Source organism: Rhinatrema bivittatum, chromosome 7 (genome assembly GCF_901001135.1).
Source record: "Rhinatrema bivittatum chromosome 7, aRhiBiv1.1, whole genome shotgun sequence".
Taxonomy (NCBI): domain Eukaryota; kingdom Metazoa; phylum Chordata; class Amphibia; order Gymnophiona; family Rhinatrematidae; genus Rhinatrema; species Rhinatrema bivittatum.
The window spans coordinates 50,602,019-51,623,578 of NC_042621.1; the positions used below are offsets into that span (position 1 = coordinate 50,602,019).

General features: G+C 44.5%; 2 protein-coding genes and 1 long non-coding RNA gene across 10 annotated transcripts; 2 read left to right on the forward strand and 1 right to left on the reverse strand.

Moving 5' to 3' along the window:
* The first annotated feature begins 14,446 nt into the window (after positions 1-14,446).
* Positions 14,447-80,745, forward strand: LOC115095107. Of its 2 annotated transcripts, XR_003857692.1 has the most exons (5): positions 14,447-14,843; positions 15,069-15,739; positions 43,780-43,944; positions 80,104-80,337; positions 80,466-80,745. It is a non-coding gene; the product is annotated as an uncharacterized LOC115095107 (long non-coding RNA). The 2 variants fall into 2 exon arrangements; XR_003857693.1 differs by lacking the exon at positions 43,780-43,944.
* A 14,467-nt stretch (positions 80,746-95,212) lies between these two features.
* Positions 95,213-226,393, forward strand: KCTD15 (potassium channel tetramerization domain containing 15). Of its 5 annotated transcripts, XM_029608356.1 has the most exons (8): positions 95,213-95,350; positions 95,493-95,547; positions 96,914-97,610; positions 102,573-102,666; positions 103,435-103,610; positions 160,116-160,260; positions 192,279-192,584; positions 223,617-226,393. In XM_029608356.1, the coding sequence occupies exons 4-8, from the start codon at positions 102,661-102,663 to the stop codon at positions 223,773-223,775; spliced, it is 792 nt and encodes a 263-aa protein (XP_029464216.1). In that variant the 5' UTR covers positions 95,213-95,350; positions 95,493-95,547; positions 96,914-97,610; positions 102,573-102,660; the 3' UTR covers positions 223,776-226,393. The 5 variants fall into 5 exon arrangements, with proteins under 5 accessions (XP_029464216.1, XP_029464214.1, XP_029464215.1 ...); XM_029608354.1 differs by lacking the exon at positions 102,573-102,666; XM_029608357.1 differs by lacking the exons at positions 95,213-95,350; positions 95,493-95,547; positions 96,914-97,610 and adding an exon at positions 98,985-99,330.
* A 23,432-nt stretch (positions 226,394-249,825) lies between these two features.
* On the reverse strand, positions 249,826-903,870 carry LOC115095109 (transcription initiation factor TFIID subunit 4-like). Of its 3 annotated transcripts, none has more exons than XM_029608361.1 (15): positions 902,480-903,870; positions 854,625-854,779; positions 788,627-788,764; positions 764,897-765,130; positions 748,239-748,361; positions 747,662-747,751; positions 734,316-734,564; positions 733,278-733,377; positions 729,917-730,031; positions 611,308-611,477; positions 568,359-568,489; positions 566,656-566,781; positions 541,177-541,233; positions 406,245-406,367; positions 249,826-251,267 (listed from the first exon to the last, which is right to left on the reverse strand). In XM_029608361.1, exons 1-15 carry the CDS (start codon positions 903,768-903,770, stop codon positions 251,100-251,102), a joined length of 3,270 nt encoding a protein of 1,089 aa, XP_029464221.1. In that variant the 5' UTR covers positions 903,771-903,870; the 3' UTR covers positions 249,826-251,099. The 3 variants fall into 3 exon arrangements, with proteins under 3 accessions (XP_029464221.1, XP_029464220.1, XP_029464222.1); XM_029608360.1 differs by having other exon boundaries at positions 733,278-733,380; XM_029608362.1 differs by lacking the exons at positions 249,826-251,267; positions 406,245-406,367 and adding an exon at positions 487,751-489,458 and having other exon boundaries at positions 733,278-733,380.
* Between the last annotated feature and the right edge of the window lie 117,690 nt (positions 903,871-1,021,560).

Consider the following 1,021,560-nt stretch of genomic DNA (forward strand, 5'->3'; position numbering starts at 1 on the left):
TTCACGTCCGATGCTGACGTCAACGCGGCAGCTGTCAGCCACCCTGGTCTTCTATCACGTCCGGGGTGTTTCTCATGTATCTAAATTGTTATTCTCAAAAGCACGGTCTGTGATTTTTCAAAACTGCATCGTCCCTTCGGGGTGTCATCACCTTCAATGATTCCTCACAGTGACTCCGATCAGTCATATGAACTTGATCTAATCTGATAAACACTGCGTAGAGTTAGGTCTCCTTTCCCGTCGTTACTATGTAAATAAACTCCTCCTCTTGGCCGCGTCATCGTTGCCATGTAAATAAACTCCTCCTCTTGGACGCGTCATCGAATAGACGCGCCCTTATCGGGATGTTGTATACAAATAGACTCAGCCTCTCTATCTTAGTATGTGTTTATGAAAAATAGTCTTGTCCCAGATCGTCTTTGCTGTGTGAAACAGCCGCTCCACATCTTATAGGTCTCGTTTGTAGTCCATTGGCAATTATTACCCCTTTGGTATTCATCACAGAGGGGGGGGTTCATATATCCAAAGCTGAAAGCGTTTCTCCACCACAGTTGGTATACTCAACTCACACATCCTCGTTCTTAAATAAGCGAATACCAATTCACTTTCTCATTTAATCCTGTAGGATCTACTGTGTTTAGACAATAAATCCAATATTGTTCACGCATATTTAACCGGGATTGGATGTCCCCACCACGTGGATCAGGGCGTACCTGTTCTAGAATTAGCCATCTTAGATCTGTAAACTCATGTTGATGCCTGATGCAGTGTGGTACCATCGGTGCAGTAAGTTTCTCTATACTTGTGGTACCATTTGATTGTTGATATGTTTGTTGAATCTCTGCCATGATGGTCATCAGGGTGATAGCCCGTTGCCACAGCAAGAAGATCTTGGCCTGAGCCATGTCTAGCAGCGCTCCTATGAAGACCAATTTAGGAGACGGGCTGAGATGGGACCTCGGGTAGTTGATGACGAACCCTAGTGACGCCATCACCGGATAATCGAGCAATGGACCATTCGGCTTCTGCCTGAGAGGTGCTCTTGATCAGCCAATCATCCAGATAGGAGAAAACATGCCCAGTCTGCAAAAGTGCACTGCCACCATGGCCAGGCTATATAATTCTGCACTTACCTCCGCAGCACAGGAGCCGCCGACTGCCGCGGCAGGGAGCTGCGGACTTCGGGACTTCAATGCGGCCGGAGCCACCGCCGTCGCCATCTTCAGCCTCGCAGCCCGGAGGCTGCAGTCCCTGGGCTTTCCTGGTGGCTGGAGCCACCCTCGGTGCTTCCTGCAGCAGCAGGAGCCACTGCTGACGTCGGGGCCTGCTCCTCGGCCCTGCTCGGCTTCTCTGCTACTCACAGCGGCAGCATGGCCGCTCTCCACGGTGCTGAACTTCCTGTTTCCGGCTTCCTAGGGCGCGGGCCGCACCTCCTTCATTGATTTAAAGGGCCAGCCTCCTGGTCCCACCTGGACTCCTCCCAGGGCGTCTCCTGATCTTCAGCCCTGTACAAGGGCCCAGCTTCCAGTCCTTAGTTGTCTTCTCAAGGAGTTAGTTCCTTTACAGGACTTCTCGCCTTTGCTCCTGCTGGTATTCCTGTTCTTTGTGGGATCCCTCATCATTCTTCATGTTCCCGGTCTCTTCTGGATTATTCCTTGTCTACCTGATGTCTCGTGGTCTTCCTGATGTTCCTTCCTGATGCCTCATCTCCGCATCTGCTTCCTGGACTTGGTTCCTCATTGCTACCTTCTCTGGCGTGTCATGTCGTGTCTCTTCACCTCGTGGCATGGGCCTGCCTTCTCGTTCACAGCACTAGTCTCCGGAGGGTCATCGTCACTTGAAGCCAAGTCTCATCTTGGTCCCATGTTTTATGCCTAAAGCCAAGTCTCGTCTTGGCCCCCTACCCTATGCTCGAAGCCAAGTCTCGTCTTGGTCCCTTACCCTGGAAATCATCTCGGCCCTCGGATGTTCTGGTGGCTGCTCCGTCCATGCCTAAGACTTTGATTGAACCTATGCCATTCCAGCATGGTCCATGACCAGCCATGGGCGGCTGTGTAGGGCGTGCCTTGGTACAGGCTTATACTGAATCTTCGCCATGTTCCAGCTTCAATTACCACGTATTTGTCTGGAGTCCACTTCGCTCTCAAGCGTGGTCCGTGACCAGCCCATTGGGTCCGCCCGTCTAGGTGGGCTGTGTAGGGCGCGCTGCATTGCAGCCTCAACCCAGTACTTGACTTTGTTCCTGAACCTTCATCCTGAGTCTTTGTGCTCAAGTTTGTCGCCTGAGTCTTCACATCCCAAGCTTCTCGCCTGAGTCTTCATGCCCCAAGTCTCCTGTCTTAGTCTTCATGTTCCAGAGCCTTCGTCTGACCTCATCTCCTGTCCGGCCTGCTGCCATTGCCGTTCCCAGTGGCAGGTCCAAAAGGGCTTGGAGTAGTCGGAGGACCACTCAGAGACGGTTGGTCCTCGAGGCCAAGCCCAGGCCCCTGCCAACCTGCATACCTCAGTGAGCAACCAAGGATGGTTGATCTCACTGAGGTATGCAGGTCGGCAGGGGCCTGGGCTTGGCCTCGACCCAGACATGGATCTGTCTCACCAGCCTCGGTGTTTCCCCGGAGCTCCTCTCTGGGTTCACTAAAGTCCAAGGGCACACATCTCCTATTCTCACGCAGCAGCTGCTCATGGCATCTCTTGCTACATCTAGCCAAAGCCTGCGTGCACATAACAGATTGCGAAGGCCTCTCAAGGCCTCCCTTCTCTAACACAGGCATTTTGTAAAGACCTGTAGGGCAGATGCTAGCCCAACGGCAGGACATGGTACTGGAAGTGCTGTTTTCCCACCACGAATCAGAGATATTTCCAGTGGCTGAGGAAGTTCTCACTGAGAGCATATGCATCCTTAGATCAAGAGAGCATAGCCAATCCCCTTTTAGCAGGAAAGGGATCAAGATGCCCAGGGAAACCATCTTGAACCTTTTTCTTTTTAGAAACTTGTTCAAGGTCCTTAGGTCGAGGATGGAAAGGAGTCCCCATGTTTTCTTTAGAATCAGGAAGTACCGGAATTAAAATACCCACCCTCTCTGCATGGAGGAACAGGCTTGACTGCTCTGGCCATTAAGAGGGAGGAGATCTCCATCAGGAGTATTTCCTGATGTGCTACCAGTCCCCACAATGGACTCAGAGAGCAATTTGGTAGGCTACTCAATAGGTTCAATTTGTACCCTCTGCAAATAATGGCGAGGACCCACTGGTCTGAGGTTATACTGGGTCACCGGTTCACATAGAAACACAGCCTGCCTCTGACCGGAAAGTCCTTTGCCATAGGGACAGTGGTCTTGGCTATGCTCCCTTCGTTCCAGTCAAAACCCCATCAAGGAGTTGACTAAGGTGCCGGCCGAGTCTTTGGGGCCTTTTGTTGCCTTGGATGGCTATGAAGGGCCTGCTGCTGTTGATGAGACAGAGATGGCAGAGGATAGTGTCTCTTCAGATGGAAGAAAGACTTCCTGGGGCCTGATCTCCTGGATGAGGAGGATGAGTCCTAGTACCAGCGGAGAGCTGTTGGAGTGTCACATGGTGGTCATGTTTTGGGCCACTGCACCCTTCACTTTACTTCTGAAGAGATTCTTTCCTGTACACAGCATATCAGCAAGTCAGAAACCGTTGATGCCGCCTCAATAACACTATAGGTTGAGCAGACCCCGTCTTTTCATAGACCCTTGTGCACCGGTGACCAAAGGGTGACCTGCTGCTATTGAGGCAGCTGCTCAGACACCTCTTGCACCTGCTTCAGGATGTCCCACATATAGTGGCTCATGAAGAGTTGGTAGGCCGCTGTGCGGGCAATGAGCATAGCTCCTTGAAACACTTTCCTCCCAAGAGCATCCATGGCCCTCTGATCCTTCTCTGGGGGGCCCAAGGAATGGGTCCGACCAAGGACAGCAGATTTGTCCATGAACAATTGGTGTGGCACCTCCACTTGTTGAATCCGGGAGTCTTCTGGATGAGATATATCGCCTTCATATTCACAGGAGCCAGAGAGGGGTATTTCCCCACATCCGCATAAGCAACTCCAGAAGGATTTTGTGCACTGGGACTGCCACGATCATCTTAGGAGGCCCCACAAACTGGAGAATAACCAGTAATTTGTGCCTGGTATCCTCCTCCTTTTTCAAAATATAGGGTGGCTTCCACCATCAATCTGACAAAGCCTGCAGAGAGGTCTTCTGGTGGAGACTTCCTTCTGCTGTTGGGGGGAGATGGGTTGGAGGGAAGACCATCCGATGCATCAGGATCTGAAACATCTAAGGAGCCATCCCACCAGGGGTCATAGGGACCCTCATCTTCATTGTCATAGGGGATGGGTCCCGAGGCACTCAGGCCCTGGCCAGTGATATGGGAACAGACTTGGTCCCTGAAGTTGCCCTTGTGCCGGGGGGTAGTTTTCTCCTCTGAGGAACCAGGACGATCACCAGACCAGTCAGTAGCAGCCTCAATGCCCCAAAAGGCATTGATACCACCCAGGGTACCAACACCAGTGAAGGTGTCAGTAGCACTCCAATGAGCATGTGCAGGGATTCAAGAAGCGGTTCAAGAAGGGATGGTGCCAGGCCCAGTGCCATTGGTGCCCTGGTGCCTTCTCCAGTGCTGCACTCACCTCTCTAGCTACTCCTCACAGATCGCCGATGTCAAGACTGATTGGGATGAAGGAGGCATGGTCAGATCCTCTTCAGGACTGAGAGGAGGATTAGTGGTAGACACTGGGATAAGTGGAGGATGCGGCAAACCCCTGGGAACTGTGGAGGACTGGCATTTTACCACAGGGTCGCTTCAGGAGCATCACAGCAGAGGCTGGTACATCCTCGTGCTTGGCACCATGCATCAATGGGGACTGATGTCGATGCTTCTTTGGCTTCCCTCAATGCTCAGATCGGTCCATCCCCAGTGCCTAATGTATTTGACTTGGAAAGGGTGGGCGATGGCCTATCTCTGGTGTCCCTGGAAGCACTCGACATAGACAGAGCTGATGGCCTCACCGATGTCAATAGCTCAATGGGGCTCCAAGGTCTCGATGTTGATGGATCAGTTTTCCCAGGCCCAGAGAACTGGTCCATATTGTCTAACTGGGCCCAGCATTCTTTTGGGGTCATCTTTGTGCACATGCCACAACCTTGGACATCATGCAATGCCCCCAGAAAAAAGATACATCTATCATGGGGATCCATGATAGACATAGTTCTCACACACCAAGGGCATCACTTGAACCCCATTGATGACATGTCATCGTGAAAGAAAAAGGGACCCAATGTCAAAATTAATGGTGGCAGCTGTCAGTGGCTGATGGGCACCAAGTGCACCGCTGCCCAAAAGATCAACAATGAAAGGAAACTTACCGAAATGTCAAAACTCCTGAGACGATAGAGGGCAGAACCTACGTCACCCGTGCAATCCCAAAGTATAAAAATTACAAAACTTAGAAGAAAATACTCCCATAAAGGAGAAAGGTTTGAGAGACTAACTTCACCGTGAGACACCGGGATCCATGGAAAAGAAGAGACTGAGGGACCCCACATGGCATGTAGAATATTGCATGCCAGAGCAAGCTCAGAGAGGTTCATTCAAAGTTCTAGAAACTTTGACATAAGTTTTCTATGCCAGGCCCCATCGTATGATGCCACCCATGTGAAGACTGCCATCCTGCGTGTCCTTTGAGAAAGTGCAGTGATCATGGACAGGGAACTGTGTCTCCTTTCTATATGTTTTGACTAGATGGTAAGCTCCAAAGAGCATGGATTGTCCTTATGTGTCTCTATATAGTGTCTGTTTTGTCCAACTCAGAGGGGCAGAGCTATTTTACTGAAATTTTCGGGGAAAGAGAGAGAGGGTAGGTTCACTCTTCGTGAAGGACTGGAACATTGTACTCTTATCAGATAGTCAGACGCAGCAAAACTGGAGAGAGGGTGCAGGCATGGATGAGAAAGAGAGGGACTGTCAGTCACCCCAGCGCGAAGCCCCAGACTACTCTGCAGACTGCAGCCTCAGCATCATTCGCTACTGCCCTTCCTGTCAGATGGGGAAGTGAGCCACGTGGGAACTGGAATTAAGCTGCATACCAAAAACTGAATGAATGATACAAACAAAAATCAAATGTAAAAAAAAACCCTTCTGCAAATCAGTCTTTTTAATGTAGACAATCTATGAAAATATTAGTGTACAAATGACATTGAATATCATGCCACACCTCTTCACTGCTAAGAAAACAGAAAGAGGGAGCAGGCCTTTAGTATATTTGTCGTAAAATTATGCTCACAACTGTGTGTATATACACACACACACAAATACTTATGCTATTGTTCATTTATGCTATTTTGACATCCTTAACCAGAGTGCCACAGCCCTAAAGAGCTTACAGCATTGATACTACTGATCTAACTCAAGCAGTGCAGGCTGTACTGATGCCGGGTTAGATTACTGTAATGCTACCTTAGTGGGAGTTCCCTCAGAAAACTAAAAACAAAAAAAGAAAAAAAACTGAAATGGCTGCAGAACACGGTGGCACGGATGATAACGAGTTTAGGAGCCAGGGACCGTGTTAGGTCAATTTTGAAACATTTTCACGGATTGCTTGTTGTGGCAAGGACCTTATTTCAAATTTGGGTCCTTATTTTTAAAGTTTTGTCAGGACAAGGGCCTGACTATTTGCAAAACAAATTAGTCCAGTAAGTTCTCTTACGTGGTTTAAGATCATCTCAGAAGGAATTATTGGTTATTCCAGGACTTTCTGCAAGACATTTAGTCAGTTTCAGAGTGGGCCTTTTCAGTAGCGGCTCCAAAGTTATGGAAATGCCTTTTCAGATGAAGCCCATTTACAAGAGGACTATGTGGTCTTTAGGAAGATTCTTAAGACATGGCTATTTAGAAAATGTTATCCCATTAAGCACCTGATTGTTATAATGTATGTCAGCAGAATGTATTTTATTGTTAAGATGTTGGAGATTTTTACATTTTATGTATCTGGAAATTAATGATTTTTATTGTATTTTACAAGTTTTTATTGATATTTACATTATGTGTTAAATGTTTCTAAATCATCTCAGGGTATTTGTTGTTTTTTTTAGTACAGACAATATATAAATTGAAATAAATAAATAAATATTTCAGGCAGCGAGACATGAATTAAGTTGCCCAGGGTCACAGCAAGTGTCAGTGAGAGAAGCAAAGCTTCTCCTGAGGTGTTCTAGATCCTAGTCCATTACTTTAACCATATGGCCATTTGCAAGAGAGAGAGAAAAAATATCTGTAGATATATATGCACACACACACAGAATAATGCATGCAGCATATCATGATGATACCTAATGTTCTAATGGAAATGATGCAAATGTTATGCATATTGTTTGATTTAAGAAATTGTAATGTATATATGTATATTTTACAAAATGTAATTTTATGTAATGATTTGTAAAACGTTTTGAGTGAGTTTATCTCTGGAAAGCGATTCATAAATGTTATTTAAATAAATAAATAAATAAATAAATAAATGTATATATATGTGTGTGTGTATAGCTAGAGATACACAGGGGCCTATTTACTGGCTGCGCTAATGTTTTAATGCATGTTAAATGCCAAATTCAGTGCTTAATGTCTGGCATGAAAAAAGATTTGCTGGAATGTAAGGGAAATGAGCTACGTCCATGCAAATACGTGCATGAGAGCTTATTAACATAGTAAATGACCAAAAGGAGCATCTAGTCTGCCCAGCAGCGATTTTATGCATATTTACCCACAAGAGATCACTTTCTCACATGCAGCCCAACCCCCAATCCTGTCGTGTCCGCTGTAGGTTTGCTGCTGCTGCTCCTTACAGGCTTCCCCATGCTAAGAAGGTTTAATGTGGATCACAATGAGCCTTTGAAAATGAACCACGCCCCGCAGAGAGCACCTGCGGGCTAAAGCATGTCTGGCTGCTCCTGGGAGGCCGCGATCCTTAAAGGGGCAGCTACCCTCGCGGTTTGATCCCAGTGTAACCCGGCTTGATGTCAAACCAGTGTAAGCCCTTATGTGCATCTGAGCAGTGCTGTGTACACCGAGTAATGCTATAGAACCGATAAGTAACAGACAGTGGTAGCACAGAATGTGTGGGGATCAACACCTCCCACTCCAATAAACTGAATTTGATGGTTTCAGTTCCCAGCAGTGAGCAAAGCCTCCGTTGCTCAGTTTGAAACTACAGCGGGCAAGGAATGAACTAATAAAACTGGACTGCTGGAGGAGCAGCAGTGGTGCTGGAGGGCAGGAGGGTAAGGATGCAGGGACACAGTTGCGTGGGAACTTGAGACTCTTTGCTATCAGATTCTAACCCAAGCTATTAGTGTTTTACTGCCAGAAAGAATATTACTATTTCCCACCAAACTGAAAAGAAATACAAATTTTCTTTTCCATTATGTACCATTTTTCTACATATCTGAAGTTTTACTAAACTTTTATATATCTTTGTTCCTGCATATTCATTTTATACTTTTTTTTTTAAGGAGAGAGGTCAAGGCTGTAAAGCCGAACTGCAGAGGGTGGCTGCTGAATGCAGATGAAGCCTTGCTAACTTCCGCTATATCTAACACTAGTTCTCAGCCCAGTCATGAATATGCATGAAGATAGATTTGCATGCAACCCCAACTGGCAGGATGTGTCATGAGGGCTGGGTTCAGAACCACTGATCTAATGTGAAATGTGCAAACTGGGTCAGAAGAGCAAACCGGTAAAATAATGCAAACATGAAGCAACATTTTTAAAACATTTCCAGAGACCCGTAAGATGGCATCAAAACAATTTCTACTTTTTCAGTTTCCTGACAGGTTGATCACTGAGAGCAAACAGGATTATTTTCTAAAGACTTATCCCTTACGATAAGCCCTTTGCGCGTGCAATAGCATGCAAAATAGATTCCGGGCGGCGTCTTCGCTGACGGCGATAAGATTAATAACGTCATCGTCACCGAATAGCACCACCTTCGGTGCGAAAGCCGGCAGCGAAGACACCGCGGTGGTGTCCAGTCCGCCCCCCACTTCACCCCCCGTTTTCGCTGGATTCATCATTCAGCGATGAATGATGAATCCAGGCCAAAGTTTGTTAAATAGTGAGCAACTCTTGTGCGAACCATACTTTGGAATGCTTGAAATCTTCCTGTGATATAAGTGGAGCAATGGAGTTAATTAAATATATATAACTTAAATCAAATATATATATACACACACACACACACACATACTTATGCTATTGATATATATCTATATCTATATCTATCTTAAATCTCCAGGGTTCCACAAACGCAGCCCTCAAGGGCCGCAGCCCAGTCGGGTTTTCAGGATTTTTGCAATGAATATGCATGAGACCTATTTGCATACAGCGGAGTCAGCGCATGCAATTAGATTTCAAGCCTAGTCATAGGGCCAATCCTGAAAGCCTGACTGGGTTGCAGACTTCAAGGACTGAGTCTGGGTACCCTTGCTAGTCAGTGAAAGCAATTTTTCAGTAGTGGAACAGTATTTCTGTCTCAATCACAGATGAATTGGATTGGAATAATGAAATGCTGCCCTCTGCTGGTAGTATGATATGCAGCACACAGAGTTGTAGAAGATTCTTCCGGATGCTTACAGTATTTTCTTTTTAGCCATATTTCAGTCTGCAGGAACCCAATAAGTCAAGCTGCTTGTTCATTGGTCTCTCGTGGAGGATTAAGGACTGAGCAGACAAAGATAAAAAAAACGACCTGCAGAAAATATGTTAGATATATTTTTAAACTTACAGAAGGATATATGTTTACTTAAGTACAGTTTTGTTGTAGCAAAAAATATATACTTTTTTTTTTTTTTAAATCCAACTAGGAATAATTTAAATGTATAGATGCATTTTGATAACAAGTTATAACCAACAAGCTCCAGTAATGGGTATTTTCCCTTTTTGAAATGTATTTTGTATGAATGTGAGACTCATAGTATAATTTGTAGATTTATTTGGGAACATTTCTAATTTCAAATGCTTTCCTAACATATAAATGGAACAATACTATCATGACCCCTATTGGTTCCAATTTGCTTCTTCTGTTTCTCAGAAATGGTGTAGCACTTACCATAGTTCAGTTAGGTACAATTATAGGAGAAATCACACAAGGTGGGTGGCACCTTATAGATTACTGAGGCATGAGCTTTTGAGGACAGAGTCCACTTCGTCACGGCTATCCCTCTGAAGATTTTCAATTACAGCAAAATGAATGAAAAATTAAAAACTGCCTTTGCTATCTTGTACGTGCTTAGGTGTTGCCACCTCACCCAAGTCAACCCAGAGAGGCTGATCCAGTCCCGTCCCCCGTCCGCCGGTGCATGCACAGAGATCGGAACTACATCTCCATGCATGCAATGGGGCAAAAAAAAAACCAAAAACCTGGACTGAATCAGCCTCTCTGGGTTGACCTGGATGAGGTGGAAGCCCGATATGTGCTCATTCTGTGGCTGTTGTAGTCCATCCATAAGTTGGTAAACAAATAACAGGCATACAAATATCTCCCTCAAAGTCAAATTGTTGTTTTGTTTTTCGGCCTGGGTAGTTTTGTATGCAACCACCCTTTGATTTCGTGGACCCCTCCCTCCCCCCCCCTTTTCTGCTCTCGCCCAACGTGGGCCCAAAACAGAAAACCTGACCAAGGAATAAACCCGTGGAAATGCAGAGCACTACAACAGAGCTAGCAGACCAGCCCACATAGGTTTTACATTTGCACTCCTACTCCATAAAATGCAGTTAAAATAAGTGTTGCATGTTTTAAAGAGTGAGATACTATAGGTTTCAGCTTGTATAGTTATGCAATCCCTGTGCTTCGATTCAGCACTGCAGCACTTTCTCATCTACATTCCTGAGTGGGACCTTCGGCAGGAGAATTTTTCATTTGAATCTTCCCTTACATGAGTACTGATGAATAAACATATCTGCAATTTTATTGTGGGTGGAAAAGAAATCAGAAGCTGGAAAAATAACCTTTTGGGCCTGATTTACCTGGCAGTAATTTTTCACAATGTTGGCATGGGAGATAGCCAGTGGACCCTTTATTTATGTAACCCCTGCCCATCACCTCTCACTGGGAGATCATGGGCTAGCATGGGACTCACAGCTCCCAGGAGTTCTTCATGCACAGGAAGAAAGAGAGAGTCAATTTTTCAAGGCCCTTGTTAATTTTCTCACCTGGATGTAAAGGATAGGGGGTGTGTGAGTTCTTAGTGCTGCGGAGTAGTTGATGCAGCCTTGAGTGCAAACCCCCGCGACCTGCTGCAACAGCTGGTGAACAGAAATCGATAACGGGCCGGACTGGAGCTTCACCTATTCCAGCCACCTGCCCCTTGGGTTGAGCCCTTGGGTTCTGGTTGCCGGCAGGACTTAGGCGGGGCTCCAGGACAGAGTGCAAGGCACGCCAGAGTCAGAGTAGGCCATAGGCTTAACAGAATCAGAGAAGGTTGGGGCAGGCAGCAGGCAATCGTGGTCATATCTAAGCAAGAGATCAAGATCTAGGTGGCAGGTTATCATGGTCAGGACCAAGTAAGAGGTCAAGATCTGGAGTGCCAAGCTGAGGGTGGATGTGGATACACAGAAGACACTGGACAAAACAAACACGGAAGACGAGGCTGGACTGGAAGGCGAGTCAAGACAAAGCTAGGAATGCTGTAGCAACATACTCTGCTAGGCAGGAGACCCGTTGCTGATGCAAGGTAGGGACGTCAGGAAGCCCTAATAGAGGGTCAAGGTATGTGATGTCAGTGGGCACCATGGCCATTTCCTGATGCGGGCCCTTTAAATAGAGTGACATCGGGCGTCTATGGAGGGAGCCAGGATGTGAGCGGCATGGCATCGAAGGCTGTGCTTGGTGGCGTTCATGCCGTGCTGGTGATGTCGGCGTGAGTCCTGCAGCTTTGCGGGGCCTTCCCACGAGCCACGAATCCTAACACTGGAGCCCTTCTGAAAACTGTCCAGTCAGGAATTTGAAAAACAAAACACTCTACACTATAGCTGTTCCAAATAAAAATCCTTTACTGGTCACTGATTTGCAGGAAAATAAAATCCAGAGCACATTATAGCTTAGCGCACTGTTCAGTACAGAGAAATAAAGTCCACAAAAAAAATAAACCCATTTTCTCACATCAGCAAATGCTGCACACCCTGCTGTATAGGTTTCCTGGGTCAGGAACCCTCCTCTCTGGGTTCTCCCTGGGTACCTGTCTCCTCTGGATCCAGCTCTCCCCTGAGACTCCACAGCCATCTGGAACACCTTCTGAGTAAATCAGGACCCCGGAGCCGAGGCTTCCTTTTAGGCAGCAGCTCAAACACAGACTTCCAAATCTGGCAGACTTCCCTGGACTCCAACTTGAAGCGCCTCTCTGTTCCCAACGCTGAAGCACTCTCTCTGGACGGATGAGGAGTAGGGACTTTCCTCTCAAACTCAAGGATTTACTCAGCTGAAGAGTAAACTGAACTGGATCTTCAGGAAACCTAAGAATCCTCCTTCGAATCCTCAGCAGAGCTTCTCCTGATCTTGGGCCCCAGCCACCCTCTTGGGACGGGGTACCCCTATAGCACCTATCTGCAGGAAGGGGAACGCTTCCCCTTGGAAGGAGAGACCCCCCAACACCGCTCTGAGAGAGGTTCTCCTGAAAAACCCTGTGCTCACGTGGGCAGAGGAGCTCTGTTAAACTGCCGACATCTCCCACTAAGGAGTGCCAACCATCTACCATTCCTCCTCCAGCTTCATTCCCTGCATGCAGGGTCAGTTAAGACCACTGATGCACTCTAGTAAGAGGTATATTTGGGACCCCCTTTGCATCTATTTATGTAAAAAAAAAAAATGTCTAAACCACATTCTTGGTTCTTATGGGCCACCATAAGGGCAGTTTTAGGATGGCCAATTTCTGCAGGTAAATTGCTTTTCACCCATATAAATAGCTTTGAAAATTGTCTTATTAGGTGGTTGACCAAAAGGCTGCAAGGGAGTGACTTAGTGTTTAGAGCAATAGGCTAAGAATTAGGAGAACCAAGGTTCAAATCCCACTTCTTGTCACGTTATCTCTTGTTGCATCAGGTACACAATTAGATTGCAGAAACTTCCTTTACTTGTGTTAGGAAGTGCTAGGAGCGCGGTTCCACTTTCCAGGGGTTTGTGTGTTCTTGGACCACAACTCGACCCCAGAGGAACTCCGAAGAGGTGCCGTGGCAGGCGAGGCATGCCTGAGCGTGGGCTGGACAGGAGCGAGGCTGGACCAGAGATAAGGATGGCTGAAGATACTGACCCTCCTCTGGACCTGCACGCTTTGGGAAGACCATCAACGCAATGGTGGTCTTATGAACAGTCCTCCGACTGTTCCAAGCCCTTTCGGACCTGCCGCTGGGTAACGGCAAGAAGCGGCAGGCCGGATGGAGACCAGGGCAATGAAGACCGGAACATGGAGATATGGATGAAGACTCAGGAACAAGGTACTTGGGCGCACAGACAAAGACTCAGGAACAAGGTTCATGGTATACAGAAGACTAAAGCAGGGTTCAAGGTATTCAGAAGACTCAAGCAAAGTACTGGGTTGAAACTGCGATGCAGCGTGCCCTACACAGCCCACCCACGGGACTGGTCGCGGATCACGCTGGACTCGAAGTAGCCTCTAGACGGGATGTGGAGTAATGAATGGAGCATGTCTCAGAAGCTGTAGAGACCTGTACTGGGGCGCGCCCTACAGAGCCACCAGTGGCTGGTCGTGGACCACGCTGGGACGGCACAGGTACTAGCAGAATCTTTGGCATGGACAGAGCAAGCATAAGGGACTCCGTAGACCAGGGACAAGGATACAAGCGGAAGTCTCCTGAAGGCCTGTGCTGCAGAAGTGAGGAAGACATTGCACCACGAGGCACCCTACACAGCCCGCCCGTGGGACTGATCACAGACCACGACGTGGCACACCAAGAAGGGTGACAACGAGGAACCTGGGATTCAGGACATCTGGACTGGAACACGGACTTCAGGAACAGAAGAAGTACATCACAGACATCAGGAATAGGAGACAAACATCTGGACTGGATCACGGAAATCAGGAACTGGAAGACAGACAACAAGACTGACCATGGGTATCAGGAACAGTAGGTGGACATCTGGACTGGAACATGGACAACTGGACAAGACAAGGAGCTCCAACAAAGAACAGGAAACACAGGACCTTGAAGAAGAGCTGGAATAGGAATGACTCCTGGAGCGAAGGACAGGAAGATCCCAGGAGCATCTAACTCCTTGCAAAGGCAAAGCTGGAATGAACGCTGGACCCTTTTGTAGGGCTGAAGAGAACAACTCCCAGGGAGGGGCCAGCAGGGGGGCCACACCTGGCTGGCCCTTGAAGAGCAGGAGAGAGAGGCACGTGCCCGCGCCTTAGCAAGCTGGAGGAGAAGAGAGCAGGGACGTTGGTGGCGTCCCTGCCACATGGAAAGCCCACTGAAGCAAGCAGGAGCGGCTCCAGCTGCAAAGAAAGAAGAGAGGACGTCAGGCTGGTGGCGTCCCCAGCCACAGAGGGCCTAGAGAAGCAAGGCAGGCTGTAGGAAGAGCAGGAAGCTGCAGGCACCGGCAGGGACGGCCTCCCTGCAGGGCAAGGACCCGGGCAGCAGCAGCAGGGTCCGAGGACCCCAGGGATGGTCCTAGCCGCGTCGGGAGGAACAGGAGCGGCAGCGGCTGTCCCGGCCGCGAGGGAGAGCCCCCCGGCGACCCGACCCCGCCGCGCAGGGCCGGAGGCACGCCCGCCGCGAAGGAACAGCGCCAGCAGCCCGACTGGCCGTGGGAGGTAAGGGAACTTGGACTTAGTAATAATGCTGAAAGCCACCTTAGTATATTATTTGGAAAGGCAGACTAAAAAGCGAGATTACTTTAATTTTTTTGTTTCTGCTGGACAATATATTTATTTAGAAGAGGGATTTTGAAGGATTTCCAAATGCAAATTGTTTTAGTACTACTTTGCTTTCATAGAGGGAGGTGCAAAAATCAAAAACCATGACTGTTTCTTTTTCAGTCAGATATGGAAGAGCATAGCGGTTGGAGCAGCAGCAGCAGCCCGTGCGAACGGGGGCAGCCAGGGTTCAAATCCTGCTACCTCACCTTGTGACCTTGGGGAAAATCACTTCCCCCTTCCATTGCCTCAGGTAGAAACGTTGGGCCCTATTTACTGAACACTTTTCCCATAGAGCCAATCTTTAGTAAATCAGGCCCTTATACTGTAAGGCCGCTGTACCTGCTTGTAAAAGCGGGTAATCAAATCTAAAAATCCGGATATGGAACTGGGTGTAACTACTGTGCTAAACTAGGTTTAGAGTGAAGCGTTTAGAGAAAATACCCCCTGTTGTAGCAAGAGCACTGCTGGGCATGCCATCATTAGCGATGTGTAAACAGTGGGCCGTCGCTAACCTCTGAGTCACAGGATTGCCCCGTCTGGTTCCAAGCAGGATCTCCTATCAGAGGGTCGTTGAAAGAAAACGGCGCCAGTGCAACACATTTGAATGAAAAAAAACACACCACATTTACAGAAGTTGCTGCCGATTTTTTTGTGAAGGAAGACCTCGATACTCTGGGCGACCCCTGAGGAAGGAAGATCCATTCCGAAACATTGCAGTCAGGGAGAAAGTATCTATGATTGTTGATACACACTCAGAAACTTCTCCCGGAGTCATTTGCACAAATACTCGGGTAAGTGCTGTGTGTTTTCATATAAGATTTGAAGTTAGCAGCGGACTTTGAGTTTTAATTGCAAAAGAAAATATGCTTAAAAAAAATACATACATGCCCGACCACAAGGCAATACAATTTATATTACATGACTGATGATTATAATTTGAGCATATACGAGGGGACTTTAAAACACAGTCAATATGTGCTAGTCCTGTGCTATATGAAGGTCATTATATTTTAAGTTGACATTATATATCAGCGGCTGAAAAAAAGTCTACGCTAGGATGTTTTGAAGGCATTTAATGTAATTTAATTTTTACTTTTCTTTTTAGCCATTCTTTGATTATGGTGTTTCTGGTTTTTTATGATTCATTTTATATTAATTTTTAGAGTTAACTTTTTGTGTAATAATTTTAAAGTTTTTATTATTTATGTTTATGAATTGGAATGTTTTAAGTTTTATTTTCTGTTTTATGTTTCAACTGTATTTTAACCATGTAAACCATTATGATTGACTGTTAGAATAACGGTATATAAAAGTTTCTAAAACAAAAATAAATAAATCGTTTGATAAATAAATTCCTGTGAGATCACAATGTACTGTAAATATACAGTGACAGAGCAGATGTTGGCACATAAGATACGGTTGCCAGTTGGCCAACATTTGGCTGACCTGGACAGTTTTCATTAGACGAGGCATGACCTTTAAGCCAGCAGTACATTGCCAGTAATTTAAAGCATGTAATAGACTCTGGAGTCAATATTCAAAAGATATATGTAGCTATATGAAGGTGCGCATATACCATTTTTGAAAATTCTTGCGCGTGGACTTGAAATTACCAGTTCGCCAGCACCTCCGCCGTTTTACCCATCCTAACTCCAGTTCACCTAGACCCTGCAGCACTTCCACCCTGAACCCCCCCACCAGTTCACCCAGGCCTCCCATCCAAAAACTGCAGGCAAACAAGTCCAATTTCACTTATGCTACTCAATTAGCAGGTGCAAAATTGTACCAGTAAGTTGGGTAATTTACAAGTATCTAATCTCTTATAAAATAGCAACTTCTGTGCAGTTTATATAACCCCGTCCCTGAACACCCCTAGACCGCTCCTTTTTTTGCACCAGTAAAATGGGCACATAAAACCCCAAAATACGTGCACACGTTTGATGTTTATAAAATAGCACGTGCACCAATACAGCCTATTTGTGCGCGTGTATGCTGTTTTTCCTTGGAAAATGTACTCATAAAAGCAATGGAATATACCCCTCTCCATACCATGAACCCCCTCCCCTTCCCTTTGAGTTACTTTTCCAATGGAAAAAAATATCTACTTTCTTGTATAGCCTGCCAGATATTTGAAAACTTCTGTTATATCCCCTTTATCCTTTCTTTATTTTTAGAGGGCAATTTTTAAAGCTGTGCATGCTGGTGCAAAGTTTGCACACTTTCAGCCTCATTTTCAAAGAGAGAAAGTGTGCAGGTACTTTTCCTTGGGAAACTGCTGCGGGTACAAAGTACCCATGGACGCTTGCCCCTGCTTTTTGTGCCCCATAAAATTTTGCATGGAAATAGCACACAGAGGGGCCTATTTACCAGAGGGGTTTTTCCATTGTGTGTCCATGGAAAATATGCTTCGTATATACGGCCCACAGATTTGAAAATTCGAGAGCGATTGAATGCTTTCTGTCATGATTTCAAGCAGGCGAATGGGTTGGAATAAGAGACGTGTGCACATTTCTTTCTGAAAGAGTAGCAGGACCGCTGAAGAAATGCAGTGCTGTGTTACTGTTCTCACTGGTTAAAACATGTCAAGCAGGTTAATTGCTGTGCCCTTGTTTCCGCTTACTGCGTTTTGTATCATGTGTACAGTGAGGGGTGAATTTTCCAAAGGCCGCACACAGAAAAATTAGCATACACGTGCGTAAATGGCTTGTATGGGCACACATGCATGTAAATAAAGGTTTGCGTGCAATTATACACATCTAGGGGCGTTTCAGAGCAGGATCAACATTTATTTATTTAAAGTATTTTATATACCGTTTTCACAATACAATGTAGACCAAAAAACGGTTTACAATAATTATAAAATAAAATGATAAAATAAAATATAATAAAATAAACCATAATATATCAAAGTCCTTTGCCCTATACTATCAAACAAGAAAAATAAAAGAAAATAATAAAACATAGTTAGAGAAAAATACAATCAGATCATGATCAATAGAAATAAAAATATTACAACTTAATAACAACCTCAAAAAATAAATGTAAACTTATAAGTAAATTATTATTTTAAAAACAAGAACAGATAGAGGTAAAAGTATATAGGCCCTATCCTAAAATATATGAGCAAAATAACTGCATTATGCTTACCCTGACTTACTAATTGCTAGTTGTTGCTATCTTAAAAGAGACTTGCGGGAGGGTAACGTGATGTGGTAGCGGGGAGGACGTGGAACTTCCTGGCTCCTGCCTGACCTCGCTCATCGCGGTGTAAATCGCGCGTTTTTGTTGACCCCGCTTGCTTTCTCACGGCTTAGAGGGAAGCCTATGTCCGTGGCCAGGACTCGGAACCGTTTGGCGACGCCGACGACCCTAAAACCGGCAAGAAAAGAGCGCGAGAAGCTAAGGGACAAAGACGACAAGATGGCGGCCGCGGCGGATCGGGACTCCCCCTCCCCCCCCGCGGCTCCGCTGACACTTGCAGATATCAAGGAGGCGATGCGAGAAGCCCTGGAAGAGAAGTGGTTGGTGCTTATGGCACAGCTGGGTGAGGTCCGTGACTCGCTGGCCGCGCTGCCACCGCGGCTAGAAATCGCTGAGCAAAGAATCTCAGAGTTGGAAGACGCTGGGGGTGAGCTGGAGCGCAAGAAGGCGGCGCACGTTAGCGAGGTGAAAGCCCTGCAACTTAAGGTCGATGACCTAGAAAACCGCGCGCGACGGGATAACTTGCGCTTCCTGGGATTCCCAGAGGAGATCGAGGAGAGGGCGCTGTGTGGCCTTTTGGAGACCTGGCTCCCTGACGCTTTATCTCTGCCCCACTTGCAAGGTAAACTAGTCGTGGAGCGGGCGCACCAGCTGGGCGCGAAACGCACGCCACTCACTCGCCCACGGCTTGTGATCGCTAAAATACTGAATTCAGCGCACAAGAGTGAGATATGGCGCGCGTCTAGGGCAAAGCGTGACCTCAGCTACAAGACCCATGCTATTCGCATTTTCCAGGACTTTTCTGCCTCTGTCTCTGAGGCGCGGAGGGGGCTTCTCTTCCATCTGCTCAACCCTCCATAACAAGGGGGTGAAATTTGCCTTGCTCTTCCCGGCGCGGCTTCGGATCTGGCACGCGGATCGAGCACACTTTTTTGATTCAGTAGACCTAGCGCAGGCCTTTGTCCGCACCCTGCCGCCATGACTGTGCTGGTTTTCTTCTCCTGGAGTTTGTCATGTGTTCTGAGCTCTCTTAAGGGGCCTCTAATTGCAATCCCCATTTTGGTGGGGACAATTCACGCTGGAGTTCCTGTTTGTTTTCTACAGTTTTCACCGGTTCTAACAGGGGACAGTTTGTTGGTTACTGGGGACCTGGACACCGGTTTCCTTGGATTCCTCAGCCATAGCCCCCCGGAACCCCTATTGAGGTCCTGCGCAGACTCTGGTTCAGTTCCTGAAGCTCTATTGCATTTTGTTTGGTTTTTTTTTTCTTCTTCCCCAGCGTTCTTCCTGGCGCACGAGCCTGACAGCTTTCGGTTGGAGGTGCTTTTTCCTTCCGGCACCCTTTGTTTTTGGATGGTTTTGTGGTTTCCCTTTTTCTCCACTACTCTGGCCTTACCTTAACGCTGACTCAGGGCTTTCCCGGTGCTTCGCCTGGCGGCCATGCTGGGTGGATACTGTGGCTGGCCCTTCGGGAGGCAACGGTGGCCCCTATAGGTCATGAAGTTGGTATATCTTGGACTAGCTAGGTCCCCATTGACTATGGACGAAGTAGTTTTGTGTGTTGAGTGTGGGTGGGGGATCTGGAGACTGATGGGGGGTGGCTGGGCTATATGCGGGCGGGGGGTACTGTCGTAGTCATGATTGCTTGTTTTAGCGCGCTTAATGAATGTTTTCATAGAGGTTAGTCGGGGACACTTACAGTCCTGACCCTTATCCTTCAGTGGGAAGGACAGGGTGGTATAGGTGGAAGGGGGGGTATGGAGGGCAGTCTGACTTGGGGAGGGGGGAGACGGGAGGGGGGAGGATGGGGGGGTTGGCGGGGGGTGGTGGGGTGGGTATGGGGCTGGGGAGGGGAGACGGGGCTTTGCGGTATGGGTTGAGTTGCTTCATCTTGATCTCTTTTTCTTCTGTTTGTCAAGGAGAGGGGGCACGTTTGACCAGGGGGGGGCTTTGGCTGGGAGAGCGCCCTCTTGGAGAATGTGGGGTTGCCCAGTGACATGTTTTTCTTAATTGTTTGTTCTGAGTAATCCCACCAGAATTATTTCATGGAATGTATGCGGGATTCACACGCCCATTAAACGCTCTAAGATACTTTCCCTTTTGAAACGCCACTCGGCCCAAATTGCTTACTTACAAGAGACTCACCTTACAAAGGAAGAACATGTTAAATTAAAGCGAGATTGGGTGGGGGAGGTGCGGTCTGCCCCGGGCACTACCAAATCTACAGGGGTTGCAATACTGTTCCATAAGAATTTACCCATCACGGTCGTGCGGGAGGTCGCTGACCCTCAGGGTCGTTTCCTCATCTTGGAAGCTGAGCTTTATCAGCGCACGGTAATCCTTTGTAATGTGTATGCCCCCAATGTTTATAGTCCCGGTTTTTTCCGGCAATTGTACTCTCTCCTGCTCCCTTATATTAATGATTTCTTATTATTGGGGGGGGACTTTAATACGATTCGCGATGTGGACCTGGATTCCTCTCGGGTGGGTGGGGGAGGAAGGAGGGAGGGACATGGACCTCGGATGTTAGAGGACTCTTTACACTTGATAGACGCCTGGCGCACGCTCCACCCCCTAGAGAAGGATTTTACGCACCTTTCTCGCGCCCATGCTACCCTTTCTAGGTTGGACTACTTTTTGGTTAGTCAGAGTGGGCTTTCCCTAATTCAGGCGGCCGATATTGGGAACATTGTGATCTCCGATCATGCCCCGGTATGGCTTGACATTTGGTTTGCGCCCCCGCAGCAGATTACTCGGCAATGGCGCTATCCGTATTTTTTGGCTCATGATGAGAAGTTTCGTGCTTACTTGAAGGAGAGGTGGGAGGCATATGCGTCTTTAAACCGGGAACATGTTTCCCAGCCCGTGTTGTATTGGGACGCGGCGAAAGCGGTCCTCCGTGGTGACATTATTTCCTATGTTTCTCATCGTCGCAAGATGCTTGATAAACGTATACTGCTTCTCAATGCTCAGTTGAGCAAGGCGAGGCGGCGCTTGATGGGCCCGGTGACCGATGCAGCTAGGACATTGTATCGGTCTGTCCAACTGGAGCTTAATTCTTTGTTGCACCAGAGGGGGAAAAAGAGTCTTCTTTATTATAAATTTCGTCTATACCAATATAGCAATAAGGTGGGGCGGACGATGGCGAACCTGCTTCGGTCCACCCGTGCCAGTAGGGTGATCCCGGCATTGCGGCTCCCCACTGGGCAGGTGATTCGTGACACTCCCTCGGTTTTACGGGGCTTCCGGGAGTATTATGCGGCCCTGTATGCGTCCTCCGCGGGGTCAGGAGACCTTGGTGAGCAATTCCGTTCCCGGATTGATCTCCCCACCCTGACGAGAGCTCAGCTTGACCAGCTGAATAGACCCTTGTCGGAATCGGAGGTGAGTCGCGTCATTCGTCAACTTAAACCCTTCAAAGCCCCAGGCCCGGATGGGTATACGTCGGAGTTTTATCAGTTATTGGAGGACCGGGTGGTGCCTTCTTTGACCGCGGCATTCGCGGCCTTGATTGAGGACGGTTCCTTCCCGGCACGGGACAATGTAGCCTTGATCACTCTTATTCCCAAGGGGGGCAGAGATTTACTGGAGCCGGGCTCCTACCGCCCGATATCGTTACTTGATGTGGACCATAAGATTTTGGCGAAGGTGATGGCGGAGCGTCTGGCGCCTGTCCTGCCTATGTTGGTGGGGGAACATCAGGCTGGATTTGTGAGGGGGCGCTACGCCTTGACTAATGTCCGCCGTATCTTAACGGCGATGTCGATCTGTCGGGCGCTGGATCAATCCTACCTGGTAATCAGTTTCGACGCGGAGAAGGCGTTCGATCGCGTAGAGTGGGGATATATGTTCTCCGTGTTGGAAGATATGGGATTTACGGGTCTATTTTTGCAGGCGGTGCGGTTACTATATTCTGATCCTCGGGCGGTGATCTTGGCCAATGGGGTGCGGTCGGAGCCCTTCGAGATAGCTCGCGGTACTCGGCAGGGGTGCCCCTTGTCCCCGTTGCTTTTCATTTTACAGTTAGAGCCGTTGTTGTTGGCCCTGGAGAGCCGCCGTGAGATTCGTGGGGTTCAGATGGGGGCGTGCATCTTTAAGGTAGTGGCCTTTGCGGACGACCTCTTGGTGCTAGTGACTAACCCGCAGGCTTCCTTGCCCCCTTTGATGCGCTTGGTGTGGGAGTTTGGGGTGTTCTCGGGGTTGAAGCTGAATGAGGCTAAGTCCTCTGCCTTGCTCTATCCGCCAGCCCTGCGAGCGACCTGGCCGGATACCTTCGCGTTGCATTGGGTGGACGACTCCTTACCATACTTGGGGATTCGCCTCCCGGTGGACCCGGCCCTTGTATATCGGGCGAATATCCCAGCCCGGATTAAGTCTACCCAGGACAGTTTGGCTCGGTGGGCACACTTGCCCCTTTCTTTGAGTGGGCGGGTCAATTTATTCAAAATGGTCATTTTGCCTCAGTGGCTTTATTTATTTCAGACTTTGCCGATTCTGTTACGCACGGCTGACGTTCGGCGGATGGAGAGCAGCTTACGGCGGTTTCTTTGGCGAGGCGGGAAACCGCGGGTTCCGTTGAGCTGGTTGCGGTCGCGGTGGGGGCGAGGTGGCTTAGGAGTCCCGGATTTGCTGGACTACAATTTGGCCAGCCTTTTACGGACTATTCGGGACTGGCTGCTGGGCACTTCGGTGTTTTCCCCGCTGTCGGTAGACCGGTCCTTGATGTTTCCCTATGACCCTGCGTGTGTGCTTCAGGTCCCCTCGGGTAAGCTGCCTCCTGTGTTGCGTACTGCCAGCTTGGTACGCCCCCTTCGACAGGGTTGGAGGCGATTGCTCCAGTTGTTGCGCCAGCCAGCCCAGTGTGCCTGCCTTCTGCCTGTGCATGGGAATGTGGAATTTACCCCGGGGTACCAGTCGGCCAGTTTTTTGGTCTGGGAATCCAAGGGGATAACTCGTCTGGGTCACTTGCTTAGTACGGAGGGAGTGCTCTTGTCCCTGGCGGAGCTGGGAAATCTTTATGGGTTAAGTGCCAAGCAGGTGTTTTCCTACATTCAGGTTCGACATTATCTTCGGGCGATCCCGGAGGCCTACAAGGCACCCTCTGTGGTGCATGCTTTGGATGGGGTGTTTCACTTTGGGAAATCACGGGTCCCATCTTTATCCATGTATTATAAGGAGATTCGTAAATTACGGGAGGAGGATCATCTCGATGTTTTGGTATCCCGGTGGAACCAGGCTGGGGTCTTTATTGTGACTAAATTTATATTACGCGCTGGCTTTCGCCGCGCAGCCAGGATCTCGAAAACTCTTATTACAGGGAGATGCAATTTAAGTTTCTCAGCCGGGCTTATTTGGCGCCCAATGTGGTCTGTCACTTTCGCGCCAACGTCACCAGGGGCTGCCAGAGATGTGGTGCAGCCTTGAGTACTTTGTCACACGCTTTTTGGTCCTGTCCTCCAGTACAGCGGTTTTGGCGGAGGGTGGGGGAGTACCTGGCTGACCTGATAGATGTGGCCTTCCCAGTGACGCCACACTGGATGCTTTTTGGCTGTGTATCCCCGGTTCGCGTTCGAGATCCTGGCTCGCGAATGTTATTGTTAAAGGCTTGTCTTGTAGGTAAGAAGATACTTCTTTCTGGTTGGCGTTCCACCGACAGCCCGTCTTTTTGGGCCTGGAGGAATGGCTTACATTTTATGATGACCATGGAACATCTGGAGGCCCGGACTTCTCCGGCACATCGGCGACGATTTCTTGTCAATTGGCAGACTTACATTCAGTCACTCCTGCATCGTGCGAGAAGTTATGTACTTAATGATTAAGGACAAATTATTGTGTGCTCCCATTCCTTTTGTCTTTATTGAGAAGTAACTCATATTTGTGTTGTACTGGCATTCTAGGGGCGGGGGGTGGGGGGGTGCAAGGTTTGTTAGGTGTGTATGGTTCTTGATGTCCAGAGGGGTGCAGGACCCACTCCCCTCTGGTGGTTGTATTGTTCTCTTTTTTTGAAAAATTCAATAAAAACCGTTTACACATAAAAAGAGACTTGCGCGTGTAGACTTGGCGACTTAACTTGTGTCATTTTCCACCTGCTAATTATCTTGTGTAAGTGATATCAAACGAGTTTATACTGGGTGGGAGATCTGGGTAAACTGGAGGGAGTTCAGGCTGGGTCTTGATGACCTGGAGATGGGACCGGGCAAACTGATGGAGGAATCAGAAAACTGTGTGTTACGTTTTTGATTGCACTCAAAACACGCCCCCTGGACACGCCTCACCTAAATACAGCTGAAAATACATGCATTGTGAGACTGCGCACAAACTTGAGGTACAGTCAGGGCAGACCGTTTTTCGTGGGTAAGCGTGCCTGAAACGTACCCTCTTAAAGAGCTGATCTGTGTAGTAGGGCTGGTATTGCAGGCCTTACACGTTTTTGGGGTTTTTTTGGGTTTTTTTAGCCTCTGTTCAACATATCCTTTTTTCTAAAATGGAAATGAACCTAATTAATTAATGATGAACGTTTTACAAAGACCAAACGTACATGCTGCACCCTATACAGAAACTCTAAGCAGGGATTTCATATCTGTTAATTGTGAATCAGTTGTGACCCGACAGTAATAGAATAAGAGTCATGTGAAAAGGTGAAAAGAGCAAGAAACAGCTTTTTCCTTTTTTTTTTTCCCCTGTAATAACTGCATAATAAAACTAATTGCTTCTCGCCCCAGATATTTTGTCACTGCAGGCTAGCAGGGATTGTGAATAAGATTGTGAATAAGGATTCATTAAGCATAAGGTTAAGCAGGATCACAAGAATCCAAAGAGGTTCATCGTGTGAAACCTTTCAGTTCTGTATTGGCCCTGCGCAGTACATAATTAAGAGCCTGCTTCTTACCAATTCAAAGAGAAGTCACTGCTGCTCGGAGGTGAAGGAACTGTTCAGCTGTGCCTCTTCCATGTTGATAGGGCACAAAAAAAAAACAAAAAACAAAACTACAGCCCGGCCGCTTGTTCTCTTGCATTTTATTGGACATGATGCATCAGTTGTGAGTGAGTAATTGATTACAGCTCTTCACCGATTGCAGAGTGTTTTGGAAGAAAGTGTGCTACAAGATTTTATTTTTTCGACTCGGTTTTTCTTCAGCTCCTTTTCAGTTTTCTTGTCTGTTGGAATCAGTTCTGGGATCTGGTGCCTTGAGCCAAGAGCTTGCTTAACCACGTCCCATGATTTTCAATGGGTTTCTTAACTTGATCTTGTGGGAGGAAGGGGTTTACTCTGATCCTGTGCTTTATTGAGGGATTGTTAATTATTGTAATCAGGGATTAAGCTGCTAAAATAGAAATGCGTTTCTATTTGGGCTTTGACATGGAAGAGAGTGGCTGTGTACTGCCGCTTTAAGGGAAACAAATGGGCTGATACAGTAAGGTGCGGTAGAAAGAGGTGCGTTAGTGCCGGGTAAAGATGTGAATCGTTTTCCATATCGTCTTAACGATAGAAATCGTGTGGCAGGGCAAGAAAATCGTGTTAGGCACGATTTTTTAGTTAAAAAATCGTTAAAAATCGTTTTTTCCGATTATTGCGCACTAACTGGGAGTTAGTGCGCACTAACTGAAAATGATACAATTTGACACTTTTCAGGTCAGTTAAGGTCAGTTAAGGAATGAATATGTATTCCTATTGGCTGCCCTCTTATTTATTCATGTTACCAAGCTTCCCACTGACAGTATATGGGGGATGGGAAATGGAAACAGTTGGTAGCTTGACAAAACAAGTAATGTGATCAGTCAATGTGACTAGAACTTGTGCCCTAACCCTGATACCAGGGGTATTGTGATCTTCCTGCACACAGTGCCCTATCCCTATTAATACCAGGAGTGTTGTGATCTTCCTGCACACAGTGCCCTAACCCTGGCACCAGGGGTGTTGTGATCTTCCTGCACACAGTGCCCTATCCCTATTAATACCAGGAGTGTTGTGATCTTCCTGCACACAGTGCCCTAACCCTGGCACCAGGGGTGTTGTGATCTTCCTGCACACAGTGCCCTATCCCTATTAATACCAGGAGTGTTGTGATCTTCCTGCACACAGTGCCCTAACCCTGACACCAGGGGTGTTGTGATCTTCCTGCACACAGTGCCCTATCCCTGGCACCAGGGGTGTTGTGATCTTCATGTACACAGTGCCCTATCCCTATTAATACCAGGAGTGTTGTGATCTTCCTGCACACAGTGCCCTATCCCTAATACCAGGGGTGTTGTGATCTTCCTGCACACAGTGCCCTATTCCTGATACCGGGGGTGTTGGGATCTTCTTGCACACATCCCGGTAGCAGGGATAGGGCACTGCGTGCAGGAAGATCACAACACTCCTGGTATCAGGAATAGGGCACTGTGTGCAGGAAGATCACAACACGCCTGGTATTAGGGATAGGGCACTGCGTGCAGGAAGATCACAACACGCCTGGTATCAGGGATAGGGCACTGTGTGCAGGAAGATCACAATACCCCGGAGGAGTGAGGGTCAGGCAGCTCCCCCCTGTCTGTGAAGCCAGCCTCTCACTAGTAATGCAGGGAGGGAGCTGTCTCAGACTTCACCATCCTCCCCCCCCCCCTCCCCCACACACCATTCACTAGCTGGGACATGGGGGAAGTCAGGAGTGAGGGTCAGGCAGCTCCCCCCTGTCTGTGAAGCCAGCCTCTCACTAGTAATGCAGGGAGGGAGCTGTCTCAGACTACACCATCCTCCCCCCCCTCACCCACACACCATTCACTAGCTGGGACATGGGGGAAGTCAGGAGTGAGGGTCAGGCAGCTCCCCCCTGTCTGTGAAGCCAGCCTCTCACTAGTAATGCAGGGAGGGAGCTGTCTCAGCCTTCACCATCCTCCCCCCCCCCCTCACCCACACACCATTCACTAGCTGGGACATGGGGGAAGTCAGGAGTGAGGGTCAGGCAGCTCCCCCCTGTCTGTGAAGCCAGCCTCTCACTAGTAATGCAGGGAGGGAGCTGTCTCAGACTTCACCATCCTCCCCCCCCCCCCCTCACCCACACACCATTCACTAGCTGGGACATGGGGGAAGTCAGGAGTGAGGGTCAGGCAGCTCCCCTCTGTCTGTGAAGCCAGCCTCTCACTAGTAATGCAGGGAGGGAGCTGTCTCAGACTTCACCATCCTCCCCCCTCCCCCTCACCCACACACCATTCACTAGCTGGGACATGGGGGAAGTCAGGAGTGAGGGTCAGGCAGCTCCCCCCTGTCTGTGAAGCCAGCCTCTCACTAGTAATGCAGGGAGGGAGCTGTCTCAGACTTCACCATCCTCCCCCCCCCCCCCCTCACCCACACACCATTCACTAGCTGGGACATGGGGGAAGTCAGGAGTGAGGGTCAGGCAGCTCCCCCCTGTCTGTGAAGCCAGCCTCTCACTAGTAATGCAGGGAGGGAGCTGTCTCAGACTTCACCATCCTCCCCCCCCCCTCACCCACACACCATTCACTAGCTGGGACATGGGGGAAGTCAGGAGTGAGGGTCAGGCAGCTCCCCCCTGTCTGTGAAGCCAGCCTCTCACTAGTAATGCAGGGAGGGAGCTGTCTCAGACTTCACCATCCTCCCCCCCCCCTCACCCACACACCATTCACTAGCTGGGACATGGGGGAAGTCAGGAGTGAGGGTCAGGCAGCTCCCCCCTGTCTGTGAAGCCAGCCTCTCACTAGTAATGCAGGGAGGGAGCTGTCTCAGACTTCACCATCCTCCCCCCCCCCCCCTCACCCACACACCATTCACTAGCTGGGACATGGGGGAAGTCAGGAGTGAGGGTCAGGCAGCTCCCCCCTGTCTGTGAAGCCAGCCTCTCACTAGTAATGCAGGGAGGGAGCTGTCTCAGACTTCACCATCCTCCCCCCCCCCCCCTCACCCACACACCATTCACTAGCTGGGACATGGGGGAAGTCAGGAGTGAGGGTCAGGCAGCTCCCCCCCCTGTCTGTGAAGCCAGCCTCTCACTAGTAATGCAGGGAGGGAGCTGTCTCAGACTGGTATCAGGGATAGGGCACTGAGTGCAGGAAGATCACAACACCCCTGGTATCAGGAATAGGGCACAGGTTCTAGTCATATTGACTGATCACATTACTTTTTTTGTCAACTACCAACAGTTTTCATTTCCCATCCCCCCAACCATCACCTCAGTTGGAACCTTGGTAACATCAATAGATAAGAGGGCAGCCAGCCAATAGGAATACATATTCATTCCTAACTGACCTTTACTGACCTGGATAGTGTCAATAATTTGTATCATTTTCTGTTAGTGTTCCTGAGTTTCCATTTCCATTTCCCATCCCCCCAACCATCACCTCAGTGGGAACCTGGTTAACATCAATAGATAAGAGGGCAGCCAGCCAATAGGAACACATATTCATTCCTAACTGACCTTTACTGACCTGGAAAGTGTCAATTTGTATCATTTTCAGTTAGTGCGCACTAACTCCCGTTAGTGCGCACTAACACGATTTAACGATTTTTAACGATAAATCGTTAGAATTTCTATTGTATCGTGTTCTATAACGATTTAAGACGATATTAAAATTATCGGACGATAATTTTAATCGTTAAAAAACGATTCACATCCCTAGTGCCAGGCGCACCCGTGTTTGCCGCACGCACAGTCCAGATCACATACCGCTCGATACAGTATTTAAATGGCATGCAAATGCAAGCCGCGTCCATGAAGCGCAATCCGTTTTACTGTATAGGCGCTATACAGCGCCTATACAGTATCCTGGGTGCGCTGGAACCTGTCATTTCAAATGTCATTTCAAATGACGTTTGAAATGACAGGTACCAGGAAGTGGATGGTTTTCCTACAAACCCCGCTGCCTTGAGCGCCCAGCGCCAGCAAGCCCCAGGAGCTGGCGATCGGAGGCAGGGAGCGCAAAAAAGCACCCTTCTTCGGACGGGCAAGAGAGATGAAATTTCACAGTCCCAAACCAAACCAACCCAATCCAAGCCCCAGTAGAGAGAGACAAAATTTCACAGTCCCAAACCAAACCAAACCAATCCAAGCCCCAGTAGAGAGACGAAATTTCACAGTCCCAAACCAAACCAACCCAATCCAATCCAAGCCCCAGCAGAGAGAGATGAAATTTCACAGTCCCAAACCAAACCAACCCAATCCAAGCCCCAGCAGAGAGAGACAAAATTTCACAGTCCCAACCCAATCCAATCCAAGCCCCAGCAGAGAGAGACGAAATTTCACAGTCCCAGGCAAACTTTCCCCCAGCCCCCGCTCACCTGCCCTGGCCGCGGCCACGCAAGCCCCCCCCCAGCAGCAGCAGTAGAAGGGCGGCGAGAGAGAGCGGCTTCAGCGGATCGGGCGCTCCCCATGCGAGGCGGCTTCTAGCAGCCCCACCGGTGAAGGTGAATACGTGCACGCCTGTACGTCCAATATGGGTGCTCAAGGCAGCAGGCACATGAACGCACGCCGTGACCTGAGCGCCCGGCTGGACGTCGGAGGTCATGGCGTGCGCATATTCACCTTTGCCGGCGGGTCTGCTGGAAGCCGCCTCGCATGGGGAGCGCCAGATCCGCTGAAGCCGCTCTCTCTCGCCGCCCTTCTACTGCTGCTGCTGGGGGCTTGCGTGGCCGCGGCCAGGGCAGGTGAGTGGGGGCTGGGGGAAAGTTTGCCCGGAACTGTGAAATTTCGTCTCTCTGCTGGAGCTTGGATTGGGTTGGTTTGGTTTGGTCTGGGACTGTGAAATTTCGTTTCTCTCTGCTGGGGCTTGCCTGACGCTTGGATTGGGTTGGTTTGGTTTGGGACTGTGAAATTTCGTGTGAAATTTCGTATGAAATTTCGTAATTTACCGCCTACCCTGACCCTGGCGTTAGTGTGAAACCACACTAACGCCAGGGTCAGGGTAGGCAGTAAATTAGCAGGTAAAAGACGCGGCAAGATAGCAGGTTAAAAAGGAGCTAGTCGGGGTGCACGTTACTGTATGGGAGGGAATAGCTAATTGGATCGTTTACATACATATACATGCCGCGGGCGGAAAGGGATACGCGTCAAGTAAAAGAAGCAGTAAGGATCGGTAAAAACAGATAGTGAATCGCGGGTTAGACTTACGCGGCCAAATTGTAAGTATACAGCGGGTTAGAAACGGGGTAACTGCGGCCGCGCTTTACTGTATCGGCCTGGATGAAAGTTGCCCACCAGTGCAGTTTTTCATGAGGTTGCAGGGGCTGCAATAGCCACACAGTAAAACAGGTCCCTGTGGGAACTGAGAAAAGTTTTACTTTGCGGCAACCACAGGGCTTTGAGTCAGCAGCAGCATGGAGTTTTCCCGTGGGAGCGTACTCGGGTTCCTGCTGCTAGACCATGTCTAAAAATAAAAAGTGAGGTAATCAACCCAAAGAGAAAAAAATGGAGCATTTTAGTGTGTGTTCAGACAGAGAAAGAGGAGACATGAGATAGCAGCAACAGCAGCTCATGTGAGAGAGGGAAGAGAAACTTGAGTCCAGCAGAGAGAAGGAATCTGGTAAATACATGTTGAAAATGTTTGTGTGTAGGGGAGATAACCAAATGAGTATGAGAGAAAGGTGTACCTGCACTGAAACGTGTGCCCTGAATTGGATCTATAAAACATAAGGAGATCTCTAAGCATAAACATGGTAAACAGGCTGTGAAAAGGGGCAGGGTAAAAGTTAAGACTGCCAAGTCTATGAAAATGTCTGAGGTTGGTTCTTAGAAAGATAAATTAGAGAGAAAAAAGAGTTTTAACACTGCAGTAGAAAAACCCTGGGAAGAGTATTTCAGACAGTCGTATTCCTGAGACAGAGGAGCCTATGGGATAGCTAGAAGGAATAAAACCCTAGACCCCAAAATTGTTGTGAAAAGCATTGACCCTGTAAAAGAGAGAGTGAAACTGTACCATGTTTGGGAAAATAAAGCCTTTTGGGGTAGATTTTATAACATGCGCGCGTGGCCTACATTTGCTTGCGCGATCCAATAAAGCCGTGAGGAAACAACAAAGAGGTGGATGCCACAAAGAAGTCTTTTTCAATCTAATGGGCTGATTAATGGAACAATACATTTTATACATCTCCACTAATAAAGATTGAAAGACTTCTTTGTGGCATCCACCTCTTTGTTGTTTCTACATGTGCGTGCGCTACCCAGCGCATGCACATGTACGCCCGATTTTATAACATGCGCGCGCAGGCGCACGCATGTTATAAAATCCGGGGTCGGCGCACGCAAGGGGGTGCACAATTGTGCATCTTACGTGCGCCGAGCCACGCTGCCTTCCTCCGTTCCCTTTCCCCTAGCCTGACCTTCCCACCCCTTCCCCTAACCTTCCCCCCCCCCCCAGCCCTAATCTAACCCCCCAAACATTTTATCCTACCTTTTGCGCCTGCCTCTGGGCAGGCGCAAGTTCTGCATGCCGGCAGGCTGCCGGCACGCGATTCCTTGACACGGCGGCAATGGCCGCTGTGTTGCAGGCGTCTGGCCCTGCTCCACCCTCAGACTGCCCATCCCTTTTGTAAAGTCCCGGGGCTTTACGCGCGCCGCCGGGCCTTTTAAAAATAGGCCCGGCGCACATAACCTTTTGAAAATCCGGCCCTTTGTGTGTAGGGCCAGTGGCTGGTATTAGGTGACCTAGGCGGCCATGGACAGAAAGGTGCCATATTTAAAAGTGGAGCGACAGTTACTGTAAGCAACGAGAGAGAGAACTACAAGAAGGAGAATAGGACTATATACGTCCCTGTAAGAGGGCACATTCAAGTCAGGGTGGATTTTGGGGTGGGGGGCAGTGTTACATTGGTCTGCCTAGGGTGCTACGGACCTGTTTGTAGACTCCTAAGAGCAATAGTACTGAGGCTTTTTAAGTACCTGAAATAAAGGTTTTGGCTGCTGTGTGGAGAACCCAGATTTACCAGATTACCCCTTGCTGAGGCACATAAAATGATATGAGGATCTGATGCCTGTTTGTAAGCCAAGCACCAGTTTTTATGTGGGTTCAAAATCAAAACTGTTTAAGTAGATGTTGTAGTGGACCTGTCTCAAAGGCTAGGTCTGAAGGTACCATGATGGACAGGAGGAAAAGATCCACAAAAAAAACTGTTCCCCCTTTGTGACCCCTCTGACTGATACCCAACTTCTCCTATGTTCCACCAGATGCCTCTGATGAACCCATACCTTGGGATTAAGGAGGGATTCATGCAACAAGTATCTTTACAATAAAAATGTTTATCAAAATCTGGGAATATCAGCAGTCAGAGTCAAAATCTAAAATCTTACTGATTTCTCAGGATACACAGATGTCTTACATCACTAGTATCAGCATCAACAACAAAACACTCGTCCTCTTTCAGGACAACATTTATTTTCTCTTCTTCCCATTTAACATCCCCCCTCCAAAAGTAATATTCAGTACTCACAAATCCTCTTATCCTGGACACAGGAGAGAATCGCATTCATGTGAAGATCCATAATTCCTCCTCGATGGCTCTGTAGCGCTGTCCAGGAGTATCTTCTGGAGCCATGGCCTTAGCTGGACACTGGAGGCAGCTGCAAGGAGGGGAGAGAAACCCCCCTGCCCTGACTTCCTTCTAGTTCCTTCTATGCATGCTCCCCCTAGTGGCTCCCTCTCACATCACCATTTGGAGGCATACAAATCTCCATGAATAACCTCTGCAATAAAGAAACATCACTCAACCCTAGACGTTAACGCCAAGCGTATGCCCCCTAAGAATTTCTCCAAGAGCCTTTCTAGTGACCAGGCCCTACATGTAATGGGTCCTGTAAAATCTAAAAAGACTTATTCTGTTTGAATAAGTACTGCACATGTGGTAAGAAATTTCAAAAGCGCAGAGAAACTCTGCGTACCAGTGTCACGGTTACTGGGAGCTATGCAGGACTGCAAGGCAAGACATGAGCCAATCTTCCACCTGACCATCGCCCTCCCCAGCAGGTTGAGCCTTTGGGTTCTGGGGGCCAGTAGGTCTTTGCTGCGGCAGGACACCATGGTGAGTCCTGGCAAGGTGAAACAAGGCTGGATAGGCCGGAGCAAGGTGGAGCAGGCTGGATCAAGGCTGGACAAGGCAAGGCTTGGACAGGCTGGATGAGGCAAGGCTTGAACTGGATCCTGGGGCTGATTACAGACAGAGACAAGGCAAGGTACTGAGCACGGACTGGGAGAGACACAGGCAAGGTGGGATATTGATTTTTTTTAATTTTTTTTTTTTTCAGAAATCACAAGAGAATGTTACTATTCTGCTCACTAATTTATCACTACATACACATTATCATATTAATTAAATATCTTTATTTCAAAAATTCTATATTCACAATATTTTCACTGTATTCAAACAAACCATTCACGCCTCATTCACACAACAACCTCCCACTAAAAATGTACTAGTACATTTAAAAACACCACACTTATTTCATACCCACACATGTGCAAATCCCATAAGTCCAAACATGAATGCTGACTTCTTATTAACGTTTTTCTTTTTTTTCTTTTTATCTTTGATGGTTCAAAACTCAATAACCCATAATCTAAATTCCAATGATGAATGTCAAAAACATCTGCTTAATTCACAAAATGTTATTATTTCAACAGCCCAGTTTATAAAACGTAGTGATTTCAACAGCCCATGTTTCAATAGGCCCGCTCAATTCCCCATGGTGGAAAGTAAAACATGATTATTTCAAAAGCCCGACGCCATGGCATTTCAGCGGCGTCCCGCCTGCATCAGGAGCACTTCACAAGAATATCAACATATTCAACTCCACCACGATAATTTTTCAGTCTCTATGTTAAGCTCTTTGTGTCAAGAGTCACTTTTGTACGGGCTACCATTTGATGTCACAAACCCGAGCCTTGCATCCCATGTTTACAAACTGCTGCCATTTTCATTCTCAGTCCGTGCTGTTTGTTAAATATTCAACTTCCACTGCCGCACCGCTGTACGTACAACTTTGTATCCACTGCCTTAGTTACAGTTGCACTCAAAACCACTGCAAATGATTAACAAACTGTGCACATTCTTGCAATTTTTAAAAACCCCATCCGGATCATCTGTGGAATATATAATATGTATAACACATTCTTACTCCTAATTCTATTATATCTCCAACCCATTATATACATTCAAACAACACACTCATAACTAAAACATCCATTCACCTTAATGAATGTATCACTTTATTAGTCTCCCCCAACCCATATTCTACTATCTCTTCCTCTTATTCAAACTCCATAACAAACCCATCCATACACCTGCTAAAATTAAATACCAAACATGCAAACTACAACCCCACCACAGCCCCAAAATAAACTAGAGCTATACACTCACCCGCTCTTGTCCAACCGTGCCTTTAGGTGGGATTGGACAAGAATAGGAACTAGATACAGGCTAGGGATACTAGGGATGTGACGATAAAACAGGAAGTGAATACCAGAAACAGGACTGGGCAGGGCACAGCAAGATCAAACAGACAAGATTGAACAAGACAGACTAGGACAGGCCTGGACAAAGACTAGGCAAGACAACATAGAATAAAGCCCAAAGGCAGCAAGGCTGGAGGCCTGTAGGCTATAGGCCTGAAGGCCCTTAGGGATAGAGAGGTCTGGATAGGCCACAAGAGCACAGCAGGCCCGGAGGCCACAAGGTAAAATAAGGCCTAGATAGGCCGCAAGGCAAGAAGCAAGGACAAAAAGTCCCGGAGGCTATAATGCACGGTACAAGACGAGAGTGGCCAGGTCAGAGAGTCAAGGGTGACTCCATGAAGAGGCAAGGTGGTTCTGGCATGGCAGGATTACATAGGGCTGAGACCTGGGCATGGTGAGAGCAGCGAGGAGGAGCTTAGAAAGGCTGGTAGTCAGGCTCGCTGAAGGCCTCTGCAGGCAAAGAATCATCAAAGCAGGCAGGACCAGGGCATGGAGAGGCTGCAAGGCAGGTGAAACCATGACAACCAGTAAGTGAGAGAGTGCAGCACTTGATAGTGAGACTAACTTCAGTGAGAAATCAGCACTGGGGACACATGTAAATTTCCTTGTATCTTCAGACAGAAGGATTCTCAGTCACATATTAGATATCCTGTCCAGTGACCAACACACGCATCAGACTGTGGAAGATTAAAATGGAGGAAGGGGCAGAGTTTCTCTTTTTGAGGGTTGTTGGTTTTTTGTTTGTTTTTTTTTTAAGTATAGGGAGCACAGGTGTGACCTGGAGAAACCTGAGCAACATAAACAAGAGGATCTGAGAAAGTTTGCACTGTGAGACTAACACATCTCATCATGACTAACGTGCAGAGGAGCGGGCGAGCACCTGCTGAAGGGCCTCAGTGGGGGAACGATCATGAGCTCACGTGCCACAGCTGCATTAGCAGAGCACACAGGGTTACAGAATTATGATGATCAGAATAAACGGAGAAGCAGAGCTGTCTTAATTGTAATTAAATAAGTTTAGGAAACACATTGAGCCCTGCTTGTCTTTTCTGGTGAGGGGAATCAGAGGACTGGGAGCACAAAGTGAAAGCTTTCAGGAAAGAATTGTGCACCACAACCAGTTTATACAAAAACAGTTATCAGTAGGCATGTGAATCGAGTGCCCAATCTTTCCCATGTTCGGGTTCGTCTGGCCGTGGGAAAATCTCGTTTTCCCGTGGATCCCCGGTTTGTTTGTTTTTTGTGAAAAAACTCAAGTTAGCGCGCACTAACTCATGTTAGTGCGTACTAACAAAAATAGCAAAAAGTAACAAAAAATAACAAAAATAAACGTGCACGCTAACTCATGTACTCACGAGTACACGAGTACTAACTCATGTTAGCGCGCGCACTAACCCGAAAAACGATTTTTACGAAAATTCGGGGGGAAAAGTGATCGTTTCTTTTTTTTATCCGATATATTAACGAATTTAGAAATATCGTACGATATTTCAATTCGTTAGAAAAACGATTCACATCCCTAGTTATCAGTACTGATCTGATGTTGATTCCTGCTTTTGGCAAGCCTGTGTAAGAGAGGACAGGAATTTAAATTCAGAAACTGTAATAGGGTACCATAACAAATGTAACTGGTTTGTGTGTAAGAAAAGAAATGCAAGGAGTTAACACAGACTTAAAGAAGGAAAGTAATAGAAAGGGAAGCTTTTGTTAAAGAAGATGAATCTATGTAAAGAGAGAGAAACGTGTTGGCATTACTTTCTGTGTTCATGCTGGATTATATGCCATGAACCTGTCTGGATTTACCTGTGTTCCCTGAATGAGATTACATTTCCTGCATTGAACATCATTTACCATCCAGCAGGGGCATTAAACAAAAATGAATTGTTTATTTAAATTGTCTCTTTTTCTCAGACAATTGTCTGGTTCCATCACTTTTCGACCTATCTGGAGCAGCATAACGCTTCTTTATTTTCTCAGGTCTCAGCCTCTCCTCCCAACCTCCGGGAGAAGCATAGACCATGCGCGTTTACCCATCTTTTAATAGACAGGGTAGAGAGGTGGCCTAGTGGTAGAGGGCCCCCGTCCTCATATCTGTCCCTGGGAAAGGCAGCAGGGTACAGAGAACATTCCAGAAAACCCCACAGGCTCCCCATGATCGAAGCAAACAGCAGGAGGGACCCATAGTGGTGTCTGTGTGTATGCACTTGGCCTATTTAAACACTATACATTGTTATATTTAACAGTGTGTCTGTGTGATGGTACATATGCTTTTATTTGCTTATGTAATGATTTGAACATGTTTTGTGTATTTTGTTTATATACTGTAGGCTGCTTTGGTCATTATTTCGGGAAAGCGGGATATAAATTACGTACATAAAAAAAAACTACCTCGGGATTCCCCCCCCCCTCACTTAGTTTAGTCTGGCCATTGCAACGACAGTGCTCAACCAGGGGGGGGGCCGGGGGCCCCACACAGGGACTCCTGGAAACCTGCACTCATGTACCTTAAATCCGGCCACTAGGTGTCACCATTGCATAACGACACCCTCCTCCCCAGGGGCTGTGAGGGCTGCTCTGCAGCATCCTCAGCTCCTGGCCAACCCAGGGAAAAGAGGATCTAACTCCGGTCCCTGAGCCTCGGGGTCAGACCCAGGGGCAGATTCCCGATGACGACCTGCCCGGTGATTCGCTGCCCACGCTGACCCAGGAGATACCACGTGGTCTGCCAAGCGTGGCTCCGTCACGGCCGCGCTCGGCAGACCACGTGACTAGAGCGCCCGGCTCACCGGGAGATGCCCGATCCCCCGATAGGCCAATTCGCCCCTGGTCAGACTATTGTTTTTTTGTTAATTAGGCACAAGAGCTCAGACCTAGGGAATGAAGCATTTGACACTCTAGACCACCAGATCCTCTTATCAGGCCTACAATCCCTAGGTATTTCTGCGACTGTCTTAAACTGGTTTCAATCTTTCTTATCTAACCGTTCTCAACAAATCTTTGTTCAAAACCAGCCATCTGATCAGTACACAATCTCCACTGGTGTACCCCAAGGGTCTTCATTATCCCCAGTTCTTTTCAACATCTACCTATTGCCACTGTGTCATATTCTTGCTGCACTAAATATTCAATTCAGAATTTATGCAGACGAAATCCAATTCCTAGTTCCCTACAATACTTCCTGGTCAGTCACACTATCGACAATAACATTATATCTAACTACAATTAACACCTGGCTTTCACACAATTGCTTAAAATTAAACCCTGCTAAAACAGAACTACTTTATTTAATGTCCGTTTCCAGTTCTGCAATAGGCCCTCCTTCTCATCTCCTTTTCAATGGTATTTCTATCCCCATTTGTAATTATGCTACGAGCCTAGACATAATGATACATTCAGATTTATCAATGGTGCAACACATTTCTGCCATTACAAAAAAATCTTTTTATAAACTCCATCTTCTAAAAAGGCTATGTCCCTCCTGTTCCTACAAGACTTTCGTACGGTCCTGCAATCTTTAATATTCTGGGGTCTAGATTATCGCAACGCGCTATATATGAGCCTACCTGACTCCACAATTCACCCGTTACAACTAGTACAAAATACAGCCGCCCGTATTCTCTCTGGTACCTCTCGTAGAAATCATATCACCCTGGTTCTTTACTCTCTTCATTGGCTTCCCATAAAATTTAGAATCCAATACAAAGTCCTGACGATTATTCATGCTCTTGTCCATAATGTCTCATCAACCTGGTTATGCACATCATTACGCATTTACAAACCTGTTAGACAGCTGAGATCACTATCAAAATGTTTTCTAGACATACCTACAATTAGATCAGCAAGACTAGATATAACCCGAAAGAGAGCCTTCTCTGTGGCAGGCCGCTCTTTAAGGAATTCTTTACCAGATTTTCTCAGACTCATACCAACCCCACAACAATTTCAGAAATCCTTAAAACCTACTTATTTCATAAAGCATTCAACATTCCTCCTTCAGACTGATCATAAAGTCCCCTCACCTGGTCCTTCCCTGTCCCATGCCTATCTCAAATGCCATTTTATGTACCTTTACTCCCCTACTCTCCCTAATAACCACTTAAGATCAATGCGAGTTGTGGCACTTTTGTAAAGCACTTATAAAGAGTTTTTGTTGCATATTAGACTAGCTGAATTTTTGCCTATTTTATTGTTTTTTTTAACTAGATTATATGTTTTAAACTGTAAACCGTTTTGATTAAATTTTATTTGTAAAAGCGGTATACAAACACTTTTAAATAAATAAATAAAAATAATTCAGAAAGTGGCGCTTGCATTGTCCATGACTGGTGCTGTACTGGATACCATACTGGTAGAGCAGCAGTCACTGTTCCCTCTATGCCAGGGCTTCCAGAACACATTCTGGGGACCCCCCACAACCAGTTGGGTTTTCAGGATATCCACAGTAAATATGCATGAGATAAATTCACATGCACTGTTTTAGGTCAGCATATAATTATCCCAGCACGTCATGACCTTATCTGTCTGCGTCACCTATTTAAGGGCCGGATTCATTAAGGTTTTTCTCCCATTTTGTATCTATGGGAAAAATCCCTTAGTGAATCAGGTACTGTGTGTGCTGGCGTGGAGGGAACATTCCATTATGGAACCTCCCCCAAAGGGGTGATTTTAGGAATGGAATATACCAAGTTGCTCTTAATTCCGAACAGGTGCCTGCGCAAAGAACACTGATATTAGGTGGGGAATTTACTAGAGGCCCTGCATATGTTATAAAAACATTGATTTTTTTAAATTAAATATTCAACAATAAAGGTGGAGGCAGTCATTTTAGCCTTCCTGCATTTCCTGGCAGATCTTTTTTTCTCATGATGATTTTGCAACTCCTTTATCCTTTTTTTACATAATTGTTCATTTTGTTGACTGGGCACTCCCTCCTGCTTTTTATATTATATTTTCTTTAGCTATTTCAGTTTTCACTGACATGTACACTATGGGGGTCAATTTTCAAAGTCAATTAGTCACCTAATTTTGAGAGGTGGCTACAATTGGCCCCTTTGTAAACTGAGGAGCCAGGCTGAGTGCCAAAATTGAGGCCCCCTAATTTCACAAACCGTGAGCAGGGCCAGAGGCAGAGTTAGGTTGGGAGAAAGCAAGATTGAAAATTAGCAAAATGTGTCTAAGCCAGGTGCATAACATAAGCCTCCAAATTTAGAGATGTCTGTATCGAGGCAGTCAAGTCTGGCTACCTAGATTTAGAGGAATTTTCAGCCGAAAACTTGGGCACTTAAATTCAGCTGAAAATTCTCCTAAATTTAGGTGGCCAAAATTTGGCCACCAGTGAAGCACTGAGCGTTTTTTGTTTGTTTTTTTAAACATTGACCCTCCCCCTAGATCTCTTTCCACATACCCTCCTTGCATGTAAACTTGGACAGGCTCCTGGAGATTAGTCAGTATTATCAAAGATCTGCTACTTTTAGCCCTAATTATTTATTTACACGTGTAAGGGAGGACAGTGGAACCATGGCCATATCTGTAATAGAACCATATCGCAGCATCCTGATTTACTGTATCTTCTTCGTATATTATACCATTGCAACATGGCAGGGCATATGAGATTATATAACCCTATCTTTCCATACTACATGTCTGGCACACATAAAGTATGTCACCCGAGTGACTTAAAACAAGACATGAGTAATTTTATGGTAAGAAAATTAATTTCTGATCAGGCTTAACTATTTTAATTTTTGTGCATTGCTGTAGATGCAAAATAGCAATCCTCCTGGCCTCCAAACGATACCAGCCTACTTCAAGCTAGCACCCAGCACTTTTGCTTTAGGAGAGTGGATTCCATTTGCAGTTATGTCCACTAGATGACAGCAAAGACATCTTTTAAGTTGAGTTTTCCATGTTTCTCCCTCTTTCTTTCTTAAGTTGAGTTTTGTCTAGAGCTGTATGAAGGGAGCAGAAGGAATTTCTATGTTTAATAATATAAACATTGCTATTGGTGCCAGATTTAGGCACAAGCTACTTGAGCAAACTATACAAACAATATTATAGGGCCACAGATTAAGAGGAGCCTCTGAATACAAAAAAAAATTACTAAATTTCAAGTTTTACATTGGTAGTTGCGTGGCTTCTTAAACTTGACATAGCTTAGGGCCTCAGCATGTCTCAATCCAGCCCTGATTGCTATTTAATAATTATGTAATAACCTTGTCCTTTTCCCCTTTATTTCTCTCTATTAGTAGTTTCCGCCATTACCCCTCATCCCAAGGACAGCATGCCCAATGTGGGTCAGCAATCTCTGGCTGGCCTAAGAAGCAATATCCATCAGTGCTTCTCATCGGCAGGGTGGGCTCACCACAGCAGTGGCAGCTGACTTCCCTCCCCCCCAGGCGTGAAGGCACCATGGCATGCCCATAACTGACTGGACTAGCCAGAAGGGGATCGGAATCCAGGTCCCTTCACTTCAGCACGCACCACTATGGGATCAACTCATCTTCTTTAAGAAAATAAATAATCTGTCTAGGTCATTAGTCTGCTCTTTGAGTCCTGCTTCTTTCCATTTAGCGTTTTACCGTGTACTTCTATATAGAGCAGTAGCATCCAGTTCCCAGATGGTGCTCCAGAAAATGGATGTGGGCTGCTAGGCAAGCTCCCCACCAGCAGAGGTCCTCATGGATCCACCTGCTCTCCTGTTAGCCACCTACTTGATGCTCCTATGACACAGCAGGGCCAGCCCTATTTAACCCTTCCTCTCCCAGAACTCAGTGTCTCTTCATTGAATCACCTTTGCTCTTTACATTTGGCCCACTTTGCCTTGATTTCCTCTTGCGTGGCCCCAGTGGCCTTCTGCCTTGTCCTGTGGCCTTTGTGGACTTTCTGCCTTGCCTGTGATCTCTTTGCCTTCCTGACTTGTTCTGTGGCCTCTTCAGCCTTCCTGCCTTGTCCTGCGGCTTCCTTGGTTTTCTTGCTCAACCCTGTGGCCTTCGAGCCTACTAGCCATGCTCTGTCATTCTTTGCAGCCTACTTAAGCCTCCTTGTCTGTTTTTCCCATGTCTTGTTTTATATGTACTTTGCTTTGTGTTAGTCCTGTTAGCCTATGTTGTACTTCTCTTGGCCCTATCTAGTCCTAGTCTTGTTATTTATTTATTTTTTAGATATTCCACTTTTCACACTTTTTCAGCACTTCAAAGTGGATTACAATCAGGTATTGTGGGTATCAAATAGCATTAGATAAGGCGTTTTTGCATGTGAAAACCCCTTAACGCATGTGATAGCAGCATAACGTATGGTGCGATGAGAGAGAGCCTAGCCATAATGCCCTCACACTTGATAGGTATTTAAATCTCTATGGGAGGCCCACCTAGTAACTCGAGGTGAGGTTTAGGTATTAGTGTAGGGGTTAGGGGTCACTTTGACATTCAAAGTGAGACGTACGAACAGAACAGTGCTCTTACTCTCACTCTCTCTCTCACCCTGATAGTAAACATGGTGCCCCCAGTGGTTGTATGTAGGAAATAGCACAATTGTGGCACTTATCTCAAAGTGCGAAAAAGTTATCGCAATTTGCGGTAACTTAGCGCTTTGCATAGATATTAGCGTAAATTGCGATAAACTGCCTATTATCATAAAACACGCCCCTTTTTCTATCACACGCAATATTTAGTGCATTTTGATAAAATCCAGGCCTAAGTTTGTACCTGAGGCAATGGAGTACAATTGTTCTGTACTGTCCAGTCTTTGTCCTGTTCTGGCTGGTCCTCCCTATGGGCCTTCGATTCCAGCCTTGCCTCCTGTTTCAGTCCCTGTTTACAGTCCCAAACCTTGTCTCCTGTGCCAGTCCCCAGCTCCCACCTGGTTCCCTTGTGCTATCTCACCTTGTCTTCTTCCCTGGTAGCATTTCTAGGATTGATCTCATTGCTGACTTGGGACTGTCTCTGGCCTTAACGTCATCTGTTTGCTGCCTGCCCTGACCTCCTGCTTGGATCCTGACTTTCTCTGCTGCCTGCCCAGACTCCAGCCTGCTATATGCTACTTTCAGAAAGCCCTGCTGGCCACCATCCCAAGGGGGAGGTGGCTGGTCAGGTGAAAGACCCTGTCTGACTTTGCTCCTGCTGGTGAAATCCCCATCCAGCTGATTCCCAACTCCATACCGAAAACCAAAGACAGAGGCGAGTGTTACCCGAACTAAAGGTCATGACACGAAGAAAATTGAAGGGTGCATACTGGAGAAGGTCCCTGTAGTTGGGCCCGGGTAATTACAGGAGAGGAAAACTGGAACCCCTTGTCGTTTCCTCCTGCCCCATGGGACATTGCAGGCACAGTACGGCAGGCACTGGAGAAGGTTCTGAGACAAGTGGGGAATAACTGAGAAGCTCCTAGAGATGGAAACGCTGCAGGCTACTAGTTCACCAAATTTCACCAGGCGGGGAGGAATCCCCTGCTGTAACTAAGATCAAATGAAGAAACCCAGAGCCACAGGAGGAACTTAGACCCAAAAAGCTATTTACATATGTGCAAGCCATTACTGTACTTCTCTATTCACAAATTATCGATGCAACCTGACACCACAAACCCTTCTCCTCCTTCCTCCAACCCTTTCCAGTTGTGTTCTCCTCCCTATAGTTATATTTCCTTACGATGTGAGTGTGAGTGTGTGTGGGGGGGGGGGGGTTCAGTGTATTTTTGTGTAACTTCAGAAAGCAAGATCAGCATTTAGGTCAAAATTCTGGGGCAGGTGAAGGCGATGTACCCAATACAAATAAAGCTCTTCAATAGAAGATCAGTTAATGATGCTGTGGCCAAGTCAGAGAGGGCATCTCCCTTTTGATATGACTCTCGTACATGCACCTGTTCCCCCTTCATCCACAGGATCCACCGGCAGGGACAGTTTCTGTCCTTAATCTGTACAGACCTCTTTATTCTTGGTCTAAACTAGAATAATTCAAGCAATTCTGAGCAAATGGAAGTATATGTGACTCGCACAATCAAATAATAAACTTCCATCAAATAACTTTTTTTTTTTAAAATCGATTTTTTAAACACATTCATCGCTGAAAACAGGTCTGAATGGAAGGAAAAGACCTCAGAATCCAGCGTATATGATTTTAAAACATGCTTCAGATATTGTAGTCCCTGGTCTAAAAAAAAACCCTTCTAATACCATCCAATTTTATTAATCTCTTCACAGGAAATCTGAGAGTCAAAGGCATTTCTAACAGAGAGCTGGGAACTCTGGTTTTCAAGGCATTCGCTGAACTTTATTTCACCACAAATACACTGTCCTGAAGCAGTTTTTTTCTTTGCGAAATGCTTGCCATCATTGACAGTGTGGCGGTTCAGCTCTCATCACAAGGTAAGTTTTTTTTAAGAAAAATATAAAACTAGCTAAACTTTTCTGTGAAGAGATTAATAAAATTGGATGGTATTAAAATTTGGAACTCCCTCCCAAAAGATCTGAGAACCCAACCTAACCTCAAAACTTTCAAAAACGACCTAAAAACATGGCTATTCCACAAAGTCTACATTGACAGTCAAACTTCTCATCCTAACACCCAAAGGAACTTCCAACCAAATCCACAAAATAACTTGACTCCAACCAGCTCCAAATAAACCTTCCTCACTCATAAATGATTCTCTTCTGGACTATAATTGATTATTCTTTTGTTTAATATGCATCCTGTTATTCCTTTTTTTCACAAATGTTAAAAGAATTACTATCTGAATCTTGTAAACCGTTATGATGGCTTCACCGAATGACGGTATATAAAACTCAACAAATAAATTTTAAAAAAAAGTTATTTGATGGAAGTTCATTATTTGATTGTCTAAACTAGAATAAAACAATACAACTATGAAGAGGAGTAGCAAATTAACTGTTTTGGAAAGCTTAAATTAAAATGTATCTTCAGAAGAGTGCTATAATAGGGTCTGGGCTAGAATGTTTAATATCCATTGGCCACTCAGGATATATTGGGCACGTCTGAGGTATTTATAAATTCTCTGAAGAACACATAAGATGCTGAGCAAATCTTTTGGAGTGGTGGCAGCAAAAGTTACTTGAGACACCTCAGAATATTTAAGTGTGCTCAAGGGAAAGAATACGGGAACCTGCCAGCAACGGAGACAGAGAAAGAACACCACAAACGAAAGAACAAAACAAAACAGAAACAGGTATTTCTTGCTCCTGTCTGGAACCAGAGCTGGATTGGCAGTTGTGCAACGCAGTATGCAGGACAGCGTGGCCACATTAGTCTCGTGGGAACACACACCTACTGTACATCAGCCTAATGCAAAGCGTCGGGAACGGACTATAAAAGATTTAAAAAAAAAAAAAAAAATATGCCACAACAATAAATATCTTTCAGTTTAGGAGCACTCACTCAACAGGCACACACAATACACATATATATATGTTGACCAATGAAATCTAGAACCCGAGATGAGATGAATATCAATGAAAAAAAAAAGAAAATGAGAGAGGCACAGTGCAGTAATGTGCTAAAGGAAACTGCTAGCCATTTACCCATGCCCCAGGAACGGCAGCTTTCATGAATGACAGCCGCACCACAGGCACCAGGCTTCCTCAGCGCCGGACAGGGCTTCTCTTTTCTCCCTCTTCTGTTAACACTTTGTCTGCTATTTTTGTCTTCAGTATAGGCAAAGTGTTTAAAGAGGCCTCCCTTGTCAACATTGTATTTTCTCTTATTGCTTGGCTAATTCTCTGTCCCTTATCAATCAGATTTGCCAACTCCATAGTGATCTGTGCTCCAAACATGGGCCTTCCCAGAGCTTCAAGGGACTTTCGAGAGTCCGTGCTTCAAGCATTACTGGCATTAACAACTTATAAATTACGGTTCTGCTCATAGCTTTACATGGCCCTGGCAGAATTTGTAAGGTGTGCAGCATTTTAAGAAATGATCAGACAAACGAGTGAGCAGACAAAACGTGTCTGCCATTTTTAATGTGCTTCAGATTAAACTATTATGCATCACAGAATAGCACAATCATTAAACAAACCATAACAATAAAGGAAATAACATAATGGTCCTCTTCAAATGTTTGCATACCCTTAGTTCTCAATGTCATGTAGGCCACTTTTGCATTAAGGGCGCTTACAGACTTTTGTGATAGTTGTGAATGAGGCCCTTTATTTTCTCATGTGGGAAAGCTGCCCATTCCTCTTGGCAGAAAGCCTCCAGATCCTGTAAATTCTTTGGTTGTCTAGCACAGTGGTTCTCAACCTTTTTTCTGTCGGGACACACCTGACAGATGGTTCTCACATGCGTGACACACTGAACACATGACCATCATAGGGCTAAATGTAAAAGTACAGTTTGCATCCACAGGAACCCCCCTGACCCACAATTATGGATGTAAAGCAGAATTACGACATTCCCCGTACAACTCACCCTACAAAAAATATATTCTGGTTCTAGTGTCATCTAAGTAACAGCAACACAAACTCCAACTACCAGGCTCAATAGCCCTACTTATGAGAAGACAGCAGTTTATCACTAATGCATGTCCTCTTGAGAAAACACAACAAATAAGACCGACACAGTAAAATACCTCACCTCGGTCACATACACAGAACCAGCCTAACATACTCCCAGGATCTGCAGTAATGCACATAAACTAATCCGCACACAGTTACACTTGTATTATGGAATGCACTCAAACAGTAACAACCCTACCTATGAAAAGGAAACACTACAAATATTAAATCAGGCCCTAAACACCAATACACCTCCTATTAGGAAAACAGAACTAGCCAAGCAGAAATAACTGTATAACTATACTAATAAGCAGAATAAATGTTTCACAACAACTATGAACAGAATAATATCCAACAATTAAAAACTCATAAAAATTATTTAAAATTCTCCAAACCCCAATAAAATATTTCAAAACAGCAGACACATCACATAATATTCAGTAATTAAGATGGCAGTCAATCAAGAAAAATAAACTTTAAAAGCCACCTTTACTAACCCCCTCCAGCATCTCTCCTACTCCTCTTCCATGCAGGCCAGTAGCACACACCAGAAGCAGTAGTGGCTGAAGCTCTGTACTCATGGTCCTCTTCCTTAGTGCCCACGACCAGTCTCTGTGTCTCTCTCTCTCACACACACACACACACACACACACACACACACACACACACACACACATACCAGTTACACCCCCATGACCAGTTTCTGTCTTTCACACACCAATCATCTCCCGACCAGTCTTTCTCTTACATACACACTAGTCACCTTCCCGATCAGTCTCTCTCTCTCATACACACACACACACAGGCTTCTCACTCCCATGCTGTGCCTCACACACACACAGGTTTCTTACTCCTATGCTAGCTCTCACCTCATGCACAGGCTTCTCATTCTCATAATCACTTTCTCTCACACACACACACACACACACACACACATACCAGTCACACTCGCATACCAGTTTCTGTCTCTCACACACCAATCATCTCCTGACCAGTCTTTGTCTTACACACACACACACACACCAGTCACCTTCCCGAACAGTCTCTCATGCACACACACACACATAGGATTCCCACTCCTATCTTACATATACAGGCTTCTCACTCCCATGCTGTGTCTCACACACACACCCATGTTTCTCACTCCTATGCTAGCTCTCTCCACATGCACAGGCTTCTCATTTCTATAATCAATTTCTTTCTCTCACACACACATAACAGTCATACTCACATAACAGTTTCTGTCTCTCACACACCAATCATCTCCTGACCAGTCTTTGTCTTACACACACACACACACACCAGTCACCTTCCCGAACAGTCTCTCATGCACACACACACACATAGGATTCCCACTCCTATCTTACATATACAGGCTTCTCACTCCCATGCTGTGTCTCACACACACACACCCATGTTTCTCACTCCTATGCTAGCTCTCTCCACATGCACAGGCTTCTCATTTCTATAATCAATTTCTTTCTCTCACACACACATAACAGTCATACTCACATAACAGTTTCTGTCTCTCACACACCAATCATCTCCTGACCAGTCTTTCTCTTACACAGACACACACACCAGTCACCTTCCCGAACAGTCTCTCTCTCTCATGCACACATACACACACAGGCTTCTCACACACACCCATGTTTCTCACTCCTTTGCTAGCTCTTTCCACATGCAGAGGCTTCTCATTCCTACAATCACTTTCTCTCTCTCTCTCACACACACACACTCCATTCATCTCCCTGACCAGTCACTTCCATTGTCTCTCCTATATACACACATCACTTCTCTGACCATTTTCTCTCAATCACACACATGCTCTCTCTCACACACTTTACATAGATGATCTCAAATGCTCTCACTTATACACAGGCTCTCAGTCACAGTTACACATGCACACTCTCAATCACACAGACAGGCTGGCTAGCTGTCTCTCTCTCACTCACTTCCTGCCCCTCCCCCCCAGCACAAATGGTAGCTGCAGCAGCCTCTTCCTCTAGTCCCCGCAGGCCAAGAAAGAAGAATCCCATTGGCCATGGGAGGCTAATTCTGCTCTCTCCTGTGCCGATTCCCCTGGCTGCTTCTGATTTTGCTTTGGGCTCACGCTACTGCTCGGGGCTGCCGCTGCCACTTTTTCATGCAGCATGGCTCTTTCTTCTTCCCGCGCACCCCACTGCACATTACTTCCTGACCCGGGCCAGGGTGGGGGCAGATGCGGGAAGAAGAAAAGGCCCAGTCGCAGTTGCCAGCCTCCACTAACGCTGCTGCCGTTCCCATCCGGGCTTGAACGTGCTGATAGCCTGGGTGGCAACGGCAGCAGTGGAAGATAGCCTGCCTCTCGCTCGGTGAAGGAAGAGGGGAGAAGAGCAGCGGGAGACCGGTAGCACGCAACACACCTGCCGCTGCTTGGTTACACACCAGTTGAGAAGTGCTGGTCTAGCATGAACTGCATGTTTGACTTTTCTCCAAAGTGGCTCAATGATGTTGAGTTCAGGAGACTGTGATGGCCACTCAAGAATCTTCACTTTCTTCTGCTGCAGCCATTCAAGGGATGGCTTTTATGTTTTGAATCATTGTCATGTGGGAAAGTCTAAGTACGCCCCATGTGCAGCTTCCTGGCTGATGAATGCAAATTCTCCTTCAATATTTTCAAATAAGATGCTTTATTTCATCCCGCCATCAATTTTCACTAACTTTCCTGTTCCACTGTAGCTCACGCACCTCAAAAACAGCAGAGATCCACCTCCATGCTTCACGGTAGGGATGGTGTGCTTCTCTTCATAGGCCTTGATGCCTCTTATCCAAATATAGGGCCGGATTTTCAAAGCTCTACGCGCGTAAATCCAGTGGATTTACACGCGTAGAGGGGGTTACGTGCGCCGGGCCTATTTTTTAAAAGGCCTGGCGACGCGCGTAAAGCCCCGGGACGTGTGTCAATCCCGGGGCCGGGGGGTGGGGGGGACCAGAGGCCTCCAACATAGCGGCCATTGCTGCTGTGTCGGGGGATCGAGTGCCGGCAGGCTGTCGCGTGCGCAACTGCTGTCCTATGGATTTTGATTATGAGTTGTGTTGGCTTTTTTTTTTTTAATGATCTAGGGTGGATTATTAATTTGATTAAGATGTTTATATTGTATTGATGAATGGAGTTGCATGCCTTAATTACCTGTTATTCCGGCATGTTACTGGCAAGGCCTTCTATAAATGAATTAATCAAATCAAATCAGAGCCTATGGTAATCATTTTCCATAAGCACCGCTACCTTATCTCAGTACAGAACTAATACAAAATGAGACTTGGCTGAGAATGTTATAAAACAGGGCTTAATTTATTGCTCTCAAAAAGAATAGTTGTCACATATTTTAAAAGTGCCTTCAAACGTTCATAACTGGTCATAAAACAGCCAGGAAGAGATCTGCATGCTGTAATCATGAAAATTACCTAGAAGGAGTTTCTGTAATCAGCTTCCCTCCCTCAAGAGTTTGAGCATATGGCCGTTCTTTACTGGTAGGTTGATTGGGAAACGGTAAGAAATGGTTTATTATTCTTAATGTGTTGAGGTCCTTGCTGAGAGCCTACCAGCATTCCCTGCCTGGTATGCCAGCCTGGCACTGCAGCAGCCACAAGGCTAAATGACACAGAGTAAAAAAAAACCACAGGACCTGCCACAAAATCCCAAGATGTGATGTGATGTCTGTCACAGCTCTGCTGTGGCCAATGTGATGCTGCAGGTTTAGAAACTGGATCCGTTCTTTATTTAAGCTGATCCAGTCCTGGTTTTAAACCCCCCCCCCCCCCCCAGCACACGATACTTTCAGGCCAATGCGGAAAGGTACATTCTGGCCAACAAGACAGCTTTGCCTGCATTTGAACGTCTGCTAAGTATTTTTAATACTTTTTAATATTTTTTAATTTTAATTTGTTAATTGTCTTCTTCTGTCCTTTGTTTCCGGCTACCTTAGCTCCCAAGTTTATTCCACTTTGTTTATTGTAACTTTGCTTCTTGTTTAAATGGTTTGTTAAAGTTATAACCCCTTGCTCTTTGTAAACCGATGTGATATGATAAATCATCATGAATGTCGGTATAGAAAAGAGTTAAATAAAATAAATTTTGTGAGCGATAACTTTACTGCCAGTGCTGCAAGTAGTTTGACCCTCACAACATGAGTGTTCTAGAATGGGAGCACTACTTAAGGCCCTCACATGGAAATCCCATGCAAATGAGGACATTAAGCATTACTCCTCAAGGCAGTAAGGATTTTCTTAGCAGTCAGGATTTTCTTAGCACTGGAAACGTAACTCCAGGGGGCAGAGATGGAGTTTAAGTTTCCAGGACTGCTGCTCTATCACTTAAAACCAGGAAAGAAAAAAAAAAATGAAAAAAATAGAAAATATTTTGCAGATAAGTACTGACTTATTTGAGTTAAGTGGCAGCGGCTGCCGCCCCCTTAACCAGACGCTGATCTACTTCACCCTCCTTTCTTCAGCGAGGCCTCTCCCCTCCCCTGCACACATTTTACAGGCAACCCGCTTTTTAAAAACTCTCAGTGCATTGGCATATCGTTAGCTTGCTGCATTGGGAGTTAAAAAAAAAACAAAAATCTGAACACAGTGTTTTAACACCTAGATTGCTGCATCGGCCTGTTTATGCATAGATGTAGTCATGCCTTTCTTAGGGAAAAGAGAGCTACAAGTCCAAACATGAAGTGAAGTAAAACCATAACTGGATCAATCTGTCCTGGAAAAAATAAATAAATAAAATGGAGCCAGTTGGCAACCCTAGTTTATACCTGATATAAAAAATGCATTTTTTAAATTTCTCTGTTCTGCATTTGCTTTTTTTTTAAATAATCTGATAGAGTAACCATAATGGAGCTTTATTACATAAACTATCTGTGAGCTTTCTGGGATCTGGTTGGAGGATCGTCACCAGGGTTGCCAACCGGCTCCAGATTTTCAGGACAGGTTGATCCGGTCCTGGTTTTACTCCCCTGCACGCAGAGAATGCAATAGCTAAATCAGAATAAGTCCCAGCATGCAATGGGGTAAAACCAGGACCGGATCAACCTGTCCTGAAAATCTGAAGCCGATTGGCAACCCTAATCGACACCCAGCATGGGGGAACCTCTGTTTTTCTGTGCGTAAAGCTGGCCGGAGCACTAAGTACAATGCAGATTCAATCTGTTCAGAGTGTGTGAACTGTCAAATGCAGTGGACAGATAGACATAATATGTAAGTATGCACTACTCTCATTCTTATGCTATTGCTTTGCAGACAAATGATACATCATTGTAGCTTTTTTTCCCCAGCTGGGTTGAAAATCCTTTGGGAGTAAATTAAGGGGTGGTTAGGCTATTTTTGTCATTCCTGGTCAGGGAAGTTGTCTTGCCGTTGTCTGTCCTGGCCTCTGAAGATTAAATTGACTTGTTATTAATTTTTGTGTTTTGTATATAAATTGTGTCATAATAATAATAAGAGTAGGGAGTGAAATGTAGTCGGGTGATGAGGCTTCTTGTTCTGATATTACTGTTTTGTAATTATGAATTGAATTATCAATTATTTTGAAGTGAGTTTTATAAATTGAATTTATTAGTATTTATTGAACTATATTTTAATATGCTATACTTAATTTGTATTTCCATATTCTACTTAATATGTTGTAAGCCGCTTTGAGCAGTCCTATGAGATTTAAAAAAAAAAAAAAGTGGAGTACAAGTGTCAGATTAGATAAGAACAGCAGCAGTGGAGAACACATAAAGATTATAAATCCTTGCTGCTGCATTTCAAGGATTAGTTTTCATATACAAAAGTATGCTTCCTTTAACCCTTTACATATCCTAATGTGCTTCAGCACATTACTGGGGATTACAGACAGCCAAGATTAAACTGAAGAGAGGGACACTTAAACAAGGGAATTAACTCCTTGTATGATGTGAATATTTAGAAGCAAACTTGAGTTGCAGTCTTCCTGTATTTTCTTTTTTTTTTTTGCTTTAGTTTCCCCCCAAAATCATAAGCCTGCCCCCAATATGGCTGGACTAACAGCTGCCTTTGTGATGTCCCTGTGAAAGAATCTCTCTGGAAAACTAGGTCAATCCAGAACAGCGCTAGAACTTTTAATGGAGTGGTTAGAGCAGCACTGGGTTCCAATCCTGCCGTCGCTCCTTGCGACCCTGGGAGAGAGTCACTTCACCCTCCTTTCTTCAGGTACAAACTTAAGGCCTCATACAGTAAGGCTTCCACCCCACCCTCCATTCTGTGTCTTTGGGGAAAAATAAACACCTTAGGGGCTTCATTAACTAAGCATTTTTCCCATAGACACAGAATCGGAGAAAAGCTTTAGTAAATCAGGCCCTTAGACCAGTAGTTCTCAACTTTTCTTCGGTTGGGACACACCTGACAGATGGTTCTCACATGCGTGACTCACTGAACACATGATCGTCATGGAGCTAAATGTAAACATATGCTCTGCATTTACAGGCCCCCCCTCCTGACCTCCCCAACAATGGGTACAGAGCAGAACATACAAAAAAGATATTTCTGGTGTCATCTCAGTAATAGCAACATAAGCTCTCAGTCCTACCAGGCAAAATAGCCTTCCTTATGAAAAGACAGTTATTTATCACAGTGCATGTCCTATTGAGAAAACACAACAAATAAGATTGGTACAAATGCCTACATGCTAGTAAATACCTCACCTCGGTCACACACATAGAATCAACCTTCACCAAGTACAGAAAGACCACAAATTACAAATATGGAGACAGAAACTGGAATGGAAACCAAAAAAGCCACTCTGCATGCAGTGCAAAACTGGAGACATGGAAACAGAAATATAGCACCTAACATAGTCCCAGGAGCCTCAATAATGCACACAAATTAATGCACAAAGTTACACCTGCATTATGGAATGCACTCAAACAGTAACAACCCTACCTATGAAAAGGTAACGCTTCAAATATTTAACACCAATACACCTCTTATTCGGAAAACAGAACAATCCAAGCTGCTATAGATCCCTACACAGCTTGCAGAATACCCTTAGCTGGGTCACACATGCAGAACACAGACAGACCCTCACCAAATACAGAATAAAGTGACCATCAAGTTAATGTTTTTGTTTTTCCATTGTTGCACTGCATACACTCAGTCTGGCTGTTTCCAGTTCAGTTTTTTGTCTACACATTTCTAGTTATATATTCCTGAAGAAATATAAAATAATAATTGTTAAACTAGAATAATAAATATAATAAATGTTTCAAAACAACTGAGAAATAGAATAACATCCAATCATTAAATCTTACAAAATTATTAAAAATTCTCAAAACACCAATAAAATATTTCAAACAGCAGACACATCACATAATACCAATAATAAAAATGGCAGTCAATCAAGAAAGATAACCTTAAAAAGTTACTTTTGAACTTGTTTCAAAAATCTTTATTGAAGCAATGGAATATATGTTCAATGTACATCTCTATTTTTGGTGCCGGTATTACTGTTGTATATTGCTTGGTTTGTATTGTGGTACCGTTTTGACTCTTCTGCTTTAATAAAAATGTTTACAAACAAAAAAAAAAAGTTACTTTTACTTACCCTCTCCAGCAGCTCTCCTTCTCCTTTCCCTTTTAGGCCAATAGCACACACCAGAAGCAATAATGACTGCTGAAGCTCTGTCCTCATGCTCCTCTTCTTTAGCACCCATGACTAATCTGTCTTACACACACACACACACACACACACACACACACACACACACACACACAGTTTCTGTCTCTCACACACCAGTCATCTCCCCAACCAGTCTCTCTCTCTCACACACACACACCACACACACACACACACAGTTTCTGTCTCTCACACACCAGTCATCTCCCCAACCAGTCTCTCTCTCTCACACACACACACCAGTCACCTCCCTGACCAATCTCATAAAAACATAAGAAATTGCCATGCTGGGTCAGACCAAGGGTCCATCAAGCCCAGCATCCTGTTTCCAAAAGAGGCCAAACTAGGCCACAAGAACCTGGCAATTACCCAAACACTAAGACGATCCCATGCTACTGATATCAGTAATAGCAGAGGCCATTCCCTAGGTCAACTTGATTAATAGCAGTTAATGGACTTCAAGAAATTATCCAAACCTTTTTTAAACCCAGCTACACTAACTGCACTAACCACATCCTCTGGCAACAAATTCCAGAGCTTAAATTGTGTGTTGAGTGAAAAAGAATTTTCTCTGATTAGTCTTAAATGTGCTACTTGCTAACTTCATTGAGTACTCCCTAGTCCTTACATTATCCAAAAGTGTAAATAACCGATTCATATCTACTCTTTCAAGACCTCTCATGATTTTAAAGACCTCTATCATATCCCCCCTCAGCTGTCTAATCAGTCCTAATGTCTTCAGCCTTTCCTTGTAGGAGAGCTATTCCATCCCTTTATCATTTTGGCTGCCCTTCTCTGTACCTTCTCCATTACATCTATATCTTTTCTGAGATGCAGCGATACAGAGGCATTATGACATTTTCCGTTTTATTAACCATTCCTTTCCTAATAATTACTAACATTGTTTGCTTTTTTGACTGCTGCAGCACACTGAACCAACGATTTTAAAGTATTATCCACTATGACTCCTAGATCTTTTTCCTGGGTGGTAGCTCCTAATATGGAACCTAACATCGCGTAACTACAGCAAGGGTTATTTTTCCTTATATGCAACACCTTGCACTTATCCACATTAAATTTTATCTGCCATTTGGATGTCCAGTCTTTCAGTCTCACAAGGTCCTCTTGTAATGTATCACAATCTGCTTGTGATTTAACTACTCTGAATAATTTTGTATCATCTGGAAATTTGATAACCTCACTGATCGTATTCCTTTCCAGATCCCTTATAAATACATTGAAAAGCACCGGTCCACACAGTTGTCAATCACACACATTCTCTCACACACACACATTCTGGCTCACTCATCTCCTCCCCCAACCCCGAGCACCCGAGGCATCCTGGATCTGCCCTGGGTGACTGAGAAGGGCAACCGGTGTACTACTATTAAAACAGTCGTGACAGGCTGGGAACTGCAGCAGGAGCGACTCCACCCGGCCCCGTAACAGTGAGAAGGCAGCACACGGCTGTTTTCCTGTGCTGCGAGCATTGCAGTGTGGAACAGTCGGCTGAGAATGCGGCCGCGGGGCTCACGGCTGTCTGGGAAATCCGGTAATTAGCTGGGCGGGGGGAGCCTTGGGACAGGGATCTCTGCGGCAGCACGGTCCTCTCTTCTTTCCACGCGCCCCGCTGAACATCGCTTCCTCTTCCGGGCCGCAGGGGTGGGAAGAAGAAAAGGCCATGTTGCTGTTGCCGGCTTCCACAAGCACCATTGCTGTTCCCCTCCAGGCTTAAATGTGTTGATAGCCCGGGCAGGAATGGCAGCAGTGTTTGTCGAAGAATTGTGTGCATCTCGCTGGGGTGGAGGAGAGGGAGTGAAGAGCAGCGGGAGACCAGGAAGTGCGTGACACACCTGCTGGTGCTTGGTGACACACTGCGTTGTCGCGACACACTGGTTGAGCACCACGGCCTTAGACTGTTAGCCTTCTGGGGACAGGGAAATATCTACAGTGCCTGAATGTAATCTGCTTTGAAGTGTCATGAAAGGTGGAATATAAAGTTATTTTAATTTTACTTTTTTTTATTTATGCAGTTTTTCTATACCGTTGCACGGAAAAAGAATTTCCATCTCCACGGTTTACAATATGACAAATTAAAAATATATAAAGCATGAATAAAAATTTACAATTAAATCATCAATATAAATTATAAACAAAAATTAAATAAGAGCAAATCTCGTAAAAAAAACCCCAAAAAAACAAATATAAGTGCAAAGATTAAGCATGTGGGTCTCAGCTGTTGGCTTGGGTTTCATTCTCGTATGCCTTTTGGAACAGCTAAGTTTTTAGATCTTTTTTAAATCTCTTCATATTGTGTTGGAGCCTTAGTTCAGGTGGTAATTTATTCCAGTGTTTAGGCCCGGCAATTGAAATTGAACGGTCCCTTACTTCACACAAATGAGCGGATCTTAAAGTGGGTATTATATCATTATAACATAGTAAATGTCGGCAGACAAAGACTAAAGGTCCATCCAGACTGCCCAGCAAGTTGCTTTTGGTAGTAACTGCAGGTTACCCCCATGCGGCAGTGTTACATCTAGGGACAGTAAACTTTCAAAGCAGCGCGGGGGCACACATGTGCACACATTCATCAGCCTGCGCCCAGGGACACAGCTGTTTTGTAACATAGACGCATATATGCACGGCGCACGCATGTTACATAATAGTCTGGCCGCACGCACTCTTAATTTTAAATGGACATGTAACCGTCTCTTTTTAGTCAGTAAGGAGGTCCAGACAACTGATCCGTAAAGATAGACTTTTATTGCCAGCAAGATGCAGCTAAGACAACGGCTTAGTACAACTGCATGCCACGCCCCCTTAGGAGCAAACCTTTATGCACTTTACAATTCTTATCTTTCACACATGCGTTCTGGTTTTGCTGAATAAACATTTTACAAACTGCTGAACAAGCAATAACTAGCGTGGTTTCTAGTAGGTGTAGCTTATGATCAGACTACTGTTTCGTCATTTAATTGACAGGTTAGCCATTTGCGACGACGTTCGTATTAATACAATACAGCTTATGAATCCAAAATGGAGTCACGTTCACTAAATGTTAGTGCGTAAGTACGTCATTACGTATTAGGTTCCGTTTGCATTGCAAATGTTAGTAAATCAAGATGGCTGTGCGTTTCACGGCAGGCATGAAGAGACGAGAGGCGTCTCAGCTGTGCAGTCTTCAGGGGTCATGGAATCGAACTCCTTCATTCCCCCCTTTGATACTTCAACGGCGATGGAAAGTGGAAGTATCACTAGTAGGTGGTAAGTAAGGAAAAAGAGAAGTAAGAATTAATACAGATAAATTTCAAGTGTGGACCCTAAGATGTTGCTAGGTCGTTGTTTTCTTCACAGGTTTGAGACGGATGGACCCTATTGGCGTCACCCCCCTTTGTAGCCCGGCTTACCCCCAGCAACAAAAGTGGTCCAAGGTCGTTTTCCACTTAAGTAGAATTAGAGTTTGGTATCAAAGTAATCGTTATCAGAATTATCAGATTCAAAAGAGATCTCAGAGTCAGATGCATCAGAATCGGGGAATGACGAAATCGACACATACTTATTGATCATCATAACATGAGCTGCGGCTCTGCGGTCAGCAATGGTTTCAATCATAGATCGTAGATTTCTGAAAATAAGAGGTAAACAGAGAGGAAATAAAATGCAAGTTAGAATAAAAAACAGCAGAGGAAAGAGAATGTCCTTCAATCCGGGAATTGAAGTAAGCCAATTTGGTAGTGAGGAAGTCCAATCAAGGACACCGGTCCACGTTTGTACAGGAACATGGGCTAATCGGATCATTCGATCAGTAATCTCTTCGATAACTTTGCTCTTATCGTCGATCTGTAAACAACAATTGGAGAGATTAAATTTACCACAGACACCGCCTTCTTGAGCTAGGAGGTAGTCCAAGGCTAAACGATTTTGATAGACAGCTGTAATAATTCTGGTGTTTTGCTTGGCAAGGATATTGAGAGCCATGGCAGAATCGTTAGTTAGAAGTTCCAATACTGCTTGTAGTCGAATGATACGATTTAACATGTAGATAGGAGTTCTATATCCATAGGAGCCATCCTCAGCCCATGTGGCAGGGCCATAGTATTGTACAATGCGTTCAGGAGGCCACTCCTGATCCTTCCAATCTCCAATAGAAACTTTAGGAGTTCTGCGTCGTTTGTTTGGCTTCATGGGGCTGTAGACAGGTGCACCCAATGTTTCTCCCGCTGTGATTGGTAAGAGAAAGAAACTTGGTCGTATGGTGGCTAGGAAGCAGGTGCCATACCAGTTGGGTGGTAACAATTCATAAGCCCGTCGACCACAAACGAAGTAGTAGCCATCTGGCGCAGTAAAAGGTGTGGTTGGTACCCCAGCAGCGGTCCACGTTTTGTTGAGTGTGGAGTCAGTCCAGAGGGTAGTGGGCATAGTCAAATTTTCAGTCTGCCACCAGTATTGTTTGGTTAGGTTGGCAGTAAGCACCCCAGTACATGGTGAATTACCAACAGATGTAGTATATACTCGGGAATGTTGTCGAGATATACAATGTCTGCCAATGACATCCGTCTGGAGAGCCCACTCGTAGGGGTGTGTCTTTCGCTTGTAAGTTATAGACGCGTTCAATTGATTGAGGTCGGCTTGGAAGACCTCTTTGGCTTCCCATGGCCATTGTTCTCCAGTGTGCGTACCTCCGCAGACAAAACAATTTTTAACCTCGAGAGAGAGAGCTATATTCTCAGCCAAATTGACAAACATATTCTTTGCTTGATTGGAAAATGCATGTTTTTTCAGTTCCTCTGACACCTGGGATATTTCATCGAAGAAAGACTGATAGCCCACTACAGTAGTCTGATGAATGATTGGTCGAGGCTTGTCTCGACGCTGGGTAATGGTGATATAAGTCATGGGGTCTTTTCCTGTACCATCGATTCTAAACCCCCAAGTATCTTGCCAGGGAAATCCTTCACCCCGTATAGGCCATTGTATGGACATAATGTTACCGGATATTGTAGTTAATCTGCCAATGCCATGACAGCCATGGTACCCTCCTCCTGTATAGTCACATACCAGAGCCCATCCCGATAAAACTAAGTCTCCCTGACATGGTAGCCAGCTGGATGGGTTGGCTGCCCGATTGTAAGGACAAAGGTATTTGTGGTTGTGAGCATAGGTCTTCTTCCAGGACTGAGATCCACAATGGAGGGCGTTGGGGTGTTTCCCTATGGCTACACAGGCATCGAAGATTATGGTAGCAGTAGGTTCTTCTCCGATAAGGACTTTTGTCGAGTTGATGTAGTATAGGATGCCTTTTCCTTCCGGGACGGTAGTTGAGGTGTAGCTCTTTGGTAATCCAGCAGTTAGGGTAATGTTATAGTACTTGGGAGTGGTTGGTGTATGACAAATGACTTTGTCATCTTGTAGGCATCGGTGAAAAGACTGGTATCCTTGAGTGGTGTTCAATGCGCACGCAGGCTGAATTGCACACGAACTGGGTGGCTGAGATTGGTGTATAATGGTAGAGACAACCTGGAATCCATCAGGAGTAGTGGTGCGGATTAACTTGACGCACTCAGTGCAGTTTTTGCTTAGAGGTAGAACAAGAGATGTAGTTGTAGAACATGAGAGTAGTAGAATAACGTGTAGCAGTCTGTTTCTCATGGCTGGAAGGTTAGAGTAAACACTTTGGTCTTGAGTTGTAAGTAGTTCAGTAGATTAATTCTGAAAGGAAGAAAAAATGTATATGTTAGTACTCTTTAGCAAAGTACTATTGTCATTTAATCTGGACTAGTTTGTTGCCAGTTTTGAGTAAACTTTAATTTGTTGTCTCCAATCCTGGAGACTTGCCAACTGGAGGCAGCAGGTTTCAGGCGAGTCCAGTGAATCCAGGAAGGACATCCAGAGACCTTTACAGCAGTAGGAGTGGTGAGTAATACTGTGTACGGACCCTTCCATCGTGGTTTAAGGAAATCGGATTCATCCCAGTCCTTCATCCATACGGAATTGCCAACTTGGAATGGATGAATCGGGGTTAGCAAGACTAAGGGTTCAACGTCACATGTATAGTCCTGAATCGCAATGACGGTGTTATATAGTCCTTTGAGCTGATTACTGAGGGATAATTCTCCTTGTATCTGCAGTGAGTCAGGAAAAGAAGGGAGAGGCGGAGGTCTTGCGTACATCATTTCATACGGTGTTAGACCAGATCGCTTTGGACTACATCTGATATGTAGCAAAGCTAAGGGTAGGATGTCTGGCCATTTGGTCTTTGTTTCTTGGCATAGCTTAGCTATCTGATTTTTTAGAGTTCTGTTAGCTCGTTCAACAGATCCACTGCTCTGCGGTCGCCATGCGCAGTGCAAATGCCATGTGATTCCTAGAATTTTACTTAGTTGTTGGATAACGTCGCTGGTGAATGATGGTCCATTGTCTGAATTGATTTGTCTTGGTAATCCGTAGCGTGGTAAGATTTGGTGAAGGAGCAGGGACGCAACTTCTTTGGAGGTTTCAGTTCGTGTTGGTGTGGCTTCGATCCATCCTGTATAGGTGCAGACAGCCACCAACATAGCTTTGTAGCCTTTGGACGGAGTCATATGAGTGAAATCGATTTGGCAAACTTGAAATGGCGTAGTTCCTCTTAGAATATGGCCGGGTGATGGACCAGGTCCACTTCTAGGATTGTTTTTTGCACATGTGACACATTGACTGATTGCATGCTTGGTTAATTGGACAACTTTATTGATGTAGTACGTTTTTCCCAGTAACTTTATTAGTGCATCTCGACCGAGATGGGTTTTGTTATGAGCTTCCTTGACAATAGTCCAAGCTAATGTTTCTGGTATCCATATTCTGTTGTCTTGCAGAATCCACCAGCCATTGTGATGGTGGAATTGTTCAGCCTGTGCCCAGTCATTCTCCTCCGTCGAATAGGTAGGAGTTTCTGTTGGGAATTGCAGAAGTGGACAGGTTGTAGTTGGGATTGGCACTAAATGGGCACGGGCTGCTTGTTTTGCTGCTTTATCTGCCCATTGGTTTCCTTTTGCAATGGGATCTGATTTTCCGGTGTGAGCTTTACAGTGCATGACAGCTACCTTTTGCGGTGCCCATACAGCATTTAGTAATTGATGTATTTCAAACGCATTCGCCAGTTGTTTTCCTTCAGCTGTTAGAAACCCGTGCTCCTTGTATAGGGCTCCATGTACCTGGATTGTAAGAAAGGCGTATTTGGAATCGGTATAAATATTCACAGTTTGTCCTTCTGCCAATTGTAAAGCTCGAGCGAGAGCAATTAATTCAGCTTTTTGAGCTGATGTCCCAGGAGGTAGGGGCTCAGCTTCAATAATGTCGTCTTCAGAAACCACTGCATATCCAGCAACTCGAATTCCATCAATAACTTGGCTACTTCCATCAGTAAACAGTGTCCATGCTCCCTGCCATGGTTGATCTCTCAAGTCTGGTCTGCTGGAATGTATTGTAGTCATGACCTCTTCACAGTTATGTGCAACGGAGTCAGGTGCCGGCATAAGAGTAGCCGGGTTCAAGTTTTTGCTGTCTTGTATTTGGATCTCAGGAGTTTCACATAGCAGAGCTTGATACTTTACAAGACGTGAATTAGTCATCCATTTTGGTCCGTGAGTTTCTAGCAGTCCTTGAATGGTGTGGGGAGTTGTGACATTCAAGATTTGTCCAAAAGTTAGTTTGACTGCTTCTGGAATTAGTAAGCATGCAGCCGCAATGCTTCGAAGACAACCTGGCCATCCTTTTGCAACATTGTCCATTCCTTTTGACAGATATGCAACAGGTCGTTCCCATGAGCCTAGAGTTTGAGTCAGTACCCCAATGGCCATGCCTTTTTTTTCATCAATGAATAGATGGAATGGTTTCATTACATCTGGCAATCCTAGAGCGGGTGGTTCAATCAAGGCATCTTTCAGTTGCTGTAGGCTTGTCAGTTCATGGGTTTCCCACTGAAAAGGCTGAGATTCTGCCTCCTTTCCCCGCAGCTTGTCGTACAGGGACTGGGCGATAACAGCGTAGTTAGCAATCCACAGTCTACAGTATCCTGCAGCTCCAAGGAACGCTCGGAGCTCTTTCTTGCAAGTGGGTACAGGTTGACCTCGTATTGAACTGGTACGGGATATTCCAAGGCAGCGGGTACCTTCCCGGATTTGGAATCCCAGGTATTCTACTTCCAATTCACAAATTTGCACTTTCTTTTTACTTGCACGGTATCCTTTTGAGTACAACGTCTTTAGTAAGTGGAGAGTGGCTACTGCACATTCGTGATACGTTTCACGAAACAACAGAAGGTCATCCACATACTGTATTACTGGTCCATACGTGACTTGGTACATCTTCAAGTCTTTTGCCAGTTGCTCCCCGAACATCGTGGGTGAGTGCTTAAATCCTTGCGGTAAGCGAGTCCATGTGTACTGCTGCTTGATTCCAGTTTGTGCATTTTCCCATGTGAAGGCAAAGATCTTCTGGCATTCTTCTGCTACTGGAACGGAGAAGAAAGCATCTTTGAGGTCAATGACACTGTACCACTTGGATGTAGGGGAAACTTGAGCCAAGATTGAGTATGGATTGGGTACGAGGGCTACTAGATCTGCTACTTGATTGTTCACTTTCCGTAAATCTTGTACAGGTCGGTAGTCAGAAGAACCGGGTTTCTTTACGGGTAACAAGGGAGTGTTCCACGCAGATCGGATTCGCCGGAGAATGCCCAAATCATACAGTCTCTGCAGGTGTATCTCAATTCCTTGTCTGGCCATATATGGAATGGGGTATTGAGGTTGATTGATCACCTGTGCATTCTGTTTCATCTCGATCCATATGGGGGTAGCGTCGATAGCTATTCCTCCCGGGTTCTGTTCGGACCATACTTGGGGTACACTATCCATCAGTTGTCTTCGTTGTTCGTTAAGAGGGGTGTCCCCTTCGTATCGATGCAGAGTGTTTTGTTCAAGAACGGGGAGATGTAGTCTCCATTCCTCTTGAAGTGGGCATATAAGAGAAACTGGACTATCGGCAAAGGATGCCTTGATTTCACCGGTAGGTTCGAACTGCAAGGTAGCTCTTAATTTACATAGGAGGTCTCTTCCTATGAGTGGTACTGGGCACCCTGGCACGTAGAGGAATTGATGGGACACTAATCGTCCTCCTATTGTAACCTGTCGTTTCTGGAGGAAGGGAGCAGTTAATGGTTTTCCGGAAGCCCCGACTATAGAGATGTTTCTTGAAGTAGGCGTGGTGATGGCTGTGGTCATCACAGATCGTTGAGCCCCCGTATCCAGTAGTCCTTTGAACGTTTCAGCCCCCACTTTTATCTCCACTAGGGGGTCTATGGGAAGGGTTCCCCTTTCTAGTCATGCTTCACTATCTTCGCCGGAAGTTTCTCCTACAGTCATTTGCCATTCTGTTTCTTTAGATTTGGGCGGAGTATATTCTTCCTGCCTTGCTTGCAGGGACTCCGGACACTCAGACTTCCAATGCCCTTCTTGCTTACAATATGTGCATTGATTGGTTTTCAATGGCATTCTTCCACCTCTAACTCCTCCTTCTCTACTCGCTCGTCCTCTTGGCAGCCCTCTTGGCAATCCTCTAAAGGGTGGTCTGCCTCTTCCTCGGAATCCGGGATACCCGTGATACTGCCTGGACGGGTTCCTGAAATTAGTTTCTTCCAACGCTGCGGCTAACAAACTAACACGTTCTCTTAACTTTCTAGTTTCTTTCTTTTCCTTGTTGTCTCCATCCGGTTCTCGATTCACATATACTTTATCAGCCATTACCTTTAATTGGCTGATATTCATGCCCTCGAACCCTTCCTGCTTTTGTAACTTTCGGCGAATGTCTGGGCAGGACTGCCCAACGAAGCTCATTACTATGATAGGTTGATATTTGGGATCCTCTGGATCAAACGGGCTGTATTGACGGTACGCGTCCATCAAGCGCTCCAAAAAGTTTCCGGGGGACTCGTCTTTCTTCTGCACCACGTCTTGGATTTTTCCCATGTTTACAACCTTCTGCTTCCCTTTCTTTAAAGCTTCAAGAAATGCGGTCTGATAGGCGGTAATGCGCTCCCGCCCTGCCGCGGTCTGGAAATCCCAGTTGGGATCCGCAGTCGGGGCTAAGGCTCTCACTACGTCTTCGGGACGTCCGTCTGATCCGGCTCCTAATCGAGCTGCCTCTTCCATGTTTAATTGTATTTGTCGGCGCTCTTCAGTGGTGAAAAGAATGGAGGCTAAATGCCGAATGTCAGCCCAGTTAGGATTATGGGCTGCAAAAATGCCCCGTAAAAAGTCTATCATCTGTTCTGGTTTTTCAGCGTATGACGGCCCCAGCTGTTTCCAATTGAAAAGATCGCTGGATGTGAAAGGTATGTAGGTAAATAATCTTATTGTTTGTGTAGTGCGATGCTCGTTTTCTTCAGTTGGAACCACAGGAACGACAGTTGATGTTTCCCTGATTGGTAATTGCAAACTTGCTGCGGCTTGGGTCTTACTGCGAGTTCCGTCTGATACGGATGACTCGCCGCCGCTTTCTTCCTTTGCGGTTGGCGCTTCGGGTCGTTCTTCGTGAGCTGGTGCCATCCCTGGATCAGCTTGCGCATTGGAGGGAACTGGGGGGCTTGGTGGCATAGGATATGCCAGGGGATAACTAGGGGCATATGGTGGCGGCAAGATATTTTCAGCGTCGGGCAGTACTGCGGGCGGCAGGGGTTTAATTTTTTTTTTCTGGAGTCCGTGGATTCCCTTGTACTACAAATATGGCCGCGGCAGATGACGCATGCTCTGTAGGTTCCAATATGGCCGCCTTTCCCTTTCTCTTCCGGGTTGGGGATTTCCGGTCTCCCATCTTACATACTTGAGTCACCATTACGAGGGCGGCTCCCTCCACTAGCTTCTTTGCCCATGATGGAGGATTTTCAATAACTGCGATCCACGCGGTTATGTATGGTATATCCTCAGGGCAACCCGGATTCCCTTCTTGTATAACTATTTTCTGGACCCGTGTGGCCGTTTGGAAATTAAAAGTTCCTTTTGGAGGCCAATTTACACACAAACTGGGCCATCTATGGGTACATCGTTGAATCATTCCGGGTTTTGTACATTTATGTCTATCGAACACTTCACTATAGTGTTCCGTCATGACTTTTAACGGAGTCGACCCGCTCCCTCCCATTAGGATAGAATTCACAGACAAGGGAGGGAAAGGAAAACTGATAGGTAAGGGGTCCTTATCCGTCAGACACAAAAGGGTCACACTTGCCCCGACTAGAACGCGGTCGCCCGGTCTAGAACTGCGAGGCCATTCACTCTCTTTCACACAACAAGAAACCTATTCCCACTATCGTATACGTTTACTTATTATTCCATGTTATCATTATTCCATGTTATCCGCGTGGTCTTCGGAACGTAATTCCTACTAACACACTGCGTGGGGTGTGATCAAGGCCCCCTCGGTCCGCCAGGGATAGACCGGGCTATTTTCCTTATCTATTCTTCACTTGTTCCCTTGTTTCCATGATACTTGCCTGCAGGGGTCTTCCGATCGTCACGAAAGCCTTCTTCCCGGATCATCAACCCAGAGATCTCGGCAGGATTTCTGTGGAACGATCCCCTCAGAAACCTGATCGCTGAACTCAGCGGTGGCCACTCACCAGGTGTATCAGGGGGACTGCTCCGCCACCAAACTACCGGACCTTCTGGAGAGCTAAAATAGCGTCTCCGGCACCTCCTGGCTGGCTCGCCAAATGTAACCGTCTCTTTTTAGTCAGTAAGGAGGTCCAGACAACTGATCCGTAAAGATAGACTTTTATTGCCAGCAAGATGCAGCTAAGACAACGGCTTAGTACAACTGCATGCCACGCCCCCTTAGGAGCAAACCTTTATGCACTTTACAATTCTTATCTTTCACACATGCGTTCTGGTTTTGCTGAATAAACATTTTACAAACTGCTGAACAAGCAATAACTAGCGTGGTTTCTAGTAGGTGTAGCTTATGATCAGACTACTGTTTCGTCATTTAATTGACAGGTTAGCCATTTGCGACGACGTTCGTATTAATACAATACAGCTTATGAATCCAAAATGGAGTCACGTTCACTAAATGTTAGTGCGTAAGTACGTCATTACGTATTAGGTTCCGTTTGCATTGCAAATGTTAGTAAATCAAGATGGCTGTGCGTTTCACGGCAGGCATGAAGAGACGAGAGGCGTCTCAGCTGTGCAGTCTTCAGGGGTCATGGAATCGAACTCCTTCAGACACATGCCTGTGCGTGCAAAAGCCACGTCTGCAAAGGTGTGGAAATGTTTTAAAAGGGACACACTCTGCCATTACCTGTTTACCAGTTCATCCCCAATTCTCCCAGTTAACAGATAGGTCCTCCAACCCTCCCCTCTCGGTTTGATAACCTATACACCCCCCCCCCCCAGTTACCTCAGACCCTTTACACCCCTCAGATATATTTATTTTATTTTTTTTGTTATCCATAGCAGAAAGTCATTCAGCAGGGAACCTCAGCACGGGTCGGATCACATAAGTATTTATGCGCTAATTTCTGGTTCAAGTATCAAAACGCCCATGTGCCGCCCATGCCCTGCTTTGAGAAGGTCCGAGATGTGCGTGCAACGGCATTTACACGCGGATCTGGGTGGCTTTTAAAATCTGCTCGGTGCGCATGAGCCCAACATATCCGTGCATCCCCTAATTTCGGAGTGCATCAGGCTTTTGAAATTCATCTTAAAATTAACATAGGTTACCCCATTTTTTTTTCTTTTCCATCCTCTAGCCCAGGGCTTCCCAAGCCTGCCCTGGGGACCCCATAGTCAGTCGGGTTTTCAGGATATCCACAATGAATATGCATGAGATAAATTTGCATATACTGGGTCTCCATGATATGCAAATGCATCTCGTGCATATTCCTTGTGGAAATCCTGAAAACCCAACTGGCTATGTGGTCCCCTGGACAGGTTGGCGAAGCCCTGCTCTAACCTATAGGGAGCTGCAGTGTTTATCCCATGCCCTTTTGAATTCCATCAGCATTCTCATCTTCACTGCTTCTTCTGAGAAGTTTACTTGATGGATGTATATGTATATATATATATATATATATATATATATATATATATGGTATAGCAAGAAATAGCATGCATATGAAGGGGAGTCGATAAATAAGGTGAATTTAAGCTATTTTGATGCTCTGCTTAAATTTATCTTATTTATTGACTGTCCCTCATAGGCTTCTGTAAATATATATTTATACCTCATACGTGGGCTGAGTAACTAGATCCGTGACGCTGGAGGTCAGTGTTCTCTCTCTGGTAACTTTCCATTTTAAAAGAAAAATATCTGTTCATCTTTGCTCTATGAAACATCATCAAAACTTAGAATGATGCAGATATGAATATTACCTGCTGTAGGAGCTAAGAATTCAATTTTTTAACATGTTTCTGAATTTAGTGAATTATAAGTGCTAAAGGTGCCAGACCTGACAGCACTGGAAGCTAAGGTTTTCCCATTTACACATTGAATGGGTACAATACAGGTAGTGGCAGTGCAACCTCCTCAGCCCTGCCATGCTGGGACCACCCATAAGGACGAGCGGGTGATTTATTTATATATATGAGCATGTGAGATTACACTTTTTCCAAGCTAGTTGCAAGGTGGATTACAATCAAATTTACAGAAATTAAATTCCAGTTATACTGTTTGCAATTGACAGGAGCGAACATGAAGCTGGGGAATATAAATGGAGAGGATTAGTGTACAAAGCTGACACATTAGTCATCTGGGGGGTAGCAGAAGATAAGGAAATAATCCCAGGTGCACTAGAAGGGTTAAAGAGCTAGGATAGGATTGGTATAAAAATGCGGATGAATTGTGATATGCGAGATACCAGTGCAGAGGAAGGCACCTAGTATTGGGGGGGAGGGGGGCGGGGTAAGAGAGCGATCAAGCTCAAATAATCCAGTGATAGAAGGGAAGTCTCTGTCACAGTCTTTGACATGGGATCTAAGGGAAGTTCCTGTAGGGAACACATAGCTCAAGGGGTAGAGGTAGTGGTACCTTGTTCCATAAATGAGGCATAGCAGATGAATTTGCGGAAGCCAGAGTAGGAGGAGAGGATTGAAGGGGCCATTTGGGAGCATCAACGTTCTCTTGCTGGAGGGTAGGAGGACAGGAGCTGGGAGAGATACTCGGGGGGGGGGGGCCCAGGTTGTTCATCCATTTGAAGAAGAAGCAAAGAGTTTTTAAAATTGTATCCTGTCTTCAATCAGGAGCCAGTGCAATTGCTTATTTGGTCAGTTGCTTTGGCCCCTACCAAAACTCTGGCAGCCGTACTTTGTAGGAGTTGCAGGTGTTTGAAGTGATATTGTAAAATTCTGTTGAGTAGGGAATTAAAGTGATCTACGTGTCTGTGAATAATGCATGTATCATGGTGGTAAGGTTGTATTTATCAAAAGAGGTGCACAGTTGGCAAAGATGCATAAAGGAAGTCCTTAGTACCTATGACAAGTGGGTTTCCAGTGTAAGGCTGTGGTCGAATTGCCCTTCAATCGTATTTTATTTATTTAAAAAATCTTATAGCCCACAACCTCTGATGCGATCATTTGGTGCGGGTAGCAATATGCATACATAGTTCTGACAAACAAAAATGTATAAACCACCATAAAACACCAGCCTGATATTTAAACTAAACAATCGTTTAAAAGCATACTTGAAGAGCAGTCAGAGCTTGCCTTTGCAACAGGTTTCCTCGCTCCTAGTTGCCTCCTGGCCTTCTTTCATCAAGCTTCCTGATTCCTGCTATGTTCAGTCTGCCTACTTGGACCCGGATCTTCGCTATACCTGACTACTCTTCAGCTTCTCTCCAGCCCCAGACCTCCGCTACGTCTGACCATGCTTGCCTTCTCCATGCCCTGACCACTGCTTTGCCTGACCACATCTGCCTTCTCCATACCATGACTATTGCCTGGATTGACTATACCTGCCTTCTCCGTGCCCTGACCCTTGCTTTGCACGACTACGCTACAGACTCTTCTACGTCTAGAGTTCTACATTGCTTGCCACAACTTCCATTCACCACCGGCACTGAACCTAGCCTGTCAGTGACGCCTCTCCTCGCTTATCTTCTGGACGTGGACTTTCAAGGCTTAGGCCTTCCTTTGCTTGGGTGCCTCCAGTTCCCTATTGTTCCTTTGGCACCTGAGCCTCAGCACTGAATCCAGTCCAGGGTAGGACTACGCCATCTACCGGCTGCTGTCTCTGGGCTGAATCACTTCCCATCTCTAAATAACCTCGAGGCCCACCTAAGTCCTGCTGGCCCTGGCACCCAAAGGCTCAACCCGTGGGGAACGAGGGCTGGTATAGGTGAAGCTCCAGTGGCCTCTGTCTATCAGCCCACTCCGCCTGCTGACGGTGGGGACCTGTAGGTCCCTACCTATGGGTTGCGCTAACCCCACCTCGGCCCAAGGGTCCACCTCCGATGAAACAGTGGAGGTAGGCACAGAGGGTTCCCCGCAAGGAGCCTTTGCACGTCTGCATATCATGGTCGTCTTGGCCAATCCAGGGCCACTAGTAGAACTGTGATGTTCTATTTTGCAGATGACCTTGCCCAGTAGTGGCCATGGGGGGAAGACGTACAGTAAGTCTTCCTCTGGCCAAGTCTGGCCGAGAGCGTTGATCCCTTGGGAGTGTGGCTCTCGTCTGTGGCTGAAGAACCTGGGAACTTGGGCACTGAAACGGGTGGCCAGTAAATCCATGGCTGGGAGGCCCCAGCGATTTACTATCATGTGGAAGGCTGTGGTCAACAGCGTCCATTCTCCTGGGTCCAGGCTCTCTCTGTTGAGGAAGTCTGCTTAGACGTTGTCATTTCCTGCGTTGTGGGAAGCCGAGATCCCTTGTAGGTTTATCTCCGCCCATGCCATGAGAGGATCTATCTCCAGAGACACCTGCTGGCTCCTGGTTCCTCCCTGGTGGTTGATGTAAGCAACCATTGTTGCGTTGTCCGACATTACTTGAATCGCTTTGCCTCACAGTCTGTGGCTGAATCGCAGGCACGCTAGTCTGACTGTTCGAGCTTCCAGGCGGTTTATGTTCCATTTCGCCTCTTCCTTGTTCCATTGTCCCTGGGCCATCAGTTCCTGACAGTGGGCTCCCCACCCTCGCAGGCTCGCATCTGTGGTGTGCAAGGTCCAGTTTGGTGGGGATAGGTTTATTCCTCTGCTTAGGTGGTCTTCCTGTAGCCTCCACTGGAGCTGAGAACGTACCTCTGCTGGTAGTTGGAGGCGAATTGAGTAGTCCTGGGACAGTGGGTTCCACTGTGACAGCAAGGAGTGCTGGAGCGGTCGCATATGGGCCCTTGCCCAGTGGACGACCTCCAGGGTTGATGCCAGGAGGCCGAGGACTTGAAGATAGTCCCATACCTTGGGGCGTGTATTGGTCATCAGTGTCGTAATTGTTCCATCAGTTTCCTTCTCCTCGGAGGAGGGAGGAAGACTTTGTTCTGTTTGGTGTTGAAACGGGCCCCCTGGTACTCTAGAGATTGAGAGGGCTGTAGACTGCTCTTCCTTGTGTTCATGACCCAACCGAGTTCCTACAGTAGGCTGGTCACCTGTCTGTTCTCTCCCGAAGACTTTGCCCTGATCAGCCAGTCATCCAGGTAAGGGTGTACCAAGATCCCTTCCTTCCTCAGTATTGCCGCCACAACCACCAAGAGTTTGGTGAAAGTTCTGGGGGCAGTTGCTAGGCTGAAGGGTAGCGCTCGGAACTAGTAATGGTGACCCAGTATCGCAAAGCGCAGGAAGCGCTGGTGATCCTGATGGACTGGGATGTGAAGGTAGGCTTCGGAGAAGTCCAGGGAGGTTAAGAACTCTCCCAGTTGTACTGACATTATTACGGAATGAAGAGTTTCCATGCTGAAGTGTAGTACCCGTAGATGACGGTTGACATTTGTTACACCCGTCGGTCACAGACGGCTATGACCACTGATGCTCACCTCTTTCTTTGCTGCCTTAACACCATTGGGGGAAGTGGCGGCCTCCGCCAGCTACCGCCAACCTCCCTGGCGTTCCTGGGACAGCGTGGGTGCTGCCGATCGCCATCTTGCTCATGGGATCACTTAGGTGCGTGTGCACAGTCTAGTCTTAAGCATGTCATGGTGGGAACCTCGGGGGCATCCCCTCCGGATGACGTCTACACTCTCCTGTACTTTAGCTGGCTGGCCCTGCCTATGGACGAGTTAGCAAGGAATTCCCTCATTGCTGAATCTGCTTCACTCTTTCGGACTTCCTGTTCCTGCACTTTGGCTACCCGCTCCTCAGGGGCCCTTCCTGGTCTCTGGCTATCCACTCCTCGGAGGGCCTTCTGCCTTGGATTGCTGTCTGTTCCCGTTACCCGGGACTCTCCTGGAACTACCACTCTGTGAGTACCTTGTCTCCATGGACCACCACTACACCTGTCTTTGTGGGATCCTTTCCAGTGTACCCCATGCCTCGGGCCACTACCGTTTCATCTCTAAGTGAGGACTCACTTCGGTGTACCCTGCGCTGCAAGCTATGACGGCATCATCACTACAGGACCCTCACTGGTATACCCCGTACCTCGGGCCACTACCATACCATCTCTGAGTGAGGAATCCCTCTGTGTACCCTATGCTGCAGGCCACTATTTCATCATCACTACAGAGAGACATCTTTGGTATACCCCGCTCTGCGGACCATTACCGGATCTCCACGTCTGAGGTATACCCTCTGCGCAGACTTCTCTGCGGGCTGTGCCTTTCTACCTCTTTAATAAAGACCCTATTCCACAGCTGTGTCTGATGTTCGCTGAGACCGCGCCTCCTGATGGTAAGGCTCACAGGGTTCCTCCCTGTGCGTGGTACCATCTCTCACCTCGGCCCAGGGCTCACATACCTACAAGTCATAACAGATTTCTAACGCCATGGACCCAGCACATGTCTCAGTGATTTAGGCCATCCCTGGCCTGGCCCAGAGTATTTCAGAGCAGCAAAACGTATTAGAGACTTTGGTTAACGCCATCAATCAATTAAGCACTCGGCTAGATTCTGCCTCAACGTCTGTCAAGCCAAGTTCTGCTTCACATGCATTGCCATTCCAGCCTCCCGTGCCCTTGCCGGCACCCCCTCGCTTTGCAGGTAACCTCTTTTTATGTAGGGGCTTTTTGAACCAGTGCAGCATGCACTTTTCTTTGCAACCTGCATATTTTCCTGACGTAGTGTCCAAAATTACATACATCTTATCCCTGCTGGATGGGAAAGCCCTGGCCTGGGTGTCACCCCTTTGGGAGCGAATGGATCCAATTCTCAATGACTTGCCAGGTTTCTTTGCCCTATTCCGCTCCGTATTTGATGACCCCGGTCGCAAGACCGTCGCTGGAACCGCACTCCTGCATCTGCAACAAGGTGCCAGATCGTTGACTGAATATGTCATTAAGTTTAGGACTCTTTCCTCAGAATTACACTGGGATCTGGGCTGACTACGAGCCATAATCCTGGAAGGTCTTTCACACATCAAAGACAAATTAACAGCACGTGAACTCCCTGAAGCCTTGGACTCCCTTATCAACCTGGCCGGTTGCATTGATCGTCGTCTACATGAGTGATCGCACAAGGCTAGAGGACCCAAGAGGATGTCATCAGGGGTTCCACGTGTTTGTCCAACATCTACCACTCAGACTGCTCCTGCACCCAACACAGAGGAGGAGGAACTCATGCAAATGGGTCGCAGTCATCTATTTGCTAAGGAGAGGCGTCATCGGCAAAGATCAGGTCTTTGCATGTATTGTGGCCAGCCAGGCCATGCGGTACCCTCCTGCCCACTCTGTCTGGGAAACCCCCAGGCCTAGGATCCGCTGGAGGACTCCTCCTAGGTCTGACCGCGCCATCTCCTCCAATAACACTTCCTGTCTCCATTAACTCAGATGCCCTAGAATTTCACACCTTAGCTCTGGTGGACTCCGGAGCCGGGGGGAACTTTATACTCAGACAACTCGTGGAGCACCTAAGAATCCCCACCATCCGGGCACCTACGCCATTGCTACTGTCTTCAATTCATGGAGAGCCGCTACCAGGCGAAGTTACCTACACCACGCCAATTCAACTCCGCACTGGGTCACTGCACATGGAGACCATTTCCTTTTTGGTCTTAGACAAAGCTATACATCCTGTGGTGCTTGGACTGCCATGGTTACAAATACACACACCACAATTTGACTGGAGCACCTTACAACTGTCCCAATGGGGCAAGTCCTGCCATGGAAAGTGCTTAGAGGTCGTGACTGCTATGCCTTGCCTGACCATAACCACATCCCTTCCGGGTCTTCCTCTGCAGTACTCCTCTTTTAGAGACATGTTCTCCAAGAAAGCTGCGGACACTCTACCGCCTCACTGCTCATTTCATTGCACCATAAATATTTTACCCAACACTGAACCTCCCAGAGGAAGGGTGTACCCACTTTCTCTGACGGAAACCAAGGCCATGTCCGAATTTATACAAGAGAATTTCGCGAAAGGCTTCATCTGGCCTTCTAAATCTCCCACTGGAGCTGGGTTCTTTTTTGTGGGAAAGAAGGACAGTTACCTTCGCCCTTGCATAGATTACCGCAGCTTAAATGAGATCACCTTGAAGTACCGCTACCCTTTGCCATTAATCTCTGAACTTTTTAACAGGCTCCAAGGGGCCAAAATATTCACTAAATTGGATCTCAGAGGAGCATATAACTTGGTCAGGAAACGCTGGGTCGACAAATGGAAAACTGCATTTAACACCCGCAACGGCCATTTTGAATATTTACTAATGCCTTTTGGCCTCTGCAACGCCCTGGCAGTATTTCAAAATATGATGAACGAAATCTTCAGGAGCATGCTTTACAGCTGTGTAGTGGTATACCTGGATGACATTCTGGTTTTCTCGCAAGACCTTCATAGCCATCATTTGGACATCGCCAATGTCTTACAACCAGTTATATGCCAAACTGGAAAAATGCTCCTTTCACCAGGAGTCTGTTCCCTTTTTAGGCTACATAGTCTCTAGCCAGGGGTTCCAGATGGATCCACAAAAGACCAAGAGTATTCGGGACTGGCCGCAACCAACTGGTTTTAAGGCAGTGTGAAGATTCTTGGGTTTCACTAACTACTACAGGTCGTTCATCCACCATTATTCAACACTGACTGCTCCACTTACAGCCATGAATCGAAAGGGAGCCAATCCCTCTCAGTGGTCTCTGGAAGCTGTGTCTGCTTTCCATGAACTCAAGGAGGTGTTCCTGCATGAACCGTGCTTGCCCCACCCGGATCCCCGACGACCCTTCATCGTCGAAGTGGATGCTTCTGACGTATGTGTTGGTGCAGTCCTCAGCCAACACTCAGCCAACCACACCTTGCACCCATACTCGTTTTTCTCCAGACGGTTCTCCCCTGCAGAGCGTAATAACAGAATTGGGGACAAGAAATTGCTGGCAATAAAATTAGCCTTCGAGGAATGGCGCCCATGGCGCGAGGGAGCACAACACCAAATCACGGTTTACACCGACCACAAGAACCTTGAGTACTTACATCATGCTCAACACCTGACTCACAGGCAGGCCCGCTGGTCTTTATTTTTTACCAGATTCAATTTCTTCTTGCGATACAGGCCAGCTGATAAAAACACCCGAGCCGATGCACTCTCCTGCTCATTTACCATGGAAGATGTTCCAGATACTCCGCGGCACATCATCAACTGTACAAGGGTGCTCCTTTCTGCTACACACACGGTTCCAGCCAGGAAGACAGTGGTTCCCTGACCACTCAGAAAGAAGATCCTCAGATGGGCACATGACTCTCTGCTCACAGACCATCCCGGACAAGCTAGAACACTTTCTACTCAGCAAAGGTTCTACTTGTGGCCAACCATGAGAAAAGACGTCCATGCATACGTAGAATCGTGCCCTACTTGTTCCCCTCAAAAGCCACCAGTGGGTCACCCTTGGGGGCTTCTTCAACCACTTCCTGCACCTAGCGAGCCGTGGACACATATAGCCACGGATTTCATTGTTGATTTACCTCTAGGTCACCGTGGACCGCTTTTCAAAGATGGCGCATTTCGTGGCATTACCGGGTCTACCTTCGGCCCCAGAATTAGGGAAACTATTCATCCGCCATTTTTTTCACCTCCATGGCCTCCCAAGACACATACTCTCTGATCGAGGGGTACAATTTACAGCAAATTTCTGGAGGTCATTATGTAGGAAATTCGACACATCCCTGGACCTCACCTCAGTCTACCATCTGCAGGCCAATGGACAGACAGAGAGGACGAACCGCACTTTAAAACAGTTTCTCCGGGCATGCGTAAACTCTAGGCAGAGTGAATGGTCTGATTTGCTCCCCTGGGCTGAGTTTGCTTTAAACTCCCAGAAGTTTGCTTCTACTGGATCTTCGCTCTTCCAAATTGTCTACGGACTCCAACCTCTGCCTCCGCTTCCAGTGCCTCCGTCTGTGTCATCTCCCGCAGCACAGGCCTCGGCACAAGAACTAACCAACTCTGGGAGCACACCAAACAACTTCTCCAACAAGCTGGTCAAAAGGTTAAGAAGTTCTACGATGCCCATCACCGGGCAACTCCACAGTTGCACCTCGGAGACAAAGTGTGGCTAAGTACCCGCTTCATCTGCCTAAAACTTCCTTCAGCTCGCTTTGTGCCCAGATACATCGGGCCTTTTTCAGTACTTCGCCGCCTGGGTCCAGTTACTTACAGCCTTCAATTACCCACTTCACTTAAGATCCACAACGCCTTCCATATCTCTCTCTTAAAGCCGCTCATTCTGTCTGAGTTCTCAAGAAAACCACCTGAACCCCAACCTCTAACAGCTGAAGAGGATATCAGGTTGAAGACATCTTGGACATAAGGAAGCACGGAAGGCGTTGGGAATATCTCATCTCATGGGAGGGATCTGGTCCCGAGAATAGTTGGGAGCCCACAGCCAACATCCTCGACAAGGAACTGATCAAACAGTTCCACGCTTCTCATCCTTGGAAACCAAAACCCCCGAGGAGGGGCCCTAAGAAAGGGAGTACTGTTACGCCCGTCTGTCACAGACTGCTGCGACCAATGATGCTCACCTCTTTCTTTGCTGCCTTGACACCATTGGGGAAAGTGCTGGCCTCTGCCAGCTACTGCTGACCTCCCTGGCATTCCCGGGACAGCGTGGGCGCTGCCGACCACCATCTTGCTTATGGGATCACTTAGGCGCTCGCACAGGCCAGTCTTAAGCACGTCATGGTGGGAACCTCGAAGGCGTCCCCTCCGGATAGCGTCTACACTCTCCTGTACTTTAGCTGGCTGGCCCTGCCTATGGACGAGTTAGCAAGGAATTCCCTCATTGCTGAATCCGCTCCACTCTTTCAGACTTCCTGTTCCAGTTCCTGCACTTCAGCGTGAGACGCTCTGAGTACCCGTTCCTCGGGGGCCCTTCCTTGAATCTGGCTATCCACTCCTCTGAGGACCTTCTGCCATGTTCTGCTGTCTGTTCCTGTTCCCCGGGACCTCTCGTCGATCTACCACTCTGTGAGTACCTTGACTCCATAGACCACCACTACACCTGCCTTTGTGGAATCCTTTCCAGTGTACCCCGTGCCTCGGGCCACTACTCTGTCATCTCTAAGTGAGGACTCACTTCGGTGTACCCTGTACTGCAGGCCATGACCGCATCATCGCTACAGGACCCTCACTGGTGTACCCCGTACCTCAGGCCACTACCATACCATCTCTGAGTGAGGAATCCCTCGGTGTACCCTGCGCTGCAGACCACTACTTCATCATCACTACGGAGAGACTTCTTCGGTGTACCCCGCCCTGTGGACCATTACCAGATCTCCACGTCTGAGGTATTCCCTCTGGGTATACCCTCTGCTCAGACCTTATTACTTTCTCCTAAACCCCCCGCTCCGTGGGCGGTGCCTTTCTACCTCTTTAATAAAGACTCTATTCTACAGCTGTGTCTGACATCCGCTGAGACCGCGCCTCCCGACGGTGAGGCCCACAGGGCTCCTCCCTGTGGGGAGTGCCATCTCTCACCTCGACCCAGGGCCCACACACTTACAAGTCATAACAATGTTCTTGAGTTCCAAGATGGGCTGGAAAGATTCCTTCTTGGGAACAATAAAATAGATGGAATAGTGCCCCATATTTTGTTGGGGCGTGGGAACCGGAGTTATTGCCTTCAGACTGAGTAGCCTTGTTAGAGTGGTTTCTACTGCCAGTTTCTTGGTGTGGGAGTGGCAGGGTGACATTATAAATTTGTCTCGAGTGATGTTGCGGAGCTCCAGAGATTAACCTTCTCGAAATATGTTTAGTACCCGTTTGGCTGACGTTATCTCGACCCATCTTTGGTAGAAGAGGGCAAGTCGACCCCCTATCTCCTCTTCCTATGGATGGGTCAGCCCATTCTCATTGTGGAGCACGGCTGGAGCCTGCCCCTGGGCCTGCTCCCCTCTTGGTCTGTCGGTTCCGAAAGTGCTGGGACCTTCCGGAGGGACGAGGTGCCTGAAACTGTGAGTTCCTGTAGGGTCTAAAGCGCTGCAAGCCTCTGCCCTTGGTTCTTCTGGGGGAGGGACGCTGAGATCTTTTATTCCTAATTTTCGGTAGCCAAGGCACTGGGGATTCGCCCCATTTGCTGGCTAGTTTCTCCAATTCCGAACAAGAGAGATCCTTTAAAGGGCATTCTTGTGAGATTAGCTTTAGATGTCGCGCCGCAGACCAATTCCATAGCCATAGTTGTCTTCTGGCTGCCACTACTGAGGCTACACCCCTGGCTGAAGTGCGCACCAGGTCTAAGCTTGCATCTCTCAGGAAGGCTGCTGCAGGTTCCTTCGTCTCACCTGTATACGTTCTGGAGTTATTTGCCCCTCTAGAGAGGAGCAAGCAGGAATGTGCACCAGCACACAGCAGGAAGCAATCTGCAGTGTCATCACTGTTGTGTCGAAAGTCTGCTTAAGGATGGATTCCAAACGTCTGTCCTGAGTATCCTTCAATGCAGCCCCTCCCTCAACGGGAATTGTTCGCTTTGAGATGGCACAGACCATAGCATCCACTTTTGGAAAATGCAGGCGTTCCTTGGTCGCTAGCTCTAGAGGGTATAGACCTTCCAAGGCTCGATCCCCTTTGAAGCTGGCCTCAGGGGCATCCCACTCCAGTAATCAGTTCCTGGATGGTTTCCATCATTGGGAAGTAGCATGAGGCCTTACAAAGGGACACCAAAATGGAGTTCTTCTTTGGTTCTACCATAGGTTCCGTGCCTGGAATTCCCAGCGTCTTTAGAGTCTGGAAAACAAGGGCTGGCAATTCATCCTTGTGGAAGAAGCGAAGCATGGTTCTGTATGGTTCCATTCCTGGAGGGATTTCTCCTTCTTCCAGGGAGTCACCCTCATCATCTGAGGTGTCTGGGTCCCTGTCAGGAAAGTTCTTGGTTAGGCGAGGCATGTCTTGAGGCATCCGAGCAGGGCCGGGAGGATCTTGTGCTTCCGGCAGGGTTTGAACCCTGGGCGCAGCCGGGGCTGATTCCACCTGAACGAAGGCTTGCAGGCACTGGAAGAATTCCAACCAGGAGAAGGTCTCTGGGTCCACGTTAATCCCAGGGGGAGACAGAGTAGGGGCCCCAGAGGTGCCCTCCTGTGGGGAAGCCATCTCGGAGATGCATAGATCCGGGGAGCTATTGTCGGTAGTTCCAGAACCATCTCCCGACAGTAAGGGACCAGGTTTTGGTTCCCCTTGGGCTTCATCATAATGTTGACACAGGCAGGACTCCAATTCAGGCTGTGCAGTTCTTATGTGGCAGGCTGTGCAAAGAGAGTGCCTTCTGGCCTTCTTGGGCGCCGGTGCCATTGCTTCCAGCTTCAATGCACGTGTGAAGCTGTAAACGCGGCTGTGCATGTAGTTGTGTGCGCAGGGCATGTTCGGTTATGTGTGCGGTGTGCGCTTGGATGTGCACGCAGCCCAGTTGAGCGCACGGTTATGCGCGCAGCTGTGTGCACGTCTGTATTGGACACGCACAAGTTAGGCGCATCGGCTGACCAGCCTGCCCCACACGTACCGCCAGTTGAGAAGGAAAGATCGCCGATGACCCCCCCTCCCCCCGTGCGTAAGATGACCGCCCCCCCCCCCCCCCCCGAGGGTCTCCACGTGTGTGGACCCTTGCACCGGATAGGGGCCTAGCCCAACCAAAGCTGCTCAACCCAATCGGTGCTCCCTTTTACGGAAGAATTTGGTACGGCAATCTGAGTTCTGGAGACCGGAGACATGAATTTTTAAAAACTTTTTCTTATCTGGTCTCAGCGCTTACCGATCTTGTGCTGGACGGTCTCCAGCTGCGAGGGGAAAAGGAATTACCTTCACTGCCACGCTCGGTTCTGCACCCACTGCCTTTCAGCCACCCTGGTGGCTAAGTCCATGCCGGGAACCAGCTACCGGACCAAGGCACACTTCTGAGGGATATCGGAGATCACCTCAGGAATTCTTGACTGGGGGAGGGACCCTTAGGTATCACCGCAGGAGAGCGGGGCTCGATCTTCTTTAAGGTAAATTTTGTTTCTTCTTTGCTGTAATTCTTAACACTATTCTAGTGTGTGGGATAGTGTCCGCATCTGCTAGGAGACGGAGAGATACTGAAGAGCTGAGATTACTGCAGGGGTATATCTAGAGGGTCGTCAGCTTTGAAATCTGACTCCCATCTGCTACAGAAGAGCACTATACCCATTGGTCCTGAGTCCATCTGGCTACACGCTAAGAAATAGGTTTGGAAGGGGGCACTGGAATTCTTTAAGATTAGTGAATTGTTGGCCAGAAATATGTATAATCAATAGTCTACTGGAGAATACAAATGGAATATTTGGTACATAGCTTTTGATGATTGAGTCCCACATGAGTTTCCAGTGTGATTTATTATAACAATATTTTATTTATGAATGTTTGACAAATAATCCAGTATTGCAATGTCAAATTTGACTGACCCTGGTACATTTTTAGTATGAAGAGTTACATTAATTATATAGATCTGTTGTGGTTTTTCCATTTGTTTGCTTGATCCGTGTCAAATGTGTTGTATTCATCCTGCATCCAATTGAGAAATCATTTTCAATACAAATGTAGGAATTTTCTTAGGTGATAAGTTTGATATTGACCTTGACAAAAGAAGTTGGTAAGTTGAAATTCATAGCATTGGGCTGTTGTATTTCTAAATATGTAAGCTACACTAATTGCACTTTGTGAGTGATTGTGAATATAGATGGCTGAGTTGAACTGATTGGATTTTAATAATCATTTTATTGATTTTTTTTCTTTCTTGTACAGCAAGCAGCCTTAAGCAATACAACTTGTCATATCAAGATCTGCCTCCACTCTACCAGCTCCCCTCAACCCTGTCCATCAAAGCCAATTAGCCATCTCAAAGTGAGACAGTACCACCTCCTATATCCTGTGAAAATACTAGAAGTGCCTTCCCTTTACATGTACACTTCCCTCCCATGAAACACCTCTCACTTCAGCGAACCATTATGCAAAATATGTCCTGAGTCATACTTCCAGGTAACTGAACTGATTACACTATTATTAATCATGTGATTATCCACAGTGTTATTTTCTAAGGTTATGATTATCAGAGGGGGAGAACACAAGACCGTTTCTGAAAGATTTCTATATTTTTTTCACTGTAGGTCTATTCTCGCATCATTATGTGAAGACTGAAATCATGGACTCTGTGTACTGCTTTATTATTGGAGTTCTACTGGAGTCCATGTCTACATCTGGACAATGCCCAATTATTTGTAGTTTCAAGTTTCTAATGATGATCAGTACAATAGCATCTCCTCAATGTACATAAAGTAACATAGTATTGAGTAAGAACATAAGAACATGCCATACTGGGTCAGGTCCATCAAGCACAGCATCCTGTTTCCAACAGTGGCCAATCCAGGCCATAAGAACCTGGCAAGTACCCAAAAACTAAGTCTATTTCATGTTACTGTTGCTTGTAATAGCAGTGGCTATTTTCTAAGTCAACTTAATTAATAGCCGATAATGGACTTCTCCTCCAAGAACTTATCCAATCCTTTTTTAAACACAGTTATACTAACTGAACTAACCACATCCTCTGGCAACAAATTCCAGAGTTTAATTGTGCGTTGAGTGAAGAACTTTCTCTGATTAGTTTTAAATGTGCCCCATGCTAACTTCATGGAGTGCCCCCCCAGTCTTTCTATTATCTGAAAGAATAAATGATTCACATTAACTTGTTCTAGACCTCTCATGATTTTAAACACCTCTATCATATCCCCCCTCAACCGTCTCTTCTCCAAGCTGAAAAGTCCTAACCTCTTTAGTCTTTCCTCATAGGGGAGTTGTTCCATTCCCCTTATCATTTTGGTCGCCCTTCTCTGTATCTTGTCCATCGCAATTATATCTTTTTTGAGATGCGGCGACCAGAATTGTACACAGAATTCAAGATGCGGTCTCACCATGGAGCGATACAGAGGCATTATGACATTTTCCATTTTATTCACCATTCCCTTCCTAATAATTCCCAACATTCTGAATGTGCCTGAAAAGCGGAATATAAATTTAAAAAATAAATACATTAATGGCAGAAAAAGACCAAATGGTTCGTCCAGGCTGCCGAGCAAGATTTTAATTACCTCAGTATCAAATCAGTGCTGGTATGCAATCCCACAAACACACAGAGAGCAAGACTCAGCCCATCTATTGTTATTTTTTATTTTTAAAAAGCGCAACAGATTGTCTAAAGGAAAAAAAACCAACCCCAAAGTCACTAAGTTGACTGCGTGGCATGGCACAGCAACCCCATCAACTGCTGAAATGCTATTAAATTTCATTAGTGTCACATGAGCAGCAAAGATTCACTTTGTTCCTTGACAGTGATCCATTTTTAACCACATGTTGCGCAGAATGGGGCTGCTACTTGATAAAATACCATCCTGAAGATTCCCATCTGTCGTGACGAACTGCGTAAGGCAAGCTGGTGCATCCAAGCTGACCTCCCAGACTTGCTGTGAACGACAATCAGTCCCGATGAGTGCCTGCTGGCCTCTGCCATGGCTCCCTCTCCACATCATGGATTTAGGCATAGGCAACTGCCTAGGTGCCAAATACCCGGCCAAGGAGAAGCGCAACTATGCCAAGGAGGAGTCTGCTCTCGCCATCCTGAGGGGCACTGCTATGGCACTCCAGGACTTCCTTTCTCCAGGGTCTCCCTCCCCTCATTCTCCAACCCTATTAAGCCTGGCCCTGGGAAGGGCGGCAAGTGAAGAGCCTTCTTCTAGCCAGGTGGCCTCTGTTTTCACTGGGAGGGGCGGAAGAGGGGAGAGTTCGTGAAACATGCTCTTACAATTCTGTAGGGGTTTTATTTTTCTAACTTACCTTTCTAGAAATCTTCGCCACCCACAAGGCTAACTTAGCACTGGGGAAACAGAATGCACGTTGCTGGACCAAGGTCTAAAAGTTGTTCCTATATTGTGCGCAGGATTAGAGATAATTGCCACTCCTAGGGGGACCCAAGTTCAAAAGTCAAAAGCGGCTAAAAGCTTGCCTCTGGAAGCACGGCCATTTCACAGTTCCGTGGCAGGCCGTCGCGTCAGGGATATTGGTGTAACCCAGCAAAATGTTCAAAACAGTTCTCATGGGGTTTGTTTTCCCCACCACCCGCCCATTCTTTTTTTTTAATTTGTATTTATTCAGCATTCACAATGTTGTACAAAATGGTTTGAAACTGTATAATAACACGTTGTACTCAACTTCCAACTAACAATGTTTCAGTAACCATAAAGATAATACAAATGCATCATTTGTTATGAAAGTATACCATACAATAAACTGTACATTGTCTATTAATCGTCATCAAGTTGTGTTTATTTTACCCATGGGAAGATATCCTATGTACTCCCCCCCCCCCTTTCCCTTGCTTCATATCATAACCTTGAGACAGTCTACAGGGATCACTTACTCCAAGCCCAATAGGAAGCCCATAGTGCCTGAAACTTGTGCACTCTGTCATTCCTAATGGCTGTAAGATATCCCATCTGGTACACTTTATCAACCTGAAATCTAATAGCCTGCAAGGTAGGTGTTTCAGCCTTTTTCCACCAATGTGCTATTTCACATCTCGTTGCAATCACCCTCTGAAGTGTGAAAAGTTTCTGTTCCTCTGTGCCAAACCCTTCTGCCAAGCTTAAGAGACAAAGTTTAGGATCCCATGGAACATTTTCACCCAGTGCCTCCCTCAGGAACTCCAATACTACTTCCCATGTTCTCGCCACTTTTAGGGCAGGCCCACCACATGTGAAAGAACAGGCCCCTCTCCCCACATTGCCGCCAGCATTGCTCACTAATCTGGCTGTTCATTTTGTGAAGCCTCACTGGTGTCAGATACCACCTATACGGAATCTTATATCCGTTCTCTTTGATGTTTGCTAACCCCGAACTCCTGCCCGTCACCATGTGGCATGTATCCCATTCATCCTCAGAGATATTCGCTCCTATATCCTCCTCCCACCGTAGCTAGTAAGACATTTTTACTTTAGCTTCCCCATGGAGTAACATATATAGGCAGGAAATCGGGCACTTAAATAGGGCAACATTTTCACAAAATGTTTCAAAGCAATGTTCTCCCTTTAGAGAGCTCCTCAGAGACCTTCTTCGAACTAAAGTAGTGAGCTAGTTGCATATAGGTATACATATCTGTCGGAGGTAATTCATACCGTTCCTGTAGGACCTGGAACTTGATTTCCACCCGCCCATTCTGATCACACATAAAGGTTTCCTGATATTTATAGTCTAAAGGGGGAATTTTTAAAAGGATTTAGACATGTAAATGTAGCAATTACCAAAAGCCCACTTACACGAGTAAAGCAAAGTTGCTTACCTGTTCTCTGAGGACAGCAGGATGTTATTCCTCACACAAGGGTGACATCATCAGATGGAGCTCTGATGCGGAAAACTTATGTAACACCCAACCCTGCTAGACAATAGCATTACTATAGGGTTGCCTTTTTATAATTTTAGAAAAGTCCTCCCACTTAACTAAGTAAATCCTTTGGGCTGATCAGCTGTCCCATGCAGTCCCAACAGGTATTTGTAGGGTTTCACAGTAACAGCTTGGAAGTGCTGTGCTTTCCCCATTGCTTCCTACAAAGGTACAGCCACTTATATGGCGTGGAGCATATTTTAATCAGGCAGCACAGTCTTTAAAGCGTGGTCAAGCGTTTTTGGCTTCTTGCCCTTATTTCGTGGTGCAAGCATACTCAGCACATTCTCTCTGCCCAGTTTCAGAGGCTGAGGACAGCAGAAGAGTGACTCTGCAGAACTGAGAAAATAATGATGGCCTTGGTTACTGTAGTGAAGCTGATAATGTGGTTCAGAGCAGGGCCATTCCAAAAACCCACACAAAGGGGGTACGTGACTCTTTGGGGATGAGCGGAACCTCTGAGCCTCAAACGTAGGATGGGATCATTTTGCTGAATAACCTTCTGCTATACATTCTTCTACATCACAAATTTGGGTGAACTGAGTCCTTGCTTCAAATTGTTTACCTTCCCTCCGCACCCCCCAGTTTCTCTCTTCAGAGCCGCTCTTGCCCATTATATATTGGCCTCCAAAGAGTTTTTAAAAGTTTAATACTTATCTCTTTACCAAATCACAAAGCAAAATAAATTCCTCAGTGAGGTCAATGACATTCAAAAAGAATCTGTGTCTGGTGTACTTCAAGGCTTAAACAGACTGTTTGACAAATAAGTATTATGAGAACTAGACGAATTTCGTTCAGCTGGTCAGTAATGGGCACATGCACGGTTTTCATGAGCTTTCTGTTTCTTCTTTGTTATATAGTCACACTTCTCTGTTTACAGTATTGTCACTTTGATTTCTAACATCCTCAACTATTTGGTTCACTGTTACTAGTTCCTGCCATCTTCTGCTTTCCTACCTTTATTGTCGGTATGTTTCTTCAGGTGCCATTCTGGCTACTTAGGTAAGGCTTAAGAAATAATTTAAGTACTAGTTGACTTCTATTCCTTTGCATTTGTTTCAGCTGCACATTGTGAGGAATATAACCCAGCAGACAGGCATAAAGTGTGACTGTTTTGTAAGGTATCATTCGCCGAGCACATTCTAGAAAGGGCCCGGCCACACGTGTAACCCCCCAATACGCGCAGAAGTGCCAGGCCATCAAAAAGGGGCAGGGTCAGCTGGGACAGTGGCCATTAGGCCCTGTCCCGGGAAAGCATGTGCTGGAAGTTACTTCTGTTCCAAAGGAGCAGCAAGTATAAAAACAAAACATTTGGGGATAGCTAGGGTTAGTTTAGGGACTGAGGAGGAGAGGGGAAAAGGGAAGAAGGGTAGGTAGGGGTATAGGAAAGTTCCCTCCCAGTCCGCTCCTTAACTGGAGCACACTGGGAGGGAACTGGGGAAGGCCCGGTGCCCATGGGAATCGTATTTTATAACATGCATCCGCTGACGCGCGCGTGTTATAAAATATTTGCATCCGTGTGCACGCGCCAGGAACCACGCGCACATGGAAGCACGCGCTCTTCTTTTAAAATCGACCCCTTTGTGTTGTTTTCCTCCTTTGTATTCCACCTTCTTGGGTAGCTAAGCACTGGGGTGTGAATTTGTTTGAAACAAAATAGGAAAAGGGTTTCATAACGTTTTCAAAACAAAAGAAAAACCAACAAAGTTTAATTGGCTTACCTCCATTTTATTAAAAAAAAAAAAAAATGCATACGTTGATTTATGTTGAGTCCTTGTATGCACATTTTAATTGTAATATATTTGTTTTTAGTTGCCCCTGAGGCAGCTCTAGGTTATACAGCGAAACTCGGCCAGAGTCGGGCTAATTCAATAAAGGGCATTGTTTATACACCGATCTCCATTTCTTCTCTGCTATACAGGATAAAAATGTTACACACAGAAGACTTTAAAAATACAGAAAATGCTTTTAAATTTGAGAATTGTATTTTTCCCTAAAGTCTCCACTCCTGTCTCTACCAGAACTATGTAAGAAATATTTGAGAAAGACATTGAATATTCCTGAGGAAGGTATTCCACCAAGTGGAAAAAAAAATTTATATTTTTTTTTTGCCCGTTTCAAAGAAAAAAGAAAGACGAAGGAGAAGATGAAGGTTTGCCAAGGGAAGGAAGGGGGATGCCAAGGAAGAAGCCTTGAATCTCTCAGCTGATAGTTTTACCCGGAGGGGTATTGGAAAAGATTCTATTCTTTTTAGCCCATTTTAGTGTGGACGACCACCACTGACTGGGGTGGTAACTGGACTATGCCATACACCCGAGTCTAGTGCACTTTATTTCAGGTCCAATTTTATGGCTACTGGGGGAAAGAAGGTCACATTCTCCCGCCTTTTGTTTTGTAAATCCCACAGCATTGGTGAATCAGGATCACGGCAGGTTCAGAAGGCTTTTCCAGAATCAAAAGTAGGCTGAAGACCTTGGAGGGGGATCTTTGTCCTTATGAACATTGACTCCTATCGCCTTGTCCAGCTCATCCAGGAATTTAGAGTATGAAAGGTCTTCTAGTGGAGGAGAATGTTTTGGCAGATCAGGGAGGGGGTCTGAAGGAATCGCCATAGACCTTTCCTCAGAACTGAAAGGCGAAGGGCCACTAACTCACGAATCCAATCATGATGAAGGCAATCAGGGTGGGAGTCCTTGTACATCTCGATACGATGTCTTATGCTCCCCCTCTTCAGACTGGCTCAATTCCTTCGCAGAGAGGGATGAATGAGGTCTAGATCCCACTACTGGGGCCTCTAATGTGAATTCCTTAATTGAAAATTCAAGAGGGATTCCTCCCTTGAGGGAACAAATCCAACATTCTGGACAGGAGAGGTTGAAGGATAGCCTCTGGCACTTGCTACCAGCAAGGCAAAGAAAATCCTCAGCTACCTAACCTATGGGCGGTTGTGTCCTTTTGACACAAAGTTGGGGAAGAGATAATCTTCCTCTAATAACAGTATAGGGTCATCCTCTTGTGAAGCTTCTGCTAGACTCCAAGAGGAGACCCCCGCTTCCTGGGTTAACTGCACTGACAGTCACATAGAAACCAGAGGCACAATGGAGCATATCAAATCCAAATGAAGTCCATGATTAAGGAGGTGGGATGGAGATAAGGAGGTTAACATGGAGGGAAGGTAAATGAGTCAACTCCTGGGCCCCTCAAAGATTATTCTTGCCTTGATTGCACTGGTGGGCCTGGGACCAGTGTGCTCATTGCACTGGGATGCAGAGTATTGCTGGTGCCAAAGCTGGATGTCTCAAGAAAGCAGATGGCTGAGTGGACAGAATTGAGGCCCAATTTCATGGCAAGGATGAAGGAGCCGAGGGTCGGTGTGTCTATGAGGCCAAGGCCCAATGTGATGCAAGCTTTGGTGCAGACAAGCTTCAGCGGTACCGACTCCATCACTGGCTCTGAAAGATGGTGCTCCTCGGGCATTTGTAACAAATGTTGTGGTCAAGGGTAATGGACATCGGGCAACCCCATAAATGGTCCTGGCAACCACTGGAGGTGGCCTTCTTGAAACAGTTATCCTTTTATTTTCTTTTTTTAGTAGCACTGAAAAGTGCTGTTAAGGGTCTGCTAAGGCAGTGAAGTAACTGGAAATGAGTTTGAAAAGAAAGTAAGTTAAGTACAACGTTCCAAAAAACAAAGAGAAAGAGAGGGTGTGCAGAAGCTCGGACAAAAAAACAACAGACTGAGGAGTTCATGAGGCAGCGGGTGCATAGGAACTCCCACACGTGCTCAGAAGAGCAAAAGCTCTAGTGAGCTCAGAGAACTAGGTCTGTTTGGCACCCTCAGATAACTTCACCCACATGGCAGCCCTGCTTGTTGACAGAGAAACTATATGATAGCTTGTCCTTTTTTTCAGTTCCACAATTTTCCTTTATTCTTTGCTGGTCTCTTTCAAATCCAAAAATAAAAGGTGATAAAATGTTACCATATAACCTTTACTATTATATACACAAAAAAATTAATATGTAAAAAATGTTTTATTACTGGATACAATGCATGTAAAAAAGCCAGGAACAATTTACAAATTTCAATTATCCAAATAACAATAAAATCATCACATACATACACACAATCATCCACACCACTAAGAACCTAAAATTGGCAAAAAATCCCAACTCTCTCCCAACATGTTTCGCTACACAGAACTTCTTCAGGGGAATCCATTCAATTGCAATCCACAAATGAATCGAAGTTCCTTGCTTTCAAAAGACGATGCTCTTTTATATTTCTTTTCTCTCAAACGCTTATCCACTTCTTCAGACAGCACTCATATACATGTATCCTTAGAATCTGTATACAAAATTTTTAGTCAATGTTTTCAAAAATCAAATACAAAAAAAATCACAAACACATGCCTCAGATCCCAAGGGAAGTGAATGACTCATATCTAAAGGAAGTCAATCATACATATTGTAAAAAAAAACTAATCAAATCTAAGGAACTACAATTTCCACATACAGTCATGGGAATGGAAAAGGTGAAACTTACCAGAAGCCAAAAAGCTCAAAAAAACTCAAACCCTTCAATGAGGGATTGATTGGACACGCCATATTTTCTGAAGCGGATGACTAACCCACTGCAATCAGATTATAAAGCATAAGAGGGCCAATCACAATTCTTATTTCAAAAGCAAGAGACCCAATCAATTTTGTCATTCAGCCCAGGGTCTCTTTCAAACAGCAAAACCACATTTTATGATGTCCGCTACATGCACAACTTTGCTTAAACATTCAGAAAAACGTTTGGCAGGGTGGAGATTTTCTCCCTTTTTTTTTTTTTGCATAGTTATAAGGAAAAACAACTAATTTAACAGTGCGTATTTTATTCATATATATTCAGCAACACTGCACTCTTCTGAGCTAGATATTAAGATGTTTAATTTAAACATACAAGTAGAATGAAGTTATTGATGAAGTGAGTTTTTCACCACAGCGCTATTTTAATCAGTTAAGAAGGTTGTGTACAGACATCAAGGAATACAAAAACCAGGCACGAAGGATGCGTACACGCTCCTTACAGAGGGCATAACCCGTATCAGCTACAATACAAGCATATCGCCATGTGCTTTACGATAATGGAGATCTCTCATTATTAAAAGCTAATGGTGAACTATCAGATTATCAAACTTGCATTTTAAGGCATACAACATTGTCTTCACAAATTTGTTGAACTACACACAAACATTGGGTACATCTAAGATAGTTTCAAACTGTATAGTCTCCAATCAGATTTGCCTTTACGCAGGGCAAAAAACATTAAAAATGTAATTATCAGTTCATGCTTGCCCTCTGAAACAGAAGAGAAAGAAGCAACTCGAACCATGTCACCGTCGTGAGGATTGCATAGTATGTGATGTGAAAATAAATGAAGATTTTATATCTTTTGTCAGGCGTCAGGCAAAAGCTTTATTTGTAGCAAGGGTACAGCGGCTGTGCCATGTACATATGTGGTATACATAATCCAACGTCCGTGTGGACTACAATATGTAGGTCAAACAACAAGAACCCCGATATCCAGATTTTTGGAACACAAAAGCTGTTTAAAGACTAATAAGTCACAGGCACCTCTGGTTCCACATTTCACCCAACATCAACATGTATTTGCTAATTTTAAGTGGACAATTTTAGAACAGGTTAAAAAAAAAAAAGACTGGAGAGTAAGCAATTGAGCCCCCTTTTTTTTTTTTTGAGACTGAGAACAGTGGCTATATTGTTTACAATCAGTTCTCCCAAAAGGATTAAATGTGGAGATAGGATGGGAGTGTGTTTTGTTAAAAGACATGTTTCTTCAAAAGGAAAGTTTTTTCAAAAATAGCTAGTTGAGATTATATGATGATTGCATTGTATTGTAGCTCTTTCAAGTTATAGCTGATTTGTTATCTTTCTCCGGCATGCTGCTATCTATTGGGAACAATCCTTTAATAACAGCGGACTACCAACACCCTTTCATGCAAGATGGTCACCTTTATAACTTTTTAATGGACTTCAGGTCGGATCTTTGGCCTTTATTTGAAAAAAATGGTGGGTAATTCTTTGGGAAATACTGAAGCAAAAGGTGTTTTGTTTTTTTTTTTATTGTAACACATGTTTTTTGATACACCGAAAGAAACAGTTTATCATCATCATGGCAATGGACAATAGCCCTTTAAGTTACAGCCGATTGTCATTTACCTCCATAACACCAATAGATATTCAGGAACAGCCCTTTGATAATAGCTGTCATTCCCTTACGCAAGATGGTGACGTTGACATATGTAACTCTCAAAGGGCAGCATGTCAGAGCTTTGGCCTTCAGCTGAGAAAACAGTGGGTACTCTTTTGTGAAATGCTGAAAGTTTTTTTGCAGCAAAGCAACACAGATTTTTTTATCAAATGGAAAGAAACTGTTTGTTAATCTTATCCCTTATGCTCCTTTACAGATATATAAATTTATAGGGTAAACCGAGACTCAAGTATGGAGCGTGCAGTGCAAGCCGCTGCAACAGGAACTCAAAACATAGTACTAGGTCAGCTGTTTGTTTAAAGGGAAGTAACTCCTTTCTGCTATACTTCTGCTAGATGTACGGAAATATTTGCATTAAAAAAAAAAAAACATATCTAAAAAAATTGTTGGAATTAATCTGTTGCGGTTATGAACCAATGACTAAAACATGACCCGGTAAATTGGAAGGAAAATCAGTAAATATTCTCCAACCCGGGTGTAATGAAGGTCCAAGTTGATACTGCATCGCTCTATATAGTGAACTGAACGCTGAATGCTGTTTGTGATGGTATAAAATAGAGTGCATTCATCCTGGACTCTCTACCTATTGTGACAATTGTTAATGAGTTTCGGGCCAATACTTCTTTCACAGCACCTTGCAATGCACTGGCCCAGTTTTCTCTACATTCTATAGTAATGGATAAAGAAAGCCAGTAGATTTTATTAAAATCTACTTTATTAAACCACCGAGTTGAGACCTGCAGGACTAAAAATGTAAGCGAGGACTGCACTCTGTTACCAAGACAATGACCCCCCTTGCCCCCAGCCCTGCTTCCCCGCTCCACATGCCTCTTCCCCCCTAGGGTTTAAAAAACTATAGTATTGTTAAAAGCAAGGCAGGGCACCTTATCCTCTCTTGCCTTCTAGGCCTGATGATTGGCTATCACAGCTGGGAGGAAGGGACCTTAATATTTTTTCCCCCTAGGCAAATCTGGGTTTAATAAAACAGATAAGTGTGTACAAAGAGTGAAAATTCTCAGATAATAGAGGGAAACTTGCCTTGGGGAAGAGGTGGCCAGGAGTTGGGAGGCATGGAAAGGGGACAGGATCTTTTCTTTATTTTAGGTTTAATAAGTTTACGTGTCATTGAGCTACCTCTTAAGAGGTGTTGCCTCATTTATTGATACTGGCATAAGGATTTATATTATACATGTGTTTTGGTTTGTGCATACCTTATCTTCACTTAGGTGCTCATAGGAAGTAATTCAGATTGTATTCAGCCCAGATACATACCACTATCAGCTATGGATTCCCTACAGTAGGAATCAATGAGACATGAAATGGTGCTGCAACTGATCAACCTCACAAATGATCACATTAGAAGGAACCTGCAATTACCTATATAAATAGAGGCATTTAAAAAAAACCAAAAACAAACAAACAGATCGGTGTTGCTTATAAACAAAACCCTCATAATCGTAAAGTATCCCCTCTAAGACACAGGAACATCATGCTACATGCGCAGACACAGCAAACAATTACAAAACAATTGTAACACTCTCACTCCATTTGCACCATTTTTTGTAAGAAATGTAAAGGCGGTATATAGAGCAGGAAACTGAAGTACCATGATGACAGCAGAACGGAATTTCATACAGCTCATGGACGGCATCCGTGCTCCTGTGCGCCTCCCAGCAGGGATCTCTTCGCTTCTTACACGACAGCTCCCGAGTGCCACTGCCTTTGCTCTCACTTCAGCTTCAGTGCCTTGGTTTACTTGATCTCTGACTAGCTCCTGCTAGTCAGAGATCAGAGATCAAGTAGGAAATTCAGTCCCTCGTTTTCCTAAGATCCTATAATGTTAAGTTTCTTGCCCTTTCCCCAGTTCCTGTGTCCTAGTTCCTTAGTTGCTCTGCAGATAATGCCCCGGTTCTCCCCGTGTCTCAGTTCCTTGGCCCTGTTCCCTTGCTGTCGCGGCTCCTGCGACCCCTGGTTGCTTGCAGCCTCTTTGTCCAAACATCGCTGACTTCTATGTTATGGTACTAGGGGGTTCTCTCACCAACTTCTTGTTCTTGCATCTCCATTTCTAAATTTCTCTTCCAGCTCCTGGATCCCAACACTGTTCTATATTTCCCCCCTGCCCCTCAAAGTGGCAGGCAACATTGTCTGAATACAGGGAACAACAGTAACTGAATTTTTGCTGGCAGCCCAACACACAATGGCACTAGCTCTGATATTAGCAGTAGACCTGTTTTCCTTTCCTAAGACTTTGACTTAGGTGCTCTGCACAATTTATTTATATTTAATCTGCTTTTCAAGCAAAGCAGATTACATTCAGGTACTATAGGTATTTCCTTGGCCCCAGTGGGCTTACAATCAAAGAAGGTCGTTTTTCAATTCAAGTTAGGACCCTAACGCGTGCGATAGCGCCCTAACACCCACGATAAAGTCATAAGGCATGTGATAAATAACACATAAGCAAATTCTAAAAATGTAGTCAAAAGGGGGGAGTTTGGGCAGAGTTTATGAAAATGAGGGGTCTTTAACATTGAGTGCGCTAGTGTAACACAGGTTATTGCACATTTTAACGCTGGAAATAACTACACTTTTTCCCTGGTGTTATGTTGTGCGATATGCCCGAAGTAAATATCGCAAATCCTGTTTGGGAGAGGGAGTGGAGTGGAGAGAAAGCCTCTTGGGGGGGGGGGGGGGGGGGGGGGCGGCACACATTTTAGTCAACGTTTTATACCACTGTAGGAGGGTCAACTAGTAACTTGAGCTGAGGCTATGGTGGTGGTCTAGGGTTTGGGGGCAGTTTTACATGCACCGTCAGAGTTGATGTGGTTTGGAGTGAGGAAAGGTACACAAAAGATGAGAGTTGTGCAATGTACTCTTGCACTGTGTACGGTGCTGTTCGTACCTCTGACTGTGCATGTAAAACTGCCCCCCAAACCCTAGACCACCACCATAACCTCAGCTCAAGTTACTAGGTGCCCCTCCTACAGTGGTATAAATAGTTTACTTATATGAGAACTTTATAAAGAGTCTCTCTCTCTCTCCATCCCTCCCCAGAAGCAGCCCAAAGAAAATTACCCTAACCGTGCCCCTTTTTCCATCACGGGTGCTATTCATGCGAAATTTATAGCAAAATGATAAATCTAGGTCTAAGTCCCTTATGAAGGCTTTTCTCCCATTCTGTCTATGGCAAAAAAAAAAAAAAGCTTAGTAAATAAGCGCCTAAGTTTATCTGAGGCAATGGAGGGTGAAGGACCATGGCCAAGGTCACAAGGAGTGGCAACAGGATTTGAACCCTGGTTTCCCTCAATTCAACAATTAAGCTAAAGTTCTAAAACAAAGCATATATGCTAAAGCCACAAATCAAAACAGAAGTCACTGATTTTGTCCCATTGGACTAAGAGATATACAATTAAAAACTAAAACTAACCAAGGAGTGACAAGATGGAAAAAATAAAACTCAAACATAATTGTTTGTGACTTGCAGCAAAGGAATAGCCTTGTGGTTAGTGCAGTGGGCTACGAACCAGGAGACCATAGTTTGAGTCCTGCTGTCGCTCCTTGTGACCTTGGGCAAGTCACTTTACCCTCCATTGCCTCAGGTACAAGCGTAGGGCCACATTTTCTAAAGTATCGCAGGCCTGCGATACTTTAGATGAGGGGCGGGGGGCCCAAAACGGGGGACAGGCCTGCGCTAGCCGGCAGCGATCGCTCCATTGCGGTGCAATCGCTGCCGGTTTCGCACCCAATAGCGCCATCATAGGAGGTGTAGCTATTGGGAGCGAAATAGGCAGCGAAAAGGAGGAGTCGGCCCCGGTGATGCCCCGACTCCTCCTCTTCCAGGGCCAACTCCGCCCCCATTTTGGTATCGCGTGCAAAACGTCCCATACCGCGTGCGATACGTTTGGAAAACAAGGCCCTTAGATTGTAAGCCCTCTGGGGATAGGGAAACACCTACAGTACCTGACTGTAAACTGATGTGATATCTCAGATCGAATGTTGGTATATAAAAAATAAATAAATAAAATAAAAAGGCTAGATTCATGAAGCTTGCTTTGCAATATATGATACAAATTGTAATGAATATTATTTTCTTTTCCATGTGTTCATCTTTAGAACAAGCTGCTTTAGGAGCCAGTCAAGCAAGTATGGAGTTAGCCTGTGAATAACACTTTCACCATCTTCATTAAAAAAACAAAAAAAAAAACCCACAACCCACTGTATACCATAATTTACATAGAGTTTTCTCTATAAGTCTTAGATTTGTACATGGAAAGGGAGCATTCTATTAGGGAATTTTGTTTCCAGTTCTGTATCTTCCCCGCATTTAATATGTCTTTTGCTTATCATTCACACATAAAAACCATAGCTAGAACATTAAAAATGACAGTGCTGAACTTCAAAATAGGTTTTATTTTTAGGGTCCCAAGTATCATAGTGAGATTTCTCTTTTAAACAATGACACTTAGTATTGCTGTAGTTCTCTGAATACTTTTGATGTGTCATATTAAAACCAATCTCTTGGCCTTCAGGCAAAGAGAACCAATTAGTCTTGGAGTTGTGAATAAATAAAAATCCATTTATATACCAGTCCTTGACATGTACCTTGCAAATTTTAAAACCTTTATATAGCAGAAAATGTTAAATCGAGCACCACTACTCATCCTGCTGCAATGCTGCTAAAAAGGTTTAGTTTCTTTCCCATTAATTTGCATGTATGCACTCATACATTATTTAAATACAGAACAAAAACAAAAGAGCATTTCAGAATACACCTGTAAGAATAAAAGATTGGTCAGACAATGTGCAGCTCTCCGCCTGCAACACTTACAACTGCACTGGAACAAACAAGCCCATAATGTCTTTGGCAACAATAAAACAACCCCTTCCTCGATCCTGTTTACTGCTATTATCATAATGCTTCTGCTCTGCTCACAAATAAAAATAATAAGGTGTGAGCTAATGTTGGAGGGAGGGGGCGGAGTTTAACTCAACTTTTTTAATGCAGTTCATGGCCACGTGTTTAATGTATTACGCGTCGTCCCCATATGAGGCGACCCAGCACTCAAGTTGTACCTGCAGAGCAGAAGGGGCTGGACAGGAAATGACGCCAGGGAGGGGCGTGCACAACTCTTTCCCGCCGGGGTGCGGTTTCTTGGTCCGAGGCCCTGATCAAGTCCAGGGCTTCCTCTCAAACCTCGACTGAAAGTTTTGCTTTCTTCTCCCTTCCACAACAATTAATGAAAGGCACCGCCGTCTGTGAACTCCCCCCCACCTCCTCGGTTAAATAAGGTCAAAAGTGAAACGGAGCAAAACACTAGGGCTCTTAAAACCGATCAAGAGGAAAAAAAAATAAAACCCTAAAACATTTTAGACTGTGCAAGAGATGCAAATTCCTCAGCTGACCTAGTTCTCATTCCTCTTTTCGTTGCAGAAGCCGTGCTATCCATAAATTAAGGAAATTAACTGATGGAGCCTGCGGCATCTTTGTAAGCTATTTAAATCTTTAAATTTACAACATCTTCTGCGTGCATCAAGTAATTGAACTAACTGCAGGGATGTCACTTTAATGAGAAAAATGTACCCCTTTTCCTTTAGTTTCCAGTAAAAAAAAACAACAAAACAAAACTTTTAGAGAGATTTGTTTATTGCTATAAAAAACATTTCCACACCCCAGGGGCTTCTCTCCTTTTTGTGGCCGACTGGCGCTGTAAATCCGCAGAGATACTTCATGCGCCGCCTGCAAGTCACCAAAGTAATGCGCATGAAAGCCCAAACGACGAACTCCATCAGAGAAATCGCAACAAGTTTTCTTTCCACCCCTTCCTGAACCATTAAGTGCCTTGACCTTCAGCGAACGAAAAAAAATGGCAAGGCTTAGCTGCACTCCCAGTGGTTTCCCGGCAGTAGGCGCTAAAGATCTAAAAGTCAAGCGCCACTAAGTCTGACTTTTCTATTTTTTGCTAGGATGATAATTAACAGCATCACTATGGAAGCCCCCCCCCCCCCCCCCCGCCTTCTAAATAAAAAAAAACAAACAAACAACAACCCTTTGCCAAAAAGCACTGTGCACCGTCAAAAGAGGGGCCAAAAGCGCTGCCCGAGCCATGCAGCGAGATCTGGCATCACCAACATTTTTTTTAGAAAATACTATCCAGATCTTAAAAAAAAAAAAATCACTGTCCAATAAAACGTTGTTTAAAGTTTATTTTTTTAGGGGTTTGCTTGTGTTCTAGTACAACTTTTCTTTTCCCAATCCTCGCCTTCTCCGTAAAAAAAAAAAAAAAAAAAAGGAAGGGGAAAAAAAATCCCCTGAAGTGCTTGTCTGCAATGGGAAATCTCCATGGCAGACATCTCCATCTAGCCGTGTGCTATAATTGAAATGGCGCGTTTTGCCGCGGGCGAGCTGCGAGGGCGCTTTTTTTTTTTGCAATAGCAGAATGCATGGCGATAGACGTCATTTGCTTTTAATGGCCTACAGGAAATTTGGCCTTGCAAGCGCCAGACGTTAGCAAAAGTGGGGGTATACAGAGATAAGAGAAAGCAACTATCCCGGATTACATTATATATATATACATACACACACACACACACACATTTCCCACATCCGCAGTTTGTTTTTTTTGGTAAAACTTCCTCCAGTTTATCAACAAGTTAACAGTGCTCTGCCATCATTGTAATATATAAGTCAGAGCCATGTGAGAAACGTGCCCTGTGTTACTTATTCGAGAACTGAAAATTTATGCCTAGTTGAAAATGCCTAGGGAAATATTACATCAGACGAAATGACAATGATTAAAATCTGCTTGCTTTTTTTTTTCCCTTCCTTCCCCTCTCTTTTTGCTTCTTCTTTAGTAAAGTCTATTGAACGACGTGACAGCGGCCTGATATTCGACAATATTAAACCGTTATCCCCCCCAGCAAACGAAACGAGCTTTTAAACCGTTATAAACAGTTTTTGGAGAAAGGGGAGTGAAAAAATAATAAATCAGTAAAGAGGAGGGGGAGAGAGAAAGTAGAACGCTCGTCTTTTCTCTTGGCTAAAAATAAAAAATTACAAAGAAAAGAAAGAACGAGAAAGGGGGAAAAAAAGAGAGAGGGGTGGGGACGGGTTAGCAAAATTTTCATCGCAAAATTAGCTAGGGCGCGAGCAGGGCTGAGCTAATTGTAGCATAATCCTTGCCCTAGAGGCGTTTGGAAAGCCTTAAGCAAGAATTCTCGCTCGCCCTCTCTCTCTCTCTCTCGCGCTCCCTCTCCTTTCCCTCTTTATTTAGAGACGGCTTATTGCCTTTCTTCTCTTCTCACAACCGCCTCGGCAGTTTCATTTTTACCTACAAAGAAGAAGAAAAGCGTTTAGAAAAAAATAAAATACAAAACCCCCAAAGGCAAAATAAAAAAAAAGAAAACCCACCAGCACCATCTCCCTCTCTTCCCCCCCCTCCCTCAAGCAGCTCGCAGCGGGCGGCGTGGAGCAGGGGCAGAGCGAGAAGCAGCGGCGGCAGAGGAGGAGGAGAAAGAAGGCGCAGGGGGCGAGAATCTCCCTATGTACAAGGTAAGGAGGGAGGGAAGGAGGCGGCCGGGGCTCTCCGCTTCCTGCACCCGGGACAGCGCCCAGCTCTCTCCTCTCTCTCTTTTTTTTTTCTTTTTAGGGGAGGAGGGGGGCACTGTCTCTACTCCCGAGTCTGATCTGCGTTTGGCAGAAATGGGGCTGCTTTTTTTTTTTTTTTTTTTTTTTAAAGCTACAGTATCCATTCTCTCCTCCACCATCCTCACCCCTTCTGTTATGATTATGTCGCCGGAGTTTGTACCCACCTGTCCGCGAAAGCCGAACCTTTCTTGCTGCTTGGTTTTTATTTCGTCGCTGGTCGTCGTCCTTCTGCTTTTCCCCGCCGCCCGGATGTGGCCCTGCGGTGACCTGGCTCCAGGGGGGAGAGGGAGCCAGTGGCCAGGGAGTCCCATTTTGCTTTGGTGGTCTCGGGTGCCAGACGGCGCCGTGCACGGAGTAGGCTCTTAAGTTGAATTTGACTTAGTGAAGGTGGCCCAGACTTTGGATGGCTCATTATTATTTTTTTTTCTTTTGAGATGGTAGAGGGAGGGGAGAGAGCTTGCTGGTGGCTAGTTGGAGGGTATTTAACGCTGGGAGAGAAAAGCCGGCCGTGACAGCGCACCGGGCCGCATGTTGGAGATGTGCGTGGGGATGGTGGTTTTTTTTTTTGTTTTGTTTATTTTACTTCATTTTTTTTTGTCTATGGCGGGGGGGCGGGAGAACTAGTCCAGGCCCCTTGGGAGGCGGGAGTTGGGAGACTTCAAGCCTCTCTCCGGGCGCGGGTGACTGCGGTTTGCAATGCACGGCGGCGGACTCCACCTTCCCTCCCGTCCCCCATGACCCCCTCCTCGCCACGGCTGGCCACAGGGATACCCGGGCTGGCTCCCGAGTCGCGGGCATCCCTCTCCCGTACTGGGAAGAACAAGTCAGGGGGACGCCATGTTGTGCGAGTAGGTTCCCCCCCCGGAAAGCAAAACCGAAGTTTTAGTGCGGGGGAGGAGGAGGCCCTGGTGGGCCACGGTTTCTGAAAGTTTCGGTAGCCACGAGAGGGGGAAGGAAGGCGGGGGTGGCGGCGGGTCCCAGCGTTTGCAATGACATCTCTAAGGATCGGGAGTTCGCTGCTTTATTAATAAAAAAAAAAAAAAAGTTTCCGGCTTCGTCCCATCTGCGATAAACGTCCGGTGTCGTCCTGGAAGAAAGTTGCCGCACGCGTCCGGCTGTGCTTTCTGCAGGGCGTGCAAGTGTGGCTGGGGAGCCGGGTTCTGGGGGGGGTTTGTTTATTTTTTTTTAACTCCTCCGAGCTGCTTTCGATTCCCCCCCCCCCGCCCCCCCCGATCCGCTCGTACCCTGAAAACGTGCAGTCTGAGCGCTTAGACTAACCGAGACCAAGGTGACCGGCAAACCCCCTTGATCTGACATCGCCGCCGATTGCACCGCCCTGATGTTTACAAGTTGAAGTTCTTGCCTGATTCAAGGTCCCTGGCCCTGAAGTGTTTTGGCTGGGGTGGGACGGACTCTGAAAAAAAGTGTTTGCGATCTCCCTGATCTTAGAAACTAGAAATCAGCCTCACAAAACCTCTTCACGGCGATCTCAAGGAGGGAAGGAGCAGAGGTTGCCGCCGGTCTGAATGGACTCTTGCCTTGGGCATGGCTAGCTGGCATCCCAGGCAGGCAGATGAAGCTTTCACAGGAGGACGCTTAAAATAGGCATGGAGGAAGCAAACTTGTACGTTGGGAATAGCAGTATTAGTTTCAATTGTTTGTTTTTATCTTAACAACAATAAAACTTTATAAACAAAAGCGTCTTTATCTCCCAATTAAGCCGCTTCCCATCTGTAGTCTTTGAGTTTCCTGATTTAACTTTGGCTCTCCCTTAAAAGTACCCTCTTTGTTTCTTTTTTTCCTCCCTATTATCCCTCCCAGACCGCCTCATATTTCTGTACTGCAACCTTTCACCTCTGCAAGTCCCCTATCTGTCTGTCTCTGCTCTGTGCTTTATTTTTACTGTATTTTCCCCATCAACAGCAGGATCGGTTACTATGGCCTCCAGCTATGCGCAGAGGTGGGAAAGCTTCATCCGCCCCAAAGTTCTTACACTTTTGAAGTCCTTTTTTTTCTTCTTCTTTTTAGCAGAATCAGAAATGTATCAGCTCGAGTGTGTGCATTAAATGAACAGTATTCATGTAAAGCTTCAGAGCAAGAAAGGCAACACCCTGGAAAATTCTGCTGTCTTTCAGCATTCTCTGCCCTAGGCATCTAGCCCCGGGCATGGAGCTGAATGGAGCTCTTACAACTGCCTTCTGTTTACCTTTTATGGTTAAAATAACAGCTTAGCAAAAGAGGCAACTTCATGGAGAAACCATTCAGTGAAATGATCTCAAGCTGTAGCAGCCTTGCTAGTTTAATCACCCCTAGAGAGATGAACAACTGTGAGCACAATAGGACACAAAATCATTTTGTGTGTAAATGAGCATGGCATTCTGATTATTTCACTTTACATGGGCAAATAGTTTTACAGGCTGTACTTAGCTTCCAAAGGCATAAAGAGAGACGCTAGCTTCCAAAGATCTTGATGTACATTTTTTTTTTGGGTAGGGTGGTTGGGGGCGATGGAAGAAAAACCCCTAAATATTCAGATCATTTAGGGATCAGGCTGTATTGATTTTTGCCTGTAGTGGGTTCTTGTGCTACTGAGCAGTGAAGGGTTATTGCTTGTGTTACTGGTGGGGCTTCTTGATTCTTTGTGTGCAATTAGACAGGGATTATTTTACATAGAACAGACTAATCAAATGAAGCTTAATTGTCGTTTTTTTTTTTCTTTACAGAATGCATGCAGCAAATTAACTTTGCATGCCAGCAGACATTTTGTGTTTGTGCTGGAGGAAAAAAAAAAAAAGAGTTGAGGCTTTATTTAAGCAGCGGCCTACCTTTGTTAATATCCTGACTTCTTCTGTACCTTAGTGTGAAATCCCTGGAAAGTTCAGCTCAGAGTAGTTTGAACATCTGAACGCTGTACTTTTTTTTTTTTTTTAAACTTCTGCATTGCCTTATTTGCAAATTAACATCCTTACCTTATTACACTCACACATATCATAAAATAGGGAAAAACATTTACAATATTAATCTTTTCCATGAGTGATTAAGATGTACACATACTCCTTTGCTAAATTCCCAAACGGTGCCATGAATCCCCCTTACCAGGCATTTACGCAAGTTTATGAAACTTTTTTTTGGGGGGGGGGGGGGGGGCAGAAAGGAGGTATTTTCTAAATATTTTACCTCCAGCACTCGGCAATGCTAGCAGCAGAAGACTGGTTTCAAAGACCTTGCCATTAGATTTGTAATGTGGGTTTAAACCCGTGGGTAGCCTTGGGTTTGTGCTAACTGGGCGAATGGCCCCCCCCTCCCTCCCCGGGGGGGGGGGGGGAGGAGGGTCTCGCGTTTGGGAAGGAAAGGGCCCACAACACTAAAGGTTTGTATTGCCAATAAATTCTATTAAGATACTTTCACTGCAGTTTCATGGACCAGAGCAACCTGGAATTGAAAATGGCCGATTTGCATATAGGTCATCAAAACAGAGCTTCTAAGGTGGGGGCCTCAACAACTCTTAAGGCTGCCATTACTCGTTAAATCGGCTGTAAAAGGTGTCCTGAAATATTTATTTATGTATGTATGTATTTATTTATTTATTTAGAGTCTTTCTATACCGGCATTTGCCATGGGAATCGCATCATGCCGGTTTACAATTTAACAAGGTGTGACAAAGGGAAATATAATAAGAACATAAACAGGTGCTGAACGAAAAAGTAGCAGTTACAATAAAACAGGGAAAATAACACAACTTGGATGATTTGTTTGATTATTTGTATGATTAGATGTACATTATTTGTATGATTAGATGTACATCCCTGATGTGGGGGGGTGCAGGTCTATTCACACACACACACGGGCGAAGGCAACACTTGACATAGGTCAGTGGTGTTGTGCAGTGTAAATACAAAACAAGGGGGGGTGAGTGGCAATAATGGTTAGGACAGCACTGCCCTTAAAATATCTGTTCTGTTCAGTTGACTTTTAAAAGCAGCAGTATTCTTTCATAGAGCTTGATTTGTCAGGAAGGTAGCAGCATCTTTGCTTCTGGTAAGGACAGCATTGCTTTCAGTAAAGCAAGTACTAATCAAGCTTAACTGGAGAGAGAGAGAGAGAGAGAGAACAAGCATCATAATCCAGCCAGGCGCAAATTTTGGTCCCTGGTAAATCTGGATACTAGTCCACGAGGGGGGCAAAGGCCTTGGGGGCTCCTGCGGGAACGATAGACTTCTGTCTCATAGAACATATGGTCTAAATGATTCTCGAGAGCTCGGGCTGCCTATCCAGATTCAGTTTATATTTGATCAGTTTCTACTTCATGCATATTGGGGAGAGGAGGAGGGAATGTTTGTAAGAGTTTAGCCACAAGATCAGCAACTGGTTTGGCAAGTCTTCAGTCTGCAAAAAAAAGTGTACACGAAAGCGAGAGAGCTCTGAATCTCCAGGAAACCTGGCCAGCACCGGCGGGAAGTTAATTTTTTTTTTTTTCCTTTTGTGGTACAGTATGATGTCAGGAAGCAAGCGGAGGAATGGTGGCATGACCGATGCACAGAATACCAGGAACAATTAGATTAGTTTGAGAACTGTTTTGTAATTGTAATGTTTTGCATATGCTGCCCCCTGGAAAAGAGGGGGGGTGGAGGGGACAGACATGAAGGGGACAAAAAAAGTCAACAATTTACAAAGGCGAGGAGGGATTGTAGTGGCTTTCTTTTATTTCCTATAGTTGCCATGTCTTGTAGGCAAGTGCCTGTTGTGATCTTATTGAAAGCATTGGCTGCCATTCCTTTCTCTCAAAAGCTGAACATTTGTATTTTTTTATTTATTTATTTTTTTGCTCCGGATTTTTTTTTTTGTGTTTCTTCTTTCTTCTGTAAGTCACCCGTGTCTAACCAAAGGTCATTGTGAAAGCTGCCAGGCCTTCTTGTGTCAGAAGGAGCAGAACTTTTGAATTGAGAAGTGAAGTATGCAGGTATAAATCCTATGAATTCATTTATTTTCCATAAATAAAATGCTGGTTCTTTAAAATCGTGAAAGTACGTGCTGCTCAGGATTCAGCGTGCCGGATCTTATTAGCCATGGCAAGTATGTGGCTCTTTTAATGGCCCTAAGTGCTCGTTCCGGCACTGGGAGCCTTCACACAAGGAAGGCTCCAAAGTCTCCCTTTATCTAACATTTAAAGCATTAAGATTTAACCAGCCAGAAACAATTTTGTTTGCAGTTATTTAAAAAAAAAAAAAAACAACCCTAAAAAATGCTCTTAATTTGATGAGAAATTTACTACATGTATAAGCTAAACGCCTCAGGAACTGAGGAAGTCACTAATTTAGAGGTGTCTCGTTATTGAGACAAACTTGCAAAAACCCCTGAATCCCAATTCACAAATTAGTTATTCGTTTGTCAGGGGATATTTCACATCTAACACATAAGCCCGCGACCTTTAATTAGAATTTTGCAGTTTGTTTTATGCCCCTTGAGGCTGACACCTTGGAAAAAAAAATTTTTTTTTCTTGATTTTCTTATTGCTAATAAGCATCTTTCTCTTACCCTCTGGTAGTTTAAAGAAAATGATGCAAATACACTTAATTACAGCAGTGGCAATAATTTGTTAGCCGAATATGTGATCAGGCAGATGCAAGGAAAGATCTGATTAGATCTGTGATCAGGCTGGAAGTGAAGGTAATTCACCACTGCATGTGAGAGGAACTGTTCTGTTTTTTTTTTCCTCTTCCATCTGCAGGAGGGGAGAAGCATGTCCCGTCTCTCTCTGACCCGATCCCCTGTTTCTCCCCTGGCGGCTCAAGGAATTCCTCTCCCAGCTCAGCTCACCAAATCCAATGCGCCAGTGCATATCGATGTAGGAGGACACATGTACACCAGCAGCCTGGCGACTCTCACAAAGTACCCCGATTCCAGGTAAGACCTCCCTGTTATCATACTAGGCAGGTACTTACTCTGTTCTCTGCCATTTGTAGTTGCCTTCAAAGATTCTGGAGAAAGGCTTTAAAAAAAAAAACAAACCCAAAACCCCAGCTTGGTAGCTTTATGTCTAAATTCCATTAAAAAAAAAATGGAAAAACAGTACTATTGGGTGTTTCTTTTTTATTTTGCTCGTTTTAATTTGTACAGTTTTTGAAACACCTGTTGAGAAAATCTTAAATGTGTTCTCTTTGGGGAAGCAGTATTGCCTGCTTCCAGTGGAGATGATTTATGGAGAAAGCTCTCTGAGGAACTTGCAGTTGCTTAGTGGGGCAGGTAAAAGTCATTTGGGGAAAAAGCTGTAGCAGCATTTTAACCACCTAGGATCCTCAGTTCAAGTGTATAGAATAGGACTGAGCCAAAGGAATGGCCACACGCTCTTACAGGCAACAGAACTGGTATATTTTATTTGCATCTACATATTAGTTCAAAGTGGTGCATAAATATTGCATGTAATAATTTATCATACATGCTAATTAATGCAGTTAGTGAGGATTACTTAACCCTAGTCAATATTTTACAAGTACGTTCAGCAGGGAATTCTAGTCTGATTGCTTAGTAAGCACAGATTTGCAGTGAAACACATGTTTACCAAAGCAAGAGTCTGTGGGAGGGAGAGCAAACTCGCAGAACTGTAGGGATGGTGGAAAGACAAATTGACACACAGTCCATAAATACAGGAATATCTTTTTAGCGCTGTCCTGGGCAGAGGCTGGCTTTATTCTGCGTCCTCAAAGTTGAGGACTTGACAGGAGCCAGACCAGGCAGCTTCTGGGTATTCTAGCAGTGGTGTGTCGACCTGACAGAAAGTTTACGTGCTGGGCTGTGTGGCTTCTGCAGTTCGCTTGTGCTTCCTTTTGGGCTTTACCATTCCTTAAATCCGGTCGTTTCCACAGAGATTGCAGATCCCAGAAAATGTTCCTTATGTTTCAGGAACTTCATGCACGATCCTAAAGCATTCTCTGCTTAGGTTCTCAATTTTCCCTTGAATTCATCCTGCATTTTATATTTAAAATATGCAAAAGAATAATTAATTGTGATGACAGTCCTAGCAGCAGTGCCAAACTCCTAGTTCCTTTTAATGAGAGCAGCAAAAAACTGGTGTGATAGCATGTCTGATGTTTAAACCTAGGGTTGTGATTTTGAATTAAAGGAAAGAGCATTGAAATGTGTTCTTTGGGGGGAAATAACCCCTGAAATGCCAGTTTATAAGATCAGGAGATGGGCAAATTAATAGCCAAAGCAACTGGAACGAGTTTTGCACGGAGAGTAACATGGTGGAAAATCTGGGGTTCAGTTGGTACCAAAACTGGACCAGTCTGAACCATATTTTGGATAAATCCCGTACCTTTCACTGAACTGCCACCGTATCGTATTGCGGATACACCGCTGCAGCATCAGACAGACGGGGAGACGTTCGTGCACAGTAGGTGTTTTGCGCTGATATCTTCTTCTTTCAAAAAAAAAAAAAAAAAAAGGCGCAAAAAGCTTGCAAGTCACTAAGCATGCACAGTTCTGAAGTTATGTGTCTTTGGCCCAAACATCGATTTTTCTGAAAAAATAAATAAATAAAATTGCTCAGCTAAACTGTGCCAATGAGAACTTCAGCAGAAAGCGTTGTGTGACTTTTGACCCAGTTCTTAAAACGTAGCATTTCTGGGTAAAAGAGTCCAACCTTGCTTTCTGTTGAAGTTCTCCTGGGCAAAATTTTTTTTTTTTTTTTACCTGAAGAATTTAATTTTTGTTTTTCTAAAAGTTGCAGAAAATTGAAATCATTGGGCAAAAGATTTATTTTAGGATGCTGCAAGGCAAAACAAGTGGTTGGCTGTGTTTGTTGTTTCTCTTTCTTTCTCTTTGCTGTACTTTTTCCTTAGTTGTTGCTGGCAGGGGATAGGGAGGTTCTTCACATTTTATTATTCGTGTTCCAAGGCTTTTATCTTACATTTCATTGCAAGGTAAAAGCAAGGACAGGTTTTCCCCCTCCCCTCCCCCCCCCCTAAAATTGACTTGGATGTTCTGCATATAGAGGACAAAATAACGTCGTACGGCGCCACTTACGTGGAATGGTCGGGACCAAGGCAATTCCAGATGTGGGAGTTTTTCTGCTGAAAGAATTTCGGATCGCAAGAGTTTTTTCCTGCTAGGAAGCCAATCGATTTTCAGATGGTTTGTTTTTTTTTAATAATGGAAGCCAATTGACTTCCAGATAATCACGGCCCAGGGACCATGATTTTTTTCCAGATAATGAGCGTTTCCGGTCAGTCTTCGGATGAACAGTGCTGTGCTGCAAGTGATAGCTGTGGGGCATTTCTTTCTGCCGTTAGTAACATCCGTGCTCTCATTGTCTGACGTACGGCCTACCACCTAGGTATTTCTCATCCGAAACAACTGCACAAGTTGCAACTATGCGCATGCCAAGCACTGTAGTTAAAACTATTTTGCTACCACTGTACCACAAGACATTTTTTTTGTGTTTGCATGACCCGAAGTAGAGGATTAGGCTTTTTGAAGATGTGTGTTATAAATGTATACTCTGATTCGAATACAGCAACAATTCCAGACAGCTGTGCATGCCAGGTTTTTTTTTTTTTTTTTGTAAGGTTTCACACCCATGTGCAGAATCTGAGCGATGCTCTCACTGAAACAAAGAGCGGGCAGGACTGAAGCAGGCACAGTCCCCTACTTTTTGGTTTCTGGATGTGCCTTTTGGCTCATTTAGGTTATTGTCTGGATCGTTTTGGGGGCTGTTGGGTTTTTTTTGGGTTTTTTTGTTTTTTTTTTTACTCCGGCTAACCATGTTTTTTGAAGTAATCGTCCCAAAATACTGCCTGCTCAGTTATTATTTTTGTAACATTATGACGAGCCCTCATGATGCAATACAAGCATTGGTTTAGGGATGGGTTATAGGTTCCTCAGTGAACTGGTGAAGCAAGGGAAAAATGTGACATGACTGGATGAAGGAGTTGACAAGCCAGTTCTCCCCAGCCTACGCTTAGAAGCTGAGATCATCATAGATATATACACACACACACATATATATATACTGCTTACTCAGGACATGGAAAAAAATCTCTAGCTTGTGATCACAGTATTTAAGAAACAAAACGGCTGTTAAAGTGTGATCCACCCACGAGTCACCAAATTAGTTTGGAAGAAAGGGCTTTCTGTCACGCTTTGTTCGCTGTCCTTTTTTTGATTGCTGGTGTGCACAGATAGGATTCTTAGCATATTGTATGACAAAATAGCTTGCCCCAGTGGTTAGAGTGATGAATCGGGTTCAGTTATTCCTCACTGTGTGTCCTTAACGGACAAATATCCCCTTCTGATCTTTTAGTGATGGGTATTGTGGCGATCTGTAAAGAGAGAGAGAGACTTTCACTTAGGGGAAGATTTTATAACGTGTGCGTGCGCATCCATATGCGTCCGGTTCCTGGCGCGCGTGCACGGACGCGCCGGTTTTATAACACTCACTTGCTGGCGCGTGCGTCTTATAAAATCGGGTGGCCGCGTGCACGTACGCTGGATTTTATAATCCGTGTTCGCAAGGGGGGGGGCGAACCTTTGCAATTTCCGCACGGCGATGCAATCCGGCCTTCCCTCCAATTCCCTCCCATTCCGCTCCAATTAAGGAGCGGACTGGGAGGGAACTTCCCTAACCTACCTTGCCTGATTTTTTTAATTTATTTTTTTAAATTTTATTACTTAACTGCTCCTCTGAAGCAGAAGTAATTTATGCGCCGCTGGTCAGTCGCCGGCGCGCACTTCCCCGGGACAGCGGCTAATGGCCCGGCACTTGTGCGCGTTCCAGGGTTCACGCGCGCGGCTGGGCCCCTTTGAATATTCGCGCGGTGTGCACAAGGCCCAGCCGCGTGCGTGAACCCCGGGATTTACGCGCACAGGCCTCTTAAAATCCACCCCTTAGCATCTTTGTGCTCCGATGTTAATTGCAAGCACTTTTTGTGGAAAGAACATTTTAACCTTTAACTTACCTGCACCAATATATACTAGAAGTATTGCTGTGTTCTGTGTATCTCTAGTATCTACATGTTTATGTATGTTAAGAGGAAGACTGAAGGTGATCAGGAGCAATGTACAGTGCTTAAGGGGAAGGGTTAAAACCCCGTCTCAGGCTGTACAGGTGAAATAACACATGGTTACTAGTTCTGCGAGGGGAGTTAGCTGTAAGGGTGATAACCATGTCAAAGTATGCAATCAGACTTGCAAATGAAACCAAATTCATCTTGGAGACCAAAATGCCATCCAAATAGGCAAATATTTTATTATAAGGACTACGAATTACAACACTAATCTGATTATAGGATATGAGTATACAAAAATTTAGATATTTTGCTTTCACTGGGGATTTTTAAAACTTGTAAATAGGTAACCAGGCTCTGTTGCTACTTATCCTCGCAAGCAATACAATAGGACTTACTTGCAGATGAGTGGAGAGGTCGGATGATCAGTCTGCACCCGTTCTTGCTTCAGGATACCGATGACGTTGACTCTAATGTTCCCTGGGCTTCTTTCATGTCTTATACTTAGGGCTTTTCATTTTAGTTTAGTTAAGTTTTTTTGTTTTGTTTTTTTTAACCCATAAACCACAATAAAAACCCTGATAAAAGATGTTTTGTTAGATAAACACTGGAAAACACTTCTCCCTAGTACTCTCTCAGCTCTTCTTTTCCTACCCTGGATCCTCTGATTTGATTTTGTGCCTTTTCTATGCTAACTGCTCCTCAGCTGCACAATTGTCCGTATTTGATTCAACTGGAAAAGATACCCAACCCGTACCTGCACTATGAAAATGCCAATGAACACTGATTTTGATACCCTCCAAAGAACCCCTAATTACCTAGAAAATAATCACCTAAATTTACAATTTCTAAACACCCAAAATCAGAAGCCCTACTTATATCTTTTCAGCAGCATTTCTGATGGTTACAGTTGGTGTCATCCCTGACAATCATAGGTCACGTAGCATGCACTCTGGACAAAATCAGCATAACTTTCCACCCAGGATGTGTGTGTTGCCTCCAAAAAGAGATACTTTCTATAGTTTTGGCAAACAGAATGTGTATGATGTCTGCCCACATCCAAGATCTATAAACTGTTCTCAGCAGTTTCAGCAAATAATGTTGATCTTGACTTTTTCACTAGCATTTGCAGTAATCCATCGTGATTAGCATGAGTATCTGTTTTTGATCTGTAGCATTGTCTGAAACCTTGCCCCTTGTATCACATGAAATATATAATTTCAACAGAACCAAAACGACCTCAGCAATTGATAGCTGCAGAGTTTGATGCACAAGTCTTGTGCTTTGGAGCTTCAGGCCAAGGCTGTGTCACTGCTGTGCCGGAAGCGCTTATGTCTAGCATTGTCTCGTGGTTTTTTTTTTTGTTTTTTTTTTGTTAGTGCACAAGCATGTAATTTAGTTCCATGCCTTCATTATCAGGGTGGTCCATGTAGTGTTTAGTAACTCCGCATTTAATAACAGCCAGTACAGTACTGAGTAATAAAAACAGTCTCACAAGCTGAAGCATGTATGCAGTTAATATAAAAGGGCTTGAGCATTCAAAATATGATTCCATTTGTTTCTCTGTACATTAGTACAATGTGCAGTATGCACAAAATTATTACCTTGATGGTCTATCTACTAAGCAACAGGTTTGGGTTGGCCCATTGGGAAAAGCAGTTTTTAACTGCTTAAAAAAAAAAAAAAAGTCTCCATCAAAGTGAGGAATATCTGATTGGGTAGATTCTGGGGCATGTGAACACTCCCATATTGATGGGTCTAATGTCGCATCTCTGTTAAATTGCTTTGGAATCCTTTTATTTTCAGGCATATACTGCCTTTCCATGCGCCTTGGCCAGCAAAAGTGGCTAAACCAGTAGTTCTCGGATTGGTCCTCCCAGGACCATCCAGCCAGTCCGGTTTTTCAGTTACTATCTACCATGAATATGCATGAGATGGAGGCAATGTGTGCAAACGCATCTCCTGCATATAACCACTGTGGGTATCCTGAAAATCAGACCAGCTGGATGGACATGGAGGACCATTTTGAGAACTACAGATCTAGAGGCTTCCTCTTACAAAAGCAGGTGGAAATGTCTGCTTCCTGACTCTTTCCCAACCTCACTATTCAGAAAGTAGTGCTTCTGTGTAATGATAGGATAGTGATCTTTAGCACTGAGAGGTAAAAAAGACTTCATATATAAATATCAATCTTTTTCTCTCCTTCCTAACAGCTCCCAAACGCCTGCTGGGCTCTCTTAGGGTACCGTGCTCTGTAATCAGGCACCCTGAAAGAAACAGAAGTATAATGGCAGAGAAAATTCACAGGACCCACCCGGTCTGCCCAGTTTCCTTACCTACTACTATAATCGCAGTTCTGGTTTACATTTTGTTCACATGTTAGGAACAATTATATTTGAGGTATCGAATGTTATTTTGGCTCAGCAGATTCTTTTCGTGCTTTTTGGGCTTTAATAAACTCAATTGGATCCAGCTCCTACTAGGTTTTTGGCACAATGAGTCTTCATTTGCAGGTAACCAAATACTCTGTGCATAGAGTATTTGATTAAAAGCTTAAACCATTACTAATACTACTTAGCATTTCTATAGTGCTATTGGACATATGCAATGCTGTATAGATACACTTAAGGATCAGTCCCTGTTTCCATGGACCTTATAGTCTAGTCAAGAGAAACATAGATGACAATTGAGTTTAAGGAGAATGTATTTATTATAGATAAGTGATAAAGATGAAAAAGTGAATTTTTGGACTGGATTTGAATATGGCCAGAGAAGGGAGCATGATGCAAAAACTCAGGAAGTCTGTTCAAGGCATACCACATAGCAAGATGGATAGTATGGAGTTGGTGGTTGGTGATAGAGGAGAAGGGCACAGATAAAGTTGATTTGCCTAATGAATGGAGTCTTGTGAGGAAGGGTATAGGGTGAGAAAAGATAAGTAATAAGGAACCACAGAATGAATATGCTTATAGGCAAGTAAGAGAAGTTCAAACTATATGGGGAGCCAATTTACTGACTTCAGGGGGTTAGATGGTCATAGCAATGTTGATACCTGCAAAAAAAACCAGGTTGCATTAGTCTAAGTAGGTGGTGGTAAGAATGAATGAGAATTTTGGTAAAATGCTAAGAAAGGAAGGGATGGATTTTGTCATTGTGCTAGTGGAATAAATAACATGCAGTGTTTTGGGTGAGTGGAGAGAAGGAGAGAGGGGCATTGAAGATGATCACAAGGTTATAAACTGAGCAGAGTGTGATCCATAGAGACAGAAAAGAGGGGAAGTGTGTTTTGGGGGAAAGATAAGTTCTTTCTTCATTTACATAAAACACAAGCAGCTCAAAACACGTTAAAGAGATTAGAACCTGAAAGAGCAAGCTACAATCAGTCTATGCCAAAGATGTTAAACTTTCCAAGGTTATGCAGACTGATTTTGAACATGGCAATAAGGCCAGTAGAATGCTGGTTTTGAAATAGAAGAAGATGATCTCCAAGGCTTATGCACTAAAAATGAGTTGTCAGAGGTAATCTCCTAGTTGATAACAATGACATTTGTGATTGCTTTTCCCAGTTTTATAGGGAATTGTAGGCACTCGAGGACTTGAGTTGCCAACCCCTACTTTTATATGCTCCTAAACCATTGCTGTCAGGGAAAATTGAGCCATATTATAGCATAGGAGAGAGACTTTGGAAGGGTTATCGATCAAGCATAATGGTCAAGCAGTATTGAAAGAAAAGCCAAAACTTAATCTTTTTTGATATCTCAGAAAGTGGCATGGACTTTTGTGTAGATGGAATGTTATCGCTGGTAAGCTATTTAAGGCAAATTCGAATGTGGAAGAAGCCTCTTGGCATGGTTGTGAAGAAATGGGGACAATTTTCCTTATCCGATGATTAGAATGTTCTATAGTTCATTCCTACTGGGAGATGGTCATTCAGTTGGTCTATAAAATGTCAGAAGTTACATTTAAACAAGTACCTACAGTTTTCATTTTAAGTTGTGTTATACCAGAGGTTTCATCAAAGATGAATAAGTTAATACTTCAGTATATTGTGGCAGCTTGGAAACTAGTATACGTTCGATCAGAAGACTCACTGATTAGGCGCATTTGTAATATTTATCGGGGAGCTAACAGCGATATGTAATAAGCTATGCCAATTTCAGTCCATTTGAAGAGTTGTAAGTGGTGGCCTGAATGGTAGTATTTTATGTCATAGAACACACAATACAGATTTGTAAAAGCAAAAACTCAGTTTACTAAATAAGGTAAAATATAGTATAAATCAGTAAATAATATTACACAGCATCACAGCAATACTGCATAAATCAGTAAAAAGCAAATAGTGTTTTATAATAATAATAGATAAAAATTTATACAAAGAAGAAAAGATACCTCCCTCACAGTCAGTCCCCTTGTGAGAGTCGATGTATCTGTGAAGAGATTGAGGGACACAAGCAGACCTGGAGACCCCCACCTCCAAGATGCGATGACTATAGGCGCTCGCTGTATCTGATGGTTGAAAGACACAATTATCCTTTCCTTATATTCTCATTTTCTGGCTCTAGTTTAGGTTTGCAAAGCCAGTTGGTCAAATTAAAACTCACTACGAGATTTGTGTCTCAGCTGTGGTTAGTTAGACATCCTCGTACACCATAGCTCCAGACAGTTCAAACACTGTACCTTATCGGACAGAAAAACAGATGTTCCTTGTTCTTCTCTCAGCCAGTTAATGAGCAAACTAGAGAAGAAAGGAAAAAAATATACAGCAGTATCATGTTTAAAACTTCTTACTCTAAGCTGAGCACTATATATTGATCCATATTCATTCATTGATTGATTGGTGATTTCTTTGTTCACGCATACAAAACTCTTCCAATTCAATTATCTAACTCCCTATATCTCTCAACAAAAGTGATGTGGGCTAAGCTCATAGTATGTTGCTTGGAAGTATGGAAAATGCTTTGAGCACCATTCCCATTGCTTACAACAATTATTGATGTGGGGGAGTATTGGGGGAAATTTTGGGTGGATTTGAATTAACAACAGAAAATTTGGACTGAGACACCATCATCTTATTACCAATGGTAATGTGGGTGTCGAATGTTAGTATTTCTCGTGATCTAATAAAAAGGGAAGCTCTGTCTTGGCCAAATGTTTTAAAATTCTGATATGGGACGTCCATGCTTGTGCAGTACCATAACACAATTAACTGCTTTTGCGCTTTTATGTGTTATGAGAATATCAATCAGAACATAAGAAATTGCCATACTGGGTCAGACCAAGGATCCATCAAGCCCAGCATCCTGTTTCCAACAGAGGCCATTCCAAGCTACAAGTACCTGACAAGTACCCAAACACTAAGTAGATCCCATGTTCTTGATGCCAGTAATAGCAGTAACTATTTCCTAAGTTAACTTGATTAATAGCAGGTAATGGACTTCTCCTCCAAGAACTTATCCAAACCTTATTTAAACGCAGCTACACTAACCGCACTAACCACATCCTCTGGCAACAAATTCCAGAGTTTAATTGTGCATTGAGGAAAAATAATTTTCTCCGGTTAGTTTTAAATGTGCTAATTGCTAACTTCACGGAGTGCCCCCTAGTCCTTCTATTATCCAAAGGAGTAAATAACCAATTCACATTTACCCGTTCTAAACCTCTCATGATTTTAAATACAATACTATAAGGCCAACAATAATCCTCTAGATGCTGTACAACAAACTCCAAACCAATAAATAAATTGTAAAAGTCTAAATGCCACGGAAATAGAGAGGTATATATTAATAAAAGTGAACCTGTTTGAATAGGTACTAGAAAGTAATGAGAGGTGTGTAATAACTTAACTAAAAATGCCACTCTGATCCAGGCAGCGAAGATGTTTTGAGATTAGATGGTCAAAATGGTGTTGTGACCAGTACCCAAATATCAGGCTTGTGTTCCTGTAGCCTAAGACACAACACGAGCTGCTCCCAGTGTAATTGCCAGCTGGCAGCGAGAGGGCCATGCACAGGAAATGCTTTTAGTTTTGAATAACTTTCTTTTGTTTTAACCATGTCTCTTGTTCTGTATGGAGCAGGGACTGACTTTTTTTGTATGTTTGTACAGCATTGAGTATGTCCTGTAGCAGTATAGAAATGTTAAGTAGTAGTGGGAAAAACATGCGGAACACCAAAGCCGACTTTGCGATGGTCATTTGTCATTCGAGTGTCTTACCACGGGACGTGTTAGATCAGTTGTAGTGGAGGGTGCTTTCAGTGTGATCGGGAAGGCTAATATGAGCCTAAATAAAATATAGTAGTACAAGCATGATGATCAAATTTTTTAAATTTTGCCCACAAAGCATATGGAAAGTGTGCCTGTCCCGTCTCCTAAGTATATATGTTTAGGTTGTTAACTTCTCATCACTTTACTAAAAGACACAAATAGAATTTAGTCTGTCTGGTGATGGAATTCATTTTTGCAAAGGGGTGATCAAAATTAGCAGTTGCATTGGCTAGTTTTGTCTTTATTTCAACAAGTGGGAAAAATGCATGGCAACAAACCTAAATTTGGTAGAATGCCAGAGTATTGGGATGGTGTTTTAAAGATTGCATTTTAAAGGAAAATGCATAGTTGTGAACGTGTGTTTGATTTTTGTGACAGGCTGGGTAGTGTTTGTGATAAAGGGGGCATCTTGCTGGACTGTGCAGCACAATTGCTAGAGGAGTGTTATTGAAATCAGGATAAGAATGGAAGTTGCTTTCCCTCCCCCCCCCTTTTGCGGATTAATGTATTTCTCGATATACAATTCAGATTGTAACTGATTAATAAAGAGAATTTAAAAAAAAGGGAGGGGGGATGGAGAAGTTGCTTTGTGGCACTTCTGGTGCCATCTCCTCCTCCTCCTCCTGCAGTGATTCTTTCTAGACAGTCTTTTGCTGGTCACGGATGAGAGAGGATCCCAGCGACTGCTGCAGAGTGCTGTATCTGTGCACCAAAGAGAGAAAAATAATTAAGTGCCATTGCGGGCGGCCTCGGGAGCTTGGCAGCAGTGCTGCCTTAAGCTGCAGTCGAGACCGCCGGTGCTCCTGGCAGTGGGGAAATAAAGGGGGAGTCTGGCTCGGGGGTTTCCCTGCCACTGCCGTTTTTTCAGTAGGTAGACCATGCAGTAGGGGAAGCCTCCCCAATGCTTCCTTAGAGCCAAGTTCTTTTGTAAAAATGCACTGCGAAGGCTTGCCCACTAGACCCAAGGTTCTGTCAATGGCAAAGTAGGCACGTGTGTACCGTTCTGGAGGCTGTGTCTCCAAAAGGATTATGGATAGAGGAGAGGCAGTCCAGAGCAGTGGTTCTTAACCCAGTCCTCGAGACACACCCCAGCCAGTAGTTTTCAGGATTCCCATAATGAACATGCATGAGATACGTTTGCAGTGCATCAGATAAATTTGTATGCAGTGGAAGCAGTATATACAGTGTGCCCCAGGTTAACCCCTGGTCCAGCAAAAGGCAGTGGAGAACAGATTTACAGAAGAGAGGAGGAGAATATAAAGACATTTCAATACCTCAAAAGCTGAAATAATTACCAAAGCAAGCAATTGCCAGAAAAAGAAAGTTCTAGATAGCAAGCAAACAGGGGAAGGTAGACACAGGAATCACATAAGGAAATATTTCTTTAGAGAGAGAGTGGTGGATGCGTAGTCTTCCACTGGAACTGATAGAAGCCAAAAGATTATAGGCTTGGTGCAGAGGATCCTTTGCTTGTGCAGGGAAAGCAAGAGTCAGCAGGGGTCTATTATATTGCAGCTGTAAGGAAATTAGGCAGACTGCATAAGCCTTGCAATCTTTATCTGCTATTGTTTTCTCTGTTTCTACAATACCTTAAGCCTCCACAAATTCACTTCTCTGAAAAATCTCATCGCAACCTGTGAAAAGTCAAAACGCCATCAGTCAAACCGTTCGTATTAAAAACGGTAGTCGTATAAACCTTCAGCAGGCTAGCATCTAGGCCTGTGTCTGGCCGTGAAACAAAAATAACCCTAACCTGGCTAATCAAGGCTTTTGAGGCTCAAACAGTGGCGTAGCCAGAATTGATTTTTGGGTGGCCACAAGGTTAACGTGGGTGGGCTGTAGGCATGCAGGTCTGAGATCTACTAGTTGTATTCTTATTGATAAATAATGCCATATACTGCACCCTACAATGGCTTTCTAAGTAATTTGCAACAGCCATTATGCATCATGCGTGAAACTTTAAAACATTTTACCTCAATTATTTCAAGCACTTACCAGCATTAAAAATTCCTTATTAATCAGAATTTATTTTATATTTATTGCAGTTTATAAATGCACAAGTATAGAAAACAATCAGATCCAATCATGTAATAAAACAAAAATTAATGTATTCTTTCATGAACCTTCTTTGCAGAAAACCAGAACTCTTCATAAATACAATAAAATATAATTAATCATCAGAACAGGTGCAGCGCAGAGCTAGGGCAATTCACATTACAACGTGAAAAAAAATTTCAAATTCTGGTGTCACCTCAGCAAAAAATATCCCTCCACTGCAATTTTGTGAAGTAACACAAACTCTTGCAAAGAAAGAGGCATCTAGAACCTTGCCATACAATCATAGCACTGACTCTCAGGATTCAAACAGCAACCTTATGAAAAAGCAGCAATGCAAATACTACACCAGGCCCCTACGGGAATAACAGAACAAGCTGGACAACTACTACAGAGAAACTACACGCTGGCAGAAATACTGCATTTCAGTCACACACATAGGCAAAACCAAGACAGATCTTTACCTAATATAGAAATAAGAGACCACAAATTAGAAACAGAAACATGCAGACAAAACCAAAATAGAAAGCCTGAGAAACTAAAGTCTCTGAACAGTGGAATACTGAAGAAAGAGCAAAATACAAAAATATAAGAAATGCACATTCCCAAAGATGGCATATCTAACATCTCAAAATAATAATTTTTTTTTACCTTTGTTGTCTGATATTTGTATTTTTCTAATCAGTTAGTCCGGGTCTCTCTTTCCTATTTTTTCCTTTGTCGCTCATTTCCTAATTCCTTTTCAGTGTCTTTCTTCTACTAACTACTGTCTTCTTCCCTTCCACACACACACGCTTTCTCTCACAGACTCCCTCACACACTCAAGTTCTCACTCTCATATGCTCTCCCCCCGACACACACAAGCTCACATTCTCTTCAGATGCACATACAAACCCTCACTTTCTCACCCCTCCCCAGGCTTACATTCTTATGCACACACAGACGCACATCCAGGCACCCATTCTCATCCACACATACACACATTCAAGCTCCCATTTTCACCCACACATACACACATTCAAGCTCCCATTCTCACCCACACATAACATTCAAGCCCGCGCACAGCTTCCGCTTTCTCCCCCTCCCAAGCAGGAAGATCAGTTGGCCTCTGCTGCTGCCACCGGCCTCCTGCTATCTTTGGGCTGTACGGCCCACTGATCTTCCTGCTGGGGGGGGAGGGGAGGAAGCGGAAGCTGTGTGCGGCACCTCTGCTCCCTCCCCCCTCCAAAATAGGAAGATCAGTGGACCATACGGCCGCAGGATCGCTTTCCCATGTGTGCCGTGCAAATGCACAGAATGGCGCGCCAGCCCTGGGTCCTCCTCTTCGCCACGCGGAATTGGGATCCCGCAGTGGCCTTGCAGGTCCGGTGCCCCACTTCAGGTTCCAGTTGGGTGGGCCTGGGTCCAAATTGGATGGGCAGCTGCCCACCCAGGCCCCACCACTGGGCTCAAATATGCTTCTCTTTGCATCACAGGGCACATTTATCACTAGAGATTTGGGGAGAGGCAGGGGCGTGCGGTAAAACCTCCCTTGTCCTGTGTAGACCTGATATGACTTAATCACAGTAGTCTTTGGATCTCAGAATGCTTCTGTCAGTCTCCAGGCTTTTAGCCTCAAACCGAGGATTGGGATAAAGACCAGCTCGTTCATTACACTGTGCTCCAGATGAGGTCTTGCCAGTAATTCTTACCTTCCCTTTTTTTGTTTCTGACCATTGCCTTGTCGTACTGTTTTGCATGCACTGAGATCATTTAGATGTGATCCCCTTGACCAAGATCTCTCTCCTGCCAGGTGCAAATCAATGTCTTCCATCCTGCCATCCCAATCATATACTGCTCCCTTAGATTCCTGTACCCTGCACATGCATAACTCTGCACTCTTTGCACTGGATCTTCTCTGCCTTCTTGCACTGAATGTATTTATGGAGCTTCCATTTGAACCCGTGGATTCAATTTCTTTATTTTCAAACCATTAAGGTAGTATTTTTGGTTGTAGTCGTCCATCTACTGAATTTGAAAAATCTGTCTTCAGTGGTATTTAGAACTGTTCCATGCTTTGTACTTTTCACGTTAATCAAAGAATTTGCCCATTTTGTGTCTAACGATCCAGAATCTGGTTTGAAGCTGCTGGTCTTAATTGCATATTAACAGATTGACGCTCAATGTAAAAAAAACCCCAAAAACTGAAATATTAATCTTGAATCGATTTCCGTCGCATGATAAGTCCTTAGTCATTTTTGCTTTTGAAGGTGTCAGTCTGAAAACAGTGACTCAGGTTAAAAGTCTAGGTGTGATTCTTGACCTTGAGCTTTCTCCGAGATCTCATATTAAGGCAGTGGCGAAAAGGAGCGCTTTGTAAACTCTGGATGTAACGTAACCTTAAGCCTTTGCTCAGACTGTAATGCAAGCTTTGGTCTTACTGGATTTGATTAACGTGTTTCGTTATACATGGATCCTCTCGTTCGTTGTATTGAGATCCTTGCAGATAGTTCAGAATGTGGCAGCTCACATTATTTCTGGGGTTAGTATGCGGCATTACACTGATGCTATATGCACGTCCCTGGCTTCCTATACAATGGGGGTTTAGGTACAAAATGGCCATATTGATTCATAAGCTCATGGGCAATATTTCCTCCCCATGAGTTTGTGCTACATTATATATATAGAGAGAGGGATTTTTTTTTTGCCTGGGAATTTCAATGTTATAAGAAATAGCCAGTAGAAAAACGACTTTGATAGAACACGTGAGAAAAATCAGTGCAAAAATCATTTGACCAAAATATCCCTGTTTCTATAAGGTGCACTTGATAAGGTGCGGGAAGATCCAGTAGAGCACAGTGGGCCAATCTCAATGCATGTGCTCTACTGGATGTTCCCGCACCTTATCAAGTGCACCTTATAGAAACAGGAATATTTTCAATTGTAGGCCCTGTATTGTAGAATTCACTGATCAGTTGTGGCTTACAACATGCACCTCTTAAAAAAAAAAAAAAAAAAAAATTTAAAAATAAATCTGTTTAGTCAGGCATTTGACATGTCAGCTCAGTAAGGCTATCTGCTTTAGTTCCTGGCTTCAGTTCACCCTATATATGTAGATTGGTTTAGGATTCTAAACAAGCAGGCTGAGTTAACCATGTCACATGGGTGATGTCACTCAACAGCACACTGAACAGATCTTTCTCTCTTAGCTCAGAGCTTTTGCAGTACTGCGCATGTGTGGCAGTTCCAATGCAGGCCCTTCCTCATGAGCCCCTCAGTCTTTTTTTCATCTGAGCTTCTACATGGTTGTAAACCCTTTCTCTTTCATTGCTAAGGTCCATATTCTGTCGCTATCCAGCTAGGCAAGTTAAACAGATAAATATATCCCGTTAACTTGGCTAGTATATTCAGCGGCTCGGCCAACAGCAGGTCTAACTTATCTGGCTAACTTAGCCAGATAAGACTGTTTGCACTTATCTGGTTAACAGGCTCATTCATCAAAATGCGTAATGGTGTCAACGCCATAATGCATGCGATAACACTAGTGCTCGGCGCGAATGCAAATTTTTGGAAGGGGTGGGATCAGGGAGGAGTTTGGGCGGAATTTATGAAAATGAAGGGCAATATCGTACCGTGCGATAGCATAACGCATGCTATCTCATGGTTTTAATGCTGGAAATAACTACACCTTTTTTCCTAGCGATAAGCTGTGCGATATGCCCGAAATGGCCATAATGCAATTCGCGATACATATTTAGATTTGCATTTTGGCCATTTCTGGGAATGGGAAGGGAGAGGGGGAGAAGGAGTGGAGAGAGACAGCCTGTGGGGAGGCCCTCACAGTGTGCAACTATTTATATCTCTATAGGAGGGGCATCTAATAGCTCGAGGTGAGGTGTTGGTGGTGGTTTAGGAGCCAGTTTCTTCTGTAGGGTGAGACATACGAACAGCACAGTACACCTCTGTGAAGATTTGACATCATTTGGAGTGAGGAAAATCTCACAAAGATGAAATTTTGTACTATGTTATCTCGCCCCAGCTTGATGGTACCCTGTTTTAGAGCCCATTAAGCTAGGGTGAGGGAACATAGTAGAAATGGCATGTTTGTGAGACTTTCTTCACTCCAAATGATGTCAGATCTTCACCGAGGTGAACTGTGCTGTTCGTACGTTTCACCCTACATGAAGAACTGGCCTGTAAACCCTAAACCACCACCATCTCACTACGAGCTATTAGATGGCCTTCCTGTTCAGATATAAAAACTTGACTAATATGACGGCCTTGTAGGTAGTCTCAGTCTCTCTCTCTCTTTCTCACGTTTACCGCGCCACACGATACTACGATCAAGTAGTATGTTATCGTGAGGTACAGTAATTCTAAAATTTCCCTAAACCCGCCCCCTTTTTCTTATCGTGGGCATTATCAATGCATTAATAACTCATTTTGAAGTATCCAGGAGTAAGTAAGTTGACAAGTAGCTCCAACACCCCCATCCCACCCTGACATAGCTGGCTAACTATTTTGCCGTATAAATAGTTATCCAGCTAAGTAATGGCCACGAACATGGCCGAATTTTAAGACTGTGCTATTTAACCAGATAAGTCCAAACTTATCTGGCTAAGTGGCACTGAATATCAACCTCATTAAGTTTTTGGTAGGATTAAATGGACAATTTTCTCAGTGGAAGGGAGTGGACAGTGGAGTGCCTCAGGGATCTGTATTGGGACCCTTACTTTTCAATATATTTATAAATGATCGGGAAAGAAATACAAGTGAGATAATCAAATTTGCAGATGACACAAAATTGTTCAGAGTAGTTAAATCACAAGCAGATTGTGATAAATTGCAGGAAGACCTTGTGAGACTGGAAAATTGGGCATCTAAATGGCAGATGAAATTTAATGTGGATAAGTGCAAGGTGATGCATATAGGGAAAAATAACCCATGCTATAATTACACAATGTTGGATTCCATATTAGGTGCTACAACCCAAGAAAGAGATCTAGGCGTCATAGTGGATAACACATTGAAATCATCGGTTCAGTGTGCTGCGGTAGTCAAAAAAGCAAACAATGTTGGGAATTATTAGAAAGGGAATGGTGAATAAAACGGAAAATATCATAATGCCTCTGTATCGCTCCATGGTGAGACCGCACCTTGAATACTGTGTACAATTCTGGTCGCCGCATCTCAAAAAAGATATAATTGCAATGGAGAAGGTACAGAGAAGGGCTACCAAAATAAGGGGAATGGAACAGCTCCCCTATGAGGAAAGACTAAAGCGGTTAGGACTTTTCAGCTTGGAGAAGAGACGGCTGAGGGGGGATATGATAGAGATGTTTAAAATCATGAGAGATCTAGAACGGGTAGATAGTAGAAAGACTAGGGGGCACTCCATGAAGTTAGCATGGGGCACATTTAAAACTAATTGGAGAAAGTTCTTTTTTACTCAATGCACAATTAAACTCTGGAATTAGTTGCCAGAGGATGTGGTTAGTGCAGTTAGTATAGCTGTGTTTAAAAAAGGATTGGATAAGTTCTTGGAGGAGAAGTCCATTACCTGCTATTAAGTTCACTTAGAGAATAGCCACTGCCATTAGCAATGGTAACATGGAATAGACTTAGTTTTTGGGTACTTGCCAGGTTCTTATGGCCTGGATTGGCCACTGTTGGAAACAGGATGCTGGGCTTGATGGACCCTTGGTCTGACCCAGTATGGCATTTTCTTATGTTCTTATGTTCTTGTTTTTTATTCTCAAACTTGTTTTGCTACATCTGCAGCCAATTAACAGCGCCACCAAAGTGGGGAAAAAAGTTTAGATCTTATATCTGGCTTGAAGAAGATCGCACCAGTAGTCTCAGACTTGCATGTGTGACAGGAAACTGATGGCCATGATATTTTGTTATCTGTCTGGGACCAGATCACGATGCCCTAGGTAATTGTTATGATTATGGCCTGATGTCTCAGAGGACCAGAGCCGGGAAGATGGAGAAATTTCACAGGTTGGTGAAAAGCCAGAGTCATTCCTCCTCTTAGAATGAGGTCTCTTCAAGCTCCCTCCATGCTGAATTGAGGAGAAGCTCCTTGAGCAAATGGATCTGCACCCTACTAGAGTCCAGCAAAGCACAGAAATGTCATGCACAGGGATCGGTAAGCCTTTTGCAGGCCCCACATCATACTTTGGAGCAGTGGGTGCAATCGGTGCCGCTGAAGCCAGGGGTTGGGCTCAGTCCCATTGATGCACTCAGCACCAATGACACATCTGGGCCCAGCACCATCAATGCATTTAGTGCCGTTGACACAATTGGTGTATTGGGCCTTGATTCGGCTAATGTAGTTGTTTGCCACATCAACACATTCACTTTCATATCCTTCTACACTTCGGACCCCAGCACAACTGGAGCATTGATCCCCGGCTCCGTTGTTGCATTTGAGACAGGATTTGGCAGCAAGAGACACCGTTTAGCTTCCATCATCTCGAGCTGTATCTCTGTCTAGGCTCTTGAACAAAGACTTTTCCTGGAGATGCCGCTTGTTTCCAGTTCAGTTGGTCCTGGAGGGGTACCCCATGGAGTCCAGTGGGAGATTGTCAAGAAGATGAACCTATACTAGTTTTGGAAGATGATTTTTTTTCTCCTCCAAATCCCAAAGGAGATAGCACTGGTAACTAGGGAAAAGGAAGGCACTCTTCAGCCTCTCCTGTCGAGTGTCAAATTTGTTTCCGCAAGGGGGAGTCCCTCTTGCCTCCACGCCATGGGACCTCCCATCAGAGGTTCTAGGGGTGGAATCTAGTTCTCAACTGTCTCTTGCTGTGGAGTCCAGCCAGTCTTAGGAGGGAGCTCGTGACACCACCATCTGGAGCATGTTATCTGTGAACGGAGATGATGTTCCCAATGTATCCCGGTATACAAAAACCCTTAAATAAATAAATATTTCCCTTCGAGACAGCTGAGGACCATGTCCCAATTGCCTACATCATCATTGAGGTACTGGATTAGTGTTCCCTTGCCTCATGGGTATGAAAAAGGGTCTACGGGTCTCCCTCTAACCCCCCTACCTGATCTACAAGAGTACAGTGTGCTACCAGAAGATCTAAATTCTTGGGCAAATTGGGGAAGGCATTGGGAGTCTACATATGCAAGAACAAGGATCCCAGTACTGACATTTTTGGATTTCTCTGAATCTTGGAATCTCTGTATGAGCCTCAGTGATCTCAGTGCACTCAATCCTGCTGGAATTACAAACAAGAGTGTGGAAGAATCTAGAATCCCGCCTTCCAGTAGCCAGGAAGCTGGACATTAGAGTTCAAGAAATCCCTGGGTTTGGGGCAGTGGAATCAGTGATGGAGGAATCGGTGCTAAAACAGGCAAAGACGAAGATTTTCTCCGACACCCTCACCAGGCAAGGGCTGTGGACTGTTGGACAACTTTGGGGGAAAAGGTTTTTTGAGTTCGATGCTCAGTGCCCACGTCGCAGCCCACCAGTTCTACATGGTACAGTACTTACAAGATTGTGTTGGGAAGCTGAAACTCCTGTTAGTTCAATCTAGAACAGACAGATTAACAGCAGGCCCTTCGGGACATAGAGGAATGTGTCATCTTCTGCTTCATATAGGAATCATTCAATACCCCACAGCAAATGCTCAGCAGCAGCCATTGGAGTATACCATATGGCTTGGGTGAGAGGACCTGCATGATAAGTTGGCCGATATGCCCTGTTCTGGAAGAACCTTTTCGGAGATGAGCTTAGTAAAAGTTGCCCAAATTGAGGAACATCATGCAGCCATCCAGTCTCTCTCAACAGATTCTGAACAAGTATCTTCTTCAAGGCATTCTTACTTTTGTTTTAAGTACTCCTTTTTCCAGAGAATCCCCTTCCGTCAATTTCAACAGTATCATGCAACACCTGCGCTTCCATGACAGCAGCTTCCAACTCATGCACATCAGCATGAGAGACGTTAGTCAAAGACACAACAAGCACAGCCCAAGCCACGACCTACTTTTTGACTGAATTTGACCTTCAAGCTTCAAATTCCGGTACGGGGGACGATTCACCTTTACTAAGGACCTCAAAATTGTGGAGTCTGGTTACTGTTTGCACTACTTCTGCCCTGCAGTGCTGAACTGTTGTTCAGTCTCACTTGACACAGCTCTGTCTTGAGGTAAACTCTCTTCTCAGCCAGTACGCAATAGGACCTGTCCCTCCCAATCACCATGGCAAGGAGTTCTACTCTTGTTTCCTTATCCCCAAGAAGTCGGGATGGGGATTGAGACCCATCCTGAATTTGTGAAGTCTGAACAAGAGCCTGTTATGGGAGAAGTTCAAAATGAACTCCCTCCACACCACCCTGCCCTTCATTCAAGCAGTAGACTGGATGTGCGCCTTAAGACTTGAAAGATGGTTATGCTTACGCACCCATGCATTGCTTCCACTGGCAATGCCTTTGTTTCATTGTGGATTTCTTTCATTATCAATACAAATTTCTCCCTTTGGGGCTTTTGGCAGCCCTGACGGTCTTTACCAAATGCCTAACAGTAGTAGCAGTGCACCTTCCTGGTCGGGGAATTTGTATATTTCCCTACCTGGATGATTAGCTAGTGACTGGGCCTTCCCAAGAAGGGGTTTTGGATTCCCTGTAGAAAATGATCTAGCTTTTCAGTCTCTGGGGTTCATTGTCAACTTTGTCAAACTGAATCTTGTTCAGTTTGGCAAAGAATCAAGTTCATAGGATTATGGGAAACTCTCTGGAAAAGAGTCTGTTCCTTCTGTCAGAGCAAGCCTCCTACATTTGAACCTTGATCCAAAGCCTTCTATGGAAGGATCGTGTCCCAGCCAGGGATATGCTGGTTATTATGGGTCACATAGTGGCCGCAGTACATGTAGTCCCCGTGACCCACTTCAACATGTGGCTTCTCCAGTGGGGCCTCCACAATCAGCGAGTTAAGTTGATTCAGCCTTTGTCATTCCCCAGGGAGGGAGATAGCAGTGGTGGCTAGACCCAGACATCTTGTAGATGGGAGTATCCCTTCAGCTTTTATCTCATCAGGTAATGCTACAATTAACTGAGGGGCTCATGAGGCAGTGCCCATATGAGAACTCCCATGCATGCTCAGAAGAGCAAAAGCTCTATGAGGTAAGAAATAAGGGTCACCCATGTATCTTGGCTAATTCATCCTGCTGTCTATGGAGAACCCTGTTTATAGTAAGCAAACTTGCTGTTCTGTCAGACTTGTTTTATTCTTACTGTGATGATGATGTTGGTTTGTTTTTGTACTTTATATATGGAACATTGTACCCACGTCAAACTTTGGATTTATGCAGGCTTTAAATTCTTTTAAATATGTACACTCCTTGAACGGAAGTGCCATGGTACCTGACTGTTGTAGAAGATGTAGATGTAGAAGATGTTGTAGAAGATGTAGATGTTGAAGATTTCTGTTCTCTTAATTTTGAATCTAGTTCAACATTAAAACACTTTCACTTCATAGCAGTAGACCTGGTTATGGTGACCACTGAACTTTGGCATTTCATTCCTTAACGTTACACATCAGGATGATTTGTTTGAATGACTGTATACCCATTTCGCATTAAAATAAAAGCTCTGCTAGGTCTGGAAACAAGAGCAAAGAGTTTTATTCTGAAAGAAATTGCTTTGGGAATGTCATCAATGCAAGTCTTTAAGAACTAATTTTGATAATTGCTGCTTATTAAAGTCTTTGCAAATAACCCAGTTTATTCTTAATTAGTAAATTAGCTAACATTTCTCTAGTGTCAAAATACAAGAATTTAAGTACCTGTTAGATGCTCTAGAAACTCAGGTGTCCACTTTACTGTTGATTTTGAGTAATTCTATGTTTTGAAAGTAATCAAATGCAAAATTTAGGAACTAAGCAGTCAAAAATAATTAATATTTTCTATATTTATCCTCATTTGACATCTTCCCTGAAGAAGTATTGACAAATCGAAAAAAAGCAGCTGTTAATTTGAGAGCTTTCTGATTGGTGGACCATAGCTGCTGCTTTCTAACTGGTTGATTTGTCATGCAAATTACAACTAGAAGCAGGGAACAAACTGGTCTTCAGAAATGCTTTTCGTAGTAAAAATTCACAATATTTTCAAGTATAGTACGGAGATCTACTCTGTACCATGATAGACCTGCTGGAAGCATTATGCCCTTCTACAAAAATTTTCAAATTTGATACAGAAGAAAAAAATTGAGCACACTAAAGGTAATACATTAAAGATTTTAGGAGGTAATTTTTAAAAGCTTAAAACTGTGTCTTACACACAGAAATGCACTTTTTAAAATTGCTACAACATATGTTACTTTTAGACATACAAATCCTTTTGAAAATTACCCCCAACGTGTATTGGCCTTCATTACTGACTGCTGGATATTTTGCAGGGTGAAGAAAAAAAAATCAATGATTTTTTTTTAAGTTAGACTACCTTAAATTTAAAAAAAAATATTTAGAAACAGTTTTTTAAATTTAAAATTATAGTAAAGATTTTTTTTAAAGACTCACTTTAGTATTATAGAGTTTGTTTTAAATATGTTAATACTGAAACATGTCATTTAAAAAAAATGTAAATATGCCAAATTCACGAGTAGCAATTAAATTCTTTTGCATTTAAAGGTTGAATCTTATTTGAAGAATAGTCATCTAACGTCTGATAAAATTTTATAAATAGGCCACGATAGTTCATGTAGGGGTCAATTTTCAAAGATCTGCTGAATGGATAAGATAACTGGCTAAAATTAGTTGGCTAGCTTTTAGGAAATTTCAGCAGAAACTAACCAGCTTGGTTTTTGGCTGAAAATTATCCTAAATCTAGTCGTTCACAATTTTGGCTGGCTAGATTTAGGTCTGCTGTTTGTGTAGCTGGCCTTGCTAAGTTCTGAGCAGGTGCCAGGTGCACACCCTTTTTATCCAGCTAGGTTTTCCTGCTTTGTGAATTTAGGGGGCTTAAATTTTGCCGGTCATTTGGGTGATATATTTAGGTTAGCCGGTTAAGCTGTTTGAAAATCCTATCCCATGCTATTGTGCATCTGATCTTACGGGAGAAACTGCTATTGAGTGCAGTAGACTGGAGGATTAAGTCATTCCAGGGATTTGGTATTGACTCTGCTCTCAAGCAAATGCCATCCTGTGTGATATTTCGTGGTCTGACTTTACCTTTCCCAGAGCTCAGGTCGATTCCTATTCAACTTGCAGGTGCTTATAAATCCACATTGAAGTTCATAAAAGAGCATTAATTTGCCCAGTCTATCTACTTGTGTGTATGTGTGTGTGTGTGTGTGTGTAAATAAACATTTAAGCTTATTTTGTGTGCATGTTTAATTAAATTCTATGTACCATCCTAAGGGAGCTGGATACAAATCAAAATAATTATCTAGTAAATAATATGCTCTAATTTATGGTGCAATTAATAAATCTGAATGTATTAAACTGTGTCATTGCCTAAATCAATGTATATAGTTGAAGGATACCGTCTAAGTAGAAAAAAGATGCAGTAAATCTAGAGTAACAACTCTGTTTAAATATAAATAACATGTTTTAATGTTTTTATTTCAACCAATGAGTAAACATCTTTCGAACCCAATATAAAGTAAAAATGTAAAAAATGATTAAGTGATCTAAATCAAGACTCTCTCTGTTTAGTAATTTGGTCTAAATTTAAATTAGTCTGCGGCCTTCGTTGCCAGATGTTGCGATCCTGCCCACGAGGAGCGCGGGCAGGCCCTTACCTCCATGCGGCCAGTCGGGCCGCTGACGCAGCTGCCTCCGCGGCAGCCCTGCTGCGGTGTCCGGGTTCCTCCCGGGCTGCCTTCTGCTCCGTACAGCGGGGCCGACCCGCCGCGAGCTCTCCCTCGCGGTCAGGGCCCCCGCTGCCACTTCTGGCTCTCCCCGACGTGTCTCAGCCTTCCCGGGGTCCTCGGCCGGCAGGGAGGGCTTCCCTGCCGGTGCCCGTGCTGCAGTACGGGTCCTCGCCCGGCAGGGAGGCCGTCCCTGCTGGTGCCTGCAGCTCTCTACTCTGCCTGCAGCCTTACCTCTGTCCCTGGGGCTGTCTCCACGGCATGGAGCCGTTCCTGCAGCCAGCACTTCTCTCTTCAGCCTTGCAGCGAGGAGCGATGCCGACAGCCTGTTACAGCTCCCTGCTCGCCCTGCAGTCAGCCCTTCTCCTGCTTCAGTCCTTGCGGCTGGGAGCTGCTCCAGCGACCTGCCTTCACCCAGCTCCAGCCCAGGGCTGCTCCGCTGCTTCCCTGGGCCCTCCACGTGGCTGAGGACGCCACCAGCTTCCAGCTCTTCTCTCCAGCTTCCTAGGACGCGGGCGCGCGCCTCTCTGCTTCTCTTCAAGGGCCAGTCAGGTGTGGCCCCCTGCTGACCCCTCCCTGGGTGTTGTCCACCTCAGCCCTACAAAAGGGCTCAACGTCCATTCCGTCTTTGCCTTCGCAAGGAGTTGGTCACTCCTGGGATCCTACCATCCTTGCTCCAGGAGTCATCCGTGTTCCAGCCTTCTGCAAGGTCCAGTGTTTCTTGTTCTCTGTCGGAGCTCCTCGTCCAGTCCTGATGTCTACCTGCTGTTCCGGTCCTGATGTCTGCCTGCTGTTCCGGTCCTGATGTCTGCCTGTTCATGTTCCTGTCCTAAGGTCTGTCTTCCAATCCACTATCCATGTTCCAGCCCAGATGATGCAAGCTTTGTACCTTGTTCCTGAATTTGCCTGAAAGCTAAGTACCTTGTTCTTGAATCTCCTGAAAGCTAGCACCTTGTTCCTGAGTTGGTTAATGTCCTGGTACCTCGCGGCAAGTCATGTCGTGGTCCGTGACCAGCCCCACGGGCGGGCTGAGTAGGGCGCTTTGTGATGCAAGCCATGTACCTCGTTTCTGAGTCTCCGAGAAGTCTTTACCTTGTTCCTGAATCTCTTGAAAGCTAGTACTTCGTTCCTGTGTCTTCAAAATATCCTGGTACCTCGCGGCAAGCCATTTCATGGTCCGTGACCAGCCCCACGGGCGGGCTGAGTAGGGTGCTTCGTGATGCAAGCCATGTACCTCGTTTCTGAGTCTCCAAGAAATCATTACCTTGTTCCTGAACCTTCTGAAAGCCTGGTATCTTGTGGCAAGCCATGTCGTGGTCCGTGACCAGCCCCACAGGCGGGCTGAGTAGGGCGCTTCATGTTGCCAGTCTCGTACCTCGCCCTTGAGTCTCCTGTATGCATTATCTCTCGTTCCTGAGCTCGTCTGTGCCTAAGTCCATGTCTACTTCCAGTACCTCGTTCCTGAGCCACGTCTCTACTTCCAGTACCTCGTTCCTGAGTCTACGTCTGTGCTTCCAGTATCTCGTTCCTGAGTCCTCATTTCTACTTCCAGTATCTCGTTCCTGAGTCCACGTTTGTACTTCCAGTACCTTGTTCCTGAGTCCACGTCTGTGCCTGAGTCTACCTCGTTTCTGAGTCTCGTCTGCATCCATGTTCCAGTCTTCGCTGCCCTGGCCTCCATTCGGCCTGCCGCTTCGTGCCGTGCCCTGCGGCAGGTCCGAAAGGGCTGGGAACGGTCTGAGGACTGTTCAGAAGACCAACATTGCATTGTTGGGTCTTCCGAAGCGTGCAGGTCCGGAGGAGGGTCAGTGTCTCTAGCCTTCAATCCAGCCTCGCTCCTGTCCAACCCATGCTCAGGCATGCCTCGCCTACCGCGGCACCTCCTTGGAGCTCCTCTGGGGTCGAGCCGCGGCTCAAGGACACACACCTCTCCCAGGAGTGGGATCGCTCTCCTAGCGCTCCTCAACACCAGATGCAAAAAAAAGACTGAAGTTTGGTAATTTAGGCTAATACATTTTAACATACATACTTTTTTGTGTGTGCTCGATTTATCTTCGTTATTTATGGAAGTTTCCTCCCGCTCCTCTTTGGATTTCCAGCTTAATCCGAACTGAGCTCTATCGGGCTAGAACCATAAGCCTTCATTTGCAGCTACCAGGGGATTTTCTCTCATTTTTAACTCTCCTTCCCCCACCCTTTCCATCTAACCCAATTATTATAGTGCAGGCTGTAGCCTAAGGGCTTCAGCCTGTGGCTCCCTGTGGAACGTGTTCCGCGTACACTTGAAGTCTTACCACTAGGTGTTTGTATTGTGTGATGGCTGGGTCTCCCCCTCCTCCCTGGGAGCTATGAAGAATGCTATGGCAGCAGCTTCAGCTCATCTGAGAAACCAGACCTAGGTCAGCCACATGGAAGCATGCAGTGCTGCTGAGCTGGCCTGGCTTGGTTACAAGTAGATATTTAATTAAGCTAGAACACCATATTTATTTTTTAAATGATGCTGCCCCCGACGGAGTCCATTCCCATTGCTGATTCCTCGGACGAGGGTGGGCCGTTGGGACGGATGGCTTCGCTTTCGGGGCCAACCCTGCGGCCAGCATTGCCGAGTCCCTACCAGGTCCCTTGAAGCCCCTGAGGCTCCCGATGTCCTCAGTGCCTCAGGCCAAGGGCGTAGTCTGGGCTCCCTGACTGGTGTCCCCAGGCGACCTGAGTGAGGAGGATGCCCCATATAATCCATGGGGGTATGATGCATCCGAGTCCTCCTCAGAAAACTCTAAGGACCTGTTCTCTGAGCCGTCTCCTCTAGAGGAGAGACGTCAGTCTCCTCCTGAGGATCTTATGTTGTGGGCTTTGTACGGGCCATGGCAGAGTCTGACCTGTTCCAGCTCCTAGCATAGGAGGACTCCAGGCACAAGATGTTGGAGATCCTCCAGTTTGTTGATGCGCCTAAGGAGGTAGTGGCTGTCCCAGTTCATGACCTTTTTAAGGACTTGTTTGTCTGGCTTTGGGAGCACCCCATCTCAGTATCCCCGGTGAACAGGAAGACTTGATGCGGTGTATCTGATTCAGCCCACCAAGGGGTTTGAGAGGTGTCAGCTCCTACCAGTCTGTGGTGGTGGAGGCTGCCCTAAAGAAATAAAGCGTACTCGAACACATGCCTTGGCTCCCCCAGGCCAAGAACAAAGGGCCCTGGACGCCATAGGAAGGAAGGCCTTCCAGGGCGTGGTCATTGTTAAAAAAACAAACAAACAAAAAACCATCCTAGTAGCACAGTCCAGATGTATTCCACAAATTAATAAAGGTGGAAAGAAGGCAAATTGATTACCGGCATGGTTAAAAGGGGAGGTGAAAGAAGCTATTTTAGCCAAAAGATCTTCATTCAAAAATTGGAAGAAGGATCCAACAGAAGAAAATAGGATAATGCATAAGTTAAATGTAATCCTTCATAATAAATCTATAACTTTTTACTCTGTTGAATTCCCATTCTCAAAAAAGAGTGCAATAATTCACAACTGTTAATTGATATGTATTCTCAAAAAAATGTTTGTGGAAAGAGAGGAACGTTTCATATACAATTATCATAAATCCCAGCCAGGGTAATATGATTGTGAATATAATCATGAACGGACCTCCTCCATCCAATGTGAACCATAAATATGTGAGAAACACTGAAGTTGAAAACTTTTTTTCAAGATAATTTTTTTGCGTGTTGTGTAAAATATTTCTCTTGTTAATAAAGGTGAAATGAATCACTCACTCAGTCAATTATTTCAAATAAACGTTCCCAGAAGCCTTGTAAATGATCCCAAAAAAAGGGTATAGATAGATGTATTGAAACGTTTGTAAAGCAACCTAGATAGGCATAATAGGCAGTCTCTAATGGCTTATGCATAAGCTCATACAACACCCCGACTTATCTGATGGTTTGAGAGGGTTCAAGGAAAAGTAAAAAGTCATGGGATAGGTGGCAATGTCCTTTCGTGGATTACAAACTGACTAAAAGACAGGAAAGAGAGTAGGATTAAATGGACAGTTTTCTCGGTGGAAGGGCGTGGACAGTGGAGTTCCTCAGGGATCTGTATTGGGACCCTTACTTTTCAATATATTTATAAATGATCTGGAAAGAAATACGACGAGTGAGGTAATCAAACTTGCAGATGATACAAAATTGTTCATAGTAGTTAAATCACAAGCAGATTGTGATAAATTGCAGGAAGACCTTGTGAGACTGGAAAATTGGACATCCAAATGGCAGATGAAATTTAATGTGGATAAGTGCAAGGTGATGCATATAGGGAAAAATAACCCATGCTATGTTAGGTTCCATATTAGGTGCTACAACCCGAGAAAGAGATCTAGTGGTCATAGTGAATAACACATTGAAATCGTCGGTACAGTGTGCTGCGGCAGTCAAAAGAGCAAACAGAATGTTAGGAATTATTAGAAAGGGAATGGTGAATAAAACAGAAAATGTCATAATGCCTCTGTATCGCTCCATGGTGAGACCGCACCTTGAATACTGTGTAGAATTCTGGTCGCCGCATCTCAAAAAAGATATAGTTGCGATGGAGAAGGTACAGAGAAGGGCGACCAAAATGATAAGGGGAATGGAACAGCTCCCCTATGAGGAAAGACTAAAGAGTTTAGAACTTTTCAGCTTGGAGAAGAGACGTCTCAGGGGGGATATGATAGAGGTGTTTAAAATCATTGGAGGTCTAGAACAGGTAGATGTGAATCGGTTATTTACTCTTTCAGATAATAGAAAGACTAGGGGACACTCCATGAAGTTAGCATGTGGCACATTTAAAACTAATCAGAGAAAGGTCTTTTTCACTCAACGCACAATTAAACTCTGGAATATGTTGCCAGAGGATGTGGTTAGTGCAGTTAGTATAGCTGTGTTTAAAAAAAGGATTGGATAAGTTCTTGGAGGAGAAGTCCATTACCTGCTATTAATTAAGTTGACTAAGAAAATAGCTACTGCTATTACTAGCAACAGTAACATGGAATAGACTTAGTTTTTGGGTACTTGCCAGGTTCTTATGGCCTGGATTGGCCACTGTTGGAAACAGGATGCTGGGCTTGATGGGCCCCTTGGTCTGACCCAGAATGGCATGTTTTTATGTTCTTATATTGCCTGTTGTCAGCTATATATGAGCCAATATTCCAGGAATCTCTGGAAACAGGTCCAGGAGCTAGTTAAGCGCCTGCCTCAGCAACTGCAGGAAGACTTTCCTGAAGGTGGTCCAGCAGGGTTTGCAGTGCGACAAATATGAGGTCTGGTCCGCCTATGATGTCTTTAAAGATGATGGCGAGGACAGCTCAACCGGCATTGGTACCTGCCATATGGCTTGGCTCTGCGCTGCCGACCTCTGTCCAGAGGATCAAGAACAGCTTGCAGATCTGCACTGCATCGGAGAGAATCTCTTCGGTGACAAAATTAAGGAGGCAGTAGCACAGTTGAAGGATCACCATGAGACACTCCAGCATCTCTTGGCCAGCACCTCACACCAATAGTCCTCGGGCAAGAAGTCCTCCCGGTATGGCCTAGGCGCCCTTTTTATCATCCGGCAGCCAGCGTGAGGTCTTAGCGGGCCAGCCCTAGTGCTCGCCCTCGGCAAACATGGGTTTCTAAGCCTCAGCCGGCACCCCAGCATAGCCCTGCCATGGGGTTTTGAATGGCTGCGAGGGAGAGTAAGCCAGTCACCAGTCCCCCTGATGGCGGGCCCTCCGCTTGGAGATCTACTATGGTTCTTTGTGGACTGTTGGCTGTCCATCACCTCGAATCAGTGGGTCCTATCCATCATTCGTTAGAGGTACAGGTTAAATTTCCAGGGTGTTCTGCCAGACTCTCCCCGTGACCTGCTTGGTGCCTCTTGGCAGATCAAGAAATACTTTTGAAGGAGCTCTTCGCCTTTGTAATGGCCAGGGTGGTCGAACCGTCCCCCTAAGGCAACAAGGGAGCGGCTTCTACTCCATATATTTCCTGGTTCCAAAGAAAACGGGAGCTTTGTCCTATTCTGGACTTGCGGGTCTTGTACAAATTCCTGAAATGGGAAATATTCAAAATGATCTTTCTTGGCACCCCAATACCTGTCCTGCAGAGAGGGGGCTGGCTTTGCTCTCTCAGTCTAAAAGATGCCTACTCCCACATCAAAATTTCTCATGCCCACAGGAAGTACCTGCTGTTTGTCGTGGGCAAAAACAATTTCCAGTATAGAGTGTTGCGTCTGCACACCACATTTTCACCAAGTGCCTAGTGGTGGTGGGTGCCTACTTGCAGAGGCTGCGGGTGCAGATTTCTCCTTACCTGGATGACTGGCTAACTACCCTTATGTTCTTATGTACCCGAAGTCTCAACTGATCCCATCACTGCAGTTGGACTTCATTGGGGATCAGGTTTGACACGGCTCGGGCATTTTTACCCCGAGACCGTGCACTTACCTTAGTGGCCTTGCCGGGAGCAATCTCTCGGAGTCGCCAAGTCTTAGAGCACCGTATGCTGTGGCTGTTGGGACACATGGCAGTGACTGTCCATGTCATTCCCTTCACTTGTCTGCACATACGCAGGGCTCAGTGGATCCTCTGATCCCAGTGGCGGCAGGCCACCCTGGACTTTCAAATGCGTATCCGGGTTACTCGACCGATCTGGGTCTCCCCTTTTTTTTTTTTTTTTTTAATAATTTAAAGTTTATTGATCATCAGCATAAACATACAATTGAAAGAGTTTACAGTAGTCATAACCATATTAACATACGAACATCAGTATGCAAAGGTGCACTGAATAGTAATAATAAACTTCAATCTCAAGTTCAGACTTGTGCGCTCTTGAGTGGTTGTTCATTGATTTTGACCACCTTCCCTATCCCCATTCTTGTCCCCTCTTCTTCTGTCACCATATCTGTACCGGCCAAACAATAGCCGTGAATTTCCCACTAGGAAATGTCTGTTTAAACAATCGTGTCTTTCTATTGCCACTCAAATTTATCCCATGTCCGTACATACTTAGGTGTTTGTTTCCTCTTAATTGCTGTCAGTTTGCTCAAGTAATGAACCCTGGTTAATCTCTGGATTACTCATGAAATTGGTGTTGCTTGTGCTTTCCTCCACGAGTAAACTATTTCACCTCTAGCTGCTAAAATACAGGCTGATACAGTACAGTGCGCTCTGGTGGAGCGCACTGTTAACCGGCATTTGGACGCGCGTTTTTGACGCGCTAGCTTTACCCCTTATTCAGAAAGGGGTAATAGTGCGTCGAAAACGCGCATCCAACCCCCCCCCCCCCCCCCCGAGACTAATAGCGTCCGCTGCTAAGCCCCAGCATGAACCATGTTTGATTAGGGTGCATTAACGCACTTAATACTCCCCTTAATCTATTAGCTAAAACTTTTGCTAATAACTTGAGGTCCAGATTAATAAGGGAGATTGGCCTGTATGAGCCACATAATGTCGCATCACGTCCCGGCTTTGGTAAAACTGTAATACCCGCACAGTTAGCGGCAGCGTCAATATTGCCTGAGGCTAATAAATCATTAAAGCCTGAGAGGCTTCACAACCAAAGATTGGAGTTTTTTTTTTATAAAAACCAGCAGAAAAGCCATCCAATCCGGGGGCCTTGCCCCCTTTCAGCTCCTTAATTACATGGAGAACTTCTATCTCTAATATCTCCCTATTTACAGGCCGATACAGTATAGTGCACTCCGACGGAGCGCACTGTTAGCTGGCATTTGGACGCACATTTTCCCTTACCCCTTATTCAGTAAGGGGCGGAAAACGCGCGTCCAACCCGCCAAACCTAATAGCGCCCTCAACATGCAAATGCATGTTGAAGGCCCTATTAAGTATTCGCGCACGATTCAGAAAGTAAAATGTGCAGCCAAGCCGCACATTTTACTTTCAGAAATTAGCGCCTACCCAAAGGTAGGCGCTAATTTCTTCCGGCACCGGGAAAGTGCACAGAAAAGCAGTAAAAACTGCTTTTCTGTGCACCCTCCGACTTAATATCATGGCGATATTAAGTCGGAAGTCCCGAAGAGTAAAAAAAAGTTTAAAAAAAAAAAAAAAATTTGAAGTCTGCTGTCGGGTCGAAAACCGGACGCTCAATTTTGCCGGCATCCGGGTTTCCGAGCCCGTGGCTGTCAGCGGGCTCGAGAACCGATGCCGGCAAAATTGAGCGTCGGCTGTCAAACCCACTGACAGCTGCTGCTCCTGTCAAAAAGGAGGCGCTAGGGACGCACTAGTGTCCCTAGCGCATCCTTTTGCCCGTTTCTATCGCCGGGCCTCATGTGAATACTGTATCGCGCGCACAGGTCAGTGGCCTGTGCGCGCGCCAGGAGAGCGGGCATTTGCCCGCTCTCCCGCCGCCTTTACTGAATCGGCCTGTTAGAGAATCTTTCTGCTGTTGTGGTACTTGGGGAATCTTTAAATCCTTCAGATATTGTTCTATATCAGTTTTGCCAATATCTTTTCTAGTAGCGTATAACTCCTTGTAGAATTGGGAGAACCTAGTCCTGATTTCCTCGCTATCTGATAAGATTTCCTCCAGTCTACCCTTAATTTTAAGTATCTGATTTTGAGTGCATCTTTTTTTTAATTTTCTAGCGAGAATTTTACTGGCCCTATTCCCTCCCTCGAAATATTCTTGTTTTACTCTATCCAATTGGAGCAAAATATTTTCCATGTCCAACTCTTTTAATTCACCCCTAAGTTTATCCAGTTGAATCCCCACCTGTGTATCCACTTGCCTTTTATGTCTTAAGCTCTAACCGTGCTATACTCGTCAGGATTTTTTACCTACTGTCTTCCTTAACCTTCTTTAAGTACGAGGCCCTTGCAATGAGTTTGCCTCTTGCAACTACTTTGAAACAGTTCCAAAATACACCTTTTGATACTTCTCCATTGTCGTTATCCTTCAAGTATTCTTCCATTTCCAGGACTAGATTTGAGCAATAGGTGTCATCATCCAGAACACTTTCATTCAATCACCGTTTTCTGCCCCGGGTAGCCCCCTAATCTAGCCAATGATAGCCATACTGCTGCATGGTCAGACCACCTAAACTAATGTATCTCCGAGTCGGACACTTTGTTAACCAAAGACTTATCAACTAAGAAAAAGTTGAGTCTAGAGTAAACATTGTGCGCTTTTGAGAAAAAGGTGTAATTTCTCTTGGTGGAATGGTATAAACGCCAGACATCAAGAAGTTCGCAATCAGTCATAAAAGCCTTCAAAGCCCTCCTCCTTATCTTAGTAGGCCCTCCCGCATTTCCACTGTTCTCACAGGACAAGCAGGATGGTTGTCCTCACAAATGGGTGACATCGAGGATGGAGCCCACCACGGAAAACTTCTGTCAAAGTTTAAACAGAACTTTGACTGGCCCCTACTGGGCATGCCCAGCAAGGCACTGACCCTGCAGCCAGCAGGGGTCTCCCTTCAGTCTTCTTTTTTCCGCGCAGCAGTTGCCACGCGGTGAAAGGAGCTCTCTAACCACGTTCCTGACAGGAATTTGGAAGTTAATTTCCTAAGAAAATTTGCCCCTCAGGGGTCTCCCTTCGACAAATTTTTGGTCATCTTACGGAACCCGGTAAGTTTTTTGCCTTTTTCCATCGACTACCGTCGATTTTGGCCCTTGAGGCCTGTTGGCACTTACCGATCCCCAGCCTAAATTTTGGCTTCAGGCCATGGCAACGGGGTTCCACCGTTGTCCGGATTGTACCCGGACTATGTCCATCACAGACCCCCACAGGGTTTGTGTAATGTGTTTGGGTAGTGAGCATGATGTCCTGACTTGCACCAAATGTGCCTTAATGACACCCAAGGGTCGCAAAGCCAGGATGGAGAAGATGGGGCTCCTCTTCCATGCACCTACCCCAACGCCATCGATAGCATCGACGTCATCGGAACCGGCACCGTCGAAGTTGTACCATCATCGTCAACCCTCCGGTGACCGTCCGCCATCGATCGCTTCTCGGCCGTCGACTCCCGTCCCTTCCTCGGATGGGCGAGAGGATCGGAAGGAAAAGCACCGCCATCGACGGCACAAGTCTCGGCCTGTCGAGGATCCACAGCCATCGACCTCTGCTCAAGCCGAGCCACCGACAAAGAAGCCGCGAACAGACCGGACACCCTCCACGTCTCGTTCGCCGGCATCGAGGAAACCCTCACCCTCCCGGGGTGCGGGGGCCATGATCCCACCGGTTACGGTGGTCCCTCCGGCCCTGCCTCAGCCTCCCTCTCCCGTCGAGCCGGGTATGGTTACCCCTGGTCTCCGGGCAGAACTGGACCGGCTGGTCCAGGAGGCCATCGAGAAAGCGATGAAGAAATTGCAACCTCCATCGGCACAGTCTCCGGCACCGGTTCCAGTGCCGCCCCCGACACCGACACCGGCACCGGCTTCGCCACCGAGGAGGGAACCGACCACCGAGCCGTTGATACAAGCGCTAGCACCGCTACTGAGCCGCATGGAGGCGCTCATGACGGCCCTTCCATCGGTGATTCCAGTACCATCGACAACACCACCGTCTCCGACTGGATTTTCATCGGAGGAGAAACACCGTTCCGGATTCCCCCTTCCGGGGTGGTTCCATCGGTGCCTTCTGGTATATCTCCACCGATATATCCTTCGGTTCCATCCATTCCACGCCAGGCACCGATTCCATCGGCAGCACCGAAGCCATCGATGCCATTTCTGGTTCCACCTACGGCACCGATTCCACCTCGGTTTCCATCGATGCCTTCAGAGCCTCAGCCAGGTCCATCAGGGCTACAAGCCCCACTTGATCCCTACGATACCTGGGGTGATGATGATGATACATCTTCTGACACAGATTTGCCTTCGCCACCATCTCCTACAGAGAGTAGAAAAAGATCTCCTCCTGAGGATCTATCTTTCATTAATTTTGTGAAAGAGATGTCAGAAGTTGTACCTTTTCAACTACAATCTGAAGCTGATTACAGACACCAGATGATGGAACTCCTTCAATTTCTGGATGCTCCAAAAATCATCGCTTCCATCCCTATACACCAGGTGTTTTTGGATCTGCTCAAGAAAAACTGGGAATCTCCTTCATCAGTGTCACCAGTTAACAAAAAAGCTGACTCCACCTACCTTGTCCAGTCAGCACCAGGTTTCCAAAAACCTCAACTGGATCATCGCTCTGTTGTGGTTGAGTCCGCGCAGAAGAAGGCCAAGCGTCTTAAGCCACACTCTTCTACCCCACCTACCAGGGACAACAAGTTCCTAGATAGTGTTGGACGGAAAGTCTATCATGGAGCTATGTTGATTTCACGCATAGCTTCATATCAACTTTACATGACTCAGTACAACAGAGCCATCCTTAAGCAGATGCAAGACTATGCTGACACGTTGCCAGACCAATACCAACCGCAGCTTCAAGCCCTTCTTCACAAGGGATTTGAGGCAGGGAAGCACGAGATTAGGACTGCCTACGACATATTCGATGCTTCCACAAAAGTTTCAGCCACAGCCATCTCAGCCAGACGTTGGGCTTGGTTAAAATCATCCAACCTTCGCCCAGAGGTTCAAGATCGTCTTGCTGATTTACCCTGCTTAGGCGATAATTTGTTTGGAGAGCAAATTCAGCAGATTGTGGCGGAGTTAAAAGACCACCATGAGACGTTGAAACAACTCTCATCTGTCCCACCTGAGCTGACCTCCAAGCAACCGCAAAAGAAAGACTCTAAGAAGTCATTCTTTCGACCACGCCGTTATTACCCTCCATCGGCCAGGCCTCGTCCAGCTCGATCCTCTACTAGGCCTCAGCCGCGTCAGCCTAGGAAGCAAAGGCCTACTGTAGCCCCTCCTCCTGGGCCTGCGGCTGGCCTTTGACTCCCCTGTAGGGAACACATGCCAAACCCCTCTTCCGGACATCCCTGTAGGAGGTCGACTGTACCATTTTCTACAACCTTGGTTGCAGATCACCTCAGATCAGTGGGTGCTAACAATTATCGCACAGGGTTACCACCTCAACTTCATAACTCTTCCGGCAGACTCCCCGCCTCTTCAAGCGTGGAGTCTATCCACCCATTTGGCTCAATTACAACAGGAAGTATCCCTTCTTCTGCAATCAAATGCTATAGAACCCGTTCCTCCCTCTCAACGAGGCAAGGGATTCTATTCCAGATACTTCCTAATACCAAAGAAATCAGGGGGACTACGTCCCATTTTGGACCTTTGAGTCCTCAACAAATACCTTCAAAAAGAGAAGTTCAAAATGGTAACCCTAGGCGCGCTGCTCCCTCTGCTACAAAGAGGGGATTGGCTGTGCTCTCTCGACCTCAAGGACGCTTATACCCACATTGCGATCACACAATCCCATCGCAAATATCTGCGGTTTCTAGTAGGCCACGACCATTATCAATACCGTGTCCTCCCTTTCGGTCTAGCTTCTGCCCCACGAGTCTTTACCAAATGTCTCGTAGTGGTAGCAGCATTCCTAAGGAAGGAAGGTGTCCACGTCTACCCATACCTGGACGATTGGCTAATCAGGGCCTCCACCCAACAGATAGCTCAATCCTCCCTAAAATTGACTATTCAAACACTCCTTTCCTTAGGGTTTCTCGTCAATTACGAGAAATCTTGCTTAGTCCCGTCTCAAACCTTATCCTTCATTGGGGCAGACTTGGACACCTTACAGGCAAAGGCTTACCTTCCTCTTCAGAGGGTCCACACCCTAATGTCCCTGGCTCGCCAGCTCCAGTCTCAGAACACTGCCACGGCTCGCCAGTTCCTCATTCTCCTAGGGCACATGGCATCCTCGGTTCAAGTCACTCCCATGACCCGACTAGCCATGAGAGTAACACAATGGACTCTACGACACCAATGGATTCAAGCTTTTCAGCCTCTGTCCTCCATAGTCACAGTCACACAAGCGCTGCGCCTATCCTTAACCTGGTGGACGACTCAGGTCAACCTCCTTCAGGGCTTACCCTTTCTTCCACCGGATCCGCAAGTAATCCTAACCACCGACGCTTCTCACATCGGTTGGGGAGCCCATGTGGACGACTTTCAAACCCAAGGGTTATGGTCCAAAGAGGAAGCCGAACACCAGATCAATTTCCTGGAACTTCGAGCAATCCGCTATGCGCTCCGCACTTTCAAAGATCATCTCTTTCATCAGATAATCTTAATCCAGACGGACAACCAAGTGGCCATGTGGTACATAAACAAGCAGGGAGGCACAGGCTCCTTCCTTCTGTGTCAGGAAGCTGCGCACATCTGGGCGGAAGCCCTCTCCCACTCCTTGTACCTCAGGGCCACTTACCTGCCGGGAGTAGACAATGTATTGGCAGACCAGCTGAGCCGTGTCTTCCAACCACACGAGTGGTCACTCGATCCTCTGGTAGCGACCTCTCTGTTTCACAAGTGGGGTTCTCCCCGCATAGACCTCTTTGCGTCCCCTCAGAACCACAAAGTGGACGATTACTGCTCTCTCATTCGGAGCCAGCACTCTCGGCCGAGGGATGCATTCTCCCTCAAGTGGACAACCGGTCTGCTCTATGCATTCCCTCCACTCCCTCTTGTGTCAAAGACTCTCGTGAAGCTACGCCAGGACGGAGGAACCATGATCCTGATAGCACCTTACTGGCCACGCCAAGTATGGTTTCCAATACTCCAGGATCTCTCCATCCGCAGGCACATTCCTCTGGGAAAGGACCCGCATCTGCTCACTCAAAACGACGGATGCCTCCTCCATCCCAACCTCCAAGCCTTGTCCCTGACGGCATGGATGTTGAAAGGTTAGTCCTTCAGCCTTTCAACCTTTCAGATTCCGTTTCTCGGGTCCTGATAGCTTCACGAAAGCCTTCCACAAGAAAGTCTTACTCATACAAATGGAAAAGGTACACATCATGGTGCACTTCTCAGTCCCTTGATCCCCTTTCCTGTCCAATCTCCAAATTCTTGGACTATTTATGGCATCTCTCTGAATCAGGTCTTAAAACCTCTTCTATCAGAATGCATGTCAGTGCGGTAGCCGCCTTCCATAAGGGTATTGGGGGTAATCCTATTTCAGTACAACCCCTAGTAACACGCTTTCTTAAGGGCTTGCTCCATCTAAAGCCGCCCTTGCGTCCTCCGGCCCCATCCTGGGACCTTAACCTGGTTCTTGGTCGTCTTATGAAACCTCCTTTCGAACCTCTGCACTCCTGTGACTTTAAATATCTCACTTGGAAAGTGTTATTCCTTTTGGCTATTACTTCAGCTCGCAGGGTTAGTGAATTACAGGCCCTAGTTACCTATCCGCCTTACACTAAGCTCCTGCAGGACCGGGCGGTACTCCGCACTCACCCTAAATTTTTACCTAAGGTAGTTTCTGAGTTTCATATCAATCAATCCATCATACTACCTATCTTTTTTCCCAGGCCCCACTCCAACTCTGGAGAGCAGACCCTGCATACCCTAGACTGTAAACGAGCTCTAGCTTTTTACCTAGACCGTACAGTTTCCCACAGGAAGAGCACTCAATTATTCGTCTCTTTCCATCCTAATAAGTTGGGACAACCTGTGGGTAAGCAGGCTCTTTCTTCCTGGTTGGCGGACTGCATTTCTTTTTGCTATGAGCAAGCTGGCATTCCTTTTCAAGACCGTGTTAAAGCACACTCTGTGAGGGCCATGGCGACGTCAGTGGCACACCTTCGATCGGTGCCGCTTCCTGACATCTGCAAAGCTGCAACCTGGAGTTCTCTCCATACCTTTGCAGCCCATTATTGTTTGGACAAGGCTGGAAGACAGGACTCCATCTTCGGCCAGTCTGTCTTGCGTAACCTTTTTCCAACCTGATGTACCAACACCCTTCCACCTACCCGGTTGGGTGTGGATGCCCTTTCCCAAATTTCTCCTCACTTATTGTGCCTGCTGCACACCGTTGGGTACATTTGGTGCAAGTCGGGACATCCTCAGCTCGGTACTCACCCATTTGTGAGGACAACCATCCTGCTTGTCCTGTGAGAAAGCAAATGTTGCTTACCTGATGTAACAGGTGTTCTCACAGGACAGCAGGATGTTAGTCCTCACGAAACCCGCCCGCCTCCCCGCGGTGTTGGGTTCGTTTTATTTTTACTTTCTAGGCACTGCCTGTAGCTTTGAAAATCAGACTGAAGGGAGACCCCTGCTGGCTGCAGGGTCAGTGCCTTGCTGGGCATGCCCAGTAGGGGCCAGTCAAAGTTCTGTTTAAACTTTGACAGAAGTTTTCCGTGGTGGGCTCCATCCTCGATGTCACCCATTTGTGAGGACTAACATCCTGCTGTCCTGTGAGAACACCTGTTACATCAGGTAAGCAACATTTGCTTTGTCCAGAAATGGGTAATTTGTAGTAATTAAATCCCCTGCTAGTATGAAGAAACCGTCCGCCCATTCTTTTAATATAGACAATAATTTCTCAAAAAGGGTCCCTTGATTTGAATTAGGTGCGTATATGTTTGCTAATATGTACACGTCTTTTCCCAGTTTAAATTTCACCAATAGGAATCTGCCTTCCTCGTCCCGGATCACAGAGCAGACCTCCACCACCATATTTTGTGCGAAAAGTATCCCCACCTTCGTATATTTAGATGATTTGGAGGCGGACGCGAAATATTGTATAAGGAATTGGTGTGATGTCATCAGTCTCTCATGTTGTTTTCTTAGGTGAGTCTCCTGACACAGGAGAATGTCCGCCTTTGCTCTAACCGCATCTTGTAGCAATTTCTTACACTTAATGTGTGTTTAAACCTTTAACATTCCATGACAAGATTTTTAAGGAACCCTTCTTATCATTGATAGCCTCTTTTCCCTCGCCATATTACCCTGGTAACATCCTGTGATTCCGATTTGCCACTTATCTGGATAGCTTTAGGAAGTTGTGGCCTGTTACTTATAGTATGTTGACAATAAGATGTATAGATAGAGCGACCAGCATTTCTTGCTTGGTTATTCCCCCCTCCCATTACCCTCCCTGCTCTCCCCTCCAACCCCTGTCTACAATATGCTCCACTTCTTAGAGGGTTTACCCTTGGCCCAGGAAGAGTCTCAGCCGCCTCGTTAGCATGATGATAACAAACTTTCCCTGTCTGCAGACAAAGTAATATGTCATAGAAACTGTACCGCAATGAACCATACTTTCACACCGAACTAGCGATATTCAGTCTTTAAGTCTTGAGTGTGCTGGCTTCAAGAGAGCCAGCTCATTTTCTTGAACCCTCAAGTACTCAGCTCAGCTTCCCAGTGCTGCTTCAGGTCTCACTGTCTCGTTGGATATTTCCTTCGTCTGATTGCCTGCTTAGTCTCTTTCCTCCGTGGGTAACTCTCTGCCAACGAGCGCTGGGATCCTTATGCGAGGAGACACTAGAGATGCTCGGTTTTGTAATAAGGCCCACCTGTAGGCCTGCCGCTCACATGATTGTCCTTGCTTCTTCAACGGTACGCATTCTTGAAGATATTCCATTGATTGTGAAATGCAATCCGAATGGGAACAGCCACTTATATTTATGATACCCGGATCTCAACGCCTGTACCACCTCATGGAAGTCTTTCCGTTTTTTTGATCGTTACCGGGGATAGATCCTGGAACAGTTCGATTCTGTGACCATGCCAGTGTATATCGCGTAGTTTCCGCGCCTGAGTCATGATTTATTCCTTCACTGCATACTCGTGAAAGCATACCACGATGTTGCGGGGTTGTCACCTCAGGATTCAATATCTGACTGCAGATATCCAGGACCACCTTTTGGCAATCTGTATACGCAGGCTCTTCTGGAACCCCTCTCACATGCAGGTTCCCCCTCCTTGAGCAGTTTTCCAAGTTCTCGACTCAGTCCCTCAGCTTGTTAGTCTCATCATTAAGATTTTGGAGGTCCTGCTGAAATCCCTCAGTCATTGTAGCCTGCTCCTCCTGATGGCTTTCAAGCGCTTCCACACGATTACCCAACTGTGTATTCAGCCCTCAATTCTAAAACTATATTTTTAAGTTTCTGCTTTAGTTGACCCATATCTGCATGCAAGTCCCCAAATCATTTTTGAAAGTTCTTCCTGGAGAGAGAGAGTTCCCTGCTCTGGGTTCATTTGAGCGTGACGCCGCATCTCCCGGTGCCTGGGAGTCTGAACCGGCGCCGTTTTCTTTCTCTGTCCCCTCCTCCATTTCCCCGGGACTTTTCGGCGCTGCAAAGTCGTAGGACAACTGTTTTAAGTGGGGTATTTTTTTCCTCATTGACATCTTCAGACTATAAGGTCTCGGCGGCAGCGATTGTGCTTCTTTTTTTTTTGCGGTTTGCGTTGCAGAGAGCTATTTTTAGGGCAATCGGGGCCGGAGCTCCTCTCTCAGGCTGCCATCAGCCTGCGTGATGTCACTTCCTCCTCCGCTCTGGGTCTCCTTGTTATGGTAGGAAATCCTATCCAACTTAGAGACAGGGATACTCTTCCAGACCTTCTCTGTTCAAGTTATGCTCACCACTGTCTCAGCTGGGGTACCCATGTAGAAGGTCTCCGCACCCAAGGTCAGTGGTCCGCTCAGGAAGCACAACATCAGATAAACTTCCTGGAGCTCCAGGTGATCAGATACATGCGCTGGACGTTTCGGGATCACCTAGCCAACAAGGTGGTCCTCATCCGGACCGACAACCAGGTGGCAATGTGGTACCTCAACAAGCAGGGAGGCACAAGATCATTCCTCCTATGCCAGGAGGTGGTCCAGATCTGGTCGTGGGCTCTGTCCCAAGGCGTCCTGCTCCATGTCATGTACCTTCCAGGGATGGAGAATGTAGTGGCAGACAGCCTGAGTCACTCGTTCCACCCCCACAAATGGTCCCTGAAGCAGGAGGTTGCAAATCAGATCTTCTGTCTTTGGGGAACCTCGGACATAGATCTGTTCTCATCCCTCTGTAACAAGAAGGTAGCTCTGTTTGCTCCCTGATCCAGGAGAATGGCAAGCCAGCATTAGATGCCTTTGCACACCATTGGGGTAGGGGCCTTCTGTATGTGTATCCGCCACTTCCATTAGTATCGAAGACCCTCCTGAAGCTCCAGCAGGACCAGGGGACCATGATCCTCATCGCTCCTTATTGGCCGCGGCAGATCACTCCTGCAAGAACTCGCCCTGAGGGAACTGAGCCTTCTGGGGGCCTTCCCAGACCATATTACACAGGATTGGGGCAGGCTGTGTCATCCCAACCCCCAAGCCTTAGCCCTCATGGTGTGGATGTTGAAAGGCTGATTTTACAGCTCTTGGACCTCTCGGATGCGGTGTCTCGAGTCATGTTGGAGTCCAGGAGGCCGTCTACTAGGAAGTCTTACAAGCCTAAAGTGCAAGAGGTTCTCCGCTTAGTGTGTGAGTCACAGTTTAGATCCGTTCTCTTGCTCTACACCTGTGTTGCTGAACTACCTGCTATACCTCTTGGAGTCTGGCCTAAAAACCATCTCAGTTGGGTACATCTTAGTGCTATTGAGGCTTAGCACCAGGAGGTGGATGGTGCGCCCATTTCGGTACACCCTATTGTGGGTCGCTTCATGTGGGGTCTGCTTCAACTGAGGCCCCCCTGAGGCCCCCTCCCCCCCAGTGTCCAGGGACCTCAACATAGTCCTGGCCTAGCTTATGAAGACTCTTTTTGAGCCTCTGCGCTCCTGTGATCTAAAGTTCTTGACCTGGAATTTCATCTTCCTAGTGTCAGTCACCTCGGCGCGCAGAGTCAGCAAACTTCAATCTTTGGTGTTGTACCCACCTTACACGAAGTTCTTTCACAACAGGGTGTTTCTGCATACACATCCTAAGTTCTTGCCGAAGGTGGTAACAGATTTCCATCTGAATAAATCCATTGTCTTACCCAACAATTTTCCAAAGCCTCATTCGCACCAGGGTGAAAGGGCTCTCCACATCCTGGATTGTAAGAGAGCCTTAGCCTTTTACCTGGAAAGGACGGCAGGCAGGCCATAGGCAATCTACGCAACTCTTTCTCAATTGGGAGTTGTAGTAGCCAAGCAGACATTGTCCAACTGGCTGGCAGACTGTATCGCTTTCTGCTATGTGCAGGCGGGACTTCAGCTGGGGGGGACCATGTCAAGGCTCACTCTGTTCGAGCCATGGCAGCTTTGGTGGCCCACTTGTGAGTGGTTCCCCAAAGACGAGATCTGCAAGGTGGTGACATGGAGTACCCTCCACACCTTTGCCTCGCACTTCTGTTTGGACAGAGACGGCTGACGCAATAACAGTTTCTGCCAGTCTGTCCTCCAGAATCTTTCAGATGTAAAACCCAACTCTTCCTGCATCAGGCCCATTGTTCAGGTTCAGGCCGTCTCCCTCTGTTACCAGTGGTTGTTGTGTCCATTGGCACCTGGTTAGGTGACTGTTGGTTCCCTTGTTTGGGGAACAGCCTGTAGCTAGGTATTCACCCAATTGTGAGGACTACCATCCTGCTTGTCCTAAGAGACAGCAGAGTTGCTTACCTGTAACAGGTGTTCTCCTAGGACAGCAGGATATTAGTCCTCAGTAAACCCGCCTACCACCCCATGGATTTGGGTTTTCTCCTAATTTATTTTATTTTATTTTTTTCGTAATTCTATATTACAAGGCTGAAGAGGGATCCCGTGTGGATAGTGGCAGGCTGGGCAAGCTCAGTGTGCCAGTCAAAGTTTCTAGAAAGTTTTCCGTGCCGGGCTCCATTTGATGATGTCACCCACATGTGAAGACTGACATCCTGCTGTCCTAAAGAGAACACCTGTTACAGGTAAGAAACTCTGCTTTATTGTATTCTGTCACTAAGCTGGACCTGTACTTCAGAGATCTATGCAAAAGCTGAGGCTGAATCATTAAGAATGTAGGAAATCTGATCTGACTTGGGCATGTCTTGCACAATTTTCTTTCCTTTCCATTGGGTTATTTCCTGCAAAAGGGATTGGTGACATTCTGCAACTGAATTTAATACAGTAGGGCTCTGTTCATCAATGACTTACAGTCATGACATTTATGTGGAGGGGATGTATATTTAACAAAGAGGCTGCTCATCAAGTCTTCTCCAAGCACGTTTCACAAAATTGATGTTCGTTGCCAAAGGGTAAGGGTTACTTGGCATGGCAGCCATAGTCGGTAGATGGATGCATCAGCGTGAATGAGCTAGTTTCCCATTAACACAAAATAAAACCTTTCTGAAACATTTGGGGCAGAAGTTAAGTTTGCCCTAGGGAGGTTCATCCAGTACATTTGCCATTTATGTGGTTAAAGAATCTGAGCTTATAATGACCTTGGCAGTAATAGTGTGGTAATATTTTTTCAGCCCTAAACGATTTTATTTTCAAACAATGTTACCAATGTTTTGGACACAACACTGACTTTGCTTCACCAACAGCCTTGCACATTCCTCCTCCTCCCTTTCTTGACAAAACTCATGGCCAGTGGAAGGGAATTCCCAATACGCATTTATATTTGATATCCACCCCTTCCCCCCCCCCCCCCCCCCCCCCCGCCACGATAAAAAGACAAGATTGTTCTCCATATGCACACTCATGGCTTTGTATGTCCAATCTTTCTTCAAAACCTCATCAGGGAGCACTTGCAGCTTTGCTGTGTCAGCTGTCATTACCATTTGACAACTGAATCCCAATTTATACTGTGGCATGACCAGATCAAGAGTTTCCAACTTGCCATATGCTTTGGAAATGTACCGTGGCTCCAGCAGGCAAGGATGTGGCTTTGTCTAAGACATCAAAAGTGGATGGCATGTAAAGCAGAGGATTCTTTGCAGAATGTAATAAAACTCCTCCTCGCTCTGGAGACTTATAAAGTGTCTGGACTCTTTTTTTTTTTATGAAGGGGGCAGGCTTAAATATAACAGATTGAAGCATACCGTGATGCCAGCAGGTGCCATGAATGTGCTGCCCCTATCCAGCACACTCCTGGTGCTGTATGAGAAATCCAAGCTGAAAAAAGAACTACTCGCAGAAGGTGGCTCTCATGTTTCACGTGTTACGTGCGATTGGAAACTGGGCGGCACGAAGCTTAGACTCGCAGCTGCTGAGTGGTCCTCCTTTGAAGCTTTTATGAAAAAAAGAAATCCTTAAAGAAAAAAAAAGCTTCAGAAGAGGTGATGAACTAGATATAAATGGTCAGCGCTTCACGCGTTCAGCTGATATTTTAAGCCTGGTTCTGGCCTCGCTTTTAAAAATGAATAATTTTGTAAAGAGATGGAAACTGTGCGGCATGAGAGCGCCGATTCTCATCATCCGACTCATAGCACTGGCGCATCCGAGAACACACAGGGCGAGCCAGGGCTTCACAGGCACCGTCCATGACTTAGCTACTTCAACAGGGTCTCGTGTCTGTGAGTCAGTTTATAAGTTTTTGTTGCTTTTTTTTATTTTTTTTCCTGTGATGCTGTGATTTTGAGGAGGCGCTGAGTTGGGAGTGGAGTGGGTTCTCTGAGCTGCTTCTCTCTCTTCCCACCCCCTGGATCCCACCACCATTGGTTCAACAATCAGAACTCTGCTTTTACCTTTCCATATCAATTCTTTGAAAGCTGATTAGAGACGGGCTTGGTTTCCTGCCTTCTCCCCCTTCAGCCACTGCCTCCTGGCAAATTAAACAGAGGCTTGGCTTGGCTGCTTTAAGAACATAAGAAATTGGCATACTGGTTCAGATCAAGGGTCCATCAAGCCCAGCATCCTGTTTCCATCAGAGGCCAATCCAGGTCATAAGAACCTGGCAAGTACCCAAAAACTAAGTCTATTCCATGCTACTGTTGCTAGTAATAGCAGTGGCTATTTTCTAAGGCAACTTAATTAATAGCAGGTAATGGACTTTTCCTCCAAGAACTTATCTAAACCTTTCTTAAATCTAACTTCACTAACCACATCCCCTGGCAACAAATTCCAGAGTTTGTATGTTGAGTGAAAAAAAACTTTCTCTGATAAGTTTTAAATGTGCTACTTGCTAATGTCATGGAGTGCCCCCTAGTCCTTCTATTATTTGAAAGAGTAAATAACTGATTCACTTTTACCCGTTCTAGACCTCTCATGATTTTAAACACCTCTATCATATCCCTCCCTCAGCCATCTCTTCTCCAAGCTGAACAGCCCTAACCTCTTCAGCCTTTCTTCATAGGGGAGCTGTTCCATCCCTTTTATCATTTTGGTAGCCTTTCTCTGTACCTTCTCCATCACAACTATATCTTTTTTGAGATTTGGCGACCAAAATTTTACACAGTATTCAAGGTGTTGTCTCACCATGGAGCAATATAGAGGCATTATGACATTTTCCGTTCTATTAACCATTCCCTTTCTAATAATTCCTAACATTCTGTTTGCTTTTTTGACTGCCGCAGCACACTGAGTCGACAATTTCAATGTATTATCCACTATGACCCTCGATCTCTTTCCTGGGTGGTAGCTCCTAATATGGAACATAACATTGTGTAACTATAGCATGGGTTGTTTTTCCCTATATGCATCACCTTGCACTTATCCACATTAAATTTCTGCCATTTGGATGCCCAATTTTCCAGTCTCAGAAGGTCTTCCTGCAATTTATCACAATCTGCTTGTGATTTAACTACTCTGAACAATTTTGTATCATCTGCAAATTTGATTACCTCACTCATTGTATTCCTTTCCAGATCATTTATAAATATATTGAAAAGTACAGATCCCTGAGGCACTCCACTGCCCACCCCTTCCACTGAGAAAATTGTCCATTTAATCCTACTCTGTTTCCTGTCTTTTAACCAGTTTGAAATCCACGAAAGGACATTGCCACGTATCCCATGACTTTTTACTTTTCCTAGAAGCCTCTCATGAGGAACTTTGTCAAATGCCTTCTGAAAATCCAAATACACTACATCTACCGGTTCACCTTTATCTATATGTTTATTAACCCCTTCAAAAAAAATGAAGCAGATTTGTGAGGCAAGACTTGCCTTGGGTAAAGCCATGCTGACTTTGTTCCATTAAACCATGTCTTTCTATATGTTCTGTAATTTTGATATTTAGAACACTTTCCACTATTTTTCCTGGCACTGAAATCAGGGTGTAAGTTTTATACTACGCTATCCTGCTAAGTGTGTTGTTAAATCCTCTGGAAATACCTTTGTGTTTTATAACCCTGATCAGCTTAGGCAGTTTTTGTGTTCTAAAGAGCAAAATCCCAACAGCAATTAACCGTGCAAAGAAGTATGATATGGAGATCAGGGTAGCTGGATGTAATTAGTATTACAATTTCCTCGATCTCCCCTTTATTTTCTTATGTTTTCCCCCCATATTGCCGCAAGAGTGATGTACACTCTTGTTTTTCAAAGCAAAGTTATCTTTGTTTGTAATTTATAAAATGGTGATAAATAAAAAATTAAAAAAAAAAAAAAGATATATCTCTGTGTCCATCTCTGCCTAGAGCTAGCCTATCGCTGCAAGTCAGTAAGGGGCGGAAAACGCCCGTCCAACCCGCGGCACCTAATAGCGCCCTCAACATGCAAATGCACGTTGATGGCCCTATTAGGTATTCCCCGCGATACAGAAAGTAAAATGTGCAGCCAAGCCGCACGTTTTACTTTAAGAAATTAGCGCCTACCCAAAGGTAGGTGCTAGTTTCTGCCGGCACCGGGAAAGTGCACAGAAAAGCATGGTGGTATTAAGTCAGAGGTCCCGAAGGGTGAAAAAAATTTTTTAAATGGGCCGGCGGCTGTCGGGCCGAAAACCGGACGCTCAATTTTGCCGGCGTCCGGTTTCTGAAACCGTGGCTGTCAGCGGGCTCGAGAACCAACGCCGGCAAAATTGAGCGTCGGCTGTCAAACTCGCTGACAGCCACCGCTCCAGGGCTAAAGGAGGTGCTAGGGATGCGCTAGTGTCCCTAGCGCCTCCTTTTGCCTGTTTCTACCGCACCACCTAATTTGCATACTGTATCGTGCGCATCGGCGAGTGGCCGGTGTGCACGCCGGGAGAGCGGGCGTTCATTCCGCAGACTTTACTGAATCGGCCTGACACTAACTTCTGTTTATTTGCTGCCTTACTGACTATTAAAGCACAAACACACTAAATAATATACCGCAATAGTTTACTTCTCCCCAATACTTAAAAAAAAAACCCCAAACATTTCCCAAGCAATAACTTACTGATTCCTTTCAACTGCCAGCAAGGTGATCCTCTCCTCTCAGTGCTCCCATTGTCCCTAGTTTATTCGTTTGCCCAAAGCCAAAGATCCACCCTTAAGGAGCCCAGAAGGCTGTCAGAAACATTAGCCTGGCTGTGATGGTTGTCGGTGCCTGAAGAGAATGGACCTCACTTGGATGTACTTTGGACTTCTTAGCCTCGTTGATTCTTTGTGTGCTATTGATTTTTGTTTTGACCGTGCATTTGGTCCCTGCTGTAATAATATTGTCTTGTTGTCCAATAGCCTTTTGTGGCTGCTTTATCTGAAATGTTTTTAAAATCTCCCTGATTCTCCTTCCCCTCCTTTGGCAGTATCCGAGGGAAGAGGAGCAGACCTGAGGTGAGGTGTAAAGCTTCTCACAAGGCTTTGCTAGATGAGTGCTTGGGCTTATTTTGTGTAGTTATGAACTCCCCTGAGGCAGGGGCTCCTGAACCAGTCATCTAGAGAGGGAATACAATTCATGGCTTTTAATTGTTACTTATCAGACTGATGTCGTGTTGAATGGTGATACACCTCAATGCACAAAAATTACCACTGGAAAGGTGTAATTTCAATGTGAAAAATAATCTCGAGCACCTTCAGAATCCAAGTTCCATCTATACATTTTGTAATTTTTTTTTTTTTTTTTTTGAAATTGCAACTAAGCTAGACAAAAAAATGAAAAAATTCATCCAATAAATATATATATTGAAAAGGTGGCAGGTTTCATATATTCAACATTACCACCCGGCAATGAATTTGACTTGTTCTAATCATCAATCACCAACCTCCATCCAAAAAATGCCATGATTAGCTTGTACAACATAAACAGCTTTAAATATGTTTTTGTATCTTTTTACAGCACTTAAAAAATGTGCACATAACTTGAAACAATAAATTTAGTTTATATGAATATTGTCCTTTAGTAAGTTTTTTAAAGATCAGAGAGAGGTGTAGAATTAAAAGTAAAATAGTTCAATACAATGGGCTAGATTTTAAAAGCCCTGCGCGCGTAAATCCTCCCAGATTTACGCGCGCAGGGCACTCGCGCGCCGGCGCGCACAAAGCCCCGGGACGCGCGTGTTCGGGGGTCAGGGGGCGGTCCGGGGCAGGTCTGGGGGCGTGGCGATGGTTCGAGGGCGGACTGGGAGGGCGGTCCCGAGTCCCCCGGCACTCCGGCCTGTGCCGGGGGATGTGAGGCGGCACGCGCAAGTTACGCCTGCTTCAAGCAGGCGTAACTTGCCCAACAAAGGTAGGGGGGGATTTAGGTAGGGCCGGGGGGTGGGTTAGGGAGGGGAAGGTGGAGGGACGCGGAAGGAAAGTTCCCTCCGAGGCCGTCCCGATTTCGTATCTTATAAAATCCGGCGTACTTTTTAAAGATCTACCTCATTGTGTTTCAACTAAAAAAAAAAGCTTACTGCCCTCCCGACAAGGCCACGTTTGACGAAAAGCTTTTCTTCAGGGGATGTCATTCCTCACTCAGACGACACATATCACAACTGAACTGTGCACTTCTCTCTTCCACGGATGCCATGTTGCCTTCAAATGTCCATTATATATATATATATATACCATTCAAGTGTCTACAACCCAGCCAATAACAGACGTGAGAAAGTGGAACAACCAGTCAAAATGGAGGAAAAACAACCCAAATGTTGCTGGAGAATACTCAAGTTTTCACTCATGATAAAGCTGTAAAATCGAGTTCTTCATTCATACCCGCTGGAGACTGCGCCTTTAAAGTAAAAATCCTAAACGCTTCCTGATTTAATTCTGCAAGCATGTCCCCGCCACGTATGGAAAGATGTTTGTGATCAATGATTGCAATCATAGTTTTATTCAGTTAAAATGGACAATCTAAGCACATCTGCACAATCGGTGCCAACATGTTCTTTGTCTTCAATCGAGATTTATGTTCATTCAGCCGCACTCGCTTGGGACGAGTGGTCCGCCCTACGTACACCTACGGGCACTGTAATACATACGTCACATATGAAGAAACTCAAATCAGTATAAAATCATTGGAATGCCCTCCCCACGGACATTCGCCTCGAAACGTGTACTCTAACATTCAAAAAGAAACTCAAGACCTGGCTCTTTACAAAAGCCTACACTTAAAGGTCTAGCTCAGAACCACATCCCAGAACTTGAATCATTCTCGCTTTTATAATCATATCAAACAACTCCTAATTTTTATCCTTGGTCTCACAATTCCAAATCATTAAATATTTGAGCATGCTACACCAATACCTCTTAATCCAGATGTAACCTCAGTTTTTGAAGTCTTCACTCCTATAGAAATAACCGCCAGTTCTTATTTACTTAACCCTATTCTGTAGACGTAAACTTTTCATGAAGACTGTAATCTGTAAACACCTGTATTTATTATAAGAATTTGTATTTACTATTTATATTTATTATTTAGCTATTAACATTGTTCTGTTACCACTTGGTACTATTTCTCTCCTTTACCTCAAACTCTAAGTTCCTACTAAGTTAGCCATGCTATTTATACCCAATTGTTGGATGTAATTGTATATTTGTTTAATTGTTCAATCTGTTTGATGTAATTTTCTGTTCCTTGTTCTGTGTAAACCGAAGTGGTATGCACAAGTGCATGAACTCCGGTATATAAAAGCCTTTAAATAAATAAATAAATAAATAAATAAATAAATAAAATAAATCTCCTTTTTATTCTGTATCCTGTAATGGGATCCAGCCATGCATTTCCCTCAATCATAGTTTTGCAATATTGACATAGTCTACATTTAAAGTGGCCCGGTTCTTGTGTATCAGACAGTCGCTCCTGTAAATGGGAATGTACTACTCAGTCCCCAATATTATTCCATATATATTTTAATTGTAACTACTGCTTAGGATTTTATTCTCGGATCAAGATGTTATTTTTTTTGTCTTTCTTTTAGTGCTGTCACAGCTATAACTCATAAATCATCATTAAAAGGAGAGACTCAGAACTTAAAACAGCTGCACAAAGACATTGAGCACATGGCCCGGGGGCCCATCTCTACCCCTGCCATGGCCCAGCGTGATGGGTAGAGTCCAGCAGCTGCACAACGATTAGGGAAGGGAACCCAGAAATTAGGTTTCTTCTGTCCCACTGCCCCCATCCCCATCCAAGAGCCGAGGGATAGTTCTAGCTTCCCATCCCGAAGCAGCATCGATACAATTTCTAGGGCTTTGCTGGAGAATCTGTCTCTTCTCCCACCCCAAGTCCCTCAGAAGCCCAGGACAAGCAGTGGCTTTTCGGCTGTAGCAGTCCAAGGCACAAGTTGATTTATTTTAGCTCCGCCTGCGCTGTGTAGGTTCAATAGCAGGGTTGCCACATCACATAGTTGCAGTTCTGATTTCCTGGAGGGAACTAAGATTGCATCTCCAGACACGAAATGGGACATATACCTGGACTGGGTCAACGTGCTTGCATTGATAAAAGGGCAAGATAGCAACCAATCAATACGGTGTTCATCAGCAGGATTGTTTCACCCACAGTCCTTTGTATCTCAGGACAGTGGCAAACGCAGGTACAGGAACTTAAAGGGATGACTAGCTCTGTAATGTATATTATCTTAATTCATTCTCGCATGGCCTTTGCTATTTGTGCATACACTCTCTAAATGTGCTAATCCAGCCTGCAGAGGATATTGAAAGAGTTCTCACTGGCTGAAAGTTTTTTTGGGGTTTTTTTTGTAAGCAGAATAGTCATCTCTGTTATGTGGAATTAGCCATACAAATTGCTGAATACCTGGAGATATATATGTCTCTCTGCCAAATAAATAAAAAAATCTTCAGGTCAGCTGAGAAATTATTTCTGGGTAATGGATGCAGATAACAGTGGTGATTTTTTTTTTTTTTTAAATTACGGTAATTAAAAGTCACCTGAAAGTTGAAATGAATGGCTAGTTTAGGAAAAAAGAACCCATGAAATATTACATGAAAATGTTAGACCTATCTGAGAATAAAATGGGATGTTGTCTTTTTAATGTGTTCAAAGTTAGTCGAGCAGAAAGCGTATTAAACAACACTTCCAGAGTCTGAGTTCCTTGCTGTAAATCCTACCATGAGGTCTTCCAAGTGACTTTTCAGGGTAATGCAGGCTGAAACAGGGGTAGTATATTGGTGGTTTGGTTTGCTGGGGGTTTTTTTTGGGGGGGGGGGGGCTGGCGGGGAGGGGCAGGCGAACATTCAGATATGTTGAATAAGGAGACAAAAGATGCAGGGAAAACCACAGGACTGATGTGTTTTTATAGCAAAGGGATGGTGAATAGCAGTCCTTGGGTCTGGTTTTCTGGAGAAACAGAGCTGGATTTTAAAAACGTTCGCGCGTAAAACCCCGGGCCTTATGCACGCCGGGCCAATTTTCAAAGGGCCCAGCCACGCGTGGAAACCCCCAGGATGCATGTAAGTCCCGGGGCTAGCCAAAGGGGCAGGATGGGGCAAGGGGTGGGGCTAGAGGCGCCCGGCACAGCGGCTATTTCCCAGGGTGCTGGTGTGCGCAACATGCTCCTGCTCGGAAGCAGGAGCAAAAGGTAAGATAAGAAATTTTGGGGGTATTTAGGCTAGGGGTTTGGGGAAATTCCCTCCCAATCCGCTCCTTAATTGGAGCGGACTGGGAAGGAACTGGGGAAGGCCCCGATGTGTCGCCGCGCGTAATCGCATTAGTCTACACCCCCCCCCTTGTGCGCGCCGACCCGAAATTTTTATAACATGCGCGCACCAGATTACATTAGGGGTTGCCACCTCGCCCCTGTCGGCCGAATAAGCTGCTCCAGTCCTGCTTTTGCCCTATGGAATGCATGGATTTGTGATTCTGGTCCCTGCTCCTTACCCTCCTCCCCCTGTTGATTTTCCTTAAGAATTTCAGAACTACAAATCCCTGCATGCAGTGGGGCAAAATCCTGAACTGAATCAGCCTGTTGAGTTGACCTGCGGCAAGATGACAGCCCTGTTTCCCAGGTGCCCTGAAAACTGGCTCTGCCTTTAGCTCTCGGGAGCCAGAGAGTTCACCACCTGTGGAGAGTGTGACGCAATCTTGGGACGGGAGTTGTCATGTCGCTTGACTTTCAGAGAAGACCTTCAACATCTCCCAGAAACCACTAGGATTCTCCTCCCATGAATACTGGAACTGTACTGCGCTTCTCCAATGAGAGAAGCCAGAAGAATGCTGGGCTGCATAGAGAGAGGAATATCGAGTAAGAAAAGAGAAGTGATTATCCCCTTGTACAGGTCCTTGGTGAGACCTCACCTGGAGTATTGTGTTCAGTTCTGGAGACCGTATCTCCGAAGAGACAGAGACAAGATGGAGGCGGTCCAGAGAAGGGTGACCAAAAAGGTGGAAGGTCTTCATCAAATGACTTATGAGGAGAGATTGAAGAATCTAAATATGTACACCCTGGAGGAAAGGAGGAGCAGAGGTGATATGATACAGACTTTCAGATACTTGAAAGGTTTTAATGATCCAAAGACAACGACAAACCTTTTCCGTAGGAAAAAAATCAGCAGAACCAGGGGTCACGATTTGAAGCTCCAGGGAGGAAGATTCAGAACCAATGTCAGGAAGTATTTCTTCACGGAGAGGGTGGTGGATGCCTGGAATGCCCTTCCGAAGGAAGTGGTGAAGACCAGAACTGTGAAGGACTTCAAAGGGGCGTGGGATAAACACTGTGGATCCATAAAATCAAGAGGCCGTCAATAAAGAGTGGGTGGCTTGCCAGAATGACGGCTACTGCCTGGAGACAATACCCTTATTCAATAAACATACACATGGTTACTGTGACTTCAACATCGCTCTAAGCTACAACAGCAAGAGGAAATGTGGAAAAAAGGATTCGCACTCACAAAGTGGGGAGTAGCTGGCTTGTTACGGCGGTTACTACCCCAAACCAAATAAGCCTGATACTTCACTTTCAATGCATATCCAGCATAGCTCTCTGCTTCAACGGCAGGGGAGAAGAAAAACTGATACTTCACGCATATCCAGCATAGCTCTCTGCTTCAACGGCAGGGGAGAAGAAAAACTGATACTTCACGCATATCCAGCATAGCTCCCTGCTTCAACCGCAGGGGAGAAGAAAAACTGATACTTCACGCATATCCAGCATAGCTCTCTGCTTCAACGGCAGGGGAGAAGAAAAACTGATACTTCACGCATATCCAGCATATCTCTACTTCAACGGCAGGGGAGAAGAAAAACTGATACTACAAGCATATCCAGCATAGCTCCCTGCTTCAACGGCAGGGGAGAAGAAAAACAACCAATAAGGGCTGAATAACACAGTTTGGGTAAAACAAATAAGCATGGGTGTAGCTTGCTTATTGCGGCGGTTACTTCCCCTACTACCCATAACTAATCAAGCTTGATATTTCACTTGGTTGCAGCTCCATCACTGCTCTCTACATTAATGGTGGGGGTGGAAGGGAAATAGAACCAAAGAGCTAAGAGAAACAGATAAGTATGAGAAAAAAATGTGAAGCTTGCTGGGCAGACTGGATGGGCCGTTTGGTCTTCTTCTGCCGTCATTTCTATGTTTCTATGAGACATTCTCCCAGGAAATTATTGGATCTATTTCCTTTTGTAGAGTGCCCGGTGGGCTGTTTATCACTTGATAACACCCCCATTAAGATAGGGGGAAAAAAATCCCTGCGCTATGTATAAATTTGGATTTGGCAGCCTAGGTGTAAATGGACAGAGGCATTTTCCTGAAGCTCACTAGAATATTTCAATTGAATGAAGTGGGGACTTATTGGGTATCATGGAAGTTGGTATTCTGTATTGCAGAACTGGAGGGAATCCGTGCTTTTTGAGGGATGGGGCATAGAATGGGTTTCAATAGGATTACCAAATGTTTTGTGTGTAATTTTGAAATCCAACACGAATGCTGGTATTAAGTAATACAGTCCCAATACTTCATTCAGGTATATAAATGTAAAGTCTCATTTATTCGAAAATTGGCAACTCCATTGTTATAAAGCGCAATCTTTCATGCACACGGGGTCCCCCGACACGGTCCCGTGTTTCGCCAGCGGCTGCGTCGGGAGGGATGCCCACAAACTCAAACAGGAAAATCTTAGACGGATTTCTTAAGTTCCAGGCTAAGATTTTCCTGTTTGAGTTTGTGGGCATCCCTCCCGACGCAGCCGCTGGCGAAACACGGGACCGTGTCGGGGGACCCCGTGTGCATGAAAGATTGCGCTTTATAACAATGGAGTTGCCAATTTTCGAATAAATGAGACTTTACATTTATATACCTGAATGAAGTATTGGGACTGTATTACTTAATACCAGCATTCGTGTTGGATTTCTACATTACTGGTTTGAATGCTGGCCATAGCTCGGTTTGCTTGTGGTTTGTGTGTAATTTTGAAATGTAAGCCTCTCTGAGGCCTTGTATGAATGGCAGTATATCAAATGTATTTAAATAACTTCTGGCGGGGCTGTATCGATGGATTTCAGCACACACACTCCAAGTATGTTATGGAGCGCAGGGCCTTACACTCAGCTCATAGGAAGTGATCACAATCCCACCTCGGACTGCGTGATTGCTTTTGATGGACTTTACCTTGTTTTTTTATTTTTTTAATCCTTTAAAATTGCACTGCTAGCTTTAAGTTTTTAGTGAGGCTTGCGCACCCGGTGATGTCACAAGCCGTTGTCAGATCACCGTCACCATTGGGTCAGCGCTTTGGAATTGGTTGTGCATCGACATCACTTGACAATGGTGGTCACGGCACGCCGTCTGCCAGACAAAAAGGCTTGGTTGTCCCTTGACCGTTGCCCGCATATGGGGTTGCCGCTGCCGTTCCTAGGTCGATACTGATCCAGTCCTGGATTTGTCCCTTCGCACTCATGGAGATGTAGCGCTGATGTCCCTAAAAACGAAACAAAAAAAAATGTGGGTCTATGCATGCACTGGGGACAAAACCGTGTGTGTGTGTTTGTGTACCCATACAAACTTACCTACATATGCACGTACACGGAATTTGGAAAATTCCTCCAGGAATACCTTTGCATTCCTATTTCAAATAAGTAGAAAGCTTACACAAGATACATATTAACTCTATGAACAATTTTCAGAAATGCCTTTTGCGTAGACTGTGTTTTAAGGCCTACCGGCTGTATTAAAATGTTTATTCTCTGTTTTTTTTTTGTCTTGCCTTTTTCCTTTTCTGCTTATAGAATAAGCCGTCTATTTAACGGCACTGAGCCTATTGTCCTAGACAGCTTAAAGCAACACTATTTCATTGATCGGGATGGAGAAATTTTCAGATATATTTTAAGCTTCCTAAGGACCTCTAAACTGCTGCTCCCAGATGACTTTAAGGTAAGAGAAGCAAAAAATCTGCAGTTGGTTTTGTTTTGTTTTTTTTTCTTTCTCCTCAATCCTGGCATTTGTTTTAGGAGGCTTGGTGTTTGTGAGCTTGACCTAAAAACACATTTTAAAGGACTGTTACTGCTTTTAAGATTCCTTTCTATTTATTTATTTAATTGTAATGCTTCTGTATCAGGCAGGGGATGCTGCGATTCACTAAGTGGACCACTGGTTGTCATGGATACCATAAAAAAAAAAAAGTTAAACGATGAAGCCCAAGGCTAAATCAGTTTTTTATAACTAATTTTATTTTCTCACACTTTTTGGCCTTATTTATCGTGCTGTTTTAATAATTTTGGAGGGGGTAGTCTAGCACTTTGTTTCTCAATTCTCAACGGAGGCGCAGAAGATTTTTGCAGATTTGGGCCACCAGCGTTGCAGAAATCTATTCCCCATTGCAACTTGAAGGCTCACCTCAACTAAACCCAAGCTTGAATGGAACATAATCCCCGTCCCTCTTGCTGGTTTCTGCTTTCTAGCAGACATAATGAAGAAAGATTATTTTTTTCTTTTTCAGGAAAACCCTAAACTTGCATTAAATTGTAAACACTTCTAAATTGCTTTTATTTCCTCCAAAGTGAATGGTGGAGGAGATGGAATTGCACGAGAGGATCTCTGGGGAACGGTCGCTTTTGCTGAACTGCCGAGTGTAAATAAAACGAATCATTGTTTGTGATTTTTTTTTTTTTTAAATGAGATTTTTGCAGAATGGGAACCAAGCTGATGTTCCACAGGAAAGCCATGTTAGTCTGACTGCAGGCCAAGCCCGTGTGCGTCCACTATATTGATGATACTGGGAACATATAGAGTAGTACTTGTCATCAGCCCTCCCAGCACCACTATCAGCACTTCTCTCTTGAAGCCTAATTAAAGATCCTTTGGGAGTTTTATTGTTTCTCAGAATAGAATAGAGCAGAACATTTCACATGTCCCTTAGATCTTAAGTTCAGACTCTGCTTTTTAGGTTGTGGGTTAGTGCTTGTGACAGATGCCAGATATATTATAGTGGACCTGGACTTGGTAGTGAGGATAATGCTCTGCCTTCCCATAACCCTTCATCCTGTTTAAAGTTGGTTTGGAAGGTACCACTAGTATCCATGAGGACTGAGTTAATGTAGAGTTTGGTCTCTGTACACGATAAACTTTTGACCCCCCCTCTGTGGACCTCATCCAGCTACAGGATGCAGTTAAGCAGTTCATTTCACATGGGCCAGTGAATAGCCAATATGGACCAAGACTGGATTCAGAGCAATAGCAAGAGCATAAAAGTGTCCATGTTTAACTGGGAATGAACTCGGCAATCCTAGTTTTCCTACAGAGACTGCAGACAGTACTTACAAAGCTGGATGTGAACTGTATGGAGAATTTACATGCTTATCTGCCCAGAATAATGAATGAGTGCAGGGTACACATTTTTAAAATAAATTACAAACTATCCTGTCTAAGGAGTGATGTCTTACAAGTGGTCATGCTGTATTGCTGGCATTTGGGATACTTCCTTGCACTGTGAACAGAGAGAGCTGGGCAGACTGGATGGGGCAGTTGATCTTTTTTTTTCTGCTCTTACATACTAGTATCATGTTAATTTTTGCATTTAAACTATTGCCTTTTTTTTTCTTAGAAAATAGGATTTGCCATACTGGGCCAGACCAAAGATCAATCAAGCCCAGTATCCTGTTTCTAATAGTGGCCAAGCCAGGTCACGAATGTCTGGCAAGACCCTAAATAGCAGATTGTTAGGATTCTGTTAGATCAGTTAGTAAGTGAACCCTGGGCCGAAGTGAGAGGTAGTACCGCCCATGGGGAGGAGCCCCATGAGCCTCACTGTCGGGAGGCTAGGTCTCAGCTGAGGTCAGACACAGAAGCAATATAGAATCTTTATTAAAGGGATAGAAGCACTACCTGCGGAGCGGGGGTTGCCAGAGAGGTGGTCACACAGACCCAGAGACACAGGGTTGGTGGAATGGGAAATACCCAGAGGGAGAACCTCCATAGCGTTGGTAGTGGTCCATGGAGCGGGTACACCGGAGAGGTCTCCGGAATTAGCAAGGATGAGTTTCTTTGCCAAGTCGACCTTTAGGCAGGGCCAGCAGGTTTAAATATCCAAAGGTAATGATGTCATCTGGAGGAGACGCCCCCGAGGTTCCCGCCATGACGTAGATAAGACCTGGCCTGTGCATGCGTGCGTCTAGAGGGACCCGATGGCAAGATGGCGGTCGACGGCATTCGTGTCGACCCGGGAGCGGTAGGCAGGTCGCCGGCAGCTAGCAGAGGCTGCCAATCCACCCCATGGAGTCAGGGAAGCAAAGAAGGAAGTGAGCAATAGTGGTCGCAGCCATCTGCGACCAACGGGCGTAACAGAGATAGGTTCTATGCTGCTTATCCCAGAGATAAGAAGTAGATTTCTCTAAATCCACCTTAATGGTTTATGGACTTTTCTTTCAGGAATTTGGCCATATCTTTTGTAAATGCAGCTACACTAACAGCTTTTAACACATCCTCTGGTAACAAATTCTGATTTGTGTTTACTCATTCCACCACTCATTATTTTAAAGACCTCTATCATATTGCCCCTCAGCCGTCTCTTCTCCAAGCTGAAGAGCTCTAACCTCTTTAGCCTTTCCTCATTAGGGGAATTGTTCCATCCTCTTCATCATTTTGGTCTCTCTTCTCTGTACCTTTTTCCGATTCCACTATATTGCTTTTGAGATTCTGTGACCAGAATTGCACACAATACTCAAAATGCGGTTTCACCATGGAGTGATTCAGAGGCATTATGATTTTCTCCATTCCTTTCCTAATAATTTCTAGTATTCTGTTTTCTTTCTTGGCTACAGTCACCACACACTAAGCAGATGATTGCAGCATATCCATGATAAAGCCTAGATCCTTTTCATGGGTAGTAACTCCCAAAGTGGAACCTTGCATTGGGTTGCTCTTTCCTACGTGCATAACTTTGCACTTGTTCACATTTAAATGTCATCTGCCATTTGGATGCTCAGTCTTGCAAGGTCTTCTTGTAATTTCTCACAATCCTCTTGTGATTTAACAACTTTGAATAATTTAGTGTCATCAGCAAATTTGATCACCTTACTCGTTGTTCCCATCTCTAGATCATTTATAAATAGGTTAAAAAACAGTGGTCCAGGAAAATCTAAGGTGGTGCCCTGGAGGTAGGATGCAGATTTTCAAGCTTCTGCCATTATTTTGTTTTCTTCTTTCTTGAGAATGGGGAAGAATAAAAAAGGGAGAATTCATTCCCCTTCGATTCAAGTACTTATCTCAGCTATGGTGCAGCAATCTATATTTGCGATTTATGTCCTTGGATGTTTCTGCATCCACATCTGGGCTTGAGCCTTTTATTGTTGGGGCAGAGAAGGAAGCCTTTTCTTAGTCTGCAGCCCACATTTGTAGTCCATTCCCCTGTGGCCTGTACTGCCATCTTCCCTGGGAACAGAGATCCTTGTAGCTGCAGTCGACCCAGAAGTAGTTGTGCTGCCAGGGGAAGATATTCCAGGTGAGCTGCAGGGGGTTTGAAGGCTGATGGTGGCTGCTTCATTTACCGGGGAAAGACAGAGCAAACAGCAGGGGATGTCTTCTGATGTCCAGCCAACCTTGGAAGCCTCCATTGAGGCTGGGTCATCTCTGGGGCCAACACTGCTCAGTTTCTCTCCCGTAAACTCTGGATTTGAGGTCAGCAGTGGGAGCTCTGGCGAGATCTCTCTTGAATTCATATGGAATGCTAGTAACAATATGAATTCTTCTCTATCGAAGACTGGAAGACAGTCTTTTTTGAGAGACAATAAAGATCAATTAGATAGGGTGGAACAATCAGTTAAACAACATGGGGAAGAGTTATCTGATCATGAAGAAAGATTAGTATTGGTCCAATCTAGGAATATGGCTTTACTAAAGGATATCAGACTACATCATAAAATTTTTACAGAAAATAAAATGAGATCTCTGAATCTTAGGGTTCTGAACTTTCCATGAACTTCCATGATTGGATCTGGAGATTTGTTTAAGAAGTACCTGAGAAATTCTGAAGGCTTCTTCAGACGCTATGCCACTGTTGAATAGGATTTATGATTTCCCTCAGAAAAAAAAACGTGTTACTAGACCCGGAGTTCAAGATCAGTTAAATATGGACACATTGGAGTTAACTGCTTTTTTGGAGAATTCTCAAGATGAAATATCTTCTAGAGTCACCTCATTAGAGTCTTTAAATCAGATAAAAAATTCTGTAATGCGTCTTTTCTTAGAAATAAGGAATTCTTGTTTATGGGACAAAAAATGTTTTTTCCCTGATGTATCTTATAAAACACTGATTTATACGTAAGCAAATCCTCCAAATGAGGGAGGAAGTACTCAATTTGAGTGGTAAGTTTTTTTTCTTCATTTTCAATGTGAATGCCTAATCAATAGCTAGATTTATCAAAAGCAATCATTTTTGCATGAGTAATGCCCGTGATAAGGAAAGAGGGCGTGGCTATGATAATTTTAGAGTTACCGCACCACATGCTATATTAGCGCTTATCACACCCAGTGATATTTGTTCTTCGCAGGTTGCAAAGTGCCTAGACAGTCATTTCTTACTTTTGGGCTGAGAGAGAGAGACTCTATAAGGCTCTCATAGTAGTCAACTCTTTATACCACTGTAGGAAGGCCAGCTAGTAACTCGAGGTGAGGTTTTGGTGGTTGTCTAGGATTTTGGGGCCAGTTTTGTATGCACAGTGAGATGTACGAACAGCACAGTACACATCAATGAAGATTTGACATGATTTGGAGTGAGGAAAATCACACAAAGATAATGCCCCTCATTTCCATTGATCCCACCCAAACCCCTCACCAATCCCACCCCTTTGAATAATTTATAGAAAAAATTTGCATTCGTGCCGCACATTGTGATAAATATCGCATGCATTATGGCATTATCACAGGCGTTAGGGCCATAACGCATTTTGAAGAATGACCCTGCAAATTTGAAACGTTCGATAAATATATATATATTATTTGACCCAGCACAACTTAGAAGTTTTCTTGATGCGAAAATTGCTGTATTTACTACTAATGCTACCAATTATGATTCATTAGTTCCGTTTTGACATTGATGAATTCCTCTAGTATTGCCTTTTTCTTTCATATTTGATTTCTTTTATATATGTTGTATTTCATGCATCCTATTATTTCTTATGATTCTCTCTTAATTTATAGTGGACTATTTAGAGGTTTATATGAGAACTGAAGATTTTATTTTATTTTTTTTCTCTTGTTCTCTGTAACCTAATTTCTGTATAAATGATATTTAGTTTGAAAAACTGAATAAATACAAACAACAAAGTTTAAAAAAAATGCAGTGGTCCCAGTACAGGTCCCTGGGGCACTCCACTAAGTACCTGAATGCAATCCACTTTGAAGTGTCAAAAAGCAGAATATAAATTTTAAAAAAACCTACTGTTCACCTTCCTCCATTGAGAAAAGTGATCATTTAACCCTACTCTGTGTTTTCTATCTTTTAACCAGTTCTCAGTTCACAACAGAACATTGCTCATGACTTTTTAATATCCTCCAGAGTCTCTTTTGAGGTATTTTGTCAAATGCTTTCTGAAAATCCAGGTACACTATATCAACTGGCTCACTTTTATTCACCTGTTTATTCATGCCTTCAAAAAATGTATCTCATTGGTGAGGTAAGATGACTAAATCCAATACACCACATAATTCTAAAAACCTCTGATTTACACATCCCTATTCCCATAGCAACCTAAATTAACTAAGAGCTCAGTAATAATAAGATGTGGACAGCAGTGCAGCTGCGAGATGGGGGCCTTCCAGTCTTTTGCACCAAGTGCCACTTGCATGATTATCTACCAGTTGGTGAGAGGTTGTATGTCTGCACCAGGTGCAAAGAGCTCTTGGCTCTCAGAGAAAGAGTATAATCTCTGGAGGTTAGGGTGGCAGACCTGGAGGAGCTGAGGCAGATGGAGAGGTATAGAGAGGAGACCTTCAGGGACATAATAGCCAAGTCCCAAATCCATTTTGGCAGTTCTTGTGCTGCTTTGGAGAAGCAAGATCACCTGGTTGGAGACCATCAACCTGGTATAGCAGGAAATGATCCTGTAGCAAAAACCTGCTCTCCAAGTGATGGATTAACTTCTTGCACAGAGGATGAGTCTCCAAGGGCTAGTGCCCAGGAAGGAAGGGTTAGGTCGTCTGTCATAGTTGGTGATTTCAGTTATTAGGAATATAGAGAGCTGGGTGGCTGGTAGACCCTAGGTTTGTTTGGTTACTTGCATGCCTAGTGTGATGTGGCAAATTTATGTGTCACCTAGATAGGATTTTAGACAATGCTGAGTTGGGTGTCATGGTATATGTGGGACTAACAAAGGAAGGTAGAGAGAGGTAGGTTCTGGAAGCCAAATTTAGGCTCTTTGGTAGAAAGTTGAAATCCAGAACTTCCAGGGTAGCATTATCTAAACTGCTCTCTATTCCACACACATGGCCCAGATTTGGGTAGAGCTCTGGAATCTCAATGCAAGCATTAAATGATGGTGCAAGGAAGAGGGCTTTAGTTTTGTTAAGAACTGGGCAACATTTTGGTGATGGGGTAGCTTATTCCAAAAGGATGGGCTCCACCTTAACAAGGGTGGAACCAGGCTGCTGGTACTAACCTTAACAAAGAGACAGAGCAGCTTTTAAACTAGAACATGGGGGAAAGCTGACAGTCAATCAGCAGCATAGGGTTTTTGGAGGGAAGTATCTTCAAAGGATACTAAAATAATAGAGGAGTAAGGGCATCATGATAGAGAGGTTCCAGTAAAAGCAAAAGTAGCTCATGTGCATAAGTATAGAGCCACCTGGGTTAAAAGATTCCAAATTACTCTGTCAACTGATAAGAAGATTGTTTTTGTTTTCTGTATTAACATACTTTAAAATGTCTGTATGCTAATGCCAGAAGTCTAAAAGGTAAGATAGGAGAGTTAGACTGTATCGCACTGAATGAAGATGTAGACTTAAATGGCATCTCAGAGACCTGTAGAAGGAGGATAACCAATGGAACAGTGCTATACCAGGGTACAAATTATATTGCAGTAATAGCATAGATCAACTTGGTGGGGTGGTGGTGATTTAATATTAGTGGTGGCACAGAGTCCAACAGTAGAATCTTCAGGCGGAAATTCCATGTGTGATAGAGAAGAGTATAGTGATGGGGATACACTACTGTCCTCCTGGCCAAAATGAACAGATGGGTGATGAAATGCTAACAGAGATGAAGGAAGCTAACAAATTTGGCAGCAAAGTAATAATGGGAGATTTCAATTACCCTGGTATTGACTAGGTAAATGTAACAGGACATGCTAGGGAGGTAAAGTTTCTAGATGAAATAAATGACTGCTTCATGGAACAGTTGGTTCAGGAACCAATGAGGGGGAGCCATTTTAGACCTAATTCTTAGTGGAACATCTGATTTGGTGCAAGAGGTAACAGTGATGGGGCCACTCAGCAACAATAAGAAGGGTAAGCAGTGGCGTGCTTCAAAGATCTGTATTGGGACTGGTGCTTTTTATTATATTTATAAATGATCCAGAAATGGGAGCAGCGAGAGAGATGATCATATTTCTAGATAACACAAAATTTATTCCGAATTGTTAAATCACTAGTGGATTGTAAGAAATTGCAGGAGGACCTTGCAAGACTGGAAGACTGGGCATTCAAATGGCAGATGAAATTTATTGTGGACAAGTGCAAGGTGTGATGCACATCGGGGAAAAGTAACCCACACTGTAATTATGCAATGTTATTTTCAATCAGGCCGATACAGTACGGTGTGCTCCGACGGAGCGCACTGTTAACCCTTGATTGGACGCGCGTTTTCCCTTACCCCTTATTCAGTAAGGGGTGGAAAACGCGCGTCCAACCCGCGGAACCTAGTAGCGCCCTCAACATGCAAATGCATGTTGATGGCCCTATTAGGTATTCACGCATGATTCAGTAAGTAAAATGTGCAGCCAAGCCGCACATTTTACGTTAAGAAATTAGCGCCTACCCAAAGGTAGGCGTTAATTTCTGCCGGCACCGGGAAAGTGCACAGAAAAGCAGTAAAGTCCGCTCTCCCGCGGACTTTACTGAATCGGCCCGAATATTAAGAGTTACATTCCAGTAAAAGGATCTGGGCATCATAGTGGACAATAGTTTGAAATCCTTGGCTCAGTGTGCGGTGGTGGTCAAAAAAGCAAACAGTGTTAGGAATTATTAGGAAAGAAATGGAGACTAAAACACAGAATATCATAATGCCTCTACATTGCTCCATGGTGCAGCCACATCTAGAGTACTGTGTGCTGCAGCAGTCAAAAAAGCAAACAGAATGTTAGGAATTATTAGGAAGGGAATGGTTAATAAAATGGAAAATGTCATAATGCCTGTATATCGCTCCATGGTGAGACCGCACCTTGAATACTGTGTACAATTCTGGTCGCCGAATCTAAAAAAAAAAAAAAGATATAGTTGCGATGGAGAAGGTACAGAGAAGGGCATCCAAAATGATAAAGGGGATGGAACAGCTCCCCTATGAGGAAAGACTAAAGAGGTTAGGGCTGTTCAGCTTGGAGAAGAGACGGCTGAGGCGGGATATGATAGAGGTCTTTAAGATCATGAGAGGTCTTGAACGAGTAGATGTGAATCAGTTATTTACACTTTCGAATAATAGGACTAGGGGGCATTCCATGAAGTTAGCAAGTAGCACATTTAAGACCTAATTGGAGAAAATTCTTTTTCACTCAACGCACAATAAAGCTCTGGAATTTGTTGCCAGAGGATGTGGTTAGTGTAACTGGGTTCCAAAAAGGTTTGGATAAGTTCTTGGAGGAGAAGTCCATTAACAGCTATTAATCAAGTTTACTTAGGGAATAGCCACTGCTATTAATTGCATCAGTGGCATGGGATCTTCTTAGTGTTTGGGTAATTGCTAGGTTCTTGTGGCCTGGTTTGGCCTCTGTTGGAAACAGGATGCTGGGCTTGATGGACCCTTGGTCTGACCCAGCATGGCAATTTCTTATGTTCCTATGGTCACTGCATCTCAAAAAAGATATAGTTGCATTTAAAAAGGCACAGAGAAGGGCGACGAGCATGGTAAAGATGATGGATTGGCTCCCCTATGAGGAAAGGCTAAAGAGGTTAGGGCTGTTCAGCTTGGAGAAAATATGGGTAAGGGGGGGGGGGGATATGATAGAAGTCTATAAAATCATGAGTGGAATAGAATGAGTAAATGTAAGTCATTGTATTATTTTATTTATTTTTTTTGAAACAGCAAAAAAAAAAAAAAAAAGACTCCTTGAAGTTAGCAAGTAGCACATTCACAACAAATCAGAGAAAATTATTTCACTCACAGCACAATTAAGGTCTGGAATTCATTGCTGGAGGATGTGGTAGTTAATATAGCTGGGTTTAAAAAAGGTTTAGACAAGTCCCTGGAGAAGTTGTCCATAAACTGTTCTTAACCAAGTAGAGTAAAAGCTTAATTTTAAAAAGCATTTACATGTGTAAATGCACTTTACCTGTGTAAGTGGGTTTTTGAAAATTGCTACAATATATGGCATTATTTTTATTTTATTTACAAGATTCTTCATACTGCAGTCTTACCACACTTATTTTCAAAGCGATTTGAATCGTCATAGGATTTACCTGCATAAATGTGCTTTACGCGCATAAATGGATTTTGAAAATTTCTTTGATAGTATGTTACATTTATGCTTATAAGGCCTTTGAAAATGTACCTATTAAGGAATAGTGACGACAATAGGAATCGGATGATAACAAGCCCTTTATTAAAACGCCCGACTCTGGCCGAGTTTCGCTCCCTTGCACAGAGCTGCCTCAGGGGCAATTCATTTTACCAGGACTTGATTTGATCAATGCAGAAAATATCGTATTGATTGTGCCTTCGGTGCAGATGTGTTCTCACTCAAATAGACTTTCTCTAATCAGCATAGTATTGCTACGTAATAGCTGCTTTGAAGTCAAAACGTTCTGTACATGACAAATTTAGATTGACGAGCCGTATCTTAGCTAGTCAAGATACGGCTCGTCAATCTAAATTTGTCATGTACAGAACGTTTTGACTTCAAAGCAGCTATTACGTAGCAATACTATGCTGATTAGAGAGTCTATTTGAGTGAGAACACATCTGCACCGAAGGCACAATCAATACGATATTTTCTGCATTGATCAAATCAAGTCCTGGTAAAATGAATTGCCCCTGAGGCAGCTCTGTGCAAGGGAGCGAAACTCTGCCAGAGTCGGGCGTTTTAATAAAGGGCTTGTTATCATCCGATTCCTATTGTCGTCACTGTTACACAGCTCACTGGATCGGCTACCACTTTGTTTTTTGGATCCGTCCCTATTAAGGAATAGCCACTATTTATTTCTGCGTGATAGCAGCATGCGATTTGTTTAGGATCTTGCCAGGTACTTGTAGCCTGGATTGGCCTCTGTTGGAAGCAGGATGCTGGGCTTGATGGACCCTTAGTCTGACCCAGTATGGCAACTTCTTATGTTCTTATCTATGTTCTCTGAGATTATTTAAAAAAAAACCAAAAACCCACACAGTGTAGGTAAACAAATTACTCAACAGCATTGGAGAAATACCTCTGCTTCCAAAAGTTGTACAGACATTCATGTCAGTCTCGCAGAAAGAGTAGATGATGGACACAGCTAAAGCCCTGTGAAATGAACACTGAGTAGCGCAGAGAGTGAGAAGTTAACCAAATAATTTTAATCGGGATATTGGGCAGTATTTAACCAGGTGAGTCTTCCGCTAAGTATATCTAGGTAAAGTTAGCCAGGTAACTTTTAGGACAGTGCTGGGTAAGTTTAGCCGGGTAGTACTCAAGCTTGGCACTACCTGACTAAATTTAAGCCCCGCTCTCTATCTTTTTACCCGGATAAAATTTCAGTGGGGTGTGAAATTTAAATCTCTGGGTTTGTCCAGATAACTTTGTTATCAGGGCAAACCCTTTTCAATATCAACTTCTCTGATGTTAGCTGCCTGACTAAGTATGGTGAAAAGTCTGTGGAGTAGTAGACTGGGTTGCATTTTTCTATTTGTCAAGTGCTGTTGAAGGTATAAAAGCCAGACATGTTTTTCAGGAAGAGATCCGTTTAATTCTGTGTTTTTGTTTTTTTTTGTCTGTTGAACAAATTCCTATAAAGTGTTTCTGAATATTTATTAGTTTTTCACTTTTACATTTAATGAAGGACATGAAAAGCCTCAAGGTTCAAGCAACTTCATTTCACTTGTGCGGCCTTAATACATAGTATCACACAGATATGCTGTCTGCCAGACACTGAGGTTTTTTTGCTTCTATATCATCTGAGATACCATGGACATCTCATGAACACCAAAGAAGGGATCCTAGGCTACCTTATTATGATTGATCAGATTTCTTTTTCTTTGAGAATAAACTAATAGCTTCAGCAGCAACTGAAACTTGTAAAGCTAGAAGGTTATTTACATTGGTGGGGTTCTTACAGGTGAACAGAATTCCAACCTCTCTTTCAGCACTTTTCAGTTCTAGGGACCCCCTACTTTTGTGATGACATTAAGAATACGGAAGTGGTTCGGAAAAGGGCTACTAAAATGATACAAGACCTACAATGTGATCCCATACAAAGGGAGGCTTAAAACGTTCAAAATGTACTCATGAGAGGAAAGAAGGGATGGAGGGGGATATGGTAGAAACATTCAAATATTTGACAGGCTTCAGTAAAGTATTGGAAGATGAAATTATCCATAGAAAAGGAAATTCAAGAGCACAAAGGCTCATGATATGAAGTTTCTGGCAGGGAGGTTCAGAGGAAACCATAGTGTTCAGAGAAAATCCCGGCTAGGCCTTTGTTGTTAGGACAGTTAGAGTAAGCTATACCCTGGGTGATGAAATGCCCCCGTTTCCCCCTTTGTGCATGTGCAGGACCAGGCTAGATGTCTGGTCCACCTTAAATCCCACAGAGGGAGAGAGCTGGGCCGGAAAAGTCATGAGGGTGGGACCAGCTGGGGGGGGGGGGGCCTGCTTCTGTCCTACTTCTGTCCTGCTTCTGTCCATCTCTGCTAAAGATTTGTGAATATGCTGAGCTGAAGAAAGGCAGTTTACTGTAATATTGTTTGCACTTATGCTAATAACACTTGAAATTGCATTTGAAAAGACTGGAGTCCGTGTGGTTTTTCTGCTCCAGCCTGGGTGACTTGCTCGGTCACCCTCACATATGGTGTCAGGTCGGGGATTTTGTTTCTAAGCTTGGCACAGAAATAAACCCTAAGGAAGGAAGGACTATGAATGGAAGTTTGTTGTGTGGCCTGCCAAGAGGTTAGAGGCAAAGCGTTGCTCAAAAAGTAAGCAGCCGAAGTTTGTGTGGCTCAGGGAGCACACAGAAATAAAGTAGAAAAGAGAAGAGGACAAGTGTGTGGAATTCCTGCCTAAGAAAAGGGGCTGGGACAGAAGAACACTGCTGTTAGGGTTGCAAAGCACTGAAAGTTAAAAGCTGGCTGGGTCAGGAAAGAACACAGAAGAAAAAAAATCTGAAGCTGCCTTTAATCAGAGAGTGATCTGTGGGGCCTGGAGGGAGGCAGGTTTAATTTTTTTTTCTTTGCAGACTAAGGAGACAAGCTCCATCTGAAGTTAGGACTGCTACTCTGTGAAGTTAATGCCGGAGAGACAAGGTTTTTTCACTTTTTTTTTTTTTAACCTTTAAAGAGGAAAAAAAGAGAGAGAAAAGCAGTTGTGCATGGTGGCTGGAGCAGGGCGTGGCCTAGGCAGAAAGTGAAACTGCTAGCAAGTGCAGAAATGGGGAGGTCCCTGTAAGAAACTGCAGTTGCCAAAGGCCTGGGCAACACTTCAGAGAAACTCCAGAGAGGGCTGAAAGCAGCAAAGGGGCTGAAGCCAACACAGATCCTGAGTGGCAAGAGCCAGCAGAGAACCCTGGAGAGGGCAACACACTGTCCAGAAGGGGTCGGTACCAAATGGCTTGTGAGAAGCAGCATCGAGTGGCCAGAAGAAGGCAGCATGGAGGAGCTTGAGAGAGGCTCTGCCATGGGGCCAGATGGAAGGTCCACAGAGACCATGGAGACCCCAGTGAGAGGGGCTACAGAGAAGCCAGATAGAGGCACTGCCGTGGAGAGTCCAGAAGGAGGAGCCACGGAGAGTTGTGAGAGAGGGAGTGTAGAAACCCCATTGAGAGGGGCTACAGTGAAGCCAGATAGAGGCACTGCCGTGGAGAGTCCAGAAGGAGGAGCCCACGGAGAGTTGTGAGAGAGGGAGTGTAGAAACCCCATTGAGAGGGGCTACAGAGAAGCCAGATAAAGGCACTGCCGTGGAGAGTCCAGAAGGAGGAGCCACGGAGAGTTGTGAGAGAGGGAGTGTAGAAACCCCATTGAGAGGGGCTACAGTGAAGCCAGATGGAGATGCTGCCGTGGAGAACTCGGACAGAAACATGACTGAGAGCCCAGAAGGAGGAGCCGTGGCGAGCCCGACAAAGGGAGCTATAGCAGAGCCAATGGAGAGCCCCAACCCCAGTGAAGGAACTGTAGCAGAGCCAATGCATGGCGTTGACGTGGAGTTGCCAGAGGTCATTGATTGCGATGGTGTAGAGGAGGCACAAGTCACTGGAGAGAAGAGTAGAGAGTATTTATTTATTTATTTATTTATTTATTTATTTATTTATTTACGATTCTTATATACCGCACAATGGGTAGGGGACTATCCGTCTAGGCGGTTTACATATTATTACATACACAAGCAATGTTACACATTAACAAACAGATCATAAAATCATATACAAACACATTAAAATTCATAAAATAATCAAATAAATTACCAAGGTCATGTAATGTAATAAGCTTAATATATATTGTATGCATGAGTGAAGAGATGAGTTTTAAACAGTTTCTTAAATTCTATACGGCTAGCTGTCAGACGGATATGTTCAGGCAATGAGTTCCACAGTAGTGGACCGGCAACAGAGAATGCTCGTTTACGGGTTAGTGCTAAACTTACGGATTTTACTGTAGGTACTTCAAGAATGCATTTATAAAGAGAACGGAGCTGTCTAGAAGGTCTGTAAATTCGTAGTAGTGAGCATAGCCAGATGGAATTAGTATTGTAGAGTAGATTGTGTATAGTAGACAGAATTTTGTAAGTGATACGGTATGAAATTGGTAGCCAGTGCAGATGTTGTAGAACTGGGGTAATGTGATCTGTCCGGGGTGTATTGTGAGTACTTACTACAGCCCCACAGCCAGTCCAAAGAGTCCCACTAGGGTGGAAATTTCACCCAAAGCCAGCAATGGACTCAAATAAAGGACTTGGGGGGGGGGCACTGGGCAAAGGGTTGTACTAATGGTATCTAGTGTTTGGGGGTGAGCTGGAACTGAGAACCCCGATCCCAAGCCTAGCTGGTGGAGGCTAGATGAAAGGGATTGGGGATGAGAGGCACTCCCTGGATGGGATTCAGGGGGAGTGAAAAACATTCTGACCAGCGTGTCCAAGCTGGGGGGGGAGGGGGGGATATGTGATAAAGTGACCCTGTTTTTCCACTTTTTTGCATGTACAGGACCAGGATAGATGCCTATTCTACCTTAAATCCCACAGAGTGAGAGAACTTTGTGGGCTGGGACCCTGCTGGGTAAGGAGAATCCTGAAGGTGGGACCAACTGGGGCAGAATAAGTGGGTGAGCCCAGCTAGGATCAGGAGACCCCTGCGACTCCATGAGTAGGAACTTCTGTCCCTCTCTGCTAAAGGTTTGTGAATGCACTGTCCTAAGGTAGAGCGGTCTACTGTAATATTGTTTGCTGTTATAGTATTAAAACTTGAAATTGCATTTGAAAAGGCTGGAGTCAGTATAGTTTTCTGTTCCAGCCTAGGTGATTTGATCAGCCACTCTCGTACCCTGCTTCTGGGGAAAGACTGGAAGGGTGGAAGGTGGAGGAGAGCTGGCAGGAGGCAGCTGGCTGTTGAGATATTTTTCTTTAAAAGAGGATGCAAGGAGAATAAAATACTGTGCTTGGAATGAAAGGAGTCTGTAGCCTGTCTGGTAGAAAGCAAGTTAAGAGGGAAGCATTATTGTTAGTTTGAGCAATTTCTATGCTCATCTACCCAAAGTGGTAGAAAACCAGAGGATTATAACTTGGCAGACTGGATGAGGCAATTGGTCTTTCTTTGCCATTAATTACTATGTTACTAAGAGATGGACAGTGACAGAAGGTGATAGATGAAAAATTCTGGTTCTTGGAAACTTCACATTTCTGTTCTGTTGGAGGCGCAAGCTTTCTTTCAAACCAAGTTAAAAGAAATAGAAGGGCAGGCGGTGATCAGCGCTTGAAGTCAGGGGTGATTGGTGACCCTTTGCCGCGATCTGTCTACTAAGGAGAACTGCAGCGGGCAACATCCACTTTTTGGTTGAATTGATGCCGGAACAGAAATCATTTTTTATTCGGAGTGAATTTTCTTTGGGAATGTTGTTGGTTCTGTAGGGGGAGGGCGGTGATGGGGGCTAATCTTTTCTGCATTTTTCCTTTTTCTGATTGGGAAATGGGGGCCCTAGCTTAAAATGTACAGATTCCCCCCTGTTGCTCATGGTTGAACTTACATTACTAACATGCCGATACAGTAAAAGTCGCGGGAGAGCGGGCGAGCACGATTCAGTAAAACAAAATATTCAATTTAGGGCCCACGGTAAAAAGAGGTGCTAGGGACACTAGCGCGTCCCTAGCACCTCTTTTTTGACAGGAGCGGCGGCTGTCAGCGAGTTTGATAGCCGACGCTCAATTTTTCCGGCGTCGGTTCTCAAACCCATTGACAGCCATGGGTTTGGAAACCGGATGCCGGCAAAATTGAGCGTCCAGTTTTCAACCCGTCTGCTGCAGGCTGATTTTAAATTTTTTTTTTATTTTTAGTTATTTTTTACTTTTGGGACCTCCGACTTAATGTCACCATGATATTAAGTCGGAGGCTGTACAGTTTTTACTGCTTTTCTGTGCACTTTCCCGGTGCTGGCAGAAATTAACGCTTACCTTTGGGTAGGCGCTAATTTCTAAAAGTAAAATGTGCGGCTTGGCTGCACATTTTACTTACTGAATCGCGTAGGAATAACTAATAGGGCCATCAACATACATTTGCATGTTGCGGGCGCTATTAGTTTCGGGGGGGGGGGGGGGGGAGGGGGTTGGCCGGGCATTTATCTAAAGGGTGTAGCATGTTCTGTGCTGGATTTTGTGGACACTTGGCGGTTGCTACATCCTTTAAATAAAGAATTTACACACATTTCTGTTATAATTAGTGAGGTTTGGATGGACCTTGGACACTGTGGCAGCTGACCACGCCCATGGGGGGAAGTCCCATGAGGGGCAACAGGTCAGGCTCAGCTTAGGACACACAAACACAGCAACTCCTCTGGTAGCAGTGCTGTAGTGGAAAGAACTGAGAATAATGAGTACAGTGGAATATGCACAAAGCCCCAGTATGGAGAACCCCAGGATAGGGAGAGCAGGCCCTCGAGGAGCGAGTACCTGATCCCTGATTGCTGAGAGGCTTGAAGGTAATGTACTCACACAGCAGTTCCACATAGGAGATAGCACTAGGGCTGGAACAGAGGCAGGAACTCGAGGAGCGAGTACCTGGTTCCAGGGAACAGCTCTGTGGTGAAGATGGTAGTACTCACTGATGTAGAAGATAGCGAATCTTTCCAGGCAGAAGAGAAGGTAGGAGCAGGCAGCGAGTCAGGGAACATGGGCCCTCGAGGAGCGAGTACCGGTTTCCTGATAGCGACCTGAAAAGCAAGTGAGGCCCCTGAGGAGCGGGTAACCCGTTAGCATTAAGAGTCCAATGGAAGATTGGAGAGGCAGAGTAGCTGAGTACGGAGAGCGAATCCCATCTGTAAGATTCCCCTTGCTAACTCAAAGGCTAGCAAACATCGTAGTAATATCCGGGCAGCGTGACGTCATCACAGGGGGATGCCCCTGAGGTTCGCGCCAAGTAGGAACTAAGAGTGAGGGCCGCGTGGCACGTGCGCCCTAAGGTACCAGCGGAGCATGGCAGGAGTCGCCCAAGCCAGTCCGGGGACGCCGGAGAGGACGGCAGGCAGACGCCGCAGCAGCCAGGCGTCCATCCACAGCGAGAGGAGGTGCAAAGAAAGAAAGGTAGGTGGAGTGAAGCCGTCGAGAAGGGACGGTTGCAACAATTTCTAGGGTACATGCTACCCAATTTAGGATAGATTATTTGCTCGTAGTTAGGTGAACCTTTTCCATGATTTTGGCAGCGCAGACTGGGTCCCTGGTAATATCTGACCATGCGCCCATCTGGTTTGACCTAGAAAGATTTCAGTCTGACCAGGTGTGATGTATTCGGTGATTTCCCAAAGTTTTATATCATGACTTACACTTTTGAGCTTACCTAAAACAAAAATGGGATGATTATGTATTGTTTAATAGGGATCATTGACTCTCACCATTGCTATTTTGGGAAATGGTGAAGGCATTGCTACAGGGGGATATTATCTCATTCCTGGCTGCCAAGAGGAAAGCTTTAACATTGGAAATACTTTCTATGGAAAAGTACCTCTATGACGCAAAGAAAAGGTATGACCTTAATCTGAATGCCAGTACTTAGCGTCAGTTTTTTGAAATACAAGTCACTTTGAATATGCTGTTGCACCAAAGGGCAAAAAAGGGACTGATGTATTATAAGGGGAAATTCTTTCAACATGGAAATAAGATTGGTAGGCCCTTGGCAAATTTCATAAAAAATTGGGGAGGGGGGGAATCTAGATACATTGATACACTGCGAAATAGTGAGGGGTGTTTGGTAAACTCTGGGCTGGACATGAGCAAATTCTTCAGAGATTTTTACCAGGGACTTTATACAGCTGCTCCAGGCTCTGAACCGGAGATCTCAGACTATTTAAGGTCTGTGGGTTTTCCATACTTAATGGATGAACAGTCAAGGCAGTTAAATGAACCCATCCAATTGCAGGAACTCGTACAGGAAATTAAAGATGTGAAACCTCAAAGCACCAGGGCCAGATGGTCTCCTGGCCGAATTTTATAAATTGTTAATGACAAAGTTGGTAGAGCTCCTGGGGAAAATGCTTTTACATTTGGTTGACACGCAGAGGTTCCCTTTAACAGCAAATAATGCCAGGATAATGGCAATACCTAAAATGGGGCGAGATTTTACTTCTCCCACTTCTTATCGTCCCATTTCTCTTCTCAGTTTTGATGTAAAGCATTAAGCAAAGATCAATGCAAATAGGCTGGGGAAAGTTTTGCCTGGATTGATTGTTTCTGAGCAAAGGTTTTGTTCCGGTAGGATACATTGTTATGAATAAGCGTAGAATTATCGCATCTTCAATTAGCAGCAAACGCAACCATCTCTCCTCCATGCTTTTGAGTTTGGATTCCGAAAAGGCATTTGGTTGGAATGGAGTTTTATGTTTAAAGCTTTGGACGCTTTTTATGTTGAAGTGATACCTTATATCAGGATCTCCAAGCTTATGTGTCAGTAAATGGTGGTTTGTCAGGGGAATTATTTGGGTAGAGGGACTAGGCAGGGCTGTCCTCTGTCTCCTTTGCTATTTATTCTTTCTTTAGAGCCTGCCTTATGTAAGATTTGGAAGAATGGGGATATTGTGTGAGTTCCTGAGCCTACTTTAAAATATCTGTTTTCACGGATGATATTCTTCTTCACGTGGCTGAACCACACAAATCTATGTCTGCTCTTTTGACAGAAGTTGAGGTTTATGGGAAGCTATCTAGCTTCAAATTAAATTTAGACAAGTGCAAGGTTCTTCCGATAGAGCAGAGTTTGAGAGCAAACTGGGGTGGAAGCTTTTCGATGCGGTGGGTCGCTGACTTTACATATTTAGGTATTACTTTGACTGTTGATCTGGCACGATTAGGTAAGGTTAATTTTCAAAACCTGTCTACAAAAACGGCCCTACGGACTTGGCAAGATTTCCCACGCTCTGTGTCGGATAGGATAAATTTATTCCAAATGATTTATTTGTTTCAAATCATTTCCTATTCTTTCTTGAAACGTGAGGTTTCCCAGGTGGTTCAGCGATATGTCTGGAAAAATAAGAAATCCTGTACACCTCTGGGTTTGGGAGGCCTAGGTCTGGCAGATTTGAAAATGTATAATGTGGTCTGCAACTTGCACTATGTGGCAAACTGGCTGTTAGAACTAGTTTTTTGTTTGTTTTTTTTAATTTTCAGATTTTCACATTACAATCAAGAATATCTTGATAAATATATACATGGCCACAGTAGTACAAGTACTATTTTAACCAGAAGGAGAAATAAAAAAACAAGTTACCATATTAGTTTCTAAGTCCTCTGTATAGGAGGAATTCAATTTGAAACATTACAAAGGCTTTACTACAACATTAATTATAGGAAATTATAGACAATTTTACTAAAAGGAATCTTATACCAATTAAAGAGCTTCTGGTTATAATCTAAGGGGTTGCTGCTCCTGAATTCTGCTCTACATCTTTATCTGTAATAAACTTAAATCAAATGAGATGGCTGAAAAAACCAGTATTTAACTGTCTGATATATAATGCAACATTTGCAAGGAAATTTTAGTTTAAAAGAAGCTTCATTTGCAAAAGCCTAGGCCTTAAATTTAGAAATTCTTTCCTCCTTTTTTGGGTGTCTTTAATTACATCTAATTGACAGAATTTTTCTTTAATGTTTCTGAAAAATAACTTTTGGACCCACTCCTTATCAGTGTTTAACAAAAAGGAAACAATCAAAGTGGCTGGCTGAGCCATTTCTAAATTCGTGGATTCCAAAATCTCAGTAACATTTAGAGGTAATGGTGATATTGGCTGAAATTCTTGATCTCTCTCAGGAGTGATTTTCCAAGAGGGAATATAATAAATTTGCGTAAGTGGAGGTAATGCTTGTTGGAGTATTTTCAAATATTTTAAAGCAAATTTATTCCACATTTCTTTCGCTGATAAGGCTGGCGACTTCGGGAAGTTTTCCAGCCTCAGATTCCTACTTCTCACCTGATTCTCAAGATTTTCCATCTTTCTAGACAAATATTGATTTTCTTTCATTATCATCTCATTTTGATTACTTAATCTTTTTAATTCACAAGTAGTATTCTCTATAGCCTGATCTCTCTTATTAACACCCAAAATTATCTTATGAACTTTAGCCTCCAACATTTCCATATTATTTACCAAAGGTTTCAATTGCAAAGTTACATTCTTACTTAAAACCACTAAGGTTTCCCAAATGACTTCTAAAGAAAATACAGGCGGTCTTACAATCGGAAGTATTCCCTCTTCATCCCACACAAATTAACAGATGTAAGAGCAATATCCTGAGGCTGCATCTGTCCTCTATAACAATACCCTCTGAGTTGCCATGCAGTTTGGCCCCTCCTGCGGTAGGATTCAAAGCTCTTTCTGGTTCACCTCCTAATTCGCTACGCTTTCCGAGCAGCGATGAGGTGTCCTTATATGATTCCAGTCTAACCATCGCAGGGTTCTCAGGGGGTAGCTCTTTTATCCGGGGATAACGAGATCTCTAAGTCACGAAGGGATTCCATGCCTTCCTTGGTCCCTTCTGGTGACATTTCACCCTGAATTATGATTCCTCTTCTGATGTGGGCATCCATTGGGCCCAACACCGGACTAGCTACAGTACCTTCTACTAACAGCCTCTCACGAGCCCTACGTTTGCGGGCCGAGTGAGGCATATCATAAAGATAACTCCCAAGGAAACAAAAAGCAGGTACTTAGTTGAGTTAGATCGTCTTCTTCTTGAATTCCTCCTAGTGGAGATGAGAAGAGTCTTGGAGAAAACAGGAAATAGTTAAATCCAAAAGCTGCTTAAATGTGAGCAACACCAAAGCCGCACACCCCTTTGGCGCACAAGGCTTCGGCGACACGCTGGTGGCGTGCCGCAGGGAGTCAGTTTTTATAACTCCTCCAGCGTTGCACGCCGGTGACGTCACTCCAGGGCGTGTCCTCGGCCCACCTTGTCGGCACTCCAGTGACACTGCAGCCCCGATAGGCCTCGGGTCCACTCCTCTAGACTCGCTCACAGGACGCTCTCTTCCCGGTCTCCTCAGGAACTAGTTTTTATTCCCCCACTGAGCTAGAACAGGAACCCCTTACTTCTTGTAATAATTTGGAGTACCTTTTGCACTCCTCCTTGAAGGAGATCCCGAAATATCTAAAAGAAGGTTTGCTAGTCACCCTCTTGTTATCTTGGCGCTATTTCTCTGCTTCTCTACAGTTAAGAAGTAATACTTCCCAGTTTTTACCTTTGGTGGGCAATGCTAAGTTTCAACCGGGGCTTTCTGATGTGACCTTCAGGCTTTGGGTGTCTAAAGGGCTAGGTGTGGTTGCTCAATTTTTAGATGATAAGAGCGGGTTCAAATGGTTTCCAACCTTAGTGAAGAAGTTTGGATTGGACAATAAACACTTTTGCTCATTTACAGGTTAAAAGTTATATTAGGTCTCTCCAGATGAAAGATTGGGATGGGGGCAAGAGAGCATTACTGTCTGATATATTTGATGTGGAAGATCCTTCCCGCCATTCTACTTATTTTTATAAGCATCTTTTAGATTTAAAGCCGCCTCTCGATTTTGGACCCACACACTATCTAGTTGGCAGAGAGAAATTCCCTTGGCTATGACTGAATCCCAATATGCGCTGTGCTCTAAGCGTATAGCATCCCTTACCTGTAATTTGGATCTAAGGGAGGTTCAATGTAAATTTCTTATGAGGTATTATTATCTGCGGGTGAGGGCCTTCCATATGAAGATGGTAAATTCTGCAATATGTGAAAAATGTAATCAACTGCCTGGCACTCCGGGTCATCAGTTTTGGGGGTGTTCCAAAATTGCTTCTTTCTGGAGGGCAGTAATTCAGTACAAAGATCAGGTTACAGGTATTTGGTTACCTCTGCACACTGCTGTGCTTCTTTTTGATCAACTGCGAGGTTATAGCCCTGGGGCAGAGGTTTAAAGGGCTCTGGATAAGGAAAGGTCTGCTGCTTGCGGAATCGAGTACATCTTATGTGTCTACATGAAAAATATGCGGAAAAGATGGCTGTAACTAGGAAACATAAAACCCTTTTGCATATCTGGGACGCCTATAATCCAACTTTGGCCGCATCGAGTACGGAGTCTTTTTCTTAATGATTGTTAATTTGGTTATTTCTTCTGTCTGACTTTGTTGGTTCTTGGGGCACCTGAGCTGGGTTGGGGGTAAGAGAGTGGATTCCAGGGGATTAAAATGTCATGGGACATGTACTCGCAATTGGAGGCACTGGGAAAGATCAACCAGTGTATCTCCGCATATGCTTTGTTAATTTGGTTTTGTACTTGGCTGTTGAAAATTAATAAAAACCTCTTTAAACATAAAACTATTTTGGATTATTTTAACTTGATGTTGTTAAACTGCCACTGCCCATCAAACATCACCTGAGTGTTACTTTGTGTGTGTGTGTGTGTGTGTGTATTTGGTGGGGTTGTTTTTTTTTTAACCAGAGTATGGGAAATAGTTTCATACCAGTTTAATGCTACCAAATGAGCGGTGTTAAAAGATCACAGAACACATTTAAAACCAGTTTGCAGAACAGTTAAATGAGGAACATATCGATAAGACACTCAACGTCTTGTGTAGTTGAAGGCACTGAACCACAACCAATCTGAGGTGCGATAACACAACAAAACGCTCCTACTGTATCAGTGTAATAACACGTGCTGTTTTATGCCCTGTAATAGCTCGCAGCTTGAGTTGGGATTCAGGCATGAGGTGTCGATGAATGGCTTCATCTGTCTGGGACACGGATATTACAGTCTGCTGCACTTAAACATAGGAAACAGTAGAAGAATGAGCAATTCAAGAAAATTAGTGGTGAGGGAAAGAGATGCGGGGGATTGGAGATTTTCTAAACTAATCCATGTTGTCTTATTTTCATGAGTGAAGTCTCTTAACTAAAGAATTTAATATTTTCAGATGTTTGCAGCAACGTAGTATTGCCTTTTGATGTTACCGTGTTGGAAATGGATTCTTAAAATCTGAAACTGAATCTACGCTGCTTACAAAACTTAAGCTGCCCAGTGCATGCTTGGGGGCTTAAATGAGCCAGGCCCCCGCCTCATGGTGGTGGCAGCAGCTTCAGGTCATCTGTCACTCAGATCCCAGAGAGAGCCGCAGGAGAGCAGAGTCCTCAGGCCTAGAAGCACCCAACCCAAAAAAAACCAGAAGGGTCCCTGGAAAAAAAAGACAAACCCCAGGGGATGCTAGAAATTATACTCCTCCGTGATAAACCCCCCCATAATGAAAAATCATAAAACATTGCTCCCAAACAGCACAAACAAGCAAAGATGAATTGATTCTCTTCTCCCTGCATATCGGCATGTGCACGTTTTGAAAAGGTGCGTTTTGGGTTTTTTTTAAACGGGGATTAGAAGACATGCTAGTTTCCCTGGGTGTTAGGAACTTCAAGGATTAACTGTTTAGGGGTTTTTGGGTTTTTTTTTTTAATGTACAGCAAATTGTCCTTGATTTTCTGAAGTGCTGCCTTCAAGTATGTAAAATATCCTTTATGCCTGCCTGTAATTAAATCAGTGGGACAAAAGGGCATGTCAGACAAAAATGCGGAAGACTTGCTTGTTCAAGTAAACAAATGCTTTTTATTTGAAATGTTCTTCTTGCCAAATTAGGGTGCGTAGGACGGACAAACTGCTCTCATTTCACTGAATAGAATTGAGGGATCTAGGGTTGCAGACCACCTTGAAAGCTGTTCAGTAGGAATTTTTGTTTTCAAACCACTGGCTGCCATTCTTGGGGAAAGAAAAAATCAATGGCTGGACCTCTTGGAGCCCCGATATATGGTGCCTGCTGGTGTATCAGTCACCCTGTCCAGCCTGGCCCCGGCCGCTTGAGAGCAAGACCGAGGATAAACGCTGCAACACAAGATGCACAGTCAGGCCCGGATTTTTAGGCATAGGCAACAGCCTCTGGTGCTGGGAATGTCGCCAGTGCCGCCTTGCCGGTATCTGGACCCGCTGCTGCGACACCGGCGCCCCAGAGCATCGGCTAGAGAAATGTTGGCACCGGGACTCCTGCAGCCCCTCGCCCCCTCATGGGTTTCCATGGGTAACAGGAGGCCCATGTGGGAGGAGGGGCGGGGCCCGGTCAGCAGGCCAAGAGCTACAGGAGGCTTTGATTCCTGATGCTCTTGGGGGGGGGGGGGGGGAGCACACCTTGGGAGGAGAAGATTTGAGCAAATGCAATAGGGGAAGGGGGGGGGGTTAATCCTCTTTCCATTGTGTCAGGGGGAGAAACATCCCCTCTTCCCTCCCTCCCCTCCATTGCCTATGAGCGCACCCAGCTTACATCTGGCTCTATGTACAGGAAAGCATTAAACTTGAGCAAGCTGTACTATTACCACTGGCACTAAGGACTTTTCCCCCCTCCCTCCCTCCCCATAAAGTTTCAGATACAGTATCCGACAGCATGGCCTATTGGTTACCCTTCATGCAGACAAACTGGTTAAGATTCTTTGGGCCTTATGCTTCTGTATATGGAGGTGCCTCAGGCATTGATGGGATCTTTTCCATTCTATCCGATAGTGGGAAGATTTTTTTTTTTTTTTTTTGCATGTTAAATTAAAAGAAAAAAAAATCTTGGAAAGTTTCTGTAATGTGTTGCTAAAGATTTCCCGGACTTCCCTCACAATCACATGACAAAATTATGTGCCTTTTCATTTTTCCATGTTAAACCAGGCTAGAACCGTTCAGCTATGCTTCGCTGTCCTTGTTTGTCCAGGATTTACATGGTTCACGAAGCACCTGGTAATTCATATAAAAATCACGAGAGCATTACAAAAATGTAAGTTTTAAGATCTGCAGTATAGCTGAGGTGGAGTAAATATTGAGCATTGGAAGTGATGATGACTCGCTCGCCATCAGAGAGCTGATTCGAGACTTTCACAATTCTGTAATGCAGGGGAGAAATAAATCCCTAGTTTGACGTAAACTTTCTGGAAAGCAAATAGTACACTACAGCCTGCCTTTAAGTTACTTTCTTTCAAAGTTTAGTACATCCTTCTGTAATTACAGTGCCAACATGGCTTGAGGTTTTGTCTCTGCATAGGAGCAAATCTTTTGTTTTGGACCTGAATCCTATCATGATATATCATATAAATAACAGGATGTGCTGCAGACTCGTATCCACTAATCCATGTGTGTAGGATAGGCAAATGGGCCAAATCTCTCTTGGTATTTGGGTGGAGCATGTTTCTAAAATTCCTCTAGGACAGTGGTTCTCAACCTTTTTTTCTACTGGGACACACCTGGCAGATAATGCTTACATGCATGACACACTGAACATTTGACCATCACGGGGCTAAATGTAAACATATGCTCTGTATCCATCTGAAGCCGAAACCTCCCCCTCCCCATCTCCAAACATTGAATGCAGAGCAGAACTAGGATATTTCAAATACAACTCACCGTATAAAAAAAAGATATTCTGATTCTGGTGCTATCTCAGTAACAGTAACACAAACTCCCTTATCAGGCACATTGTAAAATACAAAACCTGAAAAAAAAAACCACTCAGCACATGTGTAGCAAACCTTCTATACCATAGCAACACTAACTCCAAGTACTCGAACAGCAATAGCCCTACCAATGAAAAGGCAGCAGTGCAGCACCAATGCATGTTCTATTGAGAATGAGAAAATGCAACAAAGAAGATTGATATAAATCCCTGCCTACTAGTAAAATACCTCACCTCAGTCACACAGAGAGATCTGACCTTAACCAAATACAGAATAAAAGACCACAAATCACAAATCTGGAGACAAAAACTGGAAGGGAAACCTGTAAAAGCCACTGTGCATGCAGTGCAAAACTGGAGAGCTAGAAAAGAAATACATAGCCTCCTACTCTAAGCAAAGTACAAAGAAAGAAGAAATGCACATTCCCCAAACTGACATATTATGGCTCTTGCACCCCATCACTCCCATGCCTCCATCATCCTTCACTTTTTCCAGTTACTCCCTTTCAATCATCTGCTCACACTCATATCCCTGCCCAGCATTCCTGACCCCCCCCCCCCGCCCCACATCCTCTTCCCTGTGCTCCCTCTCTCCCCTGCTTGACTCTCCCTCCCTCTCTATTCCATCTTCCCTGCATCCCCAACCTCCTTTCCCCTACTCTGCACAGGGTGAAGAGATCAGCAGTAGCATCACTCCCAGACTCAGCAGGGGAAGATAAAGTTTGTGTTCTATCAGGCCCAGAAAACTCAGAGCTGGCAATGTCTTGCTCTGATCTGGGTGAAGAAGGAAACAGCCTCCCACTGGGCCAGAAAGATGTAAACCGGTGTGATATGATTTTGTCATGAATGTCGGTATAGAAAAGAAGTAAATAAATAATAAATAAAGAAGAAAAAGGAAGTGAGAGCAGCCTCCCATCAGGCCCAATATAAGATAAGTCAACCAATTCCCACTCGGACTGATAAGGAGGCAGCCATCTGCTGGCCCTGCGGCACACCTCCCAGGACCTCGTGACACCTATTGAGAACCACTGCTCTAGGACATGCTGTTGGAAATACATTTCATGTCACTGTGCTAGACTGTATGATTTAGTTAGTAATGAGCTGTGTTGAGCTACCAAGGCTTCCATATTGAATTGTAGGCATACTTACTTGCTTCCTGTTTCTATCAGGCTTATGCAATATCCACGTGGGAAAAATGAGCAAAAATTGAAAATCAAAGGTATTCACTAGAAGATGGGCATTCTAGATACAAAGGAAGATTGCATCAAAGTTAAACATTCAAAAAAGTAGTAAAACATCCATCTAATAACTCAGCTTTTGTACAAGTGAGTGAAGGACCTTCATACCGGTTACAACTGTATCAACATTAATCAGTGAAGCTCTTGATATTTGTGTTATGGCCTTCGGCCGCGACCGGGGCCGACTGTCATGGCTGCAGCAGTCCACGGCCAGGACCAAGTACTTACCCGTGGCGTCCAGTTAACTCTGAGGCTCCTGCTGGAGCAGGCAGCCTCCTTCAACGCTCTCCCCATGGCCATGGCCGCTGCTGAGGCCGGCCGCAGGGCTCTTCATGGCCGGGACGACTCCTCCCCATCCAGGCTGATTTTGAGCTGGGCGCGCGGCTGAAGACAAGATTTAAAGGGGCCACGACAGGAAGTGTCGTGGCTCCTTCCCAGGACTCCTCCCTCACCTTGGGTATTTAAGGCAAGGTCTGCTCCTCAGACCTTGCCTTGGTATTGAGGCTTCTGGTTATTAGGATTCAGTGCTGGTGTCCCTGGTCTCGTTCCTGGTCTTCGTCCTGCTTCTGTTGTCCTCCCTCGTTGGATTGATTCTTGGCTTCTGACCCTTGGACTGGCTGTCGCTCTTCGCTTGGCTTGACCTTGGACCGGCTGAGGACCCCTCCCCTGGCTTGCTCCTGGACTGGCTGCAGTCCCTTCTCCTGGCTTGCTCCTGGACTGGTCTCTGACCATTCTCCTGAATTGCTTCTGGAATGGATTCGACTCTTCTCCTGACTTCGACCCTCTGAACAGCTCCTGACCACTATTCGGCTTCTACTCTTGGTCTGACTTGACCTGCTGGAGGCGCCAGCCGTCTGGAATCTACGACCTGCAGGAGGCACCTGCATCCAGACCAATCTTCAGTCTTCAGGGAGTCTCATAAGTCCCAGTGGCCGGGTTCCTACGGGCTCCTCCTGGGGGAACCACGAGCTTCCAGGGCGAAGTCTTCACAACTGCTGAACCTTCAAGCCTTGCCCTCCGACGGTAGGGACCAGATAGGGTTGACTCTCTCTTTGGTAGCGCTAACTTTACCTCGGAACAGGGGTCCACCTCCGGATTCGTAACAATTTGTAATCATTGGTCCAATATTCTTTGTGAAGTGATTATAGTGTATTTCTTAAAATACTAACTTAAAACTTCTATAAAACATATATTGCTCGCTTCTCCTTAAAGCTTCATAAAATTGGAGAACTACTGATGAAGGAAATTGAAAAACTTAGCAGAAACTATATCTTTCAGATGTGTACCGAATAAATGATCCCAGAAATTGTCCCAACATGGCTCTGTTTCATTAATTCTGCATAAGGGGTTCTTCAATTTGTTTATTCACCAAGGGCCTGCAACAATATGGGATCATCTAGCTGGGGACCATTTATTCACAATAGGACATCCAAAAGATGTCCTATTGTGGATTGGAAACTGGTTAAAAGATAGGAAAGAGAAAGTAGGAATAAATAGTTTTCTCAGTGGAGAATGGTAGACAGTGGGGTGCCTCAGGGATCTAGACTGGGACCAGTGCTTTTCAACAAATTTATAAATGATCTGGAAAAGGTGAGTGAGGTGATCAGATTTGCAGATGACATAAAATTATTCCAAGTAATGGAATCACTGCCAGGTACTTATGGCCTGGATTGGCCACTATTGGAAATAGGATACTGGCCTTGATGGACCTTTTGGTCTGACCCACTATGACAAATCTCATGTTCTTATGATGTTTTGCATTTTTAAAACAAATCTGAGAAAATTCTTTTTCATTCAACACAAAATTAATTTGTGGAATTCATTGTTGGAGGATGCATTAAAGGCAACTAGCGTAGATTGGTTTGAAAAAGGTTTGGACAAATTCTTGGAGAAGTCCATTAACTCTTATTAACCAGATAGACGGGAAAAGTCACTACTTATCCCTGGGTGTTAGCAGCATGGACTCTATTGACTGGGATCCTGCCAGGTACTTGAGACCTGGATTGGCCACTGTTAGGAATGTGATACTGGGCGTGATGGATTCTCTGTCTGACCCCGTGCGGCAATTCTTATATTCTTGTTTAGATAGAAGTTGGAACTCTTGGATTGAAGATGGAAGATCTACCAGCAGTTATATGTACAAGCTATCACAAGCAGCAATTAGCCAGAAAGCTGTTAAACAACAGATGGTGTGCTTCTCTACTTGTGAAGCTGAATACATCATCTATGTGAAACTATCAAAGAAAGAAAGCAGTTAACTAACATTCTGGAAGAACTTGAATTTAACTGTAAATACCCAGTTGACACAAAAACTGACAAGCAATCCATGATGAAACTCGTACAACTCCGGATCCACGCATAAAACACATTTGCTCTTAAATACTTATTCGTATGAGATGAAATGAAACAAGGAAAATTTGAACTGAGCTATATGTTAACAGAAGAAGTGATCACTGATGCCTTTAACCAAACTACTTCAGAAGAATAAGAATTAATTGTGCATGCAAGGATGTATTTATTTTAAAAATTCTTCTATACCTCCTTTTTGATTAAATATTCTGCCAAAGTGGTGCACTCATTAAACATTATTACCTTAGCAAGTGACGTTCCTGCTGGTGGGACCGTTTGAAAAGGCATTTCATGTCACTGCGGGACTGTATTGTTAGCTAGTAGTCAACCGTTTTGAGCTATTAGGACTTCATACTTCTCTGCACGTGTACTTGCTTTGTTTCTCTGTATACTGAGTTGCTGATTCCTAAAAGCTGTTTTACCTTATTAATAAATGCAATGCAGCTTTATGCCTTTTGCACAGAAGAAACCTCCTTGGCTTGCTCTGTTGTTTTCTTTAGAAGGCATTCGTTTATATGTAAACAAACTCGGTTGTGCCACGTACCTCTAACACTTACCATGCCCTCTCACATAGTGAGTGCACACCTTCATCCTACCTGGGTACAACCTTCAGTCTCCTTCTCCATGACATACTCCCTCCTATCCACTTAACCCAAGTGCAATTCTCCATCTCTTCTCTTTTCTCCCTCCCTACTTACACTCCCCACCATCCCTCAGCTATTTCGCTCACTTCCCAGGCCTGGATGGGGGCTGAAGTTGCCGCCTACCATCCCCGCAGGTGCCATTCTCTCACTTCTCTCTTCCCAGCTCCCCTTAGCTGTTTCACTCTCCTTCCATGCCTAGATAAGAACCAGAGATGTACCATACTGATGCTTGGGCACCCCCACCCCGCATCAGGGCCACTTTCTCACTCTTCCACCACTGTTGGCTCCTGGGCCAAATCCAGGCTGAAGGCTTCTGCCACCATCACTCTTTTCCCATCACTGCTACTTTTTCGTGAGTCCCTGTCTTGACAAAGATGCCTGTTCCTCCCTGCTAACAGTTGAGGAAATCCTCTTGCTAAAGTAGATTTTTGAAGCTATTTGTGTATATATACATATGTCTTCTTATATGCATGTGCCCCGGTCCTGTGGAGCCTGCAGTCATAGCTACCCCCTGCCCTGCTTTCCAAAGAACTATAGTTCTCTTGCTTGAGCCACATGCCTTGATATGTTGGTGAACAGTATTGATCCCTTTATTGGTCTTCCTTGGACCTTTTCCCCTCCATCTGTGGTTTTTGTTTGCCAATCTCACTTTCATCTCTCATTTCCACACTAGCTTTATTTCCCTCTTCTTTTCTGTGATCTCTGCCACCTTCAGCTTTCTCGTAACTTCTTTGTTCTGACCTTGTTTATGTCACCCTGAACATCCAGCACAGCATCATCTCTGTCACACTGAACCATTCGTTCTCGGCTCCTACTCTGAAATATCTAGCAAGGAATCCATTTGTATTTATTATTCTTCCTAGATATCTAAATTCCTCAACTCTCTTGGCCGTTTCTTCTCTAGATTCTTACACTTTCCCATTTACTGATGATTTTTGTCATGGATATTCCATTAAGAGAAGATATCGATAAATGGAGCCACTGACCCTCATTTTGACAGGGATTTCTTCACCATCGTGACATAGTCGCAAGTAGGGGAACCTCTTCTCGTATGCTTTTAGCATGATTACCTGGCTTTTAAATTTTGTTCTGCAAAATCAGTCAGGAATTTAATTATTAAAACGGCAGAGCTACGTAATCTTCTCAAAATATTAACTTGACTAATTTTGGACTCTGTTGCTAGCTCTTTGGCTCTTATTCCTGGGTCTCCCTTTTTTTAATCTTGTTTTATTTCTTTTGGCTTTACACTCTTATTGTGACCATAGTCACCATTTGTTTTTATTAGCACGCTTCCCTCTTAGTACTTTCAGCGTATGCTGCCTTCCTGGGGTTCTGATAAGAATCAACATAGATAAATAGCAGGGGCTTCCAGAAACCACACTGGCTGTTCAGGAACAAATTCTCAAGCAGGCGGAATATAGTAGAGCTTAATGACTTTGTTCTAATTTTGTGTGAGAATGGCAATAGCTAAGACAATGTTGCCTGTACTGCTGCTTTTAAGTTGTGACAATAAAACATTTTCTCCTTTTGATGGATTCTGTCTCTGTACCATTATAGTATGTGACCCTTGCCACAGGCCTCCTATCATCTTATCCTTCCCTTCCACACTTAAAAAGAAGTGTATTTCAGAAGCAGGGTCTTCAGCCTACATTATCGCTGCTCTACAAGATTAAAATTAAGGATTTGGAGACATTTCATCCTCCCTTGACCAGTTGTGCATGGATGTTTGGCATGATTTGAGGACTTAGCTTTTTCGTAGGCGAGAAGCCATTTTGATCTTGTGACACTCGGACACTTCATTTATTAATGTTTCAGAATTCAGGAAAGAATTTTTTGCATCCCATCTATTCTGGGATAAAAATCCCCTTTTGCTCGAGCTACATAATCAGGCAGAAATGTTGCCGTTGCACCCTGTATGAATTTAGCAGCATTTTATTGAGCCACTTCAAGAGGAATCCAAATGAAGTAACTTTTTATTTTTTTTTTTTGTGCTTCTTAAAATAAAAAAATTGCTTGATTGCAAAAGGGTGCATAAGATATCCGTAGATATCTCATTCACTGTCACAGTATTCTGTCAGCCGTTTGCCGACCATGTGCAATTTACAAGGCTTACTTCACAACTGACCTGTAAATATTGTAATTCTCTCCCTTTCTAGGAATTTCACCTCTTGTATGAAGAAGCAAAGTACTACCAGCTGCAGCCAATGGTTAAAGAACTTGAACGATGGAAGCAGGATAAAGAGCAACGAAAACACTTCCAACCTTGTGACTGCCTGGTGGTGCGAGTGACTCCGGATCTCGGAGAGAGGATTGCACTGAGCGGGGAGAAGGCTTTAATAGAAGAGATCTTCCCGGAAACTGGGGATGTTATGTGTAACTCCGTAAACGCGGGTTGGAACCAAGATCCAACTCACGTCATCAGGTTCCCATTGAATGGCTACTGCAGACTAAATTCAGTGCAGGTAAGAAACTTATAATATAAAACTTTTTTTTGAAATTTTTAGTCATTGGTTTGCTTATCCTATACTTCCTTTGTAATCAGGTGTAGAATATTGGGGTGTGGTTTTTTGGGGTTTTTGTTTTTTTTTTTGGCACCACTCAAACCTAGATATCATCATGAGTTTTGTAAACTGTATTTGAGATCTAAGCATGTCACCTTGTCCTCTGCCCAAACAGAGCCAGTTAGATTTTAGATTGGGTGCCTGTTGGTGGTGTGCTAGTCACTAGTATTCTATCGATAAAGGCATGTATTTTTTCATCAGTGTAGTACCCAAAGCAACGTTTTCCCAAAAAATGGCCACTTGCAGGAAAGACGTCCAAAAACTGTTTGTTGGGTGTTTTGTTTTGGTTTTTTTTTTAAAATAGAAAATGCAGACAGTGTGTTAAAGGTGGTAACAACCGAATCGAGTGACTGAATACCACCTCATGGGGCAGATGACAAAGCACATGCTAAGAGCAAGGGAGAAAGATAACTGGACATCAAATGGGGTTTGCAGCGACACAGAAGGCAGGAGCAACTGGGCAGAGGGGATGGGCCGAGAGGCCATTATCTATTAAACATTGCAATGTTACCATGTGAATAATGTATTTTCCACTTGTAATTAAATGAGGGAGCGTGGTATGTATTGTTTTTCAAAGGTGGGGGTTCTGTAACAGTTACCCTGAGTATTTTGAATAAGATATAGCTTCAGGAGTGTTGATATTAAACTTAAAAATATCTGTACAGCTTGATGGCAATGCTGTTGGACGGCCATGCGAAAAATTGGAGTTTGATTCCCCCCAAAACTGGCTTTTGCTTGTTGGGTTGGGGGTGCTATGGAGGCAACGTTCACAGCCACTGGGTTGAGGGAGTCCCAGGCATCGCACAATGGGTGACACCTATTGGTTAGGCTTTGGGTACGCCCGGACTGGATTGTAGAACGTGCTGCACTCTGTGGGGCCTGCTGTACTAAAGGTTTTCTCCCATTTGTGTGTCTATGGGAGAAAAATGCTTGGTATATGGGCCCCTGGTCAGGTACTATTGCCATAATGGCTGAGCTAGATTGGAAGGGGGGGGGGGGTTATAAAATGGGAGGAAAACCCTGGGAAGTTGCAAATGATGGCTTGTGGCACCTTCGCCCGCAATGAATTGTGTTAGAATTGCGGAATATAAGAAAATGAGCATGTCTAAATAATAGAGACTGCTTCTACAGGAGCAGGAGGATATTGCCACACAAAAACAAAATTGCCAGACTTCTGCAGCAGCTTTTCTCTGGATCTGGTGTAAACGAATAATAAATGCTTTAAAATAAAGAAGTGAATATATGAACATTTCAAGGGATACCATCAGGGCTGATGTAATGGGAAAGAAATATATGAAAATATACAGAGATAAGATGCAAATAGTTGATTTCTGAAAATTATTCTTTTCCAAGCATGTAGACAGATGGACTCAAGGACCAGTGGGTTTATGCTCCCTTGCATAACGGAGCATGCTGACGTTACAGTATATATAGGGGGCCGGTGCAAGGGGATTGGGCGCCCCAGGCACCTTCAGCCTTACACCCCCCAGCCCCGGTCGCAGCCCCGACTCCAGGGGCAGGGACTACGTGCCGCCACTCCCCCAACTTCCCCCTCCACCCCCCCACAAAAACCTCAGAAAACACCTGGTCCAGCGGGAAGCCCGGGAGTGATCTGCCGATCCTGGGTCGTCGGCTGCCACTAATCAAAATGGCGCTGGTGGCCTTCAGCCCCTACCAAGTGAGGGGGCTACCTGTGCCATTGGTTGGCCCCTGTCACATGATAGGGGCTAAAGGCCACCAGCGCCATTTTGGTTAGTGGCAGCCAAGGCCCCAGGAGCAGCAGATCGCTTCCGGGCCCTCCGCTGGACCACCAAGGGGACGTCAGGAGGGTGACACGATGGGGGGGAGGGGGGAAGCAGGGTGAAGCGGAGGCTGGGCAGAATTTTGAAAGGGCACTTTTTGCCCTTTCAAAATTCTGCTGCCTGAAGTGGCTGCGAGTGGCGGCGGTGCCCCCTAAATCTCGGCAACCTAGACACAGGCCTAGCTCACCTAGTGGTTCCTCCAGCCCTGTATATATAGCCCTGCAGTGATCCCCAGCCTGCCAGTATTCTCTGTCTCTAGCAGATGGGGATTGCTTCAAGCTTTTTGGAAGGAGAAATTTGAAATTCTAAATTCAGGAAAAGAAAGCCCCGCTCTGCTGTGGTGATATCTAAAGGTCCCTCCCTCAGTTGAGAATTCCTGAAGTGATTTCTGTGGTCCCTCAGATGTGTGACTTGGTCTGGTAGCTGGGTTTCCCAGCGTGGACTTAGCTGCTAGTTCATCTGAAAGGCAGAAGGTGCAGGAGGCTGAGCACGGCAGTGACAGCAGATGCCCTCTCCCCCCGCAGCCGGAGACTGTCTCTGTACTCAGCTGGTAAGTGCTGAGCTCAGGTAAGGTTTAAAAGAAAGTTTTACCTTGAATCAGAGACAGAGGGATTTCAGGACTTTCTCTGGTCTCCTTGCTCGTTGTGCCATTGGGGTTTGGGAACTGGAGAGCCTGGTGGGTTGAGTGGCCCCCAGTGGGCTAGGCCCCACACTTAAGCTTTGTCTTGCACGCTGCGTGGTAAGCTGTGGTGGCCGTTTTCACACGCTCTTGTGCATGTTCTGCTGCCCTCTACAAGCCTTTGGTGTGCGCAGTGTGTCTGCTCTGCTCACATTTTGTGCGCTCGTTTTTTGGGTGCGCTTTTTATGCGCATAAAATTTTTCACTGTTCCCATGCTTAACTTGGTGCACAGGTTGTGTGTGCGCCTTGCCATGCTTTCTTCTAGGCACTTATTTTTTTGTGCGCATTCCACTTTTGAGCACAAGCCATTCCGATGCACTTTTACTGCCATGATGGTGCCGGTAAGCAAGAAGCCTAAGCATCTTCCTGTTTGTGTTGCCTGACATATTAGGGCTTCTCAGCCTGACCTGGCTTCTAACCTGTGTCAGGGAGCGTTGTCTTCCTTGGATTTTGCTAAGCCTGGCTCTTCCCATTCTGATGATGGGTTGGTCATGGCCTTGACTTGAGGGGATGCCAGATCTTGGTTCTCCCTTGACTGGCTCTTCTGCTGGCAAGGGAAGTTCTGTGGGACCAGCTCTAGTTCCCTTAGGGCTTGGTCTGGACCCGGTTGCTTTTTCTTGGGTGGAATTTTTTTCAAGGCTTACAAGCCTTTCTTCAGGCGTAGTCCTCCGCTTCCCCCAAGTCGGACCCTCAGCCGGTGGCTCCTCCCTCTTCCTGTCCCCTATGCTAAACGCTGGGGCTCATCTCAGCTCCCTGCGGGTGTTCCCGACAGGAATCCAGATGGCACTGATGATGAGATTGATTCTGATTCCCTGGAAGATGGGGAAATTCCTCCATGGCTGGAACCGTATCGAACCTGCAGACTCTGCTTGCCAGCAAGTTTTGCTGATAGCAAAATACCAGAAAATACCGGAGACTTCATAGATAACAGCAGAATCAACAAAGTGAGACACAGGATGAAGCAGGAGACAGCGCTGGGGGTACGAAGCAGATAATCTGTGGGAAGGAATGCGAAGGGAGAGATAAGGGGGAGACAAAGCAAACAAAGCAATAAAGTTTGTGGTGTGAAACATGCAAGCAGAAACCAGATGGCTTGCTGACTTTGCTAGTTTAACCTATATAAGTAGAGCTGGGATGTAGCAGTTTTTTAAGCAAAAAAAAACTCTGTTCCAGAGCCAGCGCTGTGCTACGTATATTATGTAAGTATACTTTTGCTTCCTGTGTATCCATTTTTGCTTATACGCAGTATATGATTTATAAAGAATAATAATGTAAAATAAAATCAGAGTTGTTCTTTTAAACATATATTGATTTGGTCGTCTTTTTTTAACAAACCATATTGTGGTTCTTTCATAGAGATGAACTGCCAGCCCTGATTTCCCAGACCCTGAAACAGCTGGTTAGATGCCATGTCAGAGCCAAGGAAGAATCCCATTTTAGTTTTCCCTACATAAAGGCTCATGTTTTTTCCCTGTGATGGATGCCATTCAGTAATTGATTGATCTGCCCCAGAGGCAAATTTTAAAGGGGGTTGGACATTGGAAGACTTGTACCCCCTGGATCCGGATGTGAGAGAGCATTTGCATTTTCCCAAAGTGGATGCACTGGATTGTGCCATGTCCAAGCGGATGATTATCTCTGTAGAGAGAGGAGCGGCCTTGAAGGATTTACATGGTAGAAGGATTGAGGCTATTCTTAAGCAAGTCTTTGAGGCAGTGGTGATAACTTTACAGATTGCCTCCTGTTGCTCCCTCGTGGCGAGATCTTGTCTGCTTCTCTCTCAGGAGGTTGATGAGTCTGGAGGGAATTTCAGAGCAGTTATGGAACTTGTTGCTGCCTTTTTAACAGAGGCAGGTTGTGATTTGGTCTGGACCTTGGCCAGAGGAGTGGCTTTGGTGATAGCGGCCAGGTATCAAGTCTGGTTGAAAAATTGGTCAGCTGATGCAGTTTCCAAAGATAATCTTACCAAGATGCCCTTTAAAGGACTGCTCTTGTTTGGGAGCGAGTTGGAGAAACTGGCCAGTAAGTGGGATGAGACTCCGGCTCCTCGGTTGCTGAAGGATAAGAAGCAGTTACAGCACCCCTTTGATATGAAGGGTCGTCTCCGAGGTTCCAGGTGTTTTCGTCCCTACAGAAGCACAGCCTTTCAGCGGACTTGGCCTTTTGGTAGGTCTCACTCCTTTCATACCAGACAGCCCAAGAGAGGAGTGGGCTCGGGTGGTGGACCTTCTCGAGCTTCTCAATGAAGATTTGCTGACCCATCTTCCTGAACAGGAAATAGGGGGACATCTCTCTCTTTTATCAGAGGTGGGTCGAGATTATGTCGGACCAGTGGGTCTTGGAGGTGATATAAGAAGAGTATGTACTGGAATTTCGCAGAATTCCTCAGGACGTGTTCATGGTGACCCCTTGCCACTCCCCACGAAGACGTAGGCAGTGGAGGGCATGCTTCAAAGACTCCTCAGGTCTGTGGTTTTGGTGCCTACATCAAAGAAAGTCATGGGCATTATTCCAATTATTTTGTTGTGCCCAAGAAGGAGGGCTCCTTTTGTCCCATCCTGGATCTCAAGAGGGTCAACTGTCACTCATTTTCACATGGAAACCTTACGCTCTGTGATAATGGCAGTGCAGTCGGGGGAATTTCTGATCTCTTTGAATCTGTCAGAGGCTTACCTTCATATTTCTATCCGATTGGAATACCAATGCTTTCTACTCTTTGAGGTGTTGGGGCACCATTATCAGTTTCAGGTGCTGCCTTTTGGTCTAGCCACCTCTCCCAGTACATTTTCCAAGGTTATGGAGGTGGTAGTGGTGGTCTTGTGAAAAGAAGGAATCCTGGTACACCCATATTTGGATGACTGGCTGATTCAAGCTAAGTCTCAGGAAGAGAGCCGCCTGGTTACACCAAAGTGATCTCCTTATTGCAGGAGCTTGGCTGGATGGTAAACCTGACCAACAGCAGTCTTTAGCTATCCCAGTTTATGAAGTATCTGGGGGTCCGGTTCAACACTGGATAGGACAGTGTTTTCCTACTGGAAGTTTGGATCCAGAAATTGATATCTAAAGTGCATCGGTTGATGAACACCATATTTCCTGTCGTGTAGCCAGATGGACTCAGAACAAATGGGTATAGTATGCTCGTGCTAGCAGTTGGAGACGGATCTGACGTCAGCACGGGTATATATACCCCCACAGGAAACGTAGCAACTTAGTAATTTCCGTCTCCAAAGCAGTTTGGAGAGCCTGCACGCTCGCTGAGCGTGTTTCCAAATCTACTTTCTACTTTCTTTTTACTAAACTTCTATAGCACCATCGAGCCCCGCACTCCTGCGGTGATACCCTAAGGTCCCTCCCCCAGTTGAGTTTTCCGGGGTGATTTCTGTGATCCCCCGGAGGTCTAAGTCCTCGGTCCGGTGGCCGAATCGCGGCAGGGACGTAGCCCCCGGGCGAGGCTCGGGCGGGGCGAACGAGGCGCCTCGGTCCCAGCGTGGACGAGGCAGCGGGTGCATTTCCTCAAAGCGCGGCGGTGAAGGTACTTGCCCTCTCCCCCCGCAGCAGGAGACCGCCCGGGTTCCAGCCGGGAAGCGTCGAGGATCAGGTAAGGCGTACATCTCTTACTCTTTGGTCTCCGAGGAACGAGGATCGGCGGCGTTGCCCGTAGGTGGCACGCCGTGGAAGGGCGCCATTTTGTTGGCCTTACTCAGGTATTGAGCGCCCATGATAGGCGCAGGTCTATGACTAAGCCGCATATTGCTGAGAGCATATTGCATATCATTGAGCGTATATTGCTGACAGCACATTGCATATTGTTCAGCGTACATTGCTAAGCCGCATATTGCTGAGGGCATATTGCATATCATTGAGTGTATATTGCTAGCCGCCTATTGCTGAGGGCATATTGCATATCATTGAGCGTATATTGCTAGCCGCCTATTGCTGAGAGCATATTGGATATCATTGGGCGTATATTGCTGCCGCATATTATTGAGCGCCTGTTCTGTTAACGTATATTGCTGCCGCATATTATTGAGCGCCTGTTGTATTAAGCGTATATAGCTGCCGCATATTATTGAGCGCCTGTTGTATTGAACGCCTGTTAGATTAAGCGTATATTGCTGCCGCATATTATTATTATTATTATTATTATTATTATTATTATTAAGCGCCTGTTATATTAAGTGTATATTGCTGCCGCTTTTCATTAAGCGCATATTTTTCAATGGAACAGAACGCCTCAGCGTCTTCAGCAGGGGCACCTCCTGCCTCCGGCATTAAAGCCCTCGGCCTCTGCTCTGCATGCCAGCTTAGAGCCACGCACAGTGAAGAGCCAGACTCCCTATGTGCCTAATGTGAGGAGGCCGGGGGACCCTCGGGCCAGGACCAGTCTCAGCCACGATTCGCTGACAGTTCCCCAGGGGCTACCCCGGACTTAGCAGGCAGTCTCGACCAACCTGGAATCCCGGGGGATCTCGTACCCCGGCGATTAGAGACCGCCTCCATTTCCTGGGTGGATCTCTTTAAGGGGATTCATGCCTTTGTACAGATGCAAACAGTTATGCAAATGTTATAAAATCCGGGGTCTGCTTGAACAAGGGGGTGCACAATTGTGCACCTTGTGCGTGCCGAGCCTGCTCTGAGCCGCACTGCCTTCCCCCGTTCCCTCCCAGGCCACTCTGAAATCGGAGCGGCCTGGGAGGGAACTTTCCTACCCCTCCGACCCCACCTTCCCTTCCCTTCCCCTACCTACCCCGCCCTTTCCTCCCTACCTTTGATGACTTCTCTTTTTTTTGTTTTAAAACTTACTTCAGCCCTGGGGATGAAGTAAGGTGTGAGCGCCGGCCGACTGCCTGTGCGCGATCCCCGGCCCAGCGGCCATGCAGAGGCTTCTGGCCATGCCCACGCCCCGGGACTTACACTCGTCCCCGGGCCTTTTTAAAATAGGCCCGGCGCGCGTAACCTTTTGAAAATCCGGTCCATAGTGAATTAGGTACTTAGATTGTAAACCCTCTAAGGATGGGGAAATATTGTCAGTACCTGAATGTAATCCGCTTTGAAGTGCCAAAAAGCATAATATAAATAAAATTAATTAATGAAATAAATTACGTTTTCACAAGTACATGCACTGTTTTACCCCTCTCAGCCTCCCCTCCCGTACAAAAGAAGAAGCATGACATACGCAGCCACTTTTAGACACACACTTCCCCCTATTTTTCTCTTTGAAAATTAGTGTAAATTACACACGCTAAAAGTATCCACATACTTTATAGGTGTTTTTATTACAATATTTCTCAACTTCACTATCAACCTTTCTAAATGGTTTACAATAAAAACAAATCAATCAACAGAAGCTTTATATCCTCACAACCAATGCACCTAATACAAAAAAAGAGGATGTATCTTGATCTTTTTTTATTTCATTTTTATAAAATATTAAATTATGTACAATAATTACCCTCATAAACCAGTTAATAGGAACCAGTACCATCAATAGTAGTGCAAATAGGATTTAATCCATCGCCTCTCGCCACGCAATGGGCCGCAGGCAAATTCAGCGATTAGTCAAGCACTGGATCTATAATCATTTGGTACAGTTCCACTTTTTACTCAAAAAATGTTTTTTAATATTTTCTAATCCATTTAAAAATTCTTAATTTTGTTTTATTTCACCCCAAACCACAAAATTTTTTTAACCTTTCTAAGATCAACGCAATTAATTTAAATTTAATTAATTAAAAAAATTTTGTGGTTTGGGGTGAAATAAAACAAAATTAAGAATTTTTAAATGGATTAGAAAATATTAAAAAACATTTTTTGAGTAAAAAGTGGAACTGTACCAAATGATTATAGATCCAGTGCTTGACTAATCGCTGAATTTGCCTGCGGCCCATTGCGTGGCGAGAGGCGATGGATTAAATCCTATTTGCACTACTTCTGATGGTACTGGTTCCTATTAACTGGTTTATGAGGGTAATTATTTAATATTTTATAAAAATGAAATAAAAAAAGATCAAGATACATCCTCCTTTTTTTGTATTAGTTACAATAAAAACATCCATAAAAGTAATAACAGCAATAATGAATTAATACAAACATAACTGTAAAACCCATAGACAACACACAGAATAATACTATAAAAGCCACATAAAACCCATACATACAAAATAAAATCTATAAACAACAAAACAAACGCAACAACTGTTAAAACAAAAACCCACAAATCACACTAATTCCAAAGTCAGGAAATGCAAGGCAATTCCCAATAACTCAGTACTTCAAAAAGCTTGCTTAAACAGGTATGATTTTACCAGTTTCCAGAAACTTGCAAGCAATATTTCAACCTTAATTTCCTCAGGCAAGGAATTCCATAAATTGGATCTCTTGTCACAAAAAAAAACAAAAAAACGTTTCCGTGAATCGGAAAGTCAGATTACTTAAATGATGGAACATTGAAATGATTTTGAGAAGCAGATCTTAAACCGTGCACAGGCTGGTAAATATTAAAAGGCTGGCGCGTGCAAAAATGGCCACATGCGTGCGTAAGTGGGCCACGCGGGAGCTGCGCAAATTTTAAATATCCAGGAAGGGCGCTCGTACATTGAGGTACACATGCCCAGGAAAAAGTAGGCGGAAAACGGGTAGGGCTTGGGGCGAGAGAGAGAGCTTGAGCGCCTCTTTATAGGGCTCAGTCTGATACTCTATACATGGACCATGGTAAGGGGGCACTTTGATTCGGGGTGAGTTTTCGGGAGGTGGGTTGGGGTTAGGGGAGTGTTGTCACAGACACATTGTAAAATTGATATCGTTAAAGAATTTTTTTACGTTAAATGATGAAAATTCTAACGAGGAATCGATTTCTTCGCTGTTGTCTCTGCTAGCTACATTGTACAAATCAACTCCTTTTCATCACTTATAAGGTCAAACATTCTGAATGTGTCTGTAACATCCCCCAACTCCAACTCACCCTGAATCAAAGTGCCCCTTTAAATGGGCCATATATAGAGTATTGGACTGAGCCCTATAAAGAGGCAGTCTCTTCCCCCACCCCGATGTTCACCAGACTCCTGCGGCATAAGATACGTGCAAACAGCTGCAGACATGCATGCGGTCCTTTTAAAATCTATCCTTAAGAGCTGTGTTAAAACATGCCGGGGCAAAGCCATGCATACTTTTAAAAGCCAAAAGCAAAATTTTAAATTTTACCCTCCGGAGACAAGCAAACAATGTAACTTGTAAAAAAAAAAATTTGGGAAGATAAGCTGCTACGTTCTGTGAATGTTGTAATGCATGAAGAGTAATCTAAGGTAGCCTCACATATAACACATTGCAATAATCTCAGGATGATATCGCCAGAGTATGTAATCATGTTCTGACAAAAATGGTCATAACTATCAAAGCATGTAGCACTTATAGAAGGCATTCCTAACCATATTTCGCACTTGAGGTCGCAAAAATAATGTTGACCCCATAATGACCCCAAGATTACTGACCTGCCTAGAAATTGAAATCTGCATGCCATCAACTGAAAGAAAGTAGGAATGTTTAGAGAGAGAAATCATGTTAAATATAAAATCTCCATCTTAATTATATTCAGAACTGGTTTATGCTCGAACAGCCAGTCCTTCAGATCACACAAAGAACTGGAAACCTTATTTAGCAACTCGGCAATCATACTGTGCACCTATACAAAAAACTGGGTATTAGTGGCATAAAGCCAATTAACCAACATCCAAACTAGCCAACACCTGACAAATGGGGGAAATATTTATATTAAAAAGGGTCATAGACCAGGCTGACCCCTGAGGCACACCCGTGGGTAAAGGAATATTTAGTACCAGAGATCACAATCCTTTGTAATTGTCCCACCAGAAAAGATTCAACCACTCAAACTTTTCCTCATTCTCTCTGCTTCAACGGCAGAGAGAATGAAGAAAAGATGATTTATATTCAGCATCAACCAACAAGGAATGAATTACATAGTCTGGGTAAACAAATAAGCATGGGTGTAGCTTGCTTGTTACGGAAGTTACTACCCCGAATCAATTAAGCATGATACTTCACTTGGAATACATATCCAGCGCAGCTCACTGCTTCAGTGACAGGGGGAAATGAAGTAGAGGATTTATATTCAGACAACCAACAAGGACTGAATTGCACAGGCAGGGTAAACAAACGGGAGTAGCTTGCTTATTACGGCGGTTACTACCCCAAACCAATTAGCTAGATACTTCACTTAGATGCAGCTCCAGCACTGCTGTCTGCATCGATGGTGGGGGTGGAAGGGAATTGGAACCAAAAAGTTACCAATAAGGGCCCTGACCTCAGCGGTCAGAGTAACAGATAAGTATGAAAACAAATAGGTGTGAAAGCTTGCTGGGCAGACTGGATGGGCCATTTGGTCTTCTTCTGTCGTCACTTCTATGTTTCTATGTTTCTATTTAAATACAGTGGAGGATACTCCAGTCTGTATCAACTATTGCAGCATAACTGAATGATCAATAGTATCAAAAGCGGATGATAAATCTAGCAATACTAGGAAGGAAGTGTTAACCACTATCAAAGTCTTAACCACTATCAAAGTCAGACCTGTCAAGACTAGATTTCTTTAAAATTGGCCAGATAGATGCAATTTTTTTTTTACAGATCAAGCACATGTCCCTCCACTGAAGAAAAATGTTGCAAATGGTCTCACAAATACGGCTAGGTGCTTCTGCAGAATTTTCATAGGAACATTGGAGCAGTCACTTAAAGGACAAAAGGTATCATTCATTTTCCTAATAATGCAGACAATGTCATCAGAGGAAACCATAGCAAAACGATCTCACAATTTTGGCCCATCAGCTCCTAATTCAAGGACCGTAACTGAAGGGGACGCAAATTGTGCAGTCAGCTGCTGGATCTTATCGAAAAAGAAACGACGATTTCAGAACCAAAACAAAAAGTTTGAAATAACCTCATCAGCAAGCAGTAATGTAAAGGGCTTAAAATTATGAAATAATTAATGATGCTGATTAGAAGCAGCCTGGATATGAGATGTGATCTTAGACTTACCAGCTTTTGATCTAAAGTTTTTCAAGTTATGCAAATAAGACCAATAGTCATTTCGAGCTTTGATTTGCGCCACTGGTGTTCCACATGGCATAAGCTGCCACTTAGCAACCAATAAGTCATTGCTCAACCAAAGTGCTCTGTGCAGCCTTTGCTGACCACCTGCTTATTTGGGGCAATGTGATCCAAACCCGTCCGTGCTCATTAACGATTTGGAAGCAGCCATTACTATCAGAGGCTGAAGTATCGAACTTCCACTCCTCACGTAACGATTCAGTCTCAAAAGGATTTCGCGCCTCTACCTTAACGGGGGCAGTATTATCAGTCAGAGTAAAAAAAAAATGATATGAAGACTAAACTCAATTAAGAAATGGTCAGACCAAGGAACTTTCAGTGCAGCTGCAGCTTTAACCACGACAAAAAGACCTGTTCTCAAAAGTAAAAGGTCCAAAGTGTATTACCCATGCTCATAGGTTCCCTGCTGTATGATTCGGGGTCAGCCTAAAGCTGACATAGTTGTGACTGAATTGTTAATACTATCAAATAAGAACATAAGAACATAAGAAAATGCCATACTGGGTCAGACCAAGGGTCCATCAAGCCCAGCATCCTGTTTCCAACAGTGGCCAATCCAGGCCATAAGAACCTGGCAAGTACCCAAAAACTAAGTCTATTCCATGTTACCATTGCTAATGGCAGTGGCTATTCTCTAAGTGAACTTAATAGCAGGTAATGGACTTCTCCTCCAAGAACTTATCCAATCCTTTTTTAAATACAGCTATACTAACTGCACTAACCACATCCTCTGGCAACAAATTCCAGAGTTTAATTGTGCGTTGAGTAAAAAAGAACTTTCTCCGATTAGTTTTACATGTGCCCCATGCTAACTTCATGGAGTGCCCCCTAGTCTTTCTACTATCCGAAAGAGTAAATAACCGATTCACATCTACCCGTTCTAGACCTCTCATGATTTTAAACACCTCTATCATATCCCCCCTCAGTCGTCTCTTCTCCAAGCTGAAAAGTCCTAACCTCTTTAGTCTTTCTTCATAGGGGAGTTGTTCCATTTCCCTTATCATTTTGGTAGCCCTTCTCTGTACCTTCTCCATCGCAATTATATCTTTTTTGAGATGCGGCGACCAGAATTGTACACAGTATTCAAGGTGCGGTCTCACCATGGAGCGATACAGAGGCATTATGACATTTTCTGTTTTATTCACCATTCCCTTTCTAATAATTCCCAACATTCTGTTTGCTTTTTTGACTGCCGCAGCACACTGTACCGTTGATTTCAATGTGTTATCCACTATGACACCTAGATCTCTTTCTTGGGTTGTAGCACCTAATATAGAACCCAACATTGTGTAATTATAGCATGGGTTATTTTTCCCTATATGCATCACCTTGCACTTATCCACATTAAATTTCATCTGCCATTTGGATGCCCAATTTTCCAGTCTCACAAGGTCTTCCTGCAATTTATCACAATCTGCTTGTGATTTAACTACTCTGAACAATTTTGTGTCATCTGCAAATTTGATTACCTCACTCGTCGTATTTCTTTCCAGATCATTTATAAATATATTGAAAAGTAAGGGTCCCAATACAGATCCCTTAGGCACTCCACTGTCCACTCCCTTCCACTGAGAAAATTGCCCATTCAATCCTACTCTCTGTTTCCTGTCTTTTAGCCAGTTTGCAATCCACGAAAGGACATCGCCACCTATCCCATGACTTTTTACTTTTCCTAGAAGCCTCTCATGAGGAACTTTGTCAAACGCCTTCTGAAAATCCAAGTATACTATATCTACCGGTTCACCTTTATCCACATGTTTATTAACTCCTTCAAAAAAGTGAAGCAGATTTGTGAGGCAAGACTTGCCCTGGGTAAAGCCATGCTGACTTTGTTCCATTAAACCATGTCTTTCTATATGTTCTGTGATTTTGATGTTTAGAACACTTTCCACTATTTTTCCTGGCACTGAAATCAGGCTAACCGGTCTGTAGTTTCCCGGATCGCCCCTGGAGCCCTTTTTAAATATTGGGGTTACATTTGCTATCCTCCAGTCTTCAGGTACAATGGATGATTTTAATGACAAGTTACAAATTTTTACTAATAGGTCTGAAATTTCATTTTTTAGTTCCTTCAGAACTCAGGGGTGTATACCATCCGGTCCAGGTGATTTACTACTCTTCAGTTTGTCAATCAGGCCTACCACATCTTTTAGGTTCACAGTGATTTGATTCAGTCCATCTGAATCATTGCCCATGAAAACCTTCTCCATTACGGGTACCTCCTCAACATCCTCTTCAGTAAACACTGAAGCAAAGAAAATCCATTTAATCTTTCCGCGATGGCCTTATCTTCTCTAAGTGCCCCTTTAACCCCTCGATCATCTAACGGTCCAACTGACTCCCTCACAGGCTTTCTGCTTCGGATATATTTTAAAAAGTTTTTACTATGAGTTTTTGCCTCTACAGCCAACTTCTTTTCAAATTCTCTCTTAGCCTGTCTTATCAATGTCTTACATTTAACTTGCCAATGTTTATACTTTATCCTGTTTTCTTCTGTTGGATCCTTCTTCCAATTTTTGAATGAAGATCTTTTGGCTAAAATAGCTTCTTTCACCTCCCCTTTCAACCATGCCGCTAATTGTTTTGCCTTCTTTCCACCTTTCTTAATGTGTGGAATACATCTGGACTGTGCTTCTAGAATGGTATTTTTTAACAATGACCACACCTCTTGGGACATTTTTTACTTTTGTAGCTGCTCCTTTTAGTTTTTTTCTAACAATTTTTCTCATTTTATCAAAGAAGAGAAACATCAACTTGCAAGTTAAAATCACCTAAGACTACAAAATTCTTCTTGTCTGCATTGAAGAACATCAAAGCATCAGTCAGGGTGGAAAAATATACATTCGAAAAGGTAGGAGGGGAGAGACACACCGCACACACTCAGATTCACCAAAATCTCTACATTTGCAAAAGATCCAGTCTTATTAAAAGATATATTAAGAGACATTTGTACTGAAATTAACATTCCCCCTCCCCCCGCCCCCCTTCGGTCTAGGCTGTGAAAAAAATCTGATACTAACAATTAGATGTTTCATGGTATCAGACTCGCACAACCAAGATTTCCTGATACAAAATAAATCTGGCTTTTTAACACGCAAGATGTCAGTACTGACTGATTGGGATCTTTTTCTGGACTAAACAAATAGGGGCAGATTTTCAAACGTGTGCACGCACGTGTTATAAAATCCAACGGCAGCACGCACACTCGTGTTGGATTTTATAATCCACGCGCGTATGTGCGGGCGGCGCATTCAAAGGGGGGGGGGAGAATTTCCGCAAACTCCGCAGGGTGATGCATTCGGGCCTTCCCTACCCCCCTACCTAAACACCCTCCCCTCCCCCTAAACCCCTACCTTATCAATGGCGCTTTCCCGGCCCGTGCTTCCCCCCCCCGGCCTGTCCCTCTGAAGAGGCCCGGCACTTATGCACATACCGGGGTTTCCACGCGCGTGGCCGAGCCCCAGTGCCCGCAAGGCCCGGCCACGCGCGTGGAAACCCCGGGATTTACGCGCCCGGGCCTTTTGAAATGTACCCCATAGTCAATGGAATTAAAATACGAGAGACAGAAGGTTCACTTTTTTCAAACTCACCAAAACCCTGCTGACCTGCTCCTGAACTATTATATTTCCTAGAAGGAATGCCAGCATAAGCATGCCGGTCAGTAATAACAGTCATGAAATCACCCGTCTCGCCTCATAACAAGAGTGTCCAGGCCCAGAAAATCAATAAGACGAACAGGGAACCAAGCGGGCCCCAATGACCACAGAGTCAGAGAGACAGAAGGCTCATGCTGCTTCCTGCGCAGCGTTTCCGGCATCAATTGATGACTTTAAATGAAGATGCTGAGGGTGATGTCTTCAGCGCTGACATGGAAAGAGCCCGCTCAGTGGCTGGCGGTAGGCGGGCCTTCTGATATCAAATCAATTTTCTGTTCCTTTTTTTGGTTTGACTGTGTCCTCCTGCTCCTTGCAGCTTCCAGTTTAATTAGAACTGGTCTTTGCTGGGCTGTGGTGCCGTGAACTTTATTTTCTCACTACTCAGGAAGGGTGTGTGTGTGTGTTGGGGGGGGGGGGGGTTTCCCTCCATTTTTAAACTATTTCCTGTCGAGCCCGGCCATCATCCTGATCGTTGATTGCTGGCCCACCAGCCGTGGTTCCTTCTGGAAACCACTATGCACGAACCCTGAGTCTGGCTCGAAGGTGTCCCTGCTGTGCAGTAACTGGAACCCCATCCCCCCCCCAACTAGGGCGGACTTTGAATAACGGCCTCCGCCACAGCCCTAATCTTGGTCCCGGAAGCAGAATCCAGGTTCTGGGTATCAAGCCTGTATCTCCCTCCTGACAGCATGCAGCACTAACCACTGAGCCGATGGCCTGGCCCCCCTGCAGGGCAATATCTAATGGAAGCTAAATGATGCATTTATGGCTGTCTTTGCCCAGTAAGCTTTTTACGCAAGACGCAGAATGAGAGAAAAGCCTTCGTACAGGGGGGGGGGGGGTGACCAGCTCTGGTCTTCGAGAGCCACAAACAGGCCTGATTTTCAGGACATCCACAATATGTATGAGAGATGCTGGTATGCAATGGAGGCAGAGCATGCAGATCTATCTCATGCATATTCATTGTGGGTATCCTGAAAACCTGGCCTGTTTGTGCCTCTCGAGGACTGGAGTTGGCCACTCCTGCCTTAGTGAATAGGTCCTAAGTATATGGTTCATCATGTTAACCTGGATGCTTGCCATGAAACACCAGTCCAGTGAAAGCTGGAGCTAAATATTTTTCCAGCAAAACAGTTTAGAAACAATTTTTTTTCCTCTCCTCTTAAAAGAAATGTTGCAGCCACATTGTGAGGATTTGTTTTCATGCTGCACTAAATGGATACCAGAGACTTTCTTAAAGTCTGTGCTCGTATCCTACAGGCACTGACTCCTTTCGGTTTGTATTTTAACAAACTCAGGACTGGAAAGATCTTGGGAGCCAGGTCGGCTGAGTGCCTGAAATTCAGAAAAGCAAAAAAATAAAAGAAACAAAAAATATTTTAAAATCTAAACTAAGAACAAAATTAAAAAAAAAAAATAAAAGCCCAACAAAATAGCAGCAAACAATGAAAAATGAAACAAAGTTTTCTAACATATTTCCAGCCCAGGATACACACACATGGCTGCATACTTGCTTGCACATTTATAATTTCGTTTGGCTTTCAAAGTATGGCATTTTCTCATTAGGGTAAAGATTATATTTTTTTGTGTTTAAAGATTTTTATTAGAACAGATATACAAAGTACAACATTTAACGTGTGAACACAGCAAATGTATAATAGATAACATCACACTGAGCCGGTGAGAGAATGTGTGATAGAAAGTAAGACTTTCATGCAAAAGAGAAAAAGTGCCCTGGAATAACAGAATGTGGCATTTTTTACACTCCACGATTTAGATCGTGTTCAGGAAGGTGTCTCGGGGAAATATAAATCATATACTTGAAGGCAAGTAAAAGGTTAATGCTCCTTTCTTTGGAGTCTCGCCAACAGTGTCCTTCTAGATAACCAGAGTTGTGATTCCTAGATACTATATTACACTGTATTTCCACTGCTTCCAGGAGCTGGCGGAGCGGGGGAGACTATATGCAAGACCAACACAATTGTAGTATGCAATATTGCACCTCTTGAGGAAATCACAGCTTTTATTTACTGTGCGGCATTTTTGGGCCTCAGATTTATAGTAAAGCATGCTTGTGGGAGCCATGTCCACTGCAAGAGAGATTGTTTATCACTCTCCCGCTCACTTTAAAGCGCATCTTAGTAGATCCAGTTCAAGTTGTAGGTACAGCTGTGGAACTATCATTTGTTTGTTATTGCTTCTTGGGTATAAAAAATGCCTTCTGGGCTTTAAAATGCTGTAAGCACCCAGGACATGGTGAGGGTACAGTTGGGTTGTAGTCACACTGAGTAGGATTTGGGCCTATGATCTTGTGCAGTAAAGCAGGCAGCAGGGTATCCTGTGTTCATGGTTTTAACACTGTAATCTCTAGCAGGCCGATGCAATATAATGCACTTAGGCTAGCGCACCAGGGAACACTCTATTGGACGTACGTTTTGGACGCGCTAAAATAGCCCCCGATGCAATACGAGATTGACGTATCCAAAACGCACGTCCAATCGAGCGCATAGCTAATAGCACTCGTCACACGAAAATTCCATGTGGTTGAGGCGATTAGCTATTACCCCGTGATGGCAAAAATTGCCGTGCGGCCAAGGTGCCCATTTTAATGGCAACAAATTTAACACCCACCCGGGAGCTGGTGTTAAAGCATGCCACGCTCAAGGGCTTACCGAAAAAAAACAAAAAAAATCCTGCTTTCTGTGATTCCTCCTATCAGTATCGTCGCAATACTAAAGAAGGAGGAACCACAGAAAGCAGAATCATGCCGCACTCAAGGGCCCAACAACAAAAAAAATTCCTGCTTTCTGTAATTCCTCATAGGGGGAACCACAGAAAGCAGCATCCCGAATGTCTGGTCCAATTGGAACCCCTGCTGGCAGTAAATGGAGTGTCGGGCACTTAATATTAATTTATTCACTCCTTCACTTTCTGCTGATTGGCCCATTTACTGTCACATGACAGTGAAACAATCAGTCCCCTTTCAGAAGGCTGTTCTGAAAGGGGATTGGTCCTTTCACTGACAAGTGTCTGAAAAGGACCAGTCGGGAGCAATCCTGCCAGGAGTGGTGAGGGAGCTCGGGCCAGGCTGTTGTGGACGCTCAGCCATGTGTCCTGGGCACCCGATGCAGAGCATTAGAAACCCACAAATTACCCATTGCACATTCCTTTTAGTGCGGCAGCTCATTTGCCTCTTGCATCGAGCTCGCAGGAGAGGTGGTTGTGCGCATATTCAAAAATAAATGTGCCCAATTTGGACGCTGATATTACATCAGCCTGTAGGTGCGTCTGCTCTTTGTAAGCCCTAGACAAGCATGTGCGTCATGTGCATTGGCCCTGCACTAGTTATCAAGTCTTTATTTTCCATTTAAAATCCCGGGCTGCTGAAGTGATTTTTGCACTTGAACCAAGGTATGATACATCTGCCATCCAAGAACATGGACCATGACCAAGAGCTCATCGATGGTCACTTTTGTCGATGCTATTCGGGTAGCGACAGTGTTCGGTTAGTATCCTTCTACCACTTGGTTCCTCCTGATATTTGTGACCAGCCCATTGTCAGCATGGGAAAGTGTGGAACATAATGGGGCAGATTTTAAAACATATGCGTGGACGTAGATTTGTTCACGCAACCCGGCGCGAACAAATCTACGCCCGATTTTATAACATGTGTGCGCTGCTGCGCGCATGTTATAAAATCCAGGCTCGGCGCGCGCAAGGGGGTGCACACATTTGCACCTTGCACGCACCGAGCCCGAGGGGAGCCCTGATGGCTTTCCCCGTTCCCTCCAAATCGGAGCGGCCTCGGAGGGAACTTTTTTTCTGGCCCTCCCCACCTTCCCCTCCTTTCCCCTATCTAACCCACCCCCCAGCCCTACCTAAATTCCCCCCCTTACCTTATTTTATGTCTTACGCCTGCCAGAAGCAGGCGTATCTTGCGCACGCTGGCTGGTGAACCTCCGGCACAGCCAGAATGGAGGAGGACTCAGGTCATGCCCCTGGACCCGCCCCCGGATCACCGTCACGCCACCAGACACGCCCCCTTCCCACCCCTTTTCGAAGCCCCGGGACATACGCATGTCCCGGGACTTGTGCGCGCCGCCGAGCCTATGCAAAATAGGCTTGGAGCGTGCAGGGGCAGATTTTCTTGGGTTACGCACGTATGTTATGCGCATAGCCTTTGAAAATCTGCCCTAATATGTACTTCTGTGACATTATGGAAGATTCCAGGAGGTGAGCAGAAAAGTGCTTCTGATACCTACAAAACATTGACCATCTGGCTCACATGCTGTGCTCTTTGATTTTGTGAAACAGATTATCCTAGTCACTGCCTTATTTTATGAACAGCTGCATTACATAGTAACATAGTAATGATGGCAGAAAAAGTCTAAACTGTCCCATCCAGTCTGCCCAGCAAGTTTCTTATGGCAGCAACTGCTGCTATGTGCAGGTTACCCCCATGTTTCTGTCAAGGGTAGTAACTGCCGCTTTTCTACAGTTGTCTCAAGTCTTATGTTGAGGATAGTAACATTTACAATCAAAATCAAGCAACTATCAAACTCATAACAAAATTATGCTAGCAACATTTTTAGCAGATATTCAGACAATGCTGCCTGAATGTGCTTTGCTTTTGGACTTGACTATAGAAGCAGTCTTGTGCTTTTCCCTAATGTCTGCGTATCAGTACCCCTGGACCGTAAAAGTCAGGGACCAGTGTTGGCTGTCATCTGAATCCATTTCCCGTTTTTGCCCCCGCCGTCGAAGCGGAGAGCAATATTGCAGTTGCGTCAAAAGGTTAGTAATCCCCAGGCCTTCTGTTAAGGGCAGTAACTGCCGCTCCATGCAGGTTTCCTCCATGTACTCTACTTTATTTCCAACCTCTAGCCTTTAGGGATCCGCAGGGTTTATCCCATGCCCTTTTGAATTCATTTACTGTTTTCGTCCTCCCCACCTCTTCCGGAAGGGCATTCCAGGCATTCACCACCCTCTCCATGAAGAAATGCAGCATTTTCTGATGTTGGTTCTATTGCCTGGAGTTTCCTTTCGTGACCCCTAATTCTAGTTTCCTTTCCAATGGAAATGGTTCAAAGTTTGTGCGTGGTTAATTCCTTTCAGGTATCTGGGTTAGAAAAGGTCCAACAAACCCAGTATCCTATTTCAAACTGTGGCCTATCCAGTACCTGGAAGGAATCCAGGAAGGTAACTTGCATACTGCAAGAACTTGTCCAAACCTTTTTTAAACCCAGTTATGCTAACTGACTTTACCACATCTTCTGGCAACAAATTTCAGAGCTTAAAATGAACAAATAGATGGATGCGCGCATTGAGATTTAGAACACAATTTTGGCATCCTTTGCAGCACCTGAGATTGCAGGAGAGCCTCCCATGACATCAGTTCACTCACAAATAAGTTGGGTTTTTTTATTAGGAAAAAAATAAATATATCAAAAAAGATACAAAATGTGGCTGTTAATGCAGAAATATTTCTAGTCAGAAATATTTCTAGACAGAAATATTTCTAGTCCTACATAACAAGGTTACCAAAGATCATTAAAAAGAAAAACAACTGCATCATGAAGTACTAGTTGTCTGATGGCGCTCTACTCATAGGGAGGAGTCATGACTCCCTCTTACTCAGGTGTAAGTTTGGACGTTATCCTATGATGAAGTCTCTGTTTTTCAGAGCATCCTGTGCTATCCTCTCATAGTGTCGAAATGATACCAGGGCAAGTATTCAAACAATTATTTGAATGAATGTGATCCGAGAGTGAATTCCAGAATTGGCTTTACCCCTGATGTTTACCACAAGGTTCCGTAGACATTTATGCCATTCAGATCCTATTTTGGCTTGCAAAGGAGAAATTGATAGGAAATGAAGCCCGCAGGGTTTATCTGGTCTGCCCGTTTATCGACACCTGCCTCCCACTCCACAAACGCACACCCCACCACCACCACCACTACCTGCTGCAGTATCACAGACCTCTAGCTTCATCCTTGCTTCCTAACCGCCAAGGATCTTCTTTGCTTCTGTGCTTTCTTGAATTCCAGATTTAGCCCCAGCAGCTCCACTGGGAAACGGTTCCATGCCTCTAGCAACCTATCTATGCAGGTTTTTTTATTTCAAGTAGACAAAAGGGTGAAGCGCCTATGGTTGACTTTAGAAAGATACCGAAGGAGGTAGACACTTGGATGGAACTACATGGGATGATATTAAATCATGAGAAAACAGTTGTTACTTGGTTAGGAAGATCAGCCCCTTTAGCATTGACTGATAAAGAAATGTTGTTTAGATATTCCTTGAAAATTTATAATGAGGTTCGAGATTTGGGGATTATTTTAGATTCAGAACTTTAGTTTATACCTCAAATAGCTAAGGTAGCCAAGGTAGCGTTTTTTGAATTGAAGATGATACATCCATTAAAATGTATACTGGCGAAGGAAGATTTTAGGATTGTGGTGCAAGCAGTAATACTAAATCAATTGGATTATTGTAATCTGCTTTACTTGGGATTACCGAAAAAGTTTATAAAAATTTTAGAACTAGTACAAAATGCCGCTATACGGGTTATATTTGGGTTTCCATATGGTTCAATTTTGACACCATATCGTAAGAAATTACTTTGGCTACCGATAAGGGAACGTATTTGTTTTAAAGCTTTGACTACGGCATATAAAGCTATGTATTGGGAGAAATTTAGTTTGACAGACTACAGTGGTATAACCTGAAATGCATTTTGCGTTCTATGGTGCTAAAGTTAATAATATCCTATTGATTAAAATTTACAAGTAACAGTTCTTTTTCACTGACAGTTCCTAAATTGTGGAACTCATTGCCTGTGGAAGTACGCCAAGAATAGATTATTTACAATTCCAAAAACAGGTGAAGGCATTTTTCTTTAAGCAAGAATATGAGGAGCAGATGATAGTCTACTGAGAATCTTAAAGTGCAGCGTTATTAACTCTGTTTATTTTATACTTTGTGTTAATTTTATAAAGGTTTTAGTGTATAATGTTATTTTTTATGTATTATGTGATGAATTTAGGAATGTAAAAGCTGTATTCCGCCTTGGATTTGGAATTGGCGGAATATAAAATGGAATAAATAAAAATCTGAGAAGGAACATTTCCTTGGGTAATACCCGAGCCTTATCTGATCCCAGCCTCATATGATGACCTCTTGTTCTAAAAATGCTTAACGGTTGTACATTATTTATACCCTTGGGCTATTTGAGAATTTTTTTTTATCCTGGACCACTCGCTCTCCTCCAGAGTGTACAAGCTCAACTCCTTAAGTCTCTCCCTACGGGGCTTACTTACAGATGGGCCGATACAGTAAGGACGCGTAAGAAAAAGTGCGGCAGTGCTGGGCGCCCGCTCGTTTGACGAGCGCACATTTTGGTTTACAAGCCGCTCGATTCAAGACACAAATCCAAGCGGCGGCAAACGAGCGTCCAAAGCACGTCAATGAAGCGGTAGGCGTTTGCAATCCATTTTACTGTATAGAGAGGTATACAGTCCCTATACAGTATCCAGGGTGCGCTGGTACCTGTCATTTGATGGTAGGTGGATGGTTCTTTTCTACAGACCCCAGACGTCTACATCCCCAGACGTCCGGACGTAGACATCCAAGGTTGGGGCTTCCGTTCATGGACCTTCCCGTCTGTATCCGGACCTTCCTGCCATGTATCCGGGTGTCCCTGATCAGAGGCCCCCGGTGCCATGTATCCGGGCGTCCATGATCAGAGGCCCCCGGTGCCATGTATCCGGGCATCCATGAGGCCCCGGCGCCATGTACCTGGGCCCCCATGAGGCCCCGGCGCCATGTATCCGGGCCTCATGAACGCCCGGTGCCTTCCAACGGCCATGGCCGCTGCCTTGAGCACCTGGTCGGACGTGTAAGGTCGTGGTTTACATTCATGGACATTCATGGACGTTCCTGCCTCCATGACTGAAATGTCCATGACTGAAATGCCCCGCTGCCTGTATGGATGTCTGTGCTTCTGTCTGTCTGGGTGATTTTCCTTTTGTATTCCATGTGCTCCTGTTTGTTTGATTTTCCTTTTGTATTCCATGTGCTCCTCTTCTGCTTGGTTGTTTTTCCCTTTGTATTCCATGTGCTCCTCTTCTGTTTTGTAGATTTTCCCTTTGTATTCCATGTGCTCCTCTTCTGTTTGGGTGATTTTCCCTTTGTATTCCATGTGCTCCTCTTCTGCTTGGTTGATTTTCCCTTTGTATTCCATGTGCTCCTTTTCTGTTTTGTAGATTTTCCCTTTGTATTCCATGTGCTCCTCTTCTGTTTTGTAGATTTTCCCTTTGTATTCCATGTGCTCCTCTTCTGTTTGGGTGATTTCCCTTTGTATTCCGTCTGTATGCTCTGCTTGTGCTCCTCATCCTTGGCAGTCATTCTGTTCTTGATTATCGCCACCGAAGTTTATCGCCACAGATGCTCCAGGAAATGAGTTGCATGCGAACTGACATCGGGAAGGACGATTGGGCGATGAATTCCGCCCTGAGCGCCCGCCAGGCCTCGTCAGCCCGATCCTGATCCCGCGGAGCCCAGGGCGAAAGTAAAGATGTCGTTCGTCCGCCACGATCAAAGTGGCCAGCAGCCGGATGTCCCCCTCCGTGAAATTCGGCAGCCTGCCACGCGGCATCTTCATGCACCTGCTAAAGAAAAAAATTGCTGTCCGGGCGTGGCATCCCACGTGCAAGCGCCCTGACACTTGCCCCCTGCGTTCCTTGAGGCGTCCCTTTGGTTCCGCCATGTGCGTACTGCTACCCACTTTTCTGGGCGCTGAAAGCTGAAGCCTAGAATTAAGGCGTCCCTGTGGATCCACCATTTCCCTACAGCTACCAACTTTTATGTTCGCTTAGGCCCGGGCGCAGGAGGAAGGCTCCATATAGGCATCCATGTCTCCGCTGGACCCCCAGAGCCTCAGGACGCCTAGCAGATGCCAGATGAAGACCTGACACGGCTCCCATCTCTCCGGTGTCCATAGAGGCGTTCCATGTCCGGAGCCTCAGACGCCCAGAGATGAATGGTTCAATTGAACCCAGCCTGGCGCAGCTCCCATCTCTCTGGCGTCTGTAGAGGCGTCTATGTCCGGAGCCTCAGAGATGCCCAGAAATGAATGGTTCAGTTGAACCCAAACAGAACACATACCTCCTCCGGTCTCGCTGCTGGGTTCTCCGGTTGGCTGGGTTCTCCTTGCTGCTGGGCTCCCCTGTTGGATTCTCCAATCTGCTGAGCATTTCGAGCATTTCTCATTCGAGCATTTCTCATTCTGCTTCTCAACCGAATGAAAAATATCGCCAGAGCCAGTATATACATGTTGTCCATGGCGCTGTCCGGTATGAAGCTGACTGAACACCACACTATCGCCAGGGTCAGGGTAGGCAGTAAATGTTCAGGTTAAAGACGCGGTAAATAAGCTGGTTAAAAACGCGATAATTTGGGCGCACGTTACTGTATCGGAGGGAATAGCTAATCCGATCATTAACCTATCATATACATGCGGCGGGCGGAAAGGGATACGCGTCTTTTTCGGCAAGCGATAAGGAAGCGTAAAAGCCAATACTGAATCGTGGGTCCGCCTTACGCGCTCAAAACGTGCGTCCAAAGCGGGTTAAAAACCGGGCAACCGCGGCCGCACTTTACTGTATCGGCCCGATTGTTTGTAGTCCTCTAGTTTTCCACATGTTGATGAAGGCATTTGTTCATTTTATTTTGGAGGATAGGGGCCAGAACCGGGTTTAGGGTTAGAAGGCTTTCAAATGTCGTTAATTTCCAGATGGTTTCTGCCTGTGTTTTTACAATTCATCTCACTATACTACTTTTACTCCTTCCTTCATTTGCCCGTTTTGGATAGATTTTTTTTTTCCATCTGCTGAATTGCTAGTTTAAAAGTGCAGAGAGAGAGAGAGCAGACCAATTGTCAGGGAGACCTGACACCAGGGGCTTTATTACTTGACATTTCTTGGGCTCCAAGGCCAGTTGATTTTGAGAAGCTCCTGCATGGCACAGCCAGAGCTCTGCAGCATTCGCCTTTCTGTGTCCAGCCTTGGCATCCAGACTAAAGAGAGGGAGGTTTTTTGGTTTTGGTTTTGGTTTTTTAAATGCCTGCCAAAAGTTCCAACCAATAGCTTTTTCTGGATATTTTTGAAGGCAAAAAATATCCAGAAAAAGATCTGCCTGTGTATGTGATTGGGTTGTCCAGCTGTGCAGGCTTTTCTGCCGGTCCCCATAGGCATCATACTTTGTGCATTACCTCTTAGTAGTCCTATACTGTGTTGGTTGCCTTTATAAGGTCTGAGTGGTCTTTTGATATGAGAGCTATCAAAATGGTAGTGGTTAAAAGCCGGCAAGGTTGGCTCTGAAGATGAAGGCATATGATTGAAATTTATTGACTGGAAGTGAGAATAATAAATAACTTGGGGGAAAATTATCAAAATAAGGACACTTTTGATGTCTGTCGTGGTTGTGAGACATTTGCACAAGAGAGTGCAGAAGTGAGAACTTCTGATTATGATGGATGATGACAAAGCTGATCTCTTTGTTATCATCAGTCATGGTTTTGAGATGATGATGACGACAATCTGGATATATAAAAGTACCTTACGCTCAAGCAGGATCCCAACACACTGTACACTTGTAAGTAACATGCATGCAGCCAACTTTGGGGATGGATGGCCTGCCGACCCGTTTATGACATCCAGATCAGAGAGAAGTTTCCAAAGAAGAGGCTAGAAAGAATTGGATAAAGGGTGATGGTGCAGAGAGAATTCTGTTTTGCTGCCTGGCATTACAAGGCCCAAACTGACCTAATGCGCTTTCTCAGAAAAGGGAATGGTGATGATCTTTTCTTGTATACTTCATGCAAAGCCTTTGAGTTCTGGAATCAGCTTTCACATTTGTTCTATTTTAGGTAGCTTTTTCCATCCTCAGAATGAGGACACTTTATTCATTTAAAACATTTCTAAACCGGAAACCCGACTTCTACAGGCCACCTAAAGCGGAGTACATTTAAAAATCGCAAAACGTACAATACAAATAGATTACCAGACCTGCCAAAAACATTTTTATACAAATAGGGTACTGCAGCCCCTCAATCACATCTCGCGCTAATCTATTTTGACTCTGCAATGGAAGCAACCTTATTCCTGAGAGAAAACAGAGTTGCTTACCTATAACAGGTATTAGTTTAGTTTATTGTCATTTATATACCGTTACATCAGACGTACCTTCACAACGGTTTACAGAGTTCAAAACAAATATAGAAATACAATGTTTTATAATGTAGTAACAGCTAACACTAATAAAAGAATATGAAATAAATTAGCTGTTAAAAGAAAAGATAAAATCAAAATAAAATCATATAAATTAATTGTGTGCAAACTCAGATCATGTCTATATAAAACTAACAGACAAAGAACAGCAGGTTGTTGGGCATGCTCAGTGTGCACAAAGTTCTAGAAACTTTGACATAAGTTTTCCGTGTCGGGCTCCATCCGATGATGTCACCCAGGTGTGAGGACTAACATCCTGCTTGTCCCAGGATAATTTTGCGCTACTGCTGAGCGCAGAATTTGCACAGAATTCCTCTCCTGCACAGAATTTCCATTTTCTGTGCAGAATTTGGAGCAGGCCTGGCATGCCACGAGCGGAGCCCATCCCCTATGTGAGGAGATTGTGAAAGAATGTGTATGTGTGTGAGAGTGCGAGCTGGTGTTTATTAAAAAGGGATTGTGGGTATGTGAAGGAGTGAGGGTGCTTGTTTGTGAGAGAGGGAGCCTGCATGTAGGGATGTGTGTGTGAGAGAGAGGGAGACAGTGTGCAGGGGTGTGTCTGTGTGAGAGATAGGTAGCCTGTGTGAGGGTGTATGCATGAGAGAGAAAGGGAGCCTGTGTGTGTGCAAGGGAGAGAAGGGAGCCTGTGTGAGAGGGGGTGTACGAGAGAGAGGGAGCCTGTCTGAGAGGCAGTAGTGAGAGAATGGTCAAATTCTGGGAATGGAGATAGAGTGGAAAGGGTTGAGCCTAGATAGGGAGAGGAGAGAGAGTGGAGGTTGGAGGAGTTGGGGCCTGAGCAGGCAAAGTGAAAGGAGACTGGTCAGAGTGGTAGTGAGAGAGGATGAATGGGAATGTATTTCTAGGAAAATTCTACTTTTTTTCTGTATTACATTTTAAATTAATTACTTAAAGCCTGTCATGTATTTTGTGTTATTTTGACTAATATAAATTATGTAGAATTTAAAATTATTTTGCTCAGAATTACCCCAGGAGTAAATGTTGTTTTTAGGGAGTATTTTTTCAGAAGTTTAGATAATTCAATAGGTTATATAGTTCAATTATAACTTGTATTTATTTTATTAATTTAAAATATTTATATGGCACACAATCCATGTTTCGAGGTGGCTTGCAAGAAAAAATATATGTACAATAAAACAGTACAGCATATTATAAAGAGAGAGAAAAAACCTGCATCTAATGATGGAGATTACTACTACAGATTATAAGCTTTGGTTAAAAAAAAAAAAGAAAGTGTTTTTAGATGTGTATTAAAAGTTTCTAGAAACAATTCCGTCCTAAACTGCTCAGGAAAGGAATTTCACATCACTGTACCTGCTACTGCAAAAATTCAGTCTCTACTTTCTGGAGGAGATATCAAGCAAACGTCCGCCAACAGACCACAGGCCTCTCATCGGTCTAAACGTTTTGAGTAGAGAAATCATAGAAGATGGTGCATCACGGCCAAGAGCCTTGTTTATCCGTGTAAGGATCTCATGCCTTCTCCTCCACTGAAGCAGTAGTGATGGGCTGGCATTGGGGCGTGCCAGTGGGTATTCTAGCTGCCGGGTTTTGGACCATATGCAATACGGGCAGGCCCAACGTTCCAGAGATCCAGTAGCACGTTAAAATCGGAGCCTGCCGCGCCATCCTGAAATCAGCGGGGGCGGGAGACGGCGTCAGTCCCTATGTTTCTGAAATGGTCCGCTGTAACTGCAGCTGTGCTTTGCGGACAGACTGAGAAGGTAGTATCAAAAAAATGATTCCACGATTTCTGGCCTGGTTAGGAACTGGGATGCTATTATGGTGATCAAAATGTAATATGGTGTATGGACAAGCTATTGAAGATCTGCTTAATATCATGATTTCGGCTTTGATGGCATTTGTTGCTGATTTATTATTTGTCGGCCATCATTTGATGGTATTAAGGTATATGGAAGTAAGCACCAGTGCGTCAGACACACTGGATTTAATGGGGGTAGAGAACGTCGGTGCATATTCTGGAATAGATTACCCCCTCCTCCCCCCTTCCCACCTCACATTCTGCCTCATAGCCTACGTTTTCTCACCGCTTTACAGGATGGACCAGAAGAACGCAGATCCTGTGCCGATATAGATTGGTGCAGCTTATTCTTTAAATAGGATGTCCCGTTTCCTTGCAGGGCTCTGAACGCCAATGTGAAAATCTTGAACTGAACGGTGAGTGCAGCCGGCAGAGCAAAGGGAGGGGCTGAGAAAAGGCATATGGTGGTGGTGGTGGTTTATTTTTCCTGGCCCTAACTGCGCAAATGTTGCAAGAGCATGCTTGTAACAAAGCAGTCTCATTTCTTCCTCGCCGTGGATGTAATATTTTTGTGACCTGGTGATTTATACAGTGGCCCAGTCATAATAAAGACCTTTTATGTTTGCTTAATACAGTCTGCTCCCCAGTGCTGTTTGTAAGACTGTCTTTATTGAAAATATTGTGGCAGGTCATTTATTCAGAGTAAATGCCATTTTTTTCCCTAGTACATCACCTTTTTACACGATTTTTTGAGCATGTTTGATGATTTAAAGCTAGTCGTGCTTTCCCACGAGGGGAATGGCACCATGCATAGAAAGAAAACACCATTCCTTTATTATCAAAACCTTGTGGCATCCCTCTGGTACGTGTTCCCTGAACCAAAGGGGCCACGGAGCACTAAGAGGATCTGATTTGCGGGATTGTAGCAGTCGTATTGATTCTGGCACTTCCCATACCTTTTTATTGCACCCCCCAAAAAAAAATGTTGCAATTTGTGAGCTTGGGCGACCTCCAGAGCTGAGCGTAATACTGAAGAAAGGACCCCGGATCTGTCCTGGAAGGGATGCGTGGATCATGCATGAAAGTAGTAGTTTCCCTGTCTTTACATATCGGAGCTGTTTCTGTTGAATAATGGGATAGAAGGAGACAGGGCCAGTTTGTTTGTTCCCTCCTTGCACATAGCACCTTGTATTATTATGGTAGAGCTTAAACTAGATCCTGGAGTTTATTATAACGTTCACGTACAAGGGGGATGAAATGCACCCTGCCCAGCACAAACATTAGTTAACTTAAACTTTTGTTTCAGTGGTGGCCTGTGCTGGGACAGTTTTTAGCGTGAAGTCATTTCTTTCATGTAACAAACTTACTGGAAAAAGAGAGAGAGCTTGGCATCACAGGCCCCAGTTTCCTCCGGGGTAGATTCTGAGACGAGAATGGGGAAATTCTGCGGCATGTTTCTGTAATTGTGAATAATTTTGCATAATAAAGAAATGTATCTTGTTCTTCTTGGAGTCATGGAGGTGGGGTACCTTGGGTATGGAGGTGAGGGAGGAAAAAAAGGAGATCTCGGGGATGGGGAGAGGAGATGGGTAGGAAGGAGAGAGAGAGAGATGGAGGGAAGACTGAGATTAGGGGAGAGGGGAATAGGAGGGTTCCAGCCCTGCTTCCCCTTCCCACCCCCACTGCTGTCCTCCCTTCCCACCCCTAAGTCCTTTCTCTCGCTTCACAGATGCCATCTCTCCTCCTCCACATCCCCCTTCCCTCTTTCACATAAACCCCCCCATACCCTGGTCCCACTTTCACCAACGCTCATTCATCCTTGCTTTTACCAACCCCAAGCTCCTCTTTCAGAGCCCATCTCGTAGCACCAGCTGCTCTTTCACCCCTGCCTCCTCATAAAAATACTACTGGCGTCCTCCAGTTACTTCCCCCAAACCAGCCTCCTCCTCCTCTCCCCTTGCAGATCCCGCAGCAGTTAGAGGAGAGCAGCAGCAACACACCGGGCCCCGACGCCTCTTCTTCAAAACAGCATAAAGGTGCCGGGTGGCAGAGGAAGAAGCCACTGCCTGCCATGCTGCAGCTGCTCTCCTCCTCCTGCTGCTGTCAGTGCATGCAGAGGGATGGGGATGAGGGAGTTAAGAGGCCCAGCTCCACCGCTTCTGCCTCCCAAAACCAATTTGGCTTCCAGTCTCCCCCAGCAGTTCTGTGGGGAGGGCTGCAGTGTGTGTGGCTGTGGAGTCCTATGCAGGTGCCACGGTGCAGTTTATCCTGTAACTCTCTCAACAAGCTGAGCCTGATTCACAAAGCTTTATACGCATAGACACCGAATAGGAGCACAGCAAAATCCGGCCTATGGGAAACTGGATCTGAAAGGAGCCTCTAGAGCAGGGCTGCTCAGACCAGTCCTCGGGAAGGGCCCTCAGCCAGTCAGGGTGTCTCTAATGAATATGAATGTGAAATATTTGCAGACAGTGGAGGGGTTGAGCATCCCTGCTCTAGATTTCACCTACTCCAATACCAGGTCCATCTTACAAGTCCGACAGAGATGTGGATTTGCCTTCTTAAAGCAGCATATGCCAGAAAATTAATGCTTGTCCTGTCCCATTTCAGGTGCTGGAAAGATTGTTCCAGAAGGGATTTAACGTGGCAGCGTCGTGCGGTGGTGGTGTGGACTCTTCCCAGTTCAGCGAATACGTCTTGTGTCGGGAGGACAGGAGACTACACCCCGCCCCGACAACGATCAGAATAAAGCAGGAGCCCCTGGACTGAAGCCTTGCCCAGCTTCAATGTAACCACACTAGTGTTTTACAATTGTCCTTCCTGTGAGAGAAAAACAAAAAAACACAAAAACTGAGGAGCTGCAAAACAGTATTACCGAACACATTTTGACAAAGTGGTGCCAGTTGGTTTTTTTTTTTTGCGATACTCTAAAACTACCTGCCGTCCAGCCGTGAGAGAGCCGGTCGTCGCCGTTCAGTAGGGAAGGCCGGAGCCTGCTGGGACTTGCACGCTCTTCGTGGGAACAGTTTTGGCAGAAGAGCTGTTCTGCTGAAGAAGGCACCGGGCTGTAGGGCAGAGATGGTTGATTGGATCAATTAGAGAGAGGAGCTGAGGAAAGAAATCTGACAGTTTGGTTTTTTTTGACAATCCCCTTTCCCCCTCTCCCTCCCACTCTTCTCGGTTGATAGTATTACATGCGAGCGGGGGGCTCCCTAAAGGAGGAAGGGGTGCTGCATGTGGGCCATCCACACATCACTTGTATTGGAGGCAGCCTGTGTCCTTCATAAACTAAACGCCCTTTCTTGAAAATGGCTTATTTTTCTAGGAATAACTGTGTTTGGAATTAAAAGTCACAAGGGACCAATGCTTTATTTATCAGGTGCTGAAAAACAAACTGAGAATACTTGCAAGTGGTAACCTGGGCTCCGTTTGAAATAAGGAAGTTAAAGCAAATAACGTGGGCTTGTCTGGAAGCGTCCAGCGAAGTTCTCAGAAACAGGCCAGTGATGTGAAGCCAGTGCCGCTGCCTCGCCAGAAACCAGGTTCATCTGATGATCTGCCACCTGCTGCACTAAGTCTCTGGTGTGGAGCAAATTATTTCCCCCTCCCTTGTCAATGTATTGGATTCCTGTGGTGCCCACAAAAAAAAAGAAAAATTAAAAAAAAAAAAATGGAAGAACCTCCCTTTATTTTTTTTCTGCATGACTGTGAAAACCAATTTATTAAGCTAAAGACACCAGTCCAGTTATACCCTGGCAGAAGTAGGCCAACATGTGTTATGAGCATTCTTGTAATTGTACTATTAAAAAGAGGAGTATGTATTGTTACCAGTTATATATTGTACCTGTACTGTTCTTTATTTTCCTATGAAGCATGTTACGTCCCTTTAAGATGTACCAGCTCTCTGCTGCAGCCCCAGAGATAGCTGCTGCTTTCTAGGTGTAGACTGTAAGCAGCAGTCTGCCAAAAATCAGTTTGTTACCTTCTGGACTGATCTGATCTTCTGTTATTAACCCAAGCATTAATGACAGTGTTTCCCCCAACTCTAATTTAAAGAATGCTGTTACAGACATAAAACTAATTTAAAAGATTTTTCAGATCACTTTATTCAGACATGGCTACCGCCCATAACCTTAATTTCCCATTTTAAAGGGTCACTTCATTGGCTACCGTCTTCCCCATTATTGACTTTCTGAAAGCAGCAGTGCTTAGGGCCGAGGGGAACGGCCCTAAGCACTGTGTACAGTATGGAAACGAAGCCTCCACTATTTACCTGAGTGTAAAGCGCGCACACACACAAAATGAAAAGTGGTTTATAATTACAAGTTGCGGTACATCTTTAAGGATAAGAGTAGTCACTGCAAAAGCATCTGGAAATAATCTGCCTCACCTCTCTGTCTTCTGGTCCTTGCTCAAATCTCCACATTATGACTCTTATATAGTAAGAGGCACTGTGTACCACAACCTAGAGTAGACATTGAGTCTTCAAAATTAGTTTACCTTTTTTCTTAACTCTGTTGCTTGTTTGGTCTTATTCCTGGGTGCTAATTTCCAAATCTTACTCTTCTGGAGTTATTTTCCACACTGTTTTGTTTTGTTTTTTTTTTAATTATTATTTTGATTTGCAGATTATGAAAGCCAGATCAGTCTTGTTAACTGGACCCCGGCATGATATTGATGGCCAAGATCCCACAAGAGGGTCAGTGGCAAAAAGTGTCCCTCAGTCCTGCACTATAACATCATTAAACTACTCCCTAGTATACATTTATGCTTTACATATAGGTATGATGCTTGCATAAGATTCTTATAAGGACCAGTACACATGGACCCCAATTTATCCCAGTAGGAGGGGGAGAAGTGGGAGATGCTTGTGAAAGCTGCTTTTTAAGAATGAAAAGAGAAATTCAGAGCATAGGGGGAATTGCAATAACTATTTCAAAGCTGCAGCTGCGTTGTTTATATAAAGCTTTGGGTTAGACCTGCTGCTGTGAAGACCTGTGGCCCCGCGCAATCTTCTGCTGTTTAACTGAGCAAAAAAATTGGAATTCGAGGTCCATGCAGCTTAGCAGGCTGCCCCTGCAGCTCAAGCTGACAAACACATGGCTGAACCTGTTTAAAGAAGTTTGGAAGGATTTTATTTCCTGATTTTATATGTGTATGGCATTTGTAATTAAAATAATAAACAGATGGTTAGTTAATACCATGTTTGACTAGATGGCACTGCAATGTATGTAAGATACTTGTAGAATTGTATATTACACAATTAATATTGTAAAGATCCTATCATATGCTTGTCATGTATTTGTGTATACACATTTCTTATACCGTGCTCTATGCCATAAACATTTCTGTAAAGTGATCAAAATACAAAATTTAGGCTGAACTTCGCCCCTCCTGGTCCATATTTTTCAGTGAGAAGGCTGGGTGTCTACAAAAGAAAAACGAAATCACATTTCCAGACAGGGAAAAAAGAAGAGATACACAAAAAGTAACTTTTGTTATTCTTTGAAATCTACCTTGTAATGCTAACAAGAAGAATCAGTCTAAAAAGCATATTTACAAGGCTATAGAAAGGCTACCCCATCTGTTCTCCAGATTTTAGTTTCAATGGTTTTTTATTATTATTATAAACCAGAAAAGCGAGACCAGGGTGCATGAACACTTATGCACCCCAGAATGCAAAGCAGGTACAATCATGTTGAACATACAGTATGCCCCTTCCCCAACCAAACCTACTCCCTGCCCACTACCCCCCCCCCCCTTATTTCCTCTCCTTACTGTTCCCCCCTATCCCTCCCAAAGTCCTTAGAGCATGTGCTGTGTCTCCCCGCCACCTCCTCAAAGTGAAAATAGTTCAGTAGAAAAATGGGTCTATCGCAATCAGTCATTAAGAATCAGACTCTTGGCATGATGGGGCAAAGCTTGCACATAACTGTCCCAGACTCTTAAAAATTTCTGCCGCTGTAAAGGAGACATCTTGGATGCCAAGTTTTTCATTTGCATTAAGCGATGTAAAGTGTTGCACGACATCCAGAAAGTAGGCGTATCACTGCCTTTCCAGAGGAGTAATATAAGTCGTTTCCCCACCAAACAAGCTTTATTAATGAACAAGCAAGCTTCAGGCCCCTGAAGTATTGATGTAGAAATGCAACCAAACAAACAACCTCGGAGAGAGAGGTATAGATACATCAAAGAGGTCCGCCAAATAATTTGCAAAGGAAACTCAGTATCGTCTAATTGGGGGTCAAGCCCAGAAGGCATGAGACAGAGTACTGGAGGGCCTGCCACACTTCTCACATGCCCCTGTTTCTTGAGAATTAACTTTAGCCATAATTTGAAGTGACTGGTATGATCTCTGAAGGAATTTATATTGCATCTCTCAATAGTACATGTTAAAAGTTACCTTCAAAATTTGTTTGAAACAAGATTGAAGAATAAGGGGCGTAATAACAAACACTCGATCTCTGTTCCACCTCTCGACCAACAAGGCATTAGTCTCCACAATACCCTGTTTTATCAAAGCTTTATGGGCAGCAGACAGAGAAAGAGGCTTCGATTTATCTAGAGAAAGAGCATCATGCAGAGCCCGAAATGTGGCAGCATTCTTGGTATCCGGTGGTAGGGAACGAACATAGTGTTGCAGTTGCAGGAAAGAGAACAAATGCGTGGCCCACGTGGGTAATGCCCTGGATGGCCCAATAGCCAAAGGCTGTGGACTGGGACTCTGGGGTAAAGTGAAGATTTCCCTGAAGAGGTAGAAAATGGGCACAGCGTGGGGGGATACCCAATTGTTTACTTAATAACCGCCATACTTGCCAAATCGGTTCTATCAGGATGTTTTGGCGAAGTGTCTCCGGTAAGTCGTGATTAGGTACTTGGAGTACAAATCTTAAGTCGAGGGGGGCTACCAGTGCACAATCAGCTTCCAAATTAATGTAAGTAGAGGAATCTAAGAGCCAATCCCATACTATTTGCAAATTGCTGGCTAAGTTATAAAGGGCAAGGTCAGGGACCCCGATCCCTCCCCAGCCCCAACGGTCTCTCAACCCCCTCAAGGGAATTCGGGACTTCCTTCCTAGCCAAAGAAAAGAGCAAAGGTCTTTCCATTTGATATGGAAGGGCAAGTTCTGAAAAAATATAGCCACTGTGGGAGTAAAATCATTTAAAAAAGATTAATGCGGCCCCCTAATGAGAGCGGCAAATTTCGCCAGGCTTGCTTCTTGTCTCGAGAGTTCCATAACAAAGGGGAGATATTTAATGCGTATACAGCCATTAGGTCATTAGAGAGGTTTGTTCCCAGATAGTGAACAGTGCCCTCCACCCAACGCAAATGGAAGGGTTCCGGATAGCCTAGTGCTTCGGATTTATCTTTATCTTAAGATCTGAGAAGCCTCTGTAGGTTTGGAAGACAGTCAACAGGACAGGTAGGGATCGTTGAGGGTCAGTTAAAAACACCAGAATGTCATCTGCAAAAGCAGCATATTAAAGTATCCTGGAGCCGTATCCCCCGTATCTCCCTTGTGGCCTGGATATGGAGTAGCAAGGGCTCAAGGGTCAATAGGAAAAGAAGAGGGGACAAGGGGCAGCCCTGTCAGGTTCCTCTCCCAATGGGAAATATAGCTGAGTGCGAGCTATTTGCAATGATGGTAGCTGTTGGGTTCTCATATAGAAGCTGAATACTATTAAAGAAAAAGCCTTCAAAACCCAAACAACGCCAAAGATGAAACATGTAACCCCATTCCACTCGGTTGAATGCATTTTCTGCATCACAACTGACCGCCAGGTAAGGATCTTCCACTCTACGGTGCAACACCATGGCAGTCAACACCAACCTGATATTAGTGAGACCATAACGCCTTCGCACAAAGCCCACTTGACCAGATTTGATTAAAGATGGTCCAAGAAAACACAGAGGTAGGCGATCTATGATACCGTCAGGTGAACACAAAAAGAATAGATGCCTGGATCTTTTTCAACGCTTTATTGGTGCAGAGACGTGTCAAATAAAATCGCCTAACTCGGGCCGCGGTCTGTTATGCTGGCATGCGTTTTGAACCTTCGTGCATAAGTGGTTGGATTTTTTCGAGTTGTTCTTGTACTGCCGGAATACTAGTACAATTGATTGGATGAAACAACATCATTGATTGGAATAGTGGAATAGTGGAGCCCCTGAGGCAGCGGCTGTAAAGCTGTGAAACTCGGCCTGAGTCGGGCGATTTTATTTGACACATCTCTGCACCAATAAAGCGTTGAAAAAGATCCAGGCATCTATTCTTTTTGTGTTCACCAGATTTGATTAAGACTGGCATAAAAGTAGCCAGTCTATCGGCCAAGATTTTAGCGAGCAATTTCTGATCAAAATTTAATAAAGAAATTGGGCGGTATGATGCCGGAGATAGGTGGTCCCTGCCCAGTTTGGGAATCAACGTGATATGAGCAGAATTTGCAAACGCCGGATATTTCCCAGACTGAACCAAAGCATTGAAGGTTGAGGATAGGGAGGCTCACAACTCATCTACCAAATGTTTGTAGAATTCTGCTGTGAAGCCATCCAGACCTGGGGCTTTGTAGCAGCATGCGTTTCGAAAGGCCAATTTAACCTCCGCCTCTCCAATGGGGCGATTTAATCATTCACATTGATCCTGATCCCACCCATAAAAGGAATATAAAGAAGAGTAAAATATGGTGGGGGTATCATTGACCACTCGACCCCGGGAAGAGTGTATCGCTGTGATGTGCCGAGGAGTACGTGCTGACTTAAGTAAATTAGCTATCATCTTGCCCACCTTATTGCTGAATTGGAACAGTATATATTGATAGTATATCAGACTTTTCTTTTTTTTACCTCTGATGTATCAGAGAATTCAATGCCGTCTCTGTTAAGGCGGGAATTAGATTGGAGCACTGCACGATTAAATTGGGCGGTCAATGATAGTCTTTTGTCTAACATCTTCCGGAAGTGAGCTAAATAGGAAATGATATCCCCGCGTATGACTGCCTTAGCAGCATACCAGAACAAAACTGGGTCCTCCGAATAGTCCTTATTAAAAGCGGAATATTCTTGCCATTTAGAGTGAAGGTATTCACGAAAGTGTATGTCCTCAGCCAGATAGTAAGGAAAGCACCACATTGGTGGGGATTGTGGTTGGGCAGGCCACACAAGCTCTATCCAAATGGGAGGATGATCTGAAATGACAATTTCGTCAATCCTAGCCTCACTTATCTTAGAAAACACGTGAGTGCTGACCAATAAGTAGTTGAGCCTGGAGTATGTAGAGTGAGCCCTGGAGAAATGAGTAAAATCTGTCTCTGTAGGGTGAAGAGTCCTCCATGCATCGGTCAGATGTAAAGAATTCTCAAGAAAAGTGATCCCCCAACTCGGAGCCCTAGTGCGAAGTATCCAGACGGGGGTCCCTGGGGGCATTGAAATCCCCACCCACTATCAAAATGTTTTCCATAAAAGGGAGAAGATGCCCGTACAGTTCCTTAAAAAAACCCCAGAAGAATAAGTGTTAGGGGCATTTAAATTACATAGAACTAATAGAGTCTGGTGCAGATCTGCTATCAAAATGAGGTATCTACCATGAGGGTCCTTGATCTCTGTGCGAATTGTTATGGAAAGATGTCTGGAAATGAGAATGGCGACCTCTGCGGATTTTGTGGAGGTGGAAGCGAAGTGCACCGCCCCAACCCAACTCTGGCGCAACTTTAGGTGTTCCTGATCAGTTATAGTATTTTTACAAGAAATACATCTATCAGCTGATTTCTTCCTAAGGGCAGTTAGGATCTTAGTATGCTTAATCGGAGAGTGTATCCCACATACATTCCAAGAGATAATACGTGTCTGAGAAAGTGTCATTTATAACAACCAGATGCAGTACATTCAGTTATGTGGTAGAGGGGGGAGCCCTCCCAGCTGAGGCCCCCCTCCCGGTAGGGATATTGCAAGAGTTACCCAAGTAGCAATGACAACAAAAGTGGCAGCAGGAAAACACAGCACATTTTGAAAAAAATCTCGAAACCACCCAAAGTAACCCACCCCCACATTACAATCCTCCTTAATCTATTAGAAACCAGAGTGAGATCACAGCTATGCAAACGGTTTCCTCACCCCCCATCTTGCCCTGGCCCTGGTATCAGAAAATAGCCAAGTAATTACAAAAGATGGGCAGTGTCCAGCCAGTCCAGGCTTCAAGGCACAGTGAGAGGGTCCATCCGTAGAATCTAGATAGCATCCCTTACGCACAAACAACAAAAGAAAAACTGCTTGTAGAAAGGAGCAAGGCCCCAACGTTGTATGGTTTGAGGATAAGAGATTGTTTCCCAGCGGTGTTCCATCCGATGGTAAAAGAAGTATCAGAAAAAAAAATGAGACTTAAGGCTTGCCCTCCAATCAGCTCAGTGCAGGTCACGTCCTCATAGAAACATAGGTCAATTGCTTCCCATGTTAACTAGTAAATTAATGTAATATTCAAATAGAAACAGTCACATAACTTGCACATTGAAAATGTCCGGTTCACCACGATGTCCGCTCCTCATAATCAGAACTTGCACCCCTCTAATTTAGGGAACATCCGCGGCTTCATTTGGGGGTGTCGCAGGCTTCCTGGCTGCCTGTTTGTCAATGAAACACTGAAAATCTGATTCCGTAAACCAGCAGACCCCCTCAGCCGTTTGCACTCGGATTTTAGCAGGGTAGATCATCGCACGTAGCCCTAGGTCAAAGAGCTTAGAGCAGTAAGGAGCTAGAGCCCGTCTCTGCGCAGAAAGGGTGGCAGAAAAATCTTGGAAAACCAAGAATGAGGGTCTTACCCGAGCAGAGGGCCTGGAGAATCTCGGACTTATGTGCAAAATTGAAAATCTTTGCGATCATCACCCAAGGTTTCTCACCTGCTTGACACTTAGGCCCAAGCATGTGCGCTCGTTCCACTTGCAAGGGGCCATGCGCATCAGAGACAGCAAGGTCCCGGTTGAGCCAGCATTCTAGGAAGGTCGGCAAATTCTTATCTTCCACCTATTCAAGCAAACCGATGAAACGTAACTTGGACTGCCAAGAGCGGTTTTCTAAATCATTGAGGCGCCCCTCCTGTTTGGTCAGCGAGGCTTTCAGGGTCGTCAGCTCAGCTTGGACGGCACGGAGGCCATCTTGGTTGTCAGATGCCCTCTGCTCAACTTCTACTATTCTTTTTTCGAAGTGTGCCATCCCGGACAAGAGTTCTGTTAGCTTCGCGGAGATATTTTTTAGCTCCGGTTCTAGTGCTTCTACCACTTCTATTTTTAAATCAGCAAGCTTGCTGTCAGCGCGGCTTCCGAAAGCCCTCCGTCATCCTCCGCAGGCGGCTATGCCAAACGGGCTCTGTCCTTATCTTTCTTTTTTAGTTGTTTTGGTCGCCATCAGGTTATGGGGCCGAAGGATAGCAGGAACTGCAGCAAGGAAGCTATGAGCGGACCCTGGGTGTTATGTTGGCTGGCTAGGATGGGGCTGAATGCGGAGATCAGTCCCCGAGAAGGGCTTTCACGTCCGATCCCTTCAGTGCATCACGTAATCTCCTGTTCTCCAGATTTTAATGTAAGCTATGAAAGTATCAACAAATATATTTGAAGAGGAACTGTAATCTGGCTTACTCAAACACCAGTTTAACTTAAATACTGGTTTTTAATTTAGAGAGTTACACTGCAGCACTATATAACCTTTTAGAAAGAGAAAAACAAACTGTCCAGTTGTAGATCTTTCTGCATGGCAGAGAATTTTTAGTTTCCTTCCCTGGTTACTCTTGAGTTGCAGCAGAGCCTTTTAGGTAGCACTGGGCACCCATAATCATTTTAAGATAGGAACTGAAAGCACAACTGTGACAAAAACCTTTATATAAAAGTTATTTTCTCCTTCTGAAGGTCCCACTTTCAGTAGTTTTTGCTGCAACAACTTCTCCCTCAGGAAACTGGCAGCAGAACTGAAAAAGGAGGTGGCAAGCCTGAGAACCATCAAGGAGAATGAGAACTACATCAATGAAATGCTTATTAAGATGTCAAAGATGGAGAACTCACCTAGAGAGGAAGGTGAAATTAAACCACAAAATGATAGATGGACCCAGATTACTATAACCTCTAGACCTACAGCTTGATTCTAGTTTCCCTTGAGCTGAAGGACTGCTATGCAGCTCTGGAAGTGGAAGAGGAGAAACCATCCCAGGAAAAGAAGGAACTAAAACTTGTAAAACCCAAAGCTGCAGGCTCAATAACCACTGCATCTAGAAAGCAGAGGCTGGTTGTGATCAGTGACTCTCTTCTGAAGAGCATGAGGGCATTCATCTGCTGGGTGCAAGGATCCAAGATAATATGGAGTTTGCCAAGAATCATCGAGCTTACTGCCTACTATCTGATGCTGCTCATCCATGTTGGCATGAATGATTCTGCTAGGTATCCTTTGATGACCGAGTGTTCAGGGAGAAGCTGCTTTTTATGACATTTGATAATGTTTAAGGATTTCTGGGTACATTAGGAGACCACATCCCGTTCAGACAACAATTCATTTTCTATAACGAAGACACTTCTTAAACATTATCAAATGAGATAAAAGGGAGCTTCTTCTCCTGGGAGACTCTGTTCTCAGAGGAACCAATTAGGGAAATCATTTTGATGGGGATGCAACAGTTATCAGGATCCTCAGCCAGATATTCAATGCAATTATAGAAGAAAGTAGAGATTCAGATATCAATTATATCCATCTGGGAACCAATGACCTTTCTAGAAATGGTATCACTGAAGTACAGGAATATTTCCAAAAATTTTGGGAAGTAGATCAGACACATGATAAAGACCTTTGCTTTCATGTTCATACAAAGGGGAATGGAAAGACTGCCACATAGATAACTTCAATTTCTGGTTCAAAACATGGTGTAAAGAAAGTGGTTAGGATACATTGGAGGCTGGGATGGTGCATGGAGCAGTAAAATGTCATATGGTAAGGATGGTCTACATTTGTCCTTGGCAGGAAAGAGGATGTTGCCTGAAATTCAGTTCATATATTATCAGACATTTAAACTAGAGAGGGGGGGGGGTGGCAAGAGGTGGCCAATGAAATTGGCATGTTACCTCAAGCAATATTTATTTATTTATTTATTTTTAATTTTTATATACCGATGTTCCTGTAAAGAATACATATCGCACCGGTTTACAAGGAACTGAACAGTCGCCTCCAGGGCAGAAATACATTAAAACAGTCGCCTCAAGGCAGAATACATTAACACAAGTATACAGGAAAACTATTAAAAGAGAACTTTCATAAACTCAATTAAATGTAACTGTGAACCATAAATCAGGAACCATAAATCAGGAACATATGTACAGAGGTAGGTATATAGTCTGTCGCTTCACCAGATTTTAGCTCTCAGGGAAAGCTTGAGTGAATAGCCAAGTCTTTAGCTTCTTTTTGAATGTCGGAAGGCATGGTTCTTGGCGGAGGTCCGGTGGGAGCAGGTTCCAAAGATGGGGACCTGCAGTGGACAGAGCTCGTTTCCTCAATGAGGATTTTGTTGGCTGGGTGTGAAGCATGTTCTGGTATTCACTTCTGATCGGTCTATTGGAGACGTGTTGCTGTAGTTGGAAGGATAGGTTGAGGGGGGAGATGTTGTGAAGAGCCTTGTGAATCATCATGAGGGATTTAAATTGTATCCTAAATTTTATGGGCAGCCAGTGAAGATTTTGGAGGATAGGGGTGATGTGATCCCATTTTTTGGTGTTAGTGAGAATTCTGGCTGTCACGTTCTGGACCATCTGAAGTGGTTTGATGGTGTTGGCTGGCAGGCCCAGGAGGAGTGAGTTGCAATAGTCCAGTTTAGGGAGGATGATAGATTGTAGTACCAAGCGGAAGTCTTGGAAGTGTAGAAGAGGTTTTAATTTTTTTTAAGACTTGCAATTTGAAGAAGCAGTCTTTGGTAGTATTGTTTATGAACTTGGTGAAGTTGAGTTGGTTGTCCAGAAGTACACCAAGATCTCTTACTTGTGGTGTGTGGTCGATTGATGTGAAGGAGAGTTGGGTGGAACTAGTTGGGTTGAATAGAGAGCACTTGTCTGGAGCTATTATGAGGATTTCAGTTTTGCTAGTATTTAGCACGAGGTTGAGGCTTGTTAGCATGTTTTTGATTTCCGAAAGGCAGCTGTTCCAGTAAGACCACGTTTTGTGGAGGGATTCCATTATCGGGATGAGGATCTGAATGTCATCCGCGTATAGGAAGTGTGTTAGCTTGAGGTTAGATAGTAGATGGCAGAGTGGAAGGAGATAAATATTGAATAGTGTTGGTGAAAGGGATGATCCTTGAGGTACCCCCAGCTTTGATCTGATAGGGAGTGATTCTTTGTTGTTAATCCTGACCTTGTATTGTCTGTTTTCAAGGAAAGATTTGAACCAGTTGAGCGCTGAACCTGTTATACCAATATCTGCTAGACGCTGAATGAGGCAGGTATGGTTCACAGTGTCGAATGCTGAGGAGAGGTCCAGTAAGACGAGAAGGAAAGGTTGACCATTTTCCAGGTAGATGAGGATGTTATCAGAAAGCGAGGCTAGTAGAGATTCAGTGTTCAGTGACTTTCGAAATCCGAATTGATTGGAGGTTAGAATGACATTCTCTTCTAGGAATTCGGATAGTTGTCTGTTTACTACCTTCTCCATGATTTTTGCAATCATTGGGAGGTTGGCAATTGGTCTGAAGTTAGCTGGGTCAGTGGGTGGAAAGTTAGATTTTTTAAGGAGAGGCTTGAGAATAGCAAGCTTGAGTTGGTCAGGGACTTGACCTTGGGAGAGCGAGCAGTTTATGATGTCTGCTATCGGTTTAGCAATGATGTTAGGAATGGAGAACAGTAGATTGGATGGGATGTGGTCAAGTGGGTGGGATGAGGGCTTCATCTTCCTAAGGATGTTTTCAATTTCTAAGGCGGACGTCTGCTCAAGGGAAGCCATCGAAGCAGTAGTTGCTTTATATTGCATGTGGGTTGGGTGAGAGTGTTGTGTGCTGGTAGTGGGAGGGTAGTTCGGTTGAGGAGAGGGCACCTTGAGAGGAGCGAGGAGGGTGTCTATTTTTTTCTCAAAGTAGACCGCCAGTTCGTTGGCTTTGTTGGATGCTTGTGTGTCTGGTATAAGAGGGGTAGTTGGTTTAGTGAGGGCTGACACATAGGAAAACAGAGCTCTAGAGTCGAAGATAAAGTGGTGGATCTTTTTTGAGAAGAATTCTTTCTTGGTTATATTGATGATGTTTCTGTAAGAGTTTAGGCAAGATTTATAAGCCAAGAGGGTAATAGTGGACGGGTTTTTTCGCCACCTGTGTTCCTTACATCTTAGCTCTTGTTTGAGCGACTTCAACTCCGGCGTGAACCAGGGTTTCCTGTTGTCCTTTTCAGGATGGAGCAATTTCGTGGTCATGGGGCATACTTGATCAGCCACCCTATTGGTGATGTTGATCCATGAGGTAGTGGCAGTGTTGACGTCTGAGAGGTTTAGTTGAGCTAGTTCTTTGGATAAATGAGAGCTGAAGATTTCTCCAGTACAGGGTTTTCTGATGGCGACTGAGGTTGCATGTGTAGTTTGGGGAGGGTGTTCCATGATCTCTAGAGCCGTGGAGATGATTCGGTGGTCCGTCCAAGGGACCAGTAGGCATGATGTCTACATCATGATGTCTACATCATGCCTACAGGTCCAAGGGACCTGTAGGCATGATGGTCCAAGGGACCTATAGGCATGATGGACCTGTAGGCATGATGGATAGGCAATACAGGAAATGGGAGGAGAAAATAAAATCAATCATCTGTAAAAAGCAGAAAAGGTGATTAGGAAGAGCAGCAAACCAAGTGAGAAAAGTTGGAAAGCTATGACCACAAATACTTGTAGTCTGGGCAATAAAATCCCAGACCTGCAGGCCCTAATGATGGAAGTGGACTTGGATATCATTGCTGTTACAGAGACATGGTTCACTGAATCTCATGAGTGGGACAAGGAGCATTCTCAACTATAACTTATTAAGGAAGTATAGAAAAGATAGGAAAGGGGAAGGAATAACTCTTTATGTCAAAAACAATATGCATATAAATCTCAGAAAGACATGCATAAGGAAATCCATAACTGCAGTCAAAAAGAGACCTCATATAAATCATGGGTAAATGTTGGACTCACTTAATCGTGGTTAATATTTTAAAACCACTGAAAGTGATCAAGTTGCCCATACAATATTTATAATCATAGGTCTCCCAAGTCTATTTTTAAATTATCTTATTTCCTTATTTTTGTTGAATTTTTGCCTTTCAAATGCAAGTTTATCAGACGTAAACCATAGGCACATCTTGATGTAATGTGTAATGAGACGCTGCCTGACATGACTCATGTTTCGATAGTTTCCAGAAAAGTTTGTGCAGAAATGTTTTTTTCTGACTAAGACACAATGCATCATCTGATTTCGCTTGAGCCCGAGGAAGGAAATAACTTCCGAAAGACAACCCTGGAGAAGGACAGTTGCTGATTGACAAGACAGGAGATGGGGGTGGGGTAGGTGAAACTCCATTTACAGAAAATGTATGGCAAGAGCTGGGAAAACAAAGTTGACAAAGCCATGAGGGTGGATGAGGTACACATCAGGATACTAAGTGCAGAGATGTGCTGGTGGGTCCGCTGAAAGACCTGTATAATAGATCAGTAGAAACGGGAGTGGTGTCGCATGATTGGAGAAGCGCGGTGGTGGTCCCACTTCACAAGAGTGGTAGTAGAGAGGAGGCTGGAAACTGCAGGCTGGTTAGCCTTACCTTAATGGTGGGAAAATGAAGGGAAACTCTGCTGAAGGAAAGGATAGTGAACTATCTACAAACTGGTAGGTCGCTGGAACAAAGACAAAACATTTTTCTTTGATTGGGTGACTAGAGAATTGGATCAAGGAAGAGCACTCTATGTGATTTACTTGGATTTCAGCAGAGCTTTTGAAATAGTTCCACATAGGAGGCTCGTGAATAAAATGAGAAGCTTGGGAGTCAGTGCTAAGGTAGTGGAGTACATTACAAACTAGTTGACTGAAGGGAGACAGCATGTAATGATAAATGGAACCTACTCTGAAGAGAGAACGATGTTAAGTGGAGTGCCACAAGGATCGGTTTTGGGACCGGTGCTGTTCAGTATCTTTGTGAGCAACATTGTGGAAGAAATAGAAGATAAAGTTTGTCTATTTGCCAATGATACTAAGATCTGCAACAGAATGGACAGGCCTGAAGTTGTAGAGAAAATGAAAAGTGATGTCAAAAAGCTTGAAGAGTGGTCGAAGACTTAGCAGCTGTGGGCTTTAATACCAAGAAGTGCAGAGTCATGCATCTGAGATGCAGTAATCCAAAAGAGTTGTATGTGATGGGGGGTTAAAGACTAATGTGCACAGACTAGGAGCGGGACCTTGGTTGAGAGTGTCTGCAATCTGAAGGCAGCGAAGCAATGTGATAAAGCAATAGCTAAAGCCAGAAGAATGCTGGGCTGCATAAGAACATAAGAAATTGCCATTCTAGGTCACACCAAGGGTCCATCAAGCCCAGCATCCTGTTTCCAACAGAGGCCAAACCAGGCCACAAGAAACTGGCAATTACCCAAACACTAAGAAGATCCCATGCTACTGATGCAATTAATAGCAGTGGCTATTCCCTAATTAAACTTGATTAATAGCTGTTAATGGACTTCTCCTCCAAGAACTTATCCAAACCTTTTTTGAACCCAGCTTCACTAACTGCACTAACCACATGCTCTGGCAACAAATTCCAGAGCTTTATTGTGCATTGAGTGAAAAAGAATTTTCTCCAATTAGTCTTAAATGTGTTACTTGCTAACTTCATGGAATGCCCCCTAGTCCTTCTATTATTCGAAAGTGTAAATAATCGATTCACATCTACTCGTTCAAGACCTCTCATGATCTTAAAGACCTCTATCATATCCCCCCTCAGCCATCTCTTCTCCAAGCTGAACAGCCCTAACCTCTTCAGCCTTTCCTCATAGGGGAGCTGTTCCATCCCTTTATCATTTTGGTTGCCCTTCTCTGTACTTTCTCCATCGCAACTATATCTTTTTTGAGATGCGGCAACCAGAATTGTACACAGTATTCAAGGTGCGGTCTCACCATGGAGCAATATAGAAGAAGCATTATGACATTTTCCGTTTTATTAACCATTCCCTTCCTAATAATTCCTAAAATTCTGTTTGCTTTTTTGACTGCTGCAGCACACTGAGCCGACGATTTTAAAGTATTATCCACTATGATGCCTAGATCTTTTTCCTGGGTAGTAGTTCCTAATATGGAACCTAACATCGTGTAACTACAGCATGGGTTATTTTTCCCTATATGCAACACCTTGCACTTGTCCACATTAAATTTCATCTGCCATTTGGATGCCCAATCTTCCAGTCTTGCAAGGTCCTCCTGTAATGTATCACAATCCGCTTGTGATTTAACTACTCTGAATAATTTTGATCATCTGCAAATTTGATAACCTCACTCATCGTATTTCTTTCCAGATCATTTATATATATATATATATATATATATATATATATATATAAAAGCACCGGGCCAAGTACAAATCCCTGAGGCACTCCACTGTTTACCCTTTTCCACTGAGAAAATTGACCATTTAATCCTACTCTCTGTTTCCTGTCTTTTAACCAGTTTGTAATCCACGAAAGGACATCGCCTCCTATCCCATGACTTTTTAGTTTTCTTAGAAGCCTCTCATGAGGGACTTTGTCAAACGCCTTATGAATATCCAAATACACTACATCTACTGGTTCACCTTTATCCACATGTTTATTAACCCCTTCAAAAAAAGGAGCAGGGAAATAGTGACAGGGAGCGCTCCCTGTCACTATTTGAATGCTGTTGCCAGTTCTTGTGTGAATTCCTGTATGGCGATCCCCCCCGATGCAGCCCGCGGCGAAACACGGGACCGTGTCGGGGGACGCCATTAAGCTGGTGTTCGTTTAAAACTGTGGAGTTGCCAATTGAAATATAAAAACTTCTTAACCGTAATACGCTGTTTGGAGTATTCTGTTAGGATTGAACATTTATCTGCATTATTTGTACTTTGCGAAATTGCCTGAAGTGCAGATCTCGCCCATCCGTGGTTTCTTGGTAATTGAAATTTCCCATTATTATTGGTTAGCTTCCCTGATTTCTATTAGCATGTCATCATCTGTCTGACCATTTTGTCCAGGTGGACGGTAGTATACTCCTATCACTTTACTCTTACCCAACACACATAGAATTTCTACCCATATAGATTCTACTGAGCATTTAGTCTCTTGTATGATCTTTATCCTGTTGGACTCTATACCCTCCTGGACATAAAGTGCCACACCCCCACCAAGTTGATCCTCCCTATCATTGAGATATAATTTGTACCCTGATATAGCACTGTCCCATTGGTTATCCTCCTTCCACCAAGTCTCTGTGATGCCAATTATGTCAATCTCATCATTTGCTGCTATACACTCTAACTCTCCCATCTTACTTCTTAGACTTCTGGCATTGGCATACAGACATTTCAAAGTGTGTTTTTTGTTTGTATTAACAACCTGCTTTTCAGTTATTAGGGATAATTCAGAAATCATTAGCTTCGGTGATTTTTTACATATAGGCACATGGACTATGCTTGCTTTTAATGGAACCTCTCTGTTGGGATGCCCTAACTCTCCTGTTTCATTAGTATCCTTCAAGGATACATTTCTCTGAACCATGCACTGCTGAGTGACTGTCGGCTTTCCCCCTTGTTCTAGTTTAAAAGCTGCTCTATCTCCTTTTTGAAAGTTAGTGCCAGCAGCTTGGTTCCACTCTGGTTAAGGTGGAGCTCATCCTTTTGGAAAAGTCTCCCCTTTCCCCAAAAGTTTCTCCAGTTCCTTACAAAGCTGAAAGGTGATGAGGTAGAACTTTATTAATTCATGAGTGGGGTGGAATAAGTTAATAAGGGACTAATGAAACTAACTCGTAGCAAATTTAAGAAAGTATTTTTTTCAGTCAATACACATTTAAGCTGTAGAATTCATAATTGGAGGATGTGGTGAAGGCCAACAGGCCAGCTGGATTTAAAAAGGTTTGGATAAGCTTCTGGAGGACAAGTTGATTAATAACTATTGCCTATATAGGCTTGGGGATCACTACATCTTACTGCTGGGAGTCAACAACAGGAAATGGCTCTCCCCATTAGGATCTCTTGGGTACTTCTTCCAAGTGACCTGCAATGGCTAGAATTTTATAACTACTTGAACGCAGCACCAATATTAGTTATATTGTTTTGTGTCATTTTCCATCCAGAAATGACACATAAAAATGAAGAGAATTTTGCTTTGCATCATGATGGCATTATAGCATGAAATAAGTGAAATAACCAAAATGTCAACGTTTTTCCATGCATTCCCCTTTGGCTGACCCAGTCTGGCATTTCTTACGTCCTTTGGTTAGGGATTTGCACATATAGGAAGCATTTTAGCCCGATTGCCTTAATTCAGCCAAGTTGAAATACTTTTTGTTCTTTTCTTCCTAATTCTTAAGAAAATTCCTGGCTCTGGCTGGGTGGGGCATTGCAACTAGATTCACCATTTGTCAAAAATCTATTGTTTATAGAAAAAACATAAATGGAAGCTGCATGTTATTTTTACAGTACCACTGCCAATTTCATGGTTTAAACCATGGAGCAGCAGTAAATGAAATCAGACATTTGTTTGCGCACGTATTTTCATGGAACAATTATTTAAGGAGGTAGAGTTACATGCACATAAGGTTATGGAGCTAATCAGCTTCCAGCATTGGCTGCTTAGTAAAAATTGAATTAAATTCAAATTCTGAGGTTTTTTTCCCTCTACAAATTTTCACAGTATTGTTCTAAATCACGATACAGGGAATTACGAGAGAGAGATGAGGTGGTATCAGAAAAAGTTTCAGGCTGCTGTTACCATAAAGGAAGTGAAGGAGAAAGTACTCCACACATGTGAGTCCTTGCCCACAATGGGCTGCATTAAAAGCTTTCAACACCTGAGGCCTCAAACCAAAGCAGATGCCCATTCTGTATTGCATTCTTAAATTTGTAAAATAGAAAAAAAAATCCTACGGGTCCAGTTCAGGCTATTTGTACCCAAGAAACCAGTCTAGTGTATTTCACTGAAATGGGCCCAATGAATGCATCCGCTTGGCTGATTTGGCCTCTTCCAACAACTAAAGCCAAATTGTGTGTCCACGTCCAGCTGGGTCTATGTGGCTTTGCTTTTAAAACAAAACCTGTTTTTTTTAATCCTCCTCATACTGTAGGTTTAGCTCTTGTTGTGATGTTGGTAGGCATGTTCCCCCCGCCCCCCAACGTCTTCCCTTTCTGTCCCAGACATCACAGCCTAGATAGGGGGGCCAGAGATAGCAACTCCCTTTGGAAATCCAGCGTAAACGCACTCTGAATCTCACTGGGGGGGGGGGGGGGGGGGGATATTGCTGTTGTGTGATGAGTGAGACTCCCTCTGCCTAGATGTTTGAAATTTTTCTTCTTAATCATTACACACCAATATAAATTGCTAAACAGCAATAAAACCAACTGTCTTGAATTATGCTAAAGTAATCAGTTTTAAGAATTTTTATTTTATTTAGTAAAAGTTAAACTGGTATATTGTTTTAATCATAAAAGGTCACCAAATTAAAAGGTATTGCACTTATGGTATTAATATTAAAATCCATATAAACTTAAATTAGCAATTTCAGCCAATATGTTCCAACAATTTTTATCTTTTATATCAAATCAATGAACAATGATAAAGTAGAATGTAAGGGACCTGTAAGGAAAACAGAGAGACTGGATGACTGATGGAACTGGCACAGGGGCACACATTTTGAATTGAATTGAATTGAATTGCAGGGCACAAGGAAACGGACATCTTGGCACAATTTGTAGAGATTTATTTAGAACAATTTCTTGCAAATTTTTTCTGGAATTTTCTTCTCTTCAAGGTTACAATCATTCCATCTGTCTACTGAGAGAGTTATTGGGGGAGTCTATGTCTTTCTCCGATTATAAGTAGCTTCAAGAAGGAGCAGAGAGCCATGAACCTGTCCAGGGAGGACGGGGCCACATGGCTAATTCATGCTGCTATCTAGGCAAACACTGACTACAGTAAGCATACTTGCTTTATTCCTGTCGGTAAAGCAGGCTGAATTAGCCATGTTCTCTGGGAGTCCCGAGCTTAGGATTGCCTTGCCTATAGACACAGTCACCTGATCAATGAGCATGACTTGTTTCTAGGACAATATTATTTCCCATTCTTGCTTTGTGCAACCAACCAGTTTTGTGGACAGCCTTGACCTCATGTGGTATGGTGCAACACTGATGAGCCCACTGAGCTGTCTGAGGTCAATTGCTGGTCAAGACAATAATAAGATATGAAAATATGGATAGATAACCATGTTGCCGTTTTGCAAATGTCCAGCAAGGGCACATTATATAGATATGTAATTGAAGCTGACATGGCTGTAACGTGATGTGCTTTAACAGAGCCAGTTAGCTTAGTGGAATGTGACGAACAGCAGAATTGGATGCACTGAGTTGTCCAATTCGCTAAAGTTCTCTTTGTGACTGGAGCACCCAGTGCATTTGGGTTAAATGACACAAACAGTTGGGATGCACATTTGCTCATCTGGGTACTTTTTTTGTAGCAAGCTAATTCTCTCTTGCAGTCCAAGGTGTGTAGTAATCTTTCTCTGTCATTGTTATGCAACCTTGGAAAGAATGTAAGCAGTATAATTATCTGATTCAGGTGAAAGGCCAATATGATTTTCAGTAAGAAGGACAGGTGCATTCATAAAATAACCTTGTCATGATAAAACTAAGTATGGGGGGTACTGAACCAGCACTTGAAGTTCATTCATCTGTCTCGCAGAAGTCACTGCGACTAGAAACACTACTTTCAAAGTTAGGTATTTCATAGAAACTGTCTCCATGGGCTCGAAAGGTGGGAGCATAAGCTTCTCCATGACTACATTTAAATCCCAAGGAATCAGAGGTTTGGAGACTGGAGGCCAAATACATTTAAGTCCTTTCGTGAATCTAGATAACAAAGGTGGAAGAATGGAAAGTTGAATGAGATAAGTATACCATGGTTGCAACGGCCAAGCTGGAGCAATAAGAATTAGTTCTGCTTCATTCGTGATGCATTTTTGCACTGTTCGAGATATCAGTGATATTGGAGGGTATGCGTAGAATAGCCCCCCCTCTCAGGGGATAAGAAACACATCCTGCACATATCTTTTTGGGTTTGGGTAGACAGAGCAAAACCTGTGCAGCTTCCTGTTGTGTTCTGTTGTGAACAGATCCATGCATTGCGTGCCCCATGTGGCAAAGAGATTGTCCGCTACAGTCTGATGCAGGGACCACTCATGGGGGTGGAAGATCCTGCTGAGCCTGTCGGCCTCAGTGTTTACTACTCCTGGCAGGTAAGTTGCTTGCAAGTTTATCGAGCGTGCCTCTGTCCATTCCAGAAACTGCACTGCTTCCCTGCACAACATTCTGGAACTAGACCCACCTTCTTTTGTTTATATAGAACACCATCACTTGGTTGTCTGTGTGTATATTTACACACTTCCTTTGAAGCTGAGGTACAAACGTGTGAACTACGTTCTTTATCGCCCTCAACTCCAGGAAGTTGATTTGAAAGTTTCTCTCTGTCAGAGATCATAATCCTTGCGTCTTCAGATTGCACAACTGGTTGTGCAATCTGGACTTGGATGCACTTGGATGCAGATACGGCGCTGCTCTACATTGGTGGTGGGGTGGAGGGGAATTACGGCTGGAGGTTACTGGAAGCCAATAGTAACATGTGGGAGAGAGAAAAAGGGAAATAAAAAAATGGATAAAGTGCGTAGCTTGCTGGGCAGACTGGATGGGCCGTTTGGTCTTCTTCTGCCGTCATTTCTATGTTTCTATGTTATGATTAGTTGATTTACTGGGTTGTGAAATGGTGCTCCCGTAGTTAAGACAGACAGTTTTAGCCACTAGATTAGGCCAAGCCTCATAACCTGAGTCAACACTACTCTTTTGGACGATGGTTGGTTATACTGGGATTTGAGACCCCACTATAGTTGAGGCATGTGAAGACAGGTATGAGGAATGATGTAAATTGCTGCTGCCATTTGGCCCAGAAGGGTCAAAATTGCTCATGTGGAGGAGAGAGACCGCTGCCGTAGTTGCAGAGCTATTGATCGAAGGACCTTGGCTCTTTTGGTAGTAAGAAATGCCTTGCACACCACAGTGTTTATGCTTGCTCCTATGAACTGTAACATCTGCGTTAGCTGAAGGTTGAATTTCTTGTAGTTTATGATGAAGCCTAGATTCTCTAAGCAGAGAATTGTTTTGGTTAGGTGTGCTTGAAGAGTTGTTGACTGTGGGGGAAACAAGCAGCCAATTGTCTCAGATGGGCTCTCGGGGCAGATGAGAGGCCAAAGGGAAGAACCTTGTATTGGAGGTGTTGGGCATTGACTTGGAAACATAGGTAATACCAGGAAGACTGGTGCATTGGGATATGGAAGTATGCATCCTTGAGATTCAGTGAGCACATCCAATTGTTGTGTTAGAGGAATGGTAAAATAGACTTGACAGATGTCATCTTGAACTTCTCCCTGTGAATGAATTTGTTGAGAGAACAAAGATCCAGGATTGGACAAAGACCTCTGCTCTTTTTTGGAATGAGAAAATATTGGGAATAGAATCCCCTGCTGTGCTGATGTTGAAACAGCGTGTGTACCGCCCCCTGAAGAAGTAGGGAAAAACCTCCTGTTGCAGGAGTGTAGCCTGTGACTGGTCCTGAAACGGAGCTACAATTTATTTTTATTTATTTATTTATTTATTTAACGTTTTTGTATACCGACATTCGTTTAGAAAACATCACATCGGTTTCCATAGAACAATGTGAGGAATTGATGGGAGTTGCTTGAAGTTCAGCTTGTAACCATTGCGAATTATGCTCAAAACTCAATGATCCAAGTGATGGATTCCCAGGAGTGGTAAAAATGGGAAATTCTGCCTCCCACCTTCAAAGGTAGCTGTGGCTGGACTTTGCTCAAAAACGATGTTGTGGCTTTGGAACTGAACCCTGCTGCTGCTTTTGAGGTCATTGATTTCTTGGACGACTTCTGGGTTGGGTTTGCTGCCCTTGTTGAATAGGTGCCTGATATGGCTGGTACAGCTGTGGTCTAAAGGATGAATACGGCCTGTATGAATGCCTCTGGTAAAGGTTTTGAATACTGGAGAGACTATCTCTTTGTTGCATCTTGATTATCAGAGGACGAGGCAAGAGAGAGAACCGCTGTATACTGCTCTTTTATTTGAGAGATGGTTTCTCGAAGCTTATCCCCAAATACGTTATCTCCCTTGCAGGAAGTCTGCCAGTTTCCCCATATACATCCTCTTGGATGGCACTGGCACAGTGCCAGGCTATCCTGCAAATTGCTATTGAAGTTGCCGACGTGCCTGCAGACGTATTGAAAGCCTCATAAATGGTTCTCAACAAGTGCTGAAGGCCCTCCTTCAGATCTATCAAAGGCTGAGGTATTGAGTGGTCTCTAGTACCATTCGGAATGGATGGCTTTAGAGCTTGAACACACTCATACAAGTACTCCGTAATATAAAATTGATGCTGCTGGATTCTAGCATTCAGCATAGCACCCTGAAAGACCTTGTGGCCAAATTTGTCCAGGCTTTTACTATATTTTCCTGAAGGAGTATTTGAATGAAGCCGGGATTTCTTAGACTTCATCATTGCTGATTCCACAACTACTGACACTTGCAGAAGTTGTACTGTTCCATAGTGGGGTGATTTACACATGCGAAATTTTAGATCCATCTTGCAAGAGAATGATTGTCCTGTGAAAGGGGACTCCCAGGATATTATTTATTTATTTATTTATTTATTTAGGTGTTTTATATACCGACGTTCCAAAATAAGTTCACAACGGTTTACAAAATCAGTTTTCAATTACTGGGTCAAACATCCCATTCTGTTTCATTGTTCTTATTTTATTTATTTAGATTTTTATATTCTAGATCAATATAACTCATCACCGTATCTAGGACCGCATGTGATGGCAAGGCAGTAGGTTCAGATGGGACCTCAAAAAGTTTTAGGATACCCATTGTCTCAGATCTTGGATCTGGAATCTTCCTGGTTTCAACTTTAAGGACTGAGCCTACCTTTTCGACACATTTTGAGTATGTGAGATCTTATGGGGCAATGAAATCTCTGGAGGGTCTGCCCGGGGGGGGGGGGGGGGGGGGGTGTCAGACGAGATCTCCGTTGAGCTGCCAGGGGAATTTGGAAGAGTGTCACTGGGCTCCGGGGAAAACCTCGGCTCTTGTTCTTCCATCTGGTCTGGTGGACTATTGCCATCCCCATTTGGAGGTGAGAGTCCCTACTCTGATGCACGCACCATGTTTCTTCACTCCTTTGGTGGCCAGTGCTGGCTCAGGCACACTGAGAAATGTACCCAAATGGCTCTGTTTGGTACCCAAGGGGGCGGATTTTTAATGCCCTGCGCGTGTAAATCCGGGCAGATTTACGTGCGAAGGGCCCTCGCGCGCCTATTTTGCATAGGCCGCCGGCGCGTGCAGAGCCCCGGGACGCGCGTAAGTCCCGGGGTTTTAAAAAAGGGGCGGGAGGGGGCGTGTCAGGGGCGTGGCCGAACGACACGGCGTTTCGGGGGCGTGACGCGGCGTTTTGGGGGGGCGGCGACGCGGGCGTGGTTTCGGCCCGGGGGCGTTCCGGGGGCATGGCTGCGGCCTCCGGACCAGCCCCCGGGACCGGAACACGGACGGGGCAGCCGGCCGACGTGCACAGATTTACGTCTGCTTTTCGCAGGCGTAAATCATGCAATAAAGGTAAGGGGGGGTTAGATAGGGCCAGGGGGGGTGGGTTAGGTAGGGGAAGGGAGAGGAAGGTGGGGGGAGGGCGAAGGAAAGTTCCCTCCGAGGCCGCTCCGAAATCGGAGCGGCCTCGGAGGGAACAGGCAGCGCGCGCAGGGCTCGGCGCGCGCAGGTTGCACAAATGTGCACCCCCTTGCGCACGCCGACCCCGGATTTTATAAGATACGCGCGGCTACGCGTGTATCTTATAAAATCCAACGTACTTTTGTTTGCGCCTGGTGCGCAAACAAAAGTACGCGATCGCGTAATTTTTAAAAATCTACCCTAAGGTGTTTATCAGGCCTACTGATGCCTCCCTTTTCTCATAGAGAATTCTCTGCATCTTGGGCCCAGGTGAAGATTAGGCAGCATGATGGCCTTTCTGAGGTAGGGCATAAGACCCCGACAAAGTTCCCTCACCTTCCCGAAGTTATGCAATCTTCGATGCGTTCTGCCTCTGGGCCCATGGGGACATTTCTCCCACAATCGCGGCTCATTGACTGGTTGTGTTCCAGCCTGAGACAAAGGTACCAATAATTATGTTCATCCTCAAGGGACATAATTTTGCCACATTGGCAGTATTTGAATCTAAGCCATGGGAGCTCTTGTGGGTTCATTCGAGAGTGAAGAAGATTGAAGAAAGAGGAGAAGATGAAAAGAAACCTTTCTGCATTACCGTCCAGCTGCATGGCAAGAAAAACTGAGAAGAGGTGATCTCGTGGGAAATGGCCGCACATGCACACAGAGCAAAGCTCTGTATTCTAACAGAAAGCTCTACCCCATGCTGCCCAAAGGATGTCAACCAGAGAGCACGGCTAATTCAGCCTGCTTATCAACGGGAAAATATAAAAGTAGATCAGCAAATTCTAGGGGGGAAAATAGCAAGAACATTTCTGAGAATCCTTGAAAAGTGAGGAATTAATAGATATGTGCCAGGTAGTGACAAAGCTCCTGCTGCGTGACAGTGGTTCCAGGCTCTAGTCATCTCAGTTGATCAGTAAAACAGCTCTGCAGCCTCGATATCACAAGAAGAACTAACAGGCCGCAGACCACAGGAGAAATGGACAACTGGGCACTTCCGATCCTCATTCACTGGCACTTTGAAGCACTTAAGAAAATGCTGCCCCATTTATGAAGAAACAGGGCTAACTATCATTCTTCCAGTGAACTGAGCTGCTCCTTTGCATTTTCATTTAAAGGGCCAGTAAAGAACAGTCAACACTGTCCAGCTCTAGATATGGCCTAGAAGGGTGGAGGTGTTCTAGTGACAGAAGTATGGGCAAGTTCTAAAGACCACTGTCCTTTGGAACAATTCTGTGAATAGGTTGTCTTTTGGTCGTATTGGTCTGGAACCTTTTTATAGAATTGGTTTACTTAAATCCACCCCACACACACTAAAACCCACTAAACTTTCCACAGAATGGAGATAGGAATACAGTGACTGTTAGGACAAAAAGAAAACTTAACTTATGCTTTGAGTGTATTTGACTAAGTGCAGTTGTGTGTTCCCTTCTACCTGAGCAGAGAAAATGTGGTTTTGATATTGCACTTGAATTTCTTCACACACTTCTGTAGGTGTTGCATCACTGTGCTATCGAGACTGATGGAGGAAGGTGAAAGCAGGACCCGCTTGTTACATTTATTCAAAAATAGCAAGGTGGAGTGTAACGTGTTTGTGTCAGTTTTCTGTGCCGGTTTTTTGGGTGATATCACTGGGTCTAAAACATTAACGTTGCATCCCATCAGACCACATGCTAAGATGAAAATTAGTCATTGAAATATTCTTAGTGCAACTAGATTTTTTGATCAAGCTGCAACAATATGTAGCTAGAATTTATTTGCTAACCACACACTGTCCAAAACTCTTACATTACTTTAATAAACAGTTTTATTCCTTTACAAAATAAGTACAAATAAGGTAATATATTTTCACACAAATGGGGATTTTCGGAATATGTACAGAAACTGTCAAAATAACGCTAATAAATGCAACATATTTGTAAACAATATGTACATATTTTAAATACATTTAAAACATGATTTTTGTTGTACACATCTTGGTTTTAATAATACTTTCCCAATAATAATTTGGCTATATAGCAGTAGAAATTCTCTCTCTCTCCTTTATTTTTCCAGGAACATTATAAAATAATTACAATTCTTGTTTTAAAACTACTGGACAAATAATTTGTTTCTATTTTGTGCTTTTGCTATTTTTTTTTTGTCCCAAAGTTTCCTAGAAGTGATTGCCGTCAAAAAAACAGGCAGACAAAACAAACAGTAAAAACTGGAATTAAAAAAAAAAAAAATTTCCCTTCCATGATCACTGACAATACTGTTATGTCTTTCAAGTAAAATAAATTCCCTAGTGCTTATTTATGAATGCATCACTTTGCCTTTTGACAATAGTTCTATAGTCTTCGTGAAGCATTATTTAAAAGCACTCGCTTGTCTGTATCACCCAGAATAAATACCTTAATAGCAACCCAAAATGTAGGAGACCAACTCTTGATTCAGGGATAAATCCCGCTGCTACAAAATGTGGAAAACATTATGTAGTTTTTGCAAACAGCTGGAAGCAAGTCAAGATTACCGCAGCTGGACACAGATGTGCAAATCCTATATTTTCGGGTTTAGATTAGCGAATGTTCATTGTGCTGTTCATGTAGCAGCAATAATCCTACACACATTAAATTTGTGGGGCTGAAATACTGGGAATCTTTTATCTGTGCAAAAAATTGCAATTCTAAACAAGCTAAGGACAACAATAAGTCATCGCTGTGCTTAGTCAGTGATGACAGTGCTCATAAAAGTTATAGGAAATCATAATTTGCAGCAATGTACCTGAGCACACCACTAATAAAATATCACAGCATTACTTAGTAACACTAATATTGTCTCTGTTGCTCTGTTCTAAAAAGATATCTATCTATAGATAGACAGAAGACTTTTAAGCAAAGATGTTAACAGTAGGTTTAAGCTCTCTTAAAATGTTTTGCACATCGTACAGAGAGGAAGGTTTTTTTACAATTGCCTAAAAAACTTTTTTTTAATCAAATCCCTCCCCCCCAATATTTAAACAGACACCTGAACTAAAAGTGAAGGCACATTAAAATGACAGATTTGAAATGCAGATCCAGCTTCTTTCCAAGGATGCGACTGGTTCTATTTGAGCAGAGCTCGGTAGAGCAGAAGAGAGCGGCTTGTTTCTCTTTCCTGTTCCATGCAGAAGATAAAATCCCTGAGGTTTATGCGCGTTATCCTGTTTCGTGAATGCGGTCGGGAAGTGGATGCTCCGGAGCCAGGCTGGCCTGAACAGGACACTCCTAAACACTGCAAGCAAACACACAAGAAAATAAACTAAACACATGAATGCAGGCAGAATTTCCACCTCTCCCATGTATTAGGCTTTTTTGGTAGAAGGTTTGGGCTAGATAAGATTGTAAGATTTGCCTTTCTGGGTCAGACCAAAGGTTGATCAAGCCCAGCATCCTGTTTCCAACAATGGCTAATCCAGACAAGCACCTGGCAGAATCCCAAAAGGTCAATAGATTCCATGCTGCTAAAATGGGGAAGACCTCCAGGTACTCCAGATGAAGGCTTGCGGCACCATAGCTCACTACAGGCCAATTACAACTAAAAAAGCAGTAGAAAAGTGCCTGGCTCTCCCCAAGAAAAAAAATTCATTTGTATTCTAGACTACTTTGGTAACCCTTCTCCAACCAGATCCCAAATATTGAACATTTCAAAGCATACCATTAAGGCTGACAAATGGAAAAGACATTTCGGAAAAGCCTCCTGGTAGGCCACCATAAGCTTTCTATCCTTATGAGTAGCTCCCGATTTGTTTTATTTCTTGCTGCTTTTCTGCCTGGTGGGAGCTGTAGGGGTTGTGCTCATTTTCATTATACATTTGTAGGTGCTGGTGCCTCAGTGTACCACATTTCAGTTTTAGACATTTGGCTATAAACTGAGTGTTTACAGGCCCTCAGCAGAAGCAACCAATCCCGTTGCTTCGATTTGCACATTATCGCAACAGCAGCTACGTAAACATGATGAAACTTTAAAAGGCTGCACAAACAGACATAATCACTGCAAATGGGCTGAATTCACAATGCAATTTAAATCTTTGTAACCATTAGGGGCAGTTTCTCTGCATATAATGTCTTTTAAAAAACAAACTATTTTATGCTTCAGCTTGAAGACCCTGTTTTCTTTCAGTTTCCTCTTGGTGGAAGAAAACAATTATGCAAATTATAGCATCAGAATTCTCTCGCCCTTCTGAATCGGCTCCCCAGGAACTCTTTCCATTCCAATCTCCATATCTTTGCTGCTGCACTACACTTAGAAAAAAAAAAAGCTTATTTCCATTTCCATATTAACCTCAGCAGTGTTCCTTTAAAAGGAAATCATACTGTGAAATATTTCAAAAGCACACATAAGTGGCAGTACTTACCCCATAGTAATAACATTTTGGTTAAACCATGTCTTATATTCTTTAACCTGCGCCCCATAAAATGCCACTAAGTTTCGGGGGTCATTAGCAAGGGTCACAGATTACCTCACGCGCATCGGATCTTACTGTCCTGCCACCGGCTATGATGTCATGAAGACAGTGCACCGCATGGCATGAACAAGCTAAGTCCACCTGGGTCATCTGTGAACATGTTCAGCGCACGGCTACTCTCAGAATAAATGAGGTGGGGGCTGAGCGTGAGGAGGCTGCAGCAAACATTTTAGGTAGGGCAATGTAAGGGTAAAATATTGAATTAACTCTAGTGAGCAAGTCTGCTTGCCATTGCCATATGGAACGCTTAAACACTGCAGGGGCAGGATGGTTAAAGCTTTTTTTTTTTGTTTAAGCACCTCATGCAGAAAGAATTAATCTTTATTTCATTGGGGTAATGCCTTTGTCCAAAGCACTGTACATTTAAATTGAGAAATGGTAGAAGCACCAGAAAGGGAGCAGGGATGTCTCAGAGCTTATTCTGGTTCTCTCCAGAGAAGGAATTTCAGGGAACACTAGAATAAAAGCCCCAGGGTATAGGTATTAAATGTTGGCTGAGCAAAACAATTCAGAGGAGAAATGCATGCTAATACGAACCGTACCATTCTGCACTATTAAATTATTAAATAAATGTTAGAAATCTCCAAAACAACATAAAGCAAAATATTTTAATTTAGGGACCGATGATCTACTTCTTATCAAGGACATTTGAATCACAATTCTCTCCATAGGAAATCTAAAATCAGCATCTACATCCTGGCTCTAAGATGATGATATTGTTCCACTTAACAGGCTTCCTTAAGATGAAATGACATCCAATTTAATGAAACAGTGGGTCCTTATTCAAAAAGGATTCCCCCCCTTCTGTGCCAATGAATAAAAACAAATCTTGATTGAATAAGACCCAGTGACTCCTGCACCTCATGTTCTCTCTCTCCCAGCATCCTGCTTTATCACTAATAGTGCAGCCCAGAGCCCTTTTCAGCCAGAGGAGAGAAGATTTAAAACACGAACTCTAATTCTGCAAGTTGCCTTTAAAATACTTTTTTTAAAATACATTTTTAAGTGTCTTTATCCAGTCCATGCACAATTCATTGTCAATTTAATTGCTTTTTGGAAACCTGTGCGCTGTGCTCGTTGCAGTTAAGCATGGAAAAGCAGAATTTGGCAAGTAAAATAGATTTTTTTTTTTCAGTTGGAGTGTTACTTGTTTAACATTGCAGATAAGTTCCGCTTGTCAGTAATAGCTTCTGTTGTATATCAGTGGATCAAGTGATGTTTTATCACTTACTTTGACGATGTAATAGTTTTATCCCACTTCAACTCAAGACCTAAAATCAGCTGGCTATTGACAGGGTTGTAAGCTAAACCAAATGGGTGTTGTCCTCATCTTGGACTGATGTTAATAACATGGTACTTGAAATTATTCTAGGTTGCATCATATTGTAAACAAGTTCATTATTAATTGTCACAGATTTTCTAATTATCTACAAGAAAGGCAACATTGTGAAAAGTATTTTACCTGTGAAGCAGAGTGAGATTCATGCATGTTTGCCAGGAACAGCTCACACTTTTATCAGTGTGATATGTGTTTTATTAATCCAGACAACCCAATTGTGTTGTTTGTAACCATGGCAACCATCGAGAGACTTAGTCAGTGCTTCACAATTGGCTGAAAGTTGGTTTCAACCATGATTTCAAGATCCAAGACAATCTATTATACACTTAACAAAAGGGATCTAATAGGCTGATAACGTGCAGGTCATTCATAATTCTGACGTCCTCTGTCCCAGGTTTAAAGTGTTGACTGGGTCCGGACAGCTTTGACTTGCCAGCATCCACCACAGGGATGGTTTCTTTTCCTCCCGCAGCCTTCTGGTTGACAAACGAATGCCCGACCAACAGGCAGTGAGTGACAAGAGGCAGAAGAAGCAGCCTGGGAAAAACCTACTTTCTTCTCCCATGGCAGCACCTGCTTCTCAGTCAGCACCGGCTTCCAAGAAGGTAACTAGCATGGGGAAGGAGATCCTTCTCCGCCTCTTCCACCCCCCCTACCTACAGCTGCTGCAGCTGGGGGTCGTAAGGGAGTTGCAGCTTGTGAGAACAGGACTCTGCATTGGGTAAGAACAAAGCTTTTTCTAAAGTTAGGACTCTTCTATTTGATGAGAGGAGTAAGGACAGACTGCATGTTGGGGAAATTTGAGTGTTTAACGTTTATAGCATAAGCTTGTCTGTTGGATGAATCTGAGTGTTTTTTCCCAGCCGCCCCATATCTTGATGTATAGAGAGAGAGAGAGAGAGACCACTGCCCAATAAAAGGGCTAGGGAACAAATTGTGCACAATAGGAGTCAGTTAGTGGTCTCATACTAATAAGGCAAAATGACCCTGATTAAAGTTAAAGAAACAGCAGGCCAATTATAGGTCATTGGCAAATGGCATAAACACAGAACATTTTAGGAACTTAAATTAAAAACAAAAAGATGCAGACAGCAGTGAGATGATAGCTACCTGTTTTATGGGGGTTTGTTTTTTTTTTTTGCACCAAGTGTCACATGTATGAGTGGGATGTCATATATATGCACCTGGTGCAAAGAGCTACTAACTGTCGTAGAACAAGTCTGATCTTTGGAGGCTAGAGTGGCAGACTTGGAGGAGCTGAGACAGACAGAGATAAATAGAAATGACCTTCAATGACACAGTAGAGCAGTCCCACCCCATTCTGGCAACCTTTGTGCTTTTGAGAAGCCAGGCCACCTAGAAGGTGAGCATCACCTTGGTCTGGAAGGAGGTGATACTGTAGTTAGGGCCTACCATCCAGGTAATGAGTTGTCCTCTCACACCAAGGATGTTTCTCTAGAAGTGTGTGCCCAGGTGGGATAGAATAGGACTGCCACTATTACTGGCAACTCGGTCATAGCTACCTGGCGAGTGTGAAGATCACTTGGCAACTTAACTCCCTGGTGTGAAGGTGGCAGACCTTACAAGGTGAATTTTAAAAGGGATGTGACACATGTAGGCCATGCACGCGTCCACCCAATTTTAAAAGATGCCTACATGCTCACACATCTCCCAGTATGTGAATATCTCATCAAACAAACAAAAAAAAGGGTGTATTAGTGTGTAAGGGACAGTCTTGCAGAAGTCATCTCAATGGGGCATGCGGAGAGTTAATTTAGTCCATTATAAGAGAGAAATACTGTTATACATTCATGATTTATAGCATGCAGCTTCGTGCCTGAGTTTACTGTGGAGCTTACAACCCTTTCCTTCACTGCCCCCTCCTTCTCCTTAGTATGAGCAGACATTAGTAGAGAGACAAAGAACAAATTATACTCCATTATTATATACAAGGACAGCATGCAGCTTGCTTTGAAAGTAACATTTCTGAAAGAAGGCGCACAGAAGAAATCACAGGATTCTGGGCCATTAGATGGGTCACAGCTTTCCCCCACTAGCCCTCCCCTCCTCCTAATTTGAAACCTGAACACTTCAAGGTCACACACAGAAGAACAGAATATAAGATGAAGGCAAGACCTTAGAAGATAATACTACCACTTAGTGCCAGCTGACAATTAGGGAGTTAAATCTTGACCATTACTAGCAAGATATGCTTGCAGCAGTTCAGCGCAGTGCAATTAGTTCTGCTAGTGCTGAGAGTGAAAACGCCTGGCATATGGCCAGATTAGTTTTTGGTAAAGCATCTTTATTAAGAAGTTGATTACAGACACACACAAGCTTTATAGACTTTCAGACCCTATGGATACCAGTAGATGTTTAGCTTTTGGGACACAGATTTTTAACTACTGAAAGCACCCAATACGAATCATAATAGCCAAGTGGGATGCTGACAAGTATGTTGACAGGCCAAAAACACTGTCATAGCTAAAGAAACTTTGCCCAGATGAGAACTTTAAACCGGAACTGAAGGATTCTTATCAAGATCTGCTTGTGTGTAAGTTCCTGTGTAAATAAAACCAAGGCAGAGGGGCAATGCAGCAATTTTGGCTCATAAACAGAAGTCAAGGACTGTCCAAGGGAAGGTCAGAGGGCCCCCACCCTTGGATGAAGGGGAAGCATTCTGAAATGGAGAAAACGCTACGGTGGCAGACAGCCTTGGTCCAGACATCCCCCCCCCCGAAGAAAAGGGGATGGGGAAAAGACCCACAATGCGGCAAAGTCCCTCCACCCACTACATGATTATGCATGAGCTTATGTATAATTATCAGCTGGAAAGTATAAGACAGGGGCAAATAAGGAGAAAGGGAGTGGACCCAAAGCAGCCCCAGCACCCCCTGCCATTGAAGAGGGAGAAGACAGCTGTGGCCAGGAGACTGGAGAGAGGAAACGCCCTGCCTGGGGTTAGACAGTGACACAGAGTCTGAGGTGGTGAGAAGCTGAGAAAAACCCAGCAGCTCTGCCAGTACCAGACCTGGAGCCTGCCTCCTCCCCTGCCCACATTCTCCAGACCTCCAGCCAGAGCCTGCTTCAGAGGTAAACAGGGAAATCGCCTGAAGTTGGGACCAGGGATACGTAAGTTAGCCCTAAGTATTAATAAATTAGGCAGGTGACAGTTTATGGCATGTTTTAAGCCACCTATGGTAGAGAACTTTCTTTTGGGTAAACTGGGGTTCAATAGCAACGATGTTACAGACATGTGCTGTTATCTTCTAAATGCTAATCCTGACAAATCTGATAAATAAAAGTCAAATTCTGGGAGAAAAACATTGTCTTTTCCTGAATTTAGGATCGTGAGGTGAGGTGGGAAGGGAACTGAAAGTGTCTTGTAGTAGACAGGTTCCTGCACCCCTAAAACGTACCTACAGTCTGGAGGTACCACCGAGATAGGATAGGCCACGCCCAACCAAAAAGATGACATCAAATGCACAGTTAAATTTAATAGAATTAGAAGAAGAAGCGTTATTGAAGATTACGCAGGTTTTCACTAAGAAAGAAGATGTGCAATTCCAGATCTCTAGAGTACATGAGAATTTAAAAGACACGTGCCTACAATTAGGAAATGTCACTAATTTTTACCTGATGACTCTGAGATTATTGGTTAGTGAATCTAAATTAACCCTAAAGACATTGGTGGAATATGCTAGTATTTTGCACTTATTAAGAGAATTCTTGCAAAAGGATAACTCACATTTGCAGGCACTAAATCAAGTTGCTCGGAATGGTCGGAGGACCATTCAACTTCCAACAGCCGAGGATGTTGGCCTTGGGAGCTTGCCGGCCTGGCGGAGGGTAGACCGTCAGCCATGCGGAGCCACCGTCAACCCTTGGCTCGGCCCGGAAGGTCTGGGTCGGGCTGAGGCCCATGGGCACACTAAACCACCAGAGCACAACAGAATGCAAGGCCTTCGAGGCCCTCACTCAACAGAATGCAAGGCCTTCGAGGCCCCCACTCAACAGAATGCAAGGCCATGTGCCCGACGGTGGTGCCCCGCCGATGGAGCCGCCTTGTTCCAGAGTCTTGTCTTGTGTCTTGGACTGTTATGGGACCGGAAACATTTTTTCAGGATTTTTTATGTGTACAACCTACTGGAGGCGCCAGTTTGCCATAGTTATGACCTGCTGGAGGCACCAGCTGTCTGGATTTCTTTTTTGTAACGACCTGCAGGAGGCGCCTGCATCCAGACGTTTTTGTCATCATGTTGTCATCATGTTGCCAGATTGGGGTTTTCGACCTGCAGGAGACGCCTGCACCCCTACTGGTTTTTCCTTTGCCCGCCCTGGGTTCCCTCCCCCAGGTCTTCTTGGTGTTTCTGGGTGCTTCTTGTTGGTTCTTGCTTGTTGCTCGTTTGTCTGTTTCGTATTGTCCGTGTTGTGTGTTGCTTGCTTGTTTGTTTGTTTTCCCTTTGTTTTTTTTTTCCCTGCTTGTTGGGTCCCGCTTGTGTGTTCCCTGTCCTCCTTCCCGCGTTTCCCTTCCTCGCTCTTTCGCCCTTCGCTTTCTGCTCTCTCGCTCTTGGCTCTTTTGCTCTTTGAGCTTCTTTGCTCTCCGTTCCCTTGCTCTCTGCTCCTTCGCTCTCCGTTCCCTTGCTCTCTGCTCCTTCGCTCTCCGTTCCCTTGCTCTCTGTTCCCTTGCTCTCCACTTCATCGCTCTCCGTTCCCTTGCTCCCTCTTTTGTGTTTTTTGTGTTGTTGGTCGCGCGGTCACCGTTCGCTCGGTCGCTGCTCGCGTGGTCACCGTTCGCTCGGTCGCTGCTCGCACGGTCACCGTTCGCTCGGTTGCTGCTCGTGCGGTCTCCGTTCGCTCGGTCGCTGCTCGTGCGGTCTCCGTTCGCTGCTCCTTCAGTCCCGTGTTCGCTTGAGGAAGGGGGGCTTTGAGGAGGGGGTACTGTTATGAACTCTGCCCGCGGGTCTCCCCGCGAGCAGGCACACTCACCCCATGCTGTATTTCTTCTGCTGACGCGGCAGGACGCCGCCGTCGGCCTTCCACGTGGCCGGTGCCACGGACTTTGTGCTCTCCCCCGCAGCCCGGAGGCCGCCCTGGTTCGTTCTTGCTCTGCGGTCGGAGCCGTGGCCCTCCGGTGTCTCTCCACGGGGCTAGGACCGCCCCCGACGCTGATTCCATCTTCGCAGCTGGAGGCCGAAAAAGCCCCGGGCTGGAGTAGCGGCTGGAGCCGCCCCCGGGGCCTCCTGCAGCAGCTGTTGCCGCCGCCGACGTCGGAGCCTGCGTCCAGGCTCAGCCCTGCCTCTTCTGACGTTGTGTGTCGGTGCAGGCCACTGTCCTGCACAGCTTCCTGCTCTCTCCTTAGGCGCTGGCGCGCACCTCTCTTCAACATTTAAAGGGCCATACACAGGAAGTGTCCTGGCCCCACCTCTGTGACTGTTTCCTGTACCAGCCCTATAAAGGGCTGCTCCGTGAATCTGTTCTTTGCCTTGCATCGAGGTGACTTCGCTCTGGAGGCTCCTGCCTGCCAGAGCCTTTGTAAGGTCTTCTAGTCTTCGTGGAGCTCCTCGTCTTGTCCATTGTATCTTGTCAAGTCTTCATGCCTGAGGTCCTCGTCCAGGTGTCCTGGTGTCTTCATGATCTTTGTCCTGGTGTTCCTGCCTTCCTGGATGTTCATTCCTACGTCTCGTCTTCAACGCTCCTGAGCCTTCTGGTCCTGTGGGCTGGACTCCCTCGGACAACGTCTTTCCCGGGTTGGAGTGGCCTGCAGGTGGAAAGGTGTCTTGTGCTTTTGAGCCGTCATGTCCTGGATCTTTCCTGCGCTGTCCCGTTCTCCTCGTGGTCCGTGACCAGCCTGCAAGGGCTGTGTAGGGCGCGTAGTGGGACAGGTTGGTCCGTGACTCAGTCCCGCGGGTGGCCTGAGTAGGGCGCCCTGAGAGACAGTGCCAATGTCCGCCTTCCCTGCTTCTCATCTCGTCTGGATTCCAAGTTCCTCGTTGTGTCTACACTTCAGCGTCATGTTTCTGATGTCGTTGCATCGACCCTGGTCCGGGATGCCGTCGCATCGACCACTGGTCCGTGATGTCTTCGCATCAGCCCTGGTGTCAAGTCTTCGTCTGCGATGCCATTGCATCAATCCTGGTGTCACTTCTTCATAGTCCTGGTGTCATGTCTTCAACCCAAGTCTTCGTGCCATGTGATGCCGTCGCATCAACCCAAGTCTTCATGCCATGTGATGCCGTTGCATCAATCTTCATAGTCTTGTCTTTGTGTCAAGATCTGTCTGCCCTCAACCTCAGGCCAGGCCTGCTGCTCCATGCTGCTCACAGCAGGTCCGAAAGGGCTCGGAATGGTCGGAGGACCATTCAACTTCCAACATCCTCGGATGTTGGCCTTGGGAGCTTGCCCACCTGGCGGAGGGTAGACCGTCAGCCATGCGGAGCCACCGTCAACCCTTGGCTCGGCCCGGAAGGTCTGGGTCGGGCTGAGGCCCATGGGCACACTAAACCACCAGAGCACAACAGAATGCAAGGCCCTCACTCAACAATGGCTATTAAAACCCAGCAAGAAAATTCAGAAAAAAAGATGAAATGTTTGAAAAATCAACAGACCCTTCAACTGAAATTAGCTGTGACTGATAGCCAAAATAACAAGAAGTTAATGGAGCTGGAATTTCAGGTCTCTGAAAGAGAGGGAAGAATCTGAGAGCTTGAACTACAGACATTCTCTTCAAGAGACACATCTCACTGAAAATGAATTTGTAAAAGCTGAAAACAAAACATTAACCCAATAGCTTTCAATAGAAAAGCAAGATAAGCAACAAAAGATAGCTTAGCTTTGCTTGTTACAAGAAGAAAAATGTAATTTAGAAAAGGAGAAACAGGAATTGTAACTTAATTTAAATGAATCCAAGTATCAGCTGCAGCTGTCTCAAAATATGATCCAGTTGCTGAAAGAAAAGTCAGCTAATATTATGCCAAGTCCTTTCTCTCCAAAGCAGAGCATGCAGGCAGCAGAATATCCCAACACCACCCAAGTGCCCCTGACCCCACACCTCACTAAGGATCGGTAGGGGTGGAAAGAGGAATGCATAGCACAGAGCTACAGACAGACTTTTCCCCATGACTGGGAGAAATTACCAGTACCAAGGGAAAAACTTAAGACATGGGACAAAGCAGAGGTGTTAGCTTCTAAAGTCAGCATGGCTTTACCCAGGGCAAGTCTTGCCTCACAAATCTGCTTCACTTTTTTGAAGGAGTTAATAAACATGTGGATAAAGGTGAACCGGTAGATATAGTATACTTGGATTTTCAGAAGGCGTTTGACAAAGTTCCTCATGAGAGGCTTCTAGGAAAAGTAAAAAGTCATGGGATAGGTGGTGATGTCCTTTCGTGGATTGCAAACTGGCTAAAAGACAGGAAACAGAGAGTAGGATTAAATGGACAATTTTCTCAGTGGAAGGGAGTGGACAGTGGAGTGCCTCAGGGATCTGTATTGGGACCCTTACTTTTCAATATATTTATAAATGATCTGGAAAGAAATACGACGAGTGAGATAATCAAATTTGCAGATGACACAAAATTGTTCAGAGTAGTTAAATCACAAGCAGATTGTGATAAATTGCAGGAAGACCTTGTGAGACTGGAAAATTGGGCATCCAAATGGCAGATGAAATTTAATGTGGATAAGTGCAAGCTGATGCATATAGGGAAAAATAACCCATGCTATAATTACACAATGTTGGGTTCCATATTAGGTGCTACAACCCAAGAAAGAGATCTAGGTGTCATAGTGCTGCAGCAGTCAAAAAAACAAACAGAATGTTGGGAATTATTAGAAAGGGAATGATGAATAAATCGGAAAATGTCATAATGCCTCTGTATCGCTCCATGGTGAGACCGCACCTTGAATACTGTGTACAATTCTGGTCGCCGCATCTCAAACAAGATATAATTGCGATGGAGAAGGTACAGAGAAGGGCTACCAAAATGATAAGGGGAATGGAACAACTCCCCTATGAGGAAAGACTAAAGAGGTTAGGACTTTTCAGCTTGGAGAAGAGACGACTGAGGGGGGATATGATAGAGGTGTTTAAAATCATGAGAGGTCTAGAACAGGTAGATGTGAATTGGTTATTTATTCTTTCGGATAGTAGAAAGACTAGGGGGCACTCCATGATGTTAGCATGGGGCACATTTAAAACTAATCGGAGAAAGTTCTTTTTTACTCAATGCACAATTAAACTCTGGAATTTGTTGCCAGAAGACGTGTTTAGTGCAGTTAGTATAGCTGTGTTTAAAAAAGGATTGGATAAGTTCTTGGAGGAGAAGTCCATTACCTGCTATTAAGTTCACTTAGAGAATAGCCACTGCCATTAGCAATGGTAACATGGAATAGATTTAGTTTTTGGGTACTTGCCAGGTTCTTATGGCCTGGATTGGCCACTGTTGGAAACAGGATGCTGGGCTTGATGGACCCTTGGTCTGACCCAGTATGGCATTTTCTTATGTTCTTCTAAATATATCTGTAATCTCTCTCAAGTATAAAGGCAAGAGACACACAAACACACCTGCCCCCCACACACAGCCTGGGACTGGGAGAGGGAGCTGTCCTTCCCAGCCTCCCAGAAGCCCACATCCCAACCAGCTTACCACCAACCAACATTAGGGGGAGCTTCAAATCTCACCAAACAAATTAAGCTCCTTCGAACATTAATCACTCCCTTTAAGGAAAATTCTGGCTCAGATATTTTGCAGCACTTAACAAGGTTGCATGAAATTTTTGAGGAAGTCGGTACCCATTTTGAAAAAAACCAGGTGGCTCTACTGCCATGGAATTTTAGTGAAGAAGCTAGACAATGCATAGCTAGCATCCCCGCTGAGGTAAAAGGGTCTTTAGACACATTTCAGTTTGCCCTCAAAGAACACTTTGGGACATGCTAATAGCTTTTCATCATGGCAGGCCACCTAAATCTAAGATGTGGCCCTGAAGAAAGTCCCAGAGCTTTTAGCTACCACTTAAAGCAGACTTTCTTCTATGGGGAGCCCTCTGCCTCTGAAGCAGACAGGATCACTCTCCAAAACCTCTTTTTGGATCTTTTCGCCCTACTCTGCAAACTCCCTAATAGCTCCACAGGGAGGCACCTTTAATTTTCCTCATAGAAGCAGTAGAAAAGCTGTCACGAAGGAAAGTCTACCCCTAGGGAGCAAAAGACAGATAAGAAGAAGGAGAGGATCCAAGTGTCCACCATGAGTCAGAGTCCAGAGATACACTTTGAAACTAATCCTGTATCTTCTTGTCCTAATTCTGACAGGCCCTGGTCAACTCCTCCCCAGGAGCAATCTGATGGCCCAGCAGCTAATCCAGAAAAGGATGCAGGAGATTTGCAGCAACCCAAAAGGAATCTCAACTGGGGGTGCAGCAAAAATACAACCAGAGACCTTCTGTGGAGAATCAGCTGGCCAAGCTGACAGCTGTCATCCAGGTCACTGACCAAAATCACAGTGTGCCCGCTACACCTGAGAAAGTTCCCCAGAAAAGAGAAAAGGTCTGAGGAATTGAAGCGTGGCACCAGGCTTAACACACAAAAAAAGGGCCCCAGTACCTCCGGGTCCTCCCCTAGCATAAAATGACTAACTGATTTTGTTTTGAAACCTCCGGGACAACGGTACATGATCCCTATCTGAATACAAGATGTGTTCAGTTGTGAGGGACTCCTAGATACAGGTTCCGAAGTCACCCTAATCATGCAGAGCTTGTTTGACAAGCTCTCTGCTTCCTTAGAGAGTAGGTCCACTCCAAGAGTATTCCTGTGTGAAGTGGACCTAAGGGCCTATGGAGGAATGCCTGTGGAGGTAAGAGGTAAGGCATTGCTCACCCTTCAGATAGAGAAGATGAAAGTGAAGTACCCAGTTCTGATCACCAAGACCTCTGGTGAGGAATTCCTAATTGGGAATGAACGCCTCATGAGACTTTCCCCAACCTTGATTATGTAAATGAGGTAATGTGGATTCAAATCAGGTATCCTCTCCCCATATGGAAGAGTGGCTCAAAGGGGGAATTCACGTGGCCCGTAGCTCCTCTCCCTAGAGCAATAAGACTACTTTTAGAATACATTTCCAAAGATCAGCAGATCCCTCCCTACTAGTACTTCGGTACAGACAGCCTGAAGAGGGGGGGTGGGGGGGTGGAGATAATAATAACAATGTTATCCTCTTGAAAAAGGAGGCCATACTCAGCACTGTCCTAGATACTGACCAAATGGAGATTTGCATCAAACAAACCCCAGCCTTCAACGGACGAGAGTTAAGAAGACATAGGGACTAAGGAGGTAAGTCCATCTGTAACCAAAAACACACATCTGGTACACCCCAGCGAGCTGACCGACATACACCAGAGTGGAGATGCTATTTCAGTGTATATCCAGCTGGTAGATACACAAAACATACAGGTATCCCTAATGCTCAGTAACGAAGACTCCTTCATGAGCGAGTCCCTCTTCTGCAAGATGAAAGGTAAGATTTTATGGCATCCAGTTCTACACAATAATACTTTGGTAGAGATAGCCGGACATGAAACTAAATTGCAAGTGGGAGCTTGTAACTTAGAGCTGAACTTAGGCAGTAAAAACTTCAAAACACAACTTCTCCATAATCAGAGGTTTAGATTAACTGATGTATTTGGGCTCAAACTGTCTCATCAGACTGGGAGCCTATGTTGACCTAGTGAATGATGCTGTCTGGTGTAGACTGGAAGGCGATCCAGTAAGCAGACCTGACATTCCCAAATCTCTCAGGTCTGGCCAGGCAGTCCCATAGGTATGTGAAGTGGTGAGCGCACATAGGCAGGTTTAGCTCTAAATCAGGGAAGGATTCACCAATTAGGGAACATAGGGGTTCTTCTGTGGTGAGCGCACATAAGAAAGCCCACATCCCTAGCAATGTACAAAATTATCCCCTAAAAATCAGAATGTCAAAGGTCAACAAATGTTAGACAAGTTGGTTTTCTTCTCACCGAACACCAGATTTTTAGAATCTGGGTTGTCTATAGGAGCCACATCTTGATGAATACCAGCCCAAGCCGAATTTCTCTGAAAGACGAAGAACCCCTATGTTCCCTAATTGGTGAATCCTTCCCTGATTTAGAGCTAAACCTGCCGGTCATAGGTAAATTACCTGGGAACACAGAGGTATACTCTGAAGAAGATCCCCGAGTGGGGCAAAATGTTGATAAAGGCATTATCAACTTACAGTTTATTTGGCCGTATGATGATCAAGCTTCTAAGGTTCAACTGGAAAACGGCTGCCTCCTACTGTCAAGGGAGCTTGACAGAAGTGAGACAGGCAAAATCCAGGCTGAAGGAGTCTGAACAGTCAGCTCAGTTCAGACTCACTCCATCTCGGGGGAGATAGAAGAGCAAGTGCAGATAGCTCCGAACAAACTCTTCCCCGGGTTCCAGGAGACAGTAAACAACCAGTTCATGGAAGCAGATGCTTGCAGGAGCCCAGCAGAGAAAGAGCAGTTAAAAGAACTGTTGTATAAAGATATATTTGCCATCAATGCCTATGACTGTGGCCTGACTGACTTACATGTCACTTAAGTGCTGACAGAGCCAAAAAGCAAGCCGGTTTTCATATGCCAATATAAAATACCACTAGCTTCCTACGCGTCAGTGCAAGAGATCTTAAACACCCTAGAAGATGAATTATCGGATAGTGTAATAGTACCGTTAACAGTCCCATATGGCCCATCTTGAAAAAGAATGGCACATGGAGACTGGCTATAGACTACAGGAAACTGAACAAAACTGTACCCCTATCCAGGTGGTCCATGGCCCACCTGGATCAGAAGTTAACCAGAATTCAGGGAGCCAAATATTTCTTCAGTTTGATTTAGCCTCAGGGTTCTGGATGGTCCCTATAGAACCTAAGGATCAGTAAAAATTGACTTTTTCTTTTGGGAAGAAACAATATACCTGGAGCAGAAAACCCTTTGAGTATCTGAATTCACCAGCAGATTTCAACATTTTCCTATACAAGGCATTACCTGATGCGGATTCTAGGGGCACCTTAGTGTATATGGATGACATCCTAATTAAGAATACCAACTTCCAGGAGCACCTGCATGAGACTAATCATGTTTTGGCCCAGATGCAGGCGTCTGAGCCAAACTGTCCCTCTCTAAAGGGCAGTGGCATAGGAAGTCACTTTACTACCTAGGATATGAAGTCTCCGCCAATGGACTACGTCCACAAAGAAAAAGAATAGAAACCTTACCAAAACTAAAAACATCTATCACACTGAAAGAGTTACGTTCTTTCCTGGAAATATGCAATTACTCATGACAGTTCATAGATCAGTATGCCAAGATCACACAGCCTCTGGAAAACTCCTGAGGAAGGATGAACCCTGGCAGTGGGGATCTGAGCAGCAAGCAGCCATGGACGGGTTCAAGGGAATCCTGGGCAAAGCTTCCTGTCTCATTTATCTGAAAAGTGGGAGGAGCTTCTTCCAGGAATTAGCCTTCACTCCACAGTGCACAAGTGCTGTCTTGTATCAGAAATATGATACCGACCGGCGAGTTATAGCATATGCCAGTAAAACTTTGACAGAGGTGGAAAAAAAATATTCGGAGTGTGAGAAATCACTGCTAACCACATTACGAGTGCTTCAACACTTCAGAAGATATTTGCAAGGGGAGAAACTATTAGTAGAGACTTGCCATCAATCCAGAAACTTTTTAGCCAGTGACGGAATCAAAGCCAGTCAAGCCTCCAGCAGAAAAATCGCTTCCTGGACACTTGCTCTTCAAGGTTGGCCGCTTGAGGTGTGATATGCTCAAGGACATTAAAGCGTTGTGGCTCAAAATTTAGCTGAATTACACGATTGTATTGCTGAAGAAGAACCGGAGTTGATCTCGGAACTTGAGACTGAAACAACAGAACCCCACCGTTATTACTCCTAAGACGAAGAAACATGCAACCATTTTCCTAAATCATACGTTGACGGTCGTGCTTTCTGCAGAGATAGTGATCACAAATTAGTAGCCGGCGTAGCTACTAATAGCATGGGAGTAGAATCACTCCTGTGGCCCCCTCAGCTATGCTCTGGGATTAAAATCAAATGGGTATGCAGAGCTCACCACAGCCCTGATAGCTGAGCAAATGGCTGTACAGCATGGTTTGCGTATCATTGTAATCTACACAGATTCTGACTATATCAGACATAACTTCATGACACATCTGCTTAACTGGAAAGCGAATCAAATGTTCAATTCTAAAAAGAACACCACAAATTGATTCTAGCCTTAGATCAGTTAGTGCAAGAAAAAGAAATGACAGTCTACTGGAAAAGGTTAAAAGATCATTCATAAGAACATAAGAAATTGCCATGCTGGGTCAGACCAAGGGTCCATCAAGCCCAGCATCCTGTTTCCAACAGAGGCCAAACCAGGCCACAAGAACCTGGCAATTACCCAAACACTAAGAAGATCCCATGCTACTGATGCAATTAATAGCAGTGGCTATTCCCTAAGTAAACTTGAATAATAGCCGTTAATGGACTCCTCCTCCAAGAACTTATCGAAACACATTCATGGGTATGGACAAGGCCGGCAACGATCTTGCAGACTAACTTGCCAAGGAGGGTGCCACATCAGATAGGTTCTGGCAAATGAAGGAATCTTCCACAGTATAAGTGAAAACAGACACTAGACATCAAGCTAAACAGGCTGCTATCCCCACACCCCAGTGGTGTAACAAAATGCCCGCATTTGACCTAGTGAATGCCCAGAAAGGAGATTCTACCCTTGGAAAGTTCTTTGGCTTCATTCAGGCTCCTGATGCGAATTCCTTCACCGAAGCAGATTGTCAGACAGATGAGGAGTTACGGCTCCTCCATTCTAGAAATCAGTTTGAGATAGTAAAAGATTTACTGATACGGGCCAGAAAGAATGGAATCATACAGTGGGTAGTCCTGCAGTCCCTTAGGGGGATCATGCTACAGCATGCCCATGATGAGCCATGCGCCAGGCACCGAGGTGATCAGATCATTTATGATGGCCTGAAACTATTGACTATTGACTGCATGTGTACCAGGATGTGAAATCATAAACAAAAGGTTGTCTCAACTGCTGCAGGTTCCAGCCCACTTCACCCGCACACAGAATGCCCTTATGGAACCGAGATATTATCTTGCCCTGGTCTGATATTCAAATAGACTGGGTCAGGCCTGCTGTAAAAATCCTCTAGAGGTTACAAATATATTCTCACAGTGACTTGCCTGTTTACTAAGGGGGTAGAGTGCATACCTGCCCCTAACAACACTGCTGAGATCACAGCCACCCTACTCTTGAATCACATGTTCAGTCGCTGGGGTCTGCCTATGAAGGTAGACTCAGACCAAGGCCCACATTTTACTGGATAGATAATTAAGCATATGTGGAAACTGCTGGGTGTGAAAAATAAGTTCCACACGTCTGATCACCCCCAATCGTCAGGTCAAGTAGAGAGAATACAGAAAACTATAATCAGCATTCTAAAGAAGTATGTGTCCACATCAGGTAAGGACTGGGATATCATATTAACCCTAGTGTTAATGGATATCTGAGCCATGTCACACTGTACTACAGGGTTCTTCCTATTTGAGATGATGACAGGAAGAGAAATTACCTTACCTATGCATTTGCTTTACAGGACGCAGGATGCTAATTTAGCTAGTGCTACAACTGCACATGAATATGTTATCCATCTGCAGGAACATTTGAAAACACTTTTGCCTTTGCTTAAAAGAATATGGAGATGAATGTCAAAGGTAGAAAAGCCTATTATGATTTAAAAGCTACCTCTAAAGAGTATAGAATTGGACACAAGGTCTTTTTACTATAATTACAGTAAAAACAAAGCCAAAGAAAGCAAGTTTTTGCCCAGCTGGCAAGGACTTTTTGTAATTGTGGATAAGGTCTCACCAGTCGTGTATCTTATTCAAATTAATACAAATCCTGATGGTGATGATGTCCATAAATGGGACCGCATTAATCAGCTCAGACTTTGTCACCTTCGAAAATTTGTGGATCAAAATGCTGTGCCCGGTGATACTGACATTAACAATAAAGCAGAAGAATAGTTCTCTACTGTTTTTCAGATGAAGAGCCAATCCCTGAGGGTGACTATCCTAGTGCTGCTGACAACAGGAATGGAAGCTGCCAAGCTGGTCGAGCCTGGTCCCTCTTCCGCCATCATGATGCAAGACACCCTCGGCTTCCTCATCACGCAGTCCCAGATTGTCACCCAGAAAGTCTTTGTGTTTCTGGACCCCCAATATGTGATCCAGAAACATTTTAACCTCATTAACATGCATTTGCCTTCAACTAAAGCTTAGGTCAAGGAACATCTGAAATTTGCTACCCAGAACATTCAGAACATTCTGAGTCAACTGGGCAAAATTATGATCCAGCCCATTAGAAAAGAGTTAGACCGACCCAAAAAGTTTATTGGACTAATTGCTGGGTCCATTATCTGGGTCATCTTTGGTGCATCCATATCCATTGCAAATGCAGTTTTGGTAAAATAATTTGCAGAACGATATGAAAAGTATCTCTACACAGATATGACACCAACAAGAACAGTTAACTTCTCAAGGAAAAACACTAAGTAATACTGTCAACTTGGTTAACCTACATTCTCAAGCAATTGAGCAGACCCCAAGAGGACAACCTATTTAGTCTCTCCAGATGTCATTACAGATGCTTTCGCTAAAATTACTCAAAGTAACAACGAGTCTATCCAGGTCCAGATTGTTTATCATATGGGTAATGCTTATGTCCTCTATATGTGGACATTGAGAATATAGAGGTTGCGTATATTTTAAATTTGCCTTTTATTTTGCCTCAGAATGTTTACCAATTGAAAAGCAGAGTTGCTTATCTGTAACAAGTGTTCTCCTAGGGCAGCAGGATGTTAGTCCTCACACATTGGTGACATCATCAGATGGAGCCTGGCATGGAAAACTTATGTCAAAGTTTCTAGAGTCGACACAATGAGCATGCCCAGCATGCCACTATCCATGCATGGTCCGTCTTCAGTCTTAAAATATAGAATTCACGAAAAATAAAATAACAAACCCAAAGAGAAACCAACTCCGCAGGGAAGGCAGGTGGGTTTCGTGAGGACTAACATCCTGCTGTCCTAGGAGAACACCTGTACAGGTAAGCAACTCTGCTTTCTCCTAGTACAAGCAGGATGGTAGTCCTCACACATGGGTGAATACATAGCTACAGGCTGCTCTTGAGCAACAAGTAAGACAGACAGGCATCCAACCAGGTGTCAACAGGCATAACAACCCCGGAAGATTTGTTTTTCACTACTGAAAAAGGTTATGGAGGATTATTGCTATCACGTTGGCCATCTTTGTTCAGACAGTAATGAGAGGCGAAGGTGAGGAGGGAACGCCAAGTCGCAGCCCTGCAGATCTCATCCACGGGCACCGCACACAAGAGGGCTACTGAAGCTGCCAAGGCTCGAATGAGCTGCGGCATGACCCTCAAGCTGCAATTTGGCTTGCACGTATCAGAAAGATATATAATCTGCTAGCCAGTTGGACAAGGTCTGCTTGGACACTGCTACACCCAATCTGTTTCTGTCAAAGGATAGAAAGAGCTGTGTGGAATGCCTGTGGGCTGTGTATGGTCCAGGTAAAAGGCCAGGGCCCTTTTACAATCTAGTATGTGCAGGGCCTGCTCACCCTTGTGGGAATGTGGCTTTGGAAAGAAGGTGGGCAGGACGATAAACTGATTGACATGGAATTCCGTCATTACCTTCGGCAGGAACTTAGGATGCGTATGGAGAACCACCTTGTCATGAAAGAATTTTGTATAAGGTGGGTATGACACCAAAGTCTGAAGCTTGCTGACCCTGCTGAGGTGACTGCAACCAGAAAACCAGGACAGGTATTTCAGGAAACAATATTGCGGGGGCTTAAATGGGGCCCTCATAAGGTGCGTTAAAACCATGTTGAGGTCCGAGGAGACTGCCGGAGGACAGATCGGTGACTTGACCTGGAGCAGACCCCACGAGAGGCAGCATGGAGATGGGCAAACCATCCACTCCCTGGTGATATGCTCCAATAGCACTGAGGTGGACCCTCACGGAGGTGGTCTTCAAGCCAACCTCAGAGGTGTAACAGGTAGTCCAGAGGTTTTGAGATGCAGCAGGAGAATGGATTGATTAAAGTTAGACATTAGTTAGACATTGATCCTGCGTGATCAGGTCTGGAGAGGTCCCCAGAGACATCGGGACCCAGGAGACCAGATCCTGTAGAAGCGGGAACCAGATCTGCTGTGGCCAATATGGAGTGATCAGGATCATGGTTCCCTGGTCCTGCTGGAGCTTCAGAAGAGTCTTTGATACCAATGGAAGAAGGGAGGGTATGCATACAGGAGGCTGGTGTTCCCCCAGTGCCAAGCGAAGGTATTCAAGACTGGCCTGCCGTCCATCCTGAACAGGGAACAGAATTGGTTTACTTTCTTGTTGCATGGGGAAGTGAACAGATCTATGTCCAGGGTTCCCCAAAAGCGGAAGATCCGATCTTCAACCTCCTGTTTCAGGGACCATTCATGAGGGAGGAACGAATGACTCACAGCATCCGCCGTCACATTCTTGGTCCCTGGCAGATATATAGCTCAAAGGAAGATGCCCTGCGAGAGAGCCCAGGACAGATCTGTACTGCCTCCTGGCAGAGGAGGAACAAGCCCATGCCTTCAGATACCACATTGCCACTTGGTTGCCTGTATGAACCAGGACCACCTTGTTGGCCAGGTGTTCCCGGAATGCCCCCAGAACATACCGAATCACCCAGAGCTCCAGGAAATTGATCTGGAAAAGCTGCTCCTGCATGGACCATTGACCCTGGGTGCGGAGATCCCCAACATGGGCTCCCAAATTCAGGTGGGAAGCATCCGTAGTGACAGTGACCCGAGGAGAAGAAACCTGGAAGGAATGCCCACCTCTAGATTGGATAGTGTCTCCCACCACGACAGGGATTCCTGAACTGGTGCAGTAACTATGATGCATGCCTGAAGGTCCTGGTGGCCTGACGGCACTGGGAGCACAAAGTCCACTGCGTTCTGCACATATGGAGCCAAGCAAAGGTCGTAACATGAACTGTCGCCACCATGTGCCTCAAGAGACGCAGGAACTTGTGTGCAGAGGCTCGGCAGCTCCGAGAGATCGCCCACACCAGGGACTCCAGGGCTAGTGCTCGGTCCTGGGGCATAAAAGCCTTGCCCAGTGTCGAACCCGGCCTCAATGAAGTCCAGGTATTGAGATGGAACCAGCTGGGACTTCGGGTAATTGATCAGAAACCCCAAGGTCTTCAGGATGGTAGATTGGAGAGACTGTAATACCCCCTTGTCTGATGTCACTCTTGATGAGTCAATCGTCCAGGTAGGGGAAGACAGCAGAGTTGCTTACCTGTAACAGGTGTTCTCCTAGGACAGCAAGATGTTAGTTATCATCAGATGGAGCCCAGCCACGGAACACTTTTGTCAAAGTTTTAGAACTTTGACTGGCACACTGAGCATTCCCAGCATGCCACTAACACCGTGTCCACACAGGGTCCCCCTTCAGTCTCATTTTATAGGAAAAAAGCACGAGTGAAAAATAAAATAAGAAAATGTAAGTGAAGCCAACTCCGCGGGGTGGTGGGCGGGTTTCGTGAGGACTAACATCCTGCTGTCCTGGGAGAAAGCAGGTAAGTAACTCTGCTTTCTCCCAGGACAAGAAGGATGGTAGTCCTCACAGATGGGTGAATAGCAAGCTGCAGGCTGTCCCCGGAACAACCTGGGCCAAAAAGCACCCGATAACGAGCAACAGGAACAACAACAGGGGTGCTGAATACCATGCTGGGCCCTAGGCAGGAAGAGTTGGGTCCTTACACTGGAAACAAATTACGGAGGACAGACTGGCCAAAGACTGGCCAAAGACCATCCCTGTCCAGGCAGTAATGGGCTATGAAGGTGTGGAGGGAGCTCCACGTCGCAGCCCTCCACGTTGGCAATATGGACTGCCCAGAAATGTGCTACTGACGCTGCCGTGGCCCTCACTGAGTGCGCTTTCACTCGTCCCTCAAGCGGAAGGCCTGCTTGCTGGTAGCAGAAAGCATTACAGTCTGCCAACCAGTTAGACAGGGTCTGCTTGCCCACCGCAACTCCGAGTCTATTTTTGTCAAAGGAGACAAAGAGTTGGGTGGACTGCCGGAGGGCTGCTGTGCAGTCTAGATAAAAGGCGAGACCACGCTTGCAGTCCAAGGTATGCAGAGCCCACTCACCTGGTTGTGAGTGTGGCCTTGGGAAAAAGTTGGGCAACACAACGGACTGATTTAGATGGAAGTTAGTCACTATCTTGGGCAGGAACCTAGGGTGAGTGCGCAGTACCAACCTGTCATGGAAGAACCTAGTGTAAGGCGGATAGGTCACTAGGGCCTGCAGCTCACTGATCCTGCGAGCAGAAGTAACCGCCACGAGGAAGAGAACCTTCCAAGGGAGGTGCTTGAATTGCAGGAGCTCAAACGGAGGCTGCATGAGCCAGGCCTGAACTAAGTTGAGGCCCCAGGCCACAACAGGAGGACGTAATGGAGGCTTCAGTTGAAGTAAACCTCTCATGAAGCGCCCTACTAAGGGTTGCACTGAGACTAGGGTGTTGCCCACCCCTCGTTGGTAGGCGCTAATGGCACTCAGATGTACTCGGATTGAGGTTGTCTGTAAACCAGACTCCGAAAGGCACCAGAGGTAGTCCAAGAGCCTCGGCGTGGGTCAAGAGAAGGGGTCAAGGCCCTCCTGGTTGCACCAAGAGAACCTTTTTTACTTCGCCTGATACGATTTCCGCGTGGAAGGCTTTCACAAAGCTACTAGGACCCACGAGACATTATCAGAAAGGTTGAGGGGCCGTAGTATTAGACTTTCAACATCTAGGCTGTTAGGGACAGCGACCGGAGGTTCGGGTGGCGCAGCCTGCCCTGATCCTGCGTGATGAGGTCGGGCAAGGTGCCCAGGCGAATGGGCTCCTGGACCCAGGTCGTGGAGAATGGGAAACCAGACCTGACGCGGCCAATGCGGAGCTATGAGGATCATGGAGCCTCAGTCCTGCTGTAGATTCACAAGAGTCTTGCCTATTAGCGGAATCGGAGGGTATGCATATAGGAGGCCCACACTCCAGGAATGGGTGAAGGCATCCATAGCCGGTCTCCCTCGGTCCCCGTGTAGGGAGCAGAATCGGTCCACCTTGTGATTCTGCGAGGACACAAAGAGAGCTATGTCTGTCTGACCCCACTGGTGGAAGATCCTGGCCACTGCACAGGGGTTCATGGACCACTCGTGGGGCTGGAATGTCCGGCTGAGGCAGTCTACCACTACATTCTTGGAGCCTGCCAGGTAGATGGCTCGCAGGAGCATGGAAAGCAACAGGGCCCAGACCCAAATCTGTGCTGCCTCTTGGAAGAGCAGATAGGAGCCTGTGCCCCCCTGTTTGTTCACGTAACACAAAGCTACCTGGTTGTCTATCTGGATCAATACGACCTTGTTGGACAGGCAGTCCTGGAATGCATAGAGGACATACCGCATTGCAAGGAGTTCCAGGAAGTTGATCTGGCAGGCTGCCTTGGCTCTTGAACATACCCCTTGTGTTTGCAGGCGTTGACGTGGGCTCCCCAATCTAGGTTGGAGGCGTCCGTGGTCAAGGTCACCTGAGCAGCCGGAGGCTGAAAGGGAAGTCCCTTGCTCAAGTTGGATTCCTGCGCCCACCAAGCGAGGGAAAGCTGGAGCGGGTTGGTTATCTGGACGAGTGCTGAGAGTTTCTGAGTGGCTTGGTGCCACTGAGACCGTGGGGTGCACTGCGTGACCCTCATGGATAGGCGGGCCATAGGGGTGATGTGCATCGACGATGTCATGTGACCCAGCAACTTCAGGAGCAAGTGGGTGGAGGTCGTCCGCCGGCGGCAGATGGATCTGTGGTATCCAGGTCTGCTCCTATGAAGGTCAGTTGCTGGGACGGAGTCAGCTAGGATTTTGGGTAGTTGACAAGAAACGCCAGTGACTGGAGGAGGGTTAGCGTCACATTGAGGGACTGAATAGCCCCTTCCCTTGACGAACTCTTGATGAGCCAATCATCCAGATATGAGAACACATGTACTCCATTCCGGTGCAGATGTGCTCCAACCACTTCCAGGCACTTCATGAAGACCTGGGGCGCAGAGACTAGCCCGAACGGGAGGACCCTGTACTGGAAGTGTTGGTGGCCAACTACAAAGCGCAGAAATTTGCGATAAGGTGGAAAAATTGCAATGTGTACATAAGCGTCCTGTAAATCCAGAGAGCAGAGCCATTCCTCTTGATGCAGAAGTGGAAGCAGGGTGCCCAAAGACACCATTTGGAACCATTCTCTGCGAAGGAACCTGTTTAGTGCTCGAAGATCAAGGATGGGACGGAGGCCGCCTGTCCTTTTTGGGATGAGAAAATACTGGGAGTAGAACCTTCTCCCCTGCTGAGCCCGAAGAACTGGTTCCATGGCTCTGGACTGTAGCAAGGCTGAGAGTTCTAACTTGAGGGTTGCTGCGTGTTCCACAAGGATCCACGTCGGGGAGGATGGGCAGTCTGGTGAAACAGTGGGGAGATTTAGGTGGTAACTGTGAGCTACGATGGACAATAACCATCAGTCAGTGGTTATTGGAAACCAATGGTTGACAAAGTGGCAGAGATGACCCCCTACAGGTGGGATGGATGTGGGGGCTGAGGGGACTGGTTTCTGCTCTCCAGATGCCAGTCAAAACCCAGCTCCAGGACCGGGCTGGGGAGCTAGTTGAGCTCTAGGTGCTCTCTGCTGGCAAGGGTGCTCTCTTTGGGCAGACCAAGCAATACGAGCATGGGAGGCTGGAAGGTAGTAACTCCGTTGCTTGTATAATTGCTTTCTGGCATCCCGACTTGGACCTCTACGGGTTGCTGAGGAGGCATCCGAGGCGGTAGGGGATAACTGATGCAGGGTCTCAACTGTGATCCTTGAGTTGGGCCACTGCATCACGATTTTGTCCCCAAACAGGTTTTCTACTGGACAGGGGAGGTCAGCCAATTTTTCCTGGACCTCTGAACGAAGGTCTGATGCCTTTAGCCAGGCCCAGTGTCTGGCACCAATGCCCGCCGCTTAGACCCTTGACGCTGTCTCAAAATCGTCATAGGCCGCCCTCACTTCATGTTTACCAGCCTCTAAACCTTTCTGGAGGATAGATCCCTCCTGAAACTGTTGTGGCAGGGTCTCCGAGAACTCTTGAACTTGTTTCCAGAGGTCCCTGTTATACTGGTTCATATATAGCTGGTGTTACTGTTCGATGTCCACGAGGCTCGGGACTTCCCTTTGCTTCGCTGTGCAGTGGCGTCTGTCGACAGCAGTGTGGTCCGATGCGTCCCTGGCCCAGACTCTGCCCCCCTTAAATGGCACGTCAGTTCCCGAAAGTGCTCACTATGCGCGGGAACTTTCAGTATTTAAAGACCTGAGCCCAGCACAGCATTGCCTCGGCTACAGGCAATGCTGTGCTGTTATTACTTCGTGCTGCTGCTCTTGTTTTGACCCTGCTTTGCCCCTGGATTACCTTCTTGCTGCCTGCCTACGATTTGGATAGGACTAGGACTACTCTTTTGCCTGCTGCCTGCCCTGACTTTGCTTTGCCCCTGGATTACCTTCTTGTTGCCTGCCTACCGTACGATTCGGATTGGACTGGGACTACTCTTTTGCCTGCTGCCTGCCATGAATCTGGACTTAACTGGATATCACCTGTCAGCTGCCTACCCACGACCTGGATCGGATTACTGGCTGTCTTTCTCTGGACTGTGTTTTCGGAAGTATCTCTGAGTTCTCATCCAGTTCCAGTCATCTGGGTCAACTACAGCTTAAGGTAAGACAGTTGATCTACATTAGGATTCACTATCAAGTAGTGCGTGATAACAGCTGGTATGCAGCTATGCGAGTGATCAGCGGAAAACCCTTCGGCCTAGGGTGTCTAGAGCTCTTTGGTCTTTCCCTGGAGGGGCGGAGGAGTGAGGGCGGGTTCTCTTGGCCTTTTTCTGGGCTGATTCCACTACCACCGACTGATGTGGCAACTGGCTCTTCTGAAAACCCAGGGTCTGTTGCACTAGGTAGGTGGCATCCATCTTCCTATTGACCAGAGGCACCGTACCTGGATGTTCCCACAGACGGTGAAGGAGAGCCAGAAAAACCTCATGTACCGGGAACGTCATCACCTCCATAGGAGCGTCCACAAACTGAAGGACCTCCAACATTTTGTGGCAGGAGTCTTCCTCTGTTGATAGATGGAAGGGAATGGTTTCCGCCATCTCCCTGACGAAACTAGCAAAGGAGAGATCCTCTGGAGGTGAGCGTCGTCTCTCTTCCAGGGGAGAAGGCTCTGAAAGAAGATCCTTGGAGGCCTCAGAGGAGGCATCCACCCATAGGTCATGGGGGCCTCTTCCTCACCTGCGAACTGCATGGAATGAGGAGAGAGGCTAAAGCCCAGTACAGGGCACAGGCACTGATGGAGAGTGAGGTGGCACCGACAGCAGTGGTGCCGGCATTGATGGCACTGGGATGTGCAAAGGACGCCGGGGCACCGAAGACCTGGGGACGAGCTCCGGCATTGGTGGTTCCGACCTCAGGGATGGGCGAGGAGCCGCATCTTCTTCCTCTGAGGAGCCTGGGATCGAGACTGGGAGCACTGAGAGAAGAGGATCACCTTGCTGGTGGCTGAAAGGAATCAGTACGTTTTTGCTTGGGACATTGTCTTTTTTAAAAGTATTGGGGCAAAGTTAACTATTTGGGAATATTATTTAGTGTGTGTGTTTGTGCTGTCACACACTAAATAATAGTGTAGCGAATAAACAGAAAGACTGTTTGTATTTCTAAATAGTCAGTCAGTAAGGCAGCTAGTAAGCAGTAGTTAGTGTTTATTTTTAACATTATGTAAGGCAGCTAGTAAGCAGAAGTTAGAGTGTTTGTATATTAAAAACAAACAAACAAAAAAAAAGTAGCCAGAATCTAGAAATAAGCTAGGAGCAGTGTATACCTAAGTAAAAAGGTTGAAAAGTTCAGTTCAGTTGCTCACCTTGAAAAGGTGTTGAGGTAGTGTGATTAGGTACCAACATTTGTTAATCAAGAGAGCAGTGAGTCACTCTGGCTGACTAATGAAGTTAAACTGTTTGTGGATGAGATGATGGTGCAAGGAAGAGGGATTTAGTTTTGTTAGAAACTGGGGAACTTTTTGGGGAAGGCGGAGTCTCTTACGAAGGGATGGGCTCCACCTTAACCAGGGTGGAACCACACTGCTGGCGCTAACCTTTAAAAAGGAGATAGAGCAGCTTTTAAACTAGAACACAGGGGAAAGCCGACAGTCGCTCAGCAGCGCATGGTTCGGAGAGAGGTATCTTCAAGGGATACTAATGATGCATTAAAATTAGGGCTTCCCGACAGTGAGGTTCCAATAATAAGAAAAGTAGTCCAAGTGCCTGTAACTAAAAACTCACCTGACCTAAAAAATTCTAACTTATCCCTATCAATTAAAAAGCAGAATGAAAATACAAACAAAAAATAAACTTTGAAATGTTTGTATGCTAATACCGGAAGTCTAAGAAGTAAGATGGGAGAATTAGAATGTATAGAATTGAATGATGACATAGACATAATTGGCATCTCAGAGACATGGTGGAAGGAGGACAACCAATGGGACAGTGCTATACTGGGGTAAAAATTATATCACAGTGACAGAGAGGAGCACCCGGGCAGCGGTGTGGCGCTTTATACCTGGGATGTCATAGAGTCCAACAGGATAAACATCCTGCATGAGACTAAATGCACAATTGAATCTTTATTGGTAGAAATCCCTTGTGTGTCAGGGAAGACTGATAGGAGTATACTACTGTCCACCTGGTCAAGATGGTGAGACTGACAGTGAAATGCTAAGAGAAATTAGGGAAGCTAACCAAATTGGTATTGCGGTAATAATGGGAGACTTCAATTACCCCAATATTGACTGGGTAAATGTATCATCAGTACATGCAGAGATATAACGTTCCTGAATGGAATAAATGACATTTTTATGGAGCAATTGGTTCAGGAACTGACAAGAGAGGGAGCAATTTTAGATTTAATTCTCAGTGGAGCACAGGATTTGGTGAGAGAGGTAACGGTGGTGGGACCGCTTGGTCGGAACAGGAGAAGAGTTTAAGAGAGCTGAAGTAAGAATTGTGAGATCATATTAAAAAGAGCAGGACAACATCATCTCAAATATATTTTTGAATTTCGTGCCCTTCAAGTCATTTGGACCTTCTTTAAGAATAAAGATGTGAGGTCGACCCAGCGCCAGTTTCGGGCAATTAGAAGCTGATTGGATATCGTTATACAGTACATGATGACTGATTCAGCCAGAAGGCGAATTTGAACCCAGCATCTTCTCTGTCTCACCCCATGTTGATTAGATACAGTCTTAACTGATATTGAAGTACTTTGTGTGTAGCTAATGGTTTCGTTTGAAAATAGAAGTTCCCCTGAAGAAGTCGTATAGGTGAAACAAGGGCCTTGTTGGGATATATGAGATATGTGATTACACCATCAAACAACACAGTGAGAAACCGATAGGGATAATTGTAATATATGATTACGCCATCATAACCACACAGTGGAACAATAACAGCCACTGAAATACAATAGCTTGGGATAAAGGCTACTTTCTCAGTAATGTACTGTATTGTTTATCAATTGGAAGGATGTTACATGTAAAAAATAAGTGATTTGCATTGTATATACTTCTATTATGTATTAATTAATGAAAATGAGCTAAATATAAAATAATATTGTAATAAATTTTAAATGTACTGTGCTGACATATACAGGGTGATTTAATCGGTAATAGTGTGAGATTAGCTATAGTTTAGGGTTGAGGAGTGGCTATGAGGTGAAAGAAATGAGGAATTTTTTACATTAAATTTATGTATAAATACTATGGAATCTATTTATTTACTTAATTATTTAGTGTTTTTATTATACCGGCATTCATGACAGGTATCACATCATGCCGGTTTACATTTAACAGGGTGTGATATATACAGAGAACTAACAAACTATAACAAGTGCATGGTTAGAAAATTGCAGTTACAATAAAACAGGGAAGTGCATAACTGGGAGCTGAATGTTTGTAAACAATATTTTTTATTATATTTCTAATAAATATGAACTTTTAACTTAGTGAAGAAAAATTTGTTGCATTTGAGATTATAAAATAATTTAGGTGCTTTTTTCATCTCCCTCTTTAGTGGTCTTTTTGCAGTATATATATATATATATATTTGATGTATTTAATGCACTCCCGTTTCATGTAAACCAGCAAGATATGTTCTCATGATTGCCGGTATATAAAAACCTTAAATAAATAAAAAAAAAAAAAAATATATATATATATATATATATACATACATATACATATGTACAAATTTAGGAAAAAGTTAAAGAATTGGCTCTTCAAGCAGGCATTTCCAGCATAATCCTCCCTGCTCCTCCACCCTATCTCCCTTTTTATTTATTCTTATTTTATGCTATACTACTTTAATTAATGTTATAAGGTTACCTATTTTTATTCTCTGCTACATACTTACATAATGTTATACTCCCTGTTATTGCCACCACCTAAGTTTATTGCTCCTATTGCCTTTTTCCTTGTTTAGTTCTCCCCCTTGTTGTGGCTCCCCCGTCCCTGTTCTCTTAGTTCAATGTAAACCGATATGATGTACCCACGAATGTCGGTATAAAAAAGTTGTTAAATAAATTAAAAATATATATATATATATGTCTCTGTGTGCGTTTATACTATAAACAGCAAATTATGAACACTAATGATTAAATTCATTAAACCAAACAATTCAAAAAATGCTTAGAAAAAACATTATTACTTCTTACAGAAATATTTATTAAATATTGCTTTCCAAAAACATTTACACAATTTATTAGGTCAAAATGAGACAGTAAAAACTTGAAATATATTCAGACAAATAGCAGCAATAGCTTGCCTCTATATTCATAGAACAGTGTCTTTAGATGAACAAATTATCCAATCCAAAATTGAAAATTCCAGTGTTTCCTACTGTACACACGACAGCGTTTCCACAAGATATTTTGCAGGCTCTTTTCTGCCGTGAGCCTTTTTTCCGGATGCGGTTCAACTTTGGACTATTCCTTTTTTTCCCCCCCCCCAAAGATGGTTAGGAGTTTCATTTGAATCAGTCCATTTCCCTGCCCACTTTGGATCAAAATATCTTGTGGAAATGTATGGCATTAAATATATAGACATAACAGGCATCTCAGAGAATGGAACGAGGATAATCAATGAAACACTGTAAATACAGGGTATAAACTGTGTTGAAGTGACAAGACAGACCAACTTGGTGTAGGAGCAGCACTGTATTTTAAGGATGATATAGAGAGGGATGGCCAACTCTGATTCTTGAGAACCACAAACATGCCAGTTTTCAGCAGATCCATAATGAACATGCATAAGATAGATTTGCATACAATGGAGGCCATGCATGCCATACTGGGTCAGACCAAGGGTCCACTGAGCCCAGCATCCTGTTTCCAACAGTGGCCAATCCAGGCTACAAGTATCTGGCAAGTACCCAAACACTAAGTAGATCACATGCTACCGATGCCAGTAATATCAGTGGCTATTCCTTAAGTCAACTTGATTAATAGCAGATAATAGACTTCTCCTAAAAGAACTTATCCAAACCTTTTTTAAACCCAGCTACACTAAATGCACTAACCACATTCTCTGGCAACAAATTCCAGAGCTTAACTGTATGTTGAGTGAAAAAGAATTTTCTCTGATTAGTTTTAAATGTGTTATTTGCTAACTTCATGGAATGCCCCCTAGTTCTTCTATTATCTGAAAGAAGAAATAACTGATTCACATTTGCCTGTTCTAGACCTCTCTTGATTTTAAAGACCTCTATCATATTCCCCCCTCAGCCGTCTCTTCTCCAAGCTGAACAGCCCTAATCTCTTTAGCCTTTCCTCATAAGGGAGCTGTTCCAACCCCTTATCATTTTGGTCACCCATCTTTGTAACTTCTCCACTGCAACTACTATATCATTTTTGAGATGCAGCAACCAAAATTGTACACAGTACTCAGGTGTGGTCTCATTATGGAGCGATACAGAGGTTTTATGACATTTTCTGTTTTATTCACCATTCTCTTCCTAATAATTCCTAATATTCTGTTTGCTTTTTTGACTGCTGCAACACACTGAGCTGACAATTTCAATGTATTATCTGCTATGATGCCTAGATCTTTTTCCTGGGTGGTAACTCCTAATATGGAACCTAACATTGTGTAACTACAGCATGGGTTATTTTTCCCCATATGCAATACCTTCCACTTGTCCACATTAAACTTCATCTGTCATTTGGATGCCCAGTCTTCCAGTCTCGCAAGGTCCTCCTGCAATTTATCACAATCCGTTTGTGATTTAACTACTCTGAATAATTTTGTATCATTGCAAATCTGATTACCTCACTCGTCATATTCCTTTCCAGATCATTTATAAATATATTGAAAAGCACCGGTCCAAGTACAGATCCCTGAGGCACTCCACTGTTTACCCTTTTCCACTGAGAAAATTGACCATTAATCCTACTCTCTGTTTCCTGTCTTTTAACCAATTTGTGATCCATGAAAGGATATAGCCTTCTATCCCATGATGTTTTCATTTTCTTTGAATCCTCTCATCCTAAAATACATCCTCTCATCCTAAAATACAAAATTCATTTTCTTTGAATCCTCTCATCCTAAAATACATGTTCTTGAAAGCCTTCCAGCCTTCCCGCTTGACTACTACCCTGCACTAACGCAAAACCTCCCCTCCCCCCACCTTTCCCTCCCTCTCCCCCCATTTCCCTGTCTCCCATTCTACTCGTAACCAAGTCATAATGTACATATTGTATATAGGCTAAATGCCATAACTCTATACCCACATTTAATTATATTCAACTGTTACAATGTTTCATTTATTAATTGTTTAATTAATTGTTATCTTGTTACAATGTAAAATAGGGCAGTTCTCGCCCTATTCAACCTGTTATCTGGAAACCGATGTGATATCTCGATCGAATGTCGGTATACAAAATAAATAAATAAATAAATAAATAAAAATGAGGAACTTTGTCAAACGCCTTCTGAAAATCCAATATATTATATCTACTGGTTCACCTTTATCCATATGTTTGTTAACCCCTGGTATAGAGTCAAGCAGGATAAAAGTTTTTATCTGGAATTTTTATGGCTAGAAATTCTATGTGTGACGGGTGGGTTACACTACCACCCACCTGGCTAAGATGAAGAAACAGACTGTGAAATGCTAACATGCTAATAAAATTGGCAACCCAATAAAAATGAGAGATTTTAATAACTCCAAAATTGATTGGGCAAATGTCTCATCAGGACATGCATGAGAGGTAAAGTTCCTAGATGCAATTAATGACTGGTCCATGAAGTGGGTGATTCTGAAAACAATGACAGGGGGAACTACTTCAGATCTAGCTCTCAGTGAATTACAGGACCTGATGCAAAGGGTAAAGGAACCACTTGGCAACAGTGATTAAATCTGACATAATCACCAGATGAAGGATAAGTAGCAGTAGCATTTATCTTTAAAAGGAAGACTATGTTAAAAAGAGGAAATTGGTTAGAAAAAAACTAAAATAAGCAGTTGCAAGAGTTAAAAGTTTGCAGGACCTATGGAGATTGTTTAAAAATATTATCTTGGAAGCACAGATAAAATGTATTCCATGTATTAAAAAGGTCAAAGGGAGACAAAACGACTGCTAGCATAATGAAATGGTAAAGTAAAATAGATTACTAAGCATAAAAGGCATCTTTACAAAAAACAAAAGGCAGTTCCAAATGAGGAAAATAGAAAAGATAAACACTGCTAATTTAGATGTCATACATTAAGGGTTAGATTTTAAAAGGATGCACGTGCACTACCTGGCATGCACATATGGACGCCCGATTTTATAACATGCGCATGCCGGTGGACGCATGTTATAAAATCCGGGGTCGGAGCGCACAAGGGGGTGCACATTAGTGCAACTTGCGTGCGCCAATGCCCGCGGTCTTCCCCAGTTCCCTCTCAGTTCGCTCCAATTTAGGAGTGGCCTGGGAGGAATTTTCCCTACCCTAGCCTGACCTTCCTACCCCTTCCCCTAACCTTCCCACCCCCTAGCCCTATCCTAACCCCCCCAAACCCTTGCCTACCTTTTGCGCCTGCCCCGCCCCTTTTCTTCGGCCCCAGGACTTACGCATGTCCTGGGGATTTATGCACGTGACCGGGCCTTTGAAAATTGGCCTGGCGCGCATAAGGCCGGGTTTACACGCATAAAGCTTTTAAAATCCGGGCCTAAGAAGGCAGGCTAAGAAAAAATGTGAGAAGAAACTTGCCATAGAAGCAAAAACTAATAATACAAACTTTTTCAAATACATCAGAAAGCAAAAAATTTGTAAGGAAGTCAGCTGGACTACTAGATAAATAAGGGGTAAAAAGGGTACTCACAGAAGACAGAGACTTAGCAGAAAAACTATCGGGCCGATACAGTAAAAAACGCGCGATACAGTAAGTTAATTTATTTAAATTAGGCCCGGCGGTAAAAAGAGGCGCTAGGGACACTAGCGCGTCCCTAGCGCCTCTTTTTGGACAGGAGCGGCGGCTGTCAGCGGGTTTGACAGCCGACGCTCAATTTTGCCAGCGTCAGTTCTTGAGCCCGCTGACAGCCACGGGCTCGGAAACCGGATGCCGGCAAAATTGAGCGTCCAGTTTTCGGCCCGACAGCCGCGGGCCGAATTCCAATTTTTTTTTTTTATTATTTTTTTTACTCTTCGGGACTTCCGACTTAATATCGCTATGATATTAAGTCAGAGGGTGCACAGAAAAGCAGTTTTTACTGCTTTTCTGTGCACTTTCCCGGTGCCGGAAGAAGTTAGCGCTGACCTTTGGGTCGGCGCTAATTTCTGAAAGTAAAATGTGCGGCTTGGCTGCACATTTTTCTTTCTGAATCACGCGTGCATACCTAATAGGGCCATCAACATGTTGAGGGCGCTATTAGGTGCCGCGGGTTGGACTAGCGTTTTCCTCCCCTTACTGTATAAGGGGTAAGGGAAAACGCGCGTCCAAGAGCAGGCTAACAGTGCGCTCCATCGGAGCGCACTGTTAGCCTGCTCTTGGACGCGCGTACTGTATTGGCCTGTATATGAGTTGCTTGCTTCAGTACTGTATTGGCCTGTATATGAGTTGCTTGCTTCAGTCTTTACTGAGGAGGATGTTGGGGAGATATCCATATCAGAAACCATCTTTGAAGGTGATGATTCAGAGGAAATGAAGAAAATAACTAAGAAACTGGAAGATGTAATAGAGCAACCTGACAAACTAAATAATAACAATTCACCAGGACTGGATGGTTTTCACACCAAAGTTCTAAAATAACTCAAACATAAAACTGCAGTTCTTTTACTAGAATTCTGTAACCCTATCATTAAAATCAGTCACTGTGCGTAAAGAGTGGAAGGTCCCAATATAATGCCAAAATTTTAAAAGGGCTCCAGTCATGATCTGGGAAACTATCTCAATTAGATTATAGTAATTTGATTTATGTTGAGCTTTCAAAGTCTTTGATGTATATTCTTCAGTTAGTTCAGAATATGGACAAGTACAAATTGATGAGCATGGGGAAAAATATTCGCTGACTACACAATGCTGGCTTTACATTAGATGTTATCACTTGGGAGTCATTGTGGACTTGGTGATCACTGCACTTCAGGAAATGAGCAAGAGGGAATGGATCTCCCTATTAGGATCTTCTGTCATAGCTGGATGAGGTGGTTCAATGGACACAATTGGTCTGACCTAGTGTTACGGTCGTGAACCCTTGGGCCGGCTGAGACGGTAGATGGAATACTGTGGGAACCCACAGGAAGCGTCACAGCCGGGAGGCGGCGCTGAAGAGACTCTGGAGAAGACTTCACCACTGGAAGCCCGAGGTTCCCCCCAGGAGGAGCTCGTAGGAACCCGGGCCTCTTGGACTTAGGTAGGACCCTATGCGACCAAGGATCCGGGCAGTGTCCGGAGAGGTGGGCGAAGAGGACGGCTGGGCCCAGGAGGCTAAAAGTAACTTCACCCTCGGAAGCCCGCGGCTCTCCCGGGAGGAGCCCGAGAGAGCCCGAGCCGCTGGGACTTAGGAGAATCCTCTGGGCCAGCGAGCACCGGATAGTTGAGGTGGTGGAAGAAGCCGAAGTCTGAGTCCAAGAGCGAAGCCGGGTCAGAAACCAGAAATCAGATATCCAAACCAAAGCCAGGGGCGAAAGCTGAAGACAGAGTTGTGGGACGGATCCGGGTCGGAAGCCAGAAGTGAGAAGACAAACCAAAAACAGGAGCGGAAGCTGAAGACGAAGTCAGGAGATGAAGCTGGGTCAGAAGCCAGGAGACAGAAGACAAACCAAAGCCAGGGGCGGAAGCTGAAGACGTAGTCAAGGAACAGAGCCAGGTCAGAAGCCAGGAGTCAGCAGAGACGAACCAGAGTCCAAAGTAGCAACTAGTGACTCAGAGGAACTGAGCGAACCTCGTTGCAAGGCCCTGTTCTGGTGAAGCTGCAGGGTTTAAATACCCTGCAGCGTCTGATGTCATCCAGGGCATCCTCCTTGGTTTTCCCGCGCTGGCTCCTTTAAAACTTCAGCCCCTGGGTGCGCGCCCGCGTCGGGTCGGCAGCGTCTCCCTCGCACAGGGAGAGCCGCGGCAGGCTGTGGATCGGGCCTATGCGGCCGAAGAGGAGTCCGTGCGGGCTGGGCTGGCCCCGAGGTAGGAGGAGGGACCGGGGCATGGCCCGGTCCCGTAACACCTAGCATGGTATGTCTAATGTTCTTTATGTTCAGAGACAGATACTATTTCAAATAAGAGATACATAAAGGTTGGAAAATAATTTATTTTAATTTGGATAACTACTGCCCAGACTGCCTTCTGACCGAATTTACTTGACTCAACTCATGTTCTGCATATAAGAGCCCAGCCACACTACACAGTTCAATTCAAGCATCTCTAGACCAAAGGTGCACTCCAATGCCCGCAAGAGGGTTAAGGTATGCACTGGCAAGACAGAAGAATGAAGGCAAGAAAGAATAGCCTGGTCCAGCAGAAATAAAGCAAGCTAGCTTACCGTAAAAAGGATGAATTAGCCATGACACGTGGGTGATGTCATCTGACGGGACCAGACAAATCCATCTCTCTGAGCTCATTAGAGTTTTTACTCTAAGCATGCGTGTAAATTCCAACATGCTTGCTGCCTCATGAGCTCCTTAGTCAATTGAAGAGCTTATCTTTAGCTAGGTAGCTGACTCTCCAGGGAGGCAGGCGAGTATTAAGCATGGCTAATTCATCCTGCTGTCTATGGAGAATCCAATTCATGGTAAGCAAACTTGCTTTCTCCATTGACAAGAAGGGCTGAAATAGCCATAACACATGGGGAGCCCCAAGCTGAGAGTTGTGCAGCAGAGCACTTACTGAATAAGCAACCTGGACCACTCCCCCAGACCCCCCTCCTGTGGAGACTGGACTACTGGGTGAACAGGCTGCACAAAAAGTCACTTCTGGAGAGACTGTCCAGACAGGTGAACTGTTAACCAAGTTGCAGCTTTGCAAATGTCTTCAACAGAGACAGCACTTAGGTAAGCCACCAAGGTAGCAATCGCTCTCACTTGATAAGCCTTGATAGAGTTTGTGGTCAGCCAAAGCATAGAAATATACAATACAATCTGTTAGCCAGTTAGACTATGTGTGTTTGGTAATAGCCACATCTAGGCTGTTGTGATTGTGGCAGATTAAAAGCGAGCATGTCGATGTATTCAAGCTCTCTTCAGATAAGCTAAGGCAGGGCTTCCCAAACTGTGGGTCAGGACCCCAAATGGGGTCACAAAACTTTCAACTGGGGTCACAAGTGCCTAAAATGGCAGTACCCTTCAGGTGCTGGAAGCAGCAGCATTAATAGTCGAAGGCAACATGAGGCCTGCGAGCCAGTAGGCACTACCAAGCCTTGCATGAATTTCTGTGGTAACAGGAAGAAGGGATTGGGGCTGCTACAGAGCCTGTGAGCTTGCACTGGCCCCATGCTGATTTTCATTTCTAATGCTGTTGCTGCTGCTTGCAGGTTTGCTGTCAGGCTTGGGAATGAAGTGGGGAAGGGGAGGACTGAATGCACAAGCCACTAATTGCCTTGCCTTCTCTATCCACACGTACCACTGAATCTGCCCCAGAGAAAAATGTTGCCCCTTCATCAGCCTGCTCTCTCGTCTCACTAGTTGGCATCCATCTTTAGCCCGGTGCCCAAAAGAAAATGTTGCCACTGCTCTGGGCCCAGGGAGAGGTTTAGAGAAAGGGGTTCAATTGCAGCAACGGTTTGAAGGTTGCATCGGTTGGAGAGGGACTGGCTGTGGAGGGTGAGAAAGGGGAAATGAAACAAGGTTGACTGATGGATGTAAGAGAAGAGCTAGGAGGTGGCGGATCAGCTGGGGGAACGTGAGAGAAGGATTGGGGAGGAGGAGGGGATAGAGGAGTGATGGGGATAAGAGGAAGGAGGGAATGGTGAGAGGCAGGATGATAGAAAATCAGTTGGGTATTTTTAAGAAGGGGCTGGGGCTGAGAGAGGATCAGCAGAAAGATAGGAAAAGGGTTGAAAGGGGGAGAGAGGGGGTGGGGTGGGAAGAATGTAAAAGGGTTTCCCCTGGAGAAGAAGTGGACCTTTAGAGAGTATAGAGGCTGAGCAAGAGGATCAGCTGGAGTGTGGTGAAGGCGAGAGCGGAGTAATTGTCAGAGGGGACCGGAGCCCTGATAATTTGTTTTGGTCATTCTTTGGGGTTATGTGAATTTTCAGCTAAAATGGGGTCACATCGGCTAAAGGTTTGGGAGGCTCTGAGCTAAGGCCCCCTTTACAGTCTAGTGAATAGAGGGCCTTTTCCCCTTTATGTGCACAAGGTCTTGGAAAGTACGTGGATAGAACAATAGCTTGAACCAGATGAAATGCTGCAATCACTTTAGGAAGAAACGTAGGATGAATACAGAGCATTACTCTATTGTCAAAAACTAAAAGAACATAAGACTATAAAAGAAATTGCCATACTGGGTCAGACCAAGAGTCCATCAAGCCCAGCATCTTGTTTCCAACAGTGGCCAATCCAGGCTACAAGAATCTGGCAAGTACCCAAACACTAAGAAGATCCCATGCCACTGATGCCAGTAATACCAGTGCTATTAATAGCAGTAGTTAATGGACTTCTCCTCGAAGAACTTATTCAAACCTTTTTTTAAACCCAGCTACACTAATGCAACTATTGAATGGCATTTATTTAGATAACATCTGGTCTTAGTATTTTTGTTGACCAGTATTTTTTTTGACCAGAAGATTGTCATAAGAAATCAGATGGAATTTTTTTGGGCTTTAAATTAGTGTTCGCATTGATTGGTTGAAAGAACTTGTGGAATTCTCTGATTGGCTAAAAGATTAATCTTGCAAGCTGTTATAACATACTTTTTCTCAGATTTGTTCTAGTGGCCAGAAATGGAGTAAGGAATGGAACGCCCTGAAGCAGCAGCTCAAGTTGCGAAACATGGCCATGTTGGCGTTATTGTTTTGTCTCCAGAAGTTAATACCAACCTGTTCCTAAAGATAAGTGCTGAAGTTTAAATGAACTTGATCTGAAAGATTAAATAATACAAGTGTTATGACTTGTAGATGTGTGGACCCTGGGCCGAGGTAAGAGATGGTACCGCCCACAGGGAGGAGCTCTGTGAGCCTCAACGTCGGGAGGCGTGGTCTCAGTGGACGTCAGACACAGCTGTGGAATAGAGTCTTTATTATAAAAGTAGAAAAGGCACAGCCCGTGGAGCGGGGAGTGCAGGAGGAGGAGATACGGTCTGAGGAGGGGTATACCCAGAGGGAATGCCTCAGACGAATATCCAGTAATGGTCCACAGAGCGGGGTTCACCGAAGTAGTCTCTCCAAAGAGATGGTGCAGTAGTGGCTTGCAGCGCAGGGTATACCGAGGGATTCCTCACTCAGAGATGATGTTGTAGTGGCCCGGGTTCAGGTACACCAGCGAGGGACCTGTAGCGAAGACGTGGCAATGACCTGCAGCGCAGGGTACACCGAGATGGTTCCTCACTAGTGCTGGCATGGTGGTGGCCCGAGGTATGAAATACACCGAAGAGGATCACACAATAAAGCTGGTTCAGTAGTAGTCCGTGGAATAAAGGTACTCACAGAGAGATAGTTCCAGGAGAGGTCCTGGGGAACAGGAATAGACTGCAGTCCAAGGCAGAAGACCCTCCGAGGAGCTGATAGCCAGAGACGAGGAAGAGCCCCCGAGGAGCGGGTACCCAGAGCGTCTCACGCCGAAGTGCAGGAACTGGAACAGGAAGTCCGTATGAGAGAAGCGGATTCAGCAATGAGGGAACTCCTTGAAGGGAGAAAATAAGCAGGGCCAGGCAGCTTAAGTACAGCAGAGTATAGACGTCATCCGGAGGGGACGCCCCCGAGGTTCCCGCCATGACGTGCTTAATACTGGCCTGTGCGCGCGCGTGTGCACACCTAAGTGATCCCATGAGCAAGATGGCGGTCGGCAGCGCCCATGCTGTCCCAGGACCGCCAGGGATGTTGACGGTAGCTGGCGGAGGCCACCACTTTCCCCAAAGATGCCAGGGCCACATAAAAAGAGGTGAGTATTAGTGGTCACAGCCATCTGCGACCGACAGGCAAAACAAAGAGAAAGTAAATAGAAGGTTCAGCAAATACAGCAAATATAGAATCAAGTTTTTTTTCCCAGTGATAGCAGCCCAGTGGCTTCAAGCACCGTTAAAAGTTATCTATTTGTGACATTTAACAAGGTGTGCTGTCTGAGGTTTTTTTCCCCTTACTTTATTAGATTTTTTTTTGTCTAAGAACAGTGACCTGGATATCGGACTTCTGGTTTTGTGCATTAAAATAAGCCAGTAGATGCAAATCACATTATTTGGTTTGTAAACAATAAATAAAAAATATATACATTTCAAAGTTTTTTCTGTGTAGTCAGGAAAGGGGTGTATATTTTTCTTATAAAGATATAAGTATACTGTATTACAATAAAGTTATTAAGTAATAATATTTGTTCTCAACATTTAGTTATACCCCCAGTTGTGTCTGGGAAATGATTTCCTGTCATCTGGTAACCCTAGTAATGACTCTCTAATTTTATAAATATAGCAAAAAAAAGGAAAGAAATAATCCTTGTGTATTGTTTCTTTAAGGGGAAATATGGTCTGGTTCCTATTAGAATGCTCTCTTATTTCTGTTTTGCTACAGATTACAAGTAAAAGATCCAGCATTCTAAATAGCCTCGGTTCTACCTACTCTGTTAGAATCATGAAGTTGCTCTAGTGCTTTACCACTATGCAGAGTTCAATGGGCAATGCATACATTTGTCAGACAAATATCCCTCCACTAATCATTTTACAGCCTTGAAAACTGCAAAAGTTGGATCCCCTTCCAAGTGCCTACAACCCCCCAATGTTTGTGAGTCACAGCCCTAGCTGCTTCCAAGTAATTGGGGAGGGGGATATACATAAACACACACACAGACTGCAGCACACAGAGACATCAATATGATCAAATAAGCCTCTCTTCCGATAGAAGAGAGCATAAAAATCGGAAACTCATTTTCCCCATGAGCTTTTCCTTTCATGCATTCTGTGCTGGTTCCAGTACTACTCATAATGTTCTGTTGAGGCAAGCACAAGCTCTGCCCTGCCTGGAAAGAAAATTCAGGGGTCATTTTCAAAAAGATTTACACACATAAACCCCAGTGTATACACGTAAATCAGGTTTTAAAAATTACCCCAGCAGATGAGGGGAACATTGTGCAGAGAGAAGTTTCGTGCATCACTCAATTTTGCGTATGCTTTTTCCTGCACTTGTAAGTATTCCAGGGGGTGGAGATGAGGTAAGGAAAGCATTTACACACATAGGGCCAGATTTCCAAATCTATCCCCGATTTTATAACATGTGCGCGCAACTGCGCGCATGTTATAAAATCCAGGGTCGGCGCGTGCCAGGGGGTGCACACTTGTGCACGTTGCGAGCGCTAAGCCACAAGGCCTCGGAGGGAACTTTCCTTCCGTCCCGCCCAACCTTCCCCTCCCTAACCCCCCCTTACCTTTAACTTAGAAGTTGCGCCTGCCTCTGGGCAGGCGTAGGTTGCGCGCACCGGCCGATGGCCGGCCCACGATCCCAGGCACAGCAGCAAATGGCCGCTGTGCCTGGAGGCTCCGGCCCCGCCCCCTTTTTCAAGCCCTGGGACATACATGCGTCCCGGGGTTTGCTCGGCGCATACAGGAGGGGTTTTAAAGGATTACACACGTAACCCTTTTAAAATCTGCCCCATACTTTTGATTTTTGAAAGAATGTGTGGAAATGTATGCACAGAAAGTTACACCTGCTCCGGCGCAGGTGTGACTTCCTATGTGCATAAGTACATGTGTCCTGGCACAACCCACAAATCTTCAAGTGGACTTGTGTGTGTACATCCACTTTGAAAATCTGAGCTAAAGTCTTTGGGTATTTTATATGAAAATAACCCTCCACATGTATTAAAAAAAAGCATCAGAACTCAAATAAAAAGCTTGAACCTAAAACTAAAAAAACAGCCTAACCACTATCTAAAAACTAAAATGTGAATGAGGGAGAAAATAATTTTGCACAGGCACATGGCAGTGCAGTTCAGCACCTTGCATTGCACAGCATGACCCAAGAAGCTATGCCATAAAAATAATTTCAATTCCTGGCTCAAAACCTGGTGTACATAAAGTGGTTTTGGATACATTGGAGGCTGGAGTCTTGTAAGGAGCAGTAAAAGGCTATATGGTAAGGATGGCCTACATTTGTCTGTAGCAGGAAGGAGGATGCTAAGTGAGAAATTCAGATCATATATTATCAGACATTTAAAGAATGGGGGTAGCAGGAGATGGCCAATGAAATTGATGTCACACCCAAGCAATATAAGAAGTAGGAGGAGAAAATAAAATCAATCAGCTCAAAAAAGCAGAAAAGGTGCCTAGGAGGTCCTAAAAATGAAGGGAGAAAAACTGGAAAGCTATGACACATGCTCAGTTTGGGCAATAAAATCTCAGACCTGCAGGTCATAATGGGGGAGGAGGATTTGGACATTGTTGCTGTATCGGAGACATAGTTCACGGATTCTCATGATTTGGATACAGCCATATCAGGCTATTACTTGTTAAGGGAAGACAGAGAGGACAGATCAGGGGGAGGAGTAGCTCTTTATGTCAAAAACAATATCCAAGCAACTGAACTGCAAAGAATTGGGGTACAGAAGAAGCATTATGGCCATCCTAAAAAAAGATGATGGTGCACCCATTTTTACTGGTGTGGTTTACAGGCCTCTGACTCAAACGGAAGAACTAGACAGAGATCTGGTCGAAGACATCCAAAAGGTGGGAAAGAAGAGAGAAATGTTGATTGTTGGAGACTTTAATTTGCTGGATGCAGACTGGAGAATCCCTTCTGCGGAATCTACCAGATGTAGAGAGATCGTGGATGCCCTGCAAGGGGCTCTGTTCAAACAAATGGTAATGGAACCCATGAGGGAGGGAGTTATACTTGACCTAGTGCTCACTTTCGGTGATAATGTATTTTATGTCCGGTTGGGTGCCCATCTCAGCAGCAGTGATCATCAAACGGTATGGTTTGACATTGCAAATAGGATACGGAGAAGTCACACGAAGACCTGAGTTTTGAATTTTAAAAATACGGACTTTGTCGAAATGGGGACCTGGAGGTAGAACTAGAAGACTGGGAGAAAATGAGCGAGATGGAACAACAGTGGGCCAAACTAAAAGGAGCAATTACAAAAGCAACAAATCTATATGTTAGAAAAGTAAACAAAAGTAAGAGAAATAAGAAACCGATCTGGTTCTCAAAGTTGGTGGCTGAAAAAAGAACAGCGTTCAAGAAATATAAAGGATCCCAAAAAGAGGAACTCATGGATGAATATCTGGTGAAACTGAGGGAGACAAAGAAAGTGATCAAGAAAGCAAAAAGTCAGGCAGAAGAAAGGATTGCTGAAGAGGAAAAGTGAGGTGACAAAATATTTTTCAGATGCCTCAGAGAAAGGTCCGAAGTGGTATAGTGAAATTGAAAGGTGACAAGGATCAATCTGTGGAGAGAGACTAAGAAATGGCGGAAATATTAAACAAATACTCCAGATTGGTGTTCACTAAAGATGACCCTGGAGAAGGATGGTCACTAGTTAATAAGACTGAGGATGGGGGTGGAGTAGACAAAACTTCATTTACAGAAGAGAATGTATGGTAAGAGCTAGGAAAACTGAAAGTGGACAAAGCCATGGGACCTGATGAGGTTCATTCCAGGATACTTAGGGAAGTCAGAGATGTGCTGGCAGGTCCGCTGCATGACCTGTTCAATAGATCCCTGGAAATGGGAGTGGTGCCAAGTGATTGGAGAAGAGCAGTAGTGGTTCCACTTCACAAGAGTGGGAGCAGAGAGGGGGCTGGAAACTACAGACCAGTTAGCTTCACCTCGGTAGTGGGAAAATTAATGGAGACTCTGCTGAAGGAAAGAATAGTGAACTATCTAAAGTCAGGAGGATTGCTGGACCCGAGGCAGCATGGATTCACCAGGGGAAAGTCCTTTCAGCCAAATCTGATTGATTTTTTTAATTGCGTGACTAAAGAATTGGATCAAGGAAGAGTGCTCGATATGATCTACTTGGATTTCAGCAAAGCTTTTGATACAGTCCTGCATAGGAGGCTTGTGAATAAAATGAGAAGCTTGGGAGTAAACGCCAAACTGGTAGTGTGGATTTCGAACTGGTTGACAGATAGAAGACAGCATGTGATGGTAAATGGAAGCAGCTCTGAAGAAAGAACGGTGTTAAGCGGAGTGCCACAAGGTTTGGTGTTGGGGCAGGGCCTGTTCAATATCTTTGTGAGCAACATTGCAGAAGGGATAGAAGATAAAGTTTGTCTATTTGCAGATGATACTAAGATCTGCAACAGAGTGGACACACCAGAAGGAGTAGAGAGAATGAGATGTGATTTAAGGAAACTTGAACAGTGGTCAAAGGTAAGGCAGCTGGGATTCAATGCCAAGAAATGCAGATTCATGCATCTGGGGTGTGGTAATCCAAAAGAGCTGTATGTGATGGGGATGAAGGGCTGTTGTGCATGCAGCAGGAGAGGGACCTTGGGGTGATGTCTAGCAATCTGAAGATGGCGAAGCAATATAACAAGCCAATAGCTAAAGCCATAGAGAGAGGAATAACCAGTAAGAAAAAGGAGGTGTTAATCCTCTTGTACAGGTCATTGGTGAGGCCTCACCTGGAGTATTGTGTTCAGTTCTGGAGACCAAAAGGGACAGAGACAGGATGAAGCCTGTCCAGAGAAAGGCGACAAAAATGGTGAGGGGTCGCCATCAAATGACTTATGAAGAGAGACTGAAGAACTATGTATACCCTGGAAGAGTGGAGGTGCATGGAGGATATGATACAGACCTTCAGATACCTGAAAGGTTTTAATGATGCACAATCGAAAAACCTTTTCCGTTGCAAAGAAATCAGTAGAACTAGGGGTCAAGAAATGAAACTCCAGGGAGGACGACTCAGAACCAATGTCAGGATGCCTGGAATGCCCTTCCAGAGGAGGTTGTGAAGACTAAAACAGTGAAAGATTTCAAAAGGGCATGGGATAAACACTGTGAATCCCTAAAGGTTACAGGGTGGAAAAGAGTGCATGTAGGTAATTTGCTACGCAAGAAGTAATGGGAAACTGGACTTAGACAGCAACCAACAAGGGCCCTGACTTTGACGGTTTGGGAAGCTCAGTACGTGACCTTTATGGTGCAGCAGATGCTACCATAAGCTTGCTGGGTGGACTGTAAGGACCATTTGGTTCTTTTCTGCCAGCATTTTCTATGTTTCTAGAAAAGTACAGTAGGTTTCTTGTGAATAATGCACATACATGCTACAGTTGTTTGGGCAACAGATAATAATCAGAAAGTAAAAACTTCCTCATACTAGACATCCATCCTTTGAACACAATCCTGAACTGAGATTACTACCATTCTGTAACCCAGAGAAGTGAGGCCAAAACGATGGAGAGGAGCACTGTTCTCTATACCTCAGTTCTGTGGTCAATGCTTGAGGCGAACTTGCATTGCAGGCGCTGGCCTGGATCCAGGAATCATAAACTCACCTCTGAGGAGTACAGGGAAGGCAATTTGCAACAGTCTTTACCTGGGGAAAATGGCTCAACTGAGAAGTGTCTTCCAACTTTGGCTAAAAATACACTTCCCTCATATATGTTCTTTTAGCTACATAAAAAAGAGGTGTTCCTGTGGGTGTCCTTAGATCGGGGGGAGGAAAACAGCAAGTGTGTGTTCCATTCTGAAATGTAAAGTTGCTATTTTGCCCTCCCTGCCTCCTCCCTCCCCCCATAGCAGGTGCAAGGTAAACGGATGCTTTTCATACACTCACTTTCCACCAGCTAAATTTCAAAGAGAGACAACGCTGGTAGTTTTCAATCAAAGTGAAAGTCCAAACAAGGTGTACCAATCACTGATCAGGACAGATTGACCAAACCTACTTTTGTATCAGTAGTCCTTGTCAAAACTGTAATGAGCTATGAATTTGTGGATTATACTCTGCATCGCAGCCTTGCAAATCTCCTCCAAGGACACTGATCTTGGTTGAGTCACTGATGCTGCCATGGCTATACTCGCCCTACCAAGCTGGCCTGGGTGTAACAGAAAGAGATACAATCTGCTATCCAGTTAGACAGTTCAAGGTCTATTTTGGTCAAAAGAAACTAAAAGTTGGGTGGACCTAAGGGCTTCAGTCAGCTTCAGATAAAGGCTAGAGCTCTTGCAATCTACACTGTACAAGGCATGTTCACCTTTATGGACACGTGGCTTGGAACAAAACAATACTGGACAGACTGGTTAAGGTGGAAGCCTGACACGACTTTAGGAAAGAGCAGGCCTGAATTTATCAATAGGAACACAAGACTGCAATTCTCACAAACAAACCAGTTTCCAGGGTACCACCATAGGTTTCCTTCGTTTTCATATCACTTTGTCGAATTTCTGAAGTCAAATGCTTTCTTTACATCTTAACAAACCTGGGGCTTTTATCTGAAAATATTTTTTAGCCTCAACTAGATTATAACCTCTGAGTATTCACTTCTGGCACAGCTCTGCTTGTTACACCCTTCTGGATAAAAACGCATCCCATTTCCCCTAGGCATATAAACACACACCTTACCCTGCAGTCAAACAGCAAGAAAATCTGATTTGCACGAGTACTTACAAGTGCCTTGAATACCATTGGAATTGCAACATCATACACAATGCTTTTTTTTTTTTTTACATCTCATGATGTAATTAAACTGAGTGATGCTGAGAAAAACTTATCCAACATGCATCAATTGTCAGTCTTGAACGGGCTGAAAGGGGATACAGGTTTTGTATAGGATGGATAGGTGAGGAACATATCCCTCTTTGAGCACCCTCCTGTATCCAAAACATTTTCTCTAGTGTTTGATTTATTTTATTGCAGATGAGTGCAGTCATTTACAAGGATCTCTACCTTGGTTGTTCAGTACATCTTTACTCATAGGGAGGGTAATAGTCAGTGGGGCCTAACACTCACTGATTCAGTGTCCCAAAGTGATCGCCACAAAAAATATGACCTTCCAAGTCAAGTACTTCAGCTGACAGGAGTCTAATGGCTCAAAAGGAACTTACCGTATGTCACCTGGATCATTACCATGTTGCGATCCCATGACACAGTAGGGATGTGAATCGGATCCGATATTGGATCCGATTCACATCCGATATCGGATCCGATTCACATCTATAGAGATGTGAATCGGAACCAGAATCGGATCCGATATCGGATCCGATTCACATCCCTATGACACAGTAGGGGGCATGATGGGAGGCTTCAATAGAAACAAGTCCCAAATGAATATGTCATCTAAAGGCTGTACAGAGATAAGTTTACCTTCAAACTCGTAGTGGTAAGCACCAGTTGCACTGGGGCGAACCCTAACAAGAGTTAGCATTCAGACTGCACTCTGAGAGCTATAGAAGGTATTTACACAGTTTTTGTGTGGCACAGGAGGAGAAGTATAGGGCCTTTCCCTTGCACCAGAAGGACCCAAGATACCTCCTCTGATATATCCAGGGGACTGATTACTACCCTCTTAATATCTAGGCTGTGAGGGCTAGAGACCTGATGTTGGGATGGAGTAATGTTCCCCGATTCTGTATGATGGGCATTGGAGAATTCCCCAACTGATTTGGATCCCTGATGGAAATGCCCTGAAGAAGAGTGAACTAAACCTATCTCAGCCAGTACAGGGCTTTGAGGATCATACTCCTGTTCTTTCTGAGTTTCAAGACAGTCTTTGTTATTAGAGGAACTGAAGGTTATGTGTACAGAAGACCCTTACCCTATACAGGGAGAAGAAATCCATGTCTAGTTTATTTTTCAACCCTCTTTTTGAGCAATACTGAGGGATCTTTTTGTTCAAAGGAGATGCAAACAGATGCATGTCGGGTGTAAGTCCCATTCACAGAATATCTGGTTTGTTACCGCACTGTCAAAAGACAACTCATATGCTTTCAGATAATTTGTCTGCTACAACGTTCTCCTTGCTGGATATGTAGCCCTAACGGTCATTCCTTGCAAGATGGCTCAATTCCAAAACCTTACCACTTCCCAACACAGGAAATATGACCCTGTTCTTCTCTGCTTATTTAGGTAGAACATAGTTACTTGGCTGTCCGTTTGGAAGAAGATGATTTCTGAAAGCCTTTGAAGCATTTAGGATTGCCCTTAGCTCTGGGAAATATACATAAACTTTGTATACATATATTTACTAATGACATTTTTCCTGAGCAAACCAAAGGCCTTGGGCTAAGAGAGAATTTGAAAAGAAGTTGGCTGTAGAGGCAAAAACTCATAAAAATATATACAAAAAAACTCATAAAAATATATACAAAGCAGAAAGCCTGCAAGGGAGTCAGTTGGACTGTTAGATGTTAGAGGGATTAAAGGAGCACTTAGGGAAGATAAGGCCATCACAGAAAGACTAAACAAATTCTTTGCTTCAGTGTTTACTGAAGAGGATGTTTGGGGAGATATCTGTTCTGGAGATGGTTTTCAAGGGTGATGGATTCAGATGAACTGAAAAAAATCACAGTGAACGTGAAAGATGTAGTAGGCCAGATTGACAAACTGAAGAATAGTAAATCACCTGGATTGAATGTTATGCACCCTAAGGTTCAGAAAGAACTCAAAAATGAAATTTCAGACCTATTATAATTAATCTGTAATCTATCATTAAAATCCGTTGTACCTGAAGACTGGAAGTCGGCTAATGTAACCTCGATATTTAAAAAGGGCTCCACGGGTGATCTGGGAAACTATAGATGGGTGAGCCTTACTTCAGTGCCAGGAAAAATAGTGGAAACTATTATAAAGAATAAAATCCCAGGGCATTTAGATAGACATGGTTTAATGGGACACAGCAGGCATGGTTTTATCCAAGCGAAGTCTTGCCTCATAAATTTCCTACATTTTTTTGAAGGGGTGGATAAAGATGTGGACAAAGGTGAACTGTAGATGTGATGCATTTGGATTTTCAGAAGGCATTCGACAAAGTCCCTCATGAAAGACTTTTAAGAAAACTAAAAAGTCATGGGATAGGAGGTAATGTCCTTTTGTGGATTGCAAACTGGTTAAGAGACAGTGGAAAAACGTAAACAATGGAGTACATCAAGGATCAGTACTTGGACCAGTGCTTTTAATATATTTATAAATGATCTGGAAAGGGGTACAATGAATAAGTTGATCATATTTGCTAATGACACAAAATTATGCAGAGTAGTTAAACCTCAAGCAGATTGTGATGCACTGTAGGAGGAACGTGAGCCTGGAAGATTGGGCATCCAAATGGCAGATGAAATTTAATTTGGACAACTGCAAGGTGATGCATATAGGGGAAAGTAACCCTTGCTATAGTTACACAATGTTAGGTTTCATATTAGGAGTTACCCCCCAGGAAAGAGATCTAGGCATCATAGTGGATAATACATTGAAATCGTTGGATCGGTGTGCTCTGGCAGTCAAAAAAGCAAACAATGTTAGGAATTATTAGGAAGGGAATGGCGAATAAAATGGTGGATGTCATAATGCCTCTTTATTGCTCCATGGTGAGATTGTATATTGAATACTGTGTGCAATTCTAGTCGCTGCATCTCAAAAAAGATGTAGTTGCACTGGAGAAAGTACAGAGAAGGGTGACCAAAATGATAAAGGGCATTGAATGGCTCCCCATGAGGAAAGGCTAAAGAAGTTAGGGCTATTCAGCTTGGAAAAGAGACAGCTGAGGGGGAATATGATAAAGGTCTACAAAATCATGAAAGGACTTTAACAGGTAAAAACAAATCATTGCCAGAGGATGTGGTTATGGCAGTTAGTGTAACTGGGTTTAAAAAAGGTTTGGATAAGTTCCTAGAAGAGAAGTCCATAAACTGCTATTATTCAATAAGGAATAGTAGCATGGGATCCATTTAATGTTTGGGTACTTGCCAGGTACTTGGATATGGATTGGCCACTGTTGGAAACAGGATGCTGGGTGTTATGGTTTGTGGGATTCGCTCTCCGTACCTTGGCCCGAGGTATGAGTTGTTACCAGCTGTGGGGAGGAGCCCCACAGGCCCACACCTTTGGTAGGCGAGGTCAGGCACGGCAGGGAGCTCTGGGTGAGACTATGGAGAGGTCTCGAGGAGTCAGGAGGAATTCCCCAGTAGACAAGCAGGCTGAAGATAATATCTGGACTGAGACCCCCGAGTGGGAAGGTGCCAGGCAGGCCACAGAGTGGGAAGGCTTGAGCAGGCATGCAGGAGGTATACCGGAGAGACATCCCCAAGGGGCGGCGCTGCAGAGCAGGGGAGGTGCAGCTGTAGTGACGTAGACCAACCCACGGAGTAGGGAAGCCCGAGACAGGTCTCCGATGATGACGTAGGTAGAAACCTGAGGAGCTGGGAGCACAGTCTCTGTATGATAGAGAAGCACAGCCCCAAGGAGCGGGGAAGTGCTGGCAGTCTAGTAGCACATAAGCGCGACCCACCACAGTAAAGCACAAGGACACTGCCCCGAGGAGTGGGAGGGTGCTGAGAGTCTCTTGTAAAGTACTAGGACGCATCCCCAAGGAGCGGGGAAGGCCTGACAGTCCAACACAGCACATAGGCACAACCCCTAGGAGCAGAGAAGCTCTAGAGTGAACTCCCGAGTAGTAAAGGTGTTCCAGGTGGCAGCCCCAAGGAGCGGGGAGCCTTGCAATATAGGACTTCAGGAAGCGCAGGGCCAGCCCGAGGAGCGGGGGAGGCCAGGAGACAAGGTTCCCATAGAGAGCGCCCACTGGCCCCCGAGGAGCGGGTACCAGACAGAATCCAAAGTCCAACGGAGTCCAATAGTATAGCCACAGGAACACGGAGCAGGAGCTAGTAGAGATGTACGGAACTTATTGCCAAGTCGGCTAGCTGAGGGCGAATGTGGAGCTTAAGTACCTTGATCCGATGACATCGGCAAACAGGGACGCCCCCGAGGTTCCCGCCGAAGAGGCTTCAAAGGAGGGCCTGGTGGCGCGTGCGCGCGTCTAGGAAAGCCCGGAGACAACATAGATGGCGGCGTCTCGGCCGTCATGAGGAGCCATGGGGAACGCGGCAGTAGAGATTGGCCTGTGCTGCGAGGAGACCCGGGGAGGGCTGGAGAATGGTGCAGGATGTAAGTAAGCGTGGTCACAGCCGTCTGCGACCGACGGGCATAACAGTACCCCCCCCCCTCTTAAAGCCCCTCCCCGGGGGTTTGGGTTTGCGAGGATGCTTAGCATGAAACTGCCGAAGGAGATCCATGTCCAGGATATTGGCCATGGGTTCCCAGCTTTTCTCCTCAGCCCCAAAGCCCTCCCATGAGAGGAGGTATTCCCATTTTCTTCCATGTTTCCTAATGTCTAAGACATCTCAGACCGATAGGTGACATCTGCTTCTGAAGATAGTGGTAAGGGATCCGGTGTTTTCTTAGAAAATCCTGAGAGAATCAGAGGCTTGAGTAGAGAAATGTGAAAGGCATTGAGAACATAAGAACATGCCATACTGGGTTAGACCAAGGGTCAATCAAGTCCAGCATCCTGTTTCCAACAGTGGCCAATCCAGGCCATAAGAACCTGGCAAGTACTCGAAAACTAAGACTATTCCATGTTACTGCTGCTAGTAATAGTAGTGGCTATTTTCTAAGTCAACTTAATTAATAGCAGGTAATGGACTTCTCCTCCAAGAACTTATCCAATCCTTTTTTAAACACAGCTATACTAACTGCACTAACCACATCCTCTGGCAACAAATTCCAGAGTTTAATTGTGCGTTGAGTGAAAAAGAACTTTCTCCGATTAGTTTTAAATGTGCCACATGCTAACTTCATGGAGTGCCCCCTAGTCTTTCTATTATCTGAAAGAGTAAATAACCGATTCACATCTACCCGTTGTAGACCTCTCATGATTTTAAACACCTCTATCATATCCCTCTCAGCCATCTCTTCTCCAAGCTGAAAAGTCCTAACCTCTTTAGTCTTTCCTCATAGGGGAGCTGTTCCATTGTTCCATTCCCCTTATCATTTTGGTCGCCCTTCTCTGTACCTGTGAATCTTGAGCGAGGAAGGCAGCTGTAGCCGGTAGGTAATGGGACCCAGATGGCGGAGTACCGGAAAGGGACCCAGATGGTGAAGCACCGAAAAGGGGCTACCTAGAAGCAAAGCGGGCAGAAGGCAACTTGAGCCAAATAAATTTGGTACTGAGCCATACCTTATCCCCAGGCTGGAACTGGGGTGGTGCGCGATGATGGGCATCAAAGGCCTTCTTCGATCTCTGGGCAGCTTGCTTAAGCAGCTAGTGGGTATTTTTCCACAGTTGATGCAATTCTTGGGCCATAGCTTGTGCTGCTGGGGAAACCACTGAGAGGGGGAGCAGGAGTGGAGGCAAATGTTGGCACCCATAGACCACCTGGAAGGGTGACGAACCAGTGGAAGTGGACAGATGGGAATTTAATGCGAACTCCGCCCAAAGAAGGAGGTCATCCATTCGTCCTGCCGCAAACTCATGTAGGCTCGCAAGAATTGCTTTAGAGTTCTATTGGTCCTCTCTGTTTGGCCATTGGCTTGAGGGTGGTAAGTTGAGGTGAAGTCTAAGGAAATATTAAACTTCTTGCAAAGAGATTTCCAGAAGCATGCGGTGAATTGAACCCCAAGGACCGAAAGAATATGCTTGGGAAGATCATGGGGCCGGAACACATGCCGAAAGAACAATTTGGCAGGTGGGGCACCGTAGGAAGACCGGGTAGAGCCACAAAGTGCGCCAAATTAGAGAAGCGATCGACAGTGACCCATAAGGTGTTATTGCCTTTGGAAACAGGTAAATCCACAATAAAGTCCATAGCGATATGGGTCCAAGGTTCGCTCAGAATGGGAAGTGGCTGTAAGAGTCCCCATGGTCTTCCTGCCAGAGGTTTATGACAGGCACACGAAGGGAAGGATTTTTCATAAGCTTGGGTATCCTTCCAAATTGTAGGCCACCAGTAGTACCGCTGCAGAGTGGAGAGAGTCCTGAACTGAACTGGATGTCCGGAGGTCAAAGAGTTGTGAGTCCATTGCAAAACCTTTCGCCTTAGCGGGCGAGGGACCACCGTCTTCCCCAGTGGTACTGGAAGGTGGCAGACAAAATTACCTTAGTAGGGTCTATTATATGCCGAGGGGTATCAGGAACATCCTCAGCGACGAACGACCTGGAGAGGGCGTCGGCACGACCATTCTTATTGGCTGGGCGATAACGCAGTATGAAAGTGAATCGAGTAAAGAAGAGGGACCAGTGAGCCTGGTGATGGTTTAAATGCTGAGCATGATGTAGATACTCGAGATTTTTATGATCCGTGTATACGGTAATCTGCTGTTGTGCACCTTCAAGCCAGGGTCGCCATTCCTCAAAGGCCAGCTTGATGGCCAACAATTCTTTATCCCCGATGGCGTAATTACGTTCCGCCGGCGAGAAGCATTGGGAAAAAAAAGAACAGGGGTGCAGAGTGTGAGTAGTGGAGTATTGCCTCAGTACGGCTCCTACTCCAATGTCGGAGGCGTCGACCTCAACCACAAATGGGCACGTAGGATCCGGATGGTGGAAACAAGGTTCCCTCAGGAAGGCAGACTTGATGTCCTGAAAGGCGGTCATAGCTTCGGGCGACCACTGGGAGGGGTTGACCCCCTTGCAAGTCATGGCCGTGAGTGGTGCGGTCAGTGTGGAATAATGGTGGATAAAAGAGCAATAGTAATTGGCGAAGCCAAGGAATCTCTGGAGAGCCTTGAGGCCTGTGAGTTGAGGACAATCACGGATGCTCTTTAATTTCTGAGGATCCATTCGAAACCCCTGACTGGACACCACGTAGCCCAGGAAAGGAACGGTCTCTTGTTCGAAGGAGCACTTTTCAAGCTTGGCGAAAAGTTGATTATCTCACAGCCGATGGAGGACACGAGAGACGTCCTGACGATGGCAAGGCAGGTCTTGAGAGAAGACAAGAATATCATCGAGGTATGCAACTAGGCACTGGTAAAGCATATCTCTGAAAACCTCATTCATCAGGTTTTGAAATACTGCGGGCGCGTTGCAAAGCCTGAATGGCATCACAAGGTATTCAAAGTGACTGTCGCGTGTGTTAAAGGCGGTCTTCCACTCGTCGCCCTCGCGGATCCGGACCAAATTACAGGCTCCACGAAGGTCTAATTTCGAAAAGATCTTAGCTCCTTGAAGCCTGTAAAAAAGCTTGGAGATGAGTGGCAGTGGGTAGCAATCCTTGAGAATAATTTTGTTTAGGCCACGGTAGTCGATGCAGGGACGGAGTGCCAAGGTGTGAAACTCCTGGTTGTCCATCTTGATGGACACAGGAACAGTCAGTGGAGGAGAGGGTGAAGTCAGGCCTAGGAGGAGTCCTCCAGCAGAACCTAGGCCTGGGAGTTTCCTGGACAGACTGGGTACGAGGCAATGGCTTATCTGGGCTGGCCGCAGTACAGACAAGAGACCAGATTGCTATAAATGGCATCTTCCTTAGGAGAAAGTCTACTCCTACCCATCTGCATGGGTTCCTCCTCTGCCGGATTCTGTGGTGTGCTTACTCACGGAGAAGGAGAACACCGGGTTTGGACAGGCCTGGTGCAGACTTCTGGGCTGCTCTGGACTCAAGAGAGCGTTCTTGTAGTCGACGGTCGGTACGTCCAGTGAGGTCAATCAAGGAGTCTAAAGGTGAGGGCAATTCGCAAGCCGCCAACTCATCTTTAATCCGAGGACTCAAATCTTCGAGAAAGATGAAATGTAGACAGTCGGAGTCCTAGTGTAATTCTGAGGCGAGGGTTCGGAATTCAATAACACAGTCCGTTAGAGGGCAAGAGCCTTGTTGGAGATGAAGAGATGACCCAGAAATGGCTCGTCAACCCAGGTCTTCGAAAACGGACTGAAACAGAGCCAGGAACCCTGGAAGGTCGCGGAGGACTGGGTCTGCTCGCTCCCAGAGAGGTGACGCCCAGGCCAAGGCCTTACCATCCAAAAGGGCCAGGATGTATGTAGTCTTGGTGATCACATCTGCAAAGTAAGCTGGTTGCAGACAGAAGTGCATATTTCATTGATTCAAGAAACCCCAGCACAGGAAAGGGTTTCCTGAAAAGAGTGGAAGCGCCGGCAAGGGCAAAGTCAGCTGAGGAGTTGGTGAAGAGGTGGAGGTATTGAATTTGTTAGACCTGACTCGGGCTTCCCTACTCCGTGGGTTGGCCTACGTCACTACAGCTGCACCTCCCCCGCTCCGCCCCTTGGGGGTGTCTCTCCGGTATACCTCCTGCACACCAGTTTCAAGCCTTCCCATTCTGCGGTCTGTCTAGCGCCTTCCCCCTTGGGGGTCTCAGTCCAGGTATTATCTTCAGTCTGCTTGTCTCTGGGGAATTCCTCCTGACTCCTCGGGACCTCTCCACAGTCTCACCCAGAGCTCCCTGCCGTGCCTGACCTCGCCTCCCGATGGTGTGGGCCTGTGGGGCTCCTACCCACAGCTGGTAACAACTCATTCCTTGGGCCAAGGGTCAGCGTACCCTCAAACCAGCTGGCTACCACGACTCCGGGAATTCTGGCGCCCTATGCCGACTATTCGGATGTCTTCTCCAAGCAAAAGGCAGACATTCTGCCACCCCTGCACAGGAACGACTCCTCCCCGAGGTAGGATTTACCCATTTTCCGTGCCTGAAATGAAAGGCATGTCAGACTATATTAAAGAGAACCTGGCCAAGGGCTTTATCCGCCCGTCCTCCTCACCTGCAGGAGCGGGCTTCTTCTTTGTCACGAAGAAGGATGGGACCCTGTACCTCTGTATTGATTATCGGGGCTTGAATGTTATAACCCGCAAGGACAAGTACACCTTGCCTCTAATAAATGAACTGTTTGATCGCCTTCAAGGTGCAACCATTTTTTCAAATCTTGGTCTGAGAGGCGCCTATAACCTAGTGCGCATCTGTCCTGATGATGTCTGGAAGACCGCCTTCAACACCTGGGATGGGCATTATGAATATCTTGTCATGCCTTTCGGTCTCTGTAATGCGACAGCCATCTTCCAGTGCATGATGAATGACATCTTCCGGGACCTTCTGTACTCCAAGGTCCTCGATTAATTAGATGACATCTTGATCTTTTCAAAAGACCTCTCGACCCACCGTCAAGACATCCGCCAAGTGCTTCAATGCCTGCATGAAAATCATCTGTACGCCAAGCTGGACAAATGTATCTCTTACCTCCACCGGACTCCAGCACCGTCCTCCTCGCACATCCTCCTCCTCTGTCGGGGCTCCCCAGGCCCAATCGGGGCTGGAGCCCGCTCGCTTGCACTGCGAGCCGTGCAGAGGAGGCAACGGAGAGACAAAAAGAAAAAAAAAATAAAAACAACAAAAAAAAGGGACGAAAGGAACCCGCACCGACCTGAGCAGCGCGCACACGGTGAGTCAGCCGCGCCCCCTGAGAGGCACTAGGCCAATCAGAGGGCGGCAAACAGATCTTTAAATTGCGGCGACTCCCTCCGGCGGCCCTCTTACCTCCACCGGACTCCAGCACCGTCCTCCTCGCACATCCTCCTCCTCTGTCGGGGCTCCCCAGGCCCAATCGGGGCTGGAGCCCGCTCGCTTGCACTGCGAGCCGTGCAGAGGAGGCAACGGAGAGACAAAAAGAAAAAAAAAATAAAAACAACAAAAAAAAGGGACGAAAGGAACCCGCACCGACCTGAGCAGCGCGCACACGGTGAGTCAGCCGCGCCCCCTGAGAGGCACTAGGCCAATCAGAGGGCGGCAAACAGATCTTTAAATTGCGGCGACTCCCTCCGGCGGCCCTCTTACCTCCACCGGACTCCAGCACCGTCCTCCTCGCACATCCTCCTCCTCTGTCGGGGCTCCCCAGGCCCAATCGGGGCTGGAGCCCGCTCGCTTGCACTGCGAGCCGTGCAGAGGAGGCAACGGAGAGACAAAAAGAAAAAAAAATAAAAACAACAAAAAAAAGGGACGAAAGGAACCCGCACCGACCTGAGCAGCGCGCACACGGTGAGTCAGCCGCGCCCCCTGAGAGGCACTAGGCCAATCAGAGGGCGGCAAACAGATCTTTAAATTGCGGCGACTCCCTCCGGCGGCCCTCTTACCTCCACCGGACTCCAGCACCGTCCTCCTCGCACATCCTCCTCCTCTGTCGGGGCTCCCCAGGCCCAATCGGGGCTGGAGCCCGCTCGCTTGCACTGCGAGCCGTGCAGAGGAAGCAACGGAGAGACAAAAAGAAAAAAAAATAAAAACAACAAAAAATAGGGACGAAAGGAACCCGCACCGACCTGAGCAGCGCGCACACGGTGAGTCAGCCGTGCCCCCTGAGAGGCACTAGGCCAATCAGAGGGCGGCAAACAGATCTTTAAATTGCGGCGACTCCCTCCGGCGGCCCTCTTACCTCCACCGGACTCCAGCACCGTCCTCCTCGCACATCCTCCTCCTCTGTCGGGGCTCCCCAGGCCCAATCGGGGCTGGAGCCCGCTCGCTTGCACTGCGAGCCGTGCAGAGGAGGCAACGGAGAGACAAAAAGAAAAAAAAATAAAAACAACAAAAAAAAGGGACGAAAGGAACCCGCACCGACCTGAGCAGCGCGCACACGGTGAGTCAGCCGCGCCCCCTGAGAGGCACTAGGCCAATCAGAGGGCGGCAAACAGATCTTTAAATTGCGGCGACTCCCTCCGGCGGCCCTCTTACCTCCACCGGACTCCAGCACCGTCCTCCTCGCACATCCTCCTCCTCTGTCGGGGCTCCCCAGGCCCAATCGGGGCTGGAACCCGCTCGCTTGCACTGCGAGCCGTGCAGAGGAAGCAACGGAGAGACAAAAAGAAAAAAAAATAAAAACAACAAAAAATAGGGACGAAAGGAACCCGCACCGACCTGAGCAGCGCGCACACGGTGAGTCAGCCGCGCCCCCTGAGAGGCACTAGGCCAATCAGAGGGCGGCAAACAGATCTTTAAATTGCGGCGACTACCTCCGGCGTCGCGCGTCCGAAGGAGCGCGATCTAAGGGGCCTGCCCCTTAGCGCGCCCCTTGGAGCATCCCAGAGCCAGGACCGTTACCCGTTTCCCTTCCAGCCAGGGACTTCTCACACCACTACCGCTTGATCCCTTTACGAACACTATTAAATCAGGAAGACACCCCAGAGGCAAACGGACACCCCCACAGCCTTGTCATTAGAGTACCAAGTACACTACACACAAAACCCTAGCAATCACGGGTATCCTTATCCAGCACTCTTCACTGCAGCCACAGCCTCCGGCTCTCATCTTATCATCATCCGGCAGCCACTCATCCATCAGTCTCTTCATCCAGCCACTCATCCAGCAGCAGACTCTTCAGCCAGCAGCCACGTCATCCAGCAGCCTCTCATCCAATTCTTCATCCAGCAGCCTCTCATCCAATTCTTCATACAGCAAACTCTCATCCAATTACTCATCCAGCAGCCTCTCATCCAATTCTTCATCCAGCAGCCTCTCATCCAATTCTTCATACAGCAGACTCTCATCCAATTCCTCATCCAGCAGCCTCTCATCCAGTTCTTCATACAGCAGACTCTCATCCAATTCCTCATCCAAAAGACACTCATCCAATTCTTCATCCAGCAGCCTCTCATCCAATTCTTCATACAGCAGACTCTCATCCAATTCCTCATCCAATCTCTCTCTACTATTAAACCAATCTACTAATCTACCAGATCTCATACCAGCATCTAACCCATCCTCCTCTCACCCCACACATCTCTCAAGAAAGCAAGACTTAATACGATATATTAAAACAGCTCACCAGCTACAATCCGAACACAATGCCCATGGGCCTCCCAATTCCAATCCTCCATCACAGGAACTATCCCACAGGAAAACATTCCCTGATCTCACGCCCACCCACCTACAAATCCCTTATCCCCATCATGATTTCCCCATTTACCCAAACTTTAGGCTTAGCTCTTTTCTCGCTGATACTATTCAACGCACAATCTCTCTCCAAGAAAACACTAATCCTCAATGACATTCTCCTGGAAAAAAATCCTGACTTCTGCGCCATCACGGAAACATGGCTTAAACACACGGACACCGCACTAATAAACCAACTTCCAACTCAAATCTACGATATTTTCTCCATTCCCAGAATGAAAAAAAGGGGAGGGGGCATCCTCCTAGCAGCCAAAAAAGAGCTAAAAATTACTCAACTCCCAATTAGCTCACCCTCAAAAATCGAAACAGGCCTATTCAAATCAGACCACCTGCAAATCCTTCTAATCTACGCACCCCCAGGCCTGCTGGACTCCAATGCATCACCCATACTAGAATTAACAGCAACTCACTTAAATCTGGAGCGTCCTGCCATAATATTGGGAGATTTTAATTTACACGTCGACGACCCCATTCGCTCAACCAATTGCGAATCTTTCCTAACCGCCATGTCGGCTTTAGGCTTCAAACAGATCATAAACAAACCTACCCACAGAGCAGGCCACACCCTGGACCTCATATTTGTTAACTCAAGCATCTCACACTCAACTCCACCCACATGCATACCAGTCCCGTGGTCTGACCATACTCTAATATCTTCGGCCTTTTCGTTGGAACAAACAAGCAAAAAATGTGTCACACTTCCAGAATTTATATACAGGAAATCCTGCACATCAGAGGAATTACACAATCATCTGGTCCCAGAACTCCCACTCATAGACATCACCTCAGCCAACTCAGCCCTTCACTCTTGGTCCAAGATAACAGAAACAGCAGCAAACAAACTCTGTCCACTGGCAACAAAAAAACTCAAACAGAACACTGCCAAAAGACAACCTTGGTTTAACGAAGAACTTCAAAAACACAAACACTCCCTCCGACAGAAGGAAAGCAAATGGCGGAAAACACCAACACCGACCACCCTCTCCGCTTACAAACTCGCACTACACCAATACAAAAACGCCACATTAAAAACAAAAAGGGACTTCTTTGCACAGAAGATCCACCATATTATTTTTGATTCCAAAGCCCTATTTGCTTATGTATCTAACTTAACACAAGCCATTACGCAGGACATCCCTGCCAACCTAGCACAAGAGAAAGCTGAGGAATTGGCCCTCTTCTTTAGCAACAAAATCTCCAACCTGATAACACAGCTGAGACCCAACTCTTCAGAACCATCCAACCTATACTTCCATCTCAACAAAGACACTACTCTACAATCCTTCGAACTATTCTCTACGTCAGAGATACTCTCGGCATTGAAGAAAATGAAACCCTCATCACACCCATCAGACCACATACCATCCAAACTTCTCCTGCTAATACCAGACACCATCTCAAACGCTCTGACAGACATCATTAACTGTTCACTAGCACAAGGAATCTATCCTGACGACCTGAAAATTGCATCCATCAAACCGCTCTTAAAAAAACCTAACTTAAACCCCAACGATCATACCAACTTCCGTCCAATATCCAATCTCCCGTTCATAGCCAAGGTGATGGAAAAATTAGTTAACTCCAGACTCTCAGACTACCTCGAAGAACATAAAATTCTGTTCCCGACCCAATATGGTTTCAGGAAATCATTAAGTACAGAATCATTACTAATCTCTCTGACTGACTACCTTATCATGGGCCTGGATAAAGGTCAGGCCTACTTGCTGATCCTCCTGGACCTCTCAGCTGCCTTTGATACGGTTAACCACTCCATCTTACTAACTCAATTAGCAAATATTGGAATAACAGGAACAGCACTTTCGTGGTTCAAATCATTCTTAGGGAACAGAAAATACAAAGTTAAACTACACAACAAAGAATCTCAGCACTACTCTTCCTCTTCAGGAGTTCCATAGGGCTCCTCCCTCTCACCAACGCTCTTTAATATCTACCTGCTCCCGCTTTGCCAACTTCTAAACAAGTTAAACCTTAAACACTATCTATATGCAGATGACGTCCAGATAGTCATCCCCATCAAAGAATCCTATACTAAAACTCTTGAATTCTGGGAATCTTGTCTTCAAAAAATTGACGGACTCCTCTCCAACCTAAATCTAATACTAAACGCTTCAAAAAGCGAACTCCTCCTAATCTCCTCTGAAAACAGTAGCATCTACACAAATCCACCACCCAACCTACAAACTCCACAAGTAAGAAACCTGGGAGCTATCTTTGATAACAGGCTAAACCTAAAATCATTCATAAATCAAACTACTAAGGACTGCTTCTATAAACTCCAAGTCTTAAGAAGAATAAGACCACTGTTTCACTTTCAAGACTACAGATCAATTCTTCAATCAATAATCTTTGCTAAACTAGATTACTGCAACTCTTTACTATTAGGTCTTCCCTCTTCTCACACTAAACCCCTTCAGATGGTTCAAAACACGGCTGCAAGAATATTAACAAACACTCGGAGAAGAGACCACATATCACCAATCCTCAAAGACCTGCACTGGCTACCAATTCACTACAGAATCTTATATAAGTCCATAACCATTATTTACAAAACCATACATCAACACTCTCAGCTCAACCTTCAAATTCCTCTCAAAAAATTCACTTCCAACAGACCTATCAGAGAGTCCTACAGAGAATCCCTACAAGTACCACATTCCAAAACCATGCGGCACATAACCACCAGAGACAGGGCTTTTTCCACCGCAGGACCAACACTGTGGAACACCGTCCCACCAGATTTGCGACAGGAACCCTGCCTCCCCACATTTAGGAAAAGACTCAAAACGTGGCTATTCATGAAAGCATTCCCCGACCTAAACTGAACCTTAATCCGTCTTTGACTAGTCACTTAGACTCTGCCTTAACATGGCAATTAACTCCACAGTATCAGGGCAATTCATTATTGACTCTATTGCACTGATAGGCATTTATGTTCTCTCTATTTAAACCCCAGCTTCTTCCTTCTGTTCCAAGTTATATTACTCCCTTGTTTTATTGTAACTGCAACACTTAACTTTCACTTGTTTAATGTCTACTATTTACTATCACCATTATTATCTATGTTATTTAATGTTATTTATAACCTCTTGTTCTACACTTGTTAATTGTAAACCGACATGATGCGATATATATTGTGAATGCCGGTATAGAAAAACTTAAAATAAATAAAATAAATAAATCTTTGAAAGAGAGAAGCTGCCCTTCCTAGGGTACATCATCTGCCGCCACAGGTTTGCCATGGACTCTAGCAAGCTTCAAAGCATCCATAATTGGCCACGGCCCTCCGGATTATGTGTGCTCCAGTGCTTCTTAGACTTTGCCAATTATTACCAGAACTTTATTGCCAACTACTCCATCCTGGCAGCACCCCTCACTGTGCTTACCCACAAAGGAGCTGATTCCAAAAACTGCAACTCCAAAGCAGTCACTGCCTTCCAAGCCTTGGAGGCCTTCCTCCGAAAACCCTGTCTGCAGCATCCGGATACCACGACTCCTCTATCAGAGTCGGGGGCAGTGCTCAACCAGAGCTCCCCAGGATGTAAACTACTGCCTTGTTCATTCTTCTCCCACAAGTTCTCCACCACCGAGAAGAACTATAGTATCGGAGATTGCGAGTTGCTCGCCATTAAGTTGGCGCTGGAAGAGTGGCGACCCTGGCTTGAGGGAGCACAACATCAGTTTACCATGTTTATCGACCATAAAAATCTAGAGCACCTCAAGCAAGCCCAACGGCTGAACGCCAGACAAGCTCGCTGGTCACTGTTTTTGTCGTGTTTTGATTTTGTTCTTAGGTATCGCCCTGGGGAGAAGAATACACGAGTGGATGCCCTCTCCCGCTCCTTTGAACCTGAAGATATTCCCAAGGAGCCGCAACACATTATCAGCCCAGCGTGTATCCTGCTATTGGTATCCACAACTGTGCCCGCTGGTAAAACTGTAGTTCCTCGTAGGCTCCGCGAGAAGGTGCTCAGATGGGTCCATGACTCCAAGGTGGCCAGGCATCCTGGCCATGCCAGAACCCTGAGTCTTCTTCTATGATATTATTGGTGGCCCAACGTCTCCCAGGACGTCCAAGCCTACATGGATTCATGCCCCACATGCGCCCAACAGAAGATACCTACAGGCTGCCCTTGAGGACTTCTACAGCCTCTACCAGTACCTCAGGAACCTTGGACCCATCTATCCATGGATTTCCTTATGGACCTTCCTAGCTCAGATGGGAATACCGTAATCTGGGTTGTCATGGACCAGTTTTCCAAAATGGCTCATTTTGTTCCTCTTCCCAAGTTGCCTTTGGTGCCCAAGCTGGCGTGACTCTTTTTCCTCCACATTTTCTTAATACACAGACTACCTAAATTCGTCTCGTCTGACCGTGGACTGCAATTTGTAGCCCGATATTGGCGGGTACTCTGCCATCATTTAGTGTGACCCTAGCACTGACCATGGCATATCACCCACAGGCCAACAGCCAAGCAGAACGCACGAATCATTCCCTTAAGACTTTCCTGCGGGCCTATGCCAACGCTCAACAATATAATTGGTCCCAGCTCCTATCCTGGGCAGACGTTTTGCACAATTCCCACTTCTGCACATCCACAAAGGTTTCCCCCTTTTCCATTGTTTATGGTAGACAACCGCAGCCACCCCTGCCGATGCCGCTTTCTGTTCCCTCTCCTGTGGCTCAGGCCACTGCTGAAGCCATCCATGCAGTTTGGGCCCGCACCTCTAAGAAGATCCAAAAAGCAGTTGACCGTGCCAAGAGAACCTTTCATGCCCACCAAAGACCTGCTCCTGAGTATCAACCGGGCAACAGGATGTGGCTCAGTACGCGCCACATCCACCTAAGGCTCCAATCACAACACCTAGTGTCCAAGTTCATTGGCCCTTTTCCAGTAATCAGACAAGTTGGGCTAGTAACCTACCACCTCCGCCTTCCTCCGTCGCTGGGCATACACAGGACCTTCCCACATCTCCCTCTTGAAGCCCCTAGTCCTCTCTTGGTCTACCTGCAAGATCCTGGAGCCTCCTCCTCCTCTTGTCTCCAAGATAGACACCACCTACCGGGTGTGTGAAGTTCTGGATGTTCACAAAAGAGGCCATAGATGGGAGTACCTCCTCTCCTGGAAGGGGTATGGACCAGAAGAAAATTCCTGGGAGCCTGCCGTCAACATCCTTGATAAGGACCTTCTGAAGCGCTTCCATACTACCTCCCCAGGAGGCAGCAGTAAGGGGAGGGGGTACTGTTCCAAATTCAGGCCGGAGGCCTCAGACCAGGCCCTCCTACCTTCTGACACCGGGCCCTGAGTTCTGTCCCTCCCGCTCTTGCGGCCGTTGGCAGCCCCCTGTGTCGCCTTCGCACTCCCTGGTGCCTCTTCTCCGGTGGTGCCTGCCGATACGCGGCCCATGTCTCTGCCACCGCCATCCTCAGCGTCTTGCTCTAGGTGCACGTGCGTGCCGAGACTTAAGGGGGCCGCAACGGGAAAAGCTCCCGTTCTGGTGACGTCAACAGCCCAGAGTATTTAAGGCAAGCTTTGCCAGTCAGAGCTTGCCTTGGCAACAGGTCACCTCGATTGTCCTTGCGTAGTTCCTGACTTGCCGTATTCCTGATCCTCAGTTCCAGCCTTCGTTCCTGATCCTGAGTTCCACCTTTCATCTCCGGCCCTGCCTTTTGCTCTCCTTTGCCTTGTTCTTCGGACTGACTTTGGTCTGACCCTTGGACCGGACAGACTACAACTTCGCTGCCTGCCTATGACCGGACCTGACTATGACTTTGCCACCTGCCTCTGACCCTTGAACCGGACCTGTCTTCTCCTGTTGTCCGCTGTGGCTCCTGGACTGGAGCTTTGTTGCTCCTTGTCAGATTCCTCACCTGGCTGCTTCCGGGAACATCCACACAGAGGCCCACCTAAGACCAGCCGGCCACGGCACCCAAGGGCTCAACCTGTGGGGTATGTGAGCTGGTATTGGCGAAGTCCCTGTTTGCCTCTACTTCCCATCTGATCTCACCTCCCGACGGTGGGGACTTGTGGGGGTCCTCCCTTACAGGTAGTGCTAAACCCTACCTTGGGCCAAGGGTCCACCTCTGCAACAGGTGTTTTACAAAGTCCCCATGATAGGCTTCTAAGAAAACTAAAAAGTCATGGGACAAGAGGCGATGTCCTTTCATGGATTACAAACTGGTTAAAAGACAGGAAACAGAGAGCAGGATTAAATGGTCGATTTTCTCAGTGGAAGAGTAAACAGTGGACCCATGCTTTTTAATATATTTATAAATGATCTGGAAAGGAATACGACGAGTGAGGTAATCAAATTTGCAGATGATACAAAATTATTCAGAGTAGTTAAATCACAAACAGATTGTGATAAATTGCAGGAGGACCTTGTAAGACTGGAAGACTGGGCATCCAAATGGCAGATGAAATTTAATGTGGACAAATGCAAGGTTAGGTTCCATAATAGGAGTTATCACTCAGGAAAATGATGTAGGCATCATAGTAGATAATACTTTGAAATAATCAGCTCAGTGTGTTGCGGCAGTCCAAAAAGCATACAGAATGTTAGGAATTATTAGGAAAGGAATGGTGAATAAAACAGAAAATATCATAATGCCTCTGTATCGCTCCATGGTGAGACCTCACCTTGAGTACTGTGTACAATTCTGGTTACCACATCTCAAAAAAGATATAGTTTATTTAACACTTTTATGTACCATCATTCTGGCTTCAATCATGACGGTTAACATAGAATTAACAAATAAAATTAATATAAAACACTCATAAAATACAATAACATATAGTGTAAGAAAATAAATGATTAAAAATAACATAAAACAAATCAAAAATAAAAATGCCTGGAGAAGGTACAGAGAAGGGCGACCAAATGATTAAGGGGGTGGAACAGCTCCACTATGAGGAAAGGGTAGAGGTTAGGGTTTTTTAGCTTGGAGAAGAGACAGCAGAGGGGAGATATGATAGAGGTCTTTAAAATCATGAGAGGCCTAAAAAGGGTAGATGTGAATAGGTTATTTACTTTTTCAGATAATAGAAGGACTAGGAGGCACTCCATGAAGTTAGCAAGTAGCACATTTAAAACTGAACACACAGTTAAGCTCTGGAATATATTGCCAGAGGATGTGGTTAGTGCAGTTAGTGTAGCTGGGTTTAAAAAGGTTTGGATAAATTCTTGAAAGAGAAGTCCATTAACTGCTATTAATCAAGTTGACTTAGGAAATAGCCACTGCTATTAATTGCATCAGTAGCATAGGATCTACTTTGTGTTTGGATATTTGCCAGGTACTTGTAGCCTAGATTGGCCACTCTTGGAAAGAGGATGCTGGGCTTGATGGACCTTTGGTCTGACTCATTCTGGTCTCCAGCGGCGGCAGTGTTCCAATCTTTGGCCCCTGCCGGCCTGGTCTCTGGTGGCGGCAGCAGTCCGATCTTTGGCCCCTGCTGGCCTGGTCTCTGGTGGCGGCCAGCACGCTGATCTTCACCACGCCGGCTGCGGGTAGCACACAACACACCTGCCGGTGCTTGCCGACACACTGGTGTATTGCGATACACCGGATGAGAATCACTGGAGTAGGATATATTACAGAAACAAATCAAAATAGGTAAATGCATAGCTAATGCCTCTGCTACACAGAGGAACCGGGGGAGGGACGACGACACTGCATGAATATCACTTGAGTATAGGGTCGCCAGGGGACTATAGACTGTTGGTTAAGTTTGGGAATGCTTTTCTGAAAAGGTGGGTATTTAGCGCTTTTAAAAAAAATATTCTTTCGCGAAGGGATCTTACTTCTTTTGGTAAGCTGCTCCATAAGAGAGGACCTGCTGAAAAGAAGGCACATTCTCTAGTTTCATCGAGACTGATTCTCTGAGCTAGTAAAAGATACAATTTCTTTGCTAGTGTTTGTATTGTGAGTTTGCAAAGCTCACTTAATTAATATGAAAAGGTGAGAGTGCTGGTTCCTGGGCAACTAGTTGCTAGTTTGATTCCCACCTACCACTGTCTCAATTTTTTATATTTAGATTATCACCCCTACTAGGAATAAAGTCTTCAAAATAAGTTAGTCACTTAAAATAATAATAAATTAACCCTGATTTTAGTGACTGACTAATTTTAGACCTGCTGCTGATCATTCACTAACATTAATCAACCAGTTATCAAATTTAAAAATCACAGAATTTAAAAGACACCTAATAAATTACAAAACCCTAATCACATTTAGCAACCCTTAAATTGAGATATACCTACTCCTTAATCAGCCGTTATCAATTCAATAAATTAAGATGCAGACAGAAACCCAGTAGCACCAAGTGCCAAATGTATGATTATCTACCTGTTAGTGAGAGGTTAAATGTATGAACCCAGTGCAAAGAGCTCCTGGCTCTCAAGAATGAGTCCAATCTCTGGAGGCTAGAGTGACAGACCTGGAAGAACTAAGGTAAAGAGAGGTATATAGAGGAGACCTTAAGGAACATAATAGAGTACTCCCAACCCCAGTCTAGCAGCCTTTGTGTTGCTTCCAAACAGCAAGGTCACCTGGTAGGAGACTTTAAGAACATAAGAACATAAGAAATTGCCATGCTGGGTCAGACCAAGGGTCCATCAAGCCCAGCATCCTGTTTCCAACAGAGGCCAAAACCAGGCCACAAGAACCTGGCAATTACCCAAACACTAAGAAGATCCCATGCTACTGATGCAATTAATAGCAGTGGCTATTCCCTAAGTAAAATTGATTAATAGCCGTTAATGGACTTCTCCTCCAAGAACTTATCCAAACCTTTTTTGAACCCAGCTACACTAACTGCACTAACCACATCCTCTGGCAACAAATTCCAGAGCTTTATTGTGCGTTGAGTGAAAAAGAATTTTCTCCGATTAGTCTTAAATGTGCTACTTGCTAACTTCATGGAATGCCCCCTAGTCCTTCTATTATTCGAAAGTGGTCTGGCAGGAAGTGATCCTATAGTTAGGACCTACCCTCCAGATGATGCTTAATCCTCTTGAACTGAGGATATGTCTCCAGAGGTCCATGCCTAGGAGGGAAGAGTTAGGATGGCCATTGTAGTGGGGATTCAATCATTAGGAAGTAAATAGCTGGGTGGCCGATGGGTATGAGGATTGCTAGGTAACTTGTCTCCCTAGTACACAGGTAATGGACCTCATGCACTTCTTAGATAAGATTTAGAGAGTGCTGGGGAGAAGCTGGCTATCATGGTATACGTGGGTACCAATGATGAAGGAAGGTGCAGGAGGGAGGTTCTGGAGGCTAAATTTAGGCTCTTAAGAAGGAAATTGAAATCCAGAACCTGCAGAGTTGCATTTTCAGAAAGGCTTCCCGATCCACATGCAGGCCCCCAGAGGCAGGCTAAGCAAAAGAGTCGCAATGCATGGATGAGATGATGGTTTTAGGCTTTTAGGAACTGGGGAACATTCTGGGGAAAGGGGAGCTTATTCCAATGGGTTGGGTTCCAGCTTATCCAGGGTGGAACTAGGCTGCTGGTGCTAATTTTTAAAAGGAGATAGAGCAGTGTTTAAACTAGAACATGGGGGAAAGCAGACAGTCACTCAGCAGCTCATGATTTGGAGGGAGGTATCTTTAAAAGATACTGACAAACCAAGTAAGTTAGAAAGTTAGAATAAGCTGAAAAACCCCAGATGTATTTAAAGACAAAAAATGACTCAAAACTGCCTATGTCATCTGATTGTGGATACATGTCAAAACAGAAATACAAATAAAACAACTTAAAAATGTCATATGCAAATGGAAGAAGTCCGAAAAATAAGACTGGAGAGTTAGAATGAATGGTGCTAAAAGAAGGCATATCGGAGCCCTGGTGGAAGGAGGATAACCAATGGGAAACTGTGATATCAGGGTAACATATCAACATGGCAGGGCAGATAAAACTGGTGGAGGGGTGGCACTATATGTTAAGGATGGCATAGAGTCATGTTAAGCTTGCTAGCCGTGGAGCCCCGCAGTCGGCCTCACTCACCCCCGCCGCAACTGGAATAGGCTCAAGCTCCCTGGCAGTGGCAGGGAGCCGCTGCTGATGCAAGCCTCTGACCCGGCCCTCCTCGCGGCTCTGAGCCGCCTGCTTGGCATTCCCCTGCTCTCCTCCCTGCAGTTGGGACTTCCCCTAGGTGTGCGTGCACCCCCCCACTGAGATTTAAAGGGCACATGGTGGGAAAACGTCGTCCCTCTCCGATGACATCAGCCCTCTTGGACTATTTAAGGCTGGACCCTACCTTCAGCCTTTGCCTTGGGAACAGGTCTCCTTACTTCTGGTAAGCCTGTCAGTTGCTTGTTCCTGCGTTCCTTGCCTTCTTCCTTGCTTCGTTCAACCTCCTTGGTTTGACCCCGGACCAGACACTGACCATGAGATATGCCGCCTGCCTCGATCCCTTGCCTGAAATCCAACCACGAGATACACTGCCTACCTTCATCATCACAGAGACCCCATTTAAGTCCAGCCGGCCCTGGCACCCAAGGGGAACATGGGCTGGTATTGGTGAAGCTCCTGAGGGGTCTCTGCCTGTCTCCAGCCTTGCCTACTGACGGTAGGGACCTGTGGGGCTCCTCCCCACAGGTAGCGTCAACTCCCCCTCGGTCCAAGAGCCTACGCACGCAACAAGTCAGACAGGATAAAAGATCTGCAGGAGACAAACTGCACTCTGGAGTCCTTATGGATAGAAATTCCAAGGGAAAAGGGGAGAGTATAGTAGAGAGAATATATTACCGCTTGCTGGCAGGTTGAGGAAACAGATTGCAAAATGCTAATAGAAATTAGACAAGCTAGTAAAATGGGCAACACAATAATGGGAAACCTTAATTTCTCCTGAGTATTGATTGGGTATATGTCACATCAGAACATGCGAGGGAGGTAAAGTTCCTAAATGCCATCAATGACTGCTTCATGGAACTGACAAGAGGGGAAACTATATTAGATCTAGTTCTCAGTGGAATGTAGGATCTCATGCAAGAGATAAAGATGGTGGATCCAGTTGGTATCAGTGATCATAATGTAATAAAATTTAACATAATTACTGGAGGGTGAATACTAAGGAAAACTACTGCAATAGCATTTAACCATAAAAAGGGAGACTATGATAAAATGAGGGAATCTGTTAGGAAAAAAAAACTGAAAGGAGCAATCTACAAGGTTAAAAACTTGCAGGAGGGATGGACATTGTTTAAAATTACCATTCTTAAGGCCCAGACAAAATGTATATTGTGCATTTTTAAAGACTGAAGGAAAACCAAACAACTGCTGGAGTAGTTTAATGATGAGGTGAAAGAGGCAATTAAAGCCTAAAGAGCATGATTCAAAAAATGGAAACCAGATCCAAACACAGAAAATAGGGAAGAACATAAGCACTGGCAAGTTAGATGTAAAAATGTAATTAAACAGACTAAGAGAGAATTTGAAGAGAAGCTTGCCATAAAGGTGAAAACAAGTAATAAAAACGTTTTCAAATATATTCAAAACAAAACATTTGTGAGGGAATCAGTTGGGCTGCTAGATGTCCGAGGGTGAAAACAAGTGAATTCTTTCCCTCTGTCTTTACTGAGAAGGATTTCAGGGTCATATCCACAACAAAAACATTTTTTGATGGTGATGACTCTGAGCGACTAGATGGAAACACTGTGAAACTGAAGGATATGATAACTTAGACTGACAGACTAAAGAATAACAAATCACCGGGACCAGATAGTATTCACCCCCGAGTTCTGAAGGAATTAAAAAGTGAAATAGTAGACCTGTTTCTGGTGATTTGCAACCTATCTTTTAAAATAGCCACGATACAAGGAGGATGGCCAATGTGATACTAATTTTTAAAAAGGGATCCAGGGGTGATCTAGGAAACTATAGACGAATGAGCCCAACATCAATGCTGGGCAAAATGATCAAAGCAATTCTTAAAAACAAAATTACTGACCACATTAATACTAAAGGGCGAATTTTTAAAGGGCCGCGCACGTATAGATCAGGACTTACACGTGAGGCCAGGCCCTGCACGTGCCATGCACATTTTCAAAAGGGCCCGGCCACACGCATAAGTCCCAGTACGAGCACAAGTGCCGGGCCCTGAAATAGGGGTGGGCTTGGGGGTGTGGGCGGGGTGGGACGGAGGCCGGGCGGGACAGCTGGTCCTCTTCTGTTTGGTGAATACAAAACAAATCAGCCTATGCAAAATCAAACGCCTCAATTTTGCGACAAAAATGGCCTGATTAATGCTGCTTTGATATGGTATCCGTGCTGATGCAGCCACAGAAAAATAAAGAAAACCCTAAGTTAAGTGAAAACAGAATGGCTGGAGGGCAGCAGAAAGAACTGAGGGGTTTTACCTCAGCATTGTGGTGACTGACCAGCTCTATGGCAAAAACAAAAAGGGTCCCCGCATGGTATCTGCAAAGCAGGACAATCCCACACATGCTCAGAAGAGCGTCTGAAAGCTCTTGAAGCTGTGTAGTCAAGATTCAGGCTGGGTTCTGTCAGATGATATCACTTACCTGCGAGGACTCTCACATTCTCTGCTTGTCCTCAAAGAACTAAAGTAATAACTTCTAAGGCAAATGCCTGCCTAAATAGCCATGCCTTACATAACTTTTTCAACTGCATTATATTATTTACATACAATATCTAAGCATTAAAGGAAGAGAGCCCAGAATGTAGGGCTGTACCAAGAAACATTTTTCACTTGTGTCTACTAGCTAAACTTTAGCTGGAATCTCTAATAAACGCTGATCAAAGGTACATAACAATCTCCCTGGACAATAATAGGCTGATATTCAAAAGCCATTTAGTTGGATACCGGAAAAGTTATCCTTCTAAATGGCTAACTGGCAATACTAAATACTGTATGCGGCTAGAATTCAGCTGCATAAGTCAGGGGCATTCCAGGGGCAGGCGGGAGGTATTTTTGGGAGGAGTAGAGTTAGCCACATAACTTATACGGCTAACTCTGGTCGCGCCGTAGGACTTTCCTAAATTTTATTTATTTATTTAAACAGTTTTATATACCGTTGTATGGAAAATCCGTCTCAACGGTTTACAAGGTTCAATATAATAAAAACAAGGGAAAATTAGAAGAATAAAAATACATATTATAACATTATAAAATATCTAAAAATATAAACATCCAGCTAACTTTATAAGATAGCTGGGTATATTCAGCGGTGCTGCTGTGCTGCTCAGTATCCCAATTAAGTTAGCTGGATAGCGCTATATATCCGGATAACTTAAGTAGCCTCTCTACAGCTGAATATTTGCCTCGAAAGTACTAAGTGGGAGCTTCAGCAGTGTAGATAGGAATAAGTGAACAGACAGGGATGGTTCAATTGGTGCTCATCTGCCATTAGCTACTATTTCTTTCCATGTTATTGGTAAAAGCCATTTGGCTATGTCTCCTTTTTCTGCTGAGTCCTTTGGCTATGTCTCCTTTTTCTGCTGAGTCCTCCTCTGTCACCTATTGCCAGTCTCTGAAAGGGCTTGACTGTCACCTACTTGACTTCACTAATGGCTATTGCTGTTTATATGCATTTAATCCAACCACTGTCACATACAAAATGAGGGAAGTTAATCACTAAAACGGTCCATCCAGTCTACCCAGTAATAACCACTGCCAAACATACACTTTTCAAACAAGACACACAAATCTGAAGTGGGATGCTCTCTTTAGTATATTTTTCAGATGAGAAATTCTGGCAAACAAGACTTTATGCCCTGGGTTGGGATTTAACCGTGACAACAAGATTGTAAAAGCAACTTGTGAGCTTTGATGTATTCACAATAGTCAGAATCTTGGTTAAATGTCCCAAGTGAAAGGCAGTACAATGAGCTCCATACGGCCTCCCCCACAGCCCACGGATGCAGTAGTGGGCTAAAGAAAAGTGCCTCCCCCTACTGCACCAGCACATTCACTTCCCGCAGTACTTATAGGACCCATCCTGACCAGGCAAAACCCTGCTTCAGTTTCTCAGATGTCAAAGGATTAAGGCAGCATGGCTGCAGGCAGGTATGATGTGATACCTTCCCTTCATCAGACCACCGTTCCTGAAGGCTGAATAGTCCCTTTGTGCACCACTGCTTGCAGTGAAATTAAACTGAACGGGATTCACAATGTGTTCATAATTCAGATTCATCATCGGTAGGCTTGGAAGCAAACAGGACAGCTAATTCTTTTGCACAACAAAGCAAACGTTTAATAGCTGGCTATATAACCTATGAAAAATAACAAGCCATTCACACTTTAAAGGCTGTCAAAGGGGATCCGGTGGCCGAAATGTCTGTCATTCCTGTGGTACTTGCTGTCGTCTTGCCACCAGAGGATACTTTCTGGGGGAGCATTTTCTCCTTTAAGTTATTTGATTAAAACCTTAGCAAAGTATCAGCTGGAAAGAGGCTGCACTCATATACTACCTGCCTAGAAATGAATACTGAGGAAGGAGAATCCATATGAAAAGGGATACTGAGCTATAGAGAAGATCCAGTGTATCTGCACCTGTGTCCTGCTTTGGAAAGATCAGGGGCTTCTACCGGTATTTCTGCCATTATGGACTATTTTGAGGTCTGCCATTTTTACCAATTTTTGCAGAGTTTACTGGCACCCAACTCAAATAATTGTTAGCCTTTGACACCAGAACCCATCTGTGGGAGTTTTTGTTTCTTTTGACCCAGTACCTTTCTCTCCTGCTTCTTTTGGCTTCCAGCTCAATCAGAACCGAGACTGGGATCGTGGACCTTCATGAACCTTCATTTGCAGCTACCCATGGATTTTTTTTTCCTATCGTATAACAACCTAGCTCCCTCTCCCACACACGATATATGTAATGACAGTCCTTCCGCCAGGGGGCCACGCAGCAGAGCTGGGCCCTGAATCCAGCCACTTAGTGCCAACTCTTAAAGCAACGACCACAGCACCTTTCTCCTGCTCTGCAGCATTCCCAGCCAACCCAAGAGACAGGGATCGAACCGGGGACCTTCCACATGGGAGCACTGCCACTGAGGCCAAAGGGTCGGCCTGCGGGGTTTTTCTAACTAAGGGCCTGATTTTCTTAGGCTTTTCTCCCATTCTATGAGACAAATTCTTAGTAAACTGGGCCCTAAAATTCAGACTGCTTCACTGTGGCTTTTTTTTTTCCAATGAGAGCAAATACATTAATAAATCCATTATTAAAATCTGAAATTTCATTCCGAAAAGCTCATAAAAACCTAATATCATTCGATGTTCTAAACTGAGGGCCAGGTTTGCTATGCTTTATTTTACTACAGATACAGAATGGGAGAAAAGCCTTAGTCCATCAGGACCTACGTATGAATTATATGCTATTTTATATGTTTTAGTATGTGGATATAAAAAATATGCTTTTGAGTATACATAAGAACTCTTCTTAGAACAGCTGCCTTTCTATGACTATCTTCTCAAATCCTAAACAGGTTCTTTCTTACAGAAATATCATTAGGCCATTTTATCTGGCCCCACAAGGGCACTTGTCAAAGGAATCCATTCACTTTAGATAACCATATTGTATGATCACTACCCATTTTATACTGTGGTCACCTGAGCTATATTCATGGACAGCTCCTTCTGAGATGAAGGGTTGAGATATTTCCCCTAAAAAAAAAAGACATTTCTTTAGGGCATCAATATGACTAATTATCACTGCATCTATTCACTTGTTTTTCAGACTTCTTTGCTCTTTTGTCAGCATCTGAAAATCACTGCTTGGCTGGCTTTTGATCCTCGTACCGTTGCTATTAGCTGCAGTCTTGAGATTTACTTCTTTCCTTCTTGCTCACAAGGACTCCAACAGCATTCTCTGGCTATTGGCATTGCTAATTCTTTCTCAAGGTGACACCATTCGCACCGTGGTACGGTTCCCAGTAATTTATAGGACCCACAACAAAGCTTAATCTTCATATTTAGATACCAAACAACAGCAGTCACATGAAATGTTTGTACTAATAAATATTCCCATGCTAAGCAACACTGTGCCAGGGCTGCAAACATAAGTTTCAAGCTTTTGTTTCTACTATCTATATATATATATATATATATATATATATATATATATATATATATATATACATTCTTTTTTTTTTAATTTTCCCAAAGACTTGGCATGGTCAAGCTGATCTAAATATCCTTTGGTTCTGCATTAATGATTCTTGTCTAGGAAAGTACGATCCAGGATTCTCTACTTAAACAATGTAAAAATCTTTTTCAAACACCTTGTGATTTCTTTGTCTGGCACCTGCAGTTTCACTGTGGTGATTCTAAAGCAGTCACAATGACCTAATTCTGATTTTTTTTTCCCCTTCAGCTCAAGCTGTTTTACCTTCACTCATATAGACTTTCTCCTGGTTTGAACTCATTGTTCATTCCCTAAAAACATTGGTGCTATGCTCAATGAAAGGTCATAGTCTTTGATATGGTGGATGTCGATAGTGCATTTTATCCTGACCCCCACCAATCTATTCCACTGCACAATAATGCATCAGGTCATCTGAAGATCTCACCTACTGAGACTGGGAAATATGAACAAACATAGACAGTAAAATTCCAGTTAACCAATCACAAGGCGGGCAATTTTCAGGAGCCCACCCAGGCACAACGTACATATCCGCTTTTAATGAACGTTATATTACAGCTCATTTTCAGAGAGAAACCACCCAGGTAGGTTATCTTCAAAAATTCATTGGCATAAAAGTATGTGCATAAACAAGGCATGCATACTTTCCACCTGCCATATGTGGCAAAATAACACATACTTTTGAAAATCAAATGCATGCGTGTACTTTTCCTCTCCGACAAACCTGAACATGCCCCCTAGAAATGCCTCTTTTTATCCTGGGTCTAACGTACGCATGCTATGGAAGGCCCTACGTGGACAGAGGGGAATGATTTTCAGCTTATATTACAGTTCTCTGCTTTCTCCAGGCCTTGTCACATAGATCCCTTTTTACTCACTTATTTGTATATTAATCTTCAACGGTTGGTATTTGATAATTAGTATGACTGGGCAAATGGTTCCTTACCCGAAACTCCTGTCCATTACTTCTATAATGAACCGATAAAACCTCACTCTTCTTAAGCACAGAGCTTAACTGACTGATGCCCGAGGTTCACCTTACCATACATCCTACACTACTTCTCAGTTAAACAAGTAGCCTTATTTCAAACTGCAGTGTTCACACAATGTGGCTCTAACACTTTGAAGAGAACAAGTAAAAGAAATTACATTTCCTATAATTGATGATGCTCCTATGGCTTGAAGAAAGCCAGCTTTACAAAACTTTACATTTAAATGCACTGACTAGCTATGTGATAGCAATAAGCAGCTGCTGGAAAGGCATTCCACAATCACTGGGGTATGGATCTAATCTCTCTTCACAAAGTGAAAATGCTACCCAGAGACTTGCAAACTTTTATCCGTTGCAGAGGGCAAGATATATATAGGAGCATAAGAACAAATGCGTCCAGAGAGACACTGAAAAGAAAGCCAATGAAGAGCCTGGAAAATAATCACAATCTTCCAACTAGCCCAGAGTCTTACAGCTAGCCAACGAAGAGATTCAGAAACAGATACTATATCAACACAGCAATTGGTGCCTGAAAGAATTCTACAGGCAACATTCCATTCACAGAGAGCAATCTTGGGGTCCAGCTTATCACAGATGTCAAAATTATGGCTCGATGTAACACATACAAAGAAGCTAACAGTATAATCTCACTGAGAACATAAAAAGACCTCAATCTACAAACATTTCTTTACTAGTCATGGCTAAATGCTTTGGGCACAGACAATAGTAAAACATATATTTTAACTACATGCATTCTTCTGATATCATAGCCATGTTCTAATACACATCTAAATGCATTAGCAGCCTTAATATATATTTAATTGGAAGAATTTTTTTTTTTTAATGTATTCAATGTTCACTACCTTTGGAATGACACTAGTACACCTAAAGCAAGGCATATGAGAGCTTATACTTAGGGGACAAGATCAGCTGAACACATTTATGATGACCTTTTTGAAAGAACTTACGGTAACTGCATTTCTCAGAAAAGGTTACTGTAGGTCTCTGCCCACTGAACCACTTGGGACTCCAGATGCAATCAACTATTCCATTGGCTCTAACAGGTGAGAAATACTGTATTATCATATGATGACAAGAGCCTTATATATTGGGAAGATGTATCTCAAACCCAAAGGCTCTTTTCATATATAGGGTTACCACACACAGATTTTCCTATGTTAATATACCTACGTGCTTACATTACACTACCATACTGCAAGTTTACATTACATATCTGTCAGCAGACTGGTTAAATCCAGGTCGTGAGAAGCTGTATATTCCGGGAGCTCTGAATTGAAATCTGTGTGAGAACCCTCCATTTTAGTCAGCAGCCTCAGCTCTGCCTGCAGCTCCCTGTCACCTCTCTTTCTCCAAGATCCCACAGAAAGCATTGCTTTTTTCATATGGTTCAGCTGAGTATTCGAAGAGGGCCTCACTCTATCTGTGACACAGTTAAGAGACTTTGTTTCAATTGTTCTTGTTTCTATTTCATCCTCCAGCATAATCTCTGTTTTTCAATTTTTATTTTCAATAAATGTTTTGGTGTTTAAAAATTGTGTGCCTTTGTGTGTGAAGTTGACAAGAGTTTAATTATCTGTATAATTGTGCAGCATGATGTGCAATGAAATCAGAGCAGCTCTTCAGGGTCCATCCAAATGACAGCCCTCTCCCTTCATTTTTCTTCACCATTCTCTCTATATTTCCTCTCAGTATTTCTGGTCTCAACTTCTCTCTTTATGCTGTGTATTGTTGCCCACTGCTTTTAAAAAGGTGATATTAGTGAAACATACTTTCAATTCTGACACTGTTTTTTTCGTGTCTATTTCTTGGTTCCATTTTGTTTCCAGTTCCTGAATTGCATCCAAGGATTTAATTGCTAAAACTTTCATCAAAGAAGCGCACAAATGGCTGGATTTTAAAAGGGTTATGCGCTTAAGTTACGCGCGTAACCTTTAAAAAAAAACCCCTGCGTGCGCCGAGCCTATTTTGCATAGGCTCGGCGGCGCATGCAAGCCCCGGGACGCGCGTAAGTTCTGGGGCTTTGCTAGGGGGGCATGTCGGGGGCAGCACGACATTCGTGGCGTTCCGGGGGGGCATGGTGCCGGCCCAGGGGTGTTCCGGGGGGCGTGACCGAGGCCTCCGGACCAGCCCCCGGGTCGGGTGATGGCGCGGCAGTGGCCATCGGCGTGCGCGAGTTACGCCGAGGCAGAAGCCGGGATGGGCCTTGCCGGCCGGGGAGGCATTTCAGCGGCCCGGGCCGGCCCAGAGGCCGGTGGAGGGATCGGGGCACGGCCCGGAACCGTAACAATATCTTTTTATTTTGTATGTTAGGATGGGATACCAATCTGGCCTTTGCCTTTCTCAGCTTATTCTCCAAGTCAAAAATCTGTCTATGTTGAATCTTTGACTTCCTAATTATATAGGCAGTAATCTCTCCCTGCATCACTGCCTTACTGGTCTCCCAGAATAACAGACTGTCTTGATGCGCCATTTAGTCCTTAAATATTCTCTAAAGTTCTTATCCTCTACTAAATAGCTGGGAAAACACCAATGTCGTGGCTCTGACTTCTCCCCCTCTATTTTCAAATCTAACCAGATTTTTGCATGATCAGAGAATTCCACTGTCCCAATTTCAGCTTTTACCACTCATGTAAAGCAGGTAGTGGTTATCAATATGTAGTCAATGCATGACATAGTCATATCAGCTCTAGACACATGAGTAAAATCCTTTTCTTCAGGATGTAGTATTCTCCAGGGATCTAGCAACTGTAAGGCTCTACATAAAAAGGGAATACCCTTGTTTTTCCCCAATCTAGATGTTTGGGAAAATGATGATTTATCAATGTCAGGATCATTTACACAATTCAAGTCCCATTTCAGTATCAAAGGGCCTCGCATATGCACTAACAGATTGTTAATTAGTTCCTCAAAAAAGTTGTGGGGATACACATTTGGTGCGTAAATGCTGCAAAGCATGATCTTCTTGCCATATAATTTCCCCACTACTATGACATATCTTCTTTCCATATCATTATATGTGAAGGATTTTTCAAAACTGACTTGGTTTGATATCAAAATTGCTACTCCTCCTTTTTTATTAAGAGCTGGCGAATTGGAGAAATTACTTACCTGATGGATTCAGGACCAGTGGGTTATGCTACCCTGCCAGCAGATGGAGACGAAACAAGCTGACGTCACAGTATATATATTCCTGCAGTGACCAGAGCCTGCCAGTATTCTCTTTAAAAGCAACTGTGCACAGATTAACAAAACATTTTATTAAAAAACAGACAACCATAACTGTACTCAACCAACAATAAACACTGAACATGAGTAAGAACATAGCTATCCCAAGCTAGGGACTGGATGAACACTTACCAGTAATCCCTTGGGATCCGTATCTCCACAGGAGGACTATTGATACAATTATTTGGCAGCCGAGGGCGGGAAGCTGAGTCCATCTGTCTACACTAAGGAAAATGAAATTATCTGGTAAGTAGTTTCTCCATTTCCTAGTGTGTAGACAGACTCAGGACCAGTGGGATGTCCCAAAGCTACTCCAGCAGTTGAAAGATAGGGCCTGCTAAAAAATCCAGCACCAGGTTGACTCCACAAAGGAACCGGTAAATGCAAGAGAGGCCGAAGGTGCTTCACTCCCTTCAAGAAACGGGCCACATTAGGATGGGATGATAAGGAGACACCATTTACCATGCTCTGAAACAGGTAACAGCTGCAACCTGAACCTTCAAGGAATTAGGGGCTAATTCTTTATTCAACCCATCCTGCAAAAAAAATCCAGAGTAAGTGAGATCTTAACCATGCCTCAAATACTCTCCAAACCTGCACAAATGCTAGAGAAGAGGAAAACTTTCACTTGCAGAGCAAGGTAGCAATCACCGCAGAAGAATATCAATGCTTCAACAAGTGAGCCCTCTCAAGGTCCAAACCATAAGACAGAACCGAGCTGGATCCTCGTGAAGAACAGGCCCCTGCTACAACAGATCCATGAGCGGTGGAAGACGAAGGGTGTCCTCCACCAGAAGTCTCCACATATCCACATACCACAGACACCTGGGCCAATCTGGAGCCACCAGGAGTACTAGCTCCCTGTGGAATCTGATTCTGCGAATGACCTACCCAGTAAGGGCCTTGGTGGAAAGACATAAAGCAACTCGCCTTCTGGCCAGACCTGTACGAGAGCATCCATGCCCAGGGACCATGGATCTCTCCTGCAACTGAAGAATCAAGGAACCTTCGCACTGCGAGAAGTCGCCAGCAGGTCCAGGAACAGAAGGCCCTAGCTGAAATGCCTTGGCAGACAACACCCATTCTCCGAGGTCCAGACCTTCCCTGCTGAAAAAGTCTGCTCGTACATTGTCTTTTCTTCCGATGTGAGAGGCTGAGATCATCTGAAGATGTTCTTCTGCCCATTCCATAAGTTGGTCTATTTCCAGTGACACATGCTGACTCTTGGTTCCTCCCTGCCGATTGATGTAGGCCACCATCGTTGTATTGTCCAACATTACGCGGATCACTCAACCCAGTAGTCTGTGGCTGCACTGCAAGCACACCAACCTGACTGCCCAAGCTTCCAGGAGATTGATATTTTAGACAGCCTCTTTGGCCATCCAACGCCCCTGGGCTGTCAGCTCCTGATAGTGAGCTCCCCAACCCTGGAGACTTGCATCTGTAGTGAGAACCAACCAGTTCAGGGAGGACAAGAAAATTCCCTTTTTCAGATGATCCTCCTGCAACCACCACCGGAGGCGAGAGCAAAATCGGCAAGTGGAGCCGAACTGAATATGGGTTCCAACGAGACAGCAGTGAGCGCTGAAGAGGATGCGTATGCACCCTCGCCCACGGAACCACTTCCAGGGTTGCCGCCATCAAACTGAGCACTTGTAGATAGCTCCACACCATCGGACGTATCGTGTTCACCAACTGATGCACCTGAAACACCAACTTTTGGATCCATGCGTCTGGTTGAAAATCCTTGCCCAGCCTCATGTCGAAACAAACTCCCAGATACTCCGACGACTGAGAAGGCTGGATACTGCTCTTGATCAGGTTCACACCCAACCGAGGAAATCACCTTGTTGGTCACCAGATTGCTCTCTGCCAAAGACTTGGCCCGAATCAGTCAATCGTCCAAGTATGGGTGTAACAGGATCTCATCTTTTCTTAATGCCGCCGCCACGACCACCATAAACTTGCAAAAATGGTCTGGGGTGGTGGCCAGACCAAAGGGCAGCGCCAGAAACTGATAATGGTGACCCAGCACTGCAAAGCATAGAAAATGGTGTTCCAAATGGATGGGAATATGAAGGTAAGCCTCTGACAGATCCAGGTATGTCAGAAACTCTCCCGATTGTACAGCCATTAACACAGATCGTAAGGTTTCCATGTGAAAATGAGTCATCCACAGACCCTGGTTGACACTCTTGAGGTCCAGAATGGGACGAAAGGAATCTTCCTTCTTGTGCACAACAAAATAAATGGAATAGTGTCCTGTATTTTCCTGAGATGTAGGCACGTGAACCACAGCCCTCAGCTGGAAGAGCCTCAGAAACATAGCCTTCACTTCCTGCTTCTTCTACGGGGACTGACAAAGAGACACCATGAACACATCCTGAGGAATACTGAGAAATTCCAGCACATAGCCATCCCATATCACTTCCAAGACCCACTGATGTGATGTGATCTTGACCCACCTCTGATAAAAGAGAGATAGGCATTCCCCTATCTCTTCCACCCAAAAGGTGGGTCAGCAAAACTTCATTGGAAAGCTTGGGATGGTCTGCCACCCGAGCCAGCTCCTCTCTTAGACTGTCTGGGTCAAAAGGACTGAGACCTACCAAAAGGCCAAGTTATCTGAAAGGTCGGGTTTCTGTAGGGGCGAAAATGCTTGGAACCCCTGAGACAAACCCTCATAGAAAAGGGGCGTTGCAATTGCTTCTTATCTTCCGGTAACCAGGGAACTGGAGATTCGCCCCACTTACTGGCCAGCTTTTCCAACTTGCTCCTCAAACAAGAGTGAGCCTTTAAAGGGCATTTTTGTAAGATTAGCCTTGGAGGCTGCGTCTGCAACCATTGCTGATGCCTGGTCACCACTACTGAAGCCACTCATCTGGCCGAGATATGGACCAAATCACAGACTGCATCTGCCAAAAAGGTGGCAACGGGTTCCATAACTGCTCTGGAATTCACCCCAGAATCATCCACCTCCTGAGAGAGAAGCAGACAAGAACGTGCCACAAGAGCGCAACAGGAAGCAATCTGCAAGGTCATCGCCACTGCGTTAAAGGCCTGCTTAAGGACAGATTCAATCTGTCCATCATGCACATTCTTCAAGGCCGCTCCACCCTCTACGGGGATAGTTGTCCGCTTAGATACGGCGCAGACAAGAGCATCCACCTTTGGAAAATGAAAACATTCTCTCACAGATGGATCTGGAGGGTATAGGCCTTCCAATGCTTGACGCCCTTTGGAATTTGCCTCCAAGGCATCTCATTCAAGATCAATTCTTGAAAGGCATCCATAACAGGAAAAAAGCAAGAGGCTATACTCAAGGAGACCAAAATGGGATTCTTCCTCGGCTCACACATAGAATCCGCACCAGGCACTCCCAGCATCTGCAATGTCTGGGGAAAAAAGGGCTGGTAGTTCATCACTGTGAAAGAACCGAAGCATAGTTCAATATGGTTCCAAACCAGGGGGAATTTCACCATCTTCCAAGGAATCAGGATCTACCTCATCATCTGTGCCATCGGGGTCTCCACCAGGGACACCCGTGGCAAACTGAGGCACGCCATGGTGCTTAACCGTAGGAATGGAAGTGGGAGGGGTCACCGGCTGAGGGTCCGACCTGACCGGAGTGGGCAAAATGGAGGACTGCAGCTGAAAAAAGGCTTGTAAAGCTTAAAAAAACACCTAAGAAAAAGCAGCCAGATCAAGACCACACCCAGAAGATACTGAAGCGGATCCAACTGAACTGTCATCTCCTGCGGAGGAGCCAGTCAAGGGAATACCAATATCTGGCGCACTTCCAGCCAAAACCATAACCAGACCATCATCAGAATAAGATGATCCAGGCTTTGCAAACTTCGAGAAAGACAACTCTCCCTGAGCATGCAAATAGCGTTGACATAAGACAGGTCAGGCTGAGAAGCCCTAATATGATAGGCAACACAAAGAGAAAGGCGCTTAGGCTTTTTGTTTACCGGCGCCATGAGCAGCGGTAACTGTGTATTCAAAAGGCTCACGCTTAAAAAAGTTGCATGCACAAATTATAGGCGCCTCAACAATAAGCATGGCAAGGCAAACACACTACCAGTGCACAATGCCAGAGTGTTTTCCCACGCTCAAAAAAGTTATGCGTGCGAATGTTGTGCCTAACGCAGCACGCACTGCGCACACCAATGACCTGAAGAGGGCAGTAAAGGATGCACAAGAGTACATGAAAATGCTGCTGCATCCTACCACACAATGAACAGGAGAAAAGCCTTTCACGGGGCCTAACCCACTGGGGCTGATCAACCCACCAGGCTGCCCAGTTCCCCTAACTTCAACAGACGTGGGAATGATATTGGGACGGCGCACCGGAAACGGAGACCGAAGGAAGGCCTAAAACCCCCGAACTGTGTCTGTAGGTAAAACTCCTTTTTTTAAAAAAACTTACCGGAGTTCAGCGCTTACCGGCTGAGTAGAGAGACAGTCTCCAGCTGTGGAGGGAGAGAGCATCTGCTGTCATCACTGTGCTCGGCCTCCTGCACCTGCTGCCTTTCAGCAGTACAAGTACCTAAGTCCAAGTCAGGAACCAGCTACTGGACCAAGGCACGCACACCTCTGAGGGACCATGGAAATCATCTCAGGAATTCTCAACTGGGGGAGAGACCTTTAAGTATTATCGCAGGAGAGTGGGGCTTTTGTTTCTGAATTGAAAATTCTTTCAAAATTCACAGCAATCCCCACAGGGAAATGCCCGTCCACCATCTGCTGGAGACGGAGAATACTAGCAGGTTGGGTTCACTGCAGGAGTATATATACTGCAACGTCAGCTTGCTCCATCTCCATCTGCTGGCCGGGGAGCATAAACCACTAGTCCTGAGTCTGACTGTCTACATGCTAGGAAAAGAAATTTTATCACACCGAATCTTTAACTAGTTTTTCACTCTCAATGGTTGTTAAATGAGTTTCCTGCAAAAAGACTATTTTAGCCTTCTGCCTACGTAGTGACAAACATCTTTGTTCTCTTTATTGGTGAACCTAGACCTATGTTCCATGAAATAACACTTATGTATTCATCCATACTTATTCCAGAAAAATAACCCCATTGTATAAAACACATTCAAAAATTTGTAATCTGTGCTAGTTCTCCCCTAGCTTAGAGCCCCAGCACAAGATTCTGTTGAACCATTTGTTAGTGAGAATTTTTCCTCATGTAAGTGCTGCCATGTAGTTAATGTCTGTAGCTCATCTAGATTATGATCCCTCCCCCACTTCCCAAACCATTTTCCTCCCCCCAATTCTATCTCCCCTTCACCCACCAGTACCCACAAACTATACAAAATCTCCAAAAGGAACATTAGAGACCACATATTCAACTCTCCAGATGTATACTATACATAGAAACATTGAAATGACGGCAGAAGAAGACCAAATGGCCCATCCAGTCTGCCCAGCAAGCTTTCGCACTTGTTATTTTCTCATACTTATCTGTTACTCTTGGCCCTTAGTAACCTTTTGGTTCTATTCCCCTTCCACCCCCACCATTAATGTAGAGAGCAGTGTTGGAACTGCATCTAAGTGAAATATCTAGCTTAATTAGTTAGGGGTAGTAACCGCCGCAATAAGCAAGCTTCTCCCATGCTTATTTGTTTACCCAGCCTGTGCAATTCAGTCCTTGTCGGTTGTCTGAATATAAATCCACTTTTCTTCATTCCCCCTGCCATTGAAGCAGTGAACTGCGCTGCATATGTATTTCACGTGAAGTATCAGGCTTAATTAATTCGGGGTAGTAACCGCTCATGCTTATTTGTTTACCCAGACTATGTAATTCAGTCCTTGTTGGTTGTTGTCTGCATATAGATCCACTTTTCTTCATTCTCCCCTGCCGTTGAAGCAGAGAGCTATGCTGGATATTCATTGAAAGTGAAGTATCAGGCTTATTTGGTTTGGGGTAGTAACTGCCGTAATAAGCAAGTTACTCCCCATTTTTTTGTGAATGCAAAATCCTTTTTTCCACATTTCCTCTTGCCGTTGAAGCTTAGAGCAATGTTGGAGTCGCATTAACCATGTGTATGTTTATTGAATAAGTGTATTATCTCCAGGTAGTAGCCGTCATTCCCGTGAGGCACCCGCTCTTCATTCACATCCTCTAGACTTTATGGATCCACAGTGTTTATCCCACGCCCCTTTGAAGTCCTTCACAGTTCTGGTCTTCACCACTTCCTCTGAAAGGGCATTCCAGGAATCCATCACCCTCTCCGTGAAGAAATACTTCCTGACATTGGTTCTGAGTCTTCCTCCTTGGAGCTCCAAATCGTGACCCCTGGTTCTGCTGATTTTTTTCCAACGGAAAAGGTTTGTTGCTATCTTTGGATCATTAAAACCTTTCAAGTATCTGAAAGTCTTTATCATATCACCTCAGCTCCTCCTTTCCTCCAGGGTGTACATATTTAGATTCTTCAATCTCTCCTCATAAGTCATTCGATGAAGACCATCCACCTTTTTGGTCGCCCTTCTCTGGACCGCCTCCATCCTGTCTCTGTCCCTTCGGAGATACGGTCTCCAGAACTGAGCACAGTACTCCAGGTGAGGCTTCACCAAGGACCTGTACAAGGGGATAATCACTTCCCTTTTCTTACTCGATATTCCTCTCTCTATGCAGCCCAGCATTCTTCTGGCTTTAGCTATCGCCTTGTCACATTGTTTCCCCGACTTCAGATCGTTAGACACTATCACCCCAAGGTCTGTCTCCTGCTTCGTACACATCAGCCCTTCACCCCCCATCGAATACAGTTCTTTTGGATTTCCACACCCCATATGCATGACTCTGCACTTCTTGGCATTGAATCTCAGCTGCCATATCTTCAACCACTCTTCCAGCTTCCTTAAATCCCGTCTCATTCTCTCCACTCCTTCCAGTGTGTCCACTCTGTTGCAGATCTTAGTGTCATCCGCAAACAGATAAACCTTACCTTCTATCTCGTCCGCTATGTCGCTCACATAGATATTGAACAGGACCAGTCCCAACACCGATCCTTGCAGCACACCACTTAACACTGCTCTCTCTTCAGAGTAAGTTCCATTTACTATAGAACTAGACTATTTGTTTTTTTTTGTGACAATGACATTGTCATTGACAGAATATTCAAAGGTAAATCCTTCATACCTTTTTGAAATTCTGATAAAAAGTACCCTTATGCTATTTAACACTATCCAAAAGTTAATATTTATAGCGCCATGGAACTTAGGTAAACCCTGCGACTGTTTGGGATTTCAACATTAGCAAAGGGAATAAACCGATCTCCACAATGCAGTCTCATTTCTCAATTTGTTCGCCAAGAAATTGTTTGCTTCCACCACCAAATCCAGTGTGTGCCAGGATCCATTCTCTCCACTCTTAGTCGTGTTGGGTATTGAAGGGTGAATTTGATCTGCCTCTTGAACAATTCAGCGCATATGGGGGAGAATTCCTTCCTTTTTTGGAACACCCTGGCAGAGTAATAGAGTATTAAGATTCACTGTACTTCATAATTTAATTTGCCTCTTTTCCTGTAAGTTTGTAAGAGCTCCATTTCTGCATGCAAAATTTAGAAATTTTGCAATAATTATTCTAGGCCTCGACGATCCAGGGGAGCATTCCCTGAGTTTGTGTGCGTGTTCCACGTGACATCTGCCCTCCAAATTTAGTAGGCCTAGCTCTTTAATCAGCTATCCCTCCAGTAATTTGTGGACTTCACGATCTGATAGTATTTCTGGGAAGCCCACAAATCTTATATTATTTCACCTTAAGCGATTTTCTAAATCTATGTTTTTCAGTGCTCCCTGCAACTGAATCAGTGCCTGCGCATTTGTTTCATCCTCTGAAACTCTCTGTTGTGCGTCATCCACTTGCTGTTTTATTTCACTTAAGCTTTCATTGCCAGCCGCAATCTGTTGTGAAATTGCCTCAAACTTCACTTCCAATGCTGATACTACCACCTTTGTAACCTCTGCAACAAAAGCTCCATGTTCTGTCACTGAGCACGGACTCAGTGGCCCATTGGCCATTTTATTTATTTCTTTAGATTTATATTCCACTTTTCATAGCGCTTCAAAGTGGATTACATTCAGGTACTGTAGGTATTTCCCTATCCCCAGAGGGCTTACAATCTAAGGTTGTACCTGAGGCAATGGAGGGTAAAGTGACTTGCCCAAGGTCACAAAGAGCGACAGTGGGACTAGAACCCTGGTCTCCTGGTTCATAGCCCAGTGCTCTAACCACTCCAGTTGCATCCCAACAATTTTTCCTTTTCTTTGCAGCTTCGCAGACATTTCGCCACCACCCCTGATCACAAAGTTGTCCATAAACCCTGAAATTCTTCACAAGGTATATTTTAATGATCGCAAATCTGTATATTTCCACAAAGTTTCCTTTTAAATAGGGAGGGCATCCAGAGCTTCCACATGCCCACCCCTTAACTAACAGCACTATTAGTGGTATGGATGTAAAGATAACCCTACATCAAATACTACCAAATATCTATACATAACATGCAATGTGAAAGTGCATAATAATAGTAAAAATGATAGCAAAGATAGTAAGAAGATAGTAATAATAAAAAAAATAAAGATAAAAATAACAGTAAAAATAAAAGTAAAAATAGAATAAAACTAGAATAGAAACTACATACTAGACATTGGTGACAATTATGAAAGTATTACTAACATCTACCATTTCTCTTGGTCTACATTGCGAAGAACAATGTTTCTCAAGTCAGCAGGTAAAGACCATATAAAAGATGACCAAATAGCAAGAAAAAACTTCATGCAAGAGACTGGGTTTAGTTTAACTGACCGAAACTCCAGACACAGCAAGTCTACCAATTTCTTATGCCAAAGGGCACTGGAAGGTGGAGAAGATTCTAACCATCGCAAAAGGATGCATTGCTTCCCAACTAAGCAGCATTTATAAAAAAATAAAAAAAAAGTCCCCCTGCCATATCCAAAGAGGGTGTTTCCAGAGGCTTACCTAATATGCAGACCTCCGTGGAAATCATTACCAATATGGACTCCCATTGCCCAATGAGCTGAAACATTTCCCCCCAAAACCCCTGAACAAGGGGGCAGTCCCACAAAATATGGCTTATTTTCGCATCCAGATGGCCACATTTAAGGCACTTGTTGTGTTCAGCGAGTCCGGCTCTGAAAGCTTGGTATGGAGAATACAGCAGAATTCTGAATTGCAGTTCTCTAAACACCACTCCCTCAGATGACCTAAATAATGCATTCACACAAATAAACATATCATCATCTATATCAACACCTAGCTCTAGACTCCACACTTGAGCCAAAGAGGTCAAAAGGCTATATGTGGACGTAGAATGTAAAAATTTATATAACCCTGATAGGATATGTTTAGCACCCTTGCTCATCAAATAAAATCTTTGAGAGGCATCAGAACCGTCTGAAGCCGATATTGAGATAAAATATATCTCCTAATCTAGATAAATGAAATTCTGATGTGGTTGAAACCCCAGACTAGAAATACAGTAAGAAAATGGGCGAATATGCTTCATTTGCAAATCAATAGATGGTAGGATCAGCGCTCCTCAATTGCATTCAAGATCCTTATAAAATGCCAAATCGTCCCCAGGTGGAAAACAGGGATTCCCCTTAAGAGGCAATAAAAACGAGATGACAGGTGACCTCTTAAGGATCTCCAAGCAGCTCGAGCAGCCCGAACCCAAGCATAATTGGCTAAGTGTGAAGGAAGAGATGTTCGGGAAGCATGAAGAACATATACCAGAGAAAGGGGGGTGGCCAAGGCTCTTTCTAACTCTAAGTCTGAATAAAGACTCGTGTTTCCCAACCAGTCTCCTACCTGTCTCAAATTACAGGTGATGTTGTAAAAACATATGTTGGGGAACCCACCCCCACTATCTTCCTTTGGAATCATAAGTTTTGCATGGGATAGTCTAGGTTTCCTCCCTCTCCAAACAAATTTCAGCCAGATACAGGAGATGTATAATATATCTTTACGAGATAAAAGAAGTGGAATCATCAGAAAAAAAAAAAAATTTAGGGAGCAACATCATTTTTATAAGAGCTATCCGCCCCATAAACAAGACTGGAAAATACATCCATTGATCATAGGCCTTATGAAAACCAGAGATAAGAGGAGCAACATTTAAGGAGTGCCACATTTTGGGGTCCCTGTGGATATAAATACCTAACTATTTTAAATTGTCTGCTGCCCACCTCAGAGGAAAATTGGGCCAAGAAGAATGGAAAGTACCCGGAAGGTCTAAAACCTCCAATTTATCCACATTGAGCTTCAATCCTGAAAAACTCCCGTTTAAGGAAAGCAACTCCAGTGTACGAGGCAGATATCTCCTGGCTTTAGGCAGGAAAAGCAAAATGTCATCAGCAAAAAGAAGTACCTTGAAAAAGGGAGAGTATATGTGGCCTTCCGCTTCTGCAGTAGTGACGCTACTAGGGGTTCAAGAGTTAAAAAAAAATAGCAGTGGTGACAACTGTCAGCTTTGTCTTGTCCCTCTGAATAATGAGAAAGGTGGGGAAAAAGAGTTGTTTTCCCAGACCCCTGCTTCTGGATTTGAATAGCTTGTAAGATAAGGCCCTCAAATCCAAATAATGGCAATATTTTTTGCATAAAAGATCAAGAGACCCTATCGAAGGCCTTTTCGGCATTAAAACTGATAAGTTCAGGATCCTGAACATCAAGCCGTTGCCAATTTTCCAAAAGTATAAGAACCCACCTCACATTTAAAACCGCCTGTCTGCCATGTACAAACCCCACTTGCTCTTTAGAGATTAGATGAGAAAGTAGCAACTTAATTCTATTAGCAAGTACTTTAGCATACATTTTAATGTCTAAATTTAAAAGGGAAATAGGAAGATAGATTGTGACTAAGAACGGATCTTTCCCAGGTTTTGGCAATAGTATTATATTGGGACTCTTAAGAGAGTTAGGAATCTTCCCCCAGTGAATCATGGTATCATATAGCCTCTTGAGGGCCTCTGAAATTTTCAAATGAAGAGTTTTATAAAACTGAGCAGTTAGTCCATCCGGGCTGGGGGCCTTTAGTAAGGAGAGTTCCTCTATAGCATTTTGGATTTCTAGTACCCTGTTTCCCCGAAAATAAGACAGTGTCTTATATTAATTTTTGCTACCAAAGATGCACTAGGCCTTATTTTCAGGGGATGTCTAATAGAGCTGCTGGCTGCCCCTGCCTCAGCCATGTCCCACCAGTGTGCTGTCAGAGAGAGGTAAGAGTGTGCAGCATTCATGGTAGTCAGCTTGGGCTGACTCTGCTGCTTTTGAACCTCTGCACACTGCTTGGAAGGGGTCCCCCAACTGGTACTGCCACCATCCCCAGATGTCAGTAATCTTGCTGCCACTGTCACTGCTGCCACATGGCTATTGGGGAGGCGCCGATTGCTGCTACTGACACTGAAGCCCATTCTGCTGCCTCTTCTGTGCAGGCCCCGTGGGCTTCCACTTTCTCCATGCTGATCTCGTACATTGTGAGATCCGCATAGAGAAAGTGCTATTCTTGCACATTCCCAAAGATTACATGTGCCAAACACTAAAAAGTATTTTTTTTTTTTTTACCTTTGCTGGCTGATGTTAGTTTTCTAATTGGTTGGTCACAGGCTTTTTTTTTTTCCACCTTCCCTTTCTTATTTTTTTGCCAATTCCTTTTATATTGTCCTTTTTTCTTCCGTATTTCTTTTCTCTCCATCTTCTTCCCTCAAACACAGTTAGGTTCTCATTCTCACATGCATTTCTCTCTCACACACACACACACAGGCTCTCACTGTCACATGCTGTCTCTCATACAATCATTCATACACACAGTCTCTCACTGGCACATGCTGTCTTGACTCTCACACACCCAGGCTCTCTCTCACTCACACATGCTGTCTTGCTCAAGCATACCGTAGGCTCTCACCGTCACACGCTGTCTCTCTCACACACACACAGAGGCTCTCATATGCTGCCTCTGCAAACATTCAGATCCTCACTCCCACACACAATCTCTCAACTCATCTCATACACGCACACACACACACCCTCTACAGACCCTCAGCCTCTCTCTCACCTCTGGGCCTCCTCTTCGCGGGTCGCCGCAGGATGGGCTCTGCAGTGGCCCTGAACTTCTAGGGCTGCAGCAGCCCAGCTACCGGGCCTCTTCCTTGGCCCTGCTACCAGGCCTCTTCCTCTTCTTGGGCCGCTGCAACTTGGGATTCGCAGCAGCCCGCGGCGGCTCCTCCTCTTCTGCACGCGCTGATGCTCTTCCTCCTTCCTGCCCACGCGGCTCCGGCAACGTTTACTTCCGGGGCGCACAGGCAGGAAGGAGGAAGAGCATCAGCGAGTTTGAACGCGATCTTTTTCTTTGGGCAGGGAGGCTCAGCGGCCACAGAAGCCTCCTTGCACCCGGGGGCATTGGCTCCCCTTGGGATACCACTGCTCGCATCTGCCCCTAATACCTTGGAAACTTTATTTAAAAAAAAAAAAATGACGTCACAGGATTGACCGGCCCACCGGGGGAAGCCCGATCCCCCGATAGGTCAATCCGCCCCTGTTTACAAGGGATGCCTTACTTTCGGGGGAGGTCTTATATTTTGGAATTCGGCAAAATCTCTACTAGGTCTTATTTTTGGGGATGTCTTATTTTCGGGGAAACACGGTATGTGAATAGGTCTATTCAGGGACTCCACCTGGGAGGAAGACAACCTAGGCAACACAACAGCTCCCAAAAATTGATTCATATTATATATATTACTCTCCTCAGTGGAATAAAGATTACAGTAATATTCCCCAAATGCTCTACAAAACTCTTGGGAAGAAGTAACAGAGATCCCTCTGTTATCTTTAATATGGGCAACAAACGAAGACTGATGTTTGGATTTTACTAAATTTGCTAGCATCCTTCCCGACTTATTACCATATAAAAAAAAACTTATGGTGTAGATGAGAGAGAGAAAAAGTGGCCTTTTGATATAGTTTATCATTTAACAACTTGGAAATAGCCCAGTATTCCTGTCTTACCCAGGGAGAAGGATCAGTAACCAGACAACTATGAAGAGTCTGCATAGTCCCTGTAAGGGACAACATATCTCTATCATGTTCCTTCTTCTTTCTTGCTGTGTAACTAATAACCTCTCCCCTCAGAACCACCTTCACAGTTTCTCAGAACAGAATAGGTTCTTCCATATGCCTACTATGTTGAGTTCATATTCTTCCCATTTTTTAACTAAAAAGCTTTCAAAATTCTTATCTTGGACCAGCCATCGAGGCATCCACCACTCTGATCTCCCCAAAGAGGAGGAAAAATTGGTCAATACACACGAGACTGCCTCATGACCTGAAATTACTATTGGGTCAATGTCCGAGGAGAGTAGACTGGGAAAGTACGTCTGAGATATAAGTAAAAAATCTATCCTAGTTTTGGTATCATGCGCCCTCGCTATGTGTAAAGCCCATCTCCCTGGGTTGTAATATGCGCCATGAGTCTAACAGGTTCAACTGATTACAAAGAAAAGGGAGCCTTTGTGTGTCCCTAAAACAGAAGAGGGAGCATTAGATTGCCTATCTAACTTTCCGTCTACTATACAATTGAAATCTCCCCCCGCAACAAAAGAGGGGCCCTTCCGAGAGAAGTTAACACAGTTATTAATTTAGTGAAGAAACTGTGATCATGTATTAGGAGCATAGAGGCCAATCTAACGGGTTTCCCAAATAAGAGGCCACTAATCGCTACATAACGGCCGTGGGGGTCACATACATTTGAGAAAGTTGAAAGGCAAAAGACCGATTTATTAATATAGCCACCCCACGTTTATTTGATGTTCCCTGCAATGCAAATACCTGTGACACACAGCGTCTCCTAAGGTTCACATGCTCCTTAGTGGTCATACGTGTCTTTTGCAGAAAAGCTACCTGACACTTCAAACAGTTCAACTGGGAAAGAACCTTCTCTCACTTGACTGGTGAGCCTAGACCCGCAACATTCCAAGTGATAAATGTATGTGACCCCTCCCCCATAAGAAGAGATATTAGATGAAATAAGAGATAAACCTGCTGTCCATAACCACTCTAACAATGCCCCAATGTAATCCCCATTCTCTAACAGAACACGAATATGCGTCCCATCTGAAAGAAACAGTTATGTTTGTTAACCTCCCATCCACACCAAAACACTTATGCAAAATTATCCTATTATCCCCCTCCCTCCCTACTACCCCCCCCCCCCCCCAAGTATCTGCCACCACAATCATCACCTAAGTAAGGCAGGGAATCAGTCAAATGTGTTGGGATGCCGCACCCCCTCACATATCCCCTGCAAGGTAACATGGAGCATGTAAAGATTTACATAGACAGACAATGTGCCCATGTCATCTGGACATATTACCAAGGGTCAGTTTGTTACACAAAAACTGTTGCTATTGAACTGTTGATAAAATGCCCAATTACATTCAAGAAGAGACTTAAGACGCTACTATTCAGACAAGCCTTCCCATAACACTCCTCCTTGCCTCATCCTCCACGACCTTCTCTTCCTAAGCTCAGATGCCTAAGCACTTTTTCTTCCGCTGCCTAAGCTATTTAATATATGTATATTAGTTTCATTAAATCTATGGTAACCCTCAGCTACCCTCCCCCCCCCTTCCAACCCCCTTCCAATCCCTCATTCCTACCCCCTCCCTCGGAATACCTTGTTACCCTGAAAAGCCAACTCTTATCAGTTCTTACCAGTTTTGACACGTTACTCTCCATGCTTAAGCTGTATCCAAGTTTTTCTCTCCCCCTGTTCTATGTAAGATAACTTTGTCACTGTTTTTTATGGTTGCAATGTAAACCAGAGTGATAATTAACTCTGTTATTTGAACTTCGGTATAGAAAAGTTATAAATAAATAAATAAATAAATCATAAAGATTAGATGAAATATAGTCACATGACAATAAAAAGCCATGCCATACACTGAATATCTGTACCATACAAGCAAAGAAAACAGTCTCGGTAGCTTTGGCTAAAAAAAAAAAGAAAAAAGAAAAAGATACGCAATCCTGATTATTGGCTGTCTCAAGTTAACCTGGTTAAGCTGACACCAGGCCATGATGAAACAAAAGTGTCGATCCAGAGCTGCTCCAGGAACGAGCCCAAAAGGAGAGTTACTACCATTGAAGATATTCCTGAAAGGTGACTGATACTCCGAAGGTTGCATCTCTGTATGCAGCTAAATGTGCCAACCGAAGTTGTTCTTGAAATGTCACTAAGGCTCTGAGACTCCAACTCTGTAGACAACAACAGCCAAATTCAATATAAAATTGGCTCTCACACAAAAGTCAAAGGTTGCAAGCAGATCATCCAAGCTTGGTACTTCTTTCTCTCTGGAAAGGCTAGGGTCCCGGTTCTTGCACCTCCTTGCGCAGTAATTGTTGCACAAATTTCTGCGCTTCCTCAGCCACTCGAAAATCATGTTGGTTTCACTGATGCCAAATCCAAAGATGGGCTGGGTACTGTAGAGCAGACCAGATATTATGCTGAGCCAAATTGGAACAAACTGAAGTAAATTTGCGACACTGCAACATCATGGTTAGAAAGGTCTTGAAAGATCAACACTTTATGATCCTTGTAAAGCAATTTCTTTTTTTTATAAAAAGCTCAAAGAATCATGCCCTTATAAGCATAATGGGATAGTTTAGCGATAACAGTATGGGGTCTAGGCCTCCCCTGTGTTTTAGCCCACAAGTGATGTGCTCTTTCAAAAATCATTTTACCTTGCAACTCAGCAAGGCCCAACTCTGTTAGTAACCAATTCTCCAATAATGTGGCCACATCCATTGTGGATTCATCCTCTACTATCCCCACAAACCATAAATTTGTTCTTCTTGCCCTGCTTTCTAGGTCGTCTAATTTTGCTGCTTTGTCCTGCATTTCTTTTTCAAGGCAATGCACACGCTTTTCCAGCTGAAGGATGTCATCCTGCACAGTAGACAGTCTATCCTCTGCATGATTCAGATGCAGGGCCTGCTCTGAAAGAGAGGATTTCAGTTCTTCTGTTTGTGTTAGTGTAAGGTGTAACAGATGGCGCTTACGTCCAGCAGATGTCGTTGTTTTCTCAAAAAAATTTTTTAACCTATTTTACCTGTCACAGGTGTGACATATCTGTAATGTAAGTATAGAAGAACCTTCCTGTATGCGAAATGAAGGTTGTGTCCAAATTTGAAAGCAATCGGTTCAGTGGTTTCTGAGATTAGCGATTTTGTCCAAACTATTTAACATTTTTATTTATATAGATTGAAAAGTAAGGGTCCCAATACAGATCCCTGACGCACTCCACTGTCCACTCCCTTCCACTGAGAAAATTGTCCATTTAATCCTACTCTCCGTTTCCTGTCTTTTAGCCAGTTTGTAATCCACGAAAGGACATCGCCACCTATCCCATGACTTTTTATTTTTCCTAGAAGCCTCTCATGAGGAACTTTGTCAAATGCCTTCTGAAAATCCAAGTATACTACATCTACCGGTTCACCTTTATCCACATGTTTATTAACTCCTTCAAAAAAGTGAAGCAGATTTGTGAGGCAAGACTTGCCTTGGGTAAAGCCATGCTGACTTTGTTCCATTAAACCATGTCTTTCTATATGTTCTGTGATTTTGATGTTTAGAACACTTTCCACTATTTTTCCTGGCACTGAAGTCAGGCTAACTGGTCTGTAGTTTCCCGGATCGCCCCTGGAGCCCTTTTTGGGCGATTTTATCTGAAAAGCAAAAGAGAAATAAAAAATCAAGTTTGTTTACCGTAAACGGTGTTTTCCGTAGATAGCAGGATGAATTAGCCATGCTATTTGGGTGACGTCACTGATGGTGCACTCAATTGGACACTTTTCTTCAAGATTCAAAGTCTTTTGTGCTGCGCCTGCGTAGCACTTCCTTCGTGCAGCGAGCGATCACACTCTTCAGTTATTAAAAAAGCTAAAAGGCATCGGCCTTAGTGTATAGAAACAGAAAACAACATGTCCAGGGAGGAGGGTGGGAAGCATGGCTAATTCATCCTGCTATTTATGGAAAACACCATTTACAGTAAGCAAACTTGCTTTTTTCTGTTGATAAGCAGGCTGAATTAGCCCTGCTATTTGGAAGTCCCAAGCATACAAATAATAAATCGAGGGTATGGAGTAAAGGTTATGGTTTATTTTGCCTAGTATTCCATACTCTACATGATCTCTGTGTGGTTTTCTTTTTTTTTTTTTAGTCCTTAGTGGACATGGTTTTCTGGTTTAGCAAGCTGGATAAAACTGCTTGCCCCAGTCCACTATCTGCGGTTGTAAAACAGTCTAAGCAGCAGTGAGCGATAAAGGTGTGAACGGAGAACCAAGTTGCAGCTCTACCAATGTCCTCTATAGGAATGTTCTTTAGATGTGCAATGGAAGTTGCTTTTGCTCATAGTTGATGCACTGAAATTGATCCTGATAAGGGAATTCGTGAAGAAGTATGATAGAACTGAATGTAATTTGTGATCTAGTTTGATATGGTTCTTTTGGAAACTGGCACTCCTAGTGAGTTTGGGTTCAATGATATGAATAGTTGGGAAGATTTGCAGTAAGGCTGAGTTCTTTGTTTATAGTAAGTCAATGCTCTTTTGCAATCTAATGTGTGGAGCATAGATTCTCACTTGTTGGCATGAGGCTTGGGAAAAAATATTGGAAGTGTGATGCTTTGATTGATATGGAAAGCTGACACCATCTTGGGAAGGAATTTAGGATGAGTTCAGAGAACTACTTTGTCATGGTAAAACTGTAGGTAAGGCGACAAATGAACTAAGGCTTGAAGTTCACTTACTCTTCTGGCTGAAGTTATTGCCACTAGAAAAACCACTTTTAAAGTTAGATATTTCAAATGAGAAGACTGAGCAGTTCGAATGGAGGTTTCATTAAGGTTGATAAGACTATGTTGAGATGCCAGGGGACCGGGGGTTTCTGGATTGGAGGATGAAGATTAAAGAATCCTTTTATGAAACGAGATATTAAAGGATATGAGGTTAAGGAGACGCCATTAAGTCTTTCATGATAAGCCGCTAAGGCACTGAGGTGTACTCTTACCGATGAAGAAGCTAAGCCTGATTTGGACAGATGAAGTAAGTGAGGATTTCCGTAGGCGTTGAAGAGAAAAGAAGAATACTCTGAGTTTGACACCATGTAGTATATCGCTTCCATTTGAAGGAGTAATTTTTCCTCTGAGCCATCAACCATTTAAGCGCCCTTTGCCGGCACTCCCTCGCTTCACAGGTGACCCCTGTTATGTAGGGGCTTTTTAAATCAGTGCAGCATGCACTTCTGCAACCTGAGTATTTCCCTGACGTAGTGTCTAAAACTACATACATCCTATCTTTCCTTGATGGGAAGGCTTTGGCCTGGGCGTCACTCCTTTGGGAGCGAATGGACCCAATCCTCAATGATGTGATGGGCTTCTTAGCCCTCTTTTGCTCCGTATTTGATGACCCCCTCGCAAGACCATCGCTGGATCCGCACTCCTGCACCTACAACAGAGTGCCAGACCTCTGACTGAATATGTCATTAAGTTCAGGACCCTTTCCTCGGAATTACACTGGGACCTGGATTGCCTGCGTGCTATATTCCTGGAGAGTCTAAGTTCACTCATCAAAGACGAATTAGCAGCAGGTGAACTTCCAAAGACCTTAGACTCCCTCATCAACCTGACTGCCTGCATTGATCGTCGGCTGCATGAACGCTCGCACGAGACTAAGGGACCCAAGAATTTGCTATCCAGAACTTCTCGTACTCGGCCAACACCCATTGCTCAGACTGCTCCTAATCCCAGCACCGAAGAGGAAGAACTGATGCAATTGGGTTGCAGTCATCTATCCGCTAAAGAGTGACGTCATCGGCATAGATCAGGCTTGTGTATGTATTGCGGTCAGCCAGGCCATGCGGTTCCCTCCTGTCTGGGAAACTCCTAGGCCTAGGATCTGCCAGACTCCTCCTAGGCCTGACCACACCATCCCCTCCACTGACCTTACCAGTCTCTATAAACTCGGAAGCCCTCGAATTCCCACCGGCCCTGGTGAACTCCAGGGCCGGTGGGAACTTCATACTTAAATAACTCGTGGAACACCTACGAATCCCCACTGTCTGCACACCTAAGCCCCTGCTACTGTCTTCAATTCACGGTGAGCTGTTACCAGGCGAAGTCACTCCCTCAACCACTCCAATCCAACTGCGCACCGGGTCATTGCATACAGATACCATTTCCTTTTTGGTCTTAGAAAAGGCCATACACCCTGTGGTGCTTGGACTATCTTGGTTACAAATGCACACGCCACACTTCGAATGGAACACTTTACAATTGGCCCAATGGGGCAAATCTTGCCATGGGAAGTGTTTAGAAGTTGTGACTCCGATGCCATGCCTGACCACCACCACTTCTCTTCCAGGTCTTCCGATACAGCACTCCTCGTTTCAAGACGTATTCTCCAAAAGGGCTGCAGATACCTTGCCGCCTCATCGCTCATTTGATTGTGCAATCATTTTGCTACCCAACACCGAACCACCCAGAGGAAGGGTTTACCCACTTTCTCTGATGGAAATGAAAGCTATGTCCGAATATATTCAAGAGAACTTGGCAAAAGGCTTCATCCGGCCTTCTAAATCTCCTGCCGGAGATGGATTCTTTTTTGTGGGTAAGAAGGACGGTTCCCTTCGCCCATGCATAGATTACTGCAGATTAAATGAGATCACCCAGAAGGACCAATACCCATTGCCGCTGATCTCTGAACTTTTTGACAGGCTCCAAGGAGCCAAAATATTCACTAAATTAGACCTCCGAGGAGCGTATAACCTGGTCAGGATACCCCAGGGCAATATGCGTCGAGGTAGAATGCTTCGTTTGTGAGCAGTTGATGGCGTCGATCTCTGCACAGTACCTGGCATTGTTGCTCCCTTCAGCTCCTGCATTGTGCGCTGATTACGTTGCAGCGCAGGAGGCGCAAATGTGTCGGTTCACAAAGGGCTTGTCCAGACTTTACTTTTTGATAATCCAAGTCAGAGCGATATTTTTTGGGCCTTGGTTCTGCTGAAGAGGAACCCTTAGGCACCTTATAAGACTTCAAATGCAAGCCCAGGGATGATAGGACTGAATGTCCTGGAGTGGGTGCATAAGATCCTGAAGCTGGTGAAAGACTCCTGTGGAGGCTGGCAATTTTCACAGTCCTTTGTTTCTGGGCCCTGGGGGACATGCGCCCGCAGTCCCTACATGGCGCTTGATCATGGTCCAGGCCCTGGCAAATATAACAATAATTATGATTGTCAGGGATGGACAGCAGAGTTGCTTACCTGTAACAGGTGTTCTCACTGGACAGCAGGATGTTAGTCCTCACATATGGGTGACATCATCAGGATGGAGCCCAATCACGGAACACTTTTGTCAAAGTTTCCAGAACTTTGACTGGCATCTACTGGGCATGCCCAGCATAGCACCAACCCTGCATCCAGCAGGGGTCCCCCTTCAGTCTCGTCTTATAGTAAAAAGTGCATGAGAAAAATAAAATAAGAAAACGTAAACGAACCCAACTCCGCGGGGTGGCAGGTTTCGTGAGGACTAACATTCTGCTGTACTGTGAAAACACCTGTTACAGGTAAGCAACTCTGCTTTCTCACAGGACAAGCAGGATGGTAGTCCTCACATATGGGTGAGTACTGAGCTGAGGATGCCCGAGGAATGCACCAAATGTACCCAAAGACGTGCAACAGGCACAAGAACTGGGGTGGAATTTGGTAGAGGGCATCCTGAACCTTACCGGGTTGGCGGAAGGATGTTGGTACCTCAGTTCGCAAATAAGTTGTGTAGCACAGACTGGCCGAAGATGGAATCTTGTCTGCCAGCCTTGTCTAAACAATAATGGGCTGCAAAGGTATGGAGAAAACTCCAGGTAGCAGCCTTACAGATGTCAGCAAGCGGTACCGAGCATAGGTACGCTACTGATGTTGCCATGGCCCTGACAAAGTGCGCTTTGACAGAGTCTGGAAGCGGACTGCTGCCTGTTGGTAACAAAAGGAAATACAGTCCGCTAACCAGGAGGAGAGAGTCTGCTTACCCACAGGCTTGCCCAATTTGATGGGATTGAAGGAAACAAACAATTGAGTGCATTTCCTGTGGGCAACTGTACGGTCTAGATAAAATACTAGAGCACATTTACAGTCAAGGGTATGCAGAGCCCGTTCTCCTGGGTTTGAGTGAGGCCTGGGAAAGAAGGTGGGTAGTATAATGGATAGATTGATATGAAACTTCGATACTACCTTAGGCAAAAACTTAGGATGAGTGCAGAGTACTACCCTATCATGCAGAAGTTTAGTGTAAGGTGGGGAGGTGACTAAGGCCTGTAACTCACTAACACTGCGAGCAGATGTGATCGCCAAAAGAAAAAGCATCTTCCAGGTGAGTTGGCGGAGATCACAGGATTTGAGAGGCTCAAACGGTGGTTTCACGAGCCGCCCCAAAACCAAGTTGAGGTCCCAGAAAGGGGCCGGAGGACGCAGTGGAGGTTTAAGGTAGAGCAAGCCCTTCAAAAAGCGTGTTACAAGGGGTTGTACTGAAATAGGTTCATCCCCGACACCTTTATGGACGGCGGCTACCGCACTGACATGTACCCTTATAGAAGAAGTTTGGAGACCTGACTCTGACAGGTGCCAGAGGTAGTCCAAAAACGTTGGTGTGGAACAAGTGAAGGGATCGATGGACATGGAAGTACACCATACCGCAAACCTGTGCCATTTGTAACGATAAGATTGCCTTTTGGAAGGCTTTCGTGAAGCTACTAGGACACAGGAAACCAGCTCTGAAAGGTTAAGAGGTTGAAGTATTAACCTTTCAACATCCAGGCAGTCAGAGAGAGGGCCTGGAGGTTGGGGTGATGAGGGCAGCCATTGCTCTGAGTGATCAGAAGCGGGTCCTTCCCTAGAGGAATGTGCTGGTGCACTGATAGGTCCAGGAGAATTGGAAACCAGACCTGGCGTGGCCAATGAGGGGCTATGAGAATCATTAGTCCCTTGTCCCTTCGCAACTTCACGAGAGTCTTTGAAATGAGTGGAAGTGGAGGGTACGCATAAAGGAGACCACTGGCCCACGAGAGGGAGAAAGCGTCTCTTGGTTGAAAGTGTTGTCTGTGACTGAGAGAGCAGAAGTTCCCTACTTTGTGGCTGTGAATTGACGCAAAGAGGTCTATGTGAGGGTAACCCCAACGTTGGACTATTGAGTCCGCTATAGTGGGGTTGAGGGACCACTCGTGCGGTTGAAAAGTGCGACTCAACTTGTCTGCCAACACATTGTCCACTCCTGGCAAGTAGGTGGTCCAGAGGTATATCGAATGGGAAAGGGTTTCCGACCATATCTGTACAGCTTCCTGACACAGGAGGTAGGAGCCCGTTCCCCCTTGCTTGTTGATGTACCACATGGCCACCTGGTTGTCTGTTTGAATCAGGATGACCTGGTTGGAAAGGTGATCCTGAAAAGCCCTGAGAGCATATCTGATTGCACAAAGCTCCAGAAAATGTATTTGGTGTTTGGCTTCCTCTGGAGACCAAATGCCCTGTGATTGCATGTTTGCAACATGTGCACCCCAGCTGAGGTTGGAGGAATCTGTTGTCAAGGTTATTTGAGTTTCTGGAGCCTGAAATGGAAGGCCTTGAAGCAGATTTGGTTGGTTTATCCACCAAGCTAGCGATAAGTGGAGCTGGTTGGTGATGTGGACAATGGTGGACATTAGCTGAGAAGACTGAATCCACTGCAATTTTAGAGTCCACTGCATTACTCTCATGGCCAGGCGGGCCATGGGAGTGACGTGCACCGAGGAGGCCATATGACCCAGTAAGATGCAGTTGAGTGTTGTCAAAACTGCAGTCGATGGGCCAGAGAGGCGAGAGTGAAAGCTCGATCCTGAGGTAGGAAGGCTTTCGCCTTTAGAGTGTCCAAGTTGGCCCCTATGAACGATAGGGTTTGAAAGGGAACTAGCCTGGATTTTGGATAGTTTATGAGAAACCCTAGGGAGATCAGGGTATGGCACGTGAGATGTAGAGACGTCAGTGCAATTTGCTGAGTAGGAGCCCTGATCAACCAATCGTCGAGATAGGGGTAGACATGGACACTTTGACTCCTGAGAAAGGCAACTACCACTACGAGGCACTTGGTGAAGACTCGTGGGGCAGATGCTAGGCGAAATGGTAACACTCGATATTGAAAGTGTTTTGGGCCTACTAGGAACCGCAGGAATCTGCGATGTGACGGATTAATTGAAATGTGTGTGTAGGCATCCTGGAGTCTAGAGAGCAGAGCCAGTCTTCCCTTTGGAGAAGGGGAAGAAGAGAACCCAAGGTCACCATCTTGAACTTTTCTCTTTGAAGGTATTTGTTTAAGGTGCGAAGGTCCAATATTGGGCAAACACCACCTGACTTTTTTGGTATCAGGAAATACCGGGAATAGAAACCCTGCCCCTGTTGGGCATTGGTTCTATTGCTCAGGACTGGAGGAGGAGAGAGACCTCCTGCTCCAGGAGTGGTGAGTGGTCGGATGTTCCCCAACTCTCTGTTCCACCGGATTCCCCAGCCAAGGTGGGGAATCCGGTGGAACAGAGAGAAAGTTGAAGTGGTAACCTTGGGTTATTACAGCGAGTACCCACTGATCTGTGGTGATTGTGTGCCATGGTTTGGAGACATGGCAAAACCGTCCTCCGATGGGAATAGTCAGAAGTGGAGGCTGGGTACTGCTCTCTAGCAAGGAGTCAAAAGCCAGATGCTGGACCTGGCTGGGAGGCTGGCTGTGACTTCTGTACTTGAGGTTGCTTGGATTGGCCTTTTTGGTAAGGCTTAGAAGCTCAAGCCCTGGATGCCGGGGGATAGAATCTCCTCTGCCGGTAGAATTGTCTCTTGGAGTCTCTTCTAAAAGAACGTTTGGAAGAGGAAGAGAGATCAGAGGGCAGTAAGGAGAGCTGGCGCAGAGTCTCTTGGTGGTCCTTGAGCAGCACCACTGCTTCTTGAATCTTTTCTCCGAAAAGATTATCCCCAGCACAGGGCAAGTCAGCTAACCTGTCCTGTACTTCTGGTCTGAGGTCTGAAGACTTTAACCAGGCCCATCTCCTCGCACTAATTCCTGCAGCCGAAACTCTGGAGGCGGTGTCGAAGATGTCATATGCCGAACATACTTCATGTTTGGCAGCATCTAGACCCTTTTGTGCTAGGTCCTGGAAGTTGGTCCTGGAATTGCAGAGGTAAGGCTTCAGCAAATTCCTGAATCTTCGTAAACAGGGCCCTATTGTACTGGGTCATGTATAATTGATAGGAAGCAATGCGAGAGTTGAGCATTGACCCATGAAATACTCGTCTTCCAAACGCATCCAGAAATTTCTGTTCCTTTCCTGGGGGAATGGACGAGTGGGGTTTGGAGCATCGTGCCCTCTTCTGGGCTGACCCCACAACTACTGACTGATGAGCTCTCAGGAAGCAGGGGCTGGCTGAACTAGATAGGTGGCATCTGCCTTACGGTTAACAGGTGCCACAGAGTCAGGGTGCTCCCAATTTCTCTTTAAAAGGTCCAAACGGATGTCATGAATAGGGATAGACATGATTTCCTTAGGAGCATCGAGAAACTGGAGAAGTTGTAACAACTGATGCCTAGAGTCCTCTTCAGTCTGAAGCTGGAAAGGAACTGTTTTAGACATTTCTTTAACAAAGTTGATAAGGAATCGGGGCCATCGGTTCTCTCGGATGCACCGGTGGAAGGGCACGATTAACTTGTCCATTCTTACCAATAGTGGTGCAAGTGCCATGGGAATCGGATCGGTGGCCGGCTCTGGAACCGGCAACGGCATCGATGGAGGTTTGAACCCCTGGAGTGCTTTTCCGATGGCCTCTTGGATCATCCGATACAATTCCTCATGGAAATCTGGGACATGGATACCCGGTTCCAGAGTAGGACGCAGCACTCTGCCTCTGCAGGAGAACGCTTCCTTTCATCAGGAGGAGAGGGCTGTGAAGGCAGATCATCAGAATCCTAGGACGAATCATCGGTCCAGGGATTGTATGGCTCATCACCAGCTCCCATATGTTCATCAGAAGGAAGTAACGGTGTTATTCCGGAAGGTCCGGGCCTAGGCATCGATGGCTTTGGAAGTGGGACCAAAGGCATCGATGGAGGCATCGAAAGCATCAATGGAGGTATTGACGGTATCGAGGGAGGCATCGGAGGCATTGATGGAGGCACTGATGGAATCAGTGACATCGATGGATGTGTCGATGGTAGCACTCCGGAGGGAGGAATGGAGATCGGTGATTCTTCTTCTTCTTCCGATGACAAGGGAATCGGTGAGGAAGGAATCAGGGCCATCGGTTCTCTCGGATGCACCGGTGGAAGGGCACGATTAACTTGTCCATTCTTACCAATAGCGGTGCAAGTGCCATGGGAATCGGATCGGTGGCCGGCTCGGGAACCGGCAACGGCATCGATGGAGGTTTGAACCCCTGGAGTGCTTTTCCGATGGCCTCTTGGATCATCCGATACAATTCCTCATGGAAATCTGGGACATGGATACCCGGTTCCAGAGTAGGAGGCAGCACTGGCATAGCCGAAGGGTCCACCGGTGAAGGTGGAATCGCGGATCCCGGTACCTGTCCAGGTGGGGAACGCCTCGGTGACCCAGAGACAGAAGAGGATGGGGCCTTTTCTGTTTGGGATTTCTTTGTCGGTGGCTCAGACAACGTCGATGCCGAGGGCTTGCCTGTATCAGTGGCCTGAACTTTACAGTGGCGGTGTCGATGTTTTTCTCAATGTTCTCCTCGGTCTTTCTCCTGAGGAGGAACAGAGGGGGTCGACACCCGCAGAGTCGCTGAAGCCGGTCGGGCAGCAGCAGTTTCCCACTCTGGTGTGAAGTAGATGGTACTGGTTCAGATGACGTCAAAGCTATTGACGGCGTTGGGGTTTCTGGCCGAAAGAGAAGTCCCATCTTCTCCAGCCTAGCCTTGCGACCCTTTGGTGTCATTTGGGCACATTTGGTGCAAGTAAGGACATCATGGTCGGACCCCAAACACATCACACAGACCATGTGAGGGTGATGGACATCGTTCAAGTGCAGTCAGGGCACCGACGGAAACCTGACGCCATGGCCTCGACAAAATTTAGCTGCGGTGCGGTCGATGGCCAGTAGGCTGCAAGAGAAAAACTTGACGGGAATCGATCGCAAACAGGTAAAAAACTTACCATTCGACCGCGAAGCAAAGATATTGATAAGGGGACCCCGGAAGGGTAAATTTTTTTTGAAATTTTTGAAGAAAGAGCTCCTTAACCCACATGGCTACTGCTGCATTGAAAAAAGAAGACTGAAGGGGGACCCCTGCTGGATGCAGGGTTGGTGCTATGCTGGGCATGCCCAGTAGGTGCTAGTCAAATTTCTGGAAACTTTGACAAAAGTGTTCCGTGATTGGGCTCCATCCTGATGATGTCACCGATATGTGAGGGCTACCATCCTGCTTGCCCTGTGAGAAATTATGTGTCCTAACTGACAATACTTGAAGCCAGGTTTTTTCGAGGCCATGAGCACACTGAAAAGTGCTGTCTGGGAGTCACTAGTGCGAGTCAAATTTTCATGAAGAGAGAGTGAGAAGAAAAAATGTCCATGCCTGAGTGTGGCAAAAAAGTAACTGAAGAGAGTGATTGCACGCTGCGTGCGGGAAGTGCGGCACAGGTGCAGCACAAAAGACTTTGAATGCTGAAGAAAAGTGTCCAATTGAGTGCGCCTTCAGTGACGTCACCCAAATAGCAGGGCTAATTCAGCCTGCTTATCGATGGAAAATAAAAATGACAGAATTAAATACCCTAAAAGAGAAATAAACAAAAAGCATAGAAGAGGAAAATTTGCAATATGGTGCACACCTTTGCTTCCATACTTTTAGACTTTTGCTCATCCTTGATGACAATACTCTGGTAAACAACCATTTGTTTACACATTAACATTTCCACTGTGTGACAGGAATCAGCAAAGATTAATGTTATATCTCATCATGGCAAATAGTTCAAAAATATAATGGGGGAATGTTCAAAGGTTGGCACACTGGGGTCTGGGGCAAAGAATAGGGAGTGGGCCCAGCCAGGGCCAGGCGTCAAAAAGCTCTGCCTCAGATACATCACATAGCTTGGCCAAGGGAGCCCCAAGCAACTGCCATGCTTCCCACCTCCCTAAACTGACCCTGTTGACATCCAAACTAAGGATGGATCCCAACTTAGAACTTTGAAATACCTTAGCACCTGAACTGACCAGATTTTGATTAACCATATCTCTGAACTGGTTACAAAAAAACAAACCCTAAACATTAAACAAAGAGAACTACAGAGACCAAGAGACTGTTCAGATATGGCCTTGAGGCAAGTAACAGCCTAGCAACTACTATTTCCAGCAAGTGAATAGATATAAATGGCTCCTATCTCAAACCTTAAAGCTGTGCAGTTGCTTAGTACAAACCCTACATATTTGTTCTTTGAATTCCACACTTTGCCATTTGCTCTGTACATTAAATGAATGACTTCCAATTAAAGGAAGAAGGGGAAATCTGTAACTCAAGCTGGCATAGAAGAGTTATTCTAGACTCACTTCTCCCAAATTCAAAGCTTCTTTAGTCCCAAATTAGTATTTACTCACTGAGGTGAAGAAAATCTAAATTGATCCAGAAAACCCCCCCACTGAATTAGGTAAAAAAAAAAAAAAAAAAGAGTCCTTCTTCTATGCTAGCCAAGCAGCTTAGAAAGAATTTCCACTTCACCTTAGTAGCTTCACAACTCCTCCAGGGGCTCACTCCCCTCTGTTTTGGTGCTCCAGAGGGCAAATATGTTCTGTCTGCTGAAAGCAACTGTTGTAAAAAGACATCAGGGCTGGTCCGGAGGCTCAATGGAGGAACTTAGGTTGAATTTCCAGGTCCAAAATCGGCAGCCTGCGCGTGCTGCGCAGCCTGCCTCATTTCCCTCCAAAGCCACTCCGAAATCGGAGCAGCCTCAGAGGGAACTTTCCTTCCGCGTCCCCCCACCTTCCCCTCCCTTCCCCTATCTACCCCACCCCCCAGCCCTACCTAAATCCCCCCCTACCTTTGTTGGGCAAGTTACGCCTACTTGAAGCAGGCGTAACTTGCGCACGCCGCCCTGGCATCCCCCGGCACAGGCCGCAGTGCCGGGGGACTCTGGACCGCCCTCCTGGCCCGCCCCCGAACCGTCGCCACGCCCCCGGACCCGTCCCGCCCCTGCCCCTCGGGCACGCCCCCTCCCACCCCTTTTACGAAGCCCCGGGACTTGCGCGCGCCGGCGGCCTATGCAAAATAGGCGTGCCGGCGCACGCGTGCAGGGGTTTTAAAATCTACTCCTATATCTTTGAGTGACTGATGATTCAACTGGTTTAAGCACAAGAGTTTGGGTTAAAATCATGGATTATCAGATGAACCCAATGCTTTATGATGGTCACATTTAAAGATTACTTATGTGTGTGGCAGGTAAAAGTTTTTTTCCACTCTACGACAGTGCATCTGCAGCTACTGCCTACTGGTCGTCAAAGCTTCTGAAATCCTGGGAACCATTCTGCTGAAATGAAAAACAATGAGATCAAGCACAGGATGTGAATATGAAGACCTCCTGAATTAGTGCCCACTTTCCTGATTGTATATACTGTTCCTCTTCCCTGCTACATGAACTGCCGAAAAACTAAGAATATTACTCTCTACCCATAACAGTATTTTTATAGTTTCTAGAATTTTGGGCTCCTCGTCTCTTCCTGGTTTAAATGCATTACTGCTACAACATTGTTTGATTTCATGAAAACATCCTACTGCAATATTCTTTGCTGAAAAGTTACTAGTGCATTCCCCAGTGCTGTCATATACAGGACATTCTTCAAGAGACAAAGTCTTTGAGTTGAAAGTCCTAACATATCAGCTCTCCTTATATCCATCCATGTAAGTACATACCCATTGAGTACCTCTCCTGAGGACAGCGAGGTTGCAAAAATGCTGGAGGGCAATGTCTTTGAGGCCTAGCCCTCTTCCTCTTTCTCATGGGGGAAAGAGCCTTTAAAGCCTTTTTAAAAAAGATCAGGTTTGACTTCAAATGCTTATTGAGACAGTTCACAATAGATAGATCCAAGACCCTGACAGTATGACCTCCTTCCCACCCCTCAGCATCTACTTGCTCTTTGAATCTGCCCTTTCAAAGGCTAGATATATTGATCTGGTAGTAGGGAATTCATCCATTCACAATAATCCAGGCAGTGACAATTCCAACCCTCATTTTGCTTTATTATTCCTTCTCCATGAGGGAAGAAAAATCAAATTTTGGTTGTTACCTTGGTCCTAGATGTAAACATTTGCCTTTTCCCCTAATAGTCCTTTCGCTCAAACCCAGGATGGCCCAAACTAGCCAGTGTCTTCAATTTCAGGCTCAGAGCATCAGCCTGTTGTCAGCATTTCTCACCTGATCCTGAAATCATGAGATCTGGGTGAGTAAAGTGACCGGGGTCAGATTTCAGGCCTAGGCCCGCAGTTCCATAATCCTTCTCAGGCTCCAGTGCCATCTCTGCTGTAGATTCACTGTGGCTCTTCCAAAATAGTCCTTAGCTGCACTATGATAATTGTGACCCACCTACATGCAGGACAGAGGCCTACAACTTGAGGACCCTGATTCTACATGCCAACAGACCAATGTAAAACCTGAGAGAGGAGCAGCAGCCGCAGCGCTCTTTGGACGGAGAAGGCACCATAAGATCTCTTTATAAGACTGGCATTGGTCTGCTATGACAGCAGGTAGTGCTGTATTCCTGTATGGTACAGAGACCTAATTGGAGAACATGTTGCTTGACTAGAATAAATCTATTGATGAGTACAAAGCTACAATATGTTTCTTAATGATAATGAATACTGCATACCTAATTTCCAAAGCTATGACTCTGTAAAGTTTTCAGACTACTTCCAAAGTTTTTGAGAGTTTTCTTAGAAAAAGGTAGATTTTTTGCTTGGAATTTACTCAAAGCAGTCATATAACCTCAGTATCTGATTATATACCAAATAGTATTATTGTGTTTATATTCTGCAGATTATATTTGCTTTAGCAATTTTTCTTCCTTTGGGCTAAGCCATGTAAATAAATGTTCTTTTTGTGGTCCCATGAGAAAAAAAATGTTTCTAAACTTATGTTTTCTCCACAAGACTGATAATGAAAAGCTTCCACAGCTTTGAAATGAATAAAGCAAAGCAGAAGACAAAAAAATATTTGTTTAAATCCAGCTGCGGAAGAGTCTGAAAGCCCCAGTATGCTTCCATGATGACCCGGTTAGCCAGCACCTTCTATTTCAGGCTCAGAGCATCAGCCTGCCTTCCAGCATTCCACCTTTCAACTTTGCAAAGAAACTCCCCAGTTACCTTCCTGATTGCCACTTGTGGAAGCTGGCCATCAGTGATGACCTCACAGGAAGGAGGGCCTGCCACGTGAGTTGATAACTGTGCTACTGATCAGATTTCAAGTCCCAGTAGCAAAGACAATTAGTTTAAACTGCTTACTAGCAAAAATGATCCCCATAAGTATTAGAATACGAAGATGCCCCACAGGCAAAGAGATAAGGAAAAGCAGAAGGGACAAGAGTTACTCAGACCGATGCAATATCCCCGCAAGAAAAATGCAGTTCGCAAATGAGCCGCTACGTTAAAAAGGAGGCACATGGGGAAATTGTGTGTCCCTAGCACCTCCTTGGCATCGGATGCCCAGGAGAAGTGACTGTGCGCTAGTTAGGAAAATGGACACTCAATTTTATGAGCGGCTGTTTTCCTAACCTGACCGCTGGCAAGACTTAAAAAAAAAAAATTTTTTTTCCATCTTGCTGCTTTCTATGGTCCCTCCAATTTAATATTGCACATTTATTTTTTACATTGGGAGTACTAGCTAATAGCCTCATAAATATGGCATTTACATGTGATGAGCACTATTAGTTACGCGTTGGTTTGGATGTGCGTTTTGGACGTGCTGATCCCCTTATTGCATAAGAGGTTATGGACGTGCATCCAACCGCAGGTTAACCTGTGCGCTAGCCTGAGCGCATGGTATTGCATCGGCCTGACTGTATGTAACACAGACCAAGATAATTATCAAGGGGTTCCAATCTTTCGCAGACAAGGTCATTATCTTGAGATCCTTACTTCTAATTGTGTCTCTCCTCAGGTACCCAGGAGGATTTCCAATTATCTAGCCACCCAACTGTTTTTGCTGGGAATTCACTTGGTGGGATGCACAAGTCAGATCTATGACCTTCCCCTATGAGACCACAAATCCTCTTTTGGTAAGTAATCCTGAAGTATACAATCATTGCAAGCAAGCTCCCATCTAGCTTTAGGATATAAAATATCTAATGTTTAAAAAGTCTATAGAAGTTACTGAAGAGTAAATCGATAAATAGGTGTTGTACATTGATCAATCTCTTCTTAGTATGCATACATTTTACACACCATTGCGAGTAGTATAACACTGATGAAGTGTTATGTAAATTCAAATGATTCAGATAGACCTATTAATGAAGCTCAGCAAGACAGAATTGTATTAACAACCGTCTATGTAAAAGTTATTTCATCGTATGTAACCATTCCTTTTCTAGCTACCAGATTTCCTTCTGAAATTGTATGGGATTTTTTTAAAAGGCTGCTTGTATTCCTTACAGCTCTGCATGGACATGAGTTTGCTCCACTCTTACCCTGTTAATAAAAACTCTGAAACAGTTTGATATCAACTTCAGGGGAAAGATGTTTTTGGAATCATAGAGGAACAGATGCCTTAGATAAATCTGCACCACATAGTAATTGATAAAGCTCATGTTTTAATCAAAATATACTTCAACAAGCTATTTCTGTACCACAGTTTACATGACTATTTATTTTGGAATGATTTGCAGAGGAATTTGAGGGCGGGGGGGGGGGGGCAGGGAGGGTAAGTTACTTAAAGCCACATTTCCTTGCAAAAGATAAGAGTCACCAACTGCTATGTTTGAAGCCCTCTGCCATGTACTTCAAGTGGTAATTAACAACAGAAATGTTTGGAATAAAACGGCAAGGCTGGAGCATTTGAAAGAGTTAACAGATGTCCCTTACATCGCTGTTGGCCTAATAACATTGCTGTAGTAATTTATTTGATGTGGAGTTTAACTACTGTGAACGCAGAAAGATGTACAATAATCATGTGCAGCTTGCATTAAGTACAATGCATACCAGATAGAGCATTTGGGTCTGAGGTAGTGCCCTATTCCAGTATCTCCTTGCTCCTATGTGCGAATGCTGGGCAGACAATATTTTACAGATCTGAAAATCAATAAAATGCTAAGAGTTCTTTTTAAAATCATTTCTTCTTTATTTTTGGTAGCAAAAAAAAAAAAAAAAGAGAGAGATTTGAATCAGACAACAAAACCCAGCATACTTCAGTGAGCTATCAATACAGCAGCACTACTGCCTTTTTCCCTCCCCATTTGAAAAATGTAAGAATTAAATTCTAAACAAACAACTTCAATTTAATACCAACTACAGGATAAGCAATCTTAAAAATGTCAAATTGTAATGGATCTTAATATCCATGTAAGAAAAAAAAACAAACAACAACACAAAAATAGTGGTATTGTTCCTGGGTAATGCATAGCAACCTTACAGAATTTCAGTCAAGGAGAAAGAAGGGAAAAACACCTTATTACTTCTAACTCCTGCCAGCCATTTTGGTCTCCAAAGGTTTTAGACTGCCCGAGGCCATGTGTCTGCAGTGTTTCGGGAAATGACTTGCCTTGCCTTCGCACGAAACACTGCTATGTTCTGCAGCACTGCTGCCCCCGAGCATCCCCACTCAATTTCTGTTTAACTCTTCCTTACCTGTGCCAGCCTCTCAAGTTTCTAGTCTTTTGTTTAGTTTTTATAGCAAATTCAGAAAACCTTTCCAGGCAGAATCTTTCCTGCAAAGCGTTAGAAATGCAGATGTGCAGGTTTTGTCTTCCATTTGATATTAAATGTTTATGGACAGATGGATGAAGGGAGACACTGGGGCAGATAATAAATAAATACAAGGACACACACACAGGCAGACATGATAAACTTCTTATCTGGCCTGGTAATGCATTTGGTATCAAAACACAAAGTTCATGTACTGTGCAAATAAGCACCAAAACCAAGGTGGAATGAATCCTTAATATTTTACGAAAATAAGGTTAGAAAAGTAAATGCTTGAGGTAACACAGTACTTGTGGTTTTAATCAGCATTCCAAATACTGTTCTATAAGCCAGGGCAAATTGTGTCAGGATAACTTCATTAGTTTAAACTAATTTACCAGTGTACCAGTATGCGAGACAGGAAATACACTTTCTGAATAGGCAGCATGCACAGGGGAAAAAAAAAATAAACATTTCTTCCTAACTGATTATTTGCCAAAGCAGATCAGCAGTAAGGGTGTCCCCTCAGCCCACACCTTCCATACAAATTCAAGGATATGAACTTTAAGCTATTTTACATTTCTCTACTAAATTCCTAGTCAAGGTCACCGCTGAATCATTCAAAATATGACAGCGTTATAGGGCTACTACGACAATTCTGTAACATCTCAAGGGCTAAGTAGGCACCACAAACTGAGTGAGAAGAAAATCAATAGGCTACTTCTCAGTGAGAAAATGATTTAGCAGTTAAGTGGTTAATGCAATTCCTAAGTGTTCAGCAATCATTGCAATTTAGTGCCATTTCGATTATTACACAATAAACAGACCATGTTGTCTGGAAGCAAATTTTTATGAGTATAGCTGAAGGGGCTGCAACTTATTTAGCTGCAGAAACTCTCCGGGAAAGAACACTTCAGAATGTTAACACTACAGATCAGAAATATACAGGTACAGTAGAAAGGTTATTGTTAGGTCACTGCTATGGTAACTAACCACGATGACCTTTAAAATTAGTATGCAGGCCACCAAGAAAGAGAAAGTTCCTGAAAATATTGTTCGTAAAAGAACATTAGTAAAATATACTATTGCACAGCTTTATGGGGGGGAAATAACGCTGTGAATGTTAAAATCGGTTGCAGCTCAGAAATGAACAAAGACTGTCTTGGCTAGGGCATGGCCAAGTGATTTGGCAAGATGATAAAACGGCATGTACATAACCTTCTAACTGGGATTTCACATCTTGCGATTAAAATTTACAGATTAACCCTTGCTGGTTCTGCTCTAGCTAACAAAGATGTTTTTGTCTGAATCTTGCAACAAAGACCAGACTTGTATGACAGTTACCGTGAGCACAGTAACGAACAGAGTTGTGCTTCAGTGGGTGAGATATTGCATGACTAAGATATGCTTTTTAACTATCCCAACATAGCATGCAAATTTGAATTAGACAGATCAGGGCTTCCTGGGAACCTCAGAACCACTCAGTTGGGTTTTAGAATATCTGCAATAAATATGCATGATATATTTACATATACTTAGTCTCCACTACATGCAAATGTATCTCATGCATATTCATTGCAGACATCCTGAAAACCTGACTGGCTGTGGGGGGTCCTCAGGGTGAATTTGGGAAGATGAAATTTAAACTTACCTGTTAATTTTCTTTCCTTTAGTCCTGCCAGAGCAGTCCACGTAAGTGGGTTATATTCTCCTGCCAGTAGATGGAGACAGAGAAATAAAACTCAAAGCTGACTTCATTCCCCTTATAAAAATCTGATGCTGCCTTTAGCTCTTCAGTATCATATGTCAAAGCTAAGTCAACAGGAGGCAATTGTTTGTTTTGGTTTCCAAATCACCATCTCAACCAAAACATGATACAGCCATAACACTTCACTCCATTATTATTAACACAGGATTAAGATTCTCTACACCCATTGCTGCTCCTTGTGAGCTTGGGCAAGTCACTTCACCCTTCTTTGCCTCAGGCACAAACTTAGATGAGCCCTTTAGGGACAGGGGACATGACCTACAGTACCTCAATGTAATCTGCTTTGAAGTGGCTGAAATGTGGAATATAAAATAAACAAATAAATGAAATATACACCTAGCTCACAATTAGGCCAGCTGCCTTCAAAGTGGGCAATAATATACTTGCTGTTAGAATTCTGAACTTATCATACTGACAGTTTTGATTGCTGCAAGTTCCCTGGATAAGGTCTGGACTGGTCCGGCAGGACTAAAGGAAATTAACAGGTAAGTTTAAATGTCACCTTCTTTATTGTCCATGCTGGACCAGTTCAGACAAGTGGGAAGTACCAAACCTCCACCCAGACCATGAGGAAGGAAGCCAAGACAGCTCTCAGCACTCCTGTGTCCAAGGCATAACCTCTCCTTGCCTGCACACCCACACGTAAATGTTTAGAGCAAGGATGCAATACAGACAAAGGCACTGCCCTTATATTATCATCTGGGAAGTAAGATTCTGACTCTGCCTCCAAGGGCTCCTGCACCCTTACTGAGCGGGGTCACTAGCTCTCTGAAACCTGCAAACCGCTGGAGTGGGCTAACATGCCCCTCTCCTCGATTACTCCTGAAATTGATGCCTTAAAAACCACTGTGCTGTAATAAAACATATTAACGGACCAAAGAAAAAACTGGTCACCTACAATGGACTTGAAATGACTTACAACGAACTTGAAATGGCTGTCCCTATCCCAACCTACATCACCTGACTTTCTCACCCTTATAAGTGAGAAAAGCCTGATTTTAACAGAAGTGAAACACTACCCTCCAAAAAAAGGAATGTATTGGACACAGAGATACCTTTTTCTTTAAAATTACAAAAGGCCACCAAGGAGACTGACTTCAATGATGAGAGTTAAAGAGATACTACATTCGAAGCTTGAGAGGAAGGGATGACAGATCCCTTCAAAACTAAGCCAAGTTGAGGAAACCTCCTACAGCAGAGGACTTGTATTCATGAATCCTCAGAAGAAAGTATCTGATCTGAGAGAGTAGAGAAACAGCTTCCATGACTATGTCTCTTGCAGCAAACCAAAGCAAGTCTCTGCCCTCTGTGAGATTTGCAAGTTATGCCTTCATCCCCATCTCCTCTGATAGGACAAAATTGAAAGAATGGACCCCTCAACAGGAAATATTGTCTTCTCCTGTGAACTGGCTATGCAGAGCCTCCAAATTCTAAGGTCTGCTGTGTGGTCTTCTTGCACCATCCCATCGAAGGCCATATATAGCTGGATCTCTTAGCAGGCAAGATGGTAAAAGAGAATGGAAGGGATCTTCTAGGGGAGAATCCTCTGACTAGGAGAAAGAATGAAGGGACTGCTTGCACCTTCAGAACTCAGTTCAAGGAATGTCCAGGCTTTAGGTGGAAACACATGCTGAAGTCTGGATGCCACTCATGGTTCTACCGAGATATCTGAACTTGCTGGTCTTGGGAACTTCACGAGGCTTATCTGAAATCCACTCATGAAAGTCCACCACTTGACTCCTAGTAGGGCAAAGGACAATTCTGTCACTCCTTACCCTTCAGGGTCTCGAAAGTATCAGCTCAAAACATTTGTCCGTCCTGCTGCCAAACCCACTAAGGGAACAAAGTCACTGGGGACCAGCCAGTGCTTGACCCATTAGTGCAGGACTCAGACCCCAATTGAGTCAGATCACAAGAGGGAAGAGTGAATCACCTCAACAGGACCACTGCCCAGAGCACCCCCAGGACTTGGCCTATGGCCTTTCCAAGAATGGCCTACTCATAGCTGCAACATCACTCCACATGCCTGTATCATCTGCTGAAGACACAGAAATACTGAGGAGATGAAGGCAGTACCAGAACTTTATAGGGGGAGTGAAGTCAGCTTTGAGCATTTTTCTCTGTCTCCATTTGCTGAAAGGAGGACATAACCCACTTATCTGATCTGACAGACAATAAGGAGCCCTGATATGGACTGTATTACTAGTTATTTAATGGCAGTCCAATGTTTGTTCCCAAATCTCCTGTTCAATAATTATTTTCCTTTTTTGTTTTTTTTTCTCTCATATGTATTTTCCACACTTCCAACTCTAATCAAGACCTGCTTCTGCACATATTTGTACTATCTGAGTATGGTTATTTATCTTTTCTGCAGCAATCATTTCATAAGATGAAGCAGAGGAATGGGAGTATGTGGACCAAAATCCACCTCTATAGCATCAACAACAGTATGGCTCCTAGCCCTTCCTATCTCCCTTCCTACTGTAAAATTAGGTACTGCAGCTGCCTCCACTGGTTGAGACAGATGGAAGCTAGTTAGTTTATGGTTAATTTGATTTGATTTATCGCATTTCTGCCATAAAGAAACCAGTGCAATTTACAATAAAAAACCAAGCAGCTTTCTTCTATCCTTTGATGACACTTCACTGTTGTTACTATTAGTATGTCTACGTTCCCTGCAGCCCCTCACCTTTGCAGTATACCCAGACTTATCTGGGCCAAGGAACACAAATCTAAAACGCATCAAATTTGGATCTACTGCATGGCAGCAATTTAACTGTTTATCATCAAGCACATATTCTGAAATTTGTATTGTAAAGCAATCTTACAAAAAATATCATTAATGCAAATATATTCCTGAAGTGTCTAATTCAGACTAACCCTACTGATACAATACACATGGTCCTTGTTTTATGTTGATTCATATTCCCTTTCAAGTAGACTGGTTTAGTAGATAGTGCAGTGTGCTGCCATAGATTTATTTATTTATTTATTTAAAAAATTTCTATACCGTCGCTAAGTTATATACCATCAAATAGGCACATAGACTAAGGTAAGTAAATGTAGGATATCTTACATTCTAACAGGTGCCAATAAAGTTCAGTTACAATTTCATAAATAAAATCATTATTTGAGTAATGTTGGTCAAGTCCAGGTATATTATTGAGTTACTGTCGCTTTGAAATATTACTTCTTAAATGTAGGATCGAGTAAATTCATTCTCATCTGCATTACCTTGTACTTTCATTCTCTACCCTCCACACTCTTTAGTAAAGGCTTTTTTAAAGAGCCATTTTTTTAGATTTTTCTTAAAAGTTTTGAGATTATTCTGTAATCTGAGTTCGGGGGGCATCGTGTTCCATAGTATGGGCCCAGCCAATGATAAAGCCCTTTCTCTCACTTGGGTTAATTTTGCTGACTTTACTGAAGGGATTGTTAGTAGTGCTTTGTTTGCTGAGCGGAGGTTTCTTCGTGGAACGTGTACTCGTAAGGCTGTGTTTAGCCAGTTTGCTTCTTTATCATATATTAGTTTGTGTATGGTGCATAAGGCTTTGGATCAAGACTTAGGAGTAACACTGTGCCCATGACTCAAACACATGAAATCCCAGTGGACTATGAAGATAATAAGGCTGCCTCTGACTCAGTCTACATGTGTGTATTGGGGAGAAAGAAGATAGAGACTGGTCTTTATCTGGGTCTGACCTTATATGCAATCCAGATCAAAAAATCTCAGTGCATATGTATACATGAATATCACATGCTGCCAAGTTTTAATTTGGACATGGAATACAGATTTTAGTAAAGGAGGATTGAAAAAAACATTCCTTTTTTAAATTTTATTTATTGAGATTTCAGAGGCAATTTCCACATCAGCCTGCACAGGTGCAAAATCCATGGGTATTTCACCTTGCAGGCTTTGTACCATTTTTCAAAGGAAAAGTACAAGCATTACTCCGGGGGGAATTCTGTGCAAACAAATTTAAAATTCTGCGCATAAAAAATATAAATTCAGTGCACAAAAACTTACAATTCTGCAAAATTCTACATACTTTATATTGGTCAAAATAACACAATTTACATGACAGTCCTTAAGTATTTACATTTTAAATTAATACAGAAAAAAAGTTTTTACTTAAAGATGCAGAATTTTAAATAGTTTGAGCAGGATTTCCCTAGGAATTCACTGTAAGAGTGTCCCTTCCACTCTCTCTCCCTACTCCCCTGGCCACTTTGTCCTCTCAGGCCCCAACTCCTCCACCTGCCAGTATCTCTCCCCTCCACCTCTAGGCTCAACCCCTTCCACTCTATCTTCACTCCCATTCTCAGTACTGTCCCTCCCTCTCTCACACACATGCTCCCTTTCTCTAGTGCACATACACACATCCTCATACAGGCTTCCTCACTTTCTCGCACACACACATCCCCTCATACAGGGGCCCTCTCTCTTGCATGCACACTCTCACAAGCCCCCTTTCTCTCCCACATACACCCTCACCCAGGCTACCTATGTCTCTCACGCACTCCTTCACCCAGGCCCTCTCTCACACACATACACAATCCCTTCACACAGGCCAGCACCCTCACGTACACAGGATCCCTTTTTCATATACACCAGCTCCCAATCTCTCACACATATACACACTCCTTCACAATTTCCTCATATAGGCTTCCTCTCTCTGGCACCCACACCCCCCCTGCTCTCTCTCCCACCCCCCCCTGGTCTCTCTCACACTCCCCTGTTCTCTCACCCACCCTCCTGCTCACTTCCCTGCTCTCTCTCTCACCCCTCCTCCCTCCTAATCTCTCACCCTCCCCTCCCCCTTCACATCCCCCTCCCCCTCCTCACACACACACACCTCTCTACATACATTCATGCTCACCAGGGCCTTCACCTTTGCCGCGAGTGGAGGGCATCCCGAGGCACGAGGGCCTTCATATTTGCCGCGAATGGTGCGCGTGCTCCATTTGCGGCACGCTGGGGCCATCAAGTTCGCCGTGACCAGTGCACCGGGGGGCCTTCATCTTCACCGTGACCAGCCCGCCGGGGGCCTTCATCTTTGCTGCGAACGGTACGCTCCATTCGCGGCATGCCAGGGTCTCTGCCATTTTCTGGCAGGGGGGGGGGAGAGGGAATTCTGTGCAAATTCTGCACTCCGCAGTAGTGCAGAATTCCTCCAGGACTAAAGCATGTTTTCCCTTTGAAATCTACCCTAAGAAAAAGTACCTGGAGAAATTTGCACCTGCTTTTTCTGTCAGTGTTTTTCCAACTGTAAATTTGAAAATGAAATCTAGGCACATTATTTCCCTTATAGAAACATGACAGCAGAAAAAGACCTTATAGCCTATCTAGTCTTCCCATCTCCCTCAGAGATCCCCTGGCACTTGTCCCCATGCTTTCTTGAATTCTGATACTGTCCTTGTCTCCACCACCTCCATGCTGTTCCATGCATCCACCCCCTTCTCTGAAAAGAAATATTCACTTAGATGACTCCTAAGTTCACCCCTTTTCATCCTCATCCAATGACCCCTCATTCCAGAGTCTTTCTGTTGAAAGAGGCCTGCCTCCTGTGCATTGATACCTTGGAGATATTTAAATGTCTCTATTAGATCTCCCCTACCCTGCATTTCCTCTAGGATATATATGTTTAGATCTTTAAGTCTACATTTTACAACAAAGACCATCACCATTTTAGTAGTCACCCTCTGAACCAACGCCATCCAATCTATATCTTTTTAAAGGTGTGTTCTCCAGAATTGTACACATTATTCCAAATGAGGTTTCATCACGGACAATATCACCTATTTTTTTTCTGCTGCTCATTCCTCTTTCTATGAACCCAAGCATCTTTCTGGTTTCTGCTGTCACCTTCCCCACCTGTTTGGCCACATTGAGATCATCAGATATGATTACCCCTAATCCTGCTCTTGATTTGTGCATAGAAGAATCTCATCTTCATACTATACTGCTCCCTTGAGATTTCACAGCCCAAATGCATGATCTTACATTTTTTAACATTAAATCTTAGCTGCCAGGCTCTAGATCATTCTTCATGTTTTCCACACCTTCTTAGGTGTCTATCCTGTTGCAGATTTTGGTATCATCTGCAAAAAGACAAACCTTTCCCAATAGCCTTTCCACAATATCACTTATGAAAATGTTGAAAAGAATCGATTCAAGGACTGATTCCTGTGGCACACCAATCTCCTTAGTGTGAACACTACTACCATTTTTTGCCTCTCACTCAACCAGTTTCTAATCCAGCCAGTCACTTTTGGGGCCATACCACGGGTGCTCAGTTTACACTGGGCAACAATGAAAGTGTTACTGACCTAAAAAGGTCCTACTCTGTAGTATCTTGATGTGCTGAACACGAATATGACCATGAAAAGTTTTTATTGGCTCTCGTTTTGAAGATATTTAATTTAGTTCACTTTCTATGTTTAGTCATGTAAATTTATCCAGGACTGTAAATAAGCCTAGAATGATGTAACATTGCATCATATTGCATAATACCATCATGCACACATCATCCAGAGTTTATTACATCATTTTCTGATGCAAGGCAGTTCTACTGCCATGCTGCTGCTGAGTAAGCTGACGTCAGCAGTGTACTATATGAAGCCCAGTCAGAAAGGGTGAGCATTTGAAATATTCATGCTGGCTGACTACTGCTGGACACTCCGCAGAGATGCTCCCGAACAGGTGTACAAGAGACAAGCAAAGAAATCTAAGACGTAGTCTATGACTTCATTTTTCAAACGGTATTAACCGTAGGTCTCCTACTATTGGCATACAATTCAAGATATAATTATATTATTGCATATTACAAAAAAACTAGAGCCAATTTTGCATTTTCACAGTCACATTCATGTTTAGCACATGGAAATTTATAAGAATTGACTAATTTCATTTCAGTAACATGACTTTTGTGAAAATTTGTTGCCCAGTGAGCTATTGGCATACAGTTCAAAATGTAATTATATTATTGCATATTACAAAAAAACTAGAGCCAATTTTGCATTTTCACAGTCACATTCGTGTTTAGCACATGGAAATGTATAAGAATTGACTAATTTCATTTCCGTAACATGACTTTTGTGAAAATTTGTTGCCCAGTGTTATTTATAAGTCATGTATGTGGAACCCTATCAAAAGCCTTACTGAAATCCAAGTAGTAAACTACATAGAAATTGATCATATTTGTCTGAAAAACCATGCTGCCTTGGATCTTGCAATTCATTGGATTCCAGACACTGCACTATCCTCTGTTTAGCAGCGATGCCATTAACTTACTCACCACTGGAGGTCAGACTAGCCAGCCTGTAGTTCCCAGGCTCCTCCTTATTTCCGCTTTTGTAAAGAGGAACCATGCCCAACTGTCTCCAGTCCCCCTGACCTAAACACACCCTCGGGATTGCCTACCCGAATGTGGGTAAAATTACACCTCCTGTTGATCGCTGTCAACAGCTTTTGAAAACTACTCTCTTTAAATTATTACACACATTGAGGATCAGCAGTAAAATCTAACCCTAGGAAGCTTAGAAATAGATAGAAAAATCAATAATACAGAAACAGAAGATGCTGATAAATGTAACAGTGAAGAACAAGTGGAAAAATATCCCTTTGGTTTGTTAACAATATTATTCAAAGCTAAATTATTCCAATTTTATTTTATTATTCTGTGACCTATAATACTTTAGATGAACAAGAAAATGCTAAATATATAAACTAAGAATAGTGCAAAAAAATTAAAATGCAGTAGATGAAAAGCAGTTTTTATTTTATTACTGTGGATGCTATTCCTAACTTGTTAAAATTGATCAAACAGAAAGCTGTGAATAGAGAAAAAAAATTAAGCCAACTAGAAAAGTGTGACTTGGATTTAATATTTTATAATTGCCAAGGGACATACTGAGATCAATGAATTTTTGCCCGAGATGAACGTCAGAAAGAGATGTACTTCAGTCTTTTAGGGAACATCGGTCTGTTTAATTCTTGTGTCTGATGCATGTGAAATATGCCTGCCTTGGCCTTCTCTCTTACCTTAAGGCACTGCTCGGAGCAGATGTTACCGCTTTTAACAGGCCGCCATCTGAAGAATGGTAAGAGATCCAATAACCCATCTACTCTAATGGATCTGCCTGTTTATTCACGTGTACCTTTTTTTTTTATTTGCAGCTAATTTTAGTTTTACATGCTGAGATTCTCACTTTAAATTAAATGAATAGAAACAAAAGCAAGAATGCTATGTAGCTAATAAACCATGAGTATTCCCAAAGTTCTTCCCACCAGACTCGCCATACACTGAGGTATATCATTGAGAAATGATTCACTACTGTGTCTTCCCACTTATTGAGGAAATTAAGAGACTGCATCCTAAATTCAGAAAGACAAAACCAGGCTCTTCAGCTCTTGTTTATGGTTCACTGTGATCTGAGTATATGTGGGAACTTCAAAGCTTCATATAACTAACATAAGAATACAAGACCAAAGGTCCAACAAGCCCAGTATCCTGTTTCCAACAGCGGCCAATCCAGGCCACAAGTACCTGGCAGGATCCCAAGGGGGGTAGATAGATAGATTCCAAGCTGCTTATCCCAAGAATAAGCAGTGGATTTCTGCAATTCTACCTTAAAAATGATTAATGGACTTTTATTTTTTTTTTAATTTATTAACCGCCTATCAACATTTCTAGGCAGTTTACAAATAATACATCACAATTAAAACATTTAAAAACATAACATTAAAAGCATTAAACATGACTCACATGTACACAAATCATCATGCTACCTAAAACTAAAATAAATCACTTGCACTTTACCATTCCCATGTTGTTTTCAAATCATATTAGCTTATCACAATGTTATCCTCATATATTAAGACTACTGAAAGAAAAAGGCCTTTATCAATTTCCTGAACTTTAATAGCCCAGTTTCGCTTTTCAAATAGGGAATTCCAGATCAAAGATCCTTGAACATAAAAGAACCTCTCTTGTGACTCATCTAATCGAATTACTTTGAAAGATGGAACATCCAATAACTTTTGTAGCTTGCTTTTCAATATATATATCAATGATCTGGAAAGGAATACGATGAGTGATGTTATCAAATTTGCAGATGATACAAAATTATTCAGAGTAGTTAAATCACAAGCAGACTGTGATACATTACAGGAGGACCTTGCAAGACTGGAAGATTGGGCATCCAAATGGCAGATGAAATTTAATGTGGACAAGTGCAAGGTGTTGCATATAGGGAAAAATAACCCTAGCTGTAGTTACTCGGTTAGGTTCCATATTAGGAGCTACCACCCAAGAAAGAGATCTAGGCGTCATAGTAGATAATACATTGAAATCGTCAGCTCAGTGTGCTGCAGCAGTCAAAAAAGCAAATAAAATGTTAGGAATTATTAGGAAGGGAATGGTTAATAAAACGGAAAATGTCATAATGCCTCTATATCGCTCCATGGTGAGACCACACCTTGAATACTGTGTACAATTCTGGTCGCCGTATCTCAAAAAAGATATAGTTGCAATGGAGAAGGTACAGAGAAGGGCAACCAAAATGATAAAGGGGATGGAACAGCTCCCCTATGAGGAAAGGCTGAAGAGGTTAGGGCTGTTCAGCTTGGAGAAGAGACGGCTGAGGGGGGATATCATAGAGGTCTTTAAGATCATGAGAGGTCTTGAACGAGTAGATGTGACTCGGTTATTTACACTTTCGAATAATAGAAGGACTAGGGGGTATTCCATGAAGTTAGCAAGTAGCACATTTAAGACTAATCGGAGAAAATTCTTTTTCACTCAACGCACAATAAATCTCTGGAATTTGTTGCCAGAGGATGTGGTTAGTGCAGTTAGTGTAGCTGGGTTCAAAAAAGGTTTGGATAAGTTCTTGGAAGAGAAGTCCATTAACTGCTATTAATCAAGTTTACTTAGGGAATAGTCACTGCTATTAATTGCATCAGTAGCATGGGATCTTCTAGGTGTTTGGGTAATTGCCAGGTTCTTGTGGCCTGGTTTGGCCTCTGTTGGAAACAGGATGCTGGGCTTGATGGACCCTTGGTCTGACCCAGCATGGCAATTTCTTATGTTCTTATGTTCTTATCTTAAGGTCCTCGTGAGTTGGTACAATTTCAGGGCAGAATTAAAACAGTTTGAGACTAGGTCATTCATACCCTTAAAAACTAAGAACACCACCTTGAATTTAATTCTCCAGATAATTGGTATCCAATGATACTTTAAAAAGTAAGGTTTTATGTGCTGGGAGATTGGAATTCCCGCCACAATCTGAACAGCGGAATTTTGGATACATTGAAGTGCCCGAATCATGTAAAGAGGTAAACCCATATATAGTGCATTACATTACTCCACTGTCGACATTACCATACAGTGAACAACTGTCTTCAGCTGATTTTCATTTAGAAATGGACGCAGGCGGCAAAGCATTTGTAGTTTATAATAAGAAGATTGCACGACCTGTTTAATTTATGGCCAAAAAGAGAGTTTGGTGTCAAAAATGACACCCAGGTTACGAACTTCCTGAGAAATCAATATGCTAAAATTAGCAATAATTAAATGTTGAGGAATGTTAATAAACGGAAATCTAGAGAGATAAAATATCTCAGTTTTTGCCATGTTTACCACTAACCTATTCTTGGTTAGCCAAGATTGTAAATGCAGCAGGCAAGAGGATACCTCTTGCAACGCCTTGGCATATGAGCCTCTAATAACCACATAAAATTGAATGTCATCGGCGTAAATTTGATAGCCGACATCCAGATCAGCAAACACCTGACAGACAGGTTTCAAGTATATCTTGAAGAAAAGGATCAATCCCAGAGGTACTCCAGATGAGGTATTGAACAGTATAGACATCTTACCAGCTACTTGTACTCTATAACTCCTGTCTCAGGAAGAAGGAAAACCATCTCAAAATCCTATCACCTATCCCAATTTCCTGCAGACAATTTAGTAAAATCATGTAATCCGCCATGTTGAAAGCTGTACCCCGCACGCGCTCCTCTAAAAATCTGCCCCATAGCTTTCAACACATCCTTTGGCAACTAATTCCAGAGCTTAATTTTGCATTGAGTTAAAAAGTATTTAGTTTTAAATGTATTAACTAGTAACTTCCATGTATGTCCCCTGGTCTTTGTACTTTTTGAAAGAGTAAACAACTGATTAACATTTACTTGTTCCATTCCACTCATTATTTTATAGACCCCTATCATATCTCCCCTCAATCGTCTCTTCTCCAAGCTGAAGAGTCCTAACCTCTTTAGCATTTCTTCATAAGGGAATTGTTCCATCCCCTTTATCATTTTGGTCGCCCTTCTCTGTGTCTTTTCTAATTCTGCTGTATCTTTTTTGAGAGGTGGTGACCTGAATTGCACAAAATAGTCAAGATGAGGTTGCACCGTGGAGCGAAACAGAGCCAATATGATATTTTCTGTTTTATTCTCCATTCTTTTCCTTAAAATCCCTAGAATTATATTTCTTTCTTGGCTGCTGCTGCACACTGAGCAGAAGATTTCAACTTTTTTTCAATGATGACACCTAGATCCATTTCCTGAACGGTGACTCATAATGTGGAACCTTGCATTATGTAGCTATAATTTGGGTTAGTCTTCCCTAAGTGCATCACTTTGCAATTGTTCACATTACATTTCATTTGCATACCCAGTCTCCCAGTTTTGCAATGTCTTCTTGCAAATTCTCATAATCCTCTTGCGATTTAACAACTTTGAATAATTTTGTGTCCTTGAAAAATTTGATCACCTCACTTGTTCCAATTTCCAAGTTGTTTATAAATATATTAAAAAGCAGTAGTCCCAGAACAGATCCCTGGGGCATTCCATTATTCATCTTTCTCCACTGGAAAAATCTACCATTTAGTCCTACTCTCTGTTTCTGTCTTTTAACCAGTTGGCAAACCACAATAGGACACTGCCCTCTATCCCATGACTTTTTTTTATTTCCTAAGCAGTCTCTCATGAGGGACTTTGTCAAATGCTTTCTGGAAATCCAGATACACTATATCAACAGGCTCACCATTACCCACATAGAAACATAGAAATGACGGCAGAAGAAGACCAAAAGGCCCATCCAGTCTGCCCAGCAAGCTTTCACACTTATTTTCTCATACTTATCTGTTACTCCGACTGCTGAGTTTAGGGTCCTTATTGGTAACTTTTTGATTCTAATTTCCTTCCACCCCCATCACTGATCCAGAGAGCAGTGTTGGAGCTGCATCAAAGTGAAGTATAAGGCTTAATGTCTGAGGGTAGTATCCGTTGTATTGAGCAAGTTACCCTGATTTTGTATACTCATACTGCTCAGATCAGTGCCTTGTTAGATGTTGTCTGGATGTAAATCCTATTTCTTTATTCCTCCCTGCCATTGAAGCAGTGAGCTGCGCTGGATATGCATTCAAAGTGAAGTATCAGGCTTTATTTGTTAGGGGTAGTAACTGCCGCAATAAGCAAGCTACTCCCACGCTTGTTTACCCAGACTGTGCAATTTAGTCCTTGTTGGTTATTGTCTGAATATAAGTCCTCTTTTCTTCATTCGCCCCTGCTGTTGAAGCAGAGATCTATGCTGGATATGCATTGAAAGTGAAGTATCAGGCTTAATTGGTTTGGGGTAGTAACCGTCGCAACAAGCAAGCTACTCCCACGCTTATTTGTTTACCCAGACTGTGCTACCTTGTTGGTTGTTGCCTGAATGCAAATCTCTTTTCCACATTTCCTCTTGCTGTTGAAGCATAGAGCAATGTTGGAGTCGCATTAACCGTGTGGAAGTTTATTGAATAAGAGTATTAATCAGTAGCCGTCATTCCCGCAAGCCACCCCCATACCTCTTCTCTTCATTCCCATCCTCCAGGCTTTATGGATCCACAGTGTTTATCTCACGCCCCTTTGAAATCCTTCACAGTTTTGGTCTTCACCACTTCCTCCGGAAGGGCGTTGCAGGCATTCACCACCCTCTCCTTGAAGAAATACTTCCTGACATTGATTCTGAGTCTTCCTCCCTGGAATTTTAAATCGTGACCCCTGGTTCTGCTGATTTTTTTCCAATGGAAAAGGTTTGTCGTTGACTTTGGATCAATAAAACCTTTCATGTTTGTTTACACTCTCAAAAAAATGTAGCAAATTTGTGAGGCAAGATTTCCCTTGGCTAAATCCATGTTGGCTTTGTCCCATTAAAATATGCCTATTTATATGTTCAGCTATTTTGTTCTTTATGATAGTTTCTACCATTTTGCCTGGCACAGAGGTTAGACTCTCTGGTCTGTAGTTTCCGGGATCACCCCTTGATTCCTTTTTAAAAATTGGCGTTACATTAGGTACCCTCCAGTCTTCAGGTACCATGGATGATGTTACTGATAGTTTACAAATTTCCAATAACAGGTACACAATGTTAATTCTTTCAGCACTCTGGGATGTAAACTATCTGATCCAGGTGATTTGCTACTCTTTAATTTGCCCTGGTACATCTTCCAGGTTCATGGAGACTTGTTTCAGGTACTATGAATCTTTATGTTTGAATATCATTTATGGCATGGTTATATCTCTATTTATTATACAAAATGTTGATTGCAAAAATATTTTATATTAAATTTAAAATATTTTTGTAATCAACATTTTTTATAATAGCTTCTGGATTCATTGACCAAGGGAGGACTATATTCTTATAATATGGTTATATCTCTTACATCTTCCTCAGTGATTACCAAAGCAAATAATTCATTTAGTGTTTTTGCTATGGCTTTGTCATCCCTAAGTGCCCCTTTTACCTCTTGATCATCTAATGGTGCAACTGACTCCCCCGCAGGCTTTTTACCTCAAATGTACCTGAAAATGTTTTTATTATGAGTTTTTGCTTCCATGGCAAACTTTTTTTCAAATTTTCTCTTTGCCTTCCTTATCAATGCTTTACATCTGACTTGCAAATGTTCGTGTTTTTTCCTGTTTTCTTCATCCGGATCTTTTCCATTTCTTGAAAGATGTTCTTTTAGATATAACCTCTCTCACCTCACCTTTTTACCATGCCGGTAGTCATTTAGCCTTTCCACCTTTTCTAATGCGTGAAATACATCTGGTCTATGCTTCCAAGATGGTATTTTTAAACAATGTCCATGCCTGAGTTAAACTCTTAATCTTTGCAATTGCATCTTTCAGTTTTTTCCTAACCATTTTTCTTATAGTCACTTTTTGAAAGTTAAATGCGGTCACAGTAGATATATTTAGTGTGCTTCCTCCAATTATTAAGTCAAATTTGATGATAATGTGATCACTATTGCCAAGTGGCTCCAACACAGTTACCTCTCGCACCAAATCCTGTGTTCCACTAAGGATTAGGTCTAAAATAGTTTCCCCTCATGTTGGTTCTTGTACCAGCTGCTCCATGAAACAGTCATTTATTTCATCTAGGAGCTTTACCTCTCTAGAATGTCCTATTTGAACTTCTAAAAAATAAATGAAATAAGGCACCAATTAAATCACGGTTACCAATAAAAATCATGGGCCCAAAAAACAAAAAGGAAGGTGATCTAGCAAAGCTGTGAGGGATGTAAAAACAACAATAGATCCGGAAGTCCTTTATAGTTTATTTATAAACAGTTGCCCAATAGATGCCCGACTCTAGGCCTGAATTTCGCCCATATGGGGGCTGCTTCAGGGGCTGTTAAACATATGGGGGTAGATTTTCAAATAGCGCGATTTGGCGTACTTTTGTTGGCGCATCAGGCGCAAACAAAAGTACGCTGGATTTTAGTAGATACCGCGTAGCCGTGCGTATCCGCTAAAATCCGGGATCGGCGCGCGCAAGGCTATCGATTCCGTATAGCCGGCGCGCGCCGAGCCGCGCAGCCTACCTCCGTTCCCTCCGAGGCCGCTCCGAAATCGGAGCGGCCTCGGAGGGAACTTTCTTTTGCCCTCCTCTCACCTTCCCCTCCCTTCCCCTCCCTTCCCCTACCTAACCCACCCGCCCGGCCCTGTCTAAACCCCCCCTTTACCTTTGTCGGGGGATTTACGCCTCCCGGAGGGAGAAGTAAATCCCCGCGCGCCGGGACGCGACCTAGGGGCGGGTCCGGAGGGCGCAGCCACGCCCCCGAACCACCCCGGGCCGTAACCACGCCCCCGGGCCCGCCCCCGAAACGCTACGGCCCGCCCGCAATCTTTATGAAGAGCGTCACTGTGGCGCATGTCGCAGATTTCAAAGTTGTCTCACACTGGGGCGGATTTTAAGAGCCCTGCTCGCCTAAATCCGCCCAAATCCGGGCGGATTTAAGCGAGCAGGGCCCTGCGCGCCGGTGAGCCTATTTTACATAGGCCTACCGGCGCGCGCAGAGCCCCGGGACTCGCGTAAGTCCCGGGGTTTTTGGAGGGGGGCGTGTCGGGGGCGGGCCCGAACCGCGCGGCGTTTTCGGGGCGTGTCGGGAGCGTTCCGGGGGCGGGCTCGGGGGCGTGACTATGGCCCGGGGCGGTCCGGGGGCGTGGCTGCGCCCTCCGGACCCGCCCCCAGGTCGCGTCCCGGCGCGCTAGCGGCCCGCTGGCGCGCGGGGATTTACTTCTCCCTCCGGGAGGCGTAAATCCCCCGACAAAGGTAAGTGAGGGGTTTAGACAGGGCCGGGCGGGTGGGTTAGGTAGGGGAAGGGAGGGGAAGGTGAGGGGAGGGCAAAGGAAAGTTCCCTTCGAGGCCGCTCCGATTTCGGAGCGGCCTCGGAGGGAACGGGGGTAGGCTGTGCGGCTCGGCGTGCGCCGGCTATACAGAATCGATAGCCTTGCGCACGCCGATCCCGGATTTTAGCGGATACGCGCGGCTCCGCACGTATCTACTAAAATCCAGCGTACTTTTGTTGGCGCCTGGAGCGCCAACAAAAGTACGCCTATTCGTGGTATTTGAAAATCTACCCCACTATGTTTAAGCCTTTTCACAGATGGTTCACAATTGACTGTGGTGTGCAACGCTCTTCATAAAGATTGCTGTCAACATATTTGAGCTTCTTGCAAGATGGTCCATAACTGTCACCCCGCTGGTAATCATTTGAATTAACTACGCCTACCATTACCTGATGCTCGGTTCGCGCCCATCTGTATTTAAGCGCTTTTGAGGCATTCCATAAGTTTTTATGAATCCTCATAAATGGAAACAACACCACCATTCGAGTCATAAGCACCTTAAACAGTGATTAAAAGAGTTTTCACCCCTGGTATGGAATCCAATGACTGAGGCATTGGAGGCTTAAAGTGCATCTTGTTAAGTAATCCATTTTATGTTTAACAGCCCCTGAAGCAGCCCCCATATGGGCGAAACTCAGGCCTAGAGTCGGGTATCTATTGGGCAACTGTTTATAAATAAACTACTATCAAGGACTTCCGGATCACAATTAAAATCATGGAAACGTCCAGAGCAAATCCTTAACCTGTTAATCTCTGTGCAAAGATAAAGTTTGTATGATAGCTGCCATTGAAACAGAAAATTTGGAGTCAAATACTGAAAGGGCAGTCATAAAGAGAATTTTCCTAACATAAATATTAGTCATTAGTACCGATTCATAAACCATTTCTCTTCTGGAGAAAGTTGTGTGGTTGCTGTGTTATCCATAGAAATAAAGATCAGTAAACAAGTGGTACGTGATATCTTTTTAATGGATTAATTTAAAGCATTTAAAGAATGATTAATTACCCTATCAAATAATTGTAGGACTACAGGCGATGCCATGGATCTAAGTAGTAGTAGAAAGCATTTCTTCACTGAAGACACAATTAAGATGAGGAATCTGTTGCCAGAGAATGAGGTCAAATCTAGTACTATAGTCGGATTTAAAAAGGTTTGGACAAGTTTCTAGACAATATATATACACATGAACAATTATTAGCCAGACTGATTTGATGGGGGCTTACTTCTGAGAGTGATCCACAGGGAATGGATCTCCCCTTTAATCTCTGCCTGACACTTCCAAATAATATGGAATGGCCACTGTTGGTCTGATCCAACATGGCACTTCCTGTGTTTCTACAGTGCCTTGTAAGTCTTTATACTCTTACACATTCTTGTCTCTAAAAATACAAATCAAAATGTATTAAAGTAGGAGATTGTTTCACTGATCTACACAACATAATCTACACTTTTATTATGAAAGAATAATTATACAAATATTACAAAAGTAATTAAGAATAAAAAACCCAAAAAGTCGATTGCCTAAGTCTTCATACTCAGTGACTCATTATTTGATGGAAGCCTTTTTGCAACAATACCAGCCACGAGTCATTTAGGATAAGTGTCTACCAACTTGGCACAGTGGAATGGTGCAGTTTTTGTTCATTTTTTTTGGCAGAAGAGCTCAAGATCTTTCAAGTTGGCTGGGGATCATCTGTGGACTACAGTGTTCAAGTCTTGCCACAGATTTTTTTTTATTGGATTCAGGTCTGGATGACTCAAGAACATTCATTTTTCTTCTTGCTGAGCTGGTGTGTTGCTTTTACATTGTTCTTAGGATTATTGTCCTGCTGAAAGATGACTAGAACAGATTTTCCTCAAGGATCTGCTTGTATTTTGAAACATCCATCTTTCCCTCAATCTTCATAAGCCTCCCTGCCCCTGCTGTTGCAAAGCATCCCTAGAAAATAATCCTGCCACCATCATGCTTTTCTTTAGGGATGTTGTTAGCAGGGTGATGTATTGTACACCACACATATCGCTTAGCATTGAGACAAAAATTTCCACTTTGGTTACATCAATCACAAAACCTTCTCACACATGCGCGCAGCATTCCCTAATTGTTTATTTGCAAAAGCTATGCAGCATTCATATGGCTTTTCTTCAGCAGTGACTTCCTTCTTCCCATCCTCCCATACTAGCTATTTTTTTTTTTGGAGAATAAGAAAGGAGAGGGATGGACAGCAGAGCATTAGAGAGGAGGAAAGGGGCAGGGGAAACAAGAAAGGAGACAGCAGTGGGAAGGAAAGTAGTCCTGAGGACTCATGGGAGCTGTGCAGTGGAGCCAGCTACAACAGGAAGAGTAAAGGGAGGTCCGCAGGAGCCAGGCACAACAGGAAGAGTAAAGGGAGGTCCACAGGAGCCAGGTAAAACAGGAAGAGTAAAGGGAGGTCCGCAGGAGCCAGGTACAACAGGAAGAGTAAAGGGAGGTCCGCAGGAGCAGGACCTGTGCAGCAGAAGAGAAGCCAGCTTCTATAGTGATTCTGTGTATTAGCTCTTGGGAGATGGGCCGAGGGGAAGGATGAAAAAGCTGGCAATCCTACATCTTCCTGAAGCTAAATTCAGTCTCTTATCAGCTGTGTGTGGGTAGGCCAGAAGTAAGGGAGGCAATACAGCAAGGACAGGAAGTGTTCAGTGTATCCGGGAAGATAATAAGAGTGGGAGGCAAAGGGAATTCAACAGGAATTGCAAGAAAATTAAAACTTTCTATAGCATCCCTCTACAGACTTCAAGCTTATTATTTTCACGTTTCTTTTAGCAAACTCTTTAAAGATACATTTTGATAAAAGAGTTAGCTATACTGAAATACATGTTGCTTTACTGAATCGGGCAAAAGGACATGCATTTAACATTTCCCTTTCCTCCTCTGGTGGTACCCGAATAAACCTAAAATGCAAACCAAGAAAATTCCAGGAGTGGAAACATTTAGTAAATCTGCTAGAAATTGGTGGAAATGCTCCACAATTTTCACAGAATGCTTCCACGATGTGCAGGCATGCGAGGACACACAGCTCAAATTTGTGAGACAAGGTGTGGGACACTGTAAAATGCTACTGGTGTTGAAATTCTTATTAAAAAATAATCCCCACCAAATTTCAGCAAAAATAAAAATAACCTGTGAATAATCTCCTCAGTGTATGATTTTCCATACCACTAGAAAGTTATATGCGTCACATGGTTTACTAGTTATTTTTTTGCTTCGGTGCTGAACACTATCCACGTCTAATGATCCAACCGCATTCCCTTCTATGAAATGCCGTGGCAGACAAGTCATTCCACTTCAGCAGGCTCCACCATTGTGCCAAGTTTTAAGATTACCTAGAAGCCAGGCTCATGAAGCCAGAGGCAAACAGTGTGGGTCAAATAATTATTAGGACACACCCTGCAGCGCAAGCACCATCAAGTTCAAGAAGAATCCATTTCAATTGTCATGCAAAGCTACCTTATTTTGCTTGGATTACTTCATAAGCTTGAAGATCATTCATTTTGCAGTTTCAGGGCTATGGCTCATAAGGGATTTAGGACAAAAAGAAAAAAATAATTAAAAAAAAAAAATCCCCTAGAGCTAATACGTGTCTTCTGAAAACTCTTTGGAGACGACGAATACAGCCATTTATCCACCGTAAACAAGTCAAATGTAGACTGTACATGTGTCTGTTAACATACTCAGAAATAATTCCCCCTCCTTCCACCATGTGTTAGTAAGTCTGGATACTAATTCCCCCACAGTACGCAGTGGAAAATGGGAACAATAGAGTGAAGTTGGGATTGATTTACTTCATTAGCCAGGATTACAAGTTTAACTTACAAACCAGAGGTCAAAATTTCTCATTAACAAGGGGGCCATGGACCGCCGCAAGGCTTGGCTCAAGAGGAGACCACTCTCATTACTAACTACACATTTCAATCTGTCTTTGATGTTATCCTTCCACCCTCCCCTCCCGCCTTTCTATTTTTTGGCAGAGGAGTTGATTTTAATTGTAGCTATACAGCTCAGCCCCGTTTGCCTGAGAGCCAGCCTCCACATCTGCACTGAGAGCTGTTCTAGTGATACTGGGTGCAGTCCATAGCTTAGGGCTAAATTTTAATGGCTCCCCTCCTCATACAAGGCTCAGATTGTTTTCCACGTGATTCCTGCTAATTTAGCTGCAGGAAAGGGCATCGGTTTTCCTTCTGAGTTTGTGATCCATACTCTAAACTCACTGAAACGCAGGGAAGGAAAAAGGGGGATGGACATCAGCAAAGGTTGTCACTGTTCCACCGTCTTCAGCGTCCAAATAAATAATTGCTGATTTCTTCAAAAAGCCAGATACAGTACAATAAAATTCAATGTCAAACAGCCTTTTTATTTCCCAAACTTGTTTTTTTCCCTTCTGAAGAGCATGTTTTCATTTGTCAGACACAGAAATTGTATATTTAAGAGCATCCACGGGTTTCCCTAGGCAATTCCAGGTGTTAAAAGAAAACAACATAAAGGATATTAAACATTTACATCTTGTATCACGAATCACTAGGTTCAAAAGCCTAAACATTTTGTAGCACATTTCACAAAAATAAAATGTTTACCAATGAGAGCTTGGTGATATAAACCAGCGTGATGATGGGTGCCAAAATGCAAAATATGCTTTCAATCTCGATTTTTGAAGGATTAGTACAAAATAATTAAAACTATGCTTTCCTAAAACTTCCATTCAACAGGAACTAGCAGAAACTTTCAGTAACTAGTCAACCATGTTCTTCAAAAGTAGTTACCAGGGAAAATAATTAAAAACACCTTGCTGTTCACATATGGAAGTTTCTTTAGCTGGGAACAAATCCATACAAAACATAATTGTCTATGAATATTTAAGAATTGGAGGAACTCTAAATTGACATAATCATGACCATTTCAGCAGCAGAATAGCATGATTGTTAATAACTAACAAAATCCCCACTGGAGCGTCCCCCAGTCAATGAATAAATATTAACTCTGTGCCAGGCTGCATGGTATGCCATATTGGCTACATTTTTGTTTAATTTTCACAATGGCTAAATCCTTCTGGCATGAGTGAAGAATGCACACTCCCAGGAGTCACACTGACTTAGCTTGTATTCTATGCTTTTTGTATAGAAATACCATGGCAAAAAAAATATCTATTTTAACACTCCATAATTATGTTCTTAGGCAGTCAACAAATCTGCCTAAACATGGACAGCCCTAACCTGTCTGCCCTCTATCATGCCCACCTTATGGCCAGCCCTCCTCTCTCACTCTGGCACGCAAAGTGTACACAGGCATGAACACAGACTGTGGACCAATAACAACAGAAGCTCTATCTATATAGTACAAGGCAAAATAAACTTGGTTTGAGTACTATAGCATCAGTTAACATAACATGCAATTGTCCATATTCCCTGAAGACTTAATTTTGCCACCACTGAAGGCAATTTATTATGTAAATAGCCATCATACTAATTCTAAACTGATCTGTGGCTCGAGGCCCAATCACAAGGATCAGTGATTTTACCAACCTGCTGCTTGGGGCCCAGTCAACTTCTGTTCCCAAATTTTCAAATGATGCCAACTTAAGAGAGTTAGCTAACAACAAAACTTCCCATCTATTGCATTATTTATACAGCTGTGAACACTGTGAGGTCAATATTCAAAGCACATTTAGCGCTTTTAGATGGTTAAGACAGACTTATGTGGCCAAGTAGCAGCTGCTGAATATGCACATACATTCAGCAGCTGCTGCTTAGCCTCACAAGTCCCTTATACAGCTAAAATGTGTATGTGTACACCCACGTGTATGTCTAAACTCTATGGGGTGTCTATGGGGTGTCTAAACTTAGACATACACGTGGGCGTGTATGTCTAAGTTTAGACACCCCATAGAGTAGGTCTAAACTTAGCCAGGTACACTTATCTGGTGAAGTGCGCACATATACACATATATTCAGTGGCTTAAGTTCTAACCAGCTAAGTTTCTAACACAGCCAGCTTTGAATATTGGGCCCTGTGAAATAAGGTTTTAAGCTGAAGAGCACAAAAGAAAACATTGGTTCTACTGTGTTTTCGGAAAGCCTCCTTACATAGTAAGGTTTTGAGGTTTTGTTTAAAATCCTTGGGATCTTTTAAAGAGTGGATGGATAAGGGAAGAGAGTTCCAGAAAACTGGCCCTGCCACAGAGAAGGCTCCTCCTCTGGTGACTGATAATCTTGCATTTTGACAAGTAGGGACCTCTAACAGATGATGGTTCACGGACTGAAGTTTCTTTAGAGCTATATGGAGTCTGAGTATGGAGCTGATCCAAGGAGAGTCAACACTGTTGAGAAAACTATGCATTAAGGTTGCTAATTTATATTTTATGCACCACTGAATGGGCAGCTAGTGGATAAATTGTAGAACTGGAGAGATATGAACACACTTCTTGTATGTTGAAGTTTTTATGTGGAGCAGGAAAAAGGATCTAAGGATTTTTCCTCATCTCAGAAAGCAAACCACTTCCACTTAAAGCCATTCTAGTGGAGAGGTTCCTAGCAGCCAGAAAATCTCATCAGATAGATTTGGAGAATCATATACTACCCACTCAACATCCAGGCTGTGTGGGCAAGGGACCTGATGTTGAGAAATGTTCCCTGGTTCTGCCTGATGAGGGTGAGGGAACCTCCCAATCAGATTGATTCCCTGATCAGTAATGTTGAAGAAGCGGAATCAAATTTGTCTTTCCCAATAGGAGGCTATAAGAATCATAGTCCCCGGATCTCTTCTGCATTTTAGGAGAGTCTGTCACTAGATGAATTGGAGGAAACACATCAGAAGACCCTCCCTCCAATCCAGGGAGAAAGTGTCCAAGGTGATCTTGTCTTTTGACCTTCTCCTTGAACAAAACTGAGGAGTTCCCAGTTAGGAGAAAGCAAACAGATTCACTACAAGTTAACCACCCTCATGGAAAGTCCAGTTTACCACTCCTGTCTGGTCCTGACCCAAGGGTCATGTACCAGGGTCCGAATCTCGCAATCATGGGTCCTGAATCTGACTACCAGGTCTCACCCTTGAGCAATGATCATGACTACAACCTCTGGGGGCTGTGAACACTGCCTTCACATCAGCTCCAGCCAACCCTGGGAACAGAAGACCTAACGAGAGGACTGAATTGAGGAACATTTGAATGGTAGGGCACAACCCTTGCCACCTGAGGCACTGGGCCAGCCCAGTCCTCCAACTTATTTTGCCCAAATTGACATGGTTTTGTTTAAATTCTGGAATTGTTTCTTCTTGCCACCCTAAAATGTATTAAGTTTTTCTCCATCACAAATGTTATTGTATGTGACAGACAATTGAAGAAGAAATTAAATTGCAGTATAAATGAATATTCATTAGCAGTCATAAATAATACACTATGACAATGCAACGTTTCTTTATCTGGGGGTCTGGCAGTTTCCTTCTGTTCCTTTGGGCTTCCAGCTCAACTGGAAATTGCCTTTACCAGGTTTATGGTGCAATGAGCCTTCATTTGCAGATACCTGGATATTTTCCTAATTTTTAACTTTCTGTCTCTCCCATCTAGCCCAACCATAATAGCGACAATCCTCAGACAGGAGCAACAAATCACAGCTTCTCCTAGAAACCACTATGGGGCACATTTTAAAACCTGCGCGCGGGCGCAGATTTGTTCGTGCAATCCGGCGCAAACAAATCTACACCCGATTTAGTAACATGTGCACGCTGCCGCGCGCATGTTATAAAATCCAGGGTCAGAACGCGCAAGGGGGTGCACAATTGTGCAACTTGTGTGTACCGAGCTGCGCAGACTGCCTCCATTCCCTCCGAGGCCGCTCCGAAATCGGAGCGGCCTCGGAGGGAACTTTTCTACCGCTCCCCCCCACCTTCCCCTATCTAACCCACCCCTAGCCCTAACTAGATCCCCCCCTACCTTTATTTCAGAAGTTACGCCTGCCCAAGGCCCACCCCTGGACCACCGTCACGCCCCCGGACCCGCCCCCATTTCAAAGCCCCGGGACATATGCTTGTTCCGGGGCTGGCTCGGCGCGCACAGGGGCAGCTTTTCAGGGGTTATGCACGTAACCCTTTGAAAATCTGCCCCATGTGTCCATTCCTAGATGTTATTGTTGAGCAATTGCCAACACGTCCGCCTGTCATTCACCTCTCCCTCCCAGGACTGTGAATGCTTTTGCTGCAGAATCCCTAAACCTGGCCAGTCAAGAAGCAGAAGCCATGCTTGGGAATTTAACCAGATCTAATGCAACATTACACCGGCCTCATGAAAGCCACTTTTAAAGGGAAGATAACCACTTCCCATGTTCCTCCCTATTCCTGTAGAGTGAGATACATGATCAGCTTAGGCCCTCAGCTAAAAAAATTGTCTTTTTTCTTCTTAGAACATAAGAACATAAGATATGCTATACTGGGTCAGACTAAGGGTCCATCAAGCCCAGTATCCTGTTTCCAACAATGGCCAATCCAAGTCACAAGTACCTGGCAAATACCCAAACATTAGATAGATCACAAGCTACTATTGCTTATTAATTACCGTAATAGCATTTTATGGAATTTTCCTCTAGCAACTTATCCAAACCTTTTTTAAACCCAGTTACACTAACTGCTGTAACCTCATCCTCTGGCAATGAATTACAGAGCTTAACTATGCTCTGAGTGAAAAAGAATTTTCTTCGATTTGTTTTAAATGAGCTACTTGCTAACTTCATGGAGAGCCCCCTGATCCTTCAATTATCTGAGAGAGTAAATAACTGATTTACATTAACTTGTTCATGCATTTTCATTATTTTGTAGACTTCTATGATAACCCCCCTCAGTCATCTCTTCTCCAAACTGAACAGTCCTAACTTCTTTACCCTTTCCTCATAAGGCAACCAGTCCATGCCCCTTATCATTTTGGTTACCCTTCTCTGCACTTTCTCCAGTGTAGCTATATCCTTTTTGAGAACTGCACATAATATTCAAGATGCGGTCTCATTCTGTTTGCTTTTTTGTTCATCACAGCACACTGAGCTGACGAATTCAATGTATTATCCACTCTGATGCCTAGATCTCTTTCATGGGTGGTAACTCATGAAAGAGATCTAGGCATCTCCTAAGATGCTACCCCCCTCCTAAGATGCTACCCCCCACTCTGTCGCCTCTTGTATATAATTAATTTATGTCCAACCTGGTTAACCACATGTAATCTCATTTAATAACTGTGGCGCCCGTTGGCTCTACAGTAAAGTTGTCACCTTTTAACTTCCTATCCTTCCTCCATCTATCATTGTAATTTCCTTTCTCAGTTGTCTGTAAACCGACATGATGTTTTTTTTACGAATGCCGGTATATAAAAGTTATAAATAAATAAATAAATAAATAAATAAGATAGAACCTAACATTGTGTAAATGGGCAAGGGTTATTTTCCCTATATGCATCACTTTGCACTTGTCCACGTTAAATTTCATTTGCCATTTGGAAGCCCAATCTTCCAGTCTCGCAAGGTCCTCCTGCAAATTATCACAAACTTCTGTTTGTTGCCTGCCTTTCTGACTACCTATTTAAAACAAAATACACAAACTTCTGTTTATTGTCTGCCTTTCTACCTATTTAAAACAAACACACAAACTTCTGTCTCCCCCCCCATTCCTCATTCGATTGCTAACAAAAGTGGAGACCATACTGAGAATCCCAATGTGACATCCTATTCATGGGTAGTTAATTAACTCACTTTTAGCCCTAGAGGATAATCTTTGAAGCTAGGGATACCAAACATTTATGAAAGTGCATTTATTTTAAAAGATCTTGTTGTAGTTTGATTTTCCAATTGCATTACGGTGTGAATCTTGTTTCGCTATAACCAAAAGCTGAGAAGTTCTTGTTCACACCAATGGAGCAGTATGGCCTGTTTGGCAACTAAACAAGCCTTCAGGACCAAGAGACATTTATCTCTGCCCCGGACCAGAAAAGCAGAGTGTAGGGTATATCAGAAACAAATGCGCCCTACTGTTTTGCTAACATCGTTAAAGATCTTTGAATTAATAAAACAGATTTAAAATAAAACAAACACACAAACTTCTGTTTGTTGCCCGCCTTTCTGACTACCTATTTAAAACAAAACGCACAAACTTCTGTTTGTTGCCTGCCTTTCTGACTCCCTATTTAAAACAAACAAACTTCTGTTTGTTGCTGCCTTTCTCACTACCTATTTAAAACAAAACACACTCAAAAATATACCCAATAAAGTTTTAAAAAGCTCTCCAAGCAGTACTTATTGATTCTTTCCAGCTACCAGTGAGAGGATTCCATTTGCCAACGTTTTCAGCATTACTTTGAGCCAAATGCTTATGCGCTCCTCAGTTGAGGAAACTGGCTACACCAAATCACTGCTGAAACATAGACGTGACAGCAGATTATGAATCAAGTATTTACTTTTTAATGTCAATGTCGTTACATTATTGTATTTCCAACAGAAACCAGTGGCACAGTGTTAAGCTCCTATAATGTACAGGTGCTCAATCTCATCCAAAAGACCAAGAAGAGATGTTTTTGGCTAAGATCCAAGTCTACCGTGATTCAGATGCAGAGTGCCAGAGATTATGAGCACTGAAATATGATGCCATGTGGCTGTACTTTGTTCACTTGTAAAAATTGGAGACACTTTACATCAGATAAAAGAAATTTAAACATCACGTTTTTTACAAAACTGGTGGATCAGCATTTTAAGAATGTTAGGAAGGAAATTATGCAAAAATAATAGAAGCGAAGAGACTTCATAGACCTCAAGATGAAAATTTTATTGCCTTAATTTATTTAAATATACACATTTTTAATGATGGTAAGAATAAAATGCCACTTTACAACAACTATCACTATATAAAATGTTACTGTAAATATATATTATTTTGCAGAGGATCCAAAATAAAAAAGCAATGAAGTAGATACATTTTTGTGCCCTTAAAAATATTGAAACTATATTATTTTTCCAAACATTTTATTTATTTATTTATTTATTTATTTTTACATATTTGAACCTCTGCTGCTTCCCACCTTTTACTGAAAAATGAAGTATGGCATCAAATAATGCATCTGAAAATCTGTACCTATCCAACCACTCACTTCAAAAACATGCTCACAAAGCTTCATTTTTCTGGTTTCGCCAAGGCAGATTTAAAACCCACACCCCAAACTATCTAAATATTAACTTTGCCATGGAGATAAAAATGTAGTGCAGCTTTTCTTGGAAAGGCTTGTATTGTCAGCTTGCAAGTAATCTGCCTGCTGGAAGTATGCAAAGAACCTTTGTCTGCTTCAGGATGCAAGATTTGGCTGGAGCCAAGGCTAAGCAAGTTGGCTTCTCGGTTTCTTCCCTCTCAGCAGCACAGGTCAAATCACCGGCCATGACCTACAGTCACCTTTTTATAATACCTGTCAAAGTGTCAGGTTATGTCTTATCAATGCAGGGCGCAATAGCTACCTGTGAGTTTCAACAGGGGGTTATCATGACAACCAGACGTCGCAGAAAGGTTATTATTCCAGCCTAATTTCAAACTGCAGCTGAAGAGAAGGGCTGTCTTTGTGTGGGATTCATTTAAAAAACCTCAGGATTTGATGTCAGCGGGGAAACAACCAGCGTGGGACTCATAATACAGCCTTTTTCCCACTTCTGTCCAGTGCCCGGGGCTAATTTCTGAGGAGATGAAAACGATGACAAGCCCTTCAGTTAAGCTGAAAGCAGGCAGCCGTCCAGTAACACCCACAGGCCCCGAAGGCATCCTGTGACCCCCTTAGAAAAGTCACATTCACTTTGCTCTTGAGAAAGGAAAAATAATGCTGGCGGCATTTTTTTTTTTTTTTATAACCATGTGAAATGAGGAAATGTGAGGATGTGAAAATGAAGTGGAAAAAAAAAGTTAGAATTAATTTCCTCCCTTCTGCAATGGCTTAGAAGTAAAACTGGTTCTTTTTGAAAGAGGGTAAAAACCTGATACATCACCAGTGGGCAAGGAGTACAAAACGCTAAAGGTAAAATATATAAAACTGTAAAATAATCTGTGGCAACCTCTCTCTTTTTTGTGTTTGAAAACGTTTGTAAAGGCATCTTCATTTCTCAGCTCCTGTCTATGTTTCAGTGTTTTTATATTAGAAGAAAAAAAGCATTCTTTTGGCAGGGAAGCGTTTTGGCAATACAAGCAAAAACAAACAAAAAAAAAACCAAAAACCTTGGGATAGTGAGGAAATGGCAATCCTTAAATGACAAATTTTTATACAACTGAAGGAAATGGTAATGTTATCAAGAACAAAAGCAGAAAATATACATCTAAGTCTAAACATATGGAATGAGGATGGGATGAAAAAAAACATGTTCCCACTATTATAAAACGCCAGTCATAATCTAAGTGCTCACCCAGGGGCAGGGGTTTATTGGTTTGCAATCATGGACTGCCTGAAGGGAGAGTGCAGGAAGTGAATACAGGCAGGAAGCAGGGAAGAGAAAATGTATACGGCTGGATGAAGGGTAGGTAGAGGAGCTGAAGGGGCTGAGGAATGGAGAACATGGGTAAAGGGGGAGGGAGCTTGAAAGAGTAGATTAAATGTATTTTCTGGGGATCAAGAATGGGAGAAATATGAATGCAGAAGAAGATAGGACTGGAATGTGGTGAGGAAGAGATGGAAATGAGACTGCCACTGGGGATCTGCAGCACCACGTGCAGTCAGAATGGCCAGAGAATAGACACAGGTTAGGCTCTGGCTGGATATTCAGGAACTTTTATGAAGTCGCAAAAGAAAACAGCTTTGCATATCTTTGCAGCTTATAAACAAAGAAGCAAGATCACAATTTACAATCTCACGGTCTGGGTTCTTCCTAAGGTTCCTCCTGTTTCCCTGGGGCCCCCTATTCTCTTCTGGGGCTAGTTATATATATACACATCTTCCCAGGGGCCTCCTCCCAGACCAAGATTCCCTATTGTCTAGAGCTTAAGGTGGACCAGGCTAGATTTCTGGATCTGGTCCCTTAAGGTATTCTGGGGTTTTCTTGTGTTTATCCCTTCCACAGGATGGATATCAGACAAGAACTGGGAATGGAAGGAAAGCAGAAATAAGGATGAGATAAGATGAGAGTGGAACAAAGGAGAGATGGGTTTGGGAAGGATGACCCCAGGTTAAGTGAAATAGATTATATCAGTTCTAATTTAATTCCACTGACAATGATATTAGTAGTTCTGATTTAAAATATATAAACATGTATGTAGTAGAGTATCAGCTGCAAACCAAGGATGCCAGGGTTCAAATCTTGCTGCTGCTCCTTGGGACCTTGGGCAAATAAGAACATAAGAAATTGCCATGCTGGGTCAGACCAAGGGTCCATCAAGCCCAGCATCCTGTTTCCAACAGAGGCCAAACCAGGCCACAAGAACCTGGCAATTATCCAAACACTAAGAAGATCCCAAGCTACTGATGCAATTAATAGCAGAGGCTATTCCCTAAGGGGCGGATTTTCATACTCCGCGAATAGGCCTACTTTTGTTTGCGCTCCAGGCGCAAACAAAAGTACGCTGGATTTTAGTAGATATGCGCGGAGCCGCGCGTATCTGCTAAAAACCTGGATCGGCACACGCAAGGCTATCGATTTTGTATAGCCGGCGCGTGCCGAGCCGCGCAGCCTACCCCCGTTCCCTCCGAGGCCGCTCCGATTTCGGAGCGGCCTCGGAGGGACCTTCCTTTTGCCCTCCCCTCGCCTTCCCCTACCTAACCCACCCACCCGGCCCTGTCTAAGCCCCCACCTTACCTTTGTCGGGGGATTTACGCCTCCCGGAGGGAGGCGTAAATCCCCGCGCGCCAGCGGACCTCTTGCGCGCCGGGCCGCGACCTGGGGGCGGGTACGGAGGGCGCGGCCACGCCCCCGGACCGCCCCGGGCCGTAGCCACGCCCTCGTACCCGCCCCCAAAACGCTGCCGACACGCCCCGAAAACGCCGCGACGACCGGGACCGCCCCCGACACGCCCCCCTCGGAGAACCCCGGGACTTACGCGAGTCCCGGGGCTCTGCGCGCGCCGGTAGACCTATGTAAAATAGGCGCACCAGCGCGCAGGGCCCTGCTCGCGTAAATCCGGGCGGATTTACGCGAGCAGGGCTCTTAAAATCTGCCCCTAAGTAAACTTAATCAATAGCAGTTAATGGATTTCTCCTCCAAGAACTTATCCAAACCTTTTTTGAACCCAGCTACACTAACTGCACTAACTACATCCTCTGGCAACAAATTCCAGAGCTTTATTGTGCGTTGAGTGAAAAAGAATTTTCTCCGATTAGTCTTAAATGTGCTACTTGCTAACTTCATGGAATGCCCCCTAGTCCTTCTATTATTCGAAAGTGTAAATAACTGAGTCACATCTACTCGTTCAAGACCTCTCAAGATCTTAAAGACCTCTATCATATCCCCCCTCAGCCGTCTCTTCTCCAAGCTGAACAGCCCTAACCTCTTCAGCCTTTTCTCATAAGGGAGCTGTTCCATCCCCTTTATCATTTTGGTTGTGTTGCATTCATGCCTATTCTCGCCCTCGCTCCACCCTCTCTACCTTTGTGGCGACTCCCTTCGGCTCAGACGGACAGATGCAGCTGCGGCTTCTCTCCGCCTCTTGGTCCCGGTATCCCCGGACTGGCTTGACGCTACGGATCTGCCATGTTCCTGATGATGTAAGGGTGCGCGCGCGCTCCAGACTTTGGCCCTATCAAGCCAAAAAGTGACACCCCCCACCCCCAGGGTCTCAAAAGCCCCCCTGTCTCACACTCCGTCCCCTGTCCTTTGAGGTGGACCAAGTGTTAAAAGTAAGAATTTGCTAAGTTGACTTAGAAAATAGCCACTGCTATTACTAGCAACGGTAACATGAAACAGACTTAGTTTTTGGGTACTTGCCCAGTTCTTATGGCCTGGATTGGCCACTGTTGGAGACAGGATGCTGGGCTTGATGGATCCTTGGTCTGACCCAGTATGGCATGTTCTTATGTTCTTAAATCTCTGTGCTGAGGCCATGCCCTCTCCTCAAAACTCATCCCTCAAGTAACAAAAAATACCCCTTCCTGGAGGTCGCCCCCTCTCTCTTAAATACCTGAATATCCCTGGTAATCTAGTAAGGTCTGTAATTTCCCCTAGGACTCCAGGCCCGGCACCACCATGTCCAAAATGGCACCATCAGCCATATAATGACTTTTGCTTCTCACGTAATGGAACAAAATTTCATATGCGGCCAGCCGGTGCCATTCTTTTATAATGGCATGGGCCTTGGCCACAGACCATCACTTGGCTAGATGAGTCTGTGGCCAGGGCCCATGCCAGTTGGGGAAAAATCCATGGGTAGTTGAGAACGAAGCCTCATGCTACTGGATCCCAAGCCAGTTCCCATTGATGTGGAAGCCGAAATGAAAAAGCAGAAACTGCCAGGACCCCCCAAATCATCTCCCCATTTACTGCAGTCTTATATAGGTCATTGATTAGAACTCTAGCCAGCATTTCTGTTGGTGTTGAGTGCTCTGTAGATCATTCTGGTGTGGATGGAAATACTATCAACCAGTCCCAAGATAACCCACAAAGCCTCCTCTTTTTCCCATATCTTCTGCATTTCAGTTGCTTAATATTATTTATTTTTCACAGAGTGCTACTTCTCCCTCTTCTCTGCCTTCTCTATCCTTTCTGAAGAGTGAAAGGATGATGGATGCATGGAATGCCCTCCCGGAAGAGGTAGTGAATGGAATTTTGTTAACTTTAGGTGTGATATTTCTGCAGGGGAATAACCTGCATGGAGTGGCAGAAACCATGGTGGTGGTGGTGGTGTTGGGGGGCGGGGAGTTACTCCACAAGAAGCAGCAATTACTATACTAAACAACTTGATGGGCAGACAGATGGACCATATACATGGCTAATCCAGTCAATCACTGTATCCACATATTTCCCAAAAAGCTCAGTCTTATCCCACAATTACAACTGCAGAATCAGAATTTAAATATCATCTGCATATATGTATACTTTTATCCCCAAGGCACTAATAATATTGCCCAGGGGCGTGAAGGTACACATTAATATGAATAGTGGATAAAGTAGAACCATGTTCTGGTCCCCAAAGAAAAGGCCAAGATTTTGAGCAAGAGGACCCCAACACTACTGAATGAGATCTATCTGGCAAAAACGACTCAATCCAGCTCATCACTGTACACCCAACCCCATTAACTTCCAAACTGTAATACACAATCCACCAAATCAAATGCTGCTGAGAAGTCAAAAAGGACAAATTCCTTGATCTCTTTGTAGCCTCATGATATCCAACAAAGCAAGCAACATCATTTTGGTACTGAAACTGGGTTTAAACCCAGACTGAGCTGGATCAAGAATCTATGCATCCTGTAGCTAAGGTGCCACCAACAATTCAAACACCTCAGCCATAATAGTAAGATAATTATAACAGTAATAATAGTAATTAATAATTATAACAGTTAAGCTGTTATAATGTACCATGTCATTACAAGGTCCGCCTTAGATATCTTGTTATATGTAAACCGATGTGATATGCCAGATCAAATGTCGGTATATAAAAATAAATAAATAAATAATAAGACTGAAAATAAGGCAATAATTAGGAGCAACAAGTCACCTCAAAACCAGATTTCTTTGATGAAAAGTGAGCCTATGATAACCTATTTTTTCAGAATGGTTCAACTGCTAATATATATTTTTTACTGTATTACCTGAACTTCTCTAGGCATGAGACAACACAAAATTGCTCAAATTGCATGACAGTGCATCTAAAACGGTGTAGCTTGTTGGGGCTTACGTGGCCCATGGACACTGGGCCCTCCATCTATTACAGCTCCTCCCACTCAATTATAAATTCTGGGAGCGCAGTCTGATTTGAATTTTTTTTTTTTTCTGTAAATTCTGGCTTCTTATAAAGATACCTGATAAACAAATATTTACAAAATGCTGCATTTTTTTATGCTCACCCTGCAGGAAAAGCTTGCTGCCCAGATTAGTTTGCACAAGGAAAATCTTATTCAGTCTTCACATAACAGCTCAAAAACATGAAGGAATCTGTGGGTGTTTAGACACATTTGTAATTATATTTCAGCGAGTTCTCCTTCGTGATATTTATTGATTTTTTTAATGTACATTTTTTATTCTATAATGCACATTAAAAACAGAAATTAAGCTTACAATAATAATAAACGTTGTTTATGGAAGTTTTTAAATTATGATATGTCTTATTATTTGTTTTAATTTTTTTGTACTTTTGTAATCCGCATTGATAAAATGGAAATGCAGAATATAAATAAATGAAATAAATAAATAAATAAAACAAACAATATAACAAGGAGATGATTAGGTAGTACTCCCCAGTTTGCCGTAGAACATGCAGGGGCAATTTTCAAACTATGCATTTTCAGACAAAACCTCCGAGTACTTTTTACCTGTGGACTTTGTCCCAATTTTCAAAGAAAGCACATGCGTTCTTTCACTTTAAAACTTGTCATGGGTACATTTATAAATTTAGGTACTCCCCCCCCATGAAAAATAATGCACATGGGGCGGATTTTAAAACCCCTGCGCGCCGGCGCGCCTATTTTGCATAGGCCGCCGGCGCGCGTAAAGCCCCGGGACGTGCGTAAGTCCCGGGGCTTTCGAAACGGGGAGGGAGGGGGCGTGTCCGGGGGCGTTCCCGAAACGACGCGGCGTTTCGGGGGCGTGCTGCGGCGTTTCGGGGGCATGGTGCCGGCCCGGGGGTGTGGTCGAGGCCTCCGGACCACGCCCCTGGGACCGGAGGACGGAGCGGGGCTGCCGACGACGCGCGCAAAGTTACGCCTGCTTTCAGCAGGCGTAACTTTGCCGACAAAGGTAAGGGGGGGTTTAGATAGGGCCGGGGGGGTGGGTTAGGGAGGGGAAGGTGGGGGGAGGGCGAAGAAAAGTTCCCTCCGAGGCCGCTCCGAAATCGGAGCGGCCTTGGAGGGAACAGGCAGGCCGCGCTGGACTTGGCGCGCACAGGTTGCACAAATGTGCACCCCCTTGCGCGCGCCAACCCCGGATTTTATAAGATATGCGCGGCTACGCGGTGGCGCGAACAAAAGTACCCGCGCGCATAGTGTTTGAAAATCCGCCCCACTGTGTTGAAAAGGGAGAAATTACTACTTACCTGATCATTTTATTTTCCTTGGTGTAGACAGATGGATGCAGGACCAATGGGTTATGCTTTCCTGCCAGCAGATGGAGCCAGAGCAAGCTGACATAACAGTATACATACTCCTAAAGTGACACCAGCCTGCCAGTATTCTCCTCAAAAGCAACTGTGGACGTACTAGCAAAAAACTTGCTTAAAAACAGTCAACCATTACTGTACTCAACCAACAAGAAATACTGAATTCAAGCAAGGAACGTATGTACCCCAATCTAGGGAGAGGATGAACACTTACCAGTAATCTCCTGGAACACATAGGCTCACAGGAGGATCATTGACACAATCATTCAGCAGCTGAGGACAGGAAGATGAGTCCATCTGTCTACACTAAGGAAAACAAAATTATCAGGTAAGTAATAATTTCTCCATTTCCTAGCGTGTAGACAGATGGATTCAGGACCAGTGGGATGTACCAAAGCTACTCCCGAGTAGGGCTGGAAGCTGCCCGGTCCAGTCAACAATGCATGTGCAAAGGCTGCATTCTCCTAGGCCTGCACATCCAGACGATAAAACCTGGAAAAAGTGTGTAAGGAGGACCACGTCCAGCTCAACAAATGTTGACTGCCAGCCCCTGTGGAGGAAACAGTCAAGGAAGTTCCAGAATCAACGTTCCTCCAGACCGACCCTTAACCAGACCATCATCAGGCTGGGAGGATTCAGGCTTAGCAAAATCAGAGGAAGACAACTCTTCCTGAGCCTCTAGAGCACACGTCAGACTGAGATGCCCGAATATGACAGGCAACACAGAGAGAAAGGCGCTTTGGTTTCTTGCTCACCGGTGCCATCAGTGCACAGGTGACGGAGAATATGCATCCAGTCAGCTTGCACTGAAAATATTCAAGCGCACAAAATTTATGTGCACAAAAACTAGGCGCCCCAAAAGTAATCACTGCAAAAAACACACACACAAACTGTGCGACAAAGCCTGGGCGCAATACCAGCGCTTAGAAATTTGTGCGCACAAAAGACGTGCCTAAAACTGAGTGAACAATGCGTGCGCAGAGCCGATGCACTGCGCACACCAACGTCCTGTAGAGAACAGTAAGGCACGCACAGAAGCGTGCAAAAACGCCACCGCGGCTTACCATGCGGCGTGCAGACAAAAAGCCTAACTGCAGGGACTGGCCAACTGGGGCAGCTCAACCCGCCAGCCTGCCCAGTTCCCCTAATCCCCACGGGAGAGGGAATGAATGTTGGAAAGGCGCACCAAGCATGGAGACCGGAGGAAGTCCTGCAAACCCCTCTATACTGTCTGTCTGTCTTTACAAACTTTTTTTTTTTTTAAAACTTACCCGAGCTCAGCCCTTACCAGCTGAGTACAAAGACGGTCTCTGGCTGTGGGGGAAGAGGGCATGTGCCGTCACTGTCACGCTTGGCTTCCTGCACCCACTGCCTTTAAGCTGTACAATTAACTAAATCCATGCCGGGAAACCCAGCTACCGGACCAAGGCACACATCTGAGGGACCACTAAAATCACCTCAGGAATTCTCAACTGGGGGAGGGACCATTTGGTATCACCGCAGGAGAGCGGGGCTTTTCTTTTTCTATGTTAAATTCTCCTTCCAAAATCTGAAGCAATCCCCTTAGGGAGATGCAAATCCAGCATCTGCTGGAGATGGAGAATACTGGCAGGCTGGTGTTACTGTAGGTGTATATATATATATATATATACTATGATGTCAGCTTGCTCCGCCCTCCATCTGCTGGCAGGGAAGCATAAACCCACTGGTCCTGAATCCATCTGTCTACACGCTAAAAAATGTACTTTCTGCTCATTCTTCTCCTCCCCCAACCTAAACGTGCCCCAAGAATGCCTCCTCTTTATGCAATAAAAAATACGCAAATAATTCCGTAATGCGTGCACTTTTAGCCCCGCTGGGGGGAAGGCAATTTTTGGTCAGCCAATTTATGTGTGCAAGTCAATATCTGAATGTGGAAATGTCTTTGAAAATTGTTCTCAGAGCCGGTAATACTGACGAGATCGTAACCTCAAATTCTGAACGAGTCCTGTGCTTCAATGAGTAGAACACTCCTCTTTCCCAAATCAAAATATTCCTCAAAATTACTTTAACCAAAAAAAAAAAAATCACCCACAGTTTTACAGGCTAAAAGTGTAAACTCCACATCTTTGAACATATCAGAAAGCAAACCCCTGTGAATTGGATCAACCAGCTATGAAAAAAGTCATCTTGAAACGAGTAAGATCTCCAGGGTGGATCCTACAAATCTAAATCCAGAATTCTCTAAGCCCGTGCTGGCCTGAACAGCAACAACTGATTATATATTTTCTTCATTTAATGTCCCACCCTAAATATGCTGACTTACTTTCCCTTTGCAATCTACCACAGTCTTCACCTTAATACGTTACCTGAAGATGAGCTTTTTTTTCAGGAGGACATTTTCCCAAAGTGACACCTGCCAAATAACCGCACTGGTCTAAGCTGAGCTTTGTTGCACACACTGTAGTCTGGCACGGCACCAACGGTGTGAGCATGCCTTATCCTCTTGGGACTGGTAGGCCTCCCTTTCCTCTCTCTTAGACTTGCGCATGGTATCTGCATGAGCTGAAGCATTCAATATATTCCTTCCTTTCCTCTTCTGTGCTGTCTTTGTACAGCACTGCCCATGGTACAGTCCGAATCTACATTTCCTGCAAATACTTTTGAAATGCATTCTGCTTGCACTTCAACTCATTTGAGGGAAAGTACCATATTTATTTATTTATTTTGAATTTTTCTATACCGGTGTTCATGTAGGAGCTACATATCACATCGGTTTACATTGAAACAAACATTGTTGCGTAAAAAAGCATTACACAGAACAGGGGATATGCGAACTGGGATCCAAATGTACACTGTCAACCCTAAGGGACCGATTTACAGAGCATTTTTCCCTGTTCTAATGTCCAATGGGGAAAAAACATAGCAAATCAGCCCTAAATAATAACAGTACCCTGAATTCAAGAAGAGAATTCTGCAATAGAAGAATCCTCTCTTTTTTTTTTTTTTCTTCCCTAGGAGTCCCTAAATCAATTAATAATTTTCAGCCAGAAATCATCCCCACAGCTGTACAAGGCTCTAAAAAGAGTACTACAGAGGTAATGCATGCCACAAAGAATATTTTGATATTTTCATGAGATCTTGCTGTTGTGGTCTTCTACAAGCTCCATGGAATTTTCTAATCATGGTCCTGTGTAGAAACACAGGACCATGAGGTGATGGATGCTATACAATGAGAGCACAGTACGCCTTTACTGTCACTCTTTCTTCTTTCTCTTCTGTAATGGCCCTTTGCTGTACCAGGCCAGCTAACATGGCCTCAAGCTGCTATAAAACAGTTTCCATAGGGATCCACAAAAAAAGAATATAAGGGCAAAGCACAGAAACATAGGACAGAAAAGGGCAGAGTATAAAAGGGGAACTAGAACTATCATCAGATCGCTATTCCACATGGCATGAACTGAAAGGAAGGTATATCTAGTTCAAAACTACTTTAACTTGTGATTTCCTATCAGCTCCAGGCGTTTATAGAAATATTTTTTTCTGCAACTTTTCAGTCATAAACTGACTTGGCCTGTGTTTGCTTAAGCTTGGTTATTGAGACTAAGTAGGATGAAAAACTATTGTCCTGTCCATGGTCTAATGCCATTGTGAAGATATATCAACAATCTAGAAATTTACAGTCCTCACAAAGGGGTCTTTTGGACATTCCTTCACCTAAGTTGGCATGACCACATATCATGCGAGAATGCTCTTTCTCTGTGGCTGGGCCAGTACTCTGGAACTCATTCCCGATTGAGCTCAACTATGTGACTCAGTTGAAACATTCAGAGACCTTTTAAAAACATTCTTATTTAAATTAGCTTATTTGTAATTTTATTTAGCTATACTGTTTGTACTTATTTTTATATAGTGTTTTGTTTTATTTTATTATTTTAATGTATATTATGTTGCCATATTTTATGCTTGTTTTGATTGTACATCGCCTAGACCTGTTTCAGTGTTTGGTGATTAATAAATCTTAATAAATGTAAAAAAATGTTAAATATTGTTGGCTGCTCAGAATTCCAAGAGGAAATGAAAGAAAGTTCAATTAATGTTATTAGTTCATGACTAAGGACAGCTGATGTTTGCTGACCAAAAACAATGGTCAGCATTAATACAATAATGTCTTCAAGTCTCAGGGAAGGACTTGGCTTTAGTTTATTTATTTATTTTAAGAAGATTTATAGCCCGTTCGTTCCAACATTTGCAACAATAAAACACTCATAAAAACATAACATCAAGCATACAAACAAATCACATCAAAATGACTCAGCCAGTGAGTTTACCATAGGTACATGAAGCCAGGGACAATAGACAAGATAAATCTAGGCATCTGTATCAAAAGTATCCTGAAATGGAAATGCTTTTAACACCTTTTTAAAGGTCTGAGTATCAGTAATCAACCATGACTGCCCCAGGAGTGAGTTCCAGAGGAGAGAACCAGCATTAGAGAAGGTATGCTTATGAGTCTCCTCCAGTAAGCTGAACACATAGAGAGGACCACCAGTAATCTATGTCTTAAATGATCTGGAAAGGGGTATGACGAGTGAGGTGATCAAATTTATAAATGACACAAAATTATTCAGAGTAGTTAAAACACATGCGGATTGTGATAAATTGCAGGAGCACCTTGCGAGACTGGAAGATTGGGCATCCAAATGGCAGATGAAATTTAATGTGGGCAAGTGCAAGGTGATACATATAAGGAAAAATAACCCATACAGTAGTTACACGATGTTAGGTTCCATATTACAAGTTACCATTCAGGAAAAAGATATGGGTGTCATAGTGGATAATACATTTAAACTGTCAGCTCTGTATGTTTCAGCAGTCAAAAAAGCAAACACAATATTAGGAATTATTAAGAAGGGAATATTGAAGAAAACGTAAAATGCCATAATGCCTCTGTATCGCTCCATGGTGAGGCCACACCTTGAATACTGTGTGCACTTCTGATCACTGCATCACAAAAAACATATAGCTGCACTAGACAAGATGGAGAGAAGGGTGACCAAAATAATAAAGAGGATGGAGCGACTCTCCTATGAGGAAAGGCTAAAGAGGTTAGAGATGTTCAGCTTGAAGAATAGACGGCTGAGGGGGGATATGATAAAGATCTATAAAACCATGACAGGACTAGAACGGGTAAATGTGAATCGGTTATTTACTCTTTCAAATAATAGGAGGACTAGGGGGCAAGTCTTGAAGTTAGCACATAGCACATTTAAAACAAATCGAGAAAATTATTTTCCACTCAATGCACAATTAAGTTCTGGAATTCATTGCCAGTGGATGTGGTTAAGGCAGTTAGTGTAGCTAGGTTTAAAAAAGGTTTGGATAAGTTCCTGGAGGAGAAATCCAAACTGCTATTAATCAAGTTGACTTAGGCTCTAGCCACTGCTATTACTAGCAATAGTAGCATGGGATCTATTTAATGTTTTTGGTTCTTGCCAGGTACAACTTAGACTGGCCACTGTTGGAAACAGGATGTTGGGTTTGTTGGATCCTTGGTCTGACCCAGGATAGCAACTTCTTATATTCTTAAGATCTTAGAGACAAAATAAGAGAATAAATATGTACAACAGAAGTGATCCAAGATGATGAAGCATTGTTTAACAGCTTATAGATTAACATAGCAAGTTTGAATTTAACCCTCCACGGGACAGGAAACCAATGGAGGGAGCAGAGAGTAGGGGTAATATGATCTCTGATATTTTAACTAGTTAATATACGGTCAGTTTATGGAATGAACATATTTTTAACAGAATAAAGCGCAGCGAGCTAAGTACTTCCACATGATTTCAGAATTTATTCTACATGGGTTCAATAATTGCCGTAATTTGCATTAATGGCTAGCATATTTAATGAGACCAAAAATGTGGATGTGAAGTGCCATCATTTGCCCGTGGATATATCAATTATATGTTGCGATGATTGCAGTGATCCTCCTGCACTTCTGAAGGGGGAGGGGGAGAAAAGATCTCTGCAGAAAAGAATCACACAACCACGGTATATCATCCGCAAAACAGGTTAGTAAACTATGCATCTTAGAAACATTAAAGTAGGCAGCCGTATGTACTGTACAGATGAATGCAATGGAAGGAACAAACGACTTAACAATACTACACGGGAGAGAAAGATACACTGCTGCAAGTCCAAAATAATATGACTTGCAGCAGCTGTTTATAAGCTTCCTAAACATAATTGATGGCTTTCTTCCATCATGTTTAGAACTCAATCACAAAAATACTTTCTCAGCATTAATAATTATCTTCAGTCCTGAGATTTTTTTCAGCTTGTTTTCAGTGACTTTTGTTTCCTATTGTGTGCTGGAAGAACCACCCTGACCCAACACACACACAAATAAAAGGTGCAGTAGCTTCAACTCACACAAAAATACCCCAAATAAAAGAATACATCACTGGCTGGGAAGATAGTTCTGCAGTGAGGGAGGAGGAACATGGCAACCAGTTCTTCTAAAGTGGCACTGTTTTTAAGAAAACAAGTTAGACTTGAATGACCTAGGAACCTTTGGTTTCCTCCTTACGCCTCATATAGTTGTCAGGATTCTATTAGGCCCTTGGGCGCTACATCCAAGGCACTTCTTTTCCTAGATTCAGAAGCTATCTCCTGCTCCTTCTGGATTGCCAGAACAATCAGAACTCAGCCTAATTGAGGCTGGAGAATTATAAGCCTTTGTTTATAACTACCTGGAGTTTTTTCCCCCACATTTTTCTTCCACCTCTCCAAGACATTGCATGGACAGTGCTCTGCAGCCCTGGATTTGTCAACAGGCATCCATTATGTCTGTGCCTACGGCGGCAAACATTCAGAGGCAGCAGGCTGGCTGAGATTTGCTGCCTTCCAGCTCCGCTGAATCTCATTCAGCAGAAAGCAGCCCTTTGCTACCCTGTAACAGACTCCCTACAGGAGGTGGGGGGTTGAAAGCACTCCTAGGGGCAGCAAAATCCTAAAGCCATCCCTAGTCCTCTGGCTAAGAGGCAAGGACTGTCGTTCCTTTTAGAATACACTGGAAGTGCAATTTTGACTCAGCCAGTAGGTGTTGCTCTTTCATGGTAGCTGTGAACACTACCCTCCATAGCATTTCCAGCCTCTACAGACCTAAGATGCAGAAGCCAGGACTGGAAATCTAACCACTCTATGGATGTTCTTAACACCTTTAATCACCTCATTTTTAAAATAAGAGTATTGCTTTGGAAAAGTGGTCTCCATGGTTCTGCTTCCCTACTGCAGTGAGGATTGTCCTCTGAACAACAAAGTTAAACTTAGCAGCTTTAATTCTTTTTTTTGATCTTTGTAAGTTAAATATTTTGAAATATTTTTCTCCTGGTTTCCAGTTCACAGATAAAGAAGCATTAAAATGAATTAGAAAACTAAGCTGATGCCAACATTCATATTATGATACCTGTCACATTTCTGGAATCTTCCTGGGGAATTACACCATTCGAGTTTTGCTGGCAGGGCGTATTAAATATTATTGGTTAGGGCTATTCAGTACTACTCAGTTACTCAATAATACATTATATACTGTGTATACAAAAAAGTAACATTTTACCTCTCCACCTGCAGCAGCTGTTCCAGGAGAATCCAGCTTCCGCTTCTTGCGAGGGCCAATAGCCGCCAGAGCAGTCAGATTGGCATCCCTTTGCCTCATCTGTGCTAGCTCTTGCTGCTGCATCTGTTGAAAACAACAGATTATTTCATTACTATCTGATTTACAAACAAACCATCTCTCTTCACGTCCTGTTGTGATAAAATTTAAACCTCCAAATTTTCATCTCAGCCCAAAGGCCGGTGATGGGGAAACCTGTGCGCTCAGGGGCCAAAAGGAGCCAAATAGCTATATTAGCAAGCTGTTTACAAATTCCAGTAGGACTTCATCTATTTTCAACTGGACATAGCATCTTTTGTGTACCAGTGGATCTTCTGTAGGTTCCTGTCACATCACTAACATGTACAGCACACCTGCAACATGACAATCCTCAGGAAATAAGTATGTTTAAATAACAAACATCAAAACTTGAATTTTAACCATTCAAATTTTGATATTCTCTTAAATATATGAATATTAACTGAATGTTTAGAATAGTGTTCATTAAGAACAAGCATCTTCTGGTAACATGGTAGTGAAACACTGATGCCAAATTCTCTATGAAGGTAGTCTTAGATTCGCATAGAAATTTCAGGGTAAATGTAGACAGAAGTTGAATGTTTAATGTCACACAGAACAAAATGTGATGGTCAAGACCTTGCAGTTCCCACTTGCCCCTTGTAAGTTATCAGAAGTAGCAGTGACAACATCTGGAGAGGAAAGCATTATTCTGATTGATAGGAAAGATGCCATATACAGTAGATCGAGAACAGCCAGGACCAAAATAGAAAGCAAAAATGTTCACATGGAGGATGAGATAGGAACACAGAAGATAAAACCAAAGAGAATAACTTTCAAAGAATTATATGCATGCATGTGGAATCACGCACACATGGGTGTGAATTTTATAATGAGTGCGCGTAAAATATAAAATAAACGCAAGTTCTACGTTTACACACAACTTGTCTGTGAATCATACATGCACACAATTTTCCGCGCTGCTCAACTTCCAGTTCTTCTGAGGCAGGCTAATTTTGTGATACTACCACCAGCACGCCATTCAAATTTCACCACTAGGGACATGTGACAACTGGTGTGCCTAATGGTGAGGAACCTCCACACAACGAAGCAAGCCTGGAAAAGCCTGCAAAGGGAATTCAATCATGGAACATCGTACTCACATGGGCTAAGTAGACTGTGGATAGCAGGGGTAAGGGTTGATTGGGGTATAAGGGGTCCCTAGGGGTATGGGAGTGGGGGTAGGAACTGGTTAAGATGTGCAGGGGAGGCCCTGGAAAGACACTAGGAGGTAGGGATGTAAAGGTTGTGCACAGGGGGTACTAAGGGTGTTAGGTGGGGACTATAAATGTGCAGGGAGAGTCACTGGAGGGCACTAGAAGTGCGGGAGTGAGAACTGTTAAGGGTGTTCAGGGGTCACTAGAGGGAGCAATAAGGGTGTGAGTAGGGACTGTTTAGGGTGTGCCGGGAGGTCACTAGTGGTATGGGTGGGAACTGTAAAGGGTATCATTAAGAGAGGATCCAATGTGGCATACAGTAGGACAAGAGGCAATAGGTATGTATGGATACTGTAACAGATACCATGGCCATCAGTTTAGTGATTTCAGGTGGGGAATTCTACAGCACATCACAGACAGACCAAGAGGAGGCAGTCATACAAAATGTATAAATCTGAAAGAACAAGTTTAGATTTTTACTTTGGATATAGTGTACCTTTAAGGATTAAATCTAGAAGTGGACTGGTACTCTATTATTTAAATTCAAAATTGATAGTTTTGTAATAACATTCTATAAAAAGGGACAACTGGTTTGTTATTTTCAGCTTCTGGTTTACAATTGGAGCCCAAAATAAGGAATGGCAGGAGAGAATAATTCTCAAAAGTTTTTTCTTTTGGTCTCTAAAAAAAATGGTTTTGTCTGTGCATGAATTTAAATTTTACTTAACATTAATGGCATGATCAATGTACATGTGTTTCAATTTTTTAGAATGCAAGAGTAAAATAATTGTTAAGGGTAACAAGGGACAACTTAACCAATAGTCAAAAGTATAATAAAGGCTCCTCTGGCAAAATAAAGCAGAGTTGCTTACCTGTAACAGGTGTTCTCCTAGGACAGCAGGATGTTAGCCCTCACACATGGATGACATAATCAGATGGAGCCCAGCATGGAAAACGTAAAAGTTTCTAGAACAGAGAGGCTCTATAATAGTGCTTCTCAACCAGTGTGTCGCCAAGCACCGGCAGGGGTGTTGCGTGCTCCCGGTCTCTCCCGCTGCTCTTCCTTCCCTGCTGCCGTTGCCGCCGGGCTATCAGCACGTTCAAGCCCAGTGGGAACGGCAGCGGTGCTAGAAGAAGCTGTGGCACCCGCGGCTGGCCTTTTCTTCTTCCCGCCCCTGCCCCCCCCCCCCCCGTGACCCAGAACAGGAAGTGATACACAGTGCGGTGCGCGGGAAGGAGAAAGAGCCGCGCCGCATGAAAAAGTAGCAGCAACAGTATCGGCCCCCGAGCAATCGAAGCAGCCTGTAATCAGGAAAGGAGACAGCAGCATGAGCATCCCATGGCCGATGGGATTTTTCTTTCTTGGCCTGCAGAGGCTGGAGGAGGAGGTTGCTGCAGCTACCATTTGTGCTCGGGGGGGGGGGGGGGGGGAGAGAGGAAGTGAGAGAAAGAGAGAGAAGCAGCCAGCCTGTGTGTAAGTGAGAGAATGTGTATGTGATTGAGAGAAACTGGTCAGAAAGCTGATGTGCGTGTATAGGTGAGAGACAATGAAAGTGATTGCTCAGGGAGATGACTGATGTGTATGCGAGAGTGTGAGACATTAGTCAGGGAGGTGACTGATGTGTGTGTGTGTGAGAGAGAGAAAAAACATGGAAGTGAGAAATCTGGGTATGTGAGAAAGCATGGGAGTAAGAAGCCTGGTGTTGTGGGTGTGTGTGTGTGAAAGAAAGCATGGGAGTGAGAAGCCTGATTATGTGAGAGAGAGCATGGGAGTGGGAAACTTGTGTGTGTATGCATGCATGAGAGAGAGACTGGTTGGTAAGGTGACAGTGTATGTGAGAGAAAGAGACTGGTGTGTGTGAATGTGAGAGAGAGAATGTGATTCAGGAAATGAGAAGCCTGTGCACGTGGAGAGCGAGCATGGAAATGAGAGAGAGACTGGTGTGTGTTTGTGTGTGAGAGAGAAAGAAAGAGATTATGGGAATGAGAAGTTTGTGCATGTGAAGAGTGAGCATGAGAGTGAGAAACCTGGGTGTGTGTGAGACACAGCATGGGAATGAGAAGCCTGTATATCTGAAAGAGAACATGGGAGTGGGAAGCCTGTGTGTGTGTGTGTGTATGCATGCATGAGAGAGATCAGGTGACAGCTGTGTGTTTGTATGTGTATGTGAGAGAAAGAAAGTGATTATGGGAATGAGAAGCCTGTACATGTGGAGAGAACAAGCATGGGAGTGAGAGACTGGTGAGTGTGTATGTGTGTGAGACAGAGAAAGTGATTATGAGAGTGAGAAGCCCGTATATGTAAGTAGAACATGGGAGTGGGAAGCCTGTGTGTGTGTATGGCATGAGAGAAACTGTTCAGTAAGGTGACTGGTGTGTGTGTCAAAGACTGGGAGATGATTGGTGTGTGAGAGACAGAAACTGGTCATGGGGGCATGACTGGTATGGTGTGTGTGTGTGAGAGACAAGGGCCCTAAGGAAGAGGACCATGAGTATAGACCTTAGCCTCTACTGCTGCTTCTGGTGTGTGCTGCAGCCTGCATGGAAGAGGAGTAGGAGAGCTGCTGGAGGGAGTAAGTAAAGGTGGCTTTTTAAGTTTATTTTTCTTGATTGACTGCCACTTTAATTATTTAATATAATGTGATGTGTCTGCTTTTTTGAAATATTTTATTGGTGTTTGGAGAAGTTTTAATAGTTTTATGAGTTTTTAATTGTTGGATGTTATTCTGTTCATAGCTGTTTTGAAACATTTATTCTGCTTATTAGTATAGTTTTACAATAATTTCTGCTTGCTAGTTCTGTTTTCCTAATAAAAGGTGTATTGGTTTTTAGGGGCCTGATTTGATATTTGTAGTGTTGCCTTTTCATATCTATGTGAGGATTAGTTTACGTGCATTACTTCAGATCCTGGGAGTATAAGAACATAAGAACATAAGAAAATGCCATACTGGGTCAGACCAAGGGTCCATCAAGCCCAGCATCCTGTCTCCAACAGTGGCCAATCCAGGCCACAAGAACCTGGCAAGTACCCAAAAACTAAGTCTATTCCATGTAACCATTGCTAATGGCAGTGGCTAATCTCTAAGTGAACTTAATAGCAGGTAATGGACTTCTCCTCCAAGAACTTATCCAATCCTTTTTTAAACACAGCTATACTAACTGCACGAACCACATTCTCTGGCAACAAATTCCAGAGTTTATGTTAGGTCGGTTCTGTGTCTGTTACCGAGATGAGATATTTTACTAGCATGTAAGCGTTTGTATCAGTCTTATTTGTTGTGTTTTCTCAAGAGGACATGACTTGGTGGTAAACTACTGTCTTTTCATAAGTAGGGCTATTGAGCCTGGAAGTAGGAGTTTGAGTTGCTGTTACTGAGATGACACCAGAACTAGAATATCTTTTTTGTAGGGTGAGTTGTATTGGGAATGCCATAATTCTGCTTTACATCCATTATAGTGGGTCAGGGGGGTTCCCGTGGATGCAAACTGTACTTTTACATCTAGCCCCGTGATGGTCACATGTTCAGTGTGTCACGCATGTGAGAACCATCTGTCAGGTGTGTCCCAGACAAAAAAAAGGTTGAGAACTACTGCTCTATACCATGCATGGTGCCTCTTCAATCTCGTAACAGAGAATTACAACAATAATAAAATAAAATAATAGAAGACACCCAATTCCGCGGGGTGGCAGGCAGGTTCCGTGAGGACTATCATCCTGTTGTCCTAGGAGAAAGCAGAGTTGCTTACCTGTAACAGGTGTTCTCACAGGACAGCAGGATGTTAGTCTTCACATATGGGTGACATCATCAGGATGGAGCCCAATCACGGAACACTTTTGTCAAATTTTCTAGAACTTTGATTGGCACCTACTGGGCATGCCCAGCATGGCACCAACCCTGCATCCAGCAGGGGTCCCCCTTCAGTTTCGTGTATAACAAGAAGTATGTGCGAAAAATAAAATAAATTGCAAGCGAACCCAACTCCGTGGGGTGGTGGGCGGGTTTCGTGAGGACTAACATCCTGCTGTCCTGTGAGAACACCTGTTACAGGTAAGCAACTCTGCTTTCTCACAGGACAAGCAGAATGGTAGTTTTCACATATGGGTGAGTACCAAGCTGAGGATGCCCGAGCAATGCACCCAAAAACGTGCAACAGGCACAACAACAGGGGTGGATTTGGGTAGGAGGGCATCCTGAAAATCCTGAATGGGTCACTGGTAGGATGTTTGGTAGTTAAGCTGAGAATAAGTTGAGTAGAATAGACTGGCCAAAAAAGGAATCTTGCCTGCCAGCCTTATCCAAGCAATAATGGGCTGCGAAGGTATGGAGAGAGCTCCAGGTCGCAGCCTTACAAATATCAATAAGTGGCACTGAATGAAGGGTTGCCACTGAGGTTGCCACAGCCCTAACAGAGTGTGCTTTTACACGGTCTTGTAGCGGAATGCCTGCTTGCTGGTAGCAAAAGGAGATACAGTCCACCAACCAGAAGGAAAGGGTCTGTTTTCCCACTGGATTTCCCAATTTGATGTTATCGAAAGAAACAAATAATTGAATAGACTTCCTGTGGGCTGATGTGCGCTTCAGATAAAAGGCTAGGGCACATTTGCAGTCCAGGGAATGTAGAGCCTGTTCCCCTGGGTTTGAATGGGGCCTTGGAAAGATGTAGGTAAGATGATGGATTGATTAAGATGAAATTCCGATACTACCTTTTGTAAAAACTTAGGGTGTGTACGGAGGACCACTCTGTCATGTAGAATTTTAGTGTAAGGCGGGTAGTGACTAATGCCTGTAACTCACTAAACTCTGCGAGCGGATGTTATAGCGAGAAGGAAAATTACTTTCCAGGTGAGATAGTGGAGATTGCAGGAATGGAGAGGCTGAAACAGAGGTTTGATGAGCTGTTCTAAGACCAATTTAAGGTCCCAAGCGGGGGCCAGAGGGCGCAATGGAGGTTTCAGGTGGAGCAAACCTCTCATGAAGTGTGTGACTAAGGGCTGTGTCGAAATAGAGACATCTCCCACGCCGTTGTGGAAAGCGGCTACCGCACTCACATGCACGCTTATAGAGGAAGTTTTCAGGCCTGATTCTGACAGATGCAAGAGATAGTCAAGAAACTTCGCAGTGGAACAAATGAAGGGGTCTATGGACATGGACAGGCACCAGACCGTAAACCTTTTCCACTTAGAATGATAAGAGCGTCTCGAGGAAGGCTTTGGTGAAGCTACCAGGACTCGGGATACCGACTCCGAAAGGTTAAGGGGTTGGAGTATTAACCTTTCAACATCCAGGCCGTCAGGGATAGGGCCTGGAGGTTGGGGTGGCATAGGCACCAGACATTCTGAGTTATTAGAAGCGGATCCTCCCCTAGAGGGATGCGCCGGCGAACTAATAGGTCCCGGAAGATTGAGAACCAGACTTGGCGTGGCCAGTGAGGGGCTATCAGAAACATTAAGCCCTTGTCCCTTCGTTACTTCACGAGAGTCTTTTATATGAGTGGAAGTGGAGGGTACGCATAGAGGAGACTGCTGGCCCACGAGGTGAAAGCGTCCCTCGGCTGTGAGTGGAAGCAGCGAGTGAGCGAGCAGAAGTTCTCTACTTTGTGGTTATGGATGGTTGTTTAAATGCTCCTATACAGAGCACGAGCATTAGATACACATCAGCTTAACTTTTCCTTCTTTATTAACTTTTTTTTTCTGTAATTGTTTATTTATTCATAATTCATAGTATTGTACATTACTATTTTCAACAGCATAATAACATGTGGTAAACAACAACCAATTCAAAGGTACAAATATGCATTTCCGTCCCAAACCCACGCTTTTTTAATTAAATCACCTTCAAGGGTTTTTATTTACTCAATCCTATATCCTCCCCATTTCCCCCCTACTCAACTCTTCCCGCCCCTCCCTCTCTTACGTCAAAGGTTCTACATAAATGTAGCTAATACAAATGGGTCTACCGGGATCGCTGACTCCAATTACAATATGGGGCCCAGATAGTCTGAAACTTGTGTACCCTATCATTTCTGATGGCTGTAAGGCACCCCATCTGGTGCACTTTGTCTACCCGGAGGAGAATGGCTTGTAATGTAGGTGTCTCGGCCTTCTTCCACCATCGTGCTATTTCACATTGCGTTGCTATCAGGAACTGCAATGTGAGGAGTCTTTGTGCTTCCATCCCAAACCCAGCCGCCAAACTTAATAGGCAAAGTTTAGGATCCCCTGGGACAGTTTCCCCCAGAACATCTTTCAGAAACTCCACTACATTCCATGTCTCTTCAACAATGGGGCACGTCCACCACATGTGATAAAAAGAACCCTTCTGCCCACAGCGCCGCCAGCAGGACTCACTAAGCGTACTATTCATTTAATGGAGCTTCTCCAGTGTCATATACCACTTATATAGAATCTTATACCCATTTTCTTTAATATTTGCTGACACTGAGCTCCTGCCTGTGACCATATATCATTTACCCCTCCACTCATCCTTGGATAAAGTCATTCCAAGATCCATCTCCCACCATGATTGATACTTCATCTTATCCCTGCCTTCTCCATTAAGTAACATATAAAGACGGGATATCGGGCATTTAAAGAGAATGACAATTTCACAACATTTTTCGAACAATGTTTTCCCTTTAGAAAATTCTTCCCTGACCTTCCCCGAGCTAAAATAGTGGGCCAGTTGTATATAAGTGAACAAGTCAGCCTGAGATAGGTTATATCTATCTTGTAGGTCAGAGAACTTAATCATATGTTGGCCTTCATAAAATTGTCCTATTCTAATTAGGCCCTTCTGTCTCCACCGTTGGATAAACTTAGTTTCCATACCAGGCCGAAAGGCAGGGTTTTGTAAAAATGAAGTGTTATGGTAAACCTTTTTATCCCCAACCAGTCGTGGTCGCCACTTATACCAGATGCGGAGCACTAGCTGTGAGAAGGGTGTCAGGTTTTATAATTTACTTTCCCCATAGTCACAGTCCACACCCTCGTTGTCAATGGTGGTTCTCCAGCCGTGAACTGTTCAATAACTATCCATGGCCTCCAGTCCCTCCCCCCATGCCAGTTCACCACCACTCCCATAAGGGTTGCCGTGTAGTACAGCCAAAGATTGGGTATGTGGAGCCTCCCCCTTGCCTTATCTCTATATAAACTTGTCGGGAGACCCTCAGGGGTTTTTTTCCCCAGATAAATCGGATGATTTTTCTCTGCCAAATGCGCACAGCCCCTTCAGGAACCTCAATAGGCAGGGTTTGGAATATGGAACAAAAGCGAGGCAGTACATTCATTTTGACAGCCACCACTCTACCAAACCAGGAAATATCTGCTCTGTCCCACCTATCCATATCTATCTGAATCTGATTCACCAGGGGAACATAATTTATACTATATAGCCCTTCCAAGTTTGATCCTATCTTAATTCCCAGGTACTTTATATGCTGCTTGGCCATTCTGAAGGGTAACGTGCTACACAATGCAGCATATTGATCTACGAGGAGTGATACATTTAAGACCTCCGATTTTTCTGCATTGATTTTGAACCCGGACACTTTGCCAAATGTACTAAGTTCCTCCAGTAGTACCTTTAAAGAGACCGCTGGATTGGAAAGTGTGAACAACAGATCATCGGCAAAGAGTGATATCCTACAGTAACTCCCCCCTACCTGAAGGCCCCGGATCTGGGGGTGCCTTCTCACTCTAGTCGCAAAAGGCTCTAGGGTTAAGGCAAACAAAATGGGGGACAAGGGGCAGCCCTGACGGGTTCCTCGTCGAACATCGAATGGGTCAGAATAAGCTCCGTTAATTTTAATTCTTGCTTGCGGGTTCCTATACAATTTCTTTACCCAATTAATAAAATAACCTCCCAAACCCATATTTTCCATGCCTTGGAACAGAAAAGGCCAATGTACCCGGTCAAAAGTTTTTTCGGTGTCGGAATTGTATGCGATTGCGCCCACCACATCAGCTCAACTACCCTCCTGACTATCAGATGCTAACCGTCTGGGTATAAATCCGGATTGGTCAGTCCCCACTAACAGTGTTGCTACCTTCCACAATTGCACCAATAGGGCTCTCGCTAAAATCTTTAGGTCGATATTGATCAGCAAGATCGGTAGGTATGATCCACACATCGTGTGATCTCTCCCGGGCTTAGCAAGTATGGTTATTCCAGCGGTATTAGCTGGTTGTGCAATCTCACCATCAGATCTCAAGGCATTATACATTGACAATAATGATTTTATCAGCTCACTGCTGAACACTTTATAGACGTTTGCTGTGTACCCGTCTAACCCGGGTGCCTTCCCCGTTTTAAGTTCCTTAATGATGTGAAGAATCTCCCCCTCCGCCAGCTCTGCATTAAGAGCTTCCTCGTGCTCTGTGGGGAGCACCAGGAGGTCCACCTCCTGTAGATACTGAGCGATCTCCTGTGAGTCAGCCTGGGATTTGGAGTCATATAAGTTTTTGTAAAATTGGGTAAATCTGTTGCCAATCTCGACCTGAAAGTAGATATATTGGCCCTGGGAATCTTTAATTTTTGTGATTTGCGATTGAGAGTCCCTTTCTTTTAGTTTCCTCGCCAGGAGGCGCCCTGCCTTATTACCAAGTTCAAAGTGCTGTTGTTTTAGCATCTCTAGCTGATGTGCTATCCTATCCTGGACTAGGACATTCTCTTCTAGCGGCTGTCAAACTGCATAGGATACTCACGTCAGGCGTCCATTTGTGCTGTATCTCGAGCCTGGCAATGTCCTCCAATAGGGAAAGTCGTGTTCTTTCCCTCTCCTTTTTTAAATGGGCTGCCCAGGAAATACATATGCCCCGTACATAAGCCTTTAAACTTTCCCATAAAGTACTTGAAGATACTGCCTCATTATCGTTAAAGGTCAGGTAATCCCTTATTTCCTCCTTTAATCGGGCCACAAAGGTTTTGTTCTCTAACAACCTGTCATTCAATCTCCAAAATTTGGTGCTCTCCCCTCCCATTTTGGTTGTGAGTTGGAGCCATATAGGGGCGTGATCCGAGCACGTGATGCTACCCAGATCAGCATCTCTAACTGAACCCACTAACCCCTTATCTATCAGAAAATAGTCCAGGCGAGATGCGGGTGCGAGAAAAATGTATAGTCACGTGCTGTGGGATTTCGTAATCTCCAGATATCAACAAGTCCCCTATCGCCAATCAGGTGCATGAGGGTTTGCCTGTTCGCCCTCCCGAGCCAGAATTATCCAAATAGGGATACCGAGTTATATTAAAATCTCCCCCTAAGATGAGGCGTCCCTCCGACCACTCACTAATGAGTTTTGAGATCTTAGAAAAGAAAGGAGCCTGATCCATGTTAGGGACATAAATATTGAATAGGGTGTACAAAGTATTATTAATCTTCGCTTTCAGAATTATGTACCTGCCTTCCACATCCCGCACCACGGAAATCACTTCCACCACCACTTTGTTAGATTCTCTTAATCCCCACTCCACAGTATTTGTTATGCACCTTTGCCGCCGAGTGGTATGCTTGTGGGTACGCAGGAGATGACAAAAGTCTCTCATGCCTTTTTGTGAGATGTGTCTCTTGACAAAATATGACATCTGCTTTTTGTGATTGCATATCATGTATAAACACTCTTCTTTTAGCGGTAGAGTGTAAGCCCTTTACATTAATGGAAATAAATTTTATACTACCCATTGTGCTGTACTGCCGTCTCCAGTTCCTCCCATTCCACCCTGGTAATAAATGCCAGCTTCTCCCTTTGTACCCTGAATATCAATGTAGTCCTCAAAAGAGCTCTCTCCCCTAAGCCTCCTCCCTACCCCCAAACCATCCCCCATTCCAATCCACTGCCTTGTGCGTGGATGAGCTCCATGAGAGACGTGGCGTCAACACTGACCGCTGTCGCTCCGCCGCCCCTCACCCGTCCCCTTACACTTCCTTATTAGATAACAAGTATAGCAAATGTTGCTTACCTGATGTAACAGGTGTTCTCACAGGACAGCAGGATGTTAGTCCTCACAAATGGGTGACATCAAGGATGGAGCCCACCATGGAAAAACTTCTGTCAAAGTTTAACAGAACTTTGACTGGCCCCTACTGGGCATGCCCAGCAAGGCACTGACCCTGCAGCCAGCAGGGGTCTCCCTTCAGTCTGATTTTCAAAGCTACAGGCAGTGCCTAAAAAGTAAAAAGAAACGAACCCAACACCGCGGGGTGGCGGGCGGGTTTCGTGAGGACTAACATCCTGCTGTCCTGTGAGAACACCTGTTACATCAGGTAAGCAACATTTGCTTTCTCACAGGACAAGCAGGATGGTTGTCCTCACAAATGGGTGAGTACCGAGCTGAGGATGTCCTGACTTGCACCAAATGTACCCAACGGTGTGCAACAGGCACAACAACTGGGGTGGAATTTGGTAAAGGGCATCCGCACCCAACCGGGAAGGTGGAAGGGTGTTGGTACATCAGGTTGGAAAAAGGTTACGCAAGACAGATTGGCCGAAGATGGAGTCCTGTCTTCCAGCCTTGTCCAAACAATAATGGGCTGCAAAGGTATGGAGAGAACTCCAGGTTGCAGCTTTGCAGATGTCAGGAAGCGGCACCGATCGAAGGTGTGCCACTGACGTCGCTATGGCCCTCACAGAGTGTGCTTTAACACGGTCTTGAAAAGGAATGCCAGCTTGCTCATAGCAAAAAGAAATGCAGTCCGCCAACCAGGAAGAAAGAGCCTGCTTACCCACAGGTTGTCCTAACTTGTTAGGATGGAAAGAGACGAATAATTGAGTGCTCTTCCTGTGAGAAACTGTACAGTCTAGGTAAAAAGCTAGAGCCCGTTTACAGTCTAGGGTATGCAGGGTCTGCTCTCCAGAGTTGGAGTGGGGCCTGGGAAAAAAGATAGGTAGTACGATAGATTGATTGATATGAAACTCCGAAACTACCTTAGGTAAAAATTTAGGGTGAGTGCGGAGTACCGCCCGGTCCTGCAGGAGCTTAGTGTAAGGCGGATAGGTAACTAGGGCCTGTAATTCACTAATCCTGCGAGCTGAAGTAACAGCCAAAAGGAATAACACTTTCCAAGTGAGATATTTAAAGTCACAGGAGTGGAGAGGTTCGAAAGGAGGTTTCATTAGACGACCAAGAACCAGGTTAAGGTCCCAGGATGGGGCCGGAGGGCGTAAAGGTGGCTTCAAATGGAGCAAGCCTTTAAGAAAGCGTGTTACCAGGGGTTGTACTGAAATAGGATTACCCCCAATACCCTTATGGAAGGCGGCTACCGCACTGACATGCATTCTGATAGAAGAGGTTTTAAGACCGGATTCAGAGAGATGCCATAAATAGTCCAAGAATTTTGAGATTGGACAGGAAAGGGGATCAAGGGACTGAGAAGTGCACCATGATGTGTACCTTTTCCATTTGTATGAATAAGACTTTCTTGTGGAAGGCTTTCGTGAAGCTATCAGGACCCGAGAAACGGAATCTGAAAGGTTAAATGGTTGAAGGACTAACCTTTCAACATCCATGCCGTCAGGGACAAGGCTTGGAGGTTGGGATGGAGGAGGCATCCGTCGTTTTGAGTGAGCAGATGCGGGTCCTTTCCCAGAGGAATGTGCCTGTGGATGGAGAGATCCTGGAGTATTGGAAACCATACTTGGCGTGGCCAGTAAGGTGCTATCAGGATCATGGTTCCTCCGTCCTGGCGTAGCTTCACGAGAGTCTTTGACACAAGAGGAAGTGGAGGGAATGCATAGAGCAGACCGGTTGTCCACTTGAGGGAGAATGCATCCCTCGGCCGAGAGTGCTGGCTCTGAATGAGAGAGCAGTAATCGTCCACTTTGTGGTTCTGAGGGGACGCAAAGAGGTCTATGCGGGGAAAACCCAACTTTCGAAACAGAGAGGTCGCTACGAGAGGGTTGAGTGACCACTCGTGTGGTTGGAAGACACGGCTCAGCTGGTCTGCCAATACATTGTCTACTCCCGGCAGGTAAGTGGCCCTGAGGTACATAGAGTGGGAGAGGGCTTCCGCCCAGATCTGCGCAGCTTCCTGACACAGAAGGAAGGAGCCTGTGCCTCCCTGCTTGTTTATGTACCACATGGCCACTTGGTTGTCCGTCTGGATTAAGATTATCTGATGAAATAGATGATCTTTGAAAGTTCGGAGCGCATAGCGGATTGCTCGAAGTTCCAGGAAATTGATCTGGTGTTCGGCTTCCTCTTTGGACCATAACCCTTGGGTTTGGAAGTCGTCCACATGGGCTCCCCAACCGATGTGAGAAGCGTCGGTGGTTAGGATTACTTGCGGATTCGGTGGAAGAAAAGGTAAGCCCTGAAGGAGGTTGACCTGAGTCGTCCACCAGGTTAAGGATAGGCGCAGCGCTTGTGTGACTGTGACTATGGAGGACAGAGGCTGAAAAGCTTGAATCCATTGGTGTCGTAGAGTCCATTGTGTTACTCTCATGGCTAGTCGGGTCATGGGAGTGACTTGAACCGAGGATGCCATGTGTCCTAGGAGAATGAGGAACTGGCGAGCCGTGGCAGTGTTCTGAGACTGGAGCTGGCGAGCCAGGGATATTAGGGTGTGGACCCTCTGAAGAGGAAGGTAAGCCTTTGCCTGTAAGGTGTCCAAGTCTGCCCCAATGAAAGATAAGGTTTGAGATGGGACTAAGCAAGATTTCTCGTAATTGACAAGAAACCCTAAGGAAAGGAGTGTGTGAATTGTCAATTTTAGGGAGGATTGAGCAATCTGAGGGGTAGAGGCTCTGATTAGCCAATCGTCCAGATAGGGGTAGACGTGGACACCTTCCTTCCTGAGGAATGCTGCTACCACTACGAGACATTTGGTAAAGACTCGTGGGGCAGAAGCCAGACCGAAAGGTAGGACACGGTATTGATAATGGTCGTGGCCTACTAGAAACCGCAGATATTTGCGATGGGATTGTGTGATCGCAATGTGGGTATAAGCGTCCTTGAGGTCGAGAGAGCACAGCCAATCCCCTCTTTGTAGCAGAGGGAGCAGCGCGCCTAGGGTTACCATTTTGAACTTCTCTTTTTGAAGGTATTTGTTGAGAGCTCGAAGGTCCAAAATGGGACGTAGTCCCCCTGATTTCTTTGGTATTAGGAAGTATCTGGAATAGAATCCCTTGCCTCGCTGAGAGGGAGGAACGGGTTCTATAGCATTTGATTGCAGAAGAAGAGATACTTCCTGTTGTAATTGAGCCAAATGGGTGGATAGACTCCACGCTTGAAGAGGCGGGGAGTCTGCCGGAAGAGTTAGGAAGTTGAGGTGGTAACCCTGTGTGATAATTGTTAGCACCCACTGATCTGAGGTGATCTGCAACCAAGGTTGTAGAAAATGGTACAGTCGACCTCCTACAGGAATGTCTGGAAGAGGGGTTTGGCATGTGTTCCCTACAGGGGAGTCAAAGGCCAGCCGCAGGCCCAGGAGGAGGGGTTACAGTAGGCCTTTGTTTCCTAGGCTGACGCGGCTGAGGCCTAGTAGAGGATCGAGCTGGACGAGGCCTGGCCGATGGAGGGTAGTAACGGCGTGGCCGAAAGAACGACTTCTTAGAGTCCTTCTTAAGTGGTTGTTTGGAGGAAACCTCAGACGGAACAGAAGAAAGTTGTTTTAACGTCTCGTGGTGATCTTTTAATTCAGCTACAATTTGCTGAATTTGTTCTCCAAACAAATTGTCCCCTAAGCAGGGTAAATCCGCTAAACGATCCTGGACCTCTGGGCGAAGGTTGGATGACTTTAACCAAGCCCAACGTCTGGCCGAGATGGCAGTAGCTGAAATCTTTGTGGAGGCATCGAAGATGTCATAAGCCATTCTGATCTCGTGCTTCCCCGCTTCAAACCCTTTGTTAAGAAGGGCCTGAAGCTGTGGCTGGTATTGGTCAGGTAATGTGTCAGCAAAATCTTGCATCTGTTTAAGGATGGCTCTGTTATATTGCGTCATGTAGAGTTGATATGAGGCTATGCGAGAAATCAGCATAGCTCCATGGTACACTTTCCGTCCCACACTGTCCAGGAATTTATTGTCCTTGACAGGCGGAGTGGAGGAGTGTGGCTTTAGACGCTTGGCCTTTCTTTGTGCGGACTCAACCACAACAGAGCGATGATCCAGTTGAGGCTTTTGAAAGCCTGGTGCTGACTGGACGAGGTATGTGGAGTCAGCCTTCTTGTTAACTGGTGATACAGATGAAGGAGATTCCCAGTTTTTCTTTAAGAGATCGAGAAACACCTGGTGAATGGGGATGGAAGCGATGATTTTTGGAGCGTCCAAAAATTGAAGCAGTTCCATCATCTGGTGTCTGTCATCGGTCTCAGATTGCAGCTGAAAAGGTACAATTTCGGACATCTCCTTTACAAAATTAATAAAGGAGAGATCCTCTGGAGGAGATCTTTTTCTACTCTCTGTAGGAGAAGGCGGTGATGGTAAATCTGTGTCAGAAGATGTATCATCACCCCAGGTATCATAGGGATCACTTGGGGGTTGAAGCCCCGATGGACCTGGTTGAGGATCCGAAGGCATCGAAGGAAACCTTGGAGGAACCGGTGGTACAATCGGCACTGGGAACGGCATCGAGGGTTTCGGTGCTGCCGATGGAGTCGGTGCCGGTCTTGGAATCGATGGAGCCGAAGGATAAATCGGTGGAGATATACGAGAAGGCACCGATGGGACCACCCCGGAAGGGGGAATCAGGAACGGTGTTTCTCCCGCCGATGAAAATCCAGTCGGAGACGATGGCGCTGTCGGTGCTACTGGAATCATCGATGGAAGGGCATGTACAAGTGCTTCCATAAGTTGTAGTAGCGGTGCCAGCGCTTCCACCAAAGGTTCGGTGGTCGGTTCCTTCCTCGGTGGCGGAGTCGGTGCCGGGGTCGATGCCGGTGGCGGTGCCGGAATCGGTGCCGGAGACGGTGCCAATGGAGGTTGAAATCTTTGCATCGCTTTCTCGATGGCCTCCTGGACCAGCCGGTCCAGTTCAGCCCGGAGTCCAGGGGTAACAATACCCGGCTCGACGGGAGAGGGAGGCTGAGGCAGAGCCGGAGGGACCATCGAGGAAACCCTCACCCGAGAGGGTGAGGGTTTCCTCGATGCCTGCGAACGAGAGGTGGACGGTGCCAAGTCTGATCGAGGCCTCTTAGTCGGTGGTTCGGCCTATTCAGAGGTCGATGACTGTGGATCCTCGACAGGCCGAGACTTGTGCCGTCGATGGCGATGCTTGTCCTTCCGGTCTCCTCGCCCATCCGGGGAGGGGACAGGAGTCGACGGCCGAGAAGTCATCGATGGTGGCCGGTCACCGGAGGGTTGACGATGGTGGTGCAATTTCGACGGTGCCGGTTCCGATGACGTCGATGCTATCGATGGCGTTGGGGTGGGTGCATGGAAGAGGAGCCCCATCTTCTCCATCCTGGCCTTGCGACCCTTAGGTGTCATTAGGGCACATTTGGTGCAAGTCAGGACATCATGCTCACTACCCAAACACAAAACACAAACCCTATGGGGGTCTGTGATTGACATAGTCCGGGTACAATCCGGACATCGACGGAACCCTGTCGCCATGGCTTAAGGCCAAATTTAGTCGCGGGCTCGGTAAGTGCCAACAGGCCTCGAGGGCCAAATTCGACGGTAGTCGAGGAAAAAAGGCAAAAAACTTACCGGTTTCCGCGAAGGTGACAAAAATTTGTCGAAGGGAGACCCCTGAGGGGCAAATTTTCTTCGGAAAGAAAAGTACCGAATTCCTGTCAGGAACGTGGTAAGGGAGCTCCTTTCACCGCGTGGCAACTGCTGCGCGGAAAAAAGAAGACTGAAGGGAGACCCCTGCTGGCTGCAGGGTCAGTGCCTTGCTGGGCATGCCCAGTAGGGGCCAGTCAAAGTTCTGTTAAACTTTGACAGAAGTTTTTCCGTGGTGGGCTCCATCCTCGATGTCACCCATTTGTGAGGACAACCATCCTGCTTGTCCTGTGAGAAAATGTCAAACACTATGGGGTATATCCCCCCCACATCAACGTTTATGGTTAACTCTTAACTGAAAATTGTAACAGAATACATAGCCCAGTTGATAAAACTGTCAAGTCCAATCCAGGATAAATACTCCCTATCAACGAGTTGTTCCGACGGTATCTCAGGCTTCCACCTTAGCCAGGGTCCTTTTGGGCCAGATGACCTCCGGAGTTCCATTGCAGCCGTCTATCACCTTTTTCTACTCGCTCCACCGGGGTCTCTCTTCCCTTAGATCGCCGCTCCCGTTGTTAATGCTCCCATTGCTGGATCTCTTCGGCTTCTGAAATCTTACACCCTCTGGATGTCACAGCATTGATTGTAAAACTGAGGCCAAAAGGGAAGAGCCATCGATAGCGCAGATTTTTAGTGCGTAGCACACTTACAATGTCCCTGAATTCCCTCCTCTTCTTTATGGTGGAGTGGGCCAGATCCTGGAATATCTCAATCTTATGTCCTTCCCATTTTATATTATCCTCTTTCCATGCGGCACGTGCCACCTTTTCTTTCACTGAAAAGTGGTGGAAACAAGCCACTATGTCGCGCGGTTGATTACTACGCGGCACTCCTAAGGTTCTATGGTCTCTATCCAGCACCACCTCCTGGACAGTCTCGGTTCCTTCTTCAGTGGCCAGCAGCTTAGCACAAATGCCTTGCACAGCTTTAAAACTGTCAGAGAATTCTTCCCCTTCAGGCACTCCCCGAAAGCGTAAGTTGACCCTATGGGCCCGATTTTCCATGTCTTCTAACTGCAGTGCCAGTTCATCCTGCGTGTCCTGTAGCCTCCCCTGCTCCTCCCGAATCCTGCTTACCTCTGCCTGCTGGTCGTCTAGGTCTGTCTCTGTCTCCACTACATGTCGCCCTAGGTCCCACAGCTCACCCTTCATGTCCTTCATCAGCTCTCCAATTTCCTTGTGATACCTGGCCATATCCCCTCTGAGTTCTCAAAACCATTTTTGGAACTCGGATCGTGTCAGGATATCATCTGTTTCTGCAGCCGCTGCACATCCCGGGGTGTTCTCGCTGCCTTGCCCGGGTGCCATTTTATCCTCGGGCTCTAACACTGCCGCAGTCGCTGCGGAGGTGAAGGAGAACCGGCTCAAATCCGGCTTTTTCTTTGATGTCACCATGACTAAGGATGTCTTGCGTCTCTGGCATTGGTTGCGCTGTTTTTATGCCGGCCTGGCCGCCGATGGAGGGAGATCTATGTGGGCTGAAGTGCGAGCTGGGATTTTAGTCGGCCATCTTGGCGGGTGACACCCCCCACTCTCCTTTTATTAACTTTTAAATTTACATTTTAGGACATAATAATTGAACTCTAATGTTTTAGATGTTCTTAATATCTGCTCTTAGGGGCGGATTTTAAAAGGAGCGCGAATAGCCTACTTTTGTTTGCGCTCCAGGCGCAAACAAAAGTACGCTGGATTTTAGTAGATACGCGCGGAGCCGCGCGTATCTGCTAAAAACCTGGATTGGCGCGCGCAAGGCTATGGATTTTGTATAGCTGGCGCGCGCCAAGCCGCGCAGCCTACCCCCGTTCCCTCCGAGGCCGCTCCGAAATCGGAGTGGCCTCGGAGGGAACTTTCCTTTGCCCTCCCCTCACCTTCCCCTCCCTTCCCCTACCTAACCCACCCGCCCGGCCCTGTCTAAACCCCCCCCTTACCTTTGTCGGGGGATTTACGCCTCCCAGAGGGAGGCGTAAATCCCTACGCGCCAGCGGGCCTCTTGCGCACCGGGCCGCGACCTGGGGGCGGGTACGGAGGGCGCGGCCACGCCCCCGGACCGCCCCGGGCCGTAGCCACGCCCCGTACCCGCCCCCAAAACGCTGCCGACACGCCCCCGAAACGCCGCGACGACCGGGCCCGCCCCCGACACGCCCCCGACACGCCCCCCTCGGAGAACCCCGGGACTTGCGCGAGTCCCGGGGCTCTGCGCGCGCCGGTAGGCCTATGTAAAATAGGCTCACCGGCGCGCAGGGCCCTGCTCGCCTAAATCCGCCCGGTTTTGGGCGGATTTAGGCGAGCAGGGCTCTGAAAATCCGCCCCTTAGGAAATAATGTATTATGTTTTTTATATTTTATGTTCTTAGCTTTATGACTTATCTTAACAGCTAATTTATATATTTTTCTGTACTTTGCCTTTTATTAATTTTAGCTGTTATCACTTTTATTAAATTAATGTATTTTCTCTTTTTAACTGATTGTAAACCGTTGTGAAGGCCTTGCTGATGTGACGGTATAAAAAAAACAATAAACTATAAACTATAACAATAGAGGCATGTGGTAACTGAGGTGGTATGTAGAACAAGGACTGCTTCAATTGAAATTTTAGGTCAGTTTTTTTAGAAACTGGAGTCATGGTGAACGGTGTCTCCAAGGATTTCTCCAAGACTGCATTCAGCATATGGTGTGATGGGAGAGCTTTTGGTTCTGAAGGAAGTTCAAATATTTTCAAAATGCCCAAGGTTTCTGATCTGGGATCCGGTATTTTATGAACTTCAATGTGAAGGGTGGATCCAACCTTATCAATAAATTTAGGATAGGAGAGATCCTCCGGGGGAGAGTAAGGTTCCTGGGGTTCCTCTGGAAGGTCGGAGGGGTACCCATAGATGAGCCTGGTGACGAAGGTGAGGAGTCAGGTTGCAGAGGCAACTTCGGTGAAGCTCGGGGGCAGGGGGAAGGAACATTATGTCCTTGTGACTTTCCTGGGATAGGTGAGGGTAACCCTCGTGGGTTCAGCGAGGGCATCCTTGGTAATATGTCAGGAGAAGGCCCCAGCGATTGTGGAGGAGACATGTAGGGCTGATTGGGGCAGGTTGTGGGTAGGAGAAGCCCGATTGCAAAGAGGAAAAGAATCCGGTGAGGGCCGTCGAGATTTGAGTGATGGCCTGCTGTGCCATGTCTGGCAAAGGTGGTTGTATGGCCCGTGGCTGAGCATGCTTGTAGGGAATGGCTGCCAGGAGGATGCCTGAGTCGGGAGCCTCTGGACGCTGTTTGTGGGGGTCCAAGTTGTCTCGTATCCGTTTTCTCTTAGATAAGGTCTCCTGTAACTGTGTGCAAGAACGCCACCTTTGAGAAAATGAGGAGAGGTCAGAGTAGACCTGAACCGATGAGGAATGGTGCGAGGGGGAGCAAGAAGACACATCTACCCATTCCTTATCCAACCCGGAAGGAGATCCCAGCCTGTTGGGTCCTGGCGTTTGCTTGGTCGTGTCCGAGCCCGGAGGCGGAGTATGACTTCCCAGGGCAGGTGCTTCCAGAAGACGCTGCAAGGGTGGTCTGGTTACATGCGTCAGTGATTTTTGTGTCGTCAGATGCTTGGAAGATCTATGCTTCAAAGAGTGCTTCAAAGTGGAAGGCCGTGTCAACGTAGCGTGCGTCAGAGGGTGCTCCGATAAGGAGTGGCCCAATGTTGGCTTCGACAATCTGTGCTTCGATGAAGGCACAGAGGATGAGTGCGTTGATGGATGTGTCGGTGGATGCATCAATGGGTGTATCGGTGGATGCGTCGATGGTGGCGCTGAAGGTGTCGATGGCTGTGCCAATGACTTTTGCGTCCATGAGTGCATCGGCACGGTCGAGGCCGTATCGGCGCTTTTTGCTTTCGGAGGCCTCGGGGACGACACCAGCGCCAACTCCTCTGAGGTTCAACGATCGCGTCGGGGTTCCCGGCCTGAATCAAGGCCTCCATGTTGCGATGCATCGCAATGTTTGCCCTTCAATTTGACCCCATCTGTTTTTGAGGTGCTGGGTCCCAGGGAGTCTGCCCACTTCTGTGAGGGGGCCTGTTTTGGCACCGGTCCCAGTGAGGAATGGGCCTCCGAGGGGGGGTGCATATGAGCCCTCCATTGCAAGTTTTAATTTTTCAGTCTTTAAGGCCCGATGCCGTTGGGCCCTAGGCAACATGCGCCCACAGTGCCTGCATGTCGCCTGGTCGCGAGAAGGGCCAAGGCAGACATAGCAGGCCTCATGTCCATCAGTGATGGCCATTATTTTGCCGCAGGCAGATGGCTTGAATCCTGATGGTCAGGGCATCGCTGATGTGCCGCAGAGTTGAGGTCAAGATCAGTGAGAAATTTGCTTGTCATTTGTTTTTGTTTTGTTGTCCGGCTGAGGAGAGACAGCGGCTCCGCGTGCAATCCCGCACATGGAAAGGACAGACTGAGGAGAATCTGCTTTCCTGCGTGGGGACACATGTGTAGCCGCACAGAGCTAAGCTCTGTAACAGCTTGGTTAAGCTCCGCCTCCGATTCCTGACAGACAGTCCCATGACAGCATGGCTAATTCAGCCCTGCTATTGATGGGAAAAATCCCTTTAAGGACATCCGATAGCTATAACTCTCTGACCTACACAAGGCCTGCATGTTGTTTGTCATGCTGGTTAGTCCACTAATTATTGTTACGCGTGCCGCCTGCGGCAGCCCCACAACATAACCCTCTCACCTTTTCACACGGACTCCAGCTCCTGGCTCCTCGTCGCTGGTGGCAGTGGGCCACCAGCTCCTACCTCAGATTCCCTCCGGTGCCTCCGGCCCTGCCACGCTACCCAGTCTTGCCAGCCAAGATGTCCCTACTCGTCGGACCTCTCGGATGCTGACGTCAGACTCTTCAGGTTATAAAAGCTCCATAGCGTTGCCTTTGCAACAGGTCTTCAAGTACTCCGTTGCTGATCCTAGAATCGTCTCTTTGTTGAGTTCTGTTTTCCTGTGGTTCCCGGTTCCTTTTCGTCTATATGTTGGACTGACTCTTTGGATTTGACCACCGCTACGCCTGACTACTCTTCAGCTTCTCTCCAGCCCTGGACCTCTGCTACACCTGACTACGCCTGCCTTCACCATTCCCTGACCATTGCCTTGATTGACTACGCCTGCTTTCTCCGTACCCTGACCATTGCCTTGATTGACTACGCCTGCTTTCTCCGTACCCTGACCATTGCCTTGCTTGACTACGCCTGCATCCTTTGTGTCCTGACCCTTTCTTTGAATGACTATGCTACAGACTTTCCTGAGTCCAGAGTTCTACGTTGCTTGCCACAACTTTCACTTGCTGCCAGCTCTGATCCTAGCCTGTCAGTGACACCTCCTCTCGCCTATCCTCTTGAAGTAGACTTACAAGGCTTAGGCCTTCCTTTGCTTGAGCGCCTCCAGTTACTCATTGTTCCTTTGGCGCCTGAGTTCCAGTACCAAATCCAGTCCAGGGTAGGACTATGCCATCTACTGGCTGCTGTCTCTGGGCTGAATCACCTTTCATTTCTAGCTAACCTCGAGGCCCACCTAAGTCCTGCCGGCCCCGGCACCCAAAGGCTCAAACCGAGGGGAATGAGGGCTGGTATAGGTGAAGCTCCAGTGGCCTCTAGCTTCAGCCCACTCCACCTGCTGATGGTGGGGATCCGTAGGTCCTTGCCTACGGATTGCGTCAACCCCACCTCAGCCCAAGGGTCCACCTCCGACGCAACAATTATCTTCCTCTTATCTACCCTTACAGGAGCATATTTATTTGGTTCTGCTCTCTATACCTTGCACCTCTGAAGGAGCAACCAGTAAGGGAGACCACAAGTGCAGCCAAGTGAAAGCAGGGGTTTAGTGTATACAGGGAAAAATCTTTTATGTGTCTCCTTTAATAAAAACACTGCATGGGAGACAAGGAGTGGCCCTTTTTGCTTCTGCAAACTTAACAAAGAAGATGTGTCACATAGATGCTGCAGTAGGAGCTGCATTCACCAGAAGCTGGCTGCTTCTACACAGTGTACTAAATCACAATGTCCCATAAGCTTCAGATGTCATAGATATTAACTATCTTACTTATACTTCAAAGATGAAGGCCTACCTGCATTAACACAGGTGTCTGATACCTGTTCAGCACCAAACCTACACTTGTCCAAGTTCACACCGGCTATTCTTGCTGGTAGGGCTCTGCTTCATTCCCATGGCTCCCACCTCCCATCTGCCAGTCTCTTCATGGACTTTATCACATGTATATCTCTCCATCTGCTAGAAGATTGGTTGACCAGTGTTCTACAACACATCTAGGATCATGTGCTATTTGAAGACTCTCAGACCTAAGCTCCCAGCTGTACGCAATCAGACACTCCTTGCTGTTTCCATGACCGAGCCCCCTCACTGACCTCCACCCCCAATAATTCTTAAGGAGTCTCAACTAAAATTATTTCAGCCAATCATGAGAGCTTATCTACTACAAGAAACGGAGTCTGAAATGTAAATGTCATCAACTGTTTCCCATTCAGACATTATTAGCAGGACAAAAGATTAGTATGGTAGAAGCAGCAGCAGAGTTCCTTAAACTTTAGGCCTGATTTATTGTAAGACACAGGACACTATATAAATACCTATGAGATAGATCTTGGTAAAAATAAGGTCTTGTCCAATATGAAGAGAAATACTGGTTCTTGGAGAAAAGGTCAAGCCTAAAAAATATTAATCATCTGGGTTTCTGATTATTAGGTATGCACCCTCATATTCCATGCTATTCCTAACATCCTAGATGTTCCTTGTACAGTTGGAAAAGCAGCAGACTCCACTGCAGCAGCGACAGGCAAGTCCGGTCCAGGTCTTACCTACACTGAAAACCGTAAAGCATCACTGGACTGGATCTGAAAATCCCAGAGGAGATGGTATAGATAATCTCTGCACTCACAAGTGGAAATATTTCATGTATACCACAGAGAAGATCTGCACGAAAGTTATATCTATATACATGAATAATACATTTGTATGTTTCCTATTTTAATTATATACACATGTAATATTTACTTCTGTAAACCCTACCTCTATATACATGTCAATATGTGCAATTTGCATGCATTTTTGCATATAAAGGGGATGCTCACAGTGTCTACCTTCCTACTTGCACCATATCCAGAAGGAATAGAGCATATTTGAAAAAGCCAAACTTTTTACCTAGGAAAGTGAACCTTCTTGTCCGTGAGGTTATGAAGGTTCAGCATGTCCTGTATGGCTCTGAGTCCAGGAGAGTGGGCTCATTTACAGGCCGATACAGTACAGTGTGCTCCGACGGAGCGCACTGTTAACCTGCTCTTGGACGTGCGTTTTCCCTTACCCCTTATTCAGTAAGGGGTGGAAAACGCGTGTCCAACCCGTGCGACCTAATAGCGCCCTCAACATGCAAATGCATGTTGATGGCCCTATTAGGCATTCCCGCACGATACAGAAAGTAAAATGTGTAGCCAAGCCGCACATTTTACTTTAAGAAATTAGCACCTACCCAAAGGTAGGCGCTAGTTTCTGCCGGCACCGGGAAAGTGCACAGAAAAGCAGTAAAAACTGCTTTTTTGTGCACCCTCCGACTTAATATCATGGCGATATTAAGTCAGAGGTCCCAAAGAGTAAAAAAATTTTTAAAAAAAAAGAAAAAAATTTTTTAAATGGGCCGGTGGCTGTCGGGCTGAAAACCGGACGCTCAATTTTGCCGGCGTCCGGTTTCCGAGCCCGTGGCTGTCAGCGGGCTCGAGAACCGACGCCGGCAAAATTGAGCGTCGGCTGTCAAACCCGCTGACAGCCGCTGCTCCGGGCTAAAAGGAGGCGCTAGGGACGCGCTAGTGTCCCTAGCGCCTCCTTTTGCTTATTTCTACCGCACCACCTAATTTAAATACTGAATCGCGTGCACCGGCGAGTGGCTGGTGCGCGCGCTGGGAGAGCGGGCGTTCGTCCGCTCTCCTGCGGACTTTACTGAATTGGCCTGATAGGAAGGAGAGGACGTGGGAGAAGATTCACCACAATCTCCATGTGATATTTCAGAACAACCGCAGTGTGAAAACCCTGAGCCACAAGTGGCAAGGCCTCCGATATCTTGTACACAGAATCAGGCCCGGATGAGAGTCAGGAGGCCTGCCAAACTGATCACTTTCTCTGCAGCAAAGTAGATGATGCTCAGCACCATTTCGAATGCAGCTGTGGGAGGTGTGGGACAACTGGACACCTTGCAACCCACGTGCCCTAAAGGTAAGCATTTTCTACAAGAATGTCATATAATGTGCTTGTATGTAGGTTATGATTATAAATATGTGTAGTACCATACATATATATAAGTGATCCACATCTAGTGAAAGTCTTGGGCACATGGCCACACATGGAAGGCCACTTGGCCACACAAGGCCTCATAACCTCCCAGGGTTCCTGCACAGGGGGATAAACTGGTGAATGTATTTGCCATGAAGCAGATTTGCCATTTCCTGAACACTTGTAGCTCTCTGCATTAAAACACTCATTCACTTCTGTGCAATGGTAGAAAATGTAAAGTTTTAGTGAATAATGGCAGGGAAATGAATGTCAAACCTGGAAAGTTTCTGTATACTGTGGCCACATTATCTGTATGTACGCAGAAACTACTAGAACATACTTTCGCCACAATCATTACACTGGTCAGGTATTTGGGACAGGTACCATTTGCATCCAGGGCCCCACTAATGGATGACTGTTTGGTAAATGCTAATGGATGACTGTTTGCTAAATGCTGTGCCTCCTGGGTTATTTTCCCTCTCTTTACAGCCTAGGGCAACTTTTAGCTTTATCAAACTCAGACTCTGGCAGGATGCATTCTTTCTTCTATCTTTCTACACTTCCCAGAAGTCTTTTACTTGCAGCACTCTGTGAAGACACCCCTCCCAATGGGGGAAAAGTTCATCTCCATAGCATACTAACACAAAGCTTAGATCTGAGAGGCAAGGTCTAGTGATATTTCTGTCATACTGAGGAAACTCTGACCAGCAAACTCCACAGTAAGTAAGGGGATGGGACATTTTACCAGTAACATACCTCTACTGTGATGCAGTACGACCTGGCCAGGGGCAGAAACAGCCTGGATATAGAAAAGCAGAAGCGGGCAGTACCAAACCTATCCACCAGAGGGCTCTGAGGAAAGCAACAAAGACTACACTTCCCAGGTTCCCTGAACCGGCACCTGACCCCTGGCTGGAGGGTGAGCAGGAACAGGTGGAGGAAATAGGGACTGATCCCTATGACTCAGCAGAACCCATGGAAGCTGAGGAAGAGGGTGTGCCGCCGTGGTGGAGCTGGCCACAAAAGCCTGGCTCCTCAGAGTCAGGGGAGGAGATGGAGGTAAGCTGGGGAGAGGAAAGCTCCAGCTGTTCCTCTATGGAGGTGGAATAACCAGGATGTTGGGGGATGGTAAATCCTGTGTTGGTAAATGGATGTATGAGAAAGGTTGGAAGGGAATTGTGGTTTTAAAAGCTGTTTAACTCTGGGCTTGTTAAGGAGAACCTAAGCGGTTAGGCTTGGGGCTTGTAAAGACAACCAGGCATTATTACAGGACTGCAGCCGGTGAGGCTACAGGATCACATTAAACCCTTTTGTGATAAAGACCTTTTTCTGTGTACTGTTTGGGAGTGCCAGGACTAGGCCTGGCACTCTGACTAGAGACTTGGAGGAGTCCATAGCAGCGGTGTGCAGGAGCTGTACGAGTGGACAGACAGTGGTATATGAGCGGAGAGGGAGTCCTGAGGCCCAGCAAAGCCCACACAGAGGGCTGAGCGGAGGGGCGTGATCATGACACTACGTACTAAATATGCCCCTCCTTCTTACATAGAGAGATGTTACTGGTAACAAAGAGAAAATTGTGCACACTGAAGAGAAAGCCTTTCCTGAACTAAACTGAACCTATTCCATTATTAACTAGGTGCTCAGACTTTGCCTTATTCATGGTAATTAATATCCCTACCTCATAAGGACAATTCATTAATGCTTTAAGCACATTGACTGGCATTTACGTTCTCTATATTTAATCCCCTGCTTCTTTTCTATGCTCCAAGTTGTATAAATCCCCTTGTTTTATTGTAACTGCATACCTTACCCTTCTCTTGTTTAATGTTTTATTATTATTGTTTTATTATTATTATTACTACGATTATTATTATTATTATTACTATTATTAAGATAAATGTTAGTTTTTACCTTTTTATGTTACCTATCCACTTGTTAATTGTAAACCGACATGATGCGATATCTATTGCGAATGCCGGTATAGAAAAACTTAAAATAAATAAAAAATAAATATAATTTCTGGACAGGTAGATGCAGTCCTGGTTTTATCCCAGAGCATGCTGGGACTATTGATCTTGTTTTCGAATGGGACTGCAACAAGGAAGACCAAACTACAACTCCCAGAATGGTGCAGGATAAATCAAGGACTATCTCACTTATCATCCTATAGTTATTATGAAACTATGTACCGTATTTTACAGGCACCTGTCTAGTTGTTATAATAAACGCATTTAGCAACATTACTTTATGTGCCTCATTGTTAACCGTTGTGATGGCTCCTAGCTTAACGACGGTATAGAAAAGAGTTTAAATAAATAAATAAATTAAATAAAAATAATGAAAATATGTAGTCAGTTGGCAACCCTAATTAGGAACCACATCTATTAATGAATCATCTTGGTGTCATTGTCTGCTGGTGCTTTATAAGTTTATCAAGGATAGATTTAGGATACATAGGAAAGCTTTCTATCAAATTTGTAGTGTAGTTGGAAGTGGTAGTGTAGGGCCCGTGGAGCTGTGGTGTTAGGCAGAAAGAATGGTCCAGTGAAGGTAAAGAGAGTAGTTAAATCTCATGCGGATTGTGATGAATTGCAGGAGGGCCCTTGCGAGACTGGAAAATTGGGCATCCAAATGGCAGATGAAATTTAACGTGGACAAGTGCAAAGTGATACATATAGGGAAAAATAACCCTTGCTGCAGTTACACGATGTTAGGTTAAGAACATAAGAACATAAGAAAATGCCATACTGGGTCAGACCAAGGGTCCATCAAGCCCAGCATCCTGTTTACAACAGTGGCCAATCCAGGCCATAAGAACCTGGCAAGTACCCAAAACCTAAGTCTATTCCATGTAACCATTGCTAATGGCAGTGGCTATTCTCTAAGTGAACTTAATAGCAGGTAATGGACTTCTCCTCCAAGAACTTATCCAATCCTTTTTTAAACACAGCTATACTAACTGCACTAACCACATTCTCTGGCAACAAATTCCAGAGTTTAATTGTGAGTTGAGTAAAAAAGAACTTTCTCCGATTAGTTTTAAATTTGCCCCATGCTAACTTCATGGAGTGCCCCCTAGTCTTTCTACTATCCGAAAGAGTAAATAACCGATTCACATCTACCCGTTCTAGACCTCTCATGATTTTAAACACCTCTATCATATCCCCCCTCAGTCGTCTCTTCTCCAAGCTGAAAAGTCCTAACCTCTTTAGTCTTTCCTCATAGGGGAGTTGTTCCATTCCCCTTATCATTTTGGTAGCCCTTCTCTGTACCTTCTCAATCGCAATTATATCTTTTTTGAGATGCGGTGACCAGAATTGTACACAGTATTCAAGGTGCGGTCTCACCATGGAGCGATACAGAGGCATAATACATTTTCCGTTTTATTCATCATTCCTTTTCTAATAATTCCCAACATTCTGTTTGCTTTTTTGACTGCCGCAGCACACTGCACCGACGATTTCAATGTGTTATCCACTATGACACCTAGATCTCTTTCTTGGGTTGTAGCACCTAATATGGAACCCAACATTGTGTAATTATAGCATGGGTTATTTTTCCCTATATGCATCACCTTGCACTTATCCACATTAAATTTCATCTGCCATTTGGATGCCCAATTTTCCAGTCTCACAAGGTCTTCCTGCAATTTATCACAATCTGCTTGTGATTTAACTACTCTGAACAATTTTGTGTCATCTGCAAATTTGATTATCTCACTCGTCGTATTTCTTTCCAGATCATTTATAAATATATTGAACAGTAAGGGTCCCAATACAGATCCCTGAGGCACTCCACTGTCCAATCCCTTCCACTGAGAAAATTGCCCATTTAATCCTATTCTCTGTTTCCTGTCTTTTAGCCAGTTTGCAATCCACGAAAGGACATCGCCACCTATCCCATGACATTTTACTTTTCCTAGAAGCCTCTCATGAGGAACTTTGTCAAACGCCTTCTGAAAATCCAAGTATACTATATCTACCGGTTCACCTTTATCCACATGTTTATTAACTCCTTCAAAAAAGTGAAGCAGATTTGTGAGGCAAGACTTGCCCTGGGTAAAGCCATGCTGACTTTGTTCCATTAAACCATGTCTTTCTATATGTTCTGTGATTTTGATGTTTAGAACACTTTGCACTATTTTTCCTGGCACTGAAGTCAGGCTAACCGGTCTGTAGTTTCCCGGATCGCCCCTGGAGCCCTTTTTAAATATTGGGGTTACATTTGCTATCCTCCAGTCTCCACCCAGGAAAGAGATCTAGGCGTCATAATGGATAATACATAGAAATCATCACCTCAGTGTGCTGTGGTGATCAAAAAAGGAAACAGGAATAATTATGAAGGGAATGGCAAATAAAACAATGGATGTCATAATGCCTCTGTATTGTTCCATGGTGCGACCGCATCTTGAATACTGTGTACAATTCTGGTCGCCACATCTCAAAAAAGATATAGTTGCACTGGAGAAAGTACAGAGAAGGGCGACTAAAATGATAAGGGGCATGGAATGGCTGCCTAATGAGGAAAGGCTAAGGGATTTAGAGCTGTTCAGTTTGGAGAAGAGACAACTGAAGGGGGATATGATAAGAGGTCTACAAAATCATGAAAGGACTTGAACAAGTTAATGTAAATCAGTTATTTACTCACTCAGACAATATAAGGACTAGGGGGCACTCCATGAAGTTAGCAAATGTTGCTTACCTGTAACAGGTGTTCTCACAGGACAGCAGGATGTTAGTCCTCACATAAGGGTGACATCATCAGGATGGAGCCCAATCACAGAAAACATCTGTCAAAGTTTCCAGAACTTTGAATGGTCCCTACTGGGCATGCCCAGCATGGCACTAACCCTGCAGCCAGCAGGGGTCCCCTTTCAGTCTTATTTGAAAGCTACAGTCAGTGCCGAAAAATAAAATAACAAAACGTTACGAACCCAACACCGTGGGGCGGCGGGCGGGTTTCATGAGGACTAACATCCTGCTGTCCTGTGAGAACACCTGTTACAGGTAAGCAACATTTGCTTTCTCACAGGACAAGGAGGATGGTAGTCCTCACATATGGGTGAGTACCGAGCTGAGGATGTCCGAACATGCACCAAATGTACCCAAAGGCGTGCAACAGGCACAACAACTGGGGTGGAATTTGGGAGAGGGCATCCTGAACCCCACCAGGCAAGCGGAAGGGTGTAGGTACGTCACGTTGTAAATAGGTTACGAAGGACAGACTGGCCGAAGATGGAATCTTGTCTTCCGGCTTTGTCCAAGCAATAGTGGGCTGCAAAGGTGTGGAGAGAACTCCAGGTAGCAGCCCTGCAAATGTCAGGAAGCGGCACCAATCGCAGGTGTGCTACTGAAGTAGCCATGGCCCTCACAGAGTGTGCTTTAACACGATCTTGGAATGGAATGCCCGCTTGCTGATAGCAGAAGCATATGCAGTCCGCCAACCAGGAGCAGAGAGTCTGCTTACCAACAGGCTTCCCTAACTTGTTAAGGTGGAAAGAGACGAACAATTGAGTGCTTTCCCTGTGGGCAGCTGTACGGTCTAGGTAAAACGCTAGAGCCTGTTTACAGTCGAGCGTATGCAGAGCTTGTTCTCCTGGGTTGGCATGTGGCCTGGGAAAAAAGGTAGGTAGTATGATGGATTGATTAAGATGAAAATCCGAAACTACCTTAGGCAAGAATTTAGAGTGAGTGCAGAATACTACCCGGTCCTACAGATGTTTAGTGTAAGACGGATAGGTAACTAGAGCCTGCAATTCACTAACTCTGTGAGCTGAAGTGATAGCCAAAAGGAAAATCACTTTCCATGTGTGATATCGAAGGTCACAGGAGTGAAGAGGCTCGAATGGTGGTTTGATGAGCCGACCCAAAACCAGATTAAGGTCCCAAGAAGGGGCCGGAGGACGTAGTGGAGGCTTGATATGGAGCAAGCCCTTCAGAAAACGTGTTACAAGGGGTTGTACTGATATAGGGACATCCCCGACACCTTTATGGAAGGTGGCTACCGCACTGACATGCATTCTGATAGAAGAAGTCTTAAGATCTGACTCTGATAGATGCCAGAGATAGTCCAGAAACTTTGGGATTGAACAGGAAAACTTTGGGATTGAACAGGAAAAGGGGTCAAGGGCTTGAGAAGAGCACCATGATGTGAACCTTTTCTATTTGTAAGAGTAAGATTTTCTCGTGGAAAGCTTCCGTGAAGCAATCAAGACACGGGAAACTGGTTCAGAAAGGTTAAGAGGCTGAAGGATTAACATTTCAACATCCATGCTGTCAGGGACAAGGCTTGAAGTTTGGGATGGCGTAGGCACCCGTCATTTTGAGTGATCAGAAGTGGGTCTTTCCCCAAGGGAATGTGCCTGCGGATGGAGAGATCCTGAAGTATTGGAAACCACACTTGGCGTGGCCAGTGAGGTGCTATCAGGATCATGGTTCCCTTGATCCTGACGTAACTTCACAAGAGTCTTCGAGAGAAGAGAAAGTGGAGGGAATGCATAGAGCAGACCGGTTGCCCATGAGAGGGAGAATGCGTCTCTGGGTTGAGAGTGTTTGCTGCGAATGAGAGAGCAGTAGTTCTCCACTTTGCGGTTTTGTAGGAACGCAAAGAGCTCTATCCGAGGATATCCCCATTGTTGGAAGATGGAGTTCGCTACTGAGGGGTTGAGAGACCACTCGTGCGGTTGAAAGATGTGACTGAGCTTGTCTGCCAGCACACTGTCCACTCCTGGCAAGTAGGTGGCCCTGAGGTACATCGAATGGGAGAGAACTTCCGCCCAAATCTGTGCAGCTTCCTGACACAGAAGGAAGGAGCCTGTGCCTCCCTGTTTGTTGATGTACCACATGGCCACCTGGTTGTCCGTCTGAATCAGGATGACCTGTTTTGAGAGGCGATCCTGAAAAGCCCTGAAAGCATATCTGATTGCTTGAAGCTCCAGGAAATTTATTTGGTGTTTGGCTTCCTCTGGAGACCAAGAGCTTTATGTCTGCAGATTGGCTACATGGGCTCCCCACCCGAGGTTGGAAGCATCGGTGATGAGAATGATTTGAGGATTTGGAACCTGGAAGGGCAATCCCTAGAGGAGAGGAGAGGTCTGATTTTTCCACCAGGCGAGAGACAGACGGAGTGAGTCGGTGACGTGGACAATGGCCAACAGAGGCTGAATAGCTTGAGTCCATTGAGACCTCAGAGTCCAGTGCATGAGCCTCATGGCCAAGCAGGCCATTGGTGTGACATGGACTGAGGACGCTATGTGTCCCAGGAGGACGAGAAACTGGGGTGCAGTTGCAGAGTGCTGAGACTGCAGCTGGTGAGCAAGAGACACAAGAGTTAGTGCTCGTTGTCGAGGCAGGAAAGCCTTTGCCTGCAAGGTGTCCAAGTCTGTCCCAATGAACGACATGGTTTGAGATGGGACTAAATAGGAATTGTCGTAATTGACAAGAAATCCTAATGAAATAAGGGTGTGTAGGGTTAAATTGAGGGACGACAGAGTAGCTTGCTGAGTGGGAGCCCTGATTAACCAGTCGCCCAGATATGGGTAGACGTGAACACCTTGTGTCCTGAGGAATGCTGCGACGACTATGAGGCATTTGGTGACCATCTTGAACTTTTCTCGCTGGAGGTACTTGTTGAGGGCCCATAGGTCCAGAATAGGACGAACACCTCCCGATTTTTTGGGGATTAGAAAGTACCAGGAATAGAACCCTAGGCCTTGCTCAGAGTATGGAACAAGTTTTATTGCTCTTGACTGGAGAAGGAGGGAAACCTCTTGATCCAGAAGAATGGAGTGGTCGGACGTTCTCCACGTCTGTAGAGGTGGGGAGTCCGGTGGCAGGGCAAGAAAGTTCAGATGGTAAACCTGAGCAATGATTGCCAATACCTATTGGTCGGATGTGATTGAGTGCCACATGTTGTGGAAGTGGCACAATCGACCTCCCACTGGTATGTGCGACAGAGGAATTTGGCTGTTGCTCTCTAAGTGGAAGTCAAAAACCTGAAGCAGGTCCTGGTTGAGGAGCTGCTTGTGGTTTGTTTAGGGCTTGACGAAACTGCGGTTTTTGATAAGGTCTCATTGCACGGGAACTGGTTGGTGGCGGGTAAGACTTCTTCGGGCGGAAGAATGACTTCTTAGAGTCCTTTCTGAAGGGCTGTTTTGAGGAGAAGTCGGAAGGCATTGAAGAGAGCTGTCTTAGGGTCTCATGATGATCCTTTAATTCTGCCACCATCCGTTACATAGAAACATAGAAATGACGGCAGAAGAAGACCAAACAGCCCATCCAGTCTGACCAGCAAGCTTCGCACTTTTTTTTCTTCTCATACTTATCTGTTTCTCTTGGCTCTTAGTAACCTTTTCGTTCTATTTCCCTTCCACCCCCACCATTAATGTAGAGAGCAGTGTTGGAACTGCATCTAAGTGAAATATCTAGCTTAATTAGTTAGGGGTAGTAACTGCCGCAATAAGCAAGCTACACCCATGCTTATTTGTTTACCCAGACTATGTAATTCAGTCCTTGTTGGTTGTTGTCTGTATATAGATCCACTTTTCTTCATTCCCCCTGCCGTTGAAGCAGACAGCTATGCTGGATATGGGTGAAGTATCGGTCTTCCTCCCCTGCCGTTGAAGCAGAGAGCTATGCTGGATATGTGTGAAGTATCGGTCTTTCTCCCCTGCCGTTGAAGCAGAGAGCTATGCTGGATATGCGTGAAGTATCGGTCTTTCTCTCCTGCCGTTGAAGCAGAGAGCTATGCTGGACATGCATTGAAAGTGAAGTATCAGGCTTATTTGGTTTGGGGTAGCAACTGCCGTAACAAGCAAGCTACTCCCCACTTTTTTGTGAATGCAAATCCTTTTTTCCACATTTCCTCCTGCCGTTGAAGCTTAGAGCAATGTTGGAGTCGCATTAACCGTGTGTATGTTTATTGAATAAGGGTATTATCTCCAGGTAGTAGCCGTCATTCCCCCGAGCCATCCACTTTTCATTCACGTCCTCTAGACTTTATGGATCCACAGTGTTTATCCCACGCCCCTTTGAAGTCCTTCACAGTTCTGGTCTTCACCACTCCCTCCGGAAGGGCATTCCAGGCATTTACCACCCTCTCCGTGAAGAAATACTTCCTGACACTGGTTCTGACTCTTCCTCCCTGGAGCTTCAAATCGTGACCTCTGGTTCTGTTGATTTTTTTCCAACGGAAAAGGTTTGTCGTTGTCTTTGGATTATTAAAACCTTTCAAGTATCTGAAAGTCTGTATCATATCACCCCTGCTCCTCCTCTCCTCCAGGGTATACATATTTAGGTTCTTCAATCTCTCCTCATAAGTCATTTTATGAAGACCATCCACCCTTTTGGTCACCCTTCTCTGAACCGCCTCCATCTTGTCTCTGTCCCTTTGGATATATGGTCTCCCAGAACTGAACACAGTACTCCAGGTGAGGCCTCGCCAAGGCCCTGTACAAGGGGATCATCACTTCCTTTCTCTTACTAAATATTCCTCTCTCTATGCAGCCCAGCATTCTTCTGGCTTTAGCTATCGCCTTGTCACATTGTTTTGCTGACTTTAAATCGTTAGACACTATCACCCCAAGGTGTCTCTCCTGCTCCGTGCACAACAGCCTTTCACCCCCCATCAAATACATTTCTTTCGGATTTCCACACTCCATATGCATGACTCTGCACTTCTTGGCATTGAATCTCAGCTGCCATATCTTCGACCACTCTTCCAGCTTCCTTAAATCCCGTCTCATTCTCTCCACTCTTTCCAGCGTGTCCACTCTGTTGCAGATCTTAGTGTCATCCGCAAAAAGACAAACCTTACCTTCTATCCCGTCCGCAATGTCGCTCCCAAAGATATTGAACGGGACCGGTCCCAACACCGATCCTTGCGGTACACCACTTAAAACCGCTCTCTCTTCAGAGAGAGTTCCATTTACCATCACACATTGTCTTCTGTCCATCAACCAGTTTGCAATCCAGGCCACCACCTCGGCACTCACTCCTAAGCTTCTCATTTTATTCACCAGTCTCCTATGCGTGTGGGAAATATGCGCTTGCCAGCAAGCCATTTCATCAGGGTTTAAACACTAACTTCCCTTCTCCCTGACATTTGCCTGACATTTGCCTGACATTTGCCTGAATAAAAGCATCACTCTGCCTAGGAGAGGATACCTGACTTCATGTATTTCTCTGGCTTGTGCTTGGCCCTGAATTCCTGGGGGAGGGGCTGGGTTTTCCCTAGTCAGAGGCAGGACAAAGTCAGGAGGTATAGATTTCAGCAGCCAATGATATGATCCGTGCACACCCCCTGAGCCAAAGCCAATGGTGTAATGACTCTTCTGTTGCTATGGGAAAGTAGCCAATCATGTAATGACACATCATCTGCCTTTGTATGAATGTACAATAAAAGGATGAGGCTCTGAGGACAAACCCTCTTTGCCTTCTCCCTCTTCCTGCCTGCCATGAAAGCTGTCTGAGGCCTCTTCATTACTCCTATATCTGGTGACCGCCCGGACGTGATGATAAACTCCATGCTTATTTCGGCTGGTCATAGCCTAGGTACGTACCGTTCAACAGATTTGCAATCGTAATAATTTTAAAAAAAAGTACTTCTTAGTAATTTTTAAAAGTATTTCTCAGCAAGTTTGTTCCCCACACTCGTAAGCATGGGTAGTGATTTGACTATACAGCAGAGGCTACATGCCAGGGAGCTGCAGCAAATCATCAATAATCATTATTTCATCACCAGAAGAAAAATAGCGCAAGTCAGCCTGGGGGACTTAGAAAAATTAATAAGTGAAATAGCTTGCCGTTGCCCTTGGTATTCCATGGAGTCTGGAACTCTAAATACCCAGGAATGGATCTCAATCGGCAATTATCTTCATACGGCTCCCAGAGCTCCCATAAAGCTAAGATTAATTTGGCAAAAATGTACAGAAGCCATCGAACACATGGTAGAAAAAAAAGGTTTAAAAACAGCAGTTTCAAACCATGTGCTTTTAGAAGCAAGCAGACATACCCTTCCCCCATCTTCTCAGTCTTCCTCAGAGCCAGCAAATTCTTTGTATCCTCAGCTCCTCATACCTACACTCAAGGCACAAGCCATTCACACATCTCCGCCTTCTTTAGAAAAGCAACCCTTGAGAACAATAGAGCCACCACCTGGCCTGGGTGGGGCGATTAGCATTGAATTTCAGCAGAAACTGCAGAAAGAAAACCTTACAGAAACAGAATTATTAGAAGGACTTCAAGCCTTCCCCATCACAGAAAAGAACCATGAACAAAGGGGGACAGAAAATGAAATAGAACATCTGGGGACACACAATCACATGGCTCCTGAGGCTTCCTCTGCATCCACCTCAGAGAAAAGACCCCAGGAAATAGAAAACACTGAGATCAGAAAAACTAGCCTTCCTCCATCTTGCCTGCAAACCCCTTCCCCCACTAACCACTCCCTGAACCTCCATTTGCCATTGCCTGAGCCAGTCATTAATTCTGCATCACCAATTTGTGCAGGTAAATTACTATCTCAAACCACTGCTCCCGGTAACAATTTATGTGCAGCGGTCAGCATGGGATTCCACCTTGAACATGGAAATCTCACAAGGGAGGAATTATTGAAAGGGATTCAAGCCTTTCCCATTACAGAAAGAAACAAAGAACTAGGTGTGGCAGCAATAGAGTTGAGTGCAGCCCGGAATGCCATGAGCAGTGGCTTTGCCCCCAGGTCTTCAAAGAAATCAGCGTGTAAGACCTTGGGCCAGGCAGCTGCACTCCTGCGTTACAATCAAAGAGAATATCAATATGAAAAAAAGGATTTAATTAGACTCCTGCGTTACAAGCAAAGAAAATATCACTATGAAAAAATTGATTTAATTATACACTTCAATGACCTCTTGCAGACCAGATTAGGCAAAGTAACTGTGCAGACAGTACAAATTTGGAAAAAATGGTTTCTCCTGGTCTTCGATGTTCAGTTGCAGAGGGACTGCATGCTTAAGGAGTAGTTTCTATTTGAAATTCAGTTACAAAAAATCTGCATACTTTGAGAGTATTTTCCCCCACAAAGTGAATGCTGAACCTTATGTTAAAACTGTACTGAGATTTGCATAATATTCTGTGTAAATTTCATGTGAAAGTTTCCCTTTTGCAAAGTTAATTTGGCTCACATTTAAAATGACTCCATTTCTCTGAGATTTAAGTTTATAGTTTGAATTGCTAGCATACAGAACTTACTGTGATTCTCCCTAAAGTAAATTAAAAAATAGTATCTGTCTGCAAAGAATCAGCAAATCCTGGGCCAGCCATTGTCTGTGGTCAATTGTTAAACAATGCTATCTTTAAGTTTCTATTGACTGAAGGATTAACTCCTTGGGTGTAGTTCTTTTCTTTTGAGAAACACTGCTCCTCCCCCCCTTTTCTGTAACTCTTGCTAGCCACTCATGGGGGAGGGAGGGAGAACTTTTGAAAAGAAAGAAAAAAACCTGGACTTAGTCCTGCAATTTCTCTCTCTACTTTCTATATGTCTTTAATCTTTTAATACTTTTCTTTAACTGTGCTTGCAGCTTTCAAAGGGGGGCACGAGACAGTTCAGATATCCTGCTGATCCAAATCTTTTCCCTCAACCTTCAATGCATTACTACACTAGCCCTTCATCTGTTATTAATCCTTTTAATACTTTCAAACTTTAGCATGCAGCAGACAGAGCTGAGCAAACAGCGTGTTTAATTTCCTATTCTAATAATTATAAGAAGAAATTCTATTCTGATATTCCACATTGAAAGTAAGCTCAGAGTATTACTGATTGCAACCTGGAACAATAGTTGCAATCTATAAAGTAATGATGGTGTCTCCACTAGGAGGCGCTATGTTATTCTACAAGTTATATTATATTATTGTTTTAATAATTCTGTTGTATAATAGTTTTTATTTTTCAGACCTACAGACCTTCTGTATTAAGGAAACTTCAGTTTTATTTTCTTTTTCACAAAATTTATACAGAATTCTGAACCTTAAAACTTTTACTGACAGAGGTTGCTACATCTAAAGCAATCCCTCCCAAACCTTTTCTTGCAAATCCAAATTGATTTTATTAAATTGAATAATAGAATTGATTTCTTCAAGGTTAAAAAAGTAAGAATTTCACTTTAATCCTTACCTTAGTAATTTTTTGCTGTATGCCAGTTTTTAATATTTTCCAGATTGACGCTGCCATGAAGAGATGTGAAGATGGACACTTTGCAGTTTATTTTAACATTTTTCTAAACACCTTTTGACTTTTGACTTTTGATCCTTGATCTAATTTTGTTTTTGATAACTTTTTGATAAGATTTTTAGCTCAAATTATGTGTTATCTGTTGTCTGTCTTGATGCAAGAAATATTTGCAGGATGGATGAATATGTGTCAGTTTTGTGTAAATTAATATTTGCAAGATGAATGAATATATGTCAGTCTTGTGTAACATATGTTTAATGTAATGTCTAATATACTTGTCATTTGATTCAGCTTACAGCAAATGACTTTTCCTTTAAACGATTAATTTACATTTATGCTAATTTACTGAATGAAAATTGATCACTGCATAAAAACTTTCTTGATAATGGGGTTACCCTCTTTTCTGAAAAATGGCTCTGCTTACTGCAGCCATTCCTTTGCATGAATTTTGTCAATAATTGAACATTAAATACTTATTTGGCATCCCCTACAACACCACAGGGCAAGCCATTGTGGAGAGAGCAAATCATACCCTTAAGAGCTCTGGACCAAACAAAAAGAAAAAAGGGGGATTGCCCCTGGATTTTCCCCTAAACAGGATTGGCTGAACAAAGTATTGTTTACTTTAAATCATCTAAACATATCAGGTTCACATAAGAACACAGCCATGAGTAATCATTATGGGACTAGGGTTAGTCACCCACAGCCATCAGTTTTGTATAGATTTTTTAATGTCTGGTACAGTCCCGTTCCCTTAAAATGGGGAACGAGGATATGTTTCTCTGCTTGCTTCCACAGATATCAAGCCGTGGAAAGATGGAAAGGTGTCCAGGTCTACAGGACCCGATCCCCAACTTCTCCCTGAGCCTCCACCGCCCTCAGAAGGACAGAGACCGGACTCCTTGCAAAAAGCAGTACCACATGACCTGGGGACAGATCAAGGCCCTATCCAACCAATCTGCACAACTCTTAGAACAGCAAGGCCTTGAGAAAACTCCAGAGAACTTATTAGCCGCTTTTTCTTGCCTGAATGCCAACTCATTAACAATTGTGTTCTGCATCCTCATCCTTTGCCTTATTTCTCCAGCTATGGCGATTTCAGAACAAGGACTCTGACAGAACATGTACATCCTCTGCACAGAACTTTTCACACCTGTTGAATCGAACAGACTGTTGGATCTGCACACACATGCCAACCCAAGCCTGCGGAGAACTACTGATGCATGCTGTACCATTTAACCTTACAGTATGGACTAATTATCCTTTACAGAGAGGTTTTCATTAACTCTCCAGTTAATAATACCATACTACACATTGGTAGCTGTATTCAAGAGACTGCCGCTCTTTGTTGGGACTATGATACAGGCGATGGGAAGGGACTCCAGGTGGGAAATATCCATATTGTAACCGAACATTTGTATTAATCACTGAACACTTGCATAATTATACCACATATATGTATGCAATTGGCAGATTTCAGGATGTGCAGTGGGAGACCCAAGCAGGTACAGAAAGTATAGAGGGAATGAAGGATTTACCTTTTGTTGTTATATAGCCCAAATGATAACCAATGACATGTCCACTAATCTGTTAGGAAACATATGGATGTTATGTGGGCGTAGAGCATATATGTACATTTCCCCAAGATGGAGAGACAGATGCACTTTAGGCTACATCCTCCCCTCATACTATGCAGTCAAAAATTTACCCAAAACAAGGCTCCGTAACAAAAGGGAGGCGATAAATAATCCCATAGAAAAGTATACAGAAACTCAGATAGCTAGAAGCCTGTTTCCCCCAATGGGGACAGAGATGAATTACAGAGACTTACACATCCTAGCTAACTGGACGACTGCCATATTTAATCAGACAGTCCATGCATTAAAACTACTCACAACAGAAGTCTCTCAGATTAGAGAAGTAGCATTTCAGAACAGCTATACCTTAGACACAATTTTAGCCTTAAAGGGTGGTGTTTGTGCATTAATTGGATCTCATTGCTGTGTGTACATATCAGTTTATAAAGCAAACCTCACACATACCATAGAGCAGATAGAAACCATGGTTGCTGATGCACCACTTTCAGACAATACCAACTTCTCCATGGGACTGGCTATGGTCCTGGCTCCCTGATATTTCTGGTCTCAAAAGGGGTGATTTCTATTATAATTACTGTAATTATCTTAACTATCTGCCTGTGATGCTGTATTCAGTGCATACCCAACCCTCATATCCATATTGAAACCTTGCTCTCAGCCCAGATACAAAGATGTCTTGTAAGATGCCTAATAGGGAATCCGGAGCCCTGCAGAGTTGGCACACCACCTGCACCTGCTCTGGGTGATATGGAGATTCAGAAGCTCATCGACAGCTGGCACACCACGTCGAATTATAGCTTTCTTCTCTTCATATCCCCCTTCCCCTATTTCCAGCCCATACCAAGACATAACAGATTTCAGTAAGGGTCTAAAGCTTTACTGAGCTTCCTAAACAAAAACAGAAAGGGTGAGATGTGGGAAATATGCGCTTGCCAGCAAGCCATTTCATCAGGGTTTAAACACTAACTTCCCTTCTCCCTGACATTTGCCTGAATAAAAGCATCACTTGTGCTTAAGCCTCTCTGCCTAGGAGAGGATACCTGACTTCATGTATTTCTCTGGCTTGTGCTTGGCCCTGAATTCCTGGGGTAGGGGCTGGGTTTTCCCTAGTCAGAGGCAGGACAAAGTCAGGAGGTATAGATTTCAGCAGCCAATGATATGATCCGTGCACACCCCCTGAGCCAAAGCCAATGGTGAAATGACTCTTCTGTTGCTATGGGAAAGTAGCCAATCATGTAATGACACATCATCTGCCTTTGTATGAATGTACAATAAAAGGAAGAGGCTCTGAGGACAAACCCTCTTTGCCTTCTCCCTCTTCCTGCCTGCCATGAAAGCTGTCTGAGGCCTCTTCATTACTCCTATATATGCGGGACTGTTTGCCAAAAAGATTATCTCCGATACAAGGCAGGTCAGATAACCGGTCTTGTACTTCTGAATGAAGGTCAGAAGACTTGAGCCAGGCCCACCGTCTCGCTGAAATAGCAGCTGCAGACACTCTGGTAGATGTGTCAAATATGTCATAAGATGTTCTAATCTCATACTTGCCTGCCTCATACCCCTTGTTTACTAGGGTTTGTAATTGTTCCTGAAATTGCTTAGGCAGGGAGTCTGAGAAGTCCTGTATCTGCTTAAAAATGACCCTGTTATATTGGGTCATATAGAGCTGATAGACGGCAATCCGGGAGATGAGCATACCAATGTTATCTAGGAACTTCTGTTCCTTTCCAGGAGGAACAGACGAGTGAGGCTTTGACCTCTTTGCCCTCTTTTGTGCACACTACCACGACTGAGTGGTGATCAAGCTGTGATTTTTGAAAACCTGGAGCTGACTGCACCAAAGAGGTAGTGTCAGCTTTCCTGTGCACTGGAGCAATTGATCCAGGATGTTCCCAGTTCTACTTGAGGAGATCAAGAAGGACCTGATGGATGGGAATAGAGGTGATTACCTTAGGGGCATCCAGGAATTGGAGCAACTCCATCATCTGGTGCCTATCATCCTGTTCCGTCTGTAATTGAAAGGGAACCAATTCAGACATTTCCTTCACAAAGTTTATAAAGGAGAGGTTCTCTGGAGGAGAACGCTTCCTACTCTCAGTGGGTGAAGGTGGTGAAGGTAAATCATCGGTGTCTGTTGAGGTATCATCACCCCAGGTATCATAAGGCTCAGCACCCATCCCTCTAGGAAGTAGAGGGGGGGACAGGGTGGTTGGATACCTGAAGGTCCCGGTCTAGGCTCCGAAGGAATCAGAGGAATTATCGGAGGCACCGATGATGGCATCGAAGGCACCGGTGCAGGCATCGATGGATGACTTGGTGGTGCCGATGGACGTATCGGCACCAATGGATGGGTCGGAGGCGAGGGACGTAATGGCATCGATGGCTGAGGCAGAACTCCCGATGGAGGGATGCGGAACGGTGTTTCTCCTCCCGATGATGCTGTCAGTGGGGAGGGCATCAGAGCTATCGGAAACCCAGGATCCATCGGTCTAAAAGCGGCCATAAGCGCTTCCATCCTGGATAGCAGCGGTGCCAGCGCTGCCGGAATTGGGTCGGTGATCGGTTCTGCTATCGGTACCGGTGTCGGTGCCGGAGGAACCTGGAGTCTTTGCATCGCCTTGTCGATGGCCTCCTGAACCATCCGGTCCAGTTCTTCTCGGAGACCTGGAGCAAGCAGCCCTGGCTCAGGAACAGAAGAAGGAGGCAGAGACATAGCCGGAGGGACCACCGTTAAAGGCGGAATCGTAGCTCCCGATCCCCGATCGGGTGAGGGTTGCCTCGGTGACCCGGTCGCAGGAATGGTCGGTGCCTTTCCTGGACGGGTTTTTTTCGACAGCGGCTCAGACGATGGCAAGGTCGATGATTTCGCTCCATCGATGGTCCGAGTCTTACGGTGTCGATGGCAATGTTTCTCCCTGCGATCCCCTCGATCCTGAAGGGGAGTAGAGGGTGTCGATGGCCGAGAAGTCATTGATGCTGGTCGGTCACCGGTCGGTAGTCGATGCTGACGCGAAGTTGACGATGCTGGTTCTGACGATGTCGATGCAATGGACGGAGTCGGGGTTTGAGCACGGAAGAGAAGTTCCATCTTCTCCGTTCTGGCCTTGCGACCCTTAGGTGTCATTAGGGCACATTTGGTGCAGGTCAAGACATCTTGGGGTCTGTGATAGACATGGTGCAGGTACAGTCCGGGCACCGAAGAAACAACGACGCCATGGAAAAAAATCGAGCCGCGGTACGGTCGACGGCCAGTAGGCTGCGAGGGCCAAACTCGACGGGAAATGAGTAAAAACTTACCGGAGTACCGTGGCCTGAGAAAAGTTAGAGGCGGGACCCCTGTGGGGCAATTTAACTTTTAGTAATTCCATGAGGAAAATTCCTGTCAGGAATCTCTTCAGAGCTCCTTTACCGCGAGGCTATTGCTGTGCGGAAAAAAGAAGACTGAAGGGGGACTCCTGCTGGCTGCAGGGTTAGTGCCATGCTGGGCATGCCCAGTAGGGGCTAGTCAAAGTTCTGGAAACTTTGACAGAAGTTTTCCGTGATTGGGCTCCATCCTGATGTCACCCATATGTGAGGACTACCATCCTGCTTGTCCTGTGAGAAAACAAGTAGTTCATTTTAAAAAAAATTGAAGAAACTTCTTTTTCACTCAGGGGTAGATTTTAAAAGAAGCGCGATCAGCCTACTTTTGCTTGCGCATCAGACTCAAGCAAAAGTACGCTGGATTTTAGTAGATACGCGCGGAGCCGCGCGTATCCACTAAAATCCTGGATCGGCGCGCGCAAGGCTATCGATTTTGTATAGCCTGCGCGCGCCAAGCCGCGCTGCCTCCCCCCGTTCCCTCCAAGGCCGCTCCGAAATCGGAGCGGCCTTGGAGGGAACTTTCCTTTGCCCTCCCCTCACCTTCCCCTCCCTTCCCCTACCTAACCCACCCGCCCGGCCCTGTCTACACCCCCCCCCTTACCTTTGTCGGGGGATTTACGCCTCCCGGAGGGAGACGTAAATCCCCGCGCGCCAGCGGGCCTGCTGCGCGCCGGGCCGCGACCTGGGGGCGGGTACGGAGGGCGCGGCCACGCCCCCGGGCCATAGCCACGCCCCGTACCCGCCCCCAAAACGCTGCCGACACGCCCCCGGAACGCCGCGACGACCGGGCCCGCCCCCCGACACGCCCCCGACACGCCCCCCTCCGAGAACCCCGGGACTTACGCGAGTCCCGGGGCTCTGCGCGCGCCGGGAGGCCTATGTAAAATAGGCTTCCCGGCGCGCAGGGCCCTGCTCGCCTAAATCCGCCCGGTTTTGGGCGGATTTAGGCGAGCAGGGCTCTGAAAATCTACCCCTCAGCGCATAGTTAAGCTCTGGAATTTATTGCCAGAGGATATGGATATAGCAGTTAGTGTAACTGGGTTTAAAAAAGGTTTGGATAAGTTCCTAGAGGAAAAATCCATAAACTATTAATTAATAAGCAATAGTAGCTTGAGATTTATTTAATGTTTGGGTACTTGTGACGTAGACTGGCCACTGTTGGAAACAGTGGTCTGACCCAGTTGGCATATCTTATGTAAGTCACATAGCATGTATATTTATATAATGTACACTCTTCCTTTTTGCAGGGGAGGAGTCAGGTGATGACCCAGATACCCCAGGACCCAGTGGCCTCCGATAGAAAAGGTGATGCTCTCGGGTGCTGCCACCTAGCCCAGAAGATGACATTGAGGAGGAGGAAGGAGCAGCAGAAGAGCAGCCCGTGAAAGTATGGATACCTGGAGAAGGAAAAGACAAAGAACCTGTGTACTTTGACTCAGTCACACATGTTAGAGCTCTAGTAGCATGCAGCAGGGCTGGTGGAGGGCAATTCAGCTCAGGAGAACCTTGGCTCTCAGAAGGAAAAGGAGATGCAGGCCACTCCAGCGGAGAGACGTGTAATAGACCTAAATGCCTGAATGATGGTGGAAAACAGTGGCCTGAGGCATGACCTGCAGGATATCGTAACAAAAGGTATTCAGCAGGAAATGCAGGATGTGCGGCAGATAGCTATGTGGAGAGAGATGCTTCAGAAGATGTCCCCTGTCAGCTGCTGCCTCCACCAGCTCCTTACTAAATGATGCCTTTCTGGCTACAGCCCCCACCAGCATTGGCAGCACTGCCACCTCCACCATAACCAGCTCTATCTATTCCTCCACCATCTATAGTGGTTCACCCTCTGCTTCTGCCACCACCAACTGCAGTGAGGCAGCCTGCAGCATCACCATCACCACTAGAGAGAGAAAGATGCAGCCCCTTCTCCAAGGCCACAGGTTGCAGAGTTTAGGCCCACTACTGCTGCCGGCCCATCCTCACAGTGCTTCAGAGCCTTCCAAACTCCTCCAGCAGCTATCTTGATCAGACATTGCTCCCAGGTTCCAGGCCCTCCAAGGGCAGGATAAGCTGCGATAGAATCCTGCTGTAGAGGAGCTCAAGACTTGAGCATGCCAAGGAATCAGAGCTGCCCCAGCCCTGAAAAAGATGTTAGCCAAGGAGGCCTAGAAATCTTTAAATTTATTCAGCATCGCATTGAGCACTCCAAATAAATAAATGCACACGCCATATAAATAATGCACATGCCAGAAGGAGTAGAGAGAATGAAAAGTGATTTAAAGAAGTTTGAATAGTGGTTGAAGATATGGCAGCTGGGATTCAATTCCAAGAAGTGCAGAGTCATGCATCTGGGGGGTGGTAATCCAAAAGAGTTGTAAATGATGGGGGATGAAAGGATATTCTACATGGTGCATGGAGGCCAAACCAGCCCCAACCAAAAGTTATTTTTATTCAATTAATCAGACAGCAATTACTGTAATGGGTTTAACATATTGTTGCCCTGGAAGAAAAGTGCAATATTACAAACTCTAATACAAAGATGTGTGAATGCATGAAATATTAATTTAAAAGCAAAAATGGACTTTGCTGAAGTATTATGGGAAACTGCCTTTATGCTAATGCAATGTCTATATTTGCTTCCCTTTGCCAAGTCATGCTAGGCTCTCAGCTCAAATATCTTTGGGTCTCTTCCAAATTAAATGCCAGTTAGATAGCACTGTCCGCTTACCCTTTCAAGGCAGACAGTAAGAGTGTTGAGCTCTAATCATTTACAAAGGTCATGATCGGAAGCTAGCCCGTAAGCAGTCATTTAAGATTCGATTGATCCCTATTTGTAGTCAGGAAAAGAAAATGGACATTTTAGCTGTATTGTAATTATAAGGCTTCGAGGCAACTGTAAATAGATGTGCAAATCCAGATACTGGCAAATACCTTAGAGGAGAAAATTATTATTATGGTGTAACATGTATGTAGGAAACGCTGAAAATAAAACTGCATATAACCCCCCACCACCACCACCACCAAAAATCTCCTTTATGCTAATTTGCAATGCTTGTCAGCCTAAGATGTATTCATAATTATCAGATGAATTATAACAAAGTCAGAAACTCTGATCGATGTAGATTCCCCTAAAACATATGACGCATATTTTAGGGTAGTGGGCTAAATAAATTAAGTTTTAAGTAAAGGTCTTAAGGACAACATCAACACTGTTAAAAGGTTACAAAGACCATGTTGGGCACGCGATCGCATTATCAAGAGTACCACTCATACAGCCCAATAGCCCCGTGATTAGTACTTCAAGCTTATGCTTTATTTGTCTGAGTACTGTAGCCAGGGGCTGGTCACAGACATATTGCCCTTGTTATGGGGACAGGCATCAGGGCAGACCATATAAAACAGGTGGATTTGGAAAATCATTATGTTGTACAGATAATAAATCTTACGTTTTACTGAATCTTTTCTTTTTCTTAATATTATTTATTCTAGATTTTTCCGCAACCGCTCGAAACTGCTGACACTGACATAAAATCCAGAGTTTTGAGGAGCGGGAGCAGGGAGGAATAAAGAGGCTCCTCCAGAAGATTAGAAGCCCATTCACTGCTGCTTCAGGAACCGCCAGGAAATATTACAGTTTGAAAAGAAATTATGAATGTGTTTATCACAAAAACGCTTGACGACCCCCCCCCCCCCCCCCTTTGCATCTGAGGATTGCAGATCTGAATCCAAGCACTTTCTCTAATCCTTAACATAAAACAGCAAGCGTGCTGCTGTAATCTCTACTGCAGACACAGAGCGTTTTTGCTCCTGAGTGACTAAGAAAGCACACCTCCCGGGAGGTAAAAGAAAAAGATTTCAGGTCTACTGGTGTCAATTAAAGTCAACTATCCAGACACACCATCCAGATTCAACGCACACACCTAGCTCTCTTCTTTAAAATTCAGCGTTGGTATATGGGGGAGGGGAAAAAAAAGTAGATACATTTCACAATAAAAAAGGCTTGTTTATAGTATATACCAAGATCACACAATACAAAAAGGAACACATACCAATGCACATACATACGTCCTATCGTTAACGTCTAAATTATCTAAACTTGGTTATTTGAGTGCTTCTTCACACCGTAAGAATTTAACCAAGTAAACTATGCGGCATCCATGATTGCGTTTTGTATGAGGTATATATCAGACAAGAACATTAATAAATTTAGTAAATACATTCTTAAATGATTTCAACAACCTCTATTACAACTGTTTTCTTGTAGTTGCTAATGGATCCCCATATGCTAACTTGGTTCAGTCATTATATGCCAACAGTACAGTTTATTGATGATATGATCCCTTTCACCAATGCACTGCAATGATCAATTTGTGACCCGGTTTGTATGTCTCCCCTTTTTTCAACAAGAGACCCTAAAAGTAAACCTTGGGAATCAGCTAGATTTCATTTCATTATTCTTGTGAGGAATTTGTCCCTATTGACAGTCATATTTTACCAAATGAGGAATATCTATCAATTTATTAACATGATTTTGCTGTAATGATTTCAAGCAAATAGCTAGAAGGAATATCTTGGAAGCACATTTTTTTTTTTGACCAGACAAGTTTCCTCCTCTTTCTCTGGGCTTTCAGTTCAATCGGAACCAGGACTGGGATTGACACCAGGAGCTTTCCATTCACAACCACCCAGGGATTGTTGCCCCCTTCTTATATCCTCTCCCAAATCACTTGCTCTAGTTATTTCAGTAACAGACCTTGGCAGGAGCTCTGTAGTCATGGCCCCTAAGGTCTAGCCCTTAGAGGTCACCATGACCAGACCTTTCTTCCTTATAAGGGTCTGTGAACGCCACCTGTGCAGCATCCCTAGCCTCAACCATCCCGGGAAGCAGGGAATCGAATCCAGATCCTCTGCCTGGCTAGTGCAAAACATATGCCACTGGCCAGCCTTTGAAACATGGTCTAAAGTATATTACACACAGATGGGAAATGTAGGAGGAGACAATTGCACATCTATTTGGAAATGTGATTTGAATGACAATGTAAAAGATTTTTAGTTTATTCCTTGGCTGTCTTTGACCTGATGGCCATGAAGAGTAAAAAGAGCCTAGAGATTGTAAAAGAAAACAATTATGTATATACTCAGGGACCATAAAATCGCTCTAATTTTACTTATTATTTATTTTAAAAGATTTATAGCCCATTCACGGCAGGATACAACAAGAACACTCATAAAATCAAAACATACAAACATCCATCTAAGTAACTCAGCCAACAAATTTACTGCATATAAACAGAACTAATAGTCAGCTGAATAGACCTAGGTATCTGTTTCAAAAGCATCCTGGGAAAAGGGATGTTTTTAGCACCTTCTTAAATGTCTGAATATCAATCATTGACCATAACACTTCCAGCAATAAATTCCAGAGGAGAAGGCCAGCAATAGAGAAGGCATTCTCATGGCTCTCTGTCACATGCACAGAACACAAAGAGAGAATCCCCAGAAAGCCATGGTGCTCAGATCTTACTGGCACAATAGGATTATAAGTGCCTAAAGTGGAAGTGATCCGGTGTGAATGGGTGTTATTTAACAATTTGTGAATTAACATGAAGTTAGCAAGTAGCACATTTAAAAGAGGGAAAATTCTTTTTCACTCAGTGCATAATTAAGTTCTGGAATTCATTGCCAGAGGATGTGGTTAAGGCAGTTAGCATAGCTGGATTTAAAAAAGGTTTGGACAGGTTCCTGGAGGAGAAGTCCAAAAACCGCTATTAATCAAGATGACTTAGAGAATGGCCACTGCTTATTACTGGCATCAGTAGCATGGGATCTACTTAGAGTTTGAATACTTGCCAGGTACTTGTAGCCTGGATTGGCCACTGTTGGAAACAGGATGCTGGGCTTATGGACCCTCGGTCTGACCCAGTATGTCAACTTATGTTCTAATGCAACATAGCTAATTTAAATTTTACTCTCCATTGGACAGGGAGCCAATGCAAGGAAGAGGATAGGCGTAATATGATCTCTCATATTTGAACCAATTAATATATGAGCAGCAGAATTTTGAAACCTTTGAAGCATTCTAAGCACATTAGCAGGAAGACTGATGTACAGTGAGTTGCAGTAATCAATAAAAGGATAAAACCAAGGCCTGAAGCACCATGTGGAAATCTCTGGGGTCCAGCAAAGATTTTAACCTCCAAAGCATGCATATTTTCGCAAATGATGTTCCTATAACAGATGTAATATAAGCTCGCATAGACAGGCTGGAATCAAGATCATGCCGAGATTATGTACTTGTCCTATTATTGGCAACTCACAATTTTCAAATGAAAAAACAGAGGGCACATCAGCAAGAGGAAAGCTAGTCAGTATAACAACTTTCATCTTTTTAACAGTGCTTGATTGTGGCTATGCAAATGGAAATTAATTTGAAAAGTGGTAGAGATCAGGATGACATTTTCGGCATAAAAAACTAGATGTCATCAGCATATAACTTGTAACACACCCACAGTCCTGAGAGCAGCCTGCAAAGCAGTATCAGATAGATATTAATGAAAACAGCTGAAAGGACTGAGCCCTGTGGGACACCAATGGTAAGAGAATTCCAAGAGGATGCTGAGGACATAATTTGTACCTGCTGCATGCGATCAGAAAGGGAAGAATATGATGATTTAGATTGTCAAATGCGGAGGATGTATCTAAAAGTATTACAACATAATTTATTCTGTTATTAAACCTAAGTCTAATGGCATCTAAGCTGGATAGAAGCAATGTTTCAGTATTATAAAACTTTCAGAAATCAAATTGCTGTTGATCAATGATTGAATACTTGTCCAAAAAATCTGTTAACTGATTGAACACAACCATTTTGATTACTTTTGCATGGACTGGAGGGGATTAAATGGGACAATAATTGAAAAAAATCAGAAGGTTCTGCAGAGGGTTTATGACCAGGCAAACAGAAGCACGTTTTAATGAGACTGGTCAATTTCTGAAGTCTTCATCTTATCTATTTCAAAAACAGTTTTAATCAACTACAGCAAAACTGCATTTCTACCACAGACCAAGGTCACATAATGGTAGTCTGGGAACCAAATCTTTCAAATAATTTTTCAACACCCAGACAAACAATAAATTAGGGAGTCTTGGACATACAATACGGCAGGCGTCCTCTTCTATTGATCACATATAATTCACATCTTACAAAAGATGTGAATTCTTGCATTTTCACTCCACAAGGAAAATCTCGATGATTTATTCATCTCAAATAAAAAATAGAAGGTAGATGAGAAGAATTACTTCACAGGCTGCAGCTTTCTCAGGGCACTGGTGCTAGGCTCTTCTTTCCCACTGCCCGAAGGGGCTTTGTGTGCAAGTCCCTCTAATTAACAAGGTGAATCATGCAGCAGTTCTCTAATTAGTGAACATGACAAGCCAATGGAAACAAGCAGAAGAACCTGGAGTGCAGATTTTGGTCAACAAAAGGCAAATCAACATGCTATGATGAAATATTTCATCCACTTGTAAATATACAAAGCATAGGAATATTTTTTTTTAAATTATCTTTAAGCTTTTATGGTGCCCTTTCATTTATTTTGTTCTCGTAACAACCTATTCTGTTAATCAGGGTTTTTCACAACCAGGCAGAGCAACTATTCAAAATAACTGGCATTTATTAACTGCTATTGTTTTTCTTCCTGGCTTATTTGTCTTTCCAACTTCAAGGCAGCATTTGCACATGTTTACAGCTCTAAAATGGCTTAATTAACTCATTTTTATTCAAATCCAGCTCCTTCTGAAATCATTGTCCAGATTTACACACATATATAAATCTATATTATATATATATATATATATACACACACACACACACATATATATATAAATCTATATTATTTTTATATATATAAAACCAGAGATAAACAGAAATTGGCAGTTTTCTCTATATAAAACAGGAGGATATGCCTCTATGGTAATCAAACACAGGTATCCACACACGTCACAAAAAGGGTGGAAAAAACCCCAGTTCATATTCTCACAACGAGAAGCGAAATAACATGTGCTGTTCCCTTGTATCACTACTCAAGTGAGGTAGGTTATAATCATTACTAGCAAAAAAAAACCCCAGTATAATTGCTTATAAATTTACTATTACTTATACAACAGAAGACACAAATGTTTCTAAATTGTGACCCCCCCCCAAGTCGGTGTTCATATGTTGAAATCCCACTGCATGAATAAGAAGCGCACTAGCTATCATGGCTAATTGCTACCCCTGCTTGGTTGAAGATTATGATATTGTCCCACTGTATTAACTGAAAGTATGTCCCAGTGTGGTTATGTATAAGACTTGTTTCCTTTTAAATATATTTTTCCTTGTCTGTACATAATTTCAATAAATTAAGTTAAAGTGCTGATTTTGCTATCACAAAAACATAAGCCAAACAGTTCTGAAATCCCAGCTCAAGAGAACCCAGCAGTAAATAAACAAAACCATGTTTTCTTCCTCAGAAGTATGTGTGACATTCTGTGCTTCATTCTTTTGCATTGTTCCTTCTGGGCATTCATTTGAAGTCACTGCATTATTCCAATGAATAACTATTTTTAGCTCACTGGCTCCAAAAAATCCCCACTTAAACACAAAAATTAATAAGAATTGATTTTCTCATTGTCCATACACGTGTATTCTGGCCACTTACTAGGGTAAGCAGTAACGACAGCGCTAACGACTTCTGATAACAGACCACAGTGTTAATTACTATCCTATTCACTGCCTGATGGCAAGTCTTCTTTCACATCTTCCTTGTAAATGGAAAGCAAACAGGTTATCAAAGGATCTGTTCCTCAACCATCAATGCTCGTTACTAGCTACACTTACCACTCATTCACATGGAGGTGGTGGTGGGCACATTGTATATCTGTTCTTCAGCTATACCACCTGCAACTCATTGCTGTTGATTTTTAAGCATTAAGAAAAATAAAACCGTTTTCGTAGACATAATATGTTAAATGACTGCAGAGAAAGATCAGCTGGAGCACCCAGTCTGCCCTGATTGAGACTCTCTCATATTTTACTACCTTGGGTAGACGAGCTACAAATTCTCACTGCCCAAGTCAACATCATCTTCCCCCTACACCCTATGCCTCTGCCTGTCTTCTCAGCCCTGTTCTGCCACCGCCCTCTACAACTGTCCTAAATATGTCTCTCTCAAAGGATTTTGTTAATTCAGACAGGTTTTAATGAAACTACAAATATAGTTGTAATTTTACAGTAAAAGCTATTTACAGATGATACAAATAGGCAGAAAAAAAAATCCCTAGAATCTATTTGAGGTCAGAGGTTCATACCTGGAACATGTTCAGTACGTTTTCACTTACTACACATAAACTTTCCTCAACTTCTCTCACATGCCATTCGGCGCACACACACCTATGGTATTCTTAAGAGAGACTCTGATGGCTGCAGATAGAGGGGGAATGAAGAATGTCCTCTGAACATTAAGGCACAACAGATAATCTGACAAGTGAACCATGATCTGCCATATGCACAGATGAGCTATTCAGCAAACAACCTGTCACATAAGCTTATTGTTTCAGCAACCAACTCACCAAAGGACACTGCTGCATAAAATGTATTATGAACCTTGGCATACAACTGCAATCCAATAGCAGTCCTAATTAAACATGAAGCAGCTGCAAAAACAAGAACTAACTGAACATGTAAGTGTGTTGTTGGGAGAATAGGGGCCTTAGATACCCTCTTGGCAATTTTAATTTTGCAACCTAAATTCTAAAGCGGTTAATCATAAACTGTGAGAAAAGAAATAACAAAAAGTTGAAAATGTTAAAAAGACACATTAACATTTTAAATGTTTGTGTTTTGAGAAAATATACATTATATCAAATCGAGGCCTTGGACAAGTTTTTTTTTGGATCTAGGAGCCAACCCATAAATGTAGGTATAGGTGAAGAGGGGAGGGGGATCCGGAGGGGAAATCTCCTTCCGAGGTCTGCAGCAGTTGCTTTAAGATCTGATTTACTAAGTTTTCCTATTCTATCTCGGGGGGGGAGGGGGGAAGCTTAGTAAATCAGGTTCCTTGTCATTACCAGCCAACCCCCTCCCCACCACCCTCACCATCCAGGCCAGTCAGGAACACCCTAGCTCCCAGTCAGCCATCCCCTTCCTGCAGCAGTCACTTCCCAGCCAGTCAGTCATCCACCCCCAGCTAACCATTCCTTCAGCTCCTTACCCTCACCTTCTAGCTGCTGCATGGAAATGCTGTTCCCTTCAGTCTACACTACGTGACTCAAACTGTGCGATGTCTGAACTTAGCAGAGTTGCTTACTTGTAACAGGTGTTCTCCAAGGACAGCAGGATGTTAGTCTTCACACATGGATGACATCATCAGATGGAGCCCCAATGCAGAAACCATTTGTCAAAGTTTCTAGAACTTTGACTAGGCACACTGAGCATGCCCTAACACAACCACATGGGTCCCTCTCCAGTCTTGTAACGTAGAATTATAATTAAGATAAAAAATAGGAGAAACCCAACTCCGCAAGGTAGCTAACTAACGTCCTGCTGTCCTCGGAGAACACCTGTTGCAGGTAAGCAACTCTGTTTTCTCCGAGGACAAGCTGGATGGTAGTCCTCACACATGGGTCAATTCTAGCTACAGGCTGCTACACAACACAAAAGGGGACCAACATACACCCAACCAGGTGTCAACTGGCACAACACCACCAGTGCTGTTGGTAACATGGGGGGAGACATCCTGAACCCAAACAACGGGCCTAGGCGGGACAGTTGGGTTCTAGATCTCAAACGGGTTCCGAAGAACAGACTGGATGAAACTACTGTCGCAATGGCCATCCCTATCCAGATAGTAATGAGATGTGAATGTGTGGAGAGAATTCCATGTCGCAGCCTTGCAGATCTCCTCCATGGGAACTGCTCGCAAGTGGGCCACCGAAGCTGCCATGGCTCTGACAGAATAAGCTTTGACATAATCCCCAAAATGCAGTCCTGCCTGAGCATAACAGAAGAAGATGCAATCTGCTAGCCAACTGGATAGTGTCTGTTTGGCAACGACAACCCCAACCTATTCTTGTCAAAAGAAGTAAAAAGTTGGGTGGACTGTCTATAGGTTTCTGTCCGCTCCAGATAGAAGGCTAAGGCTCGCTTTCAGTCCAAACTGTGCACTGCTCGTTCGCCTTGGTGGAAATGGGGCCCTGGAAAGAATACTGTCAGGACGATTGACTGATTAAGATGGAAATCGGTCACCACCTTAGGCAGGAACTTGGGCTGTGTACGCAAGACCACCTTGTCATGACAAAACTTAGTATAAGATATATAAGTCAATAAAGCCTGGATCTTGCTGACCCTGAGCACTTAAGTGACCACCACCAAAAATATGACCTTCCAGGTCAGGTACTTCAGGTCACAGATGTGCAGCAGCTCAAAAGCGGCTTTCGTCAGCTGAGCTAACACCATGTTGGGGTCCCAAGATACTGCGAGAGGCCTTAGGGGAGGCTTCAATTCAAGCATGAACAACTATAGGCTATACAGAGTTGGGCGTACCATTTACACATTGGTGGTATGCGCCAATTGCACTGAGATGAACTCAGAGATGGTATTTAGGCCAGCTTCTGATAGGTGTAGGAGGCAATCAAGCTATTTTTGTGTAGGGCAGGAGAATGGATCTAAGTCCTACTGCTCGCAGCTCACGGAAAACCTCCTCTATTTCAGTCCATAGAACTTTCTAGTGGAAGGCTTTTTAGAAGCCATTAGCACCCAAGACACATCCTCTGAAAGATAAAGCAGCTGCAGGATTAACCTCTCAAATTTCAGGCTGTGAATGACAGGGCCAGGAGGTTGGGATGCCTCAGCCTGCCTTGATCCTGCATGATGAGATCTGGGAAAGTCCCCAGACTGATCGGTCTCCGGATGGACAACTCCCATAGGAGTGGAAACCTGACCTGTCTCAGCCCATGAGGGGCTATGAAGATCATGGTATCCATGTCATCACGAAGCTTCAAGAGAGTCTTCACCACTAAGGGAAACGGAGGAAACACATATAGAAGACCCTTGTCCCAATGACAGGCAAGGACATCTGAGGCTGGTTTGCCATCTGATCTGTACAGGGAGCAGAACTAAAGCACCTTCTTGTTGCAGGAGGATACAGACAGATTTACGTCCAGGCTCCCCCAGAGGTGGAATATCTGATTTGCTACCCCCTAGGTCCAGGGACCACTAGTGGGGTCTGAATGCTCGACTCAGCCTGTCTGCTACTATATTCTCTGTCCCAGCCAGGTACATAACTCTGAGCACCATCCTGTGGAATAGCACCTATGAGCAGATCTGGACCTCTTCCTGACACAGGAGGTACGATCCCATGCCTCCCTGCTTGTTGAAATACCACATGGCTACTTGGTTGTTGGTGAAGATCAGGGCACCTTTGTTGGATAACCAATTTCTGAAAACATAACACAAATCTGATCGCCCAAATCTCCAGGAAGAGCGTTCCTGGGTGGACCAAAGACCCTGAGTGCTGAGCCCATCTACATGAGCTCCCCACTCCAGGGTGGATGCATCTGTGGTTAGGACAATTTGGGTAGGGGGACTTCGAAACAAGATCCCCGTTCCAGTTTTGAAAGTACCCACCACCAGGACAATGAGTCTCGGAGAGATGGGGTGACTCAGATGCAATCCTGCAGGCTCCAAGTGGCCTGTTGCCACTGCAACCTCAGGGTCTATTGGGCTCTTCGCATATCTAAACGTGCTGATAGTGACATGGATAGTTGTGGCCATATGACCCAACCATCTCACATGTGCCAAGCTGATACCTGCTGGCTCTGTTAGATCTCTGCCATGATAATCATCAAGGTGATGGTCCTTTGACGAGGCAGAAAAGCCTTGGCCTGAGCTGTGTCTAGCAGGGCTCCTATGAAGTCCAATTGAAGTGGCAGACTGAGATGGAACTTTGAGTAGTTGAGAACGAACCCTAGTGATTCCAACACCTGGATGGTAAAGCGCATGGACCTGGTGACCCCTGCCTGAGACGTGTTCTTGATCAGTCAATTATCTACATATGGGAAAACATGCACTCCTAGCCTGCGGAGGTACGCCGCCAACATGGCTATGTATTTTGTGAAGACCCTTGGGGCTGACGCAAGCCCAAATGGGAACACCTGGTACTGGAAGTGCTGTTTTCCCACAACAAATCAGAGATACTTCCTGTGACCAGGGAAGATCTTGATATGAGTGTATGCATCCATTAGGTCAAGGGAACATAGCCAGTCCCCTTTTTGCAAAAGGGGGATCAAGGTGCCCAGGGAAACCATCTTGAACTTTTCTTTTTTAGAAACCTGTTTAAGGCCCTTAGCTCTAGGATGGGATGGAGTCCTGTTGTATTTGGAATCAGGAAGTACCTGGAGTAGAATCCTTGCCCTCTTTGCCCTAGTGGTATGGGCTCAATCGCTCTGGCTGTTAAGAGGGAGGTGAGCTCAGCTAGTAGTACCTCCTGATGTGCTACAGCCCCCAAAATAGTCATGGAAGGCAATTTGGCGGAACACCCAATAAGTTCAATTGGTACCCCTGAAGGATGATGGAGAGAGCCCACTGGTCCGAGGTTATACTGGGCCACCAATTCGCAAAGAACTGCAGCCTTCTCTTGTCCCAGGTATGGGCAACTGGCTTATACTCCCTATGTCCCAGTCAAAACCCTGTCCCCAGAGTTGACTGAGGAGCCAGATGGGGCTTGGAGACTCTCTGTTGCCTGGGTCGGCCGCAGAAGCCCTGATGGGAACAAGAAGGCAGAGAATACTTCCTTTAGTAAAAGAAACACTTCCTTGGACCCGGTCTCGCCGGACTCCTGGATGAAGAGGATGGGTCCGGAGTACTAGTGGAGAGTTGTTGGAGGGTCTCGTGGTAGTCCCAAAGTTAGGCACCGCATCCCTCAACAGATTCTCTCCAGTACACAGCACATCAGTGAGTTGTTCCTCTGGTCGGAGATCGAAGGCCTGTAGCCTCTAGTCAGAGATCTGAGGCCCGCAGCCATGCCATTCTGCAGTTGCCGATTCCTGCTGTAGAGACTCTTGATGCCATCTCGAAAACGGACATCGGGTTTTCCGCACTCCAGGCCCTTATGCAGCAGCAACATGAGGGTATCTTGCTGCTGTTGAGACAGCTGCTCAACCACCTCCTGCATTGGCTTCCAGATGTCCCGGAAGTACTGGCTCATGAAGAGCTGGTAAGCGGCAATGTGGGCAATAAGCATGGTGCCTTTAAATACTTTCCTCCCAAGAGCATCCATCAGTCCATGGCCCTTCCTCAGGGGTGCCGAGGAATGAGTCTGAGAGCACTTGACCCTTATGAGGGCGGATTCGACCCCACTGACAGGTGGGGCAGCTGACACTTCTTGAATCCGGAAACATTCTGGATGAGATAAACCCCATCCACCTTCTTATTGATGGGAGGCACTGTGAAAGCGTGTTCCCATATCCTCAGGAACAACCCCTTATGGATTTTGTGTACCGGGACCGCCATCACTCTCACAAACCCTGTGAAGGTCAAGTCCACAGGCAGAATCTTCCTTCGCTCCTCTGAAGGAGACAGGTCTGAAAGGAGGCCCTCAGAGGACTCCAAAACATCATCCCCCCAGGGGTCATAGGGTTCTTCATCCTCACTGAAAGCGACAGGGAATGGATCCCTAGGTCCTTGGCCTATGTCCAGAGGTGCAGACACCAGTAGAACTAGACAGGGGGTGGCACGCCTCGGCGCCTCCGCCAGTCTCTATGGAACTTCCTCCTTGGAGGAACTGGCGATGCACACTGTATTGGTAGGGAGAGGCCTTGGTGCTCTGCTGGGCACCAATGCAGTACCGGGAAATGATGACAACTGTATAATGGACCAATGATCAAATTGAGCTTCTCCAGAAGCGGTACAAGGGCAGGTGGCACCAGGTCCAGTGCCAAAGGTGCCACAAGATTGAAACCCTGCAGCACCCAATAAACCACTAGCTGGACTTGATGCTCTAGCTTCGCCTCGAACGCTGCAGATGCCAAGTGACTGGGAGAAAGGAGGGATAGCCATATCTTCCTTGGACCCTCGAGGTGGATTGGTGACTGTCATCAGGACCAGTGGAGACCAATAAGGACCCCCGGCACTGATGGAGGTTTGGCACTGCTCGCAGCAGTGCCAAACCTCCATCTGTAGAATCGCAGCAAAAGCCGATGCATCTCCGTGCATCAGCTTCCCTCAATGCTGGGCCTGGTCCTTCCCCAGTGCCGAGGGTGATGATGAGGAACCTGATATCCTTGACCTGGAGGAGATCGATGATGGTCGGTCTCCAGCATCCCTGTCCACTGATAACATCAATGGAACCAATGATCCCACCAATATTTATGGCTTGGTGTCCACTGGTACAGCTCCTTGGTCCTTCAATGCCTATGCGATGTCTTGGACTTCTTCGACCAAAGAGCTGCTCCATCTTCTCAAGTTGAAGTCGACATCCCTTCAGGGTCATCTGGGCACTTAAGCGGCAACCCTGGACATCATGCAATACCCCTAGGTAGAAGACACGTCTCATGTGGATCCATAATGGACTTGATCCTCGGGCACTGGGGGCATCGCCGAAAACAAGTCGTGGCCATGATGGACGAAACAAAGGGCACTAACGGAAACCAAAAGCAGCAGGGCATCTATGGCTGGCAGGCATCGATGCACTGCCGCTATGGGGAAATCGACCGCAAAAGGAAACTTACCCAAATCACTGAAAACCCTGATTAGGAGACGCATGACCAGCACAAGAGTTTCTTAGTGAGTTTGAGCCATGTGGCACAGAAGGAAGGGAAAAGCTGTTCCTGCGACAGCAGTTCTTCCTGCATCGGAGCATGAAATTCCCGGGACCTCTGGTGACCGGGATGTGTTGAGCTCTCCATTACATATACAAAGAAATAAAAGGCTTTAAATTTGATTACATGTGCTTAACCTCTGCCAGCCCGAGCAGCTGCCAAAATTGTTTCTTCTAATTTTTCCAGTAGGGTCCCACTCACCTCAGATTTAAATTTCTGATTTGTCACTTCCACCTCCTAGAGCAGGAGCTGCAACTGCAGTCCTCAAGTGCCACAAACAGGTTTGGTTTTCAGGATATCCGCAATGAATATGTATGAGATACATTTGCATACACTGCCATTATTGTATGCAAATGTATCTCATGCATATTCATTGTGGATATCCTGAAAACCTGGCCTGTTTGTGGCTCTTGAGGACCGGAGTTGGCCACACTGCCCTAGAATCTCACAAACTCAAGGAATTCCAGAAAGGTTAACTGTGGAAATATTTGTTGGTTTATAAGATGAAGGCTTTTTTTTTTTTTTCAAAAAGATTTTGCTAAAGTGAACATTTGAAGGAGGAGTTATGATCTCAAAAGCTTATGTATACCATCTCTGGATAATTCTTTTGTTGATCTAATAAAAGAGATCATGACCTGTGATGAATCCTGGACCAATACAGCTACTAGAACTCCATTTACCAAAGGGAAGGAAAGATGGGGTTTGATCCTTACATTAGACAATATTTACCAAAAAGCAGTTTAGTTTACATGACAGAAGCTCGCCTCTTAGATCAGATGATGCTCTTAAAAAATTCTAATTTTGACACAACTGCAATATTGCTCTCCACTTTGGCGGGGGGGGGGGGGGGGGGGGGGGAGAATTGGATTAGGACAGCCAATGCTGAGCCCTGACTTTTATGGTCCGGACTATTGAAATGCATGCATTAGGAAAAAAGCAAAGGACTGCTTCTATGGCCAAGTCCAAAAGCAAAGCAAATCAAGCAGCATTGTCTGAATTATCAAGAAGGCTGCTTACCATGTAAAAATGTTACTAGCCATAATTTTGTTATGGATTGGACAGTTGCTTGATTTTGATCGTTAATATTATTACCTTCACAGAAGGTTTGGGGGTAACTTGCATGGAGCAGCAGTTACCACCATAAGAAACTTGCAGGGCAGACTGGATGGACCATTTAGTCTCTTTCTGTTATCATTACTCTGTTACATGTTGACCTTGACCTTGTATTTTTACCATATTGGCAACCATGTTCTGTATCTTGATCCTGAACTACCTTTTTCCACTGTTATAACTGCAAAACTACTTACTACATGTCCACAATGTTGCCTGATCCTACTTCATCCTTGGCACTTTAGCGTCACCATACTAGACTACTGCAACTCTATTTTGTGGCTTCCCCAGGTTTCAACATTCTAGATTTCAAATTCTCCCATATGGTACTGCAAAACTCCTTACTTGCACCTAAGCAACATGATCACACTTCTGCTAACTTATTTCTATAATGTATTCACTGCAGATAACAACAAGCATTCATAATAATATTTCACAAACAATAAAATAGTTAAAGGAACAAATTCATATATTAAAAGCAATTTTAAATACATTTGCTTTATTTGCTTCCTAAAAATCTTCACATCTGAAATGCCACGAATATCAACAGGTAAGGCATTCCAGAATAATGGGGCCACATGAATAATTTCTATAGCAAGCTAACCCCAGACCTCCTCACTTTTAGTAAGAAACTGAAAACCTGGCAATTTGTACCAGCCTTCAGCCCACAACCAGAAAATTAAACTCACAACTTGACTACCGGAACCTCACAATTGCTGCACTATATTATTACGTTTTGTACTTTTATTGGTATTGAATTTCCTACTACTCTGTTAAATTGTTTCCTTATTTGTTTATACTACTCTTGGACTCTGTTCCTACCTAAATCTCTGTTCTTTGAACTCTTCTGCTGGAAAAGCATGAGAAAAATTGATGATGATTTTAAGTTTCCCCAGACCTTTCAGGATCCAGCATAAAATGGCTCTGTTGGTCTTCAAAATGCTCTGAAGAGTTACTTTCACATATCTTTCACTCTGAGTGTACTGATGGCGCCCTGTTCTATTCCTGCCTCCTCACTACTTTCCAGTCCTTCCACTGTTGGTGAAAGACCTTCTTCCTCCTTTGCCCTTAAAATCTGGAAGAGATTCCTCTTTCCTTTAGGATGACAGATTCTCTTCTTTTAAATTCCAGATGAATACGCATTCGTTCCTTTAGCATTGACCTTTCTCCATTACTGTAATTGAAATCATTGCATTCTGGTGTTTACCCTCTTGGTCAAGTCCTTTATCCTTCCTCTCGTTCATTTCCCTCTCTTCATAATTATTATTTAACTTTATTTCCCCCAGTGACGGTAAACCTTTATGGAACATATATATTTGTAAAAAATACAATATTGTATCATCATCTCAAGTTTCTAGTATTGACTTTCCTGTGTAAGGGAAAAAAAAAAACTTTGTTCAACTATACACTAAGGGCCAGATTTTGGTAGCTACGCGTGGGTGTAGATTTGTGCGCACAAATCTATACCCGATTTTATAACATGCGCATACAGCCACACGCATGTTATAAAATCCGGGGTCGGCGCGTGCAAGGGGGTGCACATTTGTGCACACCGAGCCCTAGGGGAGCTCCAATGGCTTTCCCCGTTCCCTTCAAGGCCGCTCCGAAATCAGAGCAGCCTCGGAGGGAACTTTCCTTCCGCCTACCCCCCACCCTAACCCGCCACCCAGCCCTATCTAAACCCCCCTCCCTGACCTTTGTTAAATAAGTTGCGCCTGCCTCTGGGCAGGCGTAGGTTGTCCATGCCGGCCAAGTGCCAGCGTGCGATCCCCTGGCACGGCCACTGTGCCGGAGGCCTCGGTCTCGCCCTCATCCACTTCCCGCCCCTTTTTTCAAGCCCCGGGACAATCGGGCGTCGCCAGGCCTATGCAAAATAGGCTCGGCGGACGCAGGAGCGGGTAATCGCGGTTATGCGTGTAACCCTTTTAAAATCCGCCCCTAAGAATCCTGTGCTTCTGAAGTATGGAAAGTGTATTCTTTCTAAGAGGACACGTGTGGAATGGAGAAAGTATATTCCCTCTTAGAATACACGTGGGAACTGGCATTCCTGTACAATGCAAGTAACAACTGATGAGTCAGCACTAATGCAACTGAAAAACCAAAATTGCACAAAAGAGAAAGGCAATAACATTTCCAATAAAGTTTTCATTATAATATTCAAGTTTTCTAAGTACCCAAGTGTAAACTGAAAAATATCAGTTCATTCTGTTTGGCGGTTTGTCTGCAAATACTAGGTCACAGATATATTTATTTATTTAGGTGCACTTACTGATCGTCTTACAGATTAGGTAAATCTCTCAAAGTGATGTACAATAAACAGAAGATGAACAAAAAAGAAAAGCTCTGCATATGATGTTCACTTTACGTTGTACAAGAAAACCTAAATATGAAGAATTAAACATTTATTCATACAGCGGAAGATATATTAAAAATATATCTAATGGAGTACATGTACCCAATAACAAAAAACATAATTAAAATTGATTATACTGAGACTTCTAGTATAAAGTGCAGCTGAGAAGTCACAATGCAGCTGAGCTCTGCAGGAATCACTTAAATCAGCATTAAAATCTTACTCTTCTTGGAAATTTCAAGCAAATACTCTTGTGTTCGGTTGGAGGAAATTACAGTTAATCTGTATTTTGGAGAAATGCCACTGAAAACCTTGCACTCGGTTAAGAAAAGATTCAAAGCACTAAACTGCAAAATGGCATTGGAGGCCAATAGTGCACTAATGGATCTTAAAGATGACCTAGTGAAGTACATTTCTAAAAATGTTTCAGCAGCTTTATTTGATAGTCTGAATAAAATACAGTTGCCTGTGGATGAACTTAGGGAGAGCCTGGACAAGCATACCATAAAGTTAAAAGAGCTGAAGAATTGAGTATTAATGCAAGAGATGGTGTCAAACCAATTTACTGTTCAATTAAGGGCTCTAAAAATGGAAAACTCAGAGCTAGTTGAAAGAATCAATGATCAAGAAAATCGAGGGAGGAGAAATGAGGAGGGCTTTCATAGACTTAGGAGGCCTGCCTAAGTCTGTGAAAGATTCGGGTTTGTTACAATTTATTCAAGTCTGATTACCGGAGACGGAGCCCATTTTGGTGGACCACATGCATCACTTAGGCGAGGTGAAAGACAATATTGTGCGGCCTAGACTGCTGTACTATGCAGACAAGCTCAAAATAATGAGAGTGTATAAAAAGAAAGGAATTTTAGAATACCATGGTTATAAACTGCTCCTGTTTAACAACTATTCAGCTGAAAATTTCTGCAAGTCAGACAGCACTAGCACCAGTTTGCTCAGAACTGTTTCACAAGGGAGTTAACTGTTTCTCTCTTGTTTTCAGCACGCCTCAGGGTGATTCAAGAAGGTAAAGTGGTGATCGTGCAATCTTCGGACCAAACTGTAAAATGTATGGCTTGACTACAGTCTTAACCTAAGTGGAGTGATAAACAGGCTAAGCCAGGCCTGATTATGCATGGGCTCAGCTATCCCACGCTCCACTAACTATATCTAGCATTGGATAGTGATATATCTGCAACCTTATTTGACAATATGCTTTCATTTTTCCCCACTAATAACTGTATGGATGGAGTGTTTGCCATTCTTCCATCCTAATAACGGAGGCTGGGGTCTCAGTCAGATCATTAACACTGCTATGCTTACGGTTGCTTTAGCACTGATGTGCTCACTATTGATTAGGTTCTAGTTCTTGCTACCGACACACAGGACTCTCCATCCCCCTTTCCGCCCCTCCGTTTTAATTCTTCCCGCTGTATTCGCCACATTCTCCTCAGACACCCACTCCGAGACACCCCCCCCCCCTTGTCTACCCCCTCTGTATCTACCTGCGCTCTTAAATGGCTACGTATCCTATCCCCCGCATCCATCATTCACTCTCTAGACTACCGTCCTCCCCTGCACACCACCCTTCCCCACTGTGCAAATCCCTTATCCCCATCCTCACCTCTTCCCTAACGCAACTCCTAAGCCTCACCACGCTGTCCATTATCCTCTTCAAGGCACACTCTCTTTCCAAAAAGACACCTATCTTTAACGACCGGCTGATCGATTGCAAACCAGATATCTGTGCTGTCACCGAGACGTGGTTTAAAGACACTGATGCTGTACTCATCAATCAACTCCCCACCTCTTCCTATGAGATATTCTCTATCCCTAGACCCCAAAAAAAAAAGAGGAGGCCTCCTCCTAGCAGCTAAGAAACATCTAAACCTCAAACCCATCCACATAATCACCCCGCCCACGCTTGAAATAGGCCTATTTAGATCAGCTGAATTGCAAATCTGTCTCGTATATTCCCCCCCTGCCTTCCTCGACTCCAACCCTTCGCCCCTCATCGAATTCATAGCCAACTGGATCAATGCTGATATCCCCTCCATCATACTCGGAGACTTCAATCTCCATGTAGATTCCCTACCCCCCTCCTCGTCATGTGAAACCTTCATCAAGTCCCTCCAAGCTATTGGATTCCGACAAATTATCGCATCTCCCACCCACAAAGCAGGGCACACACTGGATCTCATGTTCATCAACTCTGATGTCTTAGCCACCCCCACCACCCACCTGCACCCCTGTTCCGACCACTTTCTAATAGAAGGCCTCCTCTCCATCAACGCCCCCACCCCCCGGCGCAACAACACCCACTGCACTACCATAATATCCAGAAAATCCTGCCCCAGTGAGGAATTAGCTGCTGCTCTATCAATCGCCCTACTCAACCTAGTCTGCCCTGACCCTGACTCTGCCCTAGCTTCCTGGAATAACCTTACTACTGACATCGCCAACAACCTCTGCCCTATCTCCAAATGTGTCATAAGCTCCCTCGCCAAACACGCAAATCCATGGTACACACCTGAACTTAAAGCCCTAAAAAACCAACTCAGACAAAAAGAGAGAAAATGGCGTAAGGAACCAACCACTCAAAACTCCTCCATTTACAAAAATGCTCTACACTGCTATAGACTCACAACATGTAAACATAAACGAGACTTCTATGCCAAGAAAATCCATGATTACAGAGTCAACCCCAAAGCACTCTTTTCCTATGTCTCAAGTCTCACCAAAACTATCCCCCCCATTATACCTGACTCTGAGGCAGCCTCCAAATGCGAAGAACTTGCCACCTACTTCCAGAGTAAAATCACCAACCTCCTTTCTAGATTCCCCCTCCCCCTCCCCCTCCACCCATCACGCACCCCCCCAGCCAGCAATGGGTGCCCTCGACTATACCTCCCTCCAAAGAAGTCGAAACCATCCTCAAAAAACTCAAACCCTCCTCTCATCCCTATGACACCATCCCCCCTAAAGCCCTACTGGCTGTTCCTAATTCCATAGCCCGAGCCATAGAAGACATCATCAACTGTTCCCTCTCCCATGGGACCATCCCAGATGCACTCAAACATGCGATAGTCAAACCTCTACTAAAGAAGCCCTCCCTAGATCCAAAAGACCCATCCAATTTCCGCCTCATCTCCAACCTCCCATTTATTGCCAAGCTATTGGAAAGAGTTGTTAACACCCAACTCATGGAATATCTTGAAAATCACGCAATCCTCCATGCCTCACAATTCGGCTTTCGGAAACACTTCAACACCAAATCGCTACTTCTTACCCTATCTGACCACCTCCTCAGAGGCATGGGTCAAGATCACAGCTACCTCCTCTCCCTTCTTGACATCTCTGCGACTTTCGACACCATATGCCACAACCACCTCCTTGCCCGTCTAGAAAGCATTGGCATCTCAGGCCTCGCCCTTGCCTGGTTCAAATCATACCTCTCGAACAGAAAGTTTTCAGTTAAAATTGGTACTGCCTTATCCGCCCCCCACCCCCTACAAGAAGGAGTCCCACAAGGTTCATCACTCTCATCCACCCTATTCAACATCTACCTCACCCCTCTCTGCCAGCTCCTCTCCGACCTCAAACTAAAGTTCTATCTTTATGCTGATGATGTCCAGATCATCATACCCATTCACACCTCTATCACCGATGCTCTACAACACTGGGAAAACTGCCTCGCAGCGATCAACTCCCTTCTTACCAACCTCCATCTTGCACTCAACACTAACAAAACTGAACTTCTTTTCATTGCCCCCCACTCTCCCCCCTCCCCCCCGCTGCCTAATGTCCCCAACCTTAACTTTACCATAGATCAACCTTTCGTAAGGAACCTTGGAGTACTTCATGACTAACAACTAAGCATGAAGAAATACGTCAACTCCATTCTTAAAGAAGGCTTCTTCAAACTCAATATCCTAAAAAAACTGAAACCACTACTATATACCCAAGACTTCCACACAGTGATCCAAGCCACTATCTCCTCCAAATTGGACTACTGTAACGCTCTCCTCTTAGGGCTCCCCTACTCCACAATAAAACCCCTATAAATGTTACAAAATGCAACTGTTAGAATCATCTCAAACACCTGTAAATCAGAACATATCACTCCCATCCTCAGAGATCTACACTGGCTCCCTATCCCCCACCGAATTCACTACAAAACCCTGACCATTGTACACAAAGCCATTCACGCCCACAACTCCAACTGGCTAGACATCCCATTTATTCATCACCAGTCTACCCGGCCAACCAGAACTGCTAACAAAGGCTCCCTACTTGTCCCCTCCCTTAAAACAGCCCACCTCTCCTCCACTGCCGGCCCTTCACTCTGGAACTCCTTGCCTCCAAACTTATATCTTGAGCCATGCACCATTAAATTTAAAAAGAAGTTAAAAACTTTGTTATTCAAACAAGTTTACCCGGACTAGTCGTCCTACCCCCCACCCTTCCACCACTCTCCCTTGCTAAGTCCTAACTCTCAAAAAGTCAACCTGGGTGCCGCAGCTATATGATGCTATGTTATCTCTTATATAGACAATCCTATCTTCCTTATGTTAAGGACATGTTTTATTTACGTTTCATTTGTTGTTAACTTAAATTTTTCTATGCTAATCCTATGTTCACCCCCTCATAGTTCTTACGCCCTGTTAACATGTACTTTCAAATCTGCTGTTCAATGTGAACCGGTATGATGTCCCTACTAATACCGGTATATAAAAGCATTCAAATAAATAAATAAATAGTTTGCTCCACAACCTTTGCAATTTGGAAAAATTCTTGGATTTTTTTGAACTTATATTTGTGTTCTTCATGCCTGCTGTTTCAGATGTAGCCAAGTGCTAACTGTTGGTTCCCTAATTAAGTAAACAAGCTTCTCACAGTTGGAAGGAAAAACAATGATTTTCAGCTGTGTTAAGACATTGCTGGAGTCATTTTTGCTTCAAATTGGATATGGTTGCAGTTTGGCTGCTAATTTTTTCTTGAATCTCTAAGAAGTCATTAAGTTTCAAGAGAATCCCCTAGGGTGCATCAGCAAGGAAGAAAGCATGTCTGAAGGAAGAAATTAGAGGATGCAGTCCTTTGGAGCATTATATTTTATTTGTGTGGTGTACTGGTGTTGCCTTGTCATAATATGTGTTTGTGGTATGAATATGAGGGAAGCCATACTGGGGATCTGGTTCGTTTATGAAGCATCTTGGAACTTTAGTATTGCTTAGTGAACTTCTTGGTGGGGCTGTCTAAGCTAGTGGGTGGCAATGCCAATTTTGTTAACGTGGTTCCCTTATTGGGGCCAATATAATGGTATTATGGATCTTTTTCAAACATTTGGATTATGGCTGATCTCAAGATTTGTTCATTGATTGTTGATGGTGTACATTCTCCTATTGAAAGTAAAAAGGATTCTGTGTAAAAAAGGAAAGTGAAGGTGGTGTTTCTTAAGGAAATGCATCTTATGGTTTCTGAACATGGAAAGTTTAAGTAAGATTGGGTTAAGCCATGCGTATTCTCCTCCTATTCGAATAATAATAATAATATTACTACACAAAAGATTTACCATTCATTACTCAAAGAATCCTTAAGGATCCTGATGGGTGTTATATAGCGGTAAGTGTATTTTGTAATGTTTATGCTCCTAGATGGTAACTTTAAAACAAATGTGTGGGCGCTCATATATGTGCAATTGCACGCGAGTGCACATACACAGGAATTTTAAATCATCTGTGCAAGTGTGCATGTACTATTTAAAATACACCTAGCGGGCATATATATTCCCCTAATTTTAAGTGGATACACGAGCAAACACAATTGGTGTATCTTCCTGAGGAATTTGTCGACTTTAACGTGCACAGTTAAGAAAATTTTAAAACATGCGGGTGTGAAGGAAATACCGGTAGCTAATTTGCCCAGTCTATCTCTAGATCATCCAGACCCTCTGGTTCTTCAATCCTGCACTCCCCCCAGTTTGCCCAGACCCCTCACCCAGTCATTTAAGGCCTAAAACAAGTTTTCTTCACTTACACCTCATCAAGAGCAGAAATAAATAAGTGAAGGTTGCAGCCCAACATGCGTTGCAGGAATGGGATTTAAAATCTGTATTTACATGTGTAAATGCTGGCCCCGTCTAGGAATACCCCGACATGCCCTAACTCCTCCCCTTTCTTCCGCATATTGGGTTGCTCGCACTCACACATATACACACATAATTGGGACATTTTAAAATGTGAGTTGCTCACAGCCCACTCATGTATATGGTCCTTTACTATGAGCAAGTCTTTTAAAATTCACCCTCTGTTTATGTCAATGTTTTCTTTTCTGAGCTAGTTACTCTTTTAAGTCAATTTTTGGATCACTTTAGTAATAGGAGGGGATTTTAATATGATTTCTGATTCTGCTAGAGATACTAAACCCCCCTAGATTATCACATTCCATAGCATTATACTCTGAGCTTAATTTGTTTTGATAAAAGAACTGCAGTTATTCGATATTTGGCAGCTTCTCCATCCTAATGAACTAGACTTTACATTCTATTATAAGCCACATAACTATTCATGTACTGATTATCTGTTGGTTTCCTGGAGTGCAGAGTGCAAATAGTTCTCCTCTTTTGTCTGATCATGTTCATATTTCTGTGATTGTGTGTTCTGGTACGGGGCATTTAAATGGCACCTTAGTCCCCATTTATATTATGATCAACATTTTAAGAACTATTTGTGTAATAAATGGCAGGAATATTTACTCCTTAATGATGCCCCTGGTATATCTTCTGAGTTATTTATTTGATTTATATTCTGATTTTTGACACTTCAAAGTGGATTACATTCAGGTACTGTAGGTATTTTAGTGATTTATTATGGGCTGCTGGAAAAGCAGTTATGCATGGAGAAATTATAGCCTATGTGGCGCATAAGAATAAAATACAAGACAAATAAAGAATTGGCTAATTTAAAACAGCAACAAATTAAAAATATTTCTTCTGAAATTAAAGCTCAATTAGACAATATTAGGAGGAACTTGGGACAATTGTTAAACCTTGAACACTAAGGCCTAGATTTATCAAAATGCTATAAATTCCGCATGAATAACGTCCGCAATAAAGAAAACGGGGCGTGGCTATAATTTTAGTTACTACACTGTGCACTATTTTATTGCAATGCACGTTAAATTTATTGCACCCACAAGATTTTCACTTTGCAGCTTGCGAAGTGCCTAGACAGGCATTTGGGGGAGGGGAGGGGGAGAGAGAGAAAGTGTTACGCACGCTGGCCGCAGCAGACCCACAGCTCGGCCCCCTCACCTCTTTCAAAGTGATCCAGCATCTGGTCCCTCGTCTCTGGCAGCTGTGGGCCGTCGGCTTCCTCCTTGGGCCGCCCCTGGCTCTGCTGCAGCTCCTGAAGTTCCACGTTGGGCCTCTCTGCGTGGCCCATGGAGAGACGCCGTCCTGCCTAGTGCCGCGCCCGTGCACAGCCAGTCCTTAAATAGGGCCCGTGGCGGGAACCTGGCGATGACCCCGTATGATGACGTCGGCAGAGCTCCGGTATATAAGCCCGGGCTCCGCTCTCTGAAATTGCCTTTGCAACAGGTCCCTTCGCTAGTCGAGTTCCTGGTTCCTGATCCTGATTGCTTTCGTTCCTGTGTACCTGTTCCTTTGTCTCCCCTTCGGATTGCTAACCTGGTTTGAGACCTCTGCATTGCCTGACTAGTCTGTTGCCTCTCTCCAGCCCTGGACTTCTGTTTCGTCTGACCATCCTTTTGACTCTCTCCTTGACTAGACCTCAGCCTTGCTTGCCACTGCTTCCAGACTGCTGCCAGCCCTGATCCCAGCTTGCTTAAAGATGCCTCTTCAGCTTTGTCCTGGACATGGTTTACTCAGGCTTTGGCTTACTCTTGCTCAGGCATCCTCTGTCAGACTGTGTTCCTATTTGGCTCCCACATCTCCGGGACTCCTCCTCGTCCAGTACAGACTGATATCTACACTAATTGCTGCCTCTAAGCTGACCTCGACCCATCCATCGATGACTACCGACGGAGGCCATTTAAGTCCAGCCAGCCCCGGCACCCAAAGGCTCAACCCGCGGGGAATGAGGGCTGGTATTGGTGAAGCGCCAGCCGTCCTCCATCCATCAGCCTTCTCTGCCTGATGGTGGGGACCCGTAGGATCCCTCCTACGGGTAGCGTCAACCCCACCTCGGCCCAAAACAGAGACTCTTTATAAGGCCTACGTTGTAGTCAACTATTTATATCAGCTAATAACTGTAGGTAAGGTTTTGGTGGTGGTTTAGAGTTTTGGGGCTAATTTGACATCCAGAGTGAGACGTACGAACAGCACAGTACACCTCGGTGAAGATTTGACATCATTTGGAGTGAGGAAAGTCTCACAAAGATGAGATTTCTACAATGTTCTCTCGCCCTAGCTTGCTAGACTCTATAACATGGTACTATCAAACTAGGGCATTATGCTATTGCACGGTGCAATATTGTCCCTCATTTTCATTAACCCTGCCCAAGTACTCCCTAATCCCTCCCCTATGAAAAATTTGCATTCACGCAATGCAATACCGTGAATATCGCATGCATTATGCTAACGCATGCATTATGGCGTTATCGCAGCGTTAACGCCATAACGCATTTTGATGAATGATGCTGTAAGAGCTGTTCAGTACTTCAAAAATCAGTTATTTAGGTATGGTACTAGGGTAGTAAGCTCTTGGCTAGGATAGTCAAAAGTATCAAAGCTAGACAATTTATCACTTCTGTATGTGATGGTCTTGGAAACAATGTGTCAGATATAACACAGGTTTTTCTAAACTATTATTCTCTTTACTCTATATTGGATATCCACATAGGAACTCAGGGCCCATTCTTTGAGAGTCTTTGCCAACCAGGTGATGGAGGCACATAAATTGCTAAAATTGGGGAAAGCACCAAGGTGAGATGGCTTGGAAACAGAGTTAAGAACATAAGAAAATGCCATACTGGGTCAGACCAAGGGTCCATCAAGCCCAGCATCCTGTTTCCAACAGTGGCCAATCCAGGCCATAAGAACCTGGCAAGTACCCAAAAACTAAGGGGCAGATTTTAAATACTTGCGCGAGCGCAAACAAAAGTACGCTGAATTTTATAAGATACGCGCGTAGCCGCGCGTATCTTATAAAATCCAGGGTCGGTGCACGCAAGGGGGTGCACATTTGTGCAACCTGCACGCGCCGAGCCCAGTGCGCGCTGCCTGTTCCCTCCGAGGCCGCTCCGATTTCGGAGCGGCCTCGGAGGGAACTTTCCTTTGCCCTCCCCCTACCTTCCCCTACCTAACCCACCCCCCCGGCCCTATCTAAAACCCCCCCTTACCTTTGTCGGCCGGCTGCCCCGCTCCGTGGTCTGGTCCCGGGGGCTGTTCCGGAGGCCGCGGCCACGCCCCCGGAACGCCCCTGAGCCGAAACCACGCCCACGTCGTCGCCCCCGAAACGCCGCGCCCCGCCCCCTAAACGCCACATCATCCCGCCACGCCCCCCGCCATGCCCCCGACAGGAAGCCCTGGGACTTGCGCGCCGGCGGCCTATGCAAAATAGGTGCGCCGGCGCACAGGGGTTTTAAAATCCGCCCCTAAGTCTATTCCATGTTACCATTGCTAATGTCAGTGGCTATTCTCTAAGTGAACTTAATAGCAGGTAATGGACTTTTCCTCCAAGAACTTATCCAATCCTTATTTAAACACAGCTATACTAACTGCACTAACCACATCCTCTGGTAACAAATTCCAGCCCCATGCTAACTTCATGGAGTGCCCCCTAGTCTTTCTACTATCCGAAAGAGTAAATAACCGATTCACATCTACCCATTCTAGACCTCTCATGATTTTAAACTCCTCTATCATATCCCCCCTCAGTCATCTCTTCTTCAAGCTGAAAAGTCCTAACCTCTTTAGTCTTTCCTCATAGGGAAGTTGCTCCATTCCCCTTATCATTTTGGTAGCCCTTCTCTGTACCTTCTCCATCGCAATTATATCTTTTTTGAGATGCGGCGACCAGAATTGTACACAGTATTCAAGGTGCGGTCTCACCATGGAGCGATACAGAGGCATTATGACATTTTCCGTTTTATTCACCATTCCCTTTCTAATAATTCCCAAACATTCTGTTTGCTATTTTGACTGTAAGATATTACAGACAAATATCACTGAACTATGCTGAAGTAGTATAACTGCATTTTTGAGAAGGGTATCATCTTACTGAATAATAATCAAGCATTAATCACAGTATTCTTCAAAAATGATAGACAAATAATTTGGCCTCATATCGCCCAATATCTCTTATCAATGTGGATATAAAGCTTTTGGCTAGTATTATGGCAAAAGGACTAAGTATAGTGGTTCCATCTCTAGTAGGAGCTAATCAGACTGTGTTCGTTCATTCCTGCCGTAGTGTAATAAATGTGCGTAAGTTTGTGGCGGGCCTTTGGTAGAGCAGTCATGTAAACAATGAGAGATAGTTATCAGTCTTGATTCAGATTAAGGGGCGGATTTTAAAACCCCTGCGCGCCGGCACACCTATTTTGCATAGGCCGCCGGCGCGCGCAGAGCCCCGGGACGCGCGTAAGTCCCGGGGCTTCCTGTCGGGGGCGTGGCGGGGGGCGTGGCGGGATGACGCGGCGTTTAGGGGGCGGTGACATGGGCGTGGTTTCGGCCCGGGGGTGTTCCGGGGGCGTGGCCGCGGCCTCCGGAACAGCCCCCGGGACCGGACCACAGAGCGGGGCAGCCAGCCGACAGGCGTAACTTTGCCGACAAAGGTAAGTGGGGGGTTTAGATAGGGCCAGTGGGGTGGGTTAGGTAGGGGAAGGTGGGGGGAGGGCAAAGGAAAGTTCCCTCCGAGGCCGCTCCGGCGGCCTCGGAGGGAACAGGCAGCGTGCGCTGGGCTCGGCACGCGCAGGTTGCACAAATGTGCACCCCCTTGTGCGCGCCGACCCCGGATTTTATAAGATACGCGCAGCTATGCGCGTATCTTATAAAATCCAGCGTACTTTTGTTCGCACCTGCTGCGCGAACAAAAGTACGCGCTCGCGCAAGTATTTAAAATCTGCCCCTAAGCTTTTAAAAAAGTGCAATGGCCATATTTGTTTTAGGTGATGGTGAGATATGATCTCAAAGAGCCATTTCTCCAATGGACTCGAGAGAGAGGAATATTGAGTAAGAATATCGAGTATAAGGGAAGTGATTATCCCCTTATACAGGTCCTTGGTGAGGCCTCACCTGGAGTACTGTTTTCAGTTCTGGAGACCATATCTACAAAGAGACAGAGACAAGATGGAAGCGGTACAGAGAAGAGCGACCAAAAAGGTGGAGGGTCTTCATCGGATGTCATACGAAGAGAGATTGAAGAATCTAAATATGTACACCCTGGAGGAAAGGAGGAACAGGGGTGATATGATTCAGACCTTCAGATACTTGAAAAACTTTAACGATCCAAAGACAACGACAAACCTTTTCTGTCAGAAAAAAATCAGCAGAACCAGAGGTCACGAGCTGAGGCTCCAGGGAGGAAGACTAAGAACCAATGTCAGGAAATATTTCTTCACGGAGGGAGTGGTGGATGCCTGGAATGCTCTTCCGGAGGAAGTGGTGAAGTCCAAAACTGTTAAGGACTTCAAAGGGGCGTGGGATAAACACTGTGGATCCATCAGGTCTAGAGGAAGTGTATAAAGAGGAGGCAGCAAAACACTGCACGGAGCGGCAGTAGCCACAGAGGCATTCACGGAGCGGGATGCCAGTGGCCAGTGGTTGGTGTTCCACTTTCACGGAGCGGAAGGATGGAGGCCTGCCATCTCCATATTTAAAAAAAAAAAAACCAGGGGTGGGCAAGAGTATGTATAACTAACAAAGCGTTCATAAGCTACTACCAATTATTAGGCTTATTCAATATTTGTTGATAGATAATGTGGCTTTCAATGCATACTTCACTTTCAATACATATCCAACATAGCTCTCTGCTTCAACAGCAGGGGAGAAGAAAAACTAATACTTCACGCATATCCAGCTTTGCTCTCTGCTTCAACGGCAGGGGAGAAGTAAAACTAATAGTACACGCATATCCAGCATAGCTCTCTGCTACAATGGCAGGGGAGAAGAAAAACAACCAATAAGGGCTGAATAACATAGTCTGGGTAAAACAAATAAGCATGGGTGTAGCTTGCTTATTGCGGCGGTTACTACCCCTAACTAATCAAGCTTGATATTTCACTTGGATGCAGCTCCATCAATGCTCTCTGCATTAATGGTGGGTGTGAAAGGGAAATAGAACCAAAGGTTACTAGGAGCCAAGAGAAACAGATAAGTATGAGAAAAAAGAAGTGTGAGGCTTGCTGGGCAGACTGGATGGGCCAATTGTCTTCTTCTGCCGTCATTTCTATGTTTCTATGGATAAAAATTAATATACTAATTCCCACGCACAATTAATAGTTTTTTGAAAGGAACAAGACAACAGTGTTCACTTTCTCCACTATTATGTGTGTTGTCAACAGGACCATTGGCAATTAAACTTCAGTCTTTATCTTCTATTCAAGGATTAATACTTGTGTCCCAAGAACATAAAATCCATCTTTTTGCAGATGATATGATCCTATTTGTTGCTAATCCTCAAAGATCTCTAAATTTTATTCTAAATGTCTTTGATACCTTTAGTTTTTTTGCAGAGTTGAAAATCAGTATAAGATTGCACTAGACAGACTTGGCATGGGGCCTTTCCCTTTAGGTGAACTAATAAGTATATCAAATATCTGGGTATCCTTATACACTGACCTGTCTCTTTTGTATAAATTAAATATAACTTCAGTAATAGATGCGATATTGGATTAGCTACCTGCTTGGTTTGAGTTGCTACTTTAATTATATGGGAGATATGCTCATTTTAAAATGGCATTGTTACCAAGGGCCTCATTTTCCAATATCGCAGTGGTAATGCATGATAACGCATGAGGGGGCGTGTCCCATGCAAATAAGGCATTTTTCGTGCAGCGGGGAAACATCGCATGACGCGATGTTTTCGCCATTTGCGGAAATGGATTCGCAAATCGCGAAAACATCGTGCACCGCGATAAAACAACCAATGAATCTTCGCAGTACACGAAAGTGTCCAAACAGCCTATTTCCACTCCTAGGTGCTGCAAGCAACATAGGTAGAGAGAACATTGCCCAAATCTCTTCTTGGAGTGAGTTTCCTCACTCCGAAGGCCAGCAAATCTTCACAAGAGACCACTGTTCTTTCCGTACGTCTCATGTTGAATGTGAAAGTGGCCCCCTACGCTCATACCTAATCCCCACCTCGAGTTACTAGGTGGCCCTCCCATAGGGCTACAAATACCTGTCTAGGGCATAGGTACTATAGCAAGGCGCTCGCTCTCTCTCTCTCTCTCTCTCGACATGAGCTGTTCAGAATTGTCATGGACCGCGATAACCCTTTACTGACCTGTAGCGCACAAGGTAACGCAAATGAAAGTGTTGTAGCTATTAGCCGCGCTAACACTGCGGCTGTTTCGCGGCACACGATAACTGTTTCCCATTTTACATATGCTCCGCCCCAACTCCGCCCCCTGAATATAAAATTACGAATTTGCATTCGCAGATCGCATTAACGGCTGTTAGCGCAATTTGCGAATTTATCTCCCGCGATAACCCCTTGGAAAATGACCCCCCAAAGTTGCTTTATTGTTTACAAATGGTTCCTTGCTCGCTGATGAATAAGAATGTAGCTAACTCACGCTCTTGTCTTAGTAAAATTTATTTGGAAGGACAAAGGAGCAAGAATTATATGTACCAAAGCATTTAGAGGGCTTAAACTTCTTGACTTTTGATTCTATAATGTACCATTATCAATTATGATTTTTCTGACAATGAATCTCTCAACATTTTAAATATCGTATACCTGGTATCATCGAGGCTGACTTGAACCAATTGTCCCTGATATATGTTATGCACTTGAGGAAAGAACATTTTTCTGGTGGTTTACGTTCCTTCCCATTGTTTAGGCCCATGATGCAAGCTCAGAGATTCGTGTGCATGTGGTGGGATACTGATCATGCTGGGGTAGATTTTCAAAGGGATACACGCGTACCCCCCGAAAACCTACCACAAACCCCCCCTGCGCACACCGAGCCTATTTTGCATAGGCTCGGCAGCGTGCGCAAGCCCCGGGACGCGCGTAAGTCCCGGGGCTTGCATGGAGGGGCGTGTCGCGAGTGATGCGGCATTTCAGGGGCGGCAGCACGGGCGTGGTTTCGGCCAGGGGGCGTGACTGCGGCCTCCGGACCAGCCCCCAGACTGGAACATGGAGCGTGGAAGCCGGCCCGGCGCGCGCAAAGTTAGGGGGGGGGTTTAGGTAGGGCCGGGGGGGTGGGTTAGGTAGGGGAAGGGAAGGTGCGGGGGGTGGAAGGAAAGTTCCCTCCGAGGCCGCTCCGATTTCGGAGCAGCCTCGGAGGGAACGGAGGCAGGCTGTTCGGCTCGGCGCGCGCAGGCTGCTGATTTTGGGCAGCCTTGCGCGCGCCGACCCCGGATTTCAATGGATACGCGCGTATCTATTAAAATCCCGCGTACTCTTGTTCGCGCCTGGTGCACGAACAAAAGTACGCGTATGCGCAGATTTATAAAATCTGCCCCAGCATTTCTGAAGTTCTTCCTTTGATTGGAAATGCTGAAATTTTTGCCCAGAATGGAAAATAAAATATTTTTGGATTGGAAAATTAGAGATATAACTAGTAACTCTTCCTTAAGCTGTAAAGTTCACATAATATTTTTTCTTTTGAGCAAATGAAGGACCAATTTAACATATCTCAAAAGCATTTTTATGTATATATGCAGGTCTAACATAGAAATGACAGCAGAAGACGACCAAATGGTCCATCCAGTCTGCCCAGCAAGCTTTCACACTTCTTTTTTTTCATACTTTTCTGTTACTCTTGTCCATTTAAATAACTTTTTTGGTTCTATTTCCCTTCCACCCCCACCATCGTAGATAGCAGTGCTAGAGCTGTATCTGAGTGAAGTATCCAGCTAATTGGTTTGGGGTAGTAACCGCTGTAATAAGCCAGCTTCTCTCTCGCTTGTTTATCCAGCCTGTGAATTCAGTCTTTGTTGGTTGTTTGAATATAAATCCTCCTTTCATTCCCCCTGGCGCTGAAGCAGTGGGCTGCGCTGGATATGTATTCTAAGTGAAGTATCAGGCTTGATTTGGAGTAGTAACCACCGTAACAAGCAAGCTACACCCATGCTTATTTGTTTTACCCAGACTATATAATTCAGTCCTTGTTGGTATATGTCTGAATATAAAACATCTTTTCTTCATTCCCCCTGCCGTTGAAGCAGAGACCTATGCTGGATATGCATTGAAAGTGAAGTATCAGGCATTTTTGGTTTGGGGTAGTAACCGCCATAACAAGCAAGCTACTCCCCTGCTTTATTCTTTTTTCCACATTTCCTCTTGCCGTTGAAGCATAGAGCAATGTTGGAGTCGCATTAATCGTGTGTATGTTTATTGAATAAGGATATTCATCTCCAGGTAGAAGCCGTCATTTCCGCAAGCCACCCCCATGCCTCTTCTCTTCATTCACATCCTCTAGACTTTATTGATCCACAGTATTTATCCCACGCCCCTTTGAAATCCTTCACAGTTTTGGTCTTCACCACTTCCTCCGAAGGGCGTTCCAGGCATCCACCAACCTCTCTGTGAAGAAATACTTCCTGACATTGGTTCTGAATCTTCCTCCCTGGAGTTCTAAATCGTGACCCCTGGTTCTGCTGATTTTTTTGCAACAGAAAAGATTTGTCGTTGTCTTTGGATCATTAAAACCTTTCAAGTATCTGAAAGTCTGTACCATATCACCCCTGCTCCTCCTTTCCTCCAGGGTGTACATATTTAGATTCTTCAATCTCTCCTCATAAGTCATTCAATGAAGACCCTCCACCTTTTTGGTCGCCCTTCTCTGGACCGCCTCCATCCTGTCTCTGTCCCTTCGGAGATACGATCTCCAGAACTAAACACAGTACTCCAGGTGAGGCCTCATTAAAGCAACGATCATCAAAATTATTTCAATCAGGGGGACTTGAAGATGAAATCAGAGTAATTGGCCAGATAGGTAATAAACTTTCTGATTGGTATAAATTACTGTTAGCTAAAGATGACCCCAAAATGTTAAATGGTTTGTTTTCGCATTGGAGCAAGTGTTTAAGAACTGATATCACTAGCAAAGACGCGATGAGCTTCTTTTTGAAAAATAATATTCAGCACCATTGGTGATGTCGTGGTATCAGCATATGGTTACCTGGATGCAATTAGAGCACATTGATGTAATTTACACATCAAGAAAAGTAACCAAAGACTATGTGCATGCCTGGGAACAATTTTATCATCTTTTGTCAACATAGTTGTAAGACAGGCTAAAAGACATGCAATATTCTGTATCCTGGGAGATAGAATGTGATACAATTGTTTCTTCATGTTTGTCCGGTTTCCCCCAAACGGTGGGTGAATGGTGTGTGAATGGGTGTCCTGTGCTTGTCTTGTTGTTACTTAGGTAACACTATCTGTAAAAAGTTAAAAAGGAGGTGGTAATACGAGAGGAACAAACTATTGTTATTTTTCAGCAATATGTTCTGGTTTGTTGGGAAGCTTAAGCATATAATTTACCCGTTTTCTTATGTATGCTCGTATTGTATATGGCATTGTTATAAATTAAAATTAAAAAAAAAAGATATTGTTAAATGAACATTTATATTCTTTGAGAAATTATAAAACGCTTCAGAAAACAGTCAGCACTTACCACGCATGCCTATAAAGCTGAAATTGCATCTTCCAAAAGAAGAAATTTAAATGATAAATAGGGCAATATTATATAGTTTTCCAATAGAGATTTTGCAGGTTTCATCAATCTTCCTTTCATTTCATACCAATTTTCTTGTTAAAAGTGAACATGTCTGTGTCTTCTTGTCTTCCTGAATACAATTAACACCTGGTTTCAGTTTAAAAGTTCAATCTAATTTCTCATTTTTTTTTTTTTTATCTTTGACACCTTTCTAAAGCCTACTTGACTTGTCTGACACATTTGCCAGATATCAAGAACATTTCTTGCAGGATGGGTATATCTTACTTTTTACCTTTTAGAAAAAGAATAGATTTTTATTTGCCATGACACATGACTACAACTTTCAGCGTTACATATGGGGAGAATGTGATACTAATGTATTAATAAAATAGATTAGGCAGGGTTGTCAGAAATCTGCATGATGATGTTCCAGCAGCTTTCTTGATATATTTAATCCGCACCAGTCACACCATTCCTCTCTTCGGCCACAGCGGGATAGGATCTGTTACGACCAGTCTGGGCCTCTCTTCCATCATCGTGGTGCTCAGGGAACCCCTCAGCTGATGGCGCGCCCCCTGCAATTGCCTAGCTCGCCCACCCCAAAAACCAGCCCTGAGAATATTTGGGGGGGGGGGGGGGTTGCTTGAAGGACCCAGGTTTGATTCCCTGCCCAGGAGTCTGCTTCCTTGGATGATCAGAGCTTGGGGGTGCTGAGGAGACAGTGTACACAGTCTTTGGGAAGAGGGAGCCTCAGATATTGCAGAATGGAGCCAGATTCAGGCTCCATGTTACTGTGCTCGCCTAAAGAAGGTCTGTTGCTGTAGTATCTGGGCAAACGAAGGCAGGAAAGGAGATAAATAGAGGGGGGGGGGGGATAAGAAACCACATAGTTGAAAATGTGGTTATATTAGACTGGCAAAGGCTGGTTCCGACTGAGCTGGAAGTCTAAAGGGGATGAATGACCCTATCAAGTTACAAAAATAAAAATGTAAAGCGAGAAAATATAATTAATCAACTATAACAGCATGCATATTAAATGACAGAGAACATCGGTTGAAATGTGAGCTATGTTAAGGTTTATTCACTTACTATAAACTTTCTAAACTCTTGGACTCCACCAAACAGTAGTGATTACAGTACCACACTGAATCGACGGACCTCTTAAAAAGTTAAAGAATGTTTAGTATGTACAGATCAAAGCTTTTTAATGAGCACAAAGAAGGGAACATTTTATATCTGTAAATAACGTATTTTCCTATCTGCACCAAAAAAAAAAAAAAATGTACATCACATATGTAACATAATATGGCCTTAATGTTCATTTGTGATCCGCTTTGAACTCTAAATTAAAAGGCAGAAAATAATTAGCACAAATAAATATTTTAATAAGGAAAAATTAACATGACTGGCTTTAATTTTAATTCTGTTTATTAAAATAAAGACAAATATCACAGCATACAGTGTTTCTCATACATGCCAAGTTTTGCAACTACAAATTTTAAACATTTATTTATTTATTTATTTTAAATTTTTATATACCGGAATTCCTGTATGCAATACAAATCAGTCCGGTTTACAAGTAACGAAAGAGGTTGCCCTGGTCTGGGAAGTTAGACCTGGGTTTTTTTACATAGAACATGGAACAATAACAATAAACCATTGAACATTATTACAAGTAACATAGAATGTAACAATAGCATTTAACAGATTTAACCTTTTTTTACAAAGAACTTTAGAAGCGAATATGGTCTGCAGTAGACGGTTATATAAAGGTGAATAATGACTGTTAGAATTGTGAATAAGCAAGTACGGTATGAAAATTAAGTGGCAAGGTGTTGGTGACACCCTGCAATGGTTGGATCTGAAAGTCAGGAGGAGGTGCCTATTGGAAAGCTTGCCTGAAGAGCCAGGTTTTTAACCTTTTTTTGAACTCTACACTTTTTTTTTTTTTGAACTCTACACTTTTTTTGAACTCTACACTTCCCCCCTTCCAAACCCTCCCTATATTATATAAATCTCTTATTTACCTTGAATTTTAAACTCAAGAAACCCTAGAACAGTTGAACATTCCATAAAATTCCATGCAATATTCACTTTTATAAAATAGCATATAACACAGCCATCATTACTGACAATCATCTTGCCAAGCTTCTTTTCCCCATGTAATCAAACAAAATTATTCTCGCCTATTTCCCCCACCTCCCTTCAATGCCTCCCCAGTCTTGTGTCCCATATTATATTTTCAATAACACTGAACAGCTGAGTCCTCCAAAAAGTTTATAACTTCTTTCCACTCATTCATCCAGTATGTATATTTCCCTCTCTGACTGGCTTTAATTCCACTGGGAAGAAAGATAATCAGGATCCACTCCTGTTTCAGCCAGCAGTAACTTATTAGCATAAACATATACACAATTTAACAGTGCCCAATATTTTAGACAGGATATTACCATTACTATTTGGATGGGATGTTTCTTTAAGTATTCATGAAAGTGATGGTTTAATTGCCCAATAGACCATATGGTATGTTACAGCAAAGGAACATGCTGTGCAAACTTCATGAGCTTGTGTCAATGTTCCTCACGTCTATAACAATACAGGCGGAAACTACTGAGCATTTCAATCAAAATAGCAAGGATTTCTTTCAACTAAAGGCCCCAAGACCAGTGCGCCAACACCTTGCACTAACTGGACCCCAGTTTGCATTCTCTCTAATACACTTATGTATGGAAGGGAGCTTTTTCTACCATGATTCCAACTCTCGAGGATAAGCTTCCCCCAGAAATATGATCAGAGTGGAATTATCTTAACTGTTGAAGGAAGACTAAAAATTGGATTTTTCTTTGGTAACCAATCTGTTCTGACGGGGGTGAATGAAGGGTGGAATGTTATCAGAAGGTTGCAGGTGAAGGTTAAGTCTGATGGTGGTATAGTCTCCATGGGTGATACTTTTACTGGGGAGGGGTTTCTATGAATTCCCTTCCTGGTTTATGTATATGATCAAATAGTGCTTTGTCTGTAATCTGATATTTGATTTTATTTTAAAGATATTTATTTATGGTTGTTGTAATTTTATTTCTGTGTTATTTTGTTGTACACCACTTTGGGTACTAAATTGAGGCTGGGACTGGGTTATAGAAACTCTCTGTATAAATAATTAAGGTGGCTGCAGCATCCCTCAGTTCAGAATAGGACCATCTGTTAACTGCAGTGTATTAATTGTGAAAGTAAGCCAAGTGTTCAGGGACTGCGAGGAGAAACAAAAAAGAGCATGTGTGAAGCACTGCGAAGGACAGAAGCATCAAAGCACATCTCCCCCATACTGAAACTCTTTTGCCCTAAAACACACAGAAAAGGCTAAATCTATTTTTAGTTTGAACTCTTCCATTTTTAAAACCACACTTGTCAAGGGCAAATGTGTTTACATTCCTTTAGTGGAGAGTAAGAGAGATGATGTTAAAGTTGATTCCAAAACAGTACGGATTAATTCCTATGGACCTGTTGAATTCATTGCATCACAAAAGACATATTTAATTAAAGTGATACTTTATCACAGCTGTTGTAACAATAGATGTGTGCGATGATTGCTCAGGTCTGCAAAATAAAATTTAAAATGGCTAATAAGTAAGGGAAAATATGTGACACATTCTTAAGTTGCAACCTTAATAAGCTGTAGGGCGTGGTACTCATCGTGAATCAAAAAAATGTAAATTTCCATTAAAAATAAAAAGATATTCTGCAATTGCCCTGAAACTTTAGACAGCTAGGCTTGGAAAAGTATCAGATTATATTACATATATGATCTAAATGTTCTGTACTGATTATCATTACCCATTAAACCTTGTTTAAGTACGAGTTAGTATCACTGTAGGCCATGGGCTGGGTAGGAACCAGCAGGCTCAACCTCAGAAATCAATTTGGTCAATGCTGGCAGGTTAGTATTGGCCAGGTGCCATCCAGCAAGGACCCAGGCAGCAGATGTGAGGGCAACAGTCTCACTAGTTTTTATGGCTGGTAAGATAACAGGCAGGGGTGCTGGGTGTTGGATTAAAGCATGGGAGCCTTTTGGCTTCTTAGTCAGATGGTAGAGAACCAATGAAGAAGAGCACCCCAACTTGACTTTGATGAGATGTGATACTCTATAAGCGGCCCAACTTCTAGGGTTGTTAGCTGGGATATATCCTTAGAAGAAATGGATGGGTCAGTTGGTCTTTATCTGTCATCATCTACTACATTTCTACATAAATGACCTTGTGCACATTGCATGAATCAGTCTACAATATGGATGTTGTGTAGTCTGAGCTCTGCTGTTCGCAAGGTCACTTTCAGATTGCAGAAGAGATGCTCAAAAATGTTAAGAATGCAATTTAAAGGAAACCGTGTTAAACTGGGGAATTTGCAGCTTTGAGCTATTATATGCTACTGGGAGAATAGTGTTTTCTTTTAATTTAATTTTTAATAGCAACATATATAAAGCAAGCTAGCATTATTGCAATTTCCCCACAAAATGTGTTCCAGTTCTTGATTTGAGTCAGTACAGAGTGGTACCCTGACCTACAGAGTTGAGTTTGTGGGGAAAATATGGTTAAGAAAAAAAAAACCCACTAACAAGGCAAAAGTCTGGATCCTTCGGTTCAAGAATATATTACCTGATTATTTTTCTTTTTTAATTTAAGTAACATTACAAATTTGATTGGGGTTAGAAATGCAACAATATTAATTTTCACTTCCATTGCCCCAGATGTTCTCCTGTTAATTGATACAGCTTATTTATTCATAAATAAATGTATTCATTGCAAAAATATGGATCATCATCCTATTTGATGTGACCTTCTGTCTAAACATTTTTCATTCCTCAACCACATAGAACTTTTTTTTTTTTTTTTAATCTCATTAGCATTCAGTGACTGGAAAAAATATCTATCTTAATTGACATCAATGTCTGCAGATTGTGTGTATATATAACATTTCCCTATTTTGTGACTTATGATAGATTGATGCCATAAAAACAAGACATTTGAAGTGTCAATGTTAGTTTACACTAACAGACATCCTTCACCACACTGAGATAACAACCACTGTATTTGATACCATCTGAGATGTAGAGGAAAACCTGTTAAACATATTTGCCTTACAGTTTTTCTGTATTTATTTATTTATTTGTTGATAATATTTATCTGACGCTCTACCCAGGGTGCCTTACAAACAAAACATTAAGTCACGCAAAAGAAAAACAACAGCACATAGTCAACTAAGGTAGTGAATCAGGGCAATATTATAGCAAGGGATTAAGTTTTCCAACATGAAATCTTAAAGGGGTGAGTTGTTTTTCTTTTTTTTTTTTAGTTTTGATTGGAAGATGAATAGAGAGATTGCTTCTTGATAGCAACTTATTCTTGTGGAATGGCAGTAATGGGGAAGGCATGAAAGGAAGCAAAGGTTTGTCTGGAGCAAGGAACATGGGAGAAGGGTGTGAAACTGTGAGCGGAGAGTGCAAGAAGGAATTTAGTGAGAAGTGAGAGCTAAGGAGCAGAGAGAGGCAGAACTGTGAATACACGTGTAGGTCAGAGTTGGGAGCTTAAAAATAAGCTGGAATTTAACTGGGAGCAAATGGAATGGAAGCAGAGAAGCTGATGTTATAAGCAGCACTAAAACTGCGTGTACTTGCGTGCGTTTTTTCCCGCACTAGCCTTACGCAGGTATGTAATAAAGTGTTCAAGCATGGGAAAAACGCACACATAAGCCCACTTTAAAACATGGTGCTGGATTAGCACAAGTGCATGCAAATGAAGCAATTAACTATTCATGGGCTATGCAGGGAGTCGCGCATTAGTTAATGCAGGTTTTCGTACACGGGTCTTTTAGTGACTGAGTCAGGGCAGGAGTTAAGTTAAAGCGTGTGTGTGGCTGGAGACTGGTTTCCTCTGGGTTAATCATGGATTTCCTTCACTTTTTCCGAATGTTTGGAACACTTTTGTGGGTCGGCTATAGAAATCTCTGCTGCACTCCAGCACCTGCCAGCATCCAAAGCGGTTAGACATTGTTTTATCGATCTTCAGTTCCACTCCTGGACCACTAACTTCTTCACTGTTTTTATGAAAAGGGATGGCTTTCGCTCCGAGAATCACTCACTGGTCACCACATTAATGCAATGGATGGATTAATGCACGGATTTCTACGCAGTGTATTACATTGGGCCATGGGCACGTGTTTGTGCTCACATTTTCACACAGGTTTCACTTTTGTGCTGATTTTCTGCAAACATCTCATTTGCATATATGCCCTTTATTACATCCCACAGAGGCACCTGCTTTACTTGCACGTGCTAAAAAAAATACGTGAAGACAACTAGCGCCAATTTCACCATGGGTCCTATTACATCAGACTCAGAAGATGCTAGGATAAAAGGACCATTTGTTCAATCTAGTCTGCCCATTTATACTTGCCTACTGCATTGCCAGAAGTCTTACTGGATCTGTGGTCTTCTCCTGCCCTCTACCACTATGATTCATGTGTGTCTATCCCAAGTATGCTTGAATTTTGCCGTTGTTTTGGCTCCTATAATGTCTGCTGGAAGTTTGTTCTAAGTGGCCACTACCCTCTCAGTGAAAAATAATTTTTCTCAGATGCCTTCTGAGCTTCCCTCCCTTCGAGTTTCATATGATGACCTCCCCACCTCCTTGAGCTTTTCATTCTATAGAAAATACTTCTTCCTAGTACTTACTGGAAGATGTATTTCCAGAACTGAACAGAGTTCTCAAGATGATGTCTCTCCAGAGACCTGAATGGCAGCAATATTACTTCCCTCTTTCTACTGGTGATGCTTCTCTTTATTTACTTAAGTATAGTATTAACTTTCCCAACTATTTTGTTACACTAACTGGCTACCATGAGGTTACCATAGATTATGACCTCCAGGTCTCTTTACTGTTTGGTGACTGCTAGCTCTTCACCTCTAAAAAGATATTTGACCCTTGGACTTTTGTGATCCAAATGCATAATTTTGCTTTTCCTTGGATTAAAGCATAGTTGCCATACCTTTGACCACTTTTCCAAGTTTTTTAAATCATTTCATCTTATTTACACTTTTTGGCATGTCTACTATTGCAAATATTATCTGCAAAGAGGCACGCTTTCCATTCTATCCCATGCTTATAAAGCCATTGAAGAGGGTTAGACCTAGCACATGTGGCACACTGCTAGTCACTTTCCCTTCAACAGAGTACCACACTCTGGAGTTCTGTGGCTCAACCAACTTCTCACCCAGCTTATAATTTTATTCCAATTCACAGCTTGGCTAGTTTGCTCACCAATGTTATACATAGAATAGTGTCAAAGATTTTATTAGACCCAGACAGGCCACCATTTACTGCATCCACTTATCTTCTTCTCTGGTCACCAGGCCGGGATTTGTCAATAGGCCCACTAGGCCTGTGCCTAGGGTGGTAAAAATCTAGGGGGGCAGCAGGTGGCTGAACATTTACTGCTTTCTAGCTGTACTGAATCTCACTTAGCAGAGAACAGCTCTCAGTTTCCATATCCAGCCCCTCCCTTCCTCCCCTTCATCAATTCCGGAACTTCCCTCCCTCTCTACTTTTCACCCATCCCAGATTCCTAATCTCACCCCTACTTCACTCTATCCCTATTTCCAATCCTCCTTCCCTTCCTCTCACCTTCTCCTCATCCCTGAGATCTCTTCCCTGCACTAATACTTTAGATACCTTTTTCATCCAATAAAAGAAAAATAAATTATACAAATGCAAGCAAGGTTTATAATGTAATATAAAAGATGGAATCTTTGTCAATGTTTTCAGAATTTTCACACTGTTGCCACAGAACCTTCCCCTGAGCTGCCAAAGGAAACTCTGGGTCTGTGCCTTAGACCTAATCCCTAATCTTACTCAGGCAAAGGGGATGGGGAACCATAGCATCATCAGTGCCTAAGGATAGAAAAATCTTAAATTCATCACTGCTGGTCACATCAACTTTGTTTGGCAAGAAAGGAGAGAAATGATATGGAAGCAACAGGGGCAAACAAAGGATTCATGCAGTATAATTCAGGAGACGTTGCAGAAAGCAAATGGAAGAGTCAGGAAGACCAACAAGTAAGCAAGTAGAGTAGTCAAATTGGCAAGAGGCAAAACTAAGAAACAAACACATTTTGTAGATATTATATAGTTGGAAACATGGAAGAAGGAAGAATGGATATATGAGATTGAAGGCAAAGCAATGTGTCAATAGTCATGTCCAGACTTTTAGTGGAATTAGTTGGTAAAAAAAAGGAGTGGATATGTGCGACAGACATTTCACAGGTATAGGGGAAATTTGGCAGAAAATTATAAGAAGCTTGGAAGATGACCATGCAGCCTTCTCAAACGTCATTCAAGAGTTTACTCATAATCAGCATCAATGAATTTGTGCTATTGGTCACCCAGTTCAATCCTAAAGGAAGTGGGATGCCTAGGAGTAAGGGAAAAAAGGTTGTGGGTGGTAAAGAATCTGCCTTTCAGACTCTTTGGCATGGTCATGCTAGAAGCACACCAGACAGTGTGAAGCTCACCTTTTACTTCCTCTCTTCATCTGGGTCCACACCTGGTCTCTGGGTAATGTGCTTCAGCCCAGGGAATGCCAAAAGCCAGCACTTGTAGCAAAAATCAGAAGTTGTGACTGGGAAGTGGAGCAGGTCCCTGGTCCATAGGTTAACCTGTTGCTCCTCTCTCCTCCTCCCTGAGTTTGTTCCCCTTCCTCTTGGGTCCTTATTCTTTCCTTTTCTATTTTTCTATTGGAAGTTCTTATCTACTTTAATTTGACTTGCCTGAGACTTAATTTGTACAGTATGCTTTGTAAGCAGTGGTTTATCTGGAAAGGAGTTGTAAGTGTACTGAAAGTATATACATGTTTGGTGGTGTATCAATGCCAATAGGGATCCTCTTGTCTGAGAAATTTTCATGCAGTTTGCCTGCAATTTTGTGAATAGGATGGTATTTCTTAACTGCTCTTTTCAAATGAAGTTGAAAGGTGTGCATGCCAAGAGGATATTTGTAGTCCAATGTTGTAAAAATGTGTCAATACAGGAGAGTTGAGAGCTTTTGGATGTCTTTTTGTGACTGCAAGTGTTTTTGGTTGCTTCTCAGATTTCTGGTGCATGCATTTTGCAGCAGTTTCAGGAATGGAAACGTCCAACTTAATTAACTTAATATATCATCCACATAGATGGCTAATTTACACTCAGTGTCATTATGAACCCATGAATTTCTTTGGTCTGTCAAACAGAAATTGCTAAAGGCTCTTGTGCTGAATAACCAAAAGTGAAGAAATGGGACATCCCTATCTAGTACCTATACCTAGAACAAAATAATCTGAAATATTATTATTCACCATTAACTTTGCTCTAGGGGCCCTATTAAAGAATTTGCAAAAAAGATTTTCCAAAAAGCAAACCAATCTAAAATCTAAAATAAATTTTCCCACTACACCCAATCAAAGATGCAGCTATCTCCTCCTAAACCACCATTTTAGATCATTTCCCTCATTTATTTAATACAGAAACAAATATAATAATTATCATTTTTTTAAATATCCAACCATTCTGAAAATTGTTTGTAAGGTGGAACACTCACAAATTTAATTAGATGCCAAAAAGGCATCTAATTAAATTACTAAAGCCAGAATCTCTACCTTTTTATCTGCAAGCAAGATATTACAAAATAACCTTGCATATATATGAAATAACCTTTAAAAAAATTGATCAATCCATGAGGATTATTCTTCCCATGACTTTGCTTAATCTTTGGGCTAACAGCATACATTTTACAGGTGAGTCTCTATTTGGCTTCTCCAATACTATAATCATGGTTTCAGCTTTAGTCTGAAAAAATAAATCCTGATACAGTTGTTTAAGTTTAGGAGTTAGATTGCTATAAAAGACTTGATAACATTCTATCTTAAAGCCATCCGGTCCCAGTGATTTACAAAGAATTAGATATTTAATGGTTTCCTGAATTTCCTTCTCTGTAACTGTACAGTTCAATTTATTTTTTTACTCTAGCTTTAACTGGGGTCAATATGATGTATTAATAATTGCATTAATATCCTCCAGAAATTGTTGGGTAATCTCATTCTCTTTATAAACTAACTTATCACATGATAATTGTACAGGTTGAATTCTTTCCCTGTTCCTTCTTGCCTTTAAATATTGTGTTAATAACTGAACATTTTATTACCCGGTGAATAATAGCTTGCTTTCTATAAATACGCTGATTTGCCTGCTTGATAACTACAAATGGAATATTTGTAGTTATCAAGACTTCCATCCCTCATCAGCATTTAAATTGCTTTAGAGATGTAGTTACTAACCTTTATATTTAGATTTCTTAATTAGAATCTGGTGGATGGTTGAAATCACCTCCTATAATCTATATAATGTGCTTATGGTCCCCAGAAGTGGTGTCTGTTGAGACCAGTGGTATGTGCAAGCGTGCATGCCTGCTAATTCACCCACATGGCTCTACCAGACAGACACCATTTGTGCAACCAATGCATGCAGACCTGAAGGAGGCATGGTGGGGAATTGGTAGCGCAAATCAGCACAGCCTGCATAGGCCAGCAGATGCAGTCCATGTCAGCCAGCTTAGTCCATACAGACTCAAGGGATACAGTAGTTGTGGAATCTATACAGGGAGTAGGGGGAAACAACAGTGCAGGAGGGCTGTGGTAGCGAGTCCTGGTGTCGGGCAAGGGAAGGAAGTAGTTATGTAACTACACATTCCCTTGCAAATGTTTTGTGGGTGTCCACTACTTAACAGGTATGTTCTGAAGTAGAAATATTATATGTAAATCTTTGAAACAATTCTTGGGAATCCACTGTTGAGGCACACATACTTAGAAAAAATAGTTGTTCCTATGTGTGCACATTTTAAATTCTGCATAGTACAAAGAAGGTGCAGTGTTTTTTCCTTTTTTTTTTTTTTTTAAACAGATGGTAAATTTCAAGTCATCATATACATGCAGCCTTCATATTCAACAAATTTTAAAATACATCTGTCTTATTTACTGTTACGAGCGCGACCTCCGTCGGTCGCTACACTCCGAGACATGGAGGCGCGGTCATCTCTAAACAGGGTTGTGAGCCCTTGGGCCACGGCATGACCCAGGGAGGAGCCCCAAGCCAAACTGTGGGAGGTGAGCTGATGCGAGCATGGGTACATGGCAAGACATGGCAGACGCAAGGACTCGGGTACAAGAGCTGACCCTCAACCGGACCTGCACACCCTGGACAACCAACAACGCAATGTTGATTGATGAACAGTCCTCCGACCGTTCCAAGCCCTTTCGGACCTGCCGCTGGGTACGGCAATGGGCGGCAGGCCGGAACGAGGACGAGGGCAGACAGAGTCCTTGGAACACAGAAGACTTTGGACTATGACGAGGGACTGATGCGAAGACATCACAGACTAGGGATTGATACGAAGACATCACAGACGAGGGGCTGATGCGACAGCATCACAGACGAGGGGCTGATGCGACGGCATCACAGACGAGGGTTGATGTGACGGCATCACGGACGAAGACATCACAGGCAAGGGCTTGATGCAACAGCATCCCAAACAAGACGAGAAGCTGGGAAGGTAGGCATTGGCACTGTCTCTCAGGGCACCCTACACAGCCCACCTTCACGGGTGTACCCAATGGGCTGGTCGCGGACCACCCCGTCCCACTGCGCGCCCTACACAGCCCGAGGAGGCTGGTCACAGACCACGCTGGGAGCGGGACAAGTGCAGGAAGGAATCCAGCCAAGGCGGGACTTCGATGACGGAGCCAATGTCATCCGGAGAACCACAAAGGCTGGCAGGTCAGGAAGCTCAGGAGCGCAGGACAAGAGTCCACTGCCGGCATCTCCACAGACAGAGATGTGTCACCCGGAGATCCATGGCCGGCAGAACGGAAGGCTCAAGTGCACAGGAGCAAAACATCCGGAAAGGCTGGAACATCAGGTAGGCTGAGACATAAGGAAACCTGGACGAGGGACCTCTGGAACACGGAGACATGGAACACAGGAAGCATGGAGACAACAGAAGAGCAGAACATCAGGTACCGGGAACTTGAAGACATCCGAAGACAGGAACCTGAAGACGCTGAAGACCTGGACAAAGAACATCTAGAACATGAAAACAGCTGAAGACAAGGATATCCAGACTCGGCCGACATCAGGACTGGAAACAAGGAACATGAAGACACTGAACATGAAGCCATCAAAGCAAGAGAAAACCACGGAGGACCTGGACTGGTCTGAAGACACAGGCAACTGTGGAACCTGATCTGAAGGCCGACATCAGGACTAGAACAAGGAACATGAAGACAATGAACATGAAGCCATCAAAGCAAGGGGAGACCACGGAGGAACTGGATCGATGAAGGAGCACAGACAACTGTGAGACTCAATCCGAAGGCCATGAGCGACTGACGAAGAATCCCTTTTATAGGGCTGAAGCAGGAAGTCAACATTGGGAGGAGCCAGCAACACTTCCTGTGGCTGGCCCTTTAAATGTAGTGAAGAGGCGCGCGCCAGCGCCTAAAGTAAGGTTGGAGCAGAGAGCAGGACCCTGGACAGCGGCGCTCTCCTGCACTTCGCCGCGGAGACGGAGGAAACAGGCAGGCAGGCTTCAGGATGGCCTCCTGCCGTCCAGCGAGGACCCCGAACATGACGATGTGGCTCCCTGCCGCGTAGACTGACCCGCGGCGGCTCCAGGCCGCGAAGAGGAGGCAGGGAAGCACAGCCTCCAGGCTGCGGTTCTCAGCGGCAGCTCAGGGTCGCGGTAAGATGGCGTCAGCGGCGGCCCTGCCGCATAGGACCCAGCGTGCACATCGGGAAAGGCAACTGCTCGGCGGGGCCGGTCCTGCCGAGCAGGATAGAAACTGCTGCGGCCTCCGGGCTGCAGGAGACGGGATCGGTGGCATCCTGCCACGGGACGAGGCTCAGCTGGCGGCGTCCCCGGCCGCATGAGGAAAACCAGGTGAGAGTAGCTCTGCGGGCAGGAATCATAACATTTACAAAGAATCCTCGTCTTTGGGTAATTGCTCTTTTCTTCTTCTTGTATTGCAAGGAGGAGGAATAATATTCTATCTAGCCTCAGTCCTAATCCTAATGGCATGTCTTATGGCAAAATTCCAGAACTGCATCCACAGACAAAAAATGCTGGGATCATCAATCAGTCACAGGGACTGAGCAAAAAAAGTTAAAAGTCTATTAACAAATAGTAAAAACAGTGAACAGAAAAAAAAGATGTAATTTGCAAACAGACAAGAAATAAAATAACAAGGATTAATTTAAATAACACTATCTAGAGAAGTTCAAAGTATTTAGCCAGTGCCTGGGGAGATTCAGGTCAAGCTGTCCTCACAAGGATGTGCAGAGCTAGGATGGGAGCTTGGCATACTCCAAGCCAAAACTAAGAACTTCTAGTTAATTCTGGGCTAGTCTCCACTAGAGCTTCTACTATAATACAAATGATAGCTTAAGGTACTGACTTCCTGCCCAATCACAACATAGACTGTTATAACATTTCACCTTGTCGAGCCTGGGGAAGTATGTATTCCAATCCTCACTTTGGGGTATATAGCAGGTTAACCTGTTTAGTCCTAGCAGCCAAAAGCTGCAAAGTACAGCAGGAGTTAAGCTGCCACCTGCCTCTCAGTTCAAGGATTGCAAGGGAAAGGAGGTCTTACTGGGAAGACAAAAAGGTCTCAATGGAAAATAAGAAATCTCAAAAAGCATAAAAATTCTCATGTTGCTATGCATATAAATATTTCACAATGGTAAAACGTAAGGAAAAGCTTCTTATTTACCCCTCAGAATTCTTCTCTATCTTGCACCAGACCTGATGGACATCTTCCTACAATGTGTATACTCCACAGCCAATTCATCTGGTGCAGTTCTATTGCAAGGGTCAGTGTCTACTAATGAATTGATAGTTCTTCAGGTTAATAATGTCTCCCTAAGCCTAGAGGTGCAGCTACCAACTTCTGATCCAGTTATGTGTGGCTCTGAGTATGTTGCTTGAGATGCAATCTTCTTTGAATGATGAGAGGACTTCAGTGGAAGGGGGGCCTACTGGAAAAGGAGCTATTGTGTTTTCCAACCCTCTCCTGGAGGCACACCTAGGTTGTATGTGCCTCCAGGAGAGGGTTGGGAAACAATGGTGCAGACTATGATTGAGATAGAGGAGACACTGTACATATAGCTGTTATGATATCAAGGTGTTTGGTGGATTCTTAGGGGCAACAGTGATGTTATCTCCTATGGGGAGGGGCCCCGTAGGGAGACTGATGCATCTGGCTAGACTCAATAGCACAAACACAGAGATAGGCTCTTTTACTGTACAGCTAGGATGACCACCAGAGGTGGCAGTAGAGAGCAGGTTAGCTGGTAGCAGTCTGTAATCCTTGGCAAGGGAGATCAGTCCCACAATGGTGGTGTAAGGCCCCGATGCAGATGTCCAATAAGGCACTCTAGGAGAGACAGACTGGCAGATGTTAAACACACTCCCATAGCTAGAGAGAATCCCAATTTAAAGTAGAGAGGATAATTGTTAGCAGTCCGTGGTCCTTGGCAGAGGAGACCCGTTCCACAATGGTGGTGTAAGGCCTGATGCAGAGAGGTAGCGAGGAACTGATGAGAGACAGACTGGTAGAAGTTGTACTCACTCTCTGTAGCTGATAGATGGATTTCCAGCAGGTTGAAGAATGGAGCAGGCACCAGGATAGACCCACAGGCCCTCGAGGAGCTAGTACCTGCTAGAGGATATGCATCTGTAAATAAGCAGGGCCCCCGAGTAGCGGGTACCCAGGTTAGCGAACCCCGAAGGGTGAAGATAGCTTCCAGTGGATAGAAGTGGCAGAGTAGCTTCAGACCGGAGCAAACCGATCCTTGCTAACTCAGCGAGAGTCAGCAAATGGGCAACCTTAAATATGCGAAAGCAGTGACATCACTCGAGGGGGACGCCCCCGAGGTTCGCACCAACACTGATTCAAAGGTATGAACGCAAATGCGTGAGCGCCCTAGGAGGCCTCGGGTCAAGATGGCTGAATGCCGCGCCACAGCCTCTCCGGGGAAGCCGGAGGGTGCGGCAGGGAGATGCCGCGGATGCCATACTCCCGAGGCTGGTGGAGAAAGCTGAGAGAAAGGTGAGGCATGTCAGGCGAAGTCGTCTGAGCCTGACAAACGCAACAGTACCCCCCTTCAAAGGGCCTCCTCCAGACCCCCTACCTGGTCTTGGCTTCCGAGGATGTGCATGATGATACTGGTTCAGCATCTCTTTGTCCAAAATGTTAGACATAGGTTCCCATGAATTATTTTCTGGTCCAAAGCCCTCCCATGACAGGAGGTATTCCCATACGCTGCCTCTTTTACGAACGTCCAAAATCACATCGACTTTGTACTCAAGATCTTCTTCTGTATCTACTGGAGGAGGCTCTGGTATCTTGGTGCTGAATTTGTTGAGTATGAGTGGTTTTAGCAATTAGACGTGAAATGCGTTATGGATCTTCATTTATGGTCTAAGTTTGAGACTATAGGAGAGGTTGCCCAGACGTTGGAGGATAGGGAATGGTCCGACATAGCGAGGAGCGAAGCGAGCAGAAGGCAACATCAATCTGAGATGCTTAGTAGATAACCAGACCTTATCACCGGGCTTAAGTTCAGGAGCCTTGCCGTGATACATGTCATAGTCTCGTTTTGCTCAGATTCCAGCTTTGATGAGCATCTCCTTTGTCTTCTTCCAAAGAGTGTGAATTTCATCAGCAGTGGCTTGAGCTGGGGATACGGATAGCGGAAGTGGCAAAGGTGGTGAAGGTAGTCGTCCATATACCACTTCGAATAGTGACAATACAGTAGATGTTGCTGGATGAGAGTTGATGGAAAACTTGCCCATGGTAGAAGTTCAACCCAATCATTCTGGCGTGAGGAAACATAGGCTCTGAGGAACTGTTTGAGGGTGCAGTTCATCCGCTTGGTTTGTCCGTTGGATTGTGGATGATACAATGACGTGATGTCGAGAGTGATATCAAACTTCTTGCAAAGAGCCTTCCAGAATCTGGCTGTGAACTGTACGCCTCTGTCTGAGACTGTGCTTGGGAATTCCGTGCAACTGGAGTATGTGGCTGATGAAGAGCTTTGCAAGTTCACTGGCAGAAGGTAAGCCAGGAAGTGCCACAAAGTGGGCCATTTTTGAGAATCTGTCCACTGTTACCCAGATAGTGTTGACCCCGGATAGGGGTAAGTCCACCACGAAATCTGTGGCGATGTGAGTCCAGGGCTCATCTGGTGTGGATAGAGGTTGTAGTTGGCCCCATGGATGACTGGGAGGAGACTTTTGCTTAGCACAGTTGGTACAGGCTGCAACATAAGCGAAGGCGTCTTCTCTCATAGACGGTCACCAGTAGAATTTTTGCAGCCTAGCTAGAGTTCTCCTTTGACCGGGATGTCCAGCCAGTTTGGAGTCATGAGCCCATGCTAGTACTTTCTTACAGAGTTTGGCAGGCACTATCATCTTGCCCGCAGGCACTGGGTGCGTGGTGGATAGAATGACTCTCTCAGGATCAATAATGTGTTGAGGAACGTCAGGCACATCTTCAGATAGGAATGAGCGTGAAAGGGCTTCCGCTCTGACATTCTTGTCTCCAGGTCTGTACTTTAAGACGAAATCGAACCTGTTGAAAAACAGGGACCACTTGGCCTGTCTGTGGTTGAGGCGTTGGGCGTGGTGAAGGTATTCTAGGTTTTTATGGTCAGTAAAAACCGTAATCTGGTGTTGCGCACCCTCGAGCCAGGGTCTCCACTCTTCGAACGCCATCTTTATCGCCAACAATTCTATATCTCCAAAACCATAGTTCCTTTCAGCCAGTGTGAATCGTCTAGAGAAAAAGGAACATGGCCGCAGGATCTTAGAGTCACTGGTTTGACTTAATACAGCCCCCATGCCAACATCAGAGGCATCCACCTTGACAATAAGGGGCGTGTAGGATCCGGGTGATGGAGACATGGCTTGCTGGAAAAAGCGTCCTTCAGTTTTTGAAAAGCGGTCACAGCCTCAGTAGACCAGTTGGCAACATTTGCACCTTTCTTTGTCAGAGCTGTTAAAGGCACAGTTAGTGAGGAGTAGTTTTTAATGAAAGTTCTATAGTAATTTGTAAATCCCAGGAGCCTTCTGAGAGCTTTTAGACCAGTAGATTGGGACCATTTCTGAATGCTCTCCAGCTTTTGTGGGTCCATTTGGAACCCTGTGTTGGACACGATGTACCCTAGGAACGGTACAGACTCCTTGTGGAATTCACATTTGGACGGTTTAGCATACAGGCAGTTCTCCCGCAGTCTTCGTAACACTCTCTTGACATCCGTGATGTGGGTATTCAGATCCTGAGAAAAGATCAGGATATCATCCAGATAGACAATGACACATTGGTAGAGTAAGTCGCATAGGATGTCGCTCATCATGTTCTGGAAGACAGCTGGGGCGTTGCATAAGCCGAAGGGCATCACCAAATATTCAAAGTGTCCGTCCCTGGTGTTGAAAGCTGTCTTCCATTCATCTACTGAACGAATGCGGACAAAGTTATACGCTCCTTTAATATCCAGCTTGGAGAAAATCTTAGCACCTTGTAAGCAGTCAAACAGCCTGGATATGAGTGGTAAAGGATAGTGGTCTTTGACCGTGATCTTGTTTAGACCACGATAATCAATGCATGGACATAGGGTTCTGTCTTTCTTCCCCACAAAGAAAAATCCTGCTCCTGCAGGGGACTTGGATGGTCTAATGAAACCTTTTTGTAGATTCTCTTGAATGTATTCTGACATCGCTTTATTTTCCACCACTGAGAGGGGGTATACTCTTCCCTTAGGTCGTTCAGTATTCGGTTTCAGGTTAATCACACAGTCATAAGATCGATGTGGAGGAAGTATGTCAGCAGCTTCCTTAGAAAACATGTCTTGAAACGACGTATATTGCGGTGGTATCCCGGACATCAACGGAATTGTAGGCATACAGGGCAGTGGTGAGACTTCCTTCAAACACTTGCCATGGCAATCTGGACCCCAGCGTGAAAGCTCCAGTGTAGCACAATTGAATTGAGGAATGTGCTCTTGTAGCCATGGTAACCCAAGGACTAAGGGATGCATAGCTTTCTCGAGCACGAAGAAGGAAATGGATTCCGTATGAAGAGCTCCAGTCCTTAAACTGACCGGTTCAGTTTGTAGTGTTACTTCACTCAGTAAGGGCTCCCCCATGAACAGAGAATAACAGAAGCAACGGCTTCATAGTCATAGTGGGGATACAAAGGTGTTCCACTAGACGTATCAGGATAAAATTCCCTCCTGCCCCAGAGTCCACTAGGGCAAGAGTCTGAAATTCAAGTGGTCCGTTAATGAAGGAGACTGGTAGGGAGAGTGGAGGAGGAGGAGCAGTTAGACCTAAGAAGAGTCCTCCCACAGGACTTAGGTCTGCCCGTTTCCCGGCCAGATAGGGCATGTTTGTACTGCATGGCCGGCTTGGCCACAATACATGCAGAAACCTAATCTTCTCCACATTTTTCTCTCCTTCGAAGTCAGGTGACTAAGGCCTAGTTGCATAGGTTCCTCTTCACCCGACACCACTTTAGACGAAATAGGCTTAGGTAGAGTCTTGACTCGGATCTCTCCCTGGCTAGGCCTCTTGGAACCTTTAACCTCTTGAACCTTGTCCTGAAGTTGCTGGTCAATTCTTGCAGTTAATTTCGTCAGGTCCTCTAAGGTCTCAGGCATTTCTCGAGCCGCCAATTATCTTTCAATCGGGAGTTCAGGCCTTCAAAGAAAAGGGTCTTCAGGCATCTCGAGTCCCAGTTCAACTCTGAAAGCAAACTCTTAAACTCAATGGCGAAGTCAGGCAAAGGCTTATTATCTTGCTGTAAATGGACCAATGCAGATCCTGTGACAGTGTACCTGGCAGGATCGTCGAATACGGATTTGAACAGTTCGAAAAATCCAGTAAGGTCCTTCAAAATAGGGTCATCACGCTCCCACAGTGGAGAAGCCCAAGTCAGTGCTCTTCCATCCAGAAAAGACAGAATGTAAGTTGTCTTGGCGTAGGCTGTGGGAAAATTGTTAGGCTGAAGTGCAAAATGCATACAGCATTGATTGAGAAATCCCCTGCATCTCCAGGCCTCTCCAGAGAAGCGAATAGGAGCGGAAAGGGGTATGACAGTTTTTAACCGTCACTTCTGACGGTTTTTCTTCTTTACCTGAGGTAGTAGAAGCATTCATCTGTGAGTGCAGTAGATTAAAGGCCACAGTCAAGCTATCCAGCGATTTCTGTTTTCAACAATTTGCTAGGACAGGCCTGGAATGGCCTGTAACGCGGTGAGCTGAGCCGAATCCATGGAGTTAGCAATCTGTTATGATATCGAGGTGTTTGGTGGATTCTTAGGGGCAACAGTGATGTTATCTCCTACGGGGAGGGGCCCTGTAGAGAGACTGATGCACCGGGCTAGACTCAATAGCACAAACACAGAGATAGGTTCTTTTATTGTACAGCTAGGATAACCACCTGAGGTGGCCGTAGAGAGCAGGTTAGCTGGTAGCAGTCTGTAATCCTTGGTGAGGGAGACCCATCAAATAATGGTGGTGTAAGGCCCTGATGCAGATGTCCAATAAGGCACTCTAGGAGAGACAGACTAGCAGATGTTAAACACACTCCCATAGCTGAGTAGAGAGAATCCCAATGAACAGTAGAGAGGATAAGTGTTAGCAGTCCGTGGTCTTCAGCAGAGGAGACCCGTTTCACAATGGTGGTGTAAGGCCTGATGCAGAGAGGTAGCGAGGAACTGATGAGAGACAGACTGGTAGAAGTTGTACTCACTCTCTGTAGCTGATAGATGGATTTTCAGCAGGTTGAAGAATGGAGCAGGCACCAGGATAGACCCACAGGCCCTCGAGGAGCGAGTACCTGTTAGAGGATAGGCACCTGAAAATAAGCAGAGGGTCCCCGAGGAGCGGGTACCCAGGTTAGCGAACCCCAAAGGGTGAAGATAGCTTCCAGTGGATAAAAGTGGCAGAGTAGCTTCAGACCGGAGCAAACCGATCCTTGCTAACTTGGCAAGAGTCAGCAAATGGGCAACCTTAAATATGCGTAAGCAGTGACGTCACTCGAGGGGGACGCCCCCGAGGTTCGCGCCAACACTGATTCAAAGGTAGAGACGTGCACACGCGCGCACCCTAGGAGGCCTCGGGTCAAGATGGCTGAGCGCCACGCCAGAGCTGCTACGGGAAAGCCGGAGGGTGCGGCAGGGAGATGCCACGTTTGCCATACTCCTGAGGCTGGTGGAGAAAGCTGAAACGTGAGGCATGTCGGGCGAAGTCGTCTGAGCCTGACGGACGCAACAACAGCCTAGTGAAGGACAACTTTCCTGCCAGCAGGGCACAATGGGTAAAGGGAAATCTTGCTGAGAAAGATGGGACAACAACCTCTTCAGCACTGGCTATTGCGGCAACCTCGTCAACCTTCCCAAGGATTTGACCTTGAACAAATCTCGACTTGGTAAATCTCTTTCTGTACAAATTAACCAATTCTCTGCTCAGCCAGAAAAATAATCTGCTAAAAGTGAGCTCAAGAGTACTAAATGTTTGGACTGGCAAAATAAAGTAGAAAAATTGGAAGCTAAAACTGAGAACCTGGGGTAAGTGCAAGATTCCCTAGTTAAAGATATTACATTACTTGCAAATAATTTTGAAAATCTTGAGAATGTTATGCGTTTTACCAATTTTCTTAGAGTGAAAATCACTTTTGCTCTGGACATGTTTCAAAAGTATTTGTTAGAAATATAAAAAATTCCACCAGAATCTTCTCCACCTACTTTGTTGTCTCCTGACTGGAACAATCCTTCAATAGTTTGGAATGTACAGCACTATTGGAGAATTATGACAGATTTGAAAAACAATTGTGTACTTCGTTTTAGAACCCAACCGGGATTGGGTATTTAGGTTATTTCTGCAAAACCATGAGGTTCTTTTTTTTAAGTAAGAAAGAGAATCTTCCCTGATGTGGCAAAAACCACACAGCAGAAAAGGACATTGCTCTGCAGATGAGGCCTAAAGTTTTACAGTTGGGGGACCTTATATCAGTTAAACATTCCCTTGTAAATGTATAAAATATCAAGGTTTTAATTTTATTTTTTTATAGGTCCTCCCAGCTTGCATTATTTTCTGAGGCCCTGAGATTGCAGCTTTCCTTTCTAACCCTTTAGAAGTCTCACAATCTGTTAGTTGGTTTGAACCATATATTTGTTAGGTCTAGGAATGCCTCCTTTTCTTATTTTTCCCTTTTGTTTTAGATTAAGATGAGAGCCCGTGTGCCATATTTTTTCTTTTGCCTCTGTTATACCAGCAACTTGGATCTTCCTCACCACTGTGGTCTATTATTCTGAATCCTGATATATTTTATATTATATGTTAATATGTGATTTGTTTAATTTTTATCTTGAACTCAAATTTTTCTGTACAAGATATTATTGCTTGATTTAAATTATAAATACTCTAATAAATATAAAATATAAAACAATGAAAGCAGGAGGATTCAAGATGGTGGATCAGCAGTTGTTACTACCTGAGCTGCAGAATGGCTATTGTTTTTAGCCTACTTGCCAAAGGAAAAAGCAGCTCATGAGATTTACTTTATGTATGTATGTGTCCCTAATAACGTTTTGTCTGACATTCTATCCACATCAAATTTCTGGGAAATGTCAGAGGGGATTATGAAGGCTCTGAAAGGTTGTTTGTTTGGGTTTTTTTTTTTCAGATGCATGAATATGTGGGAACCACATGCATCTCAAAATGTATGCTCCTTTAATTCTGGGTGGAACTTATCATTTTTAATTTTATAAAATTTTGTCCTATGGGTAAAAGGAAGAACTTGGAATTTTCTATTTAAGGCTGTGGCTCCCTTTGTGAGTGGCTTTGTATCTTCTAAATTAGGAGCTGGAAGTCAGGCTCCTGAGATGATATCCTCAGGTTGTTCAACAGAGGCAGGTGCATCACTGGACGACCCAACTATGAGATAACTTGAAGCCCAGAACTTCAGTTTACTCCACCCAGCACACTCAGTTTAATGATGTGGCAAACAGCATTTCGCAGGGTCAGGATCCCATAGTGGTATTAGTAGTTGTAATTGCTCTGCAGGGATTACTGATGATGCAGCAAGGTAGTATCAGCGTAGGATCTACTGTGCTGGGAACTTCTATGCTGACTTTAATAACAGACCAAAGGAAAATGTTTACAACAAAGATGTCTGGAGGAAAGCCTATTGTGATGGCCCTGGAGAACCTTGGCATGGGTAAGAGCCAGACTTTCTAAGAAACTTTTAAATCTGGACTAACATCAACCCAGAGGCCATTTGGACTGCTATAGTAGGCTTGGAGATGTCTGTATCTCACCAAAGTTTTAACTATCACAGCAACTCCAAGAATTTAAAATCCAGATTAAATGAGTTTTTGGATCATCATAAATGAATTGCAATTCTAGAACAGAGAATGGACAAGGCCAGGGAACAGGACAGGGCCTGGATAAACACATTCTCTTACTTCTCTGCGGAATTCAACCTTAAGAAGTTGGAGAATGCTGTATATATTTTGTAAACATTGTTTAGAAATTTTGAAAATGCTTGAGTTTTTTCCTTCTACCTGAAAGTTTTATTATCTTCTCTCCTTCAAAAAGAAAACAATTAGTGGAATGAGTCTGGATCTTACTGGTATCCTTGAGAAGTCTGAGGAAGAAACTCTTACACTTGCCACATTGATCATTTATTAAATCTTGATGGGGACTGGATACTTAAACTATAAAGGGTACCTAATTTTTTAATTCAAGAGTTAGAATTTTCTTTTATGTTGCAGAAAGGAACACAAAAAAATAAATGTTTTTTGAAATTGAGACCAAGAGCCCTGCAAATCGGGGCATTATTTTTCCAAAAGAGTCTTGCAAGTGTTTTCTGAAATACCAAGGCATTCGTTATATTTTCACTGACTCATCACATCTGTCTTTATTTCCCTGGGACAAGGGTTTCCAACCAGATCCTTCTTTATAGTTATTGGTCTCACCTGTTTCACAAACACAAAACCGTATTTCTCAGTTCCCCTGCTGCACTTTCCATTTTTTCCCCATTCTCGTGATTATGTTTATGAGATTGCTGTTTTCATTTTTTCATATGGTAATTTGAATTCTCCCTTTTTTGTGATGGACTTGATGAAGCAATCTAAGGATTAGGTGGGAATTGTCAGTAAACATTTTTTTCTCTTTCCTCATTTTTGAGTGTCTATGCCATTGCTATTTCATATCAAGAGATGTTATCAAAGTTATGTAAAAATCTATATATAATAAAAAAGAAGGGAAAGCATGCAGAGATTTTGCTTCAGGAATGCTTTCCAAAATAGCTTGGTAGAAGGGGTGTGTATAAGTGTGGCTATGGGGGGGGGTTATTAGGGGTATGGAGGGTGGGGGTGGACAGCGTGTGCATGTGCGTGAATGGAAGGGTGTGCATGTAGAAGGTATAGGGCTGTGAGTAGTATGCATGTGTATGTGGAGGGGTATGTGGGAAGATGAATGTGTGGGGGATGTGTGATTTTGGGTGAGTAGGGGGTTGTGTATGAAAGGGGTTTCTTGGGGTATTGTGGAGAGGTTGTGTGTATGGGGCTGGGGTGATTTTTGGGGAGTATGGCTGTGTATATATATGTCTGCAGTGGATGTGGTTGTGAGAGAGTGTTATGTGGGTGTCTAGGAGGAATATGGATGTTTCTATATATGTGGGGGGTGTAAGTGTCTCTAGATATTGTGTACTGAGGAATTCATTTGTATATTTGGGTAGGTTTGTTTGTGATGGGGATCTGGCGGGGGGGGGGGGGGTAATATGTGTCAGGGCTGCGTGTATAAGGGGAATTTTGGGATGTGGGGACTAGGATTGCAGGGTTGTGGTGTGTGCATATATATATATATATATATATATATATATATACATATATATATATATATATATATATATATATATGAGGGTGTGTGGAGAGCTGAACTGAGAAGACGTATCATTTATTTTCCCTGTCTCTATGGAAGGGTGTGTTGAGAGCGGTGTTCTTTTTGGATGCTTGGTTCTCTAAGAATACTGATCTGATAGTCCTGTGGTTCAACTAGAAAATCACCAAATCTCCTAGCCCAGGGATTGTTGATTGAAGACATGCTGAGGCATTAATGGTCAATAACAAGCTCAATTATATGTGCTGACCATTTTACATGGTATAAAGAAAGTGATTTTGAATACATTGGAGGCTGAGGGCGTGTATGGAGCAGTAAATATTATATGGTAAGGATGGCCTATATTTGTCTGAGGCAGGAAAGAAGATGCTAAGTAAGAAATTCAAATAATAGATTATTAGGCATTTAAACTAGAGGGTGGGTGTGGTAGAAAGTGGTAAATGAAATTGGCATGTCGCCCAAGCAATATAGAACATGGAAGGTGAAAATAAAATCAATCAGCTCAAAAAAGCAAAAAAGGTGACTAGAAAGAGCAGCAGACCAAGGGAGAAAAGTTAGAAAGCTATGATCACAAATGCTCGTAGTCTGAGCACTAAAATCCCAGAGTTGCAGGGCTTAAAGATGGCGGTGGACTTGGACAGGGTTGCTGCTATGGAAACTATGGTTCACTGAGATTTATGACAGGGATACGGTCATACCAAACTATAACTTGTTAAGAAATGACAGAGAGGACAGAAAAGGGGGAGTAGTTCTTTATGTCAAAAACAATATCCAAGCAACTGAAATGCAAGGGATATGGGGTAGGAAAGAAGCATTATGGGCTATCCTAAAAAATGAAGATGGCACTTCCATTTACATTGGTGTATTCTACAGGCCTCCGACTCAAACAGAAGAACTGGACAGGGATCTGATCGAAGACATCTGAAAAATGAAAAATAAAGGTGAAATGTTGCTTGTTGGAAATTTTAATCTACTAGATGTGGATTGGAGTATCCTTTCTGTGGAATCTACAAGAAGTAGAGAGATAGTGGATGCCCTTCAAGGTGATCTGCTCAAATAAAAGTTAATGGAACCCACAAGGGAGGGTGTGATACTCGACCTATTGCTCATTAATGGGGATAATGTCTGGGTAGGTGCTCACCTGAGCACCACTGATCATCAGATGGTATGGTTTAATATAACAAAGAGGATATGGAGAAGACACACAAAGATCCGAGTTTTGAATTTTAAAAATACAAACTTGTCAAAATGGGGATGTACCTGGAGGAAGAACTAGAAGACCAGGAGAAAATGGGTGAGGTGGAACAACAGTGAGCAAAATTAAAAGGAGTTATTACATAAGAACATAAGAAATTGCCATGCTGGGTCAGACTAAGGGTCCATCAAGCCCAGCATCCTGTTTTTAACAGAGGTCAAAACCAGGCCACAAGAACCTCGCAATTACCCAAACACTGAGAAGATCCCATACTACTGATGCAATTAATAGCAGTGGCTATTCCCTAAGTAAAATTGATTAATAGCCATTAATGGACTTCTCCTCCAAGAACTTATCCAAACCTTTTTTGAACCCAGCCACACTAACTGCATTAACCACATCCTCTGGCAACAAATTCCAGAGCTTTATTGTGCGTTGAGTGAAAAAGAATTTTCTCCGATTAGTCTTAAATGTGCTACTTGCTAACTTGATGGAATGCCCCCTAGTCCTTCTATTATTTGAAAGTGTAAATAACCGAGTCACATCTACTCGTTCAAGACCTCTCATGATCTTAAAGACCTCTATCATATCTCCCCTCAGCCGTCTCTTCTCCAAGCTGAACAGCCCTAACCTCTTCAGCCTTTCTTCATAGGGGAGCTGTTCCATCCTCTTTATCATTTTGGTTGCCCTTCTCTGTACCTTTTCCATCGCAACTATATCTTTTTTGAGATGCGGTGACCAGAATTGTACACAGTATTCAAGGTGCGGTCTCACCATGGAGCGATACAGAGGCATTATGACATTTTCCGTTCTATTAACCATTCCCTTCCTAATAATTCTTAACATTCTATTTGCTTTTTTGACTGCTGCAGCAGTATTATCCACTATGATGCCTAGATCTTTTTCCTGGGTGGTAGCTCCTAATATGGAACCTAACATCGTGTAACTACAGCAAGGGTTATTTTTCCCTATATGCAACACCTTGCACTTGTCCACATTAAACTTCATCTGCCATTTGGATGCCCAATCTTCCAGTCTTGCAAGGTCCTCATGTAATGTATCACAGTCTGCTTGTGATTTAACTACTCTGAATAATTTTGTATCATCCGCAAATTTAATAACCTCACTCGTATTCCTTTCCAGTTCATTTATATATATATTGAAAAGCACCGGTCCAAGTACAGATCCCTGAGGCACTCCACTGTTTACCCTTTTCCACTGAGAAAATTGACCATATAATCCTACTCTCTGTTTCCTATCTTTTAACCAGTTTGTAATCCACGAAAGGACATTGCCTCCTATCCCATGACTTTTTAGTTTTCGACAAAGCCTCTCATGAGGGACTTTGTCAAACGCCTTCTGAAAATCCAAAGGCAATAAATCTCTAAGTCAGAAAAGTAAACATAGGGAAGAGGAAAAAGGTTCTCAAAGGAAAATTATTTATTTATTTATTTTAAAACTTTTCTATACCATCGCTAAGTTATATACCATCGCAACGGTTTACAAATAGGCACATAGACTAAAGTAAGTAAATGTAGGATATCGTACATTCCAACAGGTGCCAATAAAGTTCAGTTACAATTTCATAAATAAAATCATTATTTGAGTAATGTTGGTCAAGTCCAGGTATATTATTGAGTTACTATCGCTTTGAAATATTACTTCTTAAATGTAGGATTGAGTAAATTCATTCTCATCTGCATTCTCTACCCTCCACACTCTTTAGTAAAGGCTTTTTTAAAGATTTTTTTAGATTTTTTAGATTTTTAGATTTTTCTTAAAAGTTTTGAGATTATTCTGTAATCTGAGTTCGGGGGGCATCGTGTTCCAATGGCTGAAAAAAATAAAAGCAAAAAGAACAGGATTCAAGAAGTACAAAGGATCCCACAATGAGGAAGACAGGGAAGAATACCTGGTGAAAGTGAGGGAGACAAAGAAAAAAATCAGGAAAGTAAAAGGTCAAGTGGAAGAAAAAAAGAAAGAAAGGATTAACAAAGAGGTAACGCGAGGTGACAAAACAATTTTCAGATATATTAAAGGAAGGAGGATGGCCTGAAGTGGTATAGTGAAATTGAACAGTAATAAGGAACCATGTGTGGAGAAAGATGAAGAAATAGCAGAAATATTAAACAAATAGTTCAGTGCTCACTAAAAAAAGATCCTGGAGATGGACCATTGCTAGTTGACAAGAGCATGGATGGAAGTTTGGTAAATGCAACTCCATTTACAGAAGAGAATTTATAGGGAGAGTTAGAAAAACTGAAAGTGGACAAGGTCATGGGGCTTGATGAAGTACATCCCAGGATACTAAGGGTGCTCAGAGATGTGCTTGTAGGTCCACTGAAAGATCTGTTCACTAGATCCCTGGAAACGGGAGTGGTTCTGTGAAAATGGAGAAGAGCAATTGTGGTTCCGCTTCACAAGAGTGGTAGCAGAGAGAAGGCTGCCAAACAATATTCTGGTTAACATCACCTCAATGATAAGAACATTAATGGAGACTCTGTTGAAGGAAAAGATAGTGAACTATCTATAATCCGAAGAGTTGCTGGGCCCGAGGCAGCATGGATTCACCAGGGAAAGGTCCTATCAGATAAATCTGACTGATTTTTTTGATTGGGTGACTAGAGAATTGGATCAAGGAAGAGCACTTGATGTAATTTATTTGGATTTCAGCAAAGCTTTTAATAAGGTCCTGCATAGGAGGCTCAGGGAATAAAATGAGAAGCTTGAGAGTGGGCGCCAAGGTGATGGAGTGGATTAAAAACTGGTTAACTGACAAGAGACAGCATGTAATGGAAAATGACACCTATTTTGAAGAGAGAACGGTGTTAAGTGGAGTGCCAAAGGGATTGGTTCTGGAACTAGTTCTGTTCAATATCTTTGTGAGCGACACTGAGGAAGGGATAGAATGTAAAGTTTGTCTATTTGAGGATGATACTAAGATCTGCAACAGAGTGGACACACCTGAAGTTGTAGAGAGAATGAAAACTGATTTAAGAAAGCCTGGTTGAAGATTTGGCATCTGGGATTCAATGCCAAAAAGTGCAGAGTCATGCATCTGGAATGTGGTAATCCAAAAGAGCTGTATTTGATGGGGGATGGAAGACTAATATGCACGGACTGAGAGAGGGAACTTGGGGTAATAGTTTCAGCGATCTGAAAGCAGCAAAGCATTGCTACAAGGTAATAGCTAAAGCCAGAAGAATGCTTATGTTATGCCTATGTTCTGTATATGCACAATATTTTATGTATGCTTTGCTCTCTTTTGTATATTGCCTAGTGTATAGGTGATTAACAATTTTTAAATAAAGATAAAGAATAACCAGCAGGAAAAAGGAGGTGATAATGCCCTTGTATAGGTTCCTGGTTACGCCTCACTTGGAGTAGTGTTCAGTTCTGGAGCCTGTATCTCAAAAGGATGAGGATAGGATGGAGGCAGTCCAGAGAAAGTTAACTAAAATGGTGTGGGGTTTGTATTAGAAGAATTTTGAGGAGAGGCTGAAGGATCTAAATATGTATGCTCTAGAAGACAGGAGGTGCAGGGGAGATAAGATACAGACCTTCAGATATCTGAAAGGTCCTAATGATGCACGAATTTCAAATCTTTTCCATTGGAAAGGAAACTGTAAAACTAGGGGTCATGATATGAAACTCCAAGGGGGATGATTCAGAACCAACTTCAGGAAATATTTCTTCACGGAGAGGGTGGTGGATGTCTGGAATGCCTGTCTGGAAGAGATGGTGAGAACAAAACCAGTAAATGAATTGGAAGGGCATTGGATAAATGCTGTGGATCCCTAAAGACTAGAGGTTGGAAATGAAATGAAAGGTGCATGGGGGTAACATGCATGGAGCCTTACTCTTAACAGAATGCATGGGGATTACTACCTTTAATCAATGAACCTTGATGCTTGTGACACAACTGCACATCACTCTCTGCTTTGATGACAGTGGGAAAAGGGGGATTGGATTTAGAAGACAGCCAATGCTGGGCCTCAACTTTATGGTTCAGGGTACTGATTTGCAGACATTAGGGATAAAGCTCAGGACTGCTTCTAAGGCCAAGTCCAAAAGCAAAGCAGGTTCAAGCAGCACTGTCTGAATTATCAAGAAGGCTGCTCGCCCTGTAAAAATGTTGCTAGCAGTAATTTTGTTATGAATTTGACAGTTGCTTGGTTTTGATTGTAAATATCACTATCCTTAATATAAGGCTTGGGGATATCCTTCACGGAGCAGTAGTTACTACCCTTAACAACATGCATGGGGTAACCTGCACAGAGCAGCAGTTACTACCCTTAACAGAAACATGGGGATAATCTGCATGGAACACACTGGATAGACCATTTAGTCTTTTTCTGCCATCATTACTATGTTACTAAGATCTTTCTAGTTTTCAAACTCATCTGAGATACTCACCTTTTTTTCCTGCATGTTAAAAATGGTGAATTTCCATCCCTTTTTTGGAGAGTTACTGTGCCTAAAGACAGACGGAAGGACATTAATTCCTTTTACATAATTTTTTCCAACAGTCCATATATTGGAAAACATAAAAATGAAAGAACTTCCATGAGAGAGAACTAAATAATTGAAATTTCTTTAGAAAAAAAAGGGATTTTTTTTTTAGTGTTCTAAAGATCCTACATAATAAGGGATTTTTACAATATTGTGACCATGGCAAAATGATTGTTTTTTTCTATGTTCCTTATTTTCAAACCTTTGGCTTTCTCCTTCTCCTGAGTGAGAATTATTATTTGACTGTAATTGTTTTATGAAAGTGTCCTTGACCCCTTTTCTCTCTCTCCTCCTCCAAATGGGCCAATAATGCCCACAGCCGTGGCTTTAATTCCATTGTTGATCTGTGGATTCCTATTTTCCCACTGTAGCAATAAAGTTTCTCTCCAATCTTCCAAATACCCTCATATATGCACATATGGATTGAAAAATAGAATCAATCAATAAAAGCAGAATAGTGAGGTGAACTGTAATCAACATAAAATATAATACCAACCTCAGCCTATAATTTAAATCAGTTTTGATAGGGAAAGAAAAGACCTCAGAAAGTTGATGCCACAGCTATCAAAAGCTCAATAAAAGCATTATTTCAATCAAAGATCATAAAAACCGCCAGCTTCCAATTTTTATTTTATTTCAATTACTTAGTCTTCTTTAATGATAATCAATTTTTTCTTGATGTCTTTTTTTCTATTTTTCATTTTCTAAAATGTGAGAAGCATACAGAAGACGTGCTGGCAATGGAGACTTGAGTAATCTGCATAAGAGACATAATTGACTCACACAAGCATATAGTTATTTTCTCTCATGCTCTTCTTATTGCAAGTTGTATTTCTCATTAAGGTATTTGTTCATTTTTACCTACGATGCTCATGGAATTGTTTTTTATCATTCTCTGCAATGTCATGCATTGTTGAATCCTTAAATAAAGAGATATTAAAAAATGTGCGAAGCAATACACATAACTGCAATCAATAGAACAACCTATATCAGTTAAATACTTTCTAAAGGGAGAAACACCTCATTTGTTCTCTTTTTTTGCTGTCCATTTATAAAAAGTGAGTTGAAAAATGTGAGCTTTAAAAAGCCAAACACTGAAGAGCGCCTGCAGGAAGACGAGCAGCAGCTTGAGGATCAACAGTGCCAGTCCCAATGCAGTTAGTGCTCAAACACCGAAGCCTTGCAGAGCCTTCTCCATGGCAAGCTGCACTCGTTTCTCCAGCTCCTCCTCACAGAATACCAATGTCATCACTGACTGAGAGCCAAGAGGCATGACCAGATCCTCTCTGGATCTGAGAGGAAGATCAGTGGCTGACATCTGGACTGATGGAGGCCATGGCAAACCCCTGGGAACCATGGAGGATGAGCAGTCCTCACTATGGGATCACTTCGGGGGCTTCTCGGCAAAAGCCAGAGTATCCCCATCCCCAGCACCGTGCATAGACGGAGATCGATTCTTCAGCTTCCCTCAATGCTCAACATGGACGTTCCCTGGAGCCGAGGACAAACATCATCCCATCTTTGACCTGGAGGAGCTAGGTAATGGCCTGTCTCCAGATTCCTTGGAGGCCATCGACACTGACAAGCCAATAGCCTTACCGATGTTGATAGCTCAGTGGCCATCAATGCAGCTCCAAGATCCCATGATGTTGATGCCTCTGATGCCGATGGATTGGTCTTCTGTGCTCAAAGAGATGTTCCATCTTCTCCAGATGGGCCCGGTATCCTCTAGGGGTCATCTGGGCACATCTGTGGCAACTCCAGAAGTTAAGTGTTGTCCCCAAGCAGAGGACACATCTATCATGGGGATGCATGATAGACATGGTCCTTGCACATTGAGGACACTGCTGGAACCCCATGGACATGGTGTCATGAAATAAAAGGGACACAAGATCAAAATCGATGGTGGCAGCCATCAATGGCCGGTGGGCACCAAACGCACTATCGCCCTGGGGATTCAAATGGAAAATGAAACTTAGAGGAAATGCCGAGAAACCTAACTAGGATGATACCAAGGAGAACAGAGGGATCCTGCATTGACGAGACACGATCCTACCAGTACCCTCACGAAAAATGTTCAATTTGTTGAAAAATTAGGTAGATAAATGGAGAGACTCACAAACTGCAACCACCAGATTCTACAGAAAAATTAAGACTGAAGGGAGCCCATGTAGACACATGGTATAATGCATGCTTGGGCATGCTCAGAGAAGCTCAGTCAAAGTTCTAGAAACTTTAACATAAATTTTCAATGCCAGGCTCAGTCGAATGATGTCACCCATGTGTGAGACTTGCTTTTCTGCTTGTCCTCAGAGAAATTTTGTAACAACCATTTGCATGTTTTATGAATGTAAATTGTTTGGAAAATTACCCTCATAAAACCATGTAGAAATACATAATAAATAATGGAATGATGATGTCATCATTTTGACTACTTCCAACAAAATGTCATCCTCTTAGATGGCAAAGGTTCATACTATTTTAAGTCATTTGATCTGCTTGCTTCAAAATGTAAAGTTAGTGTTGGGATCTGTGAGAGGGAGCGCTCCTGATTCCAGGGGGGACGTGTGCCCATGGACCACGACGTTACTGCAGAGAGCAGCTCCGTGGAAGCGCCGCGGCAGGCAAGAAGACGTGTCCCAGCATGGGAGAAGCAGGCTGACCACTGCCCTAACCTCTGCCAAACCTGCACGCACTGGTAGAGACCCAACAACGCAATGCTGGTCTCTGGGGTAGCCCTCCGGCCACTCGACAGCCCTTTCGAACCTGCCACTGGGTAGCGGCAGATGCGGCAGGACGGACTGAGCTCGAGGACAGGTGATGGTACTGGAGCTTGGAACAAGACGAGACCTCGGCCTTAGACTACTCTGATGGCTTGAAGAAGACGAGGAGGCTCAGATGAAATGAGGTCACGTGGAGGTTGGGGCTCAGTCGAGACGAGGACGCTTGAAGACTCAGATGAGATGAGGACGCTTGACGACTCAGACGAGACGAGGACATGAGATGGCTTGGAACTCAGACGCAAGACACTCAGGCATAGGTGGAGATCAGAAGTGAATTCTAGAGAGTCAGGCGAGGATTCCGGATACTCCGATGAGGATTTGGAACTGGGGAAGACTAAGACGAGGATAAGGACTCAGGATACTCAGACGAGGATAAGGACTCGGGATACTCAAATGAAGAAAGAGGCTTAGGAACTAGGAGGAATCCGGGCAGTGCTCAAAGACAGATCCTGCCGGAAGAGGGCTCTAGCCCCAAACTCAGATACTGGATAGAAACGGATTTACTCCCAGGAAGATCAGCTGAAAACGAGGTCCACGGCGAGCGAGCTGAACCCATAACTTAAGGATTGACGGTACTTCAGGATCGGAACCTGACAGAGGGCTTCAGAAGCGAGACTTGGAACATCTGGGTTGGAATGTAGGACATCGGATATGAATAGTCACCGGTACCTCGGGACATCAGGATATCTATGGCATCTGGACATCAGGGGACTTCTAGAGAGAAGGACCACAGGGACGACTGGAACATGACAGATGAAGACATCAGGAGACTGGAACGTCTGGACATCCGAAGACAAGGGGACATCAGGAAACGGGAGATAGGGAGACGTCAGGACACCTGAAGACGAGAAGACAACTGGAGACACGGTGACATCAGGACATCTGAAGACAAGAGGACGGGATACAACAAGAGAACAGAACATGGAATGAAGAAGATGATGGAGGTTCAAGAACCATGGACGAAGACAAGGAGGACCAACGAAGAACAGAGTGCCCTGAAGAAGTGAAGAGGGATCACAGAGGACTCCTGGAGTGAAGAGCTGGGACTGAAGATCCAGGAGAGGTCCGACTCCATGACCAACTCCTTGTGAAGGCGAAGAGGAACTGAAGGCTGAGCCCTTTTGTAGGGCTGAAGAGGAAACGCCTAAGGACGTCAGCAGGAGGAGCCTAGGAAGACAACCCACTGCTGGCCCTTTAAATGGACAGAGGAGGCGTGGCTGCACGCCTAGGAAGAGGCAGGACCAGGGACAGCGACGTCCTGTAGTAAAAGAGGAGGCAGGCCCCGACGAGAGTGCCTCCTTGCCACGAAGAACACTGAAGATGATGGTGGCTTCCTGCTGTAAGAGGAGCTTCAGGGCGGCCTCCGGGCCATGGAAGAGGATGTTGGCGGCGGCCTCCAGGCTGCGAAGAGGAGCTTCGAGGTGGTCTCCAGGCCGCTGAAGAGGAAGGTTTCAGTGGCGGCCTAACCGCAGGGAAACTGCGGTGTTCAGCGGTGGCCTCCAGGCTGCGAAGAGATGAAGGAGGCGGCGCCCAGGCCGCTGGAGAGCAGCAGGGTCGGCGGCGGCCTCCAGGCCGCAAAGAGTAGCAGCTTCGGTGGCGGCCTCCTGGCCATGAAGAGACAGCGCTGGCGGTGGCGGCTTGAGCCGTGAAGAGAAGAATCAACAGCAGTGGTCTCCAGACCGTGGGGCACTGCGGACGACATCTGGGAGCGGAAGGCTGGCTGGAAAAGGAAGGTAAGAGGCTGCTCGCGGCTAGGACCGCGGGCAGCACCGCAACAGCTATCTGGATACGTAAAGAGACGTAGCTATGAATGGAAAGACTGCATCTGGTTTTACCTGAGAATATAATTTTATAAGAGTTTTACAAGAGTGTTGTTTCTTTACATTTCCAGAAATGAAGGTAGAATAGCACCCTTATTTATACTTTTTTAAAGTTTACGGGGACAAAATTATATAAAATGAAGGTTGCGTTTACTTAAAACAGGATGCAACTGCAAAGAGGTACTCCATTCCGTTTGAATCCCCAGGGCAACAGTGCATTTGGTGCCCACTGGCCATTGATGGCTGCCACCATTGATTTTGATCTTGTATCCCTTTAATTTTGTGACCCTATGCCCATGAGGTTCCAGCCCTCAATGTGCGAGGACAATGTCTATCACGGATCGCCATGATAGATGTGCCCTCTGCTTGGGGGCAAAATGTGATGTCCGGAGTTGCTGCAGATGTGCCCAGATGACCCCTAAAGGATACAAGGCCCGTCTGGAGAAGATGAAACAACTCTTTGGGCACTGCAGCCGAGAAATTATTACATTTAACTAGATCTACTGCTGCCTGTTTTTTTTCTCTTTCATGTTTACAAGTCTTGCTGTATTCTAACAATGCACAACATTCCTGAGGGTTTCCTACTCATGGCTCAAATTCTGCTACAGTGGCACCTGCTGCAGGTGGAACACACCGCAGCAAGGAGTGGGACATTGTTTAGGAGTAATCGTACTTCCAACACAACCCTTACAAAGCTATGTGACCAGTGATCTGCTGAATTATACATAAACAGCATACAATCAATGAGTTCTAATGCAAGAATTCGGGGAAGGCAATTTTCAATATATTACTTGGATAATTAAGTAGTTATCCGGGTAAAAGTCACAGCATGGGTACTTTTATATGTACCGTGAAAGGGAGAGCAGAATCAGCAGACAATATATTGGGGGGGGGGGGGGGGGGGGGGAGAACCAACTTTGTAACTATTGGAAAGGAGGTGCAAAGCTTGTGGATACAAAAGTGCCGCCAGCTAGTCCCAAATTTTCAAAGGGGAATTGCACTGGGCAGCAAAATATATACATAAATAAATAGCAGTAATGTGCACATTCATAATGATGGGACTCTTATCTTTACTAATACTGGAACTTTCAAAGACATTTTTACTTAGGGGTGATTCTATATTGCTCTGATATTTAAAATTCAGCGTTAAATTGCTGTGTTATTCTGGGCCCCTTTTCAGTTTAAATTTAATTTTAAACTGGTGTTCTTGTTTTTAAAGTACTTTCTCTGGCAGGAACCAGAAATCATACAGCTAGGCACTGTACAGTTCTGTCAATACACTTCAGTCCTGAAAGGCTACTAACTCCTGACCTTGTAGGCCTGAGCCTCTCTTACGTAGAGGCTTCTGCTTACCTAGTGAATTCCTGAACAATTATACTCTTATGCAGAGGCTTCTGCTTACGCAGTGAACACTTATACAGGTCTGCCAAAGGACTACACTGCGATGACCATTTAACCTGAAAATATGCATCTCCAGTATATTCAGTAGGGATCCAGCTACTCTTAACACTTACATCGTGAAGCTATTATTAAACTTTCACTTACAGCACTGTATTCCTAACAGCATGATGGCCCCAGAAGACCACAATCACAAGTCATTTATCTTCGAAATTATTTAAATGTGATTCAGTGGAACCAGAACTGATTAAGGAAACATTTGCCTATACTGTACTTACAGAAATGTTCACAAAAGAAACTCGTAGACTGTTTATCTGGCAATATACCAAAAAGTATAGCCTTCAGATAGCAAAACTGAAGTGGTTTACAGAAGTAAATACTAAACATATCCCATGTTCAAACTGTCATGATCAGTGAATGTAATCCAATAAATCTTGTCTCTGGGCAAACCTTTTAGATGATGGGTGGTTTGATTTCCTGATACCAATCAATAATTATTCAGCCCTTTTCTTTTTTTTTAATTATTACGTATTAATTATTCTATTTATTTATTTATACCGATATTCTAAATCAATCATACTAGTTCACAACAATATAATAAATATTATAAAAGCTACATAACATCAACAAGAAAATCATAACAAAACAAAATATATCACTGCCATAAAAATAATGCAAATATTAACATAAAATAGATAAAAGAAAAATAAAACACAGCAAAGAAAAGAGAAGCCCCTAGTTAACTTCAAATACAACACTGCCTTGGTTATTAAAAACTTCATATTGACTTTCCAAACACCTGTTGCGCACCCCGACCACGTCCGGCCCGCGCACAGGACTGCTCACCTCGCTAGCTCCTCTGCAGGTCATGGGTCGGCCTCCCCAGCGGCAGCAGCAAGCTCCTCCAGGCCTCGGCGTCCTGCAGCAGTCGCTGGGCCTTCCACTGCGCACCAGGCCACACGCCGGAGTTCGGCGTCTCCAGTGGCGTTGGCCACTCCCCTATACACGCGTGGACCGCCCAGCCTCTTGTAGGGCCAGGGGCGGGTCCTAGCTCCGCAGTGCGCCCTGATTGATCGAACGATATAAGGAAGTCCTTGTCTGCACTTCCTTGCCTTGACAATCGGGTTGGCACTGTAAGTGTTCTAGTTTGCCTCCGCGTTCATAGCTTTGTTCCAGTCTTGTTCCAGCATCCTACTGTTCCAGTCTTGTTCCAGTGTCCTACTGTTCCAGCGTCTGTCTGTCCTGTCTATCCAGGTAGTACCCTTGACTGTCTCTCTGGTACTGACCTCGGCCTGCTCCTTGACCATTCTGTCTGCTGCCTGATCCTGACCTCTGTCTGCCTTGTGACCTCGTCTGACCCCTGCCTTGTTGACTACTCCTCGGACTGATCCTCGGATTCTGACCCCGGCTACCATTGACCACATCTCCTGATTCTGACTCTGACCCTTGCCTTGTCATCGCCTACGCTGTTCTGGTCTTCCTTGCTCCTCCAGACCTACTACCTAGAGTCCGACCGTGCTCCCTTGCTGTCCGTGGGCACGCCTCTCTACTACCTCTCCAGGAGACCCTGTGAGGCCCACCTAAGTCCAAGCGGCCCGGGTCCCTACAGGCTCCACCGGCTTCCAGTGGTGAAGTTCATCCTAGCCTCTGTCTCCTCCAGATGCTTCCTGGTCCCTACCAGGGAGCCCTTCTCCACTGCTCCAGGACAAGGGTCCACCTCCAAGTGCAACAACACCTGCTTAAACAACCAGTTTTTCAAGACAAAAAGTACTTGTACATTTCATATAATACAATATCAATAAACATATAAATACAGAAATATAAACTATATGTAAGTGCCTCATCGTGGTACACAATCAGTCAAGACAGGGGCAGTATACAAAGAAGGACTTAAGAATCAAAGGAAAAAAGCTTAGCATGAGAAGCTACCTAACAATATAACCGTATGTGTACTAGGTTGTTGGGTGCTTACAGACAATTTCTTGGCATCTAAATAAGCCCTCAATTGTACAGGAACAAAATATTTGTAGCAATCATTCATAAATTTTACAATACACTTACAAGGATAACGTAAAGGATATGCCAAGTGCTACTGTTTCTTGCCTCAAGGAAAAAAAGCCATGTTTCCTTATCATGTACAGAGCGGAAAATATTTATTTATTTTATTTATTTAAAATCTTTTCTATACCGTCGCTAAGTTATATACCATCGCAACGGTTTACATGTAGGCACATATTTAATGTAAGTAAAAGTGTACTATAGTACATTCTAACAGGTGCCGTCAAAGGTTCGGTTACAATATATCATTAGACAAAATAATTTTTAGAGAAGTGGGTCATGACCAAGTGTACTGAAAGTACTTTTACGGGTAAATTTATTATACATAGTGTTATCAATATGCTAGGTGTGATGTGGGGTTCATAGACTACTCTACTGTATTGTCATAAGTACTGTGTGTTGGTGTTTATCTGCTTATTCCTGAATAATTTCTATTCTCCCGTCTCCTTGTAAAATGCCTGTTTGAAAAGCCATGTTTTTAAACTTTTCTTAAATGCCTTGAGATCACTTTGTAATCTGATCTCTGGAGGCACTGTGTTCCAAATTGTGGGTCCTACTAATGATAAGGCCCTTTCCCTCACTTGGGTTAGTCTTGCTGTTTTAACTGAAGGGATGGTTAGGAGTGCTTTATTTGCTGATCGAAGATTTCTGTGTGGGACGTGTACCCATAATGCTGTGTTTAGCCAGTCTGATTTCTCATCATGAATTAGTTTATGGATGGTACATAGGGTTTTGTATTTAATTCTGTGTTCAATCGGTAACCAATGTAGTTCCGCTAGGGTTTCGGTTATGTGGTGCCTCCTCCTTTTTCCGGTTAGTATTCTAGCTGCTAGGTTCTGAAGTATTTGAAGTGGTCTTAACGTAGTATTTGGTAGTCCTAGCAGCAGGGCATTACAGTAATCCGTGCTGGAGAAAATTAGTGCCTGTAGAATTGTTCGGAAATCATTTTGAGTTAGTAGTGGTTTTAGTTTTCTGAGTACCATGAGTTTTGCGTATCCTTCCTTTACTTTTAGTGATATGTGCTGTTTTAGATTGATTTCAGGGTCCATTATTATTCCAAGGTTACGTACTTTTCCAGCTAGTTCAATTTTCTGGTTGTCTTTGAGGATTATTGAGGTTTGGCTGGTTTCAGTATTTTTCCGTCCTAGGTGTAGAAATTCTGTTTTATCAATATTAATAACAAGTTCCATTTGTGTCAGTAGTTGTTTTATAATGCTTAGGTACATGTTAGCTAGATTTAATGTTTTCTCTATTGTGTCATCTATAGGTAGAATTAGTTGGATATCGTCAGCATAAATGTAATGTATAATTCCTAGTCCTGCCAGTAAATGGCATAATGGTAGCATGTATATGTTAAAAAGGGTCGCAGACAGGGCTGATCCCTGCGGAACCCCTGTTTTGAGGTTGATTTTTTCTGATAATGTGTTATTGATCTGAACTTGGAAAAACCTGTTTTTTAGATATGAGCTGAACCAGTTTAATGTTTTGCCTTGTAGTCCGATTTCTTCTAGTCTATTTAGTAGTATTTTGTGGTTAACTGTGTCGAAGACTGCCGATAGGTCGAGCATTATTAGAATATAGTGTTTACCGCTATCAAAACCTCTTAGAATGTTATCAGGAAAATATCAGGAAAAATTCTGACAACCTCACCATAAAAGAAAGAATATTGTGGAAATATAATTTCATAATTTTCCCTATATCTTGCTCAACCACAAACGATGCGTTTAATGTACCATGCTCTATAACTTCCAACCAACAGGTTTCGAGGAAAGCTAGCAGATTCGACAGGGACAGTTCAAGACAAGCTGCCACCTCTCACTCCCCCCCCCCCCGCCGCCTCCCCCTTCAGCCATCGGTGGCGCCCTAGCCTGGCCTCCAGCGGTGTTGCCATCCCTCCTCCATGCTGCTGGCCTGGCCTCCGGCGGCAGCAGTGTCCCTCCTCCACGCCGCCAGCCTGGCCTCCGGTGGTGGCATCCCTCCTCCTTCAGGCGCCACCAGCCTGGCATCCAGCAGCGGTGGCCCGCAGCAGCAACCCTCCCCTTTTCTGCCACCGCCAGCCTGGGTCAGCAGCCACGGCAAGGGCAGACAGGGTGAGGCAGTCACCACAGTGGCGTTCTGAGAGGGGCATTTTTTGCCGCCTCAAAATTCTGCTGCCTGAAATGGCCATCTCATCCTGCCTCATTATAGAACTGCCCCAGATTCGACAATTTAATTCCAGCCTTAGATTGACCTGGGTTTGAGTCAGTAGGTCGAGTAGAAATTGGGAGGAAAAAAGCTCAATTTATACAAGGAACTCGGTCCTCTGGAATAGCCAGTATTTCTTGGAAATACCTTCTCAATGTAATAGATGGAAGTCCCCCTATAATCTTAGGGAAACTAAACAACCTTAAGTTAAAGTGTCTATTCCAATTCTCAAGAGCTTCAATGCAATGAGAAAGAGATATTTTGTCTTTAGTAATTATTGCATCAAATCATCAAAAGTCCTTAATATCAGACTCCATAGACTGAATTTTAAGTTAGTTCCCAGAAATCTGTTCCTCATGCCAATTGACTGCTGGTCAATTGGCATGACAGAGAATCAACCTTGGTTGAACACTCCTTAATTAAGATGCCAAGACTTGCTGTTGGCTCCCATAATGCTTCCAAGGTCACCACAGCCAGCTTAACTGGGGGAAGAGGTAATTCACCCAGGAGAGAGAGCTGGGATGATTGAGAAATCAGCATTGAAGAGATCCCCACCGCTACTCCACTCACTGATGGCAAGGCAACCAAAGAGCCCTCCATCTCTAGAGTTGCAGTGAATCTTCTCTGCTCTAATGGCGTAGTAACACAGGTTCCCTCTACCTCTATAGGAGCTTGGAGGTCATCCAGCGGTGCTAGGGATGGCTCGCATCTGCCCTTTTCTCTCCGTAGGCGGTGGGTGCACATTGAGGGGACTGAGGGAAGTCTTCTCCCCTGGTGAGCTTGCTGTTGCCTCAGTGCGGGTCACAACGGGGACTCCCCCACCCAAAATGATAGCTCTGGAGGCCATGAAGGAGGTAAATAATTGCTGACTGTCCAAGGTAGAGAGGATCGAGGGAAAAACTCTCACCTTTCCTTTTCTTTTAGCCGGCATGTCGAAAGCACAGGAACGACAGGGAGCAGCCTTACATGATCTCAGTCAATGCCGCCATCTTGCCCCCAGCCCATTTCTAACCATATTAATGAAGTCATTCTATTCGGTATGGCAGAGGATAACATTTAATAAAGCTTAGTATTTGCTTTCAACTGAACAAGGAACAATTGCAGCAACTACAGACAAAACTACTTTACCAATCCTAACCTATCTAGCATCCATCTTGACAAAAGGGCGCAGTTATGGGAATAGGATTTTTTGAGAGAGTGTCCTCTGATGCCACATCGCTCCACATCCAGCAACAGCACAGTTGCAGCTGTCATCTCCAAAGCCTGTGTCTCCACATTTCATTCCCTTCAATTATTTTTTGCACTTTGAAGAAAAAAAAAAAAAAGGATTGCTTTTGTATGGTGCTATAATCATTGTTGGTAATAGCTGGCACGCTCTTTTCTACAATGTAAAGTAGTAATTAATTAATTAACATGTTTTGAATATCTGTGCTCTTAAAATAGGGACTATTAGCAAAAATGTAAATAAATGTTTTGTGCATGTTCTCTTCGCATGAAATCTTTACCACTGGGGATTAAAAGGCAGGCAAGTGCAATATCCAATAAATATACCTGGAGTAATTGTTGCAGTGTGAGAGAAAAGAAAACAGCTGGAGGTGTCGGGATGTTCACAAATGCATGTATGCTAGACAGCTGTGCATGCAGGAGGACAATAATTGAAGAGCCCGTGGGACTACAGGCACGTTGAGAGTATCCCTTTGAAAACGTGGGCCAGTGGAGAAAGGGGCTCCGTCAGCACATTCGTTATATTGAAGCAGGTTCAAATGTACCCGTGGGGATTTGAAAACATAATCCCCAGGTACACTTTCCCTCTGCTAACCTAACCTCATCCTTTTTAGCCACAGGAAGGGGAATTTCCAAATTCCCTCCTTCCTCTCTTTCCATACAGTCACCAATTGGATTCTTGAGAAGTGGCTGGTATGGGATAGGGATGAGTAAAAATAGTGGAAGCCTCTCCCCCACCCTGGGTACTTACAAATGAAAGCCCATGGTAGTGTAGCCCCCCCCGTAAAAGTCCAGTTCTGATTGAGCTAGAAACCCAAACTTCTGGGTGCAAACAAAAACGTTTCAGATTATCATTGGGGTGATGTCGAGAAGGAGAGAGGCAGACATCTCCATCACTATATTTTCTGGATTTTCGCAAGTTAAAAGAAATGTTTTGTAACACTGGGTCATTACATTTTTTTTTTAATATTAGCTCTTCCTGATCACCTATCACTTTTCTTCCCAGTCCTGGGATATTATATTTTGGATATGAAAGCAAGTTCTGTTGCTTTAAATAAGGTTAATTCATGCATTGCATGGAATCTAAGAAATGAAGTCTGTTTGCTACTGCCTGATGACTTATACCAATGACGTTATTCTTAAATTCTGAATATACTACATCATCTCTCAATCCTGAGAATTTGTTGGCAAATTTGGCAAACTAATGACCAGGAAGTGTGATGGAAGATCAGTCCCATCCTGGGGAGGAAAAATTGTCCCAGGTTCTGTGCCAACATGCTAGTCCTGTTCCCCTTTTTCCACCACCTGACATCTGACCTGGAGAGCAGCAGAGACAGCGGCAGGTGAGGAGCTGCAGCAGCAGGGCAGGAGGTATAGTGCAGTTGGTCAGGAAAGATTCCTGTTCCCCCTCCAAGCCACTACTCAATCACCGAGGGGGACCTCCCTCTCCCTCCCCTCAGCTCTTCCGTCTTGGAGGGGGTTCACCCTGGGTCCCACGACATTCTAGGATCGGCCCTATGGAAGATAAATAGTACCAATTCACTGTAGGGGTGCTGGCCAAAACAATGTTTCATTTTGTTGGGGGGGAAGTTTCCGACTGAATGTAATTTTGTTTGGGGGCTTTTTTCCTTTTTATTCATTTCAGGAATGTGTGCGCTATTCACTGAAGCCAAAAAAAATGAAATTTTGTCAGGAAATTTTTTTTTCTCATTTTGTTTGAAAATAAAAAGAAACAAGGATATTTCATTGCATTTTCAAGTTCATGTACATACCTACCTCCCTGGGCCCACATGATAATTACTATATTATCCAGGGATTGGCATTTAAGAAGCAGAACAATTTAATTTCATGAACTGCCGTTAATTTTACTGGACCTGGTGTATGTACGTTTATTCACAGCTACTATTAAGGTACAGCAGGATCCAGGTTGCTGTAATAATCACAAATGGGGAACAGTGGAATTGCTCTTCACCTGCATACGTCTTTACTTTTTAATCAACCAGGTACTCTTACAACTGCAGCATCAATCAGATTGGCAATGTTTGTTAACTGGACCTGCACATAGAAATGTACTGATCACCTTCCAATGAAATCCATCTTCTCTCGTGTTAACTTTTGTTTTGGGACTCTGCATATGTGGTAAGCATACGAGAGACCTTTGGCATTCTCCTGAGTTGATTCTTTTTTCTTCATTAACATCAGGATAGTTTTGCTGATGCTGCTACCTAATATAAATAGCTCTTTCTTATTTACATAGGATAAGATACATAAATTCAAATCAACTTCTAGATGACTAAGAAAGATAAAACTCTGCACAATATGGGGTATATTTTAATACCTACGCGCGGGCATCCATGTGCGTGCGCTACCCGGCACGCACACATGGACGTTCGATTTTAACACATGCGCACACAGGTGCACGCATGTTATAAAATCGGGGGTCGGTGCGCCCAAGGGGGTGCACACTAGTGTATCTTGCGTGCGCTGACGCCCGCGGCCTTCCCCCATTCCCTCCCAGGCCGCTCCAATTTCGGAGCGACCTGGGAGGGAACTTCCTAACCTAACCTCCCTTCCCCTAACCCTATCCTAAACCCCCCCAAACCTTTGTTTTACTTTTTGTGCCTGCTCTGGGCAGGCGCAAGTTGCGCGCACCAGCAGCCTGCCGGCACACGATCCTCTGACACAGCGGCCTCTAGCCCCGCCCCTTTTTCGAAGCCATCACAGGGCCTTTATAAAATAGGCCCGACGCGCGTAGGGCTTTGAAAATCTGCCCCTAAGGGGGTAAATTTCAGAAGGAATTTATATGCTTAAAACTGGGCTTTAAGCGGGAAAATGGGCTTTGAAAATTGCTACAATAGAATGTTACATTTACATGTGTAACTCCTTTGAAAATTACTTCCAAATAGTTTGAGTATTGAAACTAACTGGAAAAGTCAGAATCACAGTAGTTGGAAAGAAACCTCAGGCATGTATAGAAACCTCAGAAGCTTGCTCTGCTCTTTCTGGAAATCAACTTTGCAGCGATAACGAGTTGTCATGTAGACAGAAATCCAGGCAACTCTTACCTGTCAGGTCTGCTCAACACTTACGAAGATCCTTGCATGAATTGTGGATTTAAGTCCAGCTGTTACCAGCAAATGGTTTGGTACCAGCCTGAGACGAATTAACCCAGAGGTCTGGAGCACTTCAGTGCCGGTGCCGTGGAAGAGGAGATGTTCGCCAGCTTGCTTCCTCCCGCTCTTGTGAAGGATGTCCTGGCTGCTTAAGCTTGCTTTTGGCTGGGCTGACACTGTACCCCTCCTGCTGATTTCATCAAAAGCTGTCCCAAAAAGGCAGCATAATCACAGAGGTGGGACATCTTTGGTTGGGGAGCTCCATAGGGATTGAGTCTAGCCATGCAGTTTAGAGAAATGGAAGGTTGTTCCTTTAAAGAGCTGAGGATAAGGCCTCTTTGTTAGCCCACCTCACCCTTGAGGCCTGCCCCGATGGCTGTTGTTTTACAAGGAAGACTTTAATGAATTTTTTTTTCCTTTTTATGTTGAAAGAAATCTGATTGGAAGTTTTTCTTGGATCAGAAAGAAGAAGGTGGATCATGTATATGCTGTGCTCTAGCTTCTCCAGTCAAACTGGATCTGAGCTGCTCCTGACAAGATATTTTAGGTTGTAGCTGTTAACAGTGTATTAATTTGTTAGATATGTTGCATTGATGATATTGGTATTCCCTAGTCAGAGTAAGGAATGAGATATAGCTGGGTGATAGGGTACTGTTTAGTTTGTAATTATTATAGAATTTTTTAAATTTTTTATGAATTGTGTTTACAATTTTTTTTAATTTACTTTTTTTTTTTTTTTTTAATCAAACGCATTACATATTCTACTTTGGACAATCAATCAAGACTGATAAAGCAGGGTAGAATGTAATAGAACATGGAATCTGAAATCAGATTTTTTTTTTTAAATATTTAGAAAACTAAGAATATTTTAAAAAATGAGGATGAATGTTGAGCTGGCTTTAAATTTTAACTTGTGTATATATAATTTATTTTTCTTCAAACACCTCGCTACCACCCCTTTCAACCACATTAAAGAACAGAGAAAATCAGTAAAAAAGATAAAGAAAATAGCAAAACAGGTAATATTTTATATATTGATATTTCTGATATTAGTACCTAGGAGTGTAAAGAACAATTTCAGTACTTTCTTTTAAAAAGGAATTAAACAATCTCAGACTTCCCTTCAAAGGAAGAAAGCAAATAGCAATTAGTTTCCTTAATAAAAAAAGGATAGGGGAAGCTAAGATGGCACCCACCCAATAACAGTTTGCTGAATGAGCTCTGAAGAGTCCAGTCTTTCTCTCATCAAAATGGGGAAAAGGAAGAGTGAACTATAAAATTTACCCCATCTGAAACTCTGACTCCAGTTCAAGATCCAAGGGATGCCTTCGTGAGAACCTCAGTGGTCTAATATCTCAGCAGCTGCGTCATTAGAGAACTGGGTGAATCTGGAGAAACGGCGTCACTTCCAAGTTCAGAGGAGTTTCCGAGTCCCAGCAATAGGACTCTGCTGCTTCCAGAAGGTATTCTTCAATGCAGTGTTTTCTCTGCCCCCCTCGTGTGGTTGTGGTGTTGGTGCAGCTGGAATGGGGAATGCTGAGCCACTGTTGGGAGCAAGGCTTGGAACACTGACAAAGGAGCCCTATGCACAGGAGAGCAGGAGTTTGATGGGGCCTGGCTCCAGCATTCTTGCCAGCTGTTCTTCCAAGAAGAGGAGAGGCTGCCATTAATGGCCTGTAGGATGGGGCTCAAAAAAAGAGTCCCAATCATGAATCCCATTCAAGTAGACCCAGGAATGATACTGGGAAGTCCTCAGTAATGTCTCTCCCTGGAAGAAATATGAAGGATGATCGTCCATTGTCAAGTGTTGCAGGGACTTCCCTGGTACGCAGCAGCTCACAAAGCAAATTCACCATGTACAGCACAAGACGCCGTGGCCATTCACCACAGGTTGATCTTACAGATGTAGGCCATGGCTAGGACTTGGCAATCTATGGAATACCTGGAGGGTGCACACAGGTTGAGGCTATGAGCCTCGGCATAGATCTAAAGTCAGTTGTGGATCAGAAGTCAGGTGTGAAGTAGGAATCAGGGGCCAGTCGAACAGCGTTTCAACAGGCAAGGCCTCAAAAGACTGTTTGGACCAGCGAGGGAGTGTTAAGCAGGGTTTACTTAGATACAGCTACCAATAAGTGGGCACACCCAAGCATGATCCAATTGGGAGCTTCCAGGGGCATGGGCCAACCCCACCAGTTAGACAAGGTAATTACAACCAAGGTATTTCAAAATCAGCCAGTCCTGTGGTTAATCCTAATAATCTATGCCCTGAGCACCAAGGGTCACTGATTTGAGACCTGGCTAGTTACACCTGTATGTGTGGCACAGCTATGCAAGTTTACTGTGGATGTTGCTGCCAACTTTCAATCTCAGGGCTTGTTCATTAGAAACATCACTGTAAGTGAACTGCATTTACAAATAATCAATGTTGCTTTAATTAAGGATAACATTTCTCTTTGCAGCAAAATTGGGACCCATGGGAACTCATCTAGGTATAAGAAACTGTGTTTTATTAATTTTCCTAAAATTAGATTTATTTTACCGCATGAGAACTTTAAACAAGTAAAGAACTGCAGAGCAATTCATAAAAGCGATTTTTACCCTATTAATTTTTCTCCATTTTTCACTATAGCCATAAGTTTAAGGTGAAAAGGTTTTGATTTTTTTCAGTTTTGGACTAGATCCACAAGTTTCATGGGAAATCATGATTTGGATTTTAGTTTTTAATGAAGATATACCTATCCTGAAAATGTGGTTATTGTAAGTTGAATAGTTTGGGAGATAACTCGGACTCCCCACCAACTCAATCAAACCCTTACAGATGGTCCAGAACGCCGCCGCCAGAATCCTTACAAACTCCAACAAAAGAGAACATATCACACCCATTCTCCGAACCCTACACTGGCTACCTATCAAATACAGGATCCTTTTCAAAGTCCTAACTATCATTCATAAAACAATTCACAGTATCTCTCCCATCAAGTTAAAGACACAGCTTCGACCGCACACCTCCTCCAGACCCATCAGAAGCGCATACAAAGGCACACTGTATGCCCCGCCTGCAAAAACATCACTAAGGAAGCGAGCTCTATCTGCTGCAGGACCCCACCAATGGAATGCGCTCCCCCCAGACCTACGACTTGAACCTAGCCATCCGGTTTTCAAAAAAAAGCTAAAAACCTGGCTCTTCAGCCACGCTTTCCCAGACACATAATGAACTCACTCAATACAGTTATTCTCTCCAATGCCACCCATTATTTTACTTCATACTTACTCCCCTGTCATATGCTTCCCTCCCTACCACATCGTTCAATAGTCTACTTTAAACCCTTGCCTTTTTTTCTGTATAATTGTTACAATTGTATTTAATTGTCTTAATTGTTCTATCTAAAGCCTTTGGGTTTGTTTGCAAAACCCAGAGAGAGTTACTACTTAATTGTTCTATGGAGTCGTTCTGGTTAACTGTTTCATGTAAAGCCCTGGGCATTTATTTAAGGCCTTTGACATTTTTCTGTTCCATGTAAACCGGATTGATTTGTATCTCCTACAAGAACTTCGGTATATAAAAATTCAAAATAAATAAATAAATAAATAAAATAAAATAACGTGTATACAGCCAGACAAAGCAGACATACACTGTTCTTCTTTATTACAAAAAGAGCACTAAAACATCTACTGGAAGTCCTAAATATTCCACAGGAATCAATGCCCCCTGTTCTTAGAGTTTATTATAGCTCTGTGTGGGAGGAGGTACTGATGTGCTGATTTCTTCTGATGGTTTGGATGTCTCAATGCTGTTAGAAAGATCTCAGTAGGAGATCGATTTCCAGAGTGACTCTTTTGGCTTCTTTTATTCTCAAGCTGGATAGAGAGTTGCCATTGTTTAAAAATACAAATTGTCTTTTTGTATGATCAAAAACTTAGAGTGTTCCCTGATATTTAGAAAGCTACTCAAGAGTATTAGGAGGATATAGTTGAATGTTAATTAACAGCTTTCCAGTCAGGTCCTTTTCTTTTCTCTAAGGAAACATATGCACAGTTTCCTCCAGTATTTTTTTCTTACAATTCCTCTCATGGGCACACCATAGTATGGCTCCTTGCTGTGGCAGCGAAAGCAAGCCACAACTCCCTTATGAACACTCTCTAATATGTAAATATTCTTTTTGGGGGGGGGAGCCTGCCATTACATATTGCTGCAGGAGAATACTTGGTTCAGCCTTTTCTCAGGACTTTGACAGGACTCTCAATCACAGTCAGCTCCGGAAGCAGGAACCTGGGCCTGATGGTGATCCCAGGTGCCTCATTTGGGAACAAAAAACAGTAAGCACTAAGCCAGAATTCTGGTCAAAGACTTATCGTCTTAGCTTCCACCCCCAGAGCACTCTGGGATTTGGCCATACTTTTAAATTACCTCAGAACACTTTGGGGAAAAAATATTGGGTTTACATAGGGGTTTCTTCAACCAAATGGACACAAATAAATTTAAGAATGCAATTTTCTGCTTAGAATTCATGCTTTCATTATAACCTGAACAATGTGAAACTGTAATAGAAAAGTATCAGATGTAATACAAAAACACGAAACAGGACAGCAGATATGAACGATAAAGTCCAGCCAACTCCTCAATTTGCTTTCTGGTGCAATGCCTTAGACTAGTGATGGCGAACTCCAGTCCTTGAGTGCCACAAACAGGCCAGGTTTTCAGGATATCCACAATCAATATGCATGGGATAGATTTGTATACAATGGAAGCAGTGCATGCAAATCTTTCTCATGCATATTCATTGTAGATATGCCGAAAACCTGGCCTGTTTGTGGCACTCGAGGACTGGAGTTTGCCATCACTTCCTTAGACTCTGGTTGATCTCTGGCTTTCCTTTTACTTCTCCACAATAGTAGATGATTGTTTTAGACTCTGCACTCCTGTAAAACTTATCTGACCAAATCAAATATCAGGATAAGAAAAAAAAAAACATAAGTGTTAAGCAATCACAACCTAGCAATAACTTAAGCGCTTACGTGATAACAAAGGTGATAAATTTATTTCTAGTTAGCAACATTCATAGTAACCCTTCTTTGTAAGAAAATTATTCCTTACCTGTTAATTTTCGTTCCTGTAGTACCATGGATCAATCCAGACGGTGGGTTATGTTCCCTGTCCAGCAGATGGAGTTAGAACCAAAAATTCCCAGGGGAGGACCTATATAGCCACGCCTCCCTTGCCTCAATCCTCAGTAACTGGACTAGCAAAGCCAAGACGAGAAGAGACAGAACCAGAGGGGTCAATTAATCTCAAAAATATAGAGAAAAAAAAACAGCTGTAAGTGACAGCAAGTAACTTGTACTCAAAAAACTGTAACTGAGAACTTGCAAACAGCACTGTGTTCAAAGACACAGCTCGCAATAACTAGAGATACAGAGTGAAAATATTGTGAAGACAGGAAAGCAGGGATGGCCCACAAAGAACCCCCAAAACCAGGGAGGGGTCTGGAATGATCCATGGTACTACAGGAACGAAAATTAGCAGGTAAGGAATAATTTTCTTTTCCCTGTATGTACCAGGATCATTCCAGACGGTGGGATGTACCAAAGCTTCCCCATCATGGGTGGGTCGCGGACAGCCCTGCCCGTATGACCCTGTCTCCAAGCTAACCGTGAGACGGCGCGCAAATGTCTAGACGATAATGTCTTGCGAAAGTGTGGAGAGACTTCCATGTGGCCGCCCTACAAATTTCTTGAGAAGAAACTGCAGAACTTTCCGCCCACGACGTCGCTTGAGCATGTAGAGATTGCGCCTTAACAGCTAAAGGTGGAGACTTACTCACTCCGATGTATGCGGCTATAATCGCTCCTTTCAGCCAGCGAGCAATTGATTGTTTGGATGCCATGCAACCCTTCCTGGGTCCCGACCAAAAGACAAATGATCGGAGAGTCGAAATTCATTAGTGACCTCCAAATAATGTATCAAAGAACGTCGGACATCCAACCGACGCAGGTCAGAAGAATCAGAGGATAAAAATGACGGAAGATCTATCGATTGGTTGAGATGGAAAGTCGAGACCACCTTCGGCGGAAAAGATGGAACTGTCCGCAGGGATACTCCCCCTGGCGTGAAACGAAGGTATGGCTCTCAACATGATAGAGCTTGTAGTTCAGAGATCCGACGTGCTGAGCTGATCGCCACCAGGAAAATGGTCTTAAGGGTGACATCCTTGAGTGTGGCCGAACTCAGAGGCTCAAAAGGCGGTGCACATAGAGCCGGGAGTACCGAATTGAGATTCCATGAAGGACAAGGCGGTCTAATGGGAGGTTTCAAGTGTTTTACCCCCTTTAGAAAACGTAGAATATCCGGATGTGAGGCCAGGAGCTCCCTGTCATTACTCCGTAGGAAAGCTCCCAAAGCCGCTACCTGAACACGAAGAGAATTATAGGTCAGGCCCAAATCCAGACCCGCCTGTAGGAAGGAAAGCACATGCGCTACTGAGGCCTGCGTTGGCAGAATCGTCTTTGACTCACACCATTCCTCAAATACCTTCCATACTCTGACATAGGTAACGGACGTGGAAGTCTTCCTAGCTTTCAGGAGCATCGAGATGACAGACTCTGGATATCCGCGCCTTCTTAATTGGCGCCTCTCAAAAGCCAGGCCGCAAGACAAAAGCGATCTGCCTTCTGAAAAATATTGGCCCTTGGCGAAGGAGACGTGATAGGTGACTGAGTCGAAGCGGGCCTTCCACTGCCAGATTGAGAAGATCTGCAAACCATGGACGTCGAGGCCACTCTGGTGCAACTAGGATCACCGGACCTTGATACGTCTCTATCCGTCAGATGACCTTGCCCACTAGAGGCCACGGAGGAAAGACATACAGAAGACCCTGTCGAGGCCAGGGAGGAACTAGTGCATCGACTCCTTCCGCGCCGTGCTCTCGCCTGCGGCTGAAGAAACGGGCGGCCTTTGCATTTGTCTCGGTTGCCATTAGATCCACATGGGGTATCCCCCAACGCTGTATTATCCTCCGCATTGCGTCTTCTGAGAGTTCTCACTCTCCTGGATTCAGGTGTTGCCAGCTGAGAAAATCTGCCTGCACGTTGTCCACGCCCGCTATGTGCGAATCTGCTAGACGCTGCAAGTGTAGCTCCGCCCACACCATCAAGTCATCGGTTTCCAAGGAGACTAGATGGCTTCTGGTATCCCCTTGGCGATTAATATACGCCACGGTGGTCGCATTGTCCGAGAGAATCCGAACCGCTCGACTGAGTACCAGTGGGTAGAACCCCTGCAGCGCTAGAAGGACTGCCCTGATCTCCAGCTGATTGATGGGTCAAGTGGACTGCTCTTCCGTTCTTCGGCCTTGGAGAGACCTGTCTTGACAAACCGCCCCCAGCTGGTGAGGCTGGCATCCGTGGTGACGACCACCCAATTCGGGTTCTGCAGAGACACTCCCTGAGCTAATCGTTGAGGGTCCAGCCACCACTGTAGACTGCTCAAGACAACACTCGGAATGGGCAGCACTGCCTGAAAATCTCTCGACACCGGGTTCCATCGCGAAAGTAGGGACCTCTGGAGAGATCGGAGATGAGCGAAGGCCCACGGTACCAAATCGATGGTTGAAGCCATGGTTCCCAGTACTTGAAGATAGTCCCATGCCGTGGGAGTGACGAGAGCCATACAACCGGTTACTTGAGCGCGTAGAGCCCGAGCTCTGTCCGGGTGCAGAAACACCTTGGCCTGGTTGGTGTCGAAGTGTGCTCCCAGAAAATCCAGCGATTGGGACGGTATCAGTTTGCTCTTTGAGAAATTGACGATCCATCCCAGAGATTGAAGAAGCTGTACCACTCTGTCGACAGCACGGTAGCCCTGCGCCCTCGACTTCGCTCGAATGAGCCAGTCGTCTAGATAGGGATGTACTAGGATACCCTCCCTGCGGAGCGCCGCCGCTACCACCACCATGATCTTGGTGAAGACTCGCGGAGCCGTCGCGAGGCCAAAGGGGAGAGCACGAAATTGAAAATGTTGTCCCAAAATCTTGAAGCGTAAGAAGCGCTGATGATGGTGATGGATCGGGATGTGAAGGTATGCTTCTGTAAGGTCCAACGAGGCCAAGAATTCTCCCGGATGCACAGCTGCTAACACTGACCGGAGCGTTTCCATACAAAAACGAGGAACTCTGAGACACTTGTTGACTGACTTGAGATCCAGGATAGGTCGAAACGTGCCCTCCTTTTTGGGAACCACAAAGTAGACCGAATAATGTACTATTCCCAGTTCGGAGGCCGCTACCGGGACTATCGCCCTCAGCTGTAGCAGACGATCGAGAGTCTGTCGAACTGCTAATTGTTTGAGGCGGGAACCGCAAGGAGAAAACAGAAAACGGTCTCGGGGTTCGTGTACAAAATCTAATACGTAGCCTTGACTTAAGATGTCCAGCACCCATTGATCCGACGTAATTTGGACCCACTCTTTGTAGAAGAGAGTAAGGCGACCCCCCAGGGGTGGGATCCCCTCGTGGGACCCTCTGGCATCATTGTGAAGCTTTTGAGGAGACACCTGCCCCTTGAGTATCCTTACCGTGGCGGCGTCCACGAAAGGACCGGTTCCAGGTGTGTGATCGTGTAGAAGGCGCTCGAGGTGTTTGCTGTCTGGCAGGACGCGACCTCCGTTGATTCCGGTACCTGTTCCTGGAGGAATAAAAAGATCTAGAAGAACGTGGACGATCTTCTGGTAGCTTGTGCACTGCATTCTTATTAAGAGATTTGATGATCCGATCCAAATCTTTCCCAAACAGGCATCTGCCCTTGAAAGGAAGAGAACTCAGGCGCGTCTTGGACGAAGCATCTGCCGCCCAGTTGCGAAGCCACAAAAGACGGCAAGCGGACACCGCCGCCACCATGGATCGAGCGAGAACCCTTAACAGATCATAAAAAGCATCAGCTCCATAGGCAACCACCGCTTCAAGTCTATCAGCCTGAATAGTCTCTGCCTGTGGCAAAGATTGGGATGTGAGAAGCTGCTGTACCCAACGCAGAGCTGCTCGCTGTGCTAGGGAACTGCAGATAGCAGCCCTCATCCCCAAAGCTGAGACCTCGAAGATACGCTTGAGGTACACCTCGAGCTTGCGATCCTGGACATCCTTCAACGCCGTCCCACCCGTGACCGGGATGGTGGTATGCTTCGTGACCGCGGATATCGCCAGTATCCCACTCCCTTGAAATCAATTGCAAGATATTGTGATGCGTGGGAAAAGCTTTCGCTAAGGGTCGCAAGCCCGCTAGCAGAGGGTCCCCTTTCTTAATCTTCGGATCCTGAGCCACAGGATCCGGAGGAGGGTCGATGTCCATTTCCTACAGGATGTGGGGAATGAGATCATCCAACTCCGGTGCTTGAAAAATGCGGAGAACCCTCGGGTCGACACCCTCTACCTGGGCCGCCAGGGAGGGATCATCCGCATCTGGGTCCTGCCATGAATCCCCCGACGGTTGCTGCAGCGGTGTAGGGACCACGGGAGGGGGCCGAGCGGACCCCGTACCCCCTGTGGGCAAAGAAGCCTTCCCTAAGGGAGGGTCCACCGTCGAAAGCTGGGTCAAGCAAGTCAGTTTGGGAGGAGGGGGACCCCAATTTCCAAGATTCGGATCCCTGCTCTGTAAAGATGCCTTGTGCATTAAAACGACGAATTCTGGCAAAAAAGCAGGAAGTGCTGATGAAGGGCCCCCCCGAGGTGTCGTCCCCTTGCCTGCCCTGGTCCGTTGCGCTCAGAAACTCCATACTGTGAGAGGAAACCTGGAGCGGAGCGTCAACGTCCTCCTCAGAGAGAGCTGCCTCCGAGTCAGCTAAAAAAAAATGGCCGCCATTCCCGCGCTGATGAGGAAACGGGGCATGCCGCTTCCTGCCGGCGCGGTCCGACTCTCCTCCAAGCTGCCCACCAGGTAAGCTATACTCCCCCCTCAGGAAAAGCCGAAGAAAATCCCTGCGAGGGCTGCTGAACCCCTTGCCGAGCTCCAGAGCCGTTAGGCGATCTCTGCATCGCGGCAGGAGGGAGGGGGAGGGGTGGCTGCGGCGCACGGCAACAACTGAAGCGGCGAAGCAATAGAACTATCCGGCCTCCGGACCCCTCACCATCCCCAAGAGACCGTCGGGGAAAGCGCCGTCCCGACGGTAAGCAGCTCCGGGGAATGTGTCGTCGCAGAGCTGCAGGGCGGGACTCCAATCACTCCCCGAAGGGGAGGAAGGGAAAAGTACAAACTCCGGGGCTAGGGGGGAGCGGTCGACACTACCAACTTCACCCCTCACAAATTCCTGTTCCTCCCAACGACTGTAAATAAAATAAAAACAACACTTACCACACTGTAGCCGGGTAAGGAAGAGGAAAAACAAAGAGAAAAATAAAGTGACAGGCAAAAAACATAGCCTGTCAGCAAGTTTCTGACTGGAAAACAGTGTCTCTCTTTGAACGGAGTGGTCCTGTCAGAACACTACAGAACCTATCCCTTAGAAGAAAACCTTTATCTAATATTATTTAATTGATCCCTCAAAGAGAAAATAAAACTAGAAAAGTGCTGGGGACCACCGTGTCCCCTGCTCAATCTGCTGGAGTTAGAACTATACTGAGGATTGAGGCAAGGGAGGCGTGGCTATATAGGTCCTCCCCTGGGAATTTTTGGTTCTAACTCCATCTACTGGACAGGGAACATAACCCACCGTCTGGAATGATCCTGGTACGTACAGGGAAATACACCTTTCCTTAATTTAAAGCATCTGCCACAACCCTATAAAGCCTTCTAGTATCTGAAATGGAAATTAAAATGTAATGTATGGAAATATTCTCTCACGCTTTACATATATCCATTTGTCCATATTAACATAAAGCAACAAATGCATCCAAAAGGTTTTCAGTCAGAATTGTATCAACAATATACACGTAGCAAGACATAAAAATTTAATAAGTAAAAGCCTTGAAATGTCAAGTGCAATGATCTCCAGGGCTCCTTACCTCCTTTGCTTTTTGTTTCAGTCTGGCTTGCTCTGGGTCTTCTTGCCTTGAGCGACTCTACATGATATATAAAAGAATAATTTTTTTTTTTAAAAACAGGTTAACAGATGGTTTAAGGATCTCTAATCTGTTGCAGTAGTGAACGTAGAAAAACAGAACAGAAAGTAAGAGGATACAAAATGCCAAGGATGTGATACTTAAAATCATGTGTGCAATTTTAGATTTGTAAGCATTCACCCAATACACAATGAATATTCAATTGTAAATGCCCCCTCTCCCCCCCCCCCCCAAAAAAAAATACTGTAGAATTCAAAAAACAAAATCAGCCTTGCCAATGCCTTTCTTTATTAAATGTTTACAACTTTCAGTGGCAATATATTTTTTAACCCTTTCAGTCCCGGGTGATATACAATTCCCCTGCCTTTCATGGGAACCGAGTTATCTCATTCATGGACCCACTTGTCAATACTCCTCCCTTGGAGCTTCCAATTTGTTCCCTTGGGGAAAGGAAACCTGCCACATCTCTCCACTCCTTCTCAGCTGTGTACGAAACTCATGCAATTCTATCAACATCCTTTGTATTAATGCTCAACAAAGTTGTTTTAAGCCGTTTACACTGGCTCCTATATTCCTAAAGAATGAACTTCTAGGTATAATATATTGTATCACTTTGCTAAATAAAACTCTATTGCTCTGCAAGATGTCTCTAGATATTAATGCCCAACAGAAAGCTCTTGAACAATCTCCAACAATCTCCAACTTAGCAAATCAACAATAGGTATTATAGAGCACTGCACAGTAACACTTAGCATATAGATTTAATTTTATATTTAATTTCAAATGGAAATAGTTGACTTGTGATTATAGTCTTCTATGGCAGCATTGTTTTATGATTATGTGTGGATAAGCAAGTTTGCTTACCGTAAACGGTGTTTTCCATGGATAGCAGAATGAATTAGACATGACAACTAAGGACATCCCTCCAGTCCTCTAGGTGGCAGAGCTCCAAAGAGCACACAGAATTGAGCTCTGTGTGCCTGCCTGTGCATATCACCACATGGTTCCTAGCTTGCCTCAGTCTGTTATCCAAGTTTGCATTTTCACTGTCCAAAGACTGTCCTGGGGAGGCGGGCAGGTTAGCATGGCTAATTCACCCAGCTATCCACGGAAAACACCATTTACAGTAAGCAAACTTGCTTTTTTCCCCGCAGATAAGCAAGTTGAATTAGCCATGACAACTGGGGAGTCCCAAGCTAGGTGGCTGAGCACTCCTTGGCAATGGAGGTGGCCTGTGGTTCGATCCGGGTCTGACGGGGTGTGCTCAGTCTAGCCTCCCCTTGCAAGCAGTCTCTTTTGTTGTACCCACCTGTAGGCTAGCTCGTCCCACTGCCGCATCTGCGGCTACTTGCTGGTTCAGGCAGTAGTGTAACGTGAAGATGTGCAGCAACAACCATGTGGTGGCTTTGCAGATATCCTGAATAGGCACGTCGCTTAGATGTGCCATCGAGACTGCCATTGCCCTGACCTAGTGAACCTTCAGTATGGTAGCTAAAGTTTCCGCTCTCCTATTGTAACAAAACTCAATGCATTGAGAGATCCAAGATGACAGCATCCTTTTCATGACAGGGTGCCCTGGAGCATTCGAGTTGAAGGAGACAAACAATTGTGAAGCTCTGGGATTGGATTGTGTCTGATGCTTGTAGTATGCAGGGCACGTTTACAGTCCAATGTATGGAATCGTTTCTCTGACTCCGACTGATGTTTTTTTAGGAAGAAGGTCGGCAATGTGATTGTCTGATTAAGGTGAAAAGCCGACACCACTTTAGGAAGAAATGATGGTCCTCAACATCACTTTGTTGTGATAGAACTCCAGGTATAGTGAACAGTGGACCAATGCCTGGAGTTCATTGACTCTCCTTGTTGAGTTGAGTGCCACTAGAAAAAGGACCTTCCATGAGAGGTATCTGATGTGGCTGCTATCCATGGGTTCAAAGGGTGGCAGCATCAACTGCTCCAAGACCAGATTTAGATCCCACACCACTGGCAGCTTCTTTACTGGCGGGCACAGCTGGAGAACGCCTTTCATAAATCTGGAAATCAGCAGGTAGCACGACACTGGAGCGCCATCCTGTGGAAGGTGGTAGGTTGCGATAGCACTTACATACACTCTAATCGATGCTGTCGCCAGTCCCACTTGATACTGCTGGCTACCCATCCAATATAGAATACTCTTCAAGGCTCTCACCATCATCCACAAATCCGTCTACCAGCAATCCACACTCCAACTCGCCATCCCTCTTGAACTACATACTTCCGCAAGGCCGATCAGATCCGCCTACAAAGGTTCGCTCAAGGCCCCCCCAGTATGGGAATCAGCATCTTCGGCCCTGCCGGGAGGCCTACCAATGCAAATTGGTGTTCTGGGAGGCCCGTCTGTGGATCTTCCCTGCTTGGGCCGTTAACTCCCCCTTGTGCTGGTAAACCTGGGGGATTGTCATCGACTTTGGTGTTAAGAATAGGGCTCCTTTGGCTCTTAAAACCTTTACTGGGGTTTGGAGCCGCCCAGGTCCTCTGGGGCCCACTGTTGTCTCGGGTTTCACTGTCGGGCATGGTTCTGGGGCTGTTGCAGCTCCCTGGACAGCTAATACTGTTGCAGGCGAAAGGGAGGATAAGGCCTGTCCCCACGGCTTTGGCCCTGCATCTTCTGAGGAGTCTGGCAGAATCTCCTTCTCAACTGCTGTTCTCCAAGAGATGTCAATGACTGTACTGCTACACTCTCTTCCTTCAGCTATGACTCGGTCTCTCGCAGCTTGTCCCCAAACAAACTGTCTGGAAAAGAGGGCAGGTCAGAATGATGGCACTTGCCTGTAGCCAGGCTATGCGTCTGGCCGTAATTATGTTTATAGCGATTAAGATAACTATGTTAACAAGTGTATGAATTTTGAACACTCTGTTAAACATCGAAACTTTGTAAACCGTTGTGATGGCGAAACCGAACGACGATATATAAAACTCGATAAATAAATAAATAAATAGCTCCCACGGAAATCCTCTCTGAGGTGTCAAAAGTTTCATAAACTGTACAGAGCAGGTGACGTAACCCCTCATCCATCTCATGCAGCTGGGGCGGAGGACTGCTGTCCGGGTCAGCAGACATCACCAAAGGTTTTTTTTTTAAACTTTTCAATAATTACAAAGTAGAATATCGAGAAGAATATATACCCTTCTCTAAATTCATACATTAAAACAAGAAATATACATAGCAATAATTCCAAGCAGCGATTAAGATTAACATAATTCTCAACTAAAACACATTGTTAACTTCATCTTAATTCCATTATAACCCTTTCTATAGGACTTTCTAAGAGTGAGAATCTAGGTACTGTCTTAACTGTTCTGGATAATTAAAAAGATATCTGGTATTCTGGTATAAGATCAAACAGCGACAAGGAAATCTAAGAATAAATTTCGCCCCTCTCTCTACAACTTCTGGCCTCATTGAAATAAATTTTCTCCGCCTAAGCTGCGGGCTATGTCTGGAAAAATAGATTGTCCATAGAAATTTAACTTTTGATTTCTAAAATAGAGCCTTAATACCGCATCTCTTTCAGCTAGAAATACAAACTGGACAATTAAGGTAGCCCTAGTGGAAACATTAACTTCAAAAGATTTCTCTAACAAATCAGTTAAATTTAATTCTGTACCAACTTGTTCCTCTGAGGGCTGCTTCCCTCCTTCCCCTTGCTTCTGAGGTAGATAATATACCCTTGAGAATACTGGAATAGCTGTTTCTGAAAATTTCAACACATTTACCAAATAACTTTTAAACAAATCATTAGGAGATACAAGCTGAATTTTAGGAAAATTTAAAATTCTAAGATTCAGATTTCTCATTTGATTTTCTAATAGTTCAATCTTATCTGAAAAAATCTTTTCAGACTTGATCAGATTTGACTGAACTTTTCCAAATTCCTCAATCTTATCTTCAGCAGCTTTCACTGTTATTTCTAATTTTTCTACCTTCTGAGAAGTTTCCTTATTTTGATTTAATACTTCTTGAACCTTAAGGGTTAAATCATTAATAGACTTTTGCATTGAGAGGATCATAGTACCTATCTCTTCGAGAGAAAACTTTTTCGTAGTTAAAAATGATGGTTCCCTAGGGACTGTGACCTGAATATTCTCTACTCTTATCCCTATAGAGGCACTTTCTTCTTGGTAGGAAGAAATCCCTTCTCCTGGCTCCTTAGGACCCCCTTCTGGATCCTCTGAGGACACAGATATCCTATCTGTTCCTCTCTGAGAACCAGGAACTGGAGATATAGGAACATGTTCAGAGATGATTTCCTCGATCCTACCCGTTGGAGGCTCTGGTCTCTCAGGGGCACCGGGACTCAAGGATGTTTCAATTTGCCCGGAGCTCAGCTCCTGCTCCAAACTGTCAGCTCCAGCGGGCTGGCCCGGTATTACAGATGAAGCTTTTCCAAAGCATTCTTCAATCCGTGGTTGACTCATAATTGAAACAGGTGTAGAAAAAGTCTCTTTAAGACGAGCTTTTCTTTTAGTATGTGGCATAATAGGAAAAAACTCAGTCTTAATCTAGCTAGTATTAGCCATGGGCTGAATTGCTCTCCAGAGACAACAATGAATCTTATGCAGCAATGTCTCTAAAGCCGCTGATATTAACAAGCAAAATAACTTGCCGTTTTCCCAGGTTCTTCACCGTTCTTCACCGGGCTAAGCCGGGCAAAGCCGCGCGCCCCTTTGGCGCGCATGGCTTCAGCATCACGCTGCTGCCGCGGCGATTTTAAAGTCCAGACTCCTCCCCCTTAGAAGCAGGAGAGGAGATTAGCAATTCGATTGGTCGGAGAAGCTTACCGGGGCAACCTCAGGAAATTGTCAGCGGCAGCGTCCCAGCAATGCCGTGGCGATTTTAAAGTCCAGACTCCTCCCCCTTAGAAGGAGAGGAGATTAGCAATTCGATTGGTCGGAGAGGCTTACCAGGGCAACCTCAGGAAATTGTCAGCGGCAGCGTCCCAGCAATGCCGCGATGATTTTAAAGTCCAGACTCCTCCCCCTTAAAAGCAGGAGAGGAGATTAGCAATTCGATTGGTCGGAGAGGCTTACCTGGGCAACCTCAGGAAATTGTCAGCGGCTATCACCAAAGGTTTTAACGCTTGCAGGCACTCATACAAATACTGAGTGATATAAAATTGATGCTGCATCACGGCTTGAAAAATATGCCTGCTGAAGCTATCCAGGTACTTGTTATCCTTTCCTGGGGAAGTGTTCGCGTGCAGCCAGGGCCTCCTGGCTCTCTTCATGACCAACTCACCACAATGGAAGTGTGAGGTAACTGCACCATACTGTAGAAAGGGAAGTCGCGCATTCTGAACTTGAGATCCTTCTTGCACGAGGTTGATGCTCCTGAAAACGGAACCTGCCACGCTCTGGTCATCAGCTCATCCAAGACTGCATGGGATGGTAGCGCAGTCGGCTCTGCTGGTGCCTCAAAAATCTTAAGAATCCCCAGGACCTCTGTTCTCGGGTCTGATTCTGTTGTAATTATGTGTGTTTGTGGATCCTTGGGTGCTGTGGAGGTGACCACACCCATGGGGAGGAGCCTCATGAGGAGCCACAGCACTGGGCTAGACTCGTACTACACAAACACAAGAGTTCTTTTATTAAACAGCTTGAATAGAACCACCAAAGGTGGCAGTAGTGAGGCAGTCTCGTAGCTGCAATCTCAGGGACCTCGGCAGAGGGAGCCCTTCTCTCCTAGATGACGTCAGGAGGTTCCGCAGCAGGTCTCCCAGCGAGGAGATACTGTGGATGAGATAGACAGAGTTAGAGTACTCACTAGGTGTTTGCTGTTGATATGCGATTCCACCAGATCGTTGTAGAAGGTACAGGCACCGAGGCAGGGAGAGCAGGCCCTCGAGGAGCGAGTACCTGTTCCCTGTAAGGCACCTGAAATAAAGCAGAGGGCCCCCGAGGAGCGGGTACCCAGGTTAGCATATACCCTGAAGGGCAGAGAGAGTTTCCTGTGGCAGCACGGAAATGGCAGAATAGCGTAGACAAGAACGGATTTGAATCCTTGCTAACTCAGGGAGCTTGCAAATGAGTGAAGGTAATATACCCGGATGGCGTGACGTCAGCATGAGGAAATGCCCTTGAGGTTCGCGCCAAGGGTGGTACAAAGACGTGGGTTGCGCTCGCGCGCACCCTAATAGGTACCTGGGAGGAGCAATGGCGAGAGGCTGCACCATAGCCGTTCCGGAGACGCCCGAGAGGTCGGCTTGTAGACGCGGCAGTAGCCATCTTGCCCAGGTAAGCGGGAGGAGCCGAGAATAAGGTGAGGCAAACGGGGCGAAACCGTCGAGGACCGACGGACGCAACAGATACCTTCCTGGTCTCCACCTAAAGGGTGCTTCCCACCTTTTCGATGAACTTAGAGCAAGACAAGTCTTCCGATGGGGAAATGGGTCAAGGTTGCTCCTCTGGGGGGGTCTGAAGGGTAACCCATAGAGGAGTCTGGTGAGAAGAATGGGCAGTCATATGGAGATGGCTCCTGCGGCTGGTCCAGAGGAGGGGGTGTACCCCTCGGGTCCCCGTCCTCTCTACTCAGTGGCGGTGTTTTGCATGGGGCACTTGGCTCTTGCCCACAGCTTTGCTCCAGTGATGACAGGAAGAGCGTCAACACCTGAGATATCTGAGACATTGCCTGGGCAGCCAGGGACCCCTGTTTGCCCGAGGCGGGTTCCCTTGGGCCCTTTCTGGGGGGTACTGCTGCCAGCAGTATGTCTGAATCCGGTCCCATTGGGCATATCAGTTCTTGGCCTCCCTGCCGGCGCCGCTTGTCTCTCTTCTCCAGAGGTTCCTGCAGCTGTGATCCCGCTCGTCTCTGGATAGTGGCTGGGCTGTGGGTGACGAGCCCATCTCTGCTGCAAGTGGGACTCGATGGTCCGCTGGCCTCCACTATCTCAGAGACTTTGCACGGTGTCATCAGCAGGGGGATTCCTCCACTGACTCTCTTCGACTTTCCATCGTGGTGGGTGTGCTTCGACTCTCGTGCATCACTCCAAGGAGTTAACCAGAAGGTTCCAAACAATGTTGCACTGAGAAATACAGAGCTCCGTGGGCTACCTGCATGGTGGAAGAACAAAACTGAGGCAAGCTTGGTGATATGCACCAAGCATATCACCATGCTTGGTGCATATCACCAAGCATGGTGATATGCACAGGTAGGCACACAGAACTCAATTCTGTGTGCTCTTTGGAGCTCCGCCACCTAGAGGACCGGAGGGATGTCCCCAGTTGTCATGGCTAATTCAACCTGCTTATCTGCGGGAAAATACCTCTTCCATGTCTATAACACTAGAGAAGCTTTTATAGATTATAGTAACATAGTAAAAGTCAGCAATAAAAGACCAACTGGCCTATCCAGGTTGCCCAATTACTCCTGTCCACTATATCCACTATTCCTGTACAGCTACATCCCAGCTACCAGCCATGGAGTATGATTACTGGTACATTATCACGCATAATACTATAGTAGCTAATGACAGAAAAAAACCTATTGGCCCATTCAGTCTACCTAGTTATTGGTATCTACACTGCAATGATGTATCCCAGCTGCCACTGGTTCTCTATCATCCTGGTTAAATGACCACACTAGATCCCATGCTTAATCCAACCTCCACCCTCGATAACCTACAACCAAGCTTTGTAAGATATGGTGGTAGTGGAGCACTATTAGTGGTTGGACACTAATAATCTAAATACCAAATAAACTACTAACAATCTAGCTACCTATCTACAATCTATCAAAACCCAATCTACCTACCAATCTACAATCTACCAATAATTTAGCTACCAAAATTAATGAGGCTGTCACTTCTGCATCTGGTCTTCTTGATCCCCTAGGACTTGCTGGATAATACTCATCAATGATCAACTTTCCAGCAGCAACCTGGCAGGCTGCTAGGGAGCTGCAGCCTACCAGAACCAACCCAGATATCCCATAGGATTGCCAAGGAGGATTGCCAAGGAGATAAAAAATGGTGACAAAACATTTTTCAGATACATCAGCGAAAAGAGAAAGGTCCAAAGTGGTATAGTGAAATTGAAAGGTGGTAATGATCAATGTGTGGAGAGGGACGAAGAAATGGCAGAAATATTAAACGAATACTTCAGCTCTATGTTCACTAAAGAAGACCCTGGAGAAGGACCAACTCTACACAACAAGAAACTGGAGGGAAGTGGAATAGATGAAAATCCTTTTACAGTAGAAAATGTATGGGAAGAGCTAAAGAATCTGAAAGTGGACAAAGACATGGGGCCTGATGGGATTCATCCAAGGATACTGAGGGAGCTCAGAGATGTTCTGGCGGGTCCGCTGTGTGACCTGTTCAATAGATCCCTAGAAACGGGAGTGGTACCAAGAGATTGGAGAAGAGCAGTGGTGGTCCTGCTTCACAAGAGTGGGAACAGGGAGGAGGCTGGCAACTACAGACCGGTTAGCCTCACTTCGGTGGTGGGAAAAGTAATGGAGTCGCTGCTGAAAGAGAGAATAGTGAACTATCTACAGTCCGGAGAATTGATGGACCAGAGGCAACATGGATTCACCAGGGGAAGATCCTGTCAGACAAATCTGATTGACCTTTTTGACTGGGTAACCAAGGAATTGGATTTCAGCAAAGCTATTGATACGGTTCCGCACAGGAGACTGGTGAATAAAACGAGAAGCTTAGGAGTGAGTGCCGAGGTGGTGACCTGGATTGCAAATTGGTTGACGGACAGAAGACAATGTGTGATGGTAAATGGAACTTTCTCTGAAGAGAGAGCGGTTTTAAGTGGTGTACCGCAAGGATCGGTGTTGGGACCGGTCCTGTTCAATATCTTTGTGAGCGACATTGCGGACGGGATAGAAGGTAAGTATTGTCTTTTTGCGGATGACACTAAGATCTGCAACAGAGTGGACACGCCGGAAGGAGTGGAGAGAATGAGACGGGATCTAAGGAAACTGGAAGAGTGGTCGAAGATATGGCAGCTGAGATTCAATGCTAAGAAGTGCAAAGTCATGCATATGGGGAGTGGAAATCCGAATGAACTGTATTCGATGGGGGGGGAAAGGCTGATGTGCATGGAGCAGGAGAGGGACCTTGGGGTGATAGTGTCTAATGATATGAAGTCTGCGAAACAATGCGCCAAGGCGATAGCAAAAGCCAGAAGAATGCTGGGCTGCATAGAGAGAGGAATATCGAGTAAGAAAAGGGAAGTGATTATTCCCTTGTACAGGTCCTTGGCAGGCCTCACCTGGAGTACTGTGTTCAGTTCTGGAGACCGTATCTACAAAGAGACAAAGACAAGATGGAAGCGGTACAGAGAAGGGCGACCAGGAAGGTGGAGGATCTTCATCGGATGACATACGAGGAGAGACTGAAGAATCTAAATATGTACACCCTGGAGGAAAGGAGGAGCAGGGGTGATATGATTCAGACTTTCAGATACTTAAAAAACTTTAATGATCCAAAGACAACGACAAACCTGTTCCGTCGGAAAAAAATCAGCAGAACCAGAGGTCACGAGCTGAGGCTCCAGGGAGGAAGACTAAGAACCAATGTCAGGAAGTATTTCTTCACGGAAAGGGTGGTGGATGCCTGGAATGCCCTTCCGGAGGAAGTGGTGAAGTCTAAAACTGTGAAGGACTTCAAAGGGGCTTGGGATAAACACTGTGGATCCATCAAGTCTAATGGGCGTAAATAAAGAGGAGGCAGCAAAACACTGCACGGAGCGGCAGTAGCCACAGAGGCATTCACGGAGCGGGATGCCAGTGGCCAGTAGTCGGTGTTCCACCTTCAGGCAGCAAAACACTGCACAGAGCGGCAGTAGCCACAGAGGCATTCACGGAGCGGGATGCCAGTGGCCAGTAGTTGGTGTTCCACCTTCAGGCAGCAAAACACTGCACAGAGCGGCACTCACGGAGCGGGATGCCAGTGGCCAGTAGTTGGGGTTCCACCTTCAGGCAGCAAAACACTGCACGGAGCGGCAGTAGCCACAGAGGCATTCACGGAGCAGGATGCCAGTGGCCAGTGGTTGGTGTTCCACCTTCACGGAGGGCTGCCATCTCCAAAAAAAACCAAAAACAAAAACAAGAAACAAACAAACAAAGCAGGGGTGGGTAAGAGTATGGGGCAGGGGTGTGGCCTGTAGTTGGTGTTCCACCTTCAGGCAGCAAAACACTGCTTGTTGCGGCGGTTGCTACCCCTGATTGAGCTGGATGTTCACTGGGATGCGGATATGGCGCTGCTCTCTGCATGGTGGAGGGGTGGAAGGGAGTTGGGGCCGGAGGGTGCTGGAAGCCAATAGTGATGGGTGGGAGGGAGAAAAAGGGTGGGAAAAAAAAAAAATAAATGGATGAACTGTGTGGCTTGCTGGGCAGACTGGATGGGCCGTTTGGTCTTCTTCTGCCGTCATTTCTATGTTTCTATGTTTCTATATATGTTAGCTTGCATTATCACTAGATTGTGCTTCTTTTCTCTGCTCTTTGTTTTCTTATGTATCCTTTTAAGGGAGCAAGAGTGGGTTATTTACAATTCTGCAACCTCACAACCCCATGGCTACTACTGTCATAGAATATAACAGTAAATAAGATCCTTTAGGCTCCCCTGAACAGGGAGCAGAATTGTGTCACCTTGCTGTTGCAGGAGGCGGTAAAGAGATCCACACTGGGGTTCCCCAGAGGAGGAAGATGCAGTTCGCCAGTTCCAGATTCAGGGACCACTCGTGGGGTCGAAAGGCCCAACTGAGGCGGTCTGCCACCACATTCTCCATCCCTGCAAGGTACATGGCTCGGAGCAGCATTTCCTGAGACTGAGCCCATGAACAAATCTGAACTGCTTCCTGACACAGGAGAAATGATCCCGTACTATCCTGTTTGTTGATGTACCACACTGCCACCCTGTTGTCAGTCTGGAACAATACTGCCTTGTTGGTGATTCCCAGAATGCCCAAAGTGCTTAACAAATCGCTCAAAGCTTCAGGAAGTTGATCTGGCACTGAGCTTCCTGAGCAGACCACAGGCCCTGTGTGCGAAGGCCCTCCACATGGGCGCCCCATCCCAGGTTCGACGCATCCATATGAGTACAATCTGGAAAGGGGGAGACTGGAAAGGAACCCCCTATTCCAAGTTGGACAGACTCTCCCATCAAGACAAGGAGGCCTGGAGCGGCGGAGTAACGCAGATGCACATGTGGAGGTCCTGGGTAGCTTGCCACCACTGGGACCGCAGCGTCCATTGAGCCCTGGGAATATGCAAGCGATCCAGAGGTGTAACATGCACAGTGGCCACCATGTGACCCAGGAGGCAGAGCATGATGCCAGGGCGAGCACCTGATCTCGGGGCAGATATGCTCCAGCTTGAGTCATGACCAGCTGAGCGCCAATGAAGCTCAACTGCAGAGATGGAGTCAGATGGGACTTCGGGTAGTTGATTACAAACCTGAGGGACTCCAGTACTCGAATGGTCTCGTGCAGAGATCGAAGCGCCCCCTCCTGGGAGTCGCTATTGACCAGCCAGTCACCCAAATAGGGGAACACCTGCACCCCTAGACGGCGGAGGTTTGCTCCCACTGCTGCCAGGCACTTGGTGAAGACACGAGGGGCCGAGGTTAGGCCGAACGGCAAAACCTGGTATTGGAAATGCCTCTCATCCACGACAAACCGAAGATATTTCCTGTGCCTGGGGAAGATTTTGATGTGGGCATATGCTTCCTTCAGATCGAGGGAGCAAAGCCAGTCCCCCCCTTGCAGAAGGGGAATCAGGGTGCCCAGAGAGCCCATTGTGAACTTTTCTCTTTTTTAGAAACCGGTTCAAAACACTAAGGTCCAGAATAGGGTGGAGTCCCCCTGCTCTCTTTGGAATCAGGAAATACTGCAGCAGTATGGGTTCAACTACTCCAGCTGTTATGAGGATGGAGAGCTCTGTCTGATGCGAGGACCAACCCCAAGAGGGGCACAGGAGGGTGTCCACAGGAACACCCAGAAAATTGAGCCAATACCCTCGATGAATGATGGAGAGGACCCACCGGTCTGAGGTGACACAGGGCCAGCAGTCCACGAAGAACCGCAGCCAGCCTCTGACCACAGGGCTCGGTGTCGAGGGTACATTCAGATGGCTAATGCTCCCCTGCAGCCAGTCAAAACCCCATAGTGGGGCTTGGCTGGGGCACTGGCTGAGGCCTGGGGGTCCGCTGCTGTCTTGAGCGGTTCCTATAACTCACCCGTTGGGCATGGGCATCGGAAGCCAGAGGATAATATTTCCTCTGGCGGTAAAAGGACCTCCATGAGCCCTGTCGCAAGGATTTCCTGGCAGAGGACGGAGGGTCCAATGTACTGGCCGACAGATGCTGGAGGGTCTCATGGTGGCCCTTCAACTGAGCCACAGCATCTCTGACCTTCACCGAAAAGATTCTCGCCAGTGCATGGCAGGTCTACGAGCTTCTCCTGGATCTCCGGCCGAAGATCTAAGGCTCGGAGCCAGGCCATTCTGCGGGCACTAATGCCCGCCGCTGCCTCCCTAGCAGACATTTCAAACACGTCATAGGTGAAGCGCACCTCATGCTTGCCACATTCAAAGCCCTGCTGTACAAGAGCTATAAAAGCGTCTTAGAAGTAAGATGGGAGAGTTAGCGTATATAGCAGTAAATGATGAAATTGACATAATTTGCATCACAGAGACCTGGTGGAAGGGAGATAACCAATGGAACAGTGCTATATCAGGGTACAAATTATATCGCAATGATAGGGAGGATCAACTTTATGTCTGGGAGGGTATAGAGTCCAACAGGATAAAGATCATACAAGAGACTAAATGCTCAGTAGAATCTAAATGGGTAGAAATCCCATGTGTGTTGGGTAAGATTATAGTGATAGGAGTATATTACCGTCCACCTGGAAAAAATGGTCAGACAGACGATGAAATGCTAAGAGAAATCAGGGAAGCTAACCAATTTGGTAGTACAATAATAATGGGAGATTTCAATTACCTCAATATTGACTGGGTAAATGTAACATCAGGACTTGCTAGAGACATAAAGTTCCTGGATGTAATAAATGACTGCTTCATGGAGCAATTGGTTCAGGAACCAACAAGAGAGGGAGCTATTTTAGATTTAATTATTAGTGGAATGCAGGATTTGGTGAGAGAGGTAACAGTGGTGGGGCCACTTGGCAATAGTGATCATAACATGGTCAAATTTAAACTAATAACTGGAAGGGGGATAATAAGTAAATCTACAGTTCTAACACTAAATTTCAAAAGGGAAACTTTGATAAAATGAGGAAAATAGTTAGAAAAAAACTGAAAGGTGCAGCTACACAGGTTAAAAGTGTTCAACAGGCATGAACATTGTTTAAAAATACAATCCTAGACGCGCAATGCAGATGTATTCCATGTATTAAGAAAGGTGGAAGGAAGGAAAAGCGATTACCGGCATGGTTAAAAGGTGAGGTGAAAGAGTCTATTTTAGCCAAAAAAAACATCTTTCAAAAATTGGAAGAAGGATCCATCTGAAGATAATAGGATAAAGCATAAGCATTGTCAAGTTAAGTATAAAACATTGATAAGACAGGCGAAGAGAGAATTTGAAATGAAGTTGGCCGTAGAAATAAAAACTCATAATAAAAACTTTTAAAAATATATCCAAAGCAAGAAACCTGCGAGGCAGTTGGTTGGACTGTTAGATGACCGAGAGGTTAAAGGGGCTCTTAGGGAAGATAGGGCCATAGCAGAAAGACTAAATTAATTCTTTGCTTCCGTGTTTACTAATGAGGATGTTGGGGAGATACCAGTTCCAGAGATGGTTTTCAGACGAACTGAACCAAATCACTGTAAACCTGGAAGATGTAGAGGCCAGATTGACAAACTAAAGAGTAACAAATCATCTGGACCAGATGGCATGCAAACTGGTTAAAAAACAGATAATAGCAGACTAATCAGAAAATTCTTTTTCACTCAACGCACAATTAAGCTCTGGAATTTGTTGCCAGAGGATGTGGTTACTGCAGTTAGTGTAGCTGGGTTCAAAAAAGGTTTGGATAAATTCTTGCAGGAGAAGTCCATTAACTGCTATTAATCAAGTTTACTTAGCTAATAGCCATTGCTATTAATTGCATCAGTAGCATGGGATCTTCTTGGTGTTTGGGTACTTGCCAGGTTCTTGTGACCTGGTTTGTCCTCTGTTGGAAACAGGATGCTGGGCTTGATGGACCCTTGGTCTGACCCAGCATGGCAATTTCTTATGTACTGAAGGAAGTAAAAAATGAAATTTCTGATCCATTAGTTAAAATTGAAACCTATCATTAAAATCATCAATCGTACCTGAAGACTGGAGGGTAGCCAACGTAACCCCAATATTTAAGAAGCCTCCAGGGGCGATCCAGGAAACTATAGACAAGTGAGCCTGACTTCAGTGCCGGGAAAAATAGTGGAACCTATTCTAAAGATCAAAATTGTAGAGCATATAGAAAGACACAGTTTAATGGAACACAGTCAATGTGGATTTACCCAAGCGAAGTCTTGCCTAATAAATCTGCTTCATTTTTTTGAAGGGGTTACTAAACATGTGGATAAAAGTGAACCTGTAGTTGTGTGTTTGGATTTTCAGAAGGCATTTGACAAAGTCTCTCATGAGAGGCTTCTAAGGAAACTAAAAAGTCATGGGATAGGAGGCAATGTCTTTTCATGGATTCTAAACTGGTTAAAAGACAGGAAAGAGAGAGTAGGATTAAATGGTCAATTTTCTCAGTGGAAAAGGGTAAACAGTAGAGTGCCTCAGGGATCTATACTTGGACCGGTGCTTTTCAATATATTTATAAATGATCTGGAAAGGAATACGACTAGTGAGGTTATCAAATTTGTGGATGATACAAAATTATTCAGAGTAGTTAAATCACAAGCGGATTGTGATACATTAAAGGAGGACTTTGCAAGAATGGAAGATTGGGAATCAAAATGGCAGATGAAATTTAATATGGACAAGTGTAAGGTGTTGCATATAGGGAAAAATAACCTTTGCTGTAGTTACAGAATGTTAGGTTCCATATTAGGACCTACCACCCAGGAAAAAGATCTAGGCATCATAGTGGATAATACTTTGAAATCATTAGCTCAGTGTCCTGCAGCAGTCAAAAAAGCAAACAAAATGTTAGGAATCATTAGGAAGGGAATGGTTAATAAAACGGAAAATGTCATAATTCCTCTGTATCGCTCCATGGTGAGACCGCACCTTGAATACTGTGTACAATTCTGATCACCACATCTCAAAAAATATATAGTTGCAATGGAGAAGGTACAGAGAAGGGCAACCAAAATGATAAAGGGGATGGACAACTCCCCTATGAGGAAAGGCTGAAGAGCTTAGGGCTGTTCAGCTTGGAGAAGAGAATGCTGACGGGGGGGATATGATAGAAGTCTTTAAAATCATGAGAGGGCTTGAACGAGTAGATGTGAATCGGTTATTTACACTTTCGGATAATAGAAGGACTAGGGGGCACTCCATGAAGTTAACAAGCAGCACATTTAAAATTAATCGGAGAAATATTTTTTCACTCAACGCACAATTAAGCTCTGGAATTTGTTGCCAGAGGATGTAGTAAGTGCAGTTAGTGTAGCTGGTTTTAAAAAAGGTTTGGATAAGTTCTTGGAAGAGCACCGGCCGCTGTGCTGCAGGCTCCAGCCCCGCCCACGCGCGTCCCGGGGCTTGCGCGCATCGCCGGGCCTATGGAAAATAGGCTTGGCGCATGCAGGAGCGGGGATACGCGCGTAACCTTTTTAAAATCTGCCCCCTGATGCGCAAGTTTCCCCTCCAGGATCTATTTTCTAAATCCTCAATCCAATCTTTAAGGAAAAAATTCTCCTCCTTCAGAGCTCGAACCGATTTCTGGTTTTGCTCCCACACGTCCTCCTGGTCTTCTAGTGTTTGTAACGCTCCTTTCTCAGCTCACTGACTGCTTTTAACAACTCTTTTTTGAGTGTTCCCATGTTCTGCCGCAACTCTCCAAACCAACTCTTGAAGTTCGCTTTAGTGAGTGTTTCTACACTTATCTTTCCCTCCAAGCCTGTCCTTATTGTTCTGTCATTGTGGCCTTCCTTATCTGACATGCCGTCCTCCCTCTGAAACGATCTAGTGGCATAAGAAAAATGCCTTAAATCAACTAGTTTCTTCCGGGTAGACATAATGCTGACTTTCTCCACCTCAAGTTGCAACTTTCGCTACTTTTACCAGTCGGATTACTGTTGATGAGGATTCACAAAAAACAGGATAGGGAAAACAACTCTTAAGCGACCATCGCAGTGGGTGACATCACTGCCTCCCCAGTGCATGATTTAATTGATGAGAGCTGTCCCGGTTTGTTCCACCCAGCCGAAGTGCATTTGTCTGATATCAGCCAGGACATATTTAACAGTGGCTTCCATGATGTCATGGGGCTCCTGCTAATTCAGGGTGGCCTCACCTATTAGTAAGAGTGGGAGCCCTCCCTAGCAAATGAGGTGTCATTTCCAGGGGGGCTGTAGCATGAAGAGTGCCCGGCACAGATAGATGATTCTGAGCGGAGCTTTAATGTTGCAGTTATGGCCCCATTGTACTATGCAGTATGACAATAGATAGGATGCCCTGATGCTATCACAGCGACACTCTCCACTTTGATGGTGATGGTGGTGGTGGTGGGGGGGGGGGGGATAAGAAGGTCAACACGTGAATACTCAATCCATGATTTTGGTATGGAATACCAAACAGCAATTCTTGGGCCATGTTATTTATTTATTTATTTAAAAGCATTTATATACCGTTTGTTAAAAATAGCTTTTTGTCAAAATGGTTTACAAGGATAAACTTAAAAATAATCAAAAATAAAATGAGGGAAAAGGGTGAAATGAGAGTGATAAGAAATAGAAATTATATTGATGTTACAGGGGGGGGGAGGGAGAGGATATGTCAGTTAAAAGATGTGAGAAATGAAGGTTGTGGAGGATGTAAATGACTTTGTAAATGTTGATTGAGTGTTGTTAACAGTTTAATTAGATGAGGTATTGAATGCAAGTTGGAAAAGGTGGGTTTTGAGGGATTTTTTAAAGTGAGAAGGGTTGGATATTGAACATAAAGGATTTGGTAGTGAATTCCAAGTATTGGTCCGGCTATTGAAAAGACTCTCTTTCTGGTGAGATCTAATCTGGCTTGCTTGGGCGAGGGAATATCTAGTAGGTTTTGATTGAGTGATCTTAAATGTCGTGCCGGTTTATAAATCTGTAATAGTGAGCAGAGCCAGGTGGTATGGTTATGAATTAAGCTATGAATGATGGAGAGAATTTTGTATTTTATTCTAAACTTTATGGGTAACCAATGTAAGGATTGTAGAATAGGGGTGATATGATGGCGTGGAGAGGTTCTGGTTAATATCCGGGCTGCGGTGTTTTGGATCAGTTGAAGTGGGTAGAGTGAGAAGTCAGGTAATCCTAGATAGAGAGCGTTGCAGTAGTCTAGACCGGAAAAAATTAGAGATTGAAGGATGGTTCTGTAATCCCGGTAGAAGAGTAAAGGACGGAGATGTTTTAGAAGTCGTAACTTATAAAAAGATTTTTTTGTAAGTGAGGAGATATGTTGTTTTAAAGAAAGGTCTGAATTTATGTTTACGCCAAGGCTTGTGGCAGAACGCGTTATAGGAATAGTAATATTGTTAATTGTCAGATGCGATGGTGTTAATTGTCAGATGCGATGGTGGACCTAATGATGAGTCGGAGATGGAGGATAAATATATAAGTTCAGTTTTTGAAGGGTTTAGTTTTAATCGATTGTGAGAAAGCCAGGAATTAATAGTGGATAGGTAGAGGGAAACCAGGGATAGGGTGGCTGACCATGAAGTTTTATATGGAACAAAAAATTGGATATTGTCTGCATATATTTTGAATTGTAGATTGAGAGAGGATAGAATATTGCATAAAGGAAGAAGATATATATTGAATAGAATGGGAGAGAGAGATGAACCTTGGGGGACACCAGAGTTAACAATGTAGGAAGAGGAATGTTGTTGATTGTTGATTCATGCATGCAGGACCAGCTTCAATGGCTGAATCCAAAACAACAATTAGCAATACTGACCGTAAGCATACTGCAGATAGTTGCTTGCTGGGCCACCCCATAATATTTTCTTTAGGTACTGTAATCATGTTAGCAAGTTACTTGAATTTGTTTGCTATGTATATGGATCATGTTGTGGTCAGTTTTGTTCCACACAAAGTTTCTCTTGAACTAGCCATCCAACCAACAGTGTGATTATTTATGGGAATGCAAAAGGGGTAAGCAGGATCCTGTGGCTCTGGTTAGTTTTTTCTGTTACACAACTGCTAAGAAAAATGTATATTTTTGTAAACTTGCTATACCTCGGTATATAAAAGACTTCAAATAAATAAACCGTTATGATGGCTCTACCGAATGACGGTATATAAAACTCAACAAATAAATAAATAAATAAACGTGCACATGTTATGAATGTGTATAAAGTAATGCGCACTGAACAATGAGTTGGAAGAGGCAGAATATATATGACTGTAAATAAATAAAAATGCTACACTAGAAAAGGAGAGAAGGGATAAGTGAAAAACATGGGAATTATTTCAATGCTTTCAGTAATTAAATGCAAAACAATAAGAGTATTATATTTTCTTTCCAAACCTATGATTACTAAGAATTAACCTGATCAATTCCACTAATGACTATCACTGCCAGGAATATCACTTATAACGGATTTCCTTTAATTGCTGTGCAGATTTATCAGAAGTTGATACTGGTGGTACATTACAACCCAGCATACAAACCACATGAAAATGCCAGTCTCAGATTAATGATTAAGCATAACGTACACTCAATGGAGGAATAGTCTAGTGATTAGAGCAACAGGTTGAGAACTGGGAAGCCAAGGTTCAAATCCTGAAGATGCTCCTTGTGACCTTGGGCAAGTCAGATGCTAAGCATTTTTCCCATAAACATAAAATGGGAGAAAATCCTTAGTAAATCAGGCCCTTAGATGGAAATACCTTCAGCACCTGAATATAGCAAGCTTCCACAGAGCCAAATTCAAAATAAAAATAATTTTAAAAATATATACAAAACTTATTTCAGCATGTAAAGCAGAGTTGCTTACCTATAACCGGTGTTCTCCTAGACAGCAGGATGTTAGTTCTCACATATGGGGGACATCATCAGATGGAGCCCGACAAGGAAAACATCTGTCAAAGTTTCTAGAACTTTGACTAGGTACATTGAGCATGCCCAGCATGCCACTATCCACGCGTCCTCGCGGGGTTGCTCTTCAGGCTCATAACATAGAATTAACAAAACAATAAAACAAACTATTAGAAACCCAACTCAGTGGGGTGGTGGGTGGTTTCTAGGAGAACACCTGTTATAGGTAATCAACTCTGCTTTCTCCTAGGAAAAGTGAGGATGATAGACCTCACATGTGGGTGAATACCTAGCTATAGGCTGCTCCCGAATGAATAAGGGACATGCAGCACTTAACTAGGTACCACGGGTACAACAAGCTAGTGCTGGTGGCAACAGAGGGAGCCAGCCTGAACCTGAACAAGGGGCATCAGGTCAGAAGAGTTGGATTCAATTACTGAAAAGGTTCTGCAAGACCGACTAACCGAAATGGCTGTCACGTCGATCTTCTCTGTCCAAGCAGTAGTGTGAAGCAAAGGTGTGGCAGGAACTCCAGGTTGCCACTTTGCAAATTATGTCTATGGGGATTAGACGTTAAGTGGGCCACCGAAGTCGCCATGGCTCAAATGGAATGAGCCTTGACATGGCCCCCCCCCCCCCAGCTGTAGACCTGCCTGCGCGTAACAGAAAGAGATGCAGTCTGTGAACCAGTTAGACAAGGTCTGCTTGGATACACAACTCACAATCTACTTTTGTTGAAGGAAATGAAGAGTTGTGTGGATTGTCTGTGGCCTGCTGTTCGTTCCAGATAGAATGCTATGGTTTTTGCAATCTAGGCTGTGCAGAGTTCATGAGTGAGGCCTAGGAAAGAAGGATGGCAAGACGATAGATTGATTCAGGTGGAAATCAGTCACCACCTTCGGTAGGAACTTAGGGTGCGTGCGGAGAACCACCTGATCGTGGAAGAACTTCGTGTAGGGTGGATACGACACCTGTGCCTGACGTTCGCTGACCCTGCATGCTGAGGTGACCGCTACCAAGAAAGTAACCTTTCAGGTCAGGTACTTCAGGTCACAAGAGCGCAAAGGCTCAAGGGGAGCCTTCATCAGGTGGGCCAAGTCCACATTAAGGTCCCAGGAAACCGCAGGGGGGCTTGGGATTAAGTTTCAGCTGGAGCCGTCCAGTATAAAATGACCCACTATAGGCTGCACTAAGATAGGCGATCCATCCACTCCTTGGTGATAGGCTCCAATCACACTGAGAAGCACTCTCATGGAGGACGTCTTTAAGCCAGCATCCAACAGATGCAGCAGGTAATCTAATAACTTGGAGGTAGACCATGAGAATGGAGTCAAACCCTGGCTGTCACACCACACCGAAAATCTCTTCCACTTTAGGCCATAAGACTTCCTAGTGGAAGGTTTCCTGGACTCCAGTAGGACCTGAGACACAACTTCTGAGAGATTTAGAGGCTGTAAGATCACCCTTTCAACATCCAAGCCATGAGGGATAAGGCTTGGAGGTTGGGATGGCGCAGCCTTCCCTGCCTTATGAGGTCCAGGGATGTTCCCAGATGGATTGGGTCTCGCAGGGAAAGATCCTGCAGAAGCAGGAACCAAATCTGCTGGGACCAATATGGCGCAATGAGAATCATGGTCCCCTGGTTCTGCTGGAGCTTCAGGAGCATCTTGGAGATCAGAGGGAGCAGAGGATAGGCGTACACAAGGCCCCTGGCCCCAGTGTCGGGCAAAGATGTCCCACGCAGTCTTCTCCTTCCCCCCAGTCAGGGAGCATAACTGGTCTACCTTCCTGTTGCAAGAGGAGAAGCAAAGAGGTCCACGTCCGGAGTTCCCCAAAGGCAGAAGATTCAGTCCGCTACCTCCTGCTTCAGGGACCACTCTTGCAATCAGAAGGAATGGCTTAGGTCCAGCACATTCTCCCGTCCTGGCAGATATCAGGCTCAGCGAAGGATGTTCCAGGATACAGCACACGACCAAATCTGGACTGCAAACTGACAAAGAAGGAACGATCCTGTCCTTCCCTGCTTGTTGAGGTACCACATGGTTACCTGATTGTCGGTCTGGACTAGCACGACCTTGCCATCCAGTTGATCCTGAAATGTCCACAGGGCATAGCAGATAGCCCATAGCTCCAGGAAATTGATCTAACACCTCAGCTCCTGAGCAGACCAGTAACCCTGAGTGTTCAAGTCCCCCACATGTGCCCCCCAACCCAAGTGGGAGGCATCCGTGGTGAGCACAACTTGATTGGGGGAAGCCTGGAAAGAAAGCCCCATCTCCAGACTGGGAAGGGACACCCACCATGACAGAGTGTTTCGGAGCAATGTGGTGTTCTGATGTGTGCTCAAAGGTCTTGTGTGGCCTGGCGCCCTTTGCATTTGAATGTAAGCAAAGGGTGTTACATGGACAGTGGCTGCCATTTTTCTCAGCAAGCGTAAATGGTGTGCGCCAAGACCTGGTGACTCCGCAAGATTGTTCCGCCAGAGAAGCCAAGCTGATCGCTCGATCCCTGGGCAAAAACACCCGTGCTTGAGCTGTCAAACCTGGCACCTATAAAGCTCAGGTGCAGGAATGGTACTAGTTGGGACTTGGGGTAATTGATTAAAAATCCCAAGGTCTGCAAGATCCACATGGTAGTTTGCAAGCACTGCAGCGCTCCCTGCCTGGAGGGGATCTTGATGAGCCAATTGTCCAGATAGGGAAACACCTGCACTTGCTGCCTTCAGAGATTTGCAGCCACTACTGGAAGGCATTTTGTGAAAATGCGGGGCCTGGACGCTAGTCCAAAGGGCAGCACCCTGTACTGAAAATGATGCTCACCCACTACAAACCGGAGGTACTGCCGGTGGGCGTGGGCAATCCCCATGTGAGCATAGGCATCCTGTAGATCTAGGGAGCAAAGCCAGTTCCTCGGCATCTTGAGGTTCCTGGAATATTGGCCCATATATAGTTGGTAACAAGCAATGCGTGCTGCCAACATAGATCCCTGGAAGACCTTACGGCCCAGGGCATCAAGAGCCTTGTGCTCACAGCCTGGGGGAGTGGAGGCATGGGTGTGAGACCTTTTCGCTTTTTTAAGAGCGGATTCCACCAGCTCAGACTGGTGTGGAAGGTGGCGCCTCTCGAAACCTGTAGATGGTTGAACTAGGAATACTACATCTGTCTTCCTGTTTACCGGAGGGACCAATATGGATGTTCCCAGAGCCTGCCGACCAAGTCCTTGAAGATATTGTTGACTGGAACAGCAACTTTTTCCTTTGGAGGGTCCACAAACTGAAGGATCTCCAGTGTCCTCGACATCTTTAACTTTTCTCCCATGAGGAATGTGTTCAAAGCCCTCAAGTCCAAAATCGGGCGAAGGCCTCCTGTTCTCCTTGAGATGAGGAAATACCTCGAGTAGAAGCCGCTTCCTCGATGACCGGAGGAACGGGTTCGACCACACTGGCCATTGTGAGGCCGGAGAACTCTTTGAGAAGCATTTCCCAATCTCTGGAAGAACTCCAAGAAAGGCATGGTGGAGAGTTCGGTGGGATCTCTTTGAAGCGCAACTTGTACACCCAGCAGATGATGGAGAAGTCCCACCAGTCCGAGGTGATGTCTCTTCAACATTCCACGAAGGACGTTAGTTGACCTCCGACCAAAGGGCCCCCAGCTGGCTGTACTGTCGACTGGCTCAAACCCCCTTGCAGGAAGTCAAAAACCCATGGCAGGGGTCTATTGCAGCAGTGGTTCAATTCTGGGAACACACTGTCGCCTAGGACAGGACCTCAGTTCGGCCCTTTGAGACCGCGCCCTCCCTGACAGAGGATAGTACTTCCTCGGTCGGTAAAATGGTCATCGAGGTCCCTGCCTCAAGGACTTTTTGCCCGAGGTCTGGGGGTCCAAGGTGCTAGCCGAGAGATGCTGCAAGGTCTCATGATGGTCTTTGAGTTGCACTACTGCATCCTTGATTTTATCGCTGAAGAAATTCTCTCTGGTATGAACCCCAATGCCCGCTACAGCCACTCTTGCTGCTGTCTCAAAGACATCATATGCAGACCGAACTTTATGCTTATCACATTCCAATCCCTGCTGCACAACTTTCAGGAAATCCTCCTGGAGTTATTGAGGGAGGTGGTCCACCAACTCCTGCACCTGCTTCCAAAGGTCCCTGGAATTTTGGCCCATATATAGTTGGTAACAAGCAATGCAGGCTGCCAACATACATCCTTGGAAGACTTTATGGCCCAGGGCATCCAGGGCCTTGTGCTCATGGCCTGGGGGAGCGGAGGCATGGATGCGAGACCTTTTCGCTTTTTTTAAGAGCAGATTCCATCATCTCAAACTGGTGTGGAAGGTGGAGCCTCTCAAAACTTGTAGATGGTTGAACTAGGAATACTGCATCTGTCTTCCTGTTTACTGGAGGGACTGAGATGGATGTTCCCAGAGCCTGCCAACCAAGTCCTTGAAGATATTGTTGACTGGAACAGCAACTTCTTCCTTAGGAGCGTCCACAAACTGAAGGATCTCCAGCATCTTGTGCCTGTCTTCCTCAGTGAGTGGCTGGAAGGGGACCGACTCCACCATTGCCCTCACAAAACCTGCAAATGTCAGGTCCTCTGGCGAGGGTTCCAAAAATAGTTCCTCGAAGTCCTCAGAGGAAGGCTCATCTTCCCACGGGTCATAAGGGGTGTCAGCCTTGTTTCCCAGCGACACTGGCTAGGGAGCCTGGGGCACGGTCCTGGGCCAGGGTGCCAGGGACATCAATAGCCCTGCAGGCACAGATGGCACCACAGGCTTTGGGGGCACTGTAGGCACCAGGGGGCTCCGATGGCGTCTAGGGCCCCGGTAATCTGAGGCTCGGTGGCTGCAGGACTATTCAGGGGGGGGGGGTGGAGGCGCACCACTGGGGCCGACAGCCCTTCCTTATCGGAGGAATCTGCAATGGGGATGGTCTCTGACTGCAGCCTCACGAGTGCACCTCACTGCAGCGAGGGTTCCCAGGGCATTGGCATGGATTGTGTTGGCAGAGCACCGAGCAGCAGATCCAAGTACTCCAGTGACGGTGCTAGCATGGACGGTGCCGGCTCCGACGGGGCCGGTGGCTCGATACCCTGGAAGGCTCATCCCACCACTAAGCACACCCTGATTTCCAACTCCTCCATGAATGATGTCGATGACAGTACAGCTTGAGGAGGAGGCGGAACCTGGGTCCCCTCTAAGCCCCAAGAGGAACCAGTACCAGGCAGATACTGGTAGTGTTTGCCTCAGGCCCTCGGCGTCGATGGGCATCAATGCCTCATCGGTACGGGCCTGCTTCAGGGGCGTTACAGACAAAGCCAGCGCCTTCCTGAGCTTGGAGCCATGAGAGGAAGGTGACTGATGCCGGTGCTTCCTAGGTTTCCCCCGGTGCTCGGCCTGGTCTTTCCCCAGTGCCGAGGACGATGGCGACGATCCAGACCTTGAGAGGGAAGAAATCAATACGGCATGATCCCCAGCACCTAGCTCTAGCTGGTGAATTGGTGAAGAAGAGGACAAGATGGATCCGATACCTCTGGGGTCTTCCTTGCCCTGAGGTGTGGATGCCCCCGACACTGAGGCCAAAGGCTCAGATTTCCTGGTACCAAATAACTTATCCATTTTCTCCAGGCGTGCTTGACGACCCTTGGGGGTCATCTGAGCACAATAAGAACAGCAGCGACATCGTGCAATGGGGGCAGGCACAAGACGCAGACCTCATGGGGTCTGTGTTGGACATGGTCTGAGGGCACTGGGAGCAGCAGCGGAACATGGAGGACGCCAGAGAAAAATAACCGTCAAATGGTCGATGGCTGGCGGCCACTGGGGCACGGCACCATCAGTAATCAACAGCAAACAACAAGATTTACTTACCACGATGCCTCTAATTAGGGCCGGGAGAGATCAAGGGACCCGGCGTGGGAGACACGAGAAGAAAACTCAAATTTAAGATTTCCCGAACGATAAAAGAGCGCAAGCTCCACAACCGCAAGGCACTGGCCCCGTGGAAAAGATGAGACTGAAGAGGTGCCTGCATGGACACATGGATAGTGGGAAGCTGGGCATGTTCAGTATGCCTAGTCAACTTTGACAAAAGTTTTCCATGACAGGCTCCATCTGATGATGTCACCCACATGTGAGGACTACCATCCTGCTTGTCCTGGGAGAACATTTTGAAACATGAACACTGCTACTGAAATGGCCATTCATAAAAACAGAAATAAAAATGTAAAAGGTACCTTGGCTGCCTTTAATAACATTTCTCTCTCTTCCTCATCTTTCCTCTGTTTCTCTAACCTTTCCAGTTGTTCAAAGAACTTGAACTGTGATCGCACATCTGTAGCTTGCTCATACCATTCATCATCCTATAACGTAAAAAGTACATACAAAATGTAATGGCATAACCTCCACATTCCTCACTTTACCCATCACCTACAGATTTATCATCAGATGACAGAAAAAAATATCAAAGCAACCACATTTGTACAGAACACAAGACAAAGTGAAAAAGAAGAAACACTGTACTTTTCTATTTCAATATTACATAACAATAATTGTGTGCATTCTCTCTCTTACATCAGAAGAGCACAACACAATATTTTAAGAGCAGAGCTGCATGAACTTCCCCCTCTAAAAGTGGAATTTCAGTGGGATAAAGATGATCGGTTAACAATTATCTACTATCTCATAACATATTTTAATGCTCTCGGTTCCCTTTATCCTGGGTTCTGAAGATATAGCACCCCTGGTCTCATGGTTTATAAAATTGGTGTTATAGAATGTGAGCTCCTACTGGCCACAAATCAAAGTAGAAAAGAGATGTCTAAGCATAGAGCAAACAAACTGGAGTAGAAACAGAAAAAAAAAAAAAAAAAAAGAAACATGCCATTCTTCCCCCAAATCTTAGAGGGACTAATCTCTAATATAAAAAATGAAAATAATTCAGAATAAAATGATTCCGAAATGTCCTTTCCAAGAATAAGAAGAGACATTTTAACAACTTTTTAGATATGTCGTCAGGAGACACGGCAATGTTAAGTAGTAGAACAAAGGCATATAATATTTTACAGGCTGACTGACAAATAGATGCACATAAGAGACAGACCCTGCATCAAGGAGCTTTTAATCCACTCATGACATACATGATAAACAAAAATGCTTCCTTTTATTGGGGGGAGAGGAGTACTGGCATGTATGGAAATATATATTTATGATGCTCCTAGGGTCTCCACTCATTTACTTTGCAAGTCACCTTTCCATGCTTTGTATTCTCACAATGCAGAGGGCTGCCAGTCTCTGCTTTATTTTTAACATATGGGAATATAATCCCTGGTATTATCGTTTGCTTTCTTTTACTGTCCACTGTAAATTGCTGTAACAGGACACAGTTACAGGCACACAGCTCAGCCTAGGGTTTGGATCTTTCCTGCTTCTCAGTGGAGAAGGAAGCATCAGGTTGCTAGGAAGCAGGCGGTGCGGACACACCTAATTTGGAAAGCCTGAAATGCCAGCAAGGAGCGGAGAAGTGAGGCTTGCTGTCCAGAGCAGGAGACTCTGCTAACTTCCAGACTTCCAATGTAAGTGACTGGTTTATAAATGTCTTTGCTATTAAGAAACTGCTTTGTATTAACCTTTTTTCTGCTGCTAAGGAGCATGTCTTTTGCTATGCCTTTTTGCTGAAGAGAAGCTTGCATTGTATTTAGGAGTTTTTCTGTTTACCAAGAAGTGCTGGAGAACCAGAGACTGTACTGGTGGCTTGGCTTTAAATAAAACCCCTAATGAACTGTGTTCATGTGGCAGAGTTTCACAGTCCTACACCCAATGCCAGTCTCACTCTCCTATAGTTTCTATAAATATCTCTTCAGCACTGGCTCTTATATGCCTGACATAGCTGTTGCTCAGACAGAATGTCTGTAGTGTGTGCCGCCCACCCCAGACTTACTTTGTGGGATTCCACTCGGTGCTGTGTTATTAACGTTACTTTTTCTATCACTGCTCTTAGCCGATTTTGAGTTGCATGAGAAATAAAGGTGATCACATCAGCCGGTACATCCGTAATGCCAAATTTTCTTGCTACAGTAGAAAATTAAAAAAAAAAAAGAGAGAAATAAACAAAATTAACTTTTAGAGAAAAATTAACTATTACCAATATGCAAATAAACTAACAAAACTTGAAACTGTAAAGGTTAGGAAATGAAATTACTTGAATTAAAAATCAAGGTGAAATAGAGATAACACAAATTTAAAAATTTGAAATACAATATTCCCAAAAAAGCTCAATGAATACATGACCCAATATTAGCATGGAACATAAATCATCCTCGTGCATTATTTATTTATTTATTTTAAAACTGTTATATTCTGCTTATAATGAGAACCATTGCTGAGCGGATTGTAGCAATTAACATGTAAATATTTGGGCCCTGCATACAGCAATTCTTCAATTTACATAAGAGTAACTTTTTTCTGTATACTGAAACCTATATTCACACTGACTTCCATTAAAACACTGGACGCCCATCCTAGGTACTTTCAAGGAAGATACATCTACTGCAGTGGTACTCAAAGCACTCCTCGAGCTCCCACTAGTCAGCCTGGTTTCCATGATATCCCTAATGAATATGCATTAGATATATTTGCATAGACTGCTTTCAACCATGTAAATATATCACAAGAATATTCATTAGGGATCTCCTGAAAACTACCTGGATATGGGCTAATGACCAGTTTGGGCATCAATGCTGATATAAATGAATCTAAAACGCTGTTTTAACTCTTTTTCCTACTCCTTGTATTCTTTAGATAACAGGGAAAGCAGCCTTTACTTTGCTTTCTTTCTGATCATTTTTTTACTTTTCAGTTTATTGTTTTTTTATTTAATTTCCCCCTTCTCAGCCCTTGTTCTCTCTTTGTTCTCCTCGTCACTTTCCTTCCCGTTATTTCATTTTGGTCTTCTCATTATCACATGTAACTTTTGATTTGCACCACCTTTTTTTTTTTTAAAGTTTTGATATTTAAGAATTTGTAAAACAAATAAATGGTTAAATCTGAATAGGAAACAAACAGAACAGACAGGACAAATTTTCATTATGGTGAGAGTCTCTTCTGTCCGCTGTATATAGGTAAATTTTAAAAGCCCTGCGTGCGCCAAAGTCGGGAAATATGCATGCAGGTTGGGCTGGAGCATGCTGAGCGGATTTTATAAGCCTCCCACTCCACGCACAAGTCAAAAGATATTTAAAAGGGGTGGGGCATGGGCATGATCTGGGCATGCTGGGGGAAGACCAAGAGATGTTGCACGTAAATACGTGCACAAGTGCGCGCCGGGCTCTCTCACCACGTAACTTTACTACTGTTACGGATGGCGTGTAAGTAATAAAATTAAAAACATCTAGGTTAGTCAGCGGGACTTTAAGGGTCAGGCCTAACAGGGGGAAAGGGAGACTATTACACTAAGGGGGTTGGGAAGTCCTATCCCTTAACTAGTTAAATTGGCAATGGCGTGGACGCGCGCCCCTTTTAAAATCCCCCCACTTACACAGTGGAACTGGGATTTGCATGCACATGCGCGCTCCCACTTAAAATTGCATGCACATGTGCGCACGCTCAGCCTGTTTTATACCATGCACGCCTAGGTGCACGTTATAAAATGGCCGTGGCTCTGGACGCGAGCCAGCAAACGTGTGTACACGTGTGTCCGCATGCCTGTTTCAAAGTTATTGTCATAGAATTCAGGTTCCAAAACTTAAATTCCATGATAGCGAAATCTCTTTAAGTGGGTTGCCATATCACAAGGGATTTCAGTATTTGATTATTATAAAAACTAAACATGGGTGCTGAGTAGTGTGCTCCATTTCTCACAGTATTATGCATCCTTTTGTCTCACAAGACATTGGCTCGTGAGAACATAACAAACTGATGGTTTGGATCATATTTGGTGTTTTCAATTTTATTACAGAAAACAGTTTTAACATTCTGTGTTTTTGTTTAACCATATTTTATTATGTGGTGATAAATCTGTCTGAACAGAATGATCCGGGTCACATTCAGAATTGCTCATAATATTCTGTTCTATATTCTGCCAAACAAGATGTCCATTGCAATTGAGTGCATTCCATTTCAAGGTATCTCTTATGGGAAGCAGTATCTAAACAATAGTGATTCTCAACCCAGTCCTTGCGACATACCTAGACAATCTGGTTCTCAGGATATCCATAATGAATATGCATTAGATAGATATCACACCTGTCTTAAAAGATCTTCATTGGCTCCCTATAGCTTCCCGCATACAATATAAGGCTCTCTCTCTCGTTCATAAGGCCTTATACAATCCTGAAATGAACTGGTTTAACGACACCTTCCGATTTCACCAATCCAATAAACCCACTAGACACATTCATCTCGCCACCATGCCCACCCCCTCTCCCAAACTCTACAAACTAACTTCCACGAGAGCCCGTGCGCTATCGATTGCCGCGCCAACCCTCTGGAACACAATGCCAGTCGAACTACGGCAAGAAGAATGCCTAAAAACTTTCAAGCGGAAGCTTAAGACCTGGCTCTTCACTAAAGCATACACCTAAATTCTCCTCTCTCCCATCTATGTTCCCCTCAAGACCTGTCTTACCCTAAAGCTTACACCTAACCTCCCCTTTCTCGTTAATGCGTTTCCCTACCCCCCTTCCCATCCCTTCTCCCCCCTCCCTTCTCCTCCCTTTCACTCTACTTCTGCCCAAATGTTATATCTTATGTTATTCCCTATTATTGTACATATTGTATATATTTGCAAACTTTGCTTACAATAATTTAATACTATATCCCTTTATATCTCCCCCCCCCCCCCTTTTTCATTCACTCTCTTGGTAATATGTTATCTTTACACTATGCTAAACTTTATATTTCCCCACTCGTTTCAATTACTTTCTTGTTAATATGTTATATCTATACTATGTTAAATTTGTTCGATGTAAAATGCCACCCCAGTCATCTGTTTTATGTTATGCTGTGAACCGATATGATATCCTTGATGAATCTCGGTATATAAAACCGTTAAATAAATAAATAAATAAATAAATAAATAAACAAACAAACAAACAAACAAACATGCACTGCCTCCATTGTATGCAAATCTGTATCAGGCATATTCACTGTGGATAGCCTGAAAACCAGTCTGGCTAGGTGTGTCTCAAGACTGGATTGACACATAGCAAAGGTAAAGCAAAGTTGCTTATCTGTAACAGGTGTTCTCTGAGGACAGCAGGATGTTAGTTTTCACACATGGGTGACATCATCAGATGGAGCCTCGATGCAGAAAACTTATGCCCTATATCACGTGTCCCCACGGGGGTCCCTCTCCAGTCTCTCTTTTTCCGCGGAGCTGTAAGCCTCGCAGTGTGAGTGAGCTCACTTTGGCTATCTTTAGCCTTGTGGAAAACTCTGTTTTTTCTCACGTTTTTCATGGTTCTTCCTTGTTCCATCACCGGATCCCTCTCGGTGCCCTCCCATAGCGTCCACTAGTCAGAGTTTTCGGCGATTCAGGTAAGTTTCCTTTTGCAGCCGATTCCCGTGGAGGTGGTGCATCAGTGCCTGCTGGCCATCGATGCCCCGCCACCATCCCCTTCCGTTCCTGCCCCATTTGTTTCATCCATCAAGGCTAATCCAGTTTTTGGCGATACCCTGGTGCCCGAGGATCATGTCCATCTGATGATGCCACTCTGTAGGAAGACTACCATCCTGCTTGTCCTCAGAGAATGTAAATGTCACACATACAGTATATGGTGTATTTCCTTTTTTTTTTTTTCCAATTAGGATCAGATGGGAAGATGTTTCCCCAGCAATTGTAAAACTGTCATTTCCCTGAAAAAAAGCAACACCGATGTCAGGAAACCAGTGACTGTGGCGGTCGTCAAGGGCGTGTCTTCATTGACAAAGCCCTCCAGTGCTTTACAGTGTTCAAACAAATCTACATTAAGGGCCGTATATAAAAGCTCTTCCATTTTTATGACCAGGACATTATTTCCTGAGGCCCTACTGAGTAACTCGGTGAAGGCCTCATAGGCCACAAAGTATTTTCTTTAGGAGGAAAGGGGGGTGCTTCTTCCAGTTCAATCAGAACCTGCCCTAATTAGGGTTGCAGCACAATGGGCCTTCATTTACTGCTAAGTACAGGCGAGTTCCCCATTTTTATCACCTCCTCGCAACAGTAATCCCAATAGAGGGCCACAAATGGAAGCTCCCCTGGGAAACCAGTGCACATGCATAGTGAAACCACTTGCTGATGTTGCATTGTGGACTTTTGGGATTCCCTCCATTAAGGAAGGAAGCCAATTTCCTAAGCAATCAAAGGTATGCTAAAACAGATCAACACACCTCCCTTGCCCTGTTGGAAAATTGCCTCTCTCTCTGTGTCCAGCTAAAAGTACACCCTACTTTTTCCATGGGCAAAGAGGTGTTCTCCTGGGTATGATCAAGTTGAGGGTGTAAAACAGTGTGTACGCATGGCATCTTCCAAAGTATGAGGTCTATTTTGCCCTCTCCAGCTTCCCACATTCATAAAAATATAAGAAGTTGCTATACTGGGTCAACCAGAGGGTCCATCAAGCCCAGCATCCTGTTTCCAACAGTGGCCAATCCACGATAGTAGTGGCCAGTCCACGATACAAATACCTGGCAAGTACCCAAACATTAAACAGATCCTATGCCTCTAATGCTACTTATTAGCAGTGGATACTTTCCAAGTCAACTTGACTAATAGGCGTTTATGGACTTCTCCTCCAGGAACATGACCAACCTTTTTTAAACCCAGATAAGCTACCTGCCTTTAAGAACATAAGAAACTGCCATCAAGTCCAGCATCCTGTTTCCAACAGAGGCCAAACCAGGCTACAAGAACCTGGCAATTACCCAAACACTAAGAAAATACCATGCTACTGATGCAATTAATAGCAGTGGCTATTCCCTAAGTAAACTTGATTAATAGCCGTTAATGGACTCCTCCAAGAACTTATCCAAACCTTTTTTGAACCCAGCTACACTAACTGCACTAACCACATTCTCTGGCAACAAATTCCAGAGCTTTATTGTGCATTGAATGAAAAAGAATTTTCTCTGATTAGTCTTAAATGTGCTACTTGCTAACTTCATGGAATGCCCCCTAGTCCTTCTATTATTCGAAAGTGTAAATAAACTGAGTCACATCTACTCGTTCAAGACCTCTCATGATCTTAAATACCTCTATCATATCCCCCCTCAGCCGTCTCTTCTCCAAGCTGAACAGCCCTAACCTCTTCAGCCTTTCCTCATAGGAGTGCTGTTCCATCCCTTTTATCATTTTGGTTGTCCTTCTCTGTACCTTCTCCATCGCAACTATATCTTTTTTGAGATGCGGCGACCAGAATTGTACACAGTATTCAAGGTGTGGTCTCACCATGGAGGGATTATAGAGGCATTATGACATTTTCCGTTTTATTAACCATTCCCTTCCTAACAATTCCTAACATTCTGTTTGCTTTTTTGACTGCTGCAGCACACTGAGCCTACAATTTTAAAGTATTATCCACTATGATGCCTAGATCTTTTTCCTGGGTGGTAGCTCCTAATATGGAACCTAACATCGTGTAACTACAGCAAGGGTTATTTTTCCCTATGTGGTATATTTGGATTTCCAGAAGGCATTCGACAAAGTCCTGCAAGAGAGACTTCTAAGAAAACTAAAAAGTCATGGGATAGGAGGTGATGTCTTTTTGTGGATTGCAAGTTGGTTAAAAGACAGGAAACAGAGTAGGATTAAATGGTCAGTTTTCACAGTGGAAAAAGGTAAACAGTGGAGTGCCTCAGGGATTTGTACTCACACATGGTACTTTTTAATAGATTTATAAATGATCTGGAAAGGGGTACGACGAGTGAGGTGATCAAATTTGCAGATGACACAAAATTATGCAGAGTAGTTAAATCTCAAGCGTATTGTGATAAATTGCAGGAGGACCATGTGAGGCTGGAAGATTGGGCTTCCAAATGGCAGATGAAGTTTTACGAGGACAAGTGCAAAGTGATGCATATAGGGAAAAATAACCCTTGCTGTAATTACACAGTTTTAGGTTCTATCTTAAGAGTTACCACCCAAGAAAGAGACCTAGGCATCATAGTGGATAATACATTGAAATCGGCGGCCCAGTGTGCTAAGGCGATCAAAAAAGTAAACAGAATGTTAGGAATTATTAGGAAGGGAATGGAAAATAAAACGGAGGATGTGATAATGCCTCTGTATCGCTCCATGGTGAGACTGCACCTTGAAAACTGTATGAAAGTCTGGTCACCGCATCTCAAAAAGGATATAGCTGCATTGGAAAAAGTGCAGAGAAGGGCGACCAAAATGATAAGGGGCATGAACCTAGAAGATGTGGTAGGCCTGACTGACAAACTGAAGAGTAGTAAATCACCTGGACCGGATGGTATACACCTCAGGGTTCTGAAGGAACTAAAAAATGAAATTTCAGACCTATTAGTAAAAATTTGTAACCTATCATTAAAATCATCCATTGTATCTGAAGACTGGAGGGTGGCTAATGTAACCCCAATATTTAAAAAGGACTCCAGGGGCGATCCGGGAAACTACAGACCGTTAGTCTGACTTCAGTGCCAGAAAAAATAGTGGAAAATGTTCTAAATATCAAAATCACAGAACATATAGAAAGACATGGTTTAATGGAACAAAGTCAGCAAGGCTTTACCCAAGGCAAGTCTTGCCTCATAAATCTGCTTCACTTTTTTGAAGGAGCTAATAAACATGTAGATAAAGGTGAACCGGTAGATGTAGTATATTTGGATTTTCAGAAGGCATTTGACAAAGTTCGTCATGAGAGGCTTCTAGGAAAAGTAAAAAGTCATGGGATAGGTGGCGATGTCTTTTCGTGGATTACAAACTGGCTAAAAGACAGGAAACAGAAAGTAAGATTAAATGGACAATTTTCTCAGTGGAAGGGAGTGGGCAGTGGAGTGCCTCGAGGATCTGTATTGGGATCCATATTTTTCAATATATTTATAAATGATCTGGAAAGAAATACGACAAGTGAGGTAATCAAATTTGCAGATAATGCAAAATTGTTCAGATTAGTTAAATCACAAGCAGACTGTGATAAATTGCAGGAAGACCTTCTGAGACTGGAAAACTGGGCATCCAAATGGCAGATGAAATTTAATTTATTTATTTAAGGTTTTTTTTTATACCGATAACCATTTGTACATCGTATCAGTTTACATGGAACTGTAAGATAAAAACATTTACATGGAACGGTGGGAAACATAAGCAAAAAGATACAAATGGTTAACATAGGTGTATAAAATTGGGAGGTATTAATAACAAATAATGCTATGTATAACTAGAACTAGTATATTATTCCACAGGAGAAAACAAGTCATAATTACAGGGGGGAAAGAGGGGGGAGTGACTCTAAGGAAGCTAGTGGAGGGAAGGAGAGTGAAAGGGGGGAAAGAGGGGGGAGTGACTCTAAGGAAGCTAGTGGAGGGAAGGAGAGTGAAAGGGGGAGAGGAGGAGGAGGGATGGAGGGAGGAGAGGAGGGTAGTTAGGAGCATTAGGTGAAAGTCTGTTTGAATACCCATGTTTTCAATTTTTTTTTTTAATTTCTGAGTACAAGGTTCCATGTGGAAGTCAGGTGGCATTGAGTTCCAGTTCATGGGGCCTGCTATCGATAGGGCTCGATCTCTTGTGGAGGAAAGGTATGTGAGTTTAGGGGATGGTATGTGGAGTGTTCCTTTATAGCAGGGGTCAGGAACCTTTTTGGCTGAGAGAGCCATAAACGCAACATATTTTAAAATGTAATTCCATGAGAGCCATACAATATGTTTAAAACTAAATACAAGTAAATGTGTGCATTTTATGTAAGATCACACTTTTAAAGTACAATAAGTCTCTGAAAATATTACACCAGGCCTTAAGACACCAATACATCTCATATTAGGAAAACGGACCAAGTCAGGCTGCTATAGAGTCCTACACAGAAACTACACGCCAGCAGAAAACCTCACCTGAATCACGTGCTGTCCCTCACCTAACATAGAATAAAGAGACCAAAACGCATAACAAGAAGCATGCAGAAAAAACTGAATTGGAAACTGCAACAAGCCAGAGTCTCTGTATGCAGTGTAACAAAGGAAAAAAGAAACATCACCCATCCTTATAAAACAAATCAAGAAATATAAAATCATCAGCAGTAAAACTGTACTAACAAAAAGAACATATTTCGAAACAGCTGAGGAGTGGAATATCCAATAATTAAAAACTCATATAAAACATTTCCAGATACCAACAAAATATTTCAAAATAGCAGACACAAAGACCCAGTAATGAAAAATAATAAGGATACAAACATTTTTTTGCTCTGCATACCTGGGAACGTTTGATATCCAGGTGTCCTGAGATTGTTCTGAATTAGCAGGAGGAGGGGTGGTTTGCTTGGAACTTTCTCCTCTCTCAGTCACATACCAGCGCTCTCTCTCACACTGGCTCTCAATGACACACCTATACACACATGCTCTCAGTACTCACATATACACATGTTTTTTCTCTCACTTATATAGGCTCTTAATTACACATTTACACACATGCTGTCTATTTTTTCACGCTTACACACCCACACAGGCTTTCAATCACATAAATACATGCTGTCTTTTTCTCTCACATGCTGTCTTTTTCTCTCATGCTGTCTTTTTCTCTTACAAACATGTCCTCTCTTTCTCTCATTTACACACAGGCTCTCAATCACATACTCACATGCTTGCTCGCTCATTCACTCTCTCTCACCCCCACCCCGGGAACTCGCGGCAGCAGCAGCCTCCTCCCAACGCTAACCTCTTCATTTTCAGCCCTCGCGGAGGCGGAGTCCCATCGGCCGCGGTTGAAGCTCTTCATTTTCCTCCGAGCCGCGCTGCAGTCTTCTTTACTTCGGGCCGATGCCGAGCGCACTAGCGTGGCCTCTTCTTGCCGCGCACGCACCCGATACGCTCCACTTCCTCTTCCGGGCCGCGGGGGGGGGGGGGGGGGAGAAGAGAGCACGCCGGTGCCGCTGACTCCAGCTGTCCTGCCGCGTTCCGCCCGGGCTGACAGCATTTTAAGCCCGGGCGGAGGAGGACCGGGGAGCAGCTGGGTCAGCGGGAAAGTGTGGCAACACTTGTCTGAGAGCCAGATGCAGCCTTCAAAAGAGCCATATCTGGCTCGCGAGCCATGGGTTCCCGACCCCTGCTTTATAGGCAGATCTGGTGGGTCTATTGGATAGGTGGAAGTGAAGTGAGTTGTTGAGCCAATGGAAGTCTTAGTTGTGTAAGGTCTTGTGTATGAGGGAGAGGGTCTGTAAAGAATTCTGCAGGATATAGGGATCCAATGGAGGTCTCTTAGGAGAGGCGTAATGTGGTCATTCCTACGTGTATTTGTGAGCATTCTGGCTGTAGCATTCTGTAGCATTTGGAGGGGTTTGATGGTAGAGACGGGGAGGCCTAGGAGGAGGGAGTTGCAATAGTCAATTTTTTAAAAAATTAAGGCCTGAAGGACTGTGCGAAAATCATTGGTGTAGGAGGGGTCTTAGTTTCTTCAGGACATGAAGTTTGAAGTAACATTCTTTCATGGTGGATTTAATTAAGTTTTTAAAGTTTAGTTGGTTGTCGAAGGTAACGCCAAGGTTACGTAGATGTTATGTGAAGCGTGTGGGAGGGGGCAAGGTGTTGGGGTGGGAGTGGGTAATGGTGAGGGGATTGTGGGAAATGATGAGGAGTTCTGTTTTGGCAGTATTGAGTGAGAGGTTACGTTTTGTGAATAGTTGAATGATTGCATTAATGCAATTGTCCCAGATTTTTAGTGAGGTGTGTAGAGAATCACTGATTGGGATGAATATTTGGACGTAGTCCACATAGATGAAATGGGGGTGGCCTAGGTCAGATAGGAGTTGGCAGAGGGGTAACATGTAGATGTTGAAGAGGGTAGAGGAAAGGGCGGAGCCTTGAGGTACACCTTGGGTTAGGTCGATGGGGTCAGATTCAAAGTTACCCAATTTGACCTTGTAATGTCTATTTTTGAGGTATGATTCAAACCATTGGGAGGCGGTTCCTGTTATGCCAATGTTTGTGAATTTGTTTAATAGAATTTTATGGCTGATCATGTCGAATGCTGATGATATGTTGAGCATTGCTAAATGTAGGAGTGCCCATTGTCCATACCTTGAGTAAGGTGTCGGTGAGTGATAATAGGAGTGTTTCTGGATTGTGCAAGATGATGCATATAGGGAAAAATAACCCATGCTATGGTTACACAATGTTAGGTTCCAAATTAGGAGCTACCACCCAAGAAAGAGATCTAGGCGTCATAATGGATAACACATTGAAATCATCGGTTCAGTGTGCTGCGGCAGTCAAAAAAGCAAACAGAATGTTGGGAATTATTTGAAAGGGAATGGTGAATAAAACAGAAAATGCCTCTGTATTGCTCCATGGTGAGACCGCACATTGAATACTGTGTACAATTCTGGTCGCCGCATCTCAAAAAAGATATAGTTGCGATGGAGAAGGTAGAGAGAAGGGCGACCAAACTGATAAAAGGAATGGAACAGCTCCCCTATGAGGAAAGACTAAAGAGGTTAGGACTTTTCAGCTTGGAGAAGAAACGGCTGAGGGGGGGATATGATAGAGGTGTTTAAAATCATGAGAGGTCAAGAATGGGTTAATGTGAATCAGTTATTTACTCTTTCGGATAATAGAAAGACTAGGGGGCACTCCATGAAGTTAGCTTGTGGCACATTTAAAACTAAACGGAGAAAGTTCTTTTTCACTCAATGCACAATTAAACCCTGGAATTTGTTGCCAGAGGATGTGGTTAGTGCAGTTAGTGTAGCTATGTTTAAAAAAGGACTGGATAAGTTCTTGGAGGAGAAATCCATTACCTGCTATTAATTAAGTTGACTTAGAAAATAGCCACTGCTATTACTAGCAACAGTAGCGTGGAATAGACTTAGTTTTTGGGTACTTGCCAGGTTCTTATGGCCTGGATTGGCCACTGTTAGAAACAGGATGCTGGGCTTCATGGATCCTTGGTCTGACCCAGTATGGCATGTTCTTATGTTCTTATGAAGAAAGGCTAAAGAAGTTAGGTCTGTTCAGTTTGGAGAAGAGACGACTGAGGGCGGATATGATAGAAGTCTACAACATCATGAAAGGACTTGAACAAGTTAATATAAATCGGTTATTTACTCTCTCAGATAACAGAAGGACCAGGGGGCATTCCATGAAGTTAGCAAGTAGTTCATTTAAAACAAATCGAAGAAAATTTTTTTTTCACTCAGCATAGTTAAACTCTGGAACTCATTGCCAGGGAATGTGGTTTTAGCAGTTAGTGTTACTGGGTTTAAAAAACGTTTGGATAAATTCCTAAGAGGTTAAATCCATAAACTGCTATTACGGTAATTAATAAGCAATAGTAGCTTGTGATCTATCTAATGTTTGGGTACTTGCCAGGTACTTGTGACTGGGCTTGATGGATCCTTGAACTGACCCAGTATGGCATTTCTTATGTTCTTATGTAACTGAATGAATTCTTTGTCTTGGTCTTTATGGAGAAGGATGTTGGGAACCTACCAGCACCTGAAACATTTTTTAATGGTGGAGATTCTGAACAATTAAAACAAATAACTGACAATGGAGGATGTAATAGATCAGATTGACAAACTAAAGAGTAACAAATCACCAGGTCTGGATAGCATCCGCCCTAACAAATAAAACATGAAATCACTAACCTGCTACTAAGTAATCTGTAATCATTAAAAACAGCCATAATTTCTGAAGACTGGAAAGTGGCCAATGTGACACAAATTTTTAAAAAGGGCTCTGGGGTGATTCAGGAAACTATAGACCAGTGAACCTGACATCGATGCCTGGCAAATTGGTAAACACCATTCTTAAAAACAAAAATCACTGGCCAAATAGGCATGGCTTAATCGAGAAGAGTCAAAATGATTTTTGCAAGGGGAAATCTTATCTTACCAATATTTTAGAATTTTTTGAAGGTGGAAGCAAACATGTAGATAAAGGTGAGCTGGTTGATAATGTGTATTTTAATTTTCAGAAAGCCTATGATGAAGTCCTCCATGACAGATTTTTCAGGAAACTACAAAGACATGGGATAGGAAGTAGTGTTCTATTGTGGACTGGTAACAGACTAAAAGGGCAGAAACAGAGTTTAGGACTAAAGGGTCACTTTTCCAAATGGAGAATGGTCATTAGTGGAGTACCACAGATATCAGTACTGGGACCGGTGTTGTTTAAAATATTCAAAAATGATCTGAAAAAGAATGAGTGAGGTGACCAAACTTGCAGATGATGCAAATCCATTTCAAGCGGATTGTGATAATTTCTTGGAATAAAGTTACTTCTATTTTGCATCAAAATCTCAGGAATTTTCCAGACATACGTAAGCAGACCCACGCTAGAAAGAAATATTTTCTTCAAATACATGAAACTGTGTTGGGACTGTGTGGAGAATTTTTCTTAAGGTACTCTGCTAAATGTTTGACTGAAATTTCTAGCAGTCAATACATCTTCTTTGAGCCTAGACATGCTAAATGTTTGACTGAAATTTCTAGCAGTCAATACATCTTCTTTGAGCCTAGACATCTCAAGTCTCTTTTGGCTAGGACTGCAAATGCTCCTGCTTCTACTCCAAAACATGTTTAACACACAATTTAATTTGTGGTTTATTTATGTTTTCTCTCTATGAATAAGCACTTATTTCTTTATATTGATCTTTTGATATTTTTGGAAACTTCTTTTTCTTGTATGAGACTTGTGGATTAGATAGAAGATATCACTATGTTTTATTTCCTTTGTTCTAGATTTTTTAATATTAATCTGATTGTGATGTTCTGATAGGTGGTCTTTCTGCTTATTATAAATAGATACATTTGAAATTCATAAATAGAGTTAAAAAAAATTTGCAGATGACACAAAATTATTCAAAGTTGTTAAAACGGCAGTGGATTGGAAGTAACTGCAGAAGGACCTTGTGAGACTGGGCAACTGAATTGCAGATGAAATGTAATGTGCAAAAGTGCAAAGTGATGCACACAGGAAAAATTAATCCCAACTACAGGTACCCAATGCTTGGTTCTATATTGGGAGTCACTACTCAGAAAAGGAGTCCTTGTGGACAGTACATTGAAATCCTCAGCTCAGTGTATGGCGGCGGTCAAAAAAGCAAAACAGAATGGGAAAATAAAACAGAAAAAAAATCGTATTGCCTCTTTATCGAGCCAAGACGCAACCGCACCTTGAGTACTGTGTGCAGTTCTGGTCACCCCATATCAAGAAAGACCTAGTGAAACTAGAAAAGGTGCAGAGGAAGGTGACAAAAATGATAAAGGGGATAGAACATCTTTCCTATGCTGAGAGGTTAGGGCTCTTCAGCTTGTAAGAGATGGGGCATGATAGAAGTTTATAATATCATAAGTGGGTTGGAACGGGTAAATAAAGGACGATTATTTACCCTTTCAAATAATGCTAAAGCAAGAGGACACTCCATGAAACTAACCACCAGAAGATTCAAAACAGATCATACAAAATGCTTTTTCATTCAGTGCACTATCAAGCTGTGGAATCTGTTGCCAGAGGATGTGATCAAGTGACTAATATAGTGGAATTTAAAATAAGTTTGGACAGGTCCCTGGAAGAAAAGTCCACAACACATTACTAGCCAAGTAGACTAAAGAAAGCTATTGCTATCTCTGGGCATGAGTAACAGGAATTAGATCTACTTTATGGGATCTGCCAGGTACTTGCGACCGAGACTGGCCACTATTGGAGACAGGATCCTGGGCTCAATGGTCTGTCCCAGCATTGCAATTCTTATGTTCTTATGAGAAAAATAAAACAATATGATCTGATCAAAGCATGCAGACACAACCAGAATATTGCATCTTGTTAACCTGTAAAGCAGCTGAAGAACCAAAAATTAAATCAAACGTGTGTCTTCTGTGTGTAGTCCCATCCACAATTTGATATAAGTCCCCCCTTTGCTAAAGCTGATAAAAAAAATACTGCACTTCCCCTTGAATGGCCCTATCCGCATGTAAATTAAAATCCCCAACTACAACAAATGATGTGAATTGTACATACAGATCTAAAATCAATTCCACTATAGCTGGTAATCATGGCTTGCTGCTGGGGGACAATATATAACAAGCATCTCAGTCATGGACAATTTCCCTATCTTTACTAACAAACATTCACATCCAGATGAAAATTGAGTTAGAATCTTTGTTTCCGGCAAATTTGCCTTTTAGACTATGACCACACCTCTCCCCTCTTATTATTACAATCCTGATATTAAAAAAGCATACCCAAGTGGATATAATTGAAATTATAGTTTGTACAAAATCTCCCGTACCCATTATCCCGCTTTCTGTAAAAGCACCACATAGGATTTTCTCTAAATAATCATATCATTCAAAACGGTAAGCTTACAGAACACAGATCTAGCATTAAGCAAGATAAAGAACACTTTTTTCCATTGATACTTGGGGCTAAATCCTTCAAAACAATAGAAGCTGTAAAAATCATATATTTTAATTTAGTTGTCAATTGGGGATGAACTCCTTTTCCTACTAAATTGGCCATAATGGCCTAGGCCCATTACAGTATCGATAGAATGACTCACCGTTATAAATCTCCGCTCGACATAACTAAAATCACCATTCTACGTTTTGCCGGGCTTTGCCTGGCTTCGCATGAATTTCGCATGGACTTTGAAGAATTACCTTGATGGTTTTGAGCAACGTTACATCTTAAATCTGTTTTCGTCCTCCCTCTTAAACTTGGAAATTCCTGGTGACAATTTCAAATACAATTTATTATTATACCTCTTAAAATTACTAGTTCTTACTACCTCGAGATCTCCATTTAATGAAACCCCTTGAATTTGTGCAACGTTGCCTGCCAAATCGTTCATCACCCGGTGCTGTATTTCCTCTTCTATATTGCTTAAGTGATGCCACACACTAAAAGGAAGGCAAGATTGAGGCCTTCCTCAGGTGAAGCAAATGTTGTACCAGGACAAAGGATGGTATCTGAATGGCTAGATGTGCCCCAGGATTCCCCTGCAGAGCAGACCGCATTAGGAATGGGTTCGGAGCAGAGCCCATTCCTCTTGGTCGAAGAGACCTCATTAAGTCCAGGGGCGCCGGCAACCCCATCACCTCCTGGAAAAGAAGGGGGTTTCCCCTCAGAATTGCCAGGAAAAAAGCAAGAAGCTTTAAGTTTGCTGGAGACTTCGGGAGAAGACGATAGAGGAAACTTAAGATCAAAAGCGATTGATTTAGAGTCTCAAGATTTAAATGTGATAACTGATTCAGAAGAGTTGGGAAGTTTGATTTCAAACCCCAAACAAGAAAGTACCCCCAAATCTGGAAATGTTTCTAATGATAAAGACACTGTAGATGCATTGAAACCTACAACTACAGTGATGATAAAGCCAGAAAATATAACATTGGAAACCTTGTGGAATTATATTGCTAAACGATGTTGCGATTATAAATTTAACAGATGCTGTAAAGGAAATTAACAACTCTTTAAAGAAAAATATGGAAAAGACTGAATTCCAACAAAAAGAAATCGAAGGATTAGATAAACGTATTTTACATGTAGAAAAAATACAGAATCATCAAATAAAAATAGAGGATGAGTTTCAAAAAAATTTGAAAATCTAGAAAACTCAATTAGAACTTTAAATTTAAGAGTTGTTACCTTCCCTATCATAAAACAATTGAGCCCAATGGAATTATTTAAGAGTTATATTATACAAGTTCTTAATACACCAGAACAGTGCCTACCTGTAATTATAAGAGCTTTTTATGTGGGAACACGGAAAGGGGGACAAGAGCAATTTCAGCTGGCTCAGGAAGTTAAAGGGGTAGAAGGTGTGGAACAAAAGATCCCTGGTGATGATTCCATAAATATTTCTGATCTTACACAAAAATCACATGAAGATATGGTAGTAAAGAATAGAGGTGTACTTCTGATTCAATTTGCTTTTATTATAGACAAAGATAATGTAATGAAGGGTTTTTTTTCGAAATAGACAAATTATTTTATGGGCAGATAATATGGATCTATCCTTGACACTCATAATGTTCTCCAGCCAACACAACATGGTTTCAGAAAGTTCTTCAGCACCGAAACCCTTCTACTCTCTCTCACCGATACCATCCTCAGAGGACGTGACAAAGGCCAATCTTTCCTCCTGATACTCCTTGATATATCAGCCGCCTTTGACACCATCAACCACAGAACCCTCATCACCAGACTCAAAGAAATTGGTCTACGAGACATTACAATCAAATGGTTCAAGTCTTACCTCTCAAACAGATCTTACATCATCAAGACAAGCACATCAGAATCCACCCAAGTACCCCTCTCTCATGGTGTTCCACAAGGATCTTCCCTATCCTCAACCCTCTTCAACATATACCTCCTTCCTCTCTGCAAATACCTCTCAAATGCAAACCTCACCTATTTTGTCTACGCAGATGACATACAAATATTACTCCCCATAAGCAAGTCCATCGAACACACCATGGAAAGATGGAGCAAACTCTGCTCAAAACTATCCCACCTGCTATCCCAACTATCCCTCTGCCTCAACCAATCCAAAACGGAAATCCTTCACATCCACGATGACCGCCCCACAGCTCACCTCAACATCACCCCCCCAAACTACTCAGGAAACTCAAACAACCCAGCGAACCCAAACAACCCAGGAAACTCACTCACGCCAGCCACAAGAAACCTAGGCGTAACCATTGACAACCAACTTAACCTCAAACGACACATCTCCAATACAATTAAGGATGGATTCTTCAAGCTTCAAACACTGAAAAAACTAAAACCCCTACTCCAAGCGCACGATTTCCGAACAGTCCTTCAATCAATTATTTTCTCAAAACTCGACTACTGCAACTCCCTCCTCCTTGGCCTCCCAGAAGTCCACATCAAGCCCCTCCAAGTTCTACAGAATGCTGCCGCCAGAATCATCACCAACAGCAGAAAATCCTCCCATATCACACCCACTCTCAAAGAACTCCACTGGCTCCCCATCACACAAAGAATCCAATATAAAACCCTCACCCTCATACACAAAAAAATAAACAACAACGAAATAAACTGACTAAATATCGCAATTCACCCATACCCCACGCAAAGAAATCTCAGGTCCTCCAACACTGGCCTTCTCTCTATCCCTGATTGCAAATCTACACACCTCAACGCAACCCGCAAACGAGCCATATAGATAGCGGGCCCCACCCTGTGGAATTCCCTCCCACCCCAACTCAGAAACGAACCCTCATCGCAAGTCTTTAAAAAACATCTCAAAACAAGGCTGTTTCTAAAAGCTTTCCCACCTGACACTTAACATGCCCGAACGCCACCCACACCTCCTGATTGCTTCCCTGGCTGACTGCATCCCTTCCTGACTGCTTCCCTGACTGCAACCCCATTCCCCTCGGACCAACCCACCCACCACCATCCCCCCACCCCACTCCCCAACCCTACTCCCTTATCACCCACCTCCCACCCCACCCTGTGCCCACCCTCCTGCCTTCTATCATTCCTGAATCCTGTATATAACTACTATTTATGTTAAACTATTTATTCCACCTTCTCCTCCTCAATCTTTTAACCACTCTTTTTACTTAAGACATAACGAAATGCTTACCATGTTATTGTGTATATAGTTTCCATGTTATAATGTTAAATAGTTAATATACCATGTTATAATGTAAAATAGGGCGGACCAACCCCCCCTATTTCTCAGTTCCCTGTAAACCGATGTGATATTTCGATCGAATGTCGGTATATAAAAGAAAATAAATAAATAAATAAATCTGGTAAGGTCTACTCAGATTCGCAGGAAGAAATTCCTGCAACTGAGGAAAGAGGTATTAGTTAAGGGTGGGTTTTTCCTCCTTAAATACCCTTGTAGATGTGCCATAAAATTTGAAGGAAAAAACTCTCTCTTTACAGACCCAGATCAACTTAAAAGTCTTCTTGCAAATTTAACACCGGCTGTGAAGTAGAGAAAGGGGTAATCGGTTGCACTATTTCTCCTATTGTAATTTAATTTCTTGTGTATTTCAATGCTCATGATAAAGGGATTTCACTAAAATTTACTTCTGTTTAATATATAGAAATTGTTTAATTAGAGTACCTTTAGATGTTATTTCAATTTGATATGCATCAATTTCTTTATTTCAAATCACAAGAAATATTCTTGTAAATTTTGTTTTGAAAATTCAATAAATAAAATATTTTTTAAAAAAAGAAGAATATGGCTTCCCAAATGACACACAAAAAGACAAAGTAGTCCAATATAAAATAACTCCCCTCCAAATCAAAAAGCCAATGAAAACATTTCAAAGGCCTCCAAAAGGGGCTCCCCTTAAGGAGCAATCTCCTTTGGCCAAGCCATTAGCAAGAGATCCAAGATGAGGTTGATGATCCCACTCCTCCAGAATCATAAGCTCTACCCCCTCCTACTGAACGTGGTTCCTGGGTTCTCCAAAGCCCTGAGGAATATGGGGCTGGAGAATGGATCTGGTTGATAGCAACACGGATACTGTACCAGAGGGACAGAGTCAGACAGTTTGGCTGTGACAATGGGTCCAAAATTAGGGGGATGTCCATACTCCTCCAAATGACATTGGACATCTGCAATCTTCACATGTTCCACCCCCTTCTCTCTCTTTTATCCTTACTTTTTAAGGTGATTTTATAATTCTATGCACAATGGTAAAAGCTTTACTGAGGATTTTCAAAGCGAACTAATATGCATAAGTATGCACTGAAAATCCTCCCCTAATTGACCAGGTACACGCAAAACTGTACATGCAAAAAGTTAGAACTGCTCCAAGCAGAGTATAGCCTGTGCCTGGTAACTTACATGAATTGAAAATACAGAAGGATGCATGTAAGTTTTATTCCTTCCTCAACTTATTTATTTATTTATAAATTTTTATAGATAGTCATTCAGAATATACCATCATAACGGTTTACATAAATATTTTAAAATAAAAACAGTTAAAAGAAATATAAACAAAATATAATCTTAATCAGTAATAATATTAAGCAAAAATAAAACATAATATAAAATAGATTCAATAAAATAATAATATAATTCAAAACTGTGTCTAAAACTGTGTCCTCTAAAACATTTACTCCCAGTGCACATAAAAGTACACACAAAAATGAGCTACATGCATACTTTTATGTGCACTGGCCCCTTGTTGATTTTCAAAGCGCCACTTCTGTGCACAAAACCATTTTGGGTATGAGCAAAAGTCACTCTGAAAATCAGGCCCTCGAGAAGCGATTTTCAAATACCCAGCATAGCTGTAATGCACGCAAATGCTTTTACTGCACATACTTCGGTACTTTTTTTCTTTAAAAATCAGCTAGTATAATGTGCATGTGAACAAAGGGCATGCATACTTTGCACTTGCTACTTGTGCAGGCAGTCGAGCGGGGATAAAATAGCATGCATACATTTGAAAATGGAATGTACACGTGCTGGTTTCCTAACACACACACCCTTCCCATCCCCCTCCCAAACTAAACATGCCCACAGAATGACCTATTTTTCCTGCGGTTAAAAGTATGTGTGCTGTGAGAAGCCTGTGCTTACTTTTAGCTGAGCAAAAATGAGCTATTTACCCATGTAAAAAGCTTTGAAAATTGTCCCTCCATGGGTATTTTACTGGTGGTAACTGCCAAAGACCGACTAGCATCTGCTCTCACTTTAGCAATTTGTATTCTGACTCTGGTGAATGGTGGCACAATCTCTCAAATAGCCCTTAGGGAGCACAACGGAATTTCTTTCCACACAAGAGGGAAAAGAGATTAATATTATAGAAAACTTGAAAGAGCTAGCATCTGAGGAAAAAAGGAAACAGCACGCTCTTCACTCTGTACACTTCAAAAAATCCCTTTTTTTTTTGTTTTTGCTGGAAAGTTAAAAAGGTAACCTGAAGTCAATATGATTATCAAATACGATTTTAAGCCTATAAAAATAACTGTCTACTTCAATCCTCTACAGAAAACTGCAGATTTTCTCCTTAAATGAGAGCCCTTTATTGTGCTGCATCCAAAAATTTACATTAAAGTGATCATAATGCAGCATTATAACACAATCTTAAAATGTGTGTATTCAGACTTGGGACAAAAATATTTCTTTTGGCTTAACACTCGTCACAACCTCTAAATCCAGGGGTTTCAATTTTACAGGGTCATTCTTTATTGTGTGATGTGCCGGTATCGTGGCTGCCCACTATCGCTCTTCCCCCCCGCACATTTCTTTTCTGCGACAAATCATTCAGCTATAAATATAGCACAATGATGAATCTAGGGGTAGGTAGCAATCATACCTCACAAAACGTACACTTATTTTGTAGTGAAAAAAGATTATTTTCAATTTTCTGATTTTTTTTTTAATTTTATTTAACATATTTATTTTATTTAACATATTTATATACAAGATTGACCAAAGCGGTTTATAATATCTTACAAGGGGACAATTTCATCCTGACTAATGTATGAGAGTGAGAACCATGCAAAGAGAAATCTTGCATCTAATAGTCCTGCAGTTCAGGGTCACCTGTACGTGTCAGCTTTTCATCTGGCCTGGGATGGTGAGAGTATGAGGTAAAGCAGCCATGACAGTGAAGGCAGGAGATGCGCACTGTTTCAATGGGGTCCCCCAGCCTAGATCTCTGGCAGGGAACTCCCTCCTCTTCCCCAGCCTGCACAGTGCGCCACCCAGTGCAATGTGTCCAGCAAACCAAACGTTTTGCTCACCCCAGGGTGTGTGGAGTCCTCATTTTCTGAGGTCGGTAGTAATAGGAAAGATGGGGAAAAAAAAGAACCATTGCATTCAGCTAAGTAATCAAGGACAGGGAATTAAAGGGGTACAGAACGTGAGAAGGTGAAACAAGATTAGAAAAGCAAAAGCAACAACGAGAAAAAGAAGAGTCCAAAACAGGGACAGAAAAATCTACTCCTAACTAAAAGAATGACTGATATTTAAAACAATACAAATTCAGAACAACAGATTCATATAGTGCTTTTCATCCACAAAAGATAACATCATAATATTCAAGAAACACAAATTTAGCTATCTTTGAGTCTGATGTGATCTTAGCACATTCCTGCTACTAAGAAAATTTCCATTGGATAAGGAAAAATCTTGTTTTTACCCAGCCACAGCTGGATAAACTAAGTCAAAGAGAGAAAGAAACTCAGCCAGAGTAGCACTGAGAAATGGAAGTGGAAATGAAATGCAAACTGCCATTCCAGAATTTTGACATCCTCTCTTCTTTCTCCTCTGTACTTCTCATTATTCATGAAACTACTCAATGCTTATTACTCTTTTCTCCCTCCATCCTCATCCTACTAATTAAAATCTTACTTTCTATAGATTTAAAGATGTCCTCTCTACCTCATATGCCTCTGGATCCAGAAACATGGATGCTGTTATCTTTCCCATAGGATACCCCATGCATCTACACAGCTCCAAAATCCGAGTCTGCTCTCATCCATCTCAGATTTTACAGAATGCAAGATCATCTTGTAGATTGAGTAACCCCAGTAAAATATTTCTTCACAGAAAGAATGGGGGAAGCATGGAACAGCCTCCCAAGGGAGGTAGTGGAGGCAAAACCAGTAACTACAGCAGAGCTCTAGAAGGCATGGGATATGCACAGAAGATCCTTAATTTGTGAAGGGAAAACCAGGAATCAACTGGGGTCTATGGCACTGCAAAAGCAAGCAAATTGATACCCTCTGATACCAGGGCACAAATTATATTGACAAGGCAGGGCAGACTGAATTGGTGGTGGGGTGGCACTACATGTTAATGATGGCATAAAGTCAAGCAAAGTAAAACTCTTTAAGGAAAACAAATGCAGTGGTACTCTAGTGTGACTGGGAAGAGTATTGCAATAGTGAATACTACCATCCGCCTAGCCAGGATGCTAAGAATCAGACAGTGAAATGCTAACAAAAATTAAAAAGGAAAATAAAATTGGCAGCGTAATAATAATAAGAGATTTCAATTACTCCAGTCTGATTGGATAGATGTATTATCAGGACGCTAGGGAGGTTATGTTTCTGGATACCATATATTACTGCTTTATAGAATAGCTGATCCTAAACTGACAAAAGGGGATCTATTTTAGATCTAGTCCTCAGTGGAATGCAGGACTTGGTACAAGGAATAGTGAGGAGGGACTTCTTAGCAATAGTGAAAATATTTCAAAATAGTGATCAAATTTGATATAATCACTGCAGAAGCATTTAACTTTAAAAAAAGAGACTACGATAAAATAAGAAAATGAGAAAAATCTAAAAGAAATGTTTGTAAAGGTTAAAAGTTTTGCATGAGGTGTAGATGTTGTTTACAAATACCATAATGGAAGTGTAGATAAAATGTATTCCACATGTTAAAAAAGTTCAAAAGAAGACCAAACTACTGTCAGCATGGTTAAATGGTGAGGTGAAAGAGACAGTTAAAGGCTAAAAGACAACTTTCAGAAAATGGAAAGTAGATCCTAATAAGAAAAACAGAAAAGAGCAGAAGCACTGGCAAGTTAGATGTAAAACATTAATAAGGCAGGCCAAAACAGAATTCGAAAAGAAGCATGCCACAGAGGTAAAAGCTAATTATAACATTTTTTTCAAGTATATTTGAAGCAAGAAGCTGGTGAGGGAGTCAGTTGGACTACTAGATGACCAAGGGATGCTTCCAGGATGACAAGGAAACACCAGAAAAGCTAAATGAATTCTTTACTTCAGTCTTTTCTGAGGAGGATGGTGGAAAGATGCCCACACTGGTAATGTTCTTTGACAGTAATGATTCAGAGAAATTGAAGCAAACCTTTGTTAAAATGGAAGATGTAATAGAGCAAATTGACAAACTAAAGAGTAACAAATCACCAGGACCGGATGGTATTCACCCACAGTTCTAAAATAACTCATATATGAGATTGCAGGCTTGTTACTAATAAACCTTAACTTATCATTAAAAACAGCCGCAGTACCTGAAGAATGGGAAATGGCCAATGTAACCCAAATTTTTGAAAGGGCTTCAGGAATGATCTGGAAAACTATAGAATAGCCCGTCTGAATCAGTGCCAAGGAAAATGTTAAAAGCTACTTTAAAAACAAAATTTATGAACCATATGGATAGACATGACCTAATGGGGAAGAGCCAACATGGATTTAGCAAAGGGAAGTCTTGCTTCACCAATCTATGAGAAGTTTTTGAAAGAATTAATAAACATGTTGATAAAGGTGAAGCAGTCAGTATAGTGTATCTGGATTTTCAGAAGGCATTTCAAAATGTTCCTCATAAGAAATTCCTCAGGAAATTAAAATATTGTGGATCGGTAACTGATTAAAAGACAGGAAATGGACTAAATGGTCAGTTTTCACAATGGAGAAAGATAAACAAGAGTGCCCCAGGGATCTGTATTGGGACCAGTGCAGATTAACATATTCATAAATCATGTGGAAAAGGGAGAGTGAATGAGTGTCCCTAGAAACCCTCTTTATTTATTTATTTTATTTATTTATTTACGGGTTTTTTATATACCGGGGCACGTAAGTAACATCACCTCGGTTTACATTCAAACATTAATTCAGCATATTGCTTTACATTATAACATTAAAAACTGAAAGAATACAAATCCATGTAAAAACTTTGTACAACGAAAATAAATATCAGAATATGAGTGACTGTGGGATTAAACTAGAACGCAAAGCAAAGGACCCAGTTCAGGCATAGTAGGCTTTTTTGTATAGCCAGGTTTTTAAGTTTTGTTTAAATTTTTTGTAGCAATCTTCCTGTCGTAATTCTGATGGCATGGTGTTCCATAGTCTGGATCCAGCAATGATGAAAGAACGTTCTTTTGTAGAGGACAGATTAGTCAGGTTGGGTGCAGGGATCTTCAGTTTAGCTAAATGCTGGAATCTGGTTGGGCGGATTGATGTTCTGAATTGAAGGTGATCAGAGAACCAGTTCATATCTCTGTTGTGGGTGGCTTTATGAATCAGCGTTAAGGATTTATATATTATTCTGGATGCCACAGGTAGCCAGTGTAATGATTGAAGCGCTGGAGTGATGTGCTCATGGCGGCTTGTGTCAGTGATGATGCGGGCAGCTGCATTTTGTAAAATTTGTAAGGGTTGAATTGTAGTTTTAGGAAGCCCAAGTAGCAAAGCATTGCAGTAATCAATCTTTGATAATATAGTCGCCTGAAGTACAGTGCGAAAGTCATATTGGTATAAAAGAGGTTTAATACGTTTTAGTGTATGTAGCTTAAAGAAACCACTTTTAACTGTATCAGCGATGAATATCGCTGATACAGTTAAAAGTTAAAATATATGAATATCGCTGAATATCTTTAACCTGTGAAGGATCAAGCATCTAGCCTGGTCTATCTTAAAAGCCAGAGAGAGAAGCAGCTCTGGAGGGCAGGTTCCCTGAGAGAAGAATTAAGGGTGCGGGCCCAGCTGGAAACAGACAGGCCCCCAAGAGAAGGCAGCTCCTAACACATCTCAGTCCTAAGGTGAAAGCTGTGTGAATTATGCTGTTTGAGATAAGTACTTTACATGTTGTGAACGCTGGATATGTTGTGAATAAAGTGGAATTTTTAAGAAACAAGGCAGGAGTCAGTGTGGCTTATGTCTCCAGCCTAAGACGTTTATTTGGTTACCCCCTCATACGGTATCAATTCGGGGATTTCTGCCCTATGCGCCTGCACAGGCAGAAGCTCAAGCCTCCAAAAGAGGAAAAGAGACTAGAGAAGAAAAATAAAAATTTCTAGAGCGATTCCTGCCCAAATAAATATTTTGGGGCAGAACTAATGCTGCTAGCTGTGTACACAGAACACTGAGAGTGCAGCTCAGGTAAATTGCAGAAGCCAAACAACTGAAAAATTTTTGTTTGATACAGAGAACTGAATCCTAAGGCCTGAAGTAAAAAGTAATTTCTAAAGGCATTATTTCAGGTAAGGAGAATAGGGGGACCAGTGCAGATTAACATATTCATAAATCAACATATTCATAAATCAAAAGTGTGGTAGCAGTTCCCCCCCCCCCCCCCCCCCCTATCGAGAGTAGGAGTGGAAGGAGAACCAGAGGCTGTCAAAAACAAGTGAAGAGATAATGCATCCAGGAAAGGTAGCCAAGGGAGTGGAGCCAGAGAACCCATTCCCAGGAATCCTGGTCAAACAGGGAAGTGAATGGCTACAGCTGGTGGGTGAAATACATGGGATTGCGGCAGAGATGGCCCAAGTGGAGAGCAAGTTGAGGCAACTCGCCAGAGAGAACACTATAAAGAAAGAATTGCAAAAAACTACCAGCCTGCCAGAGATAAGGCCAGAGAGAGACTAAAGTTCAGAGGAAGATAATGATAGCCAATATGCTTGAGCCAGAAGGAAGCCTGTGGACAGGCCCACAGGAAAATCTGGAGAAGAGCCACAATTGCAAGAACAAGCACAGCTGAATACAAGACAAGAGAATGAATCTGCAGGGGCTGTGGCTTATATGCAAGAGAGCTCATGGTGGAGCTTTACAGAGTGGCCTAAAGGAGTCAACACATTGAAGGAGGCAGATTGGCCTGATGGTGGTGCTGCTGAGTGGCCAGACAGAGGCGCTGCAGATAGAGACGGTGCAGAGGAGTCAAAAGACACCACTGTAAAGACTGAAAAAGAGATGAAGCCTGTAACAATGAGAAATTAAGAAATGCCGGTTATAGAGCATATGTAAGAAAACAGCAAGTTTTCTAGAGGAAGCAGCAGCAGTACCCAAGCAGAGATGCATTAGAAAACGTAGAAGGAAGGCTAAACAACTACCGTATAATTAAAAGGTGAGATGAAAGAGGCTATAATAACTAAAAGAACATCGTTCAAGAAATGGAAAAGGAATCTGAATGAAGAAAACAGGAAATAGAATAAGCACTGGCAAGTCAGATGCAAATCATTGCTAAGGGAGGCAAGAGAGAATTTGAAAAGAAGCTTGCCATGGAAGCAAAAACTCATAACAAAAACGTTTCACGTATATTTAAGTAAAAAGTCTGCCAGGTAGTCAACTGGACCACTAGATGATCAAGGGGTAAAAGAGGCACTTAGGGATGACAAAGCCATAGCAGAGAGACTAAATGAATGCTTTGCTTCATTCTTCACTGAGGAAGATATACGAGAGATACTCATGCCAGATATATTCAAAGGTGATGATTCTGCAGAACTGAACAAATCTCAGTGAATCTAGAAGATTTAAAGAGGGCAAACTGACAAACTAAAGAGTAGCAAATCACCTGGTCTAGATGTTATACATCCCAGAATGCTGAAAAAACAATAATTATATTGTGGACCTATTAGTTATTTGTAAGCTATCATTAAAATTGTCTATGGTACCCGAAGACTGGTTGCCAATGAAACACCAATTTTTTTTAAAGGGATCAAGGGGTGATCCAGGAAACTACAGGACACTTGACGAGGATGAAGAGGTAGGCGATGATGGCGAGCTGTCGCAGATGGAAGCTGCGGCTGATCCTGACTTTGTGCCATCAACATCCAGTGATCCTCATTTAATATCTCAGTCAGAGCTGAAAGATCTGGTCAGAGATTTGGCTTTATCAGGCGTAGCTGCTTGGGTCAAGGCTGCAAGGATGGAATCTTTTGTCATCTGATATGAAAATTTCAGTATTTCGCAGCCGTCATGAAGATGTGACAAAATATTTCAACCAAGTAGACAGTCTGACTTTTTGCTGTGACATCAATGGATTTTGTGCTCTCGGATGTGACCACGACCCAACAGAATGGCAACTGTTTATTAATTCATCAATCTCAAGTTTGAAGGCTGTTTTGCTGCACAACGGCAATATCTACCATCAATACCTGTCGGACATGCCGTTCATATGAAATAAACATATGAGAACATGCAGCTACTGCTGAACCACATTGAGTACTCAAGGTACAACTGGAATTTGTGTGGTGATCTCAAGGTAGTTGCAATTCTACTGGGTCTGCAGCTTGGTTACACCAAGTATTGTTGCTTCCTTTGTGAGTGGGACAGTCGAGCAAGAGATTCGCATTACGTCAGAAAAGTATGGCCTCTCCGCAAGAAATTGGTTCCAGGGCAGAAGAATGTTGCGCATGACCCATTGGTGAATCCAAGTAAGATATTTCTTCCATCTTTGCACATCAAACTTGGGCTGATGAAAAACTTCGTTAAGGCAATGAACAAGCAAAGTAAAGCCTTTGATTATTTGCGGCAAATGTTTCAACGCATACGTGATGCCAAGATAAAAGGTGTTTTCGTTGGCCCACAAATCCGAGCTGTGATGGACAGCCACTTTGATGGTCTTCTGCAAGGTACAGAACGTGTAGTGAGGACAGCCTTCAAGAATGTCATTTGTAACTTTCTAGGCAACTATAAGGCAGCAGACTATGTCGAACAGGTTGAAAATCTGCTTCAGGCATTGATGAAGTGCAACATGTCATTGAAGATACTTTTTCTTCATTCCCACTTGGATTCCTTCCCAGACAACCTTGGTGCTGTGAGTGACGAACATGGTGAAAGGTTTCATCAAGACATTGTGAAAATGGAGAAGCATATCAAGACAAGTGGAACCCCTCCATGCTGGGTGACTATTGTTGGACTCTCATCGCGAAGCGGACAGTGATTACAAACGAAAATCTGCGGCAAAACATTTTTAGTTTTGTTTTCTGGTGCCAACATTGCCATTATAGCTTATGCCGCTACAGACACATAACAATGCTTAAGGTATATCTCACTTCTCTGGCAAACAGTACGTGACATAGACATAATAAATACATATTTGTGTTCAGCTTGTTAAAATCTACTTGTTTCACCGAAGGTTATGGAGGAAACAAAATGCTCCCAGAAATTTGTTTACCAGTGAAATTAAAAGTTATGGGATAGCGGGCAGTGTCCTATTGTGGATTGCAAACTAGTTAAAATATAGAAAATAGAGTAGGGCTAAATGGTCAATTTTCCCAATGGAAAAAAATGAGTAATGGAGTACCCCAGGGATCTGTTCTGGGATCACTGCTTTTTAATATATTTATAAACGACCTGGAAATGAGAACAACGTGATCAAATTTGCCAATGACACCAAAATTATTCAAAGTTGTTAAGCACATAAGAAGTTGCCATACTGGGTCAGAGCAAGGGTTCATCAAGCCCAGCATCCTGTTTCCAACAGTGGACAATCCAGGTTACAAGTACCTGGCAAGTACCCAAACATTAAGTAGATCCCATGCTACTAATGCCAGTAATAGCAGTGGCTATTCCCTAAGTCAACTTGATTAATAGCAGTTAATGGACTTCTTCAAGAACTTATCCAAATCTTTTTTAAACCCAGCTATACTAACTGCCCTAACCACATCCTCTGGCAACAAATTCCAGAGCTTAATTGTGCTTTGAGTGAAAAAGAACTTTCTCCGATTAGTTTTTTTTTATTAATTTATTTATTGCTTTTACAATAATTTCAAGAATAACTCTTGTACAGAAATAAGGAAAAACATTTTAAATCAAACAGAGAACACAATCAAGTATATAAAGGAAAATGTTTACAGACTTTCGCCTACGATTAAGGGGGAAATAGGAATAAGTGAAGAAAATTTTTTTTATAAATTAAGGTCAAAATTAGCTAGCTCAGCAAATACATTCAAAACCGAAATCATGGAAGAATCAGCAAAGGGGAGGATACAGGCAAAGAAGTAGAAGCCTGTCTCTGAGTTATAAAATTGGTCACTTGTAGGGGATCAAAGAAAATATATTTGACCCCTGTAACTTGACCACACATTTATAGGGAAAGTTTAACGAAAATAAAGTTCCAAGTTGTAAGACAGTTGGTCTCAAAAGCAAAAATCTCTTTCTTCTGGCCTGGGTTACTTTAGCTATATCAGGAAAATATTAACTCATGAATTCAAAAAAGGAGTAATTCTATTCCTAAAGAAAAATTTCATCACAAGGTCTCGGTCAGAATCTACCACAAACGTATCTAATAATGTTGATACAGAAGTCCCCACTGAGTCCAAATTCTCTAGCAGATCTGTAACATTTAATACATCAAAAGAGGATTGCTGAGTAGAATCTATAGCAAGAATTTTCTTAGCTGAAGGTAAATAATAGGCTTTAGTAATTGGTGGTAGAATTCTCTCAAGGATTTTTAACGTCTCCCAGAAGTATCTCCTCAACATTTGTGTTGGGGGCACAGATTTTTGTCTTGGAAAGTTTACTAATCTGATGTTTTTAGATCTAGTAGCATTTTCTAAGAGTTTCATTTTGAATTGAAGAGCAGTATGACCTTTCATAACATTTCTGTTTCCCTTGAGAAGAGACATCTGAAGCTGAATATCTGAAATATGAGTAGAGATCTTCACTAAGTCAGCTTGAAAAGTTTGTAGAGACTGAGAGGGAGTTTGCTGAGAGACAGCATACTGGCCTAGTGGGAAACTAAACCAGCAATAGCATCCCATATAGACTCAAAGTAATAACTGTAGGCCTAGAAAGAGTAAAGTCCTCCAAACATTTGGGGGAAGTTTGCAAAAGAAATGCTGAGTTACCTTGATCCAAGCTGGCCGTACAGATTCTTCACTCCCCACTGCTCCAACTCCCTCAGGCTCAGGCTGAAGAATGATAGCAATAAAGCCCATATTAGAATAGTTACAGTCCTCTAGCTGCATGTTCACAGCTGCATCTGGAAAACCCTCTGCATTGGGTCCAAGCAGAAATTGGTCCGGGGGAAGAATGGCACTCCAGCGAAAGAGACAAGATGGAGTCCGGGAGGAGTAGTGCCACATCTGCATGCGCCAAGCCTCCCAAGGACATTTCCCAACTATCAATGGGACTGGTCACTACCAGCGAAGGAGCCTGGGGGTAGGTGCGAGCCTTCCCCTTTTGCTTCCTCATGATTCAATAGCAAGGAAAAACTTTTCAAAGGAGGAAATTACTTAAGTATGAAGAGACTCATCGAAGGAGAAAGCTAATGATAGCCATTAGTTTTAAATGTGCAACTTGCTAATTCATGGAGAGCCCCCTAGTCCTTCTATTATCCGAAAGAATAAATAACAGATTTGCATTTACCTGTTTTAGACCTCTCATGATTTTATAGACCTCTATCACATATCCCCCCTCAGCCATCTCTTTTCCAATCTGAACAGCCCTAATGTCTTTAGCCTTTCCTCATAGGGGAACCGTTCCATCCCCTTTATTTATTTATTTTATTTAGAGTTTTTCTATACTGGCATTCGTGATTAGAAATCACATCATGCTGGTTTACATATTTCAAGGGGGGTGTGAAACGCAGAAACGAAACATTAACAAGTGCAAAGAGGTCATAAAGTTACATTACAACAAGGTATATATAACTGGGGAGAAGAATTAGAGCAAGATAATTGAGCAGTTAGGATTAACTATTTACATTACATTGTGAAGTCTCTTAAAAAATGATGCTGTCATTCAATTGGGATCTGGGAAGGCTTGCTTAAATAGCCAAGTCTTAAGCCTTTTTCTGAATGTAGTTAGGCATGGTTCTTGTCTCAGATCCGGGGGAATAGAATTCCATAGTGAAGGTCCAGCTGTGGAGAAGGCTCGGTCTCTGAACGTTAAATGATGTGTGGTTTTGGTTTGGGGAACGAGGAGTGATCCTCTGTAGGCTTCTCTGATGGGTCTAGTGGATGTGTGTCGTTTGAGTGGGATTTGTAGGTCGAGCATAGCATGGTGATGGATAGCTTTATAGATGATGGTGATTGATTTGTGGATAATTCTAAAGTGTATCGGCAGCCAGTGTAAGTTCTTGAGAGTGGGAGAGATGTGATCTCTTCTCCTGGTATTAGTCAGAATTCTCGCAGCAGAGTTCTGGAGCATCTGGAGGGGTTTAATGGATGCGGAAGGGAGTCCAAGTAAGATAGAGTTACAATAGTCTATCTTAGAAAAGATAACTGCTTGAAGGACCATTCTGAAGTCTCGCACGTGAAGGAGAGGTTTGATTCTTTTAAGAACCTGTAGTTTATAGAAGCCGACTTTTGTTGTTTGTTTGATGAAGGATTTTAAGTTAAGACGGTTGTCGATAATTATTCCTAAGTCCCTTGTTTGGGTGGTGAGTTTATCATTTTTGTTGCCCTTTTCTGTACCTTCTCCAGTGCAACTATATCTTTTTTGAGATGCGGTGACCAGAACGACCCTGAGACTCCAGGAGAAGGCAGCTCCTGACACATCTCTGACCTAAGATGTAAACTGGTGGAGGTAAGCAGTTTGTATGTTGTGAATGTTGGTTATGCTGTAAATAAAATGGAATCAGAAGGCTGGAATCAGTCTAGCGTTTGTTTCCAGCCTAAGAAGTTTACTCTGCTATTCCACAGGGAGCAATAAGTGAGGTGATCAAATCTGTAGATGATACAAAATTGTTCCAAGTTGTTAAAACACAAGCAGATTGTGATGAAGTGCAAGAGGACCATACAAGACTAAATGGCATCTATATGACAGATAAAATTTAATGCAGAAAAATACAAAGTGACGCACAGAGGGAACAATAATCCTAACTATAGGTTCACAATACTGGGTTCTGTATTAGAAGACAACATCTAGGAAAAGAAGCTTGGAGTCACTGTGGACAATACATTGAAATCCTTAGCTCAGTGTGTGGTGGCAGTCAAAAAAGCAAATAGAATGTTAGGAATGATTTGGAAAGAAAAGGAAAATAGAAAATATCATAATACCTCTGTACTGAGGTTACCAACCATATCTTGAGTTCTTGTGGCCCACCTCAAAAAGATACAGCAGAACTAGAGAAGTGGAGGTCAACAAAACTAACAAAGGGATGGAATGGCTCTTTAAGTTGGAGAAGAGGCAACTGAGAAGTGATATGATAGAGGTTTATAAAATCATGAGCAGGGTAGAGCAAGTAAACAGAGGACAGTTATTTATCCTTTCAAATAATATTAAGACTAAGGGACACCACATGAAACCAACAGGTAGCAGATTTAAAACATATTGGAGAAAGTATTATTTCACTCGATGCACAATCAAAGTGTGGAATTTGTAGCTGGGTTTAAAGGGGATTTGGACATGTTCCTGGAGGAAAACTCCATAAACCATTATTGATCAGGTACTGTAGATTTGGGAAAGCCACCGCTTCTCCTTGGGAGTGAGCAACAAAAGATGGATGTCCTCTTTGCTGGGTAACTTAAGGTCTGGACTGGCCATTGAAACAGACAGGATACTGGACTCGATACACTGTTGGTCTGACTCAGCACATGTTCTTATGAAACACTAGATGTGCCTTACCTGCTGTCACATTCTATGTTTCTAAATTAAGCACTTCTGATATAGTTATAAAACCAATGTATAAATTTAAAAAAGAATATTGGTCATGTACAATATGGCTAATTTTTTAAATTATTTTCATGCCATAATTTGGGACCTCAGGTAGAATTCACATTACTATGCTGAAAAACACATTGGGCCGGATTTTAAAAGGGTTACGCGCATAAGGTACGCGTGTAACCCTTTTAAAAAACCCCTGCGCGCGTCGAGCCTATTTTGCATAGGCTTGGCGGCGTGTGCAAGCCCCGGAACGCACGTAAGTCCCAGGGCTTCGCTAGGGGGGTGTGTCGGGGGCGTATCGGGTGGGCAGCGCGACGATCGGGGCGTTCCCGGGGCATGTCGGGGGGCGTGGTGCCGGCCCGGGGGTGTTCCAGGGGCGCGGCTGAGGCCTCCGGAACAGCCCCTGGGTCGGGAGATGGCACGCTAGCAACCCGGAGGCAGGTGTAACTTTTAGAATAAAGGTAGGGGGGGGTTTAGATAGGGCCGGGGGGGTGGATTAGGTAGGGAAGGGAGGGGAAAGGTGCGGGTGGGTGGAGGGAACGGGCAGCGTGCGCAGGGCTCGGCACGCGCAAGGTGCACAAATGTGCACCCCCTTGCACGCGCCGACCCCGGATTTTATAAGATACGCACGGCTACGCTGCTATGCCTAAATCTGAGCCTGCAGCTGCATTTCTTTACTCTAGAGGTTCTTTACTCTAAAGGTTCTGAGTGTGGCATCTTTAGCAGCCTTCACGCGCCGACAGATCCTGCAGCGACCTATCTCTTTCTCCCGCACAGGCTTCCTGTTACCATGGAAGCTCGTGCAAGGAGCGGAGCATCACAAGGTCCATCAGCACACGGGGGCTGCTGAAGGCCCCGCACTGCTTTTTTTCATCTTTAGGTGTCACAACTTGAGGATGAGAAGGGAGAGGGAAGGGGGATTTTGGCAGGAGAGAGATCATCCCGTCCCCACCCCACTCCTCATCAGGGAGGGGGGGGGAGGATAACACCCCTCCCCCCAGTGCCTATGTATGCATGTCGCCTTAATCTGGTTCTGCTAGGGGGAAAAATACTAAGGCAATTGCAAATGAAAGCTCATGGAGCCATAGCCCCAAAAGAGGCTATGATTGAACTAGAAGCTCAAACGAGCAGGAGGAAACTAGTAGGCCAAAAATTATTTTTTTTAATTTTGGAATGGCAATATGATTATCCATCATCCACTTTCACGACTTCACATCTGTCCTCCAGGCCATCATATTCTCCAAGATAGACTACTGCAATTCCATTCTACTAGGTCTCCCCACCTCCTCCACCAAACCTCTTCAGATGCTCCAAAACGCAGCCGCTAGAATCCTAACAAACACTAACAGAAGAGATCACATTACGCCCATCCTCAGAGATCTGCATTGGCTACCAATAAGCTTTAGAATCCTTCACAAATCCCTTACCATCTTTCATAAAACCATTCACCACCAGGTCCCCATCGACCTGCAACTTCCACTCAGACTCCACACCTCTTCAAGACCTATCAGGGAAGCTTATAAAGGATCCCTGCATGCCGCTTCTACCAAATTCACCCATCTGTCAACCACTAGAGAACGAGCCTTCTCGACAGCGGGACCAGCCATCTGGATTGCTATCCCCCCCCCCCCCCCCCCCCCCCGATCTCAGACAGGAACCCTGCTTGTTGACATTCAGAAAAGACCTGGCTGTTTCAACAAGCCTTCCCCCAACCCAGGCCTACACCTGCTATGCCACAGACCATTCACTAAGGCCTGCTGCCCAGTGCACGCCATCTCAGACATTATAATTGATTTGTTATAGTTACCGAGTTACCTTTCTTCTTCTGGCCTCTTCATCTTCCTAGTTCCATTACCCTTGTTTTATTGTAACTTTTTGCTTCTTCTTCTATGTTAAGGTTAATGTTATTACCCCCGGTTCCTTGTAAACCGATATGATCTGTATCATGAATGTCGGTATAAAAAAGTACTAAATAAATAAATATATGCAGTCCTTGTACAACTAACGCTGCCATGCACCTTACATTTGCATTGCTTCCAATTCTTCTCAAGAAACAGTTGCTTCTGTGGCTGCTACAACCAAGGCACAACCTTTTCTTATCAACTTCTCCAGGTTCTGCAAGCTATGATTTCCAGAGCAAGGGAAATATATTTGTCTCTGCAGTTCACACTTCCAAAAACTAAAGGAGATATTTGCAAAACAGCAGGGCTTCCAAACATTGCAGGTATTGTAGATGGTATGCATGTAGCTCCATGTCCACCATTTATAAAAGAGCACCAGAGCAGGAAAACCTTTCACTCAATGAATGCAAAAGTATTATGCAACACAGCAAACTCATTATCAGTATAATAGATGCTAAATACCTTGACTATGCATGTAACTCGTTTATTATTAAAAGCAATACAGAAGTTTCAAATAATCACCGATGATGGCTGATTGCTAGGTAAGTCTCACATTCGGCTACAAACAGAAGGGCAATTCCAATAGTTTTCTTACTTTACTATCTTGCGATTGTTGTTTTCTACCCTCTTATTTGAGCTTTAAGGAGAAGTAAAGTCTTGGTTGATCGAACAGGCATTTGAGTCATAAGGCAGTCAGGTTATTTGTACTCTGCGGATTACTTTTCTTTCTTCTTTTTTTTTTTTTTTCCTTTGTTGCCTGTTTATATTTGAGTAAGCTAAAACTTGAGGATGAGATTAATGTCATTTTTATATTATGCATGTGGGTTTTTTTGTTATGCTATTTATTGTAAAATTGTACTCTATCTATATTTTATTGTACCTACTTGGAGAGTATGACTGTGAAGCAGTAGTCAAGTTGAAACACAAATACATTTTTATAGTAATTTATTTTTTAAATCAGGTGATAGTGATTAAGATTAGAAGCAATAGATTTCAACTCCATTTATTAATCCTGAAACACAGCTACAGTATATAAAACAATGCTCATAGGCATACGCAGGCTGTATCTGAATGTATGCTTTGGTCTAGTAAAGGCAAAGTGTAGAGGTCTGAATTATAGTGGGAATGGTTTATAATACAGTCCTGGCAAAGCATGTAACATGAAACTCAAAGGGATGAAGTGGTGAAAAAGTGGGAACATTCTTTCCATTCGCGCTCTCATCCTTCTGCATCCATCCCTAATTCTCACTTTCCCTTTCTACCTGTCTCCTACTCTCTCATGTTCTCCCTCACCATTCTTTCTTGCAAGCTCTCCTCTCTCCCATAACCCAGGCTTGGTCTTTCACCTGCCTTCCTCTACTCATGGCCTGTCTCACCGTCCCTTGTTTGACCTTGCCCGTGTAGCCTAATTTTTCTGTTTCAGATGTGCATTACCAGCAGTTCTTGCACTCTTCAGCTGTCACCCTGGAGAACAGCGAGGGACTTTAAACTGAATGCACACACAATAGAAGGACATCAATACTCTTCTCCCGGATGGGTGCTATTGTCAGAACAGACAGCATGAAGACAGTAAGAGCTGGTACAGAGTATGGGGCATAACCACCCACGTTACAAAACACTGTAATCTGGGAGAAGACAACCCCAACCCTTCAGGACTCATGTTGGTCCAACTCTGTCACAAATCCAATTTGAAGAAGGCAGACACGGTAACTAATTGTTCATACATATCTTTTAATAGAAGATTTTTGTTTCTGTTAAAGTTTAAACAAACTGCTTATCTATGACAATTTCTCAAACAAAGCTGCAGCTTAATTCAGCTTCTGAAAATTCCCGTTTTTTTGCAGCACCTGTATTCTTCCACCCCAACCCAGTACAGGTAAAACAGAAGATGTTTAATTAAACCTCTTAATTTTTTTATGGGCATACTTTTCTATTTTTTTCTGCCAAAAGTTGTAGTAAAAACTCCTCTTCTTCTCCTCTGATATTGGTGGTTCCTTGCTGGCTTCACACCTGGGTAGGGGCAGATGATGCGGTACTTAACGAAACCCAGGCATCTGGCACATGGCAGGTAACAGTAGTCACAGGCATAAAGGCCCTCAGACTTTCTAGCACCGCTTAAACACATTGAAATTTTCCACTTATAAGTTGATTGCTATGTACAAGCTCTGCATTAAAAGTTGAAGTATGTTTGGCCAAAATATTAATGCTCGCAGCTAGTGTGTTAGTAGAATCATACATGGGAATACAGGAATTAGTCATTACCTCTAAAGAATTAAGCTTTGTTTTTTAAATATTTTGACAGATTGCTTGAAATCCCTCAAGCATTTCTGTCACCTGACTGCTGAGCCTCAAGGAGCCTTCATTCCAGCTGCTATAAGGCACATCTTGAGCAAAGGAATGTATGGGTGGCACATCTGCCTCAGTATTACTTGACTGGGTATGTGTTCTTCATTTCCCCATGCTGCTGCATCCTGGCTCGGTGGCTCTTCTCTCTGAGGCTCTGTTTCTACAGGTCTATCTGGTTAAAAATAGAGTTACTAGTTAGTTGAAATCATCCTCGTCCCATTGTGGTTTCTCAGCATTAGGGTACTCACTCTCAGGTTTTATAAGAAACCAACAATTGGACATACACAGTCAGAAAATTAGGTATACCCTCTGCTTAAATAGTAGAGGCAACTAGGGGAATTATTATCCTAGTCTCTGATCGCCCCCACATTTCCCATATATGGCAACTAAAATGAAATATTTCCTGAGGTACTCAAATAAAAGTACTTCCTCCAAGCAAATCCATCAGCTTTGTAACTGTAAACCCTATGCATATCAATAATTGATGCATTTACAACAAAATTTTAGGTGGAAATGAAAGATCGTTACCATATTCTTCATCTTCTAGGCCTCTAGTGCCATGGCTGAAAGCACCATGCAGGTGCTGTAGAATCAGAGCTCCTTCTTCACCAGGCCTCTCTCCTGTAGACTGAGTAGCTCTTCTGGGGGAGAGGGTGAGTTCCATCAAATTGATCCTTTGTATGCCTCTTTATATCATGACAGTGTTTCCTGAATGCAAATATAGTCCTCTTTAAGATACCATGGACATGAATTTAATTTTGGTTAATATGGCTTTCCAAAGTTTGCCTTTCTTTTTTTTATTTAGAGGTGACCTTGTCCATCGGTGTGTGTCATGCCAAGTCACAGAAAATCATTTTCTTTTTTCTAGAATTCTCCTTTGCACTCTCATCTCTGCTCTGAGGCCCAGCTTGATTTAGACTACTCCTGAAATTGAATTTTCTTCCAAAAATCTCTTCATAACCATTATTCAAGGATAACTGTACTTCTCATATAAAGCCTGTCATGTTGAAGGCAGTCCCCCAATGCTTCTTCCAGATGTAAATTACCAGTGCTCTCTTTCCTTTTTTCAGTAATGACTGGAATGATTTTCGTATATCACATTGCCCTGTAATTCCTTCATATATCTAGGGCTGAGAGAGACAGAGAGAAAGAGATACACACATGTGTACAAGAGTATCTCCATCAACATCATTTATATTATTAAATGAACAACAAAATCTTTTTATTACAAATATCAATAAATCAACTGCATAACAAACATGTTAAAATCACAACACCGGCGCGCGCATGTTATAAAATCACGCGCACATGGACGTGCGCACACGTATTTTTAAAAAATCTACCCCTATGAGCTCAACACACTATTCATTCAAACACTAAAATATATATATTATCCTTCTAAATGTAACTCATATTACAATCTCATGAAACACTTTTAAATTCAATTATCACTATAATCCCAAATGTGAATCATAAAAATATTTAAAAGCAGTTTCTCTGATCTGAAAGATAATATTAATAGGATGGACCAAAATGATCCATCCAGCCTGCCCAGCAAGCTTCTTACTGTATCGTCTGCTGCACCGTGAAGGTTTCCCCATGTTTCTCCTAATGGTAGCAACTGCTGCTCCATACAGTTATTCCCAAGCCTTATGATAACTCATAATGAAGTACTACCGGGGACTATAATACCTCTAAAGAAAGGATTTATTATTAACAACAAATAATTTTAAGTATAATATGACTTTATTTAAGGAACAAAATTGTGGTGTGAAATGCACCTGAAAAAGGGATTTATCATTGTTAATGTTCAAAGTTCAACAAGATTACTGTAAGAAGTTAATATCTTTCGGATAAGAAAAACTTCTTAGTATCACAGTTTTAAAATATTTTTATGATTCACACATGGGATTATAGTGGTATTGAATTTCGGAGTGTAACATGAGATTACAGTTTACAGTTTTAGTTTATTAAAATATATGACTCACCAATTGTACAAGACTCTAGGTGATTTACAACATACACAGTTGCGATAATACAAAAGACAAAAATTAAAGTAAAACCACTTTAAAAGAAACTGCTCATCATATCAACTTTAAATTTATTGTTAAAAACACCATAATCATACACAGGCCAAATTAAACAAATAAATCTTAAGCCCAGCTTACTTTGCGGGTAAGTAATTCCAGAACGGTGGAGCTGTCATGGAGAAAGTTCTACTTCTTGTCTCTTGAAGCCGCACCAATTTGAGTGATATAAAAAAACCCAATAAACATGATACCTCAAGTAGCCTTCTATTCTGTGATCTCAAATTACAGGTGGGAGTATAAGACCTTCAACTGGGCATTAGCTCATGGAAAGGAATTAAGCTGAAGCAGGTGATGAACCATCACAGAGATTTTATACTCCACTACAAGTCAGTGCAAGTCAAAAAGAACTGGGGAAATATAGTCGCATAACCGCGTGCCTGAGATCAGTCTTGCAGCTGCATTTTGCAAAAACTGAAATGTTTCAAGGCCACTGCAGAAAGGCCCAAATAAACCACATTACAGTAGTCGAGGGAGGACAAAATTAAGGCTTGAACTACTGAATGAAAGTCACAAGGATTGAGCAGAAGCTTTAGGCTGCAAAGCAGACGCAGCTTGAAGAAGCCAGATCTAATGGTCGCCTTAATTTGATGTTGGAAACACAGACTGGAATCTATCCAGTTGCCTGAACTTTTTACCTGATGCAAGATTGGCAAGGGCACATTGTTACAAGATAATGTAGCAGGAACGTCAGAAGTGGAAGTGTGCTATAAAACCAAAAGATCTGTTTTTTGCAAGATTTAGAGACAATTTGTTGTAAGTCATTCAAGATTTAATAGCAGACATATAAAGAGAAAGTACCTTTGAAGTATCTTCCCAAGAAGATTGGCGTTCAAAATAAAATTGGATGTCATCTGCATAGATATGGTACCCCACACCGAGGACGCAAGTACCTTACCAACAGGGGCTGGATGTGGAACATCAAGGCAGAAAGAGGCTTGTACCAAGAACAACTGAAATTGATTCTAATGTGGTGTTATTGATCGTATAGGTAAGACTGGAACCAGGACAAAACAAGTCCAGCCAAGCCAAACTCTTTCAAGAAAAACATTAAGATCTCATGATCCAAGGTATCAAAGGTGGATGAGATATCTAAACAGACAAGCAGATACTTCTTGCCACTATCTAAGCTATTACAGAAGGATCTAATAGGTGGGTAATTAATGTTTCTGTACTAAGGACCTTATGAAACCCAAACTGAAATGGGTCAAGGAGGCAATGGTTGTCTAGAAAATCATTCAACTGTTGAAGGATAAGGAACTCAAGAATCTTCGCTTCAAAGCGAAGGGAGGAAATTGGTCTATAATTGGAAAGCAATGAGCAATCCAAATCCTTTTTTTTAAAGGACGGACAGATGCCTTTTTTTTTAAAAGGAGGAACCATTCCCTTGTTTAAAGAAAGATTCATAATCTTCGTTAAATGTGGGGCAACTTGCTGTTTGAGGGTTCTAAAAATAGAAGGGTTACAAGTATTTAAGGGGCAAAAAGAACTATTCACTTTAGAACTTGCTATTGAGACCTCAAGAGTAGAAACAGATTCAAAAGAGGACCATAATGGGACATGGTCCATTGAGCTAGATAAATACCAAAGAAAATGGACAAATTCATGACCTTATCTCTAAAAAAGTCCATGAAAGCATCACATGTAGGACCAGAGAAAGATTGCTGGGACTCGAATGAGGTACTAGTCAATTTCTGTACAAGATGAAACCAGTTTTTGAAATTGTTACCCACACTATGGATTTGTTTAGAAAAGAAATCCTTTTTTACCTGCAAGACTTTACTTTTATATGCTGACAGGAGCGATATTCATTACAACAGTTATCAGTATGATTACGTTTCCAGGTGGTACAACAGGCACCGCTCTGATTTTAGCTCAGGAATGAGCCAAAAGGTGCAAGTATTGCGCCGAGATGTCACTTCTCTCATCAGAGCAAGTGTCAGAAACCGTAGAAATATTGGCAGTCCAAATTTCTAGAGCATCAACATCAACTGCAGGATTAAAGTTAACTTTCTCTGGTTCTTCTGCAAAGCACTCCGAGTTAATGAATCCTCTTTAAAAATGAGAAGAGATGTTATTAACAACCATGGCTGGAGAGGGAATTGCTAAATTAAAAGCAAACAAGTAGTGGTCCGACCAAAGAACCAGAGAAAGAAATAGGGTTAGAGAATACAAGATCTAAGGTATGTCCCCGGTTATGAGTGGGGGTATTTGCCAATTGGTGCCATCCAAGAAGGGTCATGCAATCAAGAAATTGTTCACAATGAAAATCAGGAGAGAGACGTCATGAACATTAAAATCACTAATGTTCAGATTAGCCTTAGACTGTACAAGTTGTTCAAAAAACGGTGAGAAACCAGAATGTAATAAGCCCGGAGGGCAATATGTTAGGCAAATGCTCAGGGTGTCAGAGAACAGTACAAGCATTCATAAATACAGCAGCCACTAGATTTTCATACTTCATTTTCCAAGATTCTTTGTAAATTATTAACAAACCTCAAACACGACCTTTAAGATAAGGTTGCGAGCTATTGCTTAAGTAAAATTTGGTCCGAGTCTAGTAACCACGACTCAGAAATGCAAAAAAAATCATGACTTTTTAAAAAATTATATAAAAAAAGAACCAGGACCTTTTTACAGACTGAGTATTGACCAACATGATCAGCACGTCAGGGCTCACAGAGTTAACAGAAGTAGAAGACATATAAGGTCAGGATGCACAAACACAGCAAGTTATAGCAGTAACAAAACATGGCTGTCCTCTTTAAACTAGGACGCAAACAACAGGAGAGATCATCATACTGACTGTGACCCGTGATGACCGGGATCAACAAAGGAGTGTCAAAGGCTTCAGTACCAGGAGAAAAATCAGGTGTCATACCAGACTCATCTGCACTCATCGTGCACGAAGGATCGAACAAAGGAGCTCCTCTGTTGTGCTCCTTCGTGCGCGTGACAGAGCATGAGAACCTCCAGCATCCACCGCTGGCTCTTCACCCCCTTGCATTGATGACGTCAATGGGGGGCAGGGCTAAAAGCCTCCGATGTCAACAGAGCTGAGAAACAGCTGAGGTGAGCAGAAACAGATTCACCCACAGCCTAGGCCAAAGCAGACAAACAGCCCGATGTTCCAGCAGGGCAGGCACTCTCTATCTAGGCAGGGCAAGGCAAGAGCTGTTCAGGACAGGCATCTACTGCCGGATCTCCCCCCCCCCCCACACACACACACCCACACCCCCTCCGCATTGATGATTGTAATGTGAGATATTTAGAAGGATAAAAAATATATTTATTTTAGGGGCTATCTAAATGTGTGTTGAGCTCATAGTATGTATACTGTGTGCAAAAAATTGATAATATAACAAGCTATTATTGTTGCAATTTTTAACATGTAGGTTATGCAACTGATTTATTGATATTTGTAATAATTCTGTACATTTAATAATATAAATGTGACATTGATGGAGATACTCTTGTACACATATTATAAAGATTTATTGAGTACCCATATATTGGAAGTTAATTCAAAGCCAGGGTTCATATTACTAGATATATATATATACACACACACACACACACATATATATATATATATGTATGTATGTATGTATGTATATCATGTGATGACATCACTGCCTAGGGCAGCTGGATACCCTTCTACTGGCACTTCATAATTCTGACCCTAAAGCTGAAATAAGTATCCACAGATCATAACAAATGAGTCAGACACAAGTAATTTAGCAAAAACTACGTGTTAGAAGAGACTCAAGATGAAGTCAATATAATAAGAAAAAAATACCTTTTGCATCTTGAAAATGTGATTTCTTCAAACTAGGGTTAAGGTCATAGGCAAAATGGTACAAAATGTAAGGTAGGTAAGAAAGGAGTATTTTGCTCAAACTTTGCAAAAAGAAAAAAAATATGAAACAAAATAAATAAGTCAAATGACAGAGTTACAAACCTCAGAAAAGAGAGGTTTATAAAAGAAATGCGGACAGAAACTCCCTCACAAGGAATGTATATCTTATATCTCTAAGATTACTTTGCAGCCAAGCAGATTTACAGTATCCCCCATGTGGAAAACCAAGAACATGCTCCTCACCGATTTCAATTATTCGTTTATGTAAAGGGACAGCAGCAAGGAAGGGCTCATCTCTACAGGACTGCGTTTGGGTTCCAACCAAATCAGAACTGGTAGCCATAATGCGAGCACTTTCTTCATTTAGGTCAATTCCAGCCATAGAGGTGACATCATTGATGTCATTGTCATCTCTACAACAGAAGTAAAATTCAAAGTATTAGCTTTGGAATCCAAATCTATGTTTTATACAGAAATATCTCCTGGCCCCCACCACTCCTAATTGAAACATGGCTGTGTAAAGTCAGCATGATGAAATTGCAGAAGTCCACTATGTTAACAGGAAGAGAACCTAAATTTCCTAAAGTAGAGGAAGACCACAAACATAATGCAAAGATGACCTTGGTTAGGGGGGTATTGCATGAAAATATCAGCCCATGCGGTATCTGCCTGTATGCACTGCAGTTTCCCTGCAGTGCGTGCTTCAACAACTCCCAAAAGCAAGTCAAGCCAACCCTTGAGAGGTACATGACATGATCTGAAGGCTGGCAGAATTCAGACAAAAAATCTCCAACATATATTTCACATTTTTCCTAGACAACTAAGTGGTAGAGTACAATCTAGAGTAGGGGTGAGCAAACAGAGCTGCAGTCCCCTTTCCATCCATGCAATCAATAGGGTCCCCCACAAGTTTGATTACATCTCTCCTATATACATCATAGATTCATTGTATAATATAAGTCTCTTGCCAACCAATCAGCTCCTGAACTAGTTATTAATGAGAAAACCACACAATCAGCAGTGTCAGACATATACATACACTTTGTCTGTGTCTGACAGACAGCATGTATGGGTGTCTTTCTCTCTGACACATACACACACATTCTCAGTGTGTGGGTGTGTCTGTGTGTCAGTATGCATGGGGGAGTGTCCTTCTGTGTCAGTGAAAGGTACCCAGACACACACTTTGACTGGTCAGAGAAAAATACACGCACATTCCGCTGTTGTACCACTGCTGCTCATGTGGTCAAAGTGAGTGCCCCTGCTCCAGCACTGCCACATCATTATGTAAAGTTTTTTTGCTTGCTAAAAGCCCTTCCCCAATCTGTAGCAGTCCCCTGCCTTTCCTATTCCCACCCTTTCTTGACACACCTTTTCTCCAGAAGATTCTCTATTTCCATAGACAGCTATCCTCCTCAGAGCTCAGTCCAGCCGCCTCAGACAAAAGCCTCTCGAACACTGCAGGCACTTCCTCCTGCTCATATCCTCCCTTTTTGTGACTGCAGTTTGCCTCCACTTCTCTGGGCCCTCACCTCGTGTCATTGTCACCATTCCAGGGCATTCCCAATAACTGTCTACTACACAGAGTCTGCTGTTTTATGGTTCCTCAGGTTCTGATCTGCCTACCTACTCCAGAGGAGGGGGGGCCAGAAATGCTCTATGCTGTTCCTCCTGGGTTTAAAATAAAAGAAAAATTAAGTCCTGGCTGAGACTGGGATGAGCCATTAACCCAAAACAACATAGCTCAGAATGGAATCCTGCTTTCCCACGTGAAACCGGTGCAGTCAGGTCTGCTGCAAGGGTATTAGATGCCATAGGCAAGCCTTACAGCCTTGCAACTCCAACTCTTCCCTCTCCACATGCAATTAAAAATTATACATTTTTAACAGATTTTACATGAAAAAAGAACATTCAGTCTTCTGAGGCAAAAATATCACATACAACATATAGGGGCGGATTTTAAAAGGGCCGCGCGCGCGCCGGCACGCATAAAGCCCCGGGACGCGCGTAAGTCCCGGGGCTTTCGAAAAGGGGAGGGAGGGGGGGTGTCCGGGGCGTCCCCGAAACGATGCGGCATTTCGGGGGCGTGCCATGGCGTTTCGGGGGCAGGCCCAGGAGCGTGGCGCCGGCCCGGGGGCGTGGTCGAGGCCTCCGGACCACGCCCCTGGGACCGGAGGACGGAGCGGGGCTGCCGGCGACAGGCGTAACTTTGCCGACAAAGGTAAGGGGGGGTTTAGATAGGGCCGGGGGGGTGGGTTAGGTAGGAGAAGGGAGGGGAAGGTGGGAGGAGGGCGAAGAAAAGTTCCTTCCGAGGCTGCTCCGAAATCGGAGCAGCCTCGGAGGGAACAGGCAGGCCGCGCTGGGCTCGGCGCGCGCAGGTTGCACAAATGTACACCCCCTTGCGCACGCCGACCCCAGATTTTATAAGATACGTGCGGCTACGCGCCTATCTTATAAAATCCAGCGTACTTTTGTTCACGCCTGGTGCGCAAACAAAAGTACGTGCTCGCGTATTTTTTAAAAATCTGCCCCATATTATTTACATGCACTGCTGTGGTATCAATCAGAAAACCCTGCAGAAAAGCAAAAATGTTCGGAATTCTTATGGCATTAGGCAAATTATAGCGCTAAATGTTCACGGATCCTTATAATGGACAAATCAATCAATGAAGAAAGGAGAGAAGTAATATAAGCGTTTCCACCTTTTATTCAGACGTTATTGGAAAAAGGTTTCGGTCCCCCGACACGGACCGTGTTTCGCCACACGGGCTGCATTGGGAGGGACAGAGGCCCAGAAAATCAACTGTCAACAAAACAAAAGTCAGACAAATGTAAATAAGGATCCACAAGAAACAAAAAGAACACAAAAAGACACCAACCAGCAGACAGCGCTGCTTATATCTAAAGGAAATAAAGATATAATTGTAAACCAATCATAATTATGAGTGAAGGATCCAGAAAAACATTTTGTAAATACATGTATATAAAACATATATATAAAAATATACTTATATATAAACACATATGTAAATCATTTGCGCAAACCAAAGTGTAGGGAGAACCTATATATAAGGGGAGGAAGAAAGGAGGAAGGGGGAGAGGAATACATAACCCAACATAATACATCATAATAACAATGGCATAATGTTACATCTCTCTGACTTTTGTTTTGTTTTGTTGACAGTTGACTTTCTGGGCCTCTGTCCCTCCCGACGCAGCCCGTGTGGCGAAATACGGTCCATGTCAGAGGCCAAAACCTTTTTCCAATAATGTATAAATAAAAGGTGGAAACACTTATATTACTTCTCTCCTTTCCTCATTGATTGATTTGTTCATTATAAGGATCCGTAAACATTTAGTGCTATACCACTCTTATTTTTGGTTATCACCGACCAAGTATACTACTCATCATCTCCACTCTCTTATTTGCATTAGGAAAATTATAACATGCATTGGATATGGGCTTGGCTCTCAGAAAGCCATGAGTAAACTGAATTACAATTACAATACAGGTAAACCTTCCATACCAAAACAGCACTAAATGCCAGCACTCAAATAATGACAATCCTACCTATTTGTAGTCAACATTGCAAATATTACACCAGATCCTAAAACACCAATACACTAATAGAAAAACAGAACAAACCAGGCTGCTATAGATCCCTACACAGAAACTACAAGCAGAATCTCACACACATTGATTTCACACGCAGAACACAGTCAGAGCTTCACCAAATGCAGAACAGAGACCATAAAGTATAAACAGAAACATGCAAACAAAAACTGAACTGGAAACAAGAAGACAGACTCTGTATGCAGTGCAACAAGAGAAAAACAGAATCACCATTCCTCATAAAACATCAAACAATAAAATCAAGAAATATAAAACATCAATTAGTAAAACATTACTAATAAAAATAAATATTTCAAAGCAGCTAACAAATAGATCATCCAATAATTAAAAACATATACAAATTTTTAAAAATTTTCCAAACACCAATGAAATATTTTAAAACAGCAGACACATCAAATAACATCCAATAATTAAAACCAATAAGGATTTTTAAAAAGCCCCAGTTCTCCATTCTAAGATTGTTGTTGATTAGTGGGGACAGGGATTCCACAAACTTTCTCATCTCTCTATCATATACACGTTTTCTCATTTGCTCGCTCACTCACAAACACACACACTTACACCTGCTCATGACTCATTCTTATGTTCACATACATTCTCATTGACTGACGCACCCTCATACATTTGCTCTCTCACACGCTCAAACATACATACTTGCACATGTTCTCTCTCACACTCAGTGACTTACTCTCATTCTCACTCATTCTTCTCCCCTACAGCATAAAAAAAAAAGAAAATAAATAAATAAACAAACCCCCAAAACATGTTTTTACTTACAATGGTGATCAGAGGGAATTCCAGGCAGACAGGGATGCCTATTGATGCTCCTGGAGGTGTTCCTTGGTGTGGGAAGAGACGGTTCAAAGGTCCCAATGCAGGGGGATGGTTATTTTTTGCCGCGGCCCCAGCATGGGGGGGGGAGGCAGCAAAGAGTAGTAAGAGGACTTGAGCCAGCAGTGAGGCAGCAACAGGAAGTGTGCTGGCTGCCTCCCACCATCAAAGATGGAGACAGGGCCAGTGGGAGGAAATGCAGTGGGAGCAATTCCCACCACTGCAGTGATGGGGGATTAGGTCTGAGGGGTGCAGGCCCATGAAGCTGGGGCTGCCAAAATGGGAAAAACGAGGAGCTAGAAGTGAGTGGAGGGCCTGAAGAGAGGATCTGGCTCTGTGACAAGAACTGATGCAGGTCCTGTTCTTGATTGCAGCGGCGCCACAGGCATGGGGTCACTGCGATCAAGTGACTGCCCTGACCAAGGCATGCCTGAAGCCACACTAGGCCAGTCCACCCTTACCCTTGGCATTTAGAGAAAGGTGACTACCCATTCTGTTGCCACAGCAGCATTTTGCTATAGTCAGTGTGTGCAGTATACACAGCAGCATAATGAGTGCAACAGCAGCCAGAGAAAAGATGGAATGGAAATTTTGTTAGTCAAGTCATTTGAGCGGCAGAGAAAGAAATGCAATCATTCTGGCTAATTATACAAGTCCTTTTAACCCAGTTCAAAATTTAAAATGCTTGTCAGCTTATATGATGAACAAACAATGCAGTGAATTAAAGTCACTTCTAATCTCTGTCTGTCAATGACATTAAAATGACAAACAAGCTGTACAAAAGTTAAAGTGACGTGGAAAAAAAGTTAAAAATCTTTATATCTAAGGAATAATTTTACATCAATTTATGTTAGGTTATGTGCTTGTGTTTTAAAAGCGCTAGAGATTCTGCAGAATGCTGCAGCAAGAATAATTTCAGGAAAGAAAATGAAGCAGCATATTGTACCATCTTCATTGGCTACTAATTTATTGGCGTGTAAAATTTACTGCTCATTCAGAAAATTATGCTTTTCCTTCGTTCGTTGCAGCGTGGTTTACTAGGGGTAACTTCAGTGCAGAAAACACATCTGGCAGAGATGAGAAAATGTGGATATCACTGCCTGAAAGCATTTGGCAAACTACCTGTTCTAAGACATTTAAGGCCCTGCTAAAGACATTTTTATTTTGTCAAGCTTATGACTGTTAGATATTTTATGATGTTGTGTCGGTTTTACTTCTGACTTTTATTTTTTGTTAGTGTTTGATTTTATTATTTGTGATTTTATTGGGTTTCTTTTATCTTTTATTTTTATATGGATATATTATGGATGTTTTATTTGTATGTTACCTAGAGCTTTGATATTGCTTAACAAACAAACATTCAAAAAGTCAATTTTTCACAGAAGAAATATATTTTAAAGTTATTGTAAAACATCTACAGCCTTAACCCGGAAACTGCATACTTGGCAGAAAATTTTGCATAAGCAGAATACAATCTATAGCATAGAGCCAGACACTTCAAACCTTGCAAAAGGATTAATATAGCACTAAAGTAATATATTTGTTAATAATAATTTTAAAAGAATCACTTGTGTTGCAATCATTTGGTTTCATATCTGTATCTGCTTTGTGTCTCTGAATATTCCGTTTATATCTTCACTCAGGAAGAAAATGGAAGGAATTTGTCATTCAGAACTGGATGAATGGTGTGAGACCTCATAAGTACACACATCTCTTTGCAAGGTTTTGATTTCCTTGCCTCAAGAAAGAAGTCATAAACTTTCTTGCCTTCACCCTGTTTCTTTTTGCTTGACCACTAATGACACAAATGATATGAGTATGAAATATGTTTGGGTAGGTGTTATAGGTTCAGTCCGTGTGTGTGTGTGTGTGTCTGGTAAGGGCACAAGGACACAAAGTTGTCCCAGTATCCCCAAGACAACTCCCCCAGTGAGATCCACCACTCCAAGACAGTGGGAGGGACTGACAAGGTGATCACTTATGTGTAGTGGTACAAAAAAAAAAGATGGATGCTATTTGCTGTGTTGAACTCATTAACTATGATGAAGTCCAGACTTTCCTCTGATGATATTGGTCCCCTAAAGCAATCTACAGATGAAACATTAGCTAATGTCAGTTTTTCCTATTGGGACTGAGAACATCTTACTTGGGACACTGCAGTATGCTTAAATCCTTGACATCAGAGACTTATACAATTTTTGGGTCTTTGCTGATTTTACATTAAGTACTACATTTTGCAAATTTTTTTTTTATATGCAGATAAAAAAACAAACATAGAGAAACTTTTAGTATTGGGTGAATATTGAGAAGTCTAGTGGTGGTCAGTTACTTGACCCCATATCTGGCTTGCTGACAGCAGTTAAATCTCCATTTCATGGAGGAAGTTGGTTTGAGTCTTTTTGATTGATAATGGTGTGTTTACCCATTTTTTTTTAATTATCTCTCTCTCTCTCTCTCTGAGTTTTCTTACAAAAAAATGGTTAACATTTCTCACACATACTTAGTATATAAAAGGGAGACAATTTAAATCACAAATATCAAAATATTTTTTTTTAATTAAATTGGCCATGGAAAAGACAGCAGCCACATGTGGAATGGACGATCTGTTCTCATGAGGTATTGAAAAGTTATGAAGATACTTGTAATGACAATATAATCAAGAATAACCTGCTCACTATAATTGTGGATTCGTTATCATATGTGGTATCATTCTACTACATGTAAGGGATAATTTTTAAACCACACTAGGAGATTTCCAAAAGTAAACCCCATGCCAACTGGCAGAGGGACCGCAGATCCGATATACCCACATATTTATTAAACAACATTTCTTACCAGCCCCTCCAAAAATAAGTCCGGGGCAGGGTACCAGGAAACATACATAAAAAAACAATTAACAATAAAATAGCTAAAAGAAATAAGTATAAGATTGCATTCAAATAAAAGATTACAGTCAAATCAACATAACAAAATGTGGTTTAAAAGAGAGTCACTGTTATGCCCGTCAGTCGCAGACGCCTGCAACCGCGCTTACTTACATCCTGCACCATTCTCCAGCCCTCCCCGGGTCTGCTCGCAGCACAGGCCAATCTCTACCGCCAAGTTCTCCATGGCTCCTCATGGCGGTCGAAACGCCACCGCCACCCATGTCATCTCCGGGCCTTCCTAGGCACACATGCACGCCACCGGGCCCTCCTTTGAAGCCTCTTCGGCGAGAACCTCGGGGATCTCCCTGTTTGATGATGTCATCGGATCAAGGTACTTAAGCTCCACCTTCGCCCTCAGCTAGCCGAATTGGCAACAAGTTCCGTATGTCTCTACTAGCTCCTGCTCCGTGTTCCTGTGGCTACACTATTGGACTCCATTGGACTTTGGACTCTGTCTGGTACCCGCTCCTCGGGGGTCAGTGGGCGCTCTCTACGGGGACCTTGTCTCCTGGCCTCCCCCGCTCCTCGGACTGGCCCTGCGCTTCCTGAAGTCCTACTCTGCAAGGCTCCCCGCTCCTCGGGGCTGCCCTCTGGAACACCTTTACCACTCGGGAGTTTACTCTAGTGCTTCCCCGCTCCTTGGGGGTTGTGCCTACATGCTGTGTTGGACTGTCAGCACTTGCCCGCTCCTAGGGGCTGCGCTCTCGTACTTTACAAGAGACTCTCAGCACCGTCCGCTCCTTGGGGCAGTGTGCTTGTCCTTCACTGTGACTGTCCGCGCCTCCCCGCTCCTCGGGGTCGCGCTTACGTGCTACTGGTCTGTCAGCACTTCCCCGCTCCTCGGGGCTGCCCCCTGGCACACCTTTACCACTCGGGAGTTTACTCTAGTGCTTCCCCGTTCCGCGGGGGTTGTGCCTACATGCCGTGTTGGACTGTCAGCTCTTCCCCGCTCCTCAGGGCTGCACCCTCATACTTTACAAGAGTCTCTCATCACCGTCCCGCTCCTTGGGGCAGTGTGCTTGTCCTTCACTGTGACTGTCCGCGCCTCCCCGCTCCTCGGGGTCGCGGGGAGGCGACCCCGAGTAGCATGTAAGCGGGGTCGCTTACATGCTACTAAGACTGCCAGCACTTCCCAGCTTCTCGGGGCTGTGCTTCTCTATCATACAGAAACTGCCTGTGCTCCCTGCTCTTCGGGTTTCAACATACGTCATCATCGGAGACCTGACTCGGGCTTCCCTGCTCCATGGGTTGGCCTACGTCACTACAGCTGCAACTCCCCTGCTCCTCAGCTCTGCCCCTCAGGGGTGTCTCTCAGGTATACTTCCTGAACACCAGCCTCAAGCCTTCCCGCTCTGCGGCCTGCTTGGCATCTTCCCCCTCGGGGGTCTCAGTCCAGGTATTGTCTACTGGAGAATTCCTCCTGACTCCTCGGGACCTCTCCACAGTTTCACCCAGAGTTCCCTGCCGTGCCTGACCTTGCCTCCCGATGGTGTGGCCTGTGGGGCTCCTCTCCACAAGTGGTAACAACTCATACCTCGGGCCAAGGGTCCACACACCCACAAACTATAACAGTCACTGGAATGCTTCATGGAACAAGTGGGTTTTTAATAGTTTCCTAAAATATTTATAGTCATGTGTGACCCAGAGAGGTAAAGGTAGAGAATACCAAAAATTGAGAAAGAGCATTTGCGTGTAGAAGCTAGTCTGGCAACTCTAGAAAGAATGTCCAGTAATTGCTGGCTAGAGGAACAGACGATGCAAGCAGGAATATGAATCGAAAGGGTAAAAGTAATCCAGCGGGATGAAACACCTGCAGATGTACCTACAGAAAGACTGTCAAGGCTTTCATTTTCCCATCCCCTGATCTAACTCTGCCTCTTTTACCCATAAGGGGATGACCAATTTTTACTGGCGCTTTTCCTGCTGTTCACCTATGAGAAAAAAATCTGAAAATTGCCTTCATAGAGGCAACAAGCTTATGACAATAAGACATATATACAATATTATCTTACAGATCATTTATGTATTTTCATTTACTATTTTGTCTTTTCTTAGGCAAGGCACAAAGCAGATTATAAAGAAAGATGTGAATTGTAGTACATATGCAGTGGGAGAAAGGGACAGAACAACATAAAATTTGGAATTGGTGGGGGGGGGAATGAGGGTTCTATGAAGGTTACTTTGTGTAATAAGTTTGTTATTCTGTAAAGAAAAATTAAATTTAAAAAAAAACAACTTGGAATTGAATAATGTAAAACTGTATGCTGTAGGTAGCAGTGCATGGTGTACACTGGTTTCACAGTATAGGGAATCAAAGTTAAGGTAACATACCTAGCAGTAAAATGTGAGAAAATGCAGCGTTCAGGGGAAGGCTTGGCTGAAGAGCCAGGTTTTGATTCTTTTTCAAAAGGAAGAGTAACAAGAATAATATACATTATTTCTTATAATCTATATTATTGCATATCTACTAGATAAATGAGGCTTGACCAACGTGCTGCAAATGCGCAGTAGAGAGCAGCTCTACTGCGCATGTGCGGGCAAACACGTCTGTCAGAGCAGAGTGTCAGCTCTTTGAAAACATGGCGGCGGCGGCGAGGAGCGGTAGCGCGTGCAAGGGAGGGAGGGACCTCCCCCGGAGATCTTCCATTTGTGCCATCCGAAGGGGTTGTGAATGCGCTGAGAGAGGGGGAGTGACAGAGGGGAGGGGGGAGGGAGGGGGAGTGACGGAGGGGAGGGAGGAGGGAGTGACTGAGGGGAGGGGGGAGAGAGGAGGGGGGAGTGACTGAGGGTGGAGAGGGGAGGGAGTGACTGAGAGGAGGAGGGGGTGACTAAGGGGAGGGGCGAGAAGGGAGGGAGTGACTGAAGGGAGGGTGGAGAGGGGAGGGAGTGACTGAGGGGAGGGGGGAGAGGGGAGGGAGTGACTGAGGGGAGGAGGGGGGAGGGAGGAGGTAGTGACTGAGGGGAGGGGGAGGAGAGAGGGAGGGAGACTAGAGGGGGGAGGTGGGAGGTGGGAGGGAGAATAGAGGGGGAGGGGAGAATGAGAGGGAGGGGGGAAGGAAATGGACCAAAAATGTTTTTTTATGTAGCCCGTTATTATGGGCTTAATGGCTAGTATTATATATTGGAGATTACTGCAAACAAGCTGTAATACTGCAAAAAGGTTGGGAGAGCATGTGCATATATGTTGGCGGGAAAGTCAGAGCAAAGGAGATGATCTCTAATGCTTCATCTATGGCTTCACCTGCCCTTACTCAAGATAATAAAATCTAGGTAAAAGCTCTACTAACCACAATTTTTTTCAGTCAAATTTTCCCAATAGTGTAAAAGTTTAGACATGTGCTATTTGCAAAAAGCATATACATGGAAACAAATACCATAGCTATAGATATTCACCAAAATTTAGCAATCATTTTGGCATGTAGAAACTATTAAAAAGTGTTAATTTTGGATCAACTTGTGCATTGTTCACACTTTTCCTATCAAAAACTACTAAGCAGATTCCATCCAAATTTGAAACAAGAACTCAAAGCCAGACTTTCATTAAGAACCTGAATTATTAAAGTTTGTGTCAAATTCAGAGGGCAGCATTCAAACGTTTTTACACGGGTAAATATGTTTACCTGCCTAAGGATGCAGTTTGAATACGGCTCCCCCCTCCCCTTACTGCGGGTAAAATATACTCATGGGCTGTTTCACAGAGCACATACTTTTTAGCCATGTTATAAAGTGGGTTGGGCTAAAAGAGGTGTGGGAAAGCATACGCGGCGATTTCATTTTTCAGTCACTACACGCACTTTCACGTGCATACCTTGCACCTGCTTCGATGCAGGTGCAAAGACTACAAAATGTGTGAGCTAGCCCAGATCTTCAAATGATCTGGCAGGTCCTCCAATTTCCTCTGGCAGTTTGATTAATGCCCTCTCTGTGTGTCTAGGCAAAAAAAATAAAATCAGGCCTCAAAGATGCCAAATGCTAAGTCCAATCTGATCTGTGAGCCAAAAGTTCTAAATAAGTCAAAAAGAGGGTTTTAAGTGCAAGTTGAATCACAGCTGTGAGTGCAATTTTCAGACTGGATACCGAAGTGCAAAGTCTGCAGGTAATTTTAGCCATGGACTTTGTACCAATTTGCAAAGGGAAAATTTCCTCTTTGAAAATTGTCTGAGGAAAGGTACCCAATTTTAGTGTGCATGCTTTTTCCACGCAGAGGTTATGCACTTACTTTTGAAAATCCAAAAGTGACGCACATATTTGCAAGCCCTTCCCCAAACCTCTCCTTAGTATGGGTAAAATTGTGTGCATAGTGCCATCACTATGCACACAATTTTACCCACACCAAGGGTGGGTAATTTTCAAAAACACTGCTTGCCTACTGAAATGGCTTTTGCAAATTGCCCTCTAAAGAGGTTAATTTTCAAAGGAATTTCCATGGGTGAAACAACTTCACCCACAAAAATGGCCTTTTATAAAACTGACACCAGAAAAGCCAAACTAGGAAAAGACCCAACTCTCATCGTACAAGTAAGGACTTCTCCCAAAATCACATACAATCAGCAGCTATAAAGCAACTCCATAATCTTATTATAAAAGAGTGAAAGGACCTTCATACTTAGAAATCTTTCACTAAAACTCTGTGATAAGATTTTTGAGGTGCTCTGCAGGTGAAGACTGTATATGATTTTGAGAGAAGTCAAAGTTGTATCTTTTCGTACTTTGGCTTTTTGGGTGTGGGTTTACGGATATAGTCAATCATGGAGGAGTCATTGGCAACTGGAACTTTTTCTGATTTTCCATGAACCAAGTTGCTGCAGTTGTTAAAAAAACATTATTTGGGGGGAGGAAGTGACGTCACCGGGGGAGATGGCTGCCTGAGACCCGAGCTCCGCTCCCCACAGCTTTGTTATCGGCGTCCATCAGCTGTAAAATCGCAGTTTTTTTCGGCGAATAAGCAATAATAAACATCAAGGGGCGGATTTTAAGAGCCCTGCTCGCGTAGATCCGCCCGGATTTACGCGAGCAGGGCCTTGCGCGCGCCGGTGCGCCTATTTTACATAGGCCTACCGGCGCGCGCAGAGCCCCGGACTCGCGTAAGTCCCGGGGTTTTTCGAGGGGGGCGTGTCGGGGGCGGGGCCGATCGGCGCGGCGTTTCGGGGGCGGGCCTGGGGGCGTGGTTTCGGGCCGGGGCGGTCCGGGGGCATGGCCGTGCCCTCCGGAACCACCCCCAGGTCCCGTCTCGGCGCGCTAGAGGCCCGCTGGCGCGCGGGGATTTACTTCTCCCTCCGGGAGGCGTAAATCCCCCGACAAAGGTAAGGGGGGGTCTAGATAGGGCCGGGGGGGTGGGTTAGATAGAGGAAGGGAGGGGAAGGTGAGGGGAGGGCGAAAGCAAGTTCCCTCTGAGGCCACTCCGATTTCGGAGCGGCCTCGGAGGGAACGGTGGCAGGCTGTGCGGCTCAGCGCGCGCAGGCTACACGAAATCGGCAGCCTTGCCCGCGCCGATCCAGGATTTTAGCAGATACGCGCGTATCTACTAAAATCCAGCGTACTTTTGTTTGCGCCTGATGCGCCAACAAAAGTACGCTAAGGCGCGCTTTGTGAAAATCTACCCCCAAGAGTGCAGGGGGAAGCTCCGATGGAGAAAAAAAAAAAAATCCCAGACCTACAGCAATTCGCTTTCCCGACGGCAGCAGAGTAGCAGCAACACAAAATGGCCGACCACGTGGCCACGGCAGAAAATACGGACTCACGGAGAATCACGGGGGAGGGGGCAGTAGCACCGCGAGCGGCCGGTGAGTTGGCTGTGACCCGGGAGGATTTTCAGAGGTGGTTCGGGGAGATGAAAGAAGGGCTGGGGCACCTGAAGTGCGAGATCCAACAAATTGCTGCTGATCTCCGGAGAGATTTTGCTGGGCTGGGGGAGCGTATAGACACGCTGGAAACCCAGCATGAGGAACAGTACACAAATATAGCCTCTATGCAAAAAGAACTAGTGTATGTGAAGCAAGGACTGACGGACCAGGCATGCTGGCTAGAGGATCTGGAGAATCGCTCCAGGAGGGGAAACCTACGCTTCCGGGGGGTCCCGGAGGAGGAACAGTATCAAGACTGCCCAAAAGTCATTACAGACATATGTGGACAAATCTGGCAAGCTTCACTGATGGAAGAGGCACTCCCTGAGATTCTGATTGATAGGGCTCACAGAGCTCTGACTAAGCCAAGGGGCAATTTCCCCAGAGACATAATAGTCTGTTTCCACAGTTATACATTTAAAGAGAAAATTCTACAGAAAGTAAGGAAACTAGAGGACTTTCAATGGCATGGAGTGAAAATTGAAATTTTCCAGGACTTGTCACCCATTACAATCAAAAAAAGACGAGAATTCCGTGAGGTGCTCCAAGCCCTGAGAGCAGGAAATTTCAGATACAAGTGGCTCTTCCCTTTTGGCCTCCAATTCTCCATCCAGGGTGTCTCATCCAGAGTGTCGACAGCGGAGGAAGCGGCAAAAATACTACAGGCGGCTGGTTTAATGAAAGCAAGCCAAGCAGCTAAACCTCCAGAGGAATCACGGTCTTCAGGGACGACTGCACAGGTTTGTTTGGGGGAAGTTGGAATAGGGACGGCAGACATATTCCTTTTATCAATAAGGAAGAGGAGGGGTAGTCAGATAGTGACTATGTGGAATGTGAAATTTAGGAGTAGCCACAAATATATAGACCATGGGTGAAGTAAAAGTTATGTCATGGAATGTTAAAGGTCTAATTATCCGGTCCAGTTCTATGCAGCAGCCAGTATGGGGGAGTGGGGATACTATTTTCTAAAGACCTAACGGTTGATACAGGGTCGGTTATAAGAGATGTAGAGGGTCGTTATATTATTGTGAAATTCAAGATGGGAAACAATATGTATACAGTTGTTAATATTTACGCACCAAATACAGGGCAGGGTTCTTTCTTTGAAAAACTTTCAGTGACGTTAAAGCAGTGGGTGGAAGGCTCATTAATCATAGTGGGGGATTTCAATTTATTTATTTTTTATTTTTAATTTTTATATACCGAGGTTCTTATAGAGACTATAAATCACTCCGGTTTACATATAACGATAAACTGCCCAACATAGATAAGGGGGCTTTACATAGAACAGTGGTACATATAGAACATTATAACTGGATGACAATTTAACATAATGATAATAAATAATATAGAATAGTTTTACTGGTAATTAATAAAATTATGTAATATAAACTATATAATTTAAATATTTAACTTGGATATAGTGACATATTAACCATGCCAAATATAAATAATAAGATAAAATGAATTTTGAACTTAGAAATCAATCTGACCCAATATCCTTTTCTGGATTCTAACGGGGGGGGGGGGGGGGGGGGTGGCAGTCACTCACGCAGACACAGGAAAGGGTTAAAGACTCTCATGAGAGACTGGCATCTCCTGGATATATGGAGACTTCATCATCCTACAGAAAGGAATTACTCATACTATTCATCAGCTCATAAAATTTACACTCGAATAGATTACTTTTTAGTGGACAGGGATTTGGCAAATAAAGTAAGGGATTCAGAGATCTGTCCCATCACGTGGTCTGATCATGCGGCTATTACGATCACTCTGCATAAGTTGGGCATACAATCTGGTGAGCGCTTCTGGCGCCTCATTGATAGTCTTTTGGCAGATGCTGAATATGTCACTCAACTTAAAGATGAGATGGAGACATTTCTTGCAGAAAACAAAGACGAGGGGGTGTCTGCCAATGTACTATGGGATTGCTTCAAGGCAGTGGCAAGGGGTAAAATAATTGCTAGAGCAGCATACGTAATAAAACAGAAAAATAGCAGAAGGACAGAAATTCTACAACTACTAGGGAAACTAGAATTAAGACATAAGAGGAGGGGGGGAGAAGATCTAGCTAGGCAACTCATCTCGCTAAGAGAGGAATTGCAGACCTTAGCCCTAGGAGACATAGCTTTCCAAATGGAGAGAGCCAAACAAGAATTTTTTGAAGGGGGCAATAAAGCCGGGAGACTATTGGCTCGTAGACTAAAGGTTAGGGTAACCCAGAATCAAATTTTGAAAAATAAGTCTGAATCAGGAGAGATACTCACGGATACTGAGGACATACGTGAGAGATTTATCCAGTTTTACCAAAAACTTTACTCACAGCAACAGGAGATAAGGCAGCGGGATATTGACAATTACCTAGAGGGCGTCAATTTACCGCAGGTAGAGGAGGTACAACAAAGATATTTAAACAAACCCATCACGGTTGAAGAGGTAACCAAGGCCATAGCGGGGTTGAAGTCTGGTAAATCACCAGGCATAGATGGATACACTGCCAGTTTCTATAAATCTTTACGAGAGGTGGTAGCACCGCTACTGGTGGAAGCTTTTAATAATCTATTGCTGAATGGGGAAATAACCAAGGAAGCTAATAAAGCGGGGATCACCATTCTGGCTAAACCGGGTAGGGATGCCACTCTTTGCGGATCCTATAGACCCATTTCACTAATTAATTTGGACCTAAAAATTCTGGCAAAAATTCTGGCTACTAGACTGGGGCATGTGGCTCCTTCAATAATACATCCAGATCAAACAGGCTTCGTTCCTGGGAGATTGGCGGGGGATAACGTGAGGAGGGTCACGGATTTAATCTGGTATACTAAAGCCCAACATAAACCTATGGTTCTATTTACAGTTGATGCGGAAAAGGCATTCGACTTAGTTCACTGGGATTCCTTTTTTCTGTACTTCATAAGATGGGGATGGGGGGTAATTTTCTTACATGGATTCGGAAACTTTATACTACACCTAATGGGCCTGATTTTAAAAAGCATTTACTCACTTAAAACTGGATTTTACTCGAGTAAATGCACTTTACTCGTATAAGTGGGCTTTTGAAAATTGCTACAATATATGCCAAGAATTGTCCATAGGATTTGCTCGCGTAAGTGTCCTTTACTCAAGTAAATGGCTTTTGAAAATTGCTACAATAGCAGTTACATTTACACGTGTAAATCCTTATGAAAATTACCCCCAATGCGTGTATCAAGGTGAATGGGGGATACTCCAAAACATTCCCAATTGAAAGAGGAACTAGGCAGGGGTGCCCTCTGTCCCCACTCTTATTTGCCCTATACTTAGAGCCACTAGCTGAAAATATCAGAAAATCAGGTGAGATCCAGGGGATTAGAATAGGGGAACAGGACTATAAAATCTCACTGTTTGCAGATGATGTGCTCTTTACAGTGGTAGACCCATCAACTTCTCTCCCGCATTTGATAAACACGTTAAACACGTTCAGTGGGGTCTCGGGCTATAAATTAAATATGGACAAATCGGAGATTCTTAATATAACCCTCAATCCTGGGGAGGTGAGGGAGATTCAACGGAGGTTTCCTTTTAAATTGGTTAAAAAATCCTTAAAATATTTGGGAATTAGAATAGGGGCGGACCAAGGGGACTTGTATACCCTGAATTATGAACCCATCTGGAATGCAATTAAGGATGATCTGCAAAAATGGGAAAGGTTGGAACTGTCCTGGTGGGGAAGGATATCCACAATTAAGATGAATGTTTTACCTCGGCTATTATATTTGTTCCAAGTGCTGCCGATTGATGTACCAACTTCTGCTCTTCGTCTCTGGCAGAGACATCTATACAGATTTCTGTGGAAAAGGCGACCTCCTAGGGTTAGTGGAAAGGTTTTACAACTAAACAAGGATAAGGGTGGATTAGGGGTACCTTGCTTACAGCATTATTATGCGGCAGCTCAACTCAGAGCTGTAATTGAATGGCATGTGGAGGGGAGTCATAAACGATGGGTGGCTCTTGAGGGGGCTCTCACGGGTGACTTGCCTCCAAAGATGCTGGTCTGGCTTCCGAAGATGGCACGCCTGTTGCCGAAGGAGATGGCTCCGTCCATCACCCACTCTTTTTATATCTGGGACACGTGGCGAAAGGAGTTGGTAGGGGACCGAAACCTATTTTTTAAAACACCTATCTTTTATAATAAAGATTTTTCCCCCGGCGTTTCTAAGGGGGTAGCATTTAGGTGGAGGTCCCTAGGGTGCGAAGTTTTAGAACAAGTGTGGAATAGGGGTAAGATTAAGGAATTTTCGGAGTTAGCTACTGATTTCCCTCTGACGAGAGCAGACCAATATTTTTACCTTCAACTAAAACACTATATGTCCCAACGTTCAGTTATATCAGATTTACGCAAGGGTAAAACACTCTTTGAGGGTTTCTGCAACAATGCGAATAAAGTTAAGAAGGGCTTATCCAGGCTTTACATCTTACTCAGTAAGGATTTGGAAGTGCCACCAGCACATATTGTTAATTGGGAAAAAGACCTGGGAGGAAAATTGTCAGTGACTGAATGGTCAGATTGTTATAGGGCTGCAAAGAAGGGGTCAGTGTCCGCTTCTTTAATAGAGCAAAATTATAAAATGTTATATAGATGGTACTTGACCCCGATGAGATTACATAAATTTTATCCATCAGTCTCAGAGCAATGTTGGCGAGAGTGTGGGAATCAGGGCACTTTCATTCACATTTGGTGGGAGTGTGGACCTATTCAGGGATTCTGGAATATGATTCATGGGCTCATATTTGAGATTCTAAATGTGGTGGTCCCGGTGCAACCAAAAATATTTTTGCTGAACATTATTCCACCTGAGTACAGTGAGGTGCATACATATCTTATACAGCGGATTACTCAGGCCGGTAGAGCGGAGGTGGCAATGTTATGGCGGCAGAAGGAGATCCCGTCGCGTGCACGGGTACTGCAACGTCTAAACAAAGTGTGGTATCTCACACAGCTGACAGCTATCAAACAGAAGACCTTGAAGAAGCATTTGTCTTTGTGGAGTTGTTTTGAACGATGGAAGCGGCAACAGGCGGGGTAGATAGCTAATGAGCAATTGCATGCTATAGCACCTGAGTACTTATATATGTACTAGATACCCGTTATATGGAAGGTTGCTGAGAGAATGTTCTCCATATCACATGGTCTTGATAGTCTGAACACTTGTCCTTCTTTGTATGTTATACATGTGGAATAGTGTACTACAGTAGCTTGTTTCTTCTCCCTGGAAGTACATTTACCAGGAGTTAGTCTGTCTGCCTAGTGCTAACAGTGTTTGGTAGGGGGAGGGGATGTAGGGAGGGCTTGGGGATGGGGGGGGGTATATGAACATAAAAAAAAAAACAACAAAAAAACATTATTTGAAGTTCAAGATGCTGGAGACATTTCTGCACTTTGGACAGAATTAGAGACAGTATCTAAATGTTTGATATGCTCAGAACTATATGAGACCACTTTAGTGAAACACATAAAACATCAGATGATTCCCCATAGGTTTGTGGCTTCTAAAGATACCAAAGGGTTTTTTCGACGACAAGGAATTTTTGTCCAAGTGGATTGTGATCTTGAATAAGTTCACTTGATATTATACTTTCAATTATTGAGTGTACCACAAAGACTACAGAAGAATTTAGAGCAGTGGCAGAAGAAATACAAGATTAAAATGGAGGTTGCAGTGGATTTGTTTGATGTTACTTTTATGGAATTCAAATTGTCTATTGAAAATTTTCAATTGATAATTAAATGGAATAAAGTTGCCAAATTACAGCATGATGAATTGGATGATAAGCAGGACAGTGTGTATTCATGGATGATTAAGGAAAACGTGCCTTCAATCACGCTCAGAAAGACTGTTAGTTTCGGAGATTTCTCTGACGATTCCAGCAGTGTGGAAGAATTGGTTGTGCAAGAAAACAGCTAACCATTTTTTGTGCAGATGGGAAATCGATCCTAGCAGCTTGGTTATTACAGACAGGGGACATCAGGAGGAAAATTGGCAACAATCAATGACCTGCGCTCAAATATGCCAGGATCAGCAGCAGTTAATATATCTGGCGTAATTTTATTTATTTATTTATTTTCTTTTTTTATACCGACATTCAATTCAAAATATCACACCGGTTTACATTGAAACAAATTGTCAACAAATATTATTGAAGACCTAATACAGTATAACAGTTGAAAAACAGCGTGTGGAATAAGGGAAAATAAAAAACCCTAATAATTATCAATAAATTAAACATAGAACTATATAAGATAATAAGCTAACATTATGAAACCAAAATTCAGTATCTCATCGATAATAAAAGGAACAAAACCGTGTATAAGGGGAAGAAATCTATCGAGTTTATTGGGGGAAAGCTTTGATAAAAAGCCATGTTTTAAGGTTTTTTCTAAAGGTGGATGTGGAGGGTTCAGTCCTTAGTGGTGGTGGAAGTGAGTTCCATAGAGTAGGACCAATTATAGAGGGGGCTCGATTTATAGTAGCTGTTTTGAGCATTTTTTTGCTGTAGGGAATGATCTCAACAAAGTTATGTCAGGTACTTGACAAAGGCCTATCATTTGTTTCAATTTCTGTCCACGATCTATTTAAAAGTAGGGTAGATTTGTTTCAATTTTTTTGAATATTGCAAAAGTTATTTTTTTCAAAAAACATTATTGCGATTTTGATACTGTATGTCCATGGTACATCCCAAGTCTACATGGGATCCCATGGACCTGCAGATTATGATCTTTAAGGACCTCATTTTATGTGACTTGGATATTTTAGAACAGCAAAAATTAAGGAAGAGCAAATTAAGATATCTAGACTGATTCTCAAGAAATTCAATCCTCCTTGTTAAAGCACTACAATCCTTTATCATATTCATATTGAGCTCTTGAAAATCCTTAATCTCTTTTTCCAGAATGGTTAACATTATTATGTTTATCCAAATGACCTTGGTACCTAAGGACTAGAGGTTTCAACTGAGTTATTAAGGAATCAATCTTTTTCTCACAGGATTTCCCGAGAGACTCTAAAGTCACCATCGCCAGCTTCAAAGAACTAAAGGGAGACTAACCACAGGAAAGTTCAGCTCTTACCGGCATTTCCTCCACCCAGGGCAGCCCCGCAATCCCCAACTCAGAGCCTCCAACAACAGAAGGCACATTTATAGGGCATGAAACATTACTAATTCCTGGGAAGTCAGCCAACACCATTGAAAAATGCTATAAGAACGCCAGCACACCACAGGCCCCCTCCACCTCAGTTGCACCTGTGACTTTATCAATAGAAGCCTTGTCGAGCCCGACTAGGGAGTCACATCCAACTCTCAGCAGTGGAGAACAATTGCAGAGGCTGAGGGATACCTCATCTCTAGGTGAAGCTAGTGCTCATCCACTGAGGAGTAGCCTAGTGGTTAGCACAGAGGGCTACAAACCACAGAACAGGGCTCAAATCCCACTGCTGCTCCTTGTGACCTTGAGCAAGTCACTTTATCCTTAGGTACAAACTTAGATTGTGAAATAACCACAGTACCTGAATGTAATCTGCTTTGAATGGCCAAAAAGCAGAATTTAAAATAAAATAAATCAATCTCCCCCGCAAAGGCAGGTGCAGAAGGCATCTATCGCTGGTTCACAGGGAAAATCCTCACCTTCCCCTTCTGTTTGGATGGCATACTCTCAGAAGGAAAAAATGTGAAAAGTAATTGATTCAGTGCAGCAAGCGTTTACAAATCTCATGCCGCCATATTGTTCAGCCCCAGGCAACTGCTGTTAACCCAACAGGAACCACTGAGAGACTTATGCGCTTCAACATTCTACAAACTCAGCAATGACTGCTCAAGTTATTTTCAAGAACTGGCACCTATTAGCTTTACATGGTATTTTTTCTACTCCACCTCATATTGTATATGCAAGAGGTAGGAATATATAGGATATTATTATTCTATAGTCTGGGTTTCATATTAGATGACACCACCGAGGAAAAGGAACTTGGGAGTCATTGTGGACAATATTTTGAAATCCTTGGCCCAGTGCAAGGTGGCGGTCAAAAAAGAAAATAGAATATTTGTTTTATTTTCCATTCTTTTCCCACTATTATCAAAATGCTTCCGTATTGATCGATGGGGAATTTCTGGCCTCCCTGTTTTAAAAAAAGATGTATTGTAACTAGAAAAGGTACAGAGAAGGGTAATCAAAATGACAAAAGATATGAATGACTCCCCTATGAGGAAAGGTTAAATAGGGCTCGTCAGCCTGGAGATGACTAAGAAGAGATATGATAGAAGTCTATAAAATCTTGAGTGGAGTGGAAAAGGTAAACAAGCAACAGTTGCTTACCCTTTAAAATATTATAAGGACTAAGGGACACTCCATGAATCTTTAGATAGCACATTTAAAACAAATTGGAGAAAGTATTTTTTCACTCAGTACACAATTAAACTGTGGAATTTGTTGCCAGAAGGTGTGGTAAAAGCAAATAGCATAGCTGGGTTCAAAAAAATTTACACAAATTCCTGAAGGAAAATTCCTTAAAACATTATCAGCTATATAGACTTGAGAAAGCCATTGCTTATCCCCAGTTATATACAAGAAGGACTGGATCTATTCTTTGGGATCTTGCCAAGTACTTTTGATCTGAATTGGCCACTGTGAGCAACAGGATATTGGGCTTGATGGACCTTTGGTCTGATCTGGTATAGCATTTCTTGTCTCTTAAGTCTGCTTTGAAAATTGTTATAATTTACATGCATTTTTGCCATCTTATTTAAGCAGGTTGTTTGAAAATTACTCCCTATGGGGCGGATTTTCAGAGCCCTGCTCGCGTAAATCCGCCCAAAACCGGGCGGATTTACGCGAGCAGGGCCCTGCGCGCCGGTGAGCCTATTTTACATAGGCTCACCGGCGCGCGCAGAACCCCGGGACTCGCGTAAGTCCCAGGGTTTTCGGAGTGGGCGTGTCGGGGGGCGTGTTGGGGGGCGGGGCCGGAGCGCGCGGCGTTGCGGGGGCGTGTCGGCAGCGTTTTGGGGGTGGGTACGGGGGCGTGGCTATGGCCCGGGCCGGTCCGGGGGCGTGGCCGCGCCCTCCGTACCCGCCCCCAGGTTGCGGGCCGGCGCGCAGGAGTCCCGCTCGCGCGCGGGGATTTACGCCTCCCTCTGGGAGGCGTAAATCCCCCGACAAAGGTAGGATGGGGGTTTAGACAGGGCCGGGCGGGTGGGTTAGGTAGGGGAAGGGAGGGGAAGGTGAGGGGAGGGCAAAGGAAAGTTCCCTTCTAGGCCGCTCCGATTTCGGAGCGGCCTAGGAGGGAACGGGGGTAGGCTGCGCGGCTCGGCGCGCGCAGGCTATACGAAATCGATAGCCTTGCGCGCGCCGATCCAGGATTTTAGCCGATACGCGCGACTACGCGCGTATCTACTAAAATCCAGCGTACTTTTGTTTGCGCCTGGAGCGCAAACAAAAGTAGGCTATTCGCGCTCGTCTGAAAATCTACCCCTATATGTGTAAGAATGCACACACAAAATAATAATTACTAGGCAAATAATAATCCCCAAATCTTATATATATTCATTTACATAATTCATTGTTGCATTATTATACATTGTATTCTTCTATATCTTTTATTCTAATAGCTTGCACATAATAATATCTAGATGTAATATATTATGCTAACTTAAATGCCACAATGTCAACAAACGTCATTGCCCTACAATACACCTTCAGCAGGAGCTATGAAATAATATAGAAAATAATGTGTACAGTACTATGAATTGTTTATTATTATTTAGAGTTGAGTCAAGTAGCTGCAATCAGAAATGGCATTTGTGGCCCCCATGAGCCCTCAGACATTCAGAATATCAAGGCACAAACATCAACGCAGGATTGGACACATCCTCTACTGACAGGGCACACTCTATATACAGAGAGGACAGAAAACCCAGAAAATATATCATCCACACAGATGGAAGAATTGGTCCAGGAAGTAACCGCAAGATCTCTCCTATAAAGGAGGCATGCTAAGACCATTGATGGTACTCAGAAACTGAAGATCAAGACAAAAACATAGTGTGCACTCAACAACTCAAGGGACACAGAGTTGCTCAAGTGGAATTTATGATCATTTGAAGTCCACAGTGGTCAGAAGCAGACATAAAGCCTGGGGTACCAAGGCGGACTCTCAAAAGCTGTCCCATTTCATACCCTTGGAGTAGCTCAATGCAGAATGCTGCATCACAGTATTCAGAGAGAGATCAAATACCTTCCCAAACACCATCTTCTCCAGGGCAAATGAGCACAGCAAGAGCAGTCAGAGAAGCAGCAGGTGCAGCCTCTGCATTCTTTCCTTCCAAACAAAAATTAAAATTTTTAACATTAAAAAATGTTTACACATGAAAATCATTTATAGCAAGTTTGCTCACCTGTAAATAGGGTTCTCCATAGACAGTAGGATGAATTAGCCACAACGCATGGGTGGTGTCAACTGACAGTGCTTACACGGTCCCAGCTCATAGACTTAGTAAAGAAAGACTTTACTCAGCATATGCAGAAGTTCCTGCAAGTGCAGAATGCCTCATGAGCCCCTCAGTCCAGAGCATACGCTTTAGCAAGGTAGTTGACTCTCCAGGGAGGCAGGTGGGTATTAAGTATGACTAATTTATCCTGCTGGCTATATAGAATCCTGTTTACAAGTAAGTAAACTTGCTTTATCCATCAACAAACAGGCATGGATTAGCCATCATGCACAAGGATTGCATAGTGGAGCAAGTATTGAAACAGATAACCCAACCCCACAAGGTGGATTACTGGAAGAACAGACTGTGGAGAACTGCATGTCTGAAGTTACTATCTTCTCAGGACATACAAGATAGTAGTGGGATGTAAAGGTGGGAACTTATGATCAAGTAGCAGCTTTGCATATGTCTTCAAAGGAAGTGGCTCTGAGATGAGACATGATTCTCACTTAATGAGTCTTGGATAAATTATTTTGGCTTCCATGTTAGTGTACTTGAATGCAGAGAAAAAAAAGTTAACAAATAAAAACAAAAAATATATATAAGGTGATAACACTTTATCGGATTAACAATACATTTCTTGACTAGCTTTCAAGAGTAGTAAAGTATTAGCTCTCGAAAGCTAGTCAAGAAATGTATTAAGTTAGTCCAATAAAAAGGTATCACTTTATATATTTTTATTGTTTTTATTTGTTAACCTTTACTTCTTTGTATTTAATGAGCCTTGACAAAATCTGTAATCTGTAAGCAGTCAGTGCGTAACAGTGCATCATAAAATCCGCTAGCCATTTGGACAGAGTTCATTTAGCAACTGTCTTTCCCAATAAAATGGAATCAAATGGCACAAACAGCTGAGAAGCTTGACAGTGAGATTGAGTCCTCTTTAGATAATATGCCACGGCTCTCTTACACAGTCCAAAGAGTAAAGAGCCTGTTCTTTGTGCCGCAGGTGGACTTGATAAATGTTGAACACAGATACCACTTTTGAAGGAAACTTCGGGTAAGTTAATAGAACCAACCTATTATGAAAAAACTAAAAGGTATAGAGAATATAAGTCAGAGCCTGTAATTCGCTTACTCTTGGTGCCAAAGCAATGGCCACACAAAACAACACTTTCCGGATGCGAAACTTCAAGTCAAGCAGTTTGAAAGGAGTTTTTTTGAATTGAGCTGAGACTACCCTGAGGTTCCTAGGCACTGGAGGTTTACTGACTGGAGGTTTGGAATGTCACAGTCCTTTCATGAACTTTAATACCAAAGGATGGAGAGAGATCAGAGTCCCTTCCAACTGCTGGTGATACACTGCTATGGTACTGGGATGAACTTTTGACCAAAGAGATGCTAAGGCCTGAAGACAAAAGGCAAAAAAAAAGATATTGAAACAGTCCTTTGGGGCCATAGGAGAAGGGATCCAGTTGGCTGGTTCTAACCAAGTCAAAACTTCTTCTATTTGAAACCATAGGATTTTCTGATGGAAAGTTTCCTAGTAGAAATCAAAACATCCTCCACCACTTTAGGAAGGAATAAGTAGGAGAATACTGCATACTCAACATCCATACTGTAAGGACCAGTGCTGGAAGGTACAAATGGCAGTGCCTACCTGTCTCCTGCGTGATGAGTCAGAGACATTCCTACTGGAACTGTAGACTGGACTGTCAGACAAATATATATGGATACCACATTTGCTATAACCAGGCGGGTGCTATAAGGATTATCCTCACCTTGTCTGGAAGCACCTTCTGGACAGTCCTGTCAATTAGAGAAATTGGTGGGTACACTGAGAAGACTGATGCTCCAGTCTAGCACAAAAAGTATTGGGAGCTACTCTGATGCATGAAGAGAACTTCTCAACTTTCTGTTGTGCTCTGAGGTAAACAGATTGATCATCAGCCTTCTCTAGTAAATCAACAAGTCATCCACGATTCTTGATCTAAGGAATACTCATGCAGTTGCAACATCATGCTGATGCATGATGTTGCAACTGCATGAGTTGCAGTTGCAACATCATCCCTTTCGGGATGCTTCTAAACCGTAGATTAGCTCGTCAGGCTCTATTCTCCAAATTTTCCAAGTGCTAGCCAATTCTTCTTTCGCCTCGTATAGTTTTTCCTGTTCAGCCTGCCATTTACTCAGATCCGAGGCCTGGGTGTCCAGAAGGAGTAAATCAACAAGTCATCCACGATTCTTGATCTAAGGAATACTCATGCAGTTGCAACATCATGCTGATGCAATCTGCCAACTTATTCTGGTTTCCCAGAAGACAGGTCACCTGGAGATGGGCATTATGAAGGCCTGCCCATGATTAGATTTGAAGGGCCTGTACCTCATGTTTATGTCGAACATGGCCACTTGGTTCTCCATCTAAATGAAGATTCTCCTTCCCAAAAGAAGGTGAGAGCATAGCAGATGGCTCACAGCTCCAGATGATTGTTTTGAAGATGTCTCTCTGCTAGGGACTATGATCACTGGATCCAAGCCAAGCTGATGTGTGCCAAGCCAAGCTAAGCCAAGCGAGCCTCGGCCTCCTCCACCCAGCACCCCAGATCCACAATGTCATCATGCATTTCAGTCATTAGATCACTCACTTCCTTGTGAAATTCGGCTACATCACGATGTAGCTCTCCAAACCAAGGCAAAAAGTCTGATCTGGAAGGTGCGTCTGAGGATAGGATGATATCCTAGTCACTTTGCGGCTCGACATTTTCTGTCTGCATCATCGTTTCATCTGTAGGCCTTGATATCCCAGCAGCTGCTGCTGATGTAAAAGAAAACCATTTCAGATTGGGTTTTTTCTTCGCTGATTCATCTCGTGTGTGTGCAGCGTATGTTCCATCTCTTTGATGCTATTAATGATGCCAGAAGTTGATGCTGTAGGGGGATTGATTGGGATTCGGATGGGAGCTTGGTGTTCAGGCAGCCATCTCGCACGATGACGTCACTTCCCCCGAGCCTAATTTTTTTTTTTTTTTTGCAATTTACAGTTTATTCAACTTTTTTCAATATTTACAAAAAGTAAACATTATACAATGTGTAGATCTGAACATCATATAACAAAGAAATTATTTGTTAATTCACAAATATCACAAAGTAGTCTCCTATCTACTATTCCAAGAAATCCTTGGGGGAGTTTTAACAAGCGGTTCTTTAAGACAGAGAAAATACAATCTTAATTTTAACAGGAACGTTGCATGAATGTAGTAAAACTTTGTTCCTGCTACAATATCATTATGGGATTATGGGATAACTGGTTCCAGAAATTTTTGTAAATGATTGGGATCAAGAAAAATATATTTTGCATTCAGATGTTTTACAACACATTTCGAGGGATACCTAAGACTAAAACTAGCCCCTCTAGCCACTGCTTCAGATCTTAATAATAGGAACTTCTTTCGTCTTTCCAGAGTTATATGAGAAATGTCTGGATATATCCATATTTTTTTTTCCATAGAAAAGCTCTAAGCGATTTCTCATGAATCTTTTCAAAATCATTTCCCTGTCTGAGTCAAACGTACCACAGATAGTTCTAATATTTGAGTCAAATTCAGTTGTTGCACTTTGGGGTAGATTTTCAAAGGGGTACGCGCGTACCCCCCGAAAACCTACCCCAAACCCCCCCTGCACGCGCCGAGCCTATTTTGCATAGGCTCGGCGGCACGCGCAAGCCCCGGGATGCGCGTTAAGTCCCGGGGCTTCGTAAACGGGGCGGTTCGGGGTGGGACTGGGGGTGTGGCGCCGGCCGGGGGGCGTGGTTGAGGCCTCCGGACCAGCCCCTGGGTTGGGTGATGGCGCGCCAGCAGTTCGCTGGTGCACGCAGATTTACGCCTGCTTTCAGCAGGCGTAAATCTGCCAACAAAGGTGGGGGGGGGGTTTTAGATAGGTCCGGGGGGTGGGTTAGGTAGGGTGAAGGGAGGGGAAGGTGCGGGGGAGGTGGGGGTGGAAAGAAAGTTCCCGCCGAGGCTGCCTCCGATTTCGGAGCGGCTTCGGAGGGAACAGGCAGCATGCGCCGGGCTTGGCACGTGCAAGTTACACAAATGTGCACCCCCTTGCACGCGCCGACCCCGGATTTTATAAGATACGCGCGGCTACGTGCGTATCTTATAAAATCCAGCGTACTTTTGTTCGCGGTTGCGCAAATTTATAAAATCTACCCCTCTATTTCCTTCTTGTTCCAGTATAGTTTTCTCCTTTTCTCCTTTTTCTGGCAGATAATAAACTCTGGCAAGGGCAAGAAGTCCCTCCGCTGGTATTTTCAGGATTTTTATCATATATTCTTTTAACATTTCATATGCAGATATTTCTTTTATAAAAGGAAAGTTTAATATTCGTAAATTCAAATATTTAGTTTGGTTTTCGATGTTTTCAATTCTTTTCAAATTTAAATCTTCCACTCTCAAGATTTCTGAGTAGTCTCCAGCTTTTCAATATGCGATTCCATCTGCTGAATTTTAGATGATTGCTTATTAATTTCTTGCTCCAAATTCAAGAATCTGCTATTAGATTCAATGGGCCAGCTGCTACCCTCTCATCACCTCCTCAGTAGCCCATCTCTCCTTCTCCTCACTGCTCCCGGGTAAGTCACTCATTTTAGAAATATTTAGGAAAGCGTCTTCAGAAGAAAAATTTATTCCTTGAGGACTTACCCCTGCAGTATCGGCTTTAGTTGGTTTTGGGGGTGGGGGGGTCATCGGAGCGCCTGGACTCAGCGTGATCTCATCGACCAGCAAGCTTCGGCATCCGCCCTATGGTCGGGACTAGCAGCGGCCTCCTCTACTGGCTTTTATTTTGCTATCGCGGTAGCGAAGAATGTTTCAATCCTCATCTGGCCATCCTCAGATACCAGCGATTATGAGGCGGTTATTTCCCTGAGTTTGGCCTTTCTTTTGGAATGCGGCATTAGTAAAAGAAATTTTTTCCAGGAATATGAGGAGAGACCAACTTCACTACCGTTTCATGCGGTGGCAATCTTAGGTCTCCCCACTAATTGATTTTTAATGAGAAAGTGTCTCTTGCCTAAAAATCAAGGGTTGAGCTAGGGGTAGAATTAACTCCCTCTGGCTTGCTTATTATTTCAGACACACACAAACTCTAAAGAATATATCCCTCTCCAAACTTTTTTAAGTCCTAAGATTTCCCAAAACTATACTTACCAATCCTCTTTAACCACCATTAAGTTGATCTTTACTCAAAGGATTGAGAGGTTTGAGATTCGCATGCCTAACAGTGTATGCTTTCGGTCCCCTTCTATTGCAAAGGGTGCCGGGGCCTCTAGAAGCTGGGACTGTGGAGTTCAAAGCCTGGATCACTTGCTGTGACCTCTGGAGTCCTCTCCCAGGGGATGCTGGGAGCAGTATGCAGATGAGCCTTTGGGTCCTCTTCTACTGCAAAGAGTGTGAGGCCTCTGGAAGCTGGAGCTGAGGAAGAGTATCCTTCGGCAAGAAGCATCATCTGTGAGGTTGGTCCTGGTTATTCTCAGACACATGGCTGCTGCAGTGAATGTGGTTTCTTTGACATGTCTCTCACTTGCAGGGCCTTCAGTGGGGCCCCTGAAGCCAATGAGATCAGCCCTTTGAGCCATTATCTCGAGATCAGCACTTTGAGCCATTATCTCCAAATATCAGTAACCCATGAGATCCCTTCAGTAGTGGATGAATCTAGAAATTCTGATTGTGGGACTCTTGCTATGCATTCTACTCCAACAATTGACTCTGTCCATTGGCATATCCACTAGGGGTTAAGGGACACACATCAGCTTGGCTTGGATCCAGAGATCATAGTCCCTAGCAGAGAGACATCTTCAAAACAATCATCTGGAGCTGTGAGCCATCTGCTATGCTCTCACCTTCTTTTGGGAAGGAGAATCTTCATTTAGATGGAAAACCAAGTGGCCATGTTCGACATAAACATGAGGTACAGGCCCTTCAAATCTAATCATGGGCAGGCCTTCATAATGCCCATCTCCAGGTGACCTGTCTTCTGGGAAACCAGAATAAGTTGGCAGATTGCATCAGCATGATGTTGCAACTGCATGAGTATTCCTTAGATCAAGAATCGTGGATGACTTGTTGATTTACTCCTTCTGGACACCCAGGCCTCGGATCTGAGTAAATGGCAGGAAAAACTATACGAGGCGAAAGAAGAATTGGCTAGCACTTGGAAAATTTGGAGAATAGAACCTGACGAGCTAATCTGCGGTTTAGAAGCATCCCGAAAGGGGAAAAATTTGGGAACTGTTTCACCGTGATCCAAAGTATATTTGTGATGGTAAATGGAATTTACTCTGAAGAGAGAGTGGTGTTATGCAGAGTGCCGCAAGGATCGGTGTTGGGACCGGTCCTGTTCAATATCTTTGTGAGCGACACTGCGGATGGGGATAGAAGGTAAGGTTTGTCTTACTAAGATCTGCAACAGAGTGGACACGCCAGAAGAGTGGAGAGAATGAGACAGGATTTAAAGGAAGCTGGAAGAGTGGTCGAAGATATGGCAGCTGAGATTCAATGCCAAGAAGTGCAGAGTCATGCATATGGGGTGTGGAAATCCGAAAGAACTGTATTTGATGGGGGGTGAAGGGCTGATGTGCACAGAGCAGAAGAGAGACCTTGGGGTGATAGTGTCTAACGATCTAAAGTCGGCAAAACAATGTGACAAGGCGATAGCTAAAGCCAGAAGAATGCTGGGCTGCATAGAGAGAGGAATATCTAGTAAGAGAAAGGAAGTGATGATCCCCTTGTACAGGGCCTTGGTGAAGGCTCACCTGGAGTACTGTGTTCAGTTCTGGAGACCGTATCTCCAAAGGGACAGAGACAGGATGGAGGCGGTCCAGAGAAGGGTGAACAAAAAGGTGGATGGTCTTCATAAAATGACTTATGAGGAGAGATTGAAGAACCTAAATATGTATACCCTGGAGGAGAGGAGGAGCAGGGGTGATATGATACAGACTTTCAGATACTTGAAAGGTTTTAATGATCCATGGTCAACAACAAACCTTTTACGTTGGTCACGATTTGAAGCTCCAGGGAGGAAGACTCAGAACCAATGTCAGGCAGTATTTCTTCACGGAGAGGGTGGTGGGTGCCTGGAATGCCCTTCCGGAGGAAGTGGTGAAGACTAAAACTGTGAAGGATTTCAAAGGGGCCTGGGATAAACACTGTGGATCCATAAAGGCTAGAGGATGGGAATGAAGAGAAATGTCATGGGGGTGGATTACTGGAGTGGAGGCTACTACCTGGTGATTATTACCCTTACTTAATAAGCCTTCGCATGGTTAATGCAACTCCAACATTACTCTCTGCTTCAATGGCAAGGGGAAATGTGGAAAAGAGGATTTGCATTCAGATAACAACCAACAAGGACTGAACTTCACAATATGGGTAAACAAATAAGTGTAGGGTAGCTTGCTTATTACAACTGTTACTACCCTAAACCAAGTAAGCCTGATACATCACTTTGAATGCATATACAGCGTTGCTCTCTTGCTTCAAACGGCAGGGTGAGAAGTATACCAACATGGAGAAGGAAATCCCAGAAGCCTCTGCGTGTCTTTGGGCCTGCCTGAGCTGAATGGACTCTGAGTGACTTACAGAATGTCCCTGGATATCTGAGGAGGCAAGCTGGCAACAGACAGGTGATGTCTATTCATAGAGTCACCACAGGGGAACTTCAGGCACTATTCTCAGGAGTTTGTAATCCACACAGTTACAAACGTGTTGATTGTCTTGACCAGTAAGAGTTTAACCAGAACAAAGAAAGTCATGGGAAATGGGCTACACATCCTGGGAAGCCAATCAGGATAGTTAGCAATGATTTAATCATGCAGTTGACATCACAACTTATGTAAATGATCCTTTGGGCAGTCATGCAAGTCTCTAGAACCTTCTACCCTGTATTTGAATGTTATCTATAAAACAAGGATCACTTTCTGTATACGATGAGATGCTGGTCAGATTGTAAGACGAAGGGCACCCAGTACCCAGCATCTCCCAAGAACACTTATATTGACTAATAAAAAAACATTATACTTTTTACTGAGTCTAAGTGTTCTTATGTCCCTGGCCATAAGCATAGAGGATGCTTTAACAAGGGGGAAATGTGGAAAACAGGATTTACAATCAGACAACATCCAACAAGGCACTGATCTGTGCAGTCTGGGTAAACAAGCATCAGGGTAACTTGCTTGATGCGGCGGTTACTACCTTAACCATTAAGCCTTATACTCACCTTTGATGCAACTCCAACATTACTCTCTGCATCAATGGCAGGGGATGGCAGGAAATTTGAATCAAACAGTTACCAACAAGGGCCCTGAACTTGGTGGTTGGTGAAACAGATAAGTATGGGAAAATAAGTGTGGGAGCTTGCTGGGCTGACTGAATGGGCTGATTGGTCTTTTTCTGCCGTCATTTCTATGTTTCTATGTATATGTGCGACCATATTGGAAGAGGATGAAAGTATAGCAGATAACCCTACTATCAAGTTGGAGAGAGTGCTGGGCCCTAACCGCAACAACCAGGCAAGAGACATAATCACATGTTTTCATGACTTTTCTCAAGCCAAGCCCCGCCGAGCCTGCAGAACCTGCCGAAGAGCACAACCTCCGCTCCCGAGTGCTCCGATCACGTGACAGGCCTCCGGACCAATCGGAAGCCAGAAGGCAGAGAGAGAAAAAAAAAAGTAAATCGCGCCTAATTTAAAAACAAAAAGAAGGAAGTGACGAAACTCCCCAAGGCAGCCAGGTAAGAGCCCTTAAATCGGGCTCTCCCTTCCGGCGATCCTTTCAGCTGCCCACCTTCAGAGCTCCCACAGCGATCTCCAGCCCTCCGCAGCTGGCGCCGCCCCAATAGGGACCCAAGCCCCGCCGAGCCTGCAGAACCAGCCGAAGAGCACAACCTCCGCTCCCGAGTGCTCTGATCACGTGACAGGCCTCCGAACCAATCGGAAGCCAGAAGGCAGAGAGAGAAAAAAAGAAGTAAACCACGCCTAATTTAAAAACAAAAAGAAGAAGTTAAGAAACTCCCCAAGGCAGCCAGGTAAGAGTCCTTAAATTCGGGCTCTCCCTTCCGGTGATCCTTTCAGCTGCCCACCTTCAGAGCTCCCACAGCGATCTCCAGCCCTCCGCAGCCGGCGCCGCCCCAATAGGGACCCAAGCCCCGCCGAGCCTGCAGAACCCGCCGAAGAGCACAACCTCCGCTCCCGAGTGCTCCGATAACGTGACAGGCCTCCGGACCAATCGGAAGCCAGAAGGCAGAGAGAGAAAAAAAGAAGTAAACCGCGCCTAATTTAAAAACAAAAAGAAGGAAGTGATGAAACTCCCCAAGGCAGCCAGGTAAGAGCCCTTTAAATTCGGGCTCTCCCTCCTCGGCGTCGCGCGACAAAGGGGCCTGCCCCTTTGTACGCCCCTTCGTACAGCCCTGAGACCCGACCCGACCTGACTCTGCAGGACTTCACAGATCTCTCTCCCTCTGAGTCTGATATCTTGCCTCCCCCACACAGACCAAACGCTGGACCACTTCAGCCTTAAAGATAATAAGCATGCTCATCTCAGCCATTCCCACCATACATTACCACAGGAGACTCACAACATCAAAACTTACCAACTCAACCGCCCTGCAACAGCAACAACAAAAAAGACTTATTCCCATCATGCTCTCACCTCTCAACCAACTCCTGGGTCTCACTCTTTTCTCCCTAACTCTACTGAATGCTCAATCAATCGTAAAAAAAACTCACCTCTTATATGACTACCTCATGGATGAGCAACCAGACCTGTGCGCCATTACAGAAACATGGCTCAAACCCGAAGACACGGTCCTCATCAATCAACTCCCCATACAAACCTACGACATTTTCTCCGTCCCCAGATTGAAAAGAAGAGGAGGCGGCCTGCTACTCGCTGCCAATAAAAAACTTGGTTTGTCATTACACTCAACTATCTCCTCACTTTCCTTAGAATTCTCAATTTTCAAATCCTCTCAGTTACAAATAGGCCTTATTTACGCCCCCCCTGGACATCTTGATGCGGACCCTTCACCTTTAATAGAATACATTGTAAAACACATTAACATTGAATCACCGACCATTCTGTTAGGAGACTTCAATCTCCACGTGGACGCCACTCCTCGCTCCTCCAATTGCGAATCCTTCCTCAGCTCCCTCAGCTGCATGGGTTTCAAACAGCTAATCAACGAACTCACCCATAAAGCAGGTCACACGCTAGATCTCATCTTCATCAACCAGAGCTTTACTCTAGCGTCACATATCGATTGTCTGCCAATTCCTTGGTCGAACCACAAGCTTATCTCTACTTCCCTCCGATACCTACATTCAACTACCTCGGTAACACAGAAATCCACAGTCCAATTCAGAAAGCTATGCAACCAGGAAACCCTCAGCTCTCACCTATCCTCCGAGTTATTCCACATCGACCCTTCGGATGCTGACACTGCGCTGACCTCTTGGATAAAAATCACTAACAAAGTGGCCGATGCAACCTGCCCGCTTACAACCAAAATCATCAGTGACAACAATGACAAAAAAAAACCATGGTTCACGCCACAATTAACAACTTTGAAACGTGAACTTAGAAAAAAGGAGCAGAATTGGCGGAAAAACCCCTCCTCATCTAACTTATCGGCCTTTAAATCACTCATGCACAAATACAGGATCGACATTCTTCAGACAAAAAGAGAATTCTACTCTCAAAAAATCAATCACTTCATCCATGACCCAAAAGCCCTCTTTTCCCTGGTCTCATCGCTCACCAAACCACCTTCTTCAACGATCCCAGATGACAAAGCTGCCACTAAAGCTTCCGAACTTGCCACATACTTCAAAAATAAAATAACAAACCTACTCGCCTCCCGTACAAGCAATAAAGTTCCTACCCAACATCATTCATGCTCTCCTAATCTACTACTCAGCCCAATATATCCTCAACTTTCCTCAGCCTCCTCGCCACAAACGGCCCGCTTAGAGGATTTCGAGCTTACATCTTCTTTAGAGATTGAAAACCTTTTAAAGAAACTCAAGCCATCCTCACACCCTCTTGATGCAATTCCAGCTAACCTTCTCATAACTTGCGCTAAAGACGTCGCTAAGCCTATCACCAAGATCATCAACGCCTCTCTATCACAGGGCCTGGTCCCTGACCCCCTCAAACTTGCCATCTTAAAACCCTTATTAAAAAAACCAAATCTCTCTACAGATAACCCAGCAAATTTCCGCCCGATTGCTAATCTTCCGATCATTGCCAAAATCCTGGAAAGAATAGTCAACAAACAGCTCTCTGAATTTCTTGAAAATAACAACATCCTCTCCCCGGCTCAATTAGGCTTTCGCAAATCCCGCAGTACCGAAACTCTTCTTTTATCTCTGTCAGACAACATTCTCATGAATCTAGAAAACAAACATCCCTGCTTGCTCATCCTCCTTGATCTTTCGGCCGCCTTTGACATGGTCAACCATGATTATCTCATCGAAAGACTATCCGAGATCGGCATCAAAAACAAAGCTCTAAACTGGTTCAAATCTTTCCTCCAGAACAGATACTACAAAGTTAAGATCAATAGCAAAGAGTCACCACCGTTCAGTTCCACATTAGGGGTCCCTCAAGGCTCTTCGCTATCCCCTACGTTATTCAATATCTATCTTCTCTCGCTTTGTCATCTCCTTTCCAATCTAAAGTTAACCCATTACTTATATGCAGATGACGTCCAAATCCTTATTCCTATCACCGAATCACTTCAATAGACCATACTTTTTTGGAACTCCTGCCTCCTCTCCATTAACAAACTCCTGTCTAACCTTAACCTGATACTCAACACTGACAAGACAGAATTCCTCCTGATCACTCAAGATGGCACCCTTCCATTGAATAGCTCTCACCTTACGCCGCTCCCAGTTCTCTCCCCACGGGTCAGAAACCTTGGGGTGGTCATGGAGAACCATCTGAGCTTTTCTGATTTCATCAATACTACGGTTAAAGAGTGCTACTACAAACTCCAAGTTCTAAAAAGGCTTCGACCCCTCCTTCATTTTCACGATTTCAGGTCAGTGTTACAATCCATCATCTTCTCGAAAATGGACTACTGTAATTCACTGCTTCACGGTCTCCCAGTCTACACCCTAAAGCCTCTTCAACTGTTACAGAACGCTACAGCAAGGTGTCTCACTAAATCCAACAAAAGAGATCATATAACACCAATTCTAAAGAAGCTCCACTGGCTCCCAGTCAAATCTCGAATCCTGTTTAAACGTCTATCAATCACCCACAAAGCCATATTCAACAACACTCCACTGGACCTCAGAATCCCTCTTCAGCTTCACACCTCTTCCCGACCGCTAAGATTAGCACAAAGAGGAACTCTACATGCACCTCCCATGAAAACATCTTTAAGTAAAAGAGCTCTATCCACAGCAGGCCCCAAACAGTGGAATCTGCTTCCTCCGGAGCTAAGGCTGATACATTGCCCCAACACGTTCAAAAAAAGACTCAAGACATGGCTATTCGGTCAAGCATTCCCTTAACTTACTTAGTCTTCCACAGCTCCCATAGACTGTTTTCATACTGTTGATGTCCAGAACCTATGCTCGTTTTTACTCATCAATAAGAAATTTCCCCCTCCTCCCCCCCTCCACGAACAACCTTCCTTCCCCCTTCCCCCCCCCATTAGCAAACCTCCCTCCCCATGCGCTAGTTTCGCTCTAATAGTGCATACTGCTACTGTTCCTAGTTATGTTATGTTATATTATCCAAGTTGTTCACTCCCTTGTTCATTGTAAGACATATGTTGTCATTGTTTTCTACTTGTTATAATGTAAACCGGAGTGATAAGTAATTCTGTTACCTGAACTTCGGTATAAAAAAAAGTTATAAATAAATAAATAAATAAATAAAAGAGAAGATAATGCAATTTGCTCGACAGTGTGGGCCAGTGGACTGGCGAGATTGAAAATCGAAATATTCCAGGACCTTGTTATCACAACCATAAACAAGAGGAGAGAATTTCAGGACATAGTATCTATATTGCGCAACAAGAATTTGAAATACAGATGGCTGTTCCTATTTGGCTTGAGCTTCACAGTTAATGGCGTAACATCTCGAATTAAAAAGACACTGGAAGCAGAGGAAATCCTGAGAGCAGCTGGAGTGCTGGACTTGCGGCTGAAATCCATTGGGAAAACGCACGATGGAGATGGCCACCGAGACGACCCATCAAGATGGCAACGGGTGGAGAAAGGGCTTAAGGTGACAATCAGGAGGGTCGTCAACATCTAAGGACATAGGATGAGTAATGAGACTTGAAGAGCTTATGGGCTTGTGATATTTCCTTTTATGACTTTTAAGATCTGGGTTACATCGCACAAGAGGCGATGCAGTTTATGATAATACCAGTAATTTGATTTGCACCAATATGAAGGGGAAGCCTAGGATTTATGGTTCCTAATTATGTTATATTGGGTACAGGATGGGAGAGTCACCCTCTCGAATGATGACAACACCCCCCTCCTTGGTGGGGATCCATGAGAGTGGAACATGTTCTGTAAGCTGGGAGGGGAGGGGGGACACACAGCATTCTGTTTTTATGAGTACCGTAAGTTTTTGTTCTGTGGAGCTCCGAGTATACGATTTTGGATCGAGCCATTTTGGGCGGGAGATGAAGTCTGGTATTCTTAATGATGGGTCCCTTACAATCGCATGCTGGAGGGAGGGAGAGACAAACACTGATGGGGAACTTTAAAATAGTATCTATAAATACCAAGGGATTACATTCCCCGAGAAAGCGGATGGTGTTTCTCCAAGATATGCTGTCGCTGAAGGCAGATATTGTCTTCTGCCAGGAGAGACATCTTCTGAAGCGGCAAGAGAAACTGCTATTCTCGGCGAAATATCCCCAATACTTTCATGCTGCAACCACCACAAAGAGAAAATATGGGGGTGTGGGCATATTATCTGCCTCAGTGGTGGCGATGTTAAAACGGTCCTACGAGATATAGAGGGACGGTATATTCTGCTTAAAATCCAATTGCATGATCAGTTCTTTACTCTACTCAACCTGTATGCTCCGACCAAGACCGCTTCATAGATAAGATTTCCACAATAGCAAGAGATTGGGCAGAAGGTCATTTAATAGTAGGGGGATTTCAACATGACTAGATATCCTTTTCTAGACAACACTGGTATTGGTTCTGGGGGCTGAAGAAAAGGTAGACAGGCCTTGATCTCATGGGTGATAGAAACCTCATAGACATTTGGAGACTTCAGAATCCTACAGCACGTAATTATACTTATTTCTCTCACCGCCATAACTCATATTCACGTTTGGATTACTTTTTAATAGATACATCTTTAGTGGGAACAGTGCAGAGTGCAGATATACGTCATATAACATGGTCCGATCATGCTCACATATCCCTCTCGCTGTGGGTAGCCAACAGGGAAACAGGAATCCGCTTCTGGCAATTAAATGACTCATTATTAGAGGATAAGTCATATACCTGTTGCGCTCGGGGGTGGACCCTTGTCCTGTGGTAGTACAGGGACTGTCCACTAGGGGCGGAGCACAGAAGGAGACAGAGGCAGCGTAGAGCTTCACCACTGGAAGCCCGAAGTCCCCCCAGGAGGAGGCCGTAGGGACCAGGGCCGCTTGGACTTAGGTGGGCCTCACAGGGTCTCCTGGGAGAGTGTAAGTCCAGCGTGCCCACAGATGCTAGAGGAGCGCTATCAGGTTCGAGGCTGGAAACAGGTTGGAGGAGAGTGAACCAGAACAGAGATGGCGATGACAAGGCTAGGGACAGCGTCAGAATCAAGCAAGGTTAGGCAACCAAGGTCAGAATCCAGAAGTCAGTCCGAGGAATGGTCAACGAAGCAAGGGTCAAGATCCAGAAGTCAGGCAAGGTTGAAGAGCAAGCTGAGGTCTTTGGCAGGCGGCAGGAAGGTCAGGAACAAGCTGAGGTCGGGCAGGCGGCAGGCAGGTCAGGAACAAGCTGAGGTCTTGGGCAGGCGGCAGGCAGGTCAGGAACAAGCTGAGGTCTTTACCAGAAGGACAATCCGAGGTAAGACCGGGGAGACGAACAACGAACACTGGAACAAGCAGAGCTAGGAAGCAGGAACAAGCAGGAACGGAACTGGAGCAGAAGGATCCTGGAACGAGACTAGGAACAAGCAAGAAGGAACACAAGCAAGGGCAATCTCAGGAACAAACCGACCCGATTGCCAAGGCAAGGAATTGAGGCCAGGAACTTCCTTATAACATGAGTTCAATCAGGGTGTGCCGCGGAACTAGGCCCCCACCCTGGAACCTACATCAGGGCAGCTGGTCCGCGCGCACGTAGGGTCGTGGCTAGCTGCTGCAATGCCGAAGCCTGGCGTGAGGCCTGGCGTGCAGCCAAAGGCCCGGCGACCGCCGCCGCGGGACGCCGGAGCCTAGCTGGACTTGCAAGGGCCGTGAGGGAGACAGGACCAGGACCCGCTGTGGAACCCCGAAGGTGAGCGGTCCCGTGGATGGAACGACCACGGGTGGGGTGCATAACAATACCTCTCTTCTCACCTCAGAAATGGAAGATTTTTTGGAAATCAATGACTATGGGGAGGTATCGCCTAGTATTCTATGGGAGAGTCTGAAAGCCACAGTAAGGGGTAAATTAATAGCTCGAGCTACGTTCCTAAAAAGAGAAAGGGAAAAAACCCATCTATTATTGGAGAAAACTGCACAGTTAGAACTGAGTCATAAGAGGTCCCCAAAACCAGATAGTTTACAGAAACTTCAGGAGGCTCAGAGAGCTTTAAATGATTAAGATATTGCTAAGATTGCGTTTCAGCTAGATCTCCTTAAACAAAAGCATTTTGAATTCGGAAACAAGGTAGGGCAACACTTAGCAAGGAGATTAAAAGAAAAGTTTTCTCAGAATCTCGTCACGAAAATTAGGGATAAATTAGGGAATTTAGTGTATACGCAAGCTGCCATCAGCAAGAGGTTCACACAGTTTTATACAGATTTATATGACTCCGAGTGTACAGCCACATCCTTGGAGATAACTCAATATCTCAAATCTATGCACCTTCCATCAGTACCCTCGGAGGGTAGAGTACAACTGAATGTGGAAATCATGAGATTCTACAGGCTATAAAAGGGTTGCAAAAAGGCAAGTCACCCGGCCTTGATGGCTATACTACAAAATTGTATAAGACCTACAGTGGAGTGTTAGTGCACCTCTTACTTAGTATGTTTAATGCATTGAGAAAGGGAGACACCATAGATACAGCCACTAATACAGCTGAGATCACAGTATTAGCCAAAGCAGGCAGAGACCACACGCTCTGTGGGTCATACCGAGCCATGTCTTTGATAAATATAGACCTGAAAATCTTAGGCAAGATACTAGCAGAAAGACTGGGGAGGGTGGCACTGCTACTATTGCGCTGGTGGTGGACCCTTGGCCCGAGGTGGGGTTGATGCTACCCGTAGGGCAAGTCCCATGGGTCCCCACTGTTGGGAGGCGGAGGCCGACTGGAGCTTCGCCAATATCAGCCCTTGTTCCTCGCAGGTTGAGCCCTTGGTTGACGGGGCCGGCTGGTCTTAGGCGGGCCTCCGTCAGATGAATCCCAGTGGATGATCGAAGTAGGCAGCCAGGGACCAGCAGAGGTATCGGAGGGACCTAGACAGGTCCAGACAAGGCAGAAGTCCAGAGGCGGCAAAGACAGACCAGAATGCAGGGATAGGTGACGCCCGGGCAGAAGAAGGTCGGAGCCTAACTGTTAGTGGTTAGACTGCGGAGTCAGCAATCTGTTAGTGATCTGTTAGCGATTTGCTAGGGAGTTAGCAATTCATTGTATATCTGCTGCTCGAGTAGCAATCTGTTATGGAGAAGATGCTAGATGGGAGGAGCAATCAGATAGGAGGAACAATGTGTAGAGAAGGCTCTGTGTAGCGGGCTCCTGGAGAGGGAGGAGTCAGCAATCTTGTAGTGTCTCAGATATCATCTTGCTAAGGAGTAGCAATCTGTAATGAATCTGATATAGTTGTGGGTGGATCCCTGGGCCGATGGCAGATGACCATGCTCTCAGGAGGATACCCCGAGAGGGACCACCGGCTAGGCTGGAGTATGGAGACAGACACACATTAGTTCTTTTATTAAACAGGTTATTAGAAACCACCAGAGGCGGTAGCACTGAGCTGATATGCCCGGCACGGCTGTAGTCCCTCAGGCACTGGAACAATGATCCCAGGATGGCTGAGCTGTTGAGAAACTGTAGAAAGTGAGTAGGCAGAGTAGGCAGAGCTCATGAATAGAACTAGATGACAAAACTCACGTAAGGTCTCAAGTAAGCTCAGGAGCTGGAAAGGATTAGGCCCTCAAGGAGCGAGTATCTGGTTCCAGGGAAAGCTCTGAGAGAGCGATTGTACCTCACATTTGTTTGTAGCAGTGATAGCTTCCAGGCAGTTGAGAATCTTCAGAGTGTCCAGGAACATGGGCCTTCGAGGAGCAAGTACCGGTTCCTATCTGTAATCTGAAAATAAAGAAAAAGAGCGAGGCCCCCGAGGAGTGGGTAACTCTGGTAAGTCCGAGGAGGCAGAGTAGCTTGGCATGAATCCCTTTGCATTTCCTTGCTAACTCGGTTTGTTAGCGTTTTCAAAGACCTTTAAATATTGGAAGCAGATGGCATCATCTCAGGGGAACACCCCTGAGGTTCGCGCCCTTGCTGGTACAAGAGTTGGGACGCGCGCGCCCTAGGCATCAGGACAAGATGGCGGAGTTGCAGCGTCGAGCCGGTCCGGGAACGCCGGAGGGAGACAGCATGGAGATGCCATAGTAGCTAGCCGTCCATCAGACCCGGAGGGAGTCGCCACAGAGGTAAAGAGGGCGGAGTGAGGGTGTCAAGCAGCGACGGACGCAACACTAACAAGGCCAAGTTCGTAGAGATATCAGAATCGAGGTCAGGAACAGGCTGGAGTCGGGGCAGGCGGCAGTGCTAGGCAAGGTACAGCGGAGCAAAGGTCAAAGCCAGAAATCAGTCCTGAGCGTAGTCTAATGAAACAAGGGTCAAAGCCAGTAATTAGTCCTGAGTGTAGTCCAACAAAGAATGGGTCAAAGCCAGTAGTCAGTCCTGAGCATAGTCCAACGAAGCAAGGGTCAAAGCCAGTTGTCAGTCCAGAGCATGGTCTCAAAGCCAGTAATCAGTCCTGAGCGTGGTACAACGAAGCAAGGGTCAAAGCCAGTAATCAGTCCTGAGGCAGAGGCTAAGTAGGAACCAGGAATGGAGTCAGGAACAGGAACCAGGAACGAAGTCAGGAACAGGAACAAGCAATGGAGCACACGACTAGCATGGAGACCTGTTGCCAAAACAAGGAGTGAGAAGCGGCCCTGCCTTAAATAGTGGGGCCCGATGATATCATCATCCAGGGCCGCGGGATAGTTTCCCACCGCGGCCCCTTTAAAGGCAGACAGGACGCGCACGTGCCTAGGAGAAGGCAGGACACTGGATGACGGCGTCTCCCCGCAGTACACGTGGGGAGACCCGCCGGGAGCCGAAGGGGTCCGCGGAGCAACTGGGAGTGCCCGAGGAGGCAGCAGGGATGCGGGAGCACAGGCAGCTACCCACCGCCACCAGTAAAAATGGGCCAGGTCTGGGAGCCTGGCGCCGGAGGTGAGTAGGCCCGGTCGCGGGCCTGCCACAGCTGGGGCACACAACAGCTACTGGTGGCTCCAGACCAATCAGGGTTTATACCAGGTAGATTAGAATCTGACAATGTAAGGCAGGTCACTGAATTGATATGGGTATCATGGCAACGCCAAATACCGGTAATCCTGCTGGCTGTGGATGCCGAAAAGGCCTTTGATCAGGTTCACTGGCCATTTTTATTTCAGGTCTTGGCAAAAATGGGCATAGGGGAATACTTCATTACATGGGTTCGGAGGCTATATGACACACCGAAGGCCCGAATTAAGATCAACGGCTCCTATACTGATCCTTTTGAAGTTAAGAGAGGCATCAGGCAGGACTGCCCCTATCCCCACTGTTGTTCACTCTATCATTGGAGCCGTTGGTGGAAAAGATCTGTAGGAACCATCAGATACAGGGTATAACAGTGGGGAAGGGAGAAAATAAGATCACTCTATTTGCAGATGATCTTTTATTCACTGCTGCAAATCCAGAAATGTCTCTACCAGTACTGTTGTCAGAACTGAGATGTTTTGGTAGATTATCCGGGTTTAAAATGAATGAGGATAAATCGGAGCTGACGAATATATCGATGGTGCCCAAGGTATTTGACAGGGTAGCTGCGGGACTGCCCTTTAAAATTGCAAAGACATCAATAAAATACCTTGGGTGAAGATATCCCCACATCATGATGAACTCTTTCATATCAATTATGAACCCCTCATTAAGGCTATTCAGCTGGACCTAGATAGGTGGAATAGATTAGATTCTCATGGTTGGGAAGAGTGGTAATAATAGAAATGAATATACTCCCACGTTTCTGTTATCTCTTCCAGAAGCTACCAGTACAGGGGCAATTAAAATTATGGCAAAGAAAACTGAGATTCATATGGAGGCAAAAGCCTCCTAGGGTCTCTCATAGAGTGCTCTATCGCAATAAATCACATGTGGGACTCAATGTTCCAAATTTGCTATGGTATTATGTGGCAGCCATGATGACAGTAGTTGTTAACTGGCATACAGTAGGTGATGTGAAATCATGGATCTCGATTGCACAGGGCATAGTGGAGGAACCCCCATTGACAACAAGAGTTTGGATGACTGACATTAAGAAACTGTCTGGGGAAACTCCCTTAACCAAATTGTGTTGACTATGTGGAAGAAATGGAGGGTCAGGGTGGTGGGGGATAAGCGATGTTACCATCACACCTCCTTTTTTATATATGAGCCACTTCCCACCAGGGAAGAATAAGGCTGAAATAAGGAAATGGCAAGAGAGAGGTATCACTAGGCTCGGGCAACTTTGGGATGGGCAAAGGTTGATTCCCTTTACAGAATTGCAGAAGCTATATTCTCTGATGCCAAAAAATATCTTTGCATATAAACAATTGGCCCACTACTTTATTACAGAGAACTGCTCTCATGACTTGTCACAAGGGAAAACCGTGTTTGTAAAACATTGCGAGCAAGCTCACCTACTTAAAAAGCCATTATCTCATATCTATGCCCTCTTGGCGACCGATTCAATGACCAAGATGCCATACCATCTAGCCTGGGAAGAGGACCTTGGCAGCCCACTTGATGATGACACATGGGATCAGGGTCATTTGGCTATCAGTCGTAGTTCAGTATCCTCAAAGAGAATGGGTACAAAGATCATGTATCAGTGGTATTTGAACCCTGCTAGACTATTTAAAATGTCACTAGCTCCTGCTGAGAACTGTTGGAGAGGATGTGGACATACGGGTACTTTCTTCCATATGTGGTGGGAATGTCCAAAATTAGGAAAGCTATGGGAAGACGTGCTGGTTTTCGCAGCTCTTACGATACCTAAAGATCCTAAATTGTGTCTCTTGAGCATTGCCCAAAATGTAGGTTCAGCCTCACAATCTGGTTTGATCGTACAGATAGTGACTGCGGCATGCTGCAAGATCGCAGCATGGTGGAAGGGGCAAGAGACACCGACATTATCTGATGTAAAGTTAAGGTTGGAGAGAGTATATTATATGGGCCATCTTATAGCCATACGCAATGAAAGATTGTATTTCAGAAAATATGGGAGCCATTATCTGATTTGGAAAAACACGGCATAGCCAAGGCACAAGCAGGGAATAGAAGTGAAGGGGTAATTGGGGGGGGGGGGGGGATATTTTGGTAAAATTAACAGAATGGAAGACATAATTTTGGGACATTTGAGATTGTTTATACCTGCATTAGAGATGGTTAAGAGTGTTTATTATGTCATTGATGTTGACATGGTTTGTTATTGTATCTCATGGATATTCAACAAAAATTACAAATTACAAAAAAATTACAAATTACAAATAAAAAAAATCAATCAGGCTCTTATCTAAATCAGACTAATGTACCAGCCCTTATTGAGAGCTTAATCATCCCCTTGTAGGTCACTAGCAGATTAATTAATGAATACATCTATAAATTTAAAGTACTCTAATTCCAACTCCCTTAGCAACCTACACTTAACTAGGAACTCAACAAAATTAAGATAAAGGCAGCAGTCCAGCAGCAAGAGGGGGGCTCTCCAGTCTTTTGCATTGAGTGTCACGTGTATGATTTTCTTATCTACCAGTGAGAGATTGCATGTGTGCACTTGGGGCAAAGAGTTCTTGGTTCTCAGAGAACGAGTCTGATCTCTGGAGGCTAGAGTGGCAGACCTGGAGGAACTGAGGCAGATAGAGAGGTACATTGATGAGACCTTCAGAGACACAGTAGCCAAGTCCCAAATCCAGTCTGGCAGCCCTGGTGCTACCTTGGATCAGAAAGGTCTCCAGGTTGGAGAACATCACCCTGGTATAGCAGGAAGTGATCCTGTAGCAAGGACCTGCTCTCCAAGTGATCCATTGTCCTCTTGCACTGAGGACAAGTCTCCCAGGAAGGAAGGGTTAGGTCAGTCATCATAGTTGGTGATTCGATTATTAGAAATGTAGATAGCTAAAGACTAAATTAATTCTTTGTTTCTGTGTTTACTAATGAGGATTTTGGGGAGATGGTTTTCAAAGATGATGAGTCAGATGAACTTAAACAAATCACTGTGAACCTGGAAGATGTTGTTGGCCAGATTGACAAAATAAAGAGTAGCAAATCACCTGGACCAGTTGGTATGCACCCCAGGGTTCTGAAGGAACTAAAAAATGAAATTTCAGGGGGTGGAGCTAAGATGGCGACAGGCTAGCAGCGGCAGCACGGAGTCGCTCTGGTATTTCCTGTTGAATTTTTCTTTGAGAACTAATGCCTCCTAAGAGAAAAGGACGAGTGAGGGTGTTTCCCTCCATACCCCCGACTCTACCAGGGCAACGAACGATCCCCAAACTTGCCGCACTTTATCCAACCGGGGTTGCTAAAATCCCCGCAGATGAAACGCCATTGGGAGTGTCATTGGCATCAGAGGAAACATCCCTTAGCCCCCCTGACTTACGGAACCCGGTGGCGCCAGGACTGCAATCTCCTTTGACAACACGGCGCTGGAAACGGAACCGAAGAGTCCTGTGAACAAGTCAGAGGGAGTGGAAGCCAGAAGATGTGGTCAGGAGAAAGCGGAGGACCCGGGAAGCCTGGAAACGCTAGGCGCTGCGACCATGAACTTGCCAGGCCTCGGTGGAGGTGGTGAGTTACCTCGCTTAGAGGAAGTCGGGGGACTCACGGCAGAGGAAGAGCTGCAAGGATTGCAGGGGGGTCTAGTGAGCAAGGGCTTCCCTAAGCCGGACTCGGTTACTCTTGACTCTCTATGGGAGTTAGTGGCCTCTTATGGCCCTAAATTTCAAGGGCTTACGAGGAGTTAAATTCTTTATCTGGAAAACTGGATAAAGTATCCCAGGAACATGATATCAAAATACAGGAAAATACAAACAAGATTTCTGTTTTGCAAGAGGAAGTAAAGTCAACGCAGAATATTTGTCAAGCATTAATCCAAGACAAGCATGTGGCAAACAGAAAAGTGGAATCCATTGAAAATAGATTGAGGAGACTAAATTTAAGAATCTTGAACTTCCCTAAGATAATAGGGGAGCAACCTCGAGTGACATTGAGGAAATACATGCTAGAAGTATTGAGAATACCAAATGAGAATATACTTCCTGTGAATAAAGTCTATTTCCTCCCATATAATAGATCTAGAGAGGGGAATCAACCACAGTTTGATTTAAACAACCTAACTGATATCTTGGAATCCTTCATAGAAATATATGAGAGAATGACCTTACTTATTTCTTTGGAAGTTGAAACTGATGTGAGTTAGTTAATGAAATACTATTTTCAGCATATGGGTGAAAGTTTCATGGGACAATGTGTCCAAGGAGTTGTTACTTATAATAGAGAAGTATACATATTTTATGCCCCGGAACAACTAAGAGTATTCCTAGACTCCAGAAAGAGGATGTTTTTAACCTCCTCTCCAAAAGAGCACCCGGGGTAAAAAGTAAGTTACATATTAGAGGGATAAAATTGTACTAGCTTGTTAGGCTGATTTCAGCAGTGTTTGTTTCAATTTTGTGACTCCCTAAATCCATCTTTCTGATAAGATTGTGGTCTAAATATTTGATTAATTTCTTTATAGAACAAGTATGGAAAAATGAGAGAATTATGTTTCTGTTTCCTGTGCAAAGGTTATATTTGTAATTATGTAAAAGCAATAAAAATAAAATTAAAAAATAGATAAATGAATTAAATTTCAGATCTATTAATTAAAATTTGAAACATCATTAAAATCATCCATAGTACCTGAAGACTGGAGGGTGTCCAATGTAACACTACAATTTAAAAAGGGGTCCAAGGGCGATCCAGGAAACTATAGACTAGTGAGCCTGACTTCAGAGCCAGGAAAAATAGTGGAAACTATCCTAAAACTCAAAATCACAGAGTGTAGAGAAAGACATGGTTTAATGGAACACAGTCAGCATGGATTTACCCAAGGGAAGTCTTGCCTCACAAATCTGCTATTGGATAAATACATTGAAATCATCAGCTCAGTGTGCTGTGGCAGTCAAAAAAGCAAACAGAATGTTAGGAATTATTAGGAAGGGAATGCTGAATAAATGTCATAATGTCTCTGTATCGCTCCATGTACTGTGTACAATTCTGGTCACCGCATCTCAAAAAAGATATAGTTGCACTGGAGAAGGGCAACCACAATGATGAAGAGAATGGAACAGTTCCCCTATGAGGAAAGGCTAAAGAGGTTAGGGATGTTCAGTTTGGAGAAGAGACAGCTGAGGGGGAATATGATATATGTCTTTAAAATCATGAGATGTCTAGAATGTGTAAATGTTATTTACTCTTTCGGATAACAGAAGGACTAGGGGGCACTCCATGAGGTTAGCAAGTTGTACATTTAAAACTAAATGGAGAAAAGCAAGTTTGCTTACTGAAAACAGTTTTTTTCTGTAGATAGCAGAATTAATGCTCTCCGCCCTGAGGCAGAACGTCTCTTAGCAATCACAGAGCCTTGTTCTGTGCGGCTTCACGTGGCTTCCCGCACAATCGGCCATCTTCTCCTCAGAATGTATCATAGCAATAATCCCATCCATAGTTGATGCTTCGGAAAAGCTGCCCAGGGAGGTGGGTGGGTCAGCATGGCTAATTCATCCTGCTACCTATGGAAAACACTGCTTACGGTAAGCAAACTTGTTTTTTCCCCATCGATAGAAGGGTTGAATTAGCCATGCTGTCTGGGAGTCCCCAGCTATTGGAGTTTTGTCTTGCCCATTGACGAGTGCATGCCTCCTCACTTGCATGTCATATGGAGCAATGTGAGGCCAACCTGTCTTACTGTGGACAGCCATAGGAACTTTTTATCGCGTTGAATGGCTCAGCACCACCGAACCCAAAGCTGTATCCAACGATGCTTGTTGGGCCAGACAGTAATGAGATGTGAACCAAATGTCTGCCTTGCAAATGTCCAATAAAGGTACCATACACAGGTGAGCGATCTAGGTAGCCACCACTCGTACTTGATGTGCTTTGGCGTTACTAAGGAGTAGTGCCGAGCGCTTGGAATAGCAAAACTGGATGCACTGCGAAATCCAATTTATTTATTTATTTATTATTTTTCTATACCGAAATTCCTGTATTAGATACAAATCAGTCCGGTTTACAGAGAACGGGAACTCGCCCTGGTCTTGTTTGGCCGGGGCTTTTTACATTGTAACAGTTTTTACATTGTAACAGTTTTAACTTTAAGACAATTAGATAGACTTTCCATTACATAGCATTGGAACTTTTGCAATTTACATTGAAACAGTTAAACAAGGCTTAAATAGTTAAATAAACAGAACAAATAACAAATAAACAGAACAAACTATTAAATAGTTAAATGAACAGAGCAAAGTAAGAGGCTTCAACAAAAGTTGGAAACAGATAGGTCATGAGGCCCCCACTATGCACTGTGTATACAACGGTGTGTCTTGAAGTGAAAATAATGGTGATAGCATTAATGAAATTAATGTTAATGTTATGGTGGGGTAAGTCTAGCATTGAGTAGCTTGTTAGGTGATTGACTTGGGGTGATGATTGTAGATTAGTGTGGGGGTGGATGGTAAAGGATAAAGGATTTATTATGAGTTTTGAAACGCTTGTCTAAAGAGCCAAGTTTTTAGTTATTTTTTAAACTCGGGTAGTCTGGGTTCGAGAGGGTTCTTTTTGCTACTGGATGACCAGGAGTGTTAGGGCTGAAAGAAACAAAGAGCTGTGAAGTCCTGTCTGCAGACTGCGTCCGACACGTGCAGTAAGCCAATGTTCTCTTGCAGTCCAGCGTATGTAGGAGGCGTTTTCTCTCGTTGCTGTGCAGTTTAGGTAAAAATGTTGGCAACATGATAGTCTGGTTCAGGTGAAACACTGAAACCAATTTGGGCAGGAAGGATGAGTCCGAAGGGTTACCTTGTACAAAAGGCGGGTAGTGAACCAAGGCTTGTAATTCACTGACTCGCCTGGCAGATGTCAAAGCAACCAGGAATACCACCTCCAGGTCAAATATTTCACGTGGCAGCTATCCAATAGTTCAAACGGCAGAAGCATGAGCTGTTCCAACACCAGATTCAGATCCCAGGGAACCGGAGGTTTGGTAACTGGAGGTCTGAGGCACAAGAGACCTTTCATGAATCGAGAGACCAATGGATGGTTCGACATTGGAAGGCTGTTGTGTAACACAGTGTCATAGTAATGACGGCAGAAAAAGACCAAAATGGTCTATCCAGTCTGCCCAGCAAGCTTCCCATGATAGTAAATGCCGTTCTGTGTAGATTACTCCATGTTTCTGTTAAGGGTAGTAACTGCCGCTCCATGCAGGTTACTCCATGTTTCTGTTAAGGGTAGTAACTGCCACTCTGTGCAGTTACCCCCATGATTCTGTTAAGGGTAGTAGGGTAATAGGCTGCTATAGCGCTGATGTGGACCCGTACTGAAGCTGTTGCCAGTCCTGACTGGTAAACAGTGTGTAGATAATTGAGCAGAGTTTCTGGCAAACAGGAGAATGAATCTACCCATTGCATCTGGCACCAAGTCGAATAATGGTGCCACTTGAGCTGATAGTTTTTCCTGATGGAGCCCTTGCGAGAGGAAATCAGGATGTTCTGGATGTCAGACGACACGCCAAGACAGTTCAGTATCGTACTTTCAACCTCCAGGCTGTGAGATGAAGTAAGGAATAGATGAGGTGCAGCAGCTTCCCCCCATCCTGCGACAGCAGATCTGTTCCCTCCCCCAGAGGTATAGGAGGAGCTATTGACAGTTTGACCAGATATGCATACCAGGGTTGCCTTGGCTACGCTGGGGCTATGAGAATTAGATCTGTGATGTCTTTCATGAACTTCTGAATAATACAAAATATAAGCGGAATCAAAGGATAAGGATTAGAAAGGCATCCTGTGCTGATCTCTCTGGACTTGGAAACATTAAACAGAATTTTCAGACTTTCCTGTTGGATTCTGTTGCAAAGAGGTCCATGCTCAGAGCACCCCACTGGGCGAAGATGGCATCCGCCACCTTCTGGTTCAATGACCACTTGTGGGAGTGGAATATCCTGCTGAGAAGATCTGCCTTGGCATTGGCTATTCCTGGGAGATAGGTGGCCTGCAATGAGATGGACTGTTTCTCTGCCCATTCTACAATTTGAATCGCTTCCTTGCATAGTATCCAGGAGCCTGACCTTCCTTCCTTTTTTATGTTGAACATGGCCACCTGGTTGTCCATGTGTACCATGACATTCTTGCCCGAACGTAATTGACAAAGGTGAGGAGGGCATTTCAAATCACCCACAGTTCTAATAGGTTTTATCTGCTGAGCATGCTCCACCGCCAACCACAATTCCTGCATCTGTAGGCAGCTGAGGTGGGCTGCCCAACCCCTGGGGGAGGCATAGGTGGTGACAATTAGCTAGTGCGCCGGAGTTCAGAACAGGGCTCCCACTGTTAGTGCTGCTGGGGCCTGCCACCAGGTTATATCCTTTCTCATGGCTTGGGTGAGGAGTACTGTGTCCGATAATATTTGAAGGAACTGCATCCACTGACTCTTTAGGCCCCATTGCAGGCGACGTGTGTGTGTGGGACTACATATATTGCCACCACCATATGCCCAAGGAGGGTCAGGATCCAAAGTGCCAAAGGTCTCGCACAGGCCTGTAATTGACTGAGGGTCTCTGCCCTGTCTTCAGGCAGGAAAGCTTTCTGTCTTGCGGTATCTATTCTTGCTCTGATAAATTGTAGAACTTGAGTCGGTTGGAGGCTGGACTTCTCGTAGTTGATTATGAATCCCAGCGCCTGCAAGCAATCAATTGTGCTTTGAAGGTATAACCTGAGAGTTGGTTTGTTTGGAGCTACCAACAACCAATCATCCAGGTTGGGAAATATTTGAAACACTTGTTGTCGGAGGTGGGCCACCGCTACCGCTAGGCACTTCGTGAATACTCTCAGGGCAGAGGACAGACCAAAGGGGAGCACTTTATTTATTTATTTAACATTTTTATATACCGGGATTCATGTAAAATTTACATATCATCTCGGTTTACATTGTAACTCAGAGAAACAGGCATGTAAGAATGCAATTACATAGAACAGGGCATAAAACTTGGATTATAGATACATAGAAAGGGATATATAATTATTATAAGGGATATATATATTATAAGGGATAATAGATACATAGAAAAGGGCATAAAAATTGGATTATAATGGAAAGGGGAGAAACACATATTGTATTAAAGGGCGCATAGATTATATTATAAGTTTTATTATATTATATTATAATTATATATATTATATATAATTTTATATATATATAATATATATATTTATATATTTATATTATTTATATATATATATAGAAACATAGAAACATAGAAATGACGGCAGAAGAAGACCAAATGGCCCATCCAGTCTGCCCAGCAAGCTTCACACACTTTTTTCTCTCATACTTATCTGTTTCTCTTAGCTCTTGGTTCTATCTCCCTTCCACCCCCACCATTAATGTAGAAAGCAGTGATGGAGCTGCATCCAAGTGAATATCTCGCTGATAAGTTAGGGATAGTAGGGGTAGTAACCGCCGCAATAAGCAAGCTACACCCATGCTTATTTGTTTTACTCAGACTATGTTATACAGCCCTTATTGGTTGTTTTTCTTCTCCCCTGCCGTTGAAGCAGGGAGCTATGCTGGATATGCTTGAAGTATCAGTTTATTCTTCTCCAATGCTGTTGAAGCAGAGAGCCAAACTGGATATGTATCGAAAGTGAAGTATCAGGCACATTTGGTTTGGGGTAGTAACCGCCGTAACAAGCCAGCTACTCCCCGCTTTATGAGTGCGAACCCTTTTTTCTTCTCCCCTGCCGTTGAAGCAGAGAGCTCTGCTGGATGTGTGTAGTATCAGTTTTTTCTTCTCCCCTGCCGTTGAAGCAGAGAACTATGCTGTATTTGCATAGAAATTGAAGTAACAGGCTTATTTGGTTTGGGGTAGTAACCGCCGTAACAAGCCAGCTACTCCCCCCTTTGTGAGTGCAGATCCTTTATTCCACATTTCCTCTTGCTGTTGAAGCTAGAACGATGTTGGAGTCACAGTAAGCATGTGTACGTTTATTGAATAAGGGTATTGTCTCCAGGCAGTAGCCATCATTCTGGCGAGTCACCCACTCTTCATTGGCGGCCTCTTGACTTTATGGATCCACAGTGTTTATCCCACGCCCCTTTGAAATCCTTCACAGTTCTGGTCTTCACCACATCCTCCGGAAGGGCATTCCAGGCATCCACCACCCTCTCCGTGAAGAAATACTTCCTAACATTGGTTCTGAATCTTCCTCCCTGGAGCTTCAAATCGTGACCCCTGGTTCTGCTGATTTTTTTCCTACGGAAAAGGTTTGTTGTTGTCTTTGGATCATTAAAACCTTTCAAGTATCTGAAAGTCTGTATCATATCGCCTCTGCTCCTCCTTTCCTCCAGGGTGTACATATTTAGATTCTTCAATCTCTCCTCGTACGTCATCCGATGAAGATCCTCCACCTTCCTGGTCGCCCTTCTCTGTACCGCTTCCATCTTGTCTTTGTCTTTTTGTAGATACGGTCTCCAGAACTGAACACAGTACTCCAGGTGAGGCCTCACCAAGGACCTGTACAAGGGAATAATCACTTCCCTTTTCTTACTCGATATTCCTCTCTCTATGCAGCCCAGCATTCTTCTGGCTTTTGCTGTAGCCTTGTCGCATTGTTTATATAATATTATATAATATTATATTATAATTATATTACCTTGCACTGGTAATGCTGCCCACTGGACTGGAAGCACAGGTACTGCCAGGAGAAGCGGTGCATCAGAATGTGGGAATAGGCATCCTTGAGGTCTAGCGAGCACATCCAATCATCGGGTTGTAGGAAGGAAAGGATGGACTTTAGGGATGTCATTTTGAATTTCTCTCTGCGGAGGAAATATTTGAGCGCCCTCAAGTCCAGGATTGTGCAGAGACCCCCCACCTTTTTGGGAATGAGAAAGTATAGGGAATATAACCCCTTGTTCTGTTGGCGTGCTGAACTACTTGTATGGCTTGTTGGGCCAGTAATGTGGTCAACTCTGTTCGCAGGAGATGTGCTCGCTGTTGAGGCTGATGAAAGGCAACGAGACAGGGAAGCATGGTATCTGCTTGAAACTGAGTTGGTAACCCCTGCGAACAATGTCCAGTACCCAGCGATTGGATGTTATCGCGGACCAGGAGTGGAGGAACTGTGCTACTCTGCCCCCTACCAGGAGCGGGAGGGGTGGCCCCGCCAGACTCAAAAACTTTACAGGGGTTTTTGGATGGGGGCTGACTGTTGGTGTTGGCCCCTGGGTCTGCTCCTCTGCTGCGGGTGCTCAACTTGCTGCCAAGGTTGCTGAAACATGGGTGCCCTGTAAGGCAGGCATGAACGATATGGTGCTGTTGGAAGCTGGCTTTGCGAAAGGAGGGATAATACGTCCGTGTGGCCGCAGATTGTTCTGATGGGGAGGCCAAGGACAAAACCGCCAAGTTCTGCTCTTTTAGCTGAGAGACCGTCTCCCACAGCTTATCTCCGAAAAGGTTGTCCCCTTTGCATGGAAGGTCTGCTAACTTCTCATGCACAACCTCCCGTATGGCACTGGCTTTTAACCAAGCCAACCTAAGAGTTGCTATGGCGTATGCTGACATGTGGGACAACATTTCAAACGACTCGTAGATGGTACTACAGAGATGGCGCAGCCCTTCTTCCATATCCAGTATCGGCTGGGGTAGACTGGTACTGATGGAGCGCTCTCCAAATAGAGGCTTGATGGACTGAAGACACTCGTAAAGTTACTGTGTGATATAGAATTGGTGTTGTTGTATCTTCGCATTCAGTATTACAGATTGAAACGATTGTTTCCCAAAGTCGTCCAGGTAAGGATTGTCCTTTCCCGGAGGCATGTTAGAGTGGAGTCTGGTCTTTTTCACCCTTTTCATGGAAGACTCCACTACAATGGAGGTGTAAGGAAGTTGCAATGTACCGTAGTAAGGTGATTTCCTTCTCTTAAACTTTAGATCTGTTTTTCTGGAAGTTGGCAAGGTGGAGAAATGGGACTCCCAGTTTTTTCCAGGACCACATCCAACATTCCATGGGAGGGCAACGCTGTGGGTTCAGCCAGAACTTCAAACATTTTTAAGATGCCTAGGATTTCCACCCTGGGATCCAGCAGCTTTTTGGTCTCTACACTGAGCCGCGTCCCCACCTTCTCTATGAACTTAAGAGTATCAGAGATCTTCCGGTGGGGAAGAGGGCTCTGGTGGTTCCTACTGTGAGTCGGACAACATTCCGATGGAGAAGCCTGGGGAGCTCAGAGCTGAAGCTTCCAAATGCAAGCTTGCCTGGGGGAAGAACTGCAGTCGGGGCGAGTTTCCAGCTTCTTGAGCTGTGGACTTTAAGGGTTGAGGGAGGGGTTCGTCTTTGGGAGGGCCTTCTTCCGAAGAAGGACTTGCCAACGGATAGTCCTGTTCACATGCTTCCAGGGACGAAAAGAATCCCGTGAGGACTGCGGAAATCTGGGACATAGCCTGCTCCGCTAGATTTTTTCCTGCTGGAGCGGACTATGGACTCTCTCTGCACCTTTCCCAATTTAGGAGTGGATCTGCGCTCTGATGACACATGGGACACTACAGCGAGCAGTATATTTGAGTCTGTTCCTCTGGGTCAATGGTGTCGAGGTCCTGTCTCCTGCGGCATCCTGGGACGCTTGGTTAGCGGTTCCTGCAGTTGAGGGGACATTCTCTTACGACTGGAGATGGATGAGATATCTGAATAGACTGTGTGACGATGCAGAAGAGGCCGCTGAATCCAGATAATCAGAGAATGGGTCAACATCGGAGAAGCCCATTTCGCAGACCTCCTCCAGGCTGAACACCACTTGGAGGTCCTGTTCATGCTTCCGTAGCCTGTGCTTCTGTTGTTTGTACCGTGTCTCTGCATCCTTACGGCTCTGAATTGACGCAGATACCTTGTGCGTCATCTACGTCAAAGGCCGATGTTTTGCGTGTGTTGGCGCATTGTACACCCCATCTTGCATCGAGGCACATTCTTTGACTGGGCATCTTTAGGTGTGTCGGGCTTTGGCGTGATGCATTTTGCGTCGACAACGATCTTCCGACGCATGTGTCGATGGCTTGGTCTTCAAAGCATGGGTCGACGCCAGCATCAAATCCCTTTCCTGGACAGCACTCTTCACTTCCGCCGGCCTTGATGCCTTGACTGTTGCATCGGGCAGACGACACTCCTGGACATCACTTGACCCCATGCTCCGTGACGAGCCCAGGAGCTGGGGCAGAACTGTCGGGGCAAGCATTTCTTTGCTTTTGGTACCTTTGGCCTGCAGACCCAGAGAGAAGGCTCTTTCCCGTTTTTCCGGGCAGTTTATCTTCAGTCCGAGGGAGGAGTAAGAGGAAAGCCTCTCTGATGGAGGAGCATAGGAGCCCTCACCTCCCTCCCCGAGGCACGCAATTTTCTGTGAGTGTTGTCTTTGGGCCCACGGTGACTTGTGACCACAGTCGTGGAATGTCGATTGGTCGTAGTCTGGCCCCAGACAGACTTAACAGTAATGTCCATCCATGACGGACATTACCTTACTGCGCTGTCAGTACTTTGTCAGGTGATTTGGGTCCATGTTAGCACTGAAAAGTGCTGTTTGGGTCTTCTGAGTGAGGCAAAAAAACTTGAGAAATCGAGGGAAGAACTCCACGTGTGGATGGCAGCACGGAAGAAACAGACTGAGGAGAAGATGCCCAATCACGCGGGAAGACGCTCACAGCCGCAGAGAGCAAGGCTCTGTAATCACTAAGAGAAGCTCCACCTCAGGGCCACAGGAGGACGTCCCCAGACAGCATGGCTAATTCAGCCCTGCTATCAATGAGAAAAAATTTCTTTTTCACTCAATGCACAATTAAGTTCTGGAATTTGTTGCCAAAAGATGTGGTTAGTGCAGTTATTGTAGCTGAGTTTAAAAAAGGTTTGGATAAGTTCTTGGAGGAGAAGTCCATTAACTGCTATTAATCAAGTTGACTTAAGGAATAGCCACTACTATTACTAGCATCAGTAGCATGGGATAGTGTTTGGGTACTTGCCAGGTACTTGTTTGCCCTAGTTGGCCACTGTTATAAACGGGGTGCTGGGCTTGATGGACCTTGGTCTCATCCAGTATGGCAATTTCTTATGTTCCTAGGCCCATCAGCAATGCAGCTCTTTCAACAAGGAGAAAGCAGAGTTGCTTACCTGTAACAGGTATTCTCCTAGGACAGCAGGGTGTTAGTCCTCCCACATGGGTGAAATCATCAGATGGAGCCCGGCACAGAAAACTTTTGTCAAAGTTTCTAGAACTTTGACTAGGCACACTGAGCATACCCAGCATGCCACTATCCACATGTCCACGCAGGGTCCATCTTCAGTCTCGTAATATAGAATTATGATAAAAATAAAATAACAAACAATAGGGAAAACCCAAATCTGTGGGGTGGTGAGCAGGTTTCGTGAGGACTAATATCCTGCTGTCCTAGGAGAACGCCTAGGTAAACAACTCTGCTTTCTCCTAGGACAAGCAGGATGGTAGCCCTCATACATGGGTGAATCCCTAGCCACAGGCAGTTCCCAACTGGCACAACAGTGGTGTAGTTGGTAACAGAGGGGGACAGCCTGAAACCGAAAAATGGGCCCTAAGCAGAACGAGTTGGGTTTTACTGCTGAAAGAGATTCCGGAGGACAAACAAGCCAAAGTTGCTGTCGCATCAGCCGTCCCTGTCCATACAGTAGTGTGGGATGAAGGTATGGAGAGAGCTCCATGTTACCAACTTGCAAATTTCATCCATGGGGACTGCTTACAAGTGGGCCACCGAAGTTGCCATGGCCCTCACAGAATGAGCCTTGACATCATCCCCAAGTTGCAGTCCTGCTTGCGAATAGCAGAAAGAAATGCAATCTGCTATCCAGTGGGATAAGGTCTGCTTGGTCAATGCAACCCCCAATCTGTTTCAGTCAAAAGAGATGAAGAGTTGTGTGGATTTCCTGTGGCCTGCTGTCCTCTCCAGGTAGAAGGCCAAGGCCCTTTTGCAATTCAGGCTATGAAGAGCCTTTTCACCCTGGTGCGAATGAGGCTTGGGAAAAAAGGTGGGCAGGACGATGGACTGGTTAAGATGGAAATCCATCACCACCTTTGGCAGGAATTTAGGATGTGTGCACAGCACCACCTTATCATGAAATAACTTTGTAGAAGATGGCTACAACACCAAAGCCTGAAATTCACTGACTCTGCGCGCCGAAGTGACTACTACCAAGACGATGACCTTCCAGGTCAGGTACTTCAGGTCACAGGAACACAAAGGCTCAAAGGGAGCCTTCATAAGCTGGGTCAGGACCACACTGAGATCCCAGGAGACAGCAGGGAGCCTCAGGGGAGGCTTCAGCTGAAGCAGACCCCGCATGAAGCGCCCGGTAGGCTGCACTGAGATGGGAGAGCCATCCACCCCTCGGTGGTAAGCCCCAATAGCACTTAGATGGACTCTGACAGAGTTGGTCTTTAAGTCAGCCTCCAAGAGATGCAGGAGGAAATCCAGAAGCTTCACTGTGGAACACGAGAACGGACCCAGGCCGTGACACTCACACCACACGGAGAATCTCCTCCACTTCAGGCCATAAGACCTCCTAGTGGAAGGCTTCCTGGACTCCACCAGGACCCAAGACACATCATCCGAGAGGTCCAGAGATTGCAGGATCACCCTCTCAACATTCAAGCTGTGAGGGATATGGCCTGTATGTTGGGGTGGTGCAGCCTGCCCATATTCTGCGTGATGAGGTCTGGGGAAGTCCCCAGACTGGATCCTGCAGAAGCAGGAACCAGATCTGCCATGGCCAGTAAGGAGTGATGAGGATCATGGTTCCCCAGTCCTGTTGGAGCTTCAAGAGAGTCTTTGACACCAGTGGTAATGGAGGGTATGCATTCAGGTGGCCCCTGCCCCAATGACGGGCAAAACCATCCAATGCCGGCTTGCCGCACTCCCAGCACAGGTAGAACTGATGTACCTTCTTATTGCAGGGGGAAGTGAAGAGTTCCGGGGTTCCCCAGCTCAGAGGATCCAATCAGCAACCTCCTGCTTCAGGGACTACTCATGCAGGAGGAAGAAGCAACTCAGATCATCCGCCATCACATTCTCTGTACCTGGCAAATACATTGCTCAAAGAAGGATGCCCTGGGACAGAGCCCATGACCAGATCTGGACCAACTGTTGGCAAAGAAGGAACGATCTAGTGCCTCCCTGCTTATTTAGGTACCACATCGCCATCTGATTGTTAGTCTGAACAAGGACCACTCAGACAGCCAGGCGATCCCGAAACACCCAAAGCACATACCAGATCGCTTGGAGCTCCAGGAAGTTTATCTGACACTGCTGCTTCTGCACCAACCATCGGCCCTGGTTGCGAAGAGCTTTCACAAGGGCCCCCCAGCCCAGGTGGGAAGCATCTGTGTTTACAATCTGAGGAGGAGAAACCTGAAATGGTACCCCTATCTCCAAGTTGGATCGAGTCTCCCACCACGACAAGGAGTCCCAGAGTGGTGAAGTTACCCATATGCGTACTTGAATATCCTGGGCGGCCTGGCACCATTGAGACCGCAGGGTCCATTGCGCTCTGCGCATGTGCAGACAAGCAAAGGGAGTGACATGGACTGTTTCAGCCATGTGCCCCAAAAGGTGAAGTTGCGGTGTGCTGAGACCTGGCAACTCTGAGAGACCACTCCTGCTAGGGACACCAAAGTGAGTGCTCAATCCCGAGGCAAAAACGCCCAAGCCTGAACTGTATTGAACCAGGCACCAATGAAGTCCAACTGCGGCGACAAGACCAGCTGAGACTTCGGGTAGTTGACCAGAAAACCTAAGGCCTCCAATACTGAAATGGTGAAATGCAAGGATCGTAATGCTCCCTACCTGGTGGGGCTCTTGATGAGCCAGTCGTCCAGGTAGGGAAACACTTGCATTTGCATCCTCCTCAGGTATGCTTCTACCACCACCAAACACTTTGTGAAGATGCGAGGAGCGGATGCCAGGCCAAAGGGCAACACCTGGTATTGAAAATGGTTCTCGCCCACCACAAAGCGAAGATATCAGGTGGGTCCTGGAAATCTCGATGGGGGTATAGGCATCCTTTAGATCGAGGGAGCAAAGCCAATCCCCTCTCCACAAGAGAGGAATCAAGGAACCCAGCAAAACCATCTTTAACTTTTCCTATTTTAGGATCTTGTTCAAAGCCCTCAAGTCCAGAATGCGACAGAGGACCCTGTTCTCTTTGGAATCAGGAAATATCTGGAGTAGAAGCCGCTGCCCCCCTGCAGCAGTGGGATGGGTTTGACTGCTCTGGCCATTAAGAGGCAGGAGTTTTCTGCCAACAGTATGTCCTGATTCGCCAAGAGGCCCCATGAGGGACAACTTGGAAATTTAGCCTGTACCCCCAACGAATGGTGGAGAGCACCCATTGGTCCAAGGTGACGGCCAGCCACTGGCTTGCAAAGAACCATAGCCAGGCTCCCACTGGGGGGTCCTTCGATGAAGGCACGGGTAGCTGACTTACACTGCCTTGCAGCCAGTCAAAATCCCATGGCAGGGCTTTGCTGGGGGGCCAGCTGGATCCTTGGAGTACGGGGTTGCCTCAGGCAAGTCCTAGGCCCAGCCCGCTGCGACCTTGCCTGCGTCACTGGAATGTAATATTTCCTTAGGCGGTAAAAAGGACATCTGGGCCCCTGTTGTGAGGACTTCTTGCCCGAAGACTGTTCATCCTTCAGTTGCGCCACTGCTTCCTTGAACTTATCACCAAAAAGATTCTGCACAGGGCAAGTCCGCCAGGTGCTCCTGTACCTCCAGGTGGAGGTCAGAGGCACGCAGTCAAACCATTTGACGAGCACCAATGCCCGCCACAGCTACCTGCGCCGCCGTCTCAAAGACTTCATAGGCGGAGCAGACTTCATGTTTGTCGCCCTCCAACCCCTGTTGGATGACTTTCAGGAAGTCCTCCTGAAGTTGCTGAAGGAGGCGCTTCACCAGATCTTGAACCTGTTTCCAATGGTTTCTGGAAAACTGGCTCATATATATATAGTTGATAACAGGCAATACTGTCCACCAGCATGGAGCCCTGGAAGACTTTCCGTACCAGGGCATCAAGAGCCTTCAAACAAGTCCTTGAAGATGTCATGGCCTGGGACAGCAACCACCCCCTTAGGCGCATCCACAAATTGGAGGACCTCTAACATTTTGTGTCTAGAGTCCTCCTCCATCAGGAGCTGGAAGGGAATGGACTCTGCCATTGCTTGAACAAAGCCTGCAAGGTCAAGTCCTCAGGAGAAAATTGACGCCTCTCCTCCGGAAGAGATGGTTCAAAAGGTAAGGTCCTCAGAGTTCTCTGAACCCTCATCCTGCCAGTTTGTAAGGGGTATCTTCGCCACTCTGATCTCCCAGAGACAACGGTGAGGGAGCTCTGACCACAGCCTTGGCACGGAGCACCATAGGCCCCGAAGGTATCAGTGGCATCGAAGGCCCCGAAGCAATTGATGGGCCCCATAAAGGTTCAGGCAACAACGGTCGCGGGATTGGTCTCAGAAAAGGGCCCACCAGCCCCAATGACCTTCCCTCATTCGAGAAATCAGAGACGGGGACGATCTCCGGATGAGGTAACATCGGTGCTCCCCGGGGCATCGACGGCATCTGGGGTACCAGTATGGGCTGCATCGGCAGCACACCGAGGAGTAGATCCAGATGCTTCAATAACGGTGCCAGCAGCACCAAAGCAGGCTCTGTCGGCAGTAGTGGCCCCCAGGAGGCTGGCGGCTTGATACTTTGTAGTGCTTGGCAAACCACTAAGTGCACCCTGTGCTCCAACTCCTCCTCAAATGCTGCCAAAGACAGGACAGCTTGAGGAGGCGGCGAGCCCAGGTCCCCCTCGGAGCCCCGAGGGAAACCAGTGGCCGGCACCAGAATCAGTGGGGACTGCCTCAAGCCCTCGGCCTCAATGGAAGGCGATGCCTCCTCAGCACGTGGCCGCTTCTGGGGCATCTCAGCCAATACCGATGCCTTCCCGAGCTTGGACTCGTGGGAGGAAGGTGACCGATATCAGTGCTTCCTCAACTTCCCATAGTGCTTCCCCAGATGCCGAGGGAGACTGTGATGATGGAATGAAAAGAGAAACAGACCGGGGTCCCCAGTGCCTAACTCAACGTGGGGATCTGGCGGCGGAGAATATAACCCTGGAACGGTGACTACCAGTACCTCCTTCCCCCGAAGCATTGATGCCCCCGACGCCTAGGTCGAGGGATCGGACTTCCTGGGGCCAAACAACTTTTCCATTTTGTCAAGGCGTGCACAACAACTCTTGGGGGTTATCTGAGCGCAAAACACATACCCCCTGATGTCGTGAGACGTCCCCAGGTACAAGATACAGACCTCAAGGGGGTCTGTAATGGACATAGTCCGAGAGCACTGAGGGCATTGGGGAAAGCTCGTCATATCAAAAACCAATTGATGAGTGGTCAATAGCTGGCAGCCACCGGGGGACGGCACCGTCAGGAATCAATCGTAAGGAACAAAAAAGGCTTAACGCAACGCCCACTGACTGAGGCCGGGAAAGGATCAAGGGGCCCAGCGTGGAAGAAGAACGAGAAGAACTCAATTCTGGCAGTTTTCCAACAAAACAACCAGCACGAGCACCACATCCGCAAGACAATAGCTCTGCTGAAAAAAAGAGACTGAAGAGGGACTCCGTGTGGATAGTGGCATGCTGGGCATGCTCAACGTGCCTAGTCAAAGTTTGCCATGTCGGGCTCTATCTGATGATGTCACCCATGTGTGAGGACTACCATCCTGCTTGTTTTAGGAGAAATGCTTTTTCTTAAAGAGAGTTCATTCAGACTCCTGTGAACTGAATTCTATGATCTAAAATCAGGTTTGAACTGCCAAAGTTTACGAAGAAACACAGTCTGCAGGAACCGTATGGTATTTTTGAAGGACTCCAGAACCCCTGATTGGGGGGGGGGGGGGACCCAAAACCAAGCAATCATCCAGAGATGGGAATATGCAGTCTTCCTGCCGACAAAGCTGTGCTGCCACTACACAAGGTATTTTGTGGACACCCTTAGGGTCACGAGAAGCCAAAGGGGAGCACCTTGTATTGCTGGTGTACGCCCTTCACCAAAAACCTGAGGAATCTTTCATGGAAGGGGTAAACAGGAATGTGTGCATAAGCATCCTTCAGATCCAGAAATCACATTCAATTCCTCAGCTGAATGAAAGGAAGATTTGTCTGGTGGGATTCATCTCAAACCTCTCCCGCACCAACATCTTATTCAACGTATGCAACTCTGGAATAGGCCTCAATCCCACTGACTTCTTGAGGATTAAAAAATATCAGGAAAAGAATCCTTGGCCACACTCCTGAGAAGGGACGGGTTCAAGCACGTTCTACTGAAGGAGCAATGCCACTTCCAACTGCAGTTGGGCAGATTGAGAAGAGTCAGAGCTGAAAAATGAAATTCACTGGGTCGGAGAAGCAATAGAAACATAAGCAGTAGACTTGCTCCACAATTTTCTGGACCCACCAGTCCTTGGTGACACAGCGCCATTCCATAATGATGGACTGAACCCTTTCCTTGACAGGAGAAGGTGGGGTAGCAGGTCTCAAAATCATCAAAAACTGGTCCCAGGCTTAAGCTGCATCTGCTGCTGAGCCTCTAGCTGATGCCTTTCCTCTGCCGACCTCAAGTGAACAGCTGCTAAATAGTGGGAGAAGCCCAATAACGCTGAAAAGAGAGGAAGGGATGTATTTGAAAGAATGGATACTTGTAGGAAAAATAATGGTATTTAGCAGGAGCTGGTGGGTCCTCCACTGCAGCTGATAACAACTGTAGGGTGAATTGATTCTGCTCAATCAGAGCTACTGTCTCTTGCACTTTGTCACCAAACTAGTCGTGCCCTGTACAGGGTACATTCACAAGGTGATCATGCACATCCTCATGGAGGCCACTTGTTCGCAGCCCCATGATCCCTGGGGCTTCTATGGAAAGCTTCATAAATGGAACAAATGGGTGTTTCTCACATTCTTCCACTGCTTAAGAGAAGTCCACCTACTCTAGATCTGCTGAATCCATGAGAGGCTTTAGCTTTTGTACACATTCATGTGGATACTGCACTATGTAGAGCTGGTAAGCTGCAATCCAGGCTCTCAGCATGGATCTCTGAAATATCTTTTTCCCAAATGTATCCAATGTTTTTGGGTCATTTCCAGGAGGCTTGTAGGAGTGATTACAAGTGCTCTTAATATATTTCATTGCTGACTTCACCATAACAGAGTGGTGTGGAAGTTATATGACTGCAAAACCAGGGGAAGCCTAGACCTTGTACTTTAAATCCAGTTCCTGGGCCACCAGAAGGCACGATGTCAGAATCTGCCACATCCTCATCTGGAGGTCCTTAAGGAGCTTGTGAACCGGAATAACCATGGAAATCCACTGGAGGTTTGATGGACTTGAAGCCCTAAAACATCTTTTCTTGGGTCCTTCTCCTTCTCCTTCCCTGAAATTGATTGACAGTGTCTTTATCAACTTATCCAAGAATGTGGAGTAGCAGAGATTCTCTGGAGGAGAGGTATGCTGAGGCAAGTTTGGAAGGCGTCAAGAAGGAATCCTCATGAAATTGTCTTCCTCTCTCAACCATGAAGATAATGAGGACAATTGGGGAGGAGATATTTTGCTGGTCTGAGGGGGAATCATCTAGTAGGAACGCAGAATGAACATAACCCAACTCATCCAGGGACTTCTCTGAATGAGGAAAATCTACCATTTCATGATGAAGAATTACTCCCAATGCTGTAAACTCTTAAGGAGAGGCATGCACTGGTGTGGGACTTTGTACAGCCCTACCTTGTGCAAACATTTCCTCTATCTTGGAGAGGAGTGGTTGTAATCTCCCCCTTCAGTCTTCAGAATTTAAAGAGGAAAAGCATTCTTCACTAGCTCTGACAGCTAGGCTCCTATATGCTGAGGAATCACTGAACTTAGAGAAGAGATATCCTCTTCAGAAACCCAGATCAGCTCATCTTCACTAAGGGCTGCCCATAAAGATGAGGAGCTTGGTGCCATGACAGCTGCATCTGCCATGGCAGCAGCTGGCTCCAAGATGCTCTGCACCAGTTGCATCAATATATCTCACCCAACAGTGCATTGGTCCATGGACGGCACTGGCTGTGCCTTCTTCCATGTCATAGGATCAGCATTAGGAATCCTGGCCTTATGTGCCAAAGTGTTCCATTCCAACACAATCGACGGTGCCCTGGAATTCCACCTCAAATGTGTTGACTGTGCCCTAGAATGTAAGCTCCATGCAGAAGACACATATAACACCCTGGTTGGCCCCCGTTTTGGTTTAAAAAAATGGCTTGGCATCATGGGGGATTTTCCATGAAATGATGAGGCTATGTTCCGCTTCAGTGTTGAAGAAGGGCCCACACCAGTGGTCTCTAATGTCTAGGCACTCTTCTCGGCACCTCACCGGGTGCCCTAGGCTTTAGTGCTGCACTCAACTCCTGACCTGAAATGTATGTGATGGGGAGTGAAAGACTGCTGTGCATGGACCAAAAGAGGGATCTTGGGGTGATAGTGTTTAGCAATCTGAAGACAGCGAAGCAATGTGACAAGGTGAAATCTAAAGCCAGAAGAATGCTGGGCTGCATAGAGAGGAATAACCAGTAAAAAGGAGGAGGTGATAATACTCCTGTATGAGGTCTCACCTGGAGTGCTATGTTTAGTTCTGGAGACCATATCTCAAAAGGGATAGTCCAGAGAAGAGCAACCAAAACTGTAGGGGGTCTCCATCAAATGACTTATGAGGAGAGGCTGAAAGACCAAAATATATATAACCTGGAAGAGAGGAGATATAGGAGAGATATGATATAGACCTTCAGATACCTGAAAGGTTTTAATGATGCATGAACTTCAAACCTTTTCCACTGGAAAGGAAACTGTAGAACTAGAAGTTACGAAATTAAACTTCAAGGGGATGGCTCAGAACCAATGTCAGGAAATATTTCTTCACGGAGAGGGTGGTGGATGCCTGGAATGCCCTTTCAGACAAGGTGGTGAAGACAAAAACAATCAAAGAATTCAAAGTGGCATGGGATAAACACTGTGGACCCCTAAAGACTAAAGAACAGAAGAATAGAGTGCATGGGGGTAACTCGCTTGTTGCGACAGTTACTACTCCTTATCAGAAGCACGGGGATTACTACCCTCAACAAATAAGCCTTGATACTTTTGATACAACTGTACCATCACTCTCCACTTTGACAGCGGGAGGGGAGGGGAGGGGAAGGGGAGCTGGATTCAGAGAGCAACTAACAAGGGCCCCAACATTTACAGTCTGGGAGTACTGATATGAAGAGATAAGGAAATAAGCATAGGACGGCTTCTATGGCCAAGTCCAAAAGCAAAAGAAATCAGCATTGCTGGAATTTTCAGGAAGGCAGTTAATTTTTATGGGTTTGACAGTTGCTTGGTTTTTGGTTGTAAATATTACTACCTTTATCATAAGGATTGGGGGTAATTGAACAGACTACCCTTAACAGAAACCTGGGTCTGGCCTACAAGGCGCAGTAGATATTGCCATAAGAAGCTTGCTGGGCAGACTAGATGGACCATTTGGTCTTTTTCTGCCATCATTACTATGTTACTATGTATCTGAGAACAATTGCCACGGTGGAAAACTTCCCCATGCTTTCAGGAGCAGTATAAGGTAAAAATCCCATTTCAATCTCCTGACCCATGAGTCTGACATCTTGCTCCTGGATTAGAAACAGCTCGTCTGCTCACCCTTGTGCCAAGGCTTTGGGCTATTATCCACCACAGCTTTCTTGAGGGCTTCCATCTTGCAGGCACCAGGCTGCTGCACCCTGGGAGATATCCAACCTCAGCTGTAACAACTGGAGAAGTAATGATCCGGGCCCAGGTAGCGATAGCAAATAGAGTGCTTATCCAATGCAAGTTTTGAAGCTGATGACTGCAGGCTTCTTGGCCTTTGACTTTTCCAAACTCATCTGATTAGTCTCTTTTTTAGAACCTAAAAACTCTGTTTAGGAGCCTATTGGGACAGAGGAAAAAATAGAATACAATACAAAATACTAAGCCAAAAATTTAAAAAAAAAAAAAAAAAAGAGCGGGACTGAGATACGTCCATGCAGTAGCTCAGACAAAGAAAAACTGAGGACTCACAAGGCAGTAGTGCAGGAAATCCCACACATGCTTGTTAATGGAAAACCTTTTTTTCTCTAGGTTGAAATCTGTGTGCTGTATGAAGAGGAGGAGAGAAGCAGACAAGCTTGATCTTAAACACTAAAATGAGATGATGTGATACAGATGCCTGGAAAAGTATTTTAAGGGGGGAGTAGAATATCGATGTGGGGTCCAATGAGGCTATGAAATATGTGCAAATAAAATAGGCAAGAAAGAAAAAAAAAACAGACTAATGTAGTGGCCAGGAAGAAACCAGTGCAATTAGAATGTGTGAAAAACAAAGGACAATTCTAAGAGAAGCAACCAAAAGAGTTTACTTCTGTCTGAAGAAGTAAATATATGAATTTTCTTGCAGCATAAACAAATGCTCCAAGCCAAATATCATGAAATACTTAGTTATTTATGCAAGTCAAGAAATCTGCAGAATAAATGCCATTCTTTGTAGAAAACTCAATTTTTTCAGTTCACGATTAAGGTGTAAAAAAATCCTCTTGATATAGTAAATTAAAGAATTGAACTATATGTGTTCCTATTTACACAATTCAGAGTTCTGAAAAGGCACAATACTGTATATTAGTATCCACAGAGATGGGCAATTGATTTCTGAACTTTACATACTGCAGTCAATTCAGTATTTTATTTGTGTTTCGGAAGAGGAATATTAATAGTATAATGTGCTGAACATTTTGCAAATGTCACATAGCTCAACCATCTTCTCTGAAAGTCAACTTTTTAGCTCCAATGGGAATTGACTTTAGCAATACTTTTGTGAAACTAAGATGCCATCCAGTGGTTTATAAAGTAAAACACCGTCCTCTAAATGATAGTTTGTTGGATTACCTATCGCTGTACAGTGTTCGTAAACATGCTACTTTGTTATTATGGTTGCATTGTAACCAGTTTCATATTATGTAGGACACTATATTCTAACCTCAGTAACATGCACCAGCACTATTCAGGGATGGTCTCTCATCCCTGAGATTGACTTCTGTAGCACAGCAGAGCATGAGGTAGAATTGATGCAGGCTAAAGCCTATGTCTGACAATATGTCAGAGTACAGAATGTACTAGCAGCTACCCTGCTTCATTTTTTTTTCAGCAACACTGTAAATAGGATAAAGGTGCAAGAGTTGTAACTGCTGTGTTATTTCTAAGCTGCTTGTTCCATGTATCTTTTTATTCCGATACTTCAGAAGAGGAGAATAAATGGTAAATTAAACAAGCTACCACTGTGGCAGATAGACATGAGCTGGAAATTTGGAAATGGGCATTACTGGAGATCAGATTCAAAATGCAGAGGCCTGCAGTCAAATTGAGGCATGGCACTGGTTGGGAATATCTAGCAGATAGACATTTGGAATATAGTGTACTGAATTTTTTTTCTGTACCTTTGCTTATTTCATTGTGTGACCTTTGGTTATTCTGAGAAGTCATCAACTAAGCTCTCAGTTCTCAATAAGGATCTACCAACTGCTTCTCATCCCAAACAAAAGTCTTCCCTTGAAAACAGTTTCACATTATTAATGTCATTTCAGTGGACGATCATGTATAAATACTTGAATTTATTCATTATATGCTCATCTTTTGGATTGAAATCTTCTCACACTTCTTTCACGTCACCTTAGGATAGCTGTTGCCAGCTGGGTAAAATCTCAGGCATGGTGAGAAACGTCCTGGGGTCTTAGCCGCATTAATCTGGTTCTGGTCGTACATTGTTGTTTGAAGCTTTCATTCAGTGGCTCAAAATGCTGCCTTGTTTGGTAAAGCTGAGAGCCTGAGGTAAAGCCAAGGGCCTTGAAACCAGTCAGTGCAGGAACAATGAATTAAGATCCTGCCCGGGAGCATTATGACTAACATAAGCTAACATTTGTTTTACTTAGGGTGTTTTTAAAGAAGCACAATTTGATATAAACATTCCTATCAACCAATAAAATGAGGCCTTTCTAGAACATTTATGTCCTATGCACCCATCAATCAGATTTTATCTTATCCATCTTATTTAACAGAAAGAAGGCCAACATTACATACTTGTTCTAGGAGCAGACTATATTACAAACTCAGCTAGCTCAGTACTGAAACAAATTTAATTTTGTGTTCAGAACCGCAAAGTATTTTACACATTTGTGAAACTTGTGACATTTTGTTAAGTGTTTGTAGAATAAATTATCTTGCTACCAAATTAAAAAGTCATGGGATAGGAAACAGCATCCAATTGCAAACTGGTAACTGGTTAAAAGACAAGGAAGAGAGCGTAGTACTACATGGCCAGTTTTCCAAATGGAGAAGGATTAATAATGGAGCACCACAAGACCTGTGCTGTTTAACATATTCATAAGCGATCTGGAAACGAGAGGAACAGGTGAAGTCACCAAATTCACAGACGTACAAAATTATTCAAAGCTCTTGAAATTGTGAGGAATTGCAAAAGGGCCCTCTGAGTGACAGACTGAATTTAATGTGGACAAGTGCAAAGCGATGCACATAAGAAAATTCCAACCACAGGTACACAACATTGGGTTCTTTATTAGGAATCACCACCTAGGAAAAGGACATCAGAGTTCTTGTGGACAACACTCTGAAACAGCTACGTGTGTGTGTGTGTGTGTGTGTGTGTGGCGGTGGTCAAAAAAGCAAATGTATTTATTAATTTGATTTTACATTCTGCCTTTCAGACACTTCAAAATGGATTACATTCAGATACAGTAGATATTTCCCTTTCCCCAGATGGCTTACAGTCTAAGTTTGTACCTCAATGCTAGGAATTATTTGGAAAGGAATGGAGAATAAAACGGAGAACAACATAATGCCCCTGCATCGATCCATGGTATGACTGCACTTTGAGTACTGTGTGCGGTTCTGGTTGCCCCATCTCAAAAAAGACATAATAGAACTAGAAAAGGTATAGAGAAGGGCAACAGAAATGATAAAAGGGATGGAACGGCTCTTGTGCGAAGAAAGGCTAAACAGGTTAAGGTTCTTCAGCTTGAAAATAACACAGCTGAGAAGAGACATGATAGAAGATTATAAAATCATGAATGGGGTGGAACAGGTAAATAAGGGACGGTTAATTTACCGTTTCAAATAGTATTAAGAGTAAAGAACACTCTATGGAACTAAAAGATAGCAGATTTCAAACAAATCCAAGAAACAATTTTTTCACTAGGTGCACAATCTAGGTATGGAATCTTGTTGCCAGAAGATGTGGTCAAGGCATCTAGCATAGCTGGGTTTAAAAGGGGACTGAACAAGTTCCTGGAAGAAAAGTCTATAAACAATTATTTGCCAGATAGATTTAGGAAAGCCATTGGGTTATTCCTGTGAATGAACAACAAGAAACAGATCTGCATTTTGGGACCTGACAGGTACTTGTGACCCAAACTGGTTAGTGTCTGACAGAGGATGCTGGGCTCGACAGACCTTGTTTATGTTCTTATGTACCACAAAAAAAGAACTCCCCTATGAGGAAAGACTAGAGGTTAGGGCTGTTCAGCTTGGAGAAGAGACAGCTGAAGGGGATATGATAAAGGTCTTTAAAATCATGAGAGGACTAGAACTGGTAAATGTGAATCGGTTATTTACTCTTTCAAATAATAGAAGGACTAGGAGGCGCTCCATGAAGTTTGCATGTAGCACATTTAAAACAAATCAGAGAAAACTCTTTTTCACTCAGTGTACAATTAAGCTCTGGAATTCGTTGCTGAAGGATATGGTTAGGGCAGTTAGTGTAGCTGGGTTTAAAAAAAAGTTTGGATAAGTTCCTGGAGAAGAAGTCCATAAACAGCTATTATAGAAAAATAGAAATGACGGCAGAAGAAGACCAAATGGCCCATCCAGTCTGCCCAGCAAGCTTCACACATTTTTTCTCTCATACTTATCTGTTTCTCTTAGCTCTTGGTTCTATTTCCCTTCCACCCCCACCTTTAATGTAGAGAGCAGTGATGGAGCTGCATCCAAGTGAAATATCTAGCTTGATTCGTTAGGGGTAGTAGCCGCCGCAATAAGCAAGCTACACCCATGCTTATTTGTTTTACCCAGACTATGTTATACAGCCCTTATTGGTTGTTTTTCTTCTCCCCTGCCGTTGAAGCAGGGAGCTATGTTGGATATGCGTGAAGTATCAGTCTTCTCCCATGCTGTTGAAGCAGAGAGCCATGCTGGATGTGCATCGAAAGTGAAGTATCAGGCACATTTGGTTTGGGGTAGTAACCGCCGTAACAAGCCAGCTACTCCCCGCTTTGTGAGTGCAAACCCTCTTTTCTTCTCCCCTGCCGTTGAAGCAGAGAGCTCTGCTGGATGTGTGAAGTATCAGTTTTTCTTCTCCCCTGCCGTTGAATCAGAGAACTATGCTGTATATGCATTGAAAGTGAAGTATCAGGCTTTTTTGATTTGGGGTAGTAACCGCCGTAACAAGCCAGCTACTCCCCTCTTTGTGAGTGCAAATCCTTTTTTCCACATTTCCTCTTGTTGTTGAAGCTTAGAGCGATGTTGGAGTCACAGTAAGCATGTGTATGTTTATTTAATAAGGGTATTGACTCCAGGCAGTAGCCATCATTCTGGCGAGTCACCCACTCTTCATTGGCAGCATCTTGACTTTATGGATCCACAGTGTTTATCCCACGCCCCTTTGAAGTCCTTCACAGTTCTGGTTTTCACCACATCCTCCGGAAGGGCATTCCAGGCATCCACCACCCTCTCCGTGAAGAAATACTTCCTGACATTGGTTCTGAATCTTCCTCCCTGGAGCTTCAAATCGTGACCCCTGGTTCTGCTGATTTTTTTCCTATGGAAAAGGTTAATCAAGTTGACTTAAGGAATAGCCACTGCTATTACTGGCATTAGTAGCATGGGATCTATTTAATGCCAAGTGGATTGGCCACTGTTGGAAACATGATGCTGGGCTTGATGGACCCTCAGTCTGACCCAGTATGCAACTTATGTTCTTATTTCAATGTTGGTTTCCTGAACCATTACAGGTTTATAATTTACACATTAAAGACGAGAATTTTGGAAAATGGAAGAAGTTACAGTCCCCATTGCTATGGCCCAATACAAGGTTGCAGAACAAAACAGAGTAAATAAATTTCCAGGAAGTAAAGGAAGAACTAGTGAAAAAAATATGCAATAATAAAACACTGACGGCAAAATAAATTTATACATAGCATAACTATTTCTCAAAATTCTTGCTCTGCTTTAGATGCCAGTTTGCCTTCTGGGTACAAACACATTCTTCACACATGCTGGGAATGTTGAGGACTAGTCAACGTTCAGAGGATTAATACAGATCTCCAGCTCTCTGCCTCTAGGCCTAATAGTCAGACATCTATTTGTCCTCGGGAGAGGTTAGGGGTTGAAATGCAAATGCACAAACAACTGAATTCTTTCTTCAGATATCAAGAAACAACTTGATCTCTTGCTGCCTAATGAATCTGTGCATTTTTAGTAGACTTAACGCGGTATTGTGCTTTTACTGTTCTACAGGGGAGAAAGAAAAAAAGAGGAAACAAACACATTCATTCTGAGTGAAATCTGTTCTCTAGAGGAAAAATGACAAACACCCCGACAGGTTATTTACCACACTCACTAAAGATTTATTGATTTATCAATCAGCGCCCTGAGCACTTGCTTCTCCCCCAGGGAAAATTAACAATTCCAACTAACCTAAATATATTCTAGGTATAAACTCAGAGAACGCAAGAATCAATCCTGGCATGGCTGCCGACGCTCAGTGAAAAAGCAGGGTCCCTTCTTTTGCATTCAAAATTGAAAGCTATTCTGACTATGAAATAAAACGCCCATGTCGTTTACCAACATAAACCAAATACTTGAGACAGTGCTATTAGTCCCACCAGACATTTTTAAATCATTTAAGTACTCAGTGGGTAGCAAGAACATTGGAAAATAAAAAAAAAAATTGAAATGATTGTGCTTCTAGATTAATACTAAGTACTAACGCTATTAGCTGGTATACTGATGTGCCCCCGAGCAGGGATATTTCACAACATGCTATAAATTCTCTCTTAGCCTACCTGCAAATGTCTAAGCCAGTCAATTAGCTATTGGTTAGGCATGTATGATCTACTGGTTGAACACACTGTTAATTAAAAGTTATTCCAAACATGGCCGAGTAACACAAACTCTAACACAATTAGAAGTGAACTTATTTACATACAGGCCGATACAGTAAGGACGCGTAAGAAAGAGTGCGGCAGTGCCGGGCGCACCCTCGTTTGCCGCGCGCACACATACCGCTCGATACAGTATTCAAATGAGACGCAAATGCAAGCCGCGTCCTAAGGGCGTCCATGAAGCGGTAGGCGTGAGCAATCCATTTTACTGTATACAGCGCCTATACAGTATCCTGGGTGCGCTGGTACCTGTCATTTCAAATGTCATTTCAAATGTCATTCCACCAGGAAAGTGGATGGTTCTCCTACAGACCCTGCTGCCTTGAGCGCCCAGCGCCAACAAGCCCCAGCAGCCGGCGATCGGCGGCAGGAAGCGCAACAAAGCACCTGTGCGCGCAGCTCCGATTTTCCGCCTCCTTCGGACGGGCAAGAGAGAGACGAAATTTCACGGGCAAACTTTCCCCCAGCCCCCGCTCACCTGCCCTGGCCGCGGCCACACAAGCCCCCAGCAGCAGCAGCAGCAGCAGCAGCAGAAGGGCGTCCATTGGTGCCGGTCTCCCGTGCGGGCGCACTGACAGCTCCGGAGCAGCCCCAGTCCTCTCTCCCCTCCTCCCGAGGCGCGCACCGCGGCTCCCCTGCCTCCCGGGGGCAGCCGGCGGCGAGAGCGGCTTCAGCAGCCCGGGACGGATCGGGGGCTCCCCATGCGAGGTGGCTTCCAGCAGCCCCCGCCGGCGAAGGTGCATGAACACACGCCTGTACGTCCAATTTGGGCGCTCAAGGCAGCGAAGGTGCATAAACGCACGCCGCGACCTTCGCTGGCGGGGGCTGCTGGAAGCCGCCTCGCATGGGGAGCGCCCGATCCGCCCCGGGCTGCTGAAGCCGCTCTCGCAGCCGGCTGCCCCCGGGAGGCAGGGGAACCGCGGTGCGCGCCTCGGGAGGTGGGGAGAGAGGACTGGGGCTACTCCGGAGCTGTCAGTGCGCCCGCACGGGAGACCGGCACCCATGGACGCCCTTCTGCTGCTGCTGCTGCTGGGGGCTTGTGTGGCCGCGGCCAGGGCAGGTGAGCGGGGGCTGGGGGAAAGTTTGCCCGTGAAATTTCGTCTCTCTCTTGCCCGTCCGAAGGAGGCGGAAAATCGGAGCTGCGCGCACAGGTGCTTTGTTGCACTCCCTGCCGCCGATCGCCGGCTGCTGGGGCTTGCCTGACGCTTGTCAAGCTGGCAATCCCCGATGCCTGAGCGTAATACAGAAATGATTTTCGCCCTGCGCCTTGCTTTATTGTTTGTAATAATTTTTCCCCCTTGTGCGAGAAGCATTTTTTTCTGTGGATTGGGTTGGTTTGGGACTGGGCGGCTAAGTTCACCACACTAACACCAGGGTCAGGGTAGGCGGTAAATTTGCAGGTTAAAGACGTGGCAAAATAGCAGGTTAAAAAGGCGATAATCTGGGCGCACGTTACTGTATCGGAGGGAATAGCTAATCCGATCATTAACATATCCTATACATGCCGCGGGCGGAAAGGGATACGCGTCGATTTCAAGAAGCGGTAAGGACGCGTAAAACCGGATACTGAATCGCGGGTTAGACATACGCATCCAAAATGTGCGTACGAAGTGGGTTAGAAACAGGGTAACCGTGGCCCCTACTTCAGCAAGGCCCTTTCTGTCTTCTTTTTTTTTTTTTTAGTTACTTTTCATTTAGCAGACATTACAACAAAGTTCCAAAGATAAAAGAACCAAATTGTGTATAACTATAAACATATAGGGCTGGATGTTCAGAGGATTTCCGCGCCTAGTGGGGGTTACGCGTGCCGGGCCTATTTTATAAAGGCATGGCGACGCACGGAAAGCCCGGGACGTGTCTAAGTCCCGGGGCTTTACTAAAGGGGCGGGGTGGTCCGGGGTTGGAGGGTCGCGTGCTGGCAGGCGCAAAAGCTTTGACAGGGGGGTTAGAGTAGGGCTGGGGGGGAAAGGTTAGGGGGAAGGGGTAAGAAGGTTAGGTTAGGAGGAAGGGAAGTTCCCTTCCAGGCCACTCCGATTTCAGGGGAAGCCCACGCACTGCTTTGAAAATCTACCCCACAATGTAAATTGTTGAGTACACATGCACACATTCTCAACACGAGGTTAGAATGACCATGAATCAAGCATTCTGCTGCTTTTTCATCTAATTACAAAATAACTCCACACAAACTCTAATCCCGTTAACCCCGTCACATCCCATTTACCCACATCAGCACATTCTAAGCACATACAACGCCAACATAGTCATAGTCAAACCTCAATCATTCCTCAGTCAATACTTCACAAACAATGTGAACTGCAAATGTTCCTTTTAACACAGTCAGGAGAGTGCATGTAGAAAGTGGAATAGATATAGCCTTTGTCAGCCTAGAGGTTATCATCATCCAGCCTATGTTCTGGTTAAGGCGGGCAGACACCCCAAACCACAGAGTATCCCAAAGTGCCCAATTTATTACATATATATCCAGAGGAAGCAGCTCATAGAATTTGTGCCATATTGATACATAAACAGCTGAGGCTTTTCATTTAGACATCAAAATACCTTTCCAATTGCATTAGCCCAGTCATTCTATTCTGCCACAGATCCAGACACGCGGTGTCTCCTTTATCCAGAGTCATGATGCACTTGCATGCAATTTGGAGGACCAGATATAGAAAACGTTCAACTCCTTTATCAAGATGAACAATCTCTGATACATCGCCCAATAATAATATGGAGAAAGTGCAGAGAAGGGCGACCAAAATGGGCATGGAACGGCTGCCCTATGAGGAAAGGCTAAAGAAGTTAGGGCTGTTCAGTTTGGAGAAGAGACAACTGAGGGGGGATATGATAGAAGTTTACAAAATCATGAAAGGTCTTGAACAAGTTAATGTAAATCAGTTGTTTACTCTCTCAGATAATAGAAGGACCAGGGGGCACTCCATGAAGTTAACAAGTAGCTCATTTAAAACAAATCGAAGACAAATTTTTTTCACTCAGCGCAAAGTTCAACTCTGGAATTCATTAGCAGAGGATGTGGTTACAGCAGTTAGTGTAACTGGATTTTAAAAAGTTTGGATAAGTTCCTAGAGGATAAATCCATAAACTGCTATTACGGTAATTAATAAGCAATAGTAGCGTGATCTATCTAATGTTTGGGTTCTTACCAGGTACTTGTGACTTCGATTGGCCACTGCTGGAAACAGGATACTGGGCTTAATGGACCCTTCTGACCCAGTATGGCAGTTCTTATGTTCTTATAGCCACCTCCCAAGAAATATCCACCCCTGGAGAACACCATCCCAAAACAGAATTATCTTAGGGCATGTAAGGCGTCTATGAACTAAGGTGCCATTGGACAATCGACATCATGAGCACCCTGGTGAACTTGACAGTTTCATCATTCACATAAGCATGGTTTAGGATTCTGAATTTAATTTATTGCAAACACACATCAATATTATATTATATTTCTATAAAGCAGTGTTGCTTACCTGTAATAGGTGTACTCCTAGGACAGCAGGATGTTAGTTCTCACACATGGGTGAATCATCGGATGGAGCCCCGTACGGAAACCTTATGTCAAAGTTTCTAGAACTTTGACTAGGCACACTGAGAATGCCAAGCATGCCCTATACCACGCGGGGTCTCTCTTCAGTCTCGTAACATAGAATTTCGATAAAAAAAATTTTAAAAAGGAGAAACCCAACTTGGCAGGGTGGCGGGCGGTTTTGTGAGGACTACCATCCTGCTGTCCTAGGAGAACACCTGTTACAGGTAAGCAACTCTGCTTTATAGAAATATAATATCGATGTGTGTTTGCTTTCTCCTAGGACAAGCAGGATGGTAGTCCTCACATAAGGGTGAATCCCTAGCTACAGGATGCTCCCCAACACGCACCAACCAGGTGCCAACGGGCACAACAACCACAGTGAATTTGGTAACAGATGGGGAGACAGCCTGAACCCAAACAATGGTCCCTAAAGCAGGGAGAGTTGTGTTCTACACTTCAAAGAGATTCCAAAGGACAGACTGGCCAAACCTCCTGTGTTGTCGCCCATCCCTATCCAAACAGTAGTGAGAAGTGAATGTGTGGAGAGAACACCATTTCCAAGCCTTGCAGATCTCCTCCATGGGAATTGCTCACAAGTGGCTCACTGAAGCTGCCATGGCTCTGATAGAATGAACCTTGACATGATCCTCAAGATGCAGTCCCACCTTGGCATAACAGAAGGAGATGAACTCCCAACCTATTCCTATCAAAAAAAATAAAAACTTTAGGTGGACTCTCTATGGGCTTCTGCCCGCCCCAGATAGAAGGTTAAGGTTCTCTTGCAATCCAAACTGTGCAGTGCTTTCACCTTGATGCGAATAGGACCTGGGAAAGAATGTTGGCAGGATGATTGACTGGTTAAGATGGAAATCTGTCACCACCTTAGGCAGAAACTTAGGGTGCGTACACAAGACTACCCTGTCATGATAAAACTTGGTATAAGGTGGATAAGTCACTAATGCCTAGAGCTCGCTGACCCTGCACGCTGAAGTGACTGCCACCAAAAATATGACCTTCCAAGTCAGGTACTTCAGGTCACAGGAGCACAGTGGCTCAAAGGGCTCATTCATCCGCTGAGCTAGCACCACAGCAGAAGGCCTTAGGGGAGGCTTTAACTGAAGCAGGTCCCGCATAAAGCATACAACTACAGGCTGTACAGAGATGAGCATACCATCTACACCTTGGTGGTATGCGCCAATTGCACTTAGATGAACTCTAACAGCCTCCAATAGGTGTAAAAGGTAGTTTTTGTGTGAAGCAGGCGAATGGATCTAAGTCCTACTGCTCACACCACAAGGAAAACCTCCTCCACTTTAGTCTGTATGACTTTCTAGTGGAAGACTTTCTAGAAGCCACTAGGACCCGAGACACATCTGAAAGATCAAGCGGCTGCAGAATCAGCCTCTCAACATCCAGGCTGTAAGCGACAGGGCCTGGAGGTTAGGATGCCGCAGCCTGCCCTGATCTTGCGTGATGACATCTGGGGAAGTCCCCAGACTGACTGATCTCCGTAAGGACAGTTTCCAAAGGAGTGGAAACTAGATGTGTCTCAGCCAATGAAGGGTTATGAGGATCATAGTCCCTCGGTCCTCTGGAAGCTTCGGGAAAGTCTTTGTCACCAGAGCAATCAGAAGATACGCGTACAGAAGACCCTTGCCCCAGTGGCAAGCAAAGACATCCGAGGCTGGCTCGCTGTCTGACTTGTACAGGGAGCATAACTGTGTCACATTTCTGTTGTAGGGGGATGCACATCTGGGTTTCCCCAAAGGCGGAAGATTTGATTTGACACCCCCTGGTCCAGCATGGGGTCTGAAGGCCTGACTCAGTCTGTCCACTATCACGTTCTCCATTACGACCAGATACATGGCCCTGAGTACCATCCCATGGGACAGGGTGCAGGACCAGATATGGACCGCTTCCTGACACAGGAGGTATAATCCTGTGCCTCTCTGTTTGTTTGCATACCACATCGCTACTCGGTTGTCTGTTTGGATCGGGACAATTTTGTTGGACAGCCGATCTCTAAAAGCCCGCAGAGCGTACCTGATCAACCGAAGCTCCAGGAAGTTGATTTGACACTGTGCATCCTGGGTGGGCCACAGGCCCTGGGTGCGATCCCCTCTACTATGGTTAGGACAATTTAGGTAGGGGGAGTTTGTAAAGATACTCCCCCTTCCAAATTTGAGAGAACTCGCCACCAGGACAGAGTCCCTAGAGAGACGAAGGAATTCAGATGCGGGCCTGAAGGTTCTGGGTGGCCTGGCACCACTGCAACTTCAGAGTCCATTGGGCTCCGTGTATGTGTAAGCATTCCAAGGGAGTGACATGGACGGTTGTGGCCATGTCCAACAACCTCAACATGTGCCGAGCTGACAATTGCTGGCTCTGTTGAATCACCGCCACTATGGTGCCAAGGTGACCCTCTTTCTCAGTATGTAACTTATGTATAAAACACTTTTCCCATGCTTATCTGTTTCATCAGCCACCAAGTTCACGGCCCTTGTTGGTAACTGTTTGATTCAACTTTCCTGCCATCCCCTGTCATTGATGCAGAGAGTAATGCTGGAGTTGTTTCAAAGGTGAGCATAAGGCTTATGGTTAAGGGCAGTAACTGCCGCATCAAGCAAGTTACCCCGATGCTTATTTACCCAGACTGCACAGATCGATGCCTTGTTGGATGTTGTCTGAATGTAAATCCTGTTTTCCACATTTTCCCCTGCCGTAGAAGCAGAGAGCAGCACTGTATATGCATTCAAAGTGATGTATCAGGCTTAATTGGTTTAGGTTAGTAACCGCCATAATAATCAAGCTACCCCCACACTTATTTGTTTACCCAGATTGTGAAGTTCAGTTCTTTTTGGTTGTTATCTAAATGCAAATCCTCTTTTCCACATTTCCCCTTGTCGTTGAAGCAGAGAGCAATGTTGGGATTCCGTTAACTGTGCAAAGGCTTTTTGAGTAAGGGTAGTAATCACCAGGTAGTAGCCAACATTCCAGCAAGCCACCCTCATGGCTCTACTCTTCATTCCCATCCTCTAGCCTTTATGGATCCACAGTGTTTATCCTATGCCCCTTTGAAATCCTTCAGAGTTTTAGTCTTCACCACTTCCTCCGGAAGGGAATTCCAGGCATCCACCACCCTCTCCATGAAGAAATACTTCCTGACATTGGTTCTGAGTCTTCCTCCCTGGAGCTTCAAATCGTGACCCCTAGTTTTACTCATTTTGTTTCCATCGTAAAAGGTTTGTTGACCATGGATCATTAAAACCTTTCAAGTATCTGAAAGTCTGTATCATATCACCCCTGCTCCTCCTCTCTTCCAGGGTGTACATATTTAGGTTCTTCAATCTCTCCTCATAAGTCATTTTATGAAGACCATCCACCTTTTGGGTTGCCCTTCTCTGGACTGCCTCCATCCTGTCTCTGTCCCTTTGGAGATACGGTCTCCAGAACTGAACACAGTACTCCAGGTGGGGCCTCACCAAGGCCCTGTGCAAGGGGATCATCACCCTTTCTCTTACTCGATATTCCTCTCTATGCAGCCCAGCATTCTTCTGGCTTTAGCTATCACCTTATCACATTGTTTCGCCGACTTCAGATCGATAGACACTATCACCCCAAGCTCTCTCTCCTGCTCCATGCACATCAGTCCTTCACCCCCCATCAAATACAGTTCTTTCGGATTTCCACACCCCATATGCATGACTCTGCACTTCTTGGCACTGAATCTCAGCTGCCATATCTTCAACCACTCTTCCAGGTTCCTTTATATCCCATTTCATTCTCTCCACTCCTTCTGGCGTGTCCACTCTGTTGCAGATCTTAGTATCATCCGCAAAAAGACAAACCTTACCTTCTATCCCGTCCGCAATGTCGCTCACAAAGATATTGAACAGGACCGGTCCCAACATCGATCCTTGGGGCACACCACTTAACACCGATCTCACTTCAGAGTAAGTTCCATTTACATAGTCACTTGTGCACAAAAATATTTGCACAAACATGCATGTGAACATTTGCTCACGTAAAGCACATTCGCCCATATGTTTTGTTGAAAAAATGTGTGTACCTTATAATCTGTGCATGGGTACATACGCAGATAATAAAATACTTGCATACATGTTCACTAGCCCATGTATGTACTAATAGAGGCTCACGTACAAAGTAATGAAACGCAAAATGATTGCATATCCTTAGTAGCAATTCTAGAAACAACCTTATTCCTTCTGCCTTACCACCAGGATGTACAATGGTAAGATCTTTGAAATATGACCACTATGTAGTCATTACAAATGTGATGCCTGCTCTGTTTCCCCCCTGTCAAGAAATAACATTTTTTTTTATTTTAAACAAAGTGGATTACATATCACTTTAATTTTTTTTTTTTTTTTTTTTTTTTAATGAATTGCAACTCTTCCTTTCTGGTTTGTTTTACTTTGTTGATGTAATAAACTATATGTTAGGAAGACTAAATGCTCCTTAAAATATTGGATATTTTAACATCAAAGCTGCAGTCATAATTAAAGGACAGAACCACCAGTTATAAATCACTTTATCCAACAAGAGCATACTTTCAGAGACTTGTATTTCTATGCTTTAGACAAAGCCCCTATTAGTTGGCATGAGAGAGGTCGGGCATGTACCCTTTTTAGAATAGAACACTGGATATTAAAACTTAAAACATAGAAACATAGAAATGACGGCAGAAGAAGACCAAACGGCCCATCCAGTCTGCCCAGCAAGCTTCACACATTTTTTTTCTCTCATACTTATCATTTTCTCTTAACTCTTGGTTCTATTTCCCTTCCACCCCCACCATTAATGTAGAGAGCAGTGATGGAGCTGCATCCAAGTGAAATACCTAGCTTGATTAGTTAGGGGTAGTAACTGCTGCAATAAGCAAGCTACACCCATGTTTATTCCCTTTACCCAGACTATGTCATACAGCCCCTATTGGTTGTTTTTCTTCTCTCCTGCCGTTGAAGCGGAGAGCCATGCTGGTTATGCATTGAAAGTGAAGTATCAGGCACTTTTGGTTTAGGGTAGTAACCGCCGTAACAAGCCAGCTACTCCCTGCTTTGTGAGTGCGAATCCTTTTTTTTTTTTTTTTTTCTTCTCCCCTGCAGTTGAAGCTATTCTGGATATGCGTGAAGCCTCAGCTTTTCTTATTCCCCTGCTGTTGAAGCAGAGAGCTATGCTGGAAATGCTTGATGTATCAGCCTCTCCCATGCCATGAAGCAGAGAGCCATGCTGGATATGCATCGAAAGCGAAGTATCAGGCACATTTGGTTTGGGGTAGTAACCGCCGTAATAAGCCAGCTACTCCCCGCTTTGTGAGTGCGAACCCTCTTTACTTCTCCCCTGCCGTTGAAGCAGAGAACTATGCTGTATATGCTTGGAAAGTGAAGTATTAGGCTTATTTGGTTTGGGGTAGTAACCGCCGTAACAAGCCAGCTACTCCCCTCTTTGTGATAGCAAATCCTTTTTTCCACATTTCCTCTTGCCGTTGAAGCTTAGAGCGATGTTGGAGTCACAGTAAGCATCTGTATGTTTATTTAATAAGGGTATTGTCTCCGGGCAGTAGCCATCTTTCTGGTGAGCCACCCACTCTACATTGGCGGTCTCTTGACTTTATGGATCCACTTTGATCTGGCCACTGTTTCGCTTTGATGGCTACATCAGGGAGTCACGATTCCCTGATGCAGTTACAAACTGAGAAATATGGTCATTCATTGTGATTCAACCAACAGCACAAGTTAACTACAGCGGAGTTCTTTTGTACATGAACTGTTTTTATTAAGGAGAACATTGATATTGTTCACTTTTGCCAAGCATAAAAAAAGCTCACGGTCTTTAGTCAAGGAACAAAGCATTATGATGGATCCTTTTGAAAATAGGATCCATTCTGAAAGACAAAGTATATTGCTTCCTGAATTTAAAAAAAAATAGTAAAAGAAAAAATGTTTGAAATAAATGATTAAATTGGTAGATTTCACAAAAATTTAAAAAAAAACAAAAAACCCAGGAGGTTTTTCTGACTAATGATTTTGCCCTCTATCAAATCTGTAATTAATTAATTATATTTGGCATCTGAAGTCTTTTCCTCTTATACAAAAATTTTATATAAAGAAACTTGGTTTTATTGATGTGATTATTTTTGAATCTGAAGTGCTTAAAAGTATGTCACAGATTTCTGCGCTCTCTAATTTAAGGCAGTATGTGCATGGACAAGCGACTACCTATGAGCATCTGAAAGAGTACCTTGGTATGCAGTTTGCATTGCTTGCAGGGCCATAGTCAATTTAAGGATTTCTTCATCCCTGCATTTGTTGCTCTTGGCCACGTAAGCAATATGTCCCCTCATTACTGCCTTGCCAACCTTCCACAAAACAGGTGTTGAGGTTGTGGGATTTTGGTTCTTGGACAGTTAGTCACCCCACTTTTCTTGTGGATAAGAATGAAACTTGTGCATCCTGAAAGAGACTGGGGCTCATCTTCCAGTTAAAAGCTTTAAACTCCGAGGTACCCAGCTCCAACTTTAATAAAACTGGGGCATGATCAGAAACAGAGATCACACCTCGAATAGCTGTTGTGAGGATTAGAATAGAATGTATAGCCTGCTTCTCTTGGATGCAAAATCCACCAGAAGTCAAACTGCTTTCAGTTCCTGGCAAACAAAGTTGACACCTTTACCTTTGCCCCCTTTCCTTGGTTCTGTGGATGGCTTGTGGTCAATGCGCCTGTCTGCCTCTATATTAAAATCCCTTCTCGCCACAGGATTGTAATCCAGAAATTGAAGCAGTTTGGTAACTATGGTAGAGAAAAACTCATGTGAGTACACATTGGGGGCATACAGATTACATATGGCCACTTTGCACTCATACAGGGAGCCCAGCCGGATAATAAACCTGCCTTCTTCATCTTGCACTCAACAATCTAGTTGTAAAGAGAGTTGCTTGTGAATTAAAATAGCCACTCCCCTTTGGCGTTTTGAAAAAGATGAATAAAAGCATTGCCCGATCCATTTCCTTTTGAGTTTGGCATGCTCTATATCTATTAAATAGGTTTCCTGTAGCATTACTATGTGGGAATTAAGTTTTTGAGACAAATGTAGTTGTTTTTTGTGCTCTATAGATGAATGTATGCCATCAACATTCATAGTGATAATATTAACTCCCACGATTATACAGAAACATAAATATGCATCTCAGTGTCACGGCCCACCAAGGTGGCACATGGTACAACTTTTACCATATCTCAGATGCCCCCAATCTTAAAGCACTCAAAAATGCAATGCAATATTCCCAACAATTTGAAAAATCCATACTTGCGCCTCTATTTCAATGTATTAATCTTCCTGTAATTCAGTGCATTAATCATCAGAATCACATAAATAAACCCACCATTCATCAGCCACACACCTATCATTTGCTCACACATAATCCATCCCAGAACATACCCCAGCACTCCCAAAGGGACCGCACACCCTAGCATCACCACCTCTCACCCCAGGGCGTGTACCAGCAAACTTCCCACGAACCAACAGAATCTGAAGCCCTATGTTAGGAAAGTAGGTATATCTGCACCCTTGTAACAAACAGAATGTTACCGCTGCAAAGCAGGCTTACCCTTCAAAACCCCGAAGCAGCATGAAACAACAGCGACGTCACGGTCACACAACGCTAACCAACCCGCACAGCACCTCGGCTCCGCCCCCCTCGGCATGCTTCCTGATGGTCCCCGCAGTAGCACGGGAAACTATGCCTATATCTACCCGGTGTTCCAGCACAAACTTTGCTTCGGCTATAGGCTTGCTTGTGCTGGTGCTGTCTCTCTGCTGGTTCTGCCTTTGTCGTGACCCGGATTGTCTTGGATTCCTCTTGCCTGCTGCCTGCCTTTGACCTGGACTGGACTTTGGATTTCCCTTGCTCGCTGCCTGCCTGTGACCCAGGCTGGACGTTGGATTTCTCTTACTTGCTGCCTGCCTGTGACCCGGATTGTCTTGGATTCCGCTACCTCCTGCCTGTCTCTATTTGAACTGGGATTCGGTGGCGACAGTGGCTCTGGCTCCAACTCCGGCTAGATCTGCATCCTTCCTCTCCTCGAGGGCACCCGACTTGGCTTGGGCTCAGGTAAGGCTGTCTTTCTATCACTGGGTCCACACAAACGTAACACAGAACACAAAGAGCATTGCTTAAACTTAGAATATCTGGCATCAAAAACGATGCATAACACAACCCTTTAAGTTATTCCTTTATAGATTCTTCATAAGCAGCCAGTAATATGTGCTGATCTACAATATCCAATAGGGAAGTAAAAAAAGAAGAGAGTTGTAGAACTGAACTGAACATTCCAAACCGTAGGCCTCTGCCGGGCATATGTAGTCATCAACAACAGATATGGAGGGCATCAAGCACTGCACGGAACCAGGCAACGCTTCCTCCCGTGATTAGCAGACTCAAAAAAGATGGTGGTGACAACTGGTGCATGCGCAGATGGGGCATCACCAGCCCTGCACCTTGTGATATCTAAGTATTAGCTACTGTAACTCAGAAATAAACAAATAAGTTGCAAGATCTGAAAGTCTGTTGAGAGACACTGCTCAATGATATCACCACTGAAAACCTTTGGTAACAGAAAAGCCACCTGAAAACGCAGTCAGTAATTGAACAGGAAATGATATTGCACAACTTATAGGTGCAGCAAATTCAGCCACTCTGGGGCTCAAAGATAGCCAACCTTTGCTCACCCATAGGAAAAATTACTCCACCATATCCTTTATCGCAGACAGGTTAAGCTCCTTGGAAGTTGAAAAGAATTTCACAGCGCCATTATGGTTTACCAGCAGTTTAGCGGGGTAGACAAGGGAAAACTGAATTCCTATTTTATGGAGTTTGGAACATACTGGTGCCATCTCTCTCCAGTGCGCAACCATGTGGGATGAATAGTCTTGAAGGAGAAGCAGTTTGTTGCCTTGATATTCAAACATCGCTGCCTTCTAATACGCGCTCAGTATTTTTGATTTATGTGTCCAGTTTAGGATATGGGTTATGACTGTTCAAGGTCTACTAATATTTTCTTTCAGCACCCCAATTTTGTGTACCCATTTGCAGTACAGTTTATTGTTGGGAGCTGTGAGGCCCAATTAACCCAGCCACCAGTTTGAGATAAAGGAGATTCCCTGTACATACCAGGATCATTCCAGAAGGTGGGTTATGTTCCCTGTCCAGCAGATGGAGTCAGAACACAAAATTCCCAGGGGAGGACCCATATAAACACGCCTCCCCTGTAACAGCTCTCAGTAACGTTCTGACTCCAGCAGATGTGAGCAGGGGACTTGTGGTCCCCATCTTGTTAGCTTAGGGCTACCTCCTCAGGGGGATCAAGTTTAAAAAAAAATAAAAAAATAGGAAGTTTTAAATTTACAGTTTAGGTCACTTTGCTAAGGCTCCTCTTACAGCAGGGGGAGAGCTCTCCGCTGGTGCTGGCTCATCGCTCTCTAGCCTGGTGACTTGCTGACAGGCTGTTGCCTGTTTTCTTTCTTTCTTTTCTCATTTTCCTCACTAAGGGCTCAGTTGGGGTAAGTGTATTTTTGTTTCATCTTCTTTTTCAGCAGAAGACTGCAATTTTTGGACTCCGTTCGGCTCTCTGAGGTGAAAGTCGGTAGTGCCGGCCTCTCCCTCCTGACCCAGGTTTTCCCCCCTCCCTTTTGGGGAGCGACCGACGTCCCGACCTGCGGCCCCGCGAAGCACCATTCCCCGGGGCCACCTGCTGTCAGGAGGTTAATTCCCCGTCAGTTCTTCTTTAGGTCGGTGGGGGACCACGGCAAGCGTCCGTTGCCGGGTCGGCGCTCATTTTAGGCGCGAGCCACCTGTAGAGCCTCCCTCCCCTCTCTCTCTCCCTGCGGCGATGCAGTCCGCGGCGCCTTGTGAGGGCTCCGACAGGGCCGGATTATTTTCTGAAGAGGGTCTGTGCTCAGGCTGTTTCCCCGAGGGGGAATGTGCGCCAGCTACTAGCAAGGACATTCGAGCTGCAGACCGCGTGGGAAGGAAGATTCTGATGCCGCGCTTTCTGAGGAGGACACGGATAATCCGTTCTCCACTTCTAGGCCCGTTTTGGACCCTTACTCCGAGTCTAATCCTGATAGGCAGAGTGGGGATCCCCCGGGGGGTGACCCCTCAGGATGCCAGGCCTTATCCCATGAATTCATAGTCCTGATGCACAGGGCTTTTCTTCAGAGCAGAGACCCGACCTCCGAGACCTGGGGACCCTCTCCCCCCAAGATACCATGTCCTGCCCCCTCCTGGGTGGGACCCTCCCTCAGGCTCGCCCCCCTTTAGTAGGCGGGGGAACGGGGACATCTCTTGGCCCTACCGGGACACCATCGATAATACAGACTTCGTCGGGGGAAGGACAATCCCAGGACCCTGACGTGGACGACCCCACCTTGGCGGCACAGGTGGAGGGCGACGACCCTAGGGTCCTCCGTATCTTCCAAGCGGCGGAGTTAGATGATCTCATTCCCTACATCCTCCAGGAAATGGATATTGATCCCCCTCCAGAACCGGTGGGGCCTGACCCGGCTCTCAAGAAGGGGGACCCCCTCCTAGCAGGACTGCGGCTTCTAGCCAAGTCTTTTCCCACTCATCACAAGATCTTGCAGTTGATCTCTCGGTAATGGGATTCCCCGGAGGCCAACCTTAGGGTCGGTAGAGCCATGGAAAAAATTGTATCCTCTGCCGGCCGATTTTTTGGAAATTCTCAAAGTTCCCGCCGTAGATTCTGCGGTATCAGCAGTCACAAAGCATACCACTATTCCTGTCACTGGAGGGACAGCATTGAAGGATATGCAGGATCGGAAGCTGGAGGTTTACCTCAAGCGTATCTTTGAGGTCTTGGCCTTAGGGATGCGGGCGGCTATCTGCAGTTCCCTCGCACAGCGAGCAGGTCTTCGGTGGGTGCAGCAGCTTCTCACCTCCCAGTCCTTACCAGACGCTGAGGCTCACCAGGCGGACAGACTGGAAGCCGTGGTTGCCTATGGAGCAGATGCTTTATATGATCTTTTAAGGGTCCTAGCCTGAACCATGGTGGCGGCGGTCTCAGCGCGTCGGCTCCTTTGGCTTCGCAATTGGTCGGCTGATGCCTCTTCGAAGACTTGGATCAGATCATCAAGTCCCTTAATGAGAACGCGGTGCACAAGTTGCCCGAAGATTGACCCCGTTCGTCAAGATCATATAATTACTCCAGAAATCGTTATCGTAACCAGCAGAGAGCACGTCCTCAGAGGCAACAGCCACCTCGGGCTCCCTCTTCTCGTTCGCACTCCTGGAACTGGCCCTTTCGTGGGCGCCGCCAGGGTAAGGAAGCACAGGGTGCTGATACATCCGCTAAATCTACCTAATGATGCCAGACAGACCTGCGAGGTGGTCCCTCGACTAGGGGGTCGCCTTGCTCTCTTCTACGAAGAGTGGGTCCAAATCACGTTGGATCAATGGGTTCTGGAGCGAATGACATTCTTCCCATGCAGGCCTCAGTGCCACAAGTCCTTTCCTTCTTGCAGGCAGGTTTGGATTTGGGTCTTGCTTACAATTCTCTTCGGGTTCAGGTGGCGGCCTTGGGGGCTTTTCTTCGCAGTGGAAATAAGGAGTTTCTGTCCTCGCATCCAGACGTCTCCCGTTTCCTTAAAGGAGTGAAACACTTGAAGCCTCCGATTCGCCCACCTTGTCCGTCGTGGAATCTGAATCTGGTGCTCCGAGTCCTCTGTGGTTCGCCGTTCGAACCTCTAAACTCGGCTACCATCAAGGACGTCACTCTCAAGACCATTTTTCTCGTGGCAATCAGTTCAGCAAGACGTATTTCCGAGCTGCAGGCCCTATCCTGTCGTGAACCATACCTTCGTTTCACGCCTGAAGGGGTTTCACTGAGGACGGTTCCTTCTTTTCTTCCTAAAGTGGTTTCGGCATTCCACCTCAACCAATCGGTGGAATTACCATCTTTTGCCTCTTCTGAGTCTGGAGACCTGCGTAGACTGGATGTACGGCGGTCTCTGATACGCTATCTGGAGGTGACTAATGATTTTCGGCTCTCCGATCATCTGTTTATCCTCTGGTCCGGACCCCGGAAGGGTTGCATGGCCTCCAAACAATCTATAGCGTGGTGGTTGAAGGGAGCGATCATAGCGGCGTACCTTGGCGTAGGTAAGTCCCCTCCGCTGGTTTTCAAGGCTCATTCTCTTCGAGCCCAGGAGACATCTTGGGCGGAGAGCTCCTCCGTCTCCACTCAGGAGATTTGTAGGGCGGCCACCTGGAAGTCGATCCATACTTTTGCGAGACATTATCGCCTGGACGTCGGTGCTCCGTCGGGCGGTCAGCTTGGAGACAAGGTAATACGAGCAGGGCTGTCTGCGGCCCACCCGTGATGGGAAAGCTTTGGTACATCCCACCGTCTGGAATGATCCTGGTATGTACAGGGAAAAGAAAATTATTCCTTACCTGCTAATTTTCATTCCTGTAATACCATGGATCATTCCAGACATCCTCCCTTGGTTTGGGGGTTTGCTTGTGGAACATCCCTGCCTATCTGTCTTAACAATCTTTTACTCTGTATTTCGAATACTGCGCGTATTTTTTGTTCATGCACTGCTGTTCGCAAGTTCACTGTTCAGAATTTAGTTGCTGTTTATTTGGACAGCGGTTATTTCAATTCCTTCTTTGATTACTTGATCCCTCTGTTTTTGGTCTCTCTTTTTTGGGCTTTGTTAGTCTAGTTACTGAGAGCTGTTACAGGGGAGGCGTGGTTATATGGGTCCTCCCCTGGGAATTTTGTGTTCTGACTCCATCTGCTGGACAGAGAACATAACCCACCGTCTGGAATGATCCATGGTATTACAGGAACGAAAATTAGCAGGTAAGGAATAATTTTCTTTTCAATTTTACTCCTTCACAGATTTAGAGAGGCCAAGGACATGAAAGTTATTCCACCTGTCCTGATTCTCATAGTCATCTAAACGATCTAGAAATGCGTTTTGTGCTTGTAGGTCTATGATCTATGCCTCTGCCTGTGCCATTCTGTCCTCTGGCGAGGAGATATGGTGTTCTACAGTCTCGATCCTCTGGGTATGGCTATCCAACCTCTCTTTAATCTCTTCCATGGATGTCTGGATCTTGATTACGTGGTTATGCTGCTAGCGATCTGATGAACAATGTAATCTGGCACTGATGCAGAAATGTTTTCTCTGCTCTCTGCATTTGCCATGCTTGCTTCTCTGGCCTTCAGATTATCATGTGTCTCTCGAGATGGTTTGGCGCTCATGATTTTACTGCCACTAATTTTAAATTGTTCTTTTAACGCCACAGTTCCCAGTCCTGCTTTCACATGGGAGATCAGTAGTTATTTAAAGACGTCAATATATTCTCTCCAAAAAGCTTAAAATAGTAGTTTGTGGAAAATACTGCAACCCCCTGCATCCTCTCAGTGAGACAGCATAACCAGAAGTCCCCCTTTTAGCCTTCTTTTGAACAAATTACAGAAAAGAAACTTTGCTTACAATTATTTTTTATTAAAAGAAAGCATCTTGTGGTGGAACTATCTGAGGAAGTTTGAGCAAGTTTTCATTCAAAGTAATTCGTTCAGTGGGCTGATTCCCTAGTTTCTTTCACGCACTGGTTTAGCTTTTTTAATATATCACCATATACAAAGGGGACAATTTGCTAAGGGATTTCCATGGGTAAAAAAAATATTTTATCCCTATAAATCATCTGTCTTAAAATTGCATATCCTTTATGTGGGTAAAATAATGTACTTGAGCGTGGACTTTTACCACATTGCAGTGGAGGATTCCGGAGATGAGGTTAGGACAGGGGAGAAAACTATGTGCATAGTTTTGGTCAGAAAAAGTATCCACAGAAAAAGGAGTGGCAAATCTCTGCAGGCACTCTTTCCTGAGGCAATTATGAAAGTAAAATTATGCCTGTTCCCTTTGAAAAATGGTGCAAAGACAATGGATAAAAAGACTCCTCGGACTTGGCTACAATGCAGGCAGTTTATTTATTTTAAAGCGCTTCTAAACTACCTTCCCATACTTGAAAGATCACCCAAGGTAGTGCACAAGTAATAAAAACATGCATAAACAGCAAACATACAACGTAAAATAATTAAAAACCACAATTAAACACAAGCCTGATCCACACACACAGCTCGATCCAGTATCGTCCGCTCGAGGATTGCCCGTCTGTAACGTGCTCGTAGCGCACAATTCAGGCGCGCAAGGCAGTTCGGCGATACAGTGTCCAGTTTCACGCGTCCGTATCGCTTCTGAAAACAGACGCATAACCCTTTCCGCACCCGGCATGTAAATGAACGAAAAAGCTGTATAATGAAGGAATTAGCTATTCCCCTGCGATACTGTAACGGGCGCTGATATTATCTCCTCCGTAACCCGCTGTTCTGCCGCGGCCTTAACCTGCTAGTTTACCGCCTCCCCCTAGTAGGAGTTAGTGTAGTGTAGTGTAGGGTAAAAACATTGCTTACCCGCCCTGGTCCCGTCCGGTCTCCTGCAGCCCCGTCCGGACCGGACGGGGCTGCAGGAGACCGGACGGGACCAGGGCAAAAAAAAACAAACGAAAAAGTAGCAAGGCTTGGGCCTGCTATGGTAAGTGTAAAAAGTGTAAAAAACAAAAAACCTGTGTGTTATATAAAAAAATAAAACAATTTTAAATACCTGTCGGAGGGCCGTGGGTCCAGGCGGCCGGTGGGCGGCGGGCAGCCATCAGCGGCATCCGGTAGTCCCTTCTCCCTTCCTCCCTCCCTCCCCTGCCTGGATGAGCGCCAAAATCGCACGGGCGGGTCGGCAGCGGGGGGGGGGGGGCGGCAGCAGGATCCGGGAGCGGCGGGTAGGCAGCAGGGGGGTCCGGGGGGTCCGGGGCAGCGGCAGCGGGGGGGGGGGGGGCGGCAGCGGGGGGGGCGGCAGCAGGATCCGGGAGCGGCGGGTAGGCAGCAGCGGGGTCCGGGGGTGGCAGCGAGATCCGGGGAGCCAGCAGCGGCAGCATGTTCGATCGCGCAGGCAGGTAGGTGGCAAAGTAAAGATGGCCGCCTGCACGGGAAAATCGTGCAATTGGCCGCTGAAGACGTGACGTCACGACGTTTGGCGTCACGGGGTGTGACGTCACGTCTTCAGCGGCCAATTGCACGATTTTCCCGTGCAGGCGGCCATCTTTACTTTGCCACCTACCTGCCTGCGCGATCGAACATGCTGCCGCTGCTGGCTCCCCGGATCTCGCTGCCACCCCCGGACCCCGCTGCTGCCTACCCGCCGCTCCCGGATCCTGCTGCCGCCCCCCCGCTGCCGCCCCCCCCCCGCTGCCGCTGCCCCGGACCCCCCGGACCCCTGCTGCTGCCTACCCGCCGCTCCCGGATCCTGCTGCCGCCCCCCCCCCCCCCCCCCCCCCGCTGCCGACCCGCCCGTGCGATTTTGGCGCTCATCCAGGCAGGGGAGGGAGGGAGGAAGGGAGAAGGGACTACCGGATGCCGCTGATGGCTGCCCGCCGCCCACCGGCCGCCTGGACCCACGGCCCTCCGACAGGTATTTAAAATTGTTTTATTTTTTTATATAACACACAGGTTTTTTGTTTTTTACACTTTTTAAACTTTTTTACACTTCCTGGTGCCTGTCATTTCAAATGTCATTTGAAATGACAGGTACCAGCGCACCCAGGTTACTGTATAGGCGCTGTTACAGCGCCTATACAGTAAAATGGGTTGCGCGGGCATAACCCTTCCCTAACGCTTCACAGCCGCGGCATGCATTTGCATGCGATTAGAGGAGAGTATCGGGGAGTTAGTGAAGAGAACTGTGCGTGCGGGGAGGAAGGGTGCGCCTGACACTACCTCACTGTTTTTACCGCGGCCTTACTGGATCGAGCCGACAGTTGTCAACCACCCACCAAAAAATTACTCCCTACATAACAATGCAGGAATATCCATACACAGGAGCACAAGACTCCTGCCCTTCTCAGCAATAGGAAAGAGTCCTGCTTTTACCTTGTGGAAGGTCAAGTCCACAGTGTAGGGAATGCTACAGAAAAGGCCTTTGACCTAATTCAGAGCAGAGACCCTTGGTTCAACCGCAGACAACATGATGGTACACACCAATTCAATTTATTGGATAAATAAAGAGGACCATTTCCCCTTATCACCTGAAATGTCAGTCAAGATTTTAAACTGAGCTTGTACAGCAATTGGAAGTCAATGAAGAGAGTTAAGCATCTTTGCTGAGAGGTTGCATTGCATTCTGGACTACCTGAAGCCCATGGGTGAGCTGCTGAGGGAAGCCTGCCCATAGGCTATTACAGTAATCCAGATGAGAGACCACTACCAAGTGGTTCATCGACTTAAAAGGAAACATTGTGTATCTAACCACAATGTTAGAACAGCAGTTCAAACCACTCTAATAGCATACACAATAAACCCCCACTCTTCTCCATGTCAGCAAACATACGGTAATACTGTTCCACTCAGCAGTAAGAGATAGTAGAACTGCATCCACCCCTGCATGCTCAATTTTAAGAATCTCTGTCTTAGTGAAATTCAAGACCAATTTACTCTGCATTAGCTAGTCAGCGATGATAGATAAAATTGCCAAAAGCATCGCTACTCTTTATTTGGAATTTGCCTGTTTCTGAGAGGGTTGATTTCTCTCCACTTCTGCAATGTCTCACTCTCTCCTGCATCTTCAATCTGCCATGGATAACACCACCCCCTGCTGACATCATCAGCTGGCCACCTCTACAAAGCAGCCAGATTCCAAAGGCGTTTTGCTTCTTCGTAGGCTACTTCGTGGGTCTTCAATGCGGGTAAAATATATATATATATTGTTATCTTTACTTTTTGATATTCTTCTTTTGCTCTTTTCATAAAAGTCTGTCTGGTTTAGAAAATTTGCAAATGGGTGCTGCAATCCCAGTAGTAACTGGAAGAGAGCGCTATGGTTCAGAATGTTATGGATTTAAATGTCGTTATTCACTCTCTCAAAGTTTGGTTAATATATCTGTCGGAGCTGGGATGAATGAGAGTAACAGTATGGGATCAAAGTTAGGTCTAATCAATGCATGTTCTACAAGTTCCAGGGTGAGTATTATATTGGATACCATCCTGAACCAGAACATAAATAGAGCTTGTGTATCACTGAAAGCTGGTTAGTCCTGCATGATGAAGTTTTACTCAATCAAATTTGTCAACAAGGCTATGTATGTTATTCACAGATTAAAGACGGTTCAAAGTGATTATTATTAGAGTTCAGCTAAAGAGTTTTGGGGTATTTGGTACATCAGATATTAGGATTTGAATGCCTTTTAGTGGGAATACCATATGATAAGTTATCTTTTACTGATATATTTTCTTAAATGCTCTGTGGCTTAAACTAAATATTTAATTCAGTAGATCTGTGATATGCAGAGAGAAATATCAATGTTCTGGGGGATTTTAATTTGAGAACTGAGGATATCTCGTGCAAAGTTGCACAGGATTTCTTAATTACTTTAACAGGACCAGGGAATTTGTTCAACTCAGAGATGATCACACTCATGAAAGGTGAGCACATTCTGGATTTGTTTTGTTCTTCATAACTCTATATTGGATTTGTGTACAACTGGTAGTGTTTTCACAGCGGGAAAGGTTTGGGCTGACCATTGTCTCAGTTTTAAATCGGCTGTCGTTGAAAAGAAAACTGTTAAAGTTAGAAATACAGAAGATATGACATATGTTAGTGATGAACTGGTACAAAACTTATTCTGTTAAAGAACGAGTATGTACTAACACTAGGAATGGGTCCTTCTTGGTAAACTATGAACTTACATAACAGAAATCAAAAGGAACAGGATAGGTTGCTATATTAGCAGCACCCTGAAAGATATGTCCTTAACATGAGAGGCCAAAAAGAAATATCAAACTCAGAAAATTAAGATTACAGTCATTCCAGGTTATAATTTATCTTCAAAAACCCGGTGTTTCCTCAAGATTTGACAGCTGAAATAATATTGATTAATCTGCTGCTTTGCTGAATGTTTGGCTTTAAGATTGATGAGTTAAGGTCCAGTTTGGACCCTCTTCTGTGTAATCAAGAGATACAATTATGGTCCTTAGACTACATATTGTCGGATTTTGAATATCTCTCTGAATTTGAAGTGGAATAAGTTATTAGGACTTCTAGGCCCTCAGGTTCACTTTTGGACTTCTTGTCTGGCTTGGTTACTTAAGGATTCATACAAGGGAATAAAAACAATGTTTCAGGCCTCACTCTCTGGTTATATAATCCTGCTAAACTTAAAGAGGTAATACTGCAGCCAGCTTTAAAAATATCAAATTTAGATTCAGGCAAGTTAATTATCACCCAGTTTCTACCTTGCCCTACTTATATAAGTTGGCAGAGTGAGCGGTCGTCTCTCAGTTTCATCAACGACTAGAAGATAATAATGTCCTGCATCCATGCTAATTTGGCTTTCGCCATCATCATGAACTAAAACCTATATGGTATCTTTTATGGACAATCTCAGGAACAGTTTTAATTCAAATAAAGATTCTTTAGTGGTGTAATTGGATCTTTCCTTGGCTTACGACATTTTGAATCAGAGATTACAGCTGTTTGGTTTATATGGGAGGGTAAGATCTTTATTCATTTCCTTCTTTAATAACAGAAAACAACAAGTTGCTTGGCATGGCGAATGTTCCAATGCTTGAATTGCTACTTTTGGAGTTCCTCAAAGCTTGATCCTTTCTCCTGTTTTGTTCAATTTTGTATGTTCAACCATTGGGGTATTTGGTTAATGAGTTTAGAATGGTCTGTAGTCTGTGTGTTGATAACATTCACAAATTATTTGTGAACTGGGATCACAGAGTGATCTTAGGATGCAACAAATCATAACTTATTTGGGGGATATTAAAAAATAAGATATTTTTCAACAGGAGTTAAATGCCTGTACCACTGAGATACCATGGGTTAATATCCCATCTGTTATATTACCTTTGACTTCCCTATTGACAGGAAATGTACTACTGCAGGCTATAACTGAGTTAAGGATATTGGATGTCATTCTGGATTCTCTTTTCTCTATGAGATCCTAAATTAATAGTATGGGGAAGGTCCAGGGCCGGTGGAAGCACTAAGCAAACTAGTCGACCGCCTAGAGAGCCACAGGGTTGGGGGCGGCATCAGCTTACTGCTTCCACGGACCCTGCTCAGAATTATGGAAGCAACACTAGTGGCAGCCATGGGACCACTGCAATCAAGCCTCTTTCTTCCTGCCTATGGGAGCTGGAAGAAAAAAACATGCTGTGGGCCTGTGAGGGTAGGAAGGAGGCCCAATTGTTGCAGCCAGGAGGAGTAACAAATATCGTCCCTGCAGGGCCAGAAGAAAAGACTCCAAGGCCCACCTGGATTACAGAAGTAGGGTCAGTATCGGTAGGCCCTCCTGGCTGAAGAGCAGCAGAAGGCCTGGCCACATGCCCGAAGAGCAGTGGAGCACTAGAAGGCTGGACTGCGCAGCTGAAGAGAGGAGGAGCATGGCCAAGCCACAAAGCCAAAAAGAGGAAGAGCAGGGGCCAAACCGCACAACCAAAGAGGAGGAGCAGGGGTCAGGCTGCACAGTCAAAGAGAGAAGCCGCATCTGCTCTACAGCCAAGACAGAGGAGACCTCCTGATGCTGTGGAGGCCCAAAAGGAAAGCTGCCTCTGCTGCTTTCATGTTCTGGGGAGAGAAAAAGAATATGTGTTTGTGGTATTTGTGAGCATGTGAGAGTGCATGTATCAGTGTGCATGTGAGAGTACATGTTTCAGTATGTGTGAGCACTGAAACTGCATATATGAGTATGTGAGTGCATGTGAGAATGCATCTATGAGTGTGTGCGCATGTGAATGCAAGTATGAGCATATGGGAGCACATGATAGCATGTGGGTGAGAGAGCATGCATGATTGATCATCTGGGAGAGAGAGAGCATGTATGTGTGTGTGAGATCATGTGAGGGAGAGAGCATGTAAGTAAGATCAAGTTGGGGGAGAGAGCATTCGTGTGTGAGATCATGTGAGGGATAGAAAGCATGTGTGTGAGATTATGTGGAGAGGAGAGAGAACATGTATGTGTGTGTAATATCATTTGAGAGGGCAAGAGAGTATGTATGTGAGATCATGTGGGGGAGAGAAAGTATGCGTGTGTGTGTGTGAGATTATGTGGGAGAGACAGAGCATGTGTGTGAGATCATTTTAGGGGGGAGAAAGAGAGCATGTATGTGGGAGAACATGTGGGGGAGAGAAAGAGTGCATGTATGAGCATGTGTTAGTAATAAAGTGTGTATGTAAGAGAAAGAGAGAAATGAGAAAGTTTGTGCATCACCACTTCCTCCTCCCACCAATCCACGACAAGTTGAGACTGGAAACCAAAAGTTCCCAAGTATGGACAGCAGGGGATTTTATATCCTTATTTTTAATTATTGGGGGTTGTTTGATATGTCTGCTAATTTGAAATATTTTATCGATGTTTGGGGAGCTTTCAAAGTTTGTAATAGTCTTTAAATTTTGGATACTATTTTGTCAGCTATTTAAAAATATTCTTTTATTAGTATGATCTTACTATTATGATTAATGATTTATTTGATGTTTAATGAGGAAAGATGATGTTTCTATTTTTCCACTGTTGCACTCTATACAGAGTTTGGCTTGTTGCAGTTTACAGTTCAGTTTTTGTCTGCACATTTCTAATTATACTTTATGGTCTATTTTTTATGTATTTGGTGAGGATCTATGTTCCTTAATCATGAAAAACATGGTTGGTTATTTTTTGTGAGGATCTATGTTCTGCTGTATGACTGAGATGAATTATTCTGTTAGCATGTAGTTTCTGTGTAGGGCTATATATAGCAGCTTGGCTTGTTCTGTTTTACTGACAGGAAGTTCATTGGTGTTTTAGGTCCTGGTATAATATTTATAGTGTTGCCTTTAATAGGTAGATTGTTACTGTGAGTGCTGGCAGTTAGTGCTGTTTTGGTATGAGAGCCAAATCCATACCCAATATTTTACAATAGTGTTGCGACCGTCGGTCTATGACAGCTTCGCCCCGCCTACCTCACTCTTCTTGCGGCTCCTCCTGCTCACCTCGGACTACTGGCTGCCGCGGCATCTGTCTGCCGTCCTCTCCGGCGTCCCCAGACCGGCTTTGGTGCTGCTTCCCGCCATGCTCCTCCAAGGTACCACAGGGCGCGCGAAAGCACACCGCCCTCATTTTTATTTCCTTGTTGGCGCTGACCAGATATTTAAGCCTACAACTTTTGCAAGCTAATCGAATTAGCAACCGGAACTCTAAGCATGGGATTCACTCTCCGTACAGAAACTACTCTGCCACTCCAGCATTATCTGGAACTCTTATTGCTAACGGGGTACCCGCTCCTCGGGGGCCTCTTCTGCTTCTTTCAGGTGCTATCAGGAAACCGGAACTCGCTCCTCGAGGGCCCATGTTCCCTGAGTCACTGCCTGCATCTACAACCCTTTCTACTTGGAAGACTTCACTAACAGTTTCCATCTATTCCACAGTACTGCTTCCCTGGAACGAGGTACTCGTTCCTCGAGGGCCTGCCCTCTGTTCCACTGCCAGACCTCTCATCTAGTGGAATCGCTGTGTGAGTACAACACCTCTCTCTGCTCTAAGGGAACAGGTACTCGCTCCTCGAGGGCCTGTCTCCCTGTCTCGGAGCTTCTCCTATTCTACCTGGGACTCTGTATGTTTCTCACTGTGTACTCATAACTCTCAGTCTCTTTCCACTACAACATAACCAAGCAGAGGATTCGCTGTTCCAGCGTCCTGTGAGATACTCACCTAGCCGGGCTCAACATCTACTACTCACTACTGCCACCTCTGGTGGCTTCCAAAACTGTTTAAATAAAGATTCAAATCTGTGTTTGTGTGTCCAGAGTCTAGCCTGATACCGTGGTCCCTCACGGGCTGCCCCCCCGTGGGCGTGGTCAGCTGCCACAGTGTCCAAGGACCCACCCAAACATCAATAACCATAACAAATAGGCCTAATAACATATGGATTCCAAATATCTTTTTTGCAGTGTTTTCTGGTTGGTACCACAGCAGTGCATATAACTATCAGAACAAAAAGTATACTATATTTTTACTTCAGAATGTCCATTTCAAGTAAAATCTGTTATCATAAATGCATAATTTTAAACTATGTGTGGAGAGGTGGGGGAGGGGGGCACCAGGCTGTAAGGTTAGCTTAGGGTGCCTAATACCCTTGCACTGGTCCTTTGAAGGGCTCTTTCTGGCAAATGCAACTCATTGGAAATTTGCGCCCCTATCTCTTAGTAAGCCATCTGGCTACAGTAGTCAAGGCCAGAAAAAAAAAGTTATCTTTACTCTAATCATGGCAGCATAATATTGGTTAGCCTTAGCACACCAGACTCTCTTATTATGAGGATGAGGATGTTTCACCCATGCTCTCTCTAACCTCAAGAACATATGAATTGCCATGCTCGGCCAACCCAGGACACAAGTACGTCGCAGAATCCAAAACAGCAGCTAGATCCCACGCTGCCAACGCCCAGGGGATAAATAGTGGCTTTCCCCAAGAAGTCTCATCATGCAACTCCTCTGAGAGCTAAAGGGCCACAGAGCATGTCATCTTACGCAAAGGCTTCCAAGGAATTAGCTCATCAAGAACCTCTACGGTCCCTTCCCCCTTCATACCACCTATCTACCCAAGATTCCAGAGATGCCCCCCTTGCATCTGTTCCTCCATCCCCTCAATGAACTGAATGAACATCATCAATATTCTCTCTCGTTCTTCTACAAACTCCTTCTAACTTTTCCCTACCCCCGTAATCTTTGGAGTTTGAAATTCTCCCCAAAAAGCTTGGGATACCAAGGCACAACCTACACTCAGCTGCATTTCATCACTTAAAGGCTACATTCCACACCTTAACTGCCAATTATTTTAGAATATTCACTTGGTAGCAATGCTGAAAAGATAACTTAAACGTTCCTTGTAAGCAATATATTACAGTAACACAGTAAATGAACAGGTCCTTGGTGAGGCCTCACCTGGAGTACTGCATTCAGTACTGATGCCTGTATCTCAAAAAGGATAAAGACAGAATAAAGGTGTCTAAAGAAGAGCGACCAAAATGGTGAGGGGGTCAGCACTGGAAGACTTATGAGGAAAGGCTGAAGGATCTGAATATGTACACCCTGGAAGAGAGGAGGTGCAGGGGAGATAGGATACAGACCTTCAGTTACCTGAAAGGTTTTAATGATGCACAATTCTCAAACTTTTTCCATTGGAAAGAAATAAACAGAACTAGGCATCAAGAAATGAAACTCCAGGGAGAAAGCAGAGTTGCTTACCTGTAACAGGTGTTCTCCTAGAACAGCAGAATGTTAGTCTTCACACATGGGTGACACCATCGGATGGAACCTGGCACAGAACTTTGATCTCAAAGATTCTAGAGCTTTCAGCATGCCCTACTGAGCATGTGCAGCTGTAGTCTTCACCCTACCCCCTAGGTAGAGTCCCTCAGTCCATAACATAGCTAATAGATCAAGAAACCAACACCCAGGGGAGGTGGGAGAGTTTTGTAAGGACTAACATTCTGCTATCCTAAGAAAACACCTGTTACAGGTAAGCAACTCTGCTTTCTCCTAGGATAAGCAGGATGGTAGTCCTCACACATGGATGGATCCCTAGCTTTAGGCTGTCCAAGCAGGACAAAGTGGAGTGCTGGAGCACTGCCTCCCTCCTTTGCCTGAGGGGCAGCCGACCCACCAGAGGTGCAGGCTGGAGAATTGTTGGGTTCTACAAAGAAAGCCATAGCAAAGTCTGAGACACAAACCCTCATACGTAGCAGAGATGACTGAGGCAGAAGAGTGATGTGAGTGCAAGCAGAAGCAAACTCCACATCTCAGAAAACAGTATAAGCAGGATTCCTGATAAGTAAACCCCAACACAAACAGTGGAACTAGATCCTCCTGGATACAGGAAGGACCCAAAGATGTAAACAAGAGAGACTCTTGGACAAAAATCCCAGTTTCCTTCGTTGTGAAAAAACAACCGAAAAACAAACTGGAGCCCAAGAGCCCTCCAGAAAGAAAATGTCAACTGACATTCAAAGGATCAAATGGATCTGGAGAAGAGTGCTCAGGTTTGGCTGGTAGGCCGAATGGGAAGAACAAGCAGCAAACCACAGCAGGGCCTGGGATAGACAATGCGTGCTGAAGCATCAGACCTAACTGGCTGCGTAGAATGGTGTCAAGGGTTTCAGGGGATGAGAGACAATCCCCAAAACAGACCTGTAGCCCAAAACTCCCAAGCAGGACAATGAGATAGAAATGAAATGAACCATAGAAACATAAAAATGATGGCAGAAGACGACCAATGGGCCCATCCAGTCTGCCCAGCAAGCTTTCACACTTATTTTCTCATACTTATCTGTTACTCCGACCGCTGAGTTCAGGGCCCTTATTGGTAACTTTTTTATTCTAATTTCCTTCCACCCCCACCATTGATGCAGAGAGCAGCTTTGGAGCTGTATCAAAGTGAAGTATAAGGCTTAATGTTTGAGGGTAATATCCGTCGTATCGAGCAAGTTACCCCGATGTTTGTATACTCATACCGCTCAGATCAATGCCTTGTTAGATGTTGGCTGGATGAAAATCCTATTTCTTCATTCCCCCCACCGTTGAAGCAGTGAGCTGCACTGGATATGCATTCAAAGTGAAGTTTCAGGCTTAATTTGTTAGGGGTAGTAACTGCTGCAGTAAGCAAGCTACTCCCATGCTTATTTGTTTACCCAGACTATGCAATTCATTCCTTATTGGTTGTTGTCTGAATATAAATCCTATTTCTTCATTCCCCCCTTGCCGTTGAAGCAGTGAGCTGCGCTGGATATGCATTCAAAGTGAAGTATCAGGCTTAATTTGTTAGGGATAGTAACCGCCGCAATAAGGAAGCTATTCCCACGCTTATTTGTTTACCTAGATAGGCCTGAAGCTCACTCAAGAGCACCTGCCAGAAAAGGTTCATCTATCCTGTCACAGGATAGCAAGAACATAAGAACATAAGAACATAAGAAAATGCCATACTGGGTCAGACCAAGGGTCCATCAAGCCCAGCATCCTGTTTCCAACAGTGGCCAATCCAGGCCATAAGAACCTGGCAAGTACCCAAAAACTAAGTCTATTCCATGTAACCATTGCTAATGGCAGTGGCTATTCTCTAAGTGAACTTAATAGCAGGTAATGGACTTCTCCTCCAAGAACTTATCCAATCCTTTTTTAAACACAGCTATACTAACTGCACGAACCACATTCTCTGGCAACAAATTCCAGAGTTTAATTGTGCGTTGAGTAAAAAAGAACTTTCTCCGATTAGTTTTAAATGTGCCCCATGCTAACTTCATGGAGTGTCCCCTAGTCCTTCTACTATCCGAAAGAGTAAATAACCGATTCACATCTACCCGTTCTAGACCTCTCATGATTTTAAACACCTCTATCATATCCCCCCTCAGTCGTCTCTTCTCCAAGCTGAAAAGTCCTAACCTCTTTAGTCTTTCCTCATAGGGGAGTTGTTCCATTCCCCTTATCATTTTGGTAGCCCTTCTCTGTACCTTCTCCATCGCAATTATATCTTTTTTGAGATGCGGCGACCAGAATTGTACACAGTATTCAAGGTGCGGTCTCACCATGGAGCGATACAGAGGCATTATGACATTTTCCGTTTTATTCATCATTCCTTTTCTAATAATTCCCAACATTCTGTTTGCTTTTTTGACTGCCGCAGCACACTGAACCGACGATTTCAATGTGTTATCCACTATGACACCTAGATCTCTTTCTTGGGTTGTAGCACCTAATATGGAACCCAACATCGTGTAATTATAGCATGGGTTATTTTTCCCTATATGCATCACCTTGCACTTATCCACATTAAATTTCATCTGCCATTTGGATGCCCAATTTTCCAGTCTCACAAGGTCTTCCTGCAATTTATCACAATCTGCTTGTGATTTAACTACTCTGAACAATTTTGTGTCATCTGCAAATTTGATTATCTCACTCGTCGTATTTCTTTCCAGATCATTTATAAATATATTGAACAGTAAGGGTCCCAATACAGATCCCTGAGGCACTCCACTGTCCACTCCCTTCCACTGAGAAAATTGCCCATTTAATCCTACTCTCTGTTTCCTGTCTTTTAGCCAGTTTGCAATCCACGAAAGGACATCGCCACCTATCCCATGACTTTTTACTTTTCCTAGAAGCCTCTCATGAGGAACTTTGTCAAACGCCTTCTGAAAATCCAAGTATACTATATCTACCGGTTCACCTTTATCCACATGTTTATTAACGCCTTCAAAAAAGTGAAGCAGATTTGTGAGGCAAGACTTGCCCTGGGTAAAGCCATGCTGACTTTGTTCCATTAAACCATGTCTTTCTATATGTTCTGTGATTTTGATGTTTAGAACACTTTCCACTATTTTTCCTGGCACTGAAGTCAGGCTAACCGGTCTGTAGTTTCCCGGATCGCCCCTGGAGCCCTTTTTAAATATTGGGGTTACATTTGCTATCCTCCAGTCTTCAGGTACAATGGATGATTTTAATGATAAGTTACAAATTTTTACTAATAGGTCTGAAATTTCATTTTTTAGTTCCTTCAGAACTCTGGGGTGTATACCATCCGGTCCAGGTGATTTACTACTCTTCAGTTTGTCAATCAGGCCTACCACATCTTCTAGGTTCACCGTGATTTGATTCAGTCCATCTGAATCATTACCCATGAAAACCTTCTCCATTACGGGTACCTCCCCAACATCCTCTTCAGTAAACACCGAAGCAAAGAAATCATTTAATCTTTCCGCGATGGCCTTATCTTCTCTAAGTGCCCCTTTAACCCCTCGATCATCTAACGGTCCAACTGACTCCCTCACAGGCTTTCTGCTTCGGGGAGTAGGAAGACCCTTTCGGAATCTAGAGAATGAGAATGAGAATGAGAAAAACTAAGGCAGTATTGGCCAGAGAATGGCAAGAATAATTGGAAAAATGTGGTGTATCCTTCCCTGCAGGTATACAGAGATAAACCATGGGCGCTTTAGCTTACCTCCCCTCCCCCTGACAAACCAATCGGAAGTCAGAAGGAGCGAAGAACACAAGAAAGCAGGCTGGTGGCCTACCGAGGAAAGCCCAAGTCGCCCGGTTGTCTATCAACCCCAAGCGAACTTACTGCCGAAACCAGCAGGGAGTAACTCACTGAGATAGAGCCCTCAGTCTTCTTGAAACAGCGGAAACTGAGAGCAATTGCCCCAGGGGAGAAATCCTGAAGGCTCCACTAAGATACAGGAAGCCAGAGTCACATGTGCGAACCCCATTAGAACATGATTTCATTACTAGCCCAGAAACCCGAAGGGCATCAAGGCAGGCCCAGGGTGATCTCGGAACACAGTGCCAAGCACCCGGCTGAGGTATCACTACCCCAGCCATGAGTGCACAATCTTCCCCTCCTAAGGAAGCACATGGCCCAGAAATGGACAATGTTGCATTACCCAGGACTCCCCTATCCATAGACAGGGTGATCCTGAAAAAGAGGGAAGAATAGCTTGCACGCTACCGCAAGCAAAGGGCAGTGCCTCTGTTGCGGGGCACTCGCCCCTCAACTCCCTCAGTCATAGACATGGCGAAAGGGTGAAAGCCACTATCACCCAGCTGATGGACTGAAACTCTCCTCACAGAGGAGGGTCCCGCAGGCAAGAATGACTGACAATAGCAATCCTTAAGGAAGACACCCTCCAAGTCCAGCAGCTACCAAAGTGACTCCTGAACAGGGGGAAACCTGGAGGGCAGCCAGGGAGCAACACTAGACAGGCTCCCTCATGGATAGACTTGCTTTGTCTTAAGAGCACCCAAGGGAGAGCGCTACTCTCGACTAGTTCTTGGGGCTGGCGCCAGAGTAGTGCCATCCCTTGTCTGGGAATGGAAAACAAGAAACACCCCTCGAAGGGGTGCACATGTGCGAACCCCGTCGAGCATCCAGAGGGAAATCCAGACAAATTTCCTCTTCCAGAGGGGAGGGAAGCAGCGGGATTGGGACCTCCCGATCCCGAAAGACCTAGCAACTCCCCAAAGGAGAGCTGAAGCACAATCACTGAGGTGCCATAGCGACCAACCCACCACAGGCAGCCAGCCTCGGATATGGGAGGTCACCACTGCAATCCCCGGAGGGGCCCAGCTGAAGACAGTCCAATGACCGCTGCTGTCGCTCTCTGGCCCTGGCAACCAGGGAGATGCACGATTCAGGGGATCGGGGCCCCAGATCAGATTAAAAAACTTTCAGGGACAGAGCCCCAGGGACTGTTCCACAAGAGTCGAACATGGTAGAGGTCAAAAGACACATTCCTCTGCTGAGAAAGAAGAGGACTCCCAAGCCACTCTCTTGATGTCCACTCTCCTCAGGATCCCACTAGAAATGCAGTCCTAGGTCAGTCCTGTGGCTGCAGAACACAACCAACTGTGATAGCATGGAGGGAAAAACACACACACACGCCCATGTGGCAAAAGGCAACTGGAACCCCTCCACTGTGAAAGCACACTAGGCAGAACTCACGCAATGGTAAACCATCCACTGATGGCAGCACACCTATGATCCTAAGTGCCAGTCTATGGCGTCACCCCCTCCAGCACCTGATAATGCTTTGACAGGCAGACCCTTGAAACTGCGTCAGAACCAGCTCACCTGATAGTCCCACAGGGAACAACAGCAGCAAAGTTCCTGGCAATCGCAAGTGCTTATAAAGTACTGCAGACATGTCCTGCAATCTCCAACTGCACGCTGACGGTGCCCATAGAGCCCATGGCGCTTTTGTGTTCACCAACACAAAGCCACCACCAGGCACCCAACGATTCTGCACCCAGGGCCTTTCCTGCACTAAACCAAACTATAATCAGTTCGACAGTATATAGTGCCATCCCTAGCGCCAGAGGTGCCCATGGACATCGACCGCCCGGATGCCCCGACGGGGCTTGGTGCCTGAAGGTATTGACCAAGGAAGCTATGGGCATCTCCAGGGAGAGGCCCTGCAGCCCACCCACAGGTCATCAATGCCAAAAAGAATAGATGATCGCCAGTGCCAATGGCAGTTCCCCTTGGCTCACTTATTCGTCCGGGGCTGTCGATGCTGCAAGCTCGATGGCCTCACAAGCATTACGACTGACGAGAGCCTCGCTAGCACCCATTAACATTGACGGAGTGCGCATCCCAGCGGGGCCTCCAATGCTGGGATTGTCAGCTAAAGGAACAGCTCTGAGCTTTTCAGTGCTCTGTAGTAGACACTACCCAAAGCCTTGAGGACACTGGACCACTGCGTATGGATGCACCAGCTCACTAGAGTGCATTGAGTAGATGGCCACTCCCTGCATTCAATACATAAGAGGCCAAAAACCCTTGCCAACTGAGGGCTGCAGGGTCACGCGGGGCTTCAGAGAGCCCCGGCGATCGATAGCCTCAGGGGTGACAAGGGTGCTCAATGGCAAACCCGGTGCCTGGCCGGTGGAGCTCGACAAATTCGAGGCAGTAATGAGAGGCATCGGTGGTCCAAAGGCCTCTACGATAGCCCCATACCTCAATGGCCTCAAGGGAGTCCATGGTATTGGGGCAGCACCACATCACGATGGCATTCAGGTCACGCTGGCACCAAGGCCACGCACTCGATAACCTAGTGGGCATCAAGGGTACACGCTTCGACGGCATCGAAAGCCTGCCACCACTTCAACCTTGACAGCCCCGACATTGGTCATGCACGCACCTTGATGGTTGAGGGCATAAACGGCCCCGCAGGCATCGAGAGCACCATGGATATCGAGGGCACAGCAGCATCGATGGTACCGTGGTCACCACAGCATTGAGTGCAGCGAGGGCACCGAGCATCAAGTGCACCGAGAGCACTATGGCGAGTGCACCGAGGCGTTGAGTGCATCAAAGGCACCGTGGCATCATAGGCACCTTATAATCGACTGCGCTGCACTGCGGCACCATGGCATCGAGGGCAGTGCGGTCTCAAGGGCGTCGACTTGCACTGTACTCAGCTCGCTCAATGCCCAAGCCAGTGCAGCGAGACTCCAGTTCCACCAATGCTGACTGCACAGAAGGCCACTACAGAATAGTGGGTGGTCACGCACCTCAATGGCAACGAGGGTGACCCTGGACCTCGACGGTGTCAAGGGTGACTATGGTACCCGAAGGTGGCCTGGTCCCTAAGGCGTTGGCCAAATAATGCACTGGTCACAGCTGTGCACAGGCATGTTTATGGGCATGGCACAGAGGTGCAGCAGCAAGTAGCTAGTCCAGGCTCCGCTCACCCTCTCTCCCAGGAAGACTGCATTGCCAAGGCTGGCAAGCAGGAGGGGAGGCAATGTCATCCAGGGATCCCACCTGTGGAGACTAGTTCCTTGAGATGTGGGGATGATGAACTCTCTCCCCCCCAAAACAGGAGAGGCACGATCCTCGATCCTTCCACCATCCAAATTCATTAATGTCAATCGATCGGTGAACCATCATGGAACTCCAGCCCGGGTAGAACTCGGGCTAGTCCCCAGGCTCAGAGGCCTACATGTATCACAGACGGACTACATAAGTCAGTCCTGTCAGCAATGTGGAAAAAGAGAAAAAACAGACAGAGCAAGGAGAGGACACAGATACAAAAACTGCAGGAGCAGTTTTGGGTTTTTTGGGGGGGTTTTTAAGTAACAGACTGCCAGGCTGCACAGAGGAAAGCCCAACATGCAGCCGGCAGAAATTTGAAAGAGGAGGGAAAATAGAAGAAGAAAACAACATTAAGAGAAAAGGGAGAAAACAGCTGCATCTCTAGAAAAAAAATTACTTACAAAAACCATGAAGAGAGAGCAAAGCATGTTTGAGAGTTCTAGATTCTTTGAGATCAAGGTTCCGTGTCGGGCTTCATCCAATGATGTCACCCACATGGGAGGACTGACAGCCTGCTTGTCCTAGGAGAAATACTCAGAACCAATGTCAGGAAATATTTTTTCACGGAGAGGGTGGTGGATGCCTGGAATGCAGGAAGACGAAAACAGTGAAGGAATTCAAAGGGGCATGGGATAAACACTATGGATCCCTAAAGGCTAGACGTGGGGAATAAAGAAAAGTGTGCATGGGGGGTTAACAGGGGGTAACTTGCTGGTCTGGCAGTTGCTACCCTTAACAAATAAGCCTTGATACTGTTAATGCAACTCCATCATTGCTCTCTACTTCAACGGCAGTGAGAATTGGATTCAGACAGCAAGCAGCAAGGGGAAACAAATAAGCATGGGGGTAACTTGCTGATGTGGCGCTTACTACCCTTAATCATTAAGCCCGATACTTTTGATGCAGCTCCAATGTTGCTCTCTGATTCCACAGCAAGGATTAAGGGAAAATGGATTCAAACAGCATCCGAGGGCCCTGACATTGATGGTCTGGGAAACTGATGAGCATGAGGGTAACCTGCACAGCACAGCAGATACTGGCATAAGCATAAGCTTGCTGGGCAGACTGGGTGGATCACTTGGTCCTTTTCTACCATCATTTCTGTTTCTATATGAAAGACACAAAAAGCCCATCCAGTTTGCCCAGCAAGGTTTTTTGGAACTTAACTGCCACTCCATGCAGTTACCCCCTGTGTTACACTACCATCCCTAGAGATTATTTGTGTTTATTCCATGCTTTTTTGAATTCCAGTATCATTTTTGTCTCCACTGCCTCCACTGGGAGGTATTCCAGATATACAACACCCTTTCCACGAAAAAATATTTTCTGACATTAGTCCTGAGTCTGCTCCCTTGGAGCTTCATATAATGCCCCACAGCTTTAGAACATCCTTTCCATTGAAAAAAAAGTTTACTTTTTGTGCACGATTAATACCTTTCAGGTATTTAAAAGTCTATATTATATCCCCCCTAACTCTCCTCTGAGGTAAACGTTTTTAGATCCTGTGGTTTCAGCTTATATGGCTTCTGATGCAGACCCTACACCATTTTGGTTTCCTTTCTTTCAACTGCTTCTAGCCTCTCTCTACCTTTTTTTGAGATGTGGGATCCAGAATTGAACACAGTATTCTAAGTGAGATCTTAATGACCTGTACAGGGGCATGACTGCTTCCATTTTTCTGCTGCCATGCTTCTTCCTATCCATCCCATTATTCTTCTGGCTGCAGCCGCTGCATTCGAACATTGTCGCACTACTTTGAGATAGTCAGACATTATTTTTATTTATTTTATTTATTTATTTAACAGCTTTTAATATACCGGTGTTCGTGCAAGCACATCACACCGGTTTACAATAAACTTGAGAAAGGAGGAAATTACAAAAAACAGGGAGTGGGGGATGGAGCAGGAGCGAAAAAGGGGGGGGGGGGAGAGAGAGGGAGGAAGGTAAGGAGGAAAGAGAGCAGCTGAGCAGGTAAAAGGAACGTAGCAGTATTTACAAGAGAGGTTGCTTAACGGGGTTATACATTGTTGTTTAATTACAGCGGTTAAGGGGGGGTAAAAGATTATATAGGGGAGAAGAGTGGATGCTTACTTACAACAGTTATGGGATATAATGAAAACTTATTTGAACATTTAAAAACACAAAAATGTAAAATATTAGCTTATTTACAACAGTTATGGTTATAGCAGGTACTAAAAGGGAGCTTGATTTAAGGTTTTTGGCGCAGGTTAAATGTTTTAAAATTGATAATGCAGCGGAGGACGGTAAAGGGTAGCGCAGGAGTGAGAGGTGGGCTGGGGGGGATATAGGAACAGGTGAGGGGAGGGAGGGGGTGAGGGGGGAGGCTGGGGTGGATGAGGGAGGCTGGGGTGGAATAAGGGAGGAGGGACTAGGGAGAGGCTAGAGGGGGGAGACTGGGTGGACTAGGGGGGAAGGCTACGAGGGGCTGGAGTTGGGGTAAGCCTGCTTGAAGAGCCAGGTCTTAATGCCTTTTTTGAAGATGGGTAGGGAGGGTTCAAGACGGAGGTGTGTAGGGAGGGAATTCCAGAGGACGGGGCCCGCGATGGTGAAGGCTCTTTCTCTGGTGGTGGATAATCGGGCTGTTTTGAGGGGGGGGGTGTGAAGGGTGCCTGTGGAGGTGGATCTTGTCTGGCGGGTTGAGAGGTGGAAGTGGGGCATTTCTTTAAGCCAAGGGGGGTTGTTTTTGTAGAGGGTGTTATGAAGGATGGTAAGGGTTTTGTATTGGGAGCGGAAATGGATGGGCAGCCAGTGTAGGTCTATTAGGATGGGTGTGATATGCTCTCTTTTACGTGTATTGGTAAGGATTCGAGCCATGGCGTTTTGGAGGGTTTGGAGAGGTTTGATAGTGGAGAAAGGGAGGCCTAGTAGCAGGGCGTTACAGTAGTCCACTTTGGAGAAGATGGTGGACTGTAGGACTAGTCTGAAGTCTTGAGTGTGGAGTAGAGGCTTGAGTTTTTTGAGGATCTGAAGTTTGTAGAAACCTGCTTTAAGGAGGGACTTGATGTGAGGTTTGAAATTGAGGTGTTGGTCAAGGGTGACTCCCAGGTCTCTTACGGCGGGGGGTAGAGTGGGGGAGATGTTAGGGGGCGGTGGTGTGGTGTGGTGGAGGAATCATGCTCAGATTGCTTGGATATAAAGAGTAGTTCGGTTTTAGTTGCATTGAGAGCAAGGTGAAGGTCGGTTAGTAGGGCGTTGATGGTGACTAGGCAAGATTCCCAAAAAAGGATGGTTTCATTGAGGGTTTTTTGAATGGGTATGAGTATTTGTACGTCATCGGCGTATAGGAAGAAGTTCAGGCCTAGGTTTGAGAGTAGGTTGCAGAGAGGGAGGAGGTATATATTGAAGAGGGTAGAGGAAAGGGAAGATCCTTGGGGAACGCCTTGTCTGAGGGGGACGTGGCCGGATTCAAAGTTTTCGAGTTTTATAAGGTATTCTCTGTTAGTGAGGTAAGAGGTGAGCCAGTCCAGTGCTGTGTCGGTGACTCCTATCTCTGTCAAGCGTGTGATAAGGATTTGATGATTGACAGTGTCGAAGGCTGCCGATATGTCTAGTAGGGCCAGTAGGTAGGATTTTCCTTGGTCAAGTCCGATGAGTATGGCATCAGTGATGGCTAAGAGGAGATTCTCGGTACTTCGGCCTTTTCGAAAACCAAATTGTGAAGGGTGTAGGAGGTTGTGGTCCTCGAGATAGTCGGTGAGCTGGGTATTGACTACTTTCTCGAGGACTTTCGCAAGGAAGGGTAGGTTGGAGATGGGCCGATAGCTTGCAGGGTCAGAGGGGTCAAGGGATGGTTTTTTTAGGAGGGGTTTCACAACGGCGAGTTTGAGGGGATCTGGCACTTTGCCGAAGGTGAGGGAGCAGTTAATAATGTTGGCTAGGGGTTTGGCGATGGTGGTGGGTATGGAGAGGAGGGTTTTGGAGGGGATTGCATCTAGGAAGTGTGTGGCCGGTTTCATTTTTTTAAGGATGGTCTCGATTTCTAGCGTGGAGGTGGGGTCGAAGGCTTTGATGCAGGAGCTATTGTGTATTGGGGAGGGGGGTGTGGTCATGGGGTGGTGGGGGGAAACGTAGGAGGATACTGGAGATTTTGTGCTGGAAGTATTTAGCAAGATCGTCGCATTTTTTCTTGGAGCTTTCTTCCGTCGTAGCAGGGTGGGGGGTTTTAGTGAGGTTATTGACGTAGGAGAAGAGGGCATTGGCGTTGAATTGTAGGTCGTGAATTTTTTTGGCATGGAAGTCCCTTTTGGCATTGGTTGTGGCTTGTCGGTAGTTGTGCAGTGATTGCTTATACACTGCTTTATGTTGGGAGGAGGGGTGGCGGCGCCACAGGCGTTCTTTTGATCTGAGGTCCTGTTTCAGTCTTTGGAGTTCGTTGGAGTACCAGGGTTTTTTTTTTGTTCTGTATGATGGGTATTTCTTTATGTATCACGGGGCAGAGATCATTGGCTATAGATTTGGTTATCTGATTCCAGGAGTGAAGGGCTGCATCTGGATTTGAGAGGTCAAGGTTACCAACAGTTTTGTCGAGTGCTGTGGTTATGCTTTCAGAGGAGCAGGGTTTATGGAAAGATATAGTTTTCCTTTGGGATGGTGATATCTTGGTGGGGGAGGTGAGGCGGATTTGGGCATTGATGATGAAGTGGTCAGACCAGGGTATGGGGGTTGTTGAGGGGGGGCAAGGTGTGGATAGATGGGAGTTGATAAATAGGAGGTCAAGGGTGTGCCCTGCCTTATGAGTGGCGGAGGTGATGAGCTGTTTGAAACCTAGGGCTTCGAGGGTGGTTAGGAGTGTTTCGCAAGAGGGGGTACGGGGAGTGGAGTCCACATGGAGATTAAAGTCTCCGAGGATCACTGCGGGGGAATCTGTTTTGAGGTTGTCTACAATAAATTCAATGAGGGGGGAGGGGTCGTGTTCGAGAAGGTTGGGTGGGGCGTAAATAAGGCAAATCTGGAGGGTGGGTGATTTAAAGAGACCGATTTCTAGTTTAGGCGGGGGGCAGATGGGTTGGAGCTTGAGGTTCAGGTGCTTTTTTGCGGCCAGGAGTATACCACCACCTCTCTTTTTAGGTCTTGGGATGGAGAATGTGTCGTATAGTTTTCCGGGGAGCTGATTAAGATAGACATGGTCTGATTCTTTGAGCCATGATTCAGTGATAGCAAGAAAGTCAGGGTTATCATCCGTGAGCAGGTCATGGATGATGGGGGCTTTTTTGAGGATGGATTGTGCATTAAGGAGGGTTAGGGTGAGAGTGGCTAGCCCAAGGAATTGGGTGAGGGGAGAGGTCAAAATTGGGACTAGCGAGCAACGAGGATTGGCAATGTGGAGATGGGGAGCGCAGGGTTTGCGCAGGTGAGGGAGATATAGGATGGGTACAGATTGTATGCACATTACCACCCCAACATCTGTTTCCTGGCTTCTCACACATCGTCTCATATATTTCTTTTGAATTTCTATACCTCAAATGCATGACTTTGCACTCTTTTGCATTGAATCTTAAGTGCAAAGCATAAGAAAATTATTACTTACCTGCTAATTTTCGTTCCTGTAGTACCATGGATCAGTCCAGACAGTGGGTTATGTCCCCAATCCAGCAGATGGAGTCAGCACAAGCTTTGAGGGGGCGTATCCATATATACTACTACCCCCTCTGCAGGAGTTCAGTATCGAGTATATCAAAGCCAGAGTAGAAACCCCCGAAGGATCAAGTTTGTGGAAACAGATAATGAAAACAATTGTAACCGCAACAAGTAAACCGCAAACATCCTACCAACTTGTAGGGAGCTGTGAAAAACAGTGAAAAGAAACGACTGTGAAGACACAGAACACTGCGAGCAAGAAGTAACGCAGAGCAGAGCAGGATCAAGAACCCAAACGCGGTGGGCGTCTGGACTGATCCATGGTACTACAGGAACGAAAATTAGCAGGTAATTAATAATTTTCTTTTCCCTGTACGTACCTGGATCAGTCCAGACAGTGGGATGTACCCAAGCTTCCCTAAATCGGGTGGGGTCCTGCGAGGCCTGCTCGGAGAACCTGCTCGCCAAAGTGTCCAGAGATCGAAGAGGCGAGGTGCAGACGATAGTGCCTCGAGAATGTGTGTAACGACTTCCAGGTGGCTGCTCTACAAATTTCTTGCGAGGATACCGAGCGAGACTCCGCCCAGGACGCCGCCTGAGAATGTGTAGAATGCGCTACGATTCCGGGTGGGGGAGTCCGACCCGCCCCAATGTAGGAAGCAGCAATGCCGGCCTTCAGCCATCTGGCAATGGTAGTCTTCGAAGCCTGAGACCCCTTCTTAGGGCCAGACCAGAGTACGAAGAAACGGTCAGAGGTCCGGAACTTGTTTGTAGTCTCCAGATAGAGACGCAAAGTGCACTTTACATCCAAGAGACGGAGAGACTTCGGCTCTGAGGAAGAGAAGGACGGCAACTCCACCATCTGGTTCACATGGAATGCCGAAACCACCTTCGGAAGAAAGGAAGGAACGGTGCGAAGCGAAACTCCAGAGTCGGAGAAACGGAGATAGGGCTCTCTACACGACAGAGCCTGCAGCTCCGAGATGCGTCGAGCGGAGCAGATGGCCACAAGAAACACAGTCTTGAGAGTGAGATCCTTTATCGTTGCGCTGCGCAGCGGCTCGAACGATGGTCCCGACAGGGAGCGAAGCACAAGGTTAAGACTCCAGGAGGGACAAGGGTCCCGTAACGGAGGACGCATATGCTTGACACCTGAACCCGTAGTGAATTATAGGCGAGCCCTTTTTCCACCCCCGCCTGTAGAAACTGAAGGATCTGAGGTACAGAAGCCTTAGCGGGTCTCGTGGCCTGGCTGGTACACCACAGCTCGAACACTTTCCAGACGCGAACATAGGCCGCCGACGTCGATGTCTTTCGTGCCCGCAATAGTGTGGATACTACCGCCTCCGGGTAGCCCCAACGCCAGAGGCGGCGCCTCTCAAAAGCCAGGCCGCAAGACAGAAGAGTTCTGCCTGCTCGAAAAATACCGGGCCCTGATGTAGGAGCTGGGGGAGGTGCCCCAGCCTGATTGGCCCGTCGATCACCAGCTGTAGCAGGTCCGCAAACCAGGGTCGTCTGGGCCATTCCGGGGCGACGAAAACCACAGTCCCCTGATGGCTTTCTATTCTGCGGAGCATCCTGCCCACCAGGGGCCACGGAGGAAAGGCGTAGAGCAGAAGATGTGACGGCCACGGGAGGACCAGGGCATCCACTCCCTCCGCGCCGCGCTCTCTCCAGCGACTGAAGAAGCGTGGAGCCTTGGCGTTGAGAGCGGACGCCATCAGATCTAAGTGGGGGGCCCCCCACCGATGGACGAGAAGTTGCATCGCTTTGTCGGAGAGAGACCACTCTCCTGGGTCCAGCAGTTGACGACTGAGGAAGTCCGCCTGGACGTTGTCCACCCCGGCGATGTGCGAGGCCGCTAGCCGGACGAGATGGCGCTCCGCCCATTGCATCAGCAGCGCCGCCTCGAGCGCGACCTGCGGGCTGCGCGTGCCTCCTTGTCGGTTGATGTAGGCCACGGTGGTAGCGTTGTCCGATAGGATTCTGACCTCCCGGTTCCGAAGAAGCGGGAGGAAATGTCGCAGAGCTAGCCGGACCGCTCTGGTTTCCAGACAGTTGATTGACCACTTCGCCTCCACCGTGGACCACGTCCCCTGCGTGGCGCTTCGATCGCAGACTGCACCCCAGCCTGCTAGACTGGCGTCGGTGGTCACCACCACCCAATTTGGCAGATCGAGGGACACGCCACGGGCCAGGTTCGACGGATCCAACCACCAGCCCAGACTGTCCCTGGCATTCCGCAGGAGCGGGAGAATCATCTGGTAGTCCTGCGATACTGGTTTCCAGCGGGAGAGGAGCGCCCACTGTAAGGTCCTGAGGTGCACGAAAGCCCAAGGTACAAGGTCGATGGTGGATCCCATCACTCCCAGGAGTTGCAGGTAGTCCCAGGAGGTGGGCTCTGGTAACGCAGAGAACCGTCGTGTGTGATCTCGCAAGGATTGAGCCTTGTCCTGGCGCAGAAAAACTTTGCCCAGCCGGGTGTCGAAGGTCGCCCCCAAAAAATCCAAGCGTTGCAATGGCCTGAGGGAGCTCTTGGAGAAGTTCACTACCCATCCCAGGGAATGTAGAAACCGTACTACTCGAGTCACAGCTGAGCGTCCCTGATCGAATGACTTCGCCCGGATGAGCCAGTCGTCCAGATAAGGATGAACCAGGATGCCCTCCTTCCGGAGAGCTGCAGCCACGACTACCATAATCTTGGTGAAGGTGCGCGGTGCCGTCGCCAATCCGAACGGGAGAGCCGTGAACTGAAAATGCTGATCCAGATTTTGAAACGAAGGAAACGGTGGTGGTCCGGGCGGATGGGGATGTGCAGGTAGGCCTCCGTTAAGTCCAGGGAGGCGAGGAACTCCCCCCGATGCACCGCCGCAATCACTGACCGGAGCGTTTCCATACGGAACCGAACGACTCGAAGGGATTTGTTGACTTCCTTGAGGTCTAGGATAGGCCGGAAGGCACCGTCCTTCTTTGGCACGACGAAATAGATGGAATAGTGGCCCGAGCCCACCTCTCCGAAGGGCACGGGCGCAATAGCGCCTATCTCCCGGAGTCTGTCCAGAGTCAGCTGCACCGCTCTTCTCTTGAGGTCCGAGCCACAGGGAGAAAAGATGAACCTTCCCTGCGGGGGGTGGACAAATTCCAATGCGTAGCCGTGTTTTATGGTATCCAGGACCCACTGGTCCGAGGTGATCCGCGCCCACTCGGCGTAGAAATACGTTAGCCGGCCCCCAATCCTAGGGGACCGGGGAGTGGGCGAGACTGGCATCATTGTGAAGACTTGGTAGAAGAGTTCCCGGGTCCGGGAGTAGTGCGTGCGGGCCGACGCCCGCGAAAGGAGCGCGACCAGGGCTGAGACCTGGGGGCGGATGGCCGGGAGCCCACCTGTCTGTATCCCCTGTAGCACCGCTGTGCTCTGGCTCTGGTCCGAGAAGAAGAAAACGCCCTGGATGGTCAAAACCTATCCTCCGGCAGCCGATGAACAGCGTTCTCTCCCAGGGACTTGATGATCTGATCCAAATCCTCCCCGAAGAGGAACTTGCCCCTGAAGGGAAGAGAGCCCAGACTCGACTTAGAGGACGTATCAGCCGCCCAGTTGCGTAGCCATAGAAGTCGGCATGCCGCCACTACTGATACCATGGATCTTGCGAGGACCCGAAAAAGATCGTACGAGGCGTCCGCCCCATAAGCCACTGCGGCCTCCAGCCGATCCGCCTGAGCAGCCTCATCGGCCGGCAGATTCTGAGACGTGAGGAGTTGTTGTACCCAAAGGAGACTAGCCCGCTGGGCAAGCGAACTGCACATCACCGCCCGCATGCCTAGCGCGGAGACCTCGAAGACCCGCTTAAGGAAAACCTCCAACTTACGATCCTGTGTGTCTCGCAATGCCGCACCTCCCGTTACTGGGATAGTCGTCCTCTTCGTGACCGCCGACACTGCGGAGTCCACCTTTGGGACCTTGATGAGGTCCAGAAAATCTTCAGGGAGCGGGTACAGCTTTTCCATGGCCCGGCTGCCCTTCAGGGAGGCCTCCGGGGTGTCCCATTCCCTGGTGAGAAGTTGTAAAAACGAGTCATGAATGGGAAAAGCCCGAGCCCTCGGCCGGAGTGCCGCCAGGACTGGATCTCCCTTCTTTGAAGAAGTGACGACAGCGGGAGCTACTGGGGCAGGCGGGTCCGGTGGCGGGTCCAGATCTAATTCCTGAATGATCTGCGGGATGAGGTCGTCCAGCTCTTCCTTCTGGAAGAGGCGTAGGGTACGCGGATCATCCCCTTCTTGCGTGCCGTCCCCTTGACCCCCGTCCGGGAGGTCAGGTCCCTGTCCCACTGGGTCTGGCACCGCCCCCACTGCCGCAGGCGCAGATCGGACCCGGGTAGGAGGGCGGGAGGCCCCCGCTCCCGGAGGGTCGGGGGGGGCCGGCGCCAAGGGCGACATCCGTGGGATCTTAGGGGGGGGGGCCCACAGGTGTGTCCAGCCCCTGTAGATAAGCGGTATGCATGAGCAGGATAAACTCCGGAGAGAACCCCGGCCTGCTCGGGTGAGCTTCGAGGGGCGGCGTGGTTCCTGCTCCCTGGCTCTGGGTGCTTGGTTCCTGCACCAAAATCGGGGGAGCACCCCCGCTTGTAGAATCCTCCAGAGAGCCGTTCTCCCTCGTGGCCTGCGCCTCAGGGCGCTCAGAATGTAAAATGGCCGCCGTTCCCGCCAAAAATGGCGGAGTGGCCGTCCCGCGCCGCCCGGGCAAAAAAGAGAAATCAGTAAGGGACTGTGAGGTACCTTCCCCCCCGGGAAGGCATCGTGCACAGATGCCCTCCCGGGAAATCCGGGACCCCGGGTCGCCGCAGGCCGCATAGCGTGACGGCCACGGCATCGGGATCGCCGGAGGAGAGAGGAAAAACGGCGCCAAAAATGAGAAAAAGCCTCGGGGGGGGGGGGGGGGGGGCCACGCGCACAAAGCGCCGCTGCGGGGGGGCCCGGGCGGCCCGCACTGCCCGCTGTCCAAAAATAGAGGAGGGTGCCGCGGGGGGGCCTTCCCGGCCACACAACCCGCCCCAGACGTCTTTCCCTAAGCGCCGCAGCAGCCCACGAGGAGCTGCAAAATGGCCACGGGTGAGGGAGTGTAAAACGAAGAGGCCGGCTCCACCGGCTTTCGCGGGCACCGGGGGCTGTGCTGTGAAGGAAAAACTACAAAGGAATAAAACCAACTTACCCCTGGCTGCAAAGAGAAATAAACAGCACGGCCACAGAGAAGAGACAAGGAAGATAAGCCACTCCCCAAAAGGTGAAAGGACCCTGCCTTACTTTTTTTTTTAAACTTAAGACAAACTTGATACAAACTTGATCCACGAGAAAAAGACAGCAACAAGCCAGACAATCAAGCCAAAAAGTGAGAAAGAAGGAAAAGGAAGAGAAGCCTGATTCCTTCGCATCTGCTGGAGTCAGAAGATACTGAACTCCTGCAGAGGGGGTAGTAGTATATATGGATACGCCCCCTCAAAGCTTGTGCTGACTCCATCTGCTGGATTGGGGACATAACCCACTGTCTGGACTGATCCAGGTACGTACAGGGAATTGAAAATTTCTCAAGTTTTGTTAGATCACTTCTCAATTCTTAGATTTTTTTTTCCTCTATACAACAACTAATTGGAAGACAAGAAATAGGTTTATCAAAGACAGTTAAATGAACTACAGATAAACCCCTGAAATGAATGAGAAGGTCAACTCTCCTTAACAAAGCTCCAAAAAAAAAAAAATCCAAAGCATCATTAATTTTTACAGTAGCGTGCACACGTTTTAAGGGTACACCAAAAAGATGAAGAGACACCTCTGCAAAACATGTTAATGGGCTAATACTCTGCAAATATCTCTGCTCTTGGCTATGCCAAACCAGCATATCACTGCCACAGCAGACCATAAAAATGGCGTTTTCTTCTTTACTAACAAGGATCGGTGTTTCCCCCATGGCTGCTAGGACAAAGCATGTGGCACCAGCCTATCACTTGTAACAGGTTCTGATGTACAAATTAGGCGCATCTCACCATCAGCGACTTTAGCTCAGAAATGGAATTAAACGATGTGGCTGCCGTTGTTAGACTCAAAAGTTAAAATTCTGATATATGAAAACACGGGGGAGGATGTCTATTTACAGATGCTACAAATCGTACTGACACTTCAAATCAAATCAAAGATACAATGGTGTTAACCACGACAAAAGTATTATTAACTAGAGAAGAAACGACACATTTTTCTAAAGCAATGTTGGAACTGTTTGTCAGGTTAAAATCACTCAGCTGCAAGTCAAGGAAAACAGGAAATCTGGTAAAATACCGCCCTCTGGTGTTAAGCTTGTTCTCCCTTTCGAATAATGCTATTTTAATACCTGAAACAGCCACCTCCGGGGTCGTTCAGCTTGCTTTTCTGATTTGCAGGGACCTGAACCCCAAAGCTCCCAGGACTCCTGCCGACTTGGATTGCTGGTGCTCTCCCTGCCGTACCTGGAAAACACCCAGCGATGTTTATCATCAGATGTCATAGACAGGTTCCATCAAACTGCCTTCTGTCAGGGAACTCAATTCAACAGCAAACGCATGCAAGCTTTTGGTAGGTTTAAAGGTTCCCTGGCTGAAGAAAGAAAACTGGGAGCAGAAACAGCAAAGATGATTACTAACAATATCTTCTATTTCTCACGGTTCTGGGGGCCATAATTGTACTACGAAAAAACAGGACTCTTGTAGGTTCTAATACCTTTTACAGAACCAACAGAAGGATGTTGTAAATACATGATCTTTTGAGTCTACAATATCTTTCCTGTTTGGTTCGTTCTTATTTTAAAGCCAAAACAGACATCTTATGTTATTAACACAGAATGACCATTTGAATCCTACGTCATAGAACATAAATAGAAACACAGCAATTTTATCAACAGCTAATGGCTAACTGCTGTTCTATATACTATTAATTGAAAAGAACAATGCTTTTAATTAAAACTTATGGGATAAAGGTAGCAGCTTGATGATTCAGTAAAAGTTAATACAACTAAAGTTGAATGGCTAGCTCAATCTGTTCTAACAGTTTTCCTGGCACCATGCTAATTCTTTGTACCAGCTTTTTGAACAGGAGAGCCATAATATTTTTTCTATTGGGGGGGGGGGGGGGGGGGGGCGGGCAGGAATAGGCTTGATTTTCACTTATTCTATCTTCCAGAAAATAAAGAACCGTATCATATTAAAAAAAAAATTGGCAATGGTATATGCTAAATGATTATTACTATGATGATTGTGAAAAATATCCTGACAAGTAATATTAGCAGCTACTTCCGTTCTAACATTTTTTTCCTTCCTCACTCCTGGGCCCTGCCGAGCAAGAGCAACAGGATATCCACCTGGGACTGTCAAGCTCGGACGGGAGCTGTGCAGAAGGGAAAAGCTTCACTGCATTGTGCTAGCGATAATTCTCATGTTTTCCTGCCAGAAGTATATACAACTACTCTGTAGTTCTCTATATATATATATCGGCAGCAAAAGTTGAAAAAAGGATATATGGTAATTATGCAGGGCTATTGCTTTCAGCTTATTAAAGATGCCACTGGGGCTGGCCCAGTGGCAGAGGTGGATGCTGCCAAGAGGAGGGACCTGGGTTCGATTTCCCGCTCAGGTCTATTGTTCCCCTGCGGGGCGAAGGATGCTATGGAGACAGCGTTTACAGGCCCGGGGAAAGAGTTCCCAATCACTGTGCAACAGCGACACCTACAGGCCATGACTGAAAGATTCCAGGAGGAGCCCTGGCGCACAGCCCCTAACTGAGGACAGTTGCAGCAATGACTGGATTAAATGAACTGGGAGGGCGATATTAAATAGGGGGAAAATCTCCAGGTTGTTACAAAATGAAGGCCCAATGGCACCAGATCCCAGTCTTGGTTCTGAACTGGGCTGGAAGTTCAGAGGAGCAAAAGGAAATTGCCAGGTCAGAATAAAATAGGGTACTGTACAGAAAAATTATCCTAACTAAATATTCATAATTCAGTCCCATATATAAAAAGTAATCATACTGAACCTAGCATAAAAGTTAGTTTCTGCTGTGCAAGTATTGTTGCTTTCATAAGCAAATGACAGATCAGGTTTTTTCCATTCCTTTAAATGTGGCTTGGCCGAGGTAGGGAGCTTAAAAGCCATTTTCCTCATCTTCCTGCCTTGGTCCTTATGGTTCAGTTACCCGCTAGACTTAAAAGTGTGCCAACTGCCTTTGTTTTTCTCCTCCCTATCAATGCTGCTCTACAGAGATGCAGTAATTGCAAACACAGTGATCATGTTGAGAAGTGCATTAGGTCCACAGAAAACAACAGGTGGGAAGCACATCAAACGCAGCCGACTAGCGATGCCATGGAACAATGCTGGGACACCATTCTGCTTCTGGAGAAAGAGAAGTGTCTCAGGAAATATTTTCCTGCAGAAAGCAAGCTCTTTCCACACACCAGCTGATTCTACTCATCACTTAACAGCAGACATTTAAAATTATAATGCACTATTTTAAAAATTAACGGCTATTAATCAAGTTTACTTAGGGAATAGCCACTGCTATTAATTGCATCAGTAGCTTGGGATCTTCTTAGTGTTTGGGTAATTGCCAGGTTCTTGTGGCCTGGTTTGGCCTCTGTTGGAAACAGGATGCTGGGCTTGATGGACCCTTGGTCTGACCCAGCAGGGCAATTTCTTATGTTCTTATGTTATATTCTTATTCAAATATCAAGCCCACATTTTGCAAGATTCTATTTCTGAAACCATTCTTTTAGGATAAATGTAGTTTTTCCGTTAAGAAAACAGTCCTGTTATCCCCTGGTGTCTGTGCTAAAAATGCCTTCTTTTCTCTCCAGGACCCATACATCCAAAATGGGCCACAAAGGGAGAAAAATATTCAGATGTGTTTCCCTAATGCCTGATGAAAAACCTGTAGAGTAAAAAGTTTAGATGGAGATGACCTTGCAGCTCACATTACACTGCAGGTGGAGGCCTCTGCGGTTTTTAGTATTGGTTGAATCAACTGGAATTGTTTTATTTTTTAAATGTTTACTTTGCTGAGTGGATTTTTTTTTCTTTTTTTTTTTTTCTGTAATCAACAGCCTACTAAGAAGTTTTTATTTATTTGGTATTTCAAGTAATAAATCTCTCCAAGGTGTAAATTCATGTTTCATTGCAGATTCACAAATATTGATGAAAAAAAAATTCAAGCTGCATTTGATAAACCACTTTTAGTGCTAAAATGTTCTTATCACTTACATTTTGATCCTATCTTCAGCTGTTAATATCACATGATGTAAGCCAACACACAGTGTTAATTTCATTTTACATTACTACACCCTGCCTGGACCTGTGAAAGCAACGAATATTTCTATTCCAAAGCAAACAAAAATTATTATCCTTGCAGAAATGTTTGCATCAAAAATTCTGGAAAGAATTAGAACAAACTGGGCATTCTGTCCCTCCCAACCAAGCAGATATTTATATTGAATTCCCATTTCAAATAAACATGAAAGTGTCCCTAAATTTGTTACTCTAGCTAGACTTTTTCAACCTAATTACACAAAAAGCCTGATTCACTGAGGTTTTTTTCCCCATAGACACAGAACAGGGGGAAAAACCTTAGTAAATCAAGCCTATAGTATACTAAATATGGCATATTTTGCTTTATACTAGCTCGTAATAAAATTCCAATTAATTATTACACATACTAGGAAGAACCCATACCTTGTGGTCTAATAGGCTGTGTTGCCACCACGGGCATCCTAACCTGTACAGGCTGAGACGTGGTTTGGTGTTTCACAGTATGAGATGTTGACTGGATCATCTGCTATTGTTGAAAAACAAAAATCAGGAATCCGTTACATTCATTATGTATAAACATGCCTAATGTATGTTTACGTATCGATGCTCTGAATGCATGTCACAGTACATGTAGATTAGTATAACGGAAAATGGATTTCAGCTTTATACTGTAACAAAGATTAAAAACTTGCCAGCATGCACGCTCTGCCACCTTCTTTGCCAATCAAGCTGTTTCTTGCACTCATCTGCTTTATTAGGGATATAAGCACCAGCCGGCAAAGCATAAACCAGGCTCGCTGTGCCTTTCTTTCTGCTTCGGCACATTGCACCTGGAATGCCATAGAAGACTGAGGCTCACTGGGTATCTCATGTTTTATATTCTCCTTTCCCTCTGATATGGGTTAATATTACCTACCTGGACTGCTCTCCAAAAATATTAAATACAGGGCCAGATATACTAAGCATTTTTCTCACAGAGGCAAAATGTCTGGCTCAAACTATACTATAACAGTTCCAGCAGCAAAACAAAAACATTTCTATTCACCCTCAAAATATTTAGCATATCTATATTTAAAATTACATGCTTTAAAAATAATGCCCAGCGCCTTGATCCTAAGTTTTCTACAGTTAACAAAACTGGGTGTCTGGAGCCAGGTTTAACACTATTGCATCCTGTGCCATACTCATCAATGTAAGGTGGATGTTTCAATGAATGTAGGTCCACAATATCAAGTTGGTAGCACATGGAGAAAGACTCCTTGAATTCAGCAATGGGCTTAAAAGCTGTTACTGGAATCATGTTCCACCTTGACAATCATGGGTTCCTTTTGTCATACAGAGACTTTTGTACTGCTTTACTCGAACCAAGATTTAATAAAGCTTTATACATTTGAAAATAAAATGGTTGCCAGAATGAAAACATTTGATTCAGTTGCAAGCATTCCTCCTCCGGTAACCTACCAGCTGAGAGCTCTGACACGACGGCACCATCTTAAGCTGAGGTGGCTGTGCGACGGCATTAGTTACAGTGGCCAGGCAGAAGTTGTTTGGGTGTTTTATTGCTGCAGCTTGAGTTGTAAGCACAGAGGCAGTCTGAGGTATACTTTGGGACAGCTTGGCCTGCTGAGGTGGCTGCTGCTGACAGTTCTGTCCTAGCATTACAGAATGCTGGCTGCTCAGCAAGGATTGTCTCAGTGCAGGTAGACTTTTCTAGAAGGAAGAGAGCCTGGTTATTTCACATGACCCTTCAGTAACAGCATTAAGTTATGAAATGCATGACCCCCTGCGCAGGTACAAGTCTTTTGGATCACTGCGCAGATTTGTTCAAGGAAGGCAATACTCAAAAGCCATCTGTGCTAGTAAATTCACATTAATCCAGGTAAATTGGTGGCCCAAAATTTGCCCAGCTAAAAGTCCATGCGGGGATCAACGATGACATACTTTTAGCCAGGTAAGGCGATGTGGAGGTATTAGGAAGGGAAATAACGCACATTAAGGGCCGGATTTTAAAAGGGTTACGTGCATAAGGTACGCGCGTAACCCTTTTAAAACGCCCCTGCGCGCGCCTAGCCTATTTTGCATAGGCTCGGCGGTGCACGCAAGCCCCGGGTCACGCGTAAGTCCCAGGGCTTGCAAAAAGGGGCGGCCAGGGCGTGGTGTCCGCTCGGGGGCATGTTCGGGGGCGTGTGGGAGGTCCAGAGGCGTGGCCGAGTGCCCCGACACAGCGGCCTGTGTCAGGGCCTGCTGCGGCAGCAGATAGCCGGCGCGCGTAAGTTACGACTGCCCGGAGGCAGGCGTAACTTCGCGGATAAAGGTTAGTAGGGGGATTTAGGTAGGGCTGGGGGGTGGGTTAGATAGGGGAAGGTGGGGGGAGGGAAAGGGCAGCGCGCGCAGGGCTCGGCGCGCGCAAGTTGCACAAATGTGCACCCCCTTGCGCACGCCGACCCTGGATTTTATAAGATACGCGCAGCTACGCGTGTATCTTATAAAATCTGGCGTACTTTTGTTTGCGCCTGGTGCGCGAACAAAAGTACGCACATGCGCTGTTTTTTAAAATGTACCCCTAAGATTTCATTTTCAAATCTACATGCATTATTTCAGAGGGAAAAAATACTGGCAGAAAAAGCAGATGCAAATCTCCATGAGGCAGTTTTCAAAGGGAATGCTCGTAGTTTTCAAAGGGCATGCTCGTAGTTTGTCTGAAAAGCAGTGTAAAGTCGGGGAGGGAGGGCAAAAATGTCCATATCACAGCACCCAGTTTTGAAAATTGCCCCCAATATGTTTAAAAAATGGTGACTTTTTTCTCTTTTATTTCTAAAGCACTTCTGCAGGCAAGTATTGATCTGACTATAAATAAGGTCTAGTTTATTTTCGAAAAATAAATGGCTCTACTCCTCAGGTAAGATGGACAGGAGAGGCTGCGGAGGGAGCGTTTACGGCTCATGGAAAAGGAGAAGGTTCTAGTTATCGTGCAATGGCGATACCTAGTGGCAGGATGTAGGGCCCATGATTGCACGATTCTAGAGCAATGACTGGTTGGGTGAATTGGGAGACAGGACGCTGGGCTCAATAGACCTTGGTCTGACCCAACCTGAAAATGTGCTGCTTGATTCCAAATTAATCTGCCAAAATGACTTCTGATTCACCAATTCCAATACAGCATTCAGTCTCCGTAGTAAAAAAGTAACATGGTAATAAGAAAGACCATCTGGTCCATCCAGTCTGCCCAGCAAGTTTCTTATGGCAATAACTGCCACTCCATGCAGGTTACCCCCAAGCCTTATGTTAAGGGTAGTAATATTAACTATCAAAACCAAGCAACTGTCAAACCCATACAAAATTACTGCTAGCAACATTTTTACAGGGTGAGCTGCCTTCTTGATAATTCAGACAATGCCGCTTGAACTTGCTTTGCTTTTGGACTTGGCCGTCGAAGCAGTCCTGCATTTTTTTCCTGTTATCAGTATCCCAGACCGTAAAGTCAGGGCCCAGCACTGGATGTCATCTGAATCCAATTCTCCTCCCCCACCCCCCCACCCCCCATCGAAGCAGAGAGCAATGATGCAGCTGCACCAAGGCTAATTGGTTAAGGGTGGTAAACCCCACGCCTTGCTAGGATCCCCATGCATGCTGATAATGTTACAGGATCCCTATGTCCTGTCTGATAATGTTACAGATCCCTATGTCCTATCTGATGATGTTACAGGATCCCTATGTCCTGTCTGATGATGTTACAGATCCCTATGTCCTGTCTGATGATGTTACAGGATCCCTATGTCCTGTCTGATGATGTTACAGGATCCCTATTTATTTATTTATTTATTCATTTAAAGCTTTTTTTATACCGGCATTCATAATAGAATCACATCATGCCGGTTTACAAGTAACAAGGGGGGTGATAACCTAGAACATTTAACAGGTGACAAGAAGCAAGAAAGTTACAATAAAACAGGGGAAGCAGGAACTGGGAGAAGACAAGAGGCCTGAATAGTTTTAGGAATAAGAACAAAAAGGACAACTATTTACATAGTACTGGAATGTAACTTGGTGGTTGTTGCAGTCAGTCCGTTAGGTCCATTGGAGGAGTCAGTGAGATTCGGGAAAGGCTTGTCTAAATAGCCAAGTCTTAAGTCTTTTTCTAAATGTTAATAAGCATGGTTCCTGTCTGAGGTCCGGGGGAATTGCGTTCCAGATAGAAGGTCCTGCCGTGGAGAAGACTCGTTCCCTGAAAGCGAGGTGGTGTGTTGCTTTGGATTGGGGGACATGTAATGATCCTCTGTAGGCTTCTCTGATGGGTCTGAATGAGGAGTGTAGTTTTAGCGGGATTTGAAGGCTAAGAGGGGCTTGGGAATGGATGGTTTTATGGATGATGGTAATGGACTTATGGGGGATTCTGAAAGGTATTGGTAACCAGTGCAGATTTTTGAGAATGGGAGAAATGTGATCTCTTCTTCTGGTGTTTGTCAAAATTCTAGCTACCGAGTTTTGGAGCATCTGAAGAGATTTAATGGAGGAGGAAGAGAGACCTAGAAAGATGGAGTTGCAGTAATCTAACTTGGAGAAGATCACGGCTTGGAGAACTGTTCTAAAGTCCTGGAAGTGGAGGAGTGGTTTGACTCTTTTTAGTACTTGCAATTTGTAGAAGCCGTCCTTGGTGGTGCGGTTGATGAATGATTTTAAATTCAGCCTGTTGTCAATTAAAACTCCAAGGTCTCTTGCTTGGGTGACAAAGATATTAGATGGTGCGCTTTCTGTGATGTTGCTGTTTTCCAGGGAGATGAGGAGGAGTTCTGTTTTAGTTGCGTTTAGTATCAGGTTTGGACTAGAGAGAAGAAGGTTAATCTCTCGTCGACAAGTTTCCCAGTGCTCGAGTGTTTTAGTAATGGATTCTTTTATGGGGATCAATATTTGCACATCGTCTGCGTAAAGGTAGTGTTTTACTGATGAGTCGTAGCGGAGGGATTCTTTGCCATTAATTTTGACCTTGTAACCTCTGTTGCTAAGGAAAGATTTGAACCATGAAAAAGCCATTCCTGATATTCCGATGTCTGCCAGACGGTTCAGCAGGATGGAATGGTTGACGGCATCAAAGGCCGCAGACAGGTCGAGGAGAATTAGTATAAAGGATTGGCCTTTGTCCAGGCCCATGATGAGGTGATCAGTCAGCAAAATGAGAAGGGTTTCGGTATTTAATGCCTTGCGGAACCCGTATTGGGTGGGATGCAGTATTTTATGATCTTCTAAGTAATCGGAGAGTTGAGAGTTGACTAATTTTTCCATTATCTTGGCCACAAAAGGAAGATTGGAAATGGGTCGGAAATTGTTGGGATCTTTTGGATCAAGATTCGGTTTCTTTAGGAGAGGTTTCAGAGATGCCAGTTTTAGAGCGTCTGGGAAGATTCCCTGAGATAAGGAACAGTTTATGATATCAGCCAAAGTTTTGGAGATGGTGTTGGGTATTAGCAGTAGCAGTTTTGTAGGGATATGGTCGAGTGGATGGGATGAGGGTTTCATTTTCTTTACTAGAGATTGGATCTCTGAAGCTGTGGTGGGTTCAAACGATTCAAGGGAGATGTTCTTGTTAGGGAGATGGTAGGAGCTGATAGTCGAGGAGGGGTTGGGGGGTAACAGAGTTAAGAGATTGGAGATTTTGTTATGGAAGTACAGTGCTAGTTCGTCAGCTTTGGATTGTGCTAGGTCGTTAGGGATCATAGGGGTGTTAGCTTGAGTTAGCTTAGCTACGTAGGAAAATAATGCTTTAGAGTCGAAAATAAGGTCGTGAAACTTGTGAGCGTAGAAATCCCTTTTTGCCCTTAGGGTGGAGTTCTTGTAGTGGTGGAGAGTTCGTTTGTATGTGGATAGTGTGCTGGAGCATGGGGTTTTGCGCCAATTGCTTTCTTTCCATCTGAGGTTTTGTTTGAGTTGACGGAGTTCGTTTGTGAACCACGGTTGTTTTTTTGAGGAGTTGGGGTTGGGTTTTTTTGTTGCTAGAGGACATAATTTGTTTGCTACTGTCTCTGTAATGTTGCTCCAGGATAGAAGGGCTGAGTTGGGGGTCTGACAGGTCAATGTGTGGAAGTTCATTAGCCAAATGGTTGCTGAGGACTTCTGAGGAACAGTTTCTTCTGTAAAGGAACGACGATTGAATGGGGTGGGTGGCACGGGTTTGTGTCATGGAGAAGATGGCGGAGATTAATGAGTGATCCGACCAGGGGACCTGGGTACATTCCAGGGGGGATGTGTGCGTAATGCCAGCGTTAATGAAAATAAGGTCCAGAGTGTGGCCTGCTTTGTGGGTGGGCTTATTGATGATCTGTTTGAAGCCCATAGCTGAGAGGGTAGTGAGAATAGCCTCACATTTGGTTGTGAGAGTGGAGCTGTCGACATGTAGGTTAAAGTCACCTAGGATCATCGCCGGAGAGTCCAGATTCATGTATTTTGCAATAATTTCTACGATGGAGGAGGCATCAGATTCAAGGAAACCTGGTGGTGCGTAGACGAGGAGGATTTGAAGTTGGTCTGTTTTGAAAAGACCGATTTCTAGTTTTGAGTCAAAGATTGTTGGGAGTTGGGAGAATCTCATCTCTTTTTTGGCTGCTAGAAGAATTCCCCCGCCTCTTTTCTTTTGTCTGGGAAGGGAAAAGAAGTCGTAAAGCTGCATGGGGAGTTGTTTTATTAAGGCTATGTCTGTTGGTTTGAGCCAGGTTTCTGTTATGGCGCAAATGTCCGAATTGGAATCTAGTAGATAGTCATTAAGGATCCTGTAACATCCTATGTTAAGGATCCTGTAACATCCTGTGTCCTGTCTGATGATGTTACAGGATCCCTATGTCCTGTCTGATAATGTTACAGGATCCCTAAGTCCTATCTGATGATGTTACAGGATCCCTATGTCCTGTCTGATAATGTTACAGGATCCCTATGTCCTGTCTGATGATGTTACAGATCCCTATGTCCTGTCTGATGATGTTACAGATCCCTATGTCCTGTCTGATGATGTTACAGGATCCCTATGTCCTGTCTGATAATGTTACAGGATCCCTATGTCCTGTCTGATAATGTTACAGGATCCCTATGTCCTGTCTGATGATGTTACAGATCCCTATGTCCTGTCTGATGATGTTACAGGATCCCTATGTCCTGTCTGATGATGTTACAGGGTCCCTATGTCCTGTCTGATGATGTTACAGGGTCCCTATGTCCTGTCTGATGATGTTACAGGGTCCCTATGTCCTGTCTGATGATGTTACAGGATCCCTATGTCCTATCTGATGATGTTACAGGATCCCTATGTCCTGTCTGATGATGTTACAGTATCCCTATGTTCTATTTGATGATGTTACAGGATCCCTATGTCCTGTCTGATGATGTTAAAGGAGCCACCAGAGAAATAAAGATCAACAAATGATTTGTATGTGATATAGGAAAATTGGTTCCTACCTGCTAATTTTCGTTCCTGTAGTACCAAGGATCAGTCCAGACCCCTGGGTTGTGTCTCCCTTCCAGCAGATGGAGTCAGAGAAAAAAGCTGAAAGGCATCCCCCTCTTACACTGGTGTGCCACCTGCGATCCTTCAGTATAATCCATACCCTAGCAGAATGAAACATATCATAACCTCAACATAAGAACCAATGGCTATATCAAATCACTCAATGAAAAAAAACTGCATAACTTCTGGAACTTATGTACATGGAGGGAGTACTTCCATATGCAATGTGAATGCTGTCCACTTGAAAAGATTCTGCAGAATGAAAACGATACCGAACGGACTCTCCAGAGTCCATGGGCAGGCATCTGGACTGATCCTCGGTACTACAGGAACAAAAATTAGCAGGTAAGAACCAATTTTCCTTTCCCTGTACGTACCAGGATCAGTCCAGACCACTGGGATGTACCCAAGCTGCCGTAAATGGAGTGGAACCTGGAGAGTCCCGCTCGAAGAACACTACTGCCAAAACAGTCGCCATCCGGAGCACGGACGTCCAAACGGTAATGCTTAGCAAAAGTGTGTAAAGATTTCCATGTAGCCGCTCTACAAATTTCCTGCGGCGAAACAAACTGACTCTCCGCCCAAGACGCCGCCTGAGAACAGATTGAATGCACTTTCAAACCATCCGGTACTAGGCTCCCAAGACATATATATGTGGAAGTTATGGCTTCCTTCAACCATCGAGCAATAGTGACTTTAGTAGCCTTATGTCCTTTCTTAGGATCACTCCATAAGACAAACAAATAATCAGACAAATGAAAAGCATTAGTGACCTCCAGATAGCAAAGCAGAATCCGCCGCACATCTAATCTTCGCAAGTCGCGAGCCTGAGGCGAATTCCGATCCAAATCCATGAAGGCAGGCAACTCCACGGTCTGATTCAAATGAAACTCCGACATGACCTTCGGTAGAAAGGAGGGCACCGAAATCCTGAGAAAAGGCTCCCTACAGGACAAAGCTTGAAGCTCAAAGATGCACCATGCTGAAGTGATAGCCACCAGGAAAATCACCTTAAGTGTCAAGTCTTTCAAGGTGGCCTGTTTCAAAGGCTCAAACGAAAGACCGCACAAGCCACGGAGAACCAGATTCAAACTCCAAGAAGGACACACTGGACGTGCCGGAGATTTCAAATGTTTAGCACCTCTCAGGAAACGCGTTACATCCGGATGAGCAGCCAAGGATGTCCCATCAATCTTTCCCTGCAAACATCCCAGGGCCGCTACTTGATCCTTGAGAGAACTGCACGCCAAGCCTTTCTTCAGACCCTCTTATAAGAACACCAGAATATGGACAATTGAGGCACGCCACGGGGACACATTCAACCCGCTACACCAGGAATCGAAAACCTTCCAGACTCGAACATAGGTGAGCGAAGTAGACGTTTTTCGCATCTGCAGGAGGGTGGAAATAACCCAATCCGTATAACCTTTCTTCCTCAACTGCTGCCACTCATAAGCCAAGTCGCTAGACAAAAGCGATCCACTTGATCGAAAAATATTGGAACTTGTCAAAGAAGATTCGGTAGATGACCGAGCCGAAGAGGACTGTCCACCGCTAAGTTGATCAGATCTGCAAACCATGGCCACATTGGCTACTCCGGAGCCACGAGAACGACTGAGCCTGTGTGAGCCTCTATTCTTCGCAAGACTTTGCCCACCAATGGCCAAGGAGGAAAGACGTACAGCAGAATGTCACGAGGCCACGGCAGGAGCAGAGCATCAACACCTTCCGCCCCTCCTACAACTGAAGAACCGAGCCGCCTTCGCATTTCTCTGAGTCACCATCAGGTCCAGGCGAGGAACACCCCACCGACGAGTCACAGGATGCATCACCTCCTCGGAAAGTTCCCACTCTCCGGGATCTAGATACTGGCGACTGAGAAAATCCACCTGAACGTTGTCGACCCCGGCTATGTGAGAAGCTGCTAGACGGACCAGATGGCGCTCCGCCCAGAGCATTAGCCGGTCAGCCTCTAATGCCACTGGACGACTTCTGGCTCCCCCCTCACGATTGATGTAAGCCACCGTTGTCGCATTGTCGGACAACACTCACACTGATCGATGGCTCACCAGGGGGAGGAAACTGTGCAACGCCAGACGTACTGCCCTGGTTTCCAAGCGATTTATGGATCATTTCGCCTGCTGCTCTGTTCATTGGCCCTGTGCTGCCCTTGATTGGCAAACCGCACCCCAGCCAGAGAGGCTGGTGTCTGTCGTCACGATCACCCACTGGGGCTCCTCCAGGTCCATCCTGCGCTGCACGTGGGCCGGAATCAACCACCAATGGAGACTGGACCTGGCAGGTTCCAAGAGCGGCAATCGGATCTGGAACTCTTCCGACTTCGGGTCCCAATGAGAAAGTAACGCCCTCTGCAAGGGTCTCATATGAGCAAAGGCCCAAGAGACTAACTCTAGAGTAGACGCCATAGAAGCAAGCACCTGCAAGTAATCCCAAACCCGGGGTAGCGGTAGAGATAACAGCCGCCGAATCTACGCCGTTAACTTGTCGATTCGCTCCTGCGTGAGAAAGACCTTGCTGACCGATGTGTCGAACCGAGCACCCAAGAAGTTCAGCACTTGGGATGGGACTAATTGGCTCTTCGCAAAATTGATGACCCAACCGAGGGATTGGAGCCGGTCCACTACCGACTGAACCACTGCCCTGCAAAGCTCCTCTGACTTTGCGTGGATGAGCCAATCATCCAGATAGGGATGAATCAAAATCCCCTCCCGCCTGAGAGCCGCAGCTACTACCACCATTACTTTGGTGAAGACGCAGGGAGCTGTCGCCAATCCGAACGGGAGCACCTGAAACTGATAATGCTCGCCCAGAATCATGAACCTGAGAAACCGCCAATACTGTTCGCGGATCCCTATGTGAAGATACGCTTCCGTCAGGTCTAAAGAAGCCAAATATTCGCCGGAGTGGATGGCTGCAATGACTGAGAGGAGAGTTTCCATGCGAAAACGGAGTACACAAAGCACTTTGTTCACCTTCTTCAGATCTAAGATCGGGCAGAAGGAGCCCTCCTTCTTGGGAACCACAAAATATATGGAGTATCTGCCGGTCCTGAACTCCTCCGGCGGGACTGGGACAATGGCTCCCAGCGCTTTCAACCAGCCCAGGGTTTGAGTCACTGCTGTCTGTTTCGCGTGGGCCCCACAGGGCGACATCAAGAACAGGTCTCACAACGGGCATGCAAATTCCAAAGTGTAGCCGTATTTGATGATGCTTAGAACACACTGGTCCGTCGTAATCTTGACCCACTCCTCGAAGAAGAGAGACAGGTGGCCGCCTATCACAGGAACAGAGGAGTGGGCCAGGACACCTTCATTGGGAGGACTTGCCCCCAGAAGATCCCTGAGGACCCCCATTGTGGAGAGGCCTGCAGCCGCGAAAGGAATGAGACCAAGCCTGAGACCTCGTCGATGGCTGACGTGGAGGGAAGGCTGGAGTCCTGCCCTGCCGAAACTTGCGCTGTCCCCGGAACCGAGGGCGTGCTGACCCAAAAGCCTTGGAGGTTCAAGGCTTGTCCTCCAGCAACTTGTACACCTTTATTGTCCCCTAGGGATTTGATAAGGGCTTCCAGATCCTCCCCGAACAAGAATTTCCCTTTAAAGGGAAGATTGCCTAGATGGGCCTTGGAGGAAACATCGGCCGACCAGTTGCGGAGCCACAGAAGCCTTCTAGCCGAGACCGCCGAAGCCATAGTGTGCGAGGACGCCCGAAGATCATACAAGGCATCTGCGGTGTAAGCCACAGCTGCCTCAACGCGATCTGCCTGCTCCGCTTCCGCTGGAGGCAACTCCTGCATGGTGAGCAACTGTTGCACCCAACGAAGAGTCGCCCTTTGCATTATAGGCTATTGCAGACCACCGCCCTAACGCAAAGCGCCGCAACCTCAAATATCCTCTTAAGAAGGACCTCCAGCTTCCTATCCTGAAGATCCTTAAGAGTGGCAGCCCCTGCAACCGGAATGGTCGTCTGCTTAGTGATGGCTGAAATGGCCGCGTCCACTTTTGGGACCGTGAGGACGGCCAAGGACTCATCTGGCAGCGTGTAGAGCTTCTCCATGACTCGCCCCACCCGAAAGCTGGCCTTGGGAGCCTCCCATTCTCGGGTCATGAGTTGTAGTAGCATAAGGTGAAAAGGAAAAGCTTTAGGAGGGGCCCAAAGCCCCGAGAGAACGGGGTCCCCCTTGGTAGCCTCCGAGCTCGGCTGCGGCACCTCAATACCGAGCTCCGTCAGAACATGAAGGATTAAATGATCACGCTCCTCCCTCCGAAATAATCTGAGGACCCTCGGGTCATCCCCCTCAACTGGGGTGGGCTCATCAACATCCCCATCAATATCCACAAGGAGAGGGGTCCAGTGAAGGGGGATCCGGTGGATTGGAGGCCAGGGTCTCGAAGAGATCCATATCTGCACGGCCCGTCCTCCCTCTGGAGGAATCGGAACCCCTAGAAAGCCTAGCCACTTTCGCAGGTGGAGGCTCCTCAGCCGCCACTCAGCCTCGGCCTCCAAAAACGCCTTGTGCATTAAAAGCATAAATTTGGAAATAAAGGGAAGCTGCCCCTTTAAGGCGGCCCCCCCAGGGGAGGGTCCGAGCTCAGAGGGGAGCCAGGCACTGGGTGCCGCTGTCTAACAGGGCTCAAATATAGCGGGGAGAGCGGAGGAGGGATCTCCCCTCCCCCTGCATCCAGCCCTACACTGGAGCGTGGTGGAGGCAAAATGGCTGCCATTTCCGCACTAGACGGGGACAGGCTGAGGCCGGCAGAGGCGAGAATTCCTCCCTGTGCTACAGGAGAGTGCTGAAAACAACCCGCTGCTGCTCCCCGACGGTCCTTCCCCTCCCGGGAGGTACCGTGTACAAAGGCCATTGCGGGAGAGCCGCACCACTGACTCCCCACATGCTGAACACGTCGAACCTTGCGGCATACCAGCAGAGAGGGAGCAAGCACTAGGCCGAAAAAATTGGCGAAAATCGCCCCACCGGAGCCCCGGGAAACCTGTATGCACAGTAGAAAAAGAACTCAAAAAAAAAATTTTTTTTAAACGCTGACACGCAGCCACCCAGGGGAAAAAATCCCCCGGGACCTCAATCGCGGCACAGGCAGCCCCCCCAAGGAATTATGCCGACTCAGGGTGCAAGGGGGTGGGGGACCGGCCCACCGGTAAATCCCCCTACTCACTGGTAGAAGAAGCGGCTCCGGGAAAACGGCTAACGGGGTATCTAACCCCAGCCGTGCCTCAACCAAGGCCACAGCCTCGGGAGGACTGAGTCTGCTCACCTCTAGAAAGAAAACTAACTACTTATAAACAGCTTGATTTAGCCACTGGTAGAAACAAACACCATTAGGTCTTATAATTTCTAGTTTGCTTTGTTTTCCTTGTTTTCTTTTTTTTTTTTTTTTTTTAAAGGATCAGGATTGCAGGTTCTGTCACCCTCATCTGCTGGAGTCAGAGAAATACTGAAGGATCACAAGTGGCACACCAGTGTAAGAGGGGGTGCCTTTCAGCTTTTTTCTCTGACTCAGTCTGCGGGAAGGGAGACACAACCTAGCGGTCAGGACTGATCCTGGTACATACAGGGAAATGTATTTATTTATTTATTTATTTTAACTGGTCTGACTTTCTACATTTTTGACAAGGTTTTAAGAACTTCACTCCCTTCATCAAGTCAAAACAAAGAATGTTGTTGGCCAAATATACAAATAAGTCACATGCTGTGTTACAAGGGGGGGTCTAAAGGAAAAGGGTTCGGGGGTGGGGGCAGAGAGAGACGTTTAACAGAGCCAACAGAAAACGTGTAGTGAATGGGACCTGTTGCTTTAAATTACACAGAAACCTATTAACTGAAACGCCAAGCTAATTTATTTTAATTCCAGGAAAGACGAAAGAGAGCCAGGATAATGTTATGTTAATATTTATGCTTTTGGATAATTTGCCAAAATATTAGTCCTAAGGCACTCAAAAAAAAATTCATAAAGAATCCAAAGGACAGTCAAAAGCCAATACCAGTCCACTAGAGCCACAAACGGGCCAGGTTTTTAGGACATCCTGAAGAGGTGGTGAAGACAAAAACAGTCAAAGAATTCAAAGAGGCATGGGAAAAATACCATGGATCCCTAAAGGCTAGAGGACAAAATGAAGAAAAAAGTGCATGGGTAACCCACTCAGTGCGACAGTTACTACCCTTAGCAGAAGTACAGGGATTACTACCCTCAACCAATAAGCCTTGATACTTGACACAACCAAATCAACCCTCTCCACTTTAACAATGGGGGGGGGGGGTAATTGGATTCAGACGGCAACCAACATGGGCCCCAACTTTTACAGTCTGGGGATACTGATATGCAGAGATAAGAGAAAAACCACAGGACTGCTTCTATGGCCAAGTCTAAAAGCAAAGCAAGTCAACATTGCCAGAATTTTCTGGAAGGCTCCTTAGCCAGTAAATTGTTGCTAGTAGTAACTTTTTATGGGTTTGACAGCTGCTTGGTTTTTGATTGTTAATATTTCTATCTTTATGATAAGGATTGGGGGTAACTGTACGGACTACCCTTAAGAGAAACCTGCGGTGACCTACATGGCATTACCATGAGAAGCTTGCTGAGCAGAGTGGATGGACCATTTGGCCCTTTTCTGTCATCATTACTATGTTACTATGTAAATATGCATGAGATATATTAGCATACAATGGTGGCAGTGCATGCAAATCTATCTCATGCATATTCATTGTGGATATCCTGAAATCCTGGCCTGTTTGTGGGTCTCAAGGACTGGAGCTGGCCACCCTTGGTCAAAGGCAAAACAAGCACTTGAGGTTTCAAGAGAAGAAATCAAACATAAAGCACAGGTCAGGAGAACTGAAGGACACCTCCCTTTTGGAAGCAAAACATCTGATGAAATACTGATTTAGAACTTTTTTTTGTCATGGCATGCTTGGCTTTCTGAGGATTTTTTTCGGTGGATCACTCATATCAGGGTGGGGGTTTTTTGTTAGTCTTTCCTTTTTGCAAAATTACTAAGAGGACTGCATACATTATCTCTGCACACGCTTTATAAGCTGCTTCTAAGAATACATGCTGGAAAGGCATATTTAAATATTCAAAGCTACAGAAATGTCTACCAGATGCAGGCTGTGCCACCGGTGAAGCTGGAATTGAGAAAAACTGATCAGGTAAAGGTAGACTTTGTGTGCCTGCTCTCTGGTATGAAAAGCAGCTAAACAATCTCAATGGGTTATGTGTGCCTCTGATATTCCAAAATGTTGTACTGAACCCGCATTTTACACCTAAGGAATAGAAGCAATCACCTTTAGAAAAGGAACTAAATATGGCTGTGGCGAGGACTTCAGCTCAGACTGAAGACGGCCTGTAAACTCTTCTGGATCTATTTTTGCATCCTAAACAAAGACAAAAAAAAAAAAATTCTGTTATTCTGCTTTAATAGTCAGCACTTCTGATAAGATTTATTTTGGCTGTTATACCAACCACGAAGGATAAACGTATGAGCTCCTTTCAACATAATTACACATTTCATCTCTTCATTCAAAATACGTATTCTTAAATCTTTAATGTTACACTATGTATTCTACTCTGGGCCGGCCCTGAGGCTTTGGCCGCAGCACCTGAAACCCCTGTCGGACAGGGCTAACCTAGCCTAGGCAAGCTGCTTAAGTGGTGCATTCAAGCCTGGGGAAGAGATGGAGCACAGCTATTGCCACAGTGGGTGGCTCTTACAGGCAGTGAGAGAAGGCTTGGGGGCCACCCAGGCACGAGCGTCTGCTGAGGAGCAGGAGTACCAGAGGCTGCCGAGGGTGCCAGCAGGTAAATATTTTAAAATCAATAACCCATAATTAAACAAGCATACACAGTGATCATGAGATTTACCAGCAAGTCCTGAACAAGTGATTTCACATTCCGAGAGGTTTCTGGAGAAGGGGAATTATGGGAAGCCAGTTTTATAAGGGTGGCTAAAAAGTTCTTGCATTTCTTCACATTTTCTTGCATTTCCTACAGGAAACAAATACAGAAGGTTCAATACTAATCTCTTCTATCTGATGATACCAAGAATAAACATGACTGCGAAAAATTAAATCACTTAAACATGTTAGTCCTGATTGCAGTGGGGATAAAAAAATGAATATTGTGTTAGAAATTCTTATCAACAGATCTAAAAACAAAACAGATAACATTATACTACTATTAAAAAAAAAACCAAAAAAACAAAACGGGGTGCCACATCTTCAATATTATGTACAGTTCTGGTTACCACATAGAAAAAATGTCATTGTGCTCCTAGGAAAGGTACAGAGAAGGGCAACAAAGATGATTAGGAGGATGGATGGACCAACTTTCATAAGAGAAGATTCTCAAAAAGCTAAGCTCCTTTAGCTTGGGAAAGAGGAGACTGAGGGGGGAAATGATGGCGCTACATAAAATCATAAAGGTGTGCAGAAAGTAAACCAGCAACTATTGTTCACTTTGGGAGCCCCATGCTGAGCATTTTTCCCATAGTCACAAAATAGGCCCTGTTTAGTACATCTGGCTCATCTTTTAATGCGAAAACTAAGGGTCGTCCGATCAAGCAGCAGGTTTAAAACAAACATTACTTCACTCAACACAGTAAATAAATAAATAATAAATGCCATACGTCACTGCGCAGGCAAACAGGACAGCTGGGCTCTAAAAGGGATCAGACAAATGTATAGGAGACAGCTCACTCACAAGATATTTAACATAATAATCAGGGACGTCACCCCACTCACGGCCGCTCTAAACTGAAAGTGGATACCTCTAATGTGACAGAGCTGAGAGCGAGGGCAAAGGAAAATAAAGAAATGTTAAGAAAAAAAATCATTTTATCTGTTTCAACTACTCAAGTCACAAAATCTCACATATTAATGAATTACTTGAGAGAGATTTTAATACTATCCTATTTCACTGTCTCTTCTCAATCGTGTCCATTGTGTGAGAGTCTAATCACAATAAATGTTACTCATGACTGCTGAAATGCCTTCAGCTCTTAATCACTATAGCATGTGTTGATTTGTTCATATACTTACTGACAGCAGGTACTATTTAATTATTCCGTGCCCCCTCCCCCTTGCTTTGTTTCATGTCTAAATTCATTTATTGGACCACATCACGATTCTGGGCAGTGTGGGAACTGCTGATGGTCAGTTTTGCAGCGTTTCCATTTTTTTTGGTAGTTGACTGATGTCGGCGACATTGGCCAAAAAAAATAAAATGGATAAATTGCAGCTAGCTCATGCAAAGATGACCAATGCTCCGCAGGATCTTTCAGTACATCCAGAGAGAAAGGCCTTAATTCAGGATGTCGCAGCAGCGGTTACAGAGGCTTTTGAAACTAAACTTGACAAACTTTATACCAAAGTAGTGGAAACCAACAACTCAATCGCCCAGCTGTCTTCAGATTTAAAACAAGGGCTTTTACTTCGGAAGACCAGATTCATGTTTTCACAGTGGAGGTGGCAGCTCTGAAAACTCTTAACGAGGGCCTTTAAAAAAAACAAAACTGATCTGGGAAACAAATCAAGAAGGAATAACCTTTGTTTGTTGAGATTCCTGAGGATCTTAGAGATGCTTCTCTTTTGAATACTTTGGAATCTTGGCTGAGGGCCCAATTGTCGCCAGAATCTTCCCATGGCCCATTCAGATTGGAAAGAGCCCATCACTTGAGCAGAGATAGCAAAATGATTGCAGATCACGCATTGTTATCATTCAAATCTTAAATTTCATCCTTAAAACTGAACTAATGTGTTCTTATTAGAACAAAAATGAGCTTTACCACGAGGGACATAAAATTCTTTTATTCCAAGATTATTCTGCCTCAGTGGTGGCAGAGGAAGATTTTTTTCCCCTATTTGTACGCAACTGATGAAACTTCAGATTCGCTTCACTTTGCAATTCCTAGTGCGTCCACGAGTGGTACATGGGAGGAAGACGTCTATTTTTCAAAAGGTTGCAGAGGCCCGTGCTTTCCTGTAAAACTTATGTCTGACTTGATGCTTGTTGATAGTAGTTTCAGCATTTATTGTGTCCTGGCTTGCTTCACTATTTGGAATATCTTTCTCTGAGCCCACATGGACTTTGGAAACATATTAATTCCTTTTTGCATTTTTTTCTTCCATTTTTTCTTCATGTGTTATTGTGTATCATTTAATTAGATCATACGATGGTTCATAAAACGGTAGTCCAATGTGATAACAATGTGGAACTAACAGCAAGGGGACCAAGAAAGGTCAACTGTGATGGCGCTTTTTTTAATTGTTATTTTACTGAATTATAATTATATTAATAAGACAAAAAACTTGCCTTGGAGGAGCAAGATGGCAGATGTCATCTAGAATGTTACTTCCTTACCTGGACTTGATTTCTTTACTTTCATAATGGTCAAACTCGAGTGTAAATGATATTTTTTTCTTGCTGAACCATCTACTAGCAGCTCTGCAGGGCCATTGGATTGTTATATGCTCAGCAGCAATAGCCAGCTTAATATCTCAGGTGCCAGGTCACTTGGAAGCTTCTCAGAGGAAGGTCCTCTGATAGCTTCCCAGGCCCTAGAAACATCTTTAAGCCTGGAAGTGAGGAGAACCCCCCTTGGCCCCTCTTCCCATTGGTTTTGGCAGCCCGGACCAGGTCCTGTCCCCCATGGATAATGTCATCATGACGGCTGTAGTTGTTGTACAGCCGGGGGGGCCCAAGCAGGAAGATAGTTGGAAGTTCCATCGCCATTAGCGCCAGCTGGAGCTTCAATGGAGAGTACTGGTGTGGAAATTAACTTTGTCTTGGCAGATTTCCAATTATCTAGGTTGGCTATTTTCTCTTTGGATCGGCCACAGGTCTTTTTCCTGGAAACGATTTACCTAGCAATCGAGGGCCTAGGTAAGGGACTCTCTTCTCAAATTTCTTAAATTACTACTACTTATAATACCTGCTATGGGATAGTGTCTATGAGAAGAAGCTGGAAGACTGTACTGTGAAAACTGAATCTTTGGAAATGAAACTGGCTCAGATTCAAGTTAATGAATCACTTTTGGTAAACGATACCACTATTATGCATCGAAAAACTGAAAATTTTGAAAACTTTGTTAAATCTAAGAATTTGAGATTAATTAATTTCCCCAAAATGGATTGGTTTCCTAAAAGTGGATTTGTTATCATCGAAAGAGATTTTTTAAGAAATATATGTTGAAGATTTTGAAGGTCTCAGTGAAATCCATGCCCCCTGTTTCAATAGCTTTTTATTTACCGCCTTCTAAAAATGAAGCTAACAAAGAGGACAGTGACGTCTTGGTATCTAATGGGAACGTTGAATCTTAGAAATTTTCTGTAATCTTTTGGCGATGAGAACTGGTGGTATAGTTGGTTCTGGAATCTGATCAGGATTGAATAATGAAACCTTTCTTTAAGCACAGAGAGGAATTGCTTTTTGGACATAAAATTAGGATTTTTTTCTGATGTATCAGGGGCAACTTAGAAAAGAAGGAAACTATTCCTCTTATTACAATCTAGGGCTTTGCAATTAGGAGCAATGTTTGTCCTTAAATATACCTCAAAATGTTTGATTAGATATTGAAATGTGAAATCTGTGGGTTTTTTTAGCTTTCTCACCAAAATTTTTTTGAATGCTAAATCTTTGAAGCAGCAAAGAAATATTGGGGTCATTCCAGCTGATCCTCCCATGTCTGAAGCTTAAGCCTCTGTTTCATTTAGCTGCCTATGGGGCTTATTTACTATAAGATTTTGTGTCTATGGGGAAAAAGCTTAGTAAATATGGCTCTATATGAGAGCTTTCTTCCTTTTTTTCTTCTATGAATTGATTTAGATGCCTAGTCTTATGCTTGCTTGTCTCCACATTGTGGATTTTTCCATTATTTTGCTTTTCTATTAATCTCATGTATTATAAATATGATTGTAATGTTGATACTTTTCCCATCAAGAGTGTTTTTGTATTGTTATTGGTAAACTGAATACATATAAACTTAAAAAAATAAACCTGGCTAAATGAAAGAAATAACACATAAAAAAGATAATAAAAGAAACTATGCATTCATCTTGTAGTCAGAGTCCCCAAATAAAAAAGGATCCAAGATGAACTCAAGGGAAAAAAGAGGCAAAAACTGATTATCCTGGTGCACAGAAAAATATACATTAAAAATAGAGGAAAAAATGATGTGCATAGAAAAAAAAAATTTGATAGCAAAAATAAAATCCATGTTAAAAATATGGAGCTAAGGAAAGTACTGAATAGGAAGATACTGTTTTCTGTGAATCCAAAAAATCCTTCAACTGGTCCAAATGAAAAATAATCTGAACCTTCATATCAGACACACAGTGGGAAATTTTAATAAAAAACGTGCCCAATATCAGTAACTTGTTGGCAAAACCTAAGAAAATTTCTTAAGGATCTGGATGGATCTCAATACGTTTGGGAATATTCACATAGTTAAACTTAGAAAAGATTTTTCTTTCAATCTGAAAAAAAGGTTTTAAAACCATTCTTTGTCAGAATGAAAAACAAATTCCACTACTACAGTAGCTTTAAGAGGATTCAATTGCAACAAGTTATCTGAGGCATTAGAAAAATTCATCACGCAAACTTCTGGTGATTGATTCAGCAAAGAGTCCCCACCACCAAGGCAAAATTAGTTCCAAGTTAATAACTGGTTAAGGAATATAGCAAGCTTTTGATACAAGTGGAATGGAATTCTCAGACAATTTCAACATTTCAAACATATCACCTAAATAAATCAATACCATTTATACACTCTAATTTAGGAAAATTAGACTGTTAGACTTAAGTTTATTCTCTAAACTCTCAAGTTTTATATATCAAAACTTCATTGTCTTTTACTTCTGAATCACAAAATCCATTGGCATTTTTCCAACTTAGTTTCTATCTCATCAACCCTTTCCATAAGATTTTTCTGCCGAACAGTTTTAACTTTTAGATTTCCATACCCTGATGCAGTAAACCCATTCCCTGATTCACTACAGATTCCAAATCTATTACAGCTAGCCATAAATTGCAAGCATAAGCTACTTAGGTAGGATAAGATTTTCCAAGTCACCTTTATCTTTAGGAAAATCCAAGTTCAGAAAAGATAACTGAAGGAAGTTTTTAATCAAACCTGAAGCATACAGCTTCCGTGCCAAAGGAGGACACAAAACTCTGGTACCTCTGAATCTCTTAACATCAAAGATGCAACTTCTGTCAGCAAATCATCAAACATCTATGGTGCTGAAATGCATCTCCATCCTCCAAAAATCATCAGACAACAAGGGGGGAACCCTGCTGACACCACCAAACCTTTACTGGACTCCACACAGACCTCACATGGAAAAGGCAAGCATCGAGGTGGCAGAACACGAAAGCTTGACTGGCTGTGGCACATCCAGAATAGGGGATTACACAAGATGGAAGGCCAGAGAACCAGAGCCCAGTGTCATAGCCTCCAGAGAGGTTCTGGTCATAGGCACACAGACCAAAATGCACTCCATTGTCCACTGATGTGTTAAGTAAGGGACTTGCCCTTGCATTTACCCATAAAAATCATCTACTAGAGGCAAACAAAGGAACACCAAGAGGTCAGAGTGATGCCAGCTTGGAGCTGTCACTGACACAGCAATTCTTCTGGCCTTTGGGGGCGGGGGGGGGAGCAAGGTGGACAGGTTAAGAAATAAAAACCAAAACTGTCAGCAAATCGCCCATGCACTAAACCCGATTCTATCGACAGTTCTCCATCAAGTTCTCTCCTCACTACATAGGTCTTCTGATGACAAATTTTCTATTGCGGTCCGCTTTTATCTACTTCTGTTTTAATCAAATCCCGTGCGTGCTTTCCTTTTATCCAATTACTGTTTAACCCAAGTTCATTTGAAACCTGAAGCCACCAGCAAATCCCTGGCTAATCCCCGTTTGCAAAAAACCAAGTCACTAATATTGTTTGTTACATGAACCAAGTCCCTTCTGAGCGAGACTACCAACATCAGTTCTCCATCATGTCCCTTTATGCTAACCCCCGTATGGGGGACCCATCACTAATAACCTATGTAGTTCTCTATCAGATTTTCGTTACTTTCATTTTTTGCTACAATAATGGAATCTTCTTCTATCCATTTTGTAACCGCCAGATGATTATCTGTCTCATACCCGATTATTAACAAAGAAGTCCCTAACTAATCAATTTACTTATTGATTAAACTAAATCCATTTCTAAACGGAGATTATCGACACGTTGTTTGCTCAACAGAGTTTTTCATCCCCATTTTAATGCCCCTTTTAGGTACCCCTAGTTTTGAGAAAATTAGTCCCCCTATAATTTAACTGTTGTCGGCTTTGTGTTCTCTCTATATAATTTCACCCATCTGGTATATATATTATTATATCCGCTTGCTTCTTCCCAGGTGGCATATATACACTCCTCTTTTCTACATATTTCATAAAAACAAGGTGACCAACTTCTTATTGTGTATTGTTTGTGGTTAACCCCAATGTCATCACAGAAAAATCCATTGTAGTGGTTGCTGTTAAAATTGTAACTGACTTGAGTAGTAACCTGTTGATAGCTGAACTTCTGCAATCCATGAGTTACTGAATATTTTAACCTAATAAAATGCCTCCCACACTATTTCTTTGTTGAGTCCATTTGGGGCTACTGTATTCCACAAGAAAATATACCGTTGTTCAATCTGAACTAATTTGAAGTTGTCGTCACACCTCCGGGGTGAACGAGGAACATGGCACAGTGCTGCTGCTGTCAGGTCTTCCCATTGATGGGCTGCTGCTACCCAATGATGTACTAAAGTTGCCCCTTCCTTATGTCTCTTGAAGTCGTATTTTAAATTTGCGCATGGTCTTCCCAACACAGACTAAATTACATGGGCACCACAGGGCATATATGATGCTCTCAGTTATACATGATAGATGCTGATGAAAAATGAACTTGCGTCTGCCTGTAATCTCCAATGTTGGACCCTGAACTACTAGTTAGCATATATTACACTGTCCGCATCTAAAATGTCGAGGTTCACCTGTATATTCAATGGTCGTACGTGGAGCTTGAATATATGACTGAACCAACATATCCCTCAAATTCCTTGCTCTTTTAAATGCAAAAATGGGGAATTCCCAAAAAATAGGATGTATCTGCAACAGGGGCCAATATTTAATAATACTGCGTTTCAAATTCCGTGTTTGAGGTGTAAATGGTAATATACAGATCATCTTCTTATTCTGTGGCCTCTGTGGCTGTAGCAACCATTCTCTGTTGGCCCACCGAGCTCACTTATATGCTCTCCTGACTATCTTTGCAGGATATTCTCTCTGTAAAAACCTTGTTGTCATCTGTTTAACTTGTATTTGAAACTCCTCCATTGTAGAGCAAAGGCGTCGCAATCGTAGAAATTGACCAAAAGGAAGGTTATCTCGAAGATGATGTGGATAGAAAGAGGAATAATGTAAGAGCATATTACGATTTGTGGGCTTCTGAAAAATGGAGAATTGACATTTATCTTGATCTAAACTGATCTGTATGTCTAAGTAAGATATTTGTTCATGGCTACACTGAAAAGTGAACTGTAAATGTACAATACATCTGTTGAGCCACTCCATAAATTGCTGAAGCATCCTTTCTGTACCATGCCAGATGACAAAAATGTCATCTATGTATCGTTTCCACAAATGAATACATTGTTGAAATGGATTGTTGGTCAACCATTGTTTCTCAAATTCAGCTACGTACAAATTTGCTAAGTCTAGGGCCATTGTAGCCCCCCATAGCAGTTCCTTTTATCTGCTGATAGTATTCACCCTGCGACATAAAATAATTTTGTAGTAAAGCTATGGAGGCTAGTTGTACTATGAAAGCTGTAGGTGTCCTATTTCGATCTTGAGTGTTCAATAACACTTGTTCAATAATGTGCAGCACCTCCTCCTGCGAGATGTTAGTATATAGTGCCATTATATCTATGGTGACCAACCAAACTTCTGCTTCCGGTTGTTCATAGCCTTGTAAAATGGTCATCAAATGAGCCGAATCTCGTAAATAAGAGGGAATCTGTGGGATATGTTCTCCTAGGAAAACATCCACGAATTGAGACAGTGGCTCTAATAAGGAGCCTGTTGACGAAACTGTCGGTCTTCTGGGAGGGGCCTCAAGAGATTTGTACACTTTTGGAACTAGATACAGCACTGGACAAGTTGGATATTTCTAAAAATAGTTTTTCCTTGATTGCCAACCAACCCGCTTGTAAGGCTCCATCTAACAAAGAATCAATCTGGCCCTTTATTTTAACCATTGGGTCTTCGGATAATTTCAATAAAAGGTGTTGTCTTTTAATTGTTTCTCTATCTCCGACACATAACTTTCTCTGTTTTGTATAACAATTGAGCCTCCTTTGTCTGCTGGTTTTATTTATTTATTTATCACGTTTTATATACCATCGTTCGGTTTTGCCATCACAACGGTTTACAAAGTTTCTATGTTTAACAGAGTGTTCAAAAGATTTGTGCGAGTGTTAACATAGTTATTGTAGTTGTTATAAACATAGTTCGGATGTCGAACTATACAGGTTATATTACGTGCTTGCATTGGTTTCACATGTTTACAAAGGGCAGGCAGGGAGGGAAGTAATAAAAGAGAGTCATAGGGTGTTTTGGTAGACTTTGGTGAACATCCATGTTTTTAGTTCTTTTTTGAAGGTTTTTAAATTTTGCTATGTTCTTTCGGTTGAGAGGGTGTTCTAGAGTTTGGGACTTCCTAGGGATATGGCTCTTTTCCGAGTTGTTTGGATCGAGAAGATAGAATTTTTAAGAGACCTTAGTTGACCGGAGGTTTCAGTTTGGTGAGTGGAGTTTTATTGATGTTTACTTTTCATATATTTTATTGATGTTTGCTTTTCCTATATTATTTTATGTAATATGGATAGTATTTTGTAGTCTATCCTGAATTTTATTGGGAGCCAGTGAAGTGATATAAGTGTTGGAGTAATGTGATCGTGTTTTTTAGTTCCTGTGAGTATTCTGGCTGCTGTATTTTGAAGGATTTGGCGTGGTCGGATGGTGGTGAGAGGTAAGTTGAATAGCAGGGAGTTGCAGTAGTCATCTGATCTCAATTGGTGAAGGGCCTGTAATTCATCTGTAGTTAGATTATTCTGAACTTTAGATGATGTTAATCCCATATAATGATTTTCTTTTCTAACTCAGTAAAAGTATATATAATTGGGTTCACAGCACCTGGAGGGACCCACTTTGATGGTCGTGAAATCACTGAGGAATCCTGTGGACCAATTGGAGATGCAGAGGAAAAGTACAGCATTAACCATAACTGCCTTACAAATTTCTGTAAATATTTCTCTCCTTCAAAGGCAGAATATTTGTTCGTTGGGGCAAAAGAAAGCCCTATATTTTCTTGTGCAGTGGTTAATGTTATTTTAGGCAGATTAATAACCCCTGATGGTACTGTCAAATTTACTGACAATTTCGGGTTTGTCGAGTCTTCATATACGGACACCGCCCGACTCTGTCTCCACTTGTTGGTGTCTGGTGTCTCTGAATTTGACTCCTCATTCCAAAAAAGGCCAGTCTTTGTGTAAACTTGAGGTATTCTCATTGTTGTCATTATTTTTTGGTGTAGGTTGATCCACACCGACTGTATTGTCTCCTGATGAATCATCAGAAGACCCTGCAAATGTTACTCGTGGGTTTTTTTGTTCAATTTCTAGAGGACATCCATGGGTAAATGTTGCCCTGCTTGTAATCTACTTCTTCTCGAAGGAATTTCGTCAGTTTAAACTGTTTCATTTCTTCTTGAAACTTGCTCATTTGCAATTGTAGGTCGGTAAGATTTTGTTGGTCTTCTGACTGTTGTTGTTGAGCGTCTTGCAAAACTAGATCCATGTCTTCTTTGATCTGTACAGCTGTTGTCTAAGCTTTCTCTATGATCAATATCATGAGATCCAAAGAGCATTTGTTCAATATTTTATTCTAATTCTGAACAAATTCTGCATCTTCTGCATAAAGATTTGGTTCTTTTTGGATCCTTAATCCCCTTAATGAACTTGGGTTAAACAGTAATTGGATATAAGGAAAGCACGCATGGGATTTGATTACAACAGAAGTAGACGGAAGCGGACTCAATAGAAAATTCATCATCAGAAGACCCATTTTGTCTAGTGGGGATAGGTGGACATGAAAGAGAACCTTATTAGTCACCCGGGTTTGGTTCCTCACATGGAGTGTAGTGAATGAGGACTTGATGGAGAACTGTCAATAAAAGAGCTACGGCTAGAACAATGCCCAATCACCTTTAAGAAAAGACTCAAGACATGGTTGTTTAGCGAAGCCTTTGCCTAACTCTGATGACCATTTGAACCCCTTATGCAGCTTTGTTAGTAGAACTTCATCACTAGCGAGCCGCTCTGAGTACAGACGATCTAATCAAGTTTTCTTCCTCAATACCCAATCCCAGTTATCTCTTTGTTAATCCCATTTCGTTGGATCCAAGTTTTGTCTTCCTTTGTTTAATGTAATGCATCCTTTTGTAATGGTTATTGTTATAATGTAAACCGAGGTGATTTGTAACTTGTTACATGAACATCGGTATATAAAAGTGCCAAATAAATAAATAATAAATAGAATTGAGTTTAATGCATGGGCGATTTGCTGACAGCCTCGTTCTGAAACGGACACAGGTTATTGGCCCTTTTAATATTTAAATAGCACACAGTACCTCACGCCAGTTGTCTGATAGCAACACGGCGTTCCAAAAGGGTACAAGGAAACAAGGATTTCTCCCTGCCTAATGCTAACTCTCCTACTTCTAACTGTACAATAGATATAAAAAAAATCCCACTGATAAATTACCTACTAGAGGAAATAAACCCCTCTATCTTCTCCAATACCAAGACATGGCTGAGAGAAAGCGATAATGTCCTCCTAAACTAAATAGTTCACCCCAACTATATCATCTTTCACCTCCCTACACACAAACGAAAAGGTGGGGGTCTTTTAATAATCTTTAAAAAAAAATAACTTAAACCCTATAAAGTTGAGATAAACCCCCAAATGAAGTGGCAATACTAAAATCACCAGTTCTAAATATCGGTTTGATCTATAGCCCACCTGGAACACTCCAAAAGAACCATTCACCTCTAATTGAAATCTTTACTAAAGCGTTTCCAACTCCAGAATCAACTCTAATCGAATGAGACTTTAACCTACACATTGGTTGCATACCTCAATCTAAACCAGGGGTCGGGAACCCTTTTGGCTGAGAGAGCCATGAACGCCACATATTTTAAAATGTAATTCCGTGAGAGCCATACTAACTACAACTCCCCACCCTCCTGACTCCCCCAAGACCTACCAAATTAATTTACTATAACCCCCTACTCTCCTGACGTCCCCAAGACCTGCCACATTAATTTACTACAACACCCCATCCTCCTGACCCCCCCCCCCCCCCCAAAGACCTGCCAAAAGTCCCTGGTGGTCCAGCGGGGGTCCAGGTCTCGCAGATAAATCTTTAATAAAAAAAAGTAAAAATCTAACACAACTCCTCACCCTCCTGACCCCCCCCCCAAGACCTACCAAATTGATTTACTACAACCCCCTACTCTCCTGACACCCCCAAGATCTGCCACATTAATTTTCTACAACCCTCCATCCTCCTGACCCCCCTCCCCCAAGACCTGCCAAAAGTCCCTGGTGGTCCAGCGGGGGTCCAGGGCTCGCAGATAAATCTTTAATAAAAAAGTAAAAATCTAACAAAACCCCCCACCCTCCTGACGCCCCCCAAGACCTCAAATTAATTTACTACAACCCCCCACCCTCCTGACCCCCCCAAGACCTGCCAAAAGTCCCTGGTGGTCCAGCGGGGGTCCAGGAGAGATCCAGGAGCAATCTCCTGGACTTGGGCTGTCAGTAGTCAAAATGGCACCGACGGCCCTTTGCCCTCACTATGTCACTGGGGTCGACCAATGGCAACGGTAGCCCCTGTGACATAGTAAGGGCAAAGGGCCGTTGACGCCATTTTGATTACTGGCAGCCGACGGCCCTTTGCCCTTACTATGTCACAGGGGCTACCGCCACCATTGGTCGACCCCAGTGACATAGTGAGGGCAAAGGGCCATCAGCGCCATTTTGACTACTGGTAGCCAACAGCCCAAGTCCAGGAGATCGCTCCTGGACCGCACCTGGACCCCCGCTGGACCACCAGGGACTTTTGGCAGGTCTTGGGGGGGGGGTCAGGAGGGTGGGGGGTTGTAGTAAATTAATTTTGGAGGTCTTGGGGGCGTCAGGAGGGTGGGGGATTTTGTTAGATTTTTACTTTTTTATTAAAGATTTGTCTGCGAGCCAGATGCAGCCATCAAAAGAGCCATATCTGGCTCGCGAGCCATAGGTTCCCGACCCCTGATCTAAACCATCTGAAATCTTTCTAGATACAATGGAAGCCATGGGTTGGTCACAATATGTAACCAACTGAGCTCATAAAACTGGACATATCTCAACCTAATTTTCGCCAATCACAAAAACTGTTTAATCAAAACTTCACACAACATATTGCCCTGGACTGATTACCAGCTAATAAAAGCAGAAGTAACTCTTCTCACCACTAAACACTAAACAATAACAAACAAACCTACATAATAACCAATCTTTCACATACAGAAAAAAAGGTAGAACCAGAAATACACGAAGAAACAATAAAAAATAAATATTTCGTGCACGATAATAACACCTCAACTTTTGACTCCTGGGATAAAATCATCAATGAAATAGTGATACCCTATGCCCAATCCAGGAAAAAATGGTCCATAATGAAGGCAACACAACTAAACAAAAGAAACCTTGGTATAGCGAGGAGGTAAGGTACACTAAGCATACCCTGAGAAAATTTGAAAAGCAATGGCGGAAATGCCAATCAAATATATCTCTAGAAAAATACAAATCTCTATTATCAAAATACTATGAACAAATCAATAAAACAAAAAAAGAATACTATGCAAAACAGATCCATGGTGGAATATTTAATGCCAAATTGCTATTCGAAACAGTCAAAAACCTAATCATGGACCCAACCTCCTCCATCTCTAACAACCTCGACTTTTCAAAAAACTCTTGCAACAAACATGCTACCTCACTATTAAACATAATACACTAAAATCACGATTCTCCACCTGTTTACCAACAAAACAGTCTGAAGATAAATATGACCAAGTGAAATGGAACACCTTTGACCCAGTATCTAAATTTGAAATAAACCAAATCATCACAAAAATGAAGCCTGTGACACACCCAGTAGACCTCATCCCTGCAATTACCCTGAAAACACTAAACAGCGTAATAACTCCAATACTCAAAACCATAATAAACCACTCGCTAGCTGAGGGATTAATTCCTGATAAAGCAAAACAAGCAGTGATTAAACCACCTAAAAATAAAAATGGTTGAATCAATGATTGGGACAATTTCCAACCAATATTCAACCTGCCATTCCCTGCTAAAGTCCTAGAAAAAGCAGTGTTATCATAATTAGAGAACCACTCAACAGAAACCCTTCTCATTTCCTTATCTGAGCCTGTATTACAAGGATTTGACAACAATGAATCATATATCCTGGTACTAATTGATCTAACAGCAGCATTTGATACAGTTGACCATTTCGCACTATGCCACCAGCCAAGAAAAATTGGAATACCCGAAAATGTTCTCTTTCTTCCTAAAAGACAGGACACTCAAAGTCAAACTGGGTAATCATATTTCTGACACCTTTCCAATTGATACAGGTGTACCCCAAAGTTCAGTACTTTCGGCCACATTTTTTCAGTATCTACTTGCTGCCTGTATGCGCATTACTAGCAAATCTAGGAATCAAATTCTTCCTATCTGCAGATGACATACAATTCTACATCCCTTTCGACAAAATATTTGAAAAAAATATGTCATTTCTATCAACATACATGAAGGCCGTACAACAAAATCTTGCTCAACTAAAACTAACTCTAAACCCCCCAAAAAAAGAAATTGTGTGGTTAAGGAGAGAAAACATGATAATCAAGCCACCAATTCTGAGCTGGACCTAGGAATTAATATTACTCCTTCAGATCAAGTACAAGACCTAGGAATTCAGATCGATGAGAACTTCACCATTAAAAAGCATATAAACAAATTAATCAAAACAGGATACACCAAACTGAGAATATTACATCGGTTGAAACACTGCTAACAATACAGGATTTCCGCACTGTCTTAAAAACACTAATATTTTCAAACTTGGACTACTGCAACTCCCTATTACTAGGCCTACCTTCAGGTCTTCTAAAACCACTGCAATTACTTCAAAATGCATCTGCCACGCTCTTACAGTGAGACACATCACCCCTTCGCTGATAGCACTTCACTGGCTTCCTGTACAATTCAGAACCCATTATAAAGTAAAAACTCTAATTTTCAATATCATCAACAATATTAACCCATGTTTATTAGGAGTGACATGTTTATTAGGAGTGACCACTACTCCTGGGAGAATTCTACGCAAAAAAATTTAAAATTCTGCAGACTTTATATTGGTCAAAATAACACAATTTACATGACAGTCTTTAAGTAATTACATTTTAAATTAATACAGAAAAAAGTTATTACTTAAAGATGCAGAATTTTAAATATTTTGAGCAGAATTTCCCTAGAAATTCACTAAGTGTGTCCCTTCCACTCACTCTCCCTACTCCCCTGGCCACTTTGCCCTCTCAGGCCCCAAATCCTCCACCTGCCAGTATCTCTCCCCTCCACCTCTAGGCTCAACCTCTTCCACTCTATCGCCAAGCTCTGAGCATAATCCCGTTCTCAGTACTGCCCCTCACACAGGCTCTCTCTGTCCCTCCCTCCCTTACATACATTTCCCTCTCTCTCATGCAAATACACACACTCTCATACAGGTTCCTCACTCTTTCGTACACACACAGCCGCTCACACAGAGTCCCTCTCTCTTGCATACATACCCACACAAACCCCCTTTCTCTCATGCATACACCCTCACACAGGTTACCCATGTCTCTCTCTCACGCACCCCTTCACAGAGGCTCTCTCTCACACATACACAATCCCTTCACACACGATCCCTTTTTCATACACACCAGCTCCCAATCTCTCTCACACATGCACACTCCTTCACAATCTCCTCACATATAAGCTTCCTCTCTATGGCACCCATACTCAAGCACTCCCCTTGCTCTCTCTCACACCCTCTGCTCACCCTCACACCCCCCCCCCGCTCTCTCTCTTTCTCACACACCCTCCTCCCCTCCTCTCTCACAAACCCTCTCCCCTCTCACACACACGCACATCTCTCTACACATTCACTCTCACCGGGGCCTTCATCTTCGCTGCGAACAGCGCACACTCCATTTGCAGCATGCTGGGACCTTCATCTTCACCATGAATGGCACACTGGGGCCTTCCATCTTCGCTGCGAATGGCGTGTGCTCCGTTCACGGCACGCCGGGATCTCCTCTGCCATTTTCTGCGCAGAATTTGGCAGTTCTGCACAGGGGGAATTTTTCGCAAATTCTGCGCTCCGCAGTAGTGCAGAATTCTCCCAGGACTAACACCAAAGACAGCCCTAAGATCACAAAACAAAGGACTTCTAATGGTGCCTTCTACTCAGAACACACACCTAACGCAAATAAGAGACCGAATGTTTTCCATAGCGGGCCCCAAGTTGTGGAACTCTCCTCCAGAGTCATTACGTCAGATAACAGAAAGAGTTTCAAACAAGAACTGAAAACGGGGCTCTTTAGAAAAGCATTCGATTTAATGTAAAATACCAATATGCTGATAATTATAACGTCCGTACCAGGAATAATGTTAGTGGAGAGCGCAATAAGTAATGAACGATGTAAAATGTATTGTCAGTAGAACTAGAACCTGTATTTCCCATTGGGCTGACCAAAAATGGACAAATATGAACTATATTAACTACTTATGATCGTGATGTCCTAAAATATGTATAAATATGAACTAGAACAAGTTTGTATTACGGTGTTACCTAGAATGTGAATGTTAACACACAGCATGTGACCAAGAATATGAATGATGTTATTGTAAACCGTTGTGATCTTCATTTGGATCGACTGTATATAAAATGCCTAAATAAATAAATAAAATATTGTGTAGGTGGGAACGTTGCTGAATATAATACTGCCCGCTATTAAGCAAAACATTAAAATACAATTTTATTTATCATTCACTTTTCCAATTAAAAGCTCAAGGCAAAAATATAATAAACTCATAAAAATGTTACAATTGTTTTTTAAAAGTGTAGAAAATCCATACACTTAAAATCACAAATAAAATTAAATTCATGAAATGAAATATAAAACAGTAAAAACAGAAACATAAAATAAAACCCAATAAAATCAGGCAATGTAAACAGACAGGCAAGAACAAACTGCACATTAGCAAAAGCCATTTTATACCATTGTATTAATTATTTAGCGATGCAGATTTTAAACACACTGACCTGCAATGCAAATGTGGTCCCTGGCAGAGGAGAGCTGGGAACAACCTGAGGCTGTGCAGGTATCTGAGCAGCAGCTTGAGATGGAAGTGGCAGACGAGGCTGACCCTGGGGCTGCTTTGGGCCTGGGGAAGGAGCATGTCCAGCAGTAATTAATGTAGGCTGTGGAGGTACTGCACTTCCAGAAGTTACTGTTGCTTTGAACAATGTCTGAGCACTTGGAGTAGCCAGGGATACCTTTTCAAAAAAAATAAATAACCAACAACTTTGTTAAAAATCAAGTTAACTTCTGCCCAGCATTTCAATTGTTAAAGCAGGGATTTTCAACCATGGGTACTTGAAAAAAAGTCATAAGGGGTACATGTAGGACAGTAACTCAGTCTTTTCTATGCACTAGCTTTGGAAGGTGACAGCATCAGCCCACACAGCCAAAAAGAGATAGCAATGTCAGCCCACATGGGCCATAACATACAGTATTCCGCATGAATGTTTACCAGGGGACGATTCCCTCCTAGGCCTACAAGTTCTCTCCATTGCCTTTGACACTGTCAACCAGCAGCTCCTGTTACAATGCTTAAGTGACATTGAAGGCACTGTCCTTTAAATGGTTTGAATCTTTCCTAGCTAACAGAACCCGGTTCGTATCATAGGCCAACAAATCATCCTCACCCAAAGATTTCACCTGCGGAGTACCTCAGGGATTAGTGCTATCACCTATTCTCTTCAACATCTATGTTCGGCTAATCTGAGACTTCATTCAGTCCTTCAACAGAGAGTTCCACCTTTTTGCTGATGACATCCAACTCTGCATTGAAGTAGATTCAGATCAAACCTCATCTACTGCAAATCTCAATCTCTATCTTACAGCAGTAGCCCAATGACTCCATATCCATAAATTTATACTCAAGCCCTCCAAATCAGAACTCCTCTGTCCAAACTGGCAAGGACACCCCTTACTATCTCTGCTCTCCCTCTTAGGTACTCTCTTACAACCAAAAGATTCAGTACAAAGTCTGGGAGTCCAACTCAACCATAACCTTTCAATGGAAACCCATATCTCAAAGATGATAATGATTTGCTTTATGCATTTATGACAGATTCGCCAACTTTGAAATTTTTTTGATAAAGACAACCTGGCAACTGTGACGAACACTTTAATCACCAGTTAAGCTGACTACTGTAATGCCCTACTCAATGGAATCTCGCAACACAATCTCAAACACATCCAATTCCTAAAAGGTACAGCTGCAGAATTTTAATAGGAACCAAAGCTTCAGACACAAAGCCCTATCTTAAGACAGTTAAACTGGCCCACACTTTAAAATAGAATAAAATTCAAAACTCTCTGCTTCGTATTCAGATATGTTAACAATATAGCTGCTGATTACCTCTCTCAGCTTCTATTCTCCTATACCTCTGCAAGAGTACTCCGTTCTTCCCAAATGGCCCTTTTTTCCTTCCTCCATCTGGCTTCTACTAGATTAACCTGCACTAGATTGCGTGAATTCAACTGCTTTGCCTCCAAATTCTGAAACAAGATACCTTTTCCCTTATGCCAACAGACTTCTTACTTCACCTTCAGGAAAAGAGCAAAGGCCTGACTATTCATCCATGCCTTCCCCTAACTCCATCTTCAAACTATGACAAAGTTATGTTAGTCAATAAAGAAAACTCCCATTATCCCTTGACTATATAAAAAAATAAGAAGTTGTCAAACTGGGTCAGACCATCAAGCCCAGCATCCCGTTTACAACAGTGGCCAATCCAAGCTACAAGTACCTGGCAAGTACCTAAACATTAAGTAGATCCCATGCTACTAATGCCAGTAATAGCAGTGGCTATTACCCTAAGTCAAGTTGATTAATAGTAGTTTAAAGACTTCTCCTCCAGGAACTTATCCAAACCTTTATTAAACCCAACTACACTAACTGCCCTAACCACATCCTCTGGGCAATGAATTCAAGAACTTAATTGTGCATTGAATGAAAACATGTCCTCCAATTTGTTTTAAGCATGCTACTTGCTAACTTCATGGAGTGCCCCCTAGTTTTTCTATTATCTAGTCCTCTCATGATTTTATAGATCTCTATCATATCCCTCCTCAGCCATCTATTCTCCTAACCTCTTTAGCTTTTCCTCATAGGGGAGCTGTTTCATCCCCTTTATCATTTTGCTCGCCTTTCTCTATATCTTCTCCAGTACAACTATATCTTTTGTGAGATGCGAAGACCAGAACTGCACAGTGTTCAAGGTGCAGTCTCACCATGGAGAGATAGAGAGGATTATGACATTTTCCGTTTTATTCACCATTCCCATCTTAATAATTCCTAACATTCTGTTTGCTTTTTTGACTGCTGCAGCACACTGAGCTGACGATTTCAATGTGTTATCCACCATGAAGCCTAGATCTCTTTCCTGGGTGGTAACTACCACAACTTTGACTAGAGACCCAGCATTATCCTTGGCTGATCCCTCTTACTTAAGGTCTTTTCCTCCCTATGGAATAGGTTCCTATTCCCCTCTACAATCACATTATTGTATCTTTCACTTACCCTGTCTCCCATTCTATCCCATTCCTCTACTACCCTTAATTACCTATCCCCCCAATACCTCTAACCATATCCTGACATGCCCTCCTCCATGATAGCCTATCTAGTTTATGTAGATTGTAAACTGTTCATTGGTGTAATAGAATCTAACTGTAATCTGATTGCAATCCACCTTGAGACCTTCTTGGTACAGGTGGAATATCAAATGTGTAAAAATAAGTTCGTCCATGCAGCCAGAAAAAGGAAGCAGCTTCAGACCGAGGAAGGGAGAAAGCATCAGCCTATAAACAGGACCACAAAAAGAACTCATAACCACCCTATCGGGGCTGGTTTTGAAGGTGGCAGAAGAAGTCCATCTGGGTAGTACAGAGGCAGGGACAACAGAGACAACAGCAGCAGATAAAGATGTAGGAGGGCTACAGGCTTCGGATGGGGTGGGATCCAGCCTGGACCGAAAGAGAATGCATGTGATGGGGGTCAACTTGGGGAAGGGGGAGGGGACAAATAATGAGTATGGCTTGCGGAGTAGAGAAAGAATTGTGTGTGTGTGACCATCCTGTCCTTTATTGATCTCCTAGACTAGAACATGGGAAGCTTGCTGTTGTTGATGATGTTGCAAAGAGGCCTATTTGCAGAGTGCCCCAAAGCTGGAAATGTTTTTGCACTATTGGAACATGTATCAGCACTTGTGCAGTTGAAGCTGGTAGCTTAATCTGTCTGCTATCTGAATCTGGTCTCAGGAAGGTAGGCAGCTAGGAAGAACATCCACTGGGAAATTGCTCATTTCCTAATTTTGGCAACCTCCAAACAGTTTCTATTAACCTGTTTCCTCCTTGTTTATTAATATAGAACATTGCCATCTGGCTGTCTGTCTGGAACAATTCCACCTTGTTCTTCAAGCATAGATTGAACACTTTCAGAGCACTGAAGATTGTTCTAAATCCTAGGTGTTTATATGAAGTAATTTCTCTTCTCAGATAAGTTTCTCAGATAAGCTTCCCAACCTTGTATGCAAGTTTCTGTTGTTAATTTCCTGAAATTGGACAAGAGTGTTGGATATCTTTCTTTGTGTGTGTTGATGTCTGAAGAGACTGGTTCCATTGAAATTTCAGTTGCCACTAAGTTTGTCTCATGTGAAGATGCATAAAAGGGATGAAATGAGCTGCTGCTGCAACGCGACCTAGGATCTTCATGAAGAGGTGGACAGAGACTTGTCTCTGGGTTATAATCTTTAGTATTAATTTTAACAACTCCCCTACCCTGTGCAGAGGCAGAAATGCTTTCCCCTGTGTTATAGTCAGATGAGCCCATATAAAGTCTATTATATAAGAAGGAGTCATGTTAATTTTTGGGAAATTGATGAGAAATCCTAGGGATGAAAAATGTTCATGATACAACAGATGGAGTAAACAGGCTTCCAAAAGGGAATAGCGTACTATGGGTCAGTGATCCAAATAGGAAAAAACAAAAATATTGTTCATGCTTAGGTGAGCAGCAATCACTGCAGTGCATTTTGGGTGTTGCCAAAGGGCCAAACAGGACAAGATATTAGTAATGGAATGGCGTAGTACCAGTTAGAGCAGCAAGCTGTGAATCAGGTAAGCCAGAGTTCAAATCCTGCTGTCATTCCTTGTGACCTTGGGCAAGTCACTACACCCTCAGATTGTGAAACCCTCTGAGGACTGAGAAATCAATACCTGAACGTAATCCACTTTGAAGTGTCTGAAAAAGCAGAATACAAAATCAAACAAAATGTTTGCTACAATGAAGCCCAGACATTTTCTGTGGGCATCATAAATCAAAATGTGCACATTAAGCATCTTTGGATCCAGAGAAGAAAGCCAACTGTGAAGAAGGAAAATATCCAAACAGGTCATCCTGAATTTTAATTCCTGAGGTCCAAGATAGGTTGGAGAACCTTTGTCTTTTTTGGAATCAGGAGGTATTTGGAAAAGAATCCAGAGTTTCTTTCCTGTAACAGTACTGTGCTAGCCATCAGAGCACACCTCACTAGAGGATTGTTTGGAAGAGGAGATTTGAAATTTAGTCTGCATCCTTAAATCTGCCCACTTAAGTGAGGTGAGAGACAGAGCCATCTCAATCGTAGGTCCTAAGCTCTGGAATATCCTACCTCAAAATCTGAGATTACAACCTGATTTGAAAAAATTTAGAAAAGAGTTAAAAACATGGTGTTTCCAGCAGGCGTTTAAGGTCGATCCATAAGATACTGGCTGAGTTATTTTTTAGTTCTACTTTATATGAATATTATCTTTAATGTTTTATTTTTTTACTGATTCTTTTAGTAATGAACGTAGCTATCTTTTAGTTTTATTTATTTTATTATAATGGTTTATGTAATTTTATTTTAACTATTTTTTATGTTTTTATTTGTATTTTTAGTTATTATGTACACCGTAGTGATAGAAACCTGTTTCTGTACAATGGTTATAGAAAAACTGTACAAATAAATACATTAAATAATTTATGATCCTTAGGACGCAACTGTCTCTGGTTACTAATCAGCATGCTGGTTTGAAATACCGCAGCCTTCCCAACCTCTCCCCCTCTCATTGTAAGGCTGTCCAAATTTAATAGGGAAAAATCTTTGAGATTTTAGTTAAAAAATGTATATTCTCTTCCTATCATGAGATCTAGTCTGTTGATGTTGTTGCTAAAGAGGGCACTGATAAGGATACTGATAGTATATCTTCTGGAATACAATTAGTCTTTTGTAGGGCTGATGCTGAAATCTCTTGATTTATGTTCAGTCATAACCATGGAGAAGGTAAGGAGGGTAACAAGGTGTTCATAAGAACATAAGAAATTGCCATGCTGGGTCAGACCAAGAGTCCATCAAGCCCAGCATTCTGTTTCCAACAGAGGCCAAACCAGGCCACAATTGGCCTGGTTTGGCAATTACCCAAACACTAAGAAGATCCCATGCTATTGATGCAATTATTAGCAGTGGCTATTCCCTAAGTCAACTTAATTAATAGCCATTAATGGACTTCTCCTCCAAGAACTTATCCAAACCTTTTTTGAACCCACCTACACTAACTGAACTAACCACATCCTCTGGCAACAATTTCCAGAGCTTTATTGTGCGCTGAGTGATATCCACTGTTTCTTTTCCCTTTTTTTTTTGAAGAGACTGTCACCTATGCATGAAGCATCTGTAAGCTTGTCGTGGACATTCTCTTGGAGACTTAATGAGGAGAACCAAGCTAGTCTTCTTGCTCCAATAGATAGTGCTGAAGCCCTGAAGGAGATATCACAGGCATCTTAGACCAAACTGATAAGGTGTTTACTATATTATTCAGGATAAAATGATTCATTTGAGGTCCATATTCAGCCACCATGCAGCTCTAAGCCAGTCATACAGTGTTGTTTGTAAAGCAGCGCAGCCATGTCGCTGAATAACTCCCACCTCTATTAAAGTTACCCGGTTATGTATAACTGGCTAACTTTAGGAAGAGTCCTTTGGTTTGACCAGAGTTGGCTGAGTAAATCAGACGGCTAAATCTGAATAACGAGTTATTTTTATTTATTTATTTTATTTAAAAACTTTTTTATACCGGCATTCGTAGGACACATCATGTCATGGCCAACTCGATCACCCATTCCCTACCCCTGATTTGTCAAGCTAAAAATGTAGCCAGCTAAGTGGTGCCTACAGACTGTAGTTAGATATTCAACAGCACCACTTAGCTAGCTAAATGCCTTTTTGAATATTGGGTTCTTTGTCTCTTCCACTAAGGACTACAGGATCTGAAATGAAGAATGCATATACCGAATCACATAGTGAGCAGTTATTCTGGAGTATTCTTGGTGCTTAAAACATCTTTTTCACTTCAGATTATTCAAAATGCCACTGCCTGTATATTAACAGGTTCAAATGTAATGGATCTTATTACTCCAGTTCTCTGTTCTCTTCACTGGCTTGCATGTTTCCTCCACTGGCTTCACATTCAATGGAAGATCAAGTACAAATTGGCAATGATTATGTATAAATTACTGTACAACACCCTATTACTGTGGATTATTTTAAACCTGTGGATCTACACTCTATCTCAGGCTTTGAGATCTGATCACAAGGGTCTGCTTGAAGTACCTTCTCCGCGTTTTGCACATTTCACTGAAATACATTAACATGTTTGCCTGCCCACTGTTCTGGAATTCATGGCCTGTGACTTTGGGAACCATGATAAGACACTCAAGCTTTCAAAACAGCGCTAAATCTCCATTATTTAAAAAGGCTTTGAAAGTGGAGGATTGAGTCGGTTGGACCCCTTAGCCTATTGCATTGATATTATTGATGTTGACTATCTCAAAGTTTTAAATAGTCTGCTTTTTAAGTTAATCACAGTCTCTTTAGGTTGCATGATTGGCTCTGATTTTGGGGTCTATTAGATATATATGTGCCTAGTCTCACGTGTGGGTTTTTTTTAATATGTTTGTATTGGCTAGGAATTTTTATGAATGTTTTCTTGTAACCTGCCCCAAACTTTGGAGGGTATGGGCTATAAATCTTTTAAATAAACAAGTGTCTAGTATTTTAGCATTTTTACCAGGAGGAGTGTTAGAATATGTCTTAAAACACTTTGCTGCTTTTTTTTTTTTGGAAACTCTGACTCTACTATTACTGATCGATGTGGAAGCTGGACTATAAAGTGTCTTGGAGCTGAGTGCACTCTATATTTGAGGTCTAGTTTTCTTAATACAGGTAGGGTAGATAGAGGTGTTTTCCACATCCTTGTTTGCAGAACATGAAGGAGCCTGTGCACTAGAATTGCTGCTACTTGTTTCTGAGCTTGAATGTACTATAGTAAGCCAAGTCTTCTCTGGATTCTGCCCCCTCTTGAATAATGAAGGGCAATTTGGGCAGGATTCTTGGTTAAATCATTTCCTGATGTTACAACAAAATACAGAATACCTGCACATGCACATTACTTCTATTTACAAGTTCAAATGGATACAAATTGATTAACAGTGGTAGGGCATTACAGAAAACAAATGAGTTTGAGACATTAATTGCATGGACACCTCCTCCTCCAAAACTCTTTTCTCAGTTTGGTTCTTGGCTACATTCTAAAATATTGGAAGATAGCACTAATGACATCATCATTAGTCACTAGAATGTTAATACTGGCATAGCTTTGGATGTAGAAGATTGGAATAGAAAATGGAGTTCTACCCTGGAGATTTCAATCAGCAATTATAGGAGAGAGTTGATGTTTAGATTGTTGCATAGGATTTATAGACATCCTTTATACTTTACAACATTCAGTAACTATAGTCTCTTGCGTTGAGAAGGATAGCAATGCATTGGTTCATACATACTTATGTGGTGGTCTGCAAATGTGGAAAAGACCTGGAAGGATCTATATATTTTAATTAATAAAATTATCTGTGGGATGTCAGATCTAACTCCCCATTTATGTCTCTTGGGGTACTGGGAAGTACATGGGATGCAAAAGAATATTAAATAGCTAGTACCTCATTTTGGACATACTGCTTGATTAACTATTGCTTATTAATGGAAGACCATTCCCCAAACTGAATTCTGAAAAAATACTGTTGCAGAGATGGCCTCTATGGAAGGAACAACCTATGCTTTCAGAAGGACAAAATACTGGGTCTGGCACAAAACTGACCTCTAGCGGGAATTTGATATTGGGTTTCTGTTTGTGTTGGTAATATACTGAAATGAAGGAGAAACCTATTGGTTAGAGCCAGGGAATCCAGGGTTCAAATCCCATTACTGCTCCTTTTGACTTTGGACAAGTCACTTCACCCTCCATTGCCTCAAATACAAACAAATTGTAAACCCTCTCAGACAAGGTAATACCTATATTACCTGAATGTAATCTGCTTTGACGTGCCTGAAAAAGCAGAATATAAATCAAATAAATGTTCATTTTGTTTTGGCTGATTTCTGAAGGAGCTCCTGGTTGTTTCTCTGGAATTTGTACTATTCTGTGAAATGTCTTTTGATGTTTGTATTTTCTGTGTGTCTGAGTTAAACAAAGAGATATATAAAAAAAAGAAGAATGAAGAGCCCATGTCAAACCCAGTTTTTTCCATTCTTTGTACAAAAGCTGAGTAAGACATGACCTCAGGAGGGGATGTACTCCTGGGGTGTTGAAATGAAGGGTCCGATGGAAGATCTATAGATCCCTCCTTTTCCAAATGGAACAAGAAATGGAATAAGATAACTCTGAACTCTCTTGAGAACAGGAGAGTCTTCTGCAGTCGTCCTAACTTTGGAAGAAAATGAGTCATGGGAATGATATTAGACTTGAAATTGGATCATTCATTTCTATACTGATAAACTGGAATAGAAGACTGTCCAACTTGGAGGTTATAGTTTCTAAAACAGGAGACAATGGAAGAGGCAATAGTAAGTGAGGCATATTTATTTATTTAAAATATTTATTTTCCAAATTTCATCTTACTTTTCAATAAAGAGATGTTGATTCTTTCTTGGAGGATTCGCTGGAGAAGAACCATCAGATTCAGGGATAAGAACTGGCATAGCTAGAAGAATTTTTTGTTTTGTATGCGGAGATTGATCCAAATTTGCCGTGTTTGGCTTTTCTGTGCTGAGAAATTTGTCTCAGCACCAAGACAATTTTGGCATCACTAAGGCTCCAATGCTTTTTCAAGTTGATGGCGCCAACAGAATACCTGCACCAAAGAGACTCAGCTGATGGTGTTAGGACATGATATCAAGAGGACAGGTGTGTGGCAATAAAATATGAGATGGTCCAACAGCCTCAAAGTAAATGTTTTGAATAAGCAATAATTGTCTTCAAGATATTTACATAGCAATATTTATTGCAGAAGGCAATCATTGCTTATTCAATACATTTACTTTGAGGCTGTTGGACCAGCTGCATATTTTATTGCCAAACACCTGTCCTTCTGCTATCCAGTCTAGTGTGTTCACTCATCTTTCCACAGTTTTTAGTTAGTACATGATATGCCATGCTGGGTCAGACCAAGGTCCACTGTCTCCAACAGAGGCCAGTTCAGTTCACAAATGCCTGGTAAAGTAGTTCTCCATGCTCATCTCTTTACTGTATCCTGTGCCTTAAAGGACTTATATTCCTCTGCACTGATGGTGTTTGGCAGCACGGCAACAGTGACCATTGGTGCCAAAGATTGTGACTTAATTTTTTCTTTACCGGAGTGGAAGCAGTGTCTGCATCGAGTGCACCCAATCATGGTGTCGAGAATGAGAATAATCTGCCTTTTTGATTTAGGAGAGGGTCCCTCAGTTGGTAATATTTGTCTTTTTTTCTCAGTGGATGTCTGAGGAGACTGCAGGAAATCCTGAAGTGTGTCACTCTTGAATCTTTTGGCCCTAGAGGCCAATTAAGTACAGGTAGTGCAATCTGCTATGTCATAAACGGGGCATAGACAGCTAACACAACTGTCATAGTTCTCTCTGAGGGCACTGACACTTCACAGACAGGACATCCTCTGAAGCCCAGCATGGCACAGATGATAGAAGCCAAGTCAATTTTGGACTAAACACAAAAGACAAAAACACATTTTTTTTTAGACTTCCAAAAATGAAGAAAAGAAAAAAAAATATAAACTAAAAAGAAGAAAATCTTTTGACGAGTGACTGAGGAAGAGAGAACAAAATACATATCCGTTCACATGAGTGGATGAAAAGGACTGAGGAGACTCGCAAGGTAGGCAGCTGTGTTGGAAGGCCATACGCACTCAGGAAAAAACCTTCTCTGAGACAGTTTTTCTATCTCGGCATTTTTGGATGATATCATCCATTTGTATTGGAGAAATTACTTACCTGATAATTTCGTTTTCCTTAGTGTAGACAGATGGACTCAGACCAGTGGGTTATGTGCTCCTCTGCTAGCAGATGGGAGACTGAATCAGATTTCAAGCTGACGTCATCCTGGGTACATATACCCCTGCACTGACCTCACTTCCTCAGTATCCTCCTCGAAAAGCCATTGTGGATATATAAGAACATAAGAAAATGCCATACTGGGTCAGACCAAGGGTCCATCAAGCCCAGCATCCTGTTTCCAACATGGGCCAATCCAGGCCATAAGAACCTGGCAAGTACCCAAAAACTAAGTCTATTCCATGTTACCATTGCTAATGACAGTGGCTATTCTCTAAGTGAACTTAATAGCAAGTAATGGACTTCTCCTCCAAGAACTTTTCCAATCCTTTTTTAAACACAGCTATACTAACTGCACTAACCACATCCTCTGGCAACAAATTCCAGAGTTTAATTGTGCGTTGAGTAAAAAAGAACTTTCTCCGATTAGTTTTAAATGTGCCCCATGCTAACTTCATGGAGTGCCCCCTAGTCTTTCTATTATCCGAAAGAGTAAATAACCGAATCACATCTACCCGTTCTAGACCTCTCATGATTTTAAATATCTCTATCATATCCCCCCTCAGCCGTCTCTTCTCCAAGCTGAAACCTAACCTCTTTAGTCTTTCCTCATAGGGGAGCTGTTCCATTCCATAACTTGGTTATACTTATTAAACTTGATTAACTGATTCAACTGAGTTCAAAAACTGGAGACCGCCAGTGCACTCAACTAAGTCAACGCCAACACCAGACTAACTGTGGGTGTCTTGAACTAAGGGTAGGCAACGGCTTACTCGTATTTGTTTGGTCTCAAGGTTTGCTTTCCCAGGTCCTCCTTCTCTGGGGGCAGCCGTGGGCGGGATGCTGAGTCCATCTGTCTACACTAAGGAAAATAAAATTAACAGGTAAGTAATTTCTCCATTTCCTAGCATGTAGCCAGATGGACTCAGATTAGTGGGATGTACAAAAGCTACTCCCGGACAGGGCGGGAGGCTGCCCATGGCCCAATTAGTACTGCACTTGCGAAGGCTGCTTCTTCTCAGGCCTGAACATCCAGGCGGTAGAACCTAGAGAAGTGTGTAGGGAGGATCACGTCGCCGCCCGACAGTTCTTGGCGGACGATAGCAGTTTGGTCTCTGCCCAAGATAGTACTTGGGCCCTAGTAGAATGAGCCTTAACCTGCAGTGGTAAGGGCTTCCCTGCCTCTATGTAGGCTGCCTTGATTACTTCTTTGATCCAGCGGGCTATGGTTGCCCGCGAGGCCGCTTCTCCTTGTTTCTTCCCGCTGTGAAGGACAAACAAGCGATCCATTTTACGCATCGGTTCCGATCTTTCCAGGTATCGCACCAGGATTCTACCGACATTTAGGTGGCGAAGAAGGCGTGAATCTTCAGAGTCTTTATGTTCATCAGGAGATGGTAGAGAGTTGGCTTGGTTCAGGTGAAAATCAGAAACCACTTTCAGTAGGAAGGAGGGAACAGTGCGCAGCTGTATGGTTCCAGGAGTGAACCTAAGGAAGGTTACCCGGCAGGATAGTGCCTGTAGTTCGGACATACGATGAGCTGAATATACTGCCAACAGGAATACAGTCTTCAATGTTAAGAGGCATAGTGACAGACCGCATGTTGATCTGAAAGAAGCCCCCGCTAGGAAGTCTAATACCAGATTGAAGTTCCATAAGGGCACCGGCCACTTTAGGGGTGACCGAAGTTGCTTAACCCCTTTTAGGAAACGGGTCAGATCCGGATGAGCTGCTAGACGGATACCGTTCACTTCGGCTCTGAAGCAGGAGAGGGCGGCTACTTGGACCTTGAGTGAGTTGAGAGACAGCCCCTTCATCATACCGTCCTGGAGAAACTCCAACATCATGGGGATTTTGGCTGTCCGCGGAAGAGTCCCGCGGTCTTCGCACCAAGAATTGAATATTCTCCAGATCCGTATGTATGTCAGGGATGTGGAGAACTTGCGTGCTCGGAGCAGGGTGTCAATCACGGGTTTCGAGTAACCGCGCTTCTTCAGGCGAGACCTCTCAAGGGCCAAACCGTAAGAGAGAATCGAGATGGATCTTCGTGAAGAATTAGGCATTGCTGGAGAAAGTCCCTGTGTGGAGGTAGGCACAGAGGGCTCACTGCAAGGAGTTTTGCATGTCTGCGTACCATGGGCATCTTGGCCAATCCAGGGCTACTAGTAGAACTAGTCCCCTTTGGTGTTCTATCTTGCGGATGACCTTGCCCAGTAGTGGCCATGGGGGATGGCGTACAGTAAAATTTCCTCTGGCCAGGTCTGGACGAGGGCGTCAATCCTTTGGGAGTGTGGCTCTTGTCTGCGGCTGAAGAACCTGGGGACTTGGGCACTGAGGTAGGTGGCCAGTAGATCCATGGCTGGTAGGCCCCAGCGATTCACCTCACACCTCTACCCTTTCTTCTCTCCCCCCTGCTCCCCTGTCCGCCTTCCCAAAAAATTACAGCCTTGCTAAAGTTATAACCCAAACTTATAGTTTAGAACCCAGTTACAGTTATGTTTCTTCTTATATTGCTAAAGTATTGTTTTGCTACTCTCTCTCTACCTGCCCTATCCTTTCTCGCTGTTCTTGCCCTGCCCCTCTCTCTCCCTTTTCTTACCTGCTCCCCCATCCCCTCCCTGTTTTTTGTATTTTCTGCCTGCTTCAGTTTTTTGTAAACCGGCGTGATATGTCCTATGAATGTCGGTATATTAAAAGTTCCAAAAATAAATAAAATAAATAAATAAATAAATAAAAGGCTGTGGTCGACAGCATCCATTCCCCCGGGTCCAGGCTCTCTCTGCTGAGAAAATATGCTAAGATGTTGTCTTTTCCTGTGATGTGGGAGGTCAAGATCCCTTGTAGGTTTATCTCCGCCCATGCCATGAGAGGATCTATCTCCAGGGACAGCTGCTGGCTTCTGGTTCCTCCCTGGCGGTTGATGTAGGCCACCGTTGTGGCGTTGTCCGACATTACTCAATTCGCTTTGTCTCAGAGTCTGTGGCTGAATCGCAGGCAAGCTAGTCTAAATGCTCGAGCTTCCAGGCGGTTTATGTTCCATCCCGCCTCTTCCTCGCTCCATTGTCCTTGGGCAGTCAGTTCCTGACAGTGGGCTCCCCACCCTTGCAGGCTCACATCCGTGGTGAGCAAGATCCAGTTCAGTGGGGATAGGTTTACTCCTCTGCTTAGGTGGTCTTCCTGTAGTGACCACTGAAGCTGAGAATGTACCTCTGCTGGAAGTTGGAGGCGAATTGAGTAGTCCTGGGACAGTGGGTTCCATCGTGAGAGCAAGGATTGCTGGAGCGGTCGCATGTGGGCCCCTGCCCATGGAATGACTTCCAGGGTTGATGCCATGAGGCCTAGGACTTGAAGATAGTCCCATACTCTGGGGTGCGCATTGGTCATCAATCATCGTAACTGTTCCATAAGCTTCCTTCTCCTCGGGGGAGGAAGAAAGAATTTGTTCTGTTTGATGTCAAAACAGGCCCCCAGGTACTCTAGAGACTGGGAGGGCTGCAGACTGATCTTGCCCGTGTTCACGACCCAACCGAGCTCCTTGAATTTGCTGGTTCTTGACTTTGCTGGTCACCTGCTGGCTCTCTTCCGAAGACTTTGCCCTGATCAGCCAGTCGTCCAGGTAAGGGTGAACCAAGATCCCTTCTTCCTTAGTGTTGCCGCCACGACCACCATGATTTTGGAGAATGTTCTGGGGTCAGTTGCCAGGCCGAAGGGTAGTGTTCGGAACTGGTAATGGTGGCCCAGTATCGCAAAGCGTAGAAAATGCTGGTGCTCTTGATGGATTGGAATGTAAAGGTAGGCTTCAGAGAAGTCCAAGGTGGTCAGGAACTCCCCTTGTTGTACTGCCATTATTACAGAGTGAAGGGTCTCCATGTGGAAGTGTAGTATCTGCAGATGACGGTTGACGTTCTTGAGGTCCAAGATGGGCCGGAATAACCTTTCCTTCTTGGGAACGATAAAATTAATGGAATAGCGCCCCATATTTTGTTGGGGCGCAGGAACCGGAGTTATTGCCTTCAGGCTGAGTAATCTGGTTAGAGTGGCTTCCACTGCCAGTCTTTTGGTATGGGAGTGGCAGGGTGACATAATAAATTTGTCACGAGGAATGCTGCGGAACTTCAGAGAGTAACCTTCTCGAATGTTTAGCACCCATTTGTCAGACGTGATCGTGACCCATCTTTGGTAAAAGAGGGAAAGTCGACCTCCTATTTCCTCTTTCCATGGAGGGTTCGGCCCCTTCACACTGGGGGGCACGGCTGGAGCTTGCCCCCGGGCCTGTTCCTCTCTTGGTCTGTCGCTTCCAAAAGGACTGGGGCCTTCTAGAAGGATGGGGTGCTTGGAACTGTAAGTTCCTGTAGGGTCTAAAGCTTTGAGAACCTTTGCATTTGGCTCTTCTGGGCGAGGGGCGCTGGGATCTTTTACCCCTGTCTTCCAGTAGCCGAGGCAATGGTGATTCTCCCCACTTGCTGGCTAACTTTTCCAGTTCGCTTCTGAATAGGAGAGATCCTTTAAAGGGCATTCTCGTGAGGTTTGTTTTAGAGGTCGCGTCAGCAGACTAATTTCACAGCCATAACTGTCTTCTGGCTGCCACTACCAAGGCTACTCATCTGGCTGAGGTACGCACTAGGTCTGAGCTTGCGTCCGTCAGGAAGGCTGCTGCAGGTTCCATCATCTCACCAGTATACGTTCCGGAGTTATTTGCCTCTCTCGAGAGGAGTAAACAGGAACATGCCACCAGTGCGCAGCAGGATGCAATCTGCAGTGTTATTGCTATTGCGTCGGCCTGTTTAAGGATGGATTCCAATCTTCTGTCCTGAGTGTCCTTCAATGCAGACCCTCAACAGGAATGGTTGTTTGCTTTGAGACAGCGCAAACCATGGCGTTCACTTTTGGAAATCGCAGGTGTTCCCTTAGCCGCTGGTTCCAGAGGGTACAAGGCTTCCAAGGCCCGACCTCCTTTAAAGCTGGCCTCCGGGGCATCCCACTCCAGGTCAATCAGTTCCTGGATGGCTTCCATCATCAGGAAGTAGCATGAGGCTTTACAAAGGTTCTCCAAGATGGGGTTCTTCTTTGGTTCCGCCATGGGGGCTGTGCCTGGAATACCCAGAGTCTTCAGAGTCTGGGAAACAAGAACTGGTAATTCATCCTTGTGGAAGAAACAAAGCATGGTTCGGTATGGTTCCAGGCCTGGAGGGATTTCTCCTTCTAGGGAGCCGTTGTCATCTTCAGAGGTATCCAGGTCCCTGTCAAGGAGACTCTTAGTTAGGCGAGGCATTCGAGTAAGGCCAGGAGGATTTTGTGCTTCTAGCAGGGGTTGAGCCTGTGTTGCAGCCAGGTTGATTGCGCCTGTACAAAGGCTTGCAGCCCCTGGAAAAATTCCAACCAGGAGAAGGTCCCTGGGTCCATGTTAATCCCAGGGGGAGTCGGAGTAGGGGCCCCTGAGCTGCCCTCCTATGGAGAAGTCATCTCAGAGTTGCATAGGTCCGGAGAGCTATCGTGTGTAGTGGTTCCAGACCCGTCCTCAGACAGTGAAGGACCAAGGCTTTGGTCCCCCCTGGGCTTCTTCACAAAGCTGACACAGGCAGGACTCCTGTTCAGGCTGTGCGGCTCTTATATGGCAGGCTGTAGAAAGAGAGTGCCTTTTGACCTTCTTGGATGCTGGTGCCATTGAATCTATGCTTGGGCACTCAAATTAGCTTCACTGCACGCTAGAATTGTGCGCGGCCATAGTTATGCACTCGGTGCGGATTTGTGTGCGGCTGTAGATATGCGCACGGAGTGTGCTCCAGTGTGTGCATGGCTAACTTGTGCTCGCGGCTCGGTTGTGTGCGCGGATCCGAGTTGTGTGCACCACTGCACGTGCAGCTATGCGAACGACTCTAAAGGATGCGCATAAGTTATGCGCATCGGCCGCTGGATTGTCCTGCGTGTACCGCTGAGGGGAAGGGAAGATGGCGCTGACAAGCCCCGCGTATAAGATGGCGCCCCCCCCCAAGGGTCTCCACTTGTGTGGACCCTTGCACCAGATCGGGGCCTAGCCTAATCAAGGCTGCTCAACCCAATCGGTGCTCCCTTTTTGACTCGCCGGGAGCAGAGTCGGTACGGTGATCCGAGCTCTGGAGACCTGAATTAAAAGTTTCCTTCTTACTTGGTCTCGGCGCTTACCGCCTGTGCATTGGACGGACTCCAACTGCGGGGTGAGAGGGTTTTAACTTCACCGCCGCGCTCAGATGTGTACCCTCTGCCTTTCAGCCACTCTGGGGAGTAAGTCCACGCTGGAACGAAAGCACACCTCTGAGGCATATCGGAGATCACCTCAGGAATTCTCAACTGGGGAAGGGACCCTTAGGTATCACCGCAGGAGAGCGGAGCTCGATCTTCTTAAGGTAAATTTATGTCTTGTTGCAATTTTCCTAACTGTGCTAGTGTACTGGATAGTGTCCGCATCTGCTAGGAGACGGAATGATACTGAGGAAGTGAGGTCAGTGCAGGGGTATATGCACCCAGGATGACGTCAGCTTGAAATCTGACTCCTTCTCCCATCTGCTAGCAGAGGAGCACATAACCCACTGGTCTGAGTCCATCTGGCTACCCGCTAGGAAAGGCTGATTTTGTCCTGCTTGTTCACAGAGAAAGAGTTGTGGCACCCAGCATGGGGCAAAAAGTGGGAAAGAGAGATTTGTGGCATCTGGCTTTGGGTGAGAGGAGGAAAGAGAAAGTGGTGGAGCTTGACTAGTAGAGAGAGAGAGTGTGGCATCTTACTTGTGGGGGGAAAAGAGAAAGTGGTAAGGCTAAGGCTTGGAGAGGAAGAAGGGAGAGAACAAAAAGATAAAGAGGTACATGAACTCAAACGTTGAGGCAGAAGGGGTACACTTTTCAAAAAGGACTGAAAACCCCGTGTTGAAATATGCCAACTGCAAACTCTCGGTCTTCATCAGTTTACAAACTAGTGCTGCAACATTATAAAATGAAATTGTGGAGACAAACTTACCTCAACCACAGAATTTCAGAAAAGTTTCAATGATATAGGGAATTTATAAACATAAATAGATAAAGCAGAGTTGCTTACCTGTAACAGGTGTTCTCCGAGGACAGCAGGATGTCAGTCTTCACACATGGGTGAGCCCATGTGTGAAGACTGACATCCTGCCCAGCACAGAACTTTGATCTCAAAGAATCTAGAACTTTCAAACATGCCCTACTGAGCATGTGCAGCTATACTCATCACCCTGCCCTCCAGGCAGAGTCCCTCAGTCCATAATATAGCTAATACATGGAGAAACCAACTACTAGGGGAGGCAGGTGAGTTTTGTGAGGACTACCATCCTGCTGTCCTAGGAGAACACCTGTTACAGGTAAGCAACTCTGCTTTCTCAGAGTTGCAAGCAGGATGGTAGTCCTCACCCATGGGTGAATACCAAGCTACAGGCTGCCCCAGCAGGACAAAGCAGGAAACTGTACCGTGCTGAAAGCATCACTCTGCTCCATTTTGCCTTTGAGACAGCCGACCCACAAAAGGATCTAGGGGGGCAAAGAGTTGGGTTGTACAAAGAAAAAAAACCATAGAAATGTCTGAGACACAAAAACCCGATGAGTAACAGAGGCACCTAAGGCTGGGGAATGATGCGAGTGCCAGCTAGAAACATACTTCACATCACAGAAAACATTAGAAGCAGGATTTCGGATCAGTAAACTAACAATAACAGTAGGTCTAGAACTTCCTGGATAGAGGAAAAAGTTTAGAGATGTAAACAAAAGAAAGACTCTTGGATGAAGACCGCATAGTTTTCTACAGTGTTACGAGACAACCAAAAAACCAACTGGGGCTTGAGAACTCCCCAGAAAGAAACTGCGGTCCACTGACATCCAAAGGACAGAACGTCTCTGCAGAAATGAGCCCATGTGTGACTGATAGGCACAATGGGCAGAAAACCCAAGCAAAAGAGATGTGCTTTGGGTAAAAACTTCGTGTCAGGCTTCGTTTCGGGCCCCTCCTCCCGGCGGGAATTTCGTTTTTCCCGTGGTTCAGGTTTTTTTTCTGGGGACCCCGATTTTCGGGTTAGTGCGCACTAACCTGGTAGAGTTAGCACGCACTATTGGAAGTTAGCGCGCACTAACTCAAAAATGAATTTTTTCCGAAATTTCGGGGGGAAAAAATCGATCGTTTTTCGGTTCTCCTGAACCATTCCGAATTAGGCAATTTCGTTGACATTGCCTAATTCTGGAAAAACGATTGCACATCCCTACCAAGCAACGCTTGTAAGAATAATCGGCAACAACAGTAGAGTCTGTGAAAGATCCTACGTGCCAAAGCACCAGACATAGCTGACCATACAGGACCACATCAAGAGTTTCAGGGGATGAAAAGCAATCCCTGAATGGGATCGCTAGCCCAAACCCCCAAGCAGGGCGATACATTAGGCCTGAAGCTCACCCACACTGCATCCTGTCAAGGGCAGGACTATCCATCCTGTCTACAGGATAGAACAGGTGAGCAGGAAGATACTTTGGGCAACCTAGTGAAGTGAGAAAAGCTAAAGGCAGTACTGGTCAGAGCTTGGGGAAACCATAGGGAAAAAGAGTTGTATCTTTCCCTGCAGGTATACACTAAGATATCACGGGGACAGGTGTGTTGCAATAAAATATACAGATAGTCCAACAGCCTCAAAGTGAATATTTTAAATTAAGCAATAAATGCCTTCAAAATATGTACATAACAAAATTTATTGGGGGCACCGATTTTCCAATAAATTTTGCTATGTACATATTTTGAAGGCATTTATTGCTTAATTAAAAACATTCACTTTGAGGCTGTTGGACTATCTGTATATTTTATTGCAACATACCTGTCGTCATGTTATCCAGTCTAGCATGTTTGCTCATCTTTCCACATTTCTTAGTATGGCTTTATACACTAAGATATATCACGAATGCTTTAGCATCCCCCCCCCCCCCAAATTCCAACAGGAAGTCGGAAGGAGCAAAGAACACAAGGAGGCAGACTGCTGGAGTAAGCACAAGTTGTTAGGTTGAATAACTCAACCCTGAGCAAATAGCTCACTGCAGATTCAAGTAGGGAGTTACCCACCAAGGTAGAGCTCTCAGCCTGCTTGGAACAGCTGAAACAGAGCAAATTCCACAGGGAAGAAACCCAGAAACACCCCACTAAGAGACAGGAAGCCGGGGTTCCGTAAGTGCAATCTCCTGTCGAACAGGATTTCTTCACCAGCCTGGAAACTCTAAGGGTACCAGGGCAGGGCAAGAGCAATCTCAGAACTGAATACCCCAAACCTGGCTTAGGTATTAATACCTCAACCATGATAGCATAAACTTCCTCCAAGGAAGCACATGGTCCAGTAAATGGAACAATTGTTGCATGAACCAGGACTCCCCTGTTCGCAAACAGGGTTATCCCTAAAATGAGGAAGTATAGCTTGCAAGTCACTGCAACCACAGAGCCTCTGTTGTGGGGTCCCTTGTCTCCCAACTCTTTCAGCTATGGATATGGCAATAGGTTGAAAGGCATACTCACCGATTAGATGGATTAGAACCCTCCTCGCTGAGGCAAGCATGACTAACAATAGTGATCCTTATCAAAAAACGCACATTGAGCTCAGTAAGTATCTAAAGTGACTCTGGACAGGCGAAACCCTAATCTTCACCAGGAAGCTACTCTGGAAAGGCTCCCTTGCTAAATAGACCTGAAGTGCCTTAGGACGACCTAAGGAGAGCACTACGTCTTGACTGGCTCCCAGATTCCACGAGGAACTGAGAACGACTGCCAGTCAGAAGTAGTGATATGCCTTCTACGGGAAATGGAGAATGAGGGACACTTCTTGCAAGGGTGGACAACCAGGCATCCAGAGGGGAACCCAGTCGAATCCCCCTTCCTGAAGGGATAGGAAAGCAATGGGAATCGTTGCCTCCCGATCCCAAAAAAACTGTCAATTCTCCAGTTGAGAGTTGAGACACAATCACTGATCGCTAAGGTTTAGAAGCAACCAATCTGCCACTGGCAGCCACCCTCAGATGGGGAAGGCCACAACGGTAATCAACAAAGGAGCCCCAGCAATAACGGTCAGATGACCGCCACTGCCGTCCCCCAGACCTGGCCTACAAGGAGATGTATCGATTCAAAGAATCGAGGCTCTGGTTCAGCGATAAATCTACCAGGGACGGAGCCCCAGGGGCTTCCCCACAAAGGGAATTTGGGACACGGAAGGGGTCGAAAGACATATTCCTCTTCTGAGAAAGTAGAAGGCTCCCGACACTTTCCTCCTGGCTTCTTCTCCCCTTAGGTTTCGACCAGTAATGCAGTCCTAGGTCAGTCCTGTGGCAGAAGTGCATAACCTGTTGTGCTCGCCACAAAGGAAACACATACACACCCAATACAGTAGAGGGCAACTGGAGAATAAAGACCTCTGTGATAAAAGCACACTGACTAGTACTCATACAGTGGTATCCCATCCTATGGGCACAGCAAGGACCAAGCACCACTTGCTAGAGTTGGTAGCTGCGCACTACCAAAATGAAAATCACAGAGTGTGTGATGATGCCTTTCTTGCCAGTGCTCCTCAGCACTTTGTTGTGCAGAACTGACAAAGAGGCTGAGACCTTGATGCAACAATGGCAGAACCCTGGCACGGTTGAGAATTGTACAAACAGGGAGAATGCTGCCTGCTACTGCCCAAGATGCTTGGAGTAGATGCCTTTCTATATCCAACCGCACATGCTGCGCTCCACTGTTACAGTAACTCCCAGGGTATTTTATAGGAACAGTGTGAAGACAGTGTCCCCAGTACCACTTGGGCTCTGGGTATGAAATAGAGGTGGGTGGGGTTCTATGGATGCGCCCCCTCCAGTACCTGATAACGCTCCAAGAGGCTGGACACAGCACTTGAAACTGCATCGGGAATGGCTAACCGCCATTTCCCTCATGGAACGTCAGCACTGAAATCCATGGTGACCAACGATGCCCCTGGAGCTCTGCGGTCGTGTCCTGCGGCATCTGACCACGTCCACTGGTGCCCACAGTGGTAATGGCGCCCGTAGGGCCCATAGCGATTTCGTGCTCACCAATGATGGATCACATCAAGGGCACCAAACGACGCTGCACCCAGGGCTTCAACGATACTTGACCGAATCTTGATCATTTTGATGGTATTTAGCACCATTCCCCGTGCCACAGGTACCTGCAGACCTCAACAGCCTGGCAGCACCAATAGAGACCCCGGTGCCCGAAGGGCATCGATGGACTGGTGATACTAGGAACTCCAGGGGTGCCTGCAGGCAGAGGCTCTGCAACCCGTCACGCCTCATCGGTGCCCAGAGAAACCGATGACTGCCTGCACCTTCGAATGTTCTCCTCAGCTCACCTATCCATCCAAAGAAGTTAAAGCTGCTAGCTCGAGGGTGTTCCTTGCCAGTGGCTATGGCTAAGGATAGCCATGCTAGCGCTCATTAACACCAATGGTTCATGAATCCAGGCGGGGCCTCCAATGCCCCCCGATCCCAGCGGCTCAGGACCCCCTGAAATCATCAGCATCCATGGTGTCCGATAGGCTTGGACAAGTGATGGGACAACATAATGCCCCTCAATGCCCCATCAGGACACCGCCAAGGAACCTCAAGGGCACCAGACTACTGCGCCTGAATGCCTTAGTATACCAGGGTGCCTTGAGTAAATGGCAATCCCGGTGCTCAATCTGTTCGAGGCCAAAATCCCTGTTCCTCGAGGGCTTCAGAGGCACTTGAGGGCTCTCAAAAACCCCAGCAGTCAACAACCTCGGGGGCAACCAGGGCACTCAATGGTGATCCCAGTACCTTGATGATGGTGATTGATATTGTCGCGAGCAGAAGCAAAAGGCATCAGTGGCCAACACACCCAATGGCATCCATGGAAGCTCTACATCTCAATGACAGAAGCCATGCACCACGATGGCCCCGAGGGTGGCCATGGCATCAAGGCCATAGATCTCAACAGCATCAAGGGTGGCCACTTACGCACCCCAATGGGTTCAAGGGCATCGAGTGGCTCCGAGGCTTCAAGAGCATAGACATTGAGGGCGGCTCCAATGGCATTGAGGGAGACCATGGGGCTTGATGGCAGACATTGTCCCTGACAATAGAGGTCGGTGCCACTATTCTGGCACATCAAGGCTCTCGATATCTCCAGTGCCTCGAGACTCCACGTCCACAGATACCTACAGCACAGAAGGCCCTTACGGCATCGAGAACAGTCATGCACTCCAATGGCATTTAGGGCACCCTGGCATCTTGACAGTGTCAAGGGTGACCATGAAACTCAATGGCAGTCCTGATCTCTGGCGAGGTCCTAATATCGATGCGTCAGATGGTGCGCTGGTCACAGATGTGCACGGACAATCATTAGAGGTCATGGTACCGAAGATGCGACAGCAAGCTGCTTGCCCAGGCTCCTGCTCCACCTCTCTCATTAGGAGACTGTATTGCCATCACCGGCAAGTAGGATTCCTTTGAATGTGAGCTCACCCACAGACTGCATTCAGTCAGTCCTGTCAGCACCTGACAAAGCTACAAAAATAGACAGAGCAAGGAGAGAACACAGATACTAAACTGCCAGTGCAGTATTTTTTTTTTTTTTTAAGGAATAGAAATAGACTGCCAGACTGCACAGTGACTAAGACCTGCCATGCGGCTGACAAAGGAAAGAAGAAGAAAAGGAAAAGAAATAAAACTACCATAAGGTAAAGGGGAAAAAAAACAGCTGCAGCTCTAGAAAAAAATCACTTACAAAAACTGTGAGGAGAAAGCAAAGCTGAATACCATGAGACACACGGCTCCTGCGACCACATGGCTCTGCGGAAAAAAAGAGACTAAGGGACTCTGCCTAGGGGGCAGGGTGATAACTACAGCTGCACATGCTCAGTAGGGCATGTTTGAAAGTTCTAGATTCTTTGACATCAAAGTTCCGTGTCAGGCTCCATCTAATGATGTCACCCATGTGTGAGGACTACCATCCTGCTTGTCCTTGGAGAATAACATAAACATAGTATTCCAAGCTGTAAAATAAATCTTTCAAGTTCTTTTAGTTTTTTTGAATTAACAATCAAACTAATAAAATTATAAAGTATGTCTCAGATTTAGGAAATTTTATATGGATACTTTTTTATTTTTACATATATGTACAGATAAGACACTTAATAACAAAAAGAGATTGGTATATGCAAAACGTACACATACATATTGTATATATAGATATATATACAAACACACACACAAACATATATACAAAGAGAAGTATATTGTATAAGCTGGCTCATGCTTACAGGGCTATGTGACAAAACAGAGCTAGTGTGCAACGTGGAAGCAGGAACACTACTAACTGCTGCGGCTGCAGGCTGAACAACTTTGGCTTGCACTGGAGGTCCCAAACACACAGTAGATGTGGCTATAGGCGCCGGCTGCTGTTAAAGAGAAGAAAGAAAATGTCTTATGACTATTTGTCTACAATATTTATTTATTTTATTTATTTATTGTTTTTGTTATACCGAGTTTCATGATAGGCATCACATCAACCCGGTTTACAAATAACAAGGAGTGTAAAGCATAACGTAACGTAAAAAACAATATTTTCAATAAGAACCTTGAACTTTATCAATAAGAACCTTGAACTTTACAATATCAAATAGCAACGAGAAAAGATGTGAAACATAAAAATTAAAAGTCCTGAGATTGGTATCAATGTAATTAAAGTGCTCAAAACTCAATCTACTGTCTTATGCCTGTAATGGGCAACAGACTTAATCTATAATATGCACACCTGTACAAGCATTTACCACTCCAAAACTAAAATGTTTTTTGAATATTATTTTTCTATGCTAATAAAAATACCAAATCTGCAAAATTACCAATGTTAGTATCTCTAGATACAAAAAGATATAATTATCCGATAACAAGTGACAGATCACAAGAAGGAAGGCTAATTGGTCATCAACAAGGTCAGCAATATATAATTGTGTCTGCATTGTGCAACACCGGCAGAGATTCAGCATACAAATGCCTGCCTCAGGAGTTCAAATACAGCAGCACTTTTGCAGATTCAAAATCCCTAATTGAAAGCTTTGGGCATTTCTGCCTCTAGATCTGGATGAACTCTTTCTCTTGGCTCCCTGGCTCCAGAAACTGGACTATCCTCTGTTTCAGCAGTGATTCCATTAATTTGCTCACTACAGAGGTCAGACTAAGTGGCCTATAGTTCACAACCTCTTCCTTACTTCCACTTTTATGAAGAGGAACCACAACTACCCATCTCCCCTCCTCCAGAACTAATCCCAACTCTAACATGTTTGCTATTTTTTATTCCATTTGAGTTTTTGCATTCCTGACTACTTTCCCAGCTTCTCTTAGCTTTTCCAGATACTGTCTTTCTATGATTTCTTGTAGTTTATGAATGCTCTTTTCTCTCTTACCTTTTCAACTACTTCTTTACAAAACCAGAGCAGTCTTTTTTCTTCTTTACGTTATTTACTTATTTATTTTTGTTTTGCTTACTGCTCATCTACTTTCCCATCCAGCTAACAACTCCTTGAGTTACTCCTCTTTTTTAACAAAGATAGTTTTCCAAAAGTCTAGGACCGTCACCTTAGAATGAACCTTCATCTCTTGTACTCTAATACTGAACCACATCATCTGGTATCACTGGATCCCAGATGATAATCCACTACATCAGAAATACTGTCCCCATTGGTAAGCACCAGATCCAATATCGCACCATCCCACGTGGGATCTGTTACCAATTGACAGAACAGTTCTCCCTACAGAGCATCCAGGATCTTCCTGCTTCTAGAAGACACTACAGTTGGGATGTCCTAATCAACATCCAGCAAACTGAATCCCCTAGCAACCTCCATTTTCATACCAATTTTGTGAATATCCTCAATTAAATATCTATCCATTTCTTCTGTGTGTGATGAAGATATGTATATTACACAAATATAAATAGATGTTCCATAGACACTTTCCAGATTAACCCAAGGTGCCTCCTCCTTACCTATTATTTTAAAATTATTGCTTATATATATACTACTAAGCAAAAGGATGCAAATGAAGTACATTGGGATAATTTATACAGAGCAGCAGTTACAACCTAAAACTGCAACAGTAAAATTACATCAGGGGTCCTAAAAAGCATGGGGGTAACCTACAAGGAGCGGCTGTTACCACCCAAAACAGCAGTGGTACACTTGTAAGAAGGGTAACCTGTACAGAGTAGTAGTTATATCCCACGAACAGAAACAGCAAGACTTCATCAGGTCGCAAAGCAAGTATGGGGAGGCCATGTGATGGCCAATATGGACTAGCCCTGCTTGGGACAGATATGATAGGGAAGTTGAGAGATCAGGTGGAAGATTCAAGGGGGAAGCTGATGTTGGGTTGCATTATGGAACTGTAAATGCCATCTATGAAAAAAAGATGTATCTCAACTGGGCAGACTGGATGAGCCATTTCGATCTTTATCTGCCATCACAGGTACAAATTTAGATTGTAAGCCATCTGGGGACAGGGAAATACCTAGTGTACCTGAATGTTACACCTATAGCTACCAATAAAAAGGTGTGAGCTAAATAAATACAAATAATTATGTTACTTTGAAAATGTATCTCATGCCTATTCATTGTGGACAGTCTGATAACCTGGTGGGCTAGATGGTCTCCAGAAAAGTTTGGGAAGCCTGACATAGATTAAATTATTTGATTATTTCAATTAAACAGTAACTACTACTTATTTAAGTAACAACAGTTATGTGACAAATGCACTGAGTAAAAAATTATTTTCTCTTATTTGTTTTAAATGTGCTACTTGTTAACTTCAAGGAGTGCGCCCTAGTCCTTGTATTATCTGAAACAGTAAATAACTGATTCACATTTACCCATTCAAGTCCTTTCATGATTTTATAGACTTCTATCATATCCCCCTTCAGCTGTCTCTTCTCCAAGCTGAACAGCCTGTCTTCATAGGGTTTCTTCTCCAACATACACTCCCCCTCACACAGGCTACCTCTCTCTCACTCTCTCTCATGCACACACACAAATCCTCACACAGAATCCCTCTCTCTCTCATGCATATACACACACACCCCTCACACAGGCTCCCTCTCTCATACACACACCTTCATTCATGCACACAAGCTACCAATCTCTTATTCACATACACAGTCCCTAACACAGGCTCCCTCCCTCCCTCTCTCACACACACACAAGGAGGCACCCTCACAAGCCCACTTCCCGTCTCTCTCACCCAGGCTAACATGCTCTCTCACTGGGCCTCTCTCTTCTTGCGGCCTAATCTTTGGCTGTAAACAGGATGGTCTTCACTTATGGCCCATCGGACCTCTTGGGTCTTCGGCTGAGAACAGGATGGGCTCCACACATGACAAGCCAGCCCACTTGGATCTTAGGCCACAAGCGGGATAGGCTCCACATGCAGCCTGCCAGGCCTCTTGGATCCTTGGGCACAAGCAGTACGGGCTCCACTCACAGCCCATCTAGCCTCTTTGATCCTCAGTCGCGAGCGGGATGGGCTCTGCTTGCGGCCAGCTGAGCCTCTTGGATCTTCTGCCATGAACAGAATGGGTTCCGCTCATAGTCCACCAAAATTCTTGGATCCTCTGCTCACAGCCCATCAAACTTCTTCGATCCTCAGTCAGAAGCGGGATGGGCTCTGCTCATGGCCCACCAGGCCTCTCTCCAAATTCTACGTGAAATGTTAAAATTCCTGGCATGAAAGGAATTCTGCACTGTTTGTGTAGAAGTCCCCCAGGAGTAATATATACATGCACAGCCTAAATGGCAATACAATAAATATGTTGCAAAATCAATGTGTGAAATTAGTGTTCAGATCATCTCATTTACACTCAGTTTTATTCATCTCCACTTTCCCTAGCTGCATGAAAAAGAAATAATGAATTATGCACTGTCCAAAATGACCCTACAAGAACCCTGAATCGATAATGAATTTTAACAGGGGTGGATGGGGAAGGAAGACGACAAAACAGTAAGAGAATATGTGATGAGATCAAGACACAGAATATAAATAGGTTTTTTTCTTATACTGTTGTAGCAAAGACAAAGAAGTTATTACAACAGTCAGGCTGCAATGATCATCCTCAAGAGTCAGGACCCCACCAGAAAGGAATAGAGCTAAACTGGAGAGATGTGGGCAGCTCAGATCTAGCGTATCAGTTTTTAAGCGATGATGATATATATATATATATATATATGCTCAGCATATACACCACAGGAGGAAGAGGGACAGACAGATGAGCAACGTAAAAAGGAACGCAATTCATTATACTTCATCACTTGTTCTAAACCATGATGAGATGGCAAGTACAATGATTCTTTATTGGCCTCATTCAAGAATTTTGCAATACAAGAGAAAACTTGTAAGGCATCATTGAACAGGGGAAAAGTGGAAAACACAGGACCCAGTCCAGGAAGAAAAACATCTTCAATTTTTTTTTGGGGGGGGAGGTTTTTGACTAAAGTGATTGTAACTCCCCTATAATGTTTCATTCGGCAACAGTATTCAGGGATGGCATGCAATAAAACCCAGCATCATTTAATGTCCACAATCTTTAATGATCTATCGCCATTGGAAGAAATAAATATATCAAATATATAGGCTATTGAAAAGCACCATAACCATGTCAAATCATAAAGCTGTGGCAGTTGAGATGAAACTTAAGCCCATATAATTTTAAGACTGCACTAAAGATTTATCATGCAGTTCTAAACAACGGATGGAATATGACAGATCTGACTGAACAATTTCAGCTTTGGGTAATAAACAGGATAAACAGAGGTAAGTATTAGGTAATCTGCAATGCCTTTATTATAAAAAGCAGAAGGATTAGGAATGCGGAGTGCTGATTGCGATTTATTATCTTCCGAAGCAAACACTCCCATAAAACAAGCAAACGTGCATAAATTTGTCAGTAGGCTATGAAGGCATTGTGAAAAGCTCACATACTACATCTTTTGATTAGTCTGGTCTAATAAAAGTTATTGCAACCTAATAGGATTTCAATAGTAAAAATCTTAATTGATTGAGGAAAAAAATTAAGCTATGTATTCATCATGGTGAACGGGGGATAATTATTTGTTATTATAAGAATGTAAATTGCTTTTAAGCAATTGTGTTAAGGGAACAGATATAGTGGTTTGCTTAATGCAGCTTTAAGCCCTACATTCACTACGGTGCCTACAAGACCTGTGTGTTTGATATTTTCTTCAAGAACACTCAATGTGCAGAACAGATCTCTAAAAGGAAGCTTAGGCCTATACATGCATTCCAATATACGGTACTAATACTACTACAACTACAAAACATTTATATAACACTACAAGGTGTATGCTGCACTGTACAGACATACAGAAAAAGTAGTCCCTGCTCTGTGGAGCTTTTCAATCTGGACAATAGACAGAGACTGAAGACAGACAGACACTGAGAAGCAAACATAAAATGTAGTAAGGATGTTAGGTTAGCCTTTTTTTCTCTCTCTCCTACCCATTTACAGGTGGCTACATGGAGGTGGAATCTGTAAGGCAATCTGTCACTGTAGCCACATCTTGATATCAATCCTCTTTTACTTGGGTAAGGATTAGAATCTACCTAATATCTGAACAAAATCCTTTATTTTTGTTTGATAGCTTTCAAGAGTTTTTAAACCTTAAGAAAGATAATCTTCTCTATAATATTGTCGTGAAAAGCTCCAGTCTCTTTTTTCAGAGAAAGGAACATACCAAAATGTCTTTATTTATTTATTGTTAACTTTCATTTCCAATATTTTCTGCTCTCTAAGTAAAGGTTTGGTTGGATTTTTTTTTTGCAAAAGTTATCTCTTTTCCTCTTGGTGTATTCATCCTGACTTACTAGAAAACTGAAAATACAGTATATTTGGAGTGGAAGAAAACAGACAGACAGTGAGCCCTTCTTTTAAAGAAATATGAGGATCAGATGATAAGGTTCAAATTCTGAAAAGAAATATCTCACAACTCTTCCAAGATATATATCCTCCTCTTCCAATCTCAACCTGGGACAAAAGGAACCACAACGGACAAAGAAGTAATTAAGATAGTACTTAGGTTCTCCCCACAGGATGAGACAGAACATCTGCAAAATCTAAGATCTGTAAAAAGAAAAGAAAAAAATAGAGAACAGCACCACCACTGACTTCCTGGCAGGATCATAGACTGGTCTAGCAGGATTCAAGGAAAGTTCAAGGAGGATTTGAGGAAAATTAACAGGTAAGACCAAATTTCTGTTTCCTTATCATCCTGCTAGAGCTGTCCAGATGTGTGGGACGTACCTAAGCCTATACTAACATGGGTGGGAAGAAGCCAGGGCTGCCCTGAAAACACCTGCCCAAAAGGCCGCATCCTCCTTGACATGCACATCCAACCTATGGTGTATAGAAAAGGAATATAAGGAAAACCAAATGTCCACCATGCAAATTTCCTTTGGAGTAAGAGCTGCAGTCTCAGCCCAATAGAAATTCTGAGCTTCCAAGGGCATTGGAACCTACCAACCCGTCAGAAGATAAGCTATGGAAATTGCCTCCTTAATTCATCTGGCCAACGAAGACTTGGAGCCTGCCTCTCCTTTATAATGGTCCCCAAAAAGAAACAATCTACTGGTGATCTTCAAATACCACATCCAAAAAACATAGACCTACCTTTACTATAGCAAGCTTCATCTGAGAAAAACAAAAATCGTCTGAGATGAAAAAACATATACATTGTTTCAGCTTAAGTTCTTTGTGTTTTACTGTATTATGCATGTAAATTGTACTCTGCCTAGAAATGTAAATAGGTGGACTATACATTTTAAAATAAATAAATAAAAATAAATAAATAAACAAGCAAGCAGCTTTAGCTTAAAAGAACGGCACCAGCCAAAAAGAGACCAGCTCTGTAGAAAACAATAAATAAGGATCTCTGCAAGACAGAGACTGTAACTCTGGCAGAACAAATGGCCATCAGAAAAACCGTCTTCAATGAGAGATCTTTAAGGTAAACCTACTTAAATGGTCTGAAAGGGGAACCCTGAGCACTAGATTAAGATCACATTGAGGAGCCAAGGCCCTGAAAGGAGAACACACATGCTTTACCCCAAAAAGGGTAAGTAATATTATTGTACATGTTTATTTTATTTATTTATAAAATCTGTTAATCACCTGCCAGTGTTTACAATAAAATCTTTCAAAGCGATGTACATAATCACAAAATAAAACTTAAAACAGGTAATCTAAATTGTTTAAACATGAGATAAGAACTGAATTAAATTAATGAGAGTTCAGAAAATCGAATACTTTTTCTTGAGGTAGATAAAAGAGTACATCCTAAATCTCAACTTGCATTGCAAGATATGTATATGGAAACTAAATATCCAGTGTAAAAGTAGTAAACCAGCCAATCTTACGTACATCAGGAGTGCCAGAGATGCCTCAGGCTCCCTCGCTCTCTCCTGCAGTCCAGGTGGTCCTTCTCAAAGGGTCTGGTCAGTGGTCTCCCCTGGCTCGCAGGAGCCACCAACTCTAACCCCAGCTAACAAATGACCACAGTCCCAGGGGCCAGGGCAGCAATCTCGGGGCACTTAAAAAGTGCTGTGTAAGTGTAGCAGACCAGAGGCAGGAATGTATATTAATCTGGTCTCCAAAAACACATGTAAGCAACAAGCAGGAAGAGGGGAAAAGTGAGCAGAGCAGAGCTGTGCAGAAAGTTCAAGCTCTTTATTTCCATTTCTTTTTAAGATTTTCTTCTTAGCTTATTTGTCCTTCACGCAAATAACGAGGATGCAGGAATCAATATTTTGATTGGACATTACCTCAATCCCTCGGGCATAAGATTAATGGATTTTAGAAGCTGTTTCTGACCTAACTGGTGAGTTTTCACAGATTTCAGGGGGATGACATCCTGCTGGAATATATCTGGTTATTCAGTTCTTCATGGCCAGAGAACTCAGCAAGACTATGCCTGGCAGTACAGGCAATTATACAGGAATGTTCAGTTTATCCAGCAATAGCAATTTCTTCCCAGGTGCAGTTTAGCATCCATTTCAAAACTGCAAGAGCTACCACATGGTACTCGACTTCCATTTCATGTTGCTTGGCCTGCACTCAGTTTGATTTCCTGTTACACACACTCCTTTTTAGAGTGATTGGTTAGTCCCTACAGAAGGAAGACAATCGACACTCCCCGGATTTGATGTCTGCAATAGAAAATAGCAGCCGCCGGAACCTTCAGAGAATTAAGAGCTAACCACTTGTCTAGACCTTGCTATAGGAAGGCTGATATGAAGGAAATACCCACTCGTCGGGGAGAAATTAACAAGTCTTTGCAGCAATCTTGAAACAAGCGTCAAACTCGAACATAAACCAAAGAAATGGAATTCAACAGGAGGATATCCCTTTCTGCACTAATGTGACCTTTCAAGTTCTAGGCCATAACATAGAATGGAGACAAATCATCCATGAGGATTGGCCCTTGAATTAATAGGCCTTGAATCCGAAGGAACCAAAGGAAAGGACCGAACTGTAACCTTACCAGATCCGCATACCATGGCCTTCTCAAGCAATTCAGAGCCACTAGAATGATCCTCTATTCTTCTCAAGGTCCTCTCTATCAGAGAAAGAACTGAAACAGCAAAATGCTGCAAACTGTACTCCTACACTTAAAATATCACATACAAAAAACTGTTGAGTGCCATATACAAACTTCATAATAAACTGGTGCTATGCTTTCGCTGTCAAAGTTCACAGCAACTAGGCAACCAAGTCATTATCTTACACCCGTGCAAAACCTTTTTGAGAAAAATGTTTTACAAATTTAAATTTAAACCAAAAAGTCTATCCAAATAAATTGGTTATTTCAATACTCATGAAACACTTATCTTTTTCCTATTGAAGAAGTCCCTCTGAAAACTGATGTCCAAAATCAAATAGATATAATGAAGCAGTGGAAGAGAGTCCCAACTCTGGTGTTTCGGCAATGTTCCATTGCCTGCTTCAAGGGATTGTCAACAACCATTAAATCTTCTAACTGGGTAGACATCCTCCTGGAGCTGGTGTCAGATGACCAATAATTCCCTGCCCCAAAAAGCAGATGTGGCCAATCAAAGGCCAGGGAGGAAACCGTAAAAATCTTTGTTCCCCAGTCAGGGATACATCTGGAAATCAATCCCGCTTGAGCCCGACTCCCTCCAGCAACTAACTTGCTGGAGGGAGTCGGCAGCTTGTGGCAGCTTGCGGCAGCTTGTGGCAGCTTGTGAGAACTTGGAGTTCTCACAAGCTGCCATCAGATCCATATAAGGAAGGACTCACCAATCTACTATTTTCTGAAAGGCTTCTCGGCTGAATTCCAACTCCCCAGGATGCAACATATTTCTGTTGAGAAAATCGGCCTGAATGTTATTCACTCCCACAATATGAATGGCTGAAATTTTCAGGAGATTCTATTCCACCCATTAGAGCAGCAGGCTTGCTTTGCTGGCCACCATTGGACTTCAGGTGCCCACCTTGCCTGTTTATATAAGCCACCGCTTCACCAAGGGACGAAAATGTATCAGAGCTAATCTGATAGCATTGGTTTCCAGTCTGTTTCTAAAACAGGAGGCTTTCTCTTTCGACCACACATGATTCCAGCAGTGGGCTCCCCCGCCCAAAAAGCTTGCATCTGAAATGACTATGGCCTTTATGGGTGACACCAGGCTCATTACTTTTGAAAGATTCAAGGGAACTGCCCAACAAGATAGGCTCTCCCTCACAGATGTGAAAGACAAATCTGTGATTGCAGAGACCAGAGAGACAAAAATGAGGACTGAAAAGGTTGCATATGAGCCCTGGCCGACGGAATGAAATCTAAAGTAACTACCATGGAAACCAGAAGTTAAATATAATCTCAAGCTCCAGAGGCTCCCTAGGAGAGAATAAACTGCACTTCACTCACTATTTTGGCTATTAAAACCTTGGTTACAGGCAGTCCTAAAGTCCGCATTTTTTAAATTATGACAAGTAATATATGTATTAGCTATTAGTGATTTTTTTGTACAGTAGTCCAAGCCTATATTTCAACCTCTATTGAAGACCCTTCAACTGCTTCAGATTGCACAATCCCAACTGGTTGTCGGTTGCTCCTCTAGAGACCACAGTGGCTGACAGTAGCTCAGAAGCTTGAGTTTAAGGATCTAACTTATGTTTTTAAATGTATTCATCACCATGCTCCTCAGTATTTGTCTGACTTATTAGTGAGTTACACAGCAAGATGGTTTTTGCATTCCTCCAATCAATTGTTAAAAATTCCTTCGCTCAAAGCAGCACACCTTTTAGTGAGACATCAGCATGCTTTCTCATTGATTGGCATTACATTGTGGAATGCATTACCTTGTGCTGTACGTACTTCTGGTGATTGTAAAAATGTTTGTAAGGAACTGAATGGAGTTTTATTTCAGTAAGCTTTTGGTTACAGCTCAGGTTATTTTATTATAGAATGTTTTTGTTGTAATCTGCTTTAACACAGAAACATTACTTGTTTCGCTTTCTGACATCGTATTAAGAGGCCTAGATAATGGGAAATCATATCTGCTGATTTTACTAGACATATCATCAGCTTTTGATGCTATCAGTCATGACTTAATGATAAACAGACTTGAAGAAATTGGCACAGCAGACACTAAACTCTCATGGTTTAAATCTTATCTTTCTAACAGAGCATATAAAGTTAAACTAGGCTCAATCGAATCTGATATAATTAATCTTAGTTTCGGAGTTCCCCAGGGCTCATCCACTTCAATATTTACATGTCCCCACTCTGTAAATTCTTGGCCAGCCTAGGACTTGTACATTTTAACTATGCAGATGATGTGCAGATTCTACTTCCAATAAATGGTTCCATTGAAAACACTTTGAAACTCTGGAAAATATACTTTAAATCCATTCAACAATTACTCACACAGATGTTTTTATCTCTAAACTACTCCAAAACAGAAATCTTATTGATCTGAAACAAAGTTAAGATAAGATAACATCAGAAATAAAATCAATACAAAACGGGGGGCGCTAGAGAGCAGCGCTGCAAGATGGCCGCATAAATCTTCTGCTCCCTCTCACCCTCTTCAGAGGCAATTTTTTTGCTATTTAACCAAACTTTGCTCTTCATAATTTCAGGCGAAAAGCGAAGAGACCCCCTGGGATGGCTATACGTAAAAGAACCACGGACTTAAAGCAATTTGCGTTCAGTAAAATTGCAAACAACTTACCACCGGATGAGGACTCGCAGGCCGCTTCGCCTCGTGGAGCGGCAACAGAGCCAGCCGAACCCGAAGCCATGCCGGGCATCTCTGCAAACTTATTACCAGGAGCGCTCCACCCGGACATACCGACGCGAGCAGAAATCAGAAACTGGTTCCTTGAATTAAGGACCGACCTTAAAACACACAAAGCAGAGCTCATGGTGTGCATCACGGAAGTCAAAGAGGACTTAAACACTTTGGGCCACCGCGTGGACGACCTGGATGTCCAGGCTGACAACCAGAGCGCCATCTTGGACTCAATCACTATGCAAAGTAAGCAATTTACCACTGATAATGAGACAATGGCGGATAAGCTTGAAGATTTGGAGAACCGCTCGCGTTGCTCCAATCTTCGCATACGGGGCATCCCTGAAACAGAGAAGTATGCCGATTGTATGTCCACAGCAACAGCTATATGTACCAACCTTATCGCCGCGTATAGGACCCCCTCTGAATCGGCCCAGGTCCTGCCTGTGGTTGACCTGGAACGGGCTCATTGTGCTCTGGGGCCTAGGCGGGACAATAAGCCACGTGATATCATTATAAAATTTCTTAATTTTAAAATGAAAGAGGAAGTCATCGGATTTGCCCGAGCTAACCCACGATGGATAAAGCAGGATCTTGACCTCGCCATTTATAACGACCTGGCGCCCGTTACTTTGCAGAAGAGATATCAACTGAGTGAGGTCACCATAGCCGTAAGGAATGCCGACATCCGGTATCGTTGGGCCTTTCCGTTTGCCCTGCTTTTTCAGCACCAGGGCATTACTTATCAAATCAAGTCCCTCGCTGATGCGGCGCAAGCTTTCTCCGACGCAGGCCTTACCATCAAATTTGCTGCGGCCTCGACTCCAGCTCTGCGGAAACCTACTGACGCGACTCCGCGATGGCGGCACCCGGGAGCGGGGTGCGGACGACTGCGACGACAACACAGCCAGCTAGGGAGTGCAGCTTCTGATGAGGGCTGAACTATATAGTTTATGCAGCTGGAGAATTGGCTGTATACTTGCTGGAGTTATGTTCCTGTTGAACACTTGTGGTATCTGTTTTACCAGGACATTTTTGGGGTCTACAACACGCCTGCAGTTTTTGCACTGATGCAGAGGACCGTTTGAGCCATTTATCAGTTATGATGTTAACAGATTGTTGCCTCTTATAAGTTTTCTGTTTATCTTTCTGATGGGGGGAGGGGGGGGAGACAGCTCTTGGCCTGCCACGCTGTAAACCTTTACCCCCAAGGCCTGGATTCACCTGGAGGGTTGGGCGAATCTTTTTTGGTTTGGCCTATGATCATGATGGAGTCCTCTTTTTCTTATATTTGTAAGGTCTTTCATACATGTCACTCTCTCTTGGCCTCATTCTCTCTGTCTGATGTGTTTTGCTCTCTCTTTCAATTTAGCTATTATGGGAAGTCACGATGGAGGCGTTTCATACTAGAGAAATTCCTTTTTTATTATAACCATGGTTAAAATTGTCTCCTTTAATGTTAAAGGATTGAATTCTCATAGGAAACGCTTCCTTTTCAGAAAAGAACGCCTCCATCAAAAGGCAGATATAGTCTATGTTCAAGAGACCCATTTAAAGAGCAGATATGCTCACTTATTGGCTAACAGGGATTATCCATATGTATACATGGCTGCTAGCACCAGGCAGGATAAATACACGGGCACCGGAATCTTGATTTCAGCCCAATTGGTTTATGAATTTGTGTCTCATATTGCTGATCCTGCTGGAAGATTTTCGCTACTTAAGATACGCATAGCCAATCAGGTGTACACCTTGCTCTCCCTCTATACCCCAAATCGAAATCAAGGGCCCTTTCTGCAGGAGGTGCATACCCTTTTGCTTAATCATGCACAGGGCTCCATAGTTATAGGAGCGATTTTAATACTACCCCTCGCCCAGAATTACATAACTCTACAATGCATTCTCACCTCTCATCTAAAACTAGATCACAATTGAAGGGTCTCATGCAGGATTGGAATCTATTAGATATTTGGAGGAATCGGTTTCCCAGGTCCCGCTCGTACACGTTTTACTCCGTGCCACATAACATTTACTCCCATATTGATTATTTTTTAGTAGACAAATTACTGGGTAATCGTGTCTGTGGCGTGGAAATTGATGTGATAACCTGGTCTGACCACGCACCCATTAGTGTAGATGTGGATATGAATAATGAAGACTTAGGCACCCGCTTCTGGAAGCTGAATGAGTCCCTGTTGCAGGATGTACCCTTTACTAATGAGCTTGATTCCCAATTGCAGGAATACTTTGAGCTAAATAATAGCCCCACTACTACAGCCAGCACGCTCTGGGAGTGTTCAAAGGCCGTAGCTAGAGGCCTGCTTATTTCTACAGCAGTCAAGCGTAAGCAGATGTGACAACAATCTAGGATGGAGCTATTAACTAGAATAAAGGGGCTTTCTCAGGAACACATGAGAACTCAATCATCACGATGTTATCAGAAATTATTAGCTCTGAAATCTGACTTGCATAAATTAGATAATGCCCAAATTCTGCACGCACTGGAAACCACTAAACAAGCCTATTTTGAGGGGGGAGACAAAGCAGGACGCCTATTCGCATGGCAATTAAAGGTCCAGGCATCCCAAAACACTATCCCCAAAATTAAGACTGTTAAGGGTGATCTACTAACAGCCTCCTCTGACATTCGAAAGGTATTTTCTAGCTTCTATCAACAGCTATATAGTGCTGACACCTCCGTTAATCAGTCAGACATAGTGGATTACCTGCAGGACATTCACCTTACGAGCCTATCGTCTGCACAGCAACAAAATTTGGATACCCCTATTACGGAGGGGGAAGTCCTTTTCGTTATTAAAACCCTGAAACCGGGCAAGGCTCCAGGCCTCGACAGTATCTCGGGTTCATATTACAAAAAATGTACAAGGACTCTAGCCGCGCCCCTGGCTCACTTTTTCAACAGCCTTCGGGAGGACAGAAGGATAGGTCCCCAAGCGAATGTGGCAGGTATAACGGTCTTGGCTAAGCCGGGGAGGGATCCCACACAGTGTGGTTCTTACAGACCAATCTCCCTTATTAATGTAGACCTCAAAATACTGGCTAGGATCCTGGCACTTCGACTTAAGCATCTTCCCCAATTGGTGCATACGGATCAAGTCGGATTTGTGCCGCATCGCATGGCAGCAGATAATATCCGTAAAGTGCTCGATCTAATGTGGTGGGTCCATCAAGAAAAGGAACCAGCAGTTTTGCTTTCTATAGACGCTGAGAAAGCGTTTGACCTGGTCCACTGGCCGTTCCTATTTTTCACAATGCAAAAAAATGTCCTTTGGGCCCTATTTTCTCCAATGGGTTCAGAAACTTTATGATCATCCTAAAGCTAGGGTTAAGGTGAACAACGGGTACGGTCAGGTCTTCGATATTGGTAGAGGTACCCGACAAGGATGTCCCCTTTCCCCACTATTGTTTGCCCTTTACTTAGAACACCTCACGACGAGAATTCGTGCTTCCCAAGATATTAAAGGGGTAACGATGGGGACCGCTCAGTATAAATTATCGCTTTTTGCGGATGATATTTTGTTAATACTGATGGACCCTCTCCGCTCCCTGCAGGGGTTGATGCAGGAATTAAATGGGTTCAGTGCAGTATCGGGCCTAAAGGTCAACCTGGAGAAGTCCGAACTGCTCAATATTACTTTGAATCCAGCTGAAGTACACACTATTAAAGGGCAATTACCATTTAAATGGGCTAAATCATATATCAAATACCTGGGGGTACTTGATCTCTGCTAAGCTATCGGATTTATACCACCTCAATGATCAACCCTTACTAGATAAAGTGTTTACGGATATGAGTAGGTGGAATAGTGGAGCTTTCTCTTGGCTTGGCAGGATTACAATAACTAAGATGACGATACTGCCAAAATTTTTATATCTCTTCTCTTCACTGCCTGTCTATATTCCATCACCAATTCTCCGCAGCTGGCAGAAAAGGGTCTTTGATTTTATTTGGAGACGGCGACCTCCCAGGCTTTCACATGCTATCTTATATTTGCCTAAACTGCAGGGTGGTCACAGAGTGCCAAATATGGTGTGGTATTACACTGTGTCTCAATTGAGAGCCTTGGTAGATATTAATAGGCATAAGTTTCCCAAACAGTGGGTGCAAATTGAACAACATATAGTCGGTCCCATGGCCATTACAGCAATGCCATGGCAACCGCACAATACTTGGCGCCCAGCGCAGAGGATACCTTGGTCTTTGGAGGTCACATTGCGAATCTGGCAGCAAAATAGTAAACAACTGGTGGGAGATCACAAATATTTCTATCAGACCTCTCTCTTTAATAACGTGCAATTTCCCACTGGGTATCAATCTCAGTTTCTGACGCAGTGGCGGGCAAGGGGAATCACCACTGTCGGACAACTACTATCACAGGGAGACGTTCTATCTCTAGCTAAGTTGTATATTACCTATAATCTCCAGCACCCAGATATTCTGGCATACGCACAGGTTGTCCACTTTATACTCTCTATACAACGGTCACAGTCCCTCCTGGTAGATCACTGCTGGAGTCTTACTGTGTAAATAGTGACACAATTAAAGGCTCAATATCTAAAATATATCAATTATTTTTTAACCAGGGAATAGGCCGCTGCGCCTTTGTAACGCAGTGGGAATTTGATCTGGACCCGCACCTGGGGAGCAATCTTGCGTACTGCCAGGAGCTGTTCGATATCCACTAAACTACAAGAAAACTGTTACAAAATGATATATAGATGGTACCTCACCCCTGACAAAATTCACCGGTTCTATCCTCAAGTTGAGGAGGCATGTTGGCGTAATTGCAGAGCCCGCGGTACCTATATGCATATATGGTGGAACTGTCCCAGTATCGTGAATTTTTGGGAATCTGTTTTTCATTGGCTTAGCCAGCTTCTGGGGGTTGATCTCTCACCCTCAGCCACTATGGCGCTATTGAATGTCTTCCCGGACACTGTTAGCATACACCGACAGAAGTTTTGCACGCAGGAGTTTATAACTGCTCGCAACTTGGTGGCCCTCCATTGGAAAACGGACCATATACCCAAGGTTGCGAAGGTGCGGGTTCGATTGCATTCTTACTACCGGCTAGCTTCCTTGACAGCCATTAAATATAATAGAGTATCTTCCTTTATGAAAATATGGGAACCATTCATCATTTACAATTCCCAGTTGTAATGCTGTTCTGACCCATCAGTGATTTGTCCTTATACGAAAGTGGGAGAGTGGACACTAAGACGATGATTTTCATATTGAAGCTGAGTGACAGGATTTCGTTATCTTGTATGACTGACATGACTTGTTTATATTTTGCCTATATTATTTAAGATTTATTAACTTATGTTTTGCTGATATGTTTGTAAGAGACTCTTTCAAGGGGGGAGGTGGGTGGGGGGGGAAATGGGAATTCTGGGGGCAGTTTTGTTTGGATTGTATTATTCTTCAGCTTATCTTTGTTCAGATGATTGTAACTTTGTCTTGAAAACTTAATAAACCATAAATTTAAAAAAAAAAAATCAATACAAAACACCCATACAATTATTCACGAAGTAAGAGATTTAGGCATCATTTTAGATAGCAAATTTAATTTTAAGAAGTCCATAAAAACCATAGTAAAAGAGGGATTTTGCAAATTACAAACAATGATTTCCTAACAGTTCTTCAGGCTCTTCTATTTTCCAAATTAGATTATTGTAATGCTCTGCAATTAAGCCTCACTGCTTCTTCGATTTGCCCTCTACAACTTCTACAAAATGCCGCAGCTCGGCTTTTAACCAGCAGCAAAAAACACGATCACATTACCCCGGTTCTGAAAGACCTCCATTGGCTCCCCATCCACTACAGAATTCATTTTAAATGTTTGACCCTAATACATAAAACAATATACGGGGAAAAAATTGAATGGCTGAACGCCGCTCTTCATATTCATACTCCTCAGCAAAACTTACGATCTTCAGGCAAAGCATTATTATCCATACCATCCCCAAAATTAGCACATTTAAATACTGTCCGAGATAGAGCCCTCGCCTTAGCAGGCCCCAAAATATGGAACACATTGCCTTTGGACATAAGACTCAAGTCACATCCTCATTCTTTTAAGAAGAAACTTAAGACATGGCTATTCGAACAGGCATTCTCATAGTCAGGCTGGTCCCCTTGTTTTTATTTTTATTTTACATTTTATTTTAATTTTATGTTTTATTTTAACTTCAGTTTTAATTTACTGTACTATTATCCTATGCATTATTTTTAAGGGCAGTTGGAATTACTTTGTTGCTAAAATTTAAAATCATTATTTAATGAACTACTATAATCTTATTTTATAATGTTTTAAATGTTTTCTTTTAAAGATTGTATATTAATTGAATATGTTACACATTACTGGATTTTAATTTGATTTGTGATGCAAATCGATATGAAGCTTTCACAAATATCGGTATATAAAAGTGAATAAATAAACAGTAGTGCTGTATTAGGCGGAATATAAAAACTGCAAATAAATCTTTTTTCCTGAGTCAGAAAATCACAGACTATTTCAGTGTCCAGCATACAGAGGGATGAAACCACCTGAGAGATAAGAAAGGCAAGTTTGCCCTTATGAAATAAAAGGATGACAGAAGATTCTTTCCCCTTCCAAGGATGACTCCCCTTCTGTTATTATTTGTGATATTTGTGGGTGGATCCTTGGGCCAGTGGCAGATGACCACGCCCACGGTGGAAGATCCCGAGAGGGGCCACTGATCAGGCTCAGAGTTGGGAGACAGACACACACTAGTTCTTTTATTAAACCGCAAGTGAACCACCAGAGGTGGCAGTAGTGAGCTGGAAGAGCCCGGCTAGGCTGTAGTCCCTCAGGCACTGGAACAGCGATCCCAGGATGGCTGAGCTGTAGAGAAACTGAAGATAGTGAGTAGGCAGAGTATGCAGAGTTCAGGAACAGAACCTGGATGGTAACACTCACACAATAGTCTCTTGAGGCAGCCCAGAGGCTGGAATGAAGTAGGCCCACGAGGAGTGAGTACCTGGTTCCAGGGAAAGCTCTGAGAGAGAGATGGTAACTCACTGGTGTTGAAGGCAGCGGTGACTTCCTGGCAGAAGTAGTATTCGGTAACAGATCCGGGAACGTGGGCCCTCAAGGAGCGAGTACAGGTTCCAGACTGCGACCTGAAAAGCAAGAGAGAAAGTGAGGCCCCTGAGGAGCGGGTACCCCTGGTAAAGTCCGAGGAGGCAGAGTAGCAAGGTATGCAGAGAGTGAATCCCATCCGCAGTGAACTCAAATAGCTAGCAAAAACGAACTCAAATAGCTAGCAAAAACGAAGACCTTAAGTATCCGGTGAGGATGACGTCATCTCAGGGGGACGCCCCTGAGGTTTGCGCCACAGCTGGTACTTGAGTCGGGGCCGCACTGCACGCGCACCCTTAGGCCTCAGGAGAACATGGCAGAAGGCAGCATCTAGCCGGTCCAGGAACGCCAGAGGAGGTCGGTAAGATGACACCGCGACAGCCAAACTTCCATCAACCAAAGAGGGAGTCGCCAAAAAGGTAAGGAGGGCAGAGTGGAGACATCGGGCAGCGACAGTCGCAACACCTTCTTCCAGGGATTCCCAAAGGTGGTCCACATCCAGCTCTTCCTCTGCCCCAGATTCCAGTGGTCTTTGTTCTAAAGCATATAGAGACAGACAAAGATCTAAACATGTATACCCTAAAGGAAAGGCAAGATAGGGGAGATATGATAGAGACATTTAAATAACTCCAAGGTTTCCATGCACAGGAGGCAAGCCTCTTTCAATGGAAAGGAGGCTCTAGACAAGGAGTCATGGGATGAAGGTGAAAGGAGTAATCTTAGGAAATATTTCTTTACAGAGAGGGCAGTGGATGCATGGAACAACTTCCCACTGGAAGTAGTAGAGACTAAAGTATCTGAATTCAAAAAAGCATGGGATAAACATAAGGGATCTCTGAGGAAGTGATGGAAATTGTAAAGCTAAATTAGTTGGGCGGATAGGCAGATTAAATAGGCCATATGGTCTTTTCTGCCATCATGCTTCTATGAAACCCCAAGAAGTTGTATCTCCTTTGCCAGTCTGGGGTGTTTTACTGCTCATCCTTCTCCCTGCCCCCCCCCCCCCCCCCAAGAAAGGATGCCAAGGACAGATTTATAACCCACAGCTTATAGGGTCCCTCCCCTACAAAGCATCTGCATAGCACAGAAGCCTCCTAGTACAAAAATCTCTGATGAAAAATCAATTTGAAGCATGAAAGGGAGCCCAGAGGGACTCTGGCCTTATCCTTAGATAACAGAGTATGAGTGTACATACTCTGTTATCTAATCAACATCTCTCTGCTCTCTGTCACTGTTTTTAACTATCCCTCTTTTCCAATGACCAAGTTCTTCATTCCCTGTTTTATTGTAACTTTTTTTACGCCTGCTGTGTTAATTGGTTCTCCCCTAGTTCATTGTAAACCGGTACGATAAGACCTGTCTTGAGCATCGGTATATTAAAAGAAATTAAATAAATAAAATAAATAAATAAATCCCCCCCCTTCAGGAACAACACCTGGTGGGGGGGGTCAATTGCATCAAAAACTGAAATATCAGGAAGTCCCATATATAGGAATGAGCCGTGAGAAAACTCCAAAATAGCGGCCAACCCTGCTGGTATGCAGACCTTCACTGAAGAAGATGATGAGTCAGTGCAGATCTCAGTTGAAAGAGCAGAAGCCAAAGAAACTGTCCCTGCAGAAACCTCTGGCTCCAGTGGCTCAGGTTCATCAAGGACTCCTTTTGCCATATCTTCTGATGAATCCATGCCCCCATCACAGGTGGAGCATTAGAAGCCCACCGTGCTGCAGATGTGCCGGCTCCTGCAGCCACCACACCAGCGGCCCCTTTCAGCCACTCTGTTTTCAGGCTGCCTGCAAACATGCAGGAAAAATAAGAGGGAAGATTGAGGGGAGGCCAAAGTGCCCCAAAGGAAGAACTGTAAGTTCCGCAACCCCCAATGGTACATCCATTCTGCCCAGCAAGGTGTTTAGGATTGTAGTGCTGTTCCATGCAGGTTGCCCTAAGGCTAAGGAGGCCCCATCCAAGCTATAAAAGGCGATAACCAGATCTTCCTCTCAGCTTTATTCATTCCTTCTGGCAGAGTACAGAATGCTTGCCCTGGCCACAGAAGCACAAGTGAGGACTTGCCCATGCCCAAGTGCCATCATGAATGAACTTGATCAAACTTTGTCGGAGTAATGTAATCAGCCAGATTGCTCAATCATATATGTAAGATATGCCCAGCTTGATCCCTTGAATGAACCATTGGCTAGCTGTAACTGCTGCTCCGTGCAGGTTACCCCTGTACAGAAATGTTTCACTAAATTCCATAGGTTAACCAGTAACAGATTCTTTTTATATATGGGGCCTATGTTAACGAATGCTTTCCCATTGGATCTTCAGCTAGAAACTGATTGTTTATGTTTCTGAAGGTATATGAAAGCACTACCTTTCAATCAGGCTTTTGAAGTATGCTGTGATCTATTAATTTAGATTTCTTCTCTGTTACATCTGATAGTTTTTATCAGGATTTTATTCATATTTTGTCCTATGTTTTTGTTTGTTACTCGTTGTTATATTTTATGTCTTCTTGTTATATCCCACTAAGGACATCCTGTGAATTAGTGGGTAATAAATAAACTAAATGCATTTGTGTATGTATGCAATTTATGCTGTGGAGCAAATTAATCATATTTTCACTATGATATCTTGGGTCAAGTATTAAAAAAAAATTCACGATTTAAAACAAAAAAATATAATTAAACATAGTCACAGATAGCAACTAGATGGCAGCACTTGCACACCTATAACCAGCTCAGAAGTTGTTTCTTCTATTTCACGATTAATTCCAAGGAAGGAAATTACTGCCAATTCCAGCTGTGTACAAAATATTACCAAACTATTTTGAACTATATTTTATTTTGGAAATGTTCATTATTAAGTCATGTAGGTATATTAAGTAAAATGGCAAGAAACTAAAAAATAAAGTGAATAAAATTGGTACATATTTCCGATCTCTGAGTAGGCGACATCTCTTGTACAGCTTGGTAATTCAGATATTAACTGAAATTGCTATAAATGATATGGGTTTACCACATCTGTACTACCGTACTAGGTGAGTGGCATCCAGTTAAGGTAATGCAATGCTTTTGTCATGCACTTCCTTACTTTCACTGCTAGCCCTACTATTATGATCACTAGAGAAAGAGTGGTCTAGTAGTTAGAGCAATGAGTTGCACCAGGGTTCAAATCCTGCTTCTCCCATTGACACACTTTGTCACCTTGCGAAAGTCACCTTTTCTCCTGTTGCCTCGGATACACACAGAATAAATTCTTTGACACAGGGAATTATTGTGCCTAAATTCTAAAAATGCTGTAAGCTGCCTTGAGCGTTACTTGGAAAAGGCAACTTAAAAATCTAAATTTTCCTTTCCCTTTCTACGTTCAATAAACTGCTTTGCATAGCCAGAAATCCAAAAAAGATCACCCACAATCAAGCTTACAGAACAAAAAAAGCCATATTCCACCCACACATGAAAAAATGTTCAGATTTAAATCAGGCCTTTTAACTTTTAGGGGCCGATGCAATTTGACGCATATTGAATACCAGTTTTCCTAACGCACGCACAAACACCTCTTCTGGGCACCTGATGCAATAATCTAATGAGCTGCATCGAGCACCCAAGAGACATGGCTGTGCACAGGTTAGGAAAACGGGCACTCAATACGAGTGTCCGTTTTATCCTGTCACATCCAGTGATGAGTGCGAGCTGCGCACCCTGCCGACAGCTAGCTCAGTCCCTCTGTGATGTGTTGTAATCACTTCACTTACAAGCGCATCGATTACTTTTTGGTAGACAGATCTATTCTCCATAAAATCATTACAGCATGTATATAGACAATAATTTAGTCAGACCATGCTCCCATATGGGTGGATATTCTTTTTTATAATTATGATCGAGGGAAAATGTTCTGGCGATTATTTTATTTATTTATTTTTAATTTGTATATACCGAAATTCCTGTATTAGATACAAATCAATCCAGTTAACATAGAACGATAAGTTGACCTGGTCTTAGAAGCCCGGCCGGGGCATTTTACATGGAACAGTGAACGGTGAGTTTCCGTACTCTATACAAAATAACGAGTTAAACATTGAGTATGAGTAAAGCAGATTGATACAAAATATAACTTGAAAGTAAATAAATACAACATTAACAACAATTAATTCAAATTAACGTTGGCTTGCATGGTTGATAATCATGAAATAGAAGGACAGGGTGGGGGGGTCGAGGAAAGAGAAGAGGGCCTGGAATGGGTGAACTGCTGGGGGCACTCTCGGAGGGGTGTCTTTATCCATTAAAATTTATCTCGGAGGGGTCTTTATTAAAATTATCCATTAAAATTTATCTCGGAGGGGTCTTTATCCATTAGCAAAGATTAAATGAATCTTTGCTAATGGATAAAGATTATAATGGAGAAATTATTTACCTAATAATTTTGTTTTCCTTAGTATAGATAGATGGACTCAGGACCAGTGGGTATTGTGCTCTTCCGCTAGCAGATGAGACGGAGTCAGATTTCAAAGCTGACGTTACTCTAGATATACCCCTCTAGTAACCTCAGCTCTTCAGTATTCTCTTCGAAAAGCCATTGTAGATATATCTTTGCTTAAATAACTTGATTAAAACGTTATTGAACTGGTTCAACTAATTTCCAAACTGAAAACGCCAGTGCACTCAACCAATTAACGCCGACACCGGACAACTGTGGGTGTCCTGAACTAGGGGTAGGCCGCGGCTTACCTGTATTTGCTTAGTCTCAAGGTTCGCTATCCGAGGTTCTCCTTTTCTGGGGCAGCCGTGGGCGGGATGCTGAGTCCATCTGTCTACACTAAGGAAAACGAAATTATCAGGTAAGTAAATTCTCCATTTCCTAGCGTGTAGCCAGATGGACTCAAGACCAGTGGGATGTACAAAAGCTACTCCGGGACAGGGCGGGAGGCTGCCCAAGGCCCACTTAGTATTGCCCTTGCGAAGGCTGCGTCTTCTCGGGCTTAAACATCCAGGCGATAGAACCTGGAGAAGGTGTGTATTGAGAACCACGCTGCCGCCCGACAGATCTCGGCGGGGGACAGCAGCTTGGTTTTTGCCCAAGAAACTACTGTGCCCTCAAAGACTGAGCCTTATCCTGTAGTGGTAAGGGCTTTCCTGCCTCTATGTAGGCTGCTTTGATTACTTCTTTGATCCAGTGGGCTATGGTCGCCCGCGTGGCTGCTTCTCCTTGTTTCTTCCCGCTGTAAAGAACGAACAAGCGATCCATTTTGCGCACCAGTTCTGATCTTTCCAGGTACCGCACTAGAAGTCTGCCAACATTTAGATGGCAAAGAAGGCATGAGTCTTCAGAGTCCTTATGTTCATCTGGAGATGGTAGTGAGATGGTTTGGTTCAAGTGAAACTCGGAAACCACTTTCGGTAGGAAGGAGGGGACGGTGCACAGCTGTATGGTTCCAGGCAGGAACCTAAGGAACGGTTCCCGACAGGATAGTACCTGTAGTTCACAGATGCGACGAGCTGAACATATTGCCACCAGGAATACCGTCTTCAATGTTAAGAGGCGTAGTGACAGACCTCGTGTTAGTCTGAAGGAAGCCCCAGCTAGGAAGTCTATTACTTGATTGAAATTCCATAGAGGCACTGGCCACTTTAGGGGTGGTCAGAGTTGTTTAACCCCTTTCAGGAAGCGGGACAAGTCCGGATGGGTTGATAGTCGGATACCATCCACTTCAGCTCTGAAGCAGGACAGTAAGGATACTTGGACCTTGAGGGAGTTGAGTGACAACCACCAGGTCTGAGCTTGTGTCCGTCAGGAAGGGTGATGCAGGTTCCATCGTCTCACCAGTATACATTCCGGAGTTGTTTGCTTCTCTCGAGAGGAGCAGGAACATGCCACCAGTGCACAGCAGGAAGCAATCTGCAGTGTTATTGCTGTTGCATCGAAGGCCTGTTTGAGGATGGATTCCAATCGTCTATCCTGAGTATCCTTCAATGCAGCCCCTCCCTCAACGGGAATCGTTGTTCTCTTTGAAACTGCACAGACCATAGCATCCACTTTATAAAACGCAGGTGTTCTTTGGTCACCGGCTTTAGAGGGTATAGAGCTTCCAAGGCCCGACCCCCTTTGAAGCTGGCCTCCGGGGTATCCCACTCCAGGTCAATCAGTTCCTGGATGGCTTCCATCATTGGAAAGTAGCACGAGGCCTTACAAAGGGACACCAAGATGGGGTTCTTCTTTGGTTCCGCCATAGGGTCCGTGCCTGGAATACCCAGCATCTTCAGAGTCAGGGAAACAAAGTCTGGCAATTCGTCCTTGTGGAAGAAGCGAAGCATGGTTCGGTATGGTTCCATTCCTGGAGGCATTTCTCCTTCTTCCAGGGAGTCACCCTCATCATCTGAGGTGTCTGGGTCCCTGTCAGGGATGTTCTTGGTTAGGCGAGGCATGTCTCGAGGCATCCGAGCAGGGCCGGGAGGATCTTGTGCTTCTGGCAGGGGTTGAGCCCAGGGTGCAGCCGGGGCTGAATGTGCCTGAATGAAGGCTTGCAGGCTTTGGAAAAATTCCAACCAGGAGAAGGTCCCTGGGGGAGTCGGAGTAGGGGCCCCAGAGGTGCCCTCCTTTGGAGAAGCCATCTCGGAGATGCATAGGTCCAAGGAGCTATCGTGGGTAGTAGTTCTGGACCCAAACCCCGACAGTAAGGGACCAGGCTTAGGCTCACCCTGGGCTTCTTCGCAATGTTGACACAGGTAGGACTCCAATTCAGGCTGCGCGGCTCTTATGTGGCAGGATGTGCAAAGAGAGTGCCTTCTGGCCTTCTTGGGCGCCGAAGCCATTGTGTTTGCGCGCAGTTATAAATGTGGCTGTGCAGGTAGTTATGCACATGGGTGTGCTCAGTTGTGCACATCGAGTGCGTTTAGTTGTGTGCGCTGCTGTGCTCACAGCTGTGCGTGCAGCTATGCGCGCATCTGTATTGGATGCACACAACTTAGGCGCATCGGCCACCCGGCCTGCCCCGCGAGTACCACCGGTTGAGAAGGGAAGATGGCGCAGATGACCCCAGCGTGTAAGATGGCACCCCCCCCCCCCCCCGAGGGTCTCCACGTGTGGACTCTTGCACTGGATCGGGGCCTAGTCCAACCAAGGCTGCTCAACCTGATCAGTGCTCCCTTTTAACCTCACCAGAAGAAGAATTCAGTACAGCAATCCGAGTTCTGGAGACCTGAATTTAAAGATTTTTTCTTACCTGGTCTCGGCACTTACCAATCATGTGCTGGACGGTCTCCAGCTGTGGGGGAGAGGGAATTACCTTCACCGCCACACTTGGTTCTGCACCCGCTGCCTTTCAGCCACACTGGGGGATAAGTCCACACTGGGAACCAGCTACCGGACCAAGGCACACCTCTGAGTGATATCGGAGATCACCTCAGGAATTCTCGACTCGGAGAGGGACCCTTAGGTATCACTGCAGGAGAGAGGGGCTCGATCTTCTTTAAGGTAAATTTTGTTTCTTCTTTGCTGTAATTCTTAACACTATTCTAGTGTGTGGGATAGTGTCCGCATCTGCTAGGAGATGGAGAGATACTGGAGAGCTGAGGTTGCTGCAGGGGTATTATCTAGAGCAGTGGTTCTTAACCGGCGTGTTGCCAAGAACACGTAGGTGTCGCCACCCTTCCCGGTCCCCCGCTGACCCAGCTGCTCCCCCCTCCCGAGCAAAATAGGTCCTCCGCCCGGGTAGAACGCAGCAGGACGGCTGGAGTCAGCGGCACCGGCATGCTCTCTTCTTCCCGCCCCCTCCCCCCCCCTCGCGGCCCGGAAGAGGAAGTGGTGAGCAGCGGGTGCGTGCGCGGGAAGAAGAGACCATGCTAGTGCAGGCAGCGTCGGCCCGAAGAAAAGAAGAGAGGCCCAGCCTGAGGAATGAGCTGCGCGGCTCGGAGAAAAACAAAGAACGTCGTCAACCTCCACGGCTGATGGGACTCCTTTCTCCGCGAGGGCTGAAATTGAAGTAGGTTGCTGCTGCCTTTAGGGTTAGAAGTGAAAGAGGCTGCTGCTAGTTCGGGGGAGGGGGGGAGAGTGAGTGAATTGTGATTGAGAGCATGTGTGAAAGTGAGAGAAAGATAGAGCATGTGTGTGATTGAGAGCTGGTTTAGGTAAGTGAGCATGTGAGTATGTGATTGAGAGCCTGTGTGAAAATGAGAGAAAGAGAGAGAGCATGTGTGTCTGTGTGTGATTAAGAGCTGGTTTAGTAAGGGAGCATGTGGGTATATGATTGAGAGCATGTGTGAAAGTGAGAAAAAGATAGAACATGTGTGTGATTGAGAGCTGGTTTAGGTGAGGGAGCATGTGAGTATGTGATGAAAGCCTGTGTGTAAATGAGAAAAAGAGAGAGAGCATGCGTGTCTGTGTGTGACTGAGAGCTGGTTTAGGTGAGGGAGCATGTAAGAATGTGATTGAGAGCCAGTGTGTAAATGAGAAAAAGAGAGAGAGCATGTTTGTAAGCATGCGAATGAGAGTCTGTGCATGAGAGAAAAAGACAGCATGTATGTGTGTGATTGTAAGCCTGAAAAGATAGACAGCATGTGTGTAAATGTATAATTAAGAACCTAAATAAGTGAGAGGAAAAGCACGTGTATGTGTGAGCGATTGAAAGCCAGTGAAAGAGAGAGAGAGAGAGGAGAAAGTTACAAGCAAACCGTCCCTCCTCCTAATTCAAAACAATCTCAGAGCACCTGGATATCAAACGTTTTCAGGTATGCAGAGCAAAAAATTGTTTGTATCCTTATTATTGTTCATTACTGGGTCTTTGTGTTTGCTATTTTGAAATATTTTATTGGTATCTAGAATTTTTTATATGAGTTTTTAATTATTGGATATTCCATCCATTCGCTGTTTTGAAATAATCTGTTCTTTTTGTTAGTATGGTTTTACTGCTACTGATTTTATATTTCTTGATTTGTTTTATAAGGATGGGTGATGTTTCTTTTTTCCCTTTGTTGCACTGCATACAGAGACTCTAGCTTGCTGTGGTTTCCAATTCAGTTTTTGTCTGCATGCTTCTAGTTATGCGTTTTGGTCTCTTTATTCTTTGTAAGGTGAGGGTCAGCACATGTGATTCAGGTGAGGTTTTCTGCTGGCGTGTAGTTTCTGTGTAGGGCTCTCTAGCAGCCTGACTTGGTCCGTTTTCCTAATAGGAGATGTATTGGTGTCTTAAGGCCTGGTATAATATTTTCAGTGTTGCCTTTTCTTAGGTAAGGTGGTTACTGTTAAGAGCTGGAAATTGGTGCTGTTTTGGCGTGGGATGTTTACTGTTTATGCAATTTCTGTTCAGACAGAATACGTATTTCTTCTTGTGTCATTCCTAACAATAAAAATAATACTGGGCCTTTATTTTTTATTTCTGCCGTGAATTGTAATGAGCAGTGTGTCACACATGTGAGCGTGGTCTGTCAGGTGTGCCATGAAGGGAAAAAGGTTGAGAACCACTGATCTAGAGTGACGTCAGCTTTGAAATCTGACTCCGTCTCCCATCTGCTAGCAGAAGAGCACAATACCCACTGGTCCTGAGTCCTTCTGGCTACATGCTAGGAAATGTTATTTTAGCTAAAAATATTCAAGATTTCTTGGTCAGAAATGATACTGGTGATTTTTCTCCCATTGTAGTATGGGACTGTTTGAAGGCTTACGCCTGCAGTCTCTTGATTTCTAGGGCCTCCTTTCTTAAAAAAAAGAAAGAAAACAACTGCATGGCTTTACGACATAAAATTAATTTGTTGTCCCAGAAGCATCTATCAGACGGCTCCAAGCAGACAATGCTCCTGCTCTCTAGTGCCAGAGAGGAGTTGAAGCAGCTAGAATTATCCAATACTGCACACATCATGGAACTTGTTAAAAAGGAATATTTTGAGGGGGGGGAGAAAAAGCAAGAAAGCTACTAGCTAACAAATTAGAGAAGATTACCCTTCAAAATCACATATTAAAAAAATTAAGGATGAAACCGGTGCGATTCTGATCAATACTACTGTTATCAAAAATGGTTCCTTAAATTTTATGGAGACTTATACAGTGCCGGCATCTTCATTTCTCCAGCTATGACTGAGACCTATTTACAGGATTTTTCCCTACCAGGGGATATGAGAGATGAGATGGATAAAGACATTTCTAGACCAGAAATTCTTTAAGCCATTAAGAACCTTAAAGTGAATAAGGTTCCTGGTCCTGATGGATTGTCTGCTAGGTTTTATAAACAATTTTCACCTTTTCTTGTGGCACATTTGCAAAAAGTATTAAATTTTCTGGGGACTGGGGGTCATTGCTTCCAAACTCTAATGTGGCAGGTATTACCATTCTAGCTAAACCTGGCCGAGACCCTTAGGACAATATGACCCACAGGCCGATTTCCTTAATAAACCTTGACCTCAAAATACTGGCCAAAATACTAGCTGACCGTCTTAATAACTTTTGGGCCGATTCAGTAAAGTCCGCGGGAGAGCGGGCGAACGCCCGCTCTCCCTGCGCGCACACAGGCCACTCGCTTGTGCGCGCAATACAGTATTTAAATGAGGCCCGGCGGTAGAAACGGGCAAAAGGAGGCGCTAGGGACACTAGTGCATCCCTAGCACCTCCTTTTGGCCCGGAGCGGCGGCTGTCAGCGGGTTTGACAGCCGTCGCTCAATTTTGCCGGCGTCAGTTCACAAGCCTGCTGACAGCCACGGGCTTGAAAACCGGACGCCGGCAAAATTGAGCGTCCGGTTTTCGACCCGACAGCCGCCGGCCGACTTCAAATTTTTTTTTTCACTTTTTTTTACCCTTCGGGTCCTCTGACTTAATATCGCCATGATATTAAGTCGGAGGGTGCACAGAAAAGCAGTTTTTACTACTTTTCTGTGCACTTTCCCGGTACCTGAAGAAATTAGCATCTACCTTTGGGTAGGCGCTAATTTCTGAAAGTAAAATGTGCGGCTTGGCTGCACATTTTACTTACTGAATCGCGCGGGAATACCTAATAGGGCCATCAACATGCATTTGCATGTCGAGGGCGCTATTAGGTTCGGCGGGTTGGACGCGCGTTTTCCGCCCCTTACTGAATAAGGAGTAAGGGAAAATGCACGTCCAATGGCGGGTTAACAGTTCGCTCCGTCAGAGCACACTGTACTGTATCGGCCCGTTTATTAGACAACTTATACATCAGGACCAGGGGGGTTTCATTCCCGGGAGACAATGTGCGTACGCTTGTGGATATAATGTGGTGGGCTCAGAGGGACAATATAGCTTCTCTTTTTCTCACCATTGATGCTGAAAAAGCTTTCAATATGGTGCACTGGCCTTTTTTATTTTGCACACTTAAGAAAATGGGTTTTGGTGAGTTTTTTCGATCTTGGATTCATACACTTTATGATAGGCCAAGGGCTTGTATTAAGGTAAATGGCGGGTTATACCAATATTTTTTTGGTAGAAAAAGGTACTCACCAAGATTGTCCCTTATCCCCGTTTGCTATATTCCTTGAATCCATGGCTATTAAAATTCAAAATAATCAGCTCATTTCTGGTTTCCAGATGGGTCCACAGATATTCAAGTTTTCCCTTTTTACTGACGATATTATGTTTACCATTAGCGATCCTCATACATCTTTGACAGCTACAGAAAATGAATTAGGTGATTTTAGTAAAGTGTCCGATTTTAAGATTAACTGGGAGAAGTCCGAAATATTTAATGTTTCCTGTGAACCAGAAACAGAGTCCTTTTTAAGACTGCATCACCCGTTTAAATGTAAAAGGATGGAAAGGAGGGGAGGGGTGGGTTCAGGGTTGTAATTGACAATGATTGTTATTTTCAAGTGATTGTTGTATTGTTGACTTATTTTTGTACATCTTGGCAGTGTTATTCTTTTCTGATTGACAACAACAAAAGTGTCATTTAAAAAAAAAAAAGAGAAGCTGGCAAGCTTAGACCGCCTGACAGGTTAGAAATGCATTCCAGTATTCAAAAATACCAATTCTGTACATGGCAGAATGACTAGAAGACAGTTTGGTTTTCGGCAGACTTTCTTTTCTATACACATGAATTAGATCCCCTTTTCCTAACGTCATCAGCATGACTGTGCAGCATATCAAAAATATTGTAACAGCAATATCTTCTGAAGTCATGTCCCAATATTTATCATTAAATATTGCTTCTCTAATAGGAGAGACTGTTAATAGCCCCAGGTAAAAAGGCTGCCAACATTCAAACAAAAATGTGAATCTCTCGTGTGCCAGAAGCTTTTGTCAATTCTACTACTCAACAGCTTTTAAATAATATTCTCAGAACCGAACATCATCATCATTATTTATAATCACGTTCTGCCACCGTGAGAGCACTAAGCATGTGACAAACAAGTTAAATAAGAAACTGATTTATAGCACAGTCAAGTAAACTATGATTACAATATACAGTGAACAGTATGCAGTGAACAGATCAATATTTAGACTTAGGAATAGCAGGTTAAAGCAAACACAACCAACAAGGGCTAAGAAATAGGAGGAGCAATTCAGACTATTATCAGGGAGAATAGGAGTAGGAGGAATGACTATACAAGTCAAGTTGCGGGTATTTATTTATTTTATTTATTTACTTATTTAAATGTTTTTTTAATACCGAAGTATAGCTAGATGCCTTCACTCCGGTTTACAGATATAACAACTTAGTACATTTGTCAACATCTGATACAAATAGGGTATAACACCAACGGATATAAATAGGAAATATCAACTTCTGAAACAGACAGGGTATAACAGTGAACAAACCGGGTAATGATCAACACAATGATTGAAACTTATGTAAATTATAAACAACTGAGAGTGTGTTAGTTTGTATAACTGAATTGTGTTATCATTGAAGGGGGGAGTGTAATTTAACAGACCAAGGTGGATGTCTGCGTTGTTTTACCTAAGGGGAGCTAATTTTAAAGTCTGTGGATATTTATATCGTATCATTTTTGACAGTTGAACCATCAAGCTTAAACGTTCTATGTAATAGTCTTGGGATTGTTCTTGCATATCCACATTTGGATGTGTGTTGGATAAGTTGTGTGTGGTTATCCGATACCGTCTTTGAAAGTTTGACGGAAGATCCATGTTTTGAGCTCTTTTTCAAATGATTTGATGTTGCTTTGTGAGCTCAAGTAATCTGGTAGTGACTTCCATAGTTTTGGTCCTGCAATGGAGATGGCCCTGTTTCTTGTGTTGGAAAGCTTAGCTAATGGCAGTGATGGTATGACTAGATGCAATTTACTTGCGGTTCTTGTCGTTCGTTGTGATCTGTGTATCTGTATGATGTTATTGAGTGCAGTGTTTTCTGCTTTGTATATTGCGTTGTGTAGGATTGTCAGTGTTTTGAATTCAATTCTTTTTTCTTTTAATTTATAGTTTATTAGGTTGAAAGATAAACAAACAAATATGATATACATATCTGGAAACAGTAAACCCAATGGCTTTCAACAATTTCAAACCAAAAGAACAGCCCCAATCCCCATTCCCCACCAAACCGCCATGAGTTCAAAAATAATAATAATAAGAATCACAGAAGAAAAAGGTCCGCACGCAATGCTTCATCTCAAGCTAATGCTTATTCAGTCCATGAGGGCTCTAATACCCAGAGGTCAGTGTATCGCAGAGAGGCCTGACACATCTGTAACCGATTTTTCCCAGTCCATAAAGGGGGTCCATATGGCCCGAAACAGTGGCAAGGTTTTGTGTAGTTCCGCTGTGATCGCCGCCATCCGACAGAAATAATGCACCTTGTGCTGTATGCGGGTAAGTGCTGGAATTATTGTCTGCTTCCAGTGTTGTGCAAGAACCATCCGGGTGGCAATAAAAACCTGTTGGCAAAATAATGTTTGTGGCCTCGTCAATTCCTTATGCAGTAAATTAATTAGCATGAACCCAGGGTTTAAGAGATCATGCACCTGTAGAACCTGTTCCAACCATTGTGCCACTTGGGACCACAAAGAGTGCACTAGTGGACATGACCACCACATATGCATATAATCCCCTGGATGCCCACAATTGCGCCAACACAGTCCACTTAAATTGGGGTATCTTTTACGCAGCACAACTGGGGTAAAATACCATCTGGTAAGCATCTTATAACAGTTCTCCTGCATATTCGCTGAAATAGAACACTTTTTTACGGCAATATATAATTGTTGCCATTCCTCAGCTGGAATGGTCCTCCCCAGATCCTTCTCCCACGCTCTGGTGTGGGGGAAACTCTCATCTGAATCCCCTAACAACAGCACATATAGTTTAGAGACCATCCCCCGCTTCTTATCCGTATCAGCACAGTAATGTTCGAATAATGTCTGTCCCTTCAATTCTTTTTTCTACCGGTAGCCAGTGTAGACTGTTGAGTAAAGGGGTGATGTGGTCTGATTTTTTTTTTACCGGCTAGGACTCTAGCTGCTGCATTCTGTAGTAATTGAAGTGGTTTTAAGGCCGTTTTTGGTAGACCTATCAAGAGTGAGTTGCAGTAGTCGAGGCTGGTAAAGATAAGAGATTGTAAGACGGTTCTGAAATCTTGGTGGTGAAGCAGCGGTTTTAGATGTTTAAGTATTTGGAGTTTGTGAAAGCCTTCTTTTGTTATTGTTGCGATGTGTTTTTTATAGTTTAGTTCATTGTCAATCCATATACCGAGGTCTTTTACGTTGTCCTTTAGTTGGATACAGATGTTGTCTATTTGTATGGAGGGATTGGTTTTTGATCCTGCATTTTTTCTTTCCATCAGAATGCATTCTGTTTTGTTCACGTTGAGACATAGCTTTAGGTGGTTTAGAATGTTTCTTATTGAGTCGAGGTGAGAGGCTGCTAGTGTCAGTGCATCTTCGATGGTGGACGTTATTGGTATGAGGAGTTGTATATCATCAGCGTACATATAGTATGTTATGCCTAGACTTGCGATGAGTTGGCAGAGTGGGAGTAAGTAAATGTTAAATAGTGTGGCCGAGAGAGCAGACCCTTGTGGCACTCCTGTTTCGAGGGGGATGGCTTCCGATGAGTTGTTGTTGATGGTGACTTTGAAATATCTGTCTTTTAGGAAGGATATGAACCAGTCTAGAGTTTTGCCTGAGAGACCTATGTTCGCTAGTCTTGATATTAGGATTTTGTGGTCAACTGTGTCGAATGCGGCGGAGAGGTCGAGTAGGATCAGTAGTAATTCCCTTGCACCATGAAAGCAACTGAAATGATCATGGCTAGGAAATGTCTTCATGAAACATACTGGCTTTTAGATTCTTTCCAAACCCAAGGTGACCTACAATCAGGTCCATGTCTCTACTCCTGAGGGTTTACAGTCTAATATAGTGGACTCCTTATTTACATTGTACACTTGTATATAATTATCCTCCTCTATCTCTTTTATTTCTTACAATCCCAGTTCATTAGCCCTTGTTAATTGTAACTGCTTCTCTTCTCCACGTTTATTTATGTTTTTGGTTATATTTTTGCACCCCTGTTTTCTGTAAACCGACATGATGAGAACGAGTTCTTGAATGCCGGTATAAAAACACCTTAAATAAATAAATAAATAAATGGCTTAGTTTGTTATCAAAACCTCTTAGGATATTGTTTGATAACTTGAGTAGCAGGGTTTCGGTGCTGAGGTGTTTCCTAAAACTGTGTTGGGAGGGGTGTAGGATTTTGTTGTTTTCGAGGTGTTCATTTAGCTGTATCAGGGCTGCTTTCTCTGTCAGTTTTGCAAGAAGGGGTAGGTTTGAGATTGGACGGTAGTTGGTCAAGTCGTCTGGATCTAGGTTTTTCCTCTTTATGATTGGTTTGATCGTTGCGATTTTTAGTTTGACTTGCAGTTCACCTTCATTGAGGGATTTATTTATAATTGCAGCTAAGGTTGGTGCTATTGTGTGAGCAATTTCTTTTAGCTCTCGTGTTGGGATTATGTCTAGATCATGGCGTGCTGGGTTTATTTTTTTAGCATTTTTTCTGTTTCAATGGTTGAGATTGGTTCGAAGTTAGACCATGGTGTTATACTTGTTTATTTGCTGTGGATAATTGGTCTTCTGTGATTGCGGATTTGTTGATGGCATCTGTTATTTTGCTTATTTTGTTCTTGAAAAACATGGCGAGGTCTTGGCTTAGATTTTTGGTTTCATTTGTGGGTGAGTTGTTGTTTTCAGGTATGAGGTTGTTTACGATGTTGTATAGAGATTTGGAGTTATTGGTGGAGTTTTTGATCTTTTGACTATAGTAGTCACGTTTAGTGTTCAGAATCATTTTTTTTATAGGTGGCGAGTTGTGTGCGGTATCTTTGCAGTGTCACGGGACTTTTGTATCTTTGCCAGTCTTTTTCTATTTTCCTGAGATTGGATTTCGTTATTCTTAGTTGTGAGTTGAACCATGGGTTGTGTTTTTCTCTGTTTTTCTTTATCTGTTTTAATTTATCAGGGTTTATATTATTTGCAGTTTCTTCTATAGGTTGGAACCAGGATTGAGTGGCGTTGTTTATATTAGAGAGGTCTAGATTTGCTAGTTGTTTTCCAATTTCTTGTTGGAGAATGTTGGTTTGGAAGGGTGGTCGGTATTTGAAGGATAATGATTTATCTGTTTTTGCCATGTTGTTGATTTTTGCTTGTGTCTTGCATTGTAGGAGGTAGTGATCGGACCATGGGACTGGCCTGTATGATATTGATGAGTCTGAGAAATAGCGATTTGTGAAGATCAGGTCCAATGTGTGTCCCGCTTTGTGTGTGGGGTTGTTCACTTGTTGGTTTAGGTTTAGACTTGATAGCATGTCGAGCATGGTTTGGCAGTTTTGTGATCTGGGGCTTGTATCTGTGTGAAGATTGAAGTCTCCAAGTATAATTGTTGGTTTTTTCATACTGATGTTTGTTATTAGGAATTCTAAGAGTGAGGAGATTTCGTTGTCTAGAAGTTTGGGAGGGCAGTATACTAGGCATATTTGCAGGTTTTCTGAGTCAAATAGCGCTATTTCGTATGGGTATGGGTCCTATGGCTCAGGGAGAGGTAGCAGGGCTCTCAAGGGAATGGCATTAGTGACTTATAAGACTGCTGCAATGTTTAAACTTTTTCTCACAAGGCTACAGTATAATGTAAGTGAATCCTTTGGCAAAAGAGAGATTATTTCTGAATCACAGAATTATCAAGATCTAAAACCTATGTCCGTTTGTGAATTCTTTGAGAGAAACAAACCTGTCTCTCTTCTGGATCCCTAAGGATGTCCAAGGTAATAAAGTTGGATTAGTTAAGACAATGAAATGCATATACTGTATCTATATTTTATAGATTTTTTAAAAATGATACATTTTTTACATGAGGGGAAGTCAATAAATAAGGTGAATTTTTGTTTTGATTCTATACTGAAATTCACCTTGTTTATTGACTCTCTCTCATATTTAAATAATCAGACTACTTACAGCCTAAGACTATGCATATAAAAGCTACTTTTGAAAGAAAAAATAATCCTTTTAAACCAGATGAAAATGTTCAAAATAATCTATAGTAATTTCGGAAACATCAGAATATAGTAAAATATCTTTCCAGTGCTATGTGGCTTTCTCCATGGTAAATACTGCACAGTTAATGTATGTGCAATAGGTTTCTAAACTACGTACAAAACTCAGAGGAAGTCATTTGGACCTGTTAAACAGAAGCCTTCACAGACTAGGACAATGGGCACATTACAGTGCATCTAAACACTTAGAGGTAGATCTTCAAAGCAGGCTCGAACAAAAGTACGCTGGATTTTATAAGATACGCGCGTAGCCGCACGTATCTTATAAAATCCGGGGTCGGCGCACACAAGGGGGTGCACATTTGTGCAACCTGTGCGCGCCGAGCCCAGCGCGGCCTGCCTGTTCCCTCCGAGGCCGCTTCGATTTCGGAGCGGCCTCGGAGGGAACTTTTCTTCGCCCTCCCCCCACCTTCCACTCCCTTCCCCTACCTAACCCACCCCCCCGGCCCTATCTAAACCCCCCCCCACACCTTTGTTGGCAAAGTTACGCCTGCTGAGAGATCTAGGCATCAAGTTGACTTAGGGAATGGCCTCTGCTATTACTGGTATTAGTATTGTGGGATCTGTTTAATGTTTTGGGTACTTGCCAGGTATTTGTAACCTGGATTGGCCACTGTTGGAAACAGGATGCTGGGCTTGATGGACCCTCGGTCTGACCCAGTATGGCAGCTTCTTATGTTCTTATGGAAATATGCTGGAAATAATTTGTATTTTATTTTTCTATATTTGTGATTCTTTTACTTACTTGATTTCTCAACATTATTCTCAACAAAGTTTTTCCTATCATAGAACAATGGTAGAGCTGCATCAGGATCTGAGGGAAAGCTGGCAAGTGGTAGGACTGATATCCTCAGGTCAAATTTGGGGGGAGATGGCAGGTCACCTGGCATGGGCAGTAGAACAACTTGACAGCATAACAAAAAAAATAAGGCGTGCCCTCCGGTCAGTAGTGAAGTTTGTGTGGCTGACAGCTGGGAGATCTCTTTTATCACAGAAGGCAGTAAAAAGAGTAAGGAAAGGTTATGACCAAAGCTGGAATAGTGTAGGCAAGGGCAGACTGGTTGGGCCTACTAGTCCTTACTTGCTGACATCTACTCTGTTACTAAGGGGCGGAATTTAAAAGGCCCGCGCGTAACTTTGCGCGCGCGTCGGCCGGCAGCCCCGCTCTGTCCTCCGGTCCCGGGGGCTTCTCCGGAGGCCTCGACCACGCCCCCGGGCCGGCACCACGCCCCCGGGCCCGCCCCCAAAACGCCGCGTCGTTTCGGGAACGCCCCGGACACGCCCCCTCCCTCCCCTTTTTCGAAAGCCCCGGGACTTACGCGCGCCAGCGGCCTATGCAAAATAGGCACACCGGCGCGCAAGGGCCCTGTGCGCGTAAATCCGGAAGGATTTACGCGCGCGGGCCTTTTAAAATCCGCCCCTTAGTAACAGAGTAGATGTCAGCAAGTAAGGACTAGTAGGCCCAACCAGTCTGCCCTTGCCTACACTATTCCAGCTTTGGTCATAACCTTTCCTTACTCTTTTTACTGCCTTCTGTGATAAAAGAGATCTCCCAGCTGTCAGCCACACAAACTTCACTACTGACCGGAGGGCACGCCTTATTTTTTTTGTTATGCTGTCAAGTTGTTCTACTGCCCATGCCAGGTGACCTGCCATCTCCCCCCAAATTTGACCTGAGGATATCAGTCCTACCACTTGCCAGCTTTCCCTCAGATCCTGATGCAGCCCTACCATTGTTCTATGCAAGGAAAAACTTTGTTGAGAATAATGTTGAGAAATCAAGTAAGTAAAAGAATCACAAATATAGAAAAATAAAATACAAATTATTTCCAGCATATTTCCATAAGAACATAAGAAGCTGCCATACTGGGTCAGACCGAGGGTCCATCAAGCCCAGCATCCTGTTTCCAACAGTGGCCAATCCAGGTTACAAATACCTGGCAAGTACCCAAAACATTAAACAGATCCCACAATACTAATACCAGTAATAGCAGAGGCCATTCCCTAAGTCAACTTGACTAATAGCATCTTATAGACTTCTTCTCCAGGAACTTGTCCAAACCTTTTTTTAAACCCAGCTACACTACCTTAACCAAATCCTCTCACAACGAATTCCAGAGCTTCCTTGTGCGTTGAGTGAAAAATGTTTTAAATGTGCTACTTTTTAATTTCATGAAGTGCCTCCTATGCCTTCTACTACCTGAAAGAGTAAACAACCAATTCACATTTACCCCTTATATTCCTCTCATGATTTTGTAAACATGTATCATCCCACCTCAGCCATCTCTTCTCCAAGCTGAACAGCCCTAACCTCTTTTGCCTTTCCTCATAGGGGAGCTGTTCCATCCCCTTTATCATTTTGGTCACCCTTCTTTGTACCTTCTCCAGTGTAGCTATATCTTTTTTAAGATGCAGCAACCAGAATTGTACACATTACGCAAGGTGCGGTCTCACCATGGAGCGATACAGAGGAATTATGACATTCTCCATTTTATTCCCTTACTAATAATTCCTAACATTCTGTTTGCTTTTTTGACTGCCATGGCACACTGAGCCTATGATTTCAATGTATTATCCACTATGATGCCTAGATCTCTTTCTTAGGAATTACCACCCAAGATGGAACCTAACGTCGTTTAACTACAGCATGGGTTATTTTTTCCCTATAGGCTTCACCTTGCACGTGTCCACATTAAATTTCATCTGCCATTCCAATCTCACAAGGTCCTCCTGCAATTTAACACTATCTGCCTGTGATTTTACTACTCTGAATAATTTTGTGTCATCTGCAAATCTGATCACCTCACATCATTCCCTTTTCCAAGTCATTTTTAAAAATATTATTTATTTATTTATTTAAAAACTTTTATATACCGGTATTAGTATGCATACATCATACCGGTTTACAATGTAACTTTAAAGGTAGAAATTACAATGAACAGGGAGGGCGAACAAGGAGGAGTATACAAAGAGCAGGAGGTGGAGGAATTAAAGCAATAAATAAAAACTGCAACGGACTATTTACAGGAATATACAAGGCGTAGGCAAGATACTTGCAGAAGTCGGTGTACTTAATCAGGGTAGGCTTGTCGGAAGAGCCATGTTTTAAGTTTTTTTCTGAACTTGGCGTAACATGGCTCTAGCCTGAGAGTGGTAGGGAGGGCGTTCCATTGTTTAGGGCCTGCAATGGATAGTGCACGGTCCCTAGTAGAGGAGAGGTGGGCTTTTTTCAAAGGGGGAATGGAGAGGGTGCCTTTGTTGACAGTGCGAGTGGGTCGTTCAGTGCGTATAGGACGAAAGGGTTCATCCAACCAATTGGAATTGTGCGAGTGGATGGACTTGTGCACTATGGTTAGAATTTTGAAGAGAATTCGGGATGCGATGGGGAGCCAGTGGAGTTCTTTGAGTATTGGGGTAATGTGATCAGCTTTCCTTGAGTTGGTGATGACCCTGGCGATGGCATTCTGGAGCATTTGTAAGGGCTTGGTGGTGGAGGAGGGTAGGCCAAGGAAGAGGGCATTACAGTAGTCCAGCTTTGAGGAAAGGGTGGCTTGGACGACGGTGCGGAAGTCATGATAGTGGAGGAGGGGTCTGAGTTTCTTCAGGATGTGAAGCTTGAAGAAACCTTCTTTGAGGATGGAGTTGATCTGTTTTTTGAGATTGAGTTGTTGATCTATGATAACCCCAAGGTCTCTTACTGTGGGTTGGGGTGTTATGACGTGGAAAGCTGGATCGTTGGAGATCGGTGGTTTGGGAGGGAGGTGAGGAGAGATAAGGAGCAGCTCTGTTTTGGAGGAGTTTAGAGCGAGGTGGATGTTGGTGAGGAAGTCATTGATGTTGGCAAGACATGTGTTCCAGAAGGCAAGGGCATCTGAGAGAGAGTTGTGAATGGGAATGACGATTTGAACGTCATCTGCATAGAGGTAGAATTTGAGGCCGAGGTCTGTGAGGAGCTGACATAGAGGTGTGAGATAAATGTTGAAAAGGGTGGAGGAGAGGGAGGAGCCTTGTGGGACACCTTGAGACAAGGGATAGAGTGTGGAGTTGGCGTTTCCTATCTTGACGGAGAACTTTCTGTTAGATAAGTAGGATTTAAACCATAGTAGGGCTAGGCCTGAGATGCCTATTTCGGATAGCCGGTTGATGAGGAGGTTATGGTTGATGGTATCAAAGGCAGCTGAGATGTCGAGTAGGGCGAGGAGGTAACAGTTGCCTCGGTCCATGCCTATGAGTAAGTGGTCCGTGAGGGAGAGCAGGAGGGTTTCTGTATTGAGGTATTTACGGAAGCCGTATTGGGCTGGATGCAGAATGTTGTTGCTTTCTAGATATTCTGTAAGTTGGATGTTTACAATCTTTTCCATAATTTTGGATAGGAAGGGCAGGTTAGAGATAGGGCGGAAGTTAGCGGGGTCTTTAGGGTCTAGTGTTGGTTTTTTTTAGGAGGGGCTTGACAATAGCTTGTTTAAGAGCATCTGGGACAGAGCCTGAAGAGAGGGAGGAGTTTATGATGTCTGCGATGGGTTTGGATATAGTGTTCGGGATGGAGAGGAGGGATTTTGTGGGAATGGTGTCTGAAGGGTGGGAAGCTGGTTTGAATTTTCTGAGAATAGATTCCACTTCTTTAGCGGAAGTCAGGTCAAGGGTTTGGAGGGTGGGTGAAGTGGGGGAAGGTTGGAGGGAGGGGGAAGGGGAGGTGGATGGAGAAGGGTGTTGAAATCTGCGGAGGATGTTGGTGATTTTTGTGAGGAAATACTGGGCGATTTCTTCGCTCTTAGTGGAGGCATCATTCTCAGGGATATAAAAAGCACCAGGCCAAGCACAGAGCACCAAGGCACTCCACTGTTTACCTTTATCCACTGAGAAAACTGACCATTTAATACTACTCTCTGTTTCCTGCCTTTTAACCTTGCAATCCACAAAAGGACATCGCCTCCTATCCCAGGACTTTTTAATTTTCTTAAAAGCCTCTCATGGAGGACTTTGTCAAACACCTTCTGAAAATCCAAATACACTACATCTACTGGTTCACCTTTATCCACGTTTATTAACCCCTTAAAAAAAAATAGATTTATGAGGCAAGACTTCCTTTGGTAAATCCATGCTGGCTATGTCCCATTAAACCATGTCTATCTATATGTTCTGCCCACAATAGGAGACAGAAACCAAAAGGAAAGACCAAATATGTCAAGTATCACAAAGAAGACAAAACCAAAATGTAACATCACAATTCTATCTAGGCCTAATAACCTCTTAGTAAAGATGCCACCACGGAAGGAGAAAAATGGAGGGAGGGCTCTGAAGCCATTTTCTTAAAAATGTAGCAAGATGAGACAGCCTATAGAAAATCTACTTAATATCTTTATATTTAACTACACATTTTCATGGAAAGTTTAACCAATACAACACTCCCGTCCTTAGAATTCTGGGTCTCAGCAACTGAAATATTTTCCTCTTGACCTGTGCTGCTTTGACACATCAGGAGACATTTGCACCTTCAGATCAAAAAAAAAAAAAGGGAACTTCCTTCTTACAAAAGAAAAATCTCAAAAGCCAATCTCCACCAGAGTCCAGAACCAAACTAACTATAAGAGTTGATGGAACAACTTCTTTATCCACTGACTCTTCCAAATAAGCCATCAAGTTCAATACATTTTATTTATTTTATTTTATTTAAAATTTTTATATACCGACATTCATCCAGGATATCATATCATAATACATCAAAGGAGGTTTAAAGCCAAGAATCTTTTAAACCAGTTTCTTCGGTTTTCTTTATATAAGGTGGCAATTAATATGCTCTTGAAATAGTTGGCAAGGCATTTTCTGGCATATGCCTCCACTGAAGACTTTTTTTTTTTTAAATATCCAATGGTGGCACTAATTTTTTATTATGATTAAAAGTTTTTCCATATCACCATCCTAAGTAGTTTGCATATAAACATTAACAATGAAATAAACATAAAGCAATGCAAATATTTTCAAACATTTTATTCTGAAGAAAAGGATGTTCCTAATTGATGGAATCACCAGACTCCTGCAGAGCATTCACTTTGGGTTTGCAATAAAATAACCTTTTCACAATCTTGTGTAGCTGAAGAAAAAGCTTTTTGTTGGGACAAAAGTTGCCCCATTTGTGACGAGCGAGAGGAACAGCCTCCCAAATTTCCTCAAACAAAAGTCCTTTAGGCTTGGTCAGAAAAAACCTGGACGCAGTTTGTTGGTACTGGGGTCCCAGAGGAGGGGTCTGTAGCTGTATGGTCTCAAGGCACATCCAGACATCTCAAACTCTCCTCCCACTCCTTGTCCAATAGGCAGCATCTCCAAATGGGCTTCCAGGACTTGCAGTTCCTACAAAAAATTCTTCCTGGCTACTCAGGGATGGCATTGGCCCACTCATGATGTCATCAAACCACATTGAGGGAGATGTTATCCCCAGTCGCGCTGTTTCTTGCGGTTTCAGCAGTGGAGGGGGATCACACACAGCTCTGGGGATAGAAATATTTGTGTGCCAAGGGATCTAGGTAGCAAACCATTCCCTGCCGAAAAGTCCAGTGACATCTCTCCAGAGCTCACCAGGTCAGCTGCTGCTGCAAGTCTGACAACGTAAATATCAATAGGGCCAACCGGAGGAAGGCAACATAAAGTGAGTCCAAGTCTTGCTTTTACACTTCCTCATGAGCCAATGAGGAAAAAAAAAACGATCAGAAGAAATATGAAAAGGAAGGTGGCTCTCCTGCATGTGGCCATTCTTCCCAGAATTCTGTTTCTAGATAAATAATAATCCCTGGTCAGGCATCCCTTGTCCTTTTTTGGGAAACGGCTAAAGCCATTTTGATACTCCTGGGGGAATTCTGCGCAAAAAAATTTAAAATTCTGCGCACAAAAACTTAAAAATCTGCAAACTTTATATTGGTCAAAGTAACACAATTTACATGACAGTCTTTAAGTAATTGCATTTTAAATTAATATAGAAAAAAGTTATTACTTAAAGATGCAGAATTTTAAATATTTTGAGCAGAATTTCCCTAGAAATTTACTGTAAGTGTGTCCCTTCCACTTGCTCTCCTTAATCCCCTGGCCATTTTGCCCTCTCAGACCCCAACTCCTCCACTTGCCAGTATCTCTCCCCTCCACCTCTAGGCTCAACCTCTTCCACTCTATTGCCAGTCCCAGAGTTTGACCCCGTTCTCAGTACTGCCCCTCACACAGGCTCCCTTTGTCCCTCCCTCTGTCACACACATGCTCCCTCTCTCTAATACACATACACACACCCTCATATAGGCTCCCTCACTCTCTTGCACACATTCCCTCATAAAGGATCCTCTTTCTTGCATACACACCGACACAAGCCCCTTTTCTCTCTCACACATACATCCTCACACAGGCTTACCTAGGTCTCTCTCTCACATACCCCTTCACACAGGCTCTGCCTCACACATACACAATCCCTTCACACAGGCTAGCACCCTCACATACACACAAGCTCCCAATCTCTCACACACATGCACACTCCTTTACAATCTCCTCATATAGGCTCCCTCTCTCTGAAACCCGCAATCAAGCATCCCCCCTCTCTTACCTCCCATGCACTCTCTCACCCTCCCTTCCCCCATACCCCCTCCCCTCTTTCACACCCATTCTCTCTCACCGAGGCCTTTATCTTCGCCATGAGCAGAGCACACTCCGTTCCCAGCACACAGGGGCCTTCCATCTTCGCCGTGAACAGAGTGCATCCCGCAGCACATGCGGGACGCTCTGCGTTCGCGGCATGCAGGGGTCTCTGCTATTTTCTGCACAGTAGTGCAGAATTCCCCCAAGATTATTTTGAGGGGGGAGATAATCTCTTTTGTGAATGCCCAACGGAAACTCGTGTCCGATTACATTTTTCGACTGGAGAGGAGACTTAAGCTGCACAACAAGTGTACGTCAATCACCCCTCCCGAGCTGCTAAGGATAATTTTTTTATGACTCAAGTATCATTGAATGAACTACTACATCAAAGAGCGAAAAAATCCCTGATGTATTATAAAAGTAAGCTCTTTCATTTCAGCAATAAACCTGGTAAATCCCTAGCACAGCTTGTAAAATCCTGGAAGGGACAGAATTACATACAATTCCAGTAAAGAAATTGCTGCTAGTTTCTCAACTTTTTATCATTCCCTATATGAAGTGGAGCATATAGATCGGACTGCCATTCGGCAATATCTGGAGACCATGGGTTTGCCCCGTCTGACCACCAACTAGAAATACTAAACATCCCAATTCATATACAGGAAATTCAAAAGGGCATCCACCATTCTAAATTATTAAAAGCCTGGGTCCAGATGACTTTACTGCTGAATTTTACAAACTGCAGGGTTATAAGTTGTTACACCTTTTGCATACAGCTTATGAACCACTGATTACGAATGGAGGTTTCCCCTTTTCCCTTAATGAAGCCCTTATTACAGTTTTGCCAAAGGCAGGGAAGGATCCCTTGTTTCCTAGTACATAAAGACGTATTCCCTTTTAAATTTTGATATAAAATTCTTGGCTTCGGTAACTGCGGACAGGATGGTGAAGGTTCTTCCAGGGCTGATAGGGCAGGTACAGGTCAGGTGTGTAAAAGGTAGGCACTCAGTCTATAATGTATGGTGGGTAGTGGCATCTATGGAGATAAGTAGAGGCAAACTCCATTGGTGCTTTTGAGCTTTGATGCTGAAAAAGCATTCAATCGTGTCAATTGGACTTTCATGTTTGAAGCGTTAAAAAAAAATGGGATTTGAAGGATTTTTTTTATATAGTAAGCCTAATGCCTCAGTTTTGGTAAATGGCACTAAGTACCAGTGTTTTCCTCTGGCTAGAGGCACTAGACAGGGTTGCCCCCTGTCACCTCTCCTTTTTCTTGTTTCCTTATAACCATTGCTCCAAAAAAATAAGACAGAATACAGCTATTTCTGGAATTCTCTTTGCTAGTAAGGGGGGGGGGGGGTTATTGTTTAAATTGGCAGCTTTTGCAGATGACATACTTTTACATATCAGTGAACCAAAGTCTTCTCTTCCCTCGCTCCTTAAGGAATTCTCTGATTATGGTGCCTTGGCAGACTTGAAGTTAAACTTAGATACGTCTGAGGCCCTACCTATGCAGGAGACAGCTGTAGATATGTGTAGTCCTGACTTTCCCGTGCATTGGGCTGATGATTCTTTTAAATATCTGGGAATCGGACTACATGAAGATCCCGCTAGATTAAAGCAGGTTAACTCTCGACTGCTATTAGACCATACTGGACAAAAACCTCAAGCTTGGATGGATTATCCTCTATCTGTTTCTGGTAGAATTGCTAACTTTCAAATGATATTGCTGCCCAAGTGGCTTTATCTTTTTCAAACTGTGCCTATGTGTCTCACAAAACGAGAAGTGCTATGTATGGAGGCACTGATAAGTAAATTTCTTTGGGGTGGGGAAAAAACCTAGGGTGGCTAGTTAATGAAGAAATGGGAGCATGGGCGTTTGGGCCTCGCCAACCTGTGACTTTATAACCTGGTCTGTAATTTACATCATCTTGGAGACTGCTTGATGAATTCAACATTTTATACTCCTCTAGCTATAGAGAGAGAGTTAGTGGCACCATGGACTTATGCTTTATATTACACATTAACCGGGGGTGTCTCCCATGCCAGGCGAGAGACAGTGACATTATCCTACCTGTTTGGAAATCTTGGAAATTGTTTTGTTCTAAATTTGGTATAAATTGGAGGACTTCCCATTATCTACCCATCCGGGGAAATAGAGACTTTGCTCCAGGGATTCACAATACAATTTTCAGACACTGGGCAGAAAAGGGGCTATGAATTTTAGCACATTTTCTGAATAAGCATGCTGTAATTCTCTCTTTTCAGCAGCTTCAAAACACTTATGTTTTGGATGAACTTTTTTTGCATATCTCCAATTTCAGCATTATATTATGGCTATGGATTCACAGGCCTTGGCTCGTGCATTCCATGCAGGGTTGTTGTAGATTTTTGATAGGGAAGACCCAAGTAGACATTCTATTTCTTATTTTTATAAGAAATTGCTACAGAAGTTACCCCCCCCCCCCCAAGTTTATGATGACATAATAGAAAGTTGGTCTGAAGAATTAAGAATAATGTTTTCTGGTGCTGCAGACCGCCTCCAACGCTGAGGGAACACGCTGCACGCTGCCGAATTCCAGCCAATCAGGGGACAGCCCTGATTGGCCTTTAAATTTGAGAAGCTCCCGTTCTGAGCCCTTTCTTCCGGACGCTGTGCGGTGCAGAGGGAGACTCGAAACGCTGCCGGGCCTGCGCGATCGGCGCCGGAGACCCGCCGGGGTAAGGCCTGACTAAAATCTACCCTTACCCACGACCGCCTCCGACCCCGAGGCAGCCCCTGCTTACCTCCGTGTCGCGCTGACGCCGTCCTGCAGACCGCCTCCAACGCTGAGGGAACACGCTGCACGCTGCCGAATTCCAGCCAATCAGGGGACAGCCCTGATTGGCCTTTAAATTTGAGAAGCTCCCGTTCTGAGCCCTTTCTTCCGGACGCTGTGCGGTGCAGAGGGAGACTCGAAACGCTGCCGGGCCTGCGCGATCGGCGCCGGAGACCCGCCGGGGTAAGGCCTGACTAAAATCTACCCTTACCCACGACCGCCTCCGACCCCGACCACGAGGCAGCCCCTGCTTACCTCCGTGTCGCGCTGACGCCGTCCTGCAGACCGCCTCCAACGCTGAGGGAACACGCTGCACGCTGCCGAATTCCAGCCAATCAGGGGACAGCCCTGATTGGCCTTTAAATTTGAGAAGCTCCCGTTCTGAGCCCTTTCTTCCGGACGCTGTGCGGTGCAGAGGGAGACTCGAAACGCTGCCGGGCCTGCGCGATCGGCGCCGGAGACCCGCCGGGGTAAGGCCTGACTAAAATCTACCCTTACCCACGACCGCCTCCGACCCCGACCCCGAGGCAGCCCCTGCTTACCTCCGTGTCGCGCTGACGCCGTCCTGCAGACCGCCTCCAACGCTGAGGGAACACGCTGCACGCTGCCGAATTCCAGCCAATCAGGGGACAGCCCTGATTGGCCTTTAAATTTGAGAAGCTCCCGTTCTGAGCCCTTTCTTCCGGACGCTGTGCGGTGCAGAGGGAGACTCGAAACGCTGCCGGGCCTGCGCGATCGGCGCCGGAGACCCGCCGGGGTAAGGCCTGACTAAAATCTACCCTTACCCACGACCGCCTCCGACCCCGACCACGAGGCAGCCCCTGCTTACCTCCGTGTCGCGCTGACGCCGTCCTGCAGACCGCCTCCAACGCTGAGGGAACACGCTGCACGCTGCCGAATTCCAGCCAATCAGGGGACAGCCCTGATTGGCCTTTAAATTTGAGAAGCTCCCGTTCTGAGCCCTTTCTTCCGGACGCTGTGCGGTGCAGAGGGAGACTCGAAACGCTGCCGGGCCTGCGCGATCGGCGCCGGAGACCCGCCGGGGTAAGGCCTGACTAAAATCTACCCTTACCCACGACCGCCTCCGACCCCGACCACGAGGCAGCCCCTGCTTACCTCCGTGTCGCGCTGACGCCGTCCTGCAGACCGCCTCCAACGCTGAGGGAACACGCTGCACGCTGCCGAATTCCAGCCAATCAGGGGACAGCCCTGATTGGCCTTTAAATTTGAAAAGTTCTCAGGCGTCACGCGCCGAGCGTCACGCGCCGAAGGAGCGCGACAAAGGGGCCTGCCCCTTTGTGTGCCCCTTCGTGTGACCTTCCGGTGCTTGTGGAACTCTGTTTTGGATGTACCTTGCTTCCATAGACTACTTCGTACAAATATACCTGGCATGATATTGAGCACCTGCATTACTACATTGTATATTAAGCTACAGCATACTTTCCGTTGTCATTTAACTGTCCTAGTGTCTTCTTACTACCATTCTGACAGTAACCCTGTAACCAGCTCCCTCCTCTCTGCAACATTTCTTATCCCAGGAAAACTAATGTCTGCAACCACTCCCTAACACGTAAACTCTTTGTGACCCTTCTCCTTTTACTTCACTTCAAACATGCTGAACATCCCAAAACTCAGCTATAATAGATACAGACCCCTTTCTCAATATGCCTCACGCCACCGCTCATACCTCAAATCCATTCCTACTACTATGGTCTCTCCACCACTCACCCAAATTATCGGAATCACTGCACTGGCGCTTATTCTTTTTAACGCCCAATCACTAAACAAAAAATTCTCAATCCTTAATGACCTCTTATTAGATGAAACACCCGACATACTGGCAATAACTGAAACCTGGTTAAAAGACACCGAGAATGTGCTCCTTAACCAGCTTCCGAACAATATTTATGATATTATCTCTATCCCTAGACCTAGAAAGAAGGGTGGAGGCATTTTACTAGCCACTAAGAAGCAATTGAAACTCACCCTACAAGCTACATCCCCCCCTCCCAAACTTGAAATTGGATTATTTAAAGCACCTAGCATTCAAATATGCCTTATTTATGCCCCTCCTGGTATACTCAACAACAACCCATCTGCACTAATTGAATACATTGCAAAAAATATCTCGAGTGACTCCCCAGCCATTATCCTAGGCGACTTTAATCTGCATGTGGACAACGTCCCGCTTACACCAAGCTGCTCCTCCTTCCTCGAAGCCATGAAATCCCTAGGATTCAAGCAAACTATAAACTCTCCTACCCACAAAGCTGGTCACTCGCTCGACCTCATATTCACCAACCAACATATTACCACAGAATCCCTTACTTGTTCACCTATTCCCTGGTCTGATCACTACATTATAAGAACTACTAACACACTAAATAGGCCCCCTCCCTTGCCTGTTGTTTCCACAACTTTACAAATCCGTAAATCATGTAACAAGGATGAGCTCACGACCGCCCTGTCATATGCCCTTAGCAACCTTAATTTTAGCAATGCTGATACTGCCCTTGCTTCATGGAATGAGCAAACACAATCAGTCGCTGACAACATCTGCCCCTTTGTTACTAAACAACTATCCTCTCTAAAAAATGCAAAAAAACCATGGTACAATAACATACTAAAAGAACGGAAACAAGCCCTTAGAAAAATTGAAAAAAACTGGCGCAAAGACCCTTCCCCTACCCTCCTGGCACAATACAAGACCTCCTTATACAACTACAATAATGAAATCAATTTAGCCAAAAAGAATTTCTATGCCTCTAAAATACACCAGTTCCAATTCAACCCCAAAGCCCTATTTGATTACGTCACCTCACTCACCAACCTTACCCCTAATCTCATTCCTGATGAAGAGGCAAAAAATAAATGCGAACAATTGGCTGATTACTTCCATGATAAAGTCAACAAAATCATGACACGCTTTCAGACCATCTCCCACACTCCCCAAAATAATTGTACTGTGCAACCTAGCAAACTCTCTACTAAACTTACAATGTTTGAACACACCTCTACCAAGGAAATAGAATCCATACTCAAAAAAACTAGACCTTCATCCCACCCCTCTGACACCATCCCGACAAAACTGTTACTCACCATACCTGATACTATAGCCCCCTTTATTTCAAAGATCATCAATACCTCAATTGACTCTGGCATAGTACCCTTCCCATTAAAACAAGCCATCCTTAAGCCCACACTAAAAAAACCCAAGCTTGACCCAGCTGATCTGGCCAATTACCGTCCAATCTCTAATCTCCCGTTCATTGCAAAAATTTTAGAAAAAAACCATTAACTGCCAGCTTAGCAACTTCTTGGATGAACAAGAAATCCTTTCTCCGTCACAATACGGCTTTCGTAAACTACACAGTACAGAAACCCTTCTTCTCTCTCTTTCTGATTACCTAATCAAAAGCTTAGATAAAGGACTATCCCATCTCCTAATTTTATTGGATATTTCTGCTGCTTTTGACACTGTAAACCATCAGATCCTCCTTGAGCGCCTCTCCGATATTGGCATAACTAAACATGCCCACAAATGGTTTAGTTCTTACCTCAGCGACAGACATTACAGAGTCAAAGTTGGCAACCATGAATCTAAAGAAATCCTCATTGCGCAGGGAGTCCCCCAAGGCTCCTCACTATCATCCACCCTTTTTAATGTCTATCTTCTACCCCTCTGCCAACTCCTTTCAAACCTTAAGCTACCTCACTTTTTGTACGCCGATGACGTACAAATACTTATTCCCATTACTGACTCTATTCCAAAAACTTTGGAAATCTGGCAATCTACACTCACCGCAATTAAACAACCTCTTAAACTCCATCCAGCTTGCCCTGAACTCCACAAAAACTGAACTTATGGTCATTTCACCTCCTACCCCCCTACATTCTACACCCTCAATAAATTTTATTCCACCACACACACATTTTTCTCAACAAGTCCGTGATCTAGGAGTACTATTAGATGATCAAATGTCCTTCAAAAAATTTATTAATGCTACCCTTAAAGAGTGTTTCTTTAAGATCCATACACTCAAAAAACTTAAACCTCTACTTCACTTCTCCGACTTTCGTACCGTGTTACAATCTATGGTGTTTTCGAAAATTGACTATTGTAACGCGTTACTATTAGGTCTGCCAAAAAATTCCATAAACCCACTACAAATCCTGCAAAATACGACAGCTCGTATTCTCACTAATACACCTACCAGGGAACACATTACTCCTATACTTAAGAAATTACACTGGCTCCCTGTCCACTATCGTATACAATACAAGATATTATCACTCATTCACAAATCCCTCCACAACCCAGAAATGAACTGGCCCGCCAACACCTTTCAATTTAATAACTCTAATAGGCCAATTCGAAATCCCTATATTGCTACACTACAAACCCCCTCACCTAAACTATTTAAATATGCATCTACCAAAGCTCGTGCCATTTCCATAGCCGGCCCCACACTATGGAATGCTATGCCCACTGACTTACGCCTTGAACTGTCCTCTAAGACCTTCAAGCAAAAGCTCAAGACATGGCTTTTTACTAAAGCCTACACTTGATTATTACATGTTCCCCTTTAACTCTCTTGTTCCTAACATGCTACTATCTCACATTATCTTTCTTAACTCTTTTACTCCCTTTCTTAAGCTATCAATCCTTCTATCTTTTCCCTAAACTATTACTCTCAACTTTAATTTAGCTAAGCCCTCTCCTGTTCTTTCCTAGTACTTTTGTTACCTTTTTATAACCATTGATCTTGCCCACTGTATATATGTATATATACTGTTCCATTCCTGACCCTTTCTCCTTCATTCCCGCTCCACTTTGTTCCCCACCCCGTTTTGCCCTGATACTAGATAAAGTTGTGCATTCTCAGTTATTTTTTACTCTATTTTATCATCTATTATTAGCTAAATAAGTTGTTCTTGATACCATATGTAACTGTTCTGTTTTATGGAATTCAGCTATTATTATATTGTTATATGTACACGCAACTGCGTATTTTTGTTCTATGTGCACTGACGTGATATCTTTGATGAGCGGCGGTATATAAAAACCAATAAATAAATAAATTAAATAAATAAATTTATGCTAAACTTCTTGCTAGGGCTCGCTTCATTACTACTAATGTAGATTCCGTGAGGTCCAATTATAAGTTTCTAATGCGAGCTTATATATTACCTGCACGGGCATATATAATGAAAGTAACGCAGTCAGATAGGTGCCTTAAATGCCTTACAGACAAGGGTGCTCGGAGGCACTTGTTTTGGAATTGTCCGTGCTTGCAGAAATTCCTGTTGAGCACAGTCCAACATTACATTTAGGAGGTGTCTGGGATTATTCTCCCCTTAGAAGTCAAACCATTTTTGTTTGATGACTTGCATACTCTGTGAACACCAACAACTATCTTAAATTATGGGTGCGAAAAACGCTTCTCTTAGCAAAGAAAGTCATTTTACAAAATTGGCTGCTGCCAGACCTCCTACACTTACTCAGTCGAGAAAAGCATTACACCACTTATGTGCTTTGGAGTATCATATTGAAAAAACTGATTTAAATATTAAGCGGAAGTCTTTTCTGAAAATATGGGAAATGTATTTACAGACCTTGCCTCATAAAACTCAGAGTTTTTGGGGATTACCTTCCCATATCGCAGCTGAGCCTCCAGCCGTTCCATCAGGCACGGAGGTGGTCATACGGGGTCCCTGTGCTCAACAGGAATTAAGCAGTGTGCCTGCAGCCTGTCTCTGGGGATTACCTTCCGATATCACAGCGGAGCCTCCGGCCGTTCCATCAGGCATAGAGGTGGTCATCTGGGATCCTGTGCTTAACAGGACTTAAGTGGTGGCGCACCAAAGCTGCTCGCCAAAGGGGCGTGCCCCTTCTGACGATTTTCTCCCTTCGTCAATATGGGGAAAAAAAGAAAGGGGAAGGTTGTTTTTTTTTAACTCCCTAAACAACTCCACCCATAACTGGGCCTTTAGATCATCATTTTATAAGATCAACTGCTCTGAGGGAGAACAGTGAAGTGGAAGAAACTGGAATATCAGGCGAGCTTTCTTTAAGTATGGGTGGTAGGACTCCTTCCTCTGCACCTCATTTGGAGTCACCTGGAGGTTTGGTGTTACCTGGGACCCCTTCCAATGTAAGTTTAATGGACTTGGTGCCCCAACAGCCTTCTCAAATTGACTGTTTTGTATCAACATCTACTAGCACTCCAATTGCCCAAGGTCATGATTTCGATATTTTGACGAATACTCATCAACATATGGAAAATGAAAATTTTGGATTAAGGGTTCCAATTCTTAAACCAGTTACTCAGTCTCTAGAGAATAAGTTACATCTACCAGGTGATCCGGAAGAACCAGAGAACGAAACTTTAAGAGACATATGGAGAGTAGTCTCGCGGATGGAGATCACTTTATCCCAAACTGTCTCTCAATTATGTGATTACTCTATAAAAGCCTCAAATAAGCTTTTGGACTTGGAACACAGAGTAGCTGCAACAGAGGGGCAAATGGCTATCATTAACCAGACCACTAATAATATACAATCTGTTTGTGCATCTAATTTCAAAGACAGCTTATTCCTACATAATAGAATTGAGCAACTTGATAATGTTATGAGACATAAAAACTTAAGGTTTGTGAACTTTCCGAAAACAAGATTATTGTCATCTATAGAATTGTTTAGGAAATATATGTGAAGTTTTACAAATTGCTCATGATAAATAAATTAAGTTATCTAAATGTTATTACCTCCCGGAATTTAAACGTATACAGGGCCCTGCGGGGGGCTTTGATAATTTAGCTTCAAATAATAGTCTTGACGTATCAGAGTTTCTTCAGGACTCTCAGGATAATATATCTAAAAGAGATACCTTGTTGGTTACTTTTGTAATAGATATGGATAAGGATTTAATTTTTAAACAATATTTTAAATTTAAATCCATGGAATTTTGTGGCCAAAAGGTTTTTGTTTACCCCAATGTCTCCCGTGAAACACAGCTTCGTAGAAAATTATTTCTTGCTTATAAGCAGCATACGATGTCTATTGGGGCTACTTTTTTCATTAAATTTCCTTCTAAGTGTTTAGTAACCTTCCAAGGGAAACCGTATGTGTTCCTTGATCCAGCTCATTTGGAGACTTTTTTGAATGATTTATTTATTTATTTATTTAAGTTTTTTTTATATACCAACATTCAAGACAGAAGTCCCATCATGCTGGTTCACAAGAAACAGGGGTGCAATTATAACAAACTTTACAATTTGAACAATGGTGCAGAAAAGCAGTTACATATAACAAGGAAATCAATAACTTGGAGTGAGAAGGAAAATGAAGATCAGATAATTATATATATGTATAAATAACATTGTAAGGGGTGGCTATTAACGCTATTACTAGCGGAGCGTGTTGATTGATGAGAAGTTACATAATGTTGGAGTTAGGAAAGGCCTGCGTGAACAGCCACGTCTTGAGTCTTTTCTTGAATGTTGAGATGCTGGGTTCCATTCTAAGATCCGGGGGAATGGAGTTCCATAAAGTTGGACCGGCAGTGGAGAGTGCCCGATCTCTAAGCGTGATGTGTCTGGTAGTTTTGGCTGGGGGTACTTGAAGTGATCCTTTGTAAGCATCTCTTGTCGGTCTTGTTGAATGGTGTAATCGGAGGGGGATATGGAGATCGATTGGAGCTAACTGATGGATGTTTTTGAAAATGGTGAGAATGGCCTTGTAGATTATTCTGAAGTGGATGGGCAGCCAATGGAGGTCCATCAAGATAGGGATTATGTGTTCTCTTCTCCTGGTGTTAGTGAGTATACGGGCGGAGGCATTTTGGACCATTTGCAATGGTTTGGTGTGTGATGAAGGGAGACCAAGCATGATGGTGTTACAATAGTCCAGCTTTGCGAAAATGATTGATTGTAGAATCGTTCTAAAGTCATGTGTGTGGAAGAGAGGTCGTATTCTTTTCAGCACTTGGAGCTTATAAAAGCAGTCTCTGGTGGTTTTGTTGATGTTCGCTTTCAGGTTTAGGTGATTGTCAATTAGAACTCCTAGGTCTCTCACTTGAGTAGTATTTGGTACGGTAGGATGAGTGTGTGTGATGGAGCTGTTTTCTGGTGTGATGAGTAGAAGTTCCGTTTTTGATGAATTTAGTATCAAGTTGAGACTTGTGAGAAGCTGTTTGATCTTTTGGAGGCAGGTTTCCCAGTGAGACAGAGTTTTTTGAATGATAAATCTTGAATGATAAATCTTGAATGATCTTGAATGATAAATCTTCAAGTTACCAAGTTACTTAGCAGGGTACTCATTGTATGTAATTTACAGCTGCAATGGTCAATGTTTTATTTTCCTTTTTATTACTTTTTTCATCCCCCAAGAAGTGGGATAGAATTCTGTTTATATTAATGGTAAATCCTATTAAGATTTATACCTGTTGTAATATTTCCTTTTTAATGTTCAGAATATACCTTTTGTTGTTTATTCATGTATATGATAAATAATCAATAAAAATATAATTATTAAAAAAAAAAAGAACTCAGAGTTTTTACTTGAATGTTCTTCAATGAAGGTTGCCTAATTTCACTGGTTGTTTTCATGACTGACAAATTGTCTAGATCACTGTTTGTGACACAACCTGTTGCATGGAGATTCGGGGGCGGGGGGGTTCAGCTCTGTTTATGTTAGCCAGGTGGCTGCTTGTTAATGTATGATTTGGATCCTATGGTCTGTGTGTGAGGATGCACAGATTCACCATCCTCAGTCACATCTCTTCATTGTTATTGTACTTTTTTTTTAATGCTTAAACTAATTAAAAAGATTTGAAACAAAAAATAATCCCTGGTTTTAGGAAGCACTTCTCATCCACAAGAAACCTAAAGGTCTCAGTACTACAAACTGTCATGGCAGAGGCCTGTGTTGAGCTAATGTCTCCTTCAAACTGTCAGCAGAAAAAGACCAAATGGTCTATCCAATCTGCCCAGCAAGTTTCTTATGGTAGTAACCACCACTCTGTTCATGTTACTCCCATGTGTCTGTTAAGGGTAGTAACTGCCACTCCATGCAAGTTACCCCCCTGCCTTATGTTAAGGATAGGGTCATTCCATATCAAGTGGACCAGGGGACCACGCTCAACTTCCTCCAAGTCGAACAAAATTTTGCATGGATGCTCTTTAGGGTCTCAAACTAAACTGTACTAAATTTTTCTTCTGGATCACCATTGGTTGGAGAGCTAGAGGCAGTACCATGCCTCTGAGTACCATGCTCTATGCAACCTAAAATGACCATTTTTCCTAGGTGCTGCAACCCGACAACATCTCTCAGAAGCCTGAAGTTTTGTGGATTAGTACAACCCCTGATGGTTAGACCTAGTGCAAAGTTTGGAACATAACGTTAACTTGCCTCTCTTATTATGGGCCATCAAAATATGTGAAAAATGTTACAAAAGAAATTTACAGCCTTCTTTGACTCCTCATTGCTGATGATGTATACTTCAATTCATACCATAACTGGATCAATAGGCATGGTCATGACATACATCTAGAGTGTAGTTTTTAAACCTCTTCTTTTTTATGTCATTTGAAAGAGCATCTTTTTGTCTATAAAAGTCACCCTGTTTCATTTTGGACCCAATCTTGCTTTGGTCACAACGATATATATCATTTGTATGCATGGGCGCACTATGTTAAAAAGAGACTTCTTTGGCGCCCTGCTGCGTATCACGCAAATGAGCTAGAAATGTGAAATTTTACAGTGCGACGAAGCTTGTTGTGCTTACCATGCCTGTAGCTTATGACACACCTTGTTTCGACTCACTTTTATAAATGACCCCTCAAAATGGAAATTTTATTGTGCGGTTATTTACTGTATGCAAGCCTGAACATGCAAAAATATTACCTTCACAAGGAACTATGGTAATGTCATGTTAGCAGCGTGTTGAGGCAGAGATTTTAGGAACATGCCCTGTCCTGTGACATCATTGTGCTCTTTGTGGTATAATGATTGCTCTGATAGACAAGTCCTGGCCCATCCTGATGTTTTATATATTTTAATGAAACTATCGATGTCCACATATCATTTCCACCTGCTCCTTTCTAAAAAGTAGCTGATTTATTCTATTGTTTAACAGACATTATTGTTTCTGTTGTGTTCTTGCAAATTTTCCTTGATTCATTTCACTTTTTCTTTTTATCTTTAGGCGACCAATTATTCTGATCTCATGGAGGATACCAACGAATTAGGTCCCTGTAGTTCTGGAATTTATGATGGTTCTGAATGCCATCAAGTTTTTATTTTGGAAGTGACTTAAAGTCCATCAAGGATTTCTCTTTAGAAGATCAAGAATTAATAGAAAGACGCTCTGGACTTTCTAGTTTGTCTGTGGAATCCAGTATTTGCTCCTATCACGAAGCTTTGATTCTGACCAAATCTGCATTTCTACAGAAATTCTGCTGTGATCCCTTCAAGAAGCAGAATCACAGCAATATCAAAGGTCTGCGGTCAATCAACCTTGCAATAGCTGATGATTTGAAAGCTATTACAAAAAAAAAAAAAGATTTTAAACCAGGCCAAAAGCTTTGTCCACGTTGTAGGCAAAACCTTAATGCAAAATTGCAAGAATGGGAAGGTTCTCAATCTGATTCTGGTAGTGATGACCTCATCAATGCGGCTGAAAACCTGAATGCCAACTTTACATCTCTTGGATTTCCCCTTTAACGATTCTGCAGTTTAGCAGGCAAAATTATTTGAGTTATGCAGAGTGTAAAATCAGTGACGCACAAGGGGCCATTGCTAATCAAATTGGCGCAACTCCTGCTGATCTTGAATGAACAGTGTCAAAAATCTACTAACTTGGAAACTTGTGGCTGGTACCTTGTCTGGCTGTCTGCAGTGGCCCCTAGGTGATGGGGTTGTCAATTTTGCTGAACTGTCAGAGGCTCATCCACCACCAATCAATGCAAGGTAACTAATCAGCATACAAAGTTTTGCACTGACTTTGATGACTAATTTATGAAAATATGTCTTTTTTTTTTTAATTTAAGTGTTTTTTTTATACCGGAGTATTAGTGTTGGCCTTCACTCCGGTTTACATTTTGAACAACTCAGTACAGTAAAACAGACAACTAATGTAAAACAGACAACAAAATGTAAATAACTCAGTACAGTAAAACAGAGGTGAATACACTATAACAGAGGTGCAGCTTTAGCAGTGAATAACATAAGAACACTGTGGTAACGATATAATATAATAATACTATAACAGGTTAAATAGAGTGCTCTGAGTGACATGAGACATGTTGTTCGAAAGATGGTATTAGGTCGTCGGATATTCGGAGGGGAGGGAGAGGGTGCTTAGATAGGGTTGAATATTGAGAGGAGTGGCAGGGGGTTAGGGTGAGAGATGGATAGGAGGTAGTGTGCGAAAGCGGTGTGTTGCCCTTTTATTGGTTTAGCCTATCCCATCCTTATAGATTTGCTTGAAGAGCCAGGTTTTGAGGAGTTTTTTGAAAGCTTTGGTATTGTTCTGAAGTCGTAAACTGGAAGGTAGGGAGTTCCATAGATGTGGACCGGCTAAACAAAAAAGTATGTCAAAAGCTAAAAGTGTGGTAGGCACAGTAAACTGAGCTGCATTATAAAACTTCACATCTCTAGCTCATTTGCATGTTTCACAGTTGGGTGCCAAAGATGGCTCTTTTTAACATAGTGCATTCACGCATGCAAATAATGCTTGTCTTTGGGACTGTAATTCTGACCAAAGCAAGGCTGGGTGCAAAACGAAACAGGGTGACTTTTGTAGCAAAAAAGGTGCTCTTTCAAATGATATTAGAAAGAAAAAAATTAAAAACTACACAGTAGAGATATTTGTACTAAAACAAATCACTAAAATTTGCATAAAAAGGTGACATCATGTCTTTATGTAACTATATCTTTGCTTCCAGTTGGCTGTAAAGCCTCCTAGTGAAAATCCTAGATGTATATCATGGGCCATGACTACTGATCCAGTTATGGCCTGAATCGAAGTATACATCAGGAGCAATGAGGAGTCAAAGTAAGCTTAATATTTCTTTTGTAAAAATTTTCACGTACTTTGCTGGTCCATAAAAAGGGTGGCAAGCTCATGTTAGGTTCCAAACTTTGCATAGGAACTTAGCACCAGAGGTTGTAATCCACAAAATTTCAGGCCCTTAACAGGGGTTGTTTGGCTGCAGTGCCTTGACAAAATGGTTGTTTTGTGTTGAGCAGAGCACAGTACACACAGTGACCTTCATTCAGCTGCCTCTAGCTCTTGAACCAATAGAGATCCACCCAAAAGATTTTGCATAGTTTTGTTTGCGACCCTAGCAAACATCCACACAAAATTGTATTCAATTTGAAGGAGGTTCAGCGTGGATGATTTTCTAAATTGATCCACTTGACATGGTATGTCCAGATATTAATACTTACGATCAAAACCAAGCAACTGTCTAACCCGTAACAAATTACTGCTAGCAACATTTCTACGTGGTGAGCAACCTTCCTGATAATTCAGACAATGGTGCTTGAATGTGCTTTGCTTGGCCATAGCTGCAGTCCTATGCTTTATCCCTGATTGCAGCATATCAGTACTCCAGACTGTAAAAGTTGAGGCCCAGCGTTGCCTGTCGTAAGAATCCAATACCGCTTTCCCACCTCACACTGTCAAAGCAGAGAGCAATATCGCAGTTGTGTCAAAACCATCAAGACTAATGGTTAATGGTAGTAATCTCTCATGCAGTCTATTAAGGGTACTAACTGCCGCTCCGTGCAAGTTACCCCTATGCATCCTTTTCTTCATTATCATCCACAAGCCTTTAGGAATCCACACTGTTTATTTCATGCCCTTTTGAATTTGTTTACTGTTTTCATCCTCACCACCTTTTCCAGAAGGGCATTCTAGGCATCCACCACATTCTCTGTGAAAAAATATTTCCTAATATTGGTTCTAAGTCTTCCCCCTTGGAGTTTCATTTTGATCCCCTAGTTCTACTGTTTCCTTTCCAACGGAAAAGGTTCGAAGTTCATACATCATTAAAACCTTTCAAGTATCTGAAGGTCTGCATTATGTCTCCTCTGCACCTCTTCTCTTCCAGGGTAATCATATTCAAATCCTTCAGTCTCTCCTCATAAGTCTTCTGATATAGACCCCACACCATTTTGGTCTCTCTTCTTTGGATCACCTCCATCCCGTCTCTATTCTTTTTGAGATAAGGGCTCCAGTACTGAATACAATACTCCAGGTGAGGCCTAACCAAGGACCTGTACAAGGCATCACCACCTCCTTTTTCTTACTGGTTATTCTTCTCTCTGTGCAGCCCAGCATTCTTCTGGCTTTAGCAATTGCTCTGTCACATTACTTTGCCACCTTCCGATCGCTAGACACTATTACTTCAAGTAAGGCCCATGTACTCAGTCACATCTTGGATGTCTGTAGACATGCCTGGATATTTTAAAGGTTCACATTTTGCACAAAACGCAACAAGACTACTAAAGCTTGTTTTAATTTATTATCCTAAAATCTATTGTGAGTTATCACATAGCAGTGAGAGAATTCATTAAAATGATTCAAGTCCACCTGATTATATAGTTATGAACTTAATGGATATGACCTTAGATTAATTTCTTTATTGGTTTACCTAAAGGTTTGATTCATTCAATACAGCTTTTATTGAATTCAGCAGCCAGGTTAGTTTCTCATTCTAAGCGTTCGAGCAGATCTCTCCTACTTTATGTAGGCTTAATTGGCTGCCAGTTACCGAGTGTATTGTGTTTAAAATTGGCATGATAGTCTATGTTGAGAAAGGTGTTTTTCAGTGTGCCCATGGGCCTCAGCCCGACCCAGACCTTCAGGGCCGAGCCAAGGGTTGACGGTGGCCCCGCGTGGCTGATGGTCTACCCTCCGCCAGGCCGGCAAGCTCCCATGGCTAACATCCAAGGATGATGGAAGGTGAATGGTCCTCCGACCATTCCGGGCCCTTTCGGACCTGCTGCAAGCAGCATGGAGCAGCAGGCCTGGCCTGAGGTTGAGGGCAGACGGGCCTTGACATGAAGACATGACTATGACTGATGCGACGGCATCCAGACGAAGACACGTGGCTGATCCAAGGGCATCCAGGAACGAAGACACATGGCTGATGCAACGGCATCCAAGGACGAGACTCTTGACATCCACAAAGGCAACACGAGGCATGGACATTGGCACTGTCTCTCAGGGCGCCCTACTCAGGCCACCCGCAGGACTGAGTCGCGGACCACCCAGTCCGTTACGCGCCCTACACAGCCCCAAAGGCTGGCCGCGGACCACGACGGGAGCGGGACAGCACAGGAACCCACATCCGGGACATGATGGCTCAGGAGCACAGGACGACCGTCCACCGGCAGGCTAGTCCACCCAGGAGTACTGCATCTGAGGGACCCCCGGCCTACCGGTACCAGATGGCTCGAGAGCGAAGACGAGGCATGGCGGAGGAAAGAACATCAAGGAAGGCAGGAACACCAGGACGAAGGAGAACGAGACACCTGGACGAGGACCTCAGGCACGAAGACTTGACATGGTATGACAAGAAGACATCACGGTGAGGAGCTCCACAAGACTGGAAGACCTTATAAGGGCTCTGGCAGGTAGGAGCCTCCAGAGCAAAGACTCCACGATGATGCAAGGCCAGGAACAACAGACGGAGCAGCCCTTTATAGGGCTGAGCAGGAAACAGTCATCAAGGTGGGGCCAAGACACTTCCTGTGTCTGGCCCTTTAAATTGTAAAGGAAGACGCGGCCGCGCAGGACCGCGGACAGCAGCCTGCACCGACGTACAGCGTCAAACGAGGCAGGGCTGGCCTGGGATGCAGGCCCAACGTCAACAGCGGCTCCAGCCGCTGCAGGAGGCCCCGGGGACAGCTCCAGCCGCTACAACAGCCCGGGGCTGTGGCCTTAGCGCCGCAAAGAGTAAGTCAGCGTCGGGGGCGGTCCCAGCCCCGAAGAAGACCGCAGCTCCAGCCGCAGAAGCCAGAAGGATGCAGGGCGGCCTCCGGGCCGCGTGGGCAGGCCGACGGCGGTGTCCTGCCGCATCGGTGAAGACAACATAGTGGTGAGTCAGAGCCTGCTCGCGGAAAAAACCCACGGGCAGAGCGATTCATGACAGTCTATAAGCTTCTTGCCTCAGATTCTTCATACTGGCTTAATGCATTATTACGGATTTAAAAACCTGTAAGATGTTTAAGATCTTCTCAATTGAATCTTTTAGAGATCCCTTCAGTTCAACATGCTCAGTTGTTTAGTACGAGGGAGACCTCTTTTTCCATAGCAGCTCCTACTCAGTGGAAATCTCATTCCTGTGGAATTGAGGTCTTTGGATGATATTAAAAGATTTAAATTAGAATTTAAAGAGTTTTTACTCCATCGTGCTTATAATATGTAACAGCCTGAAGTATGTGTAATTCAGTTATCAGAGAAAAGAAAGTGAGAAGATGGTTATTAGAAAAAAGAGAATAATGTGAGTAGAGTAATTGCTATGAGTTCTCGTTAATGTCAACTTACGAATAATAAATAACTTGATCTAGGGACATAGATAACAGTATTTGGTAGTACTTTTCTCCAGTTTCTGTGAAACAAAAATTTTTGTCTTAAGTGTATGTTTTTTATTGTTTTTACTATGTATGTATTTTTGTTCATCGCCTAGGCCTACTTTGCGTTAGGCGATCAATAAATTTTATGAAATGAAAAAAATGAAATGAAGTTTCCAAACTCACAGATGTGTATTAAGTCTACAGGTTCAAGTTTAGGATCTTGGGGGGGTTTTTACTGTTATTTTTTTTTTTGTGGCCTGCAAGTTTCCTCCTCGTCCTTTGAACTTCCAGCTCAATTGGAACTGGCCTAAACTGGTCTATGAAACCATAAGCCTTCCAAGGCTTTTCCCCCATTCCTATTTTGTATCCCCCACAAAACCCAGCCGTTGTGGTGAGTCTCTGGCCTGAGGCCTTAGACTGTGGCTTCCTCCGGATCCTGGTATGTGTACCCAAAGACCTGGCCAGTAGGCGTCACCACTGAGTGAGAGACGAGGTCCTGAAAGCGGCCTCTACATTAATTACTCCTGGGGGAATTCAGCACAAAAAAATTTAAAAATCTGCACACAAAATTCTGCAAACTTTATATTCGTCAAAATAACACAATTTACATGACAGTCTTTAAGTAATTACATTTTAAATTAATACAGAAAAAAGTTATTACTTAAAGATGCAGAATTTTAAATATTTTGAACAGAATTTCCCTAGAAATTCACCGAGTGTCCCTTCCACTTGCTCTCCCTACACCCCTGGCCACTTTGCCCTCTCAGGCCCCAACTCCTCCATCTGCCAGTATCTCCCCCCTCCACCTCTAGGCTGAACCCCTTGCACTCTATCGTCAGTCCCAGAGTTTGACCCCGTTCTCAGTACTGCCCCTCACACAGGCTCCTTCTGTCCCTCTCTCACACACAGATGCTCCCTCTCTCTAGTGCACATACATACCCCCTCACACAGGCTCCCTCACTCTCTCGCACACACACATCCTCTATACACAGGCTCTCTCTCTTGCATACACCCACACAAGCTCCATCCTCACACAGGCTACCTATGTCTCTCTCTCATGCACCCCTTCACACAGGCTCTGTCTCACACATACACAACCCCTTCACATAGGCTAACACCCTCACATACACATGATCCTTTTTTCATACACGAGCTCCCAATCTCTCACACACATACACACTCCTTCACAATCTCCTCATATAGACTCCCTCTCTCTGGCACCCACACTCAAGCATCCCCTTCCTGCTCTCTCACCCTCCTGCTCAGCCCCCTGCTCTCTCCCTCCCCCCTCCCACACACACTCTCACTGGGGCCTTCAACTTTGCCACGAATGGAGTGCGTCCCACAACACACAGGGCCCTTCATCTTCACTGCGAACGGCACACCGGGGCCTTCATCTTCACATGCTCCGTTCGCAGCATGCCAAGGTGTCCACTGTCATTTTCTGCACAGAATTTGGCAATTCTGCGCAAAAAATGGCAATTCTGTGCAGGAGGGGAATTCTGCGCTCCACAGTAGCGCAGAATTCCCCCAGGACTAATTTCTCCTTGTTGGCCCTGAAAACAGAAGCCAGGGCCAGGAACTGAACCTAGGACTTCTGTACCATAATGCAGAACTCTGTCCCCAAGCCAACAGGTCAATCAACGTTTAAGGCTTTCTTAGATGGAAATCAGTCCACTTTACTCACTCCTAAAGTGTACACATATTCAATTATCTGCTTGCATGCAAGATCTCTCGAGTTGGCACAAGATTCATGGATTAATCAGATTCTGTCAAACCCAATAGAAGTAACACTGTCTCTTAGTTAATTGTGTCACCTTGCACACTACTATAAGAATGAACTATAACATTGTGTATTTCTAACTCTGTAGGCCTACCTAATTTTGTGTACTTCATAAGCAAAGTGCAAAACTCAGCAAGGCTACTGTTTATGGCTAAAGCCAAAGGTCTTTATTCTGTCCTTATCCTCCTTAATCTGTCTGCTGCTTTTCACACTGTTAATCGCCACTTACTCCTTGATACTTTGTCCTTGCTTGGATTTCAGGACTCTGTCCTGTCTTGCCAAAATCCATCCTTTCTTTTCTGAGCACAATACCAGAACCCTTATCCACTCTTTCATCTTCTCCCGCTTAGATTATTGCAACCTGCTCCTCACAGGTCTCCCGGTAACCCATCTCTCTCCACTGTCCTAAATTTAGCTGCAAAACTTATCTTTCGCCGAAGTCGCTATGCTCACATAACCCTTCTTCTGAAGTCACTGCACTGGCTCCCTACCTGCTCCCACATACAGTTTAAGCTCCTCTTTCTCACCTACAAATGCCTTCACTCTACAGCCCCTCACTACCTCTCCTCTCTTATCTCTCTACACTCCACCTCGTGCATGCCACTCAGGGGCGGTTCTATAATGAGGCAGGGTGAAGTGGCCGCTTCAGGCAGCAGAATTTTGAGGTGGCAAAAAGATGCCCCTCTAGGAACGCAGCTGTGGCATCTGTCTCACCTTGCCTGCCCCTGCCACAGCAGCTGACCCAGGCCGGCGGTGGCAGAAGAGAGGAGGGTCGCCGCCAGCAGCTGAAGGAAGGAGGACCACCGCCACCGGAGGCCAAGGCAGTGGTGGCTGAAGGGAGGAGAGATGCCATCGCAGTCACCGGAGGCCAGGCTGGCGGTGGCTGAAGGGAGGAGAGGGGGTGGAATGAGTGGGAGGGCGGAATGGCAAGGGGGCACTATCTGATCCCTTGCCGCAGGTGGCAGATTGCCTTGAGCTGCCCCTGATGCCGCTTGTCGGATAAGTCACTCCTATCTGTGCCCTTCTCCTCTACTGCCAATTCCAGTTTCCATGGTTTCTACCTGGCTGTGTTGTGTGCTTAGAATAATCTTTCTGAACTGGTGCGTCTTGCTCCCTCTCTTGCCATGTTTAAATCCCATTTAAAGACCCACCTTTTTGAAACCACTTATAATTCTTATGCCCGTCTGCTTTTAGTCTTGTTAACTTTCTTTTCTTTTTAAACATTGTCTTGCTTTATACCCCAAGTCTCTTGTCCTGTATGTTTGTCTTATTAGATTCTAAGCTCTATTGAGCAGGGACTGACTTTTTGTATGTTTGTACAGCACTGAGTATGTCATGTAGCGCTATAGAAATGTTAAGTAGTAGTAGAAGTACTAAAACTATAACTTGTTTTAGTTTGTTATAGTGCAGACCTTTGTGGAGAGTCAGATTATGCAATCTATAGAATATATGTATGATGAATATATTACAAAATGGTAGCACATTGATCATGAATAAGGGAGGGGATTGTTACAGCTCAAGTTACATGTGTATGGAAAACTCTCCCTTTCCCACATGATCAGTGAGAATAATCCCTATAATCTAACAGCATATCTATATTCTGCAAGTTCTTCAGACCATAAATGAATACTTGCTTAATAAGATTTTACATTTATTTCTAACATAAATACATGCAGTGTCTTTGTGATGTCACTCAGCAGGCAGATGACTGTTTGAAATCACAGTTTGAAAGGCACCAAGCAAGCACCCCTTCGTGCAACCCTTTGTGTTATTTCTTTAATATGCTCCTTGTTATACCTTTTGCTTAATTGTTAAGAACTTTGATTTTGATGGTTTTATTTTTGTAATCTCTTAGCCTCAGGTACAAAAATTTTAGATTGTAAGCCCTTTTAGGGGATAGTGAATTACCTATTGTACCTTATTGTAAACCGATGTGATATCTCTTTTTAAATTGAACATCGGTATATAAAAACCGTAAATAAATAAATAAATGTGATTGGACAGAGGTGGTCTGTTACATCACTGCATTCTAATTACAGAAAGGTGCTTAAAACTCTATAAACAAATGAATGTAAGCATTGCTTCCCAGAAATGTATTTAACAGTGGCTCAGATAAAGGTATACGATGGTTACCGAGTCCGCATACATATTACAAACCACTTCCAAAAGACAGCATTTCCATGACTAAGTTCCTTTGCCACTGTGAATACCTGCCTCACTTATGATCAACACGCATAAAACCTTTAGTCGATGGTGTTTCACAGTGTGTGTCAAGAATGAAATCTATTTGCTGCTGAAGCATTCTATGTACAAGAGGTATTCTTAACAGGAAAAAATCTTCCCGGTTTCTTAAAATAATCCCTAATTCCAGAGACTAGCGAATGAAGATCAGGAAAACATACTAATGTATATATAACAGACAGGATTCATCAGCGAACCAGCTCCAAGAACTAGGTTCTCAGATTAGACCGCATTTGAAATAGGACCATATTAGCCACAAAACGATGTATTTTTAAAACTTGTACCTGAGCTGTTGATAAATGAAATACTGGGCCACTATTGGGAACCGTGGGTCTTGGGGAGCCTTGGCCCTGGGCTTGTGCCTGCATGTGAGCCTGGGCGAGCGCTTGCTGAGGGACCATTACCAGCTGTCCAGTCTCAGTTCGCACGAGGACCATCCCTAAGGAAAAAGATGAAATAAAGTAACCCCTGCAAACATTATTCAGTGCATCCTGTAACCTTCACTAGCATGCTAACACAGTTCCTGTCTGCCACTTAGACAATATGTATTTCATTACTATGTTCTCCTAAGAAGGATGCAAATTTTAGTGCCTATGTCTGGTTTTCCAATTAATAAATGAAAATATGGGTAGACAAGCAATTTTTTACTATCATGTTTGCTCATGTCACAGTCAATTAATACTATGCCAACATACAATTCATGTTTGTTCGTCTTTACTTTGTGGGGGAGGGGGGTTTATATAGATGCACTAATGTTACCCACCCAGAGCCATGGATGTAGCAGGATATAAATCTTTTAAATAAATGTCATGAAAGGAAACCATGAGCACCATAAAGAAAACTGACACAAACTTTAATTAATATAAATTCTATAACAGGTGTGTTTACTATCTATTTTGTAGGTAAATACAAATATTTTCTACACACTTCAGAAAAGACGGACACTTCCACATTATGCTTCCAATTAACTCTACTTAGTGATTTGCCAAAAAAATGTATGAAAGGGCTATTTGTAAACAAATAATGAAGCAAAACATGTGACACTAAAGGGAATTAGGAGGTCAGATTAGGATACATCTAATGTTTTAAAATATTCAGCACAGGGATGTTACTTATCCTAAAGTGAATATGACTGCCTGTATGTATATCTGAATAATCAGATACCGAATAGCTAAGAAAGAGAGAAAGAGCTACTCCTACTGCACAGACCTCCAACTTGCAACCGATAGCCGACTCATGCTAATAGGCCCCACCCGCCTCCTCCTGCACAGGCTTCCTGGTCGAAAGGAAATCAGTGCAGCGGGCAGGGGTCTGTGAATGTCCAATGTGTTGCCACCACCACCGCTTCCCTTAAGGAAGGAAGGTGTGGGTGAGGGAAGGGAGAAGCGGTCTGTTCTGGTCAGCATCTGGGGTCAGATTGGATAAAAGTCTGGGAAGCGCTGGTATAAAAGCATTGCATGCCAAACGACCCGGGATACAATGGGCTGAATTTAAAAAAGTATTTAAGCACATAAAAACCTGGTATTACGCATTTAAATGGGCTTTTCAAAAATGGCCCCTGGGGAGGAAGGGGAGAGGGGAATTTTGCACATTAAGGAGTGTGCAGAAGTGATTCTGCACATACTTTTACATTCATTAGAAAGAAGGCATTATGCGGAACGAAGTCGGAGTGAGGAATATGCACATACCTTTCGATTTCCAAAACTTTGTGCTAAAATCTACAGATATGTATTTACGTCTGCTAACGAGAGGATGCAAATGTGTGCCTCATGGCATTCCATGCAGATACATTCATGTTCAAGGCAAACTCATGAGTCAGTTCACTTTGAATATTCAAGCTAGATAGTCCACATGTACTTTTTGCTGATGGACTTCATTCGGCCCTGCACAGGCCGATGAAAATGACCCTCAATATGAACAACAGCAACGCAAAAAATCAGCAACAGTGAAATTCTTAACCATGGAAGTAAAAATATATTTTTGCATACAAATTATTCCCTCTGTAATTGATCTAGCATGCTGTAAAGCTGGTGGTTCTCAGATGGCCAGATCATACCAGAAAGCCAATGGTATGTCAGCTTCACCAACCAGGGACAAACACTATCTAGAGGCATCCAAACTGGACAAGATTGGAAACTGTGTATGTAATGGCATTTAAAAGAAAATGTATTTTTGCCTCCGAAAAGTAAGGAGAAATTACTTACCTGATAATTTCCTTTCCTTTAGTGAATGGTAGGTCAATCCCAATGAATAGGTTATGCACCTCTGCCAGGAGATGGAGACGAAGCAAAAGCAGACAGCCCCGCCAGTATTTTCTGGAAAAGCCAAACTGTGGACAAACTGATTATTCTTGAACATTATTATTGAAAGGCAAACATTCATGTTTCTCAACCAACAGGAACACTGAACTCAGTCAAAGAAAGGAACATATCTAGCAAACTAAGTGCTAGAGAAGTCACTTACTAGTTGACAATGAAGAGCAGGAATCATACTCTGCATAGCTCGCCCTAAGAAAGGCTAAGCGTAAATTCAAACACCGGCAGCAGATGGCAGGTCTGGGAGTGATCTACCCTTCACTAAAGGAAAGGAAATTATCAGGTAAGTAGTAATTTCTCCTTCCTTAGCATTTGGGTAGGTCAATCCCAACGAGTGGGATGTACCAAAATTAATCTAGAAAAAGGAGGAAGGCTGTCAGCAGTTCAGTCAATACTGCCCACGCAAATGTGGCGTCCTCCTTAGCCCTAACATCCAAGCGGTAATGCTTGGAAAAGGTGTGTAAATATAAACCATGTCACCATTCGACAAATTTCAGCAGGGAACAACAAACAAAGTTCCACCCACAATACCGCCTCAGCCCTCGTGGAATGCGGTTTAATCTGTTTCGGTAAGACAACTTCAGCAGCCACTTAAGCTGTCATAATGACTTCCTTAACCCAGCGGACAATATTTGCCCGCATCGCCTGAGCTCCTTATTTACCTCCACCATGGTGCATGAATAGGAGATCAGACTTCCAAACAGCCTTAATCACCTCCTAACACTGCCGCGCTTGACGACAAAGGAACGCAAAAGGCAGTACTCGTCTTCATCTCTGTCCCTGCCCAAGGCAAGCAGAGAAATGGAATGATTCAAATGAAACTCTGAAACTACTTTAGGCAAAAAAGAGGGCACCGTCTGAAGTTGAACCGCACCCGGACTCATACAGAAAGGTTTCACGGCAGGAAAGAGCCTGCAGCTCAAGGACCCAATGTGCCAATTAAATTATTACCAGAAAACCTGTCTTCAAGCAGCCACAAGGAAATAATATGCAGCGGTAGAAAAGTCGGACCCGCCAAAAACTCGAGGACCAAGTTAAGGTCCCACAGAGACACCAGAAGCTGCAACGGGGAGTGAAGATGTTTAACTCCCTGCAAGAAATGGGACACGTCCAGATGGGAAGACAAAGGTCCTCCAATGACTCTTCCCCTATAAGAAGCCAGAGCTGCAACTTGACCAAACCCTTAAACAAGCTGTCCTGTAAAAATTCCAAAATCCTTGAGCGGTTAAGTACCTCGCTCAGAACACCAGGCCTCCAAGTCCTCCAAACTCTAACCTAGATTAGAGAAGTGAAAATTTCCAAGTTCGAAGAAAAGTGGAAATTAAAGCAGATGAAAAACCCCGCGCTTCAACAACCGAACCCTTTCAATGCCAAACGGTTAAGACAGAATTGGATCCGGATCCTCTTGCAGAATGAGCCCCTGATGTAAAGGTCCATCCGAGATGGTAGCCCAAGTGGACAGTCCACCAGAAATCTCTGGAGATCGGCATACCACGGCCTTCGAACCCAATCTAGAACCAGTAAAAGGATGGTGTTGATTGACTTGTAAACCTTCTGGACCAGACTGCCTACCAGAGACCAAGGGGAAACATATACAGCAGGATGCCACATGGCCACTCCTGAAAAAGAGCATCGATGCCAATCGCTTTTGGTCCCGCCTGCGACTGAAGAAGTGTGGAACCTTCACACAGTTGAAGCTTGCCAACAGGCCTAGATCCAATAGGCCCCAGAGGTTCACCAGGAGCACAAAGGCCTCATCCGCCAGCTGTCATTCTCCTAGGTCCAAGTTTCTCCTGATGAGGAAATCTGCTCTGAAGTTGTTCTGGCTATAAGAAGGCAAATATACTTAGGAGAAGCTGCTCTAGCCATTCGGTGAATCACTGGCAGGTCAAACCAAACCGCTTATGCTTCCCATTTGTTGATGTTCCTCTGCCGCTCTGCTACATTCTAGCGCCCTTGCAGCACCATCTCCTGACAATGAGCCTTCCCAGACCCGGAGAGGCCAGCATTTGTTGTGAATACCAACCAATCCAGCGTCATCAGTCCAACTGAGATCTCACCTCTAACAGGATGAACAGCTTCACTGCATAGTTCTTTGACTGCAGACTCCAACAAAAGATCAACGGGCTCTGAAGAGAGCTCATGTGTGCCCTTCTCTCAGGGAACCAATTCTAATGCGGCAGCCATCAACCTGCGGACCTGTAGATAAGACCCACAGTCTGACAAACAGGGTTCCGCAGGGATCAAACTCATAGCATCAACGTGTGGAACAGAGTGTGACAGGAATACTCTGTTCTGTCTTGTATCAAACCGAACCTCAAGATACTCCAGGGTCTGAGACGCCTGTAAATCACTCTAGGCCAGATTCACCCCTGAGCCTAATTCCTGTAGCAAGGAACCACCCTGCAGGAAGAAAGAAGACTCTCTTCCGCGGTATTGGTTTAAATCAACCAGTCATCCAGACAGGGGTGAACTAGAATGCCCTCCTTGTGGAGAGCTGCTGCTACCACCACCATGACCAAAGAAAAAAGGTCTTGGGTGCTGCGGCTAGCCCAAAAGGCAAGGTCTAAAACTGGTAAGGATGACCCAGAACAGCAAAAATGGACTGCTGAAGTTCCCAATGGGTGGGAATATGCATCAACTATAGACAGAAATGACCCTTCTTTCTTGGGCATGACTAAATAAATGGAATAACAGGACGCATACCTCAGTGATTCCAGAACGGGAATCACCGCTTTCAGGTACAACCTCCATTGTAATATTGCTTCCATTTCTACCCTCTGCTGAGGAGAGAGAGAGAACATGAAGGCATCTGGAGGAATGTGAAGAAATTCTAGAACATACCTATCCCAAAAAGCTTCAAGAACACATTGATCCAAAGTAATCTGGATCCATCTGTGGTAAAAACGGGATAGATGACACCTATCTCCTGAACCAACAGGTGAACCTGCCAACTTTCATTGGCAGACAGAAGGGCTCCACCTCCAGAGTCTGCATCCTTTTGAGATCCTCATGGGCGAAAGGACTGAGATCTGCAGAAGGAATGAGACCTCTGGGAAGAATCTCCCCTATAAGGGTGAAAACTTCTCAAATAAGTTGCTTTAGGATAGTCTCAATTCTCCAATCCTGAGCATTCTTCAGTGCCGCACCTCCCTCTACCGGGATGGTGGTACGGTTCATGACAGAACACACACAAGGAATACATTCTAGGGAAATGCAACCACTCTCTGATCTGCGGATCCAAGGGGTATAAACCTGCCAAGATGCATGCTCCTTTAAAAGACGCTTCTGGCATACTCCATTCCAGAACTAGAGTGCAACCCGGAGGGGAAAGAAACAAGAAGCCTTCTACCTTTAAAAGTAGTCAGTCCCAGCCACTCCGAGGGTCTTCAATGCCTGAGAGACTAAACTTGGCAGCTCATCTCTAAGAAAGAAAAAGAATAGAGTTTGATTTGGCTCCAAAGGTGAGCAAATCTTCCCCATCATCTTGAACATCATCAGTATCGTCTTGATTCATCTGCATTTGAGTTTAGTCAGGCCGCATTATGCGACGGCACTTGGCCACAGAGCCAGGTGGAGGAGCACTTGGAATGCACGGACCAAACTTAGTAGGCACTGGCAACCCGGAAGACCGTCCCTGTAAGAATGTCTACCAAACTTGAAAGAATTCTACCCAGGAAAAGGAGGCTGGGTCCATTTCAGGCTCCACAGGCTCAAAACTGACATCCTGAGAGCTAGCAGCTCGTGACGACTCAGTCCGTAGAACAAACAAAGGAAGGAATACCCTTATTATGTCTCCCTCAGTCCCAATCCCCACAGACCGCGTAGATGGACTATCGCCAGCAAAATCAGAAGTGGATAAATCATCCTGAGAATCCAAGCAGTGTTGGCACAGGGTTAAAGAAAGCTGCAGCTGAATGATCCTGAAGTGGCATATAGCACAATAGATAAGTGCTTAGGCTTCCTTGCTGCAGGCGCCAGAATTATAAGCATGCAGAACGGTGCAAACTCGTGCCTGGAATATGCACACATAAACCCCATGTCCAAAATTGGCGCCCAAGAAGTGTTTGCACATGTGTACGTGCACAGGCAGCACACCCAACTAGATGCCCATTTTGGGTGCCCAGTAAACCAAAGTGCCTAAGCAGGACGAACAAATGGATGCACAGGCACATGCCAAGCAGTCCATAGCACATAAGAACATGCCATACTGGGTCAGACCAAGGGTCCATCAAGCCCAGCATCCTGTTTCCAACAGTGGCCAATCCAGGCATAAGAACCTGGCAAATACCCAAAAACTAAGTCTATCCCATGCTACTGATGCTAGTAATAGCAGTGGCTATTTTCATAGTCAACTTAATTAATAGCAGGTAATGGACTTCTCCTCCAAGAACTTATCCAAACCTTTTTTAAACCCAGCTATAATAAGTGCACTAACCACATCCCCTGGCAACAAATTCCAGAGTTTAATAGTGCATTGAGTGAAAAAGAACTTTCTCCAATTAGTTTTAAATGTGACACATGCTAACTTCATGGAGTGCCCCCTAGTCCTTCTATTATCCGAAAGAGTAAATAACTGATTCACATTTACACGTTCTAGACCTCTCATGATTTTAAACACCTCTATCATATCCCCCCTCAGCAGTCTCTTTTCCAAGATGAACAGTCCTACCCTCTTTAGTCTTTCCTCATAGGGAAGCTGTTCCATTCCCTTTATCATTTTGGTCGCCCTTCTCTGTACCTTCTCCATCGCAACTATATCTTTCTTGAGATGCGGCAACCAGAATTGTACACAGTATTCAAGGTGCGGTCTCACCATGGAGCGATACAAGGCATTATGACAATTTCCGTTTTCTTCACCATTCCCTTTCTAATAATTCCCAACATTCTGTTTGCTTTTTTGACTGCCGCAACACACCGAACCGACAATTTCAATGTGTTATCCACTATGATGCCTAGATCTCTTTCTTGAGTGGTAGCTCCTAATATGGAACCTAACATTGTGTAACTATAGCATGGGTTATTTTTCCCTATATACATCACCTTGCACTTATCCACATTAAATTTCATCTGCCATTTAGATGCCCAATTTTCCAGTCTCACAAGGTCTTCCTGCAATTTATTACAATCTGCTTGTGATTTAACTACTCTGAATAATTTTGTATCATCTGCAAATTTGATTACCTCACTCATCGTATTCCTTTCCAGATCATTTATAAATATATTGAAAAGTAAGGGTCCCAATAAAGATCCCTGAGGCACTCCACTGTCCACTCCCTTCCACTGAGAAAATTGTCCATTTAATCCTACTCTCTGTTTCCTGTCTTTCAGCCGGTTTGTAATCCACGAAAGGACATGATTTTTTGAAGTCATGACTTTTTGGAGTACTATTGGAGTGATTTACAGGCCTCCAAATCAAATAGAAGAACTTGACAGAGATCTGGTTGAAGACATCCAAAACATAAGAACATAAGAACATAAGAAAATGCCATACTGGGTCAGACCAAGGGTCCATCAAGCCCTGCATCCTGTTTCCAACAGTGGCCAATCCAGGCCATAAGAACCTGGCAAGTACCCAAAAACTAAGTCTATTCCATGTAACCATTGCTAATGGCAGTGGCTATTCTCTAAGTGAACTTAATAGCAGGTAATTTATTTTTATTTATTTATTTATAACTTTTATATACCGGCATTCGTAAAAAAAACATCATGTCGGTTTACAGACAACTGAGAAAGGAAATTACAATGATAGATGGAGGAAGGATAGGAAGTTAAAAGGTGACAACTTTACTGTAGAGCCAACGGGCGCCACAGTTATTAAATGAGATTACATGTGGTTAACCAGGTTGGACATAAATTAATTATATACAAGAGGCGACAGAGTGGGGGGTAGCGCGGGGTGGGGGATGAAGCGCATAGGGGAGGCGGGGTGGGGTAGGAACTGTACAAGGGGGCAGGTGGTGGCGATGGGAAGGAGAGGTGGTGACTGAATATCAGGAAGCCATAAAATGGATGGGGTGGTGAGGGAGGGAGGGTGTGTAGGGGGGCGGGGGGACACTGTACTAGGGAGAGGGAAATAATGAGTGTTGAGGAGAAGTCAAATGCTAGGGTTGAGAGGCGTTGGGATAGGCCTGTTTAAATAACCAGGTCTTGATTCCTTTTTTGAATTGATTAAGTGAAGGTTCTAGTCGGAGCTCGGTGGGGAGGGAGTTCCAAAGGGTGGGGCCGGCGATGGAGAAGGCTCTCGCTCTGGTGTTTGTGAGGTGAGCAATTTTGAGTGAAGGGGTGTGGAGGGTGCCCGCAAGGGAGTTTCTGGTAGGACGGTTGGCCTGGTGGAAGTGTGGCATATCTTCGATCCAGGGGGAGTTATTTTTATATAGCGTGTTATGTATGATAGTAAGTGTTTTGTATTGAGAGCGATAGGTGATTGGTAGCCAGTGGAGGTTTTGTAATATGGGAGTAATATGATCAGTCTTTCTTGAGTTTGTAAGGATGCGAGCCATGGCATTTTGTAAGATTTGGAGGGGTTTGATTGTGGAAGCTGGAAGGCCTATTAGCAGTGAGTTGCAATAGTCAAGTTTTGATAGTATAGTGGTTTGCATAACGGTACGGAAGTCATGTGCGTGGAGGAGAGGCTTAAGTTTTTTGAGGGTTTGGAGTTTATAGAAGCCCCCTTTTAGGAGTGATTTGATGTGGGATTTGAAGCTAAGTTGTGTATCTAAGAGAACTCCTAGATCTCTGACAGTGGACGGAGGTGTGAGATTTTGTGAAGTGTTCTGTTGCAGTTGGTGAATGGATAAGCTGGGTTGATTAGTAATAATTAGGATTTCAGTTTTTGAAGTATTGAGTGCAAGGTGTAGGTTGGAAAGGAGGGCGTTGATAGATGTGAGGCATGTCTCCCAGAAGTGCAGGGTTTCGTTGAGGGAGTTTTGGATGGGGATAAGTATTTGTACGTCGTCAGCGTACAAGAAGAATTTTAGTCCCAGTTTGGATAATAAGTGGCAAAGAGGGAGAAGGTAGATGTTAAAGAGGGTGGAGGAAAGGGAGGAGCCCTGGGGTACGCCTTGTGAAAGAGGAATGTGTGTGGATTCGGATTTATCAAGTTTGACTAAGTACTTTCTGTGGTCAAGGTAGGAGGAGAACCATGATAGGGCTGTGTTAGAGATGCCTATCTCTGCTAAGCGTGATATTAAGATTTTGTGGTTCACCGTATCAAAAGCTGCTGAGATATCTAAGAGGGCTAGAATGTATGATTGGCCGTGGTCCATGCCTTTTAGGATGGTGTCTGTTATTGCAAGTAGGAGCTTTTCCGTGCTTCGGTTTTTGCGAAAGCCGTACTGGGCGGGGTGGAGGATATTGTTATCTTCTAGGAAGTCGGTAAGTTGTGTGTTGACCACTTTCTCCAGAATTTTAGAAATAAAAGGTAGGTTGGAGATGGGCCTGTAGTTTGCTGGATCATTTTGGTCGAGGGTGGGCTTTTTTAGTAGGGGCTTTACGATGGCGAGTTTAAGCGGGTCGGGAACCGTCCCGAAGGTAAGGGAGCAGTTTATGATATCCGCTAACGGTCTTGCTATGACGGAAGGGATAGTGAGGAGGAGTTTAGATGGGATGTTGTCGGCGATGTGGGTGGCTGGCCGCATCTTTTTTAGGATGGCGTTGACTTCCATCGTAGTGGTGAGATCAAGGGATGTGAGGTTAATGTTGTTGGTGGTGGGTGGGAGGTCGATGTGAGTGGGTTTGGGGGGGAGACGATTGAGAATGTTGGTGATTTTGTTTTTAAAGTGATCTGCTAGTTTATTGCATTTCTCTATGCTATTATCTTCCTGGGGGGAAGGAGTGGTGGACTTTGTGAGTTCTGCTACATAGGAGAATAGGGCGGTAGGGTTGAATTTGTAGCTGTGAATTTTTGCTGCATAGAAGTCACGTTTGGCGTGGAGTGTTGCTTGTCGGTATAGGTGTAGGGTGTGTTTGTAGGCTACTTTGAGTGTGGGGGTGGGTTGTTTTCGCCAGGAGCGTTCTTTGGCTCTAAGGTCTTGTTTTAATTTTTTGAGTTCACAGGTGTACCATGGTTTTCTTTCTGTTTGGTTGGGGTTTATTACTTTGTGGATGGTGGGGCAGATGTTGTTGGCTATGTCAGCAGTAAGCTTATCCCATGACAGGAGAGCATTATCTGGGTTGGTGAGGTCGAGGTTTTCACTTACGTTATTGAAGGCTTGGGAGAGTTCTTCTGAGGAGCATGGTCTATGGTAGGAAATTGTCTTTTTGTGTGATTTGGTGTTGGAGGCATTTATGTTGGTGTTGATGTTGAGCTGGGCGTTGATGAGGCAATGGTCGGACCAGGGGATGGGTGTGGTGATTGGTGCATGGGGAGTAGAGAAGCTAGTATTAGCAAAAAGGAGGTCGAGTGTGTGCCCAGCTTTGTGCGTGGGATTGGTGATGAGCTGTTTAAAGCCCAGGGCTTTGAGAGAGACAAGTAGGGTTTCGCAGGATGTGGTGAGGGGGTGGATGTCTACGTGGAGGTTGAAATCTCCGAGTATTACTGCTGGGGTGTCTGGCTTTATATTGTTAGTAATGTATTCAATGAGGGGGGACGGGTCCTGTTCCAGAATGCCGGGGGGGGCGTAGATGAGGCAGACCTGCAGGGTTTTAGATTTAAAGGTAATGGACTTCTCCTCCAAGAACTTGTCCAATCCTTTTTTAAACACAGCTATACTAACTGCATGAACCACATTCTCTGGCAACAAATTCCAGAGTTTAATTGTGCGTTGAGTAAAAAAGAACTTTCTCCGATTAATTTTAAATGTGCCCCATGCTAACTTCATGGAGTGTCCCCTAGTCCTTCTACTATCCGAAAGAGTAAATAACCGATTCACATCTACCCGTTCTAGACCTCTCATGATTTTAAACACCTCTATCATATCCCCCCTCAGTCGTCTCTTCTCCAAGCTGAAAAGTCCTAACCTCTTTAGTCTTTCCTCATAGGGGAGTTGTTCCATTCCCCTTATCATTTTGGTAGCCCTTCTCTGTACCTTCTCCATCGCAATTATATCTTTTTTGAGATGCGGCGACCAGAATTGTACACAGTATTCAAGGTGCGGTCTCACCATGGAGCGATACAGAGGCATTATGACATTTTCCGTTTTATTCATCATTCCTTTTCTAATAATTCCCAACATTCTGTTTGCTTTTTTGACTGCCGCAGCACACTGAACCGACGATTTCAATGTGTTATCCACTATGACACCTAGATCTCTTTCTTGGGTTGTAGCACATAATGTGGAACCCAACATCGTGTAATTATAGCATGGGTTATTTTTCCCTATATGCATCACCTTGCACTTATCCACATTAAATTTCATCTGCCATTTGGGAGAAGCGGTGATTGTTGGAGATTGTTGGAGATTTTAATCTGCCGGATGTAGCCTGGAGAATCCCTTCTGCAGAATCTAACAGTAGTAGAGAGATAGTGGTTGCCCTGCAAGGGGCTCTGTTCAAACAAATGGTAATGGAACCCATGAGGGAGGGAGCTATACTCGATTTAGTGCTCACTAACAGAGATAATGTCTCTAATTTCCAAGTGGGAGCCCACCTCAGCACCAGTGATCATCAAATGGTATGGTTTCATATAACAAATAGGATACGGAGAAGTCGCATGAAGACACAAGTTTTGCAGTTCAAAAACACGGACTTTGTTGAAATGGGGGAAGTACCTGGAGGAAGAACTAGAAGGCTGGGAGAAAATGAGAGATATGGAACAGTGGGCCAAAGTAAAAGGAGCAATTACCAAGGCAACTAATTTATATGTTAGAAAAAGAAAAGCAAGAGAAAAATGAAACCTATCTGATTCTCAAAGGAGGTGGCTGATAACAAAAGCTAAAAGAACAGCGTTTAAGAAATATCAAGGATCCCAAAGGGAGGATCACAAAGAAGATGTTATACTTGAACTTGGTATGTGGGCCCTTGGGTCTTGGAGAGAGCTGACTCCACCCACAGGGAGGAGCCCTGTGGGACTCTCCACGACAGGCGGGGGTCTCAGCAGTGATGGACACAGGAGTCGGAGAATATTTATCATACAGCAAAGAGAAACCAGAGGAGCAGGTTAGTAAACTCAGTCCTGGAGTAGGAAGACCTGAGATGGATTCTCCGGTAGTGGTCCACAGAGCAGAGTAACCTGGGTAGTACTTGCTTCTCAGTGGTTCTTGTGAGTGCTAACCCCGGTAGTGGTCCGCAGCATGGGATAGGCCGAAGATAGATGTTGTCAGCAGGCACAAGACAGCGTGGATCTGGTATTGGTCCGCAGAGCGGGGTAACCCGAGGATCTGCACAGCAAGAGAACATAAGAACATAAGAAAATGCCATACTGGGTCAGACCAAGGGTCCATCAAGCCCAGCATCCTGTTTCCAACAGTGGCCAATCCAGGCCATAAGAACCTGGCAAGTACCCAAAAACTAAGTCTATTCCATGTAACTATTGCTAATGGCAGTGGCTATTCTCTAAGTGAACTTAATAGCAGGTAATGGACTTCTCCTCCAAGAACTTATCCAATCCTTTTTTAAACACAGCTATACTAACTGCACGAACCACATTCTCTGGCAACAAATTCCAGAGTTTAATTGTGCGTTGAGTAAAAAAGAACTTTCTCCGATTAGTTTTAAATGTGCCCCATGCTAACTTCATGGAGTGTCCCCTAGTCCTTCTACTATCCGAAAGAGTAAATAACCGATTCACATCTACCCGTTCTAGACCTCTCATGATTTTAAACACCTCTATCATATCCCCCCTCAGTCGTCTCTTCTCCAAGCTGAAAAGTCCTAACCTCTTTAGTCTTTCCTCATAGGTCTAGTACTCACTCCGAAGTGCTGCAGTAGAGATATCATTGTAGCAGGAGCGGAGACCCGGAACAGGAACACTGAAGGGTCGTCCTTAGAAGTAGCGAGAGGTACTCACTAAGCTGGTGAAGGTGAGGCTCGCAGAGAAGGCTCTCCGAGGAGTAGATAACTCTGAGTGCAGCAAGGCCCCCGAGGAGCGGGTACCTGAGTCACTCAGTCTGGAACGCAGGAACAGCGAGGCGAAGCGTCTCTGAGGAAAGGAATTGAGCAAGATGGAATCCTTGCTAACTCGTTGGTAAGAAGGTCAGATAGGCTTAAGTACACGAAGGCAGTGACATCATGCGGAGGGGACACCCCCGAGGTTCCTGCCACGACGTGGATAAGACGGAGGTAGGCGCGCACGCATGCCCTAAGTTACACCAGATTCAAGATGGTGACCAGGATCGCCCACGCCGTCCCAGGAACGCCAGAAAGGTCGGCGTGTAGAGGCAGTGGTGGCCATATTTGCCAGAATCGGAGTTACTGGGCAAAATGAGGTGAGCAGCAAAGGTCGCAGCCGTCTGCAACCGACGGGCGCAACAGAAGAATATCTGGTGGAACTGAGGGAGACGAAGAAAGTAATCAAGAAAGCAAAAAGTCAAGCGGAGAAAGGATTGCCAAAGAGGTAAAGCAAGGTGACAAAACATTTTTCAGATACATCAGAGAAAGGAGAAAAGTACAAAGTGGTATAGTGAAATTGAAAGGTGAAAAGGATCAATGTGTGGAGATAGACGAAGAAATGGCAGAAATATTAAACTAATACTTCAGTTCGGTGTTCACTAATGAGGACCCTGGAGAAGGACCGTTGCTAGTTAACAAGAAACTGGAGGGAAGTGGAGTAGATGAAACTCCGTTTACAGAAGAGAATGTATGGGAAGAGCTAGGAAAACTGAAAGTAGACAAAGCCATGGGCCCTGATGAGCTTCATCCCTGGACTCTGAGGGAGCTCAGAGATGTGCTGGCGGGTCTGATGTGTGACCTGTTCAATAGATCCCTAGAAACGGGAGTGGTGCCACGTGACTGGAGAAGAGCGGCGGTGGTCCTGCTTCACAAGAGTGAGAGCAGAGAGGAGGCTGGAAATTACAGGCTGGTTAGCCTCACCTCGGTGGTGGGAAAGGTAATGGAGTCATTGCTGAAAGAAAGAACAGTGAACTATCCACAGTCAGAAGAATTGCTGGACCAGAGGCAACATGGATTCACCAGGGGAAGGTCCTGTCAGACAAATCTATTGACATTTTTGATTGGGTGACTAGGGAATTGGATCGAGGAAGAGCGCTCGATGTCATCTACTTGGATTTCAGCAAAGCTTTTGATACGGTCCCGCACAGGAGGCTTGTGAATAAAATGAGAAGCTTAGGAGTAAGTGCCAAGGTGGTGGCCTGGATTGAAAACTGGTTGATGGACAGAAGACAATGTGTGATGATAAATGGAACTTACTCTGAAGAAAGAGCAGTGTTAAGCGGAGTGCCGCAAGGATTGGTATTGGGACCGGTCCTGTTCAATATCTTTGTGAGCGACATTGCGGACGGGATAGAAGGTAAGGTTTGTCTTTTTGCGGATGATAATAAGATCTGCAACAGAGTTGACACGCCGGAAGGAGTTGAGAGAATGAGAAAGGATTTAAGGAAGCTGGAAGAGTGATCGAAGATATGGCAGCTGAGATTCAATGCCAAGAAGTGCAGAGTCATGCTTATTGAGAGTGGAAATCCGAAAGAACTATATTTGATGGGGGGTGAAGGGCTGATGTGCACGGAGCAGAAGAGAGACCTTGGGGTGATACTGTCTAACGATCTGAAGTCGACGAAACAATGTGACAAGGCGATAGCTAAAGCCAGAAGAATACTGGGCTGCACAGAGAGAGGACTATCTAGTAAGAGAAAGGAAGTGATGATCCCCTTGTACAGGGCCTTGGTGAGGGCTCACCTGGAGTACTGTGTGTTCAGTTCTGGAGACCGTATCTCCAAAGGGACAGAGACAGGATGGAGGCGGTCCAAAGAAGGGCGACCAAAAAGGTGGATGATCTTCATAAAATGACTTATGAGGAGAGATTGAAGAACCTAAATATGTATACCCTGGAGGAGAGGAGCAGCAGGGGTGATATGATATAGACTTTGATACTTGAAAGGTTTTAATGATCCATGATCAACAAACCTTTTCCATTGGGAAAAAATCAGTAGAACAAAGGGTCACGATTTGAAACTCCAGGGAGGAAGACTTAGAACCATTGTCAGGAAGTATTTCTTCACGGAGAGGGTGGTGGATGCCTGGAATGCCCTTCCAGAGGAAGTGGTGAAGACTAAAACTGTGAAGGATTTCAAAGGGGCATGGGATAAAGTTTATTGCACCCCTGTTTCTTGTGAACCAGCATGATGGGACTACTGTCTTGAATGTTGGTATATAAAAAAACTTAAATAAATAAATAAATAAATAAATAAATAAATAAATAAACACTGTGGATCCATAAAGGCTAGTGGATGGGAATGAAGAGAAGAGCCATGGGGGTGGCTTGCTGGAATGATGCCCTACTACCTGGTGATAACTACCCTTACTCAATAAGCCTTCACACAGTTAATGCAACTCCAATATTGCTCTCTGCTTCAACGGCAAGGGGAAATGTGGAAAAGAGGATTTACATTCAGACAACATCCAACAAGGCATTGATCTGTGCAGTCTGGGTAAACAAGCATCAGGGTTAATTGCTTGATGTGGCGGTTACTACCCTTAACCATTAAGCCTTATGATTCACCTTTGATGTAATTCCAACATTACTCTCTGCATCAACGGCAGGGGTTGGTAAGAAATTCAAAACAAACAATTACCTACAAGGGCCCTGAACTTGGTGGTCGGTGAAACAGATAAGTGTGGAAAGAACAGGTTTGCTCACCGTAAACTGTGTTTTCCGTAGATAGCAGATGAATTAGCCATGCTGTCTGGGAACGTCCTCCGTGCCACTAGGTGGCAGAGCTCTCAAAGCTGAAAACTGATCTTTGTCAGCGAGGCGCGTCTTATTGCATGATCCCACGCTGCCTCAAGTGTCTTCAGTCCTTATCAAAGCAAGACGAGATGCAAAGTGATAAATGTCCGGGGAGGCAAGAGGGTCAGCATGGCTAATTCATCTGCTATCTACGGAAAACACTGTTTACAGTAAGCAAACTGTAAACGGTAAGCAGCATGAATTAGCCATGCAGTCTGGGAGTCCCCAGCTAATGTATTGAGTGCATATAGCCCATATCATGTGTCCATGAAGCAAACGAGGAAATGCGCTCAAGGCAAAGACCATAGGCAGACAGTTTTCATGACATTGTTGTCGCTGTGGTCCAGGCATGTGCTACTGGAGAATTGTGTTTGTGCTGTGTGCGACATCTGCAGTCTGCCCGTTAAGCAGTAGGAGGAGTTTAGCAGATATAGTAAGGACACTGTGTTGTGTTGCAAGTGCCAGGGTAGGTCCTTCATGGAGATAAAGTAAGTACAGTATGGACGTGGTGCATGTAATGGGCTGTGGATAGGGCCTCTGAACGCCATTGATAGCAGAAAAATGCAATTCAAGATCCAAGTCAAGAGTGTGTACTTGAAGACAAAGGGTTTCGGGTATTCGGTTAAGGGAGATTTAGAACTGTGGGGCTCTGCATTCAAGAGTGTGACATCGCGAAAAAGCGAATGTTTTGTTACAAAACAGCATGTGGAGATTAGCTCGCCCTGGTAGGCTCAAGGTTTTGGGAAAAACCGGGAGGGCGATGAAATGTTTGATGTAAAAGCCGAAAAGCTCCTGAGTGAGGTAGGCAGGATGCGTACGTAACGCAACCTTGTTATGGTGAAAAATTGTGACTAGGCGGTTAGCCTACTAGGGGTTGCAGCTCGCTGATGCGCCTGGCGGAGGTGAGGGTGACTGAAAAAAAAAGGCAGCTTTCATGCAAGACACCATGGCATAAGAAGTGTGTAGCGGTTCTTATGAAGGTGCTCTGGTACCTTGTTTATATCTCATGGAATTATGGGCTTTTTGGCCCAATCCAGAAAACTCCCGACAAGAATCCGGAGTTGAGCTGGGAACAGATATTGGATTTATATTGATAGGGCAATGGTAAGGGATAGGACACTGACGTATGCCTGTACCGAAGCTGGTCCAAGGGCTATGGTAAAGGAGATGGAGGAAGACTGGACATGGTTTGGCGGATAGGCGAGTGGGTTTTCACTGCTAACAAAACACCCAAAGGTGTAGCGTGATTCGTTCCGTTGGTAATTTATGCTAGGAGAGTGAGTTCTGCAAAGAGACTAGAAGAACTCCATGCGTAGGGGAAAAATCTCAGCACTTGGGATCTGAGCCGCGTAATTTCAAGATGAGTGAAGCGGTGGAGAAATTACCGGTTGGTAAGAAGGCGTGGGATGTTCCTCGAGGGATCTGTTGGTGAACAATAACTGAATTAGGGAGGCGTATCCAGACTGTTTAGTCTGATGCTAGAGCGACAAATTAGGTTCACGTTATTTGCGATGTAGTGCTGGACTGTGCCGGGAAGGTCAGTAAAGGGAGTAGACTTCTCCTCAGTCTATGAGGACCGAGACCTGTGGTAGATGGCAGGCAGTCGGGCAGCATTAGCAAACTGGGTGAGAATACCGATCTGCTCAGATGCGAAGTGGTTGAGATGGACAACTTCCTTGATTCTTTTTCTTTTTTAAGTTGTCAACCTCTGACAAATATCAGGTCGAGGGTAAGAAAAATGTTCTAAATTGTATGCCTATAAGTTACTAACTCCGGGCAGAAAGTAGGCCGCAGGAAGATGGATCTGCTTATAAGAACATGCCATATGGGGTCAGGCAAGGGTCCATCAAGCCCAGCATCCTGTTTCCAACAGTGGCCAATCCAGGCATTAAGAACCTGGCAAGTACCCAAAAACTAAGTCTAGTCCATGTTACCGTTGCTAGTAATAGTAGAGTAGTGGCTATTTTCTAAGTCAACTTAATTAATAACAGGTAATGGACTTCTCCTCCAAGATCCAATCCTTTTTTAAACACAGCTATACTAACTGAACTAACCACGTCCTCTGGCAACAAATTCCAAAGTTTAATTGTGCGTTGAGTGAAGAAGAACTTTCTCCGATTAGTTTTAAATGTGCTACATACTAATTTCATGGAGTGCCCCCTAGTCTTTCTATTATCTGAAAGACTAAATAACCGATTCACATCTACCCGTTCTAGACCTCTCATGATTTTAAACACCTCTAACATATCCCCCCTCAGCCGTCTCTTCTCCAAGCTGAAAAGTCCTAACCTCTTTAGTCTTTCCTCATAGGGGAGCTGTTTCATTCCCCTTATCATTTTGGTCGCCCTTCTCTGTACCTTCTCCATCGCAATTATATCTTTTTTGAGATGCGGTGACCAGAATTGTACATAGTATTCAAGGTGGGGTCTCACCATGGAGCGATACAGAGGCATTATGACACTCATTATGCTTCCACTCATTCTAGGTTTCCTACAGTTGCTGTGTAGGGAATTCGGAACTTGACATTCCCTCTTTGAAGCAGAATGGGGGAATTTGGTTGAGGAGAAGAAGATTGAGACTGCGGCGGGACTGTCCGTATGTCCGAAGAGCTGGTCAGTTGATGTTTAGCGCCTGCCACAAGTGATGACAGTCCCTAAATCCGTAAGTGGGTGACATAAGGGAATGCACTCCCTAGTAGGAGCATATGATATTGTTGGGCAAGTCTGCAGGTAATGCCGATGATGCAAACCCATATTCGTAATCTCTGTGGCTGCAGAGAGGGAGTAAGCCAGCTGCGGAGGGAAGATGAAGAATCAACTTTATTGGGTACAGTGTTCGAGAATGGACCGTTAGATGATCCTAGTAGTTGAGCAGGGTCTGGGAAGTACCCTGTGGGAAACAAGCTCCATGAATAGCAGTGCTCTGAGGAGCCTCCTTGGGAACCGCATAAAGTTATAAGCTGAAAGATTTCTGGAAGTTGAAGAGAACGTGAGGAACCTGTTGGCTGAGGCAGTACTGTAGTTGAGTTGTAGTGCCCGTCGGGTGTAGTGATGGCCGCGGTACGTCGCTGTTTGGTCTTCGGGAGTAGGATGTCTCCCAGAGATTTTGTGTGTGTTTCATGGAAGGGTCCTGGAGTCCTGAACCCTGCCGGTGACTGAAGAAGAAGGAGGATATGTCTTCTTCCTTCTTTTTTTTCTCTATTTTATTATTCATTTATTTTTTTGTCCAACACAGGGTCGGAAGGGTTTGCAGGCACCTATGCCCTGACAATGATTCCTGCAACAAGTAGGATGCGTCCGCGATTGTACTAAGTACTCGGTGGTGCGATGGCATGCGCGCTGGCATCGCATTGAAGGGCCAACTGATTCGACGTTGTTGAATCCTGCGTCGGTGCATCGTCGAAGCGTTGGGCAGCCGGCGGACGCATCAGTGTGTCGGTGCGCCAATGGACGCATCTGAGTGTTCGTGGACACGATGGTACACTGCGAATGTGCTGGCGTGCCCTCGACAATGCTTCGGCGCGCTGGTGGACACATCGGCAGACACATCGGTTCTGAGGCGCTTCGGCGGATACTCCGGCCCACCAGCACACGTTACGGCGCTCTGGCACGGCCGCGCATGCGTCAGTGCTCGTCTGCCATTGAACACGTCGGTGCTCTGGCCCGCCGGCGCAAGAGTTAGGGCTTTGGCCTGTTGGCGTGCTCCAGCCCTCCGTACACTCGCCGGTACTCCGGCCCACGCATCGGTGTTTTTGGCGCGCACCCCAGTGCTCCAGCCCTCCGGCGCACATGTCGGTGTTTGGCGCACACGTCGGTGCTTCGGTGTGCCGGTGGACACATTTTTGAACCATTGTTAGCACTTCGCCGTTCTGATGCATCGATGGGTGATCTGGACGCTGTCGACACAGCATTAGATCGAGCGTACTGTTGCCCCCAGAGCTCTCCTTGGCGCCAGCCCAGGCGAATTTGGAGGTCCACAGAGGAGGCTCAACTCTGTAGCGGTTGGGAGGAGGGACTGGGGAGGGTGCCCAGAGAAGATATATTCACTGCTCCTAACGGCAGTCAGTTATTCTATTATTCTTTCTTTGTTTTTTTACTTCCTTGTCTCTGATTTCCTCTTCTTCGTTTTTCTTTTTTTTTCTTTTTTTTAAGAAAGTTGAGGAGAAAGGGAGAGAGAGAGAGCTCCGTGTGCACTTAGTCGATCGAAAAAAAACGGACTGAGGAGACGAGGCAATGCGGGATCATGCAAGCAGGTGCGCCTCACTGACAAAGATCAGTTTTCAGCTTTGAGAGCTCCTCCACCTAGTGGCACGAAGGACGTTCCCAGACAGCATGGCTAATTCATGCTGCTTATCTACGGGAAAAAATAAGTGTGGGAGCTTGCTGGGCAGACTGGATGGGCCATTTGGTCTTTTTCTGCAGTCATTTCTATGTTTTCTATGTTTCTATGTTTTTACTTTTCCTAGAAGCCTCTCATGAGAAACTTTGTCAAATGCCTTCTGAAAATCCAAATATACACCTACCGATTCACCTTTATTTACATGTTTATTAACCCCTTCCAAAATGTGAAGCAGATTTGTGAGGCAAGACTTGCCTTGGGTAAAGCCATGCTGACTTTGTTCCATTAAACCATGTCTTTCTATATGTTATGTGATTTTGATATTTAGAATACTTTCAACTATTTTTCCTGTCACTGAAGTCAGACTAACTGGTCTGTAGTTTCCCGGGTCACCCCTGGAGCCCTTTTTAAATATTTGGGTTACATTAGCCACCCTCCAGGTACAATGGATGATTTTAATGATAGTTTGCAAATTTTTACTAATAAATCTGAAATTTCATTTTGTAGTTCCTTCAGCTCCCTGGGATGTATACCATCCAGTCCAGGTGATTTACTACTCTTCAGATTGTCAATCAAGCCTACCACATCTTCTAGATTCACCGTGATTTGGTTCAGTCCATATGAATCATTACCTATAAAAACCTTCTGCAGAACGGGTATCTCCCCAACATACTCTTCAGTAAACACTGAAGCAATGAAATTGTTTAATCTTTCCATGATGGCCTTATCTTCTCTAAGTGTCCCTTTAACCCCTCGCTATCGGACTGGGGGCACTCTACTGAGGGAGGGACAGCATGGTATCACCTCAGGAGGCAAGTGGAACTATATAGATGTCTTGTTTATTATCTCCTTTCTATTCCTTTTTTTTTTTTTTTACTCACAGGCAATCCCCTGAAGGAAAATGACTGTCCACCATCTGCTAGACATGGAGAATACTGGCGGGCTGATTTCTGGGTGGGACTATCTGGCCGTGACGTCAGCTTTTGCTCCATCTGCTGGCAGAGGTGCATAACCCACTCGTTGGAATTGACCTACCCAAACGCTAAAGAATATCTGTTTCCTTAAAAAAGAGCAGTTTTTAGTCACAAGCAGTGCATGGAATGATCACTAAATGAACTTTATATAGGACAATAAATTCACCCATTCAATCCATATATATGGATGCTTTGCAGGTGGTAATACTTTTTATTGGAGCTCCGTAATTATCATCCACAAATCATATCAGAGGAAATGATCCATGTAGTCTCAAAAGTTCATGCACATCATATTTGGATAATCCTTATGTTAGTCCAATAAGAAAGATCACCACTTGCAAAGAATTACGCTTACCTGATCATTTCCTTTCCTTGAATCCACACCAGACAGTGGGTTATGATCATTGACCAGCAGATGGAAACAAATTAACAGTTTCGCTGATGTCATCCCTCATAGCTACCCCATGAGGCCCTCAACCTGCCAGTGTTATCTGTAAGAAGCTAACTATAATATTGAATGATCTCCAACATAACTAAAAGGCTTCCAATAATACACAAACATTGCAACGATAACACAATGCAAATACACTATTTATATATATATAGATAGATATACACACACACACATGTGAACTGAAAGTATATGGTTTGGAAGAAAAGATGGGGCGGGTTCTAGACTGGATTCAAGCAAAGGAAAACAACATGTAAATTTCTCTTTCCTCTTCGCCCATGCAGATCAGTCCAGATGACTGGTATGTACCCAAGCTACTCCTGATATGGGCATGATATTGACAAACACACTTGTAACACCTCCCCACCTCCTTCTTCTTTAGGCCACACATCTAAATGAAAAAGCTTTGAAAACGCATGTAAGGAAGATAATGTTGCCGCCTTACAAATCTCTTGTGGCCAAATGCAATTCTGCCCATGAAGCCGCTTGGGCTCTAGTGAAATGTGCTCCGACTTATCTTTCCTTTGTCAAAATAAGCTTCCATAATAACCTGCTTAATCCAACAAGGCATCATGGCCTTTTATACTGCCACATACATACTGGCGTACAAAACAAATAAATGATCAGATCTCCTGAAATCATTTGTTCCCTTCAAATAGCAAAATTCTAAAGCCATCTAAACAATGCAGCACAGATTACTCCCTGTCCTCCAGTATGTCTGTTAAAGGAAGGTAAACAAACTCTCTGATTCAGATGAAAAATTGACACCACCTTCGGAAGCAATGAAGAAACCATACAAATCTTGACCACATCTCGAGTAATCTCCAAAAATAGCTCTTTTACAGGATAAGGCCTGTAGCTCCAAAATCTGTCTGGCCGAACAAACTGCCACCAGAAACACCATCTTCAAGGTAAGCAACCTTAAAGAAATCTTCTTAAGTGTCTCAAAGGAAAAAATGACTAAGGATGATAAAACCAAGTTTAAATCCCAAAAGGTGACTGGATCCCTTACAGGTGCTCCAATGTGTTTGGCTCCTCTCAAAAAATGAGAAACATCTGGATAAGCAGACAAGGAAGAGCCTTGAACATGCCCTCTGTAACAGGCTATTGTTATCTGTACCTTCAAGGAATAAAGAGCTAGTCCTTTTGCCACACCATGCTGAAGAAAAGCCACAATACAAGGGATGAAGCACTCCTAGGAAATTTCTTACCAGAACACCAATGCTGAAAGGCTTACCATATCCAAACATATGCCAAGGATATAAAGGTTTTTCTTGCTTTCAAAAGGGTTATCTACCACCTAAAGAGAATAACCCTTCTTAACTATTTGAGACTTCCTAAGGGCAAGGCCATAAGACAAAACTGACTTGGGTCTTCGCGAAGTATCAGACTGAGACAGAAAATACTGTCCCTGAAGAAGACAAGGGTTTCCCATCCAACAAACGGATGAAATCCGCATACTAGGAACATCTTGGCTAATATGGAGCTAACAGAATCACCAACTTGTGATGACTGGAAACCTTTGAAGAATTCTTATCATAGGCCATAGAGGCAAAAACTCATAATAAAAACTTTAAATATATCCAAAGCAGGAAGACTGCAAGGGAGTCGGTTAGACCATTAGATGATTAGATGATTGAGGGGTTAAAAGGTCACTTAGAGAAGATACGGCCATTGTGGAAAGACTAAATGAATTCTTTGCTTCGGTGTTTACTAATAAAGATGATGGAGAGATACCTGTTCCACAGTTTTCAAGGGGTATTATTCAGATCAACTGAATCAAATCATTGTGAACCTAGAAGATGAGGTAGTCAGACTGACAAAATGACTAGCAAATTGCCCAGAGTTCCGAAAGAAGTCAAAAATTAAATTTCAGATCTATTACAAGTAATTTGTAACCTATCGTTAAAATCGTCCATTGTACTGAAGACTGGAAAGTGGTCAATGTAACCCTGATAATTAAAAGAAAGCTCCATGGATGATCCGGGAAACTATAGACCAGTGAGCCTTACTTCACTGCCAGGAAAAATTGTGTAACTTATTCTAAAAAACAAAATCACAGGATATATAGAAAGGCATGGTTTAATGGGACACAGCCAGCATGGATTTACTCAAGGGAAGTCTTGCCTCACAAATAAGAGGTTAATAAACTTGTGGATAAAGGTGAGCCGGTAGATGTGGTGTATTTGGATTTTCAGAAGGCATTTGACAAAGTCCCCCATGAGAGGCTTCTAAGAAAACTAAAAAGTCATGGGATAGGAGGCGATGTCCTTTAGTGGATTATAAACTGGTTAAAAGACAGGAAACAGACAGTAGGATTAAACTGTCAGTTTTCTCAGTGGAAAAGGGTAAACATTGGAGTGCTTCAGGGATCTGTACTTGGACCGGTGTTTTTCAATATATTTATAAATGATCTGGAAAGGAATACGATGAGTGAGGTTATCAAATTTGCAGACGATACAAAATTATTCAGAGTAGGTAAATCACAAGCAGATTGTGATTAATTGCAGGAAGACCTTATGAGATTGGAAGATTGGGCATCCAAATGGCAGATGAAATTTAATGTGGACAAGTGCAAAGTATTGCATATAGGGAAAAATAACCCTTGCTGTAGTTACATGATATTAGGTTTCAAGTTAGGAGTTACCACCAAAAAAACCTAGGAATCAGAGTGGACAATAAGTTGAAATTGTCAGATATAGCAGTTAAAAAAGCAAACAGAATGTTATGAATTAAGAAGGGAATAGGGAATAAAATGGAGAATGTCATAATTCCTCTGTATCGCTCCATGGTAAGACAGTACCTTGAATACTGTGTTCAATCCTGGTCACCGCATCTCAAAAAAATAGTAATGAACTGAAGAAAGTACAGAAAAGTACAGACAAAATGATAAAGGGGATGGAATAGCTCCTCTATGAGAGAAAGGCTAAAGAGGTTGGAGAAGAGATGGCTAAGGGGGGAATATGATGGAAATCTATAAAATCAGATAATACAAAGACTAGGGAGCATGCCATGAAATTTGCAAGTTGCACATTTAAAACAAATCGGAGAAAATTCTTTTTCACTCAACTCATAATTAAGCTCTGGAATTCATTGCTAGAGGATGTGGTTAAGGCAGTTAGCTTATATGGGTTTAAAAAAGGTTTGGACAAGTTACTGGAGGAGAAGTCCATAAACTATTAGTGATGTTGACTTAGGAAATAGACACTGCTTATTACTGGCATTAATAGTATGGGATCCATTTAATGTTTGAGTACTTCCCAGGTACCTTTACCCTGGATTGGCTACTGTTGGAAACAGGATGCTGGGCTTGATGGACTCTTGGTCTGACCTGGTATGAAAACTTATGTTCACTCTCGCCCAGGAGAATAGGTCCAACACCATCACAGACTCCAAAAGCCGAAGTTAACTCCATACCACTGGAAATCTGTCCAAACTCAAAGAAAGAACCTGATTATGTAATTTTTTTATCCTTTTACTCATTAATCAACCCCTTCCTGACCTAATGTCGAACATGGTTCCTAAGTACTCTAGCATCTGTGAAGGAACCAAACTGCTCTTGGAGACGTTCTCCACCCAGCCTAGCTCCTGTAACAAACACACTACTTTTTTGGTGGTCTGGATGCTCTCATGTTCCGATTTCCCTCTGATTAGCCAAGGGTGAATTAAAATCCCTTCCTTCCTCAACACAGTTGCCACCACAACCATTACTTTTCAGAAGGTTTAAGGTTTATTACTATTTATATACCGTTGTCTCAGCAAGCCTTCACAGCGGTTTACATTTCAATAGATATACAGTAGGAAAATTACATTCAATCATAAAAGATAAAACAGCTAAATTTAAAAGAAAAAAATTACTAAAACATGTTAGCTGTTAAAAGATATAAAAGATATAAAATATAGCTATAAATATTAGTCCAGTAAAACCAGTAAAAGACACTAAAAATCTATATACATTTCAGCATTACCTATAGTTTAACAGGAAGCGACCTGTGCATAATAAACTTAAACACACGTTTGCTGCTCATTTTCGATGTATGCTGCATTGAACAACCATGTTTTAAGTTCTGCTTTAAATTTGCTTTTTTCTAGCTGTGTCCTTAATTGAACTGGTAATGAATTCCACAGTTTTGAGCCTGCCATAGATAATGCTCTTTCTCGAACTTGGCTGAGATGTGCTGATTTTATTGTACGAATTGATAAAAGACCTTTGTCAGCTGATCTTAAATGTCTCTGTGGGGTATGCAATCTCAGTGCTGCATTCAGCCATTCCGTTCGTTCTCCATAAATTATATTGTGAATTATACAGGCAGCTTTATACATAATTCTAAAGTGAATAGATAGCCAATGTAAAGTTATCAATGTTGGGGTGATGTGATCAAACTTCTTCTTTCCCGTCAGAATTCGAGCTGCCGTATTCTGAAATACCTGTAAAGGTCTAATAGTGGATTGAGGTAGACCTAGGAGCAGAGCGTTACAATAATCTAGGTTGGCAAACAATAAAGCTTGTAAAACAGATCTAAAATCAGGAGGTTCCAATAATGGCTTCAATTTTCTTAAAGTTAATAATTTGAAATAACCATCTTTTAATTTAGTCGCTATATGTTTTTTCATATTGAGCTCTGAGTCGATTATTACTCCAAGATCTCTAGCAAAAGGTGAAGACATCAACTCGTTATTTTCAAATCTAAATGCTGGAATCTTTACTTGCGAAAGCTTTCTAACAATATTATTTCTGTTTTCTCTGTATTTAAGATTAGTTTCATTTGAGATAATTTTTTTATAGCGTCAAGATAAATTGTTATTAATTTATAAGTAAAACCAATATCATTTTCTATGGGGACTAAAAACTGTATATCATCTGCATAGACATAAAACTTCAAGTCTAATCCTGTAAGAAGATGACAGATCGGTAATAAATAAATATTAAAAAGGGTTGCCAAAAGTGTCGAACCTTGAGGTACACCTGTTTGGAGAGGAATTTTTTTGGATAGAGAGTTCTTTATTTTAACTTGAAAGGAGCGGTTATTAAGAAAGGAAATAAACCATTGTAAACCAATATAAGCAAGTTTGCTTACCGTAAACGATGTTTCCGTAGATAGCAGGATGAATTAGCCATGCTGTCATGGGGATCTGTCAATCAGGCCCGGGAGGCGGAGCTTGTCAAAGCAGAGAACAGAGCTTTGCTCTCTGCGGCTGCGCGTGTGTTCCCGCGCAGGAAAGTAACGGAATCTCCTCAGTCTGTAATTAAGCTGTAGTGTAGTCGAAGACTACACTACAGGAGGGTGGGTTAGCCATGCTGACCCACCCTCCTCCAGGGAGGAGGGTGGGTCAGCATGGCTAATTCATCCTGCTATCTACGGAAACATCGTTTAAGGTAAGCAAACTTGCTTTTTCCCGTCGATAGCAGGGCTGAATTAGCCATGCTGTTATGGGAGTCCAAAGCTCCCGATCACGTCATTTATGACATATATGGTTGGACGTGATCTTTGACAGTGTGGCAGTCACCGAGGACAGGAGGATAGAGATTGCAGTATTGCTTGCCCTATCTTCGCATCCGTGGCTGCTTGTTGGTCAAGGCAGTAATGAGATGTGAAGGTATGCAGTGATGACCATGTAGCTGCCTTGCAAATGTCTATGGGTTGCACATTCTTCAGGTGTGCTAAGGATGTTGCTACTGCTCTGACTTGGTGAGCTTTAGGAGTAGACTGTAAATGTAAATTCTGTTTGTCGTAGCAGAATTTGATGCACTGTGCTATCCAACTGGAGATGGTGCGTTTAGCCACTGGCAGTTCAGGTGCCTTTGGGTCAAAGGAGACAAAGAGTTGAGAAACCCGGGAGTCCGAGTTTGTCCTTTCTTTGTAGTGTGTTAAAGCTCTCTTACAATCCAGTGTGTGCAGTACCTTTTCCCTATCGTTTGCATGAGGTTTAGGGAAAAATATTGGTAATTCCATTGTCTGATTGAGATGGAATGGGGTTACTACTTTCGGTAGGAAGGATGGGTGAGTTCGTAGAACTACCTTCTGTTGATGAAATTGCAAGTATGGAGGATAATGGACCAAAGCTTGTAACTCACTAACTCTTCGTGCTGATGTTACTGCAACCAGGAATACCACCTTCCAAGTGAGGTATTTAATGTGTGCTGAGTCCATAGGTTCAAATGGAGAAAGCATGAGTTGTTCCAGAACTATGTTGAGGTTCCATGGAACTGGAGGTTTGGATACCGGAGGACGAATGTGTGTTAAACCCTTTATGAAACGAGTCAGTAATGGGTGATTGGATATAGGAATGTCATTGATTGGTCTATGATAGGCGCCTATGGCGCTGAGGTGAACTCTGATGGATGATGTTGCTAGACCAGCTACATATAGTGTATGAAGATAATCAATGAGCAATTCCGGGGAACAGTCCAATGGTGGTACACCTTTGGAAGTGCACCAGGCAGAGTAGCGTTTCCATTTATAGCTATAATTTTTCCTGGTTGAGAGTTTCCTTGATTGTAACAAAATGAATTGTGCTGAAGTGGAAACATCTTGTTCTGTTAGAAGGAGCCTTTCAATCTCCAAGCTGTCAAGTGTAGAGATGAATGCAGCGGGTGTAGTAGTGTTCCTTGATCTTGGCTGAGAAGATCTTGGCGATTCGGTAATAGAATTGGATCCTTGATGGATAGTCGAAGTAGGAAACTGTACCATGGTTGCCTCGGCCATGCCGGGGCTATGAGTATCAGTTGAGCTTTGCCCGCTATGCACTTCTGAATTGTTCTTGTTATGAGAGGTATGGGAGGAAAGGCATAGAGGAGGCCTGTCGTCCACGGAATGAGGAAGGCATCTTGGGCTATCCTGAATTGGCTTGGTCTTATCGAGCAGAATTTGGGAACTTGAGAATTGATCTCTGTTGCAAAGAGATCTATGGAAGGTGTCCCCCACTGCAGAAATATGTCTTGAACTATTTCTGTATTGAGTGTCCATTCGTGAGGATGAAAGATTCGGCTTAGCCTGTCCGCTCTTGTGTTTGCAACTCCCGGAAGGTAAGTTGCTTTTAGATGTATGCAATGCTTGTGAGCGTGTTCGAAGATTGTCAGGGTCTCTTTGCAGAGGGACCATGAACCGGACCCTCCTTGTTTGTTGATGTAAAACATCGCTACCTGGTTGTCTGTGTAGATCATGACCCTGCGTCCCTTCAGGTGGTCTTGGAAGACTCGTAATGCGTTGCGAATCGCTCTGAGTTCCAGTAGATTTATTTGTAGATTTTGTTCCGAGATTGTCCATAACCCTTGGGTTTCGTAAATCTCGAGGTGAGCCCCCCATCCCTTGCGAGACGCATCTGTGGTTAGGACTGCATTGTGAGGAGGGGGGCTGAACAATGCTCCCTTGGATAAGGTGGAGTCTAGGAGCCACCATGCTATATCTTTTTTCATTTCTGCGGTCAGCAATACTTTTTGCGTCAATGGTTGTGAATGTTGTTTCCATTGACGTTTTAGACCCCATTGTAGGCGTCTCATGTGTAGTCTGGTGTTGGGTACCATGAAATTCGCCGCTGCCAGGACTTGTCTTGCTGACGGTCTCTGAGTATGTTTCAAGGTGTGCAGAAGTTGACGGAAATGTGATATTCTGTCGTGTGGGAGGTATGCCCTGTTGCACGTAGTGTCCAGGCATGCGCCTATGAACTGTAACTGCTGTGTTGGTTGTAGATGTGATTTCTGAAAATTTATCACCAACCCTAGTTCCTGTAAGCAATGTATCACCCGATTGAGGTGATCCTGTAAGATGTTCGGAGTTGAGGCTATTATGAGCCAGTCGTCCAGATATGGAAAGATGGTTATACCTTGTTTCCTGAGATGAGCCACCACCACTAACATGCATTTGGTGAAAACTCTGGGTGCAGCCGACAGTCCAAAGGGGAGAACTTTGTATTGGTAGTGTTGATGTCTGTAGCGAAAGCACAGGTAACGCCACGAGGATGGATGTATTGGAATGTGCGTGTAAGCATCCTTCAGATCAATGGAGCACATCCAATCGTTGGTTTGAATGAGAGGAAGAATTGACTTCAACGATACCATTTTGAATTTCTCCTTGGTGAGAAATTTGTTCAACTCCCTTAGGTCTAGTATGGGGCGAAGGCCTCCAGACTTCTTGGATATGAGGAAGTACGGGGAGTAAAATGCTGCTAAATTGGGGTGTGGGTGGATTTGTCGAATTGCTTGTTGCTTGCGAAGTAAAGCAATTTCCTCCCCCAGTTGTGGATGGGAATTGTAGATCTTGAGTGTGGAAAGATGAAGCAAGATGGGTTTTGTTACAAATTGGAGTTGGTAGCCTTGACGTACTATCTCCAGAACCCATTGATCTGATGTTATTCTTTCCCAGACATTCAGGCAAGCACGAATTCTGCCTGGAGGAGCTTGATGTTGTGGTGGCGGCTGAGTAACTAAAAAGATGACGTTGGTTTTACTGCAGTAGTCGGCTGTTGTGCCTGTTGCCTCTGGTTACGTGGTTTACCTCTTCGTTGATTTGAGGTATTGTTTTGTGGAGCAGGACGTTGGTAGGCAGGGTATTGCTGTGTACGAAAAGATTGATAAGATCTATAGGGTCTTCTGGCATATGATTGTCTGCGGATAGACCCCACATAATGACGTGTCGTCGAGTAAATAGGATTCGATGTTAGAGATTGTACTGCTATAGCTTCCTCTTTTAATTTACTTACTGCGTCCTGGAACTTTTCTCCGAACAAGTTATCTCCTGTGCATGGGAGGTTTGTTAATTTCACATGCAAGTCATCTCTTATGGAACTTGAACGCAACCATGCTAGTCTGCGGGCTGCAATAGCTGCTGCAGATGCTCTGGATGATGTTTCATGTGCTTCGTAGATTGATCTCAATAGGTGTCGAGAACATTCTTCCATGTCATGAAGCGGTTGAGGTATCTGTTCCGCTACTGACGAATGTATACCTTTCATAGCTTGCATACACTCATACAGATATTGTACCATGTAGAACTGATGTTGCATAATTCTTGCGGTTAACATCGAGTTATGGTATATTTTCCTACCAAACTCATCCAAATATTTGTTGTCTTTCCCTGGTGGGAAAGTAGTGTGCAACTTTGTTTTCCTGAACCTTTGCATCGCCGACTCTACTACTATTGATGCGTGAGGCAATTGTGGTAGAGTGTATAGTGATGCTTTCTTCATACGAAATTTCATGTCTGTTTTCTTGGAAACAGCTGCAGTTGTATAAGGCATTTCCCAGGATTTTTGTAAGACGGAGTGCAGGATTTCTTGTGGTGGAAGAGATGTTGGTTCCACCTGAGTATCAAATATCTTTAGAAGTCCAAGAGTTTCCGCTCTAGGGTCTGTTTCTTTTTGGACCTCTAGATGTAGAATTGTACCCATTTTTTCCGAGAATTTTGGGTATGTAAGGTCTTCAGGAGGAGAATATGGCTCCTGTAGTTGGTCCTGTGTGTCTGACAGACATCCCACCGATAAGGATGGGGATGTTTGTATTGAAGGAGAATCAAAATATGTATCCTGTATGTGAGTAGGCGAGGTTGGTTGGTTTGTCCTGGGAGATGTCGGTGGTTCTGCCGACTGCTCTTCATTAGACTGTGCTTTATGTTTTATAGCATTGTCCTCAGAAGTATTAGCTATTTTAAATGATGATTGAAGCTTCTCGTAAAATCCTGCCAGAGACTGCGACAATTGAAAAAATGCTTCTCTTGTATGAGAGGGCATTATCATACGATTGTCTTGTTGTTGTGAGATAATTGTTGGAGGTGAAGTTGTAGGAACTTCCCTATCTCTCCGTGTCTTATTGACTGGAGTATTTCTTAAATCCTCCGAATCTGAAGAAGTGGTAGAGGAAAGAACTTGTACCAGTTTTCTTAATGAGCCGGTAGTAGACGGAACTTTATGAGATGATTTAGAAGTCGAAGGACTCATCTCCCATGTCGCACTCCTCTTTTTTAATCTTTTAGAATGGGAGTGATGTGAGTACTTATGATAGTCCTCAGATGAAGATTCAGTATCTGTGACTTCAGCCTCGGAAGAAGAACTGTGTGAAGGATATCGTTTTCGCTTCAACTCTCTCTTTAATTTTTGAGGCGAGTAATTTTGGTTTCTACGCGCAGATCTTGATGTATGCGCTGAATTAGATTTATGCGCGGATATGTATTTACGCTCAGATGTAGAGGTATGCACAGGTATGCGCGCATGCGCGACTGTAGACTCATGCACACTTAAATGTCTGTGCGCGGAAGTAGAATTGTGCGCGGTTGTAGTTTTATGCGCATATTTCTTTGATCCCAAGCGCACAGGGTTTTTCGGCGCCGTGCGCATAAGTTTCTTTACAGTCGGCGCCGTGTGCTCAAATGTTTTTGGCGCCGTGCGCGCAGGTGTTTCCGGCGCCATGTGCATAGGTGTTTCCGACGCCGTGCGCATAACTTGTCGGCGCGGTGGTTTCTTCGCCATGCGCACCGGAATCACTAAGTTGTGCGCAGACTCTGTCTTCGGCGCCGGTATATGCGCATTTGGCGCAGAAGTCTTCGGCGCCGAGGGTTCCTCCTCCGATGAGGTACGTTGCGGCTCTATAGGCACTGGGGATTTTTGAGAACCCACTGGCCTTTGATTTTTTGCTTTCCTTTTACCTCCTATAGTGGAGGACTTAGGATCAAACAGCAAAGATTTCTTTTTCGATGGAGCTGATGAAGTGAACGGGCCAGGCGATGAATGAGCCTCTGACGGATCGCGGGAGGCAAAAAGTTCCTGAAGCCTATAGGCCCTTTGTTTTAATGCTCTTGGTGACATTTTCGAGCAAAACTCACAATTCTCTGTATGGTGATGTGGTCCAAGACATTGATAACATCGATCATGTCCGTCCGTTACCGACATCCGTTTTCCACAGAGACAGGGTTTAAACCCCGGTTTTGACATTTTATTTCTGTTTTAAAAACTGAGGAGAATAACAGCTCCGCGTGCGATCCCGCTCGCGGAAAAAACAGACTGAGATTCCGTTACTTTCCTGCGCGGGAACACACGCGCAGCCGCAGAGAGCAAAGCTCTGTTCTCTGCTTTGACAAGCTCCGCCTCCCGGGCCTGATAAGAAAATTATTACTTACCTGCTAATTTTCGTTCCTGTAGTACCATGGATCAGTCCAGACAGTGGGTTATGTCCCCAATCCAGCAGATGGAGTCAGCACAAGCTTTGAGGGGGCGTATCCATATATACTACTACCCCCTCTGCAGGAGTTCAGTATCGAGTATATCAAAGCCCGAGTAGAAACCCCCGAAGGATCAAGTTTGTGGAAACAGATAATTAAAACAATTGTAACCGCAACAAGTAATGGCAAACATCCTACCAACTTGTAGGGAGTTGTGAAAAACAGCAAAAAGGAAACGACTGTGAAGACACAGAGCACTGTGAACAGGAAATAGCGCAGAGCTGAGCAGGACCACGAACCCAAAACGTGGTGGGCGTCTGGACTGATCCATGGTACTACAGGAACGAAAATTAGCAGGTAAGTAATAATTTTCTTTTCCCTGTACATACCTGGATCAGTCCAGACAGTGGGATGTACCCAAGCTTCCCTAAACCGGGTGGGGTCCTGCGAGGCCTGCTCGGAGAACCTGCTCGCCAAAGTGTCCAGAGACCGAAGAGGCGAGGTGCAGACGATAGTGCCTCAAGAACGTGTGTAACGATTTCCAGGTGGCTGCTCGACAAATTTCTTGCGAGGATACCGAGTGAGACTCCGCCCAGGAAGCCGCCTGAGAACGTGTAGAATGCGCTACGATGCCGGGTGGGGGAATCCGTCCCGCCCCAATGTAGGAAGCAGCAATGCCGGCCTTCAACCATCTGGCAATGGTTGCCTTCGAGGCCTGAGACCCCTTCTTAGGTCCGGACAAGAGTACGAAGAGATGGTCAGAGATCCGGAACTCATTTGTAGCCTCCAGATAGAGGCGCAGAGTGCGCTTGACATCCAAGAGACGGAGCGTCTTCGGCTCTGAGGAGGAGAAGGACGGCAGCTCCACCGTCTGGTTCACATGGAATGCAGAAACCACCTTCGGCAGGAAGGAGGGAACGGTGCGAAGCGAAACTCCAGAGTCGGAAAAACGGAGATAAGGCTCTCTACACGACAGAGCCTGCAGCTCTGAGATGCGTCGAGCAGAACAGATGGCCACAAGAAAAAACAGTCTTGAGAGTGAGATCCTTTATCGTTGCGCTGCGCAGCGGCTCGAACGGTGGTCCCAACAGGGAGCGAAGCACAAGGTTAAGACTCCAGGAGGGACAAGGGTCCCGCAACGGAGGACGCATATGCTTGACACCCTTGAGAAAACGAGCAATGTCAGGGTGCTGTAGAAGAGAGCCCCCATCGCTCAACAGCGAACCAAGGGCGGCCACCTGAACCCGTAGTGAATTATAGGCGAGCCCTTTTTCCACTCCCGCCTGTAGAAGCTGAAGGATCTGAGGTACAGAAGCCTTAGCGGGTCTCGTGGCCTGGCTGGTACACCACAGCTCGAACACCTTCCAGACCCGAACATAGGCCGCCGACGTCGATGTTTTTCGTGCCCGCAATAGCGTGGATACTACCGCCTCCGGGTAGCCCCGACGCCGGAGGCAGCGCCTCTCAAAAGCCAGGCCGCAAGACAGAAGAGTTCTGCCTGCTCGAAAAATACCGGGCCCTGATGTAGGAGCTGGGGGAGGTGCCCCAGCCTGATTGGCCCGTCGATCACCAGCTGTAGAAGGTCTGCAAACCAGGGTCGCCTGGGCCATTCCGGAGCGACGAAGACCACGGTCCCCTGATGGCTTTCTATTCTGCGGAGCATCCTGCCCACCAGAGGCCACGGTGGAAAAGCGTAGAGCAGAAGATGTGGGGGCCCCGGAAGGACCAGGGCATCCACTCCCTCCGCGCCGCGCTCTCTCCGGCGACTGAAGAAGCGTGGAGCCTTGGCGTTGAGAGCGGACGCCATCAGATCCAGGTGGGGGGCCCCCCACCGATGGACGATAAGTTGCATCGCTTTGTCAGAGAGAGACCACTCTCCTGGGTCCAGCAGTTGACGACTGAGGAAGCCCTCCTGGACTTTGTCCATCCCGGCGATGTGCGAGGCCACTAGCCGGACGAGATGATGCTCCGCCCATTGCATCAGTAGCGCCGCCTCGAGCGCTACCTGCTGGCTGCGCGTGCCTCCTTGTCGGTTGATGTAGGCCACGGTGGTAGCGTTGTCCGATAGAATTCTGACTTCCCGGTTCCGAAGAAGCGGGAGGAAATGTCGCAGAGCTAGCCGGACCGCCCTGGTTTCCAGACGGTTGATTGACCACTTCGCCTCCACCGCGGACCACGTCCCCTGCGTGGCGCTTCGATCGCATACTGCACCCCAGCCTGCTAGACTGGCATCGGTAGTCACCACCACCCAATTTGGCAGATCGAGGGACACGCCCCGGGCCAGGTTCGGCGGATCCAACCACCAGCCCAGACTGTCCCTGGCATTCTGCGGGAGCGGGAGAATCATCTGGTAGTCCTGTGATACTGGTTTCCACCGGGAGAGGAGCGCCCACTGTAAGGTCCTGAGGTGCGCGAAAGCCCAAGGTACAAGGTCGATGGTGGACCCCATCACTCCCAGGAGTTGTAGGTAGTCCCAGGAGGTGGGCTCTGGCAATGCAGAGAACCGTCGTGTGTGATCCCGCAAGGATTGAGCCTTGTCCTGGCGCAGAAAAACTTTGCCCAGTAGGGTGTCGAAGGTCGCCCCCAAGAAATCCAAGCGTTGCGAGGGAGTGAGGGAGCTCTTGGAGAAGTTCCCGCCAGGGAATGTAGAAACCGTACTACTCGAGTCACCGCTGAGCGTCCATGATCGAATGACTTCGCCCGGATGAGCCAATCGTCCAGATAAGGATGAACCAGGATGCCTTCCTTCCGGAGGGCTGCAGCCACGACTATCATGATCTTGGTGAAGGTGCGCGGCGCCGTCGCCAATCCGAACGGGAGAGCCGTGAACTGAAAATGCTGGTCCAAGATTAGGAAACGAAGGAAACGGTGGTGGTCCGGGCGGATGGGAATGTGCAGGTAGGCCTCTGTTAAGTCCAGGGAGGCAAGAAACTCCCCCCGATGTACCGCCGCAATCACTGATTGGAGCGTTTCCATGCGGAACCGAACGACTCGAAGGGATTTGTTGACTTCCTTGAGGTCCAGTATAGGCCAGAAGGAACCGTCCTTCTTTGGCACGACGAAATAGATGGAATAGTGGCCCGAGCCCACCTCTCCGAAGGGCACGGGCGCAATAGCGCCTATCTCCCGGAGTCTGTCCAGAGTCAGCTGCACCGCCCTTCTTTTGAGGTCCGAGCCACAGGGAGAAAAGATGAACCTTCCCTGCGGAGGGCGGACAAATTCCAATGCGTAGCTGTGTTTTATGGTATCCAGGACCCACTGGTCCGAGGTGATCCGCGCCCACTCCACGTAGAAAAACGTTAGCCGGCCCCCAATCCTGGGGACAGAGGAGTGGGCGAGACTGGCATCATTGTGAAGACTTGTTAGAGGGGTTCCCGGGTCCGGGAGTAGTGCGTGCGGGCCGACGCCCGCGAAAGGAGCGCGACCAGGGCTGAGACCTGGGGGCGGATGGCCGGGCGGCCGCCTGTCTGTATCCCCTGTAGCGCCGCTGCGCTCTGGCTCTGGTCCGAGAAGAAGAAAACGCTCTGGATGGACGAAACCTATCCTCCGGCAGCCGATGAACAGCGTTCTCCCCCAGGGACTTGATGATCTGATCCAAATCCTCCCCGAAGAGGAACTTGCCCCTGAAGGGGAGAGAGACCAGACTGGACTTCGAGGACGTATCTGCCACCCAGTTGCGTAGCCATAGTAGTCGGTGTGCCGCCACTACTGATACCATGGATCTTGTGAGGACCCGAAAAAGATCGTACGAGGCGTCCGCCCCATACGCCACCGCGGCCTCCAGCCGATCCGCCTGGGCAGCCTCATCGGCCGGCAGATTCTGAGACGTGAGGAGTTGTTGTACCCAAAGGAGACTAGCCCGCTGGGCAAGCGAACTGCACATCACCGCCCGCATGCCAGCGCGGAGACCTCGTAGACCCGCTTAAGGAAAACCTCCAACTTACGATCCTGTGTCTCTCGCAATGCCGCACCTCCCGTTACTGGGATAGTCGTCCTCTTCGTGACCGCCGACACTGCGGAGTCCACCTTTGGGAACTTGATGAGGTCCAGAAAATCTTCAGGGAGCGGATACAGCTTTTCCATCGCCCGGCTGCTCTTCAGGGAGGCCTCCGGGGTATCCCATTCCCTGGTGAGAAGTTGTAAAAACGAGTCATGGATAGGAAAAGCCCGAGCCCTCGGCCGAAGCGCCGCCAGGACTGGATCTCCCTTCTTTGAGGAGGTGACGACAGCGGGAGCCACTGGAGCAGGCGGGTCTGGTGGAGGGTCCAAATCTAATTCCTGAATGATCTGCGGGATGAGGTCGTCCAGTTCTTCCCTCTGGAAGAGGCGTAGGGTACGTGGATCATCCCCTTCTTGCGTGCCGTCCCCTTGGCCCCCGGTCCGGGAGGTCAGGTCCCTGCCCCGCTGGGTCGGGCACCGCCCCCACTGCCGCTGGCGCCGAACGGACCTGAGTAGGAGGACGGGAGGCCCCCGCTCCCGAAGGGTCGGGGGGGGCCGGCGCCGAGGGCGACATCCGTGGGATCTTGGGGGGGGGGGTCCCACAGGTGTGTCCAGCCCCTGTAGATAAGCTGTATGCATGAGCAGGATAAACTCCGGAGAGAATCCCGGCCTGCCCGGGTGCGTTTCGAGGGGCGGCGTGGTTCCTGCTCCCTGGCTCTGGGTGCTTGGCTCCTGCACCAGAATCGGGGGGGCGCCCCCACTTGTAGGGTCTTCCCGAGAGACGTTCTCCCTCGTGTCCTGCGCCTCCGGGCGCTCAGAATGTAAGCTGGCCCCCGTTCCCGCCAAAAATGGCGGAGTGGCTGGCCCACGCCGCCCGGGCAAAAAAGAAAATTCAGTAAGGGACTGTGAGGTACCTTCCCCCCCCGGGAAGGCATCGTGCACAGATGCCCTCCCGGGAAATCCGGGACCCCGGGTCGCCGCAGGCCGCACAGCACAACAGCCGCGGCATCGGGATCGCCGGGGGAGAGATGAAAAACGGCGGCAAAAAAGAGCAAAAGCCTCGGGGGGGGCCACGCGCACGAAAGCGCCGCTGCGGGGGGGCCCGGGCGGCCCACACTGCCCGCTGTCCGCAATTACAGGGGGGTGCCGCGGGGGGGGCCTTCCCGGCCACACAACCCGCCCCAGAAGTCTTTCCCAAGCGCGGCAGCAGCCCACGAGGAGCTGCAAAATGGCCGAAGGTGAGTGAAGAAAAACGAAGAGGCCGGCACCACCGGCTTTCGCGGGCACCAGGAGCTGTGCTGTGAAGAAAAACTACAGAGGAAGAAAAACTTACTTACCCCTGCTGCAACGACAAAGAAAACAGCACGGCTGCAGAAAAGAGACAGGAGAGATAAGCCACTCCCCAAAAGGTGAAAGGACCCTGCTTTACTTTCTTTTTTTTTTTTTTTTTTTTTTAAACTTGATACAAGACTTGATACAAACTTGATCCATGAGAAAAAGGCAGCATAATAATCAAGCAAAAGAAGTGAGAAAGAAGTAAAATGGAGAAGCCTGATTCCCCTACTCGCATCTGCTGGAGTCAGAAGATACTGAACTCCTGCAGAGGGGGTAGTAGAATATATGGATACGCCCCCTCAAAGCTTGTGCTGACTCCATCTGCTGGATTGGGGACATAACCCACTGTCTGGACTGATCCAGGTAAGTACAGGGAATGACAGATCCCCATGACAGCATGGCTAATTCAGCCCTGCTATCGACGGGAAATAGAAATTCCTATTTCTTGTAAACGAGTAATTAAAATATCTTTTGCCAGTATCAAAACCTCTTAAAACTGTATCAGTCAATGATAATAATAAAGTTTCCGTATTAAAATTCTTCCTAAAACCAAACTGACTAGAAAATAAGATATCGTTTGATTCTAAAAACTGATCAAGCTGAGTTTGAACTACTTTTTCTAAAACTTTAGCAATAAAAGATAAATTAGAAATGGTTCTAAAATTATTTAGTTGAGAATTATCCAAATTCGGTTTTTTAAGAATAGGTTTGATGATGGCATTTTTCAGAGTCTCAGGAACAATACCTTCCATCAAAGATAGATTAACTATATTAGCGATAATTGGCGAAGGTTCACGGAGCTGTGGCTAGACCAAATAGAAATGCCCTAAAACTGAAAATGACCTCCTGGTACTGCAAAACACAAAATTTCTGATGATCCTCCCTGATAGGTATATGAAGATATGGTTCCATCAGATCCAAGGAGGTCAAGAATTCTCTCTCATGGCCATTACAATCGACCTCAGAGTTTCCATCCTGAAGTGAGCAACTCGAGAAATTTGTAACTTTCAATTCCCTTTGCCACGCACAATTCCTTCCTCAAACTTTCCTTGCCTCCTTCCTCCCCTTCACTCTCTTTCCAGACTATGGCTAACAAGATTCACAAAATTAGTCTTCAGTTCTCAGGTCATCTTTACCTGCCTCTCCCCTACTTCTTTCCTCTCCCCTACTCCTAGGCTCCGCCACTCTCTCCTTCTTTCCTGAAGTCACAGTGGAGGAAACTGCTTGTCTTTTCCATTCCTCCAAACTCACTATTTGTTCCTCTGACCCTGTCCCCACCCAATTCTTCAGCTCCATATCCACTGCAATCATCCCTTCCATCTGTCACAACCTCAATCTATCACTCTCCAATGATACTGTTCTTGCTGCCTGTGAATGTGCTTTAATCATACCACTCCTTAAAAAACTATCAATGGATCCTACCTGTCAACTATCGTCCCATCTCCCTTTTGCCTCAAAACTATTTGAGCGTGCTGTTCACCGCCGTTGTCTTGACTTTCTTACATCTCAAGCCATTTTTTATCCACTCCAGTCTGGTTTTCGCCCTCTACATTCAACTGAAACAGCCCTTGTCAAAATTTCCAATGACCTGTTTATGACTAAAGCTAAAGGTTTTTACTCTGTCCTTTTCCTCCTTGACCCGTCTGCTGCTTTTAACTTTGTCCTCACTTGGATTTCAGGACTCTGTCCTGTGCTGGTTCTCTTATTACCTCCCCCATCACACTTTTAACGTTTCTTCTGGTGATTCCTCCTCTACTGCCATTCCACTGTCAATTGGTGTGCCTCAGGGTTCTGTGCTGGGCCCTCTCCTTTTCTCACTATATACTAATTCCCTTGGTATTCTGATTTCCTCTCATGGCTTTCAATATGATTTTTATGCTGACAACTCTCAAATCTATCTTTCAACACCAGAAATCCAGTTCTGGGCCTCGGCCTGCTTGTCTAACATTGCTGCCTGGATGTCCCGCCACCACCTTAAACTCAACTTGTAAAAGACAGCTCCTTATCTTGCCCCACCCCCAAGTCTACCTCCCCTCTTCCTCCTTTGTTTCTGTGACTAACATGGCATCCTCCTTGTCCCATCAGCCCTTAACCTAGGAGTCATTTTCGACTCTCTCTCCTTCTCTACGCAGATTCAAACTCTGCTAAAACATGCTTTCCCTATAACATTGCATATATCCATCCCTTCCTGTCTAAACACACTACCAGCACCCTTATCCACTCTCATCTTCTCCTGCTTAGACTATTTCAACCTGCTCCTCACAAGTCTCCCAGCACGCCAACTCTCTCCACTACAATCAGTCCTAAAATCAGCTGCACGACTTATCTTTCACCAAAGTCGCTATGCTCACATAACCCCTCTTCTGAAGTCACTGCAACGGCAATCTCGCATAAAGTTCAAGCTCCTCTTTTTCACCTACAAATGCCTTCACTCTGCAAATGCGGTCTCTCTCTCTACACCCCTCCTCGTTTGATACACTCAGATAAGTCACTCCTATCAGTCCCTTCTCCTCTTATCGCCAATTTCCAGCTCCGTGCTTTCCATCTGGCTGCGGTGTGTGCTTGGAATAATTTTCCTGCACTGGTGCATCATATTCCCACTCTCACCATATTTAAATCCCATCTAGAGACCCACCTTTTTGAAGCTGTTTTTAAATCTTAGGCCTGATAGTCTGCTTTTTAGCCTCATTAAATAATTTTCTTTTCTTTTTTAACCATGGTCTTGCTTTATGGAATACCCCAAGTCTCTTGTCCTGTATATACATCTTATTAGACTATAAGCTCTATTGATCAGGGACTGTCATTTGTGTGTGTTTGTACAGTGCTGCATATGTCTTGAGGCACTACAGAAATGTTAAGTAGTAGTAATAGTAGTAACAGAAATTTGTTGACCCCCTTTAAATCTAAAAAGAGTCTATAGGAAGCTTCCCTTAGGACTACAAAATGAATGAAGAAGCAGACCCTGTTTCCACTGGGTCACTGGAATCGGTACTGCTGCTCCTAATGACAGAAAACACTCTACAATTGCTTTTATTGCTCTCTCTTCTTTAGAGTATATCAAGGAAAAACCTGTAATTGGATAAGAGAATTACAGAGTATAACCTCTTTGGATTATATCCAATACCAATTGGTCTGAAGTAATGTAGACCCAACTCTGATAAAACGCTGACAGGCAACTGTCTATCTGAAGTATTGAAGACTGGGTCCCCAAATACTCATTGGGAACCGAGAAGCACCTGGCAACCCTGAAGATCCTTCCTTTACATCTCTTTTTGTCAACTGAAAGGGTTGATGAAATCTGTCAAAAGGCCATGATCTCAGAGTGCTATAGAGGTACTACTGCCTACCTCTCCTGGTCTTCCAAAATCTACTCCAGGATGGAGCTGCTGAATGAGAACTTTTAGGCCTGCCCTCCAGTAATCTTGGGACTCTGGATTCCCCCTATACTTTGGTCATCTTTTCTACACCAAACAAAAGATTGCCCTTAAAGGAGAAATTACTACTTTCCTGATAATTTTCTTTTCTTTAGTACAGTGGGTTATGCACCTCTAACAAAGATGGAGACAGAGCAAAGCTGACATCATGGTATATATATATACCCCTGCACTGACATCAGCCTGCCAATTCTTTGCAAAAGCCAACTCTAACAAAAACTTGATTATTAAACAATCACTCCAGTACTCAGCCAACAGAAAACCATTGAGTTCAGACAAGGAGTGCAATAACACTAGCCTAGGTATTGGATTGATTCATACCAGTAACCCCTGGAACACGCAGCCATGCAGGAAGACTATAGCACAACCATTCAGCATCCAAGGGCAGGAAGGTGGATCCACCTGTCTGTACTAAAGAAAAAGAAATTCAGGTAAGTAGTAATTTCCTCTTTCTTAGCGTTCAGACAGGTGGATCCAGAATCAGTGAGATCAACCATTCTGATGGCGAAACTGAAGGACGGTATACAAAACATGTTAAATAAATGTACCAAAGTTACTTCCGAATGGGTCAGGAGGCTGCCTGCGGTCCAGTCAAAACTACACGTGTGATGGCTGCATCCTCCTGGGCCTGCATATCCAGGCAACAATGCCTGGAAAAGGTATGTAAGAGGACCACGTCGCAGTTCTACAAATCTTGAAGGGAGACAACAATCTGCCCATGACACTGCCTGAGCCCTAGTCGAATGAGCCCTAACCTGACTAGGCAACAGCTGCTCAGCATCCACATATGTGACCGTGACCACCTTCTTAATCCAGCAGACTATCGTAGCCCATGACACTGGTTCGCCCTGTTTACTCCCACTATGGAGTATAAACAGCTGGTTTGTATTCCTGAGAGGTTCAGAAACCTCTTAACATCCAAGCATCGTAACAGGCTATATTCATCTGCATCTCTTTCTCTGTCCAGAGACTGCAGGGAAATTGATTGATTCAAATGAAAATCCGAGACACCTTTGGCAAAACAGATGGAACAGTACATATCTTTATTGCCCCATGGAGTCACTCTCAGGAATGGCTCCCGGCAAGACAATGCCTACAGTTCGGAGACTCTTCTTGCAGAACAAACTGCCACAAGAAACACCATTTTCAATGTAAGTAAATCTCAAGGACAGGCTACGCAGCAGTTGGAAGATGGAACCCACCAAGAAATCAAAAACCAGATTAAGACCCCACAAAGGTACTGGCAACCGCAGGGGAGGACAAATATGCTTCACACCTTTTGAGAAGCGAGCCACATCTGGATGAGCCCACAAGGGTCCACCATTCACCTGATCTCAAAAACAGCCGAGAGCCACCGTCTGTACTTTCAATGAATTAAGGGCCAAACCCTTTTTCAATCCATCCTGCAAAAACTCCAGAATGAGTGGGATCTTAACCGAATGAGGAAGGACCCCTCAATCCAGGCTATTGGCAAGAATCAGCAAATCATCCAAGTATGGATGAACCAGAATGCCATCCTTTCTTAACACTGCTGCAACCACCACCATAACTTTGGAAAAGTTTCTAGGCACGGTGGCCAGACTGAAAGCTAGTGCCCAGAACTGATAGTGTGACTCCAAAACAGCGAAATGCAGAAATTGCTGATGCTCCAGTCGGATAGAAATATGAAAGTATACTTCTGACAAATCCAGTGACGTCAGCAATTCCCCCGACTGTACTGCCATCATCACTGAGCATAAGGTTTCCATGCAAAATCGAGTCACCTGCAAATGACGGTTGATTCCCTTGAGATCTAGGATGGGGCAATAGGAGCCTTCCTTCTTCGGCACAACAAAGTAAATGGAATATCGACCCATATTTCCTTGAGACCTGTGCATGGGACTACAGCCCACAGGCTGAAGAGTCTTGATAATGTACACGCCACTGCTTTTCTCTTCTGTGGAGAGTTGCATGAAGACATCCCGAGGAACAGTGAGAAACTCGAGAGCTTAACCGTCTCTTATCACCTCCAGCACCCATTCGTCTGACATGATCTTGACCCACTTCCAATAAAATAGAGAGAGGCACCCCCTATCTCCTGTTCTCAGGGGAGGGCCGGCACAACTTCATTGAACGGCTCAGGGGGCACCACAAGCTGAGCCTGTACCTTTTCTGGATTGTCTGGGACAAAAGAACTGAAACCTGACCAAGGGCCAAGTCCTCTACAGGGACAAAATTGTCTGAAATCCCTCACATGACCTCTCATGCCGAAGTAGCATGGCATCTGCTTCTTGTCCTCTGGCAGCTGATGAATCAGGGCCTCACTTAGTTTACTGGCCATTTTCTCCAGCTCACCCCAAACAAAAGTGATCCTTTAAAAGGCAATTTAGTAAGACTAAACTTTGAAATTGTATCGGCCGGCCAGTTCCTGAGCCATAGCTGACATCTGGCCGCTAATACTGAAGCAACCCCTCTGGCCGAAGTGCAGACCAAGTCGCAGCCCGCATCTGCCAAAAAGGCGGCTGCTGGTTCCATCTTTTCACTGGAATTCACAGATTCATTGACTTCTGGAGAGAGAAGTTAAGCAAGACAGAGCTACCAGGGAGCACCATGAAGCTATCAGCAAATTCATTGCCATCGCTTCAAAGGCTTGCTTAAGGATGGCCTCAATTCTTCTATCTTGAGCATCCTTCAATGCCACTCCCCCTTCCACAGGAACAATTGTGCATTTGGTGACAGTACACACGAGTGCATCCACTTTCGGAAAACGCAACTGCTCCCTCACAGCTGGAACCAAGGGGTACAGCCCTTTCAAGTTTCATCCCCCTTTAAAATTAGTTTCCAGAGCGCCCCATTCAAGATCAATCAATTCTTGAATAGCCTCCATAATAGGAAAGAAACACAAGGCTTTACACAAAGTCAAAATGGGATCTTTCTTTGACTCAGATACAGAATCCACCCCTGGTACTCCCAGCATCTTCAGTGTCTGGGAAATCAGAGCCAGTAACTCATCTCTATGAAAGAAACACAAAAAGATCTATACGGCACCAGCCCCAGAGGAATTTCCCCTTCCTCCAAGGAATAAGGATCGGATTCATCATCTGTGCCGTCCGGGTCCCTAATGGAGTGACCCGTGGCAGGCCTAGACTTACTCCAATGCTTGGGGATCGGCAAACTGCGATCCTGAATCGCTATTAACTGGGGCCAATAACTGCAACTGAAGAAAAGATTGCAGCCCTTGAAAAAATTCCACCCAAGAAAAGGTAGATGGATCCAGACCAAAACTAGGGGATGTTGGTACTGCACCTACTGAACTACCTTCTCCCGCTGAAGAACCAGTTAGGGGAGTCCCAATTCCAGGTGAGGTCTCTATCAACTCTTTTTCCATTCCCGCAACAAACTGGGAAGGAATGGGCTTCGCAACGTAGATGGCGATAAGTCTCCTTGAGCGTCCAAACATGTTGACACAAATTAAGAGGGAATGTCAGGCTTGAGATGGACGAATATGGCAAGCAGCACACAGGATAAGGCGCTTAGGCTTCTTTTCTATTGGCACCATAATATATCACACACTCTGACTTTGAGAAGAGTGCACACCCAGCTGAACTCGTCACTTGAAAGAACTGGACGGCCCAAAATTTAGGCATCCACTATACCCATTTTAGCTGGATGCCCAGTTTCTCATGCGTTCAACTTTTAGGTGTCCTAAAGCACACCACTGTGCATCCAACTAGGTGCTTCCAGGCGCACTACCAAACACTCTGGAAGGTGCCCTTTGCATACAACTGTGCGTCTAGCTAGGCGCACTATTAGACGCATAGCTGGGCGTCCAACCAGGAGTTCAGCACGAACTGACGTCCTGAAGAAGGCAGACTTACATTCCATGGAAAAGCACACGAACACCACCGCAGCCTACCAAGCAGCAAAATTCGGAGCCTGAAAGCAGGGCCTAGGCCAAAAGACTGCTCAACCCACCAGGTTGTCCAAGTTCCCCAACTCCCCCAGAAGCGGGAAAGGACATTGGATCGGCGTGCCGAGCACGGAGTCCGGAGGGGAGAGGAATCCCTAAACCAACTCCCCTTCTTTCACTTCCTATTTTTTTTTTTTTTATACTCTTTACCTGAGCTCAGCCCGTGCCAGCTGAGAACGGAGTCAGTCTCCAGCTGCAGGGGGAGAGGACATGTACCTTCACCGCCATGCTCTTCCTGCACACGCTTGCCTTTCAGCTGTTTTTTGTTTGGTTTTCTTTACAGCTAAGACCACGCTGGAAAAACTGAGGGAGAATCCACCAAAATCTTCTCAGGAAATCTCAACTGAGGGAGGGATCTGTCTGAATGCTAAGAAAATGAAGTTTTGTCAGATTACGCTTTGAAATGGAACCAACTGGACAATTTATCTACCACAGAAGCCTCTAAGCCACCACTATAAATGCCATACTCCTCATAGACATATGTACCAAATCAAAGGAGGCATTGGCCAAATAGGTTACCCCCAGTTCCAATCAAGCAGCGCTCTCAATAACCTTTCCATTGGCCTGCAAGAGTTCTTCCTGAACATGCTGAGACAAATGCAAACCAGACCATGCTACAATGCAGCTACATGCAGCAATCTGCATTACTATATGACTCACCTTATAGACCTGCTTCAACATAGACTATTTTCCTATCCTGTGCATCCTTTAATGCGGCTCCATCTTCCACATGAATAGTGATTTGTTTGGTTACAGAGCACACCAGGGCATCCACCCTCAAACTTTTCCCTCTGATGGGAATCCAAAGGATACAATATAGACAATAACGTCCATCTTTAAAATTCACCTCAGAGGCAATTCATTCCAAATCAATTAATTCCTATATCACCCCTGATGTAACGAAAAGGATTTACATAGCTTTTTGATACCAACCATAATAGGATACTCTGCTGAGGAAGAAGCCTCTTCTTTCTTTCCATCTACAATATTCTGTGTCCACAAGAACTGAGTTCTTTATAAAAAAAAAAAAAAAAAAGGACAAACCATAGAAGAATCCTCCCCTTAACGAGGGAATTCCCCCTCCTCTAGCATTTCCTCGTGCTGTTTCTTGGACTCTTGTACCCCAGCAAGGAGTCCTCAGATCCAGAGCCAACATCCTCCTCATCCCTATAGTCCTCTCTCTCTGTCTGCCACTTCTTGTACAGAAGTAAAACTTGGAGTGGATCAAGAGACTGAACTCTGTCCCATAGAGAATGCCTCTTGAAGACATTTTAAAAATTCCTTAGAGACTGTGGCCCAAATCATGGAGAAGGAACCATCCCGGACACCCCACTACCTGAACACCCAGTAACAAACTACTCCATGGGAGCAAGAGAAGGTAGCTCTGTTTCCCTCTCACTGCCCTGAAGCTCCAGTGGTGAAATCTCATCCATGGTAAAAATGTTTCAGCTGGTCCTGTTGAATCTGAACCCCGCGAAGCTCTGGAATTGTTGATGTAGGAAGCCCCCATTGCTCTAAACAACCCTGAAAAAAAACTTTTCTGCACCATGCGATGCCCCCCACCACATGCAGCCTCTTAGCACCCATTTACTGCAGGAGCATGGGATTTTTCCAGTGCTCTGCTGAAGCTATTCCTGCAGCACACTTCACCCACACTAAAAGGTTCAGCACTCACCTCCAATAGCTTCCACAGCAGTCCTGCACTTCCCAGACCATTTGCTCTTAGTACAGTCTCAAAGCTTCTCTTCGTTCTTTTTTTTTTTTTCCCCCTTGGAGCTAACAAGAAACCCTTTTTTTTTTCAGCAATAGGACAGGAAGTGGTGCACAACAAGGGGGGGGGGGGAAATGGAGGAGGATGAGGGTAAGAGGGCAATAAAGAAGTTACCCCTAACTCCCAATCAGATAAGCTGGAAGCCTCCTGTATCTGGCACTGCTCAACTGGATGGAAAATGGTTCTTTCACTATGAAAGCTACTAGACTTTCATTTCAGGAGTGGCCCACTGATAGATTCCTTTAAACCTATCAAGGCCTCAGTCCACAGTACAGGATGCATGCCTACCATACGCTGGAGACAGAATATTGGTAAATGAAAGGCAGCATGGGTGCCTATAAAGGATGACATCAGTGAACTTGTCTCCATCTCCTGGTTGGTGAGCATAACCCACTTGTCTGGCCTGCATAGAGGAAGAGGAAAGCGGTCGTATTTCTAAGCCGTACCATTACAGATCCAAAATCAATTCAAAAATGCATCTTTATGTATCACCAAGGAGTTTATGCGCTCTCATACTATGTTTTTTAGTTTTGTATTAAGGGTGTGCAGTAAAACCACCACATATTGGAAAAAAAATCCCAATGAGAAAACTGCAAGATTAAAGAGACAACAAGGCTATAAGGAATGCAATTTCACTTACCGGGCGGTATAGTAAAACCTGGAGGCAATTGGATTGTGGTTTGCTGAGGAGGCCTTACAATCAGTTGTGGGGCAACTATTCTCTGCGCAGACCCCGAGCCAAGCCTGGGTGAATGTGTCTGGGTGGCTGTGGGCATGGCAGGTGTAGCCATGGCAGGTGTAGCCGTGCCAGGCTTCATTATACCAACAGCAGAACCAGGTGAACCGATTACATTTAATGCTGGTTTAGCAATAGCATTTAACGTGATTGTGCTACATGCTACAGGGCCATAGTTTGTTGATGGACTTTGTGAGGGATTAGCAAATGGGTTAATGACTGGAAGAGAAATGGCAGCATTATTTTGTGAATTTACTGCAGTAGATTGACTGTGTGCAAAGGATTTAGACTGTACTGTTGAGTCTGTTACAGAGTGACCGACAGTCACATTTTGATGATTGACAATTTGTGTTACTGCTGTAGTGGGACCAGCCCTTGTACTCGGTATTACAACTGATACATTTGAATAGCAACTTCCATTCTGTGCAATGTTAGAAATATATATGGGCAGTCTTTGGGAGGTTCTAGTATTATGTGCCCCATCGAGCGGAGTATCTGCTCGAGGTGGAGGAACTACGTTATGAATAGTACTAGGAAGAGCACTTTTAGCGCTAGACACCACAGCCACATTAAGATTCATTGCAGAGGCAGGATTCCTCGCATCACAAAGCGAAGACGCGGCAGCAATTCCAAAACTGGAAGTGTGGGTGGGACTCACAGCTTCCACATTACCAGCCTGGAGAGCAGAAGCGGCAGTCCGAACTGCAGGAGCAACGTGATTTTTGACAGGCTCGGAGGATGTGGCCGTTGCGGAACTACCAGAATTTACACTGGGCGGAAGAGGTGGCAAAGTTACTGCACCAGGTGCAGTTAGTGTGGGGTTGTGGGTTGCTGCTCCATGTGTCTGCAAGCTACTACTGTGTACGTCTACTCGCCTCCCAGCTGCTTCTCCAGCACTGGTAGAAGCTAGGGGCAGAGTTGTTCCAGCAGCGCTCATGTTTTTGGACTTGGGCTCTGGGCTGGGGTTTGGTCCGACAGGTTTGGGATGCCCTTGCTGCTGGCGGGGACCCACTGGGACTGCCAGGCTGCTTGGATGACTAATGGCAGCTCCGGGAGTCCTGGTTTCGGGCTGCTGGCCTGCCGCGGGACTCTGGCCGGAGAGCTGCGATTCCAGGGAGCCCACCAAGTCGCTGACGGCTTTCTCGTCCACCTCGGAGAAGAGCATATCTTCCAGAGGATCAGGGGCACCCGCCATCTTGGCTCTCTGAACGCTGCCCAAATACTGGGGCTGCTCAGTGCGCCTGCGCACTGCCGGGGGGAATTCTGGGAGTTGTGTACGTCACGAGTCCACTCCGCACACCTCAGTAGCTGGAAAGGATTGTTTTGTCTCATTTGGGTGCTGAGCTTAAAACGCAGACGTTGTCACCTAGAAAATGTAATAACTAAAGGAACATAAACAGAGCCCTGACAACAGGCTGGCCTTCTACTGTGTCTCTAATAGTGCCATAGAAGTGATAAGCAACGGTAGTCTACGTTCTGCTAGAGGATGTCCAGTGTATAGGTTTATGGAGTCGACACTTGAGTACTCTGAGGGGGGGAGGGAGAGGAATCACAAGGAGGCGTCTTTGTTCCTCCTGATTTGCATTAATTTGCATACATTTCAGATCATCCACCTTGATCTCATGGTATCGGGCTTATGTTCAAACTGTTTTATTAAGTGATACATAAGCCCGATACCATGAGATCAAGGTGGATGCATTGTTTGTGTGCTTGGCCCTCAGAAAGCCAAGAATAAATTAAATTTCTATTACAAAATGGTAAACATCCCAGACAAAAACAGGATGAACTGCCAGCACTCAGGTAGTAACGACCTTACTCATAAAAAGGAACACTGCAAATATTACACCCGATCCTAAAACACCAATACTCTTCTTATTATGGAAAAACAACAAACCAAGCTGTAATAAATTCCTACACAGAAGCTACATGCTAGCTACCTCACCTCAGTCACACGTGCAGAGTCAAAAACAGAATAAAGAGACCATAATATAAATATAAACATATGACAAAAACTGAACTGGAAATGCAACACTACATGCAGTGCAATAATGGAAAAACAGAAACATCACAATTTCTCATAAAATAACTAATAAATCAAGAAATGTAAATCAATTGTAATAGTAAAACCATATTAATAAATAGAGTAAATAATTAAAAACATCTGATGAACCGAACCTCTAATTTTTAAAAGCTCATTTAAACTTAAAAACTTTATACAATTTCCCAACCACCAATAAAATATTTAAAAACAGCAAACTAATCAGATAACACCCAATAGTTAAGGATTTAAAAATCTCCAACTCTCTATACCTGGGAACGTTTGATTTTCAATCATTCTGAGATTGTCATGGATTACTGGGGAGTGGAGGCAGGCGAGAGGGATGCACAAACTTTCTTCTCTCATATATACACACTCCCTTTGTCTCAATGGATGCATTGACACATAGGCTTGCTCTATCACAGTTGGTCACCCAGGCCTTCACAGGCTCCCTCTGTCCTCTCAGACATACACTCTTACACAGGCTCCTCTCTCACACACACACATGCACCTTTAGAAAGGCTCCATTTCTTTCTGGCAAACACACACACACACACACACACAGGCTCCTTCTCTCTTTTGACACTCATACACTCCTTCCAATTCGCAGCATTCTGCTCGTGGAGCTCCCAAGGGCCTCTTCCGTCTTCAGCCATGAACGGGATGGGCTCTGTTCATGGCCAACTGGGGCCTCCTCCGTCTTCAGCCATGAATGGGATGGGCTCTGTTCGCGGCGCGCCCAGCGCCTCCCTCGTCTTCAGCTGCAAACGGGATGGGCTCCATTCACAGCCCACTGGGACCTCCTCTCAGCCGCAAACGTCTTCACCCTTTGCTCTACTGGGTTTTACAGTGTCCGGTTAACATTTGTAACCGGACACTGTTCAAGATACTGCAAACCCAGGCTGTCAGGTCCAAAACCGGGCAGTTGGTCACCCTATCTGGACTACAGAAGAAGGGAAGAAGTTATAGTCATAGATATGGGAGGAAAGATAATTTGAAAACTTGTACACTAGCCAGAAATTGTTTTAGAAGTCATTTAATTCCTTTCCTTAACTTTATTAACTTATTTGCTCTTTAGTTGTCATTTTCTGGGTTTAATTTGCCCTTTTTTATTTGTCTATATTTTTTTGCTTATTTTGCTTTTTTCCTGCTTCTGACTTTCTTTGCTTTCTCCTTCCAACAGCGTGCAGTCATTTTATATTCCTTGTGGCTTTCTAGGTTGTGCTATGCTAGACTTCCATTGAAAAGATAACGCTGAGGTCTCTGCCCTGCTTAGTACACATCAGTAGTGAACTACTCCCTCAGATTTCTGCATCCCACATGCAAGATTCTTGACTTCTTTACATTGAGTCTTTACTGCTAAGCAATTACGCTTTCTTGGATCATATCTTATTTTGTCTAGTTTCTCAACTGTCTCTATTTTGTTTCAGATCTTAGTGTCATCTGCAAAAGAGCAAACTTTTCCTTTCAGCCTCCTCCACAGACAGACCAATGTAGTATGATGCACATTTTGGATACACAGCCATAACCCCTGTTGCAAAATGGGGGAGTTAGTGCGACCAAAATGTGCACCCAACCACCCGTGTAGATTATAGTGCTCATCACATGTAAATTCATGGTGATAAGCACTATTATGTATTACCCTCAATGCAGAAAAAAATGTGTGCCCAATCCACACATTTGTATGCTCAGAAATTACGCCAGCACAAAGCTGGCGTTAATTTCTGAGCAGCCAAAAGACGTATACAGAAAAGTAGTAAATACTGCTTTTCTGAACTTCCAGGGCTGTTCCCGATTGGTCCTTTCCACTGACATTTGCCAGTGAAAAGGACCAATCCCATTTCAGGACAGCCTTCTGAAAGGAAATTGGTCCTTTCACTGACATGTGACAGTAAAGGGACCAATCAGCAATACGTGTGTTACAGAAGGGTTTTTCGTGTGCCCTTGGGCCTCGGCCCAACCCCAGACGAATCTAGGACCGAACCGAGGGTTGGCGGCGTGTCCCAGCATGGCAGAGACAAGGTCTTACCCTCTGCCGGACCTGCATGCTCCCAGAGCCAACAAGATGATGTTGGTAGATGAACAGTCCTCTGACCGATCCCAGCCCTTTCGGACCTGCCGCTTAGGAATGGCATGAAGCAGCAGGCCGGACTGTGAATGAGGGCAGACGGAGGCCTTGTGACACAAAAGACTTTGGACTAGGAATGAGGCAAAGACATCACAGACGAGGGCTGATGCGAAGACATCACAGACGAGGCGAGGAACTTCGAAGACTCTAGACGAGACGAACTTGGAAGAGTCAAGACAAGACGAGAAGCTGGGGAGGTTAGACGTCTCTCAGGGTGCCCAACACAGTCCACCCACGGGACTGGTCACGGACCACCCTGTCCCACTGCACACCCTACACAGCCTGAGGAGGCTGGTCACGGACCACGCAGAGAGCGGGACGAGCGCAGGAAGGAATCCACCTGAGGTGAGACTCCGATGACGGAGCCGGTGTCATCTGGAGAACCACAGGAGCTGGCAGGTCATGAAGGCTCAGGAGTGCAGGACGTGAATCCAGCTGCAGGCAACTCCAATGATGGAGACCTGGAGAACCATGGAGCTGGCAATACAAGAAGACTCAAGAGCACAGGAGAACTTGGAAGGCACTGGAGAAGAATATCAGGAAACCTGGAACATCAGGAAGCGAGACATCGGGAAACAAGACATCAGGAGACCTGGACGAGGACCTCAGAAGACTAAGACATGGCACAAGAAGCAGATGAGACATGGAGCTCCAGCGATGAATGAGAAGGACCTGATGGAGCGCTGGAAGATAGGGACTTCTAGGAGCGAAGTAACTCCGATGCAAGGCAAAGGTGGAATGCAGGAGCAGCCCTTTTATAGGGCTGATACAGGAAACAGTCCTTAGGTGGGGCCCAGGGCATATCCGGCCGTGGGTCCTTTAAATCTGGCAAGGAAGCGCGGCCGAGCGCCTAAGGACAGGAACAGGAAGCTGTGCAGGACCTTGGACAGTGGCCCTGCACCGACGTCGACATGGAGAAGCAGGGCTGGGCCAAGGAGCAGGCCCTGACGTCGGCAGTGGCTCCTGCTGCTGCAGGAGGACCCAAGGGCAGCTCCGGCCGCCAGGAAAACCCGGGGACTGCGGCCTCCAGCCGCGAAGATGGCAGAGAAATCTGCGGCTCCAGCCGCAGTGAAGAGAGCACGATGGGTGGCCTCCGGGCCGCAAGAGGTAAACTGAGTCAGCGACTCCGGCTGCGCAGAAGGCCCGACGTCGGCGGCATCCAGCCATATCGGGAACGCAACAAAGGTGAGGAGCCTGCTCGCGGGGGAGCCCGTGGGCAGGATTCATAACAAAGTGAAAGAGTGAATAAATTAATATTAAGTGCCCGATATCCAATGTTGTGATTCTGCTTGTCATGCAACCTCCCATCCTCCAGAGGCTCCTCCGAGAGCTGCTTCTACCCTCTTACCAGCGATAGTCTTGATGACCTCATGGCTCGGCAGAGCCCTATTTATTTAACCCTGCCTCCGGCTAGACTCAGGGCCTTATCATTGAGTCTGCTTGGCTCCTTGTGGCTCTTCACAGCCTTCTATCTTCCTGTTTCCAAGCTTCCTCCATGGCTTCCCTAAGTCTTCCTGTTTCCCCGTTTGCTCTGTGGCTTCCCTAACCTTCTTGTTTCCTCGCTTGGTCCCTGGCTCCCAAGTCACCTGTCTCAAGCTTGCTCTCTAGCTCCCAAGCCTTCATCCTCGAGCTTGTCTTCTGGCTCCCAAGCCTTCTGTCTAAGGCTTATTCTCTGGCTCTCTAGCATTCTGTCCCAAGCTCACCAGTGTCAGTAAGCTTTGCCTTGTTCCGCTCTTCCAGTGTTCCACTACTGACCTTGGTTCCTCCCTGAGCTCCAGACCCACCAGTCAGCTTCAGGTCCTGCAGCCTGCATCTCAATGCTACGTAAGGGGTGTTTAGTGTGCCCTTGGGCCTCAGCCTGGGCCCAGACCTTCAGGGCCGGGCCGAGGGTTGACGGCATGCCCCCCGCATGGCTGAACACGGTCTTACCCTCTGCCAGGCCTGCAAGTTCCCAGCGCCAACATGATGTTGGTAGGGGAACGGTCCTCTGACTGTTGCGAGTCCTTTCGGACCTGCCACTTGATCGGCATTGGAGCAGCAAGCCTGGCCTGAGGTTGAGGGCAGACGGAGGCCTTGACACGTAGACAAGACTATGATTGATGCGACGACATCTTAGACAAGACTGGGTTGATGCGACGGCATCACACGCATGACGAGGAACTTGATCCAAACAAGACAAGACATAAAGCAGGAGGACAACGGCACTGTCTCTCAGGGTGCCCTACTCAGCCCACCCGCGGGACTGAGTCACGGACCACCCTGTCCCACTGCGCGCCCTACACAGCTCTTGCAGGCTGGTCACGGACCACAAGGAGAATGGGACAAACGCAGGCAAAGTCCAGGCAAAGAGGAACTCCAATGACGAAGCCGGTGTCACCCGAAGCTCCCTCTACGGCTGGCGGAAACGGAGGCTCAAGAGCACCAGGGCAATCCCACCTGCAAGCCACCTTATTCCCGGGCACACATCATCCGAGAGAACAGGCTTACAGGAACAGAAGGCTCAGGAGCACCAGACGAAGACGCAAGGAAGAACATAAGAACATAAGAAAATGCCATACTGGGTCAGACCAAGGGTCCATCAAGCCCAGCATCCTGTTTCCAACAGTGGCCAATCCAGGCCATAAGAACCTGGCAAGTACCCAAAAACTAAGTCTATTCCATGTAACCATTGCTAATGGCAGTGGCTATTCTCTAAGTGAACTTAATAGCAGGTAATGGACTTCTCCTCCAAGAACTTATCCAATCCTTTTTTAAACACAGCTATACTAACTGCACTAACCACATTCTCTGGCAACAAATTCCAGAGTTTAATTGTGCGTTGAGTAAAAAATAACTTTCTCCGATTAGTTTTAAATGTGCCCCATGCTAACTTCATGGAGCGCCCCCTAGTCTTTCTACTATCCGAAAGAGTAAATAACCGATTCACATCTACCCGTTCTAGACCTCTCATGATTTTAAACACCTCTATCATATCCCCCCTCAGTCGTCTCTTCTCCAAGCTGAAAAGTCCTAACCTCTTTAGTCTTTCCTCATAGGGGAGTTGTTCCATTCCCCTTATCATTTTGGTAGCCCTTCTCTGTACCTTCTCCATCGCAATTATATCTTTCTTGAGATGCGGCGACCAGAATTGTACACAGTATTCAAGGTGTGGTCCCACCATGGAACGATACAGAGGCATTATGACATTCTCAGTTTTATTCACCATTCCTTTTCTAATAATTCCCAACATTCTGTTTGCTTTTTTGACCGCCGCAGCACACTGCACCAACGATTTCAATGTGTTATCCACTATGACACCTAGATCTCTTTCTTGGGTTGTAGCACCCAAAATGGAACCCAACATTGTGTAATTATAGCATGGGTTATTTTTCCCTATATGCATCACCTTGCACTTATCCACATTAAATTTCATCTGCCATTTGGATGCTCAATTTTCCAGTCTCACAAGGTCTTCCTGCAATTTATCACAATCTGCTTGTGATTTAACTACTCTGAACAATTTTGTGTCATCTGCAAATTTGATTATCTCACTTGTCTTTCCAGATCATTTATAAATATATTAAACAGTAAGGGTCCCAATACAGATCCCTGAGGCACTCCACTGTCCACTCTCTTCCACTGAGAAAATTGCCCATTTAATCCTACTCTCTGTTTCCTGTCTTTTAGCCAGTTTGCAATCCACGAAAGGACATCGCCACCTATCCCATGACTTTTTACTTTTCCTAGAAGCCGGAAGGAGTGGAGAGAATGGGACGGGATTTAAGGAAACTGGAAGAGTGGTCGAAGATATGGCAGCTGAGATTCAATGCCAAGAAGTGCAAAGTCATGCATATGGGGAGTGGAAATCCGAATGAACTGTATTTGATGGGGGGGGGGGGGGGGGAAAGGCTGATGTGCACGGAGCAGGAGAGGCACCTTGGGGTGATAGTGTCTAATGATATGAAGTCTGCGAAACAATGCGACAAGGCGATAGCAAAAGCCAGAAGAATGCTGGGCTGCATAGAGAGAGGAATATCGAGTAAGAAAAGGGAAGTGATTATTCCCTTGTACAGGTCCTTGGTGAGGCCTCACCTGGAGTACTGTGTTCAGTTCTGGAGACCGTATCTACAAAGAGACAAAAACAAGATGGAAGCGGTACAGAGAAGGGCGACCAGGAAGGTGGAGGATCTTCATCGGATGACGTACGAGGAGAGATTGAAGAATCTAAATATGTACACCCTGGAGGAAAGGAGGAGCAGGGGTGATATGATTCAGACTTTCAGATACTTGAAAAACTTTAATGATCCAAAGACAACGACAAACCTTTTCCGTAGGAAAAAAATCAGCAGAACCAGAGGTCACAAGCTGAGGCTCCGGGGAGGAAGACTAAGAACCAATGTCAGGAAGTATTTCTTCACGGAAAGGGTGGTGGATGCCTGGAATGCCCTTCCGGAGGAAGTGGTGAAGTCTAAAACTGTGAAGGACTTCAAAGGGGCGTGGGATAAACACTGTGGATCCATCAAGTCTAGTGGGCATAAATAGAGAGGAGGCAGCAAACACTGCACGGAGCGGCAGTAGCCACTGAGGCATTCACGGAGCGGGATGCCAGTGGCCAGTAATTGGTGTTCCACCTTCAGGCAGCAAAACACTGCACGGAGCGGCAGTAGCCACTGAGGCATTCACGGAGCGGGATGCCAGTGGCCAGTAGTTGGTGTTCCACTTTCATGCAGTGGCCAGTGCCACTTTCATGCCAGTAGCCAGTAGTTGGTGTTCCACTTTCATGCAACAAAACACTGCACGGAGCGGCAGTAGCCACAGAGGCATTCACGGAACGGGATGCCGGTGGCCAGTGGTTGGTGTTCCACCTTCACGGAGCGGAAGGATGGAGGGCTGCCATCTCAAAAAATAAAAAAAAAACCAAACAAGCAAACAAAACAGGGGTGGGTAAGGGGCAGGGGTGTGGCCTTCTGGTTGCGGCGATTGCTACCCCTGATTGAGCTGGATGTTCACTAGGATGGCGCTGCTCTCTGCATTGGTGGAGGGGTGGAAGGGAATTGGGGCCGGAGGGTGCTGGAAGCCAATAGAGACGGGTGGGAGGGAGAAAAAAGGGGGAAAAAAATGGATAAACTGCGTAGCTTGCTGGGCAGACTGAATGGGCCGTTGGTCTTCTTCTGCCGTCACTTCTATGTTTCTATGAGGAACTTTGTCAAACGCCTTCTGAAAATCCAAGTACGGTATACTATATCTACCGGTTCACCTTTATCCACATGTTTATTAACTCCTTCAAAAAAGTGAAGCAGATTTGTGACGCAAGACTTGCCCTGGGTAAAGCCATGCTGACTTTGTTCCATTAAACCATGTCTTTCTATATGTTCTGTGATTTTGATGTATAGAACAATTTCCACTATTTTTCCTGGCACTGAAGTCAGGCTAACCAGTCTGTAGTTTCCCAGATCGCCCCTGGAGCCCTTTTTAAATATTGGGGTTACATTTGCTATCCTCCAGTCTTCAGGTACAATGGATGATTTTAATGATTAGTTACAAATTTTTACTAATAGGTCTGAAATTTCATTTTTTAGTTCCTTCAGAACTCTGGGGTGTATACCATCCGGTCCAGGTGATTTACTACTCTTCAGTTTGTCAATCAGGCCTACCACATCTTCTAGGTTCACCGTGATTTGATTCAGTCCATCTGAATCATTACCCATGAAAACCTTCTCCATTACGGGTACCTCCCCAACATCCTCTTCAGTAAACACCGAAGCAAAGAAATCATTTAATCTTTCCGCGATGGCCTTATCTTTTCTAAGTGCCCCTTTAACCCCTCGATCATCTAACGGTCCAACTGACTCCCTCACAGGCTTTCTGCTTCGGATATATTTTAAAAAGTTTTTACTGTGAGTTTTTGCCTCTACAGCCAACTTCTTTTCAAATTCTCTTTTAGCCTGTCTTATCAATGTCTTACATTTAACTTGCCAATGTTTATGCTTTATCCTATTTTCTTCTGTTGGATCCTTCTTCCAATTTTTGAATGAAGATCTTTTGGCTAAAATAGCTTCTTTCACCTCCCCTTTTAACCATGCCGGTAATCGTTTTGCCTTCTTTTCACCTTTCTTAATGTGTGGAATACATCTAGACTGTGCTTCTAGAATGGTATTTTTTAACAATGACCACGCCTCTTGGACATTTTTTACTTTTGTAGCTGCTCCTTTCAGTTTTTTTCTAACAATTTTTCTCATTTTATCAAAGTCTCCCTTTTGAAAGTTTAGCACGAGAGCCTTGGATTTGCACACTGTTCCTTTTCCAGTCATTAAATCAAATTTGATCATATTGATCACCAGCTATCCTCCAGTCTCTCCAGCATTCATCCAATCTCTCCAGCAATCCTCCAGTCTCTCCAGCATTCATCCAATCTCTCCAGCTATCCTCCAGTCTCTCCAGCATTCATCCAATCTCTACAGCAATCCTCCAGTCTCTACAGCAATCCTCCAGTCTCTCCAGCATTCATCCAGTCTCTCCAATATTTAATGCAGTATCTCCAATATCGCATCATTTTCCCAACCAATTAAGCCACAATAATGCACCCCTGCACCATACCCAAAATTTGGCACAAACTCAGAAAGCACACAAAACCTGCAATTCATCACATTGCACGACAACAAAGGCTTATACCAATAATGATATCGCCAATTACGCAATTCCTAGGACTCTCGCTGTTTACCTTAACCCTATTCAACGCTCAGTCTCTTTCTAAAAAAATGGACATCCTCAGTGACTATCTCATAGAAGTCAACCCAGATATCTGTGCAATCACAGAGACATGGCTAAAACACTCAGATACTGTACTCACAAATCAGCTGCCCATGCAATCTTACGACCTATTCTCTGTCCCCAGGCCCAAAAAAAGAGGGGGGGGACTCCTCCTTGCAGCAAAAAAAGGACTAAGTATAACTTTACAACTTACGAACACCTCCACCAAAATAGAATTCTCCCTCTTTAAATCTGAACAAATCCAACTAGCATTAGTCTACGCCCCACCAGGAACCTTAGAATTTGATCCCTCTCCGCTGATCGAACTTATAGCCAAACACATAAACACTGACAAACCTGCTATAATCCTCGGAGACTTTAATTTACATGTAGACGCTACTCCACAATCCATCAACTGCCACTCCTCACTCAACCATTTATGCTTTAATCAAATTATCAACAGTCCTACCCACAAGGCAGGCCATACTTTGGACCTTATTTTTGTTAACGAACCCTTTACCATTCACACCAACCCCACCTGCTCACCAGTTCCATGGTCAGACCACAGAGTCATCCACACAACCCTTAAGATCAACAACGCACCACCACAAGTCACTACCAAATCCACCATCCACTTCAGGAAACCATGCTCTCCAGACATACTCAGCGAAAAGATGTCCGAAGCACTAAATCAACTAGACCTCACAGACGCAACAACTGCAACCACCTCATGGATCAATATTAACAATAAAATTGCAGATCAAATCTGCCCAACTGCAACCAAAACCATACATCCCACATTAGACAATAGAAAACCCTGGTTTACCCCAGAACTTAAATCCCTAAAGCAATCGCTAAGAAAAAATGAACAAATCTGGAGAAAAAACCCAACCACTTCGACACAAGCCATCTACAAATCCCTCCTCAATACTTACAGGAATACTATCCTTAGAACAAAGAAAGAATTCTACGCAAAAAAAATCCACCACTTCATTTTCGACTCAAAGGCTCTCTTCTCATACGTCTCCTCTTTAACCAAACCTTCTCCTCCCACCATCCCAGACCACCAAGCTCTCAACAAAGCAAATGAACTCGCCGACTACTTCGCTCTCCTGGATCTCTCATCAGCGTTTGATACTGTTAACCACTCATGCCTCTTGCAACGCCTAATAGACATCGGCATTACAGGAGTAGCTTTTAACTGGTTCAAATCGTTTTTGGAGAACAGATCATACAAGGTCAAGATAAATAACAAAGAGTCCCACACCATCGAATCCAAAAGGGGGGTACCACAAGGATCATCCCTCTCCCCGACTCTCTTCAATATTTATCTGCTCCCACTCTGTCAACTTCTCACTAACCTTAAGCTAAGACATTACCTATATGCGGATGATATTCAAATCCTCATCCCTATAGAAGATTCCCTACACAAAGCCTTATCATACTGGAATAAATGTCTGTCAGCTATCAACAATCTACTCACCAGCCTCAACTTGGTTCTAAACAAAAACAAAACTGAAATCCTCATTATAGCACCGGAAAACTACACCCCCTCCCCACATTCTAACACTAACCAACATCCGGACACCGCAGGGCTCTCCACCACGCAACAAGTTAGAGACCTGGGAGTCATCTTAGACAGCAGACTCAGTCTCAACAAATTCGTCAACAACACAACAAAAGAATGTTTCTTTAAACTTCAAACATTAAAGAAACTCAAACCTCTCCTCCTATACAGAGACTTCTGCATGGTTTTACAAGCCATCATACCCCCAAAGCTGGATTACTGTAACTCTCTCCTCCTAGGCCTACCAGCATGCACCATCAAACCACTTCAGATGGTCCTGAACGCCTCTGCAAGAATTCTATCAAATGCCAAAAAAAGAGATCATATCACCCCAATTCTCCACCATCTCCACTGGCTTCCGATTAAATACAGGATCCAGTTCAAGTCTTTAATGATGATACATAAGGCCTTACACAACATCGCACCTCTCAACCTAACATTTCAAATTCAATTACACACATCCGTGAAACCAACCAGAAGCGCCTATCAGAACAGACTAATCACACAACCGGCGAAATCCGTTCTGAGGAAACGTGCATTATCCACAGCGGGCCCTTCACTTTGGAACTCGCTCCCTCCAGACCTTCGTTTGGAACCATGCCACTCTACATTTAAAAAGAAACTTAAGACTTGGCTGTTCAAACAAGCTTTCCCCTAGAGCCAAGAACACGAAGAAAAGTCTTTTCAAGCCCACAACGATTTATTCAGATCTATTATTTCCTTCCTTTTTTCAATCAGAAATTTACACATGCTGACTTCATACATACTCCCAAAATTCTGTGCTCTCACCTACTAAAAATGTGTTCGATAAACTATCTTATTTTTATTTGTATTGCCAATCAATTTTAATAAAATATATTGGAGAAAGAGGTAAGTTTCATATTACTGGTGCATGCCTCCACGGCCTTGCGCCCTTCTCGTAGTATAATCATTAACTTGCCTCCTTCCTCCTTTTATAATTTTTGTGTGTTTTATAAGTAATTTTAATATAATATTTATGTCAAAAAATTTTTTTAAATCAAACAAGATTTTTAAATTAATTGTAATCTCCACTTTGCATAATCGGGATAAAGCAACTTATATTTTTCTTCTATTGCTTTCAATATCTTATCAACTTTCATTGAATGACTAAAATTCATATATCCCTTATGCTCATGAACAATTAAATTTCAATCTCCTTTCAATTTATACGCCATCTATCTTAAATATCCCTAAAAGGGTTTTGTGAACGCCGAGTTCCTATATGTTAAACTACCACTATCCAAATGGAACTGTTAGAGACTTATCTCCCGACACAGCTGCGTTTCGGTCTTTCTTCCTCAGGGGAGAATGTCCATTCTCCCCTGAGGAGAATGGACATTCTCCCGCCACTCGGAGCTTGTAAGCCGGAGAGAGAGAACGGATAGCCTGAAAAAACGCCATGAACTTTGGATCAACTATGAACTAAGGATAACAGGAATGGACATTCTCCCCTGAGGAAGAAAGACCGAAACGCAGCTGTGTCGGGAGATAAGTCTCTAACAGTTCCATTTGGATAGTGGTAGTTTAACATATAGGAACTCGGCGTTCACAAAACCCTTTTAGGGATATTTAAGATAGATGGCTTATAAATTGAAAGGAGATTGAAATTTAATTGTTCATGAGCATAAGGGATATATGAATTTTAGTCATTCAATGAAAGTTGATAAGATATTGAAAGCAATAGAAGAAAAATATAAGTTGCTTTATCCCGATTATGCAAAGTGGAGATTACAATTAATTTAAAAATCTTGTTTGATTTAAAAAAAAATTTTGACATAAATATTATATTAAAATTACTTATAAAACACACAAAAATTATAAAAGGAGGAAGGAGGCAAGTTAATGATTATACTACGAGAAGGGCGCAAGGCCGTGGAGGCATGCACCAGTAATATGAAACTTACCTCTTTCTCCAATATATTTTATTAAAATTGATTGGCAATACAAATAAAAATAAGATAGTTTATCGAACACATTTTTAGTAGGTGAGAGCACAGAATTTTGGGAGTACATTTATTTGGATTTCTCATCACAAGCGGAGAGAGATACTGACTTCATACATACTACATACATATACTCATATTGACTTCATATTTTCCATGTTATTCATTGATTTATTAACTGCATGTTTATTAACGGTTAAATATCATACACTATTTGCTTACTTCGATTAATTTGTTCAATGTAAAAACTTGCTTACTTAGTTTTGTTCAATGTAAAAACTTCTTTTTTATTCTGTTCTATGTAAACCGCTATATGTAGCGATAGTTACTGTTCTTTGTGAACCGGGGTGATATGTATATTATACAGGAACCTCCGGTATATAAATTATTTAAATAAATAAATAAATAAAGACAAAAATCACCAACCTTACCCATTCAATCACAACCAACAGCCTCACCCCAACACACCATCTAACAATCCTGCCGCAACAAAATACAAGCCTGGATTCATTCGAGTTCACTTCGTCACTGGAGATAGAAAATACACTCAAGAAACTCAAACCATCCTCCCACCCATCAGACCCATTACCAACAAATCTCCTCATATCCATACCAAACACCATCTCAAAACCAATTTCAGAAATTATTAACACATCCCTTTCTCAAGGTTTAGTTCCTAACCAGTTAAAATTGGCAATCCTCAAACCACTACTAAAAAAACCAAACGCCTCTCCATCGGACCCAGCTAACTTTCGACCTATCGCAAACTTACCACTCATCGCCAAATTGATGGAGAAAATTGTCAAAAAGCAACTTTCAGAATATCTGGAAGATTATAACATTCTATCCCCGGCTCAATATGGTTTCCGAAAACGCCTAAACACCGAATCCCTTTTACTATCTCTCACTGACACCATCCTCGTTAACCTGGAGAAAAAACAATCTTACCTGCTTGTTCTTCTTGATCTTTCTGCTGCGTTTGACACGGTAAAACACACTATACTTATAGACCAACTAGCCAATATAGGGATCAAAGGCACAGCCCTAAGATGGTTTCAGTCCTTCTTAAGCAACAGATCCTACAAAGTCAGAATAAACAACAAAGAATCGCATCCAGTCCTTACAGATCAAGGAGTCCCACAAGGATCCTCACTTTCACCCACCCTCTTCAATATCTACCTCCTCCCTCTCTGCCACCTACTCTCAAACCTCAAGCTTACCCATTACCTCTATGCAGACGACATACAAATCCTTCTCCCGATTACAGAATTCCTTCAAAAAAGCCTAGTGGTTAGAGCAGTGGACTATGAACCAGGAGACCAAGGTTCAAGTCCCGCTGTCACTCCTTGTGACCTTGGGCAAGTCACTTTACCCTACATTGCCTCAGGTACAAAAACTTAGATTGTAAGCCCTCTGGGGATAGAGAAATACCTACAGTACCTGAATGTAAACCGGTGTGATATCTCAATTGAGATGAATGTCGGTATATAAAAAAAAAAAAATAATAATAATAATAATCACATACTGGAACGAATGCCTACAGCCTATTAAAAGCATACTCTCAAGCCTCAACTTAGTACTGAATGCCAATAAAACCGAAATGCTCATTGTCTCCCAGGATCCCCTTACAATCTCATCTAGCCTCTCTCCACCAAACTCAAATAGCAAGTTCTCACCTGACGTCAGAGACCTTGGAGCCTGGCTAGACAACCATCTAAACCTAAAAAAGTTCGTAAACACTACCACAAAGGACTGCTTTTACAAACTGCAAGTCCTCAAAAAACTTAAACCCCTCCTTTACTTCTCCGACTTCAGGCTAGTACTGCAATCAATCATACTATCTAAGCTCGACTATTGCAACTCCCTGCTGCTAGGTCTACCCATCAACACCATCAAACCATTACAGATGGTACAGAATTCCGCTGCTAGAATACTCACAAGTGCTAACAAAAAAGATCATATCACCCCAATCCTTCGTAACTTACATTGGCTTCCTATCAAACATAGGATACTCTATAAGACACTCACAATCATCCACAAAGCAACATACAAACTGGCTCCTATCATGCTAAGCTCTCAACTTCAACCGCATACATCTTCCAGACCAATTAGAAGCGCATACAAAGGAACACTGCATGTCCCACAAGTAAAATCAGCATTGAGCAAACGAGCACTATCTTCAGCAGGCCCCCACCAGTGGAACGCGCTCCCCCCAGATCTAAGACTAGAACCCAGTCATCAAGAGTTCAAAAAAAGACTGAAGACCTGGCTTTTCCAACAAGCCTTCCCAGACTCTCAATGCTACTTAGACGGGAGGACTTCCTAAATATTAGGTATCCCCAAATTATGGACACCTCACCAAGTTCTACTATCAGGACTCTGCAACTGTTCTATCAATCTTTGAGTCCAATAATTCATCATATTTTTATTGTATTTATATTGTAGCTTTAACATGTCATTATTTCTACGTTAAATAGTCAAATTGTATATTTTATATTTATTTTATTACTATGTTAAATTGATATCCGGTTATATTGTTCCATCTGTTCTATGGTTCCATGTAAAGCCCCTTTCTCTTTTGGGCAGTTCATTTTCTATGTAAACCGGAGTGATTTGTAGTTCTTACAAGAACTTCGGTATATAAAAATTTAAAATAAATAAATAAATAAAATATTATGATCACTATTGCCAAGTGGCTCCACCACCATTACCTCTCTCACCAAGTCCTGTGCTCCACTGAGAATTAGATCTAAAATTGCTCCCTCTCTCGTCGGTTCCTGAACCAATTGCTCCATAAAGCTATCATTTATTCCATCCAGGAACGTTATCTCTCTAGCGTGACCCGATGATACATTTACCCAGTCTATATTGGGGTAATTGAAGTCTCCCATTATTACTGCACTACCAATTTGGTTAGCTTCCCTAATTTCTCTTAGCATTTCACTGTCCATCTCACCATCTTGACCAGGTGGACGGTAGTATACCCCTATCACTGTAGTCTTCCCTGACACACAAGAGATTTCTACCCATAAAGATTCAATTTTGTATTTAGTCTCATGCAGGATGTTTATCCTGTTGGACTCTATGCCATCCCGGACATAAAGCGCCACACCTCCTCCCGAGTGCTCCTCTCTATCATTGCGATATAATTTGTACCCCGGTTATAGCACTGTCCCATTGGTTATCCTCTTTCCACCATGTCTCTGAGATGCCAATTAAGTCTATGTCATCATTTACTGCTATACATTCTAATTCTCCCATCTTACTTCTTAGACTTCTGGCATTAGCATACAAACATTTCAAAGTTTGTTTTTTGTTTGTATTTTTATTCTGCTTTTTAATTGATAGGGATAAGTTAGAATTTTTTAGCTCAGGTGAGTTTTTAGTTACAGGCACTTGGACTACTTTTCTAATTATTGGAACCTCACTGTCGGGATGCCCTAATTCTAATGCATCATTAGTATCCTTTAAAGATACCTCTCTCCGAACCATGTGCTGCTGAGCGACTGTCGGCTTTCCCCTTTGTTCTAGTTTAAAAGCTGCTCTATCTCCTTTTTAAAGGTTAGCGCCAGCAGTCTGGTTCCACCCTGGTTAAGGTGGAGCCCATCCCTTCGGAAGAGACTCCCCCTTCCCCAAAAGGTTCCCCAGTTCCTAACAAAACTGAATCCCTCTTCCTTGCACCATTGTCTCATCCACGCATTGAGACTCCAGAGCTCTGCCTGCCTCTGGTGACCTGCGCGTGGAACAGGGAGCATTTCAGAGAATGCTACCCTGGAGGTTCTGGATTTAATCTTTCTACCTAAGAGCCTAAATTTGGCTTCCAGAACCTCCCTCCCACATTTTCCTATGTCGTTGGTGCCCACGTGTACCACGACAGCCGGCTCCTCCCCAGCACTGTCTAAAATCCTATCTAGGTGACGCGTGAGGTCCACCACCTTCGCACCAGGTAGGCATGTTACCAGGCGATCCTCATGCCCACCAGCCACCCAGCTATCTACATTCCTAATAATCGAATCACCAACTATGACGGCCGACCTAACCCTTCCCTCCTGGGCAGTAGGCCTTGGGGAGATATCCTCAGTGCGAAAGGACAATGCATCACCTAGAGAGCAGGTCCTTGCTACAGGATCCTTTCCTGCTACACCTGGTTGGTGCTCTCCCATTATGAGACCTTCTTCCTCCAAGGCAGCACCAGGGCTGCCAGTCTGAAGTTGGGACTTGACTACTATATCCCTGAAGGTCTCATCTATATACCTCTCTGTCTGCCTCAGCTCCTCCAGGTCTGCCACTCTAGCCTCCAGAGATCGGACTCGTTCTCTGAGAGCCAGGAGCTCTTTGCATCGCATCCACATGTACAACATCCTGGCAGGCAGACACATCAGGATAAGGAAGATCATGGCAGAACATCAGAACATGGTCAGGGACCTCAGGCAAGACATCAAGACATGAAGACGTAGTATAAAAGCAGACGAGACGAGGCCTCCACGAAGAACAGAAGACCTTACAAGGCTCAGGCAGGAGCCTCCAGAGGGAAGTCACGTCAATGCAAGGCAAAGGCAGAATGAAGTTGGTCCTTTTATAGGGCTGCAGACCGGCGACACCCTGGGAGGAGTTTGGCAGGCCCACACCTAGCTGGCCCTATAACTACGGAGAAGTGCTGCGGGCCGGCCCATAGGGAAGGGCGTGGCTCAAACCAGGAAGTCCACTCAAACACAAGCAGCCTCCGGCAGGCCCCAAGGACACCGAGGCCTCCCAGGCCCCGGAGCAAACCCCGGACAGCCCACAGGCGAGACCCCAGCCCGGAGCGGCCCCCAGGAAGAGGTAAGGAGCCTCCTGTAGCCCTGCTACAGGAGGGTTCATAACACTCAAGTCCGCTCTGACCTCTGCATCCAGCCCTGCAGCCAGCATACCCAGACCTGTTCAGCTTCACCTGAGCTTGTTCCTCTCCACTCCAGATTCCAGTCCAACATTAGCCTTAGGTCTCAGCCCTTGTTTAAGTCCTGCCAGCACCAGAACCCAAGGGCTCAACCTGCAGGGAAGGTGGCTGGTATAGGCCGAAGATCCCCTAGCCTAGTCTGCCCCTGGCGTACTGGACAGTTCCAGCAGGGGTTCCACAGCCTAGCTGGGTCCCCCTCCTTAACACTCAAGGCTGTGGATTCCACTGTGGGGTTCAGCCAGTGAACTGGGTTTACCTCTGGGGTATCGAGTAGACTCGTGTAGAGCAAGTATATGATTGGGTAAGTCTCAGAGTTCAAACTCCTGGGAAGCAGCTTAGATTACTTATAGTACAAGGTGATGTCCGGCATTAATGTATGCTTGAGACTGATTAACTGGAGAAATGTTTTGTCTAAGAGTGTATAATAACTTTATATCTTGTGTAACGTATGAGTGGGCTGATGTGTTTGTCTTTCAAAGTCTTGGTTATTCCGTCTGTAAGCTCTGGACAATCAGAGTGGTTGTGATAAACTTATAGTGGTTGTGATAAACTTATAGCTGGTTAAAATGCTTATAGTCGTTCTACAATTCTTCTCCTTTCATATCCAAGTTATTTTTCCATGTTTTTTGTAACTTTCTCACATCCAAAATATTGTTATAATATTTGTTAAGTTTCATACTATATTTGTTCTTGTATTGGGAAATGTTCTTTACTTTGTTACTCTCTGCCTTTACTCACATTGTTAATTGTAAACCGGGTTGATGTGATTCCTATCATGAAACTCGGTATAATAAAAAATAACAAATAAATAATAAATAAAATATTGCATGGAGAGTAGGGTTCTCATGGAATCTTGCCCATGGTGTTAAGGAAATGCTTTCTACTTTCTTTGTTGGCTTGATCTAATACTATCTCATTCTTGAAGGGTTAACAGACATTTGAGCAACCACCTTTTATGTGTTTTTCTCTTCCCTTTCTTCATGTTTTAGAGGGGGCAGCAGGCCATGAGTGCTAGTGAAACTCTCACCTGCAATGCTTAGTAGAAAGAGAGTAGTGATTAGAGCAACTGTGTAAGTGCTAACGTGGTGATGAATTTTAATAACTGTGCTTTGCATGCTGCGTGTATGCTGTTGACCGCTTGCTTATGCCAAGAGGGAAAACTTGTGTGTATTTAAAAACATTATAAATAGTGTATTTTTGCACAGTAACAATATGTTCTAGATTGCCCGAGTTATCTCTTGGGATATTAAAAAATCATGGTTAATACTCCTAAAAATATTTAGAAAAATTGGGTTTTGTCAACTTAGCAAGCTGGAAAAACAATACATACCAAATTTTTCCTCTATCTTTGTATCCCTTCTTAATTTTTCTTTGCCAATCTTTTTTCCATCAGCCTGTATCTACAGCTGTCAGAAAGTTCTGTTGATAAAGCTGGTATTTAGCAATCCGTGGTTATTTAGAATATTTGTGGGTGGATCCTTGGACCAGTGGCAGGTAACCACGCCCTCGGGGGAAATCCCGAGAGGGACCACTGGTCAGGCTTACTGTAGGAGACAGACACACACTAGTTCTTTTATTAGACAATTTAGTAAACCACCAGTGAGCTGGAGGCGCCCGGCTGGGCTGTAGTCCCTCAGGTACTGGAACAGCGATCCCCAGGTGGCTGAGCTGTAGAGAAACTAAGAAAGTGAGTAGGCAGTATATGCAGAGTTCTGGAACAAGTCCTTGATGGTAACACTCACACAATAGTCTCTTGAGGCAGCCCAGGAGCTGGTATGCATTAGGCCCTTGATGAGCGAGTACCTGATCCCAGGGAAAGCTCTGAGAGATAGATGGAAACTCACTGATATTGTAAGCAGCGATGACTTCTTAGCAGAAGTAGTATCCAGGAGCAAGTCCAGGACGTGGGCCCTCGAAGAGCAAGTACCGGTTCTGGACTGCGACCTGAAAAGAAAAGGAGAGAGCGAGGCCCCCGAAGAGCGGGTACCTCTAATGAAGTCCGAGGAGGCAGAGTAGCTAGGGTTGCGGAGAGCGAATCTCATCCACAGCGACCAGGAGGAAGCTAGATAACGAATCCCTTGCTAACGCGTCTTGTTAACGAAAACTGAGACCTTAAATATCTGGAGCTGGTGACGTCATCTCAGGGGGATGCCCCTGAGGTTCGCGCTAACGCTGGTACATCAGTCGGGCTGCGCGCGCATGCACACAACCCTTAGACATCTGGTCAACATGGCGGCTTGCAGCGTCGAGCCGGTCCGGGAACGCCGGACTGGAGGACGGTCTGGAGACGCCGCAGCAGCTAGCCTTCCATCAACCCCGAAGGGAGTCGCCAACGAGGTAAGGTGGGCGGAGCAGAGACGTCGGACAGCAACAGACACAACAACAGCCAAATCTCCATTTCTTTCTCTTAAAGAGAAAATTACCAATATGTGGAAAATATGCATAAGAACATAAGAAATTGCCATGCTGGGTCAGACCAAGGGTCCATCAAGCCCAGCATCCTGTTTCCAACAGAGGCCAAACCAGGTCACAAGAACCTGGCAATTACCCAAACACTAAGAAGATCCCATGCTACTGATGCAATTAATAGCAGTGGCTATTCCCCAAGTATAATTGATTAATAGCCATTAATGGACTTCTCCTCCAAGAACTTATCCAAACCTTTTTTAAACCCAGCTACACTAACTGCACTAACCACATCCTCTGGCAACAAATTCCAGAACTTTATTGTGCGTTGAGTAAAAAAGAATTTTCTTCGATTAGTCTTAAATGTGCTACTTGCTAACTTCATGGAATGTCCCCTAGTCCTTCTATTATTCGAAAGTGTAAATAACCGAGTCACATCTACTCGTTCAAGACCTCTCATGATCTTAAAGACCTCTATCATATCCCCCCTCAGCCGTCTCTTCTCCAAGCTGAAAAGTCCTAACCTCTTTAGTCTTTCCTCATAGGGGAGATGTTCCATTCCCCTTATCATTTTGGTAGCCCTTCTCTGTACCTTCTCCATCGCAATTATATCTTTTTAGATAGACCTAAAACATAAGGGAAACAAAGTCAGAGAAATGTTATAAAACTTACTAGGTCATAAAAACAAACATCAGATTTGAAACAGCAGATAGGATCCTAGATCAGACAGCTAAATCTGGAAACTGTATGCTTAGAATAACACTCATTGTAGGTATCTCTGCTAGGAGACATCTCTCATAAGAAGGAAAAATAGTGAAAAAACATTGCTGGCTTTTGTCCATGCCTCTGCTTCAACGGCAAGGGAGAAGAAAAACTGATACTTCACGCATATCCAGCATAGCTCTCTGCTTCAATGGCAGGGGAGAAGAAAAACTGATACTTCACGCATATCCAGCATAGCTCTCTGCTTCAACGGCAGGGGAGAAGAAAAACTGATACTTCACGCATATCCTGCATAGCTCCCTGCTTCAACGGCAGGGGAGAAGAAAAACAACCAATAAGGGCTGAATAACATAGTCTGGGTAAACAAATAAGTATGGGTGTAGCTTGCTTATTGCAGCGGTTACTACCCCGCTAACTAATCAAGCTTGATATTTCACTTGGATGCAGCTACATCACTGCTCTCTACATTAATGGTGGGGGTGGAAGGGAAATAGAACCAAGGGTGGCTAAGAGCCAAGAGAAACAGATAAGTATGAAAGGAAAGATGTGTGAAGCCTGCTGGGCAGACTGGATGGGCCGATTGGTCTTCTTCTGCCATCATTTCTATGTTTCTATGTTTCTATATCATAGTTTAGTTCCCTGTATATACCTGGATCAGTCCAAACTGCTGGGTTTTTGTTACAAAGGCCGACCACGGAGCCCGTGGCCGGCTCTTCTCACCTTTCCCTCGCTGCGCAGAGCCCACTCTTCCGCAACGCGGCACAGCAGGAACGCCGTTGCTGTTAACCTCCGGCCCTCACGCAGCCTCCCTTCCGCCGAGCTCCATTCTAGCTGAGGATTCCCCTAGCGTGCGCGTGCCCTTCCCCGAGACTTAAAGGGGCCACAACGCGCTAGGGCTGCCGGGCCTCTCCTGATTACTTCACTCCCTTGGAAGTATATAAGGCAAGCTCTGGCAATCAGAGCTTGCCTTTGCAACTGGCTTCCTGCTTAGGTTGTTTGGGCTTCCTATTATCGTCTGTGTCTTGTGAAACTCTTCGTCCTTCTGGTACCTGACCTCGGCCGGCCTGCGATTTCGTCTGCCCTCTAGAACCCGACCTCTGCCTGATTGACCATGCCTTTCTCCAGTCCTGTTCCTGCGGCCTGCTGTGGCAGTGCCTGTCTGTTCCTGCTCTACCCCAGGTGTTACCTCGGACTGCCTTTCTGGTTCTGACCTCGGCCTGCTCCAGACCTGCCGCTTGTCTGCTGCCTGCCTTAAGACCTCTGCCTGCATCTGACCTTGTCCAACCTCCGGTACCTGACTCCTGCTTCGTTGACCACTCCTCGGACTGATCTTGGATCTTGACCTTTGCCTGCCTGACCTCGACTCCAACTCGCACCCGACTGTGCTCCTTCTGTGCCTGTTGGCACGCCGGACTTCCATGCTCATAGGAGACCCTGCGAAGCCCACCTAAGTCCAAGCGGCCCGGGTCCCTACGGGTTCCTCCCAGGGGACCTCGGGCTTCCAGTGGTGAAGCTCTTCCTAGCCTAGCTAGCCCTGGGGGCAGTGTCCTCCTGTTCTTCTCAAGAGCCATTCCATCCCTGCTCCAGGACAAGGGTCCACCCCCAAGCGCAACAGTTTTGCCTCCCTTCCAGCAGATGAGGACAGAGAAAAACTTCAAGAGCGCCCTCTCGTACAGGCCAATACAGTAAAAATCGCGCAATTCAGAAAAAAAATTATTCAAATTAGGGCCCGCGGTAAAAAGAGGTGCTAGGGAGACTAGCACGTCCCTAGCGCCTCTTTTTGGACAGGAGCAGCGGCTGTCAGCGAGTTTGCAGCTGACACTCAATTTTGCCGGCGTCGGTTCTCAAACCCGCTGATAGCCATGGGTTCGGAAACTGGACGCCGGCAAAATTGAGCATCCGGTTTTCAACCCACGAGCCGCGGGCCGATTTTACTTTTTTTTTTTTAATTATTATTTTTAACTTTTGGGACCTCCGACTTAATATCGTCATGATATTAAGTCGGAGGGTGCACTGAAAAGCAGTTTTTACTGCTTTTCTGTACACTTTCCCGGTGCCGGCAGAAATTAACGCTTACCTTTGGGTAGGCGCTAATTTCTAAAAGTAAAATGTGCGGCTTGGCTGCACATTTTACTTACTGAATCGCGCGGGAATAACTAAGAGGGCCATCAACATGCATTTGCATGTTGCGGGCGCTATTAATTTTTTTTTGGGGGGGGGTTAGACGCGCGTTTTCGACGTGCTATTACCCTTTACTGAATAAGGGGTAAAGCTAACTCGTTGAAAACGCGTGTCCAAACGCGAGTTAACAGTGCGCTCCACTGGAGCGCACTGTTAACTCGCACTGTACTGTATTCGGCCTGTTAACCTGGTGAGTCACCTGCTGCTCCTCAGTATTTCTCTGTCTCCAGCAGATGGAGGTGGTGCAAAACCTGCGGTTTTGATCTAAGCAAAAAAATATATATTTAGGTGTTTCTTTCTTCTCGGAGTCTCCCAGGGTTTGTGAGGTCCTGGTGGGACCATCCCCCCTGGTCGTAGGCATTTGGACGAGTGGGGGTTGGGAACCCCGATCTTGGTCCCTGAATCTGCCGGGGGGGGGGGTGATAGCTGGTGGTCCAGCTCCCTCTACCCTCCTACGTTCCTCTTCCTCAGCCTCTGCCAGCCTTCAGGAAAGTATATTTAACTTTATTGTTGGTTAGTTTTATGCCCAAAAAAAAAAAAAGGGAGCACTTTAAAAAAAAAAAAAAAAGGACGTAGTGTATTTGCTGTGTGGAGGTAATTCTTGGCTCCCTTGGCGGCAGGCAGAGCAGGAGATCTTGTGAGCAAGGGAACTCGGGGTGCTTTTTTTTCTCTCCCCGTGCCGGCTGGCAGCTGCCCCGTGGCATTCTTCTGTCAGTCATGTCGTGCATGAGCTGGCGCTCACACTGCGGTGATTGGCTCCCCAGCAGAGCAACTTCAGAATTTTGTGCTCAGTGTCTCCCCGGTGGGGAAGGCATTTCCGGCGGCTCCGCTGCGGCAGAGCTTCAGCAGCACAGCTGCCTTGGAGGACCCAGTTGATCTGTTCTCGCTCAGCATGGGAATGGCAGTCATTTTGGGCGCTTTTCGCGTCGCTGAGGGAAGAGCGTTGGAGGGAGGGGATCTTCTTCCGGCCCTCTCCCCAGCCAATTTGAGCCCCTTATGAGCCCGAGGACCCGTTGGGGTGTCCCCCCCCCCCCCCCGATGGAGATTCTGACCCTTTGGAAGGCTCTTCAGTAGGGCCTACTCTGTTTTCCCCGCAGTTTATCTTGTTGATGCATCAGGCTTTCCTGGCTAGCGGGGGTGAAAAAAGGTGGTCCAGTTATCTGCAGGGGCCCGGGGGCCCATCGACCAAAGTGCCTAGGAGGGGGGAGACACTGGTAGCAATGAGGATCCGTAAGGTTCAGCCCATGGGGACACAGGAGTCCACCCGGGAGACCTCTTCCAACGATTTGGACCAGGGGGAGGGACCAGTGGTCCACGATCCCCCTTTGGACGTTCAAGACGTCGGCGCTGCCTCGGACCAGATTCATCTGGTGGAGGGGGATGACCCTAAGGTGGTCCATTTATTTCAGAGAGACAAACTGGTGCCTTTGATCCCCCACGTCCTGGCAGAGCTAGGTATCACAGACCATCCCTCTGAGCCAAGTCCAGACACGGTGGATCCTGTCCTCGTGGGCTTGTGTGGTCCTGCTCAAATGTTCCCCCTGCATGCTATGTTGAGACAGATGATACTCAGGGAGTGGGATGCTCCAGAAACAGGTCTCAAGTTTAGCAGGGCTATGGACAAGTTGTATCCGTTGCCTGAGGATATACTGGAACTACTGCGGAGTCCTAAGGTGGACGCTTCAGTCTCCTCGGTGACCAAGCGGATGACCATTCCTGTAGCAGGGGCAGCGGCCTTGAAAGATTTGCAGGATCGCAAATTGGAAGGTTACCTCAAGAGGATTTTTTAAGTATCTGCTCTGTGCATCCGAGCTGCGGTCTGCAGCAGTTACATGCTCCAGGGGAGCCTGCGCTGGGTACAGCAGTTGCAGAGTGCCAAAGATCTAGCACCTTCAGAGGCGAAGCAAGCCGAACGTTTGGAGTCTGCGGTGGCGTATGGGTCGGATGCGCTTTATGACCTACTTCACACTTCATCGCACACTATGGTGTTGGCGGTGTCGGGCCGAAGGCTCTTGTGGCTGTGGAACTGGTCTGCGGATGTATTTTCTAAAGCCCAGTTGGGAGCTCTTCCTTCTAAGGGCAGGCTTCTGTTTGGAGAAGACCTGGAGCAGCTGATCAAGAATTTGGGGGAAAACAAGATCCACAAGCTGCCGGAGGATAGGCCAAAAGGTCAGAAGACTTTCTTCCCCACTTTCAGGGGCAGAGGCATTTTCGTCAGAGCAGGGCTCAGAATGCGAGCAACAGACAAACCTCGGCGAGGTTCCAGTCTTGGGCCCCATCTTACCGTGGACGTCGCACACCCTGGGACGGAGTCGGTTAGGGTCCCGCGGGGGTCAAGACCAATAAATGAATCGAGGCTGGCCCACTCCGCAGATCCTGTGATAGGGGGACGGCTGTCTCTTTTTCTCCAGGAGTGGGTCCATATCACATCAGACCAGTGGGTTCTCAGTGTGATAGAACACGGTTACGCATTAGAATTTGCTCACCCGCTCTGAAGCCTTTTTCTGGTGTCCCCTTGTGGTTCCCCAGCAAAGGAAAGCCTGTAGCTGTTAAATGTTATTCTGTTTAACCTGTTATATGTAAAGCCTGTTGCTAATTTACTGTTTCACTGTAAACCGAGGTGATGTATAACTATATGTACCGCGGTATATAAGAATCTATAAATAAATAAAGGAGTCGGTCATACCTGGGTGCCTCCAGAGCCTAGGGGCTATCTTACCGGTTCCTCCAGCAGAACAGGGGAAGGGTCATTATTCCATTTATTTCTTCGTCCCCAAGAAAGAGGGAACTTTTCGGCCCATCTTGGATTTAAAGAAGGTCAATGTAACCCTCAAGGTGCTCGGTTTCTGCATGGAGACACTCTGGTCCGGCATCGCAGGCATGCGAAAGGGCAAATTCCTGATGTCCCTAGACCTGACAGAAGCCTATCTTCACATCGGCATTTGACGGGACCACCAGAAGTTCCTCCAATTTATGATCCTCGGACAGCATTTCCAGTTTTGTGCCCTACCATTTGGCCTTGCCACAGTTCTGCAGATGTTCACCAAGGTCATGGTGGTGGTGGCAGCGACCCTGAGGAAGAAGGGAGTGCTGGTGCATCCCTATCTGGGCGACTGGCTCATTCGGGCTAAATAGGTGGCCTTATGCTTGCAAGCTGTAGAGCTCATCTTAGCCCATCTGCGCTCACTGGGGTGGGTGGGTGGTCAACATTAGCAGAGCCAATTTGTTCCCTCCCAGGTCCTGGAGATTTTGGGAGCTCGTTTCAACACTCAAGTGGGCAAGGTTTTCCTTTCCAGGGACAGAATCATCAAATTGCATGGTCAAGTGCAGTCCCTGCTGCGAGCCTCTGTGCCCAGAGTTTGGGATTACTTGCAGGTCCTTGGTTCCATGGCTTCAACCTTGGAGATGGTTCCATGGGCCTTAGCGCATCTGAGGCCTCTACAAGTGGTTGGAACCCGTTGTTGGAGGAGTTCTATCTTCCGTTGCCACTTATGGACATTGCCAGGTCCAGTCTGTCATGGTGGCTGGTGCAGCAGCACTTGGAGCACAGAGTAATGTAATGGCTGCTCACCCATTGACAACTGAACTTAAATCTTTTTCATATCCACCTTCACGTTCCTTTTTATGCCAGCAATCCCCTCCTTCTGTCATTCGTCCTGTCTCGCAGAAACCTTTCTCTCATTAACGGTTTCAACCGTCAACTTCAAGTGTTGCATACACTCTTATCTATTGTTCAATGTATTTATTGACTTTTATTAAGTTAATGTTCTGATTCAATCTCTGTCACACTGTTATGAATTTAAATGTAACTGGTTTGTTATAATGTAAACCGGAGTGAAGGCTATGTCAGCTGTACCTCGGTATATAAACAAATGCTAAATAAATAAATAAATAAATAAATAAATAAAAGAGTAGATCTGGAAATACCCCGGTGGATGGTGGTGACAACTGATGCCAGCCTCTTCGGCTGGGGAGCAGTGTGTTAGGATCAGGCAGTACAGGGCCAGTGGTCTCCAGAGGAGTCGTCATGGTCGATCAATCGTCTCGAGACACAGGCCGTTCGCTTGGCTTTGGAGAGTTTCCTCCCCCTTCTGCGCCATCAGGCAGTTCGAGTTCTGTCGTACAATGCGAAGACAGTGGCCTATATCAACCAGCAAGGAGGAACAAGAAGTCGCCCCATAGCTCTAGAAGCGGATCTATTGATAGCCTGGGCGGAGCGCCATCTGGAAATGTTGGCGGCATCGCACATTATGGGGGTGACGAACATACAGGCGAAATTCCTCAGTCACCATCAGTTAGACCCAGGAGAATGGAAACTGTCCGATGCCATGCGTCCAATATCTTACCAGTGGGGCAAGCCTCAGGTGGATCTCATGGCAACCCACACAAATGCCAAGGCACCACGCTTCTTCAGTATTAGGAGAGATCATGGCGTGGAAGGAGTCGATGCTCTGATGGTTCCCTAGCCTTGCGACATTCTCCTGTATGTATTCCCTACGTAAGCTGGTGGGAAAGATACTCAGGAAGATCCAGCTTCACCCGAGCCGAGTTGTGCTCATAGCTCCAGAGTGGCCATGCTGTCCATGGTTCACAGATCTCGTGAACCTGTGTATGGAGGGAACCCTACGATTGAGTAATCTACCGAATCTTCTTCGACAAGATCCCGTATATTTCGATCAGGCAGCTCGCTTTTGTCTTGTGGCCTGGCTTTTGAAAGGCGTAGGTTGCAGAAAAAGGGATATCAGGACTAGTGATCTCCACTCTTCTTAGGGCTCGGAAGACTTCTACCTCCCTGGCCTATGTTCATGTTTGGAAGGTTTTTGAGTCCTGGTATGAATCTCGGGGGGTGGATCCTCACAAGGCCCCGATTCCTCTGGTCCTTTCTTTTCTGCAAGACGGGCTTCAGAAAGGGTTGTCTTTTAATTCCCTCAAAGCCCAGATCTCCGCTTTGGGATGCCTGTGGGGACAGATTCAGGGCTCTTCTCTCGCAGTTCATCCTGACATTACACGTTTTCTTTGTGGAGTGAAACATCTGCGACCACCGATTCGGCAGCTATGTCCCTTCTGGAACTTGAACTTGGTTCTTCGGGCTCTTTGTGATGCACCTTTCGAGCCAATTAAGAGGGCTACCTTGAAGGACCTCACGTTGAAGGTAGTTTTTCTGGTGACAATCTGTTCGGCCAGGATGGTGTCGGAGCTTCAGGCCCTATCCTGTAGGGAACCTTTCCTGCGCATCTCAGACTCCAGTGTTTCACTTTGAGCGGTTCCATCCTTTTTCCCAAAAGTGGTTTCCACATTTCATCTGAATCAGTCGATGGAGCTTCTGGCTTTTACGGATGTGGAGTTGAGGGATCCTCATTTTAGAGAGTTGAAGTGTCTGGATGTTAGATGAGCTTTATTGCACTATTTGAAGGCTACCAACGGATTCCGTTTATCAGATCATCTTTTTTACTTATAGCATGGTGCTAAGAAGGGACAAAAGGTGTCAAAAGCCACTATTGCTCATTGGTTAAAGGAAGCCATTGCATCAGCATATATCTGTAGTGGTCGCTCGGTTCCAGAAGGACTGAAAGTTCATTCTACTCGAGCACAGGTGGCTTCCTGGGTGGAATGCCAACTGGTCTCCCCGCAGGAGGATCTGCAGGGCAGCTACCTGGAAGTCTTTGCACACTTTCACTCGACACTACCATTTAGACGTCCAGCAGGCGGAGGCCTGCAATTTTGGGGCCAGTGTCGTTCAAGCGGGACTCTCGCTGTCCCACCCTGTTTAGAAGAAGCTTGGGTACATCCCAGCAGTCTGGACTGATCCGGGTACATAGAGGGAAAGGAAAATTGGTTCTTACCTGCTAATTTTTGTTCCTGTAGTACCACGGATCAGGTATTGCCCACCATGGGGTTGAAGGGTGTAGAAGAAGAGTCTGCTCAAACTGGTCTATGTTTTCTAATCTTTCCTGAAGAGTGGTATAGACTTGTCCTATCCGATTAAGGCCGATTTTTGGTCTGTTTTCAAAGTTCTGTGTTTTCACCCTCTGCTTGTTTGGGGGATAAAACTTAGGTTAATTAAAGAGTAGTTTTGTCTACTGTTATGCTGGTCAGCCGAGGAGGACGACCAAACTTACCCCTTCCGGCTTCGGTCCGACGCGCTCCAGACCCCGGGGGCTATCGTGATGTCGGAAGGCCTACCCCTGCGCTCGGGACGCCATTGCAGCGGAATCCCCGCCCCCCCCGACGTCCTCTAGACGCGCTCGGTGAAGCCAGCCCTTCTTTTAAAGAAGATCAGCACAGGAAGACCGGCCTACCACCACTGGTCTCCACCCCTTCCTGGAGGTATTTAGCCTGTCCTTGTTTGCTAGCTCATCGAGTTAGCAAGGATCGTGTTGGATGGAAAGCCTCCGGTCTGTGGTACTCTGCCACTTCCTTGCTGCTGCTGGAAGCTCTTTTTGCCCTTCGGGGTATTCTCTGGCCTGGGTACCCGCTCCTCAGGTGCCCCTTTGCTTTCTTTCAGGTGCCTTATTGAGATCAGGTACTCACTCCTCGAGGGCCTGCTCTCCCTTTCTCAGTCCCTGTACCCATCTACTTCTGCCTATTGGAATCACTACCTACACACTGATGCCTCACCCCGCTCCTCCAATTGCGAAACTTTCCTCAACTCCCTCAGTGCAATGGGCTTCACGCAAATCGTCAACAACCCGACACACAAAGCAGGACACACACTGGACCTTATCTTTATTAACTCGAAGTTCTCCTACTCTTCGACACCCTCTTGTACTCCAGTCCCATGGTCAGATCACTTTCTGATAACCACCAAGGTCTCTGCAAAACAACAGACCCACAACCCACAGTACCCTTTTACCATTCACTTCAGGAAATCATGTGCATCTGAGACACTCAGCAACCATCTTGCGAAAGAACTCTCAAACCTAGATCTATCCAATCCGGATTCAGCCGTTCTTTCATGGCACAACATTACAGAAACAGTTGCAAACAACTTTTGCCCTGCAGTCTCCAAAAGAATAAACCCAGAAAAAAAAGGAAATCAACCCTGGTTCTCTACTGAGCTCAAACGGATGAAACAAGCCCTACGTCACAAAGAAAACAGATGGCGCAAAGCTCCCAACTCTTCCACGCTATCATCATACAAAGGAACCTTACATCATTACAGGACCTCAATTCTAAAGTCAAAAAGAGAATATTATGCAAACAAAATCCACGATCTCCAATATGCCGCCAAGGCCCTTTTCTCTTATGTGTCACAAATCACAAAGTCATCCCCACCGACGATACCTGATGAACAGGCACAATCTAAGGCCAACGAACTTGCATCATTCTTTCAACAGAAGACTGAGAATACTCTGGCACTCCTACCAACCAATTCCACCCCCTGCTCTACATTCACCAACTCTCATATCTACACGGGAGTCAAGCTCAACAACTTCGAATTAACATCCCCCGGTGAGATCGAATCCCTCCTCAAGAGACAGAAACCATCTAGCCATCCAGCGGACAACATCCCATCTAAACTTCTGCTTCTGATTCCAAACAGGATTTCTAGACCTCTAGCTAACATTATAAACTGCTCGTTAACCCAAGGGATGTACCCAGGCAGCTTAAAAATCGCTTCTCTTAAACCCCTCCTCAAGAAGCACAATTTAGACCACAAAGAACCTGCTAACCTCCGCCCCATCTCGAATCTCCCTTTCTTAGCCAAATTAACAGAGAAATTGGTTAATACCCAGCTTTCAGAATACCTAGAACACAATATCCTATACCCATCCCAATACGGATTTCGCAAATCTCGCAGCACAGAAACACTTCTCATATCATTAACAGACCATATTATAATGGGATTAGACAAGGGCTACTCCTTTCTTCTAGTACTCCTAGACATCTCAGTGGCATTCGACACCGTCAACCACTCCATCCTCCTGAATCGTCTAGCGGACATAGGTATATCCGGATCAGCCCTCAGTTGGTTCACATCTTTCCTCAGTAATAGAAGCTTCAGAGTTAAAATTAACAATAAAGAATCTCCCTCAACAAGGTCTTCACTTGGTGTACCTCAAGGATCCTCTATCACCCACTCTCTTTAACATCTACCTCCTCCCCCTCTGCCAGCTTCTAACAAACCTTAACCTAACGCATTACCTATATGCATGTGACGTGCAGATTCTGATTCCGATAACAGAATCCATCACAAAATCACTCACGCACTGAAACAACTGCCTAAAATCGATAACCAGCCTTCTCAACAGTCTCAATTTGGTTCTTAATGCATCGAAGACCGAACTCCTCCTCATCTCCCCCAACCAAGACAACCCACTCTCACAGACCATCCTCAATACACAGCTCACGCATACCCATGTAAGAGATCTCTGGGTACTACTCGACAATCGCCTAAACCTTAAGAAAATGATCAACACCACAACCAAAGATTGTTTCTATAGACTTCAGGTCCTAAAAAAACTCAAACCGCTACTATTCTTCCACGACTTCAGGACAGTTCTGCAAGCCTTGCTATTTGCTAAAATAGACTACTGCAGCGCTCTCCTCTTGGGTCTCCCCAGCTCTACCACCAAGCCTCTACAGTTGATACAGAACGCCGCGGCAAGAGTCCTGACCAACACCAACCGTGGAGAACACATATCACCCATCCTCCGTAACTTACACTGGCTCCCAATGAACTACAGAATCCTTCACAAATCACTCACTTTAATTCACAAATCCATCTACAATCACCTGCATTTGGACCTTGAATTCCCTCTCAAACTCCATATCTCCAACAGACCAACCAGAGAAGTATATAAAGGAACCCTACAGGCCCCACCCACAAAAGCCACTCGCCTCACCTCCACTAAAGATCGATCCTTCTCGACAGCAGGCCCAGCTATCTGGAACAACATCCCCTCAGACCTTAGACTGGAACCCTGCCTCTTAACATTTAGGAAAAAACTGAAGACCTGGCTTTTCCTCCAAGCCTTCTCAGATCCCCTGATCCCCACTAGACGACCAAAATATCCTTCATGAACTATGGATCTCCGTACTTCATTCAAGTTCTTGATAAGAGCCTCACCTGACTCATCAATTGTTTATACTCTTTGTTTACTGCGTTCTTAGGCCTTTCTTTCTTTCCAGCAGTCCTTGCTTCCAAGTTTGCTTTCCTTGTTAAATGTAACTTTGTTCTTCCTTTTTCAATTTATGGTTTTTGTCACAGTTCCCCAATTTGATGTAAACCGATCTGATATGGTCCTTTTAACCATGAAGGTCGGTATAGAAAAGTGTTAAATAAAATAAATAAATACCTCACAGCTACCATTTTAGTGAGTAATCTAAATTGTCAGTCTGTCTCTCTACAGCTCTACTGCATTGCAATCCTGCAGCCAGACTTCCCTAACCACCTCTGTGAGACGGGTCTCATCTGCCAAAGATCCCTGGACTGCTATCTCTGGATTGTCTCACTAATGCCACCTCTGGTGGAACTCATCAGCTGTTTAATAAAAGACAAATCTCTGAGTTTGTGCATCCTGAGTCTAGCCTGGTGCTGTGGTTCCTCACGGGGCTCCTCCCTGTGGGTGTGGTCATCTCCACGGTACCCCGAGAATCCACTCAAACACCTCTAAACCATAACAGATTGCTAACTCCATGGATTTGGCTCAGCTCACCGTATTGCAGGCCATCCCAGGTCTGGCCCAGAGAGGCCAAGAGCATCAAAGGATTCTGGAAACACTGTCGACGGCTGTTGGTCATCTGAATGCTTGATTGGATTCTCAAGCAGAGGAATTGAAGATAATCCAGTCTCTACCTGGCCTTATTAAGAAGGTACAGAGTCTCCAGACTTCCTTGGAAATAGTGATGACAGACGTTCAGCGTTTAACCCTTCATCAGGACCTGCTGAAGTAATTCGATACCTCTACTTCGGTAATTAGTTCTTCTGCTTCTTCTGGATCTAATCAGGCGGTAATCCCTCTCTCTAACCTGCCTCGCTACTCCAGAGATGCAAGATGCTGCCGAGGTTTTTTAAACCAATGCCATATGCACTTTGCATTTCAGCCTGCATTGTTCCCGAACGACTTGGTAAAGACTACCTTCATTCTTTCCCTCCTGGATGGAAGAGCCTTGGCATAGGCTTCACCCTTATGGGAGCACTCGGATCCCCTACTATCCAACTTGCCCCTGTTCATTTCCACCTTAGATTTTTTAAGAACCCGGCAGGATTCCTACAATGGGATCCATCCTGCTTTGCCTCCGGCAAGGGTCTTGGTCCCTCGGCGAATACGCTATAGAATTTCGTACCATGGCTAAGGAGTTAAATTGGCAGGGGAACTGTGTAAACGCCATGTTCCTGGAAGGATTGTCCCCACAGATCAAGGACGAAATAGCAGCGCAGGAACTCCCCACTTCCCTTGAGCCCTTATAAACCTCACAGGTAAGATTGATTGGAGACTCCAAGAACAAGCCTGGGAGAACCATGCAAGAAGAGGTGGTAATGTCTCCGACCCTCTCCGTCTGTTAGAAGACCCTGTTTCTCCTGGAGAGGAACCAAAGCAGTTAGGTCGAGCCCATGTTTCAGCAGCTGTAACCATTCCTCATCCGCAACCAGGATGTGTTGGTAACTCCAAGTCCTCTGTATTCACACTTCCGGAACAAGAGAAGAAGCTGTGGTGTCCAGAGAATGCGGAGTTTGTTTACCACGGTCTTATGGCGGCCTCACCCTTATTTCTGTTGCCTGCTTCTCTGGAGTTGCCTACTTCCAATAACCTCACGCAGGCCTTGGTGGATTCGTGCGCCGGAGCGAATTATTCGGCAAGACCTCGTAGAATATTATCAAATTCATACCTCACCAGTGAATCCTCCATTAGTTCTTTCGTCAGTGCACAGAGACCCTCTTCCCGGGGAGGTCACTCGCGTCAGTCAGCTGTTGCCCTTGAAGATTGGAACGAATCACATCAAACATCTCTCCTTCTTCGTCCTACCCGACGCAGTGAGCCCTATAATCTTGGGGTTACCTTGGCTGCAAAAACATTAGCTGCAGTTTGATTGGTCCTCTCCTAATCAGATCCAATGGGGACCTTTCTGTGCAGAATCTTGCTTAAAAACGTCTGGACTACCTAGGACCACGTCTGAGCCGACAGCACTATCAGTGCCCTTACTCTGCCAGGGGAGGTCTAGCCCATCTGAGGTGTCCATTCCGCAAGACGAACTTGTGCACGAGAGGAAACCATTTACCTGCAAAGAATTGGAGAACAAGTATTGATGAAGTCACAGGGACTAACCATGCAAGGTCTTCTAGCCGTACTGGCATTCAAGGAAAGGGATATTCAGCATCTACATGCTCTCTTGCAACAAAGGATGCGCCTTCTCTACAGCCTATGGACAAACAGATTCTCGAGATGGACGAAGAGGATTGGACCACAGAGGACGAGAAAAAAATTGAGGAACCGTCCGGAGGGACCCTTGAAGAGGGGGTACTGTTATGCCGGTCAGCCGAGGAGGCCGACCAAGCTTACCCCTTCCGGCTTTGGTCCGACGCACTCCAGACTCCTGGGGGTTACCGCTATGTCGAAAGGCCTACCCCTGCGCTCTGGACGCCATTGCAGCAGAAGCCCTGTCCTCCGACGTCCTCTAGACGCGCTCGGCGAAGCCAGCCCTTCTTTTAAAGAAGATCAACACAGGAAGACTGGCCTATCACCACTGGTCTCCGTCCCTTCCTGGAGGTATTTAGACTGTCTTTGTTTGCTAGCTCATCGAGTTAGCAAGGATCGTGTTGGATGGAAAGCCTCTGGTCTGTGCTACTCTGCTGCTTCCTTGCTGCCGCTGGAAGCTCTTTCTGCCCTTCGGGTTATTCTCTGGCCTGGGTACCCGCTCTTCGGGGGCCCCTTTGCTTTCTTTCAGGTGCCTTACTGGGATCAGGTACTCGCTCCTCGAGGGCCTGCTCTCCCTGTCTCAGTGCCTGTACCCATCTACTTCAGCCTACTGGAATCGCTACCTCACAGCTACCATCTTAGTGAGTAATCTAACTTGTCAGTCTGTCTCTGTACAGCTCTGCTGCATTGCAATCCTGCAACCGGACTTCCCTAACCACCTCTGTGAGACGGGTCTCCTCTGCCGAGGCTCCCTGGACTGCTATCTCTGGATTGCCTCACTACTGCCACCTCTGGTGGAGCTCATCAGCTGTTTAATAAAAGACAAATCTCTGTGTTTGTGCTTCCTGAGTCTAGCCTGGTGCTGTGGTTCCTCACGGGGCTTCTCCCTGTGGGCGTGATCAACTCCACGGTACCCCGAGAATCCACTCAAACACCTCTAAACCATAACAAGTACAAACTGACAGTGAAGCTGTATAAATCTTTTAACTATTTTATGTTGCGAGCGTAGCCTATGGAAGCTAATGTTGGAAGCACGGGAGGTGTGGTCGCTAGCTCTTGGGAGAACAGGGGCCCTCGGGCCACGGGACGGCTCAAGCCAGGCCACAAGCCACACCCCGTGGTGAGGTGTGTATTCAGGAACAGGCGGAACAGGAACAGAGCTGGACGGAACAGAGGCAAGGAATGATGGGACGGATCAAGACAGGAACACCCCTCCGCTGGACCTCCACGCACCAGCGAGGCCAGCAACACAATGCTGGTCTCAAGAGTAGCCCTCCGGCCACTCGATAGCCCTTCCGGACCCATTGCTTGGGAACGGTGAGTGCGGGAGACCAGATGGAGGTTGAGGACCGGGCCAAGACAGGAACACTGGGACAGAGGCAGGAACAAGGGAACTTGGAACGTAGAGAATCAGAGGAGCTTGGAGTGTGGAGACTCAGAGGAACTTGGAGCAAGGAGAATCAGACGAAGGGCTTGAAACTTGGAAACTCAGACGAGGGACTTGGAAGGATTCAGACAAAGGCTTGGAACTTGGAAGGACTCAGACGAGGACTTGGAACTTGGAAAATGTCTGAGCAGTGCTCGAAGACAATCCTGCCGGAAGAGGACTCCAGCCACCAGGAAGACGGATACCGGATAGGACGGATTTACTCCTAGGATTGGTCAGCTGAAGATGAGATCTGGGGCGAACGAAGTGTTCAGGATCGGGACCTGACAACGGACATCAGAACACAAGTCAGGGGGGAAGCAGCCTCAAGACCCTCTGATGCTGGGAGAGGAAACAAAGTTCAGGATTAAACTTAGAACTCAGAACTTGGGACTCAGAGCTTGGAACTCTAAAAGCAAGGGTCCTCCGGAGGCGTGGGCTGCTAGAAAGAAGAGCATCAGGACTTGGAATATTAGGACTTGGAACAACGGAAGCAACTGGAAAGTCAGGACTACAGGAGATGTAAGGCCTCCGGGACTGGAACAACGGAGGCATCTGGGACATCAGGACTTCAGGAGATCTATGGCCTCCGGGACTGGAACAACGGAGGCATCTGGGACATCAGGACTTCAGGAGATCATGGCCTCCAGGACTGGAACAACGGAGGCATCTGGGATGTCAGGACCTTAGGAGGATATGGATCCTTGGAAACATCAAGAGGGTACAGACCTCTGGATCTCTGGGACATGGAACATCAGGACGAAGGAGAACAGGAACCAGGAAGACGACGAAGGCGCTCCAATGGAGAACAGGAAGACGACATCAAGACATGGAGACCAGGAACATGGAAGAACATCTCAGGAGACAACTCCAGACGCAGGGAACTCAGAAACAAGGCATCCAAGCTGGAAGAACACAGGAACAGGTGCTGGAACTCAGGAACAAGCGTCCAAGCCGATGCAAAGACGCTGGAAGACTGGAGTGAGCCCTTTTTATAGGGCTGAGCTAGGAAGTAGGCGGAGATTGGCCTCTGAAGGAACAGCGGCCACTCCAAGCAGGGAAGGCGTTGGCGTCCATCGGGCCACATGGAAGCACGGTGGTAAGACCCGCCGTACAGAGAAGAAACACGGGCGGCCTCCAGGCCACGGAGGAGTAGCATCGGCGGCTCCTGCCACATCAAGGCATAGCGGCAGGGCCTGAACTTGGAAGGCAAGTGGCAGCCTCCAGGCCGCAGGACAACAGCGTCGGGAGCAGGGCAGGCCCAGCGGTAACCTGGGCGACGGAAGTAAGGCCCTGTCCGTGTGTTCCGCAGACAGGGGCGCAACAGTTTAGACAGTAAAGGGTAGCTTTATTTCATTTTAAGTTTTTCTTTTCTCTCGTGATAAATCTATGATGGCATTTCCATTGATTTTGTATGAAATGAGAAGCATTCTGCAAAATGTAGGTTTTCCTATTTCATTTAGGTTAACAAGTATTGATTTGTTTCAAGACCCTCTGGTTTAAAAAAAAAAGAGAAATGATTAATTTATTTAACTTCTTTTACTATACCGACACTCAAGACCAGGTCTTATCGTACCGGTTTACATTAGAACAAGGGGAAAAATCAATTAACGTATAAGTGGAAAAGAGAAGTTACATTAAAACAGGGAGAGTAAAAACATGGATGTCGGAAGATAGGACAGAATTAAGTAATTGAACAATAAGTTAACAAAATTACAAACTATAAATTAACATAAAACAATAAATTAATAATACAAAAAACATGGATTATAATCAGCGGAAATATACATGGAAATATATATATATGGAATATATACAGCTGGAATATACATGTTATGTCAGATGGGAGGAGTGGCGGGGGTGAGGGAAAAGGGTGGGTTGAGGTTGCGAGTGGAAAAGGGAAAAAAGAGAAAAAAGTTTGGGAGTGCGGGGAGGGAGAAGGGTGGGTTGGAGGGTGAGAGAGAGTTGGTTAATATGGAATCCTTCAACGATAGGCTTGTGTGAACAGCCAGGTTTTAAGTTTTTTTCTGAAGGTTAAATGGCATTGTTCCTGGCGTAAGTCTTGAGGAAGCGAATTCCAATGTAGGGGACCTGCTGTTGAAAAAGCTCGCTTGTGGATGGAGTTGTGAACTGATGATTTGTTGGGAGGGGCCTTGAGCTTACTTTTGTAGGCAGTTCTTATTGGTCTTGAAGATGTAAGTAGTTCCAGAGGGAAGGTGAGTTGGAGAGAGGATTGTTGGTAGACCGATTTGTGGATGATAGTGAGAGCTTTGAACAGTATTCTATGTTGAATAGGAAGCCAATGTAAGATTTTTAGGATAGGTGTGATGTGGTCCTTGCGCCGTGTGTTTGTAAGGATCCTGGCTGCTGCGTTTTGCAGCATCTGTAGAGGTTTGGTCGAAGAGGCGGGGAGACCGAGTAGAAGAGCGTTGCAATAGTCAATCTTTGAAAACAGTATTGCTTGAAGCACAGAACGGAAATCCTGGAAGTGTAAGAGCGGTCTTAGATGCTTCAGGACCTGTAGCTTGAAGAAACATTCTTTAGTTGTAGCGTTAATGAATTTTTTGAAATTCATTCTGGAGTCAAGGGTGGCCCCAAGGTCTCTGACATGGCTTGCTAGTGGGGTTATTGTGTTATTAGTGAAGGGGTGGTTATCGCTAGGGGAGATAACCAGGAGTTCCGTTTTGGACGTATTTAGGACCAGGTTGAGATTCGTGAGAAGCTGGTTGATGGCATGTAGGCAGTCGTTCCAGAAATTTAGAGTTGAGGAGATGGGGTCCGAGATGGGGATTATGATTTGCACATCGTCTGCGTATATAAAATGGATGAGGTTGAGGCTATTGAGCAGCTGGCATAAAGGAAGTAGGTATATGTTAAACAGGGTAGGGGACAGAGAAGAGCCCTGTGGTACTCCTTGTTTTGATGGGACGGGGTGGGATTCTTTGTCGTTTATTTTAACTTTGTAGTGCCTGTTGTTCAGAAAGGATTTAAACCAGAGCAGTGCAGAGCCAGAGATGCCTATTTCCATTAGACGGCTGATGAGGATGTCGTGATTTACCGTGTCAAACGCCGCAGAAATATCGAGTAATCAGCATGATATCTGTTAATGTTTAAATTACTAAGGACCTTAACTTTTTTTTTTCTGCAGATGAGTGAATGAATAATAATGTGCTTGGATATAAAGAAAAATGTTTGTATAGAAATACATTTAATTAATTAGTAACATTTATTTATTTATTTACATCTTTTTACTATACAGACATTCAAGATGAAGATTCTTATCACACCGGTTTACATTGAACCAAAATTGGAAACGTTACAAATAACAAGTATCTTCAAATAAAAATTGAGGAGAGAATTAAATATAAAATATAGATGAAAGAATAAGCTAAAGTATAACAAGGGGAATGACATAACGTATAACAAGAGCTGATCAAAAAACAATGTAGTAAAATAAAAAACCTCGTGAGAGGAAACAGATAAATTACAGACTATCTCCACACATAGTACGGATCTTGAATAGGGACAGAGTTAAAAGGGAGGGGGTGGTACGGGGGGGGGGGGGGGAGGGAGAGGCCACTGAGGGTCGGGTGAGGGAAAGAAAATTAGACGTAGTAACAGCAAGAATTGCACATTAACTGCTTCGGGAGTCCGTGTTTGTGTCGCAGGATATTAAGGAAAGGCTTGTATGAATAACCAGGTCTTCAATTTCTTTCTAAAGGTGAGCAGGCATTGTTCCTGGCGAAGCTCTGGGGGTAAAGCGTTCCAGTGCGCAGGTCTGGCGGTACAGAAGGCGCGTTTTCTTAAAGAGGGGTGGAGCGTAGCCTTGGCGGAGGGGGCAAGCAGGGACGTTTTGTAGGCAGTTCTGATCGGTCTGGAGGAGGTGTGAATGTGGAACGGTATGTTTAGCTGGAGAGAGGTCTGCTTGTGGCTAGTTTTGTGTATGATGGTGAGGGACTTGTAGAGGATTCTGAAATTAATGGGAAGCCAATGTAGTTTCTTGAGAATGGGTGTGATATGTTCTCTTCGATTAGAATTGGTTAGTATCTTTGCGGCGGTGTTCTGGAGCATCTGCAAAGGTTTGGTGGAGGTTGCCGGGAGGCCGAGAAGTAAAGTGTTACAATAGTCTATTTTTGAGAAGAGGGTGGCTTGAAGAACCGTGCGGAAATCGTGAAAGTGCAGGAGAGGTCTGAGCCTTTTTAGGATGTGTAGCTTATGGAAGCATTCTTTTGTTGTATTATTGATGAATTTTTTAAAGTCCAGTCGGTTATCTAATGTAGCTCCAAGATCTCTCACGTGTATTGTTGTGGCTGTAGAGAAGTTGTTGAGGAGAAGTTCTTGTCGTTGGTAGAGATGAGGAGAAGTTCTGTTTTTGTAGTGTTGAGGACTAGGTTGAGGCTAGTTAGGAGATGGTTGATTGAATTGAGGCAGCTGCCAAAAGTTAAAGGTTTTGGTGATTGATTCTGTTATGGGGATCAGGATCTGTATATCGCCGGAGTAAATATAGTGTGTTAATTTTAGATTTTCAAGGAGCTGGCAGAGGGGGAGAAGATAAATGTTAAAGAGTGTGGAAGAGAGTGATGAATCTTGTGGTACTCCATGTGTGGAGCTTATGGGGTGGGAGTCTTTGTTGTTTATTCTGACCTTGTAGTTTCTATTTCTGAGGAAGGACTTGAACCACCTAAGGGCAGAGCCTGAGATGCCAATGTCAGCTAGGCGATTAATGAGAATGGAATGATTTACCGTGTCAAATGCCGCTGAGATGTCCAGTAAGACTAGTAGGTAAGATTGTCCTTTGTCTAGACCCATGAAGATGTTGTCGGTGAGGGAGATTAGGAGGGATTCTGTGTTTGAGGATTTACGGAATCCGAACTGAGCAGGGAAAATAATCTTGTGATTGTCTAGATAGTCAGAGAGTTGGTTGTTGATTAGTTTAAGTTTGGCAATGAAAGGAAGGTTGGCTATGGAACAGAAGTTGGCGGGGTCAACAGGATCCAAATTAGGTTTCTTTAGCAGTGGTTTGATGGTGGCGATTTTCAATGGATCAGGTACAAATCCTTGGGCTAGGAAACAGTTGATGATTACTGCTAGTGGTTTGGAAATGGTGTTTGGAATGGAAAGTAGGAGTTTTGTAGGAATGTGGTCTGAAGGGTGAGAGGATGGCTTCATGTTCTTGAGTACAGATTCAATTTCTAGAGATGAAGTGAGCTCCAAGGAATCAAAGGTTGCTTTATGGCAGTCGGGGGAGGTATAGGGGGGGGGGGGGAGGCTGGGTATTAGTGAGGATGAGCGGGTCTAGGAGCTTGGAGATAACATCACTTCAAGATGGCGCCTTCTCTCTAAAGGAAGTTTTCTTTTTTTGTCTGTCTTGCCCCTTCTATTTAAATTGTGTTGCCTATTTCTAAAAGACTTAAAAGTCCTCATAATATAGTATTATAGGAAATGATCCATCCAGTCTGCCCAGCAAGTGGCTCGACTTGCAGGTTACCCCAGTGTGTTCTGTTAATGGTAGTATCTGCAGTTCTGTGCAGCTTACTTCCATACAAAAATGTTCCATCCAAACTTAACATAGTTTACCCCTTTTCTTTATTACCATCCTCAAGTTTTTAGGTATCAGTAACGTTTATCCCATGCCCTTTTAAATGTGTTTACTGTTTTTCTCCTCACCACCTCTTTTGGCAATGCACATTTACTGTGGGAAATAAGCTTTTGAACAGAAGTGGTATCAAAATTCTTTTGGCATTTTAGTTATTTTATGTGCACATATAAAGATTGCTATATCCATAACATAACACATAACATAACATAACACATTCAATTATGAGTTTTTTTATTACTACTTTATTACCGTAAAGTCTTGGCACATGTATAATGATAGAATTCATAATCTTTTCCAATATTAACATTTGTGCCTTATTGTAAACCGTTACGATGGTACCTAACTTAGTGACAGTATAGAAACATTTTTAAATAAATAAATAAATAAATATCCCTTTTAAACCATTAAAACTCAATACCTTTCTCTATTGCATTCAGTATACAAAGAACTCCGTTTTTTTTCTTTCCCTATAACTAACTCAAATAATTATCATTTATTTGTGAAATTTCTCTTCTGTATGGCTGTTATCTCAATTCAAGAACAAAGTGAAATACACAATTCAATTTATTTCTGCTTCATTTTTCCTACTTCTTTGCTTGGAAAACAAGATTTTAATATGGTTAAGGAAATATATAAAACAACAAGAGTTCAAAAATAAATCATAAACAGGGAAGTCATCATTGCAGCTTCTTTCCTTAAAAAAAATGTAATTATTCCCAATATTGTTTGCAGAGTACAGTATATGTAAAAGATGTATTTTCCTCAGCTAAATTTTGACTAAATTGAGTTGGAGTCAATTGTTTAAATTCATTCTTTGTTTTATTAAATTTACTTTTTTGTCTTATCGCACACAGTTTTATTTCAATATAACTTCACAAAGATAATTTTCAAAAGATTTTTAATAGCATATATTTTCATGTTGTATGACTTTTGTTTCTAATTTTAATACTTGTAATTGTTACTGTTCATTATTAGTATTCATTAGTCCTCCAGATTACATATTAATAACTGAAAGTATCAGAGAAAACATTTACTTTTGTGTTTATATAATGTTTAAGACACATTATTAGTGATCAATATGAAATTGTTATTGTTCATTACCAAGGTTGGATAAAATTCAACACTACTAGTGGTGTGAAACTAATTTCAGTGGATAATGAGACATTTAATTGTTAATGACACTTCTTTTTAGAAGTGACATACAAAAAGAATCTCAGTTGGCTTAAATCTTTCTTCTGATGGCATAAGAGAATGTTACCTGCTTTTCATAAGAGATGGGCCAAGCAGCAACAAAGTTTGTACAACACTGTATTATGTGTGCACAACATCACATTTCATCAGGTATAAAAGTTCCTCAACAGACTGTATGGGGTCTATTTGTGCAACTGCCAAAAGCCCAAGGGTATCAGTACTGTCCTGGTTATTGTTGATCAATTCAGTAAAGAACTAAAGCCTATCCCACACATGTAAATACAGCTGCTACAGTGGCCAAAATTCTGCTTGAGAGAATATATGCCTAGAATGCATTGACAGTAACCAAGTACCTAAATTTCATAATAAGGTAATTGAACAAGTGACCACCATACTGAGTTTGAAGCACAGACTTCACTGGTCAAATTGAAAGAATGAACTAAATCGCTAAAGCCATAAAAGAAACTTAGTTACTCTGACCAGAAGTACTACAAAAATGGTCTTGTTTAGTATTTAGAGTACTGCAACCGGAACCACCAGTCCGAGTTCATTTGGTTACTGAACGTCCCATGCCAACATTCTGAGCTCCAGGAGTGAACCTAATTGATTGTGATTTGTTCCGATCAACAGATTCCATGATTTCATTATACAAAGCTATTTCTAAGATATCAACAGATCAGTGCTGCACTGCTGGGACCTCAACATTGCACATGGAATACAGCCAGGTGATGCTGTTTTAATCTGAAACTTTCTCTAGACAACCACTTTAGAACCATCGCCAACAACAATGAAAGTAAAGGAAAATAAATCCTGGATCTGCATATCATACACTAAAATCTTCAACCCTGGAAGCAGACAAATAATTGTGGTGAGGAAGAACACCGAGCAGAGCCCCCTGGTGTTGAGGCATAATAATCTCCTTCCTCAGCCAGATTGCTTGAATGGTGGTTGCATTCTTGTGTATTATTCTCCTTGTTTTTAGACTATGACTGAGGGCCTACTCACTTCCCAAGAACATGTTGCATTTGGCAGTCCGTGGGTTAACCCCAGTGAACCGCTGCCCTCACCTCCTGCCCGGACTCCCACTGCCTTTGTTTGCTGCCATCTCCACCTGGTAGAAGGCCACTAGCCCAAAACCTCCAGCCGTTTGACAAATGCCATCATTGTCCTTTTCACGGCTGATGCCGTGGCTAACTCCTGCACAGCACAGGCCCCCTGAGGCGCGCACGCCTCAGCACCAAATTTAAGGGGACCACAGTGGGAGCCCTCCTGCGGCCCCTTTTGATGATATCAGCAAGCGAAGACCTAAAAAGGCCTTGGCAATAGGTCCACTACCTCGCTAAAGCAAGTTGCCTCAGCGTTTTTGTGGTCTTCGTTCCTGAGTTTCTGCTCTTCGGTGTTTCTGGTCTTTGTTCCCATGGTCCTGGTATTCATCTTCATTCTGTGGTCAGCCTTCAGTTCTTATGTGTCACCATCTGCCTGCCTGTGCTTTTCCTCGCCTCCCTGCCTGTCTGTCCCGTTTACTCTCGCATGGCTCTCTGGTTCTGGGTTTGGCCTGATTGACACTTGACCTTGCCTGAACTCTGCCTGCCACTGATCACTGCCTGACACCGACCATGTCTGAACACTGCCTGCCTTAACCACTGCTTGCCTCCAACTATGCTTGTACACAGCCTGCCTCGGACCCTGGCCTGGGACTCGACCATTTCTCTGGACATCCAGTTGGTCTGCAGTTGGTCTGCAGAGGCCCCTGCCTAAGACCTGCTGGCCCCGGCACCCAAGGGCTCAACCTAAGGGGAATGATGGCTGGTATGGGTGAAGTTCCAGTTAGGCCTCTGCCACAGCCATCTCTGTCAGCTGATGGTGGGGACCTGCAGGGCTCCTCCCTGAAGGTTGCACCAACTCCACCTCGGCCCAAGGGTCCACACCCACAACAGAACATTTTAGTTCATCCTATTACATACTGGGCCACTTCTTTGAACCTTACTAATTGTTGGACATGGCATACAGTACGGCCATTTCCTGCCCCTTCCCCTAGGAGGGGACCACAAGGAATTCAAAACCACAAATGATTTTCATTATCAACATTTCCCATTGTACTCCCTTATTGGGACCATTTGCAGTAAGACTATCAATTTGTATTCCAATGGCACCAGGCCAAGGCTTAGAATTGCACTGACTGTCTCAGTCCCAATGGACGTTTTTATATTTATTTATTTATCATTTTTATATACCGACATTCGATCTCAATTAAGATATCACACCGGTTTACATTCAGGTACTGTAGGCATTTTTCTATCCCCAGAGGGCTTACAATTTAAGTTTTTGTACCTGTGCCATTTGAATCAGTTATGTTTATTTTCCAAATATTTTTACTTTTTCAACAAACTGCAGCCTATCCAATGTGCTAGGACGGGGGATTTCCTAAGTATTGGTGCCCAAACTGGTTTGGAGGTTTAAGAAAGAAACTGATGTATATAATTGTTATTATTGCAGTTGCATTAATTGTATTTATTGTCTTATTGGCCTCTACTGTGTAATAAGTTTCTGCCATAAGTCCACCACCACTTTGATAATTTCTACAATGGTATTAACTCTACTTCTTGTTGCTTTCCAATTTCCACTCAGATCAGAGCCTGTCACCCTGTTCTTATATCCCCCCCCCCCCCCAAAGAAGAAAAATTCCAGAAGTTACAGATCAACCCCAACTAACAGAAGACTAACCCAGAGCCTCTACTCCCATGATGGGTAAAAGTTCTAATCTAATTGATTGCTCCATGGGCTGGGCCTGCATGGGATGGACACCAGCAGTCATAGGGGTGTGCATTCGTTCCTTACGAATTGGGAATCCGCAATGTATAGGGCCATATTCGTTGTATTCGTGGGGAAGCGAAACGTATCGCGATTCCCCATGAATACAACGAATCTTCGCCGAATTATTCGGCCGCCTAAAGAAGCCAATTTAAATAACCCTCCCACCCTCTTGACCCCCCCCCCCAAGACTTACCAAAACTCCCTGGTGGTCCAGCGGGGGGTCTGAGAACCATCCCCTGCACTCAAACCCTCGGCTGCCGGTTTCAAAATGGTGCTGACCTTTGGCCCCTGTGAGTGAGGGCAAAGGCGATCAGCGCCATTTTGAATACTGGCAACCGACGGCCCAAGTGCAGGAAGTCGCGGGTCCCCCAAAACTTGCCAAAAGTCCCTGGTGGTCCAGCGGGGGTCCGGAAGCAATCTCCTGCACTCAGGCCGTCGGCTGCCAGTAATCAAAATGGCGCCAAAAGCCTTTGCCCTTACTATGTCACAAGGGCTACTGCTACCATTGGTCAGCCCCTGTCACATGGTAGGAGCACAAGATGGCGCCGATGGCCATGTGACAGGGGCTGTCCAATGGCACCAGTAGCCCCTTTGTCATAGTAGGTCAAAGGCTATCGGCGCCATTTTGAAACCGGCAGCTGAGGGTGTGAGTGCAGGGGATGGCTCCCGGATCCCCCACTGGACCACCAGGGAGTTTTGGCAAGTCTTGGGGGGGTCAGGAGGGTGGGAGGTTGTAGTTAATTTAATTTTAGCGGGGAAATGAATAGGAATTGACGTATAAACGTATCGGGAGGCCCCCTTGCTGAATGCAATGTATCTGCCCCCTGACGAATACGAATCCCGAATGCAACGTATGGCGTCCCTCTGCACATCCCTAGTATAGGAGCTTGTCTGGCTAGCAAAGTTAGTCAAATAAACTTATTCAGCTAACTTTGGAGATATATTCAATAGTGAAACTGCACTATATTTTTTATTTATTTATTTATTTACTAGCTTTTATATACCGACGTACAAAGGGAACATCTCATCGGTTTACAAAGAATAAAATTAGCAACAGGCTTTACAGGGAACAAGGAACTGTATGAACAAATAATATTAGGAAGAAGTAATCTTAGGAAACAAAAGAACTAGAGGAAAATGGGGGGGGGGGGGCAAGGGAGAGGGGGGTGCTGGGAGAGGGGCTAACTATAGCCACCTAACTTTAGGACAACTCTATGGCCTGACCAGACGTAGCCAGCGAAGTCATCCTGCTAACTCTGATATCAGAGTAAGACAGTTAACCTACTAACTAAACTCCTCCCAGTTATGCCCCTGGAATGTGCCTAACCTACAGCTGGATTTATCAAAATGCACTAAATATTGCATGTGATAGAAAAAGGGGTGTGTTACTGCAAATTGTGATAACTTTTTTGCACTTTGAGATAAGTGCCAGAATTGTGGTGTTTCCTACATACAACCACTGGAGGGGACCATGTTTACTATCAGGGCCACTGAGGGGAGAGAGAGACAGACTAGCCATAATGCCCTCCCACTAGGTAGGTATTTATATCTCTATGGGAGGCCCACCTAGTAACTCGAGGTGAGGTTTAGGTATTAGTATAGGGGTTAGGGGCCACTTTGACATTCAAAGTGAGACGTACAAACAGAACAGTGCTCTCTTGTGAAGATTTGATGACCTTCAGGGTGAGGAAACTCACTCAAAGATGAGATTTGTGCAATGTTCTCTCAACCTAGCTTTTTTTTTTTTATTTTATTTTTATTGCATTTCAATCTTTTACAAAGCATACATTCTTTGTACAGAAAAAGAAAAGGAACATATAATTACAAAGTAATCCATTAGAAACCATATTTTTTCCTTAGTCCCCAAATCTTTTAAGGGAGGTGTATCAGAAAAGGGAGCCAAAAAACACATATAACAGTATAAACAAAAAAGTAACGGGCCATTGGCATGCTATTCACTTTACCCCCTTACACATTCAGCTAAGTAATAGGACTTTCTGTTGGTGATGATGCCACCAGCAGCCTTCTCTGGGAGTTTAGCCACATTTTAAGATGTTCCAGGATCAGGAATATGTAGGTATCATTATTGAATTTAATGATACACTTACATGGGTAACGCAGTTGATATGATGCACCCAAGGACCGGACTTCCTGGCATAGTGCCAGGAATCCTTTCCTCCTGTCCTGAGTGGCTTTTGTCAGATCTGGAAAGATCTGTACAAATTGTCCAATAAAATTGACCCCCATGTGCTGAAAGTAATTTTTCATAACCATTCCCATATCCTGTTCATAAATAAATGATATTAACCGAGTTGCCCTCTCAGCCACCTCAGTAGATGAGGATTCCAATAATTCTGTTAGGTTTTCTAGGTCTAGCTGATTATACTGCTCATTTCTTCCTGACGAGTAAAAGGCAAAAAATAAACCTTATTGAAGGCAGGAATATTGTCCAAAGAAATCTGTAGAGTTTCATTTAAATATCTTCGAAGAGTGGTTCGTGGTTGTTCAGCCATTATCCTAGGAAAATTTAACAGTCTTAAATTGAGTCGTCTAAGCCGATTTTCTAACATTTCTGTCTTCTTATTTCAATTTAGGCAATCCTGTATCACAACTGCCTGGATGTTTTGCGTTTCCTTCATCTGGTTCTCAAGTCCTTGTATTTTATTTGCTTGATCCAGCAGACGAGAATCATGGTCATTAGTCACAGTTTCTAATTTTGCTGAAAGTTGGGATATTTGTATTACACAGTTTTGTAGGGAGAAGACATTATGGCTAGTCTCTCTCTCTCTCTCTCTCTCTGTCTGACCATTAACAGTGGTCGAATGCAGGACATGCAACGGATCTGGCACTTATTGCAAAGTCTGAAAATGTTATCGCAATTTGTGCTAACTTAGCTCTTTGCATAGGTAATTAGCACAAATTGTGATAAACTATATATTAGCATAAAGCACGTCCCTTTTGCTATTGCATGCGATACTTATCGCATTTTGATAAATCCAGGCCTAAGTGCCCAAATATTCATTTAGCAAGCTGACTTCTGAGTTAGCCGGCTAAATGCTTTTGAATATGGACCTCAATATTGTAAGAAAATATGATAAAGTGGGGGAAATGTAATGGTGCTTTGAGGAAGGTTCTCTGCAAAGACAGACAAGTTGATGGTGGTGAAAAGCAGAAAGACAGCAGCAAAATAAGATTGAACTGATCACACTTTTGAAAATAGCCAAGGCAGTAGGAATGTTAAAGTATGCTAAGGGATAGCCAGAATGCTAAAGTATGTCAAAGGTCAGCATTAAGATTCATGTTTGCCTTCTGGGTTCAACTTACTGCATTTTTGAAAGTCATATGATTTCTTGTATTAGCATATAAGAGATAAGCGTATTAACCAGTTAGAAAAATGATATGCTATAAAGAAACTAACTCATTGGTATGCAGATTTGGCGGAGGTAATATATATAAGTTCTTGCAACTGAGTTCCCTTCAAGCTTTTGCATTTGAAATACTCTTCTAGCAAATCCACATTCCTCCTAAGAAATCTTACTAATAAAGATTTTTCTTTTTGCTGGTTGTCTGTTATGCTCGCCCCCTGCGGCAGCCCCGCAACACAGCCCTCTCACCTATCTATGCAGTCTCTGGGCTCCAGTCCTCCGTCGTCGTCTCCAGCTCTGCGCCGCATCGTGGGACCTCCAGCTGGGATGCCTCCGCCCTCTGGGCCTCTCCACATGGGCTGCAGAGAGACGCCATCAGCAGCGCCGCGCCTCTCCCTAGGCGCATGCGCGCACTACCGTGAGTCATTTAAAGGGTCCGCGGCGGGAATCTGGCCGCGGACCCAGATGTTGATGTCAGTTCCCTCAACATATAAAAGCTCAGGCAGCGCTCCTCAGCGTTGCCTTTGCAACAGGTCTCCTTGGTCTCCTGTTCCGGTTTCCAAGTTCTAGTTGCCTTGTGCTTGTCTTGTTCCTGTGATTCCTGTTTCCTGTTTCCTGTGTTCGTCTCGTCTGTCTACTGGATTGACTACCTGGCTCTGACTTCTGCTATGCCTGACCTCGCCTGCCTTCTCCAAGTCTGACTTCTGCTACACCTGACCTCACCTGCCTTCTCCAAGCCTGACCTCTGCTACGCCTGACCTCGCCTGCCTTCTCCAAGCCTGACCTCTGCTACACCTGATCTCGCCTGCCTTCGTGCCTTGACCATTGCTACGTCTGACCATACCTGCCTTCTCCGTGCCTTGACCATTGCTACGACTGACCACGCCTGCCTTCTCCGTGCCTTGACCATTGCTACATCTGACCATGCCTGCCATCTGTGCCTTGACCATTGCTACGTCTGACCACACCTGCCTTCTCCGTGCCTTGACCATTGCTACGACTGACCATGCCTGCCTTCTCCGTGCCTTGACCATTGCTAAATCTGACCATGCCTGCCATCTCTGTGCCTTGACCATTGCTACGTCTGACCACGCCTGCCTTCTCCGTGCCTTGACCATTGCTACGTCTGACCACGCCTGCTTTCTCCATGCCTTGACCATTGCTATGAACGACTACCCTATAGACTCATTAAAGTCCAGAGATCCATGTTGCTTGCTACCCCTTTCAAGTGCCGCCAGCCTCCATTCGAGCTTCACAGTGACGTCTTGGTTGCTACCCTCTGGACATGGACTATTAAGGCTTCAGCCTTCCTTTACTCAGGCACCTCTAATCTTTCATTGTTCCTTGGTGCTTGAGTTCCTGATCCGCAACCCATCCAAGGTGGTTCTACGCCACCTGCTGGCTGCTGTCTCTGGGCTGAACCATCTACGACCAGTACCTAACTTTGAGGCCTGCCTAAGTCCTGCTGGCCCCGGCACCCAAAGGCTTAACCCGAGGAGAACGTGGGCTGGTATAGAAGCTCCAGTGGCCTCTACCTTCAGCCCACTCCGCCTGCTGACGGATGGGACCCGTAGGCCCTCACCTACGGGTTGCGTCAACCCCACCTCAGCCCAAGAATCCACCTCCTACGCAACAGGTTGCAAAGGCCATGGATTCAGTGGAGCCGCGCGCCCTCCAGGCTATCCCAGGCCTGGCTTCTAAGGTGCAAGAACAGCAACAGTTCCTTGAGGCACTGGCCTCCTCCATGGATCGTCTGCATGCTCGGGTCAATGCCTTCTTCAACGACTCGGCTCCTTCTCCTCCACAGCCACCTCCATCATCATCACGTGCCTTGTTGGCACTTCCTGCGCCCCCACATTTCAATGGCAACTCCAAGCTCTGCAGAGGGTTTATAAACCAGTGCTATATGCAATTTGCTCTTCAGCCTTCTGTTTTTCAGAATGACTTGACTAAGGTCACGTTTATCCTGTCTCGCCTCAAAGGGAAAGCCCTGACCTGGGCTTCCCCCCGTGGGAATGCTCGGATTCCTTGTTAAGAGAACTGGTTCAATTTGTGGCTGTGTTTAAATGAACCTTTGACGACCCAGGATGGCATGCTGTAGCAAGTACCAGCTTACTACATCTTTGTCAAGGACAACGAAGCCTTTTTGATTACACAATAGAGTTTTGGACTTTGGCCTCTGAGCTTGCTTGGCAAGTGGATTGCCTTCGAGCCATTTATCTGGACAGTCTCTCTTCACAGTTAAAAGATGAGTTGGCTGCTCGGGAGCTCCCTTCCTCCTTGGAGGACCTTATAGATTTGATGGGCCGCATTGACCACCGTCTTCAAGAGTGTCACCGGGAGAGTCAGATGCCTAAGAGGCCTTCGCAGGCTCGCTCCCGCTCATCACCCGTTACTAATTTCACTTCTAGTGACAACAAAGTGGTCACGATGGAAGAGCCCATGCAATTGGACCGAGGGCAACTGACACTGGAAGAATGCTTCCGGCGAAGATAAACTGGCTTGTGTCTGTATTGCGGAGCACCAGGCCACCATCTACAGAACTGTCCTATCCATACGGGAAACTCCAGGGCCCGAGTTCAGTAGGGGTCCTGAACTTGGGCGCAACTTCTCCAGCCCCCCAACTCTCAGTTCCAGTGACCTTAATTTGGGTCTCTCGATCTTTTCCGGTCCTTGCTTTAGTAGATTCCGGAGCAGGAAGTAATTTTATTCTTAAAGATCTTGTGCAACTTTTGGGTATAAAAACCCGTTCGCTTAGCCCTTCCTTGTGTATCGCCTCTATCTACGGAGAGCCACTCCTTGACCATGGAACCAGTCCAGTTACATACAGGGGCCTTACATCTTGGAAATATCAATCCATCCCATAGTGCTTGGACTCCCCTGGTTACAAAAACACTCTCCTCAGTTCAATTGGGCTTTGCTACAATTGGTGGAATAGGGTCCCGCCTGTCACCAGTCTTGCCTTCAGAAGGTGACTTCTTCTCTGACTATTCCTTTGGTTACCATCTCCTCGGACATACTGCCTCCATACGCTGCCTATGAGGATGTATTCTCTAAACAAAAGGCTGATCTCCTTCCGCTTCTCAGGCGGTTCAATTGTCCAATCGATCTCCTTCCTGGAACCATGCTGCCCTGTGGACGTTCCTATCCTTTGTCGTTACCTGAGACAAAGGCCATGACCGAATATATACAGGAGAATCTGGAAAAGGGGTTTATCCATCCATCCACATCACCCACCAGAGCGGGATTCTTTTTCGTGACCAAGAAAGACGGGTCACTCAGGCTGTGTATCGATTACTGCGGTCTAAATGCTATCACCCGTAAAGATAAATATCCATTACCACTGATTTCTGAACTATTTGACCGTCTCCAAGGTGCTACCATCTTCACAAAGCTGCATTTGTGCAAGGCATATAACTTGGTGAGAATCTGCCCTGATGAAATCTGGAAAACCGCCTTTAATACTAGAGACGTTCACTATGAATACTTGGTGATGCCTTTTGGCCTTTCCAATGCACCTGTGGTTTTCCAGCGGATGATGAATGAAATTTTTAGAGATCTATTATACAGCAAAGTCGTGTTCTATTTGGACGACAACCTCATTTTTTCAAAAGACCTTGATACCCACCGAGATGATGTACGAATTGTCCTACAACGTTTACGAGAAAACCACTTGTTCACTAAATTAGACAAGTGTTTATTCGAGAGGTCCAGTTTACCGTTTCTTGGTTACATAATCTCCTCTCAAGGTTTCTCCATGGACCCAGATAAATTGAGGGCAATCCTGGATTGGCCACAACCTGTGGGACTCAAAGCGCTCCAGCGCTTTCTGGGATTCCTTAATTACTATTGCCACTTTATCCCGCATTACTCCACGCTGGCTGCTCCTCTGACGGCCCTGATCCGGAAGGGCCAGAATACACGGAATTGACCGCCCGAGGCCACGACCACTTTCTATTGTTTGAAGGAAGCTATCCAAAAGGGATCTTGCTTACATCATCCAGATCCAACTCGTCCATTTTTAGTCAAGGTGGATGCTTCCGCCATTGGGGCTGAGGCTGTCCTAAGTTAGCGTACCGCTTTTGGCGCTACAGTTCCTTGTTCTTTATTTTTCTCGGAAATTTTCCTCGGCAGAGCAAAATTACAGCATTGGGGACCGCGAATTGCTCAGCATTAAATTGGCTCTGGAAGTGTGGTGCCCTTGGCTTGAGGACGCACAACATAAATTCACTGTGGTCACTGACCACAAAACCTTAGAACATCTAAGTCAAGCTCAGCGCCTCAATGCCCATCAAACCCAATGGGCCTTGTTTTTTGCACAGTTTGATTTTGAGCTCCGCTACCACCCCGCTGATAAGAACCTCCAGGCTGACGCCTTATCCCAGTCTTTTGAACCAGAAGACACTCCCAAAGAGCCAACTCACATCATCGACCCAGCTTGTATTTCCTTGTCTGCGACCCATCCAGTTCCTCCTGGGAAAACCGTGGTGCCCCGAGGACTCCGGGAAAGTGTTCTTCACTGAGCACATGACTCCAAGTTTGCTGGCCACCCAGGACGTGCACGAACCGTGGCACTGTTCAAGAGGTTTTTCTGGTGGCCTACTTTGGTCTCCGACGCTAAGGCATATGTCGAGTCCTGCAACATTTGCGTAAAACAAAAACCCCCGGTCAGTCGACCGTGGGATCTGTTAGAACCACTTCCAGCACCCGAAGAACCGTGGACCCACTTATCCACGGATTTTATCGTGGAGCTGCCTCCCTCTAAGGGCAATACCGTGATATGGGTTACCATTGAACGTTTCTCAAAAATGGCCCATTTTGATTGTTTTTCCATCACATTTTTAGATTGCACAGCCTACCAGTGGACATAGTCTCAGATCGAGGTCCTCAATTTGTCGCCAGGTATTGGTGCTCTTTGTGCCGAAAATTCGGCATTAACAGCCTCACGACCTCCTATCATCCCCAAACCAATGGGCAAGCTGAACGGATGAACCGCTCCCTGAAGGCGTTCCTGCAGGCCTATATCAACGACCGACAGGATAATTGGTCGGACCTCTTGTCCTAGGCAGAGTTTTCCCACAACTCTCACATTGCCACAGCTACTGGTACATCTCCATTTTCAATAGTCTATGGGAAACAGCCTTGACCACCACTACCCATACCTCTTTCCATGCCATCTGCAGCAGCACAAGCCACTATGGATACCCTTAAGGCCTTGTGGGAACAGACTAATTGCTGCCTGCGCCAGACCGCTTCGCTTCCCGGTCCAAGAAAACTGCTGCAGTTGACGTCGTGCAGCTCCTGAATTTCTTCCCAGCCAGAAAGTCTGGTTGAGTACCAAGTATATTAGACTGTGAATTCCTTCACAAAGGTTCGCTCCAAGATTCATCGGACCATTCCTGATCACCCGACGCATCGGACCTGTGACATATCAGCTTCCTTTCTTGGGTATACACAATACCTTTCATGTTTCTTTGTTGAAGCCGGTAATGTTGTCCTGGCCTACCCGGAAGATCCCTGAGCTACCGGATTTGGTGGCAGAAACCAAGACAATGTATAGGGTCCACGAAGTCCTGGATGTCCGCAGTAGAGGCCGCCAATGGGAGTACCTCCTTTCCTGGGAGGGTTATGGACCCGAGGAAAACTCATGGGAGCCTGCTCGTAACATCTTGGACATCCATTGTGCCCATCCGGGCAAACCCCGTCCTCCAGGAAGGGGGCGTAAAGGGGGAGGTACTGTTACGCTCGCCGCCCGCAGCAGCACCACAGCGTGGCCCTCTCATCTATCTACGCAGTCTCTGGGCTCCAGTTCTCCGTTGCTGGTGGCGGTAGGCCACCAGCCACGACCTTTGACTTCCGCCGGCACATCCGGCTCTGCACCGCATCATGGGACCTCCAGCCAGGATGCCTCTGACCTCCAGGCCTCTCTGTATGGGCTGCGGAGAGACACCATCAGCAGCGCCGCGCCTCTCCCTAGGCGCGTACACCACCATGAGTCATTTAAAGGGTCCGCGGCGGGAACCTGGCCGCAGACTCGGATGTTGACGTCAGTTCCCTCAACATATAAAAGCTCAGGCAACGCTCCTCAGCGTTGCCTTTGCACAGGTCTCCTTGGTCTCCTGTTCCGGATTCCGAATTCTAGTTGCCTTGCACTTGTCTTGTTCCTGTGATTCCTGGTTCCTGTTTCCTGTGTTCGTCTCGTCTGTCTACTGGATTGACTACCTGGCTCTGACCTCTGCAACGCCTGACTTCGCCTGTCTTCTCCAAGCCTGACCTCTGCTACGTCTGACCATGCCTGCCTTCTCTGTGCCTTGGCCATTGCTACGTCTGACCACACCTGCCTCCTCCATGCCTTGACCATTGCTACAAACGACTACCCTATAGACTCATTAAAGTCCAGAGATCCACGTTGCTTGCTACACCTTTCAAGTGCCGCCAGCCTCCATTCGAGCTTCACAGTGACGTCTTGGTTGCTACCCTCTGGACATGGACTATTAAGGCTTCGGCCTTCCTTTGCTCAGGCACCTCCGCAACCCGTCCAGGGTAGTTCTACGTCACCTGCTGGCTGCTGTCTCTGGGCTGAACCATCTATGACCAGTACCTAACTTTGAGGCCCACCTAAGTCCTGCCAGCCCCGGCACCCAAAGGCTCATCCCGAGGGGAACGTGGGCTGGTATTGGTGAAGCTCCAGTGGCCTCTAGCTTCAGCCCATTCCGCCTGTTGATGGTGGGTAGCGGCAGGCCCTTGCCTATGGGTTGCGTCAACCCCACCTCAGCCCAAGTATTCACCTCCTACGAAACACTGTCAGTATTCAATGTTTATTCTTGCCCATAACAGATGTCTCAAAAACATGAAGAAAGAAGCTTAGCTTCAGATAGGTCAAACCCATCTTAAAACTGAACAAATCTTGCTATACATACATTTCAGAGGGCTAATTCGGACCTTGATGAACAAGGTCACATCTAAAAAAATATAGTAGAACAAGAAAAAAATGCAGAGAAGGGCAACTCTCCCATCAACAGATTACAGCTTTTTTAGCTTAGAGAAGAGAGGAAAGAGAGGAGATATGACACAGGTGTATAAAACCATGTATGATGTTGCACTAGTTGATAGGGAATTATTATTTATTCTTTTCTAATAGTATTAAGACCTAAGGGACATGCCATGAAACTAACTAGTAGCAGATTTAAAATGAATTCTATAAAGTATTTTTTTGGTCATTGTAAATGTATTAGTGGAATTTGCTGCCAAAGAATTTGGTCAAGGCTAGTTGATTTAGCTGATATTAAAGGTTTGGATACATTTCACTGGTAAACAAAGTTTTTGTTTCCTTCAAGGCTTTTTGGTGTTCCAAATAGATTGTTTGATGCTTATCACAGATATTATTTCGAAATTTGTACATCACGTAAGGTTTTTGAGAAACGGCCAATTTTGTGTTACAATAATTGTGAAATTTTAAAACATAATCTTGCGTACATATATTTTCTTGCTGAACAGTAGTTTTTATGATTTTTAAAATTCATGTCATATTTTTGATGGCCATAAGCAACGTAACATGTAACAGAGATTAACTTTTTTTAAAATACACCAAGAAACTCTGCCTGTTCATGCCAGAACTTGCTCGGGCAAGCCCCAGCTCGGCTGCAAGATTCCAATTTGTTTCCATGACGACACAGCCTTATATAAGCAGCAGCAATGAGTAGTCTCCTATGCAACGTCTGTGTGAATGAGTGAATCATATCACTAAAACTGTTGAGTTTAAAGCATGTGGATTTAATTTCATATACTTTATGAAATGTCGTGCCAATGTCGTAATAGCCGTGACACGTTTTGTTACATCTGTGGTGAGTTTACTCTGAAAGCAAAGAAAAGGAGTATGACTGCACTCATTAAGAAGGCATTCAAGTTATACTTTGGGTGCAAAATTGATGACCAGGACAGAGCATGGGCTCCTCATATATATTGCGCATCTTGCGCCAGTAGTCTGCAAGCTTGGCTGAAAGGTGTGTGACCATCCATGCCATTTGCCATCCCAATGATATAGAGGGAACAGAAAGATCATATAACTGTTACTTCTGCATGATGAATATGTCAGGATACTCATCAAAGTACAGGAAGTTTATTGAGTATCCTAACCTTGCATCATCAATTAGACCAGTGCCGCATGACAACAGTCTTCCTGTTCCAAAACCGCCAAAGGTGTGGACACTTGACGAGGATGAGGAGGTAGGCGATGATGGCGAGCCATCGCAGATGGAAGCTGCGGCTGATCCTGACTTTGTGCCATCAACATCCAGCGATCCTCATTTAATATCTCAGTCAGAACTGAACAATCTGGTCAGAGATTTGGCTTTATCGAAGAGTCAGGCGGAGCTGCTTGGGTCAAGGCTGCAAGGATGGAATCTTTTGTCATCTGATACGAAAACTTCAGTATTTCTCAGCCATCTTGAAGATCTGACAAAATATTTCAACCAAGTAGACAGTCTAATGTTTTGCTGTGACATCAGTGGATTGTTTTGTGCTCTCGGATGTGACCATGACCCCTAACAGAATGGCGACTGTTTATTGATTCATCAATGTTAAGTTTGAAGGCTGTTTTGCTGCACAATGGCAATATCTACCCATCAATACCTGTCGGACATGCCGTTCATATGAAAGAAACGAATGAGAACATGCAGCTACTGCTGAACCACATTGAGTACTCGAGGTACAACAGGAATTTGTGTGGTTATCTCAAGGTAATTGCAATTCTACTGGGTCTGCAGCTTGGTTACACCAAGTATTATTGCTTCCTTTGTGAAGCAAGAGATTCGCATTATGTCAGAAAAGTCTGACCTCTCCGCAAGAAGTTGGTTCCAGGGCAGAAGAATGTTGCGCACGACCCATTGGTGGATCCAAGTAAGATATTTCTTCCACCTTTGCACATCAAACTTGGGCTGATGAAAAACGTCGTTAAGGCAATGAACAAGCAAAGCAAAGCCTTTGATTATTTGCGGCAAATGTTTCCACTCATAAGTGACGCCAAGATAAAAGAAGGTGTTTTCATTGGCCCACAAATCCGAGCTGTGATGGACAGCCACTTTGATGGTCTTCTGCAAGGTACAGAGCATGTTGCGTGGACAGCCTTCAAGAATGTCGTTTATAACTTTCTAGGGAACTATAAGGCAGCAGACTATGTCGAACAGGTTGAAAATCTGCTTCAGGCATTGATGAAGTGCAACATGTCATTGAAGATACATTTTCTTCATTCCCACTTGGACTTCTTCCCAGACAACCTTGGTGCTGTGAGTGATGAACACAGTGAAAGGTTTCTTCAAGACATTGTCAAAATGGAGAAACGGTATCAAGGCAAGTGGAACCCCTCCATGCTGGGTGACTATTGTTGGGCTCTCAACCGCGAAGCGTCAGACAGTGATTAAAAACGAAAACCTGCGGCAAAACATTTTTAGTTTTGTTTTCTGGTGCCAATATTGCCATTATAGCTTATGCCACTACAGACATGTAACAATACTTAATGTATATCGCACTTTTCTGGCAAACGGTACTTTTAATGCTAATGGCAGTGGCTATTCTCTAAGTGAACTTAATAGCAGGTAATGGACTTCTCCTCCAAGAACTTATCCAATCCTTTTTTAAACACAGCTATACTAACTGCACTAACCACATCCTCTGGCAACAAATTCCAGAGTTTAATTGTGCATTGAGTAAAAAAGAACTTTCTCCGATTAGTTTTAAATGTGCCCCATGCTAACTTCATGGAATGCCCCCTAGTCTTTCTATTATCCGAAAGAGTAAATAACCGATTCACATCTACCCATTCTAGACCTCTCATGATTTTAAACATTTCTATCATATCCCCCCTCAGCCGACTCTTCTCCAAGCTGAAAAGTCCTAACCTCTTTAGTCTTTCCTCATAGGGGAGCTGTTCCATTCCCTTATCATTTTGGTAGCCCTTCTCTGTACCTTCTCCATCACAATTATATCTTTTTTGAGATGCGGCGACCAGAATTGTACACAGTATTCAAGGTGCGGTCTCACTATGGAGCGATACAGAGGCATTCTGCCTCCCCACAGTAGAGGCAAAGGCTGAACTGTCGACGTCTGAGACATTCTTTAGCCGTGAGTTTCCCACGGCCCAGTTGCATGGGTTCTTCGCTGGACATTCCGGGGGCAGCAGAGGTCTCGACAGGCGAGGTGACTGCCGGGGGCGTCTGGAGCCGGCGGCAGGCTTTCTGGAGAGTTGGACTTCTCGGGAGCATTCTTGGCGGTGCCGGTCGATATGCCCGGTCAAGTTGATCAATGCGTCTAATGATGCTTGTAGCTCGCGAGCTTCAAGTTCGTTTTTGATTCTAGGACTCACCCCCTCCAGAAAGATGACGCACAGCCAACCAACATCCCACTTGAGCTCAGATGCCAAGGTGCCAAACTCGATCATGTAGAAACATAGAAACATAGAAATGATGGCAGAAGAAGACCAAACGGCCCATCCAGTCTGCCCAGCAAGCTATGCACTTTTTTTTTTCCTCTTACTTGTTACGCTTGGCTCTTAGTACCTTTTAGTTTTATATCCCTTCCACCCCACCATTAATGTAGAGAGCAGTGTTGGAACTGCATCTAACTGAATATGTAGCTTAGTTAGGGGTAGTAACCGCCTCAATAAGCAAGCTACACCCATGCTTTTGTTTACTCGACCATGTAATTTAGTCCTTGTTGGTTGTTGTCTATATATATAGATACTCTTTTCTACATTGCCCCTGCGTTGAAGCAGAGAGCTATGCTGGCTATGTGTTGAAGGTGAAGTAACAGACTTTCTCCCCTGCCGTTGAAGCAGAGAGCTATGCTGGCTATGCATTGAAAGTGAAGTATCAGACTTTCTCCCCTGCCGTTGAAGCAGAGAGCTATGCTGGATATGCATTGAAAGTGAAGTAACAGACTTTCTCCCCTGCCTTGGAAGCAGAGAACTATGCTGGCTATGCGTTGAAAGTGAAGTATCAGACTTTCTCCCCTGCCGTTGAAGCAGAGAGCTATGCTGGCTATGCGTTGAAAGTGAAGTATCAGACTTTCTCCCCTGCTGTTGAAGCAGAGAGCTATGCTAGATATGCATTGAAAGTAAAGTATCAGGCTTATTTGGTTTGGGGGTAGTAACCGCCGTAACAAGCAAGCTACACCCTGCTTTTTTGTGAATGCAAATCCTTTTTTTTTTCCACATTTCCTCTTACCGTTGAAGCTTAGAGCAATGTTGGAGTCGCATTAATCGTGTGTATGTATATTGAATAAGGGTACTCGGTTAAAGTCTGAGAACCTTGGCGCAGGTGAAGCAGTCACCCCAGAAGCTGCCTGCCGGGTAGGATCCTTGAAGACGGTGTGGAATAGGGTCAGGAAGCTGTTTAAGTCCCACAGAATTGGATTTGTCCATTCCCACAGGGGGGATGCCCAATCCAGGGCTTTCCCATCAAGGAGGGACAATATGTACGTGGTCTTCATGATGTCCTCTGGAAACAGGGCTGGTTATAAACAAAAGTGCCTGCTGCACTGATTAATTAAACCTCTGCAGAACTGTGGGTCCCCAGCGAAGTGAGGAGGAGTAGGTAGGGGAATCATCGCAAGACCACCCAGTCCTGGAGGTGAGATGGCAGGCATCAGCGGAGTGCTCGGCGGCGTGGCGGAGACTGTAGTGGCTGCAGTGTCCAACCGCCGGTTTAAATTCTCCACTGCTGAGGCGAGCGTTTCCAGGGCCTTCTGTTGCTCAAGAATCCTTTGAGCTAGGCCCGGGATGGCTTGGAGGGCTGAGGCCTCTGCCGGGTCCATGGACTTGGCAATCTGTTGCAGTTGCGGACAAAAGCGTGGACCCCTTGCCCAAGGTGAGGTTGGCACAACCTGAGAGGGTGAACCCCCACAGGTCCCCATCGTCGGAAGGTGAGGCCGAGCTGACGCAGGGGCCGGCTGGAACTTCACCAATACCAGCCCGTTCCCCGCGGGTTGAGCCTTTGGGTGCGTAGGGCCGGCTGGTCTTAGGTGGGCCCCTGTGAAGACGGTGGATTCACGGCCGGAAGAGTCGTCCGAAGTCAGTCCAAGATCAGAAGCCAGAGGATCGCCAATAGCCAGTCCAGAGTCAGAAGCCAGAGAGTCGCCGATAGCCAGTCTGAGGTCGAAGCCAGAAGAATCACTGAAAGCCAGTCCAAGGTCAGAAGCCAGAAGATCCGTCCATTGGAACCAAAAGGATTAGAGTTGGAGCAGGAACAGGACTCGGAAGGCAGGAACAGGATTCAGAAGGCAGGAACAGGACTCAAAAGGCAGGAACAGGAAGCAGGACACCAACGCAGCTCAGAAGACTCCACCAGAGTGAAGCAGACTCATTGCCAAGTTGTAGAATATCCAGGGAAGCCTCCTTAAATAGCCAGTGAGGCCCAACGTCAGCTAGGGGCCGGGCCAGGTTTTCCCGGTGCTGCCCCTTTAAGAGGCGGGGCCTTGGCACGCGTGCGAGCTAAGGGAGGCCCGGAGGAGTCGGGGCTGGCGGCGTCCAGGTTCCTCATGCCTGCAGGACGGCCCAGGGAGGGACGGCAGCAGCCTGCTGCCGCGGCGCAGCACGTTGGGGAGGCCCGAGCAGGCGGACCATGGGTAAGGCACGGCGCTCGCAGCCTGTTAGTGCCAGCGGCACTAACAATATCCCCTTAAGAGTATTGGTTGTAACTGTTTGCATTCAAAAGATCCAATGTTGTTCATGCTGTAATAAAATTTTTACGCAATTTCCCCACCTCCAGTCACTCTTGATTCATTCCAATATCGACCATTTAATTTGCCCAAACTGATGGTCAAATTCTAGAAAATGAGATACCATAGGAACAAGTATCTTTGCGGTTTTCAGGCAACTTTTGTGATCCAACAGTTATCTGTGAAAGGATCTGGATGTTTGTTCAATATAGTACTATAGACCACATGACATTATACTAAATAAACCACAAACTTCACCTTGCAGTTTTTGACTTTTGAACTAGTGCTCTCCTACCACGGTTGGAGATCACATAGTCATCATGGTTCTGTAAACTACAGATCCCACAGTCAGAACACGCTACATCATTATCCATCGGAGTGGGCTCAAAAGGGGGGCTGGAATAATAGGCCCCCTCGAGAAGGCAAATCTGATTGGGATCCATGTGCTAGCAAATACATTCAAGATGGACCAATGCTGACGAATAATTTGACATATCTTCATGGATAATGGAGAATGTCTTAGCACTCTTGTTTGTCGATCCTCATCCACCCGATCGGCTAGAATTAGCGACAAGTCCCTGTTATTGAACAGGGCCCTACAGTACACGTGTTTAATTATGGCCACAGGATAAGCCCTCTGTAAAAATGTGTTGGCCATAATGTGTGCTTGAAACTTATACTCCTGAGCATCAGAACAAATTTTTCTCAAATGGAGGAATTGGCCCACCAGAAAGTTCTTCTAGAATATGGTCAGATGACAACTCTGGTATGATAATAAATCATTCCTCTCATGAGGCTTTCTGTATAAAGTAGTTTGTAGAGAAGCACCCACCTTCACCACTAAAATGTCCAAAAAGATGATCTGATCAGAGGCATGGTTGAGAGTGAACTTAAGATGGGAAATTATAATTGTTCAACCATTGATGAAATTGTACAAGAAAATTGTTGGTGCCGTTCCAAATGACAAAGATATCATCTTATATACCATTTCCAGTAGATTAAAAGCTCCTCCCCTATGCTTCCATAAATATGCTGTTTCTCAAACTGTCCCCTAGATTCATCAAAAAGTGTTAATAATGCATTGATAACAAAAAGGGGCGTGTTTATGGAAATTTTTTAATTACCACTTTGCATCGGTAGTGTGGTAAACTCTATTTTTCAGAGAGAGAGACTACAAGGCCTTCATAGTAGTGAAGTATTTATTTCTCTAAAGGAGGCCATCTAATAGGTCAAGGTGAGGTGTTGGTGGTGGGTTAGGGGACAGTTTCACATGTAGAATTAGATGTACGAACAGCACAGTACCCCTTGGTAAAGATTTGATGCCATTTGAAGTGAGGAAAATCTCAAAAAGATGAGATTTCTACTATGTTCTCTCACCGTAGCTTGATGGACTCTTTAACAGGGTACCATCATGCTAGGGTGAGATAACATAGTTCAAAAAGGAGATAAATCAGCTTTTTAACTAGAACAAAGGGAAAAGCCGACAGTTGCTCAGCAGCGCATGGTTCGGAGGGAGGTATCTTCAAAGGATACTAATGACGCATTAGAATTAGGGCATCCCAACAATGAGGTTCCAATAATAAGAAAAGTAGTCCAAGTGCCTGTAATTAAAAACTCACCTGAGCTAAAAGATTCCAATTTATCCCTATCAATTTAAAAGCAGAATGAAAGTACAAACAAAAAACACACTTTGAAATGTTTGCATGCTAATGCCAGAAGTCTAAGAAGTAAGATGGGAGAATTAGAATGTACAGCAGTGAATGATGACATAGACTTAATTGGCATCTCAGAGACATGGTGGAAGGAGGACAACCAATGGGACAGTGCTATATGGGGTACAAATTATATTGCAATGACAGAGAGGAGCACCCGGGATCTTGCATGAGACTAAATGCACAATTGAATCTTTATGGGTAGAAATCCCTTGTGTGTCGGGGAAGACTATAGTGATAGTGACCTGGTCAAGATGGTGAGATGGACAGTGAAATGCTAAGAGAAATTAGGGAAGCTCACCAAATTGGTAGTGCAATAAAAATGGAAGATTTCAACTACCCTAATACTGACATCAGGACATACTAGAGAGATAAAGTTCCTGGATGGAATAAATGACATTTTTATGGAGTAATTGGTTCAGGAACTGACAAGAGAGGGAGCATTTTTAGAGCTAATTCTCAGTGGAGCACAGGATTTGGTGAGAGAGGTAATGGTGGTGGGGCCACTTGGCAATAGTGATTGTAATATGATCAAATTTGAATTAATGACTGGAAGGGGGACAGTAAGCAAATCCACGGCTCTAGTTCTAAAATTTCAAAAGGGAAACTTTGATAAAATGAGAAAAATAGTTAGAAAAAAACTGAAAGGAGCAGCTACAAAGGTAAAAAGTGTGCAAGAGGCATAGACATTGTTAAAAAATACCATTCTAGAAGCACAATCCAGATATATTCCACACATTTAGAAAGTTGGAAGAAAGGCAAAACGATTACCGGCATGGTTAAAAGGGGAGGTGAAAAAAGCTATTTTAGCCAAAAGATCTTCATTCAAAAATTGGAAGAAGGATCCAATAGAAGAAAATAGGATAATGCATAAACATTGGCAAGTTAAATGTAAGACATTGATAAGACAGGCTAAGAGAGAATTTGAAAAGAAGTTGGCCGTAGAGGCAAAAACTCACAGTAAAAACTTTAAAAAATATATCCAAAGCAGAAAGCCTGCGAGGGAGTCAGTTGGACTGTTAGATGATTGAGGGGTTAAAGGGGCACTTTATTTAAAATTTTTTATATACCGCTTTTACAATATAAAAATTAATCAAAACGGTTAGGGATCTTGGCGATATATTAGATAGCAAACTAAATCTAAAGGCTTTTATAAAAGCTATAATCAAAGACAACTTTTATAAATTGCAAATTTTAAAGAAATTAAAACCCTTGTTGCACAGTAACGATTTCCGAACAGTGTTTCAAGCTCTTTTACTATCAAAGCTGGACTATTACAATGCCCTTTTTTTGGGCCTCCTGCTATCATCCAATCGTCCTCTGCAACTGTTGCAGAATGCTGCTGCACGGCTATTGACAAACTCCAAAAAATGTGATCTTATCACCCCTATTCTGATGAGTCTCCATTGGTTGCCTATCTATTCTCACATTCAGTATAAATGTTTGACTCTCATTCACAAAACCATTTATGGCAATATCACAGAATGGTTAAATGCATCTCTTCATATTCACACGCCCTCTCGCAACTTAAAATCACTAGGCAAGGCATTGCTTTCAGTTCCATCACCAAAATCAGCACATTTAAATGCAGTAAGGGAAAGGGCTCTCTCCCTAGCCGGGCCAAAACTCTGGAACTCTCTTCCACTTAATATACGATTAGAGGCTAGCATACAACCATTTAAGAAACAGCTAAAAACATTGTTGTTTGAGCAGGCGTTTAACAATGCAGAATAACTTCTTTTTAGCGACTACCCCTGAAAAATTTAGATTAGATAAAGAAGGTTTTAGTACTATAATTATAATTCTTTTAAATGATATTACCAGCAGTTATGATGTTTTTACCAATTTTAATGTATTTTATTATGTCGTAATTTAGAGTAGAGAGCATTATTACGAGTTCTTAACAATTTTTATAGGGTTTATTTGGATATTTAGTTTTAATGTTTTTTAGGGACAATGTATTAATGACTTGTCCCCAAATTCTGCTGTAAACTGAATTGAAGTGCATACAGTATCGGGTGGATTTTAAATGCCCTGCTCGCGTAAATCCGGCTGGATTTACGCGAGCAGGGCCCTTGCGCGCTGGCGCGCACAGAGCCCTGGGACGCGCGTAAGTCCCGGGGCTTTATTAAGGGGGCGTGTCGGGGGCGTCGCCAAATGACACGGCATTTTGGGGGCATGACGCAGCATTTGGGGGGCGGGCCCGGGGGCGTGGTTTCGGCCCGGGGGTGTTCCGGGGGCATGACCGCATCTTCCGGAACAGCCCCTGGGTCGGGTATTGGCGCGCCAGCAGCCCGCTGGTGCGCGAGGATTTACATCTGCCTCCGGCAGGCGTAAATCCATGGATAAAGGTAGGGGGGGTTTAGATAGGGCCGGGGGGGTGGGTTAGGTAGGGGAAGGGAGGGGAAGGTGAGGTGAGGGGAGGGCGAAAGAAAGTTCCCTCCGAGGCCGGTCCGATTTCGGAGCGGCCTCGGAGGGAACGGAGGCAGGCTGCGTGGCTCGGCGCACGCAGGCTGTCCAAAATCGGCAGCCTTGTGCGCGCCGATCCCGGATTTTATAAGATACACGCAGCTACGCGCGTATCTTATAAAATCCAGCGTACTTTTGTTTGTGCCTGGTGCACCAACAAAAGTACGCGATCGCGCTATTTTTTAAAATCTACCCCTATGTTTGGTATATAAAAATGCCTAAATAAATAAATACAGAACATACATAATAAAATATAAAATCTCAAACAATATAGTATAAAAACTAATAACAACAAAAACATATGAAAAAATAAAACTACTAAAAACTAAAAATAACATCAAATCTAGTATTCAAGCACCAAATCGAATAAGTGTATTAAAGTAAAGGAGCTGGGGAGTGAGGGAAGATAAGAGTCGAGGGTATGTTCTGATGCAGGGATCTTAAAGGCTAATTGAAATAAATATGTTTTTAATGATTTCTTGAATTGTTGCGAATTTGAAATTTGTTGAAGAGAGTTTGGTAGAGAATTCCAAATGGATGGACCAGCAACAGAGAAGGCTGTTTTTCGTGTAATGCCCATGCTTGCAAGACGAACTGAAGGAATATCCAATAAGTTTTTAGTTAAAGATCTTAGGTGTCATTTGGTTTATAAATTCGCAGGATGGAGCATAACCAAATTGAAGATGGGTTATATATAAGTGAGTGGATAATGGACAATGTTTTATACTGGATCCTGAATTTAATGGGAAGCCAGTGGAAAGAACAGAGTATTGTAGAAATATGGTTTCTTAAAGAGGTACCGGATAGTATTCGAGCAGCAGCATTCTGAACTAATTGCAGGGGACGAATAGCTGAATCAGGTAAACCCAGATAGAGTGCTTTACAGTAATCGAGTCTGAAAGGGATTGAAGGACTGTGCAAAAATCTTGATAAAAAAGCAGGGGACGATGTAGCTTGAAAAAATGTAACAGATGTAGCTGCTAACAGATGTAGCTTGAAAAAAAAATTTTTTTGTTACAGCAGAGATGTGTTATGTCAGCAAGAGATCAATATTCCTAGGTTGCATGCTTGGTTTAGGATAGGGATGGATATGCCATTTATTGAAAGATGAGCGGGAAGACCAGTTGTGGGGTTAGAGATAGATGTTAGGTAGACAATTTCTGTTTTGGAAGGGTTTCATTTTAGACAGTTGTGCGATAACCAGGCATTGATCGTGTTTATGTTTAGTGTAACCATAGAGAGGGTGGAGGACCATGAAGTGTTATAAGGAACCAGAAACTGAATGTCATCACATATATATTAAATTGAATGTTTAAGGAGGAAAGAATATGACAGAGAGGAAGCAAGTAAATGTTAAAAAGTATTGGGGAAAGAGAAGATCCTTGTGGAACACCAGAAGAAATCATATATCGATCAGATTACCAATATAGATTTGTTGCATGCGGTCTGATAAATAAGATGAAAACCAATTTAGGACTGTCGCAGAGATGCCTATGGAGTGTAAACCTGATACAAGAATATGATGATCAAGAGTGTCGAAAGCGGCAGAAATGTCTAAGAAAACGACTAAAATCAGTATTAGAGTCAAAGGAGGAAAGAAGTAACATTTCCGTTGAATGACCTTTATGGAAACCATGTTGGCCAGGGTGAAGAATGTCATGTTCGGTGAGAAAGTCTGAGAGTTGAGATAACAGTACTGATTCTATGAGTTTGGCTAAAGATGGAAGCAATGCAATAGGTCTAAGCTTGTTAGGGTCTAGGGGATCTTGCATTTTGTTTTTTGTTATTGGGAGAATTGAAGTTTGTTTTAAACTATCTAGAAAGATAAGGCCATCGCTGAAAGATTAAACGATTTCTTTGCTTCGGTGTCTACTGAAGAGGATGTTGGGGACATACCCATTCCGGTGAAGGTTTTCATGGGTAATGATTCAGATGGGTTTTCATGGGTAATGATTCAGATGGACTGAACCAAAAATCACGGTAAACCAAGAGGATGTGGTAGGCCTGATTAACAAATTGAAGAGTAGTAAATCATCTGGACCGGATGGTATACACCCCAGGGTTCTGAAGGAACTAAAAAATGAAATTTCAGATCTATTAGTAAAAATTTGTAACCTAACTTTAAAATCATGGGATAGGTGGCGATGTCCTTTCGTGGACTGCAAACTGGCTAAAAGACAGGAAACAGAGAGTAGGATTAAATGGACAATTTTCTCAGTGGAAGGGAGTGGACAGTGGAATGCCTCAGGGATCTGTATTGGGACCCTTATTTTGCAATATATTTATAAATGATCTGGAAAGAAATACAACGAGTGAGATAATCAAATTTGCAGATGACACAAAATTGTTCAGAGTAGTTAAATCACTAGCAGATTGTGATAAGTTGCAGGAAGACCTTGTGAGACTGGAAAATTGGGCATCCAAATGGCAGATGAAATTTAATGTGGATAAGTGCAAGGTGATGCATATAGGGAAAAATAACCCATGCTATAATTACACAATGTTGGGTTCCATATTAGGTGCTACAACCCAAGAAAGAGATCTAGGCGTCATAGTGGATAACACATTGAAATCGTCGGTTCAGTGTGCTGCGGCAGTCAAAAAAGAAACAGAATGTTGGGAATTATTAGAAATGGAATTGTGAATAAAACGGAAAATATCATAATGCCTCTGTATCGCTCCATGGTAAGACCGCACCTTGAATACTGTGTACAATTCTGGTTGCCGCATGTCAAAAAAGATATAATTGCGATGGAGAAGGTACAGAGAAGGGCTACCAAAATGATAAGGGGAATGGAACAGCTCCCCTATGAGGAAACATTAAAGAGGTTAGGACTTTTCAGCTTGGAGAAGAGACGGCTGAGGGGGGATATGATAGAGATGTTTAAAATTATGAGAGGTCTAGAACGGGTAGATGTGAATCGGTTATTTACTCTTTCGGATAGTAGAAAGACTAGGGGGCACTCCATGAAGTTAGCATGGGGCACATTTAAAACTAATCTGAGAAAGTTATTTTTTACTCAACGCACAATTAAACTCTGGAATTTGTTGCCAGAGGATGTGGTTAGTGCAGTTAGTATAGCTGTGTTTAAAAAAGGATTGGATAAGTTCTTGGAGAAGAAGTCCATTACCTGCTATTAAGTTCACTTAGAGAATAGCCACTGCCATTAGCAATGGTAACATGGAATAGACAGTTTTTGGGTACTTGCCAGGTTTTTATGGCCTGGATTGGCCACTGTTGGAAACAGGATGCTGGGCTTGATGGACCCTTGGTCTGACCCAGTATGGCATTTTCTTATGTTCTTATGTTCATCCATTGTACCTGAAGACTGGAGGGTGGCTTATGTAACCCCAATATTTAAAAAGGGCTCCAGAGGCGTTCCGGGAAACTACAGACCAGTTAGCCTGACTTCAGTGACAGGAAAAATAGTTGAAAGTGTTCTAAATATCAAAATCACAGAACATATAGAAAGACATGGTTTAATGGAACAAAGTCAGCATGGCATTACCCAAGGCAAATCTTGCCTCACAAATCTGCTTCACTTTTTTGAAGGGGTTAATAAACATGTAGATAAAGGTGAACCGGTAGATGTAGTGTATTTGGATTCTCAGAAGGCGTTTGACAAAGTTCCTCATGAGAGGCTTCTAGGAAAAGTAAAAAATCATGGGATAGGTGGCGATGTCCTTTCGTGGACTGCAAACTGGCTAAAAGACAGGAAACAGAGAGTAGGATTAAATGGACAATTTTCTCAGTGGAGGGGGTGGGCTGTGGAGTGCCTCAGGGATCTGTACTGGGACCCGTGCTTTTCAATATATTTATAAATGATCTGGAAAGGAATATGATGAGTGAGATAATCACATTTGCAGATGATACAAAATTATTCAAAGTAGTTAAATCACAAGCAGATTGTGATAAATTGCAGGAAGACCTTGTGAGACTGGAAAATTGGGCATCCAAATGGCAGATGAAATTTAATGTGGATAAGTGCAAGGTGATGCATATAGGGAAAAATAACTCATGCTATAGTTACACGATGTTAGGTTCCATATTAGAGCTACCACCCAAGAAAGAGATCTAGGCGTCATAGTGGATAACACATTGAAATCGTCGGTACAGTGTGCTGCGGCAGTCCAAAAAGCAAACAGATTGTTAGGAATTATTAGGAAAGGAATGGTAAATAAAATGGAAAATGTCATAATGCCTCTGTATCACTCCATGGTGAGACCGCACCTTGAATACTGTGTACAATTCTGGTCGCCGCATCTCAAAAAAGATATAGTTGCGATGGAGAAGGTACAGAGAAGGGTGACCAAAATGATAAAGGGGATGAAATAGCTCCCATATGAGGAAAGAATAAAGAGGTTAGGGCTGTTCAACTTAGAGAAGAGACTGCTGAGGGGGGATATGATAGAGGTGTTTAAAATCATCAGAGGTCTAGAACGGATAAATGTGAATCGGTTATTTACTCTGTCTGTTGCGGTTCTGGCCGCAAGCGCCGCAACCAGACCCTTACCTCCGTGCTCCTGGACCTGTTCCCGCTTCTGGAGGCCTGGTTTGCGCCTCGTTTGGTGGCATACTCGCGGGGGCTGTGCCGCCGGGAAGCTTCCCATGGATGCCCTGCTGCTAGGCGCGCATGTGCGCCACTTGGGCACTTTTCTAGGCCGTTTCCCGCCAGTGGTGACTCCGCCCAGTTCCTGACGTCAGAAGCCGCGGACACTCAGTCTTTGCCTTGCAACGGGTTTACCTCCTGGTTCCCTGTTGTGTCGTGCCCTGGAATGAGCTGCCTTGGTACTCGCTCTGTTCCTGCTTATCTGCTACAGTACCTGCTTGGTTCCTGCTTGCAGGCTACAGTACCTGCTTGGTTCCTGCTTGCTTGCTACAGTTCCTGCCTGGTTCCAGTACCCGAGTCTTGCTACAGTTCCTGCCTGCCTGGTTCCAGTACCCGAGTCCTGTTACAGTACCTGTCTACTGTTCTAGCCTGGTTCCAGTTCTCAGTCCTGATCTACAACCCGCCTAAGTCCCAGCGGCCGGGCCCCTACAAGCTCCTCCCGAGGGGACTTCAGCTTCCAAGGATGAAGCCGCCTAAGTCCCAGCAGCTGGGTTCCTACGGGCTCCTCTCGGGGGAGTACCAGCTTCCAGGGTGAAGAGCACCTCTACATCCTGCCTGAACATCTGCCTCCTGGCCTGCCGCATACTAGAGACATTGAACTCCTTTCCCAGTCTCCTGCAGGTCGGCCCAAGGGTCCACTAAATTGAGACTCCATAACAGATTGCAAGCCATGGACTCGGCGGATGCGCCCGCTCCCTCGGATCTGCCCGGGATGGCACCGGCAGATGCTACAGCACCAGAGCTGCATTGATACTCTGGCAGCCACGGTGGAATGGCTGTCCTCTCGCCTGGAGTCCTTGCCTCCTGCTGGCAGGGTCCCCGAGGGACTCAGCTCTTCTGTGACTCAGCTACCGGCACCCTCCCGCTACGCTGGAGATTTAAGGACCTGCTGCGGCTTTCTGAACCAATGTTTCGTACGGTTCTCTCTGTTGCCTCGACAGTTCCCCTCGGATGTGGTGAAAGTGGCGTATATCCTGTCCCTGCTTGATGGGAAAGCCTTAATATGGGCTTCTCCCCTTTGGGAAAACAATGATCCCTCGCTAACGAACCTACAACAGTTCATCTCGAACTTCCGACAGGCCTTTGATGAGCCCGCCTGAGTAGCTACGGCTACATCTGATCTGCTACACCTCCATAAAGGGGCTCGCTCCTTGGCAGATTATGCTATGGAATTCCGGACTTTAGCCCAAGAAGTAGGTTGGCAGGATGGTAGTCTTAAGGCCATCTTCTTGGAGGGCCTCTCCGGATGCATAAAGGATGAGATTGCTGCCCGAGATCTGCCGGAGGACCTCAATGCCGTGATAGAGATGGCTGCCCACATTGATCGCCGCCTACAACAACGGGCCAAGGAGCAGCGCTCCTCTCACCACAGTCCTGCTTCTGTGTGAGCGAGACCTGTGTCTTCTCCTAAGACTTCTCGTCCAGATGCTCCCATCTGCGAACCCATGCAGCTGGGACGGGCCCCGCTCTCTGCTGAAGAGAGGCAATGTCGCCGTTCATTGAAGTTGTGTTTGTATTGTGGCCAGAAGGGCCATTTCATGGCATGCTGCCAGGAGCGTGCGGAAAACGCCTAAGCCTAGGAGGTCGGGAGGAGCTCCTCCTAGGCTGTGCTACAGCTCCTCAATGTACCGTGCCTGTTACCCTGGAATACCCTGAAGGGTCCGTTGAGACGATTGTGTTCCTGGATTCTGGAGCCGGAGGTAATTTCATCCTGCAGGACTTAGTCTCCCAGTTGCGAATCTCTACGCATAGACGGGAGGTCTCCTAAAATGATAGCAGGTGAGTTAGTGTTGATGTGTTTGGCTATGATTTCGATGAGAGGAGAGGGGTCGGCTTCTAGGAGCCCCGGGGGGGTGTATATAAGGCAGATTTGAAGCTGGGTGGATTTGAATAGTCCGATTTCTAGTTTGGTCGTCGATTTGAAGGCTTGCTGGGATAGTTCTTTTTTTGCAATTAACATTATTCCACCCCCTCTTTTTTTAGGTCTGGGGATAGAGAAGATGTCATATTGTTGTATTGGTAGTTGGTTAATTATGGCAGTATCTGTGTTTTTCAGCCATGTTTCGGTAATGGCACAGATGTCCGGTTGGGTGTCCAGGAGATGGTCGTTGAGCATGTGGGATTTTTTTTAGAGCGACTGCGAGTTGAGAAGGGTTAAGGTGATTAAAGACAGACCTAGGAATTGGGTTAGAGGGGAGATCATGATTGGAATCAGGGATCTCTTTGAGCGTAGATTGAGCATGGGTGGATTAGCTCTGTTGGGGAGTGAGCGAGGGATAATCGGTATGGGGAAGGTTTGTAGCATGTTGTCTTTTTGGAAGAAAATGGATAACGGTTAGGATTTTGGAGAGAAGTATAGCTGATAGAAGAGATGAGTGATGGGGGGCTGATGACGTCAGCGGCTCGAGTGGCAGCCTAGCCTGGAGCTCCTGGCTATGCCGGATAGCATCCAGATAATATCGTAGCCATCCCTCCACCTTTTGACGCGGCTCCAACACCAAGCTCACCCCCGAAGGCTGCTGATGGCGAATCGGGCCCCCAAACCCGACTTTTGCAAGTTTTCCTACCAGAAATCGGCCCGGGAAAATTCTCCTGAAAAAAACAAAATGGCCGCCGTGACGGGAGAAGCGATCTCTGAGGCCTCAGCTGCAGCACCGGCACTCCCCGATTCGGAAATCCCTACTCGGGGTGAGTTTAAGGCTTGGTTTGGGGAGCTCAGCCACGATCTCAATTCTTTTAAATCTGAGATCCGTGAAACGGTGGGTGAAATGAAGGAGGAACTGTGTGAAATGGGGAGGAGGCTTTTTGAGTATGAAACCCTCACTGAATCTCAGGCAGATAAAATGAGCTCGCTGCAGAATAGCCATAAGGAAATGGCTAGTGAAATTCAGCAACTCTCCTCCAAACTGGAAGATTTAGAAAACAGGAATAGGAGGGCTAATCTGCGCTTTCGGGGCATTCCTGAGACCTCTGACTTTGCTAACTGTGTGCAAGTTATTACAGAGCTTTGCACTGATTTATTACAGCAAGATGCAAACCATAATGCTGCAGGCTCTGGAGGGTCTCTAGTGGTCAAGCTGGAACGGGCTCACAGGGTCCAGGGTCAGAGAGCTCCTAATCAACCCAAGGATGTGATCGCTTGCTTCCATGATTTCCCTGTGAAAGAGAAGATCCTGGCCCTGGCGCGCCAGAGGGGGAAGGTGCAGCTGCAGAGACATGATGTGCAAGTCTATGCTGATGTTTCCCCGACTACTATGAAGAAACGCCAGGCTATGAAACCTATTACTGCTGTTTTGATTAAAGAAAACATCCGGTACCGCTGGCTCTTCCCCTTTGGCCTCAGCTTTACTGTGCAAGGTACAACGCACAAGGCACAATCCGTGCATGAAGCGGCGGGCATCTTGAAGGACCTTGGCTATACTGTGACGGATTTGCCGCCATCTTCCTCGCCACGTGCCGACCGCAGGGAGGAACCTCGCTGGCAGCGGATGGGAAAGGGGGGAAAGAGACTGCGACGCACCCCGGATCCAGATATCGCGAACAGAGCCCCTACATGATCTGGCTGCTTTGGCTCTGAAGGCTTTGACACTGTTTCTTGTTAAGCCGCACCGGACGTGGAGGGTTTGGTTACTGGTTATATGTTTGATAATATGCTGATGCTGCCGGGTGGGACGGCACCTGGGAAGCTGTCTTCACTCACCCCTAGATGATGGGGGACCCAAGAGATGATTGTGGTTCCTTTGGGAGGGGGGGAGGGGGGGGGAATGGGGAATAGTGGGGATCTCCTCTCTGGGAGTGCATTGCCTTGTTGTTTACTGCCCGGCTCACTGAGGGCTACGTGCTGCTTGGTACTATGTTTAGTTGTCTCTTGTTTCATGGGGGGACCTCTCCTGCTCTTATCTCTGTCTGCTCTATATACGCTGGGGCACTTGAAATGCACCATCACTTGTCCGGATGGCTACCTTTAAGGTACAGTCCTTTAATGTTAAGGGACTGAATACGCACCGTAAGCGTAAATTACTATATAAAGATCTGCAGCGTGCTGATATTGCGATTGCTTGTCTCCAGGAGACACATTTAAAGCGGCGCTATGAGCATTTAATGAGCTCTGCCCTTTACCCCGCATCAGTATTGGGCGGCTAGCTCTAAAGCTGCTAAATATGCAGGTGTGGTGATTCTATTTCACAAGGACTTTGCTTTTGAATTGCTTGACAGTGTTGCTGACCCTTTGGGTAGATATTTATTGCTGGTCCTTAATGTTGCTGGGGTCTCGTATACATTGCTTAACGTATATGCCCCCAATGTTCACCAAGCCAAATTTTATGATGCGCTGGTGAAGCTGGTCCTCTTGAAAAAAGTGGGTCACTTGATGGTGATGGGAGATTGCAATCTGCCCTTAGACCCTGGTCTTGATTCCTCGGGGGGGCGATGTTCTACTTTGAAAAGAGACCGCAATAGCCTCCTTGCTTTTTTGGACCACTTTCAGCTGGTAGATGTGTGGCGCTTTTTGCATTCCACCCAGAGGGATTATACTTTTTTCTCGAACCCCCATAACCTATACACTAGGATAGACTATGTTTTTGTGGATAGGGGAGTGATCCAAAATGTGCGCAAAGGGGTTATAGAGTCGATCACGTGGTCCGATCATGCTCCGGTGTGGGCTGAGCTGACTTTCCCTAATTATGACAAAGGCCAACGCTTTTGGCGCCTAAACGATAGCTTACTTGACAGTGACTCCTTTGTGGATCAATGTCGGCGGGTACTTACAGATTACAGTTCTCATAACCTTCACCCTGACATCTCGCCCATCACTTACTGGGACTGTTTAAAGGCAGTGCTTAGGGGGACTTTTATAGCTCGGGCCTCTTGGGTTAAAAAGGAGACCCAGCGGGAACGTTCGCTCCTGACTGCCAAATTATTGGACTTAGAACAGCGCCACAAGCAAACCCCCACTGAAGTGCTCCGTTTGGCCTTAGCTGACTACCGATCGCAACTTGGGGCGCTGGATGCGGCCAAAATTGCGCATGAGCTGGAGCAAACGGAACAAGTATACTTTGAAGGGGGCAATAAAGCGGGGAAGTTGCTTGCGCATAAGTTGAGAGCCAAACGCTTACAAAACACTATTACTAAAATTGTAGGTGCTCATGGTGCACCACTTACCTCCAATGATGCGATCCGTGACTGCTTTTTACAATTTTATTCTGCACTGTATTCCCATAACCACTCTATAGAGTTCAGGGACATACAATCCTTTTTACAGGACACTCCCTTATCCCAGTTATCAGAGTCCGCCAGGGATACGCTAGACAAGGATATCTCAGAATCTGAGGTGTTATTTGCCATTAAGCAACTTAAGGCTGGCAAGTCCCCGGGGCTGGATGGGTTTACTGCCCGGTTTTATCAATGCTTTGCCGGTGATTTACTTACCCCACTTACGGCCATGTTTAATGCCTTGCGACACGAGGGGGTTTTGAATCCTAATTCTAATGTGGCGGGTATAACGATCATTGCAAAGCCGGGACGGGACCCTACCAAGTGTGGCTCTTATAGGCCCATCTCATTGCTGAACATAGACCTCAAGCTTCTGGCTAAAATCCTGGCTAACAGGCTTAACGGTTATGTAGCACAACTCATTCACCCGGATCAGGCCGGTTTTATCCCTGGTCGCATGGCGTCCGATAATGTGCGGAAGTTGTTGGATTCCCTCTGGTGGGTTAAGCGCCATCATATCCCCTTTCTTTTTATGGCTTTGGATGCGGAAAAGGCCTTTGATTTGGTTCACTGGCCTTTTTTATTTCAAGTCTTGCATACCATGGGTTTTGGGCCTTTTTTCATTACCTGGATTCAGAAATTATATGATAAACCGAGGGCCTGCATTAAGGTAAATGGGGGCTATTCCCCATTCTTTATTGTTGAGCGGGGCACCCGCCAAGGTTGCCCGCTCTCTCCATTACTATTTGCCCTATTTATAGAACCTTTGGCCCAACGGATCCGGTTGTCGAGGGACGTGATGGGCATTAGTGTGGGGTCATATTCCTCCAAGTTGGCGATGTTTGCTGATGATGTCATTCTGACCCTTGCGGACCCTCAGCAATCGTTGCCAGCCGTGGTAGATTATTAAAACCTTCAGTCAAGTGTCTGGCTACTCCATTAATTGGGACAAAACCGAAATCCTTAATATTACGTTACCGGAGGACCAGGCACGGGATCTGAAAGCCCGTTTTGCTTTTAAATGGGCAAAGGAGAAAATTAAATACCTAGGTATATTTATAGGGGCTCATTCTGATGTTTTTAGGCTTAACTATCCACCTCTTCTCGCTAAATTGTACAGGGAAATGGAGGAGTGGAATAGATACCACATTTCGTGGCTGGGACGAATTGCTACTTTTAAAATGAACATCCTGCCCCGGATTGGATACCTTTTCCAGACCATTCCTTGCGTCATACCAACTGCACTGCTTCTCAAGTGGCAACGCAGGATTATGAAATTCCTGTGGCAGGGGAAGCACCCCAGGGTGGCCCAGAAAGTATTGTTTCAACCTCGGATGCAGGGGGGCCTTGCAGTGCCTAACTTATTACGATACTATGTTGCGGCTCAATTACGAGCTGTTGTTGATTGGCACAGAACCACCGCCCGCAAACCTTGGGCGATTCTGGAGCAGGAACTTATCGGGCCACACCTGCTGACTAATATCCTCTGGCAACCTCCTAGCTCTGGGCCCAAATTGGAAGGCCTACCGGACACGATTCAGTGTACCTTACACCTTTGGTATAAATGGAAGCCTCAGGTGGTGGGGTCCAAGGTGGGGTCGGTCCTTTTTTCCCCCTTTCACTCTGGGTCATTCTTGGGGGGTACAGCTCCGCAGGTCTTTGCAGATTGGTTGGCTAAGGGTCTTTATAATTATAGTCACTTCTGGGAGCACTCCTCGTGGGTGACGTTCTCCACTCTCCAGGCCCGGCATGACTTACCTCAGGGGGATTTCTATCGCTACCTCCAACTAATGAGTTACGCAAGAGCGACCCATATTTCCCGGGATTTACTCCAGCCAATTGGTCTCTTTGAGAATTTCTGCCGAGCGGCTGACAAAGTACAGCACTTAATGTCCAAAATTTATAAGCTGCTCCTTCAGGGTATGGGCACGCGCCCAACATACCTGTCCGCCTGGGAGGCTGATCTGGGGTCCCCGCAGGGTGACGACTTTTGGGACACTATCTTTACAGTGGGGTGTAAGGGTCTTATCTCAGCCTCCTACTTGGAAAATAGTTTCAAACTCCTCTATCGGTGGCATTATACCCCCGCTAAACTCCATAAAATTTATTCCACGGCCTCGGATCGGTGCTGGAGGGGTTGTGGGGAGCGAGGTTCCTTTTATCATATGTGGTGGGAGTGTGCTGCTGTTTCCCAGTTTTGGCAGGGACTGGCTGTGTGGCTTTCAGACATATTGCATGTTTCTATTACTCTAACCCCCATAGTTGCCCTGCTTAACTCAGACTATCCACAGCTCGACACGGCCTTACAGCGTTTTGTTAGATTGGTGGTCACCTCTGCTCGATGTGAGATAGCTTTACACTGGAAGTCTCAGGGTGTACCTACATTATTGCAGGTTCAGTCACGGGTGGCAAAGGTTTGTACCCTTAGTAAGATTACGGCGCACCGTCGGAAACAAATAGGGGCCTTTCAGCGTACCTGGTCTTTATACCTAACATGGCAACAACAACAGAAGAAGATATGATTTCCTTTTATGTTTGATTTTCTCTTATGTTATTTGTTCATACTACCTTTGCAGGAGCTCCCAGGGATGGTAGGGGAGAAGGGTGGGGGGTGAGGGGAACAGAAGGGGGGGGATATGTTTACACAATAACTGAGAAAAGCAGAGAATCTGTTGTAAGTCTTTATTGCATCTATTCTACTGTCAATTTTGTTATTGTACATGCTTCACAGATGCTGTATGGTTTTGTATTGTCGGTATTATCTTTCTCTAATAAACCTTAAATTTCAAAAAAAAAGAAGAGATGAGTGATGTGAGGTTGCAGAGTGCAGGAGACGTTGGGTGCTGGAGTGATTGCTGGCGGAGATGATCGTTGGAGCAGCCGAGTGCTGGATGGTCGCTGTAGGAGACGAGGTGCTTGGAGGTTGCTGGTGGAGGGGATTGGTCGTTTGTTGCTGTAAAAGGTGAATGCTGGCTGGTTGAAATGTATAGATGAGGGTTGGATGGTTGAAGAGGTATAGATGAGAATTGGATGAATGCTGGCTGGTTGAATGGATAATGGTTGAATGCTTGGCTGAATGCTGGCTGGTTGGTTGAATGCTGGCTGTAAAAGGTGGATGCTGGCTGGTTGAATTGTTGTAGGAGAAAGTAGGATGAATACTTTTGTAGAATGAATACTTTTGTAGGAGAATGAATACTTTTTTGTAGAATGAATACTTTTGTAGGAGAGAGTAGGATGAATACTTTTGTAGGAGAATGTTACTAGATACTAGATGAAGGTATGGGAATGTGGATTGCCTGAGCTACTCCGTAATATTAGTGGAGTAAAGTCCAGTATAAGAATTCAGATCTTGAGGCTCGTAAGGGTCGCTCTAAAAAGGCCGGCTCCTCGGAACGCTTTCCTATTGGGGTGCAGGTTAAAGAATTGACGACATAGGAGCTATCAATAGGCCTTGAGCCCCAGGGCGGGGACGGTCAAACTCACCATGGGTGTCCTCCCCTTCCTTGAGTCGATTCTCTCTACCTTGTTCTCCGGCTGCTGGGATGACTGGAAGGTGAGTGTGGAGCTGGTAGCCAGGGAGGGTGAGAGGATGCAAACCTCGTTCAGGTGGGAGCCGGGGAAGAGAATAAGATTTAGGAGGAATTTGAAAATATACTCAGGGGATCAGAGAACCCCTCGGGGCGCACAAAGGGGCAGGCCCCTTTGTCGTGCCCCTTTGGCGCGCGGCGCCTGGGAGCGGGTTGGCTCTTTAAATGCTGTGTAGTCGTGTCAGAGTGATGTCACCGGCGCGACTTAGATGTGCTGAGGCGGCGTTGGTCGGCAGGAAGAGGGCCAGCCCTGGTTAACTCCTCCCCGGTTATCTCGATCGGCAAGAGGAGGGCTGGATCGTGTCGGCGCGGTGCGGAGGGAAGAGGATGGCAGTGAAGAAGGTCCCACGTGGCCGGTGCGGGGGCCCACGGAGGTAGGGCAAGAGTTAATGGCCTTACCCCAATGGACTCAAGCGCCGGCTGCCCGGGCCTCTCTCCCAGCTCCCACGGTGACTCCGGTGTTGCCTCCTTCAGGGACAAGCAGTCCGTTTTGAAAAGCTTGAGCCCATGACTCCCTCACTGGGGGCCATGCTGGCTGTAAAGGGACCTTAGACTTGTTGAACCGATTCTACTGGTGGCCGACGGTGAGACAGGACGTCCAAGCCCTACCTGCGCCGTTCAAAAGCCGCTCATCGGGAGGCCCAGGGGCCTGTTGCAACCATTACCCATTCCAGTGGAGCCTTGGACACACATCTCCACCGACTTTGTCGTGGACCTTCCCGTCTCAGGAGGTAATTCGGTCATTTGGGTGACCGTAGACCGATTCTCCAAGATGGCGCACTTTGTCCCCTTGCCAAAGTTGCCTTCTGCACCTGACCTAGCCAACCTCTTCGCTCAGCATATCTTTAGACTTCACGGTCTTCCGCAGGATATAGTCTCCGATCGAGGACCACAGTTTACTGCTCGATATTGGAAAGCACTTTGCAAACGCTTCAGTGTGCAACTTAGTCTTTCGTCTGCGTTCCATCCCCAGAGTAACGGGCAAATGGAACGGACTAACCGAACCTTAAATACTTTTCTCCGTTCGTTCGTGAATGAACGACAAGATAATTGGGCCAAGCTACTCCCGTGGGCGGAGTTCTCGTATAATAATCACACGCATGCTGCTACTGGAAGTTCGCCTTTCCTCGTTGTTTATGGGAAGCAACTTTGACCGCCCTTGCCTTCGCCTAAACCTAGTGCACCCCAGGCAGTGCAACTTTCAGCCCGCCAGCTTCTTTCCTTATGGACGTCTATCCAGGGAAAGATCCGTAAAGCCGCCCAGTCCGCCAAGAAATGGGCGGATAAGCATCGTCAGCCAGCGCCTATCTTCCTCCCAGGAGACCGCGTCTGGCTTAGTACTAAAAATCTACAGCTACGAATTCCGTCTCAAAGACTAGCTCCGAGATTCTGTGGGCCTTTTCGAGTCGTCGAACGAGTGGGAGCCGTTTCATACCGATTACGCCTACCCTCCTCCATGCACATACATGATGTGTTCCATGTGTCATTGCTGAAGCCTCTTGTTTTATCCAGATACCACTCCCGGGCTCCTGAACCATCGGATCCTTCAGTACCGGACGATGTTACGTATCAAATACGTGAGATCTTGGATTTCCGGTTCCATCAACGACGCTGGGAGTACTTGCTTGCCTGGGAGGGTTGTGGACCCGAGGATAATTCTTGGGAACCGGCCCGTAACATCCTCGACAAGGACTTATTACGGCAGTTCCATCTGGACCACCCAAGTAAACCTGGACCGGCTAAGAGGGGGCGTAAGAGGGGAGGTACTGTTGCGGTTCTGGCCGCGAGCGCCGCGACCAGACCCTTACCTCCATGCTCCTGGACCTGTTCCCGCTTCTGGAGGCCTGGATTGCACCCTGTTTGGTGGCGTCCCCGCGGGGGCTGCACCGCCGGGAAGCTTCCCATGGACGCCCTGCTGCTAAGTGTGCGCGTGCACCACTTGGGCGCTTTTCTAGGCCGTTTCCCGCCAGTGGTGATTCCTCCCAGTTCCTGACGTCAGACGCCGCAGCCTTGATAAGCCGGCTACGGACATTCAGTCTTTGCCTTGCAACGGGTTTAAATCCTGTTTCCCTGTTGCGTCGTGCCCCGGAGTGAGCTGCCTTGGTACTCGCTCCATTCCTGCTTACCTGCTACAGTACCTGCTTGGTTCCTGCTTGCTTGCTACAGTTCCTGCCTGGTTCCAGTACCCGAGTCTTGCTACAGTTCCTGCCTGGTTCCAGTACCCGAGTCTTGCTACAATTTCTGCCTGGTTCCAGTACCCGAATCTTGCTACAGTTCCTGCCTGCCTGGTTCCAGTACCCAAGTCCTGTTACCATACATGTCTACTGTTCTAGTCTGGTTCCAGTTCTCAGTCCTGATCTACAACCCGCCTAAGTCCCAGCGGCCGGGCCCCTACAGGCTCCTCCCGGGGGGGCTTCAGCTTCCAAGGATGAAGCCGCCTAAGTCCCAGCGGCTGGGCTCCTATGGGCTCCTCCCAGGGAAGTACCAGCTTCCAGGGTGAAGAGCACCTCTACATCCTGCCTGAACATCTGCCTCCCGGCCTGCCGCATACTAGAGACATTGAACACCTTTCCCAGTCTCCTGCAGGTCGGCCCAAGGGTCCACTAAATTGAGACTCCATAACGCTTTCGGATAATTGAAGGATTAGAGGGCACTCCATGAAGTTAGCATGTAGCACATTTAAAACTAATCAGAGAAAGTTCTTTTTCACTCAACGCACAATTAAACTCCCAAATTTGTTGCCAGGGGATGTGGTTAGTGCAGTTAGTGTAGCTGGGTTTTAAAAAGGATTGGATAAGTTCTTGGAGGAGAAGTCCATTATCTGCTATTAATCAGGTTGACTTAGAAAATAGCCACTGCTATTACTAGCATGGGAAAAACTTAGTTTTTGGGTACTTTATAGCCTGGATTGGCTCATGTTGGAAACAGGATGCTGGGCTTGATGGACCCTTAGTCTGACCCAGTATGGCATGTTCTTATGTCCAAAACCCTGCTATGTGGATTCAACTATCAATGCCTTAATCGATGGTGTGGCATATTCAGTTAGAGGTTGATAAACAGTTCAGATTGTTCAATTGCCGACTTATTTCTGCATCATATCCTGCTTTACTCAAGACCACAATCCTGCAATTTTGAGTAGTTTGTGAATGCTTACATTTTCATATATATATATTTATTTAACAGTTTTTATATACCGGTATTCATAGATACATCATATCGGTTTACATGTAACAAAACGGAGAAAATACATGGAACAGGGAGGAGGAACTTGGAGGGGGGAGTTAACGGTTATAAAATAATTGCAAGAGCCATATAATACAGTATAGTTATCAAAAACAAAGATCTCTGGCTGAGACGGGGAAAATGTTGACTGTTCATTAGTTTCAAGATTACTCCACAAACATGGCATGTATGGGAGGGTGGCAAGAAGAAAACCACAGGATCTGCCACGTAGTATTTGCACATAAACACTTAGGGGACACTGCGCGCATCCAGAAGATTTTGTGGTGCAGTGCCAGGACCAGCCTTCTCTGCGCCCAGGGCAGATATTCTGAATCATGCAAACCTCCCACCACCTCAAACCCACTTTGACTTACCAGTGGCTGTTCCAGCTCAGTGCTTTCTCCTTTGGCGGAAAAAAGGCGCAACTGTCCCTCTGGTGTGAGCAGTTCCAGCAAGGCACCCCCCCTCTCCTCTTTCTCTCTTTATCTTCCCTCACCCCTTGCCCATCATCCCCTTTTTCTCCCACTCCACTCCTTGCCCTGAATCCCTTCTCTTTTTCTCTCCGACCACTTGCCATGGCACCCCCACCCCCCCAATTTCTTTCCTCCATCAATACTTGTCCAGCATTCCTCATATCTGCTAGCCATCCCTTGCCTAGAAGCTTCCCTCCTCTCCTCCTTGCCCCCTGCTCAGCATCAGCCCCTCTTCCTGTACCCCTTGCCCAGCATCCCCTCTCTGCCAACAACAGGAGCCCCTCTCCCCCAGCCCTCTGTCCAGCAGTAGGAGTCCCAGCCTCCTGCCTAGCAGTTGCAGCCCTCTGTCCTCTAATCCTCTGCCAGCGGCAGCAGCTCCCTCTCCTCCACTGATCTGCCCTCCACAGCCATCCCCCCCCCCCCCCCCCCCCCACCACCACCACTCCCCAGCCTCCTGCCTAGAAACATTTGGCTTCCCCTTTACTTCCCTGCCCAGTGACAGGCCCCGTCCTCCCCATCTCTCCTTTTTTTTTCTCTCTCCTCCCTCCTTTGCTCCTTGGGCTGCAGTGCTGCTGTGACGGCGGCAATAGCTGCAGAAAATTTAAAATCAGCACAGAGCCTATGAGCCATCCTGCACCCGCAGGCCCTGGAACAGCCCTGACCCTTCTTCCACACAAGCTTATTCATTGCGGTATCCTGAAAACCTGACTGACTGAGGGAGAGGTTTAAGAAGCACTTCCTTCGGTCCTCCAGCCTTGTGCCTTCTCCCCAATCCATTTTCAGGCCCACAGCCACTCCCTGAGATTTCAATAACTAAACTCAGCGGTCCTTCCCAAAAGGGTTTCATCTCTCCTTTCCTTCTCTACATTTCCCGAGTTAGTTGGCGAAGCAGTTTCTTCTTACGACACTATACTCTCCTCTGCTTTAGACACTCTTGCCTCTCCCCTTATCTGTCCTGTAAGGTGCAACAAACCCCAGCCTTGGCTCGCCCCTAGAATTTGCTTCCTATGTTCCTGTGCCCAATCTGTCGCTAAACTCCTGTGCCCATGAGGACGTCATACATTTTAAATTCATGCTGACCACCTTCCAGGCTGCTATTGCACTTGCCAAGCAAGACTACGCCACCGATCTGAACAAACTTTCTTGCATCCAGCCCTCGCTGTCTTTTTGCCCTGCTCAATTCCTTTCTCAGACTTCCTTCGCCTCCTATCTCCCTTTCACGCTGTGCCCAGACTATGGTTGACTGCTTCCATGACAAAATTCACATAGAGGCCAATGCAATATCGTGCACTCAGGCTAGCGCACAGGTTGACCCTCGGTTGGACGCGTGCTTTGAACATGCTGGGCTAAAACCCGATGCAAAAAGTTGGATCAGTGCATCCAAAACGGGTGCCCCAGCTCGCGCATAGCTAATAGCGCTCGTCACATGTGAATGCCATGTAGATGAGGCTATTAGCTATTGCCTCCCAATGCAGAAAATCGCTGCTCGGCTAACGCACCCTTTTTAACGCGGCAAATTTAATGCCGGAGCTGGTGTTGTCATACCCTGTGAGTCAAGGGTGCGTTAGCCGAGCGGCAATTCTCTGCTTCCTCCTTGCAAATCACAGCATCTGCAGGATTTTGGGACAAAGCTTTTTTTTTTTTTCACTTTTGCAGGCAGGAAGAGGTTTGCTTGCCTTCCTTTCAGTACAGTCTGAATCAGCTCCACGTTCATTGGTTATGGTCTGGAGAGGCTGCCGCTAGCAGATATGCTGCTGCTGTCTGAAATGAAGCCCGTCAAAATTGCTAGAACAAATTGTGTAACCCGTCTCCTCTCTTTTCCTTTCCCTAAAATCAACAAGTACGCAGTTTCTGTGTCGCCCTTGAACTTCCTTCTTACACTGACTGGGTTAGAGGTAAATCAGATTACAGATGTCGGCATGTTAAACCCCTTTTCTCTGTTTTTTTTGGCTGGTTCAGCCGAAAGGCTGATAACTTGGATGCTCGGATTGAGCATCTGATTTCCTAACCCGAGCACTACTGTCTCCTGGGCGCCCGAAGCAGAGCGCTAGGGACGCACAATTGACCCCAAGCCCTTCCTTTTTAGCAGGCCAGATCATTATAATACCGCATCGGGCACCCAGGAGAGGTGTGTGTACGCAATAGGAAAATGGGCGCCCTTTTTACTGCGCATTATATTTCATCGGCCCATAATTAGTCAAATTCTCAACCAGGTCACCTCTACCTCCCTCTCCTCCACTTCTTTCCTTTACACTTCCCCTGGCCCCTGCCACTCTCTCCTCCTTGTCTGAGGTCACAGTGGAGGAAACTGCCCATCTTCTGTTCACCTCCAAAATCACAACTTATTCCTCTAATTCCATTTCCCACCTAGTTCCTCAGCTCTATTTCTACTTCAATCATCCCTTCCATCTATCACATCTTCAATCTGCATTGTTCCACTACTACTGTTCCTGCTGCCTTCAAACATGCAGTGATCACATCACTCCTCAAAAAATCCTCACTGGACCTTATCTGTCCTGCAAACTATCATCCCAACCCATTCTCCTCCTCCTTTTTGCGCACCCTTGGACACACTGTTCACCACCACTGCCTTGACTTTTATTTTATTTATTTATTTATTTAATATTTTTTATATACCGAGGTTCTGGTAACAATGTTATCAATCACTTTATCTCAAGCTAGTCCGGTATTCACCCTTTACATTCTACAGAAACAACCCTTGCCAACGTCTCCAAAGACTTGTTTATGGCTACAACCAAAAGCCTTTACCCAGTTCTTATTCTCCTTGACCTATCTGCTGCTTTTGACACTGTTGATCACCCTCTATTCCTTGATACTATATCCTCACTTGAATTTCAGGATTCTGTCCTGTTTTGGTTCTCTTTTTACCTTTCTCATTGCACTTATGTAAGCTAATGCAATACAGTGCGCTCAGCTGAGCACACGGCTTTACACACATTTGGATGCACGTTTTGGATGTGCGTCCTGATGCAGTACGGGGATTAGCGTGTCCAAAATGTGCATCCAAACCACTATGAAGCTAATAGCACTCATCACAGGTAAAGTACATGTTGCTGAGGCTATTAGCTAATCCCTGCAATTCAAAACATTTCCCGCGTGGCCAATGTATCCATTGTAATGCAGCAAATTTTACGCCAGCCCAGAGCTGGCATAAAGGACTGTCACACTCAAGGGCTCATTAGAAAACACAAAAAAAATCTCCTCTTAGTATCATCAGAATACTCCATTGCCTCAGGTACAAACTTAGGTCTGGATTCATCATTCATCGCTGAATGATGAATCCAGTGAAAATGGGGGGCGGGCCTGCGAAAGCCCGCAGCCTTCGCACCACCGCGATGTCTTCACTGCCGGCTTTCACACCGAATAGCGCCACCGTGAAAGGTGGTGCTATTCTTGTGCGTGTATATTGTGCCAGTAGCGGGAGAAAACAGCCACCTCTCCTGGGCGCCTGATGTCGCAGAGGCACTAGGGACGTACAGTTTTTCCTAGCGCTTCCTCCTTTTTAGCGCTAGCCCTCATTTAAATATTGGATTGCTTGCCCAGGAGCAGTGGCTGGGCATGTGCCCATATTGCATCGGCCTGATAGTGTTAGAGGTAGCGAGGGTAATGAGATTATTAGCAAGGAGGTGTGCTAGAGGTGCAACTGCTCTCGTTTACAGCAGGAAATTTAACTTCATAGTCACAATAAAACTTCCCGCCTCTCTAGACTATCAGTATTCTGTCCACGGGGAAGAAATGAAACACATGCGCTACCCTCTTAAAAAGGATGATTTTTAGTTTTTATTACCTGATCCAGTTCCTACTGATTATTGGGGCTGCGGTCCTGCTTTGGATTCAGCCCCTGCTGAAATGTATTTATTCTTTTCTGCCATATTTTTCTCATGGGAGCAAGGTAACAAAATGCACGAAATACAAGGCAAAGTCATTGTCTCGTTTTTGGTTTTGGTTTTTTTTTTGTTCTGATTACCCCCTCTTTTCTTGACCCCTGTGAAGCAGCTAACGGTAGGAACCGCACAAACTTGGAAAACAGATCGCCTGAAACACTCAGGCTTGGTGCTTGCGAGCAGGCTGCCTGGTGTTGGAAAGGTGGTCTCTCCGATTGTCTGCAGTTCCTGGATCTAGGCTGGAGTTTTGCAGGGCTCATGGCAGAGGGGGGGTCACCTTCAGCGGGTTTTTCAATGTTAGGTTGCCTGGGAGACCATGCATCTGCCAGTGGTGGGAAATCATCAAACCCTCGTCCCCTCCCAAAAAAAAAAAAAAAAATTTGCACACGGTCTCAGTGATTTTACAAGAGACAAAGGTGGAAGAAATTACATCCTGGCATGGGGGGACATGACTTGGGCCAAGGGTGCACTCTTTTAATAGCTTTCCCCACCTACTTTCCTAGTGCTGCCCCTTAATGACTGGGTAGTGGGGACTGAATTCATCAGTCATTAACCCCTTGTGATCTGGCACGTGGAAATGAAAACAAAGTGCATAGCAGCAACTAGCATGGATTTGCAGTTTAAATGATATGCAAATGTCCCATGAGTAAAAAAAAAGAAAAAAGCGTGCTTTTTTTTTTCACTCATGGGGATTTGCATATCAGCTTATTGCATCCCACAGTTCTGTGGATTTCTACCATGTAAAGTAAAACCCACGCTATAATTTAACTGACTTTAGCATGGATGTTTTTACATTGGCCCCCATGTTAGGACCTGAAGCAGCCGAAGAGAAAGCTGGCTACATTTGATTGTGGCAAGAGACAGAACATACAACCCTTTTGGTCTGCCCATTGCACCAGAACAGCCCTGGTACAGTTCCAGATCTGGGTGAAAGGGGCTAGATTCGGGAGTAACCTTAGGAAATATTTCTTTACAGAGGCTGGTGGATGCATGGAACAGCCTCCCAGTGGAGGTGGTGGAGACAAAATAAGTATCTGAATTCAAGAAGCATGGGATAAATACAGGAGATCGTTAAGAAAGTGATGAGAATTACAAAACATGAGTGATTAGACAAAACACATCTGTTATTTTTTTTTTTTTATATAATGTTTTTTTATTGAGTTTTAGTACAAACATGGAAATCACATAAGTTTTTAATCAAGAAAACCTTCTTAGAAAGGTTTGGATAAGTTCTTGGAGGAGAGTCCATTAACGGCTATTAATCAAGTTTACTTAAGGAATAGCCACTGCTATTAATTGCATCAGTAGCATGGGATCTTCTTAGTGTTTGGTTAATTGCCAGGTTCTTGTGGCCTATTTTGGCCTCTGTTGGAAACAGGATGCTGGGTTTTACGGTCCTTTGGTCTGACCCAGTACGGCAATTTCTTATGTTCTTATAACAATTGTAAACTTTCTTAGAACATTCTTAAACAGTCGCGTTTGTTGGGAGGTACAGAGCTGCGTTTGAAGTGAGTGTGTGGCAGGCACATGGTCTAGGTGGCGGACAGGTATAGGAAGGGGTACCAAAGCCTAGAACAGTTTTACAACCAAATGAGTTTATATTCCAAAACCTATGATTCAAATATTCGGTAATCATTTAGGGGTAGATTTTCAAAGGGGTACGTGCGTATCTTACGCGCGTACCCCCCGAAAACCTACCCCAAACCCCCCCTGCACGTGCCGAGCCTATGGAGGGGCGTGTCGGGGGCGTGTCATGAGTGACGCGGCATTTCGGGGGTGGCGCCGCGGGTGTGGTTTTGTCCTGGGGGCGTGGCTGCAGCCTCCGGACCAGCCCCCGGACCGGAACATGGAGCGCGGCAGCCGGCCCAGCGTGCGACTTTGCCGACAAAGGTAGGGGGGGTTTAGATAGGGCCGGGGGGGTGGGTTAGGTAGGGGAAGGGAAGGTGCGGGGGGGTGGAAGGAAAGTTCCCTCTGAGGCCGCTCCGATTTCGGAGCGGCCTCGGAGGGAACAGAGGCAGGCTGCGTGGCTCGGTGCATGCAGGCTGCCGATTTTGGGCAGCCTTGCGTGCGCCGACCCCGGATTTTAATGGATACGCGCGGCTATCTATTAAAATAGATTAAAATCCCACGTACACTTGTTCACGCCTGGTGCGCGAACAAAAGTACGCATGTGCGCAGATTTATAAAATCTGCCCCTTAGAGTCCAGGCTCTGTTCCATCGTAGGTGACAGATAAGTTAGAAAGACAGACCAGATTTGAAGAATGATAGCAAACCTCTTTGGCGAGTTGCTTCTTGCTATTGTATATTCTAACGAGCATAGGTGAATCATTTTCTGAAACCAATGTTCATAGCTGGGCCCCCGGGAGTCTAGCCAGCAGGTTAAGATAACCTTCCTGCCAAAAAGGCCAGCCCATTGGAGGAAAAGGTGGGTTGTCATGCCTAGATTCAAATGCGAGGAGGCCTCCAAACCAAAAAGCCACAGGTTAGGATCTAATGGTAGTCCCATTTATCTTAGTTGTGCACATGTGGCTTTAATTTTTTTCCCAAAACTGTAAAATGAAAGAACATTCCCAGAGGCAATGGTAAAAAGTGCTTTCTTCGCTTCGGCATTTTGGGCAGAATTTCGAGGTACTGATTTTGATTCGAAATGCTCGTAAGGGAGTAATGTAGATTTGTCAAAGAAATTTGTAATAGGATTCTTTCAATAAAACATTTTCAGAAATAACAGGTAAGGTAGCAAAGATATTTTTAAACTCTTCAAGTGATACAGAAAAGAGAGACCACCCCCTCCATGTCTCATATATACCCTCTAGGTGTTGCAGTTTCCCTGCCATTACTAGTGCCCTATAGATAGAGGAGATGGTGGAAGGTTGCTTTTTGCTCAGTTGTAAAGCCTCTTTTAACTCTTTGGTATGTGTGGACAAAGCAAGTCAAACTTAACTAGGAACTGATCAAAATTGAGATGAAGGCAGCAGTCCAGCAGCAAGAGGGGGGCTTCCCAGTCTTTTGCATCGAGTGTCACATGTACGATTTTTTTACCCACCGGTGAGAAGTTGTACATGTGCATACGATGCAAAGAGCTCCTGGTTCTCAGAGAACGAGTCCGATCTCTGGAGGCTAGAGTGGCAGACCTGGAGGAGCTGAGGCAGACAGAGAGGTATATAGATGAGACATTCAGGGACATAGTAGTCCAGTCCCAACTTCAGACTGGCAGCCCTGGTGCTGCCTTGGAGGAAGAAGGTCTCATGATGGGAGAGCACCAACCAGGTGTAGCAGGAAAGGATCCTGTAGCAAAGACGTGCTCTCTAGGTGATGCATTATCCTTTCGCACTGAGGATATCTCCCAAAGGCCTACTGCCCAGGAGGGAAGGGTTAGGTCGGCCGTCATAGTTGGTGATTCGATTATTAGGAATGTAGATAGCTGGGTGGCTGGTGGGCGTGAGGATCGCCTGGTAACATGCCTACCTGGTGCGAAGGTGGCAGACCTCACGCGTCACCTAGATAGGATTTTAGACAGTGCTGGGGAGGAGCCGGCTGTCGTGGTACATGTGGGCACCAACGACATAGGAAAATGTGGGAGGGAGGTTCTGGAAGCCAAATTTAGGCTCTTAGGTAGAAATATTAATACAGAACCTCCAGGGTAGCATTCTCTGAAATGCTCCCTGTTCCACGTGCAGGTCACCAGAGGCAGGCAGAGCTCCGGAGTCTCAATGCGTGGATGAGACGATGGTGCAAGGAAGAGGGATTCAGTTTTGTTAGGAACTGGGGAACCTTTTGGGGAAGGGGGAGTCTCTTCCGAAGGGATGGGCTCCACCTTAACCAGGGTGGAACCAGACTGCTGGCGCTAACCTTTAAAAAGGAGATAGAGCAGCTTTTAAACTAGAACAAAGGGGAAAGCCGACAGTCGCTCAGCAGCGCATGGTTCGGAGAGAGGTATCTTTAAAGGATACTAATGATGCATTAGAATTAGGGCATCCTGACAGTGAGGTTCCAATAATTAGAAAAGTAGTCCAAGTGCCTGTAACTAAAAACTCACCCAAGCCAAAAAAAATTCTAACTTATCCCTATCAATTAAAAAGCAGAATGAAAATACAAACAAAAAACAAACTTTGAAATGTTTGTATGCTAATGCCAGAAGTCTAAGAAGTAAGATGGGAGAATTAGAATGTATAGCAGTAAATGATGACATAGACTTAATTGGCATCTCAGAGACATGGTAGAAAGAGGATAACCAATGGGACAGTGCTATACCAGGGTACAAATTATATCGCAATGACAGAGAGGAGCACTCGGGAGGAGGTGTGGCACTTTATGTCCAGGATGGCATAGAGTCCAACAGGATAAACATCCTGCATGAGACTAAATACAAAATTGAATCTTTATGGGTAGAAATCCCTTGTGTGTCAGGGAAGACTATAGTGATAGGGGTATACTACCATCCACCTGGTCAAGATGGTGAGATGGACAGTGAAATGCTAAGAGAAATTAGGGAAGCTAACCAAATTGGTAGTGCAGTAATAATGGGAGACTTCAATTATCCAAAAACACCACAGAGCAGGAGAACTGCACTTCAATAATATCCAAACACAAGAGTGCAGAAGAAAGTAAGTCCAAACCACAAGGTAAATCAAACAGCTCTAAAGAGCCTAAAGTTTTTAATTCTTTTTTCAAACGGCAACTCCACTGACTTGCAATCACACCACAGTTTAGACCGCGTCCCCCGACACGGTCCCGTGTTTCGCCAAGGGTTGCATCGGGGGGGAGCAACAAGGTTATCAAGGCACTGTAAATAAACATACAAAGGTTAGGACATAAACTGAACAATGCCGACACATTAATGCTATTTCAGATTCAAATAAATCGCATACCTGAATGCAGAGCAGTTTCAAAAATGGCAGGGAGCGCGTCCATCTTGACTGCAGACAGGTATTTAAACCTACCGGAGTGAGCGCGAAACTCAGGTTGACAGGTCACATGGTCAAAAGGGGCCAATCAACGTGGCCCCCGTTCCTGAGGTGCAACTAGCAGTGCATACAACAAGCCATCTCTGGTGACCCCACATTCTTTATGTGAACAGATGCCATTCCAATTCTCGATTGAGCCCTTTCGGGGCGACTGTGTCAAGGCGGAAAATCCACCTCTGCTCAATTCTACCCAGCTGTTCATTATAGTTACCACCGCGCGGAGAGCAAGGAACAACCTCAATAATGGAAAAGACTAGGTCGGAAAGAGAGTGTGAATGTTGAGCCCAGTGTGTTACTAAGGGTTCATTCTCACGAGAGTTACGTATATTTGAGCAGTGCTCAATAATACGTGTTTTTATCATTCTAGTGGTTTTTCCTACATAAATTAAGGGACAAGGGCAAGTGATGGTATAAATCACCCCTTTTGAAGTGCAGTCCGAAAAAGCCCGAAGAGGAAAAACCTCTTGAGTGAGCGGATTTATAAAAGATGTACAGGTTACAGTGTGTTTACACATAGTACAACGCCCGCAGGGCTGATGTCCAATTGAGGGCGGGGAAACCCTCAATTCCGACTGTAAGTCCGCATGAATCAATCTGTCACGGAGGTTACGGCCCCTCCGATAGGTGAACCCCTCTTCAGTAATAAAGAGAGCCTTTAAACGGGCTCTCTTCGCGAATCGGGATTTTCTATTTCTCCCACGTCCTGAATCATCCGAGAGTATTACCAACTGTATTTTACCATTTTCTATCTTGAGCCGGCAGGTTACGAATATTATTCGTAGACATTGGCAGTCCCTCTCTTTGAATCGACTTTTTCAAGGTCCTTTAAGGTTCACCTATCGGAGGGGCCGTAACCTCCGTGACAGATTGATTCATGCGGACTTACAGTCGGAATTGAGGGTTTCCCCGCCCTCAATTGGACATCAGCCCTGCGGGCGTTGTACTATGTGTAAACACACTGTAACCTGTACATCTTTTATAAATCCGCTCACTCAAGAGGTTTTTCCTCTTCGGGCTTTTTCGGACTGCACTTCAAAAGGGGTGATTTATACCATCACTTGCCCTTGTCCCTTAATTTATGTAGGAAAAACCACTAGAATGATAAAAACACATATTATTGAGCACTGCTCAAATATACGTAACTCTCGTGAGAATGAACCCTTAGTAACACACTGGGCTCAACATTCACACTCTCTTTCCGACCTAGTCTTTTCCATTATTGAGGTTGTTCCTCGCTCTCCGCGCGGTGGTAACTATAATGAACAGCTGGGTAGAATTGAGCAGAGGTGGATTTTCCGCCTTGACACAGTCGCCCCGAAAGGGCTCAATCGAGAATTGGAATGGCATCTGTTCACATAAAGAATGTGGGGTCACCAGAGATGGCTTGTTGTATGCACTGCTAGTTGCTCCTCAGGAACGGGGGCCACGTTGATTGGCCCCTTTTGACCATGTGACCTGTCAACCTGAGTTTCGCGCTCACTCCGGTAGGTTTAAATACCTGTCTGCAGTCAAGATGGACGCGCTCCCTGCCATTTTTGAAACTGCTCTGCATTCAGGTATGCGATTTATTTGAATCTGAAATAGCATTAATGTGTCGGCATTGTTCAGTTTATGTCCTAACCTTTGTATGTTTATTTACAGTGCCTTGATAACCTTGTTGCTCCCCCCCGATGCAGCCCTTGGCGAAACACGGGACCGTGTCAGGGGACGCGGTCTAAACTGTGGTGTGATTGCAAGTCAGTGGAGTTGCCGTTTGAAAAAAGAATTAAAAACTTTAGGCTCTTTAGAGCTGTTTGATTTACCTTGTGGTTTGGACTTACTTTCTTCTGCACTCTTGTGTTTAGACTTCAATTATCCCAATATAGACTGGGTAAATGTATCATCGGGTCACGCTAGAGAGATAACGTTCCTGGATGGAATAAATGATAGCTTTATGGAGCAATTGGTTCAGGAACCGACGAGAGAGGGAGCAATTTTAGATCTAATTCTCAGTGGAGCACAGGACTTGGTGAGAGAGGTAACGGTGGTGGGGCCGCTTGGCAATAGTGATCATAATATGATCAAATTTGATTTAATGACTGGAAAAGGAACAGTGTGCAAATCCAAGGCTCTCGTGCTAAACTTTCAAAAGGGAAACTTGATAAAATGAGGGGCGCGCGTGGCTTTGCCTGGCTTAGCCTGGCGAACCTGGCCCTGGCAAGGAATTTTCTTTATTTATATCTGCAGCCACGAGAAGTGTTGGAGAGGAACGGTCTTTAAACATCAATTTTCAGTCATAAGACTCCTGGTAAGACTGATACTGAGAATATTAAAATTTCTGTTTGTATTGGGTAATTTTGCTATCTCTTTGTAAATGCCACATACAAAGAGAAAAGCAAAACTGAGAGAATTGTCTTCAACCCCTGTGAGGATGAACCAACCTAAAATAGAGGATTGTTTTGTGAAAACTCCTATAGTTACCCCAGAAGGGGGTGTCGCTGGAGGTTTAGACAAGGAGCAGGGTCTTTCCTCCCAGACACATGAAACATCATTGACCCCAGGGGCACCAACAACTCCTGAGCCACCAGCTGCATCTAGAGTGGGGATATCTCTTGCAGGTGATCCCAAACTCAAAATGGATTCTTTAACAACATGTGACCAGAGAGAAGCAGTTGGTTCAACTAGCTTCTCGGAGAGTTCACAGCTGGGCTCTATGGATCAAAGTGGAATTATATCTCCATTGGAGGGTGGGGCTGGTAATATCCAGGAAGGACTCTTGGCTGGGATTTCTGATATTACTCCTAAAAATTTTACTCTTGGAGAAATAGGAAATATGCTAGTTTCCATGCAGAAATCAATAAATAATATAGTAAATACATTACAGGAAGTGTTAAATAAGAATGTGGTTCTTCAATCTAAGATTGAAAAAGTTGAAGAATCAGTGAATTCTGTACAACTCAAGGTAGATGAAATGGATAAAATTCAATTGAATTTAATAAAATCTGAAAAATCCCATTTTGAGAGATTAGAAGTATTAGAAAACCAGTTGAAGAAAAATAATTTGAGGATATTGAATTTCCCTAAGACCGCTTTAATAAACCCAATAGATTTATTCAAAAGTTACCTAGTGAATATCCTGAAATATACAAAGAAAGCAATACCAGCTATTGCAAGAATATACTATATCTCTCAAAATGAGGAAATGAAAAAACAAGATCAAGATAAAGATAAACAGCCTGAATTAGATTTGTCAGAATTGTTAGAAAAATCTTTTGAAACCAGTATAAATACTAGAGCCACCCTTATAGTACAATTCTCTTTTCTATCTGAAAGAGATTCTTTGATGAGAATATATTTTGGACATCAAAATGATAAGTTTTATGGACAGGTTATTAGGATCTTTCCGGACATATCATATGCAACAAGAATTAAGAGAAAAGAAATTTTGGCAATGAGAGGTGAGGCTCAGAATAAGGGGATAAAATTTCTATTAAGGTACCCATGTCAATGTATTATTATTAGTCAGGGGAACAAGTATATTTTTACACAAGCGACCCAGCTAAGACAATACCTGGATACCCAGTCCTAAAGTACTACCAATGCGCTGGTTTTAAAAATGATATATAGGAGGAAATGAAAAATTTCTTGTGTTTTATTTTCCTTTTTCATTATCTGCTTCAAGACTGATTAGACTCCCCAGCACTTCTTTTGCTTGATTTTAGTTACCTGGATGGATATTCACAGTTTGATTTAAGATTATGTTGTTAAATAATTTTCAGATTGTTTTTCTTAAAGAACTGTGTAATGTATTTGATAAGATTTGAAACAATAAACAATAAATTAAAAAAAAAATGAGAAAAATATTTAGAAAAAAACTGAAAGGAGCAGCTACAAAAGTAAAAAATGTCCAAGAGGCGTGGTCATTGTTAAAAAATACCATTCTAGAAGCACAGTCCAGATGTATTCCACACATTAAGAAAGGTGGAAAGAAGGCAAAACAATTACCAGCATGGTTAAAAGGGGAGGTGAAAGAAGCTATTTTAGCCAAAAGATCTTCATTCAAAAATTGGAAGAAGGATCCAACAGAAGAAAATAGGATAAAGCATAAACATTGGCAAGTTAAATGTAAGACATTGATAAGACAGGCTAAGAGAGAATTTGAAAAGAAGTTGGCTGTAGAGGCAAAAACTCACAGTAAAAACTTTCTAAAATATATCCGAAACAGAAAGCCTGTGAGGGAGTCAGTTGGACCGTTAGATGATCGAGGGGTTAAAGGGGCACTTAGAGAAGATAAGGCCATTGCGGAAAGATTAAATGATTTCTTTGCTTCGGTGTTTACTGAAGAGGATGTTGGGGAGGTACCCATAATGGAGAAGGTTTTCATGGGTAATGATTCAGATGGACTGAATCAAATCACGGTGAACCTAGAAGATGTGGTAGGCCTGATTGACAAACTGAAGAGTAGTAAATCACCTGGACCGGATGGTATACACCCCAGAGTTCTGAAGAAACTAAAAAATGAAATTTCAGACCTATTAGTACAAATTTGTAACTTATCATTAAAATCATCCATTGTACCTGAAGACTGGAGGATAGCAAATGTAACCCCAATATTTAAAAAGGGCTCCAGGGGCGATCCGGGAAACTACAGACCAATTAGCCTGACTTCAGTGCCAGGAAAAATAGTGGAAAGTGTTCTAAACATCAAAATCACAGAACATATAGAAAGCCATGGTTTAATGGAACAAAGTCAGCATGGCTTTACCCAGGGCAAGTCTTGCCTCACAAATCTGCTTCACTTTTTTGAAGGAGTTAATAAACATGTGGATAAAGGTGAACCGGTAGATATAGTATACTTGGATTTTCAGAAGGCGTTTGACAAAGTTCCTCATGAGAGGCTTCTAGGAAAAGTAAAAAGTCATGGGATAGGTGGCGATGTCCTTTCGTGGATTGCAAACTGGCTAAAAGACAGGAAACAGAGAGTAGGATTAAATGGGCAATTTTCTCAGTGGAAGAGAGTGGACAGTGGAGTGCCTCAGGGATCTGTATTGGGACCCTTACTTTTCAATATATTTATAAATGATCTGGAAAGAAATACGACGAGTGAGATAATCAAATTTGCAGATGACACAAAATTGTTCAGAGTAGTTAAATCACAAGCAGATTGTGATAAATTGCAGGAAGACCTTGTGAGACTGGAAAATTGGGCATCCAAATGGCAGATAAAATTTAATGTGGATAAGTGCAAGGTGATGCATATAGGGAAAAATAACCCATGCTATAATTACACAATGTTGGGTTCCATATTAGGTGCTACAACCCAAGAAAGAGATCTAGGTGTCATAGTGGATAACACATTGAAATCATCGGTACAGTGTGCTGCGGCAGTCAAAAAAGCAAACAATGTTGGGAATTATTAGAAAGGGAATGGTGAATAAAACGGAAAATGTCATAATGCCTCTGTATCGCTCCATGGTGAGACCGCACCTTGAATACTGTGTACAATTCTGGTCGCCGCATCTCAAAAAAGATATAATTGCAATGGAGAAGGTACAGAGAAGGGCTACCAAAATGATAAGGGGAATGGAACAACTCCCCTATGAGGAAAGACTAAAGAGGTTAGGACTTTTCAGCTTGGAGAAGAGACGACTGAGGGGGGATATGATAGAGGTGTTTAAAATCATGAGAGGTCTAGAACAGGTAGATGTGAATCGGTTATTTACTCTTTCGGATAGTAGAAAGACTAGGGGGCACTCCATGAAGTTAGCATGGGGCACATTTAAAACTAATCGGAGAAAGTTCTTTTTTTACTCCACGCACAATTAGACTCTGGAATTTGTTGCCGGAGAATGTGGTTAGTGCAGTTAATATAGCTGTGTTTAAAAAAGGATTGGATAAGTTCTTGGAGGAGAAGTCCATTACCTGCTATTAAGTTCACTTAGAGAATAGCCACTGCCATTAGCAATAGTTACATGGAATAGACTTAGTTTTTGGGTACTTGCCAGGTTCTTATGGCCTGGATTGGCCACTGTTGGAAACAGGATGCTGGGCTTGATGGACCCTTGGTCTGACCCAGTATGGCATTTTCTTATGTTTCTTATGTTCTTATGTTCTTACTATTTATAAAGTGCCGCACCTGCAGGAATGCAAAGAAATCAGTTTGGGGGAGCTGAAATTGGTGCTGTGGTTTCGCAAAATCAAATAGTCATCCAGATGAGGCTGTAAATAATTGATAGATATAAATAAGGCCTTGTCACTGCCATCTAATAAAAGTCGCTTCTGTTAAACCTGGTGGAAATAAGGGATTGTTGGCAATCGTTATTAGTGACGTCAGTCGATACAGATGTTTATAAGCCATACAAAGAGCTAGCATGCCCTTCTACATGTGTGGAGTAGTTCATGTGACCTTATGTGAGAGGGGATTATTTGGATGGGGACATGTAACAGAGGGTTAAGTGAGGATTCTCCATACCACTCTAAAAGGCTTTGATGCGGAACAAAGGAGGAAGTTGAAAGAAGCCAATCCCTTACATAGCGCAAATTGCACACTAAGTTATACAAAGTTAGATTTGGGCAATCCAAGCCTCCTTCTTTTACAGGTCTTGTGAGTATCTCCATTGATAGTCTGGCTCTTTTCCCCTACCAGATATAAGAGCGCAAAGCCCTAAGTAAGAGTTTATGGTCTGTTTTGGTAATCCAAAGAGGTGTCATTTGTAAGATATAGAGCCATTTGGGGAGGATTACCATTTTAAAGAGTTGAATTCTGCCTACTATGGAAAGAGGTAGTGATTGCCATCTATCTAGTGTCTTTATTGTATATGTAAGTACTGATTGTATATTTGCTTTGTACATATTATCTACATTAAGTGGGATTTTAATGCCTAGGTATTTTAATTCATCCTTCACCCACCATAAAGAGAAAATGCCAGGCCAAACAGGTTGGAAGTTACCAGTTACATCGATAGCTTCCGATTTTCCCTAGTTAATTTTAAGGCCAGCAAACCAACCAAACTCATTCTGTAAATACAACACTGCAGGGAGTGAGCCTTATGGTTCTGTGAGGAAAACTAAGACATCATCCGCAAATGCTGCAACTTTGAATACTTGTGATGGGCCTCCAAAACCCTTAATATGAGGGTCGAGTCCAATCTTTCTCAAGAGGGGGTCTATAGAGAGGATGTACAGCAGGGGTGGCAACAGGCAGCCCTGCCATAACCCTCTGTGAATATGGATATCCCGATAAACATTGTTGGCCATTATATGTGATATAGGTTTGTCAGAGAGGAGTAGAATATATGTCAAAAAATCACCCTGGAACCCAAATCTGCTAAGTATTTTAGATAAGACCATGACACACGATCGAATGCTTTCTCTGAATTGAATCTGATGGCTAAAGCAGGGGTATTTTGAGATTGACAAATTTTCAGGGCTGTCCATAACTTTAGCATATTAGAATTTGCCTTCCTCCCTTTAACAAAACCTGCTTGTTAAGGAGAAATCAAAGAAGGTAGTAATATATTTAATCTTTCAGCCAATACTTTTGCTCGCAACTTCAGGTCACAGTTGAGTAAAGAGATTGGGTGATAAGAGGATGGTATTAATGGGTCTTTGCCAGGTTTTGGGAGTACAGTGATATGAGCTAAATTAAAAGTCGATGGGAAGGTCTGCTTAGTAATATTGTCAGGATAGAAATTGGTCAGTGGTGTAACTAGTTGAGCCCGTAATATTTTATAAAAGTCATATGAGAATCTGTTGGGGCCTGGGGATTTGCCAGATTGTACTGAGTTTATAGCTTTCAAAACTTCGAAGATTTGTATTGGGCGATTTAAAAATTCTAATTGCTGTGTTGAAAGGGTGGATAGTGGTAGATCTGGAAAAAAGAGGTTCTCCACTTCTTTCTCATCGTCTGTATCAGCAGTATCTCATAAACAGTGCAAAAAATCTCGCAGATATCCTGTTTTGAGAAACTAGGTCTCCTTTATGGTTCTTCCTACGCATGATGTAGGTACTTTGTTTAGCCGTGCATACTAGATTGGCCATAAATTTTCCGGCCTTGTTTCCAAGAGGTGTTGCTCTCCTTTCTGTATTGCGTATTGGGCTTGTAGGTTAAGCATCGTATTTAAATGCCCTAGAATACTATAATATTTGCATTCCTATGGGGCCGATGTAATTATGTGCGCTGAAAGTGGGCGCTGACTTTTCAGCACCCACTTTTTAATGCATGCATGGCGCCCGCAAAGGAGGCGCCATGCAATATGGAAATTAGGTGGTTGCGCTAATGCGACATGCCGCGACTGCCGGTTATGAAGACCGATGCCGGTAAACTCAGCCTTGGTTTTCATAACCTGCCTGTCTGCTAGTAATGAAAATGGCCGCCGCCGCCAGTAATGAAAACAGCCGCTGAGTTTATTGGCGGCAGTTTTCATTACTGGCAGACGGCTGGTTATGAAAACCGACGCCGAGTTTACCAGCATCGGTCTTCATAACTCGGCAGTCTGCTGAGTTATTTTATTTTATTTACTTTAAAAAAGAAGTACAGATAAGATGATTTTTTTTCTTTTCTGTACTTCTTTTCAATGCGCTCAGCTATTAACGCCTGCTCCAGGCAGGTGTTAATATCTGAGCGATAAATGTACGTCTGAGACGCACATTTATCTTTTTTCATTCGGAGTGAATGAGTATGTTGCGATTTTTCCCTGTGGGAAGCTTCTTCATCTTCTTCTCTTCCTCCCCCACGGTCCGGAGGCCGCTAAAGCGTTCTTCACGCGGCTGGTGCCATGCTTCTTCACCTCCCACGGCTCAGAGGCTGCTGATGTTCCCCTTCGCAGCAGGAGCCGCATTACGGCAGGCCCAGGCGGTCTGGACCAAGAAAACAAAGAGGTAGGCGATCTATGGTACCGTCAGGTGAACACAAAAAGGAATAGATGCCTTAATCTTTTTCAGTACTTTATTGATGCAGAGACGTTCCAAGTAAGTTGCCCGACTCAGGCCGAGTTTCGCAGCTTCACAGCCGCTGCCTCAGGGGCTACAAATTAAACAATCATCATTGAACAAATAAATATCTCACAACATAACATATTATTAAGATCTTATAAATATTAAAAAGAAATTTATAAAAGTCAATAAACATCCTTTTTAAACATTATAAAGATCTAAAATCAAAACAGCAAATCTTTTAATAAAATGGAATGAAACACCTAAAAAATTATTAAAAACCAATGACCTCAGATAATGACATTAGACAATACTTTACCTCCAAATTTCAAATCATTGATATTGTATGATCCAGTCAGATCAAAAAATGTGCCAGCGATGGTAAAACAACTAAAAAAGAAACAACCACTATTACATCATGTGTGAGTTTCAAAAAATAATCATTCATATATGCAAATTTAGAATGGCATAAGAGTGTAAATTATTTATAAAAAAAATTTTTTAATATAACTAATTTTACACAATTCATACCACAAAAAACTAATACACCACACCAAATCTATTAGTTATGGCACATCGAACAGCATTATGAATTTAAACGTTATTATGCATTACATCTTATTTTTACATCTTTGTTGGTAGCACAACCTCAATTGATTAACAGTACTACCAATAGTGACATTACTTATTCAAGCCTCTGTTGATTTAAATATTACATAGCATACATGATCAACGCTTATTGTTCTACTGTGATTTGAACATCTTTGTTAGTAGCACAACCTCAATTGATTAACAGTACTACCAATAGTGACATTATTTATTCAAGCCTCTGTTGATTTAAATATTACATAGCATACATGATCAACACTTATTGTTCTACTGTGATTTGAACATAGCAAAGAGGGTATTACTAGCAGCTGCAGCGCACACTCGATCTTTTATTAATTACACTTCCACACCTCACTTATAAAGATGCTAACAATATAAAAAGCGAAAAAATTATAATTCTAAAAATGGTAATCAATAGTTCTAAAAATAATTTACTTTCATACCAATTTATCCGAACAGAAATTATGTGCGGCGAACCGCAGTCTCTGCTATGCAACTAGTGCGAGCAGAGTCTCGGTGGCCATTTATAAAGCTCCAGCGAAGGTGCCAAAAAATCAGTAAATGTGAAAAATGTAAAGAATGTAGAAAAAATATGTAAAATCTACTCCAGATTTTAGAATGAAAACTATTTTTGTAGACAATTGGCAAAGTGTTAAATACAGTCACTCAAAAAAATGGGCGTGGTTAATGTTCCGATACCTTCTTATAAAGCGTCCACTGCGGTTCATAGGAATAATGTCTAGTAGAATGCTACCATCAATTATAGGTTTAGAAACATTCTTAATCAATGTCTGTTGTTCAGCTAACAACAGTAGCGCACATTTGATCTTTCATTGACTTCACATCCACACATCACTTTTAAATTAAACTTTTAAATTAAACTTTTCCTTATTATTCCTACTAGTGAAACTATAAGCATTGCTATTCTTCCAAAATCAATATCAACAAGGAAGGGAGCAGAAAAGCACTGAAACATGTTATTGAAAGAACTACCGCTGTAATCAGAGCTGATAATAACTCTGCTAGTCACGATGTATAAAACAAGAACATCAAATGCTGGAAGTAGTATCCATAATTCTAAAATAGATATTTGTTTAGATTTTATATTACCTTTAGGTTCCAAATGCAAGCTTGTGTGGCAAACCGCAGTCTCTGCTATGCAACTAGTGCAAGCCTCCTTACGGTAGCCATTTTTAAAAACCCAATTTTGGCGCCAAAAATCAGTGAATGTAAAATTTTTTTTAAAGAATTGTAAACTATAGCAGTTCAAAGTAATAAGTTGAAAACTGTGTTTATATATAAAAAACGATTATTTGTAATGATTTTAAAAGTATCCAAAAATGTCAATCAAAAAATGGGCGTGGTTAGTGTTCCGGTTTTGACAAATTCATTGATACTTGCACTGCAGTCTATAGGAATACTCTCTAGTAGAGTGCTACCTTCAATTAAAAAATAAAGATGTGAAACTACTACATAATTACTATTGTTCAAATAGTGCCTATCATTAATTAGATCTATAGGTGTGGTGTATATCTTATCAATCAAAAAAATATATTAATGAAAAATGTTTAATAAAATTCTTTAAAAATGTTTAAAAATGCATATATAATAAATATAATATTTACCAAGTTTTCCACACATGTGATTGGTCGTTGTTCTCGATTAGCAGCATACATATATCATAAAAATAAATACAACTGGTATAAAGGCATCAATTATAAAAATACTGACAAATCAGACTCCATATTTAAACCGTGTGGTGTTAAGGTGTTAAATTGAAAAATATATCTTTGCTCAATTCGTAATAGTAATTTATCCAGATCACCACCTCTCCAGCTCAGATGTGGTTGTTGGATCACACAGAATTTAAAATCTTCAAATTTGTGACCGTTTTCAATAGAATGATCAACCAAAGGTTTTGAACTTATCTTTCTTTTAATACTACTTTTGTGTTCTAAGATCCGTTTATTAAATTCTCTAATAGTTTTACCAATGTATAGTTTATTGCATGGGCAGATAGCTATATACACCACTCCTTTGCTTTTGCAATTTGTGAAGGAAAAAAGTTTAAAATCCGTATTACATCCAGGTATCTTTAAGGAATTGGTCTTCATGTTCACTTTGCATACTATGCAATTCCCACACGGAAGATGACCAGGCGGTCTTTTATCGTGGACAATATTCCTAGGTAAAGCAGAAGGTGCCAATATATCTTTAAGATTTTTATCCCTTTTATTGGCTATCATGATTTCCTTATTTTTAAAAAACGGTAATACTTGTACTATCGGCCAAAACTTCCTCAATATGGTACTAATATGATGTGACAAGTGTGTAAACGTGATGGGACAAACAAAACGATCACTAACTCTTTCAGATTTCTTCTTTCCTTTCAAAAGAGCGCGCCTATCTTGTTTTTTTGCCTTGTTTAAACCATTCTGAACAAACTGTAATGGATAATCCTTCTCTAAGAATCTCTGTTTCATCTGTGTTGATCTTTTGTCAAAAATTTCCTCAGTTGTACATAAACGTCTTAATCTCAAAAACTGTGAATAGGGAAGATTTTTCAACAGAGATCTGTTATGACTGCTGGTGTAGTGTAGCAGTTTGTTTGTATCGGTGGGCTTTCTAAATATATCGGTCACAAATTTGCCATTTATTAAAGATATTTGTATATCTAAAAATGAGATAGATGACTTACTGTGATTCATAGTAAACCTAAGATTAAGGTCTAATGAATTAAGCCAATTGAAAAACTCAAGCATAGCAAAAAAACATCATCAATAAATCTTTTCCAAAGAAGTATATTACTAATAAATGTATGTGATCTCAAATTGACTTTTTCAAAATGAGCAACATAAAGGTTCGCTACTGAGGGTGCCATCTTTGCCCCCATTGCGACTCCTTTGATTTGTTGATAGATTTTCCTATCGAAACTGAAATAATTTTTTGTCATTGCCAATATTGCTAATTCATTCAAAAATTCGCTTGGAATGCGCTTATGTGTTGTGCGAGTCTGAAAAAATTGTGTTAAGATTTCTAATGCTGTAGCTTGGGGTATATTAGTATATAGTGACTCAATGTCTAACGTCACCATAATAATATCATTCGAATCATCGGAGATCTCCACTGTTTCTAGTGTGAGAATAAAATCTGAAGAATCTCGGATGTAGCTTGATGCTTCTGAGACATGATTTTTAAGGAAAATATCTAAAAATGAAGAGAGCGGTTCTAATAGGGATCCTATCGCTGAAACTATCGGTCTCCCAGGAGGATCTATTAGAGACTTATGTACCTTGGGTAGAATATACAGAGTGGGCATAATTGGATTGTCAACCTTTAGATAACTTATTTCCTTACTGGTAAGAAAACCTCTGTCACTTGCAATCTTAAGCAGAGTGTCTATTTCTCCTTTTATTATACTTGTTGGATCTTTATCAAGTTTCAGATAAAAAGTCTCATCTGATAATTGACGCTCTCTTTGATATAATTCACAGTATCCATAATGACTATGGAACCTCCCTTATCTGCGGATTTAATCACGATGGAATTATCATTCTTTAATTTGTTCATGGCTTCTCTTTCTTTCTTAGTTATATTGAAAAATCTTTTATTCAATGTCTTATCTTCCATCTTCTCAATCTCTTGTAAAATAAGAGTTTCGAAAGTTTGTATCACAGGATGGGAGGTTCCAGGAGGTATCCAATTGCTCGGTTTCTTGATCACCGAAATATCAGTATATTCTGTTTCTTTATTAGAAAAGAATTCTGCTATCTTAAGTTTGCGAATGAATTTGAATACTTCCACCCTGGTCCGAAACGAGTCATAGGAGGGGGTGGGAATGAAGGATAAGCCTTTATTTAATATCTTGGTCTCTTCTTCATCTAATAATCTGGAGGAAAGATTGATTACTCTATTTTCTTTTAATATTGGTACCTCCGATCTTGATTTGTCTGAAAACGATTGTTGTAACTGCCTCTTCTCCCCCTTCCTCTCCCTCTTCCTCTCCACTCCCCTCGCCCCCTGAAAAAAGAAGTCGAAGGTTTATTTACTAGGGGTGCATCTAATTCTGATTCTTTTCCTTGATCTTTTACTGAGTCTCTCCTCCAAAACTTTCCAATTTCTTTTACTCTATTTGATGGTCCTTCTTTATTGTTAGTAGTGAATAGGGATGCAGATGCATCTAGTTCTGCATCCGTACTGCTCCTTACACGCTTGGCGTTTCTATCTAAATTTGGACTCTCTTGTTGTCTTTTTTCTTTCCTATCTTCTCTATTATATATTCTGTTATTATTACCATAATCTTGTTTATTTTTAATATGGTTTTGTTTATTTGAATAATGCCACGAGTAGACTTTGTTATTATTATAGTCTTCCTCATCTCGTTTAAACTTTTCATATTTCATTATTTTCAGATCTTTAGTAAAATTATCAACATTTCTCTTATAGTCTTCGTGTATAATTTTGAAGCACAAGTCATGTTTCTTTAAATAATCTAATTGTTCATCTAATTCTCCCTTTAGTTTTTCTTCCCTCGCTTTGGAGGTCTTAATAATTAGTATCATTAGGTCTAGGGAGCATTTGTTGAGAATTGCTTCCCAACAGTTCATAAATATAGAGTCATCACGAAACATGCTCGGTGGTTTATTTACCCTTAAACCTCTAGGAATACGTTTGTAACGGCAGTAGTCCAGCAGTGTAGATGCGTGTAATGAACTTCTTATTAAGCCTTTACTGATGCTAATCGTCTGCTCCCACTTCTTGATGAAGTCATCAAAGACATCGTCTTGTTTGAAGAAAGGTTCTGGAGGCAAGAGATCATTCAATTCGCCATCCGTGAAACTTAATACGTCTTTCCATGGCGAAAAAGACATAGTCCTCAACAGGGATGGTCCAAGAAAACAAAGAGGTAGGCGATCTATGGTACCGTCAGGTGAACACAAAAAGGAATAGATGCCTTAATCTTTTTCAGTACTTTATTGATGCAGAGACGTTCCAAGTAAGTTGCCCGACTCAGGCCGAGTTTCGCAGCTTCACAGCCGCTGCCTCAGGGGCTACAAATTAAATATTTCGGTGATCAAGAAACCGAGCAATTGGATACCTCCTGGAACCTCCCATCCTGTGATACAAACTTTCGAAACTCTTATTTTACAAGAGATTGAGAAGATGGAAGATAAGACATTGAATAAAAGATTTTTCAATATAACTAAGAAAGAAAGAGAAGCCATGAACAAATTAAAGAATGATAATTCCATCGTGATTAAATCCGCAGATAAGGGAGGTTCCATAGTCATTATGGATACTGTGAATTATATCAAAGAGATAGAGCGTCAATTATCAGATGAGACTTTTTATCTGAAACTTGATAAAGATCCAACAAGTATAATAAAAGGAGAAATAGACACTCTGCTTAAGATTGCAAGTGACAGAGGTTTTCTTACCAGTAAGGAAATAAGTTATCTAAAGGTTGACAATCCAATTATGCCCACTCTGTATATTCTACCCAAGGTACATAAGTCTCTAATAGATCCTCCTGGGAGACCGATAGTTTCAGCGATAGGATCCCTATTAGAACCGCTCTCTTCATTTTTAGATATTTTCCTTAAAAATCATGTCTCAGAAGCATCAAGCTACATCCGAGATTCTTCAGATTTTATTCTCACACTAGAAACAGTGGAGATCTCCGATGATTCGAATGATATTATTATGGTGACGTTAGACATTGAGTCACTATATACTAATATACCCCAAGCTACAGCATTAGAAATCTTAACACAATTTTTTCAGACTCGCACAACACATAAGCACATTCCAAGCGAATTTTTGAATGAATTAGCAATATTGGCATTGACAAAAAATTATTTCAGTTTCGATAGGAAAATCTATCAACAAATCAAAGGAGTCGCAATGGGGGCAAAGATGGCACCCTCAGTAGCGAACCTTTATGTTGCTCATTTTGAAAAAGTCAATTTGAGATCACATACATTTATTAGTAATATACTTCTTTGGAAAAGATTTATTGATGATGTTTTTTTGCTATGGAAAGGAAGTATGGAGAGATTGCTTGAGTTTTTCAATTGGCTTAATTCATTAGACCTTAATCTTAGGTTTACTATGAATCACAGTAAGTCATCTATCTCATTTTTAGATATACAAATATCTTTAATAAATGGCAAATTTGTGACCGATATATTTAGAAAGCCCACCGATACAAACAAACTGCTACACTACACCAGCAGTCATAACAGATCTCTGTTGAAAAATCTTCCCTATTCACAGTTTTTGAGATTAAGACGTTTATGTACAACTGAGGAAATTTTTGACAAAAGATCAACACAGATGAAACAGAGATTCTTAGAGAAGGATTATCCATTACAGTTTGTTCAGAATGGTTTAAACAAGGCAAAAAAACAAGATAGGCGCGCTCTTTTGAAAGGAAAGAAGAAATCTGAAAGAGTTAGTGATCGTTTTGTTTGTCCCATCACGTTTACACACTTGTCACATCATATTAGTACCATATTGAGGAAGTTTTGGCCGATAGTACAAGTATTACCGTTTTTTAAAAATAAGGAAATCATGATAGCCAATAAAAGGGATAAAAATCTTAAAGATATATTGGCACCTTCTGCTTTACCTAGGAATATTGTCCACGATAAAAGACCGCCTGGTCATCATCCGTGTGGGAATTGCATAGTATGCAAAGTGAACATGAAGACCAATTCCTTAAAGATACCTGGATGTAATACGGATTTTAAACTTTTTTCCTTCACAAATTGCAAAAGCAAAGGAGTGGTGTATATAGCTATCTGCCCATGCAATAAACTATACATTGGTAAAACTATTAGAGAATTTAATAAACGGATCTTAGAACACAAAAGTAGTATTAAAAGAAAGATAAGTTCAAAACCTTTGGTTGATCATTCTATTGAAAACGGTCACAAATTTGAAGATTTTAAATTCTGTGTGATCCAACAACCACACCTGAGCTGGAGAGGTGGTGATCTGGATAAATTACTATTACGAATTGAGCAAAGATATATTTTTCAATTTAACACCTTAACACCACACGGTTTAAATATGGAGTCTGATTTGTCAGTATTTTTATAATTGATGCCTTTATACCAGTTGTATTTATTTTTATGATATATGTATGCTGCTAATCGAGAACAACGACCAATCACATGTGTGGAAAACTTGGTAAATATTATATTTATTATATATGCATTTTTAAACATTTTTTAAGAATTTTATTAAACATTTTTCATTAATATATTTTTTTGATTGATAAGATATACACCACACCTATAGATCTAATTAATGATAGGCACTATTTGAACAATAGTAATTATGTAGTAGTTTCACATCTTTATTTTTTAATTGAAGGTAGCACTCTACTAGAGAGTATTCCTATAGACTGCAGTGCAAGTATCAATGAATTTGTCAAAACCGGAACACTAACCATGCCCATTTTTTGATTGACATTTTTGGATACTTTTAAAATCATTACAAATAATCGTTTTTTATATATAAACACAGTTTTCAACTTATTACTTTGAACTGCTATAGTTTACAATTCTTTTAAAAAAAATTTACATTCACTGATTTTTGGCGCCAAAATTGGGTTTTTAAAAATGGCTACCGTAAGGAGGCTTGCACTAGTTGCATAGCAGAGACTGCGGTTTGCCACACAAGCTTGCATTTGGAACCTAAAGGTAATATAAAATCTAAACAAATATCTATTTTAGAATTATGGATACTACTTCCAGCATTTGATGTTCTTGTTTTATACATCGTGACTAGCAGAGTTATTATCAGCTCTGATTACAGCGGTAGTTCTTTCAATAACATGTTTCAGTGCTTTTCTGCTCCCTTCCTTGTTGATATTGATTTTGGAAGAATAGCAATGCTTATAGTTTCACTAGTAGGAATAATAAGGAAAAGTTTAATTTAAAAGTTTAATTTAAAAGTGATGTGTGGATGTGAAGTCAATGAAAGATCAAATGTGCGCTACTGTTGTTAGCTGAACAACAGACATTGATTAAGAATGTTTCTAAACCTATAATTGATGGTAGCATTCTACTAGACATTATTCCTATGAACCGCAGTGGACGCTTTATAAGAAGGTATCGGAACATTAACCACGCCCATTTTTTTGAGTGACTGTATTTAACACTTTGCCAATTGTCTACAAAAATAGTTTTCATTCTAAAATCTGGAGTAGATTTTACATATTTTTTCTACATTCTTTACATTTTTCACATTTACTGATTTTTTGGCACCTTCGCTGGAGCTTTATAAATGGCCACCGAGACTCTGCTCGCACTAGTTGCATAGCAGAGACTGCGGTTCGCCGCACATAATTTCTGTTCGGATAAATTGGTATGAAAGTAAATTATTTTTAGAACTATTGATTACCATTTTTAGAATTATAATTTTTTCGCTTTTTATATTGTTAGCATCTTTATAAGTGAGGTGTGGAAGTGTAATTAATAAAAGATCGAGTGTGCGCTGCAGCTGCTAGTAATACCCTCTTTGCTATGTTCAAATCACAGTAGAACAATAAGTGTTGATCATGTATGCTATGTAATATTTAAATCAACAGAGGCTTGAATAAATAATGTCACTATTGGTAGTACTGTTAATCAATTGAGGTTGTGCTACTAACAAAGATGTTCAAATCACAGTAGAACAATAAGCGTTGATCATGTATGCTATGTAATATTTAAATCAACAGAGGCTTGAATAAGTAATGTCACTATTGGTAGTACTGTTAATCAATTGAGGTTGTGCTACCAACAAAGATGTAAAAATAAGATGTAATGCATAATAACGTTTAAATTCATAATGCTGTTCGATGTGCCATAACTAATAGATTTGGTGTGGTGTATTAGTTTTTTGTGGTATGAATTGTGTAAAATTAGTTATATTAAAAATTTTTTTTTATAAATAATTTACACTCTTATGCCATTCTAAATTTGCATATATGAATGATTATTTTTTGAAACTCACACATGATGTAATAGTGGTTGTTTCTTTTTTAGTTGTTTTACCATCGCTGGCACATTTTTTGATCTGACTGGATCATACAATATCAATGATTTGAAATTTGGAGGTAAAGTATTGTCTAATGTCATTATCTGAGGTCATTGGTTTTTAATAATTTTTTAGGTGTTTCATTCCATTTTATTAAAAGATTTGCTGTTTTGATTTTAGATCTTTATAATGTTTAAAAAGGATGTTTATTGACTTTTATAAATTTCTTTTTAATATTTATAAGATCTTAATAATATGTTATGTTGTGAGATATTTATTTGTTCAATGATGATTGTTTAATTTGTAGCCCCTGAGGCAGCGGCTGTGAAGCTGCGAAACTCGGCCTGAGTCGGGCAACTTACTTGGAACGTCTCTGCATCAATAAAGTACTGAAAAAGATTAAGGCATCTATTCCTTTTTGTGTTCACCAGGCGGTCTGGAGACCGCCGACACTGCCGCTGCCTTACCCGACAGCAGGGATCCTTCCGGGTGTGTCCCTATGTGGCAGGAAACCGCGCTGCAACACTCTATGTGGCCAGGAGGCCGCTGTCAGCATCACCATGTGGCCCGGAGGCCACATATCTTACCTTGGACCCTCTGAGGCAGAGGGCCTGCATCCCCGGGCTTTCATGCGGTATGGAGCTGCCAGCAGTTCACCTGTCGTGACTAAGGATGCTGCTTCCAATGTCGGGCCTGCTCCTCCTTCTGCAGTCTTCAGCAACGTCGCAGCAGGGCTGCTGTCCAGAGTCCTGCTCTGCTTCCTGTTTCCTCCTAAGGGGCGAGGCCGGCTCTCTCTTCAGTATTTAAAGGAAAAGCGAGGGAGTGGTGACGTCTGACGTCATTATTGGATCTGCCTCTTCTGCAGTATAAAAAGCTTCAGCCTTCATTCCTTCCTTGGCTTCGTAAGGAGCCAGTCCTCCTTAGGACTTCTCGTCATCTGCTTCTCAAGGCACTTCGTTTTATGTAGAACCCTGGGTCTTCGTCCTTCTCAAGGTCTCATCTCGTCAGTTCCTGTCATCCTGATGTCTTCATTCCTCATCTCGGAAGTTCCGCTGATGTCCTATTCTTCGGACCTCCGCTTCAAGATGTCCTCTGGGCAGCATAAGCCTCCAAGAATATCCCAACTTTTATTTCTCCTAGGATCAGTGTCCATACTCCGAAGTCCCTGGACCCTGAGGGCTTCCTAAGCCGGAACCCCGGTTTTAATCTTCTCTTCCCAATCCTCTCCAGATCTTTGGAGCCGCTTGCACCTGCCTCCGCCTTGATATGAACTCTGCTTATCCTGTCCTTGGCAGCCGTGCCTTGTCTTAGCTGGCCGGGCTGGTACGTCTTGATTCAGGCCTTGTTGGAGTCTTCATATCCTCTTCAAGCAACTGTATTGGGAGACCTCTAGCGTGGTCTGCGACCTGCCTCGCTTGGTAGTGTAGGGCGCGTGTATGTGTGGTCCGCAACCTGCCTTGCTTGGTAGTGTAGGGCGCGTAATGTGGGAGTACCACTGCAGATCTACATGTCAGACTTCATATCCTCTGACTCCTTCTTCCTCCGTATATCCAGGCTCACCTTAGCCTACAACTCTGCATCCCTTCGTTGGATTATCCTGAGTGTTGTCTCTTCATGGAACCAGATGTCTCGTCTCACTTCATGTATCCAGAGTGATGTTCCACTTCACGCATCCTGAGTCTTGTGTCACTTCAAGTCTTCGTCTTTGATGCCCTCATCCTCTGACCACTATCCGCCCTGTCGCAGTTGCTGCTCCCGTGCGGCAGGTCCGAAAGGGCTTGGAGTAGTCAGAGGACCACTCATGAGGCCAACATAGCGTTGTTTGGGTCTCTTTCTGCTGCATACAGCTGTGGCTCTGGTTGGGGCCATCATTCTTCCATCTTCAGCCCATGATGGGGCACCTCTCACCTGCTTCGGTGCTTGCCAGAGCTCCTCTGCGGCTATATCGGGGCCCAGGGGCACTCGAAAATCCATGAGATGGGATCGCCTCCTGTGTTCCCACAATAGAGTAATAGGCTCATTCACATGCATTTTCATGTGATGAGCGCTATTTCATTCACTCTGCGTCGGACGCACGTTAAATAGGCGCTAATCCCCCTGTTTAACCCGCGTCCGACAGCGGGTTAAACAGTGCGCTCGGCTGAGCGCACTGTATTGCATCAGCCCCTAAGTATTTGTGTCTTAAATGTTCTCAAACATATATACCTGTGCTTTTTTCCATACAAAGAAAAGGTTGGAGTAATCATAAAACCCCCTCCCACATTTTCCCTCCCCTATCCCAAACCCATAATGCTTAGTTCTTTTCGCACCCCTAGTCCAAAGAAGAGTCCTCGACCATCGAGGGGGTGGAGTCATGCTTCTATGTGTACGAGTCCCTTACTCCTCTGTGTGATTTTTTAGTCCAACTACGGCTCTCTAAGTTAGAGCGTGTGAGAGAGTGTCAAGTTCGTCTAGTGTTGATGTAATTAAGAAACAGGATCGTGTTCCGTCTCATGACCCACCTTTAATTAGCTTAAGCAGGTCTTACCAGTGTCTTTTCAGTAGGGAGCTAAGTACGTGGAGTAGTCCCGGTTTCCCAGAACAGAGAATGCTGACATGGCCCTCACTGACGGACTCTATAATTCCAGAGAAGGTGGCAGCAACAAAAACAGCTTAGTTCCTTGCTTCTAAGAACAATGAACTAGATGTTCTTGAGAGATCGGTTATGTGGCTTTCAGACGCGTCATATTATGGTGATAGTTAGTAAAGTTCTAAACAGTCATTGAAGTGCTGGTTGGTTGGGTCTGTGTATATCAGTATCCAAGGTTACCCTCACAGGTTTGGAAGTTAGTGTCATGTGACCAGATTTAATTTATTTTTTTTTTTAATCATAAACAGTTTTTATTAAGTTTCACCAAACAACCTAAGTGTACAGATTCTAGGAGGGTGGTTACTTAACCCTCACCAGACAGAACCACAGGTAATCATTAACAAATATCGGCGAATTATCCCTTTCCCCCCGAACAACCCCCTCTCTCCCCCCCTTGTTATGCTCCCCCCCTCCCTCCCCATTGTAACCTCCAGAAGTCCGTGGAAACAAAAAGTCAGATACTTAATAGGCTGCATAATGAAACATAAAAGGCAATCTCTCAGATGTAGAAAGTCCGCTCTATGCTTCTTGAAGAGGGTAATCGTTCAAAAGCAAGCTGCGAGCACGATGTGGCAGAGCTTGGATATAAGGATCCCAAATCAGGAGAAATTTCCGGCGTAGAGACGGGGAGCGTCGAGAGCCCAAGGCTTCCATCTGTAGCATACGATGTAAGTGATTGCGCCAGGTCCAAAAGGAGGGACCCTCCGTGGCTCGCCACTGCAATAAAATCACCTTTTTCCCCACTAAACATGCTTTACCAATGAATTGACGCTCACCTCGCCGAAATCGCAATCGGGGGCCAAAATCGAAAAGAAAAAACAAAGGAGTAATGGGGAGAACAACTCCCAGCAGGTCCATAAGATAAACAGAAATGCGTCCCCAGAACCTACGGATAGGCGTACAGGCCCAAAAGGAATGAGACAAGGTGCCCACTCCATGGGTACATTTAGGACAGGAGGCAGAGGTCGCCAATCCCATGCGAAACATAGTCTGGGGAGAGACATATGCCCGTCGAAAAAATTTAAATTGCATTTCACGAAAATACATGTTCATCGTGAGGGTGGCGATCTTGGCAAAGCATGTTCGAAGGACGGGTACAGTGAGAACAAACAAACCATCACTATTCCAACGTTCCACCAATATGTGGTATGGCTCCTGTTTAACCAGCTCCCGAAGTTGTTTATAATAATCAGATAACGAGGGCGGCTTTTGAACATTAAGTTTCAATATCTTATCTAAAGCAATCAAGACCGCCAGGGAACGGGACCCCTCGGGAAGGGACTGAAAATAATGTTTAAGTTGTAGATAACTAAACACCTGGCTCGGGGCCAAATGATATCGAGTCTGTAAATCCAAAAACGATAACAGTTGGCCGTCGTCATCGAGCACATGGCCTACATGGGTGACTCCTTTAGCTTTCCAGTGACGGAAACCCGCTGTGTGGGTGCCAGGGCTAAAATCACTATTACCTTCAAGAGGCAGCAATGGTGCGCACCACCTAGGGATCTTTAACAGTTTTGTGAGTGCCCGCCAAGCTAAGCGCACCGGACGGACAGAGGGGGATTGAACAATCCAAGGGTTAAGGCATGAGCCAGGGGCCTGCAGTACATAAGTTAAGGCAAACGGCATGGTCAATGCTTGCTCAGACTGGATGGGCACATAATGGGAATCACCCACTATCCAATCCCTAATCAAACAGAGGTTCCCAGCCAAATTGTAGAGGCGGAGGTCTGGAACCCCCAGACCCCCTCCTCCCCAGCGTTCCCTCAAAGCCGTCAATGAGACCCTAGAACGACCCCCCCTCCACAGAAAGCGCCCCAACTCCCTGTCCACGACCTGTAGGTCCGCCCTCCGCAAAGTAAGGGGCAGATTCTGTAACACATACAACCACTTGGGAAGCAGGACCATCTTGTAAAGGTTCACTCGTCCACATAACGAAAGAGGTAAATTGGTCCAATTCCTCAAAAGGTCTCGCGTGCGCTTAAGCAAGGGGTCTATATTCAGAGAATAAAACTGTGATGGTACGGTAGAAAGAAAGACCCCCAGGTACCGTATAGATCCCTCAGCCCAATGTAGGGGAAAGTCCCCTATCCAACGCTCCCGTAAGGCGTCAGGGAAAGCCAAAGCCTCCGACTTATCGAGGTTAAGGCGCAAACCAGCAAACCCACCAAAATCAAGTAGCAAATCCATCAAAACGGGCAGCGAGCTTTGGGGATTCGTCAAGAACACCATGATATCATCTGCAAAGGCTGCATATTTAAAAACTTCGGTATGCATGCGAATCCCTCGGATGGCAGGGGTAGCCAAGATAGCTCTAAGCAACGGTTCAAGTTGTATCAAAAAAAGTAAGGGCGACAGTGGGCATCCCTGACGGGTGCCCCGGGCAATAGCAAGAACCTCAGAACCAGACCCATTAGCCACAATTATAGCTGTAGGATCTTTATATAACAAATGGATAGCTGTAAGGAACAGACCGTCAAAGCCCATTCTCTGCATGATATAGAACAAATAACCCCATTCCACCCTATCAAACGCTTTTTCCGCGTCAAAGCTGATCAGGAGAGAGGGGTCTTGCATAGCTTGACTCATTTCCAGGGCGGCCACGATCTTTCGAATATTATTAAGCGCATACCTATGGCGAACAAAACCCACCTGATTGGGACCAATCAGAGATGGAAGGACCACCGCCAGCCGCTCGGCGAGGATCTTTGCCAGCAATTTCTGATCAGCATTGAGAAGTGAGATTGGTCTATACGATGTCACAGATTGTGCATTCCTCCCCGGTTTACCAATAAGTGTGATATGGGCCCGATTAACATGCAAGGGATAGGCCCCTGCAGTAATCAATGCAGAGAACACCTTAGTGAGCACCGGGCTTAGGGGGTCAATGAGACACTTATAAAATTCGGCGGTATAGCCATCGGGGCCTGGAGCTTTAAAGCGCTTTGCGCTTTTAATCGCCAGTTGTACTTCATCTACCTCCAAAGGTCTGTTTAACCATAATTGTTGATCGATAGTAAGACATGGCAAACTAAGCCGCTCACAAAAGCGGTCACAGGCAGCCTGACTCCACCCCTCAGAATCGTAAAGATTCGAGAAAAAGGTATGGAATTGGGATAGAATATCCTTAGTGGTAGTAACTACATGACCCTGAGCTGTTTGGATAGCAGCGACATGATTGGATCTGCGTCGGGTCTTGATTAAGTTATGGAGTAGCTTCCCCGATTTGTTCCCATATTGGTAGAGATGAAATTGATAGTACAACAAACTTTTTTTCGCTCTTTGATGTAGCAAGGAATTGATAGCGCCTTGGAGAGCCCTATATAGGTCTCTATCAGAAGGCCGATTATGGGTGATTAAAGCCCGCCGTATCGCTGTCATCTGAGTAGATAGTAATAGAATGCGCTTATCCAGCGACTTACGTCGGTGGGACAGGTAAGAAATGATGTCTCCCCTAAGAACAGCCTTGGCGGTATACCAAAATAGAATAGGGTCTGACTCATGCTGCGCATTAGAAGTGCAGTAAGCTCGCCATTTTGCCCAGATATACGCCTGGAACTGAGCATCATCTGCTAGGAAATATGGGTATCGCCACAATCTGTGAGCCACCCCACCCGATGAAAGGTGCAGATCCAGCCATATCGGCGCATGATCCGACAAAAATATCCCATCTAGATTAGCATCCCCTACCAGGGAGAAGTGACTGTTACTGAGAAAGAGATAGTCCAATCGGGACCAGGTATCATGAGCCCGAGAAAGGTGTGTAAACGTCCGGTCAGTGGGGTTAAGAACCCTCCATGCGTCCACCAAATGTAACGACCTCTCCAGATCCTGCAATCCCACACTAGCTTTATTGTCCCTAGATACAACCTTGGATTTGTCTAAATGAACATCTCTAATAGCATTGAAGTCCCCTCCCAAGATTATACATTCATCTACATAGGGCATCAGGAGACCTTGAATATTACGAAAGAATTGGGGATGGTATACATTTGGCGCATAGATGTTACAGAAAATTATAGTCCTATTGGAAATCTTTGTAACTAGGAGGAGAAAGCGCCCCATGGGGTCCTTAACCTCCCGTAGCACCTGAAAGGAGAGATGCTTACTTAATAATATAGCCACACCCGCTTTCTTAGTAGCGGCTGATGCAAAGTAAACATCCCCTACCCAACCACGACACAACTTCTGATGTTCGCTATCAGAAAGGTGTGTTTCCTGCAGCATGGCCACATCGACTTGCTTCCTTCGAAGATATGTTAATATCTTATTGCGCTTAATGGGAGAATTGATGCCGCAGACATTCCATGAGAGGACTCTAGTACCAATACTAGGAGCCATGGAATCTCCAGTAAGGAGACGGCAACAACAGGATAAGCAGTAAAACAGCAAGGGTTCTCCCAGCTGGAACCCCCACTGCAAGAGCAAGGAAAGATGATGCAAAAACAGTAACATAAACACACAAAAATAAACACAGCCAAAAATATTTCCGGACTTCTTTCTGTTCCCCCC

Coding starts and splice junctions, on each gene's coding strand:
- LOC115095109 (XM_029608360.1), bottom strand. CDS start 903,770: ATGGCGGGTGCCCCTGATCCTCTGGAAGATATGCTCTTCTCCGAGGTG. Junction 566,782..568,358: donor ACCGAGTGGAATCCCACAAA/GTAAGTCTGGGG, acceptor TTTACGTTATAG/GATGATGAATGGTATGAGCA. Junction 541,234..566,655: donor TGTTATTAAAGGCAGCCAAG/GTACCTTTTACA, acceptor TATATCATGTAG/AGTCGCTCAAGGCAAGAAGA.
- KCTD15 (XM_029608354.1), top strand. Junction 103,611..160,115: donor ACAAAGTACCCCGATTCCAG/GTAAGACCTCCC, acceptor TTCTGCTTATAG/AATAAGCCGTCTATTTAACG. Junction 160,261..192,278: donor TGCTCCCAGATGACTTTAAG/GTAAGAGAAGCA, acceptor CTCCCTTTCTAG/GAATTTCACCTCTTGTATGA.